Source organism: Delphinapterus leucas, chromosome 20, assembly GCF_059928025.1.
Source record: "Delphinapterus leucas isolate spDelLeu-1000000601 "Yukka" chromosome 20, BTC_Dleu_Yukka2, whole genome shotgun sequence".
Classification (NCBI taxonomy): domain Eukaryota; kingdom Metazoa; phylum Chordata; class Mammalia; order Artiodactyla; family Monodontidae; genus Delphinapterus; species Delphinapterus leucas.
Genome location: NC_143148.1, coordinates 7,015,165 through 8,108,017, shown reverse-complemented (window position 1 = coordinate 8,108,017; position 1,092,853 = coordinate 7,015,165). Strand labels below are relative to the sequence as shown.

The window sequence follows — 1,092,853 nt, the reverse complement described above, 5'->3', positions numbered from 1 at the left end:
GGCCAAAACCCTGACTGGGACTCAGAACCACAAGGCCAGGACTCGAACCCGGCCCAAACTCAGATTGGGACTCGAACCCACGTGGCCAGGACCTGGCCCAAACCCACGGTCTTCCAACTGAGATCACACACCCGGTTTCAGGACTTAACGAAGCTCAGGTTCTCAACCTCTCATCGCAGAAAGAATTCAGTGAGAGACAAAGTGATAGGCAAGAGGTGGATTTATTTAGAGAGAAACACACTCTACAGACAGAGCCTGGGCCATCTCAGAAGGTGAGCAAGGCACCAGGGTATGGGGGTTGTCCGTTTTTATAGGCTAATGAGTGGGCGGAGTATTCCAGCTATTTCAGGAAGGGGTGGGGATTTCCAGTAATTGGGCCACCGCCCACTTTTTGATCCTTCTGTTTGGACTTGGAACTGTCATGGCACCTGAGGTGTGTCATTTAGCTTGCTGATGTGTTACAGTGAGCATATACTGAGGCTCAAGGTCTAGTGGAAGTCAACTTGTCTGCCAGGTTGGACCCATTTGGTTCTAATCACTTTATGTCATGTCCTCGGGCTATGTCATTCTTTCAAATGTTGTGCCCTGCCCCCTTCCCTCCTGTTTCATAACCATAAAACCTGAGACTGTGATCCACGTGGCGGAGCCGTTCTCCTGGGTGTTCTTACTCTGCTGCTGTCTGGCCAGGCACCCCTTTCCAATAAAGTCTCTTGCTTTGTCAGCAAAGAGACTTTGTGTGTCCTTGGACAATTCATTTCTGAGTGTTAGACAAGAGCCCACTCTCAGGCCCTGGAAGGGGGTCCCCCTTCCTGCAACAGTTTTCCATTAATTTTAATTTTAGTCTCCCCTTGGCTGTTTAAGGGAATAGCAGAATAGTTCACCAGAAAATACCTCAGAGTCCCATCAACTCTGGGAGGCGCCCAGACGGGGACCGTCTTTTGAGGGTAGATACGGGAGCATCTGTGAGGCAAAGAGCTTGACAGACTTTTGTTTAGCGTCTTGTAGTCTCTTTAGAGTGGACAGACAATTCAGACAGAGGATTAGTAGAAATGAAACCGAGCAGAGCTCTGAGGGGCCCTCCTGGGTACAAAAGCCCCTCTGTGTCCCCCAGTCCTTGTCTGTAAAAAGAAAAAAAAAAAAAAAAGCGGGCTTTAGACTCCTAGGCCTTCCCTTTGTTCCAATGAGCAGACCAGCAGTTACTTATTAGGGAAGTGACGGAATGCAGAAACAAAGGAAAAACAGTCAAGAAACAATAGTTCAGTGATAAAACAGAGCCCTAGTTCCTCCTCAAGGGATATACATAACAATCTGATACGTATCTTTGGGTCCTGCAGGAACTAAGGTCCCCACCCAGGTAGAGGATGGTAAGTATTGAGACCCCAGACAGGTTGGAACCAGAAGGTTGATGACGGTAATGAAATGAGTCTTCTCCCGCACTAACAGAGCAACGAAGGTTGAGATGACAAAAACCCCTTATGCACTGGGACCCCTTATGATAAATCCCCCAAGAGCCGGCATAACCAAACAAAGAGCGTGCTGCTTGTGACTTTGTGTCTCAGAACCCCAGTATATTTGACTAGCCACCCAGATGCATGCCATATATGCACTTTCCGGGTGGTGGACACCAGAGAGAATATTCTCACTGGTCACAAAGCTAAGTACTCAAGACATAGAACGAGACAAAAGGAAAACCTCATCGGATTTTCTTTTTTTTAAATTATTTATTTATTTAATTGGTTGTGCTGGATCTTTGATGCGGCAGGTGGGCTCCTTAGTTGCAGCACAATGGGCTCCATAGTTGCGGTATGCGGGCTCCTTAGTTGTGGCATGCGAACTCTTAGTTGCGGCATGCATGTGGGATCTAGTTCCCTGACCAGGGATCGAACCTGGGCCCCCTGCACTGGGAGTGCGGAGTCTTAACACTGCACCACCAGGGAAGTCCCTGATTTTCTTATATGTACATGAACAGGTTTAGCTAAACCTTGGGTTTAATACCTGAGAGGGATGTGCCACTGGGCTGGGGATTGTGTGGCATTTTACAGTGTAGCTCACTGCACGGAAATTTTCTTGAGATTGATGGGTGACCTAGTGTTAATCTAACCCATTCTGTGATCAACTTACCCTAACACAGGAGTCTTTGAGTTAGGTGGCGAGTGTTCTAGTAGCTTTTTTATTGGCTGCGTTGGGTCTCTGTTGTTGCACGTGGGCTTTCTCTAGTTGCGGTGAGCGGGGGCTACTCTTCCTTGCAGTGCTCAGGCTTCTCATTGCGGTGGCTTCTCTTGTTGGGGAGCACGGGCTCTAGGCGCACGGGCTTCAGTAGTTGTGGCTCACGGGCTCAGTAGTTGTGGCTCGTGGGCTCTAGAGCACAGGCTCAGTAGCTGTGGTGCACGGGCTTAGTTGCTCCATGGCATGTGGAATATTCCCAGACCAGGGCTCGAACCCGTGTCCCCTGCATTGGCAGGCGGATTAACCACTGCACCACTAGGAAAGCCCTCTAGTAGCTTTTAAGTGCTCGACCCATACCCACCAATTTCACGGCTTTGGCTTCCAAGATGTCCCTTAGCAACAGCCTTTATCTCATGTGTGCATTAACCCAGAACTAAGTTTGCCTAAAGAGACACTGGTCTGGTGAGAAATGTGACCTCACCAGTCTGTGAGGCTGGCTCAAACGGCGGGCTTATAGGGCTTATGCCCAGGTTTTCCTCCTTATGACAAATGACACAACAGACAGAGGCAAAGGAAAACAGTGACTGTGGTGCTCCAAGGACATGGTGCTTCAAGGACAACCCTGCCTGAAAATGTTTCAGCGTTACACCCCCTACCGGACTCTTAATCGCCCTCCCCATCACGTTGCGAAGGTTACGAAATTCCTGAGCCCACTTGGGCAGTGCCCACCTGGGCTACGGGACCTATCCCAAATAAGGAAAGGCATCTGGCCTGTCCCACTCTCAACCTGTAGAAGGAAGGTATATGTGCCTCGAGCAATCAGTAAACAAAATTTTCACCTCGGACCATTCTTTTGTTTTCTGGCTATAAAAACTGATCAATAACACACGTTTGTGCTCGACTCTCCCGGGTTCCTAGAAAGTAGGCCTGCTGTTCTGGCAGCGACCCTTCCCTCTAATAAATTCTATCTTCTTTACATTCTGCCTGGTGTCAGGAAATTCTTTTCCAACCCGCATTCGGACCATGACAGTGACCATTTCTGGGAGGAAAAGGATCAACAAAAACCAAGAGTAAGTGTAACAAATCTTCACCAGTGTCTCTATACCCAAGAAACTAGTTCCACAAATATTTTCTCCTGCTAATCTAAATTTAGAAATTAAAAAAAGGAAAAAAAATGATCCTCACTGGACCTTCAGGCAGAGATCTGGGAGACTGACATGGTAAGAATTCTTACCTTCTGCCGGATTTCTTTCATTCTTTCTTAATTCTTTCTTTCTTTCTTTCTTACTTTCTTTTTATTTATTTAGGCTGCTCTGGGTCTCCAGGTTTTAGTTGTGGCGTGCGGAATCTTTTAGCTGTGCCATGCGGGCTTCTTAGTTGCAGCAGGCACGCAGGATCTAGTTACCCGACCAGGGATTGCGAGTGTGGAGTCTTACCCACTGGACCACCAGGGAAGTCCCTTTTTTATTTTATATATATATATATATATATTCACTAGTTTGTTGTGTTTTTTAGATTTCACATATAAGAGATATCATAAAGTATTTGTCTTTCTCTGTCTGACTTACCTCACTTAGCATAATGCCCTCCAAGTCTACCCATGTTGCTGCAAATGGCAAACTTGCATCGTTTTTATGGCTGAGTAGTGCTCCATAAACCACATCTTCTTTATCCATTCACCTGTCGATGGACACTTCAGTTGCTTCCATGTCTTGGCTATCGTAAATAATACCCTTCTGCCAGCTTTCTGTGCAAGGTCCCAGGATCTCTCAGCTATAGGAGCCTCAGAGCAAGCAGGATCCAGTCAGTGAGGTTTGTCCCTTCATGATCACCAATTATAGGGAAGGAAAAAAATTTCTTCTACCCTTCTGGGTTCTTTTGGCTGGTCCAATAATTGAATTGAATTAAGATAGATCAACAGGAGAAAAACAAATTTAATTTTGTGTGTACGGGAGCCTCGCATAGACAAGAGAGGCTCAAAGACAGGCAATTGAGGCTTAGACGCCATCCTGAGCTAAGGAGAAGCGGGTAGGGGCCTGGGGCTTCAATGGGAAGGAAGATAATTCACAGAAAGATGGGAGATGTTTGGTTAACAAAAGTTTGCCATGCCATGGAAAGCCAGTGTGACACAGAGGAATTTGAACAAACAGGCCCAAGCTAGTTCCCCCCAGCTTCCATACCTACCCATACTCTGGTCATAGTTCTTTTCCTGGACCAGGCTCCCTACCTGAATTCTTTTAGGCAGTTAAGGGGGAGATGAAAAGGTTCTTGTTGGGCCTTAATTATCTTCAGCCTAAAATAATCCATGTGACAAAAAGCAGCACATTATGGGTTGGCCTACCCTGAACCCCATCCCTGACAAACTGTTTTCCGAACTGGCTGGAATATTTTGTACCGCCTCTAGCAGTATAGGAGAGCTTCAATTACTCCACATCCTTGCCAGCTCTTGGTCTTTTAAATCTTAGCCATTCTAGTGGTTATGTAATATTCTACCACCAGTTCCAATTCCAATGTGTGGGTTCCCCCCCACCCCACCAAGCAATTCTCAGACACTAACTGGGTGCTATACAATTCAGCTCAGTTCTGGCACTGTCTACCTGGTGATAGTGTCAGATGCCACAAGTTAAGGATTCAGTGCTACAAGATCACCCCCCATGCCCACTTCAGACACCAGTTGAAAGCCTAGACTGCCACCTGTGCTTCAACTAGCTGATCAGAGGTTCCAATGACCCTTCCTTGGGTTCGATTAATTTGCTAGAGCAGCTCACAGAACTCAGAGAAACATTTTACTGACTAGATCACTAGTTTATTATAAAAGAATGTAACTAGGGCTTCCCTGGTGGCGCAGTGGTTGAGAGTCCGCCTGCCGATGCAGGGGACGCGGGTTCGTGCCCCGGTCCGGGAAGATCCCACATGCTGCGGAGCGGCTGGGCCCGTGAGCCATGGCCACTGAGCCTGCGCGTCCGGAGCCTGTGCTCCGCAATGGGAGAGGCCACAACAGTGAGGGGCCCGCGTACCGCAAAAAAAAAAAAGAATGTAACTCAGGAAGAGCCACAGGGAAGAGATGCATAAGGCAAGGTATGGGAAAAGGGCATGACGCTTCCAAACTCTCTGTGAGTACATCACTCTTCACAAACCTCCATGTATTCACCAACCCAGAAGTTATCCAAAGCCCATCCTTTTGGGTTTTTATGGAGGCTTCTTTACATAGGGGTGATTGATTCAACCATTGGTCACTGGTCATTGAACTCAACCTCCAGCCGCTGTCTCCTCCCACAAGGTCAGGGCTTGGATGAAAGTTCCAACCTTTCAATCACATGATTGGTTGCCCTGGCAACCAGCCTCCATCCTTAAGTGCTTTCCAAAAGTCACCTTATTAACATAAACTCTGGTGTGGTAGAAAGAGGTTTATTATGAGCATTAAGACAACTTTATCATTCTTATCACTTAGGAAATTCCAAAGGTTTTAGGAGCTCTGTGCTGGGAACAGGGACAAAGTGCATATTTCTTATTATAAATCACAATATCAAGGTACATGATAATTTTTTGATGCATTTCAGAGTTGCAGAAAAGAGTACACTCACATCTAACCCTTCAACAAGTATATCATTAACTAGGGCTCAGTGTTCACAGTTGTATTTGTCAGAACAGGGTGAAATTTACATAATGTGAAATGCACAAAACTTAACTGGAGTTTCAAAAAAAATCTGACTTGTGCGACTCTTCCCTTTTGCTGTTCCCAATCTGAGGCACTGAAGAGGCTGGCATATTGTCCTGTTTGGGACGTCCCACCTCGCGGATTTATATCTCTCCTTGTAGATTTCTTTAGCTTGGACCCTCCCACTACCGCCACCAGTTTTGGGGGGAAACTGGAAGTTGTGTCTGGAGTAGGGCTTCTCACCCTTCCCCAGTTGTGACAATCAAAAATATCTCCAGACGTTGCCAAATGTCCTCTGGAGGGGACAAAATTGTCCCCGGTTGAGCACCGCCGGGCTCAACATTTGTGTTGTGAATTCTTCCTAGTTTGTTCCGAGAAGAGCTGTGGGTTCCCGGTGGTGAGGGCGGTGGACAGGATCCCTCCTGCAGGGACCACAAACCAACCAACAGGAGAGACAGACAGTTACACTAGGATTCTGGATCTTCTGACTTAGCCTGGGGAGTGGCTTTTAAAAAGCGTCCAGAGGATTTTGATGGGCAGCCAGGAGGAGAACTGGTGACCCCGAGCTACTATTGATTAAGCATTGATTGTGGGCCAGGAAATGTGCAAAAACACATGTTTTTCTCCTCCAGCCCCGTTCACGCCTTAAGGTAACAGCACGGGCTACCAGATTCGAATCCAAGCTGGACAAGTGATGTTAGCCCTCTGTGTCTCGGTTTCCTCATCTGTAAAATGGGCTTAATAATAGTGCCAGCCAGGGGACTTCCCTGGTGGTCCAGTGGGTAAGACTCTGCACTCCCAATGCAGGGGACCCAGGTTCGATCCCTGGTCAGGTAACTAGATCCCACATGCATGCCACAACTAAGGGTCCACATGCTGCAACGAAGATCCTGCATGCCACAACTAAGACCCCGTACAGCCTAAACAAATAAGTAAATAAAGAAATATTGGCTTGGCCAAAACGTTCGTTCGGGTTTTTCTGTAACGTCTTACGGAAAACCCCAAACAAATGTTTTGGCCAACCCAATAAATAAAAGTGCCGGCCACCTACAGTCATCACAAGGATTAAACGAGGATCTGTGTAGATCTCTTGGCTCTACCCCAGGCACTAAGTGCTACATAAGGGTTTGACAGATACATTAAAACTATGATTGTGTATCTTGATATCACAAAAGGGTGTCCTTGTGCCTTGGCAAGGCGTGTCGGTTTCCCTGAGCTGGGAGAGAACCTGCCACATCACAGGGGACCCAGCTCCCTCCATCTCTCCATTCTGCTTGAGAGGCACTGTCCCACCTCCGAAGCTTTGCCCTTGCTGTCCTCTTCGTCGTTTCTTCCCTTTCCTCTTCTAAGTGCTTGCTCAGATGTCACCATCTGGGTTTAAAATTGCAATTCAACTCAATTCCCAACCCACGGTCTCCTAGTCCCCCCCACCCCCGCTTTCGTTTCTTCCATAGCACTCTACTGACATGTTTATTGGACAGCTCTCCTTGCAGGGCAACCACATACCGTTATTAAGACTGTTCAGTAATATATTAATATTTTAAAAAATTTCATTTGAGAGAGGGAGATGTGTCTTTTTCTAATTGACACAAATAGACACTAGATGCAGGGGACACAGGTTCGAGCCCTGGTCTGGGCAAATCCCACATGCCGCAGAGCAACTAAGCCCGTGTGCCACAGCTACTGAGCCTGTGCTCTAGATCCCGTGAGCCACAACTACTGAGCCCGCGCACCACAACTATTGAAGCTGGCACGCCTCGAGCCCGTGCTCTGCAACAAGAGAAGCCATCGCAATGAGTAGCCCGCGCACTGCAACAAAGAGTAGCCCTGCTCGCCACAACTAGAGAAAGCTCCCACGCAGCAACGAAGACCCAACACAGCCAAAAATAAATAAATGTATTTTAAAAAATGGGTCTTCCTAAGCTAAAATCAAGGTTGTTTTTTTCTGGAGGTCCTAGAGGAGAATACGTTCCTTTGCCTTTTCCAAATTCCAGAGGCCGCCTGCATTGCTTGGCTTGTGGCCCCTTCCTCCATCTCCAAAGCCAGAAGCATAGTGACTTCAGTCTTTCTCTAACTCTGACCCTCCTGCCTCCCTCTGTCACTTGTAAAGACCCTGGTGATTACACTGGGCCCACCCAAATTACCCAGGGCCGTCTCCCCATCTCAAGACCCTTAACTTGATCACACCTGCAAAGTGCCTTTTGCTGTCTGAGGTCACATATTTTGGGTTTTGTTTTGTTTTGTTTTGGCCATGCTGGGTGGCTTGGGCTTGTGGGATCTTAGTTCCCTGACCAGGGATGGAACCCAGGCCCCCGGCAGTGAAACCGCTGAGTCCTAACCACGGGACCACCAGGGAATTCCCGACATATTCTGGGATTAGGAGGTAGGGTCACTGTTCCGTTTTTGTTCCCACTGTATCCCCAGTGCCTGGAACAGCACGTGGCACAGAATAGGCCCTCTGTAGGAACTGCTGAATGAATGAATGGGACAGAAAGAGCAGGAAGGGCAGGATGGATGTTTGGTGGAGTGGGTTTTGTGGGGACTGAGGGTCAAGGAGGAAGTGCCAACCTCAGAAGGGAGTAGGGGCAGTGCCTGTTGCCCAGGGCAGGATGAGGGAAAGAGCAGGGATAAGCTGGACAAGCAGGGCAGGCAGGGCAGGAAGGAGGCGGAGAAATGAAACAGCCATTGGGGCGTCCTGTTCTCCAGGACGTGAGCCTGCCTTCCATCCACCTACTCACCATCCTCTCCCTGGAGCTGGGCCCAGGCCTCCCTGGGGCCATCTTAGGGAAGGGAGAGAATGTGGGGAGTGGGTCACGGGGATGCCCAACTGGCACAGCTGGTTTGGCCGGTCCTGGCATCTCAGCAGAAGAGAGCCCTGGGGACAGGGGAGGATGCTGCTAGGAGCGTCCACCAAAAGTCGCGGGGGAGGGGCCGCTCCTTTGTTCTTGGATCCATCCCTGTGGACCCCAGACTCCCATACCTAACACCCCCACCCCGGGAGGCTCACTTGGCACTGTCCGTCCCAGCCTCAGGAACCAGGAACCTAACCTCTCCATCCCTAACCTCCTCCTCCCCCAGACCCAGGAGTCCAGACCCCCGGCCCCTCCCCGCTCAGATCCGGGATCCAGACCCCCGGCCCCTCCCCCCTCAGACCCAGGATCCAGGCCCCCGGCCCCTCCCCCCTCAGACCCAGGATCCAGACCCCCGGCCCCTCCCCCCTCAGACCCAGGAGTCCAGACCCCAGCCCGAGCATCCCTCCCCAGTCTCTGTCCACCTCCAGGACCCCAGAGTCAGGGTCCCCAACCGTCCACTCCCCGGAGGAGCCGAGGTGTGGCTCCGCCCCTGCCAGTCCGGGCTCCAGGAGCAGGGTGGGCGGGGCGCCTGCGTGCGTGCGTGGGGTGGAGCTGGGTCTACGGTATCTGCCCTGGGGCAGGCTCCTCCATGGGGAAGGAGTAATCGGGGTGCGGAGCAGAGAAGGAGGTTCTGCAACGCTGCACACCCCGAGATGGACCCACTGATTAGAGGGCTGGGGGGAGGGAGCCGTGCCGGCTTGAGGTGTCAGCTGCCCTCTTCCCACCCCACCCAGCATGATTCTTCGTTTCCTTCCCAGAGAGGCCCTTGGTAGCCCTGGGGACAAGGGCACCCCCCGCCATCCATGACCCACCCCTTCCCCAGGTCCAGATGTCTAGGTGTCCCAGTTTCCTCTCCGTCTGGGTCACAGGAATCCCAGCCCCCATCCCTTCCTCCTCCAGGACCCAGGAGTCCAGGCCCTCAGCCCCTGTACTGTCCTCCTTCCTCATCCCATTCAAAGTCCTTGTTCCCAGCTCCAGGATTTGGGAGCCCTACCTCCAGCCTCTGCCCTCTGGGGAACCCAGCCTATAAGCGCCCTCGCTGGCTTTTCAAGGAAAGGTCGGGCTCTGGAGGTGACAATGGCCCCGACTCTGTGGAAACATGACCTCGTGACCCAGTGACCTTGCTTTGCCCATGTCTGAGCTCCGGAGCAAAACGACACATCTTGGGGCTTCCTGGAGCCCAAGTGGGGAGCCTGGGGGGGAGGCCAGGGAATTGGCATGGGGGGCCCAGGACTGGGGTGGTGGTGGCACACTTGAGAGCTCCCCATCTCTGCCCTCGGCCCTCAGCCCCAGCGGGGGGAGACCAGTTTCTGCTACCCTTTCACATTCAGTCCCTGAGGCTGCAGCAGAAGGGGGCACTACGTGTTCAGTGACACATGCGGATGACGTGTTCATCTTCCTGGGGGCTCCCAGGAGCGGAGGGCATGTCCTGACCAGCCCAGCCCAGCCCTACCTGGCGTTGCTCCCTGCGCCCTTAAGCCCCCAGGGATGGGTGTGAGTTCCCACCCATGGACCCAGGAATGCGCCCTATCCCCGGATGTCCCCTCTTTGGACTAGAAGGAATACCTCCCATCTGTCTGCCCAGCCTCTATGCCTTTGCCACACCAGGCTCTCCATCTGGATGCTTTCTTCACTCAGGTCACTCACCTGGTGTGTTCCCCTACTGGGGCAGCCTTGCCCCTGGGAAACCATCCTCTTCCTCCCCAAGAGACCCGTATCTACAGGCAGGTTACCAAGCAGACAATGTCTCCCAGGCCAGCAGAATCAATTCAACTATTACGCTAGCCACGTGTGTCATTTTAAACTTTCTAGTAACCTCATTTAAAAAAAAAAGTGAGATTAATTTTAGAAATGTGTTTCATTCGATCCAATATATCCAAAATATCATCATTTCAACGTCATCAATAGAGAAATTACCTGTGAGATATCTTACATGCTTCTTCTCAATTCCGATGCTCCATTTCCCAGGGTTAAGTGAAATACAGTCTTCCCAAAGCATTCATGTTGTATTTAAGGGGAATTACATTGCTTCTGTTTTTAAAGTTAAATTTAAGTTGATTAAAATGAAATGAAATTGGAAATGTTCATTTCCTCGGTTACAGGTGTCACATTTCTAGTGCTCAGTGGCACATGTGGCCAGTGGCTTCTGTGTTGGACAGCACAGCTCTATAAGCTGTTTCTACACACCTGTCTCATTTGTGGACGCAGTGCCAGGTCCTGATCTAGAGGAGGCTTCCCCAGATATTAGTCAGAGGGATGGATGGATGGATGTTTGGAGGACAGATAGACAAATGGATGCTGAATGGAGGGAGAGATGGATGGAAGGAAGGACAGCTGGATGAATGGATAGATGGATGGATGATGAATGGATAGAGGGTGGATGGTCGGATGGATGGATGGATGGACAGTTGGATGGATGGATGGGTGGATGAGTGGATTGATAGGTGGACAGTTGGATAGATGGATGGATAGATAGACAGAGGAATGGATGATTATACAATCCCTGCTCCTCCCAGAACCTACCCACCCCCATGGCGGCTGGCACTGGGTTTCCCACTCTCTCCTTCCCAACCCTTCCAGTTCTCTTCCCTGTCCCCAGATGCCTAGGATCCCCCCGCCAGATCCATTTCTGTGGGGTCAGTGGTCTCCATTACTGTCCCTCCTTTCCTGTCTCTGGGTAAGATGCTACTCTGGTAGCTTCTGGTTCCTCTTGCCACCTCCTTAGGAGTCTGGGCCCCTCTCCATCTATAATCAGGATTTTCATCTCCCCATCCCCACGCCCATGTTCTGAAAAGACTCAGCCAACTCCTCCATCATCACTGCAACCCGTCACTCATTCCCCATCACCTGTGACAATTCACGCATCCTGTCAGCAGTGTTTATGGAACATCTGCCACATTCCAGGAGCTCTGCCAGGCACTTCCCTTGGGATACAATGGGAGACAAACAGATCACAAGCCCTGTCTTCATGGGGTTGACAGTCTGATGAGGAGACAGTCAACAAGACCAAAGATTAAAACATTGAGAATGTCAGATGGTGATGTGCGCTACTGGAAAAAACAAAACAGGAAAGGTGGGAGGAGAGGTTGGTGGGCAAGCTCGGAGGAGGTGAGACAGGGCAGACTTGGATAAAGGGAGACAGTGAAGCTCGCAGGTGTCTGGGGGACAGCATGTCAGACAGGGGAGCAGCAAGTGCAAAGGCCCTGGGGCGGGAGCATTGTGTATCTGGGCCCCCTTATTTTCTGGTCCCTGGCCCACTCTGGCACAGCCTCCAGACCTGCCTTCTCCCTTAAACATCTTCCTTGAAATTCTCATTGGGTCTCCCTGGATCTCCTTGTTCCCCAGGGCTGCGCCCCCAAGGTCCCCCCGCCCAGTCTCCCTCAAGGATCTAGGCATTCTGTTCCCCCTAGACTCTCCCTCTCCTCTGGAACTTGAGACTTCTGGCTGGCACACATGCTCTTCCCCTCTGGTTCTGTGGGGCCCCTGGGGACGGGGTTCAGGAGAGGTTCCCACAGGAGGGACAGGGCAAGGTTGTCACCGCCTCAGAGCTAGGAACAAAGGATCACTGAAGGCAGAACAAAGGTCAGGCAGTCCAGGACGGAAGGCCAGGCGGGATGTCTCGCTCAACCTCCCACAACCCCAACGTGGGAAACCCACTCAGCCCCAGACAGAGAGAGCTGGCACTCTTGATTTTCTCCCTCCCTGTGAGGGAGCCCTTTTCACAGATGGGAACATCAAGGCTAATACTGAAAGTGGCTGAGGCACGGGAACTCCCTGGCAGTCCAGCGGTTAGGACTCTGCGCTTTCACTGCCAAGGGCACGGGTTCCGTACCTGGTGGAGAACTAAGATCGCACAAGTCATGCAGTGTGGCCTGCCCCCAACTCCGCCAAAAAAAAGTGGCCAAGGCAGAATTCGAACTCAGTTGTGGTGGTGTGAGGTAGGGGGAGGCTCCTCATATCACAACATCCTAGAGATGGGCCTTTGGGCAGATAAACTGAGGGGGCGTGACGCCCCAGGACATTTGTCTTCTGCCTGTTTTCAGAGTGAGGGTGGGCAATGCTCTGTGACCTTGGGAAAGTCATTCTACGTCTCTGAGCCCCCTTCTGCATCGATTACATGAGTCTGACATGCCCCACCCCCCTCACCTACACAGCATGGCAAACTGTTAATTGGTCAGTAAATAAGAGTTGTTTTTTTTTCTTTTTAAACAAACTTTTAATTTTAGAGTAGTTTTGTTTGTTTGTTTTTGTTTAAACCCATTTATATGAAGATCAAAAGCCGGCAAAACTAATTTGTGGTTATAAAGGTCAGGACAGTATCAACTTTGGGGAAATATTGATTAGAAGGGCATAATGGAGCCTCCTAAATAGAGGTGGTTTTTTTAAATTTAATTTTATTTATTGTTTATACAGCAGGTTCTTATTAGTTATCTATTTTATACATATTAGTGTATACATGTCAATCCCAATGTCCCAATTCATCCCACCACCACCACCCCCCGCCACTTCCCCTCCCTTTTGGTGTCCATACGTTTGTTCTTGTTTTTGTTTTTTTGTTTTGTTTTTTTTTTTTTTTTGCGGTACGCAGGCCTCTCACCGCTGTGGCCTCCTCCGTTACAGAGCACAGGCTCCGGACGCGCAGGCTCAGCGGCCATGGCTCACGGGCCCAGCCGCTCCGCGGCACGCGGGATCCCCCCAGACCGGGGCACGAACCCGTGTCCCCTGCATCGGCAGGCGGACTCCCAACCACTGCGCCACCAGGGAAGCCCCATACGTGTGTTTTTTACATCTGTGTCTCTACTAAATAGAGGTTTAAATGATGATATTTTTGTATTTATTTATCCAACTGAAATTTCTCTGGCACATAGTAGAAAGATGAGAAGTTTCTAGAAAGAGTCTGTCAAAACGTTGTTTATCTCTGTGGGTAGAAGGCGGGTCCCAGGGATGATTACTTTCTTTCTGGACTTAGCGGCTCAGATAATTTTTGTTTTTTTAAACGAGGTACACACATTCTTTGTCCTATAAAAAGCAGTCATGGTTGAGAGTGGTTGAGAGTCCGCCTGCCGATGCAGGGGACACGGGTTCGTGCCCCGGTCCGGGAAGATCCCACGTGCCGCGGAGCGGCTGGGCCCGTGAGCCATGGCCGCTGAGCCTGCGCGTCCGGAGCCTGTGCTCCGCAACGGGAGAGGCCACAACAGTGAGAGGCCCGCGTACCGCAAAAAAAAAAAAAAAAAAAAGCAGTAATTTCTGGTGAGATTAGGTTTGGGGACCAGATGCCAAGTGTCTGAAGGGTCAGGAGACCAGCAGGTGGAGAGGAGCTGGGTTTGGGTGGGGGACAGAGCAGAAGGGGACGTGGGCTTTGCGGAGCCTCCTGTGTGTCAGATTCTCCACAAAGCATCTGAGAAACGTCTCATCCGGTTCTCACAACAGCCCGATGACGTGGGTACCATTTACGGGAGGAACTGAGGCCCGGGGGCTGATGGGACTAGTTTCAGGTCGCACAGCTGGGAGGTGCTGGAGCTGGGACTCAGACAAGGCACTGTGAGTTTCAAAGTCCCACACCAACCAGCTCTGGCCCTTATCTGTTGCATCTCTGTATCTCTTTGTGTCTCTCAATGTCTCTCACTATCTCTGACCCTCAGTGTTTCTCGCATTCCCTCAGCTTCTCCCTGTCTCTGTCGCTCTGCATGTTTCTCTGTCTCTTCCTCGTTCTCTCTGTGTCTCTTGCTGTCTCTGACCCTCTCTCAGTGGCCCCCTCTCTCCCGTTTGTGCCCCTGTGATCCCGGCTGCGTCTGTCCCCGTCTTTCAATCTGTTTTGACGTGTGCCCCTTGCAAGTGTCAGCCCGCCAGGGCAGTTTCTGTCGGTCTGGTTCCCAGCAGTGTTCCAACCCTTAGAACAGCGCCTGGCAGACAGGAGGCGCTCAATCAGTATTTCTTGAATGGATAAAGGCATGAATGAATGAATGAACTCTCTGAGATGAGACTAGCTCCTTGATCAGATGAGCAAACTGAGGCTCCAGATGGGCACAGACATGCCCACAGCCACCAGCACGGAATGTTCCGGTGTGGGATTGTCTCTGACCCCCTGGACTCTGTCCCCAGCCACTGGCAAGATGCCCAGGAGGTGCCCATCACCCCTCCTCTACACCCTCAGAGAAGGGTGGCTCCCTCCTGGCCTCTCCCCACTGTCGGAGGCGTGGGTAGCAGCTGGGAGAACCGGCTGGATGCTGCCCCTCCCCTTGGGCGTGGAGGTAGGCACCTGGCGGGCTCCCTGCGTGGTAGACGCCACCGCCACACACACCTGCTCCCTGTGCCATCTGCTCCCAGCGCGTCCTCCTCTCCCCACCCTCACCCTCCTGCCATGGATGAGCCTGCCGAGCCCAGGAACCAGGCTGCGTGGGACCCCTATGAGAAAAACATCTCGGAGATCAGGTGAGGCCCAGACCTGGGCACGTGCCGGCAGCGCCTGGGGGAAGAGCCAGGGGCCTCTGCAAAGGTGGCCCCCGGCCTCCTGGAGCCTCAGAACTGGCTGGGCTGGGCTGGCTCGTCCACCCTGGAGTGCAGATCCTTCCTGCGAAGGGATTCGAGGACCCGGGCTGTGCTGAGTCACCAGTTGGGATTCTTGGGGTGTCTTGTCCGTCTCAGGGCCTTAGTCTCTCTGTCTGTCAAAGGGGTCCGGAAGCAGTTTGTCTGCCTGAGGTAGGACTGGATGAGAGCAGGGTCTTGGTGCATGGTAGTTGCCCGGGAAACAGGAGGGCTTTTTGTACCCGCTTTCCTCCCAGACACGACCAAAAGCCCTTCAGATGGGGGTGCTTGCCCTCAAGGGGCTTCTGTTCTGTTTGGGGGGAGGAGGATGGGAGAGCAGAGGTGGACTGAGTTTGGGATACAGCTGAGTCTCAGAGTCAGAGTCTGTGGCCCTGGAGGACTTGGGGACCCAAAGGATGGGTCCCCAAGACAGAGCTTTCCCCACCTCAGAAGTGTGACTCCTTTGTTCCTAGGAATGAGTCAGACACTTTTATAGTACCCACTTTCCAGATGGGGAAACTGAGGCTGAGAGGGAAAGTGATGGGACCATGATTACACAGCCAGAAGCAAATCTGAACCCTGTCCACCTGACACCAAAGTCTGTGTTTTCCCCTCTCTTCAACAGCCTCAGTGATACCCCCTCCCCACGGCTCCATTTCTCAGAGGAGAAAGTGGAGGCTCAGAGAGGGCAGGCAGCCTGCCCAAGATCACACAGTGAGCTGTTTAGATGATCCCAACCCTCCATATCTTGCATTCTGCCAGGCAAGTCTCTCCTGGCCTCCCGAGCTCCTCCAACCACCCCTGACTGTACTGTTTCAGGCTCGCCACTCGCCTCCCTCACCCTCATGCCCCAGACTCCAGAGACGAGCAGTTAAATTCTGAGTGTTGTGTGACATAGACAAGCCTCCTAGGCCTCTGGGCCTCTCAGGATGAGAGTGGCTACCAGGCTGGTCCCAGCTCTGTTTGAAGAAACTCCCAGCATTCTCTCTTCAGCATTCTTTTCTTTGGGCCTCTGGGTTCTGCCATTTCTCCCTCCTGATATAAACTGGTTCCCTTCCTGGGTTCCCACATCTAGGAAGCCTTTTCTTCCCACCAGGCCCTGGGAGCCTCCCTCTTCTTTGCTCCCGCACAGCCAGTTGGCCATAAAATCCCCAGCCCTTGCTCAGTGTGTGACCTTGATTCAGTCATTTGGCCTCTCCCAGCCTCAGTTTCCTCATCTGAAAAATGGGAGTAAATAACCCTAGCCTATAAGACACTTCTGGACCGAAATTCTGCAGCCCCCTGGGAGGTGGCTTAAAAATCTTCTTTTCCATGAGCTTCTGGAATCTCCTGGACCCAGAAGGATGCCTCTCATGAGGGCCCTTAACATCCCTTTTGGACTCTCTGCTGCAGGCCCCTCAGACACGTAGTGTCCCCAGCATTGTGTGGGAACTCAGTGGCTCCCCAGAATTATTCCTCCTCCCAGGTTGCCATCTCAGGGATGGCCCCATCGGTCACCAGGTCAGAACCGCCCCCCCCCTTCAACTATCTTTGTCCCTTCCTTCCTCTCCCTCCCACGGCCTGTCACTCCCCAACCCCACTCTCCTGACCCCTGACTCTCTCCATTCTCATGGTCTCTGCTCAGGCTTCATCTTTGCCCTTGGAGCCTCTCCCTGGCCTCCACGCCTGCAGTCTTTCCCAGAGCTGCCCCTCCCCTCCTCCCAGTCCAGAGGCCCTCCGGGCCCTGGCACCCTGGCTTCTCCAGGTCAATCCCCTCCCTCACCTGCATTCCATCTACCCCAGCACTTCAAATTCCCTGGTTATACCTCACTATTCCCTGCCCCAGTGCCTTTGCATACATGGTTTCCTCTGAAGGGATTCCCAGAGAAGTCTTTTCTAAATCTTTAAATCTATCCTTGGCCACCCCCCTGCTCAAGTCCCTTCCATGGCTCCCCAGCACCCACAGCGATGGTTTCCAAACCCTTTTTAAGATACAGATTCCTTTGTCCAGGAGAAATCTTACATCCAAACAGAAATACATAATAGAGATCAAAACAGAGCTGCTCTGGTTTAAAATGGGGGAGTGGGGCTAGGGTCCTGCTGCTGGCCTTTCTCCCTCTGTGGGAGCGCCTCTCTGCCCCCCAAGCCCCCTCCCCACCTTCCTTGCTCCATGGGCCCCACCTGGCTGCTTCCGCATCCCCTGCAGCCCAGATCTCACACCTTGAAGCCTTTGCACCTGGAATGACCTCTCTCCTTCACCTGGCGAACTCCTTCTCACACGATTTAAGATTCTTGGCCACCACAGGTAGGTCCCTGATCACACTTCTGGCTTCAAACCGCCGTGGTACCAAAAGGCGGAACCGTTCACAGACAGGGATAGAGTCGGGACCACCTCTGTAGTCCTCTGCTCGGGGACCCTGAGAAGGCTCTGAGAATGATGTCAAGGAATGAATGGAGGAGAGATTAGGCAAGCTTTGAGCTGGAACTTGCAGGATGAGTCAGGGCTGGAAGACAAGTGAGGAGGGGCAGGGCATGCAGGGGAGGAGACAATAGAGGAAAAGGACAGTGGCTGCTGGAAGTGACATGAATGAGTCCTAATGTCAAGGGCAAGAAGCGATTCCCAGGACACTAACTGCAGCCCGATTCCATTTTTAAGCTCCCCGCCTCCCCCAAAACAAGAAAAGCTAAGCAATATATCATTTTTAAAATACAAGCATAGGGACCTCCCTGGCGGTCCAGTGGTTAAGACTTTGCCTTCCAATGCAGGGGGTGCAGGTGAGCTAAGATCCCACACGCCTCAGGGCCAAAAAACCAAAAAAAAAGCAATGTTGTAACAAGTTCAATAAAGACTTTAAAAATGGTCCACATCAAAAAAAAAATCTTTAAAAAAATTTAAAAAACAAACAAACTGTCTTTTAAAAAAAACAAGTGACCGACAGGGATTTAATTCGGATGGTGGTGAGGGGGAGAGGCCAGTGGGACAAGAAGGAGCTCAGAGGCACCTGAGAGACATATCGCTGAGAACGTTCTAGTTCATTAGTTCATAATTTGTTACAAATTATGGTTTCAATATGTTAAATGTGTTCCATGGAGACCTGTATGTATCCAAAGGACTAAAAAGGAATCTTAAGGGCAAAACCAAAATTTTAAGAGGAAAAAGTTAGAAGCAGAAGGTAAGCAGGACCCAGGCAGTTATACTAAGTTTCAGGAGGCAGAGGTGACACAGAGACAAACCCAGAAGATGTTAATCCCTAGAGAATCTTTTTAATGCTCACCTTGCTTAGTGTCTTCCACCTATTACCTCATTTAATCCTCACAACAACTGTTCGAGATTAAGCCATGAGAATGATTAACTATTATCATTCTATTTATGACGAAAGCCACTGAGGCCCGGAGAGGTTGAGTGACTTGTCCAAAGTCACACAGCTGTCAAGTGAGCTGTAGTCAGGATGTGAACCAGGACAGCCTGACTCTATCACAGCCTGGAAAGGGTGGGCAAATGTGGAAGGAATTTGGGGATAAGCAAGATGAGGGGGTAGGAGGGTCAGGAGGGAACCCTGGCCAGACAGGAGGCTTAGTAGGTATCTTGTGTTCTGTCGCATTTCCTGGAATACCCCGTGCACTGGGCTGCACCTTGACCAGCCCTTTCTGGTGAAGGTCAAGGCCAGGAGAAGCCGAGCCAGCATTTGGACCTGTGGTCGCTGCTCCTCCCCTACCTCTGATCTTGGAGAACCCCAAACAAGGTCTTTTCAAATCTCACCGTTTTTATGGCTGAAGTCACCAACACTGGTTTTACAGCCCTGGCTCCTCCTTCCCTGGGGAGGCCAAGCTACTTGGATGATTTTATGGCTATAGTCCTTCCAGTCACAGAGCTGCTTTTCCCAAGGGGAGGGGTGCCGCTAATAAAAAGGCAATAAACAAATAATTCCACCTGCGTGGAATTTGGGCAGGCAGAGAGGAAGTGGGGTTCTGGACCTCCACTAATAAATCAGGCGCCCTGGTGAGGATTAGAAAAAGATGCTCACAGCCCCACCTTCCCTTCTCCCCACCACTGGTCTCCCTGCAAGGGACCCAGGCTTGGAGAGTGAAGGGAAGGATGTGTTTCTGTTCCCTTGCTCTCTAGAGGCCAGGGAGGGGGCAGTAGGATGTGCGCCCGCATCCCACTTATGCCTGTGGTCCTGCATAGGGATCAGGAAGTGGGAACATCCAGGACACACTTGGAAAGAGCCAGAGCAGCCCAGTTTGCCGAAGGCAGGCTCTGGGGGATGCAGAGCGGGACCCAGTGGGCCATCAGTGGCATCGAATGCTGAGGCAAGAAGGGAGACCCTGGTCTCACTGGGAGGCCTGAATCAGACACCCCAAGAGTGGCGTGGCCAGCTACTCACAGGGGGACCTGGACCAGGGACCCCGAGGTCTCTGCCACTGCAGACAAGAATGCCCGCGTCACGAGTCAAGCTACCCGCAGGAAGTCAACCCTGTGTTCAAATCCCGCCCATGTCACCCGCCGGCTGGGACCCGCCGGGCAGACAGGGTCCGGCAGATAGCTGTGCACCAGTGAAATGGGTGTGGTGGGTGATGCCCCGGGACATGTCAGACTTGCCGTCCTCTGCTGAGTCAGGGATCACACGGTTTTCCTTCCTCCTTCTCTAATTCCCGTTCCTGAGCCAGGAACCCAGGTGCCAGGAAGGGTGGGGACAGGGTGAAAGATGGTAATAATTACAACTTTCCTGAGCGTTGGCCACGCACCAGGCTTGTGCTCAGAGCTTTGTGTGGCTGAACCCCTTCCGTTTCCACAACAGTCCTGTGAGGGTGATGATGTTAGGATTCCCATTTTACAGATGGGAAAGCTGAGGCCCAGAGAGGACTCGTACATCTGGGATTTGCTCCGGAGACCCCTCTCTTTACCTCCATGCTAGAGAAAGGGATCAGACAGGGGCCTGGAACTACAGGAAGGGGCTGCCCCCCTGTGGCCCCGTCACCTTCACGGGGTGGGGGTGGACGCTGGTCACCCCAGATGGGATCAATGAGTCTGTGGTCTGTCCACCCTCCAGACCAACACTGCCCCATAGATACATAACCCGAGCCCCCTAGGTAAACATTTTCTTAGTCCCATTAAACAAAAAGTAAAAGAAACAGTTGAAATTAATTTTAATTAGAAGTTTTATTTAACCTGTTATATCTGAAATATTCTTTCAACCTATAATCGATAGAAAAAAATATTAATAAGATACTTTAGTCTTTTCATAGTAAGCCTCTGAACACAGTGTGCACTTTCTCAAATCAGGTGCTAACCTTACATCAGAACGATCTGATTTGCATTCAGTTCTCATCACCATTACAGCTGACAGAAGTCGATTCTCAGGCCTGAGCTTTTCCAAACCTGCATAAAAAAGTATTCTAATAATTGGGCTTCCCTGGTGGCGTAGCGGTTGAGAGTCTGCCTGCCGATGCAGGGGACACGGGTTCGTGCCCCAGTCCAGGAAGATCCCACATGCGGTGGGGCGGCTGCGCCCGTGAGCCATGGCCGTTGAGGCTGCGCGTCCGGAGCCTGTGCTCCGCAACGGGAGAGGCCACAACAGTGAGAGGCCCACGTGCCACACACAGACACACACACAAAAGTATTCTAATAATTGAATTGAGTGTCAGTGTTTCAGTTGAAATCAATAATAATTCAATAAAATTAAAAATTGTGCCCCCCTCCGGGTTGCATGGGCCACATTTCAAGGGCTCAGTAGCTACACGAGGCCAGCGGCTGCCATGGTACAGAACAGTACGTTTCCATCGTCAGAGGAAGTTCTATTGGATGACATGGCTCCAGGCTGCAAAGGCCTCAAGGGTGGGGAGAGGTACATAGTAGGGGCTTAATAAATATACGTTGGAAGGGAGAGAGAGAGAGAGAGAGCATAAGGGAAGAGAGAGAAGTCGAGAAGAGCCTTCAGGCTAAAGGCACAGCACGTGCAGAGTTCCAACGGTGTGGTGGAGCATGGCGTATGCAGGGAACAAGTTGAACTTGACAGTGGGAACAGAACAACACTGGCTGTGCTAGCGTGGGGATCGAGGGAAGGTGGGGCAGTGCAGGCTACCGGGCCCACAAAGAATCTGCTGGGCTTTGAGGGACAGAGCCAGGGATGCAGGACAAAGAACCCTGAGAATTTGAAGAAAGTGATTCATTTCTTTAGCTAGATTGTTCTCTATCACCATCATCATCATCAAAGTAATAAATCAAAAAATCATTTAAAAGTGTGTATAGATTTTAAATGTGCAGGAATAGCCAGGGAAGAAAAAAAAAAAGAATGGCGAGGGAGAATTGACCCTATCAGAACTTAAAATCTATAAAGTTACTCTAATCCAAACAGTATGACATCCCACCCTATGACCCTGCAATTCCAATGCTACTTATTTGCCCAAGAGAAATGAGCATGTAGTTTCCACACGAAGGCAAGTATTGTCACAGTGGGTTTATGCATATTAGCAGCACCCGGAAACAGCCATGAACAGGAGAATGGGTCAACACACCGTAATCTACTGATACAGTTGAATTCTACTCAGCCATAAAAAGGAACAAACTCTATAATGCACACACAAACATGGGTGCATGTCAAGAGTATTATGCTAAGCAAACAAAGCCAGATGCCAAGAGTACTTTCTATAAGCTGACAGCCCTAGAAGGCCCGAGACCAGCCAAGTCAATTTATGTGGAAAAACTCAGAACAGTGGTAGCCTCAGGGTGGAGGTGTGAGCTAATTGGGAAGAAGAACCAGGAAATGTTCTGGGGTGATCGACTACTTTATGTTATGAGAGGGGTTTGGATCGCATGGAAGGATTATGCATTTGTCAAAATTCACTTAAAAGTAGGAGGCTTTGCGAGACAAATTTCTAGCTGGCTGTCCACCTATCTCTGTATCAAGGTCATTTCTATGTGGGGGAATTGCAGGGCATATGTATTTTCTTCTCTATTATTTTTTGTATTTTCCAAATGTTCTATATGTAATTTTCATAAGCAGAAAAATAATGATTCCAAAACTTTAGGTGATAATAATTTCCATCTGTTATTAAAATAATTGAAAACACGAAAAAAAAAAAGGACATTTCCTCAACAGGAAAGTAATGTTCAGGATGGAAATGGGATATCTCGCAGCTATTAAAAACATTTTTTTAATTGAATGAAAGGTTCTTTAGATTCTATAGTGCTTTAAAATTTTCAAAAGTTTCACACACGTGATTTCATATAATCCCATAATAATCCTTTTTTAAAAATCCCCTACCCCTGTGTTGTTCTTCCCCCCTTCCCTCTCCCCCATGGTAACCACTAGTTTGTTCTCTACATCTGTGAGTCTGCTTCGTTTTTGTTTCATTCACTAGTTTGTTGTGTTTGGGGGATTACACATATAAGAGATATCATGCAGTGTTGGTCTTTCTCTGTCTGACTTATTTCACTTAGCATAATGCCCTCCAAGTCCATCCATGTTGCTGCAAATGGAAAGATTTCCTTCCTTTTTATGACTGAGTAATATTATACTCTATTTTATATATATTATATATATATGTATCTACATATCACTTTTTTTTTTTTTAACTTGCGGCATGCGGGATCTTTTAGTTGCAGCACGCGGACTTCTTAGTTGCGGCATGCAGGCGGGATCTAGTTCCCCGAGCAGGGATCGAACCCCAGCCACCAGCACTGGGAGTGCAGAGTTTTACCCGCTGGACCACCAGGGAAGTCCTTATCACATCTCCTTTAGCCATTCATCTGTTAATGGACACTTAGGTTTCTTCCATACCACGGCAATTGTCAATAATGCTCTGGAAGCTATTTTTAAAAACAAGGATTGTAGATCAACTATACCCCAATAAAAATTAATTTAAAAAACAAATAAGATAAAAACAAGGAGATAGCTGCAGAGAGATAGCTGCAGATTTGAAAAGACTGCCATAGTAGAGTAACTAAAAAATAAGCAAGATGCAGAGTAAGGTCTGATATCAATATTGCTTAGAAGGAGGACGGGGACTTCCCTGGTGGTCCAGTGGGTAAGACTCCCCGCTCCCAATGTAGGGGGCCCGGGCTCCATCCCTGGTCGGGGAACTAGATCCCACATGCATGTCGCAACTAACCTGGAGCAGCCTAAATAAATAAATAAATAATAATTAAACAAAAAAAAAGCCGGACAAGCAGGAACAGAGAAGGAAGCTGAGTGCCCACACTGTGCTCGCATGTACTTCTACAAGTACAGTTAAGGTACGCACCAAGCTGGTAGTATGGGCATCCCCAGAGACTGGCATGGCCGTGCTGGGGGAGACCATTAACTTGTTAACAAGCCCAAATGATAATAAATACATATAACTTATTAATAAACCCAGATGATCAATAGATACAGAGATACAATCCAATAATTTGTTATTTTCCCTTTTTTTTTTTTTTAATTTTTTTTTTGGTCCTGCTGCGCAGCTTGTGGGATCTTAGTTCCCCAACCAGGGATTGAACCCGGGCCACGGCAGTGAAAGCACTAAGTCCTAACCACTGGACCTCCAGGGAATTCCTGTTATTTTCCTAATTAGATCTTCTAAAAAGAAGGAAAGGTACACATGTGCCGTATTAAGGCAGTCTAGCAGGTGTAAAAACATCCCCCCACTTCTGGATCTTAACACGGTAGAAGTTCATTTCAAACTCACATCCCAGCCCCACGTGGGCTCTCCTGGTGATGTGATGCCAGGCCCGGCTCTGCTATCCTCCACCCGTGACTCCCAAGTCCCCGGAGAAACCTCCCTGGTCCCACCAGCAACGGGGGCAGAGGGCTAGCAGGTGGCAGTCACTGCCACTGTGTTCACAATTCAGAATTCAAGATGCGCAGAAGGGCATAAAATGGAAAATTCTGGTTCTCACAAACACCCCATCCCCATCCCCAGAGTAACCACTTCTAAGGCTTGCCTGCCAGAAAAGTTTTCTCTATGTGTGTATCTTGTTTTTACTTACTTATTTTTTAAACATAAGATACTACTTTATATCTGGCTCTGCCCCTTGTCTTTTCACTCTCTGTAATATCTCAGACATCTTCCCGAATAAATGCTACCTCCTTACCCCTCCGATCTTTTGGAATTTTCATAATGAAAATTCCAAGACATAGAAAAACGTTGGAGGAATTATTCAGCACACACCCCCTCTATACCCACTACTCCTAAAATTTTATTATACTTGTTTTATCATATATCTGTACATCTTTCTATCCATCCAGCAATCTGTATTGGTGATGCATTTCAAAGGAGTGATTTGCAACCATCAGAACATTTCACCTTAAACATTCCAGGCTGCATATTATGAAATAGACTTCAATACTTGTTTATGAGTTTTTTTTTTAATAGATGATGTTTATGTACAGGGCACTGCACAAACTTATGAAGTGTGCCATTTTGAGAAATACATGTGTAACCCCAATCCCTATCAAAACATAAATGCCTCCTTTTGAATGGCTGGATTCCAAGGTTTGCAGGCGGTGATTTATTCATCCAGCCCTGATTTATTTATCCAGTTCTCTGTTGTTCAGGTCCCTCTTACAATGTTGCAATTAGCATGGTGGTACATATATCACTGGGCACTTCCTCAAGGTCACCAATCCCATAAATTTCTGGAGGTCATGTTCATTTGTGCATCCAACAGATATAATGGAGCGCTGCCTGCCTGTCTGATGCTGGTTCTTGGAGGTGGGACATGGGAGAAGCAGAATTTCTGTTCCCTTGTAGCTACTACTAGTGGGGAAGATTGATTTCAAGAAGTCAATAGACAAAGAAAATAGTTACTAAGTATTAAAAGGGCTATGAAAGAAAAGAACAGAATGCTGAGAGGGGTAAAAATGCGCATGGACCGGGTGTCCTCTGCCTGAGTGGAGGTGGTCTGTATAACTTAAAATGTCGCCAAGTGATCTCCCAAAGAGGTTATTCTAATGTCTCCTCAGCGGCCACAGATGAGAGCAGGAGAGTGAAAGATCCCGGTTCTCTGCGCTCTGGCCAAGGCGTGAGTCATTCCACTGAGGTGGAGGTGGCCAGAGGAGATGGGGACGCTTGAGGAGATGGGGACGCTCGCCCAGATGGGCTCCAGGCAGCGGAATTTCGGGAGGTGAGGGAAGGCACTCCTGCAGGCGAGAGCAGCTCAGGCAAAGGAGGGCGGCTGCCGCTGCACAAGGTGCCCTGGGATAAGGCGCACTGAACCCAGCTCAGGCTTGAGGAGCCTTGAAAATGCTCTCCCGAGAAAGGCAGGCGAGTTGACCACAGGCACCTGCTGTGAGTCAGCAGGACAGCGGGGCTGCGGAAAACCTCCTCATGCGGCCGGGTCGCACGCATGGACGGGCGGGGCCCTCTCAGAGGAGTGGGGGTCAGTTTCAGTCCCACAAGACCCCTGAATGCCAGCAGCCTGCCCTCTCCCCCCCTTTGTACACACTATTCCCTCTGGTACACACACTTACAGCTCTTCCCTCACCTCCTTCAGGTCTGCTCAAATGTCACCTCCTCGGAGGGCCCTCCCCTGATTCCATCGATCTCAAATTGCAAACCCTCCCAATCCCAGACGCTTCCTGTCCCCCACCAGCTTCATTTTTTCCATCACCCTCCGATACACTACATTTTGAACATTCTGTGTTAATTTTATTGTTCATTCAAACATAAACTGCAATAGGGATTTTTGTTTTGTTCTGATATTTTTTGGTTTTGTTGTGTGTTTTGTCAGTTGTACTCACTTTCCTATCCCCCAGGGCCCGGCACATAGTAGGTGCTCAATAAATATCTGTGGGCCAAATGAATGAATTTGCCCCATCTCAGGCAAAATGGCCTAAAGCTCCTGGAATGGGGAGCTCTCTTTGAACATCAGACTGGGAGGTCCCTGGAAAAGAGGTCCCTGGTCCCTGCCCACCCATCACTGCTCGTTCATCAAATGAGACCAGAGAGGTTTTGAGAGTGACCTCGGGTTACACGGCAAATCGAAGGCAGGTCTGTAATACAGGCAAGGGTTACTTCTCTGCACAACCCTGGGTAGCCAAGAGGGACGCTGGCCAATGGGATGTCTTGTTATAATAATGGTTAATGGGCGTTAAGTATTGACATTTATATGAATGAGGTTTTTTTAAAAAAAAAATCAATCAGTAAAATTGATTTGTGTGTGTGGGTGTGTGTATAGCTTTATGAATTCTAACACATGTATAGATTTGTGTAACCATCACCACAATCAGAATATAAAACTGCACCATCAGCCCTTTGTAGTCACACCCCCCCATCCCTAGCTGCCCTCTCCCCTCCCACCCCTCATCCCCACAGCTACTGATCTATTCCCCGTCCATATACTTTTGTCTCTTGTCAGAAATGACATATAAGTTTCCTATTGCTGCTGCAGTAAATGACCACAAACTGAGCGGCTTAATGCAATACAAATCTGTGCTCATACATTTCTGGAGGTCAGAAGTCTGAAATCAGTGTTGCTGGGCTAAAATCAAAGTGTTATCAGGGTGGCACTCCTCCCGTTCCCTTCTGTGCATTTTTCCAGCTCCTAGAGGCCCTGCATCCTTTGGCCCGTGGCCCCTTCCTCTATCTCTTCAAAGCCAGCTGCATAGCCTCTTCCGATCTCTCTCCTCTCTGACCTCTGCTTCCATTATTATATCTTCTCTCTCTGATTCTAACCCTCCTGTCTCCCTTTTACAAGGACCCTTGTGATTACATTTAGGGCCCACCGAATTCTCTCCCCATCTCAAAACCTGAACATAATCACAGCAGCAAAATCCCTTTTCTGGTGCAATGGATCATATTCACAGTTTCTGGAGACTGAGACATGGACCTCTTTGGGGGGTGGTCATCATTCCACCCACCACAGTCATTAAATGGAATTGTACAGACAGCGATCTCCTGAGTCTGTTTTCCTTCACTCCACCCAATGCCTTTGGGACCCATCTGTGCGGTGGTGAGTATCAGAGGTTTGCTTCTTGCCCTTGCTAAGTAGTACTGTGTGGTGTACATGTACCACTGTTTATCCACTCACCTGCTGATGGACGTTTGCGTTGCTCCCAGTTTCTGGCGATTATGAATAGGGCAGCTATAAACATGCGAGTACAGACATGGGTGTGAAAAAGAGTTTTTGTTTCTCTTGGGTGAACTCCCAGGAGAAGGAGAAACTCTGCTTTAAAATCTGTGCTTATCTTAAGATATTTCATTGAGGTCTATTGATATACAATATCGAATATAATACAGTATAATGATAATAATTATAACACACACCTAGGAGTTAAATATTCCTGTGACCAAGGGGAAGGAGGTGGACACTGAGACCCAGAGAGGTCATGTAAGCTGCCTGAGGTCAAACCTAGGTCTTCCTGACCGCCCCCCACCCCCAAGACCCCAGAGCCCCTGCCCAGAATGAACACGCCTGAGGACAACTGTATTACGATTGGCGAGGCGCTACCCCATGGCACTGGGTGGGTTCAAAGCCCAGCTCTGCCATCTGCCGCTGTGTGATGTTAGCCAAGTGACTTTGCCTCTCTGTGCCTCTACTTCCTCATTTGTAACGCGGGGATAGAAATACTATAGCGGGTGGCCTCCTAGAGTTGTTGAGGAAATAAACGAACTGTAGTGAGGCGTGTCGGGCCAGGGGGCACTGTGAGTGTTATTTGTATTTCTTCATAAATATTGATGGAGTCCCTCCGTGTTTTGATATGTTGGCAATCCAGACAGAACGCACCCCCCCCCCCCCGCCCAGGCTACGGAGGGCCTTGAGCTCTGGACCACGTGGGGGATGAACAGGAAGGAGAAACTGGAGGCCAAGAGACTCTGGAGGAGGCTGCGTTGAGGATCCAGGGGGGCGAGGAGGAGACCTGAGCTGGACAGGGGTAGCGGGGACAGAGAAGAAGAGCTAAGGCCTGGTGGACTGGGGGGCGGGGGGATGGGAGGAAGGAGGATCGCCAGGTTGGGCCATTCTTAGAGTTTCATGTCCTGGGGTCTCCCTAGCAGGGCAGGCCAGGCCCCTTCGAGGAGGCTAAGTACGTCCTTGGCCCATTGCCCGTCATGTGGGCTGTAGCTCTGTCCGCTGTTCCTCCTGCGGCTGGTCTCTGCCCCAGCCCAGCTGTCACCTTCATTCCTCTGCTCCAACCAAGCAATAGCTGCGTGCCAGGCCCTGGACCTGGCATGGGAAAAGAATAGGCTCGGAGCCCAAGGAGAGGAAAGGTCACCCCAGGGCCAGATTTAATTTACAAGGTGGGGAGAGGAGACACACAGCACCTGTTTGGGGACACACAGTAAGATTCAGCCAAGCAGGAATCCAGGTGGGGTCCCCCCTCTCCAGCCTCCTGGCAGGAGGAACAGCTAATGCAAGGCCAGAGGCTGGAATAGTGCTTAGTGCATTGGGGGGCTTTGACTGGAGTGGGGGGACGTGGGGAAGAAGGGCCTGGAACAGAACTGTCTTCGGTTCAAATCTCAGCTCTGCTCCATACTTGCCGCATGGCCTTGGCCAAATCGCTTCCCCTCCCTCCACCTCCATTTTCTCACCTGTCGCCTCATAACATGCAGGGAGATCCCAGCTCTCCCCCAGTCACGTCTCGATTATTTATTAAACGTTGATGCTCAGTCATTTACTGAGCAAATAGTTGTTCTGGGCCCAGAGGGCGCATGGTAAGGTCTGGACACTGTTGACCTGGAATGAGGCCAGGCTTTGGAAGTTTCTAAAGTCCCCAGAGGGGATTCTAAAATGCCCAGGGCTGAGAACCACGGAGGCAGGTGATAGGAGGTAACAAGTGCTCTTTGAGTTTCCTTAACTTTTTTCCTGGTAACCCCCTTCATTCATTCGCCCATTTATTCATTCAAACGTTCATTCATCACACATTCATTTATTCACACATTCGTTCAATCACACATTCATTCATTCACACATTCATTCAACCACACATTCATTCATTCACACGTTCATTCAGTCAGTCAAATACTGGTTGGACACCAACAATGTGCTGGCACTGTGGATTCCACCCTGGTCTCCACCCTGGACCCCCAATTTGGAGAGTGTAAGTGCTGAGGGGGATGGTGGGACGCCCTCGTATTTATTCATGTATGCATTCCGTGACTATTTCAGGGACTCCGGAAGGGCACAGTATCTTTTCCTGGTTGGCAACCCCATTTTCCTCTCCGGTAAGCTGGGGAGGACACTTCTCCTTCAAGGAGCTGTTGGTGAGATCAAAGACAAAAATAGCGCTGCACGCTAAAGGGAGCTTCAGTGTCCTGGGCATTTATTAGGAGCCAGGGACTTAATGTATATTATCCCTTTTAATCTTTAGGTAGGATTAAAACCTTGAGGTTGAGATTACTGTTATCTTCATGTGTCAGAAGAGGAAACTGAGGCTCAAAGAGGTGAGATCTGCTGCCCAGGGCACAGAGAGAGCACATGTGACCCACCAGAGCCAAGACCCAGGCACTTAGCAGCTAATCTGCCTAGCGACTGATGGCCTCACAGCCCCGCCCACTGGTCTAAATCCGCCTGGCAACTAGTGACATCACTAATTCTGCTGCCTGCGCTCAACCTATGACATCACTGAGCAATAAAGTAATTTCAATAAGCTGAGGGCCTACTGTGTGCCAAAGGCGGTGCCAAGCAGCCCCTCCTCTGGGCTCACACGATGCCCGGTGTTGCCTCTATTACTAAGTATAATAATAACAATAATTTTAGCCTGGATTTATCGAATGCAGACCACAAGCCAGGCTCTATTTTAATCATTTTTATTTCTATGGGTGCATTAAACCCTCCCACTATCTCTATTTTTTAAAAATTAAGAAACATTTATATAGTGTATATTCCTATGTCAGGCCCATTTCTAGGCACTTTTTACATGCTCACGACCATCCTATGAGGTAATGTTTACTTATTATCCCCATTTTATGGATGAAAGGACTGAAGCACAGAGAGGATGAATGACTTGCCCACAGCCACATGACTGGAGAGAGGTAGGATTCAGACTCATGTATTCTGGCTCCAGGGTTTATGCCGTTAACCAAGACACCATGCTACTTCTCCTATCCCTATTTTACAGTTGAGGAAACTGAGGCCTAGAGAGATTAAGCCCCAGGCCTCAGCTTGGCTAGAGAGTGCCAAAGCCAGACTCTGAGCCTGCAATGTCCAGCTCCAGAAACACCTTTCTCACATCTGTCCTACTTAGGTTACTTAGAAACAGGGCCTGCAAAGCCCCTGCCACCATCCCTCTGAGGTGACCAGCCCTTCCTTCCTGGTCCCCTCGGGAACATCCCCCAGCCAGGAACAAAGGGGGCCTTTTCCAACAGACCCTAGCCCACATGCCAGCTTCCTCCGTAGCCTCCCCCCAGCCCCACCTTGGGACACTGCCCTTTGGAAACCCTGGCTGGGCTGAGCCTTACCTGGGCTCCCCAGAGCCCTCCTTTGACTCCAGGCAGAGGAAACAATTCTCTAGCTTTTGTCCTTCTCTTGCAAGCCTGAGCCTGGTGCCAAGCCTTGGAGAAATTCCCCATCCCTCAAATCTCTGAAGCTGGTGGAGGCCTTCAGGAAAGACACTGGGAGATCCCTGGGCAAGTCACAGCCTTCAATGGGCCTCAGTTTCCTCATCTGTCAACTGGGCGCACGAGGGAAAGCTAACAGAAAAGGCCTGTGCAAGACAGCTGGGCTTTCACCTTCACTGGGCCCAGCACCTCGTCTCGATTTTTTTTTCCCCTCGCCTCATTTTTATTAAAAACAGTTGTTTTAGTGGGAAGCGTAATTTTTTCCCTTTAATGTTTTATTCATTCATTGCAAGTTTTTTTTTTAACATCTTTACTGGAGTATAATTGCTTTACAACGGTGTTTTAGTTTATGCTTTATAACAAGGTGAATCAGCTATACATATACATATATCCCCATATCTCTTCCCTCTTGCGTCTCCCTCCCTCCCACCCTCCCTATCCCACCCCTCTAGGTGGTCACAAAGCACTGAGCCGATCTCCCTGTGCTTCCCACTAGCTATCTACTTTACATTTGGTGGTGTATATATGTCCATGCCACTCTCTCACTTTGTCCCAGCTTACCCTTCCCCCTCCCTGTGTCCTCAAGTCCATTCTCTAGTAGGTCTGCGTCTTTATTCCCTTCCTGCCGCTAGGTTCTTCATGAACTTTTTTTTTTTTTTAGATTCCATATATATGTGTTAGCATACAGTATTTGTTTTTCTCTTTCTGACTTACTTCATTCTGTATGACAGACTCTAGGTCCATCCACCTCACTACAAATAACTCAATTTCGTTTCTTTTTATGGCTGAGTAACATTCCATTGTATATATGTGCCACATCTTCTTTATCCATTCATCTGTCGATGGACACTTAGGTTGTTTCCCTGTCCTGGCTATTGTAAATAGAGCTGCAATGGACATTTTCGTACATGACTCTTTTTGAGTTATGGTTTTCTCAGGGTATATGCCCAGTAGTGGGATTGCTGGGACCTATGGTAGTTCTATTTTTAGTTTTTTAAGAAACCTCCATACTGTTCTCCATAGTGGCTGTATCAATTTACATTCCCACCAACAGTGCAAGAGGGTTCCCTTTTCTCCACACCCTCTCCAGCATTTATTGTTTGTAGATTTTTTGATGATGGCCATTCTGACCGGTGTGAGATGATACCTCATTGTAGTTTAGATTTGCATTTCTCTAATGATTAATGATGTTGAGCATTCTTTCATGTGTTTGTTGGCAGTCTGTATATCTTCTCTGGAGAAATGTCTATTTAGGTCTTCTGCCCAGTTTTGGATTGGGTTGTTTGTTTTTCTGATATTAAGCTGCATGAGCTGCTTGTAAATTTTGGAGATTAATCCTTCGACAGTTGCTTCATTTGCAAATATTTTCTCCCATTCTGACGGTTGTCTTTTCGTCTTGTTTATGGTTTCCTTTGCCGTGCAAAAGCTTTGAAGTTTCATTAGGTCCCATTTGTTTATTTTTGTTTTTATTTCCATTTCTCTAGGAGGTGGGTCAAAAAGGACCTCGCTGTGATTTATGTCATAGAGTGTTCTTCCTATGTTTTCCTCTAAGAATTTTATAGTGTCCAGTCTTACATTTAGGTCTCTAATCCATTTAGAGTTTATTTTTGTGTATGGTGTTAGGGAGTGTTCTAATTTCATTCTTTTACATGTAGCTAGCTGTCCAGTTTTCCCAGCACGACTTATTGAAGAGGCTGTCTTTTCTCCATTGTATATTCTTGCCTCCTTTATCAAAGATAAGGTGATCATATGTGCTTTGCAAGTTTTATTAAAGTAAAACACAAGTGCTGTGAACAGAGCTTCAGTCAATTGCCCAAGGAATTTTGCAGAGGGCATGCCTTGTAACCAGCTCCGCCCCCATCTGCCCCCACTTCCCAGGGGTAAGCATCTTCCTGCCTTCTAACATCATAGGTGATTTGTCCCTGTGTTTGAACTTCCCCTAATTCGAATCATATCATCTAGACTCTCTTGTGTCCTTCATCCTCCGTTCAACATTTTGTTTCTGAGTTTTACCTGTGTGGTTGGACCCTAGCCCTCTTTATAAATCCTCACAATATCTATAAATCCTCTTCACTATCCTGAAATGAAATCCACAGACAGTATAACCCACTTACACGCATAATTTTTCCCCCAGTTCGATGTATTGTCCTAAGTGTACCAGAAAGGACCGCAAATGGAAATTAGCACCGAGTAACGGCTAAGAATGGGCAAATCCGTGTTTCATGGGGCCTGAAGCTTATACTGTTTTGAAGGGATTCCCCTTAAGAAAAAGAATCAGGGGCATTCCTTGGCAGTCCAGTGGTTAGGACTCTGCGCTTCCACTGCAGGGGGCCCGTGTTCAATCCCTGGTCTGGGAACTAGGATCCCACAAGCCACCTGGCGCGGCCAGAAAAATAAATAATTTTTTTTTTTTAAAAAAAGAAAGCAAGGGGCTTCCCTGGTGGCACAGTGGTTGAGAGTCTGCCTGCCAATGCAGGGGACACGGGTTCGAACCCTGGTCTGGGAGGATCCCACATGCCGCAGAGCGGCTGGGCCCGTGAGCCGCAACTACTGAGCCTGCGCGTCTGGAGCCTGTGCTCCACAACGAGAGGCCGCGATAGTGAGAGGCCCGCGCACCGCGATGAATAGTGGCCCCCGCTCGCCGCAACTAGAGAAAGCCCTCGCACAGAAACGAAGACCCAACACAGCCAAAAATAATAAATAAATTTAAAAAAAAAAAAAAGAAAGAAAGAATCAGTACGTGTGACTGCAACATTAGGAGGAAGAAATGTTTGTTTAGAACGAGAAAAGAAATTACAGTGACTTGTCTCATTCTGAAAGCTGGCAAACACTCCAAATATTCCAGAAAAATAACGCAGCGGCTTCTGGCTTCAAACCTGAGTCTTCTCCTCCACCCCATACTTTTGGTGCCAAGCGCCCCTGGGCATGTGATAGCGTGATCCGACTTCCGTGTCCCCAGCCTTCCTGTCATTACTTGCGCCCAACTAGTGTCCCAGAAGCAAATCCTGCACCCAGCCAGCTCGCCATCCCATAACTACACACAGACATGACCGCAAACCTTGTAAATATCCCAGGAAAGTCCGATGAGATGTATCCCCAACTCAGCTTTACCTTAGCCAGGTCCCCAAAACACCTATCGCTCTCCCACACCAGGGTCAGGAGATCTCGAGGGAGGCTGCAAAGGCAAGAGTGATCGAATTAAACGGATTGTTCTCAATACATCTCACTTTGGAAAACTGTACTTCCTTGTATGGTTATGTGAACATTGCAGGGTTTTGGGAAAAGCAGCTTGAGTGAGGGGCTTGAAGCTTAAGACTGCCCCAGCTTCCCAGGGACTCCACACCTGGTTTTCGCAGGCGGCCCTGCCGCTCTGTGGCCGCTTAGGAATGGGCAGGGCACCTGAATCTTTGGCCTATGTTTGTAAAATGGGGGGTGGTGCCTTTCTGGAGGGTTGGGGTGAAGAGTAAACGTGTGGAAAGCACTTAGTCCCACTTTGCAGAGGTGAAGCGCTGCTTGTCCCGCCAGCTGTGTGGCTTTGGGCAAGTCACTCAACCTCTCTGTGCCTCGCTTCCTTCATCCAGAAAATGGGGATAATAATCATTGTCACCTCATAGGATTGTTATGGGGTGTTAGTAAACCATCCTCACTTTGCAGATGAGGAAAAGGGCGCAGAGAAAATTCCTTGCCAGTGTTCCACCAGCGAGCGGGGTGCACCTCGCCCATCTCCTTGCTCGCCCTCCGTCACCTGCCCCAAGATCCCTCCGCCACTTTCTGCCGCCATCTGTCCTGGAGGCCTCAGCTGTAAAGCTGGACCCTTGTGCAGGCTCCTGGGACCTCGAAGGACACTCAAATGCAGGCCCCGTGGGACTTCCCTGGCTGTCCAGTGGTTAAGACTCCGCGCTTCCACTGCAGGAGGCACGGGATCGATCCCTGGTCGGAGAACTAAGATCCCGCCTGCAGCCGACCTTAAAAAAAAAAAAGCAGGCCCCTGGCCCCCCACTCTCCCAGGGGTGACACCTGTCCTCGCCTCCTTCCCGGTCCTTAAGGTGTCTCTCCCCCATCCTCCTACAGCCAGAATTTGTCAGGCGAATACTTCAGGTATAAAGGCATCCTCTTCCCCGTCGGCATCTACTCACCTGAGAGCATCAGCATCGCAGAGAACTCGGAAGTGCAGGACGATGACATCTTCATCATCACCTACCCCAAGTCAGGTACCCGCTGGGCCGGGGCAGGGGTGCTACGGAGAATGTTGTGGGTGATGAGAAGGGTACACTAAGGAGAATGGAAGAGGAAAGAGGGAGGGGTGGGGCGGATGGGGGACGCCTTGGTCCATTCAGAACCGAGGTGAGCTTGGCCTTTGCACTGGCAGGTCCCTCCGCCAGGGGGCACCCTTCCCCCAGATCCCTGTGTGCCTCGCTCCCTCCTTTCCACCAGGCTGGCTCTCACACCCACTGGGAGGACTTCCCGGACCTCCCTGGCTAAAATAGCGTCCCCATCCTGTCCCTCTCTATCCCTTAACTCCCCTCGTATTTTTCTTCACTGACGGCCACTATATCATATTTTCATTTGTTGATTTAGTCTGGTTTCCTCACTAGAACATGGCTCAGTGAGTGCAGATATTCCGGTTTGTCTTGATCGCGGCTGTGTTCTTTGAACCTAAAACAGTGCCTGGAACTTATTCAATAAATATTTCAGGAAGGAAGGAAGGAGGGAAGGAAGGAAGGAAAGAAAGATCTTAATTTTCTCCATTCGGTTACTGAAATGCTACTTACTGTTTGTCTACCACGTGCAGAGACACAGCTCTGAACAAAGGAGACATTTGTTGGGAGATACAGGCTTCATTTAAACATGCAGTCGCCTATATTACCATCTAATTAGGGTTAGGGTGGGTCCCCTCCCCCCCAAGGAAAGGTGAAGAGAGCATTAAGTGTAGGTAATAAGAAGGTCTGCGGGATAAGGGCAGGCTTCCTGGGGAGAAGATGTTCATGCAGAGAGTTGGAATCTGCAGAGCGGTTTGAGTGGGAAAGGGTATCCTAGACAGAGGGACAGCATGTGCAAAGGCCCTGAGGTGGGAGGTGGCTCGGTGAGTTTGAGGAAGCAAGAGAAGGTCAGTGGGACTGAGGTGGAGGGAGTGACAGGAGAGGCCCGGTGGCAGGGGGTGGGGGAGTTCTTCTCTAAAATGTTGGAGCTGCCTTCTTAATGTTTTTCAAAATATTTTTGAAAATTTTCCAAATATTATATTCACCTTTTCCAGCATAGAGTTCGATGAGGGTTTTTTTGCTTTTTGGTAACATTAAAAAAAAAATAATTCACATACCATACAATTCACCCATTTGAAAGTGTAAAAATCTATGGCTGTAGTATATTCAACCAAGTTGTGCAACCATCACTACAGTCAACTTTAGAACATTTTCATCGCCCCTAACAAGAAACTCCGTATCCATTAGCCATCACTGCCCAATCCGCACATCCACATCCCTAAGCCTTAGGTATCTGCTTTCTCACTGTACGGATTTGCCCGTTCTGGACGTTTCAGATAAATGGAATGATACAATACACGGTCTTTTGTGTCTGGTATCTTTCACTTAGAGTAATGTTTTTGAGGTTCATCCAAGTTGTTGTCAGTGCTTCATTCCTTTTTATGGCCAAATAATATTCCATGATATGGTTATACTATATTCTGCTTATTCATTTATCAGTTGATAAACAATCAGTTGGGTTGTATTCACTCTTTGACTCTTTGAATAGTGCTTGAAGGAACATTGATATACAAATCTGTCTGTGGACGTGTTTTCATTTCTCTTGGAGTTCTATGAGTTTTGAGAGACATATACAAGATACACCACAATCAAGATATAGAGCAGTTCAGGGACTTCCCTAGTGGTCCAGTGGTTAGGACTTGACACTTCCACTTCAGGACGCCTGGGTTCAATCCCTGGTGGGGGAACTAGGATCCTGCAAGCCGTGTGGCATGGCCAAAAAAAAAGATATAGAACAGTTCCATCACCCATCTAAAACAAACAAAAAAGCCCTTCACGCCCTTTTGTGGTCAGCTCCTTCCTCAACCCAGCCCCGGGCAACCATTGATCTGTTTGCGGCCCCAATAGTTTTGGCTTTTCCAAAATGTCATATACATGGAATTGTACCCTATGTAGCTTTTGAGACTGACTTCTTTCACTCAGCATAATGCATTTTAGATCCATCCAAGTTGTATTTTTTTATTGCTGAGGAGTATCCCATCAGCTGGATGGACCACGGTGGGTTTATCTATTCATCTGTTGAAGGGCACTTGGGTTTTTTTTCCAGTTTGGGATGAGTATGAATATAGCTGCTATGAAGCTTTGTGCACAAGTCTCTGCATGGAAATACGTTTTCGTTTATCTTGGGTAAATACTTAGAAGTGGGGTTGCTGAGTTTATGGGAACTACGTATGCTTAACTTTATGAGAAACTGTCAAACTGGTTTCCATAGTGGAAACCATCTTGCACTTTTGGGCAAGCTGGTTTTACCATCTTGCATTCTCTCCAGCAACATAGGTGGGTTCCAGATGCTCTGCTTCCTTGTCAGCACTTGATATTGTCAAGTTTTTTAAAAAGTCATTCTAACAGATGTGTTCTAGTATCTCATTGTGGTTCGAATTTGCATGTCTCTAGTGGCTAATGATGTTGAGCATCTTTTCAGGGGCTTACTAGCCATCACTATCTTTCTTGGTAATGTGTCTATTCCACTTTTTTTTTTTTTTTTGCTCTTTTAAACTGGGTTGTTTGATTTCTAATTATTGAGTTTTGAGAGTTCTTTATATAATCTGAGTACACATCCTTTATCAGATATGCCTTTTGCAAATATTTTCTCCGAGTCTGTGGCTTGTCTTTTCATTTTCTTTTCAGTGTCTTCTCAGAGCAAAAGTTTAAATTTTGATGAGCTCCAATTGTCAATTTTTTCTTTAATGGATCAGACTTTTGATGTCACAGCTATGAAATCTTTTCCTAAACCAAAGGCATAAAGACGGCCTTTATGTTTTCTTCTAGAAGCTTTACAGTTTCAGATTTTACACTAAAGTCTATGATCTATTTTAAGATAATTTTTATGTGTGGTATGAGGTATAGATCAAGGTTCTTTGTTTGCATATGGTTGTCCAGTTATTCTAGCTATTTTTTAAAGTTTAAAATATCTTAATTTCTCTCTTAGAAAGTAATGCATTCATAGTTCAAAATTCAAGAGGTACAAAAAGGTTTACACTGTAATATCTCTCTTCTCCCACAGTCACCAGTAGTCTCTGTGTATCTTTCCAGAATTTGTATGTACAAAAAAAAGTGTACATATTTTTTTTTAACTTTTTTCCCACAAAAGTTAACACGATACACGCCATTTTGCCTCATGTTTTTGTTTTGTTTTGTTTTATGGTTGTGCCTTCTTTTTCCTTGTATTTTGATATCATCCCATCTTAGAACTGTAAACAAAGAGCTTCCTGGTTTTTGGTTTTTCTTACAGTTCCATAGTATCGCATAACATTAGATGTACAAGAATTCTTGTTTAACTAGTTCCTTACTGATTAGCTTTTCCTGGTTTCCAATCTTTTGCATTTATTTATTTTTTTAAATTTATTTATTTATTTTTGGCTGCGTTGGGGTCTTCCTTGCTGCACGCGGGCTGGGCTTTCTCTAGTTGGGGTGAACGGGGGCTACTCTTCACTGCAGTGCACGTGCTTCTCATTGTGGTGGCTTCTCTTGTTGCAGAGCAGGGGCTCTAGGCACACGGGCTTCAGTAGCTGTGGGGGCTTAGTCGCTCCGCGGCATGTGGGATCTTCGCGGACCAGGGCTCGAACTCATGTCCCCTGCATTGGCAGGCGGATTCTTAACCACTGCACTACCAGGGAAGTCCCCAGTCTTTTGCATTTATACACCATATAAACTTTACACACAATGCCACATCTTGTGCAAGTGTCATTTGCACACGTATGCGTTTATCTGTAGAACAAATCCCTAGATATGGAATTGCTTGGTCAGAGCCTCTGTGCGTTTGCAATTTTGATGAATATAGCCAAATTTCCCTCCACAGAAGTTGTGGAAATCTGTTCCCCAAACAGCAGGCTTTGTTTGAAACAGCTTTGGTGATAGACGGTAGTAGCGATGTTTGCACAACAATGTGAATGTACTTAATGCCTCAGAACCGTACTCTTAAAAATGGTTAAATTGGTAAATTTCATGTTAGGTATCTTTTGCCACATACCCACAAAAAAAGAATTATTAAGTGGTAACAGGGGATTAAAACACCAAGGGGTAAAGAGAACCCTAAACAATACAGGAAGAGCCAATACGGGGCGAAGCCCCTCCCTCTAGGACGGAAGCAGAGAGCACCCAAGGAAATGTGCTTTGGGATGCGGGGCGGGGTGAGGGGGAGTGAGTGTCACTGGGGTCTACTGCACTACTGGCCGCTGTCCATCACAAGAGCTGGCTGGGAGAAGCCCAGGAGAACCAGGAAGAGAAACCCCATCCTTCTGCAGGGTTCCTCTGCGCCCTCTACTGACAAAGCTTCACATTGCGCTAGGTGGCAAAGGAGATCCGCTTACACAGCTCCAATGGCACAAAGCAGGGCAACCAGGAGTGGATTTGGAGCTGAGAGGCAATACACTGGGAACTGGCACGGGGTAGTTCTTAGAATCCAGGACAATATAATACTAATACCAGGTGATTGTTCACATTACGATTATTTCTCATCTGACCTACCTGTAATCTCCTGGAATCCAGACCTGTGAACTGGGTCATGGATGCGATCCCTTCCTACTATGTGACGTTTGTGGCTCCCTTAAGAAATCAAGGGCTTACTCCCATGAAAGGGCAGTGAAAAGAGCTGAGATTTTAAGTCTAGCCACCTGAATTCAGTTCCAGCTTCCTCTATGTATTAATGGAGTGCTTCAGAATCTCAGAAGCTGGACCCCATAGCAATTTATTTCTTGGGAATCCCCTGGCAGTCCAGTGGTTAGGACTCCATGCTTTCACTGCCGAGGGCCCGGGCTCAATACCTGGTCGGGGAATTAAGATCCCACAAGCTGCGTGGCGCCGCCAAAAAAAACAAGAAATTTATTTCTCATTCCTGTAAATTCCACCTAGTGCTGGATAGATGGGGGGAAGTGAGGGGGAAATCCATGCAGTCTCCAGCATCCTGGCTCCTTCCATCTTATGGATCTGCCATCCCCAGGAGCCCCAGTTTCCACTGGCATCTCTGCACTCAGCCAGCAGGGGGCGGGGGTGGGGGTGGGGGGGTGGAGAGGAGGTGTCACGTGGCCGGTGTTTGGGGTCCAAGTCTGGAAATGGCTGCACATGGCTGCCACTGCACTTCCTTGGCCAGAACTCAGTCACACGGTCCCACGTGTAGCTTCAGGGGAGGCTGGAAAAATGTCGTCCTGTTATATTCCCGGTAGAGAAACGAAATGGGGTTGGGTGGACAGTTGCCACTTCCAAGCTTTGCCGCCTTAGTTAGCAACTTTGTTTCTTTGAGCTTCAATTTCCTGCTTTGAAAATAAAGATAACCAACCCTAAGTGGGAAGAAGAAGGGATAAATTAGGAGTCTGGGATGAACAGATACACACTACTATATATAAAAGAGATAAACAACAAGGACCTACTGTATAGCACAGGGAACTATATTCAATATCTTGTAATAACCTACAATGGAAAATAATCTGAAAAAGATATATATATATAATATCTGAATCACTTTTGTACACCTGAAACTAACACAAGATTGTAAATCAACTATACTTCAATTTTAAAAAAACATAACCAATCCTAACTTCTGTGCTGTGTGAGGAATCCATGCATTAAACATATGTAGCAAATTGTACAATAAATGCAGCCATTATGAATTTGATTGTATCCCCCCTTCACCCCTCCCCACCTCTGATTAATTTGCCCAATTCTTCCAACAGGCACAAACTGGATGATTGAGATCCTCAGCTTAATCCTAAAGGACGGGGACCCCTCCTGGATCCGCTCAGTGCCCATTTGGAAGCGGTCGCCCTGGTGTGAGGCCATCATGGGTGCCTTCAGCCTCCCCGACCAGCCCAGCCCTCGCCTCATGAGTTCTCACCTCCCCATCCAGCTCTTCACCAGGGCCTTCTTCAACTCCAAGGCCAAGGTGTGGGAGGATGGAGGGGAGTGTGTGTTGGTGGGGCAAAGTATAACTAACTGATGAACTCAGCACCTATTTATTGAGGACCTACTGTGTGCCCGGCCCTGATCTAGAACAGCAGCAAATACACACACAAGGAACACCTGCCTTATGAGCCCGCATTCTAAAGGGGACAAAGAATAGATGGAGTAAATAAGGAAAAGATTGAATACATCCAAGGTGATCAGTTCACATCGAGAAGGAGGGGAACGTGGGGGTTAGAGCTAGGGGTAGGGGTTGCAATTATAAATAGGGTGGTCAAAGGAGGCCTCAGTAAGAAGGCGTGGTTTGAGTAAAGACCTGGGAGGTGAGGGAAGGAAGCCAAAGCGGGGGTCTGGGGGAAGAACATTCCCGGCAGAGGCACGAACAGGTGCAAAGGCCCTGGGGTCGATGTGGCATGCCTGAGGTCCAGCAAGGAGGACTGTGTGCTTGCATCTAAGTGAGCAAGGGGGAGAGGAAGAGAGATGAGGTCAGAGAGGTAACAGGGACCAAAATGTGCAGGGCTGTGTGGACTTCGGTGGGGAGTTTGCTTGTCGCTGATTGAGACAGGAGCCAGGGGAGGGCTCAGAGCCAAGGAGAAACAGGATGCAACTTAGGTTTTCACAGGCGCCCTCTGGCTGCAAGTCAGGGAACAGACCATCAGGGTGAGGGCAGAAGCCAGGTGCCAGGGATGAGGTGACAATGGAGGCAAACAGGGTGGTGGCCACAGGGAGGTGAAGAAAAAGGGCTGGGTTTGGAGTGTATTTGGAAGATGGAACCAGGAAGAGTGGCTGGCAGGTTGGATGTGGGTGTGAGAGAAACAGATGAGTCAAGGGTGACTGCAGGGGGTTTGGTTTAAGCAACTGGGAGGATGGAGCTGCCATGAACTGAGACGGAGAGGTTGCGGAGGAGAGGTTTGGGAGGAAGATGGCTCTGCTGTGACCCATCGACACCCAGGTGGAGGATGCCAATGGGCAGTGAGATAGACAAATCTGGATTTGACAGGAGAGATGTGGGCTGGACACATCTATTTGCAACCTATTGAGATGTGTATATATATATATATGGAGAGAGACAGAGACAGAGAGAAACAGAGACAGACAGAGAGACAGAGACAGAGAAATCAAAGCCAGGAGACTGGTGGGATCACCAAGGAAGGAAGTGAGTATAGACAGAGAAGAGATCAGATTGCAATCTAGGGGTCCCCAAGACCACCTTCAGGCTCAGTGATTCACTAGAAGGACTCCAGAACTCAGCAAAGCTGTTATACTCACGATTATAGCTTATCACGGAGGAAGGATAGAGATTAAGGTCAATGAAAGGAAGAGGTGGGAATTCCCTGGCGGTCCAGTGGTTAGGACTTTGTGCTCACACTGCCTAGGGCCCGGGTTCAATCCCCAGTCAGGGAACTAAAATCCCACAAGCCGTGTGGCGAGGCAAAAAAAAAAAAAAAAAAGATGAAGGGAAGAGGTGCCTGGGGGAGGGTGAGACCAGCCACCAGCTTCAAGTTATCTCTCTCCCAGTGGAGCTGCATGGACAGTGCTCAGTCCTCCAGCAATGACATGTGACAACACACACGGAGTATCACCAAGAAAGCTCACCCGAACCTCGGCATGCAGGGTTTTTGTTGGAGGTTGGCCACATAGCCATGGCTGACCACCTGGGTGGCTGACCTTGGTCCTGGGGAAGGACAGATCTGATGCGGCTGGAGTGGGGTTAGTTGTGGACTATCACGCCGGTAAACAGATTGGAACCAGGTCATCAGGGCCTTGAATGCCAGACCCAGGGTCTGGGACTCCACTCTGGGGCGCTGGAGAGCCGAGGAGGGCACGGTCAGCTCTGGGTACAGAAAGGCCCTCTGGGGCTGTGTGGAGGCTGGGAGGCAAGGGAGGGGGCTGGGGCCTCCTCTGCAGGAATGGGAAGGAAGGGTGGCTGTCCTTCTCTTGGTCAACACCCCTCACCATGATCTCCCCTACCCTGAACTCCAGGCCTTCCTCCTCCACTCTTTATTTCCTGAAGCCAAACTGTCCCTCCACCTGGTCTTGAAACAGTCCCTCTCTTTTCCTAGAATGTGGTTGGAGGGAGCTCTCCTCTCCTGTGGATTGAGGTGAACTGATCTGAACTCCCATTAGCTAGGAAGTCCCTTGAGAAGTCTACCCTGAGTCCGTCCTGCTGCAGGATCAGAAGAGAGAGGTCTCGAGGGCACGAAACCTCGGGGTCTGACATCTTCTCCCCTCTTCCCAACACCCACACACAGGTGATCTACATGGGCCGGAACCCCCGGGACGTGGTGGTCTCGCTCTATCACTACTCCAAGATCGCCAGGCAGTTGAAGGACCCTGGCACGCCTGACCAGTTCCTGAAGAACTTCCTCAAAGGCGAAGGTGAGGACTGGGGCAGAGTGAGGTGGGGGGAGCCCCCTAGTGGACAGAGGAGGGATAAGAAGGAGCTGGGGAGAGGCAGGGATGGGGAGCTTGGAGGGAGGCCACCAGCTCTAAGGGGCCAAAGCCTGGGGCCATGTGGGGCTAGTTGGGCCCCTCTGAGCCCCAGCGGGGGGTGGCCCAGCTGCCCATCCCTCACCCTGCCTGTCTCTCTGCCCTCAGTGCAGTTCGGCTCCTGGTTCGACCACATTAAGGGCTGGATTCGGATGCGGGGCAAAGAGAACTTTTTGTTTATCACCTACGAGGAGCTGCAGCAGGTGACTCCCCCTCCCGCACCTCCACCCAGCGCCCCCTCACTCCTCCCTTCTTCACGCCCTCCAGCTCCCCTTCCCAGATGGCAGAGAGCTAAGGAGAAAAGGCAAGTGGGGAAGGAGGATTCGGAATGTGTGTGGGCACGATTTTCAGAACGGTGATCAGGGGAGAGCCATGGAGCTATCTGGGGAAAAGTGTTTCGGGCAGAGGGAAGAGCCAGTGCAAAGGCCCTGAGGTGAGAGTGTGATTGATGTGCTCCAAGGAGAGCAAAGAGGCTGGAGTGGCCAGAGCTGAGAGGGGGTAGGGTGGGAAATGAAGGCACAGAGGGGATGGGACCCACAGTGAGGATTTTGGCTTTTCTCTGAGTAGGTGGGAGCTACAGGTGGCCTCTGAGCAGGGGACGTGATAGGTTAAATGAGACGATACAAAACTGTGACCCATGGGAAGTGATGATGGTTTCACTATGGTTGTGACCTGAAAGGCAGAGGGAAGCAGTGGAAGGAGACAGCCTTTGGAGGCAGACGGGGAGCCTGTCTGGACCCCGTCAAACATCCCTGGGGCAGGCACCTGGGACAGAGAGGCCTTCTGGCTGGGGCAATCAGGAAGGGCTGCCTGGAAGAAGGGACCATGCAGAATGACTACGACTTTGCCCGGCTGTAAGGAGGACGCTGGGCTTCCAGATGGACCAATCCACAGTGAACGTGTCCAACTCTTCTGTGTTCTTAACAGAGATCTGTTCTGAGAGGCTGGGAATCTAAGCGGTTCCCAATACGTGTTCCTTCACCAACGGCCCCAGACATGTTCTCTTCCTGTGTGTGTATTTCATGTATTTTTTGTATCCTCCTTTTTGCTGGTACTTTGTGTAGCAGAAAGAGCCTGGATTTTGGTGTTCAAAAAGCCGTTAAAATCCTCTTTAAAATCTCAGAGCCTCAGAGGTCTCATCCTTAAAATGGGTGGAAGATGCTGGCTCAGAGGGTTGTTAAGGACCACAGTACCTGGCTTTGGCATATTGTAACCGTCTGACAAGGTACAGCAAAGTGTTAGTATAGTGTGCCAAAGTAAGAGTAATTAGGTTCTGAGCAAGGGCCTATCTGATTAATAATAACCATAATAGCCAATGTTTCCGCCTCTCAAACTGCAAAATATGGTAATTTTTAAATGGTTCACCCCAATATTATTATCGCACCCATTTTATAGAGGAGGAAAGTGGGGGCTTATAACCTCGAGAGCGTTGAGAAACTGCCTGAGGCACATAGCTCTTCACTGCAGACCCCATGGGTTTGGTTTATTTTTTTTCCACCCTGGTAAATCTCTTTTGATGGAAAGATCTAGAAAAGATTTCGGCATCACCCCTCCCCTGTGTTTTCCATCAAGCTTTGTTCTCTGAACCAAAAACTGGGCCACGCAGCCTGACCGAGCTTCTGGGCTGCCCCTGAGTGTGAGGAACTGCCAACATGTTAGTATTTCTGGGTCACGTCAGTGGTTCAAGAGGATAAAGGGATGGAGGCTTATGAAACCAAGAATGACCTGGAAAATCAGGGCCGTGGGGTCGGTGGAACTGACCAGAAGGCTGACTGTGCCGGGCGCTGCGTATCAGGGAAGTCAGGGAGATAGAAGAGAGGATTGTGGGCTTTGGGGACTCAAATCTGAGCTCCTCCTTGGCTGTGTGACCCTGGAAAGTGTCTTCCCCTCTCTGGGCCTCCATTTACTGATGGGGGTAATGATACCCCTCTGCCAGGCTATTGGGAGGATTGGCAAAATACACGAGGGGCTTGGACTAGAGATCGGTACACAGTAGGTGCTTAATCCACAGTGGCTTGAACCATCAGTCATGAGGGAGGTGATACTTGAGCTGCATCTGGATGGGTAAGTTCGCCAGGTGGAGAAGGGTGGTGCAGGGCTTTCCTGGCAGCCCCGTGCCAAGGCCTGCAGGGAGGAAAGCACAGGGAAGGAGAGGAAAGACCAGGCCATGCCTGTCCTTAAAAGCCAGGCCTGAGGACTGGGACCCTGGGAAGCCACAGGAGGGCTGGGAACAGGGGAGGGGCAGGGTGAGCTCTGGGTGTGAGGGACTGGAGGCAGGGAGGCCGGGGAGGAGGGTGTGGCGAGGGTCCAGAGGGAGAGGACAAGGCCTGGCCAGTGCTAGGGGCTGTGGGGACACAGAGGAGGGGATATGGCAGACAGTTGAAGCAGGAGAGACGGGGCTGTTGACTGACAGGGGCAACAGGGGGAAGGGGCAAGGGGAGGTTAGGTCGGGCCAGGAGTCTGGCTCTGGGTGAATGATGGGGCTGCTCTGGGATGGGGACCTGGGGTGGGGGGCAGGTTTGGGGCACAGACACCTGTTTCAAACCTGAAAGAGGGTGACTCTCCATAAGATGCTGGACTGACCTCTGCCCCCTGCTGTGACCTCTGACCCAGGCCAACCCCTTCCCTCCCACCCACAGAACCCTCCAAAACCCCACACTGTCAAAAACCTTCAGAGGCCATAGCCCAACCCTTCGGCTTGGAGGTGAGGAAACTGAGGCAAAGAGGCAGAATCACCCAGATTCCAGGTCTGGGTTGGGAGTCAGGCAAATAAACTCTGGGACTGATGCTCCTTCCTGGTCTGGGCTCCCCTCCCTCCGCTGACTCATCCCCTGACCCCTCTCCCCTGCCCCCAGGATCTCCACAGTTCCGTGCAGCGCATCTGCCAGTTCCTGGGCCGGCCGCTGGGCGAGGAAGCGCTGGAGTCCGTCGTGGCGCACTCGGCTTTCAAAGCCATGAAAGCCAACACCATGTCCAACTTCTCCCTGCTGCCCCCCAGCCTGCTGGACCAGAGCCACGGTGCCTTCCTCCGGAAAGGTGAGGGGACTCTGGGGTTCCAAGCCCCATTAGGCCACTGCCTGGCTGTGTGTCTTGGGCAAGTTATTTAACCTCTCTGGGCCTGTTTCCCCAGCTGTTACATGGGGATGCTCCAACAGAGCTACCTTCATGGGGTCACTGTGGACCCATGAATCCACACACAGGGCTTAGCACGGGGCCTGGCACACAGCTGGTGCTGCGGGTGTGCCTGCCGTCTCAGACCCACCACTCCCAGAGAGCTCCCCATGGAAGAAAACGCATCAAGGCGTTGCCATAGCCAGCTCTGAACGCTATGAGGCTATCTGGAGTCCTTGTGAATCCTTCTTAGCATTAAAGTTCACCCCAGAAATATTCAAGTGTTGGATTACAGGCTGAGGGTGGGAGTGTATTAGTTTTCTATTCCTGCTGGAACCAAATACCACAAACTTTGTGCCTTAAAAAACCACACACATTCAGGGCATTTCCTGGCAGTCCAGTGGTTAGGACTCACTGCCGTGGCCCCGGGGTTGGGGAACTAAGATCTCACACGGTGCAGCCAAAAAAAGAAAAGATTAAAAAGAAAACCACACACACACACATTCACTCCCTTACCATTCTGGATGTCAGAGGTCCAAAATCAGCCTCACTGGGCTAAAATTAAAGTGTCAGTACCGTGTTCTTTCTGGAGACTCTAGGGGAGAATTGGTTCCCGGCCTTTACAGTTTCCAGACCCGCCTGCATCCCTTGGCTCATGGCCCCTTCCTCCACCTTCAAAAACATCTTCTACTCTCTGACGCTGACCCTCCTGCATCCTCTTATAAGGATGTTTGCCATTAAGCGTCAAGATCTTTAACTTAATCACATCTGCGAAGTCCCTTTTGCCGTGTCAGGTCACATATTCATAGGTTCTAAGGGTTAGGTCGTGGACATCTTGGTGGGAGCTCATTATTCAGCCCACCACAGGGAGCCCCCCAGACCTCACTAGGGGTGTCATGTAATGTGGTATATTTGTTAAAATTCAAAATACTGTGATCCACAGGGAGGGGGAAGGGTAAGCTGGGACGAAGTGAGAGAGTAGCATGGACATATATACACTACCAAATGTAAAATAGCTAGTGGGAAGCAGCTGCGTCGCACAGGGAGATCAGTTCAGTGCTTAGTGACCACCTAGAGGGGTGGGATAGGGAGGGTGAGAGGGAGGGGATATGGGGATACATGTATACATATAGCTGATTCACTTTGTTATACAGCAGAAACCAACACAACATTGTAAAGCATTTATACTCCAATAAAGATGTTAAAAAAAAAAAATACTGTGATCCAAATGACTTTGGCCCCAGGATTCCAGGTAAAGGCTAGTGGCCCTGGTTATCCCATGCGATAAGAAACTTGAGGGATCTGAGTGCTCACCTCGGGGCACAGAGAACTAGCAAAGTCACCTCGGTTGCTGTGAGGGGCTAAGGAGTGAATCCTGGCAAACCGTCAGCATGCCCTTTCCCCACTAAGTGCAGGGAAAGCACTGGTTCCCAGTGTCAGAGCAATACTGAAGGTAGTGGAGGCGTTGGAACACTGGAGCGAGGAAGCCCTGTTCTAGCAAGGGAGGTGAGGGACAGGGCACAGGGAAGGTGATACAGGGGCTGGGAAGGATGTGCAGGAATGCTGGGCGAGGAGGCGGATGTTCTGGGTAGAGATTTAAGAGGTCGGTGGAGGAAGGTAGGAGGTCTGCTGGAGGGAGGAGTAGGGCAGGAGGAAGCTGAGGGAGGGAGGGGGCAAGAATGGCGCCCAGGGGTCTGGCCAGGCGACTGGTGGCCAGTGTAAGTAAGTGTCAGCCATCATCGCAGGAGGGAAAGGGGCAAAAATGGAGATGGAGGGGACCGGGGGAAGGACAGCGCTTCTTGCAAAAGGAACGCCATAGGCAAAGGCCAGGAGGTGGGAAAGAAGGTGCTGGGATCTTGGGGGCGGGGGACGATGCTCTGGATACTCCTCACCTCGGCCGTCCCTCCCTTCCCTCCAGGGATCTGCGGTGACTGGAAGAACCACTTCACGGTGGCGCAGAGCGAAGCCTTTGACCGAGTCTACCGCGAGCGGATGCGGGGGCTGCCGACCTTCCCCTGGGACGTGGACCCCGAGGACGCCGGTCCGGACCCCGACCCCAGTCCCGACCCGAGTCCCAGCCCAGACCAGGCCTCCGAGCCACCCCACCCGTGACCCTGAGAATAAACGCATCGCTACTGCCCCGGCTCCTCGATGCGCCTTGGAGGTGGCGTGCCGCAGGCGGGCGGCAGGGGGCGCGCGAGGGCGGACGGGGCGCCTCTGCCGGCCACCGAGGCCGGGGTGGGGACCCGAGCAGGGCACCCAAGGCCTGGGGAGGGCGAGGTCCGCTAACCCACCTGGCACGCCAGTGGGGTCGGTGATTCAGAAGCCTCTCCCAGAGGCAAAGGTGGGGGAAGGGAGGCCAGCCCTGGGCACCTGACCGCCCTAGGGTCAAGGTGCTGCGGCCCAGACTCCTGGATCCTTGGGAAGCAGAGTGATGCAGACCAGGGCCCCTGGGTCCTTGGGGAGGAGGGTGTTGGGGCCCCGGACTCCTGGGTTTGAGGGAGTAGGGGGTCAGGTCTGGACTCCTGGGTCTCCCATGAGACTGTGGAAATGCAAGTTTCTGGCATGAAGCAGCTTTATTCTGAGCAGGGGTAAAAGGCAGCCCTAACAGCTCCCCCCTTCGCGCCCACAAAACAGTTCCAGCACCTGCTGGGTCCCTCTCCATGGCCCTGACCTGTTCCCCAACAGGCGTGTCCTCACCAATTTCCGGCCCCTCATGATTCAGCTCAGCTCCCCTGGTCGGGTTCTCTCCTCTCCTCGGCCAAGCTCAGTTTACCCACAGCTCCTGAGCATGGCAGGTGCAGGAAGCCTCCCTTCAGCCCCAGGGACGCCCCATCTTCACTCCACACAATTCCAGCATGGGGGCCACTCAGCCAGGCCTCTCCTCAGAGAAGTTCTGACCCGGCCGGAACACGATGTGTGCTGTTCTAGGATGCCAGCTAGTGGAGACCTTATGCCCATTTTCTAGGCTGTGACAATGAGGTCTAGAGTGAGCGCCGGGCTTGCCCAAGTTCTAGAACAAGTGAAAAGAAAAAAAAAAAAAATCCCTTCCACTTCCCAGACACTGAGACCAGAAGCCTTGTTCAAGGTACAACAGTGAGGCAGGGGGGCTTTGAGCAACAGTTGTCCGACTGTCCTGGGACGGGGCCAGCCCCATTTGGCTTCGGCTCCTGTCAGCGCCGCCCCCTGAGTCCTGGCTGGGTGGCCCAGTCTGGCTGCCGGATGCCTCTGGGTTCTGGGAGTTTGGAGGCAGCATCTTCACCAAACCGCCTTCGGGTCGGGGACGGATAGTGGAGGCGGCGAGCAGGGATGAGAGGCAAGGGGCCACCCCAGGGCTGGGACGGGGCCAGCGGACCGGAGTCCGCCTCACCACCGGGGGCCCCTCCAGCGCCCCGCTGCCTCATCAGAGCCTTGGCTGGGGTGTCCTTGGAGCCCCAGGACTTCTTGAGCTGTGGAGGGAAAGAGAGGGAGGTGAGAGGAGGCACTTGGGGGCCCAGAGGAGGAAGGAGGTGAGACTGGAGGGAGTTGATGACGGAGGGGAGGGTGTGAAACTCCGAGGGGGTCTCCAGAACCAGGAGGGAAGTGAGTGGGGAGGCCAGGGACGCCCAGACCTACAGAAGGGGCAAGGAGCTGCATCCCCACGCGCAGCTTTGCAGTGGGGGAGGAACAGGAAGCAGCCGGCAGCTTCATTGGGGGAGCAAATATTTGCCAAGGGAGTTGATGCTGGGTGAGGGCGGCTCAGGATTGGGGAGAAGTGAGGACCTGGCCCTTGCCCATCCCTCTTCTCCCCTTGACCCAGGTGGAGGGAGATGATTCCTGGGACTTTCTCCCTCACCCTCCAGAGAGTGCTTGAGCTCCCACTTAGCAGATGGGGAAACTGAGGCTCAGAGGGGGCACAGCTCACAGAGGAACTGACCCCAGGTCTGTCTGGATCCAAGGAGAATCCACCGGTTTCTCCCACGTGGCTCTGCTCTTACCCTCTCCATAGCCAACTTCACAGCTGAGGACACTGAGGGCCCGCCCAGGGTTCCCCAGAGACCTGGGCCAGGCTCTGCTGGAACCCCAGTGTCTAAGCAGCTGGGGGAAGGGAGGGGAGACCCCCCTGACCTTCCCTAATCCCCTCCCCAATATGCCTAGCACACTCGAATCCAGGAAGCCAGCAAGCAGAGCATTTAAAAGTCTTGCCTGGGAGGCAACCAGGGCTAAGGTCCAATTCCTCCCTGGTGCCTCAGTTTCCCCATCTGTGAAATGAGTGGGTGGAGAGCTGTAATCACATCCACCTCATAGGGTTACATTTAACCACCTCTGTGAAAGCGCTTGGCACGGGGCCTGGCACGTGGCAAGGTGCCCGCAAAAGATCGTTGCTTTGACTTGGGCAAGTTAAACACAACCTCTCTGAGCCTCAGCTTTCCCATCCATAAAAGTGAGTGTAATAAGAGTATCACTTCATTGCCCTGGGAGGATATCAGGAAATCAAAATAAGTTCCACTTTGGGAACTTATTGTAATGATGGTGGTTATTCTATTTCTTTCGATTTCATTGACTCCTCCTCCCAAGCAAACAGAGGATGGGGACACTAGCTCAGCCCATTTCCTTGATGAGAACACTGAGGTTCAGAGAAGGCATTTCTCCCCCTCCCACGCCCGGAGCTCTCACAGTTGGTGTATCTTGCCAGGTTTCACACCCAGGGCTCTCAGGGTCTCTGCCCAGCACACAGTAAGTATACAGGAAGCGGACGATGCAATTATGAACACAGGGGAGCAGTTTTGCTTTTCCCCACCCCACCCCCGGGGCCAGGCACATCGCAGGCGCTCACACGCCTCTATCCTCTTCCAGCTCTTCTCTCTCAGGCCAGCCACCAGGTCTCACCTCATTGTCACCGTCACTAGAGCCTGACAGCTGGGCCAGGCGGCTCAGGTCCCATAGGGAGCGGCTGGGCTGGGCCAGGGGGCCACTGGGGGTCCGGGCACGCTGTACACTCCTCAGGATGTCGCTAAGAGCTGGCCCTGGCTTGGCCAGGGTCTCCAGCCTGTGCCCCTCGAAGACTCGGCAGGCGGCCAGGCGTTGGGCCAGCGAGCCATCAGGCAGTGGTGGCGGCGACAGGGGGGCCACGGAGCAGCGGCGGGCCACGCGATGCGGGCTGTAGGCCAGCTGCAACCCCCCCAGGGCTCTGACAAAGGGACCCGGGGTGGGCGCGGGCGGGAGCGGCCAGGAGGCCGCATAGAGTGTCTGGAACTCTCGGCTGAAGGCATCGGCGATCTCACCGGTCAGCAGGGTCACCAGACCACGGTGCAGGCGTGAGTCACTCCATGTGAAGCTGGGGGGCACAGAGGTGGGGGTCAGGATCTCCAAGCAGCCCCAGAAGCCTGGTCTGGCCCCCATCACCAGGCCCCAACCTGGTCCCAGGGCGGGCTCTGTGACCTCCGCCAAGTCCTGCCATCCCTCTGGCCTCAACATGCACCTCTGTAGAATGGGAACAATGAAGTACCTACCCCAGAGGGTTGAGGTGAAGACAACATCAGTTAACATACTTAAATGATCATCTGGAATCAGACTCGAGTTTAAACCTGGCCTCTGCCTTGTCCCCATAGAGGGATGCCTCAGTTTCCCCCTCTGGAGAGAGATGGGATTCTGACACCCTCAGGGACTGAAGACTCAGCTGCTTCCTACAGTAATTGCCATTTATTAAGTACTTGCTGTGTGCCAGGCTCTAGGTGTGCCTGCTCCCTGCCTCAGTTTGTTCATCTGTAATATGGAGCTAAAACGTAGGAAGATTAGAATCAGAGAACATGGGTCAGGCCTCATGCCCGGGGCCTGGTACGTGCCCAGCATTAAAAGCCTGCGAGCCGTGGTGAGCTGTGCCCTGACTATCCCTGTGACCACAGTGGCTGTGATTTAAAGCATTGAGCACAGGTCTTGGTACACAGCAGGTGCTCAGTAAATGCTCTCTTTTGAATTAAATGAACCTGGACTCTTGTCCTGGCTCAGGGGACCTTGGACATATCAATTTTCCTTCCTGAGCTTCATTCGGTTTGCCCATCGGAAAAACAGGCTCGCCCTGGGCTGTGTATCTTGCACGTGGCGGGACAGCACCCGGCGCCCAGCAGAGCGGATGAGTTCGCGGCCGAGATGATGAAAGTTGGTCTGAGGCTCCTTACCTAGGTGGAGTGGCAGTGTCCTTGCTCCCGAGCAGGTCAGCTGGCCAGCCTGCCCCTCAGATTGTGACACCCCTCCCCCACCTATGACCTCACCCCCAGAGCAGTCAATGGGAACCCTGGGTGGGGTCTGTGAGGTCACCCCATTCCGCTCCACAAAGTCTCTTGTCAGGCAGCGGCCACTGGCTCATCTCCATCCCGGTGGAGTTTCTGAGACCCAAGGACCGGAGAGCCGTGGTCACAACAGAGTTTCCAAGAGGGATGTGGAGCATTGGGAACCGAGGACACGCCGGGTGCTGATCCTGGGAGACCAGAACCAGGGGTACAAGCCTTGCGGGCGTGAGGAGTGCCATTCAGCAGTTCCGGGAGGCCCAGGAAGCCTACTGCCTGGCTTGGGCACCGTCACCGCCGCCAGGCCACCATGGTCCTCGGCTGGTTGCTGCTTCTGGTGATGGCTCTGCCCCCAGGCACGACGGGCACCAAGGACTGCGTCTTCTGTGAGCTGACCGACTCCACGATCTGTCCCGGCATGCACATGCGCTGCGGCGATGACGAGGACTGCTTCACGGGCCATGGGGTGGCCCCCGGCGTCAGCCCCATCACCAACAAAGGCTGCGTGCCAGCCACCTCGTGTGGCCGTGAGGAGCCCGTCAGCTACATGGGCGTCACCTACAGCCTCACCACCGACTGCTGCACCGGCCACCTGTGTAACGGGACCCCCCACCCCACAGGTGGCCGGATGGCACGGGCCACCACCGGCCTGGCGCTGGGCGCGCTGCAATTGCTCCGACATTTGCTGTGACCAACCTGGAGGGCAGGGCCCAGGACTAGTCTCCCGCCTGCGCTTCCCCCCCATGCCCCCTGCCTCCATCCCCTTCCCCTGTCAAATGGCCAGAGGCCCTGGACAACCCCTTGTGGCCCTGGCCTCATCGTTCTAGGGCTGTCACCAGAGCCCAGCGCTCGGCAAAGCATCTTCAGGCCTGATTTAGTGGTGGGGAACCAGGCCCTATGGGTTTGACTGTACTGTTGTATTTCATTGGTTCTAAGACGCGTATCTTTTCACATTCTGATCAGGATGTTTCTTTGCTTTGGTGGCACCTTAGAGTCTATGAAATATGGTGAAAAACAAATAATAATAAACGACAGCTGACATTTATGGAGCACTTCTTACGTTCCGTGCCAGGCATCGTTATCTCACTGAATCCCCAAGTGAAGCTGGGAACGTGGATTCTCTTCAAAACCTCCCAGTCTCGGGAATTCCCTGGCGGTCCAGTAGTTGGGACTCCGCGCTTTCATTGCCAAGGGCCCGGGGTTCAATCCCTGGTTGGGGAACTAAGATCCCGCAAGCTGCGCGTTGCAGACAAAAAAAAAAGAAAAAAAGGGCTTCCCTGGTGGCGCAGTGGTTGAGAATCTGCCTGCTGATGCAGGGGACACGGGTTCGAGCCCTGGTCTGGGAAGATCCCACATGCCGCGGAGCAACTAGGCCCGTGAGCCACAACTACTGAGCCTGCGCGTCTGGAGCCTGTGCTCCGCAACAAGAGAGGCCGCGATGAAGAGTGGCCCCCGCTCGCCGCAACTAGAGAAAGCCCTCGCACAGCAACGAAGACCCAACACAGCCATAAATAAATAAATAAACAAATAGATAGATAGATAGATTAAAAAGCCAAGCATTTGAAGCCCTTTAAAGAAAAAACAAAAACAAAAAAACCAACCTCCCAGTCTTGGTGCTAGCGGTTCTCAAAGTATGGTCCCTGGGCTAGCAGCATCAGTATCATCAACCGGAAACTTGCTAGAAATGCCAATTCTCGGGCCCCATTCCAGCCCGGCTGAAAAGGAGCAGGGCTCAAAAATCTGTTTGCTTTTTTTTTTTAACAAGTCGTCCAGGTGATTCTGATGCCTGCTCAAGGTTCAAAGCCAGCAGCCTAGAGCAAAGGTAATCAAGTGGGCACTTCTGCCCCTGAGGGGGCACCGGGCAAAGTCTGGAGACGGTTTGCGTAGTTGTACTTGGGGAAGGGGGAATGCTACCAGCATCTCCTGGGTAGAGGGCAGTTCAGCCCAGCAAAGCCCCCCCACAGCACAGAGTCATCCGGTTCCGAATGTGAGTAGTACCTCTGTTGAGAAACCTTGCTGTAGACGCACTAACTGAACCATCCCATTGTCTAGAGGGCGAAACTGGGGCACAAAGAGGGGAAGTCAGTTATGCAAAGTCACACAGCCAGTAACTGTCCGAGCTAGGATTTGACCCCAGGCCATCTGACCCAGAATCTACGTGCCCCTTGACATGCTGTTCCCAGGAAGTAAATGCTGCTATTTTCACACTTTCCAGATGGGAAAAACTGAGGTTCAGAGTGGGGAAGGCCCAATGTCACAGAACTAAGAAGTCACGGAGCCAGGTTCCTGGGTCAATCAGACCCCAAAGGGAGCAGAGGAGGGACGTGAGATGGTCTGAGGGCTGGGCCATTTGCATACCAGCTCTGATTTTTGTACAGATGCTCAGAGAGGTGGAGTTACTCACCCAAGGCAGAGCTCAGACTTCAATCCAGGTCCCCCTGGCTTGGAAACTCCCACATACCAAGTGAGAGCCCAGTTTTCCAGATGAGGAAACACAGGGGTCACAGAGATGAAGACTTACCTGCAAGCCACTAAACAGCCCAGCAGCAGGGCCAGTGCCAGCCTGTTCTGCTACAGGATGCCTCCTTTCCCGAGCAGGGGGTTTAGACCCATTTTACAGATGAGGAAAGAGAGTCTGGGAAAGGGGATGCCAACTGCTGTCTGAAGCCACTGAGGGAGAGTTGGGGACAGGAGACCGGGCAGTGTGGTGAGGGGAGGGTAGCCGCACCTGTAGGATCCTGAGATGACCCTCTCGCCGTCCAGCAGCACAAACTTTTCCCGCACGTTGCCGCTCACCTGCCGACACCAACGGCTCTGGAAACTGCAGCCCCGCACGACTCGGATGTCCAGGTTCTGGGGTGGGGGAGGCACGCCTTTACTCAGGCCGACCCCCCAGACCTCGACCCAGTGCCGAGGGCTCAGGATCCCTACAGGCTGGTCCTACCTAAGTGGCCCACGACTCTGGAAGGTTCTGTCCCAGCTTCCCCAGGGCCTCAGATATTCCTGACTCAGAGGGACCCCATGAGAAGGCTGACCCCAGTTTCCCACCCTGTCATGGGCATCACATCTCAGGGGACCCTCTCAGCTGGCATCCACCTCGATGACCCAGGACCCCATGGAAGGGTCTTCGCCTGATGCTCCCAGTGCCAGGGCATTGGGGACTCAGGGGTCCCTCCTGCCAGGCCCCTACCTCAGTGGCCCAGGGGTTCACCCCCAGTTGCTGGGCCAGAATCAGGAAGGCAGGCAGCTGCTGCTGGTCTAGGAGCAGGTAGACGGGCACCCAGCGGCGTGTGGCAGCATCCACCAGGTCCGAAAGCAGGTCTGGGTCAGTGAAGATGTCCATGACCACGGCCACCAGCTGAGGGTGGGGAGAGGGGCTGTGGGTGGAGCCTAGGGCTTAGGGGGACATTCAGAGGGTGAGGTGCTCTGGAGAGTTTAAGGGCCCAGTCTCCATGGGATGTTCAGGGAGCCTGAGGGGGAGACCCCCCCAGACATGCACTATGTTCATGCAGCGCCTATGTGTGAATGAGAAGAAAACAGCCCTTCCTCGAGACCCACACCTCTAACTGCTTGAAAACTGTTATCATAAATCACATGTCTGCAACCGTATCCCTTGAGCTGTGACACTACTACATGGCTGCCCTGCTCCAGAGGTCAATGGGCTGGAGGCCCTTGCAGGGCACTGTGGGCAGCTGCCCACCTGGGTCCTCGGGAGGGATGACCTGCCAGGCCACCAAGGTGAGCTCTGGGGACTGGGGGGTGCTGAAGGCCTGGATCTTGCAGGCGGAAAAAGGTAGTGGTGATGAACCCTGACTCACTGGCCAGACAGCCTTGGTTCAGGTCCTCACTCAGCCACGTACAGGCAAGAGACAATCTGCCATGCCTCAGTTTCCCTATCTCCTCAATGGGTGCATTAAGTCTCGACCTCACAGAGTCCTCCTGAGGATTAGGCAGGTTAACTCATATAAAGCACTTAGCACGGGAGCAGTAACAGAAAAATTGTTAAAGAATGAGGGGGACCTCCCTGGTGGCGCAGTGGTTAAGAATCGCCTGCCAATGCAGGGGACACGGGTTCGAGCCCTGGTCTGGGAAGAGCCCACATGCGGCAGAGCAGCTAAGCCCGTGCGCCACAACTACTGAGCCTGTGCTCTAGAGCCCGCGAGCCACAACTGCTGAGCTCACGTGCCACAACTACTGAAGCCCGCGTGCCTAGAGCCCGTGCTCCACAACAAGAGAAGCCACCGCAACGAGAAGCCCACGCACCACAACAAAGAGTAGCCCCCACTCACCGCAACTAGAGAAAGCCCGCGCGCAGCAACGAAGACCCAACGCAGTTGAAAATAAAATGAAATAAATAAATAAAATATGTAACTAAATAAACTGTTAAAAAAAAAAGTGCTGTCCAGGGGGTGCTGCAGGGGAGACATCTGGGCCCTCCCCGAAAAGGAGGATGGAGACCTCCACCCTGGTGGTGGAAGTGGTAGAGGAGATGACTGAGACCAGGGGGGTCATAAGTAGATCCAAGGGCCATGGATGCCTAAGGCACCCAGGTCCTGGGGAGAAGATGGAACCCCCCCATATGTAAGAGGGAGAGGATGAGATCTGGGGGGTGTGGATGCCCAAGTCCTGGGGGCTGGGAGGTGTGGATTCCTGGGTTCCAGGAATGTGGACACACAAGTTCCAGGAGGGCACAGCTCAGAATGCCTGGCTCCCAAGTGATGTGCGCTCACTCCCACCTCTGGGGGCTGGCGTGTGAGGATGACCGGGTCTGAGGAAGGGACACTAGGCACTTGAGGCCCCCACCTTGTGGGCGGCCTGGATTTCCTGGTGCACCAGCTCCTTGAGGGACGGTTGGCCCTCGCCAGGTGGCTGCGTGTACAGCTGCGCCCGGGTGATACCCTTCCAGGCTGAGTCCTCCGGCCAGCCCAGCCGCAACATGGGCACCGGCTCCTCTGACTGTCCAGGCCAGTAGGTCAGGCTGCCCAAGTCCCCATCGGTGGCAGTGGCTCCCTCTGCTGCCCTGCTAGGCTCCTGCTTTGCTGCTGTCCAGTCCTCAGCCGCCGCCACCAGGCCCCGGAGCTCATCTCCACTCAGGAAGGGCCGCAGCCCCTCGCGCTGCACGCAGGCCTCAAACGCCTCTGCACCCTGGCTCAGCAGAGCCTCCAGCGCCAGCCTCTGGCCCTCGGAATACAGGAAGCTGGGAGTGGCCTCGGTCAGGGGCAGCTGCCCGGCCCCTGACTCTATTCCTCCCAGTGCTGCCAGCTGGGAGGCTGCCATCGGGCCGTTCAGGTGGGAGGATGGAGAGGCTGGATGTCCAAGGGCTTGGCCGTCTCTGGGCACTGAGCATCTGGAGGTCTCCCGACAGAGTCTGTGTGGCCGTGCAAGGCAGGACAGCCCTAAGTCCAAATGGCTCCCTGCACTGTCCCTGGCTTGCCGTCCTGATAATCAGACTGCCCAAGTGACTAACCACCGGGTGCGTGGCTCTGCTCAGACCAACAGCCCACCGGCCATCTGAGCTTCCTGCCAGCCTCTGATGGTCTGGCTGAGCCTATGACTGGCCCTGCGTGTTGGTCAGGCTGACCACCTGACACTGTCTCCAACTGTGCGATCCATCAGCTACCCATCTCTGCTCCCCGACACACCAGCCACCTCCAGCCCGCTGGCTACATGATGCCCCAACTGACCCTTCGGCTCGCTCAGGCTGACTTCCCCATCTTCAGGCAACAGGCTGTCTGCCCGTCTCTGAGCACCCAAGTGTCCCTAACTAAAGACAGGGCGAGATGCCTGTTTCTCCCTGGCAGTCAGCACATCTAACTGACCCTCTCTGGCTGTCTCTTTGTCTGGAAGACACCGATTGCTTCCAACTGACACTCTCAGTATCTGACCGCCGAGTGGGGCACCCAGCTGGCTCCGTTAGAACCGGCTTCTCCCGACAGCCAGCTGGCTGGCTCACCAGCGCTCACGGGCTGGCCATCCCGGAAGACTTCTCTTTGAATCTCCCCTCTCAGCCTCGGAAGAATGCATTCCAGCCCTAAACCTCGGCATCACCTTCCCCAGCTGGGGAACTAGGTCTGTCTCCTCTGCCGGTTGAGGACTCTGCTCCCTGAGCATTCACACCCACGCAGGCTGCTGCAGTGGTGGATGCCCTCTACAAGGGGTTTGATTATCATGGAACCAGCCCATCTAGATTGAGGGGCCGACTGACTAGCCACAGTTCCTCAGACGGCTGCCCCTGCCTGTCTCCTGGGCCACCGGGTTGTTTCTGGCTGTCCTCTAATCAATGCTGACTCCAGCCTGGATTTCTGCCTTAATCCCACTATCTCCTGCTATCAGACCATCCACTTATTCCTAGACAAGGAACACCCTGCATCTCTCCCTCCCAAGCTGCCCCTTTGAGGATCCTGACCCTGCCTCTGGTGGGTGGACCCCTGATCCCTGCCAACAAGCAGCCCTCCTTCCAATCCCAGCACCCAGTCTGCTCCCTTCCTCCAGACCACAGCGACCAGCCCTGCAAAGAGAAGGAAGGGGAATAAAGCCAGGCCACTCCCTCTCCCTGCTGCCCTCCCCAGGGTCTCCAACCCCTACCCCTCCTTCTCTTGCCTTTTCAGAGAACAGTCAGATCAAGGGCCTGGAGACCTCCTTTCATTTCTGCGGCTCTTCTGGCCGCCTCGCCTTATTCACCGGGTTTCTTCCCGGGATCCGGGGACCACGGCCCCTTGTGCAAACACAGGGGTGGGGCTGACACAGGCCCCTGGAGGCAGAGGACAGTAAGGTCCCAGCTCCAGGAACACACTCAACGGGCTTCGCCCAGGGACTGGCGGCCCGCCTGACTCAAGCTTCGGGGGAGGGGGAGCACATCACCTATTCTCACGTGCCCCCTCCCCCACGGCGGCCCGCCCCATTTATACTTCCCGGTCCAAGCCCCGCCAGCCATCCCGAGCAGAGATCCGGGAGGGGAGCGCGGTTCCTTTAAGAGTAGGTGCGGCTAACTGGAAAAAGAAGCAGGTGCTTCACCACACACCTGGGAAAGAGGTGGGGCTTCGGCCTTAGATGGCCGCCAGGTCCCAACGGTGCAGCGAGGTCCAAGGGGGCCAACAGGCTTAGGGCAGTCACCACATACACCTGGGACCGTAGGCTCCGTCCCCCAGCACAGCGGAAGGGGCTCACCCCAAAGGCTGGTATCCCCAGAAAGGGGCGTGGCAACCATTCCCCCAAACAAAGGCGTTCTCACCGCCGGTTCTGACCCTCTCCCTCCCCCCACCCCGTTCCCCAATAATACACAAAAGGCCATTAGCATCCAAAATCTTTTTAATAACAAGGTAGGATCTGGGTTTAGTTCTTGTAGCCACGGCTGGCCCGTCGGCCTCTGGCGCGCTCGAACTTCCGGCCCTTGGAGCGTACATAGGGTCTGCAGGGAGAGAAGGGAGGGTGAGAAGAGGCCCACAGACAAGTGAGGGACGCCACCGCCACTTGTCTGGCTGGGAGCTCAGAAGAGAGCTGCTTGCTCTAACAGAGAAGCACAGGGACACCAGAAGGGGGCCTCACTCAACCCAAGCAGCGTCAGTGGCGACACCAAGTCCGCTGCTGGAAAAGCCTGGCAGCGCAGGAAGCAAAACTGGCAGGAGTGGCTGCTGAAGCGCCTGCGCTAGGCCCTGGGGCCATCCACCTGGGCGCCCCAGCGCTGGACAGAATGCAGGCCCCACCGCAAAGACGGGGACGGGCCCTGGGAAGCCTGCATCTGTGACGCTGGCTGTGCAGGGAGCTCAACACCCGAGGAACAGAACTTTAGGCAGTCTTGAAGGAAAAGCGGGTAAGAGGGTGGGGGAATTCTAGAGAGACCTGAGGCTGGACTAGTGGGAGAAACAGAAGCAGCTGGAAGCGTGGCAACGCCTAGACCCGCAGGCTGGGGTCCAGGGCTAGGTATACTCACTTGGTGTGGCTATGCGGGGTTCCTGGGGCCTTGCCGAAATGCCTGTACACCTCTCGGCCCTTGCGAGGACCTGGGGAAGGGAAGGAAGTGGTGGCTCAGGCTGATCTGGGGTGGGGTGGGAGTGTCACTGACCTCCCAGGCCTGGGAAGGTAAAGGCTGCTAGCAGTCCCACAGCTCTTGACAGACCCCTCACACCCCCCTACCCCCCTCAAGCCACTAAGCACCACTCACCAGACAGGAGGACAGTGCCACAGCCCTTGGGGGAGTCCAGCGCCAACTGGTCGAAGGTGAGGATCTTGCCCCCCGCCTTGAGGATGCGGCTCCGGGCGCGGCTGCTCACTCGAAGAGCACACACCTGGGGGACACAGAGGACAGGTGTGGCCAGAGCCCCCTGGAGGGCGACCCAGGGGCTGCTGGGACTTCCTGTCCACTGCCCAGGCCCAGCAGAGGAGTCCCAGCTGCTTCCTCGGCCTGATCACCAACACCACCAAGTACTGGAGGCAGCTTCCTGAGCACACGACAGCCGTTCTTACCACTTCACTCCCAGAAACCCCTTCAACACCGCAACCTGAAGCTATCATGTGTAAGGATGCTGAGGCACAAAGAAATCCAAGACTTTGTCCAGAGATAACAAAGTGGCAGAGAAATCCAGGTCTGAACTCTGGCTGTCTGGGTCCAGAGCGAGCGCCATCAGCTGGGCCCCAGAAGGGGCTTGTCCAGGGATACCCGCCATCAACAACGTGAGGGACAACACCCCCCCCCTTCAACCCAGGCACGACGCCTGCCTCACCCAGAGGTGAGATGAGCCTGCCGGCAGCACGAGAAATTGAGCTGGGTCCATAGGAGCTCACCGTGACCCACCCAACACGCTCCTGAGCCCCCTCCCCACTCACCTTCAGTTTGGGCACCTCCTGGACACGCACATCGTCCGTTACAGTCCCCACCACCACAGCCGTTTTGCCTTCCCGGCCAGGAAGCTTCATCTTGCGAATCTGGGGCGGTGGGGATGAAATGCACATTAAACAAGTCCCTTCTGGTGGTTAAATCCAATCCCACCCATTCAGGCATCCCAAGGACCAACAGTTGTGTCCCGTTTGGGCTAAACCTACCCATGCCACACCTCTCAAGCTAGCACAAGCCTAATCTCAGGTCCAGTCTGGGAAAATCTCCAAAGAAAATACAAACAGATTCTTCCACGGTTCTCTCCTACAGAAAGCTTCTGACACAGAAGATGCTCTATAACTTGAAACCTCAGGAAGATCTCATAAAGCCACTGTAACCCACCCCCAGACACACACAATGAGAAGGAAAATGAGACCAAGAGGCTAAGCCAGTCCAATGCCCCCACTATTCAGCTACAATCAGAGGGTCAGAGCTCTGCACCCACCACTGGATGAGGTTAAGCCAGCTGATAGCCAGGCCGCTACCAGAGAGCTCCAAGCCCGCCCTTCCACCCGAAGTCCAGCTCCAGACACGATCCAGTCGCTCCCCAGGCTGGCTATGCCCTCCGCCTCAGCCCCTCACCATCCGGGAAAGGGACAGAGGTGGCCGGTTGCTGCGACTCATGAACAACCTCTTCAGCACAACTTGATTGAAGGTGGAGTTGGTTCGCCTGGCCAGAAACCTGTACAGCTGGAGGGGAAGGAAAACGAAAATGAAACCCGGGGCAGCCCACCCGCCCCCCCTCCCTCCCTCTCAGCTTTCTAACGAAGGGGCAAAGAAGTGACTTAGGGCTTTGCCCCATCCCGTTAAGCCCATGGGAAAGAGCTGGCCTAGGTCCCTCCTGGCCAGGGACCCAGAAAATCCCCCTCCCCACTGGTAAACCAGCCCAGAGGCTGAAAACACTGGACTCTCCAGAAGCTAAGGGAAAGCAGCAGAGATTCGAGCCTGCCCTGAAGGCCCCTGCAAGGAGCCCAGGACCAATACCAGCATGGAGGCTCTAGAACTTGTATTGATATGTCCAGGGTGGCCTTGCCTAGGGGTCTTAGGCCCCAACCTCACCTTGACCAACAGCCTTAAGTAGATGTCCTGGCTCTTGGGCTCCTTGCGTCGAACCTTTCGGTCCTTGTTGTGGCGGATGTCAACTCCCTGCAGGGGTGAAGAGAAGACCATGAACCCAACTCTGATCTAGCAGATTCCTCACCCCATAAACATTGTTATTCCTCACCTCTAAGAAACAGCTAAAGCCCCAGTCTCTGGAGACAACAAATCCCAGATCACCACTGGGAGCCCTCTGGGAAAATACTTAAAACTCCCTGGGCCCCGAGTGACTTTGTTTAAAAAAAAAAGGAGGGGGACGCCTAATTCTACACAAAAAGCCTTCAACACATGGCACACAGCACCGTGAAAGACCTTAACACAGCAGCCGCGTTAACCCAAGTTTTTACTTCTTTAGAAGCTGTATTTTTCAACAATATAAGTATTATTTAAGCTCCCAAACCTTGCTCCCATGCGTGGAGCGTTATCAAAAACATTTAAACCAAGGGCAGACTCCAAGTTTTTATAAAGGAAATGACCCTTTTTTCTAGAACTTACTCTGAACAGACCCCTAGAACGACCTCCTTATGAAGTATAGTTTCCCACAGTAGTGCTAAAACTGAAGGGAGCCCACGATTTCCACTACACCCCCTGCCTGCTTTCCTCCAAGTTTTTCAGGCTGTGTCATGAGTTATAAAGAACTACCTAATTATTAATTGTTCTCATTTATCCAGCACTTAATGTATGCAGGGGCCCGTGGTGAGCACTTCCTCTGACTTATTTCTTCTCGAACTCACATCTTTGAGGCATAATTACTGGGTCTCCAATTAACAGATGCTTTCTGCGCACAGGAATGATGATACGGTGGGTAGGGAACTGAGACTCGAACGGAAGCCTGCCTGGCCCCCACACTCGGGCACCGGACGCTTGACACCCCCCCCCCACCCCGCCCCAGAACGCAGCTTTTCAGGCTGGGGAGTGACGGATCCAGGGACAGCACAGGCAAGAGTGGCTGTGGGAGCAGCGCCTGGGTCCGAATCCTGGCTCCGCCACTTACTGGCACTGTAACCCCGGTCATATTACTTAACCTCCTGGCCCCTCGATTTGGTCATCTATTAGATGGGACCTATAATACAGGATTATGGGAGGGGCGGGAGACTGAGAACGCCCATCCCATTTGGGATCCTGGCCCATCCCAAAATAGCTCCCCACAGCGGGAGTCGCCTCCTTCGAACACCCCGGGACCCCTGCCTCACTCTGGAACGTCCCCAGCGCGAGGCCGCGGCGGATGGCAGCGGATGATAAAGCACCGAACGCCGCAAAACGCGCTCACCATGATGGCGCCTCCTCCTTAGCCAGGTCCGGAAAGAGAGAATAGAACCAGGATGGGCGGGGAAAGCCTTCAGCGAGTGGCGCCTACGTGACGTCACACGGGCGCGACGCGGCGCTCTACCTTGACTCATGTCTCTCTATGGTGAATCGGAGGACCAGCTAGATGGGCGATTCCGGAATTGGGTGGAGGAACATCTAAAGGGGAACAAGCGCTACGCCAAGGAGGGAAGGGCCAGCCCGTCGAAGGCCTCTCTGGCCCTATCCAGTCCCTGTTCTTGATAGTCTTCCGGCAGAAGGGGATCTCGGAGCCAGAGAGATGTCGCGCGGAGCTAGGAAGACGTGTCGTGCGGTGACGCTCTGGCCCGACGCCGAAGGCCTCTCTGTGGCTCCCGGAGGACCTAGAGGGCCGAGTATTGGAGGTGAGGAGGCGGGGCTGGCGGGGCTAGTCGGGACCTCGGGAAACCTCTGACCTCAGGCTTTGGGCGTTTCCTTATCAGGCTCACATCTGCCTTATCTCGTGCTGCGCTTCCCAAGTGCGGCCGCAGCTCGGGAAGTCTTACTTGAGGTCTAACCCGAGATCTTCTTGCTGCAGCCCAGTCTATGGCATTCTGTATTTCCACCTTTTAGGTTCAGCTTCTCCCTCTGCCCCCAGATGGCCCTTCCCTGAACCCAACTCAGCCCCTGCCACCTGGAGGCTGCTTTTCCCAGCCAAGAGATTCAAGTGGCCCAGCGGGTTCGGTTTGAGGGACGTGCAAGGTACTGGAGCACAGAGGAGGCAAGCTGAGGCCCCCGGGGCTTGGGGGATGGGGTGGAGAGAGGGATGAGTAAAAAACTTCTGAAAGAGAGGGGAGGAGAGACTCAGAGAGAGGGAGACAGAGATTCAAAGAGGAGGAGGAATGGAGACCCAGAAGGGGAGCGGAAAGAGACCAAGGGTGGCGAAATGGTGATCCGGGGAGTTAGAAGACCTAGAAAGAGAGGGAAGGTAGAGATCCAAGGAGGAGAAGAGACAGAAAGATGGTGATACCATCTGTAACCGAATTCAATTCTTGGCTTTGCTACTTACTAATGGTGTGACCTTGGGCAACCTCTCTGTGATTTGGGGCAAGTCGTGTAACTTCTCTGTGCCTTACTTTCCTTATCTGCAAAAAGGGGCGTCTATTGCTGTTATTAGCCTTTACTGGATGGGACCAGATGGACTGGTTGGGGCAGTGATGAAGCTGACTTGTCCACTTGTTTTCGTGGAAGCCCTGCAGCACTGCTAGCTTGGCCTCCTTTCCTCTGCCCTTCATGCTCCTACAGGCCAGGCCTGCACCATGAGGCCTGACTCCTTGTCCATACCACCTTCCCATGGCCTCCGACCCAGGGCCAGGGTCTTACTGATGTGATAACACAGCAGAGGGCCTGCAGATGAATGGACACCTTGAAGCAGAGGAGCAGCAGGACCAGGTAAGTGTCCATCTAAAAGTCCAGATCACCATACGATGGAACACAGTTTCCTTCTCTCCTCCTTGTCCCTGTTCCTTGGTCTTTGAGTCCCAGCCTCTTTGATTACTGTATCTGTCTTTCTTTCCCCTGGAGCCCTAAGCACACGCACTGTGTTTCCCTGTCTCTCCATCTTTCTGGGTTTCTGCCCCTCTCTCTGGGTTATTTTTTGGCACATGTTATCTGGTGCTGTTGTTGTTCTCAGTTGAACACTAGGTACATTGATTGGTCACCTGATATTATTCTTGCCATGATTTCTTTCAATTTCATCGTGTCTTTGCCTCTCTGTATCTCTGTCAGCATCTTTGCTTTCTGTCTCTTGGCTTCAGTTCCTCTCAGCCTCTAACATTCTCTCTGTCCTTCACCCCTGACCTAGAGGTCTCTCTCAGATACTCCCAGTCTCTCTCTTGAGTCTCCGTCTTACCGTGTAACTGGGTCATTCACTGGGCAGATATTTATGTCATGCTGCCCCCACGCTAGCTTGTGCCCAAGGTAAATAGTTTGCGAATTAATGAGCCTCTCCTCCCTGGTTTTCATTCTGAAAGTGTCTGTCCCCATGTCTTGCTGTGTCCATCATTTTCTGTGTCCATCATTTCCTTACCTTGCACATTTTAAAAAATCTATTATTTATTTTATTTATTTATTATTTTTGGCTGCGTTGGGTCTTCGTTCCGTGGGCTTTCTGTAGTTGCCGCGAGGCACGTGGAACCCATGGCTCGAACCCATGTCCCCTGCATTGGCAGGCGGATTCTTAACCACTGCGCCACCAGGGAAGCCCACCTTGCACATTCTTAATTCCATTGTCTTTGTCTCTTTGTTTGTATCTCTGCTTTTCTTTATGTCTATCTCTCTGACTCTCTGTAACTGTCTGAAAAAGAGACAACACTCTCTCTTCAAGTCTCTTATTGCCTCCGACTCTGGTTCACTGTTCCCTTTTACTGTTTTTGCATATCTCTGGGTCTTTGTTATCTGTGTTAGGGTCATTCTCTATCTGCAGTTAAAGACCTTCTCCCCCTTGCCCCTTCTCTTTATAAAGTCAAAGGATGGGAGAGGCCCACTTGCCCTCAACAAAGATGGCGACAGGGGCTCTGGCCATGCTTCCGTGAAGCCGCCTCTGCTGCGCGTGTGCCCTCACCTACAATGGCGGCTGATCTCGCTAAGCGCGCTACCCCGCCCAGTTCTCCCGCTCTCCCTCGGCAGGCCCCTGCGCCAAGCTCGCGAGTCTGCTGGCCCCGCCCCCGCACGCTCTTATTGGTGCAACTTAGGCCGGCCGCGCGGCCATTGGCTGAGCGGATGCACACCCTCCCCCCCACCCCTGGGTCTGATGGGGGGTAGTTGGTGCTGACTTGAGTGGCCGCCTGGAGGAGGATCCGGCGTGTGAGGAGGGTCTGGGGTGTCGGGACAGGGACCCGAGTCAGGACGACTGAGGGAGCAAGAGGAACAGATACGCAGGCCCGGGACTTGGGTACTAGGGGTGTGGGATGGAGATGGAGAACCAGAACCAGGATTGAGGGATCCAGGAATGAAAACCCAGGTCTGGAACTGGGGTGGGGATGGAGGGCCGGGACCCGGGGAACCGGAGACAGAGACTCAGGCTTATGGATTGGGGGGACCTATGGATGGAGACCCAGGCCCTGGTCTGGGGTACATGGAGGGTGGAGAGAATGGAGACCAGGCCAGAGACCTGGGGACCTAGGGACCGAGGCGCAGGCCCCAGAACTGGGGGAGATCTAGGGCTCTAAGTGCGGGGGGGGGAGTCAATGCAAGTTTAGGGGTGGGGCTTGAAGAGCTGCCCAGGGTGGGGGCAGAGGTGGCTCCTGAGAGTCCACAGATGGGGGTGTGTCTGGGGCAGTTCTGCGCCGGGGGAAGGTGAGGGGCAGGACTGATAGGTGACGGGGTGGGCGGGGCAGTGGGGAACAAAGGTGAGCTGGGAGGAGGAGGCAGAAACTGGGCAGAGGGCAGGGGGAGGGGACCTCAGGCCCAGCTCCCACTCTCTCCCTGGAGAGCAGGCGGCCAGACACCCAGGTCAGTGCTTGAGGTCCAGCTCTTGGCTCCTGTCCCTTGCAGGTGCCTGCATGTGGCTCCTCTACCTCTCTGACCCCTTAGTTGCTCCATGTCACACCCCTTTCTCAGTTTCTCCAGCTACTACATCCCCTACCTCTTGCCTCTCCTGTCTGCTCTTTCTCTCCTAACTCTGTTGTCTGACTCTCAGAGGGCCTCTGGAGCCCCTAAACCCTCACTCTGCTCCCTAAGTATCTTTCATTATACTAGGTTTCATCTCACTGAAGCTGTTTGTCTCCTCTCAGTGTTTCTCTGGCTCTCAGACCTTTTTCTTTGTGCCTGAGTGCCTCTTCCTTGTTACTTTCTCCATCTGGAGTTGACTGTGTGTAGGTGTGTGGGGGTGTTTGTGTGTGTGTGTGTGTGTGTGTGTGTTCTGTTGTGTTTTTCTCTACCTTTGTATGTCTATTTATATGTCTCCACCATCCTGATCTCTCTCCTTTGCATTATTTTTCTCCAAAGTCCTTAATTGTCATCCAACACGATATGTATTTTATGTCTATCTTGTTTTCCTATCTTCCGATTAGAATATAAACTCCACGAAGGCAGGGATTTTTGTCTGTTTTATTCCCTGCTGTGTTTGCTGGGCCTGGCACCGTGATTGGCACATACTACTGAATAATTATTTGGGGAATAAAGGAATGAATATTTGCATGCCTAGGTGTGGACCCTCCAGGATGCTGGCCTTCCTGTCCAGCTGACCTCTGCCCTGCGTCCTCAGTCTTCCCACACTTTGTCTGGGCCTGTCTGGTGCTCCCATCTTGCCTGTCAGCACCCCTCATTGTCTCCTCTTATCCACAGGCCCTGCCCCTGCTTCCCTCTGCCCACCATGGGGGTCCTGGACTCTGACTCCTACCCTCCTTCCTCCCCACAGAGGCCAGAGCAGGAGCTGACCTGGAGCTGGGGCCACAGGCCTAGGAGCGCCCTGGACAGGGTCAAGGCCATGGCCCCCCCACCGCCACTGCCATTGACCCCCAGCACCCCACTCCTGCATGGCGAGTTTGGCTCCTACCCAGCCCGAGGCCCACGCTTCGCCCTCACTCTCACACCACAAGCCCTGCACATACAACGGCTGCGGCCAAAGCCTGAAGCCCGGCCCCGGGGTGGCCTGGTCCTGCTGGCTGAGGTCTCAGGCTGCTGCACCCTGCGGAGCCGAAGCCCCTCGGACTCAGCAGCCTACTTCTGCATCTACACCTACCCGAGGGGCCGGCGTGGGGGCCGGCGCAGAGCTGCACGCACCTTCCGGGCCGACGGGGCGGCCACCTACGAGGAGAACCGTGCTGAGGCCCAGCGCTGGGCCACTGCCCTCACGTGTCTGCTCCGCGGACTGCCACTACCTGGGGATGGGGGTGAGGCACTGGGCGGCCTCTCTGTCCTAGGGCCACCTGGGTGTCTCCGCAGATCTCCCTCTGCGGCATCTCTGTGGGCATCTCTGTCTCTACTTTTCTGTGTGTCTGTCTGTATGATGTGTCTCTCTGGGTTCATACTGAAAGAGTGATGCACAGACAGGGATGGGCACAGAAGGCAAAATCCCAGGCAGAGAAGGATTTGGGTCTGCTGCTCTCATGAGATTTCTGTCTCTGTCCCCTCCCCCCTTTCATGGGTCCTGACCACAGATGAGTCAGAGGCTCCCGGGCTGGTGAGAGCAGCCAAGTGTGATATGCCCAGTCACCACCCTGGATGACAGGCACTCGCAGAGGTCCCCTGGGGCGTCTCAGGAGCCCAGAGATGGCATCTAATCCAGCTGTGGGAATTCAGAGGAGGCTTTCAGGCAGAGGGCCCCACCTAGGGTACTCAGTTGGCACAGGAAGGTAAAGGTTCCAGGGTCCCCAGCTGGCGGGCCTTCCTTGGTCCTGGCTGTCTGGGGGTGAGGCCCTCACAGTGGAGTAACCTGTTCCTGGGTTCCAGGTGTTTGGGGGTGTGGAAGGTGGAAACCACAGCTCCCCCCCGCCCCCCGCCCCGTGAGTCCAAAGGGCTCTGGGATTAGACACCGGATCCATGCCTTTGTCTCGGCACCTGGGAGGGGGGCGGGCTGTACACCTGGGCCTGAGCTGGTGAGGCCGGGGAGAAAATAACTTTCAACTCCCAGCAGGTTTTGATGCCAGCCCTCCACCACCTCCACTGGAGGCTATTTGCAGTTACTGTTTCTGAGGTGAGGGGCTTGGTGCCCTGACCTCTGTAGACTCCTTCTCCTCTCTCTGCAGAAATCACCCCCGACCTTCTGCCAAGGCCTCCCCGATTGCTCCTATTGGTCAATCCCTTTGGGGGGCGGGGCCTGGCCTGGCATTGGTGTAAGAACCATGTGCTGCCCATGATCTCTGAAGCGGGGCTGTCCTTCAACCTCATCCAGACAGGTAAGGGCAGTGTCATGATAGAGGCGGGAGCTGGGGGCCAGGACTCCTGAGTCCTGGGGAGTGGTGGTGGGTCAGGGCTGGAACAGCCTGCCTCACTTCCTGGTTCCCCACCTTAGAACGACATAACCATGCCCGGGAGCTGGTCCAGGGGTTGAGCCTGAGCGAGTGGGATGGCATCGTCACCGTCTCCGGAGATGGGCTGCTGTATGAGGTAGGGTAGGACCACCCTGCCCCAAGCCTGAGCCCTGCGGGACTGCGGAGGCCAGGGCCAACACGCAGGTGTCTGGTCTCCCACCCTCCAGGTACTGAATGGACTCCTAGAACGCCCCGACTGGGAAGAGGCCGTGAAGACCCCCGTGGGCATCCTCCCCTGTGGCTCGGGCAACGCACTGGCAGGAGCCGTGAACCAGCATGGGGGGTAGGTGGGAGGAGCCCTCCTGGGATAACAGGGACCTGGTACATCTGCGCCACATCTTCCCCTCAGCCAGGTCAGTCTGGCTGAGGGATGCTCCCCACACCCCCCAGACATTTTTGCCTGTCTTGTTCCTAGCTGTCTCCCTAGTGCCTAGAACTGTGCCTGGCACACAGGAGGCACTCAGTGAATGCTTATGGAATGAAAGAACTGACAGGGAACCTGGCTCAGTAAGAAGAGTCCGTCTGGAGGTGGCCAAATGGCTGCGGGCAGGCCCCAGGACATGCCCGGCCTCCTCTCCCCATTGTCTGCTGCCCCACCTGTCTGTGTGTTTCTCCTCCCCGCCTGGCACTGTGTATCTCACCCAGCCTGTTTGCTCTTTCCCACCGTATCCGTCCATGTCTGACTGTGAAGGTTTGAGCCGGCCCTGGGCATTGACCTGCTGCTCAACTGCTCCTTGCTGCTCTGCCGGGGTGGCAGCCACCCGCTGGACCTGCTCTCCGTCACTCTGGCCTCCGGCTCCCGCTGTTTCTCCTTCCTGTCTGTGGCCTGGGGCTTTGTGTCAGATGTGGACATCCAGAGCGAGCGTTTCAGGGCCCTGGGCAGTGCTCGCTTCACGCTGGGCACGGTCCTGGGCCTCGCCACACTGCACACCTACCGCGGCCGCCTCTCCTACCTCCCTGCCACGGTGGAGCCCGCCTCACCCGCCCCTGCCCATGGCCTGCCACGTGCCAAGTCAGAGCTGACCCTAGCCCCCGGCCCAGCTCCACCCGTGGCCCACTCACCCCTGCACCGCTCAGTGTCTGACCTGCCCCTGCCCCTGCCTCAGCCTGCCCTGACCTCCCCTGGCTCACCTGAACCCCTGCCCATCCTGTCCCTCAACGGTGGGGGCCCAGAGCTGGCTGGGGACTGGGGTGGGGCCGGGGATGCTCCACTGTCCCCAGACCCACTGCTGCCCTCGCCCCCTGGCTCCCCCAAGGCAGCTCAACTCTCACCCATCACCGAGGGGGCCTCAGAAATGCCAGCATCCTCTGGGCTCCCACCTCCCACCCCTGATGCCCGGGTAGCCATCTCTGCTGGGGGCCCACCTGACCACCTGCTCCCTCCTCTAGGCGCTCCACTACCCCCAGGCTGGGTGACAATGGAGGGGGACTTTGTGCTTATTTTGGCCATCTCACCCAGTCACCTGGGGGCTGACCTAGTGGCAGCGCCCCACGCGCGCTTTGACGACGGCCTGGTGCACCTGTGCTGGGTGCGCGGTGGCATCTCACGGGCGGCGCTCCTGCGCCTGTTTCTGGCCATGGAGCGCGGTAACCACTTCAGCCTGGGCTGTCCGCAGCTGGGCTACGCTGCGGCTCGTGCCTTCCGCCTTGAGCCGCTCACGCCCCGCGGCGTGCTCACGGTGGACGGGGAGCAGGTGGAGTATGGGCCATTGCAGGCGCAGGTGCATCCCGGCCTCGGTACTCTGCTCACGGGTCCTTCAGGCCGCCCTGGGCGGGAGCCTTAACTCCAACCAAGCTTGGAGCTCGCCCGGAGCGGGGCTTACATTCCTGAGGGGGCGGAGCCTGAGCTAGGGGGCGTGGTGTGGCTGCTAGAGTCGGGGCGGAGGCTACAGTGGTCCTGCCTGGTCTCAGGATTGCGTCCTACCCCAGGGGGCCAGAGGTGATGCTGGAGGATGTCCCGAATTCCGGGGGTTGGGGTCCTGACGGTCACGGAGAAATGGGCTCGCCCCAAGGGTAGTGCCTGGTCAGCGAGGGCGGGTTCACTCCAGACCCTCGTGAACGGCTCGTAGAAAGCCAGGTCGGCTGAGGGCGGAGCCTGTCTTAACGCGTAGTCCAGTGACGTGACCTGGAATGTACGGGCTGGGGAGGCCTTAGATAACCGGCCCCGTCTACTCCGGTGCCTCCACCAAGCTGGCCAATCAGCCCAGGAGGGGCCAAGTTCCCCGGGCGGCGCTCCGATTTGCACTAATGTCCCTCCCCCCGTGGGTGGGGGCGGGGAAGTTCGTTTCCTCGGTCTTCTGTGCGTCCCCCAGCCCCAATCTTCAAAGCAATTGAAAAGGTCTATGCAATAAAGGTAGTGGCTTCATTCCTCTCAGGCCCTCGCCCCTTCCTCCATCCAGCAGCCCATGGGAGGGAACAGACTCTAGGCACTTCCAGCAGCTCCTGCCTTTTATGGACCGAAGCCCAGACCTGCCCATGGACTGCGGCCAGCGTGACCCGCTGGCCTTGAACTGGGGCCAGGGAGCTGCCTCCTCCCCCACGACAGCTGGCTCTGGGGTTCTCAAGATTTATTCAGGATCGTGTTAACGGAGGCGGTGGGAGGATGGGGTCCCCGACGTGCCGGGGGGCACACACTGAGGACCTTCCCCGCCCCCGCGAGGGAGCGGGGAGGCTCACTTTTTCTTAAAAATATAAATGTATTTATCTGCATCATCACATCCCTGGGGCACCCAGCTGGCCGGCCCGTGGGCCACAGGGCGGGGAGGGAAGAGGGCGTCAGGGCGCAAGTCTGAGTGAGGCGGAGGAGAGCTCCACCTGTTGGGGTGGGGGCGGCCTCACAGGGCTCCGTGCTGGGCCTGGTAGCGGGACAGCACGGCGCGGTAGTGGGACAGCTCCTGGCGCACGGCCACCACCTCCTGCCGTAGCAGGGCGTTCTCCTTCTCCAGGAAGGCCGCCCGCACCGATATCTGGTTCTCCTTGAGCCTCCGGGCGTCGCGGGACCGCTTGGCTGCCTCGTTATTCTTGTACCGCCGGCTCCAATACTTCTCGTCCTGGATGGGTGGGAAAGCACTGAGGTCCAGAGGGGCCCCGGCCCAGCGAGAGAAGGGAGGAACAGCTTTGCTTCTGACTTCAAGGACCAGAGTGCACCTAAGAAACCTACCCCCCCCCACCCCCACCCCGGGCTGCTTCTCACCCAGCAGTGGGGCCTAAAGGATACCCGATCTCCCCTGAATGGGTACCCAAGGATCTGGCCTTCTAGGGCCCCGGCTGCTATGGACAGCAGGCCCCTAGCAACAGCTAAGGCGTGAGATAGCCTCCCACCCCAAGCAACTGAGCTTCAAGTCTCCACTGTGCAGAGGAGGCCCAAGCTCTTCTCACTTGACAAAAGGCCTGCAGTTAGCTCCTGGTTTGCTAAGGATTCTTGTTCCCTAGCAACAAGACCTTCAGGGTCTGAAGACTTCTCCCATTGAAAAGCACTGCCCTATATATCACCTTTCCAGATCCTGGTTGCTAAGGAAAGCCTAGGTTCCCTAGTGATGGGGTTTGGTGTCCCATAAAATCCTCTCAGAGCTGGGCCCTTTTGACCTTGCTGCCAAGGCAACCTCACCCCTCATTAGCAAACAAAAGTGAGGTGTAAGTGGTCCCAATGACCACAGCCAGTCTCTGACCCACTGGCTTTGAATAGAGGCCAGGGAGCTGCCTCCTCCCCAACAGTCCCTGGTTGCAAATGGGCCTATCCTGAGACCTCCCCACACCATTATGTTTAGAGTTCTCCAGTCCTGGAATTTGGCTGTGGAGGAGGACCACTCCTTAGTACAAGGACGACCCAGAGCTCTGAAAGATGCCCCTCCATCCCCATTTCATTAAAGCCTAGTCCCTGCTAGCTCGGGTAAACCCACTCCCTAGCAACAAGGCCTCATGGCAAGAGAAACCACTGGTCTAGATTTGGTTTACAGGCCAGTACTCACTGCTTCAAGTAGTTGTGTCTTACACAAGGACATGCCAAAGTCTTGTGAGACAAGCCCAGGTACTTCTTGTTAGGGAAGAACCCAGGACTGACAAAGACAGAATGTTAGAGAGATGCAGTCACTGCCCAAAGCACCCCAAATCAGAATGTGGCCCTGGCCGCTAATGAGAACCTGAGGCCTCTTAACAGTGAGTCCAGAAAACAAGGCCTAGAGGGGCTGGCAAAGTCTTCATCCTAGGCAGATGCAGTTGCCCTGAAGGATGCCCCAGATCAGAGATTCAAGGACCAACCCCTGCCTAGTTGGCTGCTCAGAAGAAACAAGCTGATATCACATTCCTAAAGGATGCTATCCTTAGCAACTGGGCCTGGTAGAGCCTGAAGCCTGCCCCAGTGAGGGTGTTGGGTCCAACCGATAGGAGAAGCTCCAAGCCTGTAAAACTGTCCCAGCAGTGGTGGCTGAGTCTGAATCCCACAACGATACGGTTTTCACAAATCTCAAGCCCAAACCTCTGTCCCTGTGCAGCCCCTGGCCAAGGAGGACTGGTCCTTAGCTGTAGGTTAGGAGAATGTGAGCTAATCCCAAGTGAGAAACCCAGGTCTGACTAAAGAAAGGGCCATCCCTGGCTGTGGAGCCAGCACCCATGAAGCCTGTGTCCTACACCCAGCAATGCTCACCTTCTGCTCCTCTGGCACCTGGATCTTCCGTGCCTTCTTCATGATTGGCTGGGGCTTAAGTTCCTCCTCTGAGAAGCGATGTCTCCGAGGGTCAAAGGTCTCATGGCCGGGAATACTTGACAGGGCTAAATCAGCTGGGTCAGGTTCAAAGGTCATCAGCACCTCCACCGTGTCTGGGTCCACAGGGCTGGGTGTGTCCCGAGAGGTCAGGCCTTGGGGAAATAGAATGTGCCACCTGTGTATTTATTTTGGGGAGGGGGTTCCCAGAGGCTACCCCCTGCTCAGGTATCATGTCCACCACAAGGAAGGCCCTTATGGGGTTTAACATAAAGCCTGCCAGGGATCAACCTCCCTAATATAAAATATGAAGGTTCCTTAAGCCACAAAGATGCTTAGAAATCATGAAACCAGCTCCACTTTTACACACAGGAAAACTGAGGCCCAATCATACGTGACTTGCCCTAAGTAGCCCAGGAACCTGAATTATTGCTTCTAAAACCTCAGGACTTCAGAGTTACAGTGTTAGCTTCCTTCCCTATAGTCCTACCCTTCTTAACTGAATCCCCAACCAAAGCCTAGACCCCCGGCTGTTCAGGGAAAAGGAATTTAATGCACCGAAAAGACCTCAGGTTAGCTCCTTAAGAGCTGCTAAGTCCAAAGAGTTAGGGACGAGAAGCATAAAGGGCTCTGAGGTTCCAGGTTGGTTCAAGCGTAAGAGAGGCCTGTACCTTTAAGAGCGAGCCAGCTGGGGCCAACTGAGGACACAGGTTCAGGGCCGAGTCACGTGCTGGCGCCTGCTTTCCCGCCCCGCCCCCCTGCCGCCACGGGCACTCTCCTGTTTCCCCAGTCCCGCCCCCTCCCGCGTGACCGCGCGTGCGCGAAGCACGAAGCATGGAGGAGGGAGGAGAGGACTCACGTGGCGCGGGAATGTGCGACTGGGAAGGGGAGGGCCCTGGTCCTGCCCGGAGGTCGGACCAGGAGCAGGTGTGTCTAGGAATCCCCAACCTGCAGTCCGCCCCTGGCTACCCCAAGGTGCCAGATGGAGCACACCTTTCCTCTTGCTCCCTGGGGTCTCCCAGCTCGAACCTTTCAACCGCCAAGGATCCAGACCCCTCTGCTCTCTAGGGAACACTCGAGAACCGACCCCCTCGATATTCTCAGGCCCCAAACGTCCTCGCCACTAGGATATACACGATTCTGGGACCCCAAGCCCCTACCCCAGGAATATAGAAAGCTCGGTCCTTGCCCCAATGGAAGACCCAGGATGAAGGTCCCTTCTGAAGGACTCCGGGACCCGGGGCGCCAGCCCCTCTCCACTGGGATGGGGGGGCCAAGGAGGTAGGGCTGCCAGTCCCTTTTGTCCTGGGGAAACCGAAGTCTGTGTCCGGCCCTCGTCTTCCTCCCTCGTAGAGGGCCTAGGATTTCCGGTCCTACCCCAGTTCCACCGCTTCCGGGTCCAGATTCTGGGGTGCAGTCCACTCCCCAGTAAATAACTCCACTGTCCTGGGACCCCAATCCCTACTCCTCGAGTATCCAGAGCCTTTGTCCTCACGTCCCACGTAAAATTCACACGACCTCACCACTGGGCAGGCTTCCTGGAACTTGGGGTCCCAAGTCCCTCATCTCCTATAGGTCCAGGATACGCAGTTCCTGATCCATTAGGGGACACAGAATCCGGACTCCTCTCCCGACATCTCCCAATTAGGGGACCCGGAATTCGGGCATGCAGCCCCAGTCCCACCGTCCTGACCCCCCGATTCTCACACCCCCGCCCTCTGGACTCCAAGCCCCGCCCAACCAGGGCCCTGCCCCGCCCTAGCCGTCGCACCTGCGCGGTGGCCGCCGGCGGCCCCGAGGGCAGCCCGGGCGGGGGCGTGCCCGGGCGAGGAGCGAGGGGAAGCCGAGCCGCAGGAGCCGGGCCCCGGGGAGGGTGCAGGTGTGCGCACGGGCGAGGGCGCTGGCGACGGGCCGCCGGGGGGCGGCGGGCTGGGAGGGAGCCCATGCTCCAGCAGGAAGGCGTCCAGGTCCACGTACTCCACGTCGCCGAACGGCAGCGTCCGCTCCCACAGTAGCGGCGCCAACAGACCCGGGCCGGGCGCAGCCCCAGGGCGTCCCCGTGGGGACCCGCCGCCCACTACCGCCCCAGCTGAGGCATCCGCAGGTCCCGCTGGCTCCAGGCCCGGCCCGGGGACCGTGGCTGCCGGCGGGGCCGCCTTGCGCTCCTTTTCCTTCAGCAGACCTGCGGGCCAGGGAAAGCGGGCAGGGTGGGGAGGAGGAGAAAGACAGAGATGAAGAAGCGACTCCGAGAGGAGAGAGACACGAGGAACGAGGGGATGGAGCCCCACACCGCAGAGATCCACAGAGAGGGGGGGCAGGAGGGAAGTGGGGGAGAGACCCGGGAGGGAGGGCAAAGACCCAGAGAGAGGAGGGGACAGAGGCTCAGAGAGGGAGAGAGACCCAGAGAGAAAAGACAAGAGACGGGGGTGGCGGACCGAGAAAGGGATAGAGAGGAAAGGAGACTCAAAAAGAGGGGAGGACAGGGACGCAAAGAGAGAGATGGGGACAGAGACCCAGGAAGGGATAGACACACAGAAGGGGGATGGAAGTTCAGACGGAGGTAGGTGGAGGGTTGGGCAGGAGAGATTTTAAAAATGACAGCTCTGTTAATTCCTCTGTAATCTACAACCCCCCCCACTCTCTGTGCACTGTACCCCCTCTTCCCTGCCCCCACACTCTAAGGGGCAGGAAGGGGCTCTATTCCTGGGGCACATTCCTCATCCCTAGACTCCATGTGACCCCAGGATGCCCCGCCCAAGCCCGTGTAACAACCGTGTGAGCATCCGACACACCCCCCTCCCTTCTCCCTGGACCCCAGGGGTCCAGACTCTCGGAACCAAAAGGAAGAGGGGGCTGGGGCCTAGAGTCTTGAGCCCTGGGAGTGGACAGGCATGAGAACCGGTACTTTTGGGTCCTGGGTGCTGAGGCATGTAGGGGCCTAAACACCTAAGTACAATATTTGGGTAGATAAAGGTTGGGAGGATGGACTCTTGGCACGTAGGAGGTAGCTGTGGACCCTCCCGGCACTAAGGGAGTAGGGTGTCTGAGTTGGGCGAGATGGGGGCTAGAACTCACAGCTGGCTGGCTCTTTGGGCTTGCTGGTCCCCTGCAGAAGGCTCCGCAGCCCAAGCAGCGCTCCCCCGCCAGGGGGGGCCCCGGTCGGGCTGCCCAGCAGCAGGGGGGCCGGAGTCCTGTCGCTCACGGGCCGCGCCATCGCCCGGCACCTGCCCGCAGGCTCACGGGTTCATGGAGAGGCGAACAGCTGGCTTGCCAGTCAGCAGCACACTCCTGTGGTTCGGGCGAGTGTCTGCCCAGGGGCGGGCGAGCGTAGCTTGCAAGCCTCCAGTATCCAGAACACTGCAAATCCTAGGAGCGACGGGGATTTGCAGTCCTCGGTGCAGAAACGTGCAACTCAAGAGGGTCCCAGGAGACCATACAGTCTGGGTGAGGGGCTGATCAAATCAGGCGGCCGGCTCTTTGCAACCGAGGGTTCAAGGGGACACAAGGCGCTCCTTCTACAAGGTGGGTGAGCCTGGCTCTTGCAAAATCTGCAGCCCTCTCCTAGGAAGGAGGTTTGCAATCTGCACCAAGAGGTGTGCGCGGAGGGCCGGGGAGAGGGCAGGAGGAGGCGGCTGCCTTGAGGCGTGGCCAAAGCAAACTTCTTTCGCGGAAAAAAAAAAAAAAAAAAGCCAAACCAAAACACCCGACGCCACAGAGCGCACCCCTCCTCTCGGCCCCCGCCAGACTCCGGCCTTGCACCCCAGCCGCGTGCCTCCCTCCGGCTGAAAGCGCGGGCCAATGGCGTCTTGACCCCTCTAGACGCACAGCCAATGGGACCCCTGGATCCGCCAAGTCCTGGGAGTGCGAGAGAGGGTCTCAGTGCGTGAAGTTACCTTGCCTTTTGGAGGGAGGCGGGACCCTGACCTACATTCACCCAATGGGAGACGGCGTTGGGGGCGGGACCGTGACCCAGTTTGGGCCAATGAGGCAGACGGGAGGGGGAAGCACATGGCTTTGCGCGTGCTGCCTGACGGGGAGGGTGGGTAAAGGGGTGGGAGGGGAGAAGAGCCGCTTAAAGGAGCCGCGAATCCAAATGACGGGAAACGGGAAGCCAAAAAACCGAGTAGTGGGGTTTAGGAAGACGGAGATTGGTTTCTAGAAGAAGGCTGCTATTCTTTAATACCCAAATATTTCCCCGCCGCCCCTAGAATCAGACCACTGAGATACAGGAAGTATTCTGTCCCTTTAATAGCTTTGTTTTGGGGGTGACTCCCCCCCTTGTGGGGAAGCTTGGGAAAGGCAGGCGCAATCCTCGATGGGGAGTCTCAGCGACCATGGGGGGTACCATCCACTGTAAGATGACACGGGTGGGGGGCGTTAGTTTAGGGCACGATAGGATGGACCCTGAAGGGAGCATGCAGGGGGCGGGGATGGGGGGGGTGGGCCGCCCGGGGCTCTACCACAGGCAGGGCTGCGAAGGGGGAACCGGAATGTACCAGGTTGAGAAGCTGGGGGAAATGGTCAGTTATACTGCACTGGGCTGAACCATAGGGAGGCAGCAGAAGGGTGGAATAGGGACATCCGGTTTCAGCATTAGTGGAACTACGTGAAGGTATTCTTGGGTGGGGGGTATGGGCTGTACCATGTTGAGAAGCCAGAGAGGTAGACGTTAGATCACTGGGCTGAACCACGAGGAGGCAGTGGGGGGGAAAGGGGATTGTACCATGCTGTTTCTCAGTAAGGGAGGTAGGTTGTACCACATGAAAACAGGGAAAAGGATTCGGGCTGTACCATTTCGGAAAGCCATAGTAATAGGCACCACGGACCAGTACTTGATCGTACCATAAGGAAACCAGGGGGCTCGGGTTACACACCAAGTTGCAAGCAGCGAAGAAGACAAATCATGGACCAGCAATGGTCTATGACCGGGAGGTGGGTTGTACCACTTTGACACAAAGGGGGAAGGGAGAAAGAGCGAGTGAGAGCTCAAGAGGCTGGATCATACAGAGCAGCAGAGGGGGGTAGGACTGTATCATATTGAGACACCAAGGGGAGACACATAGGCGGGTTAGACCAAGACGTGGAGGGGGTGCAGACTGGATCATACCATGCAGGCGGTAGTTGGGGCCTCGGCAGCGCCTCTCGGGGTGCCGAGGGTCCCTGTTGCCCCTCAAGGCCCTGTGGGCCAAGGGCTGCAGGGGCCGGCCGTTACCGCTGAGGCTCTGGAAGATCTGGGACGGAGGATTCTGGCTCAGGAGTCTCAGGGAGTGCATCTGCCGTGGAAGGGGGGTGGGAAACTGGGAGTGAATAATGAATGGTTCTGGTGACGTCACGCGGGAAGCCCTGCCCCCGAGAGCGGGTGGGCGGGGTCTTGCTCAGCCCCCACCAGATGCTCCAGGGTTGTCAGACTCTCGAATCCCCTCCAGTTCCCTGTCAACCGGGGGTAGGAGGGTAGGTGAGGCAAGGGGACACCCAGGCCAAGGAACGGGTTGGGGGTGGCAGGGAGGGCGCAATGGGCTGCCAGGGTCACCTGGAGGGAGGTGATATTTAGGGCCCTGTCAATGAGGATCCAGGTAACAGTCTCCGAGCAGGGTGGGGTGCTGAGAGAGCCCTGATAGGTGATGAAGCCAAAGGATTCGGGGAACAGGAGCTCCAGGCTCAGGTCTTGAAGAAAGTAGGCATCGTCTGCGGGAATATCAGGTCAGAGTGAAGAGGGGTGCCCCTGCTGAACTCCCCTATGTGCACACCCCACCCCCACCCTCTCCACCCTCCAATGCCCAGGGACTTACTCTTGTAGGAGATGCGGGTGATGGTGTCACGGTTAAGGAGGCGGCTAAGGAATGGGTTTGAGCTACCAGCCACCTGTGTGGAGGTGTGAGGTGAGGAGATAGGAACACGGAAGTCCAAGCCCCCAACTCCTTCCTCCCCTAGGACCCCGGAGTCTGGGGCCTTCCAGCCTCCCTCTTCTCAGACCCCAGGTTCCAGCCCCTCCCTCCCGAATCTTGCCTGGGCTCACATTGACAAAGAGGCTGAGAATGGCCAGGCCATTGGGGCCCCGGGAGGCGGTGCTGAGGTTCCCGTAGAGTTCTTGGTTGAAGTGGATGAGCTGCACCTGCGAGGGGAGCACAGAGAGTGGGGTCCCCTGGCAGACAGGGGGGACAGAATGGGCAATGGGTGCAGCTCTGGGCCTTTGGGGCCCCAAGTCAGGTTAAGGATTAGTGTTCAGGGTTGCGGGGGTAGTTCTGTGGAGGAGGATGGGATGAGGCATTAAGAGGAGGGTGAGGTGGGAGGAATTGGGTCGACTCAGGGTGAAGGTCGAGGGTCAGAGGTTAGCAGGCATCACCTCAGCAGAGAAACCCTGGTGGTTGATCTGGTGTTCAGAGCCAGCTCCATCACGCGCTCCAAATAGCAGCCGCAGTTCACTGAGTCGGTGGCTATAAAGGAGGGGCCCCCCAGACACATTGACCACAGGCCGGGGTGCAGGCAGGAAGGAGACATGGCGACCGGTGTTGTACAGGGTTCCTCGGAGCTGTGGGAGAGGTGGAGGCCTTCACAGGGATGCAGAGAGAAGACCTTTTCCCTACTGTTTTCCATTCATACATTTCCCTCTGCCAACAAACATTTAATCATTCAGCATAGTCTGAACACTAATGTCTTTCCAGACTCTGGGCTGGTCCATGGTCGGTGCTCAATAGTGGTGAATTTAATTAACAAATATTTATTGAGCTGCTACTATGTGCCATGGATGCCAGGAAGAGAGCAATGAGCAAGTAGACAAAAATTCTGGGCCTCATGGAGCTTCTGCTCCAGTGGAGGAGAGACAGACAATAAATTCTGAATCGTATAAGTAAATGCTTAGTTAATTACATCCTATGCTCACACTGGGGAGAACTGGGAGTTCTGATAAAGTATAATAGGAAACCCAGGGAATTCCTTGGCAGTCTAGTGGTTAGGACTCTGCGCTTTCACTGCCAGGGTTTGGGTTCAATCCCTGCTCGGGGAACTGAGAGCCTGCAAGCAGCACAGCCAAAAAAGGGGGGGACGACCCATAGATTGGGATGGGGGTGGGGTGTCAAGAAAGGCTTCCATGAGGAAGTGACATTTGAATGGAGACCTGAAGGATAAGGAGGGGTTAGTTGCAAGGCGCAGGGAGAAGGGCATTCCAGAAGGGAGAACAGTGAGTGCAAAGTCCTGAGATGGCCTATTTTAGTGACAGTGAAGAAGCCAGTGGGACCAGAGCCCAGTGAGCAAAGGAGAGAGTGGTGATGGGAGCCAGATGGTGCACAGCCTTGTGGGCAATGATGGGGTATTTTGTATTTTTATTTAAGTAATTGAATGTATGTAACACACTTGGCACAGTGCCAGGCACATGCTAAGTACTGTGTAAGTGTGTGCTGTTATTACTTGTCCTAATAGAAGGATTTTGAGTAGGAGAGAGTGGTATGATCTGGTTTGTGTTTTTAAACATCTCTCTAGCTGTGGGATGGAGAATGGATTGCAGGAGGCAGAGAAGCAGGCCAGCAAGGAGGCAATGGCACCAGTCCAGGTGCAAGATGATGGTGGGAGCAGTGGAGGGACAAGAAGTGAAATGCTGTTTAGCAAGGAGACTAGAAAGGACATGGATGGAAAATGGGAGTGAGGGAGGAAATGAGATGGGGGATAGCTCTGAGACTTTTGGCTGAGTGAACGGTAGTGCCACCTCTTATGAGAAATGGTATTGCGGGAATTCCCTGGTGGTCCAGTGGTTAAGACTCTGCGCTTCCAGTGCAGGGGGTGCAGGTTCGATCCCTGGTGGGGGAAGCAAGATCCCACATGCCGCGGGGCGCGGCCAAATAAAAACCACAAATGGTATTGCAAAGCGGGCAAACGCATGGATTCTGGGACCACACTGCCTAGCTTTGAATCCCAGCCCTGGCACTCTCTAGCTGTTTGACCTCGGGTAAGTAACTTAACCTCTCTGTGCCTCAGTCTCTGCATCCATAAAATAAGGATAATAATTGTACCTATTTCATGGGGTTGTTGTGAAAATTAGAGGATTTATCAAGTTTGAAAACAGCGCCTGGCACACTGAGTCTGTTTTACCGCTGATTCTAAGAGATGGGAAGACTAGGAGCCATGTTTGAGGAGGGAACAATTGGTGATCCACTGTGGAGCGTAAGTAGCCGCCTCTCCACCCATTGTGTTGTAGGCCTCCTTCCCCAAGGCTAGCCTCCCAACCGAAAGCCCTGCCCCCCACTTCCACTCAGGCCCAGCCCCAGTGGATTCGGTAACCCCGCCCTCCAGGCCCCTTACCTTCTCTCCCCCTGTGCTGAGTCTCAGCGGGGGCAGAAAGGGGTCATAAAGGACCCTCTTCAGCTCCACATCCACGGGGCTCTGTCGCTTCCCCACAGCACACAGACTCCAGGCTGCGTTCACCAGGCCCCAGAAGGGAGGCCCTGGGAGCAGGTGTGGGGCAGGGAGGAAAGGGAGTCAGAAATATGGACTGGATCCCAAGGCTGGGATCTGCTGGGAAGGCTGTGGTCTGGACTCCTTGGATCCCAGGAGACGAAGGGCTGGGAATCTGGACTCCTGGCTTTGAGGGAGGAGGGGGCTGGGATCCAGAATTCTAGGTCCTAGAAGAATCTTGGAGGAGTTTCCTAAGGACCGCCCGCACCCCCCCAACACCTCTTAGTCTCTTTGATCAAACCTATCTTAAATTGTCATTGGGGAAGGAACTACAACTCCCAGCAGCCCCTAGACTGCCAGCCTACCCATCCAGTGCCTGCCTGCCCCAGGGCCCCTGGGAGTTGTAGTTCTTTTTGTCTCCCTTGTCCCACAGCCGGATAATGAATGTAGTGGGGAGAAGGAATTGCAAGAGAGGGCTGGACGAGGTGGGCAACGGGGCCACTGAACCTCTGGTTCTCAGTAGGAGCCAGGACCAACCTGCCTCTTTCCCAGGAAACACACACACACTTTTCCAGCCCCACACTCCCTTACCTTCCACTCCCTCCCACTCACTACTTGAAATGCTAATGTATAATGTCCCATGCTGAGCCCCTCGGGTTCAGAAGCTGGGCCTCCTGAGGGAGGAAGGAAGGGGATGGGACTCCTGCGTCCTGCGGGGGTGGGGGGCGGGAAGGAGAGAACTCCTGGGTCTCAGGAAGAAAGCGCCCGGCAGCCCAGACTCTTGGGTCCCCGCCCTGGCTGCACCTGGCACGAAGTTTCCCTGGAGATTATCCTTGTAGCTCCACCAGTCCTCGGGGTCAGGTGCGGGTCCGATGTGAGCTGGGGAGAAAGCAGCCTGAACCCCTCTCCTTGGCACCCCTCCCCCACCCCAGTCAGGGGCTCCTGCCCCAACCCCCAGGCCTTACCTGCCGCCCCCAGTGCGGCCCAGAGTAGCAGCGCTCGAGGGGCGTTCAGACGAGCTGCACCCCCCATCCCCGGGAGGCCTCGGGGCGACCCCTTCCCAATGCCCTGGCCCGCCCTCTCTCAGCTTCTTCCTCTCTTTGTGGAACCCCGACCCCTCCGGACTTCCAGCCTTCCTCTCCTACCCACAGGGAGTCCCAGTTCCCCAGTTACTGAGGCAGCCGGGGACTGATACGCCCCCACGCCCCTACTCCGCTCTCCTCTCCTCCCTCTCTATGCCTCCCCTTCCTCTCCTCTTTTCCCGAACCCTCCTTCTCCCTCTACCTCCCGATCTTCCTACTCTCTCTGCCTTATGCTTCTCCCTCGGGTTACCTCTGGGTCTCTAATCCACACCCCCCTCTTCGTTCTCTTTTCATTACGCTCTCGCAAGCCACCTAACTCCATACCTCCATCCCGCTTCTCTCCCCTTCTCCTCCTCCTCCCTCGCTCCCGCTCGGCCTCCAGCTCCTCTCCCTCTCCCCACCTCCTCCTCTCCTGCCTCCTTGGTTTCTCCGTCTCTCTCTTCTCTCTCCTCCCTTCCTCCCTCCTCCCCTCCTCCCTCCTCCCGCTCCCTCTCTTCTCTCTCTTGCTGTTATTTAATTTTTCTATCGTTGTTTGGGGGTGGGGAGAGCTCTCACAGCAGAGAACCCTCCTCCTCGGGCTGGCGTGGGTGTGTGTGTGGGATGCCCCAGGGGCAGGATGGAGGGGTCGTTGGGGGGATGGTCCCCAGCTCCCAGCCGCGCTGGGGCCATGGGGGCGGGGGTGGCCCCGACACCTGGGGCCCAAGACCTGGCAGTTTCCATCCTCCGCAGAAGGGGGAAGGGGGGCGCTTAAGGTGGAGCTGGAAGAGTCCTCGGATGTCTTCCCTCTCAGGACCGCTGGCCCCGGAGGATCCGGCGTCTCCCAGCTCGCGGGGACCCAGGTTGGAGGCTGCATCAGTGCCTGCAGCCCCCCGCCCAATGCATCACTCGGGCCTCCGCCAGGGGCTCCCTTAACCTGGCTGCGGGATCCCCTGGGAGACTGGCGCGCGATGTGGGCGGCTGACCAGGAGGGGGAGGCAGAGACTTGGAGAGGGAGAGAGAGAGGCTGGAGGAGCCGGGAAGGCAGAGAAGAGAGAGCAGAGGTGAGGTCAGGGAACAGTGGAGGCTTGGGAAGGGAAGGGGAGCCTGAGATGGATACGGAGAGCCGTGGTGGAGGGAGATGCAGGGTAGAGATGAGAGGGCAGGCTGGGGCGGTTGGGGGGCTGCTGGGGGAGGTGGCGGTGGCAGGAGAGAGAGAGACAGAGAGACTTGCATACATTGAATGAAGGAGATACAGAAACAAATACACACCGAGAAGAGAGAGAGATACAGAGAGAGGGAGACCCCCCAGAATGACAGGGAAAAAAATATAAAAGGAAACAGATGCAGATGGAGGCAGAGAAAGAGATACAGAGACCCACAGAGAGACAGATGTAGACACACAAACTTGGAGATAGAAGCAAAGAGACCTAGAGAGAGAGAGAGAGAGGAGAGAGAGAGTCCCACATACCAGGTTAAAGATGGAAGAGCAAGATGCCAGGCAGGAGGTGTGTGGGGAGAGACAGAAACAGAAAAAGAGATCTAAAGACAGAGCGACAGAGAAACACTCACCCAGAGCAAGGGGCAGAGAGAGGAGGAGACAGAGAACGAGGCAGACACACGTGCACATCTATAAAGAGACGCACTCATGCAGAGAAAGAGGTATGAACAGAGACCAACAGATGGACAGAGACAGAGAGACCCAGATAGGGGGAGAGAGTCCCAGAAACAGGTCAGCTGACATGAAGGATGAGACTAAAGAGAATTCAGAAACACAGAGTCATTCAGGGATAGAGAATTGGAGATGGACATTCAAGGACCTGTAATGGAGGGAGATGGAGACACCCAGGAGAGTCAGAAATGAAGAGACAGAGAAAACACGAGAAAGAAAGGTATATTCATTATCCCTTGTCACATAACAAATTATCTTAAAACTCAGTGGCTTAAAGCTACAAATATTTATTATCTCATGGTTTCTGAGGGGTAGGAATTTTGGAGCAGTTTAGTTGGGTGGCTCTGGCTCAGATAACAACAGAGAAATCAGAGTCTCTCATGAAGGTGCAGTAAGCTATTGGCCAGGGCTGCAGTCATCTGAAGGCTTGACTGGGGCTGGAAGGTTACTTCCAAGCTCACCTACATGGTGCTTGGCAAGAAGCCTCAGCTGCTTACTAGGTGAGCCCCTCCATAGGGCTGCTTTAGTGTCCTCACAACATGGCCACTGACTTCCCCCTCAGAACGAGTGATTGGAGAGAGAGAGAGAGGGAGAGAGAGAGAGAGAGAGAGAGAGAGAGAGCAGTGTCTTATATGACCTATGTCCAAAGTCACACATCATCCCCCTTTTTTTTTTTTTGGCTGCATTGCATAGCCTGCAGGATCCCAGTTCCCTGACCAGGGATTGAACCCAGGCCCCAGCAGAAAGCACCGAGTCCTAACCACTGGACCGCCAGGGAATTCCTGACACCATCACTTCTTTATTCTATTCATTGGAGGTGAAACAGTAAGTCTAGCCCACATTCAAAGGGAAAGAGATTAAGCTCCTCCTCTTGAACAGAGGGGTATCAAAGAATGTGGGCTTATTTTAAAACCATCGCAGGTGGGGAGAGGAAGAGAGAGAGGAATGGAGAGAGACGGACTCTTAAAGGCCCGTGAGGCTTAGAGGTTGGTGAGACACTTATTCAGAAAGGCAGGAATGTGTCAAGAGAGACTCTTGAATACAGAGGGAGCTGCGGAGACAGGGAAAAGAGTCAAGACAAAGGAAACCAAAGCAGTAGTAGTAATAATAATAATTACAGTAATAGCAGCCAGCACATAAAGTACCTACGACATACCAGGCAAAGTTCTGAGCACTTTCTATGAACTGACTCATGTAATCATCACAGCCTCTCTATGAAAGAGAAGATATTATCCCATTTTACAGATGAGTAAGCCAAGTCTCAAAGGGCTTGCCCAGAGTTATACAGGAAGGAAGCAAAGAAGGATGGAGAAAATATGATGGAGACATATGTGCAGAGACTATGGGGAAGTGGCAGGAAAAGACTGGCAGAAGAACCCAGCTCTGACAGACAAATAAATCAATAAGAAATGGAAGCCAGGGACTTCCCTGGTGGTGCAGCGGTTAAGACTCGCGCCCCCAATACAGGGGGCCTGGGTTCGATCCCTGGTCAGGGAACTAGATCCACATGCATGCCACAACTAAAGAGCCTGCGAGCTGCAACTAAGGAGCCTGCCTGCCGCAACTAAGACCCGGTGCAACCAAATAAATAAATAAATAAATGGAAGCCACTCTGATGGAGAGTTTTCTAGACACTGGGGCTGTACCACGCACTCTTTAGGTTTTGTTAACCCTCAAAGTTGCCCCATCAGGTGGGGGTTAGTATTAGCCCCATTATACAGATAGAACCCCGAGGCTCAGAGAAGGAAGTAACTCACCCAACATGTCATGGGTTGACTGATGCCTCCCTCCCCCCAAAAAGAGACATGCCCACTCAGAACCTGTGAATAGGACCTTATTTGGCAAAAGGGTCTTTGGAGATGTAATTAAGATAATGATCTTGACATCAGATCATCCCACATTGTCTGGGTGAACCCTATTTTATAAGTTCTTATAAAATAAAAGCATAGATAAACAACGGGGATTTACTGTATAGCACAGGGAACTACATTCAATATCTTCTAATAAACTATAATGGAAAAGAATCAGGAGAAAAGAATATAGATATATATACATATGTATATATCTCCATAGATATATACATATGTATATATATAACCGAATCATTTTGTGCACACCTAAAACTAACAGAATATTGTAAATCAACTATACTTCAACTTAAAAAAAAGAAAAAGGGAAACGAAAGGCAGGGGGAGATTTAAGACACAGGAGAAGGTGATGTGAAGACAGAGCAGAGATTGGGGTGATGAAACCACAAGCCAAGGAACACGAGGAGCCACCAGAAGCTGGAAGAGGCAAGGATGGATCCTCCCCTAGAGCCTTCGGAGGGACTGTGGCCCTGCCCACACCTTGATGTCAGACTTCTGGCCTCCAGAACTGTGGGAGAATAAATTTCTGTTATTTTTAGCCGTGCAGTTTGTGGTAATTTTTTATAGCCGCCTACCCCAGGGGTTGGGAGACATCATGAGAAAGACATGGAACTCATCACAGGGAGAGCCAATGAAGGAACCAGACATACACGGAGGGAGAGAAGACAGACTGACATGACAGGAAGAGTAGGCTCTCCCCACACTTTGACTCTCCTCCTCCAGGAAGCCCTCCCTGACCTTCAGGCTAGGTCTGTGTCTTCTGTGGACCTTCTCAATGTCGTGGGTACCTCCATTACAGCACAGATCTCATTAGGAGAGGGACTGTGTCCCTGTGTGCCTTTCCTCCAGGGCCCAGGCCTGACCCATCTCTGGGTCCCCAGCATCACCCTACATAAAGGACATGGGCGTCCTCAGGAGAGAAGTCGGGCGTGATTGAATGAGACGATGCTCCTGATGTCTCTCCCTAGAGATTCTCACCCCTCCCATCAGCCTGGGAGACACTTGGGGTTCCTTCAAGGCCCAGGGAAGGCCTCACCTCCTCCAAGAAGTCTACCCTGACCTCTCAGGCTGGGCCCTGTGCTGCCCCCATTATTACACATCACACCAATGTGACTGTACCCAGGTCTCTCTCCTACCTCACCCTCCCAGACTGGGAGCTCCTCCAGGGCAAATCCGGGGACTGACTCAGGTCCTGGTCCCAGCATTTCCCAGGGAGAACTTGGGAGAATATGTTCAATGAATGAATAAGTGAGTGAATGAAATAAAATATAGGGACTGTGGCATTGCATTTAGAAATGGCTAAGAAAAAGATTTTCTTACATGGGGGTAAGAGGAAGTTTTCCAGTGTAGGTAACATTTTCCTGACCCTCCTTCTGTCCCCATAACATCCCAGCCCTGGCTCAGAACTCATCTTCTCCCACCAGGATCCTCCCTCCAGCCCCTCCCCCACCACAGTCTCCCTCCCCCTCCAGTCTACCCTCCAGGGACCCCGGAGGGGTCTTCTACATTCAGAGTTGACCTCGCCTCTCCCCTAGTTATAGCCTTCCCATAGCTCCCCAGCACCTCTGGACAAAGTCCCCACCTCTCCACCTTTCCTGTCATGTCCAAATCCTTCCTCTGTCCTTCAAGACCTACCTCAGATGTCACATCCTCTGAGAGAAGTTTCCTGACTTGCAGGCTGTATTCAAGGCCTTCTTGGGGCTGGCCCAGTGAACGGAGCCACCTCTGTGATGGTCCATATCACGTTTGTTTCTCATACAGGGCTGATCCTCTGGTCATAGACCTCCTAGGGTTCCCCAGGGGCACTGGGGAAAAACTCAGGCCCTCAGCCCGGTCTTAGAGGCCCCACATGCCCTGGCTACCCACTATCTCCAGCCTATTTCTCCTCTCTTTCCTCCACACCAGGCCCTCTGGCCTCTGGACCTTTGCACAAACTGTAACTTCTAACTTGGCCTTTCTTTCTGCCTCCTCTGCTGGGCAAATTCGTGCTCAGCTCATATGCATTTCAGGAGTCTGCTCTTTCAGGAAGCCATCAGTGATGCTGTGGTGGGCAGGGGCCTCTTCTGAATTCTGGAAGCCACCTGTGCTGCTTCCATTATAGCAGCAAGACAGACTGGGCTCAATGCCCAGAGGCGGGAGGGAATGGCCAGGCCGGAGGTGAGTCCCAGATGTGAATTTCACGCCTATTCGTCTCAGGCACTGGGAACAAAGTTTGGGTCAAAAAGAACATATGTGGCTTGCCCCGCTCCTCACTTTTGTCTCCTACGTCCCCAACCCCTGCGTAGGAGGGAGCAAGGCCAGGACTCTCCGGGCCCGGGTGGTTCCCACAGCCCCTCTTGGCCTCCTCGCCCCTCCTTCCCTGCTCTTAACTCTCTGGGGGAGCCTGGGAAAAATCCTCCCGATCTGTGTTCTCACCTTCTGGGTTCGCCTCTCCTGGGGGATGTGTGGCCACCAGTGTTTAAATAATAAAAACAAACTCCAATGGCTCTTACTCTGTGCCAGACACTGTTCTAAGCCCATTACCTACACATGTTAATTCATTTAATCCTCATAATATGCCCTGTGAGTTACTTCCTATTATCATCATCATCACCACCCCCATTTCACAGATGAGAAAACTGAGGAACAGAGAGGGATTAGAACCCAGGCGGTCTGGCTCCAGAGTCCATGCACTTCATGAAAATCGTCTCTAGAGCAGTGCCGTCCAATAGAAGTTTCTGCGATGATGGAAATATTCTTTATCTGCTCTGTCGGATATGTTATCCACCCACCACCAATGTGGCAGTGGCTACTGATTGGATAAGCTCAGCTCTGGAGAACTAAGTTTGAATGCCAGCTACTTGCCAGCTACTTGTGTGATGGATGCTAAGTCTCCTTGCCTCTATCATTGCTTCTTTCTTTCTTTCTTTTTTTTTTTTTTTTTTTTAAGATTTAGATTTGTGGGCTTCCCTGGTGGCACAGTGGTTGAGAGTCCGCCTGCCGATGCAGGGAACGTGGGTTTGTGGCCCGGTCCGGAAAGATCCCACGTGCCGAGGAGCGGCTGGGCCCGTGAGCCATGGCCGCTGAGCCTGCGTGTCCGGAGCCTGTGCTCCGCAGCAGGAAAGGCCACAACAGTGAGAGGCCCGCGTACCGCAAAAACAATAAAAAATAAAAAAAGAGAGGAAAAAGAAGAAGGAGGAAGAGGAGGAGGAGAAAGAGAAGAAGAGGCAGGAGAAATCTTAAGTGTGAAAGGGACTCGACTTATCATTATTGGCTTTGAAGATAGAGGAAGGGGCCATGAGCCAACGAATGCAAGTGGCATCAAGGCGCAGGGAATGGAAAGGAAACATTCTTCCCTAGAGGTTCCAGAAGGAATGCAGCTTTGTTGATGCCTTGATTTCAGCCCAGTAAAATCCATGTTGGGCTTTGGACCTCTAGAATTGTCAGAGAATAACTCTGTGTTGTTTTAGCAGCAGAATTTGTGTTACTTTGTTATGGCAGCAATAGAAAACTAATACACTGGTTCTTCTCTCTTTCTGGGCACATAGGAGAATTCTGCTTTCCTGCCTTTGTGCAACTGTAATCCTGACTAATGAGCTGTGAGTGGAAGGGCTAGAGTCGTTCCTGGGCTAAAGCATCTATTTCTTTTTTATTTTTTTTAATTAATTAATTTATTTATTTTTGGCTGTGTTGGGTCTTCGTTTCTGTGCGAGGGCTTTCTCTAGTTGCGGCGAGCAGGGGCCACTCTTCATCGCGGTGCGCGGGCCTCTCACTGTTGCGGCCTCTCTTGTTGCGGAGTACAGGCTCCAGACGCGCAGGCTCAGTAATTGTGGCTCACGGGCCCAGTTGCTCCGCGGCATGTGGGATCTTCCCAGACCAGGGCTCGAACCCGTGTCCCCCACATTGGCAGGCAGATTCTCAACCACTGCGCTACCAGGGAAGCCCCAAAGCATCTATTTCTTGTGTGGGACCATTCAATACCCTCTGTCTGTCTGTCTGTCTCTCTCTCCCCCCTCCTCAGTGATCAAGGATACCATGGGTTGCAGCTGGTGCAGTGACAAGACGGTGGATGCCTCTCAGCCTGGGTGTTTCAATGATTGTGTGGAAAATTGCCCCTTGCTGACTTGCATGGGACAGGTACATGAGAAAGAAATCAACTCTCATTGTGTCAAGCCAACAGGGCTAGCCTAACCTGAGTAATGGAAGTCCTTAATGAAGTACGGGAACTAGCTTGCTGCTATACAAGGCAGTGTGTCCCAGGAAGAGAGAAGGGCAAGTGCAAAGGCCCTGAAGCAGAGTGTCCTTGGTTTTTAAAGGAACAGGAAGGAGACCAGTGTAGCTGCAGAGGGGTGAGTGAGGGAAAGTTGTAAGAGGTGAGGTCAGGGATGGGGTGGGAGTGGATCAAGTAAGGCTTTGTAGGGCAGGGCAAGGACTTTGGATCTTATTCTGAGAAAGATGGGAAGACAAGAGTTTTGAGCATAGTAACAGCACGGTCCGCTGGGGCCTAGGGCAGGGGTCTGACTTAGGTTTTAAATCATTATCCTAGCTTCTGTGTGAAGAAGACTCTAAGAGGGTAGTGAGGAGACCAGTATGGAGACTACCTGTAATTCAGGCAAAGAGTGGTGATGGCTTGGATCAAGGTGGTAGCAGTGGACATGGTAAAAAAAAAATGGCTGAATTATGAACATGTTTAGTATGTGTAACTGAAGAAACCTCAGGTAGAGTTGGAGTTGGGACAGGCCTGTAGGGGGCGCTCTCAGATCCCGCCAGGAGACGTCAATTAACAGGAGAGAAGTAAACCTACATCTGTGATAGGAAGGTACCTCTAGGTTACTATCAGAAGGAAGAAGAAAACCTCTCCATCCAGGGCAGCTCAGCCAGTCAGACTGTAGCAGGCCAACCAATGCAAAGCCTCCATACTTTGGACTCCCAGTTTCCTCCAATGGACTCTTTGGTTATTACAGCCCCTCCCAACTCTCCTCTTTTCCCTATAAAAGCATGTTCCCCTTGCTTGTTCTCTGTATTTGCTTATGGTCACCCATCTTTGCATATCGGTGATTGTGATTTCTCTGCTAGTCCCTAATAAACTCAGTTTTGTTGGTAAAATAGCTGGCCAATATATTTTTTTTAATTTATTTATTTATTTTTGGCAGCATTGGGTCTTCATTGTGTGCAGGCTTTCTCTAGTTGCAGCGAGAGGGGGCTACTCTTCGTTCCGGTGCGTGTGCTTCTCATTGCGTTGGCTTCTCTTGTTGCAGAGCACAGGCTCTGGGCACGCGTGGGCTTCAGTAGTTGTGGCACGAGGGCTCAGTAGTTGTGGCGCACGGGCTCTGCGGCATGTGGGATCTTCCCGGACCAGGGCTCGAACCCGTGTCCCCTGCATTGGCAGGCGGATTCTTAACCACTGCACCACCAGGGAAGTCCCTGGCCAATATATTATTAAAGTTGTAAGTAGATGTGAGGGTGAAGTAGTGGGGTAAGTGCCCGATTGAACTGATTTTGAGAAAGGATGGAAAGAGCAAGATAAAGAAATCTAGAACTTTTCTGAAACACAGAATTCTTCTTAGAAAACCCCTTAATGACTCCTAACTCCTGCTTCAGATATGCCCGCACCCAGGGCCCAGTTGGAAGCCAAAGGCAAGCCTCCCCATATATAGGATAGTATTGGTAGCTTGGGGGTTAGCCACCTCCTGAAGGCTATTTTCTGCCTTTCTTAGTCTCCTCAGGAGCATACCCAGAACATTGGCGGGAGGGTCTGTTCTCTCTGCCTAGCACCCAATGACATCATGGCCCAGCCTGACTCCCCATTGGCTAAGAGGCCTGCTTTTCTCTCAGGGAAAGAATAGGTTGCTCTCTAGGCACCAGTGGACCTTAAGTCATATCACTTTGTCTGAGATTCCTTCAAAGTACTAGCTCACTTTATCTCCTACCAAGGTCACCCAAATTTGAAATTTTTTTGTTGATTGTGGGGGCAGAGGCCAGGGTGACAAGGAAGATCATAGGCCCTGACGGCCTTCCATTCCATAGTACTGAAGCTTCCTGCCTTTTTAACCCCATCCCTCTGGCCTGTAGGTACCCAGCTGTTGGGTGGAATCGAATTCTGCTTAGCACCAAGTGACGTCACACCACTCTGTGGCTCCCAATTGGCTATTCCCTCAGGAAAGGGTTTAGGCTGTGCTTCAAGACCAGGTGAACCCATGAGAACCCTCTTCAGATAGTCACTCAAAGTTCCATTATTCTTTTCTCAGAGACCATCCTGGGGCCATCAGAAACCAAGTGTTTCTCAATCTGGAACTTTCTGGAAATCTGACACTGCTGTGCTTTCCTCAGGTGTATTTCCCGCCTTTTCTAGCCACTCTCCCCTCCCACCGGCTTTAATCGTCAGGCAATATAAATCTGACTAGCACCCAGTGACGTCATACCAGCTTTTTCATTGGATTGGCTATTCTGTCAGAGAGCTGAAGCCATATTCGGCTCCACAGATTTCCTCGTGGCCTTCTTCATTTGCCCCTCAGATACCCTCCCAGCACAGGTCAGGGGTCTGTAGCCGACTTTCCCCAAGAGTTGAGACTTTATTGAGGGGACTAGCTGCGTAGGTCACAGGTCGAGTGTCCTAGCCAGAGACCAAGAGGTTTGCTGCCTTTATTTAAAAGTCCCTCATGCCTCCTCGGTGCTGGCACATGCAAGTGACGTCAGGGGCTCTGCGGCGTCTGATTGGCTTGCTGGGGGACGCACCGTCGAGGTAGAAGACTCCTCTGGCGGTTGCTTCCAGTCCCTTCCTTGGAGATCGAGGCCGCCCGGCTCTGGCTCTAGATCCTGGGTTCGGGGCTCGGGGTCGAAGGCCGCAGGCCGTGGCAGCCCCCAGCGCGCTCCTCCTGCTGCAGCCGCCGCAGCGGCCGGGCCCAGCGCGGCCTCCAGGGCAGCGCGAGGCCATGGCGGTTGAGGACGAGGTGCGCGGGGTCGGGGCCGGCGGCCACGCTGCCCAGCAGCAGGTAGTGGGTGGCGGGCCGCAGGCGCAAGCAGCCACAGGCCAGGTCGGCGCGGGGCACCCAGGCGTCCTGGCCGCCGCGGCGCACAGGCCACACCGGCTGCTTGTATACAGCCAGGACGCGCACGGCCAGCCGCTGCCACGCCGGGCCCGCCGCCTCGGACGCCAGCACCTGCGCGCGGAGCACTGCGGGGAGGGGAGATGTCAGGCCTGGGCGGTGGGGAGGCTCCGGGTCCCGTGGGGTCAGTCCTGGTGGGGAGGGGCCCGGGGCCCGGGACCCGAGAGTGGGCTTCCGGGATCGCATCAGTAGGGAGAGACCTTGAACCTTTGAGGGTGAGAGGTCTGGGGGTCTGGCTGTGTGCTGTGAGGAGTGAGATCTTTCTGGGGAGATGGGTCAAAGCAAGGAGAGTGGGGCTTATGGAGCGATAGGTTGGGTCACAGGATTGTGGTTGGGAAGGCGGGGGAGGTGGGGGTTCCTCTGGAGAGGAGGCCAGACAGGGCGAGGAACCCACGGGCCTACCAGGAATATGCCAGATGGGGCGCTTTGGGGGTCATATTAGAAGCAGTGGGTACAGGGATTACTTAAAGGGTTAGAGGTCCCAGGAGGACCCTGCAGTGGGTGGGGCTGGGAACAAGGCCCAAGAGGCAAGTCCAGATCTCTAATGCCAAGGGGTCAGAAGGTATTAGGAGCAGACAGAGCCCTTGGAAAACAGGGGTATTGCCATGGGAGGGATCTGCATTTAGGATTAATTTGGGGGCCAGAAGGAGATCAGTCCTTGGAAGCTGAGGGTCGAGGTCATACTAGTGGTGATTCAGAGACGTGTCCTCTCTGAGGGGGTGAGGTGAGACGTGTTGGGAGCAGGACTCTGGCAGACAAGCTGGGTCTTTGGGGCAGAAGATCCCTGTGGGAGGTGGGGGGAGAAGCCTCCACCTTTGAAGTTCAAGGACACTAGTGGCCAGATGCTGAGCCTCAGGGAGGAGAGGTCTGTGATCCTATACCATTGAGGGAAGTAACTGGGACTGGGCTGAACTGATTGTCCAAGACAGCCTGCAGCCACAGGCCCTGGGGTCGGGGGCTGGTGTGGACTGGTGGATTAGGGAACTGTGGGGTGAGTCTGTGGGAGTGGGGCTCCGATATCTCAGACCCTGATAGGAGGCAGGGGGTCTGAGACAGACAAGACGGTGCAAGGATCCCTTCCATTCAACCAGTTCCCCTTTCTCCTTCCATCCTCAGGAGGCCACCTCCCTCCCTCAGAGACGTCAGGCTGAAGGAGATCGTGAAACTCTGCAAGGCCAATAACATGGGGAGAGAGGAGACCTAGGACGGTAGGGAGCGCCCCCTCCCCACTGCCCCTTCTGCCCATTGTCTGCTGTCCTGTTAGGTTCTAGATCAGGAAAGGCCCTGTAGAGTCCAACATCCCTTCCCATTTAAGCTGAGGAAACTGAAGGCCAGAGAAGGGGGTGGCTTGCAGCAGATCAGAGCCCCTGCTGGCCCTTTTCCTCCCCAGCACTCACCGTACTCCTGCTGGCAGTACCTCCGAAGGCTCATGTGTACCCTGGTGTCCGAGATATTGCAGTAGTTTTGACACTGAGGGTCTGGGGAGGGTCAGGCTGCAGTGGGCTCCTGAGGCCTGGACTACAGCGTTCTGCCCCTGCCCATCCCCTGCATTTCATCTTGACGGACAGCTGGGGTGCCTGAACCCTTGGGGACTGGGCTCGGTGGAACACCCCTGGATCCCCACCTGGAGGCCCAGTCAGCCCATCCCTGATCCCTCTTGCTGCCAGGGGTTTCTAGGCCAGCCAGTCTTACCCGAGCTGTAAGCATGAGGGGTTGTAGCAAGGGTGGTGGTTGCCTCTGGAATTCCTGTGAAAGAGCAGAGGAGAGACAGGGCCTTAGTGCCTCCCATCTGCAGCCCGCTCCCCCCGAGGAAGCCAGGCTTCCAGACCCCAAATGTCTATTCCCCTGAGGCCCAAGAGTGGAAGCACACTTTGCCTTTCTCCACCGGGACCTGGAGTCCTGGTCCCTGGCCACTTTCTTAAGACTCAGAAGCCCAGGTCCCCAGCCCCTTCCTCCCTCAGACCCAGGTATCCAGGCTCCCACCCTCTTCATCCCCAAGATGGAGGAGACTGGACTTTCAGTCTTCACCTCCCTAAGGACTCAGAGTCCGGCCTCCACTCTCTAGCTTCCGTCTCCTACGGAGCAGGTCCTCACAACACCTGCCCCCTGGAGATCTGGGATGTCTCCTTCCCACCCCCCTTCAGACTTGGGCCCTGTCCCTCAGGACTCACGCTGGCAGGGCATCCTTGGGGAGCGGCTCTGCTGGTAGCCGGGACCGCAGCGGCTGCATGTCAGGCCAGTGACCCCTAACTTGCAGGAGCACTGCCCACTGGTCTGGTTGCAGGTACCACCTGTCGCCCCGATAGGATGGCACTGGCAGGCTGCATGAGGAGAGGAGCTGGGGATGTGCAGTGCAGGCCCCCAGTTCCTCCTCCCTCAGACCCAGGATCCAGGCCCCCAGCCCCTCCCCACTCAGACCCAGTATCCAGGCCCCCAGCCCCTCCCCCCTCAGGCCTGCCTGCCTCCTTTCCCTCTAGGCTGGGCTTCAGGCTGCACTCACCCCTGCAGGCCTTGCGGCTGTTGATAGGCTGGCTAGGGTCCCTCCAGAACCCCGGCTGGCAGTAGTGGCAGTGCCGCCCGGCTGTGTGGTGGCGGCACCGCTCACAAACACCCCCACTCCGGCCGCCCGACAGCCTGAACAGCTCAGAGTTGAACCTACAGCGTCGGGCGTGCTGGTTGCAGGAACAGGCTAGGAACAGGATGGAATAAGGGCACATCAGGCCCGGCTCTCTGTTCCCCTTTCCCAGCTTTCTCCCCACTGCCCTCGGGAAAGAGACTGCCTGGGGGTCCCCAGGTAAGTGTGGGTCCTAGAAGCTCTTCATTGTCATCCTTAAAATGGGTGCACTGGACTGGAGCTGGATGAGCCCGAGAGGAGTGGTGAATGTGCTGGATGTCTGTGTAAAACCAGGGGTTGTAAAGAAGAGTGGCAGCTCTGGGCCTAGGCTGTGGAATCAGACCCCCGTGTGTAAGTGTCTCACTGTTTCCGTGGGCAAGTGACGACTCCTTTCTGTAGCTCAGTCGCCTTTGCTGTAAAATGGCATTTATAGTGTCTACTTCATGATCTTGAAATGCAACCACCTACGTAAACGGTGCTTACTTAACTCTGTACTCTGTACCCGACACAGAGCATGCCCTTGCCCGTTTAGCACATCCACGTGCCAGGTGCCATGTCCTGAGTGCTTGGCATGTTTCCTTCTCACAGCAGCTCTGTGAGACTGGGGCTGTCATCATCCCTATTTTACAGATGTGAGCACTGAGGCAGAGAGGCGAGGTCACCTGCCCAATGAAACTCAGCTGAGGGGTGGTCAGAGGCAGGATTGCAACCCAGGCGCACTCCAGTGCTTCTCATACAGCTCACATGAGGCCCACTTACCATGTACATTTTGCTGGGGAGTGTGGATCGGATTTTCAAAAGCAGCGGCTCTCAAACCTTACCGCTTATCCAGATTATGGGGGAAATGTTTCAAAAGAGCAACACAGATGCCAGGGCCCATCCCAGGGCTTCTGTGGGTCCAGGGGCCTGTATGTCTAGCAAGCACCCCAAAGTGAGATGCCGATGCGGGGAGTTCATGGACCACTCTTTGGAGAGATGAAAGGAGTTTTTGACCCCAAGAGGTTTGAGAGGCCTGTGAGATGCCGATGCAGGGAGTTCATGGGCCACTCTTTGGAGAGATGAAAGGAGTTTTTGACCCCAAGAGGTTTGAGAGGCCTGGACTGGCAGGTCCTGAGGGCCCCAAGGAGAAGCGGGAAGGTCAGGGAGCTGGGACAGCTGTGTGTTCTTGGGAAAATGACTCCCCCTCTCTGAGCCTCAGTGTCCTCCCATCCAGTGGGGATCTCAGTTCCTCTCTCAAGGGTTTTTGTAGGCATTAGGGATGGCAGCACTCTTGAGATGATCAATCAGTAGAGTTGGGCTTTGGATTCTATAAAGCCCACAGCTCCGCCACAGGAGTTAGTCTCATCCCGTCTGCCTAGACCCTTCTCCATCACAACACTGTTGGTCTGTTTCCCAGGTTCGGAGGGTCGGCTGCCCAGCTCAGCCTGAGGGGACGTGGTGCTCCACAGAGGGACAGCCTCCCCAGCTCCCGGGCAGGATGGACCCCACCCCACCCTCAGGCCACGTGATTCTCCCCTCCCTCACCCCCCTGTAGGGGCATCAGATCGTACTGGTGGGAATGGGCCAACTGGACAGAAGCCTGGCATGATGAGAGCAGCGGGTCAAAGGGGACCCAAGCGTGATGAGGACAGAGTGGGGAGCAGAGGACAGCTGGGACGGTCTGTAAGTTAGTCCACGTGACAGTGCAGGAAGACGCAGAGGGGGAGGGGGCAAAGGACGTGCGAGGTGGAGAGAGAGGGAGGTCCAGGAGCGAGAGAATGGAGGCGGGGTGTGTGTGTGTGTGGTGTGTATCTATCCACGGAGTGGAGTTAGCAAGGCCATGTAACACACTCAGACCCTCTAGCAAGGCTGCAGGCTGGAGGTGGGATGAGGAGGGCTGTCTCTGAGGAGAGCCGCTGGAGGGATGGGGAAGGGCCCAGACTCTGGAGGCCAGTCTGGAAGCCCTGAGGATGGGGGAGGGCACTGAGTGGGGCCTGGGGAGCTCTGGTTCAGCTGGAAGGCTGGTGGATGGCCCAGCCTCTCGGAAGACTTCTCTGAGTCCAGTCCCAGCACTGCCCCTTGCTGACAGTGAGATGTAGAGCAAGTGACGTGTCCCCTTGGGCCTCACCCTCCTCGTCTGGGCAATGGTAACATTGGCGGAATCAGATAACTCTTCCTCCATGCCAGGTCCTGTATCAGGCTTTATTCTAAGGACTTTATGTATTTTAATTTATTGAATTTTCACTACAGCCTGTAAAGGAAGGGCTGTTACTATCCTCACATTACAGGCAAAGAGAGGTTTGGTCATTTGTTGGGGGTCACACAGCCAGGAAGCAGAGAAGCTGGGATTTGAGCCCAGGCAGTCTGGCTGGCTGCTGAGGCCATGCCCGTGTCTGCTGCCCGAGAACATCTAGTGTGACAGCACATAAAGGTGGCTGGCAAGGACAAGCTAAGACCCTTGGGCTTATGCTCCTGAGCTCAGATTCCAGCCATGGCACTTTCCGGCTGCATGTCGTTGCGCAAGGGACTTCCCAGCTCTAGCCTCAGTCTCCTCATCTGTAAAATGGGCCTGATGTAATACCTGCCCTGCACATAGTAGTTGCTGGATAAATATGTGTCTAATGAATAAATCCTTACCCCCTGTGGTTGATTTGATGTTTCCGAAAATGTCCAGTTGCCCTGTTTTCCTACAGCCACTCAGTAAATACCACCTGAGCACTGGCGCCAAGCCAAGCCCTGGGCTGGGAGCTCACGAAATGTCATCCATATCACCATCACCATGATCAAGTGTCGGGGAGACGCTGGAGCCCCCTAACGGGCATGTAAGCAGCTGGAAGTCTGGGGGCAGCACAGGTGGTGGGGAGGGAGTGGGCGGAAGCGAAGAGGGGGCCTGGCTGGAGGACAGTATGGGGAGAAGCAAGGAGCATGCAGCTCTGGGGAGGGGGAGAACATCCTGCCCCTCAGGGAGAAGGGCCCAGCTGCTGGAGCCCTGTGGCCAGCTGGCGGGTCAGGGTGGGCCCAGGACTCACGCAGGCAAGGGTGAGGGTGCCGGGGCGTGGCAGGCCGCCAGGGCCAGTCGCGGTGGGATGGGCGGCAGCTCTCACACCCTGGGCCGGTGGTGTGGTGGCGGCAGCGGCAGCGGGGCGGCCGGTCACGGGCAGCACAGCGGGCTGCGTGGCCATGGCACTGGCAGCGGCCTCTCACTCCTGCTGCTGCCAGCCCTGCCTGGCCCCCGAGCTCCACACGGAGGTGACTGGCCACCACCCTGGCCTTAGGGCCCAGTGGGGCTCGGAAGGTCACCGTCTCGGGGCCTCCCAAGGCCCCCGGCCAGGCGGGTCTGCGCCACAGTGATCTCCAGGGCCCTCCGGTGGCCCAGGCGGCAGACAGGACCAGGGCTGGGGGTCCTGGGGTGCAGAAGCGCAGGCTGACGGACGTCAGGAGGAAGGGGCCACCCAAAGCCAGGGTCAGACTGCCATTGCAGGTGGCCCGGGGGCCGAGATCCGCCCCCGGGGAGGGGATGCAAGCCTGGGGACAGGAGGCAGCCATGCCGGCCAGCTGGGTCACTGGTGGGAGACAGAAGCGGGGGCGGCCCCCTGGATGGTAGCATGGGTCTGCGCTGGCCTGGCTCAGGAGGAGCAAGAGGGCAAAGGTCACTGGCATGGTTCTGGCGGAGGCAAGTACCTGGAGAGGAGACGAGTGTCTGGGCAGGGGGCCTCAGGCCGCCCTCGGGGGTCAGCCTCCAGCCCGCTCCCCAGGCTCCCTGAGGAACCCCAGCATTCCACCCCCAGCCCTGCCCCAGACCCCTCCCGGCTGCTTCTGAGCGAGGAAAATAGTTCCATCTGGGGAGAATTACTGTTTACATAACCCAAAGGGGAAAGAACGCAAGCAAAATCGAGAATTTTGCCTGAACTAATCCGTAGCTTAACACCCCAGAGCTATCCGTCAGTGTCGAGGGGCAGGGGGCCCTGGGGAGAGGGCAGGGAGGGGGGACAGATGGGGAAGCCCAAAGAGGGGGCAAGGGGGAGAAAGGAGGAGCCGGGTGGGCAGGGGAGGGGGAGTTAGAGAAAGATGAAGACTTAGAGGCAAAGAAATGGAGAAAGGGGCCGACAGAGACACAGACGGCAAAGACACAGTCGCGGGGGCAGAGGTGAGTGAAGGGCAAGGGCCAGGCAGGGAGAAGGAACTGCGAGGAGAGAGGACGGACACAAGGGGAGACCAGGAGGCAACCAGAGTCCACAGGGTGGGGGGCAACGGGTCCCAGGGAGCCTGGGGGCTGAGACAGACAGGTGGGCAGGGGGCTCAGAGACACCTGTGAAGCAGGAGGAGCGCAGGCAGGCCCACAGGCCTGACCCGGCGGAGGCGGAAGGGGGCGGGGAGCAGAAGCAGGAGGCCAGGCCCATGGGGATTGGGGATCAGAGTGGAGGCCCTTTCCCACGTGGGGCCCTAACCGTGTTCTCCACGCCCAGGGCACGGAGGGGGATTATCACCAAACAACCCAAACAACCAGGCCTCCCTGCCACCCAGCCCTAGCCTCCACCCGCTCTTAACCCTTTCTCACCCAGGTTCAAAGCCCCAAGAGCTGTGCTGAGGGACCCCCATGGGGACGGGGATGCCCGGGGGCTGGAAGCCTGGGCTGGGAGGGCAGACCCCTGGTTTCCCCTTGGGGCTCGTGATGGGAGGATCCTGTGCTTGCATTTCTGATAACCTCTGCCCTCCCCACCCTCCACTGCCGTCCTAGGCCTCAGGGTCCGGCAATCAGAGCCCCCGCATTCCCCTCCAGTCCTAAGGTCCCCAGAGCAGAAGGGGGAACAGATGTCGGGGGTGGCGGGTACTGAGGGAGGAGAGAGGGAGACAGGGCAGGGCCAGATGCTAGGGCGTCTGCAGGGACCAGCAGTCCAGAGCCGGGGCTGGCAGGATCGAGGATGGACCCGGAGAGGAAATGCGCCCCGCCCCCCCCCCCCCCCGGGCTGGCAGCCCCTGATGAGGAGCCCACTCGGGTCTGGGGGCCTTGGAGCCCTTCTGGGCCCCACTGTCCAGGCCCCTGGCTCTGAATCTGGACCCGGGTTTGTGCCCCAGCTGGGAGTCGAAGAGGTAGCAGTGGGTGCGGGTGGGTCCCGTCCTCCCAGCCTGATTTCACAGCCCGCAGCGTTCCCACCGCAGTCGCCTGGTGCGGAGGCCGCCTCCCCCGCCTCAGACGACGGGCGTGGCCCTCCGCACCTCCCGAGGAGGAGCCTGGCGCCATTTTGAGCTCTTGTGCCGGGCATTCGCCCCCGTTCCCCGGCACCGGCCTTGTTAAGGGGCTCGCCCCATCTCCCACCTCCTCTCTTGCCTGGGCGGTTCACGGGGTACCGCTTTCTGGCCCCTAGTACCCCGGGCAACCGGCTGAGTCCCACGGTGTTCCTGGGGGAATCCAGACGCCACCGCCTGCCACTGGGGAGCCCAGATGTCCGGCCCCCAGTCCCTGCCCCTCTGGAGACTGTAGCCCACCCTGGCCCCCACTTTAAGGAGCAGAGTCTAGCCGTGTACCCACCAGGTCCAGGGTCAGGCCTCTTGCCTGGGCAGTGTGGGGTTCCACCTGGGACCCAGGCCCTTTCCGCGGCTTCTTCTGCACACACCCCACCCTTCACCCCGTCGTCGTCCAAACCTGTACCCTGGAGAGACCGTCCTCTGCAGTCAGCCGCTCACGGCCCTTCCCTCCCGCAGGAGCTTGGCGGCCAGCGTGGGCTCTCGGGAGTGAGTGCAGAGTGGCTGTTCTCAGCCCCCGGGCTAGTAGGGGTTCTGGGCGGGAGCTCAGAGCAGAGCCTAAGAATCCAACACCACCCCGCCCCAGTCCCCTCGCCAAGGCAGCCACGCTCTCCCCGCAGGGACCCCGGGCAGCCACGCCACCCGGCGCTGTGTGGGACATGAGCCCCGTTGCCCCCCAGGGGCCCACAGCTGGACAGCCCCGAGCAGGCTGGCCCAGAGGGCTCAAGGCAGGTAGGAGGGGACGGTTGCCAGACGGCCTTCCGGGGCCTGGGGTCCGTGCTCCCCGCACACCCCGCCGGCTCCTGACTCCTCGGTGCAGGCAGGCTCGGGCTCAGCCCCAGCACGTGGTGGCTGTGATCTGGAAGGGGCTGGCCTGCTGGGGAGCGCGGCGCTGTCAGGGCCGCTGACGCTGAGGCGGGACGTGGGCCTCTGGCTGTGTGACCCCAAGCCAGCCCCTCCTGCCCTCTGGAACCTTGTCAGCTGTGGGTCAACTGAGCATGAAGGTCAGTCGCTTTCAAGCCTTAAAAAGTCAGTGCTCTTTGAAGGGTCGCACTACCCACCCGGAAACCCAAAGACTTGGGCTGCTTTCTAAGGTGGTGGGGAAGGAGGAGGGGGAGATATGAATGCCTGGGACCTTGGTGGTTCTAGCGGCTGGAGGGAGAAGTCAGGGACCCCCGGGGGGGCACTGAGCTCAAAGCGGATCCCTCCATGGCCAGTTTACTCTGAGGCCTCAACAGTTCACTTATGAACCTTTCATGCAAATGTTGCCCTCAACTCCATTACATATCCGAATGGTTTGTTTTTTTTTTTTATCCGAATAGTTTTGACTAGAAAAATAACATTTTTCTTCACTTCCCCCTGAGAAAAGCAAGGGCCTCAGGAGGATGGGGCACCACATTTGCTGCTGTGGCCTCGAGTGCATTGATTGTGGCACAGCGTGGGCCCGACCCTGACAGGGATTTGGGGAGCCAGTGTCTGGGGCGGGAGGGCACAGCCAAGGCTACCCTTGATTCTGGTTCTGGGTGACCCTCACAGCCGGCAGTGGAGAGGCAGCCCCGGGGGCAGGAGGCAGGGTGGGGACACGGGTAAGCCGCGAGGAGGAGGAGTTAGCTGCAGGAGAAGGAGACGCCACCAAGTCAGAGGGGGACATGTGAGATCGCGGGCGGGCGGGCGGGCGGTGTGATGCACAGGGTAACTAGTGCAGTACCCGCGCGCTGATCCATTCAGCTGGTGCTCACTGACTTCCTACTGTGTGTCCGACACTCTGCTGAGCGCACGAACACGCACAGCAGCCCGTCCTTGCCAGGCTCACAGTCCAGAAAGCAAGATCGCGACAAAAAAGTAGTAAGTCGTCATGTTCTAGAGAAAGATGGAAGGTGACAAATGCTTTGGAGCAAAAGCAAGGAGGGAAGTAGTTTGGGGGGCGGGGGTCAGGGGGACATTTGGGCTGAGACCTGGAGGAGGTGAGGGCAAGATGCCCACGTGGGCATCGGGGCAGGAGGACCCAGGCACAGGGAGTGGCCAGTGCAAAGGCTAATTTTGCTGTCAGAGAAAACTCAGGAAGAAGGTTTAGGTCTCACTTTATCCACCACCACCCCCTCCCCCCACCCCAGGGACTAGAAGTTTCTTAAGCTAATATTCCCTGGAGGGAAGCTTGCTGTCTCACTTTTGCTTTTAGTAGTCTGAGCTGCCTGAGGCGATTATCACCCCTGAAGGGGCCTGGGGTGGGGGGGTAGAAGCAGAGGGCAGAGAGGAAACAACTCCCCGAGTTGGGGAGGAGACTTTGGGGGGAAGGGGCAGTTCCTCAAGTATGGGGCACCTTTACCCTCACAGCGCCCCAGAGGCAGGACCTCCCAGGGCCACAGCTCTGAGGTGGGCTCAGCAGGGTGGGACCCACACCGCTGGGCTTCCAGAGACATCTTTCATCCCTATCTCGGTGACGCAGCAATCACAGAGGCCCCAGGAGGCAGGGCATGTCGAAGGCCCTGAATAACTGCACTGGGAGTGCGCAGCTGAGTATCCCTTCCTCAGGACATAGTGGAAAAATCCAGGATCGTGATTATGAGCACAGATTCCCGAACCACACCGGTTTCAAATCCAGGCCCCACGCCTTTCCTAGCTGCGTGACCCAAAGCAAGTTTCTTAACCTGTCTGTGTCATAGTTTCCTCTTCTGTTAAATTGGCATAAAAAAGTACCTTCCTCATGGGAGATCACAAAGACCAAATGAGTGAAGATAGGCCTACGGTCTAATATCTGAAACTCTGTGGACCAGACATGCCGCAGAACCGGTGTTTTGACACCATCATGGGGTGCACAGATTATATTTTATATTTTACAACTCCCCCGGCAGGGTCTGGGCAGCATCCCATAATCAAACATTATTGTTTCTGCAAGCAGAACACATGGGCGTTTGCTCCAAAATAAATGAAGTCTATGAATAGCGGCACGTCGGTTCAGATTTTGTCCCCAAGTGAATTCAACTCAGGTTGGGGTTTGCCAGCAATCTTCATGAAAATGGTCAGTAAGGAACTGTGGACCAGGATATAAGCGCTGAAACCAGTGCCTGGCTTGAGTCAGGAACCACAGAAGCACCAGCTTTGGTTCATTACTTCCCGTGGCTTTTCAGTTGTGTAGGCTCATGAGAGGCCAGGAGAGGGAGCTCTTGAGACTGGAGGACAGAGGTGGCAGCCAGACTGGGCTACCTGATTTGCAGAGCCCAGTGCAAAATGAAAACCCGGGCTGCGTTGCTCTCGCTTATGGAGACTTTCTAGACGGCTAGAGCAGAGCAGGGACCCTGTGCAACTGCACGAGTCGCACATCGTGGAGGTGACCCTGGGTGGGTACCTCTGTCCTCAGCTGGTTTCTCCTCCCCAGTAGCCCTGGCTCCAGTCCCTGCTCAGCTTGCCTGCGGGCTTTGAGAGCGGCCTGGGGCTCTGGCTGAGCTGCCTGAGCTGACCAGAGGCGGAAGCTTGAGTCTTCCTCTGCGCAGGACCCCAGGCAGGGCCTGAGCTGGACAGGCTGTGTGATAAGGATTGGCTCAGAGTTGTCACCAGCCCAGCGAGAAGAGGGGCTCAGGGGCAGATTTAGTTTGCTTTTTGGAGACTAAAGCAGCGAGCAAGGCATTTCTTGTACATCTCAGGGGAGGGAGCGTAACATATGCTTCATGTGGTAAGAGTCAGCTGACCTCACTGGGAACCCACGTTGAATGTGAGACCCTTGAGGAGGGCCCAAGAATGTTCAGATTTCCCACAGGGGTCAGATTAATAAAGTGAGGAGCCCTGGAATATAGGAGGAAGAGGAGGCGGAGAGTGGAGGTGAGGCCCACAGAGCCCTGACATTTAAGGGGGCCAGTGGAGGGAGAGATGGGGAGCCTGAGGGGGTGAGATGGAAGCCAGATGAGGAAGAGCGGGGGCCACACAATCCAGGGCTTCTGTAGGGGCCTTGGGGGTCTCCTGAGCTGCAGGCACTGGGACAGCCACAGGGAAACCACAGCTGCCTGGTCAGGGGAACAGAGGAGGGGAGAGGACACAGCGGGTCAGGACACACTGGAGACCCAGCGTGAAAAGACCATTTCTGGGAGCCCAGGGGAGAGCTGGAGGAGAGATGGACTGAAAAAGAAGCAACCCCTGAAGAAGGGATTCTCCACCCCATTACAAGGATGGGGAAACTGAGGTTCATGGAGCCCAGGCAGAGGCAGGAGCTGGAGGGAGTCTGGGTAGGTTCAAAAGTGTAGCCTTCACTGAGCTAGCATGGCACGCCCACTGCGGTCCACAAGACAGTAGTGGGTGTTGGCGAGGATGTGGAGAAGTCAGAGCCCTCATACGCTGCCGGTGGGAACGGCAAATGAGGCAGCTGCTCGGAAGCCAGCCTGCAGTTCCTGAAAGCGTTAAACACAGTTAGTTATCACGCGACGTAGCGATTCCACTCCTGGGCAAACACCAGAAGGAAATGAAAACTTAGGTCCACACGGGGATTTGGACGCGCATGTTCATAGCAGCATTATTCATAATTCCCCAAAGTGGAAACAACCCAAATGTCTAACAACAGATGAACTGATAGATAAAACGAGGCCTATCCATGCCGTGGAATATTAGTCGGCTGTAAAAGGAAATCAGTGACATCCTAAGACATGCTGCAACGTGGATGAGCCTTGAGAATCTGACACTGAGTGAAAGAAGCCAGTCACAAGACTACTTACTGTGTGATTCATTTATATGCAGCACGCAGAGTAGGTAAATCCACTGAGACAGAAAGTAGGTTAGCTGGAGGGAGGCGGCGGGGAGGATGGGAAGACTGGGGGTGGGGATGGCTAAGGGGCGCAGGGTTTCTTCTGGGGGTGATAAAACTTTTCTAAAATTAATTGTGATGGTTGCCCAACTCTGTGAATATACTAAAAGCTGTCGTACACTTTAAATGGGAGAATTGTATGCTATTTGAATATTATCTCAATAAAGTGGTTACCAACAAGAAAGAAGAAGAAGGGCTCATCGGAGACCTAACTATAAAAAAAGCTAAATCTAGGCAGCTAGAGGTGGCAACGCAGAGAGAGTGTTACAGAGGCAGGAGGTGGGAACTGGCGGACCCTTAAGTCCTGGTCCGGAAATGGCACAGTGTCACTTCTGCCCTATGTGATCGGCCAAGGCAGTCACAGGCCCACCCAGAGTCAGGGAAGGAGCGTCAAAGACTCTGCAGCAGCTTGAATCCACCGCATCCACTGACGGTAGCGGGAAGCACTTAGCGCTTGCCATGGCAGGGGCCCTTCCGGGAGCCAGGCGTGCAGGGGGTGTGGTTAGCCCCATTTTATGGAGAAGACTGAGCCCTAGGGAGTTAACTAACATGCTCCGGGTTGGCCAGCAGGAGGCAGAGTCTGCACACGAACCTGGGCTTGTCTAGCCTCACAGTCTAGGTTCTGAACCTGTGTATATGCAGCCTCAATAGATTCGTGAGCTCCCAGGGATGCATGTAGTAAATACTCTAGAAGTCTTTATTTTCCAAGACTTATACAGAGTGCCTCCTGTATGCTAGGCACTGTTCTAAAAATGTTACAGATGAGGTAGTTCTGTTAGGTTGGAGTATATGAAACGGCTGTTTGTGTAGGAAAAACATGGTTGAATATTGGCACTCACAAATGGTTCAACTCAGTCATCGCTTTTTTTTTTTTTTTTTTTGGCGGTACACGGGCCTCTCACTATTGTGGCCTCTCCCGTTGCGGAGCACAGGCTCCAGACGCGCAGGCTCAGTGGCTATGGCTCACCGGCCCAGACCTCTCTGCAGCATATAGGATCTTCCCGGACTGGGGCACGAACCCGTGTCCCCTGCATCGGCAGGCGGCCTCTCAACCACTGCGCCACCGGGGAAGCCCTCAGTCGTTGTTTTTTAATGGGCAAGGAAACTGCGATTCAGGAGTAATTTGACTAAAGTCACACAGCTGGTAAGGGGTGGAGCTGGGATTTAAACCCAGGCCAGAGGGGTCCAGGGTCTGTGCTCTAAGGCCTCCACGGTGGAGGCCATTAGACATGCCTGGATGGGCTGAGTGAGCCAATGAACAAGTGGTTTGGGGTGGGGTGAGCAAATGAACTCATGCCCCATCCCTCCTGAATTAAGTCATCTCTCCTCCCCGCAGCCACCATGAGATTCTGGGCTATTTGCCCTTCCTTGTCCACCATCTACTTCCTCTTTGTCATCTTTGCCGGGTCCACCATTTTCCACTGCCTCCAGCGCCTGGCCCGGGTGCCCGCCCCCTGGGCCTACCCGGGCCGCGTGGTCCTGTACCCCAGACACCTGCCCTGGGGGGCATGTCCACCATCAACTCCAAAGGCCGCCTGGGGAACCAGATGGGGGAGTATGCCCTGGCCAAGATGAATGGGCGGCCGGCCTTCATCCCGCCCCAGATGCACAGCACGCTGGCCCCCATCTTCAGAATCACCCTCCCCGTCCTGCACGACACCACGGCCAGCAGGATCCCCTGGCAGAACTACCCCCTGAACGACTGGATGGGAGAGCGGTACCGACACATCCCGGGAGAGTACGTGCGCCTCACCGGCTACCCCTGCTCTTGGACCTTCTACCACCACCTCCGCGCCGAGATCCTCCAGGAGTTCACCCTGCACGACCACGTGCGCGAGGAGGCCCAGAATTTTCTGCGGGGTCTGCAGGTGAATGGGAGCCGGCCGAGCACCTACGTAGGGGTCCACGTGCGCCGGGGGGACTACGTCCACGTTATGCCCAACGTGTGGAAGGGCGTGGTGGCCGACCGGGGCTACCTGCAGCAGGCCCTGGACTGGTTCCGGGCTCGCTACCGCAGCCCACTCTTCGTGGTCACCAGCGACGACATGGCCTGGTGCCGGCAGAACGTCAACAGCTCCCTCCGGGACGTGGTGTTTGCCGACAACGGCCTGCAGGGCTCGCCCGCCAGGGACTTTGCACTACTCGCGCAGCGTAACCACACCATCATCACCGTGGGCACCTTTGGGATCTGGGCCACCTGCCTCACGGGTGGGAACACCATCTACCTGCCCAACTCCCCCTTTCACGTGGTCTTTAAGCACCAGGTGGCCTTCCTGCCGAAGTGGGTAGGTACCGCAGCCAACCCGGGGCAGGCTAGAGAGAATGGCCCCTAGCCCCCCGCTCATGTCCCTGCCTCACCCTTGGGCCCAACAGCAGTGTGTGGGGTGCAGCGCATGGGCTTTCACACCTGAGTTTAAATCCAGGCTGCTCTGCTTCCTAGCTGGGTGACTTTGGATAAGTGACTTAACCTCTCTGTGCCTTAGTGTGCCACCTGAAAAAAAGAACATAATGCAGCTCCTCGTGAGAATGCAACGAATTCATGTAGTGTCTTGGAAACAGGTGGTAAGTGTGGACCACTAACATGTATGTGGTTGGCATGCCCTGGACATTTGGACTGCTTTGAAATGGAAACGTATTTTTGCCCTCTCCTTCTTTATAGATCCGGGAGCATGCAGTCCAAATACTTGGTACTTGCCTCCTTGGAGGGTTTGGCGATGAAACTCTTCCTGCCTTCAAGTAAAGAGGAGCCGGGTATTTTTGGCAGCTAAGAATTCAGGCTTGGGCTTCCCTGGTGGCGCAGTGGTTGAGAGTCCACCTGCCGATGCAGGGGACACGGGTTCGTGCCCCGGTCCAGGAAGATCCCACATGCTGCGGAGCGGCTGGGCCCGTGAGCCATGGCCGCTGAGCCTGCGCGTCTGGAGCCTGTGCTCCGCAATGGGAGAGGCCACAACAGTGAGAGGCCCACGTACCGCAAAAACAACAACAACAAAAAAAGAATTCAGGCTTTGGGTTTAATGGGGCCTTATCATGAAAGAATGTGAGGGAAAAGAGGATTTGAGAGCATGAATCTCAGGGAGATAACTTTGGCGGGGAGGGGGCGTCCCCAGACTGAGGATGGGGCATGGGAGGGCCTCACAGTGAGGGCAGGAACTCAGCACCAGGCCTTGGTCCGCAGCAGCAAAGATGCCCAGAGCCCACATGTCATCGAAGCAGCAGGCTGACCACAGAGGGGCAGGGGCCTCAGAGACCGTGCCATGGCCATGTCAGCAGTCACCTGTGTGGACAGGTGACCTGACACCTTGGCACTGCCTGTGCCCTCAGGACCCAATGCCACTGTGAGAAACCCCAATATGGACAAAAGTTGGATTAAGTGATTACAATACTCATTTTCCTGTGTTTGGTATATTTTAAAGTATGGAGGTAACCAATATTTTTATTGACATACTACTCCTTTTTGTATATTAAAAAAATTTTCACACACAATTATTTATGTTCATTTAAATTTTACACCAAACATAGGTGCACTGGTTTAGAAAACATTTCAGTCACATCTCTTTCCTGTTTGCAAACCCTCTCTAAGTATCTTATTTATTTGAATTCCCATTTCTTGGCATACTTGTGAAGTTGAACACCTTTCCTTTCACATATTAGTAATATTGTACCTCCCCAGAGCCATTTTGGGCCCCAGTTTACTTCTTAAGTCCTTGATGGTGTCATCATGGTGTGGGGTTAAGGGTAGGGGGATGTTAAAGCAGGAGATGGGGGCTTCCCTGGTGGTGCAGTGGTTAAGACTCCGCACTCCCAATGCAGGGGGCCCGGGTCCGATCCCCGGTCAGAGAACTAGATCCCACATGCATGCCGCAACTAAGAGTTCACATGCCACAACTAAAAGATCCTGCATGCCACAACGAAGATCCCACACACCACAACGAAGATCCCGCACACAGCAACGAAGATCCTGTGTGCCACAGCTAAGACCTGGCGCAGCCAAATAAAAGAAATATAAATAAATATTAGAAATAAATAAAATAAATATTATAATAAAATAATAAATTATAAAATATTATAATAAAATAAATATTAGAAAAATAAAATAGAATGAAAAAACAAACCAAGCAGGAGCAGGGCCTGAAGGGGAGGGGAGATGGGGAGGGAGGTTCTGTGTTAGCTGTCTGTTGCTGTGAAACAATGACCCCAAAACTTATTAGCTTAAAGCAACAACAGGAATTTATTATCGCGTAGAGTTTCTGTGGGTTAGGAATTCAGGAGTGGCTTACCTGAGTGGTTCTGTTTGGGATATCCAGTGAGGTTGCTGTCAGGTGTCGGGTAAGTCATCTGAAAGCTTTACTAGGGCTGGGGATCCACTTCCATGGCTGGCAAATTGTTGCTGGCTCTTGGCTGTTGGTCACATCCTCTTGATGTGGATCTCTTTGGGGCTGCTTGAGTGTCCTTACAGCATGGCGGCTGGATTCCTCCAGAGAGAGAAACCCAAGAGACCAAGGTAGAAACTGCAATGCCCTTTACAACGGAGCCTTACCTTGTCACACAATGTCGCTTCTGTCATATCCTGTCCATCACACAGAGCAGCTTGATTGAATGTGGGAGGGGACTACACAAGGGTATGATACCAGGAGGTGAAGATTATTTCAGGCCATATTGGAAGCTGCTGTATTAGTTTGCTAGAGCTGCTGTAGCAAAGTACCACAGATGGGGTGGCTTAAACCACAGACATTTATTATCTCATAGTTCTATAGGCTTGAAGTTTGAGATCAAGGTGTCGGCAGGGCTGGTTCCTTCTGAGTACTCTTAGGGGATGATCTGCTCCGAGCCTCTCTCCTTGGCTTGCAGATGACCACTTCTCTCTATGACTTTACGTCCTCCCTCTGTACGTGTATGTGTCCAGAATTCCTCTTCTTGTAAGGACACCAGTCATAATGAGTTAGGGCCCACCTAATGATCTCATTTTAATTTAATTACATCTGTAAACATCCTGTCTCCAAATACAATCACATTCTAAGGTTCTGGGGGTTAGGACCTCAACATAGGAATTTTTGTGGAGACACAGTTCAGCCCATAACAGCTCCCAGCCTCCATTCCCAGCCCTACCCCCTAGAGTCAGACAGGTTTTACTCCCTTTCCCTTTTTTCCTCCATTCTCTCAGGACCAGCCCCTTCTCAGGATAATTTACCTTAGCCAAGATCTTTTCCCAAATTAACTCTTTGGGAGAGATTCAAGCCAGAAGGATAGAGGAACCTCAGACCTGACCCCTGGCTGTCTGTCGAGTGTAACAACACCATCCGGGACTTCCTTGGCAGTCCAGTGGTTAAGACTCTGTGCTTCCAATGCAGCAGGTGCATTGGAACCAGGTTCAATCCCTGGTTGGGGAACTAAGATACCACATGCCACAGAGCATGGCCAAAAAAAAAAAAAAAGAAAAAGTGTAACAACATCAGAGTATAGAAGTGGATGGCAACTGTATCTCACATTTCAATAAAATACTCAAGTGCTAGGTCTCTTCCTGTTGCCCCTCCAAATCTCATCTCCAATGTTCTCCCCCTGTTCTGTGCCCTGGGAGGCTGTCTGATGTTATCTGCTGTGGCCTGAATATTTGTGTCCCCCACAAATTCATATGTTGAAGCCTTAATCTTCAATGTGTTGGTATTTGGAGGTGGGGCCTTTGGGAGGGATTAGATTGTAACAGTGGGGCCTTCGTAAATGGGATTGGTGCCCTTATAAGAGACATGAGAGAGATGTCTTCTCTCTGCCAACGTTTAATTTTTATAAAGGCAAATGTGCAAGTTGACCAGCCACCAAAATAAATTGCACTAATTCATTTAACAAACATTTATTGATCTGCAAACCAGGAAGTGGGTTCTCATCAGGAACTGAATCAGCAGGTCTTGGGCTTCTCAGCCTTCAGAACTGGGAGGAAGAAATTTCTGTTGTTTAAGCCACCCAGGTGGGGGTATTTTTGTTACGGCAGCCCAAACTGACCAACACAGCATCTGTGAGCTCCCCTGCCCTATGCCTTCCTGTTGGCTTGGGTCAGTGGGATCACAGTCCAGAAATCGGAAGAGGAAGGAGAGTGAAGCTGGGGCATTTATTGTCCCAGATCCATCCCGGCTGATCTAGAGGTGGTAACAGCTCCCCACAGTTGCTAGCCCCTGGGAGCTGTATTGTCTCTCATTGTTTTCCCTACACCCTACCCACATCTTGGTAAATTATCCTATTTAACTCCTCTCATGTCACCTCTTATGAGTGTTCCATCTCCTGCTGGGAGTCTGAGTGATGCCTCCAGGATTTTGGTACTACACACAGAAATTCCCACGTTGAATCTGAAATGCCCACATTGCTCTGACGTTGAAACCACTAGCTGAATTTCTGGCCAGCTTAGTGGAATGAGGACTTGTTCTCAGTCAAAATCAAATTGACTCACAGAAAATAATGAAGAGAGGTGACATTTCTCACAGACCCGACTTGGAGGATGAAGATGAAATCTGTGGAGCTGTCACAGCACCCACGGGTGGGAAGCTGGGCGCTAGTTTCTTGCACATCTTTTCTTGCACATCCTGGGGACCTTTAGGTGCTGGGGGAAGATTCAGAAGACCCGTGCTCACAGCCACCCTCTCTTGTTACCTCCCAGGAGGTCTGCACCCAGAAAGGGCCCTGCCGGTGGACAGAACAGGCACCAGCTGCCTCCAGGAGCTGAATGGAGTAGCTCGATATATTCTATTGAGCTCTGTTTAACCTAGAAGCTTGGGTGACCCAGCTCTGTTCCCTGTGTTTGAAGAGCCTTGGTGGACAAGGAAGTTTATATCTTTTATTTTATCAGGGCCAAAGCAGGAACTGGCCAGCCGCCAACAATAAATTACACTAATTCATTCAAGAAATATTTACTAAGCTCCTTCCTGGATTTGCAAGCCCAAACAAGAAGGTAGCAAGCCCTTCGACACCTTCCCCTTATTCCTCACCAGAGGGGATACAAGGACGCCCAGAAGGACAGGGACTACTTAGGGTCTCTGAAGACAGAGCTCTCATAGCCCAGCGCTCCAGAGAGCGTCAGCACATCGTGTGCGTTTGTTATGAGTTGAATTGTGAATTGTGTCCCCCCTAAAAGAGATGTTGAAATCCTAATTCCCAGCACCTCAGGATGTGACATCTGGGAAAAGCGTCTTTACAGATGTAATTAGTTAAGATGTGGTCGCACTGGAATAGGGTGGGCCCTACTCCAGCACGACAGGTGGCACACAGAACGCCCATGATGACGGAGGTAGAGATTGGCGTTGGGCCTCCGGGAAGGTGAGAGAATAATCTCCTATTGTTTGAAGCCACCCAGTTTGTGGTACGCGGTTATAGCAGCCCCACGAAACGAATACAACGTTTAATGTGTATTTACTCAACGGACGGAACAATCTCCGGGTCAGTGCTTCTGGCTTAGCACACAAACAGGTTACAGCCAGCATGTGCACAGATGCCTTGGCCCAGGATCTGTGTTCCTGGTCAGAGCCTGGAACCCAGGGGCCGTTAAGAGAACAGTGGGGCTGAGTCAAGCAGGGTGGGGCCTGGTTGAACCTGGGAAGCTGCCAGAAGCTACACAGATTTGGCACAGGAGTGACCTTACAGCGATATCCTTGCTTTGAATTTATAAGTCCCTGAAACGCTCAGAGCCCATTAAGATCGCATGAGCGTTATCTTTCCAGAAGAGACTCAGGCTTGTCTAACTATGTGCCTGGACTGAACCAACCCAGATGGGGCTGGGTCCCTTGGGTCGCCTCCATGTGTTTATTTCAGCCCAGCCAGAAATAGATTCCTGGATGGGACAACCCTCTTGGGCCGGGGAGGCTGGGTTTGCTAAATAAGGTTCATTTCGCAGCTCAGCTAGAGCGCAGGAGATCCACAGTTTTATTGCTCACAGGCTCCAGATAAGGCCCCTTCCTCATGGCCACTGAAAGAAAAGCCTCCGCATTCCCTCTTAAGTGCCGCAGCCCTTGGCAACCACCAATCTGCTTTCTGTCTCTATGGACTTGCCTTTTCTGGACATTTCCTACAATATGTGGTTCTCTGGCCAGGCGTTGTTTTAACCCTCAGAGAGGTGAAGTCACTTGCCCAGGATCACACAGCTACTGAGTGTGGGAAGCTGAAATCAGCAGCCCGTGGCCAGAGGGTGTGTGCACTTACCCACAGAGTCATGTGTCCTCTGAGTCAGCACGTGAAGTACATTCCATCCAGGGCTGAGTGAATGGAGACCTTCCTTGCCACGATTGCTTAACTGGGCGATGAACATGTTCTAAAATGAAAGTAGGGGTGGGTGCAGAGCTCTGAATCCATTCCGATTTGGAAGTCACTGATCTCCAAGCCACTCAAAACCATTGAGTTGTGTACTTTATTTATTTTTCTTCCAGTTTTATTGGGATGTAATTGACATACAGCCCTGTATAAATTGTAGATGTACACCAGAATGATTGGATTTACATACATCATGAAGTGATTGTCACGATAAGCTTAGTGAACATCCAGCATCTCAGAGAGATACAAAATTAAAGAAATAGAAAAAAAAATTTCTTTTTCCTATGATGAGAACTCTTAGGATTTACTCTCTTTGAACTGTATACTTTAAATGGGTGAATTTTATAGTATGCGAATTATAGCTCAGTAAAGCTGTTTCTTAAAAAACCCAGCTCCTGGCACACATACACATGTAGTGAGTATTAGCCATCATCACACACAAAGCAAAAGGTGCTGGGAATTCCCTGGCGGTCCAGTGGTTAGCACTCTGAGCTTCCACTGCAGGGGACACGGGTTCAATCCCTGGTCGGGGAACTAAGATCCTGTGTGCCACGTGGTGTGTCCAAAAAAAAAAAAAAAAAAAACCCAAAGCAAAGGGTGCTGTTATGTGTGGGCTCTAGGGCACGGACCAGTGGATTTTCACTTTTACATGAGGGTGTGTTGGTCGTGGTTCAAAGAAAAAACACAGCTTTAAGACTCTCCAGGAAATTATAATTTAGGCTGGGTATTATGTGATATTCAGAGATTACTGTTAATATTTAGATCTAGTAACAGCATGGGGTTTGTTATATATTTTTAAATATTCTCACCGGTCGGAGGAGCACCATGAAATGTTTACAGATTGAATGAGGAAGCCTGGGTGAGGTATAGATGCCCAAGACTGGTAGAGCGTTGAAAACAACAATGGGTATGTGGGCCTTTATTGTACTAGTCTGTCTACTTTTCTGCATGTTGTTAAATTTAATTTCCATAATACAGTTTTTAAAAATTTACCAAGGCTCCTTGTTTTGTGCCAGGGGACCAGCTTAAGAGTGGCCTGGCCTCAGTCCCCACCCCATAGGGCTCTCAGTCTGATGGCAGAGGCCACAGGTAACCTTGGTGATAGAGGCTGGAAGGATGTTGGAAGAGGTCCTTTAGTTTACGCTGAGTATCTCCTGCCCAATGCAGAGCCCGTGGATGGCGGGGCGTCCAGGGAGCTTCCAGCGTTTCACCCTCAGCTCTGGATACCCATGCACCTTCCCTGTGGTCACAAGGGAGCATCCTGTCCACATACCAATATGCAGCCTTGGGCTCCACGTGCAACCTCCAACTCCACGGTTAATAAGCAAAACATGTCCTGGGCTCAGCTACCTATAAACAAGTTTTACAGCTACGTGCGTGTCTGGCAAAATGTTCAAAAGTCATGGGGCTGCGGGACAATCCTCCATCAAGAAACTTCTGGCATCCCAGGCCCTGGTTATGTAATGAGATAGTAGTATCTACAGGCAGACCTCGTTTTATTGTGCTTTGCTTTCTTGCACTTCAGCAGATACTGCGATTTTTGCAAGTGTGGCAACTCTGCATCCAGCAAGTCCATCAGCGCCATTTTTCCAATCGCATTTGCTCGCTTCATGTCTCTGTGTCACATTTTGGTAGTGCGTGCCATATTTCAAACTTTTTCATTATTATTACATTTGTTATGGTGATCTGTGATCACTGATCTTTGATGTTATTATTACAAAAAGATTATAACTCGCTGAAGGCTCAGATGATGGTTAACATTGTTTAGCACTAAAGTTTTTTCTTTTTTAATATTTATTTTATTTATTTATTTTGACTGCACCAGGTCTTAGTTGCGGCACGCGGGATCTTCTTTGCGGCACGCGGGACCTTTTTTAGCTGTAGCATATGGATTTCTTAGTTGCAGCATGTGGACTCTTAGTTGCGGCATGCATGCGGGATCTAGTTCCCTGACCACAGATCTAACCTGGACCCCCTGCACTGGGAGCGTGGAGTCTTGCCCACTGGACCACCAGGAAAGCCCCAGCACTAAAGTATTTTTAATTGAGCTATGTACATTTTTTAAGACATAATGCTATTGCACACTTAATAAATAGACTACAGTATAGTGTAAACATGATTTTACATGCACTTGGAAACCAAAAAACTTGTGTGACTCGACTTATTGCAATATTCGCTTTACTTCAGTGGTCTCGAACCAAACCCTCCATATTTCCAAGGGGTGTCTGTATACATATATGTACAGCCGCCACCTAAACACACGCTATAGATACATACATAGAGGCTGGTGGGTAGTTACTGGCTTCCCTTACATTTCATGGACATCAGTCCAGGACACGAAGTTCTGAAAATCCTTTCCTTCCTCTCTCCCTCCCTCCCTCCCTCCCTCCCTTCCTTCAACAAATATGTATAGAATACCTACTATCTACCAAGAAATGTCCTTGGCAGTGAGGACACAGTAGGGGGCAAAACAGACAAGCCTCCACCTCTCAGGGAACTGCCACCTTAATGCTGTGTAACAAACCACCCTGAAACAGAACGGCTTCAACTGCAGAATGTATGGTTTCTAAGTTATAGGGATTGACTGGGTGGTCCTCCTCTCCATGAGAGGTCATCTGAGGTCTCTCATGCAGCTGCCTTCAATGGAGAGCTTTGTTGGGACACTTAGGTCCACTCCATGTGGCCTCTCTCCTGAAGGATAGGTGGGCTTCCTCACAGCATGGCGGCTGCATTTCAAGAGAACACGGATCAGTGTTTGAGGAAGTGCAGAAGGTGTCCGTGCAGGACCCTCTTTAGGGTCAGTACCATTGCAGAGGGGGTTAGACTCACAGTCACTGCTTACTAGTAATGGTCCACCCGCTGGTACCTCTCCCATGGGGCCTCACTGCTTATCCACAGCAGTCTTCTGAAGCAGGTGCCAGGCTATTTTACAGGCCAGGGAAAGTTCGTCTCTCACCCAGAGTCCCCGAGCTTACGTGTGGCACAGTCAGGATTCCAACCTGGGCCCGTGACACGCAGTGTGCCCCTCTTCTGTACTGCTTCCCACTTCTGTGCAGCTAGCCTCATGCAGGTGACGGCCACTTTCAGGTTTGTTAAGTAGGGGTTGGGCTGAAGGATGGCAGGGAGCCAGGGTCCCCGAACATCACATCCTGGGTTCCAATCCCCCTCTGCCCACCTCAGCTGTGGGCTCCCAGGAAGGGCATGAATTCTCTACCTCGGTTTCTCCATCTCTAAGGGCAAGAGGTTCACAAGAGTACTCGCTGTGCAGGCGTTGGGCAACCCTGTATTTATTCAACACAAACTTTGTTTTTTGAGTTTTATTTTATTTTATTTTTTCACATCTTTATTGGAGTATAATTGCTTTACAATGTTGTGTTAGTTTCTACTGTATAACAAAGTGAATCAGCTATACATAAACATATATCCCCAGCAATAGGGCTCCTGCGTTCAGGGGCCTACAGCCACTGTAGATATTATGATTCCATTATTATTGTTTCATTATCATTCAAGGTGCAGTATGAATATAAAACAGAGGGTTATGGAGGTTCTTGGTGGCTCAAGAAGTCAGACTAAGCATTTTTTTAAAAATTTTATTTATTTTTGGCTGTGTTCAGTCTTCTTTGCTGTGCACAGGCTTTCTCTAGTTGTAGCGAGCAGGGGCTACTCTTCGTTGTGGTGCGCGATGAGAACATCACAGTGGCTTCTCTTGCTGCGGAGCATGGGCTCTAGCATGCGGGCTTCAGTAGTTACAGCACACAGGCTCAGTAGTCGTGGCGCACGGACTTAGTTGCTCCACGGCATGTGGGATCTTCCCGGAACAGGACTTGAACCCACGTCCCCTGCATTGGCAGGCGGATTCTTAACCACTGCGCCACCAGGGAAGTCCCTTTCTTTGGCTTTTATTTGGCTTATTGTCTATCTCCCCAGTAGAATGTAAACCACATGAGAGCAGACCCTTGTCTGTTTTGTTCACTACTGTGTCTTCAACACCTAGAACAGCACCTGGCACTTAGTAGGCACTCAAAAAATACTTGTTGAATGAATGACTATCACCAGACAACTACATCCTTTCTTGAGCTCATGAGGAACTTTACAGAGCTATATTCAGAGGACCCACCTGACCTACAGTTCTCCATAATCAAGTTTCTTAGGGCAAAGGAATCCATGGAGTCAAGATAATAAGATCATCCCTGTTGGACCTGTCTCTGGTGAGTTCCCATGAAAGACTAAGGAAAGCCAGCTCCGGCAGCCAACACACTACACACATGTACTACCATGAAACAGCCAAAATTTTGAGGTGTGTAAATCAGACAGAATTCAGCTTCCAAAAGGCAGCTCAGGGTGATATTGAGAGCTGAACAAACGGACTGATTGAAAGTCAAATGTAATAAAACTATAGAACATGTAGTAGACAGAAAAATGCCCCTCACCCTCCTGCCCAGATGTCCACATCCAAATCCCTGGAACTTGTGAATATGTCATTTGAAGTGGCAAAAAGGACTGTATCTGTGTGTTTATGAACTGTGTCACAATGAGTCGTGGTCCTAAAAACTGAAAAGAGCACTGGCCTAGAAAAGTCACACTGTTGAGGTGTGTGGGCTTTTTTTTTTTTTTTAATAAATTTATTTATTTTTGGCTGCACTGGGTCTTCGTTGCTGCACGCGGGCTTTCTCTAGGTGCAGAGAGCGGGGGCTTCTCTTGTGGAGCATGGGCTCTAGGCGCACGGGCTTCAGTAGTTGCGGCACGCAGGCTCAGTAGTTGTGGCTCGCGGGCTCTAGAGCGCAGGCTCAGTAGTTGTAGTGCACGGACTTAGTTGCTCTGCGGCATGTGGGATCTTCCCAGACCTGGGCTCGAGCCCGTGTCCCCTGCATTGGCAGGCAGATTCTCAACCACTGCACCACCAGGGCAGCCCCAAGAAGTCAAACTAACCTTGATACCCAAATTGCAAAGGCACTGGCCAGGCAAGGGCAAGAGAGGATTTTGGTACGAGTGACTTGGATTGAAACCTGCCTCTGTGTCACCTTCTCTGTGTGACCTTGGGCTTTCTCCTTGGCATTCTGAGCTGGGGTGTCTGAAAAGAGCAAAGCAGAAGTCGAAGTGAGACACCTGGCTGCTGAGGCTTGGGGAAGCGTGCGAGGAACTTACATCGAGGCCAGGCTGGGCGGAGGAGGGTTAGGGCCAGTGAGATTGATGCCGAAAACTCAGCTTCTGTGCAAGGAATCGAATCAAATCTCAGAGACAGAGTTTTAGGTGAAGTATTAGAAAAGAATAGCTTTATTGCTTTGCCAGGCAAAGGGGGACACAGTGGGCTTGTGCATCTCAAAACTGTGTGTCCCAACCCGGGGGATTCGGGTGAGCAGTTTTATAGCAATGGTTCAAGGCCAGGGTTGTTGAGAAGGATTAGGGTGTGTGAAGGGCCTGCACTCCTTTGATCTGGTCTCAGGTGGTCTCCTGATGAGCTTTTCTGGTTCTTTTAATCTGGCCTCAGGTGGTCTTCTCTGGAATGAAGAATGCTAACATCTTCCATTTTGGGTGGGTTTTAGTTCTGTAAACAGCTCAAAGATATTGTTATGTGTATCCCTTGAGGGGGAACCAGGACCCTGCCCCAAGGCTGCACTATTGTTTCTAGACTATTCCTCCCTTGTCTCTGCATCCCCTCCCTTCCCTGATTAGCATCTGTTTGAACCTGCCCTTTGGGACGGCAGGGAAGGGAACACAGAAAGGCTTTTGTGCCCAGGAGCCCCACAGGGTCCTGCTTGGTTTCAACATCACAACTGATAACGGCAATAATCAATTTGCCACTTTAAAGTATATGATACAGTGATTTTTAGCACACTCATAGTCTTGTACAAGCATCACCACTATCAAGTTCCAGAACATTCCCATTCCCTCAAAAAGAAACCGGTGGGCTTCCCTGGTGGCGCAGTGGTTGAGAGTCCGCCTGCCGAAGCAGGGGACACGGGTTCGTGCCCCGGTCAGGGAAGATTCCACATGCCGCGGAGCGGCTGCGCCCGTGAGCCATGGCCGCTGAGCCTGCGCGTCCGGAGCCGCAGCCATTCCCTATTCCCTGCCTTCCCCAGCCCCTGACAACCACTAACCTACTTTCTATCCCTCTTGATTTGCCTATTCTGGACATTTCATATAGATATTCATACACTATGAAGCCATTGGTCATGGTGGGAGTTGTTACACGGCGGAAATTGACAATTGCTACCAAGAAGGGTTTTCTTCTGCAGAGAGCTGGTGCTGCTAAGACAGGAGAGCAGAAGGGTTAAAGACAACAGTTCTCAAATGAGGAGTACTGTCCCCCAGGGGGAATTTTGGGAATCCATGGGGACATTTTTTAGTTGTTAAAATGGTTTTCCGACACTAGCACAGCACTTAGTGACTGAGGGCCAGGACTACTGAAAGTTACAAGGGGAAGAATCAACCTGCATCCCCATGACTTTTGAACAACCTGTTAGACATTCGTACAGCTGAAAAATCTGTTTATATGTTTCTGAGCCCTGAATCCGCTTTGCATGTATTATAGGTAATTCCACCCACCCCTGCTTCTTTTTTCCACGTCACTGAATCGTTGGGGAAACCGGGTCATTTGTCCTGTAGACTGTGTCCCACTTTCTGGACTTGGTCAATTCCATCCTCGTGGTGTTGATTCACTGGCAACTTTATCCTCCTTCCTCCTATTTTCTGAAAACTGGCAATTACAGTGAGAGGCTTGATAGGATTCAGGTTTTTTTTTTTTTTTTTTGGCAAGGGAAGGCTGAGGGGGGCATTTGTAGATGGTGCAGGGACCTCCTGTCACTTCACGGGGTAGAGGTGCTGCTTGTTCCTCTTTCAGTGTTAGGACTGCTGGGGGCTCTGCTGATGCCTGCCCCACCCCTCCCCAGTAAAATTCTTCATCAGTCTTGCGCCTGAGTGTGGCAGCCATAGACAAGCATTGCCTGGACCCATGATACACCATTAATGTTATCGAGTGAATCGGGTCCCGCTGCTCACCGCTTACAAAATCAATACAAACGTTGACAGCAAAGGAAAGGTGCCTTTAATCAGAGTGCTGGCAATCTGGGGAGATGGTGGACTCAGTGTCCCCCCGAAAACCACCTGTGCAGATTCTGCCATGAAACTTGTAAGGGAAAGAGGGAAGTAGTCCCAGTTAATCATTGAGATAGGGGGTCAGAGTCGTCACCATCATCCAGCTGTGTGCAGGCTTGTGGACTCTCGTAAACTTCCTCTAGATGTTATCTTGTTCACACAGTTTGGTCACACAGTTTGTTCAGGAGATTACTGAAGGGGAAGCTAGGGGAGAGATCTGGTCATCTGTTAATTCTTCATTTCTACTTCTTTGATCCACGGAAAGAACCAACAAGTCAGGCAGAGTATTATGCGATTAAAAGATGTGAAAGGTGTACTTGGGCTGGAGATGAGTTGAGCATGAGTATGCCTGGTTTAAAAATTAATTATAATATAGCTTTGCTAAAGTGACAGAGAAGGGCTTCCCTGGTGGCACAGTGGTTAAGAATCCGCCTGCCAATGCGGGGTCACGGGTTCGAGCCCTGGCCCGGGAAGATCCCACATGCCGCGGGGCTACTAAGCCCGTGTGCCACAACTACTGAGCTTGTGCTCTAGAACCCGCGAGCCACAACTACTGAAGCCCGCGCGCCTAGAGCTGGTGCTCTGCAACAAGGGAAGCCACCACAATGAGAAGCCTCCTCACCGCAACGAAGAGTAGCCCCCTGCTCGCTGCAACTAGAGAAAGCCCGCGCACAGCAACGAAGACCCAACACCACCAAAAATAAATAAATAAAATAGATAAATTAAAATAAATAAGTAAAGTGAGAGGGAAAGGGGCTGAGGGTAGTTTCCTGCAAAATGCTTGCTCACACCTGGACCCATAACATACCATTAAGAGATGCAAAACGGTCATTTCCTAAGGGAATCTTTGTTGAAATAAGGGAAACTGAGAAGCGTTGCTACTTGCCAAGTGCTTTCCAAGATTCCGTCCTGCCTGGTTTCATATTCCAGCTTCTCCAACTCTCTAGCCATGTGGCCTTGGGCAAGTTACTTCGCCTCTCTGTGTCTTGGTTTTCCTCGCTGTACCATTAGAGGGTGCCCCTCTCAAGGAATTGTGAAGATGGGACGAGTTTGGTTGGCCAGGTAAGTGCTAACGGTTGTTTGCCAAGCTAAATAAATGTAGGACGCTGAGACGACTGAGCCGGGAAGAGCCGGGCCCAGCAGAACTCTGTTCCCCCTCCTCCAGGCAGCCTTCCGGGCCAGCGTCCTGGTAGCGCCCAGGGAAAAGGGAGGGGCTCCGGGCTCACCTGGCTCCAGCTCCCGCCTCCCTCAGGCTCCGGGTAGATCCTGGGCGGGTTTCGGCCACAGGTGCTGGAAGGTTCGGGAGATTCTGATTGAGAAGTCAACCCGAGGGAACGGAATGCACTGAGCTGCTCGCGGAGCCACTTTGTCGTCCAGCCAGAACCAGGTGAGAGATGGCGACTGGGAGTTCTCCCTGCACCTGCAGCACGCTTGTGTTCACACACACACGCACGCACGCACGCACGCGCGCGCGCACGCACACACACACACACACACACACACACACGACAGAGAGCTGGGAAGAGACTTGATCCCAGGGATTCAGCGGCAAGTGGAGACTCAGTTCGCCGGGGGGTTCTCCGGAAGCAGAGGGTCCATCCCTCCCAGCCCAGGCGCCCACCGCCTCTGCCCCCCAGCACACCGGCCACCTGACCTCTCCGTCAGCCCCCAAGCCAGGCGCCCTCCTCGGCTCCCATCAACTTCCTTCCTGGCAAATCTATTACTTGACCTCACCCCCATCCCCTCTGTCACCACCCCTCTCCCCTGCCCCACCGAAGGCCACCAGCTCCCTGCCTCCCTCCTGTCACCCGGTTCCCCGGAACCGAGGCAAACTGAGAATGAAAGGCCAGGATGGGGCTGGGGATTTCAAAGTGGTAGCCTCACGTTGTTGTCTTAAGCTCTTCCTCAGCGTTGTGATTATAGGGTGAATTTCGGTGACAGGGATGGACAGGGCAAAGCACCACGGCGGCGTGGGTGTGGAGGGGATTCTGCAGCTGGGCAGGAACTGAGCTCAAGGAATCGGACGCGCAAATTACAGGGTGTGATGGGACTGGGTTTCAGGTTGGGGAGAGTTGGGGTTTTGAGCAGAGGAGCCGGTAGGGTGAGCTCTCACGTGGGGACAGATGGTGGGGGGAGGGGAGGCAGGGAGGCTCCGGCCAGACTCCAAGAGGGGAGGGGATGAGGCCAGGCCTGGGACAGAGGGAAGTGGATGAGAATGAGAAAGTCTAAAAGAAGCTATCAGCAGATTTGGGTGGCCCCACTTTTCTGAGGGACTTGGAGGCAGAATCCCCCTGCCAAGTTAGGGCAACCCCTCACAGGATGACTCCCAGGGGACCGGGGCGGGGGCGAGGGACCTTGATTCCTCCTCTCACCCCTCCCTGAAGGGTGTGATGTAGCTGGAAGGACTGAGGGCAGGTAAGGAGATGGACTTCCTGACCTCAGAGGACTGAAGGGAAAGGCAGAATCCTCCCCTTTGTCAGAAGCTGTGCAGCCTTAGATTCTGACTGCAGCTGTCGGCTTTCCCCAAGAGCTCACCTCCAATGACCCCGACGATGTCAGGAGGTGCTGATTTCCAGGTCTCCTCCACCCCCCCGCCCCCCGCAGCCCTGGCCTTTCCCCAAGCCTGCCACTCACCCGCTCTCTGACCGGTCTCTGAGCCCCAGTTTCCTTAGCTTTTAAGTTGGTGTGTTTATGATCTCAAGATTGTTGTTAAAATTCAGCAAGATAACTGAACTAGGAGGAAGGGGAGTACGACGACAGCAGACAGGACGTTTGGTTCGAGCCCGATATAAATGTGAGTTTGGGGTATTCCCGCTCCAGATGAAAGGAACAGCCCCTGTGGTCCAGCATTCACTCCACAGCCCTGCAGAGAGGTGCTGTTATTATATTATATTATCCCCACTTTTTGGACGATGACACTGAGAGGCCCTTGGTCAAGGTCACACAGCTAATCAGAGACTCTTGCCACACCCCACAGAGCTTCTCTCCAAACCTAAATCTTTCAAAACCTCTCAGCTTGGCCCCCTACTCCCAGACACTGGGTTTCACCCTGTGAGGCTCTCCCCACCTCTTCCTCTTCTCCCTGAAGCCTCGGTCAAGGTCATGGGGTCGAGTTCTGGAGGCCAGTGAGGCTCCTCAGCAGTGGCCAATCCCCCTCCCTGGGTGGGAAGGGGAGAAGCAACCAGGAAGACTGAGAGACATTGTTCTAGAACATTCTGCATTTCCTTTTACCTGGTCTTTCTGTCTGCTGTAAACAAATTTCAAAGGAACATTCAGGGGCACCCGCTGCCGGTCCAGAATTGAAGAGGTTTGATTGTGAAAGTCTGTGCTTTTAATATTCATTTTTTTTAACCTACTAGGTGCTGGGAAATGGAGACCAAAAAAAAACAAGGTGGGGGGGGATATAGGAAAATGAATGAGGCAGGGAGATGCTGGCAGAGACTCACTGAGGAGGGAGAAAAAAAAAAAATGGGGCCAGACAGGGACTGCATTCTTACCACGTGTATTTCCTGAGCACCTGCTATGTGCCGAGCCCAGCTTCCGAGGGCTGTAGGGGACACACAGGGGACAAGATGGACACTGTCCCTTCCTTCACAGGAGGAACTGTGTAATAAAGACACTGAGACTGAGAGATCTCAAAAGGGACTGACCTAGAGAGAGAGAGAGAGAGAGTTGGGGCAGAGCAGGGGCTGGAGGTGGGACCCAGTCGAGGAATATCCATCCTGCCCGGCGGCCTTTTTCTCTCTCCCTCTCTGCCTCTCCCTCTGTCTCTTCTGTTGTCATTCTATTCCTGTCTCTGTTTCTTTCTGTGTTTCTCTTTCCCTGCCTCCATCTTTCTCTCTCTCAGTCTCTTTTTGTCTCTCTCTGTCTCTCTCTCTCTGTCCCTGTTTTTTTCTCCATTTCTTTCTACTTCCCTTTCTCTTTTCCTGTCTTTTTCCATCTCTCTCTCCCTTCCTTCCTTCTCTCTCTCCCTTCCTTCCCTCCATCCTTCTGCCTTCCTACAAGCATCCCCCTTGGCCCCCGTTGTTCCATGTCCCGAGCTCGGCAAATCTGGAGCCAGACAGAGGCTCCAAGTCTTCTCCTTGCCCTTCAAGCTGGAGGAAGGAAGAGAAAACCGTGGTGGGGAGAAGGCAGAGGCCACTCCACAAGGAGCTTTCCTCCTCCTCCCTCGATGCTCCCTCTTCCTTCCTCCAGCTTTCCAGTCCTCAGAGGGTTCCTCTCCCCCGTCAGGGGCAGAGTCTGAGGAATCCTGTGGGGACCTGGACCCGAATGAAAGTGCTGTCCTCTCCAAGTCACCGAGTCAAGTACATTCCATGCAGGGCTGAGTGAGTGGAGGCTTCACTTTCAGTGACCTTGAGAAAGCGGCCTTATCTGGAACTTGTGGTCAATAAGGCTGAGACTTTCGTGAGCCAAAACTGAGCTTTGAAATAAACCTTATTCACCAAACCCAGCCTCCCTGGCTCCTTCGTTTCAATGCGGAAGGGGCTAGAGGAGGTTGTACCACCCAGAAGTCTATTTCTGGTTGTGTTCAACACCTGGGGACACCCAAAGGTCCCACACCCCCAGGTGAGTTGGTTCAATTCAAATCCAGGCATCTAGTTGACAAGGCTGAGTCTCTTCTGGAAAGAGAACCCTCCTGTGATCTTAATGGACTCGGAGGGTTTCGGAGACCTATAGATCAGAAGCAGGGATGTTGCTACATTAGGTCTCGTGCTAACTTTTCTCAACCATAATGAACCCTAAAGGACCACACCGGCATAGCTTCTGGAAGCTTCCCAGCTTCAATCAAGTCACAGCTAGCTTGATTTAGCCCCAGTGTTCTCTTCTTAATGGCCATTTGGTTCAACAGTTTGACCAGGAACACAAGCTCTAGACCAAATCAAACAGAAACATTTATCTCTAACCTACTTTGGTGCAGAGCTTCCAGGATATGCTGCGATTAAAGCCTGCTCAGGAGGAAGGGATTTTTTTTTTTAACCTGGGTGGGAACCTCATATTCACAGAGAAGGAGGAGGGAAGACTTTGGAAGAGCTGAGAGAACAGAAAGCCATATTTCCTGGGACTCCTCCCAGATATCGGCATTCCCATTCACTCAGAGTCCAAGCTTGCTGAGTCAGTGGCCAGACCTGGACTTTCCCTGCAGCGACATGTGTTGGTCCAGCCTAGACTGCTGAAGGACAAAGCCCCTCAATCATTTCTAGATGGGGTCTTAGCAACAGTAAGGTGTTAACTGTGATGACGTTAAGTAAGGATTCTTCTGCTTTTCCTTGCTGCCTTCTAGCCACGTAATGGGCAGTCAGAACCAATTCATTTCCTACTTTTCTTTACTTATGCTCTGCAACCTCATCCTTTCGGGGCCTTTGATTTGTTCTAAACAATCTCAGCCAATAGCTTAATTAACTGCTTCGCTCTACAAACCACTGCGTCAAGATTTATGACCCAAGATGGGGAATCCTCAATGCCCTGGACCTCCTATAATGATGTCGCAGGAGAATGTGGTGTGAGAGGATTGTCATGTCCCAGGTCTCGGGTGAGTCTCTGGGACGGGCCACCAAGGGAGGGTCCTTGGCTTTGCACAGGAAAGAATTCAAGAGCAGGCCATAGTAAAGTGAAAGCAAGTTTATTTAGAGAGATACACGTTCCATAGGCAGAATGCAGACCATCTCAGAAGATGAGAGTGGCCCCAAGATATGGGGTGGTTAGTTTTTATGGGCTGGGAAATTTCACAGGCTAAGAAGTGGGAGGATTATTCCACCTATTTTGGAGAAGGGACAGAGATTTCTCGGAACTGGACCATCGCCCACTTTTTGGGCTTTTATGGTCAGCCTCGGAACTGTCGTGGCCCCTGTGGGTGTGTCATTTAGCATATGCTAATGTATTACAATGAGCATAGAATGAGGCTCAGGGTCTACTGGAAGTTGAATCTTCCACCATCTTGGACCTAACTGGTTCTAACCAGTTTTTTGTTTGTTTGTTTGTTTGTTTGTTTTTTGCGGTACGCGGGCCTCTCACTGCTGTGGCCTCTCCCGTTGCGGAGCACAGGCTCCAGACGCACAGACTCAGCGGCCATGGCTCACGGGCCCAGCCACTCCACGGCACGCAGGATCCTCCCGGACCGGGGCACGAACCCGTGTCCCCTGCATTGGCAGGCGGACTCTCAACCACTGTGCCACCAGAGAAGCCCCTAACCAGTTTTGGTCACACCCTGTTTTTCTCAATGGCTGTGTCATTCTTTAAGGGTGTGCCCTGCCCCCTTCCCTCCTGTCTCAATACCATAGTGAGTCCCATGTGTTTTCAGGAGGCCTGTTCTATGCAACCACCCTAACTCCTGGAACTAGCTTCTGTTGTAACCAGAGTTGAAAGGAACAGGTTGTATTGTTCAAATATAAGCAGATTTTCTGGGATTTCTTGATCAGTAGTTGAAGTTCCTTTGAGGTGTCTGCACATCTCTTCAGGTATCTTCTGGTTAATGGCTTCCTGTGCTTCAGCCTGCAACTGATATGTGCCAGCCACACCTACCCCTACTCTCCCTTTCAAGATTACCTGCTGTGGTATCACAGAATGGTCTTCGGTCTTTGTCCCCAGTTCCTGGCACATAACACCTAATATCCTTGGCATTTTCTCATTGATAAGTGATAGGACTTGATGAGGCAACTGTTGCCAGCCCTCTAGATGGCTTCAGGATGGAAGCTGGTCAGCAGAAAGACCAAGCCTTCATTAGAAGATTGGCACTTTTCAGCTCTGAGGAGGGGAGACGGACCAGAGATTGAGCAAATCACCAGTGGCCAAATGATTTAATCAATCGCACCTACATAATGATACCTCCACAAAACCCCTAAACAGTGGGTTTCAGGAAGCCTCTGAGTTAGCAAACGTGAGCTAGGAGGGTGTTCTACCCCAACGCCAAGGGGACAGAAGCCCTGTGCTCAGACCCTCTGGACTTCCTCCTGTGGGCCTCTTCTGACTACTCATTTGTCTCCCTTATAATTAACTAGTAAACATAAGTAAAGTGTCTTCCTGAGTTCTATGAGCCATTCTAGAAAATTATCAAGCCTGGTAGTTTCCTGGTCATGGGAATCCCCGATCTATGACTGGTCAGTCAGAGTATGAATGGCCCCGGACTTGAGACTGGTGTCTGAGGTTGGAGGCAGTCTTCTGGAGCTGAACTGTTTCACTTGTGGGATCTAATACTAAAGTCCAGGAAGACAGTGTCAGATTTGACTTGAATTGTTGGACACCCAAATGGCATCAGGAGGAAAAAACTCTCACCTACCAACTGCCTTCTGAGCCTTTTAATAAAAATACTCAGAAGAGTGAATTGGCCAACTCGCCTTTTAGAGCCAGCCTACACTTGTCAAGACCTTAACCAAGGAAAGGAGAAGCCACTGTGGAGCCAGGCATCTATCTCAAGTTCAGTCATCTCTGGCCAGGAGGGTGGACAGGTCAAGCTCTTGATGAGCAGGGCAATTTCCCATCAAAGGGGATATAGATAGGCAGGGCATGCAGAGATGGACATCTCTAGAAACTGGATCCCGGGCTTCCCTGGTGGCGCAGTGGTGGAGAATCCGCCTGCCAATGCAGGGGACACGGGTTCAATCCCTGGTCTGGGAAGAGCCCACATGCCACAGAGCAACTAAGCCAGAGCGCCACAACTACTGAAGCCCACGCGCCTAGAGCCCGTGCTCCGCAACAAGAGAAGCCACCGCAAAGAGTAGCCCCCGCTCGCTGCAACTAGGGAAAGCCTGTGCACAGCAACGAAGACCCAACACAGCCAAAAAAATAAAAACAAATAAATAAATTTATAAAAACAAAAAGAAACTGGATCCCCAGTAAATAGTAGGTTCGTACACTTGAACTCATTATATATAGACAGCCACACATGTATACTTACAGTCTATAAACACCCACATTTCAACATACAATGTGTATACACATAATGTATGCATAGCGTCACGTATACACACATGCTATTTGTACACCGTCACCTGCACAGCATATATGTAGTACACACCCCTATATGTACACAATACAATTATCACTCAGAGATATTTTGAGTTTGCTTTCAGACCACCACAATACAGCGAATATTACAACAAAGTCACACAATTTTTTTTGGTTTCCCAGTGCATATAAAAGTTGTGTTTACCCTGTACTGTAGTCTATTAAATGTACAATAGCTTTATATCTAAAAAAATCCAATGTACATACCTTAATTAAAAACACCTGATTTAAAAAAAAAAAGACCTGGTGAATGAAAAATAAATACTGTATTAGAGTTAAAAAAACAAAAACAACAACAAAATACCTGATTGCAGGACTTCCCTATGGTCCAGTGGTTAAGACTGTGCTGCTACTGCAGGGGGCGCAGGTTCCATCCCTGGTGGGGGAAGTAAGATCGCGCTGTGGCCAAAAGATAAAAAAAAAAAAAAAAAGAAAGAAAAAAACTTCATCAGTCTAGACACTTAAGATCTGCATACTTTATGTGTGAAATAAAAATTTAAAAGAACGCCTGATTGCTAAAAAATGCTAACCATCATCTGAAAATGCAGGCTTGCCACAAACCTTCAATTTGTAAAGAATGCAGTATCTGCGAAGTGCAATGGAATCAGGTGTGCCTGTATATACACAACCGTACAATACAATGTACACATGTCCATTCACCTGCACACAATTCCACACTCACATACGTACACAGCATATAAATACCCATATCTCCTCATACAACGCACACGCCATGGGTGTCTATATACGTACAGTGCATATACACATGTAAACATGCACATGTGAGTCCAGTGGAGACACAGCCACATAACACACACTCCAGAGCTGTACCTGCATACATGTAACCCGAGTATTCACACTCATTTCCATGCACATGCAAAGCAGATCCACACGTCCACACGTCCACGCAATGTCTGCCCGGACAACTGCGCCGACAGCTTCATGCACCAGCCCACGGCCTCCGTCCCCTGAGCTAACCGTTTCCTGCTCTCCCTCTCCTAACAGCCATGCTCAGCACACAGGCACCTTTCTTCTTCCCCACGGCCCCCTTCATCCTCTTTGTCTTCACGGCTTCCACCGTATTTCACCTTCAGCAGAGGCTAGCGAAGATTCAGCCCACATGGGAGTTACAGACGCTGGAGCCAGCAACCGAGGAATCTCCCTCGAGCCCCCAGAGGAGCCCCCGGCCAAAGGGCATGTGGACGATCAATGCCATAGGCCGCCTGGGGAACCAGATGGGGGAGTACGCCACCCTGTACGCCCTGGCCAAGATGAATGGGCGGCCGGCCTTCATCCCGCCCCAGATGCACAGCACGCTGGCCCCCATCTTCAGAATCACCCTCCCCGTCCTGCACGACACCACGGCCAGCAGGATCCCCTGGCAGAACTACCCCCTGAACGACTGGATGGAAGAGCGGTACCGACACATCCCGGGAGAGTACGTGCGCCTCACCGGCTACCCCTGCTCTTGGACCTTCTACCACCACCTCCGCGCCGAGATCCTCCAGGAGTTCACCCTGCACGACCACGTGCGCGAGGAGGCCCAGAATTTTCTGCGGGGTCTGCAGGTGAATGGGAGCCGGCCGAGCACCTACGTAGGGGTCCACGTGCGCCGGGGGGACTACGTCCACGTTATGCCCAACGTGTGGAAGGGCGTGGTGGCCGACCGGGGCTACCTGCAGCAGGCCCTGGACTGGTTCCGGGCTCGCTACCGCTCCCCCATCTTCGTGGTCACCAGCAACGGCATGGCCTGGTGTCGGGAAAACATTGAGGCCTCCCGTGGGGATGTGGTCTTTGCCGGCAATGGCATTGAGGGCTCACCCGCCAAGGACTTTGCATTGCTCATGCAATGTAATCACACCATCATGACCATTGGGACGTTTGGGATCTGGGCCGCCTACCTCGCAGGTGGAGAGACCATCTACCTGGCCAATTATACCCTCCCAGACTCTCCCTTCCTCAAAGTCTTTAAGCCAGAGGCAGCCTTCCTGCCAGATTGGACTGGGATCGCGGCAGACCTGTCCCCACTCCTCAAGCACTGATGTTAGCTGGTCCTCAGCACTCCATTCCCCTTTTCTGGATCCCCCAAGATCTGTTCCAAGGTATGAGAAGCACATTATTACATGTTCCAGAACACTGCCCTCTTGTACCATAATGCTTCAGGCTGCAAGTAACAGAAGTCCCAACTAACTTGCTTAAATAACATGTTCATGTGTCTCACACAACAGGACCAGAGGTGGCACATCTCCAGGGTTAATTTAGCAGCTCAACCAGACCCCAGCTCTGGGACTTCCCTGGTGGCGCAGTGGTTAGGGGTCTGCCTACCAGTGCAGGGGACATGGGTTCGAGCCCTGGTCCAGGAAAATCCCACATGCTGCTGGAGCAGCTAAGCCAGTGCACCACAACTACTGAGCTTGTGCTCTAGAGCCTGCGAGCCACAACTACTGAGCCTGTGCACCACAACTACTGAAGCCTGTGCACCTAGAGTCCGTGCTCCGCAACAAGAAGCCACCGCAATGAGAAGCCCACGCATGACAGCAAAGAGTAGCCCCTGCTCACCGCAACCAGAGAAAGCCCGTGCACAGCAACGAAGACCTAAAGCAGCCAAAAATAAATAAATAAAATAAATATTTTTTAAATAAAAATAAGTCAAAAAAAAAAAAAAGACCCCAGTTCTATCCATCTTGTTGAGCTGCCATAATCTCTTAAATCAGCTCCCACATGCTCCCCGTGGTCCCAAGAAAGCTGCCACATACTCAGGTGTCACACAGATATCCTTTTCCCAAGGCAGCAAAAAGAGGTTTGTTCTTATCTTAGGTCCCTTCTGAAGAGTGTGGGAAACCTTCCAAATCCTCCAGCAACTGGCCCCATGTCTCATTGACCAGAACTGTGTCACATGCCCCCTGACCCCTTGTAAGGCATGGTGAATGAGAGCCTGGGATTGACTTAGCTTCAGATCAATAAATCTTTGCCCCCTGCAGCTGGGGAGTTGATCAGCTTCCTCTGAAGGACATGGTGGCTTGCAGTAAGAAAATTGGGGTGCTCTTACCAAGGAAGAAGGGAGGAATGTCTGTAGGGTGCAAAACAGGGAAGCCCTGGATTATTGTGCAAGTTGGTCACTACACAAAGGTCCCTAGACAAGGAGGCAAGTGGGGCTTAAATAGAGCCTACGGTCTGCTCTCCAAGCCATGTGTCCCTGGGACTGTGTCCACCCAGAGGGCTCACTTTTTTCTAATTAGTCCATCCAGAGTGGGGACCTTTTGCCCAGTTTTTACAAGAGAGCCATATTGGCTAGTAGTTGGTGTGAATCCAAGACCTTGTGCCCCACCTCTGCAACCCTGGCTTCTGGGGACCACGACGATTATTGCTGAGAACTCAGAGACCTGCATGGCTCAATGAACTTGACGAGAGTCTATTCATTCTTTTAGTAAATACCTGTAGTGATGAACCTAACACGATCCCTGCTCTCAGGGACTGCGTTAACAAAACATAGTGGCTTCAAGTGACAGCAATTCATTCTTTCCCACCAGTCTGTGGGTCAGCTGGGTGATTCTCTGCTCCAGTGCAACGTTGGCTGGGTGCTGTTATGCAGCTGCACTTAGTGGCGCTCATTTGGAATATCCTGCAAGACAGGATAGCTTGGACTCCCTCACAACATGGCTTTCCAGTTGTTTGCTGAAACACTTACTCTTGGAGTCCTCAGTCGTCATCATCATGTAAGAAGTCCAGCTATCTGAAGCGACCATGCTGTGAGGAGGCCCAAACTCAATGAGAGGCCACAGAGGAACAGTCTTAGCTGAGGCCAGCTTCAAGTCACCCCAGCCCACACATCAGACATGTGAGTGTAGAAGCCGTGCAAAGGTCCTGTGGCGGGGCGGGGGGTAGTCTAGTGATACATGAGAGTGAAATGAGACCAGTGTGACTGGAGCACATGGAGACAGATATAGGTGGAGAAGTTAGCAGGGTGGGACCATGAAATGCCTTGTCGACCATGATGAGGACTTTGGGTTTTATTCTAAGACCGATGGGAAGCCATCAGAGGGCTTTAATTTAATTAGGGGAGTGATATGATCTGATTTGCTGTGTGGACATATCTGGCTGCTATGTGGAGATAGGGCTGTAAGGGCAAGGATGGAGACAAAGAGACCAGTAAGAAGGCTACTGTAACATTTCCAGCATGAAGAGATGGTGGACCACGGAGGTAATGGTGTAACAGAAGTCTCATTTCAAGGGCCCAACAGAAACTCCTAGTGTCTCTCTGCCACAGTTTGACATTCCTGAAAAAGATAATCTGATTGGCTCAATCGGATTGATATTTGAGTCAGGCATCCACCATGGGTCAATTACCTGAGGTCATGGGGGGGGGGGTCACCTAATACAAACATGGCCACCATATTTGTAAGGGAGCTGATTCAAGAAAAGGTAATGAAAGAATACCCTAAGAATTGGGAAGATGCTGGGACTTCCCTGGTGGTCCAGTGGTTAAGACTCCACGCTTCCACTGCAGGGGGCACGGGTTGCATCCCCGGTGGAGGAACTAAGATCCCACATGACGAACGGTGTGGCAAAAAAAAAAAAAAATTGGGAGGAAGCTCCAAAAATGGGTACAAAGGAGAAAAAGGTTTGCCACTCACATTTCAGTGACTGAAGAAAGTCATGTGGTCATACCCAATTTCAAAGAGGTGTTGACGAAAACTTAATCAGTGGACCTAAGAAAGAAATGGAAAATTTTATTTGGGCCAAATTTGAGGATTATAACCAGGGAAGAGCATCTCAGAAAGCTCTGAGAACTGTTCCACCGGTTAGAAATCAAGGCACAGTTATATAAGTTTTTTTGAGACAGAGGGCTGTACATCAAATGATGTGTTATTGACAGTTTCCATAATCCAGATCTAAGCATCATCCTGGTGGGTCATGTGACGCCTTACGAGATCAAGAAGGAATGTTATCTTTTTTTTTTTTTTTTTTTTCGGTACGCGGGCCTCTCACTGCTGTGGCCTCTCCCGCTGCGGAGCACAGGCTCTGGACGCGCAGGCTCAGCGGCCATGGCTCACGGGCCCAGCCGCTCCGCGGCATGTGGGATCCTCCCGGACTGGGGCACGAACCCGCGTCCCCTGCATCGGCAGGCGGACTCTCAACCACTGCGCCACCAGGGAAGCCCTCCAGCCTTATTTTATACAGCTTGAATGGGTGGTGGTCACTGGACCAGGTTTTGCTATTTAAAACAAAAGAGAAGATATTCTATGTTCATTTATTAATTCAGCATTCTCTATCTTCTTCATGTACATTTAAAAATGTATTGGGGGGCACATTTTACATGCTTCTAAATTAAAACAACATCATGGTTAGTCATAGTTTCCCAAAATGTCTGTGACAACATCTCCCCTCATTTCAGCCAACCAAGCCTTCCCCTGCCCACCCCCATGTCAGTAAATGGCACTGTCCATTTACTTCAACCAAACACTTAAAACTTACCCTTGATTCTTTCTTTCACATTTTATCCACCAGCAAGTTGTCAGCTTTACCTAGAAAATATACCCTGAATCTGATCTTCTTTCCTTCCTTTACCATAACCATTCTGTCCAAGTCACCACCATCTCCACCTGGACAGGTGTAGAAGTCTCTTTAAAAACAAACCAGGGCTTCCCTGGTGGCGCAGTGATTGAGAGTCCGCCTGCCGATGCAGGGGACACGGGTTCGTGCCCCGGTCCGGGACCACATGCTGCGGAGCAGCTGGGCCCCTGAGCCATGGCCGCTGAGCCTGCGCGTCCGGAGTCTGTGCTCCGCAACGGGAGAGGCCATAGCAGTGAGAGGCCTGCGTACCGCAAAAAACAAAAAACAAAACAAACTAAACATTTTATACATAAAATAGAGAGTGTAGTAAATGCCCATCACGCAATTCAATAATTTCAAAATGTCCCCATTCTTCTTTCATCTATGCCCCTCATCTTCCCCCTTTTTACTTTATGCAAATCTCAGACAGCAAATTTTTCCATGCATGAATTCTGTGTCTCTAATGGATGAGGAATTAATAAAAATATAACCACATAAATATCTAAGACAATTTTATAATAATATGTTAATATCGTCTATCAGAAGTCTGTGTTGAAACTTTTTTGACTGTCTCAAAAATATCTTATTACTGTGTTTGGATCCAGATCTAAACAAACTTCACGGGAGCCGCGGAGGTGAGCGCAGCAACAGGGGTGCAGAGGGCAAAGCGGAGAGATTCCCGCAGAGGATCGGTGCCGACAGGCACTCACCAGCCCGAGAGGCTTGTCTGCTCACCCGCCGGGGCGGGCGGGGCTGGGAGCTGAGGCTCGGGCTTCGGTCGGATCCCAGGGAGAGGACTGGGGTTGGCGGCGTGAACACAACCTGAAGGGGTTAGTGCGCCATGGCTAGCCGGGAGGGAGTCCGGGAAACGGTCTGGAGCTGCGGAAGAGGCAAGAGACTTTTTCTTCCCTCTTTGTTTCCTGGTGCGCAAGGAGAGGGGATTAAGAGCGCGGCTTAAAGGAGCTCCAGAGACGGCGCGAGCTGCTGCTAAAAGCGCGGACCCCAGAGACGGGCATGAGACGCTAAGGCTGCTGCCGCCGCCACCAAGAAGCCTGTGTGCAAGCACAGGTTACTATCCACACCTCCCCGCCCGGGAGCCTGTGCAGCCCGCCACTGCCAGGGTCCCGGGATCCAGGGACAACTTCCCCGGGAGAACGCACGGCGCGCCTCAGGCTGGTGCAATGTCACGCTGGCCTCTGCCGCCGCAGGCTTGCCCCGCACTCCGTGCCCCTCCCTCCCCCCTCCGGCCTGAGTGAGCCACAGCCCCCGAATCAGCGGCTCCTTTAACCCCGTCCTGTCTGAGCCAAGAACAGACGGCCTCCGGCGATTTACATGCAGAGGCAGGGCCAAATCCAAAGCTGAACCCCGGGAGCTGTGCGAACAAAGAGGAGAAAGGGAAATTTCTCCCAGCAACCTCAGGAGCAGCGGATTAAATCTCCACAATCAACTTGATGTACCTGCATCTGTGGAATACATGAATAGACAACGAATCATCCCAAATTGAGGAGGTGGATTTTGAGAGCAAGATATATTATTTTTTCCCCTTTTCCTCTTTTTGTGAGTGTGTATGTGTATGCTTCTGTGTGAGATTTTGTCTGTATAGCTTTGCTTTCACCATTTGTCCTAGGGTTCTGTCCGTCCGCTTTTTTTGTTTCTTTGTTTTGTTTTGTTGTTTGTTTTTACTTTAAAAATAAAAAAATTTTCTTAATAATTATTTTTTATTTTAATAACTTTATTTTATCCTCTTTTTTTCTTTCTTTCTACTTTTTCTACCTTTTATTCTGAGCCGTGTGGATGAAAGGCTCTTGGTGCTGTAGCCAGGAGTCAGTGCTGTGCCTCTGAGGTGGGAGAGCCAACTTCAGGACACTGGTCCACAAGAGACCTCCCAGCTCCACGTAATATCAAACGGCGAATATCTCCCAGAGATCTCCATCTCAACACCAACACCCAGCTTCACTCAACGACCAGCAAGCTCCAGTGCTGGACACCCTATGCCAAACAACTAGCAAGACAGGAACACAACCCCACCCATTAGCAGAGAGGCTGCCTAAAATCATAATAAGTCCACAGACACCCCAAAACACACCACCAGACGTGGACCTGCCCACCAGAAAGACAAGATCCAGCCTCATCCACCAGAACACAGGCACCAGTCCCCTCCACCAGGAAGCCTACACAACCCACTGAACCAACCTTAGCCACTGGGGGCAGACACCAAAAACAACGGGAACTAAGAACCTGCAGCCTGCGAAAGGGGACCCCAAACACAGTAAGATAAGCAAAATGAGAAGACGGAAAAACACACAGCACATGAAGGAGCAAGATAAAAACCCATCAGACCTAACAAATGAAGAGGAAATAGGCAGTCTACCTGAAAAAGAATTCAGAATAATGATAGTAAAGATGATCCAAAATCTTGGAAATAGAATAGACAAAATGCAAGAAACACTTAACAAGGACCTAGAAGAACTAAAGAGGAAACAAGCAACGATGAACAACACAATAAATGAAATTTAAAATACTCTAGAAGGGATCAATAGCAGAATAACTGAGGCAGAAGAACGGATCACTGACCTGGAAGATAAAATAGTGGAAATAACTACTGCAGAGCAGAATAAAGAAAAAAGAATAAACAAACTTCATCCATTGCCTTTGGTTGACAAGTGTCTTAAATATCTTTTAATCTATAATGATCCCCTTCCTTTTCTTTTTAAAAAAGCCATTAATTTGTTATGAAACCAAGTCATTTGTCATTTTCATTTGGCTGGTTGAGTCCTCTTTCTGTCATTCAACATGTTCCTGTGTTCCCTGCATTTCCTGTGAACCAGAGTTAGAGCTAAAAAGTGTGTGTGTCAGGGACTTCCCTGGTGGTCCAGTGGTTGGGAGTCCACCTTCCAGTGCAGGGGATGCAGGTTTGATCCCTGGTCAGGGAACTAAGATCCCACATGCTGTGGGGCAACTAAGCCCACGTGCTGCAACTAAGATCTGATGCAGCCCAAAATTAAATAAATATTTTAAAAAGTGTGTGTGTGTGTGTGTGTGCATAATTCTGTATCACAATTATAAGAAAGTTATGCTGTAAAAAAATATATTAAAAATATACCTCGAGGAATGAATTTGATCTACATTAACCAGCAAACAGTGACAAAGGACCAGTGAGGTAATAGTGGAAGTGAGGCTAGAGACCAGTGAGATTACCAGATTTCAAGATTTACCATAAAGGTAAACTTATGACAGAGTGGTAACGACATAAAATATAGAGAAATGGAATCCAATAATGAGTCCAGAAACAGACCACATATATATGATCACTTTATTTATGACAAAGATATTAACACAATTCAGTGGGGGAATGAAAGAGCTTTTCAATAAATGCAAGATAAAGGCCATATACGACAAACCCACAGCCAACATCATTCTCAATGGTGAAAAACTGAAACCATTTCCACTAAGATCAGGAACAAGACAAGGTTGCCCACTCTCATCACTATTATTCAACATAGTTTTGGAAGTTTTAGCCACAGCAATCAGAGAAGAAAAAGAAATAAAAGGAATCCAAATCAGAAAAGAAGATGTAAAACTGGCACTGTTTGAAGATGACATGATACTATACATAGAGAATCCTAAAGATGCTACCAGAAAACTACTAGAGCTAATCAATCAATTTGGTAAAGTAGCAGGATACAAAGTTAATGCATAGAAATCTCTTGCATTCCTATACACTAATGATGAAAAATCTGAAAGAGAAACTAAGGAAACACCCCCATTTACCAGTACAAGAAAAAGAATAAAATACCTAGGAATAAATCTACCTAAGGAAACAAAAGACCTGTATGCAGAGAACTATAAGACACTGATGAAAGAAATTAAAGATGATATAAACAGTTGGAGAGATATACCATATTCTTGGATTGGAAGAATCAACATTGTGAAAATGTCTATACTACCCAAAGCAATCTACAGATTCAGTGCAATCCTTATCAAATTAACGATGGCATTTTCCACAGAACTAGAACAAAAAATTTCACAGTTTGTATGGAAACACAAAAGACCCCAAAGAGCCAAAGCAATCTTTTTTTTTTTAATTAATTTATTTAATTCATTTATTTTTGGCTGCATTGGGTCTTCATTGCTGTGTGCAGGCTTTCTCTAGTCACGGCGAGCGGGGGCTACTCTTTGTTGAGGTGCACAGGCTTCTCACTGTGGTGGCTTCTCTTGTTGAGGAACACAGGCTCTAGGCACACAGGCTTCAGTAGCTGTGGCACGTGGGTTCAGTAGTTGTGGCTTGTGGGCTCTAGAGCACAGGCTCAGTAGTTGTGGCACATGGGCTTAGTTGCTCCATGGCATATGGGATCTTCCTGGACCAGGGCTTGAACCCGTGTCCCCTGCATTGGCAGGCGGATTCTTAACCACTGTGCTACCAGGGAAGCCCCAAAGCAATCTTGAGAAAGAAAAATGGAACTGGAGGAATCAGGTTCCCTGACTTCAGACTATACTACAAAGCTACAGTAATCAAGAGAGTATGGTACTGGCACAAAAACAGAAATATAGATCAATGGAACAGGATAGAAAGCCCAGAGATAAACCCATGCACATATGTGTTGTAGTTTATCTTATGACAGGGCCGAAAGCAAGCTCATCACACGAGATGAATTGTTCCGAAGCACAGCAGTAGAGGGCTGCCGCTCGCTCAGGCAAAACAGCGCCGTCTGTCCTGCTGTGGTAGCTTTTATTAAAGCATTATCTATGTTTACATTTTAAGACTTGTTTTCTTAATATTTCAGAAATGTCAAAGCAGCAAGATATGCTTCGATTGATTATACAAGCAATAATGGGCTTTCTTGAAAACATGCTGTGCTTCGTCCTTGAGCGCAAAAGCAGCACAAAGTTCCCACCATTATTCTGATTATACTGAAGCAGCACAAGGACATTTCCTTGCGCTCCCACCATTCTGATTATACTGAGGACGTCTCATGGATCAGTGCCCAAAGCACTCAATGCTTATTCGCAGGCCCCCGGTTTGCCGGGGGGGGGCGGGGGCTCAAGGGTCACGTCTCCTTTCCATGTCCTCAGTTATTCCACTATACATATGGTCACCTTATCTTTGATAAAGGAGGCAAGAATATAAAATGGAGAAAAGACAGCCTCTTCAATAAGTCGTGCTGGGAAAACTGGACAGCTACATGTAAAAGAATGAAATTAGAACACTCCCTAACACCATACACAAAAATAAACTCTAAATGGATTAAAGACCTAAATGTAAGGCCAGACACCATCAAACTCTTAGAGGAAAACATAGGCAGAACGCTCTATGACATAAATCACTGCAAGATCCTTTCTGACCCACCTCCTAGAGAAATGGAAATAAAACCAAAAATAAACAAACGGGACCTAATGAAACTTCAAAGCTTTTGCACAGCAAAGGAAACCATAAACAAGACGAAAAGATAACCGTCAGAATGGGAGAAAATATTTGCAAATGAAGCAACTGAGAAAGGATTAATCTCCAATATATACAAGCAGCTCAATATCAAAACAACAAACAACCCAATCCAAAAATGGGCAGAAGACCTAAATAGAAATTTCCCCAAAGAAGACATACAGACTGCCAACAAACACACGAAAGGATGCTCAACATCACTAATCATTACAGAAATGCAAATCAAAACTACAATGAGGTATCACCTCACACTGGTCAGAATGGCCATCATCAAAAAACCTACAAACAATAAATGCTGGAGAGGGTTTGGAGAAAAGGGAACCCTCTTGCACTGCTGGTGGGAATGTAAACTGATACAACCACTATGGAGTACAGTATGTGCGTTCCTTAAAAAACTAAAAATAGAACTACCATATGGCCCAGCAATCCCACTACCGGGCATATACCCTGAGAAAACCATAATTCAAAAAGAGTCATGTACCACAATGTTCACTGCAGCTCTATTTACAGTAGCCAGGACATGGAAGCAACCCAATTGTCCATTGACAGATGAACAGATAAAGAAGATGTGGCACATATATACAACGGAATATTACTCAGCCATAAAAAGAAACGAAATTGAGTTATTTGTAGTGAGGTGGATGGACCTAGAGACTGTCATACAGAGTGAAGTTAAGTCAGAAAGAGAAAAACAAATACCATATGTTAACACATATATATGGAATCTAAAAAAAAAAAAAAAACCTGGTTCTGAAGAACCTAGGGGCAGGACAGGAATAAAGATGCAGACATAGAGAATGGACTCGAGGACGCGGTGGAGGGGAAGGGCAAGCTGGGACAAAGTGAGAGAGTGGTATGGACATATATACACTACAAAATGCAAAATAGATAACTAGTGAGAAGCAGCCGCATAGCACAGGGAGATCAGCTCGGTGCTTTGTGTCCACCTAGAGGGGTGGGATAGGGAGGGTGAGAGGGAGGGGATATGGGAATATACGTATGCATATAGCTGATTCATTTTGTTATACAGCAGAAACTAACACAACATTGTAAAGCAATTATACTCCAGTAACGATGTTAAAAAAACTATTAAAAAAAATAATAATTTTAAAATAAATAAATAAATGCAAGAAATCCTATACCCATAGGGAAAAAGTAAGCCTTGACCCCTACCTCACACCATGCACAAATGTTAATTCAAGATGGATCACAAACCAGAAGGTGAAAGCTAAAAGCATAAAGCTTCTAGAACAAAACACGGAAGAAAAGCTCATGACCTTGATGTGGGCAAAGGTTTCCTAACTAAGACACACACACAAAAAAACCAGTAACCATAAAAAAATTGGTATGTTGGATTTCATTAAAATGAAAAACTTTGATTCATTAAAAGATTCTTTTCAGACTTCCCAGGTGGTCCAGCGGTTAACACTCCATGCTTCCACGAGAGGGGGTGCAGGTTCAATTTATGATCCGGAAAGTTCTGCCTACCACAAGGTGTGGCAAAAAAATAAAAAAATAAAAAGCTAAAGAAAAAAAAGATACCTTTCATGTTTGCAGTATCTACATTTAACAAGGCTCATATGCAGAAGATATAAAGAATATCTATAAGTCAATAAGAAAAAGACAAAAACTTCATTAGAATACATGGGCAAAAAAAATTGAACAGATGGGCTTCCCTGGTGGCGCAGTGGTTGAGAGTCCGCCTGCCGATACAGGGAACGCGGGTTCGTGCCCCGGTCCGGGAAGATCCCACATGCCGCAGAGCAGCTAGGCCCGTGAGCCATGGCCGCTGAGCCTGCGTGTCCAGAGCCTGTGCTCCGCAACGAGAGAAGCCACAACAGTGAGGGGCCCGCGCACCGCAAAAAAAAGAAATTGAACAGATGGTTTGAAAATGATGATAAGCAAATGTCAATTAGCACATGAAGATATGTGTTCATTTTCAGGTTGATTATTTTCCTTCCCCCTCCGTCACTGTCCCGAGATCTACTCCCAACTGCTTCTTTTTACAGCTCACCCTCTCTACCCCATAGCTGAGGGAAGGGGGTGATTCTCAGGTCACTTTAGATTCTGGAGGCTGACTGTATGTGGTGGGATATTAGGATAGGAGGTATTTTCTCCTGGGATTCCTTACTACTGCATCTCCTGTCATTACCTAGGGAATTATTCTGACCCCGCAACCCTACATTTCTGCTTTTTAAGCCACTCAGTTTGGGGTACTTTGCTACAGCAACCTTAGGAAACTAAAAGTACCTAAGAAAGTGGGGAGGGGAGAGGGTTGTTTCTGGTGATTTTATGGAGTTTCTTCAGTGAACCAAGCTTCAGTAAAAGGCTGGCTGTTGCCCTGTCCATTTTAATTTAATTAATTATGTTCATGGTCATGGGGTGTTCCTTCCAAGAATTAGTTTTCCTAGGGTTCTATCCATGGCCCACTGTTCTCCCTGGGTGATTTCATAGCTTCACATGCTGTATTTTGATGACTCTCACATTTTATTTTATTTTATTTTATTTGCGGTACGCGGGCCTCTCACTGTTGTGGCCTCTCCCGTTGCGGAGCACAGGCTCCGGACGCGCAGGCTCAGCGACCATGGCTCACGGTCCCAGCCGCTCCGCAGCATGTGGGATCTTCCCGGACCGGGGCACGAACCCGTGTCCCCTGCATCGGTAGGCGGACTCTCAACCACTGCGCCACCAGGGAAGTCCTTGCTGTTCTTTTTAAATCTGCTTTGTGTAGTAAGCATCTTTCCAATCTCTTTTGGTAGTTGCAAAAGATTCTATTGTATTCATCAACTATGGCACATCCATACTCCACCTGAAGGTTTTTAGGGTGTTTGTTATTTTTTGCTATTACAAATAATGCTGGGGAGAATATCCTTGTCATTTGCCATGTTTGGCTATAGTGTGGGAAATCTTTATGCATGCATACTAATATTTCTTTTAAAGGATATATTATTAGAATTGAAATTTCTGGGTCATGAAGTGTGCATTTAAAATCAACTATGCTGTATAACTTGTGAAAAAATTTATATTCTGTCCAACCCCATTTCTATTCTGTCCAAGCCCATTCTCCCACAGTCTTGCCAAAGTTGGATATGACCATCTTTTAAAATTTTCTCCGATTTCTTTGGGGGAAAATGGCACCATCTTCAATTACATTTCTCTTTGAATGAGGTCTCTTTTAGTCTTTTTATCACTTCTCCTGAGCTTTGAAGTCAGTCTGCTAAGCGATATTCTCGGATTCTAAATCTCAGTAGGCCAAAGTGAATTGCGTGATTCTTCACTTTGCTCGCCTTGAAGCTATTTCTCTTTTGCATGTTTTCTTAACAGCCACAGCAAGCCTTCTGCAGCAACCCAGCCCTGAAACTTATTTTTAGTTCTTCCCTTTTCTTTATTTGCCTTCTGTTCATTACGAAGTCCTGATTATTTTTTTAAATTCTAACATTATACATGTGAAACATTCATAAAATGCACAGTTTAAAGAATAACAGGGCTTCCCTGGTGGTGCAGTGCTTAAGAATCTGCCTGCTAATGCAGGGGACATGGGTTCAAGCCCTGATCCAGGAAGATCCCACATGCCGCGGAGCAACTAAGCCCATGCACCACAACTACTGACCCCTGTGCTCTAGAGCCCATGAGCCACAACTACTGAAGCCAGCACACCTAGAGCCCGTGCTCCGCAACAAGAGAAGCCACCGCAATGAGAAGCCCGCGCACCGCAACAGAGAGTAGCCCCCGCTTGCCGCAACTAGAGAAAGGCCGTGCAACGAAGACCCAATGCGGCCAAAAATAAATAAATAAATAAATTTATTTTAAAAAAAGAATAACAGGGCAGGGACTTCCCTGGTAGTCCAGTACGTAACACTCCGTGCTCCCAATGCAGGGGACCTGGGTTCGATCCCTGGTCGGGGAACTAGATCCCACGTGCATGCCGCAACTAAGAGCTCACATGCAGCAACGAATATCCTGCGTGCCACAACTAAGAGCCGGTGCAGCCTAAATACATAAATAAATAAATAAAAAGAATAACGGCAGAAACTCCTATCCAGATTAAGACCTGGTGTGTCGGTGGACCCCAAGACTGCTCTCGGGTTCAATGATCTGCTGGAAGGACTCACAGGAAAGCCGTTATACTCATGTTTGTGTTTTATTACAGTGAAAAGATACAGATTAAAATCAGCAAAAGGTGCACAGGGTGGAGTTCAGGAGAGACCAGGTGGAAGCTTCCAGTTGTCCCTACCAGTGGAGTCGTATGAACAGCACTTAAGTCTCCCGGCAACAATGTGTGACAACACATACTAAGTATTGCCAACCAGAGAAGCTCCCACGAGCCTTGGTGTCCAGGATTTTTACTCCCACGAGCCTTGGTGTCCAGGATTTTACATGGCTGGATGCCCATGTGACTGACCTCAGCTACTCAGTCTCCAGTACCTCCAGAAGTTAAGCTGATACCATGTGGTCCAAGGCCCCAAGTAAACAAAGACACTCTTATCAGGTAGGACAAGCCGAGAGCTTAGAGGTTATGTCCCAGGAGCTGATCATTGGTCAGTCCTCTCTTTGGAATGTGCAGGGTTTAAGCACCCCAAGACTGTTGAGTTAACCCTTTACTGCACACCAGGGAGGCTGTCAGGATACGGAAACACCCAGAAAGCCTCTCTCCCTCCACTGCAGTTAATGGTGATTCTCACTTTTGTTGGCATATTTCTACCTTTCTTTATCCTTTTACCATCTCTGGATGTGTCTGTAAACACAACCATTTTGTTCTGCTTGGTCTTTATTTCCCAGCTTTAGTGAATACAATTTATATACATAATATCCACCTGTTTGAGAGCAGCACTATTCATAATAGCCAAAAAGGGGAAACAACCCAAATGTCCATCACCTGCTGAAGGGATGAACAAAATATGGTGGATCCATAAAATGGCATATTATTCAGCCAGAAAAACGAGTGAAATACTGGAACCGAAAGTGGGGGTCTGGCTGCTCACCGCTCAAAAGCTAATAAAGAGGCAAAGTTGGTGGAAAAGAAAGTTTGCCTTATTTTCAATGCTGGCAACTGGGGTGGGGGTGAGGGTGGAATTCTGTCCAAAGGCCAACTCGCCCTCCTTGACAATCAGTGGGAAAGAGCTTTTATAGACAGAGGGAGGGGGCTACATGCAGAAATAGCAGTCAGCTCTGACCGTCATCTTGAAATTGGTCATTGGTGGTCTGACCAGCATCATCTTGATTGTTTTAAGTACGGTTAGTCTTCAGTTCCAGGGTCAGTTTGTTCCCATTTCCTTGAGGACAACTCTCAGAATTATGGCAGCTTATGTCATGGCTACACTCTGGTCATCATGTAGTTAACTTCTTCCACCTGGTGGGGATTTCAGTATCTACAAGATGGATCACAGGATATGACTCAGAATATTATCTATAGCCCTTGAAGAGGAATTAAAGGTCCTTGACTTTGCTTAGTGACTAAGCTATTACTGTTTTGTCCTGTTTGACTGCTTTTTTTGCTTCTGCATCGTCTCATTTCTCTGATTAAATTTATTCTTTGGCTAAAGGTTTTCCACAGACAAAAAGCAGGCAGAGGACATGGCGGGGAAGAACCATAGGGTCCTGCTCCATTTTAATACTGTACATGCTAAAACATGGGTGAACCTTGGAAACATTATGCTGAGTGAAAGAAGCTGAACACAATGGACCCCATGTGGTTCCATTCATATGACATATCCAGAACGGGCAAATCCACAGAGACAAAAAGTAGATTAGAAAAAAAAAAAAAAAAAGTAGATTAGTGTTTGCCTAGTGGGAGGAGCAGAAGTTTGGGAGGAAATGGGCAGTGACTGCTAATGGGTATGGATGGGGTTTCTCTTTGTGGTGATGAAAATGCTGTGATATTGATTGTACTGCTGGATGGGCCACTCTGTGAATATACTAAAAGGAACCACTGAGCTGCTTCTGTTACTGAACCTAGCTTGGGTCTGCCTGCCCACGTGGAGTAAAGACAATCTACTGACACCAGGTTGTGGCGAAGGAAAGTGCAAGGTTTATTGCAGGGCACCAAGCGAGGAGTCCAGGCAGCAAGTGCTTAAAAGACTCGATGGATTTCAGGGAAGGGTGTTTTGTTGTTGTTGCGGTACGCGGGCCTCTCACTGCTGTGGCCTCTCCCGTTGCGCAGCACAAGCTCCAGACGCACAGCCTCAGCGGCCATGGCTCACGGGCCCAGCCGCTCTGCGGCATGTGGGATCTTCCCGGACCGGGGCACGAACCCATGTCCCCTGCATCGGCAGGCGGACTCTCAACCACTGCGTCACCAGGGAAGCCCAGGGAAAGGTTTTTAAAGACAGGGTAAGGGAGAGGGGCTGTGGGGTGCGTGATCAGCTCTTGGACATTCTCCTGATTGGTTGGTAGTGAGGTAACTGGGAGTCAACATCATCAACCTTCTGGTTCCAACCAGTCTGGGGTCTCCATGCTTGTGGGCAGCATACAATTAACTTCTTCCACCTGGTGGGGGTTTCAGTATCTGCAAAACAGCTCAAAGGACATGGCTCAGAATATTATCTATAGCCCTTGAGGAGGAACTAAAGGTCCTTGACTTTGTTTAATGGCTAAACTATTATTATTTTGTCTTGCTAGACTGTTTTTCCTTTGCTTCTGCATATCTCACCTCTCTGATAAAATTTATTCTTTGTAACTCGGGGAAGGCCTAGGAGGCTAAAGTGTTTCTACAGACAAGAGGTATGTGGAGGACGTAGGGGGATCTGTTCCGGGAAGGCTCCATAGGGTCCTGCTTGGTTACACCTCCTGGTCACTTTAGTTTTGCCTTTTCTAGAATCATAAAGAATCGTTCCATGTTTAGTGTTTTGTGTTTGGCTTCTTTCACTTAGCATCGTGTTTCTGAGATTCATTCATAACCTTGCAGGTATCAACCATTCACCACCTTTTCACCGCTGAGTAGTATTGCACTGTGTGGGTGTCCCATGGGGTGCTTATCTGTTCACCATCTGATGGACATTTGGGCTCTCCCCAGTTCAGAGCTATAATGAATGATGCTGTTATCAACATTTGTGTACAAGTCTTTATGCAAACATGTTTTCACTTCTCTTGGGAAAATACCTAGGAACCTGGTCATCTATGAGGTCAGAGAGAAGAAGCGACTTGTCTAGGATCCCAACATAGGGAGGGGCTGGGTTCAAAGTCTGAATGAAGGTTTGGCACTGAAGCAGTTTGCCCAAGGGAAGGAAAGAGCCTGTCTTCCAGAGAATAAATGTTCACAATTCCCATTTCCCTCTTTTCCTCCCAGTTCAGCCATCTAACTCCCCCCCTGCCCTGGCTCTGAGGTCTTCATCACCAGGCTGTCTGAGGTATGGGAGTCCCCATCATCCACCATCAGGGATAAACAAGATTTGACAGAAACAAGAGGTAACAGTGGACAGACTGAAAATGAGATAGCTGGACAACACCAAGGGCAGGGCAACCCTCGTACACACACGGTGGTCGCGTGGGGGGACACAGCCATTTGGCAGAGGAGTGGAAATCAAATCAATCCTGTGGGGCGGTGACAGTCACTGACACTTAATGAGCACTTACTATACGCCAGGCATTGTTCTAAGCACCTTACACAGGTTAACTCGTTTATTCCTCACACCACCCACACAAAGTACTATTGCCCTTGTTCCTATTATATGAATGAAGAAACTGAGGCACAGAGAGGTTAAATGGCTTTGCCCTAGGCCAGGCAGCTAGTGATGGAGAGATAAGTCCGCACAGGTGAATCTGGCCCCAGAGATGACCCTCAAACACCATGGCACCTGCTTCTGTGTCAAGCTCTCCTGGGTGTGTTTCCCAGAGAAATTCTCCCACAGGCCCCTGAGAGGCTGTGCTCGATGATGACGAGGGTCTCAGGTGGTTGGTGGAGTTGGGAGCTGGGGGGTGGTCATCTCTGGTGAAGCAGAAAGAAAAAAGAAGGTGGACGATGGGAATTCCCTGGCGGTCCAGTGGTTAGGACCCCACGCTTTCATGGCTGAGGGCCCAGGTTCAATCCCTGGTTGGGGAACTAAGATCCCACAAACTGCGAGGCCAAATAATAATGATAATAATAATAATAACGTAGAGGTAAAAGGCAGAATAGAATAGAAGTCAGTGATTGGAAGCAGCCAGTTAGCTATGTGGTAACAGAGAAAGGAGGGAGAAAGAGGGATACGAAGGGAGGGAGGGAGAAATGGGGTTGGGGGGGAGAGCAGAGAAGCAGAGGGAAGGAGAAGGGGGAGAAAAGCAAAATATATTCTTCTCCAGTCTACCCAATGAATATGAATGTATCTTTCTGGGGAGTACGTCTATAAAATAAATTGGTAATTTGTCAAATATATTCTTGGTGTTTTTCATGCTTCCATTGAGATCGTGGGATGGCAGCATGGTGGGGGGAGGGGTCCCCATCTGACCTCAGCCTCCCCCCAGCTCCCCCATAGGTCCAGGCCTCATTTTTCCCCACCCCCTTGGGGGAGGCCCAGTCCTTACCTCAGGGGCAGGAGGAAGTAGCTGACATGTCTGGAAGAGGGCTGAGGGACAGGCCATGGAGAATGCAGGACCCAAGCCTGTCCCTCAGACTCTGGACTCAAACCTGCACATTCCTCGCAATCCTGGGTCTGTCTTTCAAATCTCCACCTTCCAGAGAATTCCTTAGCCGCCCCTGGCCCTGACTCTCTTTGAGACTGCACACAGGGCCCACAGGCTCTCAGCCCAAGGCTGCCCTCCTCTGGACACAGGAGAGATGGGGACAGAGTGAAGACACAAAGGCAGGCAGAGATGGGAACAGGCTGATGTAGGGGTATAGGCATAGAAGTGTCAGAAGGGAAAGAGAGACAGAGGAAGACCTGCCAGACCCCTTCTGATCTTTCCAGGGCTGACTGTACCCTTTTCCCAGCAATTTTCATCCTGATGTGAAGGGTCCTGTAGGACTCCGCCACCACCCACCTCTTCAGCCCTGAATTCTGCCACAGCACCAACACCCACCTTTTATTCCAGGAACCCCGACCTCACAAGTTTCCCCAGGTGGCAGCACCCTTCACACCTTCAAGCCTTTGCATGTTCTTCTCCCTCTACAAGGATGCTGTCTTCCAAGAGGTTCCTCTGACCAGCTTCTCCTCGCCCTTTGAGTCTTGGCAAAAATATTTTCTCTGACCACACTGTCCCATTCCCCTGCAGCTTCTGGTCACTTTCTAGGAGTCATGCCCCTCCTATTCCTTGTACCTTTGCCATGAAAATACCTATCACCCTGCCTTGGGACTCTCTTTGCAAATGTCTGAGCTTCACCAGAGCAGAGATTGAGGTTCTTTGATTTTTCAACCCTGAGGGTACAGGCTGTAGACATATTAATCTGATTTAAAACCCTACTCCAGGGGCTTCCCTGGTGGCGCAGTGGTTGAGAGTCCATCTGCCAATGCAGGGGACACGGGTTTGTGTCCCGGTCCGGGAAGATCCCACAGGCCGCGGAGCGGCTGGGCCCGTGAGCCATGGCCGCTGAGCCTGCGCGTCCGGAGCCTGTGCTCCGCAGCGGGAGAGGCCACAGCAGTGAGAGGCCCGCGTACCGCAAAAAAAAAACCCAAAAACCCTACTCCAACACCTCCTGTCTGTGTGACACTGAGCAGGTCGCTCCCCTTCTCTGATCTTTAATTAATTCATCTGGAAAGTAAGGAGGACAAATTCTACCTGATTGGTTTGGAAGACATCAAAGATTCCCTTTGCCTCATGGTAACGAGCATTGGTTCCCTTCCATTTTTATCTTGGATCCTCAATGTTCACCAGAGTTTACACACTTCGAGGCACTAGAATTGTCGATCAGCAGCTAATAATGGTGGTTAATGTTTATCATCACATGTCACATGGCAGGTCCAGTTCATGGACATTCTCAGTGAACTCTCTCAGCCACACTTGGCTGTAGGTACAAATAAGGAAACTGACATGACAGCAAGCCAGGGGAAGTCACTGGTTCTAGGTCCTGTAACACATAACTAATCCACTGTACATTCCCACCTGTAGTGGACACTGTTGGCAGCCTGCCCAGGTCCCCTCAGATTCCTCTTACCAGTTCTGTGCACCCAACACCTGGCTTCTGTGTGCTTTATGCATTAATCATGGCTTTTTATTTCTGTATTTCTGGTGCTTTGACATCTGGGGCCTTGCTGACATTGGAGGGACTGCCCCTCCCAGGGCTAGCCAATTCCTAGAGGTAATAAAGGACTGACATGTAAGTATGCCTTTCACATGCAAAGCAACCAACCCAGAGCCCATACCCCCAACCACTTCCTTTATGGCATTCTATACTTCAGGTCACTATTCACCTGCCTAATCACCCCAGGGCCAAGTTCCAGGCAACTGGGGACAACCCTTACACCCCGGAGCCTGCTCAAATTATTCAAACTAGACAATCCTAAGCTTACCCTGCCTCATCTGTTCCTTCCCAAGGAAACCACAGTAAAGACTCTTGTCCAAGTCTCTCCTCTTCCCCTCTAACTCCTGACTGACCCTGGTGCCCTGCAGAGCTTGGCATGCCCCCTTCCTTTGGGATCTGTGAAAATAACAAACTATCTTTTCAATGGCAGTTGTCTCCCGATCTATTGGCCTCACCATACCTGAATGATAATAGACCTATATTTTAAAACAGTTTGCTGCTAAGGGCTTACCCTGCAACCTTGTTCCCAAGACTGCCCTTGAGCTTGAGGTGCCTGGAGTCTATATCCTGCCCCCTTCTTGTGACCTGTGGCCCATGACTGCCTAGAGGGGTGGTAGTGGCAGGTCTCCAAAGACAGTGCCCAATGGCCACGCCCCCGGTATTCATACATTTGTGTAGTCTTCTCCCATATCGTATTCAGCCTGGGCTACCTTGACTCGCACTAACCAATAAAATGCGGTGGAAGTGACGTTGTGCCAGTTCCAAGCTTAGTCTTTAAGAGACTGGAAGTTTTTGCTTCCTCCCCTAGGAATGCTCACTTTGGGGGGCCCTGAGCTACCATGTGAGGGGTCCAGCTACCTGCTGGAGAAAGGAACCACATGGAGAGGGAGAGCACTGAGACCAAACCCAGAATGAGAGAAGTCCAGATATCCCACAGCCCAGTAGGGTCAAGCCTACTAGCCATCCCTGCCAAGGTGCCAGAGGCACCTGAGTGCGCCATCTGGGATATTCCAGCCCAGTTGGGCCCTAAGAGGACTGCAGCTTTAGTTGACATTACATGGTGCCTCACTGAGCCCAGTCAATCCATGGAATTGTGAACAATCACAGACAGTAATTAAGACTCTAAATTTGGGGGCGGTTTGTTATTCAGCAATAATAAACCCAAAGAGGGATCTCCCTTTGCCTCAAAGGCCCAGTTCCCTTTGCCTCAAGGTGGGAAAGACTCTACCACTTAATTTATCCTGCAGAGCTCCCCATGGGATCAGGCTAATGCTGGGACTTCACCTGAAATCACATTCTAGCTAGTCTTCTCCCCCATTGCTGTCCTGTTTCATCTATTCCTTCATTGGTTTCTCCTGGGAGCATTTCTTTCCCAAGTCATGGATACACAAACCTTGTCTCAGACTCTGCTTCCGAAAGAATCTGACCCCAGATGTGACACATCTGATTTTTCTCATCTCCAATCGGAAGCCAAGGGTCTGGCAGACTATTCTCTCTCCCTACTCTTCCCTGTCCCTCTCCTGCATCCAAAAACCACAGACCACCTTCCAGACCTCCCAGCAACAGGCATCCATCTAGTCAGTGGGATGGGGGAATGAAAGTGGGAACAAAAACATCCATGAGTTCTCTGAGGGAAGCAGCAAGCAGCTTGTTTTGCCCTGGTCAGCAGCAAATGAAACCTCTTTGCCCCCAACCACACAACCATGGAGGGGATCACATGGAGGTCAGGCAGAAGCCAGGAGGTTGGCATGTCAGCAGCAGTACAGGGGCCAGGTGGGCATGAGAGTTGTCTCTGATTTTGTGTCTGTGGTGGGAGGGATTCTGCTGGTTGTTCCAACCCCTCCCTCAGGGAGTCAATCTCTGTGGCCTCTCCACCCCCACCAGTTCACAGTCCCTGGAAATCCCAAAATCCATCACCATGGATCCTCCAGCAGGTCCCACAGCCTGGTGCCACTGGAATCAGATAAGTCAGCAGAGAAAATGCTGGGGGCTGGGGGGCCACAGCCCAGTGGGGGACCCCCACTCAGAGCCTCCAGCCAATCCAAGGAGTCGGTGGGGCCCCTGGGAGAGGGGGACGGGGAGTTCGTGGGGGATGGGAGCGAGGAAGAGAAGACAGATGAGAGGCCTTCAGAGTCCGGGGAGGGGGACAGCAAGTCGAAGGAGCCGGGGAAGTCCAGGGGGATGGGGGGCAGCATGTCTGTAGGGGAAGGAATGAAGTGTGAGCTTAGGAAGGCAGGGATCCGGACCCCAGCTCCCTATTCGTCCTTTCCAGGAGTCTAGGCCCCCAGCGCATTACTCCCTAGGACTCAGGAGTCCAGACACCTCAGGAGTCCAGACACCAACCTATTCCTCCCGCGAACACAGAAGCCCAGAACCTCGGCCCCCTTTCCCCCCAAATCTAGGACTTCGGCTCTTACCCTCAGGCTCCACCTGGTCCTCCAGGATGTCATTGATGCCCCGGTTCGGAAGCAACTGTGGACGGGCAGAACTGGCGTGAACCTGGGACTCCAGCCTGATCCTGACTGAGACCCTAGGCCCGCTCCCTCTCACCTGCGCTCTGCGGATCGCTTCCTGCAGCTCCTCCTCCAGCGTCAGGGCTGTCGAGGCTGCTGCTGAAGGGATCGGTACTGGAGCTGGAGCTGGAGCCTGAGCCGGCGATGCAGCCGGAGCCGGAGCAGAAGCCGGAGCCGTCACAAGGGTTTCCGCGGCACGTGGAGGGGGCAGCGAGTGAGACGTTTGACTCGTCTTCAACTAGAACGGCGAAGAGGGCGAGTTCCTATAAGCCGTGCCCACTGGGAGCAACCCTATCCACTCGCTACCTGTGGCTCCACCTCCTGGTCCCGGCCCAGGCCTTCACTCATCCATGGCTCCCTTTGGCTTCGCCCCCTATTCTTTCATTGGCTTCCCTTCCCTTAAGATCCTCCCCCTTTGCTCTTAACCGCGCCCCACACACTTTATTGGCTATTCTTTTCTCGACTTCCCGCCCCGTCCCGCTGTGTCTTCTCCTCATTGGTCCACGCGCGTAGTCCCTCTCTCACCGAGCCCGGCCTCCCAGCGGCTCCCAAAGCCTTGCGCCTGAAGCGAGGCCAGGGAGCACCCGCCGGAGCTTCCACGCGCCGCGGCTTCGGCCGCTCGCGGGGCGGGGCGCCGCCGCGCATGCGCTCCAGGAGCATCGACTTGGTCCCAGACACTGGGAGGCCCCGCAGGCGCAGCTGCTGCCGGAGCTCTGAGACCTAGGGAGGGAGGCGGAAAGAGGCCGTGCTAGGCGGGCTCCGGGGCGCAGGTGGCGGGGAGGGGGGGGTTGGAGCTGGACATTTGGAAACCGAGAGAGGAGGGACTGGGGACTCTAGGTCCTGGATCTCCAATAGAGCAGAGGCTGCAAGGTTAGACTTCTGGGTCCCCACTGAGCGAGGGGGCCAGCCTGGGAAGCTACTCCCCAAACTCACCGTCAGCTCCTCCAGTTTCAGAGTCTGAAGTTCCAATTTGTGTGGAGAGGGCGAGGGGCTGGGGACTCCTGGTGGGGAGGGAGTGAGGGGACTGAGCTTCATCCTGGCGAGAGTTGTGAAGGGAAAACAGGTTAGAAGGAGCAGAGAGAAAAGGCATTCTGGAGTCCTCAAAGACGGGCTCATGAAGATGCAGGAAAGCAAGGGACCTGAGTTCTGAAGCTCCGCGAGAACAGAGGAGGCTAGTTCCGGTGCCTGAGAGAAGAGGAACCGCGGCAGGGGGCGGGGGTGGGGAGGAGGTGGCTCAGGCTCTCGGGGATGAGGTCAGGAGTTCTGGGAACTGAAGGAAGAGGGGCCGGGGATTTGGACTCTAGCGTCCTGGGGGAGGAGGGAGCTGGGGGCCTGAACTTCCTAGAGAACAAAAACAGGGGTCATACCTAGGAGGTGGCTGCTGTGAGTTTGTCCATTCCCATGGAGGTGGTCCAGGGGGACCCAAGGCCGACCCTTCAGCCTGGGGGTCTGCCCTGGACCCTTGTCTCGGCTCTGGGGGCATGTACTGGTGGTATGTCAAGTTCTTCTTGGGCTTGGGCTCCCTCCAATGTTGGGAGATCTTGGGAGACTCCTGAAAAAGCAGCTATGATGTCAAACGCTTCTGCTCCATTCCCACTTTCCTGCCCCAGAGCCCCATGAAAAGTATGGGGTCGGCTTGTCCCCTTCAGAGAGGAGCAAAATGGGCAGCAGTAAGGAGGACCAAGGCTAGACTCTCAGGGGGACTTCCCTTCACTCTGGTCGAGACTCACCTTCTTCAGGGACCGCCAAGGGTAGTGTTTTGGCTCAGGGAGAAGGACCCCAGGGCTGAAGAGGAAAGGCGCTGGGCTCGAGGGTGAGGCTGGGGCCGGAGCCAGAGCCGGGTCTGCGGCTGAGATCCATGGATCTGGATCCGAGAATGGAGAGGCAGCAAAGGACCCTGAGAGGCCTGCAGGCAGCAAGCCAGGCGGGGAGAAACAAGGCTGCATGGGAAGGAGGACCCTGGAGGCCCCAGCCCCCCGGGTGCAAGAGGACAGAGCCAGGGCGTGAAACCCAAGTGGCGGGAGCTGGTTGTCTGGACTCCTGTATCTAAGGGCAGAAGTGCTAGGGACCCAGAATTTTACATTCTGAAGAAAGGCAGGAATCTCCTCCTCAGTCACCGAGGGGTGTGGTAGCTGAGGATCACAGATTCCTGGGGTTTTGCTGGGACAGGGGTGGGACCAGCACTCCTGGTTCTTGGGGAGAAAGAAGCTGAAAGCCACATCCTGAGATTTGTATGTGTGCCAAGTGTGGGGTGTGGGATGCCTGTCTTCTCCAAAGAAACAGGATCTGGATCCATGCATTTCATTGGAGTGGGAAAAGCCCAAGAGCAGGAAGAAAAGCTCCTAGGGGTGGGGCAGCCAGGGATCTGTACTCCTGGGTCCTGGGGAAGGACAGGATGGGATTGCAATGTACCCTGAGGCATAGGGGCTGAGTCTCGGGAACCGAAACAAGATGTGTGGCAGCTGCACTCCAGGGTGCCCCAAGGGAGTAGGGCCACCATCCCCTCCCTTTCAGGGCCCACACTTACTCGTGTCCTGATAGCGTCTGTGGATCCGAAGCTGGAGGACTGTGGAGGAAGGTGGGAGGAGAAAGGCGGGAAGGGAGTGTCCAAGAGCCTGGCCTGGCAGGCGAGTGTGAGCTGCAGTTGTTGGCGGGACACGTGTGCCCAGCCCCCTTACACACCCCGTGAAGGCGGGTGGGCGGGCAGCCTGCTCCCTTCCAGGGCCTCCTGCTTGTTCCCTGCCAGCACAGCGCCGAAGGCCAGAGCCGTTCTGGGGCCAGGAGTCAGCCAGCGGAGCAGGCAGGAGGCAGCCCTGCCCCCAACTCCTCCACCTGCCCCCTTCGTCAGCCGATGCCCACCCCATCCTCCGCCCAATCACCATCTTAGTGTTAGTACCTCGCCCCCTTTCATCCCCGCACCCCGTTTTGCACACGCCCACTCCCTTCTGCACTACCTCTGGGCCTCCCCTCAGTCGCCCCCTTTGCACACCCACCTTCAAACACGCATTTCCCTGGCCTCTATTTTTGCATCTACAGCACTTCTGTGCACTGGTACCCTTTGCCACTCTTCATCCTAGGCTCACTATCGGCACACACCCAGCCACGTTAACGCATTCAGAATTTGCCCGCCAGTTGTGGAGCAAGGATCTCTCTTTGCACATTTCTTTGTACACGTGCACTCTTTTGCACACTCCTTGCTCTTTGGTTACTGGTGTCTTCGCACCCACCCAACCACAGAAGCAGACTCATTTGCACACTCAAGTACGCTCTGTCTACTCAGGACTTTACCTCCAGCTGTATCCACTTGCACACTTTTCACCTGCGCTGGGACCTGAAATGCAACCTTTGCCGCCTTCAAGGCTTGAGAACTCATTGTCCCCTTGCCCACAGTTCCACACTGGGCGCTCCTCCGATTTGCACAGGTGTCAGTTTAAGCCCCTGTTCCTTTGCAGTACCTGGTCCTCTGCACACCCACCCCTAGCCGCCCATTCCCCACTATTCACGTGAGCATTGCACCAGCCATTTGCACACTCACTGTCAACCACAACTCCACCCCTTTGCTGGGGCCTCCTTTACATAAATAATCTCTTGCACAGAAAACACATGCCTTTGGCATGTGTCACCACCCCCCTCCCATGTCACCCCGCCGTGCGGACTCCCAGACTCCCTTCCCTACGTGCACAGAGAGAAGACTCTCACCAGATCGGAACTTGGAGCGAATGATTTGGGAGCGCTGGGAGGAAGCCGCCAGGGTCATTGCCAAGGCTGGGATGGGCACCTGGACTGGCAGGGAGAGCAGGCCCCCCACAGGAGGCAGGGTCAGAGTGGAGGTCAGGCGTCCCTTGCATGTGAACGCAGCAGGGAAAGGGCCTGAGGAACTTAGAGATGGGAGCGGCCTTGGGCCATAACTTCTGGATCCTGGGGGAGGAGGGGGCTGGGTGCCCAGACTCCTGGGTGTGAGGGAGGACGCGCTGAGGGCCCCAACTCCTGGAGTCTGGGGGAGGAAGGACCTCAGATCTGGGACTCCTGGGTCCTAAGAAGGAGGGCACTGGTGGCCTGGATCCCGGGTCTATGAAAGGAGAGGGAGGAAAAGGGGGTGAAGGGAAGGAGCTCAATACTCTAAGGGGCCTAGAATCCAACAGCCTTGATCAAGAGGGGAAAGGGGACCCGATAGGTCCCTGGGGAATGGAAGGGTCTCTGCCACCTGCACTTGAGAAGGGCGTGGGTGGGTGTCAGCCGCCACTGTCTGTGGGGAAGGGACTAGGATCAGAGAGGTGACAGAAGAGTTAAGGCGGATTCCCCTCCCACCCCCCACCCCAGGGGCTTCTCACCAGGTGGGCTCGGCTCAGCTGTGCTCTGGAGCGGGTTGAGTCCCGCAGTCAAAGCTGGAGGCGGCAGGTTCCGCCCTACCAGCCTGGGACCGCCTCGTACCCCCCTTTTGGGGGCGTGTCGGGAGCGATGGAGAGGGGCGGGGGGAGACAGGAGCCCCTCCTGGCATCATGAGAAGGGGCGGGAGCACGGACTGGGAGGGCCTGGGGCGGGGCGGAAGTCGGGGTTCCCGGCTCGCTCCTCCTCCACGTCCTGGGGCTGCGGGGTCGAAAGGGGCAGCGGCGGGAGGACTGACAGAAGCAGGTGCCAGGAGAGGGGCTCAGGGTGAGCAGCAGCGGCAGGTGGTCGTGCCCCGTCCCTATAGGCAGGTGCCACCTGTCGCTTACTTTTTCCCTGACGCAGCAGCCAGAGTCGGATTCAGGGGAGGGAAAAGTTCAAACTGGAGCCCCGAACTCCTGGGTGTGAGGGAGGAGGGGGCTGGAGACCTGAATTCCTGCGTTTGAAGAAAAAGAGGCAGAGGCTTGGACTCCTGGGCCCGAGGGAGGAGTGGGTTGCGGGCCCATACTTTCGGATGTGAGGGAAGAGGGATTCCAGAACAGGGACAAGAAACGTTGAGACTCATCAGTGTGCCCGACAGGCAGAAAGGTCCAGAAGGGGCTTGGGAACCCAGACTCCTGGGTCTGAGGGAGGAGGCTGGGGTATGGGCTATGGAAGGTCGAAAGGAGCGCTGGTTATTTCCCACTGGCAGGACTGAGGGCGTGATCTTTGGCAGAACAAGTTTAGGGCTCTGTCCTGAGGTGCGTGGGAGGCCACAGTGCTCCTGGATTGGATTACATGCAAGAGGGCAAGCTGAGGCCATGGCTATAAATATCACGGAGGATTCGGCAGGAGCCCAATGCTCCAGGCAAGGGCCCTGATGCCTTATTCCACAGAAAATCATCACTACCGCTCCCGAGTCTTAACAATAGAGGCATTGCCAATACCACAGATACCTTTATTGTTCCTGGCACTCAAATTCCCAAACCCATCTTCCCACGGTCCCATCCTCTACTACCCCAAAACTCAAACTCCCAGCATTCCACGCGGGGAAAAACTACAACTCCCAGAAAGCTCTGCGCTCAGACAGGCTCTAGACTCTAGAGAGGCCGATGAATTTTCAAGGTTCGCGCGCTCGTTTGCTATTGGTTTTCAAGGAGGCGTGGCCACAGGAGGTCCGTGGCGGTGATTGGCCGGCAGTTCCTGCTGCTCAAGATCCCAGAGGAGGCGGCGGAGCCTGCGCAGTTCACGGTGCAGGGCGTCGTCCGTCACCGGACCGGTGAGGCTGAGGCGCGAGCTGCCCAAGGGCAGGATGAGGGGAGGATGGGAGGAGAAGCTTTCGAAGATGTCCCCTATGAGACCGAAGAAGTCGGAGTTAAATTCTGAAAATGGGCGTGAGGCAGCAGTGTCGGGGATAGCCGAGACTGCGTCACGCCCGAAGAAAGGAAAAAAACCCCGGCAACTACTGGAGCAGGGTCCCCTCAAACGCGACTCTTGGGAGTCCCCAAGCATCGTGGGAGCTGTAGTTCAGACTATGAAAGGCCACCGTTGCCTGGGAAACGGGCGATATAGTTGGGTTCTTGGGTCCATTAGGGAGGAAGGACTGGGAACTTCGTTGTACAGATTCCTTAGAGTGGAGGGGCCTGGAACTCGGCCCCCTAGGTGAGGAGGAAAGAGGGAAAGAGGGGGAAAGAGGCTGGGGACCTGAACCGCTGCGAAAAGAATAAGGAGCTGGGGGCTTGAACTCCTGTATCCTGGGGGAGAATACTGTATCCTGGGATCCAGCACTTAGATCCCGGGGCAGGAGAGGGATAGGGGTCCAGAATCTTGGACCAGGAGGAAGGAGTTGGGGCTATGGATCCCTAGGTCCTGAGGACAGAAGAAAGCTGACAGCCCCAATGCCTCCGTCCCTATTTCTCCTCACCTGTGTCCACAGCATCTCGCTCTGCAGGGGGAGGATCCCAGGCAGGTGGAGGCCCGCGGCCAGGACCCAGCTGGTAGTGGCTGAGCAGATGGTGGAGCTGAGCAGGGGTCAGCGTGGGGTGGTCAGTTCGTAGGCTGCTCCATGAAGCCTGGTGGGAAGATGAGGTGAAAAATCCACGATCATTATGGGGCAGCTGAGAAATCCTAAGTGGAAGGCCCTCCATAGAAGAGGGCATGGATGTAGTGGGTAGACAGTGATGTCTGTGCAATGTCTTCCAGGTACTGTGAGACATGGTTGTCACCAAAGTGATAGTGGGAAAGGGCATACTCTCAGCTTTAAAAAAGAAAAATGTGATTTGCTTTGGAATACATGAGTAGGTAGGAGTAGGCAGGGGTGGAGAAGAAACAAAACTGACCATTAGTTTATGTTACTGTGTGCATAGGTGTTCATTATTCTACTGTGGCTACTTTTTGTAACTGTTTGAAAATTTCTGTACCTAACCTAGATCTAGGCAACAGAATCATCACTGTGGTTAAAACAAGAAACTCAACCCAGATTGCCTGGGTTCAAAAGTCCCAGGCTACTCATTACCTTCTCGCAAACCCTGTGCCTCAGTTTCCTCACCTGTAAATTGGGGGAGAACAGGAACTACCTAACAGGGTTGTTAGGACGATTTAATATGGCAAGATTGTAAAGTACACAGAACTCTGACTGGTGCTTATTAAATGCTCTGTAAAAGTTTGATAAATAAAAGTAAATAAATGAAATCAAGTGACCTAGCCTGCCTGATTCTCAGTTTCTTTGTCTGAACAAAATTGTCAATTAATAACCTACTTCACGAGGCTTAGTCAGCATTCAGTGAGAAGGGCTAAACAGAGTATCTGGCATGTAGTTTACGTTCAATGAATGTTTTAAACGTCACATTCCTTGGTCCCATACCAGACTTCCTGAATCAGCATGTCTGAGGGAGGGGACCCTGGAAACTATTATTAATAAGTCCAACTGGGATTCAGATGCAGCCAAGCTTGGACATTTATGTGGCTGGCTTCCTTCTAGCTGCTGATGCCTCACCCATGGTGTCTGAACTGGGACTGGGGATAACATGGAGTCCAAGGGGAGATCCAAGGGTAAGCTGAATACAGAGGATGGATGAGTGGGATTGGGGACTCAGAGGTCAGGGGTCAGGAGTCACCTTGAGCAGGGAGGTGCGAGGCACACAGAGCAGGTTCACAGCTATGGAGAGTTTCCGGAAGAACTCAGTGGCAATGTCACCCAGCCCAGCCCCCTGCAGCCAGTCCAAGACAAGGTCCAGGTTGGTTCGGATTTGGACAGCTCGGGACCATTGATAGAAAGGTCGGCCTTGACCTGTGGGGGAAGGGTGTGAGAAGCAATGGGTGCACGGACTCTGCCCTCCTGCCTCCCAGACCTTTCCTATTCTTCAGCTTGGGATCTGGAGCTTCCTCTCCAGAGTCCCTAAAGATGAGGCCTGAGCCTCTGATGTGTCTTAACTGATGCAGGTCTCAGTGGCTCCTGTCTCTGCTTCCCGGACCCTTTCCAGACCAACCCTCACCTCGTTCCATCAGCGAGTTGAGAAGGGATGCATTGGAGAAGAAGAACAAGTAGCCGAAAGTCTGAGACACAAGGTCCGGGTGCAGCTCGCACTGGCTGGTCAGTTCCAGGGCAGCTTGAAACACGCCCAGGGTAGGTCTCAACCCTGGAGGCATGGCCCCCAGCTCGGCTCCAGGCCCCGGCAGCTCTGCCCCAGCTGTGAAAGGGTTACTATCCAGGAGAGCAGGCAGCGTTGAATACAGAGTCTGAGGGAACACAGAGATGCAAACAAGGGATCGGACTACAACTCCCTGGAAGCTTCAGGGTAGTAGAGTATGAAGGTACTGGGGAGCTCCACCAAAGGCTTCTGGGAATTGTAGTCCATTCTACCTTCAAATCCCAAAGGTCTCCATGAGCAAAATCCTACTTTCCAGATAGGTTCCTAGCATTCATCAGGCCTGGGATACCTCAAGTTTAAGAAAGGCTTTCCAGAAGTGTCTTGGGTATTTTAAGACCACCTCTGATGTAGTTCTCAACAGAGACAGCTCAAGGAGGACAAAGGACATTGAAAAAAGAGGCTCCCTTCAATCAAAGAATTATTTATCCAGAATTCCCGAAGGAAAGGAAAAGAATGGAGAGTCAGGAAGTGGGAGTGGGGTGGCAGGTAGCCAGTGGAAAGTGAGATCAGGCCAAGGACAGGAAATGAGGTCAGAGCCAAAGAAGAAATAAAACCACACTTGGCAGGGATGTACAGGAAGTGAAGCCTAGGAGGAAAGGGCTTCACAAATCAAGGCTGCTCAAGGAACATAGAAACTACCTGTCCCAAAATATCCCCTTTCATTCTACAGATAAGGAATGAGGCCCAACAGAAGACAGAAACCCTGAGAATTCCAAGAAGCAATATTAAGTTCAAGAGTGCGGGTGGTGGGACTTCCCTGGTGGCACAGTGGATAAGACTCCATGCTCCCAATGCAGGGGGCCCAGGTTCAATCCCTGGTCAGGGAACTAGATCCCACATGTGTGCTGCAACTAAGAGTTCACATGCCAAAACTAAGGAGCCCACCTGCCGCAACTAAGGCCCAGCACAACCAAATAAATAAATATTTAAAAAAAAAAAGAGTGGTGGCGGGGGACTGGAGCAGGAAGCAGGCCCTACAGGATGGGCACTCCAGGGAGAAAAAGGCCTGTGGCTCAGAAAAGGGAATGAATTCAAAGCTATAGGAAGTGAGGTCAGCAAACACAGAAAGTGAGGCCTGAATAAAGAGGTTTAGTTTAAATGACAGTGCTTAGTATTATTTGATCTATATTTACCTATCCATCTATCTATCTATCTATCTAACTTATCAGTGACTTAACAGTGGACTTAGAAAACAGTACCTTGAGAAAGTGGTAACAGTGATATAACCAGGCAGTGAAGTCAGCCTATGAGGAGGGGATAGTTGCAGAGACAGGAAGAGAAGTCAGGAAGGCAGGAAGTGATGTAAGCTCAAACAGGAACTGGTACCAGAACAGCAAAGTGCGAGGTGGGGGAGGGGCTGGGACATGGGAAGTGATGTCAGAAGCAGGAAATGTTGCTAGGTCAAATAAGAAGTGACACCAGATGTAGTTCATGTGATGTAGTTCAAACAGGAAGTGATGCTATACCAAACAGGAAGCAGGGATCAAGGCCAACCTTGGTGAGGTAGTAGACAGACTGCTGGAAGGTACACATGATGACCTCATCCAGGAGGGCCATAGCCTCGTCACACAATTCCAAGTCATTGCAGAGCTGTGGGTCTGAGGACAGGCATAGGAGTGAGAGGGAGAACCAGAGGCTGCCAGGCAGAAGCCCAGGTCCCCAGGTGCAGGGAACGGCAGGAGGCTTGGACAAGCATGGGCCTGGGTCAGAGCTCACCCTCCTGGTCGGCCTCCTTCTCCATCTCTAGCACCTTCTCCTGCACAAAGCTCAGCAGCTCCGTGGTGTTGGCCATCCATAGCATGAGTGGCCGCAACTCCACAGACACAGCCTCAGGGGTCAAGGGCACCTCAGGAACCCCCTCAGGGTGGCTGGGAAAAGGGGAAGGGACTTGTAATCCTTGCCCAATTCCCCCCCACCAAATATGTCCAAGCCTCGAGATCTGGGTCTAACTGGGGTCAGAGTCCAACCCTCATTTCACAACTAGAAAAGTTGAGTCCCAAAGAAGCTTGCACTAAAACATGCATGGAAATGTGAACATAGAACTGGCTGCGAATGCTGACCCCCACATCACTCTAGACCGTTCTCCCCAGAGTTTCTCTTACTTTTCTGGCTGACGGTCTCCAATTTCCTTAATCTTTTCCTGTGGAACAGTAAGATCAGAATTAAGGTGAGGTGGACGAGGAAGAGAGGCCTATGAGTTAATGCCCTGAGTTTTCCTTTTTGACAAGAGACTCTCCCCAATTTTCAAATGGACTCTGATTCTCAAGCTTCAGAATAGTCAATCCTCTTCTTACAGTTTAAAACACACACACCTATGATTAAGGGTGGTCTGTCTCCCTTTAGGTCTACTTCTGCTCAAATGGAGTTTCCCCCTATTCAAAAAAAACCTCCTAAACCTTTCCTCTAACTAGGCCCCAGCTCAATAGGATGGAACTTTCCCCGCCTCCCCCACCCCCAACTCTGAATGGCTTCTCCCTGGCAGATCCATCTACTGGTCCAGTGGGTTTGTTCTCACTCGCCTCCAAGAATGGTCTCGCCCACTACGGCTCCAACCTTCAGGGATCTCTTCCCCTACCCCATCTCCCAGGATGGTTTCTTCCAATATCCCCCGGCTGCAAAGATAGGTACTACTGTACTGTCTTCTCTTAAAGCACTGTGGATTGATCCACAACTCCCAGCATCCCTTGGGGCCCCTTGCTTAATAGCCCAAGCCCCCTCCTGAGGTATCCTGGGAGATGTAGTTTTGTCCTGCCCAACTACGGAACTAAGGTTGGAGGTGGCTAGAGGAGGCTCGGGAAAGGACTTGGGGCGCAGATGGGACTGGACGCGGGTTGGCAGTGCTCACCCAGACAGCCTCCTTGATGAGACGGGCCAGGCGGCCCAGCAGGCGCGGCAGGTGGCCCAGCTCCAGCTCCCGAGCTGAGTGCTGCACACACAGCGCCAGCAGCGTGGCGGGCCCCAGGGGCGGCAGGTCCCCGGCGCCGGCGGCCGCGGCACGCACGATCTCACCCAGCAGCGCCTCTTCCTCGCGCGGCCGAAAGCGCAGCACGGGCTCGCGGCCGTCCAGGTAGGCCGCCAGTGCCTCACCACGCTCCTGCAGGCCACGGCCACACAGGCGGCAAGAGAAAGCCCAGCCGGGGCCCGGCGGTGTGGCCCCGGGGCGTGCGGGCAGCCACGGAGGCCTCGCCGGCCCCGCGCCCCCAGCGCGGGGGTCCTTGTACATGAACAGGAAGTGCTCACCAAGCCCCAGCAGGTCGCCCGGATGCAGCTCGGTCTCCCGCAGCAGGAGGCACCCATTGTGCGTGACTGGGGCTCCCCGAGATGGGCGCACCATCGCCGGGGGCTCAGGACCTGCGCGCACTGTGCAGTGACGCGGCAGGATGTCCGGGGCGTTGAGAAAGGTGTCTACATACGGGGCTGGGGACCCACCGCGGGCCGAGGAGTTCCCACCCCGGCCGAACACGTGCTGCTCCCGAGTCATCACATACACCACGAAGTCCTGGAGGGAAAGTGAAGATGCACTAAAGGACACCACTCCACGAGGACTGGATGCTTCTGAGGAAATCCCTTACCCACAGTTGACCAGATCCCTTGAATGAGCACTTCCAAGGAGATCTCCTGGGATCCCAAAGGACTCACCAATTACCTCCGACCTCCCATGAGTGGACTCTTCAAAGTCACTTCCTATGGTGAACTGTCCCATAACATCCATCCTGAAGACTGGATACGAGGAAACCCCTTTCTTGACATGGGCTTTACCATTTCCCTCCCTCAAAGAATGGATGCTTCCCGGGAGATCTTTTTCCAATGGATTCTCCCATCTTCTCACCTCCTCTGAATGGACTCCTTCAAGCCAATCCCCTCCTACAGTGGATTCTCCCATAACATCCAGCCCAAAGAATGGGTGCTTCCAAGGACACCACATCTCCATTACTAAAATGGACTGTCCCACTACCCTCACCCTCTAAGAATGGACCTTCCCAAGGAAACCTTCTTTCTCCTAGGAACTCTCCCATTTCCCTACCCCAGTCCCCACTTGCCCATCATTCCACCCCTGTGATGGAGGCTTTCAAAGACATTTCCCCTTCCAATAATAGTTTCTCTCAATATTCCCAAAGCAAGGATACCTTTAAAGCGACTTCCCCTTTGAACAAAGGTTTCTTCCATTATCTCTACCCCATGAATGTACACTTCCAAGGAGACCCACTTTCTGTAATGGACTCTCATTTTTTCCCACCTCATGAATTTACTTCCAAGGAGCCGTAATTCTACAATGGACTCACCTATTCCCCCCACTCCCAGGATGGAGGATTCCAAAGACACTCTCCCTCCCATCAGTGGATGCTCTCAATATTCCCATCCCCAAAAAGGACGTCTCCAAGGAGATCTCCATACAGTGGCACTTCTAGTAACCCCATCTTATAAATAGATGTTTTCAAGGAGACCCTCTTCTTATAATGGAGTGTCGCATTTCATCCACCAGATGAAGAGGTGCATTCCAGAAGACCCCTTCCTAAAAATGACTCTCCCGTCTGCATCCTATAAAAATGGAAGCACTCTGTCTGACCCCCTTCCTAAAGTAGACACTTCTGTTCCCCATTCATGTCTGAGAAAACAGTCATCCTGATATCCATAAATCCCCTCCCTACACTGAACTCTCTCCCACTACCTCCACCCCATGAATGCACATTTCTAAATTTCCTTACTACAATGTATTGGTTCATTTGCCTCTTGAGAAATATGGATCTTTCCATATTTCTGATCACCTTCTGAAGGTAGAATCTCCTATTTTTCATCCCTGTCTGGAGGAATGGAATGATCCTGAATACCCGAACCCCCTTTTTACAATGGGCTCTCCTGTTCCTTAACCCAAGAAGGGATTCTTCCACTGCACCTCACATGAACTCTCACATTACAGACACCCGTGAATAGATGAATGCAAAGAAATTCCTCTCTACAAGAGATTAAACTCTTACTCCTGTTCCCAACGAACGGACACTTCCAATGAAGCCTCTTACAAAGAAATTTCTCATGAGTCCCATCTGAAAGAATGGATGTTTCCAATGTTTCCCTCTCTTCCCATAACGTACTTTCTTATATTCCCAGAATAGATCCTTCCAATTTGACCACCTTTCCTAAATAGAGCCTCCTATTCACCAACCTTGTCTGGAGGAATGGGCTGTTATAATATATACAAACCCCTTCCTACAATGAACTTTCCCTGTCCTGTTGCCCCAACAAGGAAGAATGAATTCCTCCAATGCAAGTTCTTTGAATAGTTTTAACCTCTCACCCATATACACAGCCAAGTGACCTAACCCAGATGGATCCCTCTCTGAGAGTAAAAATGGAACTGTTCAGTAAACTCCACCACCTTCCAGAGTGGGCTTTCCCATTGATTCCAATTGTACCTGTTGAGCTTGGCTGTACCATTGTTAACCCAAAGGTGGACAAAACCATAAGAATGATTCTCCTAATTATCATACACACATACACACACACGAATATTTCCAATAATACATTACATTTCTTTAATGAAATAACTTACCACTGGCCCCCAACCACTAATCCTTTCTTTCTCTTGTTCCCCAACACTCAAACAGGTTCTCCTATTGCCACTCATATATGTAAAATAGTATCACTACCACCTGTACCCATCAACAATGTTCACAATCGTTCCAAAGTAAATCATCAACTTTAAAAAATGATTTAGGGACTTCCCTGGTGGTCCAGTGGTAAAGAATCCGCCTTCCAATGCAGGGGACTCGGGTTCGATCCCTGGTCGGGGAACTAAGACCCCACATGCCGCGGGGCAACTAAGCCCGCGTGCTGCAAAGTACAGAGCTCGCGCGACACAACTAGAGAGAAGCCCTTGCACTGCAACGAAGAGTCCGCGCCCGCAACAAAAGATCCCGCATGCCGCAACTAAGACCCAAGACCGCCAAAAATAAAATTAATTAAATAAATATTTTTTAAAAAATGATTCAATCCACTCCTCCTAAGACAACATAGGCTTACCCCGAACAAGATTCCAGGCATCAATCAAATTATCTCCCTCCCCAGAAGATACTCTTCCATTACTCTCCCTCAAGAAAGAGAGGCCTCCAAGAAGATCTTTCTAAAATAGGCTCTCCCAGGAGTTACGGCTGGGCATGGACTAGTGGTTAGAATACCGGGCTTTCACTGCTGTGGCCCGGGTTCAATCCCTGGTCGGGGAACTGAGATCCCGCAAGTCGCACAGCGCGGGAAAATAAAATAAAATAAAATATAAAATAAAGTGGGCTCTCCCATTCTCCCTGGAGGAAGACACTGCTTTCTCCCAACTTTGAAAGAAATGAATCATCGCCTACTTGCCCCTCCAGTGAAATCCTTCTCCGACATCTACCTCCACCACTCCCATTCTCTTCTCTGATATTATCTCCTACTCTGGAACCTGGCTGGGACCATACCTTCCAACATACCTGAGACTAACGCGACCCACGGGATTCTGGGAGTTGTAGTTTTGCCGCCCATTCAACCGAAGGGTGGGGCATAGGTCTCTCTCGTTAGGACAGGTTGCGCTTACCTGGGCGTCCTGGTAGCCCTGCAGCAGCAGGAAGTAGGGGCGGTTGCTGGGGGCCTGGATGAGGCACTGGGTCAATTGATCGAAGTCGCCGGGGTCTACAGGTCCGATTTGGGCATCGGCTGCCCCTGGGGCCATGCTAAGTGCCTGCTGCCTGCGCTCCTGCTGCCGCCGCCTCCGACCCTGCAGACTGAGCTCCGATACGCTGCGCCGCAAGGACAGATTTTCCGAGCGCTCCTTGCCCCCGGACCCAGCCGAGGGCCCTGACCCCGACCCCGGGCCAGGACTGGCCAGCGCCGCCCCACCTGACGCCGCGCGGGAGCGGTTCTTCTGTGGCCGCCACGAGGGGGCGCCCGTGCCTGCCGAGAGAGATGGAGAAAGATGAGACAGAGACTGGAAAGAGCTAGAGATTCTAAAGAGACAATTGGCTGCAAAGAGGTGAGGCTGCTTCCCACATTTAGGTTTTTGCATATGCTGTTCCCTGTGCCTGGAACACACTTCCTGCTTGACTCCTACCCATCTTGTAATTTCAGCTCATAAATTCATTCATTCTTTCAGTTAATATTTTTTGAGCCCCTACTATGTGCCAGGCACTGTTCTAGGCACTAGAACTGTTCACGAAGAACAGAGAAGGTACTGCGCCAAGGAAAGCAGAAACCACCTCCTCCTGAACACCCTTCCCTGACATTCCAAGTCGAAGCAGAGAAGGGCACCACTGGCACTCCGAACTTTGTCACACACAGCCCTGGCATCTAGTAGGTGCCCAGTGGAAATGAGCTGAATGAGTGAACTGATGTTTTTCTCACTGGGCTGTGAAATCTAGAAGGGCGGGAACTTGTCAATGTCCCCACTGTATTCCCCCAGGGCCCTAAATAATGTGTGGCCCACAGAAGGTGTTCAGTGAATGCTTTTTGGAAAAAAAAAAAAAGGAAAAGAAAAAAAGACAATGATGGTTATAATTGCCATTCTTTATTTAGCAACTACTATGTGCCAAGCCCTGTGCTAAAACCCTTTATATGCATTATATCATTGAATCTTCGCCTAGGATTTTGCTGGGTTTAACCGGCGAAGAAAGCCCATGAATGTAACTGCTACACCACTCTATCTCTCAAAGGGAGACTCGGGAACAGAAAAGCTGTGAGAAGGCTCCCTGAGCAGACACTATCTTTGTGAGCCCAGCCCCACCCCTGCCAGACTGCCCCCTCCTTTGTTATTTCATCACAGGTGCACCTACTGTTCCAGGCCGGGCCTTCTCAAATACTAGGCCCCCAAGTAGCCTGGTCGTTGGCCAATACAAATACCGCTTCATTTCCGGTGCACCACCCTCAAGCCCCCACTCAGGCTTTGCAGCCAACCCAGCCTAAGGTCACCTGGTCCAAGGCCCACCCTTCTGAGGCTCCGCCCTTTCTTAGGCCCTGATCTAATAGCCCATTTCTTTACCTTCCAAGCGCGTCCCCCTTCTAGCTTCCATCCACATAGGCCCTGCCCCTTACGAGCCAATTCAGCCTACTACTGAGAGGCCATCTGCCATCAGGACCATTCATCTGCCCCGCGCAATATCTCTGCCTTCCTATTACTCCATTCCGAGGCCCCGCCCCAGCATCGCAGGCCCCGCCCATCAACTCTGCAACTATCCCAAGAGCAAAGTCCTCGGGCTTAGGCCATCTGGCTGACCTAGGTCCTGCCCCATCTCCGCCTTCCCCTAGACCCAGTGCTATAGGTCCCGCGCAGTCCCCGTCCCGCGGACCCTCCCCCGGCGCCCGCCATCCTGTCCCAACAGCCCTCAGGCCCCGCCCACCATGGCTCCGCCCCAAGCCCCACCCATTCCCTCCTCAGGCCCCGCCCCCAGAATCCGGCTTCCCCGCCCCACCCACCCCCAGCTCACCGTCGCCGTCTGCCGCTCCGAAGGCCTCCTGCTCCAGGCGGCGCGCCTCCTCGCGGCCGCGCAGCTCGAAACGCCGCGCCCAGCCGGGCCGCGCCCGCCAAAGCTCCTGCACCAGCAGTGGGCGCTCCGAGTCGCCCAGAACTCGCAGGTGCTCCGCCCGCCACTCGCAGCTGCCAATGGCGCCCGCCGCGGGCCGGCCCAGCGCGTCGCACAGCGCGAAGGCGTCCACGCAGCTGCTCTCGCCGGGGCCGCTGCCGGGGCTGCCGGCCAGACCGTAGCGCTCCAGCGCCTCGGCCACCAGCTCGCGCGCCGTGGAGCGCGCCGTGGCCAGCACGCTCTTGTAGTTGGCGCCCGAAGCCAACCCGGCGCCGAAGATCTTGAGGACCCCCGGGGGCGCCGTGGCGCGGGCGGCCAGTGGCGGCTCGGGGGCCACGCCCGCCGCCAGCTCCGGCAGCTTCTTCTCGCTGGCCCAGCGCTGCGCGGCCCCCGGAGTCCCGGGGGCTCCCGCGCCACCGGACCCCGTGGTCCCCGAGCCCCGAAAGAGCTGAGAGATGCGCTTGGCGCGGCTCCCTGAGGCTCCCCCGGCCGCCTTGACCGCGCCCACTCGCCGCAGCTCCACGTGCGGCGGCGGCGGGGGCAGTGGCTCGCTGCTGCGGCTCCCCGTGTCCGAAGACGAAGACCTGGGAGCCCACCGGCGAGCAGAGACACGGGAGAGAGAACCAGAAAGACATGCAGAGACGGGGGTAGGGGTTAGAGAAAGAGAGAGGTGGGCAGAGACCCAGAGTGGGGGGGCGGGGAGGAACAGAGACCCAGAAAGGGAGGGACAGACACCCAGAGATAGTGGGGGACAAACACCCACAGAAGGACGAGAGACGCGGGGTGTGTAGAGATGGGGGGTGGCGTGGGCAGAAGCCAGAGGCAAAGAGAGAGCAAAGGAGAGAAAATAAATAAAGGCGAGTCCCACAGAAGGAAATTCCAAGAGGTGAGCAGGGAGAGGAGGAAGGTGAACCAAACCGCTACTCCTACTGTGTCCCTATCCCCGTGTCCACTGGCCTAAACCCATCTCCAGGCCCAGCACTTCCCTCACCGGACCCTATATCACTGGGGCCCACTGTCCCCTACCGCCTGCCATCTCACTTGCCCATTCAGGACAGGAACTGGAGCCAACTCTTTCCGGTTCCCTGGCATTACCCAGTGCAGGGACTGGGTCATAAACAGGGACAGATGGGAGGCAGGTGGGGCAGGGGCAGGAGCCGTGAGGAGGTGGGCACTCACTTGACAGAGACAGCGCTGGGCCAGCGTCGACCCAGCTTGGCCAGTTGCTTCCTGGGAGAATTGATCCACAGGCCCACAGGGAGATGGAGCTTCCCAAAACGGGGGCTTCCGCCCTCCTTCCGCTCACCAGATAGCATGGCCCTAAGGGAGGGTGGATAAAGCCCCGGCTCCTGAGGCCTTGACAGGTAGGGATGGGGTGAAGGGGGACCTGGACTCCTGAGTCAGAGGGAGGAGGGGTCTGGGACCCAGCCTCCAGAATCTGGGCGGAGGAGGGGATGGGAGCCCGGATTGCTGGTTGCTGGGATGGGGGGTGGCTGGGGACTGACTCCTGGGTCTGAGGGAGGAGGGTGCTGGACTCCTGGGTCCCCAGCTCTTACCCTACTTCGGGTCCCGGCAGCACCCGGGGGCCCTGGCTCCGCTTGCCCTGGTTGGTTCCTGACCCCGCTGCTCCTGTTCAGCCTTTGCCTCTGCCCCAGCTCCCAGCACTGGGTGGGGGACAGGAAAAGGCAAGAGGAAACCGGCAGGAAGAGCGGGGAGGGGGCGTCCTGTGAGGGGACCGGGCCTGGGGGAGGAGACCTGGGGAAGGCTGGCCCGGCCCCACTCCTTGATTCTGGAATTACATCGCAGCCAGTTGGCCCCTTCCAGGACCCACAGGACCAGGTTCCCAGCCCCTCCTCCCTCAGACAGAAGACCATCCCCAGGCTTCCCTAGGGGAACCAAAAGTTAGAATCAGTCCGGAGGAGTGAGTCAGATACTTAGACAACCAGATAAATATTTATTTTCTCCTTGATTCTTTGGCCTTTTCTTCTGAAACCTCAGAGTCCTGAGCAGCTCCACTGCCAGTGCTGAACCAGGAGGACTTTATGAAATCGATCACTTTCCCAGACCGAGATAAAAGTATCCTGGTTGGGGTACAAATAGCAGAAACAAGGTTAGGTTCTAATGAGGGAGGAACACCCCTCTCGGCCTCCCTATGTTTGATCTTATTCTAGCAGTTATCCAAGCTTCGCCCTCCTAGGTAAGCCCCGCTCCCAGAGGAAGTCCGGCTCTCAGCGCTCCTTGGCTGGAGACCCCCTTCTGTATTAGGTAGTTGGAAGCCCCCGCCCCTCGCTCCAAGCCCTGCCTTCTTCAGTGGGCGGCTCACACGGTGGCAACACTGGCTATCAGCACGACAAAGCCCCAGATCAGCAGCCCGACCAGGCGGCTTCTCAGCACTTTCTCTGGCTTCGGAGACTGTGACTGGAGGGTTGTGGCCGTCTGGGGGCGATCCAAAGTCACCTCACCTGGGGCCACCTCATCCTTGGTTTCAGTATTTGGTGACGGTATCTCCTCCACGATTCTTTTGGGCAATACTGATAGAACAGGGTTAAGGAGCAGTCCTGGGAGGGCGCGAAGGTCCTGCCAAGGCCAAGGCAAGCTCTTCCCACAGTAACTTGCCCCAGGACCCAGGCCCTCCGGGACATAATTACGCCTCCAACTGCGTGAAGCCCAAACACACCCACAAGGCAGCCCTGGCCCAGTGGCCAGAGGCCACACTCAGGACCGGAGGCCATACCCTCGTGGCCTGAAACCACACCCCAATGGGAAGTTATGCCCCATAAGCCACGTCCCTGAAGCAGGCCACTCCCTGAAGCCGCCCCCCCCCCACACCAGGACCCTGAATCCCACTTCTCTCAACTCCCCAGCACTGACCTGTGACATGAAAATAGATGATCGTGGCTGGACTGGATTGCACGGAGCCCAGCTCGCAGCGATAGGTGCCTGCATCCTTTGGACGCACCATGGTCTTGGTCAGCGTGGGCTCCTTCCCCTTGGACATCAAGGTCTCAGAATTGTTCCCCCAAACCTAAACCCAAGCTCAAGGGGTCACAGAGGCCTGGGGAATTCAGGGGTTGGGGAGTACAGGGGTGAGAAGATCATGGGGCTTCAGTGGGGAGATGGGAGTCCAGGGTGTACTGGTCAGGGCATGGGTTCCCAGGGGATCAGAAGAAGCCAAACTTGGTAGTCATGGGTCATGGGCATTATGGGTGCAGGCCTGTGGATACAGGGGCCAGGGGGCTCATGCAAGCCTGATGGAGTTCAAGGGTAACGGGAGTTGGAGGGCCCCACCCTGTAAAAGCTGTAATCGGTCAGGCCTTGAGAGATTTTATGCCAGTTGAGCTCACAGTCCAGGATCATATCTTCCATCTGATGGACCTTGACTTTGCGCTCTGGGAATAGGGGGTTACTGTGGGATGCTCTTTCACGGTTCTGGGCCCTCTCCCAACCCCCTTCCACTTGGTCTCGCCCCGCCTTTTCTTGTTGGCTGTCTCCAGTCTCCGACCTCTTTAGACTCTTGATCTCACCTCTGGCTCCGCCCCTCTCGCGCCAACCCCTCCGGCTGCGCCCAGCTCTCTCACCTCCGCAATTCGAGGACTTTCGACAAGAGTGAACCTGCTTCTGGCAGGTACTGCACCAGATCAGAGGCTGCAACATCAAACCTGAAGGGGCAGGTTCGAGGCTGTGTTCTCCCACTAAGAGGCGGGGCTAAGAGGAGAGGGCAGGGCCAAGGGCTGGGGCGGGCTCAAGAGCCGAATCCTGAGGAGGTCAGCCTGCGGGGCTGGGCTAGAACACAGCCCTGTAGGAAGCCGGTCTAACCAAGCTCAGTAAAGAGTGCAAAAACTATATGCCCGCTTCCCAAGAAGTCCGAGGTGCAAAAGGAATACGGGAGACCCAGGAACCTCTCCACGCGGAGAATGAAAAAACACACAGACCCAAAAGAGGGAGGCTGGGTATTCACGGGGCAGGGGTGAGGGATAGAGGACCAGTTTCCATAATCCGGACTCACCACATTTGTTGGGACAAAACGCTGCCTCGGTAGAAAGAATTAAAAAAAAAAAAATCAGATTTCTACGTTAAAGGGGATGAGAGAGGGGGTGAAGGAACAGGCTAGGGCTGGGGCTCTTGAGTTCCAGGAAGGAAAGACTTGGGTGTCTGGACCCCTGGGTCTGAGGGAGGAAGGGGTTGGGAGAGCTGATGGATGGGACTCGGAGAAGCAGAAGGCTGGGGTCAGGGACTCTTGGACTGTGAAAAGAGAAGGCTGAGATGCCGGCCTCCCATCTTCTCTCACCCGCTTTTTGAAACTGAGCAGCGTAGCTGGCAAAGTTATCCTTTGCCAGGTGCAACGTCCAGAACAGCTCCTTCACGAAGAGCTCGCCTGGGAAGAAGCAGGATGACGCAGAGGAGTCCCCACCCCCACCCTCCTGCTCCTCCCAGATGTGAGGCACAGGAAGTTGACCTCGGCCTGCAGAGCCTGGCTTTTGGGTCTCCTCAGGGAAAGACAATACAATTTAATGACCACTTAACATAATGCTGGCCACTGGGCTAAGCAACAACTGGGATGAAGGCTGTGTCATGGTTTCCATTTTAGAGGTGACAAAGCGCTCAACGCCACACAGCTAGGAAACCGGCAGAGCCAGAATTTGAACCTAGGCAGTCTGGTTCCAGAGCCCAGTACCTGACCACCAGACCAGGTGTCACCAGCAATCACTTCTCTCAGAGTTTCTGGAAGCCCTCTCCTGCCCCCTCTGTGCATTTACCTTTTACATCACTGTCCATGATGCGTTTCAGATCCTTCAGCAAACTCCAAGCTGCCTTCTCCAGTGTGGCCTCATCTGTGGGGGGAGATAAACCCCAGATTCCAAGCATTGCTGTCTCATTGGCTCACCTAGTCTTAGAAACTACAACACCCACGGGGCCAATGGGCAAGGATGGGCCTGGTAAAGGGATTAACCCACGCCGTTGCCTTCTGGGAGTTGTAGTCTTATTTATTACATATGGAATAAAATTGCAGGATAAAAGGTAGGGAGAACAGTATTTGCCAGCCCTGGGGAACCCCAGAATGTGCATCCCAGCCTTCTCCATTCCCGAAACCAGGAGACTGTACCTCCAGCCCTTTCTCCCCAGCACCTCCCAGTAATCCTAGCCCCAGAGCCCTCCTTTCCCAGGACCCAGGGGTCGCACTCCGCCCTCACCGACGACCCCCATATAGGAATCCTCGTCAATCGGCAGGTCCTTGAAAGCTTCCACTGCCTGCTTTACCCTTTTCATCACGTTTTTGTGATGCTTGGCCTCCAGGTGGCCAGGCAGGTAATCCGTCTCCAAGGAGTTTAGCGCCCCCACGACGTTTGGATCACACATGACACAGCCCCGGGCAGGAAGCAGGCAGCCGGCCAGAGCCGCCACCAGGAGGGGAAGCCGCCACGGCCCCATTGCGGCCAGAGCGCGCAGTTCGCGCCGAACTCCGGGGAGGCTCCTCTTACCCCAAACCGAGGTGAACGCTAAACGGAGAGAAACCCTTCCCCGAGACTAATGGAGCCCCAATTTGCAGGGCGCACACTTCTCATTAGAAAACCGAGGAGTCCCGAAGCACTCTAAACAGCCGCAGCCCGACCTTGACTCCTGACTGTTGTACCTTCCAACACTAGGGTTCGCTGAAGAGTCCAGGTTCTGAGGGCTTTCAGAGAGGAAGAACAGGCCACTCCTTCCACTCTTTTTCCCACGACCAAAATTAAAGATTTTGGCGGAGGAGGGTGGTGAGGGTGAGGTTGGTTGCGTGGTATAGACAGTTTTTAACTGGGGTTTACAGCCACGGTTCGCCCCTTACTAATAGGAACTCCCAAGCCTCTGCCTTCCGGCTACCCACGCAGGGCCCCAAATTCCCAAGAGATATTCCCTGAGGTTTCCTTGGCCCCGCCCAGAAGCCCAACTCTTAGCCTGATTGGACCGCAACAAAGGGAGGCCCCGCCCATAGCTCCATGATGTCACAGCCCCCTTTTCAGACTAGAACTTTCCCAGAGTCTACCGAAGGGGGCTTACCCTGGGGGCTCTGGTTTCCAAGCTAAGGAAAGGGCTTCTAGCCTTCAGTCTCCGCCTCTCTCTGGGCCCCAGGACCCAGGCTTTTGGCTAGCTGCCCACGGCCCTCGGGAAACACTGTCCTCTAGCCACGAAAACGTGGGAAGCTGTCCTTTCTAGCCCTAGGACTACGACTCCCAGAAGGCCCTGGGGTCTCCCCGTAGCAGATTACTGCAGACAACCCCATAGCTTTATGGGAAATGTAGTTCAAGAATTATAATGTTGGGACTTCACTGGCGGTCCATCTGTTAAGACTCTGCGCTTGGGAGACGAGACCAGAGGCCGAACTCGGGATCTGACAAGATGGCCGGGCTGCCCCGCAGGATTATCAAGGAAACCCAGCGTTTGCTGGCAGAGCCAGTTCCCGGCATTAAAGCAGAACCAGATGAGAGCAACGCCCGTTATTTTCATGTGGTCATTGCTGGCCCTCAGGATTCCCCCTTTGAGGGAGGGACTTTTAAACTTGAACTATTCCTTCCAGAAGAATACCCAATGGCAGCCCCTAAAGTACGTTTCATGACCAAAATTTATCATCCTAATGTAGACAAGTTGGGAAGAATATGTTTAGATATTTTGAAAGATAAGTGGTCCCCAGCACTGCAGATCCGCACAGTTCTGCTATCGATCCAGGCTTTGTTAACTGCTCCCAATCCAGATGATCCATTAGCAAATGATGTAGCGGAGCAGTGGAAGACCAACGAAGCCCAAGCCATAGAAACGGCTAGAGCATGGACTAGGCTATATGCCATGAATAATATTTAAATCGATCCGATCATCAAGTGTGCATCACTTCTCTTGTTCTGCCAAGACTTCTTCCTTTTTTGTTTGCATTTAATGGACACAGTCTTAGAAACATTACAGAATAAAAGCCCAGACATCTTCAGTCCTTTGGTGATTAAATGCACATTAGCAAATCTATGTCTTGTCCTGATTCACTGTTGTAAAGCATGAGCAGAGGCTAGAAGTGTCATCTGGATTGTTGCGAAACGTTTAAAAGCAGTGGCCCTTCTCTGCTTTTATTCATTTCCCCATCATGGTTTGAGTATAAAGCACTGTGAATGAAGGTAGTTGTCAGGGTTAGCTGCAGAGGTGTGGGTGTTTTTCTTTATTATTATTATTTTTTTGGTGGTGGGGGGAAGGTAGTTTTATTTTAATTTTATGGACTCCTTTCCCCCTTTTTATGGTGATCTGATTGCATTGGTTAAAAGCAGCTAACCAGTTCTTTAGAATATGCTCTCTAGCCAAGTCTAACTTTATTTAGACACTGTAGATGGACAAGCTTGATTGTTTGAACCAAAATGGGAACATTAAACAAACATCACAGCCCTCACTAATAACATTGTGACTTTGCTGTCAAGTGTAGAATCCTCCCTTCAAGAAAAAGCTTGTGACCATTTTGTATGGCTTGTCTGGAAACTTCTGTAAATCTTATGTTTTAGTAAAATATTTTTTGTTATTCTACAAAAAAAAAAAAAAAAAAAAAGACTCTGCGCTTCCACTGCAGGGGACTCGAGTTTGATCCCTGGTGGGGGAATTAAGATCCCGCATGCCAAGCAGCGTGGACAAAAAAAATTTTTTTTTTTTAATTATAATCTTTGCTCACTCCCCCATCCACCCCTCCGCCTTCTTTCTCCAGCCTCGGGCTGGATGCTGAGGTCCCAGGGGAAAGAGAGGTCTGGAGGCCAGTGCTGAGAGTCTAGGAAAGGAATTGGGTCTCTGAGACCATAACTCACACAAGTGCACTAACAAGAGAGCAGGAACAGTATCCCAAGACGTGAGAAGTGAGAGTCCCCGGAAGCTCCACACCTTTACTCCTACTCACTTACACACACCCTCATGCACACGAGACTCAAAAAAACCTGCAGAGGGCTTTCCTGGTGGTGCAGTGGTTGAGAGTCCACCTGCCGATGCAGGGGACACGGGTTCGTGCCCCAGTCCGGGAAGATCCCACATGCCGTGGAGCGGCTGGGCCCGTGACCCATGGCCGCTGAGCCTGCGCGTCCGGAGCCTGTGCTCCGCAACGGGGGAGGCCACAACAGTGAGAGGCCCGCATACCGAAGGGGAAAAAAAAACCCAAAAAACCCTGCAGAGATGGGTTGGTGATGAGGATTTTTAATTCATACTTCCCTCTCTCCCACCTATGGCAGCTGAGTAGGGACTGGTCCTCCAAAACTCCCTGAGAAGACTAGAAAAGGGCTTACATTCTCAGACAACTCTGTAATTCAAGTGTCTACCTTCGCTTCCTTCAAAAAGCCTCAAGGGAGTCCTGAAATCTGAGTCATGAATCCCATCCTCTTTGGCCAGACGCTGTGCTCCTGCCTGGGTTGGAGACCAGTCTTGGGTCTGCATACCTTCTGATTCTTTCATCCCTGACTTACCCAAAGCCAGATTTAGAGGCTCTGTGAATTCAGGGGCCAAGAGTGGTTGGCAAGGGGCACAGTACCTGCAGCTTTCTGCAAGCCCACAGGGCACGCTTACGCCAGCTGACTTTCAGTAAATCAACCCCATTGTTACCGAGTCCAAGCTCGCTGCATGACAGGCCAATAAATTGGGTGATGAGGTGTTGAGGAAAGGAACAGTGACTTTATTCAGAAAGCCGGGTGTTTGAGAAGAGGGCAGACTAGTGTCCTAGAGTACCATCTTATGGGGCCTGGATGCTAGTTTCTTTTATAGAACAGAGAGGGGGAGGAGGTGAGGAAGTAAAGTAAAAAGGCCATAAGTCTTGCAAAACATCTCCTGGCTTGGCCAGCATCGGGGAGGGGGTGTGTTAATTTCTTCTTTCTTGCAGTCCTTCATGGGTGCGCGGGCAGGATGTTTCCCTGTGAGCTGAACAAAGGCACTTTGGTTTAACATTCAGTCAGAGGGGCAGAGTTCCCAATGCAGACCATCATGTATGCTTATAGCTATAGATAGCATCCTTTTAGTGATTATAGTAACAAAAGCAAGGGAAAGCAAAAGTTAACATAAAAGAAACAGATCCAACATGGAGTCAGATTTTGTTCTTCCCTGTTATACCATCACTCCCCAGCAGCCCAGCTGCAGAGGAGGAAACTTCCTTAATTGGGTAAAGCAACATGAACTTGGAGCCAAGATGTGCATGTCTACCTTTGGCAGTTTTGAGCTTAAAAAAAAAAAAAATGGTGTCCCTAGATCTCTGCAGAGCCTTGCTCCTTAAGCTGCAGCATTCAGCAGCATCCCTTCCCCCACCCCTCCCATGTTTTAGCATATCTGTGGTTTTTCAGGGGCTGAAATGTTGGGTAAAGTTCCACTTGTCACACAAACTGCCCCAGCTACAGAGAGTTTGTCGTCCATCAAACTTTCTAGCAGTGGTGAGGTGTTGGGCTGCTGGTTTTACCTTTGTTAGCTTCTTTGCCGAGGTGATCCGGAATTCCGGAATCCCAAGCCCTCTGGAAGGTCCCCACAGGGTTCTTTACAGGCATTAGAGCTGACCCTCTCCGGAAAAAATCCCTCCTCTGGAAACACATTCCAGAAACACAGAAGGGAAGTTGGTGAGTGCTTACTATAGCACATCCATGAGTTTCTTCTGTCCTGATGACCCAGGGAAGAGAAATATCTCTTCTCAAAAAGACCAGGATGGTCAATGCTGGAACAGGGAGTTCCCTGTTCCTGGTGGGGCAGTGATCTAGAAGTACTCTGGATATGGGCTGGGAAGAACAGGTGGGCACTGTGCATTCTAGAACTGCCATGAGCTTCTGCAGACGTTGCCAGCCATCATGAAAAGATCTTCCATTGATTCTAGAATGTTCTGGCAGTTGCAGAAAGCCAGCCCCCCTTTTTCTCCAAGTCTAGCCAACTAGAATCACTCTAGAAATGGGTGTCCACCAGCTGCAGGACCACCAGCTTCTCCAGAAGCTGCTGGGCTTCCAGAGATACATAACACTTGCCCTAGGTTGATCAGACTATTTCAGAAAGTCTCCCTGCTGCTCAATGCTCAGCCAACATCTGGAGTGGAGTCAAGTCTGCATTAATGCCCACCCACTCAGGCAGGAAGGCGGCCTCGGGTTTAAAGATATTCAGGAAGCTGGAGTTAGGCAGGGTAAAGTTGGCCAGGTAGACGGTGTTTCCACCAGCCAGGTAGGCGGCCCAGAAGCCGAAGGTGCCAATAGTCATGATGGTGTGGTTGCATTGTGTGAGCAGCCCAAAGTCCTTGCTGGGGGCACCTTCTTGCCCATCGCCAGCGAAGATCACATCCCCCCGGGAGGTGTCGATGTTTTCCCGGCACCACTCCATGCCGTTGCTGGTGACCACAAAGATCGGGGCTTCATGCCGGGCCCGGAACCAGTCCATAGCCTGCTGGAGGTAAGCGCGATCACCCACTACACCCTTCCAGGGATAGGGCATCACCTTCAGGTAGTCCCCACGGCGCACGTGGACACCCACGAAAGTGCTCAGGCGGTCCCCCGTGCGGCTGAGCCGGAACTGACTCAGTAAACTCTGGGCCTCTCGCCGAAGGTGGTCGTGCAGGGTGAACTCACTGCGGATCTGTTCCCGGAGGTGATGGAAGAAAGTCCAGGAGCAGGGGAAACCGCTGAGCTTCAGCCAGGGCTCCTTCAGTCGGGCGTACTCCTCCAACATCCAGTCGTGAAGCTCCAGCTCCCACCAAGGCGTACGGCTGTTCACCTCAGGCGCCAGCACGGGCAGGGTGATGCGGAACACGGGGGCCAGGGTGGCGTGCATGGCAAGCTGAATGAAGGCCTGGCGACCGTTGAGCTGGGCCAGGGCCAGCAGCGTGGCGTACTGCCCCATCCGGTTCCCAAGCCGGCCGTTTGGGTAGATAGTCCAGGTTCCTGAGAGGGAAGCAGGATGCTTGGGACAGGAGACAGAGGCGTTGGGGTTCATGGGTGTGCCCGACAGACAGATGATGGCCACAGGGGAGGTCACTGGGTTACGGTCTGGACATAGGGCAGACAGGCCTAAGCCACTGTGAAAGAGGTCTTGGTGGATGTGGAAGAAGAAGATTGAGGTAAAAACACAGGTTAGCAGGAAGGTCAGACAGGTGACGGAGCCTGGGTGCCCACATGGCTACGAGGGAAGAAAAGTGAATTACGAGATACTCGAAGCTTGAGAATGAATGTCAAGGAGGAGCGGCCTGAGAGAATGAGGAAACTCTGGGTTTGGAGACCTGGGTCTGAGGGAAAAGGGGATCAGGGCTCCTGGATCTGAATTAGGAGAAGCTAAGGGCTTGGAATCTCGGCAGATGGAAGATGGTGAAAATTAGTGGTTTCCAAAATAGCAATGGTCCGGGACCCACCACCTTGTCCTCACGTCTTGGAATTTCACTCTCCCAGGCAGTAAGGTCCACTGACGTTGGACAGTGTTCCCCCAACTCCTTTCTCGGTGAACCTGTGTGTGAGGGGCAGGGTCCACCAGGGAGATGGCAGGAAGCAACGGGCCAAGTAGAACATGAGAGGCTGGAGGTCCAGGCCTGGATGGGGGATCTTGTTTCCTGGAGAAGCAGGAGTTGGGGGTCGGGGTGGAGGAGACTCCTGGGGGTCATAGGGGGTTAGAGGTGGGGGAAGCGCCTCCTGGGACTGAAGGCCCGATTCCTGGGTCCGAGGCATCTGCATTTCTCACTTACCTGAGCTCCACAGTCAGCTTGGCGTGAACGGAGCGTTCCGGCCCCAAGTGCAGCCCACATCCGGCGGCCCCCGGAACCCTGGACTCCAGGTTCCCAGGCCCGACAGCCCTCCCCCTCCACGCCGCCTCCCCCGACTGGCTGCGAGGGCTCGGGAAGGGGAGGTAAGAGAGGGGATGCGGTCCGGAGGATCCCAGCCCCGCCCCTCCCCGGCCGGCAGGTAGCTCGGAGGCGGAGCACCGCCCCTTCCCTGGCGCCGAGCCGCAGCTCCCAGTTCTAGGGCCGCAGCCCCCGCCGTCCTCCCTCCCCCGGACCAGGAGACCCGCGCCCCAGCCCCCCTCCTGCCTGACATCGGCCAGCCAGGGGCAGCCTACCTGGCCTCCTAGCAGCCCATCCTTCCGTGGACACCGAGATCTAGCGCCCAGCTGCAACGCTGGACTTCGACCTCTCCCTCTTCCCCTCCAGTTTCTGGGTTCGCCATCCGCCCTGTGTACCAGGATGCGCCGAGTCCGGCCACGGCCCAGCGGCTTCCGCCCCCTGTCGCGTCCTCCCGTGGAGATGCAGAACCTGTTAACCTGGCTGCTCCATGGGCGGGTGCAAAGCCTCCGCCGGCTCTGAGTCCGGCGTGACAGCCTCTGGCGGGAACGTGTCCCCGCGCCCACCAGGGGCCGCCGATCCCCACTCCGCCCCATCCACCCGCAAATTCGAGACTCCCGGCTCCCAGTCTCTCCGTCTGAGCGAACCCTAGCGTCAGGCACCTGACGGTGAAGGGAACGTCCCGCCTCTCCCGAGGACGGGAACAGAGAAAGCAGAAGTGGAAGAGAAACTCTCTTCCGCAGAGGCCGAGGCAGACCCGGCTAGGAGCAAAAGCCTCCCTCTTCTGCAGACGTGAGGCGGCTTCCCTCCACCGAGCCTTCTTCCCACCAACACCCAGCCTGGCCCGAGCGGTCTGACCATTACCATTCAAGAAAACAAAGACCCAGGAATTGGACTTGACTCTCTAGAGATCTGATCATAACTTCTCCAGACCCAGGATTCCCAGCCCCCAGCCCCCTCCTCAGAATGAGAAGTCCGGGCCTCCAGTCACCCGCCTCCTTCAGATCTGGTGTTCAGACTCTTGCACGTTTAGGTTCCAGGAAATTGCCCAACCCCTCATTCCCTTTGGGATCTTGGGTCTAACTTCTCCCTCCTGAGCCTGTGTCAGTTGTCAACTCTGAGTCAAAGATTCTCACCCTCCCCCCACTTCCCCAGGCTATTCTGAGGGCACCGGTCTGATCTTGGTTAGCTTCTCTGGTGAAAGAAACATCAGGATTGCATCAGGGTCCAGGAGGAGGAGGCTGGGTTGTTTGGTGTATGAGTGCCTGGGCTGGGATTTGTGAGCAGGTTGGTCTGAAGCTCCCACACCAGGACTCCTGTGTCCTTGAGGAGAACGCTTGGATCATGCAGCACTTGTTTTCTTAATGACCAAGGAACCTCGGTGTCTGACCCCCAGAAACCCAGAAAGTCAGGTGAGATGCAGAAACGCCAGAGGAACCTCAGTGTCTGACCCGCAGAAACCCAGAAAGTCAGGTGAGATGCAGAAACGCCAGTTGTGGGACACCTGCATCAGTCAGGCAGAGAGGTGGATCCCAGCCCCCTTCCCGCTCAGACTCAGGAGTCCAGGCCCCCAGCCCCCTCCTCCCTCAGACCCAAGAGCTGAACCCCCAGCCTCCTGCTTCTTCAGACCCACGAGTCTGAAACCCCAGCTCCCTCCTGCCTCAGACCAAATGGGCTGGGCCCCAAGCCCCTTTCACTCAGGTCCCACTTCATCACATTTCTATCCCCCTGATGCCTCAGACCCAGGAGCCCAGGGCCTCAGCTGGAAGGACCCCTGATTGCATCATCCGTTCAGGCTGACCTGGCCACCGTGGAATTCTAGCATCTGCCATGTGGGTCAAATATCAAGGGTCAAGCGTCGGGAAGGTGATTGGGCGGGTCTGTCTGGGTATAAATTCTGGAGCATCTGCATTCTTCCCAAGAGATTTGGGTGTCCTGTCAGCTGTGAATCTACGTGCGAGAGGACCCAGGCATTTCAGCTACCAGAGAAGCCGTCGTGAATCTGCTCTCCCCGACAGCCAGGCTCTGAAACAGAATCTAGACCATTCAGGTCTTCAAAGCCCAGACCCCATACCTCACTTGAGGACGTGAACCATTGATGGGCTGGGACAAGACCAAATTCGAGCACCTGGGACTGTGGGTCCCTGTGCTAGCTGTCCTGCTGGGACCCTGCCAGGCACATCCCATTCCTGACTCCAGCCCCCTCCTCCAATTTGGGGGCCAAGTCCGCCAGCGATACCTCTACACGGATGACGCCCAGGAGACGGAGGCCCACCTGGAGATCAGGGCTGATGGCACAGTGGTGGGGACGGCCCGCCGGAGCCCCGAAAGTGAGTGTAGGGGTAGGGCCTGGTCCTGAGGGAGGAGAGAATTGGGGGCTGGCCTCCTGGGTCTGAGGGAGGAGAGGGATGGGCAAAGGCCTTCTGAGTCCCTGATCACTTTCTCCTCTCAGGTCTTCTGGAGCTGAAAGCCCTGAAGCCAGGGGTCATTCAAATCTTGGGAGTTAAAACATCCAGGTTCTTGTGCCAGGGGCCAGAGGGGAGGCTGTATGGATCGGTGAGTTTCCAGGACCCCTGTCCCTGCGCTCCACCCTTCCTCTCCCCACCCTCACAGTCTGGAGGACCATGTTTTGCACCTTTGACCTTGGCCAGGCTTGGCTCGATGCTCTCTGCATGCCCCGACCTCGCCACAATCCCTGGAAAGGGCAGCTGTTGTCATCCATGTTCACAAGAAGAGGAAACTGAGGCTCAGGCAGGGCCACCACCGGCCCCAAGTCACAAAGCCTGTGAATGACAGAATGACCTGGGAGACCGAGTCTTGTGACTTGTAACCCATGCTGACCACACAGGCTCCTACAGACCTGACTCATGCTGGGTGCAGGGTCACTCTGGGAATCGATGGCCTGTAAAGTGAACATGACCTTGGGTGCTAGCCAGATGCCCCTGCCAGGACTTAGAGAGCCTCCACTGATCCCTGGGCTGGAATATTCTTCTCTGTGAAGTGAGGGCAAGGAGGTGAGCCTGGCGGGACTGCCTAGGGGTAAAGGAAGAGCCTGCTTCTGTGGTTTTGAGGAAGGGGCTGGGGACCTGGACTCTGCATCTGAGGAAGGAGTGGGTTCCCCGGCTCCCCGGGAGTCCCGGGACTCCCACATCCTGCTGGAGGACAGGACTCTGTGGTCTGAAGGAAGAGAGAGCTGGGGGCCTGCATCCCTGAGTGTGGGAGAGGATGGAGCTGGGGTTCCTGCAGGAGGAAGGTGTAGAGGAATCCCACGTCTCTGATCTTTGTTCTCATCCCCTCAGCTCCACTTCAACCCCCAGGCCTGTAGCTTCCGGGAGCTGCTTCTTGAGGATGGATACAACGTTTACCAGTCTGAGGCTCTTGGCATTCCCCTCCGCCTGCCCCCGCACCGCTCCTCCAACTGGGACCTGGCCCCCCGGGGACCTGCTCGCTTCCTGCCGCTGCCAGGCTTCCTCCCGCCACCCCTGGAGCCTCCAGGGATCTTGGCCCCCGAGCCTCCCAACGTGGGCTCCTCGGACCCCTTGAGCATGGTGGGACCTTCACATGGCCGAAGCCCCAGCTACACTTCCTGAAGCCACAGGCTGTTTATTACTGAGTCTCCTCTTTATTTATCGTATTATTTATCTTATTTATTTTCTTTTTTTTCTTACTTGAAATAATAAAGAGTCTGAGAGGAGGATCAGAGTGAGCACATGTGTTTGAGGGAGGAAATGGGGTCAGCTTCCTTGTCTCCCCTTGCCCCGCCCCCGCATTGCCACAAGGCTGTGGGAAGGTCCCAGCCTTTCTGCCCCCCTCCCCTGGCCAGCCCTCAGATTTCTGCTCCACTAAGTTGTTCCCAGGGACTCTGGACTATCCCTGCCCTTTGACAGGACAGGACTTGTTATTCTCCCCCTCCCCCTCCCCCTGTCCCCAACCTTGTGTTAGTGTTGTGGAACTATTTCTCTGAGGTAACTCAATAACGGGGGACATTTTTAAAAAAATGACACAGCAGACCCACAGCCTCATGGGAAATGTAGTTTTCTGGGTTCATTTAGCACTAGGAATGGAAAGACATCTTGGTCCTCAGTGCTGGGGCAAGGACTCTTGGATTCTGGGAGTGTAGTTGGTTCTAGGAACACACTCTTGGGTCCTGAGGGATCAGTGAGCTGGACACCTGGACACCTGGATCCTGGAGAACAGGGGAATAAGAACCTGGGCACGCTGGTCTGAGAGAGAAGGGGCTGAAGATTGGGAGTCCTGGGTCTCAGGAAAAGGACCTGAGAATCTGAATGCTTCCATCCAGGTGCTTATGGACTTTGGAGTGTAATGACTGTCACAGAATCCAGTCTCAGTGAGCACGTTGCCCATCTTCCTCCCTTTCCACAACTTAGATTTCAATATTGCTGTGCAAGTTATTTCCTGGTTAGGAAAGATTTGAAGTCAAAGATTTAGACTACATTTCACAGGGGTGGGTCAGCTTTGGCTGGACCCCAGGTGTCTGACTGACCACTGCAGCCTCACAGGAGTTGTGGTCTCAAGCCCTTGATCTAAATTCCAAGGTCCAAGTGAGAGGAACATCTCAGTCAAAAGGAATATAAGTGTGGGTCCCAGAAGGTCATGGGAGGGATTCAATGCCTGGAGAAAATGAAGGTCTGTGTCTTGTAGAAAATACAGTTTCCCACTCCGATGGAACCAGACTGGCTCAGTCAAGGGAGAGTTCTCACTGGAAACAGAATCTGAAATGCCACAAGGGGGCGGGGACCCAGAAAGAGGGAATCAGACAGGGAACCTGCAAAATGTGTTCAAACGAGCACCTGTCACTTGGTCTGAGCACTTTGAGCCCCCAACTTGTAGTGCCTCCTTTCTGGTAGAAGCAGGTTAGTGTCCCCTTGTCCAAAGACCATCCTCTGAGGTTGCTGCCTGACACAGGGCTGCCGATCTTCCTCAGGATCCACCTCCTTATCTCCAAATGCTTCTAGACTTGACTCCTGGCAGCCTCCACTGGGTGAGGTACAAAGCGTGATCAGTGAGGAACTATGACACGCACCAAAAGAATTGCAAGATCTTCCCCTTGAAATTGACAGCAAACTGGGCAGCCAGTCTGGGAAGGGGAGCTGGTAGATGAATTGATTGACAGAGAGTCCAGATTCCAGGGTGAGCTCTAGGGGCTGGGGGGTGGCCCTAGTTTGCTCTTTCGTTGGCCGGAACCTGCACCCCAAGTGGTCTAAACTTGAGATGCTGTAGAGTGGCTGTTCTCAAAGCGTGGCCCCAAACCAGCAGCATTAGCATCACCCGGGAACTTGTTAGAAATGCACGTTCTGGAGCCCAGACCTATTGAATCCAAAATTCTGGGAGAAAGGCTAATTCATAGGGCCAGAAATCAGATTAGTGGCTGCCACCAACTGGTGGGAGAATGGAATGAGGATTTATTAGTTTCCTAGGGCTGCGGTAAGAAAGTACCACAAACTACAGGGCTGAAAATAACAGAAGTTTGTTCTCTCACAGTTCTAGAGGCTAGAAGTCTGAAATCAAGGTGTCACCAGGGCAATGCCCTCTCTAAAGGCTCTAGGGGAAGATCCTTCCTTGCTTCTTCCCAGCTTCTGGTGGTTGCTGACAATCCTTGGCATCCCTCGGCTTTAGACACAACACTCCTATCTCTGCTTCCATCTTCACATGGCCTTCTCCCCGAGTGTCTGTTTCTTCTTACGAGGGTACCACTCTAACCCAGTATGACCTCATATTAACTTGATAAAGACCCTATTTCCAAATATGGCCACATTCACTGGTTCCAGGGGACGGGCGTTTCCAGGGGATGCTATTTAACTCAGTATACATCTCTATATGCAGTTGCCACAATCCATCTTCTCTTGCTCACATGTAAGTAATTGAGGAATTTGTTTGGTAGGGAGTGGGGTGGTCAGGATAGCTTTCCTAGCCTTATCATTCTCATAGTTCTGCTGTTTCCATACAGTATGAAAAAATACAACCTCTCAGCATAGTCACATTGCCAATATTTCAGAGAGAGATATACCTCCTCCGTTTACTTCCCCCCTGCCCCCCGGTACCTGAACCTTTTCTCTCCTTTACCCCCAGAGTTCCTGCCACAATCAATCTGGGTTTTGCTTCCATTCGTTTTCACAAGAATAGAGCTTTGTCCAACCACTAAAAAGAAAGGATAATTCTGTAACGTGATAGATGCTAATTATCACTACAATAGCAATCATATTACAATATATAAATGTATCAAATTAACATGTTGTTTACCTTAAATTTATACAATGTTATCTGTCAATAGATTTCAATAATAATTTTTTTTTAAGTATGGAGTTTTGTTCTTCCAAAAGAGAGATTCCGTTGAGTAATTCTGAGATCTCTGAGGACCCAGACCACCCCAGCACACCCCAACTACTAATTGGAGCCTGTGAAGCTTCACACACACAAACATACACACAATTTTAAAAATATTTGTTTATTATTATTTTTTTGGCTGCTTTGGGTCTCAGTTGCGGCATGTGGGATCTTTCATTGCGGTGCGTGGGCTCTTTGTTGCAGCGTGCAGGCTTCTCTCTCTAGTTGTGTCGCGTGGGCTCCAGAGTGCACGGGCTCAGTGGTTGCGGTGCCTGGGCTTAGTTGCCTCAAAGCATGTGGGATCTTAGATCCCCAACCAGGGATCCAACCAGCATGCCCTGTGTTGCAAGACGGTTTCTTAACCACTGGGCCACAAGGGAAGTCCCACTCCCCCAATACACACACACACATACACACACCATTTTGCTGTTGTTCTCAGATTATCTCACCAAGTCCTCAGCTATGAGGGCAACCTCTCCTCTAGAGGTGAGGACTGGTGGGAAGTTTCCAATCTTCATAGCACTTTTTTTTTTTTTTGCGGTACACAGGCCTCTCACTGCTGTGGCCTCTCCCGCTGCGGAGCACAGGCTCCTGACGCGCAGGCTCAGAGGCCATGGCCCACAGGCCCAGCCGCTCCGCAGCATGTGGGATCCTCCCGGACCGGGGCACAAACCCGCGTCCCCCGCATCGGCCGGCGGACCCTCAACCACTGCGCCACCAGGGAAGCCCCATAGCACTTTTGCTCGTTTCCTTTTCTTCCTGTACTGGCCCTGGTTTGGCCTCACCCACTCATATTTCAGGGTTCATGGGGCTCCACTGTCGGCTGGTTTTGTAAAGCATTGTTTGTGAGCTTCTGCTATCCAACTGGCTCTCCCCGGGGGGGGAGGGGTGGAATTTGGGAAGATTAAGAAACTCTGCTGCCTAAACTGAATCTAATCACAAGGAAACATCAAACAAATTCCAGTCGACGACCGACAACCGTCTGCAAAACAACTGGCCTCGACTCTTGGAAAATGTCAAGGTCAAGCAAAAGATGGGGAAACTATGTATATTAACAGAGACCAGAGTCAACACAAGGAAATGCAGTTCGTTGAGTAATCCAGGTGATATCCTGGATATTAACAAGACACAATGAAATTGGAATGAGTTCTGAACTTTAGATAGCAGTCATTTATCCATGTTAAAATTTTCTGGGTTTGATCTCTGTACTGCGGTTATTAAACAGAATGTCCTTGTTCTTAGCAAATACACACTGAAGTATTTCGGGACAAAGGGGCATGGTATCTCCAATGTTTTCTCAAATATTTCTGGAAAGGTAAATACATAATAATATATAGACATAGAGGGTGAATGAGAAAGCAAAAGGGGGCGGGAATAGCGATAATCGGGGAGCCTAGTTAAGGATATATGGAGTTCTTTGTACAAATCTCTTTTTTGAAAAAATAAATTTATTTATTTATTTTTATTTTTGGCAGTGTTGGGTCTTGGTTGCTGCGCGTGGGCTTTCTCTAGTTGCGGCGAGCGGGTGCTACTCTTCGTTGCGGTGCGTGGGCTTCTCATGTGGTGGCTTCTCTTGTTGCAGAGCACAGGCTCTAGGCGCACGGGCTTCAGTAGTTGTGGCACACGGGCTTAGTTGCTCCGCGGCATGTGGGATCTTCCCGGACCAGGGATCGAATCCGTGTCCCCTGCATTGGCAAGCAGGTTCTTAACCACTGCACCACCAGGGAAATCCCTACAAGTCTTTTTTTAAATTGAAATATAGTTGATGTACAATATTATATAAGTTGCAGGTGTACACCATAGTCATTTATCATTATAAAATATTAGCTGTATTCCCTGTGTTATACAATATATCCTTGTAGCTTATATATTGTATACATAGTAGTTTGTACCCCTTAATCCCCTGCACCTATCTTGCTCTTTATATGAGTATTGAAACTTTCCATAAGTTCAAAATTATATCAGGTAAAAGTTACTCCTACCCCAAAGAAATCCATGCTACAGCCCCTATTGCTCCTTCAAAATGCATCAATGAGCTTCTAAGAAGAAAGAGAAATCTCCAGGTTCTCTCCCCATCCCACCCATGAAAGAAAGAAAGAAAGATTGAAAGGAGGGAAGGAAGGAAGGGAGAAAGAGAAAAGAAAAAAGAAAGAAAGAAGGAAGGGAGAAAGAAAGAACGAGAAAGAGAAAAGAAAGGAAGGAAAGAAGGAAGGAACGAAGACAAAAAGGAAGGAAGGAAGAGAGAGGGAGAAAGAGAGAAAAGAAAGAGAAAGAGGGCTTCCCTGGTGGCGCAGTGGTTGAGAATCCGCCTGCCGATGCAGGGAACGCGGGTTCGTGCCCCGGTCCGGGAGGATCTCACATGCCGCCGAGCGGCTGGGCCAGTGAGCCATGGCTGCTGGGCCTGCGCGTCCGGGGCCTGTGCCCCGCAACGGGAGAGCCCACAACAGTGAGAGGCCCGCGTACCGCAAAAAAAAAAAAAAAAAAAGAAGAAGAAAGAGAAAGAAAGAAAGGGAGAAAGAAAAGGAAGGAAGAAAGAAAGGAAGAAAAGGAAAGGAAAGACGGTGAAAGCAAAGGTGAGAGAAAAGGAGGAGACAGAAGGGGAAAAAAAACATAAGGAATAAGTGAAACTCCAAGTGGAAAGTGTGAATCACCACACGGCTTCCTGGAATATGCTGATTCTGTGACAGGGACAATTTTCAAGGCGAAGCTTAAAGGGCCACAACTTCAATGAAAGCCTGATGTTTGAAATCCCACCAACCCACATACAGTGGAATGTTATTCAACCTTGAAAAGGAAGGAAATTCTGAAGCATGTTAACATGGATGTATCTTGAAAACATTTTGCTAAATGAAAGAAGCCAGACACACGAGGATAGATACTGTATGATTCCACTGATAAGAGGTACCTAGGGAGGGGCTTCCCTGGTGACGCAGTGGTTGAGAGTCCGCCTGCTGATTCAGGGGACACGGGTTCGTGCACCTGTCTGGGAGGATCCCACATGCCGTGGAGCGGCTGGGCCCGTGAGCCATGGCCGCTGAGCCTGCGCGTCCGGAGCCTGTGCTCCGCAATGGGAGAGGCCACAGCGGTGAGAGGCCCGCGTACCGCAAAAAAAAAAAAAAAAAAAAAAAAAAGAGGTACCTAGGTTAGGCAAATTCATAGAAACAGGAAGTAGAATGGTGGTGGCCAGGGGAAGGGGGAATGGGGAGTTGTTGTTTCATGGGTACAGAGTTCCAGAGTGAGGTGATGAAAAGGTTCTGGAGATGGATGATGGGGGTGGTTTCATAACAACGTGCATGTACTTAATGCCCCTTGTAAGTAGTTAAAATGGTCAGCTTTACAGTATGTGTATGTCGTCACAATTTCTTTCTTTTTTTTGCCATACTGCACAGCTTGTGGATTCTCAGTTCCCCAACCAGGGATTGAACCTGGGCCATGGCAGTGAAAGCCTGGAATCCTAACCACTAGGCCACCAGGGAACTCCCATCACAATTTTTTTTTAAAATCCACCAAACTACACGAAGAAAAGTTCAAGGAGATTTTCCTGTTTCCATTTGGGGTCTCAATGGAAGAAACATGGTTCTCTATTGAAAACTGTGTCACCACCAGACCAGTCTCACATGGAAGGGGTATAAAATCAAACTCAGTGGTGGAGGCACTCCCAAGATGAGAAATTAATAGTACCGATATTGGGCTAGTGATAGCTCTAGGGCTTCTGGCTAAAGCAAAGCAAAGCAAAGCAAAGCTTCTCTGGATAGATGCTGCTCAACTACATCATAGAGGAAGTCTTGAAAGAGCTCATAATCCAAGTACACAAGGGAAGTAGGCACATGGTAGATGCCAGCAAATGTATTGAATGACAAGACTAGAGAGGCTCGCCCCACCCCGTCTTGCAATAACTTTAAAGGGTAGAGCTGTGAGAAGAAAATGACTGTTCAAGATCTTTTTTATAAAATTATTATCTAATACGTACAAAATGCAATTTACCATCTGAACCATTTTCAAGTGTACAGTTCATTAGTATTGAGTATATTACCATTATGATGCAACCAATCCCCAGAACTTTTTCACCTTGCAAAACTGAACCTCTGTACCCGTTAAACAATGACTCCCCATTTCCCCCTCCTCCAAGCCCCTGACCACCACCATTCTACTTCCTGCTTCTATGAATTTTACTACTTTAGATACCTAGTATAAGTGGAAACACACAGTACTTATTTTCTGATTGGCTTCTTTCACTTAGCAAGATTTCAAGGTTTTCAAGGTTCACCAGTGTTGTAGCAGATGTCAGAATTTCCTTCCTTTTTGGCTGAATAATATGCCATTGTATGAATAGACCACATTTTGTTTATCCGTTCACCTATCAATGGGATTTAGGTTGCTTCCACATTTTGGCTATTGTGAAAAGTGCTGCTGTGAACATGAATGTACAAAGACCTCTTTTAAAAAAACCCTGATATCCAGAATTGTATTGCTGGATCATATGGTAATTCAATTTTTAATCTTTTGAGGAATTGCCTGTGATGGTTAATTTTATGGCTCAACCTGACTGGACTAAAGGATGCCCAGATAGCTAGTAAAACATTATTTCTGGCTGTGTCTGTAAGGGTATTTCTGGAAGGGATTAGCATTTGATTCAGTAGACTGAGTAAAGACATCCACCCTCATCAGTGTGAACGGGTGTCATCCAACCCATTGAGGGTCCAAATGGAACAAAAAGGCAAAGGAAGGGCAAATTCTCTCTAGCTCTTCTTGAGCCAAAACATCCATCTTTTTGTACCCTTGGACATTAGAGGTCCTGGTTCTCAAGCCTTGAGATACCAGGCTCCCAGGTTTTCAGATCTTTGGCCTCAGAATGAGTTATACCACCCACTTTCCTCCTCCTCCTAGATAGGAGACTATGGGACTTAACCCCCACAGCTATGTGAGCCAATTCCTATAATAAAATCTCCATATACATATATATATATATAGTATATATCATATATATACTATATGATACATATATGGTATATATACTCTACACTGATGTATTTTAGCTGTGGAAGTAGTCAGCGAACATTTAGAGGAAAGTTAATTGTTTGAAAATTAACTAATTCCCAAAAGACCCCAAATTGCTGTGAACATTTATGTGAGGTGATATTGTAGATTTGATTTGCATTTCCCTAATGATTAGTGATGTTGAGCATCTTTTCTTTTCTTTTTTCTTTTTTTTTTTAATGCAAAGCATTTGCTTTATTTATTTATGGCCATGCCACATGGCTTGCAGGATCTTAGTTCCCCAACTAGGTATCGAACCCGGGCCCCCTGAGTGAAAGTGCCAAGTCCTATTCACTGGACTGCCAGGGAATTCCCCTGAGCATCTTTTCACACATATATCTTATATATGTATATCATATAGATGTATATGTATATCTTCTTTGGGGAAATGTCTATTCAAGTCCTTTGCCCATTTTTTAGTTAGGTTGTTTGCTTTTTGTTGAGTTGTAAAAGTTCATTCTGTCTTCTGACTACTAACTCCTTATTAGATATATGATTTGCAAATATATTCTCCCACTCCATAGGTTGGCTCTGTAGATCGTGTCCTTTGATGTACAAAAGTTTTTAGTTTCGATGTAGTCCAATTTATCTATTTTTACTTTTGTTGCCCATGCTTTTGCTGTCATATTCAAGAAATTCTTGCTAAATCCATTGTCATGAAGATTTTCCCCTAAGAAAAGCTCTCTTCTAAGAGTTTTAGGTCCTTGATTTAATTTTATTTATTTACTTATTTGTTTGTTTTTGGCTGCCTTGGGTCTTCGATGCTGCACGTGCGCTTTCTCTAGTTGCAGCGAGCAGGGGGCTACTCTTGGTTGAGGTGTGTGTGCTTCTCAGTACAATGGCTTCTCTTGTTGCAGAGCTGGGCTCTAGGGCGCATGGGCTTCAGTAGTTGTGGCACGTGGGCTCAGTAGTTGTGGCTGGCAGGCTCTAGAGCGCAGGCTCAGTGGTTGTGGCGCCTGGGCTTAGTTGCTCCGCGGCATGTGGGATCTTCCCCACCCAGGGCTCGAACCGTGTCCCCTGCATTGGCAGGTGGATTCTTAACCACTGCGCCACCAAAGAAGTCCCTTTTGATGAGATCTTTTAACGTCAGAAGAGCTTTTGTGTTCAGGCTCAAATATTCACAACTATTCAGTTTTTTGGTAATGATTAATTATTTTCAAACAATCAACTTTCCTCTAAACATTCACTGACTACTTTGACAGCTAAAAATAGCAAGCCGTGAGTTTCACAATTTCAGATTTCCCAAAACATTTGAACATGGATTGCAAATTTCATCAACAAACACAAATCTGGGATCTCAGATTCCCTTAAGTGAGTTAAGAACCTTGAAGAGAAGAAAAAGAGTAGGGACTTCCCTGGTGGTCCAGTGGCTGAGACTCCAGGCTCCTAATGCAGGGGGCTCAGGTTCGATCCCTGGTCTGGGAACTAGATCCCACATACATACTGCAACTACGAATTCACATGTTGCACCAAAGATGCTGCGTGCCGGAACTAAGACCCGGTGCAAGCTACATAAATATATTTTTTAAAAAGAGAGAGTTAGTGTAGCTTAAAATTTATTTTAAAAAAGAAGAAAAAGAGTAATACAGTCCTTTTTTTTTTTTAATGAAAGCAAGTTTATTGAGAGAGATACGCATTCCATAGGCAGAATGCGGTCCCTCTCAGAAGGCGAGAGAGGCCCAGAGTAATACAGTCTAGATCATATTTTTCTCAAGTCTAATATAACAGATTCTCACAAATGCTTTAAATACCTTCAAAGACATACAAGTAGGAGCACAATGATTATCACATTGATCGGTTTCCTTACAGTAAATTGTTTACAAATATATTTATATCATGGATATAAATTTATTTCTTCAATACCTCGATTTTGATCAAAGATTTTGATTCAACAATCTTGATACTTACCTGTGATATTTCTTACCTACAAGAGAGTTAGTCTTTGCTCCTCTACCAGCTGAGTTAACAGTTTGACCATTTGATGGTTGAAGATTCGGACCTGGGATCCCTTCTAAATTGATTCTCATCAAGCTTGAGTTCCAGGACAATTAGACTTTGTTATGACTCCATGACTGCATGAGTTAGGAAATTGACTTGGGTGATCCTGATTTATTTCCCACAGCTGTTTTTTCAGAGCATCATAGCTTTGTAGTACAGCCTGAAGAACATGTTTTAAGAGTCATATCATTTTATAAATTTATTTATTTTATTTTTGGCTGCATTGGGTCTTCATTGCTGCCAGCAGGCTTTCTCTAGTTGCGGGGGCTACTCTTCGTTGCAGTGCGTGGGCTTATCATTGCGGTGGTTTCTGTTGTTGCGGAGCACAGGCTCTAGGTGCATGGGCTTCAGTAGCTGTGGCTCGTGGGCTCAGTAGTTGTGGCACGCGGGCTCAGTATTGTGGAGCACGGGCTTAGTTGCCCCACGGCATGTGGGATCTTCCCGGACCAGGGCTCGAGTCCGGGTTACCTGCATTGGCGGGCAGATTCTTAACCACTGCGCCACCAGGAAAGCCCCAAGAATCATATCTTTTTTTTATATCATTTTAATAGGCTATTATTTAGCAGCTGTTTGTTCTGGAGCCTTCCCTGTTAAATATGTGGAATATGTCCTCTTTATTTTGCGCACACGGTGAGCCTGTTTTCCCTCTGTTTGTTCTCGGGAGGCTGGGCTGCTGTCTCTTTAGTGTGAATCTCACCTTCCAACTCTGTGACCCCTTTTGACAACTAACCAGAGTGGCAGGGAGGACCTGGCAGGAGACGGGGAGCCAGGACAAGGGGTCAAGGAACTTCTTTTCCAGCTCCAGTCTGCATCTTGCCAGCAGCCACAGGCAACAAGGGTTCCTGCTGCTTTGGGCACTTCCAGCAAGAGCCAGCTGCATGGCCTTGGCAGGGAGATTTCCAATTTCCTTGGACAGAGGTACTATCCCTCACAGGCCAGAGCACCTGCTGTCTGGACCCCCCTCCCCAGAGGTCTGAGTTCTACCCTGCAGAGAGCACTCCTCCAAGCTCCTGCATCCCCAGGGGTTTGAGCTGCTTCAGGTCACTCCTGACTGTACCTCAGAGGGCAAGTCTTGTTTACTCTTCCAGCCTCCTGGCACGTGTGTAACCAATTCCCTTTAATGAACTCCCTGTATTTTAAATACCTGGAGTGGGGCTTCCCTGGTGGCACAGTGGTTAAGAATCCTCCTGCCAGTGCAGGGGACACGGTTTCGAGCTCTGGTCTGGGAAGATCCCACATGCCGCAGAGCAACTAAGCCCGTGCACCACAACTACTGAGCCACATGCCACAACTACTGAAGCCCACATGCCTACTGCCTGTGCTCGGCAACAAGAGAAGCCACTGCAATGAGAACCCCGCGCACCGCAAGGAAGACCCAATGCAGCCAAAAGTAAAAAAATAAATTAAATGAATAAACAAATACCTGGGGTGGTTTCTGTTTTCCTCAGCAGACCAAGAAACTTGGTCTGGGTTTCAGTTCGATTGAAAGCCTTTGGTCAATTTTGAAATCACAGCTTATCTTTCTAATAACGCTTAAGACCTACAATATTAACTACTGTAAAATGAACATGCTCTAATGTCTAAAGACTTTTTTTTAAGGATTAGAAATGAAAAAAGCCAAGGCATTATTAAAAGACCAGGCAGGTGACTTCCCTGATGGAGCAGTGGTTGGGAATCCACCTGCTAATGCAGGGGACACGGGTTCAAGCCCTGGTCCGGGAAGATCCCACATGCCGCAGAGCAACTAAGCCCGTGCGCCACAACTACTGAGCCCACGTGCCTAGAGCCTGTGCTCCACAACAAGAGAAGCCACCACAATGAGAAGCCAGCATACCGCAATGAAGAGTAGTGCCCGCACACCACATCCAAGAGTAGCCCCCGCTCGCCACAACTAGAGAAAGCCTGTGTGCAGCAACGAAGACCAAACACAGCCAAAAATAGATAAATAAATTTTAAAAAGATGCATACTTATTTCAGAGGTTAAAATGCACCCCTTAGATCAATGAAGCAGGGTATAGCAAATATTCTGCCTGTTTGATTCATTTTGCCCTTTCATGGCATCCAAGCTAGCAGGTGGCTGCTTTACCTATGCAAGACTGAGTTGTAAATTAGAGCATCAATATTTTGAAATACTCAGCAGGAGAAAGTTCCATTGGGGTTAAAATCCATTTGCCTTATCACAAGAACTGTCAACATTACTTTTGCCAATGAAAGAAAAGGGAAAGCTGTTAGGTTAATTTTTAAACTTTTTACCCTGACATATAGCATAAACACTTACTACATAAATAAAACTGAAATGTATGGTAGATTAGTTTCCTAAAGTTGCTGGACCAAAGTATTATTAATTGGGTGCCTTAAAATAACAAGAAATTATTGTCTCACAGTTCTGGAGGCCAGAGGTCCAAAATCAGAATCACCAGGTCGAAGTCAAGGTGTGGGGACTTCCCTGGCGGTCCAGTGGTTAAGACTCCGCGCTTCCACTGCAGGGGGCGTGGGTTAAATCCCTGATGGGCGAACTAAGATCCCGCATGCCGCAGCACCATGCAGTGAGGCCAAAATATTTTTTAAAAAGAAAGAAAGAAAGAAAGAAATCAAGGTGTGGGCAAGGCTATGCTCCCTCCAGAGGCTCTTAAGGGAGAATCTGTTCTTTACCTCCTCCAGCTTTTAATGGTTACCAGCAGTCCTTGGCTTGTGGCCACATGACTCCAATTTTCAAGGCCAGCATCTTCAAATCTCTCTCTGATCCATCTTTACATCACCTTCTCTTCTGTGTGTGTCAAATATTTCTCTGCCCCCTTCACATAAGGATACATGTAATTGCATTTAGGACCTGCCCAGATAACCTAAGATTATCACCCATCTCAAGATCACTAATTTAATCAGATTTGCAATCATCTTTTTTTGTTATATAAGGTAACATTTGCTGGTTTCAGGAATTAGGACTTGGATACCATTTACAAGGACATTTTTCAGCCTACCACGTACAATTTAAGAAATAGTATGAAGCAAATTCCTTAGCCACCACCACCCAGGTTAAGCAATAGAACATTGCCTCACCCAATTTCTTCCCACACACACTAGAGGAAAATTGCTGTATAGTCTAATCATGAGAAAATATTAGACAGACTGAAACTGAAGGGCATTCTGCAACATACTCAACCAATATCCTTCAAAACTGTCAAGGTCATGAAAGACAAGGGAAAACTGAAAACTCACAAATTGGAGGAAACTAAGGACATAGGACAACTATATACAATATAGCATCCTCGATGGATGTTGGAACATTCAAATAAAGCCTGTCGTTTTGTTAATAGTATCATGCTGTTAATTTCTTAGTTCTGACGAATATACCATTGTTATTAGTTTGTTTGCATTAAGGGAAGCTGGGTGAAGGGTATAGAAGTTTCTGTACTAGCTCTGCAAGTTTACTTACTAAATATGAACTTATTCCAAACTGAAAAGTTGATTTGTAAAAAAATCAGTACCCCACCAGAACGGAAAGAAAAAATGAAAAAACAAAACACACACAAAACCCTAAACTAAACTAAAAATATAAACAAAACTGAAAACACCAGGTGTTTAGCCATTCATCTGTTGATGGACACTTAGTTTGTTTCCATACCTTGGCTATCGTACATAATGGCTGCTATGAACGTCAGGGTGCATGTATCTTTTCAAATTCGTGTTTTTGTTTTTTGAGGATATATACCCAGGGGTGGAATTGCTGGGTCATAACGTGGTTCTATTTTTAATTTTCTGAGAAGCCTCCATACCGTTTTCCACAGTGGCTGCAACCTCCTGTGTACTTTAAATCCTCTCTAGGTTACTTATAATACCTAATACAATGTAAATAGTTATAAATACCATGTAAATGCTGTGTTAATAGTTGCCAGCAGGCAGCAAATTCAAGTTTTCAAAGAGTCCACTAATACAAAACAGCATGAAAAAAAAATCTCACAAAACAGCGTTGAGTGAAAGAAGCCCTATTTTATTTCACTTTCGCCTCTCAGACGTGGCTGGTAGGGGTGTGAATTAATACATCAGCAAATCCTGTTGGTCTGATCTTTGACCTGCACCCAGAATTCTATCACTTCTTGCCCCAGCCTGCCTCTGCTGCTACCCCCGTCACCTGGACTCTTTCCATTTACAGCAGGTCAAGGTCCTTTTCGGCTCCGGCCTCTTTCCTGGCTCTGGGCTCAGTCCTAGAAAAGCTTTCATGCTCACCGTGGACTTACAAGGCTCTGAAGCATCTGGCCCCTCTCGTCTTCGCCCTCATATTCCACCGTCTCCTGGCTTGCTCACTCCGTTCCAGCCACACTAGCCTCCTCCAAGTTCCTGGGACACATATGGCACCCTCTAGACTTAGGGCCTTTGCACTGGCTGTTCTCTTGGCTTGGAATGCTCTTCCCCCCAGAAGCCCTCATGGCTCACCCCTCACCTGCTTCAGGTGGCCTCTCCAATGCCACTTTCTGCAGGGAATGAGATGATATTAGGGAATTGTTAATTTCTAGGTGTGGTGCAAGGGTTTATAGCAGAGGAGAATGTCCTCATTGTTGGAAATACAAAGTGAAGCTGGGGGGTGGAAGGAGTGAAGACGTGTGAAATGAATTCTAACCTGGTTCGACAGATATAGAAATATCAGACAGGGCTTCCCTGGTGGCGCAGTGGTTGAGAGTCCGCCTGCTGATGCAGGGGACACGGGTTCGTGCCCCGGTCCGGGAAGATCCCACGTGCCGCGGAGCGGCTGGTCCCGTGAGCCACAGCCGCTGAGCCTGCGCGTCCAGAGTCTGTGCTCCGCAACGGGAGAGGCCACAGCAGTGAGAGGCCCGCGTACCACAAAAAAAAAAAAAAAAAGAAAGAAAGAAATATCAGACAGAAGAAGCAAATGTGGCAAATTGCTGAACGCTGGTGCTGGATATAGGAGTGAACTGTACTATACTTTCTACTTTTCTGTACATTTGACATTTTTCCTAACAAAAAGGTTTTCTAAATGACACCTAAGTGAGGCTTTTCCTGACCACAATATTTAAAATTATACTTCCTTCCAATACTCCATCATCTTTCCCTGCTTCATTTTTTTCCATAGCACTCATCTTTAACATACACGCATATGAGTTGTATATACTTTATAATAAATATATACATTTAAATGTACAAACATATTATACTTCATGAAATATAAATGAACTTCATGATATAACAACTAAACATATTATACTTAATAGTATATAAGTATGTAAATGCTTACTAATATATAATATATAAATACAGACTTTATAATATACATATATATACTTTACAAGAAATATAAATATGTAATATATAAATATACTTATATAAATATACAACAGAAAGTATATAATCTGTAATAGTGATTTTACCAATGTGTGGTATTTACTCTTGTCCCCTGCTGGATCTCCAATCCAAGCCTAAGGGCCTGGCACACCGTAAGCTCTTAAACAACATTTGTGGCATGAATTAATTCCCCTTCCCGGGCCTCAGGAGCAGGATCAAAGTTCCCTGGGAGCAGGTGGTTGTTCTCCTGGGATGTTAGGGTGCCCGGAGGGCAAGGTCGCATTTCCTCTGCTCTGTGTGTGTCTAGCTGGACCCCACCAACTTTTAGTGCCCTTTTGCTCCCGGTCGCTGCCTGGTCCCGGACAGTGTGACACACTCATGAGCACTTCGCTCATGGGCTTGTTGGGAGATTAAATAGGCACAGTTGTCCTATTTAATCTCCCAACAAGCCCATGAGCGAAGTGCTCTTATTATTCCCATTTTATAGATGAGGAAACTGAGGCTCAGAGAGGGGGTCACTTTGCCCAAATCCACACAGCTAGAAAACGGAAGAGTTCAGATTTTAACCCATAGTCTAGCCGCGAAGTCCACGTTCTTAACCACTAAACCTTACTTCCTGGGGAGGGCACGCGGAGGGGTGTGGGTTAAGTCTAACGTGCTTTGCACCCTCTTGCCTTTAATAAATTTAGTTTCTTGGAAGAAACATTTCCTGGCCACTGGGATTTGAGTATGCGTGTGGAGGGGGATCCCATTAACCCTCCCTGGCTGCTTGGCCTGTCCACCTCCCAATAACGAAGGCCCGATGCCACCTGGGTCACTTTCAGCATCCGCAGATTTCCACCGACCCAGAGCCGCGACCTGAGGCCTAAGCCTAGCGACCACTGACGTCATGAGATTTCAGCCATCCTATTGGCTACGCTTTCTGCCGGCTTCTCCGTCAACTGAGAAATTGGCAGGGTGGGCTGGAATAGGGATTCTTAATCAGGAGTTATGGATTAGGGCTGGACTCCTAAATCTTTTGAAATCACATGCAAATTGTGGGCATATAGCATAAACCTTGATTTAGGATATAGGCGCGGGTTGGTGAGGGGCTGGGGGGAGAGACATCCTGAGTTACCCAGCCCCTTATCACTGAAGTAACATGGGCAGAGAACCTCTGAATCTTAGCATTCCCATCTGTAAATGGAGAGGAAGGAAATACTGTAGGGTAGGTGCCTAGTACCCGTTCAGAGAAAGCCTCGGTAAAATGCTAGCTATTATTTGACTATTATGGGCAGCCTTTAGCATTCTGTACATTTAATGCATTGTGCGTGTGTGTTAAAATTCATATAACATAAAATTCACCATTTTAACTATTTTAATGTATACAATTCTGGGAGTTTCCTGGCGGTCCAGTGGTTAAGACTCGGCACTTTTTTTTTTTTTTTTTTTTGCGGTACGTGGGCCTCTCACTGTTGCAGCCTCTCCTGTATGTGGGATCCTCCTGGACCGGGGCACGAACACGCGTCCCCTGCATTGGCAGGCGGACTCTCAACCACTGCGCCACCAGGGAAGCCCCCTTTGCCTCTTTTTGATTTGGGTTGTCTCTCAAGTTGTAGGAATCTAGTGGGAGGAGCAGGGAGTTGTAGGAGCCTTTATAGATTCTGGATATATCTGGATCAGATATATGATTTGCAAATATTTTTCCCGTTTGTGGGTTGTCTTTTCACTCTCCTAATAGTATCCTTTGATGCACAAAATTTTTAATTTTGATGAAGTCCAATTTATCTATTTTCTTCTTCTGTTGCCTGTGCTTTTGGTGTCCTAAGAAACCATTGCCAAGTCAAAAGTCATGACGATTTATCCCTAGTTTTTCTTCTAAGAGTTTTATAGTTTTAGCTCTTACATTTAAGACTTTGATGATTTAATTTTTGTATCTGGTATGATGTAGGGGTACAACTTCAGACTTTTGCATGGAGAAATCCAGCAGTTCCAGCACCATTTATTGAAGAGACTATTCTTTCCTCCATTGAATCGACTTGGCTCCCTTGTCAAAAATCAACTGGCCAGGACTTCCCTGGTGGTCCAATGCATAAGACTCCATGCTCCCAATGCAGGCAACCCGGGTTAAATCCCTGGTCGGTGAGCCCACATGCATGCTGCAACTAAGACCCAGTGCAGCTATAATAAATAAATATATTTTTTTAAAAAATCAATTGGCCATTGATGTATAGATTTCTGGGCTCTCAGTCTACTCCACTGATTTCTATGTCTTTATGCCAGTACCACACTGTTTTGATTACTGTAGCTTTGTAATCAGGTTTGAAATCGAGAAGTGTGAATCCTCCAACTTTGTTCTTTTCCAAGATTGTTTCCATATGTGGGGTCTCTTGCAATTCCATATGAAGTTCAGGGTCACCTTTTCCATTTCTGCAAATAAAGGCTGGGTTTTTGTTTTGTCTTGTTTTGGGATTTTGATAAGGATTGAATTGGATCCCTAGATTTCTTTGGGGAGTATTGTCATCTTAATAATATTGTCTTCCAATCCATGAATGCAGGACACCTTCCCATTTATTTATGTTGCCTTTAATTTCTTTCAGCCATGTTTGTCAGATTTCAGTGCATGAGACTTTTCTCTCCTTGCTCAAATTCATTTATACGTATTGTATTCTTTTTGATGCTATTGTAAAGGAAACTGCTTTCTTAATTTCCTTTTCAGATCGTTCATTGCTAATGTAAAAAATATAACTGATTTTTGTGTGTTGATCTTGTATCTGCAACTCTGCAGAAATTATTTATTAGCTCTAAAAGGTTTTTTTAAATTTATTTTTTGGCTGTGTTGGATCTTCATTGCATGCGTTTCTCTAGTTGCAGCGAGCGGGGGGGGGGTTCTGACACGTTCTTTTGTGTGGATTCTTTAGCATTTTCTATGTATAAGATCATGTTATCTGCAGATAAAGATAGTCTTACTTCTGCCTTTACAAATTAACTGCCTCTTATTTTGTTTTTCTAGCTTAATTGCTCTGGATAGAACTTCCAGTAGATTTTTGAATAGAAGAGGCAAAGGCAGCATCATTTTTTGCTCCCGATGTTAGAAGGAAAGCTTTCACTCTTTCACCATTGAGGGCAATATATGCTGAGGGCTTTTCTTGAATACCCAAACCAGTGTTTCTTTTCTAAAAAAAATGTATTGAAGTATAGTTGATTGACAATGCTGTGTTAATTTCTGCCGTACAGCACAGTGATTCAGTTATACACATATAATATCTACATTCTTTTTCATATTCTTTTCCATTATGGCTTATCACAGGATATTGAATATAGTTCCCTGTGCTATACAGTGGGACCTTGCTGCTCATCCATCCTATACATAGTAGTTTGCATCTGCTAATCCCAAACTCGTAATCCTTCCCTCCCCGCGCCCGCCTCAAGCCAGTGTTTCTTAAACACCTCCTAAGAGGAGTCTTCTCAAACAGGTGTCCCTCCAGATGTTTGTAAATTTTTATAGTGCAATAAAGCTGTTTTTAGCCAATCACATTGAAAACTGATGAAATTTTTTTGGGTGCTCCCACTGTAGATCCCCTTTCTGCTCTTTCCGCCTTTGAGGCTTTAGCCCAACTTTGGCCGCCAGATGGCGGTGGAGGCATCTCGCAGCAGCGCCTGAGACCGGAGCTCGCAGTGATTGCTACTATAGCTGAGATTTCTTTACCATTTATTTTATTTTTTAAGTTTATTTTTGGCTGCATTGGGTCTTCCTTGCTGCGTGCGGGCTTTCTCTCTTTGCGGGGAGCGGGGGCTGCTCTTCGTTGTGGTGCGCGGGCTTCTCATTGCGGTGGCTTCTCTTGTTGCGGAGCACAGGCTCCAGGTGCGCGGGCTTCAGTAGTTGTGGCACACAGGCTCAGTAGTTGTGGCGCACGGGCTTAGTTGCTCCGCGGCATGTGGGATCTTCCCGGACCAGGGGTCGAACCTGTGTCCCCTGAATTGGCAGGCGGATTCTTAACCACTGTACTACCAGGGAAATCCCCTCAATTTAATTTTATTCTTCATTATTTTGTCTTATAACAAGGAAAAGTTATTTATTTATTTATTTGCTTATTTATTTATTTATTGAATATTCACATCATCATTTTTATATATTACTGGATGTTCCTGCATAGAACATAAGTGATTTTTATAAATTTCTTTGATTGTTTCATCACTTAGAATTGGTGTTTAGCGTTCACAGTTAGACTAAATCTGATTTTTTGGACTTATTAATTATTGTTTGCTTTTTAGAAACCAGTAACAATGTTTGTATCCAAAAGCATGATTGTCGAACATGATTAGTGAAATTGAGGCATTTACAGCTTCAGATAAACAAATTTACAAAATGGCTTTATTATATATGAATCCAAGGATTTTTTGGTGACCTTTTCAGAATTCTGATTAAACTAAATGAAGATTCCCATTTTGGTTCTTTCCACTTAGTGTATATTTATTATTTTCTAATGAAGAACATCCTTAAGCATGAAGATGACATAATATTTTGAACAAAATCAATTTTCTAAAGCCATTAAGATCTACAGTCCCCTAAGTATTAAGCTGTATTAAATACCTTAATCTATACAAATGTTCATTTTTCCACAGAATTCAACAACTTTTTCAATAAAGCTGAAAAATCAGAATCACAAGGCAAATTCAGTTGTCAAAAATTATAAGAGCAGGCTTCCCTGGTGGCGCAGTGGTTGAAAGCCCACCTGCCGATGCAGTGGACACGGGTTCGTGCCCCGGTCCGGGAAGATCCCACATGCCGCGGAGCGGCTGGGCCCGTGAGCCATGGCCGCTGAGCCTGCACGTCCGGAGCCTGTGCTCCGCAACGGGAGAGGCCACAGCAGTGAGAGGCTCGCGTACCGCAAAAAAAATAAAAATAATAATAAGAGCAATTTTATAGTGCTTTCTACATGTCAGGCCCTGTTCTAAGCACTTTACACTTAATCACTCATTTAATCCTCAGTATAGCCTTCATGGGTGGGTACTATGATCTTCATTTTAGAAATGAGAAAACTGAAGTTCAGAGAGGTGCACTCACTTCCCCCACATCACACAGCTGTTAGGGGATTTAAAAGAAAATAGTTGATCTTTAATTAGGCAACATATGAGGGTTATCTGAAATGTGAATGTGTACCCCAATAATTCTCATCTGCAACCTAAGTGTCTTATTCACATTGAAAAGTGATCAAATGAAGCAATAATGCCAAGTAAGCCTGCTGGAATCTTCCTACGGAATGTCTGCCTCAAACAGAAAAAGCTTGGACCCTTTAAAATGTCTACGAATGCAAAACAAGAAACAAAGTTCTTTTATGTGATAAATTGCAACCATATCAGATTTGTTGCTTATTTTGTTATTTAACCAACACTGACATCGGTTTGCTAAGTGCCAGGCATTGTCCGTGGACAGCAGTTCTTAAACTTTTTGGTCCTGAGACCAAAAATCACTTTACACTCTTAAAAATCACTGAGGATGGGTTTCCCTGGTGGCGCAGTGGTTGAGAGTCCGCCTGCCGATGCAGGGGATACGGGTTCATGCCCCGGTCCGGGAAGATCCCACATGCCGCGGAGCGGCTGGGCCCGTAAGCCATGGCCGCTGAGCCTGCGCGTCCGGAGCCTGTGCTCCGCAACGGGAGAGGCCACAACAGTGAGAGGCCCGTGTACCGCAGAAAAAAAAAATCACTGAGAACATTTAAGAACTTTAGTTTTTGTGGGTTACATCTATCCATATTTATAGAATTAGAAATTATGACAGAAAATTAACAAAATATTCATTCATTCACTTAATAACAATAGTTACCTATTGCATGTCAACATATGTCTCTGTTTACTCTCAGGTGCTTCTGCCTCAAGTGACTTTTAAAAAGTAAGTTTAGGGACTTCCCCGGTGGTCCAGTGGTAAAGAATCCGCCTTCCAATGCAGGGGACGCGGGTTGCATCCCTAGTCGGGGAACTACGATCCCACATGCCACGGGGCAACTCAGTCCGCGCACCGCAACTCCTGAGCTCGCATGCCTCAATGAGAGAGCCTGTGTGCTGCAAACTACAGAGCCCACGTGCTCTGGAGCCCGCGCGCTGCAACAAAAGATCCCATGTGCCTCAACGAAGATCCCGCTTGCAGCAACTAAGACCCGACACAGCTAAAAAAAAAAAAGTGAGTTTATACTGTATAGCACAGATAACTGTATTCAATATGCTATGAGAAATCATAATGGAAAAGAATATTTTACAAAAAGAATATCTATATGTATAACTGACTTTGCTGTATAGCAGTAATTAACACAACATCGTAAATCCACTATACTTCAATAAATATACACATATAAATAAAATTTTTAAAAAGAAAGAAAAAGTGAGTTTACCTCTCTGAGCCTGTTTCCTCAGGAGGACCTCTGCCTTTTTTATCTCAAAACGATGGCTATGTCAATAAAAAAAAATGTTGCCGACACCCCAAGTCCCACCCCCCGACGGTGCACCCAGAGGAGACTCAGGATAAGAAAGCACAGGATACTGGCCCCAGATAGCCCAGGTGCAAGTCAAAGGAATGATTTCAATGAGCCCAGACTCTTGCATCTTCCCATACATAGAAAAGGGTGGGAGTTCCCTGGTGGCCTAATGGTTAGGATTCTGGGCTTTTACTGCCGTGGGCCAGGTTCAATCCCTGTTGGGGATCTGAGATCCTGCAAGCCAGCGTGGCTGGGCAAAACAAAAACAAAAACAAGGCGCTAAATTCCTTAACTTGAGGTATCCGGTTTTCTATCTTTCTTTTTTTTTTTTAAGATTTTTTTTTTCATGTGGACCATTTTTAAAGTCTTTATTGAATTTGTTACAATATTGCTTCAGCTTTATGTTTTGGTTTTTTGGCCACAAGGCATGTGGGGTCTTAGCTCCCTGACCAGGGATCGAACCCGCACCCCCGCATTGGAAGGCAAAGTTGTTACCGAGTCCAAGCTCGCTCTGCTCCCGCACGACAGGCCAGTAACTCGGAGATGAGGTGTTGAGGCAAAGAATAAAGACTTTATTCAGAAAGCTGGCAGACTGAGAAGATGGCAGACTAGTGTCTCAAAATAACCATCATATTGGGGTCTGAATGCCAGTTTCTTTTATAGAACAGAGACGGGGAGGAGGTGAGGAAGTAAAGTAAAAAGGCCATTCATTTGGCCAGGCTCGGCCAGCATGGGGAGGGGATGTATTAATTTCTTTCCTGCAGCCATTCACAGGTGGGCAGGGTCAGGTTGTCTCCCTGTGAGCTGAACAAAGGCACTTTAGTCTAACGTTCAGGCAGAGGGGCAGGGTTCCCTGAGGCAAGCCATTATGTATGATTATAATAACAAAAGCAACTGAAAGCAAAGGTCAAAGTCAAAGAAACAGATCCAACTTGGAGTCAAAATTGACTCTTCCCTGTTACAAAGTCTTAACCACTGGACTGCCAGGGAAGTCCCTGGCTTTCTTTAACTAACAGTAATGTTTTGACGTTCTGACTACCTGGTCTTCATTGCAAAAACTCCTATATATCCTGGCTCCCCCCACCCCCTTGCCTCTTCAGAGCAGTATCTTAGAGCAATCTAAGTTGCTGTGTCTCTGGCTTAAGTCCCCAGTTTTTTCTGCCAAATAAAACATAATTCTCAACTTTCAGTTTGCGTAATTTTTTCCCAGGCAACAGCTACTTACCCCTTCCTGATCATTCCCTTAGGACTCAAATCTAAGATAAAAATCTGGCTTAGGTCTTCATTTGGGACCAAGTCACTGGCCAGCAACCGAGCTGGCTACTAGAATCAGGGATTCTCCCTGGATGCAGTCAGCTCTAGCCACCCGGAGATGCACAGAAGCAAAGAAGCTTTTGACTGCAAGTCACACACACACACACACACACACACACACACACACAAATACAACTGCAAATAACAAAAGATAAAGGACCTGACAAAAGTGACTTAAGGGGGTGGCTTTTTTTTTTTTTAACAAAACAATCCAGAAATCAGACATTTCCCAGTTGGAGGAGCTGGGTCTTTCAGTGTGCAGGCCTTGGCACTCTTGGCCAAGAAATGGCTGCAGCAGCTCCAAGCATCACACTTGCAGGTAATCCCAGACAAAGCAGGTAGAGAAGAAAAGAAGAGGTAGCTCTTCTGGAGTGTTTTATCGAGGGAAGACAGCTTTCCCAGAGGCCTCCAGGCAAATTTCCCCCTGTGTCCCCTTGGCCTGTGGCCTTCCCTTGAGCAACGATTGACAAAAGGGAATGAGGGGGTGTGGCACTGGTTGGCTGCTGCCCCCAAAATCAGAATTCTAGTCCCAAAGTTGATGGCTGCTGGACAGGCCACAGGTGGAGTCTGCCCAATAGTCCCACAGGGTCTCCCTCCAACAAACTGGATCAGAGGTCAGGTGGCAGACCCCAGGTTACACACCAAGCAGATAACAGAGGCAGGTTTGAAGCCAGATCTGCAACCAGTTATACCTGGTCCTGCAGGGGCAGCTCTGGGTGTAGAAAGACCCCTTCTGGGTCAAACTGGAGGCCAGGAGAAGGGTCCAGGCAGGAGACAAGCTCTGAGCTGAAGCCAAGAAGAAGAGACAGACAGGGCAGAGTCTGGGGAAGGAGGACAGGGCTGGGGACTCATGGGCTTTGGGGGAAGGGGTACAGAGCTGAGGGGTCTGGCCTAGTGACTGGAATATACCAGGGGGCTGTCCCCAAGATGCGGCAGCGGGGGAGGCACGGCTTAGTGGGGGAAGATGCTAAGCTCAACTTGTGAGGAAGTGGAAAAATCTCTCCCGTCAGAGAAACCGCCAGGTCACTGGGGGCTTGGATTTCTGGGCCCTTGAAAATGAAATGGGCTGAACGCGGGGATTCCTGGTTAAGACCCTAGAGTCCCTGAGTTGCATCATTGGAGATGACACCTAATGGCTTGTTCTTTGGCATTTTATTTCAAAATTGCAGCTAGGAAAAAAAAGTCAACAGCAGCACCGGTTGATCCGGCCTGAAAATGGAGATGCAGAGTCTGAGTCAAGGTGTATCCTTGACCCCACAACACGGAGCAGCGGGGAGTCCAGGTCCCCAAGGCCTGAGTGGCGGGGCTAGGGGCCAAGACGCCTGGGTCGGGCCCTTATGGCTTTGGGAGTGTAACGTGGGAGCACCGGAAACCCAGGCGTCCCGGCCTGCCGCCTTTTATTTCATATTGCACTTCAGGTGAATCACTGGTATGGAGACAAAGGTCCAACAGGGATTGGATGCTACAGGTCGGTGGATCCGTGGAGTGGTCCGGCACAGCCCGCAGCATCACACAGGTAGCATCCACTCGTGGGCTTTTGCTCCATACTGCGGGATAACACAGGCGGAGGTGAGGGGAAGCCACACTACAACTCCCAGCAGGCCCTGCGGCGTCCCAGGCTGAGTGCTGGTGAAGTTGCGCCCCAGGACCTCATGGGAAGTGTATTCCACTTCCCAGAAGCCCACCAACCATCATGGGGAGGGGAGTCGTGGCAAGTATGGTGCAGAGGCTCACGGGAGATGTAATTCTGCAAAGAGGAGTTCTTGTAAGACCCTGAAGGCTCTGGGAAAAAGTCGTTTTCAGCTGAGTCAAGAGGTGTAGTTCCAGGTCCGGGTGCACAGGAGTTTACAGACGCTCACACGAGTGCCGGGAAAGGCAAGATACCTCGGTCCAGACGAATGAAGATACCTCCAGAGGCTTATGAGAGGAAACATTCCTAGGCCACAGAGGGGGCCACGGTCCAGAGGCTTGTAGGAGCAAGATTTCTCAGGCCAGAGGAATAGCCCAGGGCTCCTGGGGATCCTTGGGGATCGGACCTCAGTGGCCAGAAGGCTGGCTTAAGGTCCCAGAAGCTCATGGGATGGGGATTTCTCAAGCCAGGGCTCCAGAGGCGCACAGAAAAGGATCATTTAGCCCCAAGAAGTGTGCTAGGCCGCAGAGGCTCAAGGAAAGCAAACTCAATCCCGGGCCCAGAGGCTGATGGGAGGAGCCATTATCAGCCTGTGGGACTATGGGGGAGGGGGAGGGGAGCCTCAGTCCAGAGGCTCACGGGATGTGAATTTCTGTGCGAAACGGAACAAGCATCCAGCCCATTTCCCAGCAAGTGCACCTCACCTGGATCGCCTTCAGCTCCTTGTGGAAGCGGAGGATAAGCTCAGGCCCATTTTCCATGGTGGGAATGTGGAGGTGCTGGGGAAGAAAGGGCTGTGAGGAGGCGCCCCCCCCCCTTCTTCTCTCTCATGGCCAAGGGCAGCCCTTCCTCACCTTGCCTTGGTACAGGATTCGGTGCACAGGGCAGACCTGGCAAGCGGTCCCTGAACCGAAGACTTCTCGAACCCGGCCGTCCTCCAGCGCCTGCAGGAACTCCTTCATGGTGATCTTACGCTCTGCCACCCGGAACTCACCCTGTGAGGCAAGACACAGATACATCTGAGCCCGGTGGTGGGCTGCCCTGCTGCAGAGCCCTGTCGCTCCCTCTGTAAGGACAGCGCCTGGGAGGCGGAGGAGGGAAGACGTGCCATTGTGCCCCAGCCCACCCTGACCACCCCTCCCATACTCCGGCCCCCCAACCTAGCAGTACCCCAGCACTCCGGCCACCCAAAGACACCGTGCCCTCACCCAGGTCCGAGCCAGGTCCAGCAGACTCTGTCGAACTACTCCAGGCAGGATGACACCGTCCAGTGGGGGGGTCACCAGTTCCAGCGCTGGGTCAGGTGTACGAGATGGGGGCGTTACCTGACACCCTCAAGCACACCCTCCCATCCTCTTAGGGCCACCCCACGTGCCCCTAACCCCTGAGACCTGCAATCCACTAAGCATTCTGCTCCCACCCACTTCTGCCAGGGCTTGGCTTGGGTCATGGGTGGGCTCACCCCCATCCTCGTGGGTCCAGAAGATGAAGATGTTCATGGTGCCCACCTCAGTGAGCTGGTGGTCAGGCCCGTACAGCCACAGGACCTGTTCACACCCCTTCTTTAGGGCCTCCTGCTGCACAAACACGGTGGGCCCGTAATTCCTGGTGGACAGCAACACGGTGGACCAGGGTAAGGCACTCCCATCCTCCCCCAGCGTGGCCCGACATGGGGACCCGACCAGGGCTGACCCTGCTCCTCCCCCGCTCACAGCCCTTCCATGGCTCCCCAGTGGCCCCAGGACAGAATCCCTGGCCAGTAGCCTGGGGTCAAGGCTCTCAATCACCCCTCCTCCATCTCTCCTCTCTGCAGATCACAAATGCACCACTGTTTGCTCTGCGGATCACCCTCCTCACCCAGTTCCTCAACTGACCAAATCCTCCAATGTCCCTCAAAACCACCTGTGATGTCACATCCTCTGTGAGGCGTTACTGAACCTCCAGGATGGGTTTCAGGCCTTCTCTGGGCTCTCCCAGTAAATCGGGCCACCGCTATGTTTTCCCAGATCGCCCTGTTTCAACACTCACTGTCTCTCACGCAGAGCGGACCTCACCCCTTCCCTGCTCACAAGCCTCCCATGGCTCCCCACTGCCCCTGGGACAAGATCCCAGCCCTTCAGTCCAGTGTTCAGGGCTGGGCCTGGTCCAGGACTACCTGTTAAGCCTTTTGCAAAAACCAGACTCATTTTTCCTTCCCTGACTCTGTCCCTCCTCCCTGCCCCTACACATGTGTTCCGAGGATTAGAAATTGTTTACCATTTTTGTATCCAGGAAACCATCTCCTCTCTACCCATCAGACCTCCTCTGTGAAGACTTTTACAATGTCCCGGTCACCTCCACCAGAGCACATGCTGCCCCAGATACTGGGGCTCCCACCAGCCTGGGAGCCCCTGGAGGGCAGGGCCCAGATCTGATTCATCTGTGTCCCCCAGCTTCACCCAGCATAGGGCCTGGCCCTCAGGAGACCTCACAAGATGTATTTTGAAAGGACCCAAATGAACTCCCAGCTGGGGCCACACTTGCTGTCCCAACACACCCTTACCCCGCCCTCTGCCTTATCCCTGTCCTAACCCTCCTCGCCCTGCTGAGCCAAGGACCCTGGAAAGACAGATGTACACAGAAAGTCCACACACAGGGTGATGGGCGCTGGAGCCCCAGGGAACTATGGGAGCTGGCGGAGCCTGGCTTTTCAGGGGAGGCTACCTGGAGGAGAGACCAGTGAGCTAAGTGTAAACTTCATTTCTGGAGGCTTCCCTGAGGGCCAGTCCGAGTTTCTCCACTTACCTCCACCCAACCCCTTCCAGTCTCTGGGCCGATTTGTCCACAGCACTTAGCACACACCCTGGTACCCGCCCCTCCATCCCCGCACCACGGTGCCAATGACAGTACATCCCAACATGCAAGCACAGCTGTCCCCAACCATGTGAAACAGGATGAGAAGGCCAGTGGACATCCAAAGACACACCTTGTGTCTCTGACACCCAGTGAACCAGACCCGCGTGCGGGGGGCGAGGGACTACTTACCCCCCCAGCTTGTAGTCACCGACTCCACCCACCCAGGCCCGGATGAATGATGGGTCGGCCAGGAGAGAGACAGGGCTCAAGGCATCTCCAGGGAAGTACGCGCCCACCGGGCATAGAATGACGAACAGGAGGGCTCGCGTGGGGTTGCCGACACCTAGCGAGGGCTGAGATGGGTAGAAGCGGGCATCAGGGATCCAGGAGTCCAGGCCCCCGGCCGCTCCCCCGCCCCGTGTCTGGGTCCCCACCCCTCCCCCAAGCGTGGCTCCCCACCCCACCCCCAGCCCTGGGAGCCAGCCCACCTCGTTCCCAATTAACACAGGCCGCACATAGAGGCTGGTGCCGGAGCTGTCGGGAACCCAGTCCTTGTCAACTTCCACCAGCCGGCAGATGCACTGGAGCAACTCGACCTTGTCAAAACTCTGGGCGGGATGAAGATGAGTCATGGGGCCCTCGAGACCCTGGACCCAGCCCGCCGCTCCCCCTGCCACCCGCTCACCGGCAGGCAGAGGCGCAGGGCCGAGCGCAGCATCCGGTCCATGTTGAGCCAAGGTCGGAAGAGGCGCACGCACTGGTCCCTGCCTTTGAATGCCTTCATGCCTTCAAAGAGCTGCAGGGACAGGCAGGCGGGTGATCAGGGCTCGGGGACCAGCTCAGCCAGCCAGGGACAGAGGCCGATACACAGGGATACAGACACAGAAAAAAAGGCAGAGAGCGGCGGAAGAGACTAACCTACTAGCACAGAGAGGGGGAGAAAAAGAGAGAGAAAAGAACCAGAAAGACCAAGAGAGGAGAGAGCAAAGGGCAGAGGCCAGAGAAAGCAGAACAGAGAGACCCAGAGCAGGGAGAATGCTTTGCTTAAACCCTTCCTGTGTTATTAGGACTATTTCTTTTTTTTTCTTTTTTTTTTTTTTTTAGGACTATTTCTCAGGAATGAGGACGATGTGGAAGTTACTTTCTTTTAAAAATTAATTAATTAATTATTATTATTATTTTGGCCACACCACAGGGCTTGTGGGAATCTTAGTTCCCCCACCAGGGATTGAACCCGGGCCTTCAACAGTGATACCACGGAGTCTTTTTTTTTTTTTTTTTTGATATTTATTTATTTGGCTGCAGTGGGTCTTAGTTATGGCTCACAGGATCTTTAGTTGAGGCATGCGGGATCTAGTTCCCTGACCAGGGATCGGACCCATGCCCCCTGCATTGGGAACGGGGAGTCTTGACCACTGGACCACCTGGGAAATCCCAGAAGTTACATTTTTAAAGAGCCTTTGTGGGGATTCAACATCACTAATTATTAGAGAAATGCAAATCAAAACTACAACGAGGTACCACCTCACACGGGTCAGAATGGCCATCATTAAAAAGTCTACAAGTAACAAATGCCGGAGAGGGCCTGGAGAAAAGGGAACCCTCCTACACTGCTGGTGGGAATGTAAATTGGTTCAGCCACTATGGAAAACAGTATGGAAGTTCCTCAAAAAACTAAAAATAGAGTTACCATATCATCCAGCTATCCAGACAAAACTCTAATTTGAAAAGATACATGCACCCCTATGTCCATAGCAGCACTGTTTACAATAGCCAAGACATGGAAGCAACCTAAATGTCCATCAACAAATGAATGGATAGAGAAGAGGTGGTGTATATATATATATATATATATATATATATATATATATATATAATGGAATATTACTCAGTCATAAAAAAGAATGAAATAATGCCATTTGCAGCAACATGGATAGACCTAGATATTACCATACTAAGTTAAGTAAGCCAGAAAGAGAAAGACAAATACCATATGGTATCATTTACATGTGGAATCTAAAATATGACACAAATGAACTTATCTACAAAACAGAAACAGACTCACAGACATAGAGAACAGACTTGTGATTGCCAGGGGGAGGCGGAGCGGGGGAGGGATGGATTGGGAGTTTGAGATTAGCAGATGCAAATATTATATATAAGAATGGATAGGGCTTCCCTGGTGGCGCAGTGGTTGAGAGTCCGCCTGCCAGTGCAGGGGACACGGGTTCGTGCCCCGGTCCGGGAAGATCCCACATGCCGCGGAGCGGCTGGGCCTGTGAGCCATGGCCGCTGAGCCTGCGCGTCCGGAGCCTGCGCGTCCGGAGCCTGTGCTCCGCAACGGGAGAGGCCACAGCAGTGAGAGGCCCGCGTACCGCGAAAAAAAAAAAAAAGAATGGATAAACAACAAGGTCTTACTGTATAGCACAGGGAACCATATTCAATATCCTGTAGTAAACCATAATGGAAAAAATATGGAAAAAAATATATATACATATATACATTAATATATAACCGAATCACTTTGCTGTACACAAGAAACTAACACAGCATTGTAAATCAGCTATACTTCAATAAAATTTAAAAAAATACCATGTCCAGGAATTCCCTGGCGGTCCAGTGGTTAGGACTCCACACTCTCACTGCCGAGGCCCTGGGTTCAATCCCTGGTTGGGGAACTAAAATCCTACAAGCCACGTGGTGCGGCCAAACACCAACAACACCAACAGCCAGGGTTTGCTTCCAAATCATACAGGAAGGGTAAAGCGTTAGCGAAGTCCAGATGAAAGAAGATTGTGACCAACCAGTGCTAACTGGTGAAGCAGGGGTTTGGGGGGATGGCAGAATTATTATTATACCTTTATGTTTTGAAATTTCTCATAATAAAAACTTTTTAAAAAGTTGGTCCCCATCCCCACGCTATTGTTCTCAGGAGAAAGCCCAAAACCTCCCCTTGGCCTTCCAGGCCCCACAAGGTCTGGCCTCTCTCATCCCCAGCCTTCTATACTCAACGACTACCACTGCCTGCTGGGCCTCTGTTGCTGCCACCATGATGTAGCCTCACTCCCAGATAGGTCAGGGCACCCTGATTCCTCCCCCATGGTTTCATTTTGCTTCTTTCATGTCTGTTTCACTAGAGACCCGAAGTGCCATGGACAGGGACCAGACCCGAAGTGTCGCTAGAGAACCACCACCCCCAACCTCACTATGCCCAGTGCTTGGCTCACAGTAGGCTTCTGTTGACTGAATGAATAGACAAATGAATGAAGAATGCAAAATAAACGAGAATAGTCAGAATACCTCTGCAAGAGGTAGGAGGGGGAAGTAGCCTTCTCAGATATTAAAACACCTTATACACCTACAACAAAGTGACACTGACATATGAATTGACAGATTGAACAATGGAAGAGACTGGAAAGTGTATTATAGTGTAACTGAATCACTTTGCTGTACACCTGAAACCAACACATTGTAAACCAACTATATTTCAATAAAAATTTTAAAAATATGATTAATTCAGTTAAATGGTGCTGAACAACCAAATATTCATCTCTGGAAAAAACAAAAATTAAGTTGGATCCCTATCTCATACTTCACATCAGGAAAAATTCCAGGTGGATTAAAGGTTTAAATGAAAAAAATTTTTTTAAACCATGAAAGCAACAGAAGAAAACAAAAGATGACCGTTTCATATTTTGAATTGGGGATGGTGTTCTAAATAAGACAAATCACAGAAACCAAAAAGAAAAGATTGACCTGGGGTAAGACAGGAATAAAGACACAAACCTACTGGAGAACGACTTGAGGCTATGGGGAGGGGGAAGGGTGAGCTGTGACAGGGTGAGAGAGAGTCATGGACATATATACACTAACAAACGTAAGGTAGATAGCTAGTGGGAAGCAGTCGCATGGCACAGGGATATTGGCTCGGTGCTTTGTGACCACCTGGAGGGGTGGGATAGGGAGTGTGGGAGGGAGGGAGACGCAAGAGGGAAGACATATGGGAACATATGTATATGTATAACTGATTCACTTTGTTATAAAGCAGAAACTAACACACCATTGTAAAGCAATTATACCCCAATAAAGATGTTAAAAAAAAAAAAAGAAAAGATTGATACATTTCACTGCATAAAAATAAAACAAACTGGGCAGAGGCTTTCAACACATATCACAAATGGTTTAGCTAATATACAAAGTACTCCTACAAATAAACAAATATTGAAACCCACCCTGATAGAAAAATCAGCCAAGAAAATGGACAGTTCACAGAAAGGAACTAAAAATGGCTCTTATGCTTGTGAAAAGATGGTCAACTTCATAATTAGGGGAAAAATGCAAGTTAAAATTACTTTGAGGTGGGCTTCCCTGGTGGCGCAGTGGTTGAGAATCTGCCTGCTAATGCAGGGGACACGGGTTCAAGCCCTGGTCTGGGAGGATCCCATATGCCGTGGAGCAACTGGGCCCGTGAGCCACAACTACTGAGACTGCGCGTCTGGAGCCTGTGCCCCGCAACAAGAGAGGCCGCGATAGTGAGAGGCCCACGCACCGCGATGAAGAGTGGCCCCCGCTTGCCACAACTAGAGAAAGCCCTCACACAGAAACGAAGACGCAACACAGCAAAAATAAATAAATTAATTAATAAACTCCTACCCCCAACATCTTCTTTACTTACTCAAATTACTTTGAGGTAACTTTAAAACCACTTAGGAGATTGGAAGAGATCTAAAAGTTTGACAAGGGTCACCCAGGGTATGAGGAAAACAGGGCCCGCTGGTTAAGTGTGGAAATCGATACAACTTCTGTAGAGGTGGCTATGATTCAACATCTGTCACAATTACAAGCACACATACCCTTTGAGCCAACAGTTGCAGAAATTGAGAGATACACTTGCTCTTAAGGAAGTGAGGTGTTTCCTGGTTTATTGTAATGCTGTTTATAATAGCACAAGACTGGGAACAACCTAAGTGTCCAACGATAGAGGACGGCCTAAACAAGGTGTTGTTAGGATGGAATATTACACAGCAGCAAAAAGAAGGAAAAAGCTCTTCAAGGGCTGTTCAAGAATCTCCAGGCTACGTTAACAGAAGGAAGCAGGATGCCGAAGGGTGAGCGTACCATATGCTGACTTTTATGGGGGAAGAATGGAGTGAAACAATTATACACATCCGTGTTGCCATGCAGAAAGCAGAACTCTGGAAGGACCTGGGGACTGCAACTGGGTGGGGGGGCTGCTTCAGGAAGGGCAGTGAGGTGGCTGGGGCCTGGGGAGGTATATTTGTTCCCTCTTTTTTGAACTGTGTAAATATATGACCCCTTTTTCAAAAGAGGTGTTTTTAATTGAAAAGCATTCCAAATAAAATTAAAAGTTTAAAAATACGGGGAGGAATTCCCTGGCGGTCCAGTGGTTAGGACTTGGCGCTTTCATTGCTGGGGCCCTGGGTTCGATCCCTGGTCGGGGAACTAAGATCCTGCAAGCCGCATGGCCAAATAAATAAATAAATAGATAGATAAGTAGATAAATAAATAAAAATACGGGGAGATAAGGACAGAAAGCAGATTAATGGTTGGCAGGTGCTGGGGTCAGGGGCTTGGGGAATGAGTCCTTAATGGGTATGGGGTTTCTGTTTTGAATGATGAAAAAGTTCTGGAATTAGAGAGTGGAAATGCTCTCTGCCCCACATGGGGAATGTACTCAATGCCACTGAACTGTAGACTTTAAAATGGTTAAAATGGTACATTTTATGTTATCTGTATTATTATGCATGTGCATTATTACCACGATAATAAAAAATAACAACACAAGTGGCTGGGTGTTATTCCACACTGCCCCCAGAGTCAGGATGACACGAGGATGTAATTTCCCATGCCCTCAGCTGGCCTCAGGTCCCCAGGCGTCCTGTGTGAGGACATCACAAAGAACGTTATGCTTTGGATGCCAGGGCCTTAGCTCAACCCCTTCATCTGCACTCACTAAACTAAAGAAAAAGTACTGGGTCCCCAGCCGGAGAACATCCTGGCATGTTGGGCTGAAAAGGGAGGTAAACAAATGCTGGTCTCCAAAAGCCACCTTCCTGGGGGGAATCTGTGGACATGTCCTAACTGTCCGTCCTTCGCACCTAACTGCTCCCCAAGCTGGGTCTCCTCTGCACAGAACTGATCAGTTCTAGTCAAATGTCCCGAGTAGGTGGGAAGAAGAAAACTGTCAAAATTATGAAAAGAAAAGAGAAAAAGGAAAACATCCCTAATGTCACAGAACCAAATGCCCTAAGGGACAAAAACTGCAAACCAGCTACTAGAACTGCAATGTGTTCATTCAAATTTTGTCACAATTAAAGCTTCCACAGAAAGACTTTGCTTTCAGCCATAGCATGAAGTCTGAAACCAAATGCCTCTGGGTCTCTCCTCACGCGTCCCTCACCAAGTCCTGCAAAGTCATCCGCCTCCTGTGTCCCCGTATGGAGACAGTCCCGTGGTCTACATGGCCACCTGACTAAACCTCAGGGCACTGTCCTCGGCCCTCCCTGCTCATCTCTCGCCCAACCGGCCAAATCCCTCGTGTCCCTGAATCTCTCCGCCCCTGAATCTCTTTGCCTCCTGGCCGTCCCCCCAGCTCTGGACCGAGCGCATCCTCCACATGGCCTGAGAGGGGTCTTTCTCTACCTGCTCTATACCTGTTCGGAGCCCTCCAGGGCTCCCAATACCCTTGACAAGATCCCAGCTCCTCTGTGGTCCTGATGACATCTTCAGCCACCCCTACCAGGCTCCAACCTCATGCTTCCCCCCAAACATGCTGGGCTCTTCTTTGTACTATGTCTGTACTGATGTCTCTTCTCCCTCTAAGAGCCTAAGCTCCCCTCTTTGCAGGACAGACCCCACTTCCTGTCAAATTAGAGGTAGGGTGGGCATTCTTCCCCTGGTCTCTCATAATGCCTCAGCTGCCTCCATCTGAGCACAGATCCCACTGGGTGGGGTTTTCAAGCGAAGAAGCTGGGTCTGCTCATCTCGGGGAACCCTGCATCACCCAACACGGGGCCTGGAACGTGACAAGCCTCAGAAAACGGATGAGGAGTGCACGGAAATGAGAAACACACAAAAAGCAAACCCAGGGAGGTAAACCCAGCAAGAGACACAGCAAGAGGGAAGAGATGCGGAGAGAGATGGGGATGGAGGGCAGCCACCCTGCCACCTGCAGGGAATAGTGGAGAGCAGAGCAGGCCGGGTGCACTGTGAGGTTCTGGAAGGGCTGGATTCGGGGCTGGCCCCAACCCTTCTCCCTGTTCCATTCCACCATCAGCATGTGGTCGGTGAATGTCTTCCCGAACAGCAGGGGCTTGCTGGGGTCAGGCTTCTTATGAGGCTCCTGTGTCATCTCCAGCTGCAGGTCTGCAGCCTGAGAAAAGACAGGTGTCCTGGAATCTAACCACAACCTCCAATCTAAAAAACTAAAAACTTAGCCCCACAAATCCCTGGGGCTAAGACCCAGTGAGAAGAGGGAACTGTAGCCCCAGAGGCTTCTGGGACATGTGGTTTCTTCTCTTTCCCATGGCCTGATAGTGGGCAATTAGGCTACCCCATTGCCACCCACCTTCACCTTTGGACCTTGGACATTTTGGAGATGCCCAAATCCAGCCCCCAGCCCTTGCCTCCCTCAGACCCAGTGGTCCAGGCTCCCAGCCCCTCTTCCTTGAGATCCAAAAGTATAGTCCCCTCCTGTCACCTTGAAGCTCGATGAGTCATATCTTCTGGGACCACACAGAAGCCAAGGGACAGGGAGAAATTTTCGGGTCCAAATCTGGGGGTGGGGACAGAAGTAAGAAAGGTGGTGAGGCCAGCAGACAGAGAGAGCAGAGACCCCTGGCACCATCTTTGCCACCTCCTGCACTTGGCAGGTCCCTCCGGCTGGCTCTGTCCCAGGCCTAGTACATTCTAGAAAGGGCACGTGGCCCTGGCCAAGTCACTTCCCCTGTCCTGATCAGCATGTGGCAGGAGGAAATCCCAAAGGAGGCCAAGTCCCCTCCCTGCCCTCACGAGGGCCATCCAATAAAGAGCTGAATCAGCTCCCATCCCTTCCTCCACGCTGGGGCAAAGTCAAACACAGGCGCCTCCTACCCCAGTGAACTTTGGCCCAGCCCTGAGACCAGACCAGACAGAGGACGACACAGGAAGGTGTGCAGGTAAGTGAAGGCCTCCCCGGGGGGGGACCCAAATCCTGAAAAGAGTTAGAAAAGTGATGGGCCTATAGGTCATGCTTCCCCAGGACCCAGGAGCAGGGCCCACAGGTCCCTCCCCCTTCAGACCCAGGATTCCAGGCCCCCAGCCTGATCCTCCCTTAGATCCAGGATTCCAGAACCCCAGCCCCTCCTCCCTCAGACCCAGGAGTCCAGACCCCCGGCCCCTCTTCCCTCAGACCCAGGATCCAGGCCCCCGGCCCCTCCTCCCTCAGGCCCAGGATCCAGATCCCCGGCCCCTCCCCGCTCAGACCCAGGATCCAGACCCCAGGACCCTCCTCCCTCAGACCCAGGATCCAGGCCCCCAGCTCCTCCTCCCTCAGACCAAGGATCCAGGCCCCCAGCTCCTCCTCCCTCAGACCCAGGATCCAGGCCCCTCCTCCCTCAGATTCAGGATCCAGGACCCCAGCCCCTCCCCACTCAGACCCAGGATCCAGACCCCCAGCCTCTCCTCCCTCAGACCCAGAGTCCAGGCTCCCAGCCCCTCCTTCCTCAGACCCAGGATCCAGGCCCCCAGCTCCTCCTCCCTCAGACCAAGGATCCAGGCCCCTCCTCCCTCAGATTCAGGATCCAGGACCCCAGCCCCTCCCCACTCAGACCCAGGATCCAGACCCCCAGCCTCTCCTCCCTCAGACCCAGAGTCCAGGCCCCCAGCCCCTCCCCGCTCAGACCCAGGATCCAGGCCCCCAGCCTCATCCTCCTTCAGACCCAGGAGCCCAAGTCCTTCTCTTTCAGGGTAATAGATCAACTGGGCTCAGCTTACCTGAAGCCCCAATCCCACACCCTGGACACCAGCAGTTCCAATTCCCTTCAGTTCCCAGGGCTGAGGGGCAGCCACATGGACCTGAGGACCACCCCAGTCATCAAGAGACACTGCTCAGATGAACACTTCCCTTGTGGTCCTGCCCGAGGCCAGCATGGGAGGGCAGGTCTGGCTGTGTCCAGCAGGATGGCTTCTCCCCAGTGGTCTCTGACCTCACGATACCCCTTTCCCCAGCCTGGTGGGAAGGCAGCTGTGTCATGAGGTTTGGGAGAGACAGAACGCCTAGCCTGCTCCTGCCCTGTGAGCTGGGGGAACTGAGAACGGATGTGAATGGCAGAAGTCACTGGTCAGTAGGTGAGTCATGAGGAGAGGGGGGCTGCGGAGTTGTAATGTCCTAAAGTCTAGGCCATGAAGTCTGAGGAGTGGTCCTGAATGGTATGGGGCCCAAGAGCTTCTGGGATGATCAGAGTGTGGGTGTGGGTCCTGGGCATGGCCTCTAGGTGGCGCTGTGTAGCCTGTCCAAGCCACTGGCCTGCTTCTGTCCAAGAGGGGACAGGACACCCATGGAATGGAGAAAATTGGGATACGCAGGGCGGAGGCAGCCAGCATGTGGGCAGGAAAGCAGCTCTCAGACTCAGAGGGAGGCCGAATGGGAAAAAATAGGGAAGCGTAAGAATGAGAAAGAGAGACATGGAAATAGAAAACTTTAAAGAACAGAAATCAAGGCCAAGAGATGCCAAAATAGATATGATCATAAAGAGAGATCGAAACTGAGACAAGAGACGAGAGGGAGAGAAATTCAGACAAGGTAAAGCCCGGAGAAATCAAGAAAAAATAATGAAGGCAGGATAAACAGAAGCCATGAGAGAGGGAACAGGAGAAAGGAGAGGAACAGGCCAAGACCCAACTTAGGTGACAGCACAAAGTGAAAGGGAGACCTAGGGAAATGAGGAAGCACTGGGAGAGACAGAGCAATGCCAACAGCTGGAGAGAAACTGTCTCAGTGATACTTGGAGACAGAGATATCCAGGAGAGACAGAGAGGAGAGTCAGAAAAACACACCCACAGGGCAGAGAGAAGGTGCCAGGCACTGTTTCCAGATTATAAATCTGTACTGGCCATAGAGACCCTGTCACACTGGGAGAATCTCCCTTCATCCTCCCAGGACATTTTTCTGGGGGCAGGGGTCTCACTTCAGCTCGGGGAAGGTGCTTCACCGTCTGATACCCCAAACCATGGGGGTGGGGTGGGGGTGGGGAATTGGGCCCAAAGGAGATCTCAGATGATAGATGAGCCTTTGGGACAAAGAGTATAAAAGGATTGGGGCTGAATCAGGAAATGAGAAATGGTTTGGAGTATGGTGGGGTATGCACAGGGCAGGGCTCTGTAATATGATGGAACCTCCATTGACCTAGTCACAGCCCAGGGCAGGAGTGTCATCATCAAAGCCTAGATTGTCCCAATCACAGCCCAGGCCTGTCTCAGTCATTGAGACTCAGAAAGTAAACACCTGTCCTGCTATCCATCAGGCTGGGATAAAAGTCCCAGATAAAGTCAGGTGCAAAGTTAACAGGAACCACTTCTCCCAACGTTATGCTACAGCTGTCAAGGGTTGTAAAGATCCCCTTCTTTGAGTTGTTATTGTTTCCTTCCTCACTGAGAAGCCCTGTTCTCTAGAATCACAGACTCTCGGAAGCTCTGCCTGTTGACATCCTATCAGTAAGAATGGAGGGGTCCCACTCTCGCCTGGAAGATCTCTGTCACTGACAATGAGATGCTGCCTCGATTTCCAACCCAGGTGCAGAGTTTCAGATAAGGGGTTTCGGGGACACAACATTCTACTTCTATCTTTAGTTCCAAGAAAATAGGGCCTTGGGTCCAATTCCCAGTCCAGACCTGAGACTGAACTCTGCGTTCATCCTACTCCCACTCCAGAAATCCTGGGCGTCTTATCCCGGCGCTCCCAAAGGCTGACTATTCCCTCCTAATCCATCCCGCCGCCCCAGCCCCATGCTTCTCCCATTACCGTCTCCTCCTCCATGTATCCTTCCTTATATGTCCCATCTGGGTCCCCTTCCCACCGATTACCTCTCTCCCTTCACCCCACTTAAAGCTTAATGCTCCTTCCAAGGGGCCCCCTCCTCCTCGGCCCAGCAGCGGAACCCGAGTGCGGGAGGAGCGGCGCCGCGCCGGACTGGCCACCGGAGAGGGGTCCGCCCGGAAGTGCGCCGCACCGCAGGGCTCCCTAGCCCCCGGCACTGGTCCGCGAACCCACCTGCCTCAACGCCGCTGCAGCCATGGTCTGTGAGGCAGGTATCTGTGCCCGCCCAGGGCGCGGCCCGGGAGAAAGACGTTCCTGCCCCGCCCCGCTCACGCCTCCTCCCGTGGGATGGCCGGCCTGGCCTTCCCAGTTACAGGGCGCCCGCGGGGAGCTGGGCCCTGCTGCAGAGCGCATGCGCTGGAACCCGCGAGGCGAAGGGAGTACGTGGAAATACACCCTCCTCCCAGCCCCCACGCTAGAGCGTGCATTCAAAGGTTTTCAAAAATGCATTTCAGTAGATACAGTACTGTTGTGGAGCGCTGAAGAGGATAAGCAACCCGAGGGGGAAAGGCAGGGAGCAGAAACCTTCACATACCACGATTCTTGGTGAAAAGAAAAAGCACCCTATAAATGTCGGTGGGCGCAGATATTATGTAAAAATGCACCGTTAAACGGAAAGGACTCTGAAGAGGGTGGCAGGTAGGGATGAAGGGGGAGCTTCACTCTGTCCAGATACTTCCCTGTTTGAATATACGTTTTCTTTCCAACGAGAAGATATATGTGTATTCTTTGTAACTTCTTAAGGTATAAACATACACTCGGTTCACCATGCCTCCTTCCAGCTCCCTTCATCAGTGACACCCGAAAATTTTCAATCCCCCAGTTCATCAATGAGCTTCAATGAGCAGCCCGTAGAGCAGGATTTCCTGGTTACTCCCCTTCAAGAGTGTCGCCCCAACTTCATGACCCCCAGGGGCAGAGTTAGACGACTACAGCCCCTCAGGATCCCTCTAATCGCTAGCAATTCAAACCTGCACCAGTGTCCCCTACATCGTGCTCCGCGGTCACTGTGCCCCCCAAACCTTCCGTGGTCAGAGTTCCCCCAACTCCTGCATCCAGGTTACTGTGACACCAAAATATTGTTCCTCCTCTATCCTCAAACTCCGTTCCCTAGGTCACTGAGTCTGCGTAATTCTACCCTGCGACATTTTGCTCCCAAATTCTGTTCCCCAGTCCTAAAAGCCACAGGCCCAGCCAGTCAAATTCTGACCCCTCTCCCGTAGGGTGTCTCCCTGTTTTCCTTCCCTCCTCCCCAGTCCTCCCCCACCTCCTCGGCTGGAAGCAGTCAGGACGCGGCGCCGAGACAGCGCCCGCCTCCGCCGCGGCCAATCAACGATTGCCTCACGCGCCCCCCACCCCCAAACCGCCCACCGCCGCGGCCAATCCGCAGCAGCGATGCAGCTCCACCTCCACACCTGGGTGACTTACCCCCAACTGGGCCCCTCTCCCCACCTCGGGGAACCGAGTCTCCCTCCTCCCAGCCCGGGAGTCCACGCCCCTTAGTTTCCTCCTCCCTCCTCCCTAGTTTCCTCCTCCAAAAACCCAGGAGTCCAGCCCCCAAGCCTTTCCTTCCTCTGACCCGGGAGTTTCAACCCGACGGCTTTCTCTTCCATCAGGACTTTTGGCGCTGGCCACCCTCCTACTCCGCGGGCAGCAAGGTCAAAACTCCTTTTCCCTAAGCGCCAAGAATAAAGTGCAGATCTTTTTGCTTTACCTCCTCCATTATCTCCTAATCGGAGCTGAATTTACTCTCCCCTACGGGCCTTTTTAATTAGCGTGCTGGTGAAGCCGACCTGCAATACATTTCCCAGGAGACCCTGGCTACAGGCTCCTGCTGCAAAGCCTGCCGGGAGTTGTAGTCCCTCGGGTCCAGGCCACGCGTGGGAATGCGTGGGGCTGGGTGGGGCGGGGGGACGGGGTCATGGTGTGATAGGACTCATAAAGGGCCGAAAATAAATGTAATGATGGCTTCCTCCTTCTGGCTGCAGAGCGCTTTTAAGGGAACCTGTGTGGTGGTTTGGCACATTGGTAAGTGGGCTTGATGTCTAGAGTTGGGGGGGGGGAAACTGGAATTTGGGAGACTGAGTTTTGGGTGGGAGAGCCCTAGTCAGGGAAGCCCAAGTGGAAATGTGGGAGATCACGAAGGGATGGTGGGGGCCTCCACGGGGGTGCGCCGACCTGCCTTGCACCCATACCCCAGCTCCGCACCCCCAGTCACTAGCAGCTCAATCCCAGTGCAGAAGCTGGCTTCGGAGGCCAGGAAAACAGCGGCAGCCCCCACCTCCGCTGGCTGGCCCATGCGGCCCAGGGGCTGGGGAGAGACAAGGGGAAAAGGAGGGTCAAGAGAAGCCACCACCTGACCGCCACCCCCATGCCACCTGGCCCTGGCTCCCACCCTACCTGGGCCAGCGTGCCCTCTCGGATTGTGACTGTGGGGTCAGGCGTTGAGGCTGCCAGCTCTTCCCACAGTGGGGTCCAGATGTTTCCTGGGGAGATGCTGGGGTGAGGCAGGAGAGGGGGTCAGGGAAGTCTGCCACAAATACTGCCTCTTGGGCTCACTCCCAGTCTTCCCAGCTCCCCCAGGAGGCTCTCAGCCCACGTGGAGCTGCTCACCAGTTGGCACGGACACCATATTGACTCTCATCCAGGGCCAAGGCTTTGGTCATGGCTGTTACTGCCCCCTGCAGAAGACGGGACATGGAGAAAGTTCAGACCAGAGAAGATGAGGTTCCTTTTGTCCTCTCCTCCCAACCAGGGGGCATCAAGCAGGGGCATCGGAAGAGGGAAGTCACGCTCTCCCTGCAGGTTTCATTGGGCTGCACCAGGCTCTGTCTCTTGGGAGACCCTTGATGTATAACAACATGTCACAGGTGGCCATGCCTCAGGGCTGAGGTTCCTGAAGGAAGGGGCAGGCTACCTCGGTGGTGTACCTTGGTGGCCACATAGGGAACCGCCTGGGACTGGCCAATTGCCCCGACCAGGCTGGAGATGTTGATGACATTCCCGTGGCTCTTGCGCAAGTGAGGGAGGGCGAGCTGGGGAGACAGAAAGCAGAGTAAGCCACCCAAGCCCCTGGATCTCCGCCTGCCCCGTTGAAATGCATCCTGATGGCCATCTCCCGGGTATGCTCACTAGTTGATCTGGGAACCTGTAGGGGCAGCAGCCAGGGTTCTGGGTGCACCTTCTCTGGTTTGCCCCAGGGTCTCTGGGTCTCACCCCTTAAGGAGTCTCTCCTTGTCTGGAAGGGATTTTTCTGTCTCTGCCTCCCCTTTCTGTGTCCTTGTCCCCCTCTCTCAGGGTCCCTGTGTCTCTCTCTAGGCCTTTTTGTATATTACTCAAAACTCCTGTCCAGGGCTTCCCTGGTGGCGCAGTGGTTGAGAGTCTGCCTGCCGATGCAGGGGACAAGGGTTTGTGCCCTGGTCCGGGAAGATCCCACATGCCGTGGAGCGGCTGGGCCTGTGAGCCATGGCTGCTGACCCTGCGCGTCTGGAGCCTGTGCTCCGCAACAGGAGAGGCCACAACAGTAAGAGGCCTGCGTACCGCAAAAAACAAAAACAAACAAAAAAAAACTCCTGTCCATAACAAGATAGGAAAATGCAAGAGAGACCAAGATGGCTGCATATTTTACAAAAATGGGAGGAATCTCTTTTATCCGTGGAGGGGAAGATGGTTTCTCTGAGTTTTAGGGAAAGCTCTGTGGTCAGAATGTGACATGGGAAGACTTCATGAAATGTACTCCCTATTCTGCCAACAGAATTGGCAACCCCTGGCTATCCGGAGGTCCCTAAACTAGCTCTCAACTCTCTCTCTCTCCCTTTCCTTCTCTCTCCCTCCCAGTCGGTCTCTGTTCTTCCATTACACATGACCTTGAATAAACTCAAATTCTATCCCTCCCCTTGCTTGCCTTGGGCAAGGACTGTTCCTGCCATGAAAGATTAATGGGCACAAGCTGGCTCACCCAAGGGATACTCAGAATGGGAAGCTAAATTAACTCTCTCTCTCCGGTTCACCCCACCAGCTCTTTCTAACCTCCACTCCCTCAGAAACAGCCTCCACCCTGTCCTCAGTGCTCTATCTTCAAACACTCCCCGAGTTCCAACTTCAGGGCCTTTGCATTTGCTGTTCCCTCTGCTCAGAATGTTTCTCCTGACACAGCATGTGACTCACTCCTAGGGTGACCAACTTTCCCCAGTTTTCTGGGGACATGGGACATTCGGTCCACAGTTTCAGGGCTAAAGTGGGACAATACTATCCCCTCAGCAACTTCAAATCCTGTTCAAATGTCATCTTCTCAGTGAGGATTCCCTCACTGTTCTATTTAAAACTGTAACCTGCCTACCCCTGGGTCCCCAGCCCTCTTCCTGATTCCTTTTCCCTGTGTCACACACCTCCTTCTGACATGCCATATATATTTTTATTACTTGCTTATTTTTTTTTTTTTTTTTTTTGGCGGTACGCGGGCCTCCCACTGCTGTGGCCTCTCCCGTTGCAGAGCACAGGCTCCGGACGCGCAGGCTCAGTGGCCATAGCTCATGGTCCCAGCCACTCCGCGGCATGTGGGATCTTCCCGGACCAGGGCACGAACCCGTGTCCCCTGCATCGGCAGGCGGACTCTCAACCACTGCGCCACCAGGGAAGCCCTATTACTTGCTTATTTGTTTATTCTGTGTTTCTCCCACCAGAATGCAAAAACCTATGAGGGACGGTTGGAATTTCTTATTTTGATTCATCCCCCATACTAAGGTGTCTGGCACATAGTAGGTGTTCAATAAATATCTTTGGCATCAATGAATGAATTTATTGAGGATCTATTATGCACCTTCCCCTGTTCTCAGCTATTTTTTAATAAATTTATTTATTTATTTCTGGCAGCGCTGGGTCTTCGTTGCTGCGCACAGGCTTTCTCTAGTCACGGTGAGCGGGCGCTACTCTGCATTGCAGTGCTCGGGCTTCTCATTGTGGTGGCTTCTCTTGTTGCGGAGCTCGGGCTCTAGGCGCGCGAGCTTCAGCAGTGTAGCACATGGGCTCAGTAGTTGTGGCTCGCAGGCTCTAGAGCGCAGGCTCAGTAGTTGTGGTGCACGGGCTCAGTAGTTGTGGCTTGCGGGCTCTAGAGCGCAGGCTCAGTAGTTGTAGTGCACGGGCTTAGCTGCTCTGCGGCATGCGGGATCTTCCCGGACCAGGGCTCCAACCCGTGTCCCCTGCATTGGCAGGCAGATTCTTAACCACTGCTCCAGCAGGGAAGTCCTGTTCTCAGCTCTTTACACAGGTTAGCTCATTTAATCCTCACGACAACCCTAAAATGAGGTCTAGTCGACAGCGCCTTCCTCCGGGTGAGGAGACTGAGGAGCGAAAGGGTGACTGATGCTCAGAGGGTCATGTGATCGGTCACGAGCCAGTATTTGTGGCTTGGCCATCTGAGACCAAAACCCATAAGCAAATAAAAACTTCTGACAACTTGGGACTTCCCTGGCGGTCCAGTGGTTAAGATTCCACTCTTGCACTGCAGGGGGTACAGGTTCGATCCCTGCTCGGGGAGCTAAAATCCCATGTGCCTGGCAGACAAAAAACCAAAACATAAAACAGAAGCAATATTGTAACAAGCTCAATAAAGACTTTAAAAATGGTCCATATCAAAAAAAAAAAAAAAAAATCTAGGGCTTCCCTGGTGGCGCAGTGGTTGAGAGTCCGCCTGCCGATGCAGGGGACACGGGTTCGTGCCCCAGTCCGGGAGGATCCCACATGCCACGGAGCGGCTGGGCCCGTGAGCCATGGCCGCTGAGCCTGCGCGTCTGGAGCCTGTGCTCCGCAACGGGAGAGGCCACAACAGTGAGAGGCCCTCGTACCGAAAAAAAAAAAATCTTAAAAAAAAAAAGAAACTTCTGACAACTCTAAGTGTTCTCCCTGTCTCCCCTCACTCTCACCAGCCTTGAAACCCTGACTCCCCAGGCCCTGCCCTGGCCATATTTCTCTCCTTAATCCTCATGACTCCCTGCCCAGCTGTTTAACTCCCTCCCCTCCCCCAACCTGCAAAGGTGAGGTCCATGGGGGCTGAGACGGGTTCATTCACCACCCTCATCTCAGCACTGGGCACACAGCTAGCGTTCAATAAATATTTGCCCCATGCTCCTCGTGGCCCCTTTCCAGCCCTAACCCAGGCATTCCTTGGCAGGCATCCTCCCCCACTCCTCCTGCCAAGGTCGCCTGTACCTCTGTGTAGCTGCATCAGGGACCTGCTGGTAAGAGACCTGCTGACCCTCCCTGTCCCTCTTTCCCTTCCTCCCTTCAGACGCCTGGTTTGAAACAGCCTGGCTCGCTCAGAGAACTCCTGCAGGCTCTCCCTGGCCTGACTCCAGGTCTCCTAAATGTTCAGCTTCCTGGGTCTGCTTCTTGCTCTCCTCGCCCTGCCGTGGGAACCCCCCACTTTACTGGGTTTCCACCAGCATCTCCTAAATCGCCCTTGGAGCCCCCTTCTGGACCTCCTGACCTGGCCCCCTCGGGCATTTTCATCTCCGTGTCTCAAGTGCAAAACTTACCCCATTGTCTCCCCCTAAAATCTGCCCCTCTTCCTGGTTCCCAGCCTCTGACATGGGGCCCGCTCCCACCCAGTTTCTCAAGCCGGAGACCCAGGAGATCTGGGGGTCTTCCAGAGCCTCCCTCACCCTCAGTTCCTCATCAGACCCATCACTGAGGAGCTCTCGAATCTCTACAGTTCCCTCCACCTTGTTAATTCATTTCACAAACATTTCGTGAGGACCTATTATGTGCCAGGTACTGGGGTAGATGCTGCGGTCTCCCTCACCCTCAGTTCCTCATCAGACCCATCACCAAGGAGCTCTTGAATCTCTACAGTTCCCTCCACCTTGTTAATTCATTTCACAAACATTTCGTGAGGACCTATTATGTGCCAGGTACTGGGGTAGATGCTGTGGATACTGCAGGAAACAAGACCGGGAGAGATTTCTGCCCTCGTGGAGCCCAAGTTCCATGGGGAGGCAGCAAGAAACAGATACAAGTGCACTATGAAATGTTCTAGAGTGTAATTAGGGATATGAAACAAGAAGGAGAGCAGGAGATGGGGGAATGGGAGTGTTGGGCTGGGTGCAGTTTCAAACAGGGTGCCCAAGGGAGGGCTTTGGGAAGGTGAGATTTGAGGGGGTTTTTTTTCATTCTTTTTTGGGGGGCCTCTCCTCACAGTTTGTGGGATCTTAGTTCCTGGACCAGGGATTGAACCTGTCCATGCCCCCTGCAGTGGAAGCTTGGAGTCTTAACCACTGGACTGCCAGCGAAGTCCCAGATTTGAGCATTTTGAGTCCAGGTGTGAGCTGTAGGCATTTCTTAGAGAAAACCAAGCTGGGCAGAGGGAACAGCGAGCGCAAAGGCCCCGAGGCAGAACCAGGCTGGGTGTGTTTGGCAGCCAGGAGGCCACTGCGGTGGGAAGTGAGATCAGAGGAGCAACAGGGGCCAGAGTGTGTGAGGCCTTGAAGGCCATCTCTTCTCACGTGCACAAGTACGATCATCTCCTGATACGAATTCTCACCCCACTTTGCCCACAGATTTGTTCCTCATACAAGAGACAGAATGATCTGTTACTACTAATGATCTGTTAGTATTAATGGGCTCCCATCACTTCCTTGCTCAGATACCTTCTATGGCTTCCTGTTGCTCTTGAGGTCAAGGCCAGATGCCTCAGCATGGCCATCCAAGCCTGATATATCTGCCCCCCAACCCCTTCCTGTACCACCCCCTTCGCTCGCTGCACTCAGCACCTTGAGAGCTCCTAACTCTCTCCCACGGCCAGGCCTCTGCACAGGCTGTTCTCTGCCAGGAACACCTGCGTCTCCCTGTAGCTCCATCAAGGACCCACCGGACTGTTAATGGCCTGACTCCCTCCCTTCGCCCCACCTCTCCCCTAGTTAATGTCATGCATGTTTCACTTCCTCCAAAAAGCCTACCCTGCCGGCCAGAACAAACCAGCACCAGAACACGCTCACCCATATAAACTCGCCTCTTGTTTATTTAGTAACACTTGGCTGCCCCATGACTATAAACTCCACAAGGGCAAAGACCACGTGGTGTATCCCCAGCACCTACGAATGCTTGGTCAGTCTTTGATGACTAAATAGATGAACGAATGGATAGGTCTCTAAGAACCAATCCAGCTCTGAGAGTCTACAATAGACACTCCTGTGCTCAAACATCTTCTGCGATCCCTACTGACAAGATCTCATTTCCTTAGCTATATAAATATCCCTAATTCCTCTGTTATTTTCTCTAGCCTAGGGAATGGCTCACTTTGGCTTGTGTCAGAATCCACCAGGGAGGCCAAAGACCCAGAGATTCTGATTCAGGAGGCCTGGGGTCCCAGAATCAACATTTAAAGAGCTTTCAAGGGACATTGGTGGTGGTGATGACGATGATGGTGAAGACGGTCATGATGATGGTTTAATAATGATGACAGTGAGGGTGATGGGAGCCATGGTGGTGATGGGAATGATGGTGGTGATGGTGGTGAGGGTTATAATGATGACAATGGTGATAACGGCAGCAACTTACACATGTTGACAAATTGCTTTACAACAGGCACTGGGACAGAGGCAGGAAGAAGCAGACAAAAGTCTCTGCCCTCTGAAAAACCAAATGCAATCGGCAGACTTTGGAGCTTGGTGTGAACAAACCAACTATAATAAGACATTTGCGAACAACTAGGTGAATTTAAATAGGGCTTGGGTATTAAATGGTATTAAGAAATTACTGTTAATTTTCTTAGGAGATCTAATAGTAATTTGGTCATGTAAAAAAGTCTTAATTTTAATTATTAACATGAAGTTAAATTTTTTTTTTTTTTTTTTTTGGTCACCCCACACTGCTTGCAGGATCTTAATTCCCAGACCAGGGATTGAACCCAGGCCCTTGGCAGTGAACGCGTGGAGTCCTAACCACTGGACCACCAGGGAAGACCCCCAAATGTATTTTTAAGTTAAAACGGTATTTGGCTCTCCCTTGCCTCTTAGATGGGGGGGATAACCCTGAGGTGCATGTTTCTAGCTGAATCCCAGAGTGCCCCCAGGAGATGGTGCCCCACCTGGTGGTAACTTGCTTGGTGACGCCCTTCATCAGCGGCCTAGCAACTACCCCCCAGGCTGAAGGAAGCAATTCCTGGGATCGCCTTCCATCCATCCTGCCTTTCAACCCCCACCTGGACTCTGCTTCTGGGGGAACCCCGACTAACACAGGTGTGGCCACGGTACCGTGATACGAATTCTAATAATCTGAATAAGAAAGTCTCTAGATTAGCTAAGATCATGATATCAATGTTAATGTTACTATGACTGTGTAAGAGAATGTTCTCGTTTTTAGGAAATACCCTCCAAAGCACTGAAGGGTAAATAGACATCATGCTTGCAACTTACTCTCAAAAAGAGAGATAGAAGAATAAAGCAAATGTGGTAAAATGTTAACAACGGGGAGTCTGCGTATACAGGACTCCTCTGTATTATCCGGGCAATAAGTCATAAATAAGTCTTAAATTATGTCAAAATAAAAATAAATAAACGTTCTAATCCATTGGTAGTATTTATGAAGTTCTTACTAATGAAATTATATGATGTCTGGGTAGGGGATGGCAGGAGGCAATGGATAGAACAAGCTTAACAAAATGCTTATAATTGCTAAAGGGAGAAGGAGATGGAGGTTCTCCTGTTCTTAAAATACACCCAGGTTGTTTCTGCCCCAGGGCCTTTGCACACTCTTTTGGCAAGTGAAACACCCTGTGTCCTACTTCTCTACTTCCTTCCCTCCCATTCAAGGTTGAGCTCAAACTTCACCTTTTCCCTTCTACTTCTCCCAGGATTCATTTGCCCAATATGTATCTCAGAGACTGCAAACTGAGTGAGGTGGATTGGCCGCAAGACACAGAATGGGGCAAGGTTCGCGATAAACAATAATACCTTGCAGACAGTAACCTCTGTGCCAGGTATGTTCTAAGGACTTTGTGGGTATTTAATTTAACCTCATTCAATTCTCAGGACAACGCTGTGAATTACTACCACTATTAGCCTCCTTCTACAGATGAGAAAACCTAGGTGCAGCGAGACTGAGAATCTTGCCTGATGTTACAAGTAGGAAGTGACAGAGAACCCAGGCAGGTGGACCCCAGATCTAGACCCTCATGTGAGGCTTCTGCACCAGCCACTCACAGGTAACAGAGTCAGGAGGCCAAGGAGGGAGAGCTGGGGATTGGGGTACAGTGGGGAGCCAGGCCACATTTAGCAGACTGTCGCCCTTGCCATGGATCCAGTTGGCCAACTTTTCAAAAGAAACCAGAAATCCAGTTGTTTGTGAGAAATTTCTCTCTTTTTAAAAATGCTGGCAATTAATGGGGGAGGGAGAGAAAGAAAAGAAAAACCACACACACATGGGAAGCCCCTGGTGGTCCAGTGGTTAAGGATCCCTGCTTCCAGTGCAAGGGGCTCAGGTTCGGTCCGTGGTGGGGCAGCTAAGGTCTCACATGCCGTCGGCACGGCCAAGGAAGGGAAAAAAAATACACACACGCACATATCCTTTACGGGCTGTGGTGTGTGCATGCCTTATTGTACGGAGGTGCCAATCTTTTAGTAGTATTATTTTGGCTGCGTACCACTGACTTGCGGGATCTTAGTTCCCAGACCAGGGATTGAACCCGTGCCCTCCCCAGTGAAAGCGCGCAGTCCTAACCCCTGGACCACCAGGGAATTCCCAGGAGGGGCCAATCTTAGAAGGTGAACAGAAACTGGGGACAGAAGCCAGGGTTGATTGGTCGAGAGACAGATTATCCAACTGCTTGGGGATATTTCACCTGGATCTCGGATGAGATCTGGGGAAGCACCTGAGCTTCTCCACACAGGTGACCCCTGACCCACTCCATGCCCCTCTTCCCTCTGTTTACATTCGCTTTCCTGAGCTCCTCTAGCCGCAAGCTGGTGCGCTCCGAACTGATGTCTCCAGGCCTCAACCTTTGCCCTAGACCCATGGCCCGCACGCAGATGTCTGGTGGGCATCTCTCACTTGACAGCCCCCCGCCCCGCCTGCTCCTCCCCAGGCTTCCCCAGGGCAGCAGATGGCAACGCCTTCCTGCCAGATGCTGGGGATTGGGGTTGCGGGAAACAAACAAACAAAAACCCCACCCACTCCTTTCTTTCTTAAGTCGGCCGCCACATCTAGTCTATAAGGAAATCTTAACAAGTCTACCTTTAAAATGCATCCAGGGATTTCCCTGGTGGTCCAGTGGTTAAGAATCCGCCTTCCAATGCAGGGAACTCGAGTTCGGTCCCTGATCAGGGAACTAAGATCCCACACGCCACAGGGCAACTAAGCCCGCGTGCCACAACTAGAAAGCCCTAACACCGCAACTACTGAGACTGTGCACTCTGGAGTCCCAGCACCACAACTAGAGAGAAGCCCACAAGCAGCAATGAAGAGCCCTCTTGCTGCAACGAAGATCCCGCGAGCTGCAACTAAGACCCGAGACAGCCAAATAAATAAATAAACAGAAAAACTTACGAAAAAAGTGTATGCAGAATCAGACCATTTCTCACCAAATCCATAGCCACCAGCCTGGTGGGATCCAACATCACCTCCTCTGGCCTGGACCATCCCATCGTCACCTCCTCACTGGCTTCCTGGCCTCTGCCCTTGCCCCCCACTTTGTTCCCCACCTGGCCACCAGACGGCACCAGATCCCACTTACAACAGTTCGAGTTCCTCTGCTCCGAACACTCTATGGCTCCCAGCTCAGACAGTGTCAAACCCAAGTCCTCTCCAAGGTTTACAGGACCCAGCACGATCTGCCCTCAACTTCCAGCCTCTCCCTGCTTCGTCTGCTTCAGTCACGCTGCCTTCCTCGCTGTCCCTGCTACACGCCAAGCACTCCCACCCCAGGGCCTTTGCACTGGCTGCTCCTCTGCTGGACCACAATTGCCCACATACCTCCTTGGGGTCTTGACTCAAATGTTACCTCTTAGAGAAGCCTTCTGACCACCCACCCTGTCTAAAAGAGCACACAGATACACACTTAAAAAAAAAAAAAAAACCCTTATCTAGTAAAGATCATACTGAATTATTTTATTTATGGGTGAAATAATGATATCTGAGATTTGCTTTCAAATACTCCAGAAAAGGTAAAGAAAAGAAAAAGTGAGGAGTCAACAAGAAACAAGAATGACAGAATAGGGGCCTCCCTGGTGGCGCAGTGATTAAGAATCCGCCTGCCAATGCAGGGGACACAAGTTTGATCCCTGGTCCGGGAAGATCTCACATGCCGCGGAGCAACTAAGCCCGTGCACCACAACTACTGAGCCCACACGCTCTAGGGCCCGTGCTCCGCAACAAAGAGAAGCCACCGCAATGAGAAGCCCACATACTGCAACAAAGGGTAGCCCCCGCTCGCCACAACTGGAGAAAGCCGGCGCGCGGCAATGAAGACCCAACGCAGCCAAAAATAAATAAATAAATAAATAATTTTTAAAAAGTATTATAATGGGGAATTCCCTGGCGGTCTAGTGGTTAGGACTCTGCGCTTCCACTGCAGGAAGCACGGGTTCGATCCCTGGTCGGGGAACAAAGATCCTACAAGTCCCACAGCACAGCAAAAAAAAAAAAAAGTATTATGATGGTAAATTAAATAAATAAAAAGTACTTTGATGAAAATAAGTTATCATAGAGAACGAATATGTACATGTACATGTAGCTGCCATATGAGCGAGTAGTCAGGAAAGGCCTTTCTGAAGAGATGGTATTTGAACTGAGATAGTAAGTAGGAGGCGATTTGGGGAAGATTCAGAGGAAAGGCGTAGAGGTAGAAGGAGATACTCTTTGCTCCTGATAGCTATTCACTGGGTAGCAAAGCTGTGACTGTCTATTACTGATTCCTTGTCCTAACTCCTTTCTCCAGATCCTTAACATCCCCCACCACTACCACCACACCACTTTGGAAGGCTCTGGAAGGTTCCTAAGAAGACTGGGCTATGTAGCAACACAGGTAGCTTTGGCCAGATGTAGGGATCTGCATGCATTTCTTTTCTACAAAAATGGAGTCCTTCTGGAATAAGATCAAAGCAAGGCACAGAAAACATTTGGCTCTGAGACAAAGTGGGTCTGACAATCTCACTGTCAGGCGGCTGCTCACCTTGGTCAGGGTGTACGTCCCCAGCAGGTTCAGCTCCAGCAGCTGCCGGAAGCCCTGGGCAGAGGTCTCCTCGGGCCACTGCGGAGGTGGATCTAAGGGTGGGGGTGGAAGAGAGAGAGAGGAGAGGATGAGGGAACCATGAAGACAGGAGAGCAGGGAAGGGGAATAGGCACTGCGGGGTGCAGGGGGGAGGAGTGGCAGACAAGAGGGTCAAGGGTCCTGAAAAGGAAAGGAGGCTGCATAGTGGTTACTAAAAAAGTAGTCTCAAAATTGGATTAAAAAAAAAAAAAAATTGGATTAAGAAGATGTGGTTCGTATGTACACTTGGAATATTAGCCTTAAAAGAAAGAATGGGGGCTTCCCTGGTGGTGCAGTTGTTGAGAGTCCGCCTGCCGATGCAGGGGACACGGGTTCGTGCCCCGGTCCGGGAAGATCCCACATGCCGCGGAGCGGCTGGGCCCGTGAGCCATGGCCGCTGAGCCTGCGCGTCCGGAGCCTGTGCTTCACAACGGGAGAGGCCACGACAGTGAGAGGCCCGCGTACCGCAAAAAAAAAAAAAGAAGAAGAAGAATGAAATATTGCCATTTGCAGCAACATGGATGAACCTAGAGAATATTATGCTTAGTGAAATAAGTCAGAGAAAGACAAAAACTGTATGATATCACTTATATGTGAAATCTAACAAATAATACAAGTAAATATATATGCAAAATGGAAACAGACTCAGATATAGAAAACAAACTTGTGGTTACCAAAGGGGAGAAGGAAGGAGAAAGGGACAAATTAGGAGTGTCCAAACTACTACAGATACAAACTACTATGTATAAAGTAGATAAGCAACAAAGATATATGGTATAGCACAGGGAATTATAGCCATTATCTTGAAATAACCTATAATGGAATATAGTCTGCAAAAATACTGAATCACTATGGTGTACACCTGAAGCTAACATAAGACTATAAATTAACTATACTTCAATTAAAAAAATTAAAAGGAGCAGGGACTTCCCTGGTGGCACAGTGGATAAGACTCTGCTCTCCCAATGCAGGGGGCCTACGTTTGATCCCCAGTCAGGGAACTAGATCCCACATGCATGCCGCAACTAAGAGTTTGCAACTAAGGAGCTGGCAAGCCGCAACTAAAGGAGCCCTGGAGCCACAATTAAGACCTGGTGCAACCAAATAAATAAACAAATATTTAAAAAATTAAAAGAAGCATCAAAAGAAAAAACAAACAAAAAACCAGTCTCAGGGCCAGAAGGTCTGGGTTCAAATCTTAGCTCTGACACTTCTTGGCTGTGTGACTTTAGGCAATTCACTTTGCCCCTCTGTGCCTGTTTCCTCATCTGCAGAATGAGGATAACACTTTGTTCTCAGGCTTAGACATTTCACAAGTCAATATTTGTGCCTGACACTTAGTACTATAAATGTGTTTGTTAAATAAATAGAAAGAGGGGACTTGCCTGGTGGTCCAGTGGTTAAGACTCTGCACTTCCAATGCAGGGAGCCTGGCTTCGATCCCCGGTCAGGGAACTAGATCCTGTAAGCCACAACTAAAAGATCCCACGTGTTGCAACTAAGACCCGGCACAGCCAAATAAATAAATATTTTTTTAAAAAATAGAAAGAACTGGGTGGATGGAAGAGGGACAGAAAAATCAACATTCAGAAGAAAAGAAGCAGGAAAGATAGGAGTAAGAACAGGAAAAAAAAATAGAAACTGGGAAAAATGGACCCTGAACCTTCCAAAGGCTTTAAGAGTCAAAGTGGATGAAGGGACAGAGAGATGGGAAACAAGACAATGGAAAGTTAATGAAATATTGGATTATTCCTCCTGGAGACCCAGGGCTTATGGCCTTGCTTCCTTCAGAGAACGGTTCAAACATCTTCAGAGAATCCACCCCAGACCCTCTGTACAAAACAGCCCCTGCCATTCTCTAAGCCCTCAGTCAGATTTATTTTTCTTCATAGCCTTTATCACTACCAGACATGCTAATATATACAATCAATTATCCTTATTCGAGGCAGCTATAGTCCACAAAGTCACAGCGAACACTGAATTAGTGACTATTGACCCATTGCTCCTAGGGGAAATACATATATATAATATTACATTATAACATATACGTGCTATTAACTGAAAGTTTGTGTCCCCCCCCTCAAATTCCATATGTTAAAATCCTAACCTCCAATGTGATGGTATTTGGAGGTGGGGTTCTATGGGAGTTAAGTCATGAGGACGGCTCCCTCTTGAATGGGATTAGTGCCCTTATAAAAGAGACCCCCATGAGGTCCTTCGTTCCTTCCACCATGTGAGGGCCCAGCAAGCAGGCCCTCACCAGACACCAAATCTGCTTCTGACTTGATCTTGGACTTTCCAGCCTCCAGAACTGTGAGAAATAAATGTTTGTCGTTTAAGCCACCCAGTCCATGGTATTTCTGTTATAGCAGCATGAACAGACTAAGACAGGACGTATATGTGTGTGTATATATGTACATATGTATATGTATATAGTTATATGGCTATCTAACATAAATATTATAATCTTAAATCCTAAAAACAACCCATACTGGCAGACTCTATTTTATTTATTTTGCAAATAAGGAAGTGTTAAGTGACTTGCCTGAGGCTGCCCCACTCACAGATGCCAGAGCTGGGATTCAAACCCATCCAGCTGGCCCCAGAGGGAGCTCCTTACAGACACTGCCTCTCTGCACATGTCCATGAATCCCGGGAAAGCGCAGTGAGTACTGATTCTGGGGTTACAACCCACCCTGCAAGGAGGTGAGTTCGCAAATACGGAATCCGCAAATAATGAGGATTAACTGTATCTGTCTTTTCTTGTCTATTTCCTTCCTCTACAATGTGAATCCCATGAGGACAGGAATGCTTGGCCAGTTTTGTTCACTGCTAAATCCCCAGTCCCTAGGACAGAATGTGGGGCATAGTAGATGCTCAATAAATATCTGTTGAAAGGATCAAGGATACAAAGAGAAAGGATGCACTAGTATCTGCCGTCTCTAAATTCTTACAACAGAGAAGGGAAGTGCAGCCCAGAGAGGGTAAGTCAATTGCTCAAAGTTGCCCAGCCAATAAGAGAGGCTTCTTTCTACCATGGCCTTGCTGTGTGACCCCAGTCCAATCAATTCACCTCTCTGAGCCTTGGTTTACCAACATGAGGCATTCTTACGAAGGGTAAGCAGGAAGCTGATGGCAATTTCCCTTCAAAGCCTCCACACCAAGCCCTATAGACCATGTGTAGAGAGTACATCACCTCAGTCATGGAAAAAGAGAAGGGCCATCAGCCTCACTTCATAGATAAGAAACTGAGGCTACAAGATGGCAGCTATGTGCCCAAGACAATTCCGGTAATTATGAGGCTGAGCAGTTACACTATTCCATACTCACAACGACCCTATAATGATGACAAGGATGGTGATTTTCATTTTAGAGATGTAGAAACGGATGCATAAAAGGGCTAAGGGCACAGGCCTGGGGGCACACAGCAGGGATGGAACAGAGCCAGCATTGGGGTGGGAAGCCAGGAGGTGGGTTGACACCAGTGGAGAACAGCCCTCAGGACTCATGACTCACGGCAGCCAGCGCTGTTGACTACACAATCCAGCCGGCCGAAACGGTGGATGGTCTCAGAAATGAGGGTCTGGGGAGAAAGATATCTCGTGAGTGAGCAGTGATGGCACCAGGCCTTTTGGAGCCGAGGGTCCAAAAGCGAGGTGGGGACAGGAGTCACAGCTGAGGGGCCAGACACCAGAGGGCTGGTGACATTCACACTGTGGTCACTACTCCAGAGACCTGGGACTGGGGTGCGGGGGCAGGTGTCAGAGATACTGGCTAAAGAGAAAGACCAGAAACCCTGAGGAAAGAGAAAAACTCTTACAGAAAGAGACCCACTGTGAGGAGTTTATTTGTCCCCATCCACATGACATGTGTGACAAGAGCCTTGAGGGAGTGGGAGATAAATGAGAATCTTCCCAGGAGACACAGGACCTGGTCGGCAGAGTTAGGGAAAGCCTTGAAATGATACTGAGCTGAAACCTCTGGGATGGGTACAATTTAGCCAGGAGAAGGGGGAAAGGCAGAGGGAACAGCATGTGCAAAAGCCTGGGGCTGGGTGGAGAAACAAGTGAAGATACCGGGGGTAGAGACAGAAAATACACTCACCCTCACATCTTCCTCCTGAGTCACATCACAGAGCAGAAAGACAGTGCCAGGAAGCTCCCGCTCCAGCGCCCGACCCCCGGACTCTGCAGGAAGAGAAGGGCTGGGGGTCTGGACTCTTGGGTCAGAGGGAGGAAGGGTCTGGGGACCCGGACTCCTCCTGGAGGGGTGGGGGTGAGGACTGAGGGACCCTCACTCACCATCTTTGTCACAGATAACCACTTGGGCACCGCTTTCCACTGAGGATGGGAAGAGAACTGGTTAACCCAGCACAGGCCTTTGCGAAGCCCTCTGGTGCCCTCTAGTGGCCACCTGAAGTGGGGCCGTCTCCCACTATGCTCCCCTCGTGACCCCAAAGTCTCATGTTAATCCCCTAGGACAAAGGGCAGAAGTTTTGACACATATTCTCCTTGGCTGCTCCAGGTGCTTGCTGGAGCTCCTGAGCCTCCATCCCTGGTTCCAGAGTAAACCCTAAATCTGCAAGAGGCATGTTCCCCCAAACCACCCGTTTTGTAGCCATTACTGAGACCCGCCGAAAGGGAGTCAATGGCGTTTGGAAATCCGCCAAAATCTCAGGCCCCAGGCTACCACTGCCTATCTTTTCATTAACTTTGCAAATGGGATTTTATAAGATAAGAATCTAGATTCCAGTACAGAAGATACTTCTTTCCACACCCATTAATTAGCCCCCCAGGGTCCCTCCTCTCCCAGACTCCCAACATTCAGAGCCAGCCAGACCCCACTCACCGAAGGCTCGAACGATCCCGGCTCCGATGCCGCGCCCGCCCCCGGTCACGACGACCCCCTTCCCAGCATAGCGCGTTCCCGTTGCCACTCCGCGTGAGACTGTCTCTCCCTCTGTCACTCACTCCAGGATTCTATCCACCTCAAAATCCGGTGAGGTCGTGGGGTCGAAGGGTAAATAGGGGCTGGATCCTGGAAGCCCGGCCCTGGGGGGCGTCGCCAGGAAAGCCAGAAGCCTGGAAGGTTGGTCCCAGCCCCGTCCTCCCTCAGACCCAGAGGTCCGGATCCCCAAGCCCCTCCTCCCTCAAACTCAGGACTCCTGCCGTCTTGCCCTCTCTGCCCTCGGACCCAAAACTCCAGGTCCCTAGTCTTCTCTTCTTTCAGATCCAGGAATCCTGGTCCCCAGCCCCCTCCTCCCTCAGAACCAGTAACCTGGACCCCGAGCTTCCTCCTTCCTCAGACCTACAAGTCCGAGGTCCTTGTCCCCTTCTCCCTCGGGGCCCAGAAGCCCACTACTCCGGCTCTACCCCTCAGAGACACCAGCGTAACAACCTCAGACAGAGAGTTCTTGACTAAAAGTTCAAAGTTTTAATCCAAATCTGGACAAGTGACGGGAAAACCAAACTTTGGCCATAGAAACCCCTCCCCTTCTAGGCCACCTGAGGGGACCAGATCACGCCCCCAGGTTCCCGGAGAGGCTCCAGCTCTCCGGGGGGTATCTCCAGGCCACGCCCTCACTCTCTGATTGGTTGCTACGTTTAGGCGGGTCAGAAGCTAGACTGCAGCAGAGTGACTCGAAGAGGCCACGCCCCCTCGTCTTGGGTTAGGGCGGGAGGGGCGATCCCGGAATCCCACGTCGCCTCCCAGGAGGCGGGGCCTGCGCCGCGCCCACTACCTCTGCGGGAGAACCCCGAGGAGCGGGAATTGGCAGCTGGAGGAGATCTTGGGGGGGAGGACACCTGGGGCGGGGGCTCTGACGGAGGCCGCGGGGCAGGGGGAAGAGTGTCTCCTCGAGACTCCAAATTTCCACCTGGAGAGGACGAATGGGGTATGAGAATGGCAAACTCTTGGACCCAGAAGTCCAGACTCCCCCAGGCCTTTCCTCTCAGACCTAGGAGTCCGACCTCCCAGCTCCCTCCTCTCCCAAACCCAGAATTCCTGGATCCTGGGCCCCTCCTTCCTGGGATCTAGAACTCCCAAGCCCTGTCCAGCTCTCTCCTCATAAAGATAAAGGATTCCTCAGACCCCTACCCATCAGCACCTACGATTCCAGGCCTCCGACTCCCTCTTCCCTAAAACCCAGTAGCCCAAAGTCCCCAGCCCATTCTCACCTGTCATCATTCTGTGCCACCGCGACGCCTCAGTGGCCAGGGCTTGAGAAAGGCTGAGAACTCGCTCCCGGTGCCCTTCGGATGTCGGCAAATAAGGGGTGGTGTTCCTTGGACTAGAAAGAAAGAGATTTGGGGAACTTGTATAGTTAGCCAGTACATTAAGGGCCACGCGTGGCCTTCTGGGAGTTGTAGTCCCTAGCACGTGTCTCTAAAGGATTTTAAACTGGGCGCGACCCTCTTTTAAAAAGCCCACGTGCATTGTGGGATTTATAGTCCGGTTGCCGGAAATTTTCTCAGATTTCCTGACGGAGGGGCGGAGTTTGATATCGACCAAGGAACTGCAGTTCTCACTACGAACTAGGGCTTTCTGATTCCTCAGGAACTCAAGCGTCTCTAAAAGATTCTGCGATCTGTACTTTAGTACTCACGAGTACTTAGGAGACATTAATAGCAATGCTACTCTCCTCCCCTTTGCTGATTTCCCTGCTCCTTGCCCCGATCTCCAATTCCTTACCTGCTCCAGGACCCCGAGCTTCTAAGCCATTTCTGGGCTCCTGAGTGTCCCAAGACAGGCTGCAAAGGAATTGGGGCATTAGAATTCCTCATCTGGAAGTCCTCATATTCTCATTTTGAGGGTGAAGGGGTTCAGAAAGGGGATAAAACTGCCCCAAAGACACTGCCAATTTTTAACTTTACTTGAGCTCCTGGAAAACAAGAAGAGTTCGGAAAATCACCGCCCCACCCACCCACCAGCCCTTTTGCATTCTGCTAAAAGGCTTACTGCAAAGAACCCCTCTTCTGCATATGACTTAGATAAGACTAATGAAGTAAAATTGCTATTTTAAGGCAGGACAAGAAAAATTAAACATAAAATTTTCTGCGTGCTTGAGTGTCCTCCCTCCCTCCCTAATGTGCAGTGTGCATCTGCATTACACATTAACCAGAGCTCCTCAGAGATGGCAGTGCCTCCTCTATCGTAAAGATCATTTTTCCCCCCTTTCTTCCGACACTACCAATGTAACTTCTTAAAAGAACAGTATTCTTTTCCAACTCTGTAGGAGATCACGGTGACTTGCTGCTGGCTTTGTATGTTCTTCCCTAGACTATGTATCCTTGGTGAACTTTTTATGTAAAAATAACAGTATGTCATTTTTTTAAAGTTATTATTATTTTTTACATTTATTTATTTTATTTATCTTTTTTTTTTTTTTTTTTTTTTGGCTGCATTGGGTCTTCGCTGCTGCCCTGGGCTTTTCTCCAGTTGGGGTGAGCAGGGGTCACTCCTGTTACGGTGTGCGGGCCTCTCACTGCTATGGCCTCTCCTGCTGCAGAGCATGGGTTCTAGGTGCGTGGGCTTCAGTAGCCATGGCACGCGGGCTCAGTAGCTGTGGCACGCGGGCTCTAGAGCGCAGGCTCAGTAGCTGTGGCGCACGGGCCTAGTTGCTCCGCGGCATGTGGGATCCTCCCAGACCAGGGCTCAAACCCGTGTCCCCTGCATTGGCAGGCAGATTCCCAACCCCTGCGCCACCAGGGAAGCCCATCAGTATGTCATTTTGATGTAGGATCCTTTGTCTGGAAAATGGATATGAGTGTGCCTTTTGACTTCTAACACATGGAACAGTTCTCAGAGCTTTCTGAGAGTCTGTCTCCCAGGTTATAATCCTGTTTCGCTCAAATAAAATTCCCTTTGTTTCTTGTTAACTTGTTTTTAATAGAATTTTCGTCGACAAGATTCACAGTTGACCCCCGCCCCACCCCGTTTACCTGTGACAAGGCCAGAAACAGACCCTCCAAATTCACATTCCTTTTGTCATAAATGATTAGCTGGACTCTTTGTCCCTCCCAAACTAGCTAGACATAGAGATAAATGTTTGGTGTTCAGCTGACTTGAGATGCTCCCTGTTTACAAAAACAATCCCAACTGTAAAATCACCCCACTTGTCTAATTCCTTCCTAGAAAAGTCTAAGATGAAACCATCCATGGGGAACTGCCTGGCGGTCCAGTGGTTAGGACTCCACACTCTCACTGCAGAGGGCCTGGGTTCAATCCCTGGTGGGGAAACTAAAATCCCACAAGCCACTGCGCAATGGCGTGGCCAAAAAAAACAACAACAACAAAAAAACCCACCAACAGCTAACCAAACAAACAAACAAAAAATACCGTCCTGCCCGGATCACTCTGATCGTTGGATCTGGAGTCCTCTCCCCAGCACCATAACATGAATAAAATCTATTTCCTTACTTGATCAATTTTTCTTCTTTTCCTTTTTTGCCTTTGACAACACATAGTAACTGAAAAGGAAAATTGAGCTTCCAATCCAGACCCGTGACCCCCACCCCCTCCCTGAGAAGGGAGAACGCTGGTGAGGTGGAGATGTTGTCTCTGGCCCACCCTGTCTTCCACCGATAAGGGAGGCAGGATGCTGATTTCAGCACAGGTACAGCGGGGTAAAATCTGGAAACCTGTTCTGGGTACGGAGGAAGGAAACATCCCCATTTTACAGAGAGGAAAACTGAGGCTCCAACTAGGAACTAAGAACCCACTGCTTCTTCACCACCCCACCCATTTCCCTCACTTTTTGTTCTGCGTCAGGCAGGCGTCTGGCTGGGGACAGTGTCCTCCCCAGAGTGAGGAGCCGGGGGGAGGCTGGGCGAGGGAGAGGCCGACTGTACTCCTGGTGTCTGCGCATTCTCTCCAATTGCTCCTGAGCACTCATCCGGGGCCGGGCCAGGGGGACCTGGGGAGATGAGAAACACCGCGATACTCCAACCTTGGCCTCCGTTTTCTCTCTTCCCTGAACCTCTCAGCCCCCTGCCTTGCCCTTCCCAATAAGTTCACCTCTGCTCTCGAGGGCTACTTCTACACCCGGAGCACAGGCTGTCCCTCTGCTGCTCAAGTCCTTCCATGGCCCCCAAGCACTTTCAGGACAAAGGCATTGGAGGCCCCTTGTGGCCTGGTCCCTACCCACCTCTCCAGCCTCAACTCCATCAGCTGCCCTGTTCAAACCCGAAGCCCCAGACTGACAAACACCCACACTTCCCCGGACAGATCAAGTCTCTTTGCAGTGGTAGTCAGGACTCCGGGTTGCTTGTGATTAAAAAAAACAAACAAACAAAAAAACCTCTGAATCAGCTTTGAAAACATTAAAAGGAAGAATGAGATTTATCGTGTAACTCGATCGTCAGGAGGATCACTTTGGGTTTGTCTGAGGGAGGACTTTACAAGCTCTCTCGCGCCCTCAAAACCAGAGGGAAGAGACACACAGGGAGACTGTCATGTGACAATGGCAGTTATGCTGCCACAAGCCAAGGAGCTTTACCAGAAGCTACCAGAAATATGGTTCTGATGACACCTTGATCGTGATCACTCACTTATAGCCTTAAGAACTTAAAATGCAACAGGACGGAGACAAATCAAAGGGGAACTTGAACTTGAACATTTGGAACATTCGCAGCCTACGTGTATTGCAAGGAAGCGTGTTCTGAAGAGAGCACCAAGGGTGTGTCCGTGAAACCATTTGCTGAGACATTAGGCATGTGATGACATGTGGATCCAGTAAACCAACTCAGCAGAAAAGCTGCCAAGCCAAACTGAAGGGAACAGAGATGGGACAAAATGAAGGAAGGCCGTCAGACAGCTGGGATGCTACAGGCAGGAAAGTGGCCAATAGAGCTTCAAACGTGTTATCCTTCCAGAAAGGGGGTAATTTGGACACAGACATGCACCTAGGGAGAACGCCACGTGACAACTGAAGTTATGATGCCACAAGCCAAGGAACGGATCCCTCCCTAGCTCCTTCAGAAGGAGCATGGCCCAGGACTTCCCAGGTGGTCCAATGGTTAAGGCTCCAGGCTTCCACTGCAGGGGGCGCGGGTTGGATCCCTGGTCAGAGAACTAAGATCCCACGTGCCGTGCAGCGCGGCCAAATTAATTAATTAAGTTTAAAAAAAAAAAAGGGCATGGCCCGACAACACCTTGATTTCAGACTTCTAGCCTACAGAACTGTAAGACAGTAAATTTATTGTTTAAGCAAAAAACAAAGGGGATGGGGGTGGGGAGAGAACTCTCCACTGCAGTCTCCAACTAGAACATTCTAGGCAGACAGCTTAGATCTGTTGCTATTGTAGGACCAATCACTGCAGTTTACTCTACGTGACTCTGATTTGGTCGATCCTGAGTCACATGCCCACCTGTTAGATACATCATGGTCCCTGTAAATTGACCCTATGTCATTTATTTCTTCATGGCAGGCCAGACCACTGACCCGAAAGCCTGCTAGGGCCAAACTGAAACTTTTACACAGCGCTTGTTTCAAAGATAGCTCAAGTAGACAGATATTTTTAGCCACTTAGAGCCTGCCTGTTTTGAATACTCCGTGAAGTTGTACCAGCATCTGCTAGCCATAGGTAAGATCAACCTGTAGCTATAAAAGCCCCCAACAGGGGAATTCCCTGGAGGTTCAGTGGTTTGAAGGGCTCCGCTCTTCCACTGCAGGGGGCACGGGTTTCATCCCTGGTCGGGGAGCTAAGATCCCGCATGCCTCGCGGCGGGACAAAAACAAACAAACAAAAAAAGCCCCCAACAGGCTGCTGCCCTTAGGAGCTCTCTGACCCAGAGACTCCCTTCTGTGCGGCTAAGCACATCACCTAGACCCTTAAGTCCCTTCTCTAATCTCCTTCTCTCCTGGGAGTTCCCTTGTCCCGCCCCCCCGCCCCTCCTCCTGGGCAGTGGCCCCGAAGCAGTAACCTCTGGAGGATCTCATGCTGTCAGGGACTTTTCGCACAGGCAAATCTGTCAGTGTGGACCAACTAAAGCTCTGTGTGCTACTTCCACCTAGTGGTCATATCTTTTTCCTTGATCAGCTCTGAAATACCTAGAACCTTACACCATCCCTGGATGCTGGCCGCGGTACGGCTGAGGGAGGAGCCATTCCCAAGATTAAGTGTTATTCGGCGCAGCTCCAACAATCCATGTCCTTTATACACACCACTAAGAATAAAGTTCCTCTCCTCCTAAGAAAGGACAGATTGATTACTTGGTTTCCACGGATAATAAGGAAGCACCAAAAATGCTTTTAAACCTATTCGAGGGGACGTCCCTGGCTGTCCATCGGTTAATACTCCGTGCTTCCACTGCAGGGGCACAGGCTTCATCCCCGGTCGGGGAGCTAAGATCCCGCATGCCGCGTGGCACTGCCAAGGGGGGGGGAAAACACCACCACCTATTCGAACAAGCAATCGTAACTGGCATCCCCGAAACCACGCTCCTGAAAGTCAGCCAATCAACGATGGCCCCGCGTTTCTGAAAATCAGCCAATCAACAACAGACACAAAGCTTCCGCATCTTAAGGTCGAATATACGAAAGACCACCGGTTTCCGAGCTCTGCGCCATATGACATCAGCTCTCCGCTTTGCTCAGAGCGACTGTATCTTAAAAGAGGTCTGTCTTGCTTAAGCAAGTAATAAATTCAGCTTTGTTTCCGATACAGAGCTGCAGCTTCTTTATCCCCTCCATGCCTTTGCGTACATAGCCTGTTCCCTGTTTGGAGTACTGTTTCCTGCATGGCCAAACTTTTTTCATTCATCCAGACTCACCTTACCTAACCTTTAAAAGGCTTCCCAATGCTCTGAGTCCCCCTATGAAATGGCTCAGCCCTGTCGGATGTGTATGAGGATTGCATTCATGCCTCTCCCCCATCAGACTCCAGCATCAGGACTAATTCATGGCAGGGCGCCCCCAACACCTTCCACAGGGGCTGGTCCCTAGAAGACCAGTATGATGAGCAAATAAGGGAATTCGGGATTTCTTCCTGCACTGGCCAAAGTTGAGGGAGAAGGGGAGAGATAGCAACTGCTCTTGACACTCTACTTGGATTGGTCATCTGCTGATGGCTTAGTGGGCATTGGAGTGGTCCTGCCAAGTCCATCAGCCATACTTTTCCTGCCGGACCCCTTTGCCAGTTTCAGGATGGGGGAAGCCACAGAAAAATAGGGGTTGTGATGCAGAGATTCACTACGTGGCAAACTCAGAAGGGTAGGTCCTTGAAAACAGGGACTGGTCTGGGGACCTCGCCTTGTAGAGCCTGGCAGTCAAGAAGGGTCTGAGGAATTCGTGGACCTGAATTGAACAACCTGCAGTTGGCAGATGGCATTCCAGAGGTCAGAACTCTGTGCTCCCAAGTGACCACGTGCGGTTGTATGTGTTGCTTACTGCCCAAGGGCTAAGCCCTCCATTGACCACGCCAGGTTCCATCCATGCAGAAGGGGGAGCCTGTCTCTCATTCACAAAAAGGCATTCTGTAGGCTAGCAGAAGCCCTGGCTTCCTAAATCCCCACCTCAGTCTGGACATTTGCACTAGCTCTTTCCCTGCTTTGCCAGGGATAAATTCTAACTCAATCTTTAAGGTCTGTCTTGCCTCCAGGAAACCATCCCCAACATGCCCAGGCTGCCTGGGAGCTGTCCCCTGAAGTCCCCCAGGGCCTCGTGCTTTCCCCATCTCAGCACACGCCTCCGCCTGTTCTGATAGTGCTTGTGTCTGAGGTTCCTGATGCCTGGGATCTGGCCTGATTCAGTTCAGGAACCCCAGTGGCCGGACAAAACCCAGTCCACAAGAGGCCAAGGACCACCCCAGCACCAATGAGAATGGCAGACTTGTTGGCTCCACCTTCAAAGTCAGTTCCCCAAATTTCTTATCTGTCATTTCCAAAAAAAAAAAAAAAATCTGAAACTGACATTTGTTTTTCTAAATCGGTGCCAATATGCACCCAGTGCTCGTGATGTGAGGCATCGCCTGAGTCACACCCATCGGGCTTCTGCCGTCAATTGCAATTTTCTTGCTTTGTGTTTTGTTTTGTTACTTACGACTTCTAGTTTAATTGCTCTCTGAAGGTGTCAAAAAGAGCCAAAGATCGCCCCAAAGAGAGTGAAAAGAAACAGAAGCATCTGTCACTTCCAAGAGCTCAGAAAGTAGAATCATGTCAGGAACAGGATTGTGGAGCCTCTACAGGGACATCTCACTAAATAGGACCCTCAAGATGTGATGTGACATAAACAGAAAGACACGTTGCGGAAGTTTTACTGGGACAGTGACACCAGGAACTGATGACAAGTAGAGAAACTCTGCAGAGGGCAAAATCTGAAGATCCGGACCCTGTGTTCATGAGGAAGTAACTGGATGCCCCTGAATGGCCTTTGGTCATGCAACAAGCTAGAACATTCCATGAAGACCACAACATTGATCATGAGCATCAGCTGGCAACACTAAAGAAGTATGTGATGTAAAATATTTTAATACCTGGGTGGCAGAGCATCTGCAGGTCAGAAATTACAATTGATGAGTTTCCTAAGATAACAGCTGATGAAAACTGAGTTCTGAAAAAAATGTATACGGTGGATCAAAGAGCTCCATAATGTCTCTGTGCTCCTGTAAAAATGTCACCGAGGGGGCTTCCCTGGTGGCGCAGTGGTTGAGAGTCCGCCTGCCGATGCGGGGGACACGGGTTCGTGCCCCGGTCTGGGAAGATCCCACATGCCGCGGGGCGGCTGGGCCCGTGAGCCATGGCCGCTGAGCCTGCGCGTCCGGAGCCTGTGCTCCGCAACGGGAGAGGCCACAACAGTGAGAGGCCCGTGTACCGCAAAAAAAAAGAAAAGAAAAGAAATTGTGGCATCTGTACATACAGCTTGTAACAATAGAATTTCACACTCCGTGAAGAGAAAGGATAAACCACCCACCGCCTTAAAAAAATCAAAAAACAAAAACTGCATACTGGTTGCAGGCATCAGGAACCCAGGACATTTTCCTCAGAAATAAAAAGCGCCTGGGGAAGAAATTGAGACACAGATGTAGAGAACAAACGTCTGGACACCAAGGGGGGAAAGTGGCGTGGGTGCGTGGTGGTGGTGGGATGAATTGGGAGATTGGGATTGACATATATACACTAATATGTATAAAATGGATAACTAATAAGAACCTGCTGTATAAAAAAATAAATTAAATAAAATTCAAAAAGATAAATAACTCTCCAAAAAATAAAAAAATTAAAAGCTCCTGATATTTATAAGCTATTTTTATCCCCCTGACTCCATTTAAGTAATTCATTGCTATTTTTTTTAACTTGACATTTAAATGGTGATGTTATCTATAGCTTTTATCCCATTTCGTATGCATATTCATACATTTTATTGGAGAAACGGTAATGTGTTTGCTTAAGTGTGCTGCTGCAGACACGGCAGGCGGTGTTATAGAACACACAGTACACAGCGCAGGCACCGAATTACTAGAATCTGCAAAACTTTGCATTTTAAACAACATCTGGTCCCAAGGGTTTTGAACAAGGTTCGAAAACCGCTATATCTAGAATCCGACTCTGTCTCGACATCTCCACTTTTTCTAACCTAGTGCAAACAACTGTTCTCTCCCCGCTGCAATAGCCCAGTCACCTTCTCACTGGTTCCCTGCCTCAGCCCTTGTTTACTGTCTGTTCCCACATGTGGCCGCCAGAGGGCGCCAGTGCCCATTTACAGCATCTCCGTGCCTGCTCAGATACTCCACGGCTCTGGGCTCACCCAGTGTCACAGCTAAGCCCTCACCTTGGACCACAAGGCCCAGCACGATCTGCCCCTATTAGCCCTCTGTCCTCATCAGCACCCCTCTCCCTTTGCTCGGTTACTCGGTTACGGCCACACTGGCTTTCTAGCTGCTCCTCCAACACGCCAGAGTCTTCTGCCTCGGAACCTTTGCAAACACTGTTCCCTTTGCCTCTAATGCTCTTCCACCAGACATCCCCAAGGCTTGCTCCCTTACCTCCTCCGGGTATCTGCACAAGCATCACCTCTCCAGAAGCCTCCCCAGACCAAGCCATTGACAATTGCACCTCTTCTCCAAGTATCCCAAATCCCCTCACCGTGCTGTTTTTATTTATTTAGCACTTAGAACATATAAAGTAATTTATAGTAAATTATTTATTACCTGCCTCTTCCCACTAGAATGTCAGATTCATGAGAGAAGGATTTTTTTTTTCATCTTGTTCACATTTGGGTCCTGAGCATCTAAACAGCTCTCTGTGCTAGAACTTTCCTGAATGATGGAAATGTTCTATATTTTCACTGTCCAACAGGGTAGCCACTGGCCACTTATGTCTCCTGAACACTTGAAATTTAGCGAGTGAGAGTGAATTTTTTCTTGTATTTCATTTAAATTCATTTAAATTTAAATAGCCCCATGTGACTACTGGCTACCTTATTAGACAGTGAAGAGGGTATTTAATAAGTATATATTGAATGAATGATTGATGAATGAATGAATGAATGAAGTGCTTGCTCTAAGGCACTACTTTCAAGTTTTATGGGCGTTCATCTACTTTGACTCTTCAATCAGCCCGAGGTGGTAGACACCGCTATTAGCTCCATTTTGCAGATGGTAAAATGGAGGCAGAGAAATTTCATAACTGACCCAAAGTCACACAGCTTAGAAGTGGCAGAGACAAAATTCACTCCCAACACTCTTAATAAATCTGGCTGTCTCTGCTCTAGGATGTGGCCTTAAAACTCCTCTCCCAGATGTTTCCCCAAGAGTGGGGACAGGGGGTCCTTCCTGTGGTGGTCAAAGGGTTACAGTGGACCTGAGCAGGCCAGATGGACAGCCTACCTTGGTTCCTGGCTGTGGGGAAGGGGGGCGGCGACCCTCAGGGCTGGAAGCCCGGGAGACCCTTGGAGATCCAAGACCTGGAGAAGTAGAATGGGACTGGTGAGGACCAGGAATGCCGAGCAAGTCCCTCCCCACTTCAGACGCTTACCTGACCGAGGGCTGGCAAGCTCTCTGTCGCCCCCTGGGGGCTGCCCCCAGTCAGCCTCAGGGGACCGGGGTAGGCTCAGTTCCAAGGACTCAGGCAGGCTCTGGAGAGGTCAGGAAAGGGGAATAATAATTATCATTACCACTATTATTACCATTTTCAAGCACTTAGCAATTGAGACACTGCATAAGTAGGATTAAGATTGAAAACCAGGAGCCAGATCTGGTTTCCAAACCTCAGTTCTGCCATTTTTTTTTGCTGTGTGACCTTGAGCAAGTTACTTTACCGCTCTGTGCCATATTTCACCTTTTGATATGAGGATATTAACCTACAGCTTTTTTTTTTTTTTTTTTTTCGGCTGCGTCAGGTCTTAGTTGCAGCACACAGGATCTTCTTTGAGGCATGCGGGATCTTTCCTCGTGGCACGTGGGCTCTTCATTGCAGCATGCAGGCTACTCTCTAGCTGTGGTGCACAGGCTCCAGGGCACGTGGGCTCTGTAGTTGTGGCGCGAGGGCTTAGCTGCACCGTGGCATGCGGGATCTTAGTTCCCTGACCAGGGATCAAACCTGCGTCCCCTGCATTGTAAGGAGGATTCTTTACCACTGGACCACCAGGGGAGTCCCTGATATGAGGACTGAATCGATACATGTAAGGTACTTAGAACAGTGCCTGGCACATGGCAGGGCATTATATGTGTGAGGTTTTATAATGATTATGCATCTGGCATGGTGCTAAGTACTTTACCAGCATTATCTCATTGAATCCCCTCGGTAAATCTACGAGACAGCTATTATTATCCCTATTTGATATATGGGGAAACTGAGGCTCAGAGATTGAGGTCAGTGACTGATGTCACAAAGATAGCAAAGCTGAGATCTAAACCCAGGTCTCCGGGATACATGATCTGATGATCGCCTACAACCATTGTGGCTCCTGATTCCTGACGGCTTACTCTATATGTCAGGCACATTCTAGTCACAGTTTCTCCTTCTCACAGTCCCCGCAAGGTAGGGGTTAAGATCAGCAGTGTCTGGTAAATGTTTAACAAATGCCCTCTGGGAGAAAAGAGCCCTGGTTTGTAGCATTTGCCAGTTTCCACGGTGTAAACACTCCCACCATGGTCAATTTCAAGCTACCAACATGACATCACTGAATGTGGAGTTGAGAAGAAAGGCAGGCAATTGGACCTTGGGAGGTGCTGGGAACTGGGTCCAGCACATCACTGGACAATGATCATAGTACAACGAATAAGAAAACAAAGGCTTCCAGAGCTTAGGACACATGCCTGAGGTTGGTTAGCTGGTCAAGGGAGAGAGAAAGAGGGGAGTAGGTAATGAGCTGGGCCAGGGGCAGATGGAACAGGAAGCTGGGCGTGGGGAAAAAGGTGAGTCTCACCTCCCTCTCTGAGGACTCCTTGCCTTGGAGTGCAGGGGATGGGGAGTCAGGGTCAGTGTGGTGGGGTGGTTTCTGGGGGCCCCCCAGACCTGCCAGTGTGTCTTCCACCATCCATAGTTGCTGTTGAGCAGATGCTCTGTCCTGGGGAGAGGAAAGGAATTTGTTACTCAAAGGTGGGAAAATGCAAGGAGGGTTAAAGTTGATAGGCCATGGAAAGGGTCTGAAATTTCCATTTAGATATCCCACTTACCCATTATCATTTATCATAAACATTGTTTTTCTGTATGGCTCTGTAGTGTTACCTCTGTTATAAATAGGTGACCATATAAATAGATGTGAGTCTGTTTCTGAATATTCTATTCTTTCCTTTGTTCCATTTGTCTAATGTTGTGTCAATACTATACTGCCCTCTTATTAACTGTAGCTTTACAGTCAGACTTGATTGATATCCAGTTGTGTTAGTCCTCCAGCTTTGTTTTTGCAGGTTGCCTTGTCTACATTTGGCCTTTTGCACTTCCAGATAGAATTTAGAGTCAGTTTGTCAAATTCCACATAAAAGCCTTCTGGATTTGTATTGGGATCGAATATCCCCACTGGGGAAATCAATTTGGGGAGACCACATCTTTACATTAGTGTCTTTCCTATCCACGAACATGGTACATCTCTCCATTTATATCGGTCTTCAATTTCTCTCAATGACATTTTGTGGCGTTCAGAGTAGATGTCGTGCATGTCTTTCATTATATTTCTCCCTAGATATTTAATCTGTTTATGTTAATTGTAAACACTATTGTTTATGAATATTTATTTTCTAATTGTTTGTTATTAGCATACAGGAAGACAAGTGATTTTTGCATGTTATCCTTGCATTCAGCTACCTTGCTGGATCGGCTTATCCTACCAATCTTTCCGGAGATTATTCTGGATTTTCTACATACACAGTTTTGTCATCTTTAAATAAAAACAGCTTTACGTCTTCCTCTTTGGTCCTTATACCTTTAATTTATGTCTCAGACTCCCTTGTACTGCCTAGAATCCCTGGGACAATGCTGACTAGAACTAGGAGGGGCTGGGGGTCTGGATCCTGGGTCTGAGAACTTGTCTTATTCCAAATACTGGGGAAAAGTTTTCAACATTTCACTGCCAACAATCATGTTTGCTGTAAGTTTAAGTTTCTTATAGATGCCTTATCAGATTAAGGAAGTTGATTTATATTCCTACTTTGCTGAGAGATTTTATCATGAATGGATATTAAATTTTTAAAATGTTTTTCCTGCATTTATTGAGATGACCATGTGGTTTTTTTTCTTTATTTTATTAAATGTAGTGAACTACATGAACTTATTTTCAAGTGTTAAATTAACCTTGCATTCCTGTAAGAAGCCTAATTTTGTTGTGATGTATTGTTCTTTTCATATATTGCTGGTGCTGAGGAATATCTAACACCAGTAGGTGGGGGATTAGCGTTGAGGGGTGGATTTTAGGAGGAAGTGGGAGGGGGTTAGTATGAAGAGGGTGGGGCTTAAACCTGTGAGTATGCATTTAATACTAGAAGCCAGAATGTTTAGTTGAAGGTATATGATTTAGAAACTCTATTGCTAGGCTTAGAATGAAGACGTGGGTCTGAGGCCAAGCAATGGGGGCTTCAGGAGTGGGGCTTGAAGTAAGGGATTGGATTTAGAACTGGAGCCTCCAGAGGATAAATTTAAAAGTGAAAGTCAGGATGCAGAATGCAAGAGATGAACTTGCAGGATGGGACAGGGCTGAGGGGCAGAGTTTTGACCCCAAGGGTAGGGCTTCAAAGTAAGAGGAGAGATTTAGAACCAGACGGGGCAGTAGTTCCGAATCTGAAGATAGGTCTTGAAATTAAGGGCACTGTCTTAATTATTGGGTATAAATGAAAGGAAAAGGCAGAGGGGGAGGAGCTAAAGATAACATGGGAGGGGCTTTGATTCTATGGGATGGGCTTAAATGCCAAAAGGGTTTCCAAGTGATCTTGGAGTGCAGGGTGGGGCTTGGGGGCTTGGGACAGGGGTGTACCTGGGGGGACCCGAGGTGCAGCAGGTACTCAAGGGTCTCTCTCAAGGTGCTCAGCTCCTGTTCCAGGCTGTTGTACGTGTCCCAAACCCGCTCTCGCTCCTCAGGTCCCAGAAAGGGGGAGACAGAGAGTTAGCATGTCCTCCCACCAGATCTTCCCCAATCCCATCTTTTCCTAGATTAGCAGGAGGAAGGGTGGCCTGGCCCCAGGTGCCCTGTGGGGTATATGGACTGCAAGTCCCAAGGGCCTCTTTGCTCAGACTACTGGGAACCCCAGAGTCTGTATTGAACCTGCCATTCCAATGAACTGCTAGTGTAGACAATAACAGCTTTCCCTGAATCTTCTGGATTACCTCTGCACTCCTCTAGGGCGGCAGAGTCTACAGATCTAATGAATTCTTGAAACAGACAAGACCATGAGACCTATACACCCCTGGGCAGCGGAAACTTCCTTGCCAATACCAATAACAAGAGCAGCTAACTTTTTGTGTGTGTGTGTGTGTGTGTGTGTGGTACGCGGGCCTCTCACTGTTGTGGCCTCTCCCGTTGCTGAGCACAGGCTCCGGACGCGCAGGCTCAGCGGCCATGGCTCACGGGCCCAGCCGCTCCGCGGCATGTGGGATCTTCCCGGACCGGGGCATGAACCCGTGTCTCCTGCATCGGCAGGTGGACTGTCAACCACTGCGCCACCAGGGAAGCCCTAAACAGACTTTTCTTTTTCTTTTTTTTTTTTTTTGCAGCTAACATTTATTTGGCACTTACTATGTACCAGGCACTGTTCTTAGCTCTCATTTAATTCTTTTGAGGTAGGTACTGTTAATGTCTCCATTTTACAGATAGTAATAATTACAGCTAACGTAAGTATTGCTTACCATATACTAGGTACAAAAGTGTTAAACATTCCTTCATTTACATATATTTATGAAAACTTCACAATAGCCCTATGAAGTAAATATTATTTTTATTATCTCAAGTTTATATGAGAGGCATCTAAGGCCCAGAGGGATTAAGTAAATTCTCTAAGGTCACAGAGCAACTATGAGTGGAAACTGAGATTCAAAGCCAGGAAGTCCGTATCAAAATCACCCCCTTGGGACTTCCCTGGTGGCACAGTGGTTAAGAATCCACCTGCCAATGGAGGGAACACGGGTTCGAGCCCTGGTTCGGGAAGATCCCACATGCCGTGGAGCAACTAAGCCCGTGTGCCACAACTACTGAGCCTGCGTGCCACAACTACGGAAGCCCGTGCGCCTACAGCCCGTGTTCTGCAACAAGAGAAGCCACCGCAACGAGAAGCCCGTGCACCACAACGAAGAGTAGCCCCCACTCGCCGCAACTAGAGAAAGCCCTCGCGCAACAATGAAGACCCAACGCAGCCAAAAATAAATAAATAAAAAAGAACTTACTAGACTGGAAGCTAAATCTATCTCAAAAAAAAAAAAAAATCTCCCACTTAAATGGCTAAATTAAATACTACTGTTTCTTGGCTGCATGCCCCTCACCCTCTAGGAATGTCAAGATCATTGGCTTAAAATTGGGGGGATTCTCAAGAACCACCTTCCCAAGAGCCTTTGGGGGCAAGTTCCCTTTAGTAACAACCTGTAGAATCCTGGGGTCTCCTTGGAGGTATGCCCCTTCCCAGATGTTCACCTGGGTCAGGTGACAAAGAGCGGCCCTCACACTGACTAGTCGGTCCTGCAGGAGGCGCTGGCGCCCCCAAGCCCTCCCAGGAGCTGCAGCCTCCCTGGTTGTTTGGCCCAGCTGCTGTCGAGTCAATTCCAGGGCTGCTTCTAGCTGCTCCTGCACCGAAAGGGAAGATGGTTAGACTTCTGAAACCACCCCCAGCCTCAGGAAGAGAGAAAAGGTGTCTTCCTATATCCTTGGGTATGCTGGGGATCAGGATGGGCTAAGGGCACGTGGAGAGGCCAGATGCCCCTCCCCTGTCCCAGAGCCCTGTACCTTCTCCTCCTGCCTCTGATCTATTTCCTCCTGCAGCCTCCTCAGGAGCCGGTCCTGCCCACACAGCTTGGTCAACAGAGTCTGGAGAAAGGACGACAGGAGCTATTTATGGACCAGATCTGGCTCTTCCCCCTGCCCCACAATTTAAACATTCTCTCCCCAGCTCTGGGAACTCAGCAAGGGTTCAATCAGGAGAACTTACATCTGTCTCCAAGCTTTGGTGGAAGGTTGAGTCTAGAGGGGGACCCGGCTGAGGAGAAAGAGAAAGGTTGGAGGTCACGTGCCCAAACAGGTCCTTATTGTAGCTCAGCGCTGAGCCCTGTTGCTACTAACAGACACCTCTGTCCTTATTAGCTTTGTTCCAAGCTTTAGCAAACCTCAGTAGACCAATTGCCAGACTTTGGGCTTTAGGAAGTGGTCTTTGCTACCAAATAGCTATAGCAAATAAATAATTAATGGAGAAAACTTAGAGAGTTCCTTTATGACTGAGAATAAAATAAGGATGCTCACTACCACTGTTACAGTTTAACACACTATTAGAGATCTTGACCAATGCTATAAGATAAGAAAAAAGTGTAAGGATAGGAAGGGGAATGATAAAACCATCATTATTTATAGATGATGTGCTCATCTACTCCCCCCAAAAAATAGCATAAAAAAATTATTAGAATAAATAAGAGAATTCAGGAAGGATGCCAGGTGTAAAATGAAGTTACAAACATTAATAGCATATCTCTACACCATCAATAACTAGGAAATATTTTTTAAAAAAGAAGAATATACCATTCAAATAACTATAAAAACTATCAGTAGGGAATTCCCTGGTGGTCCAGTGGTTAGGACTCGGCGCTCTCACTGCCAGTGACCTGGGTTCAAACCCTAGTCAGGAGACTAAGATCCCTCAAGCCTCACAGTGTGGCCAAAAAAAACAAAAAACTATCAGGAATTTAGGAATTACCTTAATTACCTTAACTAATAGCACAAAAATCTCTATGGAAAAACTCAAATGACAGACCTAGAAAATTATATGAATGAATGGAGAGATATTCTATATATATATGCCACCCAGTTTTCAGCAGCCCTAGGAAACTAATATATATCCAGGCACCTTGAAATACCCAGTTTTCTCTAGGCACACTAGTCCAGGAGATGACATTCACCATAGCAAAGAAAGCAAGGGAAGGGGCTCTGGCAGATTCGAGGTGCCCCAGGATACCTACCAATAAAACCATGGAAGCCCGGGTCCCAGGAGGCCTTGGAGGGAGCTGGAGATATGTGGAGGAACCAGAGGGGGCCTGGGAGGAATACTGATATAGAGATGTTTAGAAATTGGCATGTCTTACTAACAAATATTAGAATGGATGTGTCCTGAATTGCAGTGCCTTAGGAGACTCTCTGAGGTTCAGAACTGGGCCCCCAGAATTTCCTCAACTATCTACTCTCCAGCTGTGTGCCATTGGGACACAGAGAATGCTAATAAGTGGAGAGCCTGGCAAAACAGTCCCACGGACCAATGGAAGTTGCAGTCTACTTTCACTCTCACATTCGTGGTTAGCTGTGGATTTTCAGGACTACAGTCCCATGATGCTCAGAGGAAATAGTAGGTGACCAACTTAGAAAGATAAACTGGAGACACAAGGCAGATGCAATCGACGCTACCTCTCACAGCATTGTCCTAGAGGAGAGTATTCTGGACTACAATCTCCCTAATGCTTAAGGGGTAACGGCCAAAGACCAGCCTGAGGAGAGCCCTGAGAACTCATGGGAGTTAAAGTTCACTCTCCCTTTCACATCTGAACCCAGCTGTGATTATGCTGAACTACAATCCCCATGATACCCAGGGGCCAGTGGCCTAGAAACCAGCCTGGAAAGACAGCCCCATGGCCAAATGGGAGGTTTAGTCCCTCTCCCCATCAGCTCTGCTCACCGGTGTTCTGGCCTCCTGACTCCAGTGCTGGGGACTCCTGGGGTCCCTTCCTCCCCCAGCCTCGGAGGAGGGTCCTCGTCGGGGAGTGGGGGGCCTGGAGAGTGTCTGGCGCTGGGGGGCCCAATCCAGGGGAGGCCGGACATCGATGCGACTCAAGGGGGTATGGGGTCTGGCAGAAGGTGCTGTGTCTCCAGAGGAGGGAGGGGGTCTGCGTGCAGGAGCAGAACGGGGCCGGGGGAGGCTCAGAGGGGAGGGAGGGCGAGAGAAGGGTGTGAACAGGCTGTAGGGAAGAGAGAATAGGCGAACTGCGTCAACTAGAGCCCCCTCATCCCACGACCCATCAAGCCAGCCTCAAAGATCTGTCTCCCTTCAGGGTGTCTCACTGTCCCTCTGGAGTAGAACCCTCCTCTAGTAACCAGATCCTGAATAATTTCCCTCTTTATGGTATCCCCTCCTTAAGACTTCTCCCCAACAGGCACTGACCCCACAAGAACCCAGCAAGTCACACACATCAGTGAGAAAGCACTAAGTCACTCCCCTAATCAGTCCCAGCCACGCCCCTCGGCCACGCCCACAGCATTTCCACTGAAGCTCAGCCCTATAGAACCTTCTCGTCCCAGACTCCCTCGTCCAACTCACTCTGGGCTCCTTGTCCTCCGAATTCGGGGTCCAGATTGGAGGTCAGCCATGGGGCTGGGGGTGAGCATCCGGCCACGACCTCTGGAGAGACGAGCCACCTCCGGTGATTCTGAGCCGCGCCCCTCTTCCCCTCTGCTCACCTCTGGGGGACCACCGGGGCCGCCAGGGCCCTCCCCAGTCTGGGGACGTGCAGATGACCTGGGTTGCCCACTAACGAGTGGACACAGAAAAAGACATCACTCCTTTGAACTTTATAACAGCCCTAATTGCCATTTCACAGATAAGGACACAGGAACCTACAAAGAAAAAAGGGGAGGTAGTGTACTGTAAATTGTTTTCCCCATTTTGCGGATGGGGAAACTGAGGCCCGAGTTGGAAGTGACTTGTGCAGGGCCACAAGGTCCATCCAGGTCGCTGGGCCCAATGCCCTAGACTATGCGTCTCCAGCCTGAAAATTGGGAGAGGCAGACAGAGCCTGGAGCCTTCCTTTTTTTTTTAATCTAACATTTTTTAGGTGGCAGCCTCAGGGGGTGGAGACTTCTGCGGGAGCCAGTTAGAGAATGAGCAATACTGATGGACAAAACGGTGGGCGGAGCTTACAAGAGATAGACTCTTTGCTGATTGGAGATGAAGTCCCCTGGACGTGGGGCCTGAAGGGCGGAGTTTCCACAGCTAGAAGAATAGTGATTGGACACTGAAGAGGGCAGGGTTTTAAAGGGAGGGGTTAGCCGGATAATTTGCAGGACCCAGACTGGAGGTAGAGTGTCAGGGGCGTGGCCTGTACTTATACTCACCAATCGTCCCCCTCCGCGCGGGAGGCCCGCCCCAGTGCCCGTAGCCAGCCCCTCAGGTCTTCTAGCGTGTCAGCCGCCAGAACGTAGGTCCTCATGCCCGGGTGCTCCGCCTGCGGGAAGAGAGAGCTGGAGGACCCGGCCGCCGGGCCCTCTAAAAAGAAGGATGCCATGGAACCTGGTCTTTATCTCCAGTAATGGATGCTCCATGCCTGCCCCCATCGCCTAGTGCCTTAGTGCCCATGGGGGTTGGATGGACTCACGGTGAAGGTGAAGCGCCGCCCTCGGGGGGCTCCTGGACCATCTGGCCTGATACTGTAGCTGGGGAGCAGGACGCTTCCCAGGACGCTCTCCTCGCGGCTGTCTGCAAAAGACAGCCTGGGGTCAAGTGTCACACAGGGATCTAGAGGCCAAGAGGCTAGTGGAAAGGGAAGGTGGGAGGCGGGCCCGCCCACCCCATGCCAGCTGGGGCACTGACCCTTGTAATAGAAGAGGCAATGGTCAGAGAGGACGAACCAGCGGCGTTTCCAGAGCCGGAGCCCGGAGCTGTCCTGGAGAGACAGAGTGGGAGTAGAGGGGGGAGGGAAAAAAGGAGATGGAGACAGTGACACTTGGGGCCAAAGACCCAAAGAAAGGAGAGGGGCAGAGACACATGTTTGGTGCAATAGATTCAGATGGAGGACTGGAAACCAGTGGGTTGCAGTTGAGAGGACATAGATTCTGGACACAGGTGGGCCTGAGTTTGACTCTTAGCTCCACCACTTTCAAACTGTGCCCTTAAGCAAGTCATTTCCCCACTAGAAACCTCATTTTTTCCTCATGTGTCAATTGGGGATTGAGAAGTTACAGGAAGATTGGGACAGATACTGTACCACACATGGGCAGTGGCTTTATATAGGAAGACTTGGCCCGATCATTATGGAGTGTGAGACACAGAGAGGCCAGGAAGGTGATGCTGAGCCATACCCTGAATCCTGCATCTCCCCATCTCCTCTTCCAGAACTGCTCCATCTCTAACCTTGTGCCCCTCTTCTCCCCTTCAATCCATTCCCACAGAAGCAGCATGATCTTTTAAAATTATAAATCAGACCATGTGAGTCCCCTGCTCAAAACAGAGCTTCCCGTCACACTTAGCATAAATCTCAAGTTCCTTACCCTAATTTGCTGGCTTACAGGGAATCTAAAACTTGGGTGCACGTAAGAATCACCAGGAGGGCTCATTAAAACATGGATTCCTGGGTCCCATCCCCAGAGTTCTCCAGTCAGTAGATCTGAGGTGGGAGCTGACAATTTGCATTTCTAGAAATTTCCCGGGTGATGCTGGCGCTGCTGGTCTGGGACCACACTTAAAGAAGCTCGCCCCGTCGCCCTGCCGCCCCTCCTCTCTCTCACCTTGGCTTGCTCCAAACACCAAACTTTGGCCTGCTGCAGGGCCCTTTGCTTTCAGATTCCCTCTGCCCCCCAGATCTTAACACAATGGGCTCCTTCTTGACATATAATTCTCAGCTCAAATGTCATCTCCTCAGAGACGCCTTCCCCGACCAACAGTCAAAAGTAGCTCTCATCCCTCAGCCACTTTCCAGCACATTCTCCTGCGTTATTTCTTCACAGTGCTTCATTTCCCACCATCCAAAATCATTTAGTCCGCTTGTTTTATACTAATTTATTATCCATCCCTGTCCCACTCCCATCTTGAATGTAGATAGATACTTATTTGTCTTATTTGCATGGTATGTGACCCAGGGCTTGGCACGTTGTAAATGTTCAAGAAGTGGTCGTTGGACTTCCCTGGTGGTGCAGTGGTTAAGAATCCGCCTGCCAATGCAGGGGACACGGGTTCGAGCCCTGGTCCGGGAAGATCCCACATGCTGCAGAGCAACTAAGCCCGCGCACCACAACTACTGAGCCCGCGAGCCACAACTACTGAAGCCCGCGTGCCTAGAGCCCGTGCTCCGCAACAAGAGGAGCCACCGCAGTGAGAAGCCCGCGCACCGCAACGAAGAGTAGCCCCCGTTCGCTGCAACTAGAGAAAGCCTGCGAGCAGCAACGAAGACCCAATGCAGCCAAAAATAAAATAAAGCATAAATAAATTTATGAAAAAAAAGTGGTCATTGAATGAATGAATGAACGAAACGACAGAATAAGGGAGGAAGCAGTGATCAAAATATATATATATTTGGAGAAGACTTGGAAGGAGAGAAACAGTGGACAGCCAGGGGCACAGCCTCTAACATCACTTGGAGTGTGCTTTCCCTTCTTCTGCTCACTCTACCTGCTTATGAAGCCAGCCTCGGATGTGCACGGGGAGGTTAGGGTCCCTTCTGAGCGCATTGCCCCTCTTCCCGAAGGCATGCACCTTGCTTACCGCCCGGGTGGACTTCTGAAGAGACAAGGAGGACAGAAGTGAACATGGCCTTGGGATGGACTTGGGGAGGCGGTGCAGTGGGACTCAGGCAACCCGAGGCCCTCCTCAGCTGCCTTTAGAAGCTGGGTCAAGGAGGGACCTGAGGGAGTTCCCTGGTGGCCTAGTGGTTAGGATTCGGCGCTTTCACTGCCGTGGTCCGGGTTCAATCCCTGGTCGGGGAACTGAGATTAAAAAATAAATAAAGAGGGATCTGAGTTTGGGGATGAGAATTGCATGTGCATAGTGCAGAGTTGACAGACACTTTTCATGCGGCGGGAGGTGTCTGGAGGCAAGGAAGAGGCTACTGGCCACTGCGGAGGGAATTTGGGAATCAAGGGTCCACTGCCAAGGAGAGGATGCTCTTGGCCACCAGAGCCCAAGATGTAGTAGAGCCTTTGGGACCCAAGATGGCAATACTGCCTGGGAGGTCCCCATGATCAGGAAGGACCTCTGTGCTGAGTCCCTAGAGATGGGTCAGCTGGAATCAAAGGATACCTCAGTGCCAAGGAATGACATTCCTTAGCGATCATGTCCAGGGTGGCGGTGGGAGCTCCAAATCCCTTCATCCCAGTAGATGGGCCTCCCTCTCCTGTGCACACAGATATCCCAGGCACCCATGGCCAGATTCCCACAGGATGCCCCTCCTTGGTGACGATGCTGATCCAGGTCAGGTTCAAATCTACAGAATCTGAACTTGGGAAGCTAGAAATGAGTGAGGGGAATGTCTGGAGGACAAGAAAATGAATGTCATGACTGAACTGTGGGCTGGGGTGATGATTTGGGATGCAAGAATCTCAGGCCACATGGGGCATATTTATTGTTGGAGTAGGGTCTTTCCTTTATCAGATTTCAGAACTGGGTAGATGGGATGGCTAGAGACAGGACACGGATTTCTCAGTCCTAATAAGAGTAGCCACTGAGTTCCTGGCTGGGGAGAGGGGAGGTCACGGCTGGGGAGTGGCCTTATCTTAGCAACCAGAGTTAAGCAGGGCTGTTACTCTGGCTTCGAATTAGGAAAATACAAGGGGTGGGGACAGCTGGGAGTGCCTCTGAATTCCTAGCTGTGGCGGGTGGGAAATTTGGGACCTTGCTAGGTTCGGCACACCCCGTTGCTAAAGATCCTTGCTTTTGACAATCAGAGTCCCTCAGGTGGCACCGAAACCAGGGTTCGGAAACAGGAGGATGGGGCAGCCCAGAGCACCCCCCTCCTCCCCAGCCCCACCAAGAAGCTCGAACCTTGGTGCTCAGGCTGCCAAGCGAGGAGATGGTAGAGGCGCTGCTGGCCAGGCTGAGGCTGCTCCGAGGTCTGCCTTCCTCCATCAAGGGCTTGGGGAGAGGAAAAAAAAGGGGCTGTGTGTGCCTCTCTGCAGATGACCCGGCTGGGGACAGAGACAGGGTCAGGGGCTTGCAGGTCGGAGGAGGCTGAGGAGAAAGAGCCTGTTGTTTGGGGCCTCGGGGGACTGGGGGAGGCCCTGGCCCGGGACCGCATACCAAGAGTGATGCCAAGAGAGGTGGGCGGCACTGGCAGCTGCGGGGAGGGGGCAGCTGTCTGCAGCTAGAGACAGAGAATAGGAGCCCCTTTATTCTTGCCCCCCCTGCACACTGGCCAGGAATTTGACCCTCTCTGTGCTCAAGACCCCGCATTCCCTGTCTCTTTCCAGCCGCCCCCCAGCTACCTGTCTCCTGCCCTCCCACGTGCACCCCCAGAACATCCCCACTGAGACCCGGGCACCAGGAATGTGCACCCAGGCAGCTCCTCCCTCCCAGCCAAGCCAGGGAACTTACCAGCTCTGGGGTCCCAAGGAAAGAGAGCACAAGAGGGCAGCGTGGAACCTGGGACACCCAGGCACAGTCCCCCTCTTCCTCTGCCCCTTAGGGGATGACTCTCATAGCCCTCAGTTCTCACCTGCTCATTCACACCCTTTTGTCTCTTTGTCTCTGATAGTGAGTCTTCCTCTCACGCTCTACCTTCCTCTTATACTGTCTCTCTCTCCAGTCTCACCTTCTGTCTCTCTCACTCTCTAATCTCTGTCTCTTCCAATCTCTCTCTTACTCATTCCCTCCTCGGCAGCATCCCCACCCCCATATCACTTTCTCTCCCAATCTTTCTGGTTCTGTCCAAATCTTTTTCTGGGACTCATGGAGTCTCTTCTTTAAGTCTCCATCCTGTTCTCTCCTCTCTCTCTCTCTCTCCTCTCTCTCGCTCGCTCGCTCTCGCTCTCTCGCTCTCTCGCTCTCGCTCTTGCTCTCTCCCTCTCTGTTCCCCCTTGTCTCTCTCTCTCCCGTACACTCAATCTCTTTCTCTTTCTCCGTGGCCCTCCACGTCTACTGTTTCCTCCTCGCTCAGATTTCCCTTCTGACTTTCTCTCTTCCCCGCTCTCCCAGTTTCTCTTTCCTCTCTGCGGGTCCTTCCCTCCGTCTGCCAGCCGCCCACGCGGCTGCCTCCCCTCCCAATCCCGGCTGACCCCGCCCCTCTTGGCCTCCCCACCACAGCCTGACCTCTGGCTCAGCTGACCCCATGCTGAGGGGCCACACACACACCCCTCCCCGATTCCTAGGTCCCTGTTGGGCTGGAGCCTGGGGAGCCAGGGTCCCATAGAGGCTGAAGCTGGGATTCCTCAATGTTTGGAGAGTAGGAGCTGGGCCTGGACTCCAGGGCCTCAGTGGGCTGGTGGTAGTCAGGGGCCTAAGTCATGGGCACCACGCGCCCTCCCCCGAAAGGAGATGGCTAGGATCTTGGAAGGGGTGGGGGCTGAGACTCCAGGGTACCTGGGAAGGTGTGAGCTAGGAGTCAGGACTCCGGAGCTGTGAATAGAGCTGGGGGTCTGGAAGTGTGGCTTTAAGTGGATGGACCTCCAGTGAGGAGGGAGTGGCCCCCGATCCCTGGGTGCTGGCGAGAGAATGGTCAAATGGCCAGTGTCAATCTCCACCTCAGATTCAGATGAAAATTCTCTTCTAGACTGAGGTTGACCCCCTCAGGAGGGAGACATGGGTTCTGGGTGTATTTTGAGGGAAAACATTACGAACCAGGTCAGGGGTGGGTGGTGCAGCGGGACTGGGATTGTGTCCCTGGGCCTGGAATTTGTGGCAGAAGACCCCACTCTCCCATGAGGTTCCGTTGATGCTCCCCAGCCAGAATTTCAGTTTGTGTAAGCAGAGGTTTTGTACAGATTTGAAGCAGGTGAAACCTAAGAGTGGAACCTTGTGCCTAAGACAGGGAAGGGGTCCGAGTTTTTGGTTTCATATCCCCTCACCACATATTTGTTGAGCACCTACTATGTGCCAGGCAGTGAGCAATGCAAGGTGCCCGCCTTCAGGGGGCTTACACATTCTGTCTTTTTTGCAATGAATCTAGACTCTGCTGTGACCACCTTGAGCAAGTGATTTCATTCCCAAGCCTCAGTTTCCCCATCTGTGAAATGGAAACAATAATACTTTCCCACACCGGGTAGGAAGCCGACCGGACGGGAAAGTGGGAGACTCTAGACTGGGGCCTGCTGGTTAAATAAGGGGGGAGGCATCTGTCTGCAACAGGGGTTACGCGAGCTCCCTCACTGCTTAAGCAGTTCACGCGTTTGAGTGACAGCTCTCTTGCTTGGGGCGTGGCCACGCTTGGAAACACCGCCGCCGCCGTGACGTCACAAAGCCCGGAATCTCCGCGAGAAGTCCAACCTTGTTTTCCGTTCAGATCCTCACGTTTACGTTTCGAAACCCCGCCTCCCCTCTTGGCGTTAGCACGTCCGGCAGCGTTGGCCTATAAAAGCCCTGCGGGTAGCGTCAGCGCAAACCCGTTTAGTTTCCCACTTGTTTGTCTTTTTGCGTCTCCCGGCACGATCCCGCGCCCGTTTGTCGCGACAGCACTTGCAGCAGCCGGTGACAACTTGAGTCCCTGAGCCCAACGCCGGAGGGGGAGATGAACGCGCTGGCCTCCCGAGCCGTCCGAACCTGTGATCGCTTGTGGCAGCCCCAGCCGGCCCTCCTGCCCCCAGGGTGACGCACGGTCCCGAGCCGGTGAGTTGGGGGGTCGGAACACCTAGGTCCCCAGGGGTTTGGGGGCTGGGATCAGACTGCGGGTCAGTCATGAGGAGGGTGCTCGGACTTCAGGGTTCCGAAATAGGAGGGTTCGGGGCCCGGACTCCTGGGTCCTAAGGAGGGCCTGGGAACCTGAACTCTTGTGTATGGAGGGGTGGGACGGACCCTAGGGCTCGGACTTCGGAAGCAGAAGGAATTGGGAACTTGGAGTCCTGAGCCAGACGGAGGAGGGTTCTGGGAGCCAGGCTCTTGGGTCCCCAATGAAGGAACCATCTGGGGATCGGAATTTTTGAGTCTCCGAGGGAGGAGGGTGATGGGGGTCTGATTTGTCAATCCTCAGGAGGGGGCGAGAAGCAGGGACCAGGACTTTGTCCCCAAGAGAAGCAAGTAGAGGACCTGTGTTCTCTCTTCTTGGGACTAGGACTTAATGCGTGAGAGCAGATGGGGCTAGAGGCTTGTTGAGACCCAGACTCTTCGGTATTGAGAGAAGAGGTGGCGAAACAAGGGACAGAGGTGGGAGTGGCTGGGATCAGAAAGGAATGTGGGGCAGGGACTTTCCCGTTGCTATTTGTGCTACTGTTTCCGTTGCTATGACTCAGGGTCATCCTCTGATACTATCCCCTAAATGGCTTCTAAACTTGATTCCTTTTTTTTTTTTTTTTTTTTTTTGCGGTACGCGGGCCTCTCACTGTTGTGGCTTCTCCCGTTGCGGAGCACAGGCTCCGGACGCGCAGGCTCAGTGGCCATGGCTCACGGGCCCAGCCGCTCTGCGGCATGTGGGATCTTCCCGGACCGGGGCACGAACCCGTGTCCCCTGAATCGGCAGGCGGACTCTCAACCACTGCGCCACCAGGGAAGCCCCACTTGATTCCTTTTTTTTCTCCCTTTTTCCCAGTCCAGACAGATGGCCCCAGGCCAAGTGCCCCATCAGCCTGCCCCCTGGAGGGATACCCACCCCTTCTACCTCGTGTCCCCGCTGGTGGGCCTTCTCAGCTGGACCTGGAGCCACCTGAGAGGCCCAAGATCTCCAGAGCCCTGGTTGGTGGAAGCAGTAACCGGAACAGATCAGGGAGAAGCTGTCCCGGAGGGAGAAGCTAAGGCTTCTCTGGCCACTCACCATGCCCCCAAGGGCAGGCACCCTCAAGAGGAGACTGGAGACAGTGGAGCAGCTGAGAAGGATGGAGAAGCATCCCGGGGGGCCTGCCCTGACCTGGAAACCAAGTGTTCTCTTCTTGAAGCCTGGGGACTTTCAGATAATGACGACGAAGAGTATGGCAGGGAAGAAGCAACCAGTATCCCTAGAGAGCAGGGAAGTGAATTTATGGATGGCCAGCCTGCTCCCCTGTGCCCCAGCCTTCTGGTAACATCCCTGCAAGACCTTCCTGGGGAGGAGGAATCTAAGGAAGAAGGGGTTACTGAAGATAAAGAAGTGATCATGTTCTCTTTTCCTCCATCACACTGGGAATGTTGTCCAGGGGTGGAGGAAGAGGAGGAGGATGAAGAAGCTGTAAATAAAGAAGCTCCTAGAACATCTGCCTCTCCCTTAGCTCTGGGATCCAAGCCCAGAGCTTGGGTGTGCTGCCCCGTGGATGGAGCCACAGAGGAAGAAAGAACAGAGAATAAAGCAGCCACGAAGACCTCCATTTGCCCCTCATCTGCAGGCTCCCACCTCAGGGCCTGGGAGTGTTGTTCAGGAGAGGAGCCTGAGGAGGAGAAGCCCAAAAAACCTGAGAAAGGAGAAGCTGACCCAGAGCCACACTCCCCAGTTCCAGCCCAGAGCCCCCTGCTCAGGACCTGGCAGCACCAATCCAGTGAGATCACAGAGGAGGAAGAGGAGGAGGAGGACAGTGATTCAGGAGAATCTGAGGCTTCCTCTTCCATCCCACACACAAGTGCCTTCCTGAGGGCCTGGGTGTACCGACCAGGAGAGGACACAGAGGAGGAAACTGAGTGTGAGGGTGAGAATGAGGATGAAGATGACGAATCAGAAGCAGCTGACTTGGAACCAAGTCCCTCCCTTCAGACCCAGAGTGCCCTCTTCAGGGACCGGATATATCAGCCTGGAGAGGAAACAGAGGGAGGGGAAGCTGCCACAGAGTGGGGAGAAGCTGAGCCCTGCCCCTTCCGAGTGGCCATCTATTTACCTGGAGAGAAGGCCCCACCTCCTTGGGCTCCTCCTCGGCTGCCCCTCCGTCTGCAAATGCGCCTCAAGTCTGCAGAAACCCCCACCAGGCATCGGGACCCTGAACCTCCCCTGAAGACCAGAAAGGTGGGTGCTGAGGGCTCAGATTCTTGAGGTTAGCGAGGAGAGGGCTGGGAGCTGGAACTCCTGGGCCTGGGGGCCAAAGGGCTGGAGGCCCCGATTCCTGGGTCCCCCGTGTTGCAGAGGGTTGCATGTGAGCTCCGTTGGGACGGCTGTGTTCACTGTAATGCAATCCTTTGCAAGAGGCTGAGCCCTTGTGGGATGAAGGAGCAGCTGCACTCATGTCAACCCCAGGGAACTACCTCCATCTTCAGGGAGTCAGATGGAGGATCCGCTGGTGGGTGAATGACTATCCAGATAACAAGCGTTGTTGTGCAACTAATTTTTGTTTGGTTCTCTCTCTCTGTCTCCCTCCCTCTCCCCACACCCCCCAACCTGTGGCCGTTTGTATATTGTGTCTGTATCTCTGTGTCTCCCCATGTCTGTGACGGTCCATCTCCAGGTGCGCTTCTCTGAGAAGGTCTCCGTCCATCTCCTGGCTGTCTGGGCGGGACCCGCCCAGGCCGCCCGCAGAGGCCCCTGGGAGCAGTTCGCCCGGGATCGCAGCCGCTTTGCCCGACGCATCGCCCAAGCCCAAGAGGAGCTGGGTCCCTACCTCACCCCTGCCGCCCGGGCCAGGGCCTGGGCACGCCTCGGGAACCCTCCCACTTCTCTGGCCACCATACCTGCCCCTACCCCGACCTTACCCATGTCCCCATGCAGACCACACCTTTGAGCCACATTCTGGCCTCTCCATCTCCTCCCTTTGTGTCTCCTTGCCTGGACCTCAGTGGGAGGCGTGGCTAAGATGAAGTAGTTTTCATGTTATTACCTATTTATTTTTAAGTGTTGATTTATATAAGGAATAAAGCTTTTCATAGTGAGCAGCGTCTCCGTGTGTGTCTGAACTGACACCATCCACTACTCCTGGGTCCCCAAAACAGTTGCAGGGGGACAGCATAAAGGCGAGCCTCTCAATAGAGGATAAATTACATTTCCCATCATCCCTCTTCCCATTCCGAGGCTTCTTTTGAACTAAGGACTGGTGGGTTTTGTCATTTTTCTTTGGCTTCCACCTATATTTGATTAAACCCCGGACAGTTATCTCCCCAAGGCAGCTGGGAACTGGACTCACCAAAAAAGGGTTAAGCTCCAGTTTTCTGTGTGTCCTTGGAATACAAAGACTCATCCTCCTACTGGCAGACGTGGTGAGTTCCTCAAGGCTTTCACATTTATGAGTGGGCCTGATTTCACATTTATAAATCATGTGTCCATAGACTCAGTTTCCTTATCTGTAAAATGCGGCTAACAATTGCACATACCTTATGAGTTTGTAAGGCCCCAAAGGAAGTCATAATTAAAACAATGTTTGTCAAATAACATAAGTGTTGGCTAGTATTTATTCTTACTCTCATGGATGTCTTCCAATTACCCATCCTACTTTACCTCACCAGCTTAGAACTCTTCACAGCAGTTCAAACAAAAGTGGCTGGGGTGGGGGTGGGGCTTCCCTGGTGACTCAGTGGTTAAGAATCCGCCTGCCAATGCAGGGCACACGGGTTCGGGTTCGAGCCCTCGTCTGGGAAGATCCCACATGCCATGGAGCAACTAAGCCCGTGCACCACAACTACTAAGCCTGCGCTCTAGAGCCTACATGCCACAACTACTGAGCCTGCGTGCCGCAACTACTGAAGTCCATGTGGCTAGAGCCCATGCTCCGCAACAAGAGAAGCCACCGGGATGAGAAGCCCACGCACCACAACGAAGAGAAGCTCCTGCTCGCCACAACTAGAGAAAGCCGGCGCACAGCAATGAAGACCCAACACAGCCAAAAATAAAAAATAAAATTAATAAATAAATAAAATTAGTTAATTAAAAAAAAAAAAGAGTGGCCCAAACATCCTGCACCCTATCCAGCCTCACACCTTGTCCCTCCCCATTGGTTCCCCAGGCTCCTGCTACACTATCCTTTCATTCCCAAACCGACCAAGCCCCCTTCCACCTTAAGAGCTCTGTATGAGCTGTGGCTACTGTCTGTTCCCGTCCCTGACCCCTCTGGCTCAGCTAGTTCCTTGTGATTCTTCAGATGTAGATGAAATTTTTTTTTTTTTTAAGAGATATCTTGCTCTGACCCAGCCAACTTGTGTGCCTTCCTCATTCATAGCAGACGAGCATTTTGATTTTTTTGTTGTTTAAGACCCATCCCCCATGATCGGACTGTGATTTCAGGAGAGCAAGTGCTGCCGAACAGCCCACTGCCTAGAGCGCAGGACGGCGCACTCAGGCGGCGTCTAATAAGTGTTGGTTATTAGTAAACTGGTGCAAAAGAAGGCACGCTGGGGCCCTTTCTCCAAATGAGTAGGCACACAAGCTGATGAGAGTATTTTCATTGAACTACTCACATGCCAGCTTCCCATCGAAACTGGACAAGCAGATGGCGAAGGCTTGGAGCGGACAAAGTGGGAAACGGAAGTCCATGGTGAACGTGTCTGGGGCTACGCGACCGAACTGGAGCACCAGGTAGTCCGCTGAGAAGGAAGTCAGGAACTAAGGGGAGCGGGTGTCGTATCCCTGCCGCGGGCCTCTGAGCCGCGAGAACTACGACTCCCGAGAGGCTGTGCGGCGCCCTCACTATGCGCGGAATCCTCCGGAAGTGCAGTTTATATGGCAGAGGGCCTTGTAAACTACACTTCCCAATAGGCTTTGCAATAGCGTGGAGTCGGCCCTGCCTAGAAAAACGCTCAAGTGCTAATGGGAGAAGTAGTTCTTGTCCTGCTCCCTTGCCCAGGTAAACCAGTTCCTAGGAACTCACGGTCATCCGGATGCACGATCTGGAAGTTCTTCACCGAGGTCCTAGTGACGCGACCATGAAAATTGAGCACGTAGGCGCCGCTCTTGTCGCTCCACGATGGGGCTTTATTTTGCAGCAGGACCAGCCCCTGGTTGGCCCCCCGTTGGAGGCGACTCAATAGCGACTCCTGTTCCTAGAGGGTAAAGTGGGGACGTGGTTAACCAACTACCAACCAGCTTTTTTCCTCCAGACGCAGAATTTTGAGTCCCTAGGCTCTCCTTACTGAGAAACCTAAGTCTGACAAAGTCCTACCGGCTTCATATATGACCTTATGCAGTCCATCGGCTCCCTCTCCCCTTAGGACCTATGGCCGGTCCCCCAGCCCTTCCTCCCCATTGACCCAGGGACACTCAACCTTGGCGCACTCACATTTTGTGGCTGGACACTGATTCTCTGGTTCTGGGCGTCGATTCCTGGAATGATCACAGTCATTTTCCGGGGCCCTCGGAATCCCAAGATGTTGGTCTCCTGAGGGTAGTATGCTCCATTTGGCCTTCTTCTTTCTCCCTCCCCACCGTCCTGCTCCACTCTCTCTCGTCTCCCAGACACTCACATAACACACAGCCCCCAGCTCCTCCCTGATCCGAGCAGTCTCTGGGACAAAATTCTTCCTTTCTGGATTCACCCCATTGTCGAAGATGGTGAATTTGGTGCCCAAGACATTAGATCTGCTCCAGGAGGGAAGTGGTCAGATAAAAATAATAATTATTCCTATTTTACATTAACTGCTTTCCCATGTCATCTCATGAACTCTTCCGATCAATCCTCTACAAAAGACTCATGTTCCATGTTCCATGCACCTAGTCCCAGCCCCCTCTCTTTCTTTGGTGAGCCATGATTTTAGCCTCCTGCCTTGACCCTTTAGGAACGCCCTTCCAAGACAAAAGAACTCACATATCCCAGCTCTCTTCTCCCACAGGAACTTAGGAATGCCAGCCCCGTGTCTCTCAAGAAGTCAAATGTCTTAAATGCCAACCTCTGCTCCAAAGCCTTCAGTTCTATTCCCAACCACCCTGGAGTTGCAACTTGAAGAACTACAAAACCCATCAGTCCCCAAGAGAAAAAATTGTAGGGCAGGTGGAACTTGTACTCTACAGCCCGCTGGGAAATGTAGTTCAATTGTCCCCTTGCCCCCCCCAACCCCCGGCCCTCTGCCACCTGTTTATCACACACATCAGGACTCTGCCCACCTGACTTTGCCCACAAAATTTTCCCCATCCCGAGATAGGTCTGTGGGGTCCAGGGAGACGAGGTAATTAGAGGTTTTGCTCCTTTTTCTCTTGCGCCCAGCCAGAAGGAAGTGCTGTGGATGTGAGAAACAGCCCATTAGAGTCGATTTCTGGTATTTGGCTAGGGCGAGGGGTCCAAAGACAAGGAAACACCAGGTCCCCAAGACAGAGGAAAGGGTAATGGAGCAATAAGCGTCCCAAGGCTTGCTGGGAGATGCGGTTCTCACTGAAGGAAGTCATCAGCTGGGTCCTGAATGGGGAGCTTCATTTCACATCTTTTTTTTTTTTTTTTTTTTTTGCGGTACGCGGGCTTCTCGCTGTTGTGGCTTCTCCCGTTGCGGAGCACAGGCTCCGGACGCGCAGGCTCAGCAGCCATGGCTCACGGGCCTAGCCACTGCGCGGCACGCGGGATCTTCCCGGACCGGGGCACGAACCCGTGTACCCTGCATCGGCAGGCGGACTCTCAACCACTGCGCCACCAGGGAAGCCCCCATTTCACATCTTAATATCTGCCCCTTATTCCTTCGGCCATTGAGTTCAGGGTTGGGGCTGAGCCCAGGGAGGGGCGAGCCTGACTGGCAGGCAGGGCCTGGCTTTGGAGAATAGGGAAGAGCCTCACTTGGAACATCGCAGCAGGACTTCAGTACGTGTTTCATCGGGGAAAAAACAGGTCTGGCACTGAGTAGGGGAAAAGCCTCTTTCTGGGAGAGAATGAGTAATTGAGGAGAAGCGGCCACACTTGAGACAGGAATGGCCAGACGGAGAGGGGAGTCGCTTGGCTTTGGGTGGAAAATCCACGAAGCAAGGGGCTTGACTCCTGAGAGGCGGGGCCTGTCCCAGGATTGGGTGGGGCCTGATAACACAGAAGGCTCACTGAGGGACCAGACTTGGATCGAAAAAGATGAGGCCAGTACCTCACGAGGGTCTGTAAGAGGTGGGGCTTGGGACCTTCCGAAAGGGCGCGGCCTAGCCTTGAGAAAGGCGGGCCCAACTCGAGAGTGGACAGGGCTGGATTATGGGATGGGGAGGGCCTATCGGGCTCTGAGAGGAAAGAATCCTAGTGCTGTGAAGGGCAGGACTTGGCACTGGAGCTGACTAGTCCTAGTTCAATGACGAGCAAGGCCTGGATTCGCCTAAGTCTTGCTGTCGCTCAGAAAGGGGCGGGACTTGCCCTTGGGAGGTGGGACTTGCTTCCGAGGCTACCAGACCGCACCTTTCGGCCGTCGGCCGCCTCCAGGTAGAGATAGTAGAAAGGGAACATGCCCTTGTCTACCCCGCGCTTGTCGCGGCTGATGCGACACTGCACCGTGCGACCGCGCAGCGCTGGCCGCAGCACATACGCTTCCATGTCCTCGCCCAGCCGAGGGCCTGGGGCGCGGGGAGGCGAGCGGAGCGAGCTCCCCACATCGCTGTTGCCCGCGCCGCCCGCGCCTTCCGGGGCCTCGGACACCTCTTCGTCGGTCGCCCATGGGGAGTTCCTCACTGTAGACTCCGACTCCTCTTTCTTCTCTTGCAGGTCTTCGCCCTAGCCCACGTGCCAAATTCAAGTTGAGGGACAGCCGAGACCCGCCCTCCCCCCCCCCCCACGCCTTGCCAACTAGCGATTGGCCATTCCAGCTCAGGGTTACGCCCTCTTTCGACCAAGTTTTCTGTCTATTGGTCAAGCATCTAAGCCACTTTCTGATTGGCCAGTACATTCAAGGGGCCCACCCCACCAAGCCCTCTTCAAGTGTTGATTGGCCAGCACCATTATTAGCCTCCCTCTGCAGCCACACCCATTCCACCTACCGATTGGAGAATCCCTTTGAAAGCATTGCCCATTCCTCTAATACCAATGTTCATTGGGTCTAGATAACATATAGTACCGCCCAGATCTACTCAACTGAAACAATCTCACTTTCATCAGTAGCAAAGTGAGTGCCAGTTGGCCCTTTCTCACCCTTTCCAAAGCTCGCTGCCTTTCGAGGGGCTGGGTTTTAATGTATGTGCTCACATCAATTCAAATCCTCTAGATTGACTCAATAAATGGTGCGCCTCTGCTAGCCCAAACATAACAGGTTCCACTCACCAGTAAAAAGGGCCCTTGACTGGGCTGCAGAATTTTAGAGTCCCGTCCCCCCTAGAGTCCGAAACTAGCTCTCCTCCTCCTATGTCCTTATTGCCTGTGCCACCTCCCACCTTGTTGGAGGCTAAGTCTCCATGGCCCCCGTCACCAACCATTCCAGGGTTTGGTCTCGGACTGGGCACCTCGTATTCATCTCCAACATCCTGGGATTCGCTCTCGTCCTCAGCACTGCCCCCTAAAGGGTGGAAGAAGCCCGAAGAAGACTGAGCTCAGGACACCTGGGTCCCAGGAGCTCGGGACAAGGTCATCAGTGCTAGCTGGAGAAGGCCAGAACCCCTGGGTTTCCGAACCCTACTGTCTTTGACTGCTCTCTGGATCTAAGGACAGGGAGTAGTTAGAGTCCTCTCTTTCCCTTGTCCCAGAGAGAGCATCCGGGAGGAGGGAGCGGAGTTTGGAGTGGTAACCCAGAGTCCTGTTATTGAAATCGTTGGTCATGTCATGAGAATAAAAGGAAATGTCACCACAGTGGAATATTAAGAAATAAAAAGGAATGAAATACTGATAATGCTACAACATAGATGAACATTGAAAGCATGCTAAGCAAAAGAAGCCAATCACAAACGATTATATACTGTATTATTCTATATATGAATATAGAAATATCCAAAATAGGCAAATCTAAAGAGACAGAAATTAGATTAGTGGTTACTTAGGTCTGGGAGAAATTGGGGGGGGTTGACTGATAAAAGGTATAGGGCTTTCTTTTGTGGGTGATGATAATGTTCTAGAATTCATTGTGGTAATTGTTGCACATCTTGGTATATATACTGAAAACCATAGAATTGTAAACTTTAAATGAGTGAATTGTATAGTATGTGAAATATATCTCGACAAAGCTGTTACCAAAAAGGGGGAGGATTTGCCACATGGACCAGGGGGCCAGATTTCACCCAATGTCCCAGAAATTACCAGGTCGTTGGCGGGCTGGCCAACCCCTGCGCCGAGTCCCCGGAGGCTCTTCATAAGGAGGTGGTGAGGCAGGAATATCCTCCACGGAGACTTCCTCCAACTCGAGATCGGAACTGCCTGGTAATCAGGATGGGGGGGGCGGGTCTGGAGACTGGGATTTCTGAATACTGGGGGAGGAGAGGGCTGGAGATTCAGATTCTTGCGTGTTGGAGAAGGAGAAGGTTCAGGACCTGGACTCCTTGGTGTGAAGGAAACGGGGCCCCTGGGGGTCCTTTGGAGAGCAAGGACTGAGGATCCAGACTCCTGGGTTCTAGTGGGAGTGGAGTTCCAGTGTATAGGCGGCCCAAGGATTTGAGATTACCTGCTTCTGTCGGCGATACCAGGGGTCCACGCTCGCCACTGCCATCTCCACCGCAGCTCACGGTGCTCAGGACACTGCGGGCACCAGGGCGCAGATGTGTCTCTGGCACGTTCTCCTGAAGGAAAGGGTTCCCGGGGCCTGGGAGAAGGTACGGCGAGGGCCATTAACACGATGTACAAATTCCGGTCATCTGAGAAGATCCGCCTCCTCACTGGTCTCCGAGATATCTTCCCTGATTAACTGACTACCCAAACCCCCAAGACCCACTCAGGACCCTAACTCCATCCCAAGACTCAAACAAGCACAGCCCTACCGCTAAATTGTCTCGATTCCGCGTGTAAACAATCCCACGCGGGCTCTCCAGTACCTCGGCTCTAAATAACCCAGCCCCAGCCCTCGGGCTTCGCCTACTTCAGCAGTGAGGTTTCTTCTGCCTAACTGCAACCCGGAGCTTTCCCAGGCCCCGCCCCAGCACTTTCTGGGCGGTCCCCAGCTCCCCCAGGCTCCGCCCCGGAGCTCTAACAAGCCCAATCACAGGACTCTTTCGGGCCCCACCTCTAGTTGCACCACACCCCGCACCCGCGCTCTCCCTGACCCCGCCCCCGAACTCTCACAGGTCCTTCCCCTGGGCCCTCACAGGCCCTGCACTCAGGCTCTCCTGGGCTCCACCCAAGGGTTCTGTCAGGCCCCGCTCTCTTGCTCTACAAGTCCCCGCCCCAGGGCTCTGCCAGGCCCTTCCCCTCTAAGCCCTTTAGGCTCCGCACTCCCACAGACCCCTCCCTCCAGGGCTGTGCTCCTGCCCGACCCTGGGAACCTTTCCTCACCGCTGTCACCCGAGAAGCGCTCCTCCCGCTGCCGCGGTCGCCGGGGCCTCAGGGGAGCGTCAGGATTGGCCTGAACCATGAGGGGTTCTTGGCGCTTCCGTCGCTGCTTCACCTCAAACAACCGCCGCTGCGCGAGCGGGAAAAGGGTGTATGGGCGGGAATGGGAGTGTTGGAACCGGACCAGAAGACATGGGTGAAAGGGGGCCTGGGGCAAGGGCCGTCCTGCGTCGGTGGGAGAGTTCCAGGCCTTCAGTCCCTCAGCAACTCCTTCCTTAGATCCAGGAGTCCTGGCTCCCAGGCCCCTCCTCCCCCAGGACCTAGGAGTCCTGCTCTCCAGAACCCTTGTTCCTTAGAAATTTTGGAGTCTCATCACCAAGGTTTGCTACTTGAGGATCCCAAATTCCTATTTTCTCATTTCCCAATTGCAAAACTTGAGGCTCCGAGAGAACCAACGAGGACCAGGAGTCCCAGAGCAAGTCCTGGGGGTGGGGCTCCTGGGGAGGTATGGAAGATGGAAGAGTCGGGGGTGGCAGGATTCCTGAGCACAGTACCTGCTGTTCCAGCTTCTGCAGCCTCATGGCGCCAAGCTCATCCCCCAGGGCCCTGAGAGAGGTGCAGGTTCATAGTGACAGCAAGCAGGGCACCCTGGTTGCCCAAGAGCCCCTCCCCTTCTTCCCCCTGACCAACTTAGGGTTCTGAACATTTGTGAGGACACAGAAGAGGCAGACCCTGAGCCTGCTCCACCAGTTCTGAAGCTCTTTCTCACAGCACTGGCCTGTCTAGAATCCAGGAGTCAGAGATCCCAGGCCCCTCCTGTCCCAGGACTCAAACCCCCCATCCCTTCCTCTTTCAGACCCAGGAGTCCTCATTTATAGCTCCCTCCCTTTAGGTAGGACCCAGAAATCCAAGCCCCCAGGCCCTTCCTGCAAGGCCAATGGTGCTGAACCTGCAAACATCATTATGAGACCAGAGCTGAGTAGGTGTGGGCATAATCAGACTTTGAGCTCCCCCTTGCACCCCCATCTCCACCCCTGCGCATCTCATTTCCCCCACTCACTCTTTCTTCCATGTGTCATTCTCCTGAGACATCCTGGAGAAGCAAAATGAGGCGTCAGGACCCAGACCCAACATCCCAGTGGACTCTTCCCTTCAACACCTGATCTTAAGCTTTAAATTTTCCCCTGACCCAGGCAGCCCGAATTCCAGCACCAACACTTGCTAGGGACCCAGCAGCCTGTTTCCAGCTTTCGTCACTATCAGGAGCCCAGGAGTCCAGCTCTCTCTTCCCCAAATACCTACCTCTCTCCTTCACCCAGACGTGAGAACTCAGGACTCTGGACCCCAAACACCCCATCCCCAGTGATTCTAGACCCCCAGCACCCACCTCCCTAGGATCCTGGAGACTCCCTTTCCTCCTTTCGTGCCTGGAGAGGCTTTTCACATTCACACCTCAGTTCCTTGCCTCTCTGGCCAATTTCTAAACATACCTGACCCTATCTTTGGGAACCAGTGACATAATCTCTGGGTCTCTGGGAAGTAAGCAGGGGAGAAAAAGAGGGCTTAGAGGGAGGGGGGATTCCCACTGGGACCTGCCCTAATCCCCTCCCTCCTGGCTCCCCACGTTCCACTTCCAACAAAGCAATGACCCCTGGCCTCTGCTGTAGCCAGGCAATCCTGCTCCAGGGGTTCTGAATTGGAAGAGCATGCAGGTGTTCCTTAAAGGGACCTGACAGAGGCCGCATCGCAAGCTCGCTCTACACCTCTCTCTTATACAAGAAACTTATAACGTGACCTGTGCCAACTACTACCGATCTGTAATTTACAGCCACTTCTAGGCGAGACAATAAATGGGAAAACTACAACTCCCATGAGGCGAAGAGGCCAAGATGCCCGCGGAAGCTGACTCATTTTCCCCTGGCCCAACAGGGAGTTGTAGTTCTCTTTCAAAGTCTCCGTTCTTTCGCCTAAAAAGCAGGGTATGTGGCGTCAAAAGGTAGGACTTCCGAGAAAGGAGGCTCGGCTTTCGAGAAAAGGCCAGCGACTTCGACAAGGGGCGGGGCCGCTAGACAGGGGCCCGAAACCTGGAGCCATCGCGGACCAATCAGGCTGCTGAGAGCGGATCCTCTGCGGGGAAAGTGGGCGTGGCCTAGGGGGGAAATCGCAGAGAACACACCGGAGGTCCTAGCCCAGGAAAACGCCCTCTGCGGTGAAGGAGAGGTAAGGGGCTGGAGGGTCCTGGACTCTTGGGTCCTGGGGAGAAGGGAAGCGGGGCACCAGAGGGCTGGAAAACTGAGTCTCTGAGGACACCAGTACCTCCAGATCCTGGGAAAAGAGGAGGCTGGGGCCCTGGACCTTTGGGCCTGGGGAAAGAGGGGGTCGAGATCCCGGAATCCTAGTCTAAGCGAAGAGGGTGCTGGAAGCCAGGACTCCTGGGTCTGAGGAAGGAAAGGCTGGAGGCTCGGAATCCTGGCTCCCGGGAAACGAGACGCTTTGCGTCTTGATTCTTGGAAGGGGGCAGGGAGCGGCGCCGGGAGTCCAGACTCCTGGGTCCAGGGGAGAAGGCGGCTTGGGACAGACTTATTCCACCTCTCCGCCCCCACAGACCACGCCGCCATGCCTCCCGCTGGGCCCCGTGCAGCCCTCCTTCTCCTGTCACTTCTGCTGCTGCTGCGCGCCATTCTGACCGTGCCCCTGGAGCGGGGGGCGTCCAAGAAGGAGAATCCCGCGACCGAAAGCCCCGTGAGTGGCGTGCCCTGCTCGCCAGCCAGGTGTTTGCCGTGGTACTACAATTCCCGTGCCCCCGTGGCCCCTGGCTGGCTACGGATTCGGCTTGGAGTTTGCCTGCCATTCTTTGCCGTCCCAGGGCTTTGACGTGGTGAAAAACTTGGGTGTGTGTGTGTGTGTGTGTGTGAGTGAGATTTCTAAGCCCTTGACTTTGAGATATGGAAAATCAGGTCAGATTTTAGATGAAAAATCTGCATCACCCCCCCCCGCCCCACCTAAACCTCTCTGCTCTTTTAAGACGCCCTCCCCTCGAGAAGGACTCAAATAAAAAACTACATTTCCCAGTAGCATCTTGAGCAGGTGGTGTTAGTTAACTGGGGTGTCCTCACATCATGGAGCTCATGGGAGTTGTAGTTTAAATTATGATAGGGCACGGTAACTGCTCATTTATTCCAACTTGTGTTTATCGAACACTATGAAACCTTTGGTCTTAGGGAATTTGGAACTTGAAAAGATCCTCAAGGCCAGTGCCCTGATTTGTGGCCCGAATCCTACAGCTCCCACTAGGAATGGACACACCACTGTCCCTGGAACAAATCATCCCATGCTCCTGTATGACAGGTCCCCACCCAGCAAGTGAGGCCTTTGCTCCGTGAAATCTTTGCAGACACAGAAGGGCAGCTTGAGTCCCCTTGCCTTTCATTCATTCCACACATTTCTTGAGCATCTTCTAGGAGCCAGGCACAGTGCTAGAGCAAGCCCCCTGCCCTCACAGACCAGCTTAGTTTGCTGGGAAGACAATCAGCAGGTCCCTCTGAGAATGGACACCAGGGGTGATGGTCAGGGAGGAAGGAAGGGTCATTTGAGCTAAGATCTGAAGTGCAGGGAAGAACATTCCAGGCAAAAGGAAAAGCCTGGGCAAAGGCTGCATGGTGGAGGAGAGCACAGTGAGTAGAAGGACTTACAGGAGGCCAGTGTGGCTGAAACAGAGTGAGTGAGGGGGAGATTAGATCAGAGAAGGAACAGGGGGAGATCCCACGGGGCCTTGTGGGCCATGGTGGAGACTTCCTTTATTCTGAGGCTACTAGAGTGTTATAAATGTCGATAACAACAATCATAATAACGTTGACAGCTCTTACTAAGTGCCGAGTTAAATATTTAAAGATATTAACTGCTCTAATCCTCACAACAGTCCCTATGAGGTGGGTACTCACTAGCCTTACTTTACAGGTGCGGAAACTGAGGCACAGAGACGTTAAGTAACTTGCCCAAGGACTAAGATTGCCAGACTTAGCAAATAAAGACACAGGACACTCAGTTAAAATTGAGTGGGTTTCAGATAAACAACGAATAACCATTAGTATAATATACTGAAAGTTATTCATTGTTTTATCTGAAATTTAAATTTAACTAGGCATCCTAGCAGTCCGAACAAGGTCACATAGCTAGTAATTGGCAGATTTGGGATTCCAGCCCACTGTGTTCGGCTGAATGATGGCCCCCAAAGATGTCCATGCCCTAATCCCCAGAACCTGTGAATATATGGCAAAAGAGTGTTTGCAGGTATGATTGAGTTAGGTGGAGAAATTATCCTGGCTTATCCAGGTGAGCCCAATTTAATCACAAGGGTTCCATATAAGAGCCAGACAAGAAAGTCAGGGTCAGAAGCGATGTGATGATGTAAGCAGAGGTCAGAGTGATGCAAGGCCACAAGCCCAGGAGTGTAGGCAGCCTCTACAAGCTGGAAAAGGCAAGAAAGCAGATTGTTCCCTAAAGTCTCCAACATAAGCTCAGCTCTGCTGAACCATCTTGGACTTCTGACCTCCAGAACTCTAAGAGAATACATTTTCATTACTCTAAGCCCCTTAAGTTTGTGATACTTTGTTACAGCAGCAATAGGAGATTAGTACACCCACAGTGCCATAGCTGGGTGATCGGCTCCCATTTATCACCCATGGTGTGTTCCTCAGCAAATGTAATGATAGCGGGCTTCCCTGGTGGCGCAGTGGTTGAGAGTCCGCCTGCCGATGCAGTGGACGCGGGTTCGTGCCCTGGTCCAGGAAGATCCCACGTGCTGCGGAGCGGCTGGGCCCGTGAGCCATGGCCGCTGAGCCTGCGTGTCCGGAGCCTGTGCTCCGCAACGGGAGAGGCCACAACAGTGAGAGGCCCGCGTACCGCAAAAAAAAAAAAAAAAAAAAAAAAATGTAATAATAGCTATAGTAGACTGAGTATCTTCTAAAGCCTTACCGTGGTGCCAGGCTTTTTTTTTTTTTTTTTTTTTGGTGCCAGGCTTTTTATCTCTTACTTTTCACCACAGCTCTGAGAGGTAAGAAATTTATTGCCTATTTTACAAATGGAAGAGTGAGGCCCAGGAAGAGGAAAGTACCAGCCAGCTACACATGGCAGGGCTAGGACCAGGAGCCCAGGGATTTTTGTCTGTCTTGTTCACTTGCTGTGCCCCATAGAACAGTGCCTGGCACATGGTAGGGGCTCGCTGCATGCTTGTTGAATGAATGAATGTATGTTTCACTGCTTTCCAACAAATACCAGTGTGTCCACTCTATGGGCAGTGTTGAGCTGGGTGTTTACCCTTGTGATTTTAATTTCATCTCCACTACAGACAGACCTGGGAAGAAGTAAGAGCTGTGGCCTGGAGGATCAGGCAATTTGCCTGGGGTGACAGAGCAACCAGGGTCTGCTGGCTCTAGAGCCTTTATCCCATGCGGCAGGCCTCCCGCTCAGGGTTGGGGGCTGACCTCTGGGCCCCTCAGCAGGTGCCCAGGGGAGCAGAGCCTGGGTCCTACCTGCAGGGAAGAACCAGAGAGGGACAAGGGCTGAGACTACTATGTTCATTCTTGTTGCCTTAGGACACAGGCCTGTACTACCACCGGTACCTCCAGGAAGTCATCAACGTGCTGGAGACGGACGGGCACTTCCGGGAAAAGCTGCAGGCCGCCAATGCTGAGGACATCAAGGTGCGGCTGGGTGCGAGCACACTGGGAGGGCATGCATGCTCAGAGGGCAGAATTCCAGAACGAACCAGGTTCCCTAACGGGGAACCTTCCAGCCATCACAAAACTGAGACTCGGGAGAATTCACTTCTCGGGGTCACATAGCTGGGAAGGGATCTGGGGAAGACAGAATGTGTGGTTAAGTGTGGATGTGGATGGTACCTGCCTCCCAGTATCAGCTCTACCAGCTGTGTGGCCTCCCTTCACTGTGCCTCAGTTTCCCCATCTGTAAAATGGGGTAATAATAGAACCTGCATCATAGGCCTGTCCGAGGTAAAACGTGTAAAAGGCATGGATGTGCACAGTGGCCATTCTCAGTAAGCGCAGTTTGAGGGCTGGTTCTGTGAGTTCTCAGCACAGTGCTCTTTACACAGGAAGAATTCAAAACACGGGAGATGCTGTCATTACTCACATCATCTCTAACTCTCATGTTACATCTCTAGAGGAGCTGTGATTCTCCTCATTTTACAGAGGTGGACACTGAGGCCCTAGTAGCAGGGTTTGTCCTTCCTGGAGGCCTGGGTCTCAATCCCTGGACTGACTGAGCCTGGAGCCCACATCCCACCCCATCCCCCAAGCAGTGTTCCTCGGAAAGGATGCTGACACACACACACACACACACACACACACACACGCACACGCACACGCACACGCCATGAGGAGACAACACTGCCTGCCACCACCCCACCCCACCTAGATTCCCCTCCCTGTTCAGGTGCATGTTGGAACATCCCACCTGGGGGATCCACCCCGAGTTCTCCAAACACCTTGGGCCAGAGGAGGCCCCAGGGCCTGGGACTGATGGGGGTAGGGCAGCCCCGCTCTCCCCAAAACCTCCCAGCATTCCTTGGGCTCTTGTCCATCCCCATCCACCTGGCCCCGGACAATGGACGGGCATAACTAGAGACTGCCGAGCCCAGCCCATCCCACTGCCCAGCTGAGGAAACGGAGGCCCTATAGGCCACCCAGCTTGTCCAAGGTCATACAAGTGGGAAATGACATCAGAAACAGTGGCCACGTAGGCAGGCAGGTTCTGGAGTGGGACAGTGGCAGGTTCCAATCCCAGCTCCACCTCATGCTCTTCTGCGCAAGTGGTCACACCCCTCTGTGCCTTGGTTTCCTTCTCAGAAAACGGGGAGGCTCATGCAGCACTTTCTCTTGCGGGGAGATGGGGGTGGGGTTGTGTGAATCAGCGATAATCCCCACTTTGAGGCTTTGGTCCAGCCTGCCATCAGCCTTCAGTAAATGTCACTTGTCCTTGTTACTGGTGGTAATAATCTGAGCCCCATTTTTGAGGTCCAGAGTAGGGGAACAGTGTGCTGGGGTCACGCAGTGCAGTGGTGCCAGGACTGGGATTTGAACCCAGGCCCCAGAACTCTCACTCTGGGGAGACATGACGCCACCTGTGTCACCAGGCTGGAAGCTGGCCTCCTGTCCTCACTGTCTGAGGAACCTTGGGCCAGGGGCTTCTCCTCCTGAGCCTCAGTTTGTTCATCTATAAAATGGGGTTGTGGGCAGGATTAGAGGACGGACTCAGTGAGTCCAGTGCAGGACTTGACTCATCATAGGTGCCTGACTGGTTGAGGTTAACATGACTGGCACTGCGGTCCCTTTGTCCTGCTGCCTCTGCAAAGGCCACGGCCCCTGCAGGCTGGAGAGACCCAAACGAGTGGCTGAGAAAGCCATCTGAGACAGTGCAGGGTGCTGGGGTGGCTGGAGGAGGGACCCAGTCCGTCTGACAGTGAGAGAAAGCTTCTAGGGAATGGATTCTCCCGAGTGAGGTTTGAATTCTGAGTGGGAGTGTCTGGTATAAAAGTTGAAACGGGGGGAGGGGGGAAGGGCGAGGTTTCAACAGTAGAACTGTGTGTACCAGTGAAGCATTCTGGTACCTTCAGCTGTCTGCTGCTGGCTCCTTATAACTGACATAAAGACAGAGGGATGGGGCTGGAGCGGGGACGGCAGGGAGGAGGGGTAGGCATGGGCAGATGCAGGATCTTGCAGGATCTTCAGTGTTAGGCCCAGGGATTCGGTCCTGTGGGCATTGGGGAGCCACGGGGGTGGGGGACTGTGAGAAAGAGAGGGGTGGGGTCAGCACAATTGAGAAACAGACATAATCCAAAGTGATGATAGAGGTAACTCAGAGAAGGCATCCTGCTCAGCACGTGTGAGAGAGACAGAGAGAGAGAGAGTGAGTGTGTGTGTGTATGTGGTGGCGTCAAGGGGGTTGGGGATTCTTCCAAGGGAGGTGCCGTCTGCTTTGAGTTTATTTTGCTTGTTTGTTTTAATTTTATTGAGATACAGTTGGTTTACAATGTTGTGTTAATTTCTTCTGTACAGCAAGGTGACTCAGTTATACATATCTGTATTCTTTTTCATATTCTTTTCCATTGTGGTTCATCACAGGACATTGAATAGAGTTCCCTGTGCTCTACAGTATGCTTTGAGTTTTGAAGGACTGTAAGGACCTGGTTAGGCTTGGAAAGCAGTGACAGGGAGGATCCCAGGCAGAGGGACCAGCATGTGTAAAGGCCTAGAAGTGGGAAAGAGACGTGAGCCATGAGTGTGATCTGATGAGTGACGGGAAATAAGAAGGGCCTCCAGTGCCAGGCTGAGGGGCTGGAATCTTGTCTCGGGGCCTCTGGGGAACCCCAGGAGGCATCAGAAAGCTCTTAGAAGGCTCCAGAGAGGGCAACCTGATTTGTGTCCCCTCTCTCCCGGGAAGAGCGGGAAGCTGAGCCGGGAGCTGGACTTCGTCAGCCACCATGTCCGCACCAAACTGGATGAACTCAAGCGGCAGGAGGTGTCAAGGCTGCGGATGCTGCTCAAGGCCAAGATGGACGCCCAGCAGGAGCCCAGTAAGCAGGCCAGTGGGGTGGGCAGGGCCGGTGGGGTGGGTGGAGCTGGCGATGTTGGGGGTCATGGGGCAGCCTCCCTCCCCGGCCTCCAGGTGATTTTGGCAGGTGGAGCCAACTGGGGCGTCATTCTCTCCACCCCTGTAAAATCTGCATGGAAGATTGATCGAGTTTTCTTCCTAGCACAAGCTACTATTAACATTACTCGGGAGATGTTAGTAATTTTAGTTGCTTGGGTGGTTTTTGATGTGTTTTTAATTTTTATTTTAACAAATCAGGGTCATTTAAAATTTTGATGTCACTTCAAACTTACAGAAAAGTTGCAAGAATACTACCAAAAGCTCTCAAATACCCTTAGCCCAGATTCTGTAATTGTTAACGTTTGCTCCATTTATCTGTAGTTCACATTTGTGAGTTCCTTGCAGACACCGTATTCCTTTATGCCTAAATATTTCAGTGTGATTTTTCTTAGAACAACAATGTTCTCCTACAATACTATGGTACAGTGATCAAAGTCAGGAAGTTCAACAGGTTACACTGTACTTTTCATTGCTTACTTATTCTTTCTCTCCCCCACTAGAATGATTCTAATTTCCTGGTATTTATATGTGAGGCTATATTTTATAGTCTAATTGTATGGCTAAAAAAGAAAAACAAAGAAAGAAAAGAAAGAAAAATGTACCTGGAAGAGGGAGATTTGAGTGGATTTAAATTCCAAGATCCTATCTTATTTCTAACATTCCTAGATACGGTTTCTTGGAGCATGTGTCTGGACCATGCTATTTCTTTTAAATGACTTTATTGAGATATGATTCGTATACCAAACAATTTACCCATTTGAAGGATACAGTTCAGTGATTAGTATATTCACAGGTATGTGCAACCATCATCAATTTTAGAACACCTTTATCACTCCAAAAAGAATCACTAGACCATGTATCTATCACCCCTCTATTCCCCCCTGCACCCCTGGCAACCTACTTTCTGTCTCTATAAATTTGCCTGTTATGGACATTTTGTATAGATGGAATCATATGATAAGTGATCTTTTGTGTCTGGCTTCTTCTAGTGTAATATTTTCAAGGTTCATCCACACTGTAGCATGCATCACTGCTTTATTCCTTTTTAGGGCCAAGTAATATTCCCTTGTCTGGATCTACCATATTTAGTTTGTCCATTCATCCATTGATGGATATGCGTTGTTTGCATCCATTGGCTACAATGAACCATGCTGTTTTACTCATTGTAGCTTTGTGGGATATTCTGGTACTCCTGGGGCACCTTTTGGCTCGTCACTAAGTGTAAGAACAATCCCATTTTACTGAGATTTACCTCTAGCTTCTTCTTTCATCTCCTGACCCCCTTGAGGCTCCTGTGTTACAGATGGGGACTCTGAACGTTGGTAGATGGTGTTAAGGGTCAGTAAGAGAGCTGAGCTTTGTTTTCATTCCTATCTGATGCCTCTTATCCATTGATCAAATATGTCTTGAGTTCTACTCTGTGCCAGGCACTGAGCAGGGTGCTGGGGCTCTAAGGTGACCAGACGGGCATGGTCTCCGGCCTCCTTCTGCATAACCATCCATGCCTTCTCTGTCTTGCTGTTTTAATTACTACAGTTTCGGAGTCTGACTTGATCTCTGGTAAACTGGATGTTCCCTTGTCATGAATGAGAAAAAATCCCTCCCATCAGTTGGTTGCTTATTACATCCCATACGCTAAGCTATGTACTTCAACTTTTGTCCCTTCAACAACTCAGGAATCTCCAGAATCTGATTACTTCTCTCCACGTCCATTGCTGTCACTGGGTCCCACTTGGATCAGCGCAGTCTCCTCCTCCCTGGGCACCCTGCCGCCGCCCTTGCTTTTCCCACTATTTCCCATAGAACAGCCGTTCTTAACAGAATCCTGTTAATATCTGGATTCATTTCCTGTGGCCACTGTAACAAATCAGCAACAACTTAGTGGCTTAAAACAACACACATTTATTCTCTTTACCTTTTGGAGATCAGAAATCCAAAATCAGTTTCACTGGGCCAAAATCAAGGTGTCAGCAGGGCTCTGTTAGTTCTGGAGGTGCTAGGGGAGGAATCTGTTTCCTTGCCTTTTCCAGCTTCCAAAGCTTCATTCCTAGGCTGGGAACCTCTTCAAATCCAGCAGCGTAGCGTTTTTCTCCAGTCATCACATGGCATTCTTCTGTAGTCAGATCCCTGCTGCTTTCCCTCTTACAATCCTCTTACAAGGATTACATTTAGCCCCCTTCTCCAGTTAATCCAGGATCATCTCCTCATCTCAATATCCTTAATTTGATCACATCTGCAAAGTCCCTTTTGCCCCATGAGATCACATATTCATAGGTTCCAGGGATTCAGATGTGGACATCTTGGTGGGGAGGCCTTTTATTCAGCCTATCACAGCACCCAGTTCAAATCCTGTCCCTCCTGTGCTCAGAACCAGCCATGGCTCCCCAGTGCCCTCAGGATCAAGTCCACACTCCTTGCTAGTTGGAGGCCAAGCTGAGCCCTGCCACGCCCCTCCTAGCCCCTCCCTTCACATGTGTGCCCTCTCACCCGACCCTCTGGCATCAGCATTTTTAGTACGGAGGGTAACACATCTTTCTCACCTTGGGACTTTTGCCTGTGACATTCTTTCTCGGGGCTCTTGGCATGGCCAGTGGAGCTTTGGTCTCAGCCCAGATGTCGCCTCCCTCGTCCTGCCCTGACCGTCCTGCGTGAAGGGTCCTCCATTTGTTTGAGTCCTTTGTGGTCGTGTGTTTGTCCCTTACTCACCTGTTCTCCATCTTGACCGGGTGCTCCAGGGGACAGATGCCGTCACCATCTGTTTCCTGCTGTGTCCACAGTGCTAGGCACAGGGTCGGGCCCAGAGTATGGCTCAACACGTATCTGTGGCATGAGTAACGAATTATGAGACTTGATCTGTGCCTGTCTCCTGGGTCTGTCCCTCCTCTGGGCTCACCCAGGCCCAGAGCTGCCGCCACTACAGCCTGAGTCACCTGGATTCCAGCTGCCTGTGTGTGTGCCTTTCACCCCCACCAGCCCAGGAGCCACTGGAGGTGCAGGCCCTGGTCTGATTCACATGGGGGCCCCCAGGAGGCCTCTCAAGATGTGTGTCCAGTGGATGAGTAGGTGCCAAGTGTGTCCTGGTCTCTCCCTCTCTGCCGGGAAACTCTCATACAAGGAGGCTGCATTACTTTGCTAGGGCTTCTGTAACAAAGTACTACAGACCGGGTGGCTTAAACAATAGGCATTGATTGTCTCACAGTTCTGGAAGCCAGAAGTCAAAAATCAGGGTGTGAGCAGGGGGTGGTTCCTTCCGAGGGCTGTGCGGGAGAATCTGTTCTGGGTCTTTCTCTTTGATTTGGAGATGGCCATTCCCCGCCCCCCCCCCCCCCCGCCATGTCTACTCACATTGTCTTCCCTCTGTGTGTGTCTCTGTGTCCAAATTTTCTCTTTTTATAAGGACTCCTGTCATATGGGATTAGGGCTCATCCTCATGACCTCATTTTAACTTGATCACCTCTGTAAAACCCCACTTTCCAAATAAGGTCACATTCTGAGATACTGGGGGCTATCATCCTCCCTGTGAATTTGGGGGCACGCAATTCAACCCATAACAGAATTAAGTGTCATGTGCTCTGGAACCCAACTAATCCTCACTCTGCCTCTTCCTAGATGGTGACCTAGACGTCACTTCCCCTCTCTGGGCCTCAGTTTTCACATCCATAAAATGGGATAATCACAGAACCTATGTGAGATTTTTGTGAAAAGTAAATGCATTAATGTATTTAGAGCAGGGCTTGGCACATAGTACATGTTTGGTACATGTTGGTTATCATCATGGTTATTATTATTTTCAGCATCAGACTCAATTGTGGCATCACCTCGTCCAGGAAGCCCTCCCTGATTGCTCTAGGCTCATTCAAGCCATCCTCTGTGGGCTTCTCCTGTGCCCTCTGTGATCTCCTTTAGAGCACATCCAGCCCAGGATAGTTTTTGTTTGTTTGATTTTTGTTTGTTTTTTTGCTGTGCTATGCGGCTTGTGGGATCTTAGTTTCCCAACCAGGGATCGAACAGGGCCCCCGGCAGTGGAAGCGCTGAGTCCTAACCACTGGACTTCCAGGGAATTCCTGCAGAATAGGGATTTTGAAAGAAAGAACGTTCCATGAGTTGTTCACCCCCCCACCACCCCGTCTTCCCTCTCATCCAGATGTACAGTTGGATCACCTGAGCCTCCTGAAGCAGTTTGAACACCTGGACCCTCAGAATCAGCACACATTCGAGGCCCGGGACCTGGAGCTGCTGATCCAGACAGTAGGTGGAGGGGGACCTGGGGGCAGAGGACTGAGGGAAGCTTTGTAGAGGGGGAGAAGGGAGCAGAGGCTGGGATGTGAGCCCACTCACCCCTGCCTGATGTTCTCTGAGGCTAGTGGCTGCAGAAGGGCTGGTTGCGCCTAAAAACCTTCCCCAGATTCTCTACAGGAAAGCGGAGTTGTGTGCGTGTGTGTCGGGGTCGGGGGGTTGGCTCCACTCACATCTGGATTCAAATCCCTCTCCTATGACTGGGAGCAGGAATTCCCTCTGTGTCCTTGCTGTAGGCAGAATAATGGCCCCTCAAAAGACGTCACATGCTGTCTGCGGAACCTCTGGCTCTGTGACCTGATGTGGCAAAACAGACTTCGCAGTTGTGATTAAGCTGAGGAGCTTGCGATGGCGGGGGTGAGCCTGGGTTATCCAGGTGGGCCCTAAGTGTCATCACAAGGGTCCTTGTAAGAGGGATGCAGGGAGTTCCCTGGTGGCCTAGTGGTTAGGATTCTGGGCTTTCACTGCCAAGGCCCAGGTTCAGTCCCTGGTTGGGGAACTGAGATCCCGTAAGCCATGCGGTACGGCCAAAGAAATTAATAAATAACATAACATAACATAAAATTTAAAAAGAGGGAAGCTGAGGGAGATCTGACTACAGTAGAGGGCGACAGTGTGACGACCAAAGCAAGGTGGCTCTGCTGCTGACTTTGAAGATGGATGAAGGGGCCACAGGCACGTATGCAGCTCTAGAAACTGGAAAAGGCAGAGAAGGGCGTTCTCTCCTAGAGTCTCCGGAAGGAGTACGTCTCTGCCAACACTGTAACTGCAGCCCAGTGAAACTGATTTCGGACCCTGGCCTGCATGCTGTTAAGATGATGAGTGCGTGTTAAGCCACAATGAATAATAATTTGTTAGAGCAGCACAGGAACAAACGTAGTCTTCATGTGAGAAGTAGGATCTACAACCCTGCCTCGTGGGGAAGGCCAAGTTCGTGGCTGGGGAGTGGCACGGGATGCTCAGGTCTGCCCCTGCCTCTTCCCTGCTCACATCCCTTCTGTAGCTCCCCAGCACCCCCAGGACAGAACCTACCTCTCTGCCTGACTTGAGCCTCAGCCTGCTTTTCTGGCTAACTGGAGCTCCATCTAGTGGCCATGAAGATAATAGCAGCCATTTGATTGAGTCCACGCCTGACCTTCGTCCCCGAGAGATGGTTCTGCCGCTTATTTCCAGAACATTCCGGAAACTGTCCGCTTTCCTGCAGCCGCTCTGTCATTCTCCTGGTCTCAACCCCAGAGATGGGCTCCTTGCTTCTGCCTTCCACACTCAACAGCAGGGTTTCTCAACTCGGCACTCTTGACACTTGGGGCTGGATAATTCTTTGCTCTGGGGGTTATTTGTGCATTGTGTGATGTTTAGCAGCATCCCTGGCCTCTACCCACTAGATTCCAGTAGACCTCCCCTAGTTGTGACAACCAACAATATCTTCAAACATTGACTGCTGTCCCCTGGGGACCGCAGTCACCCCAGGTTGAGAACCTCCGTCTCTTCCCCACACAACAGCTGTATTGGTTTTCTATTGCTGCCATATAACAAATTACCACAGACTCAGTGACTTAAGACAACAGAAAGCTATCCTCTTACAGTTCTGGAGGCCAGTAGTTGAAAATCGGTATCACTGGACCAAAACCAAGGTTTTCTTAGAGGCATCTGCTTCTTGCCTCTTCCAGCTTCTGGGGGTTGCCAGCATTCCTTGGCTTGTAGACACATCACTCCAGTCTCTGCCTCCACCATCACGTGGCATTCTCCCTGTGTCTCTCTGTGTCTTCTCTGTAGCCTTCTTGTAAAGACACTAGTCATTAGAATTAGGGGCCACCCTAATCCAGCAGGACCTCATCTTAACTAATTACGTCTGCAAAGATCCTGTTTCCAAGTAAAGTCACATTCTGAGGTTCTGGGTGCACATGAATTCTGGGGGGACCCTATACAACCCAGTATAGTATTGTTATCACCATTTTCCAGAGGCAGAAACTGAGGCACAGAGAGAATGAGTAACTTGCCCAAGGTCACACAGCTAGCAGGATTTGTTCACATGGCAGAGCCTAGATTTGAACCCTGGGCAGAATAATTAGAGACCTCATGTTGTTTACCCCCTAGCTGTACTGCTTTCCATATTAAGTCACCTCATGTGCTGTTCCTTATTATTTATTCCTCCAAGATCTTGAGATTGTGGAGGACTTGAAAGAAGTGAGTTAAAGTTGCTATTGTGTAACCATCCTCGTCTTTTGACCGAAGAGAGTAGGCTATGTATTATGGGACAAAAGTGACATCGGGACATAAGACCCAGCACACGTGGAAGTTGGGCCAGGTTCAGAGCCAAAGGCCTGGCATTCGTAGTTTGGAATTAGGGGCTGGGCATAGAAGTGAGGTGAGAGTGACCGTCTGCCTTTCCCCAGGCCACCCGGGACCTTGCCCAGTACGACGCAGCCCATCATGAAGAGTTCAAGCGCTACGAGATGCTCAAGGAACACGAAAGACGCCGTTATCTGGAGTCCCTGGGAGAGGAGCAGCGAAAGGAGGCAGAGAGGAAGCTGGAAGAGCAACAGCGCCGGCACCGAGAACACCCCAAAGTCAATGTGCCTGTAAGGACCCCCATTCATGCCTACCCCCCACAACCATGTCCAACTTTCCAAGCTCCACAAGAAAGTAGCTGAAAAACTACAACTCCCAGCAGACCTTGAGGCAAAAGGCCCCTTTTAATGTACCCAGCTACCTCCAGGGGCTGCTGGGAGTTGTAGTTTTATTGCTTGAGGGGAATGACATTTGAGGGATGGGGGTAAAGGGTTCTCTAGCTTTATCCTATGGGACCCAGACCTCTTGCTCATGAGCCCCCGGCTCTCCCTTCCACAGGGTAGCCAAGCCCAGTTGAAGGAGGTGTGGGAGGAACTGGATGGATTGGACCCCAACAGGTTTAACCCCAAGACCTTCTTCATACTGCATGGTAAGGAGGGAGTCCCAAGACCCAGGCTAACGCTGAGGCTCTGACCTTTCTGGGGCCTGAATGTTAAGAAGGGGTCTCCCTAACTCACGGGGCTTAGGGAGGCCAAAGAGGTCTGAGCCCCTCTCCCCTGGTGGTCTAGAAGGCCCTGTCCCTCCCTGTTGTTGGGAATAGGATCTTCCATGGAAGAGCTCGTCCTTTTTTCTGGGATTCACCAGGCCTCTGGGTTCTAAGGACTGACTGGTGTCCGTAACTGAGCAAACCAGGCTTGTCTAGGCCTGGGCCCCCCTCCCATGGCAGCCCAGAAGCCCCGGTCGCTTCTGGGGGCTCTATCGCTAAGCAGGGGCTGCTCCCTAGTAACCAGGCCTCCAGGGACCCGGAAAGCCCCTTCTCCATGGTGATTCAGGGGCATGGTCCCCTTCATTTTCTTCCTGTCTGGAAACATCACCTCTATGTCCAGCCTCTAATTCCAATCTCCAAACGCCAGGCGTTTTGCTCTGCATCTGGATCTTATGTCCTGATGTCACTACGTTTTTTTTTGCACCGTGCGGCTTGCGGGAGCTTAGTTCCCCGACCAGGGACCAAACCGGGGCCCTTGGCAGTGAAAGTGCAGAGTCCTAACCGCTGGATCACCAGGGAATTCCCCTGATACCACTTTTTGCCAGGCCCCCTCAGGTGTGCCCAGGAACCCAAACCAAATTCTATAGCCTGTCACCAGAGCTTAGCAGGGTCTGATTCATTCATTCAGCAAATGTTTACGAAGAGACCTCTAAGGACCAAGCTTCACTGAGACCCTGTGTGTACAGCTGTGAACAAAAGAAAGTGCCCCTGGCATCACAGAACCAGTGATCAGGCAAACAGATAGTTCTGTAGTTCAGTGAATCTAAGTGACCATTGGAACATAAGATGAACACTTGAACACTTGAATTTTACATAAACTGCCCATGAAACTAACACATCATCGATGATAAGATGCCTCCCAATTTTATGGATGATAAAATATGGGGAGAAAAAAAGTGCATCTTAGAATCAGTGAAGTAGGTTCTATAGTAGATGATCAGGTAGTCACATTACCATGGAAAGGAGGACAGTGGGATTAAAGGCCTAGAATGATGATTTTAGATAGCCTGGCCTGGAAAGATTTGTGCTAGACCAGCACTGTCCAATAGAACTTCCTATGCCAATGGAAGTGTTCTGCAGCTGTGTTGTCCAGTACAGCAGCCACCAGCCCCATTTGGCTTTATTTTCTTTTTCTTTTTTGGCTGTACAGCATGGCATGTGGGATCTTAGTTCCCTGACCAGGGATCAAACCTGTGCCCCCTGCAGTGGAAGCGTGGAGTCCTAACCAGTGGACCGCCAGGGAAGTCCCTGTTGTTTTTTTTTTAAACGAATGAGGCAATTTATTAACCCAGCATCATTTGTTCTTTCATTTTAATTAATTTTTATTGGAGTATAGTTGATTTACAGTGTTGTGTTAGTTTCTGCTGTACAGCAAAGTGAATCAGTTATGCATATACATACATCCCCTCTTTTTTAGATTTTTTTCCCATATAGGTCATTACAGAGTATTGAGTAGAGTTCCCTGTGCTATACAGTAGGTTCTTATTAGTTCCCATGTGGCTATTATTATTAATTAAGCACTTGAAATGTGGGTTTTACAACTAAGAAATTGAATTTTAATCAACCAAAATTTTTTAATTTATTAAATTTATTTATTTTTGGCTGCATTGGGTCTTCATTGCTGCGTGCGCACTTTCTGTAGCTGCATTGAGCAGGGGCTACTCTACGTTGCAGTGAGCGGACTTCTCACAGCGGTGGCTTCTCTTGTTGCGGAGCATGGGGTCTAGGCGCGTGGGCTTCAGTAGTTGTAGCACGCGGGCTCAGTAGTTGTGGCACACGGGCTTAGTTGCTCCGCAGCATGTGGGATCTTCCCAGACCAGGGCTCGAACCCATGTCCCCTGCATTGGCAGGCAGATCCTTAATGGCTGTACCACCAGGGAAGCCCCTGATCAATTAAATTTTTTAAAATTTGTAATTGTGGTAAAATACACTTGACATAAAATCTACCATCTTAGCCATTTTTAAGTGTACATATCAGTAGTGCTGAGCATGCATTATTGTGCAGGAGTCTTTTCATCCTTACGAAACCGAAGCTCTGTATTAATCCTCAACTCCCCATGACCCCTCCCACATCCCCTCGTAACTTCTGTTCTCTTTGGTCTATGAATCTGACTCGTCTAGCTACCTCATATAAGTGGAATTGTAGAGTATTTGTCTTTTTTATGACTGGCTTATTTCACTTAGCATAATGTCAAGAAAATGAATCTTTCCTTGTATTTGATTGTAACTCATTTAAATTTCATTTGCCCCATGTGGCTAGTGGCCGCTGGATTGGACAGCACCGCTCAAGAGAGATGACATTTGAACCAAGACCTCAGTGAAGTGAGGGGGTGAGCCTCGAAGATATTTGTCTAGATGGGGGGCATAGCAAGCACACGCAGGGGAGAATGAACTTGGTGGGTTTCCAAGGTCACTGGAGCCGAGCACTTGAAGAGAAGAATGATAAGAAAGGGAATTCCTGGGGGGCGTGGGATGAATTGGGAGATTGGGATTGACATCTATACACTATTGATACTATGTATAAAATAGGTAACTAATGAGAACCTACTGTACAGCACAGGGAACTCTACTCAGTGCTCTGTGGTGACCTAAATGGGAAGAAAATCCAAAAAAGAGGGGATATATGTATACGTATAGCTGGCTCGCTTTGCTGTACAGTAGAAACTAACACAATAGTGTAAAGCAACTATACTCCAAAAAAAAAAAACTCATAGATAAAAATTACTGGACTTCCCTGGTGGCGCAGTGGTTAAGAGTCTGCCTGCCAATGCAGGGGACACAGGTTTGAGCCCTGGTCCGGGAAGATCCCACATGCCGCGGAGCAACTAAGCCCGTGCGCCACAACTACTGAGCCTGTGCTCTAGAGCCCGTGAGCCACAACTACTGAAGCCCGCGCGCCTACAGCCCGTGCTCCGCAACAAGAGAAGCCACGCACTGCAACAAAGAGTAGCCCCTGCTCGCCACAACTAGAGAAAGCCTGCGCACAGCAACGAAGACCCAACGCAGCCAAAAATAAATAAATAAAAATTTTTAAAAAAATTACCAATTTAACCATTGTTAAGTGTAAAAAAAAAGGAATTTCCTGGCGGTCCAGTGGTTAGCACTCTGCGCTTTCACTGCCGAGGGTGCGGGTTCAATCTGTGCTCAGGGAACTAAGATCCCACAAACGCAGCCAAAAACAAAAAAGAAGAATGATAAAGACTGCTAGGGAGGTAACAGCCACCCTCAGGGTAAGGAATTTGGATTTTATTCTGTCTTGGGTGAGACACAGCAAAAGGATTTTGAGCAGAGGAACGGACCCCATCTGCTTTAAGGGTTGGCAGGATCCGTCTAGGTGCTGTGTTGAGGACAGGCTGTAGGGGCCAGGGCCAAAGCCAGGACGCTAGTTAGGAGGCCTGAGATGCTGGTGACTGGACCATGGAAGTAGGGAAGAGTGGTCATATTCTGGATTTGTCTTGAAGGTCAAGCTGGTAGGACTTGAGGATGGACTTGATGAGGACTGTAATGGAACAAGAGAGTCAAGGGTGACTCCGAGGTATTTGGCCTGAGCAACTGGAAGGATGGAGAGAGAAGGGCAAGCATGTTTGTCAGGGAAGATTGGGAACTGGGTCTGTCCATGTCAAGCTAGAGATGTCTATTAGACATTTATGTGGAGATGGAGAGTAGGCAGTTGGGTATTCAGGTGTGGAGGCAGCTTGCGGATGGCATTAAAGACGAGGGACTGGAGGAACCCATCTAAGGAAGTCTTGCCAGTAGAACTGTTTCTGTAATGATGCTCTCTGCTGCCCAGTATGGCGGCCACCAGCCATATGTGGCTACTGAGTGCTTGCCATGTAGCAAGTAGGACTGATAAACTGAAATTTTAATTTTATTTAAACAGCCCATGTGGTTAGTGGCAACCATATTGGACACATCTGAATATTTGATAGGGAAGAAGTCATTGTCCCCTGTCCCCTACACCACCCGTAGAGGTCAGGAAGAGGACAGGGCCAGTGAAGGAAAATAAGGGCAGCTGGAGAGGAGAGGGTGATGTTCTGAGAGCCAAAGGCAGAAAGTCAAGTAAGGTGCAGGCTAAAGCTTAACCATTGGATTTGCAAGGTCAGGGTTCCTGGCCGCCTCCCTGGGACCAGTGTGGGTGCTGATCTGAGTGAGCAGAGGAGGCGAAGGCAGTGAGCAAGGTGCATGTGGTGGAGGAGTCTGATTGGCAGGGAGAGGATTCTTTGGCGATCAGAGTCAGCCCTGGGCTGGTTCTCTGGGAGACGTCCCTGACACCCCTGTATCCTGGGCAAAGGGCTGATCCTGTGCCCAGGTCACTGGGAGCTAGAGATCAAGTCATTCTGCATGACAATGGGCCCAAGAATGGTCCCAATGGAGCCTCAGGACCCTGGTAGGGAAAGGGCTGTCTTAGCAACGGGCCAATGGGGCACTGAAGCCTGAAGGCCACCATCCTACTGTCGGAGACCCGTTGTTACCTATCCGCTGAGAACAGACCTCGCATCAGCCCAGAATTCCTTCTCCAACAGGTCACTTAGGAACTTGACCCACTCCGTCTTCAGTCCCCCAAGACACCTTGTTGTCTCTTCCTCAGATATCAACAGTGATGGTGTCCTGGATGAGCAGGAGCTGGAGGCCCTCTTCACCAAGGAGGTGAGTATCTTGGAAGCCATGGGCGCAGAGGATGCCCAGGTCAGCAACGTGTCCCCTCGGGAGCCTAGTAGTCCCCTCAGGTCCCCCTGGATTGTGTTCGGGGGAAAACTACAACTCCCAGCAGCCCCTGAGGCAAAAAGAGGCTGCCAGGAGTGGCAGGGTGTCCCAAGGACTGATGGGAGTTGAAGTTGTCTGTGTGTGTTAAGAGGTTGGGTAGCCTGGGAAGGAGCTTGCCCTGGACCTCTCAGTACATCCTGCTTTTTGCTTGACCCTGCAGCTGGAGAAGGTGTATGACCCCAAGAATGAGGAAGATGACATGCGGGAGATGGAGGAGGAGCGGCTGCGCATGCGGGAGCACGTGATGAAGAATGTGAGAGGAGGGCCCCGGGCCGTGGGTGAGGGCGGGGGTAGGGGCGGAGGGAGGTCCAGCTCTGTTGCTTACCCTTACCTGGCTCCCCAGGTGGACACCAACCAGGACCGCCTCGTGACCCTGGAGGAGTTCCTTGTATCCACGCAGAGGAAGGAGTTCGGGGACACCGGGGAGGGCTGGGAGGTGAGGACACGGAAGATACTCTGGATCCTGACTGTGTCTCTCTCTCCCAGACCTAACCCTTCTTTCGGGGTCTCTGGCCACTTCTCTTTCTCTCTGGGTCTCTGACCTCCAAGCCCCCCAGCTCTCTGTCCCCCCCAACCTCCTGGGTCGTTGTCTCCCCCTCTCTGGGTCCCTGTTCTCCCACTGCTCCACTCTGGGTCTTTATCTCCCTTCAGGTCTCTGGTCTCTCCATCCACACGCATGGCCGAGGCCTCCCAGCCTTCCCTGAACCTCCTCCATTAGCGGGGCCAGGGCTAGAGCCCCCCTGCTGATGGCCCCTGTCCTCACCCCGGCAGACAGTGGAGATGCACCCTGCCTACACGGAGGACGAGCTGAGGCGCTTTGAGGAGGAGCTGGCTGCCCGGGAGGCAGAGCTCAATGCCAAGGCCCAGCGCCTCAGCCAGGAAACTGAAGCTCTGGGTCGCTCCCAGGGCCGCCTGGAGGCCCAGAAGAGAGAGCTGCAGCAGGTGACTGGCCAGGGAAGGGGGTCCATCCTCTGAGCCCCTGGCGGCCCTTGTCCTAGTGTCCTTGTCCTAGTGTGTCCAGAAGTGTGGAAGGCTTACAGCCACTGTGTTAATCACTGGTAGATCTTTGGGTAGCAGCTGCCATCTTGAGTAAGGGCAGACGTTGTCCCCATCCGTGGCTGCCATGTTGGATAAGGGCAGTGAGGTTGTAAGCAGGAGAGAGGGGAAAGGCCGAGGAGGGAGGAGGAGGCTTCCCTGTCCCAAGGTGTGACCCAAGCCATGACCAGGGAGGGAGAACTGGATCTTTAACTAGTATTAAGCCCAACTCTCAATGAGGGAGAAAAACTGAGGCCCATGGAGAAGGGACTGGTCCATGACCACTTAGCAGGCTGCCATGGAGACTCAACATCATACCCTCTTGCCTCTGTGATCTCCCCCACGCCCTGCAGGCCGTTCTGCAAATGGAACAGAGGAAACAGCAGCAGCAAGTCCACAACAACCCAGCACCCGGCCCTGAGGGACAGCTCAAGTTCCAACCAGACACAGGTGCTGGCCCCTGGGCCCAGGGGCCAGGGAAGGAGCTGGGGGCCCAGACTCCTGGGTCTGAGGGAGGAGGGGCTGGTACGTCTAGTGCTACCATTTTCTTCCTCCATTTCCAGATGATGCACCTGTCCCAGCTCCAGCTGGTGACCAGAAGGATGTGGATCCTTCAGAAAAGAAAGTTCCAGAACAGACCCCCAAGCTGCCCCAGCTGGAGTCACAGCACCTGTGATCCTTCTGGGACCCCGGGTTCCTACTGAAGCTGATGGGAGGGGGATGAGGTGTCACAATCAACCTTCTTTGGGGGCCTGGCAACACCTGTGGCCTGCTAGGTGGGGTGGGATACGGGGACAGGATGGCACTTTCCATATTGCTGCCCAAGCCATGTATCTGCTGCCTCAGCTTCCACAGCCTTCCAGTCTGTGGTCCCTTCTTTCTGTGGTCCCTTCTTTCTGTCCCCCTCCGAGGGACCTGCCTTCGCTTGTCCAGTCAAGTGCTCACTGGCTCAGCCTACCTTAGGGAAGCCCCCTCCCTCCCAAAATGGTCTGCTCCATGCCTGCCTTTCTAGTTGCTTTGGCCTCAATGCCCAGGTTGTGGCCACTCTGGAATCCTGCATCCCCACAGCTACTGGAATCCTGCCTGCTGCTCTGGGCCCAGCTTCTGTTGGTTTATGGGGCTTGGGTGGTCCCTTAAGACCTTTCTCTACCTTTTGTGGGACCAGTGATGCCTCAAAAACAGTGTCTCCCCCACGGCTGGGTGTGAGGGCCAGAAGAGTCCTCAGCATAGCTGATCACCTCTCATACCAGGAGCCCTGACGTCTTGGCCCCTAGCCCCTTCCCCACACAACCCCAGAAGGGTCACAGAGCTGACTCCACCCCAGGATCAGGTTCCAGCCCCTCAGCCTTTCTGGCCTTATCTCACATGGCTCCCTGCCCTGCTCTGTACTCTGGTTCCAACCAAATACACTTCCTGGAACAAATCCATGCGTCTGTTTCTTTGTAAATCCTTTTCCTTCTGAAACTTCAGCCATGCTTCACCTGCCAAAGTCCTCCTCATTCTTTAAGAATCAATTCAAGCATCATTTCTGAGAGGCTCTGTCCTGGCATCTTTGTCCTCTCCTGATGGGTCCGCTGCCTACGCACACGCACACACACACACGCACCTTCAGTAGGATCCCTTCAGCCACAAGGACAGAAAACCCAAACCTAGGCTTAAACGATAAAGAAAAATGTATTATTGCCCAAAACAAGAAGTCCCAAGATAGGGTGACTCCAAAGCCTTCAGGGAACCAGGTTCTCCCATCTCCTAGCCCTGCTGTGGGAGGTGTGGGGGGGCTGTACTCCTCTTGTCCCAAAGTGGCTGCACCTGCTCTGGATGTCACACCTGTCTGCACTAACAGCTGACAAAGGAAATTGGCAGAGGCTACAAATCAGAGCCTCTTCCCACCCCCCCAGAGCCTGTTTACCAACATGTCACTGGGCATGAGACAGGTCTAGTTTAGTGTCCAAAGAGAGGAAGAAATGTGAAGGAGGCCCCAGTGATAAAAAATTATCTGGGATGCTCATTAACAATACATATTCCCAGACCCTGGAATGTCCAAGGAAATTTCCTGGGAAGGTACATGTGCCACGCCCGCCCTTCTGCCCTGCTGAACCTCAACAAAAATGACCTTTGCAAACAGCCACAGCCTCTCTGGTTCTCTTGGAAAACTGGGAGCTGGGCCTTAGTGACCCAATCTGGAAAATGGGCATAAAATGGTAGCAGCTTTCTAGCATCCTTTGAAGGATCTGAAAATAATAATACACACGAGTGGCATAGCTTCTGGGCTGAAATTTGAGGTTAGCAAGTAATAGCTGTTATTGCTATTAAATGGACATGTCTATACAACTTATGTCTCTGGGAGCCTGTCCTTGACTCCCATATCTAAGGAAACCCATTCTAGTCACCCAGGATGCTTTTTACTTTTTTTTTTTTTTTTTTTTTTTTTTGCGGTACGCGGGCCTCTCACTGTTGTGGCCTCTCCCGTTGCGGAGCACAGGCTCCAGATGCGCAGGCTCAGCGGCCATGGCTCACGGGCCCAGCCGCTCCGCGGCATGTGGGATCTTCCCGGACCGGGGCACGAACCCGTGTCCCCTGCATTGGCAGGCGGACTCTCAACCACTGCGCCACAGAGATCTTGGCAGTGGTGGTTTGATGGGAGCTGGAGGGAGCCCACCATCCAAGGGGTCACTAGAGCATAAATCGGGAGGAAGGATGTGCGGGGGCGGGCGGTCAGGATCACATTTCCCACAAGCTCCTGGAGCAGACGTGTGTGAGCAAATCCACAGTTTGCCTGCCTCAGCCTGTGTGACCTTGGGCAGGCAACAGTATATGGGTAGGAGGTGTCCCTAACTGCACCCTCCCTTAGCCTCTCTCTGCCTTTGTCTCCTCACCAGTAAAGGGGAGATACCACACTATCCACCCTCTGGTGAGGAGTAAATGGGATGGTATACAACAGGCCCTAGCACACAGCAGGTTCTCTATAGATGTTAGCTGATTGGCCCTTCACTTTGAGGTCAGGCCTCCAGAAGCTCCAGGCCTCCATTAAGGTATAGAGAGTCATTTCAACAGGAACGTTCACAAGTGTTTCAGTGGCCTTATTGGCAAAGCCCGGGTCATATGCCCCTCTGTGTGGAAGGGGTAGGAGATCATTCCCACCCAACTTACAAGCAGTTGGAGGGGGGCTATATGTGGGTGCTTGGCCAACGAATTAGGGTTAACTCTGTGCTCTAGGAAAGATCTAACTTTCATATTTTTCTATAATAGAATAGGTTAGGTTATGCTGCAGTAACAAACAACCCCAAATCTCAGCTTAGCATAACAAGGTTTTTTTTCTCACTTGTGTTATATATTGACTGAGGGTTCTGGGCTGTATATGTCTGGGACCCAGGCTGACAGAGCCACTACCCTCTGGAGTCCTGCCGGTCAAGTGTGGCCAAGGAAGAACACCCTGGAAGCTCTTGTACCAGTACTTAAATGTTCTGACACAAAAATGACATACATAATCTCTTAGAATTTATTGGCCAAAACTAGTCATGTGACTTGAATGAACCACAGAGAGTCTGGGAAGTTCAATTCTACCACACTCCAGAAGATGGAGATGGATATATTGGGTTTATGACACTAATAACTGTCGCTCTGAGCACATAAGCAAATTGGTAGAAATTTCAGAACATTGAGAGATTAGAAATCAGTTAAATGAGTTTTCTGTTGTTTGCCTATTCCAAGTCCCATTACATATCATTCGGCTATCATCACAGTGTGAAACCATTCAGCCCTCTGCTTGCTTGGTTTCAATCATTTGATCGTGTGGCCGATATGCCTAGATGTCCCCTTAATAATTATTCGCCTCTGATAGGGAAGTTTCACTGGACATACGGCTGCACAGCTAAAGACTACATTTCCCAGGCTCCCTTGCAACCAGTTTCTTGCCATGTAAATGGTTTCTGGCCAGTGGGATGTCTGCAGCATCTGAGATATGGCCTTAAAAGGCAAGGAGGATGACATCCCTTTCAGTCTCTCCCTTCCTGGTGTAGGGATGTGTTGGGCATTGGTGTGTCCATCTTACACTGAGATGGAAGTGCTGTGTTGTGAATGGTAGGGCAACAAGCTAGAAGGCTAGAAGAAAGACATGATTATGGAAGTAGGCATGCCCCAAAATCTTCAGGATGAATTGGCAAACTGGAGACCCAGGAGAGCCAATGTTTAGTTCCAGTCCAAGTTTGAAGGCATGAGTACCAGGACAGCTGATGGTGTAGTTGTTGTCTGAAGGCTGGCAGCTCTGAAACAGGAGGGAAGGGGGCAGGGCACAACGTCTAAAAGAATGGCATAGCCCTTGAGGATAGGACATAAACTGGTTAGAACCAACTAGGTCCAAGACGGCAGAAGATTTGACTTAACAGTAGACCTTGAGCCTCATTCTATGCTCATTGTAATACATTCGCATATGCTAAAGGACACACCCACAGGTGCCATGACAGTTCCGAGGCTGACCATAAAAGGCCAAAAAGTGGGCAATGGCCCAATTACTGGAAATCTCCACCCCTTCTCCAAGATAGTTGGAATAATCCTCCCACTCTTTAGCCTATAAAATTACCCAACCCATAAAAACCAATCACCCCATATTTCGGAGCCTCTCGCCTTCTGAGATGGTCCACACTCTGTGGACTGTGTTTCTCTCTAAATAAATCCACTTCTTACCTATCAATTTGTCTCTCACTGAATTCTTTCTGCGATGAGACATAAAGAACCTGAGCTTCATTAAGGTCTGAGACCTGGTGTGTGATCTCAGTTAAGAGACAGTGTGTGGGGGGAATACTTCCCTGGTGGTACAGTGGTTAAGAATCCGCCTGCCACTGCAGGGGACACAGGATTGAGCCCTGGTCCAGAAAGATCCCACGTGCCGCGGAGCAACTAAGCCCATGCGCCACAACTACTGAGCCTGCGATATAGAGTCTGTGAGCCACAACAGCTGAGCCTGCGTGCCACAACTACTCAAGCCCGTGTGCCTAGAGCTCGTGCTCCGCAACAAGAGAAGCCACCGCAATGAGAAGCCCGCGCACCACAATGAAGAGTAGCCCCCGTTCACCACAACCAGAGAAAGCCCGCACGCAGCAACGAAGACCCAATGCAGCCAAAAATAAAATTAAAATAAAGAAATTTATATATTTTTTTAAAACAGACACTGGCGGGGTCAATTCCCTGGCAGTCCAGTGGTTGAGACTCTAGGCTTCCACTGAAGGGGGCGCGGGTTCGACCCCTGGTCAGGGAACTAAGATCCCACATGCCATGTGGCGCCGTCAAAAAAAAAAAAAAAAGGACACTGGGTTTAAGTCCCACCCCTTGGGTTCAAGTCCCATCTGAATTGTGCAGTTTCATCTTGAGACCCAGGAAGAGCCAATGTTTCAGTTTGAGCCTGAAGGCAGGAAGAAAGCTGATGTCCTAGTTCCTTTTTTTTAAAAAAAAAATTTATTTATTTGTTTGTTTATTTATTTCGCTGTACCGGGTCTTAGTTGCAGCATGCAGGATCTTCATTGTGGCGTGAGGGGTCTTTAGTTGCAGCATGCAGAATCTCTTTTCCTGACCGGGGATCGAACTGGGCCCCCTGAACTGGGAGCGCAGAGCCTTAACCATTGCGCCACCAGGGAAGTCCCTCATGTCCTAGTTCAAAGGTAGTAAGGCAGAAAGAATTCTTTCTTATTCAGAGGAGAGTCAGCCTTTTGTTCAATTCAGGCCTTTTATGCAATCTTCTTTACTAAGTTTCCTGATGTAATATTGATCTCATGCAAAAACACCCTGAGAGAAACACTCAGAATAATGTTAAACCAAACATCTGGGTACCCTGTCAAGCTGGCCCAGCAAAGTTAACATATAAAATTAACCATCATAGTTCCTGACACTGTGGAACTTTACTCACTGTTATTATCACTTAAGGTTGCATATTCTTGGACTGTTACATGAGAGGGAAATAAACTTCTGTGTTGTTTAAGTCATTGTTATCATGGTCTTTGCTAAAGCAGCTGAATTGGTGTTCTACCTTATATTTTCCAAAGATATCTCCTGTCCCCACTCACTTCCCCCATTAAGAAGCAGAGTCGAGTTCCCCTTCCCCTGAAGTGGTGTGCGTTCATGACTAATATGTAGCTGTTGCGACATGGCAGAAGAGCGATGCTGCATGATTTTTGAGGTCAAATCAGGGAAGGCAATGCAATTTCTTTGTTAGCTGAAATACTCTTGAAACCTTCAGCCATCAGGCAAGTAGTTCAGCTGCCCTGAAGCCACCAAGCTACAAGGAAGCTCAAGCTATCCCACACAAACAAACTACATGGAAAGGCTTGAGGCTCCATGAAAATATATGCTCCACCAAGTCCCGACACCCTCCAGTCTCCCTGCTCTTTCAGTTCCAGCCACTACTGACTGCAGACACTGAGTGACCCCAAGCTGGAACTGCCCAGAGAGCCCTTCCCAGTCTCACTACCCACGGGCCTATCAAAGATAATAAAATAATTGTTGTTTTAAGCCACTAAGCTCTGGGCTGATTTGTTACACAGCAATAGTGAACCAGAACATCTGGTATAACTTTTATAGTGGGAGAGATGGATTCATTTTTAATATGTCTAAGCAGAAGTAGAACCCCCAAATCCTACTCACTCTTCTCCACCCCAGAACCTTCACTAGATCAGCCACCAGGGTCCTCTACCCCTGAATAACTTAGCATCTACAACATGTTAGCCCTCTCCTTTGCTGTCCTTCCTCTATGTGCAAAGCGTTCTTCCTTTCCTGGAGTGGTAGTCAGTTTCTTTTCTTTTCTTTTCTTTTCTTTCTTTCTTTCTTTCTTTCATTGAAGTATAGTGAACTTACAACGTCATGTTACTTTCAAGTGTACAGCAAAGTCATTCAGTTATATATATATTGAATATATATATTCTTTTTCATATTCTTTTCCATTATAGGTTATTACAAGATATTGAATACAGCTCCCTGTGCTTTACAGTAGGTTCCTGTTGTTTATCTATTTTATATGTAGTAGCCTATATCTGTTAACCCCAAACTCCTAAATTCTCTCCTCCCCCCACCCCTGCACTATCCCCTTTGTTTGTTTTCTGTGTCTGTGAGTGTATTTCTGTTTTGTAAATTAGTTCATTTGTATCATTTTTTTATGTTCCACATATAAATGATATCATATGATATTAGTCTTTCACTGTCTGACTTACTTCACTTGGTAATATGGTAATCTCTAGGTCCACCCATGTTACTGCAAATGGCATTATTTTATTCTTTTTTATGACTAATATTCCATTGTGTATATAGATCACATCTTCTTTATCCATTCATCTATCGATGGACATTTAGGTTGCTTCCATGTCTTAGCTATTGTAAATAGAGCTGCTATGAGCATAGGAGTGCATGCGTCTTTTCGAATTAGAGTTTTCTCTGGGGTAATCAGTTTCTAAAATGGCTCTCAATGACCTCCACGTCCTGATATTCATGTCCTCATATAATCCCCTCTCCTGTGACTGTGCTGGACCTAGTGACCTGCCGCTCATGGCAAAAGTGATGGGATGTCCCTTCCGAGACTAGGTTATAATAGACTATGACTTCAGTCTTGCCTGCTCACTTTGATTAAGCTTGCTGCCGTGTTGTGAGCTGCACTATGAAGGGGTCCCATGGCAAAGAAAGGAGTTCCAGCCAACAAGGAACCAAGATGCTTGCCCTCAGTCCAGCATCTCTCATGTGACTGGATCTTCCCAACAACCATTTATGGGTGCTTGGAAATGGATCCTTCCCCAGATGAGTCATTGGATGAGACCAGAACCTCAGCTGACACCTTTTTTATAGCCTTGTGAGGGAATGCAAAGCAGAGGACCCAAGTAAGCCACCCCCAGATCCCACCGATTATGTCCATCTTGTAATATACATCGGTAACTTTAAAACACCTATAAACTGTATTTTCCTTTGTTAGAAGAGTCTTAAGTTACTTCCCTGGTGGTCCAGGTGTTAAGACTGCGCTTCCACCGCAGGGGGCACGGGTTCCATCCCTGGTCTCGGAACTAAGATCCCACAAGTCATGCGGCATGCCCCCCCCCAAAAAAGTCTTAAAACATCATTTTCTGTCTTATCCCTTTGGATATACAATAAATAACAGATTGTACTAGATTCATTGTCTTATAATAATGTGTAAGAGAGATTTACTATTACCAGTGAGCCATGGGAGGGCTGTGAGCAGGTGAGGACCAGGGCCAGCTCTGGATATAGAAAAACCCATGTAGGTTCATGTGGAAGATGGGCTGGAGGGGAGGGACAGGAGGTTGGGGCCTATGAGTGGGGCTGAGTAAGAAAGCCCTGTCCAAGTGATACAGGTCAAGCTGGAGACATGACAGCACCCACAAGAACCGTACAATTCTGGCAAATCCACCTCCTTTTCTGGGCTCTGGTTTCTGCATCTATAAATAGGCCATAATTATCCTAGATGTATTAGCTATGTATTGCTGTGTAACAAATTGCCCCCAAACTTAGCAGTTTAAAGCAACAATAAACGTTTATTGTCTAACACAATTTCTGAGGGTTGGAAATCAATGAATGGCTGAGCTGTGGGGTTCTGGCTTAGGCTCTCTCACAAGGTTGCAGTCAGGATGTTGGTGGGGACAGCTGTCACCTGAAGGCTTGACTGGGCCTGGAGGACTTGGTTCCTCGACACGTGTGTTTCTCCAGCGGATGACTGCTTGAGTGTCCTCACAATGTGGCAGCTGCTTCCTCTAAAGTGAGTGATCCTAGAGAGAGTCAGGCAGAAGCTGCAGTGACTTTTATGACCTAACCTTGGAAGTTACACTGCCATTTCCACAACGCCCTGTTAGTCACAACACCCTATTCAATGCGGGAGGAGACTACACAGGGGCCTGAATACCTGGAGGTGAGAATCATTGGGGTCCATCTTGGAGGTGGGCTTCATAGTTCTGATATAGTATCTTTATTATTGTAAACAATATTGACTTCAGAACTATCTCAAAAGTTTTTTCCCCTCTACCCAACAGCTGTACCATTTAGAGGTCTGTGGCTGCATTAATAGCCCTTTCTTCCTTCTCTGTAACTGGGATGGAGGGAGGGCTAATTCATTGGGCTGGAATAACAGACACAAATAAAGCCAGCTTCAAAGTTAATACGAAACACTATTTCCCAAGGACATGCTTTCTTACTCACACTGTTGGAAATTCTATCAGTAAAAATGAAACATCCCACTCTTGCCTGTAGGATTGAAGTCATTTGATACATAGTAGCAGCCTTGATTTCCAACCCAGGTGCAGAGTAAAGGGTTTCTGGACCCAACACTACACATCTACATTCATCTTGTAGTTTGCAAGGATACAGGACCCTGGTTCCTTTTGCAGTCCACACACTGCTTGGCTTTGAGCCTAACATACAGTCATCACCTAAATTCCACTCTTCCTCCAAATCCTATAATAACTCTACCTTTTCCTTTGTCAAGATGCTCCATGGTTTCTCTGTTGTGTGGTCTCCATCATCTCAGTGGGTCAATAAACTTTAATTTGTCAGACTATATTCCTGGTGTTGTCAGGCTGATGGATTAAGATACCTATAATCCTCAAACGCCGTGGCTCCCAGCCACCCTTGGGACATAGATTCCCTTCTCTTATATGCCCAAACCATTCATCATCTGGCCCCAGCCTATTTTTCTAATCTCAGTTCTTTTTTCTTCTTACTATTTTCTTTTGAAAGGGAGATATAATCATTTCCATACAGTAAACTGCACGTCTTATGTGTACAACTCAGTGAATTTTTAAATATGTGTATGCCCAAGTAATCACCACCCAGATAAATATATAGCACATTTCGGACACCCCAGGAGCCTCTCTGTCCTCACCCTGCCAATCTATCACCAATCTATCATTTTTTTTTTTTTCAACCTTGTTTGAAACTAGCCCACATGCTATATAAACAGACGCCATGAGCATAGCTTCAGTACTACTATTCCTCCTCTTACGACCACCAAGACCAAGGTTCAGATCTGATGGGAAACAATCTATCACTTTTTGAACTTCAGATTCTTTTTATTTTCACAGAAACACATATAAACATTCACAGACTTTAGTCATCTGGAACGTCCTGCCTCAAAGAATCCTATCTTCGGCCTCTGATATTCCTTCTGTCCTGGCAAGGGCTCAAGTCCCAACCGAAACTTTTGAAAATATTGCAGGAATGAATGAATGAATAAAAGTTATAACTGCGATTGAATGCGTGCCTGGTGGAATGGCGCCACAACCAGTTCCTAAGGGGAAGTGCTGATTGGGCAGTCACGTGATAGGGGCCGAACCTTCCCGGAGCAGGTGAGGCAGGTGCGGTCCTGTGTCCGGGTAGCCCTGCGGGGCAGCGGCTCGCAGCAGCCATTTTGCGGGGCGATCACGTGAGAGGACGCACGCTCAGCGGGGCGCTCACGTGACCAGGGGCGTGCTGCGGCCGCCCGGGCGGACCCGGCGAGAGGCGGCGGCGGGAGCGGCGGTGATGGACGGGTCCGGGGAGCAACCCAGAGGCGGGGGTGAGGCGGGAGGCGGACGGGCGGGAGGAGGGCGAGCCCCTCGCCGGCCGACCCCAGGATCCCTCCTGCCGGTATGCGGCCGTGCGATCGCCAAGCACTCCGGGGCAGAAACTCCGGGATCCGGCGCTGCCAGCTTCCACCCACTCCCTGGGTCCCGGGCTCTCTGGCCTCTGCGTCCGGATCCCTTCCTGTCTGGCGCTTTCGGACCCCCGAGAAGCTGGGGAACCCCATAATCCAAGCCCACGGGGCAGGCCCGGGCTTGTTGCCGGCACCACTTCCTGGTGGGAGGGGCGGGTCTCCCCTCAGTCCCCTCAGGCCAGGGGTCTGGTTGCATGAAGTGTTCCCTCAGCCTCCTCCCCCGGAAGAATGAAGGATACAGGCCCAGGACTCCTGCCTCTTTCTCCATCAGGGACTCAGCTGCCTGGGCCCCCAGTCACTTTATCTACCAGGGACCCAGAAATGCAGGGTCCCCTGGCGTTGTCCTCCCTCAGGGATCATGAGCCACTCCAGTTCCCTGGATCCCCCTAGGACCCAAGAGTCCAGGCACCTCTTACCTCCTTTCTCCTCTAGGGCCCACCAGCTCTGAGCAGATCATGAAGACAGGGGCCCTTTTGCTTCAGGGGTGAGTTTGAGGTCTGATTATTGCGGAGCAGATTTGAGGAGTGAGGCCCCATTCTGATTCTGCATTCCCTGCAACTCCATTCCCACTCTAGTTTCATCCAGGATCGAGCAGGGCGAATGGGGGGAGAGACACCCGAGCTGGGCCTGGAGCAGGCGCCCCAGGATGCATCCACCAAGAAGCTGAGCGAGTGTCTCAAGCGCATTGGAGATGAACTGGACAGTAACATGGAGCTGCAGAGGTGTGGTCCCTGGAACCCAGGAGTCCAGCCAGTGAGCCCCTTCTCCCTCAGAACCCAGGAGTCCCAGCTCCCAGCCCCCACTTTCCCTGGGAGCCTGGAGTCCAGGCCCACAGCCCCCTTTTCCGTCAGACCCAGGGGTCCAGGGCCCCACCACTCAACTCAGCACTCTGGACTCCCAGCCCTCCCCTGCCCTAGGATCTTGAAACTCTCCTTCAGGGAGTCATTTTCCCCAGTTTCCTCAATGTCCACCTCGTGGCTCTCCCCCTTGATGGCTTCCTGGCTCAGGCCTCAGTTTCCTTATCTTTGGTATGGGGTGGACACCAGAGTTTCCACACTCCACCTGATCCTCCCTCCCCAGCACTGGCTCTCCTCTCTCCTGCAGGATGATCGCGGCCGTGGACACAGACTCCCCCCGAGAGGTCTTTTTCCGAGTGGCGGCCGAAATGTTTTCTGACGGCAACTTCAACTGGGGCCGGGTTGTCGCCCTGTTCTACTTTGCCAGCAAACTGGTGCTCAAGGTGGGCGGCTGCAGGGCTGTGAGCCCAGGCAGGCTCCCCTATGAGGACCTGGGACTTGTGAGGTCAACCCCTGTGGCAGCCCAGTAACCACAGAGGGAATGGAGAGAGGCAGCTATGGACCGCTTGTCTGCTTTTTCATTCATTTATTCATTCAACAAACATTTATGGGGCCTATGGTGTGTGTGGCCTGTACTCGGCACCCAGGACACAGAACGGAAAAGGCTAGGTCCCTGCTCTCAGGGAGCCCACGTCGTATGATGAGTGCTGAGCGAAGTAAACTCGGGTGACGTGATTGGGCAAAGTGGTCAGGAAAGACTTCTAAGAGGAGGTGACGTGAAAGCTAAAGTTGGAATGACAAGAAAGATGCAGTGATATATTGCATAAAGATGGGGGAAAAGGCATCCCGTAGAGGGGCAGAACATGCAAAGGCCCTGAGGTAGGGCCAAGCCTAGTGTGTTGTGGGCAATGAGGAGGCCCATGTGGTTAGAACAGAGTGAGGAGGGGGAGAAGGTGAGAGATGAGGGCAGATTGCGAGGGTCTTGTGGGCCGCTGTAAAGACTAGCTTTACTCTGCGACAGGAGTGATTGGCTGATTTTAAACAAGAGAGTGAGGTGACCTGATTTGTAAAGAGAAAAGACTTTTCAAGCAAGGAGAGCAAAATGTTAATTGTAGAATCTAGGTTGTGTGTATATGCCTGTACGCTTAGAAATTTTTTTAACTTTTCTCTCTGAAGATTCTCATTGTAAAATATTGGGGGAGGGGAAGCCCAGCAAATTATTTTGGCCCTTTTGGGTAGAAAAATGGATTATGGGGCACAAGGGCAAAAACTGGGACGCTGACAAAGAGGTACCTGTAATAGTCCTGGCTAACGGAAGACTGACCTGGAGTCAGGGGGCAGCATTGGAGGTGGAGAAGTAGATTTCTTGATGTGTTTGCAAGATTGAGCTGATGGGGCTTGAATGTTAGAGATGAGGGGGACAGCAGTCAGGGTGATGGTAGGGCTCCGTGTGGAGCTGGGGACAGCAGGTGAGAAGCAGCGAGATAAAGGCTGAGTAGGGAAGCTTAGGGAGTTGAAGAGCAGGCGTCAGGCCTTACCTGGTCTGAAGGTCAGAAAGCCCTCTCTGGGGAAGTGACATTAGACCTGAGCTGTGAGGGATGAGTGAAAATTCCCTTGGTTGAGGTCCATTGAGGCAGCAGAATCAGCATGTGCAAAGGTCCTGAAGCAGGTTAAGAATTTGGTGGGAATGAAGATATGGAAGAAGGGTGGGAATTCCCTGGTGGTCCAGTGGTTATGACTCCGTGCTTCCACTGCAGGGGGCACGGGTTCGATCCCGGGTCGGGGAACTAAGATCCCACGAGCTGTGTGGAGTGGCCAAAGAAAAAATAAAAAAAGTTTAAAATTAAAAAAGAAAAAAAGATATGGAAGAAGGGCAGTGAGGCACAGAAAAGAAGAGGAAAATTGGAATGTGATCAGGTCAGAGGCTTCACACAGAGCCTTGTGGGCCAAGATGTGCTTTTGATTTTTTATCCCAGAGGTACTAGGGAGCCATAGATGGTTTGTGAGCAGGGAAGTTGACAGTGACCAGATCCACTTTACAATTTATGAAGCTCATTCTGACTGTGAGTGGAAAAGAGACTGCAGAAGGGCAGGAGGGGAGGCAGAGAGTTGAGAAAGGAGGCTGGGGGCCATGGCCCCAGGCAGTGGGGACAAGGCTTAGTCCCTAAGGCCCAGCCCACTCCCTGCAGGCCCTGTGCACCAAGGTGCCCCAGCTGATCAGGACCATCATGGGCTGGACCCTGGACTTTCTTCGAGAGCGGCTGCTGGGCTGGATCCAGGACCAGGGTGGTTGGGTGAGGCCCCTAACCCCATCCAATCCCCCACTCCTCTGGGACCCCTGGGCCTTCCTGAGCCCACCACAGTGGTGCCCCCCTCCCCATTTTCGGATCATGAGATGTACTCTGTAATGCGTTTTCTTACATGTCTGATCAACCCTGATTCATATGGCACCCACTGACCTCTCCATGACCCTTGACCTCCTGGTGACCTCTGACCCGACTAGTGCCTTCTGCCCTCCCTGGTGCCTCTACTTCCTTCGGAATCCCTCAAGTTCTATGATAACTCTTTGGCCCCCAACTCTTTAGTACCATTAATCTTAGGCCCTTGCCCCCACTCATGCCCTCTGACCTCTCTGTGACCCCTCACGTGCTGGCCCAGGGCCTGCCCCTTGGCTGAGCTGCTGAAGTGCCTCATGTCCCTATCCCCAGGACGGCCTCCTCTCCTACTTTGGGACACCCACGTGGCAGACAGTGACCATCTTCGTGGCCGGAGTACTCACTGCCTCGCTTACCATCTGGAAGAAGATGGGCTGAGGCCACCAGCGGCCTTGGACTGTGTCTTTTCTGCATAAATTATGGCATTTTTCGGGAGGGGTGGGGACTGGGGGCCATGGGCATTTTTCTTACTTTTGTAATTATTGGGGTGGGGTGGGGAGGAGTGGTCTTCGGGGGGCAATAAACCTCTTTCGGGCCACACTTCCAGAGTCTGAGTCACTGGGCCCACTTCCTGGCTGTCGCAGGAGGCCAGGCTTCACGTGCTGACCCATCTTATTCTGAGGTTGCCTGGTGCCCTCTATGGGTAGGTGGTGAGTTAAGTCTTGGCCCTGCCCTTAAGGAGCCCACAGTCCTGAGGGGAACCGAGGTGGCTCGAGATCACATGACTCACGTGTCACGGCCTAGGGTACTGTGTTAGAGGCAGCACTGTGCCAGGCCCAAACCCGGCAGAGGGGGCTGGGGCGGGGGCGGGGGTGGGGGGTGGATATCAGGGTAGCAGGGTGCAAAGCAGCCTCCTGGACCCTGGGAACTAGGGCCTGGAAGCTTCCACCATATGGGACCACAGGAAGTTGCACATTTACTGAGGTGGAGAAATGGGGAAGAAGCTGGAGGGGGATAGACCTCGGGAGGACTAGGAAAGCAGGGGAGGGCTCTGGAGCCTTTTGGGGAAGGCCCTGGAGGCTGGAAGGCTGAGGAGGCTGGAGAGAGGGTCCAAGGGAGGACTCCAGGGGAGGCCTGAGCTTGAGCTGTGTGGTTGCAGAGGAGACACACAGGCTGGAGGAGGGAGGGGCTGGAGGAGGAGGAGGAGGAGTCCAGGGTCTGGCCCCGTAAATGGGAAGGGCCCTCCAGGAGAGGGGCAGCCCCCTGGGAAGATGCTGCGCTCACAAAGAGGCACAGTAGATTGAGCCACAGAAGGAGAATCAGAAAAGGGAATTACAGAGAATAAGGTCACTCGGAGAGTCACAGTTGGTTGTCACCTCTCTGGCTGTCTTTCTTTGGCCGCGTTGGGTCTTCGTTGCTATGCGCAGGTTTTTTTTTCTCTCTAGTTGCGGTGAGCGGGGGCTACTCTTCATTGCGGTGCCTGGGCTTCTCTTGTTGCGGAGCATGGGCTTTAGGCGCGCGGGCTTCAGTAGTTGAGGCACGCAGGCCCAAGGGCAGGCGGGCTCAGTAGTTGTGGCTCGTGGGCTTAGTTGCTCTGCGGCATGTGGGATATTCCCCGACCAGGGCTCGAACCCGTGTCCCCTGCACTGGCAGGCGGATTCTTAACCACTGCACCACCAGGGAAGTCCCACCCCTCTGGCTCTCCATCCCCCTCTCTCTGGGTCCTTCTGTCCCCTTCTCTGTCTCTGTTCCTGTCTCTTTGTCCCTCTCTGGGTCTTTCTGTCCCCCTGTGTCTCTCTCCCTGTTTCCCTGGGTCACTTGTCTTCTCCCATCCCCCCTGATTCACCCCACCTTCTTCAGATAATCTTTATCTCACCCCTTCCTCTCCCTCCACCTGTGAGCACTTCCCAGGTCACCTCTCCTTTCCCAGGCTAAAGGTCTTTGGGCTGAGGTATGAAATTTGGTGAATGAGTAACTCAGACCCCATTGTGACTGTGTGCCTGGGGCAACTGCCCCTCCCCAGAGGCTTGCCGCAGAGACGGCAAGTCAGGGGAGAGATGTCAGATAAGACAGAAGTGAGGGGAGACTGAGTCACCACCCAGAGAGAGGGGACAATATGGCCACCGGCGGGAGCCCAGGGAAACCATCAAGGGAACTAAAAAAGACAGTGCCTTGAGACAAAGCACTCAAGGTGGCACCTTGGGGGAGGGGGGCAGACTTGGGGCCCAGCCAGGCCTAGTTCCCCGGGTCGCAGGCAGACTGCAGTCCACCCAAAGTAGATGAGGTCAGCGAGCGGGCTCCACCCCGCCCCTCTGCGGGAGCCCCTTCCAGAGCTGAGTTCAGCATGACTCAGCACGGCTGCTCTCCTGGCCACTGGCCCAGACACCCCTTGAGGACCCCAGATACCAGCCTGACTGGCGTCCCCTCGATCAGGGAGTACCCTGCCCGCGCTGCTTGGAGAGGCTTCTCTGCAAGGTGAGCCCTGACCTCTGCTCCCAACGCCCCAGCGGCTTCAGCTTTCCTGCCCCAGCCGGACAGCTGCCTCCATTAGGGCACTGAAAGAGGGTCAAAGTTCTGTCTTTGTTTCTCCTTCCCCGCAAACAACCACAATGGGAGCTCCTGGAGGGCTCCTTCAGCCAGCTCTGCCACCCAGGCACCAGCCTGGACCAGACACACTTTAAAAATGTCCATTGGTTAAAGACAGACATCCCACCATAGGTCCCCAGACCCTCCTTGTTTCACCAGGACTCAGTACTTCTCCGTCATCTTGAAGGAGCATGTGTCAGGCAAGACAGGGACAATTTCAGCGAGGCTGCTTCAGAGTCAAAAAGAATTCCCAGTCTCTGGCTTCCTTCAAAGTCATCCCCACGAAGTGCAGCCTCAGAGGGACCCCCAAAACTCCAGTCTCATTTCACCCATCCCCATCTCAGCTTCCAGAAAAAGTGAGCCCCTAAAATAGCCCCTAGGTATTCCAAGGGGCTCAGACAATCTTTCAAGGGCTCCAAAAGGCTCTCCAAGACCCCTGACCTCTTTAAAAAGCCCCTACTAGCCTTCTGGAAACATCCCTCTCCCCCACTCCGGGGCTGAACAGCAGGGCTCTACAACTGTCCTTTTAATCTCGCAGATCACTTCAAGGGCCTAAAGATCGCCCTACCCCCCCGGGGAAGTTTCCAGAAAAATATGGACTTCCACTGTGAACTCTAAAGCTACAGAAACTCCCCCCACCTTTGAACCCCAAGGCCCCAGGTCCTCCCAGAGAGAGACCCAAGGTTCCAGAAATATCATCTCACAGCCTTCCAAACTTCTCAATGATCCGGGTACCCCCTTATCTCCCAGCGCAAACCCCAGTCATCTGGAGGTTTCCGCACCTCTGAGGAACGCCCCCAGGGTTCCAGTAAAGTCCGTGCCCTGACACAGCACCAGAATCCGATCTACTTTCCTGAGACACCCCCAGGACCCAGGAATCATTATTTTCCAGGGTTCCCAGTGTCCTCATTAATCTTTCACCTACTAGAGAGTCTCCCTCCCCACCCCCCCAGAATCCCTTGACTTCCCAGAATTAGCCCCAGAGCTGTTGCATCCCGCGAAAACCCCCACCCCCCCATTCCCCATTTCACAACAGCCGTCGCCTACAGGCGCGTGACTTCCCCACCTCCGGGGGGGGGGGGTGGTCCTAGGAGTCCTATATGCTCCTGATTGGTCACGCGTGGGCTCCAGGCCCCGCCTCCCACCACCGCAGATTGGCTGATTGCTCTCCCTGGCCGTCCCACTTCCGAGGGCCTGCGCGCTATAAAAGAAGCCGCCTTGGCCGCAGCCGTTTTCATTGCGCTCGGCGGTTCCCGGGATCTGTCTCTTGCTTCAACAGTGTTTGGACGGAACAGACCCAGGGTCGCCCTTTCTTCCAGCCTCCGACCACCCTCCAACCTTCGGAGTCAGCCGCTCATCTATCCACCCTCCAACCTTCGGAGTCAGCCACTCAGCTGTCCTCGGTCACCGGGACCAGCCAACACCATTTTTTGAGCCGAACTCCTTATTACCGATCAACCATGAGCTCCCAGATTCGTCAGAATTATTCCACCGAGGTGGAGGCCGCCGTCAACCGCCTGGTCAACATGCATCTGCGGGCCTCCTACACCTACCTCTCTCTGGTGAGGGTCCCCAGGACGCCCCCAGCCCAAGTTCCCCTCAGCTGCGCACCTCCGGCCCTCTGCGCACGCGCGGGCCTTCTTTGTCCTGTTGGATAGTCAGAGGCGGAGTCCGCATGCCTGGCCTCGCCTCCTGCTAACCATTGTTCCCGCCATCTCTTCCCGCAGGGCTTCTATTTCGACCGCGACGATGTGGCTCTGGAGGGCGTGCGCCACTTTTTCCGCGAATTGGCCGAAGAGAAGCACGAGAGCGCCAAGCGTCTCTTGAAAATGCAAAACCAACGCGGCGGCCGCGCCCTCTTCCAGGACGTGCAGGTAAATAGTGTGTGGGCATTGGACTACATCTCCCAACAGCCCCTGCACTAGAGGCCCCTTGACTGTAGCGGTTTAGGCACCGCGTAGGCCTTTCGGAGATTGAGTTCCGTCTTTTGTGGGTTATTACAGCTGGAGATCGAGGCGCACCCAGTTCTCCCAAGACGTGGCGGTCTAGAGCGCAGCGTGTAGTATCCTGGGACGTGTAGTTATAGGACACTGGGGAATGATAGATACAAACTCTTAGACGTTTTCTTTTCCGATTAAGCCCTCTACTCTCGCAACTACTGGAAAATTAGTTTTTAGTCCTTTCCAGAGTATGTGGCTAGTACTGAGCCGTTTGTTTTCGGTATAGAAGCCATCTCAAGATGAGTGGGGTAAAACTCAGGACGCTATGGAAGCCGCCATTAAAATGGAGAAGAACCTGAACCAGGCCCTTCTGGATCTGCATGCCCTGGCTTGTGCCCGCGCAGACCCCCACGTAAGTATCTCCAGTCATGTCTATAAGACCTTCCCTGGAATGATGCTTACATACCAAGCATTGGCCTCATTTGATTGGGCAGATTTCCTTCTGAGCTTCCTTCCCCCATCTGTCACATTGTTAGATCTGTACGTGGCAACATTTTCTCCTCTCTTATCACTCAGCTCTGCGACTTCCTGGAGAGCCACTTCCTAGATGAGGAGGTGAAACTCATCAAGAAGATGGGTGACCACCTGACCAACCTCCGCAGGCTGGCTGGTCCCCAGGCTGGGCTGGGCGAGTATCTCTTCGAAAGGCTCACTCTCAAGCACGATTAGGAGCCTCCGGAGCCCAGCGGCCTTTGAGGAGCCCCTCTGGTGTCAGGGCTTCTGCCTGAAGCCCCTCTGCAGCCAGCAAGCAGCTTGTTAACCGCCCCGGAGCCCTCTCCCCAGCCTTGGACCAGATGGAAACAGTAAAGCTTTTTGCAGCACCTAGTGGTTTTATGTGTGTATCCTGGGGAAAAGGTGGGGTCTGTTTTCACAAGGCCTCTGGCTGCACTGGGCTGGCAGGGAGCGAGGAGTTTGGCGCTCTACTTCTAAGACATCATAACACCTGTGGGGTGTTGCTGTAGTGGGTTTTCTGCTTTGCCAGGCTGTTAACTGCCCCTCCTAAGATGGTAGAGCCCAGACTCCAGGGAGAGTCTAGTAAAACCTGGGGTTGCTAGCTGGAAGCAGACAGCTGTTAAGGAGATCAGTAATGAGAAACTGGTTCACGTGAGTTATGTTGCTAGGCACTTGCCAAGCTCTGAAAGTACTCTGCCTCAATTCTGGGAGGCTAAATAGAAATGTGAGCTCCTTTATATGGGTAAGTTGAGACAAACTGTGTAAATTACCCATGGTAACCGGGAGGCACACCCAGGTCTGACCTCCAAAGGCTGTTGGTTACAGGTGTGGAATTCAAGGCACATAATAGGTAGAACCTGGCTAGTGGGTCTGAGCAGCTGAGGGCACATGAGGTGAAAGGTGCTGAGCTAGGGGTTCAGGGCTCAGCACAGACAGAAATGGGATGTGAAATTATCCAAATGGGAACTGAAGAAGCTTGAAGATGACTTAGCTGCTGGGTCCAAGCAATGAAACGATGTCAACTCTGACCCCCCTACCCCATCCTATTTTTGGTAGCTGAATCTAAGAGGAAATGGCTGCTATACAGCTGTTCTTTGGTCTGCTCAGCACCATGCCTCTCCTGATGGTAATTCTGGTGGGGGAGGGGACTCTTGGGTGTCACAAACACTGCGGCTAACAGATGATCACACATCCAAATTCAAACAATCAGAGCTTTCTACTCCCCTGAAAAGCGACTGATTCAGAGATGCACGTGTAGCCTAGGGATGATTAGAACTGAAAGGAGAAAAAGATTTTTTTCCAAAAGTAGAGTCATCCAGGGGACAGTAGGGCCAAAGTCCAGAGGCCAGGGTCCTAGAAACATGCTCTAAGCCAGTGCTGTCCAACAGAACTTTTTGCAGTGATGGAAGTGTTCTGTATCTGTGCTGTCCAATAGGGTAGCCATGGGCCACATGTGGCCACAGTGGCTATTGAGCCCTTGCATATGGCTAGTGCTACTGAGGAATTTAAGAGCCTGAGCCAACTTTGCCACTTGCAAGTCGAGTCAAAAACAAGAGAGTTGCCTTCCTGTGAAATAACACTGGAATCCAGTGGCAATCCAAGTCTCTAAGACAGTAGAATGAGACAAGAGAACCGGGACCCAGCAGTGGGCACAGGGAGGAATCGAGGTGAAGAGGGAAGGAAGAGGAGGGTGGGGCCAGGATTGAGGCCCACCAAGCCCTCCGGTCAGACTAGACCTGAGATTCTTAAATATAGATGTATTTTTTCATCTCTGGACACACTTCAATCACACCCCTTCTGCCCTCCCCCCTCCCAATTGCAAACCAAGGGCAGCAGACACAGCACAGCACACGTGAGGGGCCCCTCCCTTTCACCAAAGCTGGGGGCAGGGCACAGCTTAGGGATGGAAGAGCCTCGAGGTGAATATGGAGGTTCTAGAAACCAGTGGGCTGAGTTCTAGACCAGAGGGAAGGGACCAGGATGCAGCAAAGTGGCGAGGTTCTAAATTTGGCAGCTGGGACCTAGAATCCAGTGGTTTCATGGTTGGGGGTTATGTGTGCAGGTACTGGGGAAGGCAGCCAGTTGTCCTCAGCAGAGGGATTCCCTGTAGGGCGCAGGAGTTTAGAGATATGGGGAAGAGTTCAGACTCAGGGAAGAAGGAGTAGGGTCTGGTCCAGAAAGGCATCTAGACCAAGACAGCTTGTTCTCCAGTAGGAATGAGAAACCAAGTGGTTCTGCCCCCACTTGCTTGGCCAAAGTGCAGAGGAAGAAGGGAGCAGGGGTGGAGGGATCCTCCAGGCAGAGCCGGACACCCCAGGGAGGGCTAAATCAGAGTAAACACGAGTGCACTGGCCTGGAGCCCGAGTTCTGGAGTTAACCTGCATTAAGTCCCTGAAAGTGCCCCAGCTCTGGACTTGATTGTCTCAGTAGCAGGGACTCCACGTGGTTTCCAGTGCTTGGTGGCCCCGGGCCAGGCCTGGGCATGGCAGGCTCTGTATGCTGTAAAATTAGCAAGCCGCAAGGGGCTCAAGGAGCCCCAGCATAGAAGGCAACAGAGCAGGTTTCTGAAAACCTCTGGCACCACGGCAGGATAATGGCAGATTCCTGGCCTCTGGGATGGCCTGGGGGACTCCAGGGCACAGATTATGCATTCTGGAACCCAAGAAAGGCACGGCGTTGAGGATTCTGGAGTGTTTGGGATTTCGAGAGAGGAGCTAGAGGGGCTGGAGTGTATGGCGGAGGGGGTAGAGCTGTGGACCCCACAGAGGGCTAGGGATCTGGAGTGGAGTTTAGGGACAGCGCCATTCTGCATCCACCCTCAAGATAAGGGAGGCAGGGTTGGCAGGGGAGTGCGGGTCAGGGGACCTAGTTGCGCTCCTCGCCCAGGGAGCTGGCGGGGCTGAGGGGCTCGCTGGGGGTGCTGACTGAGCTGGAGGGCGCTGTGTCCACCGAGCCGCGCTTGCTCCCGCCGGTTGAAGACGTGCAGGAGGCGCGGCGCGGCCACTCCGGGGCGCGGATATTGCGCCGGTCCTTGGCAGCCTCCTCGTCCTCGTCGTAGCGCTCGCCATCTTCATCGGGTGGTCCGTCCCGGGGCTCCTCCTCATCCTCGCTCTGGTGCGGGCTGGAGTGTCTCGACAGTGAGGGCGATGGTGGCACTGAGGCTGGCCGCGGGTAGCGGTAGCCCTGGGTCTGCGTACGGAGGTGTGGGCACAAACCGCATAGTGAGCAGAGGCCTCTACAGCCTGCCTGGGCGTCCAGCGTCCTTGAGGCCTTGCAACTCCAGGAGGGACACCCTACTTCACCCCACTCTTCTAGCTCCTGGCCCCCCCTAGAGAGACCCCGGATCCACTTACCGCATCAGCCTCGTGGGGCTCGTAGGTGAACTGTTCTGGAAAGGCCTTGGCCAGCGCCATGTGGCGCGCAGACATGTAGTACTTGTTGGGGGGAAAGAAGAGGAGTGGGCATCAGGGGGCAGGAGCCTGACCCCGCCCCCAGCAGGTTTGGAGGTGGGGTGAGCCCTGGTTACACGTTTTATGCAGATGAGCACAACCTGCCGTGGTTTCCAGTTGGCCCCTCTGCCAATCATCCATCTTTCAGGCTCCACCCCTTATGCAGATAAGCAGAGCTGTGAATGGACAGTCTCTGAGCCACACTCCTTTAACAGGGGCGGAATTCTCCAGTCAGGTACCTCTTTGGCCGCACCCTTATGCAAATAGAGAACTTCCCACCTCGGTGGTCTTCCAGTCTGAAAGTTGATTCTTTTCTTAAAGGGACAGCAAGCGTTACAAATAGGAAGAGACCATGCCCTTTGCGCCAGCTTTCGAGGCACGGGGAATCAGAGACCCAGAGCCGTAAGTGACTTATTCACAGCAGAGGACAGGGAGGGGAATTATACCCGGCCTAGGTATTTCCAGTCCAGAAGGTCGGAGAGGCGCTCCGTGCGGTTCCGCTGGATAATGCGCTGCCGCCGGCTCTGCTGGCAGAAACTGTAGAGGAAGGAGGTGAGCTGCGAGCAAGAATCATCCAGGCCTCGGAAACGCCGGTCCAGAATGTAGATGCCTGTCGGGGCCAGGAAGAGTCTCAGAAAACAGATTGGGGAAACCTTCATTGTCTCTGGGACTCTGCGGACACCAGGACGCCTCCTCCCACTGGGACTCAGGAGTCCACCCCCTCCTCTCTTAGTGACCCAAGAGACCACGCCCCTCCTTCCCAGGATCCAAGAGTCCCGGCTCTCATTCTGGGCGCTGACCGTAAGCTGAGGGGTCTGCGATGTGTTCCTCCATGAAGCAGCCGAAACCAGAAAGGTTGGTGGAGACACTGGGGATACCCATAACCGTGCACTCAGCTGCGGGAAGGCGTGAGAAAGGTCCGCTTAGCTTGCCCCTCTTTATCGCCTTAAATCCCAGTGAAAGCCCCAATGGCGCCCTCTATTGGCGCCTTTAATAAGAGCCGGGCGCTGTGCCGCGCAAGTCAGGAACCAGACAAATTAGGCTGTGCATTAAAGTATGATAGTCCCTATTCCTTAGAGGGGAAGCTACTAGGCTCAGAAAAGGGAATTGATTTGCCCCAAGGCCTCAGGGTAAGGAAGAGTCCATAATTGGGTAATAAGGATGCTAATTTATTGAGCACGGTATTCTGGCCCAATGTCTACCATTTTAATTTATCCTCATGACCTATAAGACACCTTTTTGTGCCAGACTGCACTGTTTTGGTTGTCATAGCTTTACAGTCTGTTTTGACAAGAGGTAAGACAAGGTCTCTCATTATTACTATCACTGTGTACAGAGCACCTACTACACCTCGCTTACTCCCTTAAATAACGCTGAGAAATGCTTCAAGGAGTTTATTATAATTTTTATATAAGTGTTTCTAAAAACCTCTGTAAGCTGCAAAAGTAGGCACTACATATAACAAGGCTTATGGGAAAAATAGGGTTGGAGCTGGTCACACAAAACCTATGCACCATTTTAACCGTGGATGAAACTGGCAAACTTGTCAAATCACTCATCATTTAAGAAATATTACAGCAAATGTGGTATTTATTTTGCCTTAAAAACATATGAAAGTAGCTTGATTGTTAGAGAACAAGCTGTGCATTTAGCTGTTGTTGTTTTGGGGAACCAAACAGTAGCAAATTGGGAGAAATCACGTGTGAACCCTGACATCAGCCCTCTAGTTACTCACATGAGCTACTGTGTCACAAAAACACATGAACAGACTTGTTTCCATTGTTCCTGTTTTGCAAAGGAGGAGTCTGGAGCTCAGGAAGGGCCAGTCCCTTGTCCTGGGATCACGCCAGACGCTGAACTCACCTGGTGTGTAGCCCCAAGGCTCATAGTAGGAGGGGAAGACGCCCAGGTGGCAGCCGCGGACAAACTCCTCATAGTCCACAGGGAGCAGGGGGCTCGTGGAGGAGAGGAACTCCGGGTGAAAAATCACCTGGCAGTGGAAAACAAGGGCTCAGCCCGAGCACCTTATTTAGCTACTCCCTGGGGATCCCAGAGAGGATGAAAAAGTTGTCTAAAGCCACACAAGACAGAGTCAGGACAAAGACTGGAATCCAAGTCTGCCTCAGAAGCAAAGGTTCTTTCTAAACATTGCAATCCTTTGACATACCAGGGGAGATGGGGAATGTGAGGCTCAGGCTCCAGGCCCCATATCACCGCCCTCCCCAGCACCCCCCCACCCCCCCATGCCCAACCCACCCTGGCCAGTGCCCTCACCTTGACCCTGTCGGCACTACTATTGAAGAGGCCAATTCGGCGGATGGTGGTCAAAATAGGATCTGAGGAGTCGTCCAGCATATTGTGGGTGCACACAGGAGGGAAAGACTGCCGCTGTAGGGGCCACAAGTGGGGTGGGGGGGTCAGGGAAGGGACAGAGGGCTTCCTACTTCCCCATGAGCCATGCTCATCCTGGGGATCTAAGGAGACAATTCCCATCAGGTTGTGGAGCAACAAACCCAAGAGATTACCAGGAGTTGTAGATTTCCTACTTGGCTCTATCTGTAAAGGTTTTCTTTTCCCTTTAACCACCATAAGCCGAAAAGAAACTACAATCCCAGCTGTCTTAGAGGCAGAGCCAGTGTTAACATGCCTCATAGACTAGAGGGAGTTGTAGCTATCTTGTTCTGTACTCTGGGCTTTCATCAAAGAAACCCAAAGAGACTGTAACTCCCAGCAGTTGATGGGGGCTGTGCCTTTCAGGGGCTGCTTGCCAGAAGTTATAGTTTTCTTATGAAAATCCTGGATCTCTTTCTCTCCAAGTTCCTTTTACTCTCCATCCTGTATTCTCTCCACCTCCACCCTCAAAAGAGGCCCAAAGAAACCACAATTCCCAAGAGCCACTGGAGGAAGACAGAGCTAGTGTGACAGCAGTCCCAGGGGCTGCTGGGATATATAGTTCTTTTCAGCTGTCCCATTATTCCTCTCATTAAAAGATCTACTCATCTTCAGTTTACTGACTCCAGGAGCCCAGGAAACTACAACTCCCAGCAGCCCCATGGCAGAAACATCCTCAGTGAGGCCGACTGCCTTAGGAACTACCGGAAATTATAGTTTGGCCAGAAACAATTCACACCTTGTTTGTGCAACTTGGCTGTCTGGGTTTCCATTCCCCAGGGTTGGGGGAAATCACCAACCCTGACTATAGGTACCAAAAACCCTTGACTCCAGAGAATAAAAGAACTCTAATTCCCAGAAGTTTCTGGGGCAAGGGAAGAGTCAAGGTAGCAGAAAGCCCTGGGGGCTGCTGGGAGTTGTGGTTCTCATTTTGTGACTGCTAATTTTCTCTAAGGTTTCCCACCCATCTAATTAACCCCAGGTATCTAAAGAAGCTACAACTCCCAGGGGTATTTGGAGACTAAGACACAACCAGTGGGATAAGAAACAGTAGCTGCTGAAAGTTTTCAATGTTCTTCAGTGAATAACTGTTGTTTTTTGTTGTTTTTGTTGTTTTTTCTTCTTCTTTGATCGCACCATGCGGTACGTGGGATCTTAGTCCCCAAGCAGGGATCGAACCCGCACCCCCTGTATTTGAAGCACAGAGTCTTAACCCCTGGACTGCCAGGGAAGTCCCGAAATAATTTTTTTAGCTGACCTGGCTCTATCCCTAGAGGCCCAACAAAACTCCCACTCCCAGCAGTCTCTGGGGGAAGAGGTGGAGGTAGCTTGCAGCAAGGCCCAGGGTTAGCTGGGAGTTGCAGCTCTCCTTTTGTGGCTATCTTGACTTTAGTTTAAGGTCCCTTCCACCTTTTGTTCATGGATCCCCAAGGACTCAAAGAAACTACAACTCCCAGAAGCCTCTGTGGCAGAAAAAGCTGTGGGAAAGCAGGCTGCCCTAAAGGCTTCTGGGAATTCAAGTTCTACCAGTCAGCTCACACACACCCTTCTGACTTCAGAACTGGTTCCTTGAATAAGGACTGCCAACAAAGCAGAACTCCCAGCCATCTCTGGGGTCAGAGCTAACACGGCAACCTGCCTCCAGGGCTGCTGGGAATCGCCATCTTTCAACTCAGGAGTCCAAACCATACCTGCGTGGCAAAGATGGCTCTCTTCATCATAGTGAAGTCCTCCTTGTCCAGCATCTTGTTCATGTCTGGGAGGCTCCCCCTGTAAGGTGAGCAGTGGGATGCATCTGGGAATGGGTGATGAGAGGGTTTAGAGCCCAGGAGGATGCAGGGCTGAGGGCGGGACACTCACACCAGCAAGGATTCATAAAGCTTCCTCCCAAACTTCTCCTTCACTGTGTTGGCCGTATCCCTGGAAGGAGCAGAGCGACAACATCACTTATAGACCAGCTGCCATTTATTGTTAGGCTTCTGGGGCAGCTGGGAAGTTGAGGTCTGAGCAGAGAAGCTCTGGATATTTCTGGCTGGAGGATGGAGACTCAGGGAATAGGCCCTGGAAGGCTCGGATCCCTTGTGCTTTGCATCAGTTCTGCGGCCAGGGACAGGTGGCCTTCCCTCTCTGACTTCAATGCCTCATCTGTCAGATGGGGATAAAAATAGAAGCAACCTCAAAGGTTTGCAGTGAGAATTCGATGAGGTCATGACAAAAAGTGCACAGTGCCCATCACACAGTGAGCCTTCCAAAAATGTCAGCTATTATTAGGACTTTAGGCTAGTCCTGGTAGTCGTGATGCTAAGCCCCATTTTATAAAAAGGGAAAATTACATTCTGAGAGAGGAAAATGTATGGACACAAGTAAAGCTAGCAAAGAGTGCCACCCTACAACTTCATTGACATTCCTCTGTTCATGGTCCTCTCGTAGCTCTAGCCTCATTTTCTACCCCATCTCCCTAGGGTACTCTGCTTCAGCCCCGCTGGCTTCCTTGCTGTTTCTCAAACATGCCTCAGGGCCTTTGCACTTGCCATTCCCTCTGCCTAAAATGCTGTTCCCCAGATACACACAGGGTTTCCTCCCTTGTTTCCTCTCTTGGTCTCTACTTGCTGGCACTTACTCAGTGTGGCCTGTCCTGACAACCCTGTCTCATATTCCAGTCCTGCTTTTTTTTGCCAGAGCACTTTCTATAGAACTTTCTAGAATGTGAACACAATAAGGGCAGGGATTTTATCTTTCTGCCTCACAGCTGTGTTCCAGTGCCTAGAACAGCATCTGGCACGCAGTAGGAGCTCAAGAAATAGCTGATGGCTAATACGTGTTTTTTACAGATGAGGAAACTGAGGCTTGAAGACGGGGAGTGGTTTGCCTAAAGTCACAAAGCCAGAGCAGGACAGGGGCATGAGCGGGATCTCGCCAGCTTGATACCAGAGCCCTGGTCATGCTGTCACACTTGTCCTGCCTGCGACTGCGACTTCGTACTGCCCCCGAGTTGCAGGCATCTGGAGCAAGTAACTTTGCTGGGAATCAGGTGGGGGATGGGTTGATCATGTCACAGATGACAAAACTGAGACTCCAGGAGAAACAGGGGACCCAAAGCACACAGCTGGGAGTGGGAGCAGCAGGGATGCCGGGCTGAGGGCTGCTGACCAAAGCTGCTTGCGCACGGCTTGGCCCTTAAGGGTTTCCACGTTGAAATTGTTGGTCCGAGCTGGCATGATGAAGAAGGCAACCACTGTCTGCTCGCTGCCATTCACCTGGGGCAGAGGAAAGGGAGGGTGTGTGTGTGTGTGTATGTGCGTGTGAGTGTGTGAGGATCACATGGGAGAAGGCTGTCCCACCCTTTTCCACCCCCCAAGACCACGAGGACCCTGCCATGCCCCTCACTGTCAAGGAGAATTATAGGACAGAGCTACCATTCCCACGGGGACTCTGATCTTCTTTCTGGGTCCCTACACTCCTGTTTTACACATGGGTTTCCCTGCCCCCACCTCCCCAGGTCTCCGTTCTCCCCAGTCATGTACTGATTTTCTCATCCTCCTTGTCCCCTTGCAGCCCAGGCCTTACTCTGAGCAGATAGTTGAGCCGGGCCAAGGCCTCCAGGAAGACATCGGCCCCCTTGTTGGAGAATTCATAGCGGCCAGCGATAAAGAAGTACAAGGTCTTGTCCAAGTTGAAGTCCAGGTGCCTATAGAAGCCACAGCACAGGGTGAAGCCAAGACCCTCACCCACTAGCCCCAGCCTTGAAACTACAAACCCCAGAAGCCACAGGGGCAAAGAACATCTTAGGACAGAGGCATCATGGGAACTCCTGGGAAATGTTCTTTTCTCCTTAGATGGGGATTTCCTTAAATACTCAGCCATTGTTCTGGCGCTCAAGAACTCAAGAGGCTGAGTCCTCAGCTGTCCCCTCTGTTGGCCCCAGGAGTCTGGGTTCCCAACCACCCTCTCTCTCAAGACCTAGGTATCTGGCCTACATACCCATAAAAATGGCCCCGCACAAACTCCTGGATTCGAGCCTTGCTCTGAGCATGGAGGTTCTGGAACTCATGCATGGCAGAGAATTTCTTCACATTCAGTCCATTGGGGGTCACGATATCTGGGATTGGGGGAGAAGGTCCCACATTTCATTTCTTCATTTCTTCGTTCAGATCAATGTGGCTGAATGAATAAATGAAGGAAAGACCCCTTTCCTTTCACAATGTCTTTGTTTCAATAGCTCCCCAGTGAGCTCCTGTGGTGACCCAGTTGCCCTGCCACTCAGATACCTTCTTGCCCAATATTGCATGCTTATATTCACAAGCCTGACTACAACTCCCATCAGCCCCTGTGAATGGCTAACCAGACAGGGAACAGAGCAACATCGGGGCTTCTGAGAGTTGTAGCTCTTTTGTTTCCCCTATGCCACCCTGAGCTGGGGGAATGAGTCTATGTCCCCATCCTGCTTCTCTATCTTCAAGCCTCTTTTAGGGCCCCAACCATTTCCTATTATCATAGAAATTAAAGCATATCAGTGAAAAACTATAACCTCCATCAGCTCCTGGGGCAAAATTCCAGGAATATAAGGAGCTAGACAGCCAAAGGTATTCTGGGAGTTATAGTTCTCACCTTATAACCAATGAGAATGGATGCTATAGTTTGGGAAGAATAACTGGTTCCAACACTGCTTTTCTCAAAAACAAAATGCAAGGAACCTCCTTCCTCTTTCAGAAGACCAATATCTACATTAGCCAGTAAAAGAATTTTACCATTTCTGAAATTAAAGAAACTACACTTCCCATTAGCCTCTAGGGCATCCAGCCAGGCAGCCTCATTATTCAGGTCACCAACCTAGGGCATTCTAGGAGTTGTAGTTCTCTGCTCTTTACAGCAAAAACATCGCAACAGGCCTTGGCATAGACTACCTCGCTTACGTCTACAGACCCAGGCCTATTTCCTACCTGGTTTCCTTTTGAGTAGGTGCTGAGCCTCAATGGCAGTAATCTGGGACACGGTAGTGAAGACATGAGCGCAGTGGGCTGCCGCCCGCTCCATGCAGTAGCGGTGATAGATTTGCCTCTCACCTGCTTCCTTGTCCACGTTGAACTGGGTAGGGAGGGAGGGCAATCAGGTTAGAAGAACTGGGGAGAAGACAGGCGGTCCAGACTCCAGGGTCTTAGAGGAGATTGGGCCATGAAGCTGGACTCCTGGGCCTGAGGGTGAAGGGGGTTGGGGACTTGGATTCCTGGGTCCTGGGGGAAGAGGGAACTTGATCCCCTTGGGCTTCGCAGACAGCCTCGGGCTGTCCTGAAATATTGGCAACCCCCATCTGCCACGCTCCCAGCTCACACTCTCCAGGTTGTTGTAGAAGTCCACGGCACCGGCACACAGGTATCGCCCCAGCAGCGTGGCGTGGGTCGTGAAGATGGTAGCCACGGGCAGCCGCCGGGCACGGCATAGGCAGAGCCCGATGCCCGCCAACCACTCATGGAAGTGTGCAACCACATGTGGTTTCTCCTCGCTCTGGGCCAGGAACTGTGGGGCAATAGGGATAGGGCCAGTGTGTCTCCATGTGTGTTGTGAAGACAACCAGCAATCCCCAACGTGGATGAGGAAGCAGGGGAGAGGTCAATCTATCCCCACAACCGCACAGAGTGGGTGGTGACCCATTGCAATCCCCATGGGACAAGGAGCTCTAAATCCTTAAGGCAGCCAGACTAGCTAGCTGACTTCATTCCCAGAGGCTGATGGGAGCTGTGTTTTTTTGACCAACCTTCTAAGTTCCAGAAGGGCTGAATTGGAAAGACCAAAGTTTTAGTGTCCCCAAGTCCTGAACACAATTCCTGGACACTTTTTATGTCAATCAAGAGTAGACCTGTACTGGATACTGGTTGAAGGACTACAACTCCCAGAATGCCCTAGGAGCGGCCAATTCATAAACTGTCCCAGGGTATGGGAAACAAGTTTCTTGAGCCTTTTAAAACCTAAGAGAGGGTCCGAATTGGGGTTCCTGGTTCTCAGATAGGCTGGGGATTCCCAAACATCCGGGGACTCATCTGAGAGCCAAGTCCCGCCCATATTAGAGAACTACAACTCCCAGAACTCCCTGGGGGGTGAGCCCTCCCGTCAAGCCAGCCTCCCCAAGAGCTAATGGCTTAGAATTCCTATATTTGGAAGACTGGAGTGAATGAAGCTGGGGTTGGGAGACTGGGTCTTTGAGGAAAGAAGAATCTTGGCCCCTGGATGTCCATATTGCCAGAGATCAGAGCTAATCCTCGGTTTAAAGGACTACAACTCCCAGAATGCTCTGGGAGACACTGGCCACCCTCTGGCCTCGGATGGCCATTGTAATTTGGGGCCTGGGGTCGAAAGGAGTGACACGGGGATTGGCAGTGGGGCCTACCTCACCCAGGAACCAGGTGGTGAGGAAACCAAAAAGGACGGCGTCGTTGCCTTCTCGGTCATACCAGGGCACCCCGATGTTGCACGTATCCCATAGCTCCCCCTTCCAGCGCTCCAGGGCCCAGGCTGAGGCCCCCACGTCGAGGAGCACCACCAGGGGGCCCCCCTCGATCAGCCAGCGCCCGAAATACACCTGCAGGGGGACACAGGGAGGCTTAGGGTTTTGGCCACCTGTCTCTGGGCACAGCAACTGCGTTTCTCCCATCCCCAGGGAGACGTCTGGGTTCATGGCCTCAGTGCTTCTACCTTCTGTTTCTGTATCTGCTGCTAATTTCTCACCTACTGCCTTATTTCTCTATTTGCCATTAGTTATTCCCACCACAATTTTTTCCCATCTTGGCTGCAGCATCTCCCTATCCCTTGCTTAGTTTCTCTAACAGTTGCCTCTCTTCTCTACTTATAAACCCACATTGCACATGTCCTGTCTGTGTGCCCCCACTGCCTTATTTCTCCACCCTGCTAATCATTTCTCCAGCTCACTGCCTTGCTTCTGTGTTCGCTGCCACATTTCTCTCACCAACCATAATGCTGCTTTCTCCCATTATCTTTCCTTTCTGCCGCTCACTCCTTGTACTGGCTCCTTCTTCTTCCACTCGCTCCCTTGTTTCTGATCCTTTCGCCATATATTTGTCACCTGCTTCCTCTTTTCTCTGCCCATAGGCCCATCTTGTACTTTGCAGCCTCATTTCTAACACTGCCCACCCAATTTCCATGCATGGGGGCTACATTTTTCTACCCACTGCCGTGTTTCTAAGCCTCGTGGTCGCATTTCTGGCCCTGCCACGTTTCATTGATCTGTTGCTTTCCTCCTGAGACCGTGATCCAGATTTGGGGCCTGCTGCCAGATTTTGGGCCGAAAAGCCATCCTACTCCTCCCCAACCTGGCTTTTCCCGGCTTTAGGCGCCTGACCCCCTATGCTCCTCCCCCTCCCAGCTGTTGTCTGCCCTTTTGCTGGGGGGGCTATTCTTAGGCCCCCAGCACATGGACAGCAGCTGCCATGGGGGAGGGACTGGGCTGCCCTAGGGTTCCTTAGGGACACAGTCCCGTCTAACTGGACTCCAGACCCCACCCCAAATCAGAGGCTGTGAATGAATGAAGGCAGCATTGTACCTCTCCCTCCCAGACCCCAATGTCTGCACCTCAGCCCTGCTGCCTTATGGCCCTCTCCCTGGGGGACAGCCACCTCTCTGTCCTCATCCTTCAATTCTCAGCGGGTGCCTGGGACTCTCCCCTCCTCTTTTTTATTTTTTATTTTTCCCCTCCTCCTTTTAATTCCTGGCTGCGCATCCAAAACTCTGTCCCCTGGGTTTGCCTGCCTACCTCTCCTCTCTTCCTCAATACTCCGTCTTCCTCTCTCCTTCGAGATCCTTCTCTCTAAACCAGGCTACCTCTTTTCTGTATCTGGACTCTGTCTATCTCCCTATTGCTCTAACCACTGGGGCCACCATCACTTTTTGGAACACTCAGCCTCTCTCCATTGCCTGCCTGTCCACCTCAGTCTGCAAGTGTGGCTGCTTTCAGTAATAATGATGATAATAATAACCACGACGACACCTCACAGCTCACAGACAGTACTAACTGCACGCCAGGTCCTGGGCTGAACACTTTTTATGAACTATTTCATCCTCCCAGAAAACCTATAAAGTGGATGCTATTAGCATGTTCATTCGCCAGGGTCACAAGGCAGGAAGCAGAGAAGGCGAATTTGAACTTCAGGCTCCAGAACTCCTGCTCTGGCCTCCTGCCTCACCCCCAAGCCCACCTCCCCTGGGTTTTGTCTGGCTGTCCATCTAGCTCTTTTCCTCTCTCTGGATCTGAGGATCTTGGCCTCTTGGGACCATCTTTCAGTCTGTCTCATACCTGCTGTCTGTCAGTCCATTCACCAATGTCTTAGAGCTGGGGGTTCACCCACTCACTTCACGGGGTCCTGCATCTGTCTGAGTGTCTGTCAGATATCTGCCTGGGAAAGTGCTGGGCCATCCTGAGTTTCTGTCCATGCCTCCCTCTCTCCCTGGGGCTGTCCATCCCCTGCTCCTTCTCTTGCTGCTGCCCCCACCCTGCCCTCAGCCGGGCCATGTCCCACCTTGCAGCCCTTGCCGTTCATGGAGTCCAGCGTCCTCTTCAGGGCTGGGGTCGGGGGCTCGAGCAGTTCCACCTGGGTCCTCACGCCCTGCTCCGTGTACGGTCCCACCAGGTAGTAGTTGTCGCCCCATTCATCCCCTGTCACCTTCGCCTTCGTCTGCAGCACCGTGTAGATGCCACCCACTGTGGGCAGAGGTCCACAGATCTGGGGCCTGGGGCGGGGTGGGGTGGGGGGCCGCGGGAGCCCCGGACCTCTGGCTCAGAGGGAAAAGGGGCCTGGGAACCCACACTTCAGAGTCAGAGGAAGGAGGGGAGAGGGCAGTGATGGACGGTACTCCTGGGTCTATGGGAGAAGGGGGCTGGGGTCGGGACTTGAAGGGAGGAGGGTGCTGAGTCTGAGGGAAGGGGCTGGGGGCCTAGGCTTCTAGGTGTGAGGGAATTAGGGGCTGGGGCTGAGGAGGACATAAGCTGACAAGGGTTATTAGGGCCTAGCTTCTTGAGTTCCCAGCTTACAGGAGCTGGATTTAAATTCCCAGTCAGGCTCCAGGACACAGTAAGGCAGAATCCCTCTTCGTGGCCTCATTTAGGTTCTCGGAGTTGCCCAAAAGAAGCCAGAGCTGTTATTCCTCACCCCCCAGGGACTCTGCCGACCTGTCCCTCAGTTCCCTCTCCCTACATGGGGACACAGGCATGCAGGGCCCTGCCCCTCCCATGACTCCATTCCAGACCCAGGAGTCTGGGCCTCCAGCCTCCTTACCTCCTGAAGCCTGGGCCCTGGAGATCCATGTCTCCATGTTCACAGACCTCCCCTTTCTCTCCCAAGACTCAGCAAAGCAAAATCCCAGCTCCCTTTGTTCTGTGGAGCTAGACTGCCTAGCTCTTGGGATTCCAGCCCCAGCCTTCTCCAAACCCAGAACCTCAGGCCCTTTGGAGCCCAGAACCCAGAAATCCAGGCCCCCAGCCACTCCCATCCCAGGGCCCAGCCCCGACCAGCTTAGGACTTCCCAGCCTTTCCCCATTCCTGCGCGCATGTCTCTGAGGCTACAGGCTCCTCTACTCCTAAGAACCCAGAGCTCAGGCCCTCAGAACCCAGGCATCCAGGCCCTAACTCTCTCTCACCCTAGGATCTAAGAATTAGGGTCTCCAGCCCCTTCACATCTTTACTCTCAAATGACCAGTTCCCCAAATTCTCCCACCACGATTCACGCAACGTATCTCCAAGTGGGCTCTCTCCCAAATCCGGAGTTACATCCCAAGACCCTTCCCCCTAGGGCCACAGTTCTGAAGTGCAAAACCCCTCCCCCCATCTCCTTCCCTATTGAGGACCCAGGTCTCTGGTCTTTTTCATTTTAGCCCCCTCACCCCTAGGACCCAGGACCTGGGTTTCCAACCTCCTTTCATCTTAGGCGACTCATCCCCTCCCTCCAGGGCCCAGGAGACAAACTCCAGTCCCTCCCCAAGGACACAGGAGTCACAGGCTCCTTGCCCAGGACCCAAGAGTCATGCCATACAGCCTCGTTACCCCCATCCCCGACTGCCCTTCTCGTCCGGGTCCCTCCGCCCGGCGTGCTCACCCTTGTTGGCCACCTCCCAGGCCACCTCAAAGAGCACTGTGTTCTCCAGGTCGAATTCATCGTCCCAATCCTCCAGTCCTGGCAGTGAGGACACGGACAAAGTGCGGTTTAGAGGCATGGCCGACGCGGTTAGAGGGCTCCGGGGGCCGCAGGTGGGGGCCCCAGAGGTGTCTGAGGAATGCACTGGGCAGGGCGCTGGGCCAGGTAGCTGGTGCCCGACGGGAAGCTTGCACCACCCTCAGCTTCCTATTGCACGACCGCACTACCGCCTGGAGCGCTCGGACCGGGGCCGGAGGCGGCCGCAGCGTCACTGAGCCCAGTGGGTTTCCTGCAGTGAAACCTTGCGGCCACCAGGAGGCGGTGCCCGCCCCCCGGCCAGCGCCATTGGTCTGCGCCCGGGGGCGGGGCTCCCGCGTCTCTCATTGGTGAACAGTGCAGGGTTCGCTCAGCCCCGCCCCCGCCTTGGCTGTTGGTGCGAGCTCCAGTGGGCGCTAGCTGATTGGCCTTCAGCTCTGTCAATCCGAAGCTAGAGGCCCCAAAATTGGCGGGGGAGGGAAGACGGTGGATAAGGAGGAAAGGAGGCGTGGGGGACGTGTGGTTGCCCAAAGAAGTGTTAAGAATTTTGCAATCGGCCTTAGTAAGGAGGCCTGGGTAAAAGGAGGAGGAGCCACGAGGCGTGGGGAGTGGACTCAGGAGTTCTGGGAACTCATCTTCCAGAGCGGCCTGGATGGGCGGGGCCTGAAAAGTGACGCCGCGCCCTGAAAAGTGACGCCGCGCCCCACCAGGAGAACCACCGAGATATTTGGAGGACCTGGCAGTCTAGAGGGGCCAGAACGCCTCGTTCCTAGCGCGTTTCCGTTTCCGCTAGGATATTGGCGGTTGGTGAGCATCATGGCAACCGTGGTGAGTGTCGGCGTGCGGAGGGCTGAGGCGTCTCAAGGAGGAGGGGGCTGGACGGGGACTCTTGGATCTTAGCGGAGAGGAGGCTGGGGGCCTGGACTCTTGGATCTTAGCGGATAGGAGGCTGGGGGCCTGGACTTCTGGTTCTGAGGAAGGAGGGAGCTGGGGGCCCGGGCTTCTGGATCTGAGGGAGGAAAAAAGAAGGGACTAGGATACCGGCATCCTGGGTTCAAGTGAATGCTTACGGTCTCAGTGGTCAAATCTGACTCCATCATCTTCTAGGAACTCCAACTTCCAATCCTCTGGGCGCAACTAGTGGCCAGTTCTCCAGTCCTTTGCCTTAAAGTCTGATGAGGGTTGTAGTGTCTTGGGCTCCAAGCCATCCAGCAGTCTTGGGTTGTTGATGGTGTGAATAGTACCTGAGTACAAGGGAGAAACACAGGCAGGGACCTGCCCAATGCGCTTCAGATCGTGGAGTTGCTTATTGAGTCTTGAGCCAAAAGAGAGAGTGTTGAGAACCCAGAGAGTGTCAGTAGAGAGCGGAAAGGGCCGGGGGCACAGAGGCTTAGGAACTTGTCATGGGATTGTTTTAGCCATTTTCATATTCCCAGCATTTCATCAGGACATGCCCAACGTGGATGCTCAATAAGTTATCACTTGAATGTATGCATGTGAACTCCATAAAGGAGAGACCAGGTACACTGGGCCAGGCACCTAGTACTTTTCTGAGAAACATCTGAATGAAGGAGGGATGTAGCCGTAGCTTGGCGGTTGGACGTGGCTTCCAGATGCCTCGGTTCCCATGGTGACCCCAGTCAAGATGGGGCTAGGGTCGGGATGAGAGTTAACTGGTGCCTGAGGGGCGACATGTGAGTGTTTCTGTTGTCATGGCAAAGGGGGTGGATGGGGAAGCGGAAGAGGAAAGGGCAGTGGCCACACTCCTGAGACCCAGTTCGCACGGGTATGGATGAAGTATTGGGAGTATGAGGGGATGGTAGCTCAGTTTTGTTTCCATGGGATCAGCAGGCAGCGCGGGGTAGGAGAGGCTTATGGTGAAAGGAAAGGTTTTGTAGGAGGCAGGTCTGTTTATGTTGGGATTCCTGGACCCATGTCTATTTTTTGTCTCGAGTAGAGTCTGATAGGCTGTATAGGGGTGGGTGAGAGTATGTTCTCAATCTTCTGATAGGGGTTTGGGGGCAGTGACCAACCTCCTATGAGGAGGAGTAAGTGGGAGAGTTCACAAACAAGGGAGGAGGCTTGTGACCATGCCACGGTCAGGAAGTCTGAACTCTTGGTTCCAGAGAGAGGAGGGTTTTCCTTGGGTTGGATGCCTGCATCTCCTCTCATTCTGGTTAGGAGACCTGTGAGGAGGAAGAGGGTTGGGGGCAGGTGGCCAAGGAGCTGGGTCAGCGTGCTGGCTTCTTAGGCCTCCCTTTCTTTATTCACCCCAGGCAACCTCTAATCTACTTTGTGTCTCTAGATTTATTTATTCTGGATATTTCATATAAACGGAATCATACAACATGTGACCTTTTGTGTCTGGCTTCTTTCACTCAGCATAATGTTTTCAAGGTTCATCCACGTTGTAGCGTGGATCAGAACTTCATCCCTTTTTTAAAAGAAATATTATTTACTTATTTATATAAATTTATTTATATATTTTTTTGGCTGCGTTGGGTCTTTTTTTTTATTTTTAAGAATTGTATGCTGCGTTGGGTCTTCATTGCTGTGCGTGGGCTTTCTTTAGTTGCGGTGAGCGGGGCTTCTTGTTGCAGTGGCTTCTTTTGTTGCGGAGCATGGGCTCTAAGCGCACGGGCTTCAGTAGTTGTGGCTCGCAGGCTCTAGAGCGCAGGCTCAGTAGTTGTGGTGCACAGGCTTAGTTGCTCTGCGACATGTGGGATCTTCCCGGACCAGGGCTCGAACCCGTGTCTCCTGCATTGGCAGGCGGATTCTTAACCACTGCGCCACCAGGGAAGTCCCTTCATCCCTTTTTATGGCTGAATAATATTCCGTTTTATGGCTACCCCATATTTTGTTTATCTATCCGTTGATGGATGTTTTGGGTTTTTTCCACCTTTTGGTTATAAATAACACTGCCATGAATATCTGAGTGGATCTCCATTCGGTTCTTGAATTGTCCCAGGCGGTGTTTACTCATCTCTCTCCCCCACGTGAGAAGGGATAATGTCTGACTTTGCTCTTTGGAAAGCTGGGGACACAGGAGACCTCAGTTCCTGCTTGTTGAGTGAACTCAGCACTTCAGGGCGTCATTCATTCAAACTCCAAACATTGAGCCCCAAGGGAGACCAGTGAGATGTGGGCTGTGCCCTTCATGGGACTCACATCCATTGGAGCCAAGAACATTGATCCAACAGTCTACCTTGTGAGTGTGAGATCAGACTCCCAAAAGAGGCCCTTCCTTCTGTCTGGATATCCAGAGACCCTAGAACTAGCCGGGCAGGGGCTGAGGTCAGGGAGGGCCTCCCTTAATGAGTGACGCTTGATCTGATTCAGTGAGGGGGGTGGGGAGAGCAGGCCAGACCAGGGACCTGCACATGCAAAGGCCTAGTGACAGAGAGCTGGGGCAGCGAGGCGCAAGGGGGGCCAGAACACATCCAAGTTAATGCCCACTCTGCATCTGTCCTCGCAGCTCTGGGGGACGGGGAGGACTTCTTCCTTCAGCAAATAATTCCTGGGCACCAAACATGGGCCCGGCCCTGGGGACGGGGCTGTGAACGAGACAGACACAGTCCTTGGCTTCCTGGGACTGACGGTGTAATGGGGTCAACCCACCAGCCCTAGTGGGTGACAGCTGAGGAGGATCTGGTGTTTGGGATGCCAGCCTGTCTGTGGGGAGGAGTGGAAAGGACTGCCTTGTGGGAGGCGGGCAGGAGGGACAGAGGAGGGGTTGTTGAAAGCTGGGACCGCAAAGGCTTGTACTGATGCGTCTTCCTCCAACCCCAGACAGCCACAACCAAGGTCCCAGAGATCCGCGACGTGACGAGGATTGAGCGTATCGGTGAGTGAGCGTGGGTCAGGAATAGGACCTAGCCCCTGCCTTCCCTCTGTACCCCTGACAGAGCCAGCTTACCCAGGGCCCCCAAGAGGGAGTCGGCCTGCACACCATCCCACCATCCCCCGTCCCTGCTATCTAAGGAGGGAGGTTCCTGAGTTCCAGAGCAGGTCAGATGGCTGGGGGCGGGGGTGGGGTAGACCATGCCAGGCCTCAACCCCAGGCGGTACTGCTGCTGGCTTGGCTTCCCTGGCGGGGCTCCCTGATGCCCCAGCATCCTGCTTGGAAATCGTGAAAGTGGATATTTGCTGAGTGCTGACTGGGGTTGGCCCTGCACTGACTGTCCCAAACACCAAGCACACGCATCATCTCTTTGAGGGCAGGGACCTGGTCTGTCTCCTTCCTAGCGGTGTCCCCAGCACAGGCCCTGGCAGACCAGACGCTCCACAGATAACTGTTGAATATGAGTTTGCATCCCTCGAATCCTTACAGTAGCCCCACAAGGTGCCTCTTGTGACTGTCATCCCATTTTTAGCTGAGGTGACCAAGACTCAGAGCAGGCAAGCCCCTGGTCCCAGCTCACCTGGGACCAGGAAGTTGGGGTGTAGTGGCAACAGCAGGGTGCAGCCTTTGCAAAGAGCCTGACTTGCAAGGAAGAGACTACACTTATTTGTTCACGTTCATTCATTCAGAGCTTCCAGAAGAGGCAGTAAAGCGCTCCTGGCTATGAACCTGGGTTCTGGAAGCACGCTGCTGGGTGCCACTTCTGAGCCGCATAGTGAGGGGCTAGTTGCTCTCTGTGCCTCAGTTTCCTTACCTGCAAAATGGTGGGAGAGTAGTTCACCTCCTCAGTTGACATAAGATACAATAAGGTAAAGCACTTAGCTATCAAGGGCCAGCCCTGCTGGGAGCTGAGGACCCAGGAGACTCTAGCTGCACCCAGTCCCTGCCCTCAGCCTGCCTACAGGCCAGCACAGGGGTTGACACATCTTTCCTTAAAGTGCCAGATAGTAAATCTTCTCTGTTGAAAGTGATCAATTCTGCTGCAGCAATGCGAGAGCACCCCCAGATGGTATGTGAACGAATGGATGTGGCTGTGTGCCAATAAAACTTTATTTACAAAAACAAGTGCCCACCCACAGGCTGTAGTTTGCCCAGCCCTGGTCTAGTGTAAAGCATTGGAATCCTGCATCTTCACCTCTCACTGGCCGTGTGGTCTTGGGCAAGGGACCTAACCTCTCTGAACTCCTCCTCGCCTCCATGTCAATGAGGGCCTGGGGGTGATTATTGAGCCCTGGCCATGATCCAGGGTGATAATAGCTGAGACTCTTGTTCTCAGAGTTACATGGAATGAGATTAGAACCTGGGAGGTCACTCAGGTCACCACGTAGCCTAAGAGCCATTCTTATTTACTGAGCATTTACCATGTCCGGCCATCCTCCCAGTGAGGTGGGGAATCGAGGTGCCCCTGTGACCGAGGAGGAAACCAGGGCTCGGCGGGGAAGCCCCTCAGGCCACACATCGACACGAGCTGGCTGGTAACCGTGTCTTCTGGTTCTTTCCCCACACACAGGCGCTCACTCCCATATCCGGGGGCTGGGGCTAGACGACGCCTTGGAGCCACGGCAGGTAGAGCCCAGGGGGCCGGGGTGGGAAGGCTGCTCCATGGGGGCCTTGGGCAGAGGGGACCCAGGGCTGTGGGGAGTATGGGGACTGCGTTATGATCTTCCAGACCTTTGTGCTGTATTTATAAAATTCAGCCGCATGTGCAGTTTTATCGGTCTTTAAAAAATGGGGGTGGAAAAGGCTTTTTTGGCTTTTTTCTGAAGTCCCTGCCAACATGTCCTGTTTGATCTCATCAGCCTGGAGGTGGTAGAAATGCAGTAGTAGCCCAGGAGGAAGTCACCTTGTGTGCTCTGTCACCTCCCACCCCCAGGCTTCCCAGGGCATGGTGGGCCAGCTGGCGGCCCGGAGGGCAGCTGGCGTGGTGCTAGAGATGATCCGGGAAGGGAAGATCGCCGGCCGGGCGGTCCTCATCGCCGGTCAGCCGGGTACTGGGAAGACGGCCATCGCCATGGGTAAGACACCTCTCAGGGCAGGATCTCTTCTGGCCTTGCCAGATGATCCCTCCCGTGTAAGTCAGGGTTGGGTTCAGCCACGTCTAACAGCTCAAAATGGCAGTGCCTTAAACACTATGGGTTTATTCTCTCCCATAGAATAATCTGAATGTAGGCCAATTCAGCCTTGTTGAACAGTGAAGGCTCCTACCTTCCTGCCTCCACATCACTTGCTTCCATGTCAGGGTCACCTCATGTTGCAAGAAGATGGCCTACGCTCCAGCCTTCCCATCCATACTCCATATGGGAAGAAAGAGAAAGAGGAATTGCAAAGAGGGTGTACCTGCAAGAGGTAGCTCCCCTTAAGCAGCTGTCTTGGGACTCCCACACACTCTTGCTTATATTTTATTGACTAGAACTTAATGGCTACACTCTGCTGCACAAGACAGTGAGACATTAAAACTTATTTTAATATTTTAATTGGGATCACTGCTACCCTAATAAAATGGGGGTTCTGGAACGAAGGAAGATGGGAAAGATGGGCATTGCATAGACAGCCAGCAGTCTCTTTTGCAATGCATTAGTGATTTAAGATCTTTTTACTCACAACTGTCCCTCATCCTTGTTGAGCTCCTATTCATCCTTCAAAACCCTACCCAGGCATCTTTTCATCATTGAAGCTTTCCTGGACTCTCCTCTCTTCCCACTCATTCCCACGTCTGTGCCTTGACTGTGGGGCCAGGCAGTGAGAATCAAGGTAATAGCTAGGTCTGCAGTTAAGATAAAGTAGCACTCATTTGGGTACCCTGGTGTGCCAGGCCCTGGACCAGACACTGCAGACACTAAGATGATTAAGACCAAAATCCTGACTTTAAGAAGTTTCCGGCCTGGGGGAGGTGTTCGTGGACACGATACCGTCCAGGGTGATGAACAGAGGAGGCTTCTACCTCCGATGAGGGGTGGTGGGGAGAGAAAACGGGGTGGCGGTTGTCGGGAGAGACTTCCCAGGTGAGTCAGAACCTGAACTAAGACTTGTAGGATGTCTGGGAGTCTCCTGGACAGACGGTAGGGAGCAGGACACCCAGGCACAGAGTGTGACACACATCTGTAAAGGGGACCAAGGAGAGTTCCCAGCTCACACTGGTCAGGAGGGTTCGGTGACTTCCTGTCCGGGAGACTTGGCTCAGAGCTGGGCAGAGCCCTCAGGAAGGGGAGCTGGCAGAGGGGCTCAGCGCTTGGAGTGATGGCAGGAATGGCCCCGCTGTCTACCAGCCAGCTCCAGGCCCCAAGCCATAGAGGAGGCCCGTCCCTGTGCTGGTTCCAGACCGTGACGGAGTCATGGTTGAGCACCAGTGTATCCCTGCCTGCCCTCGTAATCGCTCCTATGCAGGGTGCCATCCCGTGCCAGTGCTTGTCATGTTATCGGTCCCATTACACAGAGGGGCAAACCGGCTTGGGGAGCAGACTTCTCAAGGTCACCCGGTGCTAAGCCCTGGAGCCAGGATTCAAACCTACACAGTCCGACTCTCTTACCTTCAATTTCAGCCCCTTGTCTCTACCCCTGCTCGTCACCCCCAAGCCCTGAGGCTAAACAGCTCTTAGAGGTTAGGAGGAAGGCTTGGCAAGATTATAGAGTCATAAGGTCTGCCCTCTGCACAGCGCAGGGTTCTGATCCTCCCCATGCGGCCCTCTGTCCCCTGCCTTCTCTGCGTCTCCTTGTCTGCCCCTCTCTCCTGCTCTCCTGCCTGAGGAGGGAGAAGAGCTGGTTTGCCACAGAGCGGGTATTGGGGACCTGGTGCCAGGGCTGCCCCCACCTACCCAGGCTGCCTCCCCTCCTTCCCAGGCATGGCACAGGCCCTGGGCCCTGACACTCCGTTCACAGCCATCGCCGGCAGTGAGATCTTCTCCCTGGAGATGAGCAAAACAGAGGCGCTGACACAGGCCTTCCGGCGCTCCATCGGTGTGCGCATCAAGTAAGCAGGGGGTGATGCCAGGTCCCAGCGGCCTTGGGACGTCCCCCCCCCACCCCCGGCCCTGGCCAGCTCATCCTGCACCCAAGGGCTCACGGGAGTTGGCAATTCCTGAGGGGCTCTCTCCTTAGATCTGTTCTCTGCCCAGGGAGGAGACTGAGATTATCGAAGGGGAGGTGGTGGAGATCCAGATTGATCGGCCAGCAACGGGGACGGTGAGTCTGCTCCCGAGTCTAGGCTACCCCCAAGGCTGGAGGGTGGAGGTCAACTTGCACTTTTAACACCTGTAAACAGCCTCCTAAATTAGTCTCATCCATTGCAATTAAATTTTGAATTTTAAAAACATGGTAGGAGAATCTTTAAATATAGGGAAAGCTATTCTCCAGATAGTTCTTTAAATTAGATTTTGATTACAGCAGAAATCCGTGGCTACATCCTCCCTTTAAATATGAACAACCAAAACTCGCTTTAACTCCCTCCCCAATCCCAGTCCTTTTATGCTGCCACCTGTCCCTACAAAGGAAGCACCTCACTATGGAAACAATTCCAGGAAACAGGAGAGACTCCAATATGCTGGGAAAAGCCCAGACTTGGTGACTGTTCATCTTGTGAGGAGGGGCGTGGCATTTTGTTTTCTTAGCTTATCTCGTGGGGAGGGGCGTGGCATTTTTTGTTTTCTTAGTTGTGTTTAGCTGAGTTCTTCTGGGTTTGTGATCGACAAAAACCGCCTTTCATTTGGGTGTAGAAAAGGAGTGTTACAGTGGGACCCCTTTGGCCATTCTGTGAGACCTTAGGTCCCTGTTGTTTTTATAGATTTTGTCTTTCAGGTTTTTGTTTGCTTCTTTACTGGATTTTTAATAATAGCTTTATTAATGTGCAATTGACAGCCAATAAGCCACGCCCTTGAAGGTTTACAAGATGTTAGGCTTTGACACACATGCACCCAGGAAGCTGTCACTGCAGTTGTGACAATGGATATCTTCGTCAAGCCCCCAAAGCTGCCCCATGTCATGCTTGTTCTGAAGCTGTTAGGGAGACATTGGGCCCGTCTCTGAGCCCCTTGCCTGGCATGTCACCCCTCAGGGCTCCAAGGTGGGCAAGCTAACCCTCAAGACCACAGAGATGGAGACCATATACGACCTGGGCACTAAGATGATCGAGTCCCTGACCAAGGACAAGGTCCAGGCTGGGTGAGCAGTGGGGTCTGCACCAGGTGGTCAGGGTAGGGGAGCTCTGGCCCTTCCTTTCCTCACCCCCACCCTTCATCCCCTGCAGGGATGTGATCACCATTGACAAGGCCACGGGCAAGATCTCCAAGCTGGGACGCTCGTTCACACGCGCTCGAGACTATGACGCCATGGGCTCCCAGGTGGGCCAGGGCTCCAGGTCCCCTCGGTCAGGCACCAGGATGTTTCTCTCTCCTCCATCACCCCAGGGCCTACAGGGTCTGGATCCTCCTGTCACCCCAACCCCATGTCCCTGGTACTCCTGGTTCTTCCCTGTACCGTCTAGGACAGCTGGGGTCCCTCAGCTTGGCACTTGGCTCATGGTTTCCGGGGTCCTCCAGGAACCCCCATATCCTTCAGTGCTGTTGACTGCCCTGGTCTTGACTACCCCTTGGGCCTGGGGTTTCTGGGTGACCCCCATCTGGATTCTTAGTTCCATTCCAGGGAGCCCCAGTCTCCCCCAGACGGCCCCTTGGGGCCCCCCTTCATGCTCTTTTCTGCCCTTGTCCACACCGAACCCCACCCCGGCCCCATAGACCAAGTTCGTGCAGTGCCCAGACGGGGAGCTCCAGAAACGCAAGGAGGTGGTGCACACGGTGTCCCTGCACGAGATTGACGTCATCAACTCCCGCACCCAGGGCTTCCTGGCCCTCTTCTCAGGTGAGGCCCAGCCTTCGTCTCCCCCCGCCCCAGGGCGCCTGGCAGCTCCCCTCTCCCTCTCCCATCCACCAGTACGGCCCCCCCGTGGCGATGGCTTTTCCCCTCTTCCCCCATCCCTGTTCGCTGACTCCTGTTCTCCATCTGTCAGTGTGGTTCGTCTCTCCCCCTGTGTTGCCTCTCTGGGACATCTCCGACTCCCTGGCCCTCCCGTCGTGCTGCCACTCCAGGGGCTTGGTCTCTCTTCCCTCTGTCCCTGGCGTCCCATCCTTCTGCATCTTGGTCCACCCTCCGGCCCTGGATCCCTGTCTTGTCTCTGACACCCCACCTCCCACAGGTGACACAGGGGAGATCAAGTCAGAAGTCCGAGAGCAGATCAATGCCAAGGTGGCCGAGTGGCGGGAGGAAGGCAAGGCGGAGATCATCCCCGGCGTGAGTACTGGGACAGGGCCAGGGCAGGTGACGTTGCGGTGGGGGAGAAGAGGGGACACAGGAGGTGGGTTTGACATCCGCCCCCCTGACCCCCAGGTGCTATTTATCGACGAGGTCCACATGCTGGACATTGAGAGCTTCTCGTTCCTCAACCGGGCCCTGGAGAGTGACATGGCGCCTGTCCTCATCATGGCCACCAACCGCGGCATCACCCGGTGAGCCACTGCCGGCCCCTCAGAGGCCCCTGGGGAGAACGGGGACCTCTGGGTGGTGGGAACGGTCACTGGGTAATCAGGGCACGTTTGGTGAGCACCTCGTTACGGAGGGGTGGGCTTGGCTATTCCCAAGCTTTGTGGCCCAGACAAGACAGTGTACTTTCCCCTCAAACTAAAGTAGGTGGCTGGTCAGGGCTGGTGGGCAACTCTGCTCCACAAGGAAGTCCAGGTGCCATGTTCTTTGTGTTTTCTTGTTCCGGTAGCCCTTAAGGCTCCGGTTCCCAAACTGTGTGCCAAGGCACCCAGGGTACTGCAGAGAACACAGGAGTGCTGTGGGATGTTTTTTTTTTAATTTTTGGCTGCACTGGGTCTTCGTTGCTGTGCGCAGGCTTTCTCTAGTTGCGGCAAGCGGGAACAACTCTTAGTTGCGGTGCATGGGCTTTTCATTATGGTGGCTTCTCTTGTTGCAGAGCATGGGCTCTAGGTGTGCGGGCTCAGTAGTTGTGGAGCCAGGCTGTAGAACGCAGGCTCAGTGGTTGTGGCGCACGGGCTTAGTTGCTCCGCAGCATGTGGGATCTTCCCGGACCACGGCTCGAACCCATGTCCCCTGCATTGGCAGGCAGATTCTTAACCACTGTGCCACCAGGAAAGCCCCTGTGGGATGTTTTAAGGTTTTAAGGGATGCACAGTGACATGTTTTGAACGCTGCAGAAACTACTACAATTAAGTTGCTTACACCTAACTGCTTAATAGAAATAAAGGGAACGAAGCTTAGTATTTCTCTTGACCTAAGGATACCATGGAAAAATTCCTGAGACATGAAGGGTACCAGACGCCATAAAGCTCGGGAACCTCTGCCCTAGGGTGTCGCTGTGCCATGTCCTCCCTGCTGGCTCTTCCCCACCTCATCTACGTTTCAAGAGTCCACAGGAAGGGAGAAGGAAGTGGAGGGCAGAGAGCTCGCAAGAGGCTGGGGCCCAAAGGCTGCACTCAGCATGGCCACCTGGACCCATTACCCAGGGCTGCTCAGGTGTGTGGCAGCACCTGGCTGCACAGTAGCCCAGGGACCAGCACCTCCAGAGCAGCAGCCTTGTGCCAGCTGTAGTGCAGGGAAGACAGGGGCATGGCTACCAGGGGCAGCAGGCAGGTTGTCCTTGGCTCTGTGCTTGGCCCTTTTCCAGGATGAACTGCTCGGCCCCCTCAAAATAAGCTCGGGAGGTAATATTGTCTCAGCCCTGCTTTATTTTTGTTATTATTTTTTTGGCAATGCATCACAGCTTGCAGGATCTTAGTTCCCCAATCAAGGGTCAAACCCGTGCCCCCTGCAATGGAAGCGCGGAGTCCTAACCACCCGTACCACCAGGGAATTCCCTCAGCCCCGTTTTAAAGATGGGGACAGCAAGGCCTGGTAACTTGCCCAAGGTCACACGTAGAAGGTGGCAGGGCCAGAATTTGGTATCCAGATGACAGGGTTGGACGAGACCAGCTGAGAGCATGTTTGTAGCAGCTGCAGGTCAGGCTGTGGGAACAGGGGTGTCTCTTATGAGGGGCAGCAAACGCAGTCATTCCTCTGCAGATTCCGTATTTGTGGATCTGCTTACTCGCTACAGTTGATTTGTAGCCTCCAAATTGGTATCCATCACAGTTTGGCGGTCATTCACAAACGTGTGCAGAGCAGGAAAAAATTGAATCGCCCATGGCAGACCGTCCAGGCGAGGGTCAAAGCAGGCAGTGCTTTGCCTCCTAGTTTCAGTTCACGTGCTGTAAATAAGTGTCCTTTTCCTGATCTGTTTAGTGCGACATTTGTCACATTGTATGCTTTTTGTTCCTGGTCATTTTGCTGTTTAAAATGGCCCCCAGCTGTCCAGTGTCGCTAAGCGCAAGAAGGCAGGGATGTGCCGTACAGAGAAAACACATGTGTTAGATGAGCTTCCTTCAGGCACGAGTTCAAGTGCTATTGGCTATGAGTTCAGCATGAATAAGTCAATAATATATATTGAATAAGGTGTCTTTAACCTGAAACCGGGCTATCTATTGGTTGGTTGCCAAAAATTGTGACCAGAGGCTCACAAGAGCCTAACCCTGTATTTGCTAGTTGAGTGTTCGCCTCCACTTTGTAGAACACAGCTACCATGAATAATGGGAATCTGCTGTTTCCTAGCACCACGTGCCAGGCCTTGTGCTGGGCCAGGTGCAGCCGGGGACAGGACCGGCACAGTTGCATCTCTTGTGGAGCCCTGTGTCAAGCAGAGGAGTGGGACCTTGATCCAGTAACCCTGGACACAGATATCTAGCTAAAGCCAGCTCAGCTCCAGGGGATTGATGCAGTCAGGGGGTGGCCGCGCCGTCGGGCAGTGACACCAGCGCGGAGCTGAAGGCTAACCGGTATTTGGTCCAGTGAGCGGGCTGTGGCCGAGGGGGTTGGTAGGGGTGGGGTGTTCTGAGTAGAGGGAATGGAGAGCCAGGTTCTAAGAGCATCACCCTGACAGCTTCCCTTCCCCCTCCCCCCCAGGATCCGGGGCACCAGCTACCAGAGCCCCCACGGCATCCCCATTGACCTGCTGGACCGCCTGCTTATCGTCTCGACCTCTCCCTACAGCGAGAAAGACACAAAGCAGATCCTCCGCATCCGGTGCGGGTGGGGGGCCCCCCTGGCCTTCCGGGGCAGGACCAGGCTGCAGGCCTGAGAGGCAGGGCTGGTGTCCACCCTGTTTGACACGTGGCAACACTGAGGTCTGAGGGGGAGGTCACTGGGCCTGCCAGAAGCAGGACTGGGCTGGGCATCCAAGCAGTGGCCTATGATGGGGGGATGCTCTTTGGAGAAGGGAGGGGTTGTGCCGGTGGCTGACTTTCCTTGTGGAAAGAGCCCTGGAAGGGAGAGGCTCAGGAGGCCCAAGGTTTGGGCCCAGCCTGTGCCTCGGTGGCTCTTCTGTGCATCTGAGGACATGGACTCCACGTGTACCCCAGAGGTCCAGCAGTGCCACGGCCCTGGCTGAATGCCACCTACGCCCCCTGCCCGCAGGTGTGAGGAGGAAGACGTGGAGATGAGTGAGGACGCCTACACAGTGCTGACCCGCATTGGGCTGGAGACCTCGCTGCGCTACGCCATCCAGCTCATCACGGCCGCCAGCCTGGTGTGCCGGAAACGCAAGGTCAGCGGCTGCGTCTGCCCAGGGGTCAGATGAGCGAGTGGAGGACATGCTACTACTCCCAGGGCTTTCCCTGGGCAGTTGCATTTAGTCTCAGAACCCAAATTTTCAAAGGCAGGGCACTTTGGTCTCTCGGGTTAATTTCTGTGGCTCCCAGCCTGACACACGGGAGGTGCTGAGTAAATATCTATTGGCTGCAAGTTGATGCCGTTAAGTCCATTTTACAGATGAAGAAACTGAGGGGTGGGGGGGCTTCCCTGGTGGCGCAGTGGTTGAGAGTCCGCCTGCCAATGCAGGGGATGCGGGTTCATGCCCCGGTCCGGGAAGATCCCACATGCCGCGGAGCGGCTGGGCCCGTGAGCCATGGCTGCTGAGCCTGCGCGTCCGGAGCCTGTGCTCCGCAACGGGAGAGGCCACAACAGTGAGAGGCCCACGTACCGCAGAAAAACAAACAAAAAAAGAAACTGAGCAGTGGGGAGGTGGGGCCCACAGCCACGAGGTGGCCACGGCAGGATTTGAATCCAGGCGACCTGGCCCCAGAGTCCTCACCCTGACCCACCTCCTGGGAGGGGCCCCACTGAGGTCTCAATTCCCCTATCAGGGCACCGAGGTACAGGTGGATGACATCAAGCGGGTCTACTCGCTCTTCCTGGATGAGTCGCGCTCCACGCAGTACATGAAGGAGTACCAGGACGCCTTCCTCTTCAATGAGCTCAGTGAGTGTCCCCCTCCCCGCCTGCCCCAGAGAGGGAGGAGGGAGCCCAGCCTGGAGAGCTCAGGCCCTGCCCTCGGGGCCACACTGACCACATGGCCTTCCTTCTCCCGACAGAAGGTGAAACCATGGACACCTCCTGAGCTGATATCACCTTCACCCCCACTTCCCCATTTTCTCCCAGAGTTCTGACACTGTGACTTTGTATAAAATGGTTCTGAAACTGGACCTATTGTGTGTGTTGTGTGTGCACGTACACAGGCGCACACACCCTGAGACCCCAGAAAGACACCCCCAGAGTGCAGTTTGAGAAGTCTTTATTAGGAGGCATGGGGAGGAGCGTCTGCTGGCTCCAGGAGTTGAGGTGGGCATGGGAGGTTGGGGTGGGGATCCTCAGAGGAAGAGGAGGCCTGGGCGAGGGGGGCGGTCACAGGCCGAGGGCTGGGCTCTGGGACCCCCACAGTCAGAGCTGCTGAGGCGGCAGGGCCCGCAGTGACAGCTGAGGGCCACAGGGAAGGAGACCACTGGGTCCACGCCAGGCGGGCAGCCGGGGAGCCGGATGGAGGCAAAGCGCAGCTCGCGGTAGGTGCACACTGGCTGGGGCACAGGCGGCAGGGCAGCCGGCAGCACCCGAACCTGGAGGTGGCGGGGTTGGGGGGGAGGGCTTGGGTGTCTACTTGGGGCCAAGCCCTCCCCCAAGCTCCCTCACTGCACCCTACAGATCCCAGACTCGGGTGTCCAGAGGACCATCTGTGCTCTCCCTCCCACACGCCCAGCCCCTGCCCCGGGCGGCGGGCCACCTTTCTACCCCCGGGGCCACTTCCTGTCGTCTGTGGGCCTGGCCCTGAGTAATCCACCTGGAGCTGAGGTGGCAGCACCCACCCACCCCGGGCAGCTCACCATGCTGGGGCAGTAGCCGGCACAGATGCTGGTGGTGAAGGTGATGCAGACAGGGCAGGCCTCGTTCTCAGCGGCCAGGGTGGCGTTGATGGGCCGGCACCGCGGCCGCAGTGGCCCCCCGGGTGCCCACACCCCGGGCGCGCTCAGCAGCAGCCACAGCAGCAGCCCCTGGGACCAGGCCAGCGCCTCAGGGCCAGCCCGAGCCCTCCGCCCCGAGTCCTTACCACCCAGCCCCCGGCCCTGCATGCACACGTTCGGGGACCCAGCTCCTCTGCCTGACGTCTTCCATTCAAGAATCTCCCATCCCCATACCCAGGGACCCCAGATACCCACCCTCAGGCCCTGCACCAGCTGCTTCCCTCCTCCTGCCAGGAAGCTTGCTGGCTCTCCACACCCTTCTAGAAAGAGGCCTCCTTTGCCAGGTCACAGGACTCTCCCTCTTCCTTCCAGCCGTGGCCTGGATGTAGTCGCAAGGGGCCCAGGGGCCCTGCGGTCTTACCTGGAGCATCTCCATCCTCGGTGTCTCCCCTGCCGCGTTTACCTGGTCTTATAGCTGCGGGCTGTGGGGGCGTCAAGGCCACTGGGGGCGGCAGCATGGTGGGGTAACCTGGACACTAATCTCCCCGGGGGCGAGAGGCAGACAAGGTCAGGGAGATGCAGGAATGGCCCAGTGGCGCCCCCCTCCCCCCACTCCCTGAGTGGCTTCCGCTCCAAGAAGCAGAGACGCCCAAGGTGAAGCAGACTTCACAGACTCAGTCCCCAGGTGCTAGGGAGGCCGTGGTGGGAGCACAAGAAATAGGGTATAGGAGGCTGTGCCCCCTGCCTTGTGGGCCCCCCTCTACCCATCCTGAGGGGAGCCCGCCAGAGGCTGGAGCGCCGCCCCTCTGACAATCCTCCAGTGGTTATAGGCTGAAGTCTCAACCCTGCTCCACCTGCCGTAGACTGAGTCCGACTTCTTAGGAGGGGGGTGGCTTCGACGTTGGATTCTGTCACCAGAGGTGGGGGGGGTCCACCCAGACGCGCCGCCCCTCCACCAGGGATTCAGCGGGAATCCCACCTGCCCCACACTCAGGCCCCCAGAAACCAGGATGCCGGAACTGAACCCAGCAAAGAGCGTGGTTTAGGCTATTTAACTCTGTCGTCTACTGAGATAAGCTCTGCCCTTTCCGCCGCAGAGGGCGTGTGCCACCCTCTACCCCACAGCCCCAAGGTACATTTTCCAGGGTCAGTCCCGCCCCCGTGATCGAGTGGACCTGTTAGATTCGCCCCGCCCACGGTCCAAGCTCTGCCCCGCCCCCAGGTGGTGGGCGGGGTCCCGTCTTAGCCCCACCCAGTGTACCCCTAGTCCCAGTCTTCCAGGCTCAGCACCGCCCCCGCTTGGGGGGCGTGTCCAGGGCGGGGCTGGCCCGTCTGGCTCAGGCCGGCGCCGGCTTTAAGCTGCCGTAGTTGAAGTTCTCGGTGCTGTAGGCTTGCGGCACGCTGTAGATGCCTGACTCGGGTTTCCAGTGGGGGCCGCCCCAGGGCAGCTCCAGCGGGCAGAAACGGTCGAGCCGGCGGAGTGGGTGCAGCGGGGGGCTGTAGGATTCTTGAGCCAGAGACAGCGCCCCGCGGTGCGGCACGACTGGCATCACCGGACGGGTGCGGGGCACGCGGATTTTCGGCGGCCGGAGTGGCCGAGAGGAGCACGGACCGGGCGGCTGCTTCGGGCCGGGGCCCCAGGCCTGGGGCGTCTCCCCGAAGCTCCAGGAGGCCATCGAGTCCTTGCGAGGGTAGCCTGACAACTCCTTCCTGTCGGGGTTTGGGGTGGAGGCACGATGGGGAGGGCACAGCTAGATAGATCCTCGAGGACACATTTGTAGGAGTCAGGGACCCTTTAGGAAGCATGAGCCTGGATTCCTGGGTCCTCGAGGTATTTAAGGGCCTGGAATCTGGGACTTTTCTCATCCTTGGAAAAGAGTTATCTGGGGGACTCAAATACCAAAGGAAGCCCGCCCTAGACCCTCAAGGCCACGTCCCCAGATCCAGAACTCCTTCTTGGGCCGTTTGCAGGCTTCCTGTTCCTGAGAGTTGACACTCAGTATACCAGGGCGCTAAAAAAGGTAGGGGCTGGGTCTGAACTTCTGATTACTGCGCGTGCAGGAGCTGAAGGCCGAGACTACTGAGTCAGAGACGGGGAGCCAACACCGGGGGACTCGGCGTCCCACCAGCCTATGCGGGGGCTGTGCAGGGGGTCGGTGCCAAGGGAGGACCCAGGCTCACTTCGAATAGGCCTGGAAGTCCCGGGCCGAAATGGTCAGATAGAGCTGATGGCGGTCCAGGATGCCCTGGTCAGAAATAGTGAAAGGCCGGCCGGCCAGCTCGGGGTTCTTCGTCCAGGGGATTAGAGCCTGAGGAGGATTGCGGGAGGAGGGATGAGCAAGAAAGGTTTCATACCCTTTTTCATGCCCTTTGTCCCAGACGGAATTCCTCTTCCTTTGGCCTCAACAGCGCCTCTGAACCAGGCCGACACCCGCCCCCAGAATCAGAATCCTTCCTGGCCAGTGCACTTCAGGTTCGCTCCCCAAATCAGAACCCTTACTAGCCTCACCTCCAAAATCCAAATACTTTTTGCCCGTCATCGGACACAAAGCCAAGCACCCAGTCACTAAAAAACCTTCCCTGCGCCTCCCCTAGATTCAAACCTTCTCGGTCCCGCCCCTGGAATTCAGCTGCGCCTCGGGCGACTGTTACTCCTTACACCACCCTAACAGGGGAAGCCAGCCCCGCCTTCCGCCCCAGACCGGCCTCAGAATATTCAAGCTCCGCCCACACGTACATTAGGCTACCTAGCTCCGCCCACAGCCTCAGAACCGCCTCCTAGGCCCGCCCCAGGATTTACTAGCTATGTCCCCAGCCTCAGAGCTGGGATTTCGGGCTTCCAGTCCCCTCCTCCTCCTGGCTCCGCCTCAAAAGGCCTAAGCCCCTTCCCCACTCAATGTAACCTCCAGATTCTGTCCCACTCTTTAGACCCCAGACTCAAAATTCCCTCAGACCCCGCCCCAGGGTCTCAAAGCTCTGCCAGATCCTGCCACTGCGGTCTTCTCCGCTACCTGGGAAGGGCCCCCTCGGTTGTGGTCCGCAAGCTCCAGGGGCTGGGGCCCGATGAAGGAGGTGGCGCCCCGGCCCAGGCTGGGCCAGCCGGTGTACTGCGCCCTCGTCTCACTGCACTGGTGCTTTGTGATCAGAGGGAGGCGCCAGCCGCGGTGTCTGAGCTGCAAGAAGACGACGCAGGGACACAACATGAGGGTGCACGGGACTCCAGTGCGGTCCCCAGCCCTGTCTCCCGCGGACCTGGGCATCCCAGAACCTTACTTTTTCCGCTACATCCTTGATCCCCACAATCCGCGTGCGGTCCGCAGGTTCTGGGGCCTTGGGCTGCGCGTAGGGCCCGCCGTGGGTCTTGGGCACGTGAGCCGAGCCCGAGGTTGTCTCCCATCTGTTGGTGACCTCGTCGAAAGCCCAAATATGCAAATCCTGCTTTGCGGCCAGGAGCAGGGGCTCCGCGACCGTGGACTGAGGAGAAGGTGCAGGACGTCAGCTAAAAGGACTCAGGAGTCTCGTCCGCAAGCCCTGATCCTTCCCAGTCAGTCCCCAGCCCTTTCCTACCGCCCGTTCCAGGCATCCAGGTTCCCTGACCCCTCCTCTCTCAGACCCAGTCCCTGGAACCCTCCTCCTTCTGTCAGACAGGACTCTAAGCCCGGAATCCCCTTTTCTCTCAGCAGGTGTCTGGATCCCCAGGCCCCTCCTTCAGTCTGGGCCCCCAGTCTCCTCTTGGCTAAGAGCCTAGGGTCCTCTCACCTGCACAGTGGGCGGGGGAAAGGGCACGGGCGGGATACAGTGGTGGGCGACGCCACTGCTGGTGAGATGCCAACTGGGCTGGGATCCAGGCACCTTGGTCCCAGAGGTGGGGGACCGTAGCGCCGAGCTAGGTTCCGACCCGCCATGGTCCCACCCCCGCCCCGTAGCCTAGCAGGAGCCGGCTCGTTGTTGCTGTTGCCCCGGGTGACAGAACCCTCCCACCCTAAACCCAGCCAATGAAGGGCCTGCAGGCGTGCAGATGGATGGAGTGAGAAAGACACCCAGGCAGGAGAGAGGAGGATTTTGAGAGAGTACAGAGACCCCAAAAGGGGCACAAAAACTCAGAGAAATGGGGGGGTGGGGACGGAGACCCAGAGGGAGAGGAGGGCAGAAAGTGCGGGGGAGAGCAATAGAAGTACAGAGTTCAGAGAGTTTGAGACCCAGAGACCCAGAGAGGGAGCAGCAGAGAGAGGGGGACAGAGACCTGGGGCGGGGGGTGGTCAGAGACCCAAAAATAGAGGAACAGAGGGAGAGGAGGGCAGAGCTACTCAGCGCATCAGGGCATCCATGAGAAACATCCCCCTTTCCTATAGGGTCCCGGCCCTCTTGGCCACCGCCTCCCTCTGCCAGGACAGCCCACCTCGGCAGCAGAGGGTAGGGGTGAGGGGCTGGGTAACGATTTCCAGACTTCCCCAGGGCTCTCCCTCCCTCCCTGTGTGTGCTGAAGGGCTCAGCATCAGCTTCGGCTTCTGTCCTGCCTGCCTTTGATTTGGTTGAAAACTTCCACCTGGGTATGGGTGTGGGAGAAGAGGGAGGGACCCACGGGGAAATACTTAGCAATAAAGAGGGGGGTGTGGAAAGAGCTTTGCTGAGTGAGAAAGAAACACACACAGGAATGGGTGAGACAGTGAGTGAGAAACAGGGACAGAAAGAGAGCTACTGACCCAGAGATGATGGGACAGGAATTTAGACAGAGAGACAGCAAAGGAGGCGGCAGAAAAGAGAGCGGGAACCACAGACCCAGAACACAGAGATGTAGAAACAAGGGCAAAAGTGTGTGTCTGTGTTTGCATGTGGCTATGGAATGGTAATATACGAAGGGGTGTCCTGAGGGTGTGGGGTCTATCCCTGACTTGTCACTTCCTCATTTTAAAGCCCTTTTGGTCAAAGCCTCTGCCTCCTCAGCCCCCATTATCTCATCCCACCAACCCGTTCTTCAGACAGGGAAAACTGAGGCTGCCTTCTGCAGGCTGGCCCAGGGTGCCACTGACCCCCTCATTCAGGCTTCTGGGGCCGCTTCTCCTGTTGGATTTTCCTGGCTCATTCTAGGATGATCAGGGTCCAAATCACCCCTGATCCCAGCCAGGGGACAGGCCAGTTGGTCAAAACCTCATGCTCTACTCAAGCTGGACAATGGTAAGGTCTATTTCTTTACTAGTATAGGGTAAAGGTTGGGACAGGGAAGAGGGGTAGAAACCTGATTCCAACTCCCCACCAAGGCCAAACTCTTAAGCATCCTGACCTCCTGTCATTCAACCTTGCTTGTGCTCCTGCTGTGATAGGTAGCTCACTAACTCAAAACAATATCTAAGCCAACACTTGCCCTATCTGACTAAGTAAGATTTCTCATTTGAACCCCAGCTCCCAACTAGCTGCCTACATGTTCCAGTTTTTATGCTCCCACACACACTTCTTGACATATCCCCTCCTTGTCACTCTCTCCAGGGTGGGCAAGGTGATGTCCTCTGAGATTGCATGGTCAGCAACTTAGAAGCTGAGGGCCTCCAATGGTCAAATCCACCAGAGCTGATCTGACAAGTTGTGTATTAGAGCTCATAAACAGTAGGCACTCAGAAAATATTGGCTATCATCATCATCATCATTATTACCCTCAAGTTCATCCAAGAGAACTCCTATTCATCCTTCAAAACCCCATTTGGTTTCACCATCTGTCTTTCTTGCCCAGATGGAGCTCTCAAAATCGGAGACCTGTGATTTTTGTGACCATTTGACGAGTTCCCAAACTGAGGCCTAGAGCAGCCAGGCCACCCCTGAGGTCTTTCAGCATCCAGCTTTCTTCTTCCTCTACCTGCCCAGTTCCCAGGCATGGGCCTCAGGCCCGGCCAGTCCGGCTGAGGAGCGTGCAGACACATGCAGTGTCAATTCGAATCCATCGCCAGCCCACACGGCCCTGGGCATCGGTAGTCAATGCCCGCACGTAGGACTGCTTGGCCTTACACTCAGACACCCAGTGCCTCCGGTCCACACCCCGGCAGCCTCCTCCACCCCCACCGGGGCCACCTTCCCCAGCGCTGTCAGCCTTGCAGCGGGTTTCAAAGAAGTACTGGCGAAGGGGACTGCCACCAGCCGCAGGCACCTCGCCCAGCACCTCCACCTCGCGCCCACGCAGGTCCACAGCAGTCCGGCGGTCTGTCACCCAGCCGCTGACTGCGTCACACACAGCCAGCTCTCCGCGGCGACTCGCTGGTGCTGTCTCACTCACCCCCCGCCGACTGCGGTTGGCCGGGCTGCCAGTTGGCTCCCCAAAGGCTCCAGCCTCCAGCAGGAAGAGCAGAGGGGGCCCAGTGGGGGTACCCCTGGACAGGGCTACTCGGGGGGACAAGAGGTCCCACTCGGGGACTGGAAATGGGGGCAGGGGTGAGGGTGAGGCGTGGGGCTCCATTGGGACACTGGGGAGGAGGAAAAGTAGGAGGATGGGGAGGGAGCCTGAGGGGTGGGGGAGCATCTCGCTGAGCACCTGAGGATAGAGAGAGGGAAGCTGGAATTAGAGAGAAGGATAATAACTTAGTGGGGGGGCCGATGGGAACTTCTGCCACAGGGAGGAAGTTCTGGCACTTGTTCTAGAACTTGGGGGGACCCTATATTCTAGGACTTCGATAATGCTCAACTTCTAGATTAATCATAATTAGTCTACTATTATTCCTATTAATAGCCAACAAATGGGGAAATACAGGCAAATGGGGAAATACAGGCTCAGAGAGGTTAGTGACTTGCACCAGGTCACACAGCCAGCCAATGCCAGAAGTGGAACTTGAACCCTGTCCCAGCAACTCCACTCTGCCATCCTGCCTCTACAACCCCAAGGAACCCTAAGCCCTGCAGTCTGGAGGAGGTTTGAGTTTCCAGAATTCTGAGAAAGGTCATGTTCTGGAATCCTGGGGAGACCCAAGTTCAGCTTCAAACTGCCACTGTGAAGGCAAGACACTTCCTCTCAGGTGGGGCTTCAGTTTCCCTGTCCATGAAATTGGCCCAGGGCTGGGAGACACTGGCAGGGGTTTGCATATTGCAGTCTCTCTAGAACATTCTGGAAGCCTGTGGATTCTGGGACAGGATGGCCTGGAGAGGACTGATTAGAAGTGGGTGGTTACCAGACCTGTCGGCACCTCCTCCGCCTCTGAGCTCCGGGGTTGGGGGCCCCCAGGCTCCGGGGGGCCCCTGTGGGGGACGCAGGTGGCCCCCTCCTTCCTGACATCTCAGGAGAGGGAGGGGGCAACCACCTAGCGGAGGAAGGGAACAGGTAGGTTATAGAGGCAGGTGGAGGAGGGGGCCTGAACACTCCCCTTCTCTAAAAGTGTTCTTTTTAAAGTGTAAGGGACCAAGAGTCAAGGCTGCATCCCCCTGCCCAGGTGATGGCTCCTGGATGGAAAGCAGATGGGAGGAGGAGAGGGGAGGGGAGACACTGAGGATGAAGGAGGCTGGAAGAGATTACATCCTCCTCAGCCCATTCATCTCTCAGACAGGGCGGGGGCAGGGCTGGCCTGGACACCCGGGTCCCTGAGGGCCCACACTTAAGAAGCCCCGGGTCCCCGAGGCTGCTTCCTGGAATGTTCTCTCCTCACAGGACAGGCCAGGGCCCGTCCAAGACTTCTACTGCACATACCTGGTGTGGCCGCCTGCCCTGGCTGGGAGATGGGGAAATGGGAAGGGGGAATTGTGAAGAGGGGCACATGTTGACCCAACCAGAACCCAGAGTGTAGGTTCCCAGCTGCCTCCTGCCTCAGATCTGGAGTCCTGGGCCCTAGCTTCCCCCTCCTCACTGAGACCCAAGAGCCCCGGCCACAGCTGCCTCCTCTTTCAGGAACTCAGGTCCCCAGCTCCCTCCCTCAGATGCGGGAGTCCAGGCCCCCAAATCCCTCTTCCTTCAAATCCAGGAGTCCGACCCCCAGTGCCCTCCTCCTTCAGACCCTGGAGTTTTGTTGGAGTTCAAGCTCCTTCCCAGGTACTCAGATATACGGACTCCCCGGCCCCCCTCCCCCAGAAGGTTTAGCCAGGGGGTGCGGACTCCTGAGACCCCGCTGGGGGGGTCACGGGCTGTCCCTCTGGGACACTGCCCTCCTGCCTCAGTTTCCTCCGCCAGGCCCCGCCCCCGCAGGCCCCGCCCCCGTCCCTCCCTACCCGGGGGCAGGGCGACCCGGACGCCGGAATCCCGGGGTAGGAGGCGCGGAGGCTCTTACCTGGGGCGCACTCCTCGGCTCCCCCGGCTGCCCCTGGCGCGGCGGCGGCTCCTCCTCCTGCTCGCTGGCTGCAGGGACGCCCGCTCGCCCACCGGCTCCTCGCGGCACAAGCTCCCGAGGGCCCGGGGCGGGGGCGGGGGCGGGGCGGCGCCCGATGGCGGAGGAGGGGCCGGGGGATCCCGCCTTCCACACACGTGCAGAGACCTCGGAAGCCCGGCCTGGCTAGCTCAGCCCTCCGCCCGCCTCAGTCCCAGGAGGCCAGGCGCCAGCACCTACCCCTCCCTCCCTCAGACCCAGGAGTCCGGGTCCCCAGCCCCCTCCTCCCCCGGATCCAGGAGTCCAGGTCCCCCAGACCCCTCCTCCCGCAGACTCCGGAGTCTGGGCCCGCGCAGCTCCCTCCTCCTTCAGACTCAGGAGTCTGGACCCCCAGCCCCTTCTTCCTCGGCTCCAGCTGCCTCCTCCCTCAGACCCAGGAGTCTGGGCCTGAGATTCCTTTGCGTTCTTTTGCCAGTGAAGTGTCAATCCCCGGGCAGATTCCCACCCTCTGCTCTCATCCCCAACTCTCCCGGGAGCTCCAGGCCAGACATTAACCAGCTGGGCTCGGGAAGTGATAAGGCCCGAGGCCCCGGGGAGACGCTGGGTGAGGGGGGGGTCTCTCCCACATAAGTCCTCTCTGCTGGAATTTCCTGGGTGGGGACTGGGGAGAGGGTCTTGTCCTGAGTTCAGATAAGAGCAACTCAAGGTATTCCAGGACCCGGAGATAGACAAAGATATGATTTGGCAACAGAATGACCTGCTTAGAGAAAGAAAGTGAATAGTGACAGATGAAGGGAGGTGGGGGAAAGGCACAAAAATGGAGAGGGAAAGGGGACAGACTCCCAGAGAAAGAGGGAGACAGAAACCCAGAGAGAGAGAGAAGACACAGATGCAGAGAAAGGAGACAGACATGCTAAGAAAAGGGAACAGAACCCCACAAGGGGGACAGAGACCCAGAGAAAGAGAGACCTTAAGACAGATGGAGATCAGACAGGAGTTGGAGTCCCGGGACACACTTAATGCTTCACCCCTCCCCTGGAGCTATTTTCAGGAGGAAAGCCGACACCTGCCTTCGTGGAGGTGGGGGGGGGGTCATCCCGTACCCCTCCCTCAGCCTAAATATAGCATGGCAAGGTGGCGGGAAGGGTGTCCCCGGATTAGGGTGTTTCCCTCACCTCTCCCCATCCGAGCCAAGGCCACATAGAAGGCTGCTGCGGTTGTTTATTGGGGTGGAGGAGGGGCGCTTCTCAGTCTTTGAGTGTCCACTCAGGTCACTTCCCTGACCTCGCCATGCTTCCCATACCCCTAAGCACCCAACATGCCCCACGCCCTACCAGAGGAACTTTATGCAACTTTCAGTCTCTGAAGGGGTAGTAGGGGTGAGTTTTCAAAGAGTAATGGGAAACAGTTTCCGTCTCCCTCTCTCTCCTTGGGTCTCTGTCCCCCTCTCTCTGTATCCCTCTCCTCTCTGTCTGGGTCCCTGTCCCTCTCTCTTCTCTGGATCTCTGGCCCCTCCTCTCTGGTCTCTTCCCCCTTCTATGGGTCTTTGTCCTCCCTCCTGTCTCTTACCCCCTCCCAGACCGCCGCCCTCTTCTCTCCTGCTCTCCCTCCTCGCCTTGGGTATCTCTGTCCCCTCTGCACGTGTCTCTTCCTCTTTGGGTCCCTGTGCTGGGCTCTGTGCCTGCCTCCCAGACTCTGCCCTGTGTCTGTCACTGTGAGGGGGGTCTGTCTGTCTCCGTTTCTTTTCCAAATGTGCCTGTCTCTCCATCTCGGAGAGAAGTGTTATATTATTTAAAGGTTACATTATTTTCAACCTTTATCAAACACTTCTCACAATCTGTACCTTCTTCTATCTCTCTGTGTAAAAAGGTGGTTGGATTAAATCAGGGGTTTCCAAACGGAATTTGTTAGCCACATTCTGAGTTGTCAAGAGAGACTCCTCAAACCAGTTCACACCCTCTGATGCATCACACTGGTGCTCCTAAGTGAGATTTCATTTGACCAAAAAAGAAAGGGGGGTGGTTTCCTAGCTAAAAATAACAACAACTTTCTGTAAACCACTGGATGGATTTTAATAAATGAATACAAGTACTTTGAAAGTTACCTGGCACACAGGCAGCCCTATATATGTTAGCGATGCAACCATCCTCCTCTTCTTTCTCCTCCAAATGCCCTTTTAGTACTGAAAGACCTCTGACCTTGGGTAACCCCCCACCTCCCCCGAGCCTTAGTTTCTTCATTTGTGAGAAATGAGGCTGTTAGACTCGGGAAGTCCTGTGCAGACCAGCAGGCTGATGGGGACATGATGTAGGGTCAAGCAACAGGCCACAAGTCCAGCCCCCCATCCCTCCCTGGGGACAAGCCACGCGACCTTGGGAAGCCACTCCCATGCTCTGAGACACTGCTTTCTCCCCAGGAAGATAGAGTGGGCCCTGCAGTTTGTCTGACACACTTCTTGAGCTGCGGGAGGGTAGGGTGGTGCATCCTGATTTGGGATCCCTTTGTGATTCCATGGAATACACTGTGCATCTCTCTCAGGTTCAGGGGCACTGACTTTTTCTCCCTTTTTCTTTCTTGGTTCTCTTTCTCTGGGGTGCTCTGGTCTCTTTCCAACTCTGGGTCTCTGTCCCTTGCTCTCTGGGTGCCCGATACCTGCCCCCTATGGGTCTCTGTCTCCCCCACTCTCTGGGTCTTTTTCCCCTCTTGGGGTTTCTTTCTCTTTCTTTCTCTGGGTCTCTATCCCTCCCCAGCTCTCTGTCCCCCTCCTTTGGGTTTCTATCCCCCCATCATGTCTGAACAGAGTACAGTTTCTCCCCCTTTCCCCTTCCCTTGTGGCTCTGATCTCCATGTCTTGAAGGAAAACTCTATGGGAAGACAGAGAAGGGGTTTGAATGGCAAAACAAAGCAGGTGTGCGGTAAACGGAAGGGGCATCTACATCTTCCAAGTTCACCTAGAAGCCTTCTGTGTGACCAACTGAATCTACAAATACAGAACTTAGCCCTGCCCCTTATAGGGATGACACTGGGCAAGCCAGTTCAGTTGGTCTCCTAGAGTCCACATACCATATTCACTCCTTGACACATGATTCCTTCCCAGTGCTGTTATCCTTGGGTCCTGGCGCTACCACTAAATGCAAAACAAACCAGTATGGCCCTGTGGTGCTCATACATACAGTCCAGCTCAACCCAACGTTCCTACAGGACTCAAGGACGGAACTTGATGTAACCCAAATCAAACAGTTGTATGACCCAACTGAACTGGTCCTACGAGGTTCACATGATTATACAACTCATTACGACTCAACTCATTGTAGCCCCGACAAACTTCTAGCCATATAACTCTACACAGTTCAACACAACAGAACCCTGAAAGACTCCTATGCTCATACATTCCAACCCAACTTAGCCTCATATGACCTAGAAAGCTCACATTCTATCACATGACTCTTCGTATTTCTACATGACTCACAAGTTCACAGAACTTAAAATAACATGGCCCTAGAAGAATCACAAAGCCACGCAGTTTCCAGTGTCTCAACCCAACTCTACAGTGCCATGCATGAACACACAATCAGTCCCAACAGTGCCGTGGATGACCACCTTACTTGATCCAACATGGCCCTAGGGGACTCATAAAACCACAGAATCCTGCATAATGCACTTGGACAAGACTCACCTACACTCGTAACCCAACCCGACCCAACATGGAACTAAGAAACTCACAAAATTATGTGACAAAACCTATCTCAACACTACCCCAAGCTTTACACAACCCAACGCAATACAAACCGATGGAGCCTCCCCCTCAAATCAGCATAACCCATTGCCATTCACTGTCACCTAAGGAGGTACCCACAGGAGCTACCAATCCACAACTCAAGACCCAATAAGACTTAGTGTTCCCCAACTCATTACCACTTAACTTAGCTCTTCCTAAACCCAACACCCTCCCCCCAACTTTCCTTCCTCCCTTCCCTCCCTCCCTCCCTCCAAGGAAATGTGAGGTTCTGCAGACCTCAACTGTCCTCACACTTCGGTGACCATGTGTTTCCCAGGGGGAGCCCAGAGGAGTGGAGGTGGGAGCTCAGGAACCTCTCGATCCACAAACCCCCCATTGACCTTGCCCTCCAGTGGGCAACAGGGCTGCGTGTCCACGTGGCTGTACATCCCAGCCTCTTCGTCATCTGTCTCCCGGTGGTAAAAGTAGCTGAAGTTGGAGACAATGACTGGCACAGGTAGGGAAATGGTCAGCACGCCGGCAATGGCGCACAGAGAGCCCACTATCTTGCCGCCCACAGTGACGGGCGCCATGTCTCCATAGCCAACTGTGGTCATAGTGACCACTGCCCACCAGAAGGACTCAGGGATGCTGGTGAAATGGGAGTCTGCCCGGTCGGCCTCAGCAAAGTAGACTGCGCTGGAGAAGAGGACCACACCAATGAAAAGGAAGAAGATGAGGAGGCCCAGCTCTCGCATGGAGGCTCTTAAGGTCTGGCCCAAGATCTGCAGGCCCTTTGAGTGCCGGGACAGCTTGAAGATGCGGAAGACGCGTACCAGTCGGATGACTCGCAGGATGGCCAGTGACATGGCTGGCTGGCCCACCCCCCGCTGCCGGGCCAGCTCGGTACCCAGTGCCACAAAGTAAGGCAGGATGGCCACGAAATCGATGAGGTTCATCACGTTCTTGAAGAAGGCTGTCTTGCTTGGGCAGGCTGCCAGGCGCACCAGCAGCTCGAAGGAGAACCAACAGATGCACAATGTCTCCACCACAAAGAACGGGTCATCGAAGGGCAAGCGAGGTGGGGGTCCAGGCACTGGGCTGGAGCCGTTCAGCCGAGCCGGAAACTGCAGAGAGGAAGGGGTTCAGGGAGGACCATGCCAGGGCTGGGACGCACTGGAATGGCCATATTTCCTGTTTAAATATTCAACTACTTCTTTACAAATTGGTCAATAGCTGCTGGCCCCAGAACCCCGGTGACCTAGCTGTAGTACACTCCTTCTCGGGACCCCCAGGGAAGGCTGACTTTAGGGTCCCTGATCCTTCATTGGCAGGGCCTCCTGAAATAATGCTTGAGTAGGGCTCAATCTCTTCCCTCCCAAAATCCCACCCCCAGAGTTGAATTTCCAGATGGGGAGGGCCCCTATCCTGGCCCCACTCCCTTGTGCCCTGCCCTCCCCAAACCCAGCCTGGACCATAATGGTTAAACACTTTATCCTTATGCCAAAACCCGGGCCCCTCCCCTCACGGCCCTCAGCTCAACTTTCTTTATGATGGATTCCTTTTGCCCCAATCCTCAGGCCCCACCCCTCCATCTGCAGCTCCCTCGGAGGCTTTCTTCAGGTCCCAGATCTCACTACCTCCAGCCCATCCTTCCCATTGGTTACTGCCAGCCGTATAGACCCCCAATTTTTCAGTCTCTCCTTATCCCTCAGTTTTGATTTCTTAATACACCTGTCCTCCAGTGCTCCTGCCCTCCAAAAGCCGGGTTTCTCACCTACCTCAGCGCACGCCTTCTGAAAAGGCAGGTCCTCCTATTTAGATCCTCAGGCCCCGCCCCATTAAGCTACACCTTTCCCGCCCCCAGCCCAGGATTTAATGTAGGGTTCCCAGGTCTGGCGCCGTCCCTGGCTTGCCCACCTCTCACAGGCCTTTGCCCACCTTTGATTGGTCAGGTCTTCCAACCAGGCCCCCAATGCCTTGCCTATCCACAGCCAGGCCCCACCTTCCTGAGAGGCCCCACCTCCCATTGCCCCTTACCCCACTTTATGATTGGCCAGGACCCCGTGGACCTCGTCCAGCTCCTCCCAAATCCCGCCTCTCCACACGCAGGCCCCGCCCCCTCACCGGGCCAGCTGCAGCCACCGCGGCGAGCCCCGAGTTGTCGCGGTCGTCGCGGAAGTCGGGCAGCGTCTCGAGGCAGAAGACGACGATGGAGACGAGGATGACGAGCACTGAGACAACGGCGAGCACGCGCGCGGCCTGCGAGCTCTCGGGGAACTCGAAGAGCAGCCAGAGCTGGCGCGCGAAGGCGCGGCGGGGCAGGGGGCGCTCCGATGGCAAGGGGCAGCCCTCCTCCTCGCGCAGGCGCGCTAGCGCTGCGGCGCCTAGCCCGTAGAAGGCCACCTCCTCCAGGAAGACGTCGAGCGGCACGTGCGCCGGCCGCCGCAGGCGCCCGCCCGACTGGTAGTAATAGAGCACCGCGTCGAAGCTGGGCCGGTGCCGGTCGAAGAAGTACTCGCGGCGCGCGCCGTCGTAGAAACGTCTGCGGCGTACCGGGTCCCCGAGCAGCGTGTCCGGGAAGCGGCCCAGCGTGCGCGCCCGGGTCTCGAAGCGCAGCCCAGCCACGTTGAGCACCACTCGCTCGCAGCAGCCGCACGGCTGCGGGCACCCGGGTTCCATGGTGCGCGCAGCCCCGGCGACCCGCGGACGGACGTGTGGCCCCGACGCCCGACCCGGCCCGGCCCCGCCTCGGCCGCCGCCGCCGCCGCCGCCCCAGCCTGGTGTCCGGTGTCCACGCGTAAAAATAGCCCGGCCGTGCGGCCAGGACGCGGGGGAGGGGGCGCCGTGACCCCGGCGGGGCAGAGGGCGGCCGGGCGCCCTCTGCCGGGGCGCCCTCCCTTTACCCCCAGGCGACGCGGCGCTGCGCTTTCTCCGGGTCCACCTGGCCTTCGGGGTTCCTTTCACTCTGTCTCTCCATCGCCTGAGATCTCTGTCCTGCGTCTCTCCGGGTTTCCGTGTATGTCTCTCGTCTATGTTTTTATGAGTATCTGAGCCGCTCTGTTCGAGTCACAAATTTCCATCTCTTTGTCTCTCTCTCTCGTTCTTTTTGTGTGTCTCTGTGTCTGGCTCTGTCTTCACTTTGGGTCTGACTGTATCTCTGATCTCGGGGTTTTATCTCTGAGTATCTCTATGGGTCATTTATCCCTGAGCTTTGCCGTTCTAGGGTCATCTGTGTCTGGGGATTCCCGTCAGTCTCTGTGTCTTGGTCTCTCCGAATCTCCGTCTTTCTTATATTCTTGTATCTCTATCTCTGTTTCTTTCTTTCTCTTGGTCTCTGTCTTTCCCCTCTGTCTGGGTCTCTCTGCTTCTTGTCTCTCTGGGTCTCTTCTCTCTCATTACCTCTCAGCCCACTGTGTCTCTGTCCCTGGGATTCTCTGGGTCTCCCCTTTGGGTATCTTTCTTTCCCTGTTTCTCTGAATTACTGCAAGTCTCTGTCTCAGGGCCTCTGGAGGACTGAGCCTCTCCCGAGTCATATCTCTGAATCTCTCTCTGACATTCACCCTAGGTTGTCTCTGCCATTGTCCTGGTGGTTTCCCCGTCCTGGGGATGCTCCAGCAGCTCTAAACCCTGAGCATGTGCCCCCCACATGGGGTGCCCTCGCTCGGGTTGCCCCTACCCTCACCCGCCGGGTCTCCACCTGGATTCTCTGCCAGACTTTCTTAGACCTAGCAAGGCCTGAGCTGCAGCCCTGAATAGTGCAAAAGGAGACCAGGCCTGCCAGGAACAGGTCAGGGGTGGGCTGGGGAAATGCCGCAGGGTCACTCGAAGGGACCAAAGGACAGACAGACGATGGCCTTCCAGCCACCGGTGTCCTATGACACGGGGTAAAAATAGCCCCATCCGATGTGCTTGGCGGGAAGTCGTGGGAATTGGACACCCGGACTCCAGGGAATGAGGCCCCGGGCGCCCTCTGCTGGGGGAGTAGAGAGAGACACTGAAGGTTTTAACCCTCTAGGAATTCTGGCACTTTCTCTTCCTGTCTACAATTTCTTTCTGGGATGCTATGTCACCATCCATCTGGATTTCTGTTTCCCTCTTTCTGTGTCTGTGTCCCTTTCTTTCATGGTCTTTGGCCCTACCCCTGTCTGGGTCTCTGTCTCCCCATCTCTCTGGACTGTTCCCTTCTTTCTGGTCTCCTTTCTCTTTTTTTTCTCATTCTCAGAGCCCACAGAGATCCCTCTTTGTAGGTTTCTGAATGCTGTGTGTGCACCGATCTCTCCTGCCTGCAACCTTATCTCTTAACACCCTCCTACCACTGAGCCTGGAGGTGGGCGCTCCTTCTTGCCACTTCCAGACAATTCTCCCTCCCTCAGCTCCTTTGAAGCTCAAGTTATCCATGGACACCTCTTCCCAACCTTCCCTAAAGAACTCATCTCTTTCCCTTCTGCCCACTCCCACTCTTTCATGGAAGATTTTCAATCCTGGCTCTATATCCATCACTCTAAAACGACTGTCATAATTCTTAATAATTTCAATATCCCCATATAGATGATTCTGCTAAAACCTGGCCTGTACCCGGTTGTCTTTTCCAAAAAGGACCATATTTTTTGTCCAAGCCATGTCACACCCTATCTTGTGGAGTCCATTCTCCAGCCTTTGGTGAGACCCTCAACTAACAGACCACCTTGGAAGAGACGCAGTGTGATTTCCGAGGTTGGGTCATAAAAGGCAACGTTCCACCCCACTCTTTTCCTTGGGACACTTGTGCGGACTAGATGACAAGGCCCATGTGGAGAGGACTCTAGGCTACTAAACTCACAGCTCATCCCCAGCACCAGCCTGCAGCCACGCGAGTGAGCCATCTTAGAAGCACATCCTCCTGCCCCAGCCAGGCTACCCCGTGGAGGAGAGATAAGCCTTCTCCCCGAGGCCCTGCCCAGCTTGCAGACTTGTGAGTGAGATAAATGATCTTTATTGTTTTCAGTCATAAAGTCTTTGGGTGGTTTGTTAACACACACCATGATACTAGATAATCCACACGTGGCCTCTTGGTACTCTGAACCCATCATTTCCATCCATCTTGCCCTCTGATCTATCCCAGCCCCCTTCCTTGCTTCCTTCCTTCCTTTTTTACAGTTTTATTGAGCTACAATTCACATACCATACAGTTCATTCGTTTAAAGTATACGACATGGGACTTCCCTGATGGTGCAGTGGTTAAGAATCCGCCTGCAGGGCTTCCCTGGTGGCGCAGTGGTTGAGAGTCCGTCTGCCGATGCAGGGGACACGGGTTCGTGCCCTGGTCCGGGAAGATCCCACATGCCGCGGAGCGGCTGGGCCCGTGAGCCATGGCCGCGGAGCCTGTGCTCCGCAACGGGAGAGGCCACAACAGTGAGAGGCCCGCGTACCGGAAAAAAAAAAAAAAGAGAAAAAAAAAGGATCCGCCTGCCGATGCAGGGGACACGGGTTCGACCCCTGGTCTGGAAAAGATCTCACATGCCTCAGAGCAACTGAGCCCTCGAGCCACAACTACTGAGCCTGCATGCTGCAACTACTGAAGCCCACGTGCTTAGACACCACTGCAATGAGAAGCCCGCGCACCACAGGGAAGAACAGCCCCCACTCGCCACGACTAGAGAAAGCCCACGCGCAGCAATGAAGACCCAACGCAGCCAAATTTTTTTTTAAATAAATTTAAAATAAAATAATTTTTAAAAATAAGGTATATACACAATGGTTCTTCCTATATTCATAAGAGTTTTGCATGCAAAACTGCAATCAATTTTAGGCAATTTTTGTTTTCCTCCCAAAGAAACTACACCCGTATCTATCTGTCCCCCTTGATTGTGCCACCCACTTCCTCGGTCATACCCTTGTCCTTGTCATTATCGGTAACTACACACCCTTAAAACTTTTTTTTTTTTTTTGGCCACACGGCACGGCTTGCGGGATAACCTGGGCCACAGCAGTGAAAGTGCCAAGTCCTAACCACTGGACCGCCAGGGAACTCCCCAAACTATTTTTTTCTTCCTCTTTTTTGTTTGTTTTTTATGGGAGTTTAGTTGATTTCCTCATCTTTTTTGAAAAAATTATTTTATTCAAGTATAGTTGATTTACAATGTCAATTTCTGCTGCACAGCACATAAAGTTATACATAAATATACTTTTTCCTCTTCTTTTCCGTTATGGTTCATCACAGCATACTGAATATAGTTCCCTGTGCTACACAGTAGGCAAACTCTATCATCCCATTCTCTGTCCATGCACTCCCTTTTCCCACCAACCAAATTTAAGAAAAAAACTTTCAAGGGAGTTCCCTGGTGGCTTAGTGGTTAGGATTCTTGTCTTTCACTGCCATGGCCTGGGGTTCAATCCCTGGTCGGGGAACTGAGATTCTGCAAGCTATGGGGGTGCAGCAAAAATAAAGAAAGAAAGAAAAATAAAGCCAACTTTCAAGCCCACCAGCAGTACAATGCATTGACCCCATTAGATTCTCATTATCTTTGACTCCCCACATCTTGTCCTCCCTTCCCTCTTCCCCCTGCTTCCACCGTTCCACGGTCCCCCATAAAGTCACTCTCCTTTGGATGTCTTTCCCTTCTTTGCCTATGATCCCCTCCAGGGCACTGTTGGGGTGAAACCCCAACCCTAGTAAATCCTCTCACCCACTCTGTGCCTTCCCAGGGGGCTCTGAGGGAGGCTGGATCCCAAATCCCAGACCTCCTGTGACCCTGCTCTGTGTCCTTCATGAAGGTACACTCAACACCCACCCCCCCACAAGATGGCCATTCCCCATCTTCATTCTCCTCAAATTCCCACCACACCCTGGTCCTCCACCTTCAATCAGCTGATTCCCTCACTCCTCATTCTTCTGAAAGCGTAGAGGCTACCAGACACTTCATCTTCCCACAGCCCATTCTATCAGCTGCCCAGATGCTCTGCTTTTCATCTGTCCCTCCCAATCCAAGACCAACATCTCGCCTTGTGTCCTGGGTCCCATCTCTCTGTCCCGCCTGCAGACTCAGCTCCTGTCATCACTCCTAATTCTCTTGTATCATTAATATGCGAGGCAGAATGATGTCCCACCCCCACCCCCGGAAGATGTCCAAGTCGTAAGTCCTAATTCCCAGAACCTTTGAATATGTTGGGCTGGTCAAAAAGTGCCTTTGGTTTTTTTTTTGTTTGGTTGGTTTTTGGGTTTTTTTGCGGTACGCGGGCCTCTCACTGCTGTGGCCTCTCCCGTCGCGGAGCACAGGCTCCGGACGCGCAGGCTCAGCGGCCATGGCTCACGGGCCGAGCCGCTCCGCGGCATGTGGGGTCTTCCCGGACCGGGGCACGAACCCATGTTCCCTGCATCGGCAGGCGGACTCTCAACCACTGCGCCACCAGGGAAGCCCGTGCCTTTGGTTTTTAAAGATACATTTTTCATTTTCACCAAGAACTTTATTGAACAACGTATTCACCTTTTTGTTCCACTACCTTCTGCCATTTTTCAGGCGACTTCATAATTCCATCTTCCCAAAACTTTTAACCTTTTTGAGCAAAGAACTGTTCCAGGTGCCTTTTACAGTCTTCCAGGGAACTGAAATTTTTTCCATTAAGAGAATTTTGTAAAGACCGAAATAAATGTAAATCCGAAGGTGCAATGACTGGTGAATATGAATATGGTGGATGAATCAGAACTTCCCAGCCGAGCTGTAACAGTTTTTGCCTGGTCATCAAAGAAACATTCAGTCTTGTGTTATCCTGATGGACGATTATGCGTTTTCTGTTGACTAATTCTGGACGCTTTTCGTCGAGTGCTGCTTTCATTTGGTCTAATTGGGAGCAGTACTTGTTGGAATTAATCATTTGGTTTTCCAGAAGGAACTCATAATAGAGGATTCCCTTCCAATCCCACCATATACACAGCATCACCTTCTTTGGATGAAGACCAGCCCCTGCTGTGGTTGGCAGTGGTTCATTTCACTTGCTCCATGATCTCTTCCGTTCCACATGATTGTACAGTATCCACTTTTCATTGCCCGTCACAATTTGTTTTAAAAACGGAACGTTTTCGTTACGTTTAAGTAGAGAATCACATGCAGAAATACAGTCAAGCAAGTTTTTTTCGCTTAACTTATGTGGAACCCAAACATCAAAGGGATGAACATAACCAAGCTGGTGCAAATGATTTTCAACGCTTGATTTAGATATTTTCAGTGTCAGCTATCTCCCGTGTGGTATAATGTTTTGTTTTATTTTTTGAATTTTATTTGTTTGTTTTGACTGTGTTGGGTCTTTGCGGCTGTGCATGGGCTTTCTCTAGTTGTGGAGAGTGGGAGCTACCCTTCGTTGCAGTGCGTGGGCTTCTCATTGCGGTGGCTTCTCTTGTTGCAGAGCAGGGGCTCTAGGCACACGGGCTTCAGTAGCTGTGGCACATGGGCTCAGTAGTTGTGGCGCACGGGCTTAGTTGCTCCGCAGCATGTGGGATCTTCCTGAACCAGGGCTCAAATCCGTGTCCCTTGCATTGGCAGGTGGATTCTTAACCACTGCGCCACCACGGAAGCCCTGCGTGGTGTAATGTTGATTGTTCTCAATTAATGTCTCGATTTGATCGCTATCAACTTCAACTGGTCTACCGGACCGTGGAGCATCGTCCAGCGAGAAATCTCCAGGACGAAACTTAACAAACCACTTTTGACATGTTCAGTCAGTCACAGCACCTTCTCCATACACTGCACAAATCTTTTTTTTTTGCGTTTCAGTTGCGTTTTTACCTTTCTTGAAATAATAAAGCATAAAATGCCGAAAATGTTGCTTTTTTTCTTCCATCTTCAATATTAAAATGGCTACACAAAAATTCACCAGTTTTGATACGTCTTTTTTTAAATGCACGCTGATATGACAAGCTGTCACATAAAATCTAACAAAATTGTTTCAAATGAAGTTAAAGACAACTAAGTGCTACTAGAGCCATCTTACGGAAAAAAACGAATGAACCTTTTGGCCAACCCAATACTATATGACAAAAGGGACTTTGTGGGTGTGATTAAATTAAGGCTCTTGAGTTGGGGAGATTATCCCAGGTGACCTCGGTGGCCCCAAGGTAATCACGAGGGTCTTCACAAGAAGGAGGTAGGAAGGTCAGATTGTTAGATGATGTGAGCATAGATGTACAGGTAAGAAATTAAAATAAAATAGAAAATACTTAAAAATGGGGACTTCCCTGGTGGCCAGGTGGTTAAGACTCCACGCTTCCACTGCAGGGGGCACGAGTTTGATCCCTGGTCGGGGAACTAAGATCCTGCATGCTGTGCATGGTGCCGGGGGAAAAGAAGATAAAAGACAAAAAATAATAGTAATTAAAAATGAAAAAACAAAAAAAGTAGAGGTCAGAGAGGAGAAAGATGCTACTTTGCTGACTGTGAAGCTGGAGGGAAGGGCCATGAGCCAGGGAATATAGGTAGCCCCTAGAAGCTGGAGAAAGCAAACAAGGAAATGACTTCTGTCCTAGAGCCTCCAGAAGGAACACAGCCCTGTGGACCCATTTAAGAATTCCAACCTCCAGAACTGTAGGGTAATAAATGTGTATTGTTTTAAGCCACTAAGTTTGTGGTAATTTGTTACAGCAGCCACTAGGAAACTAACACAGACGTGTTATGTCAATTTCAATGTCAGTTTCTCCTATTCCTCGGTATCAGGTTGTCATTCCTGTATTATAATAAGATCTTTTTTCTTTGCTTTACTTTTAATTTTGAAATATTTTCAGACTTACAAAAGTGTGGCAAAGATAGCACAGAGAATTCGTGATATCCTTCACCCAGTTTCCCCTAATGTTAGCGTCTTACATTGCCAAGGTTCATTTGTTAAAATGGAGAAATTGACACTGGTACAAATGCTGTTGACTAAATGACGTTCCAATTGCCTCCGTTTCCCCACTAATTTCCTTTCTTTCTTCTAGGATCCAGCCCAGGGTACCACATTGCATTTAACTGTCATGTCCCCTTAGCCTCCTGCAATTCTGCAATCGTTTCTTACTTTTTCCTTGTCTTTAATGACCTCAACACTTTTGAAGAATACTGGTCAGTTACTTTGCAGACTGTCCCTCAATTTGCATTTTTCTTGCATTGTCTTGTCTTGATAAGATTGAGATTATAGTTTTTTGCCGGGAGGGAGGATGCCACACAGTTGAAGTACCCTTCTCATCACATCATATTGGGGGCACATCATGTTGCTATATCTTATCACCGGTGACATTAATTTTGATCACTTGGTTAGGCTAGTGTCTGCTGGGTTTCTCCATTATAAAGTTATTATTTTTTCCCTTTGTCATTAATGAATTAATTTGGGGAAGCCAGTTTTTTGGTTTGGTCGAGTTTATTGAGATTTAATTCTCATACAATAAAATTGACCCTTTACATGTACACTTCTATGAATTTTGGCAAACAGTGTAACTGCCACTATAGTAAAGATATAGGACCTTCCATCCTTCCCCCCAAGTTCCCTCCTTCCCTTTGTAGTCAGCTGCCTCCCCCACTTCCAGCTCTTGGAAACAACTGCTCTGTTTTCTCTCCCTCTGTTCTTGTAGTTTTGCCTTTTCCAGAATGTCAAATATAGTTGACCCTTGAGCAATGCTGCAGGTCGGACAGGGGTGCTGACAGTCCACGCAATTGAAAAATCTGAGTACTGTGGTTCCTCCATATCCACGGTTCTGCATTCAGGAATTCAACCAACCGGATCCTATAGTGCTGCAGTATTGACTACGGGAAAAAAATCCACGTATAAGTGGACCTGCGCAGTTCAAACCCGTGTTGTTCAAGGGTCAAGTGTAAATGAAATCATAGGATATGTCGCCTTTTCAGTATGGCTTCTTACACTTAGCATAATGCATGGAAAATTCATTCCTGTTGTGTGTATCAGTAGCTCTTTCCTTTACGGTTTTTTTTAAAATTAATTAATTAATTTTTTTTTCTGCTTTGGGTCTTCATTGCTGTGTGCGGGCTTTCTCTAGTTGTGGAGAGCGGGGTCTAATCTTCGTTGTGGTGCACAGGCTTCTCATTGCGGTGGCTTCTCTTGTTGCGGAGCACGGCCTCTAGGTGTGCAGGCTCACTAGTTGTGGCGCACGGGCTTAGTTGTTCCGCAGTACGTGGAATCTTCCCGGACCAGGGCTCGAACCCGTGTCCCCTGCACTGGCAGGCGGATTCTTAACCACTGTGCCACCAGGGAAGTCCCTACATTTTATTTTATTTTATTTTATTTTATTTATTTATTTTTTTTGCGGTACGCGGGCCTCTCACTGTTGTGGCCTCTCTCGTTGCGGAGCACAGTCTCCGGACGCGCAGGCCCAGCGGCCATGGCTCACGGGCCCAGCCGTTCCGCGGCATGTGGGATCCTCCCGGACCGGGGCACGAACCCGTGTCCCCTGCATCGGCAGGCGGACCCTCAACCACTGCGCCACCAGGGAAGCCCCATTTTATTTTTCATTGAAGTAGAGTTGACTCTTTTTCATTCTTAACATTCAGTACTGTTCCAAGGCATGTGTGCCCATGTGTTTATCCATTCCCTGTATGAAGGACGTTTGAGTTTCATTTAGTTTTTGGCAATTATGGAGAAAGCTGCTATAAAAATTATGTACATGTTTTTGTGTGAACATAAGTTTTCAGGTCTCCTGAATAAGTAGCTAAGAGTGAGCTTGCTGGGTTTTACGATAAGTATATGCTTAATTTTTTTTTTTTTTGCCATCAGCAGATAATTCTGCTATAAGACCTTCTATCTTAACATCTTTTCTATCCTAAAAAAAAAAAAGGAATTCCCTGGAGGTCCAGTGGTTAGGACTCAGCGCTTCCAACGCAGGGGGCATGGGTTCGATCCCTGGTCAGGGAACTAAGATCCCACAAGCCGTGTGGCGTGGCCAAAAAAACCCAAACACCCAAAACCCAACCTTCCTTGACTCCACTTCCCTCTCCTTCTATTATCACCTCTCTCTGTTCCCTTTGTAGCAAAACTTCTCTAAAAATTTTTCCCTACCTGAGGTCTCTGTTTCATCTCCCATTGTTTAGTCAAGGTCATCTATGGTAGCCAAACCTCAGTCCTTATGTTTCTGCATTTCTCAGCAGCATTAGACACTCTGAACACTGCCTCTTCTTCCTCCTTTTTTCTTTTCCTGTGTTCTTTTTAAAAAATTTTTTATTGGAGTATAGTTGATTTACAACGTGTTAGTTTCAGGTATACAACTCAGTGATTCAGTTATACATACACATATATTCATTCTTTTTCAGATTCTTTCCCCATATAGTTTATTACAGAATATTGAATAGAGTTCCCTGTGCTATATGGTAGGTCCTTGTTGGTTATCTATTTTATATATAGTAGTGTGTGTATGTTAATCCCAAGCTCCTAATTTATCCCTCCTCGCCATGTTTCCCTTTTGGTAACCATAAATTTGTTTTCGCAATCTGTGAGTCTGTTTCTGTTTTGTAAGTAAGTTCATTTGTATCATTTTTTAAAAATTAGATTCCACATATGAGTGATATCATGTGATAATTGTCTTTCTCTGTCTGACTTGCTTCACTTAGTATTGATAATCTCTAGGTCCATCCTCCTCCTTTTTTCTTTTTTTTATTGAGTGAAAGATTCTTTAAATTCTATAGTGCTTTACAATTTTCAAAAGTTTCACACAAGTGATTTCATATCGTCCCATAATAACCCTTTTTCCCCCCTACCCCTATCATGTCCCTGCCCCCTTCCCTCTCCCCACTGGTAGCCACTAGTTTGTTATCTATGTCTGTGAATCTGCTTCTTTTTTATTATATTCGCTAGTTTGCTGTATTTTTCAGACTCCACATATAAGTGATATCATACAGTATTTGTCTTTGTCTGACTTATTTCACTTAGCATAATGCCCTCCAAGTTCATCCAGGTTGCAGCAAATGGCAAAATTTCATTCCTCTTTATGGCTGAGTAGTATTCTGTTGTATATATACATCACGTCTTCTTTATCCATTCATCTGCTGATGGACACGTAGATTGCTTCCATATCTTGACACTGCCTCCTTTTTTTAAATTTTTATTTATTTAATAATTGTTTTTTGGCTGCGTTGGGTCTTCATTGCAGTGCGTGGGCTTCTTATTGCTGTGGCTTCTCTTGTTGCGGAACACTGGCTCTAGGCGTGTGTGCTTCAGTAGTTGCAGCACGCAGGCTCAGTAGTTGTGGCTCACGGGCTTAGTTGCTCCGCGGCATGTGGGATCTTCCAGGACCAGGGATTGAACCCGTGTCCCTTGCATTGGCAGGCGGATTCTTAACCACTACACGCCAGGGAAGCCCAACACTGCCTCCTTCTTGAAGCACTTTCCTTCTTGGCTTCCTGGACACCCAACTCTCCTGGTTTTTCTCCTACATTTGTGATCACTCCTACTCAGTCTCCTTTGCCGGGTCTTCTTGCTTTATCTGAATTCTGATGGAGGGCCTTGGGACTTGGTCCTCAGATGTCTTCCCCTTCTCTCCTCTCCTAACTGAGCTCATTCAGTCACATGGCTTCAAATACTACGTCTACTCCAATGATTCCCAAATCTAGGTTTCCAGGCCCAAATTCTTCCGTGATTGCCATATCTTCCAACTTTCAACTCCACAGCTCCACTTGAGTGTCAAACAGACATCTTTGACGTGTCCAAACCCAGAAGTCCTCCTCAACAATTCCACTCTTCCCCATGTCTTCCCTCTGTAAATCAGTGGCACCACCAATTACCCAGTTGCTTAGCCTACAAATCTAGGAGTGAGGATTATTTTTTTTTTTTATTTAGGTGTAGTTGACTTACAATCTTGTGTTAGCTTCAGTGTACAGCAAAGTGATTCAGTTATACATGTATACGTATATAGAGAGATTCTTTTTTAGATGATTTTTCCTTACAGGTTATTACAAAATATTGAGTATACTTCCCTATGCTATACAGTAGGTCCTTGTTGGTTATCTATTTTATATATAGTAGTGTGTATATGTTAACCCCAACTCCTAATTTAACCCTCCCCGCCTTTCCCCTTCGATAACTGTATATTTGTTTTTCTATATCTGTGGGTCTCTTCCTGCTTTGTAAATAGGTTCATTTGTATCACTTTTTTAGATTCCACATATAAGTGATATCATATGATATTTGTCTTTCTCTGTCTGGCTTACTTCGTTTAGTATGAAAATCTAACCCTTTATTATTATTAAGGGAAGATTAGCTTCATTAAAATTTTTTCTTTAAACTTGTAACTTTTAAATCGTTTCAGACTTACAGAAAAGGTGCAAAGAATAGTACAGAGTTCCCATATATCCTTCACCCAGTTTTCACCAACATCAACTTACATAACCATAGTACAATTATTTGTCAGGAAATTAACAAGGGTATAATACCATTAACCAATGGTACAGACCTCATTTGAATCTCAACAATTTTCCACTAATGTTCTTTTTACGGTTTAGAATCTAATCCAGGATCCCACGTTGCATTTAGCTGTCTCCTTAATTTCCTCTAGGAATTATTTTTAACGTCCCTCTTTTCCATACACTCTAATTCCACTTCTATAGTAACTGAGTGAGATCTACCTTCACAATAGATCCTGAATCTTACCACTTCTTTCCACCTCACTGTTATTGTAACCGGGCAGGACCCTATGGGGTCTTCCCAGAACAGACCCCCTCTCCATGTCCTCCGCCTGCTTTCTGTCTGTAAAAAACTTTAGCCAAAGAATAAATTTCATCAGAAAAATGAAAAAAACGCAGAAGCAAAGAAAAGCAGTCAAACAGGACAAAATAATAATTGTTTAGTCATTAAACAAAGTTAAGGACCTTTAGTTCCTCCTCAAGGGCTGTTGATAATATTTTGAGTCATCTCCTTTGAGATGTTTTGCAGATACCAAAACCCCCACCAGGTGGAAGAAGTTAACTACATGATAACCAGACTGTAGCCCTGACATAAGCTGCTTCATCTTCCACTATTCCGAGAACTGGCCTCAAAGAAATGGGAACAAACTGACTCTGGAACTGGAGACTAACCGTACTTAAAACAATCAAGATGATGCTGGTCAGACCACCAATGACCAATTTCAAGCTAATTGTCGAAGCTGACTGTGGCGTTCTGCATGTAGCCCCCTCCCTCTGCCTATACATCCCTGAAACTCCCCTTTAAAAGCTCTTGTGGGGTTTCCCTGGTGGCGGCGCAGTGGTTAAGAATCTCCCTGCCAATGCAGGGGACAAGGGTTCGAGCTCTGGTCCAGAAAGATCCCACATGCCGCGGAGCAGCTAAGCCCGTGCGCCACAACTACTGAGCCTGCGCTCTAGAGCCTGTGAGCCACAACTACTGAAGCCCACGCGCCTAGAGCCCATGCTCCGCAACAAGAAAAGCCACCGCAATGAGAAGCCTGTGCACCACAATGAAGAGTAGCCCTGGGCTTCCTTGGTGGCACAGTGGTTGAGAGTCTGCCTGCCAATGCAGGGGACGCAGGTTCGTGCCCCAGTCCGGGAAGATCCCACATGTCGCGGAGTGGCTGGGCCCATGAGCCATGACCGCTGAGCCTGTGCGTCCGGACCCTGTGCTCCGCAACGGGAGAGGCCACAACGGTGAGAGGCCCGTGTACCGCAAAAAAAAAAAAAAAAAAAAAAAAGAGTAGCCCCCACTCTCCACAATTAAAGAAAAAGCAATGAAGAACCAACGCAGCCAAAAATCAATTAATTAATTAATTAAAAAAAATAAAAGCTCTTGTGGGACTACCCTTGTGGTCCAGTGGTTAAGGCTCTGCTCTTCCACTGCAGGGAGCATGGATTTGATCCCTGGTCGGGAAACTAAGATCCTGCATGCCACGCGGTGCAGCTAAAATAAATAAAATAATAAAATCTCTTGTGCCCTGATAGGCAGTGGTGAGTTGGTTCTTTGGGACATGAGTCCACCTTCTCCCCAGGTTGTTGGCCTCCTAAATAAAGCAACCTTTCCTTTCCTACCAACACTTGTCCCTGGAGTATTGACTTTCCAGCAGCAAGTAGCTGAACCTGAGTTTGGTAACACTACCATCTTAGTCCAAGCCACCATCTCTTCCCTGGGAATTGTAGCCTCCTAAGCATTTGCCTGTTCCCCTTCAGCCTCTTTCCTTCAATTTTTCTGTCCACAGCCATTGACGTGATCTTTTAAGAATGCAAATTGTGTTCTGTCCATCTCCTGATCAAAACCCTTTAGTGACTTCCTATTGCTTTTCAAAAAAAATCTGCCCTCTCCCCCATGTAACACTTTATTCAGGCAAAGATCAGCAATGGCTGCTACAACCATGAGGTGAGAGATGAGGTGGTCGGGGAACAGTGGCAAAGTCTCTCTGCTTAGATTACCAAGGAGAAAATGTCCTTTTACAAGGAGAGATCTATCAGTTAGCCCCTTGATCAGGTGGTCAAACTCAGCATCATAATAGTGGGGCTATCTGACATTATTGCACCTCCAGAGGTGATGCAATATGAAGTCCGCAGTATCACCAGGGAAACATTCTTGCCCCAAATGCTCAATGTTAGTCTATTCAAACCTCAGACTCAATTTCCATGTTATAGGCAAAACAGAGGTTTTGGAACACACTAAACACCATGAGGAAACAATCAGACAAATCCAGAATGTGGGATATTCTACTGGAAACTGGTCTGAACTCTGGGGAAAAACCAACAACATATGGGAAAAAAAAGTGTGTGTGGGTGTGCATGTGTGTGTGTGTCTGTATTCTATATTAAAAGAGAATAAAGAGACGTGACAACCAAATACAATGCATGAAACTTGATTGGCTCCTGGTTCAGATTAAAACAAAGTACTAGTGGGTCAATTGGGAAAATCTGAATAGGGACTGGATAAACTTTCTAAGAGGTGAAACTAGTTCTGTGGTTATGTAGAAGAATGCCTTTTTCTTGGGAGATGCATGGTGAAGTATTTAGAGGTGCAGTGCCGCAGCAATTTACTTTCCAGTGGTACAGAAAAAAAAACATTATTAAGGCAGGTTTAGCTTTATTTTCTTTAGATTTTTTATTTTGAAATAATTTTAGAATTATGGAAAACGTCAAAAACATAGTTCAGGGAGTTCCCATATACATACATAAAGCAAATATGTCAAAATATTTTAAACATATTAGTCACTTAAATGTTGTAATAATTTCTGTATTAGTAAACAGCCAATTGCATCTATCAAAAAACTTAAAATATTTACTTCTTACAGGTCTACAGGGCCCTAAATAACATGGCCACCAGTTCTCTGCTCTCTTGGCCAACCACCCAGGATTCCTGCCATCCTTCCTAAGTCAGGGCCTTTGCACTTGCTGTTAATCCCGCCCTGATCTCCTTTCCATCGGGCCTCTGTTCAAATGTCACCTCTTCAGAAGAGCCTTCCATTATCATCCTTTCTAAAATAGCTCCTCTTTCGCTGCCCAACACCCTACTCTCCCCTATTTTTCTTTATTGTGCTGGCCACTATACGAAATTAAATTTATATTTTTAAATGCCTTTATTGTCTCCCTCAGTACAATGCAAGCTCCAAAAAGGAAAAGACTTTGCTTTAGTCACGTGCTATATCCCAGAGTCCAAACAAGGCCGAGCACACATTAGTCGCTCGATGAAGAGTTACTTATTTAATAGGTTAGGCAATCACACCGTTCACAGAGGGATTCTTTGCCAAGCGGCGGAAGGGTAAAGCGCCCGACATGACGATATACGCATGCGCACAAGATCCGGGAAGTGTGTTAGGGGAAAGGGGTGGAGCATAGAGAGGAGTCTCGCGGACAGAGGCTGTTGGATCCCAGAGCGCGAGGTGGAAGAAGACGGCTTGGGGAGAAGCGCGCGTGCGCCCTGTGACCAGCTTGCCTCGGCAAAGGCGTTTAAGGTGCCGGAAGGCGGTGGATAGTGGTCTTGCGCGTGCGCAGTGACCGCGGCGGCCCCAGGCTTCCCGTGTGTGAGTTGTGGTGGATTCGCGCAGCGCGTGCGCAGTGCGAACGGCGGAGGGATTTGAGGCTGGTTCCACCCCGTGGCCTGTCGCGAGCCGAAGCCGCGCGGGCTCGTGAGCAGCGGCCTGGAGCGCGCGGTAGGCGAGCGATAGACACTGAGGGACGCGGACGCCGCCAGAGTCGAAGCCAGAGCCGGAGTATCTGCTGCTGAGGGTCCGCCGCAGCCGCCGCGAGCCCCCGGACCGTCGCTAGGCCGAGGAGGGCGCCGCGCGGCGGGTGAGTGTGACTTAGTGGCCTTACCGGGTGCGGGGCCGCTACCCACAAGCCCCTGCGGTGTGCCTCAGTCCCTTCCCCGCGGCCGGGTCCCCTTCCCGCGCCACTGCCATAGCACCTTTTTGCACCCCTTATCCAGAGTTCTCTGGTCACTTAGGCCCTCTTCCCATAGTCGCCCTCCTCTTCAGCGGTCACTTACCCACAGGCCCTTGCGGTGTGTTGCCTTTTTTTCCTTGCCTCCACCGACCCTTACCCATAATTCATTTCGCCTGTGGGGCCCACATTTATTCCTCACAACTCCCTGGCTTGAGGTTTGCTACTTTTGATCCCCTTCCTTGATCGGAGACTTCCTGCGACCCTCGCCCCATAACCTGTTATCCAAGGTATGGGACCACCAGCCGCCACTGCCTTGGACCTCCTTTCTCAGGATCCTTGATGCCCCCACAAGCCCCCAGGGACCCTCAGCCCCGCAATTCCTTGCTCAGGACTCTGAGACTTCACTACTCAAACCCTTTTTCAGTCTTTGTTTCCGTTATAGGCTTCAGCCCTCCTTCCAAAACCTGCTTTCTCATTCAGATTTATTCCTTTCCCTTGTGGTTTAGGAGCACTCTGTGCCCCTACAGAACTTGTTTTGATACTGAGATTTTGCCCCTATTTCCCTCTTTTCTTGGAAGTCAAGGGATTATAGGGGCCTTATCTCTCCCAGCCCACCCTCATATAATGTGGTCCTGCTTCTGCTCTCAGACTTGGCAAGATGACCCAGTTCCTGCCACCCAACCTTCTGGCTCTCTTTGCTCCCCGTGACCCCATCCCATACCTGCCACCCCTGGAGAAACTGCCACATGAAAAACACCACAATCAACCATACTGTGGCATTGCGCCATACATCCGAGAGTTTGAGGTGAGTTCACTCAGCAGACTTGGGCTGGGTTGGGTTCTGGGGGCCGTGCGGCTGGATTGGGGAGTCCACTCTCTGGCCAGTTTTCCAGCTGTGTGATTTAGGCAGGTGACTTTTATGCTCAGTTTCCCTGTCTTGATTGGGATGGATAATGCATCCCTTGTTGGTTTTTGTGGAAGTTCCGTAACTACCAGTTGAGGATTCAGGCTCTTGAGTTAGGTAGACCTTGGCACACCATTTAGCATCTGTGTGACCTTGGGCAAGTGGTGCATCCTCTTAGTGCTTTGATCGCTTCATCTATAGCAAGGGGATATTAGTATCTTCGCTGTAATATTGACGGAGAATTAACTGGAAATTTTATGTCATGGGGTTTGATCCTAAGCAGTCAGCAAATGTCAATGTTTATTATTATATTTATCCTTTTTGTCACAGGGTGATATTTGTAAAGGGTTAGCACCAGGTGATGGGCTGCTTAAGGCTTTGGGCTTGAGAATTTCAGGATAAACACGAATAAACGACTTGTGCTCTTGGGCCTCAGTTTTTTCATTTGTGATATTGGGATAACAACTTCCACCTCTTAAGGTGTATCAGAGAGCACCTGAGAAATGCTGCCAGAAGTCAGAAGAAGAAAGTTCTGGCATCGAGTGGGAAAGGGGAGATGGAGGAAGTTGCAGAGCAGAAGTTAGTCGCGCGGTGACAGAAGATCGGCTCTTTAGTGGGATTTGCCACCCTCATTGAACTGGTACTTGGAAAATGTTGTTCGCCAGTTACACTAATTTAATGGCTACAGGCCAGTGGCAAACATGGGTTATGTGCCAGTTACTATTTGATGAAAGCTTGCTGAGGCCTTGAGGAACTGCTCTGGCCCTCAGAGGGTGTTCAGTTGTTTACCTCTGAGCACTGCCCTGTCAGCTCCTTTTGCTTCAGGCCTGGTGCCGATTCCTGTTTATGATTGAGGACAAATATGTTGCAGGTTGACTTTCTTGATAAATACAAGAGAGTTTCTTTCATTTTTCTAGTATTTTTAGAGAAAGACTACAAAGTAAAAAATCAAAACTTTTTGGTTAAGTTCAATGGGCATAAAACTCCTCTGTCAGATCGCTGTAGAAGTTTCTGAATACCAGTTCCTGGCTTCTCTACTCCTCTTGTCACAGACCAGTAACAGTTCACAGATAGCATTGGTCCATGGACCGTGCTTTGATCTGCTCCCTGGAACTGTCCGTGTTTGTTTGTGCGTGTGTGTGTGTAAACACGCAGGGGAGCGTGGCCAAGATATTTATTATTTCTTGGCTGGGTGTCTCTTGCTGTTTTCCCCTGTCCCTCCCACCCTGTCACCTCTTCTTGTTCCCAGGATCCTCGAGATGCCCCTCCTCCGACTCGAGCAGAAACTCGGGAGGAGCGCATGGAGAGGAAGGTATGTAGTGTCTGCCTTCTGGCCCCACGTCCTTTTTTGCCTCTTTCTTCAGGATGTTCCCTGACATCAGGGCACTTCTGTCTGTATTCAGTTGTCTACCTTTCTCCTGACAGAGACGGGAAAAGATTGAGCGGCGACAGCAGGAAGTCGAGACAGAGCTAAAAATGTGTAAGTCTCTCCTTCCTCCTTTCATCTCTCGTTCAAGCACTCCTGTGTTTCTCTCTGCCAGTCCACCCCAGGACTTTAATTTGGGAAAGCGGGTTGTGAGTTCACTCTTTTAACCCCACCGTTTACCATGCACTGTATTTGGTTTAGGCATTTAAGCAGGGGAGTGTGGAGTAAGGGTGGGCAGGAAAGGAGCCTGGTACCTTGGGCTGCGTCCTGTAGGGGCCTGCACTTGGAGGCGCTCCCGCAGCCCAGCCAGGTCTCACAGGGCGAGGCCGTGAGGCAGTTCTGGCTGCGCCGTAGCTCCCTGATCCTCGGGCTGCGGATGCTTCATCCCTTCCAGGCACACGAGGAATTGGAGTTTGGGATGGGGACCTTGTAGCCATTGACCAGACTTCACAAGAGGGTCGCCTATCGGTCTCCAATGGCCCTTTCTTGTTAGGGCGAGGGCTTTGTAGTTAGGACTTGGGTTTTCCTCCTATACTTGTGCGTCTGTGGTGAATCACTTCACTCAGAACCTTATTCCCTGGAGTGGCCCATTCCTCAAGGAGCTTATGCAGATGCTTCACAACTGAATACCCGGGCATCTAAATGAGAGCTATCTAAGCCCTCACTCTCACTGCCTTCCTGTCTTTTCTTGGACGCCTCAAAGGCATCTCAAACTCAGTGTCCAAACCACAATCAGGATTTCCTCTCCCCAACAACCTGGTCTTTGGGTGTTTCCTTTGCTGGAACCTGGTCATCCAGCTTTGCAAATCATGACCTCAGTCATGACCACCCAGTTTGCTTTTAACAACTTTTTCTTGCTATTTCCCCAGCTTGTCACCAAAACCTATCCCTGTCACAAATCTGAGCCCTCTTCCTGTGTCCACCACCCAGGGCCCCTCTAGCCTGGACACGCAGTCTAATGTCTAACGGGGTTTACCTGCATCTCTGTCCCCACCAAGTTCTGGAGGGCTTTTTTTGTTTTTTTTTAATCTGTGCTGCACAGCCTGTGGGATCTTAGTTCCCTGACCAGGAATCGGACTCGCACCCTCTGCATTGGAAGTGCAAAGTCTTAACCACTGGACTGCCAGGGAAGTTCCCTCTGTGGGGCTTTTTAAAATACAACTCTGATTGTACCTTTCTCTGCTGACACCCTTTTGGTGGGGGAGGGCGCACTGCGCGACCTGCAGAATCCTAGTTCCCTAACCAGGGATTGAACCCGGGCCCTCGGCAGTGAAAGCGCAGAGTCCTAACCTCTGGACCGCCAGGGAATTCCCACACAGCCTCCTTTTGCTTTCAGCAAAAAGACTGGAGTCCCTTCCCTGCCCACTGGGGATGCATTCTGCCCATGCTCCCCTCCTGCTCCAGCCAGCACGGACCTCTTCCTTCCCAGATGCTCTCCTGTCACTGGGTCTTTGCCTGGGCTCTTCCCTCAGTCTCACATGATAATTGGTTTATATGGAGCTGCTCTTCGTATCTCTGTCAGCGTCACTCCTCAGGGAAGCCTTTCGTGACTTCCTTGCTCTGGTCCGAGTCCCCATGTACATTGAAAGCCCTGAGTCCTGCTGCAGGTTGGTCACTCCAGTCTGCAGGAAGGATTCACTGGTGAATATCTATCTTACATTGGTTCATAGTTGCTCCAGGAAGGCAGGGTTTGGATGGAATTTGCTCACCATTGTGGCCCCAGCTCCTGTAGGACCTGGCTCACAGAACTGTTGGCAGCAGGTAACTTGGGGAACCTTTCAGCTCTGCTGCTGGGGCACACACCTTATAGTCTGACCCACATGAGTTGTTTGTTTGTTTTAATCTTTACTGGAGTATAATTGCTTTACAATGTTGTGTTAGTTTCTGTTGTAGAACAAAGTGAATCAACTATAAGTATACATATATCCCCATATCCTCTCCCTCTTGAACCTCCCTCCCACCCTCCCTGTCCCACCCCTCCAGGCGGTCACACAGCACCGAGCTGATCTCCCTGTGCTGTGCAGCAGCTTCCCACTAGCCGTCCATTTGACATTTGGTAGTGTGTGTATGTCCATGCCACTCCCTCAGCTTGTCCCAGCTGCCCCTTCCCCGCCCCCCCCGGCCCGTGTCCTCAAGTCTGTTCTCTACGTCTGCATCTTTATTCCTGCCCTGCCGCTAGGTTCATCCGTACGGTTTTTTCGTAGATTCCGTATATGTGTGTTAGCATACGCTCTTTGTTTTTCTCTTTCTGACTTAACTTCACTTTGTATGACAGGCTGTAGGTCCATCCACCTCATTACAAATAACTCAGTTTTGTTCCTTTTTATGGCTGAGTAATATTCCATTGCATATATGTGCCACATCTTCTTTATCTATTCATCTCTGACCCACATGAGTTTTAACCCCACCTCTGCCACTTACAGCTGTGTGGCCTTGGATAAGTCACTTCTCCTGTTGGAAATTGTTTTTCACACTTTAAAACGGGGATCCTGGCATGTTAAACAATACTGAGTATGCAGTCAGTCAAATTTAGAATGTGGGAAATTGTATAGGACAAACATGTGATCCAGTTTCTTTAACAAATGTTAAAAGGGGGGCAGGGGGCAGGGAGTGAACCAAATGGATTAAACAGTCAAAAGGCACCTCAACCAAATGGTAAGTGTGGAGCTTGTTTGGATCCTGATTTAAATGAGCCAACTGTAAAAATCCAGTTTTGAAACAGTCAAGGACATTTGAACACTGGGTCTTAGTGAAGTTAAGGAATTAACGTTGACTTTTTAAGTCATAATAGCAGTACCGTTGTTACTTTTTTTTTTAGTCTTTATTAGCAACTACAGTGGTATATCCGGGGTTTGACTTAAAATCCTGGTGGGGTTAGAGATGTAACAAGTGTAGCCACGTGGTGATAGCTGAAGCTGGTTCAGAGGGGTTCGTTACACTGTTCTCTATTTCCTTAAGTGTTTGAACTTCCCTGTGAAAGAAAAGGAAAAGGAAAGGATGGGTCAAGTATAGTAGGTTTTCTCTGCCCCTGAGAGCCTCCATCCCCAAGTATAGAAACTTGCTGTGCCTTGTCACAGTTAACAGCTACCATTCAAGGGGACCTTACTCCTTGCTGAACACTTGATGTATTAAATATGTCATGATTTTGACTTACAGCTTCCAAGTGCAGCAGGGGTTATTACTCCCGCTTTTAAGACAGAAGATGGAGGTTTGTGGAGGCCGGGTATGTTTAGCAAGAGCAAGAGTTCTGAGATACTTTCTTCACCATCTCAAAGCCTAATGAGTTTTCTCAGCTCCACAGTCTAGTCCTTTGAGCCCCTGCTCTGGGCTGCTACCTACATAATCCCTTTAACCAAGGATTTCCCAAGGGCAGAGTTGCCAGCGGAGTGGAGTGGAGTGAGGGTGTGTGCCTGTTGACTGGTGAACTGCTCATCAACTTCAGTTCATTGTCACCCTCTTTTAGCTCAGATACGTGGGTACTATTGGCTCAGGTGCACTAGCTTTTACCTTTGGTCACACTCCTGGGCCTCTTGGTTAAGCAGAAACTATAGAGACTCGTGTGGTGTGCCCGGGGTGGTTTCCCCTTTTGTCTGCCGGGCTCCTCCGGGCTGCCCATCAGGGAGCTCAGCGCTCTGCTGGTCTGGCCTTCTTCCACTCCCCCAGGCAGTGATCGGGGTCCCACTGCACTGCTCCTGCTGTACCTGTTAGACCACCTGCTGCCTGGTGGTGTGAGGTTTATTTCCTGTTAAATACACCTTCAGGTCAAATGTTATCTCAGTGAGGCCTTTCCTGACCTTCCCATTAAAATTCTTCTCCCCATCTGCTATTACCGGATAGAACTAGATGGTTGCCTTATTTACCTTGTTTACCTTCAGCCTCCCTCCAGTAACAGATGAGCTCCAAGAAGGCAGGCATCTTTTTTGTCTTTGTTGAGTCCCCAGCACCTATGGGAGTTTCAGGCACAAAGTGCTTAATAGATATCTGTTGGGTGAATGGATGCAGATTGAGACATTTGGGCACAGAAAATTACAACCCAAAGGGATGAGGTTTGGTGAGGAAGTGAGGGGCAGGCACAAAGATGGACTTGTTTTCAAAGGCTACCATCAGTTTCCAGGTAGTCATTCCCTTAAATTTGAGTTCAGTCTTCTATTTTCCAAGAAATTCCCTAAAGTCGTCCTGAACTTAGTTTATGTCTGCAGCCAACCTCTCTCATGAGAAACAGATCTGTGACCTTTAATTCTCTGGCTTCTCTGAGAAGCTAACACGCAGGGTTCAGCCTGGGGCCTGGGCTGTGAGGTCAGGCTGGGGTGTAAAGCTGAGCTTGGCCTCTCTGCTGTCTGACACTTCTCCTCTTCCATGCCTCAGGGGTTGGTTGTATTTCCATTTGCAAAATGATGGTAAATAAGTCTCAGCCTCCAGCGGTGTCTGAGCCTAATTATGTGTTCAGTAAATTATTAACGTTATTCCTTTTCTCACGTTCTCATAGAATATGGCAAGTTCTTCAGAAAGTAGCACTGTATTGTAGAAGAACCGCCTCCACTGGCAATGGGCAGGGTGCCTTTGGGGCCCTGGCAGGAGTCAAGAGCCATTGTGTGTGCTGGGGCCGCCATACTTGGTGAAAAAGACTTCTTTCTTCCCAGGCCTGACCCATCAGAATCACCTATGGAGTTGGTTTTGTAATAAGAGTCTGGTTTCTGTCTGTGGATATGATTATTCCTCAGTGGTCTGGCGGTAGTAAGGCTGGGAGTAAGAACCTGACCCGCCTCTTGTGAGCTCCAGCGCCAGCCGTTGGTTCCTCCCTGAGGCCACAGGGCATAGGGCAGAAAGCAGGGCTTGGCCTCTGCTAGGCTTCCACTCCCAGTCTTAGGGTTGCTTGATCTCAGGTTTCCCCTGGGGCTGCAGTTGCAGGCCCTGCCTGTGGGTGGCACTGTGGCCCTGCAGGTGAGAGAGCAAGCTCAGTACCTGGAGGGATCAGGCTGCTTCTCCAGAGATGCCTCTTTGAGCTTAGTTACACCTGGGAGGGACCTGGGCCTCAGGATACATACGTCTGAAGTGGCAGTTAGGCTGGCCTCTGTCCTGTCAGCTTGAAGTCAGTCTTACCCCCTCCCTTCGTCAGCCTAAATCAGCCACTTAGATGAAGGCTGCTGTGCTTCGGAGAAACCAGGGCTCAGAGGGGCATGCCCAAGGTGGCCAGGTGACCAAAAGTTCTGGGTCTCTGCCCGTCGGTCTGTTTCTGTCTTGCTCTATGATACTGTTGGCACCTTCTACTTAGAAGTTCTATTTTTTCCTGCACAGGGGACCCTCACAATGATCCCAATGCTCAGGGTGATGCCTTCAAGACTCTCTTTGTGGCTAGAGTGGTGAGTCCCCAGCTCCCAATCCCTGGAGCCTCAGAGGAGTCTGGAACCCTGGACTGCTGAGAGCTTGGGTGTGGGCAGTAGACTAGGTCCCGGGGATGTTCTGAGGGCTTCTCCCACTTAACTTCATTTCTGTCTACTTGTAGAACTATGACACGACAGAATCCAAGCTCCGGAGAGAGTTTGAGGTGTACGGACCCATCAAAAGAGTGAGTGGACTGGGGCGCGGGGAGTTTGAGTTGGACGTGTGTGGAGGGAGGGAGGAGGCTGGCTCCCAGCCCTGAGGATGCATTGCCTCATTTCTGGCTTCGGAGTCCATAGCCTGGGTTTCTATCCTGACTGCACTTCCATGCGGTAGACTTGGGACAGCAGAAGGACAGCAAAGAGGTAGTGACTACTTGCTGCTGATTTAGAGCACAGGTCGGCAAACTACAAAGTTGAGTTTTGTAAATAAAGTTTTGTTAGTATCCAGCCAGGCCCATTTGTTTACTGTTGTTTGCGGCTGCTATTGCCGTAAGGCGGAGTCGGTCGGGCAGAAAGAGACCGTATGGCACTCAGAGCTGGAGATACCTGCTGTCTTCTCTATACCTGTATAGAAAATGTATGTTGATTCTTGTTTTAGAACAAGCCTTCATGTTTAACTGACATTTCTTCATTTAATTTAAATGTTCTGGGCTGTAGCAAGGGCTTGAGGTCATCGTGCGCATAAACTGTGAAGCCCAGGGCCATTAGAGCAGCAGTCACTCTGGGTCCTTGAAGGGACGGAGAGAGGGTCTGAGGTGTCTGTCGCTGGCATCACCCAGCCCAGGGCCTGGCATACGGGCTGTGTGATTGACAGGGTGGGATTTCCGTGTGTCAGAGCTGACCTCTGCCCCCCAGATACATATGGTCTACAGTAAGCGGTCAGGAAAGCCCCGGGGCTATGCCTTCATCGAGTACGAACACGAGCGAGACATGCATTGTGAGTACCTCCCGCCTGCGCCCTGCCCTCTGACCCTCTCTCTTCTCTGCTGCCCCAGCCCGTTCCCGTCGTCTGTCCCTGCCCCCCTCCCTGCCAAACCTGACATTAGCAATGTCTCTCTCCTCCTCCCTCTGTTTCTGATATATCTTTTTTTTTTTTATATACGTGTTTTTTTAAAAACAAAAACCAAAATCCCCCACAACGTGTGTGTGTGTGTGAACCCGGGGAGGTAAGTGTCACACGTTGAACCTCAGGGGCAAGGAGGGAGCCAGGCGGCGGCTGGGGCTAGCGGGAGGTGGGGGGAGGGGTCGGAGTTTCGGGGAGCCTTTCCCCGTTCCCCCCCCCCCCGGAGTTGGGGGCGGCCAGGCTAGAATGAGGACTGGCCTTTGAACCTGCCCTCTCTTCCCCCGGCTGAGCTGGGGCTGGGCCACCCGACCCTCCGCCTCCCCACCCCGGCCCCCGCCCTGCTCCTCAGCGGGCAGTGGGCTGGTTGGCGTGTTCAGCGCCTGCCCCCACATCTCCAGAGCCCCCTTTGAGGCCGCGGCGGCGTCCACGTGGGCAGGGATGGGTGGGTGGGGGCGGGCAGGGCTGCGGCGTGTCCAGGGGCCGCCGTATTAATTGACTGTTCTTATTGTCACTGCAGCCACCACGCAGCTGGCTTGCAGCTGATGCTTACGCTCCCCTTACAACACCTCAGTGTATGGTTGGTATAAGGGTTTGTATCATGGGTAAGATCATTCAGCACCGCACACCAGCCCAGCTTAGCCAGGCAGCTCAGGAGCAGCGAGGCATCCCTCCTCCCATCCCCAGGCGCCCCCTCAGCCTCCCCGCACCCAGAGCCCTTTCCTCGTTTGGGTGCCCTTGGTCCCATCTGCCCCCCATCCATCTGCTCTCCAGTAATCCTGCTGATCCCAGGAGGGGAGAGATGAACCCCGACGGGAAAGGCAGTTGGGCTTGACCCAGCCCCCTGACTTACCTGGCTTCATGACGTCAGTGGCAAGGTGGCGGGAATACTGAAGACGGGATGCACGGGGACCAGGGCTCCATGTGGAACCCTTCAGCCCTCCGCTCCCTGCCCCTGCGCCTTCGCGGGGCTGTCACTGTGGTGGCCCTGGAGAATCGTTTTGCTTGCTAGATTCGGGGTGCTCTGCCCCCTTCCTGTCTGCCTTATCATGGTTGAGGCCTCCCGAGAGGCCGTGGAGCCCAGCGGCCCACCTGCTCTCTGGAGTGCATGGGATTGGGGACTGGGGTGCGGGAGGGTTCGAGTGACAGGCCGTAAGCAGCAGAAGGTGGTGTAGATTTTCCTGAAGACCCTTCCACTGTCTAGAGACCTAAGAGAGGGAGAGAGAGTGAAGCCTAGAAATACACACGTCACATGTTTTCTCTGCTGTTACTCCCGGGTTGGGCCTCTTCTGGGGTTTGGGACACAACCAGAGCAGGGTTCCTTCGCTTGACGGTGTTCCCAGCCCTTAACTTCCTTCCCCTACCACCCTCCTCTGGGTTCAGGGGCCAAGCGGCCCCTCCCCCTCGGATCATGGGCAGCACTCCATCTCCTGGACCCCCAAGGCTGTCCCCTTGGGTGCCAGCCTTTGGGCTGAAGCAGGTGGTGGGAGGGAGTGTGGAGTTCGAGGTGGAGAAGTCATTCCACGTGCTGAGAGGGGGTGGGCGTGTGCCTAGTTCAGCATGGACTTTACTGGGGAAAGGTGAAGGTGGACAGGTTTGCCAAGGCCTCCCTAGCCTTCTTTTTAAAATCAAACAAGATAGTCCCACGGCTTTCCAGCTCCCAGACTTGATGTTAACCCTTGTCTCCCCCTCTTTCAAGGCCTCCGTGAGGTTTCTTTGGGGTCCACCACTTCCTCTGCCTGTCTCCAGGTGGTGCAGGAGATGTGGTTCCTCTCCCCCTCCGTGGCTCCCTAGAATCCCTTCCCTGTAGCTTTAGCTGACCCCGTGGTGGTGGGTGTGGGGTCTGTGCGCGTGCTCAGGTAAGCTTGGGGGCTCCAGGTAAGCGGTCCCGTGTCCCCCCCCGGGAAGCCCGCCTCCTCGCCAGGCCCCCAGGAGTTGCCGAGCCCCCCCCATCCCGCTCGGTTTGGACACCCGCAAGGCCGGCATCGGTAAATGGCACCTTTTTCTCTTCCTCTGGTTGTTATTTGGGGGGGAGAGGGCTGGGGCGGGGCCGGGTATTGTGGCTGGTTGAGGACAACCCCCTAGGCCAGGGCTGGGGGTGGGAAATAGGGACTTTTTTGGCCTTCCCGACAGCCCCACGTGAGACAGGCCGGGGATCAGGCCTGTCCTTTGCTGTGCCCTGCCCGAGAGCAGGACGTGCCTCTCCCCGCATCTCCCCCTCTACTCCTCACCCTTCCCGAGAGGCTCAGGCTGGGCTTGGCCTCCCGGCGTGTGTTGAGCTGGGGGTGTGGAGTGAGATGGGACAGGGGCTGGGGTTGGGTGGCAGTCATCTCAGGTAAGGCAGGAATTTTCAGTAGCACCGCACATCTCCCGTGCCTCCCTCCACTTGCCCTCTCCCCCGCCTGCTGTAGGGTCCCCCTCCAGGCCCCCGGGAGCACCATAACCCGCCCTTCTGCTCCCTGCCATCTCCTAAAGATTTCTCCCACCCCCCCCCCCCTTCTGGTTCATTTTCTGTTCTGATGTCTGTTCCCCCCACGCTCACCCTCCCCCCAAAAAAAACCACAGAAAAAGGAAACCGGTGTGAACTGGGGTGCAGAGCGGCCCGGCTGGGCCTCCTCCCCCAGCATGATGTTTTAGGGTGCATGCCTGGGGTTGTGGAGGAACCCTCCCCCACAGCAGAGTCCAGCCTTGAGTTAACCTCCAGTTTCTTTGCAGCGACTTTGGCCACCTTGGCAGGAGGGGGCTGCTCTGTCGAGTGGGAGTAGGAATGGCCTGGGAGCCCAGGGGGGTGGTTAGGGTCAGGATGGTGCCTGGGAGTGGTCTCGCCCCCCCAATGGTGATTGGGGGTTGGTAAGGAAGCAGGTGCCGAGATGGAGCAGGCCCCTCCTGGTTTGCGAGAGGGTTGGTCTGGCTGTCGGTTGCCTGGCTGTCTGGTGGGCATGTGTGTCTGTGTGTGCGCGTGTGTAAGTGTGTGGATGGGGACACGGCTGGGGGGTGGGGATGCCACAGAGCTGTGCTTTAGCCTGACTAGAGGACCCTCTGGGGACTCCTCCCCCTTCCCCTCCCCCTCCCCACATCTGTTGCAGCCGCTTACAAGCACGCAGACGGCAAGAAGATTGATGGCAGGAGAGTCCTCGTGGACGTGGAGAGGGGCCGCACGGTGAAGGGCTGGAGGCCCCGGCGGCTAGGTGAGCACATCCTGCACAGGCTGGGCTCGGTGTCCTGCTGGCTGCTTTCTCACCTCTCTCTTCTGTACCCTCTGCTGCTTTCTGTCTTCTCTTCCTCTCCCAGCTGCTCACGTGCTCTCTCCCTCTCTCTAGCTCAGCCTTTCTCGTCACCATCTTTCTCCTGGTCTGGTTTCTTACTCTGGGTTACTAGTTAGGAGCAAGAGTACTGTGGTTGAGAAGCCAGTCTGGGATCAGATTCCAGCTTACGTACTTCCTGGCTGGTGGATCTTCTCTTCCTCCTGCCTCATTTTCCTCATCCTGGAAAGTGGGAATAACGGCAAGAGTTAGTGAGCTCAGCATCTCAGATAGCCAGCTTGGCAAGCGGCGTACGGTCGGGCTTGTGAAAGTCACTCTCTCGTCCACTTACCCTTTGCTCCTGCTCGTTCGTTCATTCATTCATTGATTCAGCAAACGCCAGTTTGGTCACCAGCTGTGTACCAGGCTTCTAGTCAAGAGCAAGACATACATAGTCTCTGCCCTCAGAGCCTTCTGCATCCCGTCCCCCCCACTCTCTGTCTCTAATTTGTCAATCGCCATCTCAGTCAAGGTCAGTTTGGTAGCAAGCACCAGAAATACATTTGAGCTTCCTAAAGCATAAAGGGGACTTGTTGATACAGAATCCCAGTGTCTTGGAGCCCAGAGACAGGCGATGCCTGTGGGCCTCAAGAGGACCTGGAAGCCGAACCTGAACGGTCAAGAGCCGCCCTTGGCATTTCTGCAGCTTGCTTCTGCCTTGTCCGCTGTTCGTGTGGACTGCTCTCTTCTGTGTCTTTCCGCACTGGCCCAGTGTGGCATTCCACAGCCCAGTCCTTGATGAGTCTCTCTACGCTTTGGGGCGGGTGGATCTAAGTGGCTCAGCATTGGACCTGGACCTGGGGCTGAGGTCCTGCCATCCAAACATGGCTGTTGAGGGCCAACTCCTATGAGGGTGAGTGACACGGTTGTCAGAGAAAATGATCTTCCCTGTGCAGACACCCCCGGTGGCTCCAGGACCCTCTGCTCTTATTTCTGCCTCCCAGCCCGCTGTCGTGATGCTTGACTTGCCTTTGTTGAGTAGACCACACACTCAGTCTGCCGAGTCTCTGAACTTAACAGATGGGTTCTTATCTCACTCTCTGGTTTCTCTGGGGTGGAGTGAGTCCTTCAGAGTCTGCTGTTTCCGACTTTCTGATGGTGACACCTGGTGCATCTTGACCCAGTGCATTGCTACATGCAAAAAAATACATTTAACCCGAACAGAAGTGTTATGAAACTATCTTTTCTACAGGCAGTGTATACTAGTATTTTATATTCTGTTGCTTTATTATTATTATTTTTAATATATTGGTTGCTACCAATCACATTTAATGATGTGATCCATTGCTGGGTTGTGACCTGAAAATTGAAAACACTAGTCTCTTCTGCCCCATACCTGTGATATTCCAGAAGCCTGGTCGGTTGCTTGTCCCTATTTGAATGTCTTTGATATCCAGGCCGCCTCTTTTCCTTTTTCACCCTCGTTGCTGAAAGTCATTCCTTATATGGAACCCCAGCCCACCTCACTGAAGCTTCCTTCCAGGCAGTGTGGGGCAGAAGCGTGCGTGAGAGGGCAGCTTCCTGGGTCTCAGCTCTGCCCTTCCTTGCAGAGTCACCCCGGGCAGGTGGCTTTATCTGAGATTGTTTCCCCGTCTGAAGAAGGAGACCGTCCACTACTCCTTATAGCTGTTCAGTCATTTGACTGCTTGCTGCACATACGATTTTATATCCGGGATGCTGTACCACGTACAGTTACAGCGAGCAGAGCCAGACATCGTCCTGACTTTGATGGTGCGTTACAGGCTGGTGGGAGAGGCAGCTGTTAACTCACACATGTACATGTAAAATCGGAAATTCCACCTGAAGTTCTGAGAAGGAAACGTATGTGAGTCGTGGAGAACAGCTTCATCTGGTAGGTCAGGGCAGGCTTACTGAGGAAGCGTTGTTTGGGTTAATGTGTGAAGGGGTAAGTAGCAGTTAACTAGACAAGGGAAATGAGATTCCAGGTAAAGAGGTGAATGATCCCCAAAACTGGGGCAGGAAGGAAATGGAGACCATGAGGAGATCTAGGACGTGGAGAGCCAGGGCGCCTTGCTCTAAAGGCAGGAAGGAGCCAGCCATCTGACGGACGTTGCTTTAGGCTGTGGGGAGCCATTGGTGGCTTTGGAGCAGATCATGTTTTCAGTTAGAAAGACCATTGCCGTGCCTTCGGGTGAGGGTGAGGATGACTGGAAGACAGGATTTGCCAGGGGGCTGTGCGCGTCTGTAGTGGTGAAGATGGTGAGCTTTGGAGTCAATTACAGGAGCTCCCAGCTCGCGCTGTGGAAGTCCTCTGATCTCTGAAGAGCGTGCGTGTTGTGTTAGAGAAGTGCGGCAGAAGGTCCTCACGGCACCTGGCCCCGTAGGCGCCGGCAGAGGTGCTTGGTGGCCTTTGCCGCGCCCCTTGCTGCCTCTCGCTCGCCCTGCTGTGGGCCCCGCCCGGACTAACCCGCTGTGGTCTGCCCCCGCCCCCAGGAGGTGGCCTAGGCGGAACCCGGAGAGGTGGCGCTGACGTCAACATCCGGCACTCCGGCCGGGACGACACCTCCCGCTACGATGAGAGGTGAGATTGGGCAGCCGGTGTCCTGGGACGGGGGCGGTCAGTGGGGGAGCCCTGCCGCAAACCTCTGCCCACCTCATCCAGGCCCGGCCCCTCCCCGCTTCCCCACAGGGACCGGGACCGGGACCGCGAGCGGGAGCGCAGGGAGCGGAGCCGCGAGCGAGACAAGGAGCGAGAACGACGACGCTCCCGCTCTCGGGACCGGCGGCGGCGCTCGCGGAGTCGTGACAAGGAGGAGCGGCGGCGCTCCAGGGAGCGGAGCAAGGACAAGGACCGGGATCGGAAGCGGCGCAGCAGCCGGAGCCGTGAGCGGGCGCGGCGGGAGCGGGAACGCAAGGAGGAGCTGCGAGGCAGCGGAGGTGGCGGCGACATGGCAGAGCCCTCCGAGGCCGGCGACGCGCCTCCTGAAGACGGGCCTCCCGGGGAGCTGGGTCCCGACGGCCCCGATGGCCCGGAGGAGAAGGGCCGGGATCGGGATCGGGAGCGCCGTCGGAGCCACCGGAGCGACCGGGAGCGGCGCCGGGACCGCGATCGCGAGCGCGATCGGGAGCACAAGCGGGGGGAGCGGGGTGGTGAACGGGGCAGGGATGAGGCGCGAGGTGGGGCGGGTGGCGGTGGGCAGGACAACGGGCTGGAGGGCCTGGGCAGCGACGGCCGAGACATGTACATGGAGTCCGAGGGAGGTGACGGGTACCTTGCTCCAGAGAACGGGTATTTGATGGAGGCTGCGCCAGAGTGAAGAGAGCCTCCCACCGGTTGATTGGACGTGTTCCTACCCTCCCTGTTGCTGTCATCCTCTCCCCAAACCTTCTTGGTCACCACTTAAGTTTGCCAGCCAAGGGTAGGAGTCTCCTTATTTGTTCTGGTGTCTTGGATTTAAAAATAAAATTAATTTCTTGTTGATAATGGGCATTTGGTTTTTTCACTGCTCTTACTTTCTTACCCAGAAGAGAGTCACCTTCTGCCTTTTGATAGCCCTGCTTTGGTTGGTTTTCACTTGAGCTTTATGACCTAAGGCTGCGGCTAGCCCTGGTACACCAGAGCTGTTTCAGATGGGGTAAGGAAGCCCTCCCTAAGGGTCCTTGATCCCTTTGTATCTTTCCTTTTTTACGTCTCTCCCACGCATTCCTTGTGCGGCTGTTCATACCCCTGTCTTGGTGCGGGGATGGGGCTTAGGCATTAGAATACTCGGTGGAAGCTACAGCTTTGTGTGAAAGGGAAGCTGTTAGTCTGAGTTGGAGAGCAGGAAGAAGGGTGAGGAAATGAAACGAGAGCAATGTATAAAAGACAACATTCTGTAATACCGTATACAGAAATAAACTCAAAATGGATTAAAGACCTAAAGGTAAGACCGGATACTATAAAACTCCTAGAGGAAAACAGAACACACTTTGCCATAAATCGCATTGAAATTTTTTTGGTTCTGACTCCTAGAGTAATAGAAACAAAAGCAAGAATAAACAGTTGGAACCTAATGAAAAGCTTTTACACAGCAAAGGAAAGAAACAAAATGAAAAGACAACCTGTGGAATGGGGGAACATATCTGCAAATGATGCGACTGACAAGGGAGTAATTTCCAAAATATACAAACAGCTCATTCAGCTCAATAGAAAAAATACAAACCCAGTCAAAAATGGGCAGAAGATCAAAACAGACATCTCTCCAAAGAAGACAGCGATGGCCAACAGACCGGTAAAGATGCTCAACATCACATTGCTAATTTAGAGAAATGCAAGTCAACCACAACGAGAGATCACCTCACAGCAGTCAGAATGGCCATCACCAAAAGTCTACAAATAAATGCTGGAGAGGGTGTGGAGCAAGGGGAAGCCTCCCACACTGTTGGTGGGAATGTAAATTGGTGAAGCCACTATGGAGAACCGTATGGAGGTTCCTTAAAAAACAAAACAGAGTCACCACATGATCCAGCAATCCCTGGGCATATATCTGGAGGAAACTCTAACTTGAAAAGACACATGTACCCCAATGTTCATAGGACTATTTACATAGCTGAGGGAATTCCTTGGCGGTCCAGTGGTTAGGACTCTGCACTTCCACTACAGGGATCATGGGTTTGATCCCTGGTTGGGGAGATCCTGCTTGCTGCATGTCAGGGAGCTAAGATCACACAAGCCTTGGGGCCAAAAAAACCAATAAAGACTTCAAAAATAGTCCATGTCAAAAAAAAAAAAAGTATATATATTCCATGGAATATTATTACTCAGCCATAAAAAAGGAAAGGCATAATGCCGTTTGCAGCAACACGGATGGACCTAGAGATTATCATACTAAGTGAAGTAAATCAGACAGAGGAAGATAGATAGCATTATGATAACGCTTATATGTGGGATTTTAAAAAATGATACAAATGAACTTATGTACAAAACAAATAGACTCACAGACATAGAGAACTTTTCAATGGGGAAAGGGGTAGGGATAAATTAGGAATTCGGGATTAACAGATACTACTATACAGAAAGTAAACAACAAGGACCTACTGCATAACTCAGGGAACTATATTCAGTATCTTGTAATAACCTATAATGGAGGGACTTCCCCGGTGGCGCAGTGGTTAAGAAGCCACCTGCCAATGCAGGGGACACGGGTTCGAGCCCTGGTCCGGGAAGATCCCACATGCCGCGGAGCAACTAAGGCTGTGCGCCACAACTACTGAGCCTGTGCTCTAGAGCCCGCGAGCCACAACTACTGAGCCGGCGTGCCACAACTACCGAAGCCCACATGCCTAGAGCCCGTGCTCCACAGCAAGAGAGGCCACCGCAACGAGAAGCCCACGCACCACAACGAAGCATAGCCCCTGCTCGCCACAACTAGAGAAAGCCCGGGCGCAGCAACAAAGACCCAACACAGCCAAAGAAAGAAAAAAACCTATAATGGAAAATAATCTGAAAACGAATACATATATATGTACAACTGAATCACTTTGCTGCACATCTGAAACATTGTAATCAACTATACTTCAATTTAAAGAAAATATGCAAGAAGATTGGGTAGAGCAGAAAGTCCTCGCAGGGTCAGGACAGAAAACAGCATACGGTTCATGATGGCAGGTTCACCGTCTGGGTTTTTACTCCATGCTTCGTAACGATAGTAGAGGAGTAACAAAACGAGAGATTCCATGAGCAGTGGCGATGTCAACACATTTCTGGACTAAAGATGAAACAGGACGATGGTGAGAACACTTCAGTCTGCTGACCACTTGAGAAGGAAGCCATCCATCAGCCTTGCAGAACCCTACAGATGCTCAAGATTACAACTCCAGGTATAACAAGGGTAGAAGACTCGAGTAGGATTTGTACACAGAAAAATCGCCCTCTGTTTAAGCAGTCAGGATGCCTAGGAGCCGGGCATTTGCTGCCTAAGCAAATATAAGACTTACTTTTTTGTCTTTTATAAGTTTCTCAGCCTCAAGGCAAACTTGGTCTGATAAACCAGAGGCAGTCTGTCATGTAATCTGACTGACATACATCAGGATTCTAGCACGCTTTTTTAAAAAAATTTTATTTATTTAATTTTGGCTGCGTTGGGTCTTCGTTGCTGTGAGCGGGCTTTCTCAAGTTGCCGAGAGCGGGGGCCACTCTTCGCTGCGGTGCGCGGGCTTCTCATTGCGTTGGCTTCTCTTGCTGCGGAGCACGGGCTCTAGCCACGCAGGCTTCAGCAACCATGGCTCGCGGGCTCTAGAGCGCAGGCTCAGTAGTTGTGGCCCACGGGCCCAGTTGCTCTGCGACATGTGGGATCCTCCCGGACTAGGGCTCGAACCCATGTCCCCCACACTGGCGGCGGATTCTTAACCAACCGCGCCGCCAGGGAAGTCCTCTAGCATGCTTTTTAACTGCCTCAGTTTTTGGTTTTGGTTTTTGTTTTTGTTTTTTGCGGTACGCGGGCCTCTCACTGTTGTGGCCTCTCCCGTTGCGGAGCACAGGCTCCGGATGCGCAGGCTCAGCGGCCATGGCTCACGGGCCCAGCCGCTCCGCGGCATGTGGGATCTTCCCTGACTGGGGCACGAACCCGTGTCCCCTGCATCGGCAGGCGGACTCTCAACCACTGTGCCACCAGGGAAGCCTATCATGCCTCAGTTTTTATAAGCATATAAGCAAAGATCCCAGACATTTGAAAAAATTCTGCCAAAAGGGACCACAAGATAAATAGAGAAACTGGTCCGGGAGGAAACAATTTAGGGAATAAAAGAACTTAATACTTCTAGTGTATTTTCATGGATATCCCAGATGTTGAAACTAGACTTCTGGGCTTGGCTATGAAGAACAACCCATTTTGGACTAGCCTGGCACAGGCCAGTTATATAAAGACTGGACAAAACACATACAAGTAACTTGTGAAAGGCTTTGGGGAACAACCAATGTAGGCCACACCTGAGGGGAAAGGAAAGCATACAGAGGTGAACTTCATATTTACTCCTGCTTTTTCTTTCAGGACATTTGTCAGCTTAGTGTGGCAGAATAGACTCAGAAAGTGGTAGAAAACTCTCAGTGGTGGAATAAACTCAGAAAGTGGCAGTCTTTGACTTGGCTGAGTTCACGGAGGTTGGACCAGACACTTGGGACTTGAGGGTGAAATTCCCAGGTGGGCATTGAGCCCCAGAATGCACATGCAATCTTCCCTCCAGGCATCCGCCAACTCCTAAGGTGCTCGTTGTGGCGAGACCCCCAATGGTCTCATCGGAAAGCAATAACGGAGGCTAAGTTACTGAGGAGAGAGCTGAGCAGCCACGCAGTCCTAGGGGAGACAGGTTGAGGTTCAAAGCCTCCCTGGTTTTTAGTACTGATGCGTATTAGCATCTATTTAAAGAGAAAAGCAGTAGACAATAGAAACAGATCCAGGGCTTCCCTGGTGGCGCAGTGGTTAAGAATCCGCCTGCCAATGCAGGGGACACCGGCTCGAGCCCTGGTCTGGGAAGATCCCACATGCCGCGGAGCAACTAAGCCCGTGAGCCACAACTACTGAGCCTGCGCTCTAGAGCCTGCGAGCCCCAACTACTGATCCCGTGTGCCACAACTACTTAAGCCCGTGCGCCTAGAACCTGAGCTCTGGCAACAAGAGAAGCCACCGCAGTGAGAAGCCCGGGCACCACAACGAAGAGCAGCCCCTGCTCGCCGCAACTAGAGAAAGCCCGCGCGCAGCAACGAAGACCCAATGCAGCCAAAAATAAATTAATAAATTAATAAATTTTTTTAAAAAAAGATAGAAACAGTCCCAGACTTGATTCCAATGTTGGAATTATCAGAGACTGAAATAACTATGTTCCCAAAGGAAAAGATGGAGAATTTGAAGAGATCTTTAGGGGACTTCCCTGGTGGTCCACTGGGTAAGACCCCACACTCCCAGGGCAGGGGGCCCAGGTTCGATCCCTGGTCAGGGAACTAAAACCCGCGTGCCGCTACTAAGAGTCCGCATGCCACAACTAAGAAGCCAACAAAGATCCCACGTGCTGCAACTAAGACCTGGCAAAGCCAAAATCAATCAATATTTTCAAAAAAATTTTAAAAAGAGATCTTTAAATTAAAAATTTTAAAGTTTAACAGGAATTGTTAAAAAATAATCGAATGGAAATTTTAGAACTGGAAAATAGCAACTGAAATTAACTAGCAGTTGCATTTGGTAGTTGATTAGATACTAGAAGTGCTAAGGGAAAAAAAGAGGAACTTTCCTTTTTTTTCTTTTTTTGCGGTACGCGGGCCTCTCACTATTGTGGCCTCTCCCGTTGCGGAGCACAGGCTCCAGACGTGCAGGCTCAGCGGCCATGGCTCACGGGCCCAGCCGCTCCACGGCATGTGGGATCTTCCTGGACCGGGGCACGAACCCGTGTCCCCTGCATCAGCAGGCGGACTCTCAACCACTGCGCCACCAGGGAAGCCCTAGAGGAACTTTCCTGAAAGAGAAATCTCACAATCTTTTCTTTTTTTTTTTTTTGCCTGCACCGCACGGCTTGTGGAATGTCAGTTCCCTGACCAGGGATCGAACCCGTGCCACCTGCAATGGAAGCATGGAGCCCTAACTACTGGACGGCCAGGGAATTCGCTCCACAATCTTTTTAGGAAGTTAACTGAGGATATACTTTACCAAAATGAGAGATTTAAAAGAGAGGTTCCAGTTCAGCAGAGCAGTGGAGGGAAATCCCAGGATGGCAGTTTCTAGAGAGCATTTGGTCCAGATTGGGGTCAGAGGATTGAAGTTTCCAAGGAGCTCCAGAATAAAAAGATTCAGTAATATATCTTGTGATGGAGAGTTTGAAAGAAATTAAGAATGTGATGAAGGGGCTTCCCTGGTGGCACAGTGGTTAAGAATCCGCCTGCCAATGCAGGGGACACGGGTTCGAGCCCTGGTCCGGGAAGATCCCACATGCCACGGAGCAACAAAGCCCATGTGCCACAACTACTAAGCCTGTGCTCTAGACCCTGTGCTTTGCAACAAGAGAAGCCACTGCAATGAGAAGCCTGCGCACCTCGACAAAGGGTAGCTCCTGCTCGCCACAACTAGAGAAAGCCTGCGCGCAGCAACAAGACCCAAAACAGCCAAAAATAAATAAATTAAATAAATTAATTTTTTTTAAGTGTGATGAAGGAAACAAAAGTAGATAGACATTACAGAAAAGAACAGAAGCTGTTCAAGAAAGGAAATGTAATCACAGGACAACATTTGAGCTCTACAGCCAACAGTAAGTACTTAGACATAAGGTGAGTGCTTTATTGATTGACCTAAAAACTGGTACCATAAAGCTACCATGGGAAGAGAGGGGAAAGGTTGTAAGAGCAGAAAATCAATGTGTAATATATTGCTAACATCTAAAATTGAAAAATTGAGAAACGGTATGTTACTTAGCTGCAGAAGCAACTAGGTGCTGAAACATCTACACCTTGTTGCCTCTTGCAGTGGGGAGAGTTAGGACAGGGACAGGGGCTGGTGCTTTTCATTATTCGTCCTTCTGTATTATTTGATTTTGTTTTTAACTCTGTAACTACGTTATTTTTTTTGTTAAAATAAGAGAAATATACTAAGAAGGAGAGAGGGATAGACAAACCTACTCTAGTCCTCTCACTTTGCAAAAGCCCTTTTCTGGACTCCATCCCACTAATGGTGAAGTTAACTGAGGATATACTTTACCCATCCAGCTGATGGTATAAAGCAACAACCAGACTTCTCCAGCCTTGTCTACATCTACATTTCTTTAGAGCATCTGATACCACTGCCTACTTCTTTCTTCAGAAACACTCTCTTCTCAGGACTTCCCTGGTGGTCCAGTGGTAAAGAATCCGCCTTCCAGTGCAGGGGATGTGGGTTCGATCCCTGGTCAGGGAACTGAGATCCCACATGCCACGGGGCAACTAAGCCCACACGTGTCAACTACTGAGCTCGTGCACCTCAGCTAGAGAGCCTGTGCGCCCCAAACTACAGAGCCCACGCACTCTGGAGCCCACAGGCCACAAGTAGAGAGAGAAAACCCGCACACCACAACTAGAGAGAAGCCTGTGCACCGCAACGAAGAGCCTGCGTGCAGCAACTAAGACCCGAGGCAGCCAAAAATGAATAAATAAATAAAATATTAAAAAAAAAATTATTATGGTTTCTCCCACCTGGGGTTTCCTCCTACATTTCTGGCCATTCTTTGTCTCCTTCCCGAACTTTTTTTTTTTTTTGCGGTACGTGGGCCTCTCACTGTTGTGGCCTCTCCCGTTGCGGAGCACAGGCTCCGGACGCGCAGGCCCAGCGGCCATGGCTCACGGGCCCAGCCGCTCCGCGGTATGTGGGATCTTCCCGGACCGGTGCACGAACCCGTGTCCCCTGCAGGCGGACTCTCAAACACTGCACCACCAGGGAAGCCCCTTCTTCCTGAATTTTAAATGTACGAGTTTTGAGGACTCAATTCTAGGTTCTCTTCATTCTATATTCTCTTGCCTCCAGCTTTCTTGTCCATGCTTATGGCTTTATTTACCACCTTCGCCCAAATTCTCAAAACTGCTTGCAGGCCTTGGATACTGCACGGGCTCCTCAAAGTCAGAATATCCACTATCCCTCCGCCAGCATAGACCATCATAGCAAAAGGCCTCACCAGCACCTTAATATCCCCTTCTCCTCAACCTCCCAGTCCTCATATACAGTTAAGACACGTCCAAACATTTCTAAATCTGTCCACTTATCGTCCATGCCTCTGCGCTGGTCTAAGCCATCATGGGGTTACTGGGATAGCCTCCTGATCTGCCCCATGCTTCCGCTCTTCCTCGCATCCAATCCAGTCTCCACACAGCGTCCACAGTAATCTTAAAAAATACACATTTGAATATCCCATTTTACTCTTAGGAGTTACCATGAAGTCCAAAATCCTCAGCGTGAGTATGCCGACACACAAGGCTGTGCATCAGCTGTATCCTGCCAGCTCTTCACCTTCATCATAAACCGCTCCAATCCTTACGCTGTTATCCAGCCACGTGGGCTCTTTCTGTCTGGAAAGTGACCCACGCCCCACCTCTTGATGATCTTACCTCCAAGCGCTCTCTATGTCAGTGTCCTTCGTAGATCATCACCTTCCCACTCCCAATTCTGATCACAGCCACAGTTGCTTGTCTACCCTGCCCCCCCCGCCCACCCATAGACTAAGTTCCGGGAGGGCAGGGGGCTTATCTGCCCTGCTCACCATCGTGTCCATGATCTTGGGCCCAGATGTTTAACATAGTTTGTCCAATGAATGTGGGAAAAAGGGACAGACAGGAGACAGGTGTGGCGAGCAGGACAGATGAGATGTCAGGCGGTGCAGACAGAGGCTGCAGTAGGAGAGGTCACAAACCCAACCAACAGACCGATGGGGTCTGAGGGCAGGGCAGCGAGACGCGAGCGGTTGCAGATGGGACGGTGCGCTCGCTGGGCCTCGCCTCCGCAGGGGGCGCTCGTCTCCGGGGCGTGGCCTCGCGCAGCCCCGCCCTCCTCGCCGGCGACCGCCAGGCGGGTGCCTCGCAGCGGCGGCGCCGACATGGCTGCTCTGGTGGAGCCACTGGGGCTGGAGCGGGGTAAGCGCGCCAGGGGCCCCTGCCCACCCAGCCCCGGCCTGCGTCCCGGAGCCCGGTCCCCTGCCCCTCCCCCGGCAAGGCCCGGGCGGGTGGGCGGGCCCGGCGGGGGTGGGCGGGGCGGGGCGCCGAGAGTCGGGCAGTCGGTGGGTGTGGGAGGGTCCGTGGGCGAGCGGGCCAGAGAGGGGGCGCCCGCTGCACACCCCTGCCTGGGTGTGTATGGGGATCCTGAGGACGCAGGGCGCCCGACTGGCCGCAGTCTCTGCCACGGGCGACTCTGCGGGTGTCCGACTGGGACTCTGCTGTCCTTCTCGGGGTCTGCGCTCGCCCTTACTTGGTCTCTGGCCGCATCTCTCCGTCCTTCTCTGCGTCTTCACGTCTCTGACACTTGTGTGTCTGTGCGCCCCGCCCCCGCTCCGCAGACGTGTCCCGGGCGGTGGAGCTCCTCGAGCGGCTCCAGCGCAGCGGGGAGCTGCCCCCGCAGAAGTTGCAGGCCCTCCAGCGAGTCCTGCAGAGCCGCTTCTGCTCTGCCATCCGGGAGGTGAGAGCAACGCGGCGCCGAGCCCAATCGGGCGGCCGTGATCCTCTTCCTGGTCGCCCCGAGCCCGGGGACTACGCCTCCCAGCAGCTACCGGGGCGGCCCTCCTTGGGTTGCCCGCGCTTCAACTCAGGGGTTCTTTGGGAGCTGTAGTTTCCGCGGCCTCCAGGTTGCGGGGGCGGGGCGGATCCTTGGGTGGGAGGGTCTGGGGGCCTGGACTACTGAGTTGAACGGAGGAGGGGTCTGGCGGCTCCTTGATGCTGCTGCGTCCTCACCAGGTGTATGAGCAACTCTATGACACGCTGGACATCACCGGCAGTGCTGAGATCCGGGCCCACGCCACAGCCAAGGTAGGCGCCCCCAGGCCATTGCTCATGGTATCCACTGAATCGCATGGTCTAGCTCAATATCTATCTAATGTCAGTCATTCATTCCTGTTTCCTCCTTCATGATTTTTGCCATATCTATGTACCACCCTTGCTATGATTTATTTATAATGTATTTTAAATAATCTCACATTTTTAGTTTGTGTCATATAAAGACATCTCTAGCAAAAAAAAAAAAAAAAGACAATTTTAGCAACTACAAATGGAAACTAGTACCGAATGCCTGACTAGAAGATAACCAATGAAAACAGTGAACTAGCTTTAGTAAACACTGTAATCTTATTAAACTACAGTTAGATGCTATTTCTTGCTGCTTGCTGGAGGCTCTCAGCTCTGTCCAGGCCTTGTTTCCCTCTGTTAAAAAGCGATATTGACAAGTGTTGAGTATTCAAGACGCATGCACACCAAATGGAGACTTTCTCTTTGACAGTCTGAAGTGTCCAAAGTGACTAAAAGGGATGTACTGTCACTACGGAGTGATCTTGTGTTGAGTTCTGTGGCAGATGCCCCGTGCTTGAGGGAAGCTCTCTGGCCTAAATCCCTCTCCCTGAAGCAGATCCTCCACCCTAGTCCGCATACACATCGTGGAGGGGCCCTCACCTCCTGAGGCTTTCTCTCTCCCAGGCCACGGTGGCGGCCTTCACAGCCAGTGAGGGCCATGCACATCCCAGGGTAGTGGAACTACCCAAGACGGATGAGGGCCTGGGCTTCAACATCATGGGGGGCAAGGAGCAGAATTCGCCCATCTACATCTCCCGTGTCATCCCTGGAGGTGTGGCTGACCGCCACGGAGGCCTCAAGCGTGGGGATCAGCTGCTGTCAGTGAATGGTGTGGTGAGTGGGGATCTGAGGCAGGGCTGGCTGGGGTCACAGCTTGCCCAAGGTAGCACAGTCGCTGTTTTTCACATTCACTCAACACGCACTGAACACTGCCTCTGTGTCCGGCCCTGTGCTGGGCTTTGCTGCAGACCCTGAGAGTAATTGGCCACTGCTCCTACATTCGAGGAGTCCCTCTCTGGTGAGGGAGATAGACCCTGACTGAAACAGTCCTAAACCAAGGAGATAATGAGGAAGCACAAAGCACTGTGAGAGCCCAGATGTGGCAGCAGACCAGTGTAGATGAGGGGAGTTTTTGCAGATGAAGGAATATTTGAGTTGAGTTTTGAAGGATGAGTAGGAGCTGGTGGAGAAGGGTGTTACTGGCAGAGGGTGTTGTGGGTAGGGTCTGTGACTCTGCACTCCTACGAGGTGGAGAGAAAGGGCTTGGTTCTGATGAAGGACTGGGGCGTGCCGGTGATTAAAATCACTGTGCTTAGAGTAGATGGAGGCACGACTAGGTAGGTGGTTGGGGCCAGTCATGCAGGGACTGAGTGCCAGCCTGAGAAGCTGGGACTTTGTCTCAAGCCTCCTGGGGACCCATGGGAGGGCTGTGAGTAGGGGAAGGATAGGCTCAACCTGGAGGCATAGAAAGACCCCTTTGGGACTCTACAGGGGATAGACTGAGGGAAGAGACTGGAGGCCAGAAGGCCAAGGAGGAGGCTAGGGTGAGGTCCAGTGGGGAGAGGATAAGGTCTGAGCTGGGGCCTGGTGGTGGGGACAAAGAAGAGGGAGTCAGGGCAGGAGGGATGGGGCTGGGGATCATCGGGCTGCCGGGAGGGAGGGAATAAAGACGAGTCTGGAGGTCTAGCTCGGTGACTGAGGGCATATGGGGCTTGTCCCTGACATGGGGAACTTGGAAGGTTTGGGGGGAGGACTCTGAGCCAAGAGTGACTCTCTCATGAGTACATGAGGCCTTCGCATCTTGGGGTTGGTACCAGGGTGGGGGCGGGGTGAGGGTGGTGGGCCCCAGGCCCAGCTGTCTGCACCGCCCCTGCAGAGCGTTGAGGGTGAGCAGCATGAGAAGGCAGTGGAGTTGCTGAAGGCTGCCCAGGGCTCGGTGAAGCTGGTGGTGCGCTATACACCTCGAGTGCTGGAGGAGATGGAGGCCCGCTTTGAGAAGATGCGCTCTGCCCGGCGGCGCCAGCAACATCAGAGCTACTCGTGAGCCCTTTGCCACCACACCCCTGGGGCCCTCACTGCCTCCGGTATCCCCAGACTCCCAAACCAGGCCAATGATTTCTGAGGCCCTGATTGCCACCTCCAGCCCTGGCTCCTTTCCCTGGGATTCTGACCCTTGACCCAGGCTCTCACTCCAAGCCATTCTGACTAAATACCTTAGGAACTGTTAGCTCACTCCCATCCCAAGATCGGGAACCTACTCCCTCTGGAACCCTCAGCCCACTTCCCTGGGCTCTTGGCTCTGGAACCCCAGTCCTGGATCTCTCCCATGCCTCCCCCGGTCCCCTCCCCTGAGCTTGGCTCCCCTCTCTTCACCCTCCTTTTAGGTCCTTGGAGTCTCGAGGCTGAAACCACAGATCTGGACCCTAACCCTCACCCCCTCCCCTGTACAGTATTTATTGTCACCAGCTCCTTATTTAAAGATCTTTGACCCTCATTGAGTGTCTGTGTCTGTTCTGCATCCGGGGGTTAGAATGTCTGGAGATGTGGGAGAAGGAGAGAAGCTGAGGTCACTACCAGACCCTTTTCAGAGTCTGAGAGCGGAGCTTTGAGACTTTTCCCCAGGTCCGAAGGCAGAGGCTGGCCGGCTTCCTAGCGGCAAGTCCAGGTTGGAGGCTGGGACCCGGTCTGGGTCTGAGCGCTGGGTCAGAACTGAAGACAACTCCCCCTACCTTTCAGAGATTCTGAGGGCGGAGGCCAAGCCCCCTTCCTCTGTATCTGGTCTGACAGAGGAGGCCTGAAACGCGCAAAAGTCAGTGGGCGGCCTCTGTGTGGGCGGGGCGGAGCGAACCATTAGCCTAGCCCGCCGGGGGAGCCCTCCCGGCCGCGTAATCGTCTGAGTGGGAGGCGGGGGTGGAGGTGCCACGTGCAGTTCCCGAGGCGGGCGCAAGGGGTACAGAATAAGGTGCGCTAGCCGACCCGGCATTCACCCCACCTTCCAACCCGAGCGCGTGTCTCCGGGAACTGCCCCCGCCTTAAAATCCATTCTTTACTCCCACTCTCCTGTCCCGTGCGGCGCGAGGGCCGGCGCGCGCCACCGCCGGAATCCGGGGTCGCGACTCGCGTTCCACGCCGCGCGCCACTCGCTCCAGGTGACATCATCCCCCTGCCGGGCTCCGCCTCCCACCCCAGCCGCCGCACGCCGCTTGCCTATTGGCAGTCTCACCTTGAGCCCCGCCTCCCGCTCTCCGCCCGTGAGACCCCTCCCAGGCAGTTCGGAGGTGGGGTTTAGCCGCCGGCCGGCGCAGACACCGCCTCCCATTGGCCACGCGGACCCGTCTGTCAGTCTCCTGTTAAAGGGGCCACGACCGCCCCGGAGCTGGTTTGCGGGGGGGGCGGGAGGAGGGAGGAGGAATTTTTTGGCGGGGGAAGGTGGGATTTGGGGGGCGCTGGTGAGCACCCCTGGATCTGGCGGCTGCGGCCTCGCGGGGGGAGGCTGAACGGTGAAAGGGGCAGGGGGCTATTTTAGGGGGTAGAGGGCTGTGAGACCGTCAAGGGGAGGGGGGGGTCCCCAGCGCCCAAGCCGGAGCAAGAGACGCGGAGCCCGCGCGAGCGGCGGAGACAGGGCTCCGGAGGCACAGATCCGGGCCCCGGCCGCCGCCAGGGGCCCCGCCCGGTCCCCCCACCCCACCCCACGTCCCTCCTGCAGCCCAGCTCCGCCCGCAGCCGCCGCGGACCAGGTAGGTAAGAGCCCAGCCCGGCCCGCCTGGCAGCGCCCATCCCGGGGACCCGTCGCCGAGCTTCCCCCGCCTCCCTGAGATCCTGGATTCCCTTCTTCATCCCCTGGGACCTCAGAGCCCAGATTTCACAGCCCGACCCCAGAGACTCAGGCGTGCGCCTCCCGGCTCTCAGAGTCCCCAACCGAACCCTGGAATCCCAGGCGTACTGCCGCCTTGCGCCTCCTCCGGGGCCCAGGAGCCTGGATTTCCCAGGTCAGCCCCAGGAAGCCCCTCTGGACCTAGATCCTCCTCCTCGGCCCAGTCCTGGGAGCTCCAGACACCGGCCGCAGCTGTGTCAGACTCCCCCAGCTAGGGCCGGCCGCCACCCCCCCCCGTCGCGTCCGCATAGTCCCCCATTCGCCCACCCAGTCTGCCCATCTCTGGTCCGCCGGCTTGAACAGCCGGCCGAGTCCCTCAGTCCCGGCCGGCTCGGCGGCCGCCCTGGACACAGGCCCGCTCTGGAGCTGTCCATGGTCACCGTTCTCGGCAGCCTCGCGTCCCCCATCTCTTGCTGCTGCCGCCGGGGAGGCGGCGCCGGCGGCGCGGGGATCTCCCCCGTCGCGCCTTTGACCTGGGGATACCCAGGCCCTCCCCGACCTGGGCGCCCGGGCCTCAGGGTTCCACTGGCCAGGCTCTCAGCTCCACCCTCAACAACCCAGGTTTCGGAGACCCCAGCTTCTACTTGAGGAGTCAGAGCTTCTGAATGTTCCTGCCTGGTGCACCTTAGGGATCTTGGCATCTGGGGACCCAGATCCCACCGGGCTCTGGGAGCCCTGTCAGTCCTCACTTCCTCTGGCTAAAGGCCCCAGGTGGTAGCCCTCACCCCCTCAGGATCTAGGAATCCAGATTTCCAGCTTTTGCTCCCTTCAGAGACAGTTCAACAGCCCCTGTGCCCCTCAGACAAATATACCCATCCACCTGGCACCCCAGCATCTGCCCCCTTAGGGATTCAGGCGCCATGACTCTCTTCCTTTCAGGGACTCAGAATGCAATTCTTAATGCAATTCTCTGGCTTCTACCCACGCTGCCCCCTGGAGACCTAGATGCCTTGTCCCTGATCCTGCCTCCCCTCAGGGACCCAGGAGTTCAGACCCCACCTTCTATTCTGCCCACCAAAGCCATCTACCCCAGCCCTCCATCCAACAGGGACTCAGGCTCCAAACTTCCATCTCCTGGCTTTGGCCTCCACAGCAATTCAGGAGTCCAGTTCCCCAGCTCTGCCACCCACCACCCCAAGTATCTAGCCACTCAGCTGTTACTCTTTTGAACCCAAGTCCCTACAGCCTCACAATTGCCCATCAAATTGACATCTCTGGTGGCCTTGAAAAACCCCTGCTTCATCTCCGTATCATCTCAGGTTCTGGGCTCCCTGGGGTTTCCAACATTCTCCCCTGAGACCCAGCTTTTTGAGATGTTTCCAGCACTCCATCACGATTCTTTCATATCATGATGTCAAATCCTTCAAGTATACTCTCAGACTGGTGAGCCAAACATACATCCCTTCCTCCAGATGTGTTCTATGGCCTAGGTTCATTCTGTGATCTAGAATTGTCTTCCACATTTCCACCTAAACATGCGCCCTGGCAATGCTTCGTGTTCTAGATTCTTCCTAAATCCTAGAACACTCCCAGTCAACATCTTTGTTCCTTTTTCACCCAAGCTACTGTTCTAAAGTCTAGGCTAGATGCTAAATTCGAGGCATGACTTTCCCCAGGTAAATTCAAACATCTAGCTAATGCTCCCAAGCCAAATTCTGATCTCACCCTCCCCTTCGACAAGTTCCTTTTTTTTTTTTTTCTTTGCTGCACCATGCTGCTTGCTGGATCCCCGACCTGGGATTGAACCCAGGCCCTCAGCAGTGAAAACGCAGAGTCCTAATCACTGGACCACCAGAGAATTTCTGACATGTTCCAATTTTTAAGAAGCCAGTGCTTGCTTATTTTCTTCTAAAATTTCATTTTGGGTGTGTTCTAGGTTCTAGCCACATCCTTGGCATTGCTCTAGATTCCATTCTCTTCCCAGGGGCATTCTAAGTGCTAGAATATGTGTGTTCCGGGCTTCCCTGGTGGCGCAGTGGTTGAGAGTCCGCCTGCCAATGCATGGGACACGGGTTCGTGCCCCGGTCCGGGAGGATCCCACGTGCCGCGGAAAGGCTGGGACCGTGAGCCATGGCCATTGAGCCTGCGCGTCCAGAGCCTGTGCTCCGCAACGGGAGAGGCCACAACAGTAAGAGGCCCGCGTACCGCCAAAAAAAAAAAAAAAAAAAAATAGAATATGTGTGTTGCATTTATGTGCTCTAGCCTTTCTCCAAACTGTGCTATCCATTCTAGAATGCACTTCCTATTTTATTTAATTATATTTAAATTTTTTATTTATTTATTTTGGCTGCACTGTGTGGCATGCAGGATCTTAGTTCCGTGACCAGGGATCGAACCCACATCCCCTGCAGTGGAAGCGCCAAGTCTTAACCACTGGACTGCCAGGGAAGTCCCTGCACTTCCCTATTTTAGATTCCATCCAATTCTACAGTCTTAAATCTCGAGGATTCCCACTGAAGTGTTGTACATCGCATCTTCCTTCCTCAGGTTCTATGTTCTCGGCTCATCCATTCCCACCTTCTCTGTCCATCTTTTCCCTGGTGTGACCTTGGCTTAGAACTTGTCCCCTGGTGGATTGGGGGCTTCCTCCATCTGCCACTTCAACATTCTAAACATGCTCTATGCTCTCTCCTCTTTTGGAGTCTTCAGCCTAGAAATGTCCTCATTTCTAGAACACACCACCCCCATCCCCACCCCCTTTGCCAGCTCAGTCCTTATGCCAGGAAATTCTCAATTGCCAAAATGCATCTTTCTGCATCTTCCCCCAGGCGATTCTAAGTTCCAGGCAAACTCCTTGCTATTTTCTAGGTTTTCCTTTGCCTCCAGGGCATGTTCTGAATTCTAGAGCATATATTCTGCCTTCTGAGTTCTAACATTATCTAGATGCATGAAAAAACCAAGCATGCGATCTCTGCTTTATTCTGTAAAGATAAAATATACCTTTATGCCTTCATCCCTGGTAGGTTCTGAGTTCTAGATTATGTCTAGATTATGTCTCCTGACTTAGGTTTGTTATGTACTGCATTAGGTCTGTTCTTAGATATCATTACCCTCCCCTCTGTGTTTGGGGTTCTGGGGTGACCCAGACACTCTTTTAAGTTATTGGATTGCTCTTGGCTTGTTCAAAGTTCCAGACCTGGGCTCTAGAATATGCCCTTCTATTTGGCCCCATGTGTGGATCCTACCCCGAGCACATTGTAAATGTGGAAGTGTATGGCCTTTCTGCACTCTGTACTGTGTCTTCTTGCACGTGGCCTTCTAGATTCTACACCCAGCCTAGCTGAATTTTGTTTCCTTCTCAGGGAATTGGAAGTTCTAGAACAGCCTCCCTAAAACATCCCTAATGGCATCTCATGAGTAGATTCTGGGTTTTAGATGCCATGTTGGGTTTTGGTCTAAGTCTGGCCTGCCCTCTTATAAACATTTTCTTGAATCTGACCTCTGAGTGTTGGGATTCAGATGTCTAGATTCCCAGATGCACCTCTTCAAAGACCCAAGGTTACAGGCACCCAGCTGCCTCCTCTCCCAGGTCCCAGGTCCCTCAGTCCCCTCCTGTCCTCCCAGGAGTCCAAGGCCCCAGTCCCAGGCTTAAGACATAGTCTGAATATTGGGTGGAGCTGGAAATTATCCACTCTGAGAACCGGTTATGCCTCTGCCTGAAGGGAGAGAAAGAAAGGAGAGAAGGAGTCAAAGTCCCTCCTGCTTTCGGCTCAGCTAGATGGACCCGTCTGACCTGATGTGTGTGGAGGGAGTGGCTCAGGAGACCTCCCTTCATCTCCACCCGCGGCTCATGCACCTGGACCCCTGGGTCCTGGGGGCCTTGACTTCTGAGTTCTGAGGGGGCAGAAGTCTGAAGGCTGAGATTTCTGGGTCTAGGGTTGTTGGTTGAAAGCCCAGACTCTTGTGTCCTGGGAGGAAGTGGATGTGGTCTCTGATTCCTGGGACTGGGGAGGAGAAGGCTGGAGGCTCAGACTCCTCAGTCTGGGGGAAGGGAGGGCTAGGGGACCTAGATTCCTGTGACCTGAGAGAAGAGATAGCTGGATCTTAGACTCCTGTGTAGTGGGAGATGGCTAGCATTGTCCCCACCATTTTTGTTTTTCCCGACTGGAGTGGGTCTTTAGATTCTCCTGGAGCTAGATATCTAGATATCTGGGAAGTTGAAGGAGGCAGGAGTTGGGCTGAATAGCAGGTGAGGACCATCCCTGTGACATTATACAGGTGACTACGTACCAGTGACCTAATTCTGTGACCCCAGTTTTGTGGCCTCCTGAAGACATGGTCTCCTTCGCCTGGGCCTGAGTTTTCTAGCTCATGCAGTAGGTTGAAGGGGATTCTCAGCAGGGCCAGAATAGACAGTGATGGGCGGGGCCTGAGTCGCTTGAAGGGGCGGGGCTTGGACTGGAGGGGAGGGGCCTGCAAACTTTCCACATTCACTCAGGCAATGGGGCACCCGGCTTCGGTCTCTCTGACTAGGCTGAGCCTAGATTTGCTGCCAGTGTCTGATGGAGTCTGACCTGTTTCTCCAAATGCTCTCACGCAGGTAGCCAGGCCTGGTTTCCTGGGAGCAATGGGTTTCCGTTTATCTTGTGCCATGATTGGAATGGATGAGCCTCAGTTTCTTCTGTGCAGTGCTTGGGTTGTCCTGCCTCAGTTTTCACTATGTAGTATCCCAGTGACCGTGCCTCAGTTTCGCTGCCTGTGCTTTAACGAAGCCCCTCTCGGTTCCCTGCCCCCTCCCCGTAGGCCAGCACCGCCGCCATGATGTGCGAGGTGATGCCCACCATCAGCGAGGATGGCCGGCGGGGTTCGGCGCTGGGCCCGGACGAGGCGGGCGGCGAACTGGAGCGCCTCATGGTCACGATGCTCACGGAGCGCGAGCGCCTGCTCGAGACGCTGCGCGAGGCGCAGGACGGACTGGCTACGGCGCAGTTGCGGCTGCGCGAGCTGGGCCACGAAAAGGACTCGCTGCAGCGCCAGCTCAGCATCGCGCTGCCCCAGGTCTGGGCGGGGCCGGGGCGGGGCCTGAGGGAGGCACAGGGAGGGCGGTCCGGAAGGGGCGGAACTTGGCACTTGGAAGGGGGAGTGGCTTGCCGGTGATGGGCGGGAGCCGCTTGAAGGGGCGGGACTTGGCAGAGATGGGTGGGGCCTCCAAACCTCCCAGTCCTAAGGAATGAGGGAGATGGGGAAAGGGATTGATCTGATTGCCCGATCCTGCCCACACCTGGATAGGAGTTTGCGGCTCTGACGAAGGAGCTGAACTTGTGTCGGGAGCAGCTACTGGAACGGGAGGAAGAAATTGCGGAGCTGAAGGCAGAGCGGAACAATACTCGGGTGAGGGGTCTTGGGGCGGGACCTAAGTGCGGTGGGCGGGGCCTTGGGTGTTGCAGCCTGATCCATTTTTTTCCCTCTATTTCGCCTTCCTTTCTTCTCCCTGCTCCTACAATTTGGTGGGTCTCCTCTGGTCCCCTCCTTCCTTCATGTCCCCTCCCCTATCTCCATAATTGTTCTCGTTTCCTGTACCACTCCTTCCTTGACCTGCCCCCCACCTCTGTTATCCCTCTCTTTTCCTGACCTGTCTCTCTCCATACCACTTTGCTTGGCTCCACCTCTTCCATGCGTCCGCCCCACCTGTCTGAATCCTCTTCCTTCACTCTGCCTCTCTTCCCTTCACACTTTTCCTTGGTCCTGTGCCCTATCTCTGTAGCTTCTCCTAGAACACCTGGAGTGCCTGGTGTCCAGGCACGAGAGGTCACTGCGTATGACTGTGGTAAAGCGCCAGGCTCAGTCCCCGGGAGGGGTCTCTTCTGAGGTGGAGGTACTCAAGGCTCTAAAATCCCTCTTCGAGCACCACAAGGCCCTGGATGAGAAGGTATGAGAATTGGAAGAGCCTGGTTGTAGAACAGAAACTCGTGGTTGGCTGGGGCTGTGTTGAACGGCAGAAATTCTGGCCGTGATTGGTTGGGGATGGCCCAAGTGGGAAGAATGTTGACTGTAATTGACTGAGACAGGCTATGCAGACTGGGACCTGAGTGGCTGATAATAGAAAAATGTAATAGGATGGGGGATACCAGCGGGTGAGGCTGCCTTGGTAGCTAGTTGGGGATGCACACATACTATAAATAGAGGAATGCTAATGTCACCCTATCAGGTCCATCCCAAAGGTGTTCTGCATCAACTGTCCTCCATCAGGTCTGATCTCCATCTCACACTGTCTTGCCCCCATCCCCAGGTCCGGGAGCGGCTGCGAATGGCGCTGGAGCGGGTGGCAGTGCTAGAGGAAGAGTTGGAGCTGAGCAATCAGGAGGTGGGGGCGTGACCAAGAAGGAAGAGGGACTAATGAACTACCAATGGGGTGGAACTGATTGGGTGGGTCCTAGAATCTGTTGGGAGCAGGACTAGGGCAGAAGACCAATGGGGTAGGACTATGGAGAAAACCAGTGAGGTTCCTAAGGAGGAACTCATTGGGCAGGACTAAGGGGAGTACTGCCCTGTGACAGTGAGACTAAGGTGAGAACCAGGGCTGGGGCTAAGGGAAAGAACTGACAATGGTGGAAATGGCTGGGTGGGGAAAGTCAGGACACCTCCACAAGGAGGCTAAGGTTAAGAATAAGGGTGGACTTCTTCTCTGGTGGGGGGCTAAGGAGACATATAATGACGGCACAGGGTCTAAGGGTAGACTGTGGGATAAGGGTGGCCCCAGCAGGACCAGTGCCAGTGGGAAGTAGAAACAGGGTTTCTAGGACCTCCTTTGCCCTGATCTCCCTTTCCCATTGCCAGACTCTGAGCCTTCGAGAACAGCTGTCTAGGCGCCGGTCGGGGCTAGAGGAGCCCGGCAAGGATGGGGATGGGCAGGTAAGAGGCGGAAGTCTTTCCTTCTGCTTGCTCTTCATTGGTCCTCCTCACTGTGATCCCACTCAGCCCCCTGACTTTGTGATGGTCCTTTTAATGTTTGGTACGATTCTCACTGACCCTAGGACATCTGAACGCCTCAGACTCTTACTGACCTTTGACCTCTGATTCAAGTCAGCTAGCTAACTTTTGTGACCTCCATGGCCCTTACTGATCTCTGATCCCCCCTCACCCCCATCAGTTTTCTCCTTGCATTCTCGATCTCTGTGTTCCCCACTCTGAGTTCTGTCCCTTCCTCCCTCACTGTCCCCATTCCAGACTCTTGCCAATGGCCTGGGTCCTGGCGGGGATTCGAACCGGCGCACGGCAGAGCTGGAGGAGGCCCTGGAGCGGCAGCGGGCGGAGGTGTGCCAGCTGCGGGAGCGCCTGGCGGTGTTGTGCCGCCAGATGAGCCAGCTGGAGGAGGAGCTGGGCACGGCCCACCGCGAGCTGGGTAAGGCCGAGGAAGCTAACGCCAAGCTCCAGCGCGACCTCAAGGAGGTGAGGCCGGAGCCCCTGGTGGGCTGCCCTCTGTCCCTTCCCTCCCCGCGACCCTTCCTGTCCCCCTTTGCCCATAGTCACAGAACTCATGAATCTGGATTCAGTCCACAAGCTGTGTGGACTCTTCTCCTCTCTGAGTCTCAATTTCCTCACCTAATGGTATTTATGATCCTTGTCAGAGAGTTGGCACATGGCACATACTTGGTAGTCACCCAGTATCTGGTTGTAGTTATTATTGTTATCATTGGGAAATTCTCTTGCACCTCTTAACTGAACTCCTTTGTCTGCATTTCACCCCATCCTGGCTGAGGTTCCTTGACCTTAACTCCCACGCTGCGGGGACTGCTGTGAAATGTAGGGCATGGATTCTTGAAAGCATTGAATGAGAAAGAAGAGACAGCACTTTAGTTTTCATCATCCACTGGGGCTTTTACCTCGGATTTCAATTGTGGATGGCCCCAGGGCTTATTGGGAAGCGTGGTCCCACCACACCGGCTCCCAGGCAGGAGTCCTTCCCCCGTGAGACCCTGGAGCACCTTCTCTGGTTTTCTAAGCATGCGCTACCCTGGGGGCTCTTGGGAGATGCTGCCTCCCAGGTGGAAGGGACCTTTGTTTCCTATGAGACCCTAGGGCACTTGCTCTGTGATTCTAAACCTGAGTTGTGCCAGAAGTTGCTGAAAAATCTAAGGCCTGGATTTTTGAGGCTAGTGGGCAAAGAAAAGTGGAGACATTCCATCTCATGGATCTTAGGTCATCCATATGAGGAGGGTCTAAGCCAGTACTGCCCCAGAAGTTTATGGGAGGGGCTGTACCGCCATTTTAACTATCAGGTGGCAGGGGATCTAATGTTGGCTATGCCTGGGAGCTCTCGGCAGGTGTGGTTCCACCATTCTGACACCCGGAGGGCAGGGGACTTCATTTCCCAGGATACCTTGGGGTGCCTGAACTGGGGTTCTAAGCCTAGGCTACCCCCACGGCCTTCTGGGAGCTGTAGTCCACGCGGCCTTCTGTCACCTCTGCAGGCGCTGGCGCAGCGGGAGGATATGGAAGAGCGGATCACAACGCTAGAGAAGCGCTACCTGAGTGCCCAGCGAGAGGCCACGTCTCTGCACGACGCCAACGACAAGTTGGAAAACGAGCTGGCCAGCAAGGAGTCGCTGTACCGGCAGGTGGGAGCACGGCCGAGGAGGGGCGGTGGGGGCGAGGCCGTGGCTAGTTTGACCTAGCTCCTCCCTTCCCCCCGTCTGTGTCCCCCAGAGTGAAGAGAAGAGCCGTCAGCTGGCCGAGTGGCTGGACGACGCTAAGCAGAAGCTGCAGCAGACGCTGCAGAAGGCGGAGACCTTGCCGGAGATAGAGGCACAGCTGGCCCAGCGAGTGGCGGCGCTCAACAAGGTGAAGGGAGGCCTGGGGCGGCGCCTTGAGTCTCTGGGGCAAAGGGGCGGGGCTTGGAGGAGGCAGGGCCTGAGTCTGGAGGGATAGGAGACCCACAGCCCGAATTCTGCTGGAAAGGGTAGGGCCTGGGGTCCAGGGAAGGGACGTGACTTGGGATGGTTGAAGGGCCTGGAGGTTTGGTGGGGGCTGGTGCTCTCTAGTTTGGACTGAACAGATGGGGAGAACATGAGAAGGGGACAGGGCTGGAGACTAGAGGAGAGGGCAGGGCTTGAATCACAAGGGCAGGGTCTGGAGTCCTGTGGGGGAGGAGCCTGGGGCCTGGAAGCCAGCCTTGGAGGAGGTGGGGCCTGGAGGCTGACTGCATCCTAGTGGGACAAAGTCAGATGCCATGGGTTCCATCCTCTAGGCTGAGGAACGTCATGGGAATTTTGAGGAGCGGCTTCGGCAGCTGGAGGCCCAGTTGGAGGAGAAGAACCAGGAGCTGCAGCGGGTGAGGAGGCTTTGAGCCTTGGGGGATACGCCTGGGTGAGGGGGCTGTGCCGGGGGTCGGGAGCTCGGAGCAGGGACAACGCTCAGGGCTTGAGCGCCTCTGCTCTGTTCTCCTCTGGGCAGGCCCGGCAGCGGGAGAAGATGAACGATGACCACAATAAGCGGCTGTCCGAGACAGTGGACAAGCTGCTGAGTGAGTCCAACGAACGGCTGCAGCTGCACCTCAAGGAGCGCATGGGGGCGCTGGAGGAGAAGGTGGGCCCCAACCTAGGATTCCAATAAGCTGGAATCTTGGGGCCCTAGACCTTTCCCCAAACAGTTATCTGAGATCTCCCCAAATGTGGGCATCCTGAATTTGAAATTGATAGACTGCTCGATTGCTGGGACCACCACACTTTCACCTAGTTTAAACACCTTAGAGCTGAATTCTGGGGCACCCACAGCCTGAATTCTTGGCTTTTGCCCAAGCCTCTAACCCTATGGACCCTCAAACTCTGAATCCGTGGAAATTTCACAGGACGCTGCATTTTGGGCTCCCAGGGACTCCCTGCCTTTGCAGCATCTTCGGCTCCACAACCCTCTCCCCATGCAGCTCACCATTCAAGCCCACCTCATTCCCCCTGGGGTCCCCTCAGGCCTGTCTCTGTTCACTGGAGGCTGCTTCCTGATTCCGCCCCCTCACTGCACCCCTGCCCCCCCCACAGAACTCACTAAGCGAGGAGATCGCCAACATGAAGAAGCTGCAGGATGAGCTGCTGCTCAACAAGGTAGGGAGGGGGCCGGGGGTGTGGGCCTTGGGTGAGGGCCAGAGAAATGGAGCAGGCATTGCTGGGGTTGGAATCAGCCTGGCTGGGAGGGGCTGATACTCAGTGGGGGGGAGGGGGCAGATTCTGACCTGACATCTCCAACCTCCTCCCCCCAGGAGCAGCTCTTGGCGGAGATGGAGCGGATGCAGATGGAGATTGACCAGCTGCGGGGGAGGCCACCATCCTCCTACTCCAGGTGACAGTCATCTTCCTGTCCCACCTCTGCCCATGGAGCCCCCCTGGCCAAGCACATCCCTTCTGATACGAAGGGATGGGTCTCCCCCACCCCACTCCCTGTCCTCCTGAGATTTCCACTGGTCCCTTTTATTTTTGACCCCTGACTTCATGACCTCTGACTGCAGACCCTTTTTCCTGACCTTTGACTTCAGATCCCTCTCCCAATCCTATGACCCCAAGCCCTTCCCCATGACCACTCACCTCTGTTTCCTTTTCCTGACCCCTTGGTCTCTGACTGCCCTCTCTATGCCCACAGATCTCTCCCTGGCAGTGCTCTGGAGCTCCGTTACTCCCAGGCACCCACATTACCTTCTGGCGCCCACCTGGATCCCTATGGGGCTGGCAGTGGCCGGGCAAGCAAGAGGGGTCGCTGGTCAGGGGTCAAAGATGAGCCCTCTAAGGTCAGCAGCCACTTCTGGGGCCTGGACTGAGCAGGGCTCGGGAGGGCAGCAGTAGGAGGTGGAGCCCAACATGCAGGGCTCTGGGCGGGGACTGAGTTGAGAAGCAAGGTCTCCTGGACCCACACTGTCTCCTCTTCTTCTTCCGTCATCCCCACTTGCCCCGATGGCTCTTCACGTGGATGTCCTGCTGCCTGGTGAGAACTTTAGAGGAACGATGGGGTGGGAAGAGGGGTGGGTTTGGGGGGATGGTATGCAGGGTGTAGAATCCTAGAATGGATGGGGCCAAGTGAAGAAAGGAAGTGGGCTGGGTCAAAGGAAACAGTGGAATCAGGGGAGAGGGCAGAGTCATGGGTGGTCAAGAAGAAGGACCCACCAAGAGAGAAAGCTGGGCTGGGAAAAGTGTGGGGGGCTGGGTCACATGGTGAGGGCAGTCAGTGTCAGGGGACATGGGCAGGGTTATAGAGGGTGGGCAAGGTCAGGATAGGTGAGGAAAGACCCAGCACCTACCTCGGCCCTTGTCCACCTGGCATCTCTCTGTCTCCACACAGAGATAGGAGTGGGAGCGGTCTACCCCTGCGGGGTCCATGCCACCTCCATTCCCCGGGGAGCTGGATGGCTCAGATGAGGAGGAGGCGGAGGGGATGTTTGGAGCTGAGTTGCTGTCTCCCAGTGGGCAGGCTGATGTACAGACACTGGCCATCATGCTTCAGGAGCAGCTGGAGGCCATCAACAAAGAGATCAAGTGAGCACTGGCCCAGTTCTTCCCCACCCTGCCTAAGCTTAGCCCAAGGCCCCTCTGGCTCTGGAGACTGATTTGCACGCCTAAGCCCAACGCCTTTCCTAAACATCAAGGAATTCTGCCAGTCCAACACACTATCCAGGAATCCCTGAGGAAATACCAGGAAGTCTCCTATGTGCTATATATACATTACACACGCCCCGGCCGGTACTCACAATTTCCCAATATACCCAAGACTGCATCCCCAAATGCCAAAATTCACAATCCAACCCGTCAAGAATCCTCCATTACATCATGGCTTTCATGGCTTCACGCAACAATTACCCAGTGACTCCCAGTACCCTGCGAATCTCAACACAACACAAGGTCCCCCAGTCCAAAACACCTTGAGAACCTCAACCCTAGATAACAAGAATTTCTACCTAATATAACAACAATCCTCAATTTATTAAGAATCCCCCATCACATAAAGTCTACCCTGATTCCTCAGAAATTGCCCTATTTAACGATTCTCTAATAAAACTAAAACACTTTCCATGGGCCCCAGCAAATGTATCAACATGACCATCATCTTCCACTCAAACTTTTTGTGACTTGAGACAGTGACTCTCACCAAATGTCTGTATGACCTTCCCAGATCCTAGGTTGACCTCAGAGTCCCTGATCTCACTCTGCTCTTATTATGAGCTTGCTCTTGCTGTCCTCCTTAGAACTTGACCTCTTGCCCATAGTAATCCATTTATGCTTTTCCATAACCACTTGTTTATTACCAGCGTAGTCCTGATGCAGATCCTGATCATCCTGTCATCCCTAATCTCTCCACGACCTCCTGAGCCTATCATGATATCTTGACTCCCCTTGAACCTGTGAGGCCGTCAGGGATCCACCAAGACCCTCTAACTTCATTGTCCCTTCCTCAGAATTATTTTTGCTCCGCCAAGCCTTCCTGGCCCATTGGGATCCCCCAACTCCCTCTCCTATTGTCTGCCTGAGTCCTCTCACCCCATCTCCCCCTTTTCCTCCTCAGGTTAATCCAAGAGGAGAAGGAGACAACAGAACAGAGGGCAGAAGAGCTGGAGAGCCGGGTGTCTGGCTCGGGCCTGGACTCACTGGGCCGCTACCGCAGTAGCTGCTCACTGCCCCCCTCCCTCACCACCTCTACCCTTGCCAGCCCCTCCCCTCCCAGCTCTGGCCACTCAACACCCCGTCTGGCACCCCCTAGCCCTGCCCGTGAGGGCACCGACAAAGCTGTGAGTATTCTTAAGTCTCCTCAGCTTGGTGGTGGTGGTGGGAGGTCATAAACAGGGCTCCCTAACAAAAAGCAACAATGACCAACACACCAGTGATTTTCAAAAGCAACCTTAGCTTTCCCTAAAAGTTCCAACTCAAAGGGCAAATGGGAGGCTGAGCCACTGGGTTCCTGAACCCTAACTTGTACTTTAGTCAGATGTGATCTACTTTTACCTGTTTTACACATTAAGTTTCTGCATGGGATTTTTATTTTTATTTTTTTACTTTTTTTTTTTTGGCCATGCCATGCAGCTTGAGGGATTTTAGTTCCCCCACCAGGGATCGAACCCTGGGCCCTGTCAGTGAGAGCACCAAGTCCTAACTACTGGATGGCCAGGGAATTCCCACTGCATAGGATTTTTAGAAAAAGGTCTCTGTGACCAAATATACATTTGAGAACTACCATTAGATCCTCAGAATTGACCTTTGAGGGAGGCACAATATCTATATGCCCTATTTTATTGCCTTAAACTCAGATTTCCTACTTTCAGAACCTGTAACTCATTAGCTTTCCTTGGGGCTGAGCAGATCCCACTCCTGACACCAGAAGCTAAAGACAGTATAAATATGGGCTTATCAAGCTCCAGGGGGACTGCAGTTATTGCCTTTATATTTCTGCAACTCACCCGCACTTAATCTAGGCTATCTTTAGAAGTGGTTCCCCAAATCAGAGGTATCCCAGACACCTCGTAGACATCCCAACTAATGAGCCCGCAACATGACCCCTCTGATTCAATATAGCATCTCTGTCTCCAGAATCATGCCCCCAAGGAGGAAGCTGGGGCTCCACGAATGGAGGGACCAGCGATCCCAGGAGACACCCCACCTCCCACTCCTCGTTCTGCCCGCCTTGAGAGAATGACCCAGGCCTTGGCACTGCAGGCAGGATCCCTGGAAGATGGAGGGCCCTCACGGGGAAGGTCAGTAAGAATAAGGGATGGGACAGGGAGGGACTTGCTTGGGAGGAGGCAGTGGGAGTGGACAAAGACTTGGGATGAGAGGAGGCATCCCAGATGGGATCTATCTGTCCTGCTCACCCAGTGAGGGCACCCCAGATTCCCTGCACAAAGCTCCCAAGAAGAAGAGCATCAAGTCATCCATAGGCCGTCTCTTTGGCAAGAAGGAGAAGGGGCGAATGGGACCACCAGGTCGGGACAGCTCTTCTCTGGGTGAGTCCCCTGATTCCCTCTCTCCCTTCCTTTCTTCCTTCCTTCTTCTTCTTTACATATTCATTTGACATACAATCCTGTCTTCATTCATTTGGTAATTCATTTAGAACGCTGGAACCTTGGCAGAGGTAGAGGGGAGAAGGGACAAGGAAAGGGCACTCTGAGGCCTGCCTGAGTGACTGGTGGGCAAATGAATTTGTTATGTTATTTACCTATTTTTTAAATAGAGAAAGAGGGAGGAGCATCCTAAAAGCAGGGCATCTGATGGGCTGGAGCCTGCTTGTCTTGTTTGTGAAATCCAAGTTAGTTAAATTTTCAGGAATTTTATGAGCTGCTTTGACGTCACATTGGTAGCTTGAAATTGGTGGGATTATTTACACCATGGAAATTGGCATATGCTACAAATCAGGAAATACCTTCTCCTTCCCCAGGGAGCCAGTTGTTAAATATTTACCAGCACACCACTGCCAGCTTACCAAGGCCAGCCCAGTGAATCCAGCCCTATTTTGGGGATTTCTCCAATTCCTTGCCTAGGAGGTGACATTGGTCCCTGTCTGGTTTTATCACTCCCTCTGTGTGGCCGCATTTACTAATCCCTCTGGGCCTCTGCTTTCCTGGCATCCTTCTCAACCCCCCAGCATCAAAGATTCTGCCTCCCCTTTGAGACTCTCCAAATTTTGGCCCCTCCCTGCCTCCAGCTGGAACACCCTCAGACGAGACATTGGCCACTGACCCTCTGGGGCTAGCCAAGCTGACAGGCCCAGGAGACAAGGACCGAAGGAACAAGAGGAAGTGAGTGTGGGTGTGTGCTGTGGAGGTGGGGAGGGTTGGTCATAAGTGAGAAGAAAATTCTGGGAGGGGGTGTCCAAGACCCTGAACTTGCTTGCCTGGGAACTTGGGAACCCCTAGAGTTTTTCTTTTCTTTTTTTTCCCCTTTTCTCTTGATTAGTGTGGATCTGTTGTGGGGAGGGAAGGTGGATTACAAAGATTCACATGTATTTTTTTTAGCCTTCTGCCATGTTTTTTACATTCATAAAAATTGCTTTGGTGGGGGGATGCGGTTGGTGAAGGGGGCCATGCAAGAGGGCTAGGTGTCTCTGTCCCTGCAATCTCCTGCCCTTCTCCCCAGGCATGAACTTCTGGAAGAGGCCTGCCGTCAGGGCCTGCCTTTTGCTGCCTGGGATGGGCCCACTGTGGTCTCCTGGCTAGAGGTACTGGGGCCCAGAAACGTCCTGAGTCTCTATCCCCAACTGGTCTGAGAACCCCACCCTTAGGGCTGGCTGGTCCACCTAGTACCATCCTCCTAACTCAGAGGTGGCGGTGGAGAGGAGTTGGTGGGGAGGAGGCCCTGGGAGGGGTCAGGCTTCTTGTAGATCTTCCTGTTGCTCTTTTTCCTTCTCCCCTCACCCCTGTCCTTCTGGCCATGCCCACCTTGGTCCTGTTGTCTCTCTCTATCTCGTTGTGTCTTCCTATGTCTCTCTCTCTGTGTGTGTCTCTATTTCCCTGCCTCTCTCCCCATCTCTGTGTTTTTGTCATTCCCCGTATTTCTCCCCATGTCTATGTCTTTTGCTCCTTTCTTTCCCCATCTCTGCCTCTCATCTCTGTGTGTCTCTCCTCGTCTCTGTCTCTCCCCATCTCTCTCTTTCCCCTCTGACTCTGGTATTACCCTTCTATGGCTCTCCTCCATTGTTTTCCTGTGTCTCCCTCTGACCCTCGCATCTCTTTGCCTTGCCCTCTTCTCACTGCTTTCTCATGTCTGTTTCTCGCCCATTTGCCTTTCCCCATCTCTCTGTCTCCCTCTCTCCCTTTCTTTCTGTTCCTCTCCCATTTCTCCCGTTTCTCCTCCCGTATGTCTCTGTCTCTCTGTCTCATTTTTTCCCCATTTCTCCCTTCCTCCCTCTGGTCCAGCTGTGGGTAGGCATGCCTGCGTGGTATGTGGCCGCCTGCCGGGCCAATGTCAAGAGTGGTGCCATCATGGCCAACTTGTCAGACACGGAGATCCAGCGCGAGATCGGCATCAGCAACCCACTGCACCGGCTCAAGCTGCGCCTCGCTATCCAGGAGATGGTCTCACTCACCTCACCCTCTGCTCCTGCCTCCTCCCGCACTGTGAGTGTCCAGGGGCCAATCCCAGCCCTTGCTGTCTCAGGGCCCCGCCTGCTGTCCTCAGAGTAGCCAATCCTGGGCCCGCTCACTCCAGCTCTGTCTGATACACCCTGCTCCCCACAGTTTCTCACCTGGATTATCTCTTGAGAGTGGGGCTCCCTTCAGGTCCCTCTGCCTCCCCTCAGGCTGTTTTACACACTGCAGCCAGAGGGATCCCATCCCAGAGAAAAAGCCAAATTCATATGGTTCTCTACAGGGCCACTGATGAGGGGCCCCTACCCACCCCTCCCTTTTCTACTCTGCTTCTTGGCCCTTGCTGCTCCCTTTCCTAGGAGCACCCCTCCCTCTTTTTCCCCCAAGGCTGGCTCCTGCTCATCCTTGAAGTCTCAGCTCAAATGTCACCACCACCAAGAGGCCTCCCTAACTCAACAGCTAAACTAGTACCGGCCCCATCACCCCAACACATGAACACCTATTTTTTTTCCCATAGCACATACTGACTTCTAAAATTTTATCATTTTGTTCCATACAGAAAATTATGTGTTCCCATGCCTAATTCGGCTCCTCCAGGAGCACGACCCCCTTCCCCTCCCCTGTTCAGAAGCCCTCTCTCAACCTCTGTAACACCCCTCGCCCCTCAGTCCACAGGAAACGTGTGGATGACACATGAAGAGATGGAGTCCCTTACCGCGACGACCAAGCCTGTGAGTGCCCCCTGCCGGTGGCCTTGGGTGGCACTAAATTTCCTTCGGGAGGAGCGGCGGAGTGGGGGGGGGGGGGCAGATGAATCTGTAGCTGTCTGTCCGTCTGTTCGTCCCTCCCGCCCTCCTCCGCCTGCCCCTTAACCCACCCCTTCTCTCCCCTCTTCCCACTAACTGGTCAGGAGACCAAGGAGATCAGCTGGGAGCAGGTAGGGGGCGCGGGGCGGGCCGTGGGCGCATGAACAGGCTGTGCACGCTGCATGGACGCCCCTCCTTCTCCGAGCCCCGCCCCTCCCCTCACCGGAGCATTCCATCCTCACCGCGGGAGGGGGGCGCTGCGCGGAGCTCTGCTCTTGTCTGTGGCTTGGTGGGGGTCGGCGTAGAAGCCCGGCTATTCCACTGTTAGTGGTGCACGGATCATTCCATTATGCTGGGTTGCGGGGGCTGCAGGGGCAGTTTCATTGCTCTAACTAGAGGGAGGTGCTGAGCAGCTCTTTTACCTAGAAAAGAGGGAAGTGGGATTGTTCCACTGTACTGGGGTGAAAAGGGAAAGCATTTGGGGCGGGGGGCGGAGGGCGGCAGGTCAGGGTGAGAAGTTGGGGAGAAGGAGCTACATTTTGTTCTCAAGAGGGGAGCGGGATGACCTCACCTGAGACAGAGGAACTATGTTGGGTCTTTGTTTCCCAGCAAAGGGGAAGGTATGGATTATTTCCTTATGCTAAGAGGAGTGAAGGATTTGGGGTTGATCCAGAATATTGTCCTGGGCCAGATATAGCTAGACTAGTATTTTGGGGACAGTGCAAGAGTGGTGGATAGATCCATTATCATTTTTTGGGGAGAGAGCTACACTGGAAAATCCGTTGTGCTGACTTGGGGGAGTAGTGATGTTGGACTGATCCATTGTTCTGAGTTGGGACAACTTTAGACTAGAGCTTCTTAAACTTTAATGTACAGTTCAGATAACCTGAGAATCTTGTGAGGATGCAAATTTTGATTCAGTAGCCTAGGGTCTGAGATTCTGCAATTCCAGCAAGTTCACAAGTGATGATAATGCTGTGGGTCCAAGGACCACACTTTGAGTAGACAAGGGTCTATGCTGTCATAATGAAGGAAAGGGAGACAATTTTGGATTGTCCATTGTCCTGAGCAGAGATTGGCCATTGTCCTGCTATAGGATGGAGAAAGAACAACCTCGGATCTGGGGGAGGGGGGTTGGACTGTACCCTTGCATACATACATGGGATGGGGTCAGAGGGCCTGACTCCTCCCCCACCTGCCCATGGCCCCAGATCCTGGCATATGGCGACATGAACCATGAATGGGTGGGGAACGACTGGCTGCCCAGCCTGGGGCTGCCCCAGTACCGCAGCTACTTCATGGAGTCGCTGGTGGATGCCCGAATGTTAGATCATCTTAACAAGAAGGAGCTCCGGGGCCAACTCAAGATGGTGGACAGCTTCCACAGGTGGGCGTCGCCTGGCCCATGGGGGCAGTCCAAGGGGGTAAGCCCCACTTCTAGAGAGTCTTTGGCAAATAGGACCAGTGATGGGGAATTCCTTGGACTATCTTTGGTCCTCTAGCCCTGATTGTCAGGCAATCAAGACTCCTGTGCCCCTTCCACCCATAAGAAGGCCCACTAGGAAAAGCCCAAGTCCTGAGACAGCTTAGCTAGTTGACCCCATACCCCTTACAGGTGGGCTAATAGGAACTGCTTTTTGAAAATATGGCAACTCCTGCGAAGGTCAGCAGTCAGTAGAACAGATCCAATGGAGCAATTCCCCAACCTCTGCCAGAAGACCACAGACAACGGGGAGAGCCCAATAGGAGTAGCAGTCATTGGGGTATGAGGGCTCATCTGTAACTCCACTATCTCTGCTACTCAGGGTGAGTCTGCATTACGGGATCATGTGCCTGAAACGACTCAACTATGACCGGAAGGACTTGGAGCGGAGGCGGGAAGAGAGTCAGACCCAGATCCGAGGTGAGTAGAAAAGGGTAAACGTCCAGCTGGGAGCCAAGTTGGAGGGGTTTGGAGCAGTGCTGGAGGAGGCATAAATAGGGGAGGGAAGGGAGGCCAGGGAAGAGGGGGTGGAGCCAGCATAGGGGCGTGGCCAGGAAGAGGAAGTGGGGATGGAGATATGGGATAAATGGGAAGGGCCTGGCCCCAGGAGGGGAGCAGCTGAGGGTCCCTTCTGTCCCCAGACGTGATGGTGTGGTCCAATGAGCGGGTCATGGGTTGGGTGTCCGGGCTGGGCCTGAAGGAATTCGCCACGAACCTCACGGAGAGCGGGGTGCACGGGGCGCTGCTCGCCCTGGACGAGACCTTCGACTACTCTGACCTGGCCTTGCTCCTGCAGATCCCCACACAGAATGCACAGGTGAGCTGCCGCTAGGCCCTGGGCATACTGGGCACCCCCACCTCACAGATTGCACGCTGAAACCCCTCTCCCACCTCTCCTCCCCAGGCCCGGCAGCTCTTGGAGAAGGAATTCAGCAACCTCATCTCCTTGGGCACAGACAGGCGGCTGGATGAGGTGGGCGCAGCAGCAGCATAGGAGACTCCACTCCCAGCTGCACCTCTAGGCTGGGAGCTGAAGGGGTGGGGCTTGACTTTGCCAGCGAGTCGTGGTTGGAGGAGGTGCCAGAAAAGGGGCGGGGTTAAAGGAGGGAAGGACCCGGAGAGGGGTGGGGTCAAATGAAGGGGCGGAGTCGGAACGCGGCCCAAGTCCCTCACCGGCTGCCGGGCCCCTATACCTAGGACAGTGCCAAGTCCTTCAGCCGCTCCCCATCCTGGCGGAAGATGTTCCGAGAGAAGGACCTCCGAGGCGTAACGCCTGACTCAGCTGAAATGTTGCCCCCCAACTTTCGTTCGGCCGCAGCAGGGGCCCTGGGCTCGCCGGGGCTCCCTCTCCGCAAGCTGCAGCCGGAAGGTGGGCGGATCCCAAACGCGACAGCCTCTCCTCCCCTCCCTTTCCTCGTGGGTAGGAACCTCCCTCTTCAGGTTTTGAAATGGCCTGGTCCTTTCTCCCCCAACCCCACCACACCCCCTTTCCAGGGTGGGAAATGAACTCGTCCAGTGTCACCTGGGATACTTTGAAGGAATCCAAGGCTATGGGAAAGGGGGAGAAACCGGCTTGGAGCTAGGCGGTCGTTGTCATCTCGGAAGGGGAAATCCAAGGGAGGACGCTTGGGGTTGAGGATCGGAGAAATACTGAGGGAGGAAGTGGGCGTGTGTCTGTGTGTGTGCGTGCGCGCTTTCCAGGCTGAACCGCTGCTCACTCTCCCTCCAGGCCAGACTTCTGGGAGTTCCCGGGCAGACGGCGTTTCTGTCCGGACCTATTCCTGCTAGTGTACGCCTCCAGGTGAGGACTGTACTGGGCGCTCTTGGGGTTCTGGGCGGCACAATGGATCTTCACAGCTGCACGCACTGCCTGGCGTCAATGCAGGTGACCTTACTCGGACGGAAGAACCTTTCAGAGGCTGGGCTGTTTCCTCTCCTGCCCAAAGTATGGTCTCGCCGGGGAGAGCTTGCTGGGGAGCTCACGCCACGGACTGGACCATCTGTACAGACAAGCGGGGAATGCCGGTCCCTGCCTCACAAATGGACTGGGCCTGGACCAAACCACATGCACTGGACTGAGAGGGGGGAAGAAGAAGGCAGGAAGAAATCCCGCCCCAAACTTCCGCCTCTCTTTCCAATACTTTGTAATTTATTGATCAGTTTCCGATGGGAGATGGGTGCCCTTTCCCCGCGGGAAGGGGGCGGGGCTTCCCTCCCGGGCCGCATGCGGGGAGAGGCTGCCCCCTCCCCTTTCTTCCCAGTCGCGGGGCCCAAGTCGTCCTTCTTCGTCCGAAAGGAGGGGAGGGAGGACTCGCTGCTAAAAGCCTCGCCCTTTGTGCCACTCAGCCCTGCCCCGCGGCGTCCGGTCGCCGGTGCCTGGGGTCAGCCGCGGGCGGGGCTCCCTCTCTCTCCCCAGTGTCTCGTGTCCCCGAGGCCCCTCCGCCCCCCGTGCTGTGGCCGTGTCCGTGCCCCGGGGGGGGGGTAGGGGGTGCAGAACTGCGCTCCCCGTTCCGCTCCAGCTCCGGGGTTTGCATGGGAGAATCCTCTTTCCACGATGCCCCTGGGCGACGTGGCGTGGGGAGAGGAAAGACGGTGGGGAAGCCCTCGCCCCCGACTCTTGGTCGGCCTCCCTGCCCCAGGCGTCACTCAGTGATCACGGGTAAAGAGAACTGTTTCAAAAAGCTCCCGTGTTGACTGATTTATTTATCAGGACCTAGCAACCAACCACTTCGAGGAGTCCAGGCCCCTTCTCCCTCAGACCCCACCCGCATTCCCCGGTGCCCAGAGGATCCCGACCCCAGGCCTGACAATGAGGTTTCGGGGAGCACGTTTATTCAGAGAAATAAATATGGCCCGTGGAAAGGGGTTGGAGGGCCAGGGAGATGTATCTGCGCCGCAGCCGTGTGTCTGGGTTAGGGTTTCGGAGTTTCCAGCATGTCTGCCAGGGCTCTGGAGAGAAGGACGCAGAGGTTGGACAGCCGAAGTGTCCAAAGCTCACACCAGGGCGCTTAGAGATCGTTAACCTGCTCATTTCACCAAGGGGGGACTAGAGGCTCAGGGCTGTCCAATAATTCATAGCGGGACAGCACCTTTCTAAACGGGGCCCTTAAACATCCCCCCTCCACACACTTACTGGTACAGGGACGAGGAGAAATAGTCGACGTAGCTTCCTGTGGGAGAGAAGAGGCTTGAGGGGTACACCACGGGTGAAATTGGGGGCCACTTTTTACTCAGTCCAGGACCAGGACTAGCTCCGCCCCCTTTTCTGGATTCCTTCCCCCAAACTATTTCCTTCTACAGCGACTCCTCCCTTCCTCCTGGCTCTAAGTGTTCTAAGTGTTCCCATTCTCCAATAGCCCCACGCCCCGCCGCGTCCTTCGAATTCCACTTGCTTTGGCCCCAACCTCTTGGTTCTAGGCTAACCCCTCAATCCGAACCTCTTAGGTTTTGGCACCTATCCCCAACCTTCCCTCTGCCCGACCCCGCCCCTCCGTGCTCCTCCCGCTCGTCTCAGAGTCCCCAGCCTTGGCCACGCCTCCGCACATAGCCACGCCCACAACCTTCCAGCCTGCTCCTCAGGTTGGCTCCACCCACCAGGCCCCCGCCCCTTCATCAGGTTTCTTCTGGGCCCCACCCATGCTCACCCGGAGTGCAGACAGTTTCGCAGAGCAGCGGGCAGAGGTAGCAGAACTGGCAGTGCTGGGGGCGGGGGTGGGGAGAGAGAATGAGCGGTACGAGGTGGTCAGGGGCGGTGTTAGGATGGGGCGTGGGCCGTACTTGGGCAGGAGGCTAGCTAGGCGGAGGTTAAGGTCAGAGGCAGGATCGGGTTTGGAGTCAAGGCTGCATCAGGGGTAAGGGGTTAGGTCAGTTTGAGGGCAGAAGATTTGGGGCTGGGGGTGCTCAGATGGTCCCGGGCTGTCGGGAAACCTGGTGGATCCTTGAGTCTGGGAGAAGTCTCACCTGGCACTGGTCGCAGTGCTCTCCCATGTTCTCCTCGTCACAGTGACAGTTCTCACATTCAGTGCATCGCTGGGGACCAGAGGAACCTGGTTAGGCAGGGAGGGACGTTTGGGAGCCACCCGCCAGTCCTCCACCCTGCCCACTGGACATATCCCCAACTTCTCAGCCTCATTACTTCTGACACTGAGCTCAGTATCTTCCTCCAACCTGCTTAACCTGCTTCCCACCCCCTCATTTCCCTATTGCAAGGCGCCCCGACGTTCCCTTGTCACTGTGGGCTGGACCTTTGGGTACTCTCTTCACCCCCTCTCTTCCTATTCTCCCCATAGCCTGTCAGTCTCCAGTCCTGTCCCACCTCCCTCGGTTCTGCCTTGAACCCTCCTCCCTGTCCCCACATCTGCAAGTGCAGCTCAGGCCTCACTCTCTCTTTCCTGGACCACTATCCCAGGCTCCTCCCCAGCCTCCTGGCCTCCAGTCTGTCCCCGACTTGGCCCCAGAAGTGTCTTTGTTTACTCGGGCCCGTTGCTCAGGGCCCTCCCAAGGCACACCAGAGCCCAGGAACAAACTCTAGGAACAGCTTGGTGGGTGGAGCTGGGTTGCGGACATACCTTGCAGAAGGAGCAGTAGCCACACAGGGACCCTGGCTGGTAGTTCCCATACTCCTGGGCATCCTGCTGATCTGTGGGGACAAGAAGGCAGCAGTGACCCAGGTTGACTCCGCTCCCCCCCACCCCCATCGTCCAGTCAGATCACTTACCCATGTCCTCACCACTCTCCTCTTCACTGGAGGCACCTGCAGACACCTCCCTCCTGGCCGGTGGGTTGGGGATGATGGTGAAGGGGAGCTCATCCTCCTCCAGCCCCTCCTCCTCGTCTTCTTCCTCCTGGTGGTCTTGGCTCAGTGGGACCCAAACCTCAGCCCTCTCTTCCCTCCTGTCCTCCTTCTCCTCTTCCTCCTCCTCTTCCTCCTCCTCCTGGCTCAGGCTGAGGCCATGACCTTCCTCCTTGTCTTCCTCATCCTCCTGGTCCAGGCTGCCATGGTGGGTACCTTCTCCTCCCTCCTCTGAACCTTCATCATCTTCATGGGAGCTGTGATCCTCTTCCTTCTCTTCCTCTTCCTCCTCAGAATCACTCTCCCTTAAATGGCTTCTATCCTTTACCCCCATGTGTTCTGGGGACTGGTGGCTAGTCTCCTCTTTGATGGACCCTCTGTGGCCAGTCCCTTTATCTCTGTGGCTTTGCTGCCTGTGGCTGGGAGCCTGGTGGCCAAGCTTGGCAGAGGTGTCCTCATCTTCCTCCTTGGGGACTCCGCGGTGGTGATGGCCACGGACTGCTCTTTCATGTTCCTCTGGGAAGTCCTCCTCCTTAGCGCTCTTGTGGCCTTGGGGCTGGTGGCTTGCAACATGGTGGCTGAACTTGACTGCGATCTCCTCCTCGTCGTCTCCAAGGCCATGGTGGGTATGTCTGGGAACCTGGTGCCAGTGTTCAGTGGACACGTCCTCATTCTCATCTTCCTTGTCTCTGTGGCCTTGATGTCTGTGGCTGGGGCCATGATGGTGGTGTTCACCTGAGACATCTTCATCCTTCTCCTTCCCGTGGTCTTGGTGTCTGTGGACCTGGTGTCCATACTCAGTGGAGACATCCTCCTCTTCCTCTTCTTCATCCTCCTCTTCTCCATGGCCTCGGTGTACATGCCTGACGATATGATGGTGATGCTCACTGGACACAACTTCGTCTTCGTCCTCATCTTGACGGCCATGGCTCCTGTGGCTGGGGAAGTGGTGCCCGTGCTCAGCTGAATCACCCGCCTCTTCGTTCCCATGGCTTCCGTGCCCACGGGCCTGCTGAGCATGCTCTGTATGTTCCTCCTCATCAGAGGCGTTCTCGTCTCCCACCTTGTGGCCTTGGTACCTATGGTCTTGGGATTCTCTGGAGACATCTTCATCCTCTTCTCTGTGGTCTCCCTGGCCCCAGAAATGATGCCCACTCTCCGTGGAAACATCCTTGTTCTCATCTCCGTGGCCTCTATGGCTGTGCGTGGGGTGGCCAAACTTGCCCGATGAGTCCTCTGAGGGCCCCGAAGCTCCTGCATTGTCGTTCCAGTTGCTGGGCCCCAGCCCAGCCCCTCTCAGCTGCCGGGTCACAGCAGTGGGGAGAAGCAGGCTGGCCACTGCAGCCCAGAGGAGAAAAGTGTGCAGCCATGGCCCACAGTGGCCCATGGGGACAGACAGGCAGCAGAGCTTCTCCCAGGGCTGGCTCCCACTGTGGCTATGGCTATGTGGATGAATGTTGGGCTCCTTCTGTTTCTTTCTCCCTGTGTTGTTCCTTTGCTGTGTCTCTCTCGGCCTCTGTCCCCTGGCCCTCACAGCCAGGCCCTCTGAGGCAGTCTCCAGAGCCCCTTACCCTCCTCTCCGGCCCTCCCTCCCACTTCCCAGCCAATAGGGTCTCTCCCCTCCCCTCTCTGTGGCTAAATTTACTCTCAGCCCCGAGTTATTCTGGGTCAGTCCCCACCTGCCCCTCCCCTCCTGCTCCTCCCCCTCCCAGCTGGGGAGGGGGTGGATGAAGGGGTCTCTCCTTGGCCAGGAGAGGGGAGCCAAGGGATTTGACTTTGGGTTGCCAACAAGTTCATGTTTGGCAGCTGCAAAGACAATGGCTAGATTTTTAGTAGGCCAATTTGGGGGGAGCCTGGGCCATGGGGGAGGGTAGCAGGAGGGATGTATCTGAGGGGAGAAACCCCTGCCAAGGAAGGACTGGGGGTTAGATTATGGGGAGTTTCTGGCCAGAATGGGCTACTTTGCTGAGAAGGTGGATGCCAATATGGAAGCCCTGGAATGGCGTGAAAGGAATTTTGCTCCAGCACACGTACCCATGACCTCCTGTCCCTGGAACTCAGATCTGGGGGCAGGGGATGGCGCCAGGCCAGGGCTATAAATACAGCGAGGGGGGGGCAAGGGGCTCAGGTTACCCAGGAGGCCGCAGCTGTCCCTGTCAGAGAGTCAGCAGGAGACATGTGGCCCTGCCTGTCCACATAGCAGTACCTCCCACTCCTCATCCTGTCACTGTCGCGCTCGCTCTTTGGGTTCCCATCCTTCTTTATGGGTCTCCCTCTCTCTGTCATTGTTTCTTCACTAGCTCTCTCTCAGGGTCCCTGTTGCCCCCCTCCTGAGGATTCTGTCCCCTTCTCCCTCTCACCCTGAGTGTCTGCCACCCATCTAAATCTTTCTCTCTCCCTCTTTGGGTCAATGTAGCGCCCCCCCAATCTCTGTTCCCCCTTTCTGATTCTCTGCCCCCGCCTAAGTCTTAGTGTTTCCCGCCCCCCATCCCCCGACATGGGTCAGTGTGCCCTCTCTCTCATCGCTGGCATTTCCTCTTTGCGTCTCTATCCCCCTCTCCCTGGGTTCCTGTCCCCCTCTCCCTGGGTCCCTGCCCGCCTCTCTCTGGATCCTGTCCGACCCTCTGCCCCGCCTCCCGCTCTACGCTTCTCCGAGATTCCCCGCCCCCCAGACCTGGCCCCGCCCAAGGCTGGGCTGGGAAGTGGCGGATCCGGTTTGTTCAGGGCGCATCTAGAACCCGGGTAGGTGGATCGAATGCCGGGAGTCGGATAGGTTTCTGTGGCTGCGGCAGCATGGTGGGTGCAGAGAAGGAGCAGGTACAGCAGCCGGACCCAGGCCTGAGGGAACAGGGGGCTAGGGCCTGGCCTCCTGGTTTCCAGAGAGGAGGGTGCTTGAGACCCAGATTCTTGGGTCAGACAAAGGAAGGAGTTGCTGGGGGCCCGGACTCCAGGGTCCTTGGGGACGGATTGGTGAGGGGGTTGGGGGGGGTCGAGTCTCCTGAGTCCGGGAGAGGAGGGCACTGGGGTCCCGGACTCCTGGATCTCCGGCTAGGGCGCGGGTGGGTCACTCCGTGACCCACAGGACCTAACTGGATCCACCCCACCACTCCTTGTTCCTGTCTCCAGAGCTGGATCCCCAAGATCTTCAAGAAGAAGACGTGCACGACTTTCATCGTTGACCCCACAGATGCGGGGTGAGGAGTTCGCCCCGGGGACAGACCCCAGAGTGTCCCGGGTCCGCTGACCCCGCCCACCGCAGACCTCGCCTTTCGGTTCCTTCCCTTCCCCAGTCAGAGCCGATACTCCCAAGGGCGTTCCCTGGTGGCTCTCTACCTCGGGGAGGGCTTGGGTCAGTCTGCAAACACTTCCAATTTCCCATGCTCAGGTTCGGTGTTCAAGACCCAGGGCTGGGTTCTGGTTTTTTCCTTCCCCGTGTCCCTTCTGTGTGTCTCTGCCTCCTGGTGTCACTTTCTCTTTCTTTCTTGGCTGTCTCTGTTTCATCCATTCACTTGTTCGTTCATTCCTCCAAGAAACTCTCACTCAGCACTTCCAAGGGGGCATTATTTTCAAGAGCACAGGCCCTGCCAGGGTTCAGATTTCAGCTGGGACACGTGCTGTGTGGCTTCGGGCAAATCATTTCACTTCTCTGGGCTTCATCTATCATCTGGGTATAAAAACAGGCTCTAGGGCTTCCCTGGTGGCGCAGTGGTTGAGAGTCCGCCTGCCGATGCAGGGGACATGGGTTTGTGCCCCTGTCCGGGAAGATCCCACATGCCGCGGAGCGGCTGGGCCCGTGAGCCACAGCCGCTGAGCCTGCGCATCCGGAGCCTGTGCTCCGCAACGGGAGAGGCCACAACAGTGAGAGGCCCGCGTACTGCAAAAAGAAAAAAAAAAAAACAAAAAAGCAGGCTCCATTTCCTGCGGATATTGTAAGAATTAAACAAGTTACTGCTTGTGATATTTCTGAAACAGTGCCCAGCACGTAGTAATCACTGGAAAATTTGTCCGTAGGAACCACCGGAAGGTAGCAATTACTAGCATGTGTAGGGCCTGTGCTTGTGCTGGGTGGCTGAGGGGTGGGGAGTGGCCACCATTAGGAGCTCCTGGCCTTCAGTGATGGTCTCTCAAGTGGGTTCTAGCTTTCTAGTGTCCTCAAGGCAATCTTTGGGGTATGGGAAATGTCAACGTTCCTAATTTAGTGTGTGTTTTATTATGACTATATTAGTGCAGGATGGCTTGAATTATGTATAAATAAACATATATGTTATTTGGGGGTGAGTGCTCAAAAACTTTTACTGATGGAAAGGGCGGTCAAGGAAGTGTAGGAACCTCTGGTCTGGTGGGAGGAAGATGATTGTAAGGCAAGGAGATGGGAGCTGCAAAGGACCAGCCACTGGGCCCAGTGGGAGCCAAGAGGAGGCATCTGGTTAAGTCCGGGGAGGGGACACAAGGTGTCACCAATGGCTTCTGTAGGAGGAGGGACTAATGAGGTGACATTGGAAGGTGATAAAGTTGGAGTTTGACAGTTGAAGGTGGGTTGGATTCCAGGAGTGGGAACAACAAGTATAAATTGCCCCCTATTGACTATGTGGCTTGCAAATGGGGCAGAGTTCAAGGTGCAGAGAGCATCTGAAAGAGGATATCAAGCAGGAGGGCAGGGCCGGTAGTCACACAGCCTCAAATGTCACCCCTCGGGGTTGGGACCGAGTCTTGGTGTTCTGGGGAGCCATGGGAGGGGCAGAGTCAGCTCTGGGTGTGGAAAGATGCCCTGAGGGCCACATGAGGATGAATAGGAGTTCAGGAAGCTGGGGAAGAGGCTGGGCAAGGGACAGGTGGGAGGAGAACAGGCCTGAGGCAGGCCAGGGCTAAGGGGAGACAGAGAGGTGGGGACAGGGCAAAGATTCAGGGGCAGGAGCTTGGGGACCGATGGATTTGCAGAGTGAGAGGGGAGAGGGGAGGATGGGCCCAGACATCTGGTCTGGGGCCTGGGAAACAGTGAGCTTGTCCCCGAGATGGGAACCCAGGTGCATGAGTAGGTTTGGGAAATGTTGCCCAGCTCAGAGTGGGATTTCGTGTGTGGGAGGGGCCTGGGGGAGCCAGGGGCATTGCAAACCTGGCTCAGGGACTCAGGAAAGGTCTGTGACTTCCATCCAAGATTTGAGAAGTCCTAGCTGTAGGTGGTAATGGAAACTGAAGTGGAAGTAGGATGGGGGGAAGAAAGTGTAAAATCAGAGGAGGTTGCAAACTGGCAATTCTATGGCCGATGTTTTCTTTTTTTTGTTCCACGGAAGAAAGGATTGCTAAAAACTTGTCTCTGAATGCTTCAAGACAGACATGCTGCCTCAAGTCAGCACAGCCTCCGGCACATCTGCTTATAATTTTCCACCTGATGCTTCTTTCTCTTACGTAATTACCTGCCTGGCCCTTGGGGGCATTGAGTTTGAGACCCATGTAGGGAAGGCATGAGGTCCTGGCTCTGGGGAACACCTACACTCAAGGGAGGCACAGAGGAAGAGAAAGCCACAGATGAGGCAGAGACAGAGCAGCCAGGGGAACGGGTGTGCTCTGCCAAGGAAAAGGTTTTCTAGAATCAGCCTTTTAGATATGACCAGTGCTACTTTGTCGGAGTCAGATGAGACCTGAATAGGAGCCATTGTATTCGGGGATGTGCAGGTAATTGCTGATTTTATCGGGAACAATTTCGTTTTCAGTGGCCACACAGAGAAAGGGGGGTAGGAGATGAGACGGACAGAGGGGGAGTCTGCCAGTGCTGTCTACCAGAAGTTTCTGCAATGGTGAAAATGTTCTATATCCACATCCAGTATGGCAGCCACTGGCCACATGTGGCTCCTGATCACTTGAAATGTGGCCAGAGCAACTGAGGAACTGAATTTTTAGTTGTATCTAATTTTAATTTATTTGACTATAAGGAGCACGGTGTGGCTAGAGGCTACTGTACTGGACAGTTCAGGTTCTGGAACATTCCATGAAGAAATTTTGCCAGGAAGGGCTCGTGGGAAGTAGATGGACAGGAATGAGGGGGGTCCAGGGACGGGGTTGAGATAGGTGAAAGGATCAAGTGGGTAAACTGAGGCATGCCAGGACCCTGGAGGTAGACTCAGGAAGAGGGAGGGGTGTATCCTATAGTTCTCACTGTGCCAGGAGCTGGTATATTCTGTTTGGATTTGTTGGCCATTCTTTTAGTGACTTTACAACTCTTGTCAAATCCATGGACCACCTGTGCTATTCTTTCCATAAAATTAGTCCTTAAATCATGGCTCACTCTGTTTACATAAATGCAGGTCTCCCCCGATATTTGAATCCTTTCTGGAATCAGGGACCAAAGAGATTTAGATACATTTTCAAATAAATCCCTCATCTCCCAACCTGTGTGGCTTGCTGTTTTTAAACTCAGGTGCCAATCCCATTAGGTAACAAGGGATACTTGAGTATTTATTTAGGGGGAAAGAAGTTTCATATGTGATCACCATAAATGCAAAATCTGTTCCATTTGCCACAAAGAGAAAGAAACAAGCCATAAAAGACAATCACAATGAAAACCAGGTAAAAAGTATTTACCGTCTAAGTGGATGCTGTTGCCAGCCCAGTTTCCTGAGTCTGAGGCCAGCTTTTCTCTGTTAAAAAGTAAAGAGTTAGGCATTAAAAACATTCTAGCACCCAGCTGATCCTCTCTCCTTGACAGTAATCAGGAGAGCTCAAAAAGGAATGGCTTTCTCACTGTGTTGTTCAAGGTTATTTAAAGCTCAGTGTGGAGTTCACGGAGACCGGATCTGGTATGCTGCCCCCATTTTAGGAAATGTTGTGTTATTTCGTTGGCCCCTCACAGTTCTATGACGTAGACTGGGCTATCATTGTCTTTCCATTTGAGGTGGAAATTTAGGCTCAGAGAGATGAAACTACTTGCTCAAAGTCACACAGCTGCCTTGGCCTCTAGTGCATGCGTGCTCTGTGATCACTCTCTTGATTTTCCTTTTCATGTGAATATCATATGTTTGAACTGGGGGCAGCAAGGACATCCCCAATGGCCCCCTGCACTTTTCCACTTCAGGCCCTGAAGGCAACAGTGAGTGTGGGGTCTGGTATGCAGACCTCCCTGCTCAGGTGCTCTTGAGCCACTGTGGCTTCCTGCTGGTGGGTGAGGTGACTGTGGTTGTTCTGCCCCAGTCTCTCCCTCAGGCTGGTCAGAACCATGGAGGGCCAGTGCCAGGGTCAGTATGGACTGTGAGCTCCTCTGGAGGGAGATGCAGAAATATGGACATTTCTACAGGATGCTTGGGGTCGGTGCGGACGCCTCTGGGCTTCATCCTCCTCCTTCCCCTCCCCCCTCAGGGGGACCTTGTGCCAGTGTGGGCAACCCCGGTGTGCCCACCCATCAGTGGCTGTGGAGGATGCATTCGGGGCAGCCGTGGTGACCGTATGGGACAGTGACCTGCACACCACGGAGAAGCCCACAGATGCCTTCGGAGACCTGGACTTCCTGGGTGCCGGCCGCAAGGCCAGCAATGTGAGGCTTGCATGTCTGGGCAGGGCCAGGGTTGACCAGTGGGGCTGCATGCCTCAGGGGCTCCCGGAGCCAGGGTCTGGGGGTATCCCAACTGAACGCTGTGTCTCCCCATTTACCCATCCCTATCTTCACCTCTCCTGGATCCTTGTCCCCTCCACCCGTGTCTGCCTTTTCTAAACCTGTCCCCCTCTCTCTGGGTCTCTGGCCTCCTCTCTCTGGGTCTCCATCCCTCCCCTCTGGGTCTCTGTCCCCGTCCCCCCTCCCCCATCTCTGTGCTCCTCTCTCTGCGTCTCTGTCCCTTTCTCTCTCTCTCTGTCCCCCTCCCCGTGTCCCTTCCTCTTGTGTGTCCACAGTTCCTCCGGCTCTCTGACCGCACGGATCCAGCTACAGTTTATAATCTGGTCACAAACATATGGGGCTTCCAGGCCCCGAACCTGGTGGTGTCAGTGCTGGGGGGGTCGGGGGGCCCCACCCTCCAGAGTTGGCTGCAGGACCTGCTGCGACGCGGGCTGGTGCGGGCTGCCCAGAACACAGGTGACTGAGGGTGGGCATCTGCCTCCTGGGCCGGGGCCGGCTGCCCCCCCCATCTCCCTCACTTCCCTGGAATTCTGTCTTTCCCCACTCCCGTCTTTGTGTGTGGGGTTTTGTCTCACTCTCTAGTCTCTGTCTGTCTCTGCACGCCTGTGTGTCTCTGGACCTCACCACCAGTCTGTGTCGCTGTGTAGGGGCCTGGATTGTCACCGGAGGGCTGCACAAGGGCATTGGACGGCATGTGGGTGTGGCAGTGCGGGACCACCAGACAGCCAGGACTGGGGGCAACAAGGTGGTGGCCATGGGCGTGGCCCCCTGGGGTGTGGTTCGGAATAGAGACACCCTCATCAACCCCAAGGTGGGACCCAGGGTCTTGGACAAGGAGGGGGTTGGGGGCCAGGAGTCTGGGGTCTGAGCGGGGAGGGGCTGGGGGCCTGGACTCCTGGGTATGAGGGAGGAGGGGCTGGGGACCTGTAGTTCCGGGTCTGAGGGAGAACGGGGCTGGGTGTCTGTCCTCTTGGCCCTGATGGAAAGACTCCCTGGTCTGGCCACTTGTCCCCCAGGGCTCGTTTCCTGCGAGGTACCGGTGGCGCGGTGACCCCGAGGATGGGGTCCAGTTTGCTCTCGACTACAACTATTCGGCCTTCCTTCTGGTGGACGACGGCACCCACGGCCGCCTGGGCGGCGAGAACCGCTTCCGCTTGGGCTTCGAGTCCTACCTTGCCCAACAGAAGACGGGCGTGGGAGGTGAGTGGCTCCTTCCACTGGGGATTCACAGCCCAAGGCTCAGGATCCCAGTGGTCAGATCTGGTAGGAATTTGGGGGTTGCGGCCAGGGGGAGTTTCCTATGGTCAAGTGCCTCCTCCCATCATTTGCTGTGTTTGAAAAAATCATCTTGAAATCTACAATACCGAAAGGTGGACAGCTTGATGAATTTTTTTTTTTTTTTGCGGTACACGGGCCTCTCACTGCTGTGGCCTCTCCCGTTGCGGAGCACAGGCTCCGGACGCGCAGGCTCAGCGGCCATGGCTCAGGGGCCCAGCCACCCCACGGCATGTGGGATCTTCCCGGACCGGGGCACAAACCCGTGTCCCCTGCATCGGCAGGCGGACTCTCAACCACTGCGCCACCAGGGAAGCCCAGCTTGATGAATTTTTAACAAATTGAATCCACTTATGCAGCCAGCACCCAGATCAAGAAACAGTAATACCAGCCCCCAGAAGCTTTCTGCCCACACCCAAGAGCCACCCTATCCTGCTTGTCACAGCAAAGAGTAGTTCTGACCGTGTTTCATATGAATACAATCACACCAAACCCATGTTTTAAATTCTGCCTTCTCATATTCGACATTATTTCTGTGAGATTCGTCCATATCATTTCATGAACTGTAGTTTGTAAATAACCCATGGATCAAAGAAGGAAAAAAAAAGAAGCTAGAAAATATTTTGAACTGAATGATAATAATGTTATGACATACCAACACTTTGGGGATGCAGCTACTGCAGTACTTAGAGGGAAATCTGTAGACTTAAATGCTTACCTAAAATGAAAAGAAAAGAAAGATTGAAAATCAATGATTTAAGTCTCCAATTAAAAAAAATCCTAGAAACAGAAGAGCAAATCAAATCTAGAGAAAGTAGAAGCAAGGATATAATAAAGACAGGGCAGAAATCACTAAAACAGAAGGAAATGTCCAATGTAGAAAGTCAACTAAACAGAAACCTGCTTCTTTATAAACATTTCCTGTATTTTAAAAAGTGTCCATTTAATTCTTTTTTTTTTTAAGTGTTTATTTATTTTTGGCTGCATTGGGTCTTCGTTGCTGTGCGCGGGCTTTCTCTAGCTGGGGCGAGCAGGGGCTACTCTTCGTTGCAGTGCGCAGGCGTCTCATCGTGGTGGCCTCTCTTGTTGCGGAGCACGGGCTCTAGGCGCATGGGCTTCAGTAGTTGTGGCACGAGGGCTCAATAGTTGTGGCTTGTGGGCTCTAGAGTGCAGGCTCAGTAGTGTGGTGCACGGGCTTAGTTGTTCCACGGCATGTGGGATCTTCCCGGACCAGGGATTGAACCCGTTTCCCCTGCATTGGCAGGCAGATTCTTAACCACTGCACCACCAGGGAACTCCCCCATTTAATTCTTAAACTTTACTTAGCTTTTCGGCAACTTTAATCTTATTTTTAAAATTATCTTTTGGGGGTGTAAACTGACTTTTTTGGGGTGTATAATTCTGTGAATTTAGGCATATGTAGAGATTCATGTCCACAGTCAGGACATAGACCAGTTCTGTTACCATGAAGGCATTCCTTTTGCACCCAGCCCCTGGCAGCCACTGATCTGTTTTCCATCACTCTAATCTTCACTTTTCCAGAAGCTAAATAAATGGAATAATATAATAGATGACCTTTTGAGACTGGCTTCTTTCACTCAACATAATATTTTATGGCAGCTTTGATATGTGTTTATTGGAACTAATCAAACCATGCGAAGGTATATAAGGAAATTCATAGCATTGCCTGAATTGTAGTTTGTAAATAACCCACTGGTCAAAGAAGAAAAAAAAAAGACGTTAGAAAATTCCCTTTCCAGCTCCAGTCCCTTCTATTGGGGTAATCTGTGTTATATGGTTTGGAGTTAATCCTTTTATATCTTTGTCTATGCTTATAAAATCCTATGCTATGCTCAGTGGTGTTCCTTTCTCTCTTTTATACTATACATATACATATCACTTTCTTATAACCATCCCTTTTAGGTACAAACTTCTCTCTCTTGTATCTCCTTTTAATAGTTGCATGATATTCCTTGGTAATGGTTGTACCAGCTGTTATTTAAATTTTTCTCAATTGGTGGATACTTAAAGTGCTATCAGTGTTTGGCACTACAAACAATGCTGAATAAATATCTTTGTATGAACATCCATAATTACATCCAGGTGTTTTAAATTCTATACAGTAGATCCCGCAAGTGAGATTGCTCTGTGTGTATACTAATAGATAGTACTAGATCACTTTCTTAAAGTGTGTAGCAGTTTTCACTCTCATCGAGAATGTGTGAGAGTTTCCTTTTCTGTCCAGTCTTAACCAGCTCTGGATACTCTTGGTTTAAGTTTTTTTTTTTTTTGGCAAATTTGATGGGTAAAAAGTGACATGCCACTTTTCATTTGATTTTTTAATTTATCTAACCACTATTAAAAGATATAAACATATTTTGTTGGCCAATCAGATTTCCTCAATTATGAATTGTCTATTCATATTCTTTGCACATTTTTGAATTGGGTTGTTTCTTTCTTGTCTTTTTGTAAGAATTCTTTGTATCCTGTCCTTAGTAATGCTTTGACTGTTAGATGTAAAATTTTTAGAAGATACTTTAATTATGGTGTCTACTTCCATAAAAATTCTATCATTTTTATGTGGTTAGATATATTTGTTGTTCCTTTTATAGCCCCTTGGTTTCCCTTGGTTTTTTAGGAAGGTCCATTTCACTCCAATGCTATACAAATATTCTAAGTCTTCTTTTTTAATATCTTATATTTTTATGTTTAAACTTTTAATCCATCTGGAAATGATTTTTAGGTGTTTTGAGATAGGGAGTCTACATTTTTTTTTTCCAAATGGGAAACCACATTTTCTTCATGTCCATTTAATAAATAAACCATCTTTTTCCAGCTAAATTGAAATGCCACTTAAGTTGTATATTCAGTTCCTTTATATGTTGAAGTATTTCTGAACCTTTTTCTCTTCTACCTCTCTATTTATTCCTGTGCCAAAAATATATTTTGTTTGGGACTTCCCTGGTGGTCCAGTGGTTAAGACTCTGCATGTCCAATGCAGGGGGTGCAGGTTCAATCCCTGGTCAGGGAACTAAGATCCGACATGCTGTGCAGCATGGCCAAAAAAAAAAAAAAAAAATTATATATATATATATTTGTTCCTGTTGTTGTTGTTTACAGCAGTTTAAAGACGTTTGAATATATATTAGGGAAAGTTTCTCCCTACTGTCATTTCTCAAAAATTTCTTAACTCCTCTGATATTAATTCTTTCATATGAATTTAAAAATTATTTTGTTCCATTAAGAAAAAAACAGGAAAACACTGCCAACCTCCTCCTACCTCCCTCTTTCTCCAAACTGCATTGAATTTATGTGTTACATTGTGACAGGTTAACATGGTATTTGTTTTTCCATTTATTCAGGCCTTGTTCTTATATAATGTTTATCAATTTCCTTATAAAAGTATTATACCTCTCTGTATGAATTAATTCCCAGGTATTTTATCATTTTTGTGAAAACATGGATAAGATACATATTATAATAGTTGTAGAAAAGTTTTTTATTTTTGTGTATTTTTTTGTATTAATCCTCTTAACCAAATTCTCTTATTAATATTTAGTTATTTTGAGTGGAGTCTCTCCAATTTTCTAAGAATATAAATCATCTTTCCTTCAAATAGATACCTTTGTCTCTTCCAGCTTAAAAAATATATGTACAAGTTTTCATTCCTATTATTTCATTTTCTTGCATTGTTACATTAGCTCAAAACTCCCAGATAAGTGTGAATAGTAGTAATGTTGTTTCAGTTCTTATTTTATTGGGAATAGAGTTCGTAAAAAACTTACATGAGTTTGCTATTGGGCTTTGATAAATATCTTTATTGTATTTGGATAGTCCTTTCTATTCCTTATTTCCTTTATTTTCTATCTGCACTTTCACCCTCTCCTGGCTCCTGGATGGTTAATCAGTTATAGGAGTGACTCATGCCTCATTCGGGAACCCAGGAGTCCAGGCTCCCAGCCCTCTCCTCCCTTGAGAAATTGAACATTACTGTCTTCAAGATCTGGCCCCTCCCAACATCCTCAAAGGCATGACAGTTCTCATGAGCCTCCGGAGAGAGGATTAGGCAGAAGCCAGCGTTTGCCCTGGAGGCTCCTGGGAAACGTGATGGGAGGTGACCAAGCCCTGTGCTCTCTTCTCTCCTCAGGGACTGGAATTGACATCCCTGTCCTCCTTCTCTTGATTGATGGTGATGAAAAGATGTTGAAGGTAATAAGGGCCCAGGTGCCTGGGTCTAAGGGGGGGCAGTAGCCGGGGGCTGTACTCCTGGGTCCTAGGGGAGGAGAGGGCTGGGAATCTAGACTCCAGGAGGTGTGAATACTTTCCTTCCCTAACCTGACTCCCCCTTTTGTCCTGTAGCGGATAGAGAAGGCCACCCAGGCTCAGCTCCCCTGCCTCCTGGTGGCCGGGTCTGGGGGAGCTACAGACTGCCTGGCAGAGATCTACACTCTGGCTCCAGGGAGTGGAGGAGGCAGGCGATGTGAAGCCCAAGATCTGATTAAACGTTTCTTCCCCAAAGGGGACCCTGAGGTCCTACAGGCCCAGGTATGACATTGGGGGTCCAATTCTGGAACCTGAGATGGGAGGGAGCTGGGAACCTGGGCTCCTGGGCCTAAGGGAGGAGAGGCCTGGGGGCCTGGATCCCCCCTAGGTTCTGGGAGTAGAGGGTGCTAGGCACCTAGGCTACCGGGTCCTGCAGGGGAATGTTCTCCTATATCTCTGTGGACAGGGCCAGGGAGTTGGGTGTGGGTTGCAAAACTTGGTGTTCTGCAGGTGGAGAGGATCATGAGTCGGAAGGAGCTGCTGACAGTCTATTCAACTGATGATGGCCCTGAGGAGTTTGAGACCATAGTTCTGAAGGCCCTTGTCAAGGGTAAGGCTTGGAGTCCCAAAACTTCCCCCATTGTCAGCTCAACTTTGGACACCTCTCTTGGCCTCGGCACTTTATCCATCCTCTCTAATCTAAATTGTGCCCGTTTTTTTGGGGGGTTTTTTTTTGCGGTATGCGGGCCCCTCACTGCTGTGGCCTCTCCCGTTGCGGAGCACAGGCTCCGGACGTGCAGGCTCAGCGGCCATGGCTCACGGGCCCAGCCGCTCTGCGGCATGTGGGATCTTCCCGGACCGGGGCACGAACCCGTGTCCCCTGCATCGGCAGGCGGACTCTCACGCACTGCGCCACCAGGGAAGCCCTGTGCCCGTTTTTATCTTTTTCCTTTTATCATTGCCTTTTGGGGCTTTGCACGGTGCTATTTGGACAATTTTCCCAAGATACTTTCATTATGTTCCAACGTTGCTTTCCTTCTGTTGTATCCATCCACCCATCCTTTCATCCTTTATCCATCCAGCCAGCCATATGTACATTGATCTTTCCATCTACCCATTATTCCATTCATCCTTCATTCTGCCATCCATCCAAGCATCCATCCATCTTGCCATCCATCCATCCTTTTACCAGTTTATTCACACATCTAGTAACAATTCCATCCACTCATCATTCTTCCATCCATCCATTCTTCCATCTATCCACCCACTCACCCTTTCTACTTTTCCTATATGCCTCCAATATGTTTTAAGCCCTGAGGGGTGGTGGAATCAGAGAAAAACCAGAGTGCTGTCTCCCAGCAAGGAACTCCTGATATTTCACTAGAGGAATGAATGATGAAAACCAAGGTAGGGAGCATAATGGCTGCTTGGTAGAGGCTGAGGATGGAGCTCATTATTCATTCAACAAAGATTAGGCTCAGAGATAATAGCAGATCCTACCAGGGTTGTTTGGACATAACCTTAAGTAAAATTCAAGACAAAAGCATGGGAGAGGAACTGCTGTCAGAAAGGGGAGAAAAATGGGGAGGTGGTATTTAAACTGGGCGGCCTTGAAGAGCCAGTAGAATTGGGAGTTAGTAAGATGCGGAGGTGGGATAAATAAGTGGTAAGGGGGATCCCCAGGGCTCTGTGGGGATGTGGGTGGGGAGGGTCATTTTTGGTGTCAGAAGAGTTTTACAGGGAAAACACCCACTTAGATAAAAACTCCCAAGAGGCATAGTGTCAATTTGTAATGCGTTCTGAGTTCCAGGTCCCCACCCCAATTGCATCTACCACGTTCTGTGGTGTGGTAGTTATTTTTGACTTTGGAATCAGATAAAACTAAAATTTGAGTATCAGCTTGGCCCCCACTCGGCTGTGTGACTTTGAGAAAGAGACTTTCCCTCTCTGAGCCTTAGTTTCTCTCTCTGAAAAATTGAGATAATACCTGGCAGGAGTGTTGTGAGCCTCAGAGGCAGCCGATGGGCAGTGCCTGGTCCCCAGGGGGAGCCTAATAAACGGGAACTCTTCTTGATATGATTCCGTTTCTTGTGGGGACACATCCTTTAATAGAGGATGACAGTCAGTGGGCAAATCGGATTTACTTTACAGAAGTTAACTCATCAGCCTCCTGGGAGGAAACACAGCAGCTCTCTAAGATGTGGTTTGAGGGGGTGATGTTTTAAGTCTGTTGCCTGCAGAAGTACAAGTGATCACACTCTGCTGGGGAAACTGGAGATGGCTGGACAGTCTCAGTGTTGGCAGGGTTGAAGGGATGGGGTTTCAGCAGGTGAGGAAGGAAGAGGGAAGGGGATGAATGCTTCATAAGAGTCTAGGAACAGCCAGGCACTGTGCGGAGCAGCTGGCACACATTATTGCCCCTGATCCTCTAACCCTTCTTGTAAGGACCGTCTGCCCAGTTTGCAGATGAAGAAACTGAGGCTTAGAGAGGGGGAAAGTGACTTGCCCAAGGTCACACGAGGTTGACTGCACACTTTTGGATCCATTAAATTATCCGATCAAATTTTTAAAGGCCACTTGTTCTTCCTTGTTCTATTTAATGACCTCCAAGGTCTTCCGAAGTCCGGCTAACGTTTACATTTTTTCTGCTACTTTTCGCCTCACAAATACTCCCAAGTTGCAGGAAACCAGAGTGACTCACATTTGCCATCATAACCTGTGCTTTCCTGCACCGAGGCTTTTGCTCAAGCTGCTCCTGCTGCCCTGATGATTCTTTTCTCATCTTAGATGCACACTTCCAAATCCTACTAGTCTTTCAAAAGCCCTTCCTCAATGTGCATCCCCTAGGAGGCTCCCTTGGGTCTCTCCATACCTCTGTGACTGTAGCCTCCCCTGGGTCCTAATCACATTCTATGCCCTCCTCCAAGGGCACCGATCACTCTAAGGGCAGTTATGTGGTTCTGGGACATATTTCCCAGGAATGAGCTCCTTCAGGGCAGGGACTGTATCCAATCTCTCTCCATCCCTCTTACTGCCTGGTCTGTAGCCTACCTCAGTAAATGTTAAATGAATAAATGATTCCCTTTCCTTGTCTTGGGGCCTCTCAACCACCGGTCTGAAGAGTTTTACATTCACCTCTGCCCCTGGGTTGAATGACCTTATGCTTGTAATAGCCTGACTTCTTAAGACCCCAGACTCTGCCCAACAACACTGCCTTTATACGGAGTTTAAATGTCAGGCATCTCAAGTAGAAGTGATACAGACACTCATCAGATCTTCCCAACCTCCCCTGACTTCTTGCCCTCTCTCCTTCTCACCCTTTCAGCCTGTGGGACCTCTGAAGCCTCAGCTTACCTGGATGAGTTGCGTTTGGCTGTGGCTTGGAACCGTGTGGACATTGCCCAGAGTGAACTCTTCCGGGGGGATATCCAATGGCGGGTGAGGGGTTGGGGCCTGGCGACTGGGGATCCTGACAAAAGGGATGCATTTCCCCCACTCCCTGACTCCTTTGACATCTGGCTCTATCTTCCTTTATGGCGTGTCCAGCCTTCTCTTAATTGTCCATCCATCTCTGGTTGTCCATCTGTCCCCATCTTGTTCCCTCTCTCCCCATCCATCCATCCATCTACTTGCCCACCCATCCATCCTCTCATCCATCCCTCCACCCATCCATCAATCTGACCATCCATCCATCCATCTGTCACTCATAGCTCTGTACCCCCATCTCTTGTCCTTAATCTCTGACCTCACCTGGCCTTCTGCCTGTCTCTGTGCTCAACTCTTCCCCCATTCATTCCACCCCCACCAGTCTTTCCACCTGGAAGCCTCCCTCATGGACGCCCTTCTGAATGACCGGCCAGAGTTCGTGCGCTTGCTCATCTCCCATGGCCTTAGCCTGGGCCACTTCCTGACCCCTACGCGCCTGGCCCAGCTCTACAACGCAGCGCCCCCCAACTCACTTATCCACAGCCTTTTGGACCAGGTGTCCCACAGCACAGGCAACAAAGGCCCAGTCTCTGAACCCTCTGCGGAGCCACAACCCCCTAAGGTGGGGCAGGTGCTGCGGATGCTGCTGGGGAAGACGTGCGCGCCGACGTTCCCCGCCGGGGGCACCCACCTGGGCGATGGCAGCATGGAAAATGTAAGGAACGGGGTGGATGCGGGAAGCACAAAAGGGTCTGGGGGCGGGGCTATGCCAGGATGGGGCGTGGTCAGAGCACGGGGTGTGTGACTGAACGGGGTGTGGGGCTGATGGTTGGGGCGGAGTCAGGAAAGGTCTGGGGCGGAGACAACGCTCACCACGCCTTCCTCGCCTCCAGTCGTTTCTGCTGTGGGGCAAGGCCACCTCAGAATTTCTGCTGGAAGCCGTCCCGGAGCAGGCACCCTGGAGTGACCTGCTCCTCTGGGCACTGCTGCTCAACAGGGCTCAGATGGCCGTGTACTTCTGGGAGATGGTGAGTGCTGTCTTGATCTCTGATTCTACTTGCTCCTACATTCCTGTCCTTTATTTCTACCGAACTCCAATGCTTGAGCAGTAAGATTCCCTGACCTAGGATATCACTCGTCCCCCACCCCACTCCATTCTTGATATATGACCCCGAGTGCTGTTTCTTCCTCCCCACCCCCACCCCCCATATCATGCATCTCTTGTAACTTGCTTCCTCCATTAACAATATATATTGGGCATTTACCCTTGCTCATATATATGCATCAATCTCATCCTTTCAAAGTGGTTGCTTGTATGAGGAAGTTAGACATTGTCTGTAGCTGACGGGGATTCATTTCATCATAATTGTGCTTGCAATTTAGATGCATTGTTGTAGTTGCAATGCAGAAGGGGACAAGACTAGAGGCAAGGATGCCAGGTAGGAAGGTAAAGCTTCAGGCAGCCAAGATGGGGGCCTGGATTAAAGCTGGTGAGACATAGGTGTTGGGACACATTTGAGAAGTTTAAAAAGAAGTCATGGTATTCGAATAGGATCAAAGATAGACCCTATCTTTATGTCAAAGAAATATCTTGACAGGAGTTCTTCAGCCCTGGGTTATTTTCAGCCCATCCGGTCATTGGTTAAAAATAAATAGATTTTTTTTTTAATTGAGATAAGTGTTCATCAGTGTTGTAGCATGTATTAGAACATCCTTCCTTTTTAAGGTTGAATTATATTCCATTGTATGGATATACTACATTTTCTTTATCCATTCATCTGTTGATGGACATGTGGATTGTTTTGACCTTTTGGCTATTGTGAATAATACTGCTATGATTAGCGTACAAATATCTGTTTGAGTCCCTGCTTTCAATTGTTTTGAGGACATATCTAAGAGTGGAATTGCTGGACCATATGGTAATTCTAAGTTTAATTTTTTGAGGAACTGCCATACCATTTTCCACAGTGGTGGTACCATTTAAATTTCCACCAGCAATGCACAAGTGTTCCAATTTCTCCACATCTTTACCAACACTTGTTATTTTCTTTTCTCTTTTCTCTTCCTTCCTCTCTCTCTGTCTCTTTCTTTCTTTTTTATAATTGACATCCTAATGGGTGTGATCTCACCGTGTTTTATTTTTTAATATATATTTATTTATTTATTTACTTGGCTGCGCCGGATCTTAGTTGCGGCACATGGGATCTTGGTTGCGGCATGCAGGCTCTTGGTTGTGGCATTCAGGATCTAGTTCCCTAACCAGGGATTGAACCCAGGCCCCCTGCATTGGGAGCTTGGAGCCTTAACCACTGGACCACCAGGGAAGTCCCTCTCACTTGGTTTCTTTTTTTTTAAAGTTTTATTTTTATTTATTTATTTTATTTGTTTATTATTTTTGGCTGCATTGGGTCTTCGTTGCTGTGCGTGGGCTTTCTCTAGTTGTGGCGAGCGGGGGCTACTTTTCGTTGCAGTGCACGGGCTTCTCATTGCGGTAGCTTCTCTTATTGCAGAGCACAGGCTCTAGGGGTGCGGGCTTCCGTAGTTGTGGCACGCGGGCTCAGTAGTTGTGACTCGTGGGCTCTAGAGCACAGGCTCAGTAGTTGTGGCACACGGGCTTAGTTGCTTCATGGCATGTGGGATCTTCCTGGACCAGGGCTCGAACCCACGTCCCTTGCATTAGAAAGCGGATTCTTAACCACTGCGCCACCAGGGAAGTCCCTGGTTCCTTTTTATAATTTCTATATCTTTATTTCTATTCTCTATCTGCTAACACATCATTCTCCTGGCTTCCTTTAGCTCTTTGGTCATAATTTCCTTTAGCTTTTTGAGCATATTTAAGACAGTTGATTTAAAGTCTTTCTCTAGTAAGTAAATCCAGTGGCTAAGTTTCCTAATTTCTTTTGTCCTGTGAATGGGTCATACTTTTTTGTTTCTTTGCATGCCTCATAATTTTTGTTGTTGTTGTTGAAAACAGGACATTTTGAATATTATAATATGGCAGCTTTGGAAATCAGCTTAACTTCTCCCTTCAGGGGTTGTTGTTGCTGCTTGTTGTGGGTGGTTGTTGTTTGTTCAGTGACTTTCCTAAGCTATTTTTGTAAAGTCTGTATTCTTTGTCATGTATGGCCACTGAAATCCCATTCTGTTAGCTTAGTGGTCAGCTAGTGACTTGACAGAGATTCCCTTAAATGCACAGGGGTGGGGGAATAAAGCCCTTCCACTTTGCAGGTTGGCTCTTTGTGGAGCTGACTTTTAACACTTAGGCAGGCTGTTTACAATCTGGCTTTAGCCTTCACTGCCTGCTATTGCTGAGCCTAAAGGTGAGCCAGAGGTGAAAGCTTAGGGCTTTCCATAGTCTTTTCTGAGCATGCATCCAGTCTTGGTCATGTTTGTAGCCTTCTAGATTTCCTGGTACATGTAGGAGCTTTTTATTTTTTTGTTTTATTTTTACTTCTTTATTTATTTGGCTGTGCTGCGTGGCATGCGGGATGTTAGCTCCCCCACCAGGGATCTAACCCATGCTTCCTGCAGTGGAAGCTCAGAGTCCTAACCACTGGACCACCAGGGAATTCCCCATAGGAGCTTTTAAAACCCCTTACTCCCCCAAGCATCTCCTTCCCCAGCTGCTTCCCTCTTCTCTCCCAAGCTGTTCAGAGTATCTGTTGCTTGCCTCAGCTGCTTGAGGCCTGTCTCTGTCTCTCCAGGGTTCCAGTTCTGTGGCCTCAGCTCTTGGGGCCTGTTTGTTGCTGCGAGTGCTGGGGCGCCTGGAGGCTGAGACTGAGGAGGCAGCACGGAGGAAGGACCTGGCAGCCAAGTTTGAGGGGCTGGGTGTTGGTGCGTGGGGCATGGGTGCCTGGCGGGGCAGAGACAGGGGGCTGCCATGAAGGGGGTTGTAAAACTACCCATTCCTCCTCTCGTCACTCTGCCTCTTCCCCTTCAATCCCCTCATCTCTTCCCTCACACCGTCTTCCTACTACTTTTCCTCCCTCTCACATAAATCTCCTGCACCCAGACCTCTTTGGAAAATGCTACCGCAGCAGCGAGGAACGGGCTGCTCACCTGCTCCTTTGGCGCTGCCCACTCTGGGGGGATGCCACCTGCCTCCACCTTGCCATGCAGGCTGATGCCCGTGCCTTCTTTGCCCAGGATGGGGTACAGGTGAGCATCTGATACACCAACATCCCAAACAGTGCTCAGCTGGACTGTGGGAAGTCTGGAGGATAAGCCCCTGCCACGGTGGGCAATCTGTGGTCTTGACCAGCCTCTCCACCTGGAGACAACCCCTCTCCAGAAAGTCCCAGCCTTCTCCTGGAAGGGTTGCTCTTCCCAAAAGAAGCCTCACACCCTGCCACAGGAAAGCCAACCCTCCTAAAAAGTTCTATTCCAGGGAATCCCCCTGGCAGTCCAGTGCTTAGGACGTGGTGCTTTCACTTCCGTGGCCCAGGTTCAATCCCTGGTTAGGGAACTAAAAAAAGTTATATTCCAGATAGAGGAATACCCGGGACTTTAGTAAGAAGTCTCACCTCTCACACAAGAAGTCCTTCCCATTTCCTTAAGAGGTGTCCACTGCCAGGCTTCAACAATTAAAATTGCGTCACTGGACAATTACTTAGTGTTTTGGACATAGACAAACTCTGGTTTAGGAAATCCTACCCTTCCTTTGGGAAGACCTGTGTGCCCCCATAGTCACTCCCATCCTGCTAATCCTGACATTCTGAAAACAATCTCGGTCTCATTAATCTAAATCTGACAGGGGCAAAGAGAGTCCCATCCTCAGTACAAGGAGTTTTGCCTACCCAGCAGGAAGTCCCATTTCACTTCTTGGAATGATTTGTTGGCACTTCAAATACTTTCCCAGAGTCCTTTGCTTTGAATGGTGGTTAAACTCATGGATTGCAGCTTTTGCCTCTTCTGTAACCTCCCTGTGCTCCATCTGTGAAAAAGAAGAAAATATTAGTACTGTCTTCCTGGAGATGTGGAGGGTTAAGTGAGCTAATCTATGTAAAGTGCTTAACCCAGTATCTGGTATATCATGTTAACAAATGTTGGCTGTTTAACTCTACTACAATCTGGGACAGGTGTTCCTTGCCTTTGACTCCTTTCCCCCCACCCCCAGTAGTTATGGCCCTCACAGTGAGCATTTGCCCTGTGCTCTGGAGTGTGGCTGATCCTTGTCTGGGGTCTTTGGGAGAGGGCTGTGGGGAGATTCATGTTCCTAATCCTCCCCACATCCCACAGTCTCTGCTGACACAGAAGTGGTGGGGGGAGATGGACAGCACCACACCCATCTGGGCCCTGGTTCTCGCCTTCTTTTGCCCCCCACTCATCTACACCAACCTCATCACCTTCAGGTCAGTCCCCTGGGGTTAGATTGGCAGGAGGAGGGGGGGAGGGGAGATCAGTCTCTACTTCCTGCTGAATTCTGGCTGCCTTTCTACTTGGTCTGTCCAGTGCTTCCCCCACCCTTGTTCATTCTCTTTCCCTCCCCCAGACTGGGAGCATGCTGTGGGAAGCAAGCTTTTGGGGTGGGTCTCTGCAGTATCTCTAGTGGCAATTCCTCTGTCCTCTGGCCATGGCTCTGGGGATGATACCTCTCATTCCCTGCAATGTCTCTGGGTGACTGAGTTTGGCTTGGAGAATTCCTCTCCCACCTGCCCTCCCCTTATTTCTCACTCTGTGTGTCCCTCCATGCCAGGAAGCCAGATGAGGAGCCCATGCAGAAGGACCTGGCATTTGACATGGACAGGGGCATCAGTGGGGAAGGGCCTGGCGAGTGAGTGAAGCACCAGCACTGTGCGGGGGTAGGGGGCACCCTAGGCAGCTCCAGGAGCACCAGGTAATGGGAGCAAGACCAGAGGGGAGAAGTGGGGCTTCGGGAGATGGTGGTTTCATGAAGCCGCTGAAAATACAGGAAGTTTCCCAAATGCCAGGCTCAAGGCTTGGTTCAACTTTGGTTCTGCCACCAAGGAGTTCCTCACTGAAAATCAATTTGCTTCATGATACATGTATTTCTGTCTTGATAAAGCAAGTGGAATCGGGTGGATTTGGTTCATTTAGGGATCTTTTGCCAATTTTTTTTTTTCTGACTCCAGGGCCTTTGTTCTTAATCTCTGTGCTGTGGTACCCATGAAGGTGTTTGCAAAATCAGTCCTAAGCAAATGAAATTGAATATTTATCGATCTTCTGTTAATTCTGCAGAGCAGAGGTGCTAGGGGGCTTGGCTCTGAGTTAAGCAAAGCGGGGTTCAAATCCCGACTTTGCCTTTGTAAGTGGCTTCACCCCTGAGCCTCAGCTTTCTTTGCTATAAAGAGAAGGTTGTACGTGTGTTAGTCAGGTTAGGTTGAGTAATGCTGCAATGACAAAGTATTCCAAACTCTCAGTGGGCTGGCAACAGTGAGGATTTAATTGTCATTCACGCTCCATTTTTGGGTTGTCTGTGGCTCTGCTCCACGTGGTCTCCACTTTGGGATAAGCAAACACCTCCTAGCTGAGATGTTGCTGGTCTCATGGTAGAGGGAAAAGAGACATGGCAAACCAGGTTCTGGACCTTAAAGCCTCCACTTGGAAGTGACACGTGTCACTCTTGCCCACATTTCATGGGCAAAAACTAGTCATATGATAATTCCTTAGCTCTTAATTCTCCCACTGGGAGGGAACCAAAATATTTGGTCCACAGTAATACAATATACCACAATGCCTGATGGAACAGTTGGGAGGATTCATGGAGATAATGTGTATTAAATGTGCATATTGTAGTGCCTGGCACAAAGTAAGTGCTCAGTTAATGGGGACTAGCATTACTACTGCTATTATTGATACACTTGTTTTGTTGAATGGTGTGTGTGTGTGTGTGTGTGTGTGTGTGTGTAGGTATAAGGGTCTAAATCTATGGTAATAGAGAAACAGAGGAAGAGGCCCCATCTTTGCACCCTCCATCTCTACTTTAATCATCTGAATGGGAACAGGGAGGAACCTCAGCCCCAATATTCCAGAAGAAAAAGTTTCTGGTAACTGTTAGAAACATAATCAGACTGCCAGAAGTCTATAAAACCTACCACCTGCTGTGAAACAAGTCAAATTTAAATGTATTATGTATATAAAAATTTTTTTGAGACAATGCACAAAGAATACAAAATATTTGTCAAGGTAGAAGAGAATACTAAGAAAAACATTTGGACCACTGAAAAAAATTAGACAGAGGCTCCCAGTGTCAGGAGCCATAGTGGTATCCTTGTCTGGTGAGTTCCCAACCTTCGTACCATATGATGAGGACAATAGCTGAGGTTACAGAACACTCACAGTGGGCAGCCAGTGCGCTAAACTGTTTTGAAAATCAGTTCATTTAATTCTCTCCACAACCCTATGCCATAGGGTCCATTATTATCCCCATTTTACAGATGACATAACTGAGGCATTAAGTCACCCACCTCAGATCATGTGATTGGTCAGTCGTGGAGCTGGGATCTGAACCCAGATCTTCTTGTTCCTGAATCTGTGCTTTTAGTCACCGTAGAAAGCCACCTCCCTGGAGAGCTTTGTAAAAGGACAGATTCCTGGATGCTTCTCCCCCAGGGAAGCATCCAGGAATCTGTGTGTCTCTCTGCCTCAAGATGGCAGACTTTGGGGAGCATTCTGACCCACCACATATTTTTGTTACCAGGTCTGTTTTCTCTTATTATTGGGGAGCTAGTTCTCCTCTCTGCATCTCACTTTCTTTAGCTTTTACTGTTCTTTCTGCTTATTTTCTTTAGAACAGCCTGAAAAAAACAAAAAAAGAACAGCCCTATTGAGATATAGTTCACATACCATTCAGTTCACCCATGTAAGGTGTACAATTTTCAGTATATTCACAGAGTTGTAAAATCATCACAAAATTTGAAAACATTTTCATCACTGCAGCAAGAAATCTTGTACCCATTAACAGTCTCACTCCCCACTCCTCCCTTCTCCCAGTCCCAGGCAACCACTAATTTACTTCCTGTCCCTACGGATTTCCCTGTTCTGGACATTCCATATAAATGGAGTCATACACCAGGTGGTCTTTTATGACTGGCCTCGTTAACTTTAACATCATGTTTTCAAGATTGATCCACTTTGTAGCATGTGTCCGTGCTTCATTCCTTTTTATTGTTTTATTTATTTTTTTTTTTTTTGCGGTACGCGGGCCTCTCACTGCTGCGGCCTCTCCCGTTGCGGAGCACAGGCTCCGGACGCGCAGGCCCAGCGGCCATGGCTCACGGGCCCAGCCGTTCCGCGGCATGTGGGATCTTCCCAGACCGGGGCACGAACCCGTGTCCCCTGCATCGGCAGGCAGACTCTCAACCACTGCGCCACCAGGGAAGCCCCTTTATTGTTGAATAATATTCCGTTGTTTGAATCTACCACATTTTATTTATCTGTTCATCTGCTGATGGACATTTGGGTTGTTTCCACTTTGGGGTTTTCTTTCCACTTGGTTTATAAAGAGAGGATGCCTTTCCAAGCCAGTTTATTTTTCCTTTTAGCTTTCTGAATTTATTATTATTTGTATTATTCATTTTTCTGTTTCTGATTTGAGGTCAGAATTAAGAGTTAGGATGAAACTGGGACAGAGGATCAAAACTCAGGTGAGAAGGGTCAGAGATATGAGTGGACCTAGAAGCTTAGAATTCAGATATGGCTGTACAGTCAGAGATCAGATATAGGGAAGGAAGAGTTATCTGAGAAAACTGTGCTGGATAATCTGATATCAGAATTTATGGGTTAGAAGTTAATATTCAGGGATGGGGTTGTCAAACCTGGTGAACCAAGGCCATGAAAGTGAGGGGGTGAGAGGTCATATTTGAGGGCCAGAAGTCAGACAGATGGTCCAAGGTCAGACAGAGAGTCAGAGGTTGTGAAGGTGAAAGAAGAGGGACCTGGAGACAAAAGCCAGACAAGATCTAGAGGTCAGCCCAGAGGCCAGAGGTCAGAAAGGTGGAAAAAGTCAGAGGTGCAGGCTCAGCAGTCTTGATGGTAGATTTCAGAGGTCAGAAATTAGATACAGGGGTCAAAAGTCAAGGTGATGGTGGACATCAGACTTAGTTTCAGGTCAGGCAGGGTCAGAAGTCGTGAAGGTGGGGAATGTCTGGAAAGGAGGATGAGGAGGATATGAAAGTTTAGAGGTCCTGATAATGGTGACAGTCAGGTGCAGAAGTCAGATTGAGCCCTTCTCCCTTCTCTCCCCCAGGCCCACAGACCCTAATGAGCAGATGCCCTTGGGGGTGTTGAGGCCGCCCAGCCGCAGGAGCTGCTGTGGGGGGTGCCGCCTGCGCCGCTGGCCCCAGTTCTGGGGAGCGCCGGTGACTTCCTTCATGGGCAACGTGGTCAGCTACCTCCTCTTCCTGCTGCTCTTCACCCACGTGCTGCTCATCGACTTCCAGCCCGAGACACCCAGCGCTCTGGAGCTACTGCTCTACTTCTGGGCCTTCACCCTGCTCTGTGAGGAGTTACGCCAGGGGCTGGGTGACAGCTTGGGCAGCCTGGCCATAGGGGCCCCCAGGACAGACTCCCACCAGGCCCCACTGCGCCGCCGCCTGCACCTCTACCTCTCAGACGCCTGGAACCAGTGCGACATGGTGGCCCTGACCTGCTTCGTCATGGGCGTGGGCTGCCGGTGAGTGCCCTGTGACCCTACACTCCCAGCCCATGGCGGCCTCTGACCCTTCCTTCCTGGGGGTGGGGGCGTGGGAGTGGGGATGGGGGTGAGGGGTGGGGTTGGGGGTCTCAACTGTTGGCTTCCCTGTGGCAGGCAGAGGCTAAATCCAACTCCACGTATTCTTTTCTTTTTTTCATTGAAGTATAGTTGATGTACAATATTATATAAGTTGCAGGTATACATATAGTGATTCACAATTTTAAAATAACTCTGCTTATTCTTTTTTTAAAATAATTAATTAATTTGGCTGCATTGGGTCTTCGTTGCAGTGCGCGGGCTTCTCATTGCGGCGGCCTCTCTTATTGCGGAGCACGGGCTCTAGGCGCGCAGATTTCAGTAGTTGTGGCTCGCAGACTCTGGAGCTCAATCTTAGTAGTTGAGGCGCACTGGCTTACTTGCTCTGCGGCATGTGGGAACTTCCAGGACCAGGGCTTGAATCCGTGTCCCCTGCATTGGCAGGCGGATTCTTAACCACTCCGCCACCAGGGAAGCCCCTGCTTATTCGTAAAAAAAAAAAAAAAAAAAATCCCATCTTGATTGAAAGTACTGCCTAAAGATGTTCTGTAAGCCATTTGCTCACATGTGGATATCGGGCTTTAGGGCTGATAGGATAAAATGAGAACCCCACTGCTCTTCATTCTAGATCTGGACTTTACAGGATGTTTCTCTAGTCCTCAACATGGTCCTGTAGCTGCACCCCTGTCCTGGACCCCAGAAACCAGGCCACACACCGAGTACCACCCTCACCTCCTCCCTCCTCTTCCTCTATAGCCCTGGGTCCCAGGCCCTGTCCTCCTGGCACCTGACTTTCTCTGTCTCATCCCCCTGTTTACTTCCACGCCTGCCTCTCCCACCTGGACCCTTGCCCCAGCCTCTCTTCCCTCCAGTCCATCCCCCACAGGGCCCGCAAGGGTGTTTCTACACCCAGAGCTGGCTGTCTCTCCCTGCTTCTTGGGGCTCGCCAGCGCCCGTGGACAGAGTCTCAGCCCCTGCCCTTCTCTGCCAGGGCTGCCTCCCTGATTTCTTTCTCTTTTCTTCATTTACACTCTGGCTTGTCTGAGAGCCACTAGCAGTTCCTTCTTCACAAGGCCAGTGGCTTTGACCGTGATCCTTGGTATTTTGAATCTGCGTAATTATAAAATTGCAGTCAGAATTTTACCAGTATTGACGGATTTTTACCAAGGAACTATTTTCTAGTTACTTTAAACTGCCTTGATTGATTTTACATTGCAGGGCAGTGAAAGTACCTTCAATTATTTTCTTTTTCAGTTTCTGAAATTATTTCAACTTGATTAATTATTGTTTGGGTTAAGTTTTACAACAAATATTTGGTTCAACATTTGTGTTTTTGTCCTATCAAATTTTGCCAAAATCTAGGGTCTGTGTTTGTGAATTTTACTTTGTGGCTTTTATTTCTTGCATGTCTGGTTTTCCTGGGTCAAATTTCATAATTTTAAATTTCATCAGGAAGGCCTCAATGCTTTGTCAACTTTTTACTCCATAAAAATCTTGACTGTTTCTGCTTATTTCTTAGCTAATTTACAAAAAACTTAACTGTGAGGAATTACCCTCAAATATTTTCTGTTGCCCAGACTGGGCTATATAATGTTAGTTCATTTCTTCCATAATTTCTAGATTGTATTGTGTGGTGCCAGAGAGAGGGCAAAGGGCAAATCAAAATGTCCTTGGGAATAAATTGTGTTGTCTTTGGGTCTTGGCACATGCTGTTTCCCCTTCCTGAAACACTTTTCCCTCCTCTCCTTGGCCAAGCCAACTCTTACACTTCCTCTCAGCCTCAGCTTCGCTGTCTCTGCCTCTGGAGGTCTTCCTTTCTCCTACCCAGACTCTGGGTCTCTTGTGTTCCTCTAACATCCTGAGAGTCCCCCCAATAGTGCTTTGACCATGACTTTTGCTGTCTCTCTCCTCACACAAGATTATAAACTCCTCAAGCCACATCTATCTTGTCTCCCAGCAACTTAAAACATCTTTGAATATAGTCTATGCCCAAAGAAATGCAGAAGTGCGTCCTTATTGAACAAGATTATATTCAAATGAAGAGCATAGAACAGAAACGGATTATCTTCCTCAGCCATTTCAAGCTTCCTCCTTTTCTCAGCAGTTACCTCCATCAGCAGTTTGGTGCACATCCTGCCTGTTCTTTTTCTATGCATTTACCTACTTCTTTTATACACAGATATTATACACAGATGATACTATATTTTATCATTCTTTTGCAACCTCTTCTTTTCCTCTGTAATATGTCCTGACATTCTTTCCATGTCAGTATTTGCAAATATTCCTTATTCTTTAAAAATGTTGCATCAGATTCCTGAAGAAGGGGTTTTAGTCTTCGCTGGCTAAAGCAGACAAGACAGACTTCTTCTTGCCAGATTTAATAAATGAATGAAATCCTTTCATGAGGCAGTGGGACAAAAATTCTGAACTTCAAGAGATAGAATTAGGCCCAAAATTTCTCTACAAAGCTTCTTTCATTTTCTACTTGAGATAACATGACGTTATAATCAGATATTAGCTGCTCTGGGTCCAGTACTCTGATGGTGAGTTGTTTTTTGTTTTTAAATAAAGTCCTACCTGTTAGGACACCACTGCTTTTGAACAGAGCAGACAAAGAACTTTGTGGTCACAACCTAGTGACTATTTACAGGGGATGAAGTGTCCTGACATCCCCTCTTATAATCTGGATGGTTGACAGCAGTGACCCCCTACTCTTTTCTCAGTTGACACACTGAGAGGTATGCTTCCTCTATGCTGTGTTAAAAATGGCACAAAGTAATTCGACATGAATAATTTATTAAAACAGCAAGATAAGAAAGTTTTGTACAACACTGTGCTTCTGTTTATTCCTTGTATTTTGTATGAAGTATCTTCTGAGAGGAAAGGGCTAGGACCATGTGCTACCACCCTTTAGGAATACCAGTGATGTTTTAGACATTTTTGTCAAGCTCATCGTTTTTTAGGTGGGGGAAGAATTATTGGACAGGAAAAAAAAATTCCAAAAAATCTCATTTTACACAGGAGAAATTTCCTGTGTTCTCCAGAATTGAATGGATGAATCGTTTTATTTTGCCAATCCCTTCCAGATGGACATTTCAGTTGTTTCTAATTTTTTATTATTCCAAAGTAATAATACATCTGAGATGTACACTTTGTGGGTCAAAGGGTATGTGTATTCTTGATGTGGAAGGCTTTCCTTGTAAAATAGCTTCTTCCGGTTACACACCCACCATCTGGGTAAGACACTGCCCCCTTGAGGACATGCTTGATGATACCTGATATTTTCAATCTTTAAAATTTTGTTGCTCTCAATTTTTAACCTTTACATGTTTTGACAATCTGATGGGAAAAATGACCTCTCCTTGTTTTAATTTATGCATCCCTGACTCCTAGTTGGATAAGTTGGGCATCTTTCATATCTAAATGGCACATGTACTCTGTCAACTGTCTTTTCATACCCTTCGCCCCAGTTTTTTATTGTGTTCATCGATCTCTTGCACGTATATATTTTTTGGTAGGTGTTCTCCTTATACTCTGGATCCCAATCCTTGGTGGTTTTGTTCTAAGTATCTTCTTACAGTCTGCAGCTTATCTTTTCACTTTTGTATGTTCTTTAAACATTCTTTTATTCTTTAACTTTTCATTTCGAAAAACCCCTAGACATAAAAAAATTTTGCAAAAACAGTACAGAGAATTCCCATACACCATTCATCCAGATCCCCCAAATGTTAACATCTTATATTATCAGAACCAGGAAATTTTATTTAAATTTCATCAGTTGTCCACTGATGTTCTTTTTCTGGATCAGGAGCCAATCCAGGATTCCATGTTGCCTTTAGTTGTCATGTCTCCTTAATTGTCTCTAATCTGGGACAGTTTTTCAGTCCATCTTTGGCTTTTATGATCTTAACACTTTTGAACAGTCCAGACCAGTTATTTTGTAGAATTTGCCTCTGTTTAAGTTTGTCTGGTATTCCCTCCTGATCAAATTTAGGCTATGTATTTTTGGCAGAAAATTTTGTCTTTCTCTGTCCATCATATTTATGTTATCTTTTAATACACATGAGTTTTATATTTTAAAGTAGTTAAATATTCAGTCTTTTCCTTTATGATGATTTTGTGCCTTGTATATAAGACTCTTTTTCTTATATAACATTTATCTTATGTCAAGCTTATGAAGAAAGTCTATATTTTCTTACTAAGATTTTGATGTTTTGCCTTTTACTCTAGGTTTTTAATCCCTTCAGAGTTAAAGTACATGATGCAAAATAGAGATATAATTTCTATTTTCCCCATAGGGATTGCTGATGTTATTCACCATTTGACTTTCCTCTGTGAATTGTGTGTTGTTAGCCTTTATCCGATTTCCTGTTAGGTCGTTTGTCTTCTGCTTATTGGTTTGCTGGAACTCTCTATATTTTGCCTTGTATAGGTTGGACAAATATTCCTGCAGTTTTCACAACTTGTTTGTTACAGGGACCTCCCAGCTTTTTGCTAAGGCCGTTGTTCATGCAGCCATTATTTAATGAGTACCAGCGCCCTGCGTAGCCCAGCTTGGCACTGTCACGGGTGCCAAATTTTAAATCTGAGTAAACCCCGGCTGAATCGGGGTAGGGGGGTGGTCCCAGGTCTGGCCCTGGGGAGGCCACATCCTCACCTTCAGCCTGGTGTTGGGAAGACTCGGGGTTTTCCTTTACACCCTGTAACCCTTGAGTGACCCCTGCTGCGTCTGCCATACCCCAGGCTGACCGCAGGACTGTATGACCTGGGCCGTACTGTCCTCTGCCTCGACTTCATGATCTTCACGCTGAGGCTGCTGCACATCTTCACAATCAACAAACATCTGGGGCCCAAGATCGTCATCGTGAACAAGATGGTGAGGGGTGGGGTAGGACTGGTGTGGGCGGGGCCAGAGGAGGAAAGGGGCGGAGCCAGGGACGGTGTCGTGGAGTCTGGAACACAATGTCAGGGAAGGAGGCGGGGCTTTGGGTGCAGGGGCGGGGCCAGAGTGGGGAAGGGCAGGGCCCAGATTGGTCTCATCTTCTTCTTCTGCAGATGAAGGACGTGTTCTTCTTCCTCTTCTTCCTTGGCGTGTGGCTGGTTGCCTACGGGGTGACCACGGAGGGGCTCCTTAGGCCCCAGGACCGTAACCTCTTGAGTATCCTGCGCCGGGTCTTCTACCGGCCCTACCTGCAGATCTTTGGGCAGATCCCCCAGGAAGACATAGACGGTAAGGAGGGATGAGAGGGCCTGACACCCTCCCTCTGAGTCCCCTCTCTCTCTCCTCTGTCTCTGGGTCTCTGACCCCTCCTCCTTCTCTTTGCGTCTCTGTTCTCCCCTCTTTCTGGGATTCTGTCTCTCTCTCTGCTCTCCCATGCCCGTCTGGATTTCTGTCTTCCTTAGGTCTCTGTCTCTCTGGCTCCATCTCTATCTCCCTTCACAGCGAGCCTCATGAAGCCTGACAACTGTTCATCGGAGAAGGGCTTATGGGCGCGCCCCTCAGGGACCCAGGCAGGCTCCTGCGTCTCGATTTATGCCAACTGGCTGGTGGTGGTCCTCCTCATCATCTTCCTGCTCGTGGCCAACATCCTGCTGGTCAATTTGCTCATCGCGATGTTCAGGTGAGTCCCCACTGCTCTCTGATGATCTGACCTCATCTGGGTGACCTCACCCAGCATGACCCTTGACCCCAGCGTGATTCTTGATCCCAGCTTGACCCTTGACCCCAGTCTAAGCAATTCTAGTTTTAGTCTCTGAACTCTGATTTAAATCTAATACTGGCTTGTCCCCAAACCCAGTCAGAGTCTGCTCCTGACCTGGACTTTGGAATCTGATCTGCTCTCTGAGCCCAAGCTGAAGATTTAAAAATTTTTTTATTGTGGCAAAATATATATAACAAAATTTGCCATCGTCACCATTTTTAAGTGTACAATGCAGTGACATTAATTACATTTATAATGTTGTACAACCATCACCACTATCTATTTCCAAAACATTTTCATCACTCCAAACAGAAAGTGTGTACCCATTAAGCAAGGGTTAACTCCTCATTTTCCCCTCCTCTGCCCAGTTCCTGGTAACCTTTAATTTACTTTCTGTGTCTATGAATCCGCCTCTTGGAGGTGATTCATGTAAGTGACATCATACAATATTTGTCCTTTTGTGTCCGGCATAATGTTTTCATTGTGCAATCATGTTGTAGCACGTACCACCACTCCATCCCTTTTTATGGCTGAATAATACTGATGTATTGATATAAGACATTTTGTTGATCCATTCATCTGATGATGGAAACTTGGGTTGGTTCCATCTTTTGGCTATTGTGGATAATGCTGCAATGAACACTGCTGTTCACAATTGCTGTTTGAGTCTCCGTTTTTTATTTCTTTTGGGTATATTTCTAGAATAGAATGCTGGGTCATATGGTAATTCTATGTTTAGCCTTTCCGCATCCTTACTAACAGTTGTTATTTTCCTTATTAAGAGGTTCTAGCCATCCTAGTGGGCATGAACTGGTTATTTCATTGTGGTTTTGATTTGTATTTTCCTAATGACTGGTGACATTGAGCATCTTTCCGTGGGCTTATTGCCCATTTGCACATCTTTAAAGAAATGTCTGTTCAAATCCTTTGCCCATTTTTTAAAATAAATTTATTTATTTTTATTTTTGGCTGTGTTGGGTCTTCGTTGCTGCGTGGAGGCTTTCTCTAGTTGCAGTGAGCGGGGGCTACTCTTCGTTGCGGTGCGCGGGCTCCTCATTGCAGTGGCTTCTCGTTGCGGAGCACGGGCTCTAGGCGTGCGGGCTTCAGTAGTTGCAGCACACGGGCTCAGTAGTTGTGGCTCACGGGCTCTAGAGCACAGGCTCAGTAGTTATGGCGCACAGGCTTAGTTGCTCCGCGGCATGTGGGATCTTCCTGGACCAGGGCTTGAACCCGTGTCCCCTGCATTGGCAGGCGGATTCTTAACCACTGCGCCACCAGGGAAGCCTCCTTTGCCCGTTTTTTAAATTGAGTTGTTTGTATTTTAGTGATTGAGTTGTAGCAGTTCTTTATTCTGGATATTAAACTCCCATCACATATATAATTTGCAAACATTTTCTCCCATTCTGTTGGTTGTCTTTTCCTTTTCTTGATAATATCCTTTGATTCTTAAGTTTATTTATTTATTTGTCTGTGCCACACAGCTTGCGGGATCTTAGCTCCCTGACCAGGGATAGAACTGTCATCCCCTGCATTGCAAGGTGGATTCTTAACCACTGGACCACCAGGGAAGTCCCTGGGATTTTCTATTTCTATATGTAGGCTATATCATCTGTCAATGGAGACAGTTTTACTTCTTCCTTTCCAATTTGGATGCCTTTTAGTTCTTTATCTTGCTTGCTGTGGCTAGACCTTCCAGTATAATGAATAGAAGTGGTGAAATTGGGCATTTTTAAAAAATATTTCTTTATTTTTTGGGCTGCGTCGGGTCTTAGTTGCGGTATGCGGGCTCTTTGTTGTGGCGCGTGGGTTTTTCTCTCTCTAGTTGTGGTGCGCAGGTTCCAGAGCATGTGGGCTCTGTAGTTTGCGGCACTAGGGATCTCTCGGTGAGGTGCAGGAGCTCAGTAGTTGTGGTGTGCGGGCTTAGTTGCTCTGCGGCATGTGGGATCTTAGTTCCCCAACCAGGGATCGAACCCACGTCCCCTGCATTGGAAGGCAGATTCTTTACCACTGGGCAACCAGGGAAGTCCTGAAAGTGGGCATCCTTATCTTGTTCTTTATCTTTGGGGAAAGTTTTCAGTCTTTTTTCATTGAGTATGATGTTAGCTGTGGGTTTTTCATAAGTACCTTTTATCATGTTGAAGAAGTTTCCTTTTATTTCTACTTTTCTGAGTTTTTGTTTTGTTTTTTTTGTTTGAACCATGAAAGGGTGTTGGATTTTGTCAAATGCCTTTTCTGTGTCTCCATGTCAATTGAGATGATCACGTGGTTTTTTCCTTTGTTCTATTAAGGTGGTATATTACATTGATTGATTTTTGTATGTTGAACTACTCTTGCATTCCTTGCATATATCCCACTTATAATCTTTTCAATATGCTGTTGAATTAGGTTTCTAGTATTTTGTTGAAGATTTTTGCATGTTTATTCATAAAGGATATTGGTCTGTAGTTTTCTCGTGATATCTTTATCTGACTTTGATATCATCATGGTAATGCTGGCCTCATAGAATGAATTGGGAAGTGTTCTCTCCTCTTCAATTTTTTGGAAGAATTTGAGAAGGATTGGTGTTAAATCTTTTTTAAATGTTTGGTAGAATTCACCAGTCAAACCATCTGGTCCTGGGCTTTTTTGTTGGGACTTTAAATTAGTGATTCAATCTCTTTACTTGTTATAGGTCTTTTGAGATTGTCCTGTTTCTTCTTGAATCAGTTTAGGTAATTTGTGTGTTTCTAGTAATTTGTCCATTTCATCTAGGTTATCTAATTTGTTGGTGTACAATTATTAATAGCATTCTCTTATAATACTTTTTATTTCTATACAGTTGATAGTAATGTCCGCATTTTCATTTCCTATTTTATTATTTGTGTCCAGGCTATGTTTTTTTTTTTTTTTTTGCCGTACGCGGGCCTCCCACTGTTGTGGCCTCTCCTGTTGCGGACTCCGGACGTGCAGGCTCAGCGGCCATGGCTCATGGGCCTAGCCGCTCCGCGGCATGTGGGATCTTCCCGGACCAGGGCACGAACCCGTGTCCCCTGCATCGGCAGGCGGATTCTCAACCACTGCGCCACCAGGGAAGCCCCAGGCTGACTTTTGAACCTGACTCCAATCTCTACTTAATTCATGTTAGCTTTCCCAACTTGACCTATGACATCTGACCCTGGACACTCCTAACCCAGCTATTAATTGCGTCCTGTAATAACCTCCAACTTTATTGATCTTGACATCTGCCTGCTGCCTTGGGCTTCAAACAGATATTGCGTGACAGCTAATCTTCATCCTCTCTTCCTGAAGGGGCGTTGACCTCCAGTGACCCTTGATCTCTGGTCCCCACAGCTATACCTTCGGCAAAGTACAGGCCAACAGCGACCTCTACTGGAAGGCGCAGCGCTACAGCCTCATCCGGGAATTTCACTCTCGGCCCGCACTGGCCCCGCCTCTCATCGTCATCTCGCACGTGTGCTTACTCATCCGTCGATTGCGCAGGCTCCGGGCCAGCTTGCCACCTTCCGCAGCCGTCGAGCATTTCCGTGAGACGCAGGCTTGGCCCAAAAGAGAGAAACCTAGGGGGCGGAACCTGGAGAGAAAGAAGAGCATGTATAGGCTGGAGGAGGACGCCCAGGAGCACTAGTGGGCAGGGCTTAGTCTGTCTGGAGGCTGGGCGTGGGATATTAGTGGGAGGCCTAGAACGGCGAGGGGGCGTGCTCTGGGAGATTACCAAAGCTCACGGTTTTGGGTGGGGAAGCTGGGTCTAGGAGCAGGCGTGGCCGAGGATGGGCGAGCCCTTTGACTCTCTCCTGACCCCACTGTCCAGGGGTCCACCTCTCGAAGGAAGCGGAGCGGAAGCTGTTGACGTGGGAGTCAGTGCAAAAGGAGAGTTTCCTGCTGGAGCGAGCTCGGGACAAGCGGGAGAGTGACTCTGAAAGTCTGAAGCGCACGTCGCAGAAGTGAGGGCGGGGCCTGGCTCTGGGCGGGGCTTTTGGCTTCGGGAACAGATCCCGTGATTTAGGTCCTGCAAAGACCCAGGCTAGAGGTGGAGCCTGCAGGGACGGGGTCCTGGAATGCTAGGGAGAAAAGCTGAACCACTGAGGGCGGGTCTTCGAAGGTGGGCGGGGCTGGTAGGCTGCTGGCACGGATCTGAAACCCTGGATCCCCAGGGTGGACACAGCATTGCAGCAGCTGAGACAGATCCGCGAGTACGAGCAGCGTCTGAAAGGACTGGAACAGGAGGTGAGAACCCCGGGCCAGGCTGGGGGAGTATGGCTGGGGTGAGGGGCAGTAGGGTTCCAGTCTGGTGCCCTGAGGTCCTCCCTGCTCCCCAGGTCAAGTACTGTAGCCGTGTCCTGGGCTGGGTAGCCGAGGCCCTGAGCCGCTCTGCATTACTTCCCCCAGGGGGGCCGCCGCCCCCAGCCTCACCTGGGCCTAAAGGTCAGTGTGTGTGGTGTACCTGTGTGTATCTCTGGCATCTGTCACTACCTACGTCTGTGTCCCTGCTTTCCGGGTCTCTCTTCCCCTATGTCGGAGTGTTTTTCTCTTTTACTGGCTTTCCTTAGTCCCTGGTTCACTCTCAGTCTCCTTTGGGCTTTTTGTATATCTTTCTTCTTGCCAGTCTCTTATTTTTTTCTGTCTTCGTCTCTACGCCCACCACCTCTTCTCTCTTCCCCCAGACTGAGCCCTGCTGGTGGACTTCAAAGAGTAGCTGCCATAGGGAGTTTTGCTCCCAGAGTAAGGCCTAGCAGGTCCTTGATCCCTGCACCTGGCGACCTTGTCCTTGAGGTGAACCTCATGGCCACGGACTACCACCTCAGCTGCTGTCACGATCACTGCAGGGAGTGTCATCCATGCAAACCACAGCAGGCTTGGATCCTCCCAGAACCAGCCCTACTCTGGGAGCATGAGCCGCTGGAGCCCAGGCATTCATTGCCTTTCAAGGCTGTACCACAGTCTGCTGGGCCGGAGAAGGCTGCAGGGTCATTGAGGTAAAGGACCAGAGCCCACTCACAGCTCCCCACACTGGGGAAATAAAGCCATTTGAGAGGAGTAGCATCCGGATGCTTGATTCTTGGAGAACTGGTGGGTGTATAGACCCTTTGGGGATGGGGGCTGAAGCTGGGGATGTGTTTGGGGTCCTTGGTTCGTTTGCTGCTTTATTTCAGGTATCCCCCAGCTGTTTCTTCCTCTCAGCCCCACTATTCCTGTGTGACTCAGGCCCAGCACCTCCTGTCTGCACTATTTTGATGACTCTCACTTCAGTGGGACAAGAACCCCAACCATCTGTACCCCCCCCATTCCTGCCTACCAATGAAAGAAGAACTCAGAGATAAAAAGGAGAGTATTTCCTGGAGTGGGGGTGGGTGGGTGCTATGTACATCTGCTTTGGCAGTAGGGGTACAGATGATGCAAATTTGAGTAGATAACTGCATATGTGTCTTTAAAAAGTCTAATTAGTGGAAAATTGCAGGCCATGCACGCACGGAATTGAGGCAAATATGCATCATTATACATGCCGTTTAACTAAACAACCCATAACAAACTAAACTGGTAATGACAAGGTTGAACTGACAGCAATTATTAGTAAAATAGCAAAAAAGCCACCAACAACCAACACATCCATAAATGCAAACCAAAACATCCTTTTTCCAAATTGGAGGAATTCCAACTGTCTGCCACTTTGGATGCAGAGTAGCTCTGAAATATTGCCAAGTGTTTTGTCGCAACCAGATTTCTCTGGAAGATGCTGAATCAACTTCTCACTAACCCAAGTAGTAATAATAATAGTAATGACGACGGTGGCAACAACAACAGCTAACACGAGTGCTATGTGTCTGGCATTGTGTTTAAGTTCTTCACAGGTGCTAAATCAAGGAATTCTCATGACAACCATATATTAGGTAGGTACTAATGTCTCCATTTGCAGATAAGAAAACTGAGGCACAGATAAAAGTTAAGTGACTCACACAAGGTCTCACAGCTAGAAAGTGGCCGAGTTTGAATAGGAATCTGGGCCATCTGGATCCAGAGCCTTTGTAAAGCACTAATTTATATTTAGAAATGTTAAATGCTACGAAGCCCTAGGAATTCACTCAGTGGGCATGCTGCTTTATTAAGCTGTTGTCTCTCAGCTTCAAATCTGCCCTTCTGTATACTCAGCTCTGTGATGCTGGCGCTGGGACTCCGCAAGCCACATTTGTTTTGCCAGCTGGGTTCCTATTAGACTCTGCCTAGAGGGGGCGCTAGAGGGAGAACGGTGACTGGAGGAGGAAGAGGGGATTTGCTGCTTCCTGTTCCTGAGCGTAGCCCCAGAGCATTGCTTTCTCTGGTTGCAGCTTTCAGCTTCCCCCGCCCCAGCACTCCCACAAGTTCCGTTTATGCCCTCAGTCACACCCGCTCCATGAAGGCAGCCCCCTTTTCTAGCCTGAGTTTCAGCTCCCAGGGGCACGTCTCCAAGAGTTTAGGTTCTGATAACTCTGTTCTCTTCCATTGTTCTCTCCAGTCCTGGGGGTGCTATTTGCTTCGTGCAGTTTACTATTTCTGTGCTAACTCTGCTTCTTTATATTTCTTTCCCAGTTTTCTGAGACCCGTTTAATATATCTGAGACCCCTGTATTAATTTGTTTCTGTTGGAGAGATACAACCTCCACTTCATTTCCACACATAAATCAGTTTGGAAACCAAAAGACCTGTAACTGAAGAGGAGGCTAGGCGCTCTTGAGGAATTACAAAATACTGCTAAAATTTATGTTTAAATCTTTCTTACTTGTATATTTTCCTGCAGTGAACCTATTTCACTTCTCTGTTGCACAGCCCTAGTACACTGGGAATCCTGGCCCCTTAAAATGACAACTGGTGACCACAAATGTCTCCACTTGTCTTGGTGCTGTGTTTTTGGAAGCCACACAGAGTTTAACTGGGCCATTACAAAGGTGGAAGATATTTCCTTTTAGGAGTGAGGAGGACCTCTTGCAGGTCACCAGCAAGGCCAGTAAGTGACTGGGTGTCCATTAACCAAGAGTGAGCAGCATAGCCATGCTCTGCTACTCTAGGGTCCTCCGGAGGGGTTGCTGAGGGCATGGAACAGCTGTGGCATTCACTAGCCTGTGATCCAAAAGAACCCGTAAGATATCTGCTCCAGTCTCAGATGTGGGAAGGGAGTGACTGTCAGTAGAATATGTAAGCCACTAAAATCTTAAACAAATAGGTCATTTGAAAGAGAGGTGTATTTTATACAAAAACGAAAACTCCAGATAAGAGGCTGCAGGTCATCAGAGAAAAGGAGGCAGCAGGGTGGAGTGAGGACTCAAGAATGCATGTGCTTTGTGAAGGCTGAGGACCTGCTACATTAAAGGGACAAGTGGGGCTAGAGAAGACAGCTGTAAAGGCTGCTCAAAGCTGCCGCCAAAAACTGGAATGGATTTGGTAGCTCCTGTGAAGCCTACTTAGACAAGCCAAGGGGCTGATACGCAAACCTAGACTGAATTAGAGAAAATTGGATATCGGATATGTTTTTGTTTCTCTTGGGTAAATACCTAAGATTGGGGTTTCTGGGTTGTATAATAAGCGGGATCTTAGTTCCCCAACCAGGGATTGAACCCGGGCCCCGACAGTGAAATTGCCAAGTCCTAACCACTGGACTACCAGGGAATTCCCCTGTATAACTTTATCTGAGGCTGCTTAACTCTTTTCCTAAGTGGTTGCACATTTTACATTTCCATCAGCAATGTTATGAGAGAATTTCAGTTGCTCTGCATCCTCACTAGCACTTGCTATTATCAGTATTTTTAATTAGCCATGCTAAGAGGTTTGTAGTGGTGTCTCACTGTGTTTTTTTTTAATTTTTAAAAATCTTAAAAGATTTTATTTAGGGCTTCCCTGGTGGTGCAGTGGTTGAGAGTCCGCCTGCCGATGCAGGGGACACAGGTTCGTGTCCCGGTCTGGGAAGATTCCACATGCCGCGGAGCGGCTGGGCCCGTGAGCCATGGCCGCTGAGCCTGCGCGTCTGGAGCCTGTGCTCCACAACGGGAGAGGCCACAACAGTGAGAGGCCCACATACCGGAAAAAAAAAAAAAGAAAAGGCAAAAATTGTCAGGATAAATAAAAAAGCAAGGCCAATTAGATGCTTCTGAACAGATGTGCTGTAAGTTCAAAGACATAGATGAAAGTCAATTACTAGAAAAAGATATATCATGCAAATTAAGCATAAAAATGCTATAGTGGCCTTATTAGAATAACATAAAATTGTCTTTGAGATAAACAGTATTATGAGATATAAAGAAGGACATTTAGTAATAATAAAAGGTCAATTCATCATGAAGACAATGTTTACAAATGTGTACAAACATAACAAGTCCCAAAATACATGAAGCAAAAGTTTACAAAAGTCAAAGAAAAAATAAATTAATTCCAAAATCATGGTAGAAGTTAACACCCTTTCAGTAAATGACAGGAAAAAATAAGACCAAAATATCAGTAAAGATAAGGAAGATCCAGGGCTTCCCTGGTGGCGCAGTGGTTGAGAGTCTGCCTGCCGATGCAGGGGACACGGGTTCCTGCCCCAGTCCAGGAAGATCCCACATGCCGCGGAGCGGCTGGGCCCGTGAGCCATGGCCACTGGGCCTGCGCGTCCGGAGCCTGTGCTCCACAACGGGAGAGGCCACAACAGTGAGAGGCCCGTGCACCGCAAAAAAAAAAAAAAAAAAAAAAAACAGATAAGGAAGATCCAAAAATGCTATCAGCAGCTTTGACCTAAATGATATTTATAGAAACTCATAACTGCAGAATACATACGCTTTGCCAGTGCTAAGCCATAAAACAAGTATCAATAAATTTACAAGGATTGAAATCAGAGTATGTTCTCTGACTACAACGTTAGTAAATTTAAAATCAGTAACAACATATTTAAGGAAACTCCAAATACTTGGAAATTAAAGAATATATTACTAAACAATCCGTAGGTCAAAGAATAAATCACAAAGAACTACCAAACACTTTAAACTGAAGGATAATAAAACTATAAAATATCAAAATTTGTGGAATGCAGCAAAAGCAATGCTTAGAGAGAATTTTATAGCTTTACATGCGAAATTAGAAAAGAGGTTTAAAATCAATGTCTTACAAGAAGGTTTCAAGAAAAGAAGTAAATCTAAAATGGAAAAAAAGGAAAATATAAAATAAAAAATCAATGAAATAGAAAACAGACACTAGATGAAAGTAAGAAATCCAAAACTGGTTGTTTGAAATGATCAACAATATAATAGGACAGAAAGAGATATGCGCGTCATCAATATCAGGAATGAAAGAGGATTATTACTACATATCCTATAGACATTAAAAGGATAATAAGAAAATATTATAAGAATTTTATGCCAACAGACTTAACAACTTAGATGAAATGGGGGAATTCCTTAAAAATACAACTTAACAAAATTGATATCAAATGACATGGGAAATCTGTATAGTCCTATGTCTGTTAAATACACTGAATTCCTTATCAAAACTCTTCCCACAAAGAAAATTCCACACCCAGATGGTTTCAAATAGTGCATTATATAGAATACTGGAAAAAAAAAAAAAACCACCAAGAACAAGTACTTTGAAAATAGAAAAGGAGGAAACACTTTCCAATCCATTTTATAAGGCTACCATTACCCTAATGCCGAAACCTGGTAAAACCTTAGTAAAAGAGACCATTTAAGACCAATATCTTCATGAACATAGATGAAGACAAAAATCCTCAACAAAAGTTACAAAGCAAACCCTGCAATATATGAGTAATAACTAATGATCACATGGAGTTTGTCCCAGAAATGCAAGGTCGATTTAACATATGAAAGTAGCAAGGTAGGAGACTTCCCTGGTGGTCCAGTGGTTAAGACTTTGTGCTCCCAGTGCAGGGGGGCTCTGGTTCAATCCCTGGTTGGGGAACTAAGATCCCGCATGCCGCAACACGTGGCCAAAAGAAAAAGAAAAAAGTAGCAGCAATGTAATTCAGAAATAAACCATATGGTCCTTTTTTTTTTTTTTTTTTGGACCATGATGCACAGTATATGGGATCTTACTTCCCTGACAAGGGGTGGAACCTGCACCCCCTGCATTGGAAGCACAGAGTCTTAACCACTGGACCACAAGGGAAGTCCCAGCATATGGTTTTTTGATTCTTGAAATAGAGTACAAAGACATCCAACTAGGAAAGAAAAGTCCTTTCTGGAATAACTGAATATCCATATGGGGAAAAAAATGAAACTCGAATCCCATTTCACACCATATACAAACATTAATTTGATATGAATCATTGATCTAAATGTAAAATCTAAAACTATAAAGCATTTAAAGGAAAACAAAAGAGAATACCTTTGTGACTTAGTGGTAGGCAAAAATTTCAAACATAGAACATAAAATGCAATCATCTTTAAAAATTGATCATTTAGATTTCACCAAATTAAAAACCTCTGCTCATCAAAAGACTTAAGAAAATCAATAGGCAAGTCAGAGACTAGGAGAAAATGATCCTGAGATACACAGCTGACAAAGACTTGTATTTAGGGAATATAAAGAACTCCTACAGCTTAATTAAAAGATATACAACAGGGGTATGGGAATAATAGGTACAAACTATTATGTATACAATAAAAAAGCTACAAGGACATACTGTACAACACATGGAATATAGCCAATATTCTATAATAACTATAAATGGAGTATAACCTTTAAAATTTGTGAATCACTATGTTGTATACCTGTAACTTATGTAATACATCAACTATATCTCAATTTTAAAAAGATATACAATTAAAAATGGGTAAAGTATTTAAAAAGACACTTCACAAAGACATACAAATGGTCAATATATTAATACATCTGACAAAAGGTCCTCAACATCATTAGTTATCAGAGAAATGCACATTAAAATCACAGTAATAGGGGCTTCCCTGGTGGCACAGTGGTTGAGAATCTGCCTGCTAATGCAGGGGACACGGGTTTGGGCCCTGGTCTGGGAGGATCCCACATGCTGCGGAGCAACTAAGCCCGTGAGCCACAACTACTGAGCCTGCGTGTCTGGAGTCTGTGCTCCGCAACTGCGCGATAGTGAGAGGCCCGCGCACCGCGATGAAGAGTGACCCCCGCTTGCCACAACTAGAGAAAGCCCTCGCACAGAAAAACGAAGACCCAACACAGCAAAAATAAATAAAAATTAATGAAAGCTCACACAATCTCATGATGTTAGTTAAAAAAAAAAATCACAGTAATATACTATTAAACCCCCAAAATTAAGTATAATTGGTACAAGACTAATGGTGTCCCCCCAGATACTTTGCAGAAATAAACCGAAATCTTTCCTGCAGTAAGACACCTTAATCTTAAGGCCTTAAATTATTCCTACAAATAACTTGTCAAGAACAGGGAGAATCATAAGGGGAACACATAAGGGGAAAAGGGCACTAGTGAGAACTGACAGAAACAACAGATGGCAGAATAAAATGAGCAAAGACATCAAATAAAGGAATCATTAGACAAAGTCAATAAAATAACTGGTTTCTATTTTTTAAGAAATAAAGGAAAAGTTTGAAAATATCTGAAGGGAACAGGACTCTATAAAAAGTGATTTCACAGATTTAAAAAGAAATGAAGGACACAATAATTGAAATTAGAAGTTTACTGAATGAATTTAACAGTGGATTCGATTCTGCTGAAGACAGTATTTGTGAACCGAAATACTTAGGTCAGAAAAACAACCAAGAACATAGCACAGAGAGATAACAACATGGAAAATACAAAAGGAGGTTAGTAAACACAGAAATCAAAGAAATTTTTGAAAGTCTGACAGATATTTAATTGTTCTTTTCAGAAGGTAAGAACAGAAAATGGTGCAGAAACAATGTCTGAAAAGATTAAGACAATTTTCCAGAACTGGTGAAATAACCAATCTCAGATTCAAAAAGCCCAACGAAGTCCACTGGAGACAAAAGGAACTCTGTATACAGACATTATTTTATATAAAACACTTCAAAATACTTATAAGAAGAATACAGACTATTGCAAAGGAGAGACATAAAGGTGACTTCTCAATATCAAAAATGGAAGCCACAAGACAATGGTAGGATATGATCAACATATTGAAAGAAAAAAAGCCTGCTCATCTAGTACCTTAAATCCTAATAAAATATTTTTAAATGAGGGTAAAATAAAAATAGTTTACAACAGACAAAAACATTTTGACAATCAGTCACCAACACATCTTCATTAATGGAAATTCTAAAACATCTTTCAAGCAGAAGGAAAGTAATCCCAGATGGGTGATTTGAGAACCAAGAGAAATAAAGGACAAACAATACATATGTAGTAAATATGCAAGAAAATCCGAATGAAAAAAATAACTATATGAAACAAAATAATAATGTCCTGGGAGGTTAAAAAGTAAAAATAAAAACCATCAAAATAATAAAATATAAGTTGAGAAGAAAGTGAGTAGAATTCAAATATTTTAAGTTCTTTGTATCTTCTGGGAGAAGGGGAGACATACTGTAACTTCAATAAATTAAGTGTGCATTTTTTAAGTTCTAAGGTGATCACTAAATAAATACAGAGTGTACAACTTTATAACTATAAGGAAGAGAACATTATAATGATTTAAAAAAACTGGTCTGTTTACCTACCAAAATTGATAAAATTACAAAGATTAACACCAAATGCTGGCAAAGATGTCAAGCACCTGGAGCTTTCATACACTGTTGCCAGGAGTGTAAATAGTACAACCATTCTGAAAAAGGTCTAGCAGTTTCTTATGAAAATGGGCTTTTTAAATCTTAGTTTCTTATTAAACTGCTAGACCGAGTAATTCCCCTCCTATGGATTTACCTAAGAAAAATAAAAACATATGCCACAAAAAGACTTTTACAAGAACAGTCATAGCAGTTTTATTCATAATAGCCCAAACGTAATGAAATAGAAAACAAACAATAAAATCATCAACAAAGCCCAAAAGTTCTTTGAAAGAACTAATAAAGTTGACAATCTTCTAATAAGCTTGATCAAGGAAAAGGAGGACTTCCCTGGTGGCTCAGTGGTTAAGAATCTGCCTGCCAATGCAGGGGACATGGGTTTGAGCCCTGGTCCGGGAAAATCCCACATGCCATGGGGCAACTAAGCCCATGTGCCACAACTACTGAGCCTGTGCTCTAGACCCTGTGAGCCACAACTACTGAGCTCGCGCGCCTACAGCCTGTGCTCCGCAACAAGAGAAGCCACCGCAATGAGAAGTCCATGCACCGCAACGAAGAGTAGCCCCCGCTCACCGCAACTAGAGAAAGCCCGCACGCAGCAAGGAAGACCCAACTCAGCCAAAAATTAATTAATTAATTTTTAAAAAATAAAAGAAAAAGGAGGAAAAGTACAAATAACCAGTATTAGGAATTAAAAAAAGGGGACATTACTATAGATGCTGCAGATATTAAATAAATAATAAAGAATATTAACATTACTGCACCGATAATTTCAAAAAATAGGTGAAATACTCAAATACCTTTTAAAAATTAACCAAAGAACTACCCAGGAAAAATAAAGAACCCAGGAAGTCCTATAATCATTAAATAACTTGAAACTGTAACTGAAAATCTTTCAAACACACATATGTGTTCATGCACACACTTACAGACATATATGCAAACCTTTCTAATACTAGATGTCATTAATGGCAAATTCTACCAACCTTTAAGAAAGAAATGCTCTTCTAGAAAACAGAAAGAGGAACACTCCCCAACTTATAAGACCAGCTCAACCTTGATACCAAAATTTATCTGAAAACTCAAAAGCCCAAAAATAGCTAAGATGCTCCTTAATAAAAACAAAGTGAGAAGACATGCTCTAACAAGTATTAAGCCTTACTATAAATTTGTAGTAAAGCAGTGTGAATTGAGACAGGGGCAAACAAACAGGCTAATGGAACAGAACAGAGAGCCTAAAATTAGACACATCGTTATATTAAGTCTGATACACGATAGATATGCCTTAGCAGACCTGTAAGTAGGGGGTGAACTTCTCAATAAATGGTGCTAGAACAACAGGGTATCCATACAGCAAAAAAAAGAAACTGACCCCTACCTCAAATAACTGCAAAAATCAATCTCAGAGGGACAAAAGAAGTAAATGTGAAAAACAATACTATAAAATGCTAGAAAATATAAAAGAATGATCACTGTGTTATACTACTCCAGGGGACAAAATTACTGCTGATGTGAATGGTGCCCCTTGAAACACCACACCTTGGTATAGGAAAAGATTTCTCATAAAAGACACAATAAGCAATGACCATAAAGTTTCAATTTGATACATTTTACTACATTAAAATTAAAAACTTCCTTTTTTGAAAAGACCCCAAAAGGAGAACAGAAAGAAAAACTGTAGAATGGGAGAAGATATCTGCAACCTACCTAACAACAAATGACTAATATCCAAAAGATATAAAGAACATCTACGAATTTGGAAGAAAAATACGGACAACCCAACAGGAAAATGGGCAAGAGGCTTGACAGGCACTTCATAAATATTTTATAATATTTAAATAATTATTAAATAATTCATTTAATTAAATTATCCCAATAACTATTACAAATATGTCATTAATAATCAGTGAAAGGCAATTAGAATTACAATGAAATACAACTGCACACCAACCAGATTGGGAAAAAATGGAAAAGTCTAATAATACCAGGTGTTGATGAGATGTACAGCAACCAGGAAGTCTCATCCTCAATTAACGTTACTGTATATTGTCATAACTACTTTGGAGAACAACCTAGTATTAGTAGTAAAATCAAATATACACATACCCTATGGCCTGACAACTCCCAATATATTCCCTAGAGAAACTCTTTCACTTGTGCAACAGAATACAGTAATAATAATAACTAACACATTGTGCTTGCTTTGTGTCAGGCATTGTTCTAAATGTTTTACATTTTTAAATTACATTACTCTTCACAATAACCTTAGGAGGTAGGTACTATTATTACCTCCATTTTACAAAAGTGAAAAAAATTTAAACAAAAAGTTACACAACTTTCTCATCGTTACACCTCCAATGAGTGGTAGTCAGGATTTAACACAGTCTGGTTTCAGAAGCAGCTCTTAACCAACTACCTTCTTCTACTTCTCACAAGAATGTTCTCAGCAACATTATTCATAATTGTCATAAAGTTGAAAGACACAAACGCCCAACAACAGTAAAATGCATAAATCATAGACTATTCAAACAAAAGAATACTATGCATACGTGAAGAAAATAAAGGAACTACAGCTACACTCAACAATATAAATTTCACAATGTTGAGCAAAAGAAGCACAGTGTAAAATATTCTAGACAGAATGAGTGCATATTTCTAAGTTCAAAACAGAAGCAAAATTAAACTAGTAATTTAGGGATGCACATATACATGGAAAAAGTATAAAGAAAATCAAGGATATGATCACCACAAAAGTCAGACTTGAAGTTACCTCTAAAAGGGCAGAAGGGGTACTTGATTGTGAAATGATAATGAGAGAAGCTCTTTCAGAGTCATGGTAATATTCTTCTTGATCTGGGTGGCAGTTACACAGATGTAAGCTTTATAATTATTCATTTAAAACTCTGTACATTCTATGCCCTTTTGTGGATGCATATTTCATGATTTAGAACATTAAAAATAAAATATAAAGAAAAGAAGAAGAAATGGCCAGAGAATTAGGAGAAATGCCAGAAGGAAATGCTGTCACAAAAGCTAAGGATATGAAAAAGAAACAGAGAGCCTCAGATTATCAACACAAAAGCAAGTAAGAGAAACCCTAAAGCGTGTCCATAGTGAATTCTTTCCTTTGGGTTTCAGAATAAACAGAAAAACAGAAATCTTAATTCAATTTGTTCAAAAGTTAACCAAGAAGAGGAAGCTGGTGGGATGAATTGGGAGATTGGTATACATATGGAGATACATATACACTAATATGTATAAAATAGATAACAAATAAGAACCTGCTGTATAAAAAATAATAATAAAATTAAATTAAAAAAAGAAGAGTCGGCAGCTTACCTAAGATCACAAATCTTCACTATTACTAGATGGTTTGCCAGCTGCTGAAATGAACCATAACTCAAAATTACAAGGAGTACTTCTGATTCCCATAATGCATGTTAACACTGACCCTGACACTGAGTTCCACTAAACAAAGGAAAACTGTATCCATGAAAAATATATCCACCTTTCTTGAACACATTCAGAAAGCGTATTCTGGTAAATCGGTACATTTACCAGAATTTACAAGTTTTCTGGTAAACTGGTAAATTTGACTTACTGAGAGAACTAAGTTTCAGCAAACAGATTCTGCAAACCGGCCACTGTGACACCTAGAAAGCCCCTTGCTTCCCTGGCAAACACTTCCTCGCCGCCTGGAGAGGCCCTGATGGTGGCCCAACGTGTGAGGTTCTACATCACCCTTCCCAGCAACTGCTCTCCTAGGCCCATGCCTTCCGGAGAGCGCTCGGGCCTCCCGGAAATGCCCGTTCCTCTCCCTTTACCTCCTCCCCTGGAACTATAAACGCCGAAGATGAAAGGAGGGAGCTGGTGTCCAGCTTCCTCAAGGAGCAGGCAGTAACTTCGTTCTTAACAAGCGTGTGAGGAGGTTAGACCCGCTCTCTGCCGCCTGGGAGCCTGAACCAAAGGGCTTCCCCAATTGGGCAGGGACCGACGGCCGCTTCCCGTGAAGGTCGGGCCTTGGGATTGGCTCAAAGTCAGATCTGGTGAGCGAAGGGGCTGACGCCAATTTCCCAGGTCCTAGGGGAGAAAAAAGGAGGGCCCTCTGGGGCCGTTTGACCTTTCAGCTCCACAGAGCCCGGGGTCTGGGAGGCTCCGTCAGGTGGCCTGTTATCCCTTGGCGAAGTCCGGTGACCCCAGGGGGTGACGCCCAACCTCACACACCCCAGATTTATGAACGTTTCAGGGATCCTGCGGGAGCCAATTCACCCTCACCCTCGAGGCCTGGACCCTTCAATCTGGTCAATCAACCGAAAATAAGGGTGTAGAAGGCTCAACTGAGGAGCCTAGCAACCACCTCGGGCCCCTTCAAGCCTCAGGCCTTAACGCGCGACGCTCCTCACTCTACCTCAGGCACTGACTTTCCCGCATTCCTCTGCGCATGCGCCGCCGCTCCCCTCGCTCACCTCTCCAGAGGGAAAGATTCCGCGGCTCCGCCCCCTCCAACACCCACCTCGCTCCCTACACGCGCGCACACGTGCACACATGCGCATGCGTCCCTCCTTCCTTCCTTTCCTCTCGTGCAGTTTAGACCACGTACCCAACCTTCCCTTTCCATCCTCCGGCACTGCTCAGTCCAGGCTCTAAGCCGAGTCCCTCGTCTGGAGCATGGGCTTCATTTCCAGTCCCCCGAGTAATGTGGAGGTGAGGATGAGGTGGGAGGATTGGTCTTCCCATTCATTTCTTTTTGCCTTCAGATCTTTGACAGTAACACTTAAGTCTCCCCATACTACTAGCCAAACCTAAGTATGTGTCCAATAAGACAGACGGCGCACTTGCCTTCAGAGAATTCCGAAATCTGATGGGCTTGCAGACAAGAATAAAAAACCTAAAGATTTACTCGAAGTTCTTGGTCTCAGAACTGCTTTTATACTCTTAAAAATGAAGGACCCCAGTAATTTATGTGGGTTGTACTTATGTGGATTGTTTATGTGATTTATATCTATCAATATTAAAACAGAAATTTCTGAAATATGTATTATCATCAAAAACTCATTGTGTCAACCTAACATTTTTAATAACTAATTTCCACACCAAAAATAATTTAGTGAGAAGAGTATTTTACATTTTTGCAGATCTCTTTAACGCCTGGCTTACTAGAAGACAATTGGATTCTCATATCTGCTTCTGCACAGGGTTTGTCAAAATAGCTCATGTGCTGTAGCTTCTGGAAAACATCACTGTATACTCAAGAGAAAGTGAGAGTGAAAAGGCAAATAACATCTTAATAGTATTATGAAAATAATTTTCACCTCATGAACCCCTGAAAGTGTCTCAGGAACCACCAGCGGTCCCTAGGCCACATTTTGAGAACCACATTTTGAGAACCACCAGTGGTCCCTAGGCTTAGATCATTATGACTGAGCAAAAAAGATGTAAAGGAAAATGTCTAGGTGCTGTAAGAATACATTACAATCTGGGGAAATTATTCAATCCTTAACACAGAGACCTAATTTGGAGAGAGTGTTTCTGAGCCCAAGCTCATGCTGCTGATCACACATCAGGCCAATAAATCCTTGCTGGGGCAAGGAATAGCAACTTTATTTGGAAAGCCAGCATACCAAGAAGATGCTGATATAGTGTCCAGAAGAACAATCTTACCGGAGTTAAAATTCAGGCTTCTTTTATACAGGCTTCTTTTATACCTATGTGACCTGTAGGTCTGGTCACAATGTTCCTATAAGCCTCCAACAAGACAACTTATTTTCTGTTTTCCAATTTTTTATCTTTATATGAATGGAAGAGCGTTATACATTTAAAGGTCAGAGCCTTGAGAATGGGCTATCGTGTATTTCAGGCTTTGGCAACATTCTTTTACAAAGAGGTAGAGCCCGCATGACTAAGCACAGGCAACAGAGCAGAAGGGTTAGAACTAAGGGAATAGATCCAATATGGAGTCAGGCTTCTTCTTCTCTGTTACAAGAGGAGTTCCCTGAGGAAGTAACACTGAAACTGAGACTTGAAGGCTGATTTACTAGGTGAAAAATGGAATATGAACATCTCAGCCCCTGAGGCTATGCAAAGCCCTGGGGCAGGAAAATCTGTGAACTCAAGACACCAGGAAAAATGTCAGTCAGTAAATATTTATTGAATGATATGTGCCCCACACTGCCCTAGACCCTAGGGATACTGTATGAAAAAGATTTTACATTCTAGTTGCAAAAGCAGGAAACATGTAAACAAATAAGAATTTCTGAGAATGGGAGTGCTGTTAAGAAAGCAAAACAGAGTATGATGAGGGGACAAGGTAGAGAGCTGTAGACAGTAGTCAATTAAGACCTCTCTGAGGAAGTGACATTTGGCAGAGCCTTGAAGGAGATGAGGAAAGGAGCTAGGAACAGCATGAGGAAGAGCATACCAGGCAGAGAGAACAGCAATGACAAAAGTCTGGAGGCAGAAGTATACTTGACAGGTTCTTGAAACAGCAAGGAAGCCAGTATGGCTGGATCCCAGTGACTGAGGGAAGGGTGGTAGTAGGTGGAATGAGAGAAGTGGCAGGGGCCAGAGTATTGAATGGAGGCCCTTAGAGGTCATGATGGGAAGTTGGGGTTTTTTCCTGAGTGAGATAAGAAGCTATTAGAGGGTTCTGAGTCAAGAAGTGACTCATGTTTTAACAGGAGGATCCCTTTGGCTTCTGGGCAGACAATAGGATCTGTGGGCTAAGGGTAGCTTCCGGTGGCTCAAGGCATTCCTTGGCTTGTATCTGCATAACTCCAATCTCCACCTCTGTCTTCTCCTTCTCCCCTAGGAGTGTCTTTCCTCTGGGTGTCTCTTCTAAGAATATTTGTCGTTAGATTTAGGGCCCACTCAGATAATCCAGGATAATCTCATTTTGAAATCCTTAACTACATCTTCAAAGACCCTTTTTCCAAATAGGGTAAAAAAAAATAGGGTCACATTCACAGGCTCCAGCAGTTCGGACAAGGACATATATTTGGGGGGACTACTACAGTAGGTCTGGGATGAGGACTTAGAATATGTTAACAAATTCCCAGCCGACACTGATGCTGTCTGTGTGGGGACCACAACCAGTGATGCAGAGAAGTCAAGTAAGATGCGGACCAAGAATTGACCACATGGGTATCACTGGTGACTTTGACAAAAGTGGTTTTGGTGAACGAGTCAGAATGAAAGCCTTATTGGAGTAGATTCAAGGAAGACTTGGAAGAGAGGATTATAAGCTAATATTTTGGATATGTTGGGTTAAATAAAATATATTATTAAAACTAATTTCATCCTTTTTTAATGTTTGTACTGATGTGATCTGTAATAATCAAAAAACTGGAAACAACTGAGATGTCCATCAATAGTTGAATGCATAAATAAATTGTGGGATATTCAGACAATAAAATACTTGAAAATGGTGAGGATATAAGAAATATTGCTACTTATTCCATTGATGAATCTCATAAATATAATGTTGAACAAAATTAAGTTAAACACAAAAGAATAAATACTGTATGATTCCATTTATATCATGAAAAACAGGCCAAACCAAAATATAGCATAAGTCAAGAGGAATGGGATAGTGATTTGCAAGGGAGAAAATGGTTTCTGGATCGATGATGATGTTGATCTTTGTTACATGGGTATTAACATTGTGATAATTCATTGAGCTGTATATTGTGTTTTGTGAACATTATTATATGTGTCATCCTTCACCATAAGAAAGCGGTAAAAAAATAACATTATGCACTCAAAACTACTAAAAGAAAATTTGAAAGCACTGGAGTTTATCACAGATCTGAATTTTGATGCTGGCTAAAATGCAGTGACAGGTATTTTACCTGTAGCCGTCAGGATTATTAAAGCTAGTTGCTTTAACACACAACCCTATTTACTAATACTGGTACTAACAAACAAGCTTTATATACTAATAAAATATTATATAGCTTAATGCAATAAATTCTTACTTACATAAAGTCCAAAAGGCTCTCTTCCAAGGAGAAACCAGGGACCTAAGCTCTTTTATCTCTCGGCTCTCCCATCCTTAAGTCCTCCAATAAATTCTCAGCTTACAGACAGCCAATGAATGAATGAAGAGAGACAAGGTAAAAATTGTACAGGACATTTTATGGCTGGGTCCACAAATGCCCTACATCACTCTGCACCCACTCCACTGGCCCAAGACCAGTCACATGGCCTCAACTTCACTGCAAGGAGGCTTGGGAAATGTAGTCTTCCTGTGTGCCTAAGAAAGAGGAAACCAAATTGGTGAGCATCTAGCAAACCTCTGCCACCTTCCTTTGGATCTCCAGGTACTCACGTACTCATCTCTGAGGAAGGGAACAGTGGGTAGAAAAGTGGAAGACTGGCGTATTAGTTTCCTGTGACTTCAAGAACAAATTATCACAAACTTGGTAGGTTAAAACAACAGAATTTTACTCTCACACTATTCTGGAGGCCAAAAGTCCAAAGTCAAGGTGTTGACAAGGCTGCATTCCCTCTGGAGGCTCTAGGGGAGAATCAGATAATTGCCTCTTCCAACTTATGATAGCTCCAGGAGTTTTTTGGCTTGTGGCTACATAACTCCAATCTCTGCCTCTCTCTTCACCTGGCATTCTCCTCTTCTCTCCGTGTCTTCCTATGTGTCTCTTATAGGACACTTGTCATTAGATTTAGGGCCTGAATAATCAAGGTTGATCTCATTTTGATATCTTTAACTTAACTACATCTGCAAAAAAAAGCTTTTCCAAATAGGATCACATTCCAGGCCATGGATATATCTTTTGTTAGGGGAGGGGGTCACCATTCAACACATGACAATCATTTCAGAGGCAATTATAATTATTTGTGTGGAAAATAATAAGAGCCTGGATTAGGATGGTAACCATGGAGTTCAACACAAGTGGATGGATTCGAAATGTATTTTAGTAGTGGAGCATAAAGGACTTCATGGTGGTTTAGAAGTGGGCGCTCAGGGGAAGGGGTGGTGAGTCAGTGTCCTAACTGAGATTTGAACATAGGGCTGTGTAACCTAGGTATGAGCTTCAAAAAGTCTCTTTTGGAGCCACGTAAGGAATCGACTGGAGGGGAGAGAATAAGGCCAGGGAAGGGCCTGATGTCTGGGTCCAGGTGGGAGAACAAAAGTCCTGAGTCAGCCCGAGCCACGAGGACAGAGAGGAGGGGACAGAGTAGAGAATCAGGGGGAAGAAGGGATTGGCTTAGGGACTGATGGGCCATATGAGAAAGAGGGAGAGAGGAAATGAGGACATCATCCAGGGGTTGGTCCACCAAGGAATAAAGAATCTGTGAACTTGAAGACAGATATTTTGACATTATCCAGTCAGAGGAGAAAAAAAAGAATGGAAAAGAGAGAATTCAGTTTGTTTACATTTTGTTGAGGATTGTTGCATCTATGTTCTAAACTTACACCTCAAGGGACTAGAAAAAGCAGAAATAAGCCCACAGGTAGCAGAAGGAAGGAAATAATGATTAGACCAGAATAAATGAAATAGAGACTAGAAAGAAACAAAATAGATGAATGAAACTAAGAGTGGGTTTTTTGACAAGATGAGCAAAAATTGAAAAACCTTTAGCTAGACTAAGAAAAAAGATAAACGGCTCAATTAATAAAATTATAAATGAAAGAGGAGACATAACAAATGATACTACAGAAATACAAAGGATCATAAGAGACTACTATGAGCAATTATACACCAACAAATTAGATAATTTAGAAAAAATGAATAAATTACTAGAAACATACAACTTACCAAGACTGAACCATAAAGTAAATCTGAACAGACCAATAATAAGCAAGGAGATTGGGTCAATAATCAAAAATCTCCCAACAAATAAAAGCCCAGGACCAGATAACTTTATGTGTGAATTCTACCAAACATTTAAAGAAGAATCAATACCAATCATTCTCAGACACCTCCCAAAAGTTGAGGAGGAAGGAACACTTCCAAACTCATTTTATGAGACCAGCATTACCCTGATATCAAAGCCAGACAAGGACACTGCAAGAAAAGAAAATTATAGGCTAATATCCTTGATGAACGTAGATGCAAAAATCCTCAATAAAATACTAGCAAATTGAATTCAGCAGCACATCACAAGGATCATACACCATGATTTAGTGTGATGTATCCCTGGGATGCAAGCATGGTTCAACACATGGCAGTCAACACATGTGATATGCCACATTAACAGAATGAAGGATAAAAAGCATATGATCACTTCATTAGATGCAGAAAAGCACTTGACAAAATTCAACATCCTTTCATGATAAAAATTCTCAACAAATTAGGTATAGAAGGAATGTAACTCAACATAATGAAGGTGAAAAGTTAAAAGCCTTTCCTCTAAGATCAGGAATAACACAAAAATGCCTACTCTTATCATTTCTATTCAACATAGTACTGGAAGTCCTTAGCCACAATAATTAGGCAAGAAAAAGAAATAAAACTTATCCAAATCAAGAGGAAGAAAATTATCTGTTTGCAGACAACGTGATCTTATGTAGAAAACCCTAAAGACACATCAAAAACCTGACTAACAAATGAATTCAGTAAAGTTGCAGGATACAAAATCAACATACAAAAGTCAGCTGCAGACTTCCCTGGTGGCACAGTGGTTAAGAATCCGCCTGCCAATGCAGGGGACATGGGTTTGATCCCTGGTCCAGGAAGATCCCACATGCTACAGAGCAACTAAGCCTGTGCACCACAACTACTGAGCCTGCACGCCACAACTACTGAAGCCTGCACTCTCTAGGGCCTGTGCTCCACAACAAAAGAAGCCACCACAGTGAGAAGCACGCGCACTGCAACGAAAAGTAGCCCACGCTCACCACAACTAGAGAAAGCCTGCAAGCAGCAACGAAGACCAAATGCAGCCAAAAAACAAGTCAGCTGCATTTCTATATTCTAACAACAAACTATCTAAAAAAAACTTAAGAAAGCAATTCCATTTATAATTGTATCAAAAATAAAACACTTAGGAATAAATTTAACCGAGGAGGCAAAAGACCTGTACACTGAAAACTATAAGACATTGAGAAAAGAAATTGAGGAATACACAAATAAATAGAAAGATATCCCACGTTCTTGGATTGAAAGAATTAATATTGTGAAAATGCCCATAGTACCCGAAGCAGTCTACAGAGTCAATGTAATCCCTATCAAAATTCCAATTTTCACAGAAATAGGAAAAAACTGTCCTAAAATTTGTATGGAACTATGAAAGACCCTGAATAGCCAAAGCACTCCTCAGAAAGAAGACAAGGTTGGCGACATCATACTTCCTAATTTCAAACTATATTACAAAGTTATAGTGATCAAAGCAATATGGTACTGGTATAAAAACAGGCACATAACCAGTGAAACATAATAGAGAGTCCAGAAATACACCCATGCATATACAGTCAACTAATTTTTGAAAAGAGTGCCAAGAACACACAGTGGGAAAAGGACAGTCTCGTCAATAAATGGGAAAACTGTATAAGCACATGCAAAAGAATGAAACTGAACCACTATTGTACACCATTCACAAAAATTAACTTGAAAAGGATTAAAGACTTAAATGTAAAACCTGTAACTGTAAAACTCCTAGAAGAAAAACATAGGGAAACAGCTCCTTGAGTTTTACCACATTGGTCTTGGCAATAGTTTATTGGATAAGACACCAAAAGCACAGGAAACAAAAGCTAAAATAAACAAGTGAGATTACATGAAACAAAAGAGCTTCTACATAGCAGAGGAAACAATCAATATATTGAAAGGGCAACCTTTTCAATGAAGAATGTGAGAAAATATTTGCAAACCATATACCTGATAAAGGGTTAATATTCAAATTACATAAAGAACTCATATAACTCAACAGCAAAAAAGCAAATAACTCAATTTGAAAATGGGCAAAGGACCTGAATAGACATTTTTTTCCAAAGAAGACATACATGTGGCCAACAGAGGTATGAAAAGGTGTTCAGCATCACTAATCATGACGGAAATGCAAATCAAAACCATGAGATTCCACCTCATAACTGTTAGGATGGCTATTATCAAAAAGACAAGAGATAACAAGTGTTGGTGAGGATGTGAAGAAAAAGGAACCATTGTGCACTCTTGTGGGAATGTATAAATTGGTGCAGCCACTATGGAAAACAGTATGGAGGTTCCTCAAAAAATTAAAAATAGAAGCACCGTATGCTCCAGCAATGCCACTCCTGGGTATATATCCAAAGGAAATGAAGTCAGTATCTTGAAGAAATATCTTTCCACTCATGTTCATTGCAGCATTATTCACAATAGCCAAGATATGGAAGCAAATGTCCTTCAACAGATGAATAGATCGAGAAAATGTGATACATCCCTAACCCTAACTTTAATATATATATCACAATGGAATATTATTCAGCCATAAAAAAGAAAATCCTGCCATTTGGGACAACATGGATGAACCTGCAGTGGGGGGAGGGGGAGGTGGCATTCTGCTAGGTGAAAGAAGCCAGAGAAAGAAAAATACTGGTACCATTTATATGTAAAATCTTTTTAAAAAAAAAAATTTAAAGGCCAATTTCATAGAAACAGAAACAGATTGTAGAATGGTGGTTGTCAGGGGCTAGGGAGTGGGGAAAGTGGGGAGACACAGATCTAAGAGTATAAACATTCAGTTATAAGAGGAATAAGTTCTGATCAGAAGATCTAACGTACAGCATGACAATTATAGTTAATAATACAGGTTTTTTTTTTTTTTTTTTTTTTTTTTTTAAATAATAATACAGTTTTGTGTGCTGGAAAGTTGCTGAGAGTAGATCTTACGTGTTCTCACCATACACACACTAAGTTTACTATGTGAAGTGATGAATATGTTAATTAGCTTGAGCCTGGCAATCATTCCACTACATACATATATGTATATATGTATGTACATATATACATATAAAATCATCATTCTGTACACTTTAAATATGTACAATTATACTTGTCAGTTATTCCTCAGTAAAGTTGGAGGAAAAAAGAAAGCCCCGAGTCAAAAATCAGAATACTATTAATATGAATTGATTTTTGATGACATTAATAACAAATAATTACATTTGGAGACTTAAAAAAAAAAGTGGATGAGATCGCTCAGAAGAAAGAGAGGGTACTGGGTCTCTAAGAAGGTCTGGTTTTCCAGGGCCTGGGTGGATGTCAAGATGGTAGGAGCATCCATGATGTTAAAAATCCATGAGGCGTTTAGGACTTGACAAAATTGAGGAGCCTGCAGGGCATCAGGGGAGACCTCAAAGGCTGCTGGCTGCGGGGCTTGGGCCTAGAGACAATCAGGTACTGCACACCCGGATCTAATGGCCAAGGTCCTGGGCTCAATCCTGACTCCTGTGGGGCCTGCCCCTCTAGGGGCCTCACCGCAGAAGCAGGAAGTACTGCCCGAGGCTCAGCTTCCGCTCTGAGTGTTCTGGTACCGCCAAGTCACCCCCTCGCACTGGGGACCTTCCCACTTGGGACCTGCAGCACTTTCGCTTCCCCCAGGTGCGCAGCCCCTGGCCCAGCACGTGGGAGGACCTTGGTCTACACTTGTTGCCAAGAACAGGATGCAGACTCCGAGAGAGGGGCAATGTCGGGAAGGTGGGGGAAGGGGGTAGATAAACAGAGAAAGAAGGGCAGGCACATAGATAAGCGTCCAGAAACCAGACAGGGAAAGGATAGAGACCTGGGGCGGAATGGGACAGAGACCCAGAGGTAAAGAGAGGATAAAGATCCAGAGAGAAAAGAACAGAGACTGAGAGAGAGGAGGACAAGAAACTGGGAGGGCCGGGAAGCGGGGACAGAGACGAATGCAGAGATGGCAGAGCTTTGCAGGTGGTGAGGTCGGAGTGTCTGTGAGGTCGGCTGCTGTCCAGGGCCGGCCTGGGGTCCTGGTGCCCAGAGTAGGTGGGTGCAAGTAGATCAGGATTCCCTGCGCGTCCCCCAGCCTGAGCCATGGAGACCTGGGAAGAACTGCCTGGTGTGTCCTTGGTGCCCACCAATTCCAAGGCCCCTCAGGTACTGGTGTGTGCATCCCAGTGGGGCAGGTGAGGGAGATGGGGACAGAGACACAGAAGAAAGTCACCTCGCATGTAAAGGGAGGGGGTGGGGCTCTGCCCCTGGAACTTCCTCTTTCTCTGAGTTCTTCCTTTCTCTTCTCTCTCGGCCTCTCCCTATCTCTCCCTCAGGCCTGCGTCCCCCTACTGCCACCACCCCTTCTGTCCTGTCCCTCCCACTGTTCTCTCACACCTCTAGGAGAAGATGTCAGCCCAGGACAGCTGCCTCAGCCTCATCAAGTACCTCCTCTTCGTTTTCAACCTCTTCTTCTTCGTGAGTTGCCTCCCGGCGCCCCAGCCCAGGCCCCAGCCCCTGCCGCAGCTGCCCAATCTCAAACCCCCCTTTGCCCACCGGCCATGCTCTCCCCTCCTCTCCCCAGGTCCTAGGCAGCCTTATTTTCTGCTTCGGCATCTGGATACTCATCGACAAGACCAGCTTCGTGTCCTTTGTGGGTAAGGGAGCTGGGGCAGTCCGGGTGGGCCTTCCTGGAGCAGGCATGAACTGGGCTCCCTTCCAAGGACCTCCTGTGGTCTCCCTCAACCGAGGGAGGCCCATGGTGCCCAACTCCCTGTTCTGATCGCAGGCTTTGCTCCACCACTTGCTACTGCCATAACTCTCCGAGCCTCAGCTTCTTCCTCTGGCAAATGAGTTGTGCGTACCAGTAATAATAATGGCCATTTCTCAGACACTTCCTAGGTGTCAGATCTTGGGCAGAGGCTTATCAGATTCTCCCATAAATCTTCCCTCTCTTGAGGCTCAGAGAGGGGAAGACACTTACTGGATGTCACACAGCAAGGAAGTAAAAGAACAGATCAACACTAATAATAATTGTAGGAAAATAACAATGGGGTAATAGTCAAAATCCTAATGGCTCATATATAATGTGTTTGCCCTGTGTAGAGGACCAGTTGAACACATGCCTCCCATGTGTTGCTCAAAACAACTCTAGGAAATAGATAACATTATTCCCTAGGTCTCAGGGAGGTTTAGATGGCTGATCCAATGTCACAGAACAAGTGATGGGGCTGAAACTATTGGGGGTGGGTAGGAGCTGACGGAGGAAAGAGAGACTGAGAACAAGAGGGAAAGACAGAGACCGGGAAGAAAGAGGGACAGAGATCTAGAAAGAAGGGAACAGAGATCCAAAGAGAGAGAGGGACAGAGACCCACAGAGAGAGGTGGAGAGAATCCCAGAAGAAAAGGGATAGAGAGATTCAGGGTGGGACAGGGACAGAGACCCAGAGAAAAGGATGCCAGGAGCCCAGGAAGAGGTCCCCCAGGTTACTGTCCCCCGCTTGGGTGGTGTGTGGGTATGGAATGGGGCTGCCTGGAGCTGTGCACATGGAGCCAAACGTCACTGCCTCTCACCTCCCCCAGGCTTGTCCTTCATGCCCTTGCAGATCTGGTCCAAGGCCCTGGCCATCTCAGGAATCCTCACCATGGGCCTTGCCCTCCTGGGCTGTGTGGGGGCCCTGAAGGAGTTCCGCTGCCTCCTGGGCCTGGTGAGTGCCCCTTCCCCCTCCATCCCTAGGCTCATTCACATCTTGCCCTCAAATAGAGCCCTGGCAGCTCCTTCATCCTGCGGAGGGATTCAGCCTGACCTCTCCACTCTGCCCCTCCCCAGTATTTTGGGACACTGCTGCTCCTGTTTGCCACACAGATCACCCTGGGAATCCTCATCTCCACTCAGAAGGTACAGGTGAGTTCCCCTTCTCCCCCCGCCAACCCCAGCTAGTGGGTGGTAGAAAGAGACGGAAACAAAGGCAGACAGGGGCTGACATCGACAAAGAGAAATAACAGAGATAGAGAAGACAGAAAGAAACAGAGATACGGAAAGACAGAGACAGATGCAGAGACTAGCAGAGAGACACAGAGAAGGAGCTAGAAACAGGGAGGGCCAGAGAGACTCACCGACACGGACAGAGGAAGAGAGACACAAATCCAAAAGGAAGCAGGAAAACAAACAAACAAACCTCAGAGAAACAGAAGGCTCCGAGAAAGAGACAGAAACCGAATGAGATCATGGGAGATAGTGGAGAAACGGAAAGACAGACGATAGAAACAGGCAGAGAGAGAGAGATTTTGAGGGATAGAGACATAGCTAGCCATTCAGTGAAAAACCGAGGCCGACCTGAAGATGCTCAGGGACTACCTGAGGCTAAGACAGCCACGGAGTGGTTGGAGTGGGTTGGGGCAGGTGGCGGTGGGGAGGCAGGTGGTGGTCCATCCTCACTCTCGGCCTATCAGCTGGAGCGGAAAGTGGAGAACGTCGTGCTGAAGACGATCCAAACCTACCGCGCCCACCCGGAGGAGACGGCTGCGGAGGAGAGCTGGGACTACGTGCAGTTTCAGGTGCGTGAGGCCCCCACCCACCAGGATCCCTCCCTCTAGCTCTGGGACTCTGACGTGGCTCCGCCCACTGCCTGGAAGAGACTTGGCCCCGACGCGACCTGAGCCCCCAGCTCTAGGACCCTAAAGTAACCCTACTCACCTACTCCACCTCCAGCCGCGGCGACGTGGCCCAGTGCCCCAGCTCCCAGCTCCTGCAGTGGCTCCGCCCCCCGCCTCGACAAGACTCCACCCTCAGCCCCAAGGCCCTAGCGTGACCCCACTCCCTGCCCAATAGTGACTCTGGTTCCCAAGGGACCCGGCCCAAGTGAGACTCCATTCCCTGGTCACTCACATGACCCCGCCCTCCCATCCATTTGTCCCCTCCCTGAGGCTGAATTGTACTGCCTATCCACTCTTCAGTCCACAGCACGATTCTGCAGTTCCTCCCCCGAGCCCCATGACCCCTACCCCCGTGACTTGTCTCTCCCAACCTCATGTTCGCCTAATGTCTCCTGGCCCTGCCATGACCCCAGCCCCGCTCACAGTCCCCCACCCTGCACCCACCACTTAGCCCTCTACTCCCCAGTATGACCTCATACCCATCACCCAGTCCCCTGATCCCCCAAAGCATCTTGCATCCCTCCAGCCCCTGTTCCTCTGACTCTTGTCCCTCTCCTAGCTGCGCTGCTGCGGCTGGAACTCTCCTCAGGACTGGTTCCGTATCCCCAGCCTGAGGAGCAACGAATCGAGAGGGCACCGCGTGCCCTGCTCCTGCTATAACTCATCGGCGACCAACGACTCCGCAATCTTCGATAAGATCTTCCCTCAGTTCAGCGGGCTCGGACAACTGGCGCGGCCCCGACACAATGCAGACATTTGCTTGGTCCCCGCGAACAGCTACATCTACCGTGAGGTGGGGAGGATTTGGAGCGCAGGACGTAGGAGGGGCCTGACAGGGTGGAGCTACGAGAAAGGGAGGTACTACAAGAGGAGCAGAGCTCCTACAAGGGGCGGGGTCTTTTGAAGGGCGGGGCCTAAAGAAAAGGCCTAGGCGAAAGGGCAGGATCTGGAACGCTGATGCCTGGGGAGGGGGAAGGCTTGGACCGGCCGAAGCGGAGAGACTAGAGAACCCTGGTAACTAGGGAAGGGGAGCGGTACCTGAAAGAAGGGTTAGGGCTGGGCGGAGAAGAACAGTGGGCCCAGGCTTGAGGGCGAATCCCCAAAAGAACCCTACCTGTAACCTCTCCCCTATATCCCCAGGGCTGCGCACGGAGCCTCCAGAAGTGGTTGCACAACAACCTCATTTCCATAGTGGGCATTTGTCTCGGCGTGGGTCTACTTGAGGTAATCTGGTCCCGCCCCCACTCGCGATTGGTCTAGATGGCCCCGCCCCAAATTGCGCGTCCAACCATTCTCTCAGGGAAAGGCTCATGCGTGATACAGCGTCAGCCAATCCAGGCCCTCCTGAGGCTCCACCTGGGACGAGGGAGGAGACCTAGCCTCTGTGAGCCCTGATTGGTTGCGCGGAGGGAGCAGGCGTTCCCGCCCTTCCTCGCGAGGCTCCCATTGGTCCTCCTTGGCATATCAGCCTCCTGCTATTGGCCGCAATATCCCTCCCCTTTCCCCTCAGGTGAGTGTGGCGGGGCTGAGCCTGCTACTACCACGCAGCATGCTCCGCCGGGAACGCCAGCCGCAGGTTCGAACTGCGGGCCCGGCCCGAGCACCGATGGCAGCGGCAGGCGCTATGGTGTGCTGAGCAGCAGCGGGCGTAGCGGCAGTCTGTGGGTTGGCTGGGGCATGGCGGTGCCTGCCCTAACTGGGGGGACAAGGCCCCGCAGGGTAAGCTGCCCATGGCTCTGGGGCCCTGGCCCCTTTGGGATCAAGACGAGGAACAACCTGAGACCGGGAGTGTAGGCGCGGAGATGGAGGCCGAGATGGAATTAGAGGCCGAGACGGAGGGCGAGATAGATAAGCCTCCGGAATAAAGGACTTTGGGCTTTCTCCGGATCACGCGGCTTCTCAGACTCTAGACCTATGCTAGACGCAGCTGGATTCCCTCTACCCCACCCTATTCCTTCCTGCTTCAACTCCGCTCCCACCCCTCCCCGGCCCGCCCTTTGGTGTCCTACCCAATGACCTCTAGCCCTTTTACCCTTAATTCCGCCATATTCTCCAAACTCCCGTCCCTGACTGAGTCTTTCACGACCAGGCCCAGTTCTCCCTCTAGTCCCACCCATCTCCTACCTACTCCCTTCTCCACACCTCCCATGACGCAGCCCCGCCCAACTCGCGGGCCCTTATTTTCTTCCCCTGGCCCCACCCCCTAGGTTTTTTCCCTGGGGACCCCCAACTCTCCCCGGCACCCCCTCGACCTCTCTGACCGCGTCTCCTTTCTCTATAGCTCAGCTTCATGACGCTCTCCATATTCCTGTGCAGAAACCTGGACCACGTCTACGATCGGCTCGCTCGGTACCGATAGGCCCCGACCTTCCCGAAGCCCTGCCCCGCCCCCCTCAAGTGCCCTGGGCATTTAGTTCCCTGTCGCCTGTAAATATTTGTTTAATCCCCAGCTGGTCCCAGCCATTGAGCCCTCATTCCCCTCGGGGACCCAGATGTCTGCCTGACCCGCTGTTGTCACCTCTCCCGTGGGACCTGGGGTTTCCGGCCACCAGCTTCCTGCCCCTAAAGACACCTCATTTCTTTGCCTCTTCTGTCGGCCTACCACCTCCCACTAGATTATTTTTAGCCCAAACGCCAAATAAATCCCCTGCGTTTTGGTAAAATAGCTTTATCCTCTGTCAAAACACAAACCAACACACTTTGGGGGGAGGGGAGGAGAAGGAGGCAACACAGTCTAGCCCCACGGCCCATTTAGAAGAGGACATGAGATTTAAAAGCCTCACCCCACTGCTTGCCCAGCTGAGAAAAAGTCACGACCCTAACACCCACTTATAAATATCTCTTGTTATATTAAAAAAAAAAAAATATTTCCAGGGCCCACCTGGCTCTACTCCTGCACAGAAAGGGTTAACCTTCAAAATTCAATATCAGGGTCCTGGGATGGGGCTGGTAAGGAGAGGCAGATTGGGAAGAAGGGGGGTGCTGAAAAACAGAGAGGGACAAGCCAATGTGTAACTGGGGCCCTCCAAGACCTCCAAAACAGAGAAGGGGGAGGATGCCTGTCAGAGACAGAAACCAGTGCTGTCCCACCGGTTGTCTCACTCCTGTCCCCAGTGTCAAATGCTCTGGAGTGATCTGTCCTTTCAGACACCCCTGTGAGGTCCCAATATCAGGATCCATCCTTTCCCCTCAGTCCCAGCCCATTCAACTCACCACTGAGCTTTTAAGGTCCTAAGAGGGAGCAGCCCACCCCCCCCACCCCCCCCCCGCCAAGTAAGAAACGTGAGGAAAGCTGGAGGTCCTTCCTGGGAGAAGGGTATTCCGGGGGTGAGCCACTTCTGGGGTTCCCCTTCAGTCCCTGACCAGGCGGTAAATGTGGTGCTGGGCCCCCCGCTCACTGGTGGAGACCTCGAAGACATAGGCGGTGCAGAGCAGCAGTTCCTGGGTGTCTCTGTTTGTCACCACCTGCCAAGGAGGCCAGGAGAAGGGGTTTATGCTTAGAAGGGAGGGCAGGGAACACTGTGCCCTGCCGGAGGAATCATGGGATACCCAAGAAAGGGATCCCCACCATGTCATGTTCCCCCAGGTAGATGGGATGCCAACATGCCAGGTTCTAGGTCTCAGGGTCAGTAGGGAGGGGCCTCACATCAGATACTATATCACATTACAGGGTCAAGGGGGTCCCCACCACATCATACTTCCCAAAGTTAAAGGAGATTCTACCATACCATGTTCCCTGGGCTAAGGTTAGGTTCCCTGTGAAGGGGGTCCCCTAGGCTGAAGATCCACTGTGGGGTGTCCTCCAGGTCAATTTCCCTTTTATGAGAACGCTGTGGAATCCCCACCATAACAGTTCCCTGGGTAAACGGGTCCCCTAAGCTAAGGGTCAAGTGTGAGGTCCCCACTGTGTCAGTTTCCCAGGTAAAGGGCCCCTAGGCTGAGGGTCTGTTGCAGGCACTCCCCTCCGTATCAGGGTCCCTGCTGAGGCCCAGCACCAGCGCATCACCTGGAGGATGGTGAAGTTCTCCAGGACACTGTTCATCATATAGCGCTCGGGCAGCTGCCGCAGCTTGTGCAGAAAATTCACCAGGTACTCACACATGGGTGAGCGCAGTAGGCGGTACACGAACCTCCCGTCCTCCAGCTGGGCACGCTCCGTCTGAACCAGGGGACAGGGAGTGGAGAGGAGAGTGACTCAGAGACACAGGGGTCGCCCCAGGAACTGAGCCCCACTCAGATGCCACACCCACTCCCCACTGCCATCTTCCCTCCATTGCCCCATCCACAGTGACCAAAGATGGGACCCTGAACCCTTGGGTACCCAGCTCAGGCTCACTGAGCCTGGAACTAGGGACCCCTCCCGCCCCTCAAAGCTGTGCTCTGAACCCTCAAAACCCTCCAGGCCCTCAGATACCCTCAAACCCTCCAAAGACCCTCCATGAGATCTCCAAAGTCTATTTGACCTCTGTACTTGAGAACCCCCTCAAGCCCTCTGCAACCCCTAAGTGTGACCCTTGAACCTCCTTGCCCTACGGACTCCTCCAAATCCACAAGAACCTTTTGAATCTTAGTGACTGTAAATCTCTGTACCACACAGTATCTTTAAACCCTCAAAGTGACCTCTACACATCACTTTGGAACTCCGGATTAGCTCTAAGCCCGTGCATTAAAAGAGGTTAGGACACCCCCCACCCACCATGCAGACCCCCAAAGGCCTGAGCTGTCGTGGCTCCCAGTCCATTTAGTCTGCACCCCCAAAGTGGCAGGTGGCTGGGCACTCACCCGCCCAGAGCTCCACCCCTCCAGCCTCACCTCCACCTTCTCCACCACCTGCTTGCCAAAGGAGCAGACCTTGGAGGAACAGGTGAGGGTCATGTGCTCCAGGCTCTCGTACTGGCTGCTCACTCCATAGAAGCCACCACTGCTACCGCCGGCCCCCACCTCCTCGCCACTCGGGCCCCAATTCAGGTCCGCCTGGGGATGGGGAGGCACAGGTAAGTTGGAGGGGGTGTCCCTTATAAACAGTGGGGACTCTTCTAAAGTGGGAACTGTGCTTCATGGCCTGGTGTCACCCATTGCCCTGCAGTTGCCCATCTCTCTTCCTCAACATTTAAAGTCCCCACCTCTCCATGGGCCAGTTTCTGGAGAAGACCCACCGTTCCTTCCATCAGTGTTAAACACGTCTGGGTCCCCCATGGTCCTGACCCTCTCTCCTCAGTAACTTCCCCACCAAGGAGGCCCTGGAATTCAACTTTTTCTCCTGAAACCCCCAACTCAGGTGTTCAGCCCCTTCCAAGGGCCTGGTTACTAAGGAGGCAGCTATTCCCTAGCAACCAGAGGCTCTCCCTCAGGGCCCTTCCTGACCCTGGTTGCTAAGACAAGTGGCTATTCCCTAGCAACGGGGCATGGTGACGTCTGGGGAAGCCTGACACCTCTCTAGAAAACTCTCCCAGGCCCTTTCAGCCAATTCTCAGGTGTCAGATCCCTTCATGACCCCAGTGGCCAATTGGAAGACAGTCCATTAGGCCAAGTGGAGCCTAATGAGGCCTAAGACCCCATCACACCTTTGGTCTGAGCCCCTTGGTCACCTTCCCAGGAGGCATATCTCTTCCTTTTCCTAACTGTAGTTGCTAACTTGGTCAGGTCATTCTCCAGGGTGGTTTAGTGCTCTCCTCAGAGGCCTGACTCCATCCATCACCCTGGCAACAGGGCCTTGTGAAACTAAAGAAAACAGAAGGCCTTCCCGGCCACTCCCCTGCAGCCCTTCACATACTGGGCTTCTGAAGGTTGCTCTCCAGACCTGGGACCTTGTGAGGCGTGTCTTAAGCCCTAACAATGCCTAAAACTTCAGCAGCACATCCTCAGAGCCATCTCAGGCCTCCACATCACATACCAGAATGCTTTATAACCATGGAAGCTACGGGCTTTCCTTCTCGGAGACTACGTATATCCCTCCACAGCCCTGGTTACCACAAGAGTTAGCACCACCTAAACATTCAAATATTGATTGAACCCCTATATATAGCATCAGTCATTGTACTGGACACCACACCAAATAAGCCTAAGAAACCCTCTTATTCACAATTACATACCTGGCTCAGGGCTTATATACATTAAGTGCTCAATAAATGATTGCTAAATAAATACAGGACTTTACAAAGCCACTCCCCAGCTCCTTCAGTCCCTTCCTCAAGGCCAGACATTCTTAGCAACAGGGTCTGGTGAAACCCAGTAAAGCCTCGTCCCCTCTTTAGAGACCAAACACTCCAGGATTCATTTGCTAAGGGGAAGGAGCCATTCCTTAGCAACAAGGTTTGGTGTGGTCAGGTGGGACATAGGGAAGTCTGAAATGTCACAAGCAAATCCCCAGGGCCGTATAAGTTGCGTGACTGGGTGTGGCAAAGTCTAGTGGGACCTGGGGAGGCTGGAGGTCTCCACACCTGCACTGGTCCCATCCAAAACTCCTTGGTGTTCCTTGCTGCTGAGGGGGCTGACACTCTGAGCCATGAGGACTGGTAAGGCCCAGGCTGACCTGGTTAAGTCCCGAGACTCTCCGTTAGAGCCAGTGGCCTTAGCTAGGAGGCCATGTGACTTGTGAGCACTTTTGTTTTTGGTGGTGGAACTCACCCAGAACTTGACCAGGAAGAAGGCGTGGGGGGGCCCACGATCATACAGCTCCCGCAGACCACCCTTTTTCTCAGGGAATTTGTCATAGATCTGCCGGACGTCCACACTCTCGAGGGGGGGCGCTCCGGGGCTGGGGCAGTGCTGGCTGATATGTACAAACAGGTGCCTCTGGTACTGAGGAGGGACAGCCACGGGTGAGGAGTGGGAGATGGGCTGGACCCCCAGCCCTCGCTGCCCAAGCCCATCCCACACCCCGTCACCATCGCCACAGCTCCTGCTCGCTGTTCCACTGGGCCCAGCTCTCAGGCAGTCCCCACTCCCTGCTGCCCCTTTACTCCCACAGTATCTCAGTCCCCAAGCCCTGTCCTTACTTTCCAATTCCCTGCCCTGTCCCCTGCTCTCCATCCCCACAGCCCTGTCCTCTCCCACCCTCACCCCAGCCTTCTCCCTGGCCTCCCAGCCTCCAATCTCCTCTTCAGTTCTTCACTCACATGGCTAAAGAGCTAACCCTGGCCCTCCCCTGCTCATAATCCTCCCATGGCTCTCCAGTACCCCTAGGACAAAGCCCACACCACCTCAACCTGACCCTGTATTGAATAGGTATTCATGGATGGATGGATGGATGGGTGGAAATCCACAGAGCCCACATCAGGACTTCCTATCTGTTCTTATTCTTATCACTTCTGTCCATACCTTGAAAATATTCCCCTTCTTCTCTTCCAATGCAAATCCTCCTTCTGTCTTTCCAAGCCCAAGTCCGTCCAAACCTGCCTCTTCCTGAAAGCCTCCCTTGATCGCAATCAGATGGCATCTCTATACCCTACCTTTTCCGTGGTTCCCCACTACCCTCTAAACAAAGTCTGGGTCCCTCACTCAGCTTGGCAATGTCAGTTCCTCCAGAACCAGCACCTACCCACCTATCTGCAGCCTCACCAACTCCCACCATATTCAATTATTTGTTTCCCTGAAAACTTCATGCTGTTTCTCTGTGTCTGAAACATCCAGTTCCGCACATGGCAAATTCATCTCAGGGAAGTCTTCACTCACTCCCCAGGTACAATTACTCCTCTGTACACCCACAGAAATGTGAGCTTCCCCTATCCCAGCACATACTTGCTATTCAACAGACATCTGTCGAGAGACCTACTGTGTGCAGGCACTATTCTGGGTCCCAGGGCTACCTTACCTCATGGAGCTACCGGCAGAGACAGAAATTTTAAAAAATCATTCCATGGATATAATATAACCTTCAGAGAGTGACATATGCTATGAAAAAATAAAGCATAGTAATGCTGGCAAGACTGTCATTTTCCATAAAGTGACTTGGGAAAGCCAATCTGAGAAGACAAGCAATGGCCTGAATGAATGGAGGGAGAGAATGGGGATATCTGGGGAAAGGACATCCAGATGCAACGGCCCTGAACCAAGTGTGGGCCTGGCATGTTTGAGAAAGGGCATGGAGGTCAGTGTGGCAGAGCAGAGTAAACAAGGGTGAGAGGGCAGGAGGTAAGATCAGAACAGGAATGAGGGTCAGATCAACCAGAGCTTTGTAGGCAACTGAAAGGACTTTAGCTTTTGTTCCAAGTGAGATGGGAGGGTTTTAACCTCATCTGACTTGGGTTTTACCAGGACCACGATATACAGAAACTGGCGTTTAGGTCACTATGGCAGAGACTCTGTGTCCACAAATCCCAGTTCCTTTTCACACAGCTAAACTACTTTCCCAGGCTCCTTTGCAGTTAGGTGTGATCACATGACTAAGTTCTGGCCAATGGGATGTAAGCAGACCTAATAGTGGCCACTTCCAAGCCAGATTCATAAAACCTGCATAAGTCTTGACTCTCTGCCTTCCACCATCTGCCAGCCAGATGCAGAGCATCCAGCAGCATCTTCTGAAGCCCTAGAAAATGGCAGAGCCGCAAAATGGAAGAAGCCTGGATTCCCCAAATCACTGTGTGGAAGGCTCCTACCAACCAGCCACACTGAAATGTTAATGAGTGAGAAACTTCTATGTTGTTCAGTCCCTGAGGGTTGGGAGTTATTTCTTCTAACAGTCAGTCCACTCTGACTAATATGGCATCTGTCTCCATCCTAGGCCAGGAAAGCTGGCACCTAGAAACAGATTTTCTTCTCCAGGCTCCCAGTATCCACCCCAAAGCCTGGCACACAGTAGGCACTCAAAAATGTTTACTGAATGAATGAACAATGTCCTGGATGATGTCCTCTGGCCTTTCCAATCCATGACCCCATGACCTTCCACTTCCTTTATTCTAGTAGGTTCTCAAAGTGTGGTCCCTGCACCAGCAGCATCGACATCACCTGCGAGCTTGTTAGAAATGCAAATTCTCAGATCCTACACCAGAACAACTGAATCAGAAATTCCAAGGGTGGGCCTAGCAATCTGTGTTTTAACAAGCCCTCCATGTTATTCTGACACATGCTAAAATTTGAGAACCCCTGCTTTATGCTTTCCCTTCCTATAACCCCCTTCATTCCAAAACTCCCCAGTGACTATCCCAAAATTTCACTCACAGAGTCAGCTGCATCCGGAGGTTCCACAAAGGCTGAGAACTCTACCAGCTGCAACCGAGCAGTGCCCAGAGCCCGAGCCTGCCAGGCTGGGGGTGATGGGGCAGGTGGGGGCAAAGCAGGAGGTGAGAGGGCTTGGGGGGGCTCGTACCCTAGAGAGAGAAGAACAAACAATAATAATTGCTAACATTTATTGAATATATCAAGCACTGTTCTCTCTTGCCTGCCTCCACTTAGAAGCTGAAAAAGCTAAATACTCACTTTCCCAGCCTCCCTTGCAGCTAGAGGTGGCCATGTGACACAGTCCTGGCCAATGAGACGTTAGGGGAAATCTGCTGGGGGGCTTCTGGGAAGGAGTTTCTTCCTGAATGAAAAAGACAGAACTTTGGGAGGAGAAAGCTTTTGGCTCTGGCCAAGTCCTGCTTGGAATGTGTTGCCTGGAGTCACAACAGCCATCTTGGGATAATAAAACAGAGGCCAAGAGACCTATAGAGATGCCAGTTCTGGTATTGCTGAGCTGCTGAACCAGCACAGGAGCAGCCCACCTCCAGATTTTTTGTTATGTGAAATCATTAAAGCCTTTACTATTTAAGGCACTGTTAATTTGGATATTCTGTAACTTGCAGCCAAAAACATTCCCAATTGATGAATCTGTGGAACCTGAGAGCTCTCTTTCACCAATGTGAGTACTTAGGACCACATCAGCATGGACTTCTGGAAGCCATCTTTGCTACCAGGTGAGCAGAGCCTGCCTGGGAATGAAGCCACCACAGAGGAAAGCAGACCCAAGCAAGTCCTGATGCTACCATTTGAGCCCCTGGATCCAGCCATGCCTGAAGCCATAACTCCTGAAATAACAGTTACCTGAACGAATAAATTCCCCCCCCCTTTTTTTTTTGGTCATCTAGCTTGATTTGGGTTTCTGTCATGTGCAGCTAAAGAATCTTGATTAATATATCAATATCCCTGATGTCCTTTAGGTCAGCAAGTGACAGACCATAAACCCAGTAGATCTGGCTACAGAGGCCAGGCTCTTAACCACTATAAATTCTGTGACTCATCTTTCCATACCCCCACAGGCCCTGCCTGAGAGCTGGATCTCAGTAAGAATGTATCCCCTGATCAATGGAAGGTTGAAGGAAAGGCAGTCAGGGCTGAGAAGAGAGAGGGGAAAACAAGAGAGGGTGCGGAACAGGCTCTTACCTGGGAGGTCAGTAGATGGAGGAGTCAGTGACAAGGAGAACGGTGTCTGCGAGAATGGCTTCACACTGAGGGAGAAAGGAAACTGGGGGTCAGTAAGAAGGAAAGATGCTAATCGTACCATCTAACATTTACTGAGGGGCCATGACAAGCCAGACCCTGTGCAAGTACATTATGGGCACCATTTCATTGAAGCCTCAACTATACTTCAATAAAATAAATGTTTAAAAAATAAAATAAAATAAAGCAGGGCTGTCCAATAGAATTTTCTGCGATGATGGAAATGTTCTGTATCTGTGCCATCCAATACAGTAGCCACTGGCCACATGTGGCTACTGAGCACATGACCTGTGACTACTGAGTATGAATGTGGCTAGGATATTTGAGGAACTGAATTCTTTTTTTTGGCCACGCTGAGTGGCTTGCGGGATCTTCCTAACCAGGGGTTGAACCTGGTCCACAGCAGTGAAAGTGCCGAGTCCTAACCACTCTACCGCCAGGGAATTCCCAAGGAAGTGAATTCTTATTTAATTTTAATTAACTTAAATTTCAATAACCACATGTGGCTAGTGACTGCAGTATTCGACAACAAGGCTCTAGAAGCCAATAACCTATGGGTAGCCCAGGAGATAGTGGTGAGGAGACTGAGATGTCAGAGGGCAGGCAGAGGCCAAGTGTCAAAAGATCAAGATCAGAAAGACACAAACTCCACGGACATTTAGACCTGAACCTGCAGAAACCATAACCTAGTACTTGCCATCCCAGTTCTGAAATCTAAACCCCAATACCCTACCCTCTTACCCATTAGGGCCACTGCTCAAATGCCACCTCCTCAGAGAGGCCTCTCATGACCCCTGTCTAAAAAGACGATATATACCCTGCTTTATTTCCCACATTTATTCTTTTCTTATTAATGCTTATTTATTTATCTATATGTTTATTGTCTGCCTCCTCCCCTCTCCAAGTATATAAGCTCCACAAAAGCAGGAATTCTAATTTGTTCAATGCTGGGTCCCCAATACAAAAAGAGAACCAGGCACTTAGTAGGTGCTCAATAAACATCTGACTGACCAGCCAATGGCTTAATACTTCTCTCGGTTTCTGGAACTCCCCAAACTTTCATACCTCAGGGCCTTGGCACATGCTGTTTTCTCTACCTAAAATATTCCCAACCCCGTTATATACCTTGCTAAGTCCTACTTGGCCTTCAGTGTTACCTCCTCAGAAAAACCCCCAGAACTCTCTCCGTCACCCAAGAACTTGTTTTGATTCTCCACACTACGGCACACACTTCAATTTTGTGTTTATTTAGGTGATGATTTAATTAACATTCGTTGCCCCCATTTGACTATCAGCCCCATAAAAGGTGGGACCCTGATGCCCAGTGCGATGCTTGCTGAACCACCCCTCCTTCCAGCCCAACCCTCTCCCCTGCAAACCTGTAGTTCCTTCAGCCCCCAGGGACTTGTTCTGACCCTTTCCTGTGTCCCCATCCAGCAGCACCTCCCCAGCAAACTTTTTTCTCTCCCAGCCTGGATCCACTGCCACCTCCATGGGCTGAAAACTCCATTTCCCATGAGCCTCTGGGGCCCTTTCTATCTTCTAGGCTTAAAACATATCCTGTCACCCTCAAGGCTCTCTCAGAGCTGAAAAGGGGCCCATTTTCTTCCTTCCGACTCTGAGAGAAGATAAAGAGCCCTGCTCTACCCTCAGGCCCAAGAACCAACTTTATGGGATGAGAACAAGCCTTTCCCATGAGCCTCTGGGGCCCAGACAATCTCACTGGGAGGTCATTATCCCCATGGGCATCCTACAGGCCCCTCACATTCATCACATCAATCCCATGCTGAGCTTATTTCCTCCTCAAACCCACTCCTTCCCCAGGTTGCACATTTCTGGATGGTCCCACCAACCCCAGTCACCAGCCAGACCCCAAGCACTCTCCTTGCCTCGTCCCTCCTTCTCAGTCCATCAGGCCCCAGCCCCATCCCTCCTTCTCCTCTCTTCCCCATCCCCTCCTCACTATCCCAGCTCAGACCTAGTCTTCTTCTCCGGATCACTGCCCCAGCCTCCTCCCTGGGATTCAAATTCAGATAGCCTGACTCCAGAATCTATGCTCACAAAAGAGTTGGGAGCTGGAAGATGGGGTGAGAAAGGGCTGGAGGTGGGGGGAGGGGGAGCAGGTGCTGAGCCAGACTAGGAAGTACTTACTCTGGAACATTCCAGGGGGGCCCAGAACCCCCCGACCAAAACTGGAAAAGCTCTGGGGTCTGAAGAGACAAAGAAGGGGGCTCAATCAATTTCCTGTTGAAACTGCAACCCCACGGCTCCAGCCCTGAACCCCACAATCCCCAACCCAGGCCACCTGAGGACCGGCGGGACCAAGTTTGGCCTGCAGGGAAGGTGCTGAGATGAGCTGGGCTGAGGACATGGTGGCCATTGTCTGGAAAGCCTTGTCCTTGGAAACCTGGTCCTGGAGGAAATGTTAGAGGTCCATGTTAGTGGGAAGTCCCAGTTGACACAGGAAGGGTGGGACAATGACATGGCAGGGCAAGCCCGCAGAGATGCAGAGCCAAGGCAAAGGGTTGGGTGAGGGTCCAAATCCCTCTCACTACAGCCCCCGGCCCCTCCTGGCCTCCTCAGGAATGTCTGGGAAAGGGAGAGGGTGGGAGGATGCGTAAGGGGACTTACCACATTCAGGGCCTGCCCATGGGGGTGGGTGAGGGTGCCAAAGGAAGAAAGAAAACACGACTTAGGAAATGAGGCCTGGACTGCCCCACTCTACCTTCCTGCTCTCCCAACCCCTATAGTCCAGCCACCCTGAGCTGAGCGATGGAAGGAAGGGGGAGCAAGGGATGAATATAGAACAGAAAGTAGAGAAAGCCAGGCCTAGAGGAGGAAAGGGGTTCCCAGGCCCAGAATAAAAGACAGCAATGAGGGTTTCTAGGTTCAGAAAGAGCCGGAAGTGGAGGTTTCCGAATACACAGGCAACAGGAAATGAGACTTTTAAACCCAGAGAGAAGAGACGGTGAAGGTTTCCCAGCCCAGAAAGGAGGGGGACAGTGAGATCCACAAAAGACCAAAGACTGGGAGTGAAGGTTTTCAGACTTAAAGAAAAAGGATGGGGAGGCTTCTGGGAACAAAAAGAACAGGAAGTAGTGATCCCCAAGTCCTAAGGAAGAGGCAGAAAAGACCCCATACTCAGAGGAGTAGAAAATGAAGGTCTCAGGCCAAGACGGAACAGGAAATCCAGAGGATGCAAAAAAGAAAAGGGATATGAACATCTCCAAAAGGAAATGAAGATTTCTGGGCACAGAAAATGCAGGCAGGCAACATGGAAAGATGAACCAGAAGGAGACAAAGAGGAGATCCTCACAGCATAAGAGGGAGAAGGCAGTGAGGGGAGGGGAGGAGAGGAGAGGAAGGATGAAGACAGCAGTAGTCAAAGGACAGGCCCAACGACCCATCCTTCTTGCCTGTCCTAAGCTAAATTTCGGTCCCCCTCTCTCTATGACACTCTTGCTACCCAGGGTCTCTATTCACCCCCTTGCTGGGCCACTAACCCCCACCTTGGGTCTCTGCTCTCCTCATCTGTCTACCTCTGTGTGACTCTGTCCCCATCTCCGGGTCTCTGTCCCCCACCCTGGGTCTCTCCCTCTTTCTCTGGACCTCTGTTGCCCTCTCTCTCTGGGTCTCTGTCCCCCTCTCTCTGGGTCCCTATCCTCCTCTCTCTGGGTCCCTATCCCCCCTCTCAATGTCTCTGCCTCCCTCTCAGGGTGTCTGCCATGGTCCTTTGACCTCTACCTTGAGCTTGGACTGGATTTCCCTCGATTTCCTTCGGGCCAAAACCTGGATATGACTAGAGACCTGAAGGGAGTGACAAAGAAGCAGATTCAGGCCACAGCCACTCACCCCTTGCGTCCCGTACCCCTTCCCTCCCTCCAGGTGTCCCACGGAGCTGCTGAAACACGAAAGATGACAAATACATAGAAAGTGCCAGCTATCTTGGAGCGTAAGAACACAGATGTGTCCATAAAGGCTATTCTTTTCTCACTAACACTACTGATCACCCCAAGACCCAGCAAATCCGGGTCTTATTTCTCTTCCCCATCCTTTTCTCTTTGGCTCTCCTGGCCTGTCTTACCCTCTAGTTCTCATGCAACTGCTAAGAGGACTTCACCAAAATTGGCACAGTTAGAGTGTACTAACAAAGGGGCCAAAAGGAAAGGCAAAAACACATGAACAAGCCTCTCCTCTAATGTGAATCTGCCGGTAGGCTGACCCTGACAAGACAAGCCCACTCCAAACAGAAGCCCACAAGGCAGTCCTGAGACCTGTTTGCGAGTTCGAGTCTTCCCTGTTCTCAGCTTGATGTAGCGGGCAATCAGTTCATTCCGACCTGAAAAGTCAAAGATGGAACAGAGTTAGAGCTTCAGCAGAACTTCCCAACAGAGAGGACACCAGGGGAGGAGAGAGAAGCAACATTTCCCAGAGGTCCACAGCAAGCCGGGGGCTATAAGGGAGAGGAATTATGACTGCAGGCTTTGGAGCCAGGCTGCCTGGATTCAAATCCCAGTTCCTCCACATACTGGTTCTTTGTGGCCTCAGGCAAATCATTTAGCCTTGCTGGGCCTTGGTTTCCTCATTTGTGCAAATGGTGATGCTAACTCCTACCTGAGTCATTCTGAGGATACAATGTGCTTTTATGTGAACTGTGCTTAGAGCTCCATCAGTGTTGCTTAATATTTTTATTAACCAGTGGGGGCTAAGGCAAAAGAGCGGGCTGGACTCACCATACATCTTGCCTTCATCGGACAGGATGATTTTCCGCCGGCCACAGGGTGGGTAGATGGCCAGGGCCTCCTGGAAGCTCTGCTCGATGTCTGGACTCCAGACACCCTCTGCGTCTGGGCCCCCGTCTCCCCCCGCCCCCTCACTGCCGCCAGTGCCCTCCTCGCTTCCTTCCTCACTTCCTGTCCAGCCGCTGCCATCGTCCAGGGGGGCCCCAGCCCGGGGTTCCCCCATCTGGGCCTGGAGGAACACAGAGTTCAGCAACATTCCCTTGACCCACCCAGAGGGACCTCAGAGCAGGGTGGGATAGAAGTCCAGACTGCTGGGTCTGAGAGAGGAGGCTGGGGGCACCCAGACCCTTGGATCTGAGGGAGAAGAGGTTTGGGGATCTGGACCCCTGGGTCTGAGAAAGGAGGGGGCTGGAGGCCAAACTCCTGGATCTGAGGGAAGCAGGAGACTGGGGGCCTGGACTCCTGGGTCCTGGAGGAGAAAGGGGCTGGATTTCTGGGGAAGCTTAGGGTGAGAGCGTTCTCCTGTGTTCTCAGGGGAGCCTGGATTGTGATGAAGTCTTGAAGACCCCAGAGTAATGACTAGGGTCCAGGAGGGCTGAAAATTTGGGTGTGGATTACTGGTTTAAAGAAGACAGGAGTCAGAGCCTAGTTGCAGGGAAGGGGGACGTGGGTGAGATCCTCTCAGTCCCACCCCGAGAACAGGTGCCAGAATGTGAGCAGCAGCTGTTAGAAAAGAAGGAGGGGCACAGGCCCTAGTAAGGCTGAGGGAGATCCAGAGAGAGGGGGACAGAGACTTAGAGAGAGAGGACGGAGTCCCAGAGACAGGGAACAGAGACCCAGTGTCGGGGGACAGAGACCCAGAGGGCAGGGGACAGAGACTCAGGGCACAAACTCAAGCCAAGACCAGGAAAGACCTACAGAACCACAGACTGGGGGACAGGGTCGCCCTGCCATCAGGAGAGTCAGAACAAAGGGCCCAGGCGTCCCCTCCCCCAGTTTCCCACAACCCCCATCAGGGGAGGGGCTGGCCAGCGAGAGCGCCTCCTCTCTGGCCCCCGGCCCCGCCCCTTCCCTCCCATTCCTCCCCCCCCTCCCCCCCGCCCCGCGGCATGGGCTCGGATCCAACTCAAGTTCCCAGTGACTTTCCGGAGGCCGGGAACAGGGGAAAACTTTTTCCAATACAGTCAGATCCCGCCTCCCTGGCGGCTCCACGTCTTCCACAGCTTTCCCAGGACCCCAGAGCCCAGGCCCCCAACCCCATCCTTCCTCGGACCCCGGAGCTCCGGCCCAGACAGACAAAGACCCCTGGCCGAGCCCAGTGGCGCTGAGGCATTCAGGACCCCCGTAGGCCAAAATCCCAGCCCAGCTCTCCCCCATGTGGCCAGACAAAGGGACAGAGGAGCTGAGTCAGAAAGGTCCCCACTAATTTCCTGCCCCAGGCCCCAAACCTCCAAAGAGACAAGACCGAAGATCCAGAAAGCACCGTAGCCCCCCCTTCTGCCACCCAGGAGGCCTCCTTTCTCCATGAGGAGGACCAGGCGCCCACAAATGACACACACAAACCAATTCGATCAGAAACAAGCATGGGGCCCTTTCTCACTTGAAACCGATACCTCCACAGACATTCCCCCCACAGTCCCCCATCCTCACCGACTCCCAGGCGCACACTCCCAAACTCAGACCCATCAACAGACACCCCAACTCTGGCGAAAGTTCCAACTCCACACTTAGACTCAGTCACGAGCGCAAACTCGGGCCCCCCCCGGCAAAAAGAGGGCTGCAAGCAATTCAGAGACGGTCCCACAAACACCTCAATTCATAACGCATAACTGCCCACCCGAACTCACACACCCCAAAGCAGGATCCCCGACTCCCGCCGGCGCCTTCCTACCTACCTCCCGGCCTGGGGCTGGGGAGCCGCGGGCGGGCGGGGCGCTGCGAGGGAGAAAGTTGCCCGGGAGCTTTGTTTGGGAAAAGTGGGAGGGACCGGAGGGGGGGCGGGTCCGGGCGCCGGACAGCGGGAAGGGGGATCCGACGGTGACAGTCTGGGAGAGGATTTTTGCTTTGGGAAAAGACAGGTGAAGTCTAGCTGAGGCCTGGTGAGAATTTCGGGATTCTGATGCTTGGATCCCTGAGAGAGGAGGAGAATTGGGGGTCTGGACACCGGGGTCTGAGGGAGGATTGATGGGGACCAGGAAACCTGTCTGTATCTGAGAGAGGAGGAAACTGGGGGCCAAGATTCCTGAGTCTGGAGGAGGAATGGTCTGGGGGCCCGGACTCCTGGCTACCCTCTAGTGTAGTTTGTGTGTTGGAGATGTGGAAGTGATTGATAGGACCACAAAAGAATCCTGTTCAGCGTCAAGTATATTTTTGAGCCTAGAGGTATGGAGATGGGTTTTTGATTGAATTCCACTGATTTCTTTTGATTGATTGGTTTCCTTGTGACCTCATCAGAGTTAAGGGTCGTGGACAAGACGACTTGGAGTTTATTGGAGGTTCACCAAGGTGGAGACTCCCGCATCCACACGCACTAGTGGGCTAGAGGTGGCAGCTCTCCCAGGACCCGGGGAGAGCCTCGGTGGCTGAGGAAAAAGATGAGGGTCCCGTAATTATACCCCTTAAAGATGAAGGGTCCCTTAAAGATGAGGAGTTGAGTGTTCAAACTCAAGAGACAAGAGGGGCTGGGGTCCAGACTCTGGGTCCTGAGGAAAAAGGGAGCCCGGATCCCGGGTTCCTTGTAGGGTGGTACAGGACTGGATTTAGGGTTTCTTGAGAGGGCGGAGCTTTTTAGTGGAACCGAAGAGGGCTCGGGGTTCAGCGTCCCTACATTGCACTCTATTGAGCGTATTAATCGTTTCAAAACCTGGAGAAGACGAAAAAGGACACGGAGAAACTCTCAGAGATAGATACAAAACTAAGCAGTGGGATAATCAGAAGGACTGCTCGGACGCGGGTATTTCATGAGCAGAGAGAGCCTAGGAATGGAACTGAGGGCGCTAAGGGCAAGATCTGGGGCACAGAGGCGTGGCCTAGGTGCGGGGGCGTGGCTCTAAGACAGGGGCGGGGCCACCTGCGATTGCAGAGTGACTCCGACACGATGGCCACGATCAGAGAACAGGGGCAACACTGGGTCTCCAGTGCCGAGGTCAACCGACAGGAGCGTGGCCTGAGTATGGGGGGTGTGAACTTGAAATCAACGCCCGGCTCTGGCTCAAGGGGCGTGGCCCTTCCCTTAAGGGCGTGACTGTCCAATAGAGGGCTGGGCTCATGGGTGAGGTCAGCAAATGGGGGCGTGGTCAGACAATAGAGGCGAGTCTAGGCCTCGAGGAGCTCATTCAGCGCTCCAGGTATCCGGCCTGGGCTCGAGATCAGAACTGTTTGGATTTAACAGTCCGTGGACGGCCAGAGACTGAGAGTCCGGTGACCAGGCTGTGGTCTAGTATAAAGGCGGGTCCCAGAAGAAGGGGCAGGGCGTGGGAGAAGGTGAGGAGGAGCGAGGTCTGAATACGAATGTGGGCGAAGAAGAGGAACGAGATCTGTTGTGTGAGGCAGAGCCCAGAAGAGACGGGCCTGAGGGGAGGGGAGGGGCCTGACACAATGGAGGAGGTTGGAGCAGAAGATGAGGGGGGGGGGAATGGGCGGGGTGTGCGGAGTTCCTGGGCCAGGGATAGGAAGGAGTTGTTGTCTAGCGTGGGGGTGTGGGCACTTAGGGGACGGAGCCTTTATGGGGGGCGGGGGGGCTCTGACCCCTGCCCTTGCCATAGCCTCCCGGCCCGCCCCGCAATGTGGCACCCGCTAGTCCTGTTGTTGCTGCTCCCCTCTGCCTCGGTGCCCCCCTCCACTGCAGCCCCGATCCGCGATGGTGACGCCCAGGAGAGCTCCTCGGGTTTTCTAGGTCTCCAGAGTCTACTCCAAGCCTTCACCCGGCTTTTCCTGAAAGTAAGCGCTGCCGTGTGTTGGGGAAAAGAAGAGGTACAGAGAAGAGGGACAGGGGCAGATGGTGACTGAGGGATGGAAGGGGTTCAGGGAGACAGAGTGGGAGACGGGTCGCGGCCAGATAGAAAGATAGAAAGAGGAGTCAAGGGACAGAGAGAGCGTGCAACAGGGAGACCGAGAGATAGGAAGAGAGGGAGGGAGACAGGCAGAGAGACAGACAGACAGGCGGAGAGAGGGATGGGGACAGAGAGACAGAAGACAGATGGAGGCAGGAATAGGAAAGTAATGGGACAGATGGGAATAGGAGGTGACCTGGTTAGGCCCTAAGGGTCAGAGGATGGAGAGAGAAGGGGATCCTGCCAAGGATCCTGCCAAGATGTCCTGGGGAGTCCGGAGGTCCAGCAGCTCATCAATTCCTCCCCCAGCCCCAGGATGACCTGCTGCGGGGCATGGACAGCTTCTTCTCTGCTCCTATGGACTTCCGGGGCCTCCCTAGGAACTACCACCAAGAAGAGAACCAGAAGCACAGGCTGGGAAACAAAACTCTCTCCAGCCACCTCCAGATTGACAAGGTGCCTATGCCAGGAAGTCCCTCCTGGAGTCTCCCTAAGATCCCTCATGCTGCAGTATCTGTCAGGGAGAAGGGCATAGGAGGAAAGAAGTTTTTTCTTACTCTTCTTTGGTTCCTCACAGGTGACCAACAACAAGACAGGAGAGGTGCTGATCTCTGAGAAGGTGGTGGCATCCATCGAGCCAGGAGAGGGGAGCTTGCAGGGTGACTGGAAGGTTAGGACACGCCCCCAGCAAAGTGTCCAAGCCCAAACACTTTCTGTAGTTTAGGAGGAAAAGATGAATTGACTCTCCCACTCCCTCTGTGCTGGACACCCTCTCTCTGGGCCTCAGTTTTATCATCTGTCAAAAGGGACTAACCAGCCCTCAGAAATGAGGTTTACAACCTCAGAGTACATCCTTGCTTGCTTCAAACCCCAGAGGGTTTTGTAAGCCAGACAGTGCTTTTCATTCCAAGTGTTTGGTAAGATTCACCCTCGTGAACCTCAAAGTGTGTTTTGATCTCAAAGTGCTCTGCAAACCTCCAAGGATTTTTTAATCTATCCCAAAGTGCTTGGTAAATCTCTCCCTTGTAAACATCAAAATGTGATTTTTAATAATTCCTAAGTACTTTATGAACCCCAAATGCTCTGTGTATCTCACCTTCGTAAACCTCTAAGAGTGATTCTAATCACAAAGTGCTTATTTTTTGATCCTAAAATGTTGTAAGAACACTCAAGTGCTTGGCAAACCCACATGGTTCTCCCACACACACTCCCAGTTTTTTATTTTAAAGATTTCAAATCTACAGAAAAGTTGCAAAAACAATAGTACCATAAACCTGTATCCACTTTTCCACAGAGCAGGGTTTCTCAACATCAGCACCATTGGCATTTGGGGCTGGATAATTTTTTGTTGTAGGGGGCTGTCCCGTGCCCTATACGATGTTTAGCAGCATCCCTGCCTCTACCCACTAGATGGAAGTAGCACCCACACCCCCTCCAGTTGTGACAACCAAAAATGTCTCCAGACTTGGGTTGAAAACCACTGGCCTAGTTTCACCACTTGTTAACATTTTACCATACTGACTTTCTTTTTACTTTTTTATTTTTGAACCATATGACAGTAAATTATTGACATCATGACACTTCACCCCTAAATCCTTCAGCAGATATCTCCTAAGAATAATGCATTCGCTTGTGTGTTACCGTAGTCCCATTTTTACACCCAAGAAATCAGACTATTATCTCTGTATTAGTTTGCTAGGGCTGCCGTAGTGAAGTCCCACAGATTGGGTGGCTTAAACAACAGACATGTATTGTCTCACGGTTCTGGAGGCTAGATGTCCAAGATCAAGGTGTCAGCAGGGTTGGTTCCTTCAGAGAGCTGTTGGGGAGAATCCGTTCCATTCCTCTTCCCTAGCTTCTGGTGGTTTGCTGACAATTCTTTAGCATTCCTTGGCAGGTTGAGGCATCATCCCCATCTCTGCCTTCATCTTTGCATGGGGTTCTCCCTATGTGCATTTCTATGTCCAGATTTCCCCTTTGCATAAGAACACCAGTCAGATTAGAGCCCACTCTAATGACCTCATCTTAACTAATGAAAACTACATAGTGACCCTATTTCCAAACGAGATTACATTCTGAGCTACTAGGGTCCTAATGGACCTCAACATATGAGTTGGAGAGTGGGGGAGACACAATTCAACCTGTAACCATCTCCTATGGGGCTTCCCAAACCTCAACGTACTGAAATGTAGACTCTTGATTCAGTAGGTCTGGATGGGGTAGGGCCCGCTCATTTGCATGTCTAACAAGCTCCCAAGTGATGCTGACGCTGCTGGTCCACAACCCTCACTTTGAGTAGCAAGGACCGAACAGACATTGAAATGTCCCTGCTGGACCAAAAGCTGTCCACAAGAGCTGATGTGATTGATGTTTGATCCAGGATTCAGTCAAGGATCACATGTTGCAACTGTAGTCATGATTCTTTAATCCCAAAGTGCTTTGTACATTTCAAACTGCTTTCTAAACCTCGGGGAATGCTTAATCCTAAAGTGCTTCTGAAACCTCCAAAATGTGTTTTCAAACCCAGAGTATTCTATAAACCTCAGAGTATTTTTAATTCTAAAGCGCTTATAAACCCGAGTGTTTTGTAAGCTGCAGGGTGAGCTTTTAATTCCCAAAGCCCCCCATAGGTGGCAAAGTGGGTTGAGTATGCCAGGGGAGCACCTTGAGGCTGTCACTTGGAGTTTGAGAGGGTCTCCTTGTCCCTCTTCACCAGGTACCCAAGATAGAGGAGAAGGAGGCCCTGGTGCCTGTCCCAAAGGCCGTGGACAGCTTCCACCCGGAACCCCACCCCCGAATGGCCTTCTGGATCATGAAGCTGCCACGGCGGAGGTCCCACCAGGATGCCCAGGAGAGCGACCACTGGCTCAGTGAGAAGCGACACCGCCTGCAGGCCATCCGGGATGGGCTCCGAGAGGGGACCCGCGAGGACGTCCTCGAACAGGGGACCCAGAGCTCCTCTCATGCCAGGCTGCCTGCCCGCAAGACCCACTTCCTGTATATCCTCAGGCCCTCCCAGCAGTTATAGTGGGGGGACCAGGGAACACCTGCATGTACCCCCCCACCAGACCCCACCCCAGGCACCATATGGAAATTAAACTTTTTCTTACATCCAGCAGCACTGTCTCCTTTGGAGATCTGTCCTCAGGCCTCAGCCAGCCAAGCCATGGCAAGTCCCCCCAACCTTAACCTTCAGCATGACATCTGGCTGAGATGTTAGTTCCTGCCAATGTCTCTGTGTTGTTTACTGATTCAGACGCCATCTGTCTTCTGACTGAGCAACTCTGTGACCTCCAGCCCCATCAGTATCCTCAGTCCCCATCCCTGTCACCTCCAGCTCTGTCTGCCCTCCAGCTCCCAGCTCTTTCACTCGAGTCCTGTCTGTCCACTCTGCCCTTGCATTAGTTTCCTGTTACTGCTGCAAAAAATGACCGCTAATGTAGCAACTTAAAACAACACAAATGTATCCTCTCACTGGTCTACAGGTCAGAAATCCAGGACGGCTGGGCTGGTCCTCTGTGCAGGTATCACAAGGGCAACATCAAGGTGTTAGCCAGCGGGGTTCTTACCTGGAGGCTCTGGGACAGCTCTGCTTCGAAGATCATTCAGGTTGTTGGCACAATCAAGTCCCTTGGGGTTGAACTGAGGTCCCTGCTTCCTTGCTGGCTGTCACCTGGGCCACCCACACTTAGTTCCTAGAGGTCTCTCTCCGGTTTTTGCATGTGGATCCCATACTTCAAATCTCACGCGTGGAATCTCTCTGTATTTCCCTTCTGCCCCATCTCCCTTATGTGTTCCTCTTCCTCTTCCAGCAGGAGAGAGTTCTCTGCCTTGAAGGGCTCATGGGATTGGATTGAGCCCACCTGGACAACATATTAAACAGGTTCCATGAATTAGACAGGGGCCATCTTTGGGAGGCCATTATTCTGTCCAGACCCTGTCACCTCCAGCCCCCAAGTCTGTGTTTCCAGCCCCATCTCTGTTACATCCACCTGTCTCCATTCTCTCATCTTTGTCTTTTCATTCCCTGACACTCAATTTACATGCTGACTCCATCTCGAATTGCTCTGTGTCTCTCTCCCTTTGTCCCTCTGTCTGTCCCTCTATGAGCGTCACCTCAGACTCTAACTCTGCAAGCCAGGCCTGCTGCCTCAGCCAAACCTGGAAGCTCAGAGACCCTGTCTTGGGTGCCCTGCCACTGTGCCCCCATCCCCCATCCTCAGAGCACGCCCCTATTCCCTCCAAGACCCCTCTCTCAAGACCCACCATTGACGGAGTTCCCTGGCGGTCCAGTGGTCAGGACTCCACACTTCCACTGCAGGGGGCACAGGTTCGATCCCTCATTGGGGAACTAGGATCCCGTACGCCATGCTGTGGGGGCAAAAAAAAAAAATTGAGAAGGCACATGAGGGTCTTCATGGTGCTGCGTCTTGTAGGGGTGCAGACACAACATGCACTTTCTCCCTCGAAGCCCGGGTTCAGGGTTGGATCACCCCACAGAGAGACTCAGCACATTCAGGAAATTAGCAATGTGTGGGCATAAATAAAAGAGAATTTCCTTTTGAAAAAAAATAGGTTTTTGATTATTCCAAATAAGCATCAATATGTCCTCATGGAGAATATCAGAACTTGACTGGCCTTTCCATACCTTCTCTCCCCACCCCCCCAGTCCCATTCACTTTCCCACCATTGACACTATTTCTTGTGTTTTTGGTAAGTGTATTAGTCGGCTAGGACCGCCATAAGAAAAACCACAGACTGGGTGACTTAAACAACAGAATTTTATTTTCTCACAGTTCTGGAGGTAGAAGTCTGACATCAAGGTGTCGGCCAGTTAGGTGTCTTCTGAGGCCTCTCTCCCTGACTTACAGATGGCCATCTTTTCTTTGTGTCTTCACGTGGTCTTTTCCCATGCACGCACATGTCTGCGTCCAAATTTCCTCCTCTTGTAAGGACATCAGTCATACTGGATTAGGGCCCATCTTAGAGACCTCCTCTTAATTTAATAATCTCTTTGAAGATCTGTCTCCAAATATGATTGTATTCTGAAGTACCAGTGGGTAGGGCTTCAACATATGAATTTTTGGAAGGACACACATCAGCTTCTAACAGTACATATTCTTGCTAAATATGATCATTCCTTTTTATGCATGTATTTGTAATTTCCATAGGTGGTATTACACACGTCATTCTTATGGGGCTTTTTTTTTTAGCACCTTCTTTAAGACTCCTCCATATTGCATTGGTACATCCAATATCCATCCAATCCACTGAATAAATTCCATGGTCAGTCTTCACCACATGTAACCTTTCCACACTCTCAGTGATACACAACTGAATTGCTTCTGACTTCTCACCATTACAAATAATGCTACAATAAACATTAGTATATATGTCCCCCTGTGGTCCAGAAGGAGGGCAGGAGGGATCTGGGGAGCTATAACCAGAAAAGAATTGCTGGGTTGTAGGGGATGCATCTACCTATTTTGATTAGGTAAAATGTTCTGACAAGTCTACTCCCTCTAGCAGTCCATGGGGATTCCATAACCTTAACCACACCTGGCATCTGGGGAAATCGATGTTTCCCTGTCTGTAGATCAATAGAAGTATGCATCCATAGGTGATCCAGATACGGCATTATCAGACACAGACCTTAAGGTAACTATGATTAATATGCTCAAAAAAATAGATGAAAAGATGGAGAATTTCATCAGAGAACCGGAACCTAAAAAGTGGGGGGGGAGGAGATGGAATCCAGTGTAAATTTTAGAACTTATAAATAAATTAAAAATTCAGCAGATGGGTTTTACAGCAGATTAGACACAGTGGGAAAGAGGTCAGTAGAAATAGCCAGACTGAATCAGTGAAAAAGGATGGAAAATATACAAAAGACATATGAGACATACTGGTCATGGTGAAAAAGCCTTTCAAACATATATTGAAGTCCTAGAAGTAGAGAGAAAAGAGAAAGAGTACTAAGCAACATTTGAAGAGACACTAGCCAAGAATTTTACAAAGTTGATGAGACATCAACTCACAGATTCAAGCTTTAGGAACCCCAAGCAGAATAAACACAAAGAAACCACACTTAGGCATATCACATTAAAACCTATGAAAACCTAAAACAACAACAAACCTTGAAAGCAGCCAAAGGAAAAGGACACTTTACTTCAAAGAGGAAATAAGACAGACAGCTGACTTGTAAATAGGAAAAAAAAATGGAAGTCAGAAAACAATTCAATGACACAGTCAAAAGGCTGAAAGAAAGCCATCGTCAATCTAGAATATCATACCCAGTGAAAACATCCTTCAAAAGTAATGGCAAAGGGACTTCCCCGGTGGTCCAGTGGAAAAGAATCCACCTTCCAATGCAGGCAACACGGGTTCAATCCCTGGTTGGGGAACTAGGTTCCCACACGCTCCAGGGCAGCTAAGCCCATGCATCACAACTACTGAGCTTGCACGCCTCAATGAGAGAGCCCACACGCCACAACTAGGACTCAATGCAGCCAAAAAAAAAAAAAAGTAATGGGAAAATAAAGACATTTTTTTCAGACAAACTGAAACGAAACATTTATCAGCAGCAGTCCTGCACAAAAAGAAATGCTAGAGTTTGTCAGGTAGGAGGAAATGCCTCCAGATGAAAGTTCAGTAATGAGGGGAGATACAAAGAACCCTGAGGTAAGTATGTGCCAAATCTAAGTGAATACTGACTGCTTAAAACAATAACAATAATATCTTGTGGAATTTAAAATATATGCAGAATTAAAATGAACAACAGGGAATTCCTGTGGTTAGGACTCGGTGCTCTCACTGCCAAGGGCCCAGGTTCAATCCCCTGTCGGGGAACTAAGATCCCACAAGCTGCTCGGTGCAGCCAAAATAAATAAATTAATTAAATAAATAAAATGCAAGACAACAGGCAGGAGGAGCTAAATGGAATTAAAGTGTCGTTAGGTCCTCACGTAGTCCAAGAAATGATAAAAGTACTAATTTAAAGTAGAACTCTAATAAGCCAAGGATGCCTATGGTAGTCTCTAGGAAAACCACCAAAAAAATAAAAGAACATAACCATAAACATAACAGAAGAAGAAGAATAAAACATAACAGAAGAGAAAAAAAAAACAAAAAACTTGACTAATATAAAAGAAAGCCAGAAAAGAAGAGAATACACAGAACAGATTAGATGGGGGAAATATATAACAAATAGCAAAATGGTAGATCTAAAGAAAAATATCAGTATTACATTAAAACTAAATGGAACTTTATCAGAATTGTTCCGTTAAGACTCGTGCATTTTAACACGTGTAAAGTTTACCTGAAAATAAGAAACGTTAAAAAAAATAAATAACAATATAAAGTGGGATGAGGGTACAGGTATAAATAAGAGAATGGCAGAATGTTGACCATTATTAAAGCTGGGTGTTGGATACATGGGGCTTTGTTCTGCTCACTTTGTATATATTTGAGGTTTTTCAAAATGAAGGGTTTTTTTTTAAGTAACTGGAACTAAATACTCCCAATAAAGGCAAAGATTTCCTGATCTACAACTATGCAACTATGCAACTGTATAGCTGAATTTCACAACAATTGAGCAAAAGAACCAGATCACAAAAGCGTACATACTATATGGTTCCACTTATACGGAGTATGAAAACAAGCAAAAGTAATCTATGCTGTTAGCAACAAGGGTAGGGGGTACCCTTGGGGAGACTGCTGGTGCTGTGTCTGGGTGGACAAGGGTCTAGAGTTATTAACTTTTGTCCTTCCTGGTAGAGAGGGGAGAGGGAACACCTTTACAAATTTATATCCATGGGGATTCCCTGGTGGTCCAGTGGTTAGGACTCCGACCTTCCACTGCAGGGGACATGGGTTCCATCCCTCATCAGGGAACTAAGATCCCGCAAGCCACATGGTGCTGTCAAAAGACAAACAAACAAACAAAACAAATTTATATCCAGCTTTTAGGCAAATAGGGAAGGGCAGAGAGCTTTTCTTGTATCTGCTTCTTCTCAATTGTGTTCAGTTCAAAATGATCCTTATGCCATAGTTGGATATTTTGGGGTGGCATATTCTGCTACCCTTCACTGTGTATAAGATTAATATACCCTAATCAATTATATTCCTAAACATTAGGAACAAAAAGATTTTTAATGCAATTTTTAAAAATATGATTTGCATTAGCAAAACAAACAAAATACCTACGAATAAACCTAACAAAAGATTTGCTAGATCTCTGACATTACTGAGAGTAATTAAAGAAAATCTGGATAAATAATTCATAGTAACAGTATACATAATTGCCAAAAAGCAGAAACAACCCAATGTCCATCGAGAGTAAAATGATTCAGTTGTAGCGTATTCATACAATGGAATATTACACAGCAGTGAAATAAATGACCTACTGCTACATGATGAATTCTATAAATATAACGTTGAGCAAAAGAGGCCATAATTCAAGGCGGTTACCTTTGGGGGGTAATGATTAAGAGGAAGTGTGAAGATTTCTGGGCTGCAGGCAATACTCTCTTTTTTTATATGGATGGTTTCATTAATGTATTACTCTATAAAAATTTAATTGAGGCATAACTTAAGATTTAGTACTTTATGTATAACTACACTATAAAATGGTTTTTTAATTATTTTAGGTTTTACAGAATTATTTTCCTCAAAAAAAGGAAAAAAAACAAGAAATACTGAAGGAATAAAATGAAAGAATGAAATTATACTAATAAAGTTAACGATGTCCAACACTTACCAGCCAGGGCTAAGAAAACTCTAGGCAAACATTCTTATTGAACTCTCATAAGACCCCATAGGGTGGATATTACTTGTTCCCATTTTAGGGAAGAAGCTGAGAGGTTCAGAGAGGTGAAATCACTTGCCAAAGTCACAGAGCAATGGCACTAGGTTTGTCTGATTCCCTATCTCACACTGTTAACCATTCACCACATCACCTGTCAAACAGGTTCTTTCCCAGGTCTTATAACAAGCTGCCACCTAATAGCCAAAATAATAACTATCAATTAACAAGGATTACCACCTTAAGTCCTCAAGGTAACCTAAGAATCAATTATTATCTCCATTTCTGGGAGGAAAACTGAGGCTCAGAGAGGGTAAGCCATTGTGCCAAGGTTACAGGTAGGAAGTGATGGAGCCAAAATTCAAACCCAAGAACGTCTGACTCCAGCCTTATCATCACTCTAACACTGACCAGTAGTTACCAGGCACGGATTCTGTCCCTTCATTCATTCACTCAACGAAAAATTTTGAGCGCCCACACTGGGCCAGCCATGTTCTAGTCCCCAAACAGCCTCCTGCTGCTCAGGGCTCACATTCCAGTGAGGGGTGACAAAGACAGTACACAAATATAGAATATGTCACGTGGCGAGACGTGCCACGAGGACCAATAAAAAAGAGTAAGTAGAGAGATGGGGGGGTCTGAATTACAGGCAGTGTGTCAGAGGAAAGCCTCTCTGAGGAAGTAACACTTGAATGAATAAGGATGGGATGAACGGAAGAATGCAAAATGATTCCTTTTCTGTGTCTAGGCTAGCAAAGAGGCTGAATGCGTGGGACATCTTTTACCCCTAATGCCCCTCCTTAGGAGTCAATTTGGGATATAATTCTCTTCCTCGCTCTAGCCAGAAAAGCTGAGGCTATTTTTCCTCCACTCTCTCCTAAAAGGAATGAATAAAACGGTTTGGGAAAGAATCCTTCGGGGACCTATTAATACATGGTGACTGGAGCCACAAAAAGGCACGGGAGTGGTGAGGCAGGACAGGGCAGGGCATCATTGTGACGGTGACCGGCAACCTGGCACGGAACAGAGGGCAAAAGGGGGACGGCTTGCTGACTGATAAGAAGTGGGGGATGGACCAGGGGTCCCTCAGGCCAACGCTCCCTTGCTTGGGCCCATTTCACCTAAGCTTGAGGGCGTAGAGAAGATTCCAGCGCAGGTGACGCAGCCCCCACCGCCCTCTCCCGGCAGCTGTAGTCCCTTCACCCTTCGCCCGCTCGGCCGATACGCATGCGCCCGCTTCACGAGACCGGTCGCGCGCCCCGGCAGCCCCACGCATGCGCGGCCTTACAGGTAACCGACTACACCCGCGCACGCCTGGCCCCCGTGTGCGCCTGCGTCGGGGGAGGAGCTCTGAGACGCCGCGCGCGCTCTCGATCCCACCCCGCCGCCTTTGCTTTTCCGGGCGGGCGCAACGCACGCGCCTCTCCTCAACAACCCAGGTGCCGTTTGTTTGTCGTTCGTGGCCCTCAGCTGTGTCCCTAGACTGGGACGTGGCCTCAGGTGCGCCCTGGCCGTGTCGAGGTTCCCCGGACCAGCCGAGTCAGAACCCCTCCTGAAATCCTGGCAGAGCCCCCAAATCCTACGGGAGAGTCCCCAATATCAGGGCCTTCCAAGGCTTGTTAAAAGTCTCTTTGAAATCCTGACCAGATCCCCTCAGAAATACTGAAAGGAACCCCCCAGGAAATCTTGTAGATGACCCCTGAAATCCTGTCAGAATCTTCTAGAAATTCTGTCAGACTTCTCCCTCAGAGCCTGTCAGAGACACCCCCCCAAACCCTGTTTCGCTCCTCCCAACTCCTATCAGAACCCTCCCCCCAAGTCCTGCCAGAGGTCCCCAGAAACCAAAAATCCTGTCAGATTCCCCTCCAAAATCCTGTTAGAGACGCCCTCCCCCGAAATCCGGAGACTCCCCAGAAATCCAGTCAGAGACCCCCTTGAAATCCCCACAATGCTTGCTTGGGTCCTCCTCCTGCCAGAATCTCCCCGTCAAAGACCCCTGAGGTCCACCAGAGCCTCCCTCGGTCCCCCACCAGAGCCTCCCTCGGTCCCTCACCAGGAGTGTGTCCCCCAAGCCCTGTCAGAGGCTCCCAGGGCCTGTCAGCACCCTCGCTCGCAGGGACCCTTCCCCACTCAGGCCCCACAGCCGTCACCCCCCTTCTGCACCCCCCAGCCTGGTCCACACTCTGGAAGGGTCTCTCTTGAAAGACCCCTTTTTCTAGGACCTTCTAAAAGCCACCAGGAAGTGTGCACTCCACAGCTGTGGACTCCCGTCTGGCACCAGGGGGAGCAGGGCGTGGGGAGTACTTGGTGAGGAAAGGGGGGGCTGAGTGGGTGGGGTGAGGACAGACAGGCCCCAGGTGACCGTATGTTGACCGTGTGCCCCAGTGTGCCCAGTTCAGCCTTATATGGGCACCATTGTCTGTTGTCATTATTCACATTATTCACACTTTCACTCTTGAAAGTGTCCTGGAGTTGGGACAGTAAGTCGTATGGTCAACCTGGGTATGATGGAAGCAGGACAGGGCACTGTCAGGGCACAAGGGAGGGAGTCCCTAACTGCTCTAGGCACTCAAGGAAGGCTCCCCAGAGGAGCTGCGAGTCTGGGCCTGGGAGGACCATGGGAAGATGCTGAGTCTCTATATGGGCCGTGAGGGACATGGAGGTCGGCCAGTGGAGAGCAAAGTGACAAGAAGAAGCCAGGAGTTTCAGGGACAACTCTGTGCTGAACCAGCCTGAGGGGCTGGACTTAGTCCTGAGGGCACTAGGGAGCCATGGGAGGGCTGGGAGCAGGAGAGAGGTGGGGATCAAACTCACAGGCGAAGCCAGCAGTTCCAAATACAAGCTGATAGGGCAAGAATGTCAGTAGCCCAGGGTGGTGTGAGAACCCAGGGACAGCCCCTCTTTCGGAAACGTTTTCCAGAGGAGGGGACATGGGAGCTGAGACAGGAAGGGCCAGTGAAGAGGATGTCCCAGGCAGAGACCTGGAGGTGGGAAGAACTGGCTCAGTTTGGGGAACAGCACACAGTTCAGAGTTGCTGGAGCAGCAAGTGGGATTTGGGGTCAGGGAGACAGGTGGGATCAGGCCATGAAGGGCCTTCGATATCAAGTCCAAGGTCTAGGCTTTGTCCACGGGGTGCTTGGGCGCTGTGGAAAGACATTGAGCAGGGGAGGGGCGGGTAGCTCTGGGGCCCTGTGAGGATGGATTGGGGCGGGAGACTGGAGTCAGGAGGCTGGGTCAAGGGCCCAGGGGGAGAGGCTGAGGCCTGACCTGGGGCCATAGGGAAGGAGAGGAGGGGTCAGGGGAGAGTCACTGGGCAGGAGGGACAGGGCTGGGGAACTTGACAAACTGCGAGGAGGAGGGATGGCAGGAAGGAGTGACCCTACCCCCTTTGATCTCTGCCGCCCACTGCTTGGGCCCCCCATTTTCCCAGCTCACACCTCCAGTCCATAAAACAGGTCTGAGTGGGAGCTGCACTGGTCCAGGCAGGGGTAGGCAAACTGGTTCTGAGAATCCAGAGCGGCCTGGCGCACAGGTGGGGCAGGGCAGGTCTCCATCCACGGGTGGCTGGTCTGAGGAGGGCATTCCCCTGTTTGTCCTTCCAGGATCTCTTGAAGAAGCTGGTCCCTTTTCGTTCCCTCCCAGTGATGTGGGGGAGCTGTTAGCTTCACCAGCAGCTGCAGAGCAGCAGGGGTGGCCCATGGACCTGCCAGAGAGCCAGGCGGGTGGCCCTGCTGCCGAAGGTAAGTGGCTGCGTCCCTGTTTGTCCCGTGGGAGGATGAAGAGGGAGGAGTGGGTGGATGGGACACCAGGCTGTGACTCGGGGACTTGGGAGAGGTGGCCTGGGGTGGCTGAGCCTCCACCTCAAGGCAGGGTGGGCGGTAGGGAGGGATCCTTGATGAAGTGCCTGCTGTGTGCCCACCTGCCTGGACACCTTATTTCATTTGCTCTGGGGAGGCCAGACTGCGAGAGTAGAAGCCTCTGCATGCGCTGTGCCCCCTGCCTGGAGCACCCTCTCCAGTGACCCACAGGCTACCCTCACTTCATTCAGATCTCTGCTTTCTGTAAAGCAGCTGCCCTGTCGCACTCTCTCCCCTTTCCTGCTTTACTTCTCTTCATAGCACTGACGTCTATTTGTCTGTCTGTTTAGACTCTGTCTCCCCCACTAGAACATGAGCTCCACAGGGCAGCCTCGGTTTTATTCACTCTGTATTCCCAGACCCTAGAGCTGTGCTGGTCAATGTGCGAGCCATATATGTAATTTAAAATTTTGTTAGTAGCCACATTGAAAGAAAAAAAAAGAAACAGACAAAATGAATGGCAATAATAGATTTTATTTAACTGCATACATCCAAAACAGTATCCTTTCAGCATACAACAATATAAAAATGTGTTGGAGTCATTCTCTTTTTTTCATACTAAGTCTTCAAAATCTGGTGTGTACTTTACACTAATAGAGCACCTCAATTTACACTCACCACAGTTCAGGTCTCAAGAACCACTGTGGCCAGCAGCTGCCCTGTTGGTCACGCTGCACTGGAGCAATGCCTGACATGTAATAGGAACCCAGTTGCTAAGTCCTTGAATAATTGGATGGATGCAGACCAAATGGGTGTGAAAGCGGCTTCGGGCGGAAGATGCTGGGCTGCCCTTCCTGAAACTCATCTATTAAGTGAGAGAGCCCGAGGGAGACTCCCATCCTAGAGGAGAGGCAAGACCCCTTTCTTAGAGGCTCCTAGCAGGCCTGGACTCTGGCCTCAGGAGGCTCTCCAGATAAGAAGGTAGGAGGCAGACACTGGGGTTCGGGAAGCGAGGGCATGCTGACCGAGGGACCAACATCTAAACATCTAAACTTCGTCTGCACCAGCAGAGGGCGTGCGGCCACCGAGGAACCCATGGCCAAGGGCTGAGCCAGCTTTGGGAGGCTCCCGAAGGAAAGGGAGGAACACACCCAGAAGGGATGGAGACCGAGGAAGGCAGTGGGGGAGAGAGACAAGACAGCGGAGGAGGGAGAGAGAAGGCTCAGGGAACGGAGAGTCGCTGAGTTGTGGGGAAAGAAGCACAGAGGGAAGAAAATGGGAGCGGTGGACATGGAGACAGGCAGGCAGGACTCAGGGGACAGAGAGATGGGGAGGAGGATGGGGAGAAAGAGCCAGAGAGAAAAAACTAGAAAAGGGACAGGACAGAGACAGAGGTAGAGACACTGAGGAAGGAAATGAAGGAAAGAAGACAGAAGAGAAGCAGAGTGACATCTGAGGGGCCCCGGGAGGCAGAGTGTCACATCTGCACTGTAGATACATGCAGATCCTCAGATCCCACGACATCTGGAGCCAGCCAGTCCTGGGTGACCTCACTGGGCCTCAGGGTCCTCCTCCATAACATGGGGGCACAGTGAGAGGAGGTGTCTCCCCTAACTATACATTCCCGCTCCCCTTCCCTAGAAGCATGAGTTCAAACCCAAGGGGACAAATTTTAGCTCACTACAAAGAACCCTTGAAGAATCAGAGGGATGAGAAAGGGCACTCATATGTTGAACATGTGACCTTTGGCAAGTTTCTAACTTGCCCGTCTCTAAGTATCCTTATCTTTAAAGTGGGGCTAATAATAGCAGCCACCATGGTTCGTGTAAGATGCTCAGAAGAGGCCTGGCTCCTATTAAAGGCTGAATAAATGTTCAGTTTTATTATTGAGCTTCCACCATGTGCCAGGCCCTCTGCCAGGACCTTTCCAGATTTTATCTCATCTCTTCTCCAGGAGCGAAGTAACCACCCCCCCACCCATTTTCCGGAGGAAGAAACTGAGGCTCCAAGAGCCTGAGTCCCTTGCCCAGATTGCCCCCTGAGTCTGTCAGACCTTGCAGCCTGTGCTTGGCCCTCTGCTATACCCAGTTGTCCAGGGTCAGGGCAGGGAGCCTCATAGGTCACTTCCAGCCCTGGGAAAGAGGCTGGGCTGGCCCAGTGGGTCCTGGGGTAGAGAATATATAGGCTCCTTCTATATCTTGGAGCATTTGTTGAGTGCCTGTTATGTGTGGATACAGCAGTGGACAAACAGACCCCAGGATATTCACATTGTGCAGAGGCAGGGGAGAGGGGGTGCTCTTCAAATACATAGACCTAGCCCTCCCATCCCTGGGGAGGGGAGATCACTCTATCCACCCATTTTACCGGTGGGGAAACTGAGGCTCCAAAAGGAGAAAAGACTTGCCCACAGTCATGAAGCTGGACTCTGAGCTCCTAACTGCTCCCCAGCCACCCACCCTGCCTGGATTGCCCCATCCCCCTTCGTTTCAGGCCCCAGGCTGTGGGCACTGATGATGCCAGCCTCAGGGATGTGGGAAGGAGAGAGACCCAGCCCCGAGGCAGGCTGGGAGACCGGAGATGCTGCCGGGAGGGATCGATCCAGGCTGCCCGCGCGATATTGGATTGTTCCTGGCTCCTGGGCCCACCTTCACCCTCGGCTTCTCCCAGAATCCTCTCTTCTTTGCCCTCCTCCACCCTTAGCCCCCTCTGAGCCGAGCCTGGGAAGCAGGGGAAGAGAGGAGGAAAGGCTGTACTCAGAGTATTTGTTCAGTATCTGGGCTCCTGAGCCAATTGAACACAAAGGATTCAACAGCAGGGGCACTTCCTGGCCTGAAAGATGGGGCCCACATTCCCAGGTCAGGGGATGGGGGAGGTGACTCAAAGACCCTCACATTGCGGCTGCCACCCAAAGCTTCCTGCGGTTCCCCACCAGCCCAAACTCCAGGCAGCTTGAAATGAATTCCTTCCCCTCTGCAGGAGCCAGGACCTGGGGTCACCCCTCTTTGCTCTTCATCGTCCCCCCTCCTCATAGGTGGGCTGGCACTCTTGTCTCCTCAGTGTACCTCTTGGACCAGCCAGAGGAGGGGAGCCTGGGGACACCGCTCAGCTTAGAGGAACAAATACTCAACTCCACGTTTGAAGCTTGTGACCCCCAGAGGACAGGTCAGAGAATCAAGGAATTATGAGGGATGGAGATGGGCGGCTGGGAACTGGGGAGCCATAGCGAGAGGGATGGGCTAGGGTGAAGTGGATGATTGTGGGAAGCTTCCGGAAGGAAATGGATAAGGGGATGGAGGCCTTTCAGGACAAGGACAGTGAGGGGAGGAAACTTGGGGAACGTTAACAGAGGAGGGTGGGGCTTTGGGGCCTGGGAGAGGGAGGAAGGGCAGCCACTGTGGACCTGGTGGGGCACAGCTGGTCCTCTTCAGTCCACCTTCTGAGGTGGGGATGACTGGGCCCCATTGCCCAAGGGCCATGGTGCTGGGGGGCCACCAGCCCAGCCAGTGGTCCCACTTCAAAGCCATTGCCTGTCCCCATCCCCCACCCCTCACCTGCCCCAGACTCCCTCACAGCCTGCTTTATCCCCAGGCACTGTGGCTGTGACCCATGTACTAGCCTACCTGGAGGCTGTGACGGGACGGGGTCCCCAGGATGCACGCCTCCAAACACTGGCCTGCAGCCTGGACCCCAATGGCGAGGGCCCTCAGGCCACTGTGGACTTGGACACCTTCCTGGTCATCATGCGGGACTGGATTGCTGCCTGTCAGCTGGATGGGTGGGTCCCCGCACCTCCCCCCTCCCCCAGGAAACCCTTCCTAAGATCTAACCTCATACCTGCTTACTGCAGCCAGCACCCTTTGGGCACAGCGACCTGCTGTAGTTGGAAGGAAGCTGAGGAGGAGAGAAAAGTAGAGATGGGGTTGGGGGGGGAGGTTCTGAGGACAAAGTGCCTGAAATGGGGAGGCAGAGGGAGTCTGGGGGCAGAAATAAAATGGGCTAGAAGGAGGAGAAGGGTGATTGTTAAGGGGCTGACAGAGGCCTGTCCCCATCCCTCCTCCAAACCCAGTCCTTGCCCCTCCTGCTTTTCCATCTGGCCCCGGGCGCTTGCCATCTGGCCTCACCTTCCTCCCCACGGTGCTCACTCTCACCTGACCTGTCCCCTCCCACCACCCGCAATCCCCCTGCCAGTGGCTGGTCAGGAGTGGGCGGGTTGTTGCAGGGAGCTCTAAGCCTCATCCCTTTGATACAGGGGATTAGAGCTGGAAGAGGAGACCGCCTTTGAGGGAACCCTGACCTCCCAGCAACTGCCATCTGGTGAGATTGTTATATATAGAATGAAGCAGGCAAGCCCAGGGTCAGACAGTGTGGGGAACTTCCCACCCAGGGGCAGAGCAGGGGATGGGGCAGGACTCCAGAGACTTTTGCTCTAACCTGGAGCTGCGAGTTTGGCTTTCTAGGTGCCTCCATGACATGACTGCCTCCCAGCTGCCCTGAGCTTTGGGGTTTATTTGTTTTTTTCCTCACGGGTTCTTTCCAACCCCTCCTAACACCAGCCCTGTTACAGAGGCCCCTCCTACCTCTCATCATCATCTCCATCACCATCATCAAGCCGGCCCCTCCCTGTACTCTAGTCCCTGCATTCAAGGTCCCTCTGGTCTTGTTGCTGGCACTGCCCCGCTCCGGCCTGGCCTCAGCTCAGGCTGTTTCTCAGCCTAAACCTTCTGTGTCTTCTCTAATCCTTCACACCTGATAGGGAAGCCCTGGTGGGGAAGGCCTGGGATGCTGCAGGCTAAGGTCCCTTTCTGTCCAGTTCCCTCAGCACAGACCTGCAGTCCTCCCCTGCAGAAATCTGATTATCTGACTCATTACCTGCCCTGCTGTTTGGTTGGCTGGTTTGCTCACCATTCTACCCCAAAGTCTTCACACACAGGAGGTGCTCCATAAAAAAGTGTTCATGTTCTATTTCTCCAGGCTTATAAAAACAAAACAAAAGTCAAAAAATATAGCTTTCTTGTTATTCTCTGGGACCTCCTCCAACCGGGCTGTGAGCAGGGAAGGGGCAGGTCAGCTCCCAGGGAGGAGAGGCTGGAGGCCAGGAGTCCAGGGAGGAGGCTGTGGTGAGGATCCAGGGGGAGAAGGTGAGGCCTGAGGCAGGAGGAGTGAGGGAGCCAGGACAGCCCAGGGGCTGGGTGGGTGAGTGGGAGAACTGGGAGGACAGACAAGTTTGGGGCAGTTGAGGTGCTGCCCAGTGTTGGGCATGATGAATGTGGGGTGGTTGGGGGCTATGGGGAGATCCAATCTGAGCTCAAGGTACCCATGAGCAAGAGGCTTTCTGGATGGTGTGTATAATTGCAGCCCTAGGAGCAGATGGGATCACCCAGAGTGAATCTGAGGATGGAGGCCAAAGGAAGACCAAGGCCGGAATCCTGGAGCAATCCAACATCTCAGGCCACCTGGAAGCCCACCACCCTCTGTCTGTCTCCCTCCAGGATGCTCAGAAGCTGAGGATCCAGCCAACCTGGAGAGCTTCGGAGGCGAAGACCCCAGACCTGAGTTGTACCTATCCTCAGCCCCTCCCTGCCTTCCCCCTGCCCATGCCCTCCAGCCTGCCTAGGGCCCAGGGCCTGGCCTAGGGCTTGGGGTCCTTCGGGAAGTGGGTGAGGGACACAGGCTGTGCTAATAGCGCAGGGAGAGTGGGGCAGTCTCCTATTTCTCTTTCTCTAGAAGAGCTGCATCTCCCCGACACCAACACCTACCCCGACCTGGGGAAAGGAGGCCAGGGCTGTGGGCAGTGACCCTGGACCTTCCCTGTCCCCAGGCCCACCACAGCTGACCTGCTGAGCAGCCTGGAGGACTTGGAGCTCAGCAACCGCCGGCTGGCCGGGGAGAACGCCAAACTGCAGCGCAGTGTGGAGACAGCCGAGGAGGGTTCCCTGCACCTTGGGGAGGAAATTTTGGCTTTGCGCAAGCAGCTCCGCAGGTGGGCCCGGCCCCGCCCACCCTCCTGCACACCCCCGTGTCCCACCTGCCCACAGGCACAGGCTCACTGCCACTTTCTTAGTATTTTAGGTAGAAACTGGGTTTCTGTCCCCCACACTCAGTCTCTTTCCCTCCTTTTTTCTCTGGGTCTCTGTCTGGGATTTCTCTGGGCCTCTGTCTGGGATTTCTCTGTTGCTCTGAGTGGATCTACATCTGTGATCTCTGTCTTCCTCTCTCCCATGTGGCCCACCTGCCCCCGCCCCCACTCAGTACCCAACAGGCTCTGCAGTTTGCCAAGGCCGTGGATGAGGAACTGGAGGACCTGAAGACTCTGGCCAAGAGCCTGGAGGAACAGAATCACGGCCTTCTGGCCCAAGCCCGGCAGACGGTGGGTTTCTGGCAAGGGGCACAAAGGTGCACAAAGGTGCACTCTTCTTCCTACTATCTTGGAGTCTGAGCAACAGAGACTGACTATGGAGTGGGAAAGGGCAGAGGTCTCCCGGGCTTCCTCCCTCAGTCCAGACCCTGCTCCCTAGACTTTGGATCCAGATCTACTTGCCATCCCTCTCATAACAAAGGGGACAGCAGCAGTCAGCAGGGCTCCGCAGACGCATTCCCCCGGCCCTGCTCTTCAGTGACCCAGGCCCAAGCTGTGTGCCCAGGGGTGGGAAAAGGGCAATCTGGGGGCAAGGAGGCCTGAAAAGAAGGCTTTGTTCTCTCCCTGGGCTCGGTCAGGAAAAGGAGCAGCAGCAGCTGGTGGCTGAGATAGAGAGTCTGCAGGAGGAGGTGAGCTGAGGCCCAGTGCCCACCCCTACCCCTTCCCCAGTCCTCAGGATCTCCCTGCCCTACCCACTGCTGCCCCAAACACCCCCAGCCGCCTGCAACAAACACCCTTCAGTCTGGTGAGGGAGACCTCAGAAGCCCAATCCCAATGTGTGAAGTCCCTGAAGGTCACATGGCTGCATGTGAGGACTGCCACAGTCGGTAAGAGGGTGGGGCATGGGGCGGACTCCCCGTTATGTTGAGGCTGCCTACATAAGCATGGGCCAGTCTGCCCTTCTCTGTGCCTCAGTGCCCTCACCTGCGAGAAAGGGAAAAATAATGGAATCTCCCTGGTTGGATTGTGTGAGATTTAAACAAGAGGATGCTAGGTACAAGGCAGGACACATGGAAAGAGCACACTAGAAGATAGCTAGTGTTGTTCATATTTTTTATGGTGGAAAGAGCACAGGCCTTAAAGTCAGCCCTGATTCAAATCCCGTCTCTGGGAATCCCCTGGCAGTCCAGTGGTTAGGACTCTGAGCTTCCACTGCAGGGGACACGGGTTCGATCCCTGGCTGGGGAACTAAGATCCTGCATGCTGCACAGCACGACCAAAAAAAAAAAAAACAAATCCCATCTCTGCCACTTACACAACAGACAGCCTTTAGGCATGTGACATGCCCTTTCCGAGCCATAGTTTTATTCTCTAAGAACAGGAGAGAAGGGTATCTGTTCGTCAGGATTGTTGTGGGGATTAAATGGCCACTTTTAGCCCAGAGCCTAACACATAGCATGAAATGCCCAGTCCAACCTCAGGGCTGATTCAAGCCCCATTCTGAGACAGAAAACATCGTCTTAGTTAATTCTGGGTCCACCTACTCCTTTTAGGTGGAAATAAAGCCCGCACGGAAGGTGGCATCTAAGTTGCTGGAGATCCATGCAGCATCTCAGTGCTCCTCAGTCAATGTCTGTTCTCTCTGCTGGTCACAGACTGGTGTTCGTTGTCCCATCTGGTCCTTAGCCTTAGTCACCACTGCACGCTGGCATCCACTGGGGGCCTGACATTGCCTTCTGGTCTCTGGATGTACTGTCCTCACTGCATCTGCTGGTGGTAGCCCTCGTCGGAACCCCACAACCCACAAATGCCACTGGGGTTCCTCCACACCCTTTTAGGGGCACAGAGGAGGTTTAGCTGCTTTCCTGTGACTTTGTGTCTATAGGGACCTCACTGGGCCTTCTGTGCCTTAGCTCCTCACACAGCCATCTCTGTTCTATTTTCCACATACCTTGCTGCTTCACAGACTGAGCTGGGAAACACCTCTCTCAGATTCCCAGATGTTCCAGAGGTTCTGTGGTTCAACTGCATCCATCCTGTCCAGCCATCTAACCTGGGGCTTGGGACTGGCCTCAGGGCCCATTTTCACTCTGTTGTTCTCTTCTTTGACTCTTCCTGAACTCCTCCTCCAGCGCTGAGGATCTCTGCCCAGTCCAGGCAGTAATACTCATTCTGCCTGATCCTCCCAAATCTCTGTCCTATGTCTGTATTATGGCTTTTACACGTAAACCAAAAAATTTTCCACTATCATTCCCTGGCTCTTCCATGAAAATTCCCTCTGTCGGGACAATGGGAATCTCGCTGCAGGATGGCTGCCATGGTGTGAAGCATGGGGTGCAGACAGGATGTGACTGTTTCTTCTAGAACATCTCTTTTATTAGGGGTATAGTTGTTTTACAACGTTGTGTTGGTTTCTACCGTACAGCAAAGTGCCGTAGAGTTCCCTGTGCTATACAGCAGGTTCTCATTGGTTATCTATTTTATACATATTAGTGTATATATGTCAATCCCAATCTCCCAATTCATCCCACCCCCTCCCCCAAAACATCTCTTTTTAAGAACAAGAAGAAACTTTCCCTGAAGCTCCATGACAGGACCTCCCTCTCATATCTCATTGGCTAAAGTGACATCAAATGATTATAGCCAAACCACTCCCTGGCATGGATAACACAGCCACCGATAGGTCTGGGATACTTTCAGCTCGGAAGAAGAAAGCACCGAAGAACCGGTGGCTTCAGTCTGAAGGACACTAATTAACTTAACAAGAGGTTTTGAAGGTTCTGGGCTGGTTTGGCAGCTTTTTGACTTGTTTGTCTGCCCATGGCCTCAGGATCACAGATGGCTGCAACAGCTCCAGACCTCGCGTTCTCACTCAGAGCAGGACAAAGCGGGACAAATGCTCCTCTCATGGCTCTCTCTCTTCATAAGAAGGAAACATTTTTCCAGGAGCACCTCCACTCCACCCCCACACCAGCAGACTCCTCTCACAGCTCACTGGATTACATGACGAGAGGCTGGGATAATATCTGACCTTCCTCAGCCTCCGGAGTGGGAGCCAAACGAGTGAGAGGGGGTGAGAATGGCTGCTGGGTTAGCTAACCAGCCGGGTATCTGTCCTGAATCTGCTGAGATTTCCATCTTGATTCACCTCCAGAGCTGCGGCTGGGACCCACCTGCCCGCGTGGATAGTGGACCCCCAAGGAAAGTAGGAGAGGGAATAAGCAGGGTGAATGGCAGCCGGCAGTCTCTGCCTCCTCCTGGCCCAGAAGGCCTGTGCCAGGTCAAGTGCCTTGAGCAGCGCCTGGGACATCCTAGGCGCTTGATAAACAAGCTATTCTTGGTTCCCTTCCCCCACCTTTCCCTTCTCAGCAGCTGCCTACAGACCATCTATAGATCAAGTTCTCAAGTTACAGTAGAATAATGCTGGAGTAAGGGACACTCAGCTTTCCTACGAGAACGTACAGAGCAGGGCTCAGGTTACTGCAGAAGAAGGCAGGAGCGGCTGAGTAACCAGGTTCCCTGCCGAGTGGCCCAGGATCCAGCCTGTAAACCCCAACCAGGTGGACAGATGTTGACACAGCATTCCTGGCCCGTCCTTGCTCTGCCCTTCACCTGGCAGCCCAGGCCCGCTGAGCCTGAGAGGGGGAGAAGGTGGCTGATGGAGGACTTGGAGCTGAGCCAGGCTGGAGTGAGCGGGGGAGCGGACCTTGGTATCCCTAGGGGCGCCAGGAGGAGGGATGTGGCCAAGGGTAAGTCGACTGCCTCCGTGCTCCCGAAATGCTTTCCCCAGTGACTGCCTCATGTCAAAACTCAGCGCAACTTGCTAGGTTTTTGGTGCCTGGAAGCTCTAGACTGGAATTTGGTCTGTTTTATTCTCAAATCCCATTTTGTGGCTGGCGTGGGCTGCCCTCTCCCAGCCCCCTTGTTTTCGCAGATAACTCTCTTTACCCTTGAGGACTCAGACCCAGTACGTCCTCCTTGCAAAGCCTGGGCTCCCACAAGGCCCAGGGCCCAGGGCCACCTCGTGTACTACCATCTGCTTCTGTGTCGGTCTCCACCTCCAGTGATGAGCAACTTGAGATGAGGGACGAAGCTCGTTCCCCATTCTCATCCAGGGCTGCATCTGGCTCAGAGGAGTCTGGGAGTTAAAAGTGCAGGATTCGGGCTTCCCTGGTGGCGCAGTTGTTGCGAGTCCGCCTGCCAATGCAGGGGACGCAGGTTAGTGCCCCGGTCCGGGAAGATCCCACATGCTGTGGAGCGGCTGGGCCCGTGAGCCATGGCCGCTGAGCCTGCGCGTCTGGAGCCTGTGCTCCGCAACGGAAGAGGCCACAACAGTGAGAGGCCCGCGTAACGCAAAACAACAACAACAACAACAACAGAAGTGCAGGATTTGGAATCAGATTTGGGTTTGAGTCCACTTACTCTCCACGTGACCTTGGCCAAGTTTCTTAGCCACGCCAATCCTTAATTTCTTCTGTAAAACTGGGGATGATGACAGTGTAAAAATTAATAATTGGGACAGCCAGACTTTACATTCTTCCTGAAAGGCACAGTATAGCGCATATAGCAGTATCCATGAAATCTTCCTTCCAAAAATTAAACAGGAGTCTGGACAAGGCCCTGGACCTACACATCAGTTTATAGGAAATAATGAGGGGGGAGGAGCATGGTAAACGTCCTGCACAGGGAACAAGAACACAGTAAAGCAAATCCAAACGCACCAATTCTACAGGACAAATGACCTGGTTTCTTCTACAAATGAAGGACCTGAAAAAGTGCCAGGACTGGGGAGGCTGGGGATCACTGTCAGATGAAAAGAAATGGGAGGTTTCAACTGAAAGCCATGGTGGACCTTGTTTGGATCCTCATTCAAAGAAGCTAAACGTGAAAAGACATTTGTGAGACAACCGAAACCAAAAAAGAGCACTGGGTGTGCAATGATATTAAGGAATTATGAATAATTTTGTTAAGAGTGATCATCGTATTGTGGTTTTACTAGAGGAAAAGTCCTCAAGTAGAAAATACAAATGCTGGAGTAGTTACAGGTGAAATAATATGATGCCTGGGGTTTACTTTAAAATACTCTGGTTAAACAAAACAAAACAAAAACATTTGAAAAATATAGAAGAAATAAACAGGGAGAATGTATATGATTATTGAAATTGGGTGATGGATAATGGGGGTTCATCATACTGGTATTTTTTTGGGCGGCTGTGCCCCTCAGCTTGTGGAATCTTAGCTCCCCAACCAGGGATTGAACCCAGGCCCTCAGCAGTGAGAGTGTGGAGTCTTCACCGTGGACTGCCAGGGAATTCCCATCTTATCTTTAAAATAGGGCATAAGGAATAAGCTAACACTGGCAAGGTGTTCAGTAACTATTAGCAATAATAATTAGCTCGTTTAATCCTCACAGCCACCCCGTGCATCCTATCTTATCTCCATTTTTGCAGCTCTATTTTGATTTTTCATCGGCAAATCAAAGCTGAGATCCCATAGGATGGTTGGAAGGATTAAATGGGCTAAAAGATAGACAGTGCTGAGCATGAGGCCCGAGGCACATCAAGTGCTCAGCAGATGTCAGCTATGAATATTAACATGGCCATTTGCTGAAGAGAATGTGACCAGGGTCCCTTCTTTCAGAATGAGAAGCTGCTGGCCGAGCGGGATGGAGTGAAAAGGAGGAGTGAGGAGCTGGCCACGGAGAAAGATGCTTTGAAGGTGCCACCCGTCCCTAGCACCTTGACAACTTCCTACCACCCCGAGGCCATTTTTACAATCACCAGTTTCAGCCCCTGTGGTCTGGTGAGATCAGGGACTTCAGTCAAGCCGTCAGGTTCCCAGGGCCAGTGGGCAACTCAGCTGAAACCCCCCTCGGTGTAGCTGATGTCCAGAGACATGGAGGGAGGTTGAGGAGAGGGGCTCGGGAGAGTGGGCAGGCCAGGGAGGGCAGGCCAGAGAGATGGACGGGCTCCTTCCTTGGCAGCGGCAGCTCTACGAGTGTGAACGCCTCATTTGCCAGCGAGACGCCATCCTCTCCGAGGTGAGGGGGCTGGGGGAAAACATTTGCCTTCTGTGTGTCTCCTGCCCCGAGTCTGCAAAGGGAAGTCCTGCTTGGCTGTAATCCTTGGATAATTAGCCAGGAGAGATCAGAGTAGTTCCCGGGAAACTGGTGCTCTCCCTCAGGCCCTAGCTCTTCCCCCAAGCCCACCCCGCCTGTCCCCCCAACACCCAGCCTCAGTGTCTTTGGAGGGCTGGGCCCAGTCTCAGTCAGCTTTGGGCTTTCCCAGCGCACTCGCCACGCGGAGAGTCTGGCCAAGACCTTGGAGGAGTACAGAACTACAATCCAGGTAACCCACTGGCCTGGCCCCACTCTCCCCACTTCTCTTTTGCCATCTCTGGGATTTGCTGCCTCCTTCTGTCTCTGTTGATCTTTTTCCAAGTCTCCACGTCTTGTTTCTCCCATCGCTACTGTTTGACTGTGTGTCTCCCTCTCTGTCTCTCTCTGCCTTTTCACTTTTCCTCTGTTCCTTCCTTTCTCTCTCTCTATCTCCATCTCCTATCCACATTCCTTTTTTTTTTTTTTTTAATATTTACTTATTTATTTATTTATTTGGCTATGTTGGGTCTTAGTTGCAGCACACGGGGTCTCTGTTGCGGCGCACAGGCTTCTCTAGTTGCGGCACGCAGGCTTCTTTCTAGTTGTGGTGTGCGGGCTCCAGAGCGCGCAGGCTCAGTAGCTGTGGCGTGCAGACTTAGTTGCCCCGCGGCAGGTGGGATCTTAGTTCCCCAACGAGGGATCGAACCCACGTCCCCTGCATTGGAAGGCAGATTCTTAACCACTATACCACCAGGAAAATCCCTCCCATCCACTTTCATTCTCTGTGGGTGACTTCTCACCACATCTCCCCTCCTCCTATTTCTGTATCTCTGCCGGGCTTGTTTAGATTCTTGTCTCGGCCTCTCTCTGGGTCTAGTCCCTCTGTCTCCTGAGGCGACTCCTCTCTCTATACCTTGTCTTCAGAGTCTCTTGCACCCCACGTGTCTCTTGCCTTTCTGTGAATCTGTTTCTGTGTCTCTCGTTTTTCCATGTGTTTCTATCTCTGCCTTCCTTTTCTTAATTTTCCTGACTGATAGGTTACCTTCTGGGTTCCTGTTGCTCTTTGCCTCTCTTTGGCTTCCTAAGTTTCTGTCACTGTTTCTTCCCCTTCTCCCTTGGCAATATGTGTCTGGAGGAGCCCAAAGAAGTCACAGGAGTGGAACTGACCTTGGAAGAGGAGCCCAGGCATGGGGGGTGGGGAAAAATGGAGACCCAGGGGTCCCCCACTTCTTCCTTTGCAGGAACTGAGGCTGGAAATTTCACACCTGGAGGAGCAGCTGAGTCAGACCCATGAGGGGCTGGATGAGTGAGTGGAATGGCAGGGGTGGAGGAAGCAGGAGGGGAGCCCCAGGACAGGGACCCCTGGCCTCCAGCCCCAAGGTGGGCAGGGCAGCAACCCCAGCATAGGCTAACGGACAGGTGGTGGGCAGGCATGGAGGCAGCTTTCCCCGTCCTGACTATGTGGCCAGGCTACCCGAAGGGGCTCAGGTGAGGAGAGTGGACTGGACCAAGCTGCCACGACCATCGCTGGGTGTGGAGATCCAGGCCATTCGGCAGGTGGGCCTGACACCCCCAGAACACCCTAACCCACCGCCAGCGGCAACTCTGACCCAGCCCTCTCACACCACCCCAGTTCCCCCAGGACCATCTCAGTCCTTAACTTCATCCCTAACCCAGTCCTTGGTCTGAGCACCAAACCCCTGCCAGGTGCTGCCCCCACCGACTCCCCAGCCCAACCTCTCACACCACCTTCTTTCCACCTCCCATCCTCACGCCTCAGCCCATCTCCATCCCACCTCTGACCTGTCTTCTGCCTTAATCTGACTCTCCCTGGCCTCAGAAACAACTTCTTCTCTCCCAGAAACAAGAAATGGCAGCCGCCGATCTCTCCAACCCTTTGTGTGGCGTGTGGCAGTGGGAGGAGGTCATCAATGAGACCAATGAGGAAGCTGAGTTTCCACCTGAAGCCCCAACTGGGGGGCAGGTGAGCACAGGAGGGACTCTGAGACCACCGGATCCAGGGGCCGGGAGAGGGGCCTGGGACACCATGTGCCTTCACTGTTCCCCATCTCATAGACAGATGTTGACTGAGGGCCTGCTGGGTGCTGGCCAAGGAGCCCCCAGCCAGACAGGACACCACCCCTACCCTCTAGGGACTGGCCTGCTGGTGTGGAAGACAAAAGTGAAAAAAGCAAACACACAAATTGCATGCTAGTGGTTGTTGTCCTTATTTCAAATACACTGTCAGGAATCACCTTATTTAAAATGGGACTACAGTGGGAAGGGAGTAAGTGAATTGTTCTTCTTGACACCATAAAGGTACAGTAAGCATTTACCTTTTGAATATGTCACCTTTAAGAAAAACTTAACAAGCCCTCTATGTAATCTTGAATTCAACAATAGCCATTGTTTTATGACTTCCGTAATTACCTGAACAATATTTCAAACGTTGTTTGAAACAACGAAGACAACTCATCTTCAGTGTTCACAGCTGAAAAGTGAGATTTTAAGCTGTTAGTGCCAGAAGAATTCCTTTTTTTTAAGGAAATATTGCTAACAGCTCTGTAAACAACGCTGTATTGCCTTGAAAATTATACTGCTTCAAAGCTGTTCATCATCCTTAAAAGACAAACTTGTTTCTCTGTTCACTTTTTCCCTGAGTTGAGAGAAGCTTCTGTTTCTCTTTGACACCAGCGCTCCTGTGGGATTCCTCACTAACCTCTCCCACTGCCTCTGCGAGGTTTAGGCACCCTCATCCCTCATGCTGTTACTCATGGGAAACTGAGGCTCAGAGGGCGATCACACAGCTTGTGGGGGGCGGAGCCGCGCTGCTCAGGGGAAGTGTAAATTAGAGCGAGCTTCTGCTGAGAGTGGTCCGCTGCCTCCTGGAGGGGAAGGCTGACCCGGGCCTCCGGGTGCTGCCTGCGCTGGCTCCTGGGGATACAGAGCGGAGTCATTCAGGGCCTGGATCCTCCAGCGCTCAAGGCCTGGTAGAGATCATGCAATCAGGCCATCCCAATGCAGGATGATCCATGTGCTAGACGTGGGCGGCGGGCCCTGTGGGAGCCTCGAGAAGAGAGTTTCCATGTTGGGCAGGCGACTGAAGGAGATATCACAGGGAAACTGACACGAGTTTATTTTGAAGAAAGAAAGAGAGAAGTTAAGTGGTGTGATAGAGGTCTTCCAGGCAGTGGGAACAGTAAATGCAAGGATGTGAGAGCGTGAAACCACATAACATGTTTGTGGAGCAGAGGGCAGTGGGGGTGACTAATGAGAGATGAGGTCTGGCTGGATAATGAAAGGAATTCCCTGTCAATGAAGCTGAGAGGTTGTGCTTTTCTCCATCAAGCCACAGGAAGGCTGAGGGTAGGGAGGGGCAGGTCACCTCTGGATGTAGAAAGACCCCTCTGGGGCCACATGGGGACTGACTGGAGGCTGAGAGCCTGGGAGGCCAGGGAGGAGGCTGGGAAAGTGATCCAGAGGTAGAGGGTGAAGGTTGAGCCAGACCAGGGCCTTAGGATAGAGAAAAAGGGACAGGCAGAGAGAACTGGGGCAGGGAGACAGAGCTGCCGACCTGCTGACAGCGGGGTTGAGGGCACTGGATTCCGGGAAGGGAGTAGACAGAAAGATGCTGAACTTAGCTTGCAACCCTCTGAGGTAAGCACCCTGAGGGATAGGGGGGTGCTTCTCAGGGGCGGTGGGTGCACAAGGCTGGAGCTCAGGGATGTATTTAGAAAAGTGTCGAGTTGGTGGTTGAGACCACAGGCAAGGATGGATGTCTCCAGAGAAAATGGAGGGGGCCCAAGAGGAGGGCAGGTCTTAGAAGCAGGTGGTGAATTATTGGCAGGTGTTGCAGCCTGGGAGACCTAAGCTTTTCTTTCCCACAGAGAAACTCCCAGGGAGAGCCTGCATACCCTCATGAAGGAAGGAAGGAGCGATCAATGTGGTAAGAAGATTGGTCCTCCCTGAGCCATCCCTCTGCCTCTAGCTGACGCCAACTCTCAGATGGCTAGAGCGCAAGGCCTGGAAAAGCCCTGAGGGAGTGCATCACTCATTCCCTCGTTCATTCATGCTGAGGCCACCCTGGGCCTGCAGACCAGGATGAGTGAGACCCAGCCCTGCCCTCAGACCCTGATGGTTCCAGAAGGATATCCAGCACCCAACCCCACCTGGGGGGAAATACTTTTGGAGGAGGCCCTGCTTGGGGTCCTTTAGGAGTGGTATTCGTATAGGAGGCCCTTAGACAAGAAGACAGTTGTCAGGCAGATGGGACAGCTCAGTCACTAAGTCACTGTCACTGAACACACCTCTCCCAAGGCCTCCAGGGAACCGTGGGACCGTGGGATGAATGAGACCAAGACTGTGCCTCAGGAGAGCAGCCAGACAGTTGGGAGGTCATCAGGGGCTCTGGAATCAGACAGCCTGGGTTCAGATCCCAGCTCGGTTACTTTGTGATGGGGTGGAGTGAGCCCCTGCCCTGTGATTGTTACTGACTGTTACGAGGCTCATGTGCAGCCTCGGAGTATAGAGAAAGCACTAGATGTCTGGGCCCACCCTCCTCCATGGGGCCTCTGCCTTCCTGCGGTGCCTCTCTGTCCCCCCTCCCTTCTTGCAGGCTCCCGGCTGCGGCAACTAATGAGGCTGCCTGCCGCAGCCTCTAATTGGACTTGTCTGGGAAAGCTGAGATTGGGCAGGATGGGGGCCCTGGAGCTGTGACCTCCCCCTGCGTCACCAGGGAATGGAAGAGGGGGCTGAGCAGCGGCGTAGACAAGGGCTGGCGTAGGGGCTGGACATCCGAGCAGGGTGCGGTGGCAGGGGCAGATTGGGAAGCTGGGAGTGAGGGAAGTGGTGAATCCTGTGACCCCTAGACGTGACCAGGGGCGAGAGCTTGGACCTTGAGAGAGGGGCTGAGGGTCCCCGAATAGAAGTCCTAGAGGACCAGACAGCTGTGTGTCTGACTGGGGCAGAGGCTGGGGCCCACGAGCCTGGATTGGATGGGAGTTGAGGAAACAGCTGTATCCTGAGGGTGTTGGGCCTGAAGCTGGTAGTTAAGGCTGGAAGGCTGGATCCCTGATCCCCAGCGAAGGTGGTTGGCAGGTGTTGTGGACCTCTGGGCCTCCAAGGGACGTCAGGGCTGGCCAACTTGAGGCCTGAGTGCCCAGAGAGGCATTTCAGGGGCTCAGACAGCTGTGACCATAGGGGGCGCAGAGGCTGGAGCTTGCACACTTAAGAGAAATGATTTGGGATGGGGGCAGGGCCCACACAGTTGGGTTCTGGAGTCAAGGAAGTCTGAGCTGGAGTCCCAGTTCTCAAGACCCAGTAAGACCGAGACTGACTGAAAATGGCCCAACCCACCAGGCAGGAAGCTGGGCCAGGGGGTGGGGTCCTGGAGAGATCTGAGTCTCTGGTGTTTTGGGTGTGAGAGAACCAGAAGCCTCTGATCAACTGGGGGATCAGCTGGGAAAGTAGCAGCTGAGAAAGCCAATGAGGTGGAGAGGCCCCTGATCCTGTAGGAGTCACATACTCTGGAGAATTTGGTGAAAATTCCCTTGAAAAAATACAGATGCTGAGACCTACTCGCAACAGTTTGCTTGTTGGCAAACTCCAGGATATTCTCCAGGTCTCTCCACGGTGCCCATCCATGTTAAGAGCCCTCCTTTAAAGGTTCTGCCACACAGCGGGCGAATGGGAACCAGGCAGGGGAGACAGATGCTTGCAGCGACTTTCTTGTCACCCCAGGTTACCCAGGAGAGAAGAAGAGGAAGCAGAGATCCCGGTCATGGTACGCAGTCCCCAGCACCATCCACTGCAGGCCCTCAGATGAGGCTGCTGTAGTCACAGCTCCTCCCCAGCCCCTGCCCACACCCCCAAGCAGACAGAAAAATAGTTTGGCCAAGAGATAACGATGCCCTCGCTGCAGCTAATGAGAGGAGACGGTGCTGTGGAGGGAGGCTGCAGGCCAGTGGGCGGCCAGAATGTTCCCAGGGGACCCCCCAAGCACACATACAGGGCTGCAGCCGCTACACCACAGACGTGGCTACACCCCCGGGTTGCAAAAATGCACAGGCACAAGCGCCCACACTCAGGAAGGGCCGGGCCCTCCCCGGCCAGCCCCAGAACTCCTTTGGGGCACCGCACCTGTCACAGCTGCCCTGCCCGGTACCACCCACACCAGCTCCTTTGCTTCTCAAAGTGGCAGGTGACAATCCTGATTCTTAGGCAAGGGAAGAGAGGGAAGGAAATTTGGCGAGGTCAGAAGCCTGCAGTCCTCAGATAAGAACCGTGAGCCCCGAAGGTGTGCCAGCCTCCGTTCCAGGCACCTGGGACCCTTCAGGGTTCACACCGTCCAACATGGTCTCTCTGAGCAGCCTGACCCCAAGCCCACTTCTTTCCCACCACACCACGCTCCCTTCCATGGAGACTGGGGCCTCACCTCAGTTTCCCCGCAGCTAGTGTGACAGCAATCTTTACCCAGCTCTCAGGGTGAGGATAAGTGTTAAGGATCAGGTAGTAAAGTGCCTGGCACAGAGCAGACACACAGGAGGCGACAGTGGTGAAGATAGTGGCTGGGGTTGGTGTTCCTGGAACTCTTTATTTATTATTTTATTGTTATTACCATATCATCATCCACAGAGCAAAGGCATGGGTGGGAAAGCCTGAGATCTGCAGAGGGGATGCCCTTTCAGAAAGACAGGGGGGATGAGGTGGGAAAGTGAGTCAGGAGTATTTGGGGCTTTAATCTTAAAGCGCCTGCTGGGCCTGGCACAGGGCAGGAAGATGGACCCAAAGAGTATACATGAGGGCTTCCCTGGTGGTGCAGTGGTTGAGGGTCCGCCTGCCGATGCAGGGGACACGGGTTCGTGCCCCGGTCCGGGAAGATCCCACATGCCGCGGAGCGGCTGGGCCCGTGAGCCATGGCCGCTGAGCCTGCGCGTCCGGAGCCTGTGCTCCGCAACGGGAGAGACCACAACAGTGAGAGGCCCACATACTGCAAAAAAAAAAAAACCAGTATCCACGGTAGACTAGGCCCAGCCCAGGGCTGGGCTCCTCAAGAATATGGGATCTCTGCCCTCAGGGAGCCTGTATACTTCCAGAATCAGATGGAAGATGGAAATAATAATGTTGAGTAGCTCACGCAGTTATTGCACGCTCACTGTCTGCCAGGCACTGTTCTGAGCCCGCCTCCTGATTTTTTGGTTTTTGCCCACATTCACTCATTCATTCTCCACTTCAGCCCTGTGAGGTGGGTGCCGTCATCATCTCCATCCAGCACATGGAGAAAGTGGGGCCTGGAGAGATGGGGGGACGTGCCAAGGGACACATAGCAGGAAACTGGCAGAGCTGGGAGCTCAACGCAGCAGTGTGTCTCCGGGACGCTCACGCACTGAACTACTGTGTCCCACCCGCTTCCATGTGGTCGCTTCTGTCCAGCAGGCTGAACCTAGCACCGCTCCCAATACAGGACCCGGTGTCTCAAGTTTGTCTCCTTTGCCCTTCCAGGTGGATCTCCCCATCCCTCTGGGAGACTCACACCCTGGAGACATCCCAGGAAGCCCTCCTGAGAGGTAGAGGGACCCAAGGGCCTGGGGGCGGACTTGGGGGCAGAGAAAAAGTCCAGCACCATCGCCCTGCCTTCCTTTCCCCCCAGCAGGCCCTCAGAGCCGGAGCTGCAGCAAGCCCTGGTGCCGGTGGTGAAGGAGCTGGTCCCAGTCAGGAGGCCAGTCTGGGGCCACCTCTGCCTGCGCCCCCTGCACCCCCAGCAGCTCAGGTGCACCCCAAGGCGTCTCCAGAAGGAGGGTGATGGTCAGACAGGGCACTGCCGGGATACCATGGGCTCCCCTGGGTCCCCCAAGCACTGTGCTGCCTCCCCACAGAGTCACTCGGCACCCGCTGATCCTGGCACCAGTCCTGGGCCTGCTGCTGCTGCTGCTGCTGCTACTGCTGCTGCTGCTCTCGGTCCGGCTGCTGGGCCAGTCCCCGCCCCCCACCTGGCCCCACCTCCAGCTCTGCTACCTCCAGCCGCCTCCAGTATGAGGCACGCATCCCGCCGCCTCAGAGCGGCGTCTAGTTCAGTGATTTAACTGGGGCTCTTTTTACTGTTAATCCCGTGGGTGTGCAACTGTGATTTGGGATTATCCCACTGCCGGGACCCTAGATACAGTGCTCCAGTGTCCACAGCCCTGTATTGGGTTTTTATGTGAAGTCTCTTGTTTTTTTAACGTTGACAGCTACATTTCTTAACAATAGCAAAACACAACCAATAATGGATTAAGCACTAGGGGTTATATTTCCCTCACAAAACAAGTCTGGAGGAGGGCAGTTGTGGACCCACAGCTCAGTCTCCATAGCACCGGGACCAGCATGCTGTGATTCTCTGTGACTCTCTTGGCCCTTCCCCTGTGCTCAGGAGGTGGCAGGTGTTGTAGCTTCATACGTCATATCTGCAGGGAGAAGGGGACACATCTCTTCCTTTTTATAAAGAAAAGCAATAGCCTTCCCAGAGCCAACAGCAGACTCTGTCTCGTCAGCCAGAACTGTTTGGCATGACCACCCCTAGCTGCAAGGGCAACTCGGAGAGCAAGGCATCTCTCTTGGCAGAAAGAGGGAGAACAAGATGTGGGCCAGCCACACACATAGATGTCACCAATGGCCAGCAGGAAAGGGTGTGCCATTTGTTCATTCAGCAAACACTTAGTGATCATCTATTTGCCATGGCTAGACCTTAGAAGACAGAAAAATAGACCCTCCAATGCCAGGCTGAGGAGCATTGATTTTTCTCCTGAGGATGATGGGAGTTTGGGGGACATTTAATTACTTGTTTTTGGTTATTTACTTTGTAATTGAGGTATAACTTACATACAATTATAAATGGACAAATCAAGTATCAGCTGGATAAATTACTGCACATGTAAACATCCATGAAACCAAAACCCAGGTCAAGATATAGAACAGTTTCAGCACTGTAGAGGCTTCCTTGGGAGAGCTTTGAGCCAGGCAGGACAGTGATAGAGGTAGCTACAGGCTCTGTGAGAGCTCAGGAAAAGCACCTAACCCAGCCTGGGAGGTTAGAGATTTCTTCCCAAATAGATGACATCTGCATTTAGTCTTGGAAGATGGGTAAGGTTGGTTATAGTAAACAGAGGCGGGGGAGGGTGTCCCAGGCAGAGGGAAAAAAGTGTGTGAAGACCAGGTGGTTGGAAAGCACCTCTGTGTGTAGAAAGCCATAGGCAGCACCATGTTGCTTGGATTTAAAAAAAAAAAAAAAAAAAGCCAGGGAAGGATTTGAGGCTTTAGAGTTGTGAGAAAAAAGATAGGCAGACAAGAGCCCATTAAGGGTTTTGAACACCAGCTTGAACTCTACTGCCAAGTGCCCAAGAAAGTGCTGTGATCAGGGAAGGGGCAGAATCAACTCTGGGTGGGAAAGAGACCTTCTGAGCCTGTACAGAGGATGAATAATAATGGAGTGAGGCTGGAGGCAGGAGGTGGGGAGAAGGCTGGGGCCATGGTCCAGGTGAGAGAGCATGAGGCCTGAGTTGGGCTGGGTGCATGGATGGAAAAAAGGGCAGGGCAGAAAGAGGCAGAGCAGGAAGGACAGAGCCAGGACTGACAGGCTATGAAGGAGGGTGAAGAGGGAAGGGGCAAGGACTGCACCTGCATCTGACCCAGTGACTGGTAGACAGTGGAGCCATTCCCAACATAGGGAACCCATGAGAAGGGGTGGGCTTGTGGGGGACACTCTGAGCTCATGTGAGGAGGAGTGAGTGTCTGGGTTCCAAGAAGTGGCTGGAGCCCTGAGCACTGAGCTTTCAGTCTAGAAATGGGGGGCTGGATGTTATTAGCTGTGATGGTGATTGAAATGTGGGGATTGCTGAAATTTCCTGAGGAGAAGGGAGTAGAGTGAGAAGGGAAGGGGTTTGGGGCACCATTTTGTGAAAAGCCTCAAATGCTAGACAAGCGATCTGGGAGGATGGACTTCCCTGGTGGTCCCGTGGTTAAGACTCCCCGCTCCCAACGCAGGGGAACCAGTTTCGATCCCTGGTCAGGAAACTAGATCCCGCATGCTGCAACGAAGATTCTCGCAAATAAGACCCTGCGCAGCCTAATTAATAAAAAAAAAAAAAAAGACGTGGGGAGGAAGTACAGGAAAAGCACAGGCCAAGACGGAGTTACCAGGCCCTTCAGCAAACAGAGGATGAGGCTTCTCACAGGGTTGTGAGGCTGAAAGAGCCAATACAATGGTATGTGGAAGAGTGCCCAGCATATAGTAACTGCTCATAACATTTTAATTCTATTTCTCCATGAGAGTAGTGGAATGGTCTAGACTTCTGAAGTTGCACAGATTTGGGTTCCAATTATCCTTCACTAGCGCTGACAACTTTCAGAGCCATGTTTCTTTGTAAAATTTGGCCAACTCCAGATAGTTGTAAGGAATAAATACAGTTATTCATTGTTCAGTATTTCTGAATAACAGGGAAACAGGCCACACCCCACAGCCTAACGGCCAATTAGGGCGCGGTCCGCCTCTCGGAAATGCAAATTACGGGAGAGCTTGCCAATCACCAAGCGCCAGCCCCGCCCCCTTTCCTCACGTCGACTCGCCCTGCTCCACTCTCTTCTCTAGGCCAATCAGAGCGCAGTCCGTGCGAGCTGCGCCACGGGAGCTAGGTTCCGAACCCTCGCAGTCCAGTTAAGGGAGTGAGTTGCCATGGTCACCACTCAGGGGCGGGGCGGAAGGGCTGGCCGAGCAGGGAGAGAGAGAGAGAGAGAGAGAGAGAGAGAGAGAGAGAGAGAGAGAGAGAGAGAGAGAGATTCTGATTGGCTGCTTCCTTACTTCCTTCACCGGTGGGCCAGGTGTTTCCCCGCCTCCGTCCCGTGCCTCCAGGAGGCTAATGCCTTTCTCCTTTCTCCTCTCCTCCAGCCCCGACCAGGGGCCCCAACGGTCTCCCGGGAGGCGCGCAGTTAGAAAACCCTGAAGAAACTGCTGCAGGCTGCTGCAAGAGAGGCAGAAACCCTTCTCTATTATTTTATTTTGGGGGGCTGCGGCCCCGTGGCTTTCGGGATCTTAGTTCCCTGACCAGGGATTGAACTCGCCCCAGCAGTGAAAGCGCCGAGTCCTAACCACTGCATCACCAGGGAATTCCTGGAAACCCTTTTCTAATAATGTGTTTTGCTTCCAGAAGGGCGTACTTAAGTCTTCTAATGGTGTATCTGGTTTAATCCTCAAAATAATGAGGGAAAGGAGGCTGGAAGGTTAGAAGCCGTTCCCAATACCACACAAGTAGGTTTAGGGGAACCCGGTTTTGAATGGCAGATGCATCTCCAGGGTCCCCCCATCGCCGCCCCCCCAACTTTCCACTGCGCCCAAAGAGAAGTCGGGAAGTGATGCGAGAGCGGAAAAAGAGAAATTCAGAGAAAATGAGAGCCGGGAGAGAGAGGAAGACCTAAAAGAAGAAAGAAAGAAAGAAAAAAAAAAGACACGAAGGAGTCAGGCAGAGAAAAAAGAAAGTGATTAAGAATGGAAGGAAGAGTTTTAGGCAGAAAGAAGAGTCGAGAGAGGAGACAGAGATTCCCCAGAAGGCCGGGAAGCCATGAGGGTGAAAAAGAAGTATAGAGACTCAGAGAAGGACAGATACCCAGAGAGCAACAGAGACCCAGAGAAAGGGGCAGTGACTCGGAGGGGGACAGAGACCTGGGAGGTTACAAAGAGCAAGAGGAGAAGGGGACAGAATCGGGGATGGGGTGGGAGCAGATATGCGAGTGGAGAGGGACAAAGGCACAGAGTGAGACGAAAGGACAGAGCTGGGGCGGTAGTGCAGAGAGAGACAGGATGAGTAGAGGGAGAGATGAGAGAGGGAACTGGAGGTAGACGCCCCCGTGCACACACACACACACACCCTCCCGCTACACACACACACACACACACACACACACACACACAGAGGCGCAGGAAGGAGGCGCAGTCCCGACGCACAGCAGGGTCTTTATTAAGGTGGGGCGGACGGGACGTTCAGGGCGCGTCTAGCACCAGCAGCTTGTGCATGTAGGAGTTCAGCCAGTGGCGGCGCTCTAGGGCGGCCAGCAGCCGCGCGCGCTCCCGGAAGGCCGCATCGTCCGCCAGCGCCAGGCTCCGACGCGACTGGGGGGTGGCCGGAACCGCCCAAGCCCGGCTGGGAGTGTGGAGTCTGCCGGGAGATGGAAAGAGGCGGTTTCCATGTGTCCGGGCCCGCCGCCCGCCACCTGTCCTCCCCGCGGTCTAATTCGAAGCCCTGTTACTGCACCGTCTGTGGAGTGGCTCAGTCTCTGTCCCCTGTCTCTCTGTTTCTCTGTGTGGGTCTCCGTCTCTGTGTTCACCACGTTCGGAGCCTCCTGAGTACAGAGACCGAGTCTGATGCACCTGTCCGGCCCCAGCGCCCTGCGCATGCCTGGCACACACCAAGACCCAATAAACGTTGCTCAAGGAACAAACCCGTTCCTGCTTCGGCTCCTTTCAAGTCTCTCAAAGCCTTTCTCAGAATCCTTGTGTATCTCTTTGTCTTGCTGATTCCCTGTCCACCCCCCATCTCTGTCCTCTCTCTGGGTCTCTGTTCCCCCTTTCTGAGTCTCTGTTCCCCATTCTCTTTGGATCTCTCCCCACCTCTCTGAGTCTGCACCCTTCCTGGGAGACCTGGATGTCCTACGTACCTGAAGACCCCCGCGGGAGGCAGGGCGGCTCCTGAGGCAGTGCGGTGGCCCCAGGACACAAGTAGCAGCAGCAGCAGCAGCCGTGCTCGGGGGCTCCTGGGTACCTGGCGGGTCTCCATCACCTGTGGAGAGACAGGAAAGAGCTCAGTGAGGCCCGCGTCCTGGCCCAGAACCACGACCCCACCATCCACCCAACCCCTGCAGCCCGTTTGCGGGGCCCCCTACCGCGCAGTGGGTTCCGGCAGTGAGGCTGGCAGCCCCCTTATATCGCCTCCACAACCCCCGCAGCGGGCAGTGACGCAGACCAGGGGGCTGGGGGCGCCAGGTCACCCCCACACACCAGCTCATTAGGAGCCGCCAGCGATAATGAGGAGCCGGGGGTGGGGGCCCCGCCGCTGCCTTAGCGGCCACCCACTAATTGGGACCAGGAGCTGGGACCTGAAGAGAATTGGGAGGGGGAGAGACAGACAGAGAAGTGGACACAGGGGGTGTGTCAGAGGGATAAAAATAGAGACCGGCGGAAGGACCATCAGAGCAGAAGCCAGAGACACAGAGAGAGAAAGAGAGACGGGGGAAGCAGCAGAAGAGGGACTGATGGGGAGAAGCAGAGACACAAAGAGATGAAGTAACCATGACAGGGAAGGACAAAGACAGAATGACAGAGAAAAGGGAAGAGAGGAAGAAAGGGAGCAACAGAGGAAGAAAGAAGGGAAAAGGAAGGAAGAGAGAAAAGAGAGGGAAAGGGACCAAGAGAGCCAGCTAGAGATGGAGGAATGAGGGAAAGAGGACTCAGAATGACAGGAAATGGAAGGACAGCCAGCCTGGGCAGAGAGGTCCAGAGATGAATCCAGACAGTGAGAAAACCAGAAAGAAAGGGTGAGAAATGGGGGGAGAGGGTTGGTAGGAGAAAGCGAAGGGTATGTGTGGGGGGAGGGACGGTGAAGGCAGGTATAGTGACAGGCAAAATCAGGAAAGTCTTAGAGACACTGCAAAGAGGGGAAAGAGACAGACAAGGACCCTGACTAACCTGAGGATGTGTCCAAGCCCTTCCCGGGGAGGAACTTGGGGGTGCTGTGAAGATAAGGCCCAATCCCCCTAACACTGGCCCTTAAGAGGGTGCTGTCTACACAATGGAATGGTAGGCAAAGGTTGGGAAGTCCCAAAGGGCAGTAGCAATCTGAATCTCTGATTGACAGGAGATGGGAACCTAGACTCCTAGTTCCCCAGAGAGGAGGGGGACAGAGCCTGGCTCTGGGAAACTGGATTCCTGGGTCTGGGGAGAGGTCTGAGGGTCCCGACTCCTGGCTCTTGAAGTGGGAGGCTACCCGAGACCTGGATTCTTGGGTTTGGGTGTAGGAGAGGGCAGAAGGCTGGGACTCCTGGCTTCACAGGGAGGAGAGTTTGGTTGGGCCACATCCCTCCACCAAATGATCCAGTCCCTAACTCCCTTCCCCGCTCCAGAGACAATGTCCCTTATCTCTGTCCCTTTAAAAGTTCAAGCCTGTTGCTAGGCTCCCAGGATCCCCAGGGTGGGGGTCAGGTGCGTCATGTGCACCCCTGGGACCCTACCTCCTGCTGCCCTGCCCAGAGCCATTCTGCAGCATTCACTGATCTCTGCATTCAGCTCTGCTCACCTGTTGTTATCTTGGACCCCACTGAGCAGGTAAGAGACCCCAAACCGCAAGTGACGCTGTCTCATTTGGGTGTACGCCCACCCCACCTCCACCTGACCACAGACCTAGGCATCTCTGCCCCAGACCAGCCCCTGAGACCTTGAGATCCCAGCTCCATCCTCAATAAACAGAGACCTGAGTCCTGCCCCACAGCTCTTTCCTCCTGAAGGCTGAGGAATCCAGACCCTTATACACCTATCTCCAGAGTTCCCAATTTCCTTCTAACTCAGGACCCAAGAGTTCCAGACACCCATTTCCTTCCTCCCCTGTAATCCAGCCCCCCTCCAAGCTTTGCTCCCTCAAAATTCTAGGCATCTGAACCTTCAAGCCTCTCTTTTCTAAAGAATTAGGAATTTAGACCCACATTTAGGTCCCTCCACCCTCTGGGAGCCAGGAGGCTGAACCCCCAGCAGCCTTCTTGACCAGGATCCAGGAGTCTCCCTCCTCCCCCCAGTTACAGCCATCTAGGCCCCCTCCTCCCTCAAATCCAGGCATTCAGGCCCCCAGCCCCCAGGCCTTCCTTCTGAGCCTCCTCTAATGTAAACAACTGTTGAGTCAAGGTGTCCCCAGGGCCCTTGGAGAGGAAGAAATCCCATGTTCCCCTCAGAGGTCTACACCCTTCGAAGCCGAAGTCAAGGAGGTCTGGGGGCTTGGAAAGGTGTGTTTCTTTCCCAATTTTCCTGGGACCCCTTAGGGAAACAGATAAGGAAATTTACTACGACTCCCAAGAAGCCCTGCGTCTCAGTCTCCCTTAGCTACGGCGGCTACGGCCTCACAGCCTTCAGGGAGTTGCAGGTGGCTTCTTTACCCGGCGCCCCGAGCTGGGCGGAGACGCGGTCTACCCGGAGACCAGTGGGCGTGGCCTCCGGCGTCGCCTCCCTGGCGACTTCTGGCTTTAACCCCTTCCTTCCCGCTCTCCCACTGCTACAGGTAAATTCCAGAGCTATGAAATCCTTCAGCCCGATCCTCTTGCTTCTCGTCTTTCTCTTCGCCTGGCTGGGTTCCAAGGCTGCCCCTTGGGCCTCACCGCCTGAGGGTTCCGACTTCTCGAGGATAGACCACCCCTCTCAGCCCTCCCCTCCTGCATCTGAAAATTCCACTCTCAATGGGCCTAACCCAGAATCCCCCAGGACCGATTATCCTGAGCCCTGCAAGACACCTCATGCGGTTTCCCCTGAGCCCTCCCCCCTTGAATTCACTGAGACCCCCAACACTGACCTCCGAGAAAGCCCACACCCAGAGTCTCCTGAGGCCCCCAAACCTAACTCACTCAACACCTCAATATCAGAATCCCTGGACACCCTCCAAATTAAACCCTCCAAAATGACATATCCAGAATCTTCTGAGACCCCCAAACCTGACCCAACTGAAATTCCACACACAGAATTCCCTGAGACCCCCAAACCTAATTCCTTCAAAATTTCACACCCAACGTTTCCTGAAACCCCAAACACTGACCCTACCCATACTCCACACCAAGAATTCCCAGAGATTCCCCAAAGTAACTCCACTGGAATCTCACCCACAGAATCCCATGAGACCCCCAAACCTAATTCCTCCAAAACTTCACACCCAGAATTTCCTGAAACCCCAAACACTGCCCCTATACAAACTCCACACCAAGAATCCCCAGAGATTTCCAAACATAGCTCCACTGAAATCTCACATGCAGAAGCCCCTGAGATCCCAAATCCTGACCCCACCAAGACCTTTGACCCCAGATCTCCGGAGACCCATGACCCTGACACCACTGAGACCCCAAATTCTGAATTCCTCCAGACACTCCATCCTGACCCTACCGAAACCCCCCACCCAGCGTCTCATGTAGGCCACAATCCCAACCCCACTGAAATTCCCCAAACAGAATTCCCCACTCCCCCCTACCAAGATGCAACAGAGATTCTCCCAGCCTCTGATCCTGAGATCTCCACTAGTCTTCCCCCAGAAACGCCTGCACCCTTCAAGGAAGAAGTTACTGCCCTAAATGAGCTGCCCCTGAATCCCAAATCAGAAACCCTTGCAGCCACCCGGCCCGACGCCCTTAAATTGCCCACCTCAGAATCTCCTGGGGCCGTTGATCTGAAAGTCCCCCAGAACTCTAGCCCTAAAGGGCCCGACGCCCTTCCTCCCTCAGCCCGGATTGTGAGGTCCCCTGCTCCTCCAGGGCCGCCCAATCAGCCGGCCCCTGTCACTCTGCGGGCCCCCCAGCGGCGCAGCCGAGGTGAAAGAGTCAACACTATCATCGTGGTGGAGCGAGTGAAGGAGCCTGGTGAGGGACTAGGACCCGGACTCCTGGGCCTGAGGGAGGAGGGCCCTGGGAGCCGGACTTCTGGGTCGAAAGGAGGAGAAGGCTGTAAGCCCCTCTTCGGAGTCTGAAGCGGGGAGGAGGCTGAGGGCTGGTACTGCAGGGTCTGAGGGAGGAGAGACTGGGGCCCGGGGCTTCCGGATCCAAGGGAGGAGGAGGGTGGCATCTGGATTCCTGGGTCTGAGGGTGGAGGGGGCTAGGAGTTTAGACTGCTGTTCCTGGGCCTCCTTCCTTCAGGTGTGACCCTGGTGGGGCGTCCCCCGGGCGAGGCAGGCGGGGCCCTGTGCCTATCCTCGCCGGGACCGGGCTGCTTATTGGCATTTTCCTGCTCCTGTGGTGTCTCTACCGCCAGGCGGCTCGACACCGGCCCTTCGCACACCACCGGCTCCCGAACAACGGAGATGAACCGGGTGAGCAACCCCTGTAGCGTCCCGCTCCTTGAATGCCAGCACGTTTCCCTAACCTGGTTTCGCCTGGCACTTGAGGGCGCCCTACCTAAAAGTACAGGTCCCCATCCAAGGTCAATAGAAGCCCTGAACCCTCCAGGGTCAGGTTCTGCCCCCCAATCTTCTGAAATTTCACACACACATGTCCAGTTCCGCCCCCAGCCCAGCCGGGAGTTGCTGCACGCTCGGAGCCGCAGTTCCCTACAAGCCCCGCCCCTTCCCCCTCCAGGAGCGCGGCAGGCCCCACCCCTGCTTCGTGGACGCCACGCCCCCTCATCTATTCAGGGGTCCTTTAATTCGAAAACCCCGCTCCAATGGAAGGTCGGAATCCTATTCCCTGTCTCCTCATTGGCCAGCGGCTCAGGAGAGGGGACAGGCCCCCTGTCAGCCTATGGATGACCTCGTTCCTTTGTCCCCACAGTTATGCATTTGGACGCCCCGAAGGACCCCTACAACCTCTACGTTTATGCGCCGGACGCCTGGGTCCCTTCACACATCGTTACCAAGCAGCCACTGCCCACCCCCCCACTGCCACCCAAGCTGCCTCCGCCGCCCCGCGGGGGCCGCCCCCAGCGCCTGGAACCTCTCTCCCCCTCCACGCTCCCCAACAACTTCATGTGAGCCCCTCAAGACCTGCACCTTCCCCAGACGGAGGAAGGACCCAGAGGTCCTGTCCTCCTGGACTGCTTTGCTACATAGGGGTCCTCTCGGATAGAGGGTCCTACACGCAGAGATAGATGCTTTAGATATCAGTGGAAAACATATCCTGAGGACGAATAAATCACGTGTTCCCACAGCTAGACAACTCCTCTGGCCTAAGTCCTGGGGGAGGAGAGTGGCTGGGGTCCTAGAATCCCGGATGTGAGGAGGGAGGAGGCTGGGGGCCTGGACTCCTGGGTGTCAGGGAGAAGCGTGTTGGGGACTCCCAAGGCCAATGACGACTGGGTGTGTACACCAAAGCATTTTATTGGGAGAGGGGCAGGGCAGGATTTACAATCACAGAGACAGAGACACAAAGACACAACCCTGCCCCGGGGAAAAGCACCCCTTTTCCCCAGCCCCATTCCCTTTCCTGGGATTCCGTGACTTCTCCTATATATGTTCCCCAAATTCTAAGCCGAAATAGGGGAATCTGAGAGGGGAAGGATCCCAGATTTGGAGTCATTTAGCCCCTGAGGGAGGCAACAAATGGCCACTGAGAAAATGAGGGCAGTTTGAAACCACCCAGAAGAATAAAGTGCAAGGAATTGGGGGGAAGAGGAGCGTCTTGAAACCACCATGGGAAAGTTCAATGCCGGTGGCTTCAAACCATTGAGTTGATGGACTTGAGCAGCCACTATTTAGACCTGAAAACCGTGTCAGAAAAAGTGCATGGGAGTGAAGAGAGGCATATTGTTAAAACTGCAATTTTGGTTGTTTCCCTAGGTACTGTGCTAGGCTAGGGAGAAGGTCTTGGGGAATTTGGTGCTTCAGCAGAATATGCTGGTGGAGGGAGGGGTGAAGCGGGGGTGGGGGGTGCTTGAAACTGCCATTTCCCCTCAGAAACGCTGGTGAGAATCAATCCCTAGTATGGCAGGGATGGGTGATTAGGTAAACCAACTTGGAAAATGCAGAATAGAGTTGGGAGAGATTTGAAACTTCTAGAGGAAGACCTTGAATTTTTCTGAAAGGGGAGGGGGGGCTGAGTAATCTCAGGGCTTAGCCTGAGAGTCCCTGGGGTTCAAGGAAAGGGGGAGGTGCCCAAAACCACAAGAGAGAGTGAGAGATTGAACTGTCCATTCAAATAAAGCCCTGAAAGGAGAGATTTGAAACCACTGAGGCAGAAAAAGTGAAGGGAACCTTTAGGGGAATTTGGGTATCCTTGAAACTGCCAGTCTGCAGCTTCACTACCCCTGAGAGGCAATTGGGAGGGGAAGAGGATTTGACAGCACTGGGAACAAGGGAGAGTGCTTCTTAGGCCTGAAGCAGGACAGAGAGGACTGGGGTTCCTTGACACTGTCACTCAGGCCAGAGATGTGTGGAATGGAGGTCCTGGAAACTGCCATCCAGTGGGAGGCACATGGTCAGTAGTCCCGGACAGGGGGTGGGGGTCTTGGGGGTTGAACTGTGCTGTGTGTAGCTCCATAGGAGGGAGGGGGAGCAGGGGGTGCCCCGGGGGGCTCAGCCTCATCCTCCATTTCGCTTTCGTCACTGCCAGCCAGCTGGTCGTGGCCAACAAAGCCACATTTCTCTTCGCTCATCTCCTCAGGCTCCGCCCACGGCTGCTTCTCTCCGGAAGCGAAGACCCCGTAGAAGATAACTCCTCCATAGTGCACCAGGGAGGCAATGAGGAACACATACTGCCACTCCTCCCGAGTCTGGGGAGGGGACAATGGTGAGGTGAAGTCAGAGGACAGAGAAACAGGAGATGGAGAGAGAACTTGAGTGGGGCGGGGTGGGGGGAGGGAGGCCCAGAGAAAGGGAGACCGAGATCCAGAAAGAGGCTGAAAGAGACCCAGAGAGGGCAGGGATGGAGCCCAGGGAGGGTGATACACGTCAGGAAGGTAATATACACAAATTTGGAGGGCAAGTGGGTCAGGGCCCGTGCACGGACCTTGTGCTTAGTCATGGCACCCACGATGATGGGGCACACCATGCCGGACAACGTGCCCACGCCGTTGGAGATGCCCATGAGGATGCTGGCATAGCGCGGGGCGATGTCCAGGTGGTTCACGTTGAACCCTGGCGAGGCAAGCCAGGAGACGTCACAGCCGATTCTCGCTCGAGTGACTCCTCCCCCACCCCTACCTCCCCTCTCCCCGCCGTTTTGCTCTTTCGAGTCAACCTTTTGCGAGGCTGGGAAGTCCCCTTCCTGAGCCAGGAAGTTCCCCACAGAGGTGACCAGAGTTCCCCCAAGGGGCGGATCGGCGGTTCTCACCAGAGATGGCGAAGCCGCTGAAGCCCACTGCGAGGACCAAGAAGGAGATGGCCACGCCCTTGGAGTGCGAGTAGCCGACCACCAGCAGCAGCGTGGCTTCCATGCCAAAGCCTACAGAGAGCCGCTTATCTGAGCGCAGGCCGCCCCACGCCTCTCCAGACCCGTTCCCGCCGCAGCCGACCCCTGTTCGCCCCAGCCTGGGCACTTCCACGCCTGTCCCTGGCTTTGTTCCCCATTCTGTCCGCGCCCGCCCTAACCAAGCCCTCACCTCCCCAATGCCTGGCCCTTGACCACGCGCACAGGCTCGCCGCCCCGACCTGGCCCTCCGTGGCCCCACCCACTGACTAGGCCACGCCCTGAAGACTCAGGGTCCAGGCCCCACCCAGGCACCTTCGCACCTTCCCTCTCTGTCCCTATTCATTACACTGACCTTTGTCTCTCCAGGTCCCCCCTCTCCATCACCCAGTTCCCATCCTACTCTGGCCAGCCTCGTATAGACCCCGTCCTTCCAGACCCAACGTGGTCTCGCCTTTGCTCCACCTGGACGGCCATACCTGCCTTGCCCTTCTACCCCTCGGCCCCTGAGGCTGCCACCTGCCATTCTGTTCCAGCCAAGTCTGGTCTCACTCTGGCTCAGCCTTTTTGGACGCGCCCCTGTGAACGCCCTCTGACCTCTGCCCCTTCCCCAGAGTCCAGCCCCCTAGATCTGCCCCACGGCGCTCTGCCCCTCCCAGGCTGTCCCAGACCAGATCCAGGCCCCGCCCCACTCACCCCCACAGTTCATCAACTTGCGCACGTTGGTGGTGGACATGATACGGCGGCTCCTGAGGAAGTCAGCGATCTGGCCTCCAATGGGCACGATGATAGTCATGACCAGGTGAGGCAGCGCTGACACCAGGCCCACCTGCGCCAGCGGGCGTACAGGGAGGGGGCTCAGGGGCCACGGGCCCGGGGTCTCCACGGCTCAGGTACCACTGGCTCCTCCCTGTGCCTCGTTCCAACCCTTTGGGATCCAGGTCCCTCTCCTTCCCCCCTCAACCCCCGCCGCTCCCTCAGCACCCTCCTTTCTGGGCCCAACCTTGCTGATCTCAAAGCCGAACACTTCTTCGAAGTAGGCGGGCTGGGAGATAAGAAGCAAGTAGAACGTCCAACTGCGGCAGAAGTTGGCCACGATAATGGCGTAAACTGGCATGGACGTGAAGAAGCGCCGCCAGGGTGTGTTAAACTTCTGTGGTGGGCGAGAGGAGGGACGGCTAAGACGGAGAGCAGGGCTGGGCGCTCTCCGTGTCCCTATAGGGCTCCCACTATAGTCCCGCAGAGACCCAGGTTTCTCGATCTCACTAAAACCTCCAAGGACGCAGGGTCGCCAGCCTGACCACGTCCCCATGGGAACGTTGGCGTCCTAGCCTCACAGTAACACTTCAGCGATGCAGGGGTCCCGACTCTACAGTGGCCCTCAGGTTGGCAGGTGTCCGGAGACCACGATGACCTTCAGAGACTCATAAATGTGGACCCAAGAGTCTCTTTCCATCCAATTACGCCCCCTAATTCTAGCCTCACCCACCCCAAGGTCTAAGCAAAACCTCACATTCTAATCCGCCTCGGCAGGTTTAACCACGCCCATCAGTGGTTCCGCCCACCTGGCCACCTCGCCCTGCTCTCAGCACCGGCTATTGCCGTTCTCTCCGGGCTTTAACCCCGCCTCCTAGGTTCTAGCTCCATCCACCTTGCGTTCCCATCAAGTCTCCTCTAAATGTCTATGGAAGCCCACCAAGATCTACATGCAGTGCGGGTTCAAAGCCCATTTTTTTCCTGCGTCCCCGCCTCGATATCTCTCCTCTCCCCACCACGCCCCCGCCCCGCAGGTTTGGGCCCGGACCGTGACGGGGTTCATGAGTTTGGCGCTCTCGCCGATGGCGTCCTCGATGTACTTGCGCTCCTCCTCGGAAATGCTAGGGTGCAGCGCCGGAGACTCGTAGGAGACAAGCAGCCAGAACAGGTACCAGAATATCCCGAAGCTGCCTGGGGGGGGGGGGTCAGGAGGGGGATGGAAGCGAGGTGACGACCGGCCTCTCTCTGCCCCAGCGCCACCCGGACCCAGGCGTCCGGGCCCCTCACCGTAGACGTAGAACACAGAGCTCCATCCTGAGTACTGCACCAGGACCCCGGCGAGAGGCATCGCGACCACTGCCCCAGCATAGGAACCTATGGGGGATGATACAGGATGGAGAAGAGTCCCATTCTCCCTCAAATGCAATAGAGCGGATTCCCAGCCCCCACCTTTCTGGGACACAGATGCACAGGCCACAGCCCCTCCTCCCTCAGATACTTCAGTCTGGGTCACCAGCCCCCTCCTCTCTCAGACCCTGGAGTCCAAGCCCTCAATCCCCTCCTTCCTCAGACCTAAGAGTCCATACTCCAGCCCCCTACATCCTCAGACTCACAAGGCTGGATCCCAGCCCCTTCCTCTCACCGCAAAAGGCTGTTGTTGCCAGGCGACTCCGCTCTAAGGGCGGGGCCCATTTGCTCCAGATCCCGTGGCAGGCAGGGTACGTGACCCCCTAGGGAGGAGAAAGCCAAAGTCAACGAGAAGAGGCGGAGCTAGAACGGCGGTGGGGGTCATAGGGGGCGGAGCTTTACCTCTACCAACCCCTGCAGGATCCTCACGAAGATGACACAGCCATAGTGGACACGGGCAGCCGAGGGGATCAACATGTTTAGAGTGGAGGTAGCCACAATAGCAAAGCCAAAAACCCTGATAGGAAGAGTTCGTGGTCCGAGAAAAGAGTCCAGCTATCCCGCCATACCTAGGATTCTGCCCTTTCCTCCCACAGCAGGCGAGGCCCTGCGTCCCCCGAGCCCCAGGCCCCACCTTCTCTGTGACCCCCACCTTCCACAATCACAAGCCCCGCCTTTCTCTAGGACCCCGGTCCAGAACCCAGGCTCCTCCCATTTTCCCGGAGTCAGACCCCAAATGCAAGGCCAAACCCTCTAACTCCACCCACACTGCCGCCCACTTTGCTACCCCACCCCATACCTGTTGGCTGCGAATTTTTGGCAAATAAATCCTCCAGGAATCTGGGTGACAATGTAGCCCCAGAAAAAGGAGCCGTGTATGAGGCCAACAGTCTCTGGATCCCAGGTGAACTGAGCTTGCTGTGGGCCAAAAGTCACATCAAACCAGCATCTCTGCCCCAGGTTCTGCTCCTCCACCAATCAGCACCCACAGACAGTCCCTCATCCAATCAGCAACAAGGATCCCCTCTCGCCTTCAAAACACCTGCCAATCAGATCTCGTGCCACCTACCCCAACTCTGCTCCTCCATGTTGCTGGGACCGCACTACCTTAGCAGTGGGGCCTGTTGCTGCCTAGAAGCCTAGCTCTGCCTGTTTCCCTGTCTCAGGGTCCCTTCTCTGAATGTCTAGGGGCCCATATATGGGGGTGGGGATTCTTTCTCCACTTTTAACCAATGTACAAACCGTTTGCTGATTGACCAGGATGGGGTCTAGGCAGGGACAAGAAGTAGCCAAAGGGTCGGGCCTGATTGGAAGGGAACAAGGGGTGGATAGGCCACAGCCCAAATCAGGAATTTTTTTCTGAGGCAGGGTCATGGCCTATACCGAAATTAAAATAGGGAGAAAGTCTGAAATGAGGCGGGGCTTTAGGTAACGACCAGAGCAGATAGGGGAGGGATTTAAGCAACGGTGGAACTTCAGAAAATCCAGAATCAAAATTCACGGAGGAGCCTGAGTTGCGCCTGGGATTAAGATGCAACACTGGAACAGTTGTGGGACGCAGGTGTAGTAAGTTGCTAGGAGGGCCAAAATGGAGCAGGGGCAACACATAGGGAACCTAATGACGGGCAGTCTGCATTTTGAAATCAGAGACCTGAAACAAATAGGGGCGGAGGTTCATTTAGATAGGGGCGGGGCTTAGGAAGGGAAGAGCCCCGAGATGAGATGGAGCTGAGGGGGCAGCACAAATGGGCGGGGCTACTCAGGCTGTGGTGTGGAAGGGGCGTGGCGTGGGCGGGTGTGACGTCATCAGAGGGCGTGGGCAGTGTGGTCAGCAGCCTGAGGTAGCGCCCGCCCTGAGCTACCTGCACCACCACGTGGCCCCCGCGGTGGGTCGTGCTGTTGTTGACCATGGAGACAATGGCCACGCCCAGGTTGCAGCGGATGCCGAAGCTGATGCAGAAGCCCAGGCCGCTCATGATGGCGATAATGTAGCGGCGAGGGAGACCAAAGCAGGTGCAATCCACGACCGGCGGGTCCCGGGTCTGCGTCGTCACCGGGCGCCCATCAGCACTCAGCTCCAGCGTCTCTGCACCTTCCTGCCGCTTCTCCAGAAGACTGAGAGGCAGCAAGGGTCAGACACGGACGTCCAGTCCCCAGCCCCCTCCTCCCATGACACAACAGTCCAGGGCAAAATCTGCTTTTCAAGACCCGGGATTCTAAGCCTGCACTCCCTCTTTCCCCAGAAGTCCAGCCCCTGACTCCCTTCTCCCCCTCTGGATCCAGGAATCTGGACCTCGGTCTCAATTTCCCTCAGATGAGGAATTCGCACCCTCAGGCCCTTCCTCCCTAAGACTCGAGTGGGGAACTCCTCCGTTCCTTTCTCCCCCAGCCATGTCACCTCTTGACTCAGTTGTTTTAGACCCAGGCTACCCTTTGCGATCCAAAACCCTGTGACCCCAGCCCTCCCCGCCAAGGTCCAGAGACACTCTCCAGCCCCCTCTTCCAGATATGAGCCTATTTGAGGAAGCAAAAGGCGCTAAGGAGATGCTTCAGCAAAGGTGTCAAAAGAACAGATGCTTCTCAGCCACGTCTGCTATATATACGGTCCCCCCTCCTCCCCTGCGGCACGCCCTTCCCTGCTTCCAGGCACCAGTTGTGGGCCTGACATCCAGCTGACTCCATTCAGCCACTGGAAGCCCATTCCCAGGGACTGGGGGTGCAGAGATGTCCAGGGCACTGGAATCCAGCAGCCCAGCTGGATATCCCTGGAGAACCTTGAGTTCAGGCTGTCAGCCTAGGGGGTAGGGAGGAGGAGTGGTGGGAGGTGTCCTGGCAAGGGACAGATGGCCCTGGTAGGGGGATTGGCTCAGTCCCCAGCGAGGCTCTCGCCCCCGCCCGTTCTGCATCCAGGATTGAGTCTGTGATGATGTATAGGGTACTTGGAGGGCCACCTCAAATCCAGAGAGAGGCTGCAGGGAGAAAGAGGTGCCCTGAGACAGGTGTGGAAAGAATCAAAGGGAGGGCTACAGAGACAGGGTGGGGAGCGCAGAGGCTGAGAGAAAGAGGGTCAGAGACACAGAGGAAGGAGAGAGACCCAGAGAGAAGGGGACAGATATCCAGACAGAGAGAGACAGACATCCAGTCAAGAAGAGAATAAGACAGGGGCAGAGACCCTGAGAGAAGGTGGGGGACAGAACAAAGACCCTGAGAAGGAAAGGGACAGAAACCCAGAGAGGGACCCAAAGTCAGGTAGGGACAGAAACCCAGGAGAGAGAACATAGAGGCAGAGACCCAGAACGCTGAGAGAAAGATGGAGAGACTATAGGAGCGTGAGAAGAGACAGACTAGGGATATGACTTGTGAGGTGCGGCCCCTCTCCGAGGCGGGTAGGCAGCCAGGGGATCGGGCTGGATCCCAGGAAAGGGCTAGAACAGATGGAGGCGAGGGAGACTGGGACGGGGGAGGAGAGAACAGCCAGACGGTCTGGGAGGAGGCGGGTGGAAGAGATGAGAACAGCAGCCCTCCCCATCCTAGAACTTAAGGAAGTGGAGGAGGGGGTTAAGAAACAGAGGGTGGGTGGAGAAAACGACGGGGGAGCTGACAGAACCTGGGGGGATGCGGAATGAGACCCTGAGCAGAGAGCTAGAGAGAGGGGAATGGAAGTCCCCAGAACGAATAGCACAGGGTGGTAGGGACTGCCCCCCCCCATCAGAACAGGCCAGCCAATGAGATTAGAATTGGACCCAGGTTGCTCTCACATGCTATTTGACTCTGAAACTCAAGATATGATTGCAGCCCCTGAAATGTGATATTCATTGCTAATACTAGGACATAGATCTTAGATCAAGGCTTTCTAAACCGAAGGAGGCAGTCTCAGTATTCCATACCTATAAAATGGGGGCAGGAGTAGAATGTGAGGTTACAAAGAGGGAACTTCAAGGTGATATTATCATTTCAGAAGAAGAGAACCAGGGATGTAGAGATGAAGGTGGCCCCAATGCTTCACAGAGGACAAGAACAGAGAGGGGAGATGCTGGATGGGGTCTCTTTCCCTCTCTGGATGCCTGGAACTCAGGTCTAGGGACTTGGTGGTGAGGAAAAGCAGCACTTAGGAGGCAGGTAACCAAAATGAAAACGGTGTCTCAACCTCCCTCTCTGGGTCTCTGCCTCTGCTTTTGCAGATTCTCAGTCCACTCCCCTCTCTCCCCTCCCAGGTCTCTGTCCTCTTATATCCCTTTGGTTCTCCCTTATCTTCCTATTGTACAACTGAGGAAACTGAGGCTCAGGAAGCGGAAGTACCATGTCCAAGGTCACACACAAGAGTAGCAATGGGGTCTGATCACTTCCTGGCCCTCAGCATCACCCCTCTCAAGGCCTGGCTCTCAGAAAGGAGGTATTTTGGCTCCTGTCTCTCCTGTATTCCCCTTCCCCCCCCCTTGTCCTTGTCCCAAGTCACCTGGGTTACCGTGTGTTTCCTGGTCTGAGGGAGTTTTCCACCCACTCCAGCATCACTCATCTCGAGGAAGTCTGCAGCCTCCATCCCAGACTTGGTAGGGAGACTGACCTGGGTTCGAATGATGCCATATTTACTCAGCCATTGTTTTCCCCCCCTTTTCCAAGTGTGCCTCAGCTTTACCATCTTTGTCTAGAGGATTAAAAGGAATCAGGGTGTTATGTCCAATACAGGGCATTCCCCCCCTCTCGCCAACCATCAAAGTGAACCCCAGGATTCAGATGCTCTTCTGGGCTCAAACTCCTTGGTGACTGTCCTGGTGGGAGCCCTGAACTCTGGGGTCTGTAGGGGCTCAGAAGGCAGCTCAGAGAGGTGACGGTAAGGCAGAGACAGATGGAGAGAAACCCAAACACAGAGAAGCTGAGAAACGGAGACTGAGGGAGAGCGCCTGAGAAACACATCCCTCCCACTGCCGTCCCCCTTCCCAGCCCCTCCACCAGCACGTCTCTCTCCCTCTCCTGACTTCACACTGATGTATTTTGAGAAACTCGTGAAAGGAGGTGAGAAAAAGGGTGGGGAGGGGCTGGAAGATTAGGAAAAGAAGGAGTGAGGTTATCTCATCTCCCCACCCCTCTCCCATCACTGTCATCCTCCTGCCCCCTCCCTTCTGTCCAGCTTTTTTCCCATCTCTCACGTTACTGGAGGGTGGGGTAACTTTGGAGCTAGGAGGTGATCTGCAGCAAGCAGGACTAGTGTTAGACTTAGAGAAGGACTCGCATGGTCTAGTGAGCTGGTCAATCAAAGATGGGATCAGAGCTGTGGGCCAAGGGGACCCAAGGGTCTGAGGGAATGGCGGCAGGGGCATGGTACTGATGAGGGCATCTCCTCCCCTCACTGTGGCCAGATATTTTTAGGCTTCTCCGCAGCTGAGTAATTTCTCTGACTTGGAGCCAGGGCTGGGGTTGGGGGTGAGGGACTCGGGAGAAGTGTCCAGACTGCTCTGGGGACACCCAGGTCACTGGGGTCATCTCCTTGGCTGGAAGGAGGTCTCTCTGAGCTCTAGCCTGTACCCTTTGGGAAGTCTGTCTTACCCCAGGAGCCTAATTTTTGGCCGGCAACTCCCTTCTCCACTAGAGACCCAGGATACCCTGGCTTCTTCCTCCCAGCTTAACTCTCCTCAAGGACAAGGACCAATGGGCCCCAATCCGATTTAGCTTCAGATTAAACTCTCTGAGAGATGGAAACTGACAAACACAGAGATGGAGAGACCCAGGGTGGAGAAATAAAAACCCAGAGAGGGTCAGAGACCCAAAGGAGAGGGTCAGAGACCCTAGGGCAGGGAGTTGGGGGACAGAGATTCAGAGAGAGAGCGACAAAGACCTAGACAGAGGGTTTGTAGAGAACTAGTGAGAGCAATGGCCAGACAGCGGGACAGACTCAGAGATAAAAGGAAACAGAGACCTAGAGAGAAGGAACAGAGATCTCAAGAGAGGAGCCAGAGAGAAGATAGGTGAACGGAGACCCAGAAGCGGGGGAGGGAGTCAGAGACCCAAGCGAGGGGGATATATAATCCCAGAGAAAAGAGCAGAGCCTGGGATGGGGTGGGGCGCAGAAGAATGATGGATGAGACAAGACTAGGGAGAGCGGCGCCGTCGGAGACTGAGGGAGAAAACTGGACAGATGGGTGCCCCCCCACCCATGGGTATCGTCTGTCTAGCTGTCCGACTGCGCCCAGGTGGGAATGAGCGTCCTCCTCGGACCCTAGCGCTCTTCCCCGCCCAGGACCCCCACCGTGCTCACCGGTGCAGCCTCCCGAGGGCACGACCCGCCAGCTTCCGAAACTCCTCCTGGCGGAACTCCATGGTGGCTGCCCCTGCTGCTGGTCCCTCCCCCCCCCGCCGATCCCCCCGCCCGCGGGCCCGGGCGGCCGCGTCCGGGTACCCGGGGTCCGCCCCGGCCCGGCCGGCCCCGCAGCTCCGCTCGGGGGGAAAGAGGCTGCGAGTGCGGGCTGTCTGGGGGCTGTCACTGGACTCAGCGTCGGGGGTGGGGTGGGGCAAGGAGAGGCCCCGCCCATCCATGCTAGACCCGGCCCCTTGTATTCTAATCCCGCCCACCTTTCGCAGCTCCGGATGCCGGTTCTTGCCCCGCCCTTCCACTCCAAGACCACGCCTCTGGGTTCTGAACTCACTTGTCTGGGTTGCATCGCCCCCAGTTCTGTTCCTTCCCGGAGTTACTCCCCTCTCATCCATCCCCCACCAGCTCCTTCTACCCAAGATTTTCTCTCCTCCCCATCTGAGATTTGCTCCCCCCAATTCATTCCCCCTAATTTCGTCCCCGCATCTTCATCTCCTACAGTTTCATCTTCCTCTGAATTTCCTTTGCGTTTCATCCTCCCAGCCCTATCCCTCCGAATTTCTGTGCCCTTCAGCTCCACATCCTGCCCAGCGCCCTCCATCCCCAGGCTGCCATATCCTCAATTACAACTTTCTCATTCAGAGGGTTCTTTTCTCATTCAGGGAATTCCTTCCCCCTCCCTAGATTCCAAGCCCCATTTCGATACACCCATTGTCCCTTCTAGTTCTTCCCCATCCAGTTTCTTCGCCCTTGACTCCCATCCACCTGTTTCCATTTTCCCCTTTTGAATTTCATGTCCCTCCAGTTCTATTTCCCCTCTAGGCGCATCCCCCCTTCCAATTCCTTCATTTCCGATTTCCTTCCCATCTGAGTTCATCCCTTATAGTTATACTCCCCCCACCCCCAGTTGCTGGTCATTATTCCCTCCCTAGCCTCGGATCTATCTCCGCCCTTTGAGTTCTCTCCCCACCCTGAGTTCTGTCCCCACCCCTTGAATGGTGTCCCCTCTGATATTTCGTTACCCCTGAGTTCTGACCCCTCCCCTGGGATCTGTCCCTGCTTTGATTTTTGCCCACACCCCCTGGAATCGGCACCAGGAATACGTCCGTGAGTTCTGTCCCCAGCTACTGAGTCCTCTCCCCGCACCTGAGTTCTGCCCCACCCTTTGGGATCTGTCCCCGCCCCGCCCGGGATCTGTCCCCGCCCCCTGATTTCTTACTCCACCCCTGAATTCCAGCCCCGCCCCTCTGGGGTTGAACCTCAACCTGTCTCCAGCCCGCTGGCAGGTTCTGTCCCGCTGCTTTCGCCGCCAGCCCCTCTCTCCGACGCCAGATCCAGGCCCCAGGAGGGTGCTCCTTTCCTCACTGCCTCCCTGGGTCTGGCCAAAAATACATTTGGGATTAAATTTTCATGATGTGACACAGGTCCGCGAGGGAGTGGGAGGGAGCAGCCGGCGCAGCGGGCGGGCGCCACGGAAGGGGTGGCCCGGCAGCCGCTGCCCGCCGCAGCCTCTAGCTTTGTCTCGCTGGGCCTCTGAGTGTCACAATTTTGCCTATGTTTGAGAAAACCCCGGATTGCCAGGGAGGAGAGGCTGGAGTCTGGGACTCCTGGGTCAGAGGGCGGAGGGAGCCTGGGGCTCGGAGTCCAGAGTCTGAGGGAGGAGTAGCCCGCGGATTCGTCCACACGCGCCACCCTGTGGTGACAGAGTCCCCGGTCTGGGTGCGGAGGCGGCGGTCGCGGCTCCGGGCCAGGTGTGAAGGTGGAGCAGATGGTGAGGAGGAAGGAGTGGGAAGGGGGCCCAGCAGCTGCCAAATCCCGGGCCTTCGCCGGAACCATCACCATGGAGACCGAGGAAGGCAGAGAGGACCCAGCCCTACACTTTCGGGACCCGGGAATGAGTTCTTCCTCCCACGGAGGGTTCCCGTGCAAACTACAAGTCCCAGCGGCCGCTGGACTTCACCATTTGCTTCTGAAGGGCCGCTTACTCCGAGGGCCGCTGGGAGTTGTAGTTCTCTGAGACAACGGGCTGAAGTTGCGTTGCGCCCTCTGGTGGACACGGCGCCCAAGTTCGCTATTTCCGAGGCCCAAGGGACCCTACTCAATGTCATCCCCAAACCTTTTCACCTTCTCACCATCTAATCCCTCTTTCCCCACCCAATTCACTCAGTTCCAGCCACAGTGGCCTCCTCGCTGTTCTTCCAACATCTACCCCTGAGGCTCCTGCATTTACCTATCCTCCTAGGATTCACTATGGAAGGTGTGTTGGCAATCATTCATGAACTCAACAAATATTTATTGAGTTCCTACTAGGTGTCAGGCATTGTCACACCATAGGGGACATAGCTCTAATGACAGTATCACTGGGTATTGGGGACCACCAGAGGAGGATTCTAACTCAGCCAGGGAAGATCAAAGAAAGCCTGAAGTTTGAAAAGCTTCCCAGGAAAAGCTCACTAAAAGGGATGACTGGGAGGGTCGGGGCAGGGCATGGGTGTAGAGTAAGGAGATGTGCCCTGTGAGGGCAAACAACCAGAGGTACTGGAGTAGACCTGGGTAGGTGTACTGGAGAAGAGGATACTAAATAGGGGAACAGCAGAAACTAAGAAAAGGTATAAAAAACTGGTGCGGTCAGGACACTGCTCAGTATGACTAGCCTGAGTGACTGGGAGGAAGAGACCACAAGGGAACATGAAGGGGGACTTCCCTGGTGGTCCAGTGGTTAGTACTCCACACTTCCACTGCAGGGGACATGGGTTTGATCCCTGGTCGGGAGCTAAGATCCCATGTGCCCTGCAGTGGGGGGAAAAAAAAAAAAGGGAACATGTAGGCAACCAGACAGCACAGAACGTTGAGTGCTAGCTGAGAGGCTTGGACTTTCTCCTAGGGGCGCTGGGGAGCCAAAGAGGGGCTGTGAACAGGAGAGGGGCAAGGGCAGCTCTGGGGCCTTGAGAGAAACAAGGGGAGAGACTAGAGGCCAGGAGGCCAGGGAGAGGATCGGGGGAGAGGACGAGGCCTGAGCTGGCGGAGAAACCTCCATGGGATTCCAGTCCAATGTCCCTCTTCCCTCCCACTCCCCATTTACTCCTAGCCAGACAAAGAACAAAGGCAAAAATCTTTTATTTCAATTTTAGGGAAGCCACCATCCTCTTCCCTCCATGTAGAAGCACAGGGAGACACCCAGTCAAGAAGGCATGGACAGAAGGGGCATCGCCACCATCAATTGCTGAGGAGAGAGAGGAAGGGGAAAGAGGTTCAGGACCTGGGGATCCAGCCCCCAGCCCCCTCCTCCCTCAGACCCAGGATCCAGACCCCCCAGCCCCTCCCCCCTCAGACCCAGAGTCCAGGCCCCCAGTCCCTCCTCCCTTAAACCCAGGGGTCCAGGTCCCCAGCTCCTCCCCCCTCAGACCCAGGGGTCCAGGTCCCCAAGTGTCCCTGGTTCCCCACAACTCCCAGCCCCCCAGGTACCTTTCTCTTCTGATGGAAGGCTGCCTTGCTCTCATCACAGCTGATTCGCAGGGGGATGTAGGCATCCAGATGGTACAGCTGCTGGGGGCCCCCCATCACCAGGCGATTCTCCCCGACCTCCAGCGACAGTCCCAGAGCGCCTTCCTGGGGATGCAGTGGAATCAGCCCACCCTTCCCTCCCCAGCAACAGGACGATAAGGACACAGACCAGTGAGAGAACTCTCGCGTGTCGGGATACCATATTTAAAGAGTCTCACCTCCCAAGAAAAAGGTGGGACACAGTAATTACAGGTTTATGACTGAGCACTTACGATGCACTGGGCATCCTCAGGACAGCACCGGAAGTGGGCCTGAGACCCCCATGGGACGGAGGAGGCAACCTGCTCCGAGCGCAGCACTGGCCAGGCTCACACAGGTCTGACAACAAGCCCACATCACTCCCCCTCCAAGACCCCGACCCTTCCAGACCTCATTCTCCTACTCTGGTGGAGGGTGCACTCACCAGTTTGGGGAGGTCAATTTCGGCCAAGAGGAGGTCAGGGGCCTCCAGCCAGAGGTTCAGGTGAGGCTTCTCAGGGCTGGGGAGGAACCAGACCCAGAACTCAGAAAGCCGCCAGGTCTTTACCAGGGCCGCTCCCTCTCTTTCTCCCTCCCAGCCCTGCAGCCTCAGGACACCTTCCCAGAGGGAGTTCTGCTTCTCCTCCCTCTGGGTTCCCAGAGCCCCAGGACACCAACACCTACAGGATGGCGGGAGAGATTCCAAAGAATGTCGGGGAGACAGGAGATAGGGAGCCCACTGAATGCCCACCCTTTCTCAGGTCTTGGGGAGTCGGGCATGTACAGGTTCCCCAGCTCCTGGATCCGAGGACGCTGCTGGGAGCGGATATTCTGCTGGGAGATAGAGCCCAGGAAAGGTCTGTTCTTCAATATACGCCACTCTGAGGGGAAGGAGCACAGGATCAAAGGTCACATGGCTCAGGGTGTCCTTTGCTCCCTCCCCTAGAGGAAGAAGGGGGTCTTGCACTGCGAGAGCCTCATGGGAGAGGCTCTGCCCTCTGCCGAGGATACCAGGGATCTGACCACACCCCCAAGCTTGACTTTAGGAGGTGTGCCTGCCTTAGCCCCGCCCCTCGAGGCTCTCCAAGACCCCTGCCTCCTCTCTCTCCCCCTTCCCAAGACTCACACATCCCTCTCCCTGGACTCCACAGCCCAGGGGCTAATATAATCCCTGCCCACACTAGTCCCACTTCTCCCAGGGGCCGCAAGCTCCTCCAGGTTTGGCTCCTCCCTGTGGCCCAGGCCCCGCCCCTCACCTGGATTTAGTGGCAGGCTGTATTTGTCCTCAAGGCCCTCCCTGGCAATGGTGATCACGAGCTCCTGCAAGAAATCGCTGTTCTAGGAGTGAAAGAGGGAGAAGAGATGTGGGAGGGCTGGGTGATGGAGGGAGAGGCCCCGGCCCAGGCCTCCCCTGCAGCCCCGCCCCCAACCTGCATCCTCCGGTAGAAGTCGCTGTTGACAGCTACGTCGTAGGCGGTACAACCCTGGCCTTCTGCCGGGAGAGAAAGGGGGTGAGACCCCAGCCCTCGGTGGGAACCCCACGGCCCAGGCACAGCCAAGGAAAACACAATCAAGAATAGCAGCCACAGACCCAGAGACATTAGGAAGTCAAGACACGCGCCTGCCAGTCTGGATTCATACCAGCCTCGTCTCCCACCTCCAGTCTCTTCCCCTCTGGTCCTTCCCCACCATGTCCCAGAGCTGACCCTGACCCTCCCCAGTTCATAGTCCTCCCAAGGCTCCCCAGCACCCGCAGGGGGAGGACTGAGTCCTTCAGCCTGGCACTGGAGGCCCTGTGTGGTCTGCCCCTCCCACCTGGAGAGAGGTCACTTCTCCAGCAACCTCATCCCTTTAAATTTCTTCCAGTCACTCTTGATTACTGATCAATTCAATTCAATCATTTCTCTCCGGCCTCTGGACCCCTCTGTCCTCTCTGCCTAGAACCCTCTTTTCTGTCTTGGCCTGATGAACTGCTCTGGTTCCTTTAAATCTTATATCCGACGTCTCCTGCTCCAGGAAGCCTTCCCTGATCCCTAAGTGGGAGTGAAGAGGCCCCCACCCCACCCCGAGCACAGCACAGAGTCACACCACATTGAAATCACATCTGCCTCCTTCATCCTCACCCATGACTGAGAGTTTCTCAAGGGCAGGTTCTGGGTTTTGATAAGTCCCTACTCCCCAGGGCACTGGCCAAAGCTTCATCCCAGGAGGCTTCAGGGGACATATGTGAATTGAAAAAACAAGGAGATAGAGACAGAAACTCCACAGAGACAGAGGTGAGACAAGGCAGAGACACAGAGACAGAGGAGAGGGTGGAGGAGAAAACAGGGATGAGTTAGGGCTGGCCGAGGACTACAGCCAGGAGATCAGCTAATGAGCACCTGACCAGCCCTCCCTTGCCCTGGGGTGGGGCAGGGAGAAGTGCCAGCCTGGCCAGGTGAGCAGGACCAGGACTGTCCAGTGAGAGTTCTGGATGCCCAGGAGGCTAGGGATATGCCATGGGGAAAAGGATCAGTACAGGGGTGCCAGGTTTCTAGGTCCCGAGGGAGGAGGGTCCTGGGCCCTGGATTCTAGGGAAGAAAGGACCGAGGGGGCTAGATTCCTGGGTCCTCTCAAGGCACTGACTTGCATCCAGTTCGGCATGCGGCTCTCCCAGACTCATGGGGATGCGAAACCCGGCTTGGTCCTCCTCCAGCATTTGAAGCAGCTCATCCTCGGTCAAGTCAGCGGGAGGAGGGATGGAGGGAGAGTGACAAATGTTGATGAAAACCTTCCCTTCAGATGAGTTGGTCTTTATGCAGAAACCTGATGGGAATGGGTTTGTCCTTGACCATCTGTCTCTGCATGGGTCTCAGTGTCCATCCTTCTTTTGATCTGTCCCCCTCCTAGAGTATTAGTCCTCCACTTTCTGGGTCTGTTCCCCTTCCTGCCCCTGGGATTTCTGACTCTCTGTCTTTGAGTCCTGTCCACCTAGTCACCCCACATCTCTCTTTTCTTTTTAAATTTTTATTGTAGTATAGTTGATTTACAATGTTGTTACTTTCTGCTGAACAGCAAAGTGAGTCAGTTATACATATATATAACTCTTTTTTAGATTATTTTCCCATATAGGTCATTAGAGTATTGAGTAGAGTTCCCTGTGCTATACAGTAGGTCCTTATTAGTTATCTATTTTATATATATTAGTGTGTATATGTCAATCCTAATCTTCCAATTTATCCCTCCCCCTTACCCCTCCTCTCTTTGGATCTCAGTCCCTTCCTTGCTCTCTCTGGGTTTCCGTTCACTCCCATCACCCAAGACCTCTACACACCACTACTGTGTCTCCTTCCTCTCTTTTTTCCCTATGTCCCCTGCCCCCAGTCTGTGACCACCTCTCTCTGGGACGCTATCCCTCTCTCTTTGGCTTTCTGTCTTTCTCACCAGGTTGAGGTTGTATTTGTGTAGATTCTGGTCTGCTTGTCTGGGCTTGCTGGAGCTCCTTGGAGGCCTGTGTGAAAGAAAACAACGTCCAGGCTTGGCGTTTGTGCTGTCAGAACCCCCTCATTTGTTCCTCAAATGTTTAGTGAGCAATTTTTATGTATATGAGCTAGGCAGGGCATACGACATACTATGTCCCCTTCCTACTTTGAGGAACTCGAAGGACAACCCTGATCCCACTCCCATTTCTTCCAGAGACTAGCGAACAGCTAGCAGTAGTAGTAGTTAAGGAACTACAACTCCCGTAGGCACTGTTGCTCCACCACCACCCCCGCCGCCAGTGCATTCTGGGAACTGTAGTCCCGTTTCTGAGTGCGCACACTCTCTCTCTCTCTCTCTCTCTCTCTCTCCCCCTCCCTCCCTCCCTCCCTCCCTCCCTCCCTCTCTCTCTCCCTCCCTCCCTCCCTCCCTCCCCCCCCAAATCCTCAGGGACCCAGGAGTCCGTTCAGTCCGCACCTGCAGCAGCAGCTCCTCGAAACGCGCCGTCTCAGCGCTCATCGTCTCTGCCTCGTTTAGCTCCGGTACCAGCAGCTTCAAGTCGGCCATGGCCCTGGGGAAGAGACCTAGGCGTCCTCAGCAACAACCTTCGGTTGGATCCGAACTCTGAGGCCTGCTCCCGGGCCCTCAACCGACTCCCGACACCCACAATTCTGTACGCAAATCTAAGAATCTGGCCTGAGACTACAGTTTCACTCAGGTCAGATACTGCATCAAATCTCTTGGGAGCCAATGTCTCTAGATGCCCTCTAAGCCCTATGTGCCAAGTGTTTAAATGAGAGCCACTCTTCTGGTCTCTGCGTAGCCAGGAACTTGGGTAGGCCACACTTCCGACTACCCCAACGCTCCTTCATCTCTCCTGCAACCGCATTCGGTACCAATCACAGAACAATCTAGTCTAAATCTGAAGCCGCGCCCTTCACCTCAACCAATCAAAACTAATCCAGAGGGCCACTAAACGCCACACTTCCGATGTGGATTAAAGCCACACTTCCGCTCCTTCTCTACAGCCACATCTGGCCGGGTTACTGGGCAAAGCTGGCACACTTCTAAAACCTTAACTTCAGTGTCCATCCTAAAGGACTCCCTTCTGATCTCTGAACAATCACCTCGTCCCCAGAGGTAGATTAGATTCTCGAGTAAAGATATTTCGGGCTAAAAGCTGCACTTTCGGTCTCCAATATGAACAGGGTGGTGGGAAGACGCCAATACGGCCACTCTTCTAAATCTGGAGGCCTCGTACCTATTTGAAGGCATCCATATTTTCGTTCCCCACTCCCCCAGCTTTGAGGAATGCGCATGCTCCAAACTACACTTCCCGGCGCAGACCTATAAGCGGAGTCACCGGGTCCTAAGGCGGGATTACGCTCTATTTCCTGTAGCCCCGCCCTTTGGCCTGGAGGGGGCGGTGCCGCCCTTCAGACCTCGAGGTTCCCTTGGGGAGAGAGTCCCGCAGTCCGTGGAAAGCGGCCTGGGAGCGTGATGGCTGCGACGCGCACAGGATCCCGCGCCTGCGAGATCTTCACCACGCTGGAATACGGACCGGTGCCGGAGAGCCACGCATGCGCATTGGTGAGGGCTTGCCCGGCCGGCGCTGCCCATCCCCCTTCCCAGTCCGCCGGGCCCCGTTTTGAGCGCGGACTCCCGTGATCCACCGCGGCAGCTCAGCAGCTCCGCCCCTCTCAGCTCCCGTGATTCCCGCCGCTCCTTAGGATCCACCCCGGAGGACGTTCCCTTGAGCCTTTACGGTTGCTGCCTGTTAGCCCTTTAGTCTGTTCTCGCGAGCCCTAGTGGCTGTCGTGTTCCACGGTCCAAAACTCAAGGTGGTGCTTCTCCTATTCTGCAGAATCCCCCGAGGGGCTTCTGTGATTCTTCAGGGCCGCCTCAGAGCTTCCTGTGATCCCCTGGGACTCAGAATTCCTGTGGGCGTAGACTTCCCGTGATTCCTCAGAATATCCTATGGCCCCCGGGGTCCCTCGGAATTCCTGGGGGGGGCTCCCTTGGTCGTCCGGAGACCTCCGCGGAGCCCCCGTGAGTCTTCAGGGTCACGTCAATACTTGTGGGGTTCCTATAATCTCGGGAACCCTCGGAATCCCAGAATACATCAGAACTTCCTGTAATTACCTTCAACCCCGCAGAATAACCCCGTGGGGCTCCCGTGATCCCTCCGTGTACTTCAGAACTTCCCTAAGACTCCCGTAATCCCTCAGGGTCCCCCAGAACGATCTTGGGGTTCCCATGTATAACTTCGGTGCCTCGGATTTTGTATAGTTACCCAGCCCCCTCAGAATTCCCCCATGGAGCCATCCTGATCTCACAGGGCCCTCTAGCACCTAGGTGTGAGAAGCTTGGGCTTCTCTGGAGGGAAAGAGGAGGTTAGAACAGTGGTCCACGTGGAAGAAGATGAGACCAGAGCCTGGTGCGGACTGTAGAGATGGAGAAGAGATGAGGCAGAGATGCAGGAGGAACAGGGTTTGGGGTATTGAGAGGACAAGGACAATACCTCGGGTCTGGGTTTGGCTGTCTCTGTCCTCCCCCCCACCCCATGGTGAACCCAAGAGGAGTAGGGTGACAGAAAGGTTGGGAAAGACTATGGGCTTGGTTATCACATGGTGATGGTGAGAGGGAAAGCCTTGGGCCATGTGCAGGAGTCAAATACTACTTGTGCCTGAGCCTCAGGCCTAGAGACAGCGTCCTCACAGTAGGAAGATAATTGAATGGTGGGAATGATGAGATTATCTAGTGTAGACTCAGATAAGAGGATCTGGGATGGAGTATAGAGAATTCCCATACTTGGAGGTTGGTTAGAGATGGACTATTCTGAAATAGCAATAATGTGATAATAGCTTATGTTTATTGGGTGCTTTCTATGCGCCAGCCTCTGTGTTCAGCATGATCTCATTTAATCCCCAAAACAGCTGTGAGAGGGGATTATTGTCATTACTTTAGTGATAGCAGACAGAAGCTTAAAGAGGTAAGTAATTTGCCAACAGTCAACACATCTTAAAAAATGTGAAAATGAGATTTGAACCTGAGCCCTGGGATTCCAGAGCCCATGCCCCCCATCCCCCCACCCCGCCCCCCAGCTCAGTCTTACAATCTGTGGGCCAGACTCAACCAACAAACATGTTTTCTTTGGCCTGAACTTTATTTTTTAAAATGTGAATTAGTGGACAAGTAATTTCATGTAAACATCCGGGATTCCAGCTTCTCTTGAAAATAAAATTCCAAAGTTTGGCAACCTTTGGCTCACATACCCTGACAAAGATTATCTGGCTCCAATAGCTAACTGTGTTTTTAGACAAGTCGTGAGTTCCTAGTCTCCACCAGGGCCCTCTTCTCACACCAGGGTGGCCTGCCAGGACCCTGTGGAACATTCTTTCTGGGTTCTATTTTTCTTTGGGGGGGGAAATTTTGCAAAGTCACACAGAGTACTTAAATTATGAACTCCCATTTACCCGTCATCACTCAATGTCAACAATCATCAACATTTCATCCAATGTTGTATCTCTTTGTTTTCTCTTTTTTTTCCTGGAGTGATTTAAAACCCAGATGTCATGTTATTTTCCCATAAGTATTTGAATCTTCATTTCTAACAGGTAAGGACTCATTTTGTAACATAACCACCAGGCTGTTTTAACATTAACAGTCATTCTTTAGTATTATCTAGTGCCCAGCCCATGTTCATATATGCCCGACTGTTTCAAAAATGTGTCTTTCCGTCGGGGGGGCATCTATGAATTTGAAACTTATGAATTTTTACTTTACTTAAAAATTTGGGGGGCTTCCCTGGTGATCCAGTGGTTAAGAATCCACCTGCCAACGCAGGGGACGCGAGTTCAACCCTGGTCGGGGAACTAGGATGCCACATGCCACGGGGCAACTGCACTCGTGCGCCGCAACTAGAGAGAAACCCACAGCGAAGAAGCCTACACGCCCCAGTGAAGACCCAGCACAGCCAAAAAAAAAAAATTTTTTTTTACTTTAAAGAAAAATGAGGAGGCCCAGTTGGTAGGTTAAGAGAAAAATCAGGAGACTAAGGCATCAGGGATGCTAAGAGAAAACAGTTCGGGGAATTCCCTGGTGGTCCAGTGGTTAGGACTCCTCGCTTTCACTGCAGGGGGCCCGGGTTCAATCCCTGATCGGGGAACTAAGATCCCGCAAGCCAACGGCCAAAAACAACAACAACAAAAACCAGTGTGCAGAAGGAAAAAGTGGAAAGGATGTCTTGGATTTAGAAAGGATTTAGGGAAGACAGGGAGAGAAAGAAACAGGAAACAGACAGGGAGAATGAAATGCAATAAAATGAATAGGAAGTCTTAAGTAAGTGCTGTTCTGAGCCTATGACACATATGGATCCATTTAATTCTCATCACTGTCATGTGAAATAGGGAGAGACTGTGATTATCTCCATCTTCCAGATGGGTTAGCCGAGACCAGGGTATTTTAAGACCCAGGCTAAGAACTGCACAACAAGGAAGTTTCAGAGCCACGATTCAAACCCAGGCCATGTGGCCCCAGGCTCCAGGGACTCCCTACCTTGGGCTCAGTTAGGCACTTCACAGCCAAATAAACTTCACCTGGCAAGGCAGCATCAGGCCTGTGTCTTCAGTGGGGGGGCGGGGGGGGGTGTCACATCCTTCCCGAGTGATGACAGCTGAGGTGGGAGGGAACGCCATCTCACGTGGGAAGGTATGGGAGTCACCTGGCTTAAAAGCCCCACCTCCCAAAGAGCACGTGATACAGTCTCATGGGCATTGCAAGGGTCCTGGCAAGGAACATGCCCATCACAAGAATGCAGAGCACTCCAGGAAGCCCCAAAGTTCTGGCTTCCCACTGGATATTTAGGGTATATTCCCAGTTTTCCCAGTCCAGGTGCAGTGGACCAGTCGGGGGTCAATATTGTCTAGAAATATAACTGAATTGTATCAGATTTCCAGGGAAATAGAAAGTCATTTCTATTCAACAAGGTCATTTCTCCATGGAGAACAAGTTTTATTAATCCTTTGTTCACATTCTCCATATGTAAAAGTCAATAGGACGTCCCTCATATGTTGCTGGTGAGAATGTAAAATGATGCAGTTGCTGTGGAAAACAGTTTAGTGGTTCCTCCATGAATTACTCAGAGCATTGCTATATGACCCGCAGCTCCACTCTGAGATATATGCCCAAAAAAAGTAAAGACGTATTCAAAGAAAGACTTGTACGTGAACATTCACAGCAACACTATTCACAATAGCCAAAGGGCAGTAACAACCAAAATGCCCATCAGCTGATGAATGGGTAAAGAAAATGTGGTCTCTCCAGACAATGGAATATCATACAGCCATAAAGAGTAATGAAATTCTGATCCATGCTACAGTGCGGATGAATCTCGAAAACACCAAGCTGAGTGACAGAAGCTAGACACAGAAAGTCACGTATCGTAGGATTCCATTTATGTATGAAATGTCTAGAATAGGCCAGTCCATAGAGACAGAGAGCAGATTAGTTGTTGCCAGGACTTGGGGGCAGGGGAGAAGGGAGGGTGAGCTCTTAATGGGTATGGAGTTTCCTTTTGGGGCGATGGAACTATTCTGGATTTTTTTCTTTTGCCGTGCTGCTCGCCACGTGGGATCTTGGTTCCATGACCAGGGATCGAACCTGGGCCTCCAGCAGGGGAAGCGTGGAGTCCTAACCACTGGACCGCCAGGGAATTCCCTATGTTCTGAAAGTAGATAGTGGAGATGGTTGCACAACGTTGTGACTGTATTGTTAGAAAATGCCCTGAATTTACACTTTAAAATGGTGAATTTCATGTTATGTAATGTTTATGTGTATTTTCCTCCTACACGGGAAAATAACTGATGGGGCAAAGGGGGCAGGTATTCTCTTCCCAGAGGACTCTGGGTAGGGATAGAGCTCCTCCAGCTGCCTCTCAGACCCCTTTGAACTCTCTCCACCTCCCCCAGGCCTGGCTGGACACCCAGGACCGGCACTTGGGTCACTATGTTAACGGACGGTGGTTAAAGCCTGAACACAGGAGTTCAGTGCCTTGCCAGGATCCCATCACAGGTATGCGGTGTCCCCCAGTCGTGGGAAAGAGGTGTCTATGACCCCAGGTGTACCCACCAACAATATACCATTCTCTCTGCTCAGGGCCCTGAGAGCAGGGAGCAGCTGGTGGGAGAAGAAGGCTGAGATTTCTGGCTCCTCTTGATAACAGTCCTCCTAATTATGGTTCCAGGTCCCTGTGAACAGTTTTTTTTTGTTTTGTTTTGTTTTTCTCGGTACGCGGGCCTCTCACTGCTGTGGCCTCTCCCGTTGCGGAGTGCAGGCTCCGGACGCACAGGCTCAGCGGCCATGGCTCACGGGCCCAGGCGCTCCGTGGCATGTGGGATCCTCCCAGACCGGGGCACGAACCCGCGTCCCCTGCATCGGCAGGCGGACCCTCAACCACTGCGCCACCAGGGGAGCCCACTGTGAACATTTTTGAAGTCACTGTCTCCTAAAATCCCTTCCTTGCCTGTGGGAGGCAGTCAGAGCAAAGACCTATATAGATTTATCCACATTTGTCAGATGATAAAACTGAGAACCTGTGTGGGGTAGGGGGACCAACTTTACTGCCTTGGGGCGCTCCTGGGCTCCAGAAATGTCAGCCCCCTCCAGTTCTGACACGGGTTCCCCCCACCTGCCAACTGGGTTCCCCCCATTCATCTCCCCAGGAGAGAACTTGGCCAGTTGCCTCCAGGCACAGACGGAGGATGTGGCAGGAGCCGTGGAGGCTGCCAGGACCTCGTTGGAGAACTGGAGCACACAACCTGGAGCCTTTCGGGCCCAGCATCTGACCAGGTGATGCACTTGAGGTTTGGACCCCAGGAGATGGAGAAGGATTTGAGAACAAAGACTCTATATTTCCCAATATCCCACTGAATTCACTGGCTGCTAAGACTCATATACCCAGCATGCCTTTGAGCCTTTAGCAGCTAAAACATCCATTTCTCACTGTTCGCTGGGACTAGAAATGACAAAGCCTGTTTCCCACCATACCCTTGGGACTCATCTGGGCGCCATTTCTCAACAGCTCACTGGGCCTGGTGAAGCTCCTGAAACTGTTTTCCAGCACATTCTTGGGGAAGTTAGAGACAAAGATTCCATTTCCCAAAGAACAATTGAACTTAAAGGCTAAGCTTTCATTTCCTAGCACATTTGGGGGTTACAGGTGGCCAAGATCTTTACACAGCACCCTGAGGTTTTGAGTGTTTACCAGACTACATTTCCCATACATCTTTGGTGCCCTCCACCACTGGTAAATAGTGCTGATGCCCCAGGGGTTCCTGGGGATTGTACTTCCAGGACTCTATCAGGCCAAGGGGCAGTGGGAAATGACCATCCCAGGACTTCCCTGGCGGTCCAGTGGTTAGGACTCTGTGCTTCCACTGCATGGGGCACAGGATCGATCCCTGGTCGGGGAACTAAAATCCTTCAAGCCGTGCGGGCGGCCAAGGAAAAGGAAAAAGGAAAAAAATGACCATCCCCCCTGCTTGCTCCACAGGCTGGCCAAGATGATCCAGAAGCACCAGCGGCTGCTGTGGACCCTGGAGTCCCTGGTTACTGGACGGGCCATTCGAGAAGTTCGAGACAGGGATGTCCCTCTGGCCCAGCAGCTGCTCCAGCACCATGCAGTCCAGGCACACACCCAGGAGGAGGCGCTGGCAGGCTGGGAACCCCTGGGTGAGAAGCAGGAGTCCCAGCCCCAAGCCCCCTCCTCCCTCACCATCCAGCAGTGCCTGCGCCAGTCTCATTTGTTCTTGCAGGAGTGATTGGTCTCATCTTGCCACCCACATTTTGCTTCCTTGAGATGATGTGGAGAATTTGCCCTGCCCTGGCTGTGGGTAAATGATTGGCTGGGGGTTGGGACTCCGGGGTCTGAGGGAGAAGGGGGCCGGGGGTCTGGACTCCAGGGTCCTTGAGCTGCCTGCCTTCCCCAGGCTGCACTGTGGTGGTCCTCGTGCCCCCAGCCTCTCCGACGCCCCTTCTTGTGGCCCAGCTGGCAGGGGAGCTAGGCCAGTTCCCAGGAATCCTCAATGTGATCAGTGGCCCTGCCTCCCTGGGGCCTGTCCTGGCCTCACAGCCTGGAGTCCAGAAGGTGGCCTTCTGTGGAGCCATCGAGGTATCTTCAGGGGTGGGAGGGTGTCTGGACACAGCTGGGGGGCTGGAATGCTCCTCCCCACTGCTGACCCCTGCGTGGGTCCCATAGGATGGTCGTGCCCTACGGCGGGCCCTGGCGGGCCAGGGTCCCGAGCTGGGCCTGGCACTGGGGGCTGAGTCGCTGCTGCTACTGATGGAGACGGCGGATGTGGACTCGGCCGTGGAGGGCGTCGTGGATGCAGCCTGGTCTGACCGCAGCCCGGTGAGACCTGGGGGCTGGGCCTGTCTGTCTCCAGACCCTGGGGCCCCATGACTTCATTTATTTTATTTATTTACTTTTTAATTAATTTATTTGGCTGTGCTGGGTCTTAGTTGCGGCATGCAGGATCTTCGTTGCCACGTGTGGGATCTTCGTTGTGGCATGCGGGATCTTTTAGTTGTGGCATGTGAACTCGTAGTTGCGGCATGCATGTGGGATCTAGATCCCTGACCAGGGATGGAACCCGGGCCCCATGCATGGGGAGCACGGAGTCTTAACCACTGGACCACAAGGGAAGTCCCTTCATTTGTTTTACTTTTCAGTTCTTTGTGTCTCCAAACTCTTATCTGTAGACCATCGCGTGTGAAGGTCCTCATCCTCTCGAGTTTCTGAATCTCCACGTTCCCGGCTCTCCTGGGCTTCCAGGCTCGGGGGCTCTGTGTCTGTTGTTCTTTAGGACTCTTCATTTTTCTGAGTGTCCATGTCCTAGTTTTCTAGCGTCTCTCTTCGCTCTGCGTCACCAGCTTTCTGTAACTCCACATCCTCCCTGGGATTTGGGGCCTCAGGGAGTCTCCTGGTCCTCGGCCACTTCTCCCTGACCCTCCTCTGATCTGTGCACATATGTCCCCCAGGCTTGGCCCTCTGCGGGGTTGTGACCCACCCATGTAGGCTCTGAGTTTGCCCACCCTATCCCTCCCTTTTCCTAACAGGGGGGACTCAGACTTCTCATCCAGGAGTCTGTGTGGGATGAGACAATGAGGCGCCTCCAGGCGCGGATGGGGCGGCTTCGCGGTGGCCGAGGGCTAGACGGAGCCGTGGACATGGGGGCCCGGGGAGCTGCTGCACGTGACCTGGCCCAGCGCTATGTGCGCGAGGCCCAGAGCCAGGGTGCACAGGTGAGCCTGGGCACAGACTCTGGGGTGCTGGGGGAGGAGGGACCTCAAGATCTGACTCCTGGGTCTGGGGAGGGATGGGTCTGGGGGCCTGGACTCCGGGGTATGAGCAAGGAGGGCCTGCGGGCTGGACTCCTGGGTCTGAGGGAGGAGGGGTCTGGGGTCCAGACTCCTGGATCCCTGGGGAGGAGAGGACTGGAGTGAACTTGCAGATCTATTTCTCTGTCTCCCTAGGTCTTCCAGGCTGGCAGTATGCCTCCAGACAGCCCATTCTTTCCCGCATCCTTGATCTCTGACCTCCCTCCAGCCTCTCCATGTACTCAGGCAGAGGTAAGCCCCTCAGGGTCTCAGAGACCCTAGGCCATCCACCCATCCTCAGCCGGACATGGGTGGCACAGCACAGAGGCCCCCGGAGTGACCATTTGGACTGGGTCTGGGGGCTGCTGACTGCTGTAGGCTGGACTCCTAGTGGGTGGGGTGTTGGAGGGAGGGACTGGCCAGGCCGCCTGAGCTCCCTTGTCATCCCTTCCAGGTTCCGTGGCCTCTGGTCGTGGCCTCCCCTTTCCGTACTGCTAAGGAGGCGCTGGCCGTGGCCAACTGGACGCCCCGAGGGGGCAGTGCCAGCGTATGGAGCGAGAGACTGGGGCAGGCCCTGGAGCTGGCCTACGGGTCAGTTCACACCCACTGGGCACACAGGGGGCCCTGCTGGGATGGCCCCAGCTTCAGTCTTGATGTCTTCCCCTCTCTCTGGGTCTCTCCCCGCCTCTCTGACTACCCCTCCCCACCTCAAGTTTGTGCATTTCTCTCTGATGTCCCCTCCTCCCCACAGGCTCCAGATGGGCACGGTCTGGATCAATGCCCACGGCCTCAGAGACCCTGCAGTGCCAACAGGTGGCTGCAAGGAGAGTGGGTCTTCCTGGCACGGGGGGCCAGATGTGAGTGCACCCCTCCCTGCCCATCACCACCCCTTCATCCACCTTGTGCCCTTCTCACGTTCTCTTGACTCTATCCCTCTCTCAGGGTCTGTATGAGTATCTGCGGCCCTCAGGGACCCCTACCTGCCTGCCCTACCTGTCAGAGAATCTGAACTATGACACCTTTGGCCTTGCTGTTCCCTCCACCCTACCAGCTGGGCCTGAAACAGGGCTTAGGTGAGCTGTTCTAGGGACCACAACTCAGAATTCCTGGAGTGTGGAAGGGGAGAGGGGAAATTGTGGCAGGCTCCTCCATGGACTGGAGGGAGGTTCTTGAGAGCCATCAAGGGGTCCCTGAGTCCTGCTGAGAATTTCATTCTGGGTCTTACGGCTCACCCCCACCCGCCAGGCCTGATGAGAGTCTCAGGTCTGCTAAATGAAGGTCTGTGCTCTCCCAGAGACTCAGGGGGCCAGGAATGTGGGGTCCCGCAGAGGCTCATGGGAGCTCGAGTGGTCCATCCTGTGGGGTGGGGATGGGGTCTGAGCAGTCCCTGCCCCAACACACCCACCCTCACACTTCACCCTACTCCAGCCCAGCACCCCCCTATGGGCTCTTTGTGGGAGGCCGTTTCCAGGCTCCTGGGGCCCGGAGCTCCAGGCCCATCCGGGATTCGCAGGGCAATCTCCATGGCTACGTGGCTGAGGGTGGAGCCAAGGATATCCGAGGTGCCGTGGAGGCTGCTCACCAGGCTGCCCCTGGGTAAGGAACGGAGGTGTCACATGAGATAGTGCAGGGGTCGTGGGGTGTCAGGGGAGTCTGAAATCCCAGGACTAGCTGATGCTGATGGGACACGGGGTCTGGACCCCGAGGACTGTGGGCTGTGGAGGCTGAGCTCCCAGGCCTGGACCCCCAGAGTAGGAGCTGTGGACAGAGGTGGGGCACCTGGAAAGAGCCAGGATGAGGAAACCAACCCCCAATGTGTCCTGTCCACCCACAGCTGGGTGGGCCAGTCGCCAGGGGCCCGAGCAGCCCTACTGTGGGCCCTGGCGGCCGCACTGCAACGCCGAGAGTCCACCCTGGTCTCGAGGCTGGAGAGGCATGGAGTGGAGCTCAAGGTCGCCAAGGCGGAGGTGGAGCTGAGCGTGAGGCGGCTTCGGGCATGGGGGGCCCGCGTCCAGACCCAAGGCTGCACCCTGCAGGTGAGAGGGGTCTGTGGGCGGGCAGACAGGGCAGGCAGTCTGGAGTGGCGTCAGAGGAAGGGCTCCGGAATGAGCCAGACTGGGGGTCCCGGCCCCAGTGGCCTCACCTGTCTACACCTTGATTTCATCCTCTGTATAATGGGTATCCAGCCCACCTCATAGAGTAGTGTTTCAAATTGTTGTTAGTGACCTATTACTGGGCCATAAAACCAATTTAGTGGGTCATAGCCCTGCTTTGGTATTTTTGTTCTTGTTTCCTTTTTTAACAAAAGACAACAGGATAGAAAATATAGAGTGCATTGCACTGAGTATTGTTTGGTGTGATTTTTGTTTTGTTTATATATATAATATGCAGCTAAATATAGATATTAGGTTGGTCTGAAATGTATGGTGGGTCCAATGAAGAAAACGTGAGGATTCAGTGACTCAAGCAATGGCATGGGCACACTCAGGGATAGAGATAATAGAAAGATAATGGAAAGATAGGTAGTCATTTGACCTGGGCTTCCTCCATAAATGATATACAATTATACAGTGGTACCAACCTTGAGGAGTTGTTATGAAAACTAAGTGAACCGAGCATTTAATGTCTGACGTGTAGCCAAGGGCTCAGAAAATATTTGCTTATGGATGGCCAATAAGCACATGGAAGAATGCTCTGCATCATTAGTCATTGGAGAAATGCAAGCCAAACCACCATGAGGGGCCTCCCTAGTGGAGCAGTGGTTAAGAATCCGCCTGCCAATGCAGGGGACACGGGTTCGATCCCTGGCCTGGGAAGATGCCACATGCCGAGGAGCAGCTAAGCCCGTGCGCCACAACTACTGAGCCCACACTCTAGAGCCCACAAGCCACAACTACTGAAGCCCATGCGCCTCGAGCCCGTGCTCTGCAACAAGACAAGCCACCGCAATGAGAAGCCCTCGCACCACAATGAAGAGTAGCCCCCGCTCTCTGCAACTAGAAAAAGCCCGTGCGCAGCAACGAAGACCCAGCGCAGCCAAAAATAAATAAATAAATAAATTTAACATAACACACACACACACACACACAAACCTATAGGCTAGATTTCGAGACCTCTACACATATTAACTCATTCTATCTTAACAGCAAATCTCTGAGGTAGGCACTATTATTATCCTCATTTTAAAGATGGGAAACTGAGGCCCAGAGAGGTTAAGTAACTCACCCAAGGTCACACAGCTGATGTGAACCCAGCATCTGGCTCCAGAGTCTATGCTCTGAAATAACACCTGGTTTTATTATTATGATTGGAGTTGTTATGGAGAAGCAAAGTTGGGGATGAGAGGAGAAAAAGGGTGGGTGATAGAGGAGACCAAAGGAGGGCAGTCAGGCTCCCCTGCCCCGCCATTGACCTCCTGCCTGTCCCTGCAGGTAGCAGGGCTGAAAGGCCCCGTGCTTCGGCTGCAGGAACCTCTGGGTGTGCTGGCTATTGTGTGCCCGGAAGAGTGGCCCCTGCTTGCCTTCGTGTCTCTGCTGGCCCCTGCTCTGGCCCACGGCAACACTGTGGTCTTGGTGCCCAGCGGGGCCTGTCCCATCCCTGCCTTGGAGGTCTGCCAGGTACAGTCGCCTGCCTGCCTGCTGCTGCTCCCAGCAGCCTGTGGAGCAGCAGATGGATGAAAGATGCCCCAAGACCTGCAGGAGCTCAGCTCTCTCCCCACCCCCTTGGTAACCATGGTAACCTGCCTCCTGGCACAAAACCTTCACTCCTCATAGACCCAGTGATGGTTCTCTCCAGACTGTGAGCCTTCACCAGTCATGACCCCAGTCCCATTCCTTCCAGGACCCCCATGGCCACTCCCCATTTGCCCATTCTTCACCCTCCCCGACAGCCCTGGGGGTCTCTGACTCCCTCCCAACCCTGGGTGACCCACTGTCCCATCCCCTAGGATATGGCCACCTTGTTGCCAGGGGGCCTGGTGAATGTGGTGACAGGAGACCGGGACCACCTGACCCGCTGCCTGGCCTTGCACCAGGACATCCAGGCCCTGTGGTATTTCGGATCTGCCCAGGTACCTTTTGTTTTGCCATCTCCAGTGTCTTAAACTTCACCAATAAACTCTTCCTTTTCTGGGGACATGGCTGCACCCCCTTAGAACACCCATTGCTAAGGGAGAGAAACTCCTTGGCAACCACGTTTTGAGATCCTGCCCCTTTACAGCCTTGGTTGCTAAGGAAGAGGATCTCTTTAGCAGCAAGGGCCTGAGATCCTGCCTAGCCCAAAGACCTAATCTCATTGGACAACCCATTGCTAAGGACCACACCCTAGCAACAGTGTCAGAAGCCTACAGTCCACCCTCTTAAACCTCCTGATGGTAACAGATGGGAACTCCTTGTTATCGATAACTTCGGGCCCCATTCCTTTGAGTGTGGGCTGTTAAAGGGGAAGAAGTTCCATAGCCGTAAAGGTCAACCTTGTTTCCCTCAGCATCTGGAAGGTTTGCTTTCTAGGAGCTGAACGTTCTAGCCACAGAGCCTAGGCAAGCCTTTAGGCCCCTCCTCAATAATAGTCCTTGTTGCCAAAGAAGCGGCTGCTTAGCAACCAAGCCAGTGGAAATGCTGACCACGCCCCCCCATCTCCCCACGCCAGGGCTCCCAGTTTGTGGAATGGGCCTCAGCAGGAAACCTCAAGCCAGTGTGGGTGAACAGAGGCTGCCCGCGGGCCTGGGATCAGGACGCCGAGGGGGCAGGCCCAGAGCTGGGGCTTCGGGCAGCACGGACCAAGGCCCTGTGGCTGCCCATGGGGGACTGATTGCCCAAGTGCCACCCACTCCATCTTGGACAGAGGACAGATGGACCCCAACCGATGCCAGACGTCTGGAACTTTCCTCTTATTATGGTTCCAATAAACTCTGACCAATCTTGGCTGTGCTTCTGAGGGGAGGAAGGGAGGAAATAGCAACTTCTGGGCTGTTGAGGCCACTTCAGTTCTGAGACTCAGCAGCCACATGGGCTGGCGCCAGGACAACTCAGTGTCTGTGCACTAGATACAAGGGACTCTAAGAACCTTTGGACAGGGCCGCAGCGACTCTTGTCTCTTCTGGTCTTTTCTATCCAGTGGCTCCTGCTCCCTGGTTTTCTCTGCCTCTGCATTGCCTCAGGATCTGTGGTGTGCTGGTGAAAATAAAATACAGTAGCTCTCTGGAATAAAATAAAATCCATGGTTAAGTAACTTTAGCCAGTTCCATGGTGCTCCTACCACCGTGTCCGTTTCAAGCTCCAGATGATTGAACAACCGGCTGAAAATTCCTGAATTTTTAACAGTTCCCACGAGCCACCCCAGCATACCACTGTTTGAGAATTCTTTTTGATGCAAGGAACCCACACACACTAGCTTAGGATAAAAGGACATTTTCTGGAAAGCTACAGAGATATGGAAAATAGGGCAAGATACACAGCTGGGAACCCCAGGTCCTGAGAACCCGAATGCAAGCAGGAGCTGTATTCAGGTCCCGTCTCAGTGGGTCATGTGATCTCTTGGGTCTTGTATCTGCCTGTCTGCTTCATTCCAGATCCTTCTAGCCATGTGACTTTAGGAAAGCTTCTTCGCTCTTTTTTTTTTTTAATTAATTAATTTATTTTATTTTTGGCTGTGTTGGGTCTTTGTTGCTGCACGTGGGCTTTCTCTAGTTGCGGCGAGCAGGGTTACCCTTCGTTGCGGCGCGTGGGCTTCCCACTGCAGTGGCTTCTCTTGTTGCGGAGCACGGGCTGTAGGTGCACGGGCTTCAGTAGTTGTGGCTCGTGGGACCCAGAGCGCAGGCTCAGTAGTTGTGGCGCATGGGCCCAGGTGCTCCGCGGTATGTGGGATCTTCCCGGACCAGGGCTTGAACCTGTGTCCCCTGCATTGGCAGGTGGATTCTTAACCACTGCACCACTAGGGAAGCCTTTCACCACTCTTAAGCCTCAGTTTCCTCATCTATAAATTGGGGCTAGTAATTACAACCTCATTGGGTAGATTCTGTGATGGTTACACAAAACATGCTGTTAATTAGAGGCTGATTTTGTCCTGGGGCAAATGAGAGCAGACAACCTCCTGTCAGTATTTGACTAAAGCTGGGCAGAATAGATAACCTCTCCCAGTATCTGGACGTTTGGACAGGAAAGACACAGGAACGTCTTGGAGGAAAGTCCCTGGAAGGCTCTACTTCCTCTGGGGTTTGATAACTTCCCCCCAGATTCCATGGGCTGCCTCAGTGACCTTCCTATTAGTCCTGTTGCTTTAACCAGCCAAAGCCAGCTACAGGAGGTCTCTATAGCCCCAGCCCAGACCACAGAGGACACTTAGTGCCACATCCACAGGAGAAGAAATCTGATTGGCCAGACTGGGGTAGATGTCCACTTCTGGTCCAATCTTCTCTGGCTTAGGGGCAGGAGCTCCTAGTTAAGCAGCCATCCAGTTGGTCAACAAAAATCGGTTGAGTGCCTGCTGTGAGTGGGGCACTGTTGTAGGTGCTGGGAACGGCCATGAACAAGGCAGAACTTAGCCTTGTGAGCTCATGCAGTGGATGAGAGGTATATTCATTTCTTGTCAGTGCTGTGACAATGACCACAAAGCTAGTGGCTTAAATAAAACAATGCAAACATATTATCTTACAACTCTGGAGGTCAGAAGTCTGAAATGGGTCTCACTGAGCTAAAATTAAGGTGTCAGCAGGGGTTGGGAATTTGTCCCAAGGGCACTAGGGAGCCATAGAGGATCTGTGAGCAGAGGAGAGGTAGGCTCAGCTCTGGCTGAAAGACACTGATGTAACCTAAAGTGACAGGTACAGTACTATAGCAGTGGTAGAAGCTCAGGGCACTCTGGGGGCCTGAAGAAGACACCTTTCCCAACTTGAGTGTGGGTGTGTGTCTGTGTATGAGGTGAAGGCGAGAGAGATGGCAGGAATCTTCCCAAGGCAGGTGCCACTTCACTGAGTTTTTTTTTCCCCAGCCTTATTGGGGTATAATTGACAGTTAAAAGTTGTATATATTTCAGTTCTACAATGTTATTTCTTAAGGTGTGCAACATGATCATTTAACATACATATGCACTGTGAAATGATTACCACAATCAAGTTAATTAACACATCCGTCACCTCACATACTTACCTTTTTTATTTGTGGTGAGAACACTGGAGATACACTGTCACGGGACTTCCCTGGTGGTGCAGTGGTTAAGACTCCGCCTGTGAATGTAGGGGACATGGGCTCCAGCCCTGGTCTGGGAAGATCCCACATGCCGCGGAGCAACTAAGCCCGTGCATCACAACTACCGAGCCCACGTGCCACAACTACTGAGCCCGCGTGCCTAGAGCCCGTGCTCCACAACAAGAGAAGCCACGGCAGTGAGAAGAAGCCCGCGCACCGCAACGAAGAGTAGCTCTCACTCGCCACAGCTAGAGAAAGCCCGCACGCAGCAATGAAGACCCAACACAGCCAAAAATAAATAAATTACTTAGAAAAAAAAATCCACTCAGCCACTTGCAAGTATACCATACAGTCTTGTTAAATACAGTCACCATGCCGTGCGTTAGATCCTCAGAACTCACTCATAGCTAAAAGTTTGTCTTTTCTGACCAACAACTCCCTGTTTCCCTGACCTCCCAGCTGCTGGCAGCCACCATTTTACTCTCTGGGTCTATTAATTTGCCTTTTTTAGATTCCCCATATGTGACACCATACAGTATTAGTCTTTGACTAATTTCACTTAGCATAATGTCCTCCAGGTTAATGGCAGGTTTTCCTTCTTTTTGTGGCCAAATAATATTCCATTGTGTGTATATACACACATCTTCTTTATCCATTAGCCAATGGACACTTTTTTTGTTGTTCTTTTGTTCTTGGCCGCGCTGCGTGGCTTGTGGGTTCTTAGTTCCCAGACCAGGGATTGAACCCACGCCCTCGGCAGTGAAGGCAGTGAAAGCGTGGAGTCCTAACCACTGGACCACCAGGGAATTCCCTCTAGTTGTTATTTTTTTAGGGATCTTCACACCTTTTTCCATAGTGGCTGTACCAGTTTACATTCCTCCTCACCCTCTCCAACACTTATCTGTGTCTTTTTGATAATAGCCATCCTAACAGGTGTGTGAGGTGATACGTCATTGTGGTTCTGATTTGCATTTCCCTGGTGATTAGTGATTGCACTGGGTCTTGAAGGACAATGAGGACCTAATTAGGTTAGAAAAGTGGTGGTGGGAGAGCATCCCTGGCAGAGGAAACAGCCAGTGCGGCCTTTGCACATGCTGTTTCCAGAGGTGAGAAACAGCTTTGAGGGAACTAGTGGTTTCAGTTGTGGCCCCCAAAAGATAATGTCCTAACCGCGGAACCTATGAATGTAACCTTATTTGGAAAAAGTCTTTGCAGATGTAATTAAGTCAAGGATCTCGAGATATCCTGGGTTATCCAAGTAGACCCTACATCTAAATACAAGTTCCCTTATAAGAGACAAAAGAGGAGAAGACAGAAGAGGAAAAAGCCATGTGAAGTTGCAGACAGAAATTGAACTCAATTTCTAGCCTCCCTCCCCTTCCCTCGAGGTTGGAGGTGAGAGGTCGGTAAGTTAGACTTCTTCCTGTGCCTCCAAGCCCCAACCCTCTAATCACATGACTGATTTTTCTGGTCCTGACCAGCCCCCATCCTGAGTGTACTCAGGTGTGGTCAGGGAGCGCCCCTCATCTATGAATAACAAAGACAAGCCTATCACCTGGAAGTTCCAAGGACTTAGAGTTTGTCTCCCAGGAAACAGCCGGAGACCAGATGCATTCTCCAATATACCACAACAATGCCAAAGGGGCCAGGATCCACTTGTTCATTCATTTAACAAATGTTGACCGAGCACTTGCCGTGAGCCACGCACAGTTCTTGGTGCTGGAGATCCAGCAGGGTAAGCGGACACTCACCGTGGTCCTCCCAGAGCTGACGTCCTCATAGGGACAACTGACAATAAAGAAGAAAAGTAAACGGCAATGGTGTGTCAGAAGGTCATGAGTGGCGAGGGAGAGAGAAAAGCAGGGATGAGTGGGAGTGCTGGGAAGGGGGTGCAACTTGAAAAAGGGTGGTTGGGGAAGGCTTTGCCTTGTGTAGTTGAGCAAAGACCTGAATGAGATCAGGTTGAGCCATGTGGGTATCTGGGGGAAGGGCATTCCAGGCTGAGAGAACTACCAGTGCAAAGGCCCTGGGCCAGGAGCATGCCTGCCTTAGGCCAGCTTGGCTGGATTTGAGCGAGGAGGGAGGAGAGAGGAGACAGGGGACAGGGCCAGATCCTGCAGGTCTGTCTAGGCCACAGTGAGGACTTGGACTTCTGTGGCAGGTACGGGGTTGGGCGGTGGCATTGGAGCAGAGGAGGGACGTGAGGGGACTTAGGTCTTCACAGGCTCCCTCTGGCTGCATGTGGAGAACAGGCTGTGGCAGGTGAGGGCTGAGGCAGGGAAGCTGATAAGGTGAGTAGGGAACAGTGATATTCAGGCAGGTGATGGTGGTGGCAGTGGGAGTGATGAGAGGTGGTCGGATTCTGGATACATTTTGATGGTCAGCCAACAACTTTGCTGACGGACTGGACTGTCAGCGGATTGTGACAGGCAAACAGAGTCACAAGTCCCCTCCATGCCTTTGGGCCTGAACACCTGGAAGGATGGAGCTGTCACTTACCTCGATGTGGAAGGTGACCGGGGTTGGGGGCTGGGGCTGAGGTTTCAAGGCAAAGATGAAGGGCTCAGGGTGACCGCCTCCTGGCCCTGTGTGATTAGCTCTAGCTAGAGGCAGATCCATGTTGGAACCGCAGCTCCCCATTCACTGTGTCCCCCCCCCAGGGAACAACCCAACCTCAGCCCGCTTGAGCGGGAGTCCCACTGAGGCGCCCTTTGCGGCGTCAGCTGCCACTGTCACCACCAGGTGGCGCCCCTTGCACCAGCCCGATTCCCCCCCCATCCCAGCTCACTATCTACCCCCAATATTTCCTTTCACTTTCGATCTCTGGCTGTCACCCGGCGTGGCCCCTTCCACACCCAGCTGGGGCAAGCCTGGTGCGTGAGGAGAAAGGGGATCCTGGTCCCCGAAGGGCGGGGCCGGGATCCCCCTCTTGGGGCTGAGCGGAGAGGGGTGGGGGTCGGATTCCTGGGTCCTTGGCCCGGGGAGGGCTGCGGGCACCGGACGTCGGGGTTCTTAGAAGGAGAGATGAGGAGTTTTCACCATAACCGTGCTTCACGCAGGAAGCTCTTTAGAGTAGGAGGCGGAAACTTAGCCACATCAAAGGACCGAGGGCGGGGCGGAGGGGCGGGGAGGGGGAGGGGCGGGGAGGTGAAGGGGCGGGAGGGGCGGGCAAGGAAGGGGCTGGGGTGCGGGGGTCCGAGACTCGCTCTTCTGTCCCTTCCAAGATCCGGCCACAGGCATGAGGGGCCCCGGGCCGAAATGATAGTGCTGGCGCCAGCCTGGAGCCCAACTGTGCGTATCCCTGGGGGTTAAGGTGGGGGAAAGGAAGAGCGGTGTCAGGATGGGCAGAGCTGAGAGGGGAGATGGACAGAGTTGGGGTGGACAGGGTGTGGGGAGATGGACAGGGGTGGGGAAGATGGACAGAGTTGGGAGGAGATGGAGAGAGTTGCGGGGAGATGGACAGGGGTGGGGAGAGATGGGTAAGGGTCGGGGGAAGAAACAGGGAGGTGGGTACAAATGGTAAAGCTGGGACCCAGATCTAGGGAGAAACAGGAGAGACGAGCATGGAGGGGCAGAGGGACGGACAGAGATGAGAAAATCTTGGGCAGAAGTGAGCAGAAGTGGAGAGAGATGGGTCGAGGTGGGGAGATGGGGGACGAAACAGATGGGGCAGAGGAGGGTGAAAACTGGTCAGCGCCCACCAGAGGCAGAAGGAGATACAGGAAAGATGGTCAGAGGTGGGCACACAGGAGCCAAGAGGAGGAGGAGCTGAGAAGTGGAAGAGCTGGAAAGGAGAAAGAGGGAAGAGGGAAAAGGGGGCCGGAGGGGGCAGCCTCGACAAGGGAGGGGGCGGGGCGGGGCCAATGGAGGCCTCACCCCGCGCCGCCCGCAGACCTCGCTGCTGCTGCTGCTGCTGCTGCTCAGCCCCCGCCTCCGCGGGGCCCCGGACTGCTCCTTCCCCCACAGCCCCATCTCCTCCACCTTCACCAGCACCATCGGCAAGCTGGTGAGCGTCCCTGCTCCAAATCTGAGGCCCAGGTTCTGTCTCTGGGTCTGAGTTCCCCCTGTCTAGGTCTCTGTGGGTGGCTCCCTGTCTCCCCACTCTGGGTCCCCGGCTCCCCTCCCCCAAGTCCCTGCTCCCTTCTCTCTGGGTCCCTGTCCCCCTCTCTCCGGGTCCCCGCCCCCTCCGGGTCTCTGTACCCCTCTCTCTGGGTCCCCATCTCCCCACCCTGGGTCCCGACCCCTTCTCTCTGGGCCGCTGTCCCCCCGCCCCCAGGTCCCCATAGCTCTCTTTCCTTCTGTCTGCAGCCAGGCCTGACTTTGTTTTCTCCCGCAGTCTGACTACCTGCTTCAAGATTACCCAGTCACTGTTGCCTCCAACCTGCAGGACGTGAGTCACAGATGGGAGGGGCCCGGGATGGAGGTGGGAAGGAGAGATTCAAGACTCACCACCCCTCAGGGAGCCAGGCTAGTGTGCTGACCCGGCCCCCTCCTCCCCCGGGACCCTGGAGTCCCCGCCCCCAGCCCCACCAGTCTAAGCCCCCTGCCCCCTCCGCCCACGGGACCCAGAGCCTGGGTGGTCTCTCCCCAGGACGAGCTCTGTGGGGCTTTCTGGCGTCTGGTCCTGGCCCAGCGCTGGATGGGACGGCTCAAGACTGTGGCTGGGTCCCAGATGGAGAAACTGCTGGAGGCTGTCAACACTGAGATACACTTCGTCACCTCATGTGCCTTCCAGGTCAGCCCTGAACTTGGGGAACAAGTGAGGGGAGCGCGATGCTTTCCTAGGGATTGGAAGCAAAGGTCTGCTAGGACTTACTGGAGATTTCCTTTGACCTGATCAGCCTGAGGGAGGTGGAGCTGGAAGCCCAGTCCTGCTGGGGTCCCTCAGTGCTGGGAAGTGACAATTCTCTAAGTACTGGAGGATGGCCAGGGGTCTGAGCCCAATGCACCAATTCTAAGTTTGTTTCTCAGGCCCTGTTGAAGGATATTGCTAAGGGGTTCTCACCCCTAGCAACCCGGAGAAGGAGGGGATCTAAACTCCCTCCTGATCCAGGTCTGACCGCATTGCTAAGGAGGCTTCCCCCTAGCAACCTGGGGGAGCAAGGCTCCAAACTCTCTGTGAGACCCAGGGCTTGCCCTTGACCTGAGGTGACGCTGGGGGTGATGCCGTGGTGACGTCTCCCTCCCCTGCCCCCAGCCCCTCCCCAGCTGTCTTCGCTTCGTCCAGGCCAACATCTCCCACCTCCTGCAGGACACTTCCCAGCAGCTGGTGGCCTTGAAGCCCTGGATCACCCGGCGGAATTTCTCCAGGTGCCTGGAGCTGCAGTGTCAGCCGGGTAAAGGTGCCCAGCGCCCCATAGCCCACCGCCCCACCCCCTCCTCTCCCACCTTCACTAGGCCCTCACCCCTTCCACTCAGGGCTCCCCAGACCCCACCGTGTTCCCATGGGCTGTGTGACTTTGGGCCTGTCATCCCCCTCTGGGCCCCAGTTTACCCATCTCTGAGAAGGGATTAACCAATCCTGCCTGTTTCTCTGAGGTAGCTGTATGCCATAGAAATAGAATGAGAGTCACACATTTAAGTGTAAATTTTCTTGTAGCCATGTTTAAAAAAAGTTAAAAAGAAAAAAAAGGTTAATTCACTTATTTTTCAGGATTCTTTTTTTTTTTTTTTTTTTTTGCGGTACGCGGGCCTCTCACTGCTGTGGCCTCTCCCGTTGTGGAGCACAGGCTCCGGACGTGCAGGCTCAGCAGCCATGGCTCACGGGCCCAGCCGCTCCGCGGCATGTGGGATCTTCCCAGACCAGGGCACGAACCCGCGTCCCCTGCATTGGCAGGCAGACTCTCAACCACTGAGCCACCAGGGAAGCCCAGGATTCTTAATGTTTGTTATTTTTTAGCATATTATTGGTGGATTTATTTTTAAAACTTTTTTATGTTGGGATAATTACAGATTCAAAGGAAAGGGGCATAGAAACTGTACAGGGAGGTCCTGCACACCCTTCACCCAGCCTCCCCAGTGGTACCTTTTGCTTGGTAACATTAATTCTAGCACAATGTCAAAACAAGGAAATTGACATGGATGCCATCCACAGAGTTTATTCAGAGTTTACCAGTTATATATGAGTGCATGCATGTGTATGTGTATTAGTTTGTTACAGCTGCTGTAACAAAGTACCACCAACCAGGTGATTGAAGCAGCAGCAGTTTATCTTCTTACAGTTGGGAAATTGAGGGGTCAGCAGGACCAGCTTCTTCTGAGGGCTGCAAGGGAAGGATCTGTTTCAGGTCTCTCTCCTTGGCTTATAGATGGCCATTTTCATGTTCACATGGCACTCTCCCCCTATGCATATCTCTGTGTCTAGATTTCCCCTTCTTATAAGGATACCAGTCATATTGTATTAGGGCCCACCATTAACAACCTCATTTTAACTTGATCACCTCTTTGCAGACCTGATCTCCAAATAAGGGCACATTCCGAGGTACTGTGGGTTAGGATTTCATCGTATGAATTTTGAGGGACACATTCAACCCCTAAAAGAGAGAGTGTGTGTGTGTATGTATGTGTATCTATGTAATTTTTTCACACATGTAGCTTTGTGTAACCACATGTGAGTTTGTGCAACTAGATCTCGTCCTAAAACTCCCATCCTAACCCCTGTCAGCCAGTAATCTGTTCTCTATAATGATGTTATTGAATTTATTATTATTATTATTATTTTTTTTTTTGGCTGTGCTGCATGGCTTGTGGGATCTTTGTTTCCCAACCAGGGATCAAAGCCGTGCCACCTGCAGTGGAAGCGCATAGTCCTAACCACTGGACCGCCCGGGAATTCTGTGATGTTATTGAATTTATTTATTTATTTAGCGGAGCCTTAACCACTGGACCACCAGGGAAGTTCCTTGAATTTAATTCTCATAATTTTATAATTTTTAAAATAATATTTAAATCACAAATTTTGGGAGGGTGCACGCCCCGCAACTTGTGGGATTTTAGTTCCCTGATCAGGGATCGAACCAGGGCCCTCGGCAGTGAGAGCTCAGAGTCCTAACCACTGGACCGCCAGGGAAGTCCCTAAACCAGAAATTTTACTAACTCAATATTTTTTATTTAACCCAATATATTTTAACCCAAAATAATATCATTTCAACACATAATCAATATTTTAAAAAATTACTTCATGAGGTATTTCACATCCTTTTTTCCCTACTAAGTCTTTAAGAATTGGTGTGTATTTTACACGGACAGCACATCTCAGTTCAGACTGGCCGCAGGTCACATATTTATTCGCCACGTGAGGCAAGTGGCCGCCATATTGGATGGGCCAGCCCTAAAGTTTCAAAGTGGGGAATTCCCTAGAGGTCCAGTGGTTAGGACTCTGAGCTTTTGCCGCCAAGGGCACAGGTTCAGTCCCTGGTCAGGGAGCTAAGATCCTGCAAGCCACGCGGTGCGGCCAAAAAAAAAAAAAAAAGTTTCAAAGTGAAATAACTTTATTGGAATATGATGAGAGACCACGCCCTGTGAAAACTTAACTTGTTCAGTTTATTAAGGTTTCCTTTACGGCCAAGTATATAATCAGTTTTGTAACTGAACAAGGTCTTAGGAAAATAACAGTTTGTTTTGTTTTTTGGTACGATCAGGGTTGAATCAGTGTGTATATATTCTATCAACCTTATCTTGGTATTATTCAGAGACTTTCTGTCTTCGTTATATTTGTCTACAAGATGTGTCAAGTTCTGAGAGGGATGGTTAAAAACCTCCCGCTCTAGGGACTTGCCTGGCAGTCCAATGGTTAGGACTCCATGCTTCCACTGCAGGGGGGCACAGGTTCCATCCCTGGTCAGATCCCGCAAGCTGTGCAGGGGGTGGGGGTGGGGGGACATAAGAAAACCTCCCACTCTAAGTATATTCTTCTCAGTTTCTTCCTGCATTTCCAATCATTTAGTCACTTATATATATTTTTAAAATTTATTTATTTATTTATTTTTGGCTGCGTTGGGTCTTCATTGCTGCGCACGGGCTTTCTCTAGTTGCGGCGAGCGGGAGCTACTCTTCGTTGCAGTGCGCGGGCTTCTCATTGCGGTGGCTTCTCCTGTTGCGGAGCATGGGCTCTAGATGCATGGGCTTCAGTAGCTGTAGTGAGTGGGGTCAGTAGTTGTGGTGCATGGGCTTAGTTGCTCCGCGGCATGTGGGATCTTCCCGGACCAGGGATCGAAGCCATGTCCCCTGCATTGGCAGGCGGATTCTTAACCACTGTGCCACCAGAGAAGTCCTAGTCATTTATATTTAACGTTGTCATTTGTATTTACATGTATCACTAATCATTCATTCAACCAACCTTTATTAACCATCTCCCTGGCGCCTGGCATTGGAGACACAGCACAGAACAAGATCAAGTCCATGTCCATGGGAGGCTGACCTGCTAATCAAGGAGACAGACGATAAACATGTAAACATATAATTAATCAGGAAAGTGAGTGTAATGAGCCCCATGCAGGCAAATTAAAACAGGGTGATGGAATCATGGGCTGAGGTGGTTAGCTGGAAAGTCCCTGAAAGTTGTGAAAAAGGGAACAGCCAGTGCAAAGGCCCTGAGGCAGAAACCTGCCTACCTGTTTAAGGAATCATGAGGAGGCCCCAGTGGCTGAGGCCAAGTAAACAAAGGGGAGAAGGTGGGGGGTGAGGGTACAGAAGGAACAAAGGGGGCCAGATCAAGTGGGGCCTTGTGAGACATCGTAGCTTCACACATTGTGTCTTTCATTGTTCTATTATCTGTCCATTCATCCACTCAGATATTTACTTTATGTAAATTAAACTATAATTTAGTAAGCACTAAGTAGTAGGTTCTGGCAATAAGGCTCCTGTCACCCTCGTGTAGCTCATAGACTATTGGGGGAAGAAGACAAATAAGCAAATCGATACATAAGCACTAGACACACATTTGTCCCTTTATAAAATAAAATGTAGGGAATCCCCTGGAGGCCCACTGGTTAGGACTTCCACACTTCCACCGGCAGGGGCCTGGGTTTGATCCCTGGTCGGGGAACTAAAATCCCACATGCCGTGTGGGCAAAAAGAAAAAAAAAGTACAATGATATATTTGAAATAAAAAGTTATTAATGGCTTTAAAAAATAAATAAAATTCAACCTTACTACATGCTAGACACTGTTCTAAGCACTTTTGGTATATTCATGCATTTAATCTTGGTGACAACCTTATGAAGTCGATACAATAATTATCCCCATTTTATGGATGAGGCGACTGAGGCCCAGAGTAGTGAGCAGCCCACCTGAGGTCACACAGCGGGACCAGGCAGGCCTTTTTTTCCTTCCCTGGCCTGCCCCTTCTTCTCAGTCACCCAGCCTCCTCTCTCCTGGCAGACTCCTCCACCCTGCTGCCCCCAAGGAGTCCTGGGGCCTTGGGGGCCACATCCCTGCCGGCCCCGCAGGCCCCTCTTCTGCTTCTCTTGCTGCTGCTGCTGCTGCCCGTGGCCCTCCTGCTGCTGGCCGCTGCCTGGTGCCTGCACTGGCGAAGGAAGAGACAGAGGATGCCTTACCCTGGGGAGCGGGTGAGCCAGTGGGGTGGGCAGAGGGCGTGGCCGGAGTCAGCTGATCCTTTGGGGGCCATAGGTGCCCTGCCTGGAGCACTGACTCCTCATCAACCTGAGGACCCTGGACTTGGTGTTGGCGTGGGTGGCATGTGTGGTGGGGGCCGGGTGGGGAACTTGAGTAGGGAAGGGGTGGGTCAGTCCGCATGCAAGAAGACCCTTCTGGGGCCATGGAGGGGGACAGACTGGAACAGACAGCAGACTGGAGGCCAAAGAGGAGGCTGCTGGGCGAGGGTTCAGGGAGAGAGGACAAGGCCTGAGCCAGGGCCGGACCATGGGGACAGAGAGGAGGGGACGGGCAGAGTCAGGGGTCAGGGATCATCGGGAGGGATGGGGCTGGAGACCGACAGGCTTGGTGGGGGATGCGAGGAAGGAGGAAGGGGAGGTGGCGCAAGCAGAGGACGCTGGGTCTGGCACAGTGGGGAACCTGGGGGGAGGAGGGAGATTCGGGAAAGACAGTGAGCTCAGTGGGGACCTGCAAGCATGAGGACACCGCCCACTCCGACCTCCAGGAGTCTACAAGCCAGGAGAGAGGGGCCTCCTGGAGCAGGCAGAGGGGACCGCCTCTGCAAAGCCCTCCTGGTGTGAAAAAGGTCAGAGGGATCTAACAAGAAACATCTGGCATCAATGGCTCACACGTAGAGTGCCTCAGTGTCTCAGGTCTTGCGCTGGAGCTTTCTACAAATTAAGTCACTTAATTGAGAAGCTGGTGCCATTATTATCCCCATTTCACAGAGGCGGAAACCAAGGCCCAGAGAGGTAAGTCATTTGCCAAAAGTCACACAGCTCGTGAGTGACAGAGCCAAGATTTGACTCTGGGCCTTTGGATTCCGGCTTCTGTGCCTTTCACTCTTTTGCCTGTTTCCTTATCTGTACAAAAGACTCTAATAATAATCCTTCTACCATAGAGTTGTTGAGAGGTTAAGGGAAGTGACCACAAAAAACCCTTTGAGCAATGCTGTCCAAGGAAATAGAATATAAGCCACACCACACATGTGATTTTAAATTTTCTAGTAGCTGAATCTTTTTTTAAAGTAAAAATAAGCAGGTCAGTATAAAGAATATATTTTAGGGAATCCCCTGGTTGTCCAGTGGTTAGGACTCTATGCTTCCACTGCAGGGGGCACGGGTTTGATTCTTGGTTGGGGAACTAATATCCCGTAAGCCCAGTGGCATGGTCAAAAAAAAAAGAATATATTTTATTTCACCCTGTGTATCCAAAATGTTGTCATCTCAACATGTAATCAATACTTTAAAAAATTATCAATGAGATATTTTTACATTCTTTTTCTCATACCAGGTCTTCAGAATGCAGTGTGCATGCACCACTCACGGCACATCTCAATGCATATGCGAAATTATCAGAAATATTTGATCAGTATTTAGATTCCATGAAATTTACAGTTGCATAAGTAGATTCATATACTCAAGTTCTTTGAAACCTACAGAAGTTTTCCAATAACTAGATCACGGAACAATTTCTAAATTAAATGATCTTTCATGTCAGCATTTGTTTTGGGGAGTACTTTTTTTTTTTTGGCTGCATTGGGTCTTCGTTGCTATGCACGGGCTTTCTCTAGTTGTGGTGAGCAGGGGCTACTCTTTGTTGTGGTGCTGTGGTGCGAGGTCTTCTCATTGCAGAACACAGGCTCTAGAGTGCAGGCTCAGTACTTGTAGTGCACGAGCTTAATAGCTCTGCAGCATATGGGATCTTCCCAGACCAGGGCTCGAACCCTTGTCCCCTGCATTGGCAGGCGGACTCCTAACCACTGTGCCACCAGGGAAGTCCCGGGCAGTACTTTTCATTACAATTCTTTTTGAGATACAATTTTTTTTCTTTTTTTTTTTTTTGGCCACGCCTCGCTGCATGCAGGAGCCTCCCTGACCAGGGATTGAACCTGTGCCCCCTGCAGTGGAAGCTCAGAGTTTTAACCGCTGGACCGGCAGGGAAGTCTGAGATACAACTTTTTTTTTTTTAAACACATTTTCTATCTTTTTTTTTTTTAAGTCTTCATTGAATTTGTTACAATATTGCTTCTGTTTTATGTTTTGGTTTTTTGGCCACGAGGCATGTGGGATCTTAGCTCCCCGACCAGGGACCAGGGATCGAGCCCGCATGCACTGCATTGGAAGGTGAAGTCTTAATCACTGGACCACCAGGGAAGTCCCCGAGATACAATTTTCAATTGAGAAGTTTTCCTCCTACCCTTGTCCCTGTTCACACCCTGTTTTCCCACTCTCCCAACAACCACACTATTAGTTTAAGTTTAAATTAGGTAAAATGAAAAACCCAGTGTCTCAGTTTTGCTGGCCACATTTAGAGTGCACAGTATTCACATGTGGCTGCTGTCACAGCTGTCCTGGAGAGCGCAGATCTCTCATGGTTGCAGAGTTAGTTCTCTTGGCCAGCGATGCCCAAACACATAGTGAGCATTCAGGGTGAATGGAGTTGTTTTTGGCATTGAGACTGTGCCAAGCCCTGAGCTTGTTGCTTTCCTCTCCTCTGTCCACGGAGCCTCAAACAGCCCAGTGAGTCATCTATCATCCCATTTTACAGAGGAGGACACTGAGGCCCAGAGAGAGGAGTCACCTGCCCGAGGACACAGAGTCGGAACTTGGAGGAAGTCAGCTAGAAACTGGTCCTTTCCTTGGCCACATTGCTCCTGTCACTGTCTCCCCAGGATGGAGGCAACGCCAGCACCCAGCAGCAGTCCCGGCCTCACCCTCCCCACTCTGTACAAAGCCCTTGTCCCCAGGAAATTGTATATAAATCATCCTTTTCTACCAGCTCTGGCCAAGCCTGTCTGTGGATGGGACAGGGTGAGTGGATGGGGCAGTTTGGGTTTGGGTCTTGGTTTTTCAGTTAATGCAGTGTTTCATTCAATACCTATTCTCTGAGGCCTCCTGGGCCCCAGGGCCAGTGCAGGTCACGGCTGGGACCCACACGTGAGTGAGAACCAGCCCCACCCTCTCAGGGTTCCTGGTCCATGGGGGAGAAGACAGAAGCCCCAGAGAGCCCCAGTACAGGATGACACACGCTCTAATGGAGATAGCATAGGCACTGTGGGAGCCCCGAGGATGTACCTGAGCCAGCCTGAGATAACAGGGAAGCTCTCTAGAGAGAAGGACTCAAGCCAGATTTTAGAAGGTGGGGGTGGAGGGAAGGGCATCCCAGTCAAGGGGAACCGCCAAAGCAAAGGCTTTGTCCAGAAAGTGAGAAGCTCCTTTGGGGAACACTCAGGCATCTAGAAGTCATTCCTTCATGCGTTAGATCTCATGGGGAAGACTATCTCCACCTTTTTGACAGGTGAGGACACTGAGGCCCATACACGGCCAGGGATTTAGCCAGATCACAAGGAAGCCGGAATCCAAATCTCTAAGCCTAGACTGAGCGCTAAAGGGCAAGCCTCGTTGCCCGCTGTGGGCCTACACGTATTATCGCTTTAGAGGGTAAGAGCGCTTCTCCTCCAGCCTTCTCGCCCCCGTCCCACCGCAAACACAGCGGACAACGCGCACGAGGATTACCAGCCCCTCCTAAATACGGCAACAGAGGCTGAACAGCCCCGCCCCCGCAGAGCCCCCTCCTACCCCACGTGATCTCGCCCGGCACAGCCATGGCCGCCTAGGTTCGATAGAAACGATAGTGATTGGACAGTCAAAAGACGACCCGCCTTCCAGTGGGCCTTTCTGCGCACGCGCACGGCACTCTGGCCCGTGAAAAGACGGAAAGCGGCCGTGTTGCGTCACTTCCTCCGCCCCTGTTTCAAGGGATAAGAAACCCTGCGGTTAGGGTTCCTTCTTTCCCAGGCGGCTGCCGAAGATGGCGGAGGGGCAGGTACAGGCTCTGCGCGGGCCGGGGCGGTGTGGGGCCGGGTGGGGTCGAGACCGGACCGGGGTTGGACGTCTTTCCTCCCGTAAGTGTACTGTGGAACTGAAGATCGATAACTGAGCAAAACAGAAAGCTTTCGGGGTAAGAGGAACCCAAAGCGGGAATATAAAGCGGTTTTTACGCTCTGGGCTGGCTAGAATGCGGCATCATTTTTCCCCCAGGGGGCAGTGATCGGGGCTTCCAGCGCAAGAAAAGTTATTTTAAAACTAGGCCTGATTTACCTTGATTTTGGCCGGGTCTTGGCCGAATTGGGCCCGTGTGTCCTCAGCGGTGGGGAAGCACGCGGAAGGCAGCTGCGCGGCCAGGGGACGAAGAGAAGCCGAGGATTGGTCAAAATGGAGGGTACTTTCGCCCTGCCCAAGGCGCGGGTTGTTTCGGCCTCGTGGGAGTGCGCATTAGGGTTCTCCTGCAGCTGTGGGTATTTTAGCGCGAAATCTTTGCAGCGGGTCGAGAGAGGTCCTGCCTACAGGGCATGCAGGCACGAGTTGCTTTTATCCTTTCTCTCGGGGGTCGAGGAACTCTTTAAAGGTCTGCTGGTGCTGGAAACAGGATTGTAATGAAATGTTTATAGCACTGGGATATTCTTTGTCCTTAACGATCTGGAGGTCCTCAAGGACGGCAGCAGAAACTTAACTCTGACTTGGCCTAGTCTTCTTGTGTAACCAATTAGATACAAAGGAGGGGATGGCTCTGGAAGGGGTGTACCTGTGATGGGTCTATGGTTCCGGAAGGAAAACCACGTTTGGGGCCAGGCAAGTGGTAGAGTTCTCCGAACCTGTGTCCCTGCATTTACGGCTCCTGGTATAGTTTGCCTTGTATTTTGTGTAATTCAGTTCATTTATCATAGTGTTCCTGAGGCAGATATTGGAGATTTGGAGGGTTTTGACCAAAGTCACATTGTCAGGAAGTCTGGTTTTAGATTCTGTAGCCTTTTACCCTGGCTTCCAACAATCATAACATGGATAGGAAGCCCTTGGTAAAGAGTTGGGACTTTTACTCTTGACAAGAAGTTGAGGATTGGCGTTTGAGCAGTTCGCGGGAGGATGCAAATCTAGTCAGTACCAGAGCCAGCCAGGGCTTTTGACTACCCTTCCTAGTTTCATCTGCTCTGAACCTTCATGTTAGAAAAACATCTTTGAGACCAGGACAGAATCAGATTCTGTCGAGATTCTAAGGTTTGTATCCAGATCACAGGTTCTTCTGCCTGGAGGATCAGTATTGGCCAGTCTGGATTCAGATTGTAGCTCATTCGCTGACTGTCAGGCATAATCTGGGCATAAAGATTCTTGGCCTTCAAGCAGCTGAGATGTGAGGGGAGCCCTTTGGTATCTTAGCCCACTCACTGAAATCCTGAGTCATTTGTTCTCTTGGCCTTCTCTGTATAGTGAGGCTTCCTAGTTCCTGTGTCTCTTACTTGGTTAGCAGGCACCCTGGGAGGTAGGTGAAATGATCAAGTAGGGAGGAATGATTGTTTGAGGTGGGGAGTCAAAGCTGTGGGTGCCTCTGAGCCCTCTTAACCTATCTCCAACAGGTCCTGGTTCTCGATGGCCGAGGCCATCTCCTGGGCCGCCTGGCGGCCATCGTGGCTAAGCAGGTGCTTCTGGGTGAGTCTGCCCCCTGCCCACAGCTCCCCCAGACATGAGCCTCGAGGTCAGTGATGAGCAAAAATCACCATCTTTCGTTTGAGTCTGACGACCATGAGATCAACCCCATGCACCGCTCTGAGACCTGCCAGCCTCCTCCCCTCCTAGGTTGGGGGCTCTGGGCTCTGTCAGACTAACAAATTGAACTTAAGCACGAGTCCAGCTCCGCCGATTGCTGCTCTGTGACACGGGGCAGGAGACTCCGTGCCTTCCTTGTGCATTGTGGCCAGTTGGAGACGGAAGGAGCCTCCTTTCTGGGTCCTTAGCAGTAATTGGGCCTGCTTCCTAACCTTTGACCTCCTTGATTGTCTCATTTTCCATTCCCTCTAGGTCGAAAGGTGGTGGTTGTGCGCTGTGAGGGCATCAACATTTCTGGCAATTTCTATAGAAACAAGTGTGAGTGAGGGCCTGGGAGGAGGGCTGGAGAGGGTGGACCTCTGTGGGGCTCACACTTCACGGGCTCCCAAGCAGTCCCACCAGTGGGGGGAGGTCCTAGTCTGAGTTCCCGAACACGCCCTCGGAAGTAAGGTTGTGTGCTGCGTTGGAAGGAGTTACCATCTGCCTGAGGACTCTTGAGGCCTCACACGCTCTCCCCTCTTGCCAGTGAAGTACCTGGCATTCCTCCGCAAGCGGATGAACACCAACCCCTCCCGTGGCCCCTACCACTTCCGAGCCCCCAGCCGCATCTTCTGGCGGACAGTGCGAGGTGAGCTGGGCCTGAGGACCACAGGGGCTGATGGGGCGGGTGGCCGGTGATGAAGACTTTTCCCACTCTTGTTCGAGTTTCCCAGCCATGAGATGACTCCACATGCACTACCATCTGAGGCCGCCTGCCTGCCCGCCCGCCCAGGTGGGGCAGGGGGGTCCTCGCATGCCCCGCTGAGCAGGTCTGTTGTCCTCTGCCCACAGGCATGCTGCCCCACAAGACCAAGCGAGGCCAGGCCGCTCTGGACCGCCTCAAGGTGTTTGATGGGATCCCGCCACCCTATGACAAGGTGAGCAAGGCCTATCTCCCTCAGCAGCATCTTTGTGTCTGGCGTCCGTGATGTTCTGCAGTTACCTACATTGTTTGATCCTCGTGAAAACAGCACTGGCTGAGACGCCTGCCCCAGCCAGCCTTCTTCCCTGTCTGTCCCTCACTCCAGGTCTCTAAGTCCCTCTCCTTCTCTAACAGAAAAAGCGGATGGTGGTTCCTGCCGCCCTTAAGGTTGTGCGTCTGAAGCCTACACGGAAGGTGAGTTCCGGGGTCTGCTGAGTGATGCCTGGGGGGTGCACCTAGGGCCCCGAGACTGGCAGATGATGGCTTTTTCTCACGATGGTCTGCGGATGCCACTGCGGGCAGTGCCGATAATGCCAATGGCTCAGCTGATGCCAGGAGGAGCAGAGAGCCCCGCCAGGGGTAGCTGTGTCTCTTGAGCGTGGGCTTGCTGAAAAGTTGTATGGCTGGACTGGGATCCTCTAGGACAGGATGTCAGCTCCCTTCCCCTAGTCACCCTGGCCTCGTCTTCTTACAGCTTCGTTTCTCCCTCTCCCCCCCCCAGTTTGCCTACCTAGGGCGCTTGGCTCATGAGGTTGGCTGGAAGTACCAGGCAGTAACGGCTACACTGGAGGAGAAGAGAAAGGAGAAGGCCAAGATCCACTACCGGAAAAAGAAGCAGCTCATGGTGAGGGCGGGGCTGTGGCTGGAGGGGCACCACGTTTGGGGGCAGGGTCTGGGAGCTGATTACTCTCAACTTGGGTCTTAGTTGTGCCCTCGGAAGGCTCTGCCTAAGGCCCAGCGTGGGTGGCCCCCTGGGATAAGGGCAGTCCTAGGGAGCAGCCACTAACCACCACCTGTCACCTTGACCCCACAGAGGCTACGGAAGCAGGCCGAAAAGAACATAGAGAAGAAAATCGACCGATTCACAGAGGTCCTCAAGACCCATGGATTCTTAGTCTGAGCCCAATAAAATTGACTGTTTCTTCTTCATGCTTGGCCTGGCCTGCCCTTCCTCCATCGCCACCCTAGGATGTGGGGGACCCCAGGGGCTGCCATCCAGGTGCCACAGGCAGCCTGGGGCTTAGAAGACTGGGTATAGCAAAGGCGCCTTAACCAATGCTGTTTAAGAAAGGCCTTTTTAAAAGCGTAGACATTTGTAAGGGCTGTGCAGGCAGAATTTGCCTGTGACCTATTCATTCATGAGAGTTTTAGGACATGGACATTTCGAACAACCAGTGCTGTTGCAATACTGGCAAAAGTGAGCTGGAAGACCTAATTGGAAGGGCCGCTCACATCGCTCACAGGGAGTCTGTAAGCTTCCCACACGGTCAGGTACTATACTCTGCAGCTGTTAGGATGTGAGAGGATGCTTGGGCAGCACGAGTCTGGGGTTCTAAAAGGTGTTCATGGGGCTTCCCTGGTGGCGCAGTGGTTGAGAGTCCGCCTGCCGATGCAGGGGACGCGGGTTCGTGCCCCGGGCTGGGCCCGTGAGCCATGGCCGCTGAGCCTGCGCATCCGGAGCCTGTGCTCCACAACGGGAGAGGCCACAACAGTGAGAGGCCCGCATACCGCAAAAAAAAAAAAAAAAAAAAACTTCTAAAAGGTGTTTATGGAAGGGAAGTAGGGCCCAAGGGGTCACAGGCATTGCCCTTGTGTCTTCCCTATATTTTGTGATCCAAAACTAATAAATTATTTTTAAAGAAATTTGGCGTCTTTGCAGTGTGTGTCTGCCATAGAGGCAGGCCCAGGGGAGCAAGGCCCTCGGCTGATGGGAGGCTTTGAAGAATAAAACTGGCTGTGCTCTTTCTGCAGGTGATGGGTTAGAAACTGCCTTTCGTGGAGGAGTTGGCCTTTGTAGAGACTGACATGCCAAGGAATTTGAGATGCCTATGAGATTGGTATTTATGACCTGTAGAGCCTGGTGTTGCCCAGTTTGCATAAAGTTGTCTTCCCTAATTCAGCTGCAAAGTATGGAATTGCCACCATTCTCTAAAACCGGTTCCTCACTGTGGGGCATGTGGTCTCTTCCAGTCTGCCACGCCAGTCCACGCTTAATGTGAAGAAATGGACAAGAAAAAACATTTTGTAAATGGTGGTTAGGCATTAGAGAAAGTGGGATTTGAAAGCTCTTGGTGCTTTGTAAGATTAAAACTAGGCTTGTTAGATCTGCCAGGGTGAGTCCCTGAAAGGGTAAACATTAGGGTACCCAGCCCTGGACAGTCACCTTTGGTCACCTCTCAATACTTGACCCAGGTGGGCCCCCATCCCCATCTTACTGATGAGGGTTATATGCAGTCAGCAGTGGCAGCCAGGATGACACTCAGGGGTCTGGTGTGACCAAGGTACGCACATCTGTACTGGGAAGAAAGCTAGATTTGTGCTGCCCTTGGGATTGGTAGGCAATACTTGCTAGTTGGTTCACGGGGCAGATCATAACTTGGTGCACTGTACCATTCTCTCTTGCTTAATCTCCAAAATGTCTAAGATACCACAGTGGCTTAAATTTTCTCTAAGAAAATCACTTTGCAAGTGGGTGCCCTACCCCTCCTGGGACTCCTGCTCACCAGCAGAGCTGCCTACAGAAGCAACTGAAAACCAGAGTTTAAGTCTTAAATTTAACAGGACTGCGTGTAAAAGCACAATATAATCCCCTGGAAACCACAATCCCTTATATTTGGCTTAAAAATGTAAAACTTGCCACTTCTAAACACACCCACCATTAAACAGATGAAGACAGGTCAGACTGGGAGAAGTTATTTGCATATCATCTCTTGCAGGACTTGAATGCCAAATATATAGAAAAACTCTTTAAAACTCAGTAACAAAGAGATAACCAAATAAAACCGGCCAAAACTTGAAAACACGTTTCACCAAAGAAGATACACAAATGCCAATAAATACATGAGAAGATGCTCCTCATTCCTCAGAATGCAAATGAAATCTCCAGGCATAACCTTAATCATTCCTGCGGGACAAGTACAGGGAATCAGAACCTCTGGGCCAACAGAATGAACGTTTCCAAAGCTCCGGTTCCATCTTGCCCAACTGCCCACAACCAAAGCACCCTCCAACAGAACGTGACGTGCCAGTCCCAGGTCAGCCTCATCTCCTGGGCTATAGCAACCCTGGAGACCCTGGTCTGTGGGTGGGGTGCAGGGATAACGTCTTGTTTTAATAGACATTTCTGTGCTCACTGGGGAGGGCGAGGGTTTCCAGGTCTCCTAGCTTTTGGATTTCTGTTGTGAAATGGTAGTGAATGTCTGAAATCTGGCAGAGACAGGGAAATACGCCCTCAAGTGGTAACTAGAGTTGGCTGAAGTTTATTATTGGGCACCAAAGCTGTTCACACTGCAGTTCAAAAAAATCGATGTGGTGGGTTGTAAGTAGCCTTGAAATGATAATGAAATTGAGGGGCTTCCCTGGTGGTCCAGCGGTTAAGACTCCACGCTCCCAATGCAGGGGGCCGGGTTCGATCCCTGGTCAGGGAACTAGATTGCGCATGCCGCAACTAAAAAGAGAAAGATCCTGCATGTCACAACTAAGACCTGGCAAAGCCAAATAAATAAATAAATAAATAGTGATGATAATGAAACTGAATAGAAATGAAAAGGAAAAAAAATCAGTGTATTACAGAAAGGAAAGGAGAGAGGTGAAAGACTTAAAAATTAGAAAAGAGGCAGAGAGAAAGGCAGAGAAGGGTGAGAGAGAGGTGCATGTGTTTAGTCACAATGCAAAACGCATTTCCTACTGTGGGTTGTGATCAAAAATGTCTAGAAACTAAGGACCTAAACATCTCCAGTTTGCCCTCACCCCTTCAGAGTGAAGCAGTATTTCTTTTCTTTACTCTTCCCTTATCAAAATCTCACCAGCTGCTCTGAGCAATTTGCAAAATATTGAGCATTTAAGACACCACACAGGAAATCATACCTAATCTCACCACCTGGAGATGTAAACCACCAGGGCAATATCATGCATTTTCTTCCAGGCTTTTTTCTAAGTTAGAAACTTTTATGCAGACTTTTATATGTAACTTTTGTACATAGTTTAGCACACATTGTAGACAGCAACTCCGGGTCCTGCTTTTTTTTTTTTTTTTTAACTAAATATCATAAATCCTTTCTAAGTCATTCAAAAACTCCAGAACTTACTTTTTCTTCAAAAAATAAATTATAAAGCTACTACAAGGTCACTGGGGGGAAGACATAGCAGGTTCTAAAATGAAAAGTCCCTCAATGCTACCCCAGAGGGACTGAAACAATGATAATTAAAAAAGTATCATTCATCACCTATATGTGGAATCTAAAATATGACACAGGTGAACTTATGAAACAGAAACAGACTCACAGATATAGAGAACAAACGTGGTTGCTATTCGGGGCTGGGGGGGAGGGATAGATTGGGAGTTTGGGATTAGCAGATGCCAACTATTATATATATAGGCTGGGAAAGCAAGGTCCTACTGTGTAGCACAGGGAACTATATTCAATATCCTGTGATAAACCATAATGGAAAAGAATGAAAATGTATATATATGTATAACCGAGTCACTTTGCTGTACAGCAGAAATTAACAACATTGTAAATCAACTATACTTCCATAAATTTTAAAAAATGTTCAAAATTCACAAAGCTATTAAGTGTAAAAGAAATTTAAATAATTAAACTTCAAATGATTTTTTGTAAGTTTGTAGCATTTATATTTCTGAAGTTATTACAACTTAAAAGACATCATATATATTACATATACATATATATGCAACCAGCCTTCGCTGTCTAGAAGGGCATTTTTTTTTTTTTTTTTTTTGTGGTACGCGGGCCTCTCACTGTTGTGGCGTCTCCCGCCGTGGAGCACAGGCTCTGGACACGCAGTCTCACTGGCCATGGCCCACGGGCCCAGCCGCTCCGCGGCACGTGGGATCTTCCCAGACCGGGGCACGAACCCGTGTCCCCTGCATCGGCAGGCAGACTCAACCACCGCGCCACCAGGGAAGCCCTATAAGGGCATTTTTTATGTTGATAAAAAATATTCTAAATCTTCGCCGTTCAATATGCAAGCCACTAGCCACATGTGATTACTGAGCCAATGTAGTCTATAATACCTAAAAAGATAAGCCACAACTATATCATGTAATAAGCTTTAAAAAATGCATTAAACAACAAGGACCTGCTGTAGAGCACAGGGAACTGTATTCAATATCCTGTGAGAAACCATATGGAAAAGAATATGAAGAAGAAATATACATGTAAAAAAAATGCAGTCGTCCTATAGATTGTCCATAAACATTTGAATAAATGGGTCATGCCGTGCCTCTTGTTCTGCACTTTGCTTTGTCCACATACAAATTCAACAGAGGGTAGAACAGTTTGGAAGACACACTGGCAGATGATAACAGGGTGACAGCAATTGCTTCTGCAGAGGGAAACTGGGTGCACGTGTCCGGGGAGAACAGTGAGGGAAGGATTCATCTTTCACAATTTACTTTGTACTTTTAGAATTTTGTACCATGTGCATGAAATCCCTATTCAGAAGTCATCGCAAATTTAAAGATTAAAAAATGAAACGTGTCTGGCAGTGTTTTCATTTCCGGATTGGTTGACTTACCACATGTTTATTACGTGCTTGCAGAGTGGTCCACGATCAAGCTATGCCAGGATTCACCCATCTGCCTATAAGTGGACATTTTGGTTTATCTAATTCTCCATTCATTTGGTCAGTTATTCAACAAGGACAAACTGAGCACCTACTATGTGACAATCACCAGAAGCCCTGGAGAACAAAGGCAACGAAAATTCCTGCCCTCATTTTAGTGAGGAAGAGGAAACAAAGGATAAATAAGAAAGCATGAAAGGGGAGGGGGCAGGGGGAGTTTGGAATTAACATATGCACACTACATAAGATAGGTAAATGACTAGGTCCTACAGTATAGCACAGGCAACTATACTCAATATCTTGTAATAACGTAATGGAAAAGAATCTGAAGAAGAATATATATACATTTATATGTATAACTGAATCACTTTGCTGTACACCTGAAGCTAACAACATTGTAAATCAACTATACTTCAATTTTTTTTTTAATTGGAGAAAAATCAAAAGAATAATATTTTGTGACCTGTGTAGAAGTTTGTTGGGAGCACACATTTTATGTTCTAAATGCAATGGTTAAAAAAGTCTTTACTAGGGAATTCCCTGGTTATCCAGTGGTTAGGACTCTGTGCTTCCACTGCCATGGGAACTAAGATGACACGAGCTGCATGGTGTGGCCAAAAAAAAAAAAAAAAGTCTTTACTAGACTCATAAGTGAAAAAAACAAAACTCATGTCTTCTTCTAGTACATTTATGGTTTCATTCCCCAAACCCACCTAAATTTTATCCTTACACATCAGAAATTTACTTTGGCATACAGTAGGTGGTAGAGATCCAACTTTATTTTTTTTTCAGATGGTTGCACACTTGTCCTAACACGAAATCACTGAATATCCTGTACATTCCCCAAGGGTTTTATTATTTATTTATTTATTGTGATAGGTAAGAAGTGGATTTATTTAGAGAGAACCACACTCTGTGGAGTTAAGAGCGCTGGGAAATTTTAGACCAAGACTTAACTAAGGAAAGAGGCATAAGACACCTATCCGTGCCAAGGTCTGGAGTTTGAAATCTCCCAACAAGGTGCAAATCAGTTAGAGTGTGGACAGCTGTCAGGGTTGGTTTGAGACACCGGGTTCTTGCCACCACTGCCCAGAAGGGGGCCGGGTACCAAATAGGTGCTCATTAAGTGTGAAGTGACTGTAAAAAGGACTCAAAGCTTCCTTCTTTAAAGGTTAGTGACTAAGAACGCTGGAGCCAGACTGCCCAGGTTCAATTCCCACCTCTGCCTCTCATTTTCTGCGAAACCTGGAGCAACTAATGCCTCAGTTTCCCCATCTGCAAAATGGGAATAGTAACCGAACCATCCTTAGATTGTTAGCACAATGCCAGGCACATGGCAATTGCTCTGTTAGATTTTGCTTTACAAGAATTTTAAAAACAATAAATTAGTATTCAGTTATAGACGTGCACTGACCAACGCAGCAGATACTAGCCCCATGTAGCTATTTATATTTAAATCGAATAAAATTAAAGTTAAGGCCTTTCTCACCTTCTGGGATGGCCCACACTCTGTCTGTGGAATATGTTTCTCTCTAAATAACTTCACTTCTTACCTAAAAAAAAAAAAAAAAGTTAAAAATTCAGGTCCTCAGTCGCACGCACCCCACTTCCAGTGCCAGTGGCTACTGTGTTGGACAGCGCAGATACAGAACATTTCATCACAGCGGAAACTACTATTGGACAGCGCTGTTACAATCAGCAGAAGGCCTTTTTATTTTTTTAATTTAATTTAATTTTTTCACGAAACCATTGTCTGGGATGAAATGGCCCATAGAGGAAAACAACGTTCATTAAACTGCACAAAACTCGTGGGTAGTGCCCGCTCCTCACAAAGATGGCGGCGCCCCAGAGCATGCATGCGCCTAAGACTTTCCGGTCTCCGGTCCTGCAAAAAGATGGCCGCCGCCACAGCCCGTTTAAACCCTGAGCGGACACAGCCACACTGTCCCCAAACCCCACGTGGTCCCACTCCCCGCAGAAACAAGGCCGCCTCCCGCCAACTCTCGCGATAACAAGGCTGGCCACTCTTTCCCAACGTGACCTAGCGCGATGGCGCGCAAAGATGGCCAAGAGTCTCGCGAGACAGTGTCTGTCGCTTCCCGCCCCTCTGCCATGAACGTCATGGCAGCGTCCGTGCGGTCTCCGAATCGCGTGCTTGGGTAGGGCAGTCCGTCAATCAGAGTCTCGCCAAGGCTCCGCCTCAAATCGGGTTACCCTGCCCCTTTTTCGTCACTTCCTCTCTAGCTTCTGTGCAATCGATAAGAAAACCGGGACGCCGCTGCGGCTTTCCTTTTTTCTGGCGGCCGGGAACATGGCGGACATTCAGGTTCGGGCTCGGGGCTGACGCAGACCTAGCGGGGCCCGGGCTTCAAGGGCGTGTCCTGGAGAGCGGGAGTCCGCGCCCCAGTTTGGGGGTTAATTCTGGGCGTCCTCGATTTCCCAGGGAAATTCGGGCAGAGGGCGCGTGTCTTGGCGTTAATCTCGATTGGCGCCTCCTAAATCTTAGGAGCTCCGCATTTAGGGTGTAATTAAGGCTCAAGCTTTTTAGGAGTTATCTTTTTTAAAACCCAAGGTTTACAGAGTGTTTTTCTGGAGGCCTTAGGCTGTAGGGTTAATCCTGTGATAACTGAGTCCTAAGGGCTGCTCCAGGGAGCCCATCGTTTTGGTATTTAATTTTGGAGCCACATGTAATTAATAAGGAGTGACTCCTGGGTGGGTATCTTTGTGTCTTGGAGAATAATTCTTGCTGAAGGGTGTCCAGGGTGTTAGAGGGATGGTTCTGTATCTTTGGGTTTTAAGGGGTGAATTCTGCAGGCGGTGGAAGGTGCTTTAGACCGTAAATACCGACGTAACCCCGGGTTTAGAGTTGAGTCTGGGTTGGGGGTAAATTTGGGTGAGTGCAGCGTTTGGGGAGTTAAATACTGCAGAGGATGAGATCTGGGGGGTTTGTGAAGCTTTCCAGACCAGGTTGCTGCCTGCTGCAAGCTTACCAGCTTCCACCTCATCCCTGTAGACTGAGCGTGCGTACCAAAAGCAGCCGACTATCTTTCAAAATAAGAAGAGGGTCCTGCTTGGAGAAACTGGCAAGGAGAAGCTCCCGCGATACTACAAGAACATTGGTTTGGGCTTCAAGACACCGAAGGAGGTACGGGGACCCTCAGAAGAAAGAAGGAGATCCCTGTTTCCCTGCACGTGTGCCCAAACTGAGTTGCCCTATCCGCATCTGAGTGGCTGTTGCTGGGGCTGCTGGGAAACGTAGTTTTTGTGTCTACAGGGAGGCCACACCGCTCTTCTTTTCAGGAACTACCATTCAGGGCTCGCTAATCCTCCTTATCCCTTCAGGCCATCGAGGGCACCTACATTGACAAGAAATGCCCTTTTACTGGTAATGTCTCCATCCGAGGGCGAATCCTTTCTGGTAAGTGAGGACCTCTGGGGGCTTGGGTTCAGATTCCCGGGTCTGAGGGAGGAGGGGCTGGGGACACTGAGACCCCGGGGTCCTGGGTGAGGAAGGTGTTGGCAGACTCCTGGTTATGGCGGGCACTGGCAGGTGATGTCTGTTATTTTCACGATGGTCTTCAGATGCCCACCCCGGGCACTGCTGAGAAAGCAGTTGGCACAGCTGATGCCAGGAGCAGGCCTTCTTGGGAACCCTGCTTAGCGGCCCCCGATTCCCAGCATGCCCTGGGCTGCCCATGGCTCCCTTCCCTATGGGGCCTGACCCGGGATCTGCCCCTTCCCCCCAGGTGTGGTGACCAAAATGAAGATGCAGAGGACCATTGTCATCCGCCGAGACTACCTGCACTACATCCGAAAGTACAACCGCTTCGAGAAGCGCCACAAGAACATGTCTGTGCACCTTTCCCCCTGCTTCAGGTGAGCACGGTGGCCCCAGGTAGCCCCGCTGAGCTGCCCTCCCAGGCAGAGAGGAGGGAGTGGGCTGCACAAGAATCTGGGTGACTTGGGATGTGCCTTGGCCGTTAACAGGACGCCCTGGCTGCCGTGTGAAGGTAGTCAGCTGTTGGGGGCGGGGGCGGTTAGTGAGGGGACCCTGTATCACCATCTTTGGGAGCCTCCCGTTCTCTGCAAGATCGAGGTGCTGGTTGGAGGTCGTCTGTCCTGGAAGGGTAGGAGCATTCTCTGCATGGCATTGAGCTTGGCGCCTTTCATAGTTATTGCTCAATAAATAACCACAGGGCGCCGTGCAGTGCAGATGGAACTGGAAATAGCAGCTTGGTTGGGGTTTGGAGGAGCCAAAGCTGACAGGTCTCCGCCTGGAGGCAGTCAGAAAGGCACCTTTAGGGCCTGCTTGGGGCAGAGTTCCTCTGACATGGCGCTGCTCACCCCCACAGGGACGTCCAGATTGGTGACATTGTCACAGTGGGCGAGTGCCGGCCCCTGAGCAAGACGGTGCGCTTCAACGTGCTCAAGGTCACCAAGGCTGCTGGCACCAAGAAGCAGTTCCAGAAGTTCTGAGACCGGACCCCTGCCCACTGCCCCAAACAAAATAAAAGTTATTTTCCCAGTCACGGGCCAGGTTCCGTATCCATGCCCTTATCAGAGGGAGGGGGTGTCCCTGGGAATTAAGTGGGGTTGATGTGAAAGATGGGGCTGTTTTTCATCCTCTCGGGGCGTAAGGATGGGGACCAAATCCTGCTTCCTGCCCTCTCGTCTCTGGGTGAAGACAACCTGTAGCAAGATGCTGCCCCTCTCTGGCCTTTTGGTCCTCGTCGGCTTTTGGTGTCGGAGTACCTAATGCCTTCTACTTGGTGTTGAGCTCCCCCTGCAAGTCTCTGGGGAGGAAGTGAGTGAGGGTGGAGGTTCCTGGGCTCTCTAGACTCTGGGCCCTTTCTGGCCTCCGAGGGGACCGTAAGGAAGTAGTAGTGGCCCTCTGGGCTTTGCTGGGGGTCAGCATGTGTTGGGTGCGCTTGAAGAGTACACAGCTGCGCGGTTCGGAACTATGAGGGTCTTGACTTCAACCTGGGACTGTACCCTGACAGGGAAGGAGTGGGGCAGGGAAGCAAGGCACCCGCCCTCCCTCCCACATGCTCCACCGTCCCCTCCTAAGTGGACACCATGCCCATTTGCAGATAAGCAAACTTATCTGAGGGGGCAAGTTCTCTGCCTGGGGTCCCCCAAGGAGTAGCTGAGCTCCACGTGTCAGACTATGGACACTTTCTTTGCCTAAGAATGCAAGTAAGGAAATTAGCCTTTAAGATAAGTTGCTTAGTAAGGCCAGCCAGCAGTGCGGGGCTGCAGGCTGCTCAGAAATGGATAGGAAGTCCGTGGAGGTGGGACTGATCTGGGACAGACCAAGTGGGGTGGCCTTGGGTGAGGAGAGAAATTGGAGATGGGGAGAAAGGGGACAGAGCCAGGCAAATGAAGGGGAAGAGATTTCTGACAGGGCAGGACATGGTGACCTTGACTGTCAGGGAAAAAACCTGGGAGATGGAGAGAGCTTAACAGTTGGTAATGGCAGGAAGGCTTTCTGTTAGAAGCAGAGAAAAATGGGGAAAGGAGGAGGGAACTTGAGTGTCAGATACAGAGATCAGGAGAGAGATTTGGGACAGAGCCCTCAGCTGAACACCAAACAGGGACAGAAACCACAGCCCAGGGACAGACTCAGATTCCAGAGGCAGAGATGGGCCTGGAGAACATGACAAAGAGGCACGCGTGGGGTGGGTGGCAGGTGCGGACAGAATGAGAAACACCACAGAGAGGGACCCAGGGACTTGGGGATCTGAAGCAGAGACCCTCACCAGAGCCACAGCCGGGCAGAGATGGAGGCACAGGCAGAAGGGAGGTGCCGGAGTTGCCCCGCTGCCTTCACCCCTGGGGGCCTGGTGCTGCTGGGGTCCCCAGGTCCCTGACCCCCATGCCTGTACCAGGGACTGAGGCACACACTGGTACAAGGGTTGGGAGACAGGGCCGTGAGGAGAGAGGAGCTGCCGCCGCTGCTGCCTCCCAGGACTTGGCCTCTGGACCGGCCCGGGGGCTCCTTTTTACCCAGGCCCGGCGAGGGCGGGGGTTCCTGCCAGAGGAAGCGGGGCCGCGTCAAAGAGGGCAGGAAGGGGCAGGGACGGGTCAGAGGGGGGCACCGCCCTGAGGTTCAGCCTGCACGCCTGCCCCACCCAGTGCTGGAGGGATAGAGACCCTGAGGAGGGGGACTGGGACCCAGGGGCGGGGGGGACAGAGCTGCGGAGAGGGAACAGAGACCCAGCGGGGGATCTGAGGCCACTCCAGGAGCCCACACCCACAGGTGTTTCCGTTTGGGGTGGGGCCGCCGTGTTTACAAAAACAACAGCCCAGCTCCCCTGCTTCCTCCCCGCGCGGCGGGTTCCTGGGCGTCTCCTCGGCACCCCATCATCAGGCTACCTAGTGTCAGGTGACCCGTGTGCCTGGTGGGGACACCCGACAGGCTTCCTGGTGGGTCAGCTCACAAACTCCAAGGAGAAGGCTCCCCGGGCTGTACCAGTTCTCTGGCCTGATGAGTGGGAGAGGACTTTACCTGCCTTTCTTAGAGAACTGTGACAGCTAGAGATTCGACTCCTAGGCCCAGGTCACAGCCTCAGAGCTTCCCCTCTGCCTACCTGCCTGCCCCCATCCTCACTCTGCCTGCACCCCTGACTTGCGCCCTCCTGCCTTTGCACTGGCTGTGCCCTCTGCCCCGAGGAACCTCTAACCCCAGGCTTCCACCTGGCTCCCTCCCTCATCCCTTAATCTCTAATTCTCACCGACCTCTTTCCACTTGGAGAACCTCCAACCCTCCCAATCTCCCTTCCCTGCTTGGATGTCTTACATAGACAGGAAAACCCGTTTATGGCATATTTGCTGTACAAATCCTGTATGATATTGCACGCTTATTTGTTTACCTGTTGACCCCTGGAATACAAACTCCAAGAAGACACGGAATCTCTGCAGCCCCAGCGCCTGAAACAAATTGTAGGTGCTCCAAACATGTTTAGTTGAGTGAATTTACTTATTTATTTGTTTGTTTATTTTTGGCTGCACCATTCCCTGACCAGGGATCGAACCCAGGCCCTTGACAGTGAGAGCGCGGAGTCCTAGCCACTGGACCGCCAGGGAACTCCCGGAGTGAGTCCATTTAAAGTTAAATCCTCACATCCTCACAGGCCAGGCTTGACTCCTAGTGTTACCCGAAAACTGGGTTCACCTCTTGGTGGGTGTCGAGCCAAAAGACACACAGAGCGAAACATCAGGAGAACGAAGGATTTATTACCTGCAGCAAGCAAGGAGAACACCGGGGATCTTTCCCAAAGCAGTGCCTCTCCAACAGCAAAACTGGGGAAGTTTTAAGCTAAGACGACATGCATATTCATGAGGGGGCTGGAGCAGAGAATTCAGCACAGAATTGGGGCAAAGGTCGCCAGAGTCCAAGCTTTAGTTGATTGAAGTCAGGAGGGTCAACATTTTTCTGTCCTTCACCTGGCTGGGGGCCTTAGTTCGTGAAGAGCTCAAAACCTGTATCAGACTGTTCTGTACATCCCTTGAGGAGGAATTAGGACTCTGTTTTATTGTTGAACTATTGTTTCTTTGACTGCTTTTCCTTTTCTCTTTGTTCCCTAACTTTCCTTAAGATCAAGGATTACTGAGACCTGTTCAAGGGCAAGCATTGCAGCCAGGCTTAGATCACAAAACGGCTTAAGCCAGAATGGCTTCTCTTATGTCAAGAAAACCACTCCTGGTTCTTTTTTTCCAGGGACCCCCTAACCTATCTGTTTACACTAGGTCTCAAGGCATGGAGTAACCGGAAGCAGTGAACATGCTGAGAAACCTCCAAACGTAAGCATTAAGCCTGTGGGCTCTGTTCCAGATTCTAGCGCTGCTGTCATTAGCTGCATGACCTTGGGACCTTGCGCTTGACTCCCCCAAGAACCACAGAGCTTCAGTTTCCTAATCTGTAAAATCTTGCCTCCCTGCCCCATTGGGAGGATGAAATATGCTCACCTGTGTTGTTTGCGGTAGAACTAGTTCCAGTAAGTGATACTTCTTAGGGAAGTGATTATGTCTCATTCCTGAGCCTATTGTTAGAACAAAGCCCAGTGATGTCTTGGTGTAACAGGCCCTGAGTCCCCTTGGACAGGACCAAGGACAAGAGTCTTTGGCAGGTAGCCCCAGAGGTATTCAATGGTTGTGGAACCCTGGGTCTACTATAGCAAATCCTAGTGGTTTGTCATGGGATCTTTAGACTGTTTTAGCATGCTTCTGGAATATTCTATCGCATGCCTCGTATAGGAAGCCCCAGTGGCCATTTTGCAGGGAAGTTAGCTCCAAGCGCAATTTCATAGCAGGGTCCTGGCTTATGATGACAGCGGGTGTCCGGCCTGTTACATGAAAACAGGGCAGATACTGGTTATATCATAATGTATCATGGCCTCACATCTGTCACAGCAGACCGCAGGATTGTTCTACTGTAGTCATACTGGCGAGCGTCATTGCAGCCCCCTGCGGTATTACAGCAGGACGTAGTAATACTGGATTATAGTGGGACCTCAGGGTCTTGTAGCAGGTTCTGTTGGTGGTTGCGATACCCAGGTTGTATGAGAGCTGGCGCGTGAGTATTATGTGTGGAGCGGGCACCAGGATTCATTTAACTGGCCCTGAGGTCTGTGCGTGGAGTCTAGGGAAAGGGGATCAGAGCAGGTTCATATGTTTGAGCAGCCCTGCTGCTATATTTTAACCCTGCCCTGAGCGCATCAAGGGAAAACCCTGGGGTCTCACATTATAGGAAGTCCCAGCTCCCAGACCCACGGATTGTTTCAGGGGTGAATATAGATTCTGCTAGAACATTCATTCTAACAGGATACCAAGGCCGTTCTAGAAAAGTTATAGGGACATATTAAACCAGCCCAGGGTCATTCATTATTGGCTTCATTCATTCTGCTAATGTTTCCTGTGCTGGCCCCTGGGGATGCAAGAGTGAGCAAGACAGATCCAGGGCCTGGTGTCTGCGAGCCTACCATCAAGTGCACCGCTGGGGATCTTAACAGCATCCTGAGGTGGGGGGGCAGTATGGGGAACAGGTTATTACTATGCTCTACTATGTGCCTTGTGCCAAACCTGTGAGCCATTAAAGCCTCTCTACCAAAGTAGGTTCAATTATTATCCCATTTCACAGATAAAGAAACTGAGGCTCAGAGAAGCCCACCTGGAAGAGGCAGGATTTGGTCTTGAACTCAGGTGTGATTGCTTCCTGGGGTCAGTAGGGGGCACTACAGTGCAGGTGCAGAGAGGAGGGGCGGATGTTAAGGTGGTGATTCGGGGAGAAAGCTTGGAGCTGCCAGGGGCAGTCCCCAGGGACCAAGGCGGCTTCATGGGTGAGCGCTCCACGCTGTTCAAGCAGTTGTTCCAAAGGGACCGGCGCTTGGTTAGTTTTGAAGTCGGAACAAAGGGCCCCACGTTTTCATTTATCACTGGGCCCTGCACATTAGTAATTGTCCTGCTGGGGCTTTCTATTGCTTTATGATGGGCCCCTGAGGACATGATAGTAGGCCCCCAGGGGATCAAAAGGGCATAGGCGGAGGGACTTCCCTGGTGGTCCAGTGGTTAGGACCCGGTGCTTTCACTGTCGTGGCGGCCCAGGTTCAATCCCTTCAAGCTGCACGGTGCGTGCCACACCCCCCAAAAGAAAAAAAGGGGGGAGGTGTAGGCAGGGATCATTAGAGCATAGGACCCTGGGGATAAGACAGGAGACAGCCAACAGATGCTGTAAATGGTCCCTGAAGACATAGCAGGACCCCAGGATACTTGGCAGGGATTCCCAGTGGGTATTAAGGGACCTTGAGGGCTTTTTCTTCTGTAGCAGGAAGGAGGGACCTTATGGGGAATGTTCAGGCCGACCTCTGAGAGGCCTCATGGCTAAACCCTGAGACCATTCTAACAGGAGGGAGAGGAGGTCAGAATGGGGACTTTACAGCAGGGGCACGGGAGGGCACCTTCCATGACCTTGACCGTGGTAGGCTGGATAAGGATCCCTCAAAGATGTCTGTGCCCTAGTCCTCCAAAACCTGTGATTATGTGACCTTGTATGATAAAAGGGACTTTGCAGATGTGATTAAATTCAGGATGCAGAGATGATCTTGGATTATCCAGGTGGGACCAATGTCATCACAAGGGTCCTTATAAGAGGGAGGCAGAGGATCAGAGTCAGAGAGTTGTAAGGAGGACCACAGAAGTCAGAGAGGAGAGAAGGTGCTGGCTTTGAAGATGGAGGAAGGGGCCACAAGCCAAGGAATGCAGGCGACCTCTAGCAGCTGGAAAAGGCAAAGAAATGGATTCTTCCCTGGAGCCTCCAGAAGGAATAGTCTTGCGGACCCATTTTAGATGTCTGACCTCCAGAACTGTAAGAACATGTTTGTGTTATTTTAAGCCACTAAGTCTGTGGTGATTGGTTACAGCAGCCATAGGACACTAATACAACATTCTAGACCCACTGTGGACGACCACTGATGCAGGATCCCAGGACGCATGGATAAAAGCCTGTGGGAATTTTCCCAGAGCGCCATAGAACACAGAATAGCAGGCCCTCGGTATGTTTTAGCAGGACCCTAAAGACTTCCTGGTGGGACTTCCCTGGCGGTCCAGTGGTTAGGACTCCAAGCTTCCACTGCAGGGGGCATGGGTTCAATCCCTGGTCGGGGAACTAAGATCTGGCATGCTGCGCAGCGTGGTCCCAAAAAACACACTTCATGGTAAGGCTAGAGGCATTCTAATAGGGTCCTGGCAGGGCCCTAGGACTTAGAGAGGACACCCCAAGTTCATTTTGGTGACCCTCAAGGCCACATGAGGGAAGACTAGACATATTTTAGCAGGATCCAGGGGACCTTCTGAGCATGCAGTGGGAGTATTGCAGGATCCTGGGGACATGTTAACAGGAACCAAAGGACTTTTTGGCAGGACAGGTAGATCAGGGGTCCTGAGAGGTGTTGAAGTGACACCAATGGGACATTGTAGTAGGACTGAGGACACCTAGAGGAACTACCCAGGGATGGGTAAAGCAGGAGCTGCAGAGGGATGTGAGCATCATAGATGGACCTGGGACCACTGGCAAGGCCCCCAGGGGCATTGTACTTGGGTCCTGGGAGCATAGTGGCAGGAACCCAAGGGCTTGTCTTCAGGGCTCTGGTGGCATTATATTAGGGTCCTAGGCAATAGAGGAGAATCCTACAGGCTGTGTGAGCCATTAGAGTAGGACTCAGGGTATCAAAAGGGGATACACAGAGCGTGTAGCAGGACCTGAGGGCCCTTTTTTTAAAAAAAAACTTTTTAAATTTCTGTTTTATTTATTTATTTTAAATTTTATTTATTTATTTATTTACTTTTGGCTGCGTTGGGTCTTCGTTGCTGCGCACAGGCTTTCTCTAGTTGTGGTGAGCGGGGGCTACTCTCACTGCGGTGGCTTCTCTTGTTGCAGAGCACGGGCTCAGTAGTTGTGGCTTGCGGGCTGTATAGCGCAGGCTCAGTAGCTGTGGCACACGGGCTTAGTTGCTCCGCGGCATGTAGGATCTTCCTGCACCAGGGCTCGAACCCATGTCGCCTGCATTGGCAGGCGGATTCTTAACCACTGCACCACCAGGGAAGTCCTTTTTTTTATTCTTAGGTTGCACCAGGCAGCTTGTGGGATTCCCCAGCCAGGGATCCACCCCGGGCCACAGCAGTGAAAGCGCAGAGTCCTAACCACTGGACCGCCAGGGAATTCCCTGAGGGTCTTTTTTAGTGGGGTCTCAGGATGAGGGAGCAGCAATCTAGCTGGATGAGGGACCACAACAGCAAGTTCCTGGGAAATGCGGAAAGTTTCTTGCCTGGTAGGGATGTTATAGAATGTCCTAGAGAGTCTGTCTAATTGTTTCTGTTTTTCTTTTCTTTTTTTTTTTTTTTTTTTTTTTTTTTGGCGGCATTGGGTCTTTGTTGCTGTGCGTGGACTTTCTCTAGTTGCGGAGACGGGGGCTACTCTTCATTGAGGTGCACAGGCTTCTCATTGCAGTGGCTTCTCTTGTTGCGGAGCACGGGCCCTATGTATGCGGGCTTCAGTAGTTGTGGCACGTGGGCTCAGTAGTTGTGGCCCACGGGCTTATTTGCTCCACAGCATGTGGAATCTTCCCGGACCAGGGATGGAACCCGTGTCCCCTGCATTGTCGGGCAGATTCTTAACCACTGCACCACCAGGGAAGTCCCTGTTTCTATTTTTCTGTCTGTCTATCTGTCTACCTGCCTACCTACCTATTTGTCCGTCTGTTTTGTCCGTCTGTCTCTATTTTTCTATCATCCATCTGTCTGTCGGTCTGTCTGTCTGCCTGACTGCCTGCCTACCAACCTATCTGCCTATTTTTCTATCTATCATCTATCTACCTCCTTACCTACCTACCTATCTATCCATCTCTCTGTGTCTATCTGTCTGTCTTTCATGGGGAGGTTCTGGATAGGGCAGGGCCTGGTGAGAGACAGTAATAGAGAGAACCCAGGAGTGGGCCTGGGGAGCCCCGCTCAGCTTTCTGACAGAACCTGAAGGATTCGCTCAGGTTCGGCAGCAGGGAGCGAGCCTGGGGCTGAGGGCACTTTTTGGCCGTTCCTGAGTGGGTCACAGCAATTGTTCTGCGAGGGCTCAGGACTGATTTAGCAGGATTCAGGGATGGCGTGGCCAACTCCATGGGATGTTGGTGTAGCCTCCTGAAGACTCTATCACTGGGTCTCAGGATACTATCTGGGACCCAAGGAGCTTGGGGGTGGGAGCCTGATATTTTCAGAGACCCAGGGGCATGGTAGTGGCCTCTGGTGATGGTCCAGGAGAACTCCAGGGACACCAGCGTTAAAATTAGTTATGTCCATTAACAGAGGAATGGTTAAAGAAGATGCGGTACATATATACAATGGAATGTTACACAGCCGTTAAAAAGAATGAAATAATGCCACATGCAACATGGTGGACCTAGAGATTGTCATACTGAGTGAAGTAAGTCAGACAGAGAAAGAGAAATATGGTATGATATCTCTTACAGGCAGAATCTAAAAATAAATGATACAAGTGAACTTATTTACAAAACAGAAACAGACTCACAGACTTAGGTTACCAGTGGGGAAGGGTGGGGGGAAGGGACAGTTAGGGAGCGTGGGATTGAAATGTACACACTGCTTTATTTAAAATGGATAACCAGAGACTTCTCTGGTGGCGAAGTGGTCCAAGGAACATCAGAGTAGGGTCCTGAGGGCCTTTAAAATGAGAGCCCAGGGGCTGGAATGGTGCTCCGGAGACAGCTGGATCCCAAGCGACGTAGAGGTGACGGTTGGGCATGGCAAGTTCCCCAAGGTATTTTAGGACTCATGGGACATGAAAGCGGGATCCTTCAGCATCAGGGTGGATCTTAGTGGATATTCTAGCAGGACCCAGGGAGAGTCATGAAATGAACAGAGGTCCCTCACTTAATTGAACATAGATTTACCATCTGTCATCGTTTAACACATGTGTCAACTTGGCTGGGCCACAGTGCCCGGTTGTTTGGTCCAACATTACTCTGGATGTTTCTGTGAGGGTGTTTGGGCTGAGATTTACACAGAAATCAGCGGACTCTGAGTAAAGCCGACCACTCTTCAAAATGTGGGTGGGCCTCATCCAATCAGTTGAAGGTGGAAAACTCACCTCCCCCCAACAAGCAAAGGGGAGCTCTGAGAGCAGACTGCCTTTGGATTTCATCTGCAAGATGAACTCTTCTTGGTTTTCCAGACTGCCTGCCTTTAGACTTGAAATGTAACTCTTTCGAGTCCCCAGCCTGCCGGCCATCCCTATCAGATTTTGAACTCACCAAGTCTCCACAATCACGTGCGCCAATTCCTTATACCAAGTCTCTTTATATATGTGTATATATATATATATATATATATATATACTGTTGATTCTGTTCCTCCAGAAAACCCTGACTAATACATCATATGACCACCTAGCAAGTCCACTCCTGGGTATATACCCAAAAGAATTGAATACAGCTATGCAAAAACAAAACAAAACAAAAAACTTGTACACAAATGTTCACAGCAGCATTATTCACAATAGCCAAAAAGTGGAAACAACCTAAATGTCCATCAGTTGATGAATGAGTAAATGAAATGTGGTCAGTCCCTACAATAGGATACTATCCACCTGATGCATTGGGAGATTGGGATTGACATATATGCACTAATATATACAAAATAGGTAACTAATAAGAACCTGCTGTATAAAAAATAAAGTAAAATTCAAAAAAAAATACTATCCCCCCATAAGAAGGAACGAAGTCCTGATACAGGCTACCATGTGGATAAATCTTGAAAACAATATTCTGGGGCATTCCCTGGCTGTCCAGTGGTTAGGGCTCCGTGCTTTCACTGAGATCTTCCACAAGCCGTGCAGCGCGACCAAAAACAAACAAAAATAGTATGCTAAATGAAAAGCCAGACACAAAATGCCACAATATTGTAGGATCCCATTCATCTGAAACGTCCAGAATAGGCAAAATCCATAGAGAAAGTAAATTTGTGGTTGCCAGGGGCTGGGGGGAGCAGGGGCCCCTTAACGTCTCTAGGGTCCCCTTTGGGGTGATGAAAAAGTTCTGGAACTAGATAGTGGTGATGGTGGCTCAACATTGTGAATGCACTAAATGTAACCAATAGTAACTCCTTTGTTTTGTGCACTTTACCACAGTTAAACAAATGAATGGGAGCATTATAGCAGGAGTGTGGGCTGCCGGTGGGTGGTTGGAGGGTGCCCCGAAGCATGATATAGTATACTGGGTCTGTGCGTTATTAAGGTCATATCAGAAGATATTAAAGAACTGCAGGCGCGCTTTAAGGGGCCCCTTGGGGGAGGGGTTGGAAGGAGGAAGTGTGGAAGTATCTGGAGGACTTTTATCACAGCAGGAGCTAGTGACGGGCGTAGCGGGTGGTGGGGACAGACAGCGACCTAAGAAGGGGACGCACACAGACCTCCCAGTTTGGGACTCCGATAATGTTGATTCCCAACTTCGTCATGAATTTGCTGGGTGGCTGACACCCTCAAGATAAGAAAATAAGGGAGCAACAGAGAGAGAAAAAAAAAAAAAAAACAAGTTTCTAGAGAAAGGCAGAGACCAACACTCAGACGGGCCGGGCCCAGGGCCCGGGGTGTGCCCTGCAGCTGGGGGGCGGGGTTGGATATTCCTGGAGTCGAGGAGCCGTCTCCGGACAGGATGTGAGAGAGGAACTGGGGTCTCTAGTCACGGGAGCCAGCTGGGGCCGCAGGAGGGAAGGGATCGTGGCTGCCGTGAGCAGAGCTGGGGCCCAAGACCGAGGGCGGAGAGGGCCGGGCGCCCGGACTCCAGGGTCTCAGGGAGGAGGGAGCCGGGGATCTGGACTTTGGGGTTTGAGGGAGGAGGGGCGCGGAGGGGGGGGCCGGGACCCGCGGGTCTGAGGGAGGAGGAGGAGGCGGGGCCGAACTCCGAGCGAGGACTCTCAGCCTATCCAGGCTCTGTAACTAATTAACCAGCTCGGATCCAATTAAGGGGTGAAAGTTCATCGAGGAGGAGGGCCTTGTGGCCCTCCTGGCCCTTGTGATGATGTTGTCATCCTCCAGGATCGAACCCCTCCACCCGCAGTCGTAGGCGCGCGGGGTGGCCGAGGGGAGCCGAGCGGGAGCTGGGGGAGGGAGGGAGGGGCGGGGTGGGGGTCCGGAGGAGTCACGCGCCCCCTCCCGCCCCAGGTCTCCCATTGAGGATGCGGGTCCGCCGGCCTCAGCCCTGGGGGCTCGGTCTGCTGCTCGTCCTCCTGCCTGGGACGTTGAGTGCAGGTGAGGGGGCTCCGGGGGGCGCCGGGGCTGCCGCGGACGAGGGAGGTGGCGCCCGCCGGGAAAAGAGCAAAGGAAGCGAAATCTGAGGTCCCACTCGAGCCAGGCACTTCCTTCTTTGCCTCATTTGACTTCGTTTCTCACGATCTCCTCCCTCTGGCGGTGTGTCTGGGAAACACCTGTCCCCTTCTTACTGGGTCTCTGTCCCTCTCTCTGGGTCTGGCCCTCTTCTCAGGTTCCGGCCCCTCTATCTGCGGTGGGGTCTTTTCTCTCTCGGGATGTCTGTCCTGCTCCCATCTAGGTACCCCGGCCCATCTGCTCTCTTCACCTGTGTCTCCGGCAGAGAGCCATCGCTCCCTCCTGTACCACTTCACGGCCGTGTCCGCCCCCGCCTCGGGGACTCCTGCCTTCTGGGTGTCGGGCTGGCTGGGTCCACAGCAGTACCTGAGCTACAATAACCTGCGGGCTGAGGCTGAGCCCTACGGCGCTTGGGTCTGGGAAAGCCAGGTGTCCTGGTATTGGGAGAAAGAGACCACAGACCTGAGGAACAAGGAGAAGCTCTTCCTCGAAGCTCTCCAAGTTTTAGGGGAAGGAGGTGAGACTGGAACTCCTGAGTCCGAGGATGGACGGTGCTGGGGCCTGGATCCTGGGTGTGAGGGAGGAGGGGACCAAGGCCCCTGCTCCTGGGCCCTGCTCATCTGTATTTGGGCATCCCAGGTCCCTACACCCTGCAGGGCCTGTTGGGCTGTGAGTTGGGCCCTGACAATGTCTCGGTGCCTGTGGCCAAGTTTGCCCTGAATGGCGAGGAGTTCATGATGTTTGACCCCAAGATGGGCACCTGGGATGGGGACTGGCCTGAGTCCCAGACCATCAGTATCAAGTGGGCGCAGCAGCCCGAGGCAGTCAACAAGGAGAAGACCTTCCTGCTCTACTCCTGCCCCCACCGGCTGCTGGGGCATCTGGAGAGGGGCCGAGGCAACCTGGAGTGGAAGGGTGAGCAACCCCGCTGAGAGTCCTGACGCCCGCGGACCCCTTCATCCCCACAGCCCTGCCCAAGCCCTCATCTTCTTCCCCAGCCTCTCCTCCCCAGCCTCCAGGCTTCCAGTCTACCCCGCTTTCCTGCAATCATGCCCCAGAGGGTCTTTCTCCACCCCAAGCTGCCCCTGCCCCTCTCCTGCACACGGCCCTCCTGTGGCTCCTAGAGCCCTTGGGACACAGCTCAGGCCCCTCGGCCGGGCATTGAGACGCCACGTGGCATGGCCTCTGTCCCTCTCCTCAGCCTCACATTTCTCCATCTGCTCCATTCGGCCAGACAGAATCACCCGGAGCCCCTTCAGCTCACACCAGGCCTCCCATTTCTTCACCTTTGCCAGTTGCACTGGTGCCAGATGCCACCGGTGTCAGGTTCCACTCTGGCCCATGAGGCTTTCACTTGCCTCTTTTGGACACCCACAAGATCCTGTGTGACCTCTGTTACACACAGCGTATGTCACTCTGAGCTATAATTACACACATGGCTGGGGAACTTAAGGGCTGTAGTTACAGCTGTCTTGTCCTCAGCCTCCCCCACAGTGCAATTCCTACTTCCATCTCGGCCCTCAATGTAGACAGTCCTCCACCTAGCAGCCAGAAGAATGTTTTAAAAACATAATGAACTCCCATCCCACCAGTGCTTAAAACTGTCCCATAGATCCCCACTAGTCTTAGACTAAAATCCAGACTCTGTTCCAAGGCCTGCAAGCTCCTCATAGTCTGGCTGCCCTCCACCACTGTAATTTCACAATACCCCCAACGACAGTGGCCTTCTCCCTTTCCTCCAATATGTCAGGTTCTTTCCTTCCTCAGGGCCTTTGCATCTGCTGTTCGCTCTGCTTTTGATTCTCTTCCTTGGAATCCAACCATGACTGGGTCCTTCTCATGCTTGAGGTTTGCCCTTGGATGTCAGCTCTTCAGCAGGGCCCTCCCTGACCACCCTGGCTAGGGCGTGCCATCCCACCCCCATTATTATCTCTCATGCCACTGTTTTGTCCATTCATTCATTATAGCATCTTTCTTTTTTTTGTTTTGTCTTGTTTTGCTTTTTATTGAGGTGTGACTTACTTACCTAAAGTACATGGCTCAATTAATTTTTTCACTTAAAAAAAACCACATTTATTTATTTATTTGGCTGTGCTGGGTCTTAGTTGCGGCACGAGGGATCTTTAGTTGCGGCATGTAGGATCTAGTTCCCTGACCAGGGATCGAACCCGGGTCCCCTGCATTGGGAGCATGGAGTCTTCACCACTGGACCACCAGGGAAGTCCCCTCAATTAATTAATTTTTTATTTTGGCCATGCTGCAAGGCCTGTTTCCCCAACCAGGTATCGAACCTGTGCTGGATGGCAAAGGAAGTCCCTCTCTTCCTTCCTTTCTTTTTTTTTTGTCTCTCTCTTCTAGTCCACTGATTATTGGACTGAAATTCAGCCAATACCTCACTCTCTTGATTAATGTAGCTTTATAGAAAGTTTTGATATCTAGCAGTTAAGTTCTTCAGTTTTATTGCCTTGATTATGCCATGTCATTTGCATCTCTATATACATTTCTGCTTGTCAATTTCTGCCAAAAATTCTGTTGGGATTTCAATAGTGATTGAATTGTATCTATAGATTAGTTTGGGGAGAATTGACACCTTAACCATATTAAGTTTTTGAATCCATGAATACAGTATATCCCTGTACTTGTTTAGATATCCATTAATTTCTCTCAGTAATATTTTGTAGTTTTCAGTGTAGAGGTCTTACACCCCTTTGGTTAGATTTTTTTCCCTAAGTATTAGACATTTTTTGATGCTTCTGTAAATGGTAATTCTAAAATTTTCATTTTCTTATAGTTTGTAGTTTATAGAAATACTATTGATTTATAGAAATACTATTGAGTTTTATATATTTTCCTTGTATTCAGAAACTTTGCCGAATTCACTTACTGCTATTAATTTTTCCTAGATTCTTTCGGATCATGTCATATTTGACATGTTTTATTTATTTTCTTTTCTAGTTTTAGTAACTTTTATTTATTTTTCTTATCTTAGGATCCCCAGTACAATGTTGAATAGAGTGGTGATAATGAACATCTTGTAGTCTCAAACTCACAGGGAAAGCATTCAGCGTTTTACTATTATTATGTTATAGATTTTTATGTTGATGCCCTTTGATGAATTAAGGAAGTTTCCTCCAACTCCTAGTTTGCTAAGAGTTTTTTTTTTTCTTTCAATTTAAAAAAATATATAAATTTATTTATTTATTTGTTTTTATTTTTGGCTGTGTTGGGTCTTCGTTGCTGTGCGCGGGCTTTCTCTAGTTGCGGTGAGCGGAGGCTACTCTTCGTTGTGGTGCGTGGGCTTCTCATTGCGGTGGCTTCTCTTGTTGCAGAGCATGGCCTCTAGGCACATAGACTTCAGTAGTTGTGGCTCACGGGCTCTAGAGCACAGGCTCAGGAGTTGTGGCGCAAGGGCTCAGTTGCTCCGTGGTATGTGGCATCTTCCCGGGCCAGGGATCGAACCCGTGTCACCTGCATTGGCAGGCGGATTCTTAACCACTGCGCCATCAGGGAAGCCCTCAATATTTTTTTCTTTAATAGATCTTTATTGGAGTATAATTGCTTCACAATACTGTGTTAGTTCCTGTTGCACAACAAAGCGGATCAGCCATATGCATACACATGTCCCCACATCCCCTCCCTCTTGAGCCTCCCTCCATCCTTCCTATCCCACCCTTCTAGGTCATCGCAAAGCACTGAGCTGAGCGGATCTCCCTGTGCTATTCTGCTGATTCCCACCAGCCAACTATTTTACATTCGCTAGTGTATATATGTCATGTTACTCTCACTTTGCCCCAGTTTGCCCCTCCCACCCCAAGTCCTCAAGTTCATTCTCTATGTCTACCTCTTTATTCCTGCCCTGCAATTAGGTTCATCACTACCTTTTTTTTTTTTTTTTTTTAGATTCCATATATATGTGTTAGCATACGGTATTTGTTTTTCTCTTTCTGACTTACTTCACTCTGTATGACAGACTCTAGGTCCATCCGCCTCACTACAAATAACTCGATTTCGTTTCTTTCTATGGCTGAGTAATATTCCATTGTATACATGTGCCGCATCTTCTTTATCCATTCATCTGTCGATAGACATTTAGGTTGCTTCCATGTCCTGGCTATTGTAAATAGAGCTGCAGTGAACATTGTGGTACATGACTCTTTTTGAATTATGGTTTTCTCAGGGTATATGCCCAGTAGTGGGATTGCTGGGTCATATGGTAGTTCTATTTTCAGTGTTTTAAGGAGCCTCCATACTGTTTTCTATAGTGGTTGTATCAATTTACATTCCCACCAACAGTACAGGAGGGTTCCCTTTTCACCACACCCTTTCCAGCATTTATTGTTTCCAGATTTTTTAATAATGGCCATTCTGACTGGGCATGAGGTGATACCTCACTGTAGTTTTGATTTGCATTTCTCTAATCATTAGTGATGTTGAGCATCTTTTCATGTGCCTCTTGGCCATCTGTATGTCTTCCTTGGTGAAATGTCTATTTAGGTCTTCTGCCCATTTTCGAAGAGTTTTTTTGTTTTATTTTTTTATTTTGAATGGTGCTGAATTTTATCAAGTGACCATTTGCTTTGTCCCTTTTATTCTAACGTAGTGAGTTATATTAGCTGACTTTCAAATGTTAAACCAACCTTGAATTCCTGGAATAAACTTCACTTGATCATAATATGTTATCCTTTATATAAGTTGCTTGATTCTATTTTCTAATATTTTTAGAGACTTTGAGTGTATTTACATGAGTGATATTGGCCTTAAATTCCCTTTCTTGTTATGTCCTTGTGAGGTTTTGTTATTAAGGTACATTGGCTTCATAAAATGTGCTGGGAATGGTTTCTTCTTTTTCTGTTCCCTGGAAAAATTTGTGTAAGAGTAGTATATTTCCGGCTTCCCTGGTGACGCAGCGGTTGAGAGTCCGCCTGCCGATGCAGGGGACACGGGTTCGCGCCCCAGTCCGGGAAAATCCCACATGCCACAGAGCGGCTAGGCCCGTGAGCCATGGCCGCTGAGCCTGCGCGTCCGGAGGCTGTGCTCCGCAACGGGAGAGGCCACAACAGTGAGAGGCCCGCGACCGAAAAAAAAAAAAAAAAAAAGTGGTATATTTCTTCCTTAGTTGTTTTGTATAGTTCATTAATTATGTCATCCAGACCTGGATTTTTTTTTTAAAGAAGGTTGTTCTACTTATTTATTTATTTTTAAAATATTTATTTTATTTATTTATTTGGTTGCGCTGGGTCTTAGTTGGGAAGAACTCTTGGTTGTGGCATACATATGGGATCGATTTCCCTGACCAGGGATCAAACCCGGGCCCCCTGCATTGGGAGCGCAGAGTCTTAACCACTGCGCCACCAGGGAAGGCCTTGGACCTGGAATTTTATTTGTAGAAAAGTTTTAAATTATTGATTAAAAATTTTAAATAGTTACAGGATTACTATTCAATTGTAAAACTTCTTTTTGTGTCAGTTTGAGAAGGTTGTGTTTCTCAGGAATTTGTCCAGGTCATTTAAATTTCAAATGCGCTGGCATGAAATTTTTTTGGGGTTTTTTGTTTTGTTTTGTTTTGTTTTTGCGGTACGCGGGCCTCTCACTGTTGTGGCCTCTCCCGCTGCAGAGCACAGGCTCTGGACGCGCAGGCTCAGCGGCCATGGCTCACGGACCCAGCCGCTCTGTGGCATGTGGGATCCTCCCGGACCGGGGCACGAACCCGTGTCCCCTGCGTCGGCAGACAGACTCTCAACCACTGCACCACCAGGGAAGCCCATGAAATTTTTCATAACCTCTTACTATTTTTTTTTTTTTTTTTTTGGCTGTGTTGGGTTTTCGTTGCTGCACACGGGCTTTCTCCTGTTGTAGCAAGCGAGGGCTACTCTTCGTTGTGGTGAGCGGGTTTCTCATTGCGGTGGCTCCTCTTGTTGCAGAGCATGGGCTCTAGGTGCGTGGGCTTCAGTAGTTGCAACACGCGGGCTCAGTAGTTGAGGCACATGGGCCCAAGAGCGGGCAGGCTCAGTAGTTGTGGCTCGCGGGCTCTAGAATGCAGGCTCAGTAGTTGTGGCACATGGGTTTAGTTGCTCCGTAGTATGCAGGATCTTCCCGGACCAGGGATCAAACCCATGTCCCATGCATTGGCAGGCGGATTCTTAACCACTGCGCCACCAGGGAAGTCCCTCTCTTACTATCTTTTGAATGACTGTTGGGTCTGTCTTATTTTCCCTCATCACACTTTCATAAACTCTTTCCATTTTATTTACATGTACACAAATATTCATCTCTCTCCCCTCATTAGAACACAAGCTCCATGAGTACAGGGACTTTTGTCTCTCTTGTTCACTGCTGTATCCCCAGTGCCTAGAAGAGTGCCGGGCACATCACATGGTAGATGCTCAGTATGTGTCATTGTAGGAAGGACTGGGTGAGAGATGGATACCCTCATGGTGGACAGGTTGGGTCTCTGTACACCTGGGAAGGCCCTTCCCCCTTTACCATTATATTCTCTAGGCTCAGGAAGTCACAGGTCACGTGGTGGGGCCTCCTGGATAGAGTGGAAGGAATGGAGTCCTCTCTATGTCCCTCTCCAACCCTGGGCCTGGCCTTGGGGGTTCATGGGCCTGGGACTTAGGCCTGTCTGCCTCTTTGTCTGCAGAGCCACCCTCCATGCGCCTGAAGGCCCGACCGGGCAGCCCTGGCTTTTCTGTGCTCACCTGCAGCGCCTTCTCCTTCTACCCACCCGAGCTGCAGCTGCGATTCTTACGGAATGGGATGGCAGCTGGCTCTGGTGAGGGTGACATTGGCCCCAACGGCGATGGCTCCTTCCACGCCTGGTCATCACTGACAGTCAAGAGTGGCGACGAGCACCACTACTGCTGCGTGGTGCAGCATGCAGGGCTGGCCCAGCCCCTCACTGTGGAGCTGGGTGAGGTCCCGCTGGGGGTGATGCTCCCTGCTTCTGGTTGCCTTTTCTCCCTCTACTGCAGCAGTCCTTCCTGAGTCTGACCACCTTCCACTCAGCTGCTGCTAGTTCTTCTTGCGTCTGACTGTTTTCTGCCCCACCACTGCCAGTTCTTCCAAAACCTGACAGCATTTTGTCCTGTGTTGCTTGCCTCCCCAAGTCTGAGTGCCTTTCCTCCGCTGCTGCTGGCCTCATTGAGTCGGGCCACCCATTAACCACTATAGAAAGTCCTCCCTAAGTCTGACCACCTTCCGTCCTGCTGCTGCTGGCCTCATTGAGTCGGGCCACCCATTAACCATTCTGGAAAGTCCTCCCTAAGTCTGACCACCTTCCGTCCTGCTGCTGCTGGCCTCATTGAGTCGGGCCACCCATTACCCACTATGGAAAGTCCTCCCTAAGTCTGACCACCTTCCGTCCTGCTGCTGCTAGTCTTCATGGAGTCTGACCATTCGTTGTCTGCTGCTGCCAATCCTCTATGAGTCTGATGTTCTACTGCTCTGTGCCCACCCCTCCTCTCCAATTTGGAACACCACCCACCCTGCTGCTACAGGTCTCTTGATCAGAGTGACTGAGACCCCTCTTGCTATGGCTGGTTCTTACATACAACCTGGGGGCTTTCTAGACCTAGAACATCATGTGAGTGGCCTTTCCACTCCCCCAAAACTTGGTGCTGGGATCTCTGAGCTTGGGAGGGACTGAGAACCCCCAGTCCCCTGTCCTGACTCAGATGTGCTGGAGGGTCCATTAAATATATCACAACATTCTCTGGCTGCAGAATCACCAGCCAAGTCCTCGGTGCCAGTGGTTGGAATCGTCATCGGCTTCTTACTGCTCATGACAGTGGCTGCAGGAGGAGCTCTTCTGTGGAGGAGGATGAGGAAGGGGCTGCCAGGTGTGGGACAGGAAGAGGGAAGTGCCTCAGAGAGAGGGACAGAGATCCCCCAAAACGAGGGAGACACATTCCTGGGGGGACAGAGGTCTAGACAGAGAGGGACAGAGACCCAGAGAGTGGTGGGGACAGAAAACTGGAGGGGTGAAACAGAGACTCAGCGTATAGAAACCCACAGGGTAGGACAGAGACTGAGAAACACATACACACACACACACACACACACACACACACACACACACACACGTGGGGGAGGGGAAGTCAGAGACCCAGAGGATTTCAAAGATTCTAATGATCTCTCCCCCTTCCCTCTTTCCTCAGCCCCTTGGATCTCTTTCCGTGGGGACGATGTAGGGGCCCTCCTACCCACTCCTGGCCTGTCCAAGGAAGCTGAATCTTAGGATATAAATGCATTCGCAGCGACTGCGGATCGTCCCCCATCCTGGCTGCTACCAGCTAATGTAGTCAGGTCCTTTTCATGCTGTGAGACCTCCTGGAATCCTGGTATTTCTGAGCCTCCGGAAGGAGCCCGATGTCCGCCCTCTGGATTTCTCCTTCTGTGGCCTGCCTCAGTTTCCCCTCCTGATATATATGGCTCTCTTCCACCTCCACATATAACATGGGTTTGGGCCCGAATCATTGTGTTCTCATCGTTTCAACTTTTTAGGAAATTGTGGGGGGAATAAATGGTGTAAGCCTTGGGCTTCAAATCTCTCCTGAGGCTAATTTGTTGCTATAGTGGAATCTACCAATTTTATATACCAAGTCATATATTTTTAATAAATTTCACAAATATTTACTGGATGTTTGTGCCCGGCATTTTAAGGAATTCTTGGCTGGAGTCTGACCTGACTCCTTGGAGGAACGGAAGAGTTATTCCCTCCTTGAGGGAAAGGAAAGCCTCCTCAGGCTTCTTGCTTCCCTTCCTTCCTAAAACTTGCGGACAAAGGGGAAGATAAAACTACACCTCCCGTGAGGCTTTGGAGCTAGAACAACTGCAGGTGGTCGGGCACGGCGCCCCGACGCCTGCCGGGAGTTGTAGTTCCCCCGGCCGTGTCACTCCGGTGTTGCCCACCCCGCCTGCCCTGGGAAGGGGCGGGGCGAACCTCAAGGGGCTGCGCTTTCCTTTGTGGACGTGGCGAGGGGCGCCCTTGGCCCGCCCAGCTCTCATCGGCCCCGCCCCATGAGGCCCTCAAGAGCGCTCATTGGTAGGAGGGCGGGCCTCTGCGCTGCAGGAGGCGGGGCCTGGCTGGAGAGCAGCCAAATTGGGCATCTTTTTGGAGAACTCGGAGTGGAATTTAGAGAGCGAAGTGAAGCTGCCTGACCGGGTAAAGGGAGGCGGGGGCGGCTGCCCTGCCCAGCGAAGACGGTTCGGGTCCACTTGGGTGGAGGATTGGGGACCAAGCTGAAAGCGATGCCCGGGGGCCTGCATGATTTCTTTCTGGCCACGACCCCGCCCTGAACTATGCTTGGGAATTGCGCCACGTCTCCCGCTTGAATCCTCCCCACTTGCGGCTCTGGTACGCCTCTGGGACTTCCTCAGAGGATTCGGTCCCCACAGCTGGCTTAACCTCAGAGAACCCCGCCTTCCTTCTCCCTTTCCTGTCCCTTCTTGAGCTCAAAACTTTGCAGCCAGCTACCAACTCTCTGTCCTGTCCTAGGCTCCCCCATCCCCATCCTCCTGTCCCGTCTCTGTCCTGTTCTCTGTGACCCCTGACTCCTAGCCTCCACCACTCCTCAGGGACTGATGATGTGGCGACCGTCACTTCTGCTGCTGCTGCTGCTGCTCAGGCGCGGAGCCCAGGGAAAGCCATCCCCTGACGCCGGCCCTCATGGCCAGGGGAGGGTGCACCACGCGGCCCCCCTGAGCGAGGCCACTCATGATGACGCTCACGGGAACTTCCAATATGATCATGAGGCTTTTCTGGGACGAGAAGTGGCCAAGGAATTCGACCAACTCACCCCAGAGGAAAGCCAAGCCCGTCTGGGGTAGGAGAGAGATGGAGGGGGAAGAGGATTCAGGGTTGTAATTTTAAAGAGGGAGGAGATCAGGGGAGGCCTCGATGAGAGGGTAATATATGAGACACGTGGGTGTATGGGGGAATAGCATTCCAGGCAGAGGGAACTGTAAGTGCAAAGGCCCTGAAGCAGAATCGGGCCTGATGTGCCTGATGTGTCTGCAGAACAGTGAGACCTATGTGACTGGAACCTAGTGAGTGGAGGGAGAGAGTAGAAGGTAGTGGCAGAGAGAACAAAGGGGTCAGGTTGTGCAGGGCCTTTGGGGCCACAGTGAAGTTTTAAGCTTTTCTCTGAGTGAGATAAGGGCTGTGGGGTGGCTCTGAGCAGAAGGAGGACGTGAGCTGACTTAGGCTTTAACAGGATCCCTCTGGTTGCCATGCAGGGCACAGACTATAGCGAGCAAGAAGCAGGGAGCCCAGTGAGGAAGTGACTGCAGTCTTCCAGGTGGGAGAAAAGAGACTAGGGTCACCAGATTCAGGGTGGAGATAGCGGTGGTGGCCAGGTCTGCTGGCTGGGATATTGTGCATGGATGGGGTTGGGTGTAGAAAGGACGGGGGCGGAAAGGCAGTGATAGACTTACACATAATACAATGCCTGGAGCTGTTCAAAGTGCTTTACGAGACTTAAGTCGTTTAGTCCCCACACGGATTATGAGGTATGTTCTGTTATTTATCCCCATTTTACAGAGGGGGAAACTAAGGCACAGACAGGGTAAGTGACTTGCCCACGGTCACACAGCCAGCAAGAAGAGGTGGCAGGATTTGAACCTAAATGTCTGGCTCTAGAGCCCAAACTCTTAACCACAGCTGGAACCTCAGGGTAGCCGGACCCCTACTAAACAGAGCAGAGACAGCCTAGCGCGGGAGGAAGGGATCAGCGACCTGGGCAGGGCCATCTCAAATTCAATTCTGGGGACTGGTTTGCGGGGGCTTCGGGACGGTGACAGGAAGAAGGGCTCCATGTGGGCTGTGTTAGCGCTTGGGCGAGAACACAGACCAATGACGGGGCATTGCGAGGGGAGAGGGATGGGACCTGGGAGCCGAGAGGCGTGGCTCGAGAGACGGGGCATGAGGTGGGGGCCTAAAAGGGCTTGACATGTGACATGGAGGTGTACAGGATCAGGCTGGAGCACGGGGAGGAGCGGGTGGAAGCTGAGCCTGCAGTGTTGGGGCTGATGGTTGGGGCAAAGCCTGATAACGGCTGGGAAAAACTAGAGAAAAGGGGCGAGTCGCAGCATACCTCGGGGCTGCAGGGATACGGGCCTGAAATTGACGCTCGCAGCCCGGGAGGGGGCCGAGCAGAGGCCGGGGCTAGAGGGGCTAGAGGTTCTGAAGACTGGCAGAGCCAGGGGAAGGGGGCGGGGCCTGAGACGGCGAGAGGTCCGGAGAGTCTGTAGCCGTGGCAATCGGAGTTCAGAGTGAGTCTTGGGACAGGGAATCTGCGGGCGAGGGGCACGGTGTGACTCCCTGCCCCCTGCCCCCCTCCCCAGCTCGTTCAAGCTAGAGATGGAGCACGTGCAGGCCAGAGTGGAGAGTGGGACCCTGGATTGTCATAGGTCTATTCCCCAAGCGAGCGTGTCGTGGACCGCAGCGCCAGCCACAGGCCCGCCGCGTCTCGGAAAGGGCGTTATTGCCTCTGGGAGCGGACCCTGGATTGAGGGGGGCAGAGCCCTGAGGAGGGCGTGGTACCGGGATTGACAGGCGCCTCCCTCCAATTTGCTGGCGACTCAGGGACAACATTTTCAGCCCTATGTGGGGGTGTGTCTCGAGTTCCTGGAAGAAGGCGGGACCCGGGGGTGGGCGGGGCCCGAGACTGACGTGTGCCCCGCCCCGGCTCGCAGGCGCATCGTGGACCGCATGGACCGCGCCGGGGACGGGGACGGCTGGGTGTCGCTGGCCGAGCTCCGCGCGTGGATCGCACACACGCAGCAGCGGCACATACGGGACTCAGTGAGCGCGGCCTGGAACACGTACGACACAGACCGCGACGGGCGTGTGGGTTGGGAGGAGCTGCGCAACGCCACCTACGGCCACTACGAGCCGGGTACGCGAACCGACCCCTGCTCCCCACACACACCATGACCCGGACCTTTTTGACACCTTCATCCTGAGAACGTTAAGCCCGTTAACCAGATCCATGACCTTTGACCTCCGACCCTTGACCAGGGTCTACCCACTTCTAGAACCCCATCACCCTGAAACCCCCAACCCTTTATCTCTGGTTTCTCATTCTGACATCCACTGGGGAACTTCAGATCCTTGACCAGGGACATCTACTTCCCAAGCCCTATCGGCCTGACCTTTGATCTCTGACCTCTCATCCTGAGAGCCCCAAGCCATTTATTCTTCCTCTGCCCCTGGATTCCCTCCTCTCCAACCCCATGCCCCAGTCCTCGGCCCCCCACGGCTCTTATCCACTCCCTCCTGGACCCTCAACCCAGCCTTCCCCTCCAGCCTGTCCCTCACATACACCCAGAGGGATCTTTCCACACTCAGAGCTGACCTTGACCTTCCCCTGCTCACAGCCCCCCATGGCTCCCCAGGGTCCCCAGGAGAGAGTCTTAGCTCCTCAGCCCAGTCTCACCCAACCATCCACCATCGTTTTTCTGCATTTTCTGCCCCAGCTAAATGGATCTTCTGCAGTTTCCCTGAACTCACAGTGCTCTTCAAACCTCTACACTCTGCACATACTGTTCCCTTTGTTGAAAATGTCCTTCCCCTCCTCTGTGTCCAGCAAGCTGAGTCAGTATACTGCACCAGAGCATGACTTCGGGGCCCAGTGGGCCAGTATCAACTCAAAGTCCATCCTTCCTGGCTGCATGACCTTGGGCAAGTTATTTCTTCTCTCTAACAGTCAGCTTTCTCCTTCATAAAGTAAGAATAAATGAAAAAACGGAATTCCCTGGAGGTCCAATGGTTAGGGCTTCGTGCTTTCACTGCCAACCGTGCGGGTTCAATTCCTGGTCGGGGAACTAAGATCCTACATGCCGCTCGGTGCAGCCAAAAAAAAACCCCAACAACAACAACTACTACAAAATAACTCATTTTGCTTGCTTTTTGTGAGAATTAATTGCAATTTTGTAGATAAAGAGCTTAGCACATAATAAGCTCTCACTACAAGGTAGCTACTATTAATTATTGTTATTTCGGTGGAGGTCTCCCTGCCCTGACTCCCCAGAGTTAGATTCCTTTGTCTTTTTTTTTTTTTATTTAAATTTTTGGCCACACCCTGCTTCATGTGGAACCTCAGTTCCCAGACCAGGGATTGAACCCGAGTCCCCTGCATTGGAAGGTGGAGTCTTAACCACTGGACCACCAGGGAAGTCTCAGATCCCTTTGTCTTAAAGCACATCCCACCAAGATCCCTCCTTCCCCAGGTGAAGAATTTCACGACGTGGAGGACGCAGAGACCTACAAGAAGATGCTGACTCGGGACGAGCGGCGTTTCCGGGTGGCTGACCAGGATGGGGACTCAATGGCCACTCGGGAAGAGCTGACGGCCTTTTTGCATCCTGAGGAGTTCCCTCACATGCGGGACATCGTGATTGCTGTGAGTGGGGGCCTGAGGAATGCTGCTTCCCACCTCCCTCCCGGGACCCAGGCTTCTGATGCCAGGACTAGCCTCCCAGCACTTACCTTCGGGGCTCCAGTGCCCATCCTTCAACCCCCCAGTATCTAATCTCTCCTGATCTGGCCTCCCCCTTTCTGTGCTCACATCTGGGGTCCAGGCACCCAGCCTGCCTTCAGAAAACCACATTCCCCAGCAGTGCCTTAGATAGCCCCCATCCTGGCTGAACCCCAGGAAAATCCCAACCCCAGACATGGAGTGTCCACTCTGAGGCCATTCCTGTTGGCCCCCCATCTTCTATTACTTTATATATATATATATATATATATATTTTTTTTTTTTTTGGCCAACTCTGTCTCTATTTTAGAGTGGCAGGATTTTTTTCTCTTCTCTGTTTTCTTTTTTTTTCCATTAGACTTTAATTGCTAGAGCCATTTTAGGTTCACAGCAAAATTGAGTGGAAAGTCCAGAGATTTCTCCTGTACCCCCTGCCCATGCCAGGTGTAGTTAACTTCTTCCACCCAGTGGGGTTTCAGTACCTATAAGACAGCTCAAAGGACATGGCTCAGAATATTATCTATAGCCCTTGAAGAGGAACTAAAGGGTCCTTGACTATGCTTAATGACTAAACTAATAATATTTTGTCCTGTTTGACTGTTTTCCTTTGTTTCTGCATTTTCTCAGCCCTGATGCCTCTTTCTCCCCAGGAAACCCTGGAGGATCTGGACAAGAACAAAGATGGCTATGTGCAAGTGGACGAGTACATCGGTGAGTGGGACCTGATTTCCTTCCCAAGGAGGCCCGTCCTCTCCCGAGCATGGGTGGCAGCTGATATATATCAGCCATTAGAGTGAAGGCTCTCTGAAGTGGGGCAGGGTTGCTGCCTGGGTCCATCCATCCACCCAACATTTACTGAGTATCCACTGTGGGCCAGGCCTAAGGAACATTTACTGAGCACATATATTTCCTGGGCCCAACAAATCTTTATCAAACACCCTTTGTGTGCCAGGCTCAGGAAACATTTATTGAGTCCCTTCTGTTTGCCAGACCGCAAAAGCATTTATCAAGCACCTACTGTGTGCTGGGCCAGGAAACATTTATCAAGCACCTACTGCATCTTGGTGGTCGAGGATAGAGCAGAGAATATCACAGAGAAGGTCCGTTCCTGGGAAAGTGTGGAGTTTCTAAAAAATCAGGGCTCAGGGGCTGTGTTTGGTTGGGATAGGATGTCAGGGAAATTGTCTTGAGCCTGCATTTACACAGCAAATGCTGCATCTCCTGTTATTCAAGATGTCAGGGAGCCCTCAAGACACCCCCCAGTTCCCCATTGGTTCTGCCTCTGTCCCTGTCCTCAGGGGTACAAAGAATTTGGTTGAAGGGAAGGCTATTAAACGTGGAAGTCTTTAAAGTTTGAAAACATTGCTTTATAGAATGCTTTTATGGAACAAACCCATAGGCAAGACATTTTAATTTAAGCATCATTTATTTTTTTCTGTCTTCGAGGAAGATAGAAGTCTCTCTCTCTCTTTTTGGTCAGAAAGAACTCCAGGGACTTCCCTGGCAGTCCAGTGGTTAGGACTCGGTGCTTTCACTGCCATGGCCACAGGTTCAGTTCCTGGTCGGGGAACTAAGATCTGGCAAGACGCACGACATGGCAAAAAAAAAAAAAAAAAAGACTTAAGACCATTAAAAAAAAAAAAAAAGGAAGGCTGAAGGCTAAGTGGGTAATTGTGTGCCTGGCACACCTGTTCCATCTTCGAGGACATCCCTCCCTGTGACAGCCCCCTGGCCTGGCCCCAGAGTAGAGGAAGGCATTCTGTCCTAATTATGGTGGCTTTGTGTCTGGTATAAAAAGACTTGTCAGGTTGTAATGTCTTCCAAATGTATCTGTGGGCCCTTGGGGTGAAGAGCTTTTCAAACACTTACAAGTAATTGCAACAAATGAGAGGCTCCTAGAATCTCCAGGGATGTTCTGGGTGTGGTGAGCTGTTCAAAGTGTAGCTTTAGAGGATCTCCTACTATGGTGCCTACTATGTGCCAGGCACTGCACCACAGTGCACACTCTGTTTCATGCGTGTATCAATCAAATGGATGGATGATTCAGTCAATCAAATGACCAATCAATGAAGCCAGTTTCACGTGCAGCATAATGATCACCGGCAAGTCGGGTTTGTTATCAATTCCATTTAACAGAAGAGGAAACTGAGGTGAAGGAAAGTGAAGTGGGTGGTCCGAGGTTCCGGGCTCCAGGAGTGTCAGAGCCAGGCTGGGAGGCCCCAGGAACTGCCCCTGATGTCACCCCCTCTCACCCCCAACCCCAGCGGATCTGTACTCGGCAGAGCCCGGGGAGGAGGAGCCAGCCTGGGTGCAGACAGAGCGGGAACAGTTCCGGGACTTCCGAGATCTGAACAAGGACGGGAAGCTGGATGGGAGTGAGGTGGGCCACTGGGTGCTGCCCCCTGCCCAGGACCAGCCGCTGGTGGAGGCCAACCACTTGCTGCACGAGAGTGACACAGACAAGGTGCAGGGGCGCAGGGGGATGATGCTGGCCCGGTGGGCAGAAATGACCAAAACGTGGGCCTGGGACTTTGGGGTCCCTATTTGGCTGGAGAAAGAAAGAGGGACAAAGATCGAGGTGGGGAGGGAGAAAAGCAGGAACAGAGACCCAGGGAGAGGGGGACGGAGACCATGGGAGCCATACTTGGCTCCAGGGAGGAGTCTCCCAGGCAGGGCCCCGTGGCGTCCCGCTGACCTCTGACCCCCTCTCAGGACGGGCGTCTGAGCAAGGCTGAGATCCTGGGCAACTGGAACATGTTCGTGGGCAGCCAGGCCACCAACTACGGCGAGGACCTGACACGTCACCACGATGAGCTCTGAGCCCCAGCGTGCCCACTGCAGCCTTGTCGCCCCATGGGCTGACCCGCAGAAGGGCCCCAGTGGCTGGGGCCCCCTGTCTGGCCCTGAAGGATGCGGACACAGCCTCCGGTGTCCCCCTGCCCCTGGGCTCTCATGGACCCACCGGGTCAACTTCTCTCCCTGAGACATCGCAGCCCCCCCCAGATCCCCCCAGGGGCTCACAGACCCAAAGTGAGGGACCATCCACTTCTCACTGGCAGAGTCTCCCCGCCCAGACCAAGGCCCTCTACGCCAAGCTCAGTCTGTAAGAGCCTCCACTAACCCCCAGCTCCGAATCTGAGCCTCACACCACAGAGACGAGAAACACTCCCCCCAGTGCCCCGAACTTGCCCCCAGCACTTGCCCAAAGGATGCCTCCTCTCTGCCAGGGAAGCAATAAAATCTAGTGCTGGGGCCCCATCTGTGTGTCTCCCTGAGGGGGTAACAGGGGCCTTGGGGGCTGTGGCTGGGAGAGGAACATGCTGGGAGTTGGGGGGCTGTGGGCTGAAGGAGGGGACAAGGCATTTGAAGAGGGAGCTCTGGGGGTTGGGCAGGGTTTGAGGTCGTCCCTGGAAACAAAAAATAAAACTAGAGGGCAGAAGACCTAAATAGACATTTCTCCAAAGAAGACATTCAGTGGCCAACAGGCACATGAAAAGATGCTCAGCATCACTAATTATTGGAGAAATGCAAATCAAAACCACAATGAGGTACCACCTCATACTACCAGTCAGAATGGCCATCATTAAAAAGTCCACAAATAATAAATGCTGGAGGGGGTGTGGAGAGAAGGGAACCTTCCTACACAGCTGATGGGAATGTAAATTGGTGCAGCCAATGGAAAAGAGTATGGAGGTTCCTCAAAAGACTAAAAATAGAACTACCATATGATCCAGCAATCCCACTCCTGGGCATGTAACTGGAGAAAACTAATTCGAAAAGATACATGCACCCCAATGTTCATTACAGCACTATTTACAATAGCCAAGACATGGAAACAACCTAAATGTCCATCGACAGATGAATGGGTAAAGAAGATGTGATATATATATATATATATATATATATATACACAATGGAATACTACCCAGTCATAAAAAAGAATGAAATAATGCCATTTGCAGCAACATGGATGGACCCAGAGATTATCATACTAAGTGATCTAAGCCAAAGACAAATATTATATTATCGCACTTATATGTGAAATCTAAAAAATTATACAAATGAACTTATTTACAAAACAGAAACAGACCCACAGACACAGAAAACAAACTTATGGTTACCAAAGGGGAAAGTGGGGAGAGGGATAAATTAGGAGTTTGGGATTAGCAGATACACAGTACTATATACAAAATAGATAAACAAGGACCTACTGTATAGCACAGGGAACTATAGTCAATATCTCATAATGACCTATAATGGAAAAGAATCTGAAAAAATATATATTTATAGCTGAATCACTTTGCTGTACACCAGAAACTAACACAACATTGTAAACCAACTATACTTCCAAAAAAAAAAAAAAGAGTGAACCCTAATATGTCTATACACTTTAGCTAATAATGATGTATCAATACTGACTTACCAATTATAACAGTGCCACACTAGTGCAAGATGTTAATAGTAGGGAAAACTGGGAACTCTCTACTTTCCACTCATTTTGTAATAGGGAAGAACTTTTGTATTCTATTACAAGTTAATCACTAAAGGGATTTTGCCTTTAAGCTTAAATCATACATAATGACCCGTCTCGGGGAACCCTGCCTCCCAGGTAATGAGCGTTAAGCTAAAACACCTTTGTTTAGCTCAAGGGAAACCTCCTGAGGAGGCCCACCTGTGAATGGCTGAGGGAAGGAAGAAATTAACACCTCCGGAGTCTGACCTGGAACCAGGACTTTCTCTCTCCCCTTTTAGTATAAAAGGAGCCTGAATTCTAACTCGGGGAAGATGGTTCTTTGAGATGCTGGTGCACCATCTTCTCAGTATGCTGGCTTTGTGAATGAAGTCACTATTCTTTGCCCCAACGACTCATCTCTGGATTTATTGGCCTGACGTGGGGCAAGTAGTACCAATTTTTGCAAAGCCTGCCAGGAGCCTTGCTGCTCATGGCCAGCCAGCCCCGGTTGGGGAATTTTCGGGTAAGGCCCTAGCAGCTGCCAGGACCGCTTGTCCTGAGGATCTTCCCTTCAAAATTCCCCAAAGCGGCACCAGCTGACCCATCGCTTGGCAGTGGGAGCAAGAAATTGACCTGTGGGAGCCGACAGGCTCCATACAGCAGGGTAAGTAGTTCTGGTGTGTACAGCCGGAAACTTTTTCCTCCACTTGGGGCTTTTTCCTCCGGAATAAGCCAGTTTGTTTTGTATTTGAGTGGGGGTACCCTGTTGGAGAGAGGCAATAACAGCTGGACTTTTCCCCGATTTGTGAACGGGATCGTTTGTTTCTTTGGATGCTGGCGTTTGTGTGCACTGTTTGTGTTTTGTTTGTCTTGTATTTCTGTCTTTAAAAATTGGGGAATGGGGCTTCCCTGGTGGCGCAGTGGTTGAGAGTCCACCTGCCGATGCAGGGGACACGGGGTCGTGCCCTGGTCCGGGAAGATCCCACATGCCGCGGAGCGGCTGGGCCCGTGAGCCATGGCCGCTGAGCCTGCGCGTCCGGAGCCTGTGCTCCGCAACGGGAGAGGCCACAGCAGTGAGAGGCCCGCGTACCGCAAAAAAAAAAAAAAAAAAAAAAAATTGGGGAATGTTTCTACTATCCGTGAAGAAAGTCCTCTGGGGTGCATTTTGGGTAGGTGATCTGATTACAGCTGTTAACCCATGACTGAGAGGAAGATGATATTTCATGGTAACAATGTGTGGCCACAGTACCTGTTGGGATCTCCATAAGAGGGCTAGGGAGGGTTATCTTGGGACCCTGTGCCCCATGTAACGTCACCCTTGCTGTGGTGTTAATTCCGTTGCCTGCAGTTTCCTGTGTTGTTGGTCTGGATCCAACAGCTCTCCAAGGAGTCGCGTTGCGTGAGGGTTGAGTTGATGGCTCTTGTGATATGTAAAATCCCGTGACCAAACTTGAGGGTTTATTTAGGTTTTTGTTTGTTGTTAGGGGTTTTTCATTTCGTTTTGTTTCGGTACCATTTTTTCATTTACAGATTGATGTCAAATGAAGGAAAGGAACACAGACACACACACACACACAAACACCTGTCTGTTCTTGTCCAAAAGTGGGACATTCCCAGGGAGAAGAGAAAGGTTCCACTTGGTTCCTAAAATCACTGAGAGGCCCATCCCAGAATTCAGCCTGGTTGGTGGATGCCAAGGCCAATAGGCATCCTTTTAATGGTTAGAGATGCTTCATCGCTATTTATGGTTTTATGGTTGCCTTTGAATGGCTCTGTGGTTATTCTGTGAAGAAACAGGGAAGAATGATGAAATCCTCTAGGTACAAGAATTTGTGCTACTACATTAGGGTGGGAAAAGTCAGACAGTTGTCACTTTATGGTAATAAAAACCCAAGGGAACATCTGTCGTACAGGAAGAAAAGGAGTGAGGGGGACTCAACACAAAGGAACCTGCCCTACCGAAGATCAGCAAATAGACTTTACTCAAATGCTTCAAGCTGCAGGAAATTTCAGATACCTGCTGGTGTTTGTGGACACGTTCAGAATGGGTGGAAGCATATCCCACCTGGACAGAAAAAGCCTCTGAAGTGGTGAAAGCTCTCCTTAAGGATATTATTCCCCGATTAGATTGTCTTACACCCTTCAAAGTGACAATGGACCTGCTTTTGTCTCCAGTATAACCAAACAGGTATCTAAAGCCCTGCAAATTAATTGGAAAGTCCATTCCTCCTGGAGACCACAATAAACAGGAAAAAACCCAGAAAATGAATCATACATTAAAAAGAAGCATTGCTAAAATATGTCAAGAGACTAATTTAACTTGGGATAAGACCTTGACAGTAACTGTTTTGTTTTATCCAGAGTTTATAATTGTTATCTGTGGGAGGGTTGGAATTTTAATCCAAGTGTGACTCAAAGCTTTTAACTATAAACATGATGACATACTGCCCCCTAGTGGCGGACTGTGGAGAATTGGTTTAGGAAGGAGTAGGGCAAATTTGTAGCTCTCTGAGGGCTGCATGTTTGAAAACATTTTTTTTAATCAAAATAATACTCATACATAGCAACAAATTATTTTTATGGAGAAACTTATGATAAATAGATGCTTAGCACCTGGTCACTCTTAGTGTCTCTCCCCAGATTTGTTGTTTTTTTTTTAATCTTTTGCACATTTTAAATTTTGGCAATATACTCGTAGGATACAAAATTCTAAATACATATGATGATACTAAAGCCAAAGCCTTCCTTCCACTAAGGTCGCCTCTTCTGGCAGCCAGTGTTTTTCTCAGGGAGAATTTACACAGAATTAAGCAAAAAATGCACAACTTGTTTTACTTTTAATGGAAATGATAGCAGATAATAACATTTCTTGTTTCTCTTAATGCTTTTTTTTTTTTTTTTTTTGCGGTACGCGGGCCTCTCACTGTTGTGGCCTCTCCCATTGCGGAGCACAGGCTCCCGACGCGCAGGCTCAGCGGCCATGGCTCATGGGCCAAGCCGCTCTGCGGCACGTGGGATCTTCCCGGACCGGGGCACGAACCCGTGTCCCCTGAATCGGCAGGTGGACTCTCAACCACAGCGCCACCAGGGAAGCCCAATGCTTTTTTTTTTTTTTTGAGCCAGAATCCTCCAATTTTAAATTTTAAAAATTATTTATGGGCTTCCCCAGTCTTACAGCTGAGTGATATTCTTCTGGATAAATTATTTAACCAGTTCTCTACTGAACAACATTTAAGTTGTTTCTAGTCTTTTCTCTTCCAAAGGATACTGCACAGAAGGCACTAGCACATCCGTAATTTTCCATGAATTTAACTGCAGATAAATTCCTAGAAATGGAATTTATGAATTCGGTAGACACTGCCAAACTGCCAAGGACATCTCTTTGTTATTGCAGTGAATTTAAGGACATTTTTATGGGAGAATAACATATGAATAGAAAAGTGTACAACTCAAGTGTTCAGCAACATTAATTTTCAGACTGCATGCACACACTTGTAACTAGTACTCAGATGAAGAAAGAGAACACTATCAGCCCCCAGGAGGACCCAGACATCACCTCCCCAAGGATAACTACTACCCCGATTTCAAAGGGCATACTTTCGCCTGTTTATTTAGAGAAGTAGAAGCACGCTGTGTGCACTCATAGGTGTTGGGCAGAGTGGTCCTTTTCGTTGCTGTATATAGCACTCCACTGGGAATGGCCCACAGGTGATGCATTCTGCTGTTGATAAACTTGGGTCACTTCCAGTATGGGCTATGACAAACAGAGGTGCTGTGAACATTCTAGTTTGTGTTTTGTTGAGCCTGTTTGTATGTGTGTTGGTTGCAGAGGTCAGAGTAAGATTGCCAGGTCATGCAGTCACCATTCTTTAGTTTTACTACATGTTGCCAAATCGTTTCCCCAGTTTCCATGCCTACCAGCGTAGTAAAGAAAATTCTAGTTTCTCCACGTGCTTACTGAGAACTTTGGGAACTTTGGAAATGTTTCTGCTTTTAGTTCTCTGGTGACCCCTGACACCTCCAGATCAGTGATGGAATCCACCAGCTTCTGAGAGCCAGCCAGCCTGGGAGAAGCAGTCAGGTGGGGTCTCTTGACGATGTCAGCTCTTCTGATTTTTAAAACATTGAGTTATAACTCGTCTACTAGAAAATTATTAACCCTTTGAAATGTACGATTCAGTGATCTTTAAATTTACGAGGTTGTGTATCCATCACCATCATCTGATCCCGGAACATTTTCATCACCCCAACAACAAACCAGGACTGACTGACTTTCTTTTTCTTTCTTTCTTTTCCTTCCTTTCTCTTTTTTCTTTTTTCTTTCTTTCCTCCCTCCCTCCCTCCCTCCTTCCTTCCTTCCTTTCTTCCTTTCTCCCTCCTTCTTTCTCTCTTTATTTATCTGGCTGCACCATGTGGCATGTGGAATGTTAGTTCCCTGACCAGGGATCAAACCCATGCCCCCCCTGTAGTGGAAATGCAGAGTCCAGGGAAGTGCGGAGTCTTAACCACTGGACTGCCAGGGAAGTCCCAAACCAGGACTTTAATTAGTCACTCCCCAATTCCCTCCTCCCTCTGGCCCCTGGCAACCACTAATTTACTTTTCATCTCTATGAACTTGTCTATTCTGGACATTTTATATAACAGGAGTCATACAATATGTGACCTTTCATCTGGCTTTTTTTTTTTTTTTGCGGTACGCGGGCCTCTCACTGTTGTGGCCTCTCCCGTTGCAGAGCACAGGCTCCGGACGCGCAGGCCCAGCGGCCATGGCTCATGGGCCCAGCCGCTCCGTGGCATGTGGGATCCTCCCAGACTGGTGCACGAACCCACGTCCCCTGCATCGGCAGGCGGACTCTCAACCACTGCGCCACCAGGGAAGCCCCTTTGCTCTGAACTCTAGACCAGTGTCTAAGGAACCTTGGTTGAGAAAACACAAAATTTGTCTCCACTTCCCGTCCCTCCCTTCTCCTGCCCCAGCTTCAGCTGTGGTCTGACTCTTGCTTCCTCTCCTTGTCACCTTTGAAATCTTAAAGGAAACCTATGGCTTAGAGTGACCTTGACTCACACCCCACCCCTCCCCGCAAAGAGTGTCGTGTCTCAAAGGGCCTGTGAACTAAAGAGTGGGATTTAGGCTCCTTGTGGAATTCCAGAATTTCCAATCTTGCACCTTTAAATCTTTATTTGGGGTGGGGAGTGGTCTGTACCACACATAAACAGGATCCTTTGGGGGGGGGACTGAGAGAAAAGACTCGGGGTGGTTGAAAGCTCTTAAGAGGACGGGGATTGGGGGTGTTTAGAGAAGGAGGGAAGATCTCTATCATTCTGGGTAAAGGGATGGGGTGGGAGCTTGCCAAGGTGGAGAGGTCTGTGGGTGGCAGTGTGGGAAACCTAGGGGAGGAAGGGTGCAAAGGATGTGGAGGAGGGCAAGACTGAATGAGGCGGGTGCAGGTATCTGGAGGTGGCTGACCTCTGGGTGAACCTGGGCTCAGCTATAGCCTTGAGCAGTGTGACTTTGGGCAAGTTGTCTTCTCAGCCTTGGTGGGCTGTTCTGCAAAATGGGTACAAGCATCCTCCCAAGACAATGGGACTGGGAGCCCAAGAGTGGGGCGTGAAGGCTCTTAGGGACCAAGGGAAGGGTCTAGAAGCATCTGAGGGAGGAACTGCTGGGTTTCCGGGGCTCCCCAGGGTGCAAGGATGACCCACCCTCCTGCTAACACCTTTCCCTGCGGCCAGCCACACCAACTGGTCCTGTACCAGACGGGCTTGCCCAGCACTCAAGGACACTCTGAATCTCGCCTGGGCATTGGATGAGAAGACCTCTTACCAAAATGAAAAGGTAGAGACTGTTCAATGAACAGAACAGTACTTGCATGGAAATCTCACTTTGGTTGAAAAAACTCATGTGAGAAAGACCTGGAAGGACAGGACTTGGGTATCGCTCAGAGAGTCAGGACTTTTAAGACTTTATTTTTGCAATCTTTGCTTGACTGTATGCTCTGGTTCTCCACACTGCACAGGGTCTGCTTTTGTGATTCAATGGTTATTAAAAACATAGCTTTAAAGGCCACCCCTGCCCTCCTAGTCAAGTCTGAGCTCCAGGCAGGTCCACTAGGCCTGGGTGCTCTGAACTCCTCCCTCTTCACACCTGCCAAGTGCTGCCTCTGGGACTTTGCACTTGCGGTTTCCTCTTCCTCTTCACCCTCCAGCCTCCAGGTGGTGGGGGAGGGAGTGTTCCTGACCGCCTTCTCTAGACAGGGTGCCGGCTGTTCGCTTTCTCAGTCACACACAGCACTTCATTTTCTTTGCGTGTCTTATCAAACTTTACAACGGGAGACGCGTTCCAGGTCGCCTCCTGGGCTTCAAATTTGGTTTAACTCAAAAGAAAGTGCGGGGATTTCTACAGTCCGTTAAAGTGGCGCCCTCCTGTGGTCGCGGCCCAGACTCCGACCTCTGGCCACTCAACCCATTTAAAGCTGTGCGTTTGCATTCGATTCAGATATTACCCTTAACGTGAGACCACATCAAATATTTTTAGCCCACGCTTTCAAAGCGCAGTCATTCCTGAGCTCACGCTGTCACCGGGCTCTGGCGCGGTGAATGAAGGCGCCACACGGCCTGTCGCGTCCAACAAGCCCATTTATTTGGTTTACCGCGCGCTCAGGCCTGCATCACCGGCCGGGACTTCTCGGCCTGCAGCTTCACTCCGGAGCCCGCGAAGCCCGTGCCGCCCTAGAGGAGGAGGAGGAGGAGGAGGAGGAGAGGCGGTGGGGAGCTGGGGTGCCGTGGGGGTTCCCTAGCCCGCGAGGTTAGGTTGGGCCCCCGCTCCCTTAGTGGGGCGGGCCTCTGGAAGCAGGTCGGGGTTACCGGAAGGCTAGGGGACAGGGAGGAGGGGTGCCACTCACCCGCTGCAGCACGATGATGTCGCGGTCCGTGAGCTTCTCTCCGGTCACGGGGTCCACCATGTCCTTGCGAATCAGCTTCTCCACGCACTCCACGGTGACCACGGCCCCACTGCAGTGAGGGTGAGTGTGGGGTACGACGATCAGAGGCCCCGCCCCAAAGAGAGAGCCGCACCCCAAGCCCGCCCCGTCCCACAGGTCCCCAGGCTGTCCCCCAGGTGACTCACGAGGGCCGCAGGACGGCGCACGGTGTGGCGTTGCTCAGGCTGTCGCGGGTCACGGCACACACGTAGCGCTCGCTGCGCGTGATGAGCCCCACGCGGTCCACGGAGCTGTCGAGCGGCGTGAAGCGCACGGGCGTCAGGTCGGACATGCGCAGCGGCTTCCCGGACATGGGGCAGGTCACAATGCGCGACTGGGGAGCAGGAGGGGGGCCGAGTCAACAGGCGGGGCTAGAGCCAGGCGGAGGGAGGATGGGGGTCCCTGTGAGGGAGGGGAGGGGGCCCTCAGGACCCTGGCCCTCTCTGGCAAAGTGGGCACACACAGGCGCTTGCTGGAGTAGGGGGCTCACCGGCTTCTCCAGCTTGGTGGCCTTGGCCTCGGGGGTCAGCGATGGGATCCAGAAGCTGGGCAGCGCTTTGTCCTTGTCCTTGCCTGTGGGTCCCGCGCTGGACCCGGGTCGGGCACCATCTGCGGGGGGGAGAGGGGTTCGGACACAACCAGGGAGGCACCTGGCCCCGCGGGAGCCCCACCCACTTGCATGTCCACTTCTCTCTCACCTGGGCAGTTCCCGGAGGCAGCCTTGGGCGTGAAGGGGTTGAGGGGCCGGCTCACGATGGCCGCCTCCTTCTCCAGGAAGCCCCGCACCTGGTCCTGCGCGGCCGCCCGCCGCAGCCCCTTCTGCTCCTCACGCCGGGCGCCCCGCTGCTTCTCGTAGGCCTGTGGGCAGCCAGGCAGGAGCGGGCTAGGCATCCTCCTGTGGCTTGTGAGTTTGGGGCACCCTAGGTGGGGGCTGGGGTGCCTCTTTGAATTTAAAGGTGGGTGAACTGGAACCCATACAGGGGAGGTTCCTGACAGAGGCTCTGTCTGGTAGAGGCTGGTGACTGCCTGGGTGTGAATCTTTAATCGGCTGCACAGTTATCCATGGTGTGCCTCTGCTGCCTTTGCCTGTCCCTTCACCAACTGTAGGACAGTTAAGCCATTTCCACTTTAGCTGGTTTGGGACTCGGTGGTCAACAGCTTGGCTGAAGCGAGACTGCCAGAGCTCAAACCCTGCCTTTGTCACTGATTAGCTCTGTGGCCTCCAGTAAGCACTGTGACCTATCCTGGCCTCAGTTTCTTCATCCGTAAAACGGGCTGACAATGGTGACCTACCTCGGAGGCTCACTGGGAGGGTTACACAGGAGGATTTTTTTAAAACACTTAGCACCTGGCCTGGCACATAGTAAGTGCTCAATAAATGTAATTTGGGGCCATATGTTATTAATTATACAGTATATCTTATCACTTATCTATTATGCAGTCCATACAGTGTAGACTCTGTCCCTGCCCTCAACGGCCCGAGTTCCAGGATAGTAGGGCGCAGAGAAGGTTTATGGAGCCATGAAGGCTCAGGCAGCGTGAGGGCAAGAGGAGACACTGCTCCGGCCACCGAGTGAGCAAGGAGGGAACGCTGACGCTGACTGACGCTCGGGAGGGCTTCCGATGTGGGCTCCACGATGAGGGGGCCACCAGGCTGGGTGGAGGACCTGGGCAGAAGGGAAGCCACGCACTCCAGACCAAAAGCTCAACAAGAATCTGGCCCCCAGTGCTTCCTGAGCTCTGGAAAAGCCGGCAGGACAAGGAGGGAGACAGGGTCCCTCCTAGCCACAAAATGAGCTCAGCAATGGAAGGTGGGCCTGGCTCCAAGAAAATGCCTAAGAAGTTCTTATCTGTGAGCATTTCCCGCATGCCCTGCAGTGCCCTCTAGTTTGGCCCTGTCAGCCCATTTTAGAGACAATAAAACTGAGGCCCAAGGAGATGAGCTGGCATCCCTCATTTACCAAGTATGTCCCGAGAACCTAGGGCCTTGGGGTGGGTGAGAGCCCCGCTCCCTGCCCCTGGGGCCTGTATCAGACAGCCACAGGTACAGTCACAACTGTGACAAGTGCCAAAAAAGAGGTGACAGGGGCAGGCCCTCAGGGCCCTGGACTAGCAAGAGGCCAGAGGAGGCAACACCTGGGCTGAAATCTGGAGAACGAGAAGAATTTAACCAGAAGTGGGAGGGGACGGTGTGCCCGGCAGAGGGAACAGCACAGGAGAGGCCTGGGCGGGGAGGAATTTAGATGGGAGGCCCAGCATCGAAACCACCTACCCACGCCTGCACCCCCTTCTCCCAGCCTAACCACCTTCATCTGCCGGGCGATCTCCTTCTTCTGGTGCAAAATGTACTCCAGGATTGCCTCCCGCTCATACAGGTAGCCATCGGGGCTGCAAAGAGAGGAGGGGATGAGAAAACATGGGCCTGGCCCAGGCCACATGGCCAGAGATTGAAAGTCACCTGCTGCACATCAGCTCCCTGCCCAGGGCAACCACTAAGCGTCTTCTAGGCAGCTGCTCACTCAGGGCTCGGCTTAGCTCTCTGAGGTGACCGCACTGTTTTAACTCTCCTGCCTTTATAATGTTCTCTGATGCGTAGGCAAAATCTCGCACTGTAAACGGTTAGCTCAGCAGGCCTGGGCCGTCCAAACCCTGCACATTCCAACCAAAGGACTGGCTCCTGGGAGGGCACCTCTAGGCCTTGGAATGTCCTGCCTGTTAAGAGTGTCTCTGTTTGCCTGGGAGGTTGGCACCATGTGGTGTGAGCTGGACCTCTGGAGGGGCTGAAGACCAAGGTCAGCCAGGTCTAGGTGACTAACCTCCAATAAAAACCCTGGACACCAAGGCTGGAGCGAGCTTCCTGGTGGGTAGTAACTGCTGCTGCGAAAATTAAGCGCTTTCCTGCGACTCCACTGAGAGAGACAAAGGAAGCTTGTGCCTGGTCTGTCTGGGACTCTAACCCCATGTGTCTTTTCCCACTGCTGATTTTATTTATTTAAAAAAATTTGGGGGGTCTTCCCTGGTGGCACAGTGGTTAAGAATCTGCCTGCCAATGCAGGGGACACGGGTTCAAGCCCTGGTCCAGGAAGATCCCACAGGCTGTGGAGCAACTAAGCCCGTGCGCTACAACTACTGAGCCTGTGCTCTAGAGCCCACGAGCTACAACTACTGAGCCCGTGTGCCACTACTGAAACCCGTGCACCTAGAGCCCATGATCCACAACAAGAGAAGCCACCCCAATGAGAAGCCCGCATACCACAATGAAGAGTAGCCCCCGCTCGCCGCAACTAGAGAAAGCCCGCGCGCAGCAACAAAGACCCAATGCAGCCATAAATAAATAAATAAATTTATTTAAAAAAAACATTTTTTTGGCCATGCCACGCGGCATGTGGGATCTTTTATTTATTTTTGGCTGCGTTGTGTCTTTGTTGCTGCGTACGGGCTTTCTCTAGTTGCGGCGAGCGGCGGCTACTCTTCGTTGCGGTGTGCAGGCTTCTCATTGCGGTGGCTTCTCTTGTTGCGGAGCATGGGCTCCAGGTGCGTGGGCTTCAGCAGCTGTGGTTCATGGGCTCTAGAGCACAGGCTCAGTAGTTGTGGCGCATGGGTTTAGCTGCTCTGTGCTATGTGGGATCTTCCCGGACTGGGGATCAAGCCCGTGTCCCCTGTACTGGCAGGCGGATTCTTAACCACTGTGCCACCAGGGAAGCCCGGCATGTGGGATCTTAGTTCCCCGACCAAGGATCAAACCCACGCCCCCTGCACTGGAAGCTCGGAGTCTTAACCACTGGACTGCCTGGGAAACCACCCCCATTGCTGGTTTTAATCTGTAACCTTTTGCTGTCATAAGCTGTCATTTGAGGATAACTGCTTCGCTGAGTTCTGCGTGTTCTTCTAGTGAACCACTGAACCTCCTGGTGGCCTCGGGGACCCTGAACCACGATCTACTTTCATCGCGATGTCTACAAAATGGACCAGTAATTGAGCACATATTTAGTCAGTGGACTAAGTACCTTCCACCCATTATCTCGCTGAAGCCTTTGCCAGACGCTAAGAGGTAGGTAACAGTAAGCACTCCACACGTGAGCTGTTATTATGGGCTAGCAACTTTCCAGGAGCCCTACCCTCTATTGTGAATGTATTCTTTTCCACACCCCATGAAGCGTACTAGGATCATGCCCATGTCTCAGAGGAGAACACTGAGGCTGCGCGAGGGTAGGTGGCTTGCCAGGGCGCCCTGGCTGTGCAGCCCCCTCCTGGCGATTCCCTTGCCCTCGTCACCCTGACCCGCCCACCCGCCTTCCCAGCTTACGTAACAACAGGGTCATGGCACGGCTGCAGAGAGAGGCAGCAGCAATCGAAGTCCTTGACGGCATCCCGGCTCAGTCGAATGTTCTGGGTGCCGTAGCCTGAGGCCGCTGGGGACAGAGAGAGGCAGAGGGATGGAGAGGCAGGAGATGTGCCCTTCTCCAAACCCGGAGAGAAAGGCACAGAGAGGACTCCGAGGTAGGGGGACTCAGAGAACAGGCAGTCAAGAGCTTGGGCTGTGTGTCTGCGTTGGGGACAGGGCTGCACAACCCACAGGCAGGTGTTCATCCCCAGAGGGTAAGTGACAGACAGGCCCTGTCCCTGAGGCAGCTCAGGGAAGAGGCTCGTAACTGACTCCCCTCGGGCCTTCTGGCTCTGTGACCAAGCTCAAGCGTCTGTACCTCTCTGGGCCTCAGTTTCCGCCTCTGGAATATGGCCTGACAACAGTGATTCCTTCCTCAGTGGGTGTTTGGGAGGCTTAGCATGGAAGGCACTTAACGCAGTGCCCACGACAAGGCAGGGAGAAGGTTGCTGGCTCACGTGGGCTGTTACGTTTCCCGTCATGACCATCAGTCACGTGGCTGTTACTTACACGGTCGGGGGAAAGACACATGCCCAGAGAGCACAACCAGAGGAGCAAAGTAACATGGGGACTTCAGGGTCCATTTGCCCCCTCCCCCAAACCCAGTACCTGTGTCCTTCTTCTTCTCATGGTAGGTGTAGACAGCCCCCGCCGTGCAGTTCTTGCCGTGGCGCGTCATCCCGGGGGGTAAGGAAGGGGCAGCTGCAGGGCTGTGTGACCAGAGGGGGCCCACGCAGAGAGGACTGGACCTTTCTGGCCCCCGACTTGATCTGATGGGAAAGCTGGGAGTGGGGCAGGGGAAGAGAGTTTTGTACACGTTAAATGGTTAAGAAATGCCTATACCTCCCAAAAACAAATATGGCACTTAACCCTGAAAAAGACCTGAAGTTTGCTTGTGGAAGTGGTGTCGGAAGGGGTACACGTTGTGAGTTACTGTGAGGTGGTGGAAGGAGGGTTATCTGATGGAAAGTTCTAGCACCAGATGTGATCGGTGGGGCTCGTAACACGAATGGGGAACTGAAGCGCCCAGTAGATGTTCTGGATGTGTTGAGCGTGTGCTCTGTGTATGCCTACACGCTCATTTCAACCAAGCGCACCTGGCTTCATTTAGGTGCAACATGCCTTATGTTCAAATTGTTCCCTAATGTATCCATCGCACTGGAATAAATCTCGAGTTTTCGAAACAAGTGTTAGAGCAGAACTGACTGTACACGGAACGCTGGCAAGTCAACAAGAAAAACCCAGCTACCCCAAGAGGAAAATGAGCCGAGGATATGAAGAGGCGATTTACAGAAGCAGCTCAAAGACTAACAGGTAGATGGAGAGATGCCTCAAATTCTCCTCACAGGAAAACCACAGTGAGACATCATTTTAAATCTATCACTAGGCTGGCGGGCGAAACTTTGAGAGCTGGATAAGGTAGCTGGATAGGGTGAGGGTGGGTGATAGGAATCCCCTCAGGTGATGCTGGGGGAACACAGGCTGGTGGTACTTCAGCAAAGTGAGTGCAGGCCATTCTGCACTTGGGTGTATGTGCCCCAAAGGCGACACCAGTAGGGAGCATGTGTGAGGATGTTCACAGTGGTGTTATTTATACTGGAGGGGAGTCAAAGGCAACTGAATATCCCGCCCTCGTGGAATGGATAGTGACTGCCCCTCATGGAGACCACCCAGCAGTGGGATGCAACTGACTAGGTGTGTACAGAACATCGTGGGTGACTTTTTTTCTTTTGGCAGTGCCATGCAGCTTGTGGAATCTTAGTTTCCCAACCGGGGATTGAACCCTCACCCTCGGCAGTGAAAGCGCTGAGTCCTAACCACCAGACCAACAGGGAATTCCTGTGGGTGGACCTTAAAAACACAATGCTGGGTGAAAAAAGTAAGAAATAAAACAATCTGCACATGAACAAAACGATACATTTTAAACACCTGCAAACAAAAGATGATGCATATAAGAATGACTGCCCGTGTAGGGGAGGGGACTGACCGGGGGATAAATAAGAATAAATGGAACAAGAAGGAGGGGTTACATGGATCAAAGGAATAAGACCTGCCTGGGCTTGAGTCCAAGGTTGGCCCCCTGCTGGCTGTGACTCTGGACTTGTAATTTCCTCTCTGAGTCCTTTGGTAAGAAGTGGGGAGAACCATAGGATCTAGTTGACACGACTGGATTGCTGTGTGGACTAAATGAGGTCATACTCAGAGCATGGCATATGGAATGTTCAGGAAATACTCTCTCTGGCTCTGTGGCTGAAAGGAGGATCCAGAAGGTGGGAGGGGAGGCACAACCAGGAGCACCCACAATGTAAAAGGCAACTTCATCTTATTTCCCGGTTCCGGATGCTTTCAGAAACTTGCCTTTCACTTTCAAAACTCAAACACCTCTCCTTGAGCTACAGATCTCGCACGCCCCCTACTGGCGTCTTCCTCCCAGAAACCCATTTTTTGTTTTGTAGGTATATTTACATAGAATAGATGCACAGACCTTAAGGATGCAGCTTGATACGTTTTGACAATTGCATACACCCTCGTAACTACCCCCCCCCATCGAGATGCGGAACATTTCTATCACCCCAGCCGCGGCCACTGTGCTGATTGCAGAAGGTAACCTTGGTGAAACACCCCAACTCCACCCACCGCCCCTCCTCCAGCTTCCCCTCACCCCCAGCTTTGGAGCAAGTCCAGCACCTGCTGCCACCCAGCTCACCTGCCATCCCCCTCCTCCGCCCTGGCCCCATGGCTTCCGCCCCAGCTCCCCCCTCCCCACTGGCACTCATGAAGGTCGAGTTCACCTCCTCAGGGACAAATTCCCCACTCTATTCTTAGTTGTCAACTGCTTTGACCCTCTGCGGTATTTGGCACTGGGCTGCTTGTCTTGTAGCCAAGTTCTTTGGCTTTGTGGACCGGGACATTTTCCCTCTGAGAGAGAGAGGAACCGCTATAGATGGAGCATTTCTTTATTTTGCCAGGCGGTCATGGGAATAATCCCAAGGGACACTGCTTGACCCCTGACCCCCAGGCCAACTCTCAATCATCCAACCTCAGCCACCCTCTGAGGTCCATCCCACCCCCATCTCCACTTTGGAGAGGGGCAAACTGAGGCACAGAAGTGAAGCCATTTGCCTAGGGCAGTGGTTCTCAAAGGAAGGTCCAGGGACCCCAGGGGTCGTCCCTAAGATAGTTTCAGGGAGTCCACAAAACTATTTTTGTAATACTAAATCATGTTTGGGACTTCCCTGGTGGTCCAGTGGCTAAGACTCTGTGCTCTCGATGAAGGAGGCATGGGTTCGATCCCCGGTCAGGGAACTAGATCCCACACACATGCCGCAACTAAGAGTTCGCATGCTCCAACTAAAGATCCTGCGTGCCGCAACGAAGATCCCACGTGCTCCAACTAAGACCCAGCGCAGCCAAATAAATAAATAAATAAATAGAAAGAGAGCGCTCTAAAAATAAATAAATAAAACAAATGCTTTTGCCTTTGCTCCTCTCCTTCTCTCAAGTGTCTAGTGGGGTTTTCCAGAGGCTGTGTGACTTGTGCTTGTGCATCCTTGGGTTTTAAAAAATGTCTGTTAAAAAAAAAAAAAAAATGTCTGTTACATTATGCGGAGTGAACAGAGCCAGGTACAAAAGGCCACGTGTTGTTGATTCCATTTATATGAAAGGTCCAGAATGGGCAGATCCATAGAGACAGAAAGCAGATTGGTGGTTGCCACAGGCTGGGAGAAGGGGGGACCGGGGGCGGGGGCGTGCAGTGGCTGCTAAGGGGTATGGGGTTTCTTTCTGCAGTGATGAAAATGTCCTGAAATCAGAAAATGGTGATGGTTGCAAAAACAGTGATTGTACAGAACACCAAGAATTGTATACTTTAAATGGGTGAGTTTTGTGTCATGTGAATTATATCTCAATAAAGACAGTTTCATGCCTGTTTTCCTTTCTCATATGGCAAATCGCTTTTTCTTTCGGCCATGCAGCGAGGCTTGTAGGATCTTACTTCCCTGACCAGGGATCGAACCCAGGCCCTCAGCAGTGAAAGTGCCGAGTCCTAACCACTGGACTGCCGGGGGAGTTCCCCTGATATGGCAAATCCTGATAGACAGAACTCCCACAAACAAAAGCTTTTTGGAGTCCTTGATGATTTTTAAGGTGCTGAGACCGAAAAGCTTGAGAACTGCTGACTAGGGTTGACCAGGGGTCAGCAGCTTTATTGTCTCCTCAGTGAGGAAAGCCTCAAAAGAGAAAACAGAACTACTACCATCTCACATCACTAGCTTTTCAGAGAGGCCACGTCCAAAGTAACATCAGCTGTTATATATCCTCCTTCCCATTTTACAGAGGAGAAAACAGGCCCATGAAGTCCCCCAGCTGGGAAGTGGCAACAGAGCCAGACTCGAACCCAGGCAGCCGGGCTCTGGAGCCTCACCCTTAACCATGTGACAGCTGCAGTCCTCCTGGGGAGGTTACAATCCAAGAATAAAGGCCAACTCATTCCCGTTCTCTTACAAAGTCTTCAAAATCCAGAGTCTAGTCCACTCTCTCAACACATCTCAATTCAGACACGAAAGTTTCATTGCAGAAACTTGTCCTATATTTCGGGTTCATAAAATTTACAGGAGCAAATGTACATTCACACGCCCTGCTTGTGCCAAACGTACTTAAAAGTTTTCCAGGAATTGAATCCAGTATCGGTGCTTGAATTTAAATTAATTAAAATGAAATGGTTAAAAAACACAGTCCCTCGGGGGCACTAGCCACATATCAAAGTGCCCCACAGCTTCTGGGGACTCGTGGCTACTGTGCTTAAAAAACATGACCACAATACCATTAATGCATTAATAATCCCTTCACATCCTTTACTATCCAGCTGGTATTCAAGTCTCCCTTTTTCTCTCCCGACTGTCTTTTTCTGCAGTTGATTCGTCTGAATCCTGAATCTCTTGGGGTCAGAGAACCCTCTGAGAACTAAAGGATGCTACGAGCCCCCTCCCTTTAACAGTGTGGGTCACGTGGATGCTGCAGGCCGTCCCAGGCGGGCGGAGACCTGTGTTAAAGGAACCCAAAGGGTCGATCACACTCAAGGAAATCACAGACACAAACAGGATGTGTTGGAAGCAGGAAAGAGGGAGCTCCCTAAGAGCAAAAGCGAGGGTCTGAGATGTTCTATTAATAATGACTGGTATTGGGGCTTCCCTGGTGGCGCAGTGGTTGAGAGTCCGCCTGCCGATGCAGGGGACACGGGTTTGTGCCCCGGTCCGGGAAGATTCCATGTGCCGCGGAGCGGCTGGTCGCGTGAGCTATGGCCGCTGAGCCTGTGCGTCCGGAGCCTGTGCTCCGCAACGGGAGAGGCCGCGGCAGTGAGAGGCCCACGTACCACAAAAAAAAATAAAATAAAAATAATGACTGGTATTTATTTAAGAGGTTTGGTGAACCTGGCCCTGTTCTAAGTATTTTATACATATTAACTCCACCAGACGCCACAACCCAAACAGTTGCTACAAACAAGGAAACAGAGGCAGGGAGAAGGTGCCCAAGGTCATGCAGCCGGGGTCTGACCCAGGCATGAGTCTGTGGCCTTCACCACCCGTGATGCTGTAGCCTCAGGCACTGTGCTGACTCTCACCGTGGAGTGGGGCAGCTCCTGTAACCCTGGACCTTCCCCCTGGAAATCCTGTCCCCTTCCTCCTCTCAGGCTCCATCAGGAGTCGCCTCTTCCGGGAAGCCTGAGTTAGGCATTCCTGGTGCTCTGACAATGCCCTGATTTCCGTCCATTATAGCTGCCACCCCTCAGAATTTCTCCCCCCAGACTAGAAGCCCCTAGAGGCGGGGGCTGGGTTGGACTCCAGGATGGGTCCTGGCACTGCATGGCACCTGGGGGGCACAGAGATGTCAGATAGATGTTAACCACTTCCAACCCTAGGGCCAGGAGAGGTGTGTAATCAATGAATGAATCATCCATCCAATCAATATAAAAGCACTACAGGAATAGAAATGACCATCACATCCTTCCAACACTTATGCACCAGGCCCTGGGCGAAGCGCTTCACAGTTCTGAACGCGTTCAGTCCTCGGGATAACCTGCAAGGTAGGTTCTCCCCATTTTAGAGGTGAGAAAACAGAGGCCCAGAGGGATTAACTGGTCTCTTCCTCAGTCTGTTCCTTGACAGAGGAGCCCTGGTGAGCTTTTCAAAAGGGAGCTTAGATCACGTCACTCCCTTCTACTGCTCCTTGGATGTGGCTCAAGGTGAAAAACAGCTTGGATAAAGAAATGTGGGAGGAATGAAAGAATTGGAAAGCCACCATTTTGCAACCCCTGATGACGTAACTGATTCACTAAGGCACCTGATGGCAATTGGACATCCGCAGGGTGCTGATACTTGCTAGTAGAAAGGAGAAAAACATAGCTTTACGACGGCGTGTCTGTGCTGTTCCTACCTGTATTCGTCAGCTAGGACTGCCAAAACAAAATGACATAGGCTGTGTGGCTTACACAACAGACGATGATTTTCTCACAGTTCTGGAGGCCAGGAGTCTGAGATCAGGGTGCCACCATGGTTGGGTTTTGGTGAGGCCTCTCCTCCTGGCTTGCAGATGGCTGGCCACCTTCTGGCTGTGTCCTCACAGGGCGGAGTGCTTGCTCTCTGGTATCTCCTGTTCTTCTAAGGACACCAACCCCATGGATTAGGACCCCACTCTTATGACCTCATTTAACCCTAATTACTTCGGGAAAGGTCCTATCTCCAAATAGTCATATTGGAGATATAAGATTTCGGGTGGGGTTGGGGACAAACGTTAAGTCTGTAAACACTACCTGAAGCCCCCGATCAATCTCACCGTCCCTAAAAGTGGGACAGCCAGGTGTGAAGCTAGCAGCGCTGAAGCAGCCATGCCAAGATGCCTGAAGCTAAATTACTCAAGCCTTTCAATTTAATTTCCTGATTCCAGGAAGCCAGAGGCTATAGCAGGGATCCGCCAGAAAAGGCTAGAGAGTAAAGATTTTCACCTTTGTGGGCCACCTGCCCCTGTCACAACTACTCAGCTCTGCCCTTGTATGGCAAAGCATCCATGGACACTATGTAACTCAATAGCCATGGCCGTGTTCCCATAAAACTTCTTTTATGGGCACTGGTATCTGAATCACATATCACAAAATATTATTCTTCTTTTGAATTTTTCCAATTTTTAAAAAATTGAAGTATAGTTGATTTACAGGATTGTGTTAGTTTCAGGTGTACAGCAAAGTGATTCATATATATATTCTTTTTCAGATTCTTTTCCCTTATAGGGTATTACAAAATATTGAGTATAGTTCTCTGTGAGATACAGTGGATCCTTGTTGGTTATGGTCTTTTCCAATTATTGAAAAATGTTAAAAACCATTCTTGGTTTGCAAGCTGTACCAAAACAGGTGGTGGTAGCCAATCATCTGTCTGACAAAGGAACTGTATCTAGAATATATAAGAAATTTACAACCCAATAATAAAAAGACACATAACCCAATTTAAAAATGGGCAAAGGATCAAAACAGACATTTCTCCAAAGAGGATATATAAATGGCCAATAAGCACATGAAAAAAATGTTCCACATCATTAATCATGAAGGAAATGCAGTCAAAACAGCAGTGAGGGACTTCCCTGGTGGTCCAGCGATTAAGACTTTGCCTTCCAATGCAAGGGGTGCGGGTTCGTTCCCTGGTCCAGGAGCGAGCACCCCACATGCCTCATGCCTCGTGGCCAAAAAAACAAAACATAAAACAGAAGCGGGGCTTCCCTAGTGGCGCAGTGGTTAAGAATCCGCCTGCCAATGCAGTGGACATGGGTTCGAGCCCTGGTCCGGGAAGATCCCACATGCCACGGAGCAACTAAGCCCATGAGCCACAACTACTGAGTGTACGCTCTAGAGCCGGCGAGCCACAACTACTGAGCCCGCGTGCCACAACTAATGAAGCCCACATGCCTAGAGCCCGTGCTCCGCAACAAGAGAAGCCACCACAATGAGAAGCCCGTACACCGCAATGAAGAGTAGCCCCTGCTCCCAGCAACCAGAGAAAGCCCGCGCACAGCAATGAAGACCCAACACAGCCAAAAATAAATAAATAAATAAATAAATTTAAAAGAAAAAGAAAAAAAAAAGAAGCAATACTGTAACAAATTAAATAAAGACTTTAAAAAGGGTCCCCATTGAAAAAAATCTTAAAAAAAACAAAAACAAGAAACAGCAGTGAGATACTACTTCACACCCACAGGATAACTACAGTCAAAAAGTCAGACGATGGACTTCCCTGGCAGTCCGGTGGTTAAGACTCCGCTCATCCACTGCAGGGGACACAGGTTCGATTCCCGGTCGGGGAAGATCCCGCATGCCACTCGGCATGGCCAAAAAGAAGAAGTTGGATCATAACAAGTGTGGAGAAATTGAAACACTCAGACACTGAGGGTGGGAATGCAAAATGAAGCAACCACTTTGGAAAAGTCTGGCAGTTCCTCAGAAGGCTAAACACAGAGTTACCATTTGATTCAGCAATTCCACCGCCAAAAGAAATGAAAACTTATGTCCACACTAAATCTTGTACACAAGTGCAAGCAGCATATTCACAATAGCCAAAAAGTGGAAACAACACAAACGTCCATTGACTGACTCGTGGATAAACAAAATATGGTATATCTCATACAAAGGAATATTATTTAGCTTTAAAAAGAAGTACTGATACATGCTACAAAATGGATGAACCCTAACAACATTATGCTAAGTGAAAGAAACCAGACAGGAAAAAGATTCCATTTATGTGAAAAGTCCAGATTAGGTTAATCCATAGAGAGAGGGTGTGGCAATTGGGGAGGGGGGTGCAGCGGGAATAATGGAGGAATAAGTGAAAGGCCATCACCATTTCAAAGAAGCAAAAAGACAAGTTCAGATGGTGGGATGATAACGGAATAACTGATCCAGTTTCTTCAATGAATCAATTGCCAAGGAAAAAAACAGGGTGGGGTGGAGGTGAGACTGTTTGAAATTAAGAGCAACTTAAGAGACATAACAATGACTTGAATGGATTCTGATTCAAAAAAGTGAAACTTCTTTTTTTTAAAGGCATTTTTTCAGAAGGAGAATTTGATTATGGACCAAGTAATAGGTAATATTAGGGTTGCTTTTGTAAGTGTAATAGTATTGTGGTCATGGAGGAAAATGTCCCTGCTTTTTTGTGTGCGTGTGTGCTTTTTAAAAATTAAAATTTTTTTTAAAAGTTTAAGTATAGTTAATTTACAATGTTGTAAAAATGTCCCTGTTTTTTACACATGTATCCTGAGGTATTTACGGGTGAAATGTCACGATGGATAGGATTTGCCTTATATATTTAATCTTAAAAAATACCCAGCCAATATGTCAAAAAATATTAATAATTGGTAACTCTGGGCGATAGCGATTCTTCTATTATTCTCTCACTTTTATATAAGTTGGAACGTTTTCATAATAAAACATAATAAAATATTAAAGTGAAATTGCTTTAAGGACCCATCAAGACCCGAGTTCACACCGAATCAGCAACACCATCAGGAAGTGAACCCAGGACTGCCTGACCCCAAAGCTCCACAGAGGAAAACGTTAACCCAACAGCTACTCCGAGAGGGAAGCGGCTGTCAAAAGGGTGCAGGGAGGCCGCGGCAGGCGACTGCACAATCCTTCTCCGCCCTCCCCATCACAGTCTGGGAAACGGAGGCCTGGAAAGGGGTGCTTCTTCCTCAGCTCTCACTCATTAGACCCCTAGGAGTCCCAGTCTCCTCTTTCCCCTGGGATTCCCGGCCCATCCGTCTACAGTGGAACTAAAACTCTACTGAGAACTGCCGGCTGAAGGTTTGGTTACCTCCAGGGAGGTAGTCCGGCTTCAAACTTGGGGCGCCTAGAGTGCTCTATTAAGGATTGCCAGGAAGTCAGGAATTCAAAATCCTGTCCTAGCTCCCTCAGGAACGCAAGACTCTTGCCCACCGGAAGGTGATCTCACTAACACTATCCTTCCACCGCCTGGAACTCACCTCACGAACGACTCTTCCCTCGTCGGTAGCTACTTCAACTGTACCCCTACACCGGAAAGGAGCGCTGTTTTCCCTCTCCGCTCCGCTCACTTCCGCCCGGCAGAAGAGACAGGAAGTAGATCTGCCCCTATTTGCGGAGGTATCTCTTCTGGCTTGGTAAGTGCTCCCTTCTTCTCTTTCTCCCTCCGGAAACGTGAGTGGCAAGTCGAAGGTTCCGGTCAGTGAAACTGGCGTGAATAGAGGGCGTGCTTAGTATATACTAGGCGTTTCCCTGGGCGGGCGCTTTGCGTCTCCCTAAGCCTGTGTTTAAGGGCTAATCACTTCGCCCAGAGATTGTAAAGTCCGCTTACCAAAGCATATCATCCACTTTTCTGCTGCAAAATAAGAGACAATAGAGAAGGGACAACTCCTCTGTCCCCACTTTATAAATGGAGCAGTTGAGAAATCGGAAGTCAGAGCCGTTCTCAGGAAGCAGGAATTTACTACGGCATACCCACCTACCCCCAGGGACCAAGGCACAAGTTTCCCGCCAGTTTCTAGATACCTAGATATCTGGAGACCTAGCTGTTTATTTCCCTAGCTCTGTCTGGCGAGCTCTCTAGGGGGAAATTGGATAGGAGGGGAGGGGGCGCCTATCCAACTCCCTAAGTGCCCCACGGTGCCGGAGACCCTGGCCTCTCTATGGGGCTCTGGACCTTAGACCCTTAATCATAAGGTCCCTTTAAATACTTTGTCCCTTACCTGAGTCCCGCCCAGGGCAGGTAATCGCAAACCCCGCCCCTCTGGCCAGAAACCGGGATTTTGCCGACTATAGTGAGCAAGGCAACCCCTCCTTCCTCTCCCCTCCCTTCTCTCCTGTCCCCCTTCACAGCTGGCTGCAGCTGTCCGAGGAGGCCCTGATTAAGGAGGAGGGGACAGTGCTCACAAGTCTAGGCAGGTAAGTGAATGTCCCTGGAGGCAGAGCTTGGCTTGGGGACCCTGGCTACCTGGCTCCCTACTCTTCTGGGACCCAAAAGTTGGGGCCCCCAAACCCAGGAGTCCAGGACCGCTGCCCCCTCCCCCAGCTCCTGGACCCCAGGGTACAGGCCTCTGGTTTTACCTCTTCTGTAATCTTTGATTCTGTGGCTGAATGTGGCAATGGGCACAGAGAGGTGGATATACATGGAAATTACCAGGAAGAAGGAATCCCTATCAATGGACATGTTTTTGAGCTCCTACTTTGTGCCAAAACCCATGCTGGGCGCTGCAGACACAACAGAAAAAAAGATAAACTCCTGGCTCTGGTTTCTGGAGGGACACTGCCTTTGCTGAAATCCTGCCTCTGAATCTTGCAAACTGTATGAACTTGGGCAAGTTCTTTTACTTCTCTGTGTCTCAGTTTCCTCCTGTATCAAACGGAGATAATAATAGCACCGTGGTGAAAATGAAACTGAGTTGATAGAGGTAAATGACCTTGAATAGTGCCTGGTCCAGGATACAGGCCACGTAAGTGTCTGCTGTTATTATAATTCCTGGACCACAGGGTCTGGGCGGGGAGACCTGGCCTCATTCTCCAGGAGCTGAGGCACTTCTCACCTAACCACATTAGTGTCCACAAAATATGAGGAGCCACCGCTCTGTGCTGCTGCTGTACCTGGGACTGACCACCTGCCTGGACACCTCACCCAGTGGGGAGCAAGACCAAGGTGAGCGTTTGCGGGAAGAGCCGGAGTCCAGGCACAAACATCCACCTTCCTCTGGCCCAGGAAAAACCCTGCCTGCAGCTGCCTCCTCCCCCAGGACCCCATAGCTCTTCATCCCCTTAAGTTCTGGCTCCTTCATGTCCCCAGTCCTAGGAACCCTCCATTTTTCTGTCTCTTATGTCTTTTGGGTCCAGAAGTCTTCCTGGACTCCCCAGAGGCCCAGAGCTTCCTGGGCAGCCGTAGGCGGATTCCACGAGCCAATCACTGGGACCTGGAGCTGTTCACGCCAGGGAACCTGGAACGGGAGTGTCAAGAGGAGAGGTGTTCCTGGGAAGAGGCGCGGGAGTACTTTGAGGACAATACTCTGACGGTGAGGCCCTGGGGTCCCCGGAGTCCCTCTGTCTTCTCCAGGACCTGGGCTGGGGGGGAGGGTCCTGCCCCTCAGCTCCCTCTCCCCTCGTGCCTCAGAGATCATCAGGGCGGGCTGGTTTCGGGGTGTAGAATCTCCCAGTTGATGCCTCCTTTCTGCCTTCTCTCCTCCTGCCCATTCAAGGAGCGCTTTTGGGAGAACTACATCTACAATGGCAAAGGAGGTGAGTCGGGGGAGCCCTCTCATTCTGTGCAACTAAGGCAGCTCCTTTCTGTGGAGGCTGAACGAACATCCCCCAGCCCGATCTCACCCCCTCCATGTTCCATGCTCCTGAGTTCCTGGACAGGGTTGGTAAAGAAATCCCCTCCTCTGAGACTAGAGCCCTTGCCCGAGGAACCTACCACACCTTATTCAGAATAGGTCCCATGTCCCCAGGAAGGACAGTTGGAAGGAGAAGTTACAGCCTCAGGCTCAGAGGCCCTGGCCCACCTGAGCCCCTCTTTGGAGTCCAGAGCCCCAGCCCCTTCTGCAGCTTGGTTGCTAGGGGGGTTGCTCCCTAGCAACGGGGCTGGGCTAGGCCAATTGGTGGAAGCCTGTCTGTCCTCACCTGCCCGATCAGCCCAGCCCCAACCCCTCCTCTGAGTTCTGAGGCCCCATCGTGGCTGCAGCCTTGTTGCTAAGAGGGGGCTGCTCCTTAGCAACAAAGCCTGGCCAGGCTGGACCAAGGAAGACAGCAGCACTCACTACCTGGTTGGCTTCCCCTCCCCCACAACCCCATCCTGGCTTCAGCCTGGTTGCTAAGGAGGCCTTCTTCCTAGCAACCACACCTAGCCAAGCTCAGGACCCAAGGCCTCCTGCCCACAGGAGGACCCCCCTCCAGGCACAGGGCATCTCACCCCTGAGTGGCCTGGTTGCTAGGGGTGTTTCTACCTTAGCAACAGGCCCTAAGTCTGGGCTGAAGTCCTCACATTGGTTGCTAGGGGAGGTAACTGCTTTGCTACAGGCCTATCAAGGCCTGTTGGCTTCTCGAGTCCACCTGAAACATGTCAGAATCAGGAAGGCCGTCCCCCACCTCCCGCTTCTTAGTGCAGCTTTTTGCTAAGAGGGCTAAAAGCCTGAGGTTTACTGTTTGAGGAAAGTCCCTCCTACCCAGTGCTAAAGGAAGTTTCCCCAGCAGCAAGACCTAGCAAGGCCTCACAAAGCCAGGGTCTTCCCTGTTCCCCACCCCCCTTTACCTCAAACATGAAGCTTTGATTGCTAAAGGCGCTTCACCTTAGCCAAGGGTCCACATGAGTTCTAAACACCAGCAGTCTGTTTTTGAGGGGATGTCCCTACATTCCTCCTTGATAGATAAATTGTTCCTAGCCTTCTGGTAAGGCCTTGCCCCTCCTTAGCCTGGTTGGTAAAAGGTATTGCATTCCAGAGGGGATGGGGTTGCCAGATAAAATACAAGACAGCTCCCCCCACAGCCCAGTTAAATGTGAATTTCAAATACACAGGAATAATTTTTTAGTATATCTCATATATTCCATGGGACATACTTATACTAAAAAATTAGAATTCCCTGGCAGTCCAGTGGTTAGGACTCCGTGCTTCCACTGCAGGGGGCATGGACGGGTTCGATCCCTGGTCGAGTAACTAAGATCCTGCATGACGTCTGCGGTGGCCAAAAAAAAAGAAATTCACTGTTTATGTAAAATTCACATTTAACTGGGTATCCTCATTATTATTTGCTAAATCTGGCAATGCTCAGTATGGGGGTTCAGAGAGTTGGCTGTCTGAACTCCCTACCCTAAGTAAGCATGTCACCTGCAATCTTAGGAGGGTTCTCTCTCCTCTTAGAGAGACAATTGCCCTATTTTCTAGTCTCAGATGAGGTTATCCCAGGCCCTTTCTGCATTTAATTCATTGCATTTTTGCAACCTATTAGGGAGGGGTTATTATTCCCATTTTACAGAGCAGGAAATGGAGGCTCACAGAAATGAGTGAGGTGAGTTGCCTGAGTTCACACAGCTAGGAAGTGGCCCCAGCTCTGCCTTCTTGGCCAGTCGTCTTCCCTCAGGGGAAATCTGGAAAGGTTTTCCCTACCTCAGGGGAAGGTATCTGAATGTTGGAGAGAGTGACAGCCCCTGACGCTGTGCCCTCCTCCCCCGCACAGGACGTGGACGAGGGGACGTAGCAAGCATGGCTGTGGGGCTGACAGTGGGCATCCTGCTCATGGTCCTGGCCAGCCTGGGAGCCTTTTGGTATCTGCATTGCCGTCAGAAACGAGGCCAGCAGCCCAGTCCTCAAGAGTAAGGGGGCTTTGGGGAGGAGGGGCTGGGGAGCAGGGAAGGGAGGAAGGGTCAACCTAAGGAGATGGGCCAGATTGGGGGCGGTTGGGCGCTGCTGAAAGATCTGAGGAGACCGTCATGTGGAGAGTGAGTCTGCGAGATTCTGTGTCCAGTTGTGGCATCTCTCTGACTATATCCACAGCACCTGGCACAAAGTAGGAACTCATTCAATATTTGCCCTGGCTGTCTTTGCAGTACCAGTTTTATGTGTGATTATCATTCTGTGGGTATCATATCTGGTGAGGCTGCAGCCTGTGGTCTGTGGGTGTCTGTGGGATGTCAGTTTCCGTGGTGACAAGGTGTAGCTGTGTTTGTGTGTGCCTGTGTCAGTTGTCTAGGTGTGTCTCTCTCAGTGGCAGGGTCGAAGAGAGGGCTTGAGCATTAGTCTTGAAGTATAGTGGGTCTAAAGGTTTCTAGGAAGAGTTTGTTAAGAGTGGATCTGGGAAATTTGTGGCTGAGTGTATCTCTGTTGTGTCTGTCTGTTTCTTGTGTGTGTCTGCCTGCCTCTCTGCAGGGCTGCCTCTTTCTCCACGACTCCCTGCTTGTATCTGGAGCACATGTGTCTGTGAACGAGTCTGTCTCAGCAGTTGTTGATTTCTGTGGCTGCCTGTCCCTGTGCATCTATCTGCCTGTCACTTCGAGGTGCTTTTCTGTGTGTAGAGTCAGGTTGAAGGTGACTCTTTTTCCTTGGTCCATCTCCCTTCCACCTCTGTCTCCTCACCACCCTCAGTGTCTCTGTCTCCCTACCTCTTTCCTCCTTCTCCCAAGGCTCTCTATCCTGCTAACAGTGCACCTTCTTGTCCCCAGGGCCGAGCTCATCAGTCCCCTGAGCTCTCTGAGTCCGCCGACGCCCCTGCCTCCACCCCCACCCCCAGGCCTCCCCACCTACGAGCAGGCGCTGGCGGCCTCTGGGGTGCACGACGCACCACCGCCCCCCTACGCCAGGTATGGGGCTGGGCTTCTGCCTGGGGGCGGGGCGCAGAGGGGAGGGCACTGCCGGAGGAGGGGCGCGGGCTTAGGGGCGGGATTTGGAATTTTGAGCTTATTATCCGGGGCGAGGCTTGGAGGGCGGGGGCGTGGCCTGAAGTTGTGTGTGTGTGTGTGTGTGTGTGTGTGTGTGTGTGTGTGTGTGTGTGTGTAGTATTACAGGTGTGTTTGTGTGTGTGTAGTATTATAGGTGTGTGTGTGTAGTATTATAGGGGTAGGGGTGTGTGTGTGTGTGTGTGTGTGTGTGTGTGTGTGTGTGTAGTATTATAGGGGGGTGGGTCTTGTACCCAGAGGATAGGCTGAGACACCCAGGGTGGGTCGGAGTGGTCTTGGTTGAGGGGGCAAAAACAGCCGGGCCTTTGACTCCCCACTGTGCCCCTCCCCTTGCAGCCTCTGGAGGCCGCGCTGAAGAGCTGTTTCGAGCTGTTTCGGAGTCGGGGTTCTCCGAACCGTGCCCCAGATTCACACCGGATTCCGGAAACCCCCAGGCTTCTTAAACTCCGGAGCTGAGCTTGGAGGGGTGATGGCAGTAGGGATCGTCAGGCCCGAGGCCTACCCTAACACACGTGTTTCCGCCGCCTACGGATACACGCAAGTTCCCGGGCAACGTGTTCCCACGTCCCGGCGCCTCGCAGGCCCCCACGCTCTCCTAATGGTGGGGGTACCCACCAGCCCCGCCCCCGGGAGAGGCGTGCGTGGAAACTCCGACTCAGGGGCGCAGTGCCTCGCAGACTCGCGTGTGAGTAGGTGTGACACGGCCATCTCCCTCAGTGTCACGGGTCACGGACAGGCAGAGCCCCGCCTGTGTACACGCGTGTTTTCGTGTGCTCCCCGTGCGCGCACGGGGGCACTCTGCAATCCAGGGAAAGGGTGGGGGGCATATTTGCAAGCGTGCTTGGTTGGGGGCAGGCGCACACTGCACCTGGGGGACTGGAGTTAAGCTCTTTCCCTAAATAAAAACCCTTTGGAAAAGAGACCCAAAAGAGTGAAATAATGCAAAAAAAACCAAACAAATAAACTGAACCGCGTTCCCGGGCGCGTCTGCGCACGGCAGAGCTGGCTTTCTGTACAAACGCTGCGCCCTACACCCTCAGGCCCTGCTAACGCTCTGTGTCTGCCTCTCTCTCTCTTTTTTTTTTTTTTTCATTTGCACGGGATTGTGGGAGGAAGCGGAGCGCAGCCAGACACCCCGCCGCCCGCCCCCCCTTCCCCTCCCCCCTCCCCCAGCCGCCTTGTGCAAAGATGGCTGCACCGTGAGCGCAGAGGAGGAGGAGGCGGCGGCGGCGGCGGCGATAGAGCGAGCACCCAGGGCCCGCACCCACCCCGGGCCGCCCGGGACGCCCCCTCCGGAGCGCGCGCCCCCCCTTCTCTCCTGCAAGCGCCGGGGCAAAGGCGGAGACAGCGGGGTCCCTCCTCCCCCCTCTTTCCCTCCAGGGGGAACCCCCCCTTCCCCCTTCGTTGGCTCGTCGACTGCACCCCCTCCCTTGCCCGCCCCTCCGCCCCTCCGCCCTCCGCCCCTCCGCCCCTGTCCCCTCCCTCCCCCGCCCGGGGCCTTCCCGGGCCTTCGGCGGCTGCAAAGAGAAAGAGGGAGAGAGAGAGGGAGAGAGGGAGAGAGGGAAGGGAAAAAAAAGCAACAGCGGAGGGAGCGGCGGCGGAGGAGAGCGCGCGCGCGCCCCCCTCCCTCCCTCCCTCCCTCCCCCTCCCCCCAATTTCCACCGCGGCCAATTCATGGACAGGAACTACCCCAGCGCCGGCTTCGGGGACCCGCTCGGCGCCGGGGCGGGATGGAGTTACGAGAGGTCAGCGAAAGCTAGGTAAGGAGCCGGGGGTGGCCTGGAGGAAGGGGCCAAGGGGTGGGGGCCCAGCCCGGCCGGGCCCGCCCGGCTACGCGTGCATCGCAAACTCCCCTCCGGCTTGCAAGGGAGCGGCCTTCCTCGGTTTGCAACAACGCCGCCGCCCCAGTTTGCAAATTGCAAACTCCGCCAAAGCCAGCTCCGGCATGCAAAGGGAGAGATGCCGCGGAAAAATGAGGGTGCAAAACAATTTCAGACGGAAAGGCCTTGGGAAGGTGGGAGGGACTGGCGAAGCAAGGCCTGGATTTCCCCCCATCCTTGGATTCCCGGTTTGCTGACCCCTCCCCCTCGCGCCCTAGGTTCTGCTCTTGCAAAGGTGGGAAGGAAAAGAGAATTAGAACGCAGACCTGGGGGGCGCGGCCCCCCCTCAGGTCCTATTGTTCCGGGACTGCGCGAGGCCGCGCTACTCGGGGGCCCCCCCCAGAAATTCCGCGCGCTGAGTGGGCACGGGGCCCCGCCCCCTTCCTAAGCTGGGGTTTTGTGTAAGGTGGGGGTCCTGGCATCTGAGACACGCCCCCTTGAGCTCCCCCACCCTCAAAGACAGAATCCTAGTTGATGGCGAGGAGTGGAGTGTTTGACCTCTTGAGTCTGGGCCATGGATTGGGGCCGTTGCATAGGAAGATTAGGCTGTTTCCCGGGTGTGTGGTTGTGTGTGTGAGCGTGGGCCCAGTGCGTTATGTAGCTGGCAGCCTTTTCACCTGCGAACCTGCCCCTTTCCTGCTGTTTGTGTCACACCCTCACTCTTCACCTGCCCCCGAATCCCCTCCCCCTATACACCTGGGTTTCCCAGCTTGGCTGGGCATGACCCCACGTGTGTTAGTATTCTCCATGTGGGACTCCTCGCTCTGTATCTTTCCACACAGTGAGTTGGATACTGGTTTGCACACAGACCTGGCTTTGCATGCCCCCATGCATTTGAACCTCAACCCGGGGGGATGGACGGTGTTCATGTGCACACTTGTGCCTCGTACTTTGCAGGAGTCCTATCCTCTGCCCACCTCCCATCCCTGCCCTTTGGGGAAGAGTTGCCTCCTGCTCCTGAGTCGGTTTGCACCACCCCTGAGGTTCAGGGCCTCTGTGTTCCCATGTGTCTGAAGAAGAGGAGGCATCCCTTGGCCCCAGGGCCTTGTGTCACCTGCGGGGTGGGGGCTGTGGAAGCGGGTCCACATTTTCAACTTAAGGCACTTTCTCTGGCTCTTCACCCTCTCTGTGTCCTCCCTGTGCATGTCTGTGTTTGTAAATGTGAGGCTATCTGGGCTCTATTTACTGGGGCTCGAGTGGGGACCATTTCTATGGCTCTTTAGTTGGGCACTCCGATTCCCTTGTCTTCTTTCCTTTAGGGCCCAAGGTTCCTTAGGATAGCCCCCAGTCAGCTGGAAGATTCTCCCCAACTCCCCAGGGGATTTGCTGAGTTCCCTTCTCCGAGGGTAGCTTCGGAGGATACCCTAACATCTCCTTCTTCCTCCCAGCTTGGTCTATGGCAGCTCCAGGACCTCGCACCCCGAGACGGACATCTTACACCGCCAGGCCTACGCGGCCCCCCACCCACTGCAAAGCTATGCCACCAACCACCACCCGGCAGGTACGGCCCCTGTCCCGCCCCGCCTGGCCCTCCCTCCGAAGCAAATGATTGGCTGCTGAAAGTTACAACCTTCCTAATTGGCCGTGCTCTCCGTCCTGGCCCGCCTCTTGCTACTTCTCCTCTGATTGGTTGTTCTGAGGCTGCTTAATTTCACGCCGGATTCGTCTGCCCCTGTTTCTGGCCCCGCCTCTTTTGTTCCAATTGGTCCCGTCGTCTCAGCCCCCAAATCCCACCTTCTCTTCCAGGCTTTTCCGCCTCTCCAGCCCACCCCAATCCCTTCCCTCTGGGTCTGCTCATCTTCTTGGTTCTCAGAACTCTTTCTTCCTGATTCCCTTTCTTCCTGATTGGCTCCGATTCTTTGGACCTCCCCTTTCTTCCTTAGATTTGCCCACTGCCTTATTCTTTTCCTGTGGCCCTGCCTCTGGTGCCTCGGATTGGTTCCCTTCCTTTGATCCTGCCGCTGTCCTTCCTAGATGGATCAGCAACGGGGCTGTTGTCCCTCTTGGTTGGCTCCTTCCCTTTATTCCTCTCTCTCTCTCTTTTTTTTTTTTAAATCTGGATCCTCTCACTTTGACTCAACCCCTTTTGACTTGTTCTCTGGTTCTTCTCAGTGGCTCCAGTCATCCCATCCCTTCCCCTTCCTTGCTAGAATTGCCTAATCCTTTGGCCTCCCTTGGACCATACGGACGCTCTGTGTTTTGCTCCCATTTTTTTCATGTATGGATTTTTCTACTCCTTTGTCTACTTTTCCCCTCCTGGGCTCCCTGCCCTTATGATTGCATCGTACCCTATCCTGCTTATTGTTTCCTTAACTTGTTTCTGCCTCCTTTCTCCTCTTTGAATCTGCCCCCTCTCTCCAACCCCTTTTCCTGACCCAACTTGCCTTTGGCCTGCTCCTTTTCCTTTTCAACCTTGCCCTATCCCCCACCTAGCTGACTCTACCCCCCCCAACCCTCACCAGGCCTCTCTGGACTCTTCGACACCGGCCTCCATCACGCAGGCTCAGCAGGGCCCGACGCCTCCGTCATGAACCTCATCTCGGCCCTGGAGTCCCGGGGCCCCCAGCCTGGTCCCTCTGCCTCTTCTCTCCTCTCCCAATTCCGCAGTCCTTCCTGGCAAACAGGTAAGGCCATTGCCAGTCCAGGAGGGCCAGGGTGGGGCTGGCTTGTGGTCAGCTCTGACCTGTGGTCTCCTCCCTCATCCCCAGCCATGCACACGCCAGGCCCCACGGAGCTCTTCATCTCAGGCGCCCTGCCGGGTTCCAGCACCTTTCCGCCCTCCTCTGCCCTGTCGGCCTATCAGCACCCGGCTTCCTTTGGCAGCCGCCCCTTCCCAGTACCCTCTTCCCTCAGCCTCCAGGACCCCCCATTTAGTCCCCCAGCTAATGGGCTCTTGTCCCCTCATGACGTGCTGCACCTGAAGCCCTCGCAGGCACCCACGGTGCCCTCCTCGCTAGGCTTTGAGCGCCTGGCGGGGGGTGGTGTCCTGGGGCCCGCTGGTCTCGGCCCAGCCCAAACCCCTCCTTACCGCCCAGGCCCCCCAGATCCACCCCCACCTCCCCGCCATCTCCCAACTCAGTTCAACCTGCTGGCTTCCTCTTCCGCTGCTGCTGCCGCTGCTGCCGAGCAATCCTCTCCCCAGCTCTACAACTTCTCGGGTGCTGCCCCCGCCCCGCCGCCACCCGAGCGGGCCCTGCCCCGCCAGGACACCGTCATCAAGCACTACCAGCGGCCAGCCAGTGCCCAGCCACCCCCCCCACCAGCCCATGCCCTCCAGCACTACCTGAGCTGCGGAGGCAGCTACGCCTCCATGGGCCACCGGGCCAACTTGGCCTGCAGCCCCCTGGGCGGTGGGGAGCCCTCCCCGGGCGCTGGCGAGCCTAGCAAGGCTGGGCCCAGTGGAGCCACGGCCGGGGCATCAGGCCGGGCTGCGGGCCCTGAGGCAGCTGGAGGAGGTGGGGCGGCGGGTGGCGGTGGAGGTTACCGCCCCATCATTCAGTCGCCTGGTTACAAGACGGGCAAAGGTGGTTATGGGGCAGCTGCGGGCGGTGCCAACAGGCCCCCACCACCCCGTTCGACTGCCACGCCCAAATGCCAGAGCCTGGGTGGGCCAGCAGCAGCCTACGCCACTGGCAAGGCCTCTGGGGCTGGGGGGGCGGGAGGCCAGGCCTATTCCCCTGGTCAGCCCCAAGGGCTTCTAGGACCCCAGGCCTATGGGCAAGGGTTTGGAGGGGGTCAAGCGCAGGACTTGAGCAAAGGCCCTAGCTACTCAAGTGGGCCCCAGCAGCCCCCTAGTGGTCCCCCACCTCCTGGCCTAGCCACATGTCAGAGCTATTCCCCAGACCAGCTGCAGGGGCAGCTATATGGGGTGCAGGGTGAGCCGTACCCAGGGCCAGCCGCCCACTCCCAGGGGCTGCCCACAGCCAGCCCCTCGCTCAGCTACAGTACTGGCCATTCCCCAGCGCTCTCGGGCCATGGAGGCGGTTGGGGGCCCAGCTCCCTGGGTGGCGGAGAGGCCAGCCCTTCTCACATCATCCGCCCGCTGCAGTCGCCTCCGGCCCCCGGCCGCCCGCCTCGAGCTGGCTCTCCAGGGGCTCCTGGCAAATACCTGAGCTCTGTCCTGGCCTCGGCCCCATTCCTGGCACCCCCAGGAGCCGGCAGCTATGCCGCTGGAGCAGGTGGCTACAAGGGCAAGGGGGATGGCTCAGAGCTGCTGGCGGGCCCCGGCGGGCCTCCCGCTGAGCGCACCGAGGATGAAGAATTCCTCATCCAGCACCTCCTGCAGGCGCCCAGCCCCCCGAGGACCTCAGGGGCAGATGGCCTGGTGGGCGAAGATGGGGCGGCGGATGCCTCCAAGGGACTTGGGAGTGGCGGGGCTGGGGGTCCCCCGGGCACACCCTACGAGCTGGCCAAGGAAGACCCACAGAGGTACCATCTGCAGAGCGTCATCCGTACCAGCGCCAGCCTTGATGAGGGTGCCACGGCGGCCCTGGAGCTGGGCCTGGGGAGGCTGAAGGAGAAGAAGAAAGGGCCAGAACGGGGTGGCGAGACCCCCGAGGGGCTGGCCACCTCAGTTGTCCACTATGGGGCAGGTGCCAAGGAGCTGGGGGCCTTCCTCCAAAAGAGCCCTCCACCCCCAACTCCCACGGCCCAGTCTGCCCAGCCTGCCCCCCACGGCCTCCTCCTAGAGGCCGGGGGCCCTGACCTCCCACTGGTGCTGCCTCCCCCTCCCCCCCAGCTGCTCCCCTCGGTCCTCAGCCACGCTCCCAGCCCCTCTTCCAGTGCTCCCAAAGTTGGCGTCCATCTCCTTGAGCCGGCCGCCCGTGATGGGGCACCCCAGCCTCCCCCTCCGCCCCCCCCACCTCCACCACCCATGCCCCTCCAGCTCGAGGCCCACCTCCGCGGCCATGGCCTGGAGCCGGGTGCCCCCAGCCCCCGCCTGCGACCTGAGGAGAGCCTGGAGCCACCCGGCACCATGCAAGAATTGCTTGGGGCCCTGGAGCCGCTGCCACCTGGGCCTGGTGACACTGGTGTGGGCCCACCTAACACCGAGGGCAAGGATCCCTCGGGGGCCTACCGCAGCCCTAGCCCACAAGGCACCAAGGCCCCCCGCTTTGTGCCACTCACCTCCATCTGCTTCCCTGACTCCCTGCTGCAAGACGAGGAGCGCAGCTTCTTCCCCACCATGGAGGAGATGTTTGGCGGCGGCCCCGCAGATGACTATGGAAAGGCTGGGCCACACGAGGACGAGGGCGATCCCAAGGCGGGGCCTGGGCCGCCTCCGGGCCCCCCTGCCTATGATCCCTATGGGCCCTACTGCCCTAGTCGGGCGTCCGGAGCCGGTCCCGAGACTCCAGGCCTGGGCCTGGACCCCAGCAAGCCGCCTGAGCTGCCCTCCACCGTCAACGCCGAGCCTCTGGGCCTGATCCAGAGTGGGCCCCACCAGGCGGCCCCCCCGCCCCCGCCTCCCCCCCCACCGCCGCCACCCCCTGCCTCGGAGCCCAAGGGAGGCCTGACCTCGCCCATCTTCTGCTCTACCAAGCCAAAGAAGCTGCTTAAGACGTCCTCCTTCCACCTGCTGCGGCGCCGTGACCCGCCTTTCCAGACGCCCAAAAAGCTGTACGCCCAGGAGTACGAGTTCGAGGCCGACGAGGACAAGGCCGATGTGCCTGCTGACATCCGCCTCAACCCCCGGCGCCTGCCTGACCTGGTGTCCAGCTGCCGCTCCCGTCCGGCGCTCTCACCGCTGGGCGACATTGACTTCTGTCCACCCAACCCAGGCCCCGATGGCCCCCGGCGCCGTGGCCGCAAGCCCACCAAGGCCAAGCGTGATGGGCCTCCCCGGCCCCGGGGGAGACCCCGGATTCGCCCACTGGAGGTCCCCACCACCGCTGGGCCAGCCTTGGCCTCCACACCTACTGATGGGGCCAAGAAACCCCGGGGCCGGGGCCGGGGTCGAGGCAGGAAGGCCGAGGAGGCCGGGGGCCCTCGGCTGGAGCCCCTGAAACCACTGAAGGTGAGGGGGAGTGAAACCCTGACGCTGGAGGGTTGGGACCACATTTGAGGTTCTTGGGCACAGTAGGGGATGTGGTTTATTTTCCTAACACCCACGAGGAAATGAATACGAGGGCTGGAATTTCAGGGTTCCACTGTTGCAGAGGTCTGAGAATTGAAACTTGTGTCTACAGGGAGGCGGGGGTTAGCGCTTGTATTCTTAGGTTCTAGATCCTGCAGGACTATTCATCAGGGGTCCTGGATTCCTGGGTCTTGTGGGAGGAGGGTCCGTGAGTAATGAGGGAGGGACCCCAGTCCTGTCATTCTGGAATCTGAGCAGAGGGGTCCGCAGGCATGAATTCTAGGATTCTACAGGCTGACACTCTGAGAATTTGAACTTTAGGGTCTTAACTGGGGAGAGGGCTGGGGCCCCAGACCCCTGGGTCTGAGGGAGGAGGGGGCTTGGGGCCCTGGGCTTGTGGGCCCTGACTCCCCACTGCCCCCATATCTAGATCAAGCTGTCTGTGCCCAAGGCCGGCGAGGGTCTGGGAGCGTCATCGGGCGATGCCGTGTCAGGAGTTGACCACAACAGCCTGGACTCCAGCCTCACTCGGGAGAAGATCGAGGCCAAGATCAAGGAGGTGGAGGAGAAGCAGCCCGAGATGAAGTCCGGCTTCATGGCCTCGTTCCTGGACTTTCTGAAGTCAGGCAAGCGCCATCCACCGCTCTACCAGGCTGGCCTGACACCCCCGCTCAGCCCCCCCAAGAGTGTGCCGCCCTCCGTGCCAGCCCGGGGCCTGCCTCCCCAGCCCCCCGCCGCGCCTGCCGTGCCACAGCCCCCACCCGCCGGCGCCTTCGGGCTGGGGGGTGCGCTGGAGGCCGCTGAGAGTGAGGGGTTGGGGCTCGGCTGCCCTTCGCCCTGCAAACGGCTGGACGAGGAGCTGAAACGGAACCTCGAGACCCTGCCCTCCTTCTCGTCGGACGAGGAAGACTCTGTCGCCAAGAACCGGGACCTGCAGGAGAGCATCTCCTCGGCCATCTCCGCCCTCGATGACCCGCCACTGGCTGGGCCTAAGGACACCTCCACTGCGGATGGGCCCCCCCTGGCTACTGAGGCTGCAGTCCCCGGGCCACCCCCTCTCCCGGGGCTCCCCAGTGCCAGCAGCAGTGGCACACCTGGTGAGCTCTGGGAAGATGGTCTGGGGGCGGGGCAGGGGTTTCCCGACATTCAGGTCACCAGGTCTAGTTGTGTAGATCAGGCACTGTTCACAGTGCAGATGACTGATAGAGATATGCCTGTTCGTGGAGGGTAACCTGTTACTTGAGGGCAAGCCTTTTGAGAAAGGGGCATCTTTTTCTAATCCGCCCACAGGTGCTAAGTGGACTGGTGGGGGCCCGAAGGTGGGCAGTGGAGAACACTGGGGGACAGGGCAGGCTATAAGTGATGGGGACAGGTGGGTGACAGGGATGGAGAGAGCTTTTAAAACTGATGGGGGACATGGGACCTGAGAAGGGCTCTAGGAGTTAGGGATGTGTAATAAAGGACAGAAAAGGGTCTGGGGGGCAGAGAGAGACTTAGGAGGGTTGTTTAAAGAGAAACGTGACTAGTTTCAGCAATGACTAGTCAGATCTCGGTGGGGGCCATCGGGAAAGGCTGGGGGTACAGTCAGGTCTGGATGGTGTTCTGTTCTGAGAGGAGGGTTGGACAAAATTTGAGGGGCTTTGATGGGGGGAACAGAGGCATTGGGGGAAGAAAGAGGTGGCATTTGGAGGAAGGCATTTGGAGCAGTTAATGAGGAGGCTTGGGAGCTCACAGGAGTCTTAAGGAATGAAGTCTTCTGGAAGGTGGTAGAAAGATGGGCAGTGGGGAGTGAGACAATTAGAGGCGGAAGGGAAGCACCAGGGAAGAGATGAGAAACAGTGGAGGGTGCTAAGCAGAGTGCCTGGATCTGCCGTAACGGGAGAGAGCATGAGGGGGGGCGAGGGAGCCTTGGAAGGGTCAGGAAGGCTCATAGCTTGGAAGGACCCAGGGATGGAGCAAAAGCAGTCTGGGGAGTCAGAAGATCTCAAGGCGTTAGAGGAGGAATGTTACAAAATCTCACGGGGAGTTAGCATAGCAGGAAGGAGAGGGTGTTGCCGATCCCGAGAGTGGAGAGCAGGCTGAGGAAAGGAAAGGGGAGAGCTTGGGTGGAGGAGTTTGAGACCTCTGAGCGGGAAAAGAGGAGGTAGAAGCACAGGAGTGGTTGAGGAATTGGGAGGAACATTGAGGAATGGGAGGTAAGCGTCAGACTGGGGCTCCAAAGCAGCAAAGAGACATTTCAGGACTAAAATGGACATTGTGGTTGGGAGACAGTTTCAGGGGCTTAGAGTAGCCACTGGGGCTGGGAAGGGGTCTCAGGGAGGGAGTCAGGTGTGGCACAGTGGCGACTGGGGAGCTGAGTGGCAATAAGGGGCAGAGGGGCTGTTGGCACAGGGAGGGACATTCAGGGACAAGAGAAGAGGTGATGGGATGGTGAATGGTATTTGGGGACTAGGAGGTAGGGCAGGGCCAGGAGCTTTGTAGGCACTAGACTGGGGAGCAGAGGGGCTTGTTGATGGGACCAGAGAGGCCTCCTGGCCATTGCGGTGGGGACACTGAGCAATGGTACTGGGATGCAGAGCTGCACTGAGACACAAAGGGGGTCTTTGGAGGCTGGGGAAAGATGGGGAGGACCAGAGCGGCATGTCTGGGTAGGAAAGTTTATTAGGACCTTGGAGAGAGAAGTTAAAGGGTCCTGGGTTTCTGGTAGGTGTCTGGGGACAGGGGTGGGTATTGAAGGTCAGGGAGGGGTCAGACAGGAGCTTTGCAGGAGGAGGAAGGTCAGCAGAAGAGGAATAAAAAGTGGAGTTGGAGGGGGATTGGGGGCAGAAATGGATGCTAGGTGAAGAGCTCAGTTTGGTCAGGAGGGATGTTGGGGTGCAGGACGGGAAGAGGGCTGTGTTGAGACCCCCCAGAATAGACTGGGAGGCCTTTCACTAGAAGCAGATAAACAGGTCTGGGGGCTCGGGGTTGAGCGGGCTCCAGCCCTGATGCCCGTCTCGCCCCCAGAGCCCCCGCTGCTGGAGGAGAAGCCCCCACCCTCGCCGCCCCCTGCCCCGACACCCCAGCCGCCGCCCCCACCGCCGGCCCTGCCCTCGCCACCCCCTCTGGTGGCCCCCACGCCCAGCTCGCCGACCCCACCGCCCGTGCCAGTCCCACCGGCCCTGCCCTCGCCGCCTGCCCCGCCGCCCCTGCCCACCGCAACCCCTGCCCCCCCCCCTTCGGAGGAGCCTGCCGCCCCGTCCCCCGACGACCCCGAGCCGCCGGACGCCCGGCCCCTGCACCTGGCCAAGAAGCAGGAGACCGCGGCTGTGTGCGGGGAAACGGACGAGGAGGCTGGCGAGAGCGGCGGGGAGGGCATCTTCCGGGAGCGCGACGAGTTTGTCATCCGCGCCGAGGACATCCCTTCCCTCAAGGTGAGTCTCCTGTCGTGTCGGACAACTGGGCCCAATGCTTTGGTCACTGGAGCGTTTATCGAACGCCTGTTGGATGACAGGCCCGGTGCTGGGGGCTGCAGGTACAGTGATGGCTGAGGCAGCCCATCTGATCCTCCTGAGTTGACAGTCATGGGGCTGATAGAGGAGGCCAGCTGGACCCCCGCAGAGGATTTGCACGCTTCTGAGATGTTATTTGGGTGTGTGTGTGTGTCACCGATAAATAAGGTAAACCCATTGTTAGCATTTATTGCAGGTATTTTTGCTGTGGGTGCTAGGGTTATACTAAGGGACAAAGCCGATGAGGAGGGCCTGATCTTAGGGAACTTCTAACACAAGCCAAGGGGTGCTTTAAAGGCAACTTGTGCCTTGTAGGTGGAAAGCTGAGGTATTGACGTGACATACCTATGAAAAGGCACACATACAACGTGCAGATGTAGTAGCCAGTGGTTTGGGAATGCTTGTGTGTCAGGCCACATCTTAAACACTTTATGTTGGGACCTCCCTAGCGGTCCAGTGGTTAAGAATCCACGCTTCCACTGCAGGGGACACGGGTTCGATCCCTGGTCAGGGAACTAAGATCCTTCATGCCATGCGGTGTGGCCGAAAAAAAACAAACACTTTACGTGCACCAGCGCATTTACTACTTCCAGTTATTCTACACAGGGGTGGGCACACTATGCCCCCCCCACCCCCCTCCAGCCCCCTGCCTGTTCTTATAAATAAAGTTTTATTGGCACATAGCCCCACCCACTCATTTACATATCAGCTATGGCTGCTTTCCCCGTCCACTAGCAGAGTGGGGTAGTTGCAACAGAGCTTAGCTGATCCACAAAGCCAAAAATATTTCTTGTCTGTCCTGTTGCGGAAAAAGTGTACTGACCTTTGCTGTACTTTGTTCATTGGACAGGTAGTTGGATCAGAGGATTGATATAAGTGCTTGACAAGGGTAGGTGACATGAGACGCCCGTGTAGTGTTTCTCACAGGGCATGAGGTAGAGCGAGTACTCGGTAGGGCTCACAGGGCATGAGGTAGAGCGAGTACTCAGTAGGTCAGCAAGCTATTATCACCTTGATGGTGACGCCAAGGGCTAAGGCCATTCTTCGTGTTAGTTACTGTCACTGACTGGGTAGCAACTAGGGGGCAGGAACCATGTTTGGTCTTGGATGTATGTTAACACGTTTAATTTCTTTCTTTTTTTTAAAGATTTTTTTTTCTTTTTTGATGTGGACCATTTTAAAATTTATTTTATTTATTTTTGGCTGCGTTGGGTCTTTGTTGCTGCGTGCGGGCTTTCTCTAGTTGTGGTGAGCGGGGGCTGCTCTTCGTTGCGGTGCGCGGGCTTCTCATTGCGGTGGCTTCTCTTGTTGCGGAGCACAGGCTCTAGAGCACAGGCTCAACAGTTGTGGTGCACAGGCTTAGTTGCTCTGCGGCATGTGGGATCTTCCTGGACCAGGGCTAGAACCCGTGTCCCCTGCATTGGCAGGCAGATTCTTAACCATTGCGCCACCAGGGAAGCCCTAACGTGTTTAATTTCATCTTGGGTGTTGTTTCTTCTAAGTTACAGATGAAAAAATTGTGGGGTGAATTCATTATAAAGATAGTGCATATTATTATACTTTTAGCTTGGCCGTAGCTCGCAGCTCGTGGGATCTTAGTTCTCCAATCAGGGATTGAACCCAGGACCGTGGCAGTGAGAGTGCCAAGTCCTAACCACTGGACCGCCAGGAAATTCCCTATTATACTTCATTATTAAGTGTGTTTTGCGAGAGGAACTTAGTGTGCTTTTTCCTATGTTATTTTCAATCTATTTTTTAAAAAATATTTTATTTATTTATTATTTGGCTGCGCCAGGTCTTAGTTGCGGCACGCAGGATCTTCGTTGTGGCATGCAGGATCTTTTTTTTAGTTGCGGCATGTGAGCTCTTAGTTGCGGCATGTGGGATCTAGTTCCCTGACCAGGGATCGAACCTGGGCCCCCTGCGTTGGGAGCACGGAGTCTTAACCACTGGACCACCTGGGAAGTCCCTTCAATCTATTTTATTGTGGGAAAAGTAGAGCAAATACAGTAACGGGGCTGTGTGTATCCATCACTCAGCTTTCGCCATTATCACCTCCTGGTTGGTTCTGCTTGCTTTCCACCCTGTCACATTCTGTGCTGTCCGCCCCAGCTCACCATTCCCAATCCCAGACTGTATCTTTTCATTGTTACTTTGTCATCTTCGCAGTATGATATGATAGAAGAGAACATTCACAAGAGATATGTAAGTTGTCAAAGCAGAATGGTAAAGTGAAGGCTTACTTCTCCACTCCTCAGCCAGCTACCAGAACAATCCCAATGCCTTGAGTCTCCGTATCCCTCCCTGGCTAACCCTCCCTTCTCCCTCATAGTTGTACTCTCTCTGCTGGTGCCCTGTGTACGTTATTTCATTTTAACTTCAAGACTTCTGAGGCTCTTTGGCCATCAGTCCGGAACAGGCGAGGGAGGGGTCAAACGAACGGCAGTGACAGGAACGGCTACCAGCTTTCAGGGGATAGGATTTGGGGCACATCATATTCAGAATTTAGTTTAATCATGGTAACCGATACATGTCACGCAGTTTATCATTTTAACTATTTTTAAGTGTACAGTTCAGTGGCATTAAGTATATTCACTTTGTTGTGCAAACCTTCGCCACCACCTGCAAGTTTTATCTTTGTAATCTCCTTTCTTTATAGGGATTACTATCCCCCTTTTACAGAGAAGGGAACTGAGGCTCAGAGGATTAAAGTGGGCTTTCCAGGCTTTCACAGCTTGGGACCCACACCCAGTTCTACTGGCCCTGGGAGCCCACGCTCTCAGCACCAGAGTCAGCCACTCTCTGTGTATATTCCACCAAACATTGGTAGTGCTGCTGGGCGCCCAGCACTGGGCCAAATGAACAGGGCTCTGGGGTGGGGACCCTGACCGTCCCCAGTTTACAGATGAGGAAGTTCACGTTCCGGGAGAGGGAATCATTTGGCTGATGGGTGCCAAGCCAGGATTAGAGCCAGGGCCATCTGATACCACCTCCCAGCTGGCATGGGGCAGGGGAGGGGGCCAGGCAAGGACTCAGATGCTTAAAATACAACACGAGTATGTGTTCTGATGGGGGACTCACAGCCCCAGGATTGAGCCACTCAGGCAGATGAGGACTCATTCGTGTGTCAGGAGTCAGGGCAGGCTGGCAGCATGGTTATTATGGGCCCAGCTTTGGCGTTAATCTGATTGGCTTGAATCTCTGCCACTTCCGAGCTGGACTGGTGTTGACCCTTCCTGAGCCTCAGTTTCCTCATCTGTAAAATGGGGGCTGATGCTGTTAGTACCCCCTTCGTACAACGTGGGCACTCAGGCTTTACGGCTTGTCCAGTACTCTGACTGTGGGTGGCACGCAGAAAGTGCTCTATAAACTTTGTTTCTATTATTCAGTGATCTTGGGCAGATCTCTAGCGCAGAGTTTGGCAAACTTTTTTTTCTTGTAAAGGGCCAGATGGTAAATATTTTAGGCTTTGCAAGCTACGTATGGTCTCTATCATGTAATCTTGGGTTTTTGTTTTTTGTTTTGTTTTGCTTTTTCACACTCCTTTAGAAATGTAGAAACCATTCTTAGCTCATAGCTCTACAAAAATGGGCCACAGGTCATAGTTTGTTCTAGAACAATGGCAGCCTGATAGAAACATCATATGAGCCATGTACAGCATTTTAAACGTTCTTGCATCCACACTTTTGAAAAATTAAAAGATGAGTGAGGTTAGTTGTAGGGATGTATTTTCTTTAACTCAGCATGTCTAAAATGTCATTTTAACATGTGGTCAATGTAGAAAAAGTTAATGAGATGTTTTATCTTCTCTCTTGCCTACCAAGTCTTTGAAATCCAGTGTGTATTTTACACTCATAGAACATGTTGATGCAAATGAGCTCATTTTAAATGCTCAAGAGGCACATATGGGGAGGGGCTGCTGAATTGGACAGTGTAGGGTTAGCCCCCTCTCTGCTTCAGCCTCCCCACCTGGAAAATGGGAGTGATAATATTAACTCCCAGTCCTTGGAGATGTGGAAGGTTTATCAGGATGTAAATTCTGAGCATATAAGTTTGTTGGATGGAGAAAAGTATGGGGAGAGCGGGTCATGCAGAGAGAACAGTCTGTGCAAAAGCCCTGTGGTGAGGCATGTTTATGTGATGGGTAGGGAGAGATGCAAGGGGTTGAGTGACTGGACAGTGAGCGCCGAGCCTGGGCAGGTGGGCAGGGTCCAGACCATTCTGTGGTGAGATCAGTGGGTGCCTGCTTGAGAATCTGCTCTGGGTTATCTGGCTGCTTCGAGGGCCCTGGCCAGCAGGGAGGTGGCTGGGGAAGTTCTCAGTCCTGATGACAGTCTGTCCACTGCCTTAGTTCTGTTACACTGACTCCCCTGTGTCTGATCCTGCAGCCTTCTCCTTAACACCAGGCTGGGTGCTTCTAGCTTACTTACATCCTGCTACTTACTGCCCTTGTCTCAGCTTGTCACAATTCAGATTCCCAGAAGAGAATCTGATTGGCCCAGCACAGCATTTTGGGTCAGGATGGGGTTCGTGTTATGCCTGTTGATTGGCTACCCCTTGTCAGGTCTCCTCCAATCAGCTGTGGCTTCCACTGAATGGGTGTTATGGGTGGGGCAACTTCCCACCAAGTGGAAGTGGGTGTGGTCGGTGACATGATTGACATGAGGAGAGGCAGGAAAGACGTGGCTTTGGGACTAAGTGACCCTGGTTGGGGAGCAGGCAAGGATGATGATGCCAGGGCCTGATGACTGGTGGATAGTGGGGATCCTGGGAGGAAGAGTGGTTTGGGGAAAGAAGCCAAGCCCACTTGGGATGTGGTGAGTCAAGGGCCCCACGTCCAGCTGGAGAAACAGCTGGATCCTTAGAGGAGGAAGATCGGCAGTGGGAAGAGACAGAGGAGGGGGTGCCCTCCCCTGGCTTGGGGGAGGGGGTGCTCTGATGGATTTTTCAGAAACTTCTGAGAACTGGAACAGGGAACATTATATCCACAGTGAGAGGGAAAAAGACACCCCTAGTGGGGGGCCCTGCATGTGCAGAAACCTGGAGGTCAGAAAGTCTGGGGCTTGTCTGCTGAGCTTTGAGGGTCTGGATGACCTGCTGGGCAGGGGTAGGAGAAAGGAAAGGAGACTGAGGCAAAGTCTCTATGCCAGGCTGTGGAATCTGCACTGGGGGCCCTGGAAGGTTTTGGAGCAGGGCAGGATATGTAAATGAGCTTTTCAGTTCTTGAAAAGGATTTGAAACGGACTTTTCAATCCTTGGGCCTCTGACCTGGTTCCCTGAGGAGCCAGGAGGGAGGATTGAGAACCATGGTATCCTGGAGGAAGGCACTTGGGATTGACATGCCCATATCCCTGTCTCACCCTGCCTCACTCTCGTCCAGTGAAATTTCAGCCAAGAACCTTTCTGGACCTCATTTTCATCAGGTTATTCTAACTCCTTTCTGTTCCCCTGGCTGATCTGCAGGATATGAAAAATTGTGGATATAGAAGCATTTGACCAAAAACCAAGAATAGATCGCCAGTACTCGGCACTCAGGCTCCAGTACTGCAGCTGCTGCAGGTGGCAGACATCACTAATTGATCCCAGCACTTGCTCCTGCTGAGCCTAGTGCTCAGGGCAGCCATGATCAGTTAGTTGGAGTTACCTGAATCCTGTTTATCACTTGACTATGGGTTCTTTATTTTACTTATTTATTTTTTTAAAATATTTAATTTACTTTTGGCTGCATAGGGTCTTAGTTGCGGCATGTAGGATCTTTCGTTACTGCGCTCAGGCTCCTCTCTGGTTGTGGCGTGCGGGCTCAGTAGTTGGGGCATGCGGGCTTAGTTGCCCCGCAGCATGTGGGATCTTAATTCCTCTACCAGGGATCGAACCTGCATCCCCTGCACTGGAAGGCGGATTCTTAACCACTGGACCACCAGGGAAGTCCCAACTATGGATTCTTTAAATGCAAGGGCTTGTCCCTCATTCATCTCTGGGTTATCACAAAGCTCAGTGCATATTTCCCACTATGTTCTTATTATTTACTTATCTGTGCCTGTCAGTTGCTTTTTTCTAGAGCCATAGCTGTCACACACTTTACCTGGCAGTCCCTGGTCATCACCCAACCCCCTCACGGAAGATACAGTCCTTCCTGGACTCATTTAGGTATCACTTCTTCGAGGAAGCATTCTTGGATTCAGATTGAGTCCAGAGTCCTTCTTCTAGGCTTCTGGGGCACCTGCTGTTAGCACATTTATTACTTGTGCTGTTATTTTTTTGTGCCTGTGTCTGGTCCCCTGCTAGTCCCCTTACTCCCTGAGATCAGATGCTGGTTCTGACATCCTTTGGTTCCCGGTGCCCAGCTGGGGCACACAAGCCTTGGGGTGGGGATGGGGGTCTGAGTGTGCTGAGGGAAGTTGAGATCGGGGAGCCTTTGTGTCACTGTCCTGCCCTGCTGTGGACAGGCTGATGAAATAAATGGTCTCAGGTAACCCATCACCTGTTTATTCTTAGCACAAGCCACAACCTCACCCTGTTCTGTTTATTTGCTTGTCTGTCTTATTACCTCTGTAATGAAGACCCCAAGAAAGGCTTTGTCGATCTCGTTCACCGCCAAACTGTGGGGCCCAACACTGTATCTAGAAGATGGTGGGTGGATGAGTGCTCAGATTTTGTCATTTCTTTGAGTCATGCGGATGGCTTGTACCATCACACTGTATAGCTATAATGACTAAAACCTTGTAGCCCAGAATGAATGGCCTATTGGCAGCAACATGGATGGACCTAGAGATGATCATACTAAGCGAAGTAAGTCAGAAAGAGAAAGATAAATGCCACATGATGTCACTCATATCAGGAATCTAAAATACGACACAAATGAACGTATCCACGAAACAGGAACAGACTCACAGACGTAGAGAACAGACTTGTGGTTGCCAAGGGCGAGGAGCCGGTGGGGAGGGAAGGATTGGGAGTTTGGGATTAGCAGATGCAAATTAGTATATATAGGATGGATAAACAGCAAGGTCTATACTGTATACTATACTATACATACTATACTATACTATACTGTGTAGCACAGTGAACTGTGATATAGTCAATATCCTGTGATAAACATATAGATATAGATATAGTCAATATAGTCAGATATAGATATAGTCTATAGTCTATATAGTCAGATATAGATATAGTTAATATCCTGTGATAAACAACACTGGAAAAGAATATGAAAAAGAATATATATATGTATAACTGAGTCATTTTGCTATACAGCAGAAATTAACACAACATTGTAAATCAACTATACTTCAGTAAAATTTAAAAAAAAAAAAACCAAAAAACCAACAGCATGAACAGCCTGATTGAGAGTATAGACGGTTCCTTGATGGTTCAGTTTAGGATTTTTAAACTTTATGATGGTGCAAAAGCGATACGCATTTGAAATTTGAGTTTTGTTCTTTTCCTGGGCTAGTGATATGCGCTACGATACTCTCTTGTGATGCTGGGCACTGGCAGCGAGCAGCAAGCCACCAGCTCCTGGTCAGCCACGCAGTTAATCGCAAGGGTAAACAACTGATACACTTACAACCCTCCTGTCCCCAGACAACCGTTCTGTTTTTTACTTTCAGTACAGTATTCAATAAATTACATGAGATACTCCATACTTTATTTTAAAGATGGGCTTTGTTTTAGATGACTTTGCCCAACTGCAGGCTAATGTAAGTGTTCTGAGCACGTTTAAGGTAGGCTGGGCTAAGCTATGATGTCTTTAGGGGTATTCAGTGCATTTTTGATTTAGGATATGTTCAACTTACGATGGGTTTATTGGGATGGAACCCCATGGTAAGTTGAGGAAGCTTTGCATCCCCAAATCTAAGAACCTCAGACAGCCAGAAGATACCTGTCAGCTGGAAGTTCGCTGATGCTTGTTAATGATGATGCCTTTTCTCTAAGGGGGTGTAGAGGGAGGACAGAGGGCCAGGAATTGGGGTTGGGAAGGGCAGGCATGGGGGTTGACCCTGCGGGCCTTACTGTGCCCCTCCTCAGCTGGCGTTGCAGACGGGGCGTGAGCCTCCACCCATCTGGCGAGTCCAGAAGGCACTGCTGCAGAAATTCACTCCGGAGATCAAAGACGGGCAGCGGCAGTTTTGTGCCACCAGTAATGTGAGCCTGCAGAGGGGAGCGAGGGCTTGAGGGGCCCTGGGTGTGTGGGGTGTGTGGAAGCCGCTGTCCCCCTCACACGATTCGGATTCACCTTGGGTCCAAGATGTGTCCGGGGGCGGGGGGTCTCCACCTCCCGGCAGGCTCTGGGTGGTTGCCATGGTGGGCCAGGGCAGGGGTGGGAGTCTTGGGTGTTGGGCTGCCTAGCTGGGGCGGAGGAAGGAGTTCCTCATGTGCTTCTTTTCCTCCGTAGTATTTGGGGTATTTTGGGGACGCCAAAAACCGGTACCAGCGCCTTTACGTCAAGTTTCTGGAAAACGTCAACAAGAAGGATTACGTGAGGGTCTGTGCTCGGAAACCCTGGCACCGGCCCCCAGTGCCTGTCAGGTACCATGGGGGCCGGGGGCCAGGTGGTGGGCAGGGCCAACAGGCATGGGGTGAATCATACAAGGAAATTTACATAACATAAAATTAACCATTTTAAAGTACACAATGCTTAGAAACAGAGTCGGGGAAGGGGTGCAGAGACCCAGAGAGTGGGGCCCCCAGAGAGAGGGGGACAGAGACCAGCTCAGCAAAATTCTGTGCTTAGAGCTGTGGGCTAGGCGGCGGGGGCGGGGGTACCCCAAGGAGGAGAATTTGGGTTTCAGGGGGTGCTGACTGCAGTCCCATCTATGTCCCCTTCCAGACGCTCTGGTCAGGCCAAGGGCCCCGCATCTGCTGGGGGCAGCTCTGCACCTCCCCCCAAGGCCCTGGCACCACCTCCTAAGCCCGAGACCCCTGACAAGACGACATCCGAGAAGCCCCCAGAGCAGACAACTGAGACGGCCGTGCCTGAGCCCCCTGCCCCTGAGAAGCCATCCCTGCCTCGGCCCATGGAGAAGGAGAAAGAGAAGGAGAAAGAGAGGGCAACGCGTGGGGAACGGCCACTGCGGGGTGAGCGGGGCACGGGTGGCCGGCAGATTCGGCCAGATCGGAGCCTCACCACAGGACAGCCCGCCACCTCACGGCTACCCAAGTCCCGGCCCACCAAGGTGAAGGCTGAGCCGCCCCCCAAGAAGAGGAAGAAGTGGCTGAAGGAGGCGGCAGGCAACGCCTCGGTGGGCGGGGGCCCACCAGGCAGCTCTTCGGACTCAGAGTCATCCCCCGGGGCTCCCAGTGAGGATGGTAAGGCCATCGGCAGCCGTGGGGCTGGTGGTAGGGAGGCGACTCTGTGGCTTTCAGAAGGAGGCATGGATGGGGGCTATCCAGAGGGCTCCAGGTAGCATCAGCAAACAGTCACTGTAGTAATAAGTAAGTTAAAAGTAATAGCAGTAGCTAACAGCTGTATGGCACCTAACCACGTGACAGGCTGTCTTGTAAGTTCTTCATAGATGTTAACTTGTTTGAGTTTTCACTGTGGTCCTAGGAAGTAGATACCAATATTATCCTCAAATACAGGTGAGGAGACTGAGACACCAAGAGAATGCAGCACAGCTGGGATGTGACATCCCACCTGAGTTGGAATGCAGCCGGTGGAGCATCGCGTTCTGTTCTTCAACACTGCACCGTTCTGTCTCAGAATAGGCAGTTTCTGAGGGCTGAGGAGGATTGGTGACCCGCATCTATTGTGGGGACCCAGACATAGTGGTGTTCCCTGTGACTCCTTGGGTGACTCCAGGAAAGGGGCAACACCTCTTTACACCTCAGTGACCTCACCTGTATAATAAAGTAAAAATGGGTATTCACAGAAAAGCACATAGGAGGGTACTAGCCTGTAGTGGGCACCAGGTGGGAGCTCCATTGCTTAGAATGATGTCTGGTTTATGGTGACAGTAACAACAACAACAATATATGTACACATATGTAAAATAACTATAACAGCTGACTTTTATTGAGTGCTTACTAAGTACCAGGCATCATTTTAAGCATGTTACACATTGGCTTATTTTATCTTTACATAAACCCTGTGAGGTAGGTGCTGTAAAATGATCCTCATTTTATTTTTTATTATATTTTTCGGGTTTTTTTGTTTTTTTTATTTATTTTTTTAATCCTCATTTTAAAGATGAGAAATCTGAGGCCCTGGGAGGTGACATGACTTGCTCAAGGTCACATACTCTTTCAGGTGTAGTGCAGGGATAGCTGTTGTAACAGAGGCTAGTCAAATGAGAGAGTCGGAATTATCTTTTCATCAAAGCCCTGATGAAGTTGGGAAGTTCTGATTAAGTGTCAGATCTGGGAATGGCCCACATCCTATCTTCTCTTATCGCATTGGCCAGAACTAGTCACCTGGCCACAGCTAACTGCAAGGGAGCCTGGGAAATGTAGTCTTTTAACTGGGCAGTTGGCTCAATCTGGCCAGGTGGAAGCAGTTAATGCTGAGTCAGGGGAAGGTGCTGGCAAGGGAGGAGCTTTACAAAAGGCCCAGGTTTGCAGGTTCTTTTTCTTTTTCTTCAACAAGTTTATAGCTCTAATTCACATACCACGTAGCTCACCTAATTAAAACCCATAGTCCTCTGGCTTTTAGTATAGTCAGAGTTGTGCATCTACCTGGCAGTCAAGTTTAGAACATTTTCATCACCCCAAAAGGAGACCCTGCTTCCTTTGGCCATCACTCCCCTTTCTCCCCACCCTCATCCCTAAGCAACCAGTAATTTACTATTTCTATAGATTTGACCATTTTGGACATTTCACCTAAGGGATATCATACGTACAGTGTGCAGTCCTTTGGGACTGGCATCTTTGCTTAGCATAATGTTTTTGAGGTTCATCCATGTTGTGGTGTGTATCAGTACTTCATTTTTTTTTTCTAATTGAAGTATAGTTGATTTACAATATATTAGTTTCAGGTGTACACCATAGTGATTCAATATATTTATAGATTATATTCCATTTAAGGTTCTTATAAAATATTAGCTATGTTTCCTATGCTGTACAATATATTCTTGTAGCTTACTTATTATTATACATAGTTGTTTGCAGTACTTCATTCCTTTTTATGGCTGAATACTATTCCATTGCTTGGATATGCCACATTTTGTTTATCCATGGACTAGCTTGATGGACATTTGGGTTGTCTCCACTTTTTTGGCTGATGCTGCTATGAACATATGTGGACAGCCCAGAATTTTCTGAGCCTATGAAATGGGAGAAACAAAACTCTGCACTCTTAGGGAAGCAATTCCCCCACCAAGGGTCAGTATCTTTCTTTGGTCCTGGGTCTCTCTCTGTTCACCCCATTTGACCAGGAGCCCCTCCTGGGCAGGATGAGCCTGACTCAACGTCTGGATGCCCTGAAGGTTCTGCCCAGACCAGGAGGTCTCAGAACCAGTCCTCCTGCTGGTCCAAGACTGATGATCCTCCATGTGCTAGAACCTGATGTCTCTCCTTTCTTAGATGCACAATGAAAGTTCTAGAAAGAGGCTGCAGTGATGTTCCCTCTCCCCCTTCCTTTAGTCCACTCTCATCTGGCTTCCTCAGCCCCTTTCTGCAGGTGTTAATTGAGCACATACTATGTGCCATGAACTGAGGGTTCCAGCAGTAAACAGAAAAGACAAAAACATGTATCCTCGTGGGAGCTTACAGTCTCAGTGGGGGAGTTAATCAGATAAATATGTTATGTAATAGAACACAAAACAATATGAAAAGTCATCAGTGTAAGGCTGGGTCGGATTAAAGGCAGTAGAGAAAAATAAATCCGGTAAAGAGGATCCAGGCAGGATCCTGGGTGATATTTGCGGGGGAAGGGGGAGTTGCAGAAGGCTTCTGGAAGTGACATTGGAGCAGAGAGCCAAATGCAACAGGGTTGGGGTGGTGTGACTTTAGGAGAGAGAACGTTATGGACTGGGTATATCTGAGGATCAGGAAAGAGGCCAGCGGCTGGAGGAAGTGAGGCCAGAGAAGGAACAGGAGCACAGCTTGGAGAGACAAGGGTCCTGGGGCTTTGTGGCCCCACTGGCAGGATTTTATCATGAGTGAGACAGGAGCCTTAGGAGGGTTCAGGCAGAGGCTTGATGGGGTCTGACTCCCACGGCTAAATGGTCACTCTGGCCTCTTGAAACAGCTGTCAGCAAGGACCGTCCATGTGGGTAAATCAAGTGGACATTTCTCGTGCCTTTTCCTAAAGGATGTTTTGGGGTCTTCCCACACGTGGCCCTCCTGCTTCTCTTTTATCCCTGATGCTCCTTCTTGAGTTTCTGGTGGCTGTCCCTCCAGTCCCATCCTTGGAGAATTCCCTGGTGGTCCAGTAGTTAGAACTCAGTGCTTTCACTGCCAGGGCCTGTGTTTGATCCCTGGTCAGGGTACTACGATCCCCCAAGCCACGTGGCACGGACCAAAAAAAAAAAAAGAGTCCCGTCCTTGGCCTCATTGCTTGGCGTTCCATATCTCTCACTTGGCAAGCTCCCACAAATTCCGTGAGCCTCAGACTCATTTCTTCTCCCTGCCACCTTCCAGGCCTACGCCCCAGCAACTCCCTCCTTCCAGACCCACCGAGCTGGTCCTAGCTTCTCTATCTCGGACACAGCCCCACTGGCAACCAAGTCACCAGGCCAGACCCTCCCTCACCTCTGCTGCAAGGAAGCCCCCAGCCCTACCCCTCCGGCCCTGACTGCCCCCATCCCCTCTGCTCCTTCCCACAGCCCTAGCTCAGATGCTGGCCCTCCTGCCCCTCAATCTATGTATCCTGATCCTCCAGCCCTGGCCCAGCCTCATCCTTTCTCATCTGGTCCATTGCCCTGGCCTCTGGTCTCATCCCTCTGATCCATCCCCTGGCCTTGGAGTGGTCTCTCTCCTCTTACCTTCGCCCGTCCCTGCTCATAGCTCTCCCATGGCTCCCTAGTACCCCTCCCTAAAAAAGGCTCTCCCCTTTCTACCTCATCTCAGAGGCCTCACATGGTCTGGCCTGCCCTGACTTGTGCAGTCTCAGCTCCCATCTCCTTCCTCAGTCTTGCCTTTTGTGATCTGATCTCTCAGACCTGATTCACTGGTTTGGAAACCAACTCATCTCTCAGACTTGATTCACTGGTTTGGAAACCAACTCTGCTGCTTCTTTAGACTTTACTGAAGCTACACTAAACTAGTCAAACACAGTGGTCACCGGCCTGGAATACTCTTTCCTGTCACTCAAGGCTCAACGTGTGTGTGACCTTTAATAGCCTTCCCTGACTTGCCAGGCTGAGCTCATTACGGTACCTGTGATTCACCGTTAGAGTATATTGTCCTGGTGTTGGGGAGTCTTCCCCAGTGGACGTGGACCTCACTGAGGGTAGGGATTTCTCTCCTGGTCCTGGAGCTTAGAATACTGTGTGCCACACAGGCGGCCTTGGAGAAAGTTGGAATGATGGGCCATGTCTCCCTTTCTTCCCCCAGAGCGGGCAGTACCTGGGCGTCTGCTGAAGACCCGGGCGATGCGGGAGATGTACCGGAGCTATGTGGAGATGCTGGTGAGCACGGCACTCGACCCGGATATGATCCAGGCCCTGGAGGACACACATGGTGAGCAGAGGCTTGGGGGCCCAGAGCCCCCTACCCCTCCTTTGCCTCCCATACATCGTGAGGCTGCATCTCTTCTGACACCCTGTCTCGCCTTTCAGACGAGCTGTATCTCCCGCCCATGCGGAAGATCGATGGCCTCCTGAATGAGCACAAGAAGAAAGTCCTAAAGCGGCTGTCGCTGAGCCCAGCCCTGCAGGTGCTTGGGGGGGCTTGGCCTGCGGCATCTGGGGCCCAGAGCTCAGGCACAGAGGAGACATGTGCATGTCAGCCACTGCGCTGGTCCCCAGAGCATCAGGCCCTGGAAGGGCGATCGTTGGAAGGGTCGGGCTTGGCCAGGAGAGTAGTGGAGGCCGGGCTGTCTGGAGGCAGTCTCTGGGTTCCCAGCAGTCCTGCAAGCACAGATGGAGGCGAGCTGGGATTGCGCGGCGGGGTCATTGTCAGGGTCTGAGATGGGCTGCTAGGCAGGCCCAGCAGAGTGTGGTTGTGGAGTACAAGTTTGGGGACAAAAGGTGGACTAGGGCCTGGACCCAGGGCTCGCTCTGGGGCAGAGCGTTGAGTGGATTTTTTTTTTTTTTTTTAGAATAGAGTTTTTATTTTTTTAATAAATTTATTTTATTTATTTATTTTTGGCTGTGTTGGGTCTTCGTTGCTGCATGCGGGCTTTCTCTAGTTGCGGCGAGCTGGGGCTACTCTTCGTTGTGGCTCGCGAGCTTCTCATTGCGGTGGCTTCTCGTTGGAGAGCACGGGCTCTAGGTGTGCGGGCTTCAATAGTTGTGGTGCGCGGGCTCGGTAGTTGTGGCTCACGGGCTCTAGAGCGCAGGCTCAGTAGTTGTGGCGCACGGGCTTAGTTGCTCTGCGGCATGTGGGATCTTCCTGGACCAGGGCTCAAACCCGTGTCCCCTGCATTGGCAGGTGGATTCTTAACCACTGCGCCACCAGGGAAGTCCCCGTTGAGTGGATTCTGATGGCTTCTCTGTCGACGTAATTCAGGCTCTTCGAATCTCAGGCTCGAATCCGAAGTCATCTATGTAATTTCCCTTCTGGGATGGGATATCACAGTGGCTCCGAGAATTCTGGGAGAGAACATTAATTTGGTTTTGAGAATTCTGATGGGGATGTTAATGTGGTGCTGAGAACCGGAGCGGGAGGGGGGGTAAAATATTAGGATGGCTCAGAATTCTGGAATGGATTTTAGGCCAGCTCTGAAAATTCTTGCTGGGATGTTAGTCTGACTATGAAAACATGGGATAAAACGTTAATCTGGTTCTGGAATTCTTCGTGGGATGTTAGGATGCCTCTGAGAATCTTGGGATTGACTGTTCATCTGGCTCTGAGAAGGGGGGTAGGATATTACGCTGGAGTTAGGAATTCCACTGTAATGGGAATTACTTGGTGGTCCAGTGGTTAGGACTCCACACTTTCAATGCCGAGGGTGCGGGTTTGATCCCTGGTCGGCGAACTAGGATCCCACAAGCCGCGTCGTGCGCCACCACCCCCCCCCCCCAAAAAAAAAGAATTCCACTGTAGAACATTAGGATAGGTCTGAGCATTGTGGGGTGGAATATGGGTCTGGTATTGTAATTCTGGGATGGACGTTAGCCTGGCTCTAGGGATTCTGGATTTCAGGCTGACTCTTAGAATTTTTGTAGGAGGTGATGGTGGCTCTAGAATCCTGGGCAGGATGTTAGGTGTCTCGGAGAATCTTGGGCCGGGCCACAAAACACATTGTAAGGGTCACCAGACAGGCCTAGGCTTCCCCTGGCCTTTGAGGAAACCGAGACTTCCAAGTGTCTTTCCTGATCTGCAGTTTCCTGGGGGAAACTGAGGCGTCTGATCACATGGGATCTGAGAACTGGGGGGTGGGTCTGGGGTGTGCGGGTCCAGGGAGGTCCCCCTGACCCCTCGGATTCCCGCAGGACGCCCTGCACACGTTCCCCCAGCTGCAAGTGGAGCAGAGTGGGGAGGGTTCCCCAGAGGAGGGGGCCGTGCGTCTGCGGCCGGCCGGGGAGCCCTACAACCGCAAGACGCTCAGCAAGCTCAAGAGGAGCGTGGTCAGAGCCCAGGTGCGGCGGAGCCCGGGAGGGGCGGGGCCGGGGGCGGGGCGCGGGGGAGGGGCCGCCCGGCGCTGAGCGGGGAGGCTGAGGCTTCTCCGCTTCACCTGCCCAGGAGTTCAAGGTTGAGCTGGACAAGTCGGGATACTACACGCTCTACCATTCACTCCACCACTATAAGTACCACACCTTCCTGCGCTGCCGGGACCAGGTGAGCCCACCCACGCCCCGCACGGGTCACCCTGGGATTCAAGCCATCGCAGGCTCCCCCCTGGACCCAGGAGTCCAGCTCCCAGCCCCCCTCTCCCTGGGACACTGATCCCTAGGCCCCCAGCCTCCTCCCACCCCAGCTCCATGTTTAACCCCCCTGCAGACCCTGGCCATCGAGGGCGGCGCTGAGGACCTGGGCCAAGAGGAGGTGGTCCAGCAGTGCATGCGGAACCAGCCATGGCTGGAACAGCTCTTTGACTCCTTCAGTGACCTGCTGGCCCAAGCACAGGCCCACAGCCGCTGTGGGTGACCCCACCCTGGCTTGGGGGGGGCACCTCCTCCATAAACCGAGAATTGGGACAGAACTGTGCCCTCAGGAGCTAACCCCTGGGCCCCATCGCTGGGGTGGGGTGGGGGGGTCATTGGTCAGGGTGTGTCCATGCTGCCCCCACAGGACAGGGTTCAAAGTTCGACTCCCCCCATCTCCCAAGCCCTCTCCACTCCCTCCCATTCCTCCCACTGTCCGGTGTACAGAGAAATTATTTATATATATGTATAAATGTCTATTTAGTAACGGTTTCCCTCCCCCACCTTGCCCCAATCCCCCCTCCATGGCATAGCCCCAGCCCCCTCCACCTTGTACATAATGTATAGGAAAAGTCTATGTATGGTTGAGGGGGGCGGGGCGGCTTCGGAGAGCTGGGGGACCCCTTCCCCCCAATCCCCCCCTCACAGGCCAAGATCTTTGCTAAAGGCCATTCCTTCCCCAGGGCATTTGGTGTCGGGTGGGAGGGGGAAAACACATCTTGTTAATTATTTTTAATCTTATTTATTGTAGATACCTAGGGCAGGGGGCTGGGGAGGTGGAGGGGGGAGAAGGGTCCCCTCTCTTTGCCCCTCCCACTCCTTTTCTACTGCGATTTGTCTGTGTCTGCCCCCCCCCCTCGCCCCCATCCCATTGTCATCTGGATGTGGTTCTATTTTTTATCGGTCTCTTCTCCCCTCCTCCCTCTCTCTAACCCCTCTGCTTCCATCTCCCCACCACCCTTTGTCTCTTGCTCTTTCTTGGGCTTCTGTACAACTCAACTTGTATACACTGTGTACACACAACCAGCCAAACAAAAACCCGATGGCAAACACTTTATCGGCTGGCTGGAGTGCCTCTGTCCTGCGGCATGTTGGGGGGCCAGGGGGTGGCATGGGCAGAAGGTCTGGATCTGGCACGTGGCTTTTCTGGAGCCCTGGGATGTGGTTGGGCTGGGGTCATTGTATCCATTGTGTCTTGCTGTGTAACAAATCAGCCCACCCCAAAACTTAATAACTTGAAAACAACAAACATTTACCATCATCGGGTTTCTGAGGGTCAGGAATTTGGGAGCAGGTTAGCTGGGTGGTACTGGCCTGAGGTCAGTCGTGAGGGTGCAGTCATCATGGATTTGACTGGGGTTGAAGGATGTACTTTTAAGGTGGCTCACTCATGTGGCTGTTGGCTGGAGGCCTCAGTTCCTTGCCATGTGGACCACGCCAGAGGGTGGCGGTGGCTTGAGAGTCTTCCAGACATGGCAGCTGCTTCCCCCAGAGTGAGTGAGTGAGGGGAGAGAGCAAGGAGGAAGCCGCTCAATCTTTATGTCCTAATCTCGACCATTGTACACCATTGTTTCTGCCATACTCTTCATTAGAGGAGGGTCATTAAGCCTAGCATACACTCGAGGGGAATCAAGGTCTGCTTTGTGAAGGGAAAAGAATATGAATTTTGGGGTGTATTTTTAAACCAGCACAGGCAGTGATGGGTGTTGGGAGTTAAGCAGCTTTCTCTTTGCTCCCTGAGATAGGCTTGAGGGTGGGTCTCTGTTCTCAAACTGTGAAACTACAAGGTCACGAGTGGATTGGCATTTTAGAGGTCGGCCTGCAGAGTTGAATGTGGATTTCTGTCTTCTCATGCCTTCTTAGAGTCCTTGAAGAGCTTGTGGAGATGTAGACTCATGGGCTGTTTCTCAGCTCTAATGAGTCAGAACCCATTTTTTAATAAAATCCTGGGAGGATTCTACCATACATTCAAGTTTGAGAAACAATGTTCTAGAATAAGGGTGTTAAAAATTTGGAGATTGGGAATTACCTGGTGGTCCAGTGTTTAGGACTCGGTGCTTTCACTGCAGCAGCCTGGGTTCAATCCCTGGTTGGGAAACTAAGATCCTCAAGCTACACAGTGCAGTCAAAAAAAAAAGTGTGGAGGTCAACTGGCAGTCTACTAGAACCCAGCCTATAAGGTAGTGAGTAAGCCATTGTTCTAGAGTCTGGACACATCCTCAAAGATAGACCATTGGTATTCTTTTTTTGTGGTACTCGGGCCTCTCACTGTTGTGGCCTCTCCCGTTGCGGAGCACAGGCTCCAGACGCTCAGGCTCAGTGGCCATGGCTCATGGGCCCAGCCGCTCCGCGGCATGTGGGATCTTCCCGGACTGGGGCACGAACCCGTGTCCCCTGCATCGGCAGGCAGACTCTCAACCACTGTGCTACCGGGGAAGCCCACCATTGGTATTCTTGAACTCTGGACTTGGCATTGAAGATGGCTGGTCAGTAGGTAAAGACCAAACATGAGATTTAAGGGTGGATCATCAGGGACTTCCCTGGTGGTGCAGTGGTTAAGACTCCACACTCCCAATGCAGGGGGCTCAGGTTCGATCCCTGGTCAGGGAACTAGATCCCACATGCATGCCGCAACTGAGAGTTTGCATGCCACAACTAAGGAGCAGGCGAGTTGCAACTAAGGAGCTCACGTGCCACAACTAAGACCCAGTGCAACCAAATAAATATTAAAAAAAAAAAGGGGGGAGTGGATCATCAGCGTTCTAGATTCTCTTCTGGGTGAAACTGAGGAAGAACCCCTGTTCTAGAACCTTGGATATTGGCTAGACCATGACCAATGTTATCAATTCTAGAGCCCTGGTTTTACAGGTCAGAGGAGTGATAGTAGCATTTGAGGACCGCAAGAGAGTGAATGATGGGCCATTCACTTTCTAGAGTAAAGATGGGTCATTAACGTCCTTGAACTCTGGCTTGTAGCACATCACTAATGCATCCTCTGAGAGGGAGTGGCATGTTCAAGTCTCTGGACTGGGATGTTATATTGGAGCCAAAGGTTCCAGGATTGTCCCAGGCTAGAGATCCAGGGCAGAAATTGGATAATGTGCTCAGAAAGTGACTTGTGGGGACAATATCATCCCTTTGGGGACAGAATAACCTTGTGGTTGGCCTTTGGAATTCAGTTTACCAAATTTGAATCTCAGCTCCAGCACTGACCAGACGAGTTGGATGACAGCTTTGGTGGTCAGCTTTGTCATCTGTAAAATGGGCTTTTGTCAAGACAAAGGAAAACAATGCGTTTGAAGTGCTGTTCAACGCTTAGCTGCTGTTACCCATAGCAGGAGACCCCGGGGGGCTTGGTGGAGGTCCAAGAGATGGCAGGAGGGGGGAGAGGCAGAGGACGACAAAGATGGATAAAGAGAGGGACATTAAAATCCCAAGAGACTTGGAATTTTGACAAGCACTGCCAGGCCCAGGGGAGGGCAGGAACCAGAGACTCACAGGCGCACACATAACCTAGGGAGATGCCAACGGGGCCATCCCAGCCTCTTTGCTGTTGTCTGATGAGCTTTGGCATGGTGGTGACTGCAAACCTTCCAAAAATGGCCTGCCAGCTGTCATGTGGGTTTTGTATGTGTGCCTTTTTTAGGGGCAAGCGGTAGCTTTCGTCACCTCCTCAGAGTGCCTCTAGATCCTCTGAGAAATGGGGTGTCCTGGCCAAGAACTTAGCCCCATTAGACAATGCAGAAAAGACTCAGGCCTTCTGCTTGCGGCATGTTAGCGGTGGGACCCTGGGGAGAGAGAAGTTGGCCTGGGACTCACTGGTTCCTGTTGAGAGCTCCTCACCCCTGGCTGGGGCTTAGGTAGAGATGTCAGATCTTATCTGAGAGCTGATAAAAAAAACATCCCCATCCCACAGGGGAGGGCCCCCACTGCACAGAGCTTCTGGGGGCGGTGGGTGGAGGGTGAACACGCAGCACAATGTATCTGAGCCACGCTTATTCCCAGGGCGGAAGGTTGAACCCAGGCCAAGGATTCTGTGATAATGAAACCCGGAAAGGGATATTTAGCTAATCATTGTTCTAATCTGGAATACAGAGGGACATTCATGGTTCTGGGGCAGGAGAACAGTGGGGCCTCCATCGTTGCTCCTGGGCATTTAGCTGTCCCAGGCGCTGCTTTCATTCTCTAGTTGCAGATCGGGCTCCTAAAGGCCTCTGGCTCTGGGAAGTGGCTCTGTGGTCAGCCCCTCTTTACAGATGAGTAGACTGAGACACACTTGCCCAAAGGCACTCAGATGGGAGGGGGCAGCGCCAGATTTGAATCCAGGCAGCCTGCTGCTGGGGCCACGCAGGGTCATTGTCTGCCCTAGAGCCAGAAAGCGGGTTCTGGGGTGGGTGTGAAGGGAATATTTTGGGATCGAGGCCCGGAGATTCTGTTGGGACTAAGCAGATGTAGGGGTGTGGGAGCACATCATTGACTGGTGACAGTTATAAGGTGGAGGCCAGAGTTCCAGGGCACGGGGACATCTTGGTTGAGATTTCTGGCCTGGTGTGTTGAGTAGGTGTTGGAGCTCAAAGGTGGCCTGTCAGATGAGCCTGGGAGATAGGGGAGTGGTGGTCTCCAGTTCCGGCTCCAGCCTTCCAGGTTAGCAACTAGAGTACAGAATTGGGGGCCCTGATTCTCAAATTGAAGTGTGTTGTCACCTTATCTGCGGTGGCCTTAAGATGCCCTACACTTCAGGTCCCCCCAGGAGAGAGGCTCAAATGGGGTGCGTCCACACCGGCCTCCAGTTAAATTCAGGGTTTAGACTCAGATGTCAGCCCAACTGAGAACTTTCTAGAACAGAACTTGCCAGTCGGCTGCTTGGACACCAGCCCACCTGTCCCTTCTCCCTCCTGCAGCCAAAACGTCTTTCTCAATATACATTGGAGGTGGGAAGCAGGTGGGCAGGGTTTGTAGCAGTTGCTGCCTGTCTCCAAGATCCCAAAACCTCCTAGAACACCACTGTCCCATAGACCTTTCGGCAACAATGAGAATGTTGTATATTTGCCCTGCCCATTCGGGGAGCTGCTAAGCCACATGTGAATACTGAGCTCTTGAAATGTGGCTAGTGTGATTCAGGAACCGAGTTTTAAAATTTTATTTAAGTTAAATTTAAATGGCCACATGTAGCTTCCGGCTGCCAGACTGAAAGGTGCAGTTCTAGAGCTTTCCGGGGGGGGGGGATGTTTTTTTCAAACGTTAGTACTTCGGGCTGCATGTGGAATCTTAAGTTTCCCCACCAGGGATCGAACCCGCGACCCCTGCAGTGGAAGCGCAGAGTCTTAACCGCTGGACTGTCAGGGAAGTCCTCCTCAAATGTTAATCCTCATCCCAACAAAATGCCCACAGAAACAGAAAAGGGTGCAGTCGTGCTGTTGGAGTGGGAGTGGGGGTCCAGACGCCTAGCTTGGCTTGTTCTGTATATCCCCCGTCCCTCCCCAAGCAAAGGGTCCAGTGGTTCTCGGTGGATGGTTGTTCGTGGAGAGAGGCTTTAGCGTGTCTGCGCAGCCCGAGTTCACCCACCTCCCCTGCCCTTTTCCCTTTTTAAAAAGCACCTCCTGACCTTGGCAGTGACGTTTATTTCTCTGGGGGAGGGGAGTTATATACAGCAGTGACCCGGATGCCCGGGAGCCCTCACCCTGGGGCTCGGGTGGGGGAAGGAGGCGGTGGCAGAAGGCACACAGTGGTGATGGCCCCTGGAGGAGGCCAGGAATCACGGGTGGGAGTGTAGTGTTCCTGGGAGACCCAGATGGGGAAAGAAGCTCGGCGAGGGCAGCTGGTCCCGAGAGCTCGTGCCGGTTGCTCCTCTCCCCTCCCTACAGGAGGACGCAGGGGCAACCCCCCTCCTTCTTCCTGGGGGCGCTGGGAGGGCAGGGCGGGAGCTCTTGTTCCTGGTACTTCCTGCGGGAAGAGGCTGGTGAGTTTGGGCCGCAGGGAGGGGGATGGTGGAGGACGACGGCAAGGGCGCACTGCTCACCGGACGGCCCGCACCAGCTGCTCGAAGGCCTCATCCACATTGAGGCGCAGTTTGGCTGAGGCCTCGAAGTAGGCCACGTGGTGGGAGGCGCTGAAGGTAGAGGCTTCGGATCGGGGGACCTGGGGCGTGGGACACGGAGGAGTCAGGTTCCTGCTTTCAAGGCTGGTCCCAGGGACTTCCCTGGTGGTCCAGTGGTTAAGGCTCCTCACTCTCAATGCAGGGGGCCCAGGTTCCATCCCGGGTGGGGGAACTAAGACTCCACATGCCGCCTGGTGCCACCCGAAAGGCTGGTCCCAGCTGGGGGAGGCAGAAAGACACACTGTGTGCTCTAACTGGGGTTACATACAGTGAGGGCCCAAGAGAAGAGGAAAACGTCCAGGAAGGTCCTGGCGGTAGATGCCCAGGGGGTTAGCTGGGTGCCATCTAAGTAAGGAATCAGGGAAGGCTCCAGAGACCTTCTCCTGCAACCGAGTTGTCAGAGAAACAGAAAAGTCAGGGTGTTCCCAGCAGAGGCCCAAGCAAAGTCCCAAAGGGTGGAAATCCACAAAGGCTTAATCGAAAAGACGAGTTCTGTGTGAAAATCACACAGTCTGTGTGTATAGGGAAATGGTGAGAACAGAGAAAGGAAAGGACAAGATCATGGAGGGCATCAAAGGCCAGGTGGCAGAGCTGGGGTGCTGGGGAGCCATGGGAGGGCTGTGAGCAGGGGAGGGGCAGCCAGAGTGAGAGGTTGACTGGCGGGGAGAAACAGGAGGCTGAGGCCAGGGTCCAGGTAGGAACAAGAGGAGGGGACAGGACAGAACATTGGGGCTGGTTGACCCTGGGGGAGGTGCCCTTTCTTCCATCCAGCCACCTCTCCTGAGAACGCCTGTGTGCAACGCTGTGGACTCAGAAGGTCCAAGGTGGGGCAACACGTCTAGTGGGGTGTGTGACAATGGACCGAGGGAGCCAGAGGAGGATCCTGACATGAGGAGTCTCAGGAGGTGCACCAGAAGGAGCCTCCCAGACTGAGATGAGGTCCAGTCGTTCGCGGCGGGGGGGGGTGGGGTGGGGGGGGTGGGTGGGTGTCCCAGACCTGGCGCTGTGTCTCCAGATCTGCCTTGTTCCCGACCAACACGATGGGGAAGTCATCTCGGTCCTTGACTCGGAGGATCTGCGTGAAGAGCTTGCCCACCTCGTTGAAACTGCGGATGAAGCCAGAGGTCCAGACAGGTGCTCACCCCCAGCGCCCCCCCTGCTCCCCACCCCCCATCACTCTCACCTCTGCCGGTCGTTAATGGCAAACACCAGCAGGAAGCCATGGCCGGCGCGCATGTACTGCTCCCGCATAGCACCGAACTCCTCCTGGCCAGCGGTGTCCAGAACTACAGGGAGGGGAGAGGGGCCTCTGTGGGGACGAGGGTCCCTCCAGCCACCCACCTCCCCCCAAGCCTTCAGCCCTGCCACTCCCCCTCCCACCATCTCCCCTGCCACCCTCACTGTCTAGCCGGGCTGGGACGCCATCCACCATGCAGATCTTCGTGTAGGAGTCTTCAATAGTGGGGTCGTAGTCAGACACGAAGTAAGACTGGTGGGGTGGGAAGAGGACACCTTTACCGCAGTGTCCCAGCAGAGGTGATGTAGCCCTGCCTCTGAGCTCCGACTTTCTCGGCCCCCCTCCTTCTGGGTCTCTTCCCCTCTTTTGAGTCTGTCTCTCTCTCTCTGGGTTTCTGTCCCTTCCCATGGCCCTCCCCAGGCTCCTGTCTCTGTCTCCTGGTCCTGTTTTTCTGGTATAAAGTACATTTCCCACATCATGATTACAATCCTGGCTATGTGGCATTGAACGAATCACTTCCCCTCTCTGAACCTCAGTTTTCTCATTTGTAAAATGAGGATAAAAATAGCACTAGGCTTAATCCACTGTTTGTGAGATTCAGGGAAAATCCCTGTTCAGTATTTAATATATCCCCTGGGCATAGTAGGTGCTCAGTTACTGAGAGACACTGTTGCCCAGAATACCTTCCTGTCTATAGCTCTCCCTCCTCCTCCTCCTCTTTCTCTTCCCTCTTTTTTTTTCTTCTTCTTCCTCCTCCTCCTTCTCCTCCTCCCCCTCCCCCTCCTCCTCTTCGGGCAGCTTCCAGTGTCTCCTCCCAGGGGAAGGTCCCGGTTCCAATCCGGCTGCGGAGAAGCTGCCCCGCCCGCAGGCCCGGCCCCTCCCTTCCTGCCCGCCTCCAGCCAGGCTTTGGGCCAGCTTTGGGTCTGCCCCTGGGTGCAAGGGGCCCAGGGCTGGGGCATTTCTTTACACAGACAGGGGCTCCCTTGCAGGTGCTGGCTGGGGTCTCTTGAGCGGGGGGGGCCTCTGCGGTAGCATCTCAGTAGCGGACACCTTTCTAGGGTTTTTCTGAGGTGGGAGGATTTCCCTCGGGAATGGGGTGGAAGTTTCCTGGGCAGGGGTGGATTCTCAGGAGAGAAGTGGTGACTTGGCAGCTGGGGGTCTGCAGGCTGCATCCTGCCTGTTAGCGGGGGTGCTTGGCCCTGGGGGGATTAGGGGTGTATCTGCAAAATACATCAGGAGAAGCTCAGGGGTGAAAACTGGGACCTTGGGAGCATTTGGGAGGTTTGTCATAGACTATAGAGTCTAGAGAATCTTAAAGACTCTGAGATGCATTTAAGATATCAGAGAAACTCCCAAGGAGCAGGTCTTTCTAGGGGTGTCAAGAATCTGGGGACTTACTCCATGGAGATGATTTGGGGGCTAGCCAGAGTTTCAGAGAGGGGCTCGGGGAATCGGAGTGGAGGAAAACTCAAGATGGAGGAGTGGTGGGTTTTCCTTGGGGAAGGGTGGGGGTCTGGGTCTGGTGAGATAGGGGAACCCCAGAACTTGGGGTCTTAGAGTTCTCTGGAATGGCCAAGGGGCAGGATCTTTTTGAAACCTCTCAGGTCTGAGAGTGCCTCTCTCAGGACTGGGTGGTCCTAGACGGGCCTCAGGGGCAAAGCCTGGGCATAATTTCCAGTTTCTGGGGGAGGTCCCTGGGGGAGATTCCAGACTGGGGGAATCTCAAGGGCATCGGGCACAGGCATTCTCTCAGGTTCTGGGTGGCTCAGAGGGGAAGTTTGGGTCTGCGATTTGGGGGAGATGGTGCTCAAGGTTGGGGGGAGGCGGCACCTAGGGGGGTGGGGGCCCATGAGAGTGCTTAGGGTCTGGATGGGATGACTCTTCTGGATTTAGAGTGCTCCCAGGAGGCACCCACGGTCAGATCAGTAGGGAAGCGGGGTCTTGGGTACTGGGGGTAGGGGTGGTGGGTCTCAAGATACAAGTACAGGAGGAATGTCCCTCATGTAGTGGGTGGAGGCCCTGAGGGGCTCAGGGTCACATCTGAGGGGGACTTTTTTAAGATTAGAAGGCCTCACAGGAGGGTTTCAGTGATGGATCGAGGGGAAACCGGGGTCTCAGGGATCCCGCAAAGGGCTCAGTTCTGGGTCCCGGGGGCACCCCCCCGGGGTGAGGGCCCACTACCTGGATGAACTGGATGGTCAGCGCGCTCTTGCCCACGCCGCCGCCGCCCACGACCACCAGCTTGTGTGTCTCGCTGGGTGGGGGGTCCCCGGGCCCCGGCCCCCCGCCCCGGGGCCGCCCCCGCCCTGTCCCAGACGCCGCCCCGCTGCTCATGTCGCCACCGCTGCCGCTGCCGCCGCTACCGCCTGGGGGGGAACCGGGCGGGGCCTAGGGGCGGGCCACGCTAATAAGGCTACTGCATAATCATGAACTCCAGCAAGAAGGGCTAGTATCTCGGGACACTTAAGAAGGAGGCATGGCCAGGGAAAAGGAGGAGCTATGATAATAAGAGTAGGGGAACGGCGTTCGCTGAGAAGGGGAATTCCAAATGGGGCGGGGACACGCTAATAAGAGAACTGGGCTCACCCCGAGCGGCGCCACGCGCTCTCGGCTGGCCGGCCGTCTGCGGGCGGGGATATGCTAATAAGCTCTCACTCTCTCTTCCCGATGGGTCGGGAAGATAGCTCGGGGTGGGGCTATGCAAATGAGGAACCCCGTGATGCAGTTTCTCAGGGCACCATCTCCGAGGCCTTGTTCCAGTAGGCGGAGCTCGCGGACTCGCGCGCGGCCGTATATAGGCGCGCTCCGAGAAAGTAGCAAGTCCTGAGGGGTAGCTCAACCTCCGTCCTGGGATCCTAGCCAAGCTCCCAACCCGGGCGTCTGGGCTGGATGCTGCAGGCTCCGCCCGCTAAGGGACCCAGGCTTCCGGTTCCCGCTGTCCCAGCCAAGCGGAAGACAGACTGGGAGGGAAGATGGGGCCCTGGAGGGGGGACAGCGGGTAACTGGGCAGGGAGGGGCCGTGAGATCACTGCATTCCTAATCCATGAGCCAGTTCGCCCAAGCCGGGATGCCTGGATTATGCCTGGTCTAGGGTCAGGATTTCTGGGTCTTGAAGGAGGAGGAAGCTGAGAGCCCAGACCCCTAGGAATACCTAGGAGAGAATAGGGCTGGAAGCTTGGACTCCTGGGTCCCCAGAAGGAGGGGACCTGGGGGTCCTTACTACTAGGTTCGGTAAAGGAGGGAAGCTGAGGGCCCAGACTCTTGGATCCAGAGGTTGGAGGGGCTGGGGACCCAAAATTCTGGATCCGAGGGAGTTAGGATGGGGAACCCGAACACTCGGGTTAGTGTAAGGTAGTTGTTTGAGACCAGGAATGGTCTGAGGATGGCTTGAGGGCCCGACTGCTGGATTTAACAGGAAGGAGGGCTCGGCTTCTGAGTCCCAGGGAGGAGGAAAATGTGAGTCCGGACTCCTCTGTTCTGAGTGAGAGGAATCGGAATTTGGACTTTTTCTGTCCTAAATGAGGAGGATGCTGTAGGGCTGCGCTCCTTGGTTCTAAATTTAGAGAGAAATTGGTATCGGGATTCTGGGATCCCTAGAATGTGGGCGGGGCAACTCCCAGCCTGTCCTGTGTTTTTTTTTTTTTTTTTTTTTTTTTCCCTACGGCCCACTCCGCGGAACTACAACTCCCTCGCATCTGTCACGCTGACCGCTCTTTCCGTCACTTCCTTTTCCGCCGCTCTTTCCGCGCGCGTGCTGGGTACTTTGGGGCCTAATCGCGGCCTACCGCAACCCCGCCCACTTCACCCCTCACCCCGCTGGCTGTCCCCGCGCGGCGGAGGCGACGCGCGGACTACGCCTCCCGGCGTGCGTCGCGCGCACCCGGCCTATGTGTCCTATTCGTTGCTGGGAAACTGAGTCCGGAGCCTTCCCACCAGCCTTCACGGCACCGTGCTTGATACTTGAAGTCCCGGCAAGCTCGGCGGTGTTTTAGCTCCACCCCTCTCCTCCCTCTGCTCGCGAGCCCCGCCCCAGCCCGCCCCGCCCCGCGCCGGGGCCGGAGCCGCAGCCCGAGCGGCGGGGTAAGATGGCGGCGGCGGTCCGGGCCGCGGGGCTCGGGCCTATCGGGGTGGGCGGGGCGGAGTCGGGTCGCTAGTTGTCCCGGGGTCCTCCCGGCACGCCGCAGGGCCTAGAGGGCTTAGCGGGTCGGCCTCGGGCCTGGTAGCGGCGGCGGCGCCTGGCGCCGAGCGGAGGGCCTTCTGAAGGCCCCGGGACGCGTCTGTGGTCCCGGGGGGCATCTACGGGGCGTCCACGAGAGGATTGGGGGCGTCCACAGGGCCTGGACTGAGACTGAAGCCTGCCTTCTATCATATAGCTGGCTTGGGTCATTTTTGTAGGCACTGTTGATCGTCTTTATGAGCTGACCGGAGGCTAGGGTCTGTTTAGAGGGTTCTGGGGCCATCTTGAGATCTTGAGATATGTCCCGGGGTGAAGGTGATCTGCAAGAGCTGGGGAGTATCTGCACAGCCAACTATAGCGCCTAGGGTATGTCTGTTAGGGCTGGGAAGTGTCTACATGTGCTGACCTGAGGATGCGGCTCACCTACAGGGGTCTGGGGCCATATAGCTGGGCCTGGAAGAACTGTTCCAGGGCTAGGAAGTCTTTTATAGATACCCAGAGGAGCGGGATGTACCCACGAAGGGAGAGAGGCAAATACTGAGATGTTCTGAGAGGCCTGGATGGGTCTCCAGCTGTCTGGGGAGTGTCTAGTCTGGGTGACAGGAGGCTGGGGGCAGTTAGAAGGACCTGGAACCATCTAGGTGGCTTTGAGTGTGACTGCAAATTCGAATGCCTTTGGGGGGGCCATATAATTGCATGGAGAATAAGACAATGAAGAGTATTGGAAAATTTGCCCAGCTGTATTGTACTTGCCCTTAGAAAGTAATTCAAATGCACAATGTTGAAAAATTCTGCGTGGCCCTGGGGCTACAGAGAGAGTTAGAATTAGTCCTCCTTGGTCTGGGAAGGTCTATAGGATCGTCTAGACTCATCTAGTGCTGTGCTTTTCAAACTCTTTTGACCTTGATCTACAGTGAGAAATACATTTTTTCATTGAGACCCAGTGTACACCGTCATATGAATTTCATACCCAAGTCCCGTTAATTAGTATTTTCATTTACTTGTGATGTATTGTGAAGAATCTTCTACTGTGTTCGATTTGCTTTGATAACAAGCTATTTGTAAAGCACTGAACTGCTATCAAGTTTATAGTTTGGGAAACTGATCTAGAGGGACCTAGCAGCGTCTGCAGAGGCTTCTCAGGTATAAAAGACCTAAGGAGCCGGGGGTGTGTCTGCAAATCCCGGGGCATGTGTGAATGGGCAAGGGAGGATGTTCATTCTACAGAGGGTTTGGGGCTCTGTGGGTCTGTAGTCAGCACATCTTGATTAAGCTTCTCTTATGTGACAGACGCTGTTCTACGTAGCGTGTGCTCCCCCCACCCCCACCCAGGTGCCGAAGAGCAGCGCCAGGGCTGGGAACTGTCCAGAGGGGCTTATCAGGGTGAGAGTTGTCTGTGGGAGTTCGGGAAGGAACTGCAGTCTCTTAGAGAGCCAGGAGGCAGCATGGGAGAACTTTCTGAAAATCTGGTACGAGGGAGACCAGGGCCGAGATCTTTTTCTTTTTTTTTTGGCAGGTATGCAACCGAGGGTGTAGGGGAGACCGAAGTAGGGGAAACCTGGGCGTTAAAGGCCGATGATAGGGCTTCCCTGGTGGCGCAGTGGTTGAGAGTCTGCCTGCTGACGCAGGGGACACGGGTTCATGCCCCGGTCCGGGAAGATCCCACGTGCCGCGGAGCGGCTGGGCCCGTGAGCCATGGCCGCTGAGCCTGCGCGTCCGGAGCCTGTGCTCCGAAACGGGAGAGGCCACAGCAGTGAGAGGCCCGCGTACCGCAAAAAATATTGTTACTCTGTATCTAGCCGATGATAATTATTGTTACTCTGTATTGTTACTCTGTGTCAGGAGTCTGTCACCTTTCACTTCTCACAGGCTTTCTCTGACTTAGATACTCCTATTGGGCCCACTTAGAGCTAAGCACACGGCGTTGAGGGTTAGGGGTTTTGAAGCTTTCTAGGAACTGTGGGACCAGATATTTATTGTCTTCAGAGTAGGAGATTTGACAGTTGCAGGGAAGCCTATAGCTGAAATCTTCGTATTTTCTGAAGCCCTAATCAAGATCCCCATCAGTCTGAAGAGTGATTTTTCACCTTCTGTATAACCTAAGAATTTCTGTGACATGGCAAAGCCTTGAGCCGCACTTCCACACAAGGGGCAGACAGGTGATCGGAGGGTGCTCCCTGCGGCGTCTAGTGGACAGCATTCCTGAAGTTCGTGTTTTTGTTTTCAAAGTGGCATACTGGTTTTGTAGCTCATTCTATTATAGTTCCATCCTCTGTGTGTAAATACATTTTGTTGGGTCCCTCACCATCGAGGAGAATCGATGCTTTAGGAAGTGGCGTGGTGTTTGAGGCGCATCCAGCACACTGGCACGTATCTCGGTTTGGGGAAGGTGGGTTTATGAGACTTCGGGGCAGTGTTTGAAATCACAACTCAACAGAAAAGAGTCTTGGCTCCCGTGAAGGCGGGCTCCCGTGAGGTCGGGCTCCCGTGAGGTCGGGCTCCCGTGAGGTCTTAAAGTTTGGTTGTGGAGGAAGGTGCGGGAACTGGGGAGGGGTGTGTGGAAATAGGCCGGGAAGGCCTCCCTTTGGCAGAGGAGGCAACAAATTCAGACAAGGGAAGAGGGTTGCTCCAGTCCCTCTAGTGTCTGCACTGGGCCTGGTACTTGCCCGGGCCTGGGATGCGGTGGAGGAGAGGAGGGATGCTGAAGGGGATACAGTGTTGGAGGCCCCTGAGGTCTTCATGCCCGTCCTCTCCTTCCGCCACCTGGCACCACCGTGCCCTGCCCACCAGCCTCTACTCCAGACTCTCCCCCGCCTCCACCACCAGGTGACCATGGAGGAAGAAGATGAGTCTCGAGGGAAGACAGAGGAGTCAGGCGAGGATCGGGGTGACGGTCCGCCAGACAGAGACCCTATGCTTTCTCCTTCTGCTTTTATTTTGGTGAGGCAGCCAGACGCCTGGGGCCGAGGGAGGGAGGGGCCGGGAGTCCAGATTCCAGGGCCCTGACTCCTGGACTCTTGGGAAAGGAGGGGTTGGGGGGCCAGGACTCTTGGCCTGTCTGTAGGGTTTGAGTCTGGTTGTAGGGGTGTCTGGAATGGCTGTCTCCCAGCAGCAGAGCTTGTGACCTTCCGCATGCATCCCCTGACTGCTCTTTCTTTCCACCCCCTTCACCCTCACTTTTCCTTCAGCGGGCCATTCAGCAGGCTGTGGGAAGTTCCCTGCAGGGGGACCTGCCAAATGATAAAGGTATGACAGCTTCTGGTTCTTCCCAGCCCCCTGCCCCATCTCTGCATTCTTTCTCCTAATCTCATTCATATTCGCTTTCCCGAGGCCTCCTGGGTGCCACCCTTGTGCTGGCACAGGGAGCCCAAGATGGGTTGGACTCCGTGGCCGTCTTGGAGGGGCTCACAGTCTGGCAGAGGGGAGACACAGTCCCAGCACAGAAGTAGCCCGAGGCACCGTGAGAGGGCAGGAGGCCCAGCTAAGCTGGTGTGGAGGGAGATGGGGTCCAGGAAGGCTTCAGTGAGGAGGTGACAGGGGACCTGTGTCTCTAAGGCTGTTGAGCATTGTCTGGTGAAGAGGAAAGCCTGATAGGTGGGGGCGGCACCAGCAGGCACACAGCACAGGGACCATGTTGCTGGACCGAGTTGTGGGTCTTTGGGGCTGGTGGGCAGAGGATGTTGGTGGGAAGGGAAGCAGGATTGCTCCATGGGGACTGGGTCACAGCAAGGCTTAAAGGCCAAGCTGACTTGTCTGGACTTCATCCTGAGGGTGGCTGGGAGGACAAATGGGTGAGAGAGTTGGTGCCTCAAAAGGGTGTTGGGAAGTCCTTCTGGGACCCAGGATGGGAAGCGGTTGGATGGAGGCCGGGAGAGTAGGCAGGAGCTTGGTTCCTTTGTCAAGAGCTAGGCAGGCTCTTTTTCCTCTGCCAAGCAAAGTCTCTGCAACTAGTCCCCTGTCTCCAATCCCCCATGCAAATCTCTCTCCAGATAGTTCTCGGTGTCATGGCCTTCGATGGAGGCGCTGTCGGAGCCCACGTTCAGAGCCCCGTTCCCAGGAATCAGGGGGGACTGACACGGCTTCTGTGAGTAAGAAGAGGGGGCTAGGGACCTGGACTTCTGGGGCTGGGGGAGGAAGGTCACTGGGGCCTGGATCCCTGAAATGGGGAAATGGAGTTGGGGACCCAGGCTCCTGGGTCTGGGGTGCTGATTGGGGGCAGTGTTGGAGGCTCTGAGGCCTGGTCCCTTGGGTCCTGGAGGCAGTCAGGTTGAGGAGTCAGTTGGATCCTCGTGTTCTCATGAGGTCTCAGATGTCTGGGTTACTGAGAGCTTAGGGCCTGTGTGGGCCCTCACACAAGCAGGGACAGGGTGGAGCCCCTCCTGGCCTATTCCAGGTGTTGGACGTGGCTGCCGATGGCCTCCTCGCGGGGCTGGTGAGCATCCTGGATCCCCCAGATACCTGGGTTCCCAGCCACCTGGACCTGCGGCCTGGCGAGTGAGTATCTGGACAGCTGGAGTGGGAGAGGCCCCTGGCGTGGGAGTTGGACGCACCTCTGAGGCTCACTCACCCCGTCTTGCAGAAGCGAGGACATGCTGGAGCTGGTGGCCGAGGTCCGAATTGGGGACAGGGATCCAGTCCCCCTTCCTGTACCCAGCCTGCTGCCCCGTGTCAGGGCCTGGAGGACGGGCAAAACGGGTATGTGGGACCAGGGCTGAGTTGGCAGGCAGTCAGCCTAGGTGTCGCGTGAGCGTTAGCTGTTGTTGGTAGTAATAGCGGTGCTGAGTACGTCATTTAGACAAAATCTGTACTGTCATGTCTTTCTCCTATTAGACTTAAGTAAAGGCTGTATGCACGTACAGATGTAATTAAAGTTAAAACTGACGTGAGAGCTACCATGTGGGAGCAGCTAGCGTGCGTCCGGGGCTTCTGAATATCAGTGTAACTGCGTTAGGAATTCGTCTCCCCAGGACGGGGGACTGTCAGCGTCTCCGACTCCAGGAAGAGAAAAGTCTGAAAGAGGGAAGTCTCTTGCTCGAGGTGGCACAGCCAGTTGCTTAGTGGTGACCCTGAGCCCGGGGCCTTCTGTGTGTAAAGTGCAAGTTTTTGACTTCTGCGATGTGCACCTGCCCGAGGGAGAGTCTGCTCCCTAGCCCTGCTGCACACGGTGGTAAGCCCCTGAGCAGTGTAGAGCAGAGGGTCTCAAACTCGAAAGGGCATCAAAATCACCACGGAGGACTTGTTAATCCACAGGTCACTAGGCCCATCCCCAGGGTTTCTGATGCAGCAGGCCTGGAGTTGGTAGGGCCCGGGAATTTGCATTTCTAACTAACTCCCCAGTGATGCTGCTGCAGATCCCCCGGGACCCTGATGAGAACCCTGGGTTTAGACTTCCCTTCTGCCACGTAATATCTGGGGAGGGGTGGAGGGGAGAGGAAGACGTAGCAGAAGGTCAGCTACGAGCAACTGTTCTGCCAGAGGCTTGCACACCCTCTGAACCAGTTCACGTTTTCCTTGTCCTTTTTTTTTTTTAAGATTTTATTTTATGTATTTTTGGCTGTGTTGGGTCTACACTGCTGCGCGTGGGCTTTCTCTAGCTGTGGCAAGCAGGGGGCCACTCTTCACTGCAGTGGTGGCTTCTCCTGTTGGTGGAGCACCGGCTCTAGGCGTGTGGGCTTTCTCTAGCTGTGGCAAGCAGGGGGCCACTCTTCACTGCAGTGGTGGCTTCTCCCGTTGGTGGAGCACCGGCTCTAGGCGCGTGGGCTTCAGTAATTGTGGCTCACGGGCTTAGCTGCTCTGTGGCATGTGGGATCTTCCTGGACCAGGGCTCGAACCCGTGTCCCCTGCATTGGCAGGAGGATTCTTAACCACTGTGCCACCAGGGAAGTCCCATCCTCGTCCTTTCTTTTTTCTCACAGATCTGGGGTGACTTACTTATCCTTTAGGCTCAGGGGACATGGTGCCTGGGGCCTACCACGCTCTTAGGGGGCCGCCACACTCTTAGGGGCCCACAAAAGTATTTTTGTTTCTTTTATTATTTTTTTAAATTTTATTTATTTCTTTATTTATTTGGCCGCACCGCATGGCTTGTGGGATCTCAGTTCCCCAACCAGGGATTGAACCGGGCCTCAACAGTGAAAGCCCAGAATCCTAACGACTAGGCCACCAGGGAACTCCCTCTTCATTTCTTTTAAAACCAGAAGCCATAGGGGATAAGTAAACAAGTGAGCGGGACAGGGTTCCAATCAAATGTTATTTACAAAAACAGGTGATGTGTGGGATTTGGCCCTTGGGCTTTAAGTGCTATCCGTAGCTGTGTCTGGAACCTAATAGCTGTTTTCAGCAGGACTCTGGGGTTATGTTTTGGGTTTTTGTTGTTGTTGTTTTAAAATATTTATTTATTTATTTATTTTGGCTGTGCCAGGTCTTAGTTGTGGCGTGCGGGATTTTTTTTTTTTTAGTTGCATCATGAGGACTCTTAGTTGCGGCATGTATACGGGATATAGTTCCTCGACCAGGGATCAAACCCGGGCCCCCTGCATTGGGAGCACGGAGTCTTACCCACTGGACCACCAGGGAAGTCCCTATGTTTTGTTTTCTTATTCCAAGTGTTTCTTGGTCTTCGTTTGGAAAATATTAAGAACGCAAGAAGAACTCACCCGTAGTCCTTTAAAAAAACTATAAGGAAGCGGATGTCTCGAGTTTGCAGACTGCTACGATCTGCAGATGTGGTTTTTGCCTCAGGTGGTGGTAATAACAGCCCGGGTAGTCAGAGTTCGTGCTCAGCAAGTCCTTGAAGGCAAGGATTTTTGTCTCTTGTTTGCGGTTCTGTTCTATACCCCAAGCCGCGTCTGTCAGATTGATGATCAGAAAAAATGTGTTGAATGAATGAGCAGACTCCCCTTTTATAGATGAGGAAACCAAGGCAGACAGCAGTTGAGTTGCTTGCCCTCAGGCATATTGCGGGAGAGGGCTGGAGCCTGGGATCCGGGTGGGGAGGTGGCTCTGGTGCTGCCTTCTTAGCCCCAGGCTTCCCTGGCATTGTTCATGTGACCATGCCGGCGTCCTTGCTGGGGCAGGATCCTGGCAGTTACATGTGGTTGAGAGAGTGGCCTCCGGACTCTGATGTGTGTGTCTGAATCCTGGCCCCGTCATCTGCCCCGGGGGCAGCCTCGATCAGTTGTCTCCACATGTGTGACTTGTGGTGCTGAGACCGTGGAGTGCTTCGAAAGCAAGGTCTCGGGAGGGCGGACAAAATAACGGAGGACAGCACGATGCCTGGCCCGGTCAGTGATGTCTGAGTCCCAAGCAGATGTCGCCCCTGGGATGGGGCTCATCACAGAGTGATGGGGGCACGGTGAGGACTCGGGCTCTTAGGGCTCACCAGCTTTGCCACTTTCTGACTCTGGAGAGGGAGTTTCACCTTCTCAGCCTCACGTTAGGCCTCCTATACAAAGGGATAGATTCCCTCAAGAGGCAGCCAGCTCATCAAGCCAGGGCTTGACCCCTGCAGGTGGTCCTAGGTTGGAACCCTGGCTCTCCCATCCCAGCCTGTGCCTCCTGTGGGAACATCACTGCTGTCATTGGTCAGGGCGGTCTTGGGCCGCAGGCCCGCTTACATCTCCAGATATGAGAGTGCAGGCTGGGGGGCCACACTGACCGAGTTTGCATCCTGACTCCCCCCTGCTGACTGTGCTCTAGGGGAAGATGCCACAGCTCTCTGTGCTGCAGCTTCCTCCTGGGACCCCGGGTCGCAGTACCTACAGCGTGGAGTGTAGGTACTGTTGTTAGGAGCATCTTATGTGTTGACACACGTGAAGCACTGGAAGCAGTGCCTGCTGGTGTGGCGAGTGCTGAGCGAGGGGGACCAGCAGATGGGGTGCTGACCTGCCTGCGGGCCCCTCCGCTGCACTGGGACAGGCACCTGACCGCCACCCTGTCTCCGCTCTTCCTTTGCAGTTTCTCCGCAGTCTCACTCTTCTCGACCCACCTGTGCCCGCCACCTCCTCACCTTGGGCACTGGAGACGGGGGCCCTGCTCCGCCCCCTGCCCCCTCCTCTGCCTCCTCTTCGCCTTCCCCTTCCCCCTCATCATCCTCCCCTTCCCCGCCTCCCCCTCCACCACCCCCGGCCCCCCCGGCCCCTCCTGCACCCCGGTTTGATATCTATGACCCCTTCCACCCCACCGACGAGGCCTATTCCCCACCGCCTGCTCCAGAGCAGAAGTACGACCCCTTCGAGCCCACTGGCTCCAACCCCAGCTCATCGGCGGGGACCCCCTCACCTGAGGAGGAGGAGGAGGAGGAAGAGGAGGAGGAGGAGGAAGAGGAAGAAGAGGAGGAGGAAGCCCTGTCCCAGAGCATCAGCCGCATCTCAGAGACCCTGGCGGGCATCTACGACGACAACAGCCTGAGCCAGGACTTCCCAGGTGACGAGAGCCCGGGCCCGGACCCCCAGCCCCTGCAGCCGACTCCAGCCCCTGGCACACCGCCTCAGGCCGACTCCACCCGGGCCGACGGAGCCACCCGCCGGCGCGTCTTTGTGGTGGGGACTGAGGCGGAGGCCTGTCGGGAAGGCAAGGTCTCCGTGGAGGTGGTGACGGCCGGTGGCGCCGCCCTCCCGCCCCCTCTGCTGCCACCGGGTGACTCAGAGATTGAGGAGGGTGAGATTGTCCAGCCTGAGGAGGAGCCCAGGATGGCGCTCTCCCTCTTCCGGGCCGGCGGCCGGGCCGCACGACCCCCTACGGCGGCCCCGGCCCCCGCTGCGGCCCAGCCCCCGCCCCCGCCGCCCGCCCCCCGGGCCCCCGAGGGGGACGACTTCTTGTCTCTGCACGCGGAGTCCGACGGCGAGGGCGCCCTGCAGGTGGACCTTGGGGAGCCGGCCCCCGCCCCGCCCACCGCAGACGCGCGCTGGGGCGGCCTGGACCTGCGCCGCAAGATCCTGACCCAGCGGCGCGAGCGCTACCGGCAGCGCCCGCCCTCCCCGGCCGCCGCCCCCGCCTCCGCTGCCCCCACTGGCCCGCCCACCCGCAAGAAGTCGAGGCGGGAGCGCAAGAGGAGCGGCGGCGAGGCCAAGGAGGCCGCCTCGTCCTCCTCCGGCGCGCAGGCCGCCCCGCCGGCCCCGGCCTCCCCCTGGGACTCCAAGAAGCACCGCTCCCGGGACCGCAAGCCGGGCTCCCACGCCTCGTCGTCCGCCCGCCGCCGCTCGCGGTCCCGCTCCGCCCGCCGCCGCTCGCGGAGCACCGACCGGCGCCGCGGGGGCAGCCGCAGGTCCCGGTCTCGGGAGAAAAGGCGGCGGCGGCGGCGCTCGAACTCCCCGCCCCCGGCCACCTCCTCGTCGTCGTCTTCCAGGCGCGAGCGGCACCGCGGCAAGCACCGGGATGGCGGCGGCAGCAAGAAGAAGAAGAAGCGGTCGCGGTCCCGGGGCGAGAAGCGGTCTGGGGACAGTGAGAAGGGCCTTGCCCCGGCCCAACCGCCCTCCGGCTCCACCTCCTTGGGCGGAGAGCGAGACAGCCGCCGCCGGGGGGCCGTGCCGCCCTCCATCCAGGACCTCACGGACCACGATCTCTTTGCCATCAAGCGGACCATCACCGTGGGCCGGCCGGACAAGCCTGACCCCCGAGGCCCCTCACCGGCTCCGGCCTCATCGCCCAAGCGCGAGGTCCTATACGACTCCGAGGGACTGAGCGCCGAGGAGCGGGGAGGCAAGAGCAGTGAGAAGGACCGGCGCCGCTCTGGGGCTGCCTCCTCCTCCTCTTCCTCCCGGGAGAAGGGATCACGGCGGAAGGCACTGGATGGGGGGGATCGGGACCGGGACAGGGACAGAGATAGGGACAGGGACAGGTCATCCAAGAAGGCCCGGCCCCCCAAGGAGTTGGCGCCCTCTTCAGGGCCCCCGCCAAAGCCACCTGTCAGCAGCGGCTCAGGCTCCTCGTCCTCGTCGTCCTCCTCATCCTCCCGGAAGGTGAAGCTACAGTCCAAGGTGGCCGTGCTGATCCGAGAGGGTGTCAGCAGCACCACATCAGCCAAGGAGGCCACGTCTGCTGGCCTGGGCTCCATCGGAGTCAAGTTCAGCCGAGACCGAGAGAGCCGCTCCCCCTTCCTCAAGCCGGATGAGCGGGCCCCTACTGAAGTGGCCAAAGCAGCTCAGGGCAGCACCAAGCCCAAAAAGACCAAGGTCAAGGCCAAGGCTGGGGCCAAGAAAGCCAAGGGGACCAAGGGAAAGACCAAGCCATCCAAGACCAGGAAAAAGATCCGCAGCGGTGGGGGCAGTGGCGGTGGCGGCAGTGGCCCTGCGACGCTGAAGAAGTCCAAGGCGGACAGCTGCAGCCAGGCGGCGGGAGCCAAAGGGGCCGAGGAGACTTCCTGGTCCGGGGAAGAGCGGGCAGCGAAGGCCCCTAGCACCCCGCCCCCCAAGGCGGCCCCTCCACCCCCTGCTCTCACGCCCGACTCGCAGACTGTGGATAGCAGCTGCAAGACACCTGAGGTCTCCTTCCTGCCAGAAGAGGCCGCTGAGGAGGCTGGAGTCCGAGGTGGGGCAGAGGAGGAGGAGGAGGAAGAGGAGGAGGAGGAGGAGGAGGAGGAGGAGCAGCAGCCGGCCACCAGCACGGCCACCAGCACGGCTGCGGCCGCTCCCAGCACCGCCCCTAGTGCGGGGTCCACGGCTGGCGACTCGGGGGCAGAGGATGGGCCAGCCCCCCGTGTCTCCCAGCTGCCCACGCTGCCCCCACCCATGCCCTGGAACCTGCCCGCTGGTGTAGACTGCACTACCAGCGGTGTCCTGGCCTGTGAGTGTCCCCTGGGGGGGCTGGGGCACATTAGGGTGGACAGACAGGATCAGGGAGGAGGTCATGTGGGGACAAACTTGGAGGCAGTGGAGATACCTTGGAAGGGGTGGGTGTAGTGACCAGGACTGGGAGGGCCTTGGGTGGGTAAGGGCCAGTCAGGGTCTGTCCAGAAGGCTCCACGATGTTTGGGTGCACTGGGAGAGCACTGGGCAGATGGGAGCAGCGGGCAGCCAGTCCAGCAGAGACTGGAGGAGTGGGGTGTGTCCTGGGGTCCACCTAGAGGTAGACTGGGGTAGGCTTGGTGGAGGGACCGGAATCAGGGAGCAGGGAGCAGTGTCCCTTAAGGGATGGCAGGAGCCTTTGCTAGACTGCAGAGGTGGGGAGAGAGGCTACGGGGGCTCGGGACCAACTCGTCACTGTGTGACCCTGGCCACACGCCACCCCCACCCCTACGCCACACACACCTTGAGTCCTAAGAACATACAGGGTGTGGGCTGGTTCTCTTGGTGGCTGAGGCCCCTTTTCCCAGTTATGAGCCTGAGACCTTATAGCCTGTCTGGCGGCCCGGGGCGGGAGGTGGCACGTGGCTGGGTGAGGGTCACCCTCTTCTCTTGCGTCAACTTCCGATCCTTGTCGTCCACTCTCCACCTACTGCAGTGACTGCACTTCTCTTCAAGATGGAAGAAGCCAATCTGGCAAGCCGAGCAAAGGCCCAGGAGCTGATCCAGGCCACCAACCAGGTGGGCTTCCTTGGGGAAGAGTCCCCGCAGCCCCTTCTCTTGTCCCCTGCTTCGGGTTAGGAGAGGAACTTCAGCTCCCAGCAGGCTTTGGGGCAAGGTATCTGCCAGAAGAGGAGCCTGTTGCCTCTGGGACTGTTGGGAAGTCAGGGTGGGAATAGGGGTACATGTTCCGTCCTCCCCTCCACCTCCCTTTGCTTATCCTCCAACCTTTTCCCACAGATCCTCAGCCACAGGAAGCCCCCCTCAAGTCTGGGGGTGACGCCAGCTCCTGTGCCCACCTCTCTGGGTCTGCCCCCTGGCCCCTCCAGCTACCTGCTCCCTGGCAGCCTCCCCCTGGGGGGCTGTGGCTCTACCCCTCCCACCCCCACTGGGCTGGCTGCAGCGTCTGACAAGAGAGAGGGCAGCAGCAGCTCCGAGGGACGTGGTGACACAGACAAGGTGAACTGGGCTTGGGAGAGGTGGGTTAGTGGTGACAGTTTTGCAGAGAACGCAGGCAGATACTGAGATGCAGGGGCCCGAGAAGAATGCCAGAGACTGATGCCAGCAGATGAGGACTTAGATAAAACTGAAATCACTAAGTTGTAAGGAACTAAACTTTCACTTGATTACATGATTGGGAAAGGGGTGTTAGACAGGTTTTTAAAGAATTTCGTATAGAGATGGGATGGAGGTAGGGAGAGAAAGAGAGAAATAGATATGGATATAAACACACGCATGTTTATACATATACCTACTACAGTCTACTCTTTGGTCATCTATACCTCTGTCTCTCACCCCGATCTTTTTGTGTAAGGGGGGCTCGGGGTGGTTTACAAACAAAAAATCAAGCATCTGTTTCTGGACGGAGGGAGGAAGAATGGGTGCAGGGCAAACAGGCCCCCCCTCCCCCCACTACATCTGGCTCCTCCTCCTGGGCCTTGGGGCTGTGTACCTTTTGGGTGGGTCTGGTTGCTGGTCGCTATGGCCCTGTCACCAGATGATGGCGCTGCTCACCCTTTTCGCACCCCACATACAGAGCCAGAAGGAAAGCAGAACAAACCCCCGTGTTATAAGCCCCGTATAAACGGAGGTGGGGCCACAGCTTTGATGTGTACTTGTCCATGGCCTGCGCCATGGGCTGCGGGACAGGGACAGTACAAGCCCTGAGACGAGCAGCAGGTCACTGTTCCGCCAGTGAGGCTGCCCTGTCTGTTCTCTGCCATCGTCCTCTCTCTCCACATATGAGACGGGTGCAGGACACAATCCCTTTCTGTTGGGCGCATATTTAGAAGCCCACTCCTGTGGGGCTAGGGAGGCCTGAAGAGTCCCTCCGGGGTGGCCGTGGCTCCCCCAGCAGCTCAGTAGCTCACCCAACAGTTGGCATTCGTGTTTCATGGGAGATATTGGCCCTGAAGTCTGGGGTGTCCTGCCCTTCCCAGGCCTCAGTTTACCTGCCCCCATCTTCTCTGGGATGGTAGGGAACAGCTGCCTGGCTCAGGTCTGTCTCCCTACCAGACTGTAAGGGCAGGGGACACATGGGTCCTGGTCATGGACGCCTGGGACAGCCCAGGGTCCAGCCTGGAGGAGATGCTAGTGACATTGAGAGGCCCAGGCCTGGCCTGGGGTCTGGGGCGACTGTAGCAAGGGGAGAACAGGGCAGACCCTAAGCAGGATTTCCACCTCTGGGAGTAGCTGGATGGTCAAGAAGTCTGAGCTGGTGGGCAGGTGAGTGGAGGTAGGGGTTCTGCAGTAACTCACCTGGCCTTTGCTGTCCCTTCTTCCCACTGTCGCCACCCTCGCCAGTATCTGAAGAAGCTGCACACGCAGGAGCGGGCAGTAGAGGAGGTGAAGCTGGCCATCAAGCCGTATTATCAGAAGAAGGACATCACCAAGGAGGAGTACAAGGACATCCTGAGGAAGGCCGTCCACAAGGTGGGGCCCAGAGGGGGACAAAATGCACAGAGGTGGGGAGAGGATGAGACGGAGTGATGGACGTGAGCAGACAGGCGTACAGAGATGGGGAGACAGAGGGGCAGTGGGTCACTTTGGAAGGCGAGAGGGTGACAGGATGCCTCAAGCCCACCTGGGCCTGTTCTGCTGGCATCGGGGGACAGGTAGGGGCGTTGGCCTGGATTTTGGCGGAGGGGTTCCCATCCCAGTCCCCAGCTGTGCTCAGCAGTCCAGGTGCAGGGGACCATGGGGGCTGGCGGTGACTGCAGCTGCCCCTGCCCCCCAGATCTGCCACAGCAAAAGTGGGGAGATCAACCCGGTGAAGGTGAGCAACCTGGTGCGCGCCTACGTCCAACGCTACCGCTACTTCCGCAAGCACGGCCGCAAGCCAGGGGACCCTCCGGGGCCCCCACGGCCGCCCAAGGAGCCGGGACCCCCTGACAAGGGCGGCCCGGGCCTGCCCCTGCCCCCTCTCTGAGATCCCCAGCCGCCCCTTTCCTCCTTCGCTGCCTCTCTGGAATTCTGGACGTATTTATGGCTCTGCCTCCCTACGTCCCTCCCCTGTCAGTGGGATGATTGGGGGAGGGTTGCTGCGGGAAAGAGGAGAGCCCCCTGCCCAGCCCCACTGCCATCTCCCTCGCCCCAAGCCTGTGCCCATTGCCCCTCCCCTCTGTTCGTGCCCCTACCCCAGTTTCATTAAAGATTTCATGAAATGTTACCCCTGAGCCCCAGGACTTTTAGCCCTTTCTTTTCAGAGTCCAGTTTGGGAAAGGGTTGGGGAGGAGCCTTGGCCCAAGTGTGAGGGTGGTTAGTGGGGAAGTAGACGGTGTGACTTGGGAAAAGTGCATTCCTCTCACTTGGCCTGTTTCTTCGTCTATAAAGTGGGTGTTGTGAGGATTAAGAAAGACGCAGGCGGGTGAAGCACTTCGAACCGGACCTGGCACATAGGAAGCCGTTGCTACTGATACAGAGTGGTGGTGATGGGAGGGAGAGGTCCCTGCCCCACCTGACCAGTGTCTGCCCAGCTCAGGGCGTCTAGGTGCTATTTGTCTAACCTTGGAATTGCCCCAGAAACAGGATCTTTGTCCTCCATTCAGTTTTGTTTTTTTTTTTTACCAGTCCTATGAGGCTGGGGTGATCTAATTGACTCCCCCGAGATGGAGAGGGAAACTGAGGCATGGAGCAGCAAGGGCCACACAGTGAATCAGGGCTGTGCTGGCCTCCATCAGTCCCTGTTACCCAGAACCCAGGCGCTGTGAGGAGAGGTGGGTGCAGCCAGGCTGCGGGGGGAGGGTGGGTTCCGATTGGGGGTGGGCTCAGAATTCCTTTACAACTGGCCCTCACAGGCCCACATGGAAGGGAGCCCAGGGCCCGGAAAGGAGAAGGACTTGCCTGAGGTCACCTAGCAGGAGTTGGGAGGGGACCCAAGGGCCCTGACAGGCAGGACAGGCAGGCGAAAGGCTCTGTGCTTACTGGACGTCGGCCTGAACTGTTCATAGGCAAGACGGGCGTTCCAGAGTGAGCCCCAGGGTCGCCCTCAAAGAGTGGCACCCTTAGAGTCAGACCTGGATTCTGACCTGCCTTGTATTTTCCTACTTGGTGGACTTTCCTCTTCTCTAAGCCTCAGTGTCTTGGTCTGTAAAATAGGGGTGACTGTCACCTACTCACCAGGCCACAGGGAAGAGGTGAGGAGTGTCAGCTGCCCCCTGCACAGTGCCTGGCCTTTATGCAGTGAGCACCTAGGATATGAGTGGCTTGCACAGATGGATAAACGGGCCTTAAGAAGGAATAACCCCCAACTTGGGTCAGGGCTGGCCCAGGGACAGTGAACACCAGACAGATAAGTGATGACCATAGCCGGAGCCAGTTTATTGGTTGAGGTGGAAGTTGAGGGCTCAGGCCTCCCCAGTGACCTAGAAGTCCATGTCCTCGACCAGGTCCTGGAGGTAGGCCTTGTACTGGTCTGAGGTGAGGGAGAGTGGGTGGCTGTTAGAAATGTGAAGGTCCACAGTGTTCTCCAGGGAGGAGGCACCCCCTACCCGTGCCATGTCTAGCAGGGCTCTGAGGCACATGGGGACAACCTGAGGGAGGTGGGGGAGAAACAGTCAGGGGAAACACCCAGCACCGTCTACTGTCGGGGATGGGTTGAGTAGACTACAATTCCCGACAGCCGCCACTGTAACCCAGGATGAACCGTTAGGCCCAGGGCTGCTGGGCGTTACAGTTTTCCCCATATTCACCACCAAGGGAGACCATAAATGGTTCTTAGGGCTGAGGCTGCTGAGGGGTTCCTGGAAGCTAGAGCTGAGCAGCTTGTGATCAGGACTCCTGGGAGCTGTAGTACCTCACACAGGCTGCTAGGACTTGTAGTCCACCAACTTCCACATGGTTGGGAGAACGCAAATATAGGCTTTGGGGGTGAGGCCGTGGGAGGGACACCAGAAGCTCCTGAGGAGGAACTGGTACTTGCAGAGACTCTTAGGAGTTGTAGTTTCTCCGAGGGGACTGTGGGAGTTGTAGTTCCCAGAAGCAACCTCCTCCCTTTTAGGATCTACCCCTCAGCTCCAGGAGCCTGGGGCTGCAGTACCTTGACCATCACGAGCCTCTTGACCCATGGTTGGTCCTGGGGCCATGACTGCCCCACGCAGAACCAGAGGGTGTAGCGTGGTGAGCGTCCGCTTCCTTCGATGAAGGCAATCAGATCTGGGGGCCCAGGAACCTAGTCAGAGATGGGAAGAAGACCCTCTACCTGCCCCTCCCTGCTCCCCCAAAACCTCAGTAACATCCTCATCTTCCTCCCTGATCTAAAGCTCAACATATCTCTGCCACCATGACCAGGGGGCTGTTGATTTGGGGAAAGTCCCTTCAGTTCTGGCACAAGCTGAAATGTTCCTTCTCCCTTCCATCGGGGCTGGGCTGGAAGGTAGGCCTCCACACACACCTCCTGGAGCCTCAGCATTTGGATGGGGAAACAGGCCCAGGAGGGGAGTCCACTCCCCCAAGGATGCTCAGTGATTCTGGAGTATAAGGTGGTTGGTGGTTACTGCTCTTTAACCCTTCAAGGCCATGCTGTCCAATATGTAGCCATTAGCCACCACAGCTATTCAAGTTTTAATTGTATCTAATTAAAATCAAATAAAACTTAAAAAACTCACTTCCTCATTTGCACTCACCTCATCTAAGTACTCAGTAGCCACATGTAGCTAGTGGATACCATATTGGGCAGTGGAAATACAGAGCATTTGCATCATTGCAGAAAGGTCTGTTTGGAGAGCAAAGCCCTAAAGGATTTCTTTCTCCTGCATCTGTCTTTCCACCATAATTGTAATAAATGATAATGACTATGGCAGCTAATTCCCCGAAGCACCTTCTGTACGCTGGGCCCTGTGCCTCCTGCCAGCTCCGGGCAGGTGAGAGAGAGGAGACAGTCCTTAGACTCCACAGGTTCAGAGCAGTCCAGTCCTTCTCCCCACAGTTTCAACCACAAGCAGAGCAGCAGGGTCTGAATTCGATCCCAAACCTCCTGACCCCAGAGTTTTTAACCACCATTGCCTGCCGTTTCCACAGCAGAGCTAAGGCCCCACCTCACTCACCTGCTATGAAGGGCCCCATGTTGAACACGCCTCCTTCCCTGTCCTTGGGCACCTCACCATCAGGCCTGTGACCACTGTTGGGGAGGAGTTCCTCGCCCACGGCCCAGTACACATGGCAGTGCCCCAGCCTCTGGGCCCAGAGCCACTGCCCAGCCCTCCACAGAGCTAGTCCCCCGCCCAGGCAGCTCAGCACCCGCTGCACGTAGTCTGTCACGCCCCTGTCTGTCAGGGACGCCGCGGGGTCTGGCAGTCTTATTGGCTGCCCAGGCAGTGTCCTGTCCCCTGCTTCTGATCCCACCAGCCGCAGGCCCCCCGGGCAGAAGACAGTCTGCTGGAAGACTTGGCAGCCCCGGTAGAAGACGGTCACCTCGAACTCCCACTCTGAGCAGCAGCAGCAGTAATGTGAAGGGGAGAGAGAATGAGGGAACGTCAGGGGGCTTGAGGCCCAGCCCTACCCCCTCCCACCCACAGCTGGCGCTCACCTTCCTCGCTCTCCAACAGCTGCTTCAGTGGGTTTTCAGGGGGTCCCGGCTTTGGGCAAGGAGCAGGGACATCTAAGTTGGGGCCCAGCAAGAGCTGAGGGGGGTTCTCAGGGGCCATGGTCAGACTTGAGGGCCCTCCATCTGGGGCCAAGTCCATGTCACCCAGTAACTTCTCCAGAATGTCTTCCTGGAGAGGAAAAAAAAAAGGATCCAGGTATTTCCACAGCCTTTTCTGGAGACTGCCCATGGACCAAGTTTTATGCTCAGCGATGTGGGGACCCAGAGAGGAGACAGACCTGAGCTTTGCCCTCAAGGGGCTTCTAACCTGGGGCACAGAAAGTATGTACAGCTTTGATGTATGCCGGGCACTACAGTGGCCCGAGGGGAGCAGCTAATTCCACCCAAGGATCTGGCTCTCTGCAAGCAAGACCCGGGCAGAGAGGGCTGGGAAGAATTTCAGAGGGGACTTCCCCTGGCACAGACATCAGCAAGATCAAGGAGAGGTTCTGAGTTCCCAAAACGCTGAGAGAACCCTGCACAGGGAGGAAAGCTATTAAATTCTTGAAAGGTGGATTAGGGCCTTGAATGCCTGCTGAAAACTCTGAATTTTCTCCTGAGGATGCTGGGAAGCCATGGAGGGCTGTGGGCAGGGGGTGGGGGGACAGGGTCAGCACTGAGTCAGGTTGGGGACAGACTGCAGGGGACAGAATGGAGCCTGGGGTGATGGTGCAGGGGAAGAAGATGAGGCCTGAATAGGCCCATGAGGACGCAGAGAGTGGATGGGGCAGAGAGCAGGATGGTCGGGGCGCATTCTTACCTGGATATCAGAGGTACTGCATCTGCCATTGGTGTCTAGAGAGGTGTCTGGCTCAGCTAAGTTCCCAACTCCTGTGGAGAAAGGTGGGAAGTGGAGTGGGGGCGCTAGGGACAGTCGAAATCCCATCCCTCTAAGTGAAGCCTCACTTCCAGCACACCTGAGGTCACAAACTCATAGATCTTGTGCGGGTTGTGGGGGTCCTTGCTGTGGTCCTCTGCTAAACGCAACGCTTCCTTCCGGTTCAGGGCGGACCGGAAATTCCTCTTCCAGGTGGGCAGGTCCGGCTTATCCTTCCCAGGAGTGTAGGCACCACTGGCCTCAGCCCAGGCCTAGGGGACCAGTGGTACCAAGATAGTGGAGAGGATGACTTAGACCTTGCCCCAGGGGTCCCAACCCTGTCTCCTCTTGTCCTAACACCGTCCTCCCCCCCCCCGACACGTTCTAACTTGGCAAGGTTCCATCCCCAAACTCTCAGATTCTCTGCGCCCCGAATCCCCCTACCACCACCCTTCAAAAACCTTTGCTTTCTAAGCCAGCCTTCCAGGTCCTAATGAGTGTCTAACTCTGCCACCAACCTGCCCCAGGATACCCTCTGTAATAACCCCGCCCCCTCGCACTCTAACTCGGCTTACCACCACCGGTGTATCCTAATTTGGTGGTAAGAAACCTCAGATTCAGGGCCAAGTCTCGCCTCTAATATTCCAAGACCGGCCCCCAGAAATTCTACAACCAAGAGCCTCACCCCGGAGGGCCCGAACTCCCCAGGATGCATTTCCTTCACTTTCCCGATTCCGTTACCGGAACCTGGCAGCTCTAATCCTGACTGCTCTCCGACACCAGTCCTTGGATCCTACTAACTAAACCCCTTCCCGTTCTAACTCCACCCACCTCAGTCTGTCAGAATGAGAGCAGGCCTCTCCATGCTTGCTAATCCCGCCTTCTAGGCCCCGCCCCCTGGGAGTGCACCTCCGCCCCCTCGGAGTCCACCCCGCCCGGCGCGCCCGCACCTGGAAAATGCCGAAGTCCTCCAGCTGGGCATCCTGCCGCAAGCCGTGCTTCCAAGGGATGCGGAAGCGCGTGCGGCTTTCATCCAGCCAGGCCACGCCCTCCAACTGCCCCTGGTCCAGCTGAGATACCAGCCAGGGCAGGATGCGAGGCTTTTGTGTTCCCATGGTCTGGCCTGCGCGCAGAGAACAGGTCCTAGGTACAGGCGGCCTCCCAGGCCCACCCCGTGCGGGGGTTCCGCACCCAGACCTCCCTCACGGGCCACGGCGCAGGTCTCTCACCTATAGTTTACTGGGGTACAAACAGGAGACCTTCTCCCATCCTCCAGCGAGGCTTTCTAATTCAGCGAGAACTCCCTCCCAAGCCCATTTTACACCCCCCTCTCCTTTCCCCAGCTTCTTCTGTGTAGGTAGATACCTCTACCTCCCTCAATTGCGCCCGTGTACACCTTCCCTCTTCCATTGAAAGCCCGTTCTTCCCCCATCACCCAAGGCAGGTACTCCCACTTCCAGGGTAGAGCCCTCCCTCTAGTTACTGCAATACAGACGCTAGTGACCTGTAGACCGCTACCTCCCGCAGTTACCCCACGGTAGACCCCCTTTCACAGTTCAACCCCGTCCCGATGATCCCCTCACCCATTCCCACAGTGGACCATCCACAATCCCTCCCAAACAGACAGCCTCCCTCCTCCAGGGCACGTCCCCACTTTCTAGAGTGGACTGCCTCCTATTCTTACAGTCCGTCCATCTCTCCCCTAGATCCCCCAGTGTAGACGCCTCCTCTCCGCTACTTCTACGTTTGCTTTTTTTACAGCCGATCTCAGCGCCAGTCATTGCTTCACTTTTTTCTTTCTTGCTTCACTTTCCCCCAGACTACACAACCGCCCTTCTCCACTGTCAGTGTAGACCCACCCTTTCTCCGATTCCTCACCTCTGGACGCCACCTACTCCCCAGTTACCTACGTTTCCTATGTGGTGGGTCGGGGCGCGCAGAGTGCTCCAACCACGTCTGTTTTTGGGGTCTCGTACCTCTCGAACTCTCAGCTGCACAACTCACTTCCGGTCGGCTGAGCTTTAGAGGTGGGGCTTCCTTTTCTATCGATTTCCTGAAATAAAAACGACTTCACAGTCGTATGGGTGACTCCAAAACCAAAGAGGCTGCTCGGTAAGCGCGGGCGTCGCCCCCCAACCCCATGCCCTTTTTAGGCCTTCCGACCGCGGGCATGCTGGGAACGTCACATGCAAATTAGGCGGGACCCAACGCTCCTCCCCTCTACGTTTGGGCCGTCACCAACCCGGCCCAGTGCGCAGGCGCGGGAAAGTTGACCTAAGAAAAGAGAGTTTATACAAGTTCAGTGGAGGAGGTGGCGGCGGCGGGGCCCGGGACCAGGTGAGCGGGACGTTAGCGAGGGCTAGGTGAGGAGGAAAGAAGAGGGAGCCGGGATCCAGGAGGGGGCAACTCAGTCCCGCTTCTCCGACATCCGAGTGTCCTGGGTCTCCCAAACGCTAGCCTCAGAGAGTGGAACTACACCTCCCAGCAGGCTGCGAGGCGAACCAGTAACGGAGGGAGGGGAATGTTTGCTATGAAACCTGCTGGGATTGGTAGTTCTCGACCATCTACGGACGTGAGCAGCTTGGCATATACCTTCAGAATCAAGAAGTCCCCAAGCCCCCTTCTCCCTCGGGGACTCAGAAGTCTGAGGCCCCCGCCCCCTTCTCTCTTAGCCTCAAGAGTTCACACCCCCAGCCCCCTTCTCCGAAAACTCAAGAGTCCAGGCCCCCAGCCCCTCCTCCCTTAGACCCAAGAATCCGGATCCCTAGCCTTCTCCTCTCCCAGGATCAAGGTGTCTTCCTTCTCATCCCTCTTCTCCATCTGGAGACTTAAGCGTCTGGGCCCCCAGACCCCCAACTCTCGTAAAGGACCTGGGAATGCAGACCCTCAGCCCCTTCCCTCTTTGGGGACTCACAAGTCCTGGCCCCCTCCTCATTCGGGGACTAGGAATTTGGGTCCCCAGCCCCTACTTCCCGCTGAACCCTGGAGCCCATCCTCCAGCTCCCTCTCTCACAGGTGCCCCCATGGCAGGCTCGGAAGAACTGGGGCTCCGAGAGGACACGCTGAGGGTCCTAGCTGCCTTCCTAAGTAGGGGTGAGGCTGCGGGGTCTCCCATTCCGACCCCACCCAGGTAAGAGGAGTTGCCCTCCTCCCTCAGGGAACGGCATTTGGGCTGGGGCCCTCTCCATCTCTTGCTCCTGGACTCAATCTGTCTCCTTTCCCCCCCTCTTTATATCTGGCTCCACTCCTTGTCCTGGGGGTTGCAGGGAAAGGCCCTCAGTGGGAGGACAAAGGGACTGCTTGCAAAGGGCCTTTGGGGTCACTCTCTGAGGTCCCCTTCCCCAGGAGCCCTGCCCAAGAGGAGCCAACAGACTTCCTGAGCCGCCTTCGAAGATGTCTTCCCTGCTCCCTGGGGCGAGGAGCAGTTCCCCCTGAGTCCCCTCGGCCTTGCTCCCTGCCCCTCCGGCCATGCTATGGTTCAGAGCCTGGTAAGAGATTTCCCTCGATCACCCAAGAACTGGCAGCTTTGATTCTTAAAGCACAGAGAGGATAAGAAACGAGTTCAGGACCACTCAGCTAAGGGGGTAGCTGTGGGGGATCTCCAGCACCTACCCTCACCCCCGACCCCCAGTTGGTTTACTATCTGTCAATTCTGTGAGCAGGCTTCAGGAGGGCTTTGGGTGCCTTTCTTTCTTTCTTTACTTTTTTTTTTTTAACATCTTTATTGGAGTATAATTGCTTTACAATGGTGTGTTAGTTTCTGCTGTATAACAAAGTGAATCAGCTATACATATACATATATCCCCATATCCCCTCCCTCTTGCGTCTCCCTCCCACCCTCCCTATCCCACCCCTCTAGGTGGACACAAAGCACCGAGCTGATCTCCCTGTGCTATGCGGCTGCTTCCCAATAGCTATCTATTTTACATTTGGTAGTGTATATATGTCCATGCCACTCTCTCACTTCGTTTTAGTGCCTTTGTATTTGTTATCTCTCTTTCTACACATGCTTCCTTGCCCCTAAGACTTTTGTAGCCACCAGTACCCCCAATAGGGAGGCAGGAAACCTGATTTCCAGTCACAATTCCCTGGCTGTTTTGGTTACATAAGTCCTTTTCTCCAGTAGCAAAGTAGGAATGGGGGGGGTGGATACTGGACTTGATCAAGAGTGACCAGTAGGTTTCTTCTCATATGTGATACTGGATAGACAAGCAATGGCTACTGGGAGTGCTCACTTGGAGAGGATTTCACAGCTGGGGAGAAGAGTTCTGTGATGAGTTGTTGCCTGAAATGGGCAAGAGATAGAGTGGTAATAGCTGGAGTGCCATGTGTTGCCTTCCTTAGATGGGATAATCTTCAAGGTCCAGTTCGGCTCAAACCTTCGAAGTCCAATTTGGGGAAAAGTAAAAGGGTCTTTTACCAAGTTTGTTCACTGGGCCTCAATTTATCCCATTCTGAAATGGAAATCATTGCTACCTGGCAAGATGGTTGGGAGGAGAGAATCCCTAAGTTCCTCATGTCCTGAAGTCCCATCATTGGCTCTTTTCATCCCAGGCCCAGCTACTCCAGATTTCTATGCCCTGGTGGCCCAGCGGCTGGAACAGCTGGTCCAAGAGCAACTGAAATCCCCACCTAGCCCAGGTGAGGTGCAGAGGGGCCCTGGAGAAGGATGAGGGTAGAAGGGTCGCCAGGGTTCTGCTCCCAGCCAAATTCTCTTCTGCCCCCCAGAATTACAGGGTCACGTACCCACAGAGAAGGAAGCCCTGCTGCGAAAGCTGGTGGCCTTGCTGGAGGAAGAGGCAGAAGTCATCAACCAGAAGGTGATGGGTGGTCTGTTCCATCCCTTAGCTAGGATAGGAGTTGCGGCATGGTTCCGCACTGGGACCCGAAGCTGGATCTGCATTGTCATTGGATGGTCAGGTGGGGAGAAGGTGGGACAAGGCTTCAGTGAAGGCGTGAGTGACAGGTAAGCCAGGGCAATACTTTAAATTAGTGACTTCTTTGATCGTCAAAGGGGCGTGGCATGAAGGCAGAGGGGTGTGGCCACCAGAAACTGTTCTAGGAAGGAGATTGGAGGAGGTGAGTCGGTAAGGGAATGTATGGTGATGGGAAAGGGAGGAGGGGGTAGCTTGAAGACAGCTGTCTAAAATCTGAAGCCCTGATTGACTATATAGGGACGTTGCTTAGAACATGGGGGAAATGGACTGCCGGAGGGAGTGTGGCTTGTGACTGTGTCCTGGAATCAGGTTGGGTCAGGAGCTTGGGCAAAGTGTATGGCCTTATAATATTCATTGTCTGGTAGAAGGCAAGGTTGCCGTCACAGGCTTGGCCTTCGGGGAAGCCCACAGGGGCGTGGCTAGAATGTTAGCATGCTAGAACACAGCTAATACAGGGCTTGGTCCTGATTGGCTGTCGAGGCCTTGTCAGGGGCGTGGCTTGGCTTCTCCGGTTCTAGGCCATCTTGCTGTGAGTAGTTTGGCCGAGATCATATAGTCTCGTTTGTGATTGGCAGATGTGCTGGATAGGGGCGTGGCTTAGGGCGTCAGTTATAGCTAGAGCTCTTGAAGCCACGCCTCCCAGCCTCCCATTGGCTGGCTACGAGGGTGTGACTGAGGCAGACCCTGCCTCTTCCTCCCCGCCCCACAGCTGGCCTCAGACCCCGCCCTGCGGCGCAAGCTGGCCCGCCTCTCTGCTGGTTCCTTCAGCCGCCTAGTGGAGCTCTTCTCTAGCCGGGAGGGCAACCCTCGCCCAAGCCAAGCACGCCCCTCGCTGCCATGCCCCGGGCCCCCACCGCCTTCCCCGGAGCCTCTGGCCCGCCTGGCCCTGGCCATGGAGCTGAGCCGGCGCGTGGCCAGGCTGGGGGGCACCCTGGCCGGTCTCAGCGTAGAGCACGTGCACAGCTTTGCGCCCTGGATCCAGGCCCACGGGGGCTGGGTGAGCCGCTAAAGCCTCTCTGGGCTTCCCTTTACCTAACTGTAATTGTAATTGTATGTGTGTGTATTGGGGGGTGGGGGTGGGCGGGGAGGCTCTTAGGCTTCCTTTCAGACATCACGGGTGTTCTCCCAGCTCCACCATTCATCCGTTCTGTGTTTATTGAGCACCTAATGTACATGAGGCACTGTAGTGATCAGTGCAGATGCTATGCCCAGCTTAAACCACTCTGGTATACACTAACACTTATGAGCTAGAAACAAGCTTCTTCATCCGTAAAGGGAGGAGAATTGTATACCTACCTCAAAGTGTTATTGTGAGGATTAAAATGGGATCATCCTTGTAAGTACTTGACATTTATGTGAGTATCTGGTGACTGTCTGCCTGTGCAGCACTGCCTGCGGGAATGCCCTTTGCCTGGTATCCCCCTGCCTTGCTTCCTCTGCCGCTCTGCTCAGGTATCTCTCTCAGCGAGCCCCTCCCTGATCCCCATTTAAAATCGCAGCCACCTCTACACCATCCCCTTACCTTGCTTGCTCACCGCTTTAAATCCAGTGCTGGGCTCAGAGCTGGATTAAGCTCCTTTGTACTGGCTGTGTGACCTAGGCAACTGTCCCCGCCTCCCTGAATACCAATCTCACGCCGCTCAATGGGCACCATCTCACTTACCTGCCTCATCACTGCCAGGCTCTCAGAATGTAAGCATTGCTTCATAGACTGGCAGGAGCTGGCTAGGTGCGTTTGAGGAGTAGAGAGACAGCCAGTAGGGCTGGAGCAGTGTGAGTGAGGGGGAGAGGGTGGGAGATGAAAGCAGGAGGGGCGGCCAGATCATGCAAGGCTTTAGGCCTTGTGGTCAAGGTAAGAACTTGCACTTTGACTCAGTGAGCCAGGAGTCCTAGGAGGGCTCAGAGTAGACGGATGCGAGCAGTCTTGGGTGGTCACAGGTGCCCTCTGGCGGCCGTATGAAGAATACTGTAGGGGGCAAAGACCCAAGGGGGTGACTGGGCTGGTCCAGGGAGAAGGTTAGGGTGGATCAGACCAGGGTCGGGGTAGTAGAGAATTCTGGATTTAATTTGGAGGTAGACCTGACAGATTTTGCTCATGGAGTGGATGGGAGACGGGAGTCAAGGATGATGCCAAAGATGCTGGCCTGAGCAGCTGCAGGGCTACATCTGATGTCCTCTGGAACCAGAAAGAGCAGAGTGGAGGCGAAGGTGGGGAGCAGGTTTGGAGAAGAGGCAGAGGTGATTGGAGGTGGTCCAGTTAAGGGAGAGAGACCCCTGAGACCTCAAAGCAACATATGACGGGACAGTCGATATTAGTGTCTGTAGCTCAGAGCAGAAGCTGGTTTATTTGTAAAATCATTTTATTTGTTAAGGAATGATATCAGGTAAGCTTGGCCAGGTACTCAGCCAAGGACTTTAGTGGAATGATCCCATTGAAACCCCACAACAACCTTACGGGATTCGATTATTATCCTGGTTTTATGGAGACTGAGGGAAAGTCCCTTATGCAGGGTGGGGGATTGGAGTTAGGGCTTTAACACAAAGCCAGGGCTCTTTATCATTAAAGCTCCAGGACCCTGTTTGTTCCCCGTCTTTGAGTCTCTGTCCACCCACTCTGGGGCTCTGTCTCCCCCCGCCCCTTCTAGGACTCTGTTCCCATCCACCCCAAGTCTCTGAGCCTTTCTTGGGGTCTCCATCCCTCATCCCTGTCCACCTCTCTCTGGGTCTCTTTCCCCTCCCCCTCTCTGGTTGCTTGCCTTCCCCGTCTCTGCTCTCACTGGGCTGGTGTGGATGCTGCTGTGAGTGGAGGACGCCTCTCTGCTCATGGGGCTCTGCCACTTTTCCCTTCCAGGGGGGCGTCCTGGCAGTTTCACCTGTGGACTTGAACTTACCCCTGGACTGAGCTTTTCCTCAGAAGCTGCTACAAGATTGGACCTCATGTCCCTGCACTCTTTTTCCAAGCCTTCCTATTCCACTCAGGGCTGTGGGGTGGTGCCCACCCTCTCTGTTTTTGCCAAAAAAAAAAAAGTTTAAAATGTTTTGACATTAAAAACTTTTTAAAGTATTTAACGATTTGTCCTTTCACTCAAGAACTAAAGTTCTACGTAGAGGAGATTTGGTTCGGAGACCTCTCTGGTTTATAAATTGAGGAAAGAACCAATTCATTCATTCTAGAAATATTTATTTGGGGCACCTACAAGCACCTGTCACCTAAATATACAGCATATTTGAGGATACCTGTAAATATGATTCCAGCTAATTATATTTTTCCCCTATTGCATGATTTATTTATTCCAGCTAATCCTGTGTTGATAGTCCTGGAGTCTTTCTAGCTATTTCCAGAAGAAAGCTATGACCTTTCTTCACAAGACATCCAGAACACCACCTTCTTCTCATTTTTCTCTTCACACAGCTCCTTCTGAGCCTTTTTTGCTGGTTTCTCCTCATCTGCCTGTCCGCCAGAAATTTGTCACCTTTTTAGGGCTATCACCCCCTTCACCGAATTATGTTCGTAAATGCCTAAAATGAAACGCACAGGATCACAAAGGAAGCCAATTACAGTCGAGCCTCAGTATTCGCGTATCCTGTATTTTTCGAATTCGCCTACTCGCGAACATTTATTTGTAGTCCACAAACTAATACTCACGTGCTTTCGCAGTTGTTGGCAGGCGTGCTTGTGTTCAGAGCAGCAAAGGATCTGACTCGCTCGATGGGCACCTTTCAGCTCAGATCAGGCGAGGCAACTGCACCTTCTTGTTTCAGCTCTCACGCTGTACACAAGCGTCCTTTCTGCAATCTATTTAGTGCCACGTTTTTCAGATTTCTATGCTTTTTTGTGGTGATTTCTCTGTTTGAAAGAGCCCCAAGCATAGCGCTGGAGTGCTGGCTAGCGTTCCTATAAGTGCACGAAGGCTGCGATGTGCCTCAATTAGACAAGCTTCGTTGTAGATAATTTTTGTTACACTGCTGTTGGCTGTGAGATCACTGTGAATGGACCAACTCTATATTAAATAACGTGTCTTTAAACAGAAAACACACAGAAAACCTGATTATATGTTGATGGGTTGGCCAAAGTGTTGTGACAAGATGCTCGTGGGAGCTTGACCCTGTATCTCCCCCAGGATCAATGGCTTGGTGTTTGCCAGTTCAGTGTTCACAGCGACTTTATAGGACGTAACTAGCACAAATAATAAGATTCGAGTGTATGTGGAAATAAAGCTTTCAAGATTTTTTAAAAAAATATTTATTTTATTTGGTTGCGCCGGGTCTGTAGTTGTGGCAGGTGGGCTCCTTAGTTGCGGCACACAGGCCCCTTAGTTGTGGCATGCGAACTCTTAGTTGCGGCATGCATCTGGGATCTCTTTCCCTGACCAGGGATCAAAGCCAGGCCCCTGCATTGGGAGTGCGGCCTCTTAACCACTGCACCACCAGGGAAGTCCCAAAGCTTTCAAGATTAATATAAAAATTAGTGGCCTAATAATAGGCATGCCGGGCTTGGTGGCGCAGTGGTTAAGAGTCTGCCTGCCGATGCAGGGGACACGGGTTCGGGCCCTTGTCTGGGAAGATCCCACATGCCGCGGAGCAACTAAGCCCGTGCGCCACAACTATTGAGCCTGCGCACTAGAGCCTGTGGGCCACAACTACTGAGCCTGTGTGCCACAACTACTGAAGCCTGTGTGCCTAGAGCCCGTGCTCCGCAACAAGAGAAGCTACTGCAATAATAAGCCCACACACTGCAATGAAGACCCAATGCAGCCAAAAATAAATTAAATAAATTAAAAAAAAAATAGGCATGCCTCCTCATTAACACATTCATTAAAAACACCTAGGGTGGGTCTCATAACCATGATTTCTAAATAGAACAGGAATGACATTTGGAGGCAGATTAGTTATTACCGTAACAAGTCATATACATTTCGTGGCTTATAATAACACACTAATCTCAGTTTCTCTGGGTCAGGGGCGCGGGTGCAGCTTAGCGGGGTGCTTGGCTCAGGATGGTCACATGCTGCTATCAAGGTTTCAGCTTCAATCTCATCTGAGGCTCGGGGGCCTCTTCCCAGTGCATGTGGTTTTAGCAGGACAATCTGTGGCCTCACCTGATTAAGTCAGGCCCACCCAGGAAAATCTCCCTTTTGATGAATTTAAAATTAACCAATTTGAGGGACTTCCCGGGTGGTCCAGCGGTTAAGACTCTGCTCTCCCAGTGCAGGGGGCTCAGGTTCGATCCCTGGTCAGGGAACTAGATCCCGAATGCTGCAACTAAGACCCGGCACAGCTAAATAAATAAATTAATTAATTAATTAATTAAAATAACTAACCAATTTGAAGCCTTAATGTCATCCGAAAACTCCCTTCACCCTTGCCATATAAGGTCACCTAATCAAGGGAGTGACATCCATCTCCTTTGTCATATAACCCAACCTACTCCTTGGTATGTAACACCAGGGGGCAGAGATCATGAGGGCCATCTTAGAATCCTGCTGACCACAGGAGTATCTGCAGCAACTGTCATGTGACATGCAAATCTCTGTGATTTATATTGCGGAACCAGGCACAGGAGCTAATCCTATTTTGATATGTTGCCCAAATTCTCAGTTGAAGGAAGGACCGAGTTCCAGTTTAGCGAGAGATGTAAGTTTCTACCATCACAGCTCGTGGACACTTGACTCTCCAGTTTGACTCAGGTCTTCTAGCCACACTTCTTTTTTTAAATTTTATTTTTTTTGATTTTTGGCTGCATTGGGTCTTAGTTGTAGCATGCGGGATCTTCATTGCGGTGCGCGGGCTTCTCTCTAGTTGCAGCGTGTGTGTTTTCTCTCTGTAGGTGTGGCACGCAGGCTCCAGAGAGCGTGGGCTCTGTAGTTTTGTGGCACGTGGGCTCTCTAGTTGAGGCGCGCGGGCTTAGTTGCCCCGCAGCATGTGGGATCTTAGTTCCCCAACCAGGGATCGAACCTGCATCCCCTGCATTGGAAGGCGGATTCTTTACCACTGGACTGCCAGGGGAGTCCCTCTAACCACACTTCTAATCACACCAACTCCCCGGTGATCTTGTCCATTCCGTGACCTAGTGCAGCACTGGCCAATAGAAATATAATATGAACCACATGTGTTATTTAGAATACACTAGTAGCCCCATTAAAGCAAAGTAAAAAGTAGCAGGTAAATTAATTTTAACAATAATTTTTATTTACCCCATTTATCCAAAATAGAATCATTTCAACATGTAATCAATATAAAAAATATTAATGATATATTATAGATTCTTTTTTTACGTGAAGTCTTCAAAATCTGGTGTGTGTTTTACAGCCGTAGCAAATCTCAGTTGAGACTTGCCATGGTCCATTGCTCAGTTGTCCCATGTGGCTGCCATCTTGGAAAATGCAGAATTTGACTCTGACGACTCCCCCAGTTTTGCCTCCAGCTCAGACTTCTCCCCTGTACTCTGTACCCAATGACATTAGGTTATTTCCTAGTGTTGTAGAGAGTTTGTTACAATTTTTTGTTCTTCATAGCAACACAGAGCAAAAGTAATTGGGTTAAAATGCTTGGAAATCAGAAAAAGAAAAAAAAGGTAAAAGGAAACAAACACCCTGCTGAAACATTTGGAGAAATAGAAAAGGAAAAAAAAAAAAAAAGATCCATGCAACATACAATGTAGGGTCAAGACCTGGGCTCAGATAACCGATTAATTGGAATTCATCAAAACGAAAAACTCTGCTTTTCAAAGGCAACGTTAAGAAAATGAAAAGACAGGTCACCGATTGGGAGAAAAATTTAAAGTAGATATACCGGGCTTCCCTGGTGGCACAGTGGTTGGGAATCCGTCTGCCAAGGCAGGGCACACAGGTTCGAGCCCTGGTCCAGGAAGATCCCAAGTTCCGCGGAGCAACTAAGCCCCTGCGCCACAACTGCTGAGCCCACGTGCCTGGAGGCAGTGCTCCGCAAGAAGAGTCCACCGCAGTGAGAGGCCCGCGCACCACAGTGAAGAGTGGCCCCCGCTCGCCACAACTAAAAAGAAAGCCCTCGTGCTGTAGCAACGACCCAAAGCAGCCAAAAATAAGATACATAAATTAAGGGGAAAAAAAAAGATATACCTGACAGAGACCTGTATCCAGAATTTATAAAGAACGTTTATGATTTGTGAATAAGAAAACAACACTGTTTGTAAAAATACACAGAAGACTTGAGCAGACACTTGACAAAACAAAATACACAAATGGCCAATAAGCACATGAAACGATGCTGAACAACACTGGCCGTCAGGGCAATGCAAGTCACAACCAGGAGATAATCTCTTAATACCTACAAGAGTCATTAAAATTATAGACTGATTTTTTTTTTTTTTTTTTTTTTTTTTGCGGTACGCGGGCCTCTCACTGATGCGGCCTCTCCCGTTGCGGAGCACAGGCTCCGGACGCGCAGGCCCAGCGGCCATGGCTCACGGGCCCAGCCACTCCGCGGCATGTGGGATCTTCCCGGACCGGGGCACGAACCCGTGTCCCCTGCATCGGCAGGCGGACTCTCAACCACTGCGCCACCAGGGAAGCCCCTAGACTGATTTTATGACGTGCTGGAGGGGATGTGGAGCACTAGAACTCTCTTGCATCACTGATAGGAATGCAAAATGGTAGAACACCATGGGAAACCTTCGGGCAGTTTCTTACAAACATACACCTAGGGGACTTCCCTGGCGGTCCAGTGGTTAAGACTCGGTGCCTCCACTGCGGGGGCCACGGGTTTGATCCCTAGTCGGGGAAGTAAGATCCTGCATGCCGCATGGCGCAGCCAAAAAACCAAACAAAAACAAAACAAAACAAAAAACCCATACACCTAGCCTATGACCCAGCCATGTGCTCCTAGGTTTACCCAAGGGAAGTGAAAGTGTACGTCCACAGAAGGACCCGGACATGATCGTTCATAGCCACTTTATTCATACCAGCCCTATGAAAACCACCCAGATGTCCATCAACAGGAAAATGTGATCCATCCATACAATGGAATACTCCTCAGCAGTAAAAAGGATTGGACAACCATTATATTCGACATGAACGAATCTCAAAAACATTATGGTGAGGGACAGACACAAAAGAGCACATACTGTATAATTCCATTTATACGAAATTTTAGAAACGGAAAAGCTGCACTATAGTGACACAAAACAGAAAGTGATTGCTTCTGGGGTTGGGTGGGGGAGGTGTTGACTAGAAAGAGTCGTGAAGGAACTTTCTGGGTGACGGATACATTCCACAAGTTGCATTTATCTTCATTCAACTAGTAACTTTTTCTGCAGATCCAGGAAAGCTTCCTGGAGGAGGTGGCGACTAAGCTGTGCCCTAACTGACGTATAGGAGTTGGCCAGACGAAGCGGGTGGGTGTTCCCGGCAGGGGTGGGATTTGGCAAAGGCCAAGTGGCTTGAATGGAGTCACTGGGTTTAAAAAACTTGTAACAATTAAGTAGAGGGTTAGGGGTTCAATGCCTCGACGCCTGAGTCCTATTCCTGACTTGCTTCGGGATCCCGGACATGACCTCCCTCTCTTTGGGCCTCTCATTGCTTCATTTTTCCCTCAGGAAAATGGGCACGAGATCCCTTATTCCTCCTGGATTTCCCACAGACTGTGAGAAGCCGCCGAATGGATGATGAGTGACAGTTCGTTTGAGCCAATCGCTGGAACCTTTTCTCGTGGGCCAATCGCCATGTTCTCCTTGAGGCCGGCCGCTTGGCGGAGGCTGGCCAAAGGCCTCGTGACGTCACAGATTTGATAAACCAATAGCAGCTATGAAGAGGCGGGTCATTTTGGTGATAGACAGCTCTATTTCAAGATGTCCGCTTAGCGCGGGGTCCGCCGGGAAGCTTTGAGGCGGTGCTGGGGGAGTAGGGGCGGGAACTCCCGGTAGATTTTGCCCAATCATCAGTCGTACTTCTTGCGACAGACAGGCAGTCTTTCCCATCCCGGTCGACTTATGGGGGCGGGGTTCGGCACGCCAGACTGGGCGGGCCCCTCGACTTTGATGGGCGTCTTTTTCACCCAATTGCTAAACGGTATTCCCAGACGGGTCGCCTCCATTGCCAATGAGATCTCCTGGCGGGGTCGCGGTGGGCGGGCCTTGGACCCTCCGGTATAAGGCGGTCCCGGGGGAGTGCGGAGAAAGGGGGGGGTCTCGGCGGCCGGAGGAGGAATAGGCGCGGGTGAAGATGGCGGCAGCCGAGGCCGCGAACTGCATCATGGAGGTGAGCGCCTGGAGCGCTGTCAGGGGCAGGGGGCGGGGGGCGGTTTGGAGGTCGATATTTTATGCCTCCGTCTTGGGGAAGGGGCTCTAAGTCGCCGGATTGGGGCTGAAGGCCCCCAGCTGTACGAAGGGGGCGCCGCATTCTCCGGATCTGGAGATACCGTTTGAAGTGCGGGTTCCCTAGCTTTCGGGGGCCTGAGGCAGCACGCCGCTCCGACGGTCTCCTGCCCCCTTCCACGTGGAGGAGGGCTGGGGGCGCTTCCGGCCTGGCCCCCACGTGGCCGCGGCGCGGTGGGTGGGGAGGTGGTGTGCCGTGCCCGCTGGCCCGGCGGGTTCCACGTGCGGGACAAAGGCCCCGCCCCCGGCCGGGGGAGGGGCGCCCCGGGGGGGGCGGAGAGGAGGCTCCGACCCTCCTTCTGAGGCCCCCTGACCCCCTCCCCGGGGATCGTGACAGGCACCTCGGGATGGGACTTACGTGGGGACCTCCGCGAAGTAAAGAGTCTCTTGGGAGGGGCAGTGTATCTCGACTCTCAACAAATCCCTTCCCGGACCAGGGCATCTGTTCAGGCATCCGTCCAGGTTTCGTGCGCTCTTGCGTTGAGATTGTAGGAAGACGAAGGATTGGTTCCCTCCGGGCCCCCCTCCCACCCCCTGTTTCCTGTCCCTGGATTCTCCCCTCTTTGGGAGCTAGGGGGATGGGGCATGCCCCTGTGACCTCCCTTTGGTTGGTGGGGGGGCATCTAGCTGAAGGAGATCCTTCCGGCTTAGGCCCTGTGCACCCCCTTGTGGCCATTTCTGGGTGTGTGGGAGGGACATCTTTTTCATGGGGCGTGTCCCAAAGCCCACCTCCCGTCGAAGCCCTCCCGGGCGAGGGGAGGGAGAATCTGTACTGGGAAGGGGATGTGAGGGAATGGACGCAGCGAACTTTACCTCCTTCTGGAGCCCGTTCTCTCCCTGGGGCATTTGTGAGGGTGGGAGTTGACCTCCCCTTTCCTGAGGCCCTGTTTGAGGGTCCTGAGCCTGGTTGCCTGAAATGGTGTCCCGTGAGGTTTGATTCTCGTGCAGCCCTATGGGGCTGGTTTCGGTGCTGTGTTTCAAGCGCTCTGGGGGCTTGTTTGGCGGAGGTATCGGCGGTGTTGAGAAATGCGCCCCGGTGGGAAAATCCTCTCACCAGCAGCCCTTCTTAATCCGCGTCATTCACTAGCTTGGGAGGATAGAGGTGGGGCTTGGAGCCCAGGGGCTCATGTCTGTGATTTCACGCTTCTTGGAGCCTAGAGGGTGGTTACATCAGGAAAAGCTGTAATCTGATGGGGTCTCCCTACTCTCACCCCTTACCTTGTAGCAGTCTCTGGAATGGGAGGTCGGCTCGCAAGATGCATACCTTGTGGGGCAGCCCCTAGGGGTCACTCCAATGACTCCTATCCCCCTCGGCTGTCTCCTGGACCAGGGCCTGTGTGGGTGGAGGAAATATCTTCCCCAGAGGTTGCCCCAGGACTTTGCCCCACACCTGGGGGGTTTCAGGGCCTGGGATGGTTGTTTGAATGGAGGGTAGGTGGGCTTGAGGGTCCAGAGTCTGGCCTCCTCCCTGGTATTCTACCCTCCTGGGCAGCGGGTGATAATCGAGGAGGTTGGCTCTCACTGGTTTTGTTTGGGACTCCCTGAGTCCAAGGCAGGAGCTAGCGGCCGGGGTGCCAGCTCTGGTGGGGGCATCTGTGTGCCACACCTCCTTTCTGGAATCCTCTCAGACGAGAGACTGGTTTGCGGAGGTGGCAGGTGCCCAGTGGGTACACCCTGCCAACCACCCTCCCCCAGCTACTCATGGCACCCCAGGATGGGGGTTTGTGTCAGGAAGTGTCACCTAATCTGGGGGGATTAGGTGATGAGGGGGAGTGACAGCTGGCAGTGTCTGTGTGCCCAGTGGGTGCCAGTTCCTCTGGCCTGGATGGGGGAGGTGTGTCATCAGGTGCCTGGCCAAAGAGGGGCAGTGTGGGTGCAGGCCACCGTCTCTCCAGCCACAGCTGGGATAGAACCCCCTTTCCCCCCTACTCCCCCCACCTGCCCCACACCCTTTTAAAAACAGCCTTGCCTCTTTATTTGTCCACTCTCCTCAAAAAAAAGCAAAATTGTAGGAAACACCTCCTTGTCCCCCAAGAGCCCGGGTCCCTTGGCCTGGCCCTCCCCTAGTCACTCCCAGTAGCTAATCCTTTCTCCCTGTTACTCTCTCCTAGAATTTTGTAGCCACCTTGGCTAATGGGATGAGCCTCCAGCCGCCTCTTGAAGAAGTAAATATCCTTTTGTGAGACCCTTCCCCACATATACATATCTTGTCACACATCAGGCCCTTTCTAGTGGTCTTAACTATGATCCCTCCTGCTTCAAATCAGTTTACCCTGTGCCCCGGAAACACTTAGTACAAACTCCTTACAGGTTTGTGGCCCCTATCTGGCCTCCCCCAACACTGTGGCTACTTCCTTAACTCCATTTCCAGCCCCCCTTTGTCCTTCCCTATGTCTGTCCCCGTTCTGCCTTCCCCTCTCCTCCCCTCCCCAGCTGTGGGCTGAGCTAGAGACGGGGGCAGAGAGACTGGAGAGATGGTAGGCGTGGCTGAGGTATCAGGGGTGCTCTCCTGGATGGTGCTCTGGGGGGGGGGTCCTGGAAGAGGAAAATGGGGTGTTAGGTTTGGGGGTTCCTGGGAGAGGCAAGATGGCAGGTGGGGCCTTTAGGGTTGCCATGGTACGGTTTGGGAGGGTGGTTCTATACTCCAGGGAGAAGTAGGGACCTGGAGGCTTAAGAGTCTGTGGGGAGCCCCCAGGTTTGACCCCTGCTCCCATCCGCCCCCTCCCAGGTCTCCTGTGCCCAGGCAGAAAGCAGCGAGAAGCCCAACGCTGAGGACATGACGTCCAAAGATTACTACTTTGACTCCTATGCTCACTTTGGCATCCACGAGGTGAGTATGGACAGACAGCTCATAAGGCTGCTGAATCTTCAGGGGGGTTAATGTTTGGGAGGGCTGGAACTTAATTTCCAACGCATGCACACTGCCTTCCCGGGCAGCGGGCCTCCCCTCTGCGCATGCGAGGCTCACGCTCCAGGGTCGCCTCTCCCAGCCGTTGCCTTGGAGACAGAGGTTAGCCTGGCTCACTGCTGGGCCCTTCTTGGGAGGCTGGGGTGGGAGCGCGCATGTGTGCCTGAGACTTTAGCCAGAGTTCAGGGCCTGCCGGTCTCTGCCGCCCTCTTGTGACCGGCGGCGGGATTGTCCCCCAGCTGCTCGTGCCCAGTGTGCTGAAGGCTTTTCAATCAATCCTTTTGCACGCGATGGAGGCTGAGGTCCCAGAAAGCAGCTGGGATGGAATTGTGAAGATTTTTCTTTTTTTAATTGTTATAAAATATACATAACAAAATTAACCATTTGCAAGTATGCGGTTCAGTGGCATTAACTTGCTGAGGACTTTTTAAAGCCAAGGCTCACAGGGGCTTAGGTGGCAATGGTAGAACCTAAGGTGGCTGATATGGGAGTTTAGTCCACCCAGTCCGATTTTACAAATAGGGAAACTGAGGCGTATGGAAGGGAAATGACTTGTTCGAATGGGACTAAAGCAAGTTTGAGGTCTGAGCTCTAGCTCTCGAAATGGTCAGTGTGTTGGAGGCCAGGGCACCCTGTTTTACAGTTGGGGATGCAGGCCCCCTCATGATATCTTTGTACCCACCCCCTCCAGGAAATGCTGAAAGATGAGGTCCGCACCCTCACGTACCGAAACTCCATGTTTCACAACCGGCACCTTTTCAAAGACAAGGTGGTGCTGGACGTGGGCTCGGGCACAGGGATCCTCTGCATGTTTGCTGCCAAGGCCGGGGCCCGCAAGGTCATCGGGGTGAGTGTCCTAGGCAGCAGGCGGGCCTGGGCCTGGGGACAGAAAGGGGGCCCCTTGGGGCTCAGGGATTGGGTGGAGGGGGATGGGGACTGAGGGTGGGACTGGGGGGGGCTCTCACCCTCCCTTCTTCCTGGGCCCCCAGATCGAGTGTTCCAGTATCTCTGATTATGCGGTGAAGATCGTCAAAGCCAACAAGTTAGACCACGGTGAGCCCAGGAAGAGAACGGGTTGGTGGGGAGGGAGCGGGTAATCTCAGCTTCCCCGGGGCCCTCGGCAAGGGGATGGGGGCCACTGAACTCAAATTCAGGCGTTCCTCCTCTGTGGACTCTGGGCTGCCGACAGCCCAAGAATCCAGCCTTCTCAGAACCCACCACCTGACAAGTCATCTTAGAATCTGAGTGCAGAAGTCGCAAGCTCAGTGCCTCAGTCTTTAGAAAAGGGGGGAGGGGGAGCGGGGCAAGAAGCAGTCTTTCGTTTTTTCAGTGAGTGTTAGAGTCACGTGGTTGGCATCTGAGGGCCTGTAGTAAGAAGTCTCCTACCTGCCTCTCAGCCGCCCTTCTCTGAGTGCAGCCAATGGTCCCTTCCGGAGAAGTCTGTACCTATGAGCAAATACACGTGTGTGTGTGTTTCTACGTTCACGTGCTGGTTTTTGACACAGATAGCATTTCATACATATTAATACAAGTCTTCTGCCTTTTGCTTTTTTCACCTGCTTATCATGTGGTTTAACGCTTCTCACGATGTTGAGAGGATCTTGCTTTTTGATGGCTGACATCATCTACACATACACCAGCTTTCTTAACCAAGCCCCTGGTGATGAGCATTTACGCTTCCTAGGTTTCCATCCCCCTGCGTGTAACGTCATTGTAATCTCATATACAAACTAGTGTATCTGTGAGGTCAGTTCATAAAGGTAGGATCGTGTGGGTCAAAAATGGAAGTTGGGCAGATACTGCCAAATTGTCCTTCCCACCTGCAAGGTTTGAGGGGCAGAGAACATGGGAAGATGGTGGGTTTTTCAGATGTGAGGGCTCTTGGCATTCTAGAAGCTGAAGGGATTTTATTAAAAGAGACTAATATAATGCATCCCCAAGTACCCATCACTCAGCTTCAAATATCTCCTTTCGAAGCAAATTCCGACTGTATAAGTACTGCTGCGTGTGTCTCTAATAGATAAGGCCATTTGAAAAGCATGACCTGGGCTTCCCTGGTGGCGCAGTGGTTGAGAATCCTCCTGCCAATGCAGGGGACATGGGTTCGAGCCCTGGTCCAGGAAGATCCCACATGCCGCGGAGCAACTAAGCCCGTGTGCCATAACTACTGAGCCTGCACTCTAGAGCCCTTGAGCCTGGAGCCTGTTCTCCACAACAGGGGAAGCCACCACAACGAGAAGCCCACACACCGCAACGAAGAGTAGCCCCTTCACCTCAACTAGAGAAAGCCCATGTGCAGCAATGAAGACCCAACATAGCCAAAAATAAATAAATAAGATAAATAAATTAAAACACACACACACACACAAAACATGACCTGGCGGTCCAGTGGTTAGGACTTGGCGCTTTCACTGCCGGGGCCGGGGTTCGATCCCTGGTCGGAGAACTAAGATCTCACAAGTTGCAGAGTGCAGCCAAAAAAAAAAACAAAGACCATGACTGTTAGTGGGAAAATCTTTTTTTTTTTTTTAATTTTTCTTTTTTTGAAAAATAAAACCCTCGCATCAAGGCCTGACTTTTAATAGATTGCAGCGAGGGAGCTGCTCTGCTGAGTATGAAACCCTGACCCAGAAGCAGGTCGTCTACGAATGGTTTAGCAGCTTCCCCACGAATGTGCAGTGCGTGACGGGCGAGGGGTCAGCCACCTTTCTGACTGCGCCTCATGTCCCAGGACGAAGGGCTCTCCGCATCGGGCCTTAGGCCTGACTGTTAGTGGCAAAATCTTAATGTCACCTAATACCTAATCCACATAAAGTTTTTGCTCCTACCTCAGAAATACCCCATGATGAATGAATTTTAAAACTAAGTTAACAGGGTGTGGCTTCAGCTCGCGGAGTTCTTTGTAAATGCCCCAATACAACCCCCAGCCCTTCCTTGAGAAGACAAGGGCTGTCCCAGTGGGGTCCCCAGGCCCTGGACCATCCCCCATCCCCCCCAAGGGAGGCGAGCAGATGGGCCTCCTCTGGGCTGGTGGCATGTGCCCTTGTCTGCCCCACAGTGGTGACCATCATCAAGGGGAAGGTGGAGGAGGTGGAGCTTCCGGTGGAGAAGGTGGACATCGTCATCAGCGAGTGGATGGGCTACTGCCTCTTCTACGAGTCGATGCTCAACACCGTGCTCTACGCCCGAGACAAGTGGCTGGTGAGGCCCCCAGTGGGGCGGGAGCAGCTGATGCAGGCCAGGGTCCTTCGGCTGTTTTGTTGAGCATATGTCAGGGTCTAGGCAGGAAAGGAAAGCCATGTTAGGTATTTCCCACAGTGGCAGTGAATACAGGGGATTGAATACATCTACACAGATGTTAGGAGGCCCACAGCCAAGACAGAGGGGAGCCAGTACTGGAAGCTAGACAGGGACAGGGAGATGGTACAGTGTCAGGAGAGTTAGTGCTGGGAAGAGAACAATAGCAGGGCACAGGGATAGGGAGGGACTGGGAGGCTGTGGTCCCAGGTGCTCAAGTCAGAGCAGGCCTCCCAGGTGACTGAGACCTGAACAGAGGATGGGAAGGAGCCGTGTGGGATCTGAGTGGAAAGGCACACTGGGCAGAGGATTTCAGCCAGTGCGTAGGTTCTGGGGCAGGAGTGCGCCTGCTGTGTGTTGAGCAGTGGCAAAGTTGTAGTGGAATGAGGATCTGGAGGAGCACTGGGGGGCAAGGGGTGGAGGGGCCTGTGCAGATCTTGCGTGACCCCTGAGAGACTTTGCTTTACTCCTCAGGGGAGTGGGGGTGGGGGCGTGCTTCTGAGGATCCCTTAGGACCTCTGAAGGACAGGGTCTGACTTAGATGCTCCTGGGAGCCATCAGGCAGCCATCCGGGGAGCAAGCCAAGGGCTGAGGCTGGGGACCGGTGAGGGGGCCACTTCAGGAGTCCACGTGGGACATGTTGGTAGCCCAGACCAGGGCAGGGGCCGGGGTGGTGGATAAAGAGACAAAACGGGCAAGGAGACAAAGTGGGGCAGCGTTGCCGAGGCCCCCCATCCTTCATGCCCTTGCCCTGCTCCTTTGCACTGTGCAGGCACCCGACGGCCTCATCTTCCCGGACCGAGCCACGCTGTATGTGACGGCCATCGAGGACCGGCAGTACAAAGACTATAAGATCCATTGTGAGCTTGGGGCCTGAGGAGCCCGAGGGGTGGGGAAGGCTTGGGGCCGGGTGCCCCCACGGGCTCACCCCTCCCCTCCTCCCCAGGGTGGGAGAACGTGTACGGCTTTGACATGTCTTGCATCAAAGACGTGGCCATCAAGGAGCCCCTGGTGGATGTGGTGGACCCCAAGCAGCTGGTCACCAACGCTTGCCTGATAAAGGTGAGGGGGTGGGGTGGCTGGGTGTCCCGCAGGGTCAGCCCAAGAAGGGCCAGTGCGTGGGACCTCGGCGCACAGAGTGCTTGCTTGCCCAAGGTCTTGGGAGCCTGACGGATCTGCTGGAGGTGGTGCTAGACGCCTGGAGAAGCCACTTCATTTAAAGGGCTTTGTGAGCCAGGCAAGGCCCTTGGGTTCCAGAGCAAGGCAGTGACGTAGGCTGGCCCTGCTCCCAAGGCACACCTCCCGGAGGGCACGTCCGCCCAAGGCAGGCAGCTAAGACCCCAGGCAGGGCCACCAAATGCAGAAAGCCCAGCACCACGAGTGAGTTTATACACACATGGATCCCTGATAAAGACTACCAGCAGCCATCATTTTTTGAGGTCTCCCTCCTGACCCACAGTATCAAATCTTGCTGGGATGCTCATGGCGGGCAAAACTGGGTGGAGGAGGGAGTTTGTAGAGGGAGATGGCAGGGCAGACGCCCTGACTGGGCGAGCCTCCGTGGCCTGAGTCAGGAGTCACGGTTTTGCTTTGAGTGCACCGGGGAGCAGTCAAAGGATTTTAAGCAGGGATGTGACATGATCTGTTTTTAAACTGTCGCACTGGCTGATAACGTGGAGTAAGGGATGTGGGGGGAGAGGGTGGGAGCCATGGAACCCTGTTAAGATGCTGCCGCATCGGAGGTGGGGATGGTGGCCAGGGGCAGGGTACAGGCAGTGGAGAGGGGAAAACGGGCGGTTCTCTGAGGACCAGTAGTTGTTGTAGGAGGTCGAACTGTCGAATTTGGGCTGGAGTTGGGAGAGCAGGGAACAGGGCATCCAGCGGGGCACCCGCAGCTTTCCCCGCTGGGCCGGAGGTCGGGGAGTGGGGCTCACGAGGCTCATTCTGCAGGAGGTGGACATCTACACTGTCAAGGTGGAAGACCTGACCTTCACCTCCCCCTTCTGCCTGCAAGTGAAGCGGAACGACTACGTGCATGCGCTGGTGGCCTACTTCAACATCGAGTTCACCCGCTGCCACAAGAGGACCGGTTTCTCCACCAGTGAGGCGGGGCCCTGGGGCGGCGGGGGCCCAGGGGCCGTGGGGCATGTGACAGGAGTGGCCAGAGGGAGCCACGGGGACATCGAGGACCCAGGTTCTGACGCCGGCTCTGCCAGCCAACCTGAGCGTGCGGTGCCTCCGCTTCCCCACCCGTGAAACAGCCCCTCCCAGGCTTGACAAGGGGGGTGTCCGGGCAGAGGGGAAGGTGTGGGCTGGGAAGGTTAGGAGGCGGGTGAGCCCGGCTGACCCGCCTCCCCCGCCAGGCCCTGAGTCCCCATACACGCACTGGAAGCAGACGGTGTTCTACATGGAGGACTACCTGACGGTGAAGACGGGCGAGGAGATCTTTGGCACCATTGGCATGCGGCCCAATGCCAAGAACAACGTGAGGCTCTGGGGGCGGGGTAGACTCAGGCGTTTTGGGGCCCCAGCACCCCTCAGCCCCAAGCCTGCCAGCCAACCTGGCTACACTCTGCTCTGACCTCATCTGTCTGGGGGCCCCCCAGGTCTGTCTATGGACCACAGTTTTATTGAGTACCTACTAGAAACTAGGGGGCCCTGGGGCCCCAGCGGTGATCAGGCTGAACCCCTGCCCTCCTGGCACTCATGTTCTAGACACAGGACAGTCACGTGGTAAATGCCAGTGGGAGGTGACTTCTGTGTCCAGCTGGGAAAGGGGCCGGCAGGTATTGGAGCAGGTGGGGGCGGGGCCCGCGGGAGAGCTGACAGGATATCCTTGCCCAGGTATGGGGGTGAAGGAAGGAAAGGAGGACCGTCTCTTCCCCTGCTTTTTTCTCCTGAGTACCTGGCGGGATGGAGCTGCCATCAGCCTGAGACACGGTGGGGAAGCAGGTCTAGGGCAAAGTCAGGAGCTTCTGCGGGGCCAGTGTGGGTGTGCCCGCTTTCTAAGTCAGGGATATGAGAACCGGTTTAAGCAACTATTCTCAGCCAGGGATGATTTTGCCCCACCCACCCATGTCATCGTCTGGAGGCATTTTGGGTGTCAACTGAAGAAGGGGTACTGCTGGCATCTAGTGGGTAGAGGCGGGGGAGCTGCTCTATCTGCAGCGCACAAGATAAGAATCCCCCACAGCGAGGAGTGGTCCAGCCCTAGATGTCAGTAGTGCAGAGGTGGAGAAAACGCAAACTAGAAACTGAAAGAGACCCAGAGAGGGAGGAGGAAGCTGGGAGCCAGGGGTGAAGTGCAGTGAGGACTGAGGGCAAAAGTCATTGAGGTCATTGGTGACTTTGTCCCAGTTTTTCCAGCGTGCTGGGGGTGATGGGCACAAGAGGGTTGGCGTCCAGGAAGCCTTGGAGGAGAGGAAGTGGGGACGGTGGGGTGGGACCACAGAGCTTTTTGAGAGGAGGAAGTTTGCTTCTTGTAAAAGAAGGAGAAAATAACCTGCTGATGGGGCTGGTTTTGATGGGGGAAATCAGGATGCAAGAGACAGCAGCTGAGCTCTGCCACCCCACCCAAGGTGGGGGGCGTGGCTGGGTTCTAGGTGGTTTGAGGATGTCACATGGAGCTTCTCACAGGGAGTCAGGTGGGGTTCAAGACAGATGCTGGGAGTGGGACCGGCAGTGTGGGGTCTCTGGGGAGGGTGTGTAGACAGCCGGGGGGCCCACGGCACCTCAGGTGGGCTGGGGTGGCCACCCCTCCCTACCGCACCCCCGCTGCCCTCTGTCTTGGCCTGCCCTGTCCCAGGTTCCCCCTCACGCCCGCACTCTCCCCACAGCGCGACCTGGACTTCACCATTGATCTGGACTTCAAAGGCCAGCTGTGCGAGCTGTCCTGTTCCACCGACTACCGGATGCGCTGAGGCAGCATCCGGGTTCTCCCACCCCGGCCGGGCCGGCCCTGCAAGGGCCCAGGGGCTGCAGCGTTCTTAGGCAGTTTCGGGGCTCCCCCTTCCTCTCCCTCCCTCCCACAGAAGGGGGTTTCTGGGGCCTGGGCCGGGGCGGGGGTGGGGGGTTGCGGGCACATCGTGACTGTGTTTTTCATAACTTATGTTTTTATATGGTTGCATTTACGCCAATAAATCCTCAGCTGGGACGGCTCAGCTTCCTGGGGGCGAAGTGGGGTTGGGGTTCCGTCCTTAGGTGCTGAGATGCCAGGCACCCGGAGCGTGGGGACAGCGCCTGCTGGTGGCTGCCGGTCTCTGTCACCAGTTCTGTGTCTCTGGGTCTTACTACACCTCCACCCCACCCCCGCCGTCTCTGGGGTTCCACAGCCCTGCTCTCAAGTCTTTGGCCCACCTCTGCCCTCAGGTCACTCGCAGGGCCTTCTCCACTGGCTCTCGGGGTCTGTTCCCCCCACCTCCCTCTCGGGCCTCCTGAGGCCCTGGTCCCTCTTGTCCCCACTGGGCCAGACTTCTGCTCCCAGCTGCCCTGCTGGGTTGGGGGAGGGCTGGGGTGTGGGTTCCCGGCACAGCTGGGCCCTTAAGTTCCCCAGAAAGCTCTCTCTCCCGCCTTCCCCCATCACACACATTGTTCCTCTCTGGCTGTTCTTTCCTGTCCAGGACCCTCCAAGGCCAAACCAGGGCTGACTGGCAGTGACTACTGACCTGCCTTCTCCATCTGGGGAAACTGAGTCGGGGGGTTGTGTTGGAGGGGGATAGAGTTATTTATTTATTTTTGGCTGCATTGGGTCTTTGTTGCTGAGCGCAGGCTTTCTCTAGTTGCGCTGAGTGGGGGTTACTCTTCGTTTTGGTGTGCGGGCTTCTCTTTGTGGTGGCTTCTCTTGTTGCGGAGCACGGGCTCTAGGCACGCAGGCTTCAGTAGTTGTGGCACACGGGCTCAGTAGTTCTGGCGCATGGGCTTAGTTGCTCCGCTGCATGTGGGATCTTTCCAGACCAGGGGACCAGGGCTCGAACGTGTGTCCCCTGCATTGGCAGGCGGATTCTTAACCACTGCACCACCAGGGAAGTCCGGGGATAGAGTTCTTTGTGGGGGTGGGTGCCTGCTACCTCCCGCATCCTGGCTCGGAGCTCGGGGGGTTCCCACCCTCTGCCACACTTTACGGAGATGCACACTGAGGCTCCACTACCCTGCTTCACAACTCCCCAGGGGCTGTCTTTTCAGCCCCTGCTGCCGACATGGTGTCTACACGTGCCTGCCCTTCCTTTCTCGAGTAGCTGGTCCCCCAGGTCTCTGTCCACACGACCTGGATCACCGGAGACGGAATCCCAGGCTTTTCTTTCCATGGCCCTCCTACACCTGCTTCAGTACAGCTGGAGCTCTAGGCCTGCCTGCACCCCACACCCGTCTACACCTATTCCTCTTCTACCAGGAGGGTGTTAGGGCTCAGACTCTCTCTACAACTTCAGGTGGCTGTCTTTGCTACCCGTCCCAATTGCCAGTGTCCCACATTGCCCAGCCCCCTCTCTGGAAGTCGCCTGTCCCCTGAGACTTAACGCTAGTCTGGTCCCTGACAGATGTGGGTGAGTTCGCATCTAAGTAGCCTAGCGCTTCCCCGCCCCCACCCCTTTCCTGGAAGCCAGAAGCTGCGACGTCACTTGCAGGTGTCAGCTGCCCCGCCCCTCCTCTCTCCGCCTTAAAGGGGTCGCGTCTCCCGAGGCTTCCCAGGGGCGTAGATAGCACCTCGGCGGGACCCGTGAGGGCTCCGTGGCCGCGGTGCGGGAGGTGGGTGTCCGGATCCTAATCCTGCCCTTCTGGCGTGGTGTGGCTCTTGGCCTCCGTTTTCTCGGCCTGAGAAGTGGGGACGCCCGGATTCCTCGCACTGAAGCAGGCGCTCAGGAGGCATCTTCCAGGCCCGGGAAGGGGGTGGGGCGGCAGCCCAGACGAGCCGCTTCACCCACCGGTTTCTCGGACCCCGCCCGCCCCACCCCCACGATGACAGCCCACATCCTCCTGCTGTTGCTCCTCGCCTCCTCCACCCTGGGGGACCCGGACTCCGCGGGCAGGTGAGAAACGCCGGTGTCAGCGGGGACAGAGCCGGAGGGAGACCGCGAGGGGCGTGCGACCTCTCTAGGCGGTTTTCCGCTTCGGTGGAATCGGAAGTTGATCAGGAAACGCGCCCGCCAATCTCGCAGTTCCGGGTCGCCCACAGGGCTCCATTTCTCGAGTGGATTGTTTGAACCCGCTTTTCTCTCACGCTCCATCCCCAGGCGGCCCCAGCGCCAGGTCTCCCAGCAGCACAGGCACCTCTGTTCACTGGGCACGTGCCAGACGCACCGCCTGCCAGAGATCATATACTGGCTCCGCTCTGCCTCCACCAAGGAGCTCTCAGGGAAGGCGGGCCGCAAGCCTCAGGATCCCCACAGCTATGGGCGCCGCCGGCGGCGCGCGGCCAGACTCCTGCTGCGTCTCCAGGACCCCAGCCTGAGGCAAGGAGGCCAGCGCAGTGCCCGGCTCTCTGGGTGATGTTGGGCACATCTCTGCTCGTCCCCTGGCTTCAGTCTACCCATCTGTGTATCGGGGCCGTGACCCCAAGTTTCTTTTCCCCTAACTCCACCTCCTGGGCTCTCCCCAGGCAGCGACTGGGCTGAACCACGTGCACACCGGACCCAGCATGGACAAAGAACGTCCAGAGCCGAATAAAACGAGAGTTCCATGTTTCAGTCTCTGCTTGTCTGTGCCCATTCTGGCCTCCCAATCTGAGCTCGGTCCCTGAGCCCCTCACCTTTACCCACGCACTTTTCCCCTCACGGAAGTCCCTCTGACTAACTTGAATCCAATCTGCTGTAGCACCTCCACGCCAACTTAATCCCTGCAGCTGCATCTTCCGTGGGTGGTTTTAGTGGGCCGACCTGACCCCAAAGCAGTCCTCCCCCCTCTCCTGGGTGGTAGGGCTGAGATTCACTCTGGCTCCCACGCGCGTGGGCTGTGAGTTCCAAGCTGAGCTTCCTTCCTCAAAGAGAAAGAAAAGAGACAAAGAGTGGACTGGAGAGTCGAAGAAAGTGGGGTTCGGAGGAGAAGTGCTGCGTAGAACGGGGGAGGCCCATTGGTGGAGAATCAGGCGGGTAGGAGTCTGTGGGCTGGGAATCGAAAGGACGGAGGGGATTGGACGCTGGGATAAGGGGGCGGGAACTGAGCGCGGGGATTGGAAGGGGGCGGGGATAGAAGATTGGAAGGAGGCGGGGTTAAAACCTGGGACTTGAATACTCGGCGAGGCACCCGTTAGACAGAAATCCGGGTTCCTGGATGTTGGATAGTTGGAGGCGGACAGGTGCTCCGGAGGCCCATCGACCAAGTCTTGGACTCATAGTCACTGGGACTGGGCATATGCAAGTGGGAGGCTTGAGTCCGGCGCTCTAAATCGGGGGTCGGGGGGGTGTACTCGGGCTTGGTCTCCAGGATCCGATCGGCGGACCCCTGACTCAGCGTGGTAAGTGCCGGACTGGAGGGGCCCGAGCTCCTGCGGGGGCTGGAGGATTGTGTCTTGGGTTGGGAGTGCGGGCCTCTCCATCACTTGTCCTCGACGCTCGCCTCTGCTCTCAGCCTCAGCATCCCTGCCCGCGAGGCATGCGCAGTAGGGTGCTTCTCCCCCCCGCATCCCCTTCAGCCCGGGGGCGGGGGGAGGGGACGCTGGGCTACCCCAGAGCGTATGAATTTATAGAGAACCCCCACCCAAATCCCCCCTCACTCCCACCCCCCAGCCCCAGCCTTGGAATGGGAAGCGGAAATGGAGTGGACAATGCCAACGTCCGGCAGGTGTTCATTTCAAATGGGTTTGGGACTAATGTTTTTCCCGAGATCCCGCAACTCACCCTGGACCGGTTTCCCGCCCCGAACCCCGAATCTTGAAAGGCCCTTGCGGGGGGGGGGCACTGTCCCCGCACGATGTTCTCAGAATAGCCGCAAAAGGGCTATTATCCCACAAATTATCCCTCCTGCCTTTCTGTGCGTTCACAGAGGTCCCCAACTGAAGTCCTCCCGATACCGGAGTCTTCGGCCAGGACCCTCAAGACCCCTCAGGTGGTTAGGGAAGGGTGAGCTGGCGTCCTATATCCCTGGGTCTGCGGAGAAGGGGCTGGGGGTCTGGAGAATGACCCTCTGTCCTCCTCCCAGGGCTGTAGCGTGACATGGCTGAAGCGCACCAGGCCGTGGGCTTCCGACCCTCGCTGACTTCGGACGCGGGAGAAGTGGAGCTCAGTGCCCCGATGTTGCAGGAGATCTACCTCTCCGGACTGCGCTCTTGGAAAAGGCATCTGTCCCGTTTCTGGGTGAGGAGGGCTGCGGCTTGGTTTCCTTCCGGGAATCCAGTTACCTGCTTCCGGGATGCCTGAGGCTCCCTTCCGGCATCCTGGTGGTCCCACTTCTGGGATCCTGTCACCCCTTCTGGGAATTTTGGTGTCTACTTCAGGACCCCTTAAAGCCATTTCCGGGTTCTCTATGGCTCACTTCCGGGATCCTCAACCTCACCTACTGGGAACTGCCATTTACCTCTTGTACCCACTTCCTGGAAGCCCTTCCCACTCTCCCCACACCCACAAACACAACTTTCATTCCACTTTCTAGAACTCAGTCCCCTTACCGTTCCCTTTCATCTCTACCTCTAAATGAGGTGCTTCCGATTCCAGAACCCCATGGCCTGATCAACATCTTGGGTAGCCCACACCCCAATCCTGAAGGACCCTCTTTGCCATAGTCCTTACCCACTGGGTCTGAGAGGCCCCTCCTTGCCCCTGCTGTGAACCTCCAGTACCCTCTCCAGTATGTGGCACACCCTCCCTACAGTTCTGAGATGTGAACCTCCACTGTCTGTATCGTCTAGTTACCCATCACCACAAACCCTGCTGCCCAGCTCTGGAAAAGACAGACTCCTTGCCCTAGAATGCCCTAGAATGCCCACATCTACCCAGGGCCCACCCAGGTCAGCCCGAGACTCCCTGGTTCTAGAACTCTGGCGCCATCTACATATGGAGTCTCCCTGCTGGTCACACCCTCTTTCTGTGAACACAGGTCTTGAACACCTATGGGGTCTGCCAGGACTGAGTTTGAATCCTGGCTCTGCCACTGACTAGCTCTGTGGCCTTGGGCAAGCGCGTTGCTCTGAGACTCAGGTTCCCCACATGTGAAACAGGAGTGATGGTAGCACCTCCCTCACAGGACAGTTTCGAGGATTAAACGAATTCTTACATGTAAGCACTGAGCCAAGTGCTTGGCCCATGGCAAGTGCTGAGTAAGTGTTAGCTTTAGATTATAATATTGTTCGTCATTTACCAAATATCTGTGGAGCATCTGTTAAGGGCCTGGCACTGTTTGGAGCACTGGGGACACGGCAGGGAGCAAGACGGACAGATCTGCCCTCATGGAGCTCTTGATCAAGCTGGAGGAGAAGGCAATAAAGAAGATAAACAAGCAAACCATAGAGTATTTTAGGTGGTGACGTGCTATGGAGGAAGATAAAGCAGGCAGGGAAGAGGGAGCATGGAGGTGTTATAATAAAACCAGGGGGCAGCCCAGGAGGATCTCTGGAAGCTGAGACATTTGAGCAGGGTGGATCACACTTCTGTGGCCATATTCGTTGTTAAAATGGTTATTAAAACAGAGGTGTATCTGCTCCAGTGAATAAATAGCCACTAACCCAAACTCCCAGAGAGACCCCGCCCCTGGAACCCCCTGCACCTCAGGCCAACCCAGCAGCTAAAATGTTAACCTGTGGTTAAATACACACATTTATATATATACACATAAATAGACATTTAAACTAAGATCTAATTATATACAGAAAAATGCACAGATTGTTTTTAAGTGTACAGTCCTTGAATTTTGTAATATCTTTGTAACCTGTATAATACCTGTGTAACCAACTCCCCATCAAGACAGCACCGCCATCATTCTAGGATGTTCCTTCGAGCTCCTTTCCAGCCAGCACTCCCTACCTCACCCTCACTACAAGGCAACCACTGTTCTGATTTCTATGCTTATAGACGGATTTGGACTGGTGTTGCTGTGTCGAATATTTTGACTGTCACCCCTGTATTTGAGTCACCTCTGAAGCTCTTTTCTGACTCATGGCACCTGTTGCAAATGGCCCCCACCAGATCCTCATATTAGTATTAATTGATAATTGTAATAATGACAACTCTTGCCTTTCTATCACATAGCTGCCTCTCTCCCTGATGGTCACGTGGAGCTCTCACATCCTTCCTCTCCAGTCTGGGACCCCAGGAACCACCCTGAAGCCGTAGCTCCTGGAACTTGGTCCCAAGATGGGGGCTGTGCCATCAGCAATGCCAGAGCTGTAATTCCATAGACTCATTGCTAAACCTTACTTTCTTTTCTTTTTTAAAAATTTATTTATTTTATTTATTTATTTTTGGTTGCCTTGGGTCTTTGTTGTTGCGTGCGGGCTTTCTCTAGTTGCGGTGAGCAGGGGCTACTCTTCATTGCAGTGCATGGGCTTATTTTGGTGGCTTTTCTTGTTGTGGAGCACGGGCTTTAGGCATGCGGGCTTCAGTAGTTGTGGCGCACGGTCTTAGTTGCTCTGCGGCATGTGGGATCTTCCTGGACCAGGGCTCGAACCCGTGCCCCCTGCATTGGCAGGCGGATTCTTAACCACTGCGCCACCAGGGAAGCCCTAAACCTTACTTTCTTCACTTAAAAAATGGGAACCTTGACAGTCCCTGCCTCAAGGGATTGTTGTTAGCATTAGTTGTCTTAGCAGAAGGCCTGGCTCACAGAAGTGACCACTCCAGCATCGCGATTCTTGTCTTACATGCCACATAGGTGCTGTGTAGCCTCCATCATGTTAGTAACTTCTCTGAGCTTCTGCTTTCTCATTTCTAAAATCAGACTAGGTAGTAATGTGTCTCAGGCTCAGTACCAACCAAGCCCTTTGACTCTGTTGCTTATCTGGTCCTCATCAGGGCTTTTTGTTTTTGGCTGTGCCGCGCGGCTTGTGGGGTCTTAGTTCCCCAACCAGGGATCGAACCTGCGCTCCCTGAAGTGGAAGCATGGAGTCTTAACCTCTGGACTGCCAGGGAAGTCCCATTAGGGCCTTCTAAGGTAAGCCTATCATTAGTCCCATTTTACAGATGGGGAAACAGAAGCCCAGAGAGGTGCTTTCACTTTTCCCAGGTCACACAGCTGCTAAGATGCAGAAGTAGAGGCAGAGCTAGAATTAGCAGTCTGGCTCTGGAGTCCATGCTGAGGCCCCACTATCCTGGGGTGCTTTTCTAGAATGTGATCTCAATATCTATGCCAAAAGAGCTGTTGCGAATTATGTGCAGTGGGTCACTTGGGCCAAGCATATGGCACGGCATCCGGCACTTAGTGGGTGGTTCATTGGCAGGAGATTTGAGTGTCATCTGAAATCATTTCCAAATGAATATGAAATTCTGAGATACGGCAGACTTCAGAGTTCGGTACCTTGTGGTTCATTCTGGTGCATTAGGGTCACAAGGCATCCCGGATGGTTTAAGTGATTGACAGTGGACCCTGGAGCCAGGGAACCTGGGTTCAAATCCTACCTCCACCACTTCCTGGCCATGTGGCCTTCAACGAGTTCTTCAAACTTCCTGTCTCCTCAGTTTCCTCACCCATATGATGAAGATAATAATAATTTCTATCTTACTGAGTGACAGGGGAACGAGATAATTTAATGACGCTCCTTGTACTTGGGAAGTGCTATGGAGACATTTCCTGTTATTAGGATGCCCCTGTTCTATTGCAATACAGAGCCCTAGATAGAAGAACTGAAAATTTCTTTTAAAAAAAATTAAACAACAAAAATAACCACATTTGCCAGTAACCTTTTCCTGCCAAGCCAAAGGGAGACTGCCAAGTAACTACATCTCCAGTGAGAAGTAGCTTAGCAACAGAGGGGATCATCATCATAATTACTGAGGACCTACAGTGTGCCTGGCTATGAGCTATGCAATTTACCATTCTGCTCCCCCCACCCCGAGCCCTCTGCTTTATTTTTCTCCATAGCACCTCTCGTCATCCGACCCACTTCACTAAAGCCTTTACTTATGTAGGTATTGTCTCTATCCCCCATGAGAGCAGGAATCTTGCTGTCTTGTCACTGTTGTTGGACTGCAGTAAGCATTTGTGGAATATTTCCTCATCCAGCCCTTGTGACAGCCCTATGAGCCAAGTACTGGGATTGTTCCCATTCCACAGATGAGGAAACTGAGACAGAGAGGTAAAGTCACTTGCTTGCGGTCACTCTACTAGATAGTGACAGAGCAGAGATCTGAACGCAGAGGGTGGGGACTCCAGAGCCCAAGGTCTAAACCATGATCTCTGAGGCCTTCTTGGTTATTAAAATGTGGGAAGAGGAGAGGGAGTGGTTTCTTGAGGCCTGGTGGTGATACCAAAACCAACAGCAGCTCTTATCCCGGCTTAACCATGCTCTCTGTGTGACTTTGAACCTACGTGTTTTCTTTTGTAAAAAGAGAACATCTTAGTACCTACTTCACGGGGTTGTTGGGAGTTAATTAAAGAGTTAAGCCTTGCAAATGGCACCTGGCATGTAGTAAGTGCTCATTAAATGTTAGTCAACTCTTGGGGCTTCCCTGGTGGCGCAGTGGTTAAGGATCCGCCTGCCAATGCAGGGGACACGGGTTCAAGCCCTGGCCCAGGAAGATCCCACATGCCGTGGAGCAACTAAGCCCGTGAGCCACAACTACTGAGTCTGTGCTCTAGAGCCCACGAGCCACAACTACTGAGCCCACGTGCCACAGCTACTGAAGCCAGCGCGCCTAGAGCCCGTGCTCCTCAGCAAGAGAAGCCACCACAATGAGAAGCCCGCGCACCACAACGAAGAGCAGCCCCCGCTCGCTGCAACTAGAGAAAGCCCACAGGCAGCAACAAAGACCCAATGCAGCCAAAGATAAATAAATAAATAAATAAATAAATAAATATTTAAAAGGAAATGTTAGTCAACTCTAGCATGCTTCCCTGGGAGTCTGATTAGTTACCCAACACTTTCATTCATTCCTCAGTCATCCCATGGCCAGCTCCTGAGCTCTGGACCCTGCTGTATAGGGGATACCAGTTTGCTTTTTTGACAGTTTCACCTTCGGGGTCCTGCCTGGGAGTAACCTCTCCTCCAGGAAGCCCTCCCTGACTCCTTCAGGCTGAGCAACGTGCCCTATCCTATCGCCATTAGTACTCACTTCATTCTGGTCTGACCTCCCTGGGGGCAAGACCCAGATGTGTCTGTTCCCCACGGCGTCTGGTACACCCAGCTCAGTGCTGAATCAACATCTAAGAATGGTGCTGAGCAGATGGGATAATGGATTGAATAGGTGCCCTTTCCTCTCCGCAGAACGATTTTCTCACAGGTGTGTTCCCTGCTAGCCCCCTCAGCTGGCTGTTCCTCTTCAGTGCAATCCAGCTTGCCTGGTTCCTCCAGCTGGATCCTTCCTTAGGACTGATGGAGAAAATCAAAGAGTTGCTGCCAGACTGGTGAGGTCTCCCACTTCAGCCCAGTAACCTCCTAATCCCTTTCCCTCCACCCAGTAAGTTTCTCTATCAGCATGTATGCCCCTTAAAGAAAAGTAACCCTTGAGACTTACTTGGGGTCAGATAAATAAAGGTACAGACTCAAGTAAAAGGAGGTGATTTCCTCTCTTGTCTCTGTACATTTTCCATCCTGGCTGCTTCTTGCTAAAGGGGATGGTGGCAAACTAGACAATATCCAGTTATGGTTATATATACTAATGGAAGTATGAACTCTGCTAATCGACAGTTGTGTAGTCTTGGGCAAGAGACCTCACCATTCTTGGTGTCAGGGTCTTCACCTGTAATGTGGGAATAATAATAATTGCTTCTTAGGGTGGTTGGAGTAATTAAACAAAATCATGCATGTGGAATATTCAGTACATTACTAGGAGGTTATTAAATAGGAGTGGTTGAATTATTATAGTTGTTGGGGAAGGTTTGGAAACCAGATGTGGGTGAAGTGGCAGGTTCTAACTCTTGGATTAGTCCTCCTGGGGAAGAAGGTTCAAACTTTGTGCAGACGGCCTCAAAGGGCAGATCCAGGATCAGACATAGAAATTTCTAGGAAGGCTAGATTTACCCACAGAGGGGAAGTGGCTTGCCCCGAGTCCTCCAGGTGGGGTTTGCTCACAGCCTGTCTGATTGCAACTTTGCAAACATGTTGATTTACTGTATCTTTAGGCCAGCATTTCCTGAACTTGAGTTTGTATTGAAGTCACCTGGGAGGCTTGTTACAACACTGATTGCTAGCCTGAACGCCAAGAGATGGAGATCATGGGGCCCAGAAATTTGCATTTCTAACAAGCTCCCAGGTGGTCCTGATGCTGCTGGTCCAAGGGCCACACATTGAGAACCACTGCCTTACAGTGTAATTTGATCTGGTATATTTCACTAGAAATACCAGCTCTTATTTATTAAGCACCTGCCAATTTCCATGGGAAGTGATTTTAGAAGCTTGGTGTCTCCGCAGTCCTGGGAGGAAATGGTGGGTGTACCGAGAAAAAAATCACACCTAGCACTTCACAAATGAGGAAACTGGACTTTTTCTGACCAACTCTAATGCTACAGGATATTCCTCCAACAGCTAAAAGATCAGAGTCAGAGTGTTAGGAACGGCAGGCGCTGGGTGGGGCTGGAGGCGAGGGGTGTTCTGAGGCCAGGAGACCCAGGCCTATACTCTTTTTCTCTACCCCCCCACCCCAGGGGTGGACAGCATCACAGGCTTCGGGGGGTCCTGGCGGCCGCGCTGTTTGCTTCGTGTCTGTGGGGAGCTCTGATCTTCACGCTTCATGTGGCCCTGAGGCTACTTCTGTCCTACCACGGCTGGCTCCTCCAACCCCACGGAGCCATGTCCTCACGCACCAAGACCTGGCTGGTATGCGAGGGTCAGAGCCCTGCTCAAACTCTCCCTGCCCCATTCTCTCTGTGGGTTGCCACCCCGCTACCCCCGACACCTGGCTGCCGGGCTGCAGTGAGGAGTTTAATGAACCACTAATTTTTCGCCAGGCCCTGGTTCGCATCTTCTCCGGCCGCCACCCAATGCTCTTCAGTTACCAACGCTCCCTGCCGCGTCAGCCTGTGCCCTCCGTGCAGGACACCGTGCGCAAGGTGGGCCAGGTACCCGGGGATGGGGCGGGAGGCTGCTGAGCAGTGGGGTGTGACCTGCCGTCTTCCCCTCCTTGCCCCTCAGTATCTGGAGTCTGTCCGACCCGTCCTCTCCGACGAGGACTTCGACTGGACCGCGGCCCTAGCACGGGAATTCCTGAGGCTGCAGGCGTCACTGCTGCAGTGGTACCTCCAGCTCAAGTCCTGGTGGGCGTCCAATTATGTGAGTACAGCATCCTGTAGGCAAAGGTTCTGAGCCGGCCCTCCTAACCCTGCCAGTTTTTCGCCCCGCCCCCCCGCCCCGCCCACAACCCCCAGGCCCAGCGGAGATTGGAGCTTCACTCCAGACATGAGAACATTCTGAGCCCCGCCCCCACGCTCCAATATTTTAAGCCCAGCCCCAGATGGATCCAATATTCTGAGCTCCTCCCTCCTCTCCCATATTCTGGAACCCGTCCATCCTGTGCCAACATTTTTGAGCCCCGTCCCCCCATGCTCCCGCATTCTGAGCCCGGCTCTTCAATAATCTAAGCTCCGCCTCCAGGGTCCGCCCACATCCAGAGCTCCGCCCCCAACCCTCCAATATTTAAACCGGAATTCCGGGCCCCTTCCAACATTTCAGGCCCTCCTCTGGCCTGCCGAGTCTCTAAGCTCCGCCCCCAGTTCTTGTTTCCTCTCCCCTGTCTGGGCAAAGACGCCAAACGGGCTTCTACTATGATTTCAGGAGCTAGAGCCCTAGAACGCACTCTGAGTTGAGATCCTTGGGAAACCGAGGCATAGAACCAGTAAGCGAGTCACCCTGTAAGCGGCTTCCAGGCCTCCCATTCCGTAGGAAGCCACAAATACCTGTCAGGCAGCATGTGATGAGGTGGAGGTAGGAAGAAGAGACAGATGTATCACTTTTTTAGATTTCACATATAAGTGATACCATATAATATTTGTCTTTCTTTGACTTACTTCACTTAGTATGATAATCTCTAAGTCCATCCATGTTGTGCAAATGGCAATATTTCATTCTTTTTATGCAAGCCTTAGTGGGTTTTTTTTCATAAATTTATTTTATTTTTGGCTGCTTTGGTTCTTTGTTGCTGTGCACGGCTTTCTCTAGTTGCGGCCAGCAGGGGCTACTCTTCGTTGAGGTGCGCGGGCTTCTCACTGCGGTGGTTTCTCCTGTTGTGGAGCACGGGATCTAGGCGCGCAGGCTTCAGTAGTTGTGTCATGCAGGCTCAGTAGTTGTGGCTCGCAGGCTGTAGAACGCAGGCTCAGTAGTTGTGGCGCACGGGCCCAGTTGCTCGGCGGTATGTGGGATCTTTCCAGACCAGGGCTCAAACCCGTGTCCCCTCCATTGGCAGGAGGATTCTTAACAACTGTGCCACCAGGGAAGCCCAACAAGCCTTAGTTTTAAGGTTTTTTTTTTTCCCTTCATGCTCTTGGACCAGATTCTGCTCTTAAAAAATATATATATATACACATATAAATAATAGAGCAATTATATAATATATAAATTATATAAATATGTGTTGTTTATTATATATAAATAGTGTATATACACACCATATTATATATATTTCATTGTACCTCTAAGGCACTGCCAGTTATAACATACACCATTATCTTATGGACAACTAAGGGAAAATAAAGTCTAACACAGTGCTTTCTTATCACTTATTATATAGGTCGATCCTCATTATTCATGCATTCTGTATTTGCAGATTTGCTGACTTGCTAAAATGTATTTGTAACCCCAAATCAGTATTCATGGCACTTTCATAGTCATTCACGGACATGCGCAGGATGGCAAAAATTTTGGCTTGCCCGACGCGCACATTCCCAGCTGAGATGGAACAGGGCTGGAAGGAACCTGACCCTGATTTCCCCTTGGAACAATGGCTCAGTGTTCGCTAATCAGCGTTCACTGCCACTTTACAGGACATAATGACCGCGAGTAATAAGAATCAACTGTATACGTTAAAACAGCTCAGACTTACTTAGACATAGATTTGTATCAACTATCACTCCCAAGCAAGCTCAGAAAAACGGAAATGTAAGTTGTAATAAATTGGCTTAAGCATCCCTAAGACTTTCACGCTCAAAATCCATCTCTTCTCAATTGCTTTTTGACTCAGACTTGTCCGTATCTTCCTACTTTCCGCACAGCTTCATCCTCTGTGCTGTCAGGAACACAGTAAGAACCTTGACAATGTAGCATTTCCTGAAAGATCCTATGATGTACCTAAAGCCATTGGTGCAGTGCACTAAAGTGGCCTTTATTAAAACCAGATTAATTTTTGCTTTGCTTTGGAGATTTTTTTCTTTCTTTCTGTTTTTTTTTTTCTTTGGAGATTTTCTGATTCATCGCCACCTCCCCAACGCCCCTACCGCCCCACCCCTCCCCGACCTCCCATCCCAACAGTTGGGTTCCTGGAAGTTAAAATCTTGCTCCACAATTATCTCTAGGACTTTCTTCTGAGTCACAGACTTTAGCAAGCTTTGATGCTGGTGAGGCTTTTCTTTGAAAAAAATGGTACATGATATACATATAATGTTACAAATTATTTATTTATTTATCTTTGGCCAGGCCACAGGGGCATGCAGGATCTTAGTTCCCGACCAGGGATTGAACCCATGCCCCCTGCAGTGGAAGTGCAGAGTCCTAACCACTGGACTGCCAGGGAATGCCACAATATTATACATATAGTATTGTAAAATACACAAATCTTACATGTACAGCTTAATGAAGTTTTATGTATGCATATAACCAGATAACCCCTGGCTAGGTCAATATATCGAACTTTTCTACCGTTCGCTGGAAACTTATGGATTTTTCCAGAAGATGTTGCACATTTCCGGGGAATGACAACTACATCCTGCCTAGTCTAAGTGTAAGGAAGTGTAGGATGCCATGAACTTTAAGACGCAAGCAAACATGTATGTCTTCATAGATTCTACGCGATTCTATGACATAGAAGAAAGAAAAACATCTAGAAAACATTCAAGTCCTCTCTGACTACCTCCCTTTAATTCTTGTTTCTCCCACCACCGCCTGTGAGAAACACTTTGGTCAGAGTCTTTTCTGAGTGTATATATACATATATTTAAGTATATAATTTTTATTTATAACATATAATTTTAAAGTAGTAATAGGTTATATATCATAACACATTAATATTTAATATTATATATAAAACAAATATCATATATAATTTTAATTGTGATTAAAATATACATAATGTATTGGGCTTCCCTGGTGGCGCAGTGGTTGAGAGTCCACCTGCCAATGCAGGGGACACGGGTTCGTGCCCCGGTCCGGGAAGATCCCACATGCCGCGGAGCGGCTGGGCCCGTGAGCCATGGCCGCTGAGCCTGCGCGTCCGGAGCCTGTGCTCCGCAACGGGAGAGGCCACAACAGTGAGTGGCCCGCGTACCGCAAAAAAAATAAAATAAAATAAAATATACATAATATAAAATTTGTCACTGTAACCATTTTTCAGTGTACAATTCAGTGGTCCTAAGTACAGTCACAGCGTTGTGTAACCATCACTACTATCTCTCTCTAGAACTTTTTCATCATCCCAAACAGAAACTCTGTGTCCACTAAGCAGAATCTCCCTATTCTCACTTCCCCAAAGCCCCAAGTAACCTCTGTTCTACTTTGTCTCTCCGAATTGGCTTATTTTAGATTTTTCATAGAAATGGAATCATACACTATTTGTCCTTTTGTGCCTGAGTCATTTCACTTAGCATAATGTTTTCGTTGTAGCCCCGAAGACTTAGAACTTCATTCCTTTTTATATTAACATTCCATCATATGGATAGACCACATTTTGGTTGTCTATTCATCCACTTGGTGAACAGGTTGGGCCTTAGTAGTATTTTTTTAAATAAAATGGGATAGTTTCATATATCTTGTTGTGTGCCTAGCCTTTTTCACTCTGCAGCCTGTCTTGGTGCTCATTCTCTGTCAGTAATGTAGATGTAACTTTTTAAAAAATTAATTAATTTATTTATTTTTGGCTGCGTTGGGTCTTCGTTGCTGCACGCGGGCTTTCTCTAGTTGCTGTGAGTGGGGGCTACTCTTTGTTGCGGTGCACGGGCTTCTCGTTGCGGTGGCTTCTCTCGTTGCAGAGCATGGGCTCTAGGCACGTGTGCTTCAGTAGTTGTGGCACGCGGGCTCAGTAGTTGTGGCTCACAGGCTCTAGAGTGGAGGCTCAGTAGTTGTGGCGCACGGGCTCAGTTGCTCCACGGCATGTGGGATCTTCGCGGACCAGGGCTCGAACCCGTGTCCCCTGCATTGGCAGGCGGATTCTTAACCACTGCGCCACCAGGGAAGCCCAGATGTAACTTATTTTTAACAGCTGTGAAGTGTTCCATAACACGAGGATTACATGGTTTAGCTAACTGATCCCCCATCGATGGACTTCTAGGTTATTGCTAGTTATTGATCTTGATGCCTCCTTCATTGAGCTCCACCCTCCCTATTTGCCATAGCAAAGTCTTGGGGGGCTCCGCTCCCCCACTCAACCCCCGTACCTTGACCCCAGCCACCGCAGCTGTGTGTCTCTCTGCCCCACTCCTAGGTCAGTGACTGGTGGGAAGAATTTGTGTACCTGCGCTCCCGGAACTCACTGATGGTGAATAGCAACTATTATATGATGGTGAGAAGGGGAGAAGGAGGTTAGGCACCGGGCCGGGGATGGGGTTCATAGTTCCTGGGGTCTAGGGTTGGGGTGTCTGGGTAGAATGCGGGGTTTAGGGTCAGTGACCTCAATCACAATCTGGATTTCACCATCCTGCCTCTGTTGGGATCAAGACCTGTGTTTGGGGTCAGTGCCCCCATCAGAGGCAAACCTGACCCCAGGCGTTTTGGTATCCCCTGGACCGGCCCGCAGGACTTCCTGTATGTCACGCCCACTCCCGTGCAGGCCGCCCGTGCGGGGAACGCGGTCCACGCCCTCCTCCTGTACCGCCACCGCCTGAACCGACAGGAGATCCTGCCGGTAAGAGGGCTGCCCCCGCGGGCTGGGGACAGAGGCTGTGGTCCTGAGACCATGAGGCCACATGGGTCCTGGGAAGCAGTTCATGGGCCCATGACCTCCTGCAGACTTTGCTGATGGGAATGCGGCCCTTGTGCTCTGCCCAGTATGAGAAGATATTCAACACCACGCGAATTCCCGGGGTCCACAAAGGTGAGCCCCCTCTCCCCTCCTCACTGATAGAGGCAGGACAGTGTAGTGGCTAAGAGCACGCTCTCTGGAGCTAGCCTGCCTGGGTTCAAATACCAGCTCTGTAACTCCCAAGCTGTGTGACCTTGGGCAAATTATTACCCTCTCTGAGCTTCAGTTTCCTCTTCTCTAAAATGGGGTAATAAGGGTACCTAGAGGATTAAAGGAGTGTGTCAGACAGTGCAAGCCACTTGGTAAAGTGCCTAATAAAGGTCGTTATTCTTTTTTTGGGGGGGGGTATAACTGCTTTACAATGTTGTGTTAGTTTCTGCTGTACAGTAAAGTGAATCAGCTATATGTATACATATATCCCCTTCCTCTTGGACCTCCGTCCCCATCCCACCCATCTAGGTCATCACAGACCACGTTATTCTTATAATGTATCACCCCTAGACCACATCCGCCACCTCCGTGACAGCAGACACGTGGCCGTCTTCCACCGGGGCCGATTCTTCCGCCTGGGGACCCACACCCAAAGCGGCCTGCTTTCCCCGCGGGCCCTGGAACAGCAGTTCCAGCGAATCCTGGACGACCCCTCTCCTGCCTGCCCCCACGAGGAGCATCTGGCGGCCTTGACCGCTGCTCCAAGGTGAGGGTCACAGATCTGGGGGCCCGGAGGCCCAGCCAGCATCTTGAGGTTGCAGGCTGGGTGGAGGCTGGGCAGGGTAGAGAGTCAGCCGGAACTCAGGCACTCCCCCGACAGGGACGTGTGGGCCCAGGTGCGGAGGTCCCTGAAGACCCAGGCCCAGGAGGCCCTGGAGGCCGTCGAAGGGGCTGCTTTCTTTGTATCACTCGACTCTGAGCCCGCAGGGCTCACCAGGGAGGACCCCGCAGCTTCTTTAGACGCCTACGCCCATGCCCTGCTGGCCGGTAGGGGCCACGACCGGTGAGTCAGCCTGGGGATTTGGACCCCACCCCACTTGTGACCCCAGACCCAATGCATTTAGACCTGGGGACCTCTGAAGCAGATAACCGCTAGACCTGGGACCCCAGATCCAGAACCACAAATCTAAGGACCACCAAACCCCTGACCTGGACCCTCAGACCTTGAGAAACTCTAGACCTGGGACTCCAGACTCAGAATCTCACACCCAGTGACCCCAGATATGAGGATTAACAAATGCCAAACCTGGGACCCCTAGACCCAGAGACCTGCAGCTAGACCCCAAGCCTGGGGACCTCAGACTCAGAACTGCAAACTATGGAATCCTCAGACCTTAATGCAGGCACCCCAAACCCAGGACCTCACACCTGGGACCCCGCCTAAGTAGAGATCCTCAGACAACTTCCTTGATGCCCACCAGGCACCACTTTGATTTCTGAGGCTCCTGGGAGAGTCCGCCTAAGCTCTCAGCATCCGTAAACCCTGAACTTTTTTATCACATTCTTTCAAAAGCCCTGAACTCTCCAAACCTGAGACACATCTCAGAGACCATCAGTACCTCCACCTTCTTAGAGCTCCCCATACCAGGACCCCAGTCCAGATTCCTAGATCTCCCCACGGAAACCCCCTGAGTTCTCACAGAGAGCCCCCCGACGTCCCTCCTGGCCTCTTTGGTGAATACTCTGAACTCTCCCCCCGCAGCTGGTTTGACAAATCCTTCTCCTTAATCGTCTTCTCCAACGGGAAGTTGGGCCTCAGCGTGGAGCACTCGTGGGCTGACTGCCCCATCTCAGGACACATGTGGGAGGTATGGCAGCTGGCCGGCCCCACCCTGCGAGCTGCCCCCCCCCCACCCATCTCCAAAGACCTTCTTCTCCAGCACCTTAAGGTCAGAGGAAAAACGGAGGCTCAGAGAGAGGCAGAGACCAGACCAGGGTTGCCCCGCAGCAAAAAAGGGTGTCTGGGATTATGACCTTTCTTTCTCTCTCTCTCTCTCTCTCTTTTTTTTTTTTTTTTGCGATACGCGGGCCTCTCACTGTTGTGGCCTCTCCCGTTGCGGAGCACAGGCTCCGGACGCACAGGCTCAGCGGCCACAGGTCACGGGCCCAGCCGCTCCACGGCATGTGGGATCTTCCCGGACCGGGGCACAAACCCGTGTCCCCTGCATCGGCAGGCGGACTCTCAACCACTGCACCACCAGGGAAGCCCTCTCTCTCTTTTTTTTTGGGGGGCCGTGCCACATGGCTTGTGGGATCTGAGTTCCGCAATCAGGGATCGAACCCGGGCCCCAGCAGTGAAAGCACCGAGTCCTAACCACTGGACCACCAGGGAAGTCCCTATGACCTTTCTTTGATGAATGGGCATGTGGGGCTCAGAGAAGGGAAGTGATTTGCCCAGAGTCACAGAGCCAGAAGTTGCAGAGTGAGAATAAGAATCCAGAATGCTCTGAGACCAGAGTGTGACCAACCGTATCATACTCGCACTGGGTCAGACCTATCTCCCAGCTCTGGTTTGCTGTGTGACCTTCAGCAAGTTACTCCCCGCCTCTGAGCCTCAGTTTCTGCTTCATCAGGTGAAAAGGTTGGATTTTCTTTTATCTTTAAGCTCCACTCCAGTCCTGAGAACCTTAGCATCTCTCTTTTCTCTGTGTCACTTAGTACCTAAATCATAAGGGGTGGTGTCTGCACCCCACCGGTTTCCCAGTCTTCCGTGGTGTTGCATGAGGGGTTAGCTGGGATCCAGGGTGTGGATTAGGCATGTATGAGGGGAAGGGAGGTTGCTTCCAGATCTTGAGAGCAGCCCCAGGTAAGCACTGAGTCTTCTGTGCCTGTTTATTGTTTATAAAATGGGAATTTGCCTTTGATTATATTGGTAAATGACACTCCCAATTCAATTTAACCTCAGACCCTCAAGACACTGCCTGTCATCTGTCATCTCTGCATATTGACTTTGAACAAAGAGATGTCACATAGAGTAAGATAAAGAGAAATGGAAACTCTAAGGCATAAAGTGAGAGGTTCTTCTCCTCATTTAGTTCTAATGTCAAAATGTGGATCTTAATCCCTTCTTTCTAGGGAGAAATTAAGTGGGAGGCTGGCCCATAGTAGGTGCTCCATCAGGACTGATTTAAAACATTTAACCACCAGCAGGGCATGGGTACCACTCAATCAGAAGGAATGCTGAGCCCTAGAAGCCCATGCTATGCCCAGCTTTCTCTCTCCTGTCCTAGGATCATGGCGGGGGTTGTCTCGGGAGGGCTGGGGCAGCCATTGGTGGCTCTTTATCCGCCTGTCAGAAGTACAAGGGCAGTAAGCACTGAGTATTAGTATTAGCCTTGCTCTCAATGAGTATGACCCCAAGAACCCACCTGTGACCATTAGACGTTTCTGTTTCTCAAGGATTGTCCCTGACCCCCTTAAGAAGGGACTTAAGAAAAGAGGTCCCTGGTTAGATGTCCCTTGGTCCAGAGGGAGGAAGGGACTCTGACAGCTTCCGTTTGTACACAGTTCACTCTGGCCACAGAATGCTTTCAGCTGGGCTACACGGCAGATGGTCACTGCAAGGGGCACCCTGACCTCTCACTGCCCCAGCCCCAGCGGCTGCACTGGGACCTTCCAGACAAGGTTAGGCCTGGTTTCTAGGCCTCTCTTCCAGGTCCCCAAATTCCTGGCTTTGACTCTAACCTCATCCCCACTGCAATCTCAACTGAAAAATCAACCCCATCCCTAACCCAACACCAAACCCACACCCCATCCCCCAAAAAGCCCCAACCTCAAACCCCAACCCTATCTTCAGTCTAACTCCATCCCAACCACAACCCCAAATGCAAACCCACCCCATACTAACCCTCTTCCCACCACCCAACCCCACGCTCAACCCCAATCCCATCTCCATCCCCGATGTCAACTTAGTTCTATCCCCACTCAAACCCAACTTCATCTCCACACCAAACTCATCTCCATCCCCAACTCCATCGCTATTCTTAAACTCAATTCCATCTTCAACCCTAACCCCATCCTCAACCCTAACTCCATCCCATACCCAACCCTAACCCATATCCCATCCTATACCTAGTCCCAACCCCATCCCCAGCTCCAATTCAGTCCTCATTTTCAACCCCATTCCCCATCCTATCCCTATCCCCAACCCCAAATCCTATCCTGACCTTCACTGCCAGCCCCATCTTTAGCCCTTCAGCTCCATTCCCTTCTTTGTCCCCTCTTCCATATTCCACCCCAACCTCACTCCGTTCCCACCACTTCTAGCCCCATTCCCAGCTCTGACCTACCCCTATCTGTAACCCCTGGCCATTCCTCCCTCCTCCTTCTCTGGCAGATCCATCTATCCATCTCTCTAGCCCTGAGGGGAGCCAAGACCTTGTCTGGAAACATCGACTGCCACGTCTTCCCCTTCTCCCACTTCGGCAAGAGCTTCATCAAACGCTGGCACCTCTCTTCAGACAGCTTCATCCAGATGGCCTTGCAGCTGGCCTACTTTCGGGTCAGTTGGGTTCCCGACCCCCACCCCCTCTCAGGACCTCAGTTCACCTGGGCCCCCAAGACCCGCCGCATTGACCCCTTTAATGACTTCTTGGTTATTGCCATGGTGAGTCCGCCATCTTGATTTCTCTCTCCCAATCACATGTCCATGGGTAGGAGGAGCTGGAGGTCCAGACAGAGGGGGGTCAAGTCCGTGAAGACTTCCTGGGCCTAGCTGACAGGCTCCTCTCCTCCTTGTCCCCAGGACAGGGGTCAATTCTGCCTGACTTATGAGTCGACCATGACTCGCTTGTTCCTGGAAGGGCGGACAGAGACGGTGCGTTCTTGCACGAGGGAGGCCTGCAACTTTGTGAGAGCCATGGAGGACAAAGAGAAGACAGTGGGTGTGGGCCTCGTTTGAGGCTTCAGTCATTTCCACATACTCATTCATACATTTACGAACTTTTAAGGAGCACCTTCTCAGGTCCAAGCTCCGTGATGGGACAGGGGAGGAACCAAGCCTGGTCTCTGACCGCAAGGAGCTCACTGATGGGGGGAGACAGAGGTGGTTCAGCTCAGCACAGTGTGATACATGCTTTAATGGAGGTCACGCAGAGGGCACTGGGAGAGCACCCAAGAGGGAGCCCAGGTTCCACAATGTAGGTCTCTTTATTTAACCTCTGTGTGACCTTGTGCCTTTCATTTGTACCATTCTTCATGTTCCCTATATAACCTCTGTGCTCAGAACCCCCCAGGCACCTCTGTTCCCTCTCCCCCCAACTTACGAAGTATTGTGGTTCAATGGAAGGAGTTTGGGCCCTAGAGTCAGACAGCCCTGGGAATCCACCTGATTCTGCCTTGCTGTGTGACCCGGGGCAAATGACTTCCCCTCTCTGTGCCTGTTTCCCTTCTGCAAAATAGAGTTGATATCTCTGCCTTGCAGGGATGTTGCAAGCTAGGTTGAGGCCGGGGGTGTGACAGGCCTCAGCAGTAAGCCCACTTCCTGTCTTTCCATGACCTGTGACCTCCCCGGGGACCCCAGGACCCACAGTGCCTCGCCCTGTTCCGCTTGGCGGTAGACAAGCACCAAGCTCTGCTGAAGGCAGCGATGAGTGGACAGGGGGTCGACCGCCACCTCTTTGCTCTCTACATCGTCTCCCAATTCCTCCACCTGCAGTCTCCCTTCCTGGACCAGGTTGGGGTGCAGGGAAAGGGTTAAAGAGGGAAGTGGCAAACCACTGGAGAAGGGAGGCACTTCCGGGAAAGGAGGGTGATGTTGGAAAATGGAGGTATCTACAGAGGAGAGAGTTAGGGAGACCCGGGAAAGAAAGGGAGAGAGCGGAGAGGGAAAAGGGGCCAGGAAAGAGGGGCGTGGTTATGGAAAGAAACGCGAGGGGCGTGGTCAGAGAGGACAGGGGCGGGGTCAGGGGTTGAAAGGGAGAGGGGCGTAGTTGGGGGAGGGGGGACAAGGAGAGAGGGCGGGTTCTGGGAGAAGGCAAGAGGGGTGTGGTCAAAAGGGAGAAGAGCAGAGGGGTGACGTCAGGAAGCGGAGGGGCAGAACGGCACAGATTTAAGGGAAATAGGCAGTTCAGCCAAGGCGGCGCGGACTTGCCGGTCAGTTGGTCTTTATTGCACACGTGACCGACGTCTGTCCCTCAGGTTCACTCGGAGCAGTGGCAGCTGGCCACCAGCCAGACTCCGGTTCAGCAAATCCACCTGTTCGACGTCCACAGTTACCCCGCCTATGTTTCCTCTGGTGGTGGATTCGGGCCTGTGAGTGGACCTGGGCCCTGAGGGAGGGAGGAGGGGGCTGGGCATCCGCACTCCTACCTAGTGGGGGGTGGGGAGGGGGACCGGGGGCTATGTTGTTGCCCTCACTCTGTCCCTGTCAAGGCTGATGACCATGGTTATGGTGTTTCCTACATCTTCATGGGGGATGATGTGATCACCTTCCACATCTCCAGCAAAAAATCAAGCACAAGAACGGTGAGACTAACCCACCCCCGCCCCTTCCTCCCTCAGGACTCCCACTTCCCTGCTCTCCTAGGAGCGCAGACTCCCATCTCCTGACCATCCCATGATCCAGGAGTCCTAATACCCAAACCCCTCACCCCTCAGACCCAGGAACGGGGACCCCAGACCTCTTGTTTCTCAGCCCCTGGGAGCTCCTCTCCCAGCTTCTCCTGGACGTGACACATCTCTCCTTCCAGGACTCCCACCGGCTGGGGCAGCACATCGAGGATGCATTGTTGGACGTGGCCGCCCTTTTCCAGGAGGGGCAGCGTCTTAAGCGCAGAGGGTTAGGGGAGGACGACTCGGGGCACAGCCGTGACTCTCTCCCCTGCCATACCAGGGGCTCCAGGGCACCCACGACAGCCACTAACTTTTGACACCTTCCAGAGGGGAGCTGGTCTCCCCAGGAACTAGGGGGAAGGTCTCTATGGCTGCGCTGGTGCAGGACAGAAGCAGCCTGTTTGGGTTTGGGAATCCCACAACCGGTCTAATAAAGATGTGTGCGCTGGGGATGTGGTGTCTGCCGTGCTCTCGAGCTGGGCAGGGATGGGAGAGGTGAGGGTCAGGGTAGAGGAGGAGAAAAGTTCCCATCCATCTCCAGGCCCCACCATGAATTCCCGGTTACAATCACCACATCAGATATAACCCCCAACACCTGCCCAATTTACTGCATTTCCAGCTCTAGTCGCACCAAACCCAGCCATTCGAAGCCCATCCCAGTCAAACAACCCCACGAGCTCTCATGAGCTCAGTTGCAACACCAACTGCCCACCCTAAACTTTTTTTTTTTTTTTTAATATTTTCTTGGCCAGGCTGCAGGGCATGTGGGTGCTTACTTCCCCGACCAGGGATCGAACCTGCGCCCCTTGCATTGGAAGTGCAGAGTCTTAACCACTAGACCACCAGGGAAGTCCCTGCTCACCCTAAACTTAAAGGTTGACATCTCCTAAATGAATCCCCCAGGATTCTTATTACTTCTAGAGGCTGCCCACATTCCTAGGTTATGACCCCATCTTCCATCTTCACAGCTAGCATTGCTGCATCCCTCTGTGGCTTTCTCCTCTAGTCATACTTCCTGTGACTGACTCCTGCCATCATCTTCTAAGGACCCTTGTGGCCCTTAGGACCCTTGTAGTTAGACTGAGCCCACCCAGATAATCCAGGATTAGCTCCTAATCTTAAAACCAACTGATTAGCAATGTTAATTCCATCTGCGACCTAATTCCCCTTTGCCATGTAGCGTAACACATGCACAGGGTCCAGGGACTAGGAGGTGGGCATCTTTGGGGGGACCATTGTTCTGCATACCACAGGGGCATAGATGAAACCAGACTGGCCACGAGTTGATAAGTAGTGAAACTAGGGGAAAGGTCATTGGGATGGGGATGGTTCATCATATTATCTTACTTTTCTTTTGTCATTTAAAAAAACTGACGTACAGTTGATTTACAATGTTCGTTAGAGATTGTCCTACTTTTGTAGATGCCTAAAAATTCCATGACAAAGAGTTAAATGAGGGGGCTTCCTGGCGGTCCAGTGGTTAAGACGCCGCACTTCCACTTCAGGGAGCACGGGTTCAATCCCTGGTTGGGGAACTAAGATGCCACATGCTGTGCTGGGCGGTTGTGGGGGGGCGGGCAAAAAAAAAGTTAAATTCAAGGTTATTGAGCTTAAAAAAAAAAAATTAAATGAGTGAAAATACTGCTCAGCTTTTTCCCTCCTTTGCTGATTATAAAGAACACCTCCCCACTCCAGCCTGTCCAATATAGTCATAAGCGGGGGCAGTCATAAGCGGGCGGGGGGGGTGGTGAATGTCACGGGGGTCTGATCCACCTGCTTATGCAGCTTATTTGTGTCTTCCGGTCCTGCTAATGCCTGCTCTAGGATCCACCTCCCGATGGATCGCTGTTGTATCCGCCCACCCTGAAATACTTGGGGGTTCCAACAGAATAAACTCACGATGGGCCATGCTGGCTGCATGTCATGTGGTAGCTTGTGTTCTGATCCTACATCTCTGTCGGCTCAGTAGCATACCAGGAGTTCCTCTGGAACATGGTGCATGGCCTTGCTTCGCAACCCTGTGCTTTCTCTGTCGGGAGAATCCTTGGCAGAAACTGTGTGTGACATCTTTGCCAGTCTACAGATATTTCTGGGTCCCATGACCCAATCGGCAGGGCTGCTTGCATTGCAGCTTGTACCTACTGCAGGTCTTTTCCTGGCCTGGGAGTCCCTCAAAGCTAGAAGTCTTCCGTGTCCCCCCAAAAATGGATCAGAGCAGTATTTCCCAGTGTAGAATATGCTTCCTCCAGAACCTCCAGAAGATGCCTGAGCCCGTAGGATGAAGCGCGTGGACTTCTTTCTTAGTGGTAAGATGCAGTATTTGTCCTTCCCTTTCCAGTAGGTACTGCCCGCTCCTCAGATGCCTGGGCTCCTAAAACCTTCACTGATGTGATAGGTCCCTGAAACTTTGTAAAGTTTATTTCCCATCCCCTGGACAGCATGTGTCTTATCAATACCTCTAATGCACTTCCTGCTTCTTGTTTATCCAGTCTGATTAACGTGATATTATTGATAGGATGAACTAATGTGGTGTCTTGAGGAACGTTTAAGCCAGTACTGTGCGCCACACATGTAATTAAAATTTGTTAACATCTCGTAAACTTGGCTTGGGGGACAATAACATTAAGATGTCCATACTATCCAAAGCGATCTACAGATTTGATGCAATTCCTATCAAAATCCAGTGACTTTTTAAATCAAAATAGAAAAATCCAACCTCAAATTCATATGGAATCTCAAGGGACACTGAATAGTGAAAACCATCTTGAAAAAGAGGAACAAAGTTTGAGATCTCACACTTCCAGATTTCAAAAGTTATTATAAATCTACAGTAATCAAAACAGTGTGGTACTGGCATAAAGGCAGACATACGGAACAATGGAATAGAGTAGAGAGCCCAGAAATAAACCCTGGTATGAAAGGTTGCCATGACCGTTCAGTGGGGGAAAGGACAGTCTTTTCAACAAATGCTATTAGGAAAACTGGATATCCATGTGCAAAAGAACAAAGTTGGAGCCTTATCTGATACCGTATACAAAAATGGACTCAAAATTAAAGGCCTAAATGTAAGAGCTAAAACTATAAAACTCTTTTTTTTTTTTTCTGCAAAAAGCTTTATTGTTTCCATTTGGTCCATGGCTGGGGAGAGGGTTCCAGTGTGGTTAACAAGCTGCCTACTGGCTTCAGGGAGGGGCTTCAGGCAGAAGCCCTGACACCAGAGGGGCTCCTCAAAGGCTGCTGGGATCTGCAGGCTCCTAGTCGTGCTTGAGGGTGAGCCTTTCAAAGAAATGCTCGCCCAGCCCAGCCTGGGGACCAGCCAGCTTGCGGAGGTCGATCAGGTGATCGCCCATCTTCTGGATGAATTTCACCTGCTCATCTAGGAAGTGGCTCTCCAGGAAGTCGCAGAGGTGGGGGTCTGCATGGGTAGAACCCAGGACATGCAGATGCACAAGGGCCTGGTTCAGGTTCTTCTCCGTGAACACAGTGGCTTCCACAGCGTCCTGGGTTTTACCCTACCACCAGGTCCTGTGTTTGACCCTACTCAGCTTGGGACAGCTTCTGCATGTCCTGGAAGAGGGCGCAGCCGCCATGCTGGTTTTGCATTTTCAAGAGACGCTCGCCGCCCTCGAGCTTCTCCTCGGCCAATTCGCAGAAAAAGTGGCCCACGCCCTCCAGAGTCAAATCCTCCCGGTGGAAAGAGAAGCCCTGCAGGAAGAGATGGCGGGAATAACGGTTAGCAGGAGGCGGGGCCAGGCATGCGGACTCCGCCTCTGACTATCCGACAGGACAAAGAAGGCCAGCGCGTGCGCAGAGGGCCGGAGGTGCGCAGCTGAGGGGAACTTGGGCTGGGGGCGTCTTGGGGACCCTCACCAGAGAGAGGTAGGTGTAGGAGGCCCGCAGATGCATGTTGACCAGGCGGTTGACGGCGGCCTCCACCTCGGTGGAATAATTCTGACGAACCTGGGAGCTCATGGTTGAGGAGTTAAGGCCAAAAATTGGTGTTGGCTGGTCCCATTGAGCGAGGATAGCTGAGTGGCTGATTCGAAGGTTGCGACTGGAAAAAAGGTTGGAGGCTGGTGGGAGGCTGGAGCAAAGGGGCGTCCCTGGGTCTGTTGAATTTAAACACTGTTGAAGGAAGAGACAGATCGGGGCGGGGGGAGAGGGGCCGCAGAGCGCACTCTATTAAACTCTTGAAAGAAAACGGGAGGCAGGGACTTCCCTGGTGGCGCAGTGGTTAAGAATCCATCTGCCAGTGCAAGGTACAGGGGTTCGATGCCTGGTCCGGGAATATTCCACATGCTGTCGAGCAACTAAGCCCGTGCGCCACATCTACTGAAGCGCGCGCGCCTAGAGCCTGTGCTCTGCAACAAAGAGAAGCCATCGCAAGGAGAAGCCCGCGCACCGCAACGAACAGTAAGCCCCGCTCGCCACAACTACAGAAAGTCCGCGCACAGCAACGAAGACCCAACGCAGCCAAATTAAAAAAAAAAAAAAGGTTAAAATTGTAAACTTTATATTATGCGTATTTTGTCACAATTTATTTATTTGAAGTATCATTGATTTATAATATGTTAATTTCTGCTCTATATCAAAGTGACTCAGTTATACATATATACATTCTTCTTTTTTCCGTATTATGGTCTACTGGCTGAATATCAGCATGTCAATTTACTAATATTTTTTAAAATTGTATTTATTTTTGTCTGTGTTGGGTCTTTGTTGCTGTACGGGCTTTCTCTAGCTGCAGCGAGCGGGAGCTACTCTTCATTGCGGTGCACAGGCTTCCCATTGCCGTGGCTTCTCTTGTTGAGGAGCACAGGCCCTAGAGCGCTTGGGCTTCAGTAGTTGAGGCACGCGGGCTCTAGAAAGCAGGCTCAGTAGTTGTGGTGCACGGGCTTAGTTGCTCCACGACACGTGAGACCTTCCCAGACCAGGGATCAAACCCGTGTCCCCTGCATTGGAAGGTGGATTCTTAACCACTACACCACCAGGGAAGTCCCCACATATACATTCTTTTTTTTTTTTTTTTTTTGCTGCACGCGGGCCTCTCACTGTTGTGGCCTCTCCCGTTGCGGAGCACAGGCTCCGGATGCGCAGGCTCAGCGGCCATGGCTCACGGGCCCAGCCGCTCCGCAGCACGTGGGATCTTCCCGGACCGGGGCACTAACCCGTGTCCTCTGCATCGGCAGGCGGACTCTCAACCACTGTGCCACCAGGGAAGCCCCTGCATTCTTTTTCATAGTCTTTTCCATTTTGGTTTGTCACAGGATATTGAATATAGGTCCCTGTGCTGTACAGCAGGACCTTGTTGTTTATCCATCCTATATATAATAGTTTTCATCCGCTAATCCCAAACTCCCAAATCTTCCCTCCGCTACCCGCCCCCCTTGGCAACCACAAGCCTGTTCTCTGTATCTGTGAGTCTGTTTTTGTTTCACAGTCGTGTTGATTTGTGTTGTATTTTAGATTCCACATATAAGTGATATCATACGGTATTTGTCTTTCTCTTTCTGGCTTACTTCACTTAGTATGAAGTAGGGATGGACTCTAGGTCCATCCATGTTGCTGCAAATGGCATTATTTCATTCTTTGTTGTGGCCGAGTAGTATTCCATTGTATATATGTGCCACATCTTCTTTATCCATTCATCTGTCGATGGACATTTAGGTTGTTTCCATGTCTTTTGCCACAGTCTTAAAAGCCAGCCATTGCATTTGCTCATGCCTGGGTCGAGTTGGACTCACTGGCCTTGCCGTGGTCGTTGGGCATTGGTCACTGCATCAGGCTGAAGTGTCAGCTGGGAAATGGGATGGCAGGACTCTCCCTCTCCATGGGGTCTGTTTCACGAGTTTCTCTCCAACAGGGCAGCCTGACTTGTTCTATGACAGCCCAAGGGTCCCCAGGGCACAAAAATGGAGAAGCCAGGTCTTGTTAAGCTTAGGTCTGGAACCATCCTAGCATCATTTCCACTGTATTCTTCTGGTTAAAGCACGTCACTAGGCCAGACTGAAAGGGAGGGACCTACAGAGGGTATGAACACTAGGCTTTATGGCTCATTGAGCCTCTAATGAAACTGACTCCCCCAGCAGTTAAGTCTGTGTGCTCCTGCAGCCAATGCTGTGGGCTGGGGTGCGGGAGCTCCCTAGTTCCTGCTTTCATGATTGTAGGAGGTAATAGCTACCCTGTAAGGGTGCTTTGGCAGCTCTGTTCTGAGAGACTTTCCCAGAGATGTAGCCCAGGGTCCTCTCCTCCAACCCTTCCTGACAGTTTCTGTCTTTATTTCCTTGTATTCAACCCATTCTGCTTAAAAGAACTAAGGTAGCTTCTGTTACCTTCCCTTGAATTTTGACTAACTTGTAAACATTGCCACCGAGGGCTTACTGCCAGGGGCAGGGGAGTATATTAGTTTCCTGGGGCTTTTGTAGCAAAATACTACACACTGGGTGGCTTAAAGAGTAGGCCTTGATCGTCTCACAGTTCTGGAGGCCAGAAGTCCAAGGTCACGGTAGAGGCAAGGTTGGTTCCTTCCGGGGCCTGTGAGGGTGACTCTTTTCCAGGCTTCTCTCCTAGCTTCTGGTGGCTGTCTAGCAACTTTTGGTGTTCCTTGATTTGTAGAAACATCACCCCAATCTCTGCCTTTATGTCCACGTGGCGTTCTCCCTGTGTGTCTGTGTCCAAACTTACCCTTTTATTATAAGGACACCAGTCATATTGGATTAAGGCCCATTCTCATTACCTCACTTTAAAAAAATTTTTTATTTATTTAATTATTTATTTTTGGCTGCGTTGGGCCTTCATTGCTGCACGCGAGCTTTCTCTAGTTGCGGCAAGCAGGAGCTACCCTTCGTTGCAGTTTGCGGGCTTCTCCTTGCAATGGCTTCTCTTGTTGTGGAGCACAGGCTCTAGGCAAGCGGGCTTCAGGAGTTGTGGCACGCAGGCTCAGTAGTTGTGGCTCGCGACTCTAGAGCACAGGCTCAGTAGTTGTGGTGCACCAGCTTAGCTGCTCCACGGCATGTGGGATCTTCCCAGACCAGGGATCGAACCCGTGTCCCCTGCATTGGCAGGCAGATTCTTAACCACTGTACCACCAGGGAAGTCCCGACCTGATTTTAACTTGATTACCTTGGTAAAGACTGTCTTCCCAGTCAGTCACATTCTGAGATATGGGGGTAGGGGCTAGGACACCAAAATATATTTTTTGGGGGGACACAATTCAATTTATAACATGGAGTAACACTTTTCAGGGGAGAAGTTTGATGAGTTTCACAGATCTACCCCAGAGGGCTTACGCAAATAAAGTTCATTTCAATTTTCTTCTATTTTTCCTAAGATCTATTTGGAATTTATTTTACAGTAATATATCAGAAAAGGATCTAAATTTTATATATTTTAAGCAATAACTCTATGGTTTAATAAAAAGTATTTGGTCTTTGTCATTAATGCCTGGTGTAGGAGAGGGAAAAAAACACACCTTTTTTTCCTCTACCCTCTTAGGTTCAGTGTATGGGGCAAATTAGACTGGTAAAGACAGAGTAACAGGGAAAAAGTTTTATTATTAAGTATGCATGTGGAGGCCTTCATAGAAAAGTGAAGACCCAAAGAAGTGGATAGGCCTGAGAGCTTATATACCTTTTTAACAAAGAACAATAAATTGTGGAGATGCAATGTGACAAAAAAAAAGTTTTAGGCTAGGGGTGATAAGTTGTGGGAAAGTGACTAGGATATATATATATAGGCAAAACTAATGGAAGATAAGACCCATCTTGTTGTCAACTTTCCATCTTCTTCACGGTCATAAAACTGCCCTGGGGGGACTTCCCTGGTGGTACAGTGGTTAAAAATCCATCTGCCAATGCAGGGGACACGGGTTCGAGCCCTGGTCCGGGAAGATCCCACATGCCGTGGAGCGACTAAGCCCGAGTGCCACAACTACTGGGCCTGTGCTCTAGAGCCCACGAGCCACAACTACTGAAGCCTGCGTGCCTAGAGCCCGTGCTCCCCAACAAGAGAAGCCACCACAAGGAGAAGCCCGCAAACCGCAATGAAGAGTAGCCCCTGCTTGCCGCAACTAGAGAAAGCCCGTGCACAGCAACGAAGACCCAACGCAGCCAAGAAATTAATTAATTAACTTTTAAAAACTGCCCTGGGAGAGGGGATTTATGAAAGTCTTCATTTCTCAGAAATTTCTGCTTTTAGTCAGATAAGAGTAGCTCTGAGAAGCCTTCTTTTTGCATCTGTTGATTCTCATTTGCCTCCAGTTCAAAATAATCCTTATGCCAAAGTGGTGTATTTTGCCCCTTCGTTGCCACAGAGGTCCTAAAAATTCCTAAAAGACAATATTCCTTGGAATGTCTCAGTGATAAAAAGTGTTTTTGGTATGCTGGTGAGATGGCTCTTGGCTGAGGGGCCTCTAGGTAGCTTCAGGAGAGGGCCTGGTCTCCAAAAAGACCAAGCAGTGGTTAGAGTGTTGGGACTGTCAGCCCCAGCCCCACCTTCTGGCCTCTTGGGGATGGGAGAGGGACTGGAGATTGAGTTCAATCACCAATGGCCAGTGATTGACTCAATCATGTCTAGGTAATGGAACCTTCATAAAACCCCTGAATTGTTGAGCTTCTCAGTTGGTGAACATGTAGAGGGGCTGGGAGGGTGGCATGCCCAGAGAGAGCATGGAAGCTCTGCATCTCTTCCCCCATGCTTCGCCCTATCTATGCGTCTTTCCCCTTTGGCCCTTCCTGGGTTGTATTCTTTAGAATAAGCCAGTAATAGTAACTGAAGTGCTTTCCTGAATTTTGTGAGTTCTTCTAACAAATTATTGAACCTGAGAGGCATGGATCATGGGAACTCCTGAATTTGTAGTTGGCTGGGCAGCACTGGGGGAAGACTGGGCACCCCATTTGCAGCCAGCATCTGAGGTCTTAACCTGCGGGGTCCGTGCTAACTCTGGAGGGTTAGTGTCAGAATTGAACTGAGTTGCTAGACACCTAGCTGGTGTTGGAGAATCAGAGAATGAGTTAGTGTGGAAAAACTATTTGATGTCAGGGGAGGAAAAAACTTTCACCCCCCCAATAATATTTTGAATAATTTCACTATTCTTGGTTGCTTTATAACAACATATTTGTCAGATATTATTTTATATGAACTTTTAATATTTATCTTTTTTAATCTTTTTTTAAAACTAAATTTCTTTACTTATATTTTTTATTTTTGGCCACACTGGGTCTTCACTGCTGCGCGTGGGCTTTCTCTAGTTGCGGCGAGCGGAGGCTACTCTTTGCTGTGGTGCACGGGCTTCTCATTGCGGTGGCTTCTCTTGTTGTGGAGCACAGACTTTAGGTGCACAGGCTTCAGCAGTTGTGGCTCACGGGCTCTAGAGTTGCGGCTCACGGCATTAGTTGCTCTGCAGCATGTGGGATCTTCCTGACCAGGGCTTGAACCCGTGTCCCCCGCTTTGGCAGGCGGAGCCTTAACCACTGCGCCACCAGGGAAGCCCATTTTCTCATCTTTTTAATCTTCCTTCAGAACCGCATGATTAGTGTTACCTTATATTTTGATATATTGGCTTTAGACCCATCTTATTACTCTTCTGTAGAAAAAAAAAAACTTTGCTTCTCTCATCTTATTTCTTCAGAAGACCTTTAGAATAATTGGATAAAATTCTTTAAAAAATAATCTCATTGGGATTTTGATTGAATTTGCATTAAAACCACAATGGAACTTGGATAGAATTAACATCAGCACAACATTCAGACCAGCTATCCAGGAAAATAATTACTCTCAGGTATTCAAGCATGCTTTAAAAGATACATTTGGGCCTTAGGGGTACGGAATTGGATTACTCATAGCCGCTAGTCCTTGGCACACACTACAGTTATGTGGGCACAGTTATTAAGCTATTATCTCTTGGTTTCAAATTCACTCCCTTGTGAATCTGGGACTCTGGGACACTGCAAACCGCACTTCTTCTTTGCCAACTGGCTGTGTTCGACTCTGCCAATAGGGGGCACCAAAGGGACTGTAGAAGCCTGGAGGAAGCAGTGGGACTGGGCTCTTCTGGTTTGCTCTCTGCTTATTTCCTGTCCGTTTCTTGTTCTCATCAGCATCACCCAGCACAGCTCCTTTACCCCAGATGAGGCAGTTCCTTCCTGTAGCAGCTGCTAAATCTAGTTGGCAGTTTTTCCAAATCTTGCACACCCTCACAGATGCCAGCACCATTTCAGGGTGCTTCCAAGGAAGGTCCTAGTCCCTGGTGGTCCTCTGAGGTCAGATACACCTGCACCATCTGAACAGTCCCCTCCTCCTCATGGTCTGAGTTTCATCTTCACTGAGCCTCTCATCCAAGTGTTTAGTTTTCATAATTCTAACCTATATCCTTTGTTTTTCCTGCACCAGGGGTGTTAGCTGCTTCATGATAGCATAGGGCTCTCTTTCTGCCTTTTCAGTTACCTGGTTACCAACACTTCATACCTAAGTAAGATTTCTTTATATGAAATCATCTCTGTGAAAATAACTGGTGTGATTTCTGTCTCCTGAATATATCTTTTTTTAAAAAAACATTTATTTATTTATTTATTTATGGCTGCGTTGGGTCTTCGTTGTGGTGCACAGGCTTCTCATTGCTGTGGCTTCTCTTGTTGCAGAGCAAGGGCTCTAGGCGCACAGGCTCAGTAGTTACGGCACACGGGCTTAGTTGCTCCGCGGCATGTGGGATCTTCCCGGACCAGGAATCGAACCCGTGTCTTCTGCATTGGCAGGCGGATTCTTAACCACTGCGCCACCAGGGAAGCCCTCCTGAATATATCTTGGCTGACATCAATATTGGCAAGAAGCAGATTGTCAAAAGATGGGGTTTGGAGGTGGTTTAGTTGTTTTTTAGGATTTGAACGTAGTGATGAGCTCTTTGCCAAAAAATGGGATGCTAGTAATCCATACTCTGCAGTGGCATCATGGTAAATCATATATTAGCATCCATGTTGACTGTGATGAGGTTCCAACTGAAATAAGTGACTTGGGGGATCAAGTAGCTACTGCAATTAACCTTTAGGGCACTAAAAATGCCCTAAAGGTTACTAAAAATGGGCACTAAAAATGGCCACAAGGATAGTGATATTCAGTTGAGTCTTTTACCATGTTTACCTTTTTTTAATTTTAATTTTTAAAATTTTCTATTTTTTGGCTGCGCCGTGTGGCTTGCAGAACCTTAGTTCCATGAGCAGGGATCTAACCTGTGCCCCCTGCAGTGGAGGCATGGAGTCTTAACCACTGGACTGCCAGGGAAGTCCCTCAGTTGAGTCTTGACTGCTATGGTTCTTGGTGCAAAGAGTGACCTCAGGAAACAGATCCCCAAAATGGGATTCTGGGATTAGGTGTTCATCTGCTTGAACTTCAATGAAATGATATCTATGTAGGGGGAAAATGGGATTACAGTTATCCCTAGAATACATTGTGTCTAGGAGGAATATAAAATGTTGTAATTCTGGTTCTTTTACCCATTAACTATGTATCCTTGTGTAAATAATTTATCCTCTCTGGACCTAGTTCCTCCTCTGTAGCTTCCTCAGTTCAGGTTGCAGGTTGCTATAACAAAATTCCAGAGACTGGGTAGTTTAAACAATTTATTTCTCACAGTTCGGGAGGCTGGGAAATCCCAGGGCAAAGTGCTGGCAGATTTAGTGCCTGGTGAAAAGCTTGCTTCCTTGTTTGCAGATGGCTGCCTTCTTGCTGTATCCTCACATGGTAGGGAGAGAGATTGTCTTCTTAAAAAGGCACTAATCCCATCATGAGGCTCCACCCTCATGACCTCATCTGATTACCTCCCAACGGCCCATCTCTAAATACCACCACATTGGGGATTAGGGCTTGAACATATGAATTTTGAGGGACACATAGAGTCCATAGCACTATATAAAATGAGAATAATTATTCATCCTCTGAGAGATTTTAGATCCCCCAGTTCCCACTGTCTTGTTGGTACAAACAGAACCACATTAATAAATCTCATACCTGCTATCTTCAAATCTATAAATCAATTGGAGAGAAGTAACATCTTTATAATGACATCTTATAAACCATGAATATGGTATAACTCCCCATTTGTTAAGGTCTTTAACTTCTCGCAATAATATTTTAAAGTTTGATGTAGAGATCATAACTTATCTTTTGTTGGATTCCTAGACATTTTTTAGTTTTATGCTACTTAGAAATAGCACCTTTGAAAGTTTTTCATTTTCTAAACTTTCATCACTGGCATACAGAGATAATTTTTTTAGTCACCTTTTATTCAGCTTCCTTGCTAAACTCACTGATTTTTAGTAATTTATAGATTCTGTTGGATTCTCTCTGATTATATGTACCGTTATGCCATCTCAGAATAATGATAGTTTTCTTCCTTTCCTATCCTATAGTCTCTCTTTTCTTACCTTATTGCAATGGTATTAGAAAAATAGGGGTTACCTTTGGGGTAGAAGGAAAGGGTAGTGATTGAGGTTCAGGGAATGCTGGTCAGGTGTAGTTTCTAAATCTTGGTGGTGGTTACACAGACATGTCCACTTCATGAATTCATTGAGCTGTTCACTTTTTGTGTGTGTGTGTGGTATGCGGGCCTCTCACTGTTGTGGCCTCTCCCGTTGCGGAGCACAGGCTCCGGATGCGCAGGCTCAGTGGCCATGGCTCATGGGCCCAGCCGCTCCGTGGCATGTGGGATCTTCCTGGACCGGGGCACGAACCTGTGTCCCCTGTATCGTCAGGCGGACTCTCAACCACTGCGCCACCGGGGAAGCCCTAAGCTGTTCACTTTTAACTTGTGAACTTTTCTGTTTATATTTCAACTGTACATTTAAAAATAGTATTAGTGTGGTGGTTTAAAATATATACACAAATTGACATTCTCTTCAAAATATGTCTGCAAATTCTTTGACACACCCTGTGAGTATGATCTGGACTTAGTGACTCAGTTCTAGTGAATATAAAAAGAGAAAATGTTGGTATGCAACTTTGAAGACTCGGTCATTAAAGGCATCTTAGCTTCCTGCTTGTTCTTAGACTGCTTGCCCTGGGGAAAATTAGCTGCCAAGAGAAACTGAGGCCTCCAACCAAAAGCCATGTGAATGCGCCATCTTGGAAGTATAACATCCAGCCCCAGGCAAGCCTTCAGGTGACAGCAGCCCCACCTGATATCCTGACTGAAAACTCTTGAGGACCCCGAGCCAGTACCATCCAGCTATGCCACTCCCAGATTCCTGACCCTCAGAAATGTAAGATAATATGTTATAAGCAGCTAAGTTTTTTGGAGGGGAGGGTAGTTTTTTTACACAGTGGTAGACAATATCACTATCTAGTAAAAGTCATCCTAAAAAATGTTGGCTTGACAGGCTCAAACTGCACCACAGAACCTTATTTCTACCCCCTGCCTCCTTTTCAAAGAACTGTACTGGACTTCCCTGGTGGTCCAGTGGTTAAGACTCTGAGCTCCCAATGCAGGGGGCCTGGGTTCGATCCCTGGTCGGGGAACTAGATCCTGCATGCCGCAATGAAGATCCCACATGCCGCAACTAAAAGATCCTGTGAGCAGCAACTAAGACCCAGTGCAGCCAAATAAAAAAAGCAAATAAATAAATAAATATTAAAAAACAACAAAAACCCAAGAAACTAAAGAACTGTACCACCACCGACACCCTGTTGGCTGAGGACCAAGTCACAGTGAGCACAGAGGCTGGTGCATGGTGCGTGTGCAATTTTCCTGGCCCTCTTTTGGTGCCGAAAAGGAGATGGAATTCATGCCAGCATGAGGGGCCATTTATTGCTCAGGGGTTGGGCCCCCACGTTTTGGGGGAGTTCCCCCATCACTTCCTCCCCCCATTGTCCCCATGGACCCCTCGAGTGGCAGGTTGCTGAGCTGATCGTGGAGAGAGCACATCTTCAAGTGTAGATAGTCCAGAGCGGCCACCTTCTCCCTGTAACGAGAGAGTGGGCAGTTAGTACTTGGGAGGCCCGATGCCTCGGGGCTGGTGTGGAAGCCGGGGGTGACTCAAGCCCTTTCCCCAAGACCTCACCCTCCTCCCATGCCCTCAGCCTCCTTCCTCACTCCGGCTTCATCTTGTCCGTCAGCAGCAGGTTCTTGGCCCGCAAGGCTTCGTCTTGGGCCAGCCGAAGGGTGGAGCTCAGGGCCTCTGCCCTGACGTGTTTGGCCAAGGCCTGGCGCTCCAGCTCCTGGGGAGAGGAGTGTAGGTGCTGCTAGGCTTGCTGGACTGGGCTGGGAGTGGAGGGGGATCTGGATCGTGGAGGGCAAAGGGCAGGGTTCCCTAGGGCCCGCATTCCTCCCCCAGAGTATCCCATCATGCCTTGAGCCTGAGGCTGACCCCAGCATCCCACAGTGCACTGGGCCTCCCAAGTCCCATTGTGCACTAGACTTGTGTCTGTCCCACTGTCTGTCCCCTACTGCACTGGCCTTCTTTGTCCCTGTAAGCAGTAAATCAGCATCTATCACATTGTCCCCTAATGCCCATGAGCCATCATGCATTTGATGTCTGGGCCCCGGTATCCCATCACATGGGGATCATCTACATCCCATAATTCACATTATGGGATGTGACCCCCACATCTTATCAATTAGGCCAGCCTCTCAGTCACAGTAATAGTCCTCAGTGCTCTGGTTCCCTATATCCCACAGTGTACCAGCCCCCATGTCCTATCACGTCTTAGTCCTCTAGATCTGCCACATGACTGTCCGTTACTGCCTCATTTGTCTGTTTCACCCACTACAACTCATATCCCATCATACATTAGGCCAATATCCCATAATATACTAGATCTCTATGTTTCAGAATGTACACCAGCCTCAAGTTCCATCAGTTATTGGGCCTGAGTCTGTGTGCAATGGCTCACGAAGAGCTGTGGTTCCATTTCCCATAATGCATTAGCTCACTGTGACCTGCTATTCGCTGGGTCCCCTCTCTGATCTCAGTGATCCCATATAATGCATTGCCTCTCTTAAGTCTCACAGAAAATCAGGCTTATATTCCATGAAGCTATAGACTGGTGTTTGTCTCCTCTGTCCCACAGTGCACCAGATCCGTGTCCCATCATGTTTTGGGCCCATATCCATCACCCAAGCTTCCACAATGATTGACCTATGACTCACTAAACACCAAACAGCTCCCCTCTCACCCCGTCCCGAAGTATTAGAGCCAATGTTCCCCCAACACCTCCTGCCCACAGCTCATCCTTCCCATCCTGCCACACACCAGAAGTATCCTTGTGCCTGGGGCTCCCCCGCCCTGCCCTGACCAAAAAGTGGGGCATAGTGGCCCATGGTGCTTGGTACCAGAATCTTCTTGTGTAGCCTCTGGCAGCTGGGGCAGGCAGGAACCAGGCCCCTCTGCCTCACCTCGTCCACTAGCAGGGTCAGCGCTCGCTCCAGCAGCTGCTGCGAGAACTCCGTGGACAGCTGCTGTCCCTGGCTGGGGGAGGGGTAGTCACCAGGTGAAAGAGGCCTCGGACCAACTCCATTCCCAGGACACACCATGCCCATCTCCCCAGCCTCCACCCAGGTCCCGTTTCCACCATGCGCCCAGGCAACCTTCCCACCATGCACTGGGCCCAAACTACAGTTCATCTGGTATGCTCTGGTTTCCGCAGCGTGGGGAGATCTCACAGTGCCTGGGGATTTCCACCACACGGTCCTCGGTTCATCAAGAACTCACATTTCCCACAATGCGCTAGTTAAAACCGATCCCATGTTGTATTGGAAATGCTCTGCACCCTTCCTAACACAGATCAAGCATGGTATCTGTCGACTTCCGACACCCCAAGGTCTCATTTCCCTACGATGCACTGAGAAAACCTGCCTCCCACCCAGTACCACTGCCCAGCCTTCCCACAATGCACTGGAAATCCAAGATGCTCGAAACATATCAAGTCTTTCTTGCGTTCCACAAGACACTGACTTCACCTTGTGGGGGGGGAAGAAATGTGACTCCCATAATGCCGCGAGACTGCCTCATCCTACAATACATGGGGATGCCCTGTCTCCCACAATGAATTTCCCTCTCCACTCTTGCTAAAGTCTCATCTCCTTCAATGCTTGGTCCTCAATACGATGCAGAATGCACCTGGAGCCAGGCGCTGCCCCCTTACCTGGCACAGCGGGCACAGGAGCCTTGGGGGGCCCGATCCAGGTTCATAGAGAGGTCAGACCCTCTACGAGAGCTCTGAAAGTGCCGCCCAAGCTCCTCCAGAATCGGTTTCACTGGGCCCAGCGCCTCCAGTTCGCTTCTCAGTGAAGCCACAGACACTGCTGACCGCTGCACCCTGCGGTGTGAGAGTAAACAGTACAGTGAGGTCGCCTCTCCAACAGTATACAGGCATCCTCCGATTTTTGAAAGTTCGCTTTACCCCACTTCATTTTTACAAAAGGCCTACATTAGTACCTGTTTTCACTAACCAAAAGAAGTCCGAAGAGGATTTGCCCTTTTATGAAAAAAAGCGCAAAGCATTTGTTTTGTAGCAAGCTGTTACAGAAGCAGGACACACTCCAAGCAGCGAGAGGGGCGCCACCAAGCCCCTTCTCTGAGAACTACACTCAGTGTCTCAGCACCAAGCCACCATAGCTTTGAACTGTGTTGTCTATGGGCACCTGTGCTTTATCTCAATTTATTTTGTGCATCTGTTAGCAAGATGTATTCTAAGGTAATTGCTTCTTCGCTTTATGCTATTTTGGCTTACCAAAGGTTTCACAGGAACTGCTCTACTTTTGGATGGCAGGGAAACCTGTAGTGCCAGCAAGGCTCCACCCCAAATTAGCCCAGCACCTCTGTCTCCACCCAGTTTTCAATACCCCGCTCTGCCTTGCCCCCTCTGCTCTGATTGGTACCTCCTTTTGCATTTTATTGCCGGGAATGTACCTCCCTGTTCTCTAATTGGTTTCCCCTGTTCCAACTTGGCTCCGCCCCTTGTCCTTGTAAGGTGTGGAACTCGCCTCTTCTCTAAGTGGCTCCGCCCCTCAGTGCTTCTTACGTATAACACGCCCCTCCCTACTCTCTAACTGGGGTTTCCACCTGTCAGTATATGCGCTCCACCCGATTGGCCCACCCCTTTCCCTCAAGGCTCCGCCCTCCCACGTCCCCGCCCCGTGCGCTAGTCTGGGTCCTTACATGGTGCACAGCTCTTCCGTCCGGCCCCGCAGCTCCTGCAGGCCCCGCGCGGCCTGCGCCTGCTCGCGCTGCGCTCGCTCCCACTGGCCCAGGAAGCTGTCGAGCCTGCCGCCTAGGCCCCCGAGCAGCCGTAGGGCCTCCTGCACGGCCCCCTCCTCCTGATGCCACCGGGCGGTCAGTGAGGACACCTCCCTCCTGTAGGGGTAGAGGTAAGGAACGCGTCAGGGCTAGGTTTGGATACGCCCCCGTCCGCCGCGCCCCGCCAAGACCACGCCCGTGGCTCCGGACCCACCCTGACCCCAAATTCTCCTGTCCTGTTCACTTATTGGGATCCTCTCATGTCCTCCAGAACCCTGCCTCTATCCCCTTATCAGGTATCCTGGCCTTCTCTCGGCCTGCCTCCCAGCCCCACATCAGCTCCTCCAGACACTGCCTCCTCAAGATACCGCTCGCGCCAACCCTTTGGAGTTGGAGCCTCCAAAGACCTGCCACGTTCCAAAACCCGCCCACCTCATTTTCACCAGACGCGGACCCCCCTGCCACCGGCCCTATGTTCAAAACTCGGTTCTTCGAAGTCCTGCCCTTCCGGGTCACCGCCCCCAGAACGCTCCTCTTCGAGGGTCCACCCCCTGGGCCCATCCCAGGATCCCACTCACCTCAGCTCCTCAAGGTAGGCAGAGACCTTCTGCAACTCCTGCTCGCTCACGATGGGGCCCTCCCCTGCCCGGGGCCCCATTCCCCAGCCGCCTGGGGCCAGGCCTCGCCGTCGCGGGGATTCGTCGGGGCTCCCTGGCGGGCTGGAGCAGCCTGGGGGCTGGGTGGCGAGGCCCATGCCATGGCGGGAGAGGCCAGCCTCCAGCTTCTGCTCCAGCCCCTGCAGCTCAGCCTCCTGCCTCCTGGGCGTCTCATCCTGCATCTGGAGGTAGCGCAGCTTCTCCTGGGCGGGGAAAGAGGGCAGGGTTACTGCGTCCGGCCCCTTGCCTCCCACCACTACCACCGCCTCCACCACCAAATCCGCCCAGTGAATTCCTGAGGCTGGAAAGTGAATGGATGTGGACACGGGATATCGGGAAGTCCCACCTGAAGTCTTGATGGACTCCCGCTTGCTGTTACTAGGGAGGGATGCCCCATTCGAAGCCCAGCTGGAGTCCAACTCACCTTGGACTGAATGCCTGCCTCTTTGTCTCCATCTATCCCTCCACCCTCACTCTAATCCTCGAAGGCATCCAATTCCAGTCCCTCCTGTTTAGGAAGAATAGCTGAAGCTTTTCCAACATTTTGGTGGGAAATGAGTGGGTATGTGGGCAGGACAGGCATTCCCACTCCAAGTCCGATACGAATCCCTCTCTCCGGGACTTGAATATGACTGTGCATGGAAAAGTATGACCATGAACATGAAGGGGCAGTGTGGTGGTGGTGGTGGCAGGGCGAGAAGTCCCACCTGAAGTCTACCTCAAGTACCTCGGTTACTTGAGTACCTTCCTCAAACCCTTAGATCCCTCCCCCTTACCTCCAGCAGGGCAGAGTTCTGCTTCAGGACGTTGGTTTTTATTTCAGCATCTTCCACCGACCGGGTCACCTTCCGGCAGTTCTCCTGGGTCAGGACACCAGGGCAGGGCCCCTGCCTTCCCATTCCAGTTCCGCCTCCCAACCCTTACCCTCGCTATTTTCGATATAGCCTCCACCCCCCGCGTTTAAGGCACGCCCCCTCCTTCCGCAAGGTCTGCCTTCTGCTTATTGGTCTGCCCTTTCCCGGCTTGGTTCCCTTGGCTAAAGAAATGGTTCTTCCTCGGACCTCTGCCATACTCCTTCTCCACTTCACCCCACCTCTATCCTGTCCACCACTCCATTCCGCCCCTCTTCCTCTCACCGCCTTCCTACTTCCGCTTCCTACTCCCGCCCCGTTCCTGCCCCGCAGCGGCTCACCTTGAGTTGACTACAGTACCCTCCTAGTTCTTCCGCCTCTTGCCGCCTTCTCTCTAGATTCTCACTCAGCACAGAACACTCACTCTGGAGCATGGAAGGGAGGAGAGGTTAGCCAGGGCCTCAAGGAGACACCCCGTGGGGAGGAGAGGTGGGAAGCTTCCTTTCCCTTCTGAGCCTCATTCTCCCCAACTGGGCTATGGGTGCATTGAGTTGGAGGATAGCTCTAAGAGGGCAACGTGACCCTGGAGGAAGAGGAGATGTTGCGGGAGGGGGCGGGTGGTCCTCACGACCTGCAGCGTCTGCACGTGCTGGTTAACCCGGGTGGTCTTTTCCTTCAAGCTGGTGATGGAATCTTTGGCGTGGACCAATCCACTGTTAACCCAGCTCTGGGGAAGAATGGGAGACAGGTGGGTCAGTGGGTGCGTGGGAGCAAACCCCAACCACAAGAGAAAGTCTAGAACTAGCTTTACACCTTGATTCTGCCCTGGAATAGCTGTGGAATTTGGGGCCAGGGCTGCGCCTCTTTGATTCTTGGTATAAAACCAGGGGGCAGCCTCGTTTTCTGCTTAGCGGATGGCAAGAAAAATAAGTAGGATCCAGGAGGGAGTCGGGGGTGGGAAGCTCAGACATGGGGGAGAAGGAGGATGGTCTTAACCTGAGATAAATGCCTTTGGGGTCCACATACATAAATAAGATAAACTGTTAAAACACATGCCTGTCTTTCCCTCCAGGCAGTGGAGAATTCTAAAGATAACCCACTTTCCAGATATAAGCACTCACTATGCACCAAGCCAAGACCTTACCCACATTTTCCTTTTTATTCCTCACAGCCACACCTCTTGAGGTTATTTGCCCCATTTTGCAAGTGAGGCAAATGAGGCCCAGAGAGGGGATGTCCCTTGTACTCCCGGGTACACGAGACAGGAGGTGGCCTTGTCAGAATTTATGCTCAGAGCCTTTGTTTCAAACCATGACGCCATATGGCCTCTGTTCATTGCTACCTTATGTCACCATGAAATGCTTTGTGACTCCTATCAAACAAACTGGCTCAGGAGGGATGAATATCTATCATGGATCTCCACTCTCCCATTTCCACATTTATAGAAGAGTTAGCCTGGTACATCACTGCTCAGCCAAAGACGACAATTCCCAGCTGCCCTTACAGCCAGGTGTGGCCATGTGGAATATGAGTGGAAATAATGTAGGCAATTTCCAAGTCATGCCTTTAATAAAGAAAAGTAGCACACCTCCCTTTCTCTCTCCCTACAATGTTGATCGCTAAAGCCAGAGCAGCCATCTTGGACCATGAGATGGAGGACACAATATAAAAGAAAACTGGGGCTTCCCTGGTGGCTCAGTGGTTGAGAGTCCGCCTGCCGATGTAGGGGACGCGGGTTCGTGCCCCGGTCCGGGAGGATCCCACATGCCGCGGAGTGGCTGGGCCCGTGAGCCATGGCCGCTGAGCCTGCGCGTCCGGAGCCTGTGCTCCGCAACGGGAAAGGCCACAGCAGTGAGAGGCCCGCATACTGCAAAAAAACCAAACTGAATCCTCAACCCTGTGAAGCCGCCATACTTAATTCCAACCACTTATGAATACTTTTATACATGTAACCAAGAGAACATTTTCCATCTTGTTTAAACTATGCTACTTTGTACCTTTTTGTTACAGCAGCCAAACTTGTGGCTTAATAGCTGAGCCCCCAGAACACTGGAGCCTCTAACCTACTGCATTTGAAGAGACCTGCTATCCTTGAGACATTTATGTGAGCAACAAACTATCCTGCTTCCACCAGCTGTTTTGGTTTCTTTCACAGCTGTTGAACTAATACACAAAGAGAAAAGAGAGAGCAAGCTTTCTCCATTGTAAAATGGGAACAACTTCACATTTCTTGCGTAACTGCTCTGGAGAACAAGTGTGATAAATATTGTATTAAGGTGACATCAGCAAAATGGTGGAGTCGGGAACCCCCAAATTCCACCCCTCCAAACTGGCCAAAACTATGAGTCAAGTCATTGAGGGGATTATAACAATCATAAATATATATGCACCTAATAGAGCTTCAAAACACATGAATCAAAAACTGTTAGAATTGGGAATTCCCTGGCAGTCCAGTGGTTAGGACTCTGTGCTTTCACTGCTGAGGGCCCCGTTTCAATCCCTGCTCAGGGAACTAAGATCTGCAAGCCCCACAGCGTGGCCAAAAAGAAAAAAAAGACACTGACAGAATTGAAGGGAGAAATTGACAATTTAACAGTAATGGTTGGAGACTACAATACCTCACTTTCAAGAATGGATTGAACAACTAGATCAACAAGGAGATAGAAGACTTGGACAACACTATAAACCAACCAGACCTAACAGGCACCTACAGAACATTCCACCCAACAAAAGAATACACATTCTTCTCAAGTGAAATTAAACGTTGTTCATATGGTCGAGGACAGACCATATATTAAGTGACAAAACAAGTCTCAATAAATTTAAAAGGATTTGAAAACAAAGTATGTTTTCTGACCTCAATGACCTCAGTAGAATGAAATCAGGAATCAATAGCAGAAAGAAATTTGAGAAACTCACAAATATATGGAAATTAAACAACACACTCATAAACAGCCAATGGGTAGAAGAAGAAATCACAAGAGAAATTATACTTAGGAATGAGGGAAAATGAAAACACAACATACCAAAACTTGTGGGATGCAGCAGAGGCAATACTTTGAGGGAAATTTAGAGCTGTAAACACCTACATCAAAAAAGAATTTAAGGGCTTCCCTGGTGGTGCAGTGGTTGAGAGTCCGCCTGCTGATGCAGGGGACACGGGTTTGTGCCCTGGTCCGGGAGGATCCCACATGCCGTGGAGCGGCTGGGCCCGTGAGCCATGGCTGCTGAGCCTATGCATCCGGAGCCTGTGCTCCGCAACGGGAGAGGCCACGGCAGTGAGAGGCCCGCGTACCGCAAAAAAAAAATAAATAAAAGAACTTAAGGTCAGTAACCTGATCTTCCACCTTAAGAAACTAGAAAAAGAAGAGACAACTTAACCCAAAGCTAGCAGAATGAAGGAAATAATAAAGATTAGAGTGGAAAAAAATGAAATAGAGAATAGAAAAACAGTAGAGAAAAATCAACAAAACCAGAAGTTGGTTTTTTGAAAAGGTCAACAAAATTGACAAGTTTTAAGCTAGACTGACCATGAAAAAGAAGGAGAAGGCTCAAATTACTAAAATCAGGAAGGAAAGAGGACATTACTACCAATCTTACGGAAAGAGAAAAGATGACAAGGGAACACTATGAACAATTGTATGTCATCAAACTTGATAATCTAGATGAAATGGACAAATTCCTAGCAAAACACTAACTTAAGAAGGGCTCGGACATCTGGATAGACCTGTAATAAGTAAAGAGGTTGAGTTAGTAATTTTAAAACTTCCAACAAAAAAAGCCCAGATGGCTTCACTGGTGAATTCTACCAATCATTTGAAAAAGAGTTGCTGCCAATTCATCTCAAACCCTTCACCAAAAAAAACCAAAACAAAACCAAAAAAACCCAGAAAACAAACAAAACAGAAGAGGAGGGAACTAACTCATTCTATGAGGCCAATGTTACCCTGATACCAAAACCAAAGACATCACCAGATAATAAAACTACAGATCCATATTCCTTCTGAAAGCAGCCACAAAATTTTCAACAAAATACTGGCAAACCAAGTCCAGCAGCATATAAAAAGGATTATACACCGTGCCAAGTAGGATTTATCCCAGGAATGCAAAATCGGTTCAATGTGAAAATTAACCCATGTAACATTCCGTATTAGTAAAATATAGGGGGAAAAAACACAATCATGTCAATGAATAGAGAAATAGCATTTGACAAAATCCAATGCCCTTTCATGATAAAAACACTCAACAAACTAGAAGCACAAGGGAACTTGCTCATCCTGGTGAAGGGCACCTACAAAAAAGAAAAAAGTTTAAAACCAATAAAACCCACACAAAACCATGGTGCTTTAAAATATGCCCACAAAGTTTTTGAGGCTCTTTTAAAATGTGCAGCCTTATTCCTGTCACTTGAGTGTCAGCTGGACTTAGTGACTCATACCTAGTAAATAGAATAAGGCAGAAGTGATGGTATGTGACTTAAGAAATGAGTTCATAAGAGGAACCATGTCTTCCTTCTTGCTCACTCTTACTCTGGAGAATGATAGTTGCCATGTTCTAAGCAACTACCTATGGAGAGGCCCGTGTGGCAAGGAACTGAGGCCTCCAACCGAGAGCCATGTGAGTGTGCCATCTTGGAAGCCCAACCTCCAGCTCCAATCAAGCCTTCAGATGACTGCAGCCCCTGCCAAAATCTTGACTACAACCTCATGAGAGACCCTAAGTCAGAACCACCCAATTAAGCCACTCCAGGTTTGTTGTTTTAAGGTCGGGAATCATTTGTTTCACAGCAATAGCTGTGATATTTTTAAACTGAAGACCCAACGGTCTTGGATTTCCCATAGGTAGCTGTTCTGGGAAACTAGGGGAGCAGGTTCTGGAGTCAACTCAGTTCTTCCACTTACTAGCTGTGTGACCTCAGGGAGGGGACTTCACCTCTCTAAGCCTCTGTTTCCCTACCTGTAAAATGGGGAGGGACTAACAACTACCTTCACAGGGCTGCTGTTGGGAGGAACACAGGCTAACACAGAAAGGCCCTTGGTCAATACTTGGGAAAAGAGAAAGTGCAGCTGGGGTCACTGGGGGTGAGTTTTAGCTTTACTGCTAGCCTTGGCTAAAAAAGCGAATGGCATGGTGGTGGTGGGGAGCCAAACCTGGGGATAAACCTCTCCTTGGCCATCCACATGCCATGCAACTGGGCAATCCAATTCCCCACTCCGAGCCTGCCTCGGTTTCCCTTCTTGTCAAATGGGAATGAGGATACCTTGCTCAGATGGCGGTGAGGAAAGGTCAAGGGGATGATAGGATCCATAAGCCAAGCGCAGTGATTAGTGTCAGCATCGTTAAACATAGAGACAACACGACAGGACCTACCAGGAAAGGGCTTAGCACCAAGACCCTACAGCAGCCTCAGGGAAATCTGTAGACAGCAGGACAAGTTCCAAGCAGGGCTCAGAAGACCTGCTCTGGTCATTTCCGCATGGAGGCACTGACCTTCCCCCAAAGCAATACTACCTCCTCAGTTGCATCCTTTGGCCTCATAAAGATGTCAGAGCTTAAGACAGGAGCCAGGGAATTCCCTGGTGGTCCCGTGGTTAGGACTCCATGCTCTCACTGCCAGGGGCCTGGGTTCAATTCCTGGTCGGGGAACTAAAATCCCACAAACTGCACAGCACGACCAAAAAAAAAAAAAAAAAAAAAAAAGCCAGGAGCCAAAGCTGTTTGCTTCACCATTCTTCTGCTGACCCTCCATCCAGTCTGGGAATTATCAGGGTCTCCATCGCTCCCAGGTTCTCTTCCTTTCCTCTCTAGTTCTCTGTCCCACCTCTCTCTCTGGTGTCCGTTCCTTCCTTCTCTGGGTCTCTGGCCCCCTCTATCTCTGGTTTTCTGTCTCTGTCCCCCTCCCCAGGTCCCCATCCTCCTCTCTCTGGGTCTCTGTCCTCCTTTCTCTCTGGGTTTCCACCCCACCCCCCTCTCTGCCCATCTCCAGATTTCTCTCCCGATGTAGCTCAGATGCTGTGTGCCAGCCTGTGTTCTTCCTGCCCACCTCCTCACGGTTCCTGCCCATACCCTAAGGTGTTGACTGACAGTACTTCTTCCATTTTATGGAGAAGCCCCATAGAGGCTGATGCTCCCCTGCAGCCCCACAGTGAGCCGCAGCTGCATCAGACCTTGATCTTGGCCGCCCAGGGCTCTTTCTCAGGCATCACAATCCTCTGGAGGATGTGACTCAGAAATAGCTCCGGTGGGAGGCGGACCTCTGCAGGTGCTGCCTGAGCGATGCTGGAAGAGAAGGGGAGGAAAGTGTTCTGGCGGGAGGGGATGCCTCCCAGGCCATCCATCCCACCTGGACTCTCTCTCTCTGCCTGCTGGTTTCTCTCCACCTGGTCCTCTTACCTTGGACCCTCGCCCGGCCTGCCTGCCTCCAATCTCTCCCCTCCAAACGTCTCCCACCCGGGGCCAGAGGCATCTTCTAGGGAAGGAAAGCATCACACTCGCTAAGCTTCTGGTCCTGACCCTGCTTCTTACAAGCTCTCTAACCTTGCAGGGGATCACTCCACCTCTCTCTACCTCACTTATTTTTGTTTTCATCTTCCTTGCAGAACCTCTAAGAGAGGAAAACGAGAGCCCCCCACCACCACCATAGGGATGTAGCACAGTGCCTGGAACATAGCATATGCTCAGTAAATGGGTATGGAGCCCAAATGCCAAGTTGCTCCTTTCCCCTGCCCAGGAACCCGCAGTGGCTCCCCATTGTCCTCAAGAGAATGGAGAATGCCCACATTTCTCAGCCTCTGTGTCCTGTGCCCACCCCCTGCCAGCCTCACCTCTCCCACACACCACAATCTAGCCACAAGGACATGTTCCCCAGGCTCTTTTCAACGCCTGCCCTTTTGCATATGCTGTTCCAGCTAGGTGGAATACCCTTCCCTGTATTCTGCCTTCCTTATCTTCAAGATCCAGCTTGTGTGCTGCCTTTTCTAGAAAGCCTTCCTTGACCATGGTCGGCTGGGCCAAGGCCTTCTTCTTCAGGGCTCCCACAGTGACCTCTACTGCCCCCAGCAATTCAGGTGCTGACTCCTAAGCCCGGCTCCACTACTTAGAAGCCGTATGACTTTGGGTATGCTACTTAACCTTCTAGGGGCTCAATATCTTCATCTGTGAAATGAGGATAAAAATAATGACTAACTATTCCGTGCATACAACTGACTATTGTGCTAAACATTTTACATGAACGAATTTCATTTCATTGTCATGACAACCTCATGAGATGGGTGCAATTCTCTCCAGAACTCTGTTTTGGGTGCTGCTACATTTCTTCTTCCTAGAGCAGTGCCTGGCACATTGTAGGTGTTTAAGAAATATTTCTTGAAAGAACAAACACATGCATCTCCATTTTACAGATGAGGGCACTGAGGCTTCTGGAACACAGAAAGCGCTCAGTATATGCTAGTGAATCTTTTTTTTTTTTTTTTTTGACCATGCTGTGTGGCATGCGGGATCTTAGTTCCCTGAGCTGGGATTGAAGCCATGCCCCCTGCAGTGGAAGCTTGGAATCCTAACCACTGGACCGCCGGGGAATTCCCGCTAGTGAATCTTATTAGTATCATTCTGGCCGTGATTATTGTTAGTGTAATTCTCAGTGTCCATGTCAAGCCAAGTTCAGGGTCTGACCCAGGAGAAGCCTGGCAGGGGGTGAAGGTTGGTGGGAGAGTTAAAGGACCAAGCTGTAGCATTCTATGCTCTAATCAGGAATTCTCTAAATTCTCCTAGGTCTTGCTCACCTCCCAGTTTTGCCCCACAGCCTGAGGTGGTCCACTCAGAGAACTCCTGCTTATCCGTCAAAGCCCAGTTCCAACACTGCCTCCTCCAGAAGTTTTCCCTGATCCCCCTAGCCTGGTTTGAGGGGCCCTTTTCTGGGATCCCCAGTGTTACCTCCATTATGGAATTTGTCACCCCAGTCTGTATCTGTCACTCCCACCAGACGGGGGGCTTCCCTGGGGCAGGGACCTGGCCCGATTCCTATCTGTGACTCCAGCTTCACCCAGGACATTTGGAAGTGACTGAATGAACAAAAGACCAACTCGCAGGCAGCCGGCAGCATTCACCCTGGATGGAGCAGATTTATGGCTGACTGTAGGGCCTCAAAGGGTGACAAGAACCTTCTCGTTCCAAATCAAGAAGACACCCCCCCCAAACCCATCCTCAGTATTTGCCTACCACCAGGGGAGAACCCTCGTATTCCCCAGCCCGGCCGAGGGCCCTCTCACCAGTATTTCCGTGATGTCTGGGTCATCTGGAGCCCAGGGTGGGATGGGCACGGGCAATGCCAGTAGGCTGCTGTCTTCCACGGTTGAGTCTGTCCCCGAGGAGTCGGTGGGCTCCATGGCGGCCAGGTTGAGCAGGGACACATTGGTGCAGGCTGAGGACCGTTTGAGGTTCAGGCAGCAGTGCATTGGCTCATAGGACATCCGAGGCTCCACCCTAGGGAAGAGAAACAGGCAGGAGGGTCAAGATGCCACCCCAGCAGGGTATGGCCCCTCCCACCTCCCTGTCTGCACATTCCCTACTCTCTCTGATTTCAACCTCGCCGCCTGCTTTCTTCTTTCTCCTCCATCCCTGCTACCTGTTTTCCTCCCTTTCCACCAGCACCCACAGTGGGACTTCTGCTCTGTCAGAGGCAAGGGCTGGGTGCTGGGACCGCCCCCGACAGGGTGTGACAAACCCACCCGTGGAAGGACACAGCCTTCTTTTTCTTTGAGATCCCTTTGACTGGGCTGGTCACACCCCCAGGAGCCTCGGGGACCAGCTGGGAGCGACTCTCAACCCCCGTGGGGGGGTCCCCAGCCTCATGGATCTCTTTGGACTGCCAGATCGTCTTCACCACCACGCTCGCCATGGCCTGTGGAGGGCCCGGCTCCCAGGGGCTCCTTCCTCTGAGGCTCTCCACCTACACTGACCACTGACCCTCAAGGTCCCCTGTCCCCACAAGCCTGCCTCATAAAGGACCCAACCACTGGGCCCCAGTAACGGGGGGTGGGGGCACAAGGGTGGGGAAACGTGACTTGGCACGTTCCCCCGGGGGGCTCAGTGAACTCTTGTTCAGGATTCTAGTTCTACCCTGATCTGTCCCTCCCCTTCAGAAACACAGTGAAATTCCTTCTAGTCCAGAACTTACAGTGGACGGACCCACTGGTTCTTGGGAGGGGTCCAAATTACCTTTCCCTGAAACTCACTGTGGGGTCACCCAGCCCCCCCATTCAGACTTGCTTCATCATGTACTACCTTGGATTTGTCACTTTCCCAGGATCTGGGGGACGATGAGGATTGAATACCAGCGCTGGAGGATCTTACATTCTATGGGGGGTTGGAAGGGGACAGGCAGGCAATAGAAACAAACCAAAAATACCAGATGTCCGAACGTGATATAAAGGGAATCAAAACTGGGTGATGGCCATGTGGACATTTGTCAAAGCTTGTCGATTTGTGCACCTGGGATTTGAGCCTTTTATCGTGTGTGAATTCTGCTTATTAAAGCATCTAAGCAAGCACTGAACTATAGTTCATTATGTGCATGTTGAATATTTGGAGTTGTGTTAGACCCCGGGACTGCTGTAACAAAGTCCTGCAGACTGAGCGTCTTAAACCGTAGCTAGTTATTGTCTGACAGTTCTGGAGGCCAGAAGTCCAAGGTCAAGGTGTCAGCAGGGTTGGTTCCTTCTGAGGCTGTGAGGGAGAATCTGTGCCTCTCTCCTAGTGTCTGGTATCCTTAGGTGTTCCTTGGTTTGTAGATGGCCATCTTCTCCCCGTGTCTTCACACTACCTTCTCTGTGGAACTGTTTATCTCTGTGTCCAAATTTCCCCCCTTTTAAGGAACTGGACATATTGGATTAGGGCCCACCCAAATGACCATGTCTTAACTTGATCATCTGTAAAGACCCTATTTCCAAATAAGGCCAAATTCACAGCGACTGCGGGTTAGGACTTGAGCATCTCTTGCAGGACGTAATGCAACCCGTAACAGGGTTGATGAGTACCGATATCTGCAACTTTGTTTTATTCTGTTTTTTAATTGTTTTTTTATTGAATAAATTTGACTTTGTTGTTGTTGTCGTTGTTTTGTTTTTTGCCACGCTGCACGGCTTGTGGGATCTTAGTTCCCTGACCAGGGATCGAACCTGGGCCAAGTCCTAATCACTGGACTGCCAGGGAATTCCCAGACATATAGTGTTTATAAATTTAAAGTGTGTCTTACTTTGATACATTTATATATTATAATATTGCCATTGTAGCTATATTATCACATCATTATAGCACAATATTGTTATCTATATTCACTATACTCTGTATTAGATCTCTATCGCTTATTTATTATTTGTTGCAAGTTTGTACCCTTAAACAACATCAATCGTATCTCCCACACCCTATCTGCTGGTAACCACCATTTTAATCTTTTTTTACAGGTTAGACTTTTTAAGATTCCACATATAAGTGAAATCATACAGTACTTGTCTTTTCTGTCTGGTTTATCTAGCTTAGCATAATGTGCTCAGGGTCTGTCTGCGTGGCTGAAAACAGCAGAATATCCTCTTTTCTCACGGCCAGATAATATTCCATTGTGTGTATATACCACCTGGTTGTTTCCATATCTTGGCTATTGTGAATAGTGCCATTTGCAACTTACTTTGAATGCATTAAAAATACATGATGGGAAAAAAAAAATACATGATGGGGGCTTCCCTGGTGGCGCAGTGGTTGAGAGTCCGCCTGCCTTTGCAGGGGACGCGGGTTCGTGCCCTGGTCCGGGAGGATCCCACATGCCGTGGAGGGGCTGGGCCCGTGATCCATGGCTGCTGAGCCTGCGCTCCACAACAGGAGAGGTCACAACAGTGAGAGGCCTGCGTACCGCAAAAAAAAAAACAACAAAAAACATGATGGATTTGGACTTCCCTGGTGGCACAGTGGCTAAGAAACTGCCTGCCAACTCAGGGGACATGGGTTCAAGCCCTGGTTGGGAAGATCCCACATACTGCGGACAACTAAGCCCGTGCGCCACAACTACTGAGTCTGCTCGCCTAGAACCCGTGCTCCACAACAAGAGAAGCCACCACAACGAGAAGCCCGTGCACGGCAACGAAGAGTAGACCCCACTTGCCGCAACTAGAGAAAGCCCGCGCGCAGCAACGAAGACCCAATGCAGCCATAAATAAATAAATATATAAAATTAAAATAAATAAATAAATAAATTAGGATAACTTGGAAAAAAAAAAAAAAGACTCCTGCGCTCCCAGTGCAGGGGGCTTGGGTTCGATCCCTGCTCAGGGAACTAGATCCTGCATGGATGCTGCAACTAAGAGTTCACGTGCCGCAACTAAGAAGCCGGCAAGCTGCAACTAAGGAGCCCGCCTGCTGCAACTGAGACCCAGCGCAACCAAATAAAATAAATAAATTTTTTAAAAATTTTAAAAAAAGGGGCTTCCCTGGTGGCGCAGTGGTTGAGAGTCCACCTGCTGATGCGGGGGACACGGGTTCGTGCCCCAGTCTGGGAAGATCCCACATGCCGCGGAGCGGCTAGGCCCGTGAGCCATGGCCGCTGAGCCTGCGCATCCGGAGCCTGTCCTCCGCAACAGGAGAGGCCACAACAGTGAGAGGCCCGCGTACCGCAAAAAATAAATAAATAAATAAAATAAAATAAAATAAAATAAAATAACACATGATGGATTGATGGATGGAGGAAGGGAAGGCCAGATGGACTTGTGATAAAGCGAGTGGAGTAAAATGTTAATGCCAGCATTGGGGCGATGGGGTATATGGGTGTTTGCTGTACAGTTGTTTCAACTTTCTGAATATTTAGAAATTTTCATTGTGAAATGTTGGAGAAGAAACTGGGTGATGGGGATGAAATTGTATCATGGGGGGGCTTGCTTTAAAATAATCCAGTGGGGGGTAGGGAAGTCAAATGCAGGGGATTATAAATGAAAGAATAAAGCTCATATGTTGATAACTGTTGGAGCTGGGTATATGGGGGTGCATTATACCCTTCTGCTTTGCAGGGGTATATTTGAAAATTTCTATAACACATTAAAAAAATTTTTTTTGTTTTTATTTTTTGGCTGTGCCACATGGCATGCGGGATCTTAGTTCCACAACCAGGGTTTGAATCCAAGCCCACTGTATTGGGAGTGCAGAGTCTAAACCACTGGACCACCAGGGAAGTCCCTTAAAATTTTTTTAATTGAAGTATAGTTGATTTACAGTGTTTCAGGTATACAGCAAAGTAATTCAGTTTTATATATATATATATATATATATATATGTATATGTGTATATCTATTCTTTTTCAGATTCTTTTCCATTCTAGGTTATTACAGGATAGTGAATAAAGTTCCCTGTGCTATATAGTAGGTCCTTGTTGTTTGTCTATTCTATATAAAGTAGTGTGTACCTGTTAATTTCACATTCCCAATTTATCCCTCCCTCCTTCCCCTTTGGTAACCATAAGTTTGTTTTCTATGTCTGTGAGTCTATTCCTATTTCGTAAGTTCTTTGTATCATTTTTTTTAGATTCCCCATATAACTGATATCACATGATATTTGTCTTTCTCTGACTTACTTCACTTAGTGTAATAATCTCTAGGTCCATCCATGTTGCTGCGAATGGCATTATTTCATTCTTTTTCATGGCTGAGCAGTATTCCATTGTATATATGTACCTCATCTTCCTTAGCCATTCATCTGTTGATGGACATTTAGGTTGCTTCCATGTCTTGGCTATTGTAAATAGTGTTGTTATGAACGTTGGAGTGCATGTATCTTTGAATTAGAGTTTCGTCTTTCCCGGATATATGCCCAGGAGTAGGATTGCTGTAACACATTTTTTTTTTTTTAATACTGGATAACATGTTCAAGTACGACACGGAGAGGTCACTTTATTTTTTTATTTCTTTATTTATTGGCCACGATGCACGGCATGTGGGATTTTAGTTCCCTGACCAGGGATTGAACCCATGCCCCTTGTGGTGGAAGCACAGAATCTTAATCACTGGACCGCCAGGGAAGTCCCGAGAGGTCACTTTAAATCCCTAAATCCAGAAGTTCTCTCCTAAGAGGGGACATTGCATTGAGACCTGAAGGATGAGCCAGCCATGGGGAAAGCTGAGGTGGGCAGGGGGCAGGAATGAGTCTGGACGGTCTTAATGGCCAAGAGGAGGCCGGTGTGTCTGGTGCATTTAAGCTGCGGAAGGACACAGCTGACTGATGTTGCAAAAAGCACGCTGAGTGGCCAGGATGGAAGCAGGGAGAATGGCCAGGGATGTCGCTACAAGGTTCCAGGCAAAAGATGATGGTGATGGTGGCCTGCACCCGGTGAGGCAGTGGGGATGGGAGGAGGTGGCCGGCTTTGGGGGTGTGTCCTGGCTTTGGTTTGGGGTGAAGGACAGGAGGGGGTCCGTCCTGGCAGGAGTGCCTGGGTGATTGATGGTGGGCCCAGCCGCCAAAATGGGAAGACTGGGGATGAGTGTAGCTTTTCTGGAGAAAATCAGGAGTTAATTTGTTCAGGTCAAAATCTTAAAAGCTATTGTGGTTCAACCCCTGAGCAATTCGAGGAGCTCCTGGGGTTCCCTCTTAATGCTCCATCTTTTTTTTTTTTTTTTTTAAGATTTGATTTGATTTTTAGTTTTTTGGCTGTGTTGGGTCTTCGTTGCTGTGTGCGGGCTTTCTCTAGTGGGGGCTACTCTTCGTTGCGGTGTGCGGGCTTCTCATTGCGGTGGCTTCTCGTGTTGTGGAGCACGGGCTCTAGGCACGTGGGCTTCAGTAGATGTGGCACGTGGGCTCAGGAGTTGTGGCACGTGGGTTCTAGAGCGCAGGCTCAATAGTTGTGGCGCATGGGCTTAGTTGCTCCGCGGCATGTGGGATCTTCCCGGACCAGGGCTCGAACCTGTGTCCCCTGCATTGGCAGGCGGATTCTTAACCACTGAGCCACGAGGTAAGTCCCAATGCTCCATCTTGAAACCAAAAAGGACTTGTGTAAGCCTCATCTAGAACCCATACATGAACTTGTTCATGACCTGGTCTTAAAACTTAGTAATGGGTCACCTCCTCAGCCCCTGAACCCCAGAATGGTCTTACTCAAATCCCGTCCTGTAATTTTTTGCTTTCCAATAATGGCCTTGTGGCTGCTGAGCACTTGTGACGTGGCATGGCATGTCTCAGCTGAGCTGTGCTATATGTATAAACACCAGATTTCAAAGACTTAGGAAGATAAGAATGTCAACTATGTTGAAATAATATTTGGGTATATGGGGTTAAACGAAATATTTTATTAAAATTCATTTCACCTTTTCTTTTTACTTTTTTTTTTTTTTTTTTTTTTTTGCGGTACGCGGGCTCCGGACACGCAGGCTCAGCGGCCATGGCTCACAGACGCAGCCGCTCCGCGGCATGTGGGATCTTCCCGGACCGGGGCACGAACCCCTGTCTCCTGCATCGGCAGGCGGACTCTCAACCACTGCGCCACGAGGGAAGCCCACTTTTTTTTTTTTAACGTGGCAGGAGTATACTGAAAACTGTACTTGTGGCTCCCACTGTATATCTTCTGGAAAGTGCTGCTCTAAATGGGCAGGGATGAGTCCATGAGCTCCTGTGGGTGGCGCCACATCCACCCCCCACGCAGGATGGGACAGTCCCAGGGATTTTCAGGTTAGGGTGGCTCTTCCCAATCTCACTCCTCATGTGTGCCCAGAACGCCTCTGCTTTACAGCCAATCTTAAAAATTAACTTTTGGCTAATTTATGAGCTCTAGAGGGGGTTGGGAGAGGACTGAGTTCCCCCACCTACCATGACAGAACTTAGAAACAGGACATCTTTCACCCCACAATAAAAACCCAGAGTTTACTCTATCTGGCTCCTGGTGGGCTCTCGGTGAAGGGTTGAAGGTGGTGGGTGAGAGGGAGGTGGATAGTTAAAGCTGGGAAGTGGGTCGCTTTTCCCTCTTCCTTAGGGACAGAATTTTCCTGTTCTTCAGACTCTGGATGTCTCTCTTCGCATCCCTCGAAAAGCAGACTAGTACCAACCCCACTACTGATACATATATATTTTAATGGCGTTATCCATACCCCCAGAATTCAGAGTGGATGTTCCCAGCACCCGTGACACTCCCCCAAGGCTCATTCCAAGAATACTAGGCTTCTGAGATTGGAAAAGGCTGGCGGGTGGGGCTTAGTTCCTCGAGGTGACAGAATGGACTCTTCCCGTTCCATTTGCCCCAAATTTCTCTTTAGCCCTGGGCGTTGGAGTTCCGGAGGCTTTGCCTTCCCCAAAACCAGTCACCCAAAGGTCTCTGGGGCGCCAAGGGGTAGTGGTTGGGCGAAACAAAGCGGATTCACCGATTCCTTCCCTTTAACCAACGTTCTTCATTCAGTACCAGGTCCCCTTCTTGTTCAGGAGCTCCAAGCCCAATTTTTTATTCGATATCTGTTTAATGGTGTTATGGTTGAAAAGAAAAAAGCCATTGTATATTGAAAAGTGGTTAAAGGCCAAAATATAGTTTACATCCAGACTCTACCACTTCTGAGCTGTGTGACCTTGGGCATGTCATTGAGGTCCTCTTCGGACCTCAGTTTTAACCTCTGCTTAATGGGAGTAGACTTGAATTACTGGGTCCTCCGCTCTGGGATACTTGGTCTCCGGACAAGTTTAGGTCGCAACATCTTGGCCTCTAGAGAAGGTAGGGGAAGGGGGAAGGGATGTCTTCCTGGAAGGAGATTAAGGAGTCGGGGGTGAAGGAAAGGGAGAAAGGGGAACAGGAAGACGCTTGCGCAGCAAATACCTCACGCTCTCCTGCCCCTCCCAACCCCTTCTCTGCAGCAGGGAATTGCAGGCGCCACTCCACCTATCCTAGCCCAGCCGAGGGACAACCCCCTGCTCCTCCCTTCTCTACGGATCGTCGCCCTCCTCCCGCCCCCACAACAGCCCAATCGGGGGTGGGAGTCGGACTGGCCCGGCGAATCCTCGACGCCTGCGGGGGCGGTCTACCCGCCCATGGGCCTCAATCAACGTAAGTCCCGCCTGCTCGAGCCCGTTCCCCCGCCTTCCTTCACGTCAATCCCTCCCTTCTAAGAGAGCGACCGGATCCAATCAGTATCGGAGCCGGCCGAGCGGAGGGGGCGGTCCCACTGTACGTAACCGAACTCCGCCCGTCTCTCGGGCAACGCCCCCACCTCCCTCCGGATCGGAAATAGCGGGGCTCTGGGCCAATCGTAGCGGCGTGCCTTTGTCCAGAGACCAATGAGAGAGGGAGCGGGGATGAGCCCGAGTCTGAGCGGCAGTAATCCAAGCCAATAGGCGGCTGAGAGCTCAGGATGGCGGAGGGGAGGGGTGGGGCCGGGGGCGGAGCCGCGGCCTGCCAGCCCGCCTGCCTGCCAGCCCGCCCGCCAGCCCGCCCTCCCCCCTTGGCCGGCTCGGCTCCTCTGCGCTGCCTGGGGTCCTTCCCTCCCGGTCCCCGCCTGCCAGCCCCCGCTGTGCTGCGCCCTGCCCGGCCAGGCCTGGAGCCGACACCACCGCCATCATGCCGGCCGTGTCCAAGGGCGATGGGATGCGGGGGCTCGCCGTGTTCATCTCCGACATCCGGAACTGTGAGAGAGCGGCCGGGGGACACCGGGCGAGGGGGAGCGTGGGATTGAGGGATTCGGGGGCTACAGAGGGGCCCAGGGGATAGAAATCCATTGCGGTCTTAGAGTGAGAGGTTAGAGAGGCCCGGGGGGTACTTTAGGGTGGGGGGGATGGGGGGGCTTAGGGTGTCATAGTGTGCCTCTTGAGGTGACGACACGGAGTGGCTAGAGGCGTCCGGGAGGGTCTTAATATAGAGGAGGCTAGTAAAGTCCCGGGGATGGGGCATAGAGTTGTCCCTGGGAATGGAAGAAAGGCTGGGGGATCGTATTAGAGACGGGGTTAGAGAAATCCCTGATGTAGCTAGAAAGGGAAAAGGGTGCATGGGTGGGTGGGTGGGGGTACCCTGTGGAGAGATAAAGTGGGAGGAGGCCAGAGAGGACTGGGAGGACGTGAAACACAGGAAGCCTAAAGGGACTGGGCTTGAGGGCCTGGGTGAGGGGGTGTCATAGAGGGGAAGGGACTAGGTAGGTCACCGAGGCTCCCAGCTAGTTCATAGAGAGGACTTGAGAATGACAGAAAGTCCCAGGGGTTTGGGGAGGAGAGAGGGGAAGGTGGGGGGCTGTAGTGGGCCCCTGGTGAGGGATAGAGGGGCTCCAGGATGGAGGATTGCTTAGGAGACATGGAGGGCAGTGGAGAAGGGGCTAGAGGGGGTACTGGGAGGAGCACAGAGGAGAGGCGCTGCAGGTGGAGAGTCTTGGGAGAACCTGAAATAGCGAGCTGGGGGGCCTGCAAAGGAGAGGACATTATAACGCGGGGTCTTGGGGTATGTGCCAGAATGGGGAGAGCCCAGATCTCAAAGAAGGGGCCAGGGGGCCTTAGGAATTTGTGGGGAAGAGATCTGGAAAGCTGGGGGGTGGGGGAAGCCTGGCCCCAGAGAGGGGTCATAGGTCAGGGAGCAGGACAGCCCTGAATCTGGAGTGCTCTCCCATCTGACCACATCAACATGGGGACAGCCATCACCAGCAGGAAGAATGGTCGTGACTGTGGGAGGCCTGGCGCCAAGTCAGCTCCCAGCTCCTGCGAGCGGGTGTTGGTGTTTTGAGCTGCCAAAAGCTTCACAGGCTGTGTCCGCATGGGCTTTGGGGTCAGCCAGACTTGGGTTTGAGTGTGAGCGCTCTCACTCCCTAGCCGTGTGACCTTGAATGAGAGACTTCGCCTCTCAGTTTCCTCATCTGTCAGGAGGCACTGCTGATCACACCTTCCTGATGGGGTTGTTATGATACCGAATGTGAGTGAGGCCTTTCACACACTCCAGGCACTAGGTAGCTTGGCTACTATTCTTGTTATTTGGCTGGGTCTGAGGAGCGGCCTCTGCTGGGTGCCCAGTGATGATTTTAGAATTTAGTAGGGATGGGAGGATCTGGCATGTAGTAGGTGCTCAGCGAGCAAGAGGGGTGGAAACTGTTGGGTCTCAAGTGGCGGAGAGAGGTTAAGTCTGTTATGAAAGGGGTGGAGCTTTGAGGATTTGTGGGTTGCGGGGGCCAGCTGTTAGCAGCAAGTGTGCATTGCCTCTGACACCTACCTTGCGACCCTTGGCAAGTCATTCAACCTCTTGGAGGCTCCCTTTTCTTGTCGGCTGACTCCCATTGATCAGAACATCTTGTCTCTGAAGGTTCGTTCATTCGTTTATTCATTTGACAAAAAGCTTTTTGATCACTCCAGTGTGCCAGACACTGTTCCGGGGACTGGGGCTATAACAGTGAACAAAAATTCCTGCCCCTGGGAGCACCCATGCCAGGAGGGAGATTAACAAGTAAACACAGAGAACCGCAGGGTCAGACGATGACTAGTGCTGTGAAGAAAAATAAGGCAGGCAAGCGGGGGAGGGGAGGGACCAGGATTGAGAGGGATCGAGCCCTGCAGACTTTGGAGGAATGAGGGGTCCAGGCAGGAGAATGGTGCATTCAAAGGTCCTGAGGTTGTAGCATGCTTGGTGTGGGTTCAGATAAATGCAAGGGGGCTTGTGTGGCTGGGGCCAAGAGAGGGAGGGAGGGAGAGCGGTGGGAGATAAGGCCAGAGAGGGGACAGGGCTTTGTGGGCCACTAGGAGCACTTTGGCCTTTCTCTGAGCGAAGCAAGAGCAGCGGGAAGGTTTTGAGCACAGGAGGGACAGGAGCTGATTGATGTATTAAAATAGTTCCTCTGGCTGCTGGGAAGAGAACAGACCCAAGGAGGTACGAACAGAAACAGGGAAGGAATTAGAGGGCCGTTGCAGGCATCCCAGTGAGAGACGGTGTTGGTTCGACTGGGGTGAGAAGGAAACGATGAGAAGTGTTTGGTTGGAGATAGATTTTGAAGGATCTGCAAAGGGATTGGATGATGGGGGCAGGGCAGGAAAGAGAAAACAAGTGGGTGTCACTGCAGGACCCCAGAGGGAAGCCAGAGGACGGAGGGGAGACTCCGACTTGGGGGCAGTGGAAGTAGTTTAGCCAAATGAACCAGGGCTGGAGAATCAGGGCTTCCCCTTGTCCTTGGTTTTCTCATCAAGTGTAGGTTGAATGGCTGGTATGTTTCAAGCCTTATCATGGGCACTGGAGAAACAGTGGTAAATAGGACAGACTTGTCTGTACCCCCATGAAACTCCCAGCCCCTGAGGGAGACAGGTGCTGCATAAAAATCGCAGGTGTCCATCTCCCAAGCACTTGTATATGGATGTTCATACAGCATCGTTCATGATACATAGCCAAAGAGCGGAAACAAACCCAAATGTCTGCCAACGGATGGATGGCGAAACACAATGTGGACACCCACACGATGGAATAGTATTCAGCCATTAAAAAGGAATGAACTACCGTAGAGGCTACAGCACGGATGAAGCTCGAAAACATCATTTTAAGTGAAAGAAGACAGACACAAAAGGCTACATATTGTAGGATTCCATTTCTATGAGGTGTCCAGAATAGGCAAATCCAGAGAAACAGAAAGTAGTTGAGTGGTTGCCTAGGGCTAGGGGGTGGTGGAATGTGGAATGACCGCTAATGAGAACAGGGTTTCTTTGGGGGGTAATGAGAATGTTCTGGAATTCGATGGTGGTGATAGCTGAACAACACTGTGGATCTGCTAAAGACCACAGAATCGCACTATCAAATGGTGAGCTGTGTGGTATGTGAATTTATCTCAATTGTTTTTTAATTGAAGTATAGTTGATTTACAATATTGTGTTAGTTTCAGGTGTACAGCAAAGTGAATCCGTTATACATATATATATATTTTTTTACTCATATTCTTTTCCATCATGGTTTATTACAGGATGTTGAATATAGTTTCCTGTGCAAATCCTGGTTGTTTATCTGTTTCATATATGCCACTGTTAGATGATATATTAATTTTATTTTCTTTACCTAAATTGAGGAAGAAACCTAAAATCAAATCTAAATATATTACAGGGCATTCAGGGAGGTATGTTTTGTTGCCCCTCAGAAAATTACCTGAAATTTACTTTCAAAATTAGATCTGCTTGTTTAAAAGCCCTATCCTGGCTCCTTTCTTGTTTGCATCAAGTTTTTTTTAAAGCGGAAAAAAACCGTAGCTGTCCTAAGTCCAGTGAGGTAGAGGGCCACAATGATGAGAGAACGGGGCCTCTGTCTGCTTGCGTTGCCCAGACAATGGGGAGGGTTAGCCAGGCCAAGGGAAGGGGAAAAGAACTGTGAAGGCAGAGGAACAGCAAGTGCAAAGGTCCTGAGGCCCTGTCGAGACTCTGTGCTAAGGCCTATGTGGCTGGTACAGAGAGGGATGGGATCTGACACTGGGGAGGTGGGCAGAGGCCAGGTTGGTGTTTGTCCCGAGAGCACCGGAGAGGGTTTCAAGCTGGAGTGAGGGCAAAAGAAGGGATGAGGGACATGGATGAGGCCGTGCTCAGAGCTGAGCAGGTGGAGGACAGCGAGGAGTGTGGAGCCATCCTGCTGGAGGATCTGAAGGGCATAGTGGAATTTAGGGGGAAGGAACTAGAAGGAGATAAAAGGCAGGCTTTGAGAAGGAGAGCCAGGAAGGGCAAATTCTGCAGATAAGAAAGGGAGAGGTGAGGCTGGGCCCAGCCTGAGGGCGTAGTCCTGTCCTGTCTGGAGGGGAGTCAGCCTCCCAGACGCTTATCTGACTGGGAGCTCCCTAAGGCAGGAGCTGGGGTTGCCACCTCTCTAGGGCCCAGCTCCCCCCAAGCCCAAGGACAGTGTGAGTGAATGAATGGGAAGGGGGTTGCTGGGCTGCCACAGTGCCTCCATGAGGGCACATCCCACTCCAAACTGTGACCCATTCTGTTTGTGGCATCTCCCTCAGCCCCTGGAGTGCAAGCCCTGGTCTGATCCCTCCCCGGGTCCCCACTTCCACCTTCTGCAGGGCCTGGCCCGCAAGAGTCCTTGGGAGGTGTTTGCTGATTGAATGAATGAATGAATGGACAAATCAATCTTTACTGAGCACTGATTGAGTGCTAGACACTTTCTAGGTGATGGGACTAAAACGGTGAGCAAAAGTCCCCTTCCAATGGTGCTCACATTCTAGCGGGGAAATGGACCAATATACAGGTAAATATGTAGTGTTCAGGTGTTCAGACAGGTAGCAGTGAGTGTTGGGAGGAAATAAAGCAGGGAAGGGGTGTAGGGGTGTAGGGATGGCGCTCTTATATAGGCTGCCCGGAGCGTCTCTCACTGAGCAGGTGACATTTGAGCAAAGAAAAATTTGGTGGGTGAATTGGCCTGCAGAATCTGGGAGAAGACATTTTTGGCAGCGCAGACAGCCTGTGCAAAGGCCCTGAGGCAGGACTGTGCTTGAGGTGTAGGAGGAATGCGGGGAGAGGGTGGGAGTTGTGGTCAGAGAGGGAACTAGTGGATCCAGTGACGACTTGTTTTTACACTGAGCCAGATGGAAGCCAGGGAGAGATTCAGTGCAGAGAAGGGACAGGATTTGACTCAGGTTTTCACAGAATCCCTCTGGCCGCTGTGGAGAGAGCAGAAGGAATGAGTCCCACTTTGGTGATGCTCCAACATCAGTGTGCCGTTGGGGACAGCGCCCCTCCGCCCACACCCCTGCCCAGGGCACTTAAAGGAACTGGCTTTAGGTTGTGAGTGGCATCCAGATGCTGGCAACAGACAGATCCAGGCCTGAGCTCCGTCCCTCTCTACCTGTGTGTCATCTAGTGACCTCGGTCCACAATCGCATTCAGCACCTCCCCCGTGTCAGGACTGCTCTGGACTCTGTGTCAGGATGCTACACGGGACGCAGCCACCCACCCCTGCCCTTGGGGAGCTGGCATTCCCAGCCAGAAGCCGAGGGCTTACAGAGCAACATGTGCCCCCGTAATATGTTAGGCGGCAGCTCAGGGAGGTCTTTGCAGCTGCGTTCAAGTAGGGGAATGACAGGGTGTGACTTGGTTGCTCAAGGAGAATATTTTCTCTCAGAGATGTTGACAATTTTGATAACATCTAACCCAGGGTTGTCATGCGTACAACCACACATACGTACATTTTTTAAAAATTGAGGTATGGTTAATTTACCGTGTTATGTTAGTTTCAAGTACACAGCAAAGTGATTCAGTTATACGTATATATATTAAATACATATACGTATGTATATATATTCTTTTTCAGGTTCTTTTCCATTTGAGGTTATTGCAAGGTATTGAGTATATTTCCCTGTGCTATACAGTAGATCCTTGTTGTTTATCTCTTATGTATAGTAGTGTGTGTATGTTAATCTCAAACTCCAAATTTATCTCCCCCCCTCCCCCCCACCCCTGCAGTTTCCCCTTTGGTAAACATAAATTTATTTTCTGTGTCCATGAGTCTATTTCTGTTCTGTAAGTCAATTTATTTGTATCCTTTTTTTACGTTCCACAGATAAGTGATATCATATGATATTTGTTACTTCACTTAATATGATAATCTCTAGGTCCATCCACATATGTACATTCAAACTTTCCGTAGTCACATTAAAAAAGTAAAACCAGGGAAATTAACTTTAATATGATTTATTTCCTTTACCCCAGTATGCCCCAAATACTATCTGAATGTGTAATCGATATTTTTTCAATGATTAACAAGACAGTTTATGTTCCTTTCTCAACTCGGAGGCTACAGTTTCTTTGGAAATATTTTCTCTGTCTTAAGAGTTCATAAAACTTATGGTTAAAAAAGAAGATTCACAAAGGGTCCAAGTCGTTCCAAACATACTTTTCCAGTGACTGAGTGGAGGATTGGTTTTTAATTTTTAACTTATTACAATTAAATAAAATTAGGAATTCAGTCCCTCCGTAGCACCAGCCAATTTTCAAATGTCCAGTGGCCGTATGTAGCCAGTGGCTCCGGTGGTGGACCGCGTGGGCCAACATGTTCTGAACTTTATAGGGGTCCAGAGTCAACAAGCATCATCTCCCAGAGCCCTCTTTGAGGACTCAGGGCTGTTGGGACTTGTGTGGGAGACATTGGAGCACATCCTAGTAGAGAGAAACTTTTGTTGCTTTGTATTGTAAACAGTTGTCTGGAAGGCAGTGAAGGGTCTTGCAGTGAGGTGCCAGCCAGTGCCTGGGTTACCGCCATAAAAGCATGTCAATCCCTTCATGGTAGTCCAGGTTTGTTAGAAGGCCTTTTGTGGCAGTGACAGCCCCACCCCGATGCCCCAAGTTAAATGCTTAGGGAGGCTTATTTCCCCTACCCAGAAGCCCCAAGGTCCTTCTGGAGCGGTCAGCAGTAACCTGCCTTGGCCTGTAGCAAGGGGGTGGCCTCTTTTCCACCTGCACGGCCCTCACAGCAACAGCTGCAGGCAGAATGGGACCCCCTGCCCTCCCATGGCTCCCCAGCACCCTCAGAAAAGCCAAGAGGTTGCACGGTCTGTTCCCGCCTGCTGTGCTAGCCCCAAGGCCTTTGCACAAGCGGGTCCTCATGCCCAGAGCACACCTCCCCTTATTTCTGCTTGGTCCATTTCAGCCTCGTCTTTTGAGCCTGAAATCCCAGGAGCGGGGGAATTCCCTGGCGGTCCAGTGGTTAGGGCTCCATGCATGCTTCCACTGCAGGGGGCATGGGTTCTATCGCTGTTAGGGAACTAAGATCCCACATGCTGCAGCGTGGCCAAAAAGGAAAAAAAAAAACAAAAAAAGTCCCAGGAGCTGGCCAAAAAAAAAAAAAAGTCCCAGGAACTGGGTACCAGGGAGCCTTCCTCCCCCCATCTGATTCCAGCGTCCCAACCCCCACTGTGTTTGCCTCTGTGAAAGTTTTCCCCATTGTCCCTGTCAGCCTCTCCAATCAAGGAGCATACCCAGGGCAGAGCAGGTGTGACTCATCCCTGAGCTTGGCCCAGGGAATGTTTGAAGATAAAGGAATCTCTTTAAAACAACCTGAAATGCTTGCATGCCTCCTGTGACGGGGAGCTTGTCCCCCTGTCGCAGGCTGGCCGAGTGATGGAAAGTTTCTTCCACGAGCCCAGTTCTGTCACAGCTGCCTTCAGCCCCTTTCTCCCATGCGTTACCCTCAGCAGCACCCAGGTGCTGTCTCTGGGCACCCAGGCTCTAGATATTTGCAGAGGTTGTGTGCTCTGCTGGGACGCATTTCCTCTAGGGCCACAGAGCATTCTCTTTTGGAGACCTGATGCTTTGTTCTTTCTGTGAATTCTTTTTTGTAGCAAAGTATATTGGTGGTGCAGAAGACAATATCAAATAGACGTGGACAATTTAAAGACTAAGGAAAAAACATATACACACACAAACATATATTCTTTGAATATTCCTTTAAATTTTATTTATTTATTTATTTATTTATGGCTGCGTTGGGTCTTTGTTGCTGCGCGCAGGCTTTCTCTAGTTGTGGCGATTGGAGGGCTACTCTCCTTTGCGGTGCGCAGCCTTCTCCTTCCGGTGGTTTCTCTTGTCGCGGAGCACGGGCTTTAGGTGCGCAGGCTTAAGTAGTTGTGGCTCGCGGGCTCTAGAGCGCAGGCTCAGTAGTTGTGGTACGCTGGCTTCATTGCTTCACAGCATGTGGGCTCTTCCCAGACCAGGACTCGAACCCTGTGTCCCCAGCACTGGCAGGCGGATTCTTAACCACTGCACCACCAGGGAAGCCCTAAAAATTTATTTTTAATTTTTACACATAGCAGGCACTAATAATATTTTTTTATTAAGTGAGCGAAATGTCCAACTATACCATAATAATTAAATAAATTACGGGATAATTCACTCAGCTATCATAAATTCTTTAATTAGGAAACAGATTCTCATACCATGATGGTGGGATATAAACTGGTTCATTATGAGAGAGCCATTTGCCTTCATATATCAGAAAAATTTGAAAATGGGCATACTCGTTGCTCTAAGAACTTTATTTCCAGGACTTAATTCTAAAAACAAATTACATAGTGTTATCATTTAGCTATAAAGAGGTGTATTGAAGAACACTTCAAATTAGCCAAAATTTATGAACTATGGCCATTATTTTTCTTTTCCATATTCTCTGTCATGTGCTTATGTTATCTTTGAATTTTTTTTTTTTGGGCCACAACCCGCGGCTTGCAGGATCTTAGTTCCGTCACCAGGGATCGAACCAGAGCCAAAGTGCCGCGTCCTAACCACTGAACTGCCAGGGAATTCCTGCATATTCTTTAAATTGTCCATATCTGTTTTATATTCTCTTCTACATCATTGATATACTTCACTATACAAATATATTAATATATATTTGTATACAAATATATTAACTTGTATATTCACATATACATATATAGCGTATCTATAAAAAAAAGCTCACAGATCAGAAGTGATGAATTTTGATGAATTCATCATCAAAATCTGATGAATTTTCCCCAACTGAACACAGCTGCGTAACTGGCCCCCAGGGGCAGAAACAACATCCCTAGCTCCCTGGCACCCCCCTCCCCACTGCTCAGTCATCCAACACCATAGGTTAGTTTTGCCTGCTTCTTGAAGCTTTTAATAGAGGTAAACGAAGGCCAGAGAGAGCTCTAGGCTCAGTAATTTAATTGCCGTTCAGATACCCGTCTATCTGTGGTAAAAGTTAGGCAGCCACTGTGCGCTATATGGTCCATTTATAAAAGCTGTTTGGTTGTTTTTTCTCGTCCCTACAGAATAGCTTTAGATTAGAGCAATTGTGTGGTTATCCTCAGGTTAGGAGGAGAACGGAACGTGCGCACCAGTTTTGAGGAGCTGCCGTGCTGGTCACCGCCCCTGCCCTGCCCCCAGAGGGAGGTGCTGTCCTGACCCCCTGGCCACCCTCCGGTGGGCACACCTCAACAGTGTGACGTGGTTCTGGCTTAGTTCTCGCTGGTGAACTGCGCCTGAACCCTCCTCATCTTTCACGGCCCTCCTCAAATGTCCCCTATTCTTGGCAGCCACCAGCAAGGCCCCCGGGGGTGTCTGGGTGACCTCCAATCGTGCCCATCTCGCTCAGGTGTGGGGACAGGGCCCCGCTGCCTGCGCCTCACCAAGCCAGGAGTCCCTGGGGGAGGATCAAAAGTGCCAGATCTGCGTGGGTCCTGGGTGCCCAGCGTCGCCCCACTCAGGCCTGGCCCACAGGGCTTAGGAAACGTGTAATTAATAAATGAAGCATCAGATAGCCTCTGGGCCACACAGGCCAATTCAGCCTCATCACTGAGGTACTGGCCCTTCATCGCCTGGGTCCCAGAGACCTCCCACCCTCCCTGAGGCCTGGGAGTGGGTCACTCTGTACCTCTTCAGCCCCTTTTTTTGTTCACATCTTCATGCCTTTCCTGAGCTCAGGCACTCAGTAAGCCTGTGGAACGTGGAGTCACTACCCAGAAAAGTGGCAGACGCTGGCCCTACCCTCGGGGCTCTGGTGTGATCTGGGGACAGCAGCAGACCCAGACACGCACAGCAGCGTTGAGGGAGGTGACCCGGGCAGTGTGGGAGCCCAGGAAAGGCCCAAGAGCAGCGTTACCCAGAGTGTAAGCCGCATGTGTGGTTTTTAACTTCTTCAGTAAACACTTTTTTGTTAGTAGAAAGTAGAACGGAATGGGCCAAATTAATTTTAATAATATGTTTGTATAATCTGATACACCCCCAGTATTCTTTTTTAAATATTTATTTATTTATTTATTTTATTTTGGCTGCCCCAAGTCTTAGTTGTGGCACGTGGGATCTTTTTAGTTGTGGCATGCGGGCAACTAAATATTCTCATTTCAACATGTATTCAGTATTTAAAAATTTTTTTGATTAAAAAAATTTTAAACAACTAATTAATTATATTTTTAACTTTGTAATGAGATAGTTTACATTTCTTTTTTTTAATTAATTAATTTGGTTGTGCTGGGTCTTACTTGCGGCAGGCAGGCTCCATAGTTGTGGCATGCATGTGGGATCTAGTTCCCTGACCAGGGATTGAACCCAGGCCCCCTGCATTGGGAGCACAAAGTCTTAACCACTGTGCCACCAGGGAAGTCCCTACATTTCTTTTTTTTTTTTCCCACACTCAATCTTCTAAATCCCGTGTGTCTTTGCCACTTACTGCCCATCTCAGTTGGGAGCAGCAACGTTTTAGGTGCTTGAGAGCCACCTGGCTGATGGCTGCCGTATTGGACACGGCAGCTCTAGCGTCTATTTGGAACTGATCAGGAGGTGCTAATCAGAAGGGGCTTCCTAGAGGAGGTGATAGCTGAAGTGAGGCTTATGGGAGCTTCCCAGGAAGTTGGGAGTAGGTGGTGAGGCAGGATTTCTAAAGAGAAAAAGAGCACATACCCTCGCTTTCTCCTTCATTCACTCATTCATTTGAACCTCCCAGTTGCCTGATGACACAGCCATGGGTTAGAACAGGCTCCACCATTCAGATGACCAGACATTTATTAAGCACCTGCTATATGCTGGGCACTGTTCTAGAAGCTCCCCTGTGATGCTTATAATCTGAAGGGGGAGCCGAGGTTTGACAGTAAAGGTAAATAAAATAGTTACATGGTGTGAAATGAGCCAGGGAAGACTTTTTTTTGTTAATATTTATTTATTTGGCTGCACTAGGTCTTTAGTTGTGGCATGCAGGGTCTAGTTCCCTTACCAGGGATGAAACCCGGGCGCCCTGCATTGGGAGCATGGAGTCTTCTTTTTCTTTTCTTTTTTAAATTTATTTTTTAGAAATTTATTTTATTTATTTTATTTTTGGCTGCATTGGGGTCTTCATTTCTGTGCGTGGGCTTTCTCTAGTTGCGGTGAGCAGGGGCTTCTCATGGCAGTGGCCTCTCTTGTTGTGGAGAACGGGCTGTAGGCACTCAGGCTCAGTAGTTGTGGCTCGCAGGCTCTAGAGCGCAGGCTGAGTAGTTGTGGCACACAGGCTTAGTTGCTCTGCGGCATGTGGGATCTTCCCGGACCAGGGATCGAACCCATGTCCCCTGCATTGTCAGGCGGATTCTTAACCACTGTGCCACCAGGGAAGCCCGGGAGCCCGGAGTCTTAACCGCTGGACCACCAGGGAAGTCCCAGGACATTTTTTTAAAATGATGGAAACAGAAGAAGAAGGCACTGACTTTAAAGAACTGGCCAAGAGGGAATTTCCTGGCAGTTCAGTGGTTAGGACTCTGCACTTGCACTGCCAGGGCCCCCAGTTCGATATCTGGTTGGGGAACTAAGATCCCACAAGCCGTGCGGCACGGCCAAAAAATAACAATAATAAATAAATAGAGAATTGACCAAGAAAGGCCTCTTGGAGGAGGTGACAAGAGCTGAGACCCAAGTGATGAGAAGAAAACTGGATAGATGGGCAGGTGGAGGGCACAGCACGTGCAAAGGCCCTGGAGGTGGGAAGGAGTGTGAATTGTCCCTGGAACTGACAGAGGCCTGCGAGGTGGGGACACACAGCAAGATGGTGAGGGGTGACACTGGTGGGGTGGCCAGGGCAGGGCCAGAGGGCTTGGTAGCCACGGGGTAGAATCCCCCCAGTGGGAAGCAAGGATGCCAGAAAGGAGGCTGCCACAGTGATCTGGCTGGGCAGGCGGAGGTGGGGAGCCGGGAGCTCAGGACCCAATGCCTGGCAACTGGCTGGAATTGGGAAGGTGCAGGCCCAGCAGTTTTCAGGAGACAGCTCTGGGGGTGTGGTCAGAGTGAGGGTCCAGGGGGCCAGCTCGAAGGCAGCCTATCTCTGCATTCATTCATTCATTACATATTTCCTGCCAGGGGCATATTTCAGCTGGGGGCTGGTGCAGTGGTAACCGGAGCCATGGGTGGGACAGGAGCTGGAGGAGGGAGGGAGGCAGGGAGTGCCCCAAAGTGTGTGCTGGGCTCCTCCTCTGGGTGGTAGGGACCCAGAGCCAAGGTTCCCACCTCCCGGAAGCTCCCAGCTAGAGACAGGGCCCAGGCCTTGCCTCAGCCCCCTGGGCCTGGAGCCCCAGGGTGGGGAGAGTCTGCCCTTCCAGCCGGAAGGACCTTGCCCAGCAAAGTGAGGGCAGGCGGCTCAACTCTCTGGGACCCTCCTGACCTGTCCTGCCTTCTCCCTTCCAGGTAAGAGCAAGGAGGCGGAGATTAAGAGAATCAACAAGGAACTGGCCAACATCCGCTCCAAGTTCAAGGGTATGCTGGGGGCCCAGGCTCCTGGGTCTGTGGGAGGAGCGCGCTGTGCGCTGGGGCTGGGATACCTGGGACTTGTAGGTTTGATCCTTCCTCATTTTTGCCTCCCCTTTCTTCCTTCCTCTGGCCCCAGGGGACAAAGCCTTGGACGGCTACAGCAAGAAAAAGTATGTGTGTAAACTGCTCTTCATTTTCCTGCTCGGCCACGACATCGACTTTGGGCACATGGAGGCCGTGAACCTGCTGAGCTCCAACAAGTACACGGAGAAGCAGATAGTGAGTCTGCGCGGGGAGGGGCCGGGGGCCTGGATCCTGGGGCTGAGGGGGGAGGGGTTAGGGGCGGGGACTCCTGGGGCTGAGGGGGGAGGGATTAGGGGCGGGGACTCCTGGGGCTGAGGGGGGAGGGGCCGGCGGCCTGGACTCCTGGGGCTGAGGGAGGAGGGATTAGGGGCGGGGACTCCTGGGTCTGAGGTGGGAGGGGCCGGGGGCCTGGACTCCTGGGGCTGAGGTGGGAGGGGCCGGGGGCCTGGATCCTGGGGCTGAGGTGGGAGGGGCCGGGGGCCTGGATCCTGGGCCTGAGGTGGGAGGGGCCGGGGGCCTGGACTCCTGGGTCTGAGGTGGGAGGGGCCGGGGGCCTGGACTCCTGGGTCTGAGGGAGGAAGGGCTGCGGGCCTGGATCCTGGGGCTGAGGTGGGAGGGGCCGGGGGCCTGGACTCCTGGGGCTGAGGTGGGAGGGGCCGGGGGCCTGGACTCCTGGGTCTGAGGTGGGAGGGGCCGGGGGCCTGGACTCCTGGGTCTGAGGGAGGAAGGGCTGGGGGCCTGGATCCTGGGTCTGAGGTGGAAGGGGCCGGGGGCCTGGACTCCTGGGTCTGAGGGAGGAAGGGCTGGGGGCCTGGATCCTGGGTCTGAGGTGGGAGGGGCCGGGGGCCTGGACTCCTGGGGCTGAGGGAGTAGGGGCCGGAAGTGCAGACTCCAGGGTTGAGGGTTGGGGCCTAGGGCCAGTTAACCACAATGCTTCAAGCCCACCACCTCCCTCCGCAACCCAGGGTTACCTGTTCATCTCGGTGCTGGTGAACTCCAACTCGGAGCTGATCCGGCTCATCAACAACGCCATCAAGAACGACCTGGCCAGCCGCAACCCCACCTTCATGTGCCTGGCCCTGCACTGCATCGCCAACGTGGGCAGCCGTGAGATGGGCGAGGCCTTTGCCGCTGACATCCCTCGCATCTTGGTGGCTGGGTGAGGCGTTGGGGACCCAGGTGGGGGGATGGGGTAGACAAGACCCAACCCAGTTTGAGGGTCAGAGAGGCTCTGTCACCTGCCCAAGGTCTCCCAGCCAGGCTTGGCACCACCGTGATTCCGGTGGCAGCCCCATGGTTGCCTCTTGTCATCTCACCAAAGTGACTCGACAGTGTAAGGCAGCTTCCCAGCAAAGCCAGTGGGATGTCTATCTGATCAACCTTTAACATCTAGTAAAGAAGAGGTGATAACCTTAAGTTATGTCGGTGACAGCCCTCCAGAGCTTCTGCCTCTTCTCCATTCATTCATTCAACAAACATCTGTTGAGCATATATGTGCGGGGCACCATGCTGATTGCTGGGGATGTAGCCATGACCAGAAACGGACATGGTCATCCTCCTCCCAGTGTTCACGGTCTAGAGTGGGGGATAAACATCGACTGAATAATTTCAGGATGAAACATATATTTCCTCTCAGAACCATGCTGTGGGGTGCAGAAGCCCATAGGGCATGTAGTAGGCATGCCTGACCTAGCCTGGGGGATCAGGGAGGGCTTCTCAGAGGACGTGGGATCAGGCTGAGACCTGGGTGAGTAGGAGGAGTTGCCTGTGGAACAGGGAAAGGCGTGAAGGGTGGTGGATCAGCCTGTGTGACCTTTCTGAAGCAGGAGGTTGTTCAGCAAACACTTCTTGAGCACCTGCAATGTGCCGGGCACTGTTCCGGGCATGGGAAGGCAGGAGGGAGCAGCGGAGGCGGTCATGCCCATCCTCGGGGAGCTTACATCTCGGGGGGAATCCAAAGAGCAAACACATAGGCAAAGAAGTGAGTCGAGTTCGGATAGTCACAGTTCCTCTGAAGAAAACAAAACAGGGTAGTGGGGGGCAGCAGAGATGGTGGGGAAGGCTGCTTAAGTCAGACTCATCAGGGAGGGTCTCTGCAAAAGGTGACATGTAATTTGAGACTGGAATGATGAGGAGAAGACAGTCATTCAGAAATGTTGGAAGGTATCTCCTCACACCAGTCAGAATGGTCGTCACCAAAAAATCTACAAACAATAAATGCTGAAGAGGGTGTGGAGAAAAGGGAACCAACCCTCTTGCGCTGTTGGTGGGAATGTAAATTGATACAGCCACTATGGACAACAGTATGGCAGTTCCTTAAAAAACTAAAAATAAAACTACCATACGACCCAGCAATCCCACTCCTGGGCATATACCCTGAGAAAACCATAATTCAAAAAGAGTCATGTACCATAATGTTCATTGCAGCTCTATTTACATTAGCCAGGATATGGAAGCAACCTAAGTGTCCATCGACAGATGAATGGATAAAGAAGATGTGGCACATATATACAATGGAATATTACTCATCCATAAAAAGAAACGAAATTGAGTTATTTGTAGTGAGGTGGATGGACCTAGAGTCTGTCATACAGAGTGAAGTAAGTCAGAAAGAGAAAAACAAATACTGTATGAAAACACATATATATGGAATCAAAAAAAAAAGTGGCTCTGAAGAACCTAGGGACGGGACAGGAATAAAGACGCAGGTGCAGAGAATGGACTTGAGGACACGGGGAGGGGGAAGGGTAAGCTGGGACGAAGTGAGAGAGTGGCATTGACATATATAGACTACCAAATGTAAAATAGATAGCTAGTGGGAAATAGCTGCATAGCACAGGGAGATCAGCTCGGTGCTTTGTGACCATCTAGAAAGGTGGGATGGGGAGGGTGGGAGGGAGACGCAAGAGGGAGGGGATATGGGGATATATGTATACGTATAGCTGATTCACTTTGTTATACAGCAGCAACTAACACAACAATGTAGAGCAATTATACTCCAATAAAGATGTAAAAAAAAAAAAAAAAGGTTGGAGTAGTGCTCCAAGCAAAAGGAGCAGCAAGTACAAAGGTCCTGAGGTAGGCATGAGCTTTGTACATTCAAGGAACCAAGAGATAGTGTCTCTGGCTTGACTGTGGTGAACAAGCGAGAGAATAAGGGGAGTATGGATTTATTCTAATTGAAATTGGGAGGCAGTAGGTGTGTTTTGAGCAGATAAATGACATGCTTGGCTTTGTTTTTTTATTTTATTTTATCTTTTTAATTTTTATTTATTTATTTTTAATTTTTGGCTGCATTGGGTTTTTGTTGCTGCACATGGGCTTTCTCTAGTTGCGGTGAGTGGGGACTACTCTTCATTGCAGGACTTGGGCTTCTCATTGTGGTGGCCTCTCTTGTTGCAGAGCATGGGCTCTAGGCGCGCGGGCTTCAGTAGTTGTGGCTCATGGGCTCTAGAGTGCAGGCTCAGTAGTTGTGGCGCACGGGCTTAGTTACTCCGCGGCATGTGAGATCTTCCCGGACCACGGCTCGAACCCGTGCCCCCTGCATTGGCAGGCGGATTCTTAACCACTATGCCACCAGGGAAGCCCCTGTTTTTGTTTTTTTTTTTTTAATGTTTTAAAATTTTATTTATTTATTTATGGCTGTGTTGGGTCTTTGTTTCTGTGCATGGGCTTTCTCTAGTTGTGGCGAGTGGGGGCCACTCTTCATCGCGGTGCGCGGGCCTCTCACTGTCGTGGCCTCTCTTGTTGCGGAGCACAAGCTCGACACGCAGGTTCAGTAGTTGTGGCTCACGGGCCTAGTTGCTCTGCGGCATGTGGGGTCTTCCCAGACCATGGCTCGAACCCGTGTCCCCTGCATTGGCAGGCAGATTCTCAACCACTGCGCCACCAGGGAAGCCTGCCCCTGTTTTTTTTGGCTGCTTTATTATTTATTTATTTATTTATTTATTTATTTATTTATGAAGCCTCTGTATTTTTAAAAGGTCACTGAACCTGGTGTGGGAGAAGGTAGGACTTGTATTTCTGGCAGCTTGTGGGCTAGATTCCTGCCTGAGGGTCTCCCCAAAACGCAGTTATCAATGTGGGTTAAAAAAGGAAATGAAATATTCTTCAATGTATTCATGAGCTAGCAAGAAAATAAGGAGACACACAGGCCACAAGCCAAGAGGAGCCTGACACCCAGGGAGATGAGCAGAGTGCCTAAGCTGGATTTTGCTTAGAGCATTTGCTGACCTGGATGAACTTAGGTATTGGTTTTGGGGCCCTATAGCCTCTGGGAGCAGAAGACAAGCTGGTTCAAGCAAGGGCTCCAGAGACCACACTTCAAAGTGAGGGTGACCTAGAAATAAATCCCCTTAAGGTCTATAAGCAAAAGTATCCTTTTTGAACTTTGGCATGGAACAGCCCACACACTGGTGTTCAGTCCGATTTTCCCCTTCCTGGGTCATCCATAGAAACTTAAACCAAACTTCAGCTTAAGTGACACAAACTGCTAGTACCCCAGTGCCTGACAGAAGCAAACAGATCTTTTTGGGAGAAACCCACTTTCACCATAGGCCTCAATGATTTCCACAGATGAAGCTCCACGTTACATGAGTAGCTCACAGTCGAAAATCACTAAGCACAAGACGCAAGGCACCATGAGGGAGAACCAGCAGAAAGAAAATGGAAAATAACAGTTGGATTGGAGTTTCCATACAGAATGTAAGATGAGTATGCTTAATATGTTTCAAGAAAAAAGAGAACAATTTAAAAATGGAACGAAGTGTAAGCATTTTTTAAAAAGAAATGGACAACATTTAGATTTAAAAAAAAAATTAAGTGGTCTAGTTTAGCAGCAGAGTAGACAGAACCAAAGCAAGGATTGTAAATAGGCAGAAGAACTGGAGAAATTAATCAGAATGCAGCCCAGAGAAACAAAGAGATGGAAAAATTTAAAAGAGAGGTTAAGAGTCAAGGGAGATAAAATCTAACAGCACTCTTTAGAGTTCTAGAAAGAGAGAAGGGAGAGACTCATAACATGACACAGTGTTTGAACAGATTATGGCTAAGAATATACCAGAACCAATGAAAGAACATGATCCTTAGATTCTAGTAGCCTAGAGACTGTCGGGGGCGCCAAGCGTGGTAGCAGGGAGACCATTGAGATGTCTGTTGCCGTCCTGGGCAGAGCTGATGGTGGCTGGGAGCAGGGTTGTTGCAGAAAATCGTTACTAGAGCTGTATGTTTTGGAAGGAAAGACGACAGTACTGATTGTATATGGTGTAAGAGAGAGAGAGGAGTGAAGTTGAACAGGTGGATGAATGATGAAGGAGGGAGTGGGGGAGAACCAAGTGAAGGAGGGGGAGGATCCAGAGCTGGGTTTGGCCATGTTGAATCTGAGATGCCTAGTAGACAAAGTCAAAACAAATAAGTAGGGACTTCCCTGGTGGTGCAGTGGTTAAGAATCCGCCTGCCAATGCAGAGGACACGGGTTCGAGCCCTGGTCCGGGAAGATCCCACATGCTGCAGAGCAACTAACCCTGTGCACCACAACTACTGAGCCCATGCTCTAGAGCCTGTGAGCCACAACTACTGAGCCTGTGCGCCACAAATACTGAAGCCTGCACGCCTAGAGCCCGTGCTCCGCAACGAGAGAAGCCACTGCAATGAGAAGCCCGCCAACTGCAACAAAGAGTAGCCCCTGCTCAATGCAACCAGAGAAGAGCCCGCGTGCAGCGATGAAGACCCAGTGCAGCCAAAAATAAATAAATTAATTTAAAAAAAAAAAGTAAAACTAATTTCTTTTTTTTTTTTTTAATTTTTGGTTGCACTGTGCGGCACGTGAGATTTTAGTTTCCCCACCAGGCATTGAACCTGTGCCCCCTGCAGTGGAAGCTCAGGGTCCTAACCGCTGGACCGCCAGGGGAATTCCCCATCTAATTTTAATATTTTAATCTCACCTGATCCATCCAGAATCATTTTGACATTGGATCAACATACACATTATCCAATATTTTTTGCGTTAAGTCTTTGAAACCACTGTGTAATTTACACACATGGCATTTCAGTCTGGACTCACTCCATTCAAGTGCTCCGTAGCTTCGTGTCGCTGGGGGCCACCAGACGGGACAGCGCAGGGTGGATGGTAATGAAAGCCACGGCCGGATGAGGTCCCTCAGGCAGGATGTGACCAGAGAAGAGAAGAGACCAAAGGCTGGGGTGATCCAGCGTGTGGAAGTCTGGCCAGGGAGAGGGAGGAAAATGCAGAATGGACTGTGGCTTGGAGCTTGGAGAAGAAACTTTCGCGGAGGAGGGAGTGGTCAGCCATGGTGAATGCCGCTGACAGTTTCTTTAAGATCAGGACAGGCAGCTGGCATTGGCTTGGGTGAGTCAGGTGGCCAGTCACCCTGATTGGGGAGAACTTGGCACCTCTGAGGGCTGAGAAAGAAGCCAGTGTGACAAACATATATGAGCACAGGTGATGTCCCCGTTTCACACAAGGGCAGGGCCCTGCCAAAGTCACAGGCCACGCTGGGCTTGTCTGACTATAGGCTGGGCTCTCAGCACTGGAAACTTGACCTTGATAGTGACTGGGGCACAGAGGAACTGTTTTTATGTTTTTGATTTTTTGTTTTGTTCTGGTTTGGGCTGCACCACGTGGCTTGTGGATATTCCCTGGCCGGGGACTGAACCTGGGCCACGGCAGTGAAAGCCCAGAATCCTAACCACTAGACCACCAGGGAACTCTGGGTTACTATTTTCTTAGGTGGTTTTTTTTTTTTTTAATTTGAGGTAAAATTTACATAACATAAAGGTCACCATTTTAAGCACTTTAAAGTATACAGTTCGGTGGTCTTCAGTCCATTCACAGTGTTGTTCAAGCATCCCCACTATCTAATTGCAGAACATTTCCATCACCCAAAAAAGAAGCCCTGTGCCCATCAGCAGTCATTCCCCAGACCCTCTCTTCCCAGCCCCAGGCCATCTCTAATATGCTCTGTGTCTCTAAAGATTTGCCTGTTCTGGACATTTCAGATAAATGGAATCACACAGTATGCGGCCTTTGTGTCCGGCTTCTTTTCTCTTGGCATAATGTTTTTGAGGTTCATCCCTGTTGTAGTATGTGTCAGGGCTTCATTCCTTTTTTATGAGCCAATTAACATTCCACTGTATGGATGGACCACAATTTATTTCTCCGTTCATCACCAAGTTTCCACCTTTCGGCTGTGATGAATAATGCACGCATTTGTGTGAACTCTGTTTTCGGTTCTGTTGCGGAGCTGCCTGGGCATGAAATTGCTGGGTCATAAGGTATTACACCTGTTTCAAAAAAAAAAAAGAAAGAAAGAAAGAAAGAAAACAGCTGCGGTTGAATTTCCCTTCGGGTCCCTCATATCATCTCTCCATGTGGCCTTCCTCCCGGTGCCCTGAGTCTGATGGTGCTTATTCCCATGTACGTTTTGTCCTTTTACACCCAGGCACACCCCCCTATATTATGTAGCTTTCAACTTTACCTACATAGTATCACAATCTCTGTGTAACTTAACCAAGTTGATCAATCGCTCTTATTCTTTTTTAAAAAAAATATTTAAATATTTATTTATTTAATTTATTTGGCTGCATTGGGTCTTAGTTGCAGCACGCGGGATCTTCGTTGCAGCACGCGGGTTTCTGTCTAGTTGTGGTGCGCGGGCTCAGTAGTTGCTGCACGGGCCCAGTTGCCCCACGGCATGTAGGATCCTAGTTCCCTGGCCAGGGATCGAACCCGCGTCCCCTGTATTGGAAGACAGATTCTCAACCACTGGACCGCCAGGGAAGTCCCCGCTCTTATTCTTTTATTTGGGATTCTCCTGGACGTTTCCTTACCTGTCACGGAGATGATAATAGAGCCCACCTCCTCAGAGGGCTGTGCTGAGGATTAAACGTTAATATGTAGAAGCTCTTAGAGCCTGGGCCAGAGGCAGGCCTCATGGGGTGTGAGCTATGATGATGATGGTGGAAAGACCACCATTCATGGAGCTCCGCTGTGGGCAGACCTTCTGCTGGCTTCTGGTTTTAATATGATCTTTCCTATGCCATGACCTTGAGCACGTGTGTGTGCCTTTCCCCAGGGCAGGTGTCTGGGAGCAGAATTGCTGGTCTAGGTCCGCATGCCTTACAGCAGCTACCTGACCAGGGGTAGCCCAGCTCCTTTTCTCACGGCCTGTGTCTGTGTCCACCCGTGGCCACGGCACCCGAAGGCTCCCGTCTCCCCAGCCTGGCCGACACACACGAGTCTGCCTAGCTGATGGGAGAAAACGGAGCCAGCATGTCCATGCAATTCATGTTTCTCCTACACATCCCGTAAAACATCTTTTCACCTGGCCTTTGACTCCTGCAGTTTCACCCACCCTTCCTGGGACCCTCCCCTGTGCTTCTGTTGAGTCCTTTCTGGGGAAATGTCACTGTAAGGCCCCGTCTGGGCGGTCGAGACAGCTCCTAGGACCCATTCTGTGCTTGAGGCCGCGATACCCAGGTTCACTTCTTCATCCCCCAATCTGTGGGGGGTCCTCATTTTCCCCAGGAGGAAATTGCCAGTCAGAGAGGGTCAATGCCTTGTCCCCAAATCACGCCCCACAAGCAGGCGTGTCTGACCCCAGAGACCGGGGAGTGCTTTCTAGAACACTGTTACACTTCACACTCTTCGTGATGCTGGGACCTGGGTACTGACCGGGCCATGAACTCAGCCCTCTGGGATGGGACACTGCTGGCTGCCAGGCTCTGTGCTAACCCAGTGCCTGTTCAGTTTCCTGTGGCCACTGTAACCCATGACCACAAGTTAGGGGCTTAAAACACACATTGATTCTCTCACAGTTCTGGAGGTCAGAAGTCCACAGTGAGGCTCACTGGGCTAAAATCAAGGTGTTTCCAGGTCTTTTCCAGCTTCTAGAGGCTGCCTGCATCCCGTGGCTCATGGCCCCTTCCATCTTTAATCAGCAGGGTAGCATCTTCTCTCTGATCTCTGTATCTGGCCTTGCATCTCTCTAACTCTGATCCTCCTCCTCCTCTCTTCTAAGGACCTTGTGATTACATTTAGGGCTCACCTGGGTAATCCAGGATCATCTCAAGATCCGTGATTTCATCGTATCTGCAAAGTCCCCTTTGTTTTTGTTTTTTTATTTGTTTTTGTTTTTTTGCAGTACGTGGGCCTCTCACTGTTGTGGCCTCTCCCGTTGCGGAGCACAGGCTCCGGACGCGCAGGCCCAGCGGCCATGGCTTACGGGCCCAGCCACTCCGCGGCATGTGGGATCTTCCCAGACCGGGGCACGAACCCGAGTCCCCTGCATCGGCAGGCGGACTCTCAACCACTGCGCCACCAGGGAAGCCCATATCTGCAAAGTCCCCTTTGAATGTAAGGGAACACATTCACAGGGTCTGGACATTAGGATGTGGACCTGTCGGGGGGGGCATTATTCAGCCCACCACAGTGTTTGACAGGCTTCCTCTCCTCTGAAGAGGGGAGTAGGGGTCCCATTTTATGAAGGACATTATGGAGGCTCAGAGAGGGAAGGGCACTTGCCAGAGGCCACACAGCCCTGTGGGTCCAGGGCCGCACTGGGTGTCTCGTTAGCATGTCAATTTTGTATCTGTTCAGTATCAAACGTGGGTCTCATTCAGCGCCCCACCAGCCATCTTGCCCCAGGTCCCCACACAACAAATGGTCTCACCACTCGCCAGGTCCCTCAGGCCAGAAACTTGAGGGCCGCCTTGTCCCCTCTTCTGTCTCCACCGCCTCATAGTAAAAATGTATCAGAGCCACTTCTCACCTGCATGGCTGCAGCGGGGTCTGAGGCACTGTGGTCTCCTGTCATCTCCTGCCTGGACTATTGCTGTCACCTCCCCCCCGCCCCCGCCCCGGCCTCCCACAGTCTCTTCTCCACACAGCAGCAGAGGGACCTTTTAAAAACATAAGTCAGGGCTTCCCTGGTGGCGCAGTGGTTGGGAGAGGCCCGCGTACCGCAAAAAAAGAAAAAAAAGCAAGTCAGATCTGGGGACAGTGGTCCATAGTAGTACCTATTTTCTCGGTTTGTTGTGGAGATAAAATGAATGAGCTAGTGCCTGTACCAGGGCCGAGCAGATCGGAAGGGCCCTGGGTGGTAGCTTTTACTGCTGTCGCCTTAGTATCATAGCTTCCCTGCTTGTCACCTGCAGCGGCTCCATCTCCCGCTGGGTAAAAGCATAGTCCTCACCATGGCCTGCAAGGCCCCACACGGTGTGGCCCTCAGCCCCTGCTCTGTCCTGTCTCCAGCCACACAAGACTCCTCCAGGCTCCTTCCACACACAGGCCTGCCTGCCTTGAGGCCTCCACAGGCTCTTCTGTCTGCTGGGAACATTCTGTGCAGAGTTTTAGTCTTTTCTCTCAGTTTTCTGTTTACCTGGTGCCTTGTTAGTGAGGCCTTCATCCAAAATAGCGTCCCCAGGGACTTCCCTGGTGGTGCAGTGGTTAAGAATCCGCCTGCCAATGCAAGGGACACGGGTTCGAGCCCTGGTCCGGGAAGATCCCACATGCCACGGAGCAACTAAGCCCGTGCGCCACAACTACTGAGCCTGCGCTCTGGAGCCCTCGAGCCACAACTACTGAGCCCATGTGCTGCAACTACCGAAGCCCGCGCACCTAGAGCCAGTGCTCTGCAAGAAAAGAAGCCACCGCAATGAGAAGCCCGTGCACCGCAACGAAGAGTAGCCCTCGCGCCACAACTAGAGAAAGCCCGCGTGCAGCAACGAAGACTCAGCGCAGCCAAAAAATTAATTAATTAAAATAAAAAATTAAAAAAACAAAAACAAAACCCCAAAATAGCATCCCCGGAGTGCCTGCCCTAGTTTGCTCTGTAGCACTGAACCTGGACAGTATCTGTTGTAGGATGCCGGCTGCCCTGGTGAGAAGTACGCTCTGTGAGGACACACTGTATTTGTTTTTTTTTTTAAGAAAGGACAACTTTATCTGATACTCTGTGGATTATTTATTTATTTTGGCTGCATCAAGTCTTAGTTGCAGTATGCGGGATCTTTCGTCGCAGTGCGCGGACTCTTCGTTGCGGCGCAAGGGCTTCTCTCTAGTTGTGGCACGTGGGTTCCAGAGCACGTGGGCTCAGTAGTTGCAGCGTGCGGGCTTAGTTGCCCTGCAGCCTGTGGGATCTTAGTTCCCCGAGCAGGGATCAAACCCGTGTACCCTGCATTGGAAGTCGGATTCTTAACCACTGGACAACCAGGGAAGTCCCTGTGAGGACACACTTTGGACCAGTTTGTCCACCACTCTGTCCACAGAGCCGACAGCAGTGCCTGGTTCCCAGTAGGTGCTCAATAAGTGGACGGTAACTGAATGAAGGTGCAGAGCCACGCTTGGCATTTTGCTCGGCCCTGCCCATGACCCCATGAGGTTACTGGGATGCAACCCATTTTGCAGATGAAGAAACTGAGGCCCGATGGGCAGTGAGGGCAGCACCAGATGGGTTCCTGGGTCTGCCGAGCTTTTTCCGCCTCTTGTTGGACACCCTTCCTGGGAGGAGCGAGAGAGGAGCGGGGAGGTGTGCAGGGCCGTGGTCACGCTGAACCCCCACTCCCACCCCACATTGTGTCCCGGCAGGGACAGCATGGACAGTGTGAAGCAGAGTGCAGCCCTGTGCCTGCTGCGGCTCTACAAGGCCTCACCCGACCTGGTGCCCATGGGCGAGTGGACGGCCCGCGTGGTACACCTGCTCAACGACCAGCACATGGTGAGACCCCTGCCTGGTGCCCAGGGACCCTGGACCGAAGACCCACCGCCCTTGGCAGCCACCTGACGCCTGGGGCCCCCCACCTCTGCCCTGATTCCCACCTGGATGCCTGGGGACCCCTCCTCTGCCCTGATTCTTACCTGAATGCCCAGGGCCCCCCACTTCTGTCACTGACACCCACCTGGATGCCCGGGGTTCCTGTCCAGTGTCCCCAACACCCGTCACTCACCCAGCCCCTCAGAAAAATCCCAGCCTCTGTTTCCGACACCCAGAGATTCCCCCATCGCCTGCCCAACCAGCACAGAGACACTGACCTCTGTCGCCACCCACAGTGCTCCAGTCCCTCATGGTCCCCAAGCCGTGAAACAGCCACCAGGACACCTGTACAAACCCAAGCGCACCCCTCAGGCCACCTCAGCCCCAAGTGCTCCTGCGCCTCTCCTCTCAGAACCACAGCCTGGACACTTGTCCCCAGTCTGACCCTCCCCCGAGGGCCCTGACCTGCCACTTGTCTGCCCCTACAGGGCGTGGTCACAGCCGCTGTCAGCCTCATCACTTGTCTCTGCAAGAAGAACCCAGATGACTTCAAGACATGCATCTCCCTGGCTGTGTCTCGCCTGAGCCGGGTGGGTGTCGTATCAGCGCCAGCTGCAGCGTCCCTGTCCCCTGGGCACCTCTCTGGTCCTCACTTTCCCAGAGAGACCATCTAGCTCAGTGGTTAAGGACTCAGGGTCAGAGCTGGGTTCATCCCAGCTCCGTCACTTCCTGGCTGTGTGGCCCTAGGCAAGTGGCTTCACCCCTCTGGGCCTCGTTTGCCTCATGTGTTCAAAGGGGATTATTCCAGTGCCTGCCTCACAGCATACCTGCTGTGAATTAATCTGTTTAAAGAGCACAGGGCCGGGCACATGATGAACACCCAGGAAGTGAGGTTGCTCTCCTGTCTGTCTCCCTCTCGTCCCCCTCTCTTTCTTCTTCCTGCTTCTCCTGCCTTTCCTTCCCTCTTCTGCTCCTCTCACCACCTTCGCCCCTGTCCTGGGAACATGCCCTGAGGCCTCCTGTGGGCCCATCTCTGTGCAGGCTGACACCTGGGGACACGGATGAGTCAGACCCGAGCCTGCCCTCAAGGAGCTCCCTGTCCTGTTGAGGGGAGGGATGTACGGCAGGGCCAACTCAGGCACAGATTATCATAAAAGGGGCGGTGTGTGCAGTCGTGGAGGTGGCAAGGACGTTGCAGGCCCTCCAAAGGAGGCACTTCACCCAGCCTAGAAGTCTGGGAAGGCTTCCTGGTGGAGGTGATCCTTTCCTGAGTTGAGACTTGGAATAAATATAAATGTTTCCTGAGGAGGTCAAGAGAGGCCTGTGTTTTCAACCAAAGAGAACAACACACCAGCTTACTCATTCGTATTTTCATTCATTCACCACACATCCGAATTCTCTCGTGGGCCAGGCTTGGTGGGGGAGACACAGACAGTAACAGCGGGGGCGGGGCACCTACTGTCATGGAGGTGGCTCAGAGCAGGATGGGGCTTGCTTCCTGGAGAAGGGGTTTTCAAGGTGGCGTAGGAGTTTGTCCTGAGGAAAAAAAGTTGCTAATTCCCCCACCTCTTCCCTGATCCCTTCTCGTGTCTGACCTTGTAGTAGGCCCGGGGACCCAGGAATGGGTCAGACCCAGTTCCTGCCCCTGTGTATCTTCGGGTGTTGGGGGAGGGCCACAAGGAAGCACTCTCCAGGGAGCCGTGGGGTCCAGGTTCTAGTGAAGACAGCCCAGGGCATTGTGAGGCGCAGAGTTGGAGTCCCCTTCACAGAAGGGGATCGGGTTGGCCGAGATTTCCTGCCCACCCAACGCCAGCTTTACTTGGAAAAACCGACCAGTCCCAGATCCAGCCAGTCACTCGCTGTGTGCCCAAGGCTTCCTCACCACCCTCCCTGAGGCTCAGGTTTCTGCACCATAAAACTGTCAGGTCACAGCCACCCCTCCCCGTGCCCCCACCCATGCCTCGCCCCCCTCCTCTGCCCCCAGATCGTCTCCTCGGCCTCTACCGACCTCCAGGACTACACCTACTACTTCGTCCCGGCGCCCTGGCTCTCGGTGAAGCTCCTGCGGCTGCTGCAGTGCTACCCCCCGCCAGGTACTGCCAAGCCCACCCGGACTGGGGTCTGGGGCCTCCAACCCCATGGCTGGGCAGCGGGGCCGGGTGCTGGGGGTCTGTGTCAGGAGTCCTCTGAGGCTGGGCTGGTACCTCTAGCCCCTGTTCCGAGGCTGCAGTGGGGGCAGCGCTGAGCCCAGGGCCCACGCTGGGAGGCCCAGGGCCCACGCTGGGAGGCCCCGGATGAGAATGTTGTATGAGGCTGTTGGAGACGGGTTGGGGGAGGGTGGGCAGCAGAGAGCAGGGCATCCTCCCGGCTCAGCACAGACAATGGGACAAATCGCTTGTTTGTTGACTCCCCTGCTGTGGGCCTGGGTCCCTGCAAAACCAGACTCACGCTCCAGCCCTGAATGCTCCAGCCCTGGAATGTCGGTGCTGTCATCGCATCTGTTACAGATGAGGAAACCAGGGCTTGGAGAGGGGAGGGCCTTGTCCAAGGTCACCCAGCAGGTCAAGGGGCAATTCCAGGCCATGCAGTGGGAGTTAGCATAGCTCTGCTAGGGGTTTTCATGCCCTCGTTGCTCATGGTCATGACCGCTGGTGTGGACGGAGGGTACTGCAGTGAGCTGGTACTGCACCGGGGTGTCCAGGTGCCCCCAGCAGAGCTGGCGAGGGGCAGCTGTCCCTGAAATAGACACACCGGGCAACTGAGGCTTGGAGAGAAGACATTGCCTTTTCAGGGCAGCGAAGGAAGAGCAGAGCCTGACTCCTGAATCCCTGCTCTAAACCCTTTCCCTCTGCCACGTGGGCCGTGGCTCCCCCTGGGCTTCTGTATCCTCGGCTGTCTGACCTCACAGAGCAGTTTTGAGGGATGCTGCGCTGAGGTGCTCAGCACACAGTAGGCGCTTGATAAACCAGTGCCCTTCGATTCAACCGGGGTGGTAAGCATCTGCTGGGGGCCAGGGAGCTGGTGTGCAGCCCCACATCTTCACAGCCAGCTGGTGTGCAGCCCCACATCTTCACAGCCAGCTGGTGTGCAGCCCCACATCTTCACAGCCAGCTGCGTGCAGCCCCACATCTTCACAGCCAGCTGCGTGCAGCCCCACATCTTCACAGCCAGCTGGTGTGCAGCCCCACATCTTCACAGCCAGCTGGTGTGCAGCCCCACATCTTCACAGCCAGCTGCGTGCAGCCCCACATCTTCACAGCCAGCTGGTGTGCAGCCCCACATCTTCACAGCCAGCTGCGTGCAGCCCCACATCTTCACAGCCAGCTGGTGTGCAGCCCCACATCTTCACAGCCAGCTGGTGTGCAGCCCCACATCTTCACAGCCAGCTGCGTGCAGCCCCACATCTTCACAGCCAGCTGGTGTGCAGCCCCACATCTTCACAGCCAGCTGCGTGCAGCCCCACATCTTCACAGCCAGCTGGTGTGCAGCCCCACATCTTCACAGCCAGCTGGTGTGCAGCCCCACATCTTCACAGCCAGCTGCGTGCACACACGCACACACTGTAATGGAGTGTATGATGTAGGTGACACCCAAGGCCCCTCCCAGCCGGTGAAAGCCAGGGATGAATTTTGTCATGAGGCCCTGGGGAAGCCTCGTCCCCACTCTGGGCCTCTTTTCTCATCCTGTAAGGAAGGGCATAGCTAGAACCTAAGCCCTCTTGCATCTAGAAGCCCCGCCTCATAATTTTGGGGTGTGCCCTGGGCAAGCACCTCACCAACTCTGATCCCCTGCCCTGTGAGAATTGCAGCCATTCCCCCACCCCACCCCCACCCAGTGCTGGGCAGGGAGGGGCTGCTCCAATTTGTTTCCAAGTAATTTATTTTTTATTCAGTTGCACCAGGTCTTAGTTGTAGCAGGCAGGCTCCTTAGTGGCAGCACGTGGGCTCCCTACTTGCAGCAGGCGGGCTTCTTAGTTGCAGCTAGTGGGCTCCTTAGGTGTGGCACGCAAACTCTTAGTTGCGGCATGCATGTGGGATCCCTGACCAGGGATCGAACCCGGGCCCCCTGCATTGGGAGCGCAGAGTCCTATCCACTGTGCCACCAGGGAAGTCCCATAAGTCTCTTTTAATCTCGAAGAATTCCCCCTTCATTCCATGACACTGGCCTTCACTGCAACCTTTGGTTAAGAAAAATTTTGGACATAAGGATAACTTGGGAGAACAGTAAAATGGCCACACCCAGATGCCCCTGACCCAGACTCAGTGGAGCTTTACCACTTTGCTGGATTTGCTCCCTTGTTCCCTCACTGTCTCGGACATCCAGTTGCTGAATTCCTTGAAAGTAAGTGGCAGGGACTTCCCTGGTGGCTCATTGGTTGAGAATCCTCCTGCCAAAGCAGGGGACACGGGTTCGAGCCCTGGTCTGGGAAGATCCCACAGGCCGCGGAGCAACTAGGCCGGTGCGCCACAACTACTGAACCTGTGCTCTAGAGCCAGCGAGCCACACTACTGAGCCCACATGCCACAACTACTGAAGCCCGTGCGCCTAGAGCCCGTGCTCCACAACAAGAGAAGCCACCACAATGAGTAGCCTGTCACTGCAACGAAGAGTAGCCCCCGCTCACCACAACTAGAGAAAGCCCGCGCGCACCAACAAAGACCCAACACAGCCAAAAATAAATAAATAAAATAAATAAAATAAATTTATTAAAAAAAAAAGCGGCAGACATCATAACACTCCCCCTCACCCCAAAATATTTCCACAAACGTTTCTTAGAATCAAGAACGCTACAAAACCACAATGCTCTTATCACGCCTAAGCAGATTTAGAATAACCTTGGGGTCATCAGCTACCCAGGCAGCAAACTGCCCTAATTGTCCATAGCATTATTTTTATGGCTTAAAAAATACAGCCTAGGACCACAAATTAACTGATTACGTCTTTGTCATTCTTTTTTTCCATCTGGAATAGCCCCACCCCCACTCCCAGTTTTTGAAGAAACGGGGAGGTTTTGGGTTGCGGTGTGTACCATGTTTTGGATTGGGCTGATCGCTGCCTGTGTCCTTTAGCTGGTTCTCTATCTTGTGAATTTCCCGATAGATTTGGGTACAACATTCTTTGCTAGAACACTTGACAGTTGTTCTGTCCACTTGGTGTTGCCTCACAGGTGAGGGAATGGCAGTTCCCAGGGTTTGTGTGAGCTCCTAGATGGCAACTGTCTCAGGCACTCAGACCCCTCCTTGGGAAGAGCCGGGTTTAGGCGTGCCTCTGGGGAAGGTTCCTGCAGCTTTCCTCGTTCTGTGAGACTCCTAAAGTGCATGAGTGCTGCGGAAGGGGAAACAGGGCCTCCCAAGGGTGGAGCCTCTGGCCCAGCAGAGTTAGAACAGAGCAGGACGAGAGCTCAGGTCTGGAGTCATGTCCTCTGTCCACCTCCCCTGGTCACCTGGGGACCCAGGAAGGACTTGGGGGAGTAGAGGCCCCAGCCTGAAGCTGCAGGGCCCGCACTCTTCCTCTGGAGGATGGGAGCCATGGCGTGGCCCCTGCCCCTGGCATGCGGGCCGGGCCGGCAGAGAGCTCAGCCCAGGGCGTGCCCTCTGGTTCCCCAGAGGACGCGGCCGTGAAGGGGCGGCTGGTGGAGTGTCTGGAGACCGTGCTCAACAAGGCCCAGGAGCCGCCCAAGTCCAAGAAGGTCCAGCACTCCAACGCCAAGAATGCCATCCTCTTTGAGACCATCAGCCTCATCATCCACTACGACAGGTGCCTGCCTGCTGGGGGGCGGGGAGCCTGGCCTGGGAAGGGAGGGCCGGGGGCCTGAGGGAGGAGGGGGGCTGGGGGGCGGGGAGCCTGGCCTGGGAAGGGAGGGCTGAGGGCCTGGGAATGTGACTTCTAGCTAGGAGGAGGATGGGAGTGTGAAACACTGCCCTGCCAGATTGGCACTGGGCCCCTCTTGAGGGGCAGAATTCCCGAATATCTGTATTTGGGCTGGATGCCCAGGTGTCTGGGTCCCCAGGAGCCGTCATGACTGGGACAGAGGGCAGGAGTTAAGAGCTGAATCAGCTGAGGCCCGGTCCTCCATCTCCTCATGTCATCTTGGGTGTCTTCCCTGCCCCCACCCCGGTCTCTTCCTCTTTTGCCGGCAGTGAGCCCAACCTCCTGGTCCGGGCCTGTAACCAGCTAGGCCAGTTCCTGCAGCACCGGGAGACCAACCTGCGCTACCTGGCCCTGGAGAGCATGTGCACACTGGCCAGCTCTGAGTTCTCCCACGAGGCGGTCAAGACCCACATTGACACCGTCATCAACGCCCTCAAGGTGTGACCTTTGGGAGCCTGCCCCCGGCCACACTGACCTGGCCTGTGTCTCCTCTGCTCCCTCAGAGAAGCTCTGGGGGTCAGAGGCCCTGGGGTGGCCGGCCCATGCCAGGAGGGAGCCTAGAACACACCCTACCTGCTCTCCTTCCTCAGACGGAGCGGGACGTCAGTGTGCGACAGCGGGCGGCCGACCTCCTCTATGCCATGTGCGACCGGAGCAATGCCAAGCAGATTGTGTCAGAGATGCTGCGGTACCTGGAGACGGCCGACTACGCCATCCGCGAAGAGATCGTGAGTCCTGGCAGGGGCAGGACGCCCAGACTCCTGGGTCTCCAGATCGGGATGCGCTGAGCCCAGATGGGGTGAGTCCACACCCCAACTCCCCGCCGTGGGCACACTCGCACGCCCGACCTCCCTCCTGGCTGGCAGGTCCTAAAGGTGGCCATCCTGGCTGAGAAGTACGCCGTGGACTACAGCTGGTACGTGGACACCATCCTCAACCTCATCCGCATCGCGGGCGACTACGTGAGCGAGGAGGTGTGGTACCGCGTGCTACAGATTGTCACCAACCGTGACGACGTCCAGGGCTACGCTGCCAAGACCGTCTTCGAGGTCAGCACCCCCGTCTCACCCCCACAAAGGGGCAACAAGGCAGAGCAAGGACAGCTGGGGCGGTGGGCCAGGTGGCCTGGGCCTCCATCCTGCTTCCTCCTCCTCAGAGGGGCCTTGGCCTCCTGGGGCCTTCCAGGGACACAGGGGCCGGGCCTCCACGGGCTCATATATATGAGGGTCAGCAGGGCGTGGGGTGCCTAATGTGTAGCCACCAGTCCCCAGGTCCCGGCAGTTTCTCACTCCCTCTGCCCCAGAAAAGAGGGCCCATTCTGCCCCGTTTTACTCCCTGTGTGAGCTCCGGCCAGTCACTTAACTGCTCTGTGCCTCACTTTCCCCATCTATAAAACCACCCACAGCAGAGTCAGGAGGCTTCTGCAGTTAATAGGAGTCGAGGGCTCAGCGCCGCGCCTGGCACATGCTGAGCGCTCCTGAGTCAGGATGGTGCCACTCACCGGTGTCCCCGCCCCCCAGGCGCTCCAGGCCCCCGCCTGCCATGAGAACATGGTGAAAGTTGGCGGCTACATCCTTGGGGAGTTTGGGAACCTGATTGCTGGGGACCCTCGCTCCAGGTGAGGGGGTGAATGCACACAAACTCCTGAGGGGTCTGGGGCCCTGGGGTCCGCCTGCGATCCCGGGAAAGGTCTCCCTGAGGGAGGCGGCACCTCTCATGGGGGCTTCTGGGAGAGGGTGGTGGAGCTGGCCACCTGCTGACGCGCACCCCCGGCCCCGCCCCCTGCAGCCCCCCAGTGCAGTTCTCCCTGCTGCACTCCAAGTTCCACCTGTGCAGCGTGGCCACCCGGGCCCTGCTGCTGTCCACCTACATCAAGTTCATCAACCTCTTCCCGGAGACCAAGGCCACCATCCAGGGTGTCCTGCGGGCCGGCTCCCAGCTGCGCAACGCCGATGTGGAGCTGCAGCAGCGCGCCGTCGAGTACCTCACCCTTAGCTCGGTGGCCAGCACGGACGTCCTGGTCAGAGCCCCAGTCCCCATGCGCCCCTCCTCTGCACCTCTGTCCCCTCCTCCTCCCCGGGACGCCCGTCCCTGACCTGCTCCTTCCCCCCAACACCCCCCACCCCCCCGCCCCGAACCCGCAGGCCACGGTGCTGGAGGAGATGCCACCCTTCCCTGAGCGCGAGTCGTCCATCCTGGCCAAGCTGAAACGCAAGAAAGGGCCAGGGGCCGGCAGTGCCCTGGATGATGGCCGGAGGGAGCCCAGCAGCCACGACATCAATGGGGGTGTGGAGCCCACCCCCAGCACCGTGGTGAGTCCCGTGGGGCTGGGCTGCCGGGGCTGGGCCCAGCCATGCCGTCCTCTCTTTTCACCTGTGCCTGCATTCCCTGCAGTCCACGCCCTCACCCTCCGCCGACCTCCTGGGGCTGCGGGCAGCCCCTCCCCCAGCGGCACCCCCAGCTCCCTCGGGTGCGGGCAACCTCCTGGTGGACGTATTCTCCGACGGCCCGGCCGCCCAGCCTAGCTTGGGCCCCACCCCCGAGGAGGCCTTCCTCAGGTACCGCCCGCCTTGGGCCCAGGGCTGCCCCCTTTCCATCTGCCCCCTCCCAACTCCCCCCTCCCTCCCTGTCCCTGAGCCTCTGTCGCCCTGGCTGCCACCTCCCCCGGCCTCCTGCCTCCCTCTGGGCCACTCTGGACTCTCGGCTGACCCTGGCCACCCTGTGTTGTCCTTTCCCGTCATCACGTCTCAGCCTGCTCTTCCTTCTCTCCTTCCCTTCTCCCCACTCCCTCTCTTTGCCCTCTTGCTGCCTCTCTGGGATTGGCTGCTGCCACGCCTGTCTTCTCTTGTCTGCTCTGGGATTGGATGGCCCAGCGAGCTGGAGCCGCCTGCCCCTGAGAGCCCCATGGCTTTGCTGGCTGACCCAGCTCCAGCTGCTGAGTAAGGGGTGGCCTCAGGGGGTTGGGGGGCAGACTCCCGTGTCCCCAGGGAGGGTTAGGGGACTGGGAGCTCTCGTTAAGCTCTCCTGATGAGCTGCAAGGAATTGGAAGGGAGTGAAATCAGGGCCGTCTGATACAGGGTAGGGGGGTGCTGACGGTACCTGCCAGGGTCCTATTCCCACTAGAGGCGATTGCCAGTCTGATTCTGGGGCTCTTTGGGGAATCTGGGTATATGGATTCTGGGCTTCTGTTCCTTCAGGGCTTGCAATCTCCCACCACTAGCTCTGGGCCTTTACCTCTAGCCCCCCAAGCCCCTTCCCATCTCTCTCCTTTCCCACCTGCAGCCCAGGTCCTGAGGACATTGGCCCACCCATCCCGGAAGCCGATGAGCTGCTGAATAAGTGAGTCGTGGGTGAGGTTGGGGAGGGCAGTGGGGACCAGTGGGAAGCACAGAGCAGGAGCCAGGCAGGCCCCCGTCACCTTGAGCTCCCACCGCCCCCACCCAGGTTCGTGTGCAGGAACAACGGGGTCCTGTTTGAGAACCAGCTGCTGCAGATTGGAGTCAAGTCAGAGTTCCGGCAGAACTTGGGTGAGTCCAGGGGACGATGGGGTGAAGTCTCGGGGAGACCTTGGCTTCAGGAGGGCGTGGAAGGAACTCAGATGGAGCCCTACCTCTCCTCACCCCCCACAGGGCGCATGTATCTCTTCTATGGCAACAAGACTTCAGTGCAGTTCCAGAACTTCTCTCCCACCGTGGTCCACCCTGGAGACCTCCAGACTCATATCCTGTCGGCCTGGCCCAGCCCCACCCCTCCAGGTCCACCTTCCTGGCAGCTGGGAAGGAGATGGACCCAGGTCCAGACCCCTGTTTGGCCCTCTTGCTTGAAAGCCTGAGCCCGTGATTTAGCGTCATCTGTAAGATGGGGTGGGCCTCTTTAACAGGACAGGAGATGATAGTGACATGATGTGATAGGGATGCAGGAGGTGTTACTTCCAGAATCACAGCTGCTCTGGGCCTCAGTTGGTCCCTGTGAAGCCCCTCCCGTGTCCTGACCTTGTCTTCCATCGGGCTCGACACCCGATTCCAGTGCCTCCTGCCCTCGAAAGCCAGGCCTGGGGGTCTTGTTGCCAACCACGGCCTTCTCCTGTGTGACCTGGGCCAGTCACTTGGCCTCTCTGAGCCTTGCTATCCCTTCTGTGAAGTGTAGATCCTCCTCCTCCTTTTCACAGGCTTGTTTTGAATATCAGTGTGGTTCGAAGACCCTGGAAGGGTGGCTGGCATAAAGGAACTGCTTGAGCAGTGTCGTCAGTCCCCTGTCCCCCTTCTCTGGGCCTCAGTTTGCACAACTTGGAAATTAGAGTGGTTAGACCCTAAAACTGAGGACCTTTTCAGTTCTTTGGTTCATTCAACATTTCCAGAGGCCTTCTGTAGGCTCAGCTCTGTGCTGGGCAGGGCCCGGGGGAGAGAGACATAAGACCCCGTCCTTGCCAGTGGGTTGTTGACGCAAAGGCCACCATTTTGGTGAACCTACCGTGTGCCACACACACTGACAAGTACTTGTGCTGGATGATTTCATTGACTGCTGAGGACACTATGTCCATTTCGCAGATGAGGCTAAGAGAGGTTAAGTGACTTGCCCATAGTAACCGAGGTGCTAAGAGCTGGGATTCAAACCCAGGTCAGCCTTCGGAGCCATGGTGTGACCTGTACCATAATGGAGGTGGCTGAGCCCACTGTGGAAGGCCAGAGGAGGCACCTAGGTCAGAGGTTTGGCTTAGGAAGGACTTTGGAGCTAGGCCTTGTACGATGAGCCCTGGACGGCAGCGCCAAGCCCCTGAAGGGCCGGCAGGCTGGGGCTTCCAGGAAAGTTCTGAACCATCAGGTGGATGGTCAAGTCCCTTCCCCATCACCACCACCCCGCCCCCCGAGCCGCTCCTGTTTCTGGCTTCCTTGACCACGGGCGGGCACAGCTGGCCGTGCAGACCAAGCGGGTGGCCTCGCAGGTGGACGGTGGGGCACAGGTACAGCAGGTGCTCAACATCGAGTGTCTGCGGGACTTCCTGACGCCCCCCCTCCTGTCCGTGCGCTTCCGGTGAGTCAGGAGGCGGGGCGCTGCCGGGTGGGCGGGGGTTCCGGGGCGAGGGTGTGGTCCGACCGAGCCCTCCCTCCTCTCCCGCCAGGTACGGGGGCGCCCCCCAATCCCTCACCCTGAAGCTCCCGGTGACCATCAACAAGTTCTTCCAGCCGACGGAGATGGCGGCCCAGGACTTCTTCCAGCGTTGGAAGCAGCTGAGCCTGTGAGCCGCGGGGGGGGGACGGAGCCAAAACCGCCCTCAGGGTGGGCGGGGCTGGGGCTTCCAGGTCCCTGACTTGAACCTTTCCCGGCCCCTAGGCCCCAACAGGAGGCACAGAAAATCTTCAAAGCCAACCACCCCATGGACGCGGAGGTCACTAAGGCCAAGGTGAGACAGGCTAGACAGGAGATGCACCGGGGCTAGTTTCCCAGCCCTGCCTCTCTCTCCAACTCTGGGATTTGGGGAGCAGTGGCTGCTCCACTTCTGAGCCTCTGTTTTCCCATCTGTAAAGTGGGGCCAATTTCCACTCCAAAGGGTTTGGGGGAACTGGTGTGCCACTGTCTGGGAGCTAACAGAGATCGGGCACCCTCTGACGGCTCCCCCCCTTCCTCCTCAGCTCCTGGGGTTTGGCTCTGCTCTCCTGGACAATGTGGACCCCAACCCGGAGAACTTCGTGGGGGCTGGAATCATCCAGACGAAAGCCCTGCAGGTGGGCTGTCTGCTCCGGCTGGAGCCCAATGCCCAGGCTCAGGTGAGTGGTGCTCTGCGAGGCTCCCCACTTCGTGTGCATTCTCTGCACCCGGCCCCCTCCTGCCTCACTATGTTCTTTCAATCACATGCCTCTGCTCTGTGGCCCTGTCTCCTCCCTCTCCTGCCTCCCTCCTGTCTCTCCATCCTCTGGTCTTCCTCTCCCTTTCCCTCCCTGACTTTCATCTCTCCATATCCCTTCCACCCTTTGTGGCCTCTTTTTTCTCTTTCATCCTTTACCTCTGTCTTCCCTGGCCCTTCTGTCACCTTTCTGATCCCTTGATCCTTTTTCTCTCCTCTCATCATTTATCTGCCCTGTATCCCCCTCCCCCCCCAACCCCCCACCCCGGGCTCTCCATCCTCTCTGCCTCCTCCCTGAGTCCCCCCATCCCCCCAGATGTACCGGCTGACCCTGCGCACCAGTAAGGAGCCCGTCTCCCGTCACCTCTGTGAGCTGCTGGCCCAGCAGTTCTGAGCCCTGGACTGTGCCCCCGGGGATGTGGCCGGCACTGGGCAGCCACCAGGACTGAGGCAGCCGTGGTGGATGGGGCAGTGAGGGGACCTCTGCTGGTGACAGGGAAGACCCCGGGGTCGGGGGGTGCCTAGGACCTTCCTCCAGCCTTTTGTATTTTTATTTTTGTTCATCTGCTGCTGTTTACATTCTGGGGGGTAAGGGGGAGCCCCCTCCCTCCCTTTCCCCCCACCGAAGCACAGAGGGGAGAGGGGCCAGGGAAGTGGGAATGTCCTCCCCTCCCACCCCACCCTGTCGTAGCCCCTCCTGCCCCCTCCCTGTCCAGGGGCTGTGTATTATTGTGAGCGAATAAACAGAGAGACGCTAACAGCCCCATGTCCTTGTCTGTGTCTGGCGCTCACGCCCAGCGGTCAGAGGAGTGGGGTGAGGGCATGCAGAGTGTGGGTAGCTAGGCCCCGCAGCCCATGCATGGGGCTCTGAGCAGACAGCAGCAGCAGCAACCGCCGTGGCCCCAGCTGCAGGGCCACCAGTCGCCATCCTGTGCCTGGCTCCTCAGCCCCCGACACCAGGTAGCAGGCTCTCGGCACCTGCGCCCGATGGACCACCTCCTCCGCCTTCTCCTCTGGCTGCCCCGCCTCTGAAGGAAGGACAGGGAGGGCCGAGGTGACCAGTGGGGCCTGGACAAGTAGGATGCCAACCTGCGGGGGCCACCCCCATCCTGGGCCTAAGTTTGACTCCTGACAGAGGAGAGCCTTACAGCTCCAGCCAGCTGTCAGGACCTGAGAAGATCACGGACTTTCTCCCCCTCTTCCCACCCAGCCTCAATCCCCCACTTTCGTGGGTACACTGCGTGTGCAGCCCTAGGTAATCTGCTTAGCAATACAGAGCATAAACACGCAGGAGATGTTTCCCAGGTGCCGGGCGCTGGGCTCCAGGGAAGACCTCCCGTAACCCTTCTGAGGACCCTGCCCCACTTACAGGTGGGAAGCAGGTTGGGAGGTGGAGTCGCATAGCTAGGAAGGGACAGTCGTCTGCCCCTTCCAGGTGGAGCTTTTTACCGTTTTGTTACATCCATCAGGGTCTTCGCTGGGGTGGTAGTGTCACTCCAGGTCCCCTCCTTTGTCTCTCTGAGCCTCACAGGTCGTATGTGACAACTTTTCCTTCCGGACCTGGGCTCCGTGGAATCTACCACCCCTACTCCACCCAAGACTATCGGCAAAGCGCGTACTTGCAGCGCTGGAGCAGGAGTGTGTGGATGTGGGAGCCAGGCTTGCCTGGCTGAATCGTGGCTCTGCTGCTTATTAGCTGAGCCTGTTTCCTCATCCGTAATATGGAAATGATGACGTAACAGGAGATAGCCCTCACCTATGAGGATGAAGTGAGTCAGTACACAGAAAAGCACTTGGCAGGACATGAGGCCTCAGTGTTAGCTATTAGGATTAGCCAGGAGGTCCTGAAACCTACCGATTGGGACCTTCCTGCCCCTCTCTTGCCTTCCTGTCAGTGTGCACTGCCCAGTCCTCACAGACAGCCGCGCCCACTTCGCAGCTGGCTTCCCCTACCAGTTTCCCCACCAGCAGCTTGTGGGAGCTGGGACTCAAGTGTCCCAGCCTGTGCAAAGGGGGCACTGTGCCCGCCGCTGACCTGGTGGAAAGTGCGTGGCGGTGACCAGGGTGTAGAAGGAGCGGAAGAGGCGCCGACGCTGCTCAGAAGACGGTTCTGAAGGGGGAAGAGGCACAGGGTAACAGAGAGCCCCTCCCCAACCCACGCCCCTCCCGGCCCCGCCCTCCTCTCAGTCACCTTGATCCCCCGAGGGCTCCACCGTGAAGAGGCAACGTTTCAGTTCCAGGTGGAGGAGCAGCAGCCTGTGGGAAAAGAGGTGTCACGGCCAGAAAAGAGGGGTTGAGGACCCCCAACCCACTCCCCACCCCCAACCCACTCCCCGGTCTGAGCCCTACCCGAGGATGTCCGTGTGCAGGGGGAAGCCCGCGGGCAGCGCTCGGGATCCCAAAGGCAGGCAGGCCCGCAGGGGGTCCAGCAGTGGCTGCCACCAGCGCTCCAGAAGCTGCAGGGGGCGTGGCCAGCGAGAGAGGCGGGGCCGGTGGGTGAGGTCGGGGGAATACCAAGAGAAGGCGGTTTGGCCAGGGCAGGGGAGGAGAACACAAGGGCAGAGGGCAGAGGGGACCGTGGAAGGGGCGAGGCCCGGAAGGACGCTGTAAGAGGGAAAGAGGGGCCGAGCTGCGGGGACGGTGATTGGAGCACAGCCCGAAGGGGGCGGGGCCTACGAGGGGCGGGGGCGGGACCAAGGGCGAGTCAAGCGTAAAGAGCGCACTCGGCGGGTCAGGGTGCTCGGAGAAGGGCCGGGGCTCGCGGGTAGCGGGTGAAATAGGGGAAGAGCGGGACGTAGCCCAGATTCACCTGTGCATCCAGCTGGCTGAGGGGAGGGCGCGGCCCGCAGAGCAGACACAGCTCCAAGCCCGGCAGGAGCGTCAGGGTCAGAAGCCGGTGCGGCACCTGAGGCAGCCCGCAGAGTGGGCTGGCCGGAGCTCCTCCCCTTCTCATCGCAAGCCCCGCCTCCTCGAGACAGCCTCCAGGTACCACCCCTTGCGCGCTCCTCCCCGCCCCCACCTTCCCCCTGCCCGCCCCATCCACTCACTCACCGTGGGGCTCCCGTGAGGCAGATACACCGGGTAGTCGCGAGCGGCCTGCGGCGGCAGGGATCCCACCAGCCAGGGGAGCAGCACGGCTTCCGGCATCCCCAGCCGCCACCAGCTCTCTGTCGCTGCCACCACCCGGCCCGACACGACCAGGCTGACGAAGGCCGTGCCCGCAGCCTCGGCGAACCCAGAAAGGGCTTCCTGGGTAAGGGAGGCAGGCCGGCTGCGGGTCAGGAGACCTGAGCAGGGCCGACAGTGACTTCCCAGGTGCGTAAGGAGTGGGAAGAGACGGCCATACAATTCAAAGCTTGCTTGGTGGCCATGCTCATGTGTCCCACCCTCCCTGGGCCTGAGTTCCTTCACCTTCACATGCAGGTACCATCCCAAGTCACAGTGCGAAATTAAACAGGTAGGGTGATTGCTACATAGCCTGACACGTCCTACTGAAGCTAATACTTGTAACAGCAGCAGCTACGGTTTATCGCGTTGTATTATATGCCAGGTAGGCGCAATCTACAACCTACTGAAGCTCAGAGAGGTCAAGTCACCTGCCGAGAGTCACAATGCTGGGAGGCAAGTCATGCCAGATGAATCCAGAGCAATATTTAAGGAAGGGGAGATAGAGATCTCCTAGGTAGAAGGAACAGGATGTGCCAGGGCAGGGAAGCTGGGAAGCTGTGGGGATTTGTGAGACTTATGAGGCAGCTGGGAGAGGGTGGACTGTGGAGTTAGTAGAGATTAGGGCGAGCAGGCTGGCGGGCGTCAGATTCCTCAGGTCCTCAACACCAGGCTGAGGGGCTGAGACCTTGTCCTGGGGGTGATGGAAAGCCACGGGCGGGCTGTGACCAGGGGAGGGGCAGGGGCAGCTCTCGGTGTAGAAAGATCCTTCCGGGGTCAAGGCGGGGGTTGGACTAGAAGCCAAAAGGATAGGAAGAGGTTGAGGCAATGGTCCAAGGGTAAGAGGATGGGGACTGAGCCAGGGCCAGAGGGACAGTTTTAAGACTTTACAAGGCATTCCCAATACCTGCAGCAGGGACCCCTCTGGAGGAACCACACAGTCCACACACTGGGTCAGGTCCCCGATGAGCTCTGAGTCCCCAAGGAAGCTGTCGATGAGGCGGTAACTGGCCTAGCAGAGGGAAAATGAAGCCTAGGACCCAGGTGGTACCCAGATCTGCTGCCTCCTCCTCAGAAAACTGGCCCTACTGGGCCTTGCTGAGGGGTGTCAGACAACCAAGCTGCCCCCTGAACCCACTGGGTCAGGCTGCCCCGGGGGCTTCTGGGAACTGTAGTTCCCAAATATCAGTAACCAGGTATCCTAACTTCCCATCCTCACGTCCTGCAGCCTCACCCTCAGCTCCTTCTTCAGTCTCTCTACATTGCGGATATTGGTCAGCTCTTCAAGTCCCACAAGAAGAACCTAGAAGAACCATATAGGAGAGCAGGGGACCTGGATAACTGGTTATAAGACAGGAGGGGCTGGGACTCAGACTCCTGTGTCTGCAGGAGGAGGAAACTGGGGATCTGGACTCCTTAGTCCGAGGCAGGAGGGACTGAGTTCTAGGATTCCTGGGTCCTGAGGGAGAGGGATGCTGAGAGTTCAGGTTCCTGGGATTGGAAAAGAGGGCTGGGGAGTCTCACCATGGCCCCAAACACCATCTGGAGTAGTCTCTCCAGCCTCAGCTCCGAGGTGCCCTCCTCAGATGACAGAACAATGAGGGTGATGCTGTGAGAAAGGAAGGTGAGAAGGAAGAATGAGTCCAGGCCAAGGAAACAAGGCAGGGAGGAGAGTAGGGTCTGCCCTTGATCCTGGATGCCAGCTACATCCATGCCCGAGCACAACCTGCTTTTCATTCAGAGAAACTCAGGGATCAGAGAGGGTAACTGACTTGTCAAAGATCCCACAGCCAGGTAAACAGCTGGCGTTGGACAGCTGGATGGCCTCAGGGTCGTCTTCAACAGGGGCTATCACCCTGGCCCTGCCCCCAAGCTACCCTTGGAGACCTGTCATGGAAGCTCTTCCACACCACGGTTGTGTTCTCCGTCTTCGCAGAGCTCAGCTGCACCTCGAGATTCTGCCCAAACATATGGACTCCATTGAGGGAGCCGATGACAGAGAATGGGAGCTGGGGAAAGATTGGGGATTTTAGACAGGAGCCCCCAAATCCCGTCCTCTATTGGAACCAATGACTCAGGTCCCCAACCCCCTCCTCTCTCTAGATCTCCTGGCCCCTCCTCTTCGGGGAACCAGGATCACTGGTCAATTGCACCCTCGACCCTCCAAACTCAATTCTGAAACTTCCCCAGCCCCTACTCCCTTGAAGACCCAGAGTCCAAGCATCTAAACCCCTTCCATTTCGGAGATCCAGGCGCCCGGGGCCCCACCTGTTGGCGGGCGGGGGCGCCGCCGCGGCTGCTCCTGCAAAACAGAGGGACCCCGCTGGATGCCGCGAGGCACAGCAGATGTACGGTGCCTTCGGTCCCCTCCTCCCCCATTTGGAACCCCCGCTTCCCAGTCCCTCCGTGGGGACAGTCAATGCCCGCCTTGGAGCATGCCGGTAGTCACACGAAGTCAGGCTGCGGTCCGAAGCCGACAGAGGGCGAGATGGGGAGCTAACTGGAAGAGGACTGGATTCCCGCCTTCTTCATCCAACTCAAACCCCCATCAACTCCTATTCCAGCACCTCCCCGAAGCCCCGTTACGCTCTCTTCCGCCCCAGCCGGAAGTCACAATACCCCTAACAAAGATGGCGGCTAATTTTATTTGCGAAGCTTCGTAGTCGCTCCTTGAAGCGGTTTGACTCTATTTAAGAGTATGAAGAGCCCGACTCGAAGGTAGGGACTGCGCCAAGGCGTTGCCTAGTAACCATCACGTAAACTAATACGTTTCACATTCTAAATTGACAAAGAGCCGTGCCACACTCAAAGATGGCGACGGTGCCGAGGCGTTGCCTAGCAACCGCTTTGGCTTAGCTTTCCGTTTTGTAGTGGCAGCACTATGCCATACTCAATGATGGCGACAGTGCCTAGGCGTTGCCTAGCAACCACCATTCAGTCCTCGTTCTCTTCCAAGGCTAGAAACAGCTGTGCCCCTCTCAAAGATGGCCGCATGACGAATCTCGAGCACTTCCTTAGAGCAAAATCTCCCCCCTCACCCTCGAGGATGGTTTGGTCCGGCGAGCGTTGCCTAGTAACCCACAAATGGCATGGTTGTTTTTGCTGTTAGAAAAAGAAAGATGAAATCCTTTATTTTCCAGAATCGGAAAATAATATTATTTGTAATGAATTTATACATGATAGTGTATTGTGCAGAATGTGAAAATACTCGTCCCAAAATCCTTTCCCGAAAATAAAATCTTTACAGTTTAACACAGAATATTCACGTTTTCACAAATATGATTACTGTGTTAATGTTGTTTTCAAACTTTCTTTTTCTCATGAAACCGTATAAATGCAATTCGTCTTTTTTTTTTTTTTTTTTTTTTGCGGTACTCTGGCCTCTCACTGTTGTGGCCTCTCCCGTTGCGGAGCACAGGCTCCGGACGCGCAGGCTCCGGACGCGCAGGCTCAGCGGCCATGGGTCACAGGCCCAGCCGCTCCGCGGCATGTGGGATCTTCCCGGACCGGAGCACGAACCCGTGTCCCCTGCATCGGCAGGCGGACTCTCAACCACTGCGCCACCAGGGAAACCCCACTTCGTCTTTTTTGAATGTCCTATTCTAACCTATATTATAGATGTAACAAAATAGATTTAGCCTATCCTATTCTGATATGCGTTAGGTTCTCACCTCTGTGTGTTTAAAGTGATGAAGTAAATCTTCATTAAGTTATCAATTTAGTCAGCTAGATCTTTTCTCTCTTTTTTTTTAAACATCTTTATTGGAGTATAATTGCTTTACAATGTTGTGTTAGTTTCTGCTGTATAACGAAGTGCATCAGCTACATGCATAGCTACATCCCCATATCCCCTCCCTCTTGCGCCTCCCTCCCACCCTCCTTATCCCACCCCTCTAGGTGGTCGCAAAGCACCGAGCTGATCTCCCTGTACTATACAGCTGCTTCCCACTAGCTATTTTACATTTGGTAGTGTATATATGTCAATGGTACTCTGTCACTTTGTCCCAGCTTACCCTTCCCCCTCCCCGCGACCTCAAATCCATTCTCTATGTCTGTGTCTTTATTCCTGTCCTGCCCCTAGGTTCAACAGAACCATTTAGATTCCATATGTATGTGTTAGCATACCGTATTTGTTTTTCTCTTTCTGACTTCACTCTGTATGACAGTCCATCCACCTCACTACAAATAACTCAATTTCGTTTCTTTGTATGGCTGAGTAATATTCCATTGTATAAATGTGCCACATCTTCTTTATCCATTCGTCTGTCGATGGACACTTAGGTTGCTTACATGTTCTGTCTATCGTAAATAGTGCTGCAATGAACATTGTGGCACATGACTTTTTGAATTATGGTTTTCTAGATCTTTTCTCTTTTGTGAGAACAGTTGCCCTCATTTATCCAAATATATTTACAAAATATATAGCAATATTAAAAAAACATTTGTTTGTTTTATTTATTTTTTAAAATTTATTTATTTATTTTTGGCTGTGTTGGGTCTTCGTTGCTGTGCGCGGACTTTCTCTAGTTGCGGTGAGCGGGGGCTACTCCTCGTTGCAGTGCGCGGGCTTCTCATTGTTGTCGCTTCTCTGTTGCAGAGCACGGGCTCTAGGCACGCAGGCTTCAGTAGTTGTGGCACGTGGGCTCAGTAATTGTGGCTGGCAGGCTCTAGAGCTAAGGCTCAGTAGTTGTGCTGCATAGGCTTAGCTACTCCGCGGCATGTGGGATCTTCCCGAACCAGGAAGGGAACCTGTGTCCGCTGCATTGGCAGGCAGATTCTTAACCACTGTGCCACCAGGGAAGCCCACATTTGTTTCTTTTAAACATGTTTTGTCTGCACTCTGGATTTGATTTCTAATAGTTGATAAGAAATATTAAAACATTTACCCTGCACATTAAATTACATTAAACTAGAGGAAAAGCTGCATAAAATAACAAATGAACTAAAATATCAATTTCTCCCGGTAGTTCTATGAATTTTTTCTTTAGTCCACTTATATTTATTTTCTAGATATATTTAGATTTATTTCTATTGTTTTATTTTTATATTTCTTGTTCTGCCTTTTCAACGCTTTTTTCCTCCATTCTTGTCTTTTACTGGATTTTTTGTTTGTTTCCTCAGTTCATTATTTTCTCTTTCTTCTGGTTTCAAATTTATACACGAATTCTCTTTTATTTTTATTGGTTATCCTTGAAACTTTACCTTACACATCTAATTCAGCAAAAAGTTAAAGATCTTAAACCCTCTCTCAAATAATACAAAGAGAATATAACACCTTAACTCCGTTAAGCTCCCTCCCAGACTAACCAACTAGTGTTGTCAGCATTTTAGTTTTACTTTTTTTATGCCCTCGTTGAATATATCTCTTATTTTATGCAGGCAATATTTATTTGTAATTACGTAAATGTTTATGACTCATGTTGCTTTCCCTCTTCCTTCTTGTCTCTCAGATAATCTTTCCAGGTTAATTTAAAATTTTCCTACTGCCTGAAGTACTTCCTACCGAAAAACTGTTTCTCCCCTCACCCCATTTAAGGAACCGGCTTGCTCCCCCTCACGGAGCAAACAAGGGCACCTCTTTCTTGTTTTCGCTCCCTCCTGCTGCAGCAAGAGTCCCAATAAAGGCTTGCCTGAATTTCTTGTCTGGCCTTTTATCAATTTTTATTGATTAAAGAGTCCAAGGGGGCTTCCCTGGTGGCGCAGTGGTTAAGAATCTGCCTGCCAGTGCAGGGGACATGGGTTCGAGCCCTGGTCCGGGAAGATCCCACATGCCGCGGAGCAACTAAGCCCGTGTGCCACAACTACTGAGCCTGCACTCTAGAACCCATGAGCCACAACTACTAAGCCCATGTGCTACAATTACTGAAGACCGCACGCCGAGAGCCTGTGCTCCACAAGAGAAGCCACCGCAATGAGAAGCCCACGCACCGAAACGAAGAGTAGCCCCTGCTCGCCGCAAGTAGAGAAAGCCAGCGCACAGCAATGAAGAACCAATGCAGCTAAAAATAAAATAAAGTTTTAAAAATTATTTTTTAAAAAAAAGAGTCCAAGGACCCTGGTGGGTGACGCATGAAACCTCTGGCCAATAGCCTGTGAAGAACTGAACCCTGGTAACAATGACAAGAATGAGTATGGGAAAAAAAAAAAAAAAAAAAAAAAAAAGAATGAGTATGGGAGAAGATCCTTTCTAGTTGTGCCTCGAGGTGATTACAGCCCTGGCTGACACTTTGATTATAGTCTCTGAAGCAGGGGACCCAGCTAAGCCATGCCTGGATTCCTGATCTACAGAAACTGCGAAGTAACAATGTTGTTGTTTCAATCCACTAAATTTTGGGGTAATTTGTTACACAGCAGGAGACAACTTAATGACCTTTATTTATCCTATTATTTTGCATATTGTGGTTCATTATGAACCTGACAATTCCAGTACCTGGAGGTGGGGAACCTTCATCTGTTAACTGTTGTTTCTGTGGACTCTAATTTCAATCTTTGCTTCTGTGCTGGTGGTCTTTGTGATATTGATCAGAGTCCTCTAGGGAGGATTCACTTCTACTTCTGCAGGTTGTCAGGAGTGTTACTATCCTGGAACTAGATCAGCTGCCCTGGACGGCTCTTGCTTAGCTGGGGAACTACACTGAAGTTTTACAAATCACAGCTGGCTTCAGGCTCTTGGTAATGCCAGTGCAGTCCCATCTGGGGCAGGAAGTTCGATTCCAACTGCATCTTTTTTTAAATTTGTTTCCTTTGTGGGGGAGGGAAGATACTTGAAGGCTACCCATACCTCTTATGAAACCACCAATGTCACAAAAACAATGTCATATCACCTAATGTATCATAATGCCAGAAGCTGAAGTCCAGGCTAAAATATCTCATTGTTTAACTTATCGTTTGTAATACATTAATGGAAATGGTTAAAAATCAGTTAATGGAGCCAATCACGCATTCAGCTTATCTAAAAAAAGTTTCCTTATGGTTAGGAGGGAATTTTAGGTACCATTTTAATCTCCTTACCTATTTATCATTTTGCCTTTCTCCAACTTACTTTTATCTTCCTTATAATTTTTTAAAATTTAATTACACTAGCATAAAAAAGAAGGGAGCTGCTTTAGATTAAAAGAAATTTAAGCCATCTAAATACGTGTTTGGTCATTGTTTGGATCTTGATACAAATAAAACAATTGTAAAAAGGCATTTTGAGAGAATTGGGAAAATTTGATTATGGATTTAAATGTTCAATGATACCAAGAAATAACACAATTTTGTTAGGGGTGTTAATGGCATAGTGGTTATGTGCAAAAATTTCCATCTTTTTAGAGATGCCTGTCAAGAATGTAAAAGTAAAATGATATGTTGGGATTTTCTTTAAAAGGGTTCATCAAAGAAAGAAGAAAAAAGGGATCGATAAAGTACATGTGACAAAATGGTGATACTGCTGAGTGCAAAGCAATGCACTCTTTTACCTTGAAATATATTGACAAACTGCATTGGAGCAAGTCGTTTTGGTTTTCACCCCCACTAGATCACCTCTGAGCCGGCTCATTTCACCCAAACCCTCCCACCCTAATGGACTTATTATTTCCAACTTTAATTAACATGACAAAGGTAAAATGCTATGTCATTGGACTGTTAGCACTTTTTAATTGGTGAAGATGAACGGCTTTCAGATATTTGCTATTTTTAATATTTTTTGCGTGTGAGAAAAGCCTGCTTAGTTTCCTTCCCCATTAAAAAAATCAAGTATTTCTATTTTCCTTAGTTTTTATTGATTAGTAACATGTATTTATGTAGTTACAATGACTTTCCCAGTTTACAGTATCGTTTTCAGCTTGGTTCATGGAGTCTTATGCAAACAGTTCAATATTTTACGTTCTCCGGCTTTGCTGTAATGATAAGAAACTCTTTTTCCAGTCTTCAGGATTATACAGGGTTATGCTTTCATTTGTTACATTTACATTTTTAATCCACCTGGAACGTATTTATGTTCTAGGCCAGTTTCTGGTTCTTCTCCCGGAAAACAACTAGCAGGTGTTGCTTAGCAACCTCCACTTGGGTTGGAGTTCGGCTTCTTTTCAGGGTGGGAAAAACAGCTGCACTCCCTTCAGAGTTGATTGCAACCTTAACGCGTTGCCTAGTAACCCCGTTTCGGATGCTGTGATTGGACCCTTCACACGACCCCCCCATCCCCCCAAGCCAGAAAGAACTTAACTAGAAACCTAATCTCTCTTTTAGAAAACAAGGGCAGCGTACGCGTTGCGTAGCAACCAGGTCTCCAGACCCTCCCATTGAAACTAGTGTCGGAATCGTCGCCCCGCTCAAAAATGGCGGCTGACGCACCGCTTTCAATATATTTCGCTCTCGACAGTTCTGCCAATAATTCAGTCTTCCTCATCAGGCCCCCGAAGGGGTTCGCTAGGTCCTTTTTGAGTCTTGCACACACTGGGTGCGAAGGAGGATGGAGATAAACCCACCAGCCCTGGGTGCCCCGCACAAACATGGCCACTAGAGCGTCAACAGCGACGCAAGGCCGTCCGGCGCGGCTGCGCGTGCAGCGCAAGCGCATTTCCGCTCATCCCGCAGTGGCTACGGCGGCGGTGACGGCTGCGGCGCGGGGCATGGTCCCCGGGTCGGAGGGCCCGGCCCGCGCCGGGGGCCTCGTAGCTGACGTGGTGTTTGTAATTGAGGGCACGGCCAACCTGGGGCCCTACTTCGAGGGGCTCCGCAAGCACTACCTGCTCCCGGCCATCGAGTGAGTGCCGTTTCCGCGACTCCAACCCCGCCCTCCGACTTTAGTTTTCCACAGTCTTTTGCCTCACCCCGACCTTTCACCTCCGACCTTCACAGGTATTTTAATGGTGGTCCTCCTGCCGAGACGGACTTCGGGGGAGACGTGAGTCTTGGGACTCCTGAGTTTGAGGGAAGAGGGAAGCTGGGAATCCGGACTCCTGGGTCTGAGAGAGGAGGGGGCGGGGACCTGGACTCCTGGGTCTGAGGTGGGAGGGGCTGGGGTCTGGACTCCTGGGTCTAAGGGACGGGGAGCTGGGAGCCCCAACTCCCCTGAGGGAAAAGGGAGCTGGGGTCCCAGATAAAAAATTTTTCTGTCCTCCCCTTCCAGTATGGGGGGACCCAGTACAGCCTCGTGGTGTTCAACACGGTGGACTGCGCCCCAGAGTCCTACGTACAATGTCACGCTCCCACCAGCAGCGCCTATGAGTTTGTCACCTGGCTCGATGGCATTAAGTGAGCTCTTTTCTGGGCTTTGGGAAGGGTTGGGGGACCCTGTGACGGACCGCGGAGGAATGGTGGCTTGGATTTGAGCTGCAGGATCCATCCCCTCACATTAGTTGGCTGAAAAGGATTGTGATGGGGATTGTGGCTTTATCCCTAAGTCACTTCTGTGGTCGGTTCTGTGTGCTTAGCTGATGTTGCTGTCTGGCTCGGAAGTAGAAAGAACTTCCCAGTCAAGGAGGCCTGTGGAACTCCAGCACCCACGTGTGATTCCTCCCTTTTCTGCCTGTTGCTTCTCATTTCTACTCTAGTTCTCCATTTTCAGATGGAGGCATTGAAGCCTGAGTGCAAGAGGGGTGGGGCTAGGCCAAGATAAGCTAGGCCTCTGTGCTTTGGAGTGAACTGTGATAGTTCACATTGCAGGCTCTTGCAGGTGCAGACAGACTGGGGCCACAGCGTGGCTCTGCCACAACAGAACTCTCTGTCCCCTGTGTCTAATATAATTTGTCTCTAAAACGGGAAGGTTAGTAGTACTTATAGATATCGTGTTACTTATTCACTGTTGGGTAACAGATTAAAACTTAGCAGCTTGGGACTTCCCTGGCAGCCCAGTGGTTGGGACTCCACACTGCCCCTGCAGGGGGTACAGGTTGATATCTGGTTGGGAACTAAGATCCCACATGCCTGGAGGCGCGGCCAAAAAAAAAAAAAAACACAACCGGCCTAAGACAACAGACATTTATTATCTCATGTGGTTTCTGTACGTAAGGAGTTCAGGGGTGGCTTCGATGGGTTGTTCTAGCTCAGGGTCTCTTGTGGGATTGCAGTTACCATGACTTCGGGCTGCAGTCATCCAACAGTTTGATTGCGACCGGAGGGTCCATTTACAGGGTGGCTCACCCTATGGCTATTGGCTAGAGGCCTCGATTCCTTGCCAGATGTTAGCCGTGGGGCTGCTTGAGTGTCCTCCAACAGCTGGCTTTCCTCCGCCTGAGCAATCCAACAGAAAGAGCAAAGAGGAAACCACAGAGCTTTTTATGATCAAATCTTGGAAGTCACACACCATCTCTTCTATCACATTCTGTTTAGTACATGAGTCAGTCCTGTCCAGTGTCTGAGGGGGCGTGAATACTAGGAGACGAGGATCATTGGAGACATGGTTACCGTGACTTTGTAGGGATACTTTGTGAATTAAACGAGTTGATGCCTCTTTAAAACAGTGCCTGACACGTATTAAGTGCTATCTAAGCTTTTGCTGTTGTTTCGTGTTTTGGTTTCTTGGATTGCAGATGGATGATGGTAGTCCACGTCTCAGCACTCTTGGGAGGATCACAGGACCTGATTTTCATACTGTGTTCAGCTCAGGATCTGGTCAGAGTTCATTAAATAACACCAGTTCGCTGTTACCTTTGTACGTCCCTGCAGCAAATGTTTGTTGAACACCTGCTTTGTTCCAGGCTGTATGCGCTGGACTGGGTGCTGCATGTTCACTGCAAAGTTGACTCTTAAGTTTCCCCCTCATGGTCTTTAGAATTCATGGTCAGGGTAGAGCAGGGTTTCTCAGTGTCAGCACTGTTGACCCTTTGGGCCGAATGATTCTTCGTTATTGGGGGGCCGTACTATACATTGTAAGGTGTTCAGTAGCATCTCCGGCCCCTACCCCCCAGATGCCAGTGGCTACTTCCCTCCCCCAGTCTGACAAACAAAAATGTCTCCAGACGTTGTCAGATATCTCCTTGGGGGCAGAATCCACCCCATTTAAGAACCTTTGGACTAGATTGTGGTAAGACTTGAATAATGTTGAATGGGGGGCTCCTTGAGGCCCAAGTCCAAGTCTGATGTTCCTCAAGTCTCTAGCACCCAGCACAGGGCCTGGCACAAAGGAGGCCTAAGGAAAACTTTGTTGAACAAGTGAGTAAATGAATGAATGCCCAGAATGCGCTTCATAATCTGGTTTCCCCCCTGGTAAACTCCTATATAAACATCAAGACCCGACTCAAATGTCCTTTCCCTGATTCTGGCAAGCAACCAGTTGCTCTCTCCTCTGACCCCATTGCTCCCAGGTGTTTCCCTGTCACAGCTTCACACCTCTGGACTGTGAATGTCCAGGACTTGGTGTTTCTCCTGCTGTTTGCTTCCAGCTGGGGCCTGGGACCCAAGAGGCCTTAGGAGACCTTTGCTGAATAAATGAACGAGTGAAAGCTGTGGGGAAGATAATTACCAGGAAACCAAACCTTCTGGTGGGTGTCAGGGAAAGCAGTTAAACCCCCTTATTTAAAAATGTCAAGGGCACTGGGAAGATAAGAGGGAAATGCTTTCTGAATACTTTCATCCCATATTCACCCTCCCCTTTAACCAACCTAGAATACACTGTACCTATAACCAAATAAAAAAGCTTTGTGTGCTGTATGCTCACCAGAATCCTCCCAATCAGCTGATAAACATTTTAAGCCATTATTTAATAGTCACAGTTGTCACTGTTTTATCAAGTCCTATGTAACTATCTAAATTCAGTTTCTGTGGCATTCAGGGCCATTCTGTAACAGAGATCACGAAGAAAGTCAGCAAGTTTTGTTCACGCTTGGAGAAATCTTATCTTTTCCTGGAACATCCATCACTTATGGAACAAAGCAGGCAGTGTGATTTTTTTTTTTTTCGTTTTTCTTTTTTGCGGTACGCGGACCTCTCACTGTTGTGGCCTCTCCCGTTGTGGAGCACAGGCTCCAGACGCGCAGGCTCAGCGGCCATGGCTCACGGGCCCAGCCGCTCCGCAGCATGTGGGATCTTCCTGGACAGGGACACGAACCCGTGTCCCCAGCATCGGCAGGCGGACTCTCAACCACTGCGCCACCAGGGAAGCCCGGCAGTGTGATTTTTGAAATGTCCTTGCTTTGGAGAGGTTCATTTCTGATGTTACATTTTCCTTTCTGACAAGAGGGGTGGTTGGCCCTCTCCCCTACAGCTAGTGACCCAGCATCAGAAAAGCTAGGGTAGGGACTTCCTTGGTGGCTCGGTGGTTAAGAATCCGCCTGCCAACGCAGGGGACATGAGTTCAAGCCCTGGTCCGGGAAGATCCCACGTGGCACGGAGCAGCTAAGCCCGTGCGCCACAACTACTGAAGCCTGTGTGCCTAGAGCCTGTGCTCCACAAGAGAAGCCACTGCAACGAGAAGCCCGCGCACCGCAACAAAGAGTAGCCCCCACTTGCCGCAACTAGAGAAAGCCTACACGCAGCAACGAAGACCGATTGCAGCCAATAAATAAATTAATAATAATAAAAAAAGATTAAAAAAAAAAAAAAGGATAGGGTAGAAGGAAAATAGCCCAAGTGTCTTCCCCATAGCGTTGTGACAGTGCGTTTGTGCATTCATTCATTCATCTGTGCCTTCATTCATTCAACAGATGTTTGTGGGGCAAATTGTTCCAGGCACCGAGGAGTCAGGGGGTATGAGGCAGGCAAAGTTCTCGCCCTCTTGGAGCCAGTGTTTCCCTGGGGTGATGGGCTGGGCAGGGGTCTGGCAGTAGGAAGTCCCTGGTCAGAGCTGGCTGCTGTTCATGTTCCTTCAGTCCCTCTGGGGGGCTCCCGGGGCCTGTTAGCCCATGAAAGTGGGTGGTGAGGACTCAGTGGTGTGACATCGGGCGGAACAATTGGGGGCAGAGGCATGAGGATGAGGAATCATTTTATTTTTACTTTATGTTTATTACTTGAGGGGTTTATTTGAAACTTTATGATATTTAAAACATGTTTTGCAACTGGTCATGCTTTCTCCCATTCCCCATTTTTTTTTTTTTTTGGCCGTGCCACACAGCTTGTGGGATCTTAGTTCCCCGACCAGGGATGGAACCTGGGCCCTCGGCAGTGAGAGCGTGGGGTCCTAACCACTGGACTGCCAGGGAATTCCCTCTCCCACTGCCCATTTTTGAGTTTTTCTCATTTCTTGGACAAAATATTTGTTACGTGTCTCTCTCTGAGTTGGTAAAAGATGGCTTATGCTTACTGTTCAATAAGAAAAAAAGCCAGCTTTGGGATCTCAAAGTGGTCAATCGCACTTTCCCTTGTAAATTATTTTTTTTAGAAATTGAGGTGAAATTCACGTAACACACAGTCCTTTTATTTTATTTATTTTTAAATATTGATTTATTTTTTGCTGCGTTGGGTCTTCATTGCTGCGCGCCAGCTTTCTTTAGTTGCAGCGAGCGGGGGCTACTCTCTGTTGCGGTGCGCGGGATTCTCACTGCAGTGGCTTCTCTTGTTGTGGAGCACGGGCTCTAGGCGCGCAGGCTTCAGTAGTTGGGGCTCGCGGGCTCTAGAGCGCAGGCTCAGTATTTGTGGTGCACGGGCTTAGTTGCTTCGCGGCCTGTGGGATCTTCCCGGACCAGGGCTCGAACCCATGTCCCCTGCATTGGCAGGCGGATGCTTAACCACTGTGCCACCAGGGAAGCCCAACAGGCAGTTATTTTAAAGTGAACAATTCAGTGACGTTTAGTACATTCAAAATGTTGTGCAGCCACCTTCTCTGTTTAGTTCTGGAACATTTTCATCACCCTAAAAGGAGACCCCGAATGCTTGAAGCAGTTGCTTCCTGTCTCTCCCCCTGCGCCCTCACCCCTGTCTCCTTAGCCCCAGCCATGAAGATGGCTTGATTTCTTCCAGCACAGGAAGCTGGCAGTAGGGTGGATCCAGAGTTGGTTCATTTATCGGGGTCTCCCCCAACTCTGTGCCATTCAAATTCCTGTGCAAACCGGAGTCTCGGTGGTGAGGAAGAGGATGGCTGGGCAGTGGGTCGTGGGGAGGAACAGTGGTGTGGCCTGAGCACCCTGAGAGTGGGAGCAGAGGGCAGGAGTCTACACCGGGAAAGCATTCAGGTAGGGCACAGAGGGGTCATGCTTCGGTGGCTCACTTACTCAGCAGGCATTTCCCGAGACTCTGTGTGTACTTTTAGAGCTGGCTCAGACCACTGGGTCTCCCTTACTGAGGGCTGCACCATCTGGAGGGGAGGTGGGCTGTGGAAGGAAGCTTGACATTCGCAGTATTGGGGGACACGTGATGTGATCGAGGGTGGGCCCTGAGATCAGGTGGCAGGTGAGGAAGGCTTCCTGGAGGAGGATGACACTGGGCTGGGTGTCTGGTTAGGTAAGCAGGGTTTCTACCTGTGCCAGAAGGGGCAGTGGTACATGGTCTTGGGGTGGACAGCACAGGCAGAGGCCTGGGTGCGTGGTTGATCACGGAGTCCAGGGACACCCAAGAAGCTCTGGAGGACTTGCACCCAGAGAGGATGGAGTGGAAGGTGGAAAGGGCCCCAGATGCCCAGCTGAGGGCTTGGCTCTATTCTGGCCTTGATGGCCAGGGTTGGATTTGAAGCCATTTGTTTATGTAACACACAGTTCCCAAGGCCTCCCTTGTGCCAGGCTTGGTGGGGTGGGGTCGGTGAGGCTGGCGACAAGGGAGGTCAGAGACCCCGTCCCTGCCTTGTCGGGGAGACAGGTGCCGACACAGACACAGGGGCCACGGTTCAGAGCAACAGGGCCCTTAGGGCTCCCAGAGTGGGTCCTAGTCTGCACAGATGTCCCCTGCGGCAAAGGTTCAGCCTTGTGACCACATGACCCGAAGAATCATGGTGACAACAGCTGCAGTCTAGCAGAGGCCTGCCACAGGCCACACGGGGACAGACACTGGGGACCCCTCTGTAGATCAGCTGGGGGAGAAACCCAGATCTGTGTGTAGTTGTTTCCTGGGGCTGCTGTAACAGTACTAGAAACAAGGTGGCTTACAGCAACAGAAGGTTATTGTCTCGCAGTTCTGGTCCAGGAGTCTGAGATCGGGGGGGACAGGGCCGTGCTCCCTCTGGAACTTTAGGGGAGGGTTCCTTCCTTGCCTCTTCCACCTTCTGGTCGCCCCAGACGTTCCTTGCCCTGTGGCAGTGACATTCTGATCTCCACGTGGCATTCTCCCTGTGTCTCGTCACATCCACATTGCCTTTCTTCTGAGTGTGTCTGTCTCTGTGTCCCGAGTCCCTCTTCTTATAAGGACACCGGTCATATTGGATTAAGGCCACCCTAAGGACCTCATTGTAGCCTGTTTACCTCTGTAAAGACTCTGTTTCCAAACCAGGTCACATCCTAAGGTGTGGTGGAGGGCTAGGACTTAAGCATACCTGTTTTGGGGGACCCAATTCAACCCATAACACTGTGGGAAGACAGAGGAGGCCCCTGCACCAGGCTGGGAAGCTCGGGTGAGGCCAGGGCAGATGGCCCAGAGAGGGCAAGGTGCACAGGGACTGGGACACAGCACAGGATCCTGGGCTTAGAGTCCTGGGCCCTTTCTCTGTTCCATCCTCTGATGGGGGCTCTTGCCAGAGGGACTGCCTTGCAGGAGATGACAAATGTCCCCTGTCCTCGCGCCAGCACTGGGGATAGAGCAGGAAACTCGGCAGTGTCCCCGTCCCAAGGTGCACAGTCTATAAGGAGGGATGGCACAGGTTCGGGCCCTTCCAGGGTGGCCCAGGGGCTGGGGGCTGGAGCCGCAGGGCCCCCCAGGGGCTGACCGCCTGGCCCCCTGCAGGTTCATGGGCGGGGGTGGCGAGAGCTGCAGCCTCATCGCGGAAGGCCTCAGCACAGCCCTGCAGCTGTTCGATGACTTCAGGAAGATGCGGGAGCAGATGTGAGTGGCCCACGCCGGTCTCTGTCCGCCGGGCACGTAGCCTGCTTTGCCTGTCGTGGGGCTCCACCCCCGGCCTCACTGTGGGGAGGTGGGTGGGCTCTGCGTGCTGGACACGGGGCTGGGAAGCAGGCGGTGTCCAGACGGTGTTATGAGGACGCCTGGCCCGTGCCCAGTCTCGGTGTCCTCATCAAAGGGGAGCCAGCTCTGGGTCTGCTTCCTGCCTGCCCTGCTTGCCGGGCATCTTCCGGGCCTCAGTGCTCTCAGCTGTGAAATAGGGGCCTGACTCCTGACTTCCTGTGGGCCGGAGGACTTGCACCTCTGCTGGTGCCGGCTCTGGGTCTTTTCTCAGGGCCCCTGTTGCCACGCGCTCCACATCTTTCCTTGTCCTCGGCAGCGGCCAGACACACCGAGTCTGCCTCCTTATCTGTAACTCGCCCCCGTACCTGCTGCCTGCTGTCGAGAGCACCACATACTCTGGGTGCACGACGGAGACCCTCGTGCAGAAGATTGGGGAGGTGAGGGCTCCTGGGTCTGAGGGAGGAGGGCTGGGGCCTGCTGCCTTGGGCCACAGGATCGCCACAGACCCCGTGGCCAGCTCTGCTGGCTCCTGTGGGAAGAACTATGCCCCAGAATTCTCTGGGGCAGCTAATACAGGTCTTGGGGTCTCCTGTCCCAAAGCCCGATGGGATTTGGTTTTAGGGCCCAGCAGGTGTGACAGCCAGGGCTTGGCCTGGTGGCTTTGTCCTCACTGCTTGTCTCCTCTCCTGTAGCGAGGAATCTACTTCTCCATCGTGTCTCCCCGGAAGCTGCCTGCCTTGCGGCTTCTGTTCGAGAAGGCAGCTCCCCCGGCCATGCTGGAGCCGCTGCAGCCGCCAGCAGACGTGAGCCAGGACCCGCGGCACATGGTGCTCGTGCGGGGGCTTGTGCTGCCAGGTGAGGCCCGGGTGCTGCTGGGGGGACGGGGGTGGGAGGGGCGTCCTCCCCGGCTTCTTCTGACTTGGATTTTCTTCCCGTCTCTCAATCCCCTTCTCGTGGGGCTCGATCACCCATCCTTGGCTCTCAGTCGGAGGTGGCTCGGCCCCCGGCCCCCTGCAGCCGAAGCAGCCTGTGCCCCTGCCTCCAGCACCACCCTCGGGGGCCACGCTCTCAGCAGCCCCCCAGCAGCCTCTGCCCCCTGTCCCCCAGCAGTACCAGGTGCGAACATCACCGGGGAAGGGACACGCTCCTGGGGCCTTGAGGGAGCCCTGGCCCCTTGGGAGAGACCTAGCTGGATGTTGGGCCTTGGGGGTGATGGGCGTCTCCCTTGAGACACCTGGAGAGTAGAACTTTTAGGGCTGGGGAATCATGTCCCTCCCTGTGGGGTGATGGGAGTCACGAGCTCCTGCGATATTGGGGCTGGGGAGGGTGGTCCTCACCAGCCCCTGCCCTCTACCGCCAGGTCCCTGGGAACCTGAGTGCAGCCCAGGTCGCTGCCCAGAACGCAGTGGAGGCCGCCAAGAACCAGAAGGCTGGGCTGGGCCCTCGCTGTGAGTCTTGGGCGGGGATGTGGCAGGGCGGGGTGGGGGCAGCCGGGCCACTCGCCACACACCTGCCCCCACCGCTTCCCTTGGTCTCTCCCGCAGTCTCGCCCATCAGCCCCCTTCAGCAAGCCGCTCCGGGAGTCGGTCCCCCCTACAGCCAGGCCCAGGCCCCCCCGCTGCCCCCAGGGCCCCCCGGCGCCCCCAAGCCACCTCCTGCTTCCCAGCCCAGCCTGGTCTCCACTGTGGCCTCTGGCCCGGGCCTGGCCCCCCCTGCACAGCCAGGGGCACCATCCATGGTAGGTACCTGCCTCCTGGCTGCTAACACAGTGCAGGGGAGGAGCAGTTGGCCTTTCTGAGGAGGCCCAAGGGCACGGGGGTCTTGTTGTTCGGCGTCCTCAGGGGCTCATGGAGCTTGTGCTATAGGCAACACTGAGACTACAGGGTCCGGGGGCAGAATCATGGGGTTTGTGGTTCCGGGTGGGTGAAGACTGTTCTCAGGAGCCCGAGGGCTCCCGGGAGTGCAAGACATCAGGGCCTTGAGAGTCTTTGAATCCTACAGGGTTAGAGCATTTATGGTCCCAGGCATGGCCCAGTGGTGTTCTGGGCCTGGGGGTGCAGAGGAAGGGACCTCCGTCCCGTTCTGCTTGTTGGTTTGTCCCTGTCTCAGGACACTCCCCCCCAGAAGATGGTCTGACCCTGCCCCATGGCCCTCCTTCCTCCCCTCTGTCAGGCGGGCACCGTGGCCCCAGGCGGGGTGAGTGGCCCTTCTCCGGCCCAGCTCGGGGCCCCGGCCCTCGGCGGGCAGCAGTCAGTCTCCAACAAACTCCTGGCCTGGAGCGGGGTCCTCGAGTGGCAGGAGGTGAGTGGATCCATAGGGCCAGGCCTGGTGGGGTGCGGGGTTAGGCCGGGGCCCCCATGGGGTCGTGGGACTTGTAGTCCTGAGGATGGTCCCAAGGACACGTGGGATTTATAGCCCGGAATTCAGGATTAAGAGAGGAGAGAGGTCTTGGATTCTCGGTCCAAGGAAGATCCGGGGGATGGTAGCATCCAGGGGACAGAGGGCTGTGGGATTCGGGGGCAAGAGGAGGAGCCCCAGCGTTTGTGGAATTTGAAAGCTAGAGGATTGCGGGATTGATGGTCTGGCGGAGGGTCCCAGGGCTTGTGGGACTTAAACTGGGGTGGGGGTCCTGAGTTTCGGGGCTCCCAGGGTAGGGCAGGAGAGGCCAAGGGGGTGGAGGCTCAGGGCCTTTCTCACTGTGACATGCCCTTCTTCCCCTCAGAAGCCCAAACCTGCCTCCGTGGATGCCAACACCAAGCTAACTCGGTCACTGCCCTGTCAGGTCTACGTGAATCACGGCGAGAACCTGTAGGTGCCTGCTGGGGCTGGGGTGGGCGGCGAGCTGGGGTGTGCACTCCCTGACGGCCCTTCCGTTGTCGCCCCAGGAAAACAGAGCAGTGGCCTCAGAAGCTGATCATGCAGCTCATCCCGCAGCAGCTGCTGGTGAGCGGCGGGAGAGGACAGCCGCCCACCCCTCCCGCCCCGTCCTCATGCCCCTGCTCCGCTCGCTGGCTCACGTCAGTGTCTCCCGCAGACCACCCTGGGCCCTTTGTTCCGGAACTCAAGGATGGTCCAGTTCCACTTCACCAACAAGGACCTGGACTCCCTCAAAGGCCTCTACCGCATCATGGGCAACGGCTTTGTGAGTGGGGTGGGCGGGTGGGGGGGCAGGTGGCCACTCCCCATCCTTGTGGGCCCAAGGGAGCCACTTTTGATGGTGGGGCTGCCTTTGTGACCTCGGGTTCCTCAGCCTTAGCTTTTGTTTTTATAATTACAACAAGCACCAGATTGAGGTCCGTTCCATGTTAAAACCCTTGGCTCTGACGGGGGTTTGCTGGGCTGGCTTCCTGGGGCCAAGAATGACAGAAATGTATTCTCTCGCACTTCCGGAAAAGAGGAGTCTGAATGAAATCAGGGTGTCAGCAGGGCCGTACTCTCTGAAGCCTCTAGGGGAAGACCCTTCCTTGCCTCCTACAGCTGGTAGCCCCCGGCGGGGTTGGCTTTAGGCAGCAAAACTCCAGTCTCTGTTTCCGTTGTCACATGGCTGTCTTCCCTCTGTGTGTTTCTTCCCTCTGTGTGTGTCTCTGTTGTCTTACGAGGACACCAGTCATTGGACTGGGGTCTGCTTTAATGATCTCATCCTAACTTGTTACATCTGCAAACACCCTATTTCCAAGTAAGGTCACATTGACAGGTGCTGGGGTTTGGCACTTCAGCATGTCTTTTTGCAGGATACAGTTCAACTCCTAACACTGAGGGAGGCTCTCTAAATAGAGCAGAACCAGTTAATGAGTACATCCTGTGGACCTGGCACTTTTCTAGGAGAGGGGACTTTTGGTGGATTACCTCATGGAATCCTCAGGAAAGTTCTACAAAGGTGATCCTGAGAGTTGGGAATACCTCCAACTGCAGATAGCAATATACCCAACCAGCAGAGTTTTTAGAGCAGATAGGTGATTGGGGTGGAGGCTTACAACAACAGTTCACGCTTTCTCCTAGTCCCGTGTGTGTCAGCTGGGCTCAGCGGGGCTGGTCTTGCTTGGGGACTCTTGTGGGGGTTACTGTCAGGTGGCGGCTGAGACTGTGGTCATCTGAAAGCTCACCTGGGCTGGAGGTGCAAGATGGCCCACTCACATGGTGCGGTCAGTGGGGTTCAGCTGGACCTGGCCATCCGGGTGCCCACGTGTGGCCTCCCCGTTTGGCTTGGGCTTCTTCAAAGCATGGCAGCTGGGTTCTGAGAGGTATGTCCCCAAAGCGAGCATTGTACAAGCAGGCATTCATTTGTGACACGTAACAGGACATCCAGAGGTGAGCAGCTCTCGGGGTTAGTTATGTAGCCCCATGACATCAGGGCCAGGATCTCTGGGGTTCTCTTGGCTTCTCTCTAGTGGTTGTAAGATGGCTTTCGAAGCTCGAGGACTCTTGTTTGACTTGATGTTGGAAGGCAGGAAGGAGGCGTGGCATCAGCCGTGTATTTCCCTTTCTTTAGGAAAGCACTTTCCCACACTCGTGGGCAGGCTTCCCTTCACGTCCTGGGCCAGACCCAGGCCACTGGGCCACCCCTGGCTGCATAGGAGGCACCCATGAGTGCACTGGGACCCAGACATGTTGCTACCCAAACGGAATCGGGGTTCTCTACCCAGGGGAGAAGGGCAGATGGTAGACAACTAGCAGGGTCTGCCTCACGTGAGAAAGCAAGGCTTACTTGGCCAAGGTTCTACAGGGGGGACCTCAGTCTTATCAGCCCCTCCTCCCCCAAGAGCCCACCTCCTGAATACCCTGCGTATTACGGCCTTACCTGACATTCGCTAATGTTTTCCGGGTACTTCCGTGCGTCCAGCCATGGGCAGGCTGCCTGATGTGTGTCGTCACATCCCGGAGTCACATCCCCTGTGGTGTTAGCGCTGCTACCCGCGGTTCTCACTGTGGGTACTGAGGCTGGGAGGGTGTGGCGCCCCCAAGGGCCTCTTGGATTCCCAGTCAGTCACGTATCCGCCACCACCTTTGATCACATGATTCCAGTGTCAGCTCTCTGTTGAAGCCCCTCCCTCTCAGCCGTGAGCCCTCCCAGCCTCCCGCGGTGTGGCAAAGTTGGGGGGACTTCCTCTCTGCTCTCCTGCCCGGTGGTCAGCAAGTGCCCAAGTGAACAGGTGCCCAGCCTCGCCCTGTTCCTTTGGGCACCCAGCTCTCTGGAGCAGCCTCAAGCCAAACCTTGAGTCTCCTCCACCTTTCAGAGCAGGAAGCTTGCCACTCCCGGCCTGTGGGGCCTCTAGAACCATCGGAAACCCGGAAGGGTGGGAGGCCTCCTTCTCCAGGGTGTGACCAGTTGCGATCCTCTCCAACAGGCGGGCTGCGTGCACTTCCCACACACGGCCCCCTGCGAGGTGCGCGTGCTCATGCTCCTGTACTCGTCCAAGAAGAAGATCTTCATGGGCCTCATCCCCTACGACCAGAGCGGCTTCGTTAACGGCATCCGGCAGGTCATCACCAACCACAAGCAGGTCCAGCAACAGAAGCTGGAGCAGCAGCGTGGGGTGAGCGCCGCGGCTCCCGGCCCCAGAGCTCACGGCCAGACCCCGCAGGGCCCTCCTGGGGCTCCAGCGCTGGGCACTTACTCCTGCCAAGTTCAGTCCCGTCCCCATGTTGCCATGCACCATTGCTCTCCTTTTTTAGTGTTCTTATCGGATCTCCAAGACACAGCCCCCTCTTGGGGACCTGGGAACGTAAGGTTTACCTCCCAGACCTGCCCACCCGCTGCAGAAAAGGTCCCCAGCTCCTGACAGGTTCCCTCTCGGGCGCAGACCCTCCCCGACATGGGGACGCCCCGCCAGCCACTGATCTGCTCCCTCTCTCCCCACACAGATGGGGGCACAGCAGGCACCCCCGGGGCTGGGCCCCATTCTGGAGGACCAGGCAAGGCCCTCGCAGAACCTGGTGAGGACAGGGCCAGTGGGGTCAGGGCCCGGGCGGGGGCGGCCCCAGAGGAGGCTGTGATTCTGACCCCACCGCAGAGGTCAAGGTGTCTGGGGGCTCTGCCCTCACCCCCGTCTCTTCCCGTCAGCTCCAGCTCCGCCCGCCGCAGCCCCAGCCACAGGGTACCGTGGGGGCCTCTACGGCCGCGGGGCAGCCACAGCCCCAGGGTGCTGCCCAGGCGCCCCCGGGCGCCCCACAAGGCCCTCCCGGAGCGGCCCCCGGCCCGCCCCCTCCCGGACCCATCCTTCGGCCCCAGAACCCCGGGGCCAACCCCCAACTGCGGAGCCTCCTCCTCAACCCACCACCGGTGAGATTTGGGGGCGGGGGGCAGATGGGAGCTGTGGGTCCTGGGCCTTGACAGTTTGATTCCTCTCATCTTGGAGGCGGGAGGTTGGTTTGATCGGAGGGTGTGACTGGCGGCCCGCCTGGCTCCTCCCCATGTGTCTTACGTGGGCTTCTGATAAGATTCCTTGGAAGAAAGACCAGAAGCTACCCGAGGGGCTGGGGGAGGTGGGGGCTCCCCACCAGGGCCCTCTGAGCTGCTTTCCTTGTTCTCCCAGCCCCAGACTGGGGTGCCCCCGCCTCAGGCCTCCCTCCACCACCTGCAGCCACCAGGGGCCCCTGCACTGCTGCCCCCACCGCACCAGGGCCTGGGGCAGCCCCAGCTGGGGCCTCCGCTCCTGCACCCGCCGCCGCCGGCCCAGTCTTGGCCTGCACAGCTTCCCCCAAGGGCTCCACTGCCAGGTAAGGGGGTTCGGGGGCGGCCAGGGTCCTGGACTGAGGATCCCAACAGCCCCTGGACCGGAGCCCCAAGACCAGTGACTTCTGGGAAGTAAAGTTCTGGGATTGAAGAATAGCGGGTCCCCCGTGGCTCTTGGGGCTCTAAGGGCTCCTGGGGGACCAAGGAGGCAGGAGCTCTCCCCACCATTCCCCTCCTGCGTGTCTTCCTGGGGTTGCTGGGAAACGTAGTCTTAGGGCCAGAGAGGTATGTTGGGGGATGGGCTCCCAAAGGCTTAACGGGAAACAGACTATCTGTGGTCACACGGCGTCAGAAGGCGTCTCTGTGGGTCCCCCCAGGTCTTCCTAGACCACTCAGTGCCTTGGGCTCCCAGAGGAGGAGGGAGGAAGCAGGTCCAGGGCCCTCCAGGGCCCCAGGGACTACTGGGAGATGCAGTCCCTTCCCCACTGCCCCCCAGGTCAGATGCTGCTCAGCGGGGGTCCCCGGGGCCCGGTCCCCCAGCCGGGCCTGCAGCCCAGCGTCATGGAGGACGACATCCTCATGGACCTCATCTGAACCCCCGACACCCAATAAAGTTCCTTTTAACACACGCCCCGGCTCCCGTCACTGACATCCCCCAGGACTGGGCAGGAGGAGACGGGGGGAGACACCTCTGTCCTTGTTCTCGCTTCAGCAGACGTCCCTGAGGCCCCGGGGTGGTGAGGCCAGGGCCTTGGCGGCGAGTCAGGCAGTCTGGTGCAGCCTGGCTCCAGGGAGATGTGGAGGCAGCAGGCAGGGCCCCCAGGACCACGTGCACTCGTGGAGCTAGAGAGGGTACCAGGTGGGCCCGGAGGAGGCCTCTGAGCCAGCTGGGCTTGGCAGCATCTGTGAGAAGCAGGAGTCAGGGAGGCTGGGAAGGCAGGCGCTGGCGGTCTAGGTGTGGAGACCACAGAAATGAACGTGTGGGGGCAGGAGGAAGCTTGGGGTGGTCAGAGGAGCGAGTTCATCCTTCTGGAGCACGAGCATAAGGGAGGGGGGCCTAGAGAGGTGGGCAAGCGCCAGGCTGGGACGGGGCTCAGATTCCAAACCAAGCAGCTGGAGGCTTGTCCAGGGGATGCAGAAGAGCTGCAGGAGGCCACGAGCAGGGGCCAGGCCTGGGTCGGCTGGCTCTCAGAAAGCCCCCTCTGGGCTATGGGATGTGATGGGGCAGGACGGAAGGCAGGTAGGGGTCTGGGGCAGTTTCCCTGGGGAGAGGAGAGGCCAGAGGAGGGGCTGGGCCGAGTCGGGGGGCAGGAGGGGTGAGGCTAGAGACTAGTGTGCTGTGCGAAGAAAGCTGGGGGTGTACGGGCGGGGTTGAGGGCGGTGCCCAGGGCCTGGCCTGGGTGTGTGGTAGACAGTGGGCCTCCCTGAGGCAGGGAGCTGGGAGAAGGAGCCAGTAGTGAGTGTGATGGTCCAGGGACATCCAAGTGACCAAGGCCGTGTTGGGAGCTCAGGATGTGTGTCCTTAGCGACAGTATATGTTTGGTGGTTGAAGACACCAGAATGGATGAGGTCTCATGTGGAGAGGGCAGGCTCCATCCAGGTCCCAGGCAGAGACCTACCTTCCAGGGCTTTGGACAGGGTGGACAGTGGAGCCATCCTGGTGATGGGAAACCCAGCAGGAATGTAAGGAGGATGTACAGGTTTGGGATGTAATGAGGCAAGGGGCCTCAGGTCGTCCTTAGAGAGACGTCCAGGGGACGGCTGGATACAGACACGTGGCTGGAGCACAGGGGTGCTCTGGCCTGGGGGCAGAAAATTAGTTGTCCGTTGTCAGACCCTAGAGCAGTGTTGCTCAGAGCGTGGTCCACGGCTGGACCACCAGCATCTGCATTGTTTGAGATGCCGGTTAACATCAGATTCCCGGGCCCCGTCCCAGGAGAGAGGTTGCAATCTGGTGGCCCGTGGGCCACTCTACAGATGAGTTTTGTTTGGCCTTCCCTGTGTTTGCATATGTGGCATTTTTTTCCCTAACAAGTTAGTTGTAAAAATCAGGATAATTCACACACACGCACACACACACACACACAAACACACACACACACAAAATCTGCAGTCTTGGATTCTCTTGACAAGTCAGAAGATCTGGCACCCCTGGGCCCGCCCTTCTGCCTAGCAAACAACGGGCTGGAGCTGCCCCTTTCCATGGGGCGTGTGCTCTCTGGTTCGCCACAGTCCCCACCACTCCCTCTTGACTCCCCTACCACGAGGCAGGAGGCTGTTGCCTTTGGCACGGGGCTTGCACTGTTGTTGTTCCTGTGGTAGCGTTCGGAGACAGTGAAATCTTTCTTGTACCCATGTCTCTACCAAAAGTGGCAAAACGAAAGAGAGAACGAGAGGGCCACGTGTTTCGAGAGAAATGGGAGCGAGCCTATTTCTTTGTGGAGGTGAAGAGCATGCCTACGTGCTTAATATGCAAAAAAATCGTGTCTGTGTTGAAAGAATACAACCTGAGGCGTCACTATGAATCCAAGCACAGTAAGAGCTTCGACCAGTACACAGAGCAGACGCGAGATGCAATACTCAATGAACTGAAGAAGGGCCTCAAGTGTCAGTAGGGCTGGTTTTGGGAAGCGGACGGGAGCAGTGGCACGGCTGCCACGCACGGTTCCGGAATCACGTGAAAAGAGTCACCTGGGCATTCCAGCCTACCGACAGCGAGTTTATAAGGGAGCAGAAATGACGCCTCCCGAACAGAAACTCATGTCTGTCTGGACCATCCTTTAAGTCTAGCAGGCGTCTGCATCCCATGGGGAGGTGAAGAGAAATCCGAAGACTGACAAGTCCGGTTGCTTGAATGAGTCAAATCAATCGTGGCCTTTTCTATCGCTGCTCATGAACTGTTACCACCCAGTTAGCTTTATTTATTTGTGGTGTGGAGAATCTCGATGTGACCGAAGAAACCTGTGACACGGTGCCAAGGCAGGCCCGACACTGGGAAGTGACCTGTTTTCTGTGTGTTGAGAGAAATGCACAGTTTCACGGAGACTGGTCAAAATGCCTGAGCACAGCTACAGACCGTGGTAGTGATCAAACGATCAGTGTCACACGGGACCGACAGGGGACGCCTTGATCTGAGGACTCAGATCGTTGCATCAATCACCAGGCACTGACCTTACTAAGAAAGTCAACGGAACACAGGACACGACGTCCGTGACAGGCTCGTGTACCTTAACCACGGGCAGGCTGGCGATGAACTTGACCCAATGTGTTTTATAGAAGCTCTGTGACCTGGTTGTCACAGGATGTGTGGAAGCAGTCTGAACCGTTGCAGTCCATACACTTGGTTCATTTCAGATGAGGCAGAAGCCACACCTTGGTTCCCCTGAGAAGGTCAGTCAGAGACTTTTGATCGAGGTTCCAACCCTTCTGAACACTCTCTTTTCTCTGCAAGGACATACACAAACAGCTACTTGAATGTATGATCGTGTTCACCCAGTCCTGGCAAAAATGGGGAAGTCGTTGGCAGGGAATATTCTGACTCCCTTTCGTTGCTGCAGTTGGTTTCCAGAAACGAAAGACATGGCCCAGACCACGTTCACCCAACTCGTGGGGTTAAAGACCAAATTCCCCCAAGGGCTCTCCACATCCAGACTTGATGAAAACTAACACTGTCCACTTTGCCTTTGTTGGTTAATGTCGATCGTGTGAATGCAGACCGCAAATAGTAGTTATTGAACGAACTACAGGGCAATAAGCTGCTGTCCTAAGTGGGTTCCATCGGAAGATGACAGTCCTACACCACTCTCCAGTAGTTGTCCTGAATCTCTGCGTTTGGAAGCGGCCACACTTGTGAACAGCCGTTTTCCGTTACAAAACTGAGTCAAGTTCAATATCGCTCCCAGCTTCAGGAGTCCAGGTTGAATTCTCAACCACCCATCCCACCATGACATCCAAGGCCTGACGTTGACATCTGGGGGCGGCAAGGATGATGTCGGCCTCCCTGCTTCAAGTCAGGGAGCAGAAGAGTTACGACAGAGAAAAAAAATTTTAGTAATTAAATATTTCTATTTTTCAATTTGTATTTTTTCAATTTTGGATTTGAAATATAAACTCCAGTATCACACATGTTTGTATTATGTTCCATGCATTCACCAGAGTTCAGTAAAGATTCCATTTGATTATATTTCTGGCCGTCGACTTTTCTTATACCTGGCAAGTGCACTCATTTATGTGGCCCACCTGGCTCCTGCCGGCATTTGAGTTTACGATCCCTGCCCTAGAACCATCTAGAACCATCTAGAACTGTCGAAGCAAATCCATCCGGGGGCGGGAGGGAGGCTGGGCATCGGCATTTGGAACAAGCTCCCTCGGCGATTCTGACGCAGATGAGAGATGGAGCAGGAGATCCCAGTGGCGGTCGAAGGAGGGAAAAGCGGGTGAGGTTTCCCAGGCAGCGTGCATAGCAGGGGTTTCTGAAAACTCAGATGGCTCCAGGGACCAGGCAGGTGATGGAAATGTGTGACGCGGACGGGTGTAAGACGACAAGGATTGATGGGGACTGTGGCGAACTTGGGGAGTGCTTGCCCCGCCTAACTGCATTCAAATTAAAACCAAAAAACACTGTGAGGACCAAACAAAATCCGCTGGTGGGTCTCACGAGGCCACCGGGCCGCCATTTTGTGACCTCTGGAAGAAGAAGACGCGAGGACAAAGGACAGAGGCCAGAGAAGGACCCACGTGTGAGAGTTGGGTGGGGGCCGGGAGACAGGAGGAGCAGGCAGGCACGTGTGTTCTGGAAGCCGAGTTTCTGAGGAGAGAGGGATCGACTGTGTCCAAAGCCGCTAAAAGGAAAGAAGACTAGCGGGGAGCAGCCCGTGCCATTCCCACCAGGGTGGACGTTGCCCTGCAGGGAAACACAGGCTCGAGTCCATCTGGGACAAATTGATCAGACAAAGAAATGTTTCCAGTCACTGGTTTGGCCGTTGTGGGCCTATGAGGCCCTCTTGACCTCAGCACCCAATTAGAGGAACCAAAGGGACTGTCACAGTGTCATCATGGGTGGATATCATACACAGGGTGAGGCAGAAGAAAGCCCTTGGTTACGGGTGGGCCCGGAGAGTGGAGGTCTAGACACGGAGGACTCACCTCCACACTTCACAGCCGGGGTGTAGACAACAGCCTTTAAAGTACCCCCGAGAACCGGCCAAAACGAATAGAGCAAATCTTTCTGGAACATTTTTCTCTGAGCACGAGGTACTGTTATAAAGCTGCTGAAGTGTAGAAGAAATGGTGCAAACCTTAGCACCTCAGTGTTTAGACTCCAGGTCCTGAACCAATGAGCTGTGTGGCTTTGGGCAGGTCCCCACCCCTCTGTGAGCCTCAGTCTCCCCACATGGCAAGTAGTGACTTCCTCGTAGGATTGAGTACCTGGCGGGCTCAGCACAGCCCTCCCCTCAGGAGAGCTGCTATTAGCCATCGTTGTTATCACTGGCCAGAACGCGCTCTTAGAGGGCAAAACTGCTTCTAAAAATGCATGCCTGTTTGTCAGTACCACCAGGGCATCCATGAAGGTTGTAATTGGATGAGTGACTGGTTGGAAACATTTCATTTTTGACCAATTTGCTTTTGGACCATGCATTTAGAGCTGGAAGCAAGACTGGGAATTGAGAATTCTTCCACAGGAACAGATCTGGCAAAAGTGGCAGAACATAACTGAAAAAAAAACCAAACAAAAAAACACCGACACATTAATGGTTAGAAACCTGTCTTGGGTGAGAGCATGCCCACCTACTACCTCTATAAAGAAAATTTATGAGAAAAACGACACCTTCTAAAAAAGGTATATTTGTTTCAAGGTACACAATACTCACTAATACATATTTTCCCACCATCTTGGGTTTTTAAAAAGTTAACCTTAAAAATTTATTGCGATACACAGGATTCTAGTTTCATAAAGGTGAAAAACCACTGAAATGTGTAGAATAAAAAGTGAAGTACCCTTTCACATCTTATTCTCCCCTCTCACCCCAAACACTGAGCGAAGCAGCATCCTCCCCAGGGGCAGATACGTCAGTTTGGTGTTGGGTTTACATGCATGTGGTTGTAGACACGTTTATAGTTTCTTAAATGTTTTATGTAAATGAGGTCAGTTTCTATATGTTCTTTATCTTGCTTTTCTTTCACTTGAGTCATGACCATTTGTCCACATCATTCGTTACATGAGGCTTTATGTCCTGTTATTAAATGGTTGCTTTCCCTAGTCCATTAAGTGGACAAATTCCAATCCCACAGACCATCCCGGCGGCATAAGCTGTCTGTCTGTTGATATGTAACAAACCCCATCACTCAGTGGCTTAAAACAATAAGCGTTTATTGTCCTGCAGTTGCTCTGGGTCAGGAATCCAGGCCCAGCTTAGCTCGGGCCTCTGGCCCAAGGTCTCTCAAGGTTGCTGTCAAGTGGGCTGGGGCTGTGGCCTCATCTGAAGGCTCCACTGGGGGAAGCCCCACTTCCAAGGTCACTCACATGTCTGCTGGCCAGATCTGGTTCCTTGCAGGTGCCTGGACACAGAGCCTCAGTTCCTTGCTTGCTCTTGGCTGGAGGTCTCCCTTGGTTTCTCGCCATGTGGGCCTCTTCATAGGGCACCCAAGATGGAACCCACAGTCTTTTCGTAACTCAATGGTGGAAGTGATGGCCTATCGCTTTTGCCGTATTCTGTTCATTACAGCTATTGCTAGGTCCAGCCCACACTGAGGCTGAGAGGGTAATACAAGGATTATAATACCAGGAGGCGGGGGTCACGGGGGCTGTCTTTGGGTAACTGTGTAGTTTTCCACTATTATCAAAAATGCCGCAGAGAATCAGCATATACATACATCTTTAACCCCTCATTTGTGCAGGGATTCCTGTGTGATACAGTCCCAGCTGGAAAATTTCAAAATTGAGGAGTATGCCAGTTCTGTTTATTTGCCGTTTTAAAGATTGAACTTATTTTTTGCATAAAAAAACCTTCTATGGTTCACACTTTTAGAGGCTCCAAAATCAACCCAATGCATGGTCTCTCCCAGCCCCCTCTGGAGACCAGTAACCAATTTCTTGTGTATTCTTTCAGAGATCTGAACGAGCAGGTAGAAGCAAACAGAGAAGTATATTCATTTTCTGGCTCTTTTCTCCAGTGGCAGCCTGCTTTATATTTTTGTAAACAGCTTTATTGAGGTATGATTGAGTTTGGATATATGCATACCCTCATGAAAGCATCACTACAGTTAAGGTAGTCGGCATCCATCACCTCCAGAAGTTTCCTTGTGTCCCTTTGTTTTGTGTGTGTTTGTGGGGGGTGGGTAGTAAGGACACTTAACAGATTTGTCCTCTTAAATTTAAGCACACAATAGAGTGTCAGGAATTATGGGCACTTCGTTCTACAGAAGAGCTCTAGAACTTAGTCTGCTTTATTCTGTAGATTACCCTTTTCATCTGACAGCGTATCTTGCAGGTTATACCCGGGCCAAAAAGCCCTCTGTCCCTTTCATTTGGCCATGCCCTACGGCATGTGGGATCATAGTTCCCCGATCAGTGATCGAACCCACGCCCACTGCATTGGAAGTGAGGAGTCAACCACTGGACCACCAGGCAAGTCCCCCTCTGTCCGTTTTCATGGCCGCATGGTATTCCCCCTTGGAATACCACAGCTTTCTCAAATCAGTCCCCTATTGTTGGCCATGTAGAATGTTTCTGACCTTTTGGGGTGCCCATTTTATTTTTATTTTTTAGTGGGGTGCCCATTTTAAACTGCAACAGAACTGCCCAATTACTCCCTCCAAAAAATATCTGGCACATCAGTGATTGTACCAACTCGTATCTTGCCAATTAACCAGTGTGGATCATACTGTACTGGAAGAGGCTGGGCAGGACATGGCCATCTCAAGGCACCTTGCCTCTGAAGGTGAGGAGAAAGGCCTCTGGGCTTAGAGGTGGGTGAGGTCCGGGTTTTTCCAATCTGGGAGCGTTTGGAACAGTGCATGTTGCGGGGGTAGGTGGTGGCTGAGAGGCAGACATGAGAGGTGTCCCAGTGACGAGGACGGGAGGGTCCCAGCCCCTAGTTGATGGCCCTGGGTGGGCCTTGGGCAGGAGCGACAGAAAGTTAAGGTGTTCACGCCTAATGCCCCTCATTTTTTCCACCAACTAGGGACCAAGGGCTTCTGCTGAGATTAAGAACGAACCTGGGGGACTTTCCTGGCAGTCCAGTGGTTAAGACTTTGCCTTCCAATACAGGTAGTGCAGGTTTGATCCCTGGTCGGGGAGCTAAGATCCCACATGCCTCACAGCCAAAAAACCAAAACATAAAACAGAAGCAATATTGTAACAAATTCAATAAAGACTTTTAAAATGGTCCACATCCAAAAAATCTTTAAAAAAAAAAAAGAACAAACCTGGGCTTGTGATCTCTCTCTGCCTCTCCTTGGCCTGTGACCTCAGGCTCCTGCCTTACTGGTCCTTGGTTTCCCTATCTGTAGAATGGGATAATAAGATTGTCACCCTCATGGCCTGGTGTGTAAGTCTTCGGTGAGCTCAGACATGAAGTGCTTAGCAGTGTCTAAGACATGTTTATTATTATTGCTTTTCCAAGAGTGATATATTTTTAATTTTATTTTTTTGGCCTCACTGCGTGGCTTGTGGGATCTTAATTCCCTGACCAGGGATAGAACCCACGCCCCCTGCAGTGGAAATGCAGAGTCTTAACCACTGGACCGCCAGGGAAGTCCCTCCAAGAATGATATGTTTTTAAATTAAGTGATACAGGCTGGCACCAGCTCTAACAACCATTCTGACCCACTCTGGTGTGTATGGCTGAGGATCAACCAAACTCTAGGAGGTAATCAAGGAACTTTATACAATACCAGGCAGGAAGCAGGGGCCAGTTGACATTGGAGGTCGAAAATTTGCAGTTCATTTGTTTGGGAAATATTTACTGGATGCCTGGTAGGGGTTAGGGCTGTGGCAGGGAAAAGGTGTGGTCCCTGCCTTCCTGTAGTTGGCAGGAAGAAATCAGGGAGCTCACCTTGCAGACCCTGTTCTCTCATATCTGTAAGTTGAGGCTCTCATAAGCCAACCTTGAAGGGTCCTTGTGGGAATTAAATGAGAACTCCCAGTTTCATGCTTAATGAAAAGTACATGCTATTATGGGTCATCCTTTGATAGGTACAACTAAAGGGAAGGGCACAGTAGGTAGAGGGGACAGTGTAGATGAAGGCCTGGAGGCTACAGACTACAGAGCACATGTGGTGGGTTGACAAATAGGATTAAAGAGCCGTGTGTGTGTGTGTGTGTGTGTGTGTGTGTGTGTGTGTGTGTGGTCAGATCAGACTATGTTATGTTAACAAATTCTTAAATCTCACTGGTTTAACGGAGGGTTTACCTCCCTCCGACTGCCCCACCATGATAGCCTGGGTCAGGCTGTTCCCTCTGGTGGCTCTTCTCCAACAGTGACTCGGGGGTCCTGCTGCTTCCATCCAATAACCAAACCTTCCTTAGTCTCCAACACTGGAAAGAGCAATAGAGCAAGGGCACGGGGAGCGAACACTGGCTCTTACCGGCCTGGGACCGGAAGTGACGCTCGCTCGTGACGTCATGATGCTCATGCATACGCTCCCACAGGTGAGAACTCAATCTTCCCCTCCTACTGCAGGGAAAGCTGGGACAGGTGACTTCCTGGTGCGCCCCGGAAGGGGAAACGGGAGAGTAAACACATTACATAACCTCTCTAGAGGTGTGGAGGGTGTTCTAGGGGGTTGTACACTTAGACCCAGAGAGCTGTGTGCTGGGTTCTTGGAATATAGCTGTGAATACGCCAGACATGGTCTTTGTCCTTAAGAAGCTCCCAGTCAAATGTGGGAGACACAAATAATTACAAATCATGATGAGAAAGCTTAAGGAAGAATGTATAGAGCTTGAAGAGTATGTATTAGGCAGACCCTTTTTTTTTTAAGAACACTATTTTGTAATTGCAAAAACAAAAGAGAAACTTCAAGGTAGAGATCACCTTACTCCCACTTTGTAGTATAAAGTGTTATTTGTCCATGTTGTCTTCATGTCCTTGTCTATGCCACATACACATCTATTTGTACTCCTAGCTTGCCCTTTCAGTAAAAGCAATCAGATTGGTTAAACAGGATTATTTGAAAAGGACATTTCTATGTCAGGATAGGCTGGGTTATGCTGCAATAACAAACAACCCCCAAACTGCAGTGGCTTGAAATAGAAAAGGTGGATATTCTCACTCTCGCTACATGGAGGATCAGCTTGGAGCCCATGCTGAGAGATCTTAAACATTGCCCAGTGGCATGGGAAAGGCATAGAGTGCTCTGGTCTGGCACCAGTAATTAAATGCTCCAGACTGAATTCACATGTGTCATTTTTGCCCATACCTCGTTAGCCAGAATTAATTACATGGCCCCACTCAAATGTAGTGGGGTCAGGAAGTGCAATCCTTTCAATTGCTGGGCCAGTGGGGAGTTAGAAAAATATGGCAGATAGCATTAATGAACGTCTAAACACTTTAAATGTTTTATTTTCATCAAGAACATTTTAGAAAGACATTCATCTCTTCCCTCTATGTAGAACCAAGACCTTTTTGTTGTTGTTTTTTCGCTGCACTGGGTCTTCGTTGCTGTGTGTGGGCTTTCTCTAGTTGCGGCCAGTGGGGGCTACTCTTCGTTGAGGTGTGCGGGCTTCTCATTGCGGTGGCTTCTCTTGTTGCGGAGCACAGGCTCTAGGTGCGTGGGCTTCAGTAGTTGCAGCACGCAGGCTCAGTAGTTGCGGCACACGGGCCCTAGAGCGCGCGGGCTTTAGTAGTTGTGGCACATGGGCTTAGTTGCTCCGTGGCATGTGGCATCTTCCCGGACCAGGGATCGAACCCGTGTCCCCTGCATTGGCAGGCAGATTCTTAACCACTGTGCCACCAGGGAAGTACCCAAGACCTTTTCTTTAAGTATACGTCTCCCAGTTCTCATACAACGTCACATGCTTGTATAAACTGCACCCATAAACCACAAAGTCATTTATCATTTCCAGTTCTTTTTAAAAACTGACCTGAGAGGGACTTCCCTGGTGGTGCAGTGGTTAAGAATCCACCTGCCAATGCAGGGGACAAGGGTTCGATCCCTGGTCCAGGAAGATCCTATATGCCGCGGAGCAACTAAGCCCGTGCACCACAACTACTGCGCCCGCGTGCCTAGAGCCCGAGCTCTGCAACAAGAGAAGCCACCACAATGAGAAGCCTGCGCAATGCAACGAAGAGTAGCCCCCGCTCGCCGCAGCTAGAGAAAGCCCATGCACTGCAATGAAGACCCAACGCAGCCAAAAATAAATAAATTTATTTTTTTAAAAAAGTGACTTGAGAACCTAAAGACACTTATCAAGCAAACTGAAGGCTGGACCTTCCTAGGTTTTTATGAGCTTTTCCGTTTAATCATTTACGGTTGCTTTGCTTGCATCTAATTTGGCAGCATTTTATTTTTTTTTAAGTAGCTCACTTTTATTCTTTCCAATGCAGGCAACCTGCTTTGCATACAAACAACTCTCTTGCATTAATATTTCATTTATCTGATAGGGTTAAGTTATTAACTTAAGCATAGCTGGCATAAACAGGTTTGGTAGCAGCTACTCCTCAGGAAGTGTACAGCTTAACAGATGGGAGCAGAATTGCTTTGTCATAATAGTAGCCAGCTAGGCTGGGTAGGTTTTACAGATAAATGAACAGTGGCTTGCAAACTGGCAAATTGGGTAAGCTAGATGGTTTCAGAGAGCTGTACTGTAATATTACTAATAGAATTTCAGCCTGTGTTTTCATTTCACATTCTGACATGTTGCCATTTTGCTCATGCTGGAGTGTATCCTGGCACCCCTTTCTCCATGCTTAGACAATCCTAGGAATTCATACCAACACATGTGTCCTGATGGGATCTGAGGGATGGGAAGGCATCAACTAGGTGGAGGACAGAAAGGGCACAGAAGAGATCAGCCTGAAGAGAGCAGTAGGGGTCCCAGCATGCAGGGCTTTAGAGAAAGAGTTTGTATTTAATTCTAAGGGCATTGGGAAGCCATTGGAGTGTTTTGATCAGCGGAATGAGAGTCAAGGTGGCAAGAATTAGGAGGCTGTTACCTAGGCAAGAGATCACAATGGCTTGGACCGCTAAGAATGGTGAGAACTGAGGATTTAGGGAGATTAAGGAAGAGAAGGAGGCTTCTGTCCCTACAGTTCTTTCTCCTTCCTGCTGCCAGCGGCGGGGTGTCCTGACATTGTCAGGGCTCTGGAGGTAACTGTTGATATCAAACTTGCAGTCTGGGTCCAGTGAGCACCGGTTCCCTATTTGGCCACAATCCAGGCCAGATTTGGGGCTCAGGTTGGGGCACCATCAGCCCTGGGAAACCCTTGGGCAAGCAGCTTAGTGGGTCAGGCAAGCAAGGATGAGAAATATGACCTTGCCTGGGGCTTCTCCTCAAATTTCATGCGTCTGTCCTCTCATTTGCTAATTGCCCCTCATAGATCTGACCTCTAAAGGGATGGAGTGTCCCAGTCTTTGTCCGCACACACCTCCTCGTGATCTCTCATTCATTCTCATCAATTCCAACACTGAAGGCTCCCGAAATTATATCTCCAGACTCCCCTATCCAAATTGTTCAGTCAACATCTTAAATGTACCTCATAGAAACAAGTGATATTTCCATCTCCCCCCCCCACTCCCACCCTCTCCTCCCATAGTCATTTCCCTTTCACAAAATGACACTTCTGTACAAGCAAAAACCTTGGCATCTCTTCACCCCTCTCTTTCATTCACTCTCTGCACAAGTCCTTTCGGCTCCAGCTTGAAAATAAATTGTGAAAGTGACCACTTCTACTGCGGCCACCCTGCCTGCGATCCAGCCCACCTGTGCCTCTCACCTGGATTATTGCCATAGTCTCTTCCCTGCCCTCCTGCTCCACTATCCCCTACAATCTTATATTCGACACAGCCAGAGGGATCCTTAAAACAAGATGTTAATATATCAAAAATTATTTTTCAATAGGCAACATTTGTATATGGTAAGAATTCCAAATAGTCTAAAAGAATAAACTGAGTCTCCTTTCCACTCCTGTGACCCCTTCCCCACTCCGTCTGCTGCCTTCTCTCCTCAGAGGTGACTCTGGATCCCAGCTGCTTCTGTAGACTTGTAGAGACATTGTGTGCATAACTCCATGCATCCTGTGAACGATTTGTTTAAAATGTAAATGAGACTATGTCCCTTCCTTGGTAAAAAAACCTTTTGCTGGTTCCCCAGCAAAGTGAGACTAAAATCCAAATTCCGTCCCAAGGCTATAGGACCCTGCTTGTGGCACCTGGCCACTCTACACTTCCACAGCTCTCCTCCACTCTCACTCTGCTCCAGCCATACTGGCCCCCCTTGTTTTCCTTCCACTTTCAGGATTTGTGCCCTGGCTGTTCCCTCATCTTAGCACACTCTTCCAGCCTATGTGGAGTTGCAGGCTGCCTAAAGGTCACTTTCCTGACTTCTCACGGTCACCATCCCACCCTTCTGTGCATTTTCTCTATAACATTTATCACAAACTGCGATTGTTTATTTTCTCCAGTGGACCTGGTCTGTTTGGTCACCACGGTATACTCGTTGCCCAGCACAGAACTGGAAATGGTACTAATAATGATTTTAAAAGGAGAAAAACTACCATTTAGGTCGTTACTGTGCCAGATACCGATCCTAATACTTTATTAACTCATATGATCCTCATAACCATCTTAGGGTTAGCTATTATCCACATTTAAGAAACAAGGAAATTGAAGCAGGAAATCTTACACAACTACTAGTAAGTGAATACGCAGTCCTTTAATCGTTGAGTGAATGAGCGAATCAATGAATGGCCCCGAGAGGCGAGTGGCAAGGAGATGCAGCGGGAGGCAGGCGGAGCCTAGGGCCCGGGGACCAATGGGCACGCAGCTGTGACCGGCGGCGTCTCCTGGGGTCTCTGGCTCCGCCCAGGCCGCCCGGCGGCCGCTGGGAGTTGTGGTCCCCTGCCCACCTAGCCACGTCACTGCCTTCAAACCCTAAGTCCTCTCCTTAGGCCTTGTACGACCCGTATTCCCGAACTTCTAGGTAGGTTCCCTGGCCCCCTAGGCCTATTATTCCTCCTTTTCCTTACATGTCTTGATGCTCCCGGCTCCGCAGGTCTGGGTCTCGGGGCACGGTCTCCCCTGCCACCCCCCCAGCCCACTTGGTATCACCCTCTACGTTCATCTCCTCCGGTCACCCTTCGGTCTGGTGTTTCCAGCCGCGACCCCCTGAAGCGGTTTCTCTCACGTCCTCTCAGTTCCTCCCCTCCGTGCTCGAGCGGCCCATAGTATCTTCCAATTGCCGTATTCTCCGCCCCACACACCCTTTTCCCGGGGCTCCCCCAGCCCTATTTTGGTACACCCCGGCCACGCCCCCTTGCGGACGCTATTGGTACGCGCCGCACTCCCCTGCTCGCCGCAGTGGTTTGGCCACGGCGACCATCTCCGGCGGTGCGTCCCCCACGCTTGGTACAGCCCAGCCTGTCTCCCCCTAAGCCGCGCGCCCGCGCCTCTCAGTCGGTGGAACCCCCAGCTCGTTCGGCCTGCACCAGCCATGGTCCGTCCGCGCCGTGCCCCACACCGCTCCGGCGCTGGGGGCCCCCTCGGGGGTCGCGGCCGCCCCCTGCGGCACCTCACGGTGCGCGCCGCCCGCTCGCGCTCCTGGCCGGCCAGCCCCCGGGGCCCGCAGCCGCCGCGGATCCGGGCTCGCTCGGCCCCTCCCATGGTGAGCCCCCCGCCCTTTTTCCAGAGCTTTCCACAGCACCGCCCCCGCCGGCCCCTTTCCTGGACTGGCGTCTTTGTCCGCGGCCTCCCCCCTCGGGGGTTTCTCCGGTGACCCGAAGGGTGGTCCCGCCTGGGGCCGGCTTCCCCGTGAACCCCCCTGGGTGGTACGCGCCGGGCTCTCCCCTTTGTTTCGCATTCGGGATGGGGTGGCGGGGGTGGGGTACGGGGGCGGGAAGGGCTCAAATTACTGCTGACTCCGCGACCCGATTTAAACGCGGGGTGGGGGGCGGGCGGACGGCCGACGTGCGTTGTTGTTTTTCCAATTGGAAAGTTGCTCGCTTTCCGGGCAGGAAATCTGGAAATGGGGGAGGGGGCTGGGGGGACGGCGGCGAGAGGGCCCCGCGTCTCGCACTGGCGCGCCCAGGTGTTGCCCCCGGGGGCGTTCTCCCCGGGCCCGCACGCGTCTGTACGGCGCCCGTGGCGTGTGCGCCCAGGGTTTATTTGCACGCTCGCCCAGATGTTGGATACCCTTACTGATGGCAGTAGGCCAAGTAAGTCCAGATCTTAAACATAAACATCCAGCTTTGCAGGTACGCGAAGTTACGCATGCTTCCCGAGACCTAAAAGATGCACATACTTGTCAAAACTCTTAAGGTTTTTCTGGAGCTGTAAATCTACATATCCCGACGTTTCACGCACAGCCAAGCCATGATACGCTTGCCCAGATGCGCGTTTTACCCTAACCTGGCGCTCAAGCTTCCTTCTTAAATATCTTGCCCCAACATTGTGTGTATCGGGGAGCTGTGGCAGCTCCACACTAGCCTTAAACAGGTTTTCTCGGATCTTATATTCAGGTACCCGGACTCGGAACACCTCCCTAAGCTTAAACATCATCCTTCACTCCATTGCCTTCTCCGTTCCTTAGCGTTCATGTCTGCTTGTTCAGAAGCGCCTCCTGGGTCCTTAAACGTACATCTTAAAGCTTTCATTCTTCTTTCAGGTACTAAATAGGCTTCCTATGCAGTGAGCAACAGAACAGGTGTGGGAGGCATTTTACACACACCTGCCCAGATGTGAGATTTCCGTTAGGATTGCACGTAGGTCTAGCCCTTAAACGTGGTTCTCCACCTTGACACGCATCCTGCTTTCGGGGAGACCTGAGCTTAAGCATCGCTGGTTTTTACACTCAGGTTAAAACGTAGTCAGAGTGATCTCCAGACACAAGCAGAGTTTAAACAGGTGTCCCTGGTGCACACGTTAACTGGGCCCTAAAGTGAGTTCACCTGGATCCCAAAGTCTCCTCCAGGTGTGTGATTTAACTGGTTTTCTCAGACGTTATGGGCTCTGGCTGTCGTAACCTACACACCCAGGGCTACAACAGTCTTTCTCCGTCTCAGACGCTCCGACCATGTTCTTACACCAGGATGCTCTCTGCTTTTCTTCCTGATCCCTTGTGGTTGCCTGAATCCCAGAATCTCCTGCCCAGGTGGAGAGTATGCTTGCTCAGGTTTTTATTTTGCTTTTTAAGCCCCTACAAAATACAGTTTTTCCTGCCTGTTGTTATTCTGGGGCAGAAGACACCTGTGTGCTTTATAGGAAATTTGGAAAATACTGATTGGTAATGAAATGAAAAGTAACAACCATTTTTTTCCTGCTGCCTGGAGGCACTTATTAGGAAGGTTTTCACCGGTTTCCTGCTGTCAGGCTGTTTCAAAGCCTTCCCTTGTTTGCTTTGAGATGTTTTGGGTTTAAAAAAAAGATAACTGGAGAGTGCCTTGTGAGTAAATTGTGTAGCTTTCCTTGGCTTTATTGCTGGAACTTCTGGAGTTTTGCAGATGCTCTCAAGACATTGTGTTTGAGAGACCCTTCCAGGTGTTGTCAGGCTCCCTGTTGTAAATGTGTCCCCACCTCCCTGGAGAGTTCTGGTTCCTTCCCGCCTCCCCGTGGTCAGCCTGATGTGGCTGCAGCCTGGGCTGCGCTAGGGGAGGCGGGCAACTGGCTGGGGAGGTTGGCGGGAGCCAGAGAGGAGAGTCTGGATTTTCTCTCTCCTTTTTTTATTTTTTTAAAAATTTAATTAAATTACTTATTTATTTTTACGGCTGCATCGGGTCTTAGTCACAGCACGCGGGGTATTTTGTTGCGGCACGCGGGCTTCTCTAGTTGTGCACGGGCTCCAGAGTGCATGGGCTCTGTAGTTTGAGGCACGCGTGCGCAGCAGGTGTGGCACGCAGGTTTAGTTGACCCGCAGCATGTTGGATCTTAGTTCGCCGACCAGGGATCGAACCCGCGTCCCCTGCATTGGAAGGCAGATTCTTTACCACGGGACCACCAGGAGAGTCCCTGGATTTTCTCTTGAGGGCCTGGGGGAGCTTTGGAAGGGTTTTGAGCTTGGATGGGATGGGGCAAACCAGTGTGCCAGACAGACAGACACAGCCCAGGCTGGCTTGTGCGTCGTGGGGGGAGCTTCAGGGAGGCTCTGGACCCCCAGAGAGCTGCTTCTGAGTTATCTCAATAGAGGAATCAAAAATTGATCAGCACTGGGAGGATGAGTGGGGAGCATCTCCTGAGGAAGGTAGCGGGGGGGGGGGATGGCCCGCTAGGATGAGAGCACAGCTGGAGCAAAGGCTGGAAGGGGAAGCAACTGGTAGCTTTCAGGGACCCTGCATAGGCCAGTGTTGAGGTGACAAGTAGCCTTGGGGCGGGGAAGCGTCCTGGGGTGGCAGCAGGAAAAGGACACGGGGGGTCAGCCACTCAGGGTCTCAACCCTGGGAGAAAGGGGTTGGAAATGGCCCTGGGGGTTTCGCAGCTGGGGATCGGGGTCTCAATGTTGGGATGTCCCTTCTGGGGTATGTGGGGGACAGCTCCCCTAGCGGGCCCCTCAGCCTCAGTTTCCCTACCCCCTCTGCCACAGCAAGGTGCTCGGGTCTTCGGGGCCCTGGGTCCCATCGGGCCCTCCTCGCCCGGGCTCGCCCTCGGGGGCCTGGCTGTGGGTGAGCACCGGCTCAGCAACAAGCTGCTGGCCTGGAGCGGCGTCCTCGAGTGGCAGGAGGTGAGCGTCCGCGTCAGGTCCCCTTGTGAGTCTGCGGGGGGCTGGGGGCTGGCCCCGGGCTCCCTTCTGCCCCTGCAGGTGGGGGCAGGCCTGGGCACCCGGGCTGTGTCCAGTGACCCCTCCGCTCCCACCACAGAAGCGCAGGCCCTACTCGGACTCCACGGCGAAGCTGAAGCGGGCCCTCCCCTGCCAGGCCTACGTGAACCAGGGCGAGAACCTGTGAGTGGTGGGCAGGGGCGGGCAGGCGGGCGGCAGGGGCGCCCCCCTGACCCTCTTCCTCCCGCAGGGAGACCGACCAGTGGCCGCAGAAGCTGATCATGCAGCTCATCCCGCAGCAGCTGCTGGTGAGGCCCCGCCCTCTGCTGCCCACCCTGGCCCCAGAGCACCTGCCTGGCCCTGACCCGCTGTCCCCTTGTCGCCCCCAGACCACCCTGGGCCCCCTGTTCCGCAACTCCCAGCTGGCGCAGTTCCACTTCACCAACAGAGACTGCGACTCTCTCAAGGGCCTCTGCCGCGTCATGGGCAACGGCTTTGTGAGTGGGGCGGGGGTGCTGGGGGCGGGCGGGCGGGGACAGGGCGAGAAGGGCCCCTTGGAAGTACCGTGGTGACCAAGTACGGCGGGAGGCAGAGCTCTGCTGGGACAACCCAAGGCAGGTGGCAGGGTCTGGGTGACCTCTCCTGGGGGCATCCCTGTCCCTGGAGAGCAGAGGAGCCCAGCCAGCCTCGGGGCCAAGCTGGAGCCACCCCCGGGCACGGGAGCGAAGGGAGGGGCCTGGGCCAGCCCTCCTGGGACCCAGGAGCTTGTTGGGGCCATAGCACATGGCAGGGACTTGGCATTTTGGGGTGGCCAGGAGGAAAGAGGGAGCCAGCAGTGGAGATGGTCTGCTGGGACTCAGTTTCCTCACCTGCGGTCCTGGGGCCACTGGGAGGAGTGAGTAAAGCACTTGAGGCGGTGATTTGAGGGCGTTGTGAGTGCTAGTAAATGCAAGCTGGCGAGATTGTTAGAGTTGGGGATTCAGACACAGGACGCGGTGGGCGTGGTCCCTGCAAGCCTCTCAGGTCTGGCACAGCACCCACGTGTCTGGGCCCAGGCTTCAGCCGCTGCCCCCACCCCCCAGGGCTCCAGCTGTGGGATGGCAGGTACTGGGCAAGGGTTGGGTTGAGGTGGGAGGAGGTCGTCTGCCTGGAGGACTCAGCTCTGGGGTCCTCTCCCTTTCCTGGTCCCCTTTGGGACAGACCACCCTCCAGCTCCTGGCTGCTGCCTCCGGGGGGTGCTGTGTGCTGCCCTTCGATGCCTGGGCGATCCCCTTTTCTTCTGGGTTGTGATTGGTGTGGGGTCTCTTGCCTGCCCGGTCACCCCTTCATTCAGCACCGTTTGCTTGGAGCCTGGGGCTCACAGGCTGCAGGGAAGGTGGACGTCAGCATGCGCCCTCCATGGCCTGTCCAGTTATGCTCCGGGAGGGCCGACCGCACGTGGGTCCAGGAAGGCCAGGGGTGGGGTCCCTGAGCCAGCGGACCCCGGGGCTGAGAACGCGCATGCCCCACTGTCTAGACACCCTGGGTGGGGACGTCTGTGAGGCTCAGGCTCTCCCGCAGTCCCACCAAGGAGGCAGTAGCATCTTGTGTAATGAGCGTTTATGTGGCACTTACTCTGTGCGCCGTTGTTGTGCTGTTTTACACGTGGGGAAACTGAGGTCCAGAGGTGACCTGCCTTAGGTCACACAGCTAGGAGGTAGCAGAGCCAGGGTTACTCCCAGGCAGCCTGGTCCTGCGTTTGTGCTCTTAACCCCCGGGCCTGGTGGCCTCCGTCAGCGGGGCCCAGCAGCAGACTCCACAGGACAGGGAATGACCTCGGGGCATGTGGGCGGCAGGTGGAGCCCTCTCAGGACCCTCACCTGGCACATGGGGCCCCAGCCCTGACCCCAGAGTCACGGTGGGGGGGGGGGGGGACACCAGGGTGCACGTTCACAGGCTCCCAGAACGACACGTTCTGGCTACACACCAGTCATTTAGGGTCCTGGTGTTAACCTTGGGGATTTCTGTCCCGTGATGATCGTTCCCTCCCCACCCCCACCCACAGGCGGGCTGCATGCTCTTCCCCCACATCTCCCCCTGCGAGGTGCGCGTGCTCATGCTCCTGTACTCGTCCAAGAAGAAGATCTTCATGGGCCTCATCCCCTACGACCAGAGCGGCTTCGTCAATGCCATCCGGCAGGTCATCACCACCCGCAAACAGGTGTGCCCTTGGGCCCGGCCGCCACACGTGTCTGAGGCTTTGAAGGGTGAGGGGGTCGAGGGGTCTGACAGGGTGGTTCCCGGCAGGAGGGGTGCCCATGGGGAGCAGGGAGGCGGATGGGCAGGCGGGCACACTCGTGGCAGGAGGGTGACCTCAAATCCTGGCTCGCGCCTTACCAGCTGTTCAGTGACCCCTTCACCCAAAAGTGTCCCCGTTTGTGCGGCAAGTTACACAGCCGCCCAGTTCTTAGAGGCAGACCCTGTGAGCCATGTCCCCCAGGCTGATGGTGGGGGCTTGGCCCAGGGCACGGGGGGTGCTGTGAGGGGCAGGGCCCGCTCTGGGGAATCCTCTGGGCCTGTGGGCAGACTGGAGGCCGGGCTGGGCCAGGCCGGGCCCTGGGGGCAGCAGGTAGATAAGCTTGGGACTGACGGACTGGGGGCGTGGAGGGGTCTGGGCAGCGTTCTCTGGGGAACTCTTGGGGCACCAGCCCACCTGTCTCCTCCCCAGGCAGTGGGACCTGGTGGCGTCGCGGGCCCTGTCCAGATGGTCAACAACAAGTTCCTGGCATGGAGTGGAGTCATGGAGTGGCAGGAGGTGAGCCCTGGGCGGGCCTGGGTGACCTCAGGACCAGGGCATCCTCCCACTCCTGACGGCTCCCCTCTTCTTATCCCCCAAAAGCCCAGGCCTGAGCCTAACAGTCGGTCTAAGAGGTGGCTGCCGTCGCACATCTACGTGAACCAAGGGGAGATCCTGTGAGTGTCGGGCAGGGGGCGGGGGGCGGCATCTCGGTGAGGCCTGGCCTCCTGACCCTCGTCCCCGCACCCCTGCAGGAGGACCGAGCAGTGGCCGCGGAAGCTGTACATGCAGCTCATCCCGCAGCAGCTACTGGTGAGCGGGGAAGGGGGCACTCGGCTTGCCTCGACCTTGGGGCCCTGGGGGAGGCTGCCTGTCCAGCAAGTGGCGGTAGGCGGGGCGGGGCCTGCTGACGTGTGGGCATGAGGGGCGGCGGGGCCCTGGCGCCTGGCCCAGCCACCTCGGGGCCTCCCTGCAGACCACCCTGGTGCCGCTCTTCCGGAACTCCCGCCTGGTGCAGTTCCACTTCACCAAGGACCTGGAGACGCTGAAGAGCCTGTGCCGGATCATGGACAACGGCTTTGTGAGTGGGCTGGCGGGGCCCAGGGCTGGGCTGATGGTGAGCCCAGACAGACAGAGCCAGAGCCGCTCGGTGTTTAAAAACTGAAATGAGATTAAGAGCGGACGATTCCCCAAAACTGGCCGGGCGTGATGGTAGCCGTGGGGAAGGCGTGTTAGCTCTGTGCCTGGACATTGGCTCCCCTGGGGCTCTGGACCATCCTGACCCCATTTTACAGATGGGGAAACAGAGGCCCAGAGGCTGTGCCGGCAAATGCTGGGCGGGAACTTGGACCAAGTCTGGTCCGGGCCCCCGGGGCTGTCCTCCCCTGCTCTGTCTGGGTTTCTTTAGCTGAGGAGGCTGACGCCACCCCATGCATCGACTCTGCTCCCAGGTTCTTACCTGCCGCCTTCCTCTTGCTCCTTTCCCCGGGGACAGGGTGGAAAACCTGAGGCTCCCAAAGGCCCTCACCAGGCAGGGCAGGGCATCTGTCTGCCTCCAGCCGGAGCGAGCTCTGAAAGCCCCCGGTGCTCACCTGCTGGTGGGCCTTGGCCAGTTCTTCCCTCTCTGCGGGCCTCGGTCTCTCCATCTGTGAAGTGAGGAGCTTGGCCCTCGTGCTCCTGAAGCCTCAGCTGTCTGTCTGTGTCCGCTTTGTGGGTGTTTGCTGTACCAGGTCAGAGCTGTCCTCGAATTAGCGTAATGTTTCTAAGTCAGCCGAAGTCATCGTGGCTGTGCCACTGTGCGTTTGAGGGGCTGGTTATTTAAGAGTTTAAAAGCAGGATTCCCTCAGGGAAACTAAGGCCTCGAGGACCATGGCTGGTGCTCCCTCGGCGCACTCGGGCTTCCCTCAGGCTGTTGGCTCGGGGGTGCTGTGAAGGGCTTCCTCCTCGATGCCTGTCACCACTGTCCCCTGCAGTGGCACACAGGCCCGAGGGCAGGCATAACCCCTTCTGGCTCTGGGGGCCTGTGAGTCCTCGAGCTCTCAGCCTGGGTTTGCTCCCCTGTAAGATGGGGACGGTGACCCCTGGGCCCTGGAGAGAGGATCCTGTGAAAGGCGTCAGGGAGCGATTGGTGCCTGTCGGCACTGCAGTCGCTGTGACGCTGAGCCATGTCCCAAGCCGCGGTGACGGCGGCATCGCCGTGGATCAGCGCCGCCCAGCCTCCCCGCCCTCGGCTGGCCCGGGGCTCGCAGAGTGGACGGAGCCCTGGTGCCCGGCCTCCTGGGGCCAGATTGGCCCCTGGTGTTTCTCCCCCGCCGCGGCCCTCCTGCGTGGTCGCGGTCACGGCCGTGGCTGGTCCCGTGGGCATCCTGGGTACTGGCTGGCCGGCGTGGGGGCCACAGTCTCGCTGGAGCTCGTCAGGCAGCCTCCTGGGCTCAGCTGTAGAGCCCGCTGGTCCTTGCGCAGGCACCTCTGGTGTCCTGTGGGAGTGTTGACAGGGCTGAGGACGGCGGCTGGGAAGGCCCGGCGTGCTCTGTGGTGCCCGTCTGCCAGGGCGCTGACCCGTGCGGTTTGCGCCCGTGTCTCAATGGGGAGGAGCGTCTGCGCTGAGGGCCCGCCCGTGACACCGTGCTCCACACCGCCAGGCCGGCTGCGTGCACTTTTCCTACAAGGCCTCGTGCGAGATCCGCGTGCTCATGCTCCTGTACTCCTCTGAGAAGAAGATCTTCATCGGCCTCATCCCCCACGACCAGAGCAACTTCGTCAACGGCATCCGGCGCGTCATCGCCAATCAGCAGCAGGTCCTGCAGCGGAACCTGGAGCAGGAGCAGCAGCAGCGTGGGGTGAGCGCCGCTGCCAGGGCCTCGGTCCCCTCCCCCCACCCCACCCCACCCCCCGCTGACTCCTCCCTGGCTTCCTCCTGCACAGATGGGGGGGTAGGGGCCACCCCGCCGGGCTGGGCCTCTCCAGGAGCCACAGACGAGGCCCCGCCGAGACTGGTGAGTGGAAGCTGGGCCAAGGACAGGATGGACCCTGGGAACTGCCTGGGGTTCGGGAAGTAGTGTGACCCTGGCCTTGAGAAGACCAGAGCAGAGAGAGAGGCACGCACATCCCCCGTGGTCCCAGGCCTCCTGGGAAACTCCAGCCCCGCTCCCCACCAGGCGGCGACAGGAGCAGGGGTTTCCAGTCAGGGGCAGGGAGGGCAGGGAGAGGCTCTTCTCGTGCCCGGGGCCCTGGAGCCTCACCTGTCCAGTCCCTCCCACTATGCCCCCTGCCCCCAGGTCAGATGCTTCTGAGCAGAGGCCTGTGGGGACTGCAACTGCCCAGTGAGATGGAGGACAGCGTCCTGAGATATCTCCAAGGACAGTCCCCACCCTTGTACGTTTCCCCAATAAAACCTTTTAAAAGCCCTCTGGTCACTGTGCTCTGTCCAGACACCCTGGCTCGGGAGAGGCCAGGCCCCTCCCAACAGCAGCTGTCCTCAGACCTGAGTGCCGTCCCCAGGGGCTGAAGGCTGGGCCCACCCCCGAGTGTGGACAGGGCTGAGGCCTGGGAGTGTGCATTTCTACCATTCGCAGGAGAGGGGTCACCTCTGAGATCACTGTTACCTGAGCCAGGAGGAGAAGCTGCAGTTCATGGAGCTGCCAGGTCTGCAAGGTGCTTGCTGAGCCGTGTCTTCCAGTCTTTCCACAGCTGGCCGGCTGCTCCTGGGGTCCAGCCCCCGACTCCCGGCGTTGCCAGGCTGCCCTCCTTGCCCTGTGGGTTCCACAAGCCTCACTTAGCTGGAAGCAAACACAAGGCAATGCCAGGCCGGTTCCAGTCCTCTGGCACTGGTGGCATGCGGCAGGCCTGGCCGGGCTCTCAGGCGCCCCTCGCGGCTGCAGGTCCAGGCCATAGCCCTGGGGTTCAAGTCCAGCACGCAGAGCACCTCATTTCTCACGGAACCGGAGCGCGAACTCTTGGCCCTGGGTCAGTCTCGCTAAGACTCTGGGCTTGCTCTGCAGCTGGCAGCTGCTTGCAGCGAACTCCACTCAGGCCCTGCCAGCCAGGATGCCCTGGCGTCCATTTGGAGCGCCAGCAGCCGCAGGCTGGAGAAGCCAAAACCCCCGTCCGCGAGAGGCACTTGTCCCCAAGGTGGGCTGAGGGTTTAGTTTGAGGCAAAGTTGCCAGCAGTGCCTTCCTGGGAGACCAGGCCGGTGGGTCTGTGCTCCCAGCCCGGCTGGGAGCAAAATGCTGGTCAAACATGAAGAAAAACAGCATTTATTGTGGGGTGGGGAGCAGGTGGGGGTGGGCGTTGGCTCAGCCCTCTGAGAACTGGCGGTACAGCCGCTCGAGCTGCGGCGCCACGTGGATCCGGAACGGGATCTCCAGGACGGCGGAGAAGCCTTCGGCCAGCGTGGGGGCCTCGAGCTGCTTCCTGGCGGCAGAGGGTGGGGGGTGGAGGTGAGGCCCAACGTACAGGCTCAACCTAGCGGCCCTCCCCGCCTGCGGCGCCTACCTGTAGCCGTAAATGACGATGTCGGTCACGGGGACGTGAGAGGAGTCCGTCATGTCCCGGAACTGCGGGGGGCGGAGGTCAGGCTGGCCAGGCCGGGGCGGCGGTGGGGGGGGGGGGGGCGGGCAGGATGTTGGGGGGGGGCTGGGGAGGCAGAGGCCGGCTCACCCGGTTGTTGTGGCGTGCCTGCTCCAGGGTGGCTCTGAAGAGGAAGCAGCGGCAGGGGACGCCTGCGTCTCGGGCACACTTGATGTACCTGTGGGGGCCGGGGAAGTGGGGGGCTGGCAAAGGGCCCGGGGCCCACCCTACAGAGGCCGCCCCTGGGACCCCGGTACCTGGCTCGGCTCTGGATGTCTGGGTTCGTGTTGTCAATCACGACCCGTTTCCTTTGCTTCAGGGCCGCCTCGCACGTGGTCACGCAGCGCTGCCACGAGCCCAGAGTGTCCTGGGGGACCCAGAAAGAGGCCAGGGATGGGGGCCAGGAGACCCAGGGGGACAGAGAACCAGAGAGGAAGACCCAGAGACAGAAGATTAGGGATCCAGGGTAGGGGGAAAAGGCAGGGAGAGGAGGGCAGGGACCTGGAGAGAAGACCTGGGGGCAGGCGGCAGAGCCGGAAAGAGAAGGACAGATTGGCGGGGGGAGCAGAGACCTAGAGGACAGCTCTTGGAGGTGGGGGCGGAGGGGCTGCAGATGAGGTCCTACCCTGTTCACGTGGACGTATCCGGCCGACACGAGATGCTCCTGGAGGAAGGTGGACTTCCCAGCTGTGAAGGGTGCAGCATTAGTGGGGGCCTGAGAAATCGGAGCAGAGCTGGGGCTTTTGAGGGGCAGGAGTCTCACCCCCAGGAAATCCCACGGCGACAACCACCTCAGGGTCTGAGCTTAAGAGGGAGCTGGACTCAGGGAGGCAGAGAGGCCCAGAGCAGGAGACGGTCCTCTGGGAGGGGCAGACATGATGAGCGAGACGCCCTCCCCATCCCTGCATGTCCCCCACTCTGCCCCCAGCCCGCCCCTCGGGCCTCACCGGGTCAAAGGCTGGGAGCTCGAAGCGGGCCATGGGCCATTTCAGAAAGAACTCCTCTGGCGTGGCGAAGGGCAGGCCCAGGTTGAGGGCAAACTGGGGGCAAGGGCACACATCAGACTGGGTAGTGGCTGGGCTGAGGGGTGGGGTGGGCAGGGACAGGGTAGAGCGGGCCTCACCAGGCGGTCAGCGCAAGAGAAGTCTTTCTTCTTGCGCCCAGGGGCCCAGTTGGCTGGGCGTCCAGCTGCATCTGGAACACATGGAGGATACAAACCCGTCTCCACCAGGAACCTTGGGGACAGGGGTCCCCAGCCTACCTGCATCAGCCCTGCAGACCCACACATTTCCCCACACCCAGGCCCTTACCTCCCACAAAGACGCTGTCCCCGATGGAGATGGGCACGCCCTGGTTGGCCTGGGGAGGGACAGGTGATAGACAACAGGCAGTAAAGAACCTATTCACACATCTGTCCCCCCAGGGCACTAGCCGGATGCTCAGCTTGGTCTGTGCCCCACATGAGGCCTATCTCTAACCTCTCATGCTCCACACCCAATCCATTAGTGAATCCTGTCGGCCCCGCCCTCCGGCCACTTCTCACCCCCTTTGCCGGCACCACCAACTCGATCCTGGCCACCAGCACGTCTCTAGAATATTCGGTCACTCCTTCCGGGTCTCCCGGCTTCCACTTTCGCCCGTTTGTTCCCCAAACGGCCGCCAGAGGGCGCAAGTTCCCACTTACCGCGGCTCCGGACGCTCTCCTCCCAATCCTCTCGGTGGCCACCTCGCTGTGGCCCACGAAGCCTGAGAGCCTGACCCCTGCTCTCTGACCTCATACCCCTCACTTTCCCCCTCACCCGCTCAGGTACAGCCACACGGGTCTCCTCACTGCCCATGAGCACACCAGGCTCGGTCCCACCTCAGGACCCTTGCACTTGGCGTTACTCCTACCTGGACCACTCTTCCCTCAGATACACACACGGCTCCCTCCCTCAGCAGCTTTATATCTTTACTCAAGGGCACCTCAGAGAGGATTTCGCTGAGCTCCGTAGATAAAGCAACACCCTGCCTTATCCTCACTCTGCTATTCTACATATCTGTCAATGCATTTATAGTCTGCACCTTCCCTGATCTGGCAGCAGGCAGGTTTGTCTTGTTCACTAATATTTTCAGCTCAAGAAGCTGTTGAACTTCAGAACAAACGCACACCCAAACGAATGAATGGATCCATGAGCGACTTCTCTCTCCACCACTGTTTTTCACAGTTTGTGAGCACCGGCCTCACATATCAACACTAGGACAACGATATCACTACGATATCGTGTCAACACTAGGACACGATAGCAAAGGAACTGAGAAGGCCAGGCTAGGGTAGGGGATGAGAGGAAGGTCATGCACCAGAGACCCAGAGTGGGGAGGCAGGGCAGAGAGCAAGGGGCCGCAGAGGGAGGATAGCCACTGGGAGTCCGAAGCTCACCTGCCCCTGCAGGTGGTCCCACATGCCGATCACCGGCTTCCGGTACAAGCCTGCGTGCGTGGCCACCAAGACCTGTGGGTGGGGCAGAGGTTAGACACCATCCTTGGCTCCTCCTCCAGCACCCAGAGTCCTTCAAGGGCACATGGGTCCCAAGGATGATGCTACCCCAACCCTCACCAATCCAAGGAGAGCGCCCGGTGCCCTGGAACTTGCCACTTACAATGGGTTTGTCAGCATAACCCCACCTGGGGCCCACACCCCACTCACCCAGGGTCTCTGTTCCCCCCACCTCTCCAACTGGCTCACCATGTCATACCTTCTCCCTGGGTCTCTGTTCCCTCCTCTGTCCCATCTCACTGTCTCTGTTCCCCTCTCTCTGGGTCCCTGTGCCTGCCCCCTTCACCTACCAGGTTCCCCCCCCACCGCCCCCGTCTCAGAGTCTCTGTCCCTCCACATAGCCCTTCAGCCTCCCTTACAGCCATACCTGAAAGGGGACCCCCAGCTTCTCCACCACAGCCTCCACCTTGGCCTTGAACTCCTCCGCTGGCAGCTTTCCGCGTCCAATGCCCATCTGGTTGGTGAAGATCACCAGCTGGGAAGCGGACAGGTGTCAGCCGGCGCCCTCCTCATCAGGCCCGGACCTGCCCTGTGAACCCGCCACCACGCGCACACGCGCACACACACCTTGTAACCCTCGGCGGCCAGTTCCCGGAGCTTCTGTGGAATCTCTCGGTACAAGATCCTAGGGCAGGCATGGAAGAGCAACGTGACATGGGGCCCGGAGTGCACCTCACCCACCCCCTCCTCCTGTCTCTTATCACCTCCAGTCACTGGGGCCAGTGGGAAAGACCTTCCCAGAACGTGTGGTGATGAGGGTCCCATCCAGATCAAAACCGGCCACCTGGCGTTACCCAGAAAAGAGGAAGAACGGCACTGTTACACTTCTGATCCCCCTCACTCACAGGCTGGTTCACATCAACCCTGCAAGCTGGGGACTATTACCACCCACCCCTTACAGATGGAGAAACTGAGTCACAGCGGGCCTACACATCTTATGTAAGGACAAGGCACAGCAAAGATGTATCTCGGACACTGAGTTGAGAGTGAAATCTTCACTCTACTATCTCCTATTCCTCCGGAGCCCCTCAGTATTCCAATCTTTAAAATGGGTTTCATATCCGACCCAGCCTCTTCCCCTGGCCTTTTTCACCTCGGACGGCTAAGAGCCATGAAAATCCAAACAGGAGCTAAGTTTTGTTTGGGTGTTAACCGCATATAAGGGGCTGTGCTCCCTCAGTGCTCAGCTTGGGCCTCACCTTGCCCCGGGGCTTCACACCAGGGGCCGTGAACACTAGCAGCTTCTGGAAGCTCTCCCAGCCAGGGGATGACTTCCTTATCCGCTTTTTCTGCTGTTCATCCTCCTCCTCCTCCTCCGGGGCCACAGGAGGGGTGCCTGGTGGAGTGTCTGGCTGGGATTCTGGCGTGTGAGCCTCTTCCCAGCGCAGGGTCAGCGGGTGGAGGCCATTGACCAAATACAGCGTGTCCCCCACCCCCAGAGAACCCTCCAACCCTGTTCTCAGCTCCTGAGTCCCGGCAGTTGAGGGGTTAACTCCCAGCTGTAGAGAGAGAGGGAGGACTGGAACTGGCTCCACCCCCAGCGGCAACCTCCTCCAATCAAATAACCCGGAAAAAGACTCGCCTTTCTCCACCGGCCAATCAGACCCCTAAGTCCCGCCTCCTCACCTTCTACCACCAATCAGGACTCTGGGAAGGTTATAGGCATCCAGTCTTACCCAATTTAAATAGGTATGGGTGTTTACCCCATTGAAACAGGCACACCTGTTCCCCTCCCAGAATCAGATTTTCCCAATTGGGCCTGTTCCCCGCTGGGTAGCGATTCTCCACACCCCCCCACCCCCACTCCGCCCCCAGGCCCCTTGCTAACGAACTGGTACCTGTTTCACTGCCACCGTCCGAGTCTCAGGGTCAGCGACCAGCTCCACTGAGGATTGAGGGGGTGGAGTCACGATTTGAATCCTTGTGTGACTGCTTCCCTCCTTACTGGGGAGCATGGCCAGCTTCAGACCACAGTATGGGGCTACAGCACCCATCCGGCAGGAGGAATCAGTTTATTTCTAAGTAGAATTGGCTCACTCCTTGACATGCAGTACCCAGATAAAGGCCTTAACGACTGCCTGTGTCACTGGTCCTCGCCTAGGGTCAGGGCAGGTATTTTTCCGTATAGAATTGGCTTCTCCTTGACAACGCAGACCTTGGCAAGATGCAGGTTCTGGGCTTGGCCCTCTACCACCCATCTCTGCTTAGCAATATGCACTTTTCTCCATAGGATCGGCTCTCTCCTTGACAAGGGTCGTGGCCTGATTCAAGCCCTCCCGGTGGCCTGTGAGTATCCTCTGCCCAGTGACAAAGTGTCTCGGGATTGACTCCATCCGCTCCCGCCCAAGGTGTCTGGCTAGTTTCAGGTCAGGCACAACCTTTTTCTTCCTGTGCTCCCCACATGCCACCTACCAACTTCAGGACTGGTTGCACCACGCAATTCCTGGACTACCTTTCCCATTGACTGTGTTCCCGCTCCTGAAGCGGACCACACCCCCTCCAGCTCAGGCTCCTCCCTGCCCACCTTGGTTTCTGGAGCACTTCCGGTCGGTAACCTGCGTCAAGGGTCCTCGGCCCAGCACCAGGGCTTGCCCACCCAAGGGCAGGAAGATGGGAGGCGCTCCCCCAGGGGGGCTCTCCAGCCACAGGCGGCCCTGGGCCTCCACCCTGGCCATCCTGGGAGCCGGCCTAAAGGAAAGTAGGTAAATAGGTTTGAGTGGCAGCCCTCAGTTGCTAAAGGAAGTCCCGCCTCCTCTCCCCCTCCGCACCAGGAATTCCCTTCATCAGCTAAAGGCTCCGGAAATCCCACCCACTCGTCGGCCTGGGGCTCGCGCCGTTTCCCAGGCGACGACGCCCCACTCCTTCCCTCCGGGACCCCGGACTCCAACTTCCCACGGCAAAGGCCGAGAAACTCTCGCGCACTCGCTTCGGCCCCACGCTCACCCTTGCCCGCCGCTTGGCTCACTCGCCGCTTCCGACCAGGGAGGGCCTGCCGGAGACGCTCTGCTCGCAACTCGGCCGGCTGCTGCCTCTGTTTCTCCGCAGACGGAAATGGCTCGTCCTACCAAAGTGGGCGGGGCATTGGCTCCGCCTGGCCATAAGCCCCGCCCCTTCCCAGACACGGTGCTCCTAAGGTCCCTCCGCTGTTCTGACCTTCATCTCTCCTGATGCAGTATGAGACGCAGGCCAGTAGGGGGGGGTAGATTCCCTGTTCACACATTTTTTCCTCTTTCCACGTTGAACTCTAATTTTCATTCCCTTTGCCGGAGACAGTTATCGGGAGGAGATTCTCGTTACGATTATTGTCAGTCGAAGAAACCCCGCCCCGACAGCAACCCTACCCTGGATGCTGCAGTTTTCTCAACTACAGTGTGGGGATAATCGTTTCCACTTTGTGGGGTTACTAGGAAGATTAAATGAGTTAGTACATGTAAATAACTTATAAAAGTGTCTAGGTGATAGTTTGCCCTAAGTTTTGTCTGTTGTTAGCATTCCATTGGTGGTGGTCTGATGGGACATGGGGATTCCGCGTTTACATCTTCGGACCAGGAGCCATTTGTTCTCTAACCTCCAGCTGTCTTACGTTAGTCAGAAAACTCCCGGCCGCAGCTGGAGGTTCCTGGCTTTCCTGGGCACTATGTGGGCTCAGGAGACTGACTCATTAAACTATTCCGATCCCAACACTCAAAGCCCTGAAGATTGGGACTCCACGATCATACGAGGAAGGAATGGAATCCTTCCTCCCACCCCATGAACCTCTCTTTTCTTGTCCGTAAAATGGGGACGAGTCCAATTCCCAGCGTTGCACTGAGAAGCAATGAGACGCTGCTAATTTGGCTTCAGAAAATGTTAAATGAATACCCACAACACACCTCAGACTCATTTGTCAGAGGTAAAACTCTTTAATCTCAGAGCGCCCCTCCCAACTCCCGATCCCGACCCCCCACTCTCTCCCCCACACCAGGGCCGGAGAGTGAGGCCCCCTGCCCCCCACCTTGGGTGGACGAGGGCCCTTTAAGGCACCTGTGGGGGTGGGGGGAGAGGGGCGGGAGCTGGTAACGTCCTGGATGCAAGGACGGGTTTGATTGGCAGGCTGTTGTGGGATGGAACCAATGAGAGGGTGTCAGACGCAGGAACAGGATCGGGCCATCCCTGAGGGGGCCAGAGGGACAATTGTCAGGACTTCGGCAAAAGACGACCCCAGCCCAGTAGTGTAAAGAACGTAAATTTAAGGCCACAGGCCAATCCTGGGCACAGGAAGAGGGTTGGCCATGCCCCCAGAAGTGGAGCCAATCAGGTGGGGGAACTCAGGAAGGGTGATGGCTCTCTCGGGAGATTGGTCAAGCCCTTTACAGTGTTCGAGCCAATCAAGTGAAGGAGCTGCCCATTCACCGTGCTGAAGTCGAGGGCCACTACCCAATCCTGGAGCTTGACTGTGCTCTTTCAGGAATGGAGCCAATGCCGTGCGAGCAAAGCCCTTGTTGCTAGGCAGAAAACGACGAAGTTGGCCAACTAGCCACGTCCCGATCGGGGAGCGAGACAATCCCTTAATAGAAAGAATCTGTCGCTGGGCAGAGAGAAAACAGACCCAATCGGGAAACTGCACAGGCATCGCTCATCCGCGCGGGGATGAGCTCATCCAGCGGTCGTGGGCTGGAAGGGCGGCGGGTGTTGGCAGGGGCTGGTCAATCCTGGTGGCCCGGGAGGCCGGTCCCGGATCTGACTCGGATTGGCGGGCCCCGGGGGCGGGGCAGGGTGTAGTGTTGGGGTGGGGCGGACGCCAGGCCGGGAAGCTCCCTGGACCTCAGTATTTCCGCTTCAGCTTCTGGAAGTCGCTGGTGTTGAGCCGTGGCCGCGGCAGGTCCCCGAAGACCTGAGTGTCCTCGGCCTCCCGCAACACCAGCGCGCGCATGCTCGCCGCGATACGGTCCAGGTCCGGCGAGGACGGCTGCGGGAACGGCGATACGGCCGGGGTCAGAGCCTACACCCTGGGCTCCAGGTCCTCTCCTAGCACTTTTGCCCCTTCGATGCCTACGGCCAGGAAGGCCCTTCACCCTGTCCTGCTCCATTTAGGGCTCTGCCACCCAACTCAAAACACCATCTCCTCAAAGAGCCTTCCTGCCCCTCTCCTCCCCCCCATTCTCCGCCTCCTATGTGCACACACAAAGGCCTGTCTCACCGCCGTCCTTCCACATAGTGGAAGTGCTGCCTGTCTGCTGACCATCACGGCTGTGTGCACCCAGAGGGTCTCACGTCTAAGGATCCGGGTTCGGGATTCAGTCAGGTTCTAATCAGGCTTCTGCCACCCACTAGCTGTCAACAGGGATTTTACCTCCTTAGGTTTCAGTCTCCCCTCGGAAAAACGGGGCTGATAACAGGCTCTGAGATAATCAGCAGTGATTGCTAAAGAAGGGTGAACGACCATGTCACCAGCGCTGTAGAGAAAGGAGCCCTCTCACTGTCAGTCTCCACTGAGGAGGGGTCCTGTCATTCTGCCTGCAGCCCCAGCACCTAGCACTACCTCCCTTAAGGCCCCTGTCACCCTGAGCTGGGCCTAACGCCCAGTGGAATGGGAGAGGCCATGAACAGAAGCTGGACCCGGGTCCTCTCAGAGGCCAGCCCAGGACCCAGCACTCAGGCCTCAAAGGTTCAGTTAATTAACTGTGTTTCCACCAGTGATAAACAAGGACAGCAGCAGCTGACGGACCCTGCCAGTCTATAAATGAGGACACTGTGAGGCGTCATAGGGAGGGGGGACCATGGGATGCAAGGCCTCCTCCCTGCAAGTCCATAGCTCTTTTCCAGAAGTAAGCTAGGTTCCAATCCCAGCGCTGCCCCTTACGGGCTGAGTTTCAGGAAGTCATGTGTATTCTCAGTGCCTCAGTTTCCCCTCTGCTTCAGGGAGCTTTAGTGATGGGAGATAAGGACCCACCCAGGCCAGCCCAGGAACTCCATGTGTAGGACAGTGTGGGAGGGAGGAACAGAGGACAAGGGAGGTGGCACAAATTCCAGGAGGGGCCAGGAATACGTGGGGTGAGGGTGGAAGGTGATCTGACCCCTCTGAGCCTCAGTTTCCCAATCTGGAGGGGATACTAAAATACATGTGCCCTGCGCAGACCACGTATCCTATAAACGGTACTGTTCCTGGAAATTAGAGGCTGCTTTCTCTACAAGGCACTGGGGCACATTACAAGGCTGTGATAGTTAAAACTGCAGCGCTCTAGCCCAAGAGCCAGCCTTATGAGTAGGAGGGGAGGATCAATCCTGAGAAACATGGCATCCACGTCCGAGGGCTTCCTGGAGGAGAGAGCTCTGAGCCCTTCCTGACACCCTCCTCCCCACCTCCCATTTGCCCCTCACCGGCCCGTTCTCCTCATCAGATGACCGAGCTTCTGTCCTCTTCTCCTTGAAGGCCCAGACGGGCACGGACACAGGCAGGGACTTGGCGTACTGCTGTGTGGGCAGGGCTGAGGCTGGGGGCACTGAGTAGGCTGGGGGCCCAGCGGGGGTCTCCTCGCTCAGGCTGCCATCTGGGAGAGAAGGCGGACTTCAGCCTCTGTCTTCAGCTGCCTTCCTCCCAGCTCCCCACCCCCCTCTCCAGGGATGGGGACAGCCTGTGACACTCACCATCCGTGCTCTCAGGGTCTGACTCGCAGAAGGGGGGCAGGTCCTGGAGCGTGGTATCCTCATCCATCACAAAGAGTCCTGTGGATGGCATTAGAGGCCCGGACCAGTTGAGTCCCGCTGGACTCCATGCGCTCTAGACTCCGGCCACTGCCACCGCCTCTCTGTTCCCTGCACTGGCCAGGCCCTTGCAAGCCTCGGGGCCTCTGGAATAATTATTCCCTCTGCCACGAACACCTTTCCCCTGGTTATCTGACTGGCCTTCGGCAGAAATAAATCCAGTTTCTCTCTATCTGGTACATCCCCAGGTGAAAGCAACTGGCTGGACGAACATGAAATCTGTAAGATCTGTTTGGGATGAACCGACTCAAAATACAGGCTGAGAGAAATATGAGATGATTATGATCCCTGTTTGACAAACGGGGACCTGGAGGCACAGAGAGATTAACTCACTTGCACTTAGTCCCAAATCTAGTAAGTGGTGTCACCAGGATTTGAACCCAGGCCACCTGGCTCCAGAGTCTGTGCCCTTAACCCTATGAGGGTTTCTCCAGCAACAGTGAGGAAGTCAGCCGTTGATAGTAACAGTAACAAATGAGTAACTACTTATTGAGTCCCCCACCCACCCACTGCCGGAGAACTCCTACTCACTCTTCAAAGCCCTAATGTTACAGCCCAGTCTCTGGGAAGCATCCAACCTCCACGTTTCCCCCAATGCAGCCAGTTGCTTCTTCAGCTGTTGCTTGTACCCCTGACTCCTCTTTAACTCCTGTCTTTGCTCTCACAGGCATTAGGCACCCCAGATTTGGAAACAATTCTGTTCTACTCATGCTCCTGGCTCAGGAGGCTCCCTCCCCCGCCATGGCCTCCACAGGGCACTGCTTCATGTCAGGACTCCAATTCCTTGGCCAGACCCAGAGTCCCTAGAGAAAAGACCCCAAGTTGGCTTTCTCTGTGCCCAGCGTCTCCCAGCACAGAGCTGGCTCTCAGACATGATGGAAGGAAACTGAAGCTCAGAGAAGAGAAATGACTTGCTCAAGGTCACAGAGTGAGTCACAGGCAAGCCTGCAGCTTCCATGAACATTAGGGCTCAGAGACAGGCCAGCTGTACCCCTCCAGAAAAACCCACTGAGGAGGCAACTTACCAGGAACCCCCCCGGCCCCTGCCCCTGTCCTTCTCACCTCCATTATCGCTGACACCCAGCCGCTCCCCAGAGGTCTCTGTCTCCGTTGGCTCGTCCTCATCCTCCTCATCTTCCTCCCTGGCCAGGGTAGGCCGAGGTGGGCTCCGTGCAGGGCTGGGCGGCTGCGGTGCTGGTGGGGGCATGGGGGGCCGGGCGGCGGCGGCTGCCCGGTGGGCCAGGGCGATGTCGTGGAGGCAGCGGCGGGCAGCCTCGGCCAGGGCCCCTCGACCGTGGGCTGCATAGGCGCAGGGGCCCGGACGGGGGGGCGGGGGGGGCGCAGCCGTCAGCAGCACCAGCTCCGTGCCCGTCCGGGCCCGGAAGCGCTCGGCAGCCCCCACCACGGCCTCCCACAGCTCCTCGGGGCGCCCCGACGCCATCCGCGCCCTGCGGGGCAGAGCACGACACAGTGGGCTGAGGCTTCGCGACTTCGCCGTCCACACCCAGCCCCGTGTGTCCCCCAGTCCCTGGACTCCACCCCCACCTCTCCTCTCCACCTGATCCCAGCTGAGCTCCGCATCTTCCCCCCAGGCCCATCCCTCATCCCCGCAGCCCAGCTCTCTCCTCTTGGCCCTGCCCTGTCCAACATGGAAGCCATCAGCTACACGTGACTAGGGAGCACTTGAGATGTAACCGATCCAAAGTGAGAGGTGCCACGAGTGTGAAATCCACACGGGGTTTGCAAGACTTAGCACAAAAAGGTAGGATGTAAGATATCTCATGAGCAATCTGAAGTTGATTAAATGTTGAAATGATCACATTTATTTATGCTGACTAAATAAAATATAGGGTGAAAGTGAATTTCATCTGTTTTCTTTCCACTTTTTTAATGTGGCTCATACAAGATTTGAAATTATACAGGTGGCTCAGATCATATTTCTGATGGACGGTGCTGCCCTGGACCATTGCCCCAGCCTCCAGTCCAGCTGGCACACAGCCCCCCAGGGGGTCCTTCTACCCCTGGAGCTGCCTCTGCTCCTCCCCCGCATCCCCAGGACAAGGTCACAGCCCCTTAGCCCGGCGCTGGAGGGCCTGCCCCCGGCCTCATAGCCTTACACGCTCCTTCAGTCAAGGTGAACCCCCTCTACCTGGACCACTTGTCCTCCATGTACTTGTCACTCCTGCACTCACCCGGAGCTCAGGTTGGCCCCTCCCCACCTGTGAGCTCCCACAATGTCTGAGTGACCCCCGTTCTAGCACATATCCCTCTGGGGAGCACTGCCTGGATCCACATCCATTTCCCCAGCCAGTGTGGGCGTCAGATTCATCTCTGAGACACCAGCCTTGCCCAGCACATGGTAGGTCTCAGAGAGCGGGAGTTGAGCAGAAAATGGGGTGCCAGCTGTCCTCTGCCCACAAAGCTCTCGCACTTCCTACAAGACTGTTCCGGCAGGTCCTCTGGAAGTCTTCCCTGACCCGCAGGATGGATCAGATGCCTTCCCTAGACCCACAATGCCCTGGGCTACCTCCACTATAGCTCATGTCACACGAGCTTTTGACAGCTGTACCTCTGGCTGCCTCCTCCATCAGAATATGAGCAACCCGAGGTCAGTGATCTGTGGCCTCAGGACAGGTCAGCCCTAAGCAGACAATCTGCTTGGATGCATCTCCTTACAAGGTGACAGGGACAAGGGACAAGGGGCCTGGCTTCCTGCCCTGACTGCTGTGTGACCTTGCACCACTGAATGGCCTTCTCTGTGCCTGTCTTCTCCCTGTAAACCAGTGGTTGAGCTAGGCCTGCTGGGCCGCTGAGGAGCCTCCGCAGAGAGGCAGCAAGCTCCCCGTCACTGCAGGGATTCAAGCAGGGCTGTGATCTAGCCCTCTAGGGTCATAGAAGTTTGATTTCAATTCGCAGGCCCTTTGTGACTCAAGATCATAGAAGCCAGTGTTTCCTAAGCACCTACTCTGTGCAGGGACTCTGCACCTGTCATCTCCCCTCCTACCTGACCCACAAAGGTGGGAGCTGTTACCTTACATATGAGACAGTTGAAGCTCACCGAGTACAAAGCCCTTGCAATGAGGCACAACCAGTACCAGTCCTGACAGACCCTGAAGCAGGTTTATACCACACCTCCCACAGGCTAGGCAGGGACCCCAGCGTGTCATCAACAATCTCATTCCACCCTCCCACCACCCCTATGAGGGAGGGGCTATGATCACCCCACTTTACAGTTGCAAATGGAGGCCTGGGGAGATTCAGTATCTTGCCCGGGGTCATTTAGCTAGAGAGATGGACAGCTGGGACCTAGATCTGGCAACCTGCTCTTAATCCCAAATGCCATCCTGCCTACCTTATGGGGAAAGATTTATGATCTCCTAGTCCAGATGGGAAAAGTGAGGCTCAGAGAGCTTAAGGCACTGACCAGAAGGCACACAGCTAGAAAGGGCAGAAGTGGGTGAGACTGCTGTCTGCCTGACTCCAAAAGCCAACAGAACTGGGAGCTGCACAGGATCTCACAGCCACTCCTTGGGTCAGCCCCATCTGATGGAGGAAACTGAGGCTCAGGGCAGGGAAATGACTGGTCCAATGTCACAAAGCCTTGTAGTGCTAGGCCAGGGGGCTCTCACTCCCTTGGGACACCAAGATTCAACTCCTTTCTTAGACAACATCTCTAAGAGTAGATCAAACTCCTATAGCTTAGAATAGCTGAAAAGAGTGAAGTGGGAGTGGGTGGGTCATGAGGGTCCCACACACCTCAAAGAGGAGAAGGGTGATTCACGCAGACCTCTCTGCCAAGGCTTGGGAGCTCTCTGGCGTCGGTTACCCAACAGGAGAGTTGCCAGGACCAACAGGAGAGTAGCCAAGCCAAGTACCTCACAGGAGGGTCTCCCACTCCTTCAGCTTCCGGAGGAAGTTCTGTATCTCCAAGGAGCTTAGAGATGGAAGATCCCCCCTCCCCCCAAATGGAGGTGTTTAAGATTAGGGAGAGAAGGAGGTAAGACCTGTCCTCCACAGGAGGAGGAAGGGACAGGTAAGGTGATTGGCCTTTTAGGATGAGGTGAGGAGATGAAGTGAGGAAAGTGACTCCAGAAAGAGATGAGGAAAGAGGAAAAGCCCCCCAAGGAATGAGGGATGCTAGCGAAGTCCCCTCCAACCACCTGTCAAACTGGAAGTAAACCCCTCCCCCGCCCCAAGGTGGGAGGAACTCGAGGATGCACCCAGTGGCCGGGGGCAGGTGAATGTCCGGGGTCCTTCTCTACCGCTCAGAGTCCCCACTTCGCCAGGGGGTCCAGAGAAAGACCCACTTCTCTAGGAAGAAAACAGGAAAGCCCGCCCAGGTGGGGGCCAGGACCGGAAGTCCCGCCTTTGGACGGGTGAGGGGCGCCCCGAAGCCCCACCAAGTAACCCCCCGACCCTGTGGACATGGTCCACGGCCAAAGTAAAGATCCTAGTGGGTCTAGAGACCGGAGGATAAGGCTGTCTAAGCGTTGCCTCGGGTCAGACACGACGGTTCCCGCGGGCGACACCTTTCCAGCGCTCAGCGTAGGGTCACTGGGCGATTTCTGCCCTCTGACCTACGCTGGCTATACTCCTCCCGCGAGCGGCTCGCCCTCCCAGCACCCCTCTCCTCCGGACGGCCAAATTCTCCCCACACCGCGGTTCACAACGCCGCCTCCACTCACGTGCCCGTAGCCAGCATGGCCGGCCCGGCACCGTCGCCGCCCTCAAAAGACATGGCGGTGCCTTGCGTCACTTCCGCATGGTTGGCCCGCCTCCACTTTTCACACTCCGCCTCCCTTATCTCGGCCGCCCGAGACCAACATGGCGGCCACGGGGGCTTCGCCGGATCACAGTGGAGCAATGGCGACGGCAGGGTGCCCATAAGAAAGATGGTGAAAAAAAAGCTTCAGCTTGCTCGGAAACATTTCCCCAAGAAATATGGGGAAAATGCACACGCACACTCAGGACCACAGTATACTAATGCAAGCGACCTAACGTCCCTCCCCCATAATAACCTCTTCCACAGAACTGGTGGCAAGCAGGGCCCGTTAATGACATGGCAACCAGCCTGGCATCATTTGCCCATAATGTATATATGGGTTCTCCAGCCTATACCCCTCAGCACCAAGGCTGGCAAAGATCCAACATGGCATCCTTTCTTGCTTCGGTTTGCCCAGCTTCAATATGGCGGCTCAGAACGCTTTCTCTCGACGGTGACTCAGGAATTCGTCTGGGACCGCTTCGTCCCCGAGGATACTGACGGCTTCATCCCGTTAACCCGAGTCCTTCGGGGCCTCGTGTGATGTACAGCTCCTCTCACCTTTTTCTTTAACCGTTTCTCTCTTCTAGGACCTTGCTTTCGCGCCCCGCAGAGAGATGGGACTGCCCCGCATTAACATGGCCGCAGTTGACCGGCCTTGCCCGTGCCCTCGAGCAAAATGGCATCTTTTTGGCTTCGATGCCAGTACACAATATGGAGAAAGGAGTAGGCCTTTCCAAGCCAGTTTGAGCGAGGGGGTGGAGCTCTTGGACCCGCCCCCTTGTTTACTTCTTCGTTAGGACTGTTTCGCTGCGCCTGCGCACTGGCCGTTCCACCTTTAGCGTCTGTGACGTGACTTGAAACCTCGTGGTTCAAGTTTAACCACCCCATTCTGAAAAATGGTTACACCCATTCCTATTCTAGAACACATGGGGACGCCACCACTGTCTGCGCTTGAGGGGAGTCTCCTATCCGGATGTGACAGCACGCTGACCCGGAAAAGGAGGGAGCCGGGGCAGTGAGGTCTCGGCCGCGGCTATGGAGGGCGCCGGTTACAGGGTAAGCACTGAAGACGCGTTCTTTTGCTTCCGTCTATGCGAAACGCCGCCCTCCGGTGGTCTGCTTCTTTCTCAGGACTTGCAGGGACTTTGGGAGCCCAGCACCTCCTTAACAAGCATACCATTCCCTTAATAAACACGCTGTCACCCTTCCTTCCCCTGCCCTAGGGAGACCCATATCGTTTAGCCCCGCCCCCCGGGGCTCGCCCAGTTTGTAATGCACTCCCCCTTTCTCCCCTCCCCATCCTCCGGAGTGCCAGAGAAGCCTGGCGCTATACAGGCTTCATTCCGGGCCCCATCCCCTAGGTAAAGTACCCTGGGCCCCGCCCCCAAGGTGAATAGCTCCTCCCCCGGGTCTGCTCCCATTGGCTCTCTTTTGAGCCCCGCCCCCTGAGTGTCTTCCCACGCTTGGGCCCCGCCCCTCAATGGTTCCCGTTCTTAGGTGGTATTTGAGAAAGGAGGTGTGTACCTGCACACCAGTGCCAAGAAGCACCAAGACCCGGACTCCCTCATCGCCGGCGTCATCCGTGTTGTGGAGAAGGTAGACCGGGAGAGAGCAGGGCTCGGGCAGGCCTAGAGCGGGAGGGATGCGGCGTCTGTAGGAGTATAGTGTGGAGGTCAGCAACGGGAGGTTAGGAAGGAGAGGTGGCTTTCTAAGGCTGAGGGTCCAGAACTGGGAGGAAGTTTGGAAATATGGTTTGGGGAGTTTGGAGGGAAGCACTCCCAACCCCTCCTTTTTTCCCTCAGGACAATGACGTCCTGCTGCACTGGGCTCCTGTAGAGGAGGCTGGAGATTCCACCCAAATCTTCTTCTCCAAGAAGGTAGGCTACCTTTGCTTCCCCTTTCTCCACTTGCTTTTTTTCTAGGTCGGGGCAGTGGAAAGCATTTGAAGGACTTGAATACAATTCCAGACCTACCCTAGGAGCATGTGTGGTCCTGGTTGGGACCTAAGTTCTCTCTGTCCCTCACTTTCGTCTTCTCTGTGAAATGGGGCTGAAGATGTCCATTCACGGAAAGAAGGTAGACACTATGAGATTTGTGGCCATGGGGGTAGCTGCCTGCCTCCTCACCCCCTTTGCTTCTTGGGAGAGCTCTGCCAGGGTGCAAGAGGACAACTCAGCCTGTGGATTCAGGTTCCACGGGCTCTCAGCCCATAAGGACTTGACGGAGTGTGGCATTTTTTCTTGGGCAGTCTTGCCATCGTGTCCAGAGAGGGAACAAGACCTGACAGAGGCTACTCATCCACTTCGCCAGGATTCCTTCCTTCCCCGGGTGCAAGACCTCGCCCTTCTCATTTCCAGATGTCTCCTTGTCAGGCCCTTGTGCTGGACGGTGCTGGGACCCAGAGATGAATCCAACCCAGACACTACCTAAGTCCTCCCTCACCCCTCATTCTGTTTTTGAGAAATTGAGGCACGATGAGAGGAAACCTCATCCTCTCATCCTCTCCTGAGGTCAGAAAAGCTAGGAAGTACTGGAACTTGGATTTGAACCCAGACATACTGACTCCAGAGCACGTCCCCTTCTGGGGAGCAGACATTTGGGCTAGGACTCTAAAGATGAGAAGCAGGCAAGAATATATTTCAGCGGGGACTTCCCTGGTGGTCTAGTGGTTAAGACTCTGCGCTTCTACTGCATGGGGCATGGGTTCAATCCCTGGTTGGGGAACTAAGATCCCACATGCCACACAGCATGGCCAAAAAAAAACCCAGAAAACAATATATTTCAGGGACAGAAGGAAGAAGGGTGTTTCAGGGCAGAACGGAACGTGGGATGTCTCTGTAGAGGGTTTTGCTGGAAAGATGGTTGGGCCTGAAATGCCAGGCTGAGAAGCTTGGACCCTGTCCTGGGGGCCAAGGTTAGCCTTGGGAGGGGAAAGATATGGGTATGGAAAGCCCCATCTGTGGGGTCATGTGGGAGATGGACGGAAGGACCAGGTGGAGGGAGATTGGGGGCTGGGAGGTCGGGGAGGAGGCCAGTGTGACGGGCCAGGAAGAGAGGATGAAGCCTCAGCTGGGGCCATGGGGTTTCAAATGGAGATTCCTCCCCTATAGAAGTTGAAGTAGCAGCAACCAGGATTTTGCATTTTCACCAACCTCACAGGCAGTCTGAGTGCCTTTCTTGAGAATATTGCTGTCCTCCTTGGCGCTCTTATTTTCAAATAACAGAAACCCACTGAGACGGGCATCAATGGGAAGGACACATATAAATTCAGGATACATTCAGCTCCAAGGAACACAAAACTGAGCTGACAACACAGTGAGCAAACAAGTTTGTTTCTTTTACCTCATAAGACTCCAAAAGGTATGAGGCTGCTGTCCTTGGTTAGTGACATCAAGGCTTGGATTGCTGAGAGCCTACTGTGCTTGCTCTAGTGGTGTTTAAATGACCACTTCAGCTGCAGCCATTGCATCTGCCTTTTAAGGCAGGAAAAAGGGGCCAGCAGGGTACCAATCATATCTGTCCTTTTTATCAGTAAAAACAAGAGGTTTTCCAGAAAGCTTTGCGTCAGTTAGGAGTTGCATTTGGTTGTATGTAATAGAAACAGGAATACCAGCGACCTAAACAAGATAACAGCTCATTTCTCTCTTTTTACAAAGCCCAGAAGTCAGCAGTATAGGTTCATATGTTATCAATGACTCAGCTTCCTTCCAACTTTGCTCTGTAATCCTCAACATGTGGCATCTGTCCTTAAGGCTGCCTTCTGGTCCAGAAGGGCTGCTGGAGCTCCAGCCTTTTTAACTGTTTTTGTTCACTCTGTATGTGTATCTCAGGTTGGCAAAAGAGCTGTGCTCATCATGATTATTCAAGGAAGCATGCTGCTAGAGCAGCCAGCATCTTAAAGGTCTCATTCCTTGTGGCAGAGGGAAAGAGATCTCTAGAAGTTTTTCCCTGGCAGTTAAACAGTCCATCTTGGAAGTGATATATCCCAGCCGTTTGGCCAGAACGAGTTGCATGTCTCCACTCAGCCAGTAGAGTTCAATGAGCTGTAATCCTACTGTATGCCCGAGGGGTGGAGAGCTGCAAACATTTGACAAACAGCACACTAATTATCATTATTTTGTGTAAACACTGGCAAAATTATCAAATTCTTCATGTCACAAAACAGGGAGGGCACAGATGGCTTTGCCAGGGGCTGGTTTGGCAGCTTGTGGACAGGTGTCCCTGCCATTCCTTGGTCTTCCTTTCATGGCCCTGGTTGGCTGCCACAGTTCCAAACACCATGTCCTCCCTTGACAGCACATAGAGGCTAACCTGAATAGGGTGTTCACTCCTGTAGGTGCCTTTTTATCAGGAATTCCCTTCTTCAAACTCCCCACGGATGTACCCTCAGCTTCCACTGGCCAGAGTTGGGTCCCTAGGCCATTCAGAAATGCAGGGAAGGCTGGGAAAGTGGATATTGGGATATTTCAGCTTCTGTTGTGGGAGTGGCTTGTCAGTCTGGAATATCCAGCAGAAATGGCTGTTGGGTAGACCCACAGTCTGAGTCCTTCTAATCATGCAGGGTTTTACTGCAAGAGTCACAAAACACTCCAGTTACTTTAAGCAGCAAGGGGTTAAATGCAAAGACGTGGAGGCTTATAGAATTTTTACAAAAGCTAGAGGAATAGGACTGACACTGCAGAGCTGACCTGCCAGGGGAGCTGCGATCCAGTGAGGGCAGGGCTGTAGGGAATGGGACTGTCATTGGAGTTGTCAAGTTCGAGAATACTACCATCAGAGCTGCTAATCGGCCCCACTGCTACCCCAGTTACCGCTCTGTGTGCAGGAAGATGAAGACAGAGATAAGACTCCTCCTTTTTCCTTGTCAGCCAAACACCAGCCAGAGTGGCAGGAAGTTGCCCTTATCCAATTTCCACTTTGTAGATCTGAGTGCATCTGACTGGTAGGCTCTTGTGCCTGGAACGCAACTTCAGGGGAGCCTGGGAAATGTTTTACCTTTCTAGCCTTTCCCATAGAGGAAGAAGACACATGAGCTGTGAATTCTCTCACAGTTGCTGCAATCCTCACACATTTTGTCCCCTCCCTGCCCTCCTCCATGGCTCATGGCCAGCATCATTGGCTTTTACTGCACTCTGGCCCTCAGCATGGCCCTGCTCTGCATGGTTTCCCTGAATCTGCCCAACAGGCCCCTGAGCTCATGTCAATAAAAGCAGCCACCAGCTGGCCCCATGCTGGGCACTTCATGTTATTTTCATAACAATACGAGCCAGCTATTTTTTTCTTTTAATCAGATAGAATTCACTTACCATCAGACTCAAAAAAATTCAAGCTTTATGAAAACTTAAAATTGTCAAAGTGCGTAATTCAGTGGTTTTTAGTATTCACACACATTTGCAACCATCACCACTGTGTGATTCTGGAACATTTCGTCATCCCTGAAAGAAACCCTGTACCTGTACTCCCCTCCTGCAGCTCCTGGCAACCACTAACCTGCTTTCTGTCTCTATAAATTTGCCTTTTCTGGATATTTCATATAAATGAAATCATACTCTATGTGGTTCTTCGTGACTGGCTTCTTTTATTTAAGTTGCTTTCAAGGTTCATCCATATTGTAGCATCTATCGGAACGTCCTTCCTTTTTATTGCTGAATAAAATTCTATTGTATGGATCTACCCATTTTGTTAATTTATCAGTTTGATGGACAGTGGGTTGTTTCCACTTCTTGACAGTCACGAATAATGCTGCTGTGAACGTTCATGTGTAGGTCTTTGTGTGGGTGTTCATGTTTATTTCTCTGGGGTGTATACCTAGGAGCGGAATTGCTGGGTCATATGGTAATTCCACGTTTAACCTTTTGAGGACCTGCCAGACTGTTTTCTACAGTGGCTGCACCATCTTACAATTCTACCAGCAGTGTAAGAGGTTCCAGTTTCTCCACATCCTCACCAACACTTGCTATGGCCTCTTTTTTTATTCTAGCTATTCTAGTGGGTGTGAAGTCATATCTGATTTGGTCCTTATTTGAGTTACTCTAGTAACTCCTACCTACTTATTTTAAGCACAGCGACCTCTGGCAGTCTGACTGCAAAGCACCCCAACCCCTACCTAGCTGTCTGCTTTTTATGTGGGGATGCTTTGGTTACAGCCACCGTGAGACTTGGCTTCAAGTCCTGGCCCATTCCCTGGCTGCATTGGGTGACCGACCCTGAGAGCAAGTGCTGTGCCCTCTTTGTGCCTCAGTTTCCCTCTTTGTTCAATGGGGCTACCTCCCAGGGTGGCCTCGAGGCTCAGATCTGGAAACACTGAATCCACAGTCCCTCAGTCTGTTTTCCTGTCTTCCCCCAAGGACACCAGTGGGGGAGACTCCTGCACCTCTGAGGAGGAACCAACCTTTGACCCCGGCTATGAACCCGACTGGGCCGTCATCAGCACCGTGCGGCCACGGCACCGCCACTCAGAGCCCACGAGAGGTAGACTAAGCTGTTGCCCCTGGGGGGGGGCAGGCGGAGACACAACTTACCCTCAGTGGTCATGGCTCCGTGGGCTGTGCTGCCCACAGTCAAGATGGCCACCCACAGTGGCCTCCAGTCCCAGGAGAGTGGGTGGGGGGTGCAGGGCGGTCCCCAGCCCCGGTCCAGTGTGGCCAGCGTCTCTGAGGTTTGCAGCCTTGCTCATCAGGCCGGGCTCCCTGATTGGCTGTGGGCACGTCCACGTAAGTCCTGCCCATGGAATTTTCCAGGCTGTGGCGGTGACGGTTGCAGGGTGACAGGGTAATTCGGGCCATCCTGGAGTCGCACAGGGTGCTGGGGGCACCAGAGGAGGTATCTAACCCCCTAGGGGGCAGAGAAGTCTTCCAGGAAGAGGTGGTGCCACAGCCTAGCTCTGAAGGATGCTTGAGAGTTTTCTCTCCCTGCAGAGAGAGCAGCGGGGGTAAGGCCAGAGGTGTGGGGCACTGGGTGTGTTTAGGAAACCACAGCCTTTTTGCTGTGGCTTGAGAGGGGTCTAGAGTGAAGAGAGGGTCAGAGGTGAGACTGGCAGGGTTGGGGCGGGCAGGGGACAGACGTGGGGAGCCTGGGGAGATTTGGGGGCAGGCAGGCATCCCCCAGGCTCCCCTCCAGTTTTACTGGGTTCCTTTCCCAGAGGGCCTGGGGCTGGCTCGCAGTGGGCTCTCAGGAGATGCCTGAGCCACCTCTGACTCCACACGCCCCCGCCTCCCGACCCCCACCTGCTCCCGACGCTGCTGTCCCCCTAGGTGCAGAGCCCAGCTCCCCCCGGGGATCCTGGGCCTTCTCCGTGAGTCTGGGGGAGCTCAAGTCCATCCGCCGTTCCAAGCCGGGCCTCAGCTGGGCATACCTGGTCCTGGTCACGCAGGCCGGAGGCTCCCTGCCCGCCCTGCACTTCCACCGCGGGGGCACCCGCGCCCTGCTCCGTGTCCTCAGCCGTTACCTGCTGTTGGCCAGGTGAGCCTTGTCCCAGGCCCCACCCCTCCAGGGATGCAGCCTGACTCCCTCAGGGCTGTGAAAGTAATACAACCCAGACTGATTTAAAGGCAGGAAATAGAGACTTGAGTGGCGCGTGTAACTGCAACATCAAAGGGCAGTTTGACATCAGGTGGGACCCGGGTCCCAGAGTGCAGAAAGAGTTGCTCTTTTTCTTTCTGAGTTTGCTGTCATTCTCTGGGGGCCCCGGTGGGTAGAAAGCACCTCTTTCCCACATTCCAGCAGCATCTTGGGGCTGCTTCTCGTTGGCCTGTCCCTGAGTCAGTCACCCTGGCCAGGGAGGTGGAAGGCCCTTGTTGACCAGCCCTGGGGCCTCTGCCATCCCTGGGGTCCAGCTGGGGTCTCAGGCCTGAGATGAGGGATTCCCCATGGGCAGTCGGGACACTGAGAAAAAAAGAAAAAAGTGGGCACCCTGCCTGTGTGTCACCCAGATGCCCTGCCCACAGCTCCCCGCAGGACTCCCGCCTCTACCTTGTCTTCCCCCATGACTCCTCGGCCCTCTCCAACTCCTTCCACCACCTCCAGCTGTTTGACCAGGACAGCTCCAACGTGGTGTCTGTGAGTCCCCAGCGCCAGGCTGGCCGGTGTGGGCAGGGAAGGGCGGGCCGTGCAGGCCAGGCAGGGAGGGTGGACAGTGACCGCCCCTCGGCCCTGTCCCCAGCGCTTCTTCCAGGACCCCTACTCCACCACCTTCAGCAGTTTCTCCCGTGTGACCAACTTCTTCCGGGGAGCCCTGCAGCCGCACCAGGAGGGGGCCTCCCCTGACCTGCCTCCAGCCCCCGATGACGAACCTGAGCCCGGGTTTGAGGTCATTTCCTGTGTGAGTATCAGGGTGGATGCTGCTGCTCTTTGGCGGTCACCGTGGGCATGGGACTGCATTTCCCTGGGCCTCTGTTTCCCCAGTGAGATGGGGATAATAACAGCACCGCCCTCATCGGGTATCATGAGTGACTTGGTGGAAGGTGCTTGTAGCCTGTGCACCTGGTGCCTACTATTACTGGGGGGCTTTCCTGACTTGGGGGGTGACTTTTTCACTGACCCAGCCAAGGAGATGCTTCCTGCCCCAAACGTTCTGTCCGTCCGTGCAGCTTAGAAGGGCTCTGAGCTGACTCAGAGTGGCCCACGGTGGGCTGGGGAGCGCTGTTGGGCCGAGGCCCTGGGCTCACTCGTCCTGTGTCCCCCAGGTGGAGCTAGGGCCGAGGCCGGCTGTGGAGCGGGCGCCTCCGGTCACGGAGGAGGAGTGGGCCCGCCGCATGGGCCCTGAGGGCCGCCTGCAGCAGGTCCCTGAGCTGAAAGCCCGCATCTTCTCAGGGGTGAGGAGCCGAGCGGGTGGGCAGGGTCGGTGGGCAGCCAAGGGGAGGCCCGTCTGAGCTGCCCTCTGCCCTCCAGGGTCTGAGCCCCAGCCTGAGACGCGAGGCCTGGAAGTTCCTCCTCGGGTACCTGAGCTGGGAGGGCTCAGCCGAGGAGCACAAGGCCCACGTGCGCAAGAAAACGTGAGTGAGACGCCGTGGCTCCTGCCCTGCTGCGCTCCAGCCTCTGGCCTCCTGAGTCGACTGGAGGTTTTTGATCAACAGCATATCCCAGTGGGCGGCCCGGCACCGGCGCGCTACGCGTGCACAGACGGGCCATCGACCTGAGCACAGCGGGGACAGAGGCAGTGGGCCAGGCCCTGCCCCTGTAGGGCCCAGAGCCCATCCCCGATGCCGTTTTCATTCTGGCGCCGTGCTGTTTCAGTGGTCACCGCTTTGCAGCGGGCTTCCTAACCCCATGGGGCCACCTCTCGTCGTTCCTGGTATATCTTGTGCCTCTGCCGTGTGTCCCGGTCCCTGCCCCTGCTGCTCTCTGTCCAGTGGGGGTGACAGACTTTGAACAACAGCAAAAAAACCCCACAAGGGTGTTGTGTGTCATGAGAGATGTGGGGAAGGGGAAGCACAGGGGCGGTGAGCTAGGCTGAGCCCTGTAGGATGAGGCGGCGGGGGGTGTCCCTACATGTCACCCCCTCTGCTCCCCTCAGGGACGAGTATTTCCGAATGAAGCTGCAGTGGAAATCTGTGAGCCCGGAGCAGGAGCGGAGGAACTCACTGCTGCGCGGATACCGCAGCCTCATTGGTTGGTGGGGGGCAAGGGTGGGATGGTGAGACCAGAAACAGCCGGGAGGGGCCCGAGGGAGCCCCCTGTCTCCCTAAGAGCAGGAGCAAGGCCATCTGTAGGGATGGAGGGGAGTGAGACAGGGGTGAGCAGGGGTGAGTGGCCCTGGGGTCGGGGATGGGGGAGCACGGGAGGGGAGCCAGGCTCCGTGGGTTCAAATCTACCACCTACTCACTGTGGGATCTTGGCAAGTGATTCTACCTCCCTGGGCCTCAGTCTCCCCATCTGTTGATGGTTTAGTAACTGTCAGTTGCTGGGAGAGTGGGCGAGCTGGTGAGCGTGGCGAGCTGGTGAGCGTGAAGCACGGCACCTCACGTGAGAGCGTTCAAGATGGTTTCTGGATGACCCACACCTGCCTAGGTGTGCTGGCGGCCGGCCGGCAGGGACAGGGCTCACCTTTCACGCCTTTGCGCTTTGCCCCCTGTCCCCACAGAGAGAGATGTGAGCCGCACCGATAGGAACAACAAATTCTACGAGGGCCCCGAGAACCCGGGGCTGGGCCTGCTGAATGACATCCTCCTTACCTACTGCATGTACCACTTTGACCTTGGTGCGGCACAGCCCGGGGGCAGTTGCTTGGGGCTGGCCTTGTGGGGGGAGCACGCTGCAGGCCTCGGCTGGGCCCTGACCCCATGTCCCCCCAGGCTACGTCCAGGGCATGAGTGACCTTCTCTCCCCGATCCTCTACGTCACTCAGAACGAGGTGGATGCCTTCTGGTGTTTCTGTGGCTTCATGGAGCTCGTGGTGAGGCTCGGCAGGGCTGGGAGACAGGCCCCCTCAAAAGCTGGGGTCTGGCTCCTCACGTGGCCCTCCCTCCCACAGCATGGGAACTTTGAGGAGAGTCAGGAGACGATGAAGCGGCAACTCGGGCAACTCCTGCTCCTCTTGAGGGTGCTGGACCCTCCGCTCTGCGACTTCCTGGGTACGTGTCTCGGCGGGTAGGCAGGGGATGATGGTGGGCCCACACACCTTGCTGCAGAGTCTCTGGGGGTGGCCACAGACAATGTCCAGGATGTTTGGACGTGGTGCAAACAAGAGAAACATCCCCACAGAACCCAGAATTGATATGTAAAAGCAGGACTGCGGTTTGGAGCAAAACCTCAACAAATGCAGACGTGGGCCCCCTACCCCTGCCAAACGCGCCCCTGCTGCCTGCTGAGGTGGCTCCTTCGTGTGCTGTCAGACTTTTCAGACGAAGGACCTGGGCGCAGCTCCTCACACTCCTCATCTCCAACCAGCTCTCATCTCCAGTCACCCCTGAGCCTGGATTGGAAACTGGTTCTCTGGGCTGCTGGGGCGGGGACTGCTGCATTTCAGCTTTTAAATTTGACTGCATTGCTTGTTCGATATAAAAAATGCAGGGAATTCACGTAAAGAAAAGAAAGTTAAAGTTGCTGTTGCTCGTACTATTTTTTTGAATGCAGATGTTGATAAGCTAATTTATTTTTTATTTTTGGCTGTGTTGGGTCTTCGTTGCTGTGCGCGGGCTTTCTCTAGTTGTGGCGAATGGGGGCTACTCTGTTTTTTTTTTTAACAGTTTTTTAAAAATTGATTGATTTTTTGGCTGTGTTGGGTCTTCGTTTCTGTGCGAGAGCTTTCTGTAGTTGTGGCAAGCGGGGGCCACTCATCGCGGTGTGCAGCTTCTCACTGTCGCGGCCTCTCTTGTTGCGGAGCACAGGGTCCAGACGCACAGGCTCAGTAGCTGTGGCTCACGGGTCCAGTTGCTCCGTGGCATATGGGATCTTCCCAGACCAGGGCTCGAACCTGTGTCTCCTGCACTGGCAGGCAGATTCTCAACCACTGCACCACCAGGGAAGCCCCTGGGGGCTACTCTTCATTGTGGTGTGCGGGGCTTCTCATTGCTTCTTTTGTTGCAGAGCACAGGCTCTAGGTGCGTGGGCTTCAGTAGTTGTGGCACGCGGGTTCAGTAGTTGTGGCATGTGGTCTCTAGAGTGCAGGCTCAGTAGTTGTGGTGCACGGGCTTAGTTGTTCTGCGGCATGTGGGATCTTTCTGGACCAGGGCTCGAACCCGTGTCCCCTGGCGTGTCCCCTGCATTGACAGGCAGGTTCCCAACCACTGAGCCACCAGGGAAGCCCTACATCATCAGTCTTATCGACTACATGGTGTTCTGTCCATCTTAATGATGTATAAGAATAGATTTAACCTGACCTGCTGGACTTTTAGGTTATTTGTAGTTTTTCACCGTGATGAATCTATATTCGTGGATTAGTTTTTTAGGTTAAATTCCAAGAACTGATATTGTATCCAGTGCAGTACATATTTTTACATCTTTTGAAACATTTGTCTTCATCACTGCTTTCCCAGAAAGTTCTACCAGCTTACGTTTTTGCTAGCAGTGTACACGAGGGCCAGTTTCCTCACACCTCCCCCAGCTTTGGATGTTGAATAGATTTTTTCCCTGAGTGGACTGGTCTTACTGCCTCCCTTGCACATGAGAGCAGAGACCACGGGGCTAGCTCACCTCATCTGGAGCCCGGATGGCAGGATGGGAAGGTTCCTGCTGGCGCTGAGCGTCCCTGTCCCCGCTCTGAAGCTGTCCCTCCACTTGTGTAGACTCGTGTGGGTTCTTACAGCCAGGGTGACTTCTTAGAGTCCAGTCCGACCCCCGGGCGCCCTGTGAATTAGAGCGGGATTGGAGTTGATTCTGAGCTTGCTCTCAGCTGAGTGCCGCCCCTCCCACCGCTGTCCTCTCCTAGACTCCCAGGACTCTGGCTCTCTCTGCTTTTGCTTCCGGTGGCTGCTTATCTGGTTCAAGAGGGAATTCCCCTTCCCGGATGTCCTTCGGCTGTGGGAGGTGAGCCAGCCAGTTGGGGTGGGAGGGCCGAGAAGGAGAAATGGATTGGCTGTACTGCCAGTGGATGGGGCAGGGAGGTTGGTGGGAGGTGGGCAGGGCGTGGGGCAGACCTGGGTGGGACCTGAGGCAGAGGCTTTGCAGTGACCCCTCCCCTGGGCACTGCTAGGTGCTGTGGACGGGGCTCCCTGGCCCCAATCTGCACCTGCTGGTGGCCTGCGCCATCCTGGACATGGAGCGGGACACCCTCATGCTTTCAGGCTTCGGGTCCAATGAGATCCTCAAGGTGAGACCCTGGCTCCCTCCCAGTCCCCTCCCTCCCCCTGCCCATCCTGACCTGTGTGGAGAAGACACATCACCTGGGTGTGAACTCCGTGGAGGCTGGCCCTGCCCCTGTGCCACAGTACCTTTCGGTAGTAGGTACTCAAAATAGGATTGTGGAAAGTATGATTGGCTAAGCTGTGAGCACGGTGGCCAGGAGACGGGGTCTGTCTGTCTCCTACCCCATTATCCCTGGCTTCCTGCAGTGTCCTCACAGAGCATGTGGCCCATGCATGAGTGGGCCACCTGCCCCTGCCCCAGTGCATTAATGTGGGGCGGGGCCGCGGCAGTGGGGCTCGGTGCCCTTTTTCTTCCTTGAATACTGCACCTGGCAAGCAGCCGGAGAGAACATGACCTCTCCTGATCCCCCAGCTCCACTGTGAGCCCCAAGAGGGCCAGCCCGGTCTGTCTTCCCTCAGTTGTACCCCAGCACGAGGCACAGAGTAGGTGCTGGGGCGGTGGTGGCTGGGTGCTTGCAGGCAGGCAGGCCTGACCCACCCCCGCCCGCAGCACATCAACGAGCTGACCATGAAGCTGAGCGTGGAGGACGTGCTGACGCGGGCCGAGGCCCTCTACCGGCAGCTGACCGCCTGCCGGGTGAGTCCCTGACCCCTCCCGATAGCCCCCCAACCCCCAGCAAACCTCTGACTTCTCGCTCCCTACCCGCCAACCCGCCAGGAGCTGCCCCACAACGTGCAGGAGATCCTAGGCCTGGCGCCTCCCGCAGAGCCCCAGAGCCCATCGCCACCTGCCTCCCCACTGCCGCTGTCGCCCACCCGCGCCCCACCGGCTCCGCCGCCCCCCGCGGACACAGTCCCGCAGCCTGACAGCAGCCTGGAAATCCTGCCGGAGGAGGAGGAGGAGGAGGAATGTGCGGACTCTTAACCGTGCTGGGCGAGGCGGCCTGCTCAGCACCAGACACTTTATCCAGCTCCCTCCCACGACCCCGCCCCTCCCGGATGCTGGGGAGGGGAGGCGCAAAGAGGGGCGGGGCTCTCCACCAGGCCTCCCTTCTCTTAGCTGGTTTCTTGAAACTGACACTTTCCTATCTGGTTGGCCTCGAGTAGGTGGAGCGGGGAGGCCACCACACCGGCTTGGCTCTGGATCGAGAGGGGGTGGTGACTCGTGGTCTCCTCTGACCACTCTGCAGAGTCGACGTCTGACCACTGTGACCCTGACCTGGCCAGTGAGGCCTAAGACGAGGCCCCTTGGGGGTGAGTGGTGGCGGTTTGTGGAGGCAGGGCTCCCTTACCTGCTTGAGTCTGGGGCTTTTGGAGGAGTGAGGATGGGGTGCAGGGGCACATCCCGGACATAACCGAGATGGAAGGGCCTGCGGGGCTGCTCCCTCTGGGGCCCTACTTACCAGCTTCTTGTTATGAGAAAAATAAACTCGTGTTTAACCCAGTGTCGGCTGGGCTTTTTGTTACTTGCTTAAGGATCCCACTGTGTCGTGACAGCCGTTGTGGGCACTGTGATTAACGTTTACCAGTGGCGCAAAGCAGTGTCCATCCTGTACCTCCTACTCCCCCAAACGGAGCCCGCGGCCCAGGAAGAAGTAGGACAGCTTCTGGGGCTCCAGGATAGGCGCAGCCCCTTCTACCGCGAGGGCTAATGGTTTTGCTCCCTGCAAATTGGGGAAGCGACTGAGCCAGGGAGGGGGCGGGACCACACTGCTGTTTCCAAAAATACTTTAATATTGGGTCCTCTTTTGGGTCGTGTGCGGAGCGGTGACGGCATGTAAGGCTGGAGAGTGGGTGTCCCGCCCCCTTTCGAGGCTGCGCGGGTGGTGGTGGGCGGGCGCCACGTGCACATGCCCCATGCTGTTGATGGTCCGGGGGTCGTTCCAGCTGCTGGTCCGGCCGTTGATCAAGACCGCGGCCCGCAGTGCCGACTTGACGGCCGTCTCCACCCAGCCGTGCGGGTAGGCCGTGTGCTCGCCGGCGAAGTAAATGCGGCTGTGGGGGACCGCCCAATCGTACTCGTGACCCTCGTCCTTGTCGGTTCGCCAGAGCATCGGGGGCTGCACCACGAAGCCGCCCTGGCTGTGCGGGTCCTCCGCCCAGCGCTTGACGATGCCGCTGCCGTCCCAGAGCCGGTACACGATGGGCCCGTGAAGCGCCGCCACGTCGTCGAGCGCCAAGCGCAGGGCTTCGGACAGGCTCAGGCCAGCGAACGTGGCAGCCGCGTCCGACCACGTGTACGAGGCGAGCAGCAGCGCGCCCTCGCCAGGCGGCGGATAGAATATCACGCGCGACGGTCGGTCGGTGCTCGAGTGGCCGCCTTCGATATGCTCGTCGTGCCAGAAGGGCCGGCGGAAGCTCAGGAACACCTTGGTGGCCGGCATGTAATGCAGCGCGCGCACCGCCTCCTGCCACTTGAGCGTCAGCGGCGGCGTGAAGGTGATGCGCTGCAGCGCGGGCCCGCTCACCGTCAGCAGCACCACGTCGGCCGTCAAGGACTTCAGATTCCGGGCCCGGCGCGAGGGCTCGAAGTACACGGTCACCTCGTGCGTCCCCTGCTTAATCGCCACGACGGGCGTGTGCAGCAGCACAGGCCCCGACAGCGAGCTCAGCAGCGCACGCGGCAACAGGTCCCAGCCGCCCGCGATACGGCTGTACCTGCGGCGGGGCGGGTGCGTGACGGGCTCTCGGGCCCTGCATCTCCGCAGCGGCCCCTCCCCAGACACTCCCCGCTCCCCGCTCCAGTTCTCACTTGCCGGTTGCCTCTAATCCCACCCCTTCATCTACCCCCGCCCTCGTCAGTCCCCGATGGCCCCCGAGGCCCGGGAGCAGAGCGGTGTGACCCGGGAACCCCGCCTTGTCCCCTCAGGGCCACGCCACTCTCCAGGTACCTTTCTTCCCCTGGAGGAACCGGGATGCGGGGGCGAGTGTGGCGGGACCCAGCGCGCCTCTCTCCGCCCCCTGGGCCCCTGCCCCCATCTCTACAGGCCACGCCCCCCCCGCCAGCCCCGCCCACTCCGTACTCGCCCCATCGGCCCCCGGCGTCTGTCCAGCCCGCCGCCTCACCGGAGCCGGTCGCTGAGGCAGCTGTGAGCCCGCAGGGCCTCAGCGAAGCTGAGATAGAAGAAGCCGTCCTTGGACATCACGTCTCCCAGGAGCCGAACGGCAGGCTGGCTCAGGTTCCCCTCCCCGAGGAGGTATTCCTGGGGGATGGCGTGGCCCACCCAGGTCAGGGCCCAGGCAGGCTGCACCTGCCGGCTCCGTACCCCCTCCCACGGGGCCGCTCCCTGCGGAGCCTCTTACTTAGTTCAGTGACACAGCCGTGCTTAGTGCGGTTCCCTGGACCTCAGCAATACGGCCCCCCCCACCTTGTGACAGATGAGGGAAACCGAAGCCCCAAGAGGGGCGTGTCCAGCCCCGTCAGGCAGGGAGTAGGTGGCAGGCCTGGGGTCCCAGTTTCCTGCCTTCTGACTCCCCGCCCAAGGCCCCATGGACACCCTCCTTGTCGTCGTTTCTCAGACAGCGACACCGAGGCCCTCACTCACCAGGAGCGTGTGCCTTTCAAACTTCATCATTGCCTTTCTGCAGCCCAGTGTCCTGAGATCTTCGATGGCCTGTGGAGGGACAAGCAGTGGCGCTGAGCTGTGGGGACAGGACCGGGGAGGCCCCACCTGGGGTCCAAACCTGGCTTCTCTTCCTGCTCCTGCCCACGGCCGGCCATTTACCTCTCTTGTTCAAGCTGCCAGGATGTTGCCCGTGCTCGGCCCTCAGCCTTGCCCTCCACTGCAACTATGTCACTACCCTGGGAAGTCCTCCTGAGTCATTCCTACCCCTCATTCCCCGGGCGTTCGGTCCACCGGACAATGTCACACTCATCCTGGTTGGGTGTTATTTTGTCTGCCTCTGTCCCAGCCTGTGCGCTCCATGCGCTGTGTCCTTATGGACAGTAATTATTTGTCTCAGTCAGCGCTGTGTCCTTATGGACGGTAATTATCTGTCGCCTGGATCGTTGTGGGCGCAGACGGAAGTGGAGTCCCTTCTGCCACCCACCCATCAGCCCTGACAGGGCATGACTGCTCACGGGGGTTTGTTCACGGTGCCTCGCCTGCCCACAGCCTTCTGTGGCTCCCCAGTGCCTGGAGCCGCAGAGTTCTAGCCCTCAGCCTGCCGTTCAAGGCCCCTGCCAGCCCCTCGGTCACCATCTTTTAGGGCAGCTTCAGGTCTACAGCACAGTGTCCAGTGCCCAGACCACCCTCGGGTCTCCCCCACCTCCACGCCCCTGCACCTGCTCACCCCCCTCATCTTTGCCGGGCACCCAACTGGTCATCATTCACCACTTTGTTCAAGCCTCATCCCCTCCCGGAAGCCTCGCTGCCCTCTGTTTTCAGCCCTCTCCTTTGTCCACCTGGCTTCTCTCTTGTGGCCAGGGAACTCCCCAAAGGAGGTGTCCCTTCACTCACTCACTCACTCACTCACCCTTCCCCTCACATTTCCCTAGGCTCCTTAAACTGGGCACTGCCAGGGCACAGAAGTGGCCTGGACTAAGTGCCCACCCTGGTCCACGAGAGGAGATGGACAATTAGGAGCTCCCATAGGAGGCTTAGGCTGGCTCCTCCCTGAGGGCATCAGGGAAGGCTGCCTGGAGGAGGGGACACTGGAGCTGGTTCTTGAGGGATGAAAAGGGTTCCCTGGGTGGGAAAAGGAAAAGGCCTTCCAGGCAGGGTCAGTGGCATGGGTGTGGGACGGTGGACAAGCATAGTGCAAACAAAGGAGTACAGAGCCGAAGGTGTTTGGGCCACCATGAGAGTTTGGGGTGGGCAATAAAAATTTCTTGGAGAGAAGATGGGGCTAAAGGAGTGGGAGAGACCAGACTGCTCAGGGCTTCAAACTGAGGCTGAGGTGCTAGGGAGCACAGGGGGCTGTGAGCAGGGTGGGCCAGGGTGAGGATGCAGGGAGAGGTCCAGGCCTGAGCTGGGGCTGGAGCTGGGGGGACAGAGAGGTAGGAACAGTGTGAGACAGTCGAGGGCAGGACGGATGGAGCTGGGACCTGACAGGGAAGGCAGGAAGCAAGGATGGCCCCTGGAGTTCTGCTTCGTGACTGGGGGTGGTGATGATGGCACTGTTGTGAGATGGGGAACCCAGGAATCCGAGTGGGTTCAGGGAAGCTGCCGCCGAGCTCAGTGGCAGCTGGAGGGTCCTGGGGGATGGCCAGGGGGAGACAGACATAGGTCTGGGTCTCAGGAGATGGACTTGGAAAACAAGCCCACAGATCATAGTTTAAACCAAAGGTGTAGAGGGACTTCCCTGGCGGTCCAGTGGTTAAGACTCTGAGCTCCCAATGCAGGGGTCATGGATTCAATCCCTAGTCGGGGAACTAAGATCCCACATCCCACGGGCCGAATGACGCAGCCTAAAAAAACCCAAAACAAACCAACAAAAAACCCCAAAGGTGTAGAAAGGTGAGGTTGTTCTGGCCAGTGTGTGAGTGAGAAGGGGATGGGAGATGGGGATCAGCAGGGCTTATGGGGAAACTAAAGATGGAAGAGCCAGTGATGGGAAACCAGAAGGAATGGGAAAAGGAAAGCTAGGCCAGGAGGAGGAAAGGGCATGGGACACCACAGCGTGGAGGACAGGGGCAGGGGGACAGGGCTGCAGGGCTCGCGGACGCGCCTACCCTGTTGAGAGCCATCTGGTAGATTTCTTCGGGCGAGTGGCCCTTCTCCTTGGGATGCAGCTTGTAGCCCAGCTTCTCAGGCATCTTCTCCACCACGTAGTTCCGCAGCTTCACCTCATTCACCTCCGTCCACGTGTTCTCGTCGTACTGGGTGAATTTGGTCAGATTGAGTCCCAGGCTCTTGCAGAGCGCATGGAGGATCCTGAGGGAGTGGGAGCCGCTGGTGAGGGTCGGGCGGGGGAGGTGAGGGCCCCTCTCCCCAGTGGGGCTTGGAGAAGGGAAGGGGGGGTGGGGCAGCTGGGGACGGGGCTTGGGGCTGGGCATGAGGCTGGAGCCGGGCTAGACTGGGGGTCCTCAGTGCCAGGGACGGGAATGAAAGGGGAACAAGGCTGGAAGGCTGAGGGCGGCGCACTTCAGGACTGGGTTTGGAGGGGGAGGTGGCTTTCACTGGGGATCAAGTAGGAATGGGGACAGAGCTGTGTTGGATGGGGGTGGGAGCTGGGGATGGGGAAAGGACCAGGGTCGGGGAAGATAGAGCTGGGGGTCTGGAAGGGCTGGACGCAGTGGCCTGAGCACTTCAGGGGTTCAGTGGTGGGGCTGGAGCCGGGAGGCCCGGAAGTGTCAGTCAGGAAAAGGACAGAGCTGGAGGTTGGGTCTAGGCCTGACTTTACTGGGGCGCCAGGTTTGGGGTCAGAGTTGAGGTTCGTGCTGGCACTGGAGCAGTGATTGAGTTGGGAATCTGGTTGAGACTGGGCTCAGAGGTAGAGGCTGGGGTGGCCCTGCGCCTGCCTGGCCCCCAGGTCAGGCCCCACCTGTGCGAGCTGGGCATGCGCATGGCTCCCAGCTCCCCAATCCAGCCGGACTTCCGGTCCCGGTAGGTGAAGATTCGGCCCCCAATCCTGTTGTCTGCCTCCAGGATGGTGACCTGAGGGACGATGGGCAGCAAGCAGGTGCTTTAGCTCCTCCCACTGACTCCCCATCTCCACCCTGTCGCAGCCCCCACCCCGCACCCACCCAATCTTCCATCCCCACAGCAGCACAGATGGAGATGAAAGAAGGATCTTTTTTTTATGGGGAGGTGGGAGGGGCTGGTGGGAGAACAGAAAGTCATAGTGAACATGTACAATGTGACAATTTCCAGACTGCAGCAGGAAGGCCGCTGGCCAGATTTCAGAGGGACTTCCCAGCTCAGGGAGTGGGGAGATTTCTTGTGTGTACTGAAGCCACTGGCCTGGCCCATACTCATTCTTGGATTTCAGTGAGAGGGACAGTGGTTAGACTTCAGGGGGCACTTCCCCTTGTGTGGAGTTTCCATCTCCACCAACACAAATTCCCCCCAGGAAGTTGGAAGAGGTTTCAAGGGACTTTCCTCCAGGATGAGAGTGGGGCAGGGAAAGTCAAAGCCCTCAGCACAGACACATGTTCCCTCTGGGTTTCATGTTAGAGCAGAGGGTTCCAGGCCTCGCTCCCCTGACCACAAGGAAAGCATAGCTCCCTCTCTCCGCCTCCCATCACCCCCACCCCTCAACAGGGACGTGGCCAGGTCCCTGTACCCAGGACTCCCAGCCGCAGCAGGAAAGACTCAAGGTAGACAGCAAGCAGCACTTCTCACCTTGTGTCCAGCATCGCTGAGCACCTTGGCGGCCAACAACCCAGCCACGCCTGCACCAACCACAGTCACCCTCTGGGGCTTCGAGGTCCGATTGAGGCCCAAGGTCAGGACTCTGAGCAGCTGCTCATAGTCGGGGTCCCGCATACACTTCTCGAAGGGGTCGTGGCTCTGGGCAGTTTGCCAGTCCAGGGAGGCCGCCAGGCTGAGGAGGATGGGGACCAGGGCGAGGAGGCGGCAGGCTGGGGGGAAGGAGGACAGGGTCAGCGGGCAGCTCAGCGGGTATGTGGGGAGAGAAAAGCGGGTTCTGCCCCCTCCACTGCTTACTTACCCAAGGAGTCCATGTCTCTCTGGGGGAGATGTTGTCTGGGTTGGAGGGGAAGCAGGGCCACTGTGACAGAAGCCTGTGTCCCCCCCAGCCTGGCCCACTGTGGGCTGCCCCGCGCCCACCTCAGCCCTCCCCACTATGGCCCTGGTCTCTCTACACGTGTGTGTCCCCTGATCCCGGGCTAGCCGGCTCCTGGTCTCTGCTCACCTGTCTGCCCTCCTCTCCTGTCTCTCTTCTCTGTCCCCCCTTTCTCTCACCTCCTCTGGGTCTCCCTGTTTCTCCCTTATCTGCCCTGCTCAGCCCTGTCTCCCCGTCTGTTTCCGTGGGGCCCAGTCTCTCTGCAGCCTCCTCGCTACCTCGGCCTCCGCAGGCATTAGCACCTCATCTCTCCTCTGTCCCCTCCACCTGTCTGCCGTGTCCCCTGTCTCGGCCCTTAAACTGAGCCGAGCCCCGCCCTCCCCTCCCTTTTGGGAAATCGAGCTGTGGGAAATGAAACTCCTTTTCTTGGGGGCGGGTCAGATGCTCAGAGTCTAGTTGAGGCTGGAGGGGGCGCGGCAGCGGGGGAAGGGGTCGGGAGGAAGCAAATCAGTCTGGCCTGACCGAGCTCTTGGTCCCCCTGATCTGATCGCAGGGCCCCTGTGTCTGCCCTCTTCTCTGCCCTCTCTGCCTCTTTCATTCTCAGAGCAGGGGGAGAGGCGGCCTCTGGCCTTGGGACTGCGTGTGCCCTGCGACAGCCTCTGAGTCCTTCTCTGTGTCAGCCGTCCCTGTGCTCTGGAGGGCCCTCGCTGGCCCCCGCCACATGGCCGCTCTGAGCTCAGTGAAACGGGCACAGCAGGGGACTCGCAGGCAGCAGCTCGTGGTTGGTGGCACGAGCTCTGGGCCAGCCTGCCTGGGTCCTGAGTCTGGCACCTGCCAGGAGGGACTTGGAGCAGGCCTTCCCCTCTCTTTGGCTCCGGTGTCATCTGTCAAGGGGGGGCCGCTCCTGTGCTGGTGGGAATAGGCAGTGAATCCAGGTCGGGGCCCTGGCAACAGCAGCCGGGTCAGTACTAGAAGCTGCTTCTTAGGAGATGCCAGCTGCTGCCGCTGCGGGGGTGCTAGAGGGATTCAGTGAAGGCCCCCTCAACCCCAGCCCTGCACAAGGAGCCCGTCCCCCCTGCGCTGAGAACCGGGTGACCCGGCTCCAAGGAGCCCCTGCGGGGCTCATGGCTTCGGGACTTTAGCCAAGGGGACATATGGTGGGTCCCTTGAAGGGGGTGGGGAGAGGCAATCTTGGGGATTTTTCTTGGGGTTGGAGGAGAGAGCACCAGGCGAGTGGTAAGGAGAAAAGCCAGAGGGCGGCAGGTCCTCTGCAGCAACCAGTTGGGAAAATCCAAACAGTAAATCAAAGAGGGATGTGGTTTGATGGAGGTACGGGGTTGGAGGGGGTGCATACCAGTGAGTCAGAAAACATCTGATGTGGGTGGGAAGGCGGTGACCAAGAAGGAAACAAAATCAGTGAGCTGGACACTGAGAGAGAGCCAAGGGCGCGAGTCAGCAAAAACCAGCAGCGGGAGGGTTGCCGCTCTCTGAGGTGGCCTGTGCTCAGAGCTCTGCCCTGGGTAGAGGAGGAATCTGAGGCTCAGAGGTGGCCAGGGGCTGGGCAGGGGCGGACCCCAGGACTTGCACAGGCCTCAGAGCTGGCAGGCCTTCCCATCACAGACCCCGCCTGCTTTATTCACAATGACGTGGAGGGTTGGCGTGCCATCTCGTCAGGACCTTACACACCTTGTGAGGGAGGGGAACCTGGCCTGCGGCGGGGAAGGCACTTGCCCCGGGTCCCACAGTGGGAAACAGCAGAGCTGGGAGTCCACCTGATCCCAGGTCCCTGCCCCCACTCCGTCCCCTTCCCAGAGGCCCCTCTGCTCTACGGCCTCATGGCAATGTCCCACACAGAGAAAGGGAGCAGCAAGAATATGGAAGCAGAAAGGGCAGAGCCAAGGGGCTCCCAGGGCATGTCTGGGCAAGGAGTGTTGGTCCGCAGAGCATCTAGGGGGGCCCTCCTGGGGTCCCTGGGTTGACCCCCTGGTCTCTCCTGCACAGGGTCTCTGTTCAGTCCCCCCGGCTCCGGGCACACCCCCAGTTCACCCCCTGGACTCTGTGGAAGGCGTGCAGCCTTACCCAAGACCCCATGCAAAGAGTCAGGTGGGGAGGCGAGCAGGACTCTTGGAGGCTACGAGGGCAAGGCCTGCTCGGCCTCCTGGATGCTGATAAAGTGACGGTGGGTCCTGCTGAGTACCGCGTGCCCGACACGCTACACGTTCTACTTCATTGACTCCAGTGACAACTCTGACAGGGTGGGTTGAGCTGTCCCCATTTTACAGTGGAGAAAACTGGGGCCCAGATCAGGCACCAGCTAAGAAGGGGCACAACCTGTGTTTGATCCCAGCAGCCCGGCTCCAGGATGGCTAACACTTGGTTAGCTCAGGCTCGTGGACCGGGGATGGGGCCCGGGTAGGGGCTCTCCGTGTCAGTGCTATGCAGTTGGGACCGTTTTTGTGAGGAAGGTCCTGTGCATTGTAGGATGTTGAATAGCATCACTGGCCTCTACCCACTAGATACCAGTAGCACTTGCCCCTCAAGGCTTAACAGCTACAAATGTCTCTAGACATCGCCAACCATTCCCAGAGGAAGGGGAGGCAGAATCGCCCCAGCTTAGGGTTTGGTTGATGCTGGGTGGAACACCCAAGAGTGGCCAGATACGGTCCACGGTACAGTTGGCAGGAAAAGACATGCTGGAAGGCCGTACACCAAAGGTTGTTTTGGGGTCAAGAGATTATGAGTAATTTGGGGGTTGCTTTGGTAGAAATAACTGGATCTTCCAGACTCATTCCTGATAAAATCAGAGATTCGTGTTAGGGTTGAATTTACGGTATTAGGGTATGACTTAGGGTCATGAGAGTGGTTTGGATTAGGTTAGGTTTCCTAAGCTTGTGAGTAGGAGATACAGGACACACAGCGAGAACTGAGGGTGGGGGCAGATGGTGGGAAAGACCTGGGGCTTTTTCAACCCTTTCAGGTAAAAATTGTCTCTAGGGAGAAAACCCTACCTTATTTGGCTGGCTTCTAGAACCACAATGACAGTTCTAACGGGGTTAGGTCACATCTGAAGCAGCCAGAGACCTGGCCCCGCTCCTGCCCCCCCCGGGGGGCCCTCTGTGGCCCCTCAGGGCAGCTACTAGTGATGCTGGCCACAGAGATGGGCAACGGACAGGGCTAGTGCCTTATATATATTCTTTCCTCTGAGTCAGTCCAAAGACCCTGAGTGGTCAGTATTAAAACTTTCACCGAGTCTCAGAGGAGGGCAGGGCCTACCCAGGGGATGCCAAGGGCCCCAGACAGAAGTCGGGGGTCCAGACCTGGATGGGGAGGGGTGCAGAGGGCAGAGGACAGACCTACTTGAGGCCCTGATCTCTGGCCTGACCCCTAGACAGGGGCCCCCTTCCCTCAGAGCCCCCTTGCCCCTCCTTCCCCAGTTTCCAGAACCCCAGGGCTCTGATGGGGGGGCACTCACTGCATGGCTGGCTCTGGCGGGCTCTCTCAGCGCCCATGGCCTTTCTGGTTAGCCCGGGACAGAAGTCATCGTTGGGCATATGCGAAACCGGGCTGAGTGGTGCTGGCTCTGTCCCGATTCCCTTGTTAGACCAGAGATGCCAGGGCCCTGGTGTGGGATCAGAGCAGTTGGGAGGCTGTGGAGCGCAGATGCCCCCTTCTCGAAAGTTTTTTATTACGGAAAATTTCAAACATATATAAAAACAGACTAGGATGATGAAGCCAGGTGCATTCATCGCCTCATAGCCTATCTTGTTTCATTTACACTTTCTCCCTCCCCCACTGATTATTTTACAGCAAACCCCAGACATATTATCATTTTTGTAGGTGAATACTTGAGGATGTTTCTGTAAGACAGAAGTTGGCAAACTTTTTCTATAAACATCTGAGGCTTTTGGGGCCACGTGGTCTCCACCTCGCCTACTCAACTCTGTCCTCGCAGCAGTCACAGCATGTAAATGGATGGGTGTGGCTGTGTTCCAATAAAACTTTACTTACAAAAACGGGAAGTGGGGTCACAGTTTGCCAACCTCTGCGCTAAAAGAACAGAACTTGGTGGGAGGGATAAATTGGGAGTTTGGGACTGACATATATACACTGCTATATATAAAATAGATAACTAATAAGGACCTACTGTATGGCACAGGGAACTCAGTACTCTGTAATGACGTATGTGAATAGAATCTAAAAGAGTGGATTTATGTATATGTAAAACTGATTCACTTTGCTGTATAACAGAAAATAACACAACATTGTAAATCAACTATACTCCAATACAAATTAACTAAAAAAAGATAAGAACTTATTTGCCTTTTCAAAAATAAAACTCCAATACCATTATCATATTTAAAAATGATATTAAATCAATGATTACACTTCCCTGATTATCTCAAAACATGTTTTTTTTTTCTTTGGGCCACGCCATGCGGCATGCAGGATCTTAGTTCCCCGACCAGGGATCGAACCTGTGTCCCCTGCACTGGTAGCGCGTAGTCTCAACCACTGGACCACCAGGGAAGTCCCATCAAAACTTTTTTTTCTTTTAACAGTTGGTTTGAATCAACATTCACAGAGCCCACACTGCACCTGAGTGATACTGAGTATCTTTGACAGGAAGTGTCACTTTCAGTTCAGTGGATTTGGGGGTCTATGTTCTTATAACCCAGGGGTGGGGTCTGATGTGGCCCCATGGCCCCAGGCTAGGCCTGAGCCTAGCAGAGCAGCACACCTGGGCTCTGCCTCGGGGAAATCTCAGCAGGTCATGGGGTTGAACCAGGATGGTGTCTGGAGGTAAGGTGTGGGTAGCGCCCAGGTGGGTCTCTGGAGTGTGAAGTGACCAGTGCCAAGGTGTGTGAGGGCTGTGGGAGAGGCCCAGGGGCGGCTCAGGACAGCTATGTCTGGCTGGGGGTTGGCTGGTGTCCACAAGCAAACCTGACTTCTGAGGGTGAGGGATTTTGTTCCTGGGAAGTTCTGCAGAGAGCTGCTGGTCTGAGGGCAGACTTTTAAAGCACCAAGGCAATTTTGAGGTCGACTGAAAACCCTGGGAGCAGTGGTGTGCTGGAGCTGGCTCACACCTATTCACGAGAGCCGACCATTTAATTTTCGGATCTCTTTTTTGGTTTTGTTTTGCGAGCCATTATTAAAATATTTACAATTAATTTTATTTATTAATTTTATTTACTCAAAATTCATCCCTTAATTATCTGATTACCTTTTACTATTATATATATACTCTTGAGGTGAATTAGTTGCATCTACACAGTGTGTGTCAATTTCCCAAATTTGTGTTTGGTGACTTCATCTTGGTGGCTTGAAATCAGCCATAGTGGGAGAATTTACACCATGGGAATGGGCATATGCTATCGGTCAGGGCTTTCCCTGACCCTGGAGGGCTGACTGCTACCAGCACACCACTGCTTGAGACTCATTTGTTTCAACTTCCCTTTGGAGATCAAGGCTGCTCGACCTCTGGAAATCTCTGGTTGTTTCAAACATCTGACTCCTTTTTTTTTTGGCGGTACGCGGGCCTCTCACTGTTGTGGCCTCTCCCGTTGCGGAGCACAGGTTCCGGACGCGCAGGCTCAGCGGCCGTGGCTCACCGGCCCAGCCGCTCCACGGCATGTGGGATCTTCCCGGACTGGGGCACGAACCCGTGTCCCCTGGATCGGCAGGCGGACTCTCAACCACTGCGCCACCAGGGAAGCCCCAACATCTGACTCTTTGATCCCCACCTGTGCCAGATGGGGCAGGGGCATCATCCTGGGGAAAGGGCCGGGCCATAACGGAGGCAGTTGTTTGAGGGTGTCTTGGAGATGAAAAGCGAGCCGTAACCATAAACCCACAGTTGCCACTCTTACCCCTAAACAGGGAGAAGAAATGCCATAACAGCTTACTGAGGGAGAGATTCACCTTTAAAAGCCTCTGACTGCGAATTTAGTCACCACGCTTGTCTTCATGTTAATTAATGAAGAGGAACTTAAGGAGAGGCCATTTGTCTGGACTGACAAGGGAATGCATCTGTTTTCTTCCTAGAAAGGGAAACTGCAATTACAATGAAGCCAGCATCCGCGGGGTGGTACCCAGTCAGCTGCTGACCCTATTGCAATCTTGGGAACGCCCCTGGCTCCCCCAGGAAGCCACTGGAGCCATTCCCCCCATGGTGCCCAAGCACGGGAGCTCCCACTCTGACACAGCTGTTGTGTCGAATTATTATAATCGCTTGTGTTCTTCAAAGTGGGGTGCCGAGATCCCTTGGGGTGTGGGAGGAAAATACTAGAACTTCAATTTGTTTTTATTTAAAAAAATACAACTATAAGAAAGCAATTAAGCTCCACTAATGTTTAATATGCAAAGTAACAGGTATATGCATTGGAAATGCAAGCTCAAGGAATTTCTTTTTTCTTATCGAGATTGTGTGGCCCCTGCCAGTGACCTCATGCGCAGAGAATTATCGTTCCATTTATTTTTTTTTTTTGCAGTACGCGGGCCTCTCCCGTTGCGGAGCACAGGCTCCGGACACGCAGGCTCAGCGGCCATGGCTCACGGGCCCAGCCGCTCCGCGGCATGTGGGATCCTCCCAGACCGGGGCACGAACCTGTGTCCCCTGCATCGGCAGGCGGACTCTCAACGTTGCACTGTGCCACCAGGGAAGCCCTGTTGTTCCATTTTTGAAACCCCAATGCTAGATCAGGATCTGGTAGGTAGTAGGTGCTCCAAAGATGGATGCTGAATGAATACATGTAGGTAAAACACTACTTCCTACTTTCTAAGGGGACTCAAGGCCTCCCTATCTCTCCTCAGCTTAGGTGAGGGAGTCAGATACGGGTCCCGGATGAAGTCACGGCTCACAGATGGCACAAAGGGCCACTGTTGCAGGGGCCGGAGCCTTCAGAGAGAAGCAACTGCGGCTGCCGGGGTCTCCCTCCTCTAGCTCGTTCCCCTCCCTCTTCCATGGCTTCTGCTGGGATGGGACAGTCGTTCTTAGAAGCCCAAGATGGCCTGAGGAAATGACTCATGATCATGACTTTGGGAAACTGGCCCATACATGTCCAGTGTCCTTGGGCCCTCCTTAGCCAAAACACGGCTTAGTGTGGCACAGGCTGAGGGAGGCTGGAGGGCAGACTTCCAACGCCCTGAACCAGGAGCAAGATCTGAGCGCTCGGCATCACTAGCGCCTACAGGGGCCAGGGTCAGAGGGAGAACGTCAGGCCAGTATCTGGAAATCACCTGACACAAAGCTGCAGCCCAGCTTTACCTGTTGCCCACTGTTGAAGCACAACTAGAACCCTCCGGCCAGCCCCAGGTAACAGGGAGAGGAGTGCCGCTGATGACACGCCTTGGGGATGGTGGCAGATGACTGGATATTTCCATGTACTGGAAGATATGACCCAGCTATAACGGGTTTCCCCCCCTGCTCCTCTCCTGCCATCAGCACCAGAGGAAGCCACGTTGTGAACACGTGTATGTGTGTGTGTACGTGTGTGCACGCCTCGGCAGTGCATTTAGGTTTGCTTGCTTCTGAATTTCAGACAAATGGCATCCCACTTGATCTGGAACCTGCTCTTTTCCCAACCTTCTTCTAAGTTATCCACATTAACAGCAGCTTTTTTATTCCACTATAAACTTTATTTTATTTAGAAACGCAACAGACAGCCGTAGGTATTTCAGTGCAGCAGAGCGTAGAGACAAATACAAAAGACACCTGGGATACAGCTGGCTGGCTTCTGCCTTCTGCACACCGTGGGTCTATCTCACTGCAACTGACTAGGTTTGCTTTGGCTTTGGGAGGTTCAGAATCAAGTCTGTGGCCACCTCTGGCACCCTGGCCACTTAACAGGCATCCTGTGGACTAATGTTTTATGCTGGTTTCATCTCTACTGTTCACCTGTTTGACAAGTGTGACACAAGGGGAACAAGAAACAGTCCCTGCCCCCAGGGGCTCACAACCTAATGGCGAGGCACAGAAGTAAACAGTCGGCACAATACAGTGTGACGAGTGTAACCGAAGATGTGAGCTCGCAAGCTCAGTGCGGTGTGGGGCCCGTAGGATGCAGGGCGGCCACCTGACCCAGCTTCAGGGTGGCTGAGAGGGCTTCCCGGAGGAGAAGCCTGAGATAAGGAGATTAGGACGAGGAGGTGTGTCAGCCAGGCAAGGTGAGACCTCTTTTCTCAACACCTCATTCAAGTCCCTCATCTGACCTATCTCTCCTCCTTTGAAATTCTATGTCCCACCGTCCGTTCCATTCACAAGTCACTTCTCTATACTGGTTACACTTATACCAGGCTGCTGGCTCCTTGAGGATGGAGATTCTTCAACCGTAGTCTTTTCTCCCTGCACCTATGACTGTGTGTTGGACAGGGTGGCCACGTGGCACCCCGGCTGGGAGACAAGTGGTTCTCAGGCAGCTCAGTGCTTCTCCAGCTCTTGGAGGTGGGTGGTTGTAGTAGATGGAGAGAGTCTAGGACACACAAACACCACACCTGCGAGGCTGCTGCCTGGACCGGAGCTCTGAGAATCCTTTCTATTCGCTAAGGTGGAAAGTCTAACCACAGAACAGTTCTCTCAACAGCACGACTGTTTGAAAGAAAGAAAGAAACAAACATGTATTTCACTGCAACCCCAAACGGGACAGTAACTGCATGTCCCCAGCCCCGCTGTGCACCCTCCGGGCAGTGGCTCAGTCGAAGGTGATGCGGAAGCTGCGCTCCTGCTCCTTGCGGCGGCCCTCACACACCTTGGTCGCCTCCTCCACCTTCCTCTGCAGCAGGGCCGAGTTCTGGTCGATCCACTGCAGCGAGTCCATATGCGCATTGAGGATCTTGCAGATCTGCTGCAGCGGGTCGCTGGTGTCGGCGGGGCCCCCTGACGTGTTCAGATGCTCGATGATGTCCTTGAGGTCCTGGGCCATGCGCTTCAGCTGTGCGTCGATGTTCTCGGCCAGCTTGTAGGTCTTCTCTCGCTCCTCGTCGGCGTGCTGCAGGTACACCGTCCCGCTCTGCTCCTTGACCGACTCCTCCAGCGGGCTCAGCAGGTCCTCCAGCTCCTTCTGCTGAGACAGGATGAAGTCAAGCTCCTGGTCCAGCCTCTTCTGGTCCAGCTTCACCTTCTCGACCTCGCGGTGGAGGGTGGTGATCTTCTCCCCGTTCTCGATCAGCGTGCGGTCCCAGGCGTTGACCTGCGTGGCCTGCTGTAAGAAGTGCCGTTCCTGGTCCTCCAGCTCCAGGCTCCACTTGTTGATCAGACTCTCCAGCTGGGCGTAGGTCATCACGGGGCTGGCGGACACCCCGGTGGCTGCACTGGGGCCGGCTGGGGCGGTCCCGGAGGCCGCTGTGTTGCTGGGGATCCCAGCTGGAGCCAGTGGTTTTATATTCAAGGAGAAGCCGCTGGTGGCAGTGGTGGAGGTGGTGGTCGTCGCCGTGGAGGTGGTGGAAGCTGCTCCAGGGGCCTTCAGGCTGAAGCCCAACGTCCCCACTCCGGGCGTCCCTGCCGTGGTGGCTGGGGCACAAAGGGAGAGCCCGGTGGCAGCAGACGAGACTGGAGCGTTTGCCAGCGAGGCAAAGAGCGACGGCCCAGCACTGGCGGTAGTGGCGGTGGGTGCGGAAGCAGCCGGCTGTGTGGCCCCTGCTCCAGTGGCCACTGGCGTGGCCGGCGTGAAGGGCAGCCCGGTGAGGGCCGTGGGCTGGGCCGAACTCCCCATGGAGCCAATGTTGAAGCCGGAGGTCCCGGTCTGGGACGTGCCTCCACCCGTGAACGAGAAGCCCCCAGGTGTGGTGGACGGAGCAGCAGACGCGGTGGTAGGGCCAAACACAAAGCCGGTGGGCGCCGTGCCCTGGGCTGACGTGACGGCGCTCGAGATGGCATTGGTGAGGGTGCTGCCGCCGAGCCCAAAGCCGCTGGGCTGCGTCGTGGCTGGGGTGGCAGCTGTGCCACTCAAGTTTAGCTTTGGGCTGTTGATCCCTAAGGAAAACCCGGTTGCTCCTGCTGTAGGAGTTGTGGTTCCAAAACTGAATCCTGGGGTCTGTGTCGCCGGAGCCTGGGTGGTGAGTGAGAACAGGCTGGTGGAAGCGGCGCTCGCGGCTGGCTGGGAGGGAGTCCCAAAATTAAACCCGCCGGTGCCAGGCGTGGAGAAAGAAAACCCCGTAGCAGGCGTGGTTGTTGCTGTCTTTGCAGCGCCAAAGGTGAACCCGCCTGTGGGGGCCCCAGTGCCTCCAAAATTAAACCCGCTCATGGCTCCAGACTCTGGTGGCAGCAGCTACTCCGGCTCCCAAAGCAAATCCACCGGTGTCTGCAACCTTGGAAAGATTTTTCAAAGCAGAGGAAGTGACATGATCAGATGACAGTTTTGGAAAGGCAACCTCAGCGGTATGATGGATCCGTCTGCAGGGTGGCAGGACTCGATAATTCTGATCAAGCAGCCACCCATCCTCTTCTCAATGTGTAGCCTAACCAGGCCCTGCTAAACTAGTAAAGAAGGATCGGGATGCACAGCCCGTCCCGGGGGTCAGGCACTAGGAGCTGGAGGTGCTTGGGCCGCTCACGGCCACAGCCAGCACCAGCGGGAGCCCTGCTGCCAAGGAGGGGAAGGCCGAAGAGCGGGCGCCTGAACCGACCTCAGCCCCTGAGGAGGAGGTCGGATTCGAGGCACTTCTGGCGAGCGGGGCTAGAGGCCCACAAGCGCCTTTGGGACCTGCTCCGCAGGCCTCCCTGCTGACTGCAGGTGGGTGGGGGTAGGCTGATTACGCACAGTGCCACCCCCCACATGCCCTCTGGACCTCACAGAGAGACGGGCCCCGGGAAGCTGAGCCGTACGTCAGGGCCTTGGGTGCCAAAGGCCCCCCTACGCACACCCCACACCATTTAGGAGGATGCAGGGCATGCTGGCGCAGTCCCTCGCCCTCCTTCTAACTCAGGGGTGGGCATGAGACCCGAGTGCTCAATCAGTGCGCTTGGCGTCCCCGGCCGCAGAGACTGGTTCAAGGGGACACGGAGACACGAGTCGGCCAAGAGATCTCCCCCGGGTTTCTCTCCAGGTGCTACAGAGGGGCCTCCTCCACCTGCAGGTGCAGGGCACAGAGGATGAGCACCGGGAGGTGATGAGCTGCCACCAGAGAGAGCACAGGAGGGAGGGAGGGGAGAGAGCGCGAGACCCAGAAAATCCAGTCCTGCTCAGCAGCCCCACTCTGTCTTCCTCAGAAGTGCCATGAGCCAGCACGCCCTGTTCAGTTTAAGCTGACTGAGTTCCGTAATTTCTAACTGAAAAAGCTCTGAGCAGAGCCATCTGTTAGCTGGAAAGTCAAAGGTGACTTGGAGAGGAAAAGGTCAGTGGGCCTGAGTGATCACACGCTGAGCACCAACCATCAGGCGGGCTGCTCAGGGACACGATCTCTCACTACTGTCTGGCGGGAGGGGTTATGTCCCCACGTCCAAGATGAGGAAACTGGGCTCAGAGGGCTGCGGTGACCTATCAGGAGCTGACCCCAGGCCATGGGCCTGATCCACGAAGCTCCTCACCCAGCGCGGGCACCAGATGACAGGGCGTTTCCCTGCACCGAATTAGGGGATCAATTAGGTATCAGATATACGGGAAGATCTGCATTATACCCACTGACACGGCCTCTAACTATATTAAAGAAACGCAGGAAATGACAACAAAGGGAAGCAGAATGCAAATTTACTACTGCAGTGTGATCTTAGCTGTGGAAAAACAGGACTACTCTGAACAAAGAGGGTTGGAAAGAAATACACCGACATGTGACTGGGGGCTGTCTTTGGCTGGTGGGAGTACAGGTGGATGGTCTCCTTGCTAATTTGCAGTAGCTTCCAAATGTTCATTCCATCTGTATAATAGACACATAATTGATAAGTTTGGTTTTTGAAAGAGACCTTCATATTACAGGGTGTAAATATACTCTGAAGAATCAGCGAACTTGTGTAGCCAGATTCTAGAATCACAGTTCGAGTGGGACAGATAGGGTGACTGAATTAAACAAACCTCCCCTAGGCTGGTGCTCAATCACACCTTGTCTTGCCCCAAAGGTGACTTGGGTGTGGGGAGGGGATGGACACCACAGGCTGGGCTGAAGGAAGCAGGGGAGTCGGCATGTGTAAATAACACCATGCCAGGTCAGGACCAAAGATGTGGTCCTCTAAAGACACCCATGTCAGACTTCCCTGGTGGCACAGTGGTTAAGAATCCGCCTGCCAATGCAGGGAACACGGGTTCGAGCCCTGGTCTGGGAAGATCCCACATGCTGCAGAGCAACTAAGCCCGTGCGCCACAACTACTGAGCCTGCACTCTAGAGTCCACAAGCCACAACTACTGAGCCCATGTGCCACCATTTCTGAAGCTCGCGCACCTAGAGCCCATGCTCCGCAACGAGAAGCCCGCGCACCACAACGAAGAGTAGCCCCCGCTCGCCGCAACTAGAGAAAGCCTGTGCGCAGCAACAAAGACCCAACGCGGCCAAAAACAAATAAATAAATTTATATATATATATATATATATAAAATAAAGATACCCATGTTCTACTCCCTGGAACCCGGGAATATACTACCGTATGCGGCAGAAGGAATTTTCAGATGTGATTAAATTAAGGATCTTGAAACGGGGAGATAATCCTGGGTTAAACAGTGGGCCCTAAATGTCACCATGAGTGTCCTTATAAAATTGAGGCAGAAAGAGATTTGACTAGAGAAGAGACCATCTGAAGATGGAAGCAGAGACTGGAGTAACGCATTTTTAACTTGGAGATAGAGGAAGGTGCCATAAGCCAAGGAATGCAGGTGGCCTTTAGAAGCTGGAAAAGGCAAGGAAAAGGAATCTCCCCTGGAGTCTCCAGTAGGAACCAGCTCTCCTTGATTTCAGCCCAGTGAGAATGATTTTGGACTCTGATGTCCGTAAATACAGAGAATAAATATGCATTGTTTTAAGCTGCTAATAAGTTTGTGATAATTTGTGCGAACAGCCATATAAGACACGAATACAGTTGGGGAGTAGAAAGTGTCTGACGGATATGAAGGGGGACCCCGTGACTCCCCAGGGCTCCCTGAGACTCAGCTCCCTCATCAGGGAAGTGGGAGTGGCCCCTACGACACTGAAGTATGGCCAAGTCGGGAGGGAGGTGGGTATGGTGTTAATGACCTCGGTCGCTGCACACAGGCACACGCTGCACCGTCACTCTGGGGCGAGCCCCTGGAAGCTGGTGAGGAAGGGAGGGAGGCCGGGGGTGGGTGTGAATCCAGCTGTGAAGTGCTTAGGAAAAAGACCTGGAGGTTGTGGCTGACCTCAAGTTTAACACGAACTCACGGTCAGCTGCCACTCTTGAGCGGGCCTCAGGCTGCCTGACCCATTCCAGCGTCAAAATGAGAGTGGTTCTGGGGCAGCCCCGACAGCACTGTGATACGTACCCCCTCCTCAGCCAACTTCACACCTGTCCTACGAGGTCCTCGGGATGATGGCCACAGCGCACAGATGGGGGAGGAGAGGCTCAGACGGAAGTAACCCACGGTGGGCCCTAGAGCCCCGCCCCTGCACTGAAAAGCCCTCTTCATCTCTACTTCATCAAATGGGCACCCCCCGCCATCCTGGTTACAGGGCAAGCAGCCCTGCTTTGGGGGCATGGCGGCTATTCTGCACCCCAGCTTCCACCCCACAACCTCATGTGCTTATTTTCCTTCCATTTAAAAGCAGCTGCAAGACGGCTCCCTGTTTCCAGACACGAAGTTGGTCTCCGAGCATGAAGAAAAGACCTGGGCTTGAACTCTGCTCCTGCCACTCACTAGCTGTGGGGCCCAGCGCAGGTGTCTCCTGAACCGCCCTGTGCCTCAGTTTTCCCACCTGTAATGACGATACTCCCCTCACACGTTGAAGAATAAACACGGTCATGACAGGGGCTGCATGCCTGGCCCAGAGAAGGCATCCGCCAGTCCTGTCTCCTCTTCCCTCTGCATAGGTAGCTGCCCCTCCACCTTCCACCGCAGACCCCTGGTTTTGTTCAGTCTCCTCCACACAGCCATGTGCTTCTGGGGAGAGGGGCCCGGGGCCGCCCGCCCTCCCGGTGCGCCTGCCTGGTCTGAGCCAGCAGACCTCAACTGGCTGCCTCCGACCCACCACCTCCTGGGACATACACTCAAAATGTAAGCTGATCAGGCCACCAACATCAGTCTCTCTCCAGGGGCGGGATCATGACCTTGGCCTTTTTACAAAGCTCTTCTGGGGGCTTCTGACAAAGGCCTCTCTTCACTCTCGCCACAGCAAGTGCCTTAGCCTCTGGGACCACCGGCACCCGGCCCTGCACCAGTTCCCTTCTTGCTCGAGAGACGCTCACACCCCCCGGCTCACTGCAGAGCCACCTCGAGCTGGGTCTGCTACCAGCAGCCAGAAGCATCTGAACTGTTACACCCACGTGTCTCAGTTCCCAAGACCTCACTCGAGAGAGCTTCTGCTATTTATAAGCTGCAGCTAAAATTTTTCAGAAAAGCATTTATAGAAAGTTCTTTGCTTTTTATACCACAAGAAAAACAATCTCCCATGGGGCCTTGTCTGGTTTAACGGTTCTGTATTTATTAAATGCCTCATCTGTTTCCAACACCTTGGATGCCAGGGACCTACTAAGGAGTGGTGAACACGTCCTGATCCAGCCCACCCTGTGTGTTACGGCTCACTTATTCCTGAGAGCAGGTCCATCTGATGAACAAGGAGAGTGAGGCCCAGGGAGATGACCTAAACCCTGAAGGCAGCCAGAGACGCGGCAAACGTCGGGTTTTCAGTACCAGGGCTGCAGGCAGGGGCAAGGCTGGGTCACAGGTAGTGGGAGCGGATGCCTGAGCTGAGCGTTGAAGGACGAGGGGTCAGCCCGGAGACAGGGAGGAGGGTCCAGGTGGAGGCAGAGAGAGGCTGACCAGCAGGTGTGGCTCTGGGGCCTGAGTACGCTGTCGGCATGGGCTGGAGGGATAACTTGCGCGGGGCAGGGCTGAACCCTGCACATTCCAAAGAAAGGACTGGCCCTTGCCCGGCTCTGCGGAGGGAACCTCCAAGCCCTTGGAGCATCCTGCCTGACAGAGTGTCTCTAAGGTGGGCCTTGGGCCACACGGCATCAGCTTGCCCTGTGAGGGGGCTAGAGACTGAATAACGAAGGTGACACGGTGCCTGCATGACTGTAGCTAAAACCACCCTGGACAGCAAGGCTTCCCTGGTGGGCAACATCCCGTGTGTGCTCACATTGCTGCTGGAGGATTAAGCCCTGTCTGTGTGACTCCCCTGGGAGAAGACAACTGGAAGCTTCCACCTGGTCTCTCCTGGACTCTGCCCCGAATACCTTCTCCCCTTACTGATTTTACCCTGTTTTGGTTTTGCTGTAATAAACCATAACTATAACAGCTTTGCTGAGTTGTGATCTGTCCTTCCAGCAAATCACAGAAGCTGAGGGTGGTCTTGGGGACCTGTGACCACGTTCATGTATGGTGCCATGTGATGTGATGGGAGAAGCTGGCAGAGCCACCGATGTCACGTGAATGGCCAGACCTTATCCTGAGGGAGCCACAGAGGGACTTTAAGGCAGGGGGAGGGGGGGACTAACATGGTGGGGGATGGATTGGAGCAGTAGAGGCTGGAGGTGGGGCAGCTGGGAGGAGGCTGGGGGACGGTCTAGGCCAAGAGCCCAAGGCCTGAGCCAGGACCCTGGGGATGGAGGAGAGAGAATCCCAGGTTGGGACATGTATACATCTGCACCAAAATGAAACAAAGTGATAGTTCTGCAGGGTCTGTCCCGGTTAACAAAGCCACTGAAGACCAGAACTTTGGGTGTTTCTCATAAAACATGGCTGAACAAATACACACTATTGTGAGCTGTGAAAAAAAGAGAAGGAAAAAAAGCCCTCTGCCCTCTGAGGGCTTTTCTACTTTTACCAAAGGGGTGAGCTTTCCTAACAGAGAAGCTGACGCTGCTTGGGGGCAAGCGGGGAGGCACAAAAACTGAAGTGGTGCCTCTCCCTGGGAAGAGGGGAGGGTGTGCCCGGGCCAGCTGCTCGGAACTGGGCAGCCGCGGCCGGGATAGTTGGTCCACGTAGGACCCAGGCCCCGAGTGAAAGGGGCTGCCTTGAGATCACTGAGGGTGTTACTGGCAGAGCCACCAGCCCCGCATTTGCCCTCATTTTCCAAACCACATCCGGCCACCTGCACGGCCCCGGGGCGCCTGGGACTCCCACCTACAGACACAACTCACCCCCAGCTTCAAGGACCAGGGCTCTCTGCCATCACCTCCACCTTTGCTCAGGTCCACCGACCTTCAGTTCTTCTGCCTCTCCAGACCCGAACTTCATCTACTTTCTTCACTCTGGCATTTACTCAGCCCTACCCTGTGTACAGTGATGGCAACACAGAGAGGGAAAATGGCCCGTCCCCGGGGGGAGTCACAGAGAGCACACAAATTCTTTGCAGTACAACAGTCATTCGTACAACAGGTTTTTTTTGGTTTTTTTTTTTGCGGTATGTGGGCCTCTCACTCTTGTGGCCTCTCCCGTTGCGGAGCACAGGCTCCGGACACGCAGGCTCAGCGGCCATGGCTCACGGGCCCAGCCGCTCCGCGGCATGTGGGATCATCCCGGACCGGGGCATGAACCGGCGTCCCCTGCATCGGCAGGCGGACTCTCAACCACTGCGCCACCAGGGAAGCCCCAACAGGTATTTTTGATCACCTGCTATGTACAGACGCTATTCAAGGCCCCGAAAATACGGCTGTAGATGAGACAGAGGAGTCTCTGCTCTCGTGGAGCTACATTCCAGCGGGGGAGACAGACAGGAAAACAAGACACAACAGAGCAATTACATGGCATGTTAGAAGAGGCTCAGCGTCACGGAGAAAAGACCAAGTGGGGCAAGGGAAGGGGAAGAGGGGACGCTGCACAGGGGTGAGGGGATTAACAGAGGCGGCCAGAGGGAAGTGCATCTGAGACCAGGGGGAGGAGCCAGAACAAAGCCCTGGGGTGGGACCAGGACAGCAGGAGGCCGGTGTGGCTGGAGGGCAGGCAGGCGGCACTGTTACTGAGCCCTGGGCTCTCCTTTCCCTCCCTCCCTACCCCAGCCCCTTTTCTTAGACACCAGGAACAGGGGTGTTTGGGAATTAATATGGGGGGACCTCAGCCTTGGACCAAGAGGAAAAGAAAGATTAAGAAGGGTATGGGGGAGGGGTTGTGTGTGGTGGACAGAACAACAGCCCTAAGACATGTCCACACCATCATCGCAGAACCTGTGAATACGTGACCTCACATGGCAAAAAGGGACTTCACAGATGTGATTAAGGATCCTGAGATGGGGAAATGATCCTGGATTATCTGCATGGGCTTTCAATGTAATCACGAGGGTTCTTATTGGAACAGGAGGCAGAAGAGGACAGCCAGAGGGACCGTGACCATGGAAGAACGTTCCGAGAGCTGCTACACTGCTGCTCTGAAGACAGAGGAAGGGGCGATGAGCCAAGGAAAGCAGGTGGCCTCTAGGAGCTGGAAAAGGAAAAACCCAGAGTCTCCCCCAGTGTCCAGAAGGAACACAGCCCTGTGCACCCATTTCAGACTTCTGACCTCCAGAACTGTAAGAGGAAATATTTGTGTTGTCTTAAACGGCTAAGTTCGTGGTAACCTGTTACAACAGCAATAGGAAACTGGGGTGGGGGACAAAGAAAGAACAGGATGGAACTCAATACAGAGAAATGGATGGGAAACACATCCTGGAGTTGGGGTTGAGAAAGGGGCAGGAGTGAGGGGCGACGGGGCCAGGGCAGGCCTGCCTCTGTGCGTCGGGGCGCGATCGCGGGACCCTAGCAGCTGCGGAGCTACTGGGGAAAGAACAGCTGTGATCCTGAAAATCCAGACATCCCCGGCCACTGGGGTGACCTCATCGGGGTGTGGATGTGTGTGACACCCAGCAACAAGAGGCCGTGTATGACGGAGGGGAGGGACAGGGTGGCCTGGGAGCACCAAGGAGGGCTTGTGGTTGTGATGGTGTCAGCCCCAAAGGGCAGGATTTCCCTGTTTTGTTAATGGCTGTACCCCCAGCACGCAGAGCAGTGCCTGGCATGCAGCAGGCGCCCAATAAATAACTGTGGCTGACCGATGGCCTGAGAACCGATACTAACTACATTTGCTGAGTGCCACCTATGTAAGCGGTACCTGGCCAGGAGCACTAGGGAGCAAGCAGCACACTAAACCCTTCCTGGATGGGAAACAAGCTCAGAGAGTTAATGTGACTTCTTCAAGGTCACACAGCGGCGAACACTAGTCCCAAGAAAGGAATCGAGCTCCTTCTGGGGCAGCGGAGGGGGAGATGTCAGAATTAAGTCTTAATGGAGGAGTGGGGTGCTCTGGGCAGACATGTGGCTGAGAAGCCGAGGGAGTGACACACCTCCAGGGCAGCTTCTGCACAGCTACGGCTGGAGCAGCAGGCTGACGGGGAGTGGGGTCGAGGGCCGGGTCACAGAAGCAGACTGGCAGCCAGTCCACCCACCGGACACAAAGCCGGGACCCCACTTCCCTCCCATCCCCACCACGGCCCTTCACCTTCTCACCTCAGAAGTGACTCTCCCACCACGAGGCTCATCCCCCGGGGCAGAGGCAGCTGCCCCACATCCACCCGCTTCCTTCATAACAGAAACTCTGTTTCATTTGGGGCAGCAACGAGTCCAGCCAAAGGACTCCATGTCCCACAGCTCCTTAATGGGGCCCAGGTCTGTCTAGTCCACTGATGGGCCGGGAGGAGGGCCGCAGGCCTGCAGCGGTCACGAGAAGTCCAGCCCACGCACTTCCGTGAGCTCTGCGGACAGAGGACTTTGCCCAACCTCTTCTGCCAGTCGCCCGGCAGGACACAGCCCAGCAACGAGAAGTGGGCGCTGCAGCCTGTCAGCCCGAGCGCCCACTCCTCCACTCCTAGCCCTGGGATCTTAGTTCTAAATTCATCCCCCGGGCCTCAGTTTCCTCATCTGAAAAAAGGGGATGACGGCTCCAGAATCATACGGTCTCTGTGAAGATAAAATGGTCTAATCCGTGTCAAGCACTTAGCACCATGTCTGGTGTATTCTCGGGACCCAGGAAATGTTAACTTATTAATGCTGTTCTGGGAAGTGACGGGAGCAACCGCTCCCAGCATTCTGCACAGCCACCTGGTGGCTGCCAACAACGCTGAGCCCAGACAGTACCCAGGAAGGACAGGAACTGTCTGTACCAACTACGTTTTCCCTTTGGAATTAGCTATTTATTTAAGACTTGGAGGAAGTGTGGCCACGGGCTCAGAGAGACCAGAGGAGGGGAGAAGACATGGGAGAGACAAGGCAGGAAATCAGAGACTGAGGGAACCGCTGCCCCTGGTCGTCATCAGCCCAGCCCAGCGCTGCTGAACGCGGCCCTGCCTGGGGAAATGTGATGCCCGCTGAGGCTCAAAGGCCCGGCCCGGCCCGGCCCAGCCGGTACCTTTGCTGTGTCAGTGCAGGAACTCCCTGTCCCCCACCATCATCTCCTCTAGGTTGTCTCACCAACATGTGAGACCCTGACTCTTGCTTCTTAAATCTCTCTTGAATCGGATCCCCTACTCTCCTTTGAGTCAAAGAAAACCCCTCTAAACCTCAGGGAACGGATAAGCCCAGAGAGCCTGCCCTTCAAGAATGGAAATCAGGGCTTCCCTGGTGGTGCAGTGGTTGAGAGTCCGCCTGCCGATGCAGGGGACACGGGTTCGTGCCCCGGTCCGGGAAGAGCCCACATGCCGCAGAGCGGCTGGTCCCGTGAGCCATGTCCGCTGAGCCTGCGCGTCCAGAGCCTGTGCACCTCAATGGGAGAGGCCACAAGAGTGAGAGGCCTGCGTACCGCAAAAAAAAAAAAGAATGGAAATCAACTGATCAGCGACGAGCAGCTTGCCAACCAGACCTTAGACAAGGCAGAGTCTCAGGCTCCAGAGCAGCGAGGAGGCCAGTGTGGCCAGACCAGTGTGCAGTGTGAAGCCACGATAGAGTTCTTAAGTTCCAGGATCTGATTTACGTTTTGAAAGACTCGCCCAGGTTGCTGGGAGGTGGGGTGGGGCAAGACGCCAGCAGTCGCCTGGCGGGGGCTGGTGGTGACCTGGGCCACTCTGTCTGGCTCTTACACAACTACCCTGCCTGGTGGGCCCAGCCAACCCCAGGTGCAGGAAACGGAGCCCCAGAGAGGGGCAGAAAGGCTTTTCTAAGCCAGTCTGCAGCAGGGAAACCTCAGTGCTCCCCTCCATGTAAAGGCCATCTCTCTTCCACAGCACAAGGCATCCCCAACTGGGAGGGTGGGACAGAGACCAGGTAGATGCAGTTTTCAACTGCTCTCTCACCTCCTTAAGCTGCCTGGGGTTCTGGTCCTAATTTCCTCGGGCCTGTTCCTCCCTGTGGACGGGCACACTGCAGGCTTCTCACCTTCCCAGGTATCAATATAACGAACCTATGTTAAGCATTAGAGACCTGTCTGGACAGACAAACAGGAGGCGTGTCTGTCTGTCTGCTGTGGGGAGGGAAAAGGATATGGAAAGCCTCACTGCCTGTCCTGGTCACATGAACTGATCCCTAAATGTCCCTGCATACTAACTGCCCAAGAGACAGTGTCACACGTGTTTCATTTCCCAACCCACCCAATGACATACTGGTCATTTTTTAAAATGAAAATTAAATTCTTTTTGTGAAAAGATAGTTTGTTCACATGGTTCTATGTTCCAAAGGTACAAGAGGGAATTCCACGGTCTCTGTGATCCTCCCCTGCTCCGCACAGCTATCTTTCTTACCTGGAGACAAGCTTTTAAGTTTCTTGTGCCTCTTTCCAGAGATTTTCTTTTTTTCTTTTTAAAAATAAATAAATAAATAATTAATTTTTTCGCTCTGTTGGGTCTTCATTGCTGCGTGTGGGTTTTCTCTAGTTGCGGTGAGCTGGGACTACTCTCTGTTGCGGTGCGCGGGTTTCTCATTGCTGTGGCTTCTCTTGTTGCAGAGCAAGGGCTCTAGGCGCACAGGCTCAGTAGCTGTGGCTCGCAGGCTCTAGAGCGCAGGCTCAGTAGCTGTGGCACATGGGCTTAGTAGCTCCGCGGCCTGTGGGATCTTCCCAGACCAGGGCTTGAACCCGTGTCCCCTGCACTGGCAGGCGGATTCTTAACCACTATGCCACCGGGGAAGTCCCTTTCCAGAGATTTTTTTTTTTTTTCAATGTGTTTAAGTAAATGCAGCTTGCAATCTCCCCGTTGTACACAAAAGGCTGCATGTGCCAGGAGCACTATTCTGCACTCTTCTTTCTTCACTGACTATACTGTAGAAGTCATTTTAAGTACGCTTATCGTCCTCATTGGATGGAGGAGGAAATGCTCTCACAGGGGAACTGCCTTGCACCCCTCAGCTGTTTGCTCCTCGGGGTTGCCTCCAGCTGGTACCTAAATATTTCTTGGACTCAGAGGTTCTCAGCCATCCCTCTTCTTCCTTCCTTCACTGGAAAATACTCTCTCTACCCCAAGAACTCACCTCACGGCTAACGAGCAATTACATTCTCCTTCTCACTCCTGAGGTCCAAACCTGCACCTGAAGGAGCTCAGGTGGTGGGACAAACAGCAAATTTCCCCATGGGGAAAACGAATCAGGTTAGACGTGTGTGGAAAAGTCAGGAAACAACCAGAGGAGTAGATTTTTAAGGAAGATTCTAGAACCACTCTTAATATAAAATAATAGGACTGGACGAGCTCTGAGGATTACTCAGGTACTGGATCCCTTACCTTTTTTGCCAAAAACTGTTTTGTTTCCTTCTCTTGTGCTGAAAGATATTTTTCCCCCCTCTACCTAACCGCATTTTGTGTGTGTGTGTGTGTGTGTGTGTGTGTGTGGCCGTGCTGCATGTGGGATCTTAGTTCTCTGACCAGGGATGGAACCCGTGCCCCCTGCAGTGAAGGCGCAGCAGAGTCTTTTCCACTGGACCACCAAGGAAGTCCCCCTAACTGCATTTTTAACATTTAAATTTTAACTACACAATCAATACATCAGTCCTCTCTTTAAAATATTGTTTTGGCCACCACCAACAAAGCTAAGCATCCCCTGATCACTATCCTTGATCCTGGTCCCCACACCCATGAGGTAGCCCGGTTAAAAGTCGCTGTGTATCTGTTATCTACGTGCTTATGTGTACGTTCATAGCCAGAGGAAATGATTTTATACATATGTTTTCTCTACTACACAGGGGATCATACTGCATGTGTCACTCCACAATTTGTAGCGTTTTCAACAGGTTTTCCTCTCCTTCTAGCTGCTGTAAACCAGTCCGCAGTGTGACTAGACCACATTTTATTTATCCGTGCCTCTACTGATGGACATTTAGAATGCTCCTGATTTTTTCTTTATTATAAACAATACTGCAACAAGCATACTCACTCATGCTTTCTCAGGCACAGGCACAGACACTCTTCCAGGGCAGATCCCAGAACAACTGCTGGCCACAGGTACTTGCATTCTGGTTTTGCTAGGGACAACCAAACTGCCCTCCAACTTGCCTGTATGTGCTTTTATTCTAACTGGTGGTGCCTGAGGCAACCATTTCCCTACAACCTGCCAGCACCTGAAATTAGGAAAGTATTGCCAACCTGATATATGAACTGCATTAAAAAAAATAATGATAAAAGCACCAACCATTCAGCGCCACTGTATGCCAGCACGTGTTGGGTAATTCACAAACATACCTCATTCATTCAGTCAACAAACATCCACTGAGACTTAGGACAGGACAGGCCTTGGGCTGGGCAAACAAAGACAATATGGCATGGCCACCCGTCCTCAAAAACCCAGTGTTATAAATGTGATGAAGGAAAAGCTACCAGAATTGAAAACAGGTAGTCAGACAAAAACTTGTGCACAAACATTCACAGCAGCATTATTCCCAACAGCCAAAAGATGCCCCCATCTCTAACCACCCTTTGCCTCCATCACTCCACTCCAGCCCTACAGGCCTTCCTGCTGTTCTGCACACACGCCTAAAGCACTCCTGTCTCAGGGTCTTTGCACTTGCTGTTTTCTCTTTCTGGAACACTCTGATGGCCCCATAGCTCACTCCCTTACCTCCTTCAGGTCTTTGTTAAAATGTCACCTACTCAGTGAGGTCTTCCCCAGCTATCCTTAGGACCCAGCATCATCTGAAATACAATATATTCCATTTACAGACCTCGTTTGTTGTCTGTCTCCCCATTAGAACAACGGATCCATGAAGGGCAGGATTTTGGTCCGTGATCTCCACTGCTGTACCCCAATATCTGTGACAGTTGCTGGTCACTGGGGGCACTCAGCAAATGCTTGTTAACCCAATAAACAGATCCAGGTTGCTTTGTGCCAGGTACTAGTCTACGTGCTTTCCATGTACTAACTGGTTTAGTTCTCGCTGCTTCTACCACAGGGTAGGTACCATTAGCATCTCCCTTTTAGAGTTAAGTAACTTGCTCAATGTCAACATAAATGTCAAAGTCAGGATATGACAAGGTTCCTGTCCTTAAATAATTCAGAGTTTACTGAGGGTAACAAAGAGATAAATTGTTGGACAACAGGTAGACACTGTGAAAAGAGCTTTGGTTAGAACCTACTGGAAGCCCAGGGGAGGGGCAAGGACACTGTCCTAGAGAAGGAAGGGATGTTTAAGCCTGTTTTGAAGGATGTGGAGGAGTTAGTCAAGGTGGGAAGGGGTTAGAGCAACGGCTCATTCCAGGCAAAAGCTCAGATGGGCAAGGGCTGCCTTGAAGAACAGTGTTAAATGTGTGAAAGTGTGTGAAAACCACAAGATGCCAAAGAAGATACACAAATGGGTGATAAGCATGGGAAAAGCACTGTTAGCTGTTGGGAAATGCAAATCAAAACCACAATGAGATACCAGTTCACTGGTGCCACTAGGATTACAATAACAAAAAAGGTGGACAGTATCAAGCGCTGGTTGGGATGTGGAGAAACTCGAACCCTCATCGCTAGTGGGAACGTAAGATCGTGCAGCCACTGTGGAAAACAGTACAGCAGTTCCTCAAAAGGTTAAACACAGTTACCCAATGATCCAGCAATTCTACTCCTAGGTATCTCCCAAGAGAAATGAAAACATCTGTCCATACAAAACTAGTACACACATACTCCGTAACAGCCAAAAAGTAGAAACAACCCAAACGTCCATCAATTGATGAATGGATAAAATGAAATGTTACGCAGCTTTAAAAAGGAATAAAGTATTGACATATGCTACAAAACAGATGAACCTAGAAAACTAGACACAAAGGGCCACCTATTGTATGATTCCATTCATATGAAATGTCCAGAATAGGCAAATCTACAGAGAGAGAAAGCAGGTTAGTGGCTGCCGAGGGACGGGAGCATGGAGAATGACCACTAAGAGGTATGGGGTTTCTCTCTGGAGTGATAAATATGTTCTAAAATTAGATTGTGGTAATAAGTACACAACTCTGAATGTATAAAAAACACTGAATTGTACACTTGAATAAATGGATGTGAATCATGCTTTTTTTTTTTGCAGTATTTCAATAAAGCCATTAAACAAACCAACCAAGCATGGGATGCCAGGGAGGGGCCGAGAAGGCAGGGGCTGGGCAGAGCTATTTCTAAAGATGGGATCACACTTTCTTGTGGGGATGAGTACAGCTGATTGAGAATGGGCTGGGGAGGAGACTGTAGTTGAAATGCTCCAGTCAGCTGAGGCCAACAAGGGGCTCCAGTGGAAACGCAGCTTGGCACAGATACACCACAGATACAAGACTCAGCGAGGGGCTAAAGCACCAGGGCCAAGGGACTTTAAGAGCACCACAGGTGGACACGTGTGTGTGTGTGTGTGTGTGTGTGTGTGTGTGTGTGTGTGTGTGTGTGTGTGTGTGTGTGTGTGCAGACAGAACCACACACACCCGTGCTCCCTCCCCAGCCTCTCTTGCAATCAACACCAGTGTCCCAGTGGAGAGGCAGTGATGTCAGTGGGGGAGGGAGGCAACGGTCCAGGTTGTGGCAGAGGCAGTTGCCATGGAGATGGTTTCTCTGGGAACCAGGTGAAAACCACCAGAGGTGGGGGGCAGGGTGGCTTTGATTCTGAGATTAGAACCAATCACAGCCCCTACCTATCCCTGGGTATCAACCACCGCACTAACACTTCTGGACATTTATTATGTGCTGTGCCCTGTTTGTAGTGCTTTACCTGTACTGACTACAACCCAAAGAGGCAGGAACTACCAGCGTTCCCATTTTACAGATGAGCAAACTGAAGCCAAGAGAACTTCAGTAACTTGCCCAAAGTCACCCAGGTGGTTAGGACTGACCGAGGCTGTCTGGCCCCAGAGCTAAGCTGGGGCATCAGGAGCCTCTCCAGTGTGACCCTGTTCACCACTACGCCCCCCCCCCCATTGCGTGCCATGTCCAGCACCCCCTTCCTGTTCCCTAATGACATCCCAGGTCACCTCTGTCACCTTCCAGACTAGTTTAGTGGTTCAGGTTTCACTCTCAAATCCAACTCGGTGCTGTCTGCTTTCCCTCACTGCAGGCTAAACTCCTGACGGCTTGGAGTGAAGCGGGGGCCTCAGATGCCCTTTCCTGCCCTGCGTCCCCCCGGCCCCCGCCGGCATCTGTTCCTGCTCTGGGTGGGGGCGGGCAGGAGAAGAAGGGCAAAGGGCTACTGAACAAACCTAACAGCTCTGAGGTCTGGGGCCCTGCTGACTGCTGGCCCTCAAAGCCCCCCCTGGGGAAGTCCTGGGGGACCTCTCAGGCCTGTGAGGTGTTCCTGTTATGGTCCCCTGCCTCTGCCTCAAACCCCCTCTCTCTTTCTCCCTTGGCTCCCCCTATGACTGGCGATCCCAGTGGGTGCCAACTGCGTTCATTCAGGCCTTGCTACTTTCCTTTGTGCCCAAGCAAACCTGGGGGTATGGTGCATCCAAGGCCCGCCTCAAGGCAGGGGTACAGGCTGCGCTGCAGCTGCCCTCCACCTGCCATCCCCCATTGGGCACGAGGAGCAGGTTTGCTGTGAGAAAGGGAAGAGTGGCCCTGTACTCTCCTGCTGGGCATAAACAACTGAACACAACACATCAGGCAAGGCCACCCTGATTGTGATGGATCTTGACACGTCTCAACACAGACAGAAACACACTGTCCGAAGCACAAAAATGACCAAACATCACTCTCCTGGCTCAGAGCTGATGGCTGCTTCTTAACTAAGCACAGCGTCAGCTCCACTGACAAAGGACGCTGGTCACAGCCTTGCCCCTGCTCCCTGCCGGCCTCCAATCCAGAGCAAAACCCCTCTTCCCTGAACCCTCCCCAGTCACCTAACCCAGCCCAGCCCCTAAAAGTCCCCTCTGACACCCCCTTCCTGAGATGCCCCATGGGCCCCCAAGGTGGGTGGCCCCACAGCTGTGACAAGCAAGAAACCCAAATGGTTTGACTACATGTACTGGTGGTCCTGGGGGCATGGATGGCTGATGAAGGACACCAGCCCCCCTTCAGCAGGAACCCAACCTTCCCGAATGATTCCCTAGAGACCCCCTTCCCTGCTCCCCACAAACAATGCCCTCCCCAGCCGCGCATAGGCTGGGCAGAGTCTAAGTGAGACCGGCACCCTTTCAAGCTGGGTCAGTCCGGCGGTGGGTGGGGGGAACAGCTCAGGGGTATGTGTGGCCCTGCACCGAGAAGTCCTCAGTTCCTTTAGTTCTCTGCTCTGGGCAGAGGATGACAGATGTGGGGTTGGGAGCAGGGGTGTAGGAATCACCGCACACAAAGGTCAGGGAGGGCCCTCGGCCCCAGCCTATCCACACTCGAGGTTTGTTGAGGTTTCTCTGAGTGACTCACCAACCTTTTAAAACTTGGATCTCATGGAAAAGTCTGGATTTCTCACTTCTATGAAACCCGAAGCTCTGCGCTGCCAGGCCGGCACTGTTGCAGGGCACATGGGCTGGCCCTGAGCAGCACCGTGCCTGCAGGGACAGCTCGCTGGCAGAGCCAGGCATCGTTCTAGGTCTTTTCACACGTTATCTCTGGTCCTCACCACTGCCCTCTGCTATTGTCCCTGCTCTTCTGATGTAGCACGTGGGGGCCCAGCACCTTGCTGAAGGCCACACGGTGATAAGTGATGTGTCCTGAGCTCCAGGACACCATGCTGTCAATTACCTTCAGTTTACCCTGTCCACTCCCTGTGGGCACATGAGGGAGGGGTATGCCAGGGCTGGCGCTAGCCTTTAGCTCCCAGATGAGGAAATGGAGGTCCCGAGAGGGGAGGCGTGGCAGGATGGATGACGCTCCCAAACACATCCACATCCTAGTGCTCAGAATCTGTGAACGCTACCCTATAGGCAAAAGGGACTTTACAGATGTTGTTAAATTAAGGATCTTGAGATGGAGGCACTATACTGGGTTTTTGGGGTGTGCCCTACCGTAATCACAAGGGTCTTTATAAGAGAGAGGGCAAGAGTATCAAAGGAGGAGATAGGGGACATGATAATGGAAGCAGAGGTAGAAGTGATTCAAGGAAAGGGCCACGAGCCAAGGAATGCAGGCAGCCTCTCGAAGCTGGAAAAGGCCAGGGAATGGATTCTCCCCTAGAGCCTCGAGAAGGACCCCTTTTAGACTTCTCGTCTCCAGAACTGAAAGGGAATAAGTGCATGTTGTTTTAAGCCACTAAGTCTGCAGCAATTTGTTACAGTGGCCACAGGAAATGAAAAGAGAAGATGACCATCGAGCGTGCTGGAGCTGGTGCAGCACTATGGGGCCTCGCCAGGCTCTGAGAGCTGTGGTTGCCTCTGCTGAGGAAGATGTAGCGGGAGCAAGGGGAGGGAAGGGACTCTGGAGGACTCTGAGCCACTGGGCCACGTGGCAGACCTGTGTTCTGTGTGCCTGGCCCCTGCACTGTCCTTTCCCCAGCTGAACTGGCCTTGGCCTTCCTGCCCTTGTTTGCCAAGACGCCCACTCCCAACCTCTGCCCTCCTGGCCTGCATGACGCAGACACCTGCCCTAGTGCCCCTTCAGAGGCCACAGGACTGAATTCCCCAGTCTCTGTGCCTGAGCAACTCATTTAAAAATAAACTGATGCGGGACTTCCCTGGTGGCCCAGCAGTTGGGACTCCGTGCTTCCACTCCACGGGTTTGATCCCTGGTTGGGGAATTGAGATCCCCGCATGCCCCACAGCACAGCCAAAGAAAAAGAACTGATGCCTAGTGAGGCTACAGCACAGGGCTAGGGGCTGTGAGGAATGATTCTTGGGAATGAGGAGGGTCCTGACTTACCCTCTAGTGCTCAGGGAAACAGTCACATACACAGACATCTGCCTTCAAGGCGGCTCTGAAAGCAGAACAAAGTGGGGTACGAATACGAAGAGAAACAAACATGGGTTGACCTTGAGTTCCTAGTAAGTGCTGGGCTTTACCTACATCATTTCATATAATCCCCTCAGCACCTAAGCTTTAAAGAGAAATAATCAATGCTCATAATTAGGCAGGCTCTGTTCTAGGAATTTTACATACATTTACCTATTTAATCCTCACAATAATCCTAGGAGGTGGGTCATCTTATCCCCATTTTATGGAGGAGGAAACTGAATCACAGAGAGAAGATGTCACTTGCCGAGGGTCAAATAAGTGGTGTTGGGATGTGAACCTAGCAGGCTGGCTCCAGAGTCAAGGCTCTGAGCCACTTTTCATTTGATCTTAGCCAAAAGGTTGAGAAACGATCTGGGCCACTTTTCAGAAGGCAGCTGAGGCCAAGGCAGAGTAAGGGCCTCGTGTGCACCCTTGGCCAGGACTAGGTGGTATGGGCTTGGGATTGAAACCTGGGTCCATCTGATGGAAAACTCGGTGCCTCTTCCATCACTGCAGGCCCGTCACCTTGACTGGGAGACCAGTTCGGGGTTCTGCGATAGGACAGGTGAGGAGGGCCTCCTCTGGGACAGGGGATGGGGAGGGGCAGGTCACAATCAATGGAATTTGGCAATTGTGAGCAGCAGCAGACCCGAGGTGAAGGTCCAGGTTTGGTGGCCTCCCAGCAGGCTACATCCTGAGCTGGGGGTCAGGGACCCCACACGTCTGAGAGAGGACAGGCTCTCCCTGGGACCAGCAGGGCCTTGGAAGCTGTATGGCGGAGGCCCGGGCTCTAACCAGCAGTGTGACTGTACACGACACCTTGCCCCCTGCAAGCTGAGCGGGTCAGCCTCTGTGATCTGAGTCTGTTCTTGGTAGTTCTTGGCATCGAGCCTGATTCTCAGGGTTCTGCACAGGTTGCTCTCCCTCCCCCTCCCCAAACCCTTCCCTTGCTGTGCTGGAGCCTCTCTCCAATCCAGGGCTTCACTAACCAGGAACGGTTTCCTGGTGCGCAGGGGGGCCCCCAGAGAATCCCCCCACTCCCCCTCCCTGTCAAACAGCCAGGGTGATGCAACCTGCCTGCAATTTTGCCACCTCACTCCCCAAGCCTGGCTCCTCCGCACTGAAAAAGAGTCCCCAGCAGCCCCACCCATGCTTCCAGCCCCAGCTCAGGAGTTGAAGGGCCTGGGGCAGCTGGACCCCAGAGGACTTTGTGAAGTTGGGGGAGACCCAGGCATCTGAGTCCTGGATGGGCAACAGGTCCAGAGGTGGGTGTGGGGAGAGGGCTCAGGGTGCCAAGACCTGGGCTCACAGGCACCACTGATGGCCCACCGCCCATAAATTCGAATATGCCCTGAAGGGCTAGGGAGCTCAGTGTGCAAGCTGGCACCAGTTCTGCAGGACTGAGTCAGGCCGCGTGGGTGGGGTAACTGGCACCAGAACTCAACTCTATGGGACCCATCAGATGGAGAGAGAAAAAGGCACAAGGGGCTGGGACAGGGGGACCAGGGTCTTCTCAGTCAGCAAACGCCGCAATCTACAAGCAGCAAGATTCCCACACTAAGTTCATTTCCAGGTATTAAAAAATATCCTACCTGGTCATCCTCTCAAAACCCCATAATCCCCGTCTGAGACAAAACCAAATGGAGGGACATTCCATAGAATATCCAACCTGCACTCTTCAAAACTGTCAGGGTCATGAGAGACAAGGAAAGTCTAAAAAGTCTTTGCAGAGCAGAGGTGGCTGAAGAGACGGACGACTAAAGTGTAAGACGGCATCCTGGAGGGGATCCTGGAACAAAGGAAGGGCGTTAACGAACAACTGGTGAAATCAGAAGACAAGGTGGAGTCTAGGTAATAGAAACGTACTGATGTTGGCTCCTGAGTTGTGACAAATGTACGAGCATAATGCAAGATGTCCAGTGACAGAGACTGGATGAGGGTATAAGGGGACTCTCTGCACTGTCTTTGCAGTACATCTACAATTATTCCAAAATAAAAAGTTTATTTAAAGAAAAATACCTAGTCCACCGGTTATAATCTAGAAGGTCTTTTCGAAGAAGACTGGGGAGTGATTGTGCCCCCTCACTGCCAGCGGCCTGTCCAACAGACTCCCCTAATCCCACCTGCTATCGCTCAAATATCTACACTGAGGAGTGGAAGTCGGTCCTTCTTACTTAGAAGAACTTTAAAAGCACTACTGCTTAGCAATGGAGATAAAACATATCCAACTCAATAAGAGTAATAATAAAACCCCCTTATGTAGCACCTACTGTGTGCCAGGCACTAGTCTAAGCGCACTTGACCCGGATTAACTCATTTAATCCTCAAAACAGTACTAAGAAGCAGGTACTATTAACGGCCACGTACCTCAGTACGTTTCTGTTAACTCCATGCTTTATTCTGGCACTGTTAATGGTAACCGAGGCACAGGGAAGGGAAATTGCCAGTAAGCTAGTAAGTGGGGTGTACTCAGCGTTTGAACCCAACAACGTGGCTCCAGAGACTGTGCTCTTAACCACTACTCTATGCTGCCTTGGTAACAACACAGCCCCTATAGGGCAAGAGCTGGCAGAGCGGACAGCAAAGTATCATAAGGGAACATGGCCAGATCCCAGGAAAGACTTCCTGTATGCAGCAGCAGCCTGTACGAGGGATGTAATGTACAATACGTAAATATAATTAACTCTGCTATATGTTGTATATGAAAGTTGTTAAGAGTATAAATCCTAAAGCTCTCATCACAAGGAAAAACGTATGTATTTCTTCTATTTCTTTAGTGTTGCAATTGCAGGAGGTGACGGATGTTCACTAAACTTATTGTGGTAATCAATTCACGAGGTACGTAAGTCAAATCATTATGTCGTACACCTTAAACTTATACAGTGCTACACGTCAATTATATCTCAATAAAACCGGGAGAAGAAAAGAGCACATGCATTTGGGAGGAAAGAAGAAGCCTGTGTGTATTCACTCCCAGCTAACTCTCAAGATCAGGGTCCCCCACCTTCTTTGGATCTTGATTCAGTCTCATAAGCACCACAAAAGTGATGAAAAGCTGAACTCCAGGTGTAATGTCCTGATGTGGATGAACGCAGGGTGGGAAAAGGAGGGAAGACCCACATCCACTTGGGGCTGGTGGAGGGTCCAGTGCAGGGGGAGGGGATGGCTAGGAAGCCCGATCTCTTTTAGCGATGCAAGTACAGATCTCCCTCTTTCTGGCAGAGTGTGAAGACTGATCTAGTGGCGGGGGCGGGGGCGCAGCCGAGGCAGAGGATCCTTCGAAAGGAAGTCTAGGGGAGGGGCAGGGACAGAAGAATGAACCAACGGGCCTGAAAGGAGTGCTAAGGATATGGGCTGAGGAGAGGTGGGCAGGGGATGGAGAAAAGATAAGACTGGGGGCGATGACCGACTCCCTGCATCAAGATGGGGCTGAGCGTCCATCATTTGAATGGGAGCGGGCAGGGATGGCTGGAAATCACCTTGGAGGAGTGAAGGAAACACAAGAACGACCTATTAGCAAGTGTTGCATGGTTAAGTGTCTGGGGCTCCGGCCACGGGGGTCGGAAGGGTTGACGCGGGGCTCAGAGTTCCCTCCTACTGATCATAAAAGACGCTGAGCGAGCATGTAGGAGGTGGGATCTGGGTTTCACAGGAATGGACTTATTTCTCACAAACGACCCCACCAGGTACACTTGATTATTCTCCTTACTTTACAAATAATCCCCTATCTGAGAGGCTAGAGAATTTATTTGTCCAAGGCCACCCTCGCCGGTCTCTGATTTGAACGGAGCGTGCTCTGTGACCCACGCCAGACTCTAAGCCACAAAAAGTGTTCTCAGAGTGGAACGGCAATTAAGGATAAAGAGATCAACATGTGGCTGACCGGAAATTCGCGAAGCAGGGGAAAAGAAAGGCGAAATGAACTAGTGCGGGTCTCAGGGAAGAGGAAGGGCCGAGTCACCAAATCAGAGGGAGCAGAGAGCCGGACCGCGGACCCCAGAGTCAGAGGGAAAGAAGGGTCGGCACCCCCGAAGCTGGGAGGAAAGCGGGGCTAGATCTACAGGTCAGAGAAAGGAGAGGCCTGAATTCCCGGGGTGGGAAGGATGAGGGGGCCGGATCCCGGGATCCCCGAGCGCGGGCGGTCAGGCCCGCCTCACGGTTGAGGCCGCGCGGGGCGGGGCGCGGAAGGATCCGGGCAGGCCGTGCTGCGCCACCTCCGGTATATCTGTCCCCAGTCCACGGGGTCACCTCATTCCCCACCCTCAGATCATGATTTCTCCTCACACTACCGCGACGCCACCTCAGCCCGCGTAGCCCCGGCCATGGCTCTGTAGCCGCGACCCCTCTGTGCCCCCGGCCAGTCTCCGCGCTCACCGCGCCTGCGCTCTCCGCTCCTACCTTCTTTCTTCAGCCGAGGCTGCCGCCGCCTCTCCTTTGCGCAGCCATGGAGTGAGTAACCGCTCGCCTCTCCCTCTCCAACGGCCTTTCCCGCCCTTTCGAAGCTCGCGGCCCTCACAACCGAGTCTGGGGCGTAGGGAGACGAGACTGAGGAATCACGGTCGCGCAGGCGCAGAAGAGGGAAGACGGGTCGGTCGCGCGCGCGGTTGAGCATGCGCACTCGGCCCGATGGGGGGAGGGTGCGTTCTTCCAGACAACGTTGGTGTTTAAAGACAGCACATGTGCGTTTGCGCCTGCGCACTAGTTCCCAGAGAGGGTGGTGGTTCGCCCCCGCCCTGAATGAGTCTGCGAGCGATTGCTCATGCGCATCTGTCCACCAGCGGTAGTATTTCTATGCAAAGGGCGGGCAGTAAGCAGCCGCACGTGCGCACTGACCCCCAGGAGGGCGGAGGCCTGAGGGAGCAATGGGGCCGCTACGGCGGTGGAGCATGCGCTTTAGCCCTCGGCGAGAGAGCCGCGTGTGGATGGCGGAGAGTGAGGAGCTGTTCTCCGCCTGCAGCCTCCACCCGCCCGCCTCCACTTTGCTCAGGCGCAAAGCACATCTTCCCTCCGTTTCATTCAGGCACCTCCGGGGGGCGGGGGGGGGGGGTTGGTTTAGATTGACAGGGGAGAAGGCGGGACTTAGAAACGACCCGTTTAAGGGGATGGAGCTAGGATAAGAGGCGTCACGGGGGGTGGGGCTTGGGGGGGGTAACCCACGGTGAGAAGGGGCGGGACTAAGAAAACCGTTAGCTGAGGGGATGGTGTTTCTATCTGAGAAAGAGGCGAGGCCTCTGGGGAATCGTCGGGGAGGGGTGGAGCTAAAATAAACCGTGGGGGCGGGATTTGGAGGGACAGTGGCAATCACCGCAAAATTCAAAGGGAAGGGTGGGATTCGAACGGATGACATTGATGAAGGGGCGGGACAGGGGGGAATTCCCCTGGGAAGAGATTTGAGATGGAATCTAGGGAGGAGCTGGGGCCTAAAGGATGTATTTTAGAGGAAGAGGCGTGGCTGCAAGAAAATTCCCCTGGGATTGAGTGTTTTTTTTTAATGAAACGGAATATTATGCGGTAGGTGGGAGGGACTTAAGGAAATTCCCCTGGGAGACCATAGGTTTCTGTATTGGAAGGATTGGGTCTGGGGAATTCTGAAGAAAAGTAAGTCGGACGTAAAGAGAATTCCCTTGGGAATGGGTGGGGCTCAGATTTGGGGAAAGAAAGGGCAGATTTAGAATTCTGAAAGGGCATGGAATCCCGGGGCCCTGGGGGTATGGCTTGGTTTCCCCGTGGCTTTGGCAGTAGGTTAGGCTGGCCCCTGACCCACTCACTTTTGTGTCACACTCGTAGGTACTCCGCTTTTGCCTTGGTGCCTGTCTTCGTCCAGCTGAGTAACCGCCAGAGCCTCCTGCCACTTGTTGGTGCAGCCTTCTCCATTGCCATCCGTGCCCAACGCCCGTGCTGCAGCCATGTCACTCCTGGCGACCCTGGGGCTGGAGCTGGACAGGACCCTGCTCCCAGCTAGCGGGCTGGGCTGGCTCGTAGACTATGGGAAACTCCCCCTGGCCCCTGCCCCCCTGGGCCCCTATGAGGTCCTTGGGGGAGCCCTAGAGGGCGGGCTTCCAGCGGGGGGAGAGCCCCTGGCAGGTAAGGGCAGGCAAAGAATGGAGGTGGGGTGAGCTGGGCTGTGGGGGGCAGGGGAGAAGAATTCATTCATTCACTTTTCATTCATTCAATAAGTATTTATTGAGCATGTATAATATGTCAGGCACTGTCTTAGGTGCTGGGGATACAGCTGGAAACAAGACTGACATGATCCCTGCCCTCTTGGAGCTCACACTTTACTGGGGAGACAGACAAGAGACATATTAAACCATGATGCATGGGGATAAGTGGGAAACACTTAGTAGCTGAGCTTAAAAATGACAAGGGGGATTTTCCTGGTGGCGCAGTGGTTAAGACTCCCAATGCAGGGGGCCCAGGTTCGATCCCTGGTCAGGGAACTAGATCCCACACGCATGCCGCAACTAAGAGTCCGCATGCTGCAACTAAGGAGCCTGCCTGCCTCAACTAAGACCCGGCGCAACTAAATAAATAAAAATAAATAAATATATAAATAAATATATTTTTTAAAAATGACAACAAGGACACGTTTAGAGCGGGGAACCAGGAAACCCTCTCCAAGTCAGTAACATTTTGGCTGAGACCTAAAGAATGGTAAGGAATGAGCCATGAAAAGGGAAGAACTGGGCTTCCCTGGTGGTGCAGTGGTTGAGAGTCCGCCTGCCGATGCAGGGGACACGGGTTCGTGCCCCGGTCCGGGAAGATCTCACATGCCGTGGAGCGGCTGGGCCCGTGTACTGCAAAAAAAAAAAAAAAAAAAAGGGAAGAGCTTTTCAGGTGGAGGAAACAGCATAGGCAGAGCTCTTGAGGCAGGAAGTGTTTTATTCATTAGTGTATCCCAAATGCTTGGTACATAGTGGGTTTTCAATAATTAATTAAAGATGAAACAGGGTGTGTTTATGTGTGATTTAGTTTGCCGTTTACGAGTAAACTAGAGGGTAAATCAAGAAACCACAGATGTAGGCTAATCGGTAAAGAGGATGTTAGAATGGTTGAAGAAATGGCTGGTTGACTGTTTTGTTGTTTGGGTCATTGGTTGGTTGACTGGTTCATTGATTGTTTGGCTAATTGGTCGGTTAGTTGGCTGGTCTGTTGGTCTGTTGACTGGTTTGATGATTCCTTGATTGGTTGGTTGACTGATTGGCTGGTTGGTGGTTTTACTCAACGAATGGGACGAATGAAGTAGTCGTGAGTGGGACCTGGTTGGGTGGAGGCTTAGGAACTCAAGGAGCTTTCTGTCCCTCTCCAATCCTCCAGGCGACGGCTTCTCTGACTGGATGACCGAGAGGGTGGACTTTACAGCCCTCCTCCCTCTGGAGCCCCCCTTGCCCTCAGGTGCCCTCCCCCCACCTTCCCCACCCCCACCTGACCTGGAAGCTATGGCCTCCCTCCTCAAGAAGGAGCTGGAGCAGATGGAAGACTTCCTTGATGCCCCACTCCTCCCACCATCCTCCCCACCTCCGACACAGCCAGCAACGGCACCCGCTCTCTCCCTTCCCCTCCCCCTGCCCACCTTTGACCTCCCCCCGACCCCGGCCCCGGACACCCTCGACTTGTTGGCCATCTACTGCCGCAGTGAGGCCGAGCAGGGGGACTCGGGGTTGGCGCCCCTGTGCCCCCCACAGCAACCCCCTTCTCCTCCCCCTCAACCCTCCCGCCCCACCCCCTATCCCAATCCTGCCGCCACCCGAGGGGACCGCAAGCAAAAGAAGAGAGACCAGAACAAGTCAGCAGCTCTGAGGTACCGCCAGAGGAAGCGTGCAGAGGGCGAGGCCCTGGAGGGCGAGTGCCAGGGGCTGGAGGCCCGGAACCGGGAGCTGAGGGAGAGGGCTGAGTCGGTGGAGCGGGAGATCCAGTACGTCAAGGATCTGCTTATCGAAGTGTACAAGGCTCGAAGCCAGAGGACCCGGCCCAGCTAGCTGGGCCGGGTCTTCAGGCCATAGCTGCCATGCTGCTCTTCGGCTGTGGCTCACTTCTGTTTCTGGGGCTGAGCTGGGAGGTCGCCCATCATCCCCCTGCCTCTAGCTGCCGTCCAAACTTCCCCTCCCCCTCCCCTTTTATCCTTGCCTCCTTTCCTGTCCATTCTGAATTTGCTCCCCTCCTCCCTCCCCAGAATCATGGAATGTTTGGCCTTAGTCAACATCTATACCCTTCAACTAACAGCTGAGGAACAGAGGCCCATGGGAAATTGGGGGGGCAGGGGAGAGCTTGGAAACCTGGTCTCTCAAGCAGGGAAGTGAGGCCAGGAATCTGCAGAACATCTATGCAAAGGAGGACAGGGAAGCCATCTGGAGACTACGTCAGGGAGGGCTTTAAGAAAGCTGCCCGTAGAATACAAGCAAAATAAGCCAAGTGACCTTGGGGAACTACATTTGGGGGTGGAACCAAAAGGTGGCCGAGTTCACAGAGCAGGTGGATAAGTGGGCAGCTGGGGAGGTGGGCGGGTGGGGGGGAATGGCCATAATGGGTGACTGGGTGTTCATTTTAGCTCTGGGAGGAAATCAGTGTTTTGTGAAGGTGTTGGGGGAGGGGCTGCCTCTAGGTGAGGGAGGGCGGGGACTGATCCTTTCTGGGGGTTGTGAGTGGAAATAAAATGAAGAATTTCCTCTGGCTGTGCGTCTTGTCTTTGAGAGGAGAAGTTGCTCGGAGGGCAGTCTTAGACCAAAGACGATAATGATAATAATGGAAATAACATAATACTTACGGTCAAGCACACACACCGACACACAGTCAAGGCCAAGACGGGACTGACTGAACGGGTAAATGTACAAGACCCACTTTAGCTTCAATTTGTTACTTACGTAGACAGGGAAAAGAGAGAATAGCCAAAGGTGCGAGCTCCACGTGGTCCTTGTCACCAAAAAGGGTGACACCAAAAGGGGCTAGATGGCTGCAGCACAGTTGTGGGGTACCCTGTGATGAAGAGCCAGCCGTCTGAGCAAAGCTTCCCAGGGGAAGTCGGGAGGAAGTGGGAGGTGGCCTGGTAGCCATGGCGGAGACATTCAGCTATATCTGTTTTTTGAAGGCTTACTGTGTACCGAGTGCTATTTTAAGCATTTTGCATGATTATTTCAGTCAACCCCAAAGGAAGGTATTGTTAGGTTTTGGATGAATAACCACAAACACTCATTCCATCTGTGTGGTCTCTGCCGAGCACTGGCTGGGAGAGGAAGGGCTGGTCACACAGTGGTGAACAAAGTCATGTTTTCTGCCACTGTGGAACCTACATTCCGGTTGGGGAGACAGAGGTGATATAACTTGACCAAGTGTATTAGTTACAAATGCTTTTGGCTGCAAGTAACAGCAGACCTGCCCATCAGTGGTGTGCACGTAAGTTTTTTCCCACAGAAGTCTAGAGGGAGGCTGCTGCTGTTAACTGAAGTCTCTCTGATTCTCTTGGCTTTTACATCATGGTCACGGGATGGAGGCCACAGCTCCAGGCATTGTATCTAAATTTGAGGCAGGAGGTCAAATCTTTCTTAGCTGACTCTGGTAGATTTCTGCTTACATCTCATTGTCTAGAGCTATGTTACATGGGTACTCCTAGCTGTAGGAATGGAATATGATTCAGCCTTAAAAAGGAAGGAAGTTTTAACACATGCTACAACGTGGATGAACCTTGAGGACATTATGCTAAGTGAAATAAGGCAGTCACAAAAGATAGTGTATGATTCCACTTATATGAGGTACTGTTCAAGGTCCTCAAGTTTCAACCAGAAGTAGAATTGTTGAATCAAATGGTAATTCTATTTTTAATTTTTTGAGGAACTGCCCAGCTGTGTTCCACAGTGGCGGCACCATTTTACGTTCCCACCACCAGTACGCAAGTGTTCCAGTTTCTCCAATCCTTGCCAACTTAGTCTTTTCCTTTTTTTAAAAAAAATTTTTTTGTTTAATATTGAGTTGGCCAGGGCTTCCCTGGTGGTGCAGTGGTTGAGAATCCGCCTGCCGATGCAGGGGACGCGGGTTCGTGCATCTGGGAAGATCCCACATGCCGTAGAGCGGCTGGGCCCGTGAGCCATGGCCGCTGAGCCTGCGCGTCCGGAGCCTGTGCTCCGCAACGGGAGAGGCCACAACGGTGAGAGGCCCGCGTACAGCAAAAAAAAAAAAAAAAAAAAAAAAATTGAGTTGGCCAAAAGGTTCATTATGGAAAAAACCCGAACGAACTTTTTGGCCAACCCAATAGTAGCCATTTCTGATGGTTGTGTGGCATATGCCTAAGATGTTTAATTCAAGAAGAATCAAGGAGTGTGTTTAAATGTACTGTCGATGAAGGTATCGATGTACCAAAGACCACATAACAGAGGCTTTAGTGAGATGGATTGATTTTCTCATGTAAATATCCACACTGGTAGGTGGGGCAGGGAGTAGGTCGGCCCTACCTGCTGAGGTGATCCATGGACCCAGTTTCCTTCTACCTTGTTGCTCCACATCTCCCAGCTCTGGTCCTCAAACTTGATTGTGCATGAGAATCCCCTGGACGGTTTTTGGAAACACAGTCCTGGGCCCCATGCCCCAGAGTTTCTGATTCAGCAGGTCTTGGATGGGGCCTGAGAATTTGCCTCTCTCACAAAGCCCCAGGTGCCACTGCTGCAGCTACAGCTGGTCTGGGGACCACAATTTGGGAACCATTCTCCTAAAGTGTCAGCCTCTTCAAGACATTTGAAGCCAAGTCATCATCGCTATAACTTTGTTATGGAAAGCAGGAAAGGGCAAAGAGATACTGGAGAGCAAGCAGCTTCCTTTTAAGGACCCTCCTTTTAAGGATGTGAGCTGGGAGTTTTCCACATCTTTTCTGCTCCCTTCCTTTGGCTGAAATTTGTCACGTGGGAACACCTACCTGCAAAGTAGCCTGGGAAATATAGTCTCTAGATGGGTGGTCATTTTCTCAGCCAGAGCCTAGGTGGTCCTATTACCAAAAGGAAAAGGGGAAACTGGATGTTAGGGAGTCTGGTCATTAAGATAGAACTAAGAGAGTCAGCCGGGGTCAGGAATACAGGGATGCAGGGGCTTCTAGGCCAGCAGTTCCCAATGTTGTCTGGGGACCTCAGGGTCCCCAAGGCACTTTCAGGTATTTTACAAAGTTAAAACTATTTTCAGAGTAATAGTAAGATGTTATTTGCCTCCCTCTCTCCCTCTCCCTCTCCCTCTCCCTCTCCCTCTCTCTCTCTCTGGAATTTTCCAGAGGTTATGTGATGTATGACATCGTTACTCTGATGGCTAATGGAATATGTGTTTTTGTATTCTCAATTTAAAAGTTTTGTAATTTTAATTGCTAAAACCGAAACAGGAAGGAAAGGGACAGGGCACAGCCTTTAAAAGAATGACATAACCATAGGACATGACAAAAACTGGTTAGAACTAACTAGGTCCGAGATGGCAGAAGATTTGACTTCCAGTGGACCTTGAGCCTCATTCTATGCTCATTGTAATACATTAGCATATGCTAAATAACACACCCACCAGGGCCATGACAGTTCAGAGGCTAACCATAAAAGGCCAAAAAGTGGGCAGTGGCCCAATTCCTGGAAATCTCCGCCTCTTCCCCCAAATAGTTGGAATAATCCTGCCACTCATTAGCCTGTGAAATTACCCAGCCCATAAAAATTAACCACCCCATACTTCAGGTCTTCTTGCCTTCTGAGATGGCCCACATTTTGTTGGTGGAGTGTGTTTCTCTCTAAATAAATCCACTTCCTACCTATCACTTTGTCTCTCACTGAATTTTTTCTGAAGCGAGACATCAAGAAACTGAGCTTCATTAAGTCCTGAGACCAGGTGTGTGATCTCAATTAAAAGACTGTGGATTCAAGTCCCAATCTGAGTTCTGGCTCGGTTTGAGTCGTGGCACGTGGGACTATAAATATTGATAGATATAACCCATGCAAACAAAAGTTCTTTGGGGTCTCTGTTATTTATTTAAGAGTGCAAAGGGGTCCCTGAGACCAAAAAGCGTGAGAACTGCTATGTTCGTATTTATTTCTACTTAAATTCAAGTCTCGACACTTGGGCCAGCCAGGTGTTGTGAACTGGGGCTGAAATTCCACCTGAGGGCTGACCTGGCCAAAGGGGCAGGTTTTGCCCTTCTCCACTCGACAGTAAAACATATTTGTGACAGTGCTGACATTTACCTGAGCCTTATGCGTCTGGACAACAGAGAAGAAATCCCCTGCCCTGCACCCTACCCCCCAACTTCTGCTTTCCAGGAAATGGCTTACTGCCAAGAAGCACCCTTCCCCATATGACTTAGATAAGACCCATGGATGAGCCCCTTGTTGACCTAAGACAAGGCAACACACAGATCCTCCAAATTTCCATTTTTTGGACTCATAAACGATTAGCTGTTTTGCCCACCATGGATCAGTCGGCACAAAATGCTTGTTAACCAAACCTAAGTTAAGTCTCCCACCACATCCCTTCCAGAATTTTGGTCCATCCTTAGCCTGAGCCCTAATACAACCTCTGAATAGGGTGGCCTCAGGATAAACCATTCTCTCTGATCTACTGTTCTAGCAAGCTACCTTGTCATCCCACTTCCCCACATCTCATTCTTTTTAGCCTTGTTTACTCCTCCCTATAAAAGAAAAACTCTGCTGTCTGACCCTTGTGCAGCTTGCAAATCTTACGGTTTTCCTGATTATAATAGTGCCTCTCCCATTGCAATAGCCCCTCCTCTGCTTTGCAATAATCCTTTTGAAGAAAGTCTTTCTTTACCAAGTCTGAATTGTTTTTCATTGAGGTGAAATTCACATAACATGTAATTAACCATTTAAAAGTGAACAATTCAGTGACATTTAGTTCACACAATGTTGCACAACCACCACCTCTATCTAGTTCCAAAACATTTCCATCATGCCAAAATATAGCCCCATGCCCTTTAAGCAGTTACTTCACATGCACGCTCTCCCTCCAATTTTTTTTTTTTTAAGTTATTTATTTATTTATTTTTGGCTGCGTTGGGTCTTCGTTGGTGCGTGCGGGCTTTCTGTAGTTGCGGGAAGTGGGGGCTACTCTTCCTTGTGGTGCGCGGGCTTCTCATTGTGGTGGCTTCTCTTGTTGCGGAGCATGGGTTCTAGGCACGCGGGCTTCAGTAGTTGTGGTTTGCGGGCTCTAGAGCGCAGGCTCAGTAGTTGTGGCACACGGGCCCAGCCGCTCCGCGGCATGTGGGATCTTCCCGGACCGGGGCATGAACCCGTGTCCCCTGCATCGGCAGGCGGACTCTCAACCACTGCGCCACCAGGGAAGCCCCAAATGATCTTTAGTGCTAACTCTCCTCTGGCACTCCTGTGGATTTTGGCTTGGGAGGTCCTTGACAATTGTTGCTCAGAAGATGATTTTCATATTTGATCTGTCACCTTTATGCATATTTAAGAAGGATGGTTTGTTTGAACAATCTAGAATAGGCACAGACTCTTGATCTCCATCTCTGATTCGTTTTGTTACCTATGAAAACTTGCAATTTTAAGCCCAGAAAGAAAAAAAAAAAAGAAAAGCCCGAGTTCTGGAATGTCAATAATTTACATCGTACATGACAAGAAAACCACAGGCCAGTGTGGCTCAATCTTATCAGCAAAGAAGGAGAAAGAACTAAATTAAACTTGACTTAATAACAGTGAAATTAGGAGAACTTAGTGCTTTTTCTCCTCCAGAAAAACAGGCGTCTTTGCCTCTCTGAGCCTAGGTTCCTTATCTTGAAGTCAGGGATGGCAGTGCTGGACCTGAGAGGTAGCACAAATGTGGAGAGAAATCACGAGGAATTTGGAAAGAGTTGGACCTGGGAGCTAACCCTTTCTCCATCATAATCTTTCTTCGTGAGCTGAAAATAATGGTGCAGATGGGCACCCATTATAGAGTCGGATATCAATTTAAAGGATTTTGACCAGTGTTTAAAGATATGAATAGAACAGAATACAAAATACCATGTATCACAGAGTGGTATTTTGTGAAACTATGTTGATGTGAAATCATATCTTACTTTGCATCACGGTCAGAAAAGTTTGGAAGCCAAAGTTATGAAGCACCCACTATCAAATACTGATTTTCAGACAACTGCCCACCCGCTATCAACTCCCTTTCAAAGCTGCCGATTCAACCACACCCAAAGCAAACGTTCCTGGTCTCCCAGCGTCTCTGTCTTAGCAGGACTCCGCCGCCAGGTGGCGCCTGTGCCCCGCTGTGAGTGGGTTAACCTCCAACCTTGACTCAGCCCAAGCCCGTGATTTCCTTGGGGTCTTCTCTCGCCCCGAGGATCCGGTTTACTGGGACTAGAAGCCCTGACCACGAACAGAATTCCCAGAACAGAGAGCGGCAGGAGGGTGCAGGCGGTCACGAAGGGATGTGGCCATCCTAAAATAGCCACTCATCCCTTCATTCCACAGTGTTCATTAAATGCCTCTGTGCGCCTCCCAGAGCTCACATCCCTGTATGGGAGGACGGACGAGACCTCAAATTCACCACCCTGCCGATACAGGAAGGCCTCCCCGCCTAGTCTGGCGCGGGACAACCCGGGGTGGAATCCAGGCGGCTGTGTGACCTTGGGCAGCTCGCTTAGCCTCTCTGTGCCTCAGTTTTCTCTGCTCTAAAATGGGACTAATAGCACCTACTTGATAGGGCTGTCTGAACATTAAATGAGTTAATATTTGTAAATCACTTTGAAGGGCCTGGTGTGTTTGTTAAACCAATTGCTAAAAATTCCCACTTTACGGAAGAGAAAACTGAGGATCACAGTAGGGGAGTGAATCACCAAAGCCACATTTCCCCACCTAGGGAGATCTCTGAGTTGAGTCCAGTGACCTTGATTCCACGACCAGAGTTTTTCCTCGGCATTGTGCTTGCGGTAGAAGTAAACCCAGTTCCCTTGGCATAGTTGGCGGGGGGCGGGGAGCTGCCCAAGCCAGTGAAATACTGCAAAGGAGCCCAGGGTCCAACTAGACAACAGTTAGTACTGGAGTCACAGCTGAATCTAGCGTGGGGCCCTGTCTCTGGGTCAGTGGAATAGCCAGACAAGTAAATAAATCATTTTCTTACAATGAGCGACATCCAGATTGCAGTAAAGACATAAAGAGAAAGTAATGTGAGCTGGTCAGTAAGTGTTATGGAGCTACACTGCCTCTTCAGTACTGAACCGTGATGAATTATGAAGTAAGGTTGGGCGTGGCATTAACCCTCCTTCAGGGGAAGGGATCTAACAGGGCTAGAAGGCAAAGGCCAGTTACATTAACAGGTCCCGAGATTCCTGTATCACCTACGTATGCTGCTCTGTGGTCTTGCCCTGAATGTTCAACCATGTTCAAGTTCCACCTGGAGTTCCCAATGACCATCTGACCAAGTGTACTGGGTTGGATAGTGTCTCCTCCACATTTATGTTCTTCCCAGAGCCCCAGAATGTGACTTTGTTTGGAAATAGTGTCATTGCAGATGTAATTGGTTAAGATGAGGTCACATTACCGTAGGGTGGGTCATTCATCCCATATAACTGATGTCCTTACAAGAAGAAAAGAAACACAGAGATGCAGGGAGAAGGCCAGGTGAAGACAGAGGCAGGGATGCATCCACAAGCCAAGGGATGCCAGAGATTGCCAGCAGCCACCAGAAGCTGGAAGAGGCAAGGAAGGGTCCTTCCCTAGAGACTTCAGAGAGAGGAGAGCCCTGCCAACACCATGATTTTGGACTTCTAGCCTCCAGAACTGTGAGAAAATACATTTCTGTTATTTTAAGCACCACAGTTTGTGGTGCTTTATTACGGTAGTGCTAGGAAAACAATCCACCAGGGGGTAAATGACTCAGTCCTGTTTCATAGCTGATTTGAATTACTATGTTGATAATAGCCAGAAATGTGCTGTTTCTGTATTAGTGGCCCTGAGGACTTAAAAAAATTGTGTTAAAAATACAAAATATATAGCAGTGCTGTTTACAGTAGCAAGACAGGGAAGCAACCTAAATTTCCATCGACAGAAGAATGGGTAAAGAAGATGTGATATGTATATATACACACACACAATGGAATATTACTCATCCATAAAAAAGAATGAAATAATGCCATTTGCAGCAACATGGATGGACCTAGAGATTATAATACTAAGTGAAGTAAGTCAGACAGAGGAAGATATCATACGATAGCACTTATTTGTAGAATCTAAAAAAATGATACAAATGACCTTATTTACAAACCAGAAATAGACTCACAGACATGGAAAACAAACTTATGGTTACCAAAGGGGAAAGCGGGGTAGGGATAAATTTGGAATTGGTAATTAGCAGATATACACTACTATATATAAAGTAGGACCTATTGTATAGCACAGGGAACTATATTCAATATCTTGTAGTAACCTATAATGGAAAAGAATCTGATAAAGGATAGATATATATGTCTAACTGAATCACTTTGCTGTATACCTGAAACTAACACAACATTGTAAATCAACTATACTTCAATAAAAACATACATAACATGACGTTTACAATTTTAACCATCTTAAACTGTACATTTCAGTGGCATTGAGCACATTCACAGTGCTGTGCAACCATCACCACTATCTCGCTCCCGAACTTTTTCATCCCCTCCCCCACCCCAAACAGGAAGCCTGGACCCGTTAAGCAATCACCCCCAAAACCACTCTCCCCCCAGCTCCTGGAAACCATTAATCTGCTTTCTGTCCCTGTGGCTTTGCCCAGTCCGAATACTTCATATAAAAGGAATCATGCAATATTTATGTGCAAGAACAGAGCCCTCAAAGATATCCAGTTCGTAATCTTTGGAAACCTGTGAATGTTAATTTCTATGGCAGAAATGATTTAGCCTATGTGATTAAATTAAGCATTTTGAGATGGGGCAATTATCCTGGATTCCCTGCATTGGCCCTAAATGTAACCACAAGCATTCTCCTAAGAGGGAGGTGGAGGGAGAGTTGAACACAGAAGAGAAGCCCGTGTGATGGAAAAGCAGATGAAAGCAGAGGCAGACAGAGAAGATGCTACGCCATTGGCTTTGCAGATGGCGGAAGGGGCCTTGAGGCAAGGGGATGGATTCTCCTCTAGAGCCTCTCAAGGGAGTAGGGCTTCAACTTCAACTTAAAACAACCCAAATGCATTCTCTTACGGTTCTGGAGTCTAAAAGTCCAAACAGAGTCTCAGGGAGATAAATCAAGGTGTCAGCAGGGTTGGTTCCTGGAGGATCTCGAGGTGAATCTCTTTCTTGCTTCTTGCAGGTTCTGGCATCACTACAATCTCTTTGATCATCATCTATCATTTACCTCTGCTGTGGTCCATGCTCCCTCTGCCTCTGTCTTAAAAACTTGTGATCACAACGAGGCTCCACCTGGAGAATCTCTCCACCCCAAGAGCTTTAATGTGATCACACCTGCAAAGGTCTTTTGCCCTGCAAGGTAACACGTATTCACACGTTCCGGGGATTAAGACGGGGATGTCTCTGGGGGCCATTATTCAGCCGATCACATACACTGTCTTCTGGAACCCTCCACCTGGAATGGGACCTAAGAAGTGGCCAAATTGGGCAGGTTTTATGCTTTTTAGGCAAAGAAACAAATCTGTGAGGAATTGACAGGACAAAGAGACTTGGGCTTTGGGTGCCCAATTAGTGAAGAATCTAGTGAGAATTTAGGCTTGGGGTAGTAAATTAAAGAAGTAACGAGGTTTGTTTACACAGGCTTCTCGCCTCGAATTCCCTAGGTCTGCTGATAAGGGTGTCCTTCTCCCTCCAGATGTGGGGAGGGCACCTTTCACTTGAGAGATTTATGTCCTGCTCTCAGGGAAGCAGAAAGGTGGGTCAGAGTGTCCTCTTGAGTTGGCCGTTTCTATTTATTTATTATTTATTTATTTATTTATATTTATTTATGGCTGTGCTGAGTCTTTGTTGCTGCGCATGGGCTTTCTCTAGTTGTGGGGAGCGGGGGCTACTCTTTGCTGTGGTGCGCGGGCTTCTCACTGCGGAGGCTTCTCTTGTTGCGGAGCACAGGCTCTAGGTGCGTGGGCTTCAGTAGTTGTGGCTTGCGGGCTCAGTAGTTGTGGCTCGCGGGCTGTACAGCACAGGCTCAGTAGTTGTGGCGCACAGGCTTAGTTGCTCCATTTTTCCCGGAACAGGGCTCGAACCGGTGTCCCCTGCATTGGCAGGCAGATTCTTAACCACTGCACCACCAGGGAAGTCCTGGCAGTTTCTTGAGTAACTATAATGCAAAATAATCAATATGCCATTGAAGCACATTTTGAGATGGCCTGCTCTGGGCCCCAAACACACTTGCACACATACACAAGCTGACACACACCCATTTGGGTTATTCATTGTGAGTCCTGGGGTAAACTCTCCACCCTACTATTTCTCCCGGGAATGGTGGAGCTCTATATCCAGGCAACTGGACCTAGTTTTCAGGCCAAGGAGGCCCAGAGGCAATGACATCTCCCATGGAAGAGAAAGAATAGTGCTCCTGACTTTGGGTGACAGCTTGGTCCTCAGCACTGTGTCCATGCCATGTGGTCCTGAGTCTCCCAGAAATCCTACCAGTGGCTGACCTCCCCACCCCCATTCTTTCTGGCCATCTATTGGGAAAGCAATGAATAGTCTACTTGATTTGAAAGAAGGGAAGTTTTCGGGGCCTGTTTTGCAATTCTGTAGAAATTGGAAAACTGACTCAAACCAAGACAAGGCAGAGCGATCGAGTCAGAGGCAGAGATCCTGGTTTCCCTTCTCCTCAGAGCCTGCCCCCAAGGCCTGCTCTCCGTGGGGTCCAGGCCGGGCTGTAGACGACAGTGTAGCAAGTGCAAGAGGAGGGATGGGCACCACGGTACCAGCTGGGACCATTTAGTTAAAAGTGATGTTGCCTCCAGGGACTTCCATGTTGGTCCAGTGGCTAAGACTCTGTACTCCCAGTGCAGGGGGCCCTGGTTTGATCCCTGGTCAGGGAGCTGGATCCCATATGCTTCAACTAGGAGTTCGCATCTTGCAACTAAAACCAAACCAAACCAAAACAAAAACGTCGCAAGGAAGGTCGAAGATCTTGCGTGCCTCAGTTAAAAACAAAACAAAAACATGTCGCAACAAAGATCGAAGATCCGTGTACCACAACTAAGACCCCACACAGCCAAATAAAAAAAATGAATATTAAAAAAAAAAAGTGATGTTGCCTCCTGTTTGAGAGACAAGCGATAGGGAAGTAAAGTGAGAAACTGGTTGTAGATGAAGAGGAACTGAGGGTTTCCTCTGTGCATTTTCTGTGCTTTTCAGGCTGCATTTATCCCATTTCCTTTTTATGTATTTGTGATAAACTCAGCAATTTTCCCGGTCAGCAACTTCCCATCCTAGACAAGTTCTGGGCTCTTTGAGAGCTGACCACTGCAGGTCCACCAGAGGGCGCTCGAAAAGGCGAGCGCTGGTCCCCAGGATGGGCAGACCCAGGCAGGTGGGCACCGTCGCCCCCACTTAGATAAACGGTGGCTTTCTGCACCACAGTCTGAGGAGGAGGACGGAAACAGACTGTTCTGGGGATCCTCAAGACCGCCCTGAAGTTTGATGATTCATTGGAAGGACTTAAAGAATTCAGAGAAACTGTTATACTCAGGATTTGTTACAACAAAAGGACACAGATTACAATTTGCCAAGGAAGGAATTCCCTGGCCATCCAGTGGTTAGGACTCCGCACTCTCACTGCTGGGGCCCCGGCTTCCATCCCTGGTGGAGGAACAAAGATCCTGTAAGTCACGCTGCACACCCAAAGAAAAAAATTTAGAATGGAATAGAATAGGGTCCAGGGGAGGCCAGGCACAAGGTTCTGGTGGTCTCTCCCAGTGGAGTCATGTGGACAGTGCTTAATTGTCTGAGTGCTACGGACTGAATCCCCCCATCCCCAATTCCTATGTTGAAGCCCTAACCCCCTCAATGTGACTGTATTTGGAGATAGGAACAAGGGGGTAATTAAGGTTAAATGAGGTCATAAGGGTGGGACCCTTATGCAATAGGATTAGTACCCTTATAGGAAGAGACACAGAGACACCAGAATTCTCTCTCTCTCCCTCTCTCTGTCTCTGACATGTGAGGGCACAGTGAGAAGGCAGCTATCTGCCAGCCAGGAAGCAGACCCTCGCCAAACTAACACCTGGATCTTGGACTTCTGGCCTCCAGAACTGTGAGAAAGTGTTGATACATTTCTGTTGTTTAAGCTGCCCAGTGTGTGGTATCTTATGGCAACTCAAAGCTGACCAATACACCCAGCAACGATGTGTGACAGCATTTGTGGAGTATAAACCTTGGTGTCCAGCGTTTTTACTGGGGGTCTGTTATGGGTTGAATTGTGTCCCTCCAAAAAAGATGTTCAAGACCTAACCCCCAGTACCTGTGAATGTGACCTTATTTGGAAACAGGGTCTTTGCAGGTGATCAAGTTAAGGTGAGGTCATTAGGGTGGGCCTAATCCGATATGACCAGTATTCTTATTAAAAAATAAAAAGGAAATGTGGACACTGAGACACACATGCCAAGGGCTTAGGATTCCCTCCCAGGAGCTGGGTAAAGCCCACGCCTCTCTTTGGATGAGGTTAATTCTTTACTACATGTATTGCCAGTCACTTGAGAAGTTGGGTTAGATGCCAGCAGAGTGGTGCCAGATATGAGTCCTTCATTCCTATGTTGTCCCGACCCTAAGGAGAGGGACAGATGCTCATCAACCCAGCCCCTGGGCAGTGCTGACCACACTCTCCTCTTAGGGCAGGTCTGAGTCTGGAAGCTTCTTACAAGTGCTGCCTAAATCTTTTGCAGGCCCCTGAGCAAAATGAAAATGTGAGGTCCCTTTGACAAAAAAAAAAAGCAGGAAAAACCTTTTTCCTTTTTTCCACGGACTCTCTATCAGTCATGTTTTGTTTTTCTCTTACTATTAAAAAAAATTGTCTTAAAATACCCATAACATAAAATTTACCATTTTAACCATTTTTAAAATAGATTTATTATTTATTTATTTTTGGCTGCAATGGGTCTTAGTTGTGGCATGCAGGATCTTTTGTTGCAGTGCACGGGTTTCTCTCTCGTTGTGGCGTGGGCTCCAGAGCGCGTGGGTTCTGTAGTTGCAGCACTTGGGCTCTGTAGTTGCAGTGCGCGAGTTTAGTTGCCCCATGGCACATGGGATCTTAGTTCCCCAACCAGGGATCGAACTGGCATCCCCTGCATCGCAAGATGGATTCTTAACCACTGGGCCACCAGGGAAGTCCCTGTTCATAGTGTTTATATTTGCTAGTTAACGTCCAATCCCTTGGGCTTGACTGGGGGGATGGGCAGTGCAGACACTCACAGGCACCCACTCAACTCAGCACACTCCAGACCCTCTCTGTGCCCAAGTGGTGGGATGGGGGTGCGAGGGTGGGCCCAGAAGCTGTCTCCAGATCCAGGACGTCCCCGGATTGACCCTGTGTGATTCAAAGTTCCAATCCCCCTGGCATGCGCTCCTTATCCATTAGACTTCACTTACAAAATGCAAACTCAAAGATAAAATTATTAGGAATTTCAAGATGGCAACCTCAGAGCATCAAACCCCAGGTGGGAAGCCCTTCTGAGCATGAAGCCATGTGCAAATATTCCACTTCGTACTGTGGAGCTGGGATCCTTGTGTGGACACATACACGGTCCCAAGACAGGCAGGGAGGTGAGTAGACTTTGGAGAGCCTGGGTGGGGGCACTGGGTTTGGGGTCACGCAAAAGTGAGGCAGGATTTGTGAGGTCATACCCTCCACTGCCCGCAGCCCCTGCGTGCAGTAGATGTTTGCCTGGCAAATGAATGAATGAATGAATAAATGAATGAATGAATGAATCCCTGCCTCCAGCACCTCACCTGGAGCCTTTCCCCGCTTGTTTCCTGGGAGAGCCCCGCTCCAGGCACCGCCCTTCCCCTAGGCTGACCCAGGGTGGCTGCTTCCTGGGGTCAGGGTTTAGAGCAGCCCTGTATCCTCTCTCTGCTCTGATGCTTCCATCTATGAAAGGAGAAGTCAGAAGAGATGTCTTCCAGACATTTGCAGTTCCGAGCTTCCTCTTTTACTCATCTGTGGATGGTCACTGCCCCCTTCTCCCCCAGAAGCTTCCTGTTGGGGCTTCCTCCCCGGACAGACAGGCAGGTCCAGAAACTGGACAGTCCTGGAAACTCCTGGCCCCTTGGACATGAACAGGTTGCTGCTGCTGCTGCTGCCCCTGCTACGGGAGGGTGAGTGCGTGGATGGTGGGGAGAGCAGGGTCCCGGCCGGGACAGGGCTGGGGCTGGAGCTGCAGCTGAGCCTCTGTGTCCCCCCAGGGTCCCTGCAGCAGGATCCATGGTACCAGCTGCAAGTGCAGGAATCGGTGACAGTGCAGGAGGGTTTGTGTGTCCTTGTGCCCTGCACCGTCTCCTATCCCTCGCTTGGCCGGACCGACTCTACACCCATTTATGGTGAATGGTTCCGGAAAGTGGATAGACCATCCCAAATGGACCTTCCCATGGCCACAAACAACCCAGGCAGGGGAGTAAAAAAGAAGAGAAAAATCCCATTCCACCTCCTTGGGGACCCTGGGGCGAACAACTGCTCCCTGGGCATCACAGACGCCCGGAAGGGGGACAGTGGAAACTATTATTTTCAGCTGATGAGAAGTGATGTGAAACATAGTTACAAAAATAACCTGCTCATTGTGAACGTGACAGGCACGGAAGCGTCCCCAGGAACAGATAACAGGGATGGGGGGGAAGGACGGACCCCCCTGTCCCTCCACCTCTAAGGGGGACACTGGCGCATGGTCACATCAGGGCTGGGCACACACAGGGGTCCCCTCTGCGGTCTGGCTTCTCCCTCTCTCCTCTCCAGCGCTGACACGGACCCCCGATATCTACATCAAGAAGCCCCTGGAGTCCGGCTCTAGCAGCCACGTGGCGTGCTCCGTGCCAGGGGCCTGTGACCGGGCCACGCCGCCCACCATCTCCTGGACCGGGGCTGCCCTCCGCCCTCCGGGACTGGACTCGAAGGGGGCCTATAACTCCTCGGAGATCCTGCTCACCCCCGGCCCGCAGGACCACGGCACCAACCTCACCTGCCGGGTGACCTTCCGCAGGGCTGGCGTGAGCACGGAGAGGACCGTCATGCTCAACGTGTCCTGTGAGCGCGGAATCAGGATGGCGGGGTGCTCGCGGGGCGGGGAATCGGCGCCGGTGACCCGGAGGCCGGGGGCTGGGAGGGTCTGCCGGAAGGATGTAGGCCCTGTTCTGCTGTGCTTCCAGTTCTGTGCCTCCTGGGGGGTGGGGGGCGCGGAAGGGTCAGCTCTGACTCTCTTCCTCACTGCGTCTCTCTGCCCTAGACGCCCCCCAGAACCTGACCATCAGCATCTCCCGAGGAAATGGCACAGGTAGGAAGGGAGGGCCGTGGGGATACAGCGGGGATGGGAGAGACGGGAGAGCCCCCATTCACTCCCAGACAGATTGTTTTTTATTTACTATTCATTTCGTGCGAAGACGATTTTTCAAACATATGCAAATTATGAGGAAACACCATAAAAGGAAGACCCGGGGTTTCCCTGGTGGCGCAGTGGTTGAGAGTCCGCCTGCCGATGCAGGGGACACGAGTTCGTGCCCCGATTTGGGAAGATCCCACATGCCGCGGAGCGGCTGGGCCCGTGAGCCATGGCCGCTGAGCCTGCGCATCCGGAGCCTGTGCTCCGCAACGGGAGAGGCCACAGCAGTGAGAGGACCGTGTACCACAAAAAAAAAAAAAAAAAAAAAAAAGGAAGACCCGGGTGGTACTTACCACCCTGGGTAAGAACTAGAAGATCATCTCCACCTTTGGAGCACCCGATTTTAGCCCCTCCCTTCTGGCCTCGGAGAAAGCCACTACACTGAATTTTGTGTGATTCTTCTTTTTATTGATTTCATTTTACTTTATTTATTTAAAAAATATGTATTTCTTTATTTTTGGCTGCCTTGGGTCTTTGCTGCTGCACACGGGCTTTCTCTAGTTGTGGCGAGAGGGGCCTGCTCTTCGTCTCGGTGCGCGGGCTTCTCTTGCTGCGGAGCACGGGCTCTAGGCGCGCGGGCTTCGGTAGTTGTGGCGCGTGGGCTCAGTAATTGTGGCTGGCGTGCTCTAGAGCGCAGGCTTGCTAGTTGCGGCACATGGGCTTAGTTGCTCCGCGGTACTTGGGTGGGATCTTCCCGGACCAGGGCTTGAACCCGTGTCCCCTGCATTGGCAGGTGGATTCTTAACCACTGTCCACATTAGGACATTCACAATGTGGTGCAACTACCCAGCTCAACCTAATTCCAAAACTTTCCCATCACCCAGAAAGAAAGCCCTGTACCTGTTAAGTACTCAAGTCCTCTTCTCCCCTCTCTCCAGCCCCAGGCAACTACTCATCTACTTTCTGTCTCTGTGAATTTGCTATGAATTCTGGACATTTACAGAAATGGAATTATACCATATGTGGACTTTTGTGTCTGGCTTCTTTCACTTAATGTGATGTTTTCAAGGTTCATCCACATTTTAGCATTGATCAGAACTTCCCTCCTTTTTACGGCTGAATAATATTCCACTGTGTGGATGGACCACCATCTGTTTCTCCATCCATCTGCTGATGGGCATTTGGGTTGTTTCTACCTTGTGGCCGTTGTGAATGGTGCTTCTCTGAACATTCCTGGACAAGTAACTGTTTGAGTCCCTGATGTCGATTCTTTTGAGTCTGTACCTGGGAGTGGATTTTCTGTGGCAGAGCTGCCTTGACTTTGGTGTGGCAACATCTCATGATCTTGACCTTCACCCGCAGTGCTTGGAGCTGTAATGACCATGTCTCCTTGTCGACAGACCATTCCACTGCGGAACTTAGTTTTCCATTCCATTTTTGTTTTTGTTTTTCTCTTTTCCATTCTACTTTTTTTTTTTTTTTTTTTTTTAGCGGTACGCGGGCCTCTCACTGTTGTGGCCTCTCCCGTTGCAGAGCACAGGCTCTGGACGCGCAGGCTCAGCGGCCATGGCCCACGGGCCCAGCCGCTCCACGGCATGTGGGATCTTCCCGGACCGGGGTGCGAACCCGTGTCCCCTGCATCGGCAGGCGGACTCTCAACCACTGTGCCACCAGGGAAGCCCTATCCATTCTACTTTTGACAAGCGTTTGAGTTCACTGATTTTAGTTTTCCTGGGAATGTCCCTTCAAACATTCCCCATTCCCTGGGCAAACAGAATAGCCTTTCTTTTGGGCAATACTTCTAAAGCTTGATTGAGCACACACATTTCTCAACGATCTTGTGACAATGAAGATTCTTACTCTGGAGGCCCAGCGAGGCCTGCAAATCTGCATTTCTAACCAGCTCCTGAAGGGTGCTGATCTACTGGGTCACAGTCCCTACTCTGAGTTATGAGATTATAAGTTTTAGGGCCAGGAGCATAATTGTGGGGCCTCAGGGATGTATATATATATATATTATTTTTTAATTAATTAATTTATTTGGCTGTGCTGGGTCTTAGCTGCGGCATGCAGGATCTTTTATTTATTTTTTAGTCGTGGCATGCCTGCTCTAGTTCCCTGACCACGGATCGAACCTGGGCCCCCTGCCTTGGGAGCACGGAGTCTTAACCTCTGGACCACCAGGGAGGTCCCTCAGGGATGTCTATTATCGATGCCACTAGATGAGGCTATGACAGAATAGCTCTGGAGTGGCCACACGAGAAACTGGCAATGAATGTTGCCTGGGACAAGAGGAATTTGTCACTTGGGGAGTCAGTGTGGGAGGGACTTCATTCTGGACACCCCTTCCTTCCTCTGTGAATTTTAGAATGCGAGATGTGAACGCCCTATTTATCCTGAGATAACCGGGGCAAAGGAGGTGAGGAGGTAGAGACCAGGTCCTGAAGAGCCTTGAAGGATCTGGGACTTGAATTTTGGATACTTGAACGGCTAATGGTGAGCAGTTCAGGAAGTAAGGAGAGAAACGTGGATGAGGGCAAATGCCTCAGAGAAGTTAAGGGGCAACCCGTGTCCATCCACAGATGGACAGATGAACAAAACATGGTCTATTCAGACAATGGATGAGATTCAGCCACGAAAAGGAATGAGGCACTGATACACGTAGATGAACCTTGGAAACATCATGCTGAGGGGAAGAAGCTGGATATTTACACGCCATGGCCGGAAGAGACAGATCCATAGAGACAGAAATTAGTGGTTGCGTAGGGCTGGGGTGATGGGAGGATTGCGGGTGGTGGCTAAGGGGTGCAGAGTATTGTGGGGGGTCATGAAAATGTTCTAAAATTGATTGCAGTGATAGTTATCGCATGACTTTTAGGTGGTATGTAAATGGAGTTGCATGGTATGTGAATTATATCTCAATAAAGCTGCTTAAAAAACTACTTGTGGGATTCCTTCCCAACTTAAAAAAAAAAAAAAAAAGTAGAAAGGAGAGAGACATAGAAACAGGGCTTCATAGCCTGCGCTCAGCTCTCTCTTTCTCTCTGTCTGTCTCTCTCTGTGTCTCTGTCTCTGTCTCTCTCTCTCTCCAGAGCTGAAATACCTGGGGAACGGCTCATCTCTTCCTGTCCTGGAAGGAGAATCTCTGCGCCTGGCCTGTGTCACCGACAGCAACCCCCCAGCCACACTGAGCTGGTCCTGGGGGAGCCGGACCCTGAGCCCCTCACATCCCTCGAACCCTGGGGTCCTGCAGGTGCCCCGGGTGGTGTCGGGCCATGAAGGCGAATTCACCTGCCTAGCTCAGCATCCTCAGGGCTCCCTGCGGACCTCCGTGCGTCTCTCCGTGCAGAGTGAGCTGGGAGGAGGGAGAACACCCAGGGAGAGGACACTCAGGTCCAGGGGAGGGGAGGGGCACGCTGACACTTCTCGTTCCCCACAGACGCCCCGCAGCTGCTGGGACCCTCCTGCTCCCAGGAGGATGAGGGTCTGCACTGCGACTGTTCCTCCCGAGCCCAGCCGGCCCCCTCCCTGCGCTGGCGGCTGGGGGAGGGGCTGCTGGAGGGGAATTTCAGCAACGCCTCCTTCAGGGTCACCTCCAGCTCGGCTGGGCCCTGGGCCAACAGCTCCCTGTGCCTCCGCGAGGGGCTCAGCTCTGGCCTCAGACTCGGCTGCGAGGCCCAGAACGTCCACGGGGCCCAGAGCGCCACTGTTCTGCTGCTGCCAGGTCAGGGGACCTGTTGAGGGCAGAGGCTTAGGGGGAAAGGAGTCTCCATCCTTTGAAGATGGAACTTGTGGGGAGAGGGGCCTGGACGGGAGGGGATGAGAGACAGGGGTGGGAGCAGAGTTCTGTTCTTTGGCTGGTTGGGGGCTGCAGAAGAGGAGAGCTCAAATTCTGTGGGAGGAAGGGGCACGAGGGTCCTGGGGCTTGGAGGGGAATCACCCTACACCCCGATCATCTACAGGGAAGCCCAAGCTTGGAGGAGAATTCGTTCTGGGGGCCGTCGGAGGAGCTGGCATCGCTGGCCTGCTCAGTCTCTGTTCCTGCCTCATCTTCTTCACGTGAGTGTCATCTCTTGGGGGAGGGAGGCGAGTGCAGGGGACGGGAAGGGGTCTGAGCCCTGGAATCCCAGGCAGCCCCCCCTGGAGGAATCTGGGTGGTGCAGGGCTTTGGAGAACTGGGCCTTGAGTCAGGGAATCAGAGCAGGGTCTGTCCCCACCCCTCCATCCCAGCTATCCATTGAAGGGCGCCCGTTCTCATTATGAAGGTCAATAAGGTGAGGCGCACCCCCTACCCCCTGGCCTTGGTCAGCCCTTCTAGCCTCTTTTTTTTTTTTTTTTTAATTTTTCTTATTTTTTGGCCACACCGTGTGGCACTTGGGATCTTAGTTCCCCGACCAGGGATCGAACCCATGCCCCCTGCAGTGGAAGCTTGGAGTCTTAACTACTGGGCTGCCAGGGAAGTCCCAGCCCTTCTAGGCTCTTAAGCAGGGAGGACAGTAGTCGCCCTCCAAGCTCTGAGCCAGCTGGGCTGCTGAAAGGTCCTGGCTTCCCCTTTCAGAGTGAAGACCTTCAGGAAGGCCCCCAGTGAGAAGGATGCGCCCTCCATGCTGGGTCCCACCTCCCAGGTGAGTGATGGGCGCTCTGTCCCTCGGGATCCCATCTGGCTATCTCCCCAGCATGGCCATGGCTGCAGTCCTCTCGATGACTTAGACGCTCATCATGACCCACACAGGCTTTTCCTCTTGGACCCTATCAACACAGTCACCCAGCCCAGTGACCTGGGAGTCACCCTTCCCTCTGCTCTCTGTCTCCTCTCTCAGAGCCAAGGACCACCCAGCCATCTTACTGACTATATTCAGTTCCAACTGGGCCCTCCCTACCCCCACCTCCTCCTTTCTCTCTGGACTGCTGACCCACTTCCCCCCCCCACCCCCGCTTCCTACCTCACCTCCTCAAGACAGGATGCCACAAGGCTCTCCCCAAAGTAATTATTGTCTACTATCAAGTTTGGGGGTCCCCAAGACAAGCTCAATTTCAATAACTCACCAGAAGGACTCACAAAACTCACTGAAAGCTTTTATACTCATGGTTATATCACAGGACAAGGATAGAGATTAAAATCAGCTAAGGGAAAAGGCACATGGGGCAGAGTCTGGGGGAGGCCAGGCATGAGTCCCCAGTTGCCTCTTTCAAGTGGAATTGTGCAGAAGGTGCTTAATTCTCCCAGCAATGATGTGTGGTAACATGTATGGGCTATTGCCAGACAGGGAAGCACACCTGAGCCTTCACATCCAGAGTGTTTCTTCTTTTTTTTGGCCACACTGAGCAGCTTGTGGGATCTCAGTTCCCCGACGAGGCATCAAACTCATGTCCCTGCAGTGGAAATAAGGAGGCCTAACCACTGGACGGCCAAGAAATTCTCCCATACCCAGCATTTTTATTGGGAGTTGGTTACGTTGGCATGGCTGACTGCCCACATGGCTTAACTTAGTGTCCAGTGTCTGCAGAGGTGTGATACTGTGTGACCCAAGGCCCCCACCATCTGTCACATGTTACACCATCTAGTGTGGGCCAAGACCCGGGTGAACAAAGACACTCTAATCAGTCAAGATATTTCAAGGGCTTAGAGGTTCCCTCCCAGGTGCTGGGGCAAAGGGTCACATTTTCTTTGGGCAAGGTTAACCCTTTCTGGCACAAGATCCTTTGATTTTAGGGTTCATAATGCAATTGGGTGATTGTGTTTGCCTGAACCTCTGAAATGCTGAGTGGTCCCTGAAGGGCCATCCAGGTCTGAGCAAATCCCCGTCCTCACACCATCCATCCCATTTTTGTCCCATCTTAATTTGCAATTATATAGTAATACAATTGACTACTGCTTTAATGCCTGCTCCCCGCCATCCCCCCACCCCCACCCCAGCAAGTTGCAGGAGGTCAGGAATGGTGTCTTCTTTGTTCCTCACTGAATATCCAGAGCCTGGCACCAGGGGAGCTCTTCCATAAGGCAGCACTGGAGTCAGAAAGATCTAGCATGAATCTTGGCCTTACCAATGACTAAATGTGTGATTTGGGGATATTTACTTAGCTTCAATTTCTCCACCGATAAATGGGGATAATAGTGTCTCCCAAGTAGATTGTTGTGAGGAATCCAGGAGACTGGCAACTAATTACTAAGGGCCAGGCATTATTACGCTCAAGCATTTGTTGAATGAATGAATGAATGAATGAATGGGGGCCTCAGCCAATGTCTGGAATGAATGGATGAAAGACTGAATGTTCAGTTTTCAGGTTTACTTATGGACCCCACTTGCTCTCTTCCAGCCCTGTTATCCTGATATGACCCCCTTCTTTCCCTCCACTCAGGGTTACCAGCAGGAGTGTCCTCCAGGCAGCCCCCGGGACCTCCCCCTACCAGTGGTGGCCGCCCCCACTTCTGGGGTGGAACGGGAGCTCCATTACGCCTCCCTCAGTTTCTACATGCTGAAGCCCTGGGAGCCTCAGGACCAGGAGGCCGCCAGCAGCACCACCGAATATGCTGAGATCAAGATCCATAAATGATGACCCCCAGCTCTGGAGACCTCCCCCCCACCAGAGCTCCCCAAAGACTCTCGGCTGAGGCTGTCGTTGGGCTGCATCTCATCCCTCTGCCCCACCTGCCCCTCCCCCTCCCCCTCCCCTCCACAGGGACCCACCCCTGGGGCACTTCCTCCTCCCAACACGTTGCATACTGGCCTCTCTCTGAGCCTGCTTCCTGGAAACTCAATTTGTGTATTTTCTCAGACAAAAAAAATCATTCACTGATTATCTGAAATCAATGATTCAAGGGTACCTCTTGAATTTTGTGTCCTTGATATTTTGGTTCTCCTTAAGTTTCTGGTTTTGCAGAATCTGCTTATAAAATTCCTTGCACTTCCAGTCTGTGTCCATTTACATTGTAATATAGTTTTTAACGGGGGTCACATCCAACTGATTTTGTTCTTTTTTCCATTGAGTGTCCATTTAATTTTTTCCATTGTTTCCATTCATGAGGAAACATGCCCAACACCAGCATTATGGGCCAAGATAGGGAATGTGTTTTGGGCATAAAGTTAATAACTTCATGCTGATGACTGTTCTTCAGATTGGAGGTGTTGAAGCATGTAATTCCATCTTTCATAGCAGATTTTGCTTTGCCATTTTTCAGGATCACGTTGCATCTCTTGATCAATGACCTTTAAAAATGGTGTCTACCGACAAAACAAGAGCATGGTTGCCACTTTTTACCCCCTTCCTCAACATGACACAAGATGGTTCCATGTGCTCTCATGCTGGCAGAGTATTTGGTAACATCTGTGTAAGAGAATCACATTCTCCAAGGGATGAAGTCTTTTTGAAAATATCATCATGGGAATGCCACAGTAATTATCCACTTCAAGTCAGAATTTCTTCTCACAGACGTTGAAAACAAACAGATGGTTACCAAAGAGGAAAGGAGGCAGGGAGGGATAAATTAGGAGTTTGGGATTAACAGATACACACTACTATATATAAAAGAGATAAACAACAAGGACCTACTGCATAGCTCAGGGAACCATATTCATTATCTTGTAATAACTAATAAGGGAAAAAAATCTGAAAAAGAATCTATATGTATATATGTATAACTGAATTACTTTGCTGTATACCTGAAACTAACACAACATTGTAAATCAACTATACTTCAAATTAAAAAAAAGAATTTCTTTTCCTGTTCTAAGTCATGTCTCTTTTAAGAATAGCCTTGACACTCAAAGAAATTTTCCATCAATTCTTTAAACAACAGAGCACTTAACATTGTTTTCTGTTCTTTTTATATATTTATTTTTGGCTGCCTTGGGTCTTGGTTGCTGCGTGCAGGCTTTCTCTAGTTGCAGCGAGCGGGGGCTACTCTTCATTGCGGTGCGACAGCTTCTCATTGAGGTAGCTTCTCCTGTTGTGGAGCACGGGCTCTAGACGTGCGGGCTTCAGTAGTTGTGGCATGCGGGCTCAGTAGTTTTGGCTTGCGTGCTCTAGAGCACAGGCTCAGTAGTTGTGGTGCACGGGCTTAGTTGCTTCGCGGCATGTGGGATCTTCCTGGGCCAGGGCTCGAACCCGTGTCCCCTGCATTGGCAGGCAGATTCTTAACCGCTGCGCCACCAGGGAAGTCCTCTGTTCTTTTAATTTGCATAATTCTATGGCTAAACAAACCCTGGAAATTATAAGTAAGCAATGAAACATGCTTCCCCCCATGGATTATTTTATTATTTTTATTTTTATTTTGGCCGTGCTGTGTGGCCTGTGGGATCTTAGTTTCCCAACCAGGGATTGAACCCGCACTCTCAACAGTGAAAGCACCGATTCCTAACCACTGGACTGCCAGGGAATTCCCATGGATTATTATTATCTTCTTCTATAAATTTTATTTATTTATTTATTTATTATTTTTGGCTGCACTGGGTCTTTGTTGCTGCGCACAGGCTTTATTTAGTTGCGGCAAGCGGGGGCTACTCTTTGCTGTGGTGTGCGGGCTTCTCATTGCGGTGGCTTCTCTTGTTGTGGAGCATGGGCTCTAGGCGCGGGGGCTTCAGTAGTTGCAGCACGTGGGCTTAGTAGTCACTGCAACTAGAGAAAGCCCACCCAGCAACGAAGACCCAACGCAGCCAAAAATAAATAAAATAAATTAAAAAAATAAACTAATAGCAATTCAGTTTAAAAAATATATCATCTACGTTTCACAACGTAGATGTGAAACATCTACATCTCACAACGTAGATGTGAAACATTTCACGAACACCCAACATAATTTGCATTTGTAGACTCTCCACCAAAGCAGTAAAAATTTTCCCATTAACTTCCAACTGGGTGTTAAAAATATGACAACAGGCCCAAAATGGAGTTGCTTATGCTAAGCCCCACGTCACCAAACAGAGACTCCATGACAGTGTTGGCTCTTCCAGAAATGGCATCTTAAACCATCAATCAGGAATCATCTGATCAGAATTAGTTAAGCAATATGCCTGACAGACCCCTGCAGTCCCCTGAAGAAAAGCAAGTTTGCAATAAGCAACCTGCTTTTTTTGCCTAGTAGAACTTTTTTTCTTTTTTTGTGCGGTACGCGGGCCTCTCACTGTTGTGGCCTCTCCCTTTGCGGAGCACAGGCTCCGGACACGCAGGCTCAGCGGCCATGGCTCACGGGCCCAGCCGCTCCGCAGCACGTGGGATCCTCCCGGACCAGGGCACGAACCTGCGTCCCCCGCATCGGCAGGCGGACTCTCAACCACTGCGCCACCGGGGAAGCCCAGCAGAACTTTCTTGTTCCTGCTTCCTTCTGCCTCTAAAAAGTCTTTCAACATCTGTTCTGTCTGCTCGACAGGATGCTGCTCAGTTCAGGAATCACTGAACAGAGCCAATTAGATCTGTAAAAGGTACTCAGCTGAATTTTAACATCCATAAGGAAGTCTCTGCAAACATTTGCTATCGTTTCTGAGGTCTCATCCAGAAGGAATTTTACTTGCAATAGCCTTAGAAGCAATCCTTTTTCATAAGAAAAATATTTCACAAGGGAAGGGAAGTGATTTGTCCTTCCCAGCTGCCTACTGGGCGGCCCCTCTTGGAGATGAAACCCCACACCTTGTTAGGGAACCACTGACCGAAACTGCTCGCCTTTGCCAAGCACGATAATAACCACTTGCATGAGTTGTCTCATGACAGGAGGTCCTGATAAACAACATGGTGCTTGCGGGAGAATTCAGGAGGGGCCAAAACGAGGGAGGAGACGCCAGTCGGTAATATGTCCTGCCAACCTCCCACAAATCCTCATGCTAGAATCCATCTTGGCGGAGAGATGCGTGCACCACCAGGAAGGACCCTGAGCCAGCCCAAATATGGGCACAAGCAAGATGCTTGGCCAGAAACAACCCGAAACTAACCCCATCACCATAAACCTTGAGACTGCGAGCCACGTGACAGAGCCGTTCTCCTGGGTTCCCTTACCCTGCTGCTCTCTGCTGGGGCGCCCCTTCCCAATAAGGTCTCTTGCTTTGTCAGCACATGTGTCTCCTCGGACAAGTCATTTCTGAGTGTTAGACCTCACTCTCGGGCCCTGGAAGGGGACCCCTTCCGGTAACAACTTGAGTTTACTGAAGGCTCAGAGGTGCCCTGCAGTAAAAATTATTTAAAAACTCACACCCCCAGCACCACAAATGTCTCACTAACCTTGAGCCAGGGTTTCATTTTGGGGCAGAGGTGGGGTGGAGGGGACAGAGGACAGGTTCCAGCCACTGTCGGCCACATGGTGGCCTGTGAGTCACTGCCACTCCCCTGGACCCTGTGATTCTCATCTAATGCCGATGACCACACCCTCCTCTTTCAGAGGTTGGGGGATGAGCTGCCAAAACCTGGGCTCTGGAGACAGATTAAAGCGGGCTCACTGACAGGGAGGGAAACTGCCCACATTCTCGCTGCTCTGCCAGGACGGACGTGGGACTCTCCCATTGTCGGAGCAGCGCTGGGTCTCGCTGCCTTTGCTCGCTCAGAGAGAAGGGTGGAGGACAGGGGCCTGCCGGACTTTGATGCTGGACTGGCCAAGTGCACCGAGGGCAGGATGACGGGACGGGCAGGTGTTGACTATGACCGTCCCCCTTGCCTGATCTGGGGCCCTGAAGGGTGGCTGACGTCCCTCTTCTTTTGTGGACTCATAAACACAGAGGGGCTGTAAGTAGGAGATTTTCTGATGGGTTTTCTCTCTCCTTAAGGACTGCCCCCTTCTGGAAAGGATTATACACACTTCCTTTCAGGCAGGAAACGATCATCAGTCCGCTAACCTCCGTTCCTCTCCTGAGCAGGGAGAGGATCAGGGCGTCTCAGAGCAGTTTCTTCCCCATCCGGCCTCTGATCCTCCCCATCTCAAAGCAGGGTGGATGGTGTAAGACATCCAAGGTCCAATTCGGGGAGGCGGGTTTATCCCCTCCTCCTCCTGAGCCTCTCCCAGTCTAATCATTTGCCACGTGCTGCCGGCCAGCCTGCCTTTGACATCTCTCCCCAGGCCCTCCTTTCCTCTAACTACCCTCCCACAGCTTCCTCCCTGGTCCCTCTGAGTCCAGGCTCCCCCCAAAGGCGCCCTCCTGTCCCGAGGCCTCTCCCTCTCCATCACAGCCCGAGCTTTGTCTTCAGAGTGCCAATCACCACGTGAAGTCGTCACCGTCTCCTCCCGCTTGACTGTAGGCTCCATCAGCTCAAGGACCTTGGCAGGTGTATTTGGTTCATCGGGATCCTCTGTGCAGCATGATGCATGTCATATAGCATGTGCTCAAGAAATGCCTGCTGAATATTTCTCGAATGAAAGGAAGGGTGAATGTATGGAAGAGAAGAAGGGTAAGTGGATGGGAGAATGAGTAGTAAATGAATGGATGGATGAAAGGGTGAGTGGATGGAGGGATGGATGGACAAGTATATGGAGGGATGGATGGAGGGTTGGATGGAGGGATGGATGGAGGGATGGATAGATAAGTGAAAGAATGGATGGATGAGTGTCTGCCTGAAAGTGTGAATAGATGTATGAAAGAGTAGATGGCTGGGTGAAAGCTTGAAGGGATGGGTGGGTGGGAGGAAAAAAAAAAAAATGAGCTAGGGCTTCCCTGGTGGCGCAGTGGTTGGGAGTCCGCCTGCCGATGCAGGGGACGCGGGTTCATGCCCCGGTCCGGGAAGATCCCACATTCCGCGCAGCGGCTGGGTCCGTGAGCCATGGCCGCTGAGCCTGCGCGTCCGGAGCCTGTGCTCCGCAACGGGAGAGGCCACAACAGTGAGAGGCCCGCGTACCGCAAAAAAAAAAACACGGGGAAAAAATGAGCTAAAGTTTTCCAAAAGGAACTTCTTTTGCAGACACTCAACCCTCCAAGCTCCAATGAAACAATTTATTGCTACAGCATAGTGGTGCCAATGGCCGCGTCCTTACTGAGAGGACCAGCCCAACCCCCATCTGTGAACTGGGGGTCTTAGTCCAAAACGCCAGTGGCTGGTGGGAGACAACGGCTGAAGAGAGGGATGGTCAAAGGAGGGAGTTCACAGTATCTGAGCCTAACTTCCGGGTTCCCTGAGGCTGATCTAGACGGATGATCTAAAGAAGTGGCAGGAATGCACATTCGAGGGATCTTTCTAGCAGCTTGTCTGTGATTCTATAGCAGTCCTTGAGTCACACATCTTCTTTTTTTTTTTTCTATTTCAAACTGCAGGCTGAAAGTTCTAGAAGACGATAAAAATGGCTGTCAGTGTCATTCATTCAAAGAGCACCCTTTACGCCCCTACTGTGTGATAGGGGCTTTCTACTTTCTAGGGATGCGAGATACCACCACGAACAAGAGGAACAAGAAGACTTTGCTGGGCTTACAATCTGGAGGAGAGAAGCGTGGAGACACGACAGATTAAACACATGTTTCCCTCCAGAAGGCGACAAGGGGAGGCCTCGGGATCTGAGAGGCAGTGATGAGAAGGAGCCGGTCATGCACACCGAAGGGGAGGGGCTTCCCTGGTGGCGCAGTGGTTAAGAATCCGCCTGCCAGTGCAGGGGACACGGGTTCGAGCGCTGGTCTCGGAAGATCCCACATGCTGCGGAGCAACTAAGCCCGTGCACCACAACTACTGAGCCTGCGCTCTACAGCCCGCAACACAACTACTGAGCCCGTGTGCCACAACTACTGAAGCCTGCGCTCTACAGCCCGCGTGCCACAACTGAGCCTGTGAGCCACAACTACTGAAGCCCGTGCACCTAGAGCCCGTGCTCCGCAACAAGAGAAGCCACCGCAATGAGAAGCCCGCACACTGCAAGGAAGAGTAGCCCCCGCTCACCGCAACTAGAGAAAGCCCGCGCACAGCAACGAAGACCCAACGCAGCCAAAAATAATAAATAAATAAATAAATTAAAAAAGAAGGGGAAAATCGTCACAGACCATGCGAATGGTTAAGTGCAAAGGTTCTGAGGTAGGATTGAGCTTGGCCTGGCCTAGAATCTGAGGGGTGGTTGGGCGCTCGGGCCAAGGCAGAGGCAAGATGATCCTCAAGTTACTCCAAAGTCCCCAGGCTCCTTAAGGAGCATCTCTTCATTAAGTTCCTAACGAAGGGACAAACTTGGCAGTGAGTAAGTGGTCCCCAGAGAGTGAGCTGTAATGATCCTGAAAGGGGCCGTTCGGTCTTTAGCTTTTAAATTTCCATGGTACTGGGGGTGGGGGACAGGGAGGTACTGTAAGACAGGCCAGCACTGACGGGAAGGCTGGACTCACCCACTCGGTAAATATGGGTGGAATATTTATGAGCCAGGCCAGTGATGTGAGTGGGAAGCACAGAGATGCAGAAACAGACGTGACCCCGCCCTCCCGGAGCTCACCGCCAGCAGGTGACCAAACTCTGGGAGGTCCGGGCAGAGGCAGAGCCCTGAAGGAGAGGGCTAGAAGAGGCTTAGCAGCCGCCTGCAGGGAGAGGGCTGGGGGCAGAGAGGGGTGTGGGAGGACCCAGAGGTCTCTCAGGACAGCTGGGGGTTGGGGGGACAGAGACTGGGAGGGTGGCGAGCTGGGTGGAGGTCACGCCTTCACTTTTGGAGAGTGTCTGTGATTAAGGCAGGGAGCCTGCTAGGTTACTGAACGAACAAACAACCTGGCATTTTTGGAGCGCTCTGCACCCAGGCACTGTGTGAAGAGCCGGACACACATGTTACCTCGTGGTTTCAGCTCTGGGATGAGAGTAAGGGTTGCAGGGCTGAAGAAGCACCTGTCGTCAAGGTGCCAAGAGAAGAAGACCACACTGTGGGAGACAGGCTGCCACCCACAAGGATGCTCCTCAAGACGCACGCGGGCCTGCTTCCTCGGCCATGGCGCTGCTGATAGCAGGGCGGCCTGTGTGTCGCACAACAGGGAGCAGCATCCCCGGCCTCGACCCCTGAGATGCCAGCAGCACCTCTCCCCAGGCGTGAGCACCAAAAATGTCTCCAGACACTGCCAAATGGCCCCCGGGGGAACACTGCCTCCGTCTGAGAGCCGCTGAGTTGGACAGACACTGAGCTTTGAATCCAGACAGACGTGTGAGAGAAATGACAACCCCACATACAGGGGAGGGCCTTGGGGAAGCTGCTCCTCAGAACCCATCCATGCTGCCTCACCAAAATGAACCGTCAAGTGAACTGAGTTTATAATTTTGGCCTTCCACAGATTCCCGTAAGCTCTCACTCAGTGCTAAGGGGAGCGTGAGTGAGTGAGCACGGCCCCCGGGGAAGAGCGATCTGCTTATCTCCTTCAAAAGAAATCCATCCTCAGGCCTGTGTGCACACGGGTGTTCAAGGTGTTCTGTCTGGAAAACAAAACCCTGGCAAAGCAAGCAAACACCCAGCCACTGGCGTTATAAAGAGCATCCTTCATCTCCACCATCGAAGAGCTGCAAGACTGTGGGGGAAGGAACCAAACAGTATGAATTGCCCTTCCCCATTATCCCAAGGAATGGCCATATGGGCTCAGTGGAACAACAACGAAAAAGGCAAAAGGACCAATACAGCCCCTTTTATAAAGATGTGGAATGTTTTGTCAATGTGTTCGTCCACGTGTTGTACCGTGTGGCCTTTCTAGTTCCTGGGCGTTAGCTCCCCTACTTCCCTATGTGTATGCTTACTGTAGTCAAACTTTAGAGTCATCTCACACACACACACACACACACACACACACACACACGAGCAAGGTGAGGCACTGGACACAGAGCCAGGGGTTTTGGTGGGGGACAGATGGGGTTTTTTGGGGGGTGACCCAAAGGAAAGCAGAGACTGCAGGTGGATGGGTAGAGGGATGGAGGGATGAGAAAAGGGACAGAGAAAGACAGAGAGACTGACAACATCTCGGTGCTAACTTCCAGGCCCCGAATCCAGTCACACCTAAAGCTTCCCCCTCGGAATATTCTAGTGACAAGGGCCAATCAATTGCCCTTTTCCTTAAAGCCAGTTTGAGTCGAGTTCCTGCTACTTGTGCTACTTGTGATGCCTGGGGTCTGGAAGGTTCAAGAATCCTGTGGAAAAAGGCAGCAGCTCACTGGGAAGTTGGCCCCTGGAGTATAAACATCAAATGGCATCGGTGGAAACAGCGGTGGGAGCTGGGGAGAGGGTTAAGCCTCACAAACTCTTCCCACTGGAACGCACCTAGGGTACCACCTGGAGGTCCAAGGGGTCGTAGGCCGACACCCGCAGATCCTGAAGCAGGGCTTTCAGATTGTTCCTCAGGGCAGTGTAGGGCGGCTTCTCCTCGTACTTGAGGGCCATCACCACCTTCAGATACTTCTGCAGGGTCTCTGTGGTCAAGACACGGGAGGAGCCTGAGAGGGGTACCCAACCCAGAGCCTGAGGGGCTCTGCCTAGAGGGTCTCAGCCGTGGTGCCCATTTGCTCGGTGCTTCCTCTGTGCCCGGCACTGCCACGACCACTTAGATTTAAATTGTTTTTTTTGGAAAACATCAAACATAAGCAACAGGAGAGCGGTACCATGAACAGCAGCATATCCGTCACCCAGTCTCGTCAGCTGTCAACTCACGCCCACCTTGTTTCATCAGAACCCCTGCCCCTTCCCCATCCTGTATTGTTTTAAAGCAAACCCAGGCTGATTATACAATTTTATCTCCGACTATTTGGTGGGTATCTCTAAATGGGAGCCAGCAAGCTTGTACGCCGGGAATCTCTGTGGCCAGGACCCAGCTCAGCTGTTCTCCCACAAAAGGCCCACGGAAGGCAGGAAGCCGATGGGCGTAGCTATGCACCAAGACTACTTTATTTATGGACTCTGCAGCTTGAACGTCAGACAGGTTTCACGCGTCACAACGCGTTCTTCTCTTGACTTTTTTCCCCAGCCATTTCAAACTGTAAAACAATTCTTAGGGGACTTCCCTTGCAGTCCTGTGGTTATGACTCCGCGCTTCCACTGCAGGGGGCACGGGTTGGATCCCTGGTCAGGGAACTAAGATCCCGCAAGTCAGGGTATGAGGCCAAAAAAACCCCACAAAAACTTAGTTCACTGGCTTACAAAGCCAGGCTGGCTGCCCCAGGGATGGAGTTTAAAAGATAGAGGCTGTTTTAAAAGATAAAGCCTTTTTGTTGTTCGTTTTCCCTAAATAGCACAATGCCATTATTACACTTTTTAAAAGTGCCAATTATGAAACCAATACAGTAATCATAATAGCTCCCACTTGAGCAATGTCTGTCTCAGGCTGGCTCTGAGCACGTTTAATTAGGGCTGCGGCAGAAGCTAAGGCAGCACCCCTGGGCCCAGCTCTACACTGAATTCTCAGGACAACCCTCGGGAGGTGAGGGCTATTATTCGCCCTATTTTACACGTGGGGAAGCGGAGGCTCAGAGAGGCTGGTAAACCTGGGGCTGAACTTCCTTCTGGCCCCGCCCACCCCAAGCCCGGGTCCCACCAGCCCCACTGGCACCACCAGTTCCACTTCCCCGTGACTGCCTTAGAATCAGCAGAACTGCAATAAACTAACCGTGGGGCTCCTTGTTTTTTTTTTGGTCATGCTGGCGCAGCTTGCATAATCTCAGTTCCCCGACCACGGATTGAACCTGGCCGGGCCCTCGGCAGTAAAAGCCTGGCATCCTAACCACTAGACCACCAGGGAACTGCCAATGGGGCTCATTCTTACGGAGCAAGAGCCCGAGGCTGGAGGGGAGAGTGACTTGGGCAGCAGAGACATGATCTGAATCCAGGGATTTCAGGTAATTTAAAAATGAGTCCTGGGCTTCCCTGGTGGCGTAGTGGTTGAGAGTCCGCCTGCTGATGCAAGGGACGTGGGTTCGTGCCCCAGTCCGGGAAGATCCCACATGCCGCGGAGCGGCTGGGCCCGTGAGCCATGGCCGCTGAGCCTGCGCATCCGGAGCCTGTGCTCCGCAACGGGAGAGGCCACAGCAGTGAGAGGCCCGCGTACCGGAAAAGAGTCCTTACAGACTGGAGGGGATAAACTATCCTTTCCCGGCTGTCTCTCTGCCTCATGTTTAGAGAGCAATGTAGATGTCCTACAGCAGGCACGCTGGGAAAAACCACTCCCCCAAAACAAAACAAAAACAGCCTCAATCTCCAGTAAGAGGAATTGGCTTTAAAAATGATGGTTCACATGAAAAGATGCTCAACAGCGCTAATCATTAGAGAAGTGCAAATCGAAACTACAGTGAGGTTATCACCTCACTCCGGTCAGAACGGCCCTCAGTGAAAAGTCTACAAACAATACATGCTGGAGAGGGTGTGAAGAAAAGGGAACCCTCCTACACTGTGGGTGGGAATGTAAAGTGGTGCAGCCACTATGGAGAACAGTATGGAGGTTCCGCAGAAAACTGAAAATAGAGCTACCATATAAACCAGCAATCCCACTTCTGGGCATATACCCATAGAAACCTCTAATTCAAAATCATACACACACCCCAGTATCCATAGCATCACTATTTAAAGTAGGCAAGACAGGGGAGCAACGTAAATGACCATTGACAGATGAATGAATAAAGAAGACGTGGCATATATATATATATATATATATATATATATACATATATATATACAATGGAATATTACTCAGCCAAAAAAAGAATGAGATAATGCCATTTGCAGCAACATGGATTATCAAGCTAAGTGAAGTCAGCCAGACAGAGAAAGACAAGTATCATATGATATCACTTACATGAGGAATCTAAAAACAAACAAAAAAACAAATGAAATTATAAATAAGACAGAAATAGAGATATAATTAGAAATACATTTTATAATATAAAATACAAATATAAGATGTGTTTCTAACTATAACCCATTACTCACATACATATATATCAGTATAAATATGTATCACTGAAGATATGGCATTTCCTTAACTTCTGTAAGGCATTCATATTTTTCTGTTTTTTAATTTTTAAAAATCCTGTTTTTGACCTGTTAAACGGATTTCAGGACTAATGAGTCAGAACTGTAGTTTTAACTGACGTTAAGTGTATTATACCACAATTAAAAAAAAAAAACCCATAAAATTCTACAAGTACTGACACAGAAATCTCTAAGGTATCACCTTCTTAAATGAAAAAGTAAGTCAGAGACCAATATACGTAATATGATTCCATTAAAAAACCCCACACATTATGTGTGTGTGGTTGCATGTGTGTGTGTGTTGCTGTTGTTATTGTTCAGACACACTTCTGAAATTTGGGGGAAGATTTCTGTTTTTCTGCAAGGGGCACAAATACATGTGTGATTTGGAAAACTCAAAGAAGGAAAATAGACTGGTGTAAAGAGAGGCATCCCCGGGATGGGCCTGAGCCCCGGGTCCCTCCAAGGCCCCTGCCTGCTCCCTCCCCTTGGGACATACCTGAGGTATTGATCCAGTGACTGTACTGTCCCACGAGGCCTTCTGGGTTGTCAAGAAACCTGAGAGGACAGAGGTACATGTGAAAGGCCTTTTAGGGAAGGAGAGCAACCTTCTGAAACAGGATGTCTGGTAGATGTGCCCTAGTTCTCATTATTCACGGTAGTTAGGCCTTGGACACTGAAGGAGCAAATTCTGAGCTAGGAGTTTACCAGAAGCACAGCTTCCAATCGCAACATTTTTACCAACTGATCAATACATCACCTGGTTTTACCTGTGTGCCTAAAGACATCTTATTTAATATAATGTTGATCCATTCACATGGATCTCTGGTCCAACAGCACTGAAGGATGCTCATCTCACACACGTATTTCCTTGTGCTTAGCACTTCATCACTATGCTTGGGGCCATTTTAAACAGCAAAATCCCCCCCCAAAAGCATAAAAGTGTGGAAAATGTGGCACTAAACAGACCACATGAAGGACACTTGTGAGCTGAAACAAGAAGGCAGAGTGTCGCCTTGTTCAGCCTCGGCTAGGATCATGTGCATCGGGCAACTCAATTTTCTCCACTCTGCGTGTCTGAGAATGACTTTGAAAGCCATTCAAAGTATTGATTTTGGGGTTACAAATACATTTTAGTGAAGAGGTCAATTCACAAATACAGAATCTGTGAATAATGAGGATCAACTATCTATCTGTCTATCCACACACATATTTGTATACATATACATGTATAAATACACAGACACACACACACACACACACACACACACACACACACACCCTCTTGGACCACTCAAGAAAAATGAAAGTTGTGGGGGAGGGATAAACTAGGAGGTTGGGATTAACATATACACACTACTATATATAAAATAGATAACCAGGGCTTCCCTGGTGGCGCAGTGGTTGAGAGTCTGCCTGCCGATGCAGGGGACATGGGTTCGTGCCCCGGTCTGGGAAGATCCCACATGCCGCGGAGCGGCTGAGCCTGCGCGTCCGGAGCCTGTGCTCCGCAACAGTGAGAGGCCCGCGTACCGCAAAAAAAAAAAAAAAAAAAAAAAAGATAACCAACAAGGACCTACTGTATAGCACAGGAAACTCTACTCAATATTTTGTAATAATCTATAAGGGAAAAGAATCTGAAATAGAATATATATATATTCATATATATATCCATATACATATAACTGAATTACTGTGCTGTATAATGAAACTAACATGCTGGGGACCTTCCTGGTGGCACAGCGGTTAAGAACCCTCCTGCCAATGCAGGAGACACGGGTTCGAGCCCTGGTCCGGGAAGATCCCACATGCCACGGAGCAACTAAGCCCGTGCGCCACAACTATTGAGCCTGCGCTCTAGAACCTGTGAGCCACGACAGCTGAGCCCTCGTGCCACAACTACTGAAGCCCGCGCACCTAAAGCCCGTGCTCCGCAACAAGAGAAGCCACCGCAATGAGAAGCCCGCACACTGCAACGAGGAGTAGCCCTGCTCTCCGCAACTAGAAAAAGCCCGCATGCGGCCACAAAGACCCAACGCAGTCAAAAATAAATAAATAAAATAAATTTATTTAAAAAAAAAACAACTAACATGCTATTGTAAACCTACCTCAATTAAAAAAAAAAAGCAAGAAAGAGAAATGAAAGTTCATCCACTTCCTTGGCTCCATCCTCAGAGTTCTGGCCTCCTGTATCCTCCTCTGGCCTGCACCACCGGGCTGGCTCCCCACTGTCCACCCAGGCATGGGGTGCTGTCCTCCCCTTCCCCGCCCCACAGCCCACAAGTCCCCAAGCCCCACCCTCCTGCTCCCTAGCACTCTCTGCCCCATTCCCCGCTCTGTCCATGGCTCTAAGCCCAGCTCAGGCCTCACCCTTTCTCCCTGGACCCCAGCTTCCTCCCTAGCTTTCCATGCACCCCCCCCCCACACAGCCCCAGAGAGTCTTTCTATGCCCAGAGTGGACCCTGCCCCTCCCTGCTCGCAGCCCTCCTGTGGTTCCCCAGTGCCCTGTTGGGAAACCTCTGGCAGCAAAGACACCAGCCCCTGTGGCTTTGCCTCCCTGGCTTCCTCCCTACATCTCATACTCCAGTCACACCAAACTCCTTCTAGCCCAACCAGGTCACACATCCACCCACATCCCCTGGCCTCTATACATATTGCTCCTCTGCCTTTGGCAGCCTTTCCCCACCTTGACCCCCCGTGAGTGGCTGCTCTCCCTTCTGGACATGGCTTGAGGGCTGGTACCGTGGAAGCTTCCCCTGGACCCCTGCAGGTTGAGGAAACAGATCCCTGCCGAGTGTCTGCACACCCTGCGCATAGGTCCACGGATCCCCTACAGCAACTCTCATATGTGCACAAGAAGGGCTGGGTCTGACCCTTGTCTCTCCCCAGCAGCCTCAGGATGTATGTGGTAAATGACTGAGCGAGCGAGTGATGGCAGAAACGGGCTGTGCCAGCCTCAGGACATTGTAAATTGTGTGAGCAATTCTCCCATCACAGGCTGTCACTGTGTTCGTGGGACCTCCCCGCCCAGTGGCAGCCTTGAGAGCAGGGACCAACTGCAACCGGAGTCTGTGCTTTCCCTGCTGCGGGCCTTGCACAACAGAAAGCCATGGGGAATCAAATTGCCTCTCCTCTTTCTTTTATTCATTCATTCTGTCATGAACTAGAACTTTCAAAAAAATGAATACATATTTGCTGAGTGAATGGAAAAAAGCCACGCACACCAGTAAGACGTCGGAGAGGACAGGCTAGGGCTCCGGAAAACGTGCATGTGGCAACACTGCCCCCTTGTGGGCCCTTTGGTTACTGCCTCAAGTCAACCGACAGAGGCTGGGCTGGGGGTGTTTAGAATGAGTCCCACATCAACACTGATGCTCCCTGTGGAGTATCTTCATGTTCCCCGCCCTCCCTCTGTGATCGTGGCTGGGAACTGGGGTTCTGGAAGGAACTCTTACTTATTCTGAAGTCATTGATATGAAAGTGATTACTAAGACCTATTTTATTTACTCTGCGTCCGACTTGGCAAGGGCGGAGCCTCTTAGTGAAGCATGTCACAGTCACATTTGTTTAACTCCTGTGAAGGGGAAGGTGGGAGAGCGGTGAAAAGGGAGATACGACTGTTCTTAGGAGTTAGAGGAGGTAGGCGGAGGGAGGATCCAACCCAGTGGAGCCTCAGGAAGCAGGTTCAGAATGCACGAATGAACGAACAGAGAGTTCACACATGTGACATGCTGTCTATCCAGAAATCTTGCCTCCCCTTTGTCTGCCTGGGAAACTCCTCGGCAGACCGGGTCAGGCGGCTCTTGGGTAAGGGCTCCCAGGGGCCCGAGGCCAGGTCACGTGCCTCCCCTCTGCTCCCAAAATGCCCCGGGGCTGCCTCCACCCTCACAGGCACCGCTCACTTCCTGCCTGCGCGTCTCCTCCCGGCCTGGGAACCTCCAAGGCTGGGGCTGCCTCTGCCTGACCCGTGTGCCCACACGGAAGCCCAGGCCTGGTGTGAAGAAGGTTCACGCCTTCTTTCCTTAGTCGTTCATCCATCCTGCAACTATCTCATGAGCACCCACAACGTGCCAAGCGCTGTACTGCGAACAACACAGTGACAAGAGAGCTGACGCGGTCCCTGCCTTCAGAGAAATCCGACTAAAGGGGGCACTGCGGAGGGGTCCGCTACCTGGCGCCCAGTGTCACTTCTCCCCTGTGATGGCAGAATCCCAGGGGTCGGCAGCCACAGGCTGGAGACATTTCCCAGCCCCCACTGCAGCTTGGGGTGGCCACGTGACCAAGAGACATGTCAATTCCGGTCCTGCCCTCTAAAAGCAACGGGTGTCAGTGGCACTAGAGCTCGCACCCAGTATGAGGGGGGCCGAGGTACCCCACAACCCTTGGTCTCCTACCTTGGGGCTGTTAGTGAGAAGGAAGTAAAGATCTACCTCGTTTGGGCCGCAGTCTTTCGGGGTCTCCTCGTAAGAGCAACTCAGCCTCGTCACTAACACAGCAGAGCGCTTCAAGGAGCAGTTCACAAACTTCAGCCTCACTTAACCGCTTTAGCGGCTGGGCTGTGGGCTCCGACTACTTGTGTTGCTAATTCTGTGACTCGTTTTCACCTGACTTCAATGCAAAAATGGAAAACTACTGGAAAACCAGAAAATAAGTGCAGAAAGAAATGAAGAAAGCAGGGAAATGGGCTCATGTTCTGGCAGGTTCTGATGCAGAGGAAACCTGGGAGCTGAAGGCTGCTCTCTCTTTCTCTGTCTCTTCGTCCTTCAGCAGAGATGTTGGGGCATATTAGCACCGAAGTGGGACCTCCTACTTGCCTCACTGCCTTTCTGGAGGTGATTCATCTGTCACCACTGCCATGAGACCTGCCCTGGCCTTTAAATCTAAAAGAGCAGGCATGCCCACACCCTGACAGCCCCCCTGATGGCTACCCAGGGTTCCGACCCGATGGCCCCCACCGCCTGACCTCTGCCATGCTGTGTGTTTCACGATCTCTGTACTGTCTATCTCCCCCATTAGAATGTGAGTTCCCTGAGGGCAGGGATGTTTGTCCTTAGTTACTCCTGTATCCCCAGGCCCTGGAATAGAGCCTGGTGCATGGGAGGTGCTCACTGAGTATTTGGTGAGTGGAGGATGGTAACAACCAAACACCACCAAGCCACGTGCGATGGGCCGCCCATACTTGGGAGACACTAGCTTCCAGGTGAAAGGGCCTCCTCTGGAGTCAAATGACCTGGGAGCAACTCTAATCAGCTGTGTGACCCAGGCTGATTACCTAAGCTCTCTGTGCTTTCAGATCTTGAGAGCACTTGCCTCAGAGCTGCTCTGAGGATGACACAGGGGAGCATTGGGCACACTGCCCGGCACAGGAAAGTATACAATAAAGGTCAGCCTTGAACAGGTCATTACGGGCAGGCCAACGTTGACAGGCGTCCCTTCCTCTGAGCGTGAACAAGCAGGAGACCTGATGCAGTGGGGGCGAGGGAAGGGCTCCCCGGGGACTGACGACTAAGCCGAAACCTGAAGGAGGGTGAGATTTGGGGCATGGCATCTGGGTGTGCGTTCGATCAGCATAAATCAAACATAACACATTTCAAACACAACATATTTTTCAAGGACACAGCTACACCTAAAATTAATTGAGGAGAAGCACTGAGCTTCTTTAACAATGTAAAGTTTAAAAAATAAAGCATTGAGTGAAAGAAAGAAAGAGAATGAAATTCAGAGCACAGTACCATTTATGCAAGTTAAACACACTCATCATATGTTGTTTAAGGACACAGACGTGTCTATACAAACTTATCTGAGAGCAGTAGTCAGAAGCGGTAAAGTTGATGCACGTGTAATGATGGGGTTAAAGTGTTGAGTGAAAAAAGCCAGAAACAGGTGAGATTCAGAACAGAATACCATTTATGCAAGTCAAATACACACAGTGCCACCACCGTCATGCAAGTTTAAGGATACAAGTACATTTACGCAAGCATATCGGTAGGACATATATTCAGCAAGTATGTGTGTCCACAGTTGAGAGAAGGGAGTTGGGGGATAATAAAGGGGGCAAAATAAAATGAGACAGAGGCTCAACAGGAACCAACAACACAGCATACTGAGAACTGAAAAGTACGACAGACTCAATGCTGTTCACTCGAGAGTTTTCCCTCTTCCCACTCTGCACACTTTTCCTGGATAATCTCTCATCCTCTCCCAGGGCCTCTGCTGACAATTCCTGAGACATTGCTGGGGTCTAAGGCTCCGTCTGGACTTCATTCCTGCACTTCAGATGGGAGAGCCAACCATCTCCTGGATGGCCCCTCCTGGATGACTCCTCTTGGGGCAACTCTCATGCCCCAAGCCTATACCAGATCTTGAATCCCAACGTGTGGACCTGCAGAGCTTCCCTGTATCTAGCCGTCTACTGTCCTTGGTGCTGAAGACCAAAGCCCCTGTGCTTGCTTCCCTCTGAGCCCAGCTGCCCTCTGTCCTTGGTGCTGAACCGCGCACTCAGCAGCACCTCCCTTGGCACCGAGGTGCCCTCTGTCCTTGGTGCTGAGCATCTAAAACAGAACCAGCAGGACCCGGCGCTTTTACATGCAGAGGGGATGGAAGCATGTAAAAGAGGCCAGTGTTGCCAGATGCCGAGGCAGGGCCCAGGCCAAAATGTTCAGGTTGCCTGTGGGTCCCCGTGGGAGTGAATGACTCATGGTGTCCTGTACACTGTGAGCATTTTCTACAGGCCAGGCTCTGTGCTGAGTGCTGCGTACCTGACTCCCCCGAATCCTTCCACAGCCCCCTGAGGTGGGTGCTAATAGGATCCCACCTGACGGAGGACACTGAGGCTTGTGGAGGTTAAGCTGCTCACCCAACACCCTGCAGCAGTGGGGCTGGAGTCTGACCCCAGGCAGTGTGGCTCCAGATCCCACGCTCCTGTCTGCTGGAATGGACGGTAAAGCAGATGCCCGAGAACTGCAGAGGCCTTGATCCTGCCAGATGCCGCCTCCCCCTCTTTTCTGTTCCCTATTGGGTTCTGAGCTTCAGTCCCCCCTGCAGGGGTGCTGGGCAGTGATGGGCTCTGCTGACCCCCAGACTCACTTCTGTTTCAGCTTCATGATATCCTCGGTGTTGGGAAGGCAGTTCGTCCATGGCAGGGTCCCATAGAGCCACTTCAGCAGACAGTAGCCCAGGGTCTGGAGGTCACTGCGGCGGGAGGGCCCTGGGGAGGGAGGGGAGGAGGTGGCGGCTCAGTCCAGATGTCCTGCTCACTGACACGCCCCCCCCTTCCTTTCTCTCACGGACTCAAGCATGGGCTCACACACTCAGCCACCCAAACATACAGGCTCTCATCTGTTCATTCACTTCTCACTCACCTACTCTCAGTCCCTCATGGGTCTCTCGATTACTCATTCACTCCCTCAGCCATCCCTTCATCCCCGCTTTCACTAGCTCACTCCCTCATCTACTTGTCTTTCATTCATGCACCTATTTATTCAATGAGTCCTCAGAGCCCTGTGTGCCAGGCCCCTTCCCACATTCTTAAAAGACAGATAAGAGTTTGGTTGGGTCCCAGCCCTTGACAGTCCAGTGGAGAGACAGTTATAGCGTGGGATCATCTGGGTTATAGAGGAGACAGAACGGCGCATGAGGGAACGCGGAACGATGGGCATTGAACTCAGCCTCACTCAGTAGGGGAAGGCAAAGGAGACAGCAGCATGATTTTTCTTATGCTTCCTAAATCACACGATGTAGACAACACTCCATATAAGCATTCAACAAACACTGAGAGTTGACTGTGCCAGACCTTTGCCCTTTGGTGCTGGAGGCACAGGTACCATCACTTCCCTGGGGGAGCTTAGTGTAGTGGGAGGGTGCGGGCAGGTACATGGATGGTCATATCAAGGGGTTGGGAAAGGAGAGGCCGAGACCTCCTCAAGGAATCTTCTTCTCAGAGTGCTCTCTTCTCTCCCCATACACCTTCCTTGGATAATTTCATTCCCATCCCTGGGCTTCAACTGACAACTCCTGAGATACTGCTGACATCTGAGTCTCCATCCAGACCTCGCTCCTGTGCTGCTGACGTGGACAGCCAACTGCTTACTCAACAGCCCCTCCTAGATGACTCCTGGGCAACTCTCACGTTCCAAGTCTACAGAGATCCTGAATGTGAACCTCTGGAGCCGCAGGGCTTCCTTGCAGTCAACTGCTCACTGCCCTTGGCGCTGGACTACTGCCCCACGATGACCTCATGTGTGTGTGTGGGCGCTATCCATGGTCCTGAATCCCTACTGTGGCTCCCTGGCTCAGCCTGACTCCTGTGTTTGGCCATCTGCTGTCCGTGGCTGTGAAAACCTACAACTGCCCTTGTCCGAGAAGCATGTCTCCATGGTCCCGAATCCCTTCTCTGGCCTCTTACCACATCCCTTGTGCAGGTCCATGCTAATGAACTCAAGGTCCCCCTCATGTGGGCTCCTGCTGCCTTCGTTGTAGGCCACGTGTCTGCCACCTGGCGAATAGCGGAAGGTGAAGCCGTAGCCTGCCAGGGTCACCTGTGTGGACGTGGGGAGAAGCCATACAGTTTGAAGGTTAGGAGCTTGGATCCTGGAGTCAGAGACTTCAATCGTGGGTGCAATTTGAAACATAATGCCAAACAGTACGCAAGGGTGTGAAAAGAACACAAACTAACTGTCCCCATCACTGCTCAGCCCCCCTAAACCCACTGTCCAGAAGTAACCACTAATATAGATTCTTATGCGTTATTTCAAATCATTTTCTTTAAATAATCAGTAAACACATGTGGTCCGGGAGGGGGCTCTAGTTTCCCACACATGGATCACACTCTACCTCCTGCTGGACACACAGCTTACTGCACTTCAACAGTGTATTAACTCTAGAGCCAGACAGGCCAGGTTCCAATGCCAGCTTGGCCCTTTAGTGGCCATACAACTTTGGACAAATTATGAAACGTCTCTGTGCTTTGATTCCTCCATTTGTAAAATGAAGATATGACAGTCCTCACCTTGCAGGGCTGTTAGGAGGCTTAACTGAGTTTAAAACAAAAAGCCCTTATCTACTAGACACACAAAGTTAGCCACATCAGCTTTTTAATGGCTGCATTTAAAAGAAAATTTAATTAATTAATTAATGTCTGCGTTGGGTCTTCGTTGCGCGCGGGCTTTCTCTCTAGTTGTGGCGCGCGGGGGCTACTCTTCACTGTAGCGCACGGCTTCTCACTGCAGTGGCTTCTCTTGTTGCAGAGCACGGGCTCTAGGCACGCAGGCTCAGTAGTTGTGGCGCACAGGCTTAACTGCTCCACGGCATGTGGGATCTTCCCGGACCAGGGCTCAAACCCGTGTCCCCTGCATTGGCAGGCGGATTCTTAACCACTGCGCCACCAGGGAAGTCCCTAATGGCTGCATCTTATTCTGCCGAATGGAGAGTAGACAACTGTTGGCTTTGTCCATGTGAGGCCTACATCTTTTTCTTCTGGTCACAGTTTGTGATGGTTAACTTTATGTGTCAGCCTGACTGGGCCACAGGGTACCCAGACATGTAGCCAAAGGTTATTCTGGGTGTGTCTGTGAGGGTGTGTCTGGATGAGATGAATATTTAAATCAGTAGGCTGAATAAAACAGACTGCCCTCTCTAGTGTGCATGGGCCTCACCCAATCAGTTGAATAGAACACAAAGGCTGAGTGAAAGGGAATGAATGCCTCCTGCCTGACCACATGAGCCGAACATCAGCCTTCTCTTGCCTTTAGATTTGAACAGAAATATTGGCTCTTCTTGGGTCTCGGGCCTGCCAGCTTTCAGACTGGAAATCACACAATCACCTCTTCTAGTTTCCAGGCCTTTGGATCTGACGAGACACATTATCAGCTCTCCCAGTCTCCAGCCTGCCGACTGCAGATCGAGGTCCCTAGATCAGCTTCCATAATTGTTTGGGGCAGCTCCTTATAATAAATCTCTTTCTCTCTCTCCCTTATATATATACGCGCACACACACACACACATACACATTCTATTGGTTCTGTTTCTTTAGACAGCTCTGACCAGTATGGTTCCAGGGTTTTTCTCTGGGATCACCCCTCTCCAATTCTCAGTCCATGTGTCTGAGGTGGGGCTCACCTGATCTATTTCCACTGGGGTTGCTAAACTGAGGGGATTCGAGCCTCATTTGCTGGTGGTTATTTTGTCACCACAGGGAAGACAGTTTGCCTGATTATGAGCAATGCAAACACAAGAAGAGCCCAGAAATGGAAGACCCAGCTTCCCAATGACTGGGTCTGAGTTCTTAGATTCAGCCATGCTTGAAGCCAGTGAAGTCCTAGATTTTTCCACTCCATGGAGCAATAAATTGCACTTGGCCCTTTTTAAACTTTTTTTCCTTTTTCGTTTTTGCTTAAGGCATGTTAAATTGGGTTTCTGTCATTAGCAGGAGTAATTAGAATTTACTTTAAAATACTAATTAGTACTCTACTGGGAGTATATATTTGAGGTTTTCCAATTTTACTGTCACAATCAGTGTTGTCAGGAACATTTTGTACATGTATCTTCGAATATATGGATAAGATACGTTCCTAAAAGTGGACCCAGTAGATCAAAAAACATATGCATTTGAATTTTGACTGCTATATTCAAATTACCTTCCAAAAAGGTTGCCCATTTCATACTTCCAATAGTATGTAAAGAATTCCTAGTTCCTTACATCCTTATCAGCAGGAGATATTATTTTTCTTTTTAATTTTGTCCACCCAAAGGGTAAAAATAGTGTATTTTAAGAGTAATTGCTGTGACTATTAGGGAGGTTAAGCATCTTTTCATACATTTAACCTGTGGATTTCTTTTTCTACGAACTGCTTTTCCTATCCTTTGTCTATTTTTCTACTAAGTCACTTATCTCTTCTTATTTATTTGAAGGAACTCTTTATACATGATGGATAGCAATTCTTTGTCTGCAATAAGCATTGTGAAATAAACGCAGGTTTTGAGACAGGTGAGATCCTGAGCCCAGAGAGCCCCCAGGATGGAGGAGGACCTGGCTATTACCTGGCACAAGTCCTCTGGATTCACAAAGATATTCTCAGCTGTCACATTGCCGTGAACATACTCATTCTCATGGAGGAACTCCAGGGCATCCAGCTGGGGGGAAGAAAGCAAGCATCTCCATGAGCAGCAGGCTAACACAAAGAGGCTCTGATGCAAAGCTCCGGAGGGAACCCCCACTGTTGGGCCTGGGGTCACGTGGTGCTGCTGTGGTGGCGGCGGTGGTGGTCCAAGCCTGACTACTCCTAAGTGAAGCATCAGGAAGCCCACCCTGACAGCACACCTCAGCATGTCTTCTAATTAGGTTTTTGAAAAATTCAGCATTAAAGCTGATATTTGGTTTTCCATTGACCTCTTATGCCTATCTCTTAGCTGATCTCAGGAGGGGAAGAAGCTGGTTACTTATTGACCCCCCGCAAGAAAGAAAACCCAGCACTCATGTACATCAAAGAGGTTTTTTCTCATTTGCCCTAGGGAGCAGAAATACATTTAGCTAAGTAATTTATATTCTGATCTCTAGCTCTGACTTTTCCATTGAGCTCATATATTGAACTGCCCAGGTACTCCTTACATCTTGATTACAACCCAAGCCCCCGTCGACTCCAAGGCTCTACTGCCCACCAAGTTCTGCTTGTTCAAACTCTCCATCCCCACAGCCCAGCTCCTCCTCAGGCCTGGTCCTCTCTGTGCTGACCTCACCCAGCCTCCATCTCACCCCTCCGGCCCATCCCCACACCGCCCACAGGGTCTTTCTACACCCAGAGCTGACCCTGCCCTTCCCCTATTCCCAATCCTCGCGTGGCTCCCCAGCGCCCTCGGGACAGAGTCCCGGTCCCCCAGGTTGGTGTTCAAGGTCCTGCGTGATCTGGTCACTGCTGAGCTCTCCACACCAACCTCAGCTGTTACCTTTCCCCTCTACACGTCACACTGCAGACACTCTGAGCGTAATGACCTTCGGGACTCACCTGATGTGTCACTCCCTTGCCACTTCCATCCCTCCAGCAATTTACACTGGGTCCTCTTATGCTCCATCACTTCTAGTCAAAGCACTTTTCACAATTTGTGCAACTGTGATTTAATATCATCCTCTCCCACTAGACATAAAAACCATGACTGTGCTGCCCCCCATGGTACTCTCAGCCCCTGGGACAGTGTCTGATTCCCAGCAGGGACCTGATAAATATTTAATGAAATGATGGATGAAGGAAGGAATGAATGAACAAAAGTCTTGTGCTCTCTCTCCCACACCAGCCTTTGCCTAAGCTATATCCTTGGCCTGGAATGTTCTCCCATGCATCTCCACTCCTACTCTACCCAGCACCTTGCTATATCCCACTCTTGACTTAGAAATGACCTCTACCAGGAAGTTCAACTGAACCCCTCAATTTAGGCTGGGACCCTTCCTCCAACTGCTATGGTCTCCTGACAATACTTATCACTCTGTTTTTTTTTTCTGGCCGCGTTGCATGGCATGCAGGATCTTAGTGCCCCAACCAGGGATTGAACCTGCGCCCCCTGCACTGGAAGTGCAGGGTCTTAGCCACTGGACCGCCAGGGAAGTCCCACTTATCACTCTGGTTCTAACAGCCTGGTGTTCAGCTATGTTGGTCACCGTGCTCGCCCCAGTGCCCAGCAGAGGGAGGTGCGGGCTGAACGTGTCAATGAGCAAACAGATGGATAAACTAGGACCCGGGGGGCCATCCTCTGGATGGGAGCCTGCAACTCTCAGGGACTTACCAGCCGGCAGGCCATCTGGAACACAGACCTCACTGACATCACATGCTTCGGGTAGTCATCCAGGATTGACTGAAGGCTCCTCCCCAGGATGGGGAACACCAAGAACCTGGAAGACATGAGTGTCCCAGCAAGTGGGAGAGATGACTAGGGGAGGGGATGGAATACAAGCCACCAAGGATGGGGTGTGGCTGGGGGCTACCAGATCCCGGTCCTGGGTGAGATGAAGGGCTCGGATTGGTGGGGGACCAGCCTGCCTCAAGGCTGGGGGAAGGAAGGAAGCAACTATCTGGCCAATGGCTCCAGGGTCCCAGCCATGCCTGGGCATGTGACAGGGAGAGAAAGGAAGGGGCCAGTGAGGCGAGTGGCAAGTGAAGTGACTCACCTGTACTTGTTCTGGTGAATGCCAAAACCGACGCAGGTGGGGATGGCCAGCTGGGGGGTCGAGTGCAGCTTTTTCCACTTGTTCACTGTGGGAGGCAGGGGCCTGAGAGGTTAGGGCCCACCTGGCCCTGCACCCACAATGGACAGCAGCCCGTTCCCAGACCAGAAGCAGAGCGCGCCCGAGCGCAGGCCACACACTGGGTCTCCTGGTTGGTGATGTCGCCTCTGTGGGTGCATGACAGCGAGGCGGGTGACGATAGGGGGTGTGAACATGGGAGAAAGCACTGACAAATCTGGAGTGAGTGGAAGCGGTAAGAGCGACAGCGTAACCTCTGAATTCCCATGTAGAGCTAATGAGATTGGGGAGTGTCTAAACTGGTCAAGGTGTCACTACATGTCCGCCCACCTTCCAGGATCTCAGTTGGATGGTACAGATCCAGCGGTGTGCTGATAAAAGATAACAGCTGGTTGTCTGGGGAAAGATAGCTTTGATCTGTCGTGTTTGCTGATTTCTGTGGTGTAAATACTTCCCAGTATGGCCAGTTTCAAGCTACCAATGTGGTATCATGGAAGACTGAGGTGGAAAGAGAGGCAGTAGCGTGCCCTTACATGGTATTTCCACCACACAGATACAGTGAATGTAAACAACCTCAAGAATATAGATAGTAGGGACTTCCCTGGCGGTCCAGTGGTTAGGACTCTGCGCTTCCGCTGCAGGGGGCATGGGTTCAATTCCTGGTCGGGGAACTAAGATCCCACATGCCAAGAGGCGTGGCCAAAAAAAAAAAAAAACAGTCTAGATGATAGAAAATGTAGACAAATAATTAGGAAGGGATGAGCTTTGAGTATTTATTACCCTTGCTCTTAATTTGACTGTAAATTGATAAAATTTATGATGACTATGTTTTATTTATTTATTTAAGATGGCTATGACTGAAAGCTTGCAGGGCAATTTTATTATTTTAAAAATGATTTATTTATTTATTTGGCTGTGCTGGGTCTTAGTTGCAGCACGCAGGATCTTCGTTGTGGCATGCGGGATCTAGTTCTCTGACCAGGGACTGAACCCAGGCCCCCTGCGTTGGGAGCACGGAGTTTTACCCACTGGACCACCAGGGAAGTCCGATGGCTATGTTTTAATAACTGGCTTGCAGTATTTGTGAAAATTTAATACTTGGCACTCAAGAGCTGGTAATGACAAGCCAGCCTCAGCCCATTGTCCGCTGTCTGTCCTCTGGGGCCTGAGGCCCGAGGGGTGATGGGAGCAAACCTGGGCCTTTAATTTAATCCCCACCCTTCCCACACCTTCAGCGAGAAGCCAGTTGTTTTGACCAAGCCGGTACCCCCAACTCTTCCCCCACTTGCCCACTTCCCTGAGGAATACCTTGCAAAGGCTTGGCGGCCCGCTGGAAGAAGTTCTGCTCGTTGAACAAGCGCCCGTCCTTGGCATCCTAGTGGAGGAGGAGAGGGGAAAAGGCTGTCACACTGGAATCTCTTAGGCAAGGGCTCCAAGGTCATCACTGGCCATGGATTACCCCAGGGTAATGCCAGCAATAACCCAGGTTCCCCAAGTCCTGCACATCAGAACCAAATTCCCTAGGGTGCTCCATGTGAACATATATCAGAGACTTTGAGTCACTGCCCAGGTTCCTTTACTTTTACAATAGGATCTACAAGTTTTCCCTAGACACATGCCCTTCAGCTAAAAACTACATTTCCCAGTCTCCCTTGCAGTGAGGAATGCCCACATGACCAAGTTCTGGCCAATGGGGACGTGAGCAGATGAGACTCGGGCAACTTCCAGGTTATGCCATGCCCTTAAAGGGCTAGGGCAGGCACGCCCCTTCCTCTTTTCCAGTTCCAATTGGCTGGAATGCAGATGAGATGGTAGGAGGTGGAGCAGCCATCTCAGCCCATGAGATGAACCTTATAGATTGAGAGGCCTGGAGCAACAAGAGAGAAGGAAAGTAAGCCCCTGGTTTATGGAACTATCATATCAGCCCTGGACCACTGCCCCCAGACTGTTAAATGGAAAAGCAATAAAATATACTTGTTTAAGCCATAACTAACATTGGGTCATTTTTTCCCAAGCAGTCAAACCAAATATTTTAATTAAACACAACTAGTACAGCTGGGTTCTTCAGGGCACAGGGTCAAAAAGAACTGGGTTCAAATCTCAGCTCTGCCATTCACTCATTCTTTCTATAAAGCACCTATTATGTGCCTAGTATTGTTCTGGGCATTGTCAATACAGCAGTGAACAAAGCAATTTTCATAATGGGCGTCCCTGGGCAAGCGACGGAGCCTTTATTTCCTCATCTGTTAAATGAGAAACACAGTAACCACCCCACAGGTTTGATTATGAAACTCTTAGCCCAGGGTTGGGCGCAGGACAGGCTCTCAGCAAGCAGGTGCTATCACTCATCTGCGAGCCTGGTTCAGGAGCACTGGCTCTGAACCACTCACACGGCCTCCATCTAGGGCCAAGGGAGGGCACCCAACCCAGCCGTCCCAGGTTTCGGGCACTTGCCCAGACACACAGCCAGAAAGCATCAGAGCCAGGGCTCATGGGTGGACCCGACTGCGGTTTCTGAGGGGCCCCATGTAGAAGAACCCAAGGCCCAGAGGGAAACGTGCCCCACCCAAGGTCCCACTGCTCCTCGAAGGCCAAGGCTGTGCTCTCCGGCTTGCCCAGCCCACAGAGGGGCTTGGAGGTCAGTGGTGCATTTGCTAAAGCCCCAGGCCATCCCCTCAGTGCCTCTCCCCCCGGGGCCACTCACTAGTTTAAGTGAGAATCTTTGTTTTCGGAGACTTGACTCGCAGTCAAAGGTGGAGTCTGGCTCAGCTGTGGATGGACGAAAGGAGCAAGGTTATCATCTAGAGGGAAGGTCAGGGTCAGTGTCCTCAGAGTAATGAGCAGCAGCTGCGGTTAACGGATTCCCAACAGGGTCAAGCGCATTCTCGACTTTCATGACCTGCTCCTTCCTATTTTCAACAGCTTCTTTCTTTCTCTCTCTGTTAATACACAGCTGTGCACAAAGGGTAATTAACCATGAGACCGCTCTCCTCGGAAAGGCCTGCGCGCAAGGCTGAACCTCGGCTGGTGTCTGCGAATCAGCTGGGAAGGTTCTAGGATTCCTAACCAATAAAAGGGGCTCCCGGTGCCCAAACCATTATGCTGAACACCTGCTTTCCTTCTGCGAGTAGAATTTTGGTGCCTGCCAGGCAGACAGTGCCTGTGGGACCAGCATCCAATAAAAACCCTGGGCACTGAGTCTCTAATGAGCGTCCCTCTAATGAGCATTTCATGTGTGATGTCCCACCTTGTTATGCATCCCGTGTGACTCCAAGGGGAGGGGACTCTGGAAGCTGGCGCTGGTTCCCCTGGACTTACCCCATGTGCTTTATCCCTTTGCTGACTGTGCTGTATCCTTCTGCTATAATAAATTATGACATGAGTATGACTATAGGCTGAGGCCTGTGGGTCCCCCCAGTGAATCACTGAACCCGGGGGTGGTTCTGGGGCCCCTGACTCAGCAGCTGTATGCATTTGTCTGCACATATGGGTGTGTGGCTGAACCACACCGACTCCGTCTTGTCAGGGTCATCTTAGGCCCACTGTCCTACCCCCTCCCCTTTCTGCATGACAGAGCTCTAGCCTACGCATGAGGAACGCACCCAAACCAGATAAGTTCCTGATTAACTATAAGCCTTCCTCTGAAAACTGGAAGAATGACTTTTGCTGACACAGATGGTTCACGGTCCACGAGGAATAATGGTTATGAGACCCCCCAGGGGAAGGAAAAACCCGGCTCCTGCTGGCGCAGACGTGCCTCCCCCTTAGAAGTCAGATTCTATCTTTAGCTTTGGCCCCTTTAAATCCCCTGTGCCCCTTCTGGCAGCACAGAGAGCAGCTGCAAATGCTTCCAGATCGCTGTCCGCAGGGTCCTACCCATATGTAAGGTTCCCACAATAAACTTCGTAACTGGACTTTATGGAGCTGTCCACTTCGTTTTCTTCGATCTCCAAGTTCCTTCTCAGCTCAGGGGATACTATTCAATATCCCCGTCTTTGAACAATGCATAAGTACCGTGTGATGGACGCAGATCCCCTTGGAGGAGGACCTGTTCCCCTAGCCCCACGCAACCTGGAGAGGCCACTGCAGCAGCCTTCAGTCCCTCAGGGATGCCCTCAGCTGCAAGTCCCAGGGCGGCCCATAGCCAAAGGCCGATGGAGGGGGATATAAAGGCCCAGCCGTGTTGGCCTAACTCAGAACCACACTGAAGGACCGCTTCTGCTCCAGAGTCCCCATGGGGCCAGCCGAGATCCCTGGGCTGCTCCAGCGCTCTATGTCTCCCCTCTGCCCCACCACTTCCTCCCCCTCCCCTCTGCAGGTGCTGATCCCTGGGGCACTTCCTCATAAACACCTGCATGCTTGCCCCATTCTGCTTAATTACAAACCCTGCAAAGTCTACTGCCCCGTGCTAAGTGTGGGCTTTACGCACATTGTTTCCTCTAATGCTCAGGACAGCCCTAGGAAGGTCTAATACAATGTTATTGTTATTACTATTATGGCGGCTGTCGTTGTTAGCTCCATTTTTTTTTTTAAGAGAGAAATGGAAAATTTTATTAGAGCCAAATTTGAGGATTATAACCTGGGAAAATCATCTCAGAAAGCTCTAAGAACTGTTCCGTTAGCTCCACTTGACGGACGAGACGAGAAAGCCGAAGCTTACTGAGGCCAAGTGACACGGGAGGCTTTGTGCCACGTAGATCTGGGCTCAAGCCCAGCCCCTCCATCAACTCCGTGACTTGGTGTGAGGTGCTAAACCTCTCTGGGCCTCCGCCCCATGTCAGTAAAGTAGGACTAATGAAGCCCACCCCTGAGACTGGATGCAAGGATTCAGAGGGGTCGGTAGGAATAACAACAGTACCAGCTGAGCAGGAATCATAGCCAGCTTCACCCGTTTTTGGTTTTGGCCATGCCGCGTGGCTTGTGGGATCTTAGTTCCCTGACCAGTGACTGAACCTGGGCCCTTGGCAGTGAAAGCATGGAGTCCTAACCACTGGACCGCCAGGGAACAACCCCAGCTTCACCCTTTGTATGAGCTGCTCAATGATGCACCCACCACAGCCCAGCATCACACCGGGCACTCCGGGAGCACTCAGTGTGTGGCAGCTTTTAAAATATAATCAGCCGAGGGCCCACAGCTGGTAGGTGGCAGAGCGGCACTGGCCTAGGTCTAGCTCACCCCCAGGAGCTCATGAACCGAACCATCGCCATCCATCCCAGCTAGCTCTCTGCATCCTCCTTCCTTTTCTCTCTTCTTTCCCACCCTTCCTAACCATCCAGGCTGGTGTTGTCTGAGACACTGAGCTAAGGGGCAGGGAGGTGACAAAGCTACCTAGAACCCACCCTTGCCTTCAAGAAGCTCCAGCTGGAGCCGGGCAGGAACCAGGGCTTACAGATTTAAGGCCAAAGGTGACCTGAGCCCAGCCTAAAGGAGGGAAATGTGGAAAGATCATGGATCTTGGGGGAGAGAGGCGTCCTTCCCACCTGTGCGGAGGGGGTTTGGGGGGGATCTTTGAGGGGCATGCTGGAAATGGCCGGGGCACCTCTCAGGCATAAAAACAGTACCTGCCTCAGAGTTACCTCAGGGTCCGAGGAAAAGCACCAGTCAACGAACCACATGCCTGGCACTCGGGAGCAGGCAGAACAGCTGGTAATTGAAATATGCTTTTCCTGCCCTGCTCTGCAGATTATGAAGGGCTTTTCCCCTCCACTCTTCTCCCTGGCCCTCCCGCCGACGCTGGGCAATTCCCATTACAGAGAGGAAGCGACAGAGGAGGAAGGGCAGTGGGCTTGGCCGAGGGCCTCAGCAGCGCCGGGCTGTAAACCTGGCTCCAGACCCTGCGACCTGGGAGACCCCTGCTTGATGCAAACCTGATACATGTATGGAAAGTCCCTACGTATGACAAATGCAGACAGGGCTGTGGCAGGCAGGCAGGTGGGAGCCTCTGATGGCCAACAGACAGGCGACATTGAACTTGGAGCAACAATGCTGCGCTGGGATCCATCATAACCAGAATAACAACAGGAAGCGTTTATACGGTGCTTTTGCTATTTTCCTGCTCATCGTTCTACTCATTTAACTCTCTCAGCGACAACCCCGTGAGGTCGGTGTTATTACACTCTCCATTTTGCAGGTGAGGAAACTGAGGCGCATGGTCATGACATCCCTCAAGGAAGATCAGACAACGAGCTGCCGGCAGAGGCAGAAGGCTAACTCAACTGGTCTGCCTATGCTTTCCCGCCTCCTCAAACCTGGCTGGGGACTCCGGGCATCCCATGCCCCACCGTCAGCAACACCAGGATCCTGACGCTTCCTGCGCGGGTTTCCAGCCTCCGAGTCTTTGCCTGTGCCGTGCCTCTGCCCGGCCTGCCCTTCTCTGGCCCAACCTTTGTTGTGGGCACAGCTGAAAGGCGCTTAATAAAAGAATAGTGATTCCACCCGACAGTTACCAGCTGACAGGGTCTCTCTGTCTTTGGAGGGCACGTCTGGGACGGCCTGACTCAGTGGTTCTCAACCGTGGGCGATTCTGCCCCCCAGTGGGCATCTGGCCATGTCTGGAGACAGTTTTGGTTGTCAGGACTGGGAGAGAGGATGGGTAAAGGTCGAGGATGCTGCCAAACACCCTATCGTGCACAGGACGGCCCCCACAATGAATGCCAAGGGTGCCGGGGCTGAGAGTTAACTGTGTACTTAAAACAAGCCCTAAAGGACCCCTCGAAAAGGGAGGCAACCATTCTCCCAGAGCAGCTGAAACCGAGGACCAGGGGGAGGCTCAGGGCAGCCACTGGGAGAAATACGTCGTGTTAAGAGGCTGCAGGTAGAGAGAACCAATGGCGAGTCTTTGTAGGTGTGATTAAATTAAGGGTCCTGTGCTGTGGGGACTGTCCTGGATGATCCAGGGGGCCCTAATGTAATCCTACAAGGGTCCTTATAAAGAGGGAGGCAGAGGGAGATTTGACCACGGAAGAGGAGAAGGCGATGTGATGGTAGAAGCAGAGCCTGGGGTGATGTGCTTTGAGGATGGAGGAAGGGGCCACAAGCCGAGGGATGCAGGTGGCCTCTGGGAGCTTAACAGGCAAGGAAACGGATTTGCCTCTGGAGCCTCTTGGAAGGACTAGCCCTACCCATATCTTTTTTTTTTTTTAATTTTATTTTTTTGGCCGTGCCACGCGGCATGCAGGTTCTTAGTTCCCTGACCAGGGATCGAACCCGTGCCCCCTGCGGTGGAAGTGCGGAGTCTTAACCGCTGGACCACCAGGGAAGTCCCTTCGCCCATATCTTAACTTTAGCTCCGTGAGACTGATTTCAGTCTTGTGACTTCCACAACTAGAAGAGAATAAATGTGTGCTGTCTTCAGCCACTAAGTCTGTGGTGATTTGTGATGGTGGCCACAGGAAATGAATACAAGCCCCGAACCTCCATCCACAGGGGGGCAGGCCAGGACTTGAATCCCAGTTGCTTCTCAGAAACAATTCTCCACGCATACCGCAGCTGCAGGGATTTACATGGTTGCCTCGGTGACAGGTCTCCCAAACTGGGCCAGAGAGACCAGGGAGGATGACGTTATAACTCAGTGTTTCACAAAGTAAGAGCGCGTGCCAGCTCACAGGGCTGTTATGGGAAGCAGGTGAGCTAACAGACATAGAGAACTTAGCGGGGGGTGGGGCGCCCAGGGTGGGCTGGAAGTGTCAGCTGCTATGGGAATCAGGTGAGCTAACAGACAGAGAGAACTTAGTGGGGGTGGGGGGCGCAGAGCGGGCTGGAAGCGTCAGCTGCTATGGGAATCAGGTGAGCTAACAGACATAGAGAACTTAGCGGGGGGTGGGCGCCCAGAGCGGGCTGGAAGCGTCAGCTGCTATAATAAAAATCACCGTTCTGGTTGCTGCTGTTGTTGTACTCTCACTGTTTTCAACTACATCTTCCCGACTGGTGCAAACTGGCAGAAGCCAAAGGCAACCTGTCCTGGGGTAACGACGCCCTGAGGCACATCCACACGCAGCCCCCTCCCCACTGTGCCGGAGCCAGCACCCGGGCCTCGCACTGGGCTGGGAAGGGGTCTGGTCAAACAACCCGAGACACAAAAGGTGAAGACACACGGCCCAGAGCATTTCCTTCCTAACCTTCCACTGTGGGTTTCTGATGTGAGGACACAGCTGGTTTTTTTTTTCCTTCAGATGCCTCCTGCCTTGTTTGTCTTTCTTCTCCCTCTTCCTTCTCGGTCCTCTGGGCCTCTCCCCATCCTTCTCTCTCCCCAGCCTTTCTTGTTGTTGGTTCTGCCCCTCTATCCTTTCTCTTCCTCTCATTCCTTCTCACCCCGATTCCCTCCTCCTCCCTCCCTCCCTCCCTCTCTTGTGGTGTAATGGTTACGAATTACACCTAGGTTCAAATCCCAGCTCTGTCACTTTGAGGCTGTGTGACCTTGGGCGAGTGGCTTCCCCTCTCTGTGTTCCAGCTATAAGAAGAAGTAACATGAGTGCCTCCCTCCTAGCGTGGCTGGGAGCATTAAATGGGCCCTAGAACAGCGCCTGGCATGGAGTGAGCGCTCCCTAGTGTCCCTTTATGCTCTCCTCTCTCCCTCCCTCGCCCTCTGTCCCTCCATGACTAATGCTACCTACCTCCGCCTGAGAAGATCCCTTTACCGTTTTCCAAGCTCATTGCCTCTGTCCCTTCTCACCATTTGGGACCAAAGCCCCAGGAGGTGGGCAGGACACCACCTCTCACTTTCCCAACTGGGACATCAAGGCAGAGCTGCTCGCCCAGGCTCACTCAGTGTGCTAGAGCCCAGTCACGACTCCACCTGGGTCTGTTTTTTCTTTTTTTTGGCCTTACCGCACGGCACGTGGGATCTTACCTCCCTGACCAGGGATCGAACCCAGGTCCTCTGCAGTGGAAGCCACTGGACCACCAGGGAAGTCCCCACCTGGGTCTGTCTCAAATGTGGCTGCCCTGCCCTCCTGCCCAGGCTCTAAGGCAGGATGGCCAACCTGAGGCTCGAAATTGCCGGCACCCGTGTCTGGCTGGCCGGTGCTTCCAAATCAGAGATTTCCTCTCAAAATCCCATCTCTGGCTTTTCCTGCAAGCTTGGAAGCTCTCTGGAGCCAGATCTCTGTCTAGTCGTTAACACCCCTGGGCTTCATTTTCCTTATCTAGAAAATGGGGATAATGACCTTGCTGACGTCATGAGGCTGTCACGAGAATTAAACGGGTTAAGAAGTATAAAGCAAACATATGTCCACGTGAAAACCTGTACACGCACGATCACAGCAGCATTATTCATCATGGCCCGAAGTGGACACAGTCCAAACATCCACCAACTGATAAATGAATCAACCAGATGTGATATATACACACCCTGCAATCTTATTCGGCCATAAAACAGAAGGAAGTTCTGACAAAGGCGACAACATGGTTGGACCTTGAAAGCATCGTGCTGAGGGGAAGAAGCCAGACAAAAAAGGCCACAGAGAGTATCGCTCCATTTACCTGAAATGTCCAGAATAGGCAAATCCAGAGACATAAAGTAGATCAGTGGTTGCCAGGGGCTGGGGGGGGGGGGTGGGAGGAGGAGGAGAGTAACTGGCAAAGGTACAGGGTTTCCTTTTGGGGTGACAGAAATACTCTGGAACTAGATGGTGGTGACGGATGCGCACCATCGTGAATCTACTAAAACCCACTGAACTGTAGACTTTAAAATGGTGAATCTTATGTTATATGAATTTTATCTCAATTTTAAAAAATGCAAAAAACCTCATAAAACCACATAACGTGCTTAGAACAAGGCCTGGCCTGGAGTAAGCATTCAGTTAATGCTAGGTTGATTAATACTAACATTTCCAGTGCAGTTATTTTTTCCTTCATTGTAACAAGTTGTCTTGCTGCATTTTTTGTTTAACTGTTGTTTTGTTTAACTTTAAAGCCCAGCCCTGCTTCTTCCCATCCCACTGATAAGAAAGCCTGGAGCTCCCTCTTTTGGTGATGGCAGAGATTCAAACCACATGAGGCCCTGCCCCGGGCAGAACCCTCACCCCAGCCCTGCCCCTTAACCACAGTAAAAACCGGGGCTAGGTGCTCTTCCTTGTTCTCACAGAGCTTCTCCCCCCACCAGAGATCTCAATTACGCAAGCAGTAAACCTTTCATATCCTCATCGGTCTCAACATTCAAACCAAATTTGGAGGGAGGGTCCATCCTATCTCTGCAGGACAGACAGACAGTGATCACTGTCCTTATCTTCTGGCCACACGGGGCCTGCACTCCCACGTGACAACAGTAGGTGGCGGTGGAGAAGAGTGTCCTCTTTATCCAGGGCACATGCGCTTTGGTTGGCCACAGTCCCCACCACTCCCAATCGCCTGACTCCCAGCCTCCTGCACTCATTTACTCTACCTTCCCAGCCGCTGTAGGTGCATAGGTTTGCAGTCCCAGCTCTAAGAGAAAGCTGCCTTGAGGCAGGTCTGCAGCTGGGATACGGCTCCATCTCCATTCTCAGAAAGTGGTTCCCTCCCCTTTGCCTTGGCTCCAAGATGGCCCGACCCAGCCCAGCCCAGCCCCTGCCCACCTGTGGACAGAGTGTACCTTCATAGAGAATGCCCTGGCCATCCCTGCTCTGGAGGCATCTCAGCTTCCAGTGCCGCCCACTCTTGTCTATCAGCACCGTCCTCTCTGGCAAAGCCTTGAGCGAGGTGGTCACCCGGCTCCGCTTCAGTGCCTGAGGGCTCTGCCTGGTCGTCTGAGGGCTGCTCTGGGAGGTTGGGGATCTGCTCCAGCACCCTGCAGGAGGATGGTGAGAATAAAGAAAAGACAGCATCTGGGAGAGAAGAGTTGGGTGGGTAATCAGACGGCGCTTATAATACTGTTCATTTATTCATTTGTCCATTCAACAAAAGCTTCCTCGGACCTTTCACGGATCCTGTGTGCTGAAGCCGGGGACCTGGACGTGAGTTGGATCTGGACCCTTCCCTCGGGAGCCTCTAATTTGGTGGGGGAGACTGACCTGGACACAGCTGGTCAGAACTGAGTCTGAGACAGGGCGGTACAGAGGAATATGAGAAAGAGACTGACTGTGCCTGCAAAAGTCAGGGGAGGCTTCATGGAGGAGGGGACATTTGAGTTGGGTCCTATTGGACGAGTAGAAGTTTGCCAGGGAGGAAAAGAAAAACCATTCCAGACATTCAACCCAAAACATCCTAAAACAGGACCTGGTTTTGTGCTGAGCATGAAGAGGGACCAGACATTTGTTAGACTGAGGCCCTGCCTTTGAGGGGCTCCTAGACTGGCAAGACAATGCGGGCGGTGTGGTGAGATAGGGACACGGGAAAAGATATTCCCTGCTTCACTCCTCCCAGCCGCCATCCACCCAAGGCACAGATGGGATGAGGCCGTGGGGCCCAGAGAATAACAAGGGAGAAAGAGGAGACACCGAAGGGCTGTGACTTGAGATCCGAAGACCCGGTAAGAAGGAGATGGGCATATGGTCCTCACCCTTCCCTGCTCACTGGCTGGCACAGGGCATACACAAATGAGTCCACCTAGTCCCTGTCCACGAGGGACTCTCAGTCCAGCAAGCAAGGCAGAAAGGGACATGGAGCCTGGAGGAGACATGACCTCAAATGAGGACATCACTGGCACTGTGGGAGCCCAAAGAGGACAAAGAGAGGCTCTGGAGGGAGATGAGGTGGACTTGATCCAGCCTATGGCATTCAGGAAAGGCTTCCTAGAGATCTGACCCTGAGTGCTGGAAAGAGGAGAGGCCCTAGGGCTGAAGGAACAGACTTAGCCAAGACCAGAAGCTGAAAACCCTAAAAAGTATTTCCAAAAGTGAGTTTTCTGTGTACAGGGTTGTGGTGAGAGCTAAAGGAGGAACCAGACCATGGTCTCAGAGGTCAGGCTGAAGAGCCCAGACAGTGGGGCGATGGGGACGGTAGGGGGCTGTGAGCAGGGAGGGGTGGGGTCACCTCTGGCCATGTAGGGATGGACTGGAGGGGGAGCCTGTGGGCTGGAAGGTGGGGGAGGATCCTGGGAGGAGGGTCCAAGCAGGAGTATGTGATGCCTGAGCAGAGGCATGATGCCTCAAACATTGTCAGATGACCCTCCTTTTCCCCATATTGAGCATAACTCTCATCTTTGGGTTTCTCACAGGTACTGAAGGTATCTTCAGATTCAGAACTGTCACCTTCTGAGAGAAGGGATGATGGGGGAGAGGAAGCGCAGCTGGGCCATTTCACTTTCTTGGGAGATATTTCGGAACTGGTGTTCCTCCTTTTCCTTGAGCCTAGAGAAAGGAAGACCGAACGCAGACTGGAGTTACAGAAGTCCTTTCCAGGAACCATTAAACCAGAAACCTGAGGTCATATTCACCACTCTCTTCCCGTTGACCCTCACAGCCAAGTTTTACTACTACCACCTGAATAATCTGAACAAACTTTCCTTTGTTTTAGTTATTCTTTCCTAAGAGAGGCTTAGCCTCTCTTTTATATCCTCAAGCACTTTATCACAGTGTGGTCTCCTTTAGGTAACTTCTTCAGATCTGTCTTCCAGTTCACTGTTCTCCTTCAGAGAGTGTCTAGTCTGGAGTTTAAACCATCCAATGAGTTTCTGATTGCCACGATGATATTTATTTTTATCATCAGAGATTTTATTTGGTTCTTTTAAAATCGGCCTAATCAACCCTAACTAGCTTTCGTTCCTTCACTGTACCTTCAATTACTTCTTTTATTTCTGTAAACATAATAAATGTGCTTTGTACATATTCTCGTCTGTTAATTCCAAGGTCTCTGGTCATTGCAGGTCTGATTCTATAGTTTGTGTTTCTCCTGGCAGTGGCTTGTTTCCTGGTATCTTTGTTAATTGGTTGGGAGCTGATGTGCCTGTTGGAAGTCTAAGGTCTGTCTTTAAAAGATGTTCCACAAGAAAAGATTTGCCTCTGCTGGGGCGGAGGGCACCCACCACTCATCACTTTATACTAACTTTTCTGCTTGTATTTTTTGGGGGCCACACAGATCAGTATGAATTCTGGCCCCAAACTGGTTAAGGATGTGAGTTCTTGGTTAGGAGTTCTCAGAGAGGACATTTTTCACTCACAATCAAGGCTGAGACAGACAAATGTCTCCACATATTTTCTCTGTGGAGCAATTTTTTCTACCACTGAAAAGTCCCAGATTTTAGAGGAGGTTTCCAATCTCACCCCTGTGCTGCTCAGGCCCTATGCTTTGTCTCCTGTACTCCATAATGACCAGCACACAGCCCAGGACCAGTACCCCCTATAGCATTTGCTCAGCCCTGTGGGTCTGTGTTTTTCTTTCTTTTCTTTCTTCCTTCCTTTCTTCCTTTTCTTTCTTTCTTTCCTTCCTTCTTTCTTTCCTTTCTCTGTCTCTGTCTCTCTCTCTCTCTCCCTCCCTCCCTCCCTATTTATCTATTTATTTATTGCCTGCATTCGGTCTTAGTTGTGGCAAGCAGGATCTTTTGTTGCAGCGCGCGGGCTTCTCTCTAGTTGTGACGCAGGGGCTCCAGAGCAAGCGGGCTCTCTAGTCGTGCGTGAGGGCTCCAGAGCACATGGGCTCTATCGTTGGGGTGCGTGGGCTTAGTTGCCCCGTGGCATGTGGGATCTTAGTTCCCTGACCAGGGATCGAACCAGCGTCCCCTGCATTGCAAGACGGATTGTTAACCACTAGACCACCAGGGAAGTCCCTGTGTTATCTTATTGCTCACTTCCCTGTAATTACCTTACTTTCCTACCATTCAGCCCTATGAATATAAAGATATTCTTTATATTTTATCCAGCATTTTGTGATGTGCTGAGCCATAAGGGACTTTTCCTTATCATCTAGTCTGCCGTATTACTAAAACCAGAAGTCTTCTTTCAGTTGACACTACCTCAGCCGGCATACTTGGTCTCTGGACTCCTGGAATGGCCTCCTAACTGGTTTCCATGCCTCCAATCTACTTTCCACACGTAGCATTCAGAGAGGTCTCTTCAAAATGCAAATCATACTGTGTTTCCCATTTGGCGGAAATTCTTCCATGGCTCCTCACCACATCAGTGATTACTAAACTCCTTACCCATGGTCTACAAGGCCCCACGTGTCTGCCCCCAGTACAGCTGTCCTTCTTTACTTCTCCAACATGTATGGCTCTTCCCCATACCATGCCTCGATGCCTGAATTCCTGTTCCGACCCCCTCACCTTGCCCCCAGTCTTCACTTGGCTAACTCTTATCATCTCTAGATCTCGGCTCAAACATTACCCACCTAGGGAGGCCTTCCCTGACCCTCCCAGAAACACATCTCCTTTATGTGTGTTCTGTGGTCCATCCATTGCCCTTCTGTTATCATGCACTCAACTAATAATTGTTTATTCAATGTCTGTTTGCCTTACCAGCCACCAAAATCTCTGAGAGAGCAGAAACCAGGTCCATCTCACCTGTTACTACATCCCTGGGCACAAAAACACAGCACCTAAGTACACAATAGGCAGTCCAAGTATGTTTGTTGCCTGATGACTGGGTGAATGAACAATGAGTGAGGCCCAAGGCTGGCATTAGGGAAGGCTGGGGTTAAGGACTCAGGCTCTGATGGATGGACCTAGAGATTATCATACTAAATGAAGTAAGTCAGACAGAGAAAAACAAATATCATATAGTATCACACATGTGGAATCTAAAAAAAAATGATACAGGACTTCCCTGGTGGTGCAGTGGTTAAGAATCCACCTGCCAATGCAGGGGACATGGGTTCGAGCCCTGGTCCGGGAAGATCCCACATGCCGTGGAGCAACTAAGCCCGTGTGCCACAACTACTGAGCCTGCGCTCTAGAGCCCGCGAGCCACAACTACTGAGCCGTGTGCCACAACTACCGAAGCCTGCACGCCTAGAGCCCGAGCTCCACAAGACAAGCCAATGAGAAGCCCGCACACCACAGGAAGAGTAGCCCCCACTTGCCGCAACTAGAGAAAGCCCGTGTGCAGCAACGAAGACCCAACACAGCCAAAAATAAATAAATAAATTTATATAAAAACATGATACAAATGAACTTATTTACAAAACAGAAACAGATTCACAGTCTTCAAAAACAAACTTACGGTTACCAAAGGGGAAATGTGTCGGGGAAGGATAAATTAGGAGTTTGGGATTAACATACACATCACTATATATAAATAGATAATCAACAAGGACCTACTGTACAGCACAGGGAACGCTACTCAATATTCTGTAATAACCTATATGGGAAAAGAATCTGAAAAAGAATGGATATCTATATGTATAACTGAATTACTTTGCTGTACACCTGAAACTAACACAACATTGTAAATCAACTATACTCCAATATAAAATGAGAATGGGAACCAAAACCATACACTAAGGATGAGGAGAAAGACAGGCGGAGCCTGGGTCCCTTACGGCATCATGGGGACACCATCTGTACACTGGACTGTCCCCTCCAGACTTTTTGTTAGAAAGAAAAACAAACCTCATTTGTTTAAACTCTTGAAGTAGTGTTTTCTGTTACTTGCAGCCAAACACACTCCTAAATGATAAAACGAACGTTGCTGAACTTTCTGCCACGTATGCCAACTTCCTTCTGTGGCCTTCAGATAAGCAAATCCACTTCGATTTACCAATGTAGGATCTGTGCTTGGGCTTTCCATTGGCCGGGACCTACTGCTGATATTTCATTCATTCAGTCAACCAATCAGTAAGATTTCTCAGCACCCAACTCTGTATCAGGCACAGTCCTGGATGCTGTGCAAACAACAGAGCTTACAAACCACGAGAAACTTCTATCCTTACAGAGCTTAAAGATGAGGAGCAATATAAATGAGTAAAATAATATATTTAATACAGTTGATACTTACAAGTACTGAAAGGCAAGATAAAGCAGGGGCAGGGGACAGGGGCTGTCACATGTAGGAGGATGCAATTTAATTAGAGGTGTCAGGGAAGGCCTCTCTGAGCAGGCAACAATTGCATAAAGACCTGAATAAAGTGAGAGAGGGGGTCATGCACCAGATGAGGGAAGAACCACCCAGAGAGAGAGAACAGCAAGTGCAACAGCTTAGAGGTCCAGGGTTAGGAGATGAGCTCTGAGAGACAACAGGGACCTGATCATGTCAGGCTTAACCTGGGAAGGTAGTGAGCAGGGGAATGACAGGGTCTGACTTCGTTTTAACAGGGTCCATCAGGCTGCCACTTGAAGAGAGCTGCAGGGAACAGAGAAGAAGCAGGGAGACCAGGGGAAGAAAGCTTCTACAATATTGGTGAGGTGAGGGTGAGATGGATCAGGGTGGTGGCAGGAAGTGGTCCAATTCAGCATTGAGTTTTTTAAAAAATAAATTTATTTATTTATTTTTGGCTGCATTGGGTCTTCGTTGCTGCTCACAGGCTTTCTCTAGTTGAGGCGAGTGGGGGCTACTCTTCATTGTGATGCACGGGCTTCTCACTGCACTGGCTTCTCTTGTTGCAGAGCACGGGGCTCTAAGGCACAAAGCCTTCAGTAGTTGTGGCACATGGTCTCAGTAGGTGTGGCTTGTGGGCTCTAGAGCGCAGGCTCAGTAGTTGCGGCACACGGGCTTAGTTGCTCCGTGGCACGTGGGATCTTCCCGGACCAGGGATCGAACCTGTGTCCCCTGCATTGGCAGGTGGATTCTTAACCACTGTGCCATCAGGGAAGTCCTCGGCATTGACTTTTAAAGGGAGAGCTGATGAGATCTGCTGGAGGGCTGCAGTCATGGGGTGGGAGAGAAAGAGGACTCGAGGATGACTCCATGGTCTGAGAAACTGAATAAGCTGAACTGCTGTTACCTCGATGGGATAGTCTATGGAAGGGGCAGGTGGGGCGTGGCAGTCATATCAGGAGCTTAGTTCTGGGCATGCGGAGACACTTATGGGACATCCAATAGATGTCAAGCAGGGAGTCTGATATATATGAATGTAGATTTCAGGGGAAGAGTCCAAGCTGGAGACAGAAATGCATGAGCTGTCAACTTCAGAGCCACGAGCCCGATAAAATGCCAAGAAACTCTGTATGGGGAGAGCCTGAGCTCTGGGCTTCTCCGGTATCCATGCAGGGTCAGGCAGACTGCAAAGGTGTCTGTCCTTCCTTCCCAAACGCACACACGCACGCACACACATCACCCCTCCTAAAGGGAGAAGCATAAAGCCCCGGTTCTTACCTTGGGAGGATGACACAGACGGCTTGACAAAGGTCTGGGACCCCTCGTGCTCCTCTGTAGGCAGAGGTTTTCCGCAGTAGGGGCAGAATTTGAAAGTTGCTTCAACACCTTTGCCACAGCCTGGACAGGAGATCATGCTAGAAAACAGAAGCGGGGTCGGGGGACAGGAAGCTGGAAGAAAACTTAATCCACTGCCGATGAGCAGTCACCTGAGTTCCCCATGATGATGAGATTACAGAAAGAAGAAAAGTTATCATACCTGGAATACCCTCTCTCACAAAGTGGCCACTCCTTTTTTTTTCTTTTTTGGCTGCACTGCACGGCATGTGCGATCTTAGTTCCCTGGCCAGGGATCGAACCTGTGCCCCCCTGCAGTGGAAGTACAGCATCTTAACCACTGGACCGCCAGGGAATTCCCAGAAAGTGGCCACTCGTAAAATGAGTTCTCAGGGACTTCCTGGTGGTCCAGAGGTTAAGACTCTGCACTTCCACTGCAGGGGGCACGGGTCTGATCCCTGGTCAGGGAACTAAGATCCCACGTGCCGCGGCCAAGGGGGGGAAAAAAAGTGAGTTCTCGCTCCGTGTCCAGCCTCTAGCCACCTGTCTCTCCCTAATGGCCCAGGGCAGGTACAAAGAAGAACAAATGCAGAGTGAAACTGCAGCACTCACAAAAGATATGAGAATGGCTTGAGGTCAATAAAAGTTCTGCAGAACTGCTCCAATCACGGAAGCATTGAGGGTCTTCAGCTGTAATTGTGATGCTCATTTCTTGAACCATGTTATGGGGAAGGTAGAGACCATTAGTGCTTACCAGATATCCACATCCTCCCCTTCACTTCCCAGGATCCTCTGCAGTGAGATTGGGGCCACTAGTTTTGGCTACTTCTGGCCAATGGGGTGTGAATGGAAGTTACTTCCCAGCTGAGGCAGTTAAGAGCCCAAGTACCTCCTCTGTCCACCCATCCTCTTCAGGGATGGCCCAGATGGTCCATACTCCAGATGGCATAGGTACAAGATGAAGCAGGGCTGCCTGGTCCATGTCGCAATCTCATGATGGGCAAATAAACTTACATTGTATTAAGCCACTAAGATTTCAGGGTTTACTTGTTACTACAGCACATCCTACCCTATCCTGACTAACTTAGAGGGGTAACGGGTGTTCACTACATTATCCTCTAAGCCTTGTGTATTTCTGCAATACTTCCTAATACTTTAAAAAATCAAAGGCAAAATCACACATAGAGCCTACAACAAATGAGGATACAGCAGGTGTATTCATTTGCTTGGGCAGCCACAACTCAATACCATGGACTAGGTGGCTTAAACAACAGGAATTTATTTTCTCACAATTTTGGAGGCTAGAAGTCCGGGATCGAGGTATCAGCAAGTTTGGCTTCTTCTGAGGCCTCTCTCCTTGGCTTGCAGATGGCTGCCTTCTCACTGTGTCCTCACACGGTTGTCCCTCTGTGTTCTAATCCCCTCTTCTTATTGGATTAGGGGCTATCGTAGTCTGTTTGAGTGGCTATAATAAAATATCACAGACTACTGGGTGGCTTACAATCAACAAAAGTTTATTTCTCACAGTTCTGGAGACCGGGATGTCCAAGATCAAGGTGCCACCGTGGCTGGGTTATGGTAAAGGCCCTCTTCTGGGCTACAGACTGACAACTTCACCCTGTGTCCTCACATGGAGGAAGGGGCTGGGGAACTCTCTGGGTCTCTTTTTAAGGGCACTAATCCCATTCATGAGAGCTCCACCCTTCCGACCTACCCACCTCCCAAAGGCCCCACCTCCTAATGCCGTCACATTGGGCATTTCATTTCAACATATGAGTTTTGCGGGGGGACACAAATGTTCAGACCACAGCAGGCCCACCCTAAAGACCTCGCTTTAATTACCTCTTTAAAGGCCCTATCTCCAAATACAGATGCATTCTGAGATACTCAGGGTTAGAGTTTCCTAAAAATATGAATTTTTGCGGGATACAACTTAGCCCGTAAGAGCAGGATGAAACTAGTTCATAAATGAAGCAGAGAAACTCAACAGGGATGACAGTGCAATAGGCATTTCCAATGAATATATTTTAAATAGCAAAAGAAAAAAGCAAAATTATTTTGTTTTTTATTCTAAGATTCAGTGTACAGTCCCAGTTATAAGCTGGGATATCAAAATAGAAGTCAAAATAAACTTGTGCTCGAGACTTCATTTTGCCTTGCAAGACAAAGTTCTTTTCTTTTTACTTTCATTTATTTATCTTTGACAAATAACAACTGTCTATATTTAAAGTGTACAACTTGTTTATATATGTGTGTGTATATATATATAAATAATTCTAATTTGCCATATATGTATATATGACAAATTAAAATTATAATGGAGTGATCATAGTTTAGACATACAAAAATGGAACTGGGCAGCCATTGAGGATCTGGTCTCAGGACTTTCCTGCGACACTGAGAACTTGAACTTTCTGTGAACTATACCTAACCCCAGGACACCAGCCATTTTTAAAACAACATCTGCCGCCTGGAACCTTGTGTCTCAGGGCTGCTCCCCCTTGTATAGATGCAACCATTCTGACCCCAACCAATCCTTGCTTAACAAACACCCTACTTCTTGCCAGCTTCATTTTTTTTTTTAACATCTTTATTGGAATATAATTGCTTTACAATGGTGTGTTAGTTTCTGCTTCATAACAAAGTGAATCAGCTATACATATACATATATCCCCGTATCTCCTCCCTCTTGCATCTCCCTCCCACCCTCCCTATCCCACTCCTCTAGGTGATCACAAAGCTGGTATCCCTGTGCTATGCGGCTGCTTCCCACTACCTATCTATTTTACATTTGGTAGTGTATATATGTCCATGCCACTCTCTTCATCCCGGCTTACCCTTCCCACTCCCCATGTCCTCAATTTCATTCTCTACGTCTGCATCTTTATTCCTGTCCTGCCCCTTCAGAACCATTTTTTTTATTTTTAGATTCCATATATATGTGTTAGCATATGGTATTTGCTTTTCTCTTTCTGACTTACTTCACTCTGTATGACAGACTCTAGGTCCATCCACCTCACTACAAATAACTCAGTTTTGTTTCTTTTTATGGCTGAGTAATATTCCACTGCATATATGTGCCACATCTTCTTTATCCATTCACCTGTCGATGGACACTTAGGTTGCTTCCATATCTGGCTATTGTAAATAGTGCTGCAATGAACACTGTGGTACATGACTCTTTTTGAATTATGGTTTTCTCAGGGTATGTGCCCAGTAGTGGGATTGCTGGGTCACATGGTAGTCCTGTTTTTAGTTTTTTAAGGAACCTCCATGCTGTTCTCCATAGTGGCTGTATCATCTAATTATAATTCTTGATAAACAACTAATGTAACTAATTGTGGCTTTGCAGTTTTTGCCTTTAGAAGCTTCCTTCATTTGTAGTCCAGTGGAACACAATTCAAGTTGCTGCTTCTTTTTTTTTTTTTAATTGTAATACGTGTATATGTATTTCTTTATTAGGATGCCCTCAAGTACTTCTTGAATCTGGGTCTCCTGGGCTGCAGTCCTAACAAACCCCAAATAAATCCCTCTTTATTTCAGTCAGTCTCCGTTTCTGAAAGTCTGGTTAACAGTATACATTATGAAACGATCACCACAATCAAACTAATTAACATATCCATCACCTCTTATAGCTCCAATTTGTGTGTGTGTGTGGGGGGGGTAAGGACACTTGAGATCTACTCTCAGCAAATTTCAAGTATACAATTAGTTATTATTTACTATAGCTGCCATGCTATACATTAGGTCTCCAGAACTTATTCATCTTATAATGGGAAGTTTATACCCTTTGATCAATATCTCTTTTCCCCCACAGCCTCTGGTAAGCACCGTTCCACTCACTGTTACTATGAGTTTGACAATTTTTTTTTAGATTCCACATATATGTCAGATCATGCCATATTTATCTTTCTGTGTCTGGCTCAGTCTAATTAAAACCTTTTCCTTTATTCGCTGTAAAGACTGGTTTCTGTTGAGAATGCAAACAGTAGAGTCCTTAAAATCACAGGCTCTGGTCCCAGGCTGCCTGGATTTGAATTCCAGATGTGCTCCTTGCTGGGCATGTTACTTAACCTCTCTGTGCCTCAGTCTGCCCAATGGTAAAACGGGGCTTTTAACAATTCCTGTCTGACAGAGTGGCTGGTGGCCTAAATGCAATACATTTCTATCAGTTGCTAAGAACAGGGGCCCGGCCCACAGAAAGCCTTTTAAGTTAGTGGTTGTTATTACCCTATCATGCCCTGTATCCCACTTATCATCTTGCATTTGTTAACGTTTCTATTCCTCCCTTTTCTCTTTCCATATCCTAAGTTCTGAGCCTCTCAGGTCTCTCCATTTCCTCTTGGTGCTAACTCATGGAATTCCAGTGCTTGCCCTTGAAACACACAGGCCGTCCAAACAGCCCATGAAAGAAATCTCAACCAGAGGAGAAAAGGGTTCCTCTTCCCCTTGGCCTGCAGAAGAGCACAAACCACGCTGTGGCATAAAACTGCCTTTCTGTTATTTTACACAAGTTGTGTAAGACATATGATTTCAAAACTGCCGCCAAGTGTTCTTTAGCCTCTAAGAAGGTTGTAATCCTGATTGGTCATGTGACTTAATCATTTGCTTTCCTGGTAATAACATTTAAATGGACATCCCTAGCTTTTCGAAGATATAAATACTGGTGAGCATTTTTTTAAGCTAGAAGAGTCACCATCACTTCTCCCTTCAGGCCATGACAAACCAGAAACCCTTGTGTGATGTTGGAGCCACAAGATCAAAACTGTCTAGAGGACAGCTACCCTGGAGAGTTGCTCCAGACCTTGTATTAGTGAGAAACTGGTGTCTGGGTTAATCTACTGAGATTTGGGGGTCAATTGTTACTGCAGCATGGTCTAGCCTAGTCTGACTAATACACTCAAGACTGCTAGGTTACTTATGTAAATAAAAGTTTGAAAATTTGAGGCGGTCTCAGTGGAATTTCCCCAGGTGCCAAGTGCCGTCAGATAAAGACAGCTTTTAGGAATGGGTAAGTGCCTGGACCACTGCCACGCCACTGATAACCTTTCTCCTGGGAGTGAAGTCTGCGAGCAGTAACACACAGGAGATGCAGCAGGAGCAGGCTGTTGGTGGGGAATAGGACTTAAGGGGCATACGTCCCAGGGGATGGTACCTTTATGGGGTCACGGTCTGGCCCTCAGACTCACTGGGCTGGAAACTCCATCTTAACTGTGTCCTGTAAGTGAAAAGAGGTGGAGAGGCTGACTCAGGTTTGCTGCACATGTAAGTAAAAGATAACGGTTGGGACTTCCCTGGTGGCGCAGTGGTTAAGAATCCGCCTGCCAGTGCAGGGGACATGGGTTCGAGCCCTGGTCCGGGAAGATCCCATATGCCACGGAGCAACTAAGCCCATGCGCTGCAACTACTGAGACTGCGCTCTAGAGCCCACAAACCACAACTACTGAAGCCCGCGCGCCTAGAGCCTCTGATCCACAACAAGAGAAGCCACCCAACGAGAAGCCCGCGTACCTCAAAGAAGAGTAGCCCCTGCTCGCCACAACTAGAGAAAGCCTGCGTGCAGCAACGAAGACCCAACGCAGGCAAATAAATAAATAAATAAATATTTATTTTTAAAAAAGATAATGGTTAATGTTTATTGAGCATTGGCTATGCAGCCAACATGTGCTAAGTTTGTTCATTCACTCATTCGCTCAATAATTATTCACTGGGCTTCCCTGGTGGCGCAGTGGTTGAGAGTCCGCCTGCCGATGTAGGGTCCCACATGCCGCGGAGTGGCTGGGCCCGTGAGCCATGGCCGCTGAGCCTGTGCGTCCAGAGCCTGTGCTCCGCAACGGGAGAGGCCACAACAGTGAGAGGCCCGCGTAGCGCAAAACAACAACAACAACAACAATTATTCACTGAACTCCTAATATGTGCTTGCTACTGGGGATACAGCAGCAAAGGAAACAAACAAGGCTCCTGACCCGACAAAGCTCATTCTAGTGGGGGAAGACAAGTTTAATAAATAAGAAAGCAACTGTTTAATACGTCACGTGGAAGTACAGCTATACTAAACTCTCAATAAATATGTATGGAAGAAACAAGGGAGTCTCAGTGTTGACGTCGCCGGTCCAAGGTCATATGGCTAGCTCAGGACTCAGAGTCAAGGCTCCAACATTCAGGCCAGTCTTTATCATTCATTCACCCATTTTCATTACTTACTCAACAAACACTTACTGAACATCTGCTATGTGTTAAATACTGTGCCCCTCCTGGAAGAGCTAAAGATTAGACCCTAACTTAGGGCAGGAGGGCTAATCACCTAGGTGACAGGATTCGCCTCGGCCCCGTCCTCCGCGGAAACCAGGGATGACGTAGTACCACGGCGGGGCGTCTGTCGAACTCCCCATTAGCTCCGCCCCTCTCCGTCGTAGCCACGCCTATCACCAAGAGCCCGAAGAAGCTGGGGACACTTGGAGCCGGCAGGTTATTTCGGAGACCAGAAGCTTCTTTTATCCCGACCCCCGACGCCCGCTCCCAGGGGCTCCGCCTCCCACAAAGAGTCGCGCTCACGTCACAGGCACCACGACCGAACTCTGGCTAGGGTATCAAGAGACCTCCCCCTGCTCCGCTTCTCCTTCCCCTCACCTCTAGATTTGGTGAGGGGAGTGGGGAGACACATATTTGCAGCCAGACCCTCGAACCCGCCAGGGGAACTGTGACTCACCTTCTCAGTTGCCCCGCGAAAACTTCCGCTTGGGCGGAAGGCGCTGCGCGCGCACCCTCTCCCTCGCGGAAGAACTGCGGCCGCGCAGCCTACGCAGACCTCCGAATTGCCCGCGGGCTGTGCCTTCCTGAGAACTCCATTTCCCAGGCACCTTCGCGGCAGACCAGCCCTCTGACTCACGGCTGGGGGAGGGATTATTCCCTCATCGCCCAACCCCATTCCACATTCTGTGGAACGCTTCCTCGTTCTATTGCGCATATGCCAACGTGGAGCCAATCGTAAGGAGGGATGAACTACGAAGACTGACTAGGTTGTCCTTCAAAAGCTGGACTACAATACCCAGATGCCACCTGATGCCGAGTCTCTTTCTACTCTATTTCCCAGTGTGCTCAGCGGGGCCTCTAAGGACGAAGAAGAGGGTGGAGATGGGAAGACAAGAAAAGGCGTCCGCATAGCTCTCTGGGAAACGGGGTCCTGGGGCTGGCGCGGAGGATCCTGGGTGGGGAGTAACTCTGAAGAGATTCTCCCGGTAACGGAAATGGCTGCGGGGAGGCGCGTGTCCGAGGAGTTGGGTCTCCGGCTCCCACCCGTTTGGGGTCGAGTCTTTTAACCTGGCTGACCGCAGTCTCGAGGTGAGGAGACGCCGGGGCTGGGATCGCTGAAGACGAGAGGTGACGGAATGCTTTTGGGGAGACTTCGGCACTGGGCGAGTCGCCTTGGGCTGTGGGTATCTAGGTGGAGTCTTGAGCCCTTGTTCAGAGTTACAAGCCAGGATCTTGCTGAGTGGTTTCCAACTCTCACCGGCAGCCCAGAGAGGATCGATTCTATTTTATTTTATTCTTGGGTTTGGAAACTGAGGCTGAAGGAGGGGGTGAGTTACCTGAAGTCTTTGGCAGAGCTGGGTCGGATCTTGAGGGATGAATGAATGGCAGTTCCTTAGAAAGTCAAGATATTTACCATTTATTTGGGCGCTACCTGTGTGCCAGGCGCCGCTCTGTCCTCGCATTTTCTCTTGTCAGCTCCGCAGCCACCAGGATCATCTCGGGAATCAGAATTTTTCAGAATTTAGAGAGTTAGTAGGGTGCATGTTTCATAACTAGGCAACACCCCCAAGCGAGATCTGGGGCAATTCTTGGAAATCGAGTATTTCTGCCGGAAAAGGCATGAATACCCACACTAAAGGGGAATAAAGAATATACATAGCCTGTGGCAATTCGGGTTCAGATTGGCTGCCAATTTTTGAATAAAGTTCTGGTTTTCAGAGCCTTACGTTTTCAGAATTGTAGACAAGAGATTGTGGATGAGTTGTATCTGCCCCATTTTGTACATGAAGAAACAGGCACAGAAAGGGTGAATGATCTGGCCATGGTCCCACACCAGGAAGAGGCAAGATTCCCTGACTCCAGGGCCTAAGGTTTTCCAGTCCTATTTGTCTCAAGTTATTATGACAGGCTGGGTGACCTTGAGCTTCGCATCAGGGCTCCAGTTTCTTCCCTCCCAGGGCTGAGAGTGTATGAGATGTGGACAGAACGGGATCTGGAAACTGTACGTAGAGTTCTCAAACTCAGATGTCTATAAGCGTCAGGCAGATAAGGAAAAGGAGAGAAGAGGTCTGGGTGAGGGCTGTGGGGCATCTGGGAGGGCTCACCCCATCTAAAGCGGGGTGCGGGGGTAGCTCTAAACGGCCTCCAACAAACTAGCTTCATGGGAATGCAGACCCCATGTGGCCAAATCCTAGGATTTTTCAGTAGCTGGAAATCAAGTTTTAGGTGAAATCTCCCAGCTTTTAAGTTTGGGATTATTTAAAAGAATTTTCTGTCAAAACACTCAGTGCCAACTCAGGCCAGATAAAACATCTGTGGGGCTTCCCTGGTGGCGCAGTGGTCGAGAGTCCGCCTGCCGATGCAGGGGACATGGGTTCGTGCCCCGGTCCGGGAAGATCCCACATGCCGCGGGGCGGCTGGGCCCGTGAGCCATGGCCGCTGAACCTGCGCATCCGGAGCCTGTGCTCCAAAACGGGAGAGGCCACAACAGTGAGAGGCCCGCGTACCGCAAAAAAAAAGACCCCCAAACAAAAAACATCTGTGGATTGGACATAGGGAACAGACTTCTGGTGGCCAAGGGAGATGGGGGCTGGGGGAGGGACAGATTGGGAGTTTGGGATTAGCAGATGCAAACTATTATATATAGACTGGATAAACAACAAGGTCCTACTATGTAGCACAGGGAACTACATTCAATATCCTGTAGTAAACCATAATAGAAAAGAATATGAAAAAGAATATATATATATATACACACATATACTGTATGTACATATATATATAAATAATGGAATCACTTTGCTGTATACCAGAAACTAACACAACATTGTAAATCAACTTTACTTCAATAAAATAAAGTTTTAAAAATCTGTGGATCAAATTATACTAAAAAGTCACGGCTTAACCTCTGTTGTGAGGGAAATCCTCGTTGGGTAAAATGTTAGCACTTATTATAGGTCTACCACATTCCCTTATCTGCAGTCACAAAATCTAGAAAGCTCTGAAAACCAAACATTATTTTCTATGGATTTGGTGCCCGCAACTGATTAGAACTGCTGTGATTTATTACTTTTACTTATCCTACCTAGAGTGAATATTGATATCTCTGTTCTAGAAATATCAAAGTATTCAATTATGAAATGCTCCCGCCAGCGCCCTCCCCCCACCCCACTGCATTGGGATTCTAATGAAATACACCATATATATGGTGGATCACCTTTTTTTTTTTTTTTATAAGAGTTTTTTTTTTTGGATGTGGACCATTTTTTAAAGTTTTTATTGAATTTGTTACCATATTGCTTCCGTTTTATGTTTTGGTTTTTTGGCCATGAGGCATGTGGGATCTTAGTTCCCCAACCAGGGATCGAACCCACACCCCCTGCATTGGAAGGCGAAGTCTTAACCATTGGACAGCCAGGGAAGTCCCTGGATTATCTTTCTTTTTTTTTTTTAAACGAATACCCATAGCTCTTTATTTATTTATTTATTTTTTGCGGTACGCGGGTCTCTCACTGTTGTGGCGGAGCACAGGCTCCGGATGCGCAGGCTCAGCAGCCATGGCTGATCAGCGGCATGTGGGATCTTCCTGGACCAGGGCACGAACCCGTGTCACCTGCATCGGCAAGCGGACTCCCAACTACTGCGCCACCAAGGAAGCCCCTGGATTATCTTTTTAAAGTCTGAAAATTTATGAATTCAAAGCATACCTGGCCCCAGAGACTTAAGAATTGTGGACCTGTGTCGTTGCTGATTCATGATATGGAATGCTTTTGACACCCCATAGGTATATGCTACTTAGGAAATACACAGTGGCCGCACCAGTGGTACAGTGTTTTGCATACTATGGGTCATGAAAATAACTCGGGGGGCAGTGACCATAATTTTTTTTAATGAAGTAAAATTAAAAACAACCAGAATGGTAAACATCCCAGTCCATCCTACTTTGTAAGATGAAGTATTGTTTCATGAAGCTTTTGTTCAGTTATGTATGCAAATGAGTAGTCATGGTATATATTGTCTGTGTTACTGTGGGTCATGGTTTAAAAAAAAAGGTTGAAGAAACATCAACAGTCTTGGAGGCTCACCTGGACTCAAGTCTTAGAGATGAGAATCAGAAATATCAGAAGCATCGTCCCAGGGGTTCAGTTAGAGACACATGTGTTCTGTCAACAAATATTTTAAAAATCCCTACTGTGTGCCAGGCACTGTGCACACAGTGGGAAGCAAGACAGAAGGTTCCGCCAAGGTGATAGATCTGAATCTCCACCTCTCCCAAGTGGGTATTTACTGGCTGTATTTACTGACTGTGAGTGCCAAGAAGGGTTGTGAAGTGGCCTTGAGGGCTCTGAAGCACAGGAGAAACATGGGGCTGGGTGATTTCAGTAAACAGAATTGTTGTGGTTCCTGCAGGGAGACTTATGTTCTGACTCCTCCTCCTGCTTCTGGAAGTTTTGGGGACTCCTCCAGTGTGGCCAGAGTCAGCCCTACGAGGAAGGGACACTTTCTCCCAGGAGGGGGAGCTTAAAGGAGGACTCGGCTGCTGGGCCCCCATTGGCTATGACTGAGGTGAGTCGAGGGTCCCTCCCTATCCTAACCCATCGTCCCCAAAGGCTGCACAGCTGGCCTGCCTTGTTCTGGCTCACTGTCTTATCATGGTCCCCAACTCGATCTTTTTTTTTTTTAAATTAATTTATTTATTTTTGGCTGCGTTGGGTCTTCGTTGCTGTGCGCAGGCTTTCTCTAGTTGCAGCGAGCGGGGGCTACTCTTCGATGCGGTGCGCGGCCTTCTCATTGCGATGGCTTTTCTTTGTTGCAGAGCACGGGCTCTAGGCGCGCAGGCTTCAGTAGTTGGGGCTCGCGGGCTCCGCGGCATGTGGGATCTTCCCAGACCAGGGATTGAACCCGTGTCCCCTGCATTGGCAGGTGGATTCTTACACTGCACCATCAGGGAAGTCCCCCAACTCGATCTTCTTAAAGGAAAGCCCTCACACTGTCGCTCTCCTGCTCAGTATCCTTCCAGGAATCCTTATTGCCTGTAGGATAAAATCCGGGTTTCTGAGCCCATCCCTGCGTGACCTGGGTCCTGCCCCCCTCCACACTGTCTTCTCCGTGTCCCCACACACGCCGTACTCCCTCCTTGGCCTGGTGGTAAAATGTTACTCTGTACTTTCCAGCTTCCCGCCTTTGGTCAGGCTCCTCCCTCTGCTAGAATATACCCCGCCCACCATCTCTGGCTGGTGAGTCTTCCACAGCCTTCAAGACCCAGCTCATTCCCCCCACTTTCCCTGGGCAGCGTCATCTCCTCCCCGCTCTGGTCTCCCATATCACCCCTGCTGCCTCAGCTGTAGCACAAATCCACCCGGATGGGGTGTCCCTGACTATATATATCTGTCAGCCCCACCAGACTTGGCGCTCCACGGGTACAAGTACTGATTGGGACTCATCTCTGGGTCCCCAGGGACCATCACCGGTTTGGCACACAGGAAGCCTCAAGATGTTGTTTGTTTGTTTGTATTTTAATATTTATTTGTTTGCGCTGGGTCTGAGTTGTGGCAGATGGGCTCCTTAGCTGCTGCTTGGCAGCTCCTTAGTTGTGGCACGCATGTGGGATCTAGTTCCCTGACCAGGGATGGAACCTGGGCCCCCTGCACTGGGAGTGCGGAGTCTTATCCACTGCGCCACCAGGGAAGTTCCTCAAGGTGTTTGTGGAATGAGTAAATGAAACAGAAACAGGCTCACAGACACAGAACAGACTTGTGGTTACCAAGTGGGAGGGGGTGGGGGAGGGAAGGATTGGGAGTTTGGGATTAGCAGATGCAAACTATTATATATAGACTAGATAAACAACAAGGCCCTACAGGGAACTATATTCAGTATCCTGTGATAAACCATAAGGGAAAAGAATGTGAAAAAGAATGTATATGTATAACTGAATGACTTTGCTGTACAGCAGAAATTAACATTGTAAATCAACTATAATTTTAAATTTTTTTTTTAATTAAAAAAACTTAAAATCTTGAACAAACACTGAGAAAAACAAAAGCCAAGGTAGATGGATGTCAGGATCAGGCAGACCCACCTCTGTGACCTTGAGGGAACCTCACATCTCCTCTTCAAGACTCCTGTCCTTTTCTAGAAAATACGGGGATGCCCAGTGTCTTACATCTGAAGGTTCTCACAAGACGACCTTTGCCAAAGGCCTGGCGCATGGGGGGCTGGGGGTGCTGAGTAAGCCGTTGGCCCCTCCCTGACCCCAGCCCCGCAGTAATCACTGACAGTGTGTTGCATTCCAGGAATTTGCGACCCTCGAGGACGTAGCCATGGACTTCACCTTGGAGGACTGGGAGCAGCTGGGGCTGGACCAGGGCGACCTGTTCTGGGACACAGCACTGGACAACTACCAGAACCTCTTCCTGCTGAGTGAGTGTCCACCTCAGCCCCAGGGGTCTGTCACTGCCTTGCTTGGTGATCACCCGTGGCTCTCTTGTCACCCATGGAAGGGGCCCCTGCCTCCTGAGCGCCTCAGACCAGCGTACTCAGCTGGCCGATTCTGCAACATTGGCAACGCCTGGCGACCTTTTTGATTGTCACCAGTTGGCAGTGGTGGGTGTGCTCCTGGAATCCAGTAGGTGGAGCCCAGAGGTGCTGCCACATATCCCAGAATGCAGGGATTATCCGACCCCAAATGGCAGTAGTGCCCAGGTTGAGAAACCCTGATCTTGCCCCTGCCTTTCCTGTTATCATGGTAGAAGAATTCCTCCAGCTGACACTTAGGGATCTTTGCATTTGCTGTCCTCTGTCCCCTCCCTGACTCAGGGCTTCCCCTTTTTTCTTTTTTCCCTTAAAAAAAAAAAATATATATATATATATATATATATATTTATTTATTTATTTATGGCTGTGTTGGGACTTTGTTGCTATGCGCGGGCTTTCTCTAGTTGCGGCGAGCGGGGGCTACTCTTCGTTGCGCTGTACAGGCTTCTCATTGTGGTGACTTCTCTTGTTGCAGAACGTGGGCTCTAGGTGCGTGGGCTTCAGTAGTTGTGGCACGTGGGCTCAGTAGTTGTGTCTCGCGGGCTCAGTGGTTGTGGCACACAGGCCTAGTTGCTCCGTGGCATGTGGGATCTTCCCGGACCAGGTTCGATCCCTGGTCTGGGAAGAGCCGACATTGGGATCCCACTTTGGCAGGCGGATTCTTAACCACTGCACCACCATGGGGCTTCCCTTTTTTAAGACAAACTGCAACCCCATGAGCACTCCCTGCTTTTCCCCTGCCCGGGTTGCCCACTGCTCCTTCATGTTCTGACCGCTCATTTTATGGTCTGTCTCCCTCTGCTAGGATGGGAGCTTCCTGCGGACAGGGACTCGTGCTGCTCCCTGGTGCAGCCCCCGTGTCCGGAACGGACAGTACCCGCTTTGGGGGCTCAACGAATAGATGAGTGAGCAGCAAGAGCCGCTGTGTCAGGAGCTGGGTCTTGTGCTGGGCAAGCGCTTACAATCCTCTCCTCCCATCTTCCAGTCACCGTGCAAGGAAGTCTGGCTCCCTGTTTTCTTGATCCTCCTGAAATCGAGGTTCAGAGAGGGGAATTCACCTTCCCAGCTCTGTGGGAGTCCCCAGGAGCACCCCGACATTTGGTGATTGACTAGGAGGACTCTCGGGACTCAGCGAATGGTCCTACTCACGGCCATTGCTTAATTCCCCCAGCGACCAGGTGCGCCAACACATATGAAATGTCTACGAGGATGCTCATTAGAGACCCAGCACCCAGGTTCTTTACCGGGGGCTGGTCGCATAGGCACCCTCTGCCTGCCACATACCCAAATCCTAGACTCCCCGAAGGGAAGCAGGCGTTTGGGCACAGGGAGCCCCTCTTATTGGTTAGGGAATGCTGGAACCCCCCACTCCCGAAATCCAGGTTCCCAGACACCAGCCAAGGGCCAGCCTTGCGAGCAGGCCTTTCCAAGGAGAGCAGGCAGCCTGCGGCGCTAACCGTTTTCCCTGGGCTGTGAACAGCAGCGTCACCCAGGGAGGGAGCGGCAGGGCTGAGACACTAGGTGGAGCCTGTGCTTCTCTTCATCCATGTCACCTCATCCTGATCAGCTCATTTCCCCTTCTCAAGTTCCTTGCTTCTTTCTTTTCCAAAAGCAGAAAAAATAATTTATTCCAAAAGATTTTTAAAAAGGAAAAAAAGGATTACACACTGAAAAATATCATTTCATGTAATTTTATTGCATTGGGGCAGATTTTCTCTAAACTGCTCAATGTACGCTACAGAAGCAGCTTGTGGGAGGTCAAATCTCAGTGTCTGCAATTTTTAAATTACAATCCATGGTAGAAATGTGTTTCCCTTGACTCCCTGGCACACGTTTGTGTGTCTATATATATGAGTGTTGTAATCGTTTGCTATGGCGCTCTTGCAGATGCCACAAATGTGGCTGAAAACAGCACACACTGACTGATGGTTCTGGAGGTCAGAAGTTTTTTGTTTTCTGTGGTTGTTTTTAATTTATTTGTTTTATTTTATTTTTGGCTGAGCTGGGTCTTCATTGCTGAGCACGGGCTTTCTCTAGTTGCAGCGAGCGGGGTTACTCTTCGTTGTGGTGCGCGGCCTTCTCATTGCAGTGGCTTCTCTTGTTGCAGAGTACGGGCTCTAGGTGCGTGGGCTTCAGTAGTTGTGGCACGCAGGCTCAGTAGTTGTGCCTTGCGGGCTCTAAAGCGCAGGCTCAGTAGTTGTGGCGCACGGGCTTAGTTGCTCCGTGGCATGTGGGATCTCCCCAGACCAGGGCTCGAACCTGTGTCCCCTGCATTGGCAGGCGGATTCTTAACCACTGCGCCACCAGGGAAGCCCCATGGAGGTCAGAAGTTTGAAGTGGGTCTGCCTTGGCTGAAATCCAGGTGTGGGCATGGCTGGTTCCTTCTGGAGGCTGTAGGGGAGAATCTCTTTCCTTGCCCTCTTTCAGCTAAAAGATGAAGCCTGCTTGCTGGGCTCATGACCTCTCATCTTTGAAGTTAGCAGTGGCTTTCTCCCCACTGTAGCACATTTCCCCAGGGATTACAACTCTGTGCTCCCTTCCTTGAGAAAGTTTGCAGGGGGTAGAGTGTGGGATTGAGCTCTGGGACCCCAACACACTTCATGGGGCCTAGACCACGGAGGCCTCTGGCCGTGTGTGGTCCATGGGTGAATGAATGAATCTCAGGTGGCCGAGGAAGTACCTGCCTCTCCCTGGCCACTCTGCTCATTCCTCAAGAGCTGTTACAGATCCTTTGTGTTCCCTGGCCCAGTTGTCACAGCTCTGATCATTCTGGATTGTGACTGTCCAGGTCCCTCTCCTCCACTGGACTGGAAACCCTGTAGGGCAGGTGTTCCTGGAGTCACCCAGTGCTGCATCTGGTCCTTGGGAGCCGTGCACTGGATAAGGTGCTGAATAGTCAGGAGAGCTGGGAGGTTCCCACTCAGTGGCTGGATGGCCCTCCATGCTGCTGTCATCTGGTTGGTGACAATGCTTTTCTCTCCCTTCAGATCCCCCCAGACCCAACCTGACCTCCCATCCAGATGATGGGGAAGAGCTGGCGGCCCTGGCGAAAGGAAGCCCAGAGTCAACAGGCCCTGGTGAGTGGGCAGAGAGGGCCCACCAGCACCCAGCGAGCAGGAGGGTGGAGGGGTCGTGGGGTGTGGCCCTTTGTGGGCCCTCCATCTTTGGGACCTCCATCCCACCCGGTTTGTCTACCCAGACAGCTTGATTCCCTGCTTCCGGGCTTCACTCTGCCTTGCACTGGCTTTAGGTCCAGGACCCTCACCCAGCATGCCTTATCTCTGCCTGACTCTGTGTTTAGCACATGGTTGTCCTGTTGCCCTTCCTCTGTCCCCTCCACATCCTTCCAGACTCAGCAGGGGTTGGCCTTCCATTCCCTGAGTTGGTCTCTCCACCTTCTTGCCTTGTGCCCCTTGAGCACTGTGGACCCCCTGTCTACCTGTTTCACCCTCCTTTCATTCAGGCCCATCCTTCCTTCCTGGTCCACAGGGCCTAGCAGATGGCCCATCTGTTAGTAACTCAAGCCTGGGCCTAAATGCTGCCAAGAGCCTTCGGTCTGCCCTCTTCCAGGCCACGGTTTCTCCAGGGGATCCAGTCAAGCAGTGAGGATTCCTAGGTGTTAACACTGGTTGAGACATCCCCAGGAGGAAAAAGCAGAGGCAGGGCCCTGCCTGGGACACTGGAGGCTTTTCTCATTGTTAGGCTGTTAACATGAGGAGAAGGACCCGTGAACCAGAGGCCACGGAGTGGAGGCTGCATGGCTCAGTCTCAGCCTGCACCCCAGCCGTCAGCCTGGAGCTCCATTCTCTGCTCACCTCTCATGAGCTTGTGAACATGGACCTTCTGTAGCCTCCCGTGGAGCACACAGGTGTTTTCACATAGGCCCAGGCTCCTGCAACCGTGGATTTCTGTTTCTGCCACCTTAACATCCAGGCTGGTTCCAAGCATGTGTAACCATGTGCAAACCACCTTTGGGTGTGGTTACAATGATAACCACGTGGTAACAATCATATTGCATTGTTATCATTTATACCTCTTTTCCATTGAGTGCACTTCTCTAGGAAGTGGGCCTTAGCTGATGGGGGTGATGGTGGAGAGTATCCACTGAGAGCCTCCACTTCTCTGTGGAACCCTCGAGGTTGCCCAGCTTCCCTCTTAATCCTCCTGGGAATGGGCTCTGTTTCCTGTGATGCCAGTTCCAGCTGGATCACCACTCTGGCCCCGTCTCCTTCTTCATCTCCTTCCCAGATAGGCCTGACTCAGGACCCATCACCTGTTCTCCCTTTTGTCTGCTCTCAGCGTGCAGCTCCCGTCTTTAACCCCCAGGGCACAGGAGACATTTGCTCTTGCCCTCTCTTTCAGACACTGCTGAGGCCAAGACCTCTCCTCTGCCACAGGACTTCTTGGAAGAAGGACTCTTCCAGGAGATTACTGAGATGTTTTCCAAGGATGGCCTCTGGAACTCCCATCTGGAAGAAGCCTACATAGATCAGAGCTGGTTAGATAGTTTGCTTGGAGATCCGGAAAGTCTTCTGAAGTCCGATGTTGTTACCAGCAAGGAAAGTCCCACAGAATGCAAGAGCCACGAACTCGAGAGCCACAAACTCAAGAGAGGCCTTGGTCCCAAGTCCCTCCCTTTCCCAGGAGCAGGTTCTGTGACTCCTGATCTTCCTGAAAGGAGCCTGACACCCGCTAAGTCTCAGGAAAGTGGGAATGACTTTGGGTGCTACTCAGACCAGAGCCAGCAGGATAACATCCAGGGAGGGGAGAAACCTTATAAATGTGGTCAGTGTGAGAAGAGCTTCAGCCAGAGCTACCATCTGATCCAGCACTGGATTCTTCACACTAGGGAGGACCCCACCGTGCCTCAAGAGAATGAGAAAGATGTCAACCAGAGTTCTTGCCTTTTTGTGCAGTCAGTGTCTCACACAGGCTCCAAATCCTATGTGGATAACAAGTGCGGGAAGACTTCTAGTCAGAATACATACCTCCTGTGGCATCAGAACATTCACAGTGAAGAAGAACCACGTCAGAGTCAAGACAGTGATGGTCCAGCAGGTCAAGACTCACAGCCTGTTGAGTGTCACAAACCACCCCCAGGTGGCAAATCCTACAAATGTAATGAATATGGTGAGAGTTTCAGCCAAACCTTTCATCTCACCCGGTATCAGAAAACCCACACTCGGAAACTCTACGAATGTGCCAGATGTAAGGCAATCTTCAACTTTAACAAATACCTCCTCCAACATCAGAAAATTCATGCTGCAGAAAAGACCGCTGTGTGTCAGGAGTGCGGGAAGGCCTTCAGGCGAAACTCCTTGCTTGTCAAACACCAGTCTGTTCACACTGGAGAAAAACCTTATAAGTGCGACGAGTGCGGGAAACGCTTCAGCCATATCCTGACCTTAAAGACCCACCAGAGGGTTCACAGGGGCGAGAAGCCTTACGAATGCAACACATGTGGGAAAGACTTTTACCGGAACACTCACCTTAATGAACACCAGAGGGTTCACACGGGCTACAGGCCCCACAAGTGCCACCAATGCATCAAGAGTTTCACCCGGCCCTCCCACCTAAATCGACACCTATCCATTCACGCCATAGAAAAGCCCTACAGCTGTGCAGAATGCAAGGAGACCTTCAGCCACAATGAACACCTTGTTCAGCACCAGAAAATCCACGCTGTGGAAACCCCCTACGAATGTCAGGAGTGTGGTGAGCGCTTCATTTGCCACTCGACCCTAACTTGCCACCAGAGCATTCACACCAAAGAAAAACAAGGACTCGACGAGAGCAGGAAGATCTTGAATGAGAACCCAGAGCACAGAGAGCCTCCAAGGGTCAGTGAGAAGCGCTTTAAGTGTAACAAATGTGAGAAAACCTTCAGCTGCAGCAAATACCTGACTCAGCATGAGCGGATTCATGCCAGGGTGAAGCCCTTTGAGTGTAACCAGTGTGGGAAGGCCTTTAGCCAAAGTTCACAGCTCATCCGCCACCAGAGGATCCACTCTGGAGTGAGGCCGTATGAATGTAGGGACTGCGGGAAGGCCTTCGTTCATAGTGCCTCCCTTGCCAAACATCAGTCCACCCATAAGAGTGAGCACCCCTTTCAATGTAACAAAAGTGGAAAGACCTTCAGCCAAAGTGCATGTCTCTCAGAACATCAGTTAATCCAAACTGCGGAGGAGCCCTTTAAACCTAACAAGTGTGACGAAGTCTTTGCCTACAGTAACCACCTTGTTCAGCATCAGGGAACTCAGGCAGGAAAGAAGCCCTTTGAGCAAAATGAATGTGGGAAAACATCACAGCAGAGCTCGTGCCTTTCCAAGCATCAGAGAATTCACACAGGTGAGAAGCCCTATGAATGTGGTGACTGTGGGAAAACCTTCAACCTGGGCGCTCAACTCATCCGACACCAGAGAGTTCACACTGGAGAAAAGCCTTATGTTTGTCAGGAATGCGGGAAAGCCTTCAGCCAGAGCTCGTGCTTTTCTAAGCATCAGAGAGTTCACACAGGTGAGAAACCCTATGAATGTGGCGACTGTGGGAAAACCTTCAGCCTGGGTGCTGCACTCATCCGACACCGGAGGATTCATACTGGAGAAAAGCCTTATGTTTGTCAGGAATGTGGGAAAGCCTTCAACCAGAGCTCATGCCTTTCTAAGCATCAGAGAGTTCACAGTGGGGAGAAGCCTTTTGTGTGTGCCGAATGTGGGAAAGCCTTCACCCAGAAAGCAAATCTGATGCAGCATCAGAGAACTCACACTGGGGAGAAGCCTTATGCTTGTGATGTGTGTGGGAAAGCCTTTGGCCTTAGAGCCCATCTCAGTCAGCATCAGAGAATTCACACCAAGGAGAAACCACATCAGTGTCCACATTGTCAGAAAGCCTTGTGCTGCTGCTTAGGTCTTAGCCGACATCAGTGAGTTCACACTCCAAAGTAGCAGGTAGCAATTCTGCCCATGGCTGCTGGGTGGCAGCAGGATCCCAGACATCTGAGAATGTGTTCATCCGAGGCCTAAAGTTGAAACCATCCCAGTGTAAGCCCCTCCCCCCAAGAGTAATAAATCTCTTTATTAATAAAGATTGATTAGAAAATTTGCATGCATGAGTTTCATTAAAACAATGAAAACACAAACATTGAGAAGCTGTGGAGCTTTCGAAGTCAGAGTTAGACTGGAGCCAGTCTGCTGAGTTAAATCCCAGCTCTTCCATCTGCCACCTAAGTGACCTAGGGAAAGTCATGGAACCTTTCAGGGCTTCGGTGTCCTCATCTGTAAGGTGGGCAAAATAATAGCTACCTACTTCATAGGGCTGTTGTGAGGATAAAGAGATGTGAAGCACTTTAGAACTAAGTGCCCAGCACATAGTAAGTACTCACCAAGTGTGAGCTACAAACACGCATCAGATATAACAAATATACACTTTTACGTTAAAAGGAAGAGAAAATTAAGCAACCCTCTATCTTTATTTCACTGCAGTTAACGTTATTACTAATAATGTGCATGGCTTTTATTTTTAAAGTTTTCCACCAAAATATCCTTGGCTTCATTGGATCCAAAAACCCAACACTTTGCTCTTAAAAAAAAAAAAAAAAAGCCTAGCCTTTTTCTTCCCTCCATCTCTCAGCTCTGTCCTAGTACTTTCTTTCTTTTTAAATTATTTTATTTATTTATTTTTTTGGCTGCATTGGGTCTTCGTTGCTGCACACGGGCTCTTCTCTGGTTGCGGCGAGTGGAGGCTACTCCTTGTTGCGATGCACAGGCTTCTCACTGCGGTGACTTCTCTTGTTGTGGAGCATGGGCTTTAGGCACACAGGCTTCAGTAGTTGTGGCACACAGGCTCAGTAGTTGTGGCTCACGGGCTCTAGAGCACAGGCTCAGTAGTTGTGGTGCACGGGCTTAGTTGCTCCGCGGCATGTGGGATCTTCCTGGACCAGGGCTCGAACCTGCATCCCCTGCATTGGCAGGTGGATTCTTAGCCACTGCACCACCAGGGAAGCCCTGTTCTAGTACTTTCTTAACCCACAAAAAGCCAAGAAGAACACGTAAACTAACATTGCATGGCAAGAACTTTCCACTCTAACCTCCCAAACCTCTCACTCAAAAGGACCCCCTCCCATATCCACATGCCACCCCTTCCCATAATCTCCTCCTACTTAAAGTTGTTGGTTAAATGATGAGACCCAGTTTATCGTGAGAGTTAATACCGTAAACAGCTGGATTCAGTTAGGAAAGCTGCATTGGATGTCGCTGTCTCCACACAGTTCACACCATTTATACAGAAGATGTGCTTGGTAGCAAAAACTGTGATGCACAGAAACGACTGCTGGAATGTTCCTCCTTTACCAGTTGTCCAAGGTGGCCACTCACCAGGCACTTCCCTAGGCTCCAGGGTGGGGAACACCAATACGGTAATCCCTGCCCTTGCCTTGAAGCTTCTAGAATCAAAGGGAAATGGATGGCCTCGTTTCCATTGCCAAGTGACGTCTTAAAATACCACATTCTCTTATATCACAGCAATTCCCCTGAGGATTGTTGGCGAGCCCAGTGAGGACACAGTCCTTCCTGTTGGAGCCCCAGAGTTCACTGCTCACCTTGGCCAGGCTTGTTCTACAGCTGAGTCTCACCTCAGGGAACCACACCACCAACTCTCTTGATGGCACCTCCTCGGCCCTGAGCTTTTGTGTCCCACCAGCTAAGTGACCCAGTCACCTCTTTGCTGAAGTACAATCTTACAAAGACATTGGACTCTTGACACTTTTAATATTCTTTCATATTTTTGGTGCTAAAAAAAGTTCAGGAGTATGTGCTCTGGGCCCTTAGGATTTTCAAACCTTGCACCTTGAGTTGTGCTGGTTGGTTTTGTCATTGAAACTGGGACCTTGTTGGCTGACCGTTCACACCACAGTGGGGAGTGTACTGGTTTTCAAATGGCGGAAACGTCCAACTCCCCACCTGTTGTATCTGGGCAACAGGCCTGATAGATACCTAAGGGGTAGGGCAGGGCTGGGGCAGAAACTCAACTTGATAAGTGTGTTCAACGAAGAGTTTTGACACCACAGATAGAGGTCAGAGGTCTTGTAGAAAGTTGGCAGCCATTGTGTGTGGGGGGAGGCGCGGGGGGGCATCTATGTAACTAGTGACCTGTGTTCTGCGGGCCAGTGTAGAAACGCCCGACCTCATGTTTGCGTGTTGGTTCTCTGATTAAAGTTTTGAGTTTCTAAGTGTTGGTTGCTTTTCTCAGCTCAGTGTCACACACCTGGGCAGAGGCTGGGCATGCACAGTCACTACCTGCCAAGTGCTCACATTCTAGGATGGGAGGGCTCCTAATGGTGAAAACCACCCCACGATGAGGTGGTTAAATCTGTTTTCCCAAAGTCTGGGAGGGGCAAGGACCACCAGGGAACCACTCAATTTCAGTTGGTCCTCAGCACATCATCAACTGGCACTTTTCCATTCTCATGCAATCCTACTTGATCAAGGAGGAAGCGTGGACGGCATGTTTATTCCTCTCTAGTTACAAAGACACAGTAGGCCTCAGGCTCAGGCAAGAGTTGTTGCTAGAATTTAATATTGTTTTGCTCTCCTGGTACTTATTTTACTTCCCCTCTCCCCCTTTTTCCTCTACTGACAAGAGATACCAGTTTCTCACTCATGGTAGTGGTAGGAAGTCCTCTTTAAAAATTGATCTGTTTTGTTTTGTTTTTAAGCTGATTTAAAGGAAAATGCATGGCACACAACTACAGCAAAACAAATTGACGGTGGTATGTCATCGAATGAGGTTGGGGAACACTCGGCTAAGGCCTAGCATCCTGCCAATGGACTCTTAATTGTATCCATCAGGATGAACTAGATTATGCTATGGTCATACAGTTGTGTGTCAGATTTTGGTGGCTGTTTATTTCCCTCATGTCATGCTACACGTCCACTGTGGGCTGGCAGGGGTGGGGAATGGGGTGGGGCTGGCATCTTACTCTATCCAACCCGAGAGACCAGTGTTCCCTTTTTGAGTCTGTTGATCCCTCTTGGTCACCCCAATGAGAAAGTAGCTTTAACACTTAGCCTCTCCCCAGGACCCCAAACTCTGCACTTTGGGTGGGCAATGCTATCCACTGAAAATGTGCAAATAGTAGTTTTCGTTGCATTTACTTTTACAGCAAACTTCCATTCACGGCAAGTGATAACGATTGTTCAGTCACAGTTGCGGTTGAAAGTTTCAAAGGGGATGGATTGAAATAAATAGGAGAATCTTGGGACAGGCAGTGGCGTCTTAGGAGGATGGAAAGGGGCCGCTCTGCATAAACCAAGGAGGTGGAATGTGGATGCCTAATGTTGAGAAGATACTGTTCTAGGAAAATCGTACCTAGGAATGGTGGTTGCAAGGAGCTGGAGAAAGGGGCAGTTTTACAAGCTGAAAACAGTTGTGGGGATGGGTGGTGGTGATGGCCACACAAGTGATGAGTGTATTTAATACCATTGATCTGTACACTTACAAATAGTTAAGATGGTAAATTTTATGTGTATTTATCCACAATAAAAAATTGACAAAATTAAATGGATCAGAGATATATCTAAATATAAGAGCTAAAACTATAAACTCTTAGAAGAAAACATAGGTATAAATTTTAATAACCTTAAATTAGGTAATTGATTCTTAGATATGACACCAAAAGCACAAGCAAAAAAAGACAAAAAAGATAAATTGGACTTCATCAAAATTAAAAACTTTTGTGCTTCAAAGAACAACATGGAGAAAGTGAAAAGATAACACAAAGAATGAGGACAAATTGTTGCAAAGCATATATCTGATATAGCACCTGTAGCTGGGCTATATAAGGAACCCTTACGGCTCAATAGTAAGACAAATAATCCACTTAAAAATGGCAAGGGATCTGAATATAGATTTCTTCAAAGAAAATACACAAATGGCCAATAAGCACATGAAAAGATGTTCAACATCATTCGTCATTAGGGAAATACAATCTAAACCACAATGAAATACTACCCACTAGGATGGCTATAATCAAAAAGACAAGTATTGGTGAGGATGTAGAGAAACTGGAACTTCATACTCTGCTGGTGGACTTGTAAAATGGTTCAGCCACTTTGGAAAACAGTCTGGCAGTTCCTCCAAAAGTTAAACCTAGACTTACCCTATGACCCAGCAACTATACTCCTAGGTATTTCCCAAGAGAAAAGAAAACACATGTCCACATAAAAACGTGTACATGATTGCTCATATCACCATCATTTATAATAGCTTCCAAGTGGAAACTAATGTCTATCAACTGATGAACTGATAAATAAAATGTGGTATAATCCATACAATGGAATAGTGTTTTGCAATAAAAAGGAATCCAGTACCGATAGATGCTACAACAAGAATGAACCTTGAAAACATTATGCTAAGTAAAAAGATCAGATATAAGAGGCCCCATATTGTATGATTCCATTTAAATGAAATGTCCGGAATAGGCAAATCCACAAGACACAGGAAGTAGATTAGTGGTTGCCAGGGGCTGGGGAACGGGAGGATCGAGAGAGGCCGGCTAAGGGATTTCTTTTTTAGGGTGATGAAAATGTTCTACACTTGGGACTTCCCTGGTGGTCCAGTGCTTAAGACTCAATGCTTTTACTGCAGAGGGCATGGGTTCAATCCCTGGTCAGGGAACTAAAGATCCCGCATGCCACGTGATGTGGTTAAAAAAAAAAAAAGTTCTAAACTTGTTTGTGGTGATGGTTGCACAACTCTGCGAATATACTAATTATTTGTGCTGTGAGTGAAGAAATGTGCTTCACCCTCCATCACTGCAGGCTTGTTACCCTGGAGGCAGCCTCTGGGGGTCATCTTCCCCAGAAAGCCCTTCCAAAGTGGGAGATCTTGCCCCACGTTTTGAACCCTCAACTGTCTGAACTGTGACTGAACCCAATTCACAAGGGCCAGGTCAGGGCTGGGGCCAGCAGGTGGGACATAACAGCCTCGGTTGCTCAAGCATCTGCAAAGAGGGCTGGGAACCCATTAAGTGTAAATGAGCCCCACGTGAGCAATGATCCAACCTGTCATTCAGCTCAGCTTTCCTGAGCTCTAACCCATGAGGATGCAGGACATTACACTTCTGTGCTCCATCTGATAATGATCTTAGGCTCCCTGTTCCTGGACCATGTTACAGGTACGGAGCTTCTGAAGAACTATGGCCTAACAGGATGCCCCTTCCCCCCCCACCAAATTTGCTTTGAACATCCAGACTGGTGTCGGCACACACACACAGCAAGAAGGTATGAAACGATTTACTAGTCACACAATGTGACTTTCTTTAGGGAGCAGGCAGGCTTCCCAAGCTGGTTCGAAAGTGGCTTGAAAGAGAGCAAGGACCGGCTTGGGGTTAGTATAGTGGTTAATGGGTGGGGCCAGGGTGAGGGTTCCTGCCTTTGGTTTGAACTTCCCACTGGCACCAAAAGAGGGCACAGCCAGGCTTTCCAATCTGCTTCCCCAGATGTGGGACACGGGAAAAGGGAGGGGTGAGGCTCAATGCTTTCAGCAAACATTGAAAAAAACGGAGTTGGGAATTCCCTGGCAGTCCAGTGGTTAGGACTTGGTGTTTTCACTGCCTGTGGTCCCAGGTTCGGTCCCTGGTCGGGGAGCTAAGATCCCGCAAGCTGCGTGGTGTGGGAAAAAAAAAAAAAAAAGAAGAAAGTAAAACGGGACCTCCCTGGCGGTCCAGTGGTTAAGACTTTGTCTTCCAATGCACGGAGTGAGGGTTTGATCCCTGGTCGGGGAGCTAAGATCCCACGTGCCTTGTGGCCAACAACCCAAAACATAAAACAGAAGCAATATTGTAACAAATCCAATAAAGACTTAAAAAAAATGGTCCACATCAAAAAGAATCTTAAAAAGAAAAAGTAAAAAAAAAATAATGGAGTCACTCTTTATTACATGAGGACTTTTTTTGTTGTCTAATAGCATTTCGTTGCTTGGCTTTGAAAATTATGTGTAGGCCTACCTATCTGCTGGTGAAACAAATCCCAACAAGATAGAAAAAAGTTGTTCCCTTTGTACCATAAGCTGCATAAAAGCAGATCTCCACTGAGTCAGAAAACTTCCGTGCTTGATAAATTTCAGCTGTTACAGAGGGACAGAAAGACCTGATAAACTCACCAGGAAAACACGGCGTCACAAGGCTTGGGCCATTCCATTCCTGAGAGATCATTTACACCCGTTACGACAAGGAGTGAGAGCCAAAAAGTGACACATGCTTCAGTTGTGTATTACTCATAAAACAATAATAACGATAAATTTCTTATTACAAAACATTTACTAATTACCTTCCTTAGAAAGTTAGCTTAGAAACTGAACTGGTTCAACACCATTTAATTCAGCCAATGAGTCCCTAAACCAAGAATGAAAGATCAGTGAACAGCCCTGGACGAATCTCTACTCTTCTCTGAGCCTCACTTTCGCCCGTGGACTCAAGAAGGATATTGGATAGGAGGATTCTCAGGACAGTCAGCGAGTTCCGCCTACTCCAGCTTCATTGGCTCAATTCCACCTGAGGTCCCGCCTCTTTTCCAGGGTCGCCCTCCCGTCCACGCCCATTCCAGCCAATTCCCGCTCTAGTCCTGCTCATAACCCCGCCTCATAACCCCGCCCCTACAACCGCCTCGCCTCAAAGCCCGCCCCCCTTCCAGCCTCAGGCTCCTTGACGGCATGCTCCAGCCTCGCCCAGCTTCTCATTCTCCTCTGTCCTCTAGATCAGCGGTCCCTAACCTTTTTGGCACCAGGGACCGGTTTCGTGGAAGACAAGTTTTCTACTGACCTGTGGCGGGCGGTGGGGTATGGTTCAGGCGGTAATGAGAGCAGTGGGGAGCCCCAGATGAAGCTTTGCTCGCTCGCTGTTCACCTCCTGTTGTGCCGCCCGGTTCCTAACAGGCCATGGACTGGTGGGTACACCGGCCAGAGGGTTGGGAACCCCTGCTCTAGATGGCCTAAGACTCCGAGACCGCTCCGAGCCTCTCTTCTGGCCAAAGACGGGGAGGACACAATGAGTGTCATGGACACTCGTATCCTGAAGTACCTGGCAATTTGGTCTTGGACTGAGAGTGGGTCCCCCACAGACAGTCCCCACGAAGGCGGTGCCGCGGAGTGCGCAGCGCCTGTGCCGTGAATGCCTCAGCGCCTGCGCAGGCTCCCTAACTACATTTCCCAGGTCCTCGCGGGATTCCGGCTCCTCAGGGCGACGGTTCTCTGAGGGCAAAGGCGGAGGAAACCCTGGAGTTCCGGGGCGGCCTCCGCTTTGGGTACAGCGGTGTCAAAGTCTTCTTCTATCTTCCGTAGGCGGAGTGGTGAAGGAGAAGGTGGTTACACAGTTCGTTTCCTCTCGACCAATCACAGGCTGCGTTCTGAAAGCTAACCACCGCGCGTCCGTTGTCAGGGCAACCGTCAATTCCGGAAGCCTGTCTTCATGACAACTGTCTAAGCACTGACGCTAGGCGAGGGGCCCTCTTTATTTATTTTATAAAATAAATAAATTTATTTATTTTTGGTTACATTGGGTCTTCGTTGCTGCGCAGGCTTTCTCTAGTTGCGGCGAGTGGAGGCTACTCTTCCTTGCCGTGCGCGGGCTTCTCATTGCGGTGGCTTCTCTTGTTGCAGAGCTTGGGCTCTAGGCGCGTGGGCTGCAGTAGTTGTGGCACGCGGGCTCAGTAGTTGTGGCTCGCGGGCTCTAGAGCGCAGGCTCAGTAGTTGTTGCGCACGGGCTCCGCGGCATGTGTGATCTTCCCAGACCAGGGCTCGAACCCATGTTCCCTGCATTGGCAGGCGGATTCTTCACCACTGCACCACCAAGGAAGTCCCAAGGGGTCTTCTTTAAAGGCGTTTCTATGTAGTAGGGATGCTCAACAAAACAGCGTGCTTTGCTCATAAAAGTTAATGAAAAATGTGTTACAGCACAAAGAAGGGAGAAAAACTGGGTAGGGCGGGACTGAAAGGGTTGATGTGAGGAAGGTTTCTCAGGGGAGGGGTCTTGAATAAGGCTTTGAGGGATGTGTAGGAGAGCGCCAGGAAGAGAAAAAGGAAAAATGCTATCTTTATTTATATATCTGGCCAAAATTTAAAGCTGTATGATATACTTACCTTGAGGGAGTGGGGAAACTAACATTCTCTTACCGTGCAAGTGGGGATGGGAATGGCTCAGGCTTGAAATAAATCAATCAGTCAGTGACTATTTTCTGAGAACCTACCACGTTCCAGGCAGTGCTCTAGGCGCTGGAGATATAGTGGTGACAGACACAAAGGACCTGCCTTCAGGGAGTCAGAGCAGGCAGTAAATAGGGGACCTATAATAGGAAATTACGGTAAGTACTATGAAGTAAACAGGGAAGTGGCTGAGATAGGAATGAAAAGGTGATCAGGCAATATAATTATTTGAGAAGATAATTGTGAAATAAAACCATATAAATCTCAAGTAAATTGTAGGGAAATATTAATGTATAGCAGGTGGAGCTTGCCTTACCTGTAGATTTCTTCTTCCTAGTGTTTGTGAGGTTGAGTTGGGGTTTTCTCTTACTTGCCACTGAAGGCATCCTGAAGTACTAGGATAAACAAGATGAATGCCTTGTTTTGGTCCTTTTGGCTACTTGAGCTAGTAAACTGTCTTTCTTGTTTGAACTCTTTTAAGTTTTCTGTTATTTGAAACCTAAAACATCTTTTGTAATATAGCTTATTATTCTCATTTAAAATATGAAGAAACTGGATCAGACAGCAAGGCAATGGCAAAGGCAAGATTCAAAATTAGGTTCTCTTAGACTAAGAATTCAATTATTCTACGTCAGTATGTTAGTACAGGAGGGGTGAATCTTCGAGAAGGGAGTGGACCAAGTGTGCTGAGAAATTTACATATATGGTGGAATATATTAGGATGGGTGATTTAAAGATGCTACACTGCTGGCTTTGAGGATGAAGGGGCCACAAGCCAAGGAATGCAGGTGGCCTCTAGGAACTGAAATTTTATACCATAAGCCATAAAAATGCAGAAGGAATAAACATTTACTTGTTAAAAAATCGTAACAGTACTAGAATAAAATATAGAACTTTCTTCATAATCCTGGGGGGGCGGTGAGGCAGGTTTTTCTTAGTGTGAAGCTGGTCCAAGAACTATAAAAGAAAATACAGATAGAGTTGAATACCTAAAAAGTTTAAAATTCTGTATAGCAAAATACACCATAAACAAAACTGGAAGAGAAATAATAAACTGGCAGAAAATATTAGTAATGTATATACCAAAGAGTTAGTATATGTAATACATAGACTTGCTCCTATAAAACAATACAAAAAGGCAGCCCAATTAAAAATGGGCAAAATATACAAATAAGCAATTTGAAGAAGGCAAAACATCAATAAAGGCATAAGAAGATCATTAATCTCCCTACCAATAGGACATTTTTACTTACTAGATGAGAAACGTTAAAAATAATAAAAGACTAATACCGAGTATTTGTGAAGGAAGTGGAGGAAAGAAATAGGCACTCATGTACACTTTCAGGAGTTTTGTAAATTGGGTCATCCTTTTTTGGAGGATTATTTAGCAATAACTATCAAAATTTTAAACATGGACATTCTATGATCCCACAAGCTTACTTCTAGGAATTCATCTTATGGAGATAATTTGCACAAGTGTCAAATAATATATGTCCAATGATGGAAAAGAAAATAAAACAACCCAAATGCTCATTAATAGAATTTGGTTAAATAAATTCAAGAAACTCTAGCATGAACTATTATGCAGCTGTTAAAAGTGGCAAATGATGATACACATATATATACATATATACATGTGTATATATTTTTGTACTATATATATTTTTTGGATTGATTGTCATGGGAAAATATTAATATTATATCAAGTGAAAAAAGTCACTTAAAATCACGTCTGTGATTATGCCATATAAATAATATTTTATGTACATATATATTTCATACCAACAGAAAGGGAGAAACAACGGAAAACAGTCTAGAATCTTTGGAATGAAGATTTATAGAGAGCCACAGTGTTCTTCATTTTTTTTTTTTTTTTTGTGTTCTTCATTTTTGTGTTGTTTGAATTATTCACAATAAACGAGTATTTCATCAACCATGAAGGAAGTCACAGAAGAAATACCTGAGCAAAGACTTTTAAACATGGTAACTACCAGTGATGATGTTGGTGAGATGCAGTCCCATCCACTGCCAATCAGATGCAGAAATTTCAGGAAGCCATTAACTATGTGCACGGGGTCATTAAAATGTTCTCTCTTTGACACCACAGACTCCCTGCCAGAATTCTACTTGGGAGCTGGTAGGGTGCTCAGCCTAAGACTTCAGTAGAAGGGATGTTTATAAAAGTCAAAAACTGGAAGCAACCAAATTATCCAACAGGGGACTGGCTACTACTAAACACAAAATATGCAAAGCCCCCAAACATCAGGTTGTTAAAGATTATTTAATGACGTGGGTATTTAATGATATCGGTAAATCATATTTAATGATAGGGGCCTGTGATATAAAGTTAAGTAAACACAGAAGTATGCTAAACTGTATATTAACTATGTCCCAGATTTATTAAAGCGTTATAATACTGTGATTAAGTTTTAAAAATAGCAGAAGTATACCAAAATGTTAACAGTTATCTCTGGGTAGCACTGGCCTTTGCGTAAAATCTTCCGGATTTCTTGGATCTTGTAAATTTTTTATAAAAAGCATGTATTGGTTTTTATAATAAGATAATAAACATTATTTTAAGAAGGAAATGTTATATGTGAAATGTGTTCAATCCCAATAGAAGTTCAGTGCATAGCTCCTGGAGCTTGACTGCTTGAACTTGAGTTCAGGCTCCATGACCTCATAGCTGTGGGGCTTTGTCTACATCATCAGCATGCCTCGGTGTCCTCATCTGTGAAATGGGATAATACAGCCCTGAACATATGTGGTTGTTTGAAGAATGAAAGGAGTTCACACGTACCAAGGACTTAGCACAAAATTGGCACACGGTAAGTTACTGAAATCACTAGCCATTTTATATGTTTGACATGGGAAAACATTATATGATTGATGTTCAGTGTTGGTTATAATGTAACAGAACTGTAGTCCTCACTTCCTAGCTTGCTCCAGGTAGATTAGGTCCAGCCCCTTTAGAAAGCAATTTAACAATATGTTCCAGGAACCAAGAAAATGGTTAGAGTCTTGATTCTGTTATTCCCATCCTGGGAATTTGACTTAGAGAAATAATCCCCCCAAAAGGAGAGAGGAAGTTAGCATGGAAATGCTCATTATTACATGATTCATAATTGGGAAAATTGGTGAATAACCTGTGTCAATCTGGGGCTTAGAGCAAAGTCTAAATGGGGGCATGGATTTATAGATTATTCTATGCCCACCAATGAAACATCATTAGCCCTAATAATGATGAGGATGGAGTTTACGTGGTGACAAAGGACAATGTCATGGTATAATGAGGGCAAAACAGAGAAGCCAAAATTGTTTCTGATTACAATTAAATAAAGTAACACTTATTTTAAAATGATACTCAGAAGGAAAGATGAAAAAAAATCAAAACAACCTGACTTCTGAGGATGGCCAAGTTGTAGGTGAGTATATAGCTTTTTGTTTTATGATCCAAAAATTTCAACATTAAGAAATATGGATATGGAATACAGAGTGAAATGAAACCAGAAAGACATACACCCAAAAATGACTAGTGGGTCTCTCTGGCCTGTGGGATTATGGGGAATTGGTATTTTAGTTCATACTTCTCTACACTTTTCAAATTATCCTTTAAAATAAGCTTATCTTATTCTACTTTAAAATTTTTCCTGTTATAAAAGTGTATGTATTATTTTTATAATAGAAAATACTATGTTTCAAAAATTTGAGAGAAGGGCTTCCCTGGTGGCGCAGTGGTTGAGAGTCCGCCTGCCAATGCAGGGGACACGGGTTTGTGCCCCGATCCAGGAGGATCCCACATGCCGCGGAGCGGCTGGGCCCGTGAGCCATGGCCGCTGAGCCTGCGCGTCCGGAACCTGTGCTCCGCAACGGGAGAGGCCACAACAGTGAGAGGCCCGCGTACCGCAAAAAAAAAAAAATATATGAGAGAATAAAAACCTCCTTTTGAGCATGACTAAAATTAGAAAATGATGTCTAACAGGGCAATTACTTTGTAAAGCACAATTCCTGGAAGTGGAAAAGACAGAAACAATAGGACATAAGAAATGGCTGGAAATATGTGAAACATATTCCATGTTTAAGCCAACTGCAGATTTTTCAGTGAAATTTGTAGCTTAAAGTTTTAAAGGAAACTAAAATCGCCTGGCATTTATCTTTAGTTACATATATTTGTGACTTTTACTCTAACAGATGAATCTTTCCAGCTGTGTTTGTTTTTTCTTGAATTTCCAGGCTCCAATTTAACACATGATGAATAAATTTTAAAAGCTCAGAGAGACCTTATTAAAGATCCCAGATGAAGTTGCATCCTATGTAGACCACCCCATACCTACCACCATCCAGGGACGTTGTAGGGTTCAGAAATGGGGGGGAAGCTTAGATTTTAGGGGGGAGCCCTTTAAATGATCAGAAGCTGTCTCTGCTGGTGATAAACAGCGCCATCCTCCTTCTAGGAGGCAAAAAAGGAACCAACTCTCTCAATATATAGTGTTATGGCTCCTCTCTGGGAAGAAGCTTCTACTGCTGATGAAGGCTGAACGGAACCCAGCAGAAGAATCACCAGTTTGTTTCATTCTCAGGCTCTCTAGTCAGCATGAGTTCTCTGATGATCACTAAGCTGCATGTTCCAAGCAAAGACTTTCTCAAAATTACCGCAGACGTAGCCATCATGCACAGTGTGAAGTCTCTGATGTTCGGCCAGGTGTGAACCCCAGCTGAAATCCTCTCCGCGTTCTTTACATGCATAGCGCTTGCCACCCATATGAACTTTCTGGTGTTGAATGAGGTGTGAAATCTGGGCATAGGTTTTCCCACAGTTCTTACATTTGTAGGGCCTCTCCCCGGTATGAATCCTCTGATGCTGAATGAGGTGGATACTTTGATTGAAGGCTTTCCCGCATTCCTTACAGGTGTAGGGTTTCTCGCCGGTGTGAATCCTCTGATGTTGAGTTAGGGATGAGTTGTGACTGAATGTTTTCCCACACTCCTTACACTTATAGGGTTTCTCGCCTGTGTGGATCTTCTGATGCTCGATGAGATGGGCGCTCCGGCTGAAGGCTTTCCCACACTCACTGCACTCATAAGGTTTCTCTCCGGTGTGAGTCCTCTGGTGTTGGATGAGGTGGGAAATCTGGGTGTAGGCTCTCCCGCAAATTGTACACTCATAGGGCTTCTCCCCGGTGTGAATTCTCTGGTGGCGCATAAGTGAGGAGTTCTGGCTGAAGGTTTTCCCGCATTCGTTACACTTGTAGGGTTTCTCACCAGTGTGGATCGTCTGGTGTTGAGTAAAGGAGGAGGTGTGACTGAAAGCCTTTCCACACTCTTTACATATATAGGGTTTCTCCCCCACGTGAATGCTCTGGTGCCTCATGAGGTGGGAGATCTGCGTGTAAGCCTTCCCACACTCATGACACTCATAGGGCTTCTCACCAGTATGAATTCTCTGATGCTGAGTCAGGGATGAACTGTGGCTGAAGGCTTTGCCACACTCGGGGCACTCGTAAGGCTTCTCTCCAGTGTGGACTCGCTGGTGCTGGGTCAGTGACGAGCTGTGGCTGAAGGTTTTCCCACACTCGTTACACTTGTAGGGTTTCTCACCAGTGTGGATTGTCTGGTGCTGAGTCAGGGAGGAGGTGTGACAGAAAGCCTTGCCACACTCACTGCATTTGTAGGGCTTCTCCCCTGTGTGTATTTTCTGGTGGCGGGTGAGGTGGGACACCTGGGAGTAGAACTTCCCACACTGGTTGCATTTATAGGGTTTCTCCCCAGTATGGCATCGCTGGTGTTTGATGAGGGAGGAGCTCTGGGTGAAGGCTTTCCCACATTCCTTGCATTTGTAGGGTTTCTCTCCAGTGTGGATCCTCTGATGCTCAGTGAGCGATGAGCTCTGGGTAAAGGTCTTGCCGCATTCGTTGCAGGCGTAGGGCTTCTCTCCTGTGTGGATGATGTGGTGCTGGATGAAATATGAGCTGTTGCTGAATGCTTTCCCGCACTCGTTACACTTGTAGGGCTTCTCTCCAGTGTGAATTCTCTGGTGTAGGACATAATCCGAATGGTAGATGAAGGCTTTCCCACATTCCGTGCAGTTAAATGGTTTCCTTTGGTGTTTCAGGCTCTTTCTTGACCTGGTCCACTTCTGAGGATCCTCTCCCCCAGGCACTCTTTGCTTCCCAACGAAAGCTGAGGTCTGCCTGAAGTGTCTCAACTCGCCATGGGTGTTTTCCTCGGGAGTAGTAAACAACCATCTCAAACGCCTCTCCTGCTTTCCCTGGTCTTCCAGTTGACGGCCGCATGTCCAGGAGTCCCCCAACTTGGTGTCTCCAAGCACTGCCCTTAAAATGCCCTCTATCTTTCCCATTGGGGAAGCCACGTCTTTGGAAATACTCTTTTTTGGAAGTGCCTCCTGAGTAGTTTCAGAGTTTGTCTCCAAGTCTGAAAGAAATGGAAAATATGAACTTCATCTGTCCCAGGACAAAAGAAGCTGGTTATTTAGATCTGGCATTGTAATTTTTTTTTTTTTTTTTTTTTTTGGCTGTGCGGCTTGTGGGATCTTAGTTCCCCAACCAGGGATGGAACCTGTGTCCCCTGCAGTGGAAGTGCAGGGTCCTAACCACTGGACCGCCAGGGAATTCCCTGACATTGTAATCTTAAAAAGAAAGATTTCAAAGTTTATATTGCTAGTTCTAAAGGCATGAGGTAGACAGATTCATGTTGTGACACGGAAGAATGGTCTCAGTATATTCTAAACATGCAAAAAAATGAGTTGCAAAGCAGTTTATATGCACAGTGGTTTCTTAGCCATATGTGTAATACATTTTCACAAATCGATAAGAAAAAGAGAAACAATCTAATCAAATAGTGAAGCAGGAATGTGAATAGACATTTTGCAGAAGAAAAACAAGTGGCTGATAAATATGTGAAAAAGATGCTCAACGTAAGTAACAGTCTAAAAAGTCAAATTTCTCAGATGCCATTTGACACTTTTTACATTGGAAAATATTAAAAATATCCAATGTTGGCAAACGAGCATGGTAGAAGCATTCTCACACTATGTTGGTGGACACGTGCAGGGAAAGAGTTAACACAGAAGGTCCACTTTACTCAGTTTTTATCTCTGTAACCATGGCAATGACCCTTAGCTAAGCTCTGAGAATTGAATTCCTGGTATTTTACATAATTACTGGTTGATGATCTTTTTCTGTGTGCTCAAGACGCTGGGTCAAAATGTACTAGGCTGTCAGCATTGTTTACTGTATAATTTGCTGGGATTTAAAAAAGAAAATCAATATTTTCTTGGCCACGTGGCATGTGCGATTTTAGCTCCCGGAGCAGGGATTGAACGCACGCCCCTTGCATTGGAGGCGCGGAGTCTTAACCAGTGGACTGCCCGAGAAGTCCCAGCATTGTTTCCTGTAAATGGAAGATTCATGATGCCCGTCTGGTGCCTGATTTGGGGTCTTCACCACGGCTGGTCATGTAGCAGGTATGTGCTAATGATATCAAGCATCTTCTCATATGCTTACTGATCATTTGTGTGTCTTTGAAGAAACGGCTACTGAGATCTTTGGCCCATTTTTAACTGGATTATTTGTCCTTTTATTGTTGAGTTGTAAGAAGGATCAGTCCCTTATCAGACATATAATTTACAAAATTTTTCTTGCTTTCTGTGGGTTGCCTTTTCATTTTCTTTATAGTGTCTTTTGAAGCACAAAAATTTTAAATTTTGATGATGTCCAATTTATTTTTTCTTTTCTTGCTTGTTCCTTTGATGTCATATCTAAGGAACCATTGCCTAATCCAATGACAACAGGATTATTTTCAAAATCCCGCAGAGCATTTAGTTGCTATGTCTCTGTTTGGGGTGATCCCACAACCATCCACTAATTTGGTGATTTTTCTGGAAGGATTTACATGACTCAACAACAAGTTGTATGCACAGCTAAAATTTCTTACAGCAAAGTATGTAACAAATACGTGTGTAGGTGAAGGCTAGAGAGATGATGTGAGGGCTTCCATGTCAGCCTCTCTCTGCAAGGGTCACTTGGATGTGCTTTTCTCTACTGATGTGAACTTCGGAGACACATGGTAGAGGTCTTCACCCAGGGAAATCCACTTGAGTCTTAGAGCCTAGAGTTCTCTAATTCAGTCCCCAAAAGAAATTCAGTGAAGCGGGTACTATCAGTGTCCCCAGTCAATGTCCCCACTTGACAGATAAGCACCAAGAGCTTAAGTCACTTACCCACAGTCACACGGCCTGACAGTGGCAGAGCTGGGATTTGAACTCAGAGAGTCTGGCTCCAGAGCCCACACTCTTAACTGCCACATGAACAAGTGCAGTAATAGCAGCTCAAGCAAGGAGCTGTGAAAGCACCGAGAAGGGGCAGGTCACTCAGCCTGGAAGTCAGGGAAGGCCTCCTGGAAGAGGTGACCTGTAGCCTTGAGGATCGTGAAGGTGTCTGCCACGCAGACAAAGCAGGGAAGGGTGTTCCAGGCAGAGGGAACAGCATGTGCACAAGCCCAAAGGTGGGAACACACATTCAAGTTCAGGGAGGAACAGGCACTTCAGGGAGTGAGGTCAGGGCGTGAGGTACCAACACCGGTGGATGGTGATGAGAGATGAGGCCAGAGACAGAGTAGGCTGAATCACACAGGGCCTTGAGTGCCAGGTGTGCGGCTAGGACTTTGTCTCAGGGGCACTGGGGAGACACATGAGGGCTATGAGCAGGGGAGGGACGGGATCTGGGGCTGTGTGTGAGATGAACCAGAAGACTGGAGGCTGGGAGGCCAGGGAGGAGGCTGGGGTGAGGGTCCAGGTGAGGGTCGTTGAGGGCTGAGCCAGGGCTGTTGGCGGGGGGTGGGGTGGGGAATGGGGAAAGGGAGTGGGCAGGAGGGACAAGACTGGGGCCTGATGGGCTATGGTGGGTGAGGGGGTAGGAAGGGGTAAGTACTGGCCCCACAACAGGATGGACAAGTGATGGAAAAAAGGATGCTTCAATTCCCTCCTCTGATGAGGTCACGGGCCAGTAGGGGCAGAAATCTGGCCTCTTCCTGTCCCCCAACATGTCAGGCCAGATCCCACTTCTGGGTCTCTTACACAAGTGATTTCCAATAAATAATCATAACGATAACCAGTGTAGCCTCTTCTTTCTTTTTGGCCACGTTGCATGGCTTGTGGGATCTTAGTTACCCGACCAGGGATTGAACCTGGGCCCACAGCAGTGAAAGCCCAGAGTCTGCCATGGAACTCCCCATCGTAGCCTATTCTGAGCAGGGGGTTCTGGGTGCCCTCTGTATGTATTAACTCACTTATTCTTCCCAACCCTAGGTGCTATTATTGACCCCATTTTGCAGATGAGGAAATTGAGGCACAGAGGAGCTAAATGACTTGCCTGAAGGTCACACAGCCAGGAAGCGGTGGAGCTGGGATTTGAACCCAGCACCCACAGTGATAGCCTGTATGGTACACTCCCTCACTCTCAAACGACCATCACTGATCATGACAGATGGAGGGTAGGAAGACAGCTCGCATCTGCTGGACATCCTCACCCACCTGAACAGGTAACTCGCCAGGCTTCTCTCCTCTCCATCCTGGGCTCTTCCCCTCGCTCCAGACGGCAGATCACATCGGGTTTGGACCCAGGAAGCCCTGCCCCTGAAAAAAATGTGAGACTTGGCCATGGGTGCCGCAGTCACAGGGAGGCCTCAGGGCTGGGCCCCAAGCCCTGGGTCTGCAGGGGAGATGCATACATTGGACACCTAATGATTAGAAGATCTGCAAGACTCGTTTATTGAGTGCCTACTACATTCCAGAGAGAACCTGAGCCCTGACATCACTGTTTAAGGCTCCAGCTCTGTGTTAAAGTTGAGTGAAAAATACACATAGCATTTCAAGGACTTGATATGGAGAAAAAAGGAAACAATGTCACTAATAATTCATAGATTGATTATGATGTCAACATGTGCCTAAATGATCATATTTTGGCTAGACTGCGTGCAACAAAACAGATTACTAAAATTCATCTCATCTGTTTCTTTTGACTTTTTCAGGCCTGCTGTCTTTGAGATCACTAATTCCTCTCTTCCTGCAGTGGGGGAATATTACGCCCCCAGGAACCTCAGCATGTGGCCTGATTTGGAAAGAGGGGCTTTGCAGATGTAAATGGTTAAGATGGGGTCCTACTGGATTCGGGTAGGCCCTAAATCCAATGACTGGTGTCCTTATAAGAAGAGGAGAGACACACAGACACATTTGGAGGGCAAAAGGCCAGGTGAAGATGGAAGCAAAGATTGTGGTGATGCAGGTACAGGGCAAAGAATGCCAAGAATGCCACGAGTCTTCAGGCGCTGGAGAAATCCAGGAAGGACTCTCCTCAGGAGTCTTCAGAAGGAGCCCGGCCCTGCCTGCACCTTGGTTTTGTGCTCCTGGCCTCCTGAACTGTGAGAGAATACATTTCTGCTGTTGTGAGTCCCCAGGTTCGTGACAATTTGGTACAGCCGCCCTAGGAAACAAACATACTCCCTAATGATCATTCCTGTGAGCAAACATGCTGAAAAATCACTCCCACCTTAAATGGAGAAGCGGGAGGAGGAAGAGAATGGAAGGGGGTAACACTGAGGAGGTAGGCAGGGGCCAGGTCACATAAGGGTATGAAGGAGTGGGTACAGGCCATGCCCAGGACTGGCCTGGTGACTGGATGGGCGGAAACTGTCCCTGAGATGGGGGAACCGGAGGAGGAGTGGGTCCAGGGGGATATGGGGAGCTCAGTGGGGACAGGGAGCATGGGATCTCCCCAGGGAGGTATTCTGCAGGCCACCAGCAGCACAGATTGAAGCTCGGGGGGCAGACTGAGGGGACCTCATCTGTATGCACAGATTGTGCAGAAAGGGGTTTAACACAGCAGGCTGACTGCTCTCCTTGGCAAGGTCTGCTTGCAAGGTTGCCCTTGCTGGCATCTGGGAACCTGGGTTTCAGGAGGGTTCCAGAACTCTCTAACTGATAAGAGGGGCTCCCTGTGCCCGAACTGTTTGTTCAAAACAATGTGGTTTCTCTCCTGGGCATATATCCAGAGAACACTCTAATTCAAAAAGATACACGCATACCCTACTATATATAAAATAGATAACTAATGAGAACCTATTGTTTAGCACAGGGAACTCTACCCAGTGCTCTGTGGTCACCTAAATGGGAAGGAAATCTAAAAAAGAGTAGATGTATGTATACGTATAACTGATTCACTTTGCTGTACAGCAGAAACGAACACAACATTGTAAAGCAATTATACTCCAATAAAAATAAATTTAAAAAAGGGCTTCCCTGGTGGCACAGTGGTTGAGAGTCTGCCTGCCGATGCAGGGGACACAGGTTCGTGCCCCGGTCCGGGAAGATCCCACATGCTGCTGAGCGGCTAGGCCCGTGAGCCATGGCCGCTGAGCCTGCGCGTCCGGAGCCTGTGCTCCGCAACGGGAGAGGCCACAGCAGTGAGAGGCCCGCGTACCGCAAAAAAAAAAAAAAAAAAAAAAAAAAAAAAAGATGCACCCATATGTGCATAGAAGCACTATTCACAATAGCCAAGACATGGAAGCAACCTAAGTGTCCATCAATAGATGAATGGATAAAGAAGATGTGGTACATATATACAATGGAATACTACTCGGCCATAAAAAAAGAATGAAATAATGCCGTCTGCAGCAACATGGATGGACCTAGAGTTTTTCATACTAAGCGAAGTAAGCCAGAAAGAGAAAGACAAATACCATATGATACTTATATGTGGAATCTAAAATATGACACAAATCAACGTATCTACGAAACAGAAACAGACTCACAGACATTGGGAACAGACTTGTGGTTGCCAAGGGGGAGGGGTGGGGGAGGGATGGATTGGGAGCTTGGGATTAGCAGAGGCGAACTATTATACATAGGATGGTTAAACAAGGTCCTACTGTATAGCACAGGGAAATATATTCAATAATATATTTATATCCTGAGATAAATCATAATGGAAAAGAACATGAAAAAGAATACATATGTATGTATACCTGAGTTACTTTGCTGTACAGAAGAAATTAACACCACATTGTAAATCAACTATACTTCAATAAAATTTAAAAAAAAAAGAAGAGGGCAGGGGCACAGGCTGAAGATTTTGTGGGACAGGCAGAGGACTTGGGGCCCTCGGGGATGCTGGGACTCTGGGAGAAGCCAGCAGAGAGACAGAGAGATGGACAGGGGCCGCCCAGGAGGGTCCGGTGAGAGGTGCAGAGAGGACCCCCGTGAATGCCCACAGTTAAGCAGCGGGTGGGCATGGAGGAGATGAGGGCTGAAGGGGGCATCCTGCCTCTTCCTGGGAGGGCAGGGGGCAGGGCCTCACCCAGCGATAGAAGGTTCTGGTAGTTCTCCAGCATCACATCCCGATACAGCTCCCTCTGGCCAGGCCCCAGCTGGCCCCACTCCTCCAGGGTGAAGTCCACAGCCACGTCTTTGAAGGTCACCGATTCCTGCAAGGGCCAATTTTATATCATGGACAGGCACGTCTTTCCAGAACTCTGGGGTGGGACAGGTCATGTGTCAAGAGCCTACCACTTGTTCCTTGCGCTGGAACGTTCTGACTTGGCAGATTTGGGACGACTGAATTAAACCGGCCCATGGGAATGTAAAATGTCTAGGTAGGGCAGCCGTTAGCCCACAGGCACCTTGGTAGAAAGTAGAACAAGGCCCCCCCGCATTCACATGACTCTTTACTGCCATCTGTTGGAAAATTGTTATAATACACCAATTATTTCTAGCATGTGACAGTTGACTGCCATCTGCGTGTAAATTGCTACAATCAATATACCGATGTAGGAGGTGGAAGATGCAAATCATGCCACTGAGATGAGGCACCCTTGTGCAGTACGTAACCTACACACCTGTACATGACAGCCCTGAGAAACACTTTTAAAAAACTACCGGACTTCCCTGGTGGTCCAGTGGTTAAGACTCCGCTTTTCCAGTGCAGGGGGGCACAGGTTCAGTCCCTAGTTGGGGAATTTCTGCATGCTGTGCGGCGCGGCCAAAATAAAAAACAAACTACCAGTCATGGTATGTCGGAGCTACTCCTAAGTCGCACTCCATCCCACACTCCAACTCTGATCCCAACCCCCATTCCTGATTCCAAGAATAAGGCTCAGGATGAAGCAAAACCATCCACTGTCCACTTTGCCTGGTAACCAAAAGGCTGCTGAGCATCAGATGACTGATTTTTAGACCGTGTCATAACGTCCCATCTCAGAGAATTCTGCCCCACACCCCGCACCTCCCAGTCCCAGAGAAACTCCCATCACTGTATCTCTCCCAGTATTGGGAGGGGCAGAAGATCTTGGCACAGGCAGAGATGTGGAAAGCCGTGGGGTCCACAAAGTCATCTCGGGGAAGAGGGAGCCCAGACTCACCTGGCCTTTGCCCGTCAGCGTCCTGATGGCCATTGCTGGGTCCCAGGCATGCACCTCCAGAAGAAAGAACCAGGCCTAAGTCTGCAAAGCTACAGGAGGAAGATGGAGCAGAGAGGGGGTCAGTTCTGGCCTAGACAGACAGACACTTTGCCAAAGATGCCTCATGACAGAGGGGCCCCTGGTCTCCTGAGAGCCAAAGCAAAGGTTCAGGGCAGGGTGCCTGAGGCCCCCATTCTTTTTTTTTATATATATAAATTTATTTTATTTTATTTATTTTTGGCTGCATTGGGTCTTTGTTGCTGTGCGCGGGCTTTTCTCTAGTTGGGGCGAGCGGGGGCTACTCTTCGTTGCGGTGAGCGGGCTTCTCATTGCGGTGGCTTCTCTTGTTGTGGAGCACGGGCTCTAGGTGCGTGGGCTTCGATAGTTGAGGCACGCGGGCTCAGTAGTTGTGGCTCGCAGGCTCAGCAGTTGTGGCGTGCGGGCTTAGTTGCTCCGCGGCACGTGGGATCTTCCTGGACCAGGGCTCGAACCCATGTCCTCTGCATTGGCAGGGGGATTCTTAACCACTGCGCCAACAGGGAAGTCCCGAGGCCCCCATTCTGTAGTGATCACCACTAGTAATCAAGGGGCTCAGCTCACTGCACCCAAACAGCAGCTCTCAGAGAAGTAGCTACAGTTATCCCCAGATGAGGAAATCCAAGCACAGGAGGCCACGGCCATTGCTCAAGGTCATAGAGATGTCAAGTGTCAGAGTGAGATTCAAACCCAGAAGTCTGCCCCCAGAGCCAACCCCTCCTTTTTTTTCTTATAAATTTTATTTATTTAAAAAATTTTTAATTTTATTGGAGTAGAATTGATTTGCAATGTTGTGTCAGTTTCAGGTGTACAGCAAAGTGAATCAGTTACACATATACATATATTCATTCTTTTTTATCTTATAGGTCATTACAGAATATTGAGTAGAGTTCCCTGTACTATACAGTAGGTCCTTGTTGGTTATCTATCTTATATACAGTACTGTCTTATAATTTTTAAATTGTGGTAAAACACAGAACATATACCATTTTAACCATTTGAATATATACAATTCAGTGGCATTTAATACAGTCACAACGGTGTGCAACCATCACTGCTATCTAGTTGCAGGACATTTTCATCATCATCCTAAAAGGAAACCTTGTACTTAATCAGTTACCCCTGAATCTCCCTTCCCCCATGCCAGTCCCTCCTCATAACCACTAACCTTTCTGTCTCAATGGATTTGCCTGTTCTGGACATTTCATATCAATGGAACCATACCATATGTGACATTTTGTGTCTGGCTTCTTTCATTCAGCACAACGTGTTCAAGGATCATCCATGCTACAGCATGTAATCAGTGTCTTATTCCTTTCTATGGCTGAATAATATTCCCTGGTGTGGATGAACCACATTTTGCAGAGCTCCTTCTATCTGTCCTAAAATCCAAGCAGTATCCAAGGATCCTGGACTCCTGCTTAAGATGTCATTTAAAGAAGGATTCCAGCTGTTGAGATGAAGTTGAAGAATCCTTTACAAAGAGAAGTTGGTGCTCAGACTGTGGTCACCCCCATTCATTCGTCAAACATGCTCTGGGCCCCATGTGAGTAACAGGCTCCATTTGGGGTTCTGAGGGCAGAGAGATGAGTGAGATGTGATCCTGCCCTCGAGGGACTTCCTGCCTGTGAGGGAGACAGGCCTGGACATAGACCAGTTGGTGGGCTGAATAATGGTCCCAAAAGATATCCCTGGGATGCACTACTGGGCATATACCCTGAGAAAACCATAATTCAAAAAGAGTCATGTACCAAAATGTTCATTGCAGCTCTATTTACAATAGCCTGGAGATGGAAACAACCTAAGTGTCCAGCATCGGATGAATGGATAAAGAAGATGTGGCACATATATACAATGGAATATTACTCAGCCACAAAAAGAAACGAAATTGAGCTATTTGTAATGAGGTGGATGGACCCAGAGTCTGTCATACAGAGTGAAGTAAGTCAGAAAGAGAAAGACAAATACCGTATGCTAACACATATATATGGAATTTAAGAAAAAAAATGTCATGAAGGACCTAGGGGTAAGACAGGAATAAAGACACAGACCTGGGGCTTCCCTGGTGGCGCAGTGGTGGGAGTCCGCCTGACGATGCAGGGGACACGGGTTCATGCCCCGGTCTGGGAGGATCCCGCATGCCATGGAGCGGCTGGGCCCGTGAGCCATGGCCGCTGAGCCTGCGCGTCCGGAGCCTGTGCTCCGCGACAGGAGAGGCCACAACAGTGAGAGGACCGCATACCGCAAAAAAAAAAAAAAAAAAAAAAAGACACAGACCTACTAGAGAATGGACTTGAGGATATGGGGAGGGGGAAGGGTAAGCTGTGACAAAGTGAGAGAGTGGCATGGACATATATACACTACTAAACGTAAAATAGATAGCTAGTGGGAAACAGCCGCATAGCACAGGGAGATCAGCTCGGTGCTTTGTGACCACCTAGAGGGGTGGGATAGGGAGGGTGGGAGGGGGGGAGACGCAAGAGGGAAGAGATATGGGAACATATGTATATGTATAACTGATTCACTTTGTTATAAAGCAGAAACTAACACACCATTGTAAAGCAATTATACTCCAATAAAGATGTAAAAACAAAATGATATCCCTGGGATGAACTTTTAAAAACAATTAATTAATTAATTAATTTTTAAATTTTTGGCTGCCGTTGGGTCTTCTTTGCTGCGCTCAGGCTTTCTCTAGTTGCGGTGAGCGGGGGCTACTCTTTGTTGCATGCGCGGGCTTCTCATTGTGGTGGCTTCTCTTGTGGAGCACAGGTTCTAAGGGCGCAGGCTCAGTAGTTGTGGCTCACAGGCTCTAGAGCACAGGCTCAGTAGTTGTGGCGCTGGGGCTTAGTTGCTCCACGTCATGTGGGATCTTCCCGGACCAGGGCTTGAACCCGTGGACCCTGAATTAGCGGGCGGATTCTTAACCACTGCGCCACTAGGCAAGGCCTGGAATGAACTTTTGATGTGATTAAGTTAAGCATCTTTTTTTTTCCTTTTTGGGGGGGTGATGAGTTCCTGAATGCAGCCAGCCTCTCCTGACTCAGAGCAGAGCGGGCTCTGTGCAGACCACCCCCACTTGTAACATTTGTAACAGAGCCAGGCTGTGAGCTCATAGCCCCAGCAAGTTCTTAGAAAAACCAAGTTAAATATGTGACCTTTCCACAGGCTGCCTGGAGGGATTGATATCTGTGGGTTCTGGAAAGCCCCATACACTGCAAGGTAGATAAAAAACACTAGGTTTGAGTCTTTGGGCAGGACTGTAACCCCAGCCTGGAACACTGCCTCTCAAGTTAAGCATCTTGAGATGGGAAGATGATCCTGGATTATCTGGGTGGACTCTAAATGCAATGACAAGTGTCCTTATAAGAGGGAGGCAGAGGGAGATCTGACACGGAGGGGAAGCCCATGTGACAGAAGTAAAGAGGAGCAGAGTCAGAGAGACAAGGCACTATGCCTCTGGCTTTGAAGCCGAAGGAAGGCGCCATGAGCCATGGGATGCAAGCAGCCTCTAGAAGCTGCTAAAGGCCAGGAAACCGATTCTCCCCTAGAGCCTCTGAAGGAAGCATGGCTCTGCTGACACCTTGATTGCTGCCCAGTGAAAACCAGTTCAGACTTCTGGCCTCCAGAACTGTAAGAGAATATTACATCTGTATTGTTTGAAGCCACTAAGTTTCTGGTAATTTGTTAGAGCAGAAATGGGAAACTAACACGGTCCAGAAATAAAGACTCAGAGCCTCACGTGCTTCCAGGCTAACAGCTGCACGTACACCCAGCTACACAGGAACGCACCCACCTGAGGGCTGAAACCAGTGGGTGAAATTTTGATGAGGAACAGAGGCTTAACCACCTCCTCATGAGTCACTTACTACGGTAGTGCCCCCTTATCCGCAGCTTCGCTTTCCACGGTTTCAGTTACCTGAGGTCAACTGTGGTCCAAAAACACTGAATGGAAAGTTCCATAAAGAAACAATTCACAAGTTTTAAATCACACACCATTCTGAGTATCGTGATAAAATCTTGCGCCGTCCCGCTCTATCCCACCTGGGGCATGAATCATCCCCTTGTCCAGCGTATCCTGCCCCATAGTCACTTAGTAGTTGTCTCGATGGACTGTCGCGGTATCACAGTGCTTGTGTTCAAGCAACCCTTATTTTACTTAGTAATGGCCCCAAAGTGCAAGAGTAATGATGCTGATAATTCGAATATGCCAAAGAGAAGCTGTAAAGTGCTTCCTTTAAGTGAAAAGGTAAAAGATCTCAGTAAAGACAGAAAAAAATATCAGACTTCCCTGGTGGCGCAGTGGTCAAGAATCTGTCTGCCGGGACATCCCTGGTGGTGCAGTGGTTAAGAATCCGCCTGCCAATGCAGAGGACACGGGCTTGAGCCCTGGTCCGGGAAGACCCCACATGCCACAGAGCAACTAAGCCTGTGCGCCACAACTACTGAGCCTGCGCTCTAGAGCCCATGTGGCACAACTACTGAGCTCACGGGCCACAGCTACTGAAGCCCGTGCGCCTAGAGCCCGTGCTCCATAACAAGAGAAGCCACTGCAATGAGAAGCCAGCGCACCGCAATGAAGAGTAGTCCCCGCTCGCCGTAACCAGAGAAAGCCTGCGCACAGCAACGAAGACCCAACACAGCCAAAAATAAATAAAATTTTAAAAACAAAAGAAAAAAAATCATATGCTGAGGTTGCTAAGATCTACGTTAAGAATGAATCTTCTATCTGTGAAATTGTGACGAAAGAAAAAGAAATTCAGGACTTTGCTGGTGGTCCAGTGGTTAGGACTCAGCGCTTTCACTGCCATGGCCCCGGGTCCAATCCCAGGTCGGGGAAGATCCCACAAGCCGCGTGGCCAAAAAAACAAAAAAACAAAACACCCCCAACAAACTGCAAAAGTTACATACAGCCACAGCGCATAAGCATAAGTGCTTTACAGAAGAGGCATTAAATTTGTACAATGAGATTTTTTGAGAGAGCCCACATTCACAAAACTTTTATTACTGTATATTCTTAAAGTTGTTCTATTTTATTATTAGTTATTATTGTTAATCTCTTACTGTGCCTAATTTGTAAATGAAATTTTATCATAGGTACGAATGTTTAGAAAAAAACTGTGTGAAAATTAATAAAAGTGAACCTCATTTAAAGTGGAGTTGGGGGACTTCCCTGGCGGTCCAGTGGTTAAGACTCCATGCTTCCAATGCAGGGGGCGTGGGTTTGATCCCTGTTCAGGGAAGTAAGATCCCATATGCCGCGTGGCGCAGCCAAAAATTAAATTAGATTAGATTAGATCAGATTATTTAAAAAGTGGAGCTGCAAGGCCAGGAGGGGGAGTTCTCAAGCAGCACCACTCCACAACCATCACAGGCCCTAATGGAAGAAGCTTCAGCAGGAAAGAACCATCTATTATAGGCCCCAACCAGAAAAGATGTACATTGCATCCCCTACAAGAAATCAACTACCACAGCAACTAGGCCAATGAGAAACCATCACCACTCTGAATTCTCACTTTTCTCTAATGGACTTTCATTCAAAAGAACTCCTCTCAATTTCCTGTGTTTTTTTTTTTTCTATATAAGATAAAGTTCCTCTCTTGTTTGTTGGACTTCCTATGGCTTTTGCTATAGCCTGCTTGTCCCGAATTGCAATTCTTCGGTGTTCCTGAATAAGCCCATTTTGCTGGTAAAATAACCCGCTGCTTTATTCTTTAGGTTAACAACAGTATATAGAGGGTTCAGTACTATCCAAGATTTCAGCCATCCACTGGGGGCCTTGGAATGTACCCTCCGAAGATAATGGGATCTACTGTAATTACAAAACGAAGAGAACTTTTTTTAAAAAATTAATTTAATTAATTAATTTATTTTTGGCTGTATTGGGTCTTCATTGCTGCACGTGGGCTCTCTCCAGTCGCGGCTAGCAGGGGCTACTCTTCGTTGCGGTGCATGGTCTTTTCATTGCGGTGGCTTCTCTTGTTGCGGAGCACGAGCTCTAGGCACGCAGGCTTCAGTAGTTGTGGCTCCCGGGCTCTAGAGCGCAGACTCAGTAGTTGTGGCGCAAGGGCTTAGTTGCTCTGCAGCATGTGGGATCTTCCCAGACCAGGGCTCGAACCCATGTCCCCTGCATTGGCAGGCGGATTCTTAACCACTGCGCCACCAGGGAAGCCCGAGGATAACTTTTTAAAGGGGAGAAACTTGGCAGGTGCCACCTTAGCCAAGTGATCGAGGCCAATGTGACCAGTGATGGGCAAGCGGACATCACAGGCTCCTGCTCTGTTAAGGACACAGCATCATTCCTAAGGTATTTCTGCCAAAAGCATGTAGCCTAAATCTAATCACAAGGGAACAACCAACACATCCAAACTGAGGGACATTCTAGAAGTACATGGTCTGCAATCTTCAGAATTGCTAAGATCATGAAGGTCAAAGAAAGACTGAACAACTGTTCCAGGTTAACGGAGACTAAAGTGGCGACAACGAATGCAGTGCATGACACGGGATTTTCTTTTGCTATTAAGGACATTATTGGGACAATTAGCAAAATCTGAAAAAGGCCTGCAGATTAGCTAATCAATAGTATTGTATGGATGTTCATTTCCTGATGTGAGCATAGTGCAATGGTTTTGGAAGAAAATGACTGTTTTTAGAAAAAACACACAGACTTATGGAGGCTGGGGGCACGCAGAGGCCCAGAGAGAAGGGGACAGACACAGAGAAAGAGAAGCAGAGACACAGGGAGAGAGAGAGAGGCAGAATGGGCGTTGGGGTGGTGGTGGGAGATTAGAGAGGGGAGATGAGACCCAGAGGGGCTAGGGCTTTCGGGTCAGACATCCCTGGTTTCACACCATGTCGACAACTCATCGGCATTGTGATCTGGAAGAAGCCATGGAATCTCCCTTGCCTGTTCTTCACCTGCTAAGTGACGAAAAGGTACATTCTCCCTCCTGGGAAATGGCCGCAGAATCGCACTCGGCTAGACTCCTGGAAAACAGCGGGCTCCCAATTCTGTGCGTTGAGTCGATGGCAGTGGAGCTCTGGGGCAGCCTCACGAGTGACAGGAGGGGGCGGGGCGCCGCCCACAGCGCCCTTCCCCTCCCACCCAGTCAGACTCGGTCCGCCTCCTGCGCGCCTGCCTCAGTCAGCCCACACCCACCGGCAGCCTCTCGGGTCCGCCAGTTCGGAACTCACCTGTGCGCCTCCGCGGGTTGTGCACGGCGGCCAGGCCTTCCCGCCCTCCTTCGGGCCCCGGAAGGCGCCTGCGCGGTCGCTGTCTCGGAACCTCAAGTCCTCGTTCTTTAAACTGCGCTCCGCAGCTGGACTGTATTTCCCAGAAACCACTGCGGCTCACGCTCCTCTAGGCCTAAGGTCTCTGAGGGCAGGGGAATGCTGGGAAATGGAGTCCTCCAGTAGAACGTGGGGCGGGAGAAAGAATGCTGTAAACAGCTACTTTGCAGCTGGCCGAAACATGGTATTTGGCAACTGTATGGCTGTACTGGCACTGTGAATATTTCCATTATAGCCAGAGTTTTTCACTGCCCTCCACAGGAGGCGACGTCATAATCCAGTTAACCCATCTAACTCAAATTTCTCCTACCAAAGCAAAAGTTTTCAAGACACCACCTAAACTGATGGTGAATGAATCGAGACTCTGTTACTTAATTATTCAATTTCCCTGGGCAACCGCCTTCCTGTTTGGCTCAGTTTCATCCATCACCTCTTAAAGGGCAGCGTGGTAAAGGAAATAAACCCCTATAGTGGGAGCTGGAGATGGCCAGGAATGCAAGGATGCGCTGGGTTATTATAAATTCGTCTGTTAATACATCAGAATAATAAAATCCTGTTGCCGAAACTCAGACTCTGTTCATCGGTGCTGAATAGAAACGCGGAGTCAGAGTTTTGGGTGAAGTAGAAAAGAGTAGCTTTTATTGCTTTGCCAGGCAAAGGGGCCACAGGGGGCTAATGCCCTCAAGACTGTGTGACCCACCTTGGAGTGGGTAGTGAGGAGTTTTATAGTGTTCAAGGAGCAGGGAGTGATCAGCTTGTGGACAATTCTCGGATTGCTTGGCATCAAAGTGAAGTTTCAAGCATCATCAGTCTTCTGGTTTCAAACAGTCTAGGGTCTATGTTCTTTTTTTTTTTTAAATAAATTTATTTATTTTATTTATTTATTTTTGGCTGCGTTGGGTCTTCGTTGCTGTGAGTGGGCTTTCTCTAGGTGTGGTGAGCATGGGGCTACTCTTCCTTGCCGTGTGCAGGCTACTCATTGTGGTGGCTTCTCTTGCTTCCAAGCACCGGCTCTAGGCGTGTGGGCTTCAGTAGTTGCAGCAAGTGGGGCTCAGTAGTTGTGGCTCACAGGCCCTGAAACGCAGGCTCAGTAGTTGTGACACACGGGCTTAGTTGCTCCATAGCATGTGGGATCTTCCCGGACCAGGGATCAAACCGATGTCCCTTGCATTGGCAGGCGGATTCTTACCCACTGCGCCACCAGGGAAGTCTACCTCTACTTTTTTTAATTTTCATTTTCTCCTCTTTTTATTAAGGATTACATAATGTTCACAGAGTTGTGAACATTGCTGCAACTTTAAAAACAGTTAACTATAAAGCATCACACAAATGAAACCTCTTTTTATGAATTCTTTGAATTCAGATAAACTGAGTCACTCTATAACCCTTACACACACCAAAATATAATAATTTTTATATTGACAGTCACATGTTCAATCTGGTTGGGTCTATCATATTGACAAATGCACCTGTCTCCATTTCCCTTTCCCTAAAATTGGGGTGAATTTGGCTTCAAAGGAACTACTTTTTTTTTTTTAACATCTTTATTGGAGTATAATTGCTTTATAATGCTGTGTTAGTTTCTGCTGTATAACAAAGTGAATCAGCTATATGCATACGTATATTCCCATATCCCCTCCCTCTTGCGTCTCCCTCCCACCCTCCTTATGCCACCCCTCTAGGTGGTCACAAAGCACCGAGCTGATCTCCCTGTGCTATGCAGCTGCTTCCCACTAGCTATCTATTTTACATTTCGTAGTGTATATACGTCAGTGTTACTCTCTCACTTCGTCCCAGCTTACCCTTCCCCCTCCCCGTGTCCTCAAGTCCATTCTCTATGTCTGTGTCTTTATTCCTATCCTGCCCCTAGGTTCATCAGAACCTTTTTTTTTTTTTTTAGATTCCATATATATGTGTTAGCATACGGTGTTTGTTTTTCTCTTTCTGATTTACTTCACTCTGTATGACAGACTCTATGTCCATCCACCTCACTACAAATAACTCAATTTCGTTTCTTTTTATGGCTGAGTAATATTCCATTGTATATATGTGCCACATCTTCTTTATCCATTCATCTGTCGATGGACACTTAGCTTGCTTCCATGTCCTGGCTATTGTAAATAGTGCTGCAATGAACATTGTGGTACATGACTCTTTTTGAATTATGGCTTTTTCAGGGTATATGCCCAGTAGTGGAATTGCTGGGTCATACGGTAGTTCTATTTTTAGTTTTTTAAGGAACCTCCATAATGTTCTCCATAGTGGCTGTATCAATTTACATTCCCACCAACAATGCAAGAGGGTTCCCTTTTCTCTACACCCTCTCCAGCATTTGTTTGTAGATTTTTTGATGATGGCCATTCTGACCAGTGTGAGGTGATACCTCATTGAAGTTTTGATTTGCATTTCTCTAATGATTAGTGATGCTGAGCATCTTTTCATGTGTTTGTATATCTTCTTTGGAGGAATACCTATTTAGGTCTTTTGCCCATCTTTGGATTGGTTTTTTTTTTTTTTTTTTTGATATTGCGCTGCATGAGCTGCTTGTATATTTTGGAGATTAATCCTTTGTCGTTGCGTCGTTTGCTGTGCAAAAGGTTTTAAGCTTCATTAGGTACCATTTGTTTATTTTTGTTTTTATTTCCATTTCTCTAGGAGGTGGGTCAAAAAGGACCTTTCTGTGATTTATGTCATAGAGTGTTCTGCCTATGTTTTCCTCTAAGAGTTTTATAGTGTCTGGGCTTACATTTAGGTCTTTAATCCATTTTGAGTTTATTTTTGTGTACAGTGTTAGGAAGTGTTCTAATTTCATTCTTTTAAATGTAGCTGTCCAGTTTTCCCACCACCACTTATTGAAGAGGTTGTCTTTTCTCATTGTATACTCTTGCCTCCTTTATCAAAGGTAAGGTGACCATATGTGTGTGGGTTTATCTCTGCGCTTTCTATCCTGTTCCATTGATCTATATATCTGTTTTTGTACCAGTACCATACTGTCTTGATTACTGTAGCTTTGTAGTATAGTCTGAAGACTGGGAACCTGATTCCTCCTGCTCCGTTTTTCTTTCTCAAGATTGCTTTGGCTATTCGGGGTCTTTTGTGTTTCCATACAAATTGTGAAATTTTTTATTCTAGTTCTGTGAAAAATGCCAGTGGTAGTTTGATAGGGATTGCATTGAATCTGTACATTGCTTTGCGTAGTATAGTCATTTTCACAATGTTGATTCTTCCAATCCAAGGACATGGTATATCCCTCCATCTGTTTGTATCATCTTTAATTTCTTTCATCAGTGTCTTACAGCTTTCTGCCTACAGGTCTCTTGTCTCCTTAGGTAGGTTTATTCCTAGGTTATTTGGTTCTTTTTGTTGCAATGGTAAATGGGAATGTTTCCTTAATTTCTCTTTCAGATTTTTCATCATTAGTGTATAGGAATGCAAGAGATTTCTGTGCATTAATTTTGTATCCTGCTACTCTACCAAATTCATTGATTAGCTCTAGTAGTTTTCTGGTAGCATCTTTAGGATTATCTATCTATAGCATCATGTCATCTGCAACCAGTGACAGTTTTACTTCTTCTTTTCTGATTTGGATTCCTTTAGTTTCTTTTTCTTCTTTGACTGCTGTGGCTAAAACTTCCAAAACTATATTTAGTAACAGTGGTGAGAGTGGGCAACCTTGTCTTGTTCCTGATCTTAGAGGAAATGGTTTCAGTTTTTCACCATTGAGAATGATGTTGGCTGTGGGTTTGTCATATGGCCTTTATTATGTTGAGGTAGCTTCCCTCTATACCTACTTTCTGGAGAGTTTTTATCATAAATGGGTGTGGAATTTTGTCAAAAGCTTTTTCTGCATCTATTGAGATTATCATATGGTTTTTATCCTTCAGTTTGTTAATATGGTGTATCACATTGATTGATTTGTGTATATTGATGAATCCTTGCATTCCTGGGATAAACCCCACTTGCTCATGGTGTATGATCCTTTTAATGTGCTGTTGGATTCTGTTTGCTAGTATTTTGTTGAGGATTTTTGCATCTATGTTCATCAGTGATATTGGCCTGTAGTTTTCTTTTTGTGTGACATCTTTGTCTGGTTTTGGTATGAGTGTGATGATGGCCTTGTAGAATGAGTTTGGGAGTGTTCCTCCCTGTGCTATATTTTGGAAGAGTTTGAGAAGGATAGGTGTTAACTCTTCTCTAAATGTTTGGTAGAATTCACCTGTAAAGCCATCTGGTCCTGGGCTTTTGTTTGTTCGAAGATTTTTAATGACAGTTTCGATTTCAGTGCTTGAGATTAGTCTGTTTATATTTTCAGTTTCTTCCTGGTTCAGTCTTGGAAGGTTGTGCTTTTCTAAGAATTTGTCCATTTCTTCCAGGTTGTCCATTTTATTGGCATATAGTTGCTTTTAGTAATCTCTCATGATCCTTTGTATTTCTGCAGTGTCAGTTGTTACTTCTCTTTTTCATTTCTAATTCTGTTGATTTGTCTTCTCCCTTTTTTTCTTGATGAGCCTGGCTCATGATTTGTCAATTTTGTTTATTTTCTCAAAGAACCAGCTTTCAGTTTTATTGATCTTTGCTATTGTTTCCTTCATTTCTTTTTCATTTATTTCTGATCTGATCTTTATGATTCCTTTCCTTCTGCTAACTTTGGGGTGTTTTTGTTCTTTCTCTAATTGCTTTAGGTGTAAGGTTAGGTTGTTTATTTGAGATTTTTCTTGTTTCTTGAGGTAGGGTTGTGTTGTTATAAACTTCCCTCTTAGAACTGCTTTTGCTGCATCCCATAGGTTTTGGGTCATCGTGTTTTCATTGTTATTTGTTTCTAGGTATTTTTTGATTTCCTCTTTGATTTCTTCAGTGATCTCTTGGTTGTTTAGTAGGGTATTGTTTAGCCTCCATGTGTTTGTATTTTTTACAGTTTTTTTTCCTGTAATTGATATCTAGTCTCATAGCTTTGTGGTCAGAAAAGACACTTGATATGATTTCAATTTTCTTAAATATACCAAGGCTTGATTTGAGACCCAAGATATGGTCTATCCTGGAGAATGTTCCATGAACACTTGAGAAGAAAGTGTATCCTGTTGTTTTTGGATGGAATGTCCTATAAATATTAATTAAGTCCATCTTGTTTAATGTGTCATTTAAAACTTGTGTTTCCTTATTTATTTTCATTTTGGATGATCTGTCCATTGGTGAAAGTGGGGTGTTAAAGTCCCCTACTATGAATGTGTTACTGTCAATTTCCCCTTTTATGGCTGTTAGCATTTGCCTTATGAATTGAGGTGCTCCTATGTTGGGTGCATAAATATTTACAATTGCTATATCTTCTTCTTGGATTGATCCCTTGATCATTATGTAGTGTCCTTCTTTGTCTCTTGTAATAGTCTTTAAAGTCTATTTTGTCTGATATGAGACTTGCTACTCCAGCTTTCTTTTGAGTTCTATTTGCATGGAATGTTTTTTCTATCACCTCACTTTCAGTCTGTATGTGTCCCTATGTCTGAAGTAGGTCTCTTGTAGACAGCATATGTACTGGTCTTGTTTTTGTATCCACTCGGCTGGTCTATGTCTTTTGGTTGGAGCATTTAATCCATTTACATTTAAGGTAATTATCAATATGTATGTTCCTATTACCATTTTCTTAATTGTTTTGGGTTTGTTTCTGTAGGTCTTTTCCTTCTCTTGTGTTTCCTGCCTAGAGAAGTTCCTTTAGCATTTGTTGTAAAGTTGGTTTGGTGGTGCTGAATTCTCTTAACTTTTGCTTATCTGTAAAGGTTTTAATTTCTCCATCGAACATGAATGAGATCCTTGCTGTGTAGAGTAATCTTGGTTGTAGCTTTTTCCCTTTCATCACTTTAAATAGGTCCTGCCACTCCCTTCTGGCTTGCAGAGTTTCTGCTGAAAACTCAGCTGTTAATCTTATGGGGTTAACATATAACCTTGTGTGTTATTTGTTGCTTTTCCCTTGCTGCTTTTAGTATTTTTTCTTTGTATTTAATTTTTGATAGTTTGATTAATATGTGTCTTGGTGTGTTTCTCTTTGGGTTTATCCTGTGTGGTACTCTCTGTGCTTCCTGGATTTGATTGACTATTTCCTTTCCCATGTTAGGGAAGTTTTTGACTATAATCTCTTCAGTGGTCCAGTGGTCCAGTGGTTAGGACTCCACGCTTTCATTGCCGAGGGTGTGGGTTCAATCCCTGGTTGTGGTGCAGCCAAAAAATAAAAAAATAAAAAAAGAGAAGTGATGAGGAAAGTCCTTACCATTATAAGTCCCTTCCAGTTGATGGGTACCAACCTACCCATCCTCTTCCCCTTACCTCTAGGACCTCAGCTTCTACATCTCTCCCTCTCTCTCCACTCCAGCCTCCCTGGCCTCTTCAAGGTTCTGTGAATATGCCAATCACAGTCTCATCTCAGGCACTGCAGTCGCTGTCCTTTCTGCCTACAGCCTTCTAGCCTAGACTTCTACCCTTTCACAGCTGCTTCCCCCTCTCCTCCACATCTTTTCTCACGTGCTGACCTTTCAGTGACATCCTTCTTGGCTGTCCTATTTTAACCTGCAAGCCCTGCCCCTATTCCCAGTACTCTCCATCCCCTGGTCCCTGCTTTATTTTTTTCCTCTGTAGTATTTGTCCCCATTTGACATGTTATATTTTACAGTAAAGGGTTAACTCAGCAGGTCTGAGTTTTCCAAACCCTGCACATTCCAAAAAAAAAAAGTCTTGGTTCTTGCCTCGTTCCTGGGAGGTAATCTCTAAGTCCTTGGAATAACCCGCCTGTTAAGTGTGTCTTTCTTTACTTGGAAGCCTTGGGTCACACCACACCGTCTGTGCTAACAATGTGATTCATGGTGGTGGCCTTGGGCCAACACAGTAGCAGCTTGACCTCTGGTGGGGCTGGAGACAGAATAACTGAGAAAAGCCACTTGGGTGCTCCTTGCCTATGTAACCAACCCCAATAATATAATAATAGTTGGTAAAATCATTGGCCTGGACTCTTCAAAAATGTCATCATCATAAAAGACAACTGAATGCAATGCATGATCCCAGAACAGATCCAGCACTGAAAGAAAACTAGACATGAAGGGCATGATTGAGACAGTTGGGGACATTTTAATGAGGTTTGAATATTAGAGGATAGTATGGAATTGATTAAATTCCTAGGTACACTCACTGTGTAAGAGAATGTCTTTCCTTGTTTTTAGGAGATTGCCTGATTGCCTGCTGAAGAATTTAGGGTTGAAGTATCACTAAGTCTCAAATGGTACACACACACACACACACACACACACACACACACACACCCCAAATGTGGCAATGGTTACCATATAGTGAAATGTTAAGAATGGTGTATAGGTGTTTATTGTACTACTCTTGCCACTTTTCTATCCATTTGAATTTTTTCAAAATATAAAAATCACTTTTTTTAAAAAGTGAGAGTTTAAAAATTACTGATGTTCAGGCCCCACCCCCTGATATTCTGATTTAATTGGCATGGGCTGCTGCCTGGGCTCCTGGATTGTCTTAAAAGTTCCCCAGGGGATTCCAACCTGCAGCCTGAGTTGAGACCTCCTGCTCTAAGCTTTTTCTGTGAAGGTCCAGACAGTCAATATTTTCAGCTTTGAGGGCCATATGGTCATTGTCCCTACTCAGCTCTGCCTTGGAGAGCAAAAGCAACATAGACAGTAAATACATGAATGGGTGTGGCTGTGTTCCAATAAAACTTTATTTGCAGATTTGGCCCCCAGGCTATATTTTGCCAATTCCTGCTCTAGACAGAGACGCAAGATGCAGCATAATCATCTTAATAACTAACATTTATTGAGCACTTACTGTGGGCTAAATGCACCTTCACAGACCTCTTTATGGTTCTCAGTGACTATGGGGTGAGTGCTATTACTCCCATTTTACAGATGAGGAAACCGAGGCACAAAGATGTTAAATAGCTTGCTGAAGGTTAGCCAGGCTTTGATTCCAGGGCAGTCCACCCTCAGGACCTCCACTGTAATTTCTACACCTCTCTCAAAGGTCTGGAATGAGAACTCAAACTCATTCCCTGTCCGCCAGCTGAGAACAGACCTTCCAGTGTTTAAAGTTCCCAGGAAGGGGCCTGGTCAAAGGGGACTATACACATTTGGATTTTTTTTTTTGGACAGCTTTACTGAGACATAACTCACATACTATACAATTCACCCATTTAAAGTACACAATTTAACGGCTTTTAGATTATTCCCAGAGTTATGTAACCATCGCCACAATTTTAGAATATTCATTACCTCTCCCTGCCCCTGCAAAAGCCCTGCACTCCTTAGTATGCATTGTTTTTTAAAGTTTCATATTCACTAAATGGTAGGGCAATTCTAAAAATTGAGATAAAATTTAATTTTTTAATGTAATTAAAATGATTGTTATTTCCTCCTGATTCTGTGACTACTGCATATTCGTTATTAAAAAGGGGAGGGAGGGAAAAAGAAAAGGAAATGGAAATCCACAGCAATTTGACAAGCATAGGCAAGAAAAGCATACATCACCTTCTGTTCCCTTATCCTAGGACAACCGACATCAGTATTCTGCGAATCTACCCACCTCCCCACCCCCATTCCTCTTTCAGGGCTCGCTTTATACAAACTACACACACACAAACATTTCATATCTTAAAAAAAAAAAATGGTGGCCTCTTCCGTGGTGCCCTTCTCCCTGCTCCATCCCTCAAAGTGGGGTGAGGTTCCTGGGGCTTAGATCCGTCCTCCCACTCCAGTCCACAGGACCCTCTACTGCCCTCCCGTTAGGAACTGTCTTAATGGCCACAATGATTTCCAAGGACCAACCTTGAGAGTGGCGTCCCAGGAGCCGCTGAATACAAAACCAGGAGACACCTCATGGGGTGATGGTTAGGAATATAAGGGTCTAAGCTGGATGTCCCAGGTTCAAATCCTCAGCTCTGTTATTCCTAGCTGTGTGACTTTGGGTATGTCGCCTAACCTCTCTGAGCCTCAGCCTCCCCCTCTGTAAAGGGCAGATCACAATACCGCCCACCTTGATGACCTGTCCTAGACTTTTCTAGAACTCTGACACAGTAAAGGCTGTACAGCGTGTTTGCTTTTATTTTTACATCAAGAGAAGGCGTGGTGAACCGGTGGAAAGGGAGGAAGGGAAAAGGGGCTGGAAAAAGGCTTTCCCTCTTAGCTCCTACCTCTAAGAGAATTAACCATTAAGTTGTTTGATTCTTGATAAAGGATGCCACAAAGTCCAGGTGCTCTATCCCTGGGGGCGAGAGGGGAGGAAATTCCAGGGGGTCCCTGCGAGAGCCAAGTGATCCCCTCCAGCTCCCTCCGAGATTGGCCCCGCCCTCCCCCCTTGGGGGCGTGGTCCCCAAAGGGTCGGTATCCCTGCCCAGCCTCGGGCTGCCCCACTGGTCCCTTTCTCCACTGTGCTAGGCACCCTCCCCTCCCCAGCACTCACCCACTCTCCCCACAAAGGCGTTCAGCGCATAGTCCCGGAAGAAAGGCCCCTCCATGCCCAGCAGCAGGGCCCGAGCGCGGGCCTGCAGCTGCTTTTGATGGAAGCGGTCGGGGATGAGGGCGACGCGCAGCTGGCTCAGGGCTTCCCGCACCGAGTGGTCACACTGCAGGCAGCCCCAGCCTCGTCAGGCACTCAGGTCCAAGAGCAGCAGAAGTGCTAAAGTCAGAGGCATGGCACGGCCTTTGTGACTTCACAGAGAACCCGGTCGGCCCCGCCCCCCAGCCAGGGGCGGAGTCAGGGAGGCCCGGGGGGGGG

At 52.0% G+C, this 1,092,853-nt stretch overlaps 74 protein-coding genes, 4 long non-coding RNA genes, 5 other non-coding genes and 1 pseudogene across 207 annotated transcripts; 46 read left to right on the top strand and 38 right to left on the bottom strand.

The window, feature by feature from the left end:
* Positions 1–14,934: 14,934 nt before the first annotated feature.
* On the top strand, positions 14,935–48,553 carry SULT2B1 (sulfotransferase family 2B member 1). 3 transcript variants are annotated; one of them, XM_089902618.1, is made up of 9 exons: positions 14,940–15,108; positions 34,732–34,871; positions 40,589–40,797; positions 43,067–43,193; positions 43,413–43,507; positions 45,316–45,368; positions 45,944–46,008; positions 46,160–46,340; positions 48,334–48,433. In XM_089902618.1, the coding sequence occupies exons 1-9, from the start codon at positions 15,038–15,040 to the stop codon at positions 48,344–48,346; spliced, it is 954 nt and encodes a 317-aa protein (XP_089758744.1). In that variant the 5' UTR covers positions 14,940–15,037; the 3' UTR covers positions 48,347–48,433. The 3 variants fall into 3 exon arrangements, with proteins under 3 accessions (XP_089758745.1, XP_089758744.1, XP_022440558.2); XM_022584850.3 differs by lacking the exons at positions 45,316–45,368; positions 45,944–46,008 and having other exon boundaries at positions 48,334–48,553; XM_089902619.1 differs by lacking the exons at positions 34,732–34,871; positions 45,316–45,368; positions 45,944–46,008 and having other exon boundaries at positions 14,935–15,108; positions 48,334–48,553.
* Positions 48,554–49,283: 730 nt separating this feature from the next.
* SACK1E (scaffolding CK1 anchoring protein E) lies at positions 49,284–58,481 on the bottom strand. The gene is made up of 5 exons (XM_022584897.2): positions 57,485–58,481; positions 55,872–56,039; positions 55,410–55,534; positions 51,285–51,732; positions 49,284–49,864 (listed from the first exon to the last, which is right to left on the bottom strand). The coding sequence occupies exons 1-5, from the start codon at positions 57,956–57,958 to the stop codon at positions 49,589–49,591; spliced, it is 1,491 nt and encodes a 496-aa protein (XP_022440605.1). The 5' UTR covers positions 57,959–58,481; the 3' UTR covers positions 49,284–49,588.
* SPACA4 (sperm acrosome associated 4) lies at positions 49,862–53,372 on the top strand. Its single transcript, XM_022584849.3, has one exon. The coding sequence runs from the start codon at positions 52,992–52,994 to the stop codon at positions 53,370–53,372; it is 381 nt and encodes a 126-aa protein (XP_022440557.1). The 5' UTR covers positions 49,862–52,991.
* A 1,490-nt stretch (positions 58,482–59,971) lies between the features above and the next one.
* RPL18 (ribosomal protein L18) lies at positions 59,972–64,030 on the bottom strand. The gene is made up of 7 exons (XM_022585183.3): positions 63,922–64,030; positions 62,613–62,699; positions 62,136–62,243; positions 61,505–61,603; positions 60,843–60,966; positions 60,612–60,681; positions 59,972–60,089 (listed from the first exon to the last, which is right to left on the bottom strand). The coding sequence occupies exons 1-7, from the start codon at positions 63,922–63,924 to the stop codon at positions 60,014–60,016; spliced, it is 567 nt and encodes a 188-aa protein (XP_022440891.1). The 5' UTR covers positions 63,925–64,030; the 3' UTR covers positions 59,972–60,013.
* A 15-nt stretch (positions 64,031–64,045) lies between these two features.
* SPHK2 (sphingosine kinase 2) lies at positions 64,046–78,348 on the top strand. Of its 6 annotated transcripts, XM_022585175.3 has the most exons (8): positions 64,046–64,339; positions 64,548–64,676; positions 65,220–65,366; positions 68,335–68,809; positions 69,665–69,814; positions 69,931–70,025; positions 70,117–70,232; positions 70,641–78,348. In XM_022585175.3, exons 3-8 carry the CDS (start codon positions 65,328–65,330, stop codon positions 71,731–71,733), a joined length of 1,968 nt encoding a protein of 655 aa, XP_022440883.2. In that variant the 5' UTR covers positions 64,046–64,339; positions 64,548–64,676; positions 65,220–65,327; the 3' UTR covers positions 71,734–78,348. The 6 variants fall into 6 exon arrangements, with proteins under 6 accessions (XP_022440883.2, XP_022440885.2, XP_089758741.1 ...); XM_022585177.3 differs by lacking the exon at positions 64,548–64,676; XM_089902615.1 differs by lacking the exon at positions 64,046–64,339 and having other exon boundaries at positions 64,354–64,676.
* On the bottom strand, positions 72,626–78,487 carry DBP (D-box binding PAR bZIP transcription factor). Of its 2 annotated transcripts, none has more exons than XM_022585182.3 (4): positions 77,724–78,479; positions 76,420–76,830; positions 74,592–74,803; positions 72,626–72,999 (listed from the first exon to the last, which is right to left on the bottom strand). In XM_022585182.3, exons 1-4 carry the CDS (start codon positions 77,860–77,862, stop codon positions 72,784–72,786), a joined length of 978 nt encoding a protein of 325 aa, XP_022440890.1. In that variant the 5' UTR covers positions 77,863–78,479; the 3' UTR covers positions 72,626–72,783. The 2 variants fall into 2 exon arrangements, with proteins under 2 accessions (XP_022440890.1, XP_089758746.1); XM_089902620.1 differs by having other exon boundaries at positions 72,856–73,018; positions 77,724–78,487.
* A 138-nt stretch (positions 78,488–78,625) lies between these two features.
* Positions 78,626–84,725, bottom strand: CA11 (carbonic anhydrase 11 (inactive)). The gene is given in 11 exon segments (XM_089902621.1): positions 78,626–78,999; positions 79,756–79,921; positions 80,179–80,333; positions 80,438–80,510; positions 80,665–80,760; positions 80,992–81,177; positions 82,941–83,083; positions 83,646–83,688; positions 83,691–83,743; positions 83,838–83,912; positions 83,999–84,725. Coding segments are annotated over 11 exon segments (1,083 nt in total). The 5' UTR covers positions 84,066–84,725; the 3' UTR covers positions 78,626–78,973.
* A 9,604-nt stretch (positions 84,726–94,329) lies between these two features.
* Positions 94,330–100,990, bottom strand: NTN5 (netrin 5). The gene is made up of 6 exons (XM_022584848.2): positions 100,339–100,990; positions 97,217–97,405; positions 96,888–97,037; positions 96,409–96,462; positions 96,114–96,194; positions 94,330–94,784 (listed from the first exon to the last, which is right to left on the bottom strand). Exons 1-6 carry the CDS (start codon positions 100,967–100,969, stop codon positions 94,420–94,422), a joined length of 1,470 nt encoding a protein of 489 aa, XP_022440556.1. The 5' UTR covers positions 100,970–100,990; the 3' UTR covers positions 94,330–94,419.
* A 7,091-nt stretch (positions 100,991–108,081) lies between these two features.
* Positions 108,082–109,772, top strand: LOC111180655 (galactoside 2-alpha-L-fucosyltransferase SEC1-like). The gene is given in 2 exon segments (XM_022585173.3): positions 108,082–108,840; positions 108,843–109,772. Coding segments are annotated over 2 exon segments (990 nt in total). The 5' UTR covers positions 108,082–108,683; the 3' UTR covers positions 109,676–109,772.
* Positions 109,773–122,650: 12,878 nt separating this feature from the next.
* FUT2 (fucosyltransferase 2 (H blood group)) lies at positions 122,651–134,302 on the top strand. Its single transcript, XM_022585172.3, has 2 exons — positions 122,651–124,110; positions 131,730–134,302. The coding sequence occupies exon 2, from the start codon at positions 131,732–131,734 to the stop codon at positions 132,764–132,766; it is 1,035 nt and encodes a 344-aa protein (XP_022440880.2). The 5' UTR covers positions 122,651–124,110; positions 131,730–131,731; the 3' UTR covers positions 132,767–134,302.
* On the bottom strand, positions 133,293–159,577 carry MAMSTR (MEF2 activating motif and SAP domain containing transcriptional regulator). Of its 9 annotated transcripts, none has more exons than XM_089902604.1 (9): positions 158,715–159,577; positions 158,083–158,166; positions 156,911–156,949; positions 156,114–156,289; positions 155,751–155,935; positions 155,317–155,419; positions 154,909–155,103; positions 154,288–154,621; positions 133,293–154,067 (listed from the first exon to the last, which is right to left on the bottom strand). In XM_089902604.1, exons 2-9 carry the CDS (start codon positions 158,138–158,140, stop codon positions 153,784–153,786), a joined length of 1,374 nt encoding a protein of 457 aa, XP_089758730.1. In that variant the 5' UTR covers positions 158,141–158,166; positions 158,715–159,577; the 3' UTR covers positions 133,293–153,783. The 9 variants fall into 9 exon arrangements, with proteins under 9 accessions (XP_089758730.1, XP_089758729.1, XP_022440874.2 ...); XM_089902603.1 differs by lacking the exon at positions 158,715–159,577 and having other exon boundaries at positions 154,288–154,342; positions 154,421–154,621; positions 158,083–158,693; XM_022585166.2 differs by lacking the exon at positions 158,715–159,577 and having other exon boundaries at positions 154,288–154,342; positions 154,421–154,621; positions 156,911–157,003; positions 158,083–158,155.
* A 100-nt stretch (positions 159,578–159,677) lies between these two features.
* On the bottom strand, positions 159,678–172,573 carry RASIP1 (Ras interacting protein 1). Its single transcript, XM_022585150.3, has 12 exons — positions 172,498–172,573; positions 172,121–172,261; positions 170,846–171,525; positions 168,964–169,319; positions 165,244–165,897; positions 164,501–164,538; positions 164,115–164,266; positions 163,893–163,996; positions 162,243–162,486; positions 161,865–162,037; positions 160,673–160,820; positions 159,678–160,100 (listed from the first exon to the last, which is right to left on the bottom strand). Exons 2-12 carry the CDS (start codon positions 172,255–172,257, stop codon positions 159,901–159,903), a joined length of 2,886 nt encoding a protein of 961 aa, XP_022440858.1. The 5' UTR covers positions 172,258–172,261; positions 172,498–172,573; the 3' UTR covers positions 159,678–159,900.
* Positions 172,574–172,895: 322 nt separating this feature from the next.
* On the bottom strand, positions 172,896–176,567 carry IZUMO1 (izumo sperm-oocyte fusion 1). 4 transcript variants are annotated; one of them, XM_022585156.2, is made up of 9 exons: positions 176,134–176,567; positions 175,699–175,773; positions 175,230–175,316; positions 174,948–174,968; positions 174,520–174,600; positions 174,230–174,330; positions 173,813–173,966; positions 173,265–173,472; positions 172,896–173,022 (listed from the first exon to the last, which is right to left on the bottom strand). In XM_022585156.2, exons 1-9 carry the CDS (start codon positions 176,369–176,371, stop codon positions 172,896–172,898), a joined length of 1,092 nt encoding a protein of 363 aa, XP_022440864.1. In that variant the 5' UTR covers positions 176,372–176,567. The 4 variants fall into 4 exon arrangements, with proteins under 4 accessions (XP_022440864.1, XP_030617069.1, XP_089758737.1 ...); XM_030761209.2 differs by lacking the exon at positions 174,948–174,968; XM_089902612.1 differs by lacking the exon at positions 172,896–173,022 and having other exon boundaries at positions 173,293–173,747; positions 173,789–173,966.
* A 678-nt stretch (positions 176,568–177,245) lies between these two features.
* Positions 177,246–181,889, top strand: LOC111180459 (ubiquitin-conjugating enzyme E2 N pseudogene; annotated as a pseudogene).
* On the bottom strand, positions 179,575–183,777 carry FUT1 (fucosyltransferase 1 (H blood group)). Of its 7 annotated transcripts, XR_016390902.1 has the most exons (4): positions 182,984–183,777; positions 182,286–182,480; positions 180,369–182,056; positions 179,575–179,839 (listed from the first exon to the last, which is right to left on the bottom strand). XR_016390902.1 is itself a non-coding variant. In XM_022585146.3 (3 exons), exons 1-3 carry the CDS (start codon positions 183,299–183,301, stop codon positions 180,959–180,961), a joined length of 1,611 nt encoding a protein of 536 aa, XP_022440854.2. In that variant the 5' UTR covers positions 183,302–183,777; the 3' UTR covers positions 179,575–180,958. The 7 variants fall into 7 exon arrangements, 6 of the variants coding, with proteins under 6 accessions (XP_022440854.2, XP_089758733.1, XP_089758732.1 ...); XM_022585146.3 differs by having other exon boundaries at positions 179,575–182,056; XM_089902607.1 differs by having other exon boundaries at positions 179,575–182,056; positions 182,613–183,101.
* On the top strand, positions 181,990–186,470 carry FGF21 (fibroblast growth factor 21). Its single transcript, XM_089902614.1, has 3 exons — positions 181,990–185,035; positions 185,158–185,261; positions 186,005–186,470. The coding sequence occupies exons 1-3, from the start codon at positions 184,804–184,806 to the stop codon at positions 186,293–186,295; spliced, it is 627 nt and encodes a 208-aa protein (XP_089758740.1). The 5' UTR covers positions 181,990–184,803; the 3' UTR covers positions 186,296–186,470.
* A 23,811-nt stretch (positions 186,471–210,281) lies between these two features.
* On the bottom strand, positions 210,282–226,193 carry BCAT2 (branched chain amino acid transaminase 2). 7 transcript variants are annotated; one of them, XR_002646249.3, is made up of 12 exons: positions 224,881–225,075; positions 221,332–221,406; positions 220,801–221,004; positions 214,297–214,407; positions 214,100–214,219; positions 213,801–213,964; positions 212,239–212,381; positions 211,985–212,070; positions 211,631–211,771; positions 211,481–211,555; positions 210,881–211,082; positions 210,282–210,693 (listed from the first exon to the last, which is right to left on the bottom strand). XR_002646249.3 is itself a non-coding variant. In XM_022585143.3 (11 exons), exons 1-11 carry the CDS (start codon positions 225,058–225,060, stop codon positions 211,065–211,067), a joined length of 1,317 nt encoding a protein of 438 aa, XP_022440851.3. In that variant the 5' UTR covers positions 225,061–225,075; the 3' UTR covers positions 210,282–211,064. The 7 variants fall into 7 exon arrangements, 6 of the variants coding, with proteins under 6 accessions (XP_022440851.3, XP_022440850.3, XP_089758720.1 ...); XM_022585143.3 differs by having other exon boundaries at positions 210,282–211,082; XM_022585142.3 differs by lacking the exon at positions 210,881–211,082.
* Positions 226,194–226,310: 117 nt separating this feature from the next.
* On the bottom strand, positions 226,311–243,425 carry HSD17B14 (hydroxysteroid 17-beta dehydrogenase 14). The gene is made up of 10 exons (XM_089903486.1): positions 243,404–243,425; positions 242,795–242,905; positions 242,248–242,286; positions 242,051–242,133; positions 241,463–241,529; positions 237,869–237,960; positions 227,637–227,741; positions 227,320–227,387; positions 227,107–227,203; positions 226,311–227,017 (listed from the first exon to the last, which is right to left on the bottom strand). The coding sequence occupies exons 1-10, from the start codon at positions 243,423–243,425 to the stop codon at positions 226,844–226,846; spliced, it is 858 nt and encodes a 285-aa protein (XP_089759612.1). The 3' UTR covers positions 226,311–226,843.
* On the bottom strand, positions 242,792–268,893 carry PLEKHA4 (pleckstrin homology domain containing A4). Its single transcript, XM_089902596.1, has 18 exons — positions 266,305–268,893; positions 264,937–265,044; positions 262,928–263,215; positions 262,668–262,777; positions 261,874–262,083; positions 261,235–261,514; positions 260,528–260,614; positions 259,510–259,557; positions 259,308–259,388; positions 258,999–259,148; positions 257,352–257,450; positions 255,312–255,452; positions 253,919–254,018; positions 253,771–253,847; positions 246,699–246,860; positions 244,637–244,695; positions 244,123–244,235; positions 242,792–243,821 (listed from the first exon to the last, which is right to left on the bottom strand). Exons 1-18 carry the CDS (start codon positions 266,710–266,712, stop codon positions 243,559–243,561), a joined length of 2,784 nt encoding a protein of 927 aa, XP_089758722.1. The 5' UTR covers positions 266,713–268,893; the 3' UTR covers positions 242,792–243,558.
* Positions 268,805–272,226, top strand: PPP1R15A (protein phosphatase 1 regulatory subunit 15A). The gene is given in 4 exon segments (XM_022585140.3): positions 268,805–269,079; positions 270,001–271,369; positions 271,806–272,058; positions 272,061–272,226. Coding segments are annotated over 3 exon segments (1,707 nt in total). The 5' UTR covers positions 268,805–269,079; positions 270,001–270,004; the 3' UTR covers positions 272,150–272,226.
* TULP2 (TUB like protein 2) lies at positions 269,969–280,730 on the bottom strand. Its single transcript, XM_022585144.2, is given in 12 exon segments — positions 269,969–273,870; positions 274,155–274,326; positions 274,563–274,661; positions 274,747–274,861; positions 275,384–275,496; positions 276,636–276,947; positions 277,601–277,722; positions 278,457–278,573; positions 278,818–278,955; positions 279,642–279,768; positions 280,193–280,286; positions 280,699–280,730. Coding segments are annotated over 12 exon segments (1,575 nt in total). The 3' UTR covers positions 269,969–273,736.
* A 996-nt stretch (positions 280,731–281,726) lies between these two features.
* On the top strand, positions 281,727–302,884 carry NUCB1 (nucleobindin 1). Its single transcript, XM_022585134.2, has 13 exons — positions 281,727–281,858; positions 282,244–282,380; positions 285,233–285,340; positions 288,099–288,231; positions 292,453–292,556; positions 295,001–295,186; positions 295,455–295,545; positions 300,251–300,309; positions 300,587–300,679; positions 300,770–300,862; positions 301,198–301,368; positions 301,815–301,911; positions 302,025–302,884. The coding sequence occupies exons 2-13, from the start codon at positions 282,255–282,257 to the stop codon at positions 302,135–302,137; spliced, it is 1,374 nt and encodes a 457-aa protein (XP_022440842.1). The 5' UTR covers positions 281,727–281,858; positions 282,244–282,254; the 3' UTR covers positions 302,138–302,884.
* A 9,005-nt stretch (positions 302,885–311,889) lies between these two features.
* On the top strand, positions 311,890–315,825 carry BAX (BCL2 associated X, apoptosis regulator). The gene is made up of 6 exons (XM_022585132.3): positions 311,890–311,995; positions 312,566–312,617; positions 312,709–312,855; positions 313,238–313,373; positions 315,120–315,224; positions 315,639–315,825. The coding sequence occupies exons 1-6, from the start codon at positions 311,962–311,964 to the stop codon at positions 315,741–315,743; spliced, it is 579 nt and encodes a 192-aa protein (XP_022440840.1). The 5' UTR covers positions 311,890–311,961; the 3' UTR covers positions 315,744–315,825.
* A 3,520-nt stretch (positions 315,826–319,345) lies between these two features.
* FTL (ferritin light chain) lies at positions 319,346–320,712 on the top strand. The gene is made up of 4 exons (XM_022585131.3): positions 319,346–319,453; positions 319,619–319,765; positions 320,118–320,243; positions 320,408–320,712. Exons 1-4 carry the CDS (start codon positions 319,352–319,354, stop codon positions 320,558–320,560), a joined length of 528 nt encoding a protein of 175 aa, XP_022440839.1. The 5' UTR covers positions 319,346–319,351; the 3' UTR covers positions 320,561–320,712.
* Positions 320,549–336,614, bottom strand: GYS1 (glycogen synthase 1). Its single transcript, XM_022585128.2, has 16 exons — positions 336,283–336,614; positions 334,710–334,891; positions 332,567–332,758; positions 331,513–331,698; positions 331,125–331,269; positions 330,166–330,283; positions 329,752–329,872; positions 329,335–329,441; positions 328,045–328,104; positions 327,876–327,954; positions 326,068–326,181; positions 325,657–325,783; positions 324,594–324,689; positions 324,240–324,403; positions 323,698–323,778; positions 320,549–323,533 (listed from the first exon to the last, which is right to left on the bottom strand). Exons 1-16 carry the CDS (start codon positions 336,398–336,400, stop codon positions 323,210–323,212), a joined length of 2,214 nt encoding a protein of 737 aa, XP_022440836.2. The 5' UTR covers positions 336,401–336,614; the 3' UTR covers positions 320,549–323,209.
* A 364-nt stretch (positions 336,615–336,978) lies between these two features.
* On the top strand, positions 336,979–350,841 carry RUVBL2 (RuvB like AAA ATPase 2). Its single transcript, XM_022585125.2, has 15 exons — positions 336,979–337,185; positions 340,147–340,201; positions 341,769–341,824; positions 342,132–342,273; positions 344,096–344,225; positions 344,371–344,437; positions 345,306–345,412; positions 345,498–345,591; positions 345,985–346,108; positions 346,443–346,537; positions 346,634–346,752; positions 349,265–349,384; positions 349,775–349,904; positions 350,503–350,617; positions 350,731–350,841. The coding sequence occupies exons 1-15, from the start codon at positions 337,174–337,176 to the stop codon at positions 350,754–350,756; spliced, it is 1,392 nt and encodes a 463-aa protein (XP_022440833.1). The 5' UTR covers positions 336,979–337,173; the 3' UTR covers positions 350,757–350,841.
* An 82-nt stretch (positions 350,842–350,923) lies between these two features.
* On the bottom strand, positions 350,924–351,892 carry LHB (luteinizing hormone subunit beta). Its single transcript, XM_022585127.3, has 2 exons — positions 351,514–351,892; positions 350,924–351,249 (listed from the first exon to the last, which is right to left on the bottom strand). Exons 1-2 carry the CDS (start codon positions 351,757–351,759, stop codon positions 351,007–351,009), a joined length of 489 nt encoding a protein of 162 aa, XP_022440835.2. The 5' UTR covers positions 351,760–351,892; the 3' UTR covers positions 350,924–351,006.
* A 6-nt stretch (positions 351,893–351,898) lies between these two features.
* SAXO3 (stabilizer of axonemal microtubules 3) lies at positions 351,899–355,549 on the bottom strand. The gene is given in 6 exon segments (XM_089902597.1): positions 351,899–353,301; positions 353,773–353,900; positions 354,603–354,818; positions 354,820–355,065; positions 355,351–355,457; positions 355,460–355,549. Coding segments are annotated over 6 exon segments (1,107 nt in total). The 5' UTR covers positions 355,497–355,549; the 3' UTR covers positions 351,899–352,928.
* Positions 355,496–358,489, bottom strand: NTF4 (neurotrophin 4). Its single transcript, XM_089902595.1, has one exon. The coding sequence runs from the start codon at positions 358,094–358,096 to the stop codon at positions 357,464–357,466; it is 633 nt and encodes a 210-aa protein (XP_089758721.1). The 5' UTR covers positions 358,097–358,489; the 3' UTR covers positions 355,496–357,463.
* A 5,381-nt stretch (positions 358,490–363,870) lies between these two features.
* Positions 363,871–366,311, bottom strand: KCNA7 (potassium voltage-gated channel subfamily A member 7). Of its 2 annotated transcripts, none has more exons than XM_089902591.1 (2): positions 365,686–366,311; positions 363,871–364,706 (listed from the first exon to the last, which is right to left on the bottom strand). In XM_089902591.1, the coding sequence occupies exons 1-2, from the start codon at positions 366,259–366,261 to the stop codon at positions 363,888–363,890; spliced, it is 1,395 nt and encodes a 464-aa protein (XP_089758717.1). In that variant the 5' UTR covers positions 366,262–366,311; the 3' UTR covers positions 363,871–363,887. The 2 variants fall into 2 exon arrangements, with proteins under 2 accessions (XP_089758717.1, XP_022440551.1); XM_022584843.2 differs by having other exon boundaries at positions 365,707–366,311.
* Positions 366,312–381,438: 15,127 nt separating this feature from the next.
* On the top strand, positions 381,439–397,390 carry SNRNP70 (small nuclear ribonucleoprotein U1 subunit 70). 3 transcript variants are annotated; one of them, XM_022585123.3, is made up of 10 exons: positions 381,439–381,779; positions 382,521–382,677; positions 384,026–384,088; positions 384,202–384,256; positions 389,498–389,562; positions 389,706–389,768; positions 390,439–390,520; positions 393,730–393,831; positions 396,400–396,487; positions 396,596–397,390. In XM_022585123.3, exons 2-10 carry the CDS (start codon positions 382,531–382,533, stop codon positions 397,221–397,223), a joined length of 1,293 nt encoding a protein of 430 aa, XP_022440831.1. In that variant the 5' UTR covers positions 381,439–381,779; positions 382,521–382,530; the 3' UTR covers positions 397,224–397,390. The 3 variants fall into 3 exon arrangements, with proteins under 3 accessions (XP_022440831.1, XP_022440830.1, XP_022440832.1); XM_022585122.3 differs by having other exon boundaries at positions 381,441–381,779; positions 396,569–397,390; XM_022585124.2 differs by lacking the exons at positions 381,439–381,779; positions 382,521–382,677 and adding an exon at positions 385,873–385,963 and having other exon boundaries at positions 384,044–384,088; positions 396,569–397,390.
* On the bottom strand, positions 385,338–396,606 carry LOC149744582 (uncharacterized). The gene is made up of 3 exons (XR_016390901.1): positions 394,238–396,606; positions 388,063–394,128; positions 385,338–387,173 (listed from the first exon to the last, which is right to left on the bottom strand). It is a non-coding gene; the product is annotated as an uncharacterized LOC149744582 (long non-coding RNA).
* A 7,796-nt stretch (positions 397,391–405,186) lies between the features above and the next one.
* Positions 405,187–408,935, top strand: LIN7B (lin-7 cell polarity scaffold B). Of its 2 annotated transcripts, XM_022585120.3 has the most exons (6): positions 405,469–405,520; positions 405,940–406,058; positions 406,334–406,405; positions 407,066–407,275; positions 408,318–408,481; positions 408,826–408,935. In XM_022585120.3, the coding sequence occupies exons 1-6, from the start codon at positions 405,484–405,486 to the stop codon at positions 408,845–408,847; spliced, it is 624 nt and encodes a 207-aa protein (XP_022440828.2). In that variant the 5' UTR covers positions 405,469–405,483; the 3' UTR covers positions 408,848–408,935. The 2 variants fall into 2 exon arrangements, with proteins under 2 accessions (XP_089758714.1, XP_022440828.2); XM_089902588.1 differs by lacking the exon at positions 408,826–408,935 and having other exon boundaries at positions 405,187–405,520; positions 408,318–408,818.
* A 1,159-nt stretch (positions 408,936–410,094) lies between these two features.
* PPFIA3 (PPFI scaffold protein A3) lies at positions 410,095–431,276 on the top strand. Of its 10 annotated transcripts, XM_030761198.2 has the most exons (29): positions 410,095–410,178; positions 415,059–415,313; positions 415,545–415,646; positions 416,020–416,184; positions 416,545–416,619; positions 417,093–417,167; positions 417,483–417,704; positions 418,727–418,873; positions 418,962–419,096; positions 419,503–419,586; positions 419,709–419,840; positions 420,290–420,352; positions 420,508–420,587; positions 420,885–421,029; positions 421,584–421,771; positions 422,796–423,018; positions 423,800–423,978; positions 424,100–424,227; positions 424,926–425,019; positions 425,357–425,438; positions 426,136–426,336; positions 426,975–427,037; positions 428,324–428,499; positions 428,918–429,015; positions 429,237–429,412; positions 429,500–429,568; positions 429,793–429,964; positions 430,325–430,396; positions 430,481–431,276. In XM_030761198.2, the coding sequence occupies exons 2-28, from the start codon at positions 415,074–415,076 to the stop codon at positions 430,381–430,383; spliced, it is 3,573 nt and encodes a 1,190-aa protein (XP_030617058.1). In that variant the 5' UTR covers positions 410,095–410,178; positions 415,059–415,073; the 3' UTR covers positions 430,384–430,396; positions 430,481–431,276. The 10 variants fall into 10 exon arrangements, 9 of the variants coding, with proteins under 9 accessions (XP_030617058.1, XP_030617059.1, XP_089758706.1 ...); XM_030761199.2 differs by having other exon boundaries at positions 423,815–423,978; positions 430,325–431,276; XM_089902580.1 differs by having other exon boundaries at positions 430,325–431,276.
* Positions 431,277–431,405: 129 nt separating this feature from the next.
* Positions 431,406–436,049, bottom strand: HRC (histidine rich calcium binding protein). Its single transcript, XM_022585119.3, has 6 exons — positions 433,313–436,049; positions 433,164–433,234; positions 432,556–432,624; positions 432,240–432,294; positions 431,729–431,765; positions 431,406–431,544 (listed from the first exon to the last, which is right to left on the bottom strand). Exons 1-6 carry the CDS (start codon positions 434,772–434,774, stop codon positions 431,508–431,510), a joined length of 1,731 nt encoding a protein of 576 aa, XP_022440827.2. The 5' UTR covers positions 434,775–436,049; the 3' UTR covers positions 431,406–431,507.
* On the top strand, positions 435,522–474,049 carry TRPM4 (transient receptor potential cation channel subfamily M member 4). Of its 6 annotated transcripts, none has more exons than XM_089902578.1 (25): positions 436,118–436,129; positions 436,514–436,581; positions 440,738–440,912; positions 441,266–441,446; positions 441,638–441,801; positions 442,007–442,190; positions 446,413–446,474; positions 446,625–446,810; positions 447,039–447,138; positions 449,854–449,966; positions 450,337–450,669; positions 450,848–450,982; positions 453,659–453,788; positions 453,967–454,112; positions 455,193–455,305; positions 455,650–455,727; positions 459,163–459,588; positions 464,389–464,521; positions 464,701–464,875; positions 465,089–465,266; positions 468,678–468,871; positions 469,156–469,288; positions 469,499–469,571; positions 469,646–469,769; positions 470,009–474,049. In XM_089902578.1, exons 5-25 carry the CDS (start codon positions 441,745–441,747, stop codon positions 470,011–470,013), a joined length of 3,078 nt encoding a protein of 1,025 aa, XP_089758704.1. In that variant the 5' UTR covers positions 436,118–436,129; positions 436,514–436,581; positions 440,738–440,912; positions 441,266–441,446; positions 441,638–441,744; the 3' UTR covers positions 470,014–474,049. The 6 variants fall into 6 exon arrangements, with proteins under 6 accessions (XP_089758703.1, XP_089758704.1, XP_022440818.1 ...); XM_022585110.2 differs by having other exon boundaries at positions 436,120–436,204; positions 469,664–469,769; XM_089902575.1 differs by having other exon boundaries at positions 436,120–436,204.
* On the bottom strand, positions 465,503–510,822 carry TEAD2 (TEA domain transcription factor 2). 2 transcript variants are annotated; one of them, XM_089902590.1, is made up of 12 exons: positions 509,747–510,822; positions 509,288–509,352; positions 508,758–508,820; positions 507,645–507,656; positions 507,319–507,426; positions 507,165–507,223; positions 504,957–505,021; positions 503,757–503,905; positions 501,225–501,398; positions 499,449–499,571; positions 498,604–498,756; positions 465,503–498,062 (listed from the first exon to the last, which is right to left on the bottom strand). In XM_089902590.1, exons 1-12 carry the CDS (start codon positions 510,009–510,011, stop codon positions 497,949–497,951), a joined length of 1,350 nt encoding a protein of 449 aa, XP_089758716.1. In that variant the 5' UTR covers positions 510,012–510,822; the 3' UTR covers positions 465,503–497,948. The 2 variants fall into 2 exon arrangements, with proteins under 2 accessions (XP_089758716.1, XP_089758715.1); XM_089902589.1 differs by having other exon boundaries at positions 499,410–499,571; positions 509,747–510,007.
* CD37 (CD37 molecule) lies at positions 491,712–496,866 on the top strand. Its single transcript, XM_022585114.3, is given in 11 exon segments — positions 491,712–492,107; positions 492,345–492,419; positions 492,526–492,598; positions 493,524–493,648; positions 493,771–493,845; positions 494,394–494,498; positions 495,157–495,390; positions 495,738–495,821; positions 496,108–496,183; positions 496,186–496,278; positions 496,281–496,866. Coding segments are annotated over 11 exon segments (1,185 nt in total). The 5' UTR covers positions 491,712–492,044; the 3' UTR covers positions 496,463–496,866.
* Positions 510,823–513,067: 2,245 nt separating the features above from the next.
* Positions 513,068–516,924, top strand: DKKL1 (dickkopf like acrosomal protein 1). Its single transcript, XM_022585106.3, has 5 exons — positions 513,068–513,238; positions 513,520–513,694; positions 514,117–514,263; positions 514,385–514,477; positions 516,524–516,924. Exons 2-5 carry the CDS (start codon positions 513,539–513,541, stop codon positions 516,833–516,835), a joined length of 708 nt encoding a protein of 235 aa, XP_022440814.2. The 5' UTR covers positions 513,068–513,238; positions 513,520–513,538; the 3' UTR covers positions 516,836–516,924.
* Positions 516,925–526,215: 9,291 nt separating this feature from the next.
* Positions 526,216–548,874, top strand: KASH5 (KASH domain containing 5). 3 transcript variants are annotated; one of them, XM_022585105.2, is made up of 19 exons: positions 526,216–526,351; positions 529,466–529,570; positions 529,997–530,183; positions 530,658–530,722; positions 531,898–531,964; positions 532,227–532,388; positions 532,658–532,775; positions 533,123–533,173; positions 538,125–538,202; positions 538,468–538,524; positions 538,772–538,831; positions 539,823–539,887; positions 540,051–540,138; positions 540,443–540,565; positions 542,469–542,527; positions 544,321–544,363; positions 546,082–546,146; positions 546,230–546,349; positions 546,456–548,874. In XM_022585105.2, exons 1-19 carry the CDS (start codon positions 526,309–526,311, stop codon positions 546,613–546,615), a joined length of 1,716 nt encoding a protein of 571 aa, XP_022440813.2. In that variant the 5' UTR covers positions 526,216–526,308; the 3' UTR covers positions 546,616–548,874. The 3 variants fall into 3 exon arrangements, 2 of the variants coding, with proteins under 2 accessions (XP_022440813.2, XP_089758687.1); XR_002646248.2 differs by lacking the exon at positions 540,051–540,138 and having other exon boundaries at positions 546,456–546,526; XM_089902561.1 differs by lacking the exons at positions 540,051–540,138; positions 546,456–548,874 and having other exon boundaries at positions 546,230–546,383.
* A 1,714-nt stretch (positions 548,875–550,588) lies between these two features.
* PTH2 (parathyroid hormone 2) lies at positions 550,589–551,463 on the bottom strand. Its single transcript, XM_022584842.2, has 2 exons — positions 551,263–551,463; positions 550,589–550,763 (listed from the first exon to the last, which is right to left on the bottom strand). The coding sequence occupies exons 1-2, from the start codon at positions 551,379–551,381 to the stop codon at positions 550,589–550,591; spliced, it is 294 nt and encodes a 97-aa protein (XP_022440550.1). The 5' UTR covers positions 551,382–551,463.
* Positions 551,464–553,865: 2,402 nt separating this feature from the next.
* GFY (golgi associated olfactory signaling regulator) lies at positions 553,866–556,371 on the top strand. Its single transcript, XM_089902573.1, is given in 4 exon segments — positions 553,866–555,204; positions 555,478–555,528; positions 555,531–555,650; positions 556,108–556,371. Coding segments are annotated over 4 exon segments (1,695 nt in total). The 5' UTR covers positions 553,866–553,880; the 3' UTR covers positions 556,308–556,371.
* Positions 556,372–556,582: 211 nt separating this feature from the next.
* Positions 556,583–567,206, bottom strand: SLC17A7 (solute carrier family 17 member 7). Its single transcript, XM_022585101.3, has 12 exons — positions 567,095–567,206; positions 562,704–562,956; positions 561,641–561,759; positions 561,244–561,358; positions 561,077–561,164; positions 560,722–560,808; positions 560,483–560,625; positions 559,682–559,831; positions 559,375–559,507; positions 558,604–558,714; positions 558,280–558,407; positions 556,583–558,043 (listed from the first exon to the last, which is right to left on the bottom strand). The coding sequence occupies exons 1-12, from the start codon at positions 567,154–567,156 to the stop codon at positions 557,750–557,752; spliced, it is 1,683 nt and encodes a 560-aa protein (XP_022440809.1). The 5' UTR covers positions 567,157–567,206; the 3' UTR covers positions 556,583–557,749.
* A 3,041-nt stretch (positions 567,207–570,247) lies between these two features.
* PIH1D1 (PIH1 domain containing 1) lies at positions 570,248–575,744 on the bottom strand. 2 transcript variants are annotated; one of them, XM_022585100.2, is made up of 10 exons: positions 575,572–575,744; positions 574,607–574,700; positions 574,094–574,160; positions 573,296–573,475; positions 572,101–572,162; positions 571,927–572,008; positions 571,422–571,551; positions 571,116–571,191; positions 570,614–570,757; positions 570,248–570,371 (listed from the first exon to the last, which is right to left on the bottom strand). In XM_022585100.2, exons 2-10 carry the CDS (start codon positions 574,694–574,696, stop codon positions 570,330–570,332), a joined length of 873 nt encoding a protein of 290 aa, XP_022440808.1. In that variant the 5' UTR covers positions 574,697–574,700; positions 575,572–575,744; the 3' UTR covers positions 570,248–570,329. The 2 variants fall into 2 exon arrangements, with proteins under 2 accessions (XP_022440808.1, XP_089758695.1); XM_089902569.1 differs by lacking the exon at positions 575,572–575,744 and adding an exon at positions 575,391–575,487.
* ALDH16A1 (aldehyde dehydrogenase 16 family member A1) lies at positions 574,571–588,741 on the top strand. 2 transcript variants are annotated; one of them, XM_089902553.1, is made up of 18 exons: positions 574,573–575,269; positions 575,530–575,719; positions 580,099–580,201; positions 580,852–580,978; positions 581,682–581,860; positions 581,944–582,021; positions 582,118–582,299; positions 582,387–582,539; positions 583,247–583,432; positions 583,664–583,759; positions 583,962–584,098; positions 584,259–584,364; positions 584,450–584,580; positions 584,936–585,103; positions 585,342–585,543; positions 586,939–587,124; positions 587,454–587,576; positions 588,155–588,741. In XM_089902553.1, the coding sequence occupies exons 2-18, from the start codon at positions 575,630–575,632 to the stop codon at positions 588,314–588,316; spliced, it is 2,409 nt and encodes an 802-aa protein (XP_089758679.1). In that variant the 5' UTR covers positions 574,573–575,269; positions 575,530–575,629; the 3' UTR covers positions 588,317–588,741. The 2 variants fall into 2 exon arrangements, with proteins under 2 accessions (XP_089758680.1, XP_089758679.1); XM_089902554.1 differs by lacking the exon at positions 584,936–585,103 and having other exon boundaries at positions 574,571–575,719.
* Positions 588,742–588,857: 116 nt separating this feature from the next.
* FLT3LG (fms related receptor tyrosine kinase 3 ligand) lies at positions 588,858–603,965 on the top strand. Of its 15 annotated transcripts, none has more exons than XM_022585085.3 (8): positions 588,858–593,564; positions 593,916–593,982; positions 594,584–594,697; positions 595,028–595,081; positions 595,283–595,426; positions 595,889–596,001; positions 600,073–600,260; positions 602,857–603,965. In XM_022585085.3, the coding sequence occupies exons 2-8, from the start codon at positions 593,950–593,952 to the stop codon at positions 603,195–603,197; spliced, it is 987 nt and encodes a 328-aa protein (XP_022440793.1). In that variant the 5' UTR covers positions 588,858–593,564; positions 593,916–593,949; the 3' UTR covers positions 603,198–603,965. The 15 variants fall into 15 exon arrangements, 13 of the variants coding, with proteins under 13 accessions (XP_022440793.1, XP_022440805.2, XP_089758693.1 ...); XM_022585088.3 differs by lacking the exon at positions 588,858–593,564 and adding an exon at positions 600,812–601,058 and having other exon boundaries at positions 593,592–593,982; positions 602,857–603,086; XM_022585086.3 differs by lacking the exon at positions 588,858–593,564 and adding an exon at positions 593,639–593,763.
* A 108-nt stretch (positions 603,966–604,073) lies between these two features.
* RPL13A (ribosomal protein L13a) lies at positions 604,074–607,800 on the top strand. Its single transcript, XM_022585083.3, has 8 exons — positions 604,074–604,134; positions 605,720–605,792; positions 606,162–606,227; positions 606,436–606,537; positions 606,741–606,826; positions 607,006–607,065; positions 607,373–607,495; positions 607,685–607,800. Exons 1-8 carry the CDS (start codon positions 604,120–604,122, stop codon positions 607,769–607,771), a joined length of 612 nt encoding a protein of 203 aa, XP_022440791.1. The 5' UTR covers positions 604,074–604,119; the 3' UTR covers positions 607,772–607,800.
* LOC115802609 (small nucleolar RNA Z195/SNORD33/SNORD32 family) lies at positions 605,836–605,919 on the top strand. Its single transcript, XR_004023111.1, has one exon. It is a non-coding gene; the product is annotated as a small nucleolar RNA Z195/SNORD33/SNORD32 family (small nucleolar RNA).
* LOC115802608 (small nucleolar RNA Z195/SNORD33/SNORD32 family) lies at positions 606,577–606,661 on the top strand. The gene has a single exon (XR_004023110.1). It is a non-coding gene; the product is annotated as a small nucleolar RNA Z195/SNORD33/SNORD32 family (small nucleolar RNA).
* LOC115802610 (small nucleolar RNA SNORD34) lies at positions 606,866–606,936 on the top strand. The gene has a single exon (XR_004023112.1). It is a non-coding gene; the product is annotated as a small nucleolar RNA SNORD34 (small nucleolar RNA).
* LOC115802612 (small nucleolar RNA SNORD35) lies at positions 607,123–607,209 on the top strand. Its single transcript, XR_004023113.1, has one exon. It is a non-coding gene; the product is annotated as a small nucleolar RNA SNORD35 (small nucleolar RNA).
* Positions 607,801–614,655: 6,855 nt separating the features above from the next.
* On the top strand, positions 614,656–616,988 carry RPS11 (ribosomal protein S11). Its single transcript, XM_022585082.3, has 5 exons — positions 614,656–614,785; positions 615,473–615,604; positions 615,802–615,877; positions 616,206–616,335; positions 616,812–616,988. The coding sequence occupies exons 1-5, from the start codon at positions 614,771–614,773 to the stop codon at positions 616,933–616,935; spliced, it is 477 nt and encodes a 158-aa protein (XP_022440790.1). The 5' UTR covers positions 614,656–614,770; the 3' UTR covers positions 616,936–616,988.
* Positions 616,005–616,094, top strand: LOC115802613 (small nucleolar RNA SNORD35). Its single transcript, XR_004023114.1, has one exon. It is a non-coding gene; the product is annotated as a small nucleolar RNA SNORD35 (small nucleolar RNA).
* A 10,682-nt stretch (positions 616,989–627,670) lies between the features above and the next one.
* On the top strand, positions 627,671–636,987 carry FCGRT (Fc gamma receptor and transporter). Of its 3 annotated transcripts, none has more exons than XM_022585074.2 (7): positions 627,671–627,748; positions 628,184–628,270; positions 628,569–628,862; positions 628,985–629,260; positions 634,989–635,258; positions 636,070–636,186; positions 636,505–636,987. In XM_022585074.2, exons 2-7 carry the CDS (start codon positions 628,198–628,200, stop codon positions 636,582–636,584), a joined length of 1,110 nt encoding a protein of 369 aa, XP_022440782.1. In that variant the 5' UTR covers positions 627,671–627,748; positions 628,184–628,197; the 3' UTR covers positions 636,585–636,987. The 3 variants fall into 3 exon arrangements, with proteins under 3 accessions (XP_022440782.1, XP_022440785.1, XP_022440783.1); XM_022585077.2 differs by having other exon boundaries at positions 627,674–627,748; positions 628,611–628,862; XM_022585075.2 differs by lacking the exon at positions 627,671–627,748 and adding an exon at positions 627,789–627,807.
* Positions 636,988–637,057: 70 nt separating this feature from the next.
* On the top strand, positions 637,058–645,084 carry RCN3 (reticulocalbin 3). Of its 2 annotated transcripts, none has more exons than XM_022585081.3 (7): positions 637,058–637,511; positions 637,925–638,172; positions 640,043–640,245; positions 641,579–641,751; positions 642,477–642,537; positions 644,091–644,290; positions 644,539–645,084. In XM_022585081.3, the coding sequence occupies exons 2-7, from the start codon at positions 637,931–637,933 to the stop codon at positions 644,644–644,646; spliced, it is 987 nt and encodes a 328-aa protein (XP_022440789.1). In that variant the 5' UTR covers positions 637,058–637,511; positions 637,925–637,930; the 3' UTR covers positions 644,647–645,084. The 2 variants fall into 2 exon arrangements, with proteins under 2 accessions (XP_022440789.1, XP_022440788.1); XM_022585080.3 differs by lacking the exon at positions 637,058–637,511 and adding an exon at positions 637,558–637,703.
* A 5,903-nt stretch (positions 645,085–650,987) lies between these two features.
* NOSIP (nitric oxide synthase interacting protein) lies at positions 650,988–667,853 on the bottom strand. 4 transcript variants are annotated; one of them, XM_089902564.1, is made up of 10 exons: positions 667,670–667,853; positions 664,076–664,299; positions 658,253–658,425; positions 657,566–657,671; positions 655,566–655,647; positions 653,958–654,117; positions 653,750–653,868; positions 653,406–653,593; positions 653,182–653,290; positions 650,988–653,008 (listed from the first exon to the last, which is right to left on the bottom strand). In XM_089902564.1, the coding sequence occupies exons 3-10, from the start codon at positions 658,320–658,322 to the stop codon at positions 652,937–652,939; spliced, it is 906 nt and encodes a 301-aa protein (XP_089758690.1). In that variant the 5' UTR covers positions 658,323–658,425; positions 664,076–664,299; positions 667,670–667,853; the 3' UTR covers positions 650,988–652,936. The 4 variants fall into 4 exon arrangements, with proteins under 4 accessions (XP_089758690.1, XP_089758689.1, XP_022440775.1 ...); XM_089902563.1 differs by having other exon boundaries at positions 664,131–664,299; XM_022585067.2 differs by lacking the exon at positions 664,076–664,299.
* Positions 666,424–674,212, top strand: PRRG2 (proline rich and Gla domain 2). Of its 2 annotated transcripts, XM_022585073.2 has the most exons (8): positions 666,424–667,825; positions 668,541–668,606; positions 669,258–669,354; positions 669,546–669,721; positions 669,905–669,944; positions 671,880–672,015; positions 672,862–672,999; positions 673,432–674,212. In XM_022585073.2, exons 3-8 carry the CDS (start codon positions 669,270–669,272, stop codon positions 673,448–673,450), a joined length of 594 nt encoding a protein of 197 aa, XP_022440781.2. In that variant the 5' UTR covers positions 666,424–667,825; positions 668,541–668,606; positions 669,258–669,269; the 3' UTR covers positions 673,451–674,212. The 2 variants fall into 2 exon arrangements, with proteins under 2 accessions (XP_022440781.2, XP_022440780.2); XM_022585072.3 differs by having other exon boundaries at positions 666,424–668,606.
* A 75-nt stretch (positions 674,213–674,287) lies between these two features.
* PRR12 (proline rich 12) lies at positions 674,288–701,562 on the top strand. The gene is made up of 14 exons (XM_022585065.3): positions 674,288–674,855; positions 676,364–676,476; positions 677,438–677,599; positions 677,684–680,991; positions 681,482–682,148; positions 684,058–684,464; positions 692,571–692,687; positions 692,938–693,071; positions 693,373–693,851; positions 698,037–698,162; positions 698,261–698,358; positions 700,079–700,225; positions 700,329–700,424; positions 700,587–701,562. The coding sequence occupies exons 1-14, from the start codon at positions 674,770–674,772 to the stop codon at positions 700,731–700,733; spliced, it is 6,087 nt and encodes a 2,028-aa protein (XP_022440773.2). The 5' UTR covers positions 674,288–674,769; the 3' UTR covers positions 700,734–701,562.
* A 4,529-nt stretch (positions 701,563–706,091) lies between these two features.
* RRAS (RAS related) lies at positions 706,092–710,193 on the bottom strand. Its single transcript, XM_022585064.2, has 6 exons — positions 710,026–710,193; positions 708,009–708,096; positions 707,791–707,893; positions 707,605–707,713; positions 706,530–706,648; positions 706,092–706,453 (listed from the first exon to the last, which is right to left on the bottom strand). The coding sequence occupies exons 1-6, from the start codon at positions 710,176–710,178 to the stop codon at positions 706,369–706,371; spliced, it is 657 nt and encodes a 218-aa protein (XP_022440772.1). The 5' UTR covers positions 710,179–710,193; the 3' UTR covers positions 706,092–706,368.
* SCAF1 (SR-related CTD associated factor 1) lies at positions 707,591–726,197 on the top strand. 3 transcript variants are annotated; one of them, XM_089902551.1, is made up of 11 exons: positions 707,591–707,741; positions 714,848–714,961; positions 715,210–715,267; positions 716,011–716,105; positions 716,415–716,515; positions 716,601–716,716; positions 719,978–722,803; positions 723,461–723,543; positions 723,763–723,981; positions 725,326–725,454; positions 725,759–726,197. In XM_089902551.1, the coding sequence occupies exons 2-11, from the start codon at positions 714,854–714,856 to the stop codon at positions 725,948–725,950; spliced, it is 3,927 nt and encodes a 1,308-aa protein (XP_089758677.1). In that variant the 5' UTR covers positions 707,591–707,741; positions 714,848–714,853; the 3' UTR covers positions 725,951–726,197. The 3 variants fall into 3 exon arrangements, with proteins under 3 accessions (XP_089758677.1, XP_022440770.2, XP_030617052.2); XM_022585062.3 differs by lacking the exon at positions 707,591–707,741 and adding an exon at positions 711,846–711,924; XM_030761192.2 differs by lacking the exon at positions 707,591–707,741 and adding an exon at positions 711,982–712,387.
* Positions 726,198–726,778: 581 nt separating this feature from the next.
* Positions 726,779–732,569, bottom strand: IRF3 (interferon regulatory factor 3). 4 transcript variants are annotated; one of them, XM_022585059.3, is made up of 8 exons: positions 732,328–732,569; positions 731,372–731,544; positions 730,522–730,693; positions 730,365–730,435; positions 729,548–729,734; positions 729,066–729,446; positions 728,060–728,175; positions 726,779–727,435 (listed from the first exon to the last, which is right to left on the bottom strand). In XM_022585059.3, the coding sequence occupies exons 2-8, from the start codon at positions 731,534–731,536 to the stop codon at positions 727,133–727,135; spliced, it is 1,395 nt and encodes a 464-aa protein (XP_022440767.1). In that variant the 5' UTR covers positions 731,537–731,544; positions 732,328–732,569; the 3' UTR covers positions 726,779–727,132. The 4 variants fall into 4 exon arrangements, with proteins under 4 accessions (XP_022440767.1, XP_022440765.1, XP_022440766.1 ...); XM_022585057.3 differs by having other exon boundaries at positions 726,780–727,435; positions 732,332–732,569; XM_022585058.3 differs by having other exon boundaries at positions 726,780–727,435; positions 732,398–732,569.
* BCL2L12 (BCL2 like 12) lies at positions 731,729–738,370 on the top strand. 3 transcript variants are annotated; one of them, XM_089902570.1, is made up of 7 exons: positions 731,729–732,533; positions 733,437–733,551; positions 733,767–733,909; positions 734,976–735,062; positions 735,150–735,241; positions 736,068–736,355; positions 738,210–738,370. In XM_089902570.1, the coding sequence occupies exons 2-7, from the start codon at positions 733,445–733,447 to the stop codon at positions 738,258–738,260; spliced, it is 768 nt and encodes a 255-aa protein (XP_089758696.1). In that variant the 5' UTR covers positions 731,729–732,533; positions 733,437–733,444; the 3' UTR covers positions 738,261–738,370. The 3 variants fall into 3 exon arrangements, with proteins under 3 accessions (XP_089758696.1, XP_022440769.1, XP_089758697.1); XM_022585061.2 differs by lacking the exon at positions 731,729–732,533 and adding an exon at positions 732,642–732,758; XM_089902571.1 differs by lacking the exons at positions 731,729–732,533; positions 736,068–736,355 and adding an exon at positions 732,642–732,758.
* Positions 738,371–741,824: 3,454 nt separating this feature from the next.
* LOC149744581 (uncharacterized) lies at positions 741,825–753,934 on the bottom strand. Its single transcript, XR_016390899.1, has 2 exons — positions 753,818–753,934; positions 741,825–750,893 (listed from the first exon to the last, which is right to left on the bottom strand). It is a non-coding gene; the product is annotated as an uncharacterized LOC149744581 (long non-coding RNA).
* PRMT1 (protein arginine methyltransferase 1) lies at positions 744,484–755,065 on the top strand. Of its 3 annotated transcripts, XM_022585052.2 has the most exons (11): positions 744,525–744,591; positions 746,819–746,872; positions 747,436–747,537; positions 748,307–748,462; positions 748,605–748,668; positions 750,674–750,816; positions 751,685–751,772; positions 751,859–751,974; positions 752,863–753,013; positions 753,276–753,397; positions 754,749–755,065. In XM_022585052.2, the coding sequence occupies exons 1-11, from the start codon at positions 744,556–744,558 to the stop codon at positions 754,830–754,832; spliced, it is 1,116 nt and encodes a 371-aa protein (XP_022440760.1). In that variant the 5' UTR covers positions 744,525–744,555; the 3' UTR covers positions 754,833–755,065. The 3 variants fall into 3 exon arrangements, with proteins under 3 accessions (XP_022440761.1, XP_022440760.1, XP_022440762.1); XM_022585053.2 differs by lacking the exon at positions 746,819–746,872 and having other exon boundaries at positions 744,484–744,591; XM_022585054.3 differs by lacking the exons at positions 744,525–744,591; positions 746,819–746,872 and adding an exon at positions 747,068–747,199.
* A 112-nt stretch (positions 755,066–755,177) lies between these two features.
* ADM5 (adrenomedullin 5 (putative)) lies at positions 755,178–757,496 on the top strand. Its single transcript, XM_022585051.3, has 2 exons — positions 755,178–756,935; positions 757,140–757,496. Exons 1-2 carry the CDS (start codon positions 756,865–756,867, stop codon positions 757,393–757,395), a joined length of 327 nt encoding a protein of 108 aa, XP_022440759.1. The 5' UTR covers positions 755,178–756,864; the 3' UTR covers positions 757,396–757,496.
* Positions 757,497–758,244: 748 nt separating this feature from the next.
* Positions 758,245–778,142, top strand: CPT1C (carnitine palmitoyltransferase 1C). 7 transcript variants are annotated; one of them, XM_089902558.1, is made up of 20 exons: positions 758,300–758,359; positions 758,887–758,949; positions 759,043–759,197; positions 764,287–764,394; positions 765,634–765,805; positions 765,937–766,038; positions 766,121–766,258; positions 770,613–770,690; positions 770,925–771,032; positions 771,137–771,221; positions 771,651–771,846; positions 771,961–772,143; positions 772,843–772,948; positions 774,648–774,764; positions 775,477–775,641; positions 775,885–776,019; positions 776,662–776,814; positions 777,279–777,392; positions 777,513–777,605; positions 777,830–778,142. In XM_089902558.1, exons 4-20 carry the CDS (start codon positions 764,363–764,365, stop codon positions 778,007–778,009), a joined length of 2,157 nt encoding a protein of 718 aa, XP_089758684.1. In that variant the 5' UTR covers positions 758,300–758,359; positions 758,887–758,949; positions 759,043–759,197; positions 764,287–764,362; the 3' UTR covers positions 778,010–778,142. The 7 variants fall into 7 exon arrangements, with proteins under 7 accessions (XP_022440758.1, XP_022440757.1, XP_089758683.1 ...); XM_022585050.3 differs by lacking the exon at positions 758,887–758,949 and having other exon boundaries at positions 758,245–758,359; positions 764,255–764,394; positions 770,958–771,032; XM_022585049.2 differs by lacking the exon at positions 758,887–758,949 and having other exon boundaries at positions 758,245–758,359; positions 764,255–764,394.
* A 2,804-nt stretch (positions 778,143–780,946) lies between these two features.
* LOC111180604 (ferritin light chain-like) lies at positions 780,947–781,664 on the bottom strand. The gene is made up of 3 exons (XM_089903485.1): positions 781,563–781,664; positions 781,307–781,466; positions 780,947–781,107 (listed from the first exon to the last, which is right to left on the bottom strand). Exons 1-3 carry the CDS (start codon positions 781,662–781,664, stop codon positions 780,947–780,949), a joined length of 423 nt encoding a protein of 140 aa, XP_089759611.1.
* Positions 781,665–791,124: 9,460 nt separating this feature from the next.
* Positions 791,125–806,513, bottom strand: TSKS (testis specific serine kinase substrate). Of its 2 annotated transcripts, none has more exons than XM_089902550.1 (11): positions 805,151–806,513; positions 804,692–804,905; positions 797,056–797,151; positions 796,766–796,849; positions 796,350–796,460; positions 795,496–795,776; positions 794,840–795,034; positions 793,824–793,997; positions 793,012–793,147; positions 791,741–791,940; positions 791,125–791,641 (listed from the first exon to the last, which is right to left on the bottom strand). In XM_089902550.1, exons 1-11 carry the CDS (start codon positions 805,318–805,320, stop codon positions 791,485–791,487), a joined length of 1,818 nt encoding a protein of 605 aa, XP_089758676.1. In that variant the 5' UTR covers positions 805,321–806,513; the 3' UTR covers positions 791,125–791,484. The 2 variants fall into 2 exon arrangements, with proteins under 2 accessions (XP_089758676.1, XP_030617049.1); XM_030761189.2 differs by having other exon boundaries at positions 791,773–791,897; positions 796,350–796,433; positions 805,151–806,509.
* On the top strand, positions 795,399–806,531 carry LOC111180599 (uncharacterized). Of its 2 annotated transcripts, XR_016390896.1 has the most exons (3): positions 795,413–795,509; positions 798,435–801,173; positions 804,195–806,531. It is a non-coding gene; the product is annotated as an uncharacterized LOC111180599 (long non-coding RNA). The 2 variants fall into 2 exon arrangements; XR_004023045.2 differs by lacking the exon at positions 798,435–801,173 and having other exon boundaries at positions 795,399–795,509.
* Positions 806,532–812,838: 6,307 nt separating this feature from the next.
* On the top strand, positions 812,839–849,912 carry AP2A1 (adaptor related protein complex 2 subunit alpha 1). The gene is made up of 23 exons (XM_089902548.1): positions 812,839–813,052; positions 825,522–825,590; positions 825,721–825,863; positions 826,634–826,827; positions 837,274–837,403; positions 837,928–838,029; positions 839,424–839,532; positions 843,046–843,196; positions 843,580–843,748; positions 843,901–844,038; positions 844,177–844,359; positions 844,831–844,928; positions 845,099–845,330; positions 845,455–845,622; positions 845,705–845,868; positions 846,593–846,649; positions 846,755–846,837; positions 846,940–847,040; positions 848,220–848,341; positions 848,430–848,546; positions 848,642–848,711; positions 848,941–849,075; positions 849,469–849,912. The coding sequence occupies exons 1-23, from the start codon at positions 812,986–812,988 to the stop codon at positions 849,544–849,546; spliced, it is 2,880 nt and encodes a 959-aa protein (XP_089758674.1). The 5' UTR covers positions 812,839–812,985; the 3' UTR covers positions 849,547–849,912.
* FUZ (fuzzy planar cell polarity protein) lies at positions 848,502–855,664 on the bottom strand. 4 transcript variants are annotated; one of them, XM_089902546.1, is made up of 12 exons: positions 854,586–855,664; positions 854,205–854,326; positions 853,842–853,926; positions 853,552–853,620; positions 853,225–853,329; positions 852,204–852,401; positions 851,962–852,057; positions 851,502–851,608; positions 851,344–851,408; positions 851,188–851,262; positions 850,772–850,908; positions 848,502–850,180 (listed from the first exon to the last, which is right to left on the bottom strand). In XM_089902546.1, exons 1-12 carry the CDS (start codon positions 854,694–854,696, stop codon positions 849,992–849,994), a joined length of 1,359 nt encoding a protein of 452 aa, XP_089758672.1. In that variant the 5' UTR covers positions 854,697–855,664; the 3' UTR covers positions 848,502–849,991. The 4 variants fall into 4 exon arrangements, with proteins under 4 accessions (XP_089758672.1, XP_022440749.2, XP_022440747.1 ...); XM_022585039.3 differs by having other exon boundaries at positions 849,990–850,180; positions 850,602–850,908; XM_022585041.3 differs by lacking the exon at positions 850,772–850,908 and having other exon boundaries at positions 854,586–854,934.
* A 5,130-nt stretch (positions 855,665–860,794) lies between these two features.
* MED25 (mediator complex subunit 25) lies at positions 860,795–879,136 on the top strand. 4 transcript variants are annotated; one of them, XM_030761188.2, is made up of 18 exons: positions 860,795–861,063; positions 861,159–861,204; positions 861,430–861,554; positions 868,104–868,202; positions 868,597–868,717; positions 868,973–869,135; positions 869,266–869,396; positions 869,641–869,728; positions 869,825–870,018; positions 870,453–870,581; positions 871,003–871,088; positions 871,166–871,223; positions 871,315–871,422; positions 873,626–873,814; positions 874,143–874,214; positions 874,342–874,560; positions 874,862–874,997; positions 877,324–879,136. In XM_030761188.2, exons 1-18 carry the CDS (start codon positions 860,810–860,812, stop codon positions 877,566–877,568), a joined length of 2,463 nt encoding a protein of 820 aa, XP_030617048.2. In that variant the 5' UTR covers positions 860,795–860,809; the 3' UTR covers positions 877,569–879,136. The 4 variants fall into 4 exon arrangements, with proteins under 4 accessions (XP_030617048.2, XP_022440741.2, XP_022440742.2 ...); XM_022585033.2 differs by having other exon boundaries at positions 874,814–874,997; XM_022585034.2 differs by lacking the exon at positions 877,324–879,136 and adding an exon at positions 875,450–875,581 and having other exon boundaries at positions 874,814–874,997.
* A 10,132-nt stretch (positions 879,137–889,268) lies between these two features.
* PTOV1 (PTOV1 extended AT-hook containing adaptor protein) lies at positions 889,269–898,529 on the top strand. Of its 4 annotated transcripts, XM_022585028.3 has the most exons (13): positions 889,425–889,777; positions 892,688–892,825; positions 892,962–893,044; positions 893,112–893,169; positions 893,251–893,358; positions 894,906–895,061; positions 895,569–895,655; positions 895,740–895,813; positions 895,892–895,949; positions 896,113–896,217; positions 897,779–897,976; positions 898,062–898,132; positions 898,415–898,529. In XM_022585028.3, exons 1-12 carry the CDS (start codon positions 889,607–889,609, stop codon positions 898,071–898,073), a joined length of 1,248 nt encoding a protein of 415 aa, XP_022440736.1. In that variant the 5' UTR covers positions 889,425–889,606; the 3' UTR covers positions 898,074–898,132; positions 898,415–898,529. The 4 variants fall into 4 exon arrangements, with proteins under 4 accessions (XP_030617046.1, XP_030617047.1, XP_022440734.1 ...); XM_030761187.2 differs by having other exon boundaries at positions 889,275–889,777; positions 894,906–895,655; XM_022585026.3 differs by having other exon boundaries at positions 889,293–889,777; positions 895,569–895,813.
* Positions 889,823–899,159, bottom strand: LOC149744580 (uncharacterized). The gene is made up of 4 exons (XR_016390895.1): positions 898,742–899,159; positions 896,596–897,949; positions 892,674–896,190; positions 889,823–892,069 (listed from the first exon to the last, which is right to left on the bottom strand). It is a non-coding gene; the product is annotated as an uncharacterized LOC149744580 (long non-coding RNA).
* Positions 899,160–899,263: 104 nt separating this feature from the next.
* PNKP (polynucleotide kinase 3'-phosphatase) lies at positions 899,264–905,371 on the bottom strand. Of its 4 annotated transcripts, none has more exons than XM_022585023.2 (17): positions 905,186–905,366; positions 904,767–904,930; positions 904,081–904,127; positions 903,442–903,741; positions 902,947–903,026; positions 902,810–902,867; positions 902,610–902,717; positions 902,126–902,197; positions 901,017–901,065; positions 900,830–900,900; positions 900,654–900,746; positions 900,470–900,566; positions 900,332–900,393; positions 899,964–900,073; positions 899,797–899,830; positions 899,632–899,693; positions 899,378–899,550 (listed from the first exon to the last, which is right to left on the bottom strand). In XM_022585023.2, the coding sequence occupies exons 2-17, from the start codon at positions 904,915–904,917 to the stop codon at positions 899,433–899,435; spliced, it is 1,512 nt and encodes a 503-aa protein (XP_022440731.2). In that variant the 5' UTR covers positions 904,918–904,930; positions 905,186–905,366; the 3' UTR covers positions 899,378–899,432. The 4 variants fall into 4 exon arrangements, with proteins under 4 accessions (XP_089758667.1, XP_089758666.1, XP_022440731.2 ...); XM_022585022.2 differs by having other exon boundaries at positions 899,797–899,884; positions 905,186–905,362; XM_089902541.1 differs by having other exon boundaries at positions 899,264–899,550; positions 899,797–900,073; positions 905,186–905,331.
* A 156-nt stretch (positions 905,372–905,527) lies between these two features.
* AKT1S1 (AKT1 substrate 1) lies at positions 905,528–913,775 on the bottom strand. Its single transcript, XM_022585030.3, has 5 exons — positions 913,672–913,775; positions 910,049–910,434; positions 908,870–908,947; positions 908,603–908,772; positions 905,528–907,190 (listed from the first exon to the last, which is right to left on the bottom strand). Exons 1-5 carry the CDS (start codon positions 913,722–913,724, stop codon positions 907,047–907,049), a joined length of 831 nt encoding a protein of 276 aa, XP_022440738.2. The 5' UTR covers positions 913,725–913,775; the 3' UTR covers positions 905,528–907,046.
* Positions 913,776–914,171: 396 nt separating this feature from the next.
* TBC1D17 (TBC1 domain family member 17) lies at positions 914,172–927,939 on the top strand. Of its 3 annotated transcripts, none has more exons than XM_022585016.3 (18): positions 914,174–914,293; positions 914,673–914,807; positions 915,249–915,347; positions 915,554–915,628; positions 920,099–920,222; positions 921,005–921,212; positions 921,683–921,809; positions 921,913–922,071; positions 922,436–922,564; positions 922,641–922,744; positions 923,266–923,360; positions 923,833–923,949; positions 924,044–924,144; positions 924,223–924,322; positions 926,119–926,216; positions 926,383–926,499; positions 927,045–927,131; positions 927,213–927,939. In XM_022585016.3, exons 2-18 carry the CDS (start codon positions 914,787–914,789, stop codon positions 927,417–927,419), a joined length of 1,968 nt encoding a protein of 655 aa, XP_022440724.1. In that variant the 5' UTR covers positions 914,174–914,293; positions 914,673–914,786; the 3' UTR covers positions 927,420–927,939. The 3 variants fall into 3 exon arrangements, with proteins under 3 accessions (XP_089758664.1, XP_022440724.1, XP_022440725.1); XM_022585017.2 differs by having other exon boundaries at positions 914,177–914,293; positions 921,698–921,809; XM_089902538.1 differs by lacking the exon at positions 927,045–927,131 and having other exon boundaries at positions 914,172–914,293.
* Positions 927,470–941,655, bottom strand: IL4I1 (interleukin 4 induced 1). The gene is made up of 7 exons (XM_022585018.3): positions 937,656–941,655; positions 933,781–934,019; positions 932,981–933,093; positions 932,169–932,370; positions 930,040–930,108; positions 929,561–929,697; positions 927,470–929,152 (listed from the first exon to the last, which is right to left on the bottom strand). Exons 1-7 carry the CDS (start codon positions 937,927–937,929, stop codon positions 928,225–928,227), a joined length of 1,962 nt encoding a protein of 653 aa, XP_022440726.2. The 5' UTR covers positions 937,930–941,655; the 3' UTR covers positions 927,470–928,224.
* Positions 941,656–941,804: 149 nt separating this feature from the next.
* NUP62 (nucleoporin 62) lies at positions 941,805–967,042 on the bottom strand. Of its 5 annotated transcripts, XM_089902544.1 has the most exons (4): positions 966,930–967,015; positions 964,124–964,320; positions 962,460–962,514; positions 941,805–944,485 (listed from the first exon to the last, which is right to left on the bottom strand). In XM_089902544.1, exon 4 carries the CDS (start codon positions 944,419–944,421, stop codon positions 942,871–942,873), a length of 1,551 nt encoding a protein of 516 aa, XP_089758670.1. In that variant the 5' UTR covers positions 944,422–944,485; positions 962,460–962,514; positions 964,124–964,320; positions 966,930–967,015; the 3' UTR covers positions 941,805–942,870. The 5 variants fall into 5 exon arrangements, with proteins under 5 accessions (XP_089758670.1, XP_089758668.1, XP_089758671.1 ...); XM_089902542.1 differs by having other exon boundaries at positions 962,460–964,320; XM_089902545.1 differs by lacking the exon at positions 964,124–964,320 and having other exon boundaries at positions 966,930–966,993.
* ATF5 (activating transcription factor 5) lies at positions 966,415–972,526 on the top strand. Its single transcript, XM_022585032.3, has 3 exons — positions 966,415–966,980; positions 968,319–968,615; positions 969,849–972,526. Exons 2-3 carry the CDS (start codon positions 968,438–968,440, stop codon positions 970,508–970,510), a joined length of 840 nt encoding a protein of 279 aa, XP_022440740.2. The 5' UTR covers positions 966,415–966,980; positions 968,319–968,437; the 3' UTR covers positions 970,511–972,526.
* Positions 972,527–984,728: 12,202 nt separating this feature from the next.
* On the top strand, positions 984,729–992,909 carry SIGLEC11 (sialic acid binding Ig like lectin 11). Its single transcript, XM_089902210.1, has 9 exons — positions 984,729–984,786; positions 984,874–985,257; positions 985,418–985,705; positions 985,905–985,952; positions 989,090–989,347; positions 989,437–989,721; positions 989,960–990,056; positions 990,556–990,622; positions 992,358–992,909. Exons 1-9 carry the CDS (start codon positions 984,744–984,746, stop codon positions 992,550–992,552), a joined length of 1,665 nt encoding a protein of 554 aa, XP_089758336.1. The 5' UTR covers positions 984,729–984,743; the 3' UTR covers positions 992,553–992,909.
* A 4,980-nt stretch (positions 992,910–997,889) lies between these two features.
* On the bottom strand, positions 997,890–1,041,112 carry VRK3 (VRK serine/threonine kinase 3). 15 transcript variants are annotated; one of them, XM_089902175.1, is made up of 16 exons: positions 1,041,012–1,041,112; positions 1,039,458–1,039,520; positions 1,034,505–1,035,013; positions 1,034,246–1,034,382; positions 1,029,215–1,029,349; positions 1,027,654–1,027,848; positions 1,019,787–1,019,851; positions 1,018,391–1,018,457; positions 1,017,008–1,017,092; positions 1,016,626–1,016,731; positions 1,014,892–1,014,984; positions 1,012,259–1,012,391; positions 1,010,941–1,011,061; positions 1,004,354–1,004,412; positions 1,001,158–1,001,306; positions 997,890–998,231 (listed from the first exon to the last, which is right to left on the bottom strand). In XM_089902175.1, the coding sequence occupies exons 4-15, from the start codon at positions 1,034,379–1,034,381 to the stop codon at positions 1,001,158–1,001,160; spliced, it is 1,344 nt and encodes a 447-aa protein (XP_089758301.1). In that variant the 5' UTR covers position 1,034,382; positions 1,034,505–1,035,013; positions 1,039,458–1,039,520; positions 1,041,012–1,041,112; the 3' UTR covers positions 997,890–998,231. The 15 variants fall into 15 exon arrangements, with proteins under 15 accessions (XP_089758301.1, XP_022440718.2, XP_089758303.1 ...); XM_022585010.3 differs by having other exon boundaries at positions 1,034,915–1,035,013; XM_089902177.1 differs by having other exon boundaries at positions 1,034,505–1,034,614.
* ZNF473 (zinc finger protein 473) lies at positions 1,040,723–1,058,805 on the top strand. The gene is made up of 5 exons (XM_022585004.3): positions 1,040,723–1,041,643; positions 1,044,965–1,045,120; positions 1,046,848–1,046,974; positions 1,050,076–1,050,165; positions 1,051,451–1,058,805. Exons 2-5 carry the CDS (start codon positions 1,045,112–1,045,114, stop codon positions 1,054,012–1,054,014), a joined length of 2,790 nt encoding a protein of 929 aa, XP_022440712.3. The 5' UTR covers positions 1,040,723–1,041,643; positions 1,044,965–1,045,111; the 3' UTR covers positions 1,054,015–1,058,805.
* An 8,179-nt stretch (positions 1,058,806–1,066,984) lies between these two features.
* On the bottom strand, positions 1,066,985–1,083,522 carry LOC111181069 (uncharacterized). The gene is given in 6 exon segments (XM_030761294.2): positions 1,066,985–1,067,142; positions 1,067,145–1,068,715; positions 1,071,834–1,071,935; positions 1,074,655–1,074,781; positions 1,075,715–1,075,803; positions 1,082,984–1,083,522. Coding segments are annotated over 5 exon segments (1,872 nt in total). The 5' UTR covers positions 1,075,748–1,075,803; positions 1,082,984–1,083,522; the 3' UTR covers positions 1,066,985–1,067,103.
* Between the last annotated feature and the right edge of the window lie 9,331 nt (positions 1,083,523–1,092,853).

What these genes read in the sequence shown, in the direction of transcription:
- SULT2B1 (XM_022584850.3), top strand. Translation starts at nt 15,038, where the DNA reads ATGGATGAGCCTGCCGAGCCCAGGAACCAGGCTGCGTGGGACCCCTAT. An exon ending in GAACTTCCTCAAAGGCGAAG is followed by an intron (nt 43,194 to 43,412) that starts GTGAGGACTGGG and finishes CTCTGCCCTCAG; the next exon opens with TGCAGTTCGGCTCCTGGTTC. An exon ending in CGGTGCCTTCCTCCGGAAAG is followed by an intron (nt 46,341 to 48,333) that starts GTGAGGGGACTC and finishes CCTTCCCTCCAG; the next exon opens with GGATCTGCGGTGACTGGAAG.
- SPACA4 (XM_022584849.3), top strand. Translation starts at nt 52,992, where the DNA reads ATGGTCCTCGGCTGGTTGCTGCTTCTGGTGATGGCTCTGCCCCCAGGC.
- SACK1E (XM_022584897.2), bottom strand. Translation starts at nt 57,958, where the DNA reads ATGGCAGCCTCCCAGCTGGCAGCACTGGGAGGAATAGAGTCAGGGGCC. An exon ending in GTCATCTCAGGATCCTACAG is followed by an intron (nt 51,733 to 55,409) that starts GTGCGGCTACCC and finishes TGTGCCCCCCAG; the next exon opens with CTTCACATGGAGTGACTCAC. An exon ending in CTAGTGACGGTGACAATGAG is followed by an intron (nt 49,865 to 51,284) that starts GTGAGACCTGGT and finishes TTCCCTCCACAG; the next exon opens with CTCAAGAAGTCCTGGGGCTC.
- RPL18 (XM_022585183.3), bottom strand. An exon ending in AGGAGGTGCCCAAACTGAAG is followed by an intron (nt 60,967 to 61,504) that starts GTGAGTGGGGAG and finishes TGTGTCCCCCAG; the next exon opens with GTGTGTGCTCTTCGAGTGAG. An exon ending in TGGCACTGTCCTCCTGTCTG is followed by an intron (nt 60,682 to 60,842) that starts GTGAGTGGTGCT and finishes TCCCTTCCCCAG; the next exon opens with GTCCTCGCAAGGGCCGAGAG.
- SPHK2 (XM_089902616.1), top strand. Translation starts at nt 67,478, where the DNA reads ATGTGGCTCCTCTACCTCTCTGACCCCTTAGTTGCTCCATGTCACACC. An exon ending in GAGATGGGCTGCTGTATGAG is followed by an intron (nt 70,026 to 70,116) that starts GTAGGGTAGGAC and finishes CCCACCCTCCAG; the next exon opens with GTACTGAATGGACTCCTAGA. An exon ending in GCCGTGAACCAGCATGGGGG is followed by an intron (nt 70,233 to 70,640) that starts GTAGGTGGGAGG and finishes CTGACTGTGAAG; the next exon opens with GTTTGAGCCGGCCCTGGGCA.
- DBP (XM_022585182.3), bottom strand. Translation starts at nt 77,862, where the DNA reads ATGGCGCGGCCCGTGAGCGACAGGACTCCGGCCCCCCTGCTGCTGGGC. An exon ending in CGCCGGCGGCCACCGCGCAG is followed by an intron (nt 74,804 to 76,419) that starts GTGCGACGGCTA and finishes TATTTCCCCAAG; the next exon opens with GCCTGACCTCTCGGGACACA. An exon ending in AGGTGCCAGAGGAGCAGAAG is followed by an intron (nt 73,000 to 74,591) that starts GTGAGCATTGCT and finishes CCACCCATCCAG; the next exon opens with GACGAGAAGTATTGGAGCCG.
- NTN5 (XM_022584848.2), bottom strand. Translation starts at nt 100,969, where the DNA reads ATGCCAGTGACCTTTGCCCTCTTGCTCCTCCTGAGCCAGGCCAGCGCA. An exon ending in CCCAAGGATGCCCTGCCAGC is followed by an intron (nt 96,463 to 96,887) that starts GTGAGTCCTGAG and finishes GCTCTTTCACAG; the next exon opens with GAATTCCAGAGGCAACCACC. An exon ending in CCCTCATGCTTACAGCTCGG is followed by an intron (nt 96,195 to 96,408) that starts GTAAGACTGGCT and finishes GACCCTCCCCAG; the next exon opens with ACCCTCAGTGTCAAAACTAC.
- FUT2 (XM_022585172.3), top strand. Translation starts at nt 131,732, where the DNA reads ATGCTCAGCACACAGGCACCTTTCTTCTTCCCCACGGCCCCCTTCATC.
- MAMSTR (XM_089902598.1), bottom strand. Translation starts at nt 156,683, where the DNA reads ATGCATGGATCCAGATCCTGTTTCTTTGGAGAAGACAGGCATCCCACA. An exon ending in CTTGGCGGTCCCTGAAGAAG is followed by an intron (nt 155,936 to 156,113) that starts GTGAGTCTCGAC and finishes CTGCTTTTTCAG; the next exon opens with GAGTCTCCCAAGATCTCCCA. An exon ending in GGACCAGGTGGAGCCTGAGG is followed by an intron (nt 154,068 to 154,287) that starts GTAAGAGCCGAA and finishes CTTCCCCTACAG; the next exon opens with ACATGCTGCCCCCCATCCCC.
- RASIP1 (XM_022585150.3), bottom strand. Translation starts at nt 172,257, where the DNA reads ATGCTATCTGGTGAGCGGAAGGAGGGCGGAAGCCCCCGTTTTGGGAAG. An exon ending in CCCAGCGCTGTCTCTGTCAA is followed by an intron (nt 171,526 to 172,120) that starts GTGAGTGCCCAC and finishes GTGGGCTCCCAG; the next exon opens with GTCTTCGTCTTCGGACACGG. An exon ending in AGGGCTACCAGGACGCCCAG is followed by an intron (nt 165,898 to 168,963) that starts GTAAGCGCAACC and finishes CTTTCCCTCCAG; the next exon opens with GACTTCGTGGTGTATGTGAT.
- IZUMO1 (XM_089902612.1), bottom strand. Translation starts at nt 176,371, where the DNA reads ATGGGGCCGTGGCGGCTTCCCCTCCTGGTGGCGGCTCTGGCCGGCTGC. An exon ending in TGCTCAGTTTCAAAAAGCGG is followed by an intron (nt 174,969 to 175,229) that starts GTGAGAGAAGAT and finishes CTACCGAGGCAG; the next exon opens with CGTTTTGTCCCAACAAATGT. An exon ending in CCGATTACAGCTTTTACAGG is followed by an intron (nt 173,967 to 174,229) that starts GTGGGGCCCTCC and finishes GCTTGGGTTTAG; the next exon opens with GTTTGGGGGAACAATTCTGA.
- FUT1 (XM_022585146.3), bottom strand. Translation starts at nt 183,301, where the DNA reads ATGGGGCGGAGTGGGGATCGGCGGCCCCTGGTGGGCGCGGGGACACGT. An exon ending in ATGGGCTGCTAGGAGGCCAG is followed by an intron (nt 182,481 to 182,983) that starts GTAGGCTGCCCC and finishes CTGCTTCTCCAG; the next exon opens with GAAACAAGATCCCCCATCCA. An exon ending in CAAGACGTGAGGACAAGGTG is followed by an intron (nt 182,057 to 182,285) that starts GTGGGTCCCGGA and finishes CTTCCCTCGTAG; the next exon opens with CCATGTGGGCACCCAGGCTC.
- FGF21 (XM_089902614.1), top strand. Translation starts at nt 184,804, where the DNA reads ATGGGCTGGGACAAGACCAAATTCGAGCACCTGGGACTGTGGGTCCCT. An exon ending in GGCCCGCCGGAGCCCCGAAA is followed by an intron (nt 185,036 to 185,157) that starts GTGAGTGTAGGG and finishes TTCTCCTCTCAG; the next exon opens with GTCTTCTGGAGCTGAAAGCC. An exon ending in AGGGGAGGCTGTATGGATCG is followed by an intron (nt 185,262 to 186,004) that starts GTGAGTTTCCAG and finishes TCATCCCCTCAG; the next exon opens with CTCCACTTCAACCCCCAGGC.
- BCAT2 (XM_022585141.3), bottom strand. Translation starts at nt 225,060, where the DNA reads ATGCGCTCTGCAGCAGGGCCCAGCTCCCCGCGGGCGCCCTGTAACTGG. An exon ending in CTCTCCACTATTCCCTGCAG is followed by an intron (nt 214,408 to 220,800) that starts GTGGCAGGGTGG and finishes CTGTCCCTGCAG; the next exon opens with CTCTTTGAAGGCATGAAGGC. An exon ending in CCCTGCGCCTCTGCCTGCCG is followed by an intron (nt 214,220 to 214,296) that starts GTGAGCGGGTGG and finishes CATCCCGCCCAG; the next exon opens with AGTTTTGACAAGGTCGAGTT.
- HSD17B14 (XM_089903486.1), bottom strand. Translation starts at nt 243,425, where the DNA reads ATGGCCAAAGTTTGGTTTTCCC. An exon ending in GGCCAAAGTTTGGTTTTCCC is followed by an intron (nt 242,906 to 243,403) that starts GTCACTTGTCCA and finishes AGTGAGTGACAG; the next exon opens with AGGGAGAGACAGTCTCACGC. An exon ending in CGGGATCGTTCGAGCCTTCG is followed by an intron (nt 242,287 to 242,794) that starts GTGAGTGGGGTC and finishes TCCCATCCTCAG; the next exon opens with TGGAAAGCGGTGCCCAAGTG.
- PLEKHA4 (XM_089902596.1), bottom strand. Translation starts at nt 266,712, where the DNA reads ATGCGGGGTCTTGAGCACAGAGAGGGTCAAATTCCTGGCCAGTGTGCA. An exon ending in ACCAAAGCTTGGAGACAGAT is followed by an intron (nt 259,389 to 259,509) that starts GTAAGTTCTCCT and finishes TCCTTTCTCCAG; the next exon opens with ACTCTGTTGACCAAGCTGTG. An exon ending in TGCACCTCGGGTCCCCCCAG is followed by an intron (nt 255,453 to 257,351) that starts GTACACCCCTGT and finishes TCCTCTCCCCAG; the next exon opens with GACAGAGCATCTGCTCAACA.
- NUCB1 (XM_022585134.2), top strand. Translation starts at nt 282,255, where the DNA reads ATGCCTCCCGCTGGGCCCCGTGCAGCCCTCCTTCTCCTGTCACTTCTG. An exon ending in GGGAGCACGTGATGAAGAAT is followed by an intron (nt 300,680 to 300,769) that starts GTGAGAGGAGGG and finishes CTGGCTCCCCAG; the next exon opens with GTGGACACCAACCAGGACCG. An exon ending in CAAGTTCCAACCAGACACAG is followed by an intron (nt 301,912 to 302,024) that starts GTGCTGGCCCCT and finishes CTCCATTTCCAG; the next exon opens with ATGATGCACCTGTCCCAGCT.
- BAX (XM_022585132.3), top strand. Translation starts at nt 311,962, where the DNA reads ATGGACGGGTCCGGGGAGCAACCCAGAGGCGGGG. An exon ending in GGGGCCCTTTTGCTTCAGGG is followed by an intron (nt 312,618 to 312,708) that starts GTGAGTTTGAGG and finishes TTCCCACTCTAG; the next exon opens with TTTCATCCAGGATCGAGCAG. An exon ending in CCAGCAAACTGGTGCTCAAG is followed by an intron (nt 313,374 to 315,119) that starts GTGGGCGGCTGC and finishes CACTCCCTGCAG; the next exon opens with GCCCTGTGCACCAAGGTGCC.
- FTL (XM_022585131.3), top strand. Translation starts at nt 319,352, where the DNA reads ATGAGCTCCCAGATTCGTCAGAATTATTCCACCGAGGTGGAGGCCGCC. An exon ending in CCCTCTTCCAGGACGTGCAG is followed by an intron (nt 319,766 to 320,117) that starts GTAAATAGTGTG and finishes TTTTCGGTATAG; the next exon opens with AAGCCATCTCAAGATGAGTG. An exon ending in GTGCCCGCGCAGACCCCCAC is followed by an intron (nt 320,244 to 320,407) that starts GTAAGTATCTCC and finishes CTTATCACTCAG; the next exon opens with CTCTGCGACTTCCTGGAGAG.
- GYS1 (XM_022585128.2), bottom strand. Translation starts at nt 336,400, where the DNA reads ATGCCTCTAAACCGCACTTTGTCCGTGTCCTCACTGCCAGGACTGGAG. An exon ending in CCACCTGGTTCCTGGGTGAG is followed by an intron (nt 331,699 to 332,566) that starts GTAGGCCCCACT and finishes ATTGCCCCACAG; the next exon opens with TTCCTGGCCCAGAGCGAGGA. An exon ending in GAGCCATCTTTGCCACGCAG is followed by an intron (nt 326,182 to 327,875) that starts GTATGGTTTGGA and finishes TGGCCCCTACAG; the next exon opens with CGGCAGTCTTTCCCTCCTGT.
- RUVBL2 (XM_022585125.2), top strand. An exon ending in GAAGACGGCCATCGCCATGG is followed by an intron (nt 342,274 to 344,095) that starts GTAAGACACCTC and finishes CCTCCTTCCCAG; the next exon opens with GCATGGCACAGGCCCTGGGC. An exon ending in AAGGACAAGGTCCAGGCTGG is followed by an intron (nt 345,413 to 345,497) that starts GTGAGCAGTGGG and finishes CATCCCCTGCAG; the next exon opens with GGATGTGATCACCATTGACA.
- LHB (XM_022585127.3), bottom strand. Translation starts at nt 351,759, where the DNA reads ATGCAGGGCCGGGGGCTGGGTGGTAAGGACTCGGGGCGGAGGGCTCGG. An exon ending in CCGGCTACTGCCCCAGCATG is followed by an intron (nt 351,250 to 351,513) that starts GTGAGCTGCCCG and finishes CGCCACCTCCAG; the next exon opens with GTTCGGGTGCTGCCGGCTGC.
- NTF4 (XM_089902595.1), bottom strand. Translation starts at nt 358,096, where the DNA reads ATGCTCCCCCACCCCTCAGGCTCCCTCCCCATCCTCCTACTTTTCCTC.
- KCNA7 (XM_089902591.1), bottom strand. Translation starts at nt 366,261, where the DNA reads ATGGAACCCGGGTGCCCGCAGCCGTGCGGCTGCTGCGAGCGAGTGGTG. An exon ending in TGAGGGGGCGGGGCCTGCGT is followed by an intron (nt 364,707 to 365,685) that starts GTGGAGAGGCGG and finishes TCCTCTCTGCAG; the next exon opens with TTTCCGGCTCGGCTGAACGG.
- SNRNP70 (XM_022585122.3), top strand. Translation starts at nt 382,531, where the DNA reads ATGACCCAGTTCCTGCCACCCAACCTTCTGGCTCTCTTTGCTCCCCGT. An exon ending in CTCTCTTTGTGGCTAGAGTG is followed by an intron (nt 389,563 to 389,705) that starts GTGAGTCCCCAG and finishes GTCTACTTGTAG; the next exon opens with AACTATGACACGACAGAATC. An exon ending in ACACGAGCGAGACATGCATT is followed by an intron (nt 390,521 to 393,729) that starts GTGAGTACCTCC and finishes CATCTGTTGCAG; the next exon opens with CCGCTTACAAGCACGCAGAC.
- LIN7B (XM_089902588.1), top strand. Translation starts at nt 405,202, where the DNA reads ATGTGGGAAAAAGGGACAGACAGGAGACAGGTGTGGCGAGCAGGACAG. An exon ending in TCTGCTCTGCCATCCGGGAG is followed by an intron (nt 406,059 to 406,333) that starts GTGAGAGCAACG and finishes CGTCCTCACCAG; the next exon opens with GTGTATGAGCAACTCTATGA. An exon ending in TGCTGTCAGTGAATGGTGTG is followed by an intron (nt 407,276 to 408,317) that starts GTGAGTGGGGAT and finishes CCGCCCCTGCAG; the next exon opens with AGCGTTGAGGGTGAGCAGCA.
- PPFIA3 (XM_030761198.2), top strand. Translation starts at nt 415,074, where the DNA reads ATGATGTGCGAGGTGATGCCCACCATCAGCGAGGATGGCCGGCGGGGT. An exon ending in TCGGGACAGCTCTTCTCTGG is followed by an intron (nt 424,228 to 424,925) that starts GTGAGTCCCCTG and finishes CCCTGCCTCCAG; the next exon opens with CTGGAACACCCTCAGACGAG. An exon ending in GACCGAAGGAACAAGAGGAA is followed by an intron (nt 425,020 to 425,356) that starts GTGAGTGTGGGT and finishes CCTTCTCCCCAG; the next exon opens with GCATGAACTTCTGGAAGAGG.
- HRC (XM_022585119.3), bottom strand. Translation starts at nt 434,774, where the DNA reads ATGGGCCACTGTGGGCCATGGCTGCACACTTTTCTCCTCTGGGCTGCA. An exon ending in GGAGAGTGGTGAGGACATGG is followed by an intron (nt 433,235 to 433,312) that starts GTAAGTGATCTG and finishes TTGTCCCCACAG; the next exon opens with ATCAGCAGGATGCCCAGGAG. An exon ending in AGCACTGCGACCAGTGCCAG is followed by an intron (nt 432,295 to 432,555) that starts GTGAGACTTCTC and finishes CCCCGCCCCCAG; the next exon opens with CACTGCCAGTTCTGCTACCT.
- TRPM4 (XM_089902575.1), top strand. Translation starts at nt 436,181, where the DNA reads ATGGTGGGTGCAGAGAAGGAGCAG. An exon ending in ACAGAAGACGGGCGTGGGAG is followed by an intron (nt 442,191 to 446,412) that starts GTGAGTGGCTCC and finishes TTCTCTCCTCAG; the next exon opens with GGACTGGAATTGACATCCCT. An exon ending in GTCATGGGCGTGGGCTGCCG is followed by an intron (nt 459,589 to 464,388) that starts GTGAGTGCCCTG and finishes GCCATACCCCAG; the next exon opens with GCTGACCGCAGGACTGTATG.
- TEAD2 (XM_089902589.1), bottom strand. Translation starts at nt 509,978, where the DNA reads ATGGGGGAACCCCGGGCTGGGGCCCCCCTGGACGATGGCAGCGGCTGG. An exon ending in AGACTCGAACTCGCAAACAG is followed by an intron (nt 508,821 to 509,287) that starts GTCTCAGGACTG and finishes CACTCCCTTCAG; the next exon opens with GTCTCTAGTCATATCCAGGT. An exon ending in CTCCGGATGCAGCTGACTCT is followed by an intron (nt 501,399 to 503,756) that starts GTGAGTGAAATT and finishes GTCCCTCCTCAG; the next exon opens with TACCAGAGGCACCTGTTTGT.
- DKKL1 (XM_022585106.3), top strand. Translation starts at nt 513,539, where the DNA reads ATGTGGCACCCGCTAGTCCTGTTGTTGCTGCTCCCCTCTGCCTCGGTG. An exon ending in TCACCCGGCTTTTCCTGAAA is followed by an intron (nt 513,695 to 514,116) that starts GTAAGCGCTGCC and finishes TTCCTCCCCCAG; the next exon opens with CCCCAGGATGACCTGCTGCG. An exon ending in GCCACCTCCAGATTGACAAG is followed by an intron (nt 514,264 to 514,384) that starts GTGCCTATGCCA and finishes GGTTCCTCACAG; the next exon opens with GTGACCAACAACAAGACAGG.
- KASH5 (XM_022585105.2), top strand. Translation starts at nt 526,309, where the DNA reads ATGGACCTGCCAGAGAGCCAGGCGGGTGGCCCTGCTGCCGAAG. An exon ending in GCTGCCTGTCAGCTGGATGG is followed by an intron (nt 530,184 to 530,657) that starts GTGGGTCCCCGC and finishes CCTTTGATACAG; the next exon opens with GGGATTAGAGCTGGAAGAGG. An exon ending in CGGAGAAAGATGCTTTGAAG is followed by an intron (nt 538,203 to 538,467) that starts GTGCCACCCGTC and finishes CTTCCTTGGCAG; the next exon opens with CGGCAGCTCTACGAGTGTGA.
- PTH2 (XM_022584842.2), bottom strand. Translation starts at nt 551,381, where the DNA reads ATGGAGACCCGCCAGGTACCCAGGAGCCCCCGAGCACGGCTGCTGCTG. An exon ending in CCTCCCGCGGGGGTCTTCAG is followed by an intron (nt 550,764 to 551,262) that starts GTACGTAGGACA and finishes ATCTCCCGGCAG; the next exon opens with ACTCCACACTCCCAGCCGGG.
- SLC17A7 (XM_022585101.3), bottom strand. Translation starts at nt 567,156, where the DNA reads ATGGAGTTCCGCCAGGAGGAGTTTCGGAAGCTGGCGGGTCGTGCCCTC. An exon ending in GCCCTCGGGAGGCTGCACCG is followed by an intron (nt 562,957 to 567,094) that starts GTGAGCACGGTG and finishes GCTGCCTCTCAG; the next exon opens with TCTTCTGGAGAAGCGGCAGG. An exon ending in GGGGCCACGTGGTGGTGCAG is followed by an intron (nt 561,760 to 562,703) that starts GTAGCTCAGGGC and finishes TTTGGCCCACAG; the next exon opens with CAAGCTCAGTTCACCTGGGA.
- PIH1D1 (XM_089902569.1), bottom strand. An exon ending in ACTTCTACCGGAGGATGCAG is followed by an intron (nt 572,009 to 572,100) that starts GTTGGGGGCGGG and finishes TTTCACTCCTAG; the next exon opens with AACAGCGATTTCTTGCAGGA. An exon ending in CCTTCCATCAGAAGAGAAAG is followed by an intron (nt 570,372 to 570,613) that starts GTACCTGGGGGG and finishes CTCTCTCCTCAG; the next exon opens with CAATTGATGGTGGCGATGCC.
- ALDH16A1 (XM_089902553.1), top strand. Translation starts at nt 575,630, where the DNA reads ATGGCTGCGACGCGCACAGGATCCCGCGCCTGCGAGATCTTCACCACG. An exon ending in CCTTCTGTGGAGCCATCGAG is followed by an intron (nt 582,300 to 582,386) that starts GTATCTTCAGGG and finishes TGGGTCCCATAG; the next exon opens with GATGGTCGTGCCCTACGGCG. An exon ending in GGGCCTGAAACAGGGCTTAG is followed by an intron (nt 584,581 to 584,935) that starts GTGAGCTGTTCT and finishes ACCCTACTCCAG; the next exon opens with CCCAGCACCCCCCTATGGGC.
- FLT3LG (XM_089902565.1), top strand. Translation starts at nt 593,716, where the DNA reads ATGAGGAGTTTTCACCATAACCGTGCTTCACGCAGGAAGCTCTTTAGA. An exon ending in CCAGCACCATCGGCAAGCTG is followed by an intron (nt 594,698 to 595,027) that starts GTGAGCGTCCCT and finishes TTTCTCCCGCAG; the next exon opens with TCTGACTACCTGCTTCAAGA. An exon ending in TCACCTCATGTGCCTTCCAG is followed by an intron (nt 595,427 to 595,888) that starts GTCAGCCCTGAA and finishes CCCTGCCCCCAG; the next exon opens with CCCCTCCCCAGCTGTCTTCG.
- RPL13A (XM_022585083.3), top strand. An exon ending in CTTCTGGCGGACAGTGCGAG is followed by an intron (nt 606,538 to 606,740) that starts GTGAGCTGGGCC and finishes CTCTGCCCACAG; the next exon opens with GCATGCTGCCCCACAAGACC. An exon ending in TCCCGCCACCCTATGACAAG is followed by an intron (nt 606,827 to 607,005) that starts GTGAGCAAGGCC and finishes CTTCTCTAACAG; the next exon opens with AAAAAGCGGATGGTGGTTCC.
- RPS11 (XM_022585082.3), top strand. An exon ending in CCGAGGGCGAATCCTTTCTG is followed by an intron (nt 615,878 to 616,205) that starts GTAAGTGAGGAC and finishes CCTTCCCCCCAG; the next exon opens with GTGTGGTGACCAAAATGAAG. An exon ending in CACCTTTCCCCCTGCTTCAG is followed by an intron (nt 616,336 to 616,811) that starts GTGAGCACGGTG and finishes TCACCCCCACAG; the next exon opens with GGACGTCCAGATTGGTGACA.
- FCGRT (XM_022585074.2), top strand. Translation starts at nt 628,198, where the DNA reads ATGCGGGTCCGCCGGCCTCAGCCCTGGGGGCTCGGTCTGCTGCTCGTC. An exon ending in GCCTGGGACGTTGAGTGCAG is followed by an intron (nt 628,271 to 628,568) that starts GTGAGGGGGCTC and finishes GCTCCCATCTAG; the next exon opens with GTACCCCGGCCCATCTGCTC. An exon ending in GATGAGGAAGGGGCTGCCAG is followed by an intron (nt 636,187 to 636,504) that starts GTGTGGGACAGG and finishes CTCTTTCCTCAG; the next exon opens with CCCCTTGGATCTCTTTCCGT.
- RCN3 (XM_022585080.3), top strand. Translation starts at nt 637,614, where the DNA reads ATGATTTCTTTCTGGCCACGACCCCGCCCTGAACTATGCTTGGGAATT. An exon ending in CTACGGCCACTACGAGCCGG is followed by an intron (nt 640,246 to 641,578) that starts GTACGCGAACCG and finishes CTCCTTCCCCAG; the next exon opens with GTGAAGAATTTCACGACGTG. An exon ending in TGCGGGACATCGTGATTGCT is followed by an intron (nt 641,752 to 642,476) that starts GTGAGTGGGGGC and finishes CTTTCTCCCCAG; the next exon opens with GAAACCCTGGAGGATCTGGA.
- NOSIP (XM_089902562.1), bottom strand. Translation starts at nt 659,791, where the DNA reads ATGGTTCTCCCCACTTCTTACCAAAGGACTCAGAGAGGAAATTACAAG. An exon ending in AGATCGCCCGGCAGATGAAG is followed by an intron (nt 654,118 to 655,565) that starts GTGGTTAGGCTG and finishes GGCTGCCCACAG; the next exon opens with GCCTACGAGAAGCAGCGGGG. An exon ending in CCACCAAGCTGGAGAAGCCG is followed by an intron (nt 653,594 to 653,749) that starts GTGAGCCCCCTA and finishes CCTGCTCCCCAG; the next exon opens with TCGCGCATTGTGACCTGCCC.
- PRRG2 (XM_022585073.2), top strand. Translation starts at nt 669,270, where the DNA reads ATGAGGAGCCACCGCTCTGTGCTGCTGCTGTACCTGGGACTGACCACC. An exon ending in CATCTACAATGGCAAAGGAG is followed by an intron (nt 669,945 to 671,879) that starts GTGAGTCGGGGG and finishes TCCCCCGCACAG; the next exon opens with GACGTGGACGAGGGGACGTA. An exon ending in CAGCAGCCCAGTCCTCAAGA is followed by an intron (nt 672,016 to 672,861) that starts GTAAGGGGGCTT and finishes TCTTGTCCCCAG; the next exon opens with GGCCGAGCTCATCAGTCCCC.
- PRR12 (XM_022585065.3), top strand. Translation starts at nt 674,770, where the DNA reads ATGGACAGGAACTACCCCAGCGCCGGCTTCGGGGACCCGCTCGGCGCC. An exon ending in GAGAGGTCAGCGAAAGCTAG is followed by an intron (nt 674,856 to 676,363) that starts GTAAGGAGCCGG and finishes TCTTCCTCCCAG; the next exon opens with CTTGGTCTATGGCAGCTCCA. An exon ending in CGCTGAGCCCAGCCCTGCAG is followed by an intron (nt 698,359 to 700,078) that starts GTGCTTGGGGGG and finishes GGATTCCCGCAG; the next exon opens with GACGCCCTGCACACGTTCCC.
- RRAS (XM_022585064.2), bottom strand. Translation starts at nt 710,178, where the DNA reads ATGAGCAGCGGGGCGGCGTCTGGGACAGGGCGGGGGCGGCCCCGGGGC. An exon ending in ATCTGGAGACACAGCGCCAG is followed by an intron (nt 706,649 to 707,604) that starts GTCTGGGACACC and finishes CCCACGCCCCAG; the next exon opens with GTCCCCCGATCCGAAGCCTC. An exon ending in CAGCTGGTGCGGGCCGTCCG is followed by an intron (nt 706,454 to 706,529) that starts GTGAGCAGTGCG and finishes CTCTTCCCGCAG; the next exon opens with GAAGTACCAGGAACAAGAGC.
- SCAF1 (XM_089902551.1), top strand. Translation starts at nt 714,854, where the DNA reads ATGGAGGAAGAAGATGAGTCTCGAGGGAAGACAGAGGAGTCAGGCGAG. An exon ending in CTGGACCTGCGGCCTGGCGA is followed by an intron (nt 716,516 to 716,600) that starts GTGAGTATCTGG and finishes CCCGTCTTGCAG; the next exon opens with AAGCGAGGACATGCTGGAGC. An exon ending in TACCAGCGGTGTCCTGGCCT is followed by an intron (nt 722,804 to 723,460) that starts GTGAGTGTCCCC and finishes CACCTACTGCAG; the next exon opens with TGACTGCACTTCTCTTCAAG.
- IRF3 (XM_022585059.3), bottom strand. Translation starts at nt 731,536, where the DNA reads ATGGGAACACAAAAGCCTCGCATCCTGCCCTGGCTGGTATCTCAGCTG. An exon ending in CTATGAGTTTGTGACCTCAG is followed by an intron (nt 730,436 to 730,521) that starts GTGTGCTGGAAG and finishes CTTTCTCCACAG; the next exon opens with GAGTTGGGAACTTAGCTGAG. An exon ending in CATGGGGCCCTTCATAGCAG is followed by an intron (nt 728,176 to 729,065) that starts GTGAGTGAGGTG and finishes CTGGGCCCCCAG; the next exon opens with ATCTGATTGCCTTCATCGAA.
- BCL2L12 (XM_089902570.1), top strand. Translation starts at nt 733,445, where the DNA reads ATGGCAGGCTCGGAAGAACTGGGGCTCCGAGAGGACACGCTGAGGGTC. An exon ending in ATGCTATGGTTCAGAGCCTG is followed by an intron (nt 733,910 to 734,975) that starts GTAAGAGATTTC and finishes TTTTCATCCCAG; the next exon opens with GCCCAGCTACTCCAGATTTC. An exon ending in CAGAAGTCATCAACCAGAAG is followed by an intron (nt 735,242 to 736,067) that starts GTGATGGGTGGT and finishes CCCGCCCCACAG; the next exon opens with CTGGCCTCAGACCCCGCCCT.
- PRMT1 (XM_022585052.2), top strand. Translation starts at nt 744,556, where the DNA reads ATGGCGGCAGCCGAGGCCGCGAACTGCATCATGGAG. An exon ending in GGGCCCGCAAGGTCATCGGG is followed by an intron (nt 748,463 to 748,604) that starts GTGAGTGTCCTA and finishes CTGGGCCCCCAG; the next exon opens with ATCGAGTGTTCCAGTATCTC. An exon ending in CAAAGACTATAAGATCCATT is followed by an intron (nt 751,773 to 751,858) that starts GTGAGCTTGGGG and finishes CCTCCTCCCCAG; the next exon opens with GGTGGGAGAACGTGTACGGC.
- ADM5 (XM_022585051.3), top strand. Translation starts at nt 756,865, where the DNA reads ATGACAGCCCACATCCTCCTGCTGTTGCTCCTCGCCTCCTCCACCCTG. An exon ending in GACCCGGACTCCGCGGGCAG is followed by an intron (nt 756,936 to 757,139) that starts GTGAGAAACGCC and finishes CTCCATCCCCAG; the next exon opens with GCGGCCCCAGCGCCAGGTCT.
- CPT1C (XM_022585049.2), top strand. Translation starts at nt 759,057, where the DNA reads ATGGCTGAAGCGCACCAGGCCGTGGGCTTCCGACCCTCGCTGACTTCG. An exon ending in TGCAGGACACCGTGCGCAAG is followed by an intron (nt 766,039 to 766,120) that starts GTGGGCCAGGTA and finishes CTTGCCCCTCAG; the next exon opens with TATCTGGAGTCTGTCCGACC. An exon ending in TGGAGGACAAAGAGAAGACA is followed by an intron (nt 776,020 to 776,661) that starts GTGGGTGTGGGC and finishes CGGGGACCCCAG; the next exon opens with GACCCACAGTGCCTCGCCCT.
- LOC111180604 (XM_089903485.1), bottom strand. Translation starts at nt 781,664, where the DNA reads ATGAGCTCCCAGGTTCGTCAGAATTATTCCACCGAGGTGGAGGCCGCC. An exon ending in CCTACACCTACCTCTCTCTG is followed by an intron (nt 781,467 to 781,562) that starts GTGAGGGTCCCC and finishes CCTGTCGGATAG; the next exon opens with TCAGAGGCGGAGTCCGCATG. An exon ending in GAAGCTCGAGGGCGGCGAGC is followed by an intron (nt 781,108 to 781,306) that starts GTCTCTTGAAAA and finishes CTACCCATGCAG; the next exon opens with ACCCCCACCTCTGCGACTTC.
- TSKS (XM_089902550.1), bottom strand. Translation starts at nt 805,320, where the DNA reads ATGGCGAGCGTGGTGGTGAAGACGATCTGGCAGTCCAAAGAGATCCAT. An exon ending in GCCTACCTTGAGGAGCTGAG is followed by an intron (nt 795,035 to 795,495) that starts GTGAGTGGGATC and finishes CTACCCCTACAG; the next exon opens with GAGGGAGGTGTCCTCACTGA. An exon ending in TCCTGTGCCCGCTGTGCCAG is followed by an intron (nt 793,148 to 793,823) that starts GTAAGGGGGCAG and finishes CCCCTCCCCCAG; the next exon opens with CCAGGGACAGCAGCTGTCCA.
- AP2A1 (XM_089902548.1), top strand. Translation starts at nt 812,986, where the DNA reads ATGCCGGCCGTGTCCAAGGGCGATGGGATGCGGGGGCTCGCCGTGTTC. An exon ending in ACGCCATCCGCGAAGAGATC is followed by an intron (nt 844,039 to 844,176) that starts GTGAGTCCTGGC and finishes CCTGGCTGGCAG; the next exon opens with GTCCTAAAGGTGGCCATCCT. An exon ending in AGCCCAATGCCCAGGCTCAG is followed by an intron (nt 849,076 to 849,468) that starts GTGAGTGGTGCT and finishes CCATCCCCCCAG; the next exon opens with ATGTACCGGCTGACCCTGCG.
- FUZ (XM_022585039.3), bottom strand. Translation starts at nt 854,696, where the DNA reads ATGGGGGAGGAGGGGACCGAAGGCACCGTACATCTGCTGTGCCTCGCG. An exon ending in GACTGAAGAAGGAGCTGAGG is followed by an intron (nt 853,330 to 853,551) that starts GTGAGGCTGCAG and finishes TCCCTCTGCTAG; the next exon opens with GCCAGTTACCGCCTCATCGA. An exon ending in CTGATGGATGTAACAAAACG is followed by an intron (nt 850,181 to 850,601) that starts GTAAAAAGCTCC and finishes TCCTTCCTTCAG; the next exon opens with AGGCGGGGCAGCCAGAGGAG.
- MED25 (XM_022585033.2), top strand. Translation starts at nt 860,810, where the DNA reads ATGGCCACTAGAGCGTCAACAGCGACGCAAGGCCGTCCGGCGCGGCTG. An exon ending in GGCTGGGCTGGGCCCTCGCT is followed by an intron (nt 869,729 to 869,824) that starts GTGAGTCTTGGG and finishes TCTCTCCCGCAG; the next exon opens with TCTCGCCCATCAGCCCCCTT. An exon ending in CCCAAGGGCTCCACTGCCAG is followed by an intron (nt 874,998 to 877,323) that starts GTAAGGGGGTTC and finishes CTCTACCAAAAG; the next exon opens with TGGCAAAACGAAAGAGAGAA.
- PTOV1 (XM_030761186.2), top strand. Translation starts at nt 889,607, where the DNA reads ATGGTCCGTCCGCGCCGTGCCCCACACCGCTCCGGCGCTGGGGGCCCC. An exon ending in GCGTCATGGGCAACGGCTTT is followed by an intron (nt 893,359 to 894,905) that starts GTGAGTGGGGCG and finishes CCCCACCCACAG; the next exon opens with GCGGGCTGCATGCTCTTCCC. An exon ending in GTGAACCAAGGGGAGATCCT is followed by an intron (nt 895,814 to 895,891) that starts GTGAGTGTCGGG and finishes GCACCCCTGCAG; the next exon opens with GAGGACCGAGCAGTGGCCGC.
- PNKP (XM_089902541.1), bottom strand. Translation starts at nt 904,917, where the DNA reads ATGGCCAGGGTGGAGGCCCAGGGCCGCCTGTGGCTGGAGAGCCCCCCT. An exon ending in GAAGTGCTCCAGAAACCAAG is followed by an intron (nt 904,128 to 904,766) that starts GTGGGCAGGGAG and finishes CTCAATCCTCAG; the next exon opens with TGGAGCTGGTCGCTGACCCT. An exon ending in ACTGGCCCCAGTGACTGGAG is followed by an intron (nt 902,868 to 902,946) that starts GTGATAAGAGAC and finishes TGCCTGCCCTAG; the next exon opens with GATCTTGTACCGAGAGATTC.
- AKT1S1 (XM_022585030.3), bottom strand. Translation starts at nt 913,724, where the DNA reads ATGTCTTTTGAGGGCGGCGACGGTGCCGGGCCGGCCATGCTGGCTACG. An exon ending in AGACCCTGAGAGCACGGATG is followed by an intron (nt 908,773 to 908,869) that starts GTGAGTGTCACA and finishes CTTCTCTCCCAG; the next exon opens with ATGGCAGCCTGAGCGAGGAG. An exon ending in CTGATGAGGAGAACGGGCCG is followed by an intron (nt 907,191 to 908,602) that starts GTGAGGGGCAAA and finishes CCGTTCCCGCAG; the next exon opens with CCGTCCTCGCCGGACCTGGA.
- TBC1D17 (XM_022585016.3), top strand. Translation starts at nt 914,787, where the DNA reads ATGGAGGGCGCCGGTTACAGG. An exon ending in CGGATACCGCAGCCTCATTG is followed by an intron (nt 923,361 to 923,832) that starts GTTGGTGGGGGG and finishes CTGTCCCCACAG; the next exon opens with AGAGAGATGTGAGCCGCACC. An exon ending in CATGTACCACTTTGACCTTG is followed by an intron (nt 923,950 to 924,043) that starts GTGCGGCACAGC and finishes ATGTCCCCCCAG; the next exon opens with GCTACGTCCAGGGCATGAGT.
- IL4I1 (XM_022585018.3), bottom strand. Translation starts at nt 937,929, where the DNA reads ATGAATGCACCTGGCTTCATCATCCTAGTCTGTTTTTATATATGTTTG. An exon ending in CGCATGCCCAGCTCGCACAG is followed by an intron (nt 932,371 to 932,980) that starts GTGGGGCCTGAC and finishes CCACTCCCTCAG; the next exon opens with GATCCTCCATGCGCTCTGCA. An exon ending in TGCCTCAGCGACCGGCTCCG is followed by an intron (nt 929,153 to 929,560) that starts GTGAGGCGGCGG and finishes GCCCCGCCGCAG; the next exon opens with GTACAGCCGTATCGCGGGCG.
- NUP62 (XM_022585024.3), bottom strand. Translation starts at nt 944,421, where the DNA reads ATGAGCGGGTTTAATTTTGGAGGCACTGGGGCCCCCACAGGCGGGTTC.
- ATF5 (XM_022585032.3), top strand. Translation starts at nt 968,438, where the DNA reads ATGTCACTCCTGGCGACCCTGGGGCTGGAGCTGGACAGGACCCTGCTC. An exon ending in GGGGGGAGAGCCCCTGGCAG is followed by an intron (nt 968,616 to 969,848) that starts GTAAGGGCAGGC and finishes CCAATCCTCCAG; the next exon opens with GCGACGGCTTCTCTGACTGG.
- SIGLEC11 (XM_089902210.1), top strand. Translation starts at nt 984,744, where the DNA reads ATGAACAGGTTGCTGCTGCTGCTGCTGCCCCTGCTACGGGAGG. An exon ending in GCTCATTGTGAACGTGACAG is followed by an intron (nt 985,258 to 985,417) that starts GCACGGAAGCGT and finishes TCTCCTCTCCAG; the next exon opens with CGCTGACACGGACCCCCGAT. An exon ending in TGCTGGGTCCCACCTCCCAG is followed by an intron (nt 990,623 to 992,357) that starts GTGAGTGATGGG and finishes CCCTCCACTCAG; the next exon opens with GGTTACCAGCAGGAGTGTCC.
- VRK3 (XM_089902175.1), bottom strand. Translation starts at nt 1,034,381, where the DNA reads ATGATCTCCTGTCCAGGCTGTGGCAAAGGTGTTGAAGCAACTTTCAAA. An exon ending in AAAGATTCTCACTTAAACTA is followed by an intron (nt 1,018,458 to 1,019,786) that starts GTGAGTGGCCCC and finishes CTCCTCCACTAG; the next exon opens with GATGCCAAGGACGGGCGCTT. An exon ending in TCCAGATGGCCTGCCGGCTG is followed by an intron (nt 1,014,985 to 1,016,625) that starts GTAAGTCCCTGA and finishes TCTTCCCCCCAG; the next exon opens with CTGGATGCCCTGGAGTTCCT.
- ZNF473 (XM_022585004.3), top strand. An exon ending in CCAGAACCTCTTCCTGCTGA is followed by an intron (nt 1,046,975 to 1,050,075) that starts GTGAGTGTCCAC and finishes CTCTCCCTTCAG; the next exon opens with ATCCCCCCAGACCCAACCTG. An exon ending in CCCAGAGTCAACAGGCCCTG is followed by an intron (nt 1,050,166 to 1,051,450) that starts GTGAGTGGGCAG and finishes CCTCTCTTTCAG; the next exon opens with ACACTGCTGAGGCCAAGACC.